Here is a 1,153,433-nt window from a genome sequence, read left to right as displayed (position 1 = left end):
GGTATATATGGACAGGATTCGGCTTCTCCCCTTAAACAGGCTATACAAAATCTAACAACAGAAACAGACAAAGGAGAATTAGTAGTAGTATACAAGGGGGAAAGATGTATAGTGGACACAGGGGCTGAGATATCAATGATAAGGGAAGAAGCTGGAAATCCGACAGGAAAGAAATACATAGTAGAAGGAGCATTAGGGAATAAGGATATTAGACCAGAAGTTAGATTGGGAGAATTACTGGCAATATCAGGAACTGATAATCTGATGGCAGGGAAAGATTTAATAAAAATAGATACTGGAAAAATAAGGATATTAAAACCAATTGATAACATGGAGGAAATAAGGAAACAGAAAGAGAAAAGTATTTTAAATGACGAAGCTTGGAAGAAGATGGAAGAAGTACTGATGGGAGCAAACCTAGCGATAGGTAAGAATGACACAGGTTTGCTTAGCCAGCAATTTCAACACACAATTCACGGGGGACAACACAGACCTCAAAAACAGTATCCTTTGCCTAGAGGAGCTAAGAGTGAGCTGGAGATAATAATCAAGGAATTGGAGCAGCAGGGGATTATTCAAGGGGTCACATATGCCTCAACAAATAGTCCACTTCAGGTAGTAAGAAAACCAGATGGCACATTTAGAATGGTAACAAATTACAAAGCTTTAAATAAAGTCACAAAGAAGGACAAGAGATATTTAATAAATCCACAAGCTACCTTAGAGCAAGTCGCGGGAAAAACTTACTTAACTAGTATAGATTTGGCGAATGGATTCTGGAGTGTTCCATTAGACCCAGACAGCAGGGAGAAAACAGCATTCACCTTTGGAACTAAGCATTATGTATATTGTAGACTTCCACAGGGATATGTTAATTCTCCAAATCACTTTCAGGCAATAATCAGGGAGCTGATTCAAGATGATTTGGCCTTAGTATATATCGATGATATATTAATTGGAGATGACGATCAGGACATACATGTGGAAAGAGTGGCCAGGATCATTAAGACACTTGGTGAAGCAGGCTTTAAAATAGGGCTAAAGAAATGTCAAATTGGGAGAAGCGAAGTCAACTATTTGGGTTATTCAGTATCGAAGGAAGGTAGAGAGGCCAGTATTGAAATGAGGAAGAAGATAGCTGAAATTACTGCGCCGGTTTCGAAAAAAGGGGTTCAAAAAATAATGGGAATGTTGGGATATCTAAGGCCAGTAGTGAAGGACTTCAGTCTCTATGCTAAAGCCATTTATCAAACCTTGAAAGGGGATTTTATTTGGACCCGCGAGGCCCAGAGAGGGTTAGATCAGTTAAAGGCAGCAATTGCGATATCGGGGTCATTAGTTGGGAGACAAGAAGAGGATGATTTAAGCATTAAATTAGACATATATAAAAATGGATATGGTATGGTACTTGCTAATCTTAGCAATCAGACACCTATCAAACATCTGACAGGAAACTGGTCGAGAGCTGAACAAAAGTTTCAAACATCGAGAAATGTCTAGCAGCTATAACAAAGAGAATAGCAGAGATAGAAAACTTGTCGGGTGGTAAGAAAATTTATGTCACCACTGAGTTTTTGGAGTTAAAGGAGCTAACCAAGAGACAGATTTGCCAGCAAGGCGCGAATACAGCTCGATGGGAAAGATGGGAAACCATTCTTCTAAACCCTGACTTAATGTTTGTTCATAATATTCAAAAGGGACAGAAACTTGATGAGCCAGTTAGTAAAACGGAGTTGGTGAATGCTTGGGTATTATATACTGATGGTAGTAAAGTCAAGAAGGACGAAGAACAAGCCAGATGGGCATTCATTTTAAAAAATTCAGGAAACATAGTAGTGGAGGAACAGGGAGTAATCATTGGATCAGCTCAGACAGCTGAGGTAGAGGGAGTATTGCAAGGGTTGAAGGAGTGTCACCAGCGAAAGCTGCAGGAAGTTACCGTTGTAACCGATAGCTTTTTCGTGCAGCAAGGATTGGAGAAAGATTTGGAGTTTTGGAAACTAAACGGTTGGACGAACGGTAGAAATAAACTACTGGAACAGAAAGAACAGTGGGAAGAGATAGATAAAATTTTAGCCGATATGGAGATCCAGACAATTCATCAAAAAGCACACACAAAAGGAATTGGGGAACTGTGTAAGGGGAATCAGGAAGTGGATGAATTAGCCAGACTTAGGACAATAATCTTGGGGACTCTTGGGAACTCAGCAGCCGACCATCAAATGATAATTAAGCAAGTACATGAAGCCACAGGACATGGGGGTCATGTTGTAGTCGCAAGGGAGTTGAAGAAGTTGGGACTTAAAATAGCTTATTGGAGACAACATTTAACTGCAGTAAGGAGAAAATGTGAGAGATGTATGGCCTGTGGAGGACAGAGAGGAAATAAAACATATGGGAGCATAAAAACTGAGAAACCAATGCAGGAATGGTCATTAGATTATGCAGGACCACTTTTTCCCAGAAGCAGCAAAGGTAATTTGTATTTTTTAGTCAAAGCTGATAGCTGCACGGGAGAAATTGACCTTAGAGCAACCAGCAAAGCAAATGGAGCCACAACCAAAAGGGTATTGGCAGAAATGATGACCTCCAGAGGTAGACCAGAATCGATCCGAATGGACAACGCGCCACACTTTAGAAACAATACTGTTATTAACTTTTGTGCTGACAGAGGAATAACAATCAATTGGGCCGTGAAATATGCACCTGAGAGTAATGGAATGGCTGAGAGGTCTGTAAGAAAAGTAAAGGATTGGATCATAAAGAATCAGAATAATAAAGGCTGGGATAAAGACATTGAAAGAATAGTATTTGATCTTAATAGCAACCTTGGAACCTCTGTCCCCCAGGGACAAGGAGACCCAAGTGAATCTGGGAATTATCAAGTAGGAGACGAAGTTTGGGTGAAGTTACCAACTAAGACTGCGGGGAAAATCATTCGCGAGACTGTAAAATGTAAAGACAAGATTGTTCAGATTCTGGGTACACATACAATTGAATTAGAGAAGCATGGTGTCTGGAGCAAAAGAAATTGTGTCACGCTTGAAACACACGACCCAGTGAGCATCAGAGGAGTTTGAGATTCTTCGAATCTCACTCAGGGGTGCAATGACAGAAGGAGGCTTGACTACATCAAGGATATGGAATATAAACCAGTTCAAAAAGAAATGATGGCAAAAGGAATCCGGAAGTCCTGGAGAGGGCACTTCTGGGATAATCCGAATTAAAGAATAGGGCCCTCTCCACCCTTGATCTGTTCATTTGCTTTTTCAGGTGGAAAAAATTAATAACAAACCAGGTCGCAAGAAGGAAGAGAACTACACTCCAATAACAAACCAGTTCGCGAGAAGGAAGAGAACTACACTCCAGAGAAGAATCTGTTCGACAGGATTGGGGGGAAACTAATGATATAATTGGCTACAAATTTGAGGGAATTAAATGCAAATTAGAATATCAAATTATAACTGGACAGTGAAACCCCCGGTCAGACATCTCTAACTGGACATTAGTTGATGGATGATCTGTGGTCTCCATGGGGTATGTACTACGCAGTGGAATCATTAAGGTCTCGGCAGCAGATAGCAGCGACTGACGAGGAACCCCAATATGATCAATGATAATAGGTTAAGAATTTCAGTAGCTTGATACTACGGCGGGAAAATTGTTACCAATGCAACAAAACAATATTGCATTGAAGAGCTATAATCGTTGATAAGAAAATTTTTTTTATTTTCATGTAAATTGATAGGGACTGTTGTATATATATGAGAAGGGGGGTATGTGTGTCGTTAAATAACTTGATCCGCATTTCTAAACTGTGAATGTTTTAATAGAGGGTTAGTTAGTATGTAATAATGATTGTTCCAAAAGCCAAGAAGCGATGTTTCGATATTGATATTAAATTGTTAACAGTTGAAAATATGTAAAGTGTAACACACAGTCTATTGGTTAGGTAATGTATAAGGTGTTAAGATAAGATAAAAATTTTACTATGTATAGAACAATAAGGAGAATTTGTTTGGGAAGAAAAAAAAAAAAAGAGACGGTTCAATGCGGTTTTGTAAATGCTGAAATGAAAAATATACACGTTGTCAGAAAGATGTTCTCTCATGTAAACCAGGGGTTGGCAGACTTACATGATTCACGACAATGTTGGACATTAATGGGGAAGTTAGGAATACAAGCAGGATCAATTGAACATTTTAAATTAATAAGACTAGGGGATCAGTGGGGGGTAAAAGATATCACAATTACCACATTCCAATCAGAAATGGAAAACAAGACTCGTATTGACACTGGTCTATGATATGCATACAAATGACAATGATCAGGGATGTAGGTTAGTACAATTGGATGGGGGGACAATAAACCAAATTATAGTAATGTTTCAAATGTCAAGACGGGGTGTTCTGGAAAATACAGAATGTGTCATTTGAAACATAGAGGTCTGCCAACATCTGATCGAGGAGAGTGCAGGGAAAGATCCCACAAGAGGTTGGTGGCAGCTGAAGGGCACAGAAACTGTGGGCAGCAATTTCAGTCTATCAGAATGGTTATTACAACCTGCAGCAGGAGAAAGGCAACAGAAAAAAGTTTTAAAAAATCTCTTTGTGTTGTTGGAAAATTGTGATGGACTGCCCCTTTAAGACCCGAAGTCCGATCCTTATCAGAGGTCCCGATCAGAACAGCTGAAACAAAGAAACCAGCGTGGACTTCAGACTCCTCCCCTTTTTCTCCCCACGAGGCAAGAAGCAAGAACAAAGACACCAGCAGCAGAACACCAGCGGCACCCGAAGAAGCAAGAAGGACAGCTCAGCCACAGCAGCCGGAAAAGAGAAAACTGCACCAGGAGAGATGACCAGGAGGCTTGAAAGTGAAAGAGAGAGAGAGAGAGTCTGAAGGCCTCACCAACCAACCAGACAACATCAAAAAGTAAATAATGTTTTTAATTTAATGAGATAAAAAGAGTATGTTAATAATAAAATAATTTAACCTGAAAAAGTGGTTATTAGCTTACTTCACTTCCTTAAGAACGCAGGACCCTGGACATCAATGCCATTAAGGGGTAAGTAAGTAAAATTCTTCAGTGAAGGTAGGAGTTATACCGGGGGATAACTTGAAAGGAGAGTTTGACCCGAATCGCACTCTCAGAGGCCTGTACTGGAGTCAGGGAGGTAGTTCCCTGTTCGCGGTTTTTAGAATTGGCCCGTAAGGTTCTTTGGTATAAAGGGAATTCTAAAACATATAGGTGAATTTAAAAAACAACACCTTCGTTACGGAAATGAGGTCTGCGTACGTCCGCCAGCGCCTATTGGAAGGGGGTACGCTTGATCTTGTGGGAACCAGGCAGCTCGCGAACTCGTTAACAGTAGCCTTCCGTAACGTCCAGTCGTACGATCCTGATCGCGTGGCACCCTCATGGGCATCGTGGGCCCCACCAGCTGCCAACTCCAGCTCACTGCAAACCTGCGCTGCGCGGCAGGCAGCCAACCCTGGGGGGGGCCCAAGTGCTATTTTTGCGGGCAGAACAAACATCCCCGGCAGCGCTGCCCGGTGCAGAGTGTGACTGCAACGGATGTGAAAGAAGGGACACTTTGTTTCTGTTTGCCAGGCCCGGTCAGTCGCCGCTGTTTCCAGGCCCAACGTTCCTGCACCCCCCACGTGCGACCCAGGGGCACCGCCATTTTCCTCCTCGCAAGCCACGTGCGGCCCGTGGGCGCCGCCACCTTTGGTACTATTTTGGATGGCGCCTCAGTACCCCTGATCGTCTGGAGGCTCGTCTGGCCGTTCATCGCCCGGCGCTACCTCCACCACCGCTGACCAGCCCGGGGCCTCCCAGCATCTGCCGCAGCTCGCCTCCATCACCCTGGACCAGTCCCGGCCCCGCAACCTCGCGACTGCAACAACGACGGTAAAGATCGATGGGCACGAGTCGTCCTGCCTTTTTGACTCCAGGAGCACAGAGTGCTTCATCCACTCCACGACGGTAAGTCGCTGCTGCCTCGCGGTACACCCCGTCACCCAGAAGATCTCCCTGGCCTCTGGACCCATTCCATGTAAATGCGGGGGTACTGCATCTCAACCCTCACTGTCCAAGGCGTAGAGTTAAGCAACTTCCGGCTCTATGTCCTCCCCCACCTCTGCGCTGCCCTGTTACTCGGCCTGGACTTCCAGTGCCACCTCCAAAGCTTAACCTTAAAATTCGGCGTACCCCTACCCCCCTCACCGTATGCGGCCTCATGACCCTTAAGGCCGATCCACCGTCCTTGTTTGCGAACCTCACCCCGGTCGCCACCAGGAGAAGATGGTACAGTGCCCAGGACAGGACCTTCATCAGGTCGGAGGTCCAACGGCTTCTGCGGCCAGGGGTCATTGAAGCCAGAAACAGCCACTGGAGAGCCCAAGTGGTGGTAGTAAAGACTGGGGAGAAGCACAGGATGGTCATTGACTACAGTCAGACCATCAATCGGTACACGCAGCTCGACGCGTACCCCCTCCCACGCATATCTGACATGGTCAATCAGATTGCGCAGTATCGGGTCTTTTCCACAGTGGACCTGAAGTCCGCCTGCCACCAGCTCCCCATCCGCCCGGAGGACCGCCAATACACTGCGTTCTAAGTAGATGGCCGTCTCTATCACTTCCTTAGGGTTCCCTTCGGCATCACTAATGGGGTCTCTGTCTTCCAGCTGAGATGGACCGAATGGTTGGCCGGTACGGACTGCGGGCCACCTTCCCGTACCTGGATAATGTCACCATCTGCGGCCACGATCAGCAGGACCACAATACTAACCTCCTAAAATTCCTCCAGACCACCAAACTCCTTAACCTCACATACAATAAGGAGAAATGCGAGTTCCGCACCAACCGTTTAGCCAGCCTTGGCTATATTGTGGAAAATGGAGTTCTAGGGCCCGACCCCGACCAAATGCGCCCCCTCATGGAACTCCCCCTCCCCCACTGCCCCAAGGCCCTGAAACGATGCCTGGGGTTTTTCTCCTACTCTGCCCAGTGGGTCCCTAACTATGCGGACAAGGCCCGCCCACTCATTCAGTCCACACTTTTTCCCCTGACGGCTGAGGTCCGCCAGGCCTTCAACCGTATCAAGGCCGACATCGCCAAGGCCATGATGCACGCGGTCAATGAGTCCCTCCCCTTCCAGGTTGAGAGCGATGCATCGGACGTAGCTCTGGCCCCCACCCTCAACCAGGCAGGCAGGACCGTGGCCTTCTTTTCCCGCACCCTCCATGCCTCCGAAATTTGGCACTCATCTGTCGAAAAGGAGGCCCAAGCCATTGTGGAAGCTGTGCGACATTGGAGGCATTACTTGGCCAGCAGGAGATTCACTCTCCTCACTGACCAATGGTCGGTTGCCTTCATGTTCAAGAACACACAGCGGGGCATGATCAAAAACAATAAGATCTTGAGGTGGAGGATCGAGCTCTCCACCTATAATTACAAGATTTTGTAACGCCCGGGGAAGCTCATCGAGCCCCCGACGCCCTATCCCGCGGTACCTGTGCCAGCGCACAAGTGGACCGACTCTGGGCTCTCCACTATGACCTCTGCCACCCGGGGATCACCCAGTTCTTCCATTTCATCAAGGGCAGCAACCTGTCCTACTCCATTGAAGAGGTCAGGACTGTTACCAGAGAGTGCCAGGTCTGCGCCGAGTGCAAGCCGCACTTCTACTGGCCAGATCGAGCACACCTGAAGAAGGCTTCCTGCCCCTTTGAGCGCCTCAGCATGGACTTCCCTCCACCGACCCCAACACGTACTTTCTGAATGTGGTCGATGAGTACTCCTGGTTCCTTTTCGCCATCCCATGCCCCGATATGACTTCTGCCACGGTCATTAAAGCCCTCCACAGCATCTTCACACTGTTCAGTTTCCCCATCTACGTCCACAGCGATCGGGGATCCTCTTTTATGAGTGATGAGCTGCGTCAGTTCCTGCTAAGCAAGGGCATTGCCTCAAGCAGGACGACCAGCAACAACCCCTGGGGAAACGGGCAAGTGGCGAGGGAGAACGGGATGGTCTGGAAGGCCGCCCTGCTGGCCCTGCGGTCTAAACATCTCCCAGTCTCCCCCTGGCAGGAGGTCCTCCCCGACGCACTCCATTCCATCCGATCACTCCTCTGCACCGCAACAAACGAGACCCAGCTTCTCTTTGCCTTCCCCAGGAAGTCCACCTCCGGGGTCTCGCTCCCAACATGGCTGACAGTTCTGGGACCCGTCCTCCTTCGCAAGCACGTACGGACCCATAAGTCAGACCCTTTGGTCGAAAGGGTCTACCTCCTACACACAAACCCGCAGTGCGCCTACGTGGCACACCCCGACGGGCGCCAGGACAGTCTCCCTCCGGGACCTGGCACCCGCTGGATCCCCTCCCATGGCCCCCGACCATGCACCGCTCCTTCCCCCCGGTTGCCTCATTCCCCCCTACCTCACTCACCCTCCCCCCAGCGAACCTCACCGCAGCCCCCGCCCCAGGACGGCCCGTCCTCCGGCTGGCTCCACTCAGGGGTGACGAAGACAAGGACAACACACTCCTGTAGTCACAGGTGACCAGGTCGGCGCCCACATCACCACCAGGACTGAGGCGATCGCAGAGGAGGATCAAGGCCCACTGACAGACTTAACTTGTAATTTTTTTCCACCACCCCCGTCTGACTCTTTTTTAACAGGGGGTGAATGTGGTAGTCACCACTAGCAGTATTATATGTATTACGGGAAGACATGTATACTAGAGGTACATGGGTAAATCCCTGCCTGCTGACTCTGCCCAGTAGGCGACGTATAAATGTGTGGGCTCTCCGAGCTGCAGCCATTCTGCAGCTACAGGAGGCACAACATCTTTGCTCAATAAAGCCTCGATTATTTCACTACTCTAGGCTTTGTGGTAATTGATACTGCATCAATACAGCTCAAATTGCCCCAATAATTACTCACTTCTCAGCCACTCAACTCTCTTCTCGAAAACCCGCATCCCACAGGGTGTACAAGGCTGCAGCCTAGCATTTCCATGGACCCAGCTAACTAGCTCTACTGAGGAGGCAAACCACAGCTCACCACAGGCACTAAGTAGGCACCTCTTCAGTTTCACTGATCTGACAGTGTTTCAGCCTTGCCCCCGTCCCCACCAATGCTAACTTACAATAGCTCCACACCCTCACACATGTCAATAAGAACAGTAAGTGTCCACTCCTCCCCTTATTTAAACTCGATCTCCATTGTTGCTCTTATATCCTGGTCCCATATTGCTACTTGTGACTGCAGTTCTCCAGTCTTATTTACCACATACACTAAACCAATCTTAGTCTGCTTTTTATGCCCCCCCCATCTGGAGCTCACAAACTGTTTGACAGTCAAATATATTTCACGGCTGTTCAAGCCAGCAGCAAGTTCTATACAGTGGGGATCCTTGAGTGAGCAGATGGAAGAACTGTAAATGGTTTTTTTGTGACCATAGGTTTATGGAGTGAGTTTTAGCTAATCTAATATGCATGCATAAATGCAGCTGTGATTCCAAACTGCACTCTGCAGCATAGTTAAAACCATGATAATGACTTGTTTTGCTCTTTACTCCTTTCCTCCTGCTTTGCAAAGCCTTCTCAAAACATTTATCTTTGTTCTTATTTCCACCTGATCACATTCCTCTGCCTGTCCATTGTTTTCTTCTCCGCACTGAGATGCACTGAGGCACATTATGGATGTGAGCAACATTATATTTGTGTAAGTTATTTTCTCACTGGATTAAATTTAAGAGCAGCATCTGTCAGCCAGGAAACAACCCAGTCACAGCTCCAACAGAACTAAATACCTATTAGGCAGCTTGTCACTTGTCACAGAGTTTTCAATGCTTTTAATGGTGAAGATCCTGCTTCCATGATCTGTTCTGCCAGAGGGCCGGCAGCTATTCAGCTAGCCATTGCTGAGACAGCAGGAGGTCCAGAGCACCAGCCAACAATGAAGCTCAGCCAAGAAAAGGTGAGCCAGGCAGGTCTGTCAGAGTCTGTGAGGAGTTAAGGGATTCAATTAGACTCCAGGCCAGAAGACCGACCTTCCCTGCCCCTGACCTAACTGGGGGAAGTTGGGAAGGTGATAAGATTTCCACCCCATGCCTTCCTGACCAATTTTGCACTCTCTCCTGCCTCCATGCCTTCTACTGGAGTAGAGTGGAGTTGGGTGGGGGTGGTACCTAGGGTGTGGGGGTGAGGGGAGGAGAGGCATTAAATTCCACTCAGTGTTAAACCGAATTCTAATATTCAATAGAATATTATTGCAACTTATTGGCTATTGAATATTGTGGTGAATGTATTATGACAGCCTTTCACCATTGTATTGCATTGTACTATGTTGTTGCCCTTGTGGGCTTCACCTGTGGACCATTGTATTGTATTACACCACATTGTATCATGTTGGTGCCCTTGTGGGCTCCGCCCCTGGCTCTGCCCCCTTGAGGGGAGGTATATAGAGCTGCTGCTCTGCAGGCGGCTCTCAGTGCAGAGCAGTCGCAGGCAGGCACTGTTCTGGCTGATTAAAGGCGCTGTTCACTTCAACTCTCCGTCTCGTGTGAATTGATGGTCGCATCAAATATAAAATTATGGTCTGAGCCTGCACCCATCACCACTCTGGCCAAAGACTATGGTTGGGATTTTCCGGTCCTGTCCAGCACTGGACTAGAAATTCCCGTCCAAATTCAACAGGCCTTTTGCTGACCGGTTTGTCAAATCTTCTGTCCGGCCTGCGGCAATTCCTGCGCTGGACAACATGGGAAACCCCCAACCATATCGAAGAGAAGAGACAAATTCTTAATAATAATAAGGGGAAGATTTATGCGATAAAACTCATATGATGTGGTTGTAGAAAAATTGAGATTTTGTTTTATTTTAGTGGTTCTTTTAATTCAGTCACAATACGTGAAAAACTTAAAACCAGCACCAATTCAATTCATGTCCCCAAGCTGGCCTGATAACAATAATGGGCAGCATGGTAGCATAGTGGTTAGCACAATTGCTTCACAGCTCCAGGGTCCTAAGTTTGATTCCCGGCTTGGGTCACTGTCTGTGTGGAGTCTGCACATTCTCCCCGTGTCTGCGTGGGTTTCCTCCGGGTGCTCTGGTTTTCTCCCACAGTCCAAAGACGTGCAGGTTAGGTAGATTGGCCATGATAAATTGCCGTTAGTGTCCAAAATTGCCCTTAGTGTTGGGTGGGATTACTGGGTTATGGGGATAAGCCGAATGGCCTCCTTCTGCACTGTAAATTCTATGATTCTATGAATAATAGTAATCGATTATTGTCACAAGATATTGTGATAATTATGTCATTACTGGAATCTTTGCTGGTAGAGCTAATCTACAAACAGAAGGGTATACAATACGACCTGTTCAAAGTTGTTCATGACCACTTGAATTAATCTGAAGACAAAAGCAAATTACTACGGATGCTGGAATCCAAACCAAAAACAGAAAATACCGGACACCCAAAGATCTGACAGTCATTCAGACTCGAAACATTAGCTCCATTCTTTCTCCACAGATGCTGTCAGACCTGCTGAGATTGTTCAGTATTTTCTGAATTAGTCTGAAAATTGTTCAGTTACAGTGAGCCCTGTTCCCAGAAGGCCCTTGTACTACAGGTACGTGGGTAGATCCCTGCCTGCTGACTCCGCCCAGTAGGTGGAGTATAAATATGTGTGCTCCCTGTACAGCAGCCATTTCGTCAGCTGCTATAGGAGGCCACACATCTCAGTGTAATAAAGCCTCAATTGCATTCTACTCTCGTCTTCGCGTAATTGACAGTGCATCAATTTATTACACTGAGTTTTCAGAGATGGACCTCCGCATCAAGCCGGATTGCCTGCAGCTGCATCCTCAAGCAGACAACGCCAAAAAGGACTTTGAACATTGGCTACCCTGTTTCGAAGCGCACATCGGGTCTGCGCCAGACACAATTCCAGAAGCACAGAAGCTCCAGATCCTGTACACGCAGCTGAGCTCCAACGTCTATCCACTCGTCCAGGACGCGCCAACCTACACAGAGGCCATGGCGCTACTGAAGGAAAACAACGCTCAGCGGACTAACAAAATCTACGCCAGTCACCTCCTCTCCACGCGGAGCCAACTTCCCGGAGAGTCAGTGGAAGATTTCTGGCAGGCCCTGCTCACCCTCGTTAGACACTGTGACTGTGAGGCCATTTCGGCCACGGAACACTCAAATTTGCTGATGAGAGACGCATTTGTTACAGGCATAGGGTCTGACTACATCCGCCAGCGCCTCTTAGAAGGGGCCACGCTCGACCTCGCGGCGACCAAATGCTAGCGCTCTCACTTACAGTTGCATCACGCAACATCCAGGCCTATGCCCCCGACCGCACGGCCCAACCCCCTGTGCATCGTGGACCCCACAGATGGCCGTCCCATCGTGGACCCCATCAGCGACCGCACTCAGCCAACCCCACACCTGTGCCGCGCAGCAGCCAACCAACCCCGGGGGACCCAAATGCTACTTCTGTGGGCAGCCAAAACACCCCCGACAGCGCTGCCTGGCGCGGAGTGCCCTCTGCAAGGGCTGTGACAAGAAGGGACATTTCGCTACAGTGTGCCAGGTCCACTCAATCGCCGCTATTGTCCCAGCACCCCCCACGTGCGGCCAATAGGCGCTGCCATCTTCCCCTCCTCGGACCACGTGCGGCCAGTGGGTGCCGCCATCTTGCTCAGTTCACAAAAAGTGCCAGCTGTGGGCGTCGGCATCATGTCCCTCCCAGGACCAACGGGCACCGCCATCTTGCTTCCCCAGTACACGTGCAGCCCCAGGGCGCCGCCATCTTGCCTCCCCCAGGACACGTACGGCCCATGGGCGCCACCATCTTACCCGCCTCACGACCCCTGCCCATCGGGCACCTCATCAGGCCGCTCATCGCCTGCAACCGCCGACGACCAGCCGCGTCTCGCTTCGGTCACGATTGACCAGTCTCGACCACACAACCTCGCAACCGCTTCAACACAAGTGAAGGTCAAGAGGTATGAGATCTCCTGCCTGCTGGGCTCTGGGAGCATTGAGAGCTTTATTCATCCTGATATGGTAAGGCGCTGCTTCCTCGCGGTACACCCCGCTAACCAGAGAATCTCCCTGGCTTCCGGATCCCACTCCGTTGGGATCCAGGGGTACTGAATCACCACGCTCACCCTCCAGGGTGCGGAGTTCAGTGGCTTCCGCCTCTACATCCTCCCCAACCTCTGCGCTGCTTTGCTACTTGGCCTGGACTTCCATGCAACCTCCAGAGCCTAATCCTGAAATTTGGCGGGCCCCTACCATCCCTTACTGTGTGCGGCTTCGCGACCGTTAAGATTGACCCGCCTTCCGTTTTTGCAAACCTAACCCCAGATTGCAAACCCGTCGCCATCAGGAGCAGATGCTACAGATCCCAGGACAGGACCTTCCTCAGGTCTGAAGTCCAGCGGCTGTTCGGGAAGGCATCATCGATGCCAGCAACAGCCCTTGGAAAGCCCAAGTGGTAGTGGTGAAAACTGGGGAGGAAAACAAGATGGTCATTGACTACAGTCAGACCATCAATTGGTACATGCAGCTCGACGCGTACCCCCTCCCATGCATATTTGATATGGTCAATCAGATTGCACAGTATCGGGTCTTCTCGACAGTGGACCTGAAATCTGCCCACCACCAACTCCCCATCCGTAAGGCGGACCGTCCATACGCTGCGTTCGAAGCAGACGGCCGTCTTTACCACTTTCTTAGGGTCCCCTTCGGCGTCACCAATGGAGTCTCGGTCTTCCAACGGGAGATGGACCGAATGGTTGACCGGTAGGACTGTGGGCCACCTTCCCCTACCTGGACAATGTCACCATCTGCGGCCACAATCAGCAGGACCACGACGCTAACCTTGCCAAATTTCTCCACACCGCCACTCTCCTCAATCTCACGTACAATAAGGAGAAATGCGTGTTCCGCACCAACCGCTGAGCCATCCTCGGCTATGTGGTCCAGAACGTAGTTCTGGGGCCCCACCCCCATCGCATGCGCCCCCTCATGGAACTCCCCCTCCCCCACTGCCCCAAGGCCCTCAAATGATGCCTGGGGTTCTTTTTGTATTACGCACAGTGGGTCCCAGATTCTGTGGACAAGGCCCGCCCACTCATTCAATCCGCCATTTTTCCCCTGATGGCCGAGGCTCACCAGGCCTTCAACCGTATCAAGGCCGACATCGCCAAGGCCACAATGCACATGGCCAGCATTGCAGTGAAGCAGCCTGCGAACAGTCTCGCAGTCAGCATTGCAGTGAAGCAGTCTGGGAACGGCCTTGCAGTCAGCGTTGCAGTGAATCAGTATGGGAGCGGCCTCGCATTAAGCGTTGCAGTGAAGCAGCCTGCAAACAGTGTCGCAGACAGCGTTGCAGTGAAGCAGTCTGGGAACGGCCTTGCAGTCTGCATTGCAGAGAAGAAGTCTAAGAACCAGCCTCACAGTCGTGCTACAGGGAAGCAATCTGGGAACGGCCTCGCAGTCAGCCTTGCAGTGAAGCAGTCTGGGAACGGCCTTGCAGTCTGCATTGCAGAGAAGGGGTCTAAGAACCAGCCTCACAGTCGTGCTACAGGGAAGCAATGTGGGAATGGCCTCGCAGTCATTGTTGCAGTGAAGCAGTCTGGGAACGGTCTCGCAGTCAGCGTTGCAGTGAAGCAGTCTGGGAACGGCCACGCAGTCAGCGTTGCAGTGAAGCAGTCTTGGAACGGCCTTGCTGTCTGCATTGCAGAGAAGGGGTCTAGGAACCAGCCTCAGTTGTGTTACAGGGAAGCAGTCTGGGAACGGACTCACAGTCAGCATTGCAGTGTGTGGCGCTAACAATTATACTCAGATGAGAGACATGTATAATAGAGGCTTTATTGCTGTGCGATGCTATTCCTCCATCTGCAACTGTAGACTAGGGTCTGAGTGACTCACACGCATATTTATACACAAGCTCCCTGTGGGCGGAGCTAGCCAGCAGGGGCTTACCGGAAGAACCTGTATTACAGGTACAGACATACATCTCCCTACTGCAAGTACACATCACTACAGTGGTTATATCACCACACAGTGAAGCAGTCTGGGAATGGCCTCGCAGTCAGTGATGCAGTGAAGCAGTCTGGGAACGGCCTTACAGTGAGCGTTGCAGTGAAGCATTCTAGGAACGGACTCACAGTCAATGTTGCAGTGAAGCAGTCTGGAAACAGACTCACAGTGAGCGTTGTAGTGAAGCATTCAGGGAACGGCCTCGCAGTCAGCCTTGCAGTGATGCAGTCTGGGAACAGCCTTGCAGTCAGTATTGCAGTGAAGCAGTCTGGGAACGGCCTCGCAGTCAGTGTTGTATTGAAGCAGTCTGGGAAGGGCCTCAAATGCACAATCAATTGCACGAAAGACTCAGATTGGTAAAACTGTGGCTTTATTACAGTCAGATGTGTGGCCTCCTACTGCAGCTGGCGAAATGGCTGATTAGGAGGAGGACATGCATATTTATACGACTCCTTGTGGGTGGAGCTAGCCGACAGCGGCTTCCGGCGACCCTGTAGTGCAGGTCCTACCTTACATCCTCTAATACAGGTGCACAGTGGTTCACCACATTCACCCCCTGTTAAAAATGAGTCCGGCGGGGGTGGCGTGGAACTATATATAGTTTTGAAAATAATTTACAGTGGGGAGGGAAAAAAACAATGTCCATTTTGATAGTTCGGTGCCCGTCAGAGGTTCAGTCGATCCGGTGCTTTGACGATCCGCTGGGAGCAACGTAACGGTGGCGGCGATGTCGGTGCTGGTATCTCCGACGTCGGTGCTGGCGGTGTTGGTGCTGGACAGTAGTCGGATGACTCCGGTAGCATGCCTGGAATCTTCCTCGTCCACTTGCGTGGGCAGCGGAAGGAGGGATGGACCTGGTGGGGTTAATGTTGGGAGCACGGGGGGAGGGGAGGGTGGCGCCTGGTTGAAGGAGTCTGTTGGAGTGGAACAAGAGGGAGCCAGGTCCCTGAGGGAGACAGTATCTTGGCTTCCATCGGGGAATGCCACGTAGGCAGACTGGGGGTTGGCATGGAGCAAGTGTACCCTGTCCACCAAGAGGTCCGCCTTGTGGAACCGGACATGCCTACGTAGAAGGACCGGTCCTGGAGCTGCGAGCCAAGTCGGGATCGACACCCCGGGTGTGGACTTCCTAGGAAAGGTAAAAACACGTTCATGAGGTGTGCTATTGGAGTGTAGTGCATCAGGGAGGACCTCCTGCCAGCGAGAGGCTGGGAGGTTCCTGGACCGTAGGGCCAGCTTGACGGCCTTCCATACCGTCCCGTTTTCCCTCTCTACCTACCCGTTTCCCCGGTGTTATAGCTGGTTGAACTGCTGGAGGCGATACCCATGCTGAACAGGAACTGACGCAGCTCATCGCTCATGAATGAGGATCCCCTGTCACTGTGGATGTAGGCGGGGAAACCGAACAGAGCGAAGATTGTGTTTAGGGCTTTGATGACGTTGGCAGACGTCATATCAGGGCATGGGATGGCGAAGGGGAATCTGGAGCACTCGCCGACCACACTGAGGATATACGTGTTGCGGTCGGTGGAGGGGAGGGGCCCTTTGAAATCCACGCTGAGGCGTTCAAAGGGGCGGGATGCTTTCACCAGGCGCACGCGGTCTGGCCGGTAGAAGTGTGGCTTGCACTCCGCACAGACCTGGCAGTCTCTGGTGACTGTCCGTACTTCCTCGACGGAGTAGGGCAGGTTGCGGGCTTTGACGAGGTGGTACAGTCGTGTAACCCCCGGGCCCGGAGTTGGTCTACTTGTGCGCTGGCACATGTACCTCGGGATAGGGCGTCTGGGGGCTCGCTGAATTTGCCGGGGCGATAAAAATTATAGGTGGAGAGCTCAATTCTCCACCGCAAGATTTTATCATTTTTGATCTTGCCCCGCTGCATGTTGTTGCACATGAAGGCTACCGACCGTTGGTCAGTGAGGAGAGTGAATCTCCTGCCGGCCAGGTAATGCCTCCAATGCCGCACAGCTTCAACGATAGCTTGGGCCTCTTTTTCAACGGATGAGTGCCGAATTTCAGAGGCGCGGAGGGTGCGGGAAAAGAAAGCCACGGGTCTGCCTGTCTTGTTTAGAGTGGTGGCAAGGGCGACATCTGAAGCGTCGCTTTCTACTTGAAAGGGCAGTGTTTTGTCTACTGCGTGCATCCCGGACTTGGCTATGTCTGCTCTAATACGGGTGAATGCATGATGTGCCTCGGCCGTGAGGGGAAATTGAGTGGACTGTATGTGTGGGCAGGCCTTATCCGCATAGTTTGGGACCCACTGGGCATAGTAGAAGAACCCCAGGCAACGTTTGAGGGCCTTGGGGCAGTGGGGGAGGGGAAGCTCCATGAGAGGGCACATGCGGTCGGGATCGGGCCCCAGAAGTCCGTTTTGGACTACATAGCCGACGATGGCTAGGCGGGTCGTGCTGAACACACACTTCTCTTTATGATAAGTAAGGTTGAGAAGAGTGGCGGTGCGGAAGAATTTAGCGAGGTTGGTATCGTGGTCCTGCTGGTCATGGCCGCAGATGGTGCCATTATCTAAGTACGGAAACGTGGCCCGCAAGCCATAACGGTCGACCATTCGGTCCATTTCTCTTTGGAAGGAAGACCAAAACCCCATTAGTGATGCCGAAAGGAACCCTAAGAAAGTGATAGACCCGACCGTCCGCCTCGAAGGCAGTGTATGGACGGTCTGATTTCCGGATGGGGAGCTGGTGGTAGGCGGATTTCAGGTCAATTGTTGAGAAGACCCGGTACTGTGCAATCTGATTCACCATATCAGATATGCGTGGGAGGGGGTACGCGTCGAGCTGCGTGTACCGATTGATGGTCTGGCTGTAGTCCACGACCATTCTGTGTTTCTCTCCAGTTTTAACCTCTACCACTTGGGCTCTCCAGGGCTATTGCTGGCCTCGATAATACCCTCCCGAAGCAGCCGCTGGACTTCGGACCTAATGAAGGCCTTGTGCTGGGCGTTGTATCGTCTGCTCCTGGTGGCAATGGATTTGCAATCCACAGTTAGATTGGCAAAGAGGGAGGGTGGGTCAACCTTGAGGGGGCAGAAAACGGTGAGTGGAGGTAGGGGCCCGCCGAATTTGAGGGTGAGGCTCTGGAGATTGCACTGGATATCCAGGCCCAGCAATAGTGCAGCGCAGAGGTTAGGAAGGACGTAGAGGCGGAAGCCAGTGAATTCTACGCCTTGGACTGTGAGAGTGACCGTGCAGAACCCTCGGATGGGGACAGAGTGGGATCCGGAGGCCAGGGAGACACTTTGATTGGCAGGGTGGACAGCGAGGGAGCAGTGCCTTACCGTATCCGGGTGTGTGAAGCTTTCGGTGCTCCCGGAGTCCAGCAGGCAAGAGGTCACGTGGCCGTAGATTTTCACCATTGTGGAAGCGTTGGCGAGGTTGTGTGGACGAGATTGGTCCAGCTTCATCGAGGCGAGCAGCCGGAGGTCACCAGAGGTGTCAGATGGACCCAGATCATGATGTGTAGTTGGCGTTCCAGCCCCGTGGGGAAGACAAGGTGGCGGCGTCCGGAGGTCCTGTGAGGAACAAAATGGCGACGCCTATGGGCCGCTCATTGCGGGGGCGGGACAAGATGGCAGCGCCAAGTGGTCGCACATGGCCCTGGAAGGAGAAGATGGCGGCGCCCACTGGCCACACGTGGGTCCGAGAGGAAAAGATGACGGCAGCCGCTGGCCGCGCGTGGCCCTGGGAGGAGAAGATGGTGGCACCCACTGGCCGCATGTGGCCCCGAGAAGAGAAGATGGCGGAGCCCATTGGGCGTGCGGCAGGGGGAGGGGGCGATTGCAGGCGCGATAGCGGTGAATGCACAGGCCTGGCACACAGGTGCAAAGTGGCCCTTTTTACTGCAAGGCAAGTGGCGGCGCGGGCTGGGCAGCGTTGGTGGGGTGCTTCTGCTGACCACAGAAGTAGCAGCGGGGACCCTCCAGGTGCACAGGTTGGTGGGCGGTGCAGGCATATTGACTAGGAAGGGCCCCAGCCGGGGGGTTAATTTGCGGGGTCATGGGGGGGTAGGACGGGTGGGCCGCGCGGCGAGCGGGGTAGGCCTGAACATTACGAGACGTGACCATCATGGAGAGCGCTAAAGTTTTGGTCTCCGCAAGGTCGAGCGTAGCCCCTTCCAGTAGTCATTGTCGGATGCAGTCTGACGCAATCCCTGTTACGATTGCGTCGCGCATCACGAGATTAGAGTGTTCGGTGGCCGTAACGGCCTGACAGTCACAGTCCCGTATGAGTGGGATTAGGGCCCGCCAGAAGTCTTCGATTGACTCACCAGGTAGTTGAGAGCGAGTGGCAAGTATGTGCCTGGCGAAGATTGTGTTTGATTTCTGCGGATAGTTCTCTTTTAGGAGTGCCATTGCTTCCGCGTAACTTGGGGTGTCCTGGATCAACGGGAACATGCTGGAACTCAACCTGGAGTATAAAACTTGAATCTTCTGAGCTTCCGTCGACACGGGGGTCGCAGTGTTAATGTAGGCCTCAAAACAAGCTAGCCAGTGATTAAAGTCCTTTCTGGCGTCGGGCAAGTGCGGATCCAGCTGCAGGCGGTCTGGTTTGATTCTGATATCCATGTCTTAGAAAATCTGACTGTAATAAATTGTTGCACGATCAATTGCACGAATGACTCAGATTGGTACAACTGTGGCTTTATTACAGTCAGATGCGTGGCCTCCTACTGCAGCTGGCGAAATGGCTGATCAGGAGGAGGTCACGCATATTTATACGGCTCCTTGTGGGCGGAGCTAGCCTGCAGGGGCTACCGGCGAACCTGTAGTGCAGGTCCTACCTTACATCCTCTAATACAGGTGCACAGTGGTTCACCACAGCCTCGCAGTCATTGTTGCAGCGAAGCAGTCTGGGAACAGTCTCACAGTCAGTGGAATCCAGAGAGAAGTTTCAGCAGGGCGGAGATGCACAGCCAAAATTAGAAGAGACATAAAATGAGTAAGGAAGGCATAGAAAGTATAGACCAGTTAATTCACAAGTTAGTTTGGCAAGATTGGATGGTATCTTTTTAATGCAAGGAATCTGGTGAACAAAGCAGATGTGTTGACGGAACAAATTAAAAGATGGGGGTGTGATGTCATTGCTGTCACTGAGACATGGTTGAGAGAGTGACAAGATGGCCGGCTCAATATTCCAGGACATAGGGTCCTCTGACAAGAGAGTGAAGGAGGTAAAAGAGGAGTGGGTGTCACAATTTTGATCAGGGATCAATTACAGCAGTAAGGGGGGGGACAACATCTTAGAAAGTTCTTTGAATAAAGCCATATGGGTAGAACTTGAAAACGTAAAAGGAGCAGTCACATTGCAGCGAATGCTCTATAGGACCCGGACAGTTCGAGAGAAATAGCAGAGCAGATATGTAGACAAATTTCACAGAAGTGTAATATATATGGCCCTTATAGTGGGGGATTTCAACTTCCTCAAGATTAACTCGGGCAGTAAAACATTTGGAGGGAACGGAATTCTTAAAATACATCCAGGAAAACATTTTAAGCTCATACATAAAAGGTCCGACAAGAGAGGGGGCGGTTCTGGACTAATTTTAGGTGACAAAGCCAGGCAAGTGGTTGAAGTGTCAGTGGGGGAGCATTTTGTAGACAGCGAACATAACTTAGATTTGAGATTTTTCTGGAAAAGGACAATGATGGGCCTGAAATCAAAGTTCCAGACTGGGGGAAGGCTGATTTTAATAAAATCAGGTATGGTTTAGCCAGAGTGGACTATAAGTGCACACATTTAGGTAAATCGGTGACAGAGCAGTGGGGCACATTCAAGAAGGAAATAGAGAGAATACAGGGCCAACATGTTCCAGTAAAGAAAAAGCGTGGGGCCAACAAATGCAGTGAACCCTGGACATCGGGGGATAGACAGCATTGGATAAAGAGAAAAAGGGAGGTTTATGGCAGATACTGAGAGCTCAAAACAGCAAAAGCCCTAGAGGAGTACAGAATGGGCAAGAGGGAACTTAAAAAGGAAATTAGGAGAGCAAAAATGGGACATGAAAGGATACTGGATACTGAAGAAAATCCTAAATTGTTTTACAAGTGCATTAAGGATAAAAGGATAATCAGGGAAAGAGTAGGGCCCATTAACGGCCACGGTGATCATTTGTGTGGGGAGGATGTAGGTCGGATTTTAAATTAATACTTTGTGTCGGTGTTCACTCATGAGAGGGACAGTGTGGATATAGAAATCAGGGAGAAGGACTGTGATAAAATTTAAAAGATTAACGTAGACAGAGAGGAGGTTCTGAGTGGTCTGGCAGGCCTAAAATCGGACAAATCTCCAGGGCCAGATGAAATGTATCCCAGGCTGTTAAGTGAGGCAAGGGAGGAAATAGCAGGGGCACTGGCCATAATTTTCAATTCCACTCTGGCTACAGGAGTGGTGCCGGAGGACTGGAAGGTAGCCAATGTGGTACCATTATTCAAGAAGGGAGGAAGGGATAAACCAGGAAACTACAGGCCTTTCAGTCTAATGTCAGTGGTGGGGAAACTATTGGAAGCAATTCCGTAGGGCAGCACGGTAGCATGGTGGTTAGCATAAATGCTTCACAGCTCCAGGTTCCCAGATTCAGTTCCCGGCTGGGTCACTGTCTGTGCGGAGTCTGCACGTCCTCCCCGTGTGTGCGTGGGTTTCCTCCGGGTGCTCCGGTTTCCTCCCACAGTCCAAAGATGTGCGGGTTAGGTAGATTGGCCATGGTAAATTGCCCGTAGTGTCCTAAAAAGTAAGGTTAATGGGGGGTGGGGTTGTTGGGTTACGGGTATAGGGTGGATACGTGGGTTTGAGTAGGGTGATCATTGCTCGGCACAACATCGAGGGCCGAAGGGCCTGTTCTGTGCTGTACTGCTCTATGTTCTATGTTCTAATTCGGAGAGTCAGAATTAATCTGCATTTGGAGAGGCAAGGATTAATCAAGAAGAGTTCAGAATGGTTTTGTTAAGGGGAGGTCATGTCTGACCAACTTGATTGAATTTTTTGAAGAGATGACCAGGCATGTAGATGAGACCAAAGCATTTGACATGGTCTACTTGGACTTCAGCAAGGCTTTTGATAAGTTCCCACATGGGAGACCGGTACTGAAGGTAAGAGCCCATGGGATCCAAGGGAATTTAGCAAATTGGATCCAGAGTTGGATTAGTGGCAGGACGCAGAGGGTCATGGTCGAATGGTGCTTTTCTCACAGGAAACCTAGCTTCAGTGTTGTTCAGTAAGTTTGCGAATGATACAAAAAATGTTAGGGTGGTAATAAATGAGGAGGCAAGCCTTAAAGGAAGTCATAGATCAGCTAGTCAGATCGGTTGGCCAGTGGTAATTGGAATTCAATCTGGGTAAGTGGGAGGCGACGCACTTGGGCACGATGAACAAGGTAATGGAATACATGATGAATGGTAGGGCCCTGGGAAGCAGAAAGGATCAAAGCGACCTTGGTGCACAGGTTGGCTATGACTGAGAGGGTCAGCGAGTAGCCATCTGGGATGGCCACTTCCAGAACACAAAATGGACACTCGCAAAGAATATAGGGAACTGTGGACAATGCTAGAAAACAAGCAGGCACAGAAGCCTGAATGTATATTTGGGAAACTGCTCCCAGACGGATTTGAAACTATAGGTCGATTAGCATATTGATGGCCCATCTCCAGGAACAAAGGAATGACACTCAAGTAACCGATACTATAACAGACATCCCTGCGTCAGAAAGACACAAACAAAGCCAGGCCAACGGCCACCTAAGACACGCCCAGCCATCAGGGCACCCACCCCTTTAGTGGTCAAGATCGACAACAGTGATCGAGAAGCGACCCAATTAATCGGGGCCAAGTTTAAGGCCCGCCTAAAAGCGCGCAAAGCCCCTCCAGGTATTAGAAGGAACCCCCATGAGAGAATCTCTCTCTTGGACTTGGCTCTCAAAGCGGAGAGACCCGTCCACCAGCATCACCAGAAGCAAGTAAGTTCAAGGACAACGCTCGATACCAGACGGACGACCTTAGCTGTTCTCCTGTACCTCTTCAAACCCAACAACCTCAGATCCGTATAACAGCCATTGTTCCTCTAACTGAGTGGGCACCCGAAGTTAAGTACAGGCGTTAGCGTTAGAGATAGTTTAGTTTGTAGTACTTTGTGCATGTGTAGATCCTACTGTGTGTGCAAATAAATAGTATTGACTTTGAACTAACTAACTGGTGCATTGGCTCTTTGATCAGTATTCGGGTTGAACCTTGTGGCGGTGTCGAGAGATACCTGGCTACTCTGAAAGTAAGCATAATTAGGATTAAGGAAGGCGACCATATTGACTGTTATATTTATAGCAAGTAAACAGAGCAACAGAGGGAAAGTTGGTGAGAGGGAAGGTCGGTCTGAGGGAAGGTCGGTGAGAGGGAAGGTTGGCGAGAGGGAAGGTCGGCCTGAGGGAAGGCCGGTGAGAGGGAAGGTCGGTGAGAGGGAAGGTTGGCGAGAGGGAAGGTCGGTGAGAGGGAAGGTCGGTGAGAGGGAAGGTCGGTGAGAGGGAAGGTCGGTGAGAGGGATGGTCAGTGAGAGGGAAGGTCAGTGAGAGGGAAGATCGGCCTGAGGGAAGGCCGGTGAGAGGGAAGGTCAGTGAGAGGGAAGGTCGGCGAGAGGGAAGGTCGGTGAGAGGGAAGGTCGGTGAGAGGGAAGGTCGGTGAGAGGGAAGGTCAGTGAGAGGGAAGGTCGGCGAGAGGGAAGGTCGGTGAGAGGGAAGGTCGGTGAGAGGGAAGGTCGGTGAGAGGGAAGGTCGGTGAGAGGGAAGGTCTGTGAGAGGGAAGGTTGGTGAGAGGGAAGCTCAGTGAGAGGGAAGGTCAGTGAGAGGGAAGATCGGCCTGAGGGAAGGTTGGCGAGAGGGAAGGTTGGTGAGAGGGAAGGTCGGCGAGAGGGAAGGTCAGTCTGAGGGAAGGTTGGTGAGAGGGAAGTTTGGTGAGAGGGAAGGTCGGTGAGAAGGAAGGTCGGTGAGAGGGAAGATCAGTGAGAGGGAGGGTCGGTGAGAGGGAAGGTCGGTGAGAGGGAAGGTCAGTGAGAGGGAAGTTTGGTGAGAGGGAAGGTCGGTGAGAGGGAAGTTTGGTGAGAGGGAAGGTCGGTGAGAGGGAAGGTTGGTGAGAGGGAAGGTTGGAGAGAGGGAAGGTCGGTGAGAGGGAAGGTTGGCGAGAGGGATGGTTGGCGAGAGGGAAGGTCGGCGGGAGGGAAGGTCGGTCTGAGGGAAGGTTGGTGAGAGGGAAGGCCGGCGAGAGGGAAGGCCGGCGAGAGGGAAGGTCGGTGAGAGGGAAGGTAGGTGAGAGGGAAGTTTGGTGAGAGGCAAGGTCGGTGAGAGGGAAGGTCGGTGAGGGGGAAGATCAGTGAGAGGGAGGGTCGGTGAGAGGGAAGGTCAGTGAGAGGGAAGGTCAGTGAGAGGGAAGTTTGGTGAGAGGGAAGGTCGGTGAGAGGGAAGGTCGGTGAGACGGAAGTTTGGTGAGAGGGAAGTTTGGTGAGAGGGAAGGTCGGTGAGAGGGAAGGTCGGTGAGACGGAAGTTTGGTGAGAGGGAAGGTCGGTGAGAGGGAAGGTCGGTGAGAGGGAAGGTCGGTGAGAGGGAAGGTTGGTGAGAGGGAAGGTTGGAGAGAGGGAAGGTCGGTGAGAGGGAAGGTTGGCGAGAGGGATGGTTGGCGAGAGGGAAGGTCGGCGAGAGGGAAGGCTGGTGAGAGGGATGGTTGGCGAGAGGGAAGGCTGGTGAGAGGGAAGGTCGGTGAGGGGGAAGGCTGGTGAGAGGGAAGGTTGGAGAGAGGGAAGGTCGGTGAGAGGGAAGGTCGGCGAGAGGGAAGGCTGGTGAGAGGGAAGGTCGGTGAGGGGGAAGGTTGGAGAGAGGGAAGGTCGGTGAGAGGGAAGGTCGGCGAGAGGGATGGTTGGCGAGAGGGAAGGTCGGCGAGAGGGAAGGCTGGTGAGAGGGATGGTTGGCGAGAGGGAAGGCTGGTGAGAGGGAAGGTTGGCGAGAGGGATGGTTGGCGAGAGGGAAGGTCGGCGGGAGGGAAGGTCGGTGAGAGGGAAGGTCGGTGAGAGGGAAGGTCGGTGAGAGGGATGGCCGGCGAGAGGGAAGGTCGGTGAGAGGGAAGGTCGGTGAGAGGGAAGTTTGGTGAGAGGGAAGGTCGGTGAGAGGGAAGGTCGGTGAGAGGGAAGATCAGTGAGAGGGAGGGTCGGTGAGAGGGAAGGTCAGTGAGAGGGAAGGTCAGTGAGAGGGAAGTTTGGTGAGAGGGAAGGTCGGTGAGAGGGAAGGTCGGTGAGAGGGAAGGTTGGCGAGAGGGATGGTTGGCGAGAGGGAAGGTTGGTGAGAGGGAAGGTCGGTGAGAGGGAAGGTTGGTGAGAGGGAAGGTCGGTGAGAGGGAAGGTTGGTGAGAGGGAAGGTTGGAGAGAGGGAAAGTCGGTGAGAGGGAAGGTTGGCGAGAGGGATGGTTGGCGAGAGGGAAGGTCGGCGAGAGGGAAGGCTGGTGAGAGGGATGGTTGGCGAGAGGGAAGGCTGGTGAGAGGGAAGGTCGGTGAGGGGGAAGGCTGGTGAGAGGGAAGGTCGGTGAGAGGGAAGGTCGGTGAGAGGGATGGCCGGCGAGAGGGAAGGTCGGTGAGAGGGAAGGTCGGTGAGAGGGAAGTTTGGTGAGAGGGAAGGTCGGTGAGAGGGAAGGTCGGTGAGAGGGAAGATCAGTGAGAGGGAGGGTCGGTGAGAGGGAAGGTCAGTGAGAGGGAAGGTCAGTGAGAGGGAAGTTTGGTGAGAGGGAAGGTCGGTGAGAGGGAAGGTCGGTGAGAGGGAAGGTTGGCGAGAGGGATGGTTGGCGAGAGGGAAGTTTGGTGAGAGGGAAGGTCGGTGAGAGGGAAGGTTGGTGAGAGGGAAGGTCGGTGAGAGGGAAGGTTGGTGAGAGGGAAGGTTGGAGAGAGGGAAGGTCGGTGAGAGGGAAGGTTGGCGAGAGGGATGGTTGGCGAGAGGGAAGGTCGGCGAGAGGGAAGGCTGGTGAGAGGGATGGTTGGCGAGAGGGAAGGCTGGTGAGAGGGAAGGTCGGTGAGGGGGAAGGCTGGTGAGAGGGAAGGTCGGCGAGAGGGAAGGCTGGTGAGAGGGATGGTTGGCGAGAGGGAAGGCTGGTGAGAGGGAAGGTTGGCGAGAGGGATGGTTGGCGAGAGGGAAGGTCGGCGGGAGGGAAGGTCGGTGAGAGGGAAGGTCGGTGAGAGGGAAGGTCGGTGAGAGGGATGGCCGGCGAGAGGGAAGGTCGGTGAGAGGGAAGGTCGGTGAGAGGGAAGTTTGGTGAGAGGGAAGGTCGGTGAGAGGGAAGGTCGGTGAGAGGGAAGATCAGTGAGAGGGAGGGTCGGTGAGAGGGAAGGTCAGTGAGAGGGAAGGTCAGTGAGAGGGAAGTTTGGTGAGAGGGAAGGTCGGTGAGAGGGAAGGTCGGTGAGAGGGAAGGTTGGCGAGAGGGATGGTTGGCGAGAGGGAAGTTTGGTGAGAGGGAAGGTCGGTGAGAGGGAAGGTTGGTGAGAGGGAAGGTCGGTGAGAGGGAAGGTTGGTGAGAGGGAAGGTTGGAGAGAGGGAAAGTCGGTGAGAGGGAAGGTTGGCGAGAGGGATGGTTGGCGAGAGGGAAGGTCGGCGAGAGGGAAGGCTGGTGAGAGGGATGGTTGGCGAGAGGGAAGGCTGGTGAGAGGGAAGGTCGGTGAGGGGGAAGGCTGGTGAGAGGGAAGGTTGGAGAGAGGGAAGGTCAGTGAGAGGGAAGGTTGGCGAGAGGGATGGTTGGCGAGAGGGAAGGTCGGCGAGAGGGAAGGCTGGTGAGAGGGAAGGTCGGTGAGGGGGAAGGCTGGTGAGAGGGAAGGTTGGTGAGAGGGAAGGTCAGTGAGAGGGACGGTTGGCGAGAGGGAAGGTTGGCGAGATGCAGTCGGCGAGAGGGAAGGTTGGTGAAATGGAGTCGGTGAGAGTGAAGGGTGGCAAGAGGGAAGGTCAGCGAGAGGAAAGGTCAGCGAGAGGAAAGGTCAGCGAGAGGAATGGTCAGCAAGAAGGAAGGTTAGCAAGAGGGAAAGTCAGTGAGAGGGAAGGTCATTGAGAGGGAAGGTTGGTGAGAGGGAAGGTCGGGAGATGGAAGGTTGGTGAGAGGGAAGGTCAGCGAGAGGGAAAGTTAGTGAGAGGGAAGGTCAGTGAGAGGGAAGGTTGGTGAGAGGGAAGGTTGGTGAGAGGGAAGGTCGGTGAGAGTGAAGGTCAGTGAGAGGGAAGGTTGGTGAGAGGGAAGGTCGGGAGATGGAAGGTTGGTGAGAGGGAAGGTTGGTGAGAGGGAAGCTCAGCAAGAAGAAAGTTCGGTGAGAGGAACATTTGGATGTGCCTGGGAACGTCAGCGAGAAGGAAAGTCGGTGAGAGGGAAAGTTGGCAGTAACTAGGAAGGTCAGTGAGAAGGAAGGTTGGAGAGAGGGAAGGTTGGAGAGAGGGAAAGTTGGTGAGAGGGAAGGTTGGCGAGATGGAAGGTTGACAGTGACTGAGAGGGTCGGTGAACGAGAGGTGTTGCTCCAAATGACATTGATTGGGTTACTTGACCTGACAACTGAACTAGCATGAAACAATGTAAAAACAAAACTGATGCTAAACATGAATACAGGCCCTATTTACTGACCAAGGTTAAAGCTGAATTAATTAAAATGGGGCAGTTTTAAACAGACTTCCTGTGTTGATAAACAAAAACAAAAGTAAAACATTCTAAAGTTTTCAATCTTTATCCTTGGTTGCACTTGTGACTTTTTCTCACTCTTGTTACATGTTTATATTCATCTCAGTTGTCTTCTAACAACCTGATAAATAATTCAACAGCAATATGTCTGAAATCTCAAAGATTTTCATTCCACAGGAGAGTCTCCTATATATGGCTTGATTAGTCCCATTTTGCAATCCACAAAGATAGCTGGATCAGAGCAGAGAGGCAGTTGATCTGCTTGTGATTAAAGCCTGATCAAGGGGGTCTAGGGACTTTGAAACAACAGCCTGGATTTTGCCATTGTAATGACAGTGAGAATGTCAGCATTGACTTCATTATTCTGTCAAACATACAGCAACTTCTGACGTCTGCACTGGCCCAGTTTAATGTAGAATTCCAGAAGCTGCCGGCAGTGACTCCCATGTATACAGCTGACATCCTCATAGATGAAAATTACTCCAAAATCATGAGATTGACATGGAAAACGATGTTGGATGGATGGATTGGATTTGTTTATTGTCACGTGTACTGAGGTACAGTGAAAAGTATTTTTCTGCGAGCAGCTCAACAGATCATTAAGTACATGAAAAGGAAATAAAAGAAAATACATTTAAAAAAATACTTCATAGGGCAACAGAAGGTATACGATGTAACTATATAAGCACCGGCATCGGGTGAAGCATACAGGATGTAGTGTTAATGAGGTCAGCCCATAAGAGGGCCGTTTAGGAGTCTGGTAACAGTGGGGAAGCAGCAGTTTTGAGTGTTCGTGCGTGTTCTCAGACTTCTGCATCTCCTGCGCGATGGAAGAAGTTGGAAGAGTGAGTAAGCCCGGTGAGAGGGGTCTTTGGTTATGCTGCCCGCTTTCCCCAGGCAGCAGGAAGTGTAGATGGAGTCAATGGATGGGAGGCAGGTTTGTGTGATGGACTGGGCTATGTTCGCGACTCTCTGAAGTTTCTTGCGGTATTGGGCCGATCAGTTGACATACCAGGCTGTGATCAGGGCCGGCCCAAGGTACCGGCAACTCGGGCAGTCGCCATGTGCTAGGGGGCGCCAAAGACTCGGGTCCCGCGCATGCGCAGTTGGGCCGGTGCCAAGCAGCGCATGCGCGGTGGCCGCCCTCCCCCAGGGCGGCCCTCCCCCAGGGCGGCCCCCCCCTCCGTCCGCCCCCGCCCGCCCCTCAGCCCCACCCGCCGCCTCGGCCCGACCCGCCCCCCGCCGCCTCGGCCCGACCCGCCCCCCGCCGCCTCGGCCCGACCCGCCCCCCCGCCTCGGCCCGACCCGCCCCCCCCCCCGCCGCCTCGGCCCGACCCGCCCCCCCCCCGCCGCCTCGGCCCGACCCGCCCCCCCGCCTCGGCCTGCCCCGCCCCCCCCCGCCGCCTCGGCCCGACCCGCCCCCCCCCGCCGCCTCGGCCCGCCCCGCCCCCCCCGCCCGCCCCGCCCCCCCCCCCCCCCCCCCCGCCCAGGGCGCTGAAGTTCAGCTTGCCCGGGGCGCCAGCAACCCTAGGGCCGGCGCTGGCTGTGATGCAGCCAGATAGGATGCTTTCTATGGTGCATCTGTACATGTTGGTGAGAGTTAATGTGGACATGCCAAATTTCCTTAGTTTCCTGAGGAAGTATAGGCGCTGTTGTGCTTTCTTGGTGGTAGCGTCGACGTGGGTGGACCAGGACAGATTTTTGGAGACGTGCACCCCTAGGAATTTGAAACTGCTAACCATCTCCACCTCGGCCCCATTGATGCTGACAGGGGTGTGTACAGAACACACTAGTGTGTTCCAAACTATTAGTCCCATATACACCTCTTTGACACCCATACTTTGCTTATTTTTGTGTCTCATTGCTATCTCCTTTTGCCTTACGCCATCATTCTGATTATCATTCCAATCTCTCCAGCCCATAGAATATCACACACTTTCCCTTGTGTTTTGTGCACTTCCTCTTGCTGCCTCTGTATTGACTTAATGCCTATTACACCTCTAAATTTTTCCAGTTCTGATGAAAATTCATGGTAATAGTTGTGAGTCTCAACAGCTACTCGGTAGGTGAAAGTCAACAAATTTATTTATTCAAGTTTAACCATACACAAAGGAGGGGGGAAAATGACATCCTACTCTGTGGTAAGTGTCACTCGCCACTCACCACACTGACTTGGTCTGTCGCTGTCGCTGGGTCAAAACCCTAGAACTCCCCCCAACAGCACAATGGGTTGTCCCTACACCTCAAGGACTGCATCGGTTCAAGAAGGCAACTCACCACCACTTTCTGAAGGGCAACTAAGGATTGGCATTAAATGCTGGCCTAACCAGCAACACCCACAACCCATAAATGATTTTTTAAAAAAAAGAGGCCATTCAGCCCTTTCAGCACCAATCCTTCGAAAGAGCACCCCACCTAGGCATAATCTCCACTCTCGCCATCTACCCCCACTCAACCTTTGGACACTAAGGGACAATTTAGCATGGCCAATCCACCTAACCTGCACATCTTCTGACACTTTGTTAATAAAAAGCAGGTGCGTGTGTTTTGCGCTGTCACTCTGGCAGGGCGGGGTTTCATAGAGCCTTCAAGCCCGGTTACACAGAGATTAAGGTGCCCGTTTTAAATGGTGCCCTGATCTCAAAGCGAAATGAAGAGCCCCTCCCCCAGGACCACCATCGGCACTGGGGCTTCAGCGCCCCCCCCCCCCCCCTAACAACCATCGGCGTCATCAGGATTTCAGTGCCCTGCCCCAACGACCATCACCAGTATTGAAAATTCAGTATACCCCAGCACCATCGTCGTCATCCCCACATATTGGGAACTCTCCATACCTCAATGCCATACACTGGATGCCCTGCCCCCATGCCCTGCTGCTTGACCCCACCCCCTGGCACTACCATCCTGCCACCACCAGTTTGACATGACCACAAGGAATTCAAATTTACTGGTGATCTTGTGATGCGGTGAGTAGCACCCCTGTGTCTGCGCCACAAGCTGTGGGTTTAAGTCCCACTCCAAGGCTCGATGGCCAAGGAAGAAGAGCTCATAATGCTCATAACCAAACAGGTTAACTATTAGCTTGTATCTCCTTTACAGGGAGTAAGAGCAGGAGACACTCCTGGTCAGCTATGTGACGGAAAGTTACGTTGGAGCCTCTACCATCACTGCCCATTGCAGACATACATAATGTACATCTCATGGTCACACATCAGTTGCACGTTCATCAAATAGAACCCTTTTTGGTTTGTGAAGACCGGCCTGTCTAGGCCGCTGCTCATAGGGCGACAGGTATCCGTCAATCACCTCCTGGACCTAGGGTATCTAGCAATGATGGCAAACCTTATTGCCTCGTCAACCTGGTGTGCTCGGTTCACATTGAATTTGATGTATTGTGCCGACTTATGGGTTGTGTCGGTTTATAGAGAATCCATGATGACATGGATACACCAGTGTACCGAGGTCTGTGAGACCCCGGACACTCCCCACTCAGTGCCCGGTGGCGTAAAAGCTCACGGAAACCGTAACGTCCACCGGGAGCTGGTGACCTCCCCATAACCCCAAGGACCCAGGAGCACCATCATCCGGCAGATATGTCGAACTGTCCCCCTACTCAGCCGGAATCTTCGACGGCGTGCCCAGTGCCGGGGGGGTGGTCACCCCCCCTTGCCCCTTCCCCTGGGCCATTTGCAGGGTCGACAGCCCACGGGTCATGCCTTTGCATGTCCTACCTCGTCATACTCCCTCGTCAGCCACAGCTCTTGTTTCCTAATTTTTGAAACACAAATGAAACATGCGATTAGTAATTGCTCCCAGTGGAGGCAGAGCATCACGGAGACCCGGAGAATACCGGTTCAGGCCCGGTAATGAAATGCAGACAGCTTTTACTCTGGAGTAGAATGCATTGGCACCGCTGTTGAGGCGCCGGAGTATGCCATTCTGTCCGGTGCCTGGCACCAGTCACAACTTTGGCCTCGCGTGCAATTCTCCACCCAATCGTCTTTCCTGATTCCAACGCCATCTGACGGAGAATTCTGATCCTGCTATTTGATGAATTCGTAAATGTTCTGTTGGTTTAAAATGTAAAATTATGATGGTAAAACTGAGCACGGTAAATATTTAATAAACACTTTACATGCACTCTAATATGAGTCCATTTAGTATAATGCTATTGACATTGCTGCAATAGTAGACATGGGCATCTATACAACTGCTGTGAAATTCACTTTACATTTCTGCAAGTATTAGTTTAACTTATAATTGGCATATTGTCATCGGGTTATAAATTTTAAATCCATTTCTTTTATGTTCCTGTATTGTTCATTGTGTTCTTTATTATAATAGACATCAAATAATGTCCATGTCAAAGTATATCCGCTAATCACTTCAATTTAATGTGAGATGTCTTCTGAACATTTTCACACCTGGTTTATCCGTGAGATTTTCTAACAGTAGAATATTAGTAAATTAATCCTTCAACCTCTTAAATTGTTATTGTCTCCATTTCCTCACGGCTTTAATAATTTGTAGCATGAGTGTTTTTCCTTCTTTCCTTTCTTCCTTTTGTTTCTGCTGGAGGTTATGGATGTAACAGTTTTCCTGCTAGGTATAGGACCTCATTTATTCTCCATTATATATGGTTGCTTGCTCTGGTCCTCTGCTGGCTTCTACATCCTTGCCTCTTGTAATTATTTGATATCATCCACACTTGGCCTCTCTTTATTCCATTGGGTTGTGCCTATTTCTCCAGACTTGATGATTTTGGTTAATAATTTGGCAGCACTGGACTTGGATGTGATGCTATCACAGTCAAATAACCTGCCAACATTCATAATCCGCGGTCTGAGGACTGTAAGCACCCATGGAACTGTACCCTCATAAGACTCGACACGTAGACGAGGAAGGGACCAACGGAGAGATTTTAAAACCAAACACGCTTTTACTTTTGAATGGCTGAAATGGATCAATGTCACAAACCCTGTAATATCACACAGGTAAAGTGCAAGTGGTACCAAGAGGAGATCAGTTAAGATTGAAATAAATGACTGTTGCTTCATGTTGGGCCTTCCTTGTCAGTATGAAAACAATTTATTACCTAGTTTACGCTAGAATGGATCCGACGTTCACTATCAACCTGCAGAAGCATGACACAGTAAACTGTGCTTGTAATTTATATCCTGCAGTTCCACAGTGGCATGAACAGGCACCTAGTGGTGCCGTGCTGGGATGATGAGAGATACAATGACAACATATACCAAACATCAGCCCCTATGTCGAGTCCAGCTTGTGAATGTCAGGCTGTTAAATATCAAAACAGTTGAGTGTTTTTTCTTTAACTCAACTCGGTAGAATTTGTTGTGGTCAGCTATTTGGAATCTGTGAAAGATAAAAATACAGCTTCGAGGAGCTGCCAGTCATTTTGGATTTCACTTTAATTGACACTAATTCACTGACATTATACATCTGTCTCCGAATTCACATCACCGAATCCCCAGCTTGCTGAAATCAGGATTCCTGAGTTGGATTCTCCGATCCCCGACGGTGGAATTGCGTTCGGCGAGGTGGCGGTGAATCCTCAATGACGCCGAAATCGAGGGCGGCGCCGCTTTCCCGATGCTCTGCACCCTGAAGAATGGCGTACTTGGAGAGTATTCACGGCCTCTGAACGTTGGCTGAGCCCCGCCCCGCCCCAACCGGCCAAGTTCCCGGCGGCCTGGGTCTCTCATGGTCTTACCCATCGGGAATTCAGCGTGACGGCTGAAAATGAAAATGAAATGAAAATCGCTTATTGTCACGAGTAGGCTTCAATGAAGTTACTGTGAAAAGCCCCTAGTCGCCACATTCCGGCGCCTGTTCGGGGAGGCTGGTACGGGAATCAAACCACACTGCTGGCCTGCTTGGTCTGCTTTAAAAGCCAGTGATTTAGCTCAGTGAGCTAAACCAGCCCCAGGCTGCGGAATCAGTCCAGCCCTGACACAGCCGGGGGAGGGAGAGGGCCGATCCACGGGCAGTGGGGCTGGGGGCCCTGTGGTTGGGCGGTCCGGGGCATGCGAGCTGGCCGAAGGGGGGGACTATATTGCGGGCTGGGTCTGCGAGTGGCATCCGCCATGAGGCACGGCGCGGCCGCTGCAGGTCACCACCAAGTGCATGCGCTGCCACGGAGCTAGCAATTCTCCAGGCCATATCAGCAGCTAGAGCTGGGAGCTCTACGCTGCCTGGCTGCTAGCCCCCCCAGAACAGGGAATTGGTGGCCGTTTTGCGTGAGTTTTCCTACCATTTTAACACCGACGTGGGTACTGTAGGCTGGATTCACCATCCTGCCGTACCAGATTTCTGGTTTAGCATTACGCCTGCTGGTTATGGGGCAGCCCCGCGTCGTCGGGAAAACCCCGGTCTGCCGGCAAAACGGAGCATCCCACCGGCGGAGAATCGTCTCCAGAACGGAAAATCCAGCCCCCTATTCTAAATCATTCTTTCTCTGAACTTCAAAATTCTGGAGTGCCCTCAACCTTTCCTTCCTTTAGCACTCTCAAAGATTGGCATTGAAATTTGGTGCCAATTCATCACGGCTTCCTGTCAACCTGACTCAGTGATAACAGTCATTGTTGAATCAGAAAGTTGTGGGTTCAAACGCCATTACTCCAGGACAGAATCTAGGCTGACATTTTAGTGCGGTGCTGACGGAATATTGCAATGACGGAAGTGCTGTCTCTCAGATGAAACATGTTCAGGTGGACGTAAAGGACTCCACAGCACGACATGAAGAGGAGCCAAAGTTTATTTCTCAGCCAGTCCTACATAAAACAAAAACAAATTCACTGGTCCTTTTATTTTATGCGTAAAGTGGCTGTTTCATTTGCCGACATTTCGAAAATAATTAATCAGCTGCAAGGTGTTTTTTAACATCCTGAGGACCTGAAAGGCTGAATTAGTATGTTTTATCTGCTCTCTATATCCTTTTCAAGCAAAATGGAAAGCCATAGAATCATTTTTAGCCTTCTATGATATCTCTCAATTTTAACAACTGAGTTAACACTTTTAATTACCTATCAATGTAACAGTGCCAAAAGTATTGGGCGGGATTCACCGACCCTCAGCTGGGTCGGAGATCGTCGGGGGGGCGGCGTGAATCCCGCCCCCGCTTGCTGCCGAATTTTCCGGCGCCGGGGATTTGGCGGGGGCGGGAATCACACCGCGCCGGTCGATGGCCGCTGGCAGCAACGCCCCCCCGGCGATTCTCCGGCCCGCAATGAGCCAGGTAGTTGCCCATTTTTGGCGGGCCCCGCTGGCGTAAATTAGACCAGGTACTTACAGGCGGGACCTGGCTCTGCGGGTGGCCTCCGGGGTCCTCGGGGGGGCGCAGGGGGATCTGGCCGGGGGGTGCCCCCATGGTGGTCTGGCATGCGATCGGAGCCCACCGATACGCGGGCGGACCTGTGCCGTGGGGGGCACTCTTTTCCTCCACGCCAGCCACTGTAACGGTCCGTGAAGGCCGGCGCGGAGATGAACCACCCTGCGCATGCACTGCGATGACGCCAGCACACGCTGGTGCTCCCGCGCATGCGCCAACTTGTGCCGTCCGGCGGAGGCCCTTCGGTGCCAGTTGGCAGATGATTCCGCACCTTCGGGGCAGTCCGACGCCAGAGTGGTACACGCCACCCCTTCGCGTCGGAGTTGACCACCCCGCCGGTTTCTGAAGAATCCCGCCCAATGTCTCTTGACCTGCTCAGTGATAAGATACAAGATTCCAAAATGTCTGGTGCCGTTATACAATCGTGGCTGGAGACTGGCAAAACTCCACGGAAATGATAGCATTTACATAAGTGTTCCACTGGACACACATCGCAGTTAAAGCAAGAGACTGCGGAGACCCCACAAGTGTTCAGGGATAAGACATACAGCAGATAAATTCAGAAAACCATGATGTGAAAACAAGCTGGGCAGAGATGAGAAATGGTAAAGGTGAGAAGTCACCTGTGGGAATTGTGTACAAGCCCCTTCACAGTAACTGCATGGTCGGGTGGAGCACAAAGGAAGAAATAATTGCACCGTGCGTCGCAATGTGCCATTTTTTGAGGAGGCGGAGCATCGCAATACTGTGTCGCGATTTCGGCGTTGGGAGTATGGTGATATGCATCGCTGTAAATACACATGGGGTTCATGTAAATACACTACAACTAAGTAAACACTAGACGGAGCACCGGAGATGTCATGACATGCAGACATACAGTTAATGAACACTTAGAATAGGACACATCCAATGGGCAGTCAAGACACCCAGAGGTGATGCTACCACAAGGGGGCAACCCATATAAAAGGACAGGGCACACATGCTCTGTCTCTTTCCACAGGTGACACTTAGAGAGTAGGATGGGGCAGATCAGAAGCATCACACCCACCACGTGGCTTTAGCAGACTGGTTAGTTAGACTGAGTTACTATAGCAAGATTAGCAGGAGAGTTGAACTCATAGAGAACTATGCTAATGGTTCAATAAATCACATTGAACTTACTTCAAAGTCTGGAGTATCTTTTGGTCAAAGCTGCAGCCTGTGTTATCCCAGAGTACATTACCAATCAAGAAGCTGGTCTCTGCCCAATCGCATGCCCCGATTTTGGTGTACCAATGGAGAATCCCGTCCTCAGTCTCTCAGAATACCTTCTAACAACTTACCCACCACAGACGTTAGACTCGCCGGTCTGTAGTTTCCAGGCTTTTCCCTTAAACAAAGGCACAACATTTGCTGCCCTCCAATCTTCATGCATCTCACCTGTGGCTGTCGACAATTCAAATATCTCTCTTATGGGACCTGCAATTTCCTCCCTAGCCTCCCACAACGACCTAGGATACATTTCACCAAGGTCCCAGGGATCTATCTACTTTGATGCGCTTTCAAACTTCCAGAATCTCCTTCTCTGTCATATGTACATTCCTCCACTCATCACCATTTAATTCCCCAAGTTCCCTTACATCCATGCCTTTCTCAACAGTAAATACTGATGAGAAATATTAATTTAGGATGTCACCCATCTCCTATGGATCAGAACATAGATGACCTGGTAGATCCTTAAGAGGCCCGACTGTCTCCCTAGTTACTCTTTTGTCCTTTTGTTGAGGGTGAGCTTCTCCTGCATAAAGGCAGACTGTGAGCAGAATGGATGCTGACACACATTATAAGGACTGACTTCTGTTGGTCCTGTGTGGACTTACGTATGGGCTGAGGATACAAGCTGCACAGGATGTGAGAAAATATGTGGATGTCAAGGTGTGTGTGAGACAATCAGTGGTGATGTTGTTTGTGATGGCAGTGTGTGAGATCCCTGTGGGCTGTAATCCAGCGAATGCCTGATGGGCTTGCACAAGTGAGAGTTGAAAGTGAAGGGAAGGTTGACTCTGGCGGAATAGATGAGATTGTCCATCTTCTTTCTGCACTGGATGACACACCTCTTTGTAGGAGCATTGGCCCTGACTGCCTAGGTGATCTGTTCCCAACCTGATGAGGTTGGCAGACTTCCTTCTGCCATCACAGGGATAAAAGATGTCCTGGCGTCCCTCTTCTGTGTCGAGAAGTGCCTCAAGTGCATTGCTGCTTAACTCCTCACCTGAGGAAGGAGCAGTGCTCCGAAAGCTCGTGTTTGAAACAAACCTGTTGGACTTTAACCTAGTGTTGTAAGACTTCTTACTGTGCTTAACTTAGTGACAGTAGGTTTCTTCCTTTCTGGTGCCATCATTCGCCATGACCACTCCTGGGTTGCAGAAAATGAATGGTGTGCGTGAATGTGGCTTAAATAGCGCGAATGAGGTCACAGTGGGAGAGATGAATCCCAGCTCACCCTGACACAAGGTACAATGTACTTCATGTTCAAGCACAAATAAAGAGCTGGAAAGCAGACAAACTGGTGTGGAAACCTGCCACAACGGCCCCCACCACTGCATTTAACCTCTGGAGTAAAAATTCCACTCTAAAAACGTTGACTTTCAATAGATGTTAATAAATGTCTGCACGCTCTCCCCATATCAGCAAGGGTTTCCTCCAGGTGCTCCGGTTTCCTCCCACAAGTCCTGGAAGACATGCTGTTAAGTAATTTGGACATTCTGAATTCTCCATCTGTGTACCCGAAAAGGCACTGGAATGCAGCAACTAGGGGATTTTCACAGTAACTTCATTGCAGCGTTAATGTAAGCCTACTTGTGACAATAAAGAGTATTATTATTATTATATTAGTTTGTGTCTGATTAGCTCAGTGGGTCAGAATGTTTTAGGCTACAGCTCCATTGAGAGCATAATCTAGAGAGAAATTTAATGCCGTCTCTCTGTCGTGATTTTGGTGGCAGGGAGTGCATTTAATCAGGTGGGAAGGTGATGATTGGGTATCCCGCCACATCCCGCTTAAGTAGGGTGCTCTTTCCAAGGGCCAGTGCAGCTACAATGGGCAAAATAGCCTCCTTTTGCAATGTAAATTCTACGATTCTACGATTCTCCCACCAGCCTGAAAGTTTGTGGTCTGCCCCACAACCAATTGAAGTCCTGAAGTGCTATTAACTCAGAATCAGCTGGGGGAACTTCATTCAGGAAGCATAACAAGCAATCCACGTGGGGCTGTTTGTGGGCTCCCAGGGGAATGTCCATCGTTGAAAGGTACTGGTTTTCTGATTGAGGGACCCGGACATGGGAAGGAGGAATCTGCTGAGAGGAACTCCTATGCCCCTGCTTCTGACCCCCCTTCCTCCAGGATTCTCCAGCATCCCACTCCCCCTCGGATCCCACTGCTGATATCAATCATCTGTGGCCTGGGATCCAGGGATGATCCTCAGACTCAGGTAGCTATTGGACTGGCAGCAGCCATTGCCTCTCTGGTAATATAGAGCCTCCGTGGTTGGCCAGCAGCTCTCGATGGGCAGACTTTCTCTTCCCAGGCTTCTTGATACTGGGGAAAGCCTGTTGTTGCTCAGTTAAGTGCATGGTTGGCAATTAACTCGACAACTATTAGGCTGGAGTATTGTGTGCAGTTCTGGTCACCACATTATAAGAAGAATTTGATTGCACTGCAGCGGGTGCAGAGGAGTTTCATCAGGATGTTGCCTGGCATGGAACAATTAAGTTATGAAGAGAGGTTCGATAGGTAGCACGGTAGCATGGTGGTTAGCATAAATGCTTCACAGCTCCAGGGTCCCAGGTTCGATTCCCGGCTGGGTCACTGTCTGTGTGGAGTCTGCTCGTCCTCCCCGTGTGTGCGTGGGTTTCCTCCGGGTACTCCGGTTTCCTCCCACAGTCCAAAGGTGTGCGGGTTAGGTGGATTGGCCATGCTAAATTGCCCGTAGTGTCCTAAAAAGTAAGGTTAAGGGGGGGTTGTTTGGTTACGGATATCGGGTGGATACGTGGGTTTGAGTAGGGTGATCATTGCTCGGCACAACATCGAGGGCCGGAGGGCCTGTTCTGCGCTGTACTGTTCTATATAGGCTTGGGTTGTTTTTGCTGGAGCAGAGATGATTGAGAGACGACCTGATTGAGGTGTACAAGATTATGAGGGGCATGAACTGGGCGAATAGGGAGAAACTGCTCCCCTTGGATAGGTCAGTTATGAGGGGACACAAGTTCAAGATTAGGGACGGGAAGTTTATGGGGGCTTTGATGAAAAACCTTTTTACCCAGAGGGTGTTGACAGTCTGGAATGCACTGCTTGGGAAGGTGTCAGAGGAGGGTTGCCTCACATCCTTTAAAAAGTACCTTGATAAGCACTCGGCATGTTATAACATTGAAGGCTATGGGCCAAGTGCAAGCAAATGGGATTAGGTAGGTAGGACAGGTGCTTTTCATCCATTGGTGCAGACACGATGCGTGAAAAGGCCTATTTTGTGCTGTGTTATTGTGTGATTCTGAGATTTTGACTGAATTCCCCAAATTGCAAGGGTCCCTAGATTGTAGGCATGTGGACATCAAAATACAATCAGGACAGGCAGGGGCCTTTGTCTTCCATTCACTCCATGCTTAGCTTGTGTGTAACCATCACCCGTGGATTAGCTGCGTGCCCATTACCCTGGGAGTAGTCATCACTCCGACATACTGCCGCATTCCCTTGGTGCCATGGGTGTTCTGCTCACCAAAAGCTTTGGAAGGTGGGTTTCTTGGAGGCGAGGGATACCCACTGAAGAGATGGCACATGACCCTAGTTCAAAATCCATGTACAGAGGGTGAGGTGCAGTACAATGAGATTTAATACTCCTGGAACAAAAGTGTGTGAGAATATCGATATAGAGAGATTGAACTACATGGACGGGATTCTCCGTGAACCGACGGGGTGGGCCACTCCAGCGCTGAGAAGTGGTGTGAACCACTCCGGCGCGGGCCGCCCTGAAGGTGCAGAATCCTCTGCACCTTCAGGGGCTAGGCCTGCGCCAGAGTGCTGGCACCGCGCCAGCCGGCATGGAGGGGCTTGGCACGATGCCAACCGGCGCAGATGGGCCTCTGCCGGCCGGCGCGAGTTGGCGCATGCGCAGGAGCGACAGCGTGTGCTGGCGCCATCCCAGCGCATGCACAGGGGGGTTCTTCTCCACACCGGCCATCGCGGATGTTGACAGCAGTCGGTGTGGAGTGAAAGAGTGCCAGATCCCCCCCATGCCCCTCCGCCGAGGACTCTGCAGGCCGCCCGTGGAGCCAGGTCCCGCCAGTAAGAACCTGTTGTGATTTGCACCGGCTGGACCCGCCGAAAACGGGCGGCCAATCGGCCCATCGCGGGCCGGAGAATCGCCGGGGGGGGGGGGGGGGGGGTGTGGGGGGAGACGCTGCCAACAGCCCCCGACCGGCGCGGCACGATTCCTGACCCCGCCAAAACCGCAGCGCCGGAGAATTCGGCAGCCGGCGGGGACAGGATTCGTGTCACCCCCTGCCGATTCTCTGACCCAGTGGTGGGTCGGAGAATCCCGCCCATGCCATGAAGCAAATAAACCATCACTGAAGAATTGTACACTGTTCTTATCAACTTCAGTGAAGCAGGAGGTGCAGAAATGAATTCACCTGGGAACTCCTGAAACTGAAAAGAGGAACAGGAACTTAAAGAATTAACACAGGCAGTGTTCTGATCAGAAATACCATGCCAAATTGATCATCTGTGAGTAAAGTCTCCACTCTAGTTTTGGTAAGATAAGGGTCTAATGTTTGGACAGCAAAGTTTTGAGAGCTGGATTTTGGGGAAGGCCCAATTCTGCCAATGTTCCACCCAGTTTCTTTTCACTGAAATATTCTGCTTCATGTGATGGGTGCCACTTTCTTCACTGACACTCAAAAGCAAAAGATACTTCCGATGTAAGAAATTAGAATTCCCATCTCTCAATAGAAAGGGATTCCACTCCAACAATTTTCAAATTATCCTGCACCAGCTACAATCAATCTTGTATGACAAGGAAAAAATTGCAAGGGATCTTAATGATGGATTTATTAATGTATCTGATAATTTACATTGAATGTTCCTCCAAATACCGATCCGCATGAGGTGGGGAACAACTTTGATGTCTGCACACAGGTATGATATTCATCAAATAATATTCAGTGAAAATCCTTTTTACCACAGCAAGACAAAGGAACATAGAACATACAGTGCAGAAGGAGGCCATTCAGCCCATCGAGTCTGCACCGACCCACTTAAGACCTCACATCCACCCTAACCCAATAACGCCTCCTAACATTTTTTGAACACCAAGGGCAATTTAGCATGGCCTATCCACTTAACCTGCACATCTTTGGACTGTGGGAGGAATCCGGAGCACCCAGAGGAAACCTATGCAGACATGGGGAGAACGTGCAGACTCCCAGCAGGGAATCGAACCTAGGACCCTGGCACTGTGAAGCCACAGTGCTAACCACTATGCTACCATGCTGCCCAAGACCTATGAGAACAGAATTTGTTACCCTTCCTCCAAGGGAAGACTGTGCTGGGAAATTGTTGAATTTGCAAGCACGCTCATATCTTATTTCTCCTTCGTGACCAGTGAGTCACTGGTGTAATGAAGCCATTGCCACTTCCTAGGTCATCACAGGTAAATGTTTTGTTCTCATGTTTTTATCTCAAGATTTGTTAGGCTTTTATTCTAGAAGAATCTTGTTGGAGGCAATGACCTTTGATTGAAAACACATTAATTTACATACTATTAATAAAGATTAAGTAAGACTAAGACATAGCTAGAGTTACTCCATAAGATCCTTCTTCGTCATCTTCCTTTAGTGAGTCGCATCATTATGATATAGCTAAAATAAAAGCAAATTACTGCGGATGCTGGAATCTAAAACGAAAGAGAAAATGCTGGAAAATCTCAGCAAGTCTGGCAGCATCTGTAGGGAGAGAAAAGATGTGGGGCGCGATTCTCCCGAGTTACGAAAACTCGGGAAGCTGCCGTCAAAAACGGGCGCGTTTGACGCCAGCCTCCGCCCCCCCCCGGACCGGGAACCGATTCAGCTCCCCAGTCAGGGCTAGTATCGCGCGTCCGTGAACTCCGGCATCGCGGGCTTAACGAATTTCGTTAAGCCCTCTAGCCAGAGTTAGCGACGGCTGACGCGTCAGATGACGTCAGCTGCGCATGCGCGGATTGGGTCATCACGCATATGCGTGAAACCCGCGCATGTGCGGGCCGGTATGCCCCTCAGCTGCCCCGCGAATGGATCCAGCGGGGCGGCGGAGGGAGAAAGAGTGCGCGGGGAAAGTACCGTGCCAATCGGTGCCATGGTTCCCCAGATCGGGACTTTATGGCCGTTTTCACGAACGGTCAGACCAGGTGTGTTTTACGTTCATAAAAACGGCCGTAAAGGCCTTGGAAATCGGCCCATCGGCCAGGGGTGAATAGCTGCTTGCCGTAAGAAAACGGCGAGCAGCGATTCGTGTCAGGGGGCGGCCATGGGGGGGGGGGGGAAGAATAGCGGGAGGGCGTCGGCAGTGTGTCCGTAAAAATTTACGCCGCCCGCTATTCTCCGAATTTTCGTGAGAGCGGAAGAATTGCGCCCGTGACGTTTTGAGTCCGATGACTCGACAAAGAGCTTTGACAAAGGGCCATCGGACTCGAAATTTTAGCTTTTTTTCTCCCCCTTCAGATGCTGCCAGACTTGCTGAGATTTTCCCGCATTTTTTTCTTTCGATTATGATATAGCTCCTTACGCACATGCTCAGTCGCTATCATTAGAGTTAACCCTTTGCCCTGCACCTTCCCCTGAACTTTACCCCTCTAATATTGTACACACATATCCCTGTGCCTCCCCTCAAAGTCTCTTGTCTTAAAGGGAAAGTCACTTTTGTGGTTTCACCAGTCTTCCCAAATGGATGTGGAACTCCTACTGAGGTAGATGGGATTCCTGTTGCTCTGAAGTCAATTTTTGGGGGTGTCACTACTCCACGTTTCTGTCCATTGAGTTTGGAGAAGATCTGCTCCTTTGAATGAGGTTTGATTGTGTCTTTACCAGATTTTTGATCTTAGTTGCTGTAACTTCTCAATTACAGTTCCTTCACGGTCTTGGTTTCTGCTTTCCCTCTCTCCCCTTTATAGAATTGGAAGGTCCTAGCTCTATGTCTTATGAACTTATGAGCTTAACCTGGAAGGCTTCTTCCTTCTTCCAAGCTTGATGGTGGCCCTCAAACATGACATTTGTTAGTAAGGTGTGGGGCTGGGCTGGAAGTTGGGTCTTTAGCTTATAACTCATCAGAAGTTTGCACAGGGAAACCCCATTATTCTACAGTGTTGAATGATATAAGCAGAACAAGCTCAAAGTCATCATTTTTCTTCAAGAGACCTTGACAGTGTGTACTCCTCTTTCAGCTCCTCCGTCAGCCTGTGGGTATTTTGGGGAGCTTGTAACATGTACAAATCTACATGACATTTCAAAGGATTGAAAGCATTCATTGGCAAATTGTGGTCTGTTATCAGAGTTGAAAACATCAGGAATGGCATGTTCAGAGAATACTTTCTTCAAGAATGTAATAATGGCTTTGGACCCCTATCCAGTGGGAATAATAGTTAGCCACGGTACAAGAAACTTCTCCTTTTTGTAATAAAACATAGTCATGTCACCATATTCCTATGGCCTTGTTGAGATGAACAAGGATAGAAATGGTTTTCTGTTCCTGCCTGTGCGTGGCACAGCTGACACAGCTGGAGACGAGCTGTTCAATAGAGTGCAACATCCCAGGCCATTGTACTGACTGCTGCGCCCTGGCTCAACACTTGGTTCTGGAGGCCTTCCAGGTGGAGAGCTTTAAGTACCATCACTGCTGCATTAAATATAAGGAAGTTGTCTGCAATGCTGAAGTGCTCCATGAGTGTTTGTTATGGGAAGAAGACCTGAAATTGGAAAATGTGATTAAGATTTGCCATGCGAGTGAGTTGGCTACACAGCAAATCAGTACACTCACTTTGAACCATTTTAGCGCCAACATGGAAGAAGACACCAGCGCCATGAGCACTGTGATGCAGTTCAATATGAAACATGGTTTCAGTGCGTGCGGCCATTTTAAATGGCCAACAGGAGCCGCCATCTTTTTCCTGAAATGTGGCAACCAACATGGCCCACAGCAATGTCCAACATATGGAAGAGTACGTTCCATATTGAGAAACAATATTGAAAAACATGTTTTTCATGTTCTACAGTGGACCAAATCAGATCAGTTAAAGCAGTTGATGAGATGCCCCGAACTAACAGTTCTTCATTGATCTCATTTTAACCAAGGACCAGAAGAGTCCAACCAATAAAAGTGAAGAAGTACTTCCGAAAAGTCGTGACGATAGTAAGGACAAACCTGATGGAAAACTTTAGTGTGGATGAACGACACATTGATAAAATGCGACCTCGACATGGGAACGATGGCCAACCTCCTCAGCATGTCCAATTTGCACAGGCTGCACGTTAAACCGAAATGTGTCGATTAACTGAGACTGCCGCGGGCAGCACGGTGGTGCAGTGGGTTAGCCCTGATGCGTCATGGCGCCGAGGTCCCAGGTTCGATCTCGGCTCTGGCTCACTGTCCGTGTGGAGTTTGCACATTCTACCCGTGTTTGCAGTGGGTTTTACTCCCACAACCCAAATATATGCAGGGTAGATGGATTGGCCACGCTAAATTGCCCCTTAATTGGAAAAAATAAAGTGGGTACTCTAAATTTTTTTTAAAACTGAGACTGCCGATACAGTATAGTAGGAAGAGATTGAGATGCTGGGTGAGCTTGAATTAAGCGAGCTTGGCATAACATATCTGTTAGGAGTGGATGTATGTGAGGCACTGAACTTAGTTGAGCGGATGTACGTTCCAGACAGCGAGTGGCCAAATACTACAAATCTCAACGAGATGTGCTGGTGCAGTCATTCGATGAGAAACAAGCGAAAATCCAGGCAGAGGACAACAGAGCAGATAAAGAGATGGAAGAGCCAAAGGAAATTCCAGACATCTGGATAACAGTCTACAAGAAGGTGCATGCACATAATGGTATGATAAAGGAGCATGGCGAGTCCATATTAAAGCATGTACAAGATGTTAACGTTAAATGAGTATTATCAACCAATGAGCTTCTCTCTGGAGTTCACCTTTGGAGCTGTGGTGAATCATAATAGCATAATTCACACTGTTATCACACATGTTGTACTATGCCTCTGTAAGCTCGGCACACGAGCAGTTGCGCAGCTCTGCCCCTAGGGGGAGGTGTACTGGGAATGTACGGAAGTTTGTACTGGGCTCCACCCTTGGCTCCGCCCATGACTCCTCCCCCCCACTTGTTGTATAAAGCTTGGCAGTCGGAGCTTGCCTGCCAGTTTATCTAGAGTTCATCTCGTCACAGGCAGGCTCTGTTGTAAGACGATTAAAACCACTGTTCACTTCTAACCACGTGTCGCGTGAATTGATGGTCTCATCAGGAGCCAAATGAGTATTTTACAAATAAGGTAATTATGGAAGTTTACGAGCAGGAATCGCGGCCTGATAAGCTTGAATTTTCATTCTTTGCTGAACCAGAAATCACAGGATGCACAAGCTGCCAGACTGACTGGATGGAAGAAAGAAAACCATTAAAACAAAGCTGAAGCATAAGGGTCAGAGTACTCGTAAAGCAGTTACGAAAACTGTACCAAATGACACATTCTTCAATTTCTTCAGTCCTCCTGAAGTTCCACAGCATGGGAATGTTAAATAAAAGTTCTGCAGCAAAACTCGCTGCTGACTTTGAAATTGGTCGCCTCCTGCGCGAACACATAGTTCCATGTGCAATGTCATATTTACAGGAGAAGCCATTGCAGATGATACAGACTCCGATGATGAGCACTACAATGATATCCACGGAGACCATGGATACGATGGCGAAAGTAAAGGCTTGGAGGGTGAGTCAGGTGAAGACGACTATGAAACGTCGGTAAGGTTTTTTCACGGGAGTGATGGTAAGCTAGATGAGGAAGCCTGAGAAGTGCTGCTCCGGTGGTTTTGCGGGAATGATGAGTTGGTCACAAGGGATGCCCAATCTGCGCAGGACACCGAGAAGTGTGAAAGCTCTGAGATGATGCATGCAGAGATGGAAAGTACGGTTGCAGCAGCAGACACCTCGGAGAAAAAAAAACTCAGCTTCGAATAAACAAATAATGGAAGATATAATACCAGTTCTGGAGAAACTGGCTCCAGAGGCATATTGTGAATCATCTCAGGCCTCTGCAATGGTTCCGAAAGTGGACTCCCCAATGCTCAAGGCCATTCCACTGAAAGATGAGTTAGAGGAGCAGGTGGCTATATTGTATGTAGTTCTACGACGGCGGATGATATTACAAGATCAGGATGAGCCATTACTTGATTCTTCAGTAAGAAGTCTTACAACACCAGGTTAAAATCCAACAGGTTTGTTTCAAACACTAGCTTTCGGAGCACTGCTCCTTCCTCAGGTGCATGAAGAAGTAGGTTCCAGAAACATATATATATAGACAAAGTCAGAGATGCTGACGATACTTTGAATGCGAGCATTTCAGGTAATTAAGTCTTTACAGATCCAGAGAGGGGTAACCCCTGGTTAAAGACGTGTGAATTGTCTCAAGCCAGGACAGTTGGTAGCATTTTGCAAGCCCAGGCCAGATGGTGGGGGGTGGATGTAATGCGACATGAATCCACGGTCCTGGTTGAGGCCGTATTCATGTGTGCGGAACTTGGCTATAAGTTTCTGCTCGTCAATTCTGCATTGTCGCGCGTCCTGAAGGCTGCCTTGGAGAACGCTTACCCGAAGATCAGAGGGTGAATGCCCTTGACTGCTGAAGTGTTCCTCAACTTGAAGGGAACATTCATGCCTGGCGATTGTCGCGCAATGTCTGTTCATCCGTTGTCAAAGTGTCTGCATGGTCTCACCAATGTACCATGCTTCGGGACAGCCTTTCCTGCAGCGTATGAGGTAGTCAATGTTGACCGAGTCGCACAAGTATGTACCGCGTACCTGGTGGGTGGTGTTCTCACGTGTAATGGTGGTACCCATGTCGATGATCTGGCATGGGAGATTGCCATGGCAGGATTGTGTGGTGTCGTGGTCACTGTTCTGAAGGCTGGGTAGTTTTCTGCAAACAATGGTTTGTTTGAGGTTGCATGGTTGTTTGAAGGCAAATAGTGGGGGTATGGGGATGACCTTGGCAAAATGTTCATCTTCATCGATGAGCCGGTTGTTACGTGACCTCAAACTTTGGTATCTTTTTCGTGACGGAAGGAGGTGGAAGAGAGTATGTCCGGCGTGCGTGGGGTCCTAAATTATGCTGGTTCCCTTTCTGAGGCAGTGGGAATTATAGACAGAGTCAATAGATGGGAGGCTGGTTTGCATGATGGACTGGGCAACACTCACGACCCTTAGTAGTTTTCTGTGGTCTTGGGCAGAGCAGGATCCATACCAGGCTGTGAGACAACCAGAAAGAATGCTTTCTATGGCGCATCTGTAGAAGTTGGTGAGGGTCGTAGCTGACATGCCAAATTTCTTCAGTCTTCAGAGAAAGTAGAGTCGTTGGTGGGCTTTCTTAACTACAGTGTCGGCATGGGGGGACCAAGACAGGCTGTTGGTGATCTGTACACCTAAAAAGTTGAAGCTCTCGACCCTTTCTACTTCGTTCCCATTGATGTAGACAGGAGCATGTTCTCCACTACGCTTCCTGAAGTCGATGATAATCTCCTTCATTTTGTTGACATTGAGGGAGAGATTATTGTCATCGCACCAGTTTACCAGATTCTGTATCTCATTCCTGTACTCTGTCTCATCACTGTTTGAAATCCGACCCACTACGGTGGTGTCATCAGCAAATTTGAAAATCGAGTTGGAGGGGAATTTGGCCACACAGTCATAGGTGTATAAGGAGTATAGTAGGAGGGCTGAGGTCACAGCCTTGTGGGACACCGGTGCTGAGGATGATCATGGAGGAGGTGTTGTTGCCTATCCTTACTGATTGTGGCCTGTGGGTTAGGAAGTTCAAGATCCAGTCACAGAGGGAGCAGCCGAGGCCAAGGCCACGGAGTTTGGAGATGAGTTTCGTAGGAATGATGGTGTTGAAGGCTGAGCTGTAGTTGATAAATAGGAGTCTGACATTGGTGTCTTTGTTATCTAGATGTTCCAGCGTAGAGTGCAGGGCCATGGAGATGGTGTCTGCTGTGGACCTGTTGCAGCGGTAGGCAAATTGTAGTGGATCAAGGCAATCTGGGAGGCAATCGTGCCATGACTAACCTTTCAAAGCACTTCATGATGACGGATGTCAGAGCCACTGGACTATAGTCATTAAGGCACGCTGCTTGGCTGTTGTTTGGTACAGGGATGATGGTCATCTTCTTGAAGCAGATAGGGACCTCAGATTGTTGTAAAGAGAGGTTGAAGATGTCTGCGAACACCTCCACCAGCTGATCCGCGCAAGACCTGAGTGCTCGTCCGGGCCAGTAGCTTTCCATGGGTTGACCTTCGGGAAGGCTGCTCTGACGTCTGCAGTGGTGATCTTAGATTCAAGTTTATCTGTGGCTTCTGGGGTGGAGGGCTCGCTCTCGCTGACCTCTTTCTCAAAGCGGGCATAGAATGCGTTGAGCTCATCAGGGAGGGGTGCATTGGAGCCGACGATTTTACATGCCTTCATCCTGTAGCCTGTTATGTCTTGCAGACCTTGTCATAGACAACGGGGATCCGTGTGGCTAGCCTGGGACTCGAGCTTGGTCCGGTACTGTCTTTTGGCATCTTTGATGGATTTCTTTCGATCATATCTGACTTTCCTGTAGAGGTCAGGGTCGCCTGACTTTAACACCTCAGACCTAGACTTCAGCAAGCAGTGGATATCCGTGTTCTGAGGAGGTCGGTGCGGTTTTTTTGCTGTGGCACATTGGAACCGTCGATCGATGAGTCGAACGCCATATCCCATTCGTACAAGGGCATCTTTCAGCGTCTTAGATTGTTATGGGCCAGGGTTTAGAGCTCCCTAAATTGTATCATGGAGTTCACCTGACCCACAACTTTTAATAGATTGTGGTATGGGGAGCACACGGCCCACTCTAAGTAATCCTTACTTTCTTTTTAACATCCGTAAGACTTAAAAACACATTTTTAACAGAAAGACATCAGGTTTAACTTCACTACTGAGAGCAGTTACCACATTAAAATCAGCAAATGGACACTTAGAAGCTTGCAGAGATTCACACACATCCTGCTGTGATCGCAGCTTCTCCAAAACTAAAATGAAACCAAACCCACCCTGCAGCAAAAAGCCAAAAGTGAAAGTAAAAGGCTGACAGACAGCCCAGTTCCACCCACGCTATGACATCACTGAAGTAATAAATACTCATTTCTTAAAGGTACTCTCACTACAGATATTTATATACACACCCAATTATAAACACCCATTTTTTAAAGGTGCTCTCACATGTCAAGATGTCTGTTATTCTCTTCCTCGTCTGAGCAGATCCTGTGTATACGGAGGGCTTGTCCATAGGGGATGGCTTCTTTAATGTTTTTAGGGTGGAAGCTGGAGAAGTGGAGCATCGTGAGGTTATCTGTGGGCTTGCAGTAACGGGAAGTGCTGAGGTGACTGTCCTTGATGGAGATGAGTGTGTCCAAGAATGCAACCGATTTTGGAGACTAATCCATGGTGAGTCTGATGGTGGGATGGAACTTATTGATGTCATTGTGTAGTCGTTTCAGTGATTCTTCGCCGTGGGCCCAAAGGAAAAAAATGTCATCGATGTATCTGGTTGAAGGTCCTGTGAAGTCAGGAGACATGTTCAAACTTATGCATGAAGATGTTGGCATATTGAGGTGCACATTTGGTCCCCATGGCTGTTCCGTGTGTCTGGATGAAGAACTTGTTGTCGAAGGTGAAGACGCTGTGATCCAGAATGAGTTGCAGATTTGGAGTCTGGAGATTGGCAGTTGTCAGTGTTGAGTACTGAGGCTGTTGCATGGGGGATGCTGGTGTAGAGTGCCGAGACGTCCATTGTGACGAGAAATGTTTCTGGTTCAACTGGTCCATGGGTGCTGATTTTCTGTAAGTAATCCGTCGTATTGCGACAGAAGCTGGGCATTCCTTGTACGATTGGTTTCAAGATGCCGTTGATGTAGCCAAAGACGTTCTCACACAGGATCCATTACCTGATACGATAGGACGTCCTGGTGTGTTGGCCTTGTATATTATCGGGAGGCAGGAGAAATCCCCAACGTGGGGAGTACGTGGGATGAGAGCATGTATGGTGCTTTGAAGGTCTAGATCCAAGGTTTTGATCAGTGTGTTGAGTTGGCAGGTATGTTCCTTGATCGGATCTGCGGGTAACTGTCTGTAGTGTTCCTGGTTGTTGAGTTGTCGGTACACTTCTTTGCAGTAATCCGTTCTGTTCAATATGACAGTGGCCCCTCCTTTGTCTACTGGTTTGATGACGATGTTGCGGTTGGTCTTGAGAGCGCGGATGGCATTGCGTTCTGCTTGGCTGATGTTCGGGGCTGTCTTGTGAATGCGACTGATGAATCTGGCATTGACGCAACTTCTGATAGCTTGAGCATTCATGTCGAGTCTAGGGCCGCGGCCTTTTGGAGGGGTCCAATTCAACTCTTTCCTCTTCGGTTGCTGCACCGCAGATCTCTCAGTCTGCTGTTCCGGTTCATTGGTTGTCTCATTGGGTTCGCTGTCGGCCTCTTTGAGTCTGTGGAAGAAGTCCTGGAGCCTTATTCGCCTGATGAATTCCTTTCTGTCTGCCACGAGACTGATGGGGTCCATTTTGATGGTGGTGCAGAAATTGAGCCCTCTGCCGAGGACTTCGATTTCGTTTGGTTAAAGGGTGTAGTCTGACAAGTTGACAATAGATTTCCCTGTATTGTTTTCTACTCTGGTAGCGGGGGAGGCTTGGTTGCTGCTGGTGGTGATGCCGAGTTTCTCAAGCTTCCTGTTGGTGTGCATATAGGTGGTGTAATATCGTTGTCTCATCTGTTTGGTGGTGTTCCGCAGCTGGTCTGCTGTTTCCTGAATGCAAGTTGAGAATATGGACTCTATCTTTGTTTCCAGGTTGCGAGGTCTGCTGTAGAGCTGGTGTACGAGGTGGTTGAGGTACAAGTGATAAAAGTAGTAAATACTTTCCCAACAGTACTTACCTAGTCAGTTGCTTCCATTTGCCCCGCATCATTTTTGAATCCCGATCTCACCTCAGGAGCTCCAAACTCCAAGCTTGCACTCAAAGTTCTCACTGTACTCTCACGCTGTTTTCAATCTCCTCTCACACTCTCCTTCAAGCGCCCTCCTCTGGCATTCTCCTCTAGGTGCTACTTGTTGGTAATTCAGCAACAAAAGAGTCAATCTCTTCATCCTGTTTTCGGCTTTACCAATTAGGTTTCGGACCCTTAATGAAAACTGAAGTATAAGTCAACATCTCAATGACATCTCTTGGAGGCTGTGTCTTCATTCAGCTCCTGTCTGACCAGCACGTTGGCTGCTATGCTGTCAACAATATATAACAAAGTGCAATCTTGATACTTGTTCCCTTTACTCACAGGTCCTGAGGCATTATGAAACCGGGTAAAACATTTTCACCATTTTTTCCATTGCTTTGCCAGTCTGTGGCCCTCTATATTTTGAAATTATTCTGTTTGGGGCAATTTCTCATCTCCATCCCAGGTTACCTTTTCTCACTCTGCTTGTCTTGCCAGTTGCTAGTTACTTTGTGGTCTCTGGTGGGATGTTGTTCACCCACTGATCTGAACAGTTGCTGGTCTTCACTTAAGGTTTCTTTACTGTTTCTCTCTGGGTGTAGTCACTGCTTCCATCATCTAATGTTATGGTTTTATCTCAGGATTCATGAGCTTCTTATTCCAGAAGAGATCTTGCTGGAGGCTATGATTGTTTGTTGAAAACACATTGATTTACATATTAACTATTCAGAAGACATAGCTGGAGCTAATCTCTAAAATGCTTCTCACTCTCCGTGCTTCAGTGAGTGACAGCGCAGTGACAGAGCTCCGACAGGTTCAGAGGCTGTCATTAGAGTTAACACTTTGCTCTGAAAAAGTATCTTGAGTCATAGTGCGAGATAGGCAGAGGCCTGGGTGGTAATGAATTTGCTGTGATAAAGAGGGGGCAATAAAAATGAAAGGTAAAGACTTGGCATATTCATAAATATCATCCTTGTTAACACCACCATTGCCTTGGTCATCATTATCCTTTTGCACCCTGCCACTGAACCTCGCCAAAACATTGCTGAGTGCATTTCTCACAGGGAAATAAATTAGGTTATGATTAAGTTCCCAGAAAAGGTGATATGGAACCTGGAGTTCAACAGCTTCTGTGAACTTCAAAGTGCTATCAACACTATACTTGATACACAGGCACCCTGTAACTTCTTAGGCATCATAGCACTGTCACCACATCCAAATGGGTATTCTTCCACTATAACCTAGACAGTGAGTTTGAATAGTAAATGGAGAGCACCACAGCCAAGAATAATCTTTATTTGAAATCCAGGTGTGCACATATTTTACCAGGCGCCACTGGATAGCAACAAGAGTCCTGGCAGCGTTCTTACGGGTAAAGCAGCAATTTGCTTGTACTTCTTCCCATTTAACCAATGTATCCACTGCTCACAATGTGGGCCAAATTCTCCAGCTGTTGAGATTCTCTGTTCCCGACGACAGTGCACCCACACCCGTGGGTTTTCTGGCAGCATGGGATGGCTTCAATGGGAAATCCCATTGACAAACGGCGGGAGTAGAGAATCCCGCCACCAGCGCGCTTCCGAAAGCACGTGGCTGCGGTACCGGAGGATCCAGCCCATGGTCTCATCTATGTTGTAAACATGACTCAAGTTCAGATTGGGTGACCACTGTGCAGAATTCCTCTGCTCAGTCCGTAAGTATGACCCTGAGCTCTCCCTTTTAATTCAACACCCTGCTCTCAAGCTGACATTTCTGTCCTGGGCTTGCCGCCGTGTCCCAGTGAAACGCAATGGAAACTCGAGTAATACCACTTCAATTTCCAATTGGAAGCTGTATAATCTTCTGGGCTCAAAAGTGAGTTCAACAACTTCAGACCATGAACTGCCGCCATGTTGTACAGTGCGATCGCTGCAGGTCGTCAGCCATGCGCATGCGTGGCCCAGGACCTGGCCATTCTCCGACCGTTTTTGGCGTGGAAGCTGGGAGTTTCACCCGGCGACGCTGCTAGCCCCTTACTGGTCCCGGAATTGGTGAGGGGCCGCCACCAATTTTATCGTTGCAAACTTTCTGCTAATTCTCTGTCCGAGCCGGCACCTCCGAAATGGAGAATCCAGCCCTCTGTCTCTTGTTCCATGAAATCTTTGTTATTTAATCCCTCTAACTCCATTTTGTTCTTCCTCCCCCTCCCTGCTTTCAACTGTATAAATCACATTTCTTCCTTCATTTAGTTCCTGAGAAGAATCATACTCGACTCAAAACATTAACTCTGTCTCTCCCCACAGCTACTGCCAGACTTGTTGACTATTTCCAGCATTTGCGGCTTTATCCGATATGTCCAGCATCTGCAGTATTTTGCTTTTATTATACCACTAATTAGCAGCTAGGAATGGCTGCTCTTGGTTGATTTTTGTTCCTATCGAGAAAAGTGGTGCTGATACCACTTGCAGTGGTACGACTGTTGCTCTTTCTGAGGTCAATTAACTTCAGCACAAGCTAGGAATCAAACTGGCAACATTTGGTGCATTTGTGTCTGTTTTGTAACTGAGGCAACTGAAGGCCGTAATTTCCATGTAGACTCCCTAAGATCCAGTTTTGATCAGAGATTTGTCACAGTAAAACCCAATTAGTTTCATTTAATTTCCCTTGTGCTTGCTATCCATAAATTACCTAATTTATTGTGTTTGTGAACACTTTTCAATATTTCATTTTCGTTTTAGACAATGACATTCCATATAATAGTTTGCTGGTTAATATTTATTATTCTTTTAATAATCCCAGACTAATTGGCAGTATATCCCTGTTACTGAAATTCTAGATGTTTTTTGGCAGCTTTTTATTGATTATCTTTTGGTTAGGCTCAATCCTAGGGTTTTTCTTTTTCATTCCCTTTCTATCATTTGGACTTTGAAGGTATGAGCTCACTGAAGGATATTGTAATGAATACATTGTATAGCTGTGGTACCCCTTCACAGGGTAGTGTGGCAGATTTTCCTGCCATTTGTTTTATTAAATTAAATACTTCCTCATAGCACGCCTCAAGATGGAGGCGCCCATGTGGTTCCCGACCTACAGCAGTGCGGTACGTCTGTTGGTGGGCCTTGCATCCTTCCAAAGCTGCTGGTCCTTTGAGGTGGCTTGAAACCTTGGAAACCCAGCCACCATCGGGCCTGGAGACATCCTCTTAATTGGCTGTCTCCTGGAAGGTCTCTCAGCTGAGTATCTGATATTTAGAAACATGGAAAATAGGAGCAGTCATTCGGCCCTTTGAGCCTGCTCCAACATTCATAATGATCATGGCTGATCATCAAGCTCAACAGCCTAATCCTGCCTTCCCTCATAGCAAATTCCCTCATAGTGGGCAGATCCAAGCACTGCGGTTAGATTGCAGGAGACACCGAAATCGGGAAATATGCCGGGTGCCTACTGGTCCGCGATCTAACCGGTCCACTCCCATTAGCAGGTTCGGACCTCGCCATGATGTGGCGAGACACCTATTAACATCAATTCAGGGCAATCTCCATTTAATTAATAAGATGGACGCCCTGGGCTGGATTTTCTGTTTTTAGGACTATGTCCCCACGCCATCGTAAAAATTGTGGACTTTCACGCCACATATTCCAAGTACGGCAGGGGGCTAGCAGTGAACCTGTGTGAAACTAGCAGCCTTTGCTGCAGATATGGGCCCTTGCACTTCCAGATCAGAGGCCGCACATGCGCATGGCGGTGGCCTCCAACGGCCGCTCCGTGCTCCATGGCAGACTCAGACCGTGGAGCTGGACCTTAAACATAGTGCTCCCGATCGACTGTGCACCCAACCCGGCCCCCCCGCCCCAAAATTGCCCGGGCCCGTATAAGGCCTCCCTGTCTTCCGATTGGCTAGCCCCCGACCAGGGTGGCTAAGGGCTGAATCTGCAGCCGCCACGCTAGTATGTCGGCTGGCAGGACCATGTTAGATTCATGCCGTCGGGACTTCGGCCGGTCTGGGGCGGAGAATGGCAGAGCGGGCCTCCAGCAATGGCTACAGGTAGGTGATACGTGGCGCGGCATACTCTCCGCCCTGGCACCGGCCGCGATTTCGGCATTGGAGTGTGGAGAATCCAGCTCCCTATCTAACGGGCGTCCCGGGATCTAACCGACTCCCCAGCGAGAGGTCACGTGGCCACCGTTTAGCACTCTTATTTAAAAATGGGAACCTTGCGCAATGGCTGCTATGGGGATTGGAGAAGGTGTGTAGCAATTTCCGTCTTCAGGCACAGCAGCTGCTGCCCCACGGCTCGGGGGTGGGGTTGGAGGAGCCCCGGGATGGGGAGGGGGAGGGGGGTGGGCTGCTTAGGGGGCTGAGTGCCATCGGTTGGGGGTCGCCTCCGGGCTGGGGGGGTGGTGTGTGGCTCGGTGCCCATCCCACAAATGACAGGCCATCCCTCAAATTGTTGATACCCATAACAGCGGCAACTACAGCTTCTGCCTGTCTGTTCCACCAAACACATCCAGGACAGAGCCTTGTTCATGGTTATCTGCTGAAGGTCACTTTAACTCCCTTTAACTGTGGGCAGCCTCTGGTTACACAGCTGCAGGCCATTGCAAATAAGGAATTGGCATTATTAGTTATTTGAGCACTGCAAGCTCTCAAGTGGATTCTGGTGGGTACATGTGCCATGTCTCAGATGCCTAGCATGTCAAACAAACCGCGAGGCCTGGACACTTTGCCTAAATCACGGGGGACACAGAGGCAGCAACCAACAATCAAATACTTCTCGTAGAACAGGGCTTTGTGCATTATCCGTATCCTCCCCCCCCAATTCACCATCGCCCTTCCCCCAATCCCCCTTCCTCCCCAGACCCCCCTTTCCCCCCCAACTTCCCCTGTCCACCTCCTTCCACAATTGACAATGCCCACCCAATCCCCACCCTCCCACCTACCTTCCCCTCTTCTTCCCCCCATTCCCTGACCCTGCCTCACACCCCCCCTCCACAAGTACCCTTCCCAGTGTCTGTGTAACATCACTCCAGGGTGATGGGTCTGTGTTGGCACTGTCAGTGGGTCATTATATAAAGCGGGAGGGTGATGATAACCCACCGTGAGGTAAGCTCTGGTGCTCCTCAGTCCATGCCACAGTCTGATTCCTGTCTTTCTGCTGACTGCACACTCTCACCCTTTGCCTGCACATGGCATGCATCGGAGGCTACTGATTTAGGACCACCTGGAGGGCAGGTTGTGGAGGGAGCAGAAGGCAAGAGGTGGGGTTGCAGGCAGGCCAATTGTGAGGACTAACGTGACAGCATCTTCATGTATCATATGTAACACGTTTTTATCGTGAACATTCAAAACCCTAACTGTCCCGAGTTACCGATGGTGCCCCCTCTCCCCTAGTACTCACTCAGTGATCCTCAATCTGCTTAAGCTTCCACACTCTGCTGCTACGTCTATGTGTGTCTCCAGGATGCACATCAGAAGGGGAGGCAGCCTGCTGCTGTTCAAGCCTGTGGCCTCTGACGCCCCTGGCAGGTGTCCTCTGGAGGGCCCTGGCCGCCTTACCGGTGATGCTGTCAGACGAGATCTAGGCAAACCAGCTGGTGCGATGGCCAGTTCCGCCATGAAGCCCGTAAGAGATTATTTCCTGCCATAATTACCGTTAGATATGGGCCATGGCCTTGCCGTGTCGGCCGTTGGGAAGCCGCTGAGATGTTGCGCCCGCTAAGGCACTTCGAGTTTTTCCCGTTAGATCGCGCCCACAATATGGTGGCACCAGCTGCTTTCTGTGGTAAACAATTGCACAGGCTGACCATTCTCCGAGTGGAGAAATTGCTCTTCATCTCAGTCCTACTCTGTATCCTCAGACTGTGACTCCTGGGTCGGTATTCTCCCCTACCCGGCGGGGTGAGGGGTCCCGGCGCAGCAGAGTGGCAGCAACCACTCCAGCGTCAGGCCTCCACAAAGGGTACCTTTAGGGGCTAGGCCCGCGCCAGAGTGGCTCCCGCTCCGCCGACTGGCGCCAACGGCCTTTGGCGTCATGCCGACCGGCGTCGGGGCTGGCCGAAAGGTCTTCGTGGTCAGCGTGAGTCCGCGCATGCGCCGGAGCGTCAGCGGCTGCTGATGTCACCACTGGCGCATGCACGGTGGAGGGGGTCTCTTCCGTCTCCACCATGGTGGAGGCCGTGGCGGTGGCAGAAGAAAAAGAGTCCCCCCATGGCACAGGCCCGCCCGCCGATCGGTGGGCCCTGATCGCGGGCCAGGCCACCGTGGGGGCACCCCCCGGGGCCCGATCGGCCCACGCCCCCCCCCCCCCCCCCCAAGGACCCCAGGGCCCGCTCCTGCCGGCACAGAGGTGGTTTAAACCACGTCGGCAGGAGAGGCCTGTCGGCGGTGGGACTTTGGCCCACCGCGGGCCGGAGAATCGCCGCGGGGGGCCTGCCGACCGGCGGGGCACGATTCCCGCCCCCGCTGATTCCCGGGTGGCGGAGAATTCCGGCCACGGCGGGGGCAGGATTTACGAAGGTCCCGGGAGATTCCCCGTCCCTGCGGGGGTCGGAGAATTCCGCCCTGATTCTGGACATCCCCACCATCAGGAACATCCTACTTGCATTTACCCAGGCTAGCTCTATTTCCATTTTATAGGTTTCTGTGAGATCTCCCCTCATTCTTCTGAACTCATGTGAATGCAATCCTAACCGACTGAATTTCTCCTCATATGTCAGTCCTACCATCCCAGGAATCAGCCTGGTAAACCTTCTGCACTCCCTTTATAGCAAGGACATCCTTCCTCAGAGAAGGACACCAAAATTGCTGAAATGGTTCCGTCCCCTCATTTTTTTTTAATAGGGCACAAAATTTTCCCACTAAAGAGCACTTCAATCAACCCTTCCCTTTTCTTCACTCTGTTGAGAATTCTTTATTCAGGTATTTATCTATTTCCCTTTTAAAAGCTAACGTGGATTCAACTTCCGTCACTATTTCTGGATAATAAAACAAATCCTCACCTTCATTCCTTTGGTGATGAACTCAAATTGGTGACCTATAATTAGTGCTACACCCCAATGAGCGGAACTGGTCTCTGATTACTGGGCTGGTATTCAGTTTGTAGTCCGATGGAAATGAACTGACACCTCCCCCATAGCCTGCACACCCCAACATCTGAATTAACCTGTTTGGCTGGGAGCGAGCTGTGAGTTAGTCAAATAGCCTATTCATGTAATAAGGACTTTGGCACAGAAACAAGACAGAGTGTGTTCTGCTGGATGCAAAGCAGTGTAAAAAAAAAATTGCCTTATGTGTCACCAGCCACAGATGAGAACACAGGGCGAGATTCTCCCAAAACGGGAGAAATCGTAAAGCTGCCGTAAAACCCGGGCGGGTTTTACGGCAGCGCGCCCCTTCCCAAACGGGGACCGATTCTGGTCCCCGGTCGGGGCTAGCAGCCCGACGCCGTAGGCTCCGGCAAGACGGGCTTAACGAAAATCGTTAAGCCCGCTTGCTGGAGTTAGCGCCGGCTGACGCGTCATATGACGTCAGCCGCGCATGCGCAGTTTGGAAGACTCCAACCCGCGCATGCGCGGGTGACGTCATCGCGTTTTTGCGCGAAACCCGCGCATGCGCGGGCTGGGTTGCCCCTCAGCCGCCCCGCGAATGGATACTGCGGGGCGGCGGAAGGACAAGTAGTGCGCGGGCATCGGGCCCGCTGCCCGCGATCGGTGGGCACCGATCACGGGCCCATGGCACCCTTGCCACGGCCGTGGTACGGCCGTGCCAATCGGTGCCATGGTTATTAATAGCGAGTTTGTGACGCCGTTTTTACGAACGGCAAGACCAGGTGTGTTTGCCGTTCGTAAAAACGGCGGAAAGGGCTGGGACTTCGGCCCATCTAACAGCTGAGAATCGCTGCCGGCCGTAAAAAAACGGCGGCAGCGATTCGGGTCGGGACTTCGGCGGGGGGGTGGGAGAATAGCGGGAGGGCGGCAAAAATGTCGGGAAGGCCCTCCCGCTATTCTCCCACCCGTCGTGGGGGGCGGAGAATTTCGCCCACAGTACCTACTGGGTCATGTTCATGCAACATAAGCTCACTGATGGATACAAAATTGACACTTTACTTTTGAAACAAAATGGAGAATAGACACTCTGGACGGGATTTTCTATAGCCCCTCACGGCGTGTTTTGGGACGGTGACCCCCAGGAAACGGTATATAAGATAAGGCTCACTCAGGCAACATGTGATGAGCACACATCTCGGCTGCTGTACAGTTCCCAGATGATTAAAGCCTTTGAATCATCTATCTTCTCTCCTGTGTCGTGATTGAGTGTATCTCAAGTATCTTTTTCTATGAATGAATAGCTGCCATTATCCAAACAGTTGCAGAAACTAATTCACAATGCACTTACAGATGCCTTGGTTTCGCAGTAGAATTCTAAAGAATAGGTGTGAAAAGAATCCCGTTCTATTACAAGGATAAGCAAATGAGTCAAACCTGAACACCATTATATATTAATGGTCAAGGTGTCAAAAGACATTTCTGAGGACAATTATAAAGAGATATTAATGTCAGATCACAGAAGGCGGGATTCTCCCCTACCCGGCGGGTGGGCCGTACCGGTGCCGAGGAGTGGCGTCAACCACTCCGGCGTCGGGCCGCCCGGAAGGTGCGGAATCCTCCGCACTTTCAGGGGCCAGCCAGCGCGGAAGCGCCTCCACCGGCTGGCGCAAGTTGCCGCATGCACGGGAGCGCTAGCAGGAGCTGGCATCATCCCAGCACATGCACAGGGTGGTTCTTCGCCGCGCCGGCCAAGGCGGATCATTACAGCGGCTGGCGCGGAGGGAAAGAGTGCCACCACGGCACAGGCCCACCCGCAGATCGGTGGGCCCCGATCGCGGACCAGGCCACCATGGCGGCACCCCCCGGGGCCAGATCCCCCCCCCCCCCCCAAGGACTCCACAGGCTGCCTGCAGAGCCAGGTCCCGCCGGTACGTACCTGGTTTGATTTACGCCGGCGGGACCCACCGAAAACGGGCGGCCACTCGGCCATCGTGGGCTGGAGAATCGCCGGGGTGGGGGGGCCGCTGCCAACGGCTCTCGACTGGCGTGACGCGATTCCTGCCCCCGCCGAAAAACCGGAGCGGCGGGGCGGTATTCATGCCGCTCCCCGACAATTCTCCGGACAGGCGGGCGTCGGAGAATCCCGCCCCAGGTTTCTGATATAGGATATTTAATAAGACACGATTACGAAGCAGGAGACGGAAACTTCCTCCTGGAAGTAATAAGTCACTGTGAATCCGTCTTCAAGAACCTCCAATCTCAATTTCTTCAGTAAACCAAAAAGGGAATCGTGGGGTTACAATGTTTCCAGCTTTCCTCTGGAAAGAAGCAAGTGTGAAGGTAAGTCTTGAACTGTTAAGACCTAAGTGCATGCTACTTGTGTGTGTGTGTGTGTGTATGTGTGTATGCACACGAGTGTGTGTGTGCACGCGACTGTGTGTGAGTGAATGCTGGTGTTTGTGTCGGGTGTGCACTGGTAAACATTTATCCTTCCTTTTAAAGACCAATGAGAAGTCCTGTTATTTGCCTATTCTTCATAGTCACAGCACCTGGGGGCTTGAAACACTTCTTTTGAATCACATCTGCCTTGGGTCAGTCGAGAGATGGAGAAAGGGGAAACTACCCTACCGTCTCTCCGCCGTTCACAACAATTTAAGCAACTGATGGAATAGCTTTCCCAACACTTGGGTTAATATTGATCAATTTGCAGTTTGTTAGAAAACCATTGAATTTCCTCTATTTTTTGAATATCATAGAAGTTCTACAGTGCAGAAGGAGGCCATTCAGCCCATTGAGTCTGAACCAACCCTTCAATTTACCACTGTACCGATGTCTACCCCGCCCTACCCCCATAACCCCGTAACCTAACCTGCACATCCCTGGACACTAAGCGGCAATTTAGAATGGTCAATTCACCTAACCTGCACATATTTGGACTGTGGGAGGAAATTGGAGCTTCCGGGGGAAATCCACAGAGACACAGGGAGAAAGTGCAAATTCCACACAGGCAGTCACCCAAAGTCGGAATTGAATCCGGGTCTCTTATGCTGTGAGGCATCAGTGCTAACCACTGTGCTACCGTGCCACCCCTTTGTTTGCTTTCACGTTTCCCTGAGATATAGAATATAAAATTGGCTAGCTTTTGCTATTGCTTGGTCCCAATGATCTAAATGTTTTCCTGAACAATCCCTTAAACTATTCTGGTTTTGTATTTTACAACTCGACAACATAACCATGTTGATCTCAACCATCCCAGGACCCTGCCCATGTGTTTTCTTCTTGAAACTAATTCTGTCTTCACCTCTGGACTCACGGCGGGATTCTCCGTTTGCTGACGCCAAAATCGCGAAACGTGATTGGGCGAAGAATAGGTTCCGATGCCAAATTCCCGGCTGGCGGCGATTTAATGCCAAATCACGATTCTCTGTCACCTTGACAGCGGCGCCAATGCGTTCAGGAACGTACGTACAGTAAACACCATTTACATGTCATTATTCTCCGGGGCCTCCGCGATTCTCCTCCTCTGTTGGGCCAAATTCCCAATGGTGCCGTTCACTTGTGCTTTTAAAAGTCATGGAACTGGCATGGTGGCTGCTGAGGGAGAGAGAGAGGAGGTAGGACACGGAGAGGAGCCAATGCAGGCTGCCAGGCCAGACACTGGCCGGGCTGGTCAGGGTGGGGCGGTGCCCAGGCACAGACCGCCATTACTGCGGCCATCATGCTGCACATTCACTGACTACCCACCTTGGCCTCTAGTTGTGCAGAGTGACACCGGTCATATGGGTGACCCCATCACACACTCCGCCAGCCCCCCCCTCCCCGAGCCACACCGGTACCCTACCGAGCTGCCACCCACCAGCGGCCCATCCAAGGCAACACCCACAGTAGCCCCTACAGGGGGCACGGTGCATACCCCTGGCAAGGTCAGTGCCAGCCAAGGTAACCCTGGCATCAGGGACGGGCGCCAAGGCCGGAGGCCCCCACGTTTCCGGCCACCGATGGGCCCAGGAGTGCGGAGATGGGGTGGGGAGATACATGGGGGTAGAACACACAGTGCCAGCCGGGGCCACCATGTAGCCTGGTGGACCTGATTGAGCACCGGGGCACGCACCATGCTAAGAAGTTAGCCTTTCACCCCAGCAGACAATGGATATTAGAATTCAACCAGCAATGGTGCCCTTCCTGCTAGTCACCACAGCGCTGGGGATGCACTGCAGCTGTACGATTGGGAGTCTGACTCATGCAGCCCAGGAGGTCGGCTCAGTGGCCAGGGCACCCGGCCATGACGGCCAGTCTGGGTACAGGAATGGCTAAGGAGTAAATTTTAGGGGGGAATTGTTTTCCATCAGTGACAACACAGATACACTTTCCATCAGGAGTCACTGGATAGAAATGAGGAGCTGAATTCCTGTCTAATGTTCATCTCCATACATGTGGATACTGAGGCCATGGGCGGAATTTTCTGACCCCCCCGGGGGGGGGGTCGGAGAATCGCCCAGGGCTGGGGTCAATCCCGCCCCCGCCATGTCCCAAATTCTCTGCCCCCCGAGATTCGGCGGGGGCGGGGAATGCGCTGCGCTGGGCCGGCGGGCCCCCCGTGGCGATTCTCCGGCCCGCAATGGGCCGAAGTCCCGCCGCTGACAGGCCTTTCCCGCCGGCGTGGTTTAAACCACCTCTGGTACCGGCGGGATTGGCGGCGCGGGCGGGCTCCGGAGTCCTGGGAGGGGGGTGTGGGGTGATCTGACCCCGGGGGGTGTCCCCACGGTGGCCTGGCCCGCAATCGGGACCCACCAATCAGATGGCGGGCCTGTGTCATGGGGGCACTCTTTTTGTTCCGCCCCCGCCATGGCCTTCACCATGGCGGGGCGGAAGAGACCCCCTCCCCTGCACATACGCCGGTATGACGTCAGTAGCCGCTGACGCACCGGTGCATGCATGGATTTCCGCCGGCCAGCGAAGGCCTTTCAGCCCTGGCTGGCGGGGCGCCAAAGGCCGTTCGCACCGGCCGGCGGAGCGGGAACCACTCCTTTGGGGAGGCCCGACGCCGGAGTGGTTCACGCCACTCCGTCCCGCCGGGACCCCCTGCCCCACCAGGTAGGGGAAAATCCCGGCCCATATTGCTGAGATTAACAAGCACTACAAGACCAGGGATTGAAATTTAGAAATTTCTGATCTGGATGAGTAGCCACTTTAAAATTTTCTCTGAGAATGTATTTGGCCTTTGGCTTTAAGGCTTTTATTATAGTGACAGATTCTACACTTTAAAATTCTTTACCTTGGAAATAGTGCTACTGAATTGGACAAGATGCCGTCAGGAAATGATTGATACACCCAGGTCTGTAGTGTTGTCCCCATTTACTCTTAATATTCCAATGTGATCTGGCTGATGAAATCTACAGAAATTTTTCATCTTTCTAACCATTCCATCCAGACATCAATAACACGATTCTGATCACAGCAGGTTGATGGAAAAAGTGAAGTCGTATGGGGTTCAGGGTGCACTATCTAGATGGATAAAGAACTGGCTGGGCAACAGGAGACAGAGAGTAGTGGTGAAAGGGAGTGTCTCAAAATGGAGAAAGGTGACTAGTGGTGTTCCACAGGGATCCGTGCTCGGACCACTGTTGTTTGTGATCTACATAAATGATCTGGACGAAGGTATAGGTGGTCTGATGAGCAAGTTTGCAGATGATACTAAGATTGGTGGAGTTGCAGATAGCGAGCAGGACTGTCAGACAATACAGCAAAATATAGATAGATTGGAGAGTTGGGCAGAGAAATGGCAGATGGAGTTCAATCCAGGCAAATGTGAGGTGATGCATTTTGGAAGATCTAATTCAAGAGCGGACTATATGGTCAATGGAAGAATTCTGGGGAAAATTGATGTACAGAGAGATCTGGGAGTTCAGGTCCATTGTACCCTGAAGGTGGCAAAGCAGGTCAAGAAGGCATACAGCAAGCTTGCCTTCATCGGACGGGGTATTGAGTACAAGAGTCGGACGGGGTATTGAGTACAAGAGTCAGCAGGTCATGTTACAGTTGTACGGGACTTTGGTTAGGCCACATTTGGAATACTGCGTGCAGTTCTGGTCGCCACATTACCAGAAGGATGTGGATGCTTTACAGAGGATGCAGAGGAGGTTCACCAGGATGTTGCCTGGTATGGAGGGTGCCAGCTATGAAGAAAGGTTGAGTAGATTAGGATTGTTTTCATTGGAAAGACGGATGTTGAGGGGGGACCTGATTGAGGTCAACAAAATTATGAGAGGTATGGACAGGGTTTTTCCAAGCTTTTTCCAAGAGTGGGGGTGTCAATTACAAGGGGTCACGATTTCAAGGTGAGAGGGCGAAAGTTTAAGAGAGATATACGTGGTAAGTTTTTTATGCAGAGGGTGTTGGGTGCCTGGAACGCTTTGCCAGCGGAGCTGGTAGAGGCGGGCACGATAGCATAATTTAAGATGCATTTGGACAGATATATGAACGGGTGGGGAACAGAGTGAAGTACATCCTTGGAAAATAGGCAACAGGTTTAGATAAAGGATCTGGATCGGCGCAGGCTGGGAGGGCCGAAGGGCCTGTTCCTGTGCTGTAATTTTCTTTGTTCTTTGTTCTTTGAATGGCAGGTTTGCAGTATTTTTGCTTAGGTTTCAAGGTCTGACCCACAGTGGTTAATGTGCAGTCAGAATGACCATGGCAGTCCAAGATATTAAATGTCTTTGACCTTGACCCTCCTGGAGACAGATAAAACCGCAGCTCACCTTTCAGACCATGCTGAGCATTTTCCAAGCACTGCAATTTATTCCCAGCATTGTTTTTTAATTGATCTTTTGAATCATTAGTGAATTAGTGAAACAAAATAGCACTTAAAAAGATAAATGCTGGTGTTGTGTTTCCAGCCACGGAAGCAATCCATCACTTTGCAAAATTAGTAGCAAGTAAACCAAGGGGCAGAGTCACAATCAATCTGTGAGCAGTAATTAGCTTTACTTCTGGTTAACTTCAAAGCTGGAACTGGGCAGATTTGAACCAACGCATTTTTTAGGGGGTTGGGTTCATAAAATGTACAGCGCAGAAGGAGGCCAATCGGCCCATTGAATCTGCACCAGCCCTTGGAAAGGGCACCCTACCCAGGCCCACACCTCCACTCTATCCCCGTAACCCAGTAACCCCACCCCACCTTTTTGGACACTAAGGGCAATTTATCATGGCCAGTCCACCTAACCGGCACATCTTTGGACTGTGGGAGGAAACCGGAGCACCGGGAGGAAACCCACGCAGACACGGAGAGAAAGTGCAGACTCCGCACAGACCGTGACCCGTGCCGGGAATCGAACCTGCAACCCTGGAGCTGTGAAGCAACAGTGCTAAGCACTATGCTACCATGCTGCCCGTGCTGGGTTAGGGGCAGATGGTGTTAGAAGGAGAGGGAGAGTGTGGGATGTACCCACTGTCACAAATTTCAGGGTTAGGCCTGTGATATTTTAAGCCTAATATATATCCCACCAGCCAGCTGCCCACCATCAAATGAAAGGAAAAGGGCAGCTAAAATCCCCTGGCCTGGTGGCACCTGCCAGCCCCTTCCAGCTGAAACGTAAGTAATAATAATAATCTTTATTGTCACAAGTAGGCTTACATTAACACTGAAATGACATTACTGTGAAAATCCCCTCGTCGCCACATTCCGGCGCCTGTTCGGGTACACAGAGGAAGAATTCAGAATGTCCAAGTTACCTAACAAGCACGTCTTTCGAGACTTGCAGGACGAAACCGGAGCACCCAGAGGAAACCCACACAGACACGGGGAGAACATGCAGACTCCGCACAGACCGTGACCCACGCTGGGAATCGAACCTGGAAGCCTGGAGCTGTGAAGCAACGGTGCTAACCACTATGCTATCGTGCCTCCCAAGTGGCAGTGAGGGTGTCTCGGCAGGGTCTTGTGGAGGTGGTGGAGTTCTGGGCAGCAGAGGCTGAAACCTTCCTTTTGGAAAGTATGAGTACATTTTAATCTTGGGGCCCCTTCAGTCTTCAGAGTGGTTTTCCCTGAGCACAAGGTTATCATAGGGCCCCAATTTTCCTCCACATGCAATACTTCCATCTGTTTTCAGGGATCACTTCATGTGCCACCAAAGCGGTGGTATCAAAAACTCTGAGGAGCGGCAACTGGCCCTTTCCTTTTAAAGTGTCCCTGCCAGGTTTCCAGTGGACAGTGAGAGTTACTGTCATTCCATAATACACTACAGTGAGTAATCTGAAATCCACTTGCTCAGCTATAGGTTCCATGACACCTAATACTGACTTAAATACAATCAACAATAAGTGCAATGACCTTGACTCCTGATCTGTGAAAGTGCATTATCCAACTCAGCTGCTTGAAGTATTATCGTCTGCGCCAGTTTGAACTGTTTTGATGGTATTTGCACTGGAGAAATGAAAAAAAAAAATCAATACAATCACCTTAACCTTTCACTTCTGACATACCATTGTCCAATGAGGTTTTGGACAGAATCCATCACACAATTTTGAAATAAATGCATGAGCAGTTCTTGACCTTTGTTAAACAAAATTTCAATTTGTGCTATTGAACCTTAACCCCCCAGTCGCTGAATCACCTCAGCTTTTCTTTTTAACAAATGGTACTGTCTGAAAGGCTCAGTGGGGATAAATCAATCACTGGAATTTGAAAGTGTAACGTAGAAAGCACTGGAGTGGAAAGTGGTAAAATCTACTTCTTCTGGCATTTCAAAATGTACTTTTCTTTCCGTACAGAGCCCAGCTCCTGTCTTTTTATTTTTCAAAATTCATGTTTAAAAGCAGCTGAACCAAATAATTGCCGAGGTTAAAAGAGACATCGGATTGAACTTCTCTGCTTTAAACTGAGATGTTGCATCTTCTAGCAGCAGATGGAGAGCACTGTGGACAGGTGTGTTTTGCTTCTCCACCCGTCATCAGCTGGCAGAGGAAGAAAGGTGAAGGAGAATTCTGACCCATCACACAATTTCTCTCCAGTTTGGTTCGGTGCCCAGGCAGATTAGGCCAGCAGAATCTGATCTTATCCGTGCTGCAGTCGCACCTTCCTAGATGCCTCAGATCTGCTCTCAGTCCCGGAACATCCTGTCGCGGTGTACAGAATGTAAGGGATTCAACCTCCCTCGCCAACAAAAGAACTTAAAATTTATTGTACAGATTGTTTGATTGTCACTCTCCACCAACACTGGTCCAAACAAATAGGCCAACACAGCATGCCAAGTGTGGACATGCAAATGTGTAAAACCAGCCTTTATGACTGGCACTAAAAATCTCTGCTTCCTGGACAAACTACTGCTTGATGTTCCTTCATTATTGTTAACCTGGTTAAAACTAAAGGTTAAAAGAAAGCCTCTAACCATCAGAAATCTGGAATTAATCCAAAAATTGCTGGAAACATGAGGCTGGATTCTCCAAAAATGGGGCTATGTCCCCATACCAGCATAAAAACACTGGCATTTCACTCCCCAGTTTCCTGTAAAAAATAAAGAGCTACTCACTTACCTGCGGGGGGCTGTCAGGGACCCGAGGAGCTTCCTGCAGCTTTGGCTGTGGATGCGGGTCCCTGCACTTCCGGTTCCGAGTCCCCGCATGAGCACGGCGGTGGACTCCAGCTGCCGCGCTGAGCGCCATGGACCGCGGACCATCACGAAGAATCAAGGTCCCTCTGATCGGTCCCACACCCCAGCTTCAGATCGGCCCAATCGCTGCCCCGGCTGCGCATAAGGCCACCCCTGGTGCTGGATCCCCCCCGCTCCCCACCAGGGCAGCCACAGACTGAGTTCACAGCCGCCGCGTGAGATTCCCGCCTGCCACACGTGGTTAGAACCACACCGTCTGGAAATCATCCAGTCGGGATCGGAGTATCACAGGGAGGGCCTCTGGCAATGGTGACCCAGCCGTGCGGCGTGATTCACGGACGAGCGATTCTCCGGGGCCCAGACAATCACCAGAGCGGCGCTGGGCGCTATCCGGTTAGGAACGCCGATTCTCCACCCCCGCGCCAAACGCAATTTCAGCGCAGGGCTGTGAAGAATCCAGCTGATAGAGTATTAATGGAAAGAGAAAAGTTGGGGGAAACATCTTGGGTCTGGCAAATTGCCAATGAAGAAAGAAGTCGTATTCCTCTACCATTTGTTTTAAATTTAGAGTGCCCAATTAAGGGGCAATTTAGCGTGGCCAATCCACCTAACCTGCACATCTTTGGATTGTGGGGGTGAAACACATGCAGAGAATGTGCAAACTCCACAGTGACCCAGAGCTGGGATCGAACACGAGTCCACAGCGCCGTACGCAGCAGTGTTAACCATTGCGCCACTGTGTCGCCACTTATTCCTCTACCATGACAATGTAATCAATAAGATGCTGAGTAGGAGGAGGAGGAGGAGAGGGAAGAAGAGGAGGCGATGCCACAGCCACGGAGGCGCCTGATGAGGCCTCGTGTGTACCGGCGCCGCTCTTCCTACCAGGGCCTCACGGACAGGGCATGCAGAAGGAGACTCCGGATGAGCCGGGAAACCGTCGCCCATATTTGCCACCTGATGGCACACCTGGCAGCATGTGGAACTGGGGTGGACACTCTCTCCCGGTGGCCGTCAAGGTGACAGTCACCCTGAACTTCTACGTGACGGCGTCCTTCCAGTCGCCGAGTGAGGACCTGTCCGGCATCTCCCAGGCGTCAGTGTACAGGTGCATCCGTGCAGTGACTGACGCCCTGTATGACATCGGGGACAGGTACATTCAGTTCCCCATGGACCGCACCCACCAGGATGCCCGGGCAGCGGGCTTCACCACGGTCATCAGGATACCCATGGCCCAGGGGGCGATCGATGGGGTGCACGTCGCCATGCGGCCACCATCGGCTGACAGGGCCATGTTCATGAACAGGAAGGATCCTACTCCATAAATGTGCAGGTGGTCTGTGACCACCAGATGAGGATCCTGCACGTCTGGTAGCCGGGCAGTGGACATGACTTGTTTATCCTGGCACAGTGGGTCACCCCCGGCATGTTCGAGGAACATCCCCGCCGGCTACAAGGATGGTTACCCGTTGCGGTCATGACTGATGCCGCCTATACAGAGGCCACAGACCAACGCGGAGCACTGTTACAATGAGGCCCATTGTGCGACTGGATGGTGGTCGAGAGGTGCTTTGGGCTGCTGCAGATGCGCTTCAGGTGCCTGGACGGCTCTGGAGGGGGGGCCCTCCAGTACCCGTCTGAGAGGGTCGGCCGCATCATTGTGGTCTGCTGCATCCTGCACAACATAGCCCAGCAGAGGGGCGATGTGCTGAGGGAGGAGGGGGAGGTGGAGGGAGAAGGGGAGGACCAGGACGAAGGGCACTCCTCTCCAGATGAGGGGGATGGGGACGGGGGGGAAATGTACGGGGCATGGGGCCTGGACAGAGACGTGAGGCTGCCCAACACCACTGGCTGGGCCAGCGAACACGGGAGGGGTTGATCGCCGCACGTTTCACCGATTAGGGGAGGGGTTTGCTGAGCATGGGCATGGACAGCAGAGTATATCAACACTGACCACCCTCACCTCCCCACCACTGTCCACCCTCACCTCCCCCGCCACCGACCACTCTCACCTCCCCACCACTGACCACCCTCACCTCCCCCGCCACCAACCACCCTCACCTCCTCCGCCACCGACCACCCTCACCTCCCACCACTGACCACCCTCACCTCCCCCACCACCGACCACCCTCACCTCCCACCACTGACCACCCTCACCTCCCCCACCACCAACCACCCTCACCTCCCCACCACTGACCACCCTCACGTCCCCCACCACCGACCACCCTCACCTCCCCCACCACTGACCACCCTCACCTCCCCACCACTGACCACCCTCACCTCCCCCATCACCGACCACCCTCACCTCCCCCACCACTGACCACCCTCACCTCCCCACCACTGACCACCCTCACCTCCCCACCACTGACCACCCTCACCTCCCCACCACCGACCACACTCACCTTCCCACCACTGACCACCCTCACCTCCCCACCACTGACCACCCTCACCTCCCCCATCACCAACCACCCTCACCTCCCCACCACTGACCACCCTCACGTCCCCCACCACCGACCACCCTCACCTCCCCCACCACTGACCACCCTCACCTCCCCACCACTGACCACCCTCACCTCCCCCACCACCGACCACCCTCACCTCCCCGCCACCAACCACCCTCACCTCCCCCGCCACCAACCACCCTACCTCCCCCACCACTGACCACCCTCACCTCCCCCACCACCACATCACCCTCACCTCCCCGCCACCGACCACCCTCACCTCCCCCACCACCGACCACACTCACCTCCCCCCCACCGACCACCCTCACCTCCCCACCACTGACCACCCTCACCTCCCCACCACTGACCACCCTCACCTCCCCCACCACCGACCACCCTCACCTCCCCCGCCACCGACCACCCTCACCTCCCCCGCCACCGACCACCCTACCTCCCCCACCACTGACCACCCTCACCTCCCCCACCACCGACCACCCTCACCTCCCCCCCCACCGCCACCCACACCTCCCCCACCACCGACCACCCTCACCTCCCCCCCCACCGCCACCCTCACCTCCCCCACCACCGCCACCCTCACCTCCCCCACCACCGACCACCCTCACCTCCCCCCACCGCCACCCTCACCTCCCCCACCACAGACCACCCTCACCTCCCCACCACTGACCACCCTCACCTCCCCACCACTGACCACCCTCACCTCCCCCACCACCGACCACCCTCACCTCCCCCACCACCGCCACCCTCACCTCCCCCACCACCGACCACCCTCACCTCCCCACCACCGACCACCCTCACCTCCCCCGCCACCGACCACCCTCACCTCCCCACCACTGACCACCCTCACCTCTCCCACCACTGACCACCCTCACCTCCCCCACCACCGACCACCCTCACCTCCCCCACCACCGACCACCCTCACCTCCCCCACCACCGACCACCATCACCTCCCACACCACTGACCACCCTCACCTCTCCCACCACCGCATCACCCGCATGCACACCACCCCTCCATTACACATCCACCTGCTGCACAACGGGTTGAGCTCACACGGTTGCCGGTGAAAGCGGGTCTGGTCCATGGCATGGAGGATGATGACAACCCGCTCTGCGATGAGCTCTGCGCTCTACATCGTTAGACAATGTCTGACTGATGGCCACAGTAACACCCACCACCTGGGTGACCCCTGTATGCAGGCTGGACACTGCGTTACATGGCCCTGTCATCTCACTGGGGGCGGGGCGGGGTGGCGTGGACGACCCCGGGGGGGTCACACTCACCGGAGCTCAACGTTCCATCACTCCTCACCTACACTGGCACACATCGGACAGAGCTCAGAGGCAGCTTTCATATGTGTAACAGTGTGTTTAATGAGAGAACATCTGTACATGTGCCCCAGCCCCTATAACTAATCGGCCCTGCACCCGTGCCGTTACTGAGTGTCTACCTTTCTGGTCTTATGGGCCCTATGACTACGTATAGGTGGTTCCCAAGACGGTACAGCAGAAATGGAGGCGGACTGCTGTGACTCCTGCCCTGTGACTAGGGTCCCCTTTGGCGGCCATTTCCTGGGACGGCCCGGCCTGGATGAGCTAGGTTGTGCTTCGGGTGACCGGGATGGCGTGCTGCCACCTTGTTCTGCCCGCTGCCCACCAGATGCACCAGGGAAAGTAGGGGGTAGTCCGAGGTGCTGCAGGGAGACCCAGAACGGGCCTCAGCACCTTCTCCTCCCTCGGGGTACCCGATGGCCCCCGGGCTTCTCCGTGGGACAGGAGTGTGAGCGGATCCAACACCCGAGGCACCCCCGGCACCTGGCACTGCCAGTCCTGGAGGCCCGCTCTGGTATCGACAAGGGTCTGCAAGTTTGCAGCCATGGAGCTCAGGGAGTTGGCCATCCCTGTCTGGGTCTGTGCAACGCTGGCCAGCACCTGGGCAATGGCGCCGATGCTCTCAGCGATGGCCTGCTGAGACTGGGCCACGGCCTGCTGAGACTGGGCCACGTTGCTGAGCGCCGCTGCGATGTGCAGCTGGGCCTGGCTCATGACTGCCTGTGAGAGGGCAGCCCAGTCCTGGGCCACGGAAGTCATGTGCACAGAAAGCCCCAGGCCTGGACACTCCGACCCATGTTTGACACCCTCGCCCCCATTGCCTCCACTGTGGACGCCATCTGTGTGGTGTCGACCTGGGTGGAACTCATGACTGTTACCAGTTCCTGCTCCTGCATGCAGATGCACTCCTCCACCTGCGTCTGCAGATGCTAGAAACCGGCCGTCATCCCCTTCTCTCGTCCCTGGGTCTCTTACTGCATCGGGTCTCTGGGTGGGTGTGGAAATTCCAGGAACACGGGACCCGTCTGGGCGCTGGTTGCTGGGGCGAGGCTGCCCTACGACCATCCGGCCCCTCGGCTGCTCCTACCTCCACCTGCTGTACCAGAGGGGCTGTGTGGTGCTCACCAGTGAGTGTCCCAGAAGTCTCATTGCTAAAGAGCCCAACCGAGGTGATAGTCTCTGCGATGGTGGAGGCTGTAGGAGACAGTTGTAATGGAAAGTCAGTGTCCTCATCGGACCCGAAGTCTGTGGTCCTCTGGGTTGCTGTGTCATGTCTGTCTGTCTCCTCAGTGTTGGTCACTTTGGTTGCAGTGTCGCGTCTGTCTGTCTCCTGTGTGCTGGTCCCCTGTGTTGTAGTGTTATATCTGTCTGTCTCTTCTGTGTTGGTCTCCTGTGTTGTGGTGTCATGTCTGTCTCCACAGTGTTGGTCCCCTGGGTTGCAGTGTCATGTCTGTCTCTCCTCAGTGTTGGTCCCCTGGGCTGTGGTATCACATCTGTCTGTCTACTCAGTGTTGGTTCCCCGGGTTGTGGCGTCACGTCTATCTGTCCCCTGTGTCTTCAACCCCTGGGTCGTGGTGTTGTGGCTCAACTGCACCGGAGGGCTGTTGTTGTGGCTGCACTCCCGTCGCTGCTTGGGTTCCTGGGGAGTGGCCGCCCTGGCATTGGCTGGGGGCAGGGTACACCTGATGGGCCGAGTTGATCCCGGGGGGGCTGGCACTGACTGGGGGCGGTGTCCACCTGGTGGGCCGGGTCGATCGCCGGGCGGTCCTGCAGGACACAATACAGCATGCATGGGGTGAGGGTGTGTGTGGGTGGGGTGAGGGGTGTGGTGAGGGGGTGGGGGGGGTGGTGTGGGGTGAGGGTGGGGTGAGGGGTAGGGTGTGGAGGTGGGGTGAAGGGTGTGGTGAGGGTTTGGGGTGAGGGGTGGATGAGCGGCTGGGGCCAGGCAGGAGGGTCTCACTTGGTGGCACACCCCCAATCTCGGCACGGGCAACCTCCTGGTCCTCGGGTCCACCAGCTATGTCCAGTGCCCTCTGTTCATGCAGTGAGGGGGCGCAATTCAGGTGCACCCCCTCCAGTTTTCCCACCGCTCTAGGCAGTTATGGACGCTTTTATCCTGGGGTGGGGGGCACACAAACATGAGCTGTGTGAGGTGGTCCGACACATGCAGCCCATCAGTTGGGTCTATGTTGGCATAGGTGCACAGGGCATCCATCTAATGCGGCTAGCATGGGTGGGTGCAGCCATGTGGGTCATGGCTGGCTGGCATTGTACCATCCCCCTGGGGAGGGGGTGGTGGTGTCCAGTGCCCTCTCCCGCAATCTAGAGTCCTACACCTCCGACCACGCGGCCACCCTCAATCAGGCGGGCAGACACGTGGCTTTCTTCTCCCGCGCCCTTCATGCCTCTGAAATTCGGCACCCCTCTGTCAAAAAGGAGGCCCAAGCCATTGTGGAAGCTGTGTGACATTGACGGTATTACCTGGCCAGCAGGAGATTCACTCTCCTCACTGACCAACGGCCAGTTGCCTTCATGTTTAGCAATTCACAGCAGGGCAAGATCAAGAACGACAAGATCTTGAGGTGGAGGATTGAGCTCTCCACCTACAACTACGATATCTTGTATCGCCCAGGGAAGCTCAATGTGCCCCCAGATGCCCTATCCCGCGGTACATGTGCCCGCGCACAAGTGGACCGACTCCGGGCTCTCCGCAATGACCTCTGCCACCCGGAGGTCAACCGGTTCTTCCACTTTATCAAGGCCCGCAACCTGCCCTACTCCATCGAGGAGGTCAGGACAGTGACCAGGGACTGCCAAATCTGCGCGGCGTGCAAGCCGCACTTCTACTGGCCGGACAGAGCGCATCTGGTGAAGGCCTCCCACCCCTTTGAGCGCCTCAGCATGGACTTCAAAGGGCCCCTCCCCTCCACTGACTGCAATGTGCACTTTCTTGGTGAGTACTCCTGTTTCCCTTTCGCCATCCCAATGCCCCGACATGACGTCTGCCACGGTCATCAAGGCCCTACATTGCATCTTCACCTTGTTCGGTTTCCCCACCTACATCCATTGCGATTGGGGATCCTCTTTCATGAGTGATGAGCTGCGTCAGTTCCTGCTCAGCAAGGGCATCGTCTCGAGCAGGACGACCAGCTACAACCCCCAGGGAAACGGGCAAGTGGAGAGGGAGAATGCGACGGTCTGTAAGGCCATCCTGCTGGCCCTTCGGTCTAGGAATCTCCCGGTAATAACCCTAATTTGGCAGGAGGTCTACCAGATGCGCTCCACTCTTTCTGGTCGCTCCTGTGCACTGCTAGTAATGAGACTGCTCATGAACGTGTGTTTGACTTCCCTAGGAAGTCCACCTCCGGGGTCTCGCTCCCAACCTGGCTGACAGTCCCTGGGCCTGTTCTCCTCCAGAAGCATGCGAGGAGCCACAAATCCAATCCCCTTGACGAAAAAGTCCTCCTCCTCCATGCGAACCCACAGTACGCCTACGTGACACACCATGACGGGTGCCAGGTCACAGTATCCTTCCGGGACCTGGCACCTGCTGGTTCCCCATCCACAACCACCACCCCTGATCTGGTACCGCCCCCCCCCCCCGCCTCCGGTTGCCTCCCCCACCCCTGCATCGTCCACCCTCCCACCAGCGACCCTCACCGTAACCCCCACCCCAGCAGCATCCGTCCCCTCACCAGATCCACTACTGGGTGAAGAAGGAGAGGACAACACGCTCCCGGAGTCGCAGGTACCCACATCGGCACCCACACCACAACCAGGACTGAGGCCATCGCGGCGGAGGGTCAAAGCCCCCGACAGACAAACTGTTGTTTTCACCCCCGCTGGACTCTTTTTCTGAACAGGGGGTGAATGTGGTAAACACCACTGGTCATACACTACGTGTATTACGGTACTGCCATTGTACTACAGTTAATACAGTAAATCCCTGCCTGCTAGCTCCTCCCAGCAGACACTGCATAAAGTGTAAACATGCAGGTAAACATGCAGGTTGAATCTGTGATTAAGAAAGCGAATGCAATGTTGTCATTTATCTCAAGAGGGTTGGAATATAAAAGCAGCGATGTGCTACTGAGCCTTTATAAGGCTCTGGTTAGGCCCCATTTGGAGTACTGTGTCCAGTTTTGGGCCCCACATCTCAGGAAGGACATACTGGCACTGGAGCGTGTCTAGCGGAGATTCACACGGATGATCCCTGGAATGGCGGGTCTAACATATGATGAACCCTGAGGATCCTGGGATTGTATTCATTGGAGTTTAGAAGGTTAAGGGGAGATCTAATAGAAACTTACAAGATAATACATGGCTTAGAAAGGGTGGACGCAAAGAAACTGTTTCCGTTAGGCGAGGAGACGAGGACCCGTGGGCACAGCCTTAGAATTAGAGGGGGTAAATTCAGAACAGAAATGCGGAGACATTTCTTCAGTCAGAGAGTGGTGGGCCTGTGGAATTCATTGCCGCGGAGTGCAGTGGAGGCCGGGACGCTAAATGGCTTCAAGGCAGAGATAGATAAATTCTTGATGTCGCGAGGAATTAAGGGCTACGGGGAGAATGCTGGTAGGTGGAGTTGAAATGCCCATCAGCCATGATTGAATGGCGGAGTGGACTCGATGGGCCGAATGGCCTTACTTCCACTCCTATGTCTTATGGTCTTATGGTATACTCTCCTGCGCTGCCTCCATTCTGTTTTCAGCTGCAGGAGGCTTAACATCATTTCCAGTGACATTTGTCATATCTTCCTGTACACCATGAGGCACATTGGATTAAATCTTAACCTAATTTAAGACTATGATAGTGTTTCAGTACTCGTACTGATGGCATTAATTAGGCAGGTTGACAGGCCAAGTTGCCTTGGTCATGGTTAAACATCCACACTGATGTCTACTCTCTTTCTGTTAGTTCAAAGCCAATAATTGTTCAAATAAATTGAACTGACTGGTTGTGCAAATTAACTAATTTTAATAAAACAGCGCAACTTGAATCTAATTGAACAGATAATTTGAATTAAACAATTTTGAATTCAGGGCAAACTCTAATGTCACCTTCTTCAGTGGACCTGAATTTGATTTCTCTTGTGTTATGTTCACCTTTCTGACTGGAGTTTCCCAGCCTGCAGTAAACTCTCATTACAATATAGGATTAAGGAAGCATTCAGTATCTAGGTTATAATGAAGTGCTGTTGCGGACTCTTGTCAGGAAAGCCATTTATTGATTTCATACAGCTTTTAGGCTGTTGTGACACTGTATGTGCAATGTAACAATGCTGACTCAGCGGCAATAGAATTTAGTGCAACCACAATCCCACCAGGTGTGACTACATTTCTACTCAGAGTGTGAGCTCGATAATGCTCAGTTACACTCTGTGTTTTGAGACTAAACTGTAAAAGTAGTTTACTTTCGCTAGCCGCACACATATCAGCTTCATCACCAGCATTACTAGGCATCAAGCAGTGCAGAAAGGCTCATACTCAGCGCAGTAACAAGGTTGTTTTGTGTCTAATCATTTAATATTAGTTATGGTATTGTAACAACAGAATAAGGAATACATTTAGAGATTGATTATTTTTGGAGGAAATATTTGTTCATATGTTCATCACATGCAGCTTGATGTAAGATAAACGGAAATGAGGATGAATTTGACATTCAATTGTTAACATAATCACTTTGTTACATTTTGTTACACTTGTCTGTGTCTAAACTCCCTGGGACAGATTTTCCTATGGACTAATCACCACAGTATAAGTTGAACATCCATCACTTTAAATTTTCACCCTTCCATCACAGTACACTGTGGGAGTAGTGTACACAATCTACAAGATGCATAGCAGCAACTTGCTAGGGCTCCTTCAACCCAGTCACCTCTATCACATAGAAAAATAAGGGCAGCGGAAGCAATGGAACACCAAGTTCTCCTCCAAATCACTCATCAGTTTGACTTGGAACTATATCCCTATTCCTTCATAGAGTCATAGATGTCGACAGCACAGGAAAGGCCCTTCAGCCCAATCCATCTGCACCGGTCAAAAACAACCACCAAAATATTCTAATTCCATTTTCCAACATTTGACCCATAGCCTTATATGCCTTGGCAGTTGCAAGTGCACATCTAAATACTTCTTAAATGCAATGAGGGTCTCTGTCTCAACCACCCTTTCAGGCAGTGAGTTCCAGACTCCCACCACCCTCTGGGTGAAAAGGTTTTCCTCAAATCTCTGAATCTCCTTCCTTTAACCTTAAATCTATGCACCCTGGTCATTGATCACTCAACCAGGGGTAACATTTCTCCCATCTACTCTATGTATACCCCTTGTAATTTTATACATCTCAATCATGTTCTCCCTCAGTCTCCTCTACTCCAAGGAAAACAGCCCCAATCTATCCAATCTTTATTTATAACTAAAATTCTCCAGCCTAGACTACATCTTAACAAATAATCTCATCGCCCTTTACACGTTTCTCCAAGAATGTGGATTCCAGAACTGCACACAATACTCCAGCTGTGGTCTAACGTTTTATACAGCTCCAGCATAACCTCCCTGTTCTTATACTCTGTGCCTCGGCTAATAAAGGCAAGTATACCATATGCCTTCTTAGCCATTGTATCTATCTGCCCTCCTAACCTAAGAGAGCAGTGTACATGTACACCAAGGTCCCTCTGATCCTCGGTACTTCTCAGGGTCCTGCTATTTATCATGTACTCCCTTACCTTGTTTGTCCTGCCCAAGTCCATTTGGATTGGATTGGATTTATTTATTGTCACGTGCACCGGCGTACAGTGAAAAGTATTTTCCTGTGAGCAGCTCAGCTGAAAAGAAAAGGAATTAAAAGAAAATACATAATCAGTCAACACAAGGTACACAATGTAACTACATAAGCACCGGCATCGGGTGAAGCATACAGGGGTGTAGTGGTAATAAGGTCAGTCCATAAGAGGGTCGTTTAGGAGTCTGGTGACAGTGGGGAAGAAGCTGTTTTTGAGTCTGTTCGTGCGTGTTCTGAGACTTCTATATCTCCTGCCCAATGGAAGAAGTTGGAAGAGTGAGTAAGCCGGGTGGGAGGGGTCTTTGACTATGCTGCCCGCTTTCGCTGGGCAACGGGAGGTGTAGATGGAGTCAATGGATGGGAGTTTCTTGCGGTCTTGGGCCGATCAGTTGACATACCAGACTGTGATGCAGCCAGATAGGATGCTTTCTATGGTGCATCTGTAAAAGTTGGTAAGAGTTAATGTGGGCATGCTGAATTTCCTTAGTTTCCTGAGGAACTATAGGCGCTGTTGTGCTTTCTTGGTGGTAGCGTCGACGTGGGTTGGACCAGGACAGATTTTTGGAGATGTGTACCCCGAGGAATTTGAAACTGCTAACCATCTCCACCTTGGCCCAGTTGATGCTGTCAGGGGTGTGTACAGTACTTTGCTTTCTGAAGTCAATGACCAGATCTCTTAGCTTTGCTGGCATTGAGTGATAGATTGTTGTCGCTGCACCACTCCACTAGGTTCTCTATCTCCCTCCTGTATTCTGATTCGTCGCTATTCAAGATCTGGCCCACTATGATCGTATCGTCAGCCATTGGTCTTATTTGCCACTGATCAGCCCATCTATATCCTCCTCTAATCTAAGGCTAGCTGCCCACTATTTAGCATCCCACCAATTTTTGTATCTTCCGCAAACTTACCGATCAACCCTCCGACGTTCATGTATAAATCATTTTTATAGCCCACAAAGAGCAGGGAACCCAACAGTGATCCCTGCTAGACATCACTGGACACAGGCTTCCAGTCAGTAAAACACCCCTCAACCATCACCCTCTGCTTCCTGCCACTCAGCCAATTCTGGATCCAATTTGCCAAGTTTCCTTGGATCCCGTGAGCTCTTACCTTCGCTATCAGTCTCCCATGTGGGTCCTCATCAAAAGCCTTGCTGAAGTCCAATTAGAACATAGAACACTACAGCGCAGTACGGGCCCTTCGGCCCTCGATGTTGCGCCGACCTGTGAAACCATCTGAAGCCTATCTGGCCTACACTATTCCATTTTCATCCATATGTCTATCCAGTGACCACTTAAATGCCCTTAAAGTTGGCGAGTCTACTACTGTTGCAGGCAGGGCGTTCCACACCCGTACTACTCTCTGGGTAAAGAAACTGCCTCTGACATCTGTCCTATATCTACCACCCCTCAATTTAAAGCTATGTCCCCTCGTGTTGGTCATCACCATCCGAGGAAAGAGACTCTCACTGTCCACCCTATCTAACCCTCTGACTATCTTATATGTCTCTATTAAGTCACCTCTTAGCCTTCTCCTCTCTAACGAAAACAACCTCAAGTCCCTGAGCCTTTCCTCGTAAGACCTTCCCTCCATACCAGGCAACATCCTAGTAAATCTCCTCTGAACCCTTTCCAAAGCTTCCACAACCTTCCGATAATGTGGTGACCAGAACTGCACGCAGTATTCCAGGAGCGGCCGCACCAGAGTTATGTACAGCTGCAGCGTGACCTTGTGGCTCCAAAACTCAATCACCCTACTGATAAAGGCTAGCACACCATATACCTTCTTAACAGCCCTATTAACCTGGGTGGCAACTTTCAGGGATTTATGTACCTGGATGCCGAGATCTCTCTGTTCATCAACACTACCAAGAATCTTGCCATTAGCCCAGTACTCTGCATTCCTGTTACTCCTTCCAAAGTGAACAACCTCACACTTTTCCGCATTAAACTCCACCTGCCACCTCTCAGCCCAGCTCTGCAGCTTATCTAGGTCCCTCTGTATCCTATAACATCCTTCAGCACTATCCACAACTCCACCGACCTTCGTATCATCTGCAAATTTACTAACCCATCCTTCTACACCCTCTTCCAGGCCATTTATAAAAATGACAAACAGCAGTGGCCCCAAAACAGATCCTTACGGTACACCACTAGTAACTGAACTCCAGGATGAACATTTGCCATCAACCACCACCCTCTGTCTTCTTTCAGCTAGCCAATTACTGATCCAAACCGCTAAGTCATCTTCAACCCCATACTTCCTTATTTTCTGCAATAGCCTACCGTGGGGAACCTTATCAAATGCCTTACTGAAATCCATATACACCACATCAACCGCTTTACCCTCATCCACCTGTTTGGTCATCTTCTCAAAAAACTCAATAAGGTTTTTGAGGCATGACCTACCCTTCACAAAACCGTGTTGAGTATCGCTAATCAACTTGTTCTTTTCAAGATGATTATAAACCCTATCTCTTATAACCTTTTCCAACATTTTACCCACAACCGAAGTAAGGCTTACAGGTCTATAATTACCAGGGTTGTCTCTACTCCCCTTCTTGAACAAGGGGACAACATTTGCTATCCTCCAGTCTTCCGGCACTATTCCTGTCGACAAAGACGACATAAAGATCAAGGACAAAGGCTCTGCAATCTCCTCCCTGGCTTCCCAGAGAATCCTAGGGCAATTCCCATCTGGCCCAGGGGACTTATCTATTTTTACACTTTCCAAAATGGCTAACACCCCCTCCTTGTGAACCTCAATTCCATCTAGCCTGGTCGACTGAACCTGAGTATTCTCCTCGACAACATTGTCTTTCTCCAGTGTAAACACTGACAACAAATATCCATTTAACGCTTCCCCTATCTCCTCTAATTCCACACACAACTTTCCACTACTATCCTTGATTGGCCCTAATCTTACTCTAGTCATTCTTTTGTTCCTGATATACCTATAGAAAGCCTTAGGGTTTTCCTTGATCCTATCCGCCAATGACTTTTCGTGTCTACGTAAAATGCTTTAACCTCATCTACAGACCATTTTAAGAATTCCGCTCCCTCTAAACATTTGATACTATGACTATCCCAGTTAATGTTGGGGAAGTTGAAATCCCCCACTATCACAACCCTATTATTTTTATGCTTCTGTGAAATCTAACTACGTATCTGCTCTTCTATTTCTCTCAGACCATTAGGGGGCCTATAGAACACTTTCAGCAATGTGATTGCTCCTTCTTGGTTTTTAGGTCCTACTCATATGGCTTCATTTGAAGAGCCTTCTAAGATGTCGTCCCTCCGTACTGTTGTAATTGATTCCCTAATTAAAACTGCAACAGCCCTTCATAGAACAGTACAGCACAGAACAGGCCCTTCGGCCCTCAATGTTGTGCCGAGCCATGATCACCCTACTCAAACCCACGTATCCACCCTATACCCGTAACACAACAACATCCCCCTTAACCTTACTTTCATTAGGACACTACGGGCAATTTAGCATGGCCAATCCACCTAACCCGCACATCTTTGGACTGTGGGAGGAAACCGGAGCACCCGGAGGAAACCCACGCACACAGGGGGAGGACGTGTAGACTCCACACAGACAGTGACCCAGCCGGGAATCGAACCTGGGACCCTGGAGCTGTGAAGCATTTATGCTAACCACCATGCTACCCTGCTGCCCCAAAATCATCTTTTACCTCCATCCCTGTCTCTCCTGAAAAGCCTATTTCCTGGAATTTTGAGCTGCCTATCCTGTGCCTCTATCAACCATGTCTCAGTGATAGCAATACCATCATACACACACGTTTTAATTTGCACCCTCAACTCATCTCCATTGTCCATTAGACTCCTTGCATCAAAATAAATACCATCCAATCTTGCCAAGCGTCCTTAACTGGTCCAGAAACTCTATGCTCTCCTGGCTCACTTGATGTCTCTTCTAATGTTAGTTTAAACCCTCCCCAACTACACTAGCAAACCTCCCTGCAAGGACACTGGTTCCATTTCAGTTCAGATCCAAACTATGCAACTTGAACAGGTCCCACTGTCCTCAAAAATGGTCCCAATGTCCTAGAAATCTAAAGCCCTCCCTCCTGCATCACCTCTCCAGACATGCATTCATCTGGACTAACCTATACATAAGAACTAGGAGCAGGAGTAGGCCATCTGGCCCCTCGAGCCTGCTCCGCCATTCAATTAGATCATGGCTGATCTTTTGTGGACTCAGCTCCACTTTCCGGCCCGAACACCATAACCCTTAATCCCTTTATTCTTCAAAAAACTATCTATCTTTACCTTAAAAACATGTAATGAAGGAGCCTCAACTGCTTCACTGGGCAAGGAATTCCATAGATTCACAACCCTTTGGGTGAAGAAGTTCCTCCTAAACTCCGCCCTAAATCTACTTCCCCTTATTTCCACTCACTAACGCGTGGCACCAGAAGTAATCCAGAGATTACAACCTCTGGGTCCTGTTTTTAAATCTACTTCCTCGCTCCCTAAATTCTGCATGTAGGACCTCATCCTGTTTCCTGCCCATATCGTTGGTACCAATGTATGTCATGCTTTCTGTCTGTTTGCCCTCTCCTTTCAATTCATCAATATAAATATGTTACTAATTTCGCAATAGATGTATATATGTTATCAATAATAGCCATGATTCTGTCAGGGCAGCTACAGCCCAGTCCATGGGCCAGAAAGCAGTGGTCAACACTGCCTCAGACATTCCTGGGAGCCCTGGTTTGGGTTTATATTAATTAATGAGCTAATGAATTGCTAACGAGGCTCCTTTCCGTTTAAGGAAAGATATCCTTCTCCACGAGTTGGTGGATATTTGGATGTCTAGCTGCTCTTCAGTCTCAAGAGTGTCCTTTCACCTCTGTCAGCCTGTCCCCAGTACCACAGAGGCAAATCCATTGATATTAATCCTATGATTCGTATTATGCGGGTGATCACTGACAAGATAGCTGTGGATCACCCCCGGTCAGATGCCTTGGTTGTTGCCTCTTTGTTTGCATGTCACCTTATCTTATTTAATTGAATGTCTGTGGCACCATACTTCCACTTACAATGGATCAAAGAGATGATGACATTTCTTAAACTTGAACAGATTAAGTATACCTTACGCAGATCGATTAAAAATTTGATTCTGTCTGGCAACCTTTCTTTTTCCTCTCCGGTTTGAATAATTCTGTTTATCTCTCTTCTTCTTTGTTTCTTTTTCCTCCGTTTTCTTCCAACTTTTTCTTTATCTGTACTTTATGATGTATCTTTTTGCAAAAACCAATAAATACAGTTTGAAAAATAATTAAACAAACACAATAGGATGCAAATAAATAATGACTGCTGGAGCAAGAAATATTGACGGTTCAGTATTGGGTGGCACAGTAGCACAGTGGTTCACAGCTCCAGGGTCCCAGGTTCGATTCCCGACTTGCGTCACTGGCTATACAGAGTCCACATGTTCTCCTCGTGTCTGCTTGGTGGGTTTCCTCTGGATGTTCCGGTTTTCTCCCACAGTCCAAAGATGTGCACGTTAGTTGGATTGGCCATGCTCAATTGCCCTTAGTGTCCAAAAAGGTTAGGTGAGGTTACGGGGATAGGATGTGGGCTTAAGTAGGGTACTCTTTCCAAGGACCAGTGCAGATTCGATGGGCCGAATGGCCTCCTTCTGCACTGTAAATTCTATGATGATCTATGATGATGAATGTTACAGGTACATCCTCATAGTTATTTTAAACTCTTGCTGTTAACATTGCATTGAACAAAATCACGTTTTTCAAAATCACGCACCCATTTTACCTATAGCTTGTAAAAAACAATAAAATCATCTTTTAAATAAGAGAAGAATCTAGATCATAGGCTATAGCCTATTTTTTTTATGTTCGTACTGAGTGAATATTACAACTTATTTTCTGCCCCCATCACAGGCCCAGTAATACATACCTGGAAGCAACTGAGAATGTGACCTTTTTACCCTTAGTTTAAAAGGGAGGCAGTTACAGACCACGGCCATCTAGTGCAAGCAGAGTTGCAGCCAACCACTATCAGGTGACTGGCAAACCATTTTCTACACTGGCTTTCCTCCTCAAAGATGACGGGTGGATATCACCCCTTTGCAATCACTTCAAGTAATTTTAAACTACATATCGTGTGGGTGGATCCTCAATTTCCATAACAATTTTCTAAATTTACTAGCTGACAACTATTAGAAGAAATTGTAGATTTAAACCAAGGCCCAAGAGACAGAAATTAATTTTGCTCATGTCACGTAACTTGGCAACACCTGTTATTATCTCAATTATCGGCAAGCATAGGCAGAATACTTTAAAATGAGATTGGTTTCTCTTACCCAGCCGCTGACACTCTGCTGAGCCCGCTGGGTATGTTTTGAGACTATAGTGATAGCTATAAATTAGTTTTTCTTCCTTACTCTTGCACAGCAAGACCGATTAAACACTGTAACAAACTTTCATCTCATTAATAGTATCAGATTTATGTTTCAAATTCCATTCCAATATTAATTTAAGTGTTTATCTGCTTCCATGAGGGCACATTATTATTAATGCAGCATACAAAGGAAATTCAGTGTCAGCCCGTAAAGGTTGGCCAATTCACAGCCACCGGTTTTCTGCCCCCTAAGTGAAAATTACAGCTTTTCTCTTACGTTCTAATATGCTTTTAGTATCAGTCTCTCGTTTATAGAGAGACAATAATGGACCATCCTAAACAAGAGGCAATTAGTCGATTATTTTCCTCATCCTCAAGCTTGCTACAAACTAATGTGCTTCTTTGTAACTAATCTTTATACTCTATGCACAAAAGCCTCCAAATAATGTTTCCTTCTATTTATTATCATTTATTACAGAATTTACCAGAGCTCAAAGTAGGTTGAGTAGCTCTCCAGACACATAGTGGGGGATGATAATGCATTTCTTTTTAACTGTGAAGTAGCTGTCAGCAATATTTTGGGGTGGATTTTCTGGGTTACGTCCGGTGCCACGTACTAGTGAGTATACAAATAAAAGGTTGGCCTAGATGAACGCGTGATTGTAATGATGGTGCAGGAGGGAGGGCTTTATATTTCTGGGGCATTGGGACCATTTCTGCAGATGATGGGACATGACAATGTGGATGGTTTGCACCTGAACCGAAATGGGACCAGCGTCCTTGCAGGGAGGTTTGTTAGTGCTGTTGGGAGGGCTTAAACTAACTTGGCAGGGGGGTGGGAGATTACTACTTTCCAGGTCCTGTGTTTTAATCTACTTCCTCGCTGCCGAAATTCTGCTTGCAGGGCCTTATCCCTTTTTTTTACCTATATCGTTGGTACAATGTGTACCAGGGTAACTGCCTGTTTCCCCCCTCCTTCCGAATGACTTGCAGCCATTCAGTGACATCCCTGACCCTGGCACCAGGGAGGAAACATACCATTGTGGAATCACTTCTGCCGTGTCGATAGGCCAGTCTGTTCCCCTTATAATTGAATTTCCTACCACTATAGTCCTGCCATTCTTCCTCCTACCCGCTTGAGCATCAGACCCACCCGTAGCGCCATGAAGTTGGCTGCCACTTCTTTCCCCTGCACAGTCATTTCTCCCAACAGTATCCAAAATGGCATACCTGTTAGAAAGAGGGATGGCCACAAGGGACTCCAGCACCGCCTGCTTTCTTCTACTCTGCCTGGTGGTCACCCATGCTCTTTCTAAATGTTCAATCATTATGTGCCATGTGACCTCCTCACTGAATGAGGTATCCAAGTCTTCATCAGCATTGAGGATGCCCCACACCAACTGCTGTAGGAGGCACGGGTAGTTAGATGGAGAGACCTCCTTGATCGCCTAAGGATGCAGAACAACTCTCCTCCAAAAGAACATCCAATACTCCATCTGAGAACCTTTGTCCCTTCTCACTCAGTCTCTGAGCCATCCTGAAATGTGCCATTTGTGTCAGCCAGCATATCAGACTTCTCTTGTGGAATTGGATGAGTGGAACTCGCAAATAATTAATTTCAGCACTTGAGAGCTAAATCTACAGTTGTTGTGTTCAGGGCCTAAAGGGGCATTCAAATCACAATAATAATCAATCATCCTGAAAATTGCTTTATAATTACATGTTTCCAACTAGGCCTTTTTTATTCGGATATCAACCATTTACCAACTATTTTCAGCCTTTGGCCAAAGTAGGCCCCACAGTGTTTCTTTTGCTATTCCGTTGCAACATAAGGTAATTCTTTTCAAAGTCCTCATAATGCAGGTTTAAAGAATAACAAAGAAAATCAGTTTGTGATCAGCCATGAATGGTCGAGCAGGCTCGATGGGCCAGATGGCCACCTTCCCCTCTGATTTTTTATGTTTCTACGTATCACAGGTGGGCTACCCAATACCCCTCTATCACAGTCCCAATCTGGCATATGACCCGTTCTACCAGGAAACAACTGAGAACCATCACCTCCACCTCAGGTTCAGCAGCGTTACAACCCCAGTCAATGTTATAACTGGATGGGAAGATCTCAGAATCCTGATCTCAGATCCCTGGCTCAAAAGATAACTTTTACTTTTTTTAAAAATCACATGAAGGAATAGCGTCACAGAGCACTAATTCGTTTTAACAACAAGGAAAAACATTTATTGAATATGAAAAATTGGATTATGATACAATACTCCTTTACTCCCTGCTTAACTTAACAAATATAAACACATTTTAAGGTTCACAAAGTATATCTTAAACTACAATGTTACAGTAGCAAACCATCGGCTCAAATCACAGGTTTGCTGTGGTCAAATACACTCTCCACTCTGAAACCAGTGAATGTGGATTTCTCCTCAAATGATTGTAACATGAGGGCTTCCAAACTTCACTCCCAAAAAATCTTCTTTTCAACAGTGCTTTCCATCAGAAGTTTGCATTCTGAAATACAGTCAAAGTTTCCCAAATTATCTTTCAAATAAAATTTCCACTCCACTTTTAACAAAGAATCCTGGGCGGGATTATGGGATCCTGAGGCTAAGTGTTGGCGCCGTCGTAAATGGCGTCGCATTTCTCGACGGCATCAACATGCCCTCAGGAGCAGAATTCTGACCCCTACAGGGGGCCAGCACGGCACTGGAGCGACCCATGCCGCTCCAGCTGCCAATCCCGGTGTCAGATGGGCACCATGGGTCTGCGCATGCGTGATAGGACTGGCCCCAACGCGCGCGTACGCAGTGGGAACGGCACGATTGCCACGCATGTGCAGTGGCTCCCTTATCCCCGCCTGCCCCAACGCAACATGGCATAGGGCTACAGGGGCCGGCATGGATCAAAAGAGGCCCCCAGCTCGAGAGGCCAGCCCACCGGTCAGTAGGCCCCGATCGCGGGCCAGGCCACAGCAGAGGCCCCTCCCCCTCACCAGGCCGCCCCCGGATGCATCCACGCCGACTAAGTGCAGGTGTGAATGGCGGCGGCGGGACTCGGCTTTTTTGCCGTGGCCGCTCGGCCCATCCTGAGCCAAGAATCGCCAGGAGGGCCCCGTAGAACGGCACCCAACCGGCTTTAATGGTGCTGATTCTCCGCTCTCCGGAGAATCAGGGGACCAGCTTTGGGGCAGCGTGCCCCGATTCACGCAATCCTGGCAATTCTCCGGCCCGGCCCCGGGGTGAGAGAATCCTGCCCCCTGCATCCAGATTTTGCAACTCCTCCTTCAGGATTTATTTGCCGTGACTGTTCACAATTGCTTTAGCTATTGATTACCAAACTCTGTTGATTGTCATCAAACTTTTTGATTTACCTCTGAAGTCTGCTTTCCCACTTTAACTCTGGTTACTGCAGCTGTTTCTTTTCTCACAACTCTTTTTCTGCTTATCTCTTGAATTCTCCTGAACAATACCTTGGTCTCTGTTCACTTAACGACAGTGTTCTTAAGGCATTCTTTCTGTCTCAATTCCCTGATTATGTGGACTGTATCTGGATCTTTGGGAAGTCTGCCTCTTTGCAGCTCCTATGTCCTTCCCAGCTTGTCTTTCCCTGGCAGAGTAGAGAGATGTTCATTCCCCGGTGTCCCGTCTTCACCTGAAAATAAATTAAGCTAAAACTAAATTTAGAAACCTTTCTAGTTCAAAAGGACCCCCAGTTAGTAAGCAACAGTAACAGGCATCTGGTAGCTTATTTACTTTTCACACCATAATCCTCTAAACCCAATATAAGCACAGTTTAAATTGAAGCAACCCACACACATACAAACACTTCTGTCCAGCATGAATCTGACTATAGGTTTTACCATTCCTTACACAGATACATTAAATTATACCCACTTAATACTAAAACTTATTTCCAATGGTTACCAATGCAAATATAAATCCCTCAAAACTACTTTTGTTTTCCCAGCAACTCTCCCTTTGAAAGAAATACATTGTTATAACTGTGAAGATTTGAAAAATGAAAAAATGAAATGAACATTGGTGTTACATCCACTTTGCACAAACATTACATCACAATTATCTAACCACATAACTTTTTACATTATGCAAGAAAGCTGTTCTTAGTTCACAATTACACGTCATATTATATAATTACAATTATTTAACCAAAATAAAGACAATGGAGTGAATTCTCCGCTGGTGGGATTCTCCATTCCACTACCACAATGGGAAATTCTTTTGCCTGGCGGTGGAACCGGAGAATTCTGCTGCCGGCGATGGCGCGGCACTAAGGAACATATGGCTAGGGAGACAGAGGATTCAGTCCAATAACTTTAACAGCATCATCCGAATCTATATATGGCAACATTATCGGAACTCAACTCTAATGTTTCTTTTTCTTCTGGTTTCCAGTTTTCAACTCAGAAAATAATGTTCCATATAAGTATACGCGGCAGCAGGGTAGCATGGTGGTTAGCATACATGCTTCACAGCTCCAAGGTCCCAGGTTCGATTCCCAGCTGGGTCACTGTCTGTGTGGAGTCTGCACGTCCTCCCCCTGTGTGCGTGGGTTTCCTCCGGGTGCTCCGGTTTCCTCCCACAGTCCAAAGATGTGCGGGTTAGGTAGATTGGCCATGCTAAATTGCCCATAGTGTCCTAAAAAAAGTAAGGTTAAGGGGGGGGTTGTTGGGTTACGGGTGTAGGGTGGATGCGTGGGTTTGAGTAGGGTGATCATGGCTCGGCACAACATTGAGGGCCGAAGGGCCTGTTCTGTGCTGTACTGTTCTATGGTTCTATGGTTCTAAGTCAACAGTGCAATTTTCCTTTTTGTCACTTGAAGGCATAGTTCCACTCTCAAACCCACTTTCCAAATTCATATGTAATAAATTCATCTTTCGATTTAACACAGTGAAAATATCATTTATGTGCATTAACATGTCCTTTCTTCTCTTGTCAAAATCTCTTTTAGCCGTTTCAAGAATGTTGTTAAAATGTTTTTTATGTTCACTCAGAATGGTATCATATTCTTGCTTTGTCTTTGAACTTTTTGTGATCTTATTGTTTCTCCCAGTCCCATTTCAAATGAGTTATTTTCAAGTTTGTTTAAGCAATGTCAAACACCTCCTCTCTTTGATGTTTCATAGTTCATTTTAATCCTTCAATTCATTTGTACAATTTCTGAACTACCTTAGTCCAGCTCTCAGTCAAATTTGAATGACCTTTGGCAAACATTTTTAAATCATTGTCTCTGGTCATTGACTCCGAAAGATCACTTTGCAATTTTAATATTTCTGGTTGACAATTTGTACTTTCTAATTTCGCAGGCATTTCAGTTCTTTTGTTATTGTCCATTACTGACTTCGATACATCTGCAATGTTACTGGGATAAGTTCTTTGCTCAACTCCACCACTATCCAACAATTAGTTTTTATTCACAGGAACAATTTTAGCATTGCAACACCCCATACCATCCATCTTGGGCTGGATTCTCTGTTGTTGGGAATGTGACCACATGCAGGCCTCAAAACTGTGGAGTTTCACACCAGAAAAACTGGCGTGAAAGGGCCACATATTCCAAGCCTGCAGGGGGCTAGCAGGGACCCGGCGTAGATCTAGCAGCTTTTGCTGCAGGTATGGGGCCCCCATTTACGGGTCGGAGGTCGCGCATGCGCACGCCGACCTCAAGTGCAAGGGTTATGGACAAGGAGATCACAGCAACACATGCCCCATCACAGTGATATATATCTTGAAAATAATGCCCAGATTGCGAAAACATTCACCGAGACGGAACACCATGTCCAGCTCAAAGGAAAAATTGCATCTTATCCTTTACTTGGAACCGCTTTGCAAAGATGTGCAGGCCAATGAAGAAGACGTGGATGGGTCTTTTCCTGAGAGTGAGGTGAGACATGTTTATATCATTGCAAAATGTAATTTTAAGAAAATGTAATACTTGCAGAAAATAATATTCTCACGTAGATATGTACAGGAGACAGAACAAGACAAATTCGGAAGAGAGACCTTTCTAGTGTGAGGAGGGTAAGGCTTTGTTCAGACAACTTTCTCCCTGCAGAGACATCTACTGGTACACAACAATGAACTAACTTTCAAATGTGACCAAGGTGATAAAGCCTTTGTGACTCCCTCTCAGCTTAAGAGTCATTAAAAAGACACATACTAGGGAGGAGAATGTTTGTCTCTATTGTGGCTGGAAATTTGCTAGCAATGGAACATCAGGGTGCGAACTGCACCAAGGCTTTCAGCATGACGGATTAAAGATCCATATTAGAATAAACATTGGGAAAACACGACCAGTCAAAATGTAACAAGCCTTTCATCAGTTAAAAGGCCCGGATGAACATATGAAGACATAAGCTGAGTTTATGATACGTTATATGTTTTGCATGCAACCAACCATTCTTAAGCCATCAACATCAATTAATAGGAAAGTCAGAGAAAAATCAGATTAAATCACGAATCGAAGAAGTTAAGCAAAAGCATGTTTCTACAAACAAACAGGTGCACAGGAACTAAGTTTTGAAATTGAAGATTGGGTCTGAATCAAAAGGCCAAATTACGATCAAAAATTTGCACTGTCTGTTATCAGCTGTTGCTCAGTACCAATGCTTAAATGTTGACTGACAACACCACGTGTAATGCAAGATGCTTGATATTTCAAGGACAGGGAATATGAGAGTACATTTCTTTTATCCTGTGAGTTCCTGGGATGTTAAACATCCACCTCATCAAGTTGATCACACAGAACAACAACATTAGATCCTTCATCCAAACATGGACAAAAGAGTTGAATTGTTGAGATGAGGTGAGAGTGACTGCACTTGACACGAAGGCAGCATTTGACCAAGTGTGGCATCAAGGAGTCCAACCTAACTGGAGTTAATGGGAATCCGGGGGAAAATTCTCCACTGGTTGGAGTCTTGACTGGCACAATGTAAAATGGATGTGTTTGTTGGAGGTCAGATACCTCAGTCCTCAAGGTGAAGCATGGTAGCACAAGTGGCTGACACTGGCTTCACAGCATCAGGGTCCCAGGTTCGATTCCCTGCTGGGTCACTGTCTGTGTGGACTCTGCACGTTCTCCCCATGTCTGCGTGGGTTGTTCCATACACCATAGAATATACAGTGCAGAAGGAGGCCATTCGGCCCATCGAGTCTGCACCGACCCACTTAAGCCCACACTTTCACCCTATCCCCATTACCCAATAACCCCTCCTAATCTTTATGGACACTATTGGCAATTTAGCATGGCCAATCCACCTAATCTGCACATCTTTGGACTGTGGGAGGAAACCGGAGCACCCGGAGGAAACCCACACAGACACGGGGAAACCGTGCAAACTCCGCACAGACAGTGACCCAGCGGGGAATCGAATCTCGGGACCCTAGCACTGGGAAGCCACAGTTCTCGGCACTTGTGCTACATTGCTGTCCACAAAATTCAACATTAGCCTAAATTCTCCATCTCGCACCACCGGAGTGACTGATGATGTGGAGAATCCAGTTTTGTGCAGAAACTGGGAACGGTGCCGGGCACCAATTCATTTCCGATGCTCTGGCACCCGCACTGGTATCGGGATCAAGATTTGCACCCTGCGCCAGTGGGAGAATGCAAATGGGTCATTAAGAGCTAATAAGCGGGCTGGGTACCTTGGGCAGAATTCTCCGATTGCGAATGCCAAAATCGTGTTCAACGATCGGTGGAGAATCCGTTGTTACGCCACAAATCGGGGGACGGCGCCGTTTTTAGGATGCTCCGCCCCCTCAAAAGCGGCATACTCCTCGAGCATGTCACTGGAGGCCCTCCCCCAATGGGCTGACTTCCCGACAGTGTGGACACGTATCCTCTCAAATTTCGTGAACCTGGCATGGCGGCTCTGGACTGAGTCCAGTTCCACCACAGTCGCTGGCGGGGGTGGGGGAACGTTTCCGTTGGCAGGGGGGATTCGGCGGAGGCTGGAGGGGGACTGCTGGGGGGGGGGATCCGGGGGTGGCAATGGGGTTACAGGGCGGCACTATCTGGCAGGCCAGGTCCACTTACGGTCAGCGCCATGTTGTACGGCGCAGCCTCCACAGGCAGCGACAGTACACATGCGCAGCCACGGACCCTACCTCTGCCATTCTGCGTCCGTATCTGCAGGTAAAGCTGGGGGCTTTATGTGCCACGGCTGTTAGCTCCCCACCGGGTGGAGCATAGGTGCGGGTGCAGTGCCGAGTTTTTGGTCATAAGACCAGATGCTTTCTCCGGACATAGCCACAAAATCGGAGAATCTAACCCAAAATTCTCCAGGCTCACATGATTCTCCAGTCCTCTGGACGAATAATTGTACTGGTCTTGACAATTGTGGACCTGACACAGTGTGCCTAGGGGTGGGCCAAGGGGGTAACTGTTGAAGGGCGTTGCTCCCCAAAATCCATCCGAGGGTTTAAAAACAAGTGCCAGGAATGACCATTTCTAACAAGAAAAGTTTTCACCATCTTCCCTTGGCATTCAATGGTATTACCATCACTGACTCCCCCACAATCAACATATTGGGGGTTACAATTGAGAAGGAACTGAGCTGGACCTGCCATATTAATACAATGGTGACAAAAACAGGTCAGAGGCTAGGAATCCTGCAGTGAGTAACTCACCTCCTGACTCCCCAAAGCCTGTCAACAATCTACAATACACAAGCCAGGAGTGTGACGGAATACTCTCCACATGTGGATGAGTGCAGCTCCAGCAACACTCAACATGCTCAACATCATTCAGGTCAAAGCAGTCTACTTGATTGGCACCCCATCCACTACCTTCATCATTCAATTCCTCCAGCACTGATGCACAATGGCAGCAGTGTGTACCATATACAAGATGCACTGCACTCCTTTGACAGCACCTTCCAAACACAGAACCTTTACCACCAAGAAGGACAAGAACAGAAAAGAAAAAGGAATACCACTACCTGCAGGTTCCCCTCCAAGTCACACACCGTCCTGGCTTGGAACTATATTACCATTCTCTGTTGCCTGGGTCAAAATCCTGGAAATTCCTTCCCAACAGCACTGCGGGTGCACCACATGGAATGTAGCTGTTCATGAAGGTGGCTCACCAGCAATTTCTCAGGAGCATATAGTGATGGCCAATAAAGGCTGGCCTTACCAACGATGCCCATATCATGTGAAAGAATATACAACAATATATACAATAATCACATATAGAAGAGACCTTCACATCTTAAAGACTATGGGCGGGATTCTCCTACCCCCGCTGGGTCAGAGAATCGCTGGGGGACGGCGTGAATCCCTCCCCTGCCGGCTGCCGAATTCTCCGGCACCGGTTTTTTGGCGGGGGCGGGAATTGCTCCGCGCCGGTCGGCGGCCGCTGCCAGCGCCCCCCCCCCCCCCCCCCCCCCCCCCCGACGATTCTCTAGCCCGCAATGGGCCGAGTAGCCACCCATCTTTGGCCGGTCCTGCAGGCGTATATTACACCAGGGATTTGCCGGCGGGACCTGGCTGCTCGGGCCGCCTCCGGGGTCCTCAGGGGGGCGCAGGGGGAATTGGGCCTTGGGGGGTGCCCCCACGGTGGCCTGGCCCGCGATCAGGGCCTACTGATCCGCTGGCAGATCTATGCTGTGGGGGCACTCTATTGTTCTGCACCGGCCGCTGCAACAGTCCGCGATGGCCGACGCGGAGATGAACACCTCCTGCGCATGCGCTGGGATGATGCCAGCACATGCTGGCACTCCCGCGCATGTGCCAACTCACGCCGGTTGGTGGAGGCCCACAGGTGCCGGTTGGCATGGCACCAAGATCCTCCCCCGCCGGCCGGCGCGGCGCAAACCACTCCGGGGCCAGTCTAGCCCCGATGCTGGAGTGGTTCATGCCACTCCTCGCCGCCGGGACCCCCTGCCCCGCCGGATAGGGGAGAATCCCGCCCTTTTTCTGTACTTAGCAAATACAGATAAGTTAATCTAAAGAAATGATTTAACTCAAAAGTATCAAATTAAAAGGGGTAAATATGTAATGTTCAATGGTTTGTTTTATCTGTGTTTAATTATGATGCTCTGGGAACTGATCCTGATACACTAGCTTGATTGCCTGTGATTGTCTGTTTCATGCCCATGTGTAGAACTAGGAAGTTAGGAAATCTAGAATATTCCAGAAAGCAGCTGGGCTCCGAGCTGTGATTGCATGTGCGTTTAAATCCTAAAGTTCTGAGATGTTTTAAAGATTTGTAAATAAACTTTGGTTATAGAACACGCGTCATCTCTGCATTGCTCTGAAATAAGTAAGTTATATAGCAGCTCAATTAATACAGAACAGGGACTGCTCTTGTTGCAGGATCTTGTCCAAAGGTACACTGTGATGAGGTGTCCCTTCTATGTAGTAAAGTGGGAAATGATCGAGTCATAGTGATGACGAGATGTCTCTCAAACAGCCTTTTCAAAGTGAAGGCATCATGGCTGCACACTCCCTGCATCCTACTCTTCTACCCTGCAGTTGCCTGGTGTAATAATATACATCTATGTATATAATGGAGTGCAGACAGGCAGTGACACACAGGATGACCAGTAAGCACACAGCACAGCGCAGCCAATCACCAGACAGGACACTACCACTATAAAGCCAGAGGGCACCAGTTTTCCCATTCTCTCGGGACCCAGCCTCTGAGACAGTCAGAGTTCATGAGCTAGCCAGTGCGAACACCATGTGGTAGCTAGTAAGTCTGGTTAGGCTACTATGCAGTCAAGTCAGCATAGTGTCAACCCACAGTTGAACAAGTATAATAGTTTGGACGTTAAATAAAATCGTGTTGCATCTTATCAAGTGTTGGAGGTCTGTCTCTCGCTACACTGCATCAAGTACAGTCCACATCGACCCAGCCTGCAGAACACATCATGGTACCAGTGAGTGATGCTGAAAATTGACGGACCTTCCTTGAGTGAATCAGCGTTGACCAGCAAACAGCCATCCGGTGACATGGAAAACGTCCGCCCTCCTCCGCAGCTCCATATCGCCGGCAACCTCGGTGCAAATTGGAAGATCATCAAACAAAAGTTCCAACTCTATCTCGAAGCCACCGACCTCGAGGCCACATCGGATGGCAGGAAGATCGTACTATTCCTCTCCACAGCCGGGGACCATGCCATCCACATCTACAATTCCCTTAAATTCACTGAAGGCAAAGACAAGACGAAATTTAAAATAGTCCTGCTGAAGTTCGACAGCAACTGCGACACTGAGGTGAATGAGAGTTTTGAACGGTACGTTTTCCAGCAGAGGCTTCAGGGTAAGGATGAACCTTTTCAATCCTTTTTGACCCATCTCCGCATCCTCGCGCAGTCATGTAACTATGACTCGACAACTGATTCCATGATCCGGGATCAGATCGTTTTCAGGGTCCACTCCGATTCCCTTCGCCAGCAGCTCCTGAAAGTCAAGCTCACCCTCACCATCACCATCGAAACGTGCGTTCTCCATGAACATGGTAACAATCGGTACTCCCACATCAGGGCGGCAGAAACGGCAAAGCTGACCTCCCACGAGGCGGAATGGGTGCAGGCCATCGCACAAATGCAAGGCCTAAGTATCACCGAGAGTGGCCATTTTGCGTGCTTTTCCCGGGCCCCTGCGCATGCGCGCCACGACCGAGGGGACGGCGAGACTGACGGCCAGCCTGTGCAGGTGTGTACGTCGTTCGACCGCATAGCGCATGCGTGATGGCGCACAGAACACGCTGACGTTGGCGTCGTGCCGTGTCCGAATTGTGGCTCCGCCCATTTAAAGCGGCAATGTCCGGCAAAATCACAACGGTGTCTGCAGTGTGGCAAGCTTGGCCACTATGCAGCCCTGTGCAGATCTGCTCCACTGCCCAGCAACCAGCAATCCCAACCACGGCGCAGAAGCATCCGTTCAATACAGCAGGCCATGCCAGACTCCGGCCCCGACAGCCTAACAGATGCTGATGCTGAGTGCCTCAAATCCCCATACCGGGTGGGCATCATTACGAAGCCTGCGCTGCCTCTCTCCAAGATAGTGAAGCACCACCCGATCCTCAGCATAGATCCCGACGAGTGGTGTTCTGTCCTCACAGTCAACAAGGCTCGCATCCAGTTCAAACTGGACACCGACGCATTGGCGAACCTCATCTCGAAATCCGATCTCGACACCTTCCGCGTCATACCAAGCATTCTTCCACCGGCCTGCCAGCTCCTTGACTACAATGGCAATGCCATAGCTGCCAGTGGCTCATGCCAACTCGGGGTTTCCAACAAGTCATTTTGTTTTAATTTTTTTTTATAAATTTAGATTACCCAATTATTTTTTCCAATTAAGGGGCAATTTAGCATGGCCAATCCACCTACTCTGCACATTTTTGGGTTGTGGGGGCGAAACCCACGCAGACACGGGGAGAATGTGCAAACTCCACACGGACAGTGACCCAGAGCCGGGATCGAACCTGGGACCTCAGCGCCGTGAGGCGGTTATGCTAACCACTAGGCCACCGTGCTGCCCTACCAACAAGTCATTTAAAGCGACACTGCGATTTGAGATTGTAGGACCCTGCTCGGTTCTCGGGCCTGCCAACTCCTGAACCTGGTTCAGCAAGTCCACACAATGTCATCCTCACAGGTGACGGCCTCACCTGATGAAATTGATGACATCATCACGCAGTACCACAGCGTGTTCGACAGAATGGGCAAACTCCCATACCGATACAAAATCCTGCTCAAACCAAACGGCACCCCTGTGATTCACGCACCACGTCGGGTGCCGGTACCCCCAAAGGATCGCCTCAAGCAGCTCTCCCAGAGCTGGTCCCAACTGATTGTGTTCGTGTACAGTTGCCTGACGGCGGCTGGTCCGCCACAGCTGTGGTGGTCAAGCAAGTGGCCCCGAGATCGTTCCTCGTCCGCATGGCTGATGGCTCTTTCCTATGACGCAACAGGTGGGCGCTGCGCAGAGTTCCACGCCCGCCACCTAACCATGATGTCCCGCCTCACACACTGCTTCCTCCGGACGCACCCTGCCATGAGGCCACCGATCTACCAGCAATCCTGCCGACCTCTGCGACCACCACATTGGCGGCGGTCCCGCCCATCCAAGTGCAGGTGGCCCCTGATCCACCCTTGAGGCCGTCAACCAGAATTCGTCGACCGCCACAAAGACTAAACGTATAGACTGAACTTTGCACAATTTTGTTACCTCATCGTTTTGACCTCCATAAATATTGCATTTACCATTTCATCTGCCCTACATCTGTAGTAGCGACACCTTCCTATGTATATAAGTTCATTTTTGCATTTTCTGTATATAGTCACGCACATATACACATCCACACGCACATGCACCTTAATATTTATTATCTAAACACAAACAAACAAAAAAAGGGGGGGAGATTTCATAACATACATCTTTGTATATAATGGAGTGCAGACAGGCAGTGATTGACACACAGGATGACCAGTAAGGACACAGAACACAGCAGCCAATCACCAGACAGGACACTACCACTATAAAGCCAGAGGGCACCAGTTTTCCCGCTCTCTCGGGACCCAGCCTCTGAGACAGTCAGAGTTTGTGAGCTAGCCAGTGTAAACACCATGTGGTAGCTAGTAAGTCTGGTTAGGCTAGCCTCAGGTCTCCAGTCAAGTCAGCATAGTGTCAACCCACAGTTGAACATGTATAATAGTTTGGACGTTAAATAAAATCGTGTTGCATCTTATCAAGTGTTGGAGGTCTGTTTCTCGCGACACTGCATCAAGTGCAGTCCACATCGACCCAGCCTGCCCAACACATCACCTGGTAGCAATAGCTGCCTTCATTATGGTGAGGTTATGATCGTATGTTGACGCCATTAAATTATATTTGCCCTTTGGCTCCCCCTCTACTGTCTAGCTAGCAGAATGTCTCCACAATGTTCCTGGTGGCTGCATAATACAGCCAATATCCTGATGTGGTGAATGGGTAATCAGGTAGGTGGTGAGGTGAGATCCCTTGACACCAGGCAGACCCATAGGTGCTAAGAATGACAAACCCACCGCAGTGAATGCCCTGAGATGTAGGCATAATGGTTGCTGCCAGGATAGCGGGCATTCACTGACATTATGATTTCTGCATTTCACACATCGGTTATACATTAATGGAATGGAAATCGTTGAGGTTCCTGTATCTCCCTTTATTGACATGGGGGACCAACATACTTACATGGAAACAATTGATTGCCCTCTGCATCATTGGGAATCCTTCTATGCTGGTAAATCCATGTGCTCATTCATCCTTAGATAACTCAGAATCCTTACAAAGGAGGAGGAGGCCATTTGGCCCATTGAGTCTGCACTGATCCCCTGAAAGAGCGCCCCAACCTATCCCCCATTACCCCTCCTAGCCTTTGGATTCGAAGGGGCAATTTAGCATGTCCAATCCACCTAACTTGCACGTCTTTGGACTGCAGGGGAAACTAGAGCACCCGGAGGAAATCCATGCAGAGATGGGGGAAAAGTGCGAACTCCAAACAGACAGTCACCTAAGGCCGGAGTTGAACCCGGGTCCCTGGCGTTGTGAAGCAGCAGTGTAAACTGTGCCACTCTGTCACCTTGCTTCTCTTTGCATTGAGATAATATAATGCAATCACTTCTGTATAATATGGGACCAATGTTGTCTCCTGGATACATTGATGGATGGCGTACTTGGAGATGTTCAATCGTCATTTGCTCCTGCCTGGGATGATCCTGTTATAGAATTTTAATATGGTTGTGACCTTGATGGCAACTGATAATGCTGGCCTCACACTGGGGTGAGCCTGCAGTTTCTGTTGAAGCAGGTTGCACTGTTCTGGAGCCAGATCCTTATTGAATCTGAGTCCGCTCAGGCATTGCTCCTGTGTGAGGTGAAATATCAGAAGTGTTCTCTGATGAACTCTATAGTGGGTGGGGCCTTTATCCTCTTCATGGAGATTTTTCTCTGCAGTTTTTTGTCCATTTGGCTGTCATGTTGTAGACTCAGGCACTGCAGCCATAACTCCCACGCCCCTTGCAGACTTGGTGTGCAGTGATGACCAAATCCTCTGCCTTTCCTGAATGGATACACCAATACACCAAAGCATTTCCAGAAACAAACCACAGTATTTCCACAAACTTTGGCAGCACTCAAAAATTCCTCACTTTTAAGTTGGATGCCTATCCTTTTAAATAGTACGAGTGCAGGGTTCCTCGTGCAGCTGAAAATATGTTCAGTTGAGAATGTTTCATGGAGTTCAGTTTTCCACAATGTTTACATATCAGACCAACTGAAAGAGTTGTCTGACTTCATAATCTTGACATTTTTGAAGTGTGCCCTTCCCAACATATACCACCAAGCGCAAGTGTTGCGTGAGCCGTTTTTTCACAACAAGGCTTCCGTAGCTTCACCATCAATGCCACAGCAGAGTTCAATTTTGTGGCGGAGTAACTTTAAGAAGCACATGATGTGATAAAAGTACAGCCAAACTGCAACTCCTCTGGTTATGGACAGAACAATCTCCCACGAGGCATTCCTGATGACTTTTGTGGAGTGATGTCCTTGAGTGCCTCAGTATATGCACCAGTGCCACAAAGACACTATTTGTAAATTGGTTTCTTCCTTAATCGGGAACCATCCATTGGTGATAAATACTGTGACTGTTTAATCTCTTTGCTTTCAGTTCATATAAAACAGAAACCCTTTAAGCATCTGCAGCAATGCTTTAAATCTTATTATCAGCGCATGCAAACATCCACAGGCTGTCTGTTGTATGGGGAGACATTCAGCATGAATATAAAATTAGAAGCAAATATGAAGCTCTGGAACAGCTATGGGCAAATAATGATGGATCTCCTGCAGCTCATCACTCCCTCTGGCAATGCACCTTGATCTGGAAGTCTCCCTCTGTAATCAGTAACACAAGGAGCTGCAGCAATCATGTAATTTCAACTGTACATGTACGCAGATCATAATGGGGGAAGAATTGTCCTGGTTGCTTTGTATGATGAAATCATAAACACATTCTTTTTGAATCTATTCACGTGTCACTGCACATATTGAGCAGAACAATTCCTCTCTCTCCCCCAACATTGTTGGCTCATTAACTCCTGAAGGCTAATTTCCTCAATGACGTCGTTAGTATCCACCGCTTAAGCAAACATAATTTCAAAAACTCATGTATTTATAGAAAACAAAGTAAATAATCATCATAATATTTTGTAACTGATTCTAAAAAAGGAGATATGATGATACTAATACTCTTTTCCTTCATCCTTTGGCAGAGACAATGTGGTTTTATGAAAGGGCAATCATGTTTGACAAATCTATTCAGGTTTTTGAGGGAGGAGGGTAAAGAAGGGGGAGAGCAGCAAGTGTAGTATATTTGAATTTTCAGGGGCTGGGTTCTCCCCTACCCAGCGGGGCGGGGAGTCATAAGAACATAAGAACATAAGAACATAAGAACTAGGGGCAGGAGTAGGCCATCTGGCCCCTCGAGCCTGCTCCGCCATTCAATTAGATCGTGGCTGATCTTTTGTGGACTCAGCTCCACTTTCCGGCCCGAACACCATAACCCTTAATCCTTTTATTCTTCAAAAAACTATCTATCTTTACCTTAAAAACATGTAATGAAGGAGCCTCAACTGCTTCACTGGGCAAGGAATTCCATAGATTCACAACCCTTTGGGTGAAGAAGTTCCTCCTAAACTCAGTTCTAAATCTACTTCCCCTTATTTTGAGGCTATGCCCCTAGTTCTGCTGTCACCCGCCAGTGGAAACAACCTGCCCGCATCTATCCTATCTATTCCCTTCATAATTTTAAATGTTTCTATAAGATCCCCCCTCATCCTTCTAAATTCCAACGAGTACAGTCCCAGTCTACTCAACCTCTCCTCATAATCCAACCCCTTCAGCTCTGGGATTAACCTAGTGAATCTCCTCTGCACACCCTCCAGCGCCAGTACGTCCTTTCTCAAGTAAGGAGACCAAAACTGAACACAATACTCCAGGTGTGGCCGCACTAACACCTTATACAATTGCAACATAACCTCCCTAGTCTTAAACTCCATCCCTCTAGCAATGAAGGACAAAATTCCATTTGCCTTCTTAATCACCTGTTGCACTTGTAAACCAACCTTCTGTGACTCATGCACTAGCACACCCAAGTCTCTCTGAACAGCGGCATGCTTTAATATTTTATCGTTTAAATAATAATCCCGTTTGCTGTTATTCCTACCAAAATGGATAACCTCACATTTGTCAACATTGTATTCCATCTGCCAGACCCGATCCCATTCACTTAACCTATCCAAATCCCTCTGCAGACTTCCAGTATCCTCTGCACTTTTTGCTTTACCACTCATCTTAGTGTCATCTGCAAACTTGGACACATTGCCCTTGGTCCCCAACTCCAAATCATCAATGTAAATTGTGAACAATTGTGGGCCCAACACGGATCCCTGAGGGACACCACTAGCTACTGATTGCCAACCAGAGAAACACCCATTTATCCCAACTCTTTGCTTTCTATTAATTAACCAATCCTCTATCCATGCTACTACTTTACCCTTAATGCCATGCATCTTTATCTTATGCAGCAACCTTTTGTGTGGCACCTTGTCAAAGGCTTTCTGGAAATCCAGATATACCACATCCATCGGCTCCCCGTTATCTACTGCACTGGTAATGTCCTCAAAAAATTCCACTAAATTAGTTAGGCACGACCTGCCTTTTACGAACCCATGCTGCGTCTGCCCAATGGGACAATTTCCTACCAGATGCCTCGCTATTTCTTCCTTGATGATAGATTCCAGCATCTTCCCTATTACCGAAGTTAAACTCACTGGCCTATAATTTCCTGCTTTCTGCCTACCTCCTTTTTTAAACAGTGGCGTCACGTTTGCTAATTTCCAATCCACCGGGACCACCCCAGAGTCTAGTGAATTTCGGTAAATTATCACTAGTGCATCTGCAATTTCCCTAGCCATCTCTTTTAGCACTCTGGGATGCATTCCATCAGGGCCAGGAGACTTGTCTACCTTTAGCCCCATTAGCTTGTCCATCACTCCCTCCTTAGTGATAACAATCCTCTCAAGGTCCTCACCTGTCATAGCCTCATTTCTATCAGTCGCTGGCATGTTATTTGTGTCTTCCACTGTGAAGACCGACCCAAAAAACCTGTTCAGTTCCTCAGCCATTTCCTCATTTCCCATTATTAAAACTCCCTTCTCATCCTCTAAAGGACCAATATTTACCTTAGCCCGGCGGGATGGAATGGCGTGAACCACTCCAGCACCGGGCCGCCCCAAAAGGTACGGAATCCTCTGCACCTTTAGGGGCCAAGCCCTCACCTTTAGGGGCTAGGCCCGCGCCGGTGTGGTTGGCGCGCCGCCAGCCGGCAGGAAAGGCCTTTGGCGCCATGCCAGCCGGGGCCGAAGGGACATCACTGGCCGGCGGAAGTCCGTGCACGCGTGGGAGCGTCAGCGGCTGCTGATATCATCCCTGTTAATGCGCAGGGGAGGGGGTCACTTCCGCGTCGGCCATCACGGAGGCTATGGCCGATGCGGAAGGAAAAGAGTGCCCCCACGGCACAGGCCCACCCACGGATTGGTGGGCCTCGATCGGGGGCCAGGCCACCGTGGGGGCACCCCCCGGGGCCAGATCGCCCCGCGCCCCCCCCCCCAGGACCCCGGAGCCCGCCCGCGCCGCCAGTCCCGCCGGTAAGGGAGGTGATTTGATTCACGCCAGCAGGACAGGCATTACAGCAGCGGGACTTCGCCCCATCGCGGGCCAGGGAATCACCAAGAATGGGGCCGCCGACCGGCGCGCTGCGATTCCCACCCCCGCCAAATATCCGGTGCCGGAGAATTCGGCGGCCGGTGGGTGCAGGATTCACGCCGCCTCCCGCCGATTCTCCGACCCGGCGGGGGTTCGGAGAATCCAGCCCCAGAAGGCATTCTATTAAATGCCACACAGGGGATTATTACATAAGGTATTGGAGACAGTATACTAACAAGGTTTGAGGATTAGCAAATGGACAGAAAACAGGATAGGTGTAAAAGGATCTTTCTCAGGATGTTTGGGTATAATTGGAAGGTTTCTTAAGTATCAGTTCTTGGATCTCAGCTGTTTATGTTCCATATAAGTAATAATCTTTATTGTCACAAGTAAGCTTACGTTAACACTGCAATGAAGTTACTGTAAAAAGCCCTTAGTTGCTGCATTCCGGTGCCTGTTCGGGTACACAGAAGGAAATTCTCTACGCTGCTCGCCTACTAGCCCCCAGCCAAACGGAGGACCGGTGTCCATTTAGCGCCAAATCGTCGGTCTTAAAACGCCACCGTTCCCATACCGGAGTCAGGACATCGCCTTAAAATCGGAGAATCCAGCCCTTTGTCTATTTGAAGAAAATTGTCAAAGAATATGTCTACAAGCTGAATCAATGTGACGGGCTTTACTGGAAATGTACACCTCAAAGAATTACATTTAAAAGAGGAGAGGCTGCCAGGATTTATACTTGGCAAAAATTACTGAACCCTTCAACGTGGACGGAACTCCTAGATAATGCCCCAGGTCATCCTGTCAATCTTGATGATTTAGCTTAAAATGTTCTGGTGGTTTTCCTGCGACCCAACATGACTTAATTGTTACAGCCCATGGATCAGGGGGCAACAACATTCAAGGATCATTATTTAATTATTACCATTTCCCAGCTCATCTCAAGAAAATTGATCATGGGAATGAGAGATCAGGGAATTTTGATGTGCCTTTAATATCCTCCAAGTATTGGTAATATTGTTGAATCACGGGATGCTTTAAAAAAAAAATTCATTCATGAGATGTGGGCATTGCTGGCGAGGTCAGCGTTTATTGGTATCCCCACAGTGCATTGTCATGTATGAATGATGTGTGGTGAAAAGTGTGATCTGAATGTGTGAACAAATTTATAGGATTTGACAACATTATCCCTAAATTCCAGTGGGAGATATTCAGCTTAGCAAAGGCAGTTGGGCTTTGAAGGGGTGGACGAGGGATGAAGAATTACTTGGTCCCATGAAGAATCACTGTTGAATGAGGATTTACTGCAATTAGAAAAACAAGCTGAAGAAAACAAGTCCTACTGTTGGAACACTGCCCCATTAATGTTAACAACAAAACAATTTTCAAGAATTTATTGAAGAAGCATTTGAAATCTTCACCGAGGCTGTACCAAAGATACAATACAACCCCAAAGTAAATAGGTCAATCATAGGATTGTGGAAAAGTTACAGCACAGAAGGAGGCCATTTGGCCCATCTTCTCCATGCCAGCCCTCAGACACCCAGGTGCTTCCTCGTCCCACCTTCATGCACCTGGTTCATAGCCCTGTAGCTTAGTGCACTTAAGGTGCAGATCCAAGTACCTTTTAAAATAGTTTAGGGTCTCTACCTCCACCACCAACTTGGGCAGCGAATTCCAGACACCCACAACCCGCTGCATAAAAAAGTTTTTCCTCATGTCCCCTCTACGCCTTCTGCCACTTATCTTGAATTTATAAAATATACAATCAATGATGACATTAACTGCGGCAAGCAGATGCAGCAACAGAAGAGAAAAAGACTGTCTTTGGATCATGTTTTCAAGGTCATGGATGATCCTGTCTCATTGTCCCATTAATTCCACCTGAATCTGACTGTTCAACCTGTGCTGTCTTCAATTCAAAACCCTAATCACTTGAACTCCAGTGATTGAGCTTTGTTATACAAGAGATGCATGTGTGCACTCACTCAGAAAGCATTTTTGAAAATCAGCTTTCACTGAACACTTGGAAATTAAAGATCCTCTTCCACTCAGCTCCCTGTATCACTCAACATCAACGACAAGTTTGTGGAAAATGTGGACAATGTAAAAATGTGTACGTCAACTCTTGTCAAAGGCAGATATGGATGGCAAAATTCATCATTGCCTCCTATATGCAAACTCAGCCTTCAAACAACTTAGGATAAAAGCATTTGAGGACCACAATCTCAAACTCAAAACTATTGTCATGGTCTACTGGGCAGGAGTAATCCCTATGCTTCTATATGCTTCAGAGACATGGACAATCTACAACAGGCATCTCAAGATACTGGAGAAGTTCTGCCAGTGGTGACTTTGTAAGATCCTTCAATTCCTTTGCAAGAAAGGCAGTCCAAGATGGGTGTCCTATCTCAAGATAACATGTTCAGCAGCGAAATGCTAATCGCACAAAACAAGATCCATGAGATGCTTTAGGAATGCTTTCAAAGCACTCCCTGTAAAGGCCAAACATCCCTTCAGCGCTGACTCATCGGAGTCCCTGGTTTGTGATCAACCAAAATGGAGAAGGTTTCTTCAAGAAGATAACAAACTCATTGAGAGGCTTCATCGGGAACACGCAGAGGCAAAACCGATGTACAATGAAGTGGGTGCACAATCCTCCAAACAACCAATCTGTCTGACCCTTCAAGCACAATCTGCCCCGCATGCAATCTGCAGATCGCACATTGGACTATCAACCATCTCAGAACTCAACAAGCTGGAATGGAAGTAAGGCATTCTTTATCCCAAGGGACTGCCTAAGAAGTAAGAGAGACTTGTGTTTGTTATCTGATTTAAATGTAAACTGCGTTTTTTACATTTAGTAATTTATTTTAGTTTCCATGTAATTTAATTTAGGAATGTACGGTACATACATGCACAACTTCTGATTAGTTTTTCCAGGAACAAAATGCTCAAGAGGATCAAACTCCAGTTCATACATTGATTCCTATGGGAGTCTTCCATTCACATAAAATCATTTCACTTAAAATCACGATTTCAAAGAATATAACCAGGACTTTTAGTGAGGAATTGCTGCCTGGGCCTCGCGCACCCAATAATTCATCGTATGATAATATCCAAAAGGCAAGTCTAGAGAACCTTTGGTGAAGTGTGCCCTTCCTTCAATAAGGAGACCAAATCTGTTCCAGATGTGCTGTCACCAGTGTCCTGTATAATTGCAATATTTCTTTGTGTCAATACTCCAATCCCTTTGTAACAGAAGCTTATACACCATTTGCCTTCCAAATTGATTGCATTAGCAGTTTCCAGCACCCAGCCATTCATATGTATGGAGATCAGTCTATGTGTCTGTACACATCTACCGGCACCATTATTACAAACAGGATGGTAAAGATAGGAAAAATGTGTCCTCTATTGCAGTAATCTTTCTTATGGTCTTTTCAAGAGAGTGAGCAATGTTTCACCGCAGTTTTGTGCTGGCAAATGAGCTTGTGAATTTTAAATAGCATAACTGACCCTCCAAGCAGATCCAGGTACCTGATCCAGATCCTCACTCGTATTAAAAATTTTCATTGCACAATGTAATTTAACATGAGTGACTTTGAAAAGCAGATTTTATAGTGTTCAAGATTTGAGTTTCTTTATATGTGTGTGCCTCAGTGGAAGCCAGGTGATAGAAATATTTTATTTGAAAGAAGAAGAAAATTATGACAAGCGGGCACTGTACCTCAAAATATGTTCAGTTCATTGTTGACATCATTTAGCTGTCTAGCCTTGTGTCTAATGCAAATAATGGCATTGAACATTCATGGGTAGAAAACATTACTGTCCTTTCAGGATCGAAAATCTGCTGTCTTACCCTTGCAGGCTTATATTTGACTCCAGACCCACAACAATGTGCATGACTCTTAACTACCCTCTGAAATGGCCTCGTTAAAAATTCAGCTGTGATAAACTAAGGATGAGTGTAGCTCCCACAAAACCCACAAAGCTCAACACCTTCCACGCCAAAGCAGCTCGCTTGATTGCCATGTCATTCACCACCTTATACTTTCATTCCAACCACCACCAGCTTTGAAAGTGTCAGCTGTGCGTACCATCTACAAGAGGCACTGCAGCAACGTGCCAAGGCTCTTTCAACAGAACCTTCCAAACATGTGACCTTTACCACCTCGAAGGACACAAGAACAGCAGACGAACAGCAGCGCTACCACCTGCAAGTTCCCCTCCAAGTCAGGTTCAAAATCCTGGACCTCAGCACAGTCGGTGCCCCAATACCTCAAGCACTGCAGAGTTTCGAGAAGACAGTTCAGTACCACCTTCTCAAGGGCATTTGGAACAGGCAATAAATACTGGCCTTGCCAGTGACCTCCAATCCACACGAACAAATAAAGATGCAAACAAAGGTAAAAGAATACTTTTGCCATTTTGATACTAGGTGCAAAAATAGGATGTATTCCTCCTCAAAGTTAACTTTAGTAGAATCATTGCAGATTGACTAAAACCCCGACATAACAGTTGTTATAGAGTGCAATTCTTTTGGAAAAGCTATCACCTTAAATTTAAAAGTGAATTTAATACTTGCTTTTGTACTCAATAACATAAATTTGCAGTGAGTCATGCAGCCGCAGGACTTCATCAGCTTTCACTATGGTGTGATGTGAGTCTGGCACATTTTAATTATTTTGATCTTTGAAAAATAACAGTTAAAATTACAGTTCCCCCTACACTGGAACTCTAACCTTTCACGCTTCATCATTTATTTAAAAAGGCAATATTTTTTAATCCACAACATAGATGAAAAAACTCAAAGGGTGAAACTGCATATAAAAAACTGAAAATGTGAGAGCCAAGGGGATTTCACTCTGCACTGCATCAGGAACTTGGCAGCCATTTTACTTTTGTTACTTTTTATTCTTAATTTGAAATGGCAACTTGTCACCTGCAATGAGCAAAAAAGACCTGAGGCGGAAATAATAGAAATGTTTTATTTAACATTTTTTCAATATTGAATGATTGAAAAAAAAACCTCAATAAAATAAAAATGATAGAAGTGAATAATAAGACCTTAAATACTGCACATCTGAAACAACAACAGGAAATACTGGAACTACACAGTGGTTCAACCAATATTTGAAAGACCAATCTAATATCATAGAATTTACAGTGCAGAAGGAGGCCATTCGGCCCATCGACTCTGCACCGGCTCTTGGAAAGAGCACCCTACCCAAGGTCAACACCTCCACCCTATCCCCATAACCCAGTAACCCCACTCAACTCTGAGGGCAATTTTGGACACTATGGGCAATTTAGCATGGCCAATCCACCTAATCTGCACATCTTTGGACTGTGGAGGAAACCGGAGCACCCGGAGGAAACCCACGCACACACAGGGAGGATGTGCAGACTCCACACAGACAGGGACCCAAGCCGGAATCGAACCTGGGACCCTGGAGCTGTGAAGCAATTGTGCTATCCACAATGCTACCGTGCTGCCCATGATAGGCACGATAGGCAGAATCTCATCGTGGGTGGGATCTAGCGGTTGCGTTGCACCTGAAAAGCAGCACCGGTAGTGTTATAACCTGCCTGCTTACCATTGGCTGGGGACTAATGACAATCCCACAATCCTGTGGGAGTATGAGCTTCCCCAATGAGGGGGGCGGAGAAATCATTAGCAGACTCCCTGCATAAATAAAGCTGGCCAGTTTGGGACCAGCAGAGAGAGAGAGGAGTGAGCTGCAAGGGAAGTTGCTGCTGTTGAATATATATGTTATCGTAAATAAATGTTATTTCTTTGTATCCTGAAGACTCGTGCTGGATTCTTTGTGGCCCTCACAAAACTGGCGATGAGGGTTAAAGTGAATAGCTGTCTACACTGCTGAAGCCACCTCCCTGGATTTTTGTTGGATACAGGTTGGAAGTTGTTTTCTATTACACCGTGTCTCTGTATGGGCGTTTGGATGTTTTTGATGCTGCGCTGGAAAGCTGGAACCAGTACGCACATGGGATGCAATACTATTTCCGGACAAACAATATCCCTGAAAACGAGCGCCAGGTGGTCATATTGCTCACTGCCTGTGGCCCGCATATGTTTGGGGTGATTAGGAGCCTTACGTATCCAGCTGCGCCGGACACCAAAACGTTTGATGAACTTGTGAACTTAGTGGGGCAACATTTTAACCCAACCGCATGCACGATAGTCCAACGTTACCGGTTTAATACCGCTGAGAGGACCCCAGGAGAATCCCTTGCCGACTTTCTATCCAGGCTACGCAGGATTGTGGAGTATAGTGACTATGGTGAGACATTATCAGAAATGTTACGCGACCGTTTGGTTTGCGGTATTAACAATGCGGCCACCCAGAGAAAGTTGTTATCCAAGCAAAAATTGACTTTTCAGTAGGCCATTCAAATAGTATTGTCCCGAGAGAGCGCAGAACGAGGAGTGCAGGAGCTACAGGGAATGGAGGTGCACGCCTTGGGGCGCAACCCCTTCCGTCCGAAAGCGTTCCCCTGCGGTACCTTGGGCGAGGCAACGGCCAGATCGACGCCAGTGGCCGTCGGACATTCCTCCCCGAAGGGAGCCTTCTCCAGAACCAATGGGTGAGGAGCCATGTCCATGTCAGACTTGTAGGCACCGACCCCGTCGCGGACGCAGGTCCTGGGGGCGCCAGAGGCACTGTCATTCCGACCGAAACTGGGGCCAGCCCAGGGGCCATACTTTTCATTTGGATGAACCTACGGCGACTACTCCCGAGGATGTGGAGACGGAGGACGACTGCCTGCAGCTGCATTGTGTGGCAGCTCCCTGTGTGGCCCCCATTAAAGTTGACAGTATGGGTCAATGGTCACCCACTTGAGATGCGGTTGGACACTGGCGCAGCGGTCTCCGTGATTACCCAGAGGACATTCGACCGCGTTAAACAGGGTACACAGACCCTTACATTAACTGACACACAGGCCAGGTTGGCCACCTACACGGGGGAACCATTGGACATTGCAGGAACTACGATGACCCCTGTTGTTTATGGATGCCAGGAGGGGCGTTTCCCACTTATCGTGGTGCATGGCCATGGGCCCAGCCTGTTGGGTCGGGACTGGTTGTGCCATTTGAGGTTGCAATGGCAGCACATCCTCCAAACAGTTACTGGAGGTGCTAGGACGATACCCAGATGTATTCCAGCCCTTTTGGGGAAAATAAAAGGGGCTGTAGCCCATATCCAAGTCGAACCAGGAGCCACGCCGCGCTATTTCCGGGCGCGCCCGGTGCCTTACGCCTTGCTCGAGAAGGTAGAAGGGGAGCTTACTTGTTTGGATACTTTGGGTATTATCAGGCCCGTCTGTTTCGCTGACTGGGCAGCACCAATTGTACCCGTAATGAAGCCAGATGCCACAGTTCGCTTGTGCGGCGACTATAAACTTACAGTGAATATGGCTTCCCGACTCGACTGGTATCCAATGCCTCGCATAGAGGACCTCTACGTGAAGCTTGCGGGTGGACATCGTTCACAAAATTAGATATGAGTCACGCCTACCTATAGTTGGAGCTGGACCCTGCCTCCCGGCCATATGTAACGATTAATACACACCGGGGCCTGTATGAATATACACGTTTGCCCTTTGGAGTATCCTCTGCCTGCGGTATTTTTCAATGCATTATGAAGGGCATTTTGAGAGGTTTACCACCTGTTGCTGTCTACTTGGATGACGTTTTGATCACAGGGACGTCGGAGCAGGAACATCTGGAATATTTGGAGGCTGTCCTTAGACGCTTTTCGGAGGCTGGAGTCCATTTACGTCGCACAAAGTGCGTCTTTCAGGTGAAGGAAGTAGTCTACCTGGGTTATCGGGTGGACCGCGAAGGTTTGCACCCCGTCGCAGAGAAGGTGCGTGCGATTCAACAGGCCCCCGCCCCGACTGACACTTTGCATCTTCGTTCGTTTCTCGGCCTCGAAAACTATTATGGAAAGTTCCTCCCCAATCTGGCAACTACGCTGACCCTGTTGCACCTTCTGCTAAAGAAGAATCACACCTGGGTTTAGGGTCAGCCGCAAGAAACCGATTTCCGGCGGGTAAAACAACTATTGTCGTCGTCTGGGTTACTAACCCACTATGATCCTGGAAAGCCTTTGCTCGTCACATGTGATGCATCCCCGTATGGTATTGGGGCTGTCCTGTCCCACAAGATGGAGAATGGGGCCAAGCGACCGATAGCTTTCGCCTCCCGCACACTGACTGCAGCGAAAAAAAAGTATGCGTAGATCGAGAAGGAGGGCCTGGCAGTGGACTCTGCGGTGAAACATTTCCACCAGTACGTATATGGCCGCCACTTCACTGTCGTGGCTGATCATAAGCCTCTCCTGGGACTTTTCAGAGAGGATAAGCCAATACCGCCCATTGCTTCCGCACGGATCCAGCGCTGGGCTTTGTTGCTTGCTGCATACGAGTATTCTCTGGAGCACAAACCAGGAACCGAGATAGGGAATGCCGACGCACTGAGCCGATTGCCTTTATCGACCGGCCCCATGTCGATCCCCACGACCGGTGAGGTGGTTGCAACCCTACATTTTATGGACACCTTGCCTGTCACGGCATCACAGATCCGTGAGCGGACCCAGATGGAGCCAGTCCTGTCAAAGGTTCGGCACATAGTCCTGTATGGTGGGCAGCATAGACAGCTCCCAGGCGAGTTGCGGGCATTTTCCTCCAAGCTGTCCGAATTCAGCGTGGAAGACGGCATCCTTTTGTGGGGGACGCGTGTGATTGTCCTCGAAAAAGGACAGGAGCTGATACTGAGAGACTTGCACAATGGGCATCCAGGTGTGACCAAAATGAAAATGTTGGCCCGAGTTATGTCTGGTGGCCAGGCCTCGACACCGACATTGAGAAGGTGGTCCAAAACTGCTCCATTTGCCAGGAGCATCAGAAGCTTCCGCCGGCCGCGCCCCAACATCAGTGGGAATGGCCAGGGCGGCCTTGGGCGCGCTTGCATGCGGATTTCGCCGGCCCTTTTCAAGGATCCATATTCCTGCTATTAACCGACGCCCAGTCTAAATGGCTAGAGGTGCATAAGATGGGAGGCACAACGTCCTGCGCAACAATCGAGAAGATGCGTTTGTCTTTCAGTACGCATGGCCTCCCCGAGGTGCTGGTCACGGACAACGGCACTCCGTTCACAAGTGAGGAGTTTGCGAGGTTCATGAAGATGAACGGCATACGGCACATCCGCACTGCCCCTTACCACCCGGCTTCAAATGGGTTGGCGGAGCACGCAGTGCAGACATTCAAACGAGGCGTAAAGAAGCAGTCTTCCGGGTCGATGGACACGAGACTGGCTCGTTTTTTGTTTTCATATAGGACCACCCCCCATGCGGTGACTGGGGTAGCTCCCGCAGAACTCCTAATGGGCCGGAGACTTCGCACCTGCCTTAGCATGGTTTTCCCAGACATTGGCACAAAAGTACGCCGCACACAAGAACGGCAGGGACATGGTTTTTCTCGGCATTGGCCGATTCGGCAATTTACGCCCGGTGACCCAGTGTTCGTTCGGAATTTTGCTGGTGGTGCCCAGTGGGTCCCTGGCGTAATCTTTCGCCAAACTGGCCCTATCTCTTACCTGGTGCATGCCCAGGGTCATCTCCAGTGCAAACATGTAGACCATGTTCGGTCCAGAAGACTATCACTTCCAAAGATTCCCTGCCCCCGGAGCTCATTTCTACAGCCACAGTGACCAGATGCAATGGAAAGTATTCCTCACAATCTTCCTCTGGTGCCTCACTCAAAGCTTGCGCAGGTCATGACAGAACCGCATGGAGATAGAGAGGCCGAGATGACGGAGGCAGCAGACTCTGACTCCAAGATGGAGACACAAGACACCTCAGAGGGGGAATCCTCGGGCCCACGATGGAAAACCATTGCACCGTTCATCACGGAAGCGCCGGTCTCCATCTCGTTACATACCGCCCGATACAGCACCTCGTGCAAATGGGGTCCGGCCTGCGGCAAAACGAGTCCGACGCCCTCCTTCGCCAGGGTCTTCGGTGGATTCCTTGGACTTTGGGGGGGAGGGATGTTATAACCTGCCTACTTACCATTAGCTGGGGACTAATGACAATCCCACAATCCTGTGGGAGTATGAGCTTCCCCAATGAGGGGGGCGGAGAAATCATTAGCAGACTCCCTGCATAAATAAAGTTGGCCAGTTTGGAACCAGCATAGAGAGAGGAGTGAGCTGCAAGGGAAGTTGCTGCTGTTGTGTATATATATTATGTTATTGTAAATAAATGTTATTTCTTTGCATCCTGAAGACTCGTGTTGGATTCTTCATGGCCCTCACAAAAGGTAGATGCTGGGAAATCCCACTTCTGGGATCTACCCAGCTCGCCACACATCATTTAACATGATCTCGCGAGATGTTGCGATATGAATCTCACCCACAATGGGCAGGATCACTTTCTGGCAGATCTGCATATTAAAGAGAGACTGCTAGTTTCACCCTAATAAAATGGCCTCTCTTCATACATCAGACTCCCCAGCAAGTGCTCACGCTGGCGCCAATTAGTACTCCTTTTGAAAAATGAGAACCTGGTGGAAGGGCTTCTGTGTGGAGCTGAGGAGGTGAGTCACCCTTTTTGCTCACAGGCAAAGAGCCCTGGGTGCTGGGTGCTGGGCCTGTCATCCCAATGCTCAGTAGAAGGTGGGGGACCCATGGCTGGGGGTGAGGGACCCTCTGCAGATGGGCTGCCATGGGTGGGGTGAGGGGTAGCTGGAGAGGCCAACCGCTTGAGGCATCACCATGACAACCTGAATCGTGTGTACTCGTTTCGGGTGCAACCCCTGTCCCAACTCGTTTGCCCCAATGACCACCCATTACCTCCACCGACTGCTGAGGCCTCTGGCTGCGCAGCTGCTGGCTATTGCGAATAAGGAACTGGCAATCGTGGTCAAGTGAGCACTTCGCACATCCCAAGTGGATTTCCATGGGTTTGCGGGCCAGGTAGCATGTGGGAGTCATTGCCTAGCATCCCAATCACACCTTGATGGCTGGACACTTTGTTTGCACACTGCGGGAGGCAACAGTACACATACAACATCCGAACACCAAGGGAATGGGGCACAGCTCCGGGGACATCCCAATGGCCGAAGTTGGGTGTGCACCCTGGGGAGTGTGGGGGGGGGGGGGGGGGGGGGGGGGGGAGGGGGGGGGGGGGGAGGGAAAGCCAGGAGAGATGGGCAAAAGATCTGGAGGTGAAGGAAGTGAGATATCATAATAGTTATGCGAAAAGGTATTTCATGTGATGTACAAACCCCACTCCCTATAGTCCATCCCCCCCCCCCCCCCCCCCAACCTCTCCCCTCCCGCGGTTCCCTCAGTGATCCTCAAAGTACTTGGCCCTCCTAGCTCTGCTACTCCATCCTGGTGCACATCTGAGGTGGAGGCAGCCAGCTGCTTACCTCATCTCGTCCTCTGGGGGCTTTGGGGCCGGAGAGCCTGGCTCACTTGTTGGCGGCACATGCACAGCCGTGGCGCCCTGTCCTGTGAGTTGGCTGCAAGACACGGGCTCATCAGAGGGAGGGAATTTGGGGGAGCTGGTGGCCACCCTTGCCATTCCATGGGACAGGTCAGGCTTGGCATCCGGTGCCCCATCTCCTGATCGGTGCCCATAGGGTCCTGGGATTCACCTTGGGATGGAGAGGCAGCTGGTTCGTGCCCCGGCTGCCCCTGCATCATCCGGCTCTGCCAGCCCTGGCAGCTCCCTAATGTCTGCACCATAGTGTCAATGCCCTCAGCGAAGCTCCTCAGTGACTGGGCCATGCCCTCCTGCGATTGGGACAAACTCCGTAGCACCTCAACCATTCCCATCTGTGAGTGGAACATGCCCCACAGAATCTCATCAAGGTTGGCCTGGTACTGGGTGACATCCCTCAGTGATTCGGACATTTTGACGAGACGTCGGCCATGGCCATCACGACTGCGCAACGCCTTGGACACCTTCACTCAGGGTGCCGACATAGTGCACCAAGCTTCCCACTGCGCCACCCCAGCAGTGTTGGCCTCGGTGCCACTCATTGCCGCCGCCATCTCCTGCGGCCCATAGTCTCTGAGACTCCACCAAGCGGCTATGGATCTGCTGGAGTGACCCTGCCATCTCCCTCTGAATGTCCAGGTTGGTACCTATCATCTCCACCAGCTCTGGGTACCTCTGTACCACATGCTCAGCATCAGACCTTCCGACTCCTGTCGCGCCTAGGGGTTCCTGCCTCCGCCTGATGTGCATCATTACTGGTGTGGTGCTCATCCGATTGTGCCCCCAAAGCCTGTCCACTAACATGTCCCACCGAGGTGCGTGCATCTGCGCTGGTGGAGGGAGGGGAAGACAACTGTTCCGTGACCGCGGTTGCATCCTCACAACTCCCCTCCGAGGTGTTCTCCTTGGAGTCAGGAGAGGGGGCCATACGGGATGGGCCGGCACCATCGGCTGGAGGACCTGCGAGAGAACAGATATGTGGTCAGTGGGAGGGATGGGTCAGTCAGCAGGGCAATCACTACTCACGTTTGTCAGGCCCCCAGGTGGAGCCATGTGGTTCCTCACCTCTGCGGCATCTGCCAGACTCCGCGTGGCCGACCAATCTGTCCTAGGCCACATAGGTCACCTGCACTTTTTGAAGCAGGTGAGGATTCTTACGTCTGGTACCCTTACACTAGTCTGGGCCCTCTCACGATGGTTATGTAAGAGCTTTTCCTGAGGAGACACAGAGAGGGCATCATTAGCCACACGTACGGTTCACAGTGGTGGGAGAGGAGGTGTGATGGAGCATTAGCTCCCTTGTGGCCGAATTTCCGGGACCCTCGGGGGAACAGGACATCCTTCCTGGCCTCCACAGTGTCCAGCAGCATCCCCAGGTCAGCATCTCTGAAACATGGGGGTAGACTCCTGGGTGCCACTAGTGTGAGCTGGCTGGGGTTGGCTGAGCAAATACAGTTTATGTGCTGCTCGACCTTTTCAGCGTTGTGGGGGGGGGGGGGGGGGGGGCTGGAGAGCATGGTTCCGACGAATTAGCTGGCAAGCCTTCATTTTTGAAGAGAAGCATGTGAGGCCTCGTTAAGTGGACAAATTAGCGTTGAATTGCATTGCCAGCCTCACTGGGCCAAGCGCAGGGAAGCTTGCAGCAATTCCTGCTCACTACCACACTTAGAAATCTTTCTGGAGATTTGCGTCCATTACATCTGTGAATATTTAGTGGAGGGAGATCATACCATGGCCAGGATTCTCCAATCCTGCGGCCAAGTTCTGAAGCCGGCTTGAAACGTGGTGCGAGCCACTCCGGCGTCAACGGACCTCAACTGGCAGCTATCCACCCCTTCCTGGGGGCTAGTACGGCGTTGGAGTGGTTTCCGCAGCTCGAGTGCCCAAAAGCCGGTGCGCCACGGCCGGCGCGGGTCCCCGCATGCGCGCCACGGCCGGTGCAATTTCGCACATGCGCGTGGGTTCCCGTCTCCGCACCGGCTCCCGGGCAATATATGGCGGAGCCCTACAGAGGCCCCATGGAACTAGCCCACCCTCCGATCGGTAGGCCCCAATCGCAGGCCAGGCTACCGTGGAGACCCCCCCGGACCCCCCCCCAGGATGGCCCCCGCAGCCAGAACTCCGAGGTCTCGTCGAGTGGGACCAGACGTACCCATGCCAGCGGGACTCGGGCCGAACTCGGCGGGCACTCGGCCCGTCGAGGCCTGGGGAATCGCTGGCGGGGGGGGGGGGTTTCAACGGCCCTCTACCGGTACGGAGGCGATCCCCCGGGCACCAGAGGATCGGCGAGCCGGCGTCAGGGCGGCGTGGCTCGATTCTAATGCCCCCCCCCCCGGCGATTTTCCACCCATGTCAGAGATCCTACGCACAGATAACGCAGACTCACAATTGCCCCCTCCCACACACCTGATTTTGACAAATAAACTTCTCAGAATAAGAAGAATCTGTTCGTTAAATTTTCTTTTTTTTTAAATATCAAGTACTTGGACTCATTCTGTTCAGAGTTAGAGAAGCTGGTGAGAAATACAAAGCTCTTGTTGCACTTTGTATATCCTAATTGATGTTCATTTTCCAAATAATTCAAGCAGTCATTTTAGTCCTCTGCCACTGGGACTTCAGTAGGGGGCTTTCTGATGACTTGCTATTTCTCTTTCTTTTAAACTTTTGAAAGTTATACTTCTGATTCTGTTTCTTTGAACCATGCCATCACATCATTTTGGAGGATTTACTGTCACATAAAAGTGATGCAGGCCAATTAACTTATCTGGTTCTTAATGTAGTAAATGAGCATAGTTTACTCCAATTTACCACTGGAGGCTTAAGCTAATACTAATTGCCGATTACCATGCAAATCTTCGCGTTCTTATGAATTTACAGTAAATATGAGCTGTTTATGCAACATTAACTGCCAAATCGTCATCCTTATGCAAAATAATTTTTTACTTTTATTATTTGCAAAATAACAAGAAGAAATACTGCCATGTTAAAACTGCAGGTCACATGCATTAAACTGTTAGAACATAAGTATTACAAAAACAACAGCAGATTCCATTATTTATGCTCCTTTCAATGACCTCCACATTGTCTCATATTTATGTGGAGGAAATTATTTTTTGACACAATAAAAATGCCTGCTGATAATGTGACCTGGAACATTCGGTACACCCATTACTGTGCATGCAAGAGGAACAAGTGACAGTACATGAACTTGATTTAACCTGACATTGGGCTTTGAATTCCACTACTATCAAGCCAAAGGAGGTTGTTCCGCAGTGGATAGCATCCATGCCTCTGAGCCAGAAGCTCTGGGTTCAAGTTCCATCCCAGGACTAGTTGTTCAAGGAAGGTGTATTCATAACATGACCAAACAGGTTGAGTATCACCCTGCAAAATCCTTCCAACTCACGCCAACGGCAGGCTGTAAGAGTGAGAGAGACTTCTGGTTTGCCATTATTGATGTGGTGTGGCTCCCCTCAAGCTATAAACGTCTGCCAACAGGCTAGTGACCTGTTCCAGGAAAAGATTTGCGATGGGAACAGATGAAGATCTGCACCACGAGATGAGGGAAACAGCAAAACAACCAATAAGCCAAGAAGATGAAGAAAGATACAGCAGTTTTGTTGGTGGAGTGGGACTGAAATTTGGGCCACTGAAACATTAGCCAGGGGCCGGGGTTCAATTCCGCCTCGGGTAATTCTCTGTGTGGCGTTTGCACTTTCTCCCCATGTCTGTGTGGGTTTCCTCCACATGCTCCAGTTTCCTTCCACAGTCCAAAAATGTGCAAGTTAGGTGGATTGACTATGCTAAATTTCCCCTTTGTGTCCAAAGATGTGCAGGTTAGGAGGGATTACAGGGATAGGGTGGGAGAGGGGGCCGCGATAGGGTGCTATTTCAGAGGGTCAGTGCAGATGTGATGGGCCAAAAGGCCTCCTTCTGCAATGTAGGAATTATATGGTTCTATGATTGTGGAAGAGCATGCGCTTACCCCTCCTTGCTCCACAGTTGGTTAAGTATATTTAAAAATTTTACCAAGGTGATTTGGGCCCAATCGCATGTAAGTCTGAGTTTCCTGAGTGCAGCTCGCATGGGATTCTTCAGGGTAAATCAATCTTGCAACAGAGGCCTCAAATATTTGCATTTTTTGGCCTTTTGCAATATGGCAGGAGGCACACTACTTCGTAAAGTGTCTGCACTTCCATTTTAGCATATCGGAGGTTTAAGAAGTTATTTAGCGTCTGATAAATGGCCAGATTTCCAGCCCGGTATCTTTCATTAACAAAAATAACATATTTGCAAACTCCTTCGAAAATGCTTGAAGCCCTGAAGGTATTTGTTATCTTCCATCTTACCATTGTTAAACCTGGACGATGCATGCATGCAATTTTGTAATAGTACAATCATCTGGGAAAAATCATTGGCCCAGGCTTCACTGGGCAAACAATGTGTGTGTATGAGTTCAGCAATTTGCTGGACAATTTGCCTCAATCCTCATTTAGCTTTATAAAAACAGGAGCTTGCCAACTGTAAATTCCACTTAATTGAACAAAAATTTTATTTTTCTTTCTGTCTCTCCTTTTCTCTCTTAATCCAATATTTAATGCCATCTCTTTATTCATCTGTCTGTACGTAATTTGAATCTACATTAATTTATTTCCCCATTGTTCATTTGTTTATTTCTTTATCTTTAAATCTTATTGATTAAGGAGATGGCCTATTGGTCCAATCTCCACCAAGGTCCAATCTGCCCGGATGCTCTCAATGTGCAATTACCAGGTCACCCTCCCAGAAACACTCAAGTTGGAAGGAGGCAAAGATTTAACTTATTGGTACGGTGGTATATCTGTGAGCAAGATTGTATGCAGATTGCGATGCGACCTCCAACCAGCTGGTGGCATCAGACCTTGGTCACATGGCGTGGCAGACTCATCAGTTGGTGGTAAGGCGTACACACGACAGTTGCACATCGGATAGTTCCACAGCAACCTAGTTTATATAGCATTCTGCCTGTTAGATATATTTTTCGTACGCGTACTCAGAAACCTGCCGAATCGTTCGACGGTTTAGTCACTGACTTGAGGCTGAAGGTCCAGTCCTGAAATTTCAGTTCTCTAACATACTCAATGATCTGCGACCAAACTGTATTTGGAATTTCAAATGACAAGTTCCCTGAGAGATTGCTGCAGGAGGAATATTTGGTGTTGGAAAATGCAATTAAGATTTGTCATGCAAGTGAGTTGGCTGTACAGCAAATCAATACACTCAGCTCAAAGCATTTTGGCGCCAGCATGGAGGAAGATGCCAGCGGCATCAGCATTGTGACGCAGGTCAATAAGAAACGTGGTTTCAGTGCGGGCGGCCATTTTAAGTGGCCAAGTGGGTACGCCATGTTATACCAGAAGTGTGGCAACTGACATGGCCCACAGCAATTTCCAGCATATGGAAAAATATGCTCCAGGCGGCCGAACGAATCACTTTGCGAAACAATGTTTGTCACGCCCTTCAATGGACCAGTCAGGATCCATTAATGCAATTGATAAGATACCCCTTTTAGAATTATTTTTTGTTGAACTCATCTCAACCAAGGAAACGATGAGATCGAAAGTAAAAGAGGAACATGCTTCACTGATCGGCTGGACGAACAGTAATGGTGCAGTGGATATCATAATGCACAGGTGGACAATTCCAGTGATGCCGAACGACAGACTGGTGAAATGGAAGCTCGACACGGGGGCAAGGGAAAATCTCCTCAGTCTGCACGATTTGCATGGGCTGCTGAAAGTTGTAAATCGTCCAAGGCTGCTGATAGACTACAACAGGAATGAGTTTCAGATGCTGGGGGAATGTGAACTCGAAGCATGGGTGCACAACAAAAGGCACAACCTACCATTCTCCATTGTCAACATGAAATGGGAGTCAATCCTAGGTGAGGATGCGTGTGAGGCCCTGAACCTAACTGAGCGGCTGTATGCTCCAGTCAGCACTGTGGCAGAAGACGACGATGACTCGCAGCTTGATACGGTGGCAAATTTATCCATGCAATACGAGCCACAGTGGAAATTGATGGTGATCTGCATCCAGGATCCAAAGAGTACTTTAGAGTTTTAGTTAGTGGCTTTCGAAAATGAGGATATGAAATGAAATGAAAATGAAATGCTCATATGCTCAGGATATGCTCAGTGGCATGATACAGGAGCATGGTGTGCCCATTCTGCAGCATCTACAAGATGCTGCCATACATTTCTCCGGAGGAACAGCCTATAGGTTTTAATCTGGAGTTCAAATTTGCATCGAACAAGTATTTAACAAATGAGGTGCTCGCAAAAAGATACCAGATGGAGTCACGGCCTGGTGGGTCAGGTTTCTTCACATTTACAATCACGGGGTACACAGGCTGCCTCATTGACTGGAGGAAAGGAAAGAATGTCACACTGAAAACCACCACAATGAAGCAGTCACACAACAGTCGTCCAAAACGATTCTGAAAACTGTTTTAAATAATTAGTTCTTCAACTTGTTTTACTCCCCCGAAGCATCTAAAACATGGAGTGCTGGATGAAAGCTTGGCAGCTAGACTTGGTGCTGATTTAAAGATAGGTCAATTTCTTCATGAGCATATAACTCCATAGGTGGTATCACACTTCACAGAAGATGATGATGATGACTATGAGGATATTGACTCCACGGATGAGGACGAATTTGAATATGAGGATATCAGTTTCGAGGATGAGGATAATGATGAATATGAGGATATCGACTCCACGGATATGGACGATGATGAATATGAGGATATCAGTTTTGAGGATGAGTATGAGGACATTGCTTCCAATGATCAGGACTACGATGTCATTTGCGAAGCTTGTGACTGCGAGAATGAAAGTGAAGGCCCAGGAGGTTGAGCTCGATGAGAATGACTGTGCAACGCTATTTCGGTGGTTTGGTGGGAATGACGAGGTAATCACAAAGGTGCCCAGTCTGTGCTGGACACCGAGAAATCCGAATACTCTGAGATGGTGCATGTAGAAATGGGCAGCTAGGTTCTGCAGCACACACCTCAGGCGAAACCGATGTAGCCCCAGATCAGCTGAAAATTGAGGGCTTTATACCAATTCTAGAAAAACTAGCTCCAGAAGCAATACGGGGAACCATGGAGGCCCCATGAAGAAGTTCAGGTAATGGAGTCCCCAGACTTGAAGCCATTCCACTGCAGAGCAAATTAAGACATCCTTCTGCAGCGCCACGACAACAGTTAATACAGCATCGGAATGCAGCTCCACGGTGCTGGATGACACATACATACTGTCACACAAGGAGGATGAGTCCCCACCTGGGATATCAGCAAAAGATGAGGTGTACATAGCGCTCTCGGGTGATGGGGAGTCATCATCTGGACCTCAACCAAAAGACAAAGGGGCAGCACCCAGTGGTGAGGATGCCAATCCTACCCAGACATCAGGATGTGAAGCAATCCAGACACTAGAGGGTAATCCATCCCAGTTACCAGAGGGCGAGGATCTGCAGCTGGTTGTTGAAGGTATTGGGTTAGCTGCCACCACACAGTCCCTCGGAAGCATGCCAACACAAGATGTCTCTCCAGACGACCCAAAACACACTGAATCCATGGCACAGGCCAGCAACAAGATGGGTGCTACCAGAGCCAACCGAAAGACTCAAAAGACACCTCGCAGAAAAGTTCAGAGGAGCGGTCACAAGCTAACCATCAAACCAAAAAAGAGGAAGAGAAGGAGAGTGGAGGATACAATGAGTCTCACTGAGGAAACCAAGAAGGGAGACGATGACAATGTTGCCGACAGGCCAGAGACCAAACAGCAGTAGCAGCAGAGAGCACCGTGAGAGCAGAGCAGTAGCAGGAGAGAGCATTGCGAGAGCAGACAGCAACCCCGCAGCAGCAGAGAGCACTGAAAAATGAAAATCGCTTATTGTCACAAGTAGGCTTCAAATGAAGTTACTGTGAAAAACCCCTAGTCGCCACAGTCCAGCGCCTGTCCGGTGAGGCTGGTACGGGAATTGAACCGTGTTGCTCAGCTGCTTTAAAAGCCAGTGATTTAGCCCTGTGCTAAACCAGCCCCAGTCCCACTCTGCGAGAGCAGACAGCAATGCGGCAGCAGAGAGCACTGAAAAATGAAAATCGCTTATTGTCATAAGTAGGCTTCAAATGAAGTTACTGTGAACAGCCCCTAATTGCCACATTCCAACACCTGTCCGGGGAGGCAGGTACGGGAATTGAACTGCGCTGCTGGCCTGCCTTGGGCTGCTTTAAAAGCCAGCGATTTAGCCCTGTGCTAAATCAGCCCCTGGCCCACTCTGTGAGAGCAGACAGCAATGCGGCAGCAGCAGAGAGCACTGCAAGAGCAGAGAGCAATGCAGCATTCAACAGTATCGGACAGAGGAATGGAAGAAGCTGAAAACACTAGGATGGCCAACACAAAAACCAGAGTTCAAGGCGCATCGACTAAAAAGATTAAAAAACAAATGACCGTCAGGGAAACCAGTCTTTCTGAAAGCTGATAGATGATCAGTGCGGTGTTGCTATCGGAGGTGCACAATGAGCTGTGCACAAAGGACACTTGTAACAGACATATCATGTAGATTAAAACACAGTTAAATCAACATAGTATGTAAATTGAAGCTCAGGTAAACTGTAAAGATACATGCCACATGTGTTGAAAGATAATGTAAATAATGATTCTACATATGACACATCTCCCATGGAAGGAGGATGTGGTGATATGTCTGTGAATAAGATTGTATGCGGATAGCAATGCGACCTCCAACCAGCTGGTGGTGTCAGACCTTGGTCACATGGTGTGGCGGACTCATCAGCTGGTAGTAAGGCGTACATACGACAGTTGCACATTGGATAGTTCTAGAGCAACCTAGTTTATATAGCATTCTGCATGTTACCCTTCCACATGTTAAATAATAAATCTTCAATCTAAGTAACTCATCAACAGTTCTGTGAGTACCATTGCTACAGCAAGGCCACAGAATACAACAATCAGGATGAGTTGAGCCATGCTAACAAATGCTAGACATTATGTATCGCCATAGAATCACATCCGGTTGTTTTCATTCACCTCTTGTGAAGATTTACCTTGAAGCCATCTCAATGTGCTTGAGAGTGCAGGCAAAGATTGTTCCTTGACCAGTTCCAGCAAGTGTCACTGGATGATAGTGGAAGTGCCAATTTTTCCTTCTCTTTGAGGTGAATAATCTAAATCCCGAAAAGCTCATTTTCCAAGCAGCCTTAATGAAAAATTAACAAAGTCAGTAAGGCTGCCAGTGGTGAAGCATGTTGGAGGTGCTGAGCTGGGAGTCCAGTTCTACTTTTTAAACAGATGGTGCAGCTTTAACTGAATCACTTCCACTTGCAGTATCTTTGTCACATCAGCTGCAATTAAGTTTTCTCTGATGTTGATCGCATTTGCATCTGCACCATTTCACCAAAATGAAATATAAAATATCCACGACTGCACTGAGCTGCTTCCAAGTTGTACTCCACAAAACAGAGTTATAAATTATACAGTCAGCAATGGGGAAAAATGTGGTATAAAGGCACAGCTCATTTATCTCAGTGGGATTTTTAAAAAATAGGACACTTAAGAAACATTTTGTAAATGGTTATTAGGTGAAAATAATTCTTCTATATAATTTGGAACAATTAAAGTATACAGATTCTAAAAAGGATAAGAAACAAATCATATATTCATGTCTATATGTGCTGTTTGATTTTTTTGTTAGCACATCTAAATTTAGCATGATGGGTTACAGCCTATTCCATAATGAAAGCATTTATCTTTGTTCCAGCGGTGATGTTGGAAGGATGAATATTAAAGAGACATTTTTTACGCTGGATTACAAATGATTGAAAACAGTGCTGCTTCTGAGAATCAGTCTGAACAACATCCACCCTCATTTATATATTAAGCGAGAATGCGGCTGGTAATTGGGGTTGTACATAGAATGACTTGTTGACTGGCTGTTGTTACTATCTCTCACAGCAAAATATCCCTGATTTCACTCACTTGAGTGGCATCTACTTTGCTGGCAACTCTTTTTTTAAAAATAAATTGAGAGTACTCAATTATTTTTTGTTCCAATTAAGGGGCAATTTAGCGTGGCCAATCCACCTAATCTGCTCATCTTTGGGTTGTAGGGGTGAAACCCACGCAGACACAGGGAGAATGTGCAAACTCCACACTGACAGTGACCAGGGCCGGGATTTGAACCCGGGGCCTCAGCGCCACAGTCCCAGTGCTAACCACTGTGCCACATGCCGCCCCTCCTTTCTGGCAACTCTAATAGAATTAGAAATTGTTATTTTGCTCTGATCCAACCAGAATATATGAAAATCAATATTAGGTTAAAGCAATATTAAACTTTATGTTTTCTCCTACAGCATATATCTAGAACAGTGCATCCTAAACATTCTCCCCCTTTGACTCAGACTTGGTGACCCTGGGAACCAGGGTTGCGGTGGGGGAGTTGGAGGGGGGGGGGGGGGGGGGGGGGGGGGGCTGGCATAGCTTCAGCTGCTGAGTGGCGTGGGATGTGGCAGGAAAGAAGTTCACTGTATTGGGAATTGTTTAAATGGCAGGGGCTTTTTTTGAAAAAAAATACACTTCCACAAGGTTTTTTTGCGGGGGTAATCATGCTGCAAAAATGTGTCCACTAGGCCCCACTGAAAAAGTAAATGCAAGGATTTAAAGATCAAAATTACAAGCAAAATTACAGTTTTTGTACTAACTTTCCTGATGTGATTCCAAACAGAAAATAGATAATTTCAATAATACAGCAGATACAGTAAGTTACTGATAGTTTGTAATGAAAATATATACACTAATTCTTGGAATAACTGATTCCAGAGTGTTGAATCTAATTCTGCAAAGTACTGCAGTTCACTGCCTTCATAATTCCTTCCAACAAAGCTTTCTTCTTTGACCAGTGTTACCTTAGTAACCACAGTGTTGATACCACAACATTTTCTTAATGTTCTTCAACGAACATAGTTAAATCTCATTGCTTCAGCTATGGTGGTGCAGGGTCAAAGGGCTGTACGACCTATTCCTGATCCTGTCTTATTGTTCTTATCCATTCCATGAAACCCACATTTCCCCTTGATACCCTCCCTATGATAACTGACATTATTGATGGCTTGTTCCCTCAGGCATCACTACCTCTCTGTTAATAATGGTGTATCATCTCCAAAAAAATAAAATCCCTGTCAACTCAATTCTCCTTTGCACCTATCTCTTGATTTCTAAGGGATGTGAAGGAGACAGGAAGGGTGAGTCAGGAAAGTGTCCAACTGTGCAAATCCACCTCCATTAAGGAGGCTCCAATCGGCCATATTTTCATTCTGGGGAGACAGCTGGGATGGTTTTGGGGTCACCGACTCTGGCCGCAGATCCATGGTGAAAGGGGAATCCTTCAGGCTGGGAGACCCAGCTCCATTCAGTGGAACATCAGCCCAGTCCTAATCATGACAGTTGGGCCCTCAAGTCCTCACCCCTCTTATACCCCTCACCTTACTTACCTCAAATACCTCCCATGTGCTCTCCATGCTCATATCTCACGTTCCCTCTTCAAGTACCCCCATAACCCTCATATCCCTCCATGCTCCTATGAATTGTCCATACCTACTCTCCCAGTGCCCACTATGTACAGAGCCAATGAACCATTGAAAAAACTGGCAGGTCTTTGAAATTCTCATGAAACTGCCACAATAATCAATGAGGCTTTAAAAATGTACTGTGATAATAATGATCAGCCTACCATTTCAAAAACAGGTCAATCAATCACAGCTTTCATAGTTCAAGTGGGTAAAGAAGGCAGATCCCAACCGCCTTCTAAACAAACACTGGCCTAGCCAGTGACACCCACAACCCTTGAATGAATAAAAAAAGTATCAATGATATAGAACAGTACAGCACAGAACAGGCCCTTCGGCCCTCGATGTTGTGCTGAGCCATGATCACCCTACTCAAACCCACGTATCCACCCTATACCCGTAACCCAATAACCCCCCCCTTAACCTTACTTTTTTTAGGACACTACGGGCAATTTAGCATGGCCAATCCACCTAACCCGCACATCTTTGGACTGTGGGAGGAAACCGGTGCACCCAGAGGAAACCCACGCACACACGGGGAGGACGTGCAGACTCACAGACAGTGACCCAGCCGGGAATCGAACCTGGGACCCTGGAGCTGTGAAGCATTTATGCTAACCACCATGCTACCGTGCTGCCCTATGAAGTTATTATCCACTTAACACCTCCACATCTTGTTTAAATAAACACATAGGCATCACAAATGATATCAAAGGAAGAATAACTTAATTCAAGGTAACAAAAATGTCAATCAAACAAAGCTATCACTCACTGCAGCTGCATAAACATTTCCTGCTGAGTTCAGTGGACCACCCATTTTTGAAGCTCAGCCAAATACTCATAATGAGACAACTTGGCAACTATATTCAGCAAAGTAGTTGGAACAGAATGTTTATCTAGAAAGTTTTATGTGACTTATAGAATTATTGACCATGATAGCTTTGTTTGAATGACATATTTATTATCTTATAATTAACCAGATCTTTCATTGAAGCCTCTGTGTTTATTTATGCCAGATTAATATGTGTGAAGTGGATAATAGATTTTTGTCATCGATGGTAGGAATTGATGTTATTGGTTGATTTCTTTATAGGAAGCTAAGAGAGGCAATGTAATTCATAGGGAAAATGAGCATTGCCCCATGATTCATAAAACTTTGAGGTGCCATGAACGACATCTAATGGGATTAGCTCCATCACAATTGTGGGGTAGGTGTTGAAAGTTCCACCACAGCAATGTAGCTGACAAGGATGGGAATGCTGGGAGTTGCTTGTATCATTAGCCCACACTGGTGAAAATTGCCAGAATCAGGAATGGTGGTGGGAATCCCAGTATTGAGTCTTGTCCAGCATTTTTAAAAGCTTCCGAACACTACCTGACTACACAAAAATCAAGGCCTAAGTTAAATTTTTTAGAACATTCCAAAATGTTCAAGTACTTTCAGATGGTCATCATAAGACTTTAAACTCCAGATATTTTATTGAGCTTAAATTCCACCAACTGCCGTGGTGGGATTGAAACCCAGGTCCACTGATTATTATCCTGGGTCTCTGGATTACTCGAACAGTGACCAAAGCACTATGTCACCGCCTCTACTATGGTGGAGGAAGGTTTAATTGAGGCATTCAAGAGGGCAATGAATTATTATTTGATTCGAAACATTCTGCAAGCATACAGGAATAAGTCAGGAGAACAGCACTAAGTCATAATGCTCTTTTGGAGAGCGGTGCAGACATAGAACATAGAACATAGAACAGTACAGCACAGAACAGGCCCTTCGGCCCTCAATGTTGTGCCGAGCCATGATCACCCCACTCAAACCCACATATCCACCCTATACCCAAACAAGCCCCCCCTTAACCTTACTTTTATTAGGACACTACGGGCAATTTAGCATGGCCAATCCACCTAACCCGCACATCTTTGGACTGTGGGAGGAAACCGGAGCACCCGGAGGAAACCCACGCACACAGGGGGAGGACGTGCAGACTCCACACAGACAGTGACCCAGCCGGGAATCGAACCTGGGACCCTGGAGCTGTGAAGCATTTATGCTAACCACCATGCTACCCTGCTGCCCTGATGGGCTGAATGGCCTCCTTCTGAGCTGTAGCAATCAGAGAATCTGTGGGTCTCAGAAGATGACTGTTTCATGGGAAATTCTGGGGTGTAGGGGGTGCGAGACAGCCCGCCCCCCAAAATAATTTCATGGGCTCCACATGGCTATGGCCCCACTTACAATTTACATCTTAATATGTGCGCATCGTGCCCAGCACAAGTGGAAGCAGGAGCCACTTCCAACCTCGCCATTGGCAACCTTGCTCTTTTCAATTAATTCTGTCCATAGATTGAAGGTATTGGATAGAGCCAGGCTTGTTTCTTATGTTCAGAGCCATGTCAGCTTTTGCTTCTAGCACTGCTGCCTCACAGGGACCCAGGATCAATTCTGGCCTTGGGTGACTGTGTGGAGCTTGCACTTCCTCCCCGTATCTGCTACGGGTGCTCCGGTTTCCTCCCACTGTCCAAAGATGTGCAGTTTAGGTGGATTGGCCATGCTAAATTGTCTCTTAGTGTCCAAAAGATTAGGTGGGGTTACAGGATTACAGGGATAGGGTGGAGGCATGGGCTTAAGTAGGGTGCTCTTTCCAAGTGCCGGCACAGACTCGATGAGCTGAAAGGCCTCCTTCTACACTGTAAATTATGTCCTTTTTGCTTTCTTTCTTTTATATCTGGCTCCCTGAGAACAGGATTTTTGCTTTCCTTTTCCAATTTGGCTTTTACTTCTTTTTTTTTAAAATAAATTTTGTGTACCCAATTCATTTTTTTCCAATTAAGGGGCAATTTAGCGTGTCAATCCACCTACCTTGCACATCTTTGGGTTGTGGGGGCAAAACCCATGCAAACATGGGGAGAATGTGCAAACTCCACATAGACAGTGACCCACAGCCGGGATTGAACCTGAGACCTCGGCGCCGTGAGGCAGCAGGGCTAACCCAATGCGCCACCCTGCTGCCCAACATTTATTTCTTGAGGACAGGTCCCGTCTTCATTTAATTGTGAGTATTTTCCTGCATTTTCTTATCTGTGTGATTTACTCTATCTGTGATAGCAGTTTACCTTTGCAATTCATAGAATCTTGTTTTTGCAAATTCTTCTGCTAATCACCAAAGTGTAGTTCTGTCAAGAAAAGCAATTGCAAATATTACCGTCACTTCAAAAAATAATTGCAATGAAAGGAAGCCAAATTCTCCATCCAGGTAAAACTTCTCCCAATAAAACTGTGCGCTGTTGGGGAGGTTAAGAAAGCTGCATACGCTAAAATGCAATGCAAGGTTGTCAAATGAGGCATTGATGGAAGATGACTATCTTCATACCTGAGCATGAGGGCAGCATGGCAGCACAGTGGTTAGCACAGTTGCTTCACAGCTCCAGGGTCCCAGGTTTGATTCCTGGCTTGGGTCACTGTCTGTGCGGAGTCTGCACGTTCTCCCCTTGTCTGTGTGGGTTTCTTCCGGGTGCTCCAGTTTCCTCCCACAGTCCAAAGATGTGCAGGCTAGGTGGATTGGCCATGCTAAATTGCCATTAGTGTCGAAAAAAGGTTAGCTGGGGTTAGTGGGTTACAGGGACAGGGTGGACGTGTGGGCTTGGGTAGGGTGCTCTTTCCAAGACCTGGTGCCAACTCGATGGGCCGAATGGCCTCCTTCTGCACTGTAAATTCTATGAAAACTTCCTTAAAACACAATTAAGAAACTGGTGGGGATTTAAACCTTCTATTACCGCTGTTTACAATCGCACGAATTTGAACACCAGGAGATAAACTGAAAATTAGTGTGGGACCACAGCATGAGATGATGGTGCAGTACCACAGCAAAGCAAAGCTTTTGTGACTCTGCATTTGGAGGATGCATGTCAGAAAGAAGGGCTGTGCGGTTGAACTCAAAATCCTTTACTCTGAACTGTAAGCTTGAAATGCAAAGTGAAACTCTTTAGCTCACGCCAGAAATAATTAGTTATAAAAGTACTTTTACTGAATAACAGGAGTTGAGCAGAATCCCTTTTAATAATCATCCACATTGTTTGAAGTGTTGATTTGAACAGTGCCCATGCTGTATATTATATTTTCTCACAATTAAACAACATATGAGGACGGCTGGTGGATAACCTGCCAAATACCCTAAATGACAGATTACTACTTGCCTCCAAGATATGATTCAAGGAATGCACTCTCCCTGAAGAGGTTCATATATCTGTCAAATACCTATTATGTTGTAAACCTAGCCCAAAAAGCATCTCTATGCGCAATAGAATGAAGATTGCAAATCATATGCCTACCAATTATGCCATGTTAGTGCAGTGGAAGTCGTTGCAGCAATCACCCTCTGTGCACTTTAGATTCTAGCTTATAGTACACCAGGCAACAAGGAAACATCATTGTGTGTCAGCTGTGGTTCAGTTGATAGCACACTTATCTCTGCAATCCCAAGGTTCTGTGTTCAAGTCCCACTTGATGGCTTAAATGCAATAATCAAGGCTGACACTTAGTACAGCACTAGCAGTGCACTGTTGGAGGTTCAGTCTTCTGAGTGAAATTTTAAACTGAGGCGTCATCTGCTTGCTTGGTGGATGTAAAAGATCCCATAGTACTCAGAAGAGCAGGGGAGATATCCCTGCTGTCCTGGCTGATATTTCTTCCCTTTATTAACATCATTGAAAACAGATTGTATGGCCTTTATTTTATTGCTATTTATGGGAGCTTGCTCTGAAGAAATTCTGGGAAAAGGGATTAGGTAGACATTTCAGATGTCTTTCATGTGTCGCTGCAGACTTGATGGGCTGAAGGGCCTCTTCTGCACTGTATTATCCTGTGATTCTGTAATATATATCAATAAGAACAGTGGTTCTAGCACTGATCCTTGAGGAATATCACTGTCTACCATCCCCTAGTCTGAAAAGCAATTATTTACCACTACACACTTTTTGTCCTTAAGCCAATTTGATCCAAGTAGACACTGAATCCCCTATTCCATGATTCTCCATTTTGTTAACCAGCCTTTTATGTTGTACTTTGTGAAAAGCTTTCTTAAAATCCATATGCACAACATCCACTGCAATCCTTTCATCAACCCTCTCTGTTACGTCATCAAAAAATTCCATTAGATTAGTCAAGCACGATCTGTCTTTTAGGAATTTATTCTGGCTATACTTAATTAAATAGTGCAAATGCTTACCTTGAACATTCCGAGAGATATACCTTAGCAAATGTTTTGGGCAGCCCCCCAAATCCAACTCTGGGAAGCCAGGAAGTTACTGGCCATTAAATATTCCAGTCTTATCCTGTAATTCTAAGCAGACATCACCCTTTTAGTTCCAACAGGACCCACCGTACCTTTTATTTCACGCTTACATTTGAAACGCTTGTGGAAGGTTTTTGAGTTGTTTTTTATACTGACTGCCATTTTTCTTATTTTCTTTCTCAACCGATTGCATTTGACCTGGTTTTCACTTGAAGAATTTGTCTGATATGCACCCGTGCAGCTCCTGCTGCCAATATGGGGCCCTGCACTTCCGGCCGTGGGTCCGCGCATGCGCGCGGCGGCCGCCTGCGGCGCCGGCCCTGCTCGACATGGTGGACCCACAGAGCAGGACGATGCAGAAGAAGGTAGGCTCCCCCAGATCGTATGCGCCCACCGATCGGTGGCCCCTGATCGCGGGCCTGGCCATCGTGGAGGCCCCCCCCCCCCTGGAGAGTGATCCCCGCCCCCCCCACCAGGACGGCCACTGCAGCTGCAATGCCGAACTCCCACCGGGTGGAACCATAAGAGAACCACACTGGCGGGAACTCAGCTGGTCTACAGCGGAGAATCGACGCGGGAGCCTCTTTCAACAGCCCCTGACCGGCACGGAGAATCCGCGAAGGCGTTGCGGATCCGACGCACCATTCTCCACCCCTGTGCCGGGCGCGATTGCAGTGCGGGAGTTTGGAGAATCCTGGCCATAAAGTCAGCTCTATGCAATCCTGCAGCTAATGGATTGGCAGAATGATTCTTCCAGACACTTAAATATTCCATCAAGGCATCAAAAGACCAAGGTACATTAGCAAGAAGAGTGAACAAATTTTAAATGTTTTACTGGAACACCACACACACAACGACACCGAATTCACCAGCAATGTTGCTGTTCAAAAGGAAACTAAGAACACAGTTTGATTTGTTGATACCACCTGGCACTTCAGAGATTATTAAATGACAACTACAAGCACAGATTGCGAGGAGGGAACAAAACTCTATAAAGCAAGTATTCACTCAAGGAGAGCGAGTACTGGCAAGCAGGGCCGGCTCAAGGTACCGGCAACACGGGCAGTCACCCGGGGCGCCATGTGCTAGGGGGTGCCATCAAGGAGTGCGTGACCGGCGTCAGAGACCCGGCGCCGCGTAAAAGACTCGGGTCCCGCGCATAGCGCATGCGCGGTGGCCGCCCTCCCCCAGGCCGCCCCGCACAAACATGGCGGATGGATCCAGGCGCGCCGGTGGAAGAAAGGAGGCCTGCCGACAGAGAGACCGGCCCGCCGATCGGTGGGTCCCGATCATGTACCAGGTCACTCCGGCGCCCCCCCAACCCCCCCCCCCCCCCACCCCCTCCGGTGAACGGAGCCCCCCCCCCCCCGAAGGGCGCTGAAGTTCAGCTTGCCCGGGGCGCCAGCAACCCTAGAGCCGGCGCTGCTGGCAAGGTGCTACACTATCAATGATATTGCTGTTATCCGAGCGAAAACATGTCCAATATCGTACACCATGCAGACAGATGATGAACGGGTTTGGCAACGTCAACTATAGCTTCACAAAGTGAAATCGCTGAAACCCCTCAAGAAGTATTTCCACTGGAAAATCTAAACAGTGATATTTCTGAACAACACCAAACACAAAGACAAATTCAGATTCTGTTTCTGAGGACTTTCCAGTCGAGTCATCACTGGAGTAACTTCACAGGAAGTACCACCTACTGATGGAAAATAAGATACTTCCGAGGTCTCGAGTAGCCAGGTTCCAGAACATTGAGTACAACCCAAAAGAAATGGGTGTCCACCTGAAAGACTGTCATATTAAGTTGTCTACATATATAGAGATAATGCATAATTAGGACTGTTGTAAAAATGTTAAGCAAGTTGTCATTATACTAAAGAAGTAAAGGGGGAGGATAGATCCCTGTTGGTGGAACATCATGTAATGTTCAGTGACATCAGCAGAGTGTATTGCGAGGGCTTCCAGTTCTCCATCGTAGATTGTCTGAACAACATCTCCGATTAAACCCTTTATCGTGCTTGTGAGAAATCCAAGTGTGTGGCACATCCACACCTTTTGCCTTTGCAGCACTTAGAGAATTTAACACTTATCTGGTCTGGCCTGCATGTTACTCCAGACCCATAGCAATGTGGGGCGGGATTCTCCACGAACCGGCGGGGCGGGCCACTCTGGCGCCGAGGAGTGGCGTGAACCAGTCCGGTGTCTGGCCGCCCCGAAGATGCGGAATCCTCCGCACCTTCAGGGGCTAGGCTGGCGCCGGAGTGTTTGGCACCATGCCAGCCGGCGCCAAAGGGCCTCCACCAGCCAGTGGGAGAGCCGGCCATGGTGGAGGTTGACAGCGGCCGGTGTGGAGGGAAAGAGTGCCCCCACAGCACAGGCCCGCCCGGGGATCGGTGGGTCTCCATCGCAGGCCAGACCACTATGGGGGCACCCCACAGGGCCAGATCCCCCCACGCCCCCCTGGAGGACTTTGCAGGCCACCCATGCAGCCAGGTCCTGCCGGTACGGGACCTGTTGTGATTTACGCCGGCGGGACCCGCCGAAAACAGGCGGCCACTCAGCCCATCGCGGGCTGGAGAATCGCTGGGGAGGGCCGCTGCCAGCAGCCACCGAACAGCGCGCAGCGATTCCCACCCCGCCAAAATTCCGGCGCCGGGGAATTCGGCAGCTGGCGGGGGCAGGATTCACGCCGCCCCCCCCCATCGATTCTCCGACCCGGCGGGGGTTTGAGAATCCCGCCCGTGGTTGACTCTGAAATGGCCAAGCAAGCCACTCTGTTCAAGGACAATTCGGGATGGGCAAGAAATGTCCATATCACATGAAAGAATAAAGGAAAAAACATACAAACAGCAATTGCCTCGAAATAGTGAGAGCACGATACAGGGATAAATCTGTAGGGAAATCAAAGAGATGTGCAAGAACCAGAGATTGAGGAACTTTAATTGACCATATATCAATGGGAATGATGTTAGAGTAAAGGGTAAGGATGGGGAGAATTTTTTCTGAACTGCATTCAGGCGAAGATCCTTGACTAATATATTCTTGGCCCCTTTGGAAAGGAGGCATTGCAGGATCCGGTGCTGGGAAATGAGGTGAGCCAAGTAAACCAAGTGTCTGTGGGGGAACACGGGGAAAAATGATCATTGTATCATAATGCTGAGACCAGTAATGCAGAAGAACAACAGACAATCCAACATTGAATGTTAAAATTGGAAGGGGGCTAATTTGAACGTAATGTGATGGGATCTTGCCTGGATAAAATTGAACAAAGGGGCTGATTTAGCTCACTGGGCTAAATCGCTGGCTTTTAAAGCAGACCAAGCAGGCCAGCAGCACGGTTCGATTCCCGTATCAGCCTCCCCGGACAGGCGCCGGAATGTGGCGACTAGGGGCTTTTCACAGTAACTTCATTGAAGCCTACTCGTGACAATAAGTGATTTTCAAAGGACTGATAGGAAAACTGGAACCAATACATTATGGAAGAAATGCTTCAGGTCCAGGCCAAGTGCATCCCAACAAGGGTAAGGGTAAGGAAGCCAAAAATAAAATGCCTTGGATGATGAGGAAATTAGGGAAGATGATAAAACAAACAAAGAGGCGACATGATGCATAGAAAAAAGTCCGGAGTGATTCGCGCCCGTTTTCTGGCGGACGTGGGGACATAGCCCCATTACACAGCAGGGGCTGGTTAGCACACTGGGCTAAAAAGCTGGCTTTTAAAGCAGACCAAGGCAGGCCAGCAGCACGGTTCAATTCCCGTACCAGCCTCCCCGAACAGGTGCCGGAATGTGGCGACTAGGGGCTTTTCACAGTAACTTCATTGAACCCTACTCGTGACAATAAGCAATTTTCTTTTCATTTCATTTAATTTCATTGCATTATTGGAGAATCTCGGCCTACGTGCTGTATACCATTTCCTCCTGCGAATATTTCATCCAACTTCTCAATAGTTTGTTCTGTTGCCGTGGATTTCACGATAATTACTTCCGGCTATTCGGAGTGTGCATCCACAATCAGTAAGAACATGGCCTGGATTCTCCCTTCCTGAGACTAAGTGTTGACACCGTCGTGAAAACGGTGGAGTTTCGCCACAGCGTGATCGGGTCCCCAGCTGTGGCGATTCAGCCGCCAAGGGGCTAGCACGAGCGAATCGTGAAAGTCATCACTCTGTTAACGGACTGGCGGCTGATTCGCCGGTTCCGTTATTGATGCGCCGCCGCAGCTGCACATGTTTAATTCTCCCCCTCACACACACAAGCGTTGCAACCAAGATGACCACAAGGAGAGCAGCGCCGCAATTCTGGGATGCCGAACTGGAGACCCTCCTTGACTCTGTGGCGGAGTGGAGGCTGATACTGGACCCAGGGCCGGGACAGAGGCCAGCAGGCGCCATCGTTCGCCATGCCTGGGCAGAGGTGGCAGTCGCAGTCAGCGCCATCGGGGAAGTGGCCCGGAATGCAGACCAGTGTAGAAAGAAAGCTGCATGACTTCCTCAGGGCGGCCAGGGTGAGAACACAGCACTGTGCCCCTGGCACCAAGCACCCTACCCCCCCACACACATGTGACCCCCCCTCCCTGCCAGGGGCCCACATGGCTGCACCCACCCATGCCAGCTGCAATAGCCACCAATGCCATCAGAGACCCAACCCCCAGACTGCATGCGTCAGACCTTCTAACACTGTTGCTGTTTGTGTTTGCGCAGACGTACAGGATCCTCATCCGGTGGTCACAGACCACCAGAACGTTCATAGAGTTGGACCCCTTCCTGTTCGTGAATAACAGCCTATTATCCGCAGGTGGCCGTAGGGTGATGTGCACCCCATCAATGACCCCCTGGATCCGGGACATCCCAGTGACGACAGCGAAGCCCACTGCCTGGGCATCCTGGGGGGCGCGGTCCACAGGGCACTGAATGTACTGGTCTGCCAGGGCATACAGGCGTCAGTGATGGCATGGATGCACCTGTGCGCCGATGCCTGTGAGATGCTGGACAGGTCCCCACTCGGCGACTGGAACGACCCCGTCGCATGGAGGTTCAGCACCACCGTCACCTTAACAGCCACCGGTAGCGGGTGTCCTCCCCCACTCCCCTGCGATGCCAGGTGTGCCATCATGTGGCAGATGGGTCAAACAGTCTCCCTGCTTATCAGCAGTCTCCTGCAGGCCCAGTCCAGGAGGTCCTCAAAGGACATGTGGTTGCGGTACACGCATGGCCTCATCCGGCGCCTACTTGGCAGCACGTCCTCCTCTTCCTGTTCCTCCTCCTCCTCGGCCTGTCTGGTGGCGGCCCTCCAGCCTGAGCGGCTGACACCTGCCCCTCTGCAGCCCACTTCTCTGCTGCAGCCTCCGCCACCTCTCTGAGCCGCCTCAGCTGGCACAGGGCTGCGTGCAGGGCAGCGACTGCTGCCACAGCGGCCAACATCACTGGTTGGTGAACAAACATGATAATCTGCAGGGTGTGAGGGGAACACATGTAATCATGGCGCATGCACCCGTGCACTATCAGGTACCATGGGCTACATGGTGAATGAAAAATGAATGAAAATCGCTTGTTGTCACGAGTAGGCTTCAAATGAAGTTACTGTGAAAAGCCCCTAGTCGCCACATTCCAGCAGCTGTTCGGGGAGGCTGGTACGGGAATCGAACCGTGCTGCTGGCCTGCCTTGGTCTGCTTTCAAAGCCAGCGATTTAGCCCTGTGCTAACCAGCCCCAGTGGTGGCCCCTGTTGCCACCGCGCTCCCCAGTAACGCATGTCCCCCACCCCCGCATCCTGGCCCAGTCGGTGGTCCCGGTCCTGGTGCCCATCCCTGCTACCAGGGCCACCGTTTCATGGCACTGTCCTCACTGGGGGGTACTATCGGTGTGGCCCTGGGTGGTCTCCTGGTGGATGTTGCCAGTTGAGTGGGGTGGCTGGGGGGGGGGGGGGGGGCAACACCCACCCATACAGCCATGGATGGTGGATGCCCGGGGTAAGCCTGGCTGGTGTCCCCTCCAGGGGCCCGCGGTCTCCCCACACCAACTCCTACCTCCTCTCGCAGCCGCCTCAGCCAGCACGGCAACTTCACGATTTTTAAAAAGTGGTTAGAAAGACGCCATCGGGAAATCGGCCCATCCAGGGTGCAGAATCCCTGAGGCCCCAGAGAATCGGTCATCAGGGGAGGTAATGAGATGCATACTGTACTTCCAGTCCGCGCGGCGTGGGCCGCAATTTCGGCTAGTTGGGGGGTCCGGAGAATTTCGAATTGCCGCAAAATCGGCATCAGGCACGATTTTGCGTCAGAGCCGATTCTGTGGCCAATCACGTTTCATGATTTCAGCGTGATGTCACGGAGAATCCAGCCCCATATCCCTTGATGTGCCATCAATTGCACGAGAGACGAGTTGCTTTACAAAAGTTAGGCTTTAATAAACTAGAACTTAGCCCTGCGGTTGTCTACAATAAAATGGACGACCGCCGGGCGTTTGACTATTTATACCTCAGCAAGGAGGCGTGGTTAACTCAGCCTCTCGACCAATCGAGAAGCACATGACTGACCAGGGCCAATGGTAAGCCGGTGTTCTACCCCAATGGCAGACAGGTATGCAAATCATATCACCACATCCCTCAGCTGGTCCAATGTAGTTTATGGGTGCGATTCTCTGACCACATTGTGGTCAAGCAAGACACAATGCAGCCGTAAAATACCAGGAGAGACCTGCAGTGAGCCTCTCCACACCCTGCAAGCCTCGAGAGATTCACTGGAGACCCGCAAGACATCGGAGTCGGAACTCCTCCCCAAATGGATTCTAAGGGCTGGATTCTCCTGCCCCGTCTGCCACAAGAACACCATGGGCAAGCTGTGAAGAATTGACCTCGGGCAGGATTCTCCGGTTTCCGGGCAAACAGAGTATCCCGCCCCAAGTGTGGGCTAAACAGGTGAGAAACTCCCCAAGGCCCAAAAAAGTGACTAAGGGCCAACACCACCCAACGCAGAGAGCCCTCCCCACGTACCCAGGCTGCAGCGGGCCCTTTTACCAGGCCCGAGACCATGTACACAAGACACCCGCCCACAATACCACCAGGTGCTGGCTACCTCCCTGTGGCACTCATCCATCCTCCATCCGCAGACATGTCGCTGGAGCTGTGTCCCATCCCCTGGGTGTTCGGATGTTGGCTGCTGCGTGTGTGGTCTTGTCGTCTGCAGTGTTCTGGCACACTGTCTAGCATTAGGGTCTGTTTGGGATGCCAGGCAATGACTCCCGATTGACACATGGCCCGCCCACACATGGGAATATACTTGGGTTGTGTGACATTCTCAGTAATTTTTTTAATACATTTATAGTACCCAATTCATTTTTTCCGATTAAGGGGCAATTTAGCGAGGCCAATCCACCTGCCCTGCACATCTTTGGGTTGTGGGGCGAAACCCACGCAGGCACGGCGACAGTGACAAGCTCAGCTAACCATGATTGCCAGTTCCCTATTGGCAACAGCCTTCAGCTACACGGCCAGAGGCCTCTGCAGCCGGTCGGTGGTCGGTGGGGCAGACATGCAGGGACAAGGGTTGCCTCCACATGATCCAGGGATTGGCATGGAGGTGAAGCGAGCGGTTGCCCCCTGGTTTCCCCCCCCAGCCACCCCCCCCCCCCACCTTCCCATGGCAGCCCACCCCTGCAGAGGGACCCCCCACCCCCAGACAAGGGTCCCTCAACCCCTGCCGAGCACTGGGATGCCAAGGCCAGCACCCCTGGGCTCTTTGCCTGTGACCAAAGATGGCTACTCACCTGCTTGGTTCACCACAGAATCCCTTCTGTCAGGTTCACGTTTTTAAAAAGGAGTACTGATCAGCGTCAGGGTGAGCACTTGCTGGAGAGGCCGGTGAATGACAGGAGACTGTAGGATGATGGGTGGCTCTTGTTATTCGGAACAAAATGGGGCATAAGGGGTGATAATTGGTTTCTCACCATGCTATGGCAAGATTCCGAATTCACCGACAGGAGCAGGCCGGTTGCAAACTGTTTGGCGCCTGACGCGGTTCCTGTTTTTGACCTCTCCCGCTATTCACCAGCCTCATTACACTTGAGCGTGAGTGTAATGAGGCCGGAAGATCGCACCCTTTGAGAGGAGAGAGAGAGATAGGAACAGAGTACAAGGTTGAGAGTTGAACATAGGAAGAAGACATGAAGATGTGTAATGGTGGCGGGGGGTGGGGGTGGGGGGGGGGGGGGGGGTGGGGGGGGGGTAGATGTCAGTTGGACTGGATTGGGAGAGATTATGGCCCCATGGTAAATCATTTGGGTTTAAATCTCACCGCAGAAACTGTTGGAACTTAAATTCAATTAATAACTCTGAAATATAAAGCCAGTCTCAATAATGGTGACATGGAACTATCCCTCGTAAAAACCCATCTGGTTCATCGGCGCCTAACGGGAAAGACAATCAAAGAAAAAGTGAGGGAGTTGGGATGGAGAATAAAATCACGAAGTGATGAGAAGTTGCTCACTACTGAGGCTGAGAGAGAAAAGGAGGGAAACAAATGAGATATTAATCACAGCGGTATCTTTCCAGCATTTGAATGTTCTTGCTAATTGACAAAGTACATCGAGAGAAGCAATCATCTGGGTTACTTAGTAGCTCCACGTTAGTAATCCACTGGACTATCACCTCAGGCTCTGAAAGAGGCGGTCTATGTTTCAGAAAGGTTTAATGTTTAGCAAGCTACCTGGAGAAGCAAGAATGTCATTCCATGAACTCCCTCAGCGTGCTTAAATAAGCACCATCAAAATAATTACACAGCATGAAAATAATTGCATAATCACTGCTGTTTTGCAAAACGTATGCTTTAAAACTGTTGACATTATTCACCTTTTGTTGCAATAGCTTTTCTTCGCCCTTTTAAGCAGCAAAATGGTGGGCAGGCGCAACCCGTTCCTGAGGTGTTGAGAAGGGAGTCAGCAAAGGAACTAGCTATTTATAAACTGGAACACATCAAACTCTGAATAACAGCAAGTGACGCAGGCTTTGATTGTATAATATAACAGTTTGGAGTTTTTTAAAAGCAAATTACTGTGGATGCTGGAATCTGAAACAAAAACAGAAAATACTGGACAATCTCAGCAGGTCTAACAGCATCTGTGGAGAGAGGAGGCAGCTAATGTTTCGAGTCTGGATGACTCTTTACAAAGTGTCATCCATTTCATTTTTTTAAATGCGCAGGATAAGAGAAATAAGAGAAGTTTCTACACTTGCTTGTTTGTGGGTTGTAATATTACAATTTGCAAGAAAAAACATGTTTGAGTGACATAAGCTCAGAGATCCCATTGAGTATATGTTGCACAGCATGTAATTATAGGGGAAGTTAGGTTCGAACACGAGGGGGAAATGAAAAGGAGGATATGTTATTAGTATTAGACGCAGTCAGATGAACAGAGGTTGCTGTGGAGCATAAATACCGTCATAGACTCAGCACAGAAAGAGACCAATCTCCCTTGTATCGTGCAACATCTGCCATCCCATCAGGGGAATGGTATATGGACTCTTCCTCTGGGTTTCCTCCTACAGTGCTCTGTAACCAACCCTAAGAGATGTGTAGGAATTACCTTATTCTTTCAAGTTAATGTTCCCTCTTTCCCTGCAGGCAGAATCAGGACTCGGTGCGATACCATTCCTATTAGGATAGCCAAGATTGGTGGTTAAAGTGAGGGAAACTGTGGGTCCAGAAAGTTTATCATTGATCTCTCTGCAATGGAACCTCGTGAGATGCAATACAAGGTGATATGGAACAACTGCCTTCCACCTTTTTCAGACAAGCTAAGCCAGTTAAGATAAATAATAGCTCTTTTTACATTCCAATTCTCTGCTAAAGTAGACAATCTGCCAAAGTGGAGGTTAAGGTTGGAAATTTGGCTTTAAAGGGTGTGATTCTCCGTCCCTGGGACGCCCAGAATGAATTCCCCGATGGGACGGAGAATCGGGAGTCGGGGCAAAATCAGGATCGGTGGCGGGTACCGACCCAAACGCCTTGCTCTGAACCACCCCATCCGGCATGAACAAACTCTATGCCGCACTCCAGTGGGAGCATGTTACGACCATTTGCATCTATTTAGCAGAAACGGTGCCCTATGCGCCGCCTTCCCGTAATTCTCTGGTCCGATTGTCAGGAATCACATGGGCGCGATTCACTTGTGGTCTCCACAATCGTGGCCCTGATGTGGTGGACCACCCGGTGGGCCAAGGAGACACCTGTTGCCCCTTTAATCCACCGTGAGGCCCACCATGTCAGGGCCACGATTGTAGGGACCATCCGAGACCATCTGAGACCCAACCCCCCCTCCCTGCACCGCAAACTGGCCCTGAAACCCCCTCCCCCACCACACCACACAGCAGCCCCCAACCACCGGATTGCCTGGATGCTCCCCACACCACCAAGTATGGGGATGACCTGACCCACCAACCCCCACCCCCAGGACCCCTTTAATGGGGGAGACCTCTCCACAGGGACCCCTGTGATGGGGGGGGGGGGGCGCACAGGGAACACTGCAGTACATGGGCCCCCCACAGGAACCCTCTGACTATAGGGACCCCCCAGGAACCACCTGACTAAAGAGACCGTCCCAATCAAGAATCGCCTGACTAAGGGACCCCCTCCCCCCCGGGACCCCCCAACTAAGGGAGCCCCCTTTCCCCAAGAAAGGAAGCTAGAGGTCAGTCAAGACAAGGCTATGGGAAACATTTATTGCTTTAATACTTATCTTGCAGCTCCACATGTCCATTCCTCAAAGGAGAACAACTGTCTCTACGTCTGGTTTCCACAGATCCACTATCTGCAAGCTATTCGGTAAGCTTTCGGGTAGTGGTCTGTGTTTTATATGAAAAATACATAGAACAAGGTGGAGGCAAAGGTTATGATCTAAAGTTGTTTAACTTGTGCTGGAGTCCAGAAGACTGTAGAGTTGAAAGATAAGATGCTGCTTTTGGAGCTTGTGTTGAGCTTCAATAGAACATTAGCAGGCCAAGGGCAGAGAAGTCAGCATGGGAGCAAGGTGGAGAATTCAAATGACAAGCAATTGGAAGCTCAGGATTGTGCTAATGAACTGAACCCAGCAATGAGTATTCCCTTTCAGTGCCTCCCAAGCCTTTTGCCTAATTTGTTTGATGGCATGAAGTGTTGGTTTGCTCCACCAAATAAATCATGGATTCATAGAATGATACAGCACAGCAGGAAGTCAATCGGCCCTTCATGCCCATACCAGCTCTTTAAAAGGGCTATCCAATCATTCCCACTCCCCTGCCTTTTCATCATTGCTCTGCAATATTTTCCTCTTCAAACATTTGTCCAGTTCTCTGTTGAATTAGTGAATGGGCTTCCTCCACACTTTCAGATCATAACAACCCGCTGTTTAAACTTTCTTATTTCCTCATTTTGCCTTTGGTTCTTTTGTCAATTACCTGAAATATTTTGCCTTGTGAAACTGGAAACAGTTTCTCCTTATTTATTAGAAAGACGCTGACCATCTCTGCTAAATTTTCAGTTAACCCTAGAAGGAGGAAATCCTAATTTTTCGAATCTATCCACATCGCTGAAGTCTTTCAAATCTGGTCCGGGGGGGGGGGGGGGGGGGGGGGGGGGGGGGGGGGGGGGGGGCAGGGAAAGGATTTTCTGCTCCCGTTTCACAGGGGCGAAGAATCAAGGGAAGTCCAAATTCACACTCCTGCCCCGGCCAATGACATAGTGGGGTTCCCACCATGAACTCCATTAGCGTGAACTCCATGAGCATGCACGAAGATAAACTCAGCGGACCTCCCCATTGTATCATTCCACCACGTAGGGGTGCTGGTGGGGTTCACAACAGGTTTTGTAAAATGGGGTAATGCCGAAAAGAACCCGCTAGGGCGCATATGCAGGTGCATTCCCCCGAATGGAGAGGGTCAAGCTAGTCAGTACACTTTGGCACTGCCCAGGTGCTGTCCACTGGTACGGCCAAGGCACTGCTCCCTGGCACTGCCCAGACGCTGCCCTCTGATACTGCCCGACACGGCCGGGGGATGGCTTCTTTTGAGGAAGTTCGGGGTGGGTGGGCGTCTGCATCCGTGGGAGGTTTCTCTTGGGGGGGGGGGGTGTCTGTGTCCGTGGGGAGTTGGTCGAGGGGTTGCCTTGAGGAGGGGGGGACCAAGTTGAAACTCTGAAAAATGAGATAATTCCGCCAGGTATCATTCAGGTAAATGTCCCTTCTAAAGCCTTGCCACAATATGCCAGGAAGGGCCGAAACCAATTTAGTCTATAAACATTTGACATAATTTCCCATCTTTTATATTTTATGCCTCTGTTTAGAAAGCCGAGGATGCAGTAACAACCTTGTCACCTTGTTCTGCAATCTCCAGATTAAATTTCACTTGGCATGTATCTGCCCCAATTATCAGTCCATAGACACCAGGGTGGCCAACCCACAGCAGTGAGCCGCATGCAGCTCTTTAGCAGGCAGAGTGTGGCTGTGAAACTATTAAATCAACCATTGAAGGGAGGTAAATAGTCGGGTGCAGCCTCAGCTTCACAGAAGGAGGAAACCGGGGACAAGGCAGCAGTACTTGGAGGAGGGAGGGAGGAGTCATAGGGTCATAGAGGTCTGCAGCACAGAAAAGGCTCTTCGGCACCACTCAACAACAACCACCAAAGTTTTCTAATCCAATTTGCCGGCACTTGGCCCATCGCCTTGTATACCTCGGCATCGCAAGTGCACATCTAAATACTTCTTAAATGTTATGAGTGATCCTTTCAGACAGTGAGTTCCAGACTCCCACCACTCTCTGGGTGAAAAGGTTTTCCTCACGTCCCCTCTCAACCTTCTGCCCCTTACCTTAAATCTATGCTCCTTGGTCATTGCTCCCTCCACCAAGTTTCTTCCTGTCTACTCTATCTATGCCCGTCATCATTTTATACATCTCAATCATGTCCTCCCTCAGTCTCCTCTGAAAACAATCCCAGTCCGTCCAATTTCTCTTCATCACTAAAGCTCTCCAGCCCAGGCAACATCCTGGTAAATAGTTTCTGCACCCTTTCCAGTGTTATCACATCCCTCCTATAATGTGGATTTCAGAACTGCACGCAATACTCTAGCTGTGACCTAACCAATGTTTTATACATTTCATACAGCTCCAGCTTGACCTCTCAGCTCTTAAACTCAGTGCCTCAGCTAATACAGACAAGTATACCATTTGCCTTCTTAACCATTTTATCCACCTGCCCTGCTGACTGAGGTACCGGTGTACATGCACACAAAGATCCCTCTGATCTTTGATGCTTCCCAGGGAGGGAGGAGTTTTAACATCAAAGGCTTGTTCCAGCACTGTCACAAGAATTCTTTTGCAGCTTCCCGCTGGTCCTCCGTAAGGCTGTGTGACCCTCAGTGCTATTTTCTCCAGCTCCTTAACCCACCCTCTCGTTGCTGACCCTCCATTTTCAGACACCTAAGATCCATGTATAATCTTGCTGAATTATATGCTGCGTATATACTTAACTCTTCTGGAGGAGCTGTTAACGTTATGCCAAATCATCATCATGCTGGCTCTACCCAAAGACAGGCTATTGTGTCATTTTTTGCTGATGCTTCACCTTGAACCATTTTCTTGGTAGTGTTTAGGTGGTGGTTTTCCAGGGCAGGGCAAGGAAACAAATTCCAGATCTACCACATCTGGAACAGGAATCAAACCCACACTGTTGATGTTATTCTGCCAGCCATCTAGCTCACTGAGCTAAATGCACGCCCCTCCCACCCCACCCCCACCATGCCAAAAATACATTTGAAAACATGGGGCGGAATTCTCTTAATGGGGCTATGTCCCTACGCCCGTGGGAAAACGGGTGCGAATCACCCTGGACTTTCCTGGAGATTCACCTACCTGAGGGGGGCTAGTAGGGCCCCGGAGTGCTCCTCGCAGCTCCGGCTGCCGATACGGGGCCCTGCATTTCTGGCCGGGGGTCCGCGCATGCGTGCACCAGTGGCCTGTGATGGCGGCCCCGCACAACATAGCGGACCCACACCGCGGACCGGCGCTGACTATATAGCTCCCTCCAGATATCGCGCACCTGCCGATTGGTGGCCCACAATCGCGAGCCTGGCCGTCCTGGAGGCCCCCCCGGTACGGATCCCCCCGCCCCTCCGACCAGGGTGGACGCATCCGCAGCCGCCACTCCGAGTACCCGCCGGGTGGAACCATGAGTGAACCACACTGGCGGGAACTCGGCCAGTTGCAGGCAGAGAATCGCCACGGGGGCCTCTTTCAATGGCCCCCGACAGGCGCCACGTCCCCGGAGAATCGCGGGAGCTGCATCAGACCCGATTGCGGGTTTAACGCCCATTCTCCGGCCTGTGCTGAGCGCGATTGCGGTGCAGAGACTCGGATGCTAAATTGTGGTAATGCAGACCAATGTTTTAGACCAATGTAGACCAATATTTTAGACCAATGCAGACCAATGTTTTAGACCAATGATGCTGAATATTCAGAGTACCAGCACAAGGGCAACAGGGAGATGACTTGACTGCTGTGATTCCTCCACAGAGTTCAGTTCCGAACCTTAATTACATCAGCTTGGAGAGGATGACTAGCTTGGAGGTGGCTGTGTGGGAGAACTGTAGGGAACATCAATCTTGGTTTCTGTCCCATACCTTTCCATGGTCACTAACCCACTATGTCAGTTTGGACAAATTCTTAGAGCAGGTAAGCCCAATAACAGAAAACAACCTTAAACAAGGTAAAAAAGAAAGTGATGAGGTCCTAAAAGCAGAATACAGGAAGCTGGGAAGGAAGTTAAGAAATCGGATTTCAAAGCTAGTGATCTCAGGATCGGTGCCACGTGCGAGTCAGTGTAGAAATGACAGGATATATAGGATGAATACATAGCTGAAGAGATGGTTTCAGAAGGAGGGTTTCAGATTACTGGGGCATTGGGACCAGTTCTGGGGGAGGTGGGACCTGTACAAACCGGACGGGCTACGCCTGAGCAGGACTGGAACTGATGTCCTAGGGGGGATTTGCTAGAGCGGTGGGGGGGTTTAAATTAATATACCGGGGGATGGAAACCTATGCAAGGAGTTAGAGAAAGAGGGAGCAAGGACAAAAACAAAAGGTAGAAAAGTGATAGGTGGAGAAACCAAAAGCAAAATTTAAACAGGGCAATAGATAAAAATATTGGGAGCAAGATAAACAATGTGAAAAATGCAAACTTAAAGGCTCTGTGCCTTAATGCACGGAGCATTTGCAATAAAGTGGATGAACTAATCGTGCAGATAGATATAAATGGGTCTGACATAATTGGGATTACGGTGACATGGCACCAGGGTGAACAGAGATGGGAACTGAATGTCCCAGGGTTCTCAATATTTAGGAAAGACAGGCATAAAAGAAAAGGGGGTGGTGTGACTCTTCTGGTTAAAGAGGAAATTAACACAGCAGTGAGAAAGGATATTAGCTCTAACAATGTGGAATCTGTATTGGTAGAGTTGAGAAATACCAAGGGACAAAAAACATTAGTGGGTGTCATATATAGACCCCCAAACTGCAGTGGTGAGGTTGGGGATGGCATTAAACACGAAATTAGAGATGCATATAATAAGGGAATATTGGTGACCATGGGTGATTTTAATCTTCACATAAATTGGGCAAATCAAATTAGCCACAATGCCGTAGAGGAGGAATTTCTGGAGTGTATACGGGATAGTTTTCTTGACTAATATGTGGAAGAACCAACTAGAGGGCAGGCCATCTTAGATTGGGTACTGTGTGATGAGAAGGGAATCATTGCCAATCTGGCTGTGCGAGACCCCTTGGGGATGAGTGACCATAACATGTAGAATTTTTTATCAAGATGGAGAGTGAAGTAGCTGATTCAGAGACTAGGGTGCTGAATCTTAATAAAGTGAACTATGAAGATATGAGGCGTGAGTTGGCGTTGACAGATTGGGGAGAGTTACTGAAAGGGATGACAGTGGATAGACAATGGCAAACATTCACGGAATGCATGGGGGAACTGCAGCAACTGATCATTCCTATCTGGAAGGAAAGCAAAGTGGGTAAGAGGGCCAATCCATGGCTTACAAAGGAAATTAGAAACAGTATCTGATCCAAGGAGGAAGCATACAGATTGGCCGAGAAAAATAAGGGGCGGGATTCTCCAATAATCGCGTGATGGCCAGAACCTGGCGACAGAAACGGCGCAGATCACTCCGGCGTCGAGCCCCCCCAAATGGTGCAAATTCTCTGGCCCAGAATGGGCTAGTAGCGGCGTGATGCCATTCGCGACGGCATCACCCATCGCGGACGCACGCCGTCATTGACGCCGGGCAGCGTCACAGCACAGCACACAAAGACGCCCCCGCCAGAGACCCGACAAGATGGCCGCCCGCCACACAGCCCCGAGCTTCCAGGAGCGCGACATCGAGGCGCTCCTGGATGCAGTAGAGCAGAGGAGGCAGGCTCTGTACCCCAGACACAGCCACAGGCTTTCCCCATGCCTCAGCCGGCGCCTGTGGAGGAAGGTGGCAGAAGCCGTCAGCGCTGTGGTTGTAACACCAAGGACAGGCGCCCAGTGCCACAAGAAGGTGAATTGACCTCGTCAGGGCAACCAGGATGAGTACCCCCACCCCCCCCCCGCCATCCAATGGGCGGCACACCCCCCAGGTGCAACCAACCCTAACCCTAATGTGCTGTCGCCCAGCAACCAGCCCTTCAGCCGGGGTTGGAGTCCCTCGAACATGCCGGGGATGTAAGACTGCGCCAATACGTATGAGTCATGTACACTTCCCGGGTACCGGGCGCAGACGTGCAGGATCATCATGCGGTGGTCACAGACCATTTGAATGTTCATGGAATACGTCCCCTTCCTATTGGTGAACACGGCCCTGTTATCTGCAGGTGGCCGCACAGCGACGTGCATCCCATCGATCGCGCCCTGGACCATGGGAAACCCAGCCACGGCAGCGAAGCCCTCTGCCTGGGCATCCTGGCTGGCCCGATCCACAGGGTACTGGATGTAGCGGTCTGAAAGGCACATAGGGTGTCTGTCACTGCCCGGATGCACCGGTGCACCGATGCCTGTGAGATGCCGGACAGGTGCCCACTCAGTGCCTGGAACGACCTGGTGGCATAAAAGTTCAGGGCCACCGTAACCTTGACGGACAAGGGGAGAGGGTGTCCTCTCCCAGTGCCACACGGTGCCAGCTGTGCCATCAGGTGGCAGATGTGTGCCACGGTTTCCTGGCTCATCCGGAGTCTACTCCTGTATGCCCAGTCCATGAGGTCCTTGTACGACGAGTGGGCCGGTACACGCGGGGCCCTCCTCGGGGGTCTCCGTCGCCCTGACGTCACCACCTCCTCCTCCTTCTCCTTGTCCTGTCGGGCGGGGCGGCCCTCCAGCCTGGGCGGCTGCCACCTGCCCCTCTGCAGCACGCTCCTCTGCGGCAGCTTGCACCGCCTCCCTGGCACGCTCCTCCCCCATGGCAACATGTACAAGTGCGGCAGTCGCCACGGCGGCCAACATCGCTGGCTGATCAGCAAACAGAGCTTCCCGAAGGGGGTGGGGGTGGGGGGAACGACGACAAGTCATCATTGCCCTACCCCCCACCCACCCCCCCCCCTCTCCCTTCACCCTGGCACTCACCCCCCCCCCCCTCGCCCTCTCTATTCTCCACGGCACTCTCCCCCTCCCCGGCACTCGCCCTCTCCCCCCTCCCCGGCACTCTCCCCATGCCCGGCACTCTCCCCATCCCCGGCACTCTCCCTCTTCCCGGCACTCACCCTCTCCCCCCTCCCCGGCACTCTCCCTCTTCCCCCTCCCCGGCACTCTCCCTCTCCCCGGCACTCTCCCTCTTCCGGCGACTCACCCCTCTCTACCCCCGTCCCCGGGCACTCTCCCCCTGCCCCGGCACTCTCGCCTCTTCCGGCACTCACCTCCTCTCCCCCTCCCCGGCACTCTCCATCTGTCCCCCTCCCCGGCAAAGCTCTCTCCCCTCCCCGTCACTCCTCCCTCTCCCCCTCCCCGGCACTCTCCCCCTCCCCGGCACTCACTCCCCTCCCGTGGCACTCTCCCTCTTCCCGGCACTCTACCTCTTTCCCGGCACTCTCCCTCTCCCCGGCACTCATCCCTCTCCCCACTCCCCGGCACTCTCCCTCTGCCCCCTCCCCGGCACTCTCCCCCTCCCCGGCACTCTCCCTTTCCCCCCTCCCTGGCACTCTCCCCCTCCCCGGCACTCGCCCTCTCCCCACTCCCCGGCACTCTCCCTCGCCCCCCTCCCCGGCCCTCTGCCCCCTCCCCGGCAACTCATCCCTCTCCCGGCACTCGCCCTCTCCCCCTCTCCGGCACTCGCCCTCCCCCCCCCTCCCCGGCACTCTCCCCCTCCCCCCTCCCCGGCACTCGCCCTCTCCCCCTCCCGGCACTCTCCCCCCTCCCCGGCACTCTCCCCCCTCCGCGGCACTCTCCCTCTCCCCACTCCCCGGCACTCTACCTCTCTCCCCACCCCGGCACTCGCCCTCTCCCCCTCCCCGGAACTCTTCCCCTCCCCGGCACTCTCCCCCTCTCCAGAACTCTCCCTCACCCCCTCAACCCGGCACTCGCCCTCTCCCCCTCACCCCGGCACTCTCCCTCTCCCGGCACTCGCCCTCTCCCCCCTCCCCGGCACTCTCCCCCTCACCCCGGCACTCGCCCTGTCCCCCTCCTCGGCACTCTCCCCCTCCCCGGCACTCACCCCCCTCCCCGGCACTCGCCCTCTCCCCCTCCCCGGCACTCTCCACCTCTCCGGCACTCTCCCTCTCCCCCCTCCCCGGCACTCTCCCCCTCCCCGGCACTCTCCCCCTCCCCGGCACTCTCCCTCTTCCCGGCACTCTCCCTCTTCCCGGCACTCTCCCTCTCCCCGGCACTCACCCTCTCCCCACTCCCCGGCACTCTCCCTCTGCCCCCTCCCCGGCACTCTCCCCCCTCCCCGCACTCGCCCTCTCCCCACTCCCCGGCACTCTCACTCTCCCCCCTCCCCGGCCCTCTCCCCCTCCCCGGCACTCTCCCTCTCCCGGCACTCGCCCTCTCCTCACTCTCCGGCACTCTCCCTCTCCCCCCTCCCCGGCACTCTCCCACTCCCCCCTCCCCGGCACTCGCCCTCTCCCCCTCCTGGCACTCTCCCCCCTCCCCGGCACTCTCCCCCCTCCCCGGCACTCTCCCTCTCCCCACTCCCCGGCACTCTCCCTCTCTCCCCTCCCCGGCACTCGCCCCTCTCCCCCTCCCCGGAACTCTTCCCCTCCCCGGCACTCTCCCCCTCTCCAGAACTCTCCCTCACCCCCTCAACCCGGCACTCGCCCTCTCACCCTCCCCTGCACTCACCCTCTCCCCCCTCCCCTGCACTCACCCTCTCCCCCCTCCCCGGCACTCACCCTCTCCCTCCTCCCCAGCACTCGCCCTCTCCTGGCACTCGCCCTCTCCCCCTCACCCCGGCACTCTCCCTCTCCCCGGCACTCACCCCCTCCCCGGCACTCACCCTCTCCCCACTCCCCGGCACTCCCACCTCCCCGGCACTCTCCCTCTCCCCCCTCCCCGGCACTCACTCCATCCCCGGCACTCTCCCTCTCCCCCCTCCCCGGCACTCTCCCCCTCCCCGGCACTCTCCCCCTCCCCGGCACTCACCCTCTCCCCCCTCCCCGGCACACTCCCCCTCCCCGGCACTCTCCCTCTCCCCGGCACTCACCCTCTCCCCCCTCCCCGGCACTCTCCCTCTTCCCCCTCCCGGCACTCGCCCTCTCCCCCCTCCCCGGCACTCTCCCCCTCTCCGGCACTCTCCCTCTCCGGCACTCTCCCTCTCCCCCCTCTCCGGCACTCTCCCTCTCCCCGTCACCGGCACTCTCCCCTTCTCCGGCACTCTCCCTCTCCCACCTCCCCGGCACTCGCCCTCACCCCAGCACTCGCCCTCTCCCGGCACTCACCCTCTCCCCCTCCCCGGCACTCTCCCCCTCTCCGGCACTTTCCCTCTCCGGCACTCTCCCTCTTCCCCCTCCCCGGCACTCGCACTCTCCCCCCTCCCCGGCACTCACCCTCTCCCCACTCCCCGGCAATAACCCTCTACCCCCTCCCCGGCACTCGCCCTCTACCCCCTCCCCGGCACTCTCCCCTCTCCCCCTCCTCGGCACTCGCCCTCTACCCTCTCCCCGGCACTCGCCCTCTCCCCCCTCCCCGGCACTCACCCTCTCTCCCCTCCTCGGCACTCACCCTCTCCCCACTCCCCGGCACTCTCCCTCTCCCCGGCACTCGCCCTCTACCCCCTCCCCGGCACTCGCCCTCTACCCCCTCCCCGGCACTCGCCCTCTCCCCCCTCACCGGCACTCGCCCTCTACCCCCCTCCCCGGCACTCGCCCTCTCCCCCCTCCCCGGCACTCACCCTCTCCCCCCCTCCCCGGCACTCACCCTCTCCCCACTCCCCGGCTCTCGCCCTCTCCCCGGCAGTCATCCTCTCCCCACTCCCCGGCACTCGCCCTCTCCCCACTCCCCGGCTCTCGCTCTCTCCCCGGCACTCGCCCTCTCCCCACTCCCCGGCACTCGCCCTCTTCCCCCCGGCACTCGCCTCTCCCCCCCTCCCCGGCACTCTCCCTCTCCCCCCCCCGGCACTCGCCCTCTCCCCCCTCCCCGGCACTCTCCCCCTCCCCCTCCCCGGCACTCTCCCTCTCCCCCTCCCCGGCACTCCGCCCTCTCCCGACTCCCCAGGACTCGCTCTCTCCACCCTCCCCGGCACTCTCCCCCCCCCGGCACTCACCCTCCCCGGCACTCGCCCTCTCCCCCCCCCCCTGCACTCTCCCTCTCCCCCTCCCCGGCACTCTCCCCCTCCCCGGCACTCTCCCTCCCCCCCCCGCACTCACCCTCTCCCCTCCCCGGCACTCGCCCTCTACCCCCTCCCCGGCACATCCGCCTCTACCCCCTCCCCGGCACTCGCCCCCTCCCCCCTCCCCGGCACTCTCCCCCTCCCCGGCACTCGCCCCTCTCCCGGCACTCTCCCTCTCCCCCCTCCCCGGCACTCTCCCTCTCCCCACTCCCCGGCACTCTCCCTCTCACCGCACCCTCCCTCTCCCCCCTCCCCGGCACTCTACCTCTCCCCCCTCCCTGGCACTCTCCACCTCTCCGGCACTCCCCCTCTCCCCCCTCCCCGGCACTCTCCCCCTCCCCGGCACTCTCCCTCTCACTGGCACCCGCCCTCTCCCCCCTCCCTGGCACTCTCCCTCTCCCCCCGCCCCGGCACTCTCCCCCTCCCCGGCACTCTCCCCCTCCCCGGCACTCTCCCCCTCTCCGGCACTCCTCCTCTCCCCCCTCCCTGGCACTCTCCCCCTCCCCGGCACTCTCCCCCTCTCCCGGCACTCGCCCTCTCCACACTCCCCGGCACTCTCCCCCTCTCCGGCACTCCCCCTCTCCCCCCTCCCCGGCACTCTCCCCCTCTCCGGCACTCTCCCTCTCCCCCCTCCCCGGCACTCACCCTCACCCCAGCACTCGCCCTCCCCGGCACTCACCCTCACCCCAGCACTCGCCCTCCCCGGCACTCACCCTCACCCCAGCACTCGCCCTCCCCGGCACTCTCCCCCTCCCGGCACTCTTGCTCTCCCCCCTCCCCAGCACACGCCCCCCCCCCCCCCCCACCCAGCACTCGCCCTCTCCCCGGCACTCGTCTCCTTCCTGGCATTCGCCCCCTCACCCCTCCCCAGCATTTCTTCTGCGACCTCCCCGCGCCGGGACCTACCTCCACGCTGTCCGACATCAAACATCAGCACTGGTTGATGCCGTTAAAAAAGGTGGGTCACGCTGGCGGGACTTCGGCCCTTCCGGCCGGGAGATTTCGGGCAGCCCCGGGGTCCATAGCGTTGCGCCGGTCCCCGCATTCTCCGAGGCGGGCGGTGCGATTCACACCTCAGCTACTTTTGTGGGGTCGGAGAATTCGGAGAACGGCGGGGGCGGGATTCACGCCGGTCCCCAGAGATTCGCCGACCCGGCGGGAGGGTCGGAGAATCCCGCCCAAGAGGTCTGAGAATTGGGAGCAGTTTAGAATTCAACAAAGAAGGACAAAGGGATTGATTAAGAAGGGGAAAGTATAGTACAAAAGAAAGCTTGCAGAGAACATAGAGACAGACACTAAGAGTTTCTACAGATATGTGAAGAGAAAGAGATTGGTAAATAGAAATGTAGGACTCCTACAGACAGAAGCAGTGGAATGCATAATAAGTGACAAAGAAATGGCTGAGCAATTAAATGCATATTTTGGTTCTGTCTTCACAAAAGAGGAAACAAATCAGGGGCTGAATCCTCCCCTACCCGGCGGGACAGGGAGTCCCGGCGGGATGGAGTGGCGTGAACCATTCCAGCATCGGGCCGCCCCAAAGGTGCGGATTTCTCTGCACCTTTAGGGGCCAAGCCCTCACCTTGAGGGGCTAGGCCCGCGCCAGAGTGGTTCCCGTCCCGCCGGCTGGCGTGGAAGGCCTTTGGGGCCACGCTAGCAGGGCCAAAGGGACTTCGGCGGCCGGCGGAAGTCCGCGCATGCGCAGGAGCGTCAGCGGCTGCTGACGTCATCCCCATGCATGCGCAGGGGAGGGGGTCACTTCTGCATTGGCCATTTCGTAGCCTGTGGCCGACGCGGAAGGAAAAGAGTGCCCCCACGCCACAAGCCCGCCCGCGGATCTGTGGGCCCCGATCGCGGGCCAGGCCACCATGGGGGCACCCCCTGGCACCAGATTGCCCCGCGCCCACCCCAGGACCCCGGGCCCGTCCGCAACGCCAGTCCCGCCGGTAAGGGAAGTGGTTTGATACACGCCGGCAGAACCGGCATTACAGCAGCGGGACTTCGGCCCCTCGCGGGCCGGAGAATCGCTGGTAGGGGAGGGGGTCTGACCGGCGCGGCGCAATTCCTGCCCCCGCAGAATATCCGGTGCCGGAGACTTCGAGAGACAACGGAGTCGGGATTCACGCCGGCCCCCGGTGATTCTCCGACCCGGCGGGGGGTCGGAGAATACAGCCCCAGATAGCAGAAATGCTGGAAAATGAAAGGTTTAGTGAGAGGGAAGAACTGAGGGAGATCAATATTAGTAGAGAAATGGTGCTGGGAAAACTGATGGAATTGAAGGCGGATAAATCCCAAGGGCCTGAGAATCTGCATCCCATAGTGCGTAAGGAGGTGGCTCTGGAAATAGTGGACACATTGGTGGTCATCTTCCGGGATTCTATAGACTCTGGAACGGTCCCTGCAGATTGGAGGGTAGCTTACATCACTCCGATATTCAAAAAGGGAGGTAGAGAGAAAGTAGGGAATTATAGACCAATAAGCCTAACATCGGAAGTGGGGGAAATGCTTGAATCCATTATCAAGTTCTTTATAGCAGAACATTTAGAAAGCAGTGGCAGGATCAGTCAGTCAGCATGGATTTATGAAAGGAAAATTATGCTTGACAAATCTGTTGGAATTCTTTGAAGATGTAACCAGTACAGTCGACAAGCGGGAGCCAGTCGATGTGGTATATTTGGACTTTCAGAAGGCGTTTGACAAAGTCCCGCATAAGAGATTATTGTGCAAAATTAATGCGCATGGGATTGGGGGAAATGTATTGAAGTGGATAGAAAACTGGTTGGTCGAGAGGAAACAAAGAGTAGGGATTAATGGATCCTTTTCAAATTGGCAGGCAGTAACTAGTGGGGTACCACAGGGATCGGTGCTGGGACCCCATCTATTCACAATATATATGAATGATTTGGATGAGGGAGCAAAATGTAACATCTCAAAGTTTTCAGATGATACCAAGTTAGGTGGGAGGGTGAATTGTGATGAGGATGCAGGGATCCTACTGCAAGATCTGGACAGGTTGGGCGAGTGGGCAAACCAATGGCAGATGCAGTATAATTTGGATAAGTGTGAGGTTATTCACTTTGTAAGCAAAAACAGGAAGGCTGATCACTACCTGAATGGTTGTAAATTGGGAGAGGGGAGTGTGCAGCAGGACCTGGGTGTCCTTGTGCACCAGTTGCTGAAGGTAAGCATGCAGGTGCAGCAGGCGGTAAAGAAGGCTAATGGTATGTTGGCCTTCATTGTGAGAGATTTCGCATACAGAAGCAGGGATGTGTTGCTGCAATTGTGCAGTACCTTGGTGAGGCCACACCTAGAATATTATGTGCAGTTTTGGTCTCCTTCTCTGAGGAAGGATGTTCTTGCTCTCTTGGGAGTGCAGCGAAGGTTTACCAGACTGATTCCAGGGATGGCTGGACTGTCATATGAGGAGAGATTGAGTAGGTTAGGATTGTTCTCGTTGGAGTTCAGAAGAATGAGGGGGGATCTCATAGAGATTTATAAAATTTTAACGGGACTATACAGGGTAGATGCAGGGAAGATGTTACCAATGATAGGTGTGTCCAGGACCAGGGTTAAACAGTCTGAGGATTCAGGGTGAAACACTTTGGACAGGTTTAAGGAGGCATTTCTTCACACAAAGTGCAGTGAGCCTGTGGAATTCATTACCACAGGAAGTAGTTGATGCGAAACTTAGAATATATCCAAGAGGTGGATAGATATATATATATATGGGGCTGGTTTAGCTCACTGGGCTAAATCGTTTAAAATCGTTGGCTTTTAAAGCAGACCAAGCAGGCCAGCAGCACGGTTCGATTCCCGTACCAGCCTCCCTGGACAGGCTCAGAATGTGGCGACTAGGGGCTTTTCACAGTAACTTCATTGAAGCCTACTCGTGACAATAAGCGATTTTCATTTCATTTCATATAACACTTGAGAAGAATGGGATCAAAGGCTATGGGGAGAAAGCAGGATTAGGCTATTGAGTTGGATGATCAGCCATGATCGGGTTCAAATGGCGGAGCAGGCTCGTAGGGCCAAAAGGCCTCCTCCTGCTCCTATCTTCTATGTATCTATGTATGTAACAAGGACATTTTTCTTTTACTAATTAAGGATAAGCACAATATCGTAAATGACAGCACATTGTTTCAAACAGTCAAATAGAATCTACCTCAGAATCTACTAAATGATTCGGCCTGATACAATATTCTATTATTTGTCAGAAAGGTGAATCTATCTCCACCTCAAAGCATTATCTTGGTCACTGACTCTATATAATAGACATTGTAAGCCAAGTCACATGGGCACAAATTAATTATGTATTCTGCTTCATATCAGCATTCCTTTGTTGTCATGACTTAGGGCAGAGAGTTAATTTGCTTCGCATCATCTTGGATTTTAGAGTTATGAAGTAAAATGCTCAATTCCTGAATCATAAGAGATGTATATTATGAAGCTGAGTGCAATCATTCAAATCAGAACAAGAAATGCATCAAGAAATAGTTACATGGCAACATGCAGCTAAATATATACTGAAATATTTCAGTTGACGTTAATGTGATAAATTATTTTCAATTTAAGATCCCCAATGACATTTTAATATGTGATTGTGCTTGGGAAAACCACCTTTGAAAGCAAATCTCTAAAAACATCATCCATGGAAGTATAATGCACATGGTCTGTTATATGTTAGGGGCAGCACGGTAGCATTGTGGATAGCACAATCGCTTCACAGCTCCAGGGTCCTAGGTTCGATTCCGGCTTGAGTCCCTGTCTGTGTGGAGTCTGCACATCCTCCCTGTGTGTGCGTGGGTTTCCTCTGGGTGCTCCGGTTTCCTCCCACAGTCACAAAGATGTGCAGGTTAGGTGGATTGGCCATGATAAATTGCCCTTAGTGTCCAAAATTACCCTTAGTGTTGGGTGGGGTTACTGGGTTATGGGGATAGGGTGGAGGTTTTGACCTTGGGTAGGGTGCTCTTTCCAAGAGCCGGTGCAGACTCGATGGGCCGAATGGTCTCCTTCTGCACTGTAAATTCTATGATAATCTAATTTTGTCCCATCCTCTCAGGAACATGTTGGTGATCCATAATGGGAAGATCATTAATTGGTCGATGGTGGGGCATGGTACAAGACCCAAGTTTGACCCTGATCGCCAGCTATCACACACATATGCTTACCTACCATCATGAAGGACTTGATAGCTGTCATCAGAAATGTTAAAGAATTTTCAGTTCCTTAAAAACTAAAATGGATGCCAATTGCAGCACATCCATTTCTGAACCAGTCTCATAGATCACCTGATATTGATCTGGGAATTAAATCTGGGATATTCATGGTCATGGTGCTGAAGATAGTAAATCATTGGAAGATCTTGGCCGGGATTCTCCGACCCCCATGCTGGGTCGGAGAATCCCCAGGGGGTGGCACGAATCATGCCCCGCCGCCGGCTGCCCTATTCTCTGTAGCTGTTTTTCGGACGGTGATGGGATTCCCACCACACCGGTTGGGGACTGTTGACAACAGCCACCCCCCCCCCCCCGGCAATTCTCCAGGCCCCGATGGGTCAAGCGGCCATTCAGTTTTGGCCTGCCGGCGTGAATTACTCACCTCAAGCACGGCGAGACCTGGCAGGTAAGTGTGCGGGGATGGTCTTCGGGGGGGGGGGGGGGGGTCGCGGGGGGATCCGACCCCGGGGGCCCCTGTAGGGCTCCGCCATATTGCCCGGGGGCCAGCGCGGTGAAGAGAACCCCCCGCGAATGCACAAAAATACGCCGGCCGGTCTGCGCATTTGCGGAATCACGCTGGCCGTTCCGCGCATGCATGAACTTGCGCCGGCCCTTCGCCGTCGGCTGGAGCGGCGCCAACACCTCCGCCATCCACTTAGCCATATGGCCTGGGGGCCGGCATGGAGAAGAGAACCCCCCGTGAATGCGCAAAAATACGCTGGCCGGTCTGCGCATGCGCAGAATCATGCCAGCTGTTCCGCGCATGCGCGAGATCATGCCGGCCATTCTGCACATGCGCGAACTTGCGCCGACCTTCGGCACCAGCTGGAGCGGCGCAAACACCTCCGCCGCCCACCTAACCTCCGAGAATTCCTCACTTTCGGGGGCTGTTGACGCCGGAGTGGTTGGCGGGGGTTTTCGCGCCAGCGTGGGGAATTAGTCCCCAGGAGGGAGTATCCCACCCCTTGTTTTTAAGAAAATAAATCTGATTTTGAAATTAAGTTATAAATCTGATGATTTAATGTCCTTGGTAAAAGGAGACAAAGTCAGCCTCTGATTACTGATTCTAATCCAGTGAGATACCAGTCTCTCACAGAAATGGAATTGCTGACACTTTGTCCCCCACCTCAGTCCACACACAAATCCAGCCGGTTTGAAAGAACGGGTTTCATCATGACTGCTGTATGTAAAGCAGTAGAAAGACTGAATGCATTGATTTGGATTTGTTTATTGTCATGTGTACCAAGGTACAGTGAAAAGTATTTTTCTGCGAGCAGCTCAAACAGATCATTTATTACATGAAAATAAAATAAAATAAAATGAAATACGTAATAGGGCAACACAAGATACACATTTTCCAAAATTCCCTCATTTCTGGAAAGCACCCGGCAGGTTAGAAAACCGCAAATATAACAGCACTATTATTTATTTATTTTTAAAATTCAGAGTACCCAATCAATTTTTTCCAATTAAGGGGCAATTTAGCGTGACCTGCACATGCACATCTTTGGGTTGTGGGGGCGAAACACACGCAGACACGGGGACAATGTGCAAACTCCACACAGGCAGTGACCCAGAGCCGGGATCGAACCTGAGACCTACCGTGAGGCGGCAGTGCTAACCACTGTGCCCTGTGCTGCCCTAACAGCACTATTATAAATGGAGGGAGACAGAATTCAGGAGACGACAAAGTCAGTTAGAACATAGAACATGGGGGACTTCCGGTTGCGGCTATGACCAGCTAAGTCGCACATTTGGCAGCTCCTGCGACAAAGGTGTTTAAGGGCCGATTGGAGGGCCCCGACGGTACTGTAAAGACGAATCCCGGTGGGGGAAGGCTCCCTGAGGAGAGTGAGACCAACTTTATGGTCGGTACTCGGAGTGGGGCGACAAAAAAAGCGGCAGCAGCTCCCCGAAAAAAGCGGGGGAAGAGGACCAAAATGGCGGCCGGTGGCGCACTAGAAGATTGGAGAAAATGGGCGGAGGAGCAGCAGGCCGCTCTCCTCCGGTGTTTTACGGAGCTGAAAGTGGAACTCTTAGAGTCTATGAACGCGACGACCACAAGGCTGATGGGGGCCCAGGCGACCCAAGAGGCGTCGATAAGAGAGCTGCAGCAGGAGATGACTGCAAGGGAGGAGGAGGCCACGGTCCTCGTGGGAAAGGTGGAGGTGCACGAGGCACTCCACCTGAAATGGCAGAGCCGCTTTGAGGAGCTGGACACTCGAATGAGGCGGAAGAACTTGAGGATCCTGGGCCTAGCAGAAGGCCTGGAGGGGCCTGATCTCCCGAAATATGTAGCGGAGATGCTGAGCTCCCTGATGGGAGAGGGGGCCGGTCCATCGCCCCTGGAGCTGGAAGAAGCATATCGGGTCATGGCTAGGCGGCCTAGGGCGAACGAGCCCCCGAGGGCGGTGCTGGTGCGATTCCAGCGTTTCTGTGATCGGGAGAAAGTGCTGAGGTGGGCCAAGAGGGAGAAAAGCAGCAAATGGGAGAATTCGACGGTGCGGATATATCAGGACTGGAGTGCGGAGGTGGCAAAGCGGCGGGCCCGGTTTAACCGGACGAAGGCGGTGCTGCACGCAAAGAGGATCAAGTTCGGAATGCTGCAGCGAGCGCGCTTGTGGGTCACCTACAAGGACCAGCACCATTACTTTGAGACCCCAGAGGAGGCATGGACTTTTGTTCGGGAGGAAAAGCTGGACCTGAACTAGAACTTGGGAACGCCGGCGGTCGAGGCCGCCCGAGTACCCTTGACTGATCAAGTGGCCCATGTCTTTCTTAGGCCAGGTCGGAACTTGGTTAAAGTTGATGGATCGTTTGGTTTCTTTGAAACTTGTGTTATGGGGGGTTTCTTTGTTCCTCTTTGTGTGTCTCTTCCCGTTGCCAACTTCCCTTAATTATTGTTGTTGTAGGGGGGGCTTTTTTACTGTTTTTTGATCTGTTCTTTAAGGGTTATGGTTACTGTTCTGTTCGATGGAGGGTGATGGTTAAATACGTTATTATTGGGTAGTTATTTAGTTATTTAGTTATGCAGGCATAGTTATGTATTTATGTATTTATTTGAGATTTGTTATTTATATTGTTATATTGTTAAGTTGGGGAGGCGGGACGGGGGGGGTGCAAGTTGGTTATGCGTGTTTTCTTTTTCTCTTTTTTCTTCCTCTCGTTTTAAGGGGGCTTTTTTATGGGCTTGGATGGGGACGGGGGTGGAATTGAAGATGGCGGGGTAGGGTGTGGCCGGGCGAAAGCGCGGGCTTTCCCCTGTTTCCCGCGCGCGGGACGGAGGAAGGGGGAGGAGAGAAGAGTGGGGTGTGGCCAGCAATGGCGGTTTTTCCCGCGCTGAAGCGGGGTCAGAGAGGGATGGCAAGGGGGGGGGAGGCCCCTCCCCCCCCACATCGGGAGGAGTCGGAGTGTGGCAGGGGCAGCCGGGTCAGCGAAAACCAGCTGACTCTCGGGAGTACGATGGTGGATACACCGCGGCTAGGAGGGGTCCTAGCCAGGGGGGGGGGGGGGGGGAAGGGGGGTTAGGGGGGGATACCGGGTTGCTGCTGGAAAGGCCGAGGACGGGAAGGGAAGAACGGGAGGAGAGAGGGGGGGGGGGCCATCGCCATGGGGAACGGGTCAGAAGGGGAGGGTCGACCCGGGGCGAACAGGGGACAGGACATGGCTAATAGACAGGGGAAAGGGACGGGTCGCTCCGCGACCCGGTTGATTACTTGGAACGTGAGGGGGCTGAATGGGCCGGTCAAGAGATCAAGGGTTTTTTCACACCTAAAGGGACTGCAGGCGGATGTGGCAATGTTGCAGGAGACTCACTTGAGAGTAGTAGACCAGGTACGCCTGAGAAGGGGGTGGGTGGGTCAGGTGTTCCACTCAGGCTTGGACGCAAAGAACCGGGGGGGTGGCGATTTTGGTGGGAAAGAGGGTGTCGTTCGTGGCGGCGCAGGTGGTAGCAGATAAGGAGGGTAGGTACGTGATGGTGAAGGGTAGGCTGCAGGGAGAGAATGTGGTGCTGGTGAATGTGTATGCCCCGAATTGGGATGACGCGGGTTTTATGAGGCGCCTGTTGGGCCTCATTCCGGGTCTGGAGGCAGGGGGCCTGATCATGGGGGGGGACTTCAATACAGTGCTCGACCCTGGGCTGGACAGATCGAGTTCCAGGACGAATAGGAGGCCGGCAGCGGCAGAGGTGCTAAGGGGGTTCATGGAGCAGATGGGGGGGGTAGACCCTTGGAGATTTGGCAGGCCAAGGGCGAGGGAGTATTCTTTTTTCTCCCACGTCCACAGGGTGTACTCCAGAATAGACTTTTTTGTACTGAGCAGGGGGCTGATTTCGAGAGTGCAGGACACGGAGTACTCGGCCATTGCGATTTCGGACCATGCACCACACTGGGTAGAGGTAGAACTGGGGGAAGCACGGGACCAGCGCCCGTTGTGGCGCCTGGATGTGGGGCTGCTGGCGGACGATGAGGTGTGCGGAAGGGTCCGGAAGGGCATTGAGAGATATCTGGGCACGAACGACACGGGCGAGGTGAAGGTGGGGGTAGTCTGGGAGGCCCTGAAAGCAGTGATCAGAGGAGAGCTGATCTCCATAAGGGCACACAGAGAAAGGAAGGAGAGGCAGGAGAGGGAGAGACTGGTGGGGGAACTTATAGAAGTGGACAGGAGATATGCGGAGACACCAGAGGAGGGGCTGTTGAGGGAGCGGCGCAGTTTACAGGCCCAGTTTGACCTACTGACCACTAGGAAGGCGGAGACGCAATGGAGAAGGGCACAGGGCGCGGTCTATGAGTACGGGGAAAAGGCGAGCAGGATGCTAGCACACCAGCTGCGCAAGCGAGATGCAGCCAGAGAGATTGGGGGAGTGAGAGAGAAGGGAGGGAACGTAGTGCAGAAGGGGCAAGAGGTGAACGGGGTCTTCAGGGATTTCTACAGGGAATTGTACCGGTCTGAGCCGCCCAGGAGGAGGGGGGGAATGGAGAACTTCCTCGATAGATTGAGGTTCCCAAAGGTCCAGGAGGAACGGGTGGAGGGGCTGGGGGCGCCGATAGAGCTGCAGGAGCTAGTTAAAGGGATAGGCCAGATGCAGGCGGGGAAGGCGCCGGGGCCGGATGGGTTCCCGGTGGAATTTTATAAGAAGTATGTGGACTTGGTGGGTCCAGTGCTGGTGCGAGCCTTCAATGAGGCGCGAGAGGGGGGGGTTCTGCCCCCGACAATGTCACAGGCCCTGATCTCCTTGATCCTGAAGCGGGACAAAGACCCTGTACAGTGCGGGTCCTACAGGCCTATCTCCCTCTTGAATGTAGATGCCAAACTGTTGGCAAAGGTCCTGGCAACCAGAATAGAGGATTGTGTGCCAGGGGTAATCCATGAGGACCAGACGGGGTTCGTAAAGGGACGACAACTTAACACAAATGTCCGGAGACTGTTGAATGTGATTATGATGCCAGCAGTGGAGGGGGAGGCTGAGATAGTGGTAGCACTGGATGCGGAGAAGGCATTCGATAGGGTGGAGTGGGAATACCTGTGGGAGACGCTGGAACGGTTTGGGTTTGGGGAGGGATTTATCAAGTGGGTGAAGCTGCTGTATTCGGCCCCGATGGCGAGTGTGGTTACAAACGGGGGGAGGTCAGAGTATTTTGGGCTCCATCGAGGTACCAGGCAGGGATGCCCCCTATCCCCCTTACTATTTGCATTAGCGATCGAACCGTTGGCGATGGCACTGAGGGGTTCAGGGGGGTGGAGAGGACTGACAAGGGGAGGGGAGGAACATCGGGTATCACTCTATGCGGATGATTTGTTGTTATATGTGGCGGACCCGGAAGGGGGAATGCCGGAGGTAATGGAAATACTAGCGGAGTTTGGGGACTTTTCGGGATATAAATTAAATGTGGGTAAAAGTGAGGTCTTTGTGATACACCCGGGAGATCAGGGGGAGGGAATTGGGCGGCTCCCCTTTAAGAGAGCAGTAAAGAGCTTCAGGTACTTGGGGGTGCAGGTGGCAAGGAACTGGGGGACCCTCCACAAGCTGAACTTTTCAAGGCTGGTGGAGCAGATGGAGGAGGAGTTCAAGAGGTGGGACATGGTACCGCTGTTGCTAGCAGGGAGGGTGCAGTCAGTCAAAATGACGGTCCTCCCGAGGTTCTTGTTTCTGTTCCAGTGCTTGCCCATCTTTCTCCCCAGGGCCTTCTTCAAGAAGGTAACTAGCAGCATTATGGGCTATGTGTGGGCACATGGCACCCCTAGAGTGAGAAGGATTTTCTTGGAACGGAGTAGGGACAGTGGAGGATTAGCGCTACCCAATCTTTCCGGATACTACTGGGCGGCGAACGCATCGATGGTGCGCAAGTGGGTGATGGAGGGGGAGGGGGCAGCTTGGAAACGTATGGAGAGGGCGTCCTGCGGCAATACAAGCCTGGGGGCGCTAGTAACGGCACCATGGCCGCTCCCCCCCACAAGGTATACCACGAGTCCGGTAGTGGCGGCCACCCTTAAAATCTGGGGGCAGTGGAGGCGACACAGGGGGGAAGTGGGGGGTCTGATGGCGGCGCCACTGAGAGGGAACCACAGATTTGTCCCGGGGAACACTGGCGGGGGATTCCAGAGCTGGCACAGGGCGGGCATCAGGCAACTGAGGGACATGTTCATAGAGGGGAGGTTTGCGAGCCTGGGAGAGCTGGAGGAGAAATTTGAGCTCCCCCCGGGGAACACGTTTAGATACCTGCAGGTGAAGGCATTTGCCAGACGACAGGTGGAAGGATTTCCCTTGCTTCCCGATAGAGGGGTGAGTGATAGGGTGCTGTCAGGGGTCTGGGTCGGAGAAGGGAAGGTCTCGGACATCTACAAAATAATGCAGGAGGTGGAGGAGGTATCGATAGAGGAGCTGAAAGACAAGTGGGAAGCGGAGCTGGGAGAGCAGATAGAAGATGGGACATGGGCGGATGCCTTAGAGAGGGTCAATTCGTCGTCGTCGTGCGCAAGGTTGGGCCTCATCCAATTTAAGGTGCTGCACAGAGCCCATATGACGGGGACTAGGATGAGTCGGTTCTTCGGGGGTGAGGACAGGTGTGTTAGGTGTTCGGGAAGCCCTGCGAACCATGTACATATGTTCTGGATGTGCCCGGCACTGGAAGAGTTCTGGGAGGGGGTGGCGGGGACGGTATCGAGAGTGGTGGGAACCAGGGTCAAACCAGGGTGGGGGCTAGCGATTTTTGGGGTTGGGGTGGAGCCAGGAGTACAGGAGGCAGGGGAGGCCGGAATATTGGCCTTTGCGTCCTTGGTAGCTCGGAGAAGGATCTTGATTCAGTGGAGGGACACAAGGCCACCAAGTGTTAACACCTGGTTAAACGACATGGCAAGCTTCATCCAATTGGAAAGAATCAAATTCGCCCTGAGAGGGTCGGTACAGGGGTTCTTCCGGCGGTGGCAGCCCTTCCTTGACTTTCTGGATCAGAGATAGGAACTGGAGGCCGAAACAGCAGCAACCCGGGGAGAAAGGCGGGGGGGGGGGGGAAGGGAGGGGGGGGATAGCAACGAAGGGAGCACGTCAGCGGGGGGTCGCGGGCAATGACTGCCCGAGGCCATCGGCAGAAAGGGAGAAACGGTTTGCTTGCTAGACTGGTAGCGCGGGGGGGGGGGGAGGGTGGGGGGGTGCGCGCGGGGGAGGGCGTGGGGAGGATTTTCCAGGGGGGATTTGTTGTGTTATAATTTAAAATGTAGTAGGGGTAAATGTTTGTATCGAAAAATTTCAATAAAAATTATAAAAAAAAAAAAGAACATAGAACATAGAACAGTACAGGCCCTTCGGCCCTCGATGTTGTGCCGAGCCATGATCACCCTACTCAAACCCACGTATCCACCCTATACCGTAACCCAACAACCCCCCCCCCCCCCCTTACTTTTTAGGACACTACGGGCAATTTAGCATGGCCAATCCACCTAACCCGCACATCTTTGGACTGTGGGAGGAAACCGGAGCACCCGGAGGAAACCCACGCACACACCGGGAGGACGTGCAGACTCCACACAGACAGTGACCCAACCGGGAATCGAACCTGGGACCCTGGAGCTGTGAAGCATTTATGCTAACCACCATGCTACCGTGCTGCCCCCTAAGTTAGCTTAATATTCTTCAGGAAGTGGAAACAGGACATTTAGAAAATTATAATACAATTAGGCAGAGTGAAGATCGTTTTGAGAAAGAGATATCACGTTTGAAAAATAATTAGGGTCCTCTGAGGATGTTACAAGCAGGGTGTACATAGGGGGGCCAATGGATGTGGTGTATTTGGATTCCCAAAAGGGAATTGATAAGGTGCATGGAGTAACAGCGTTCGTGTTTTTAGTCAACTATGACTCTTGTTCAGAACCAATTCTGAAAAACCAGTCATATTTGACTTGAAACACTTTCTCCATGGATGCTGCCTGCCCTGCTGAGTATTTCCAGCATAGCCTGTTTTTATTTCGCATCTCCTGAATCTGCAGTGTTTTGCTATTTTTAATAAGAGCTCATGCTGTTGGGGTGATAATTCAACATGCAGAGGGGAAGGCTAAGAGGAATCATAGAATTTACAGTGCAGAAGGAGGCCATTCAGCCCATCCCCATCGAGTCTGCTACCGGCCCTTGGAAAGAGAACCCAACCTAAGCCCATACCTCCACCCTATGCCCACCCTATCCCTGTAACACCAGCTGACCTTTTTTTGGACACTAAGGGCAATTTAGCAAGGACAGTCCATCTAACCTGCACATCTTTGGACTGTGGGAGGAAACCGGAGCACCCGGAGGAATCCCACACAGACACTGGGAGGACGTGCAGACTCTGCACAGACAATGACCCAAGCCAGGAATCGAACCTCGGTCTCTGGAACTGTGAAGCAACTGTACTAACCACTGTGCTACCAAGCTGCCCCTGTCTGATAGAGGTGTTCAAAACCATGAGGGGGCTGGATAAAGTTGTTAGCGAGAAACTGTTCCTATTTTTAAAAGGATTGACAATGAGAGAGCACAGATTTAGAGCCGGATTCTACATCCAGCGATGCTGAAATCGTAAATTGCGATCAGTTGGAGAATCGGGCATCAGCCGAAAATTGACACTGGCGCCGGGCGCCCAAGGGTGTGCCATGCTCCAGAGCCTTGATGGTGCCATGAATGTACCACTCATTAACATATCAATAACAGGCCCGACCTGGTAGTTTCCAGCCTCCCGTGATGTTCCACCTCCTCCAGGCGGACATGACGCCAGCCTGGTTCATTTAGAACATAGAACACAGAACAGTACAGCACAGAACAGGCCCTTCGGCTCTCGATGTTGTGCCGAGCAATGATCACCCTACTCAAACCCACGTATCCACCCTATACCCGTAACCCAACAACCCCCCCCCCCCCCCCCAACCTTACTTTTTAGGACACTACGGGCAATTTAGCATGGCCAATCCACCTAACCCGCACATCTTTGGACTGTGGGAGGAAACCGGAGCACCCGGAGGAAACCCACGCAGACACTGGGAGGACGTGCAGACTCCGCACAGACAGTGACCCAGTCGGGAATCGAACCTGGGACCCTGGAGCTGTGAAGCATTTATGCTAACCACCATGCTACCCTGCTGCCCTAGTTTCGCTTTCAGTTGGAGCCTAGTTTAGTTTCGCTTTCAGTTGGAGAGCTGCATTCAAAGCAAGCAGATGTGTATTGATCTGTCTCTCTGCAATCTAAAGAATGTCTCCAGATCACTTGATGATTTCAAAGTAATACCTGTTTCAGTAAGGAATGCAAACCTACTGGGCGACCCCCCACCGGGCCGGAGAATCGCCGGGGGATGGCTGCATTTAAAAACGGGGAACGGACACCGTTGCTGCTGAAGGAGATATAAAAGGTAAAAAAAGTTTCCAAAATCACAAAAGTGGGGTAACAGCTGCGGGGAGTAGCAGGGGCGACCAGGAAATGGGCGGTGAGTTCAGGGTTCCCCCTCCCCCGGGACTGGGGAGTCCAGGAACGGACCGTCATTGCCGCAGCCAGCAAGACAGCCATCTGGCTGCACACTGCACTGACTGCCCACCGTGTCCCGGAAATGTGCAGAGTGCCACTGGCCATATGGGTGCCGCCCTCCCCTACCAATGCCACCACCCCCCAAGGAAACCTCAGACCCCAACCAACCTACCAATGTGAGGTGCATGGTCCAGTGCAGCTAGTGGCCCACCAGGTGCTGGCACCCCTCAGTCCACCCATCTGAGGTGCTGCCCTATTGCATGAGAAGCAAAGGAGGAGCAGAGAGCACCCTATACAGCAGACGCATATACCATGGTTTTCTGGCATCCCCCTGACACACTTCCCCTCTCAGGACAGGTGTCCCACCAGTGATGCTATCAGCTAGCCAACCCCACAGGACCAGCGGCCATCACCGAGCCCCACCTGTCCAACAATCCTGCCCCCAGAGAGGAAGGCACAGCCCGCTTTGCACCGAGTGCCCACGGCACCCTACAGCTACGGTTCTAACGGGTGCCCATGCCCCTCACCCAGCGCATTCCGTGGGTCCTGCCCACACGCATGCCACCAAGCACAGCACCGATCAGTGGCACATGATGCCCCTCACCACGCCCCACAACTGGGTGCCACCGTGCTGACCAGCTTCCACATGGCCCATCCAAGGAGGACACCCACAGTACACTCCACAGGAGGGCATAGGACAGGGGCTGGAGAGCGTATCGCTGGCACGGTTAGCACCAGCCACCGTCCTGCTGCCAGCAGGGATGGGTGGCGAGGATAGAGGCCCTGGTGCCAGGCACGAATGGGGACAGTGGTGCTGCCTGGAAGGAAGAGTGTTGGGGGGGGCAAAATTGGGAAGGGGAGGGGTCATTTGGAGCAGATGCTGTAGTGCATGCCAGGGCCACTGTGTAACCCAATGGACCTAGGTGGGCACGAGAGTACTCACCATGCTAACATGGCTGTCCTTCATCCCCAGCTGTCAAGATCAAAGATCCATGAGATGAAGGTGAAAGTATTCCCTTTAATGTGGAAACCTTTGGAATGCTTTTATCAAGGTCAATTTCATTGCCCTTTAACTTTTTCAAGCCTCTGCACATGCTTAGAAGCCTAAATGCTTTGAACTGCATTGTTTACATTCACTTTTATGGTCCATTGCTTTTTACAAGTCTCTTGATTGACAGGACCAGGTAATTCAGAGGCTGGTTTCTGTTCTTTATTTGAATAGCTCTACAGGTGTTCATTAACTCTGAAATACTTCCTCTTTTGAGCAGGTGCTCTATCCAAAGACATTATTTTAAAAGAGGCTGTCTCTTTATTGTGAAGAGCTTCTTAGAAAAAGCAGATGCCCTTTCTGAGTCGGCCCCGCACCTGCTCTTTCATAGTGCTCCTGATGCGCTGTTCACCACTTTGCCAGGCAGACCGATTCCTGCCCTCCATCTCCATGCTGAGCTGGTCATCATGGACAACACTGTGATGCTGGACTCATGGACCCTCCTGTGTCACTGTCTCAGTTCAGTACTGCGCCTGCACAGGTGCTCCTTCCTCCCTGGTGCCACACACCAGTGTACATCTGGACAGCACTGCCATGAGATTCGTGCAACCACCAACACAAATGTCTGAAGTACAACCGGGAGCGGAGTGAGAGATGAGGGGGGGGTTTGGTGACCTGATGAGGACAAGGTGGGGAGGGGGGGGCGGCAATGGAATGGGAGATAGGGAGAGGGCTCACAATGGCAGGCAGAGGGACAAGGAGGTGGATGAACAAATTAAACAATGCAAGGCAGAGGAGATGGAATTTGGGCCGCGACAAGTATGCATGGAAAGCTTACAAATGAGGGGTCAAAGGAATACCATATGGAATACCACATTATTTACTCAAATGGGAAGGATGAAGACTCCAGAAGAAGTGGGCCAAGTTCTTGAGGATGCTAGCCTTAGTGCTCTGGGTTGTTGACATCCTGAATGGTCTGCGGAGGTCAGGTGAGCTGGAGAGAGTGAGATGAGTGCCTTGGACTGGGATTTAAATATGGCGCCGGCACCTTTCAATCCATCAGCTGAGGGCAGGCGGATGAATGAGCTACTAACTTGCCAGGAGTGTCAGAGGAGAACTCGCCTGTGCATAATCAATATGCCTAATGGCCTATGCCTGCTCCTAATCCTTGTGATCTTATGAAATGCCTTGAGGCATTGAATAAAAGAAGAATGATATGAGGTTAAGTGCAACGCAGTGTTTATAAATGTGATTATTTCTCCTTCAAGTCATCTCTAAATGATTTCAAGTAAGTTTGAAAAATATTCCAAAAAGTAAAAAGAAGATTGCAAACATTTTTGGCATAATTTTTAAAAAATATTCCAATAATTAAAATAATTGAAGTGCATTGCAAAATATATTTGATGTAAACCAATTTGACATGGACAATATGGTGATCTAAAGAAATAGGTAACTCCTTTCATTTGACGACAGTTTGCATAACAATTGTGTTTATTACCCTATAATTTTAAGAGCAAAGAGAAGCAGTGAATGAGAAAATTCTCATCAAGTTGTTTCTTCCGTAGACATGTTATACAACCTACCCTGTTTGATAAAATTCTGACATCCACAAATTTAATCACTCAAAATTCCAGAATATTCATTCTCCCACACATGCCCAATATAGTGCAGAAGGAGACCATTCAGCCCATCATGTCTGCCCCGACTCTCTGAAAGAGCACCCTACCTAGGCCTATCCTCTGCCCGATCTCCATAACCCCACCTCACATTAACATTATTGGACACTAAGGGGTAATTTAGCGTGGACAATCGATCTAACCTGTGCATCTTTGGATTGTGGGACGATACCGGAGCACCCGACGGAAACCCACACAGACACGGGAAGAAACTTCAAACTCGACAAAGTCACCCAAGGCCGGAATCGAACCTGGATCCCTGGCGCTGTGAGGCAGCAGTACTCACCATTGTGCCACCATGCCGCACCGTTCAGCACTTGTTTCAATGCAACTTAACGGAAACCATGGGGGAAATTTAATAGGTATGAGGAAGTGAGCTTGGGTGCATACAGGTGATTAAATCCTCTAAAAATAACATTGTGTTATTTCTAGGTTTGAAGGAGAGTAGAGAATACCCAAGCAGCTGTAGGGATGGCATTGAAATATTCTAATAGACCGGGCCCATCTCTGTCAGGTCCTGTAAGACACAAGACAACAGGTATGATTAGACAACGGGCGTGGGGGCGGGAGCTGATGGGGGTGAGGGGTGAGGGGGGGTGGGTGAGGGGGGTAAGGGGTTTGCGGAGGTGTCCAAATATAGGCAACTGCTCTCAGCCGGGTCTCACTTGCTCGCCCGTGACCCCGCCACGGTTACATCCCTTTACTCTGGGCCACCAGCCATATTCAGGGCCCTCTGCTTGGGCATGGTGAGGGGCCGCAGTTCTGCTGGTCACCCTCCGGTCTTCTGCCGCTCGCAGCGGTTGTGCGAGGCCTTCTGCTGGGAGACGGGCAAATACAAACAACGGGCTGGATTCTCCGATTCTGCGGCTATGTCCGGAGGAAGCGTCTTGCCTTACGACCAAAATGTCGCCGCTGCCCCCGTACTGATGCTCCGCTTAATATGGGGCTAGCAGCGCATCACGTAAAGCCGTTTTACCTGCTGATATGGATGCAGAATAGCAGGGTCTGTGGCCGCGCATGTGCATCTGACTCGGCCTGCCAGATTGTGCCCCCGGACCACACCCCACCAGTGCCTCAGCCCTCGCCGAAGTCCTCCCTGCCAGTGGATCGGCTCCCCCGCCGCCCCAGTGGCAGCATCATGCTTACTGTTGAAAATGAAAGCAAATGCTCTCCTAAAGAGCAAGAAGCATTAACCTGCATCTATTCATGTGAACATTGGCACATGTATCTCGAAGGAAAAAAGTTTACGTTCCCCATTGATCACGAAACATTGGTGACCACATCAGAATCTGGGCATCAACCCTCATGTATCTATAGATGGTCAGATCATCTTCCTAAGTACAACTTCATGGTCGAATATCTTGCAAGTTCAAGTAGCTGAGTAGCTAATATGCTTAGCCATGCTACTGTTGGAGAGTGCCAGCAATAACAAAGTTACTTGCCACATTGAAGACTACGTGACTACTGTTCGATTGGCACAAAACGTGAAGTCACACGGGATCAGGGGTGAGCTGGCAAGGTGGATACAGAACTGGCTAGGACATAGAAGGCAGAGAGTAGCAATGGAAGGGTGCTTTTCTAATTGGAGGGCTGTGACTAGTGGTGTTCCGCAGGGATCACTGCTGGGACCTTTGCTGTTTGTAGTATATTTAAATGATTAGGAGGAAAATGTAACTTGTCTGATTCGTAAGTTTGCAGACGACACAAAGTTTGGTGGAATTGCGGATAGTGATGTGGACTGTCAGGATTTAGATCATTTGGAGACTTGGGCAGAGAGATGGCAGATGGAGTTTAATCAGGACAAATGTGAGGTCATGCATTTTGGAAGGTCTAATACAGGTAGGGAACATACAGTGAATGGTAGAACCCTCAAGTGTATTGACAGTCAGAGAAATCTAGGTGTACAGGTCCACAGGTCACTGAAAGGGGCAACACAGGTGGAGAAGGTAGTCAAGAAGGCATAAGGCATGCTTGCCTTCATTGGCCGGGGAATTGAGTATAAAAATTGGCAAGTCATGTTGTAGCTGTATAGAACCTAAGTTAGGCCACGCATGGAGTATAGTGTTTAATTCTGGTCGCCACACTACCAGAAGGAGGTGGAGGCTTTAGAGATGGTGCAAAAGAGATTTACCAGGTTGTTGCCTGGTGTGGAGGGCATTAGCTATGAGGAGAGGTTGAATAAACTCGGTTTGTTCTCACTGGAACAATGGAGTTTGAGAGGCGACCTGATAGAGGTCTACAAAATTATGAGGGGCATAGACAGAGTGGATAGTCAGAGGCTTTTTCCCAGGGTAGAGGGGTCAATTACTAGGGGTCATAGGTTTGAGGTGCGAGGGGCAAAGTTTAGAGGAGATGTACGAGGCAAGTTTTTTACACAGAGGGTAGTGGGTGCCTGGAACTCGCTGCAGGAGGAGGTGGTGGAAGCAGGGACGATAGTGACGTTTAAGGGGCATCTTGACAAATACATGAATAGGATGGGAATAGAAGGATACGGACCCCAGAAGTGTAGAAGATATTAGTTTAGACGGGCAGCATGGTTGGCGCAGGTTTGGAGGGTCGAAAGGCCTGTTCCTGTGCTGTACTTTTCTTTGTTCTTTGTTCTTTTGTGACAGTGGTGATTTCACACGTGAATGCAAATATTGTTACACGCAAAGTGTTGAAGACAGAATTGGCAACTGACAGCGAAATGCGGAATGTAAACCAGTACCCAAAAATCGAGTGGCATCATGAAATAGAGCAAGAACTGGTCCTGTCCTACTGAGTACACAATGAGTTCACATTGTTTCATGATAACTGCATTGCATGTGAAACTCGAGCAGGGAACACAAAAGAGCTACAGAAATGTGTAACCTTGCCTATAAAGGACATCCGGGTGTCATTAAGATGAAACAATGTTCTTGTGAAGTCGTCTGGTGGCCAGCAGTACATCAAATAGATCATAGTTCATTGGAAAATGTGTAGCATGTACACCCAGTGAAAAATCTTTAAACCATGTCCACTACAACCAACCCCATGGCCAACAAACCAGGGCAACAACTCCAAGGAGGTATTTTTGGAGAAGTGTGGCACTCCCTAGAAGTCAACATGTTTTGCTTGTTCATAATCTACATAACAAATGGCTGGAAATTACTACAATAAATTCCATAACCACTGTTTTGGTTATTGATGTTCTGGACAGGTTGTTTGCAAAGTTCTGTTTTCAGGAGACTATGGGCGAGATTCTCCGCAAATGCGGAGAATCGTAAAGGCTGCCGTGGGACAGGCCGTGACCCACGGCAGCCTTCACGCCCACTTCCGGGGCCGATTCTCCCCCCCGGGCGGGGCTAGGAGCGCTGCCCCGTGCGTCACGGCGGCACGGTCTTGACGACGGTCATCAAGGCCGCACGTCAAGCGTCACGCCGGCTGACTCGGCCGATTACGTCAGCCATGCATGCGCAGTTTGGACAACGCCAATACGCGCATGCGCAGTTGCCGTCTTTCCCCTCAGCCGCCCCGCAAGACGTGGCGGCTTGATCTTGCGGGGCGGCGGAGGGAAAAGAGTGCGTCCGTTACGGGCCTATGCCCGTGGTACTGCCGTGCCAATCGGGCCCCCAGATGCCCCAAATGGGCATCTGGTGCCCGTTTCACGACGGCAGCGAGCAGGTGTGTTTGCTGCCGTGTTGAAATGGCGTGAAGGCCCGGCCGCTCGGCCCATCGGCCTCGGAGAATCGCCGCTCGCGTAAAAAACGGCGAGCGGCGATTCGTGGCGTGGGTCGGGCGTGGGGGGGGGAGGGAGAATAGCGGGAGGGCATGAAAAATGGCGGGAGGCCCTCCCACTATTCTCCCACCCGGCGTGGGGGGTGGAGAATCGCGCCCTATTACTGCAGGCAATGAATTGTCATTTGTTTCTATCAGTTCACAGACTTTCTAGCAAGCCATGGAATTCAGCACCATCAGACATCGCAATACAACCTACAATCAAATGGTATCGAACATTCCAACAGGTGATCAAGAGCAGTCTGAGAGTTAGGATGTCGGAGGGAAAACATTTGAAAAATCCAGTCCTATCCAACTTTACACAGATTGATCCACCCCACACTCTCTGCCCAGGAAGACACTGGACAAACGTATGACTGGTCATTACTTTGGCATACCACTGAACATTCTTAAGCCATCACTGCAGTCCAACAAGAATGTCAGAGTGAAAGCAGAAGAAATTGCAAACTCAACAAAGAAAACAAAAGGATACTTCAAAGGCACCATGATTGAAGTTGGAGATTCGGTTTGAATCCAATGGCCAAATGACAGCCACAAGTTTGCATCCTGTGTATCAGGATGAACGCTAAACAAGTAATTGCTCAGTACCAACACTTACCTGTTTGATGGCAACACAAACTGGAACACAAAACACTTAATAATGGTCAGACCAGGATACGATGGGCGAAGCAATTGTGAGGATGCGGTTCCTTTTTTTTCTCTTTTATTCTTTTGTGAATGTGAGCAGTGCTGACATTTGCTGCTCACTGTTGATTTCTCCTGATCTGAGGGAAGTGAAGAGTCAAACACATTGCTCTGGGACCTGAAGCCACATGTAGGCATGACAACTGATGATAGTTCAAGGTCACCATTACTGATGCTTCATATTTCAGATTTTTACTAATAGAATTTAAATTCCACCAGCTGCCATGGTGGGATTGGATCCCACGTCCCCAGGGCAAGAGGCTATGCCTCTGGATTGCTAGTCTAGTGCATTTGTGATGTTAGTCATTCACCTCATTGAAGTTCTCACACTGAATCACAACCTCAAATTCATAGTTCGCAGTACCATCGTAGGTAGACCTAGGAAACAGTTTCTGCATGGAGAGTATGAGGAGCTAGGCGATAAATTGAAAAGCAGAACCTCAAACGCTATATAATGTCTGCGCTATTACTGAGTCACATGTAAATTGGTATAAGGTACATCAAATTAGAGAGATGAATACATGGCTCAATACTGGTTTGGGATCAGTGGGTTCTTTTTTAAAAACGTATTTACAGGATGTGGGCATCGCTGACTAGGTCAGCATTCATTGTCCATCCCTAGTTGCCCTTGTGGTGGTGAGCTGCCTTCTTGAACCGCTGCAGTCCATGTGCATCCACGGGGCTTTTAGGGAGGCAATTCAAGGGTTATGACCCGGTGACAGTGAAGGAATGGTAATATATTTCCATGTGACGCATTCCGGTCGACTACGTCTGCAGGAAGTGTAACCAATGGCAGCTCCTCACAGACCGCGTGGTTCGGTTGGAGCCGTTTCGGACTTCACCAAACCCCCGAACCCCTTGACATGAATTAAAATGCATCCATTTTTCTTTGTGTGTTTTTGTTCAATAAAGAAATGTAAACTCTGTGCTTGACTGCCAAGCCAGAGAAATTTGTGTGCTCCTATTTGTACAGTTTAAGATGTTATAGATTATTTTTGGATTGTTTGAGTGAGAATAGTTTATTGAGGATAGTTAGAGGTTCCAGTTTTTTTTATTTTGGAATGCATGCCTGAATGTCGTAGCGCCCCGTAGAATTTTATAATAATGTATGTATTTAAAATGATTTTAGGTAAAATTGTGTTTCATAGGATAAAGCAGTGTAGAGCCTGTTTATGGGTGCCCCGTTTGGTCCGAGAACGAAGACGATGCGGTAATGCGATCCTTCATGCTTCGCGTTGAGGATCACAAGGTGGGAGTGTAGCCATCTGGGATGGCCACGTCCTGATTACAAAATGGACACTTTTCAAAGAATGCAGGGAAAATGGACCATGCTGAGAAAGCAAGTCTGTTGATTGGAGCTGTAGCTCCCAGACAAGACCGATACTGCAAAGCCATTACCATACTAATGAGCCATCTCCGGGGACAAAAGAGTAACATTTAAGTAAACAATACTAAAGCAGACACCCCGGCGCCAGAGGAGACTAGAAGAAAGAAGGCCAATGGCCACCTAGGACCCGGCCAGCAATCAGGGCACCCACCCCTTTATTGTAGAAAATCGATAGGAATGATCAGGATGGGGTGCAATTAATTGGAACTAAGTTCAAGGCCCGCCCAAAAGTGTGCGAAGCCCCTTTTGGGTATAAAAAGGATCCCCCAAGAGAGAATCGCTCTCTTGGCCTTGGCTCTCAGTGAGGAGAGACCTGCCTTGCAGCTGCACCAGAACAAGTAAGTCCAAAGTCAAGGCACGCTACGAGACAGGTGCTCCTAGCTACTATTCCATACCAGCTCAACCCAGCAGCCTCAGAACCAGACAACGGCCATTGTTCCTCTGACTGAGTGGGCGCCCGAAGCTAAGTATAGGCTTTAGTAGCAGTGATAGTTTAGTTGTTAGAGTTCTGTGCATGAGTATATTTGACTGTGTGTGTAAATAAATGAGCATTGATATCGAACTTACTAACTGGTGTATCGAGTCTTTGATCAGTATTTGGTTTTAAACCTTGTGGCGGTATCGAAAAGATACCTGCCGACTCTTGAGCAAACGTAATTAGAATTAAGGAAGGCGACCATATTAACCACCATAAACAGAGCCAATTAAAGAGAGAACACAATGAGCAACAGGAGCATGAAGGTGGCGGAAAGCATCATAGATAGGAGTTATAGAGACATGGTCACACCAAAGGTGCAGGCAGACAGATGGGTGACCATGAGAAAGGGAAGGCAGTCAGCGCAGGAATCGCCTGTGGCTGTCCCCCTCTCTAACAGGTAGACCATTTTGGATACTGTTTGGGGGGGGGGGGGGGGGGGGATTGCCTGTCAGGGGAAAACAACAGCAGCCAGAACAGTGGCACCACAACTAGATCTGTTGCTCAGCAGGGGGGAGCAAAATGCAGGAGAGTGCTAGTTATAGGGGACTCTATAGAAACGACACATATAGGCGCTTCTGTGGACATGAAAGAGACTCCAGGATGTCCTGGTCGATATAACAAGTGTCTTTAAGACAATAATAGGTTCTTGATTAATAAGGGGATCACGGGTTATGGGGCGAAGTCTGGAGAATAGGATGAGAGAAATATCAGCCATGATTGAATGGCAGAGCAGACTCGATGGGCCGAGTGGCCTAATTCTGCTCCTACATCTTATAGTGTTATGTTAGGATGGTGAGTGGCTTGGGGGGGAACTTCTTGGTGGTGGTGTTAACAGGTACCTGCTGGTCTTGTCCTTCGAGATGACAGTGGTCATGGGATTGGAAGGTGCTGCCGAAGTAACCTTGGTGAGTTGTTGCAGTGCATCTTGTAGATGGTACACACTGCTGCTAGTGCTCAGCAGTAGCAATGGGAGTGAATGGGTATAAGGGAAGCTAATCAAGTAGGCTACTTTGTCCTGGATGGTGTCAAGCTTCTTAAGTGCTGTTAGAGCTGCATTCATTCAGGCAATGGGAAAGTATTCCATCACACTCTCGACTTGTGCCTTGTAGATGGTGAACAGGCTTTGGGAAGTGAGGAGACAAGTTACTTGCTGGAGAATTCCTAGTTTCTGACATGTTCGTGTAGCCATAATATTTATAAGGCTAGTCCTGTTGAATTTATCGTCCATAGTAACCCCAGTATGTTGTTAATGTGTGGATTGAATCATGGTCATGACATTGAATACCAAGGGGCGATGGTTAGATTCTCTCTTGTTGGAGGTGGTCATTACCTGACTTGTGTGGTGCAAATGATACTTGCCACTTGTCAGCCCAAGCCTGGATATTCTCCATTTCTTGCTGGATTTGGACTAGGACTGCTTCAATATTTGAGGACTCTTGAATGGTGCTGAACATTGTGCAGTCATCTGGGATGATCCCCACATTTTAAAAAAATTATTTAGAGTACCCAAGTCATTTTTTCCAATTAAGGGGCAATGTAGCGTGTCCAATCCACCGACACTGCAGATTTTTGTGCTGTGGGGGCGAAACCCATGCAAACACGGTGAGAATATGCAAACACCACAATGGCCCAGAGTCGGGATCGAACCTGGGACCACGGCGCCGTGAGACTGCAGCGCTAATCACTGTGCCACTGTGATGCCATCATCCCCAATTTTAACCTTATGATGGAAGGGAGGTCATTGATGAAGCAGCTGAAGACGGTTGGGCCTAGGATAGGGAGGAACTTCTGCAGTGATGCCCTTCTGTTGGCAGGTTAGTGGCAGAGCAGAATCACAATATGATATCATAATGAAAGGGGGCATTGGCCACATCATGCCTTGTGTTGGCTTTTTGAAAAGAGTTATCCAACTAATGCCAGAATTTCCTTTTTGAATACTTAACCACTTCACTGTTGGTAGTTATTAATGAATCCCATCCCACCACCCTTTTTAGGTCATGCATTTCAGATCATAAAAGCTTGATGCTTAATATTTCGATATGTTGTCTCTGGCTCTACGTCAGGGCTGCCATATGAGGAGAGACTAAGTCGGTAAGGATTATATTTATTGGAGGTTAGAAGAGTGAGAGGGGATCTCATAGAAACTTATAAAATTCTAACAAGCTTAGTCAGGGTAGATTCAGTGGTGGGGGAGCCCAGAACTAGGGGTCATAATTTGTGGATAAGGGGGTAAACCTTTTAGGACTGAGGTGAGGAGAAATTGCTTCACCCTGAGACTGGTGTATCTGTGGAATTGACTGCCACGGAAAGTAGTCGAGGTGAAAATGTTGTGTGATTTCAAGAAGGATTAAATATGGTTCTTGGGATTAAAGGGGTTAGAATGAATGGCGAAACAGGCTCGAAGGGTGGAATGGCCTACTCCTGATTCTATTTTCTATGTATGTTTGTATGTACATGTCCTCTGTTTTGGACTCTTCTGATACTGTAAACAATTTTTCCTTATTTACTCCATCAAAATATTTGAATACTATACATCCCATAAATTATCACTGTAACGTTCTCTGCTCTGAGGAGAACAGACCCAGTTTCTCCAGTCTCTCCATGGGCAGAATCTTTCCAATGGTGTCTTTCCTGCCCTGTCACTGGAGAAGTTGGCAATGAACACATTCCCACTGATCAGGGATGCCCTCGGCCATTTAATGCCCCTTTAACACCTCCTAATTGGCTGGCAGCTCTGCAGTTCCAGCTATTCTAGGACACAACAAATTCTGGGGACTCGCGGCAAGGAGAGGAGGTCAGCCGAAGTCAGGGTGGAAGTGTGAGGTGGGGGGCGGGAGGGGGGGGGGGGGGAAGGCATGGTTTGAAAGGTAGACAAGGAAGGAGCACCCAGAGGGCCTACATCTTGGGGGGTGGGGGCAACCAATCCCAAAATGGGACCAATAATGGAGGTGTCCTCCTTTCCTGTACAAGGCATGTAATGGATAAGTTACAAAGCTTCCCCCGCAAACCAAGAGAGGAGTTGAACCAAAACACTGCATATTTTCAAGAAGGAGTTAGATATAATACTTGGGGTGAAGGGGATCAAAGGATATGGGGGTAGGCGGGATCAGGCTGTTGAGTTGGATGATCAGCCGTGATCATAATGAATGGGCAGCAGGGTAGCACAAGTGATTAGCACTGTGGCTTCACAGCGCGAGGTTCCCAGGTTCAATTCTCCGCTGGGTCACTGTCGGTGCAGAGTCTGCACATTCTCCCCATGTCTGCATGGGTTTCCTCCGGATGCTCCGGATTCCTCCCACAGTCCAAAGACGTGCAGGTTAGATGGATTATCCATGATAAATTGCCCTTAGTGACCAAAAAAGATTAGGAGGGGTTATTGGATTACGGGGATAGGGTGGAAGTGAGGGCTTAAGTGGGTCGGTGCAGACTTTATGGGCCGAATGGCAGCCTTCTGCACTTTATGTTCTATGTTCTAACGGTGGAGCAGGCCCGAAGGGCCAATGTTTCTATCCCTGAATTCTTCCTTGGAATTAAAGGAGGGGTGGGAATTAATTGGTCACGAGAAGGCCTCATCTGAGGTGAGACCTGGCAGGCCGCCTGACCCACCTCTGCACTGTACTTCTGTTATGATTCTCACCAATCTCCTCAGTGCCCTCTTGAAGTCCTTGTGACCTTCCTGGGACATAAATGGTAATTTGCAAAGTTTTAGCAGAACCGCTTGGAAGTGGTGCAGGCTCTCAGAGAGCGGTGTCAAGAGCAGTTAGTGCTTCCTCGAGAATCTCAAGGACTGCCACCCAGTACAGGGAGAAATTTGTTGGCCCCACAAAGGTAGCCGGATTGAATCCAGACACTGGTGCCAATACATTTACCATTCAGACTGCTTTCACTCAACTCATTACTTACCATTCTCTTTATCTCTCAGCAGGGTGTCACGGAAACACATTAATAGAAAGAAGAGCCTCTCAAAATACTCACACACCATCATAATTTACAATCACTCTGTCAGCTCACATAGCATGTCACAAGGGCTAAGGTTAACTTTGAATCACACGCCACATAGAGGAGCGATACGTCTGTCATTATACACACACTCATATAGGGCAAAGATCCATGATATCGACACACCTTGAACATTTTCATCTCTTCCTCCAAAGGACAAGTTCACCCATCTATTCCAGCCATGATATTTCTTTCTAAAGGTGAAAGAAAATGCTTGAATAAATAATAGGCTCCTCTGCTTTCAATGACTTAGAATATTCTGGTCAGGCCCCATTCAGCAGCCGTATGTAAGACATTCCTAAAAGGTGTACCTTTATTTGGATGACGGTGACAGAATGGATGTGGAAAGAATATAGAGCGGGATATCCCACGCAACCTGCTGTCTGTCTTGTTACCTGTGTGGTAGGTAACATGTGCTATTCAAAGCTTGGTCAGTGATGAGGTATTCTGAATCTCAATGAAGAAGACTCAAACTCGTCCAGTAGTAACAAAGGTTTATTGAGTAACTATAACAATAATTGCACGAGTTCTTTACTTTAACTTTGATACTAGTGATAAGGTTAACAAGATCTAACTACAGTAATTATACGTAACTACTCGAACCATCTGAACTAGTCTGCTATTGCCCTGCTAGTGCACCGGAGAGAGAGAGAGACCCAATGTGGTTGCCTTTTATACCCCTGTTGGTCCGGCCCTCTAATAATCATGTGGTGCTACTGATTACATATTAACCCCTTGTGTACATGCACATATTAGGGATCATTACATGTTTCATGGCGGGGGGGAGGCAGTCCGCCATTGGCTGACAGAGGGATCAGAAGATCCCGGAGTTGTCAACGGGGATTCCTGTTGAATGCACCCTCGCCACCATGAAACCCACGGCGGGGGGTGATGGGGGTTTGCGCCATCGGCGGGACTGGAAGATCCCATTGGTGTGAATGGCTGGAAAGTTACAGCTGATACTTCCTCTTTGTGGTAGAATCCAGTATTAGGGACACTGTTTAAAAATCAGGGGTTGCTGATTTAAGACAGAGATAAGGAAAACTTTTTTCTCTCATGGAGTTGTATGTCTTTGGAACTCTCTTCCTCGAAATGTGATTGAGGACAAACTTTTGAATGTCGTTAAGGCAAAAGTAGATAGATTCTTGATAAGCAAGGTGTTAAAGGTTATCGGGGGTAGGCAGGAATTTTAGGTTGAGGTTAAAATTAGATCAGCCATGGTATTTGTGAATGGTGGAACAGGCCCGAGGGGCTGAATAGCCTACTCATGCTCCTAATTCATATGTTCATTTGTATGTTCGTATTAGACCATAAGACCATAAATATAGGAGCAGAATTAGGCCATTCAGCCCATTGAATCTGCTCCACCATTCAATCATGGCTAATATATTTTTCATCCCCATTCTCCTGCCTTCTCCCCATAATGCCTGATCCCCTTATTAATCAAGAAAGTATTCTATTTGAGTTCTTCAATATAACATTTAGGGTTCAGCTACTGAACTGGAAAAAAATGCAACTTGTTCCATCAGTCCTTAGAAACCTTCCATTGAACCAGATCAATGAAATAAACTTGGTAACATCATTCAAACATGGAGGCACTTACGAAGAACCACCCAGTGGAAAATATGCTCTGCATTTGACTTATGCAAACAGTAGAAAATTGTGGGATTGTAATTTATGGAATCTAGAATAGACATTTGGTTAAAAAAGATTCTAGAGTCAGTTATCAAAGTGCCTGGCATTAGACGGCTTACCTTCCATAACTAAAATGGTGTTACAGGTTTATAGGCAGGGGACTATGAACATACGTTTGATCAAGTTTTCAAGTTTTAGCATTCTGTTTTAGTACTATGCATCCCACTTCCTCTACGAATATGCAATAAATGTTGAGAAGAATGGCATAGGCTATTCAGATGCGACAATAAAAAGTTAAAACAGAATCTAGATCAACTTTATCAAATGTTCTGAAAATGAGAAGAAGGAGGAAACAGTTTGTATTCCTTAACAGCCAAAGCTGAAGAGCTTTCAATGCTTTCTGCTTTCTGGAGCTGGTACCTCAGAGAGAACTTTGGCTCTCGTTGAAATTATCAGCAACAAAAGCCAAATAAAGAACTGCAAAATTTTCTGAAAGCCAAAGTATTCACTGCAGTTAAGCTCCTCTCTCTCACAAGTCAATAAAACTGACAGGAATGCAATGATAGTGCTGTGTGATTGACACTGAAAAACTAATCATGCGTAAATACAACTGGAATCAAATTACCGGAGCCAAATAGTGCACAGAAATGTTGTGCTGGCCATAAGAAAAGTGTTTTGGATTGTAAGAATAAAGGTGTTTGGGTTCAAGGTGGTTGTACAACTTGTATTAGAGTCAGGGCTATTTCTCTGCAGCGATTGTTACATTCAGTCAATGCAGCAGTACCTCAATAACAGAAGGATTCAATAAACGAAAGATATTCATTTCTCTGAGCAATGCCACATGATGTTTCGCCCTTCAGCCCCCTTCAGGATTCAATACCACCTATTCATTTAAAGTAAAACAGTAAGTATCTAGCGTAGCGGCCTAACCAGAGGGAGTTTGTTTGAATAGGCAAGATTCTAACTGGACAGCTAATGATGAAAAAGAAAAATCAATATAAATTCCTGTGAGGAATAAATGAGCCTGGCTTTTTGTTTTCTCCTTAAATAAAAGTCCATTAGTTCAAGATGACCTGTGATATGTTACTTAATGTCATTGAACAGTCAGGTTGTTTCTAACTCATTTGCCAAGCATTAGCTATGGGTCAATGCATTTATTTTCAGATCAGCTGCATTCTATCCATAAGTATTATGCTGCGTGCTACTCATGGCCCATGAAGCAGAGTACAATACTACTATTGATAACACCAATATTAGTGCAACTATTGGTCACGCATGTTAAATGTTACTCTGCTTCTGTGCAGACATTTGATTCAAACGACACCCTCAAATGCAATTTCAGGCTCTTAAATGAAAATAACTTTAGATTGGAATTTAATTCATCTCAACTTCAATTCAGTAACTGCTTCAATTATTGAGTCTTAAAACCAGGCAGTTTGCAGCAAAGTCACAACATGACCCCGACGAACGCATGATTTGAAATTTTTGATTTGCGATTAGCCAGCAGCAATGAGCAAGATCGGTTTGAAGCACAAAAATGGAAAGAATGCAAAATGGAATCATTTCAATTTTCATGCAATATTTATGATATTGAGGCTGAGGATAAATCATAAATTGACTGTGATTCAGCACTTTACATATAATTTATATGAAGGAAAGGTACAGCACTGGCATACTGAGCTTAATTCTGTTAGCTTTATAATGCTGACTTTCTAGCTTTCCACTTATTCCAACAATCTAACGTAAATTGATTGATTGATCAAGTAACACACAAGTTGGTGAAACCCAGGAACAGCAAAGCTTGCTCGATGTGGGGAGGAATAAAACTTGAATTTGCAATGACATTTGATCACATTTGACCATCTTCAATAAAGCTGCATCAATTTTAAATGTTAACTGCATTAGTCCAGGGTAAAACAGGATAAATAATTTCCTCAGCACAGCAAGATAGATGCTTTCCACAAGAAAATAATCAAGGTAGTCAGTCTGTTTTCTTTGTTCTCCTGTGCATGTCAAGGCAAGGGATGACAGCGCAGGAAATTGAACTTTCTTTCCCACACCCTGGGCGGGATTCTCCAATCCTGCGGCAGAGTGTCCACACCGTCGTAAATGCCGTCGATTTTTATGACGGCGTGAACAGGCCACTCCCACATCTAATTCTGGCCTCTACAGCAGGCCAGCACGGCGCTGGAGCGGTTTGCGCCGCTCCAGCTGCAGATCCTGGCGCAAACTGTGCGCCGCGGGATCCGTGCATGCACAGTTGCGCCGGCGCCAACAAATAGACACCAAAGCTGCCCCCCCCCCCCTCATCCCCACCCTCCACCAGCGCAGATAAACACACCTCGGTGAGATATGTTAGTGGACAGGCTTCTAGGGCAGAATCTAGTGAACACCACTGATGATGCACATTAGGTGGAGGCAGGAATCCCCAGGATAGACAACATTCTATGGGGCTTGTTTAGCTCACTGGGCTAAATCGCTGGCTTTTAAAGCAGACCAAGCAGGCCAGCAGCACGATTCGATTCCCGTACGAGCCTCCCCGGACAGGAATGTGGCGACTAGGGGCTTTTCACAGTAACTTTGTTAATTCCTGATTATTTTGCTGTCAGTCTGGATACAATAAAATCTGAGATGGATTTGCAGGTATCATATCATTTAATAATAACTAACTTGCAAGGCTGACTCAATCCATAGGACCTCAGGACACACACACTGTCTTCTGAGAGCCCAGGATAAAGAGAACCTCAGGACAGAGGAACACTGGAGATATACTTCAAATTACATCAAGATTCGCATACAAACTTCCCATTGGTCATTTTACACACCTCCTGACCTGGTCATATATCCTAATTGGCTCACTTATCCTGGGCCTCTTGTTACCCAGCATCCTTTTTACTATTCTCTCCACGAGGCAAAGCTCCCCTCCCTCTTCCTAGCCATGCTGTGCTCATCCCTTTGTTCTCTGTCTGTGAACACATTACCCTCAGGATTCTACTGTCCATCATATTCGTTTGTTCACTTCCTCAACTTCATTGAAGCCTACTCGTGACAATAAAGCGATTTTCATTTTCATTTTCATTCGAAAGGCTGTTTGATGCCAGGACCCAGCTGGGTCCCAGCCTGATGCTGAGCATGTGGTACAGAGGTACCCGAAGCTGATGCAGACGATAGGAAACAACCTGGACATTCAAAGAGAGATATCAACAACCATCCAGCAAGTCCATAGCCGATTGGCGGAGTCCTAGAGGCTACGGTTGCAGGAGATGGCACCGGCAACGCGCCTGCCCTGATGCAACATGGTGCAGGGCTACAGGGGCCGGCGCGTAGGAAAGGAGGCTCCCAGCCACAGAGGCCGGCTCACCCTCACCCCGGTTAAGTCCCATGTTGGTTATGACACCCATCTATTATTTTGTTCTGAGGAGGAGAACAGATGCTGGGAGTAGGAGTGGGGGAAAAGAAGGTGAGTCAGGCATTTAAAAAATCCTTTAGGCCTCCCATATCTCAGAAGTCATCTTCCTCCCTAGGCCAGTATTTCTCCCTTGATGTACTTATCTGATGCTACAGACAATTCCTTTGGATCCGAAACGCAGTCTCCTGCCATCAAACCCACTTCTTACTGACATTCAGATCTTTAGGTTGCTGAAGACCGCTAAAATCAGCCAGGCCGTTAAAGATGGGCCAACCAATCACTTTATCATGTTCCTGTTCAGCAGTTAAATTCCGGTCCAGCGAATCTGGAAGCAATAAGGCAATCTGCAGTGAGTGGAGCTGCAATCAGGATGAAGGCATCTTAGAATTGAGAATAAGTAAGAGAGATGGTACATTTGGGTGTCACCCTTCCCTATGATTGTTACATCCTCAAACCCCAAAACCCTGAGATATGTGACTCCGCCAATATTGCCCTCTTGAACATCCCTGGTTTTACAATTCCACCAATGGTGACCATGCCTTTAGCTGCCAAGGATCCATATGCTTATTAAATTTCTCTGTCCCTCTACTCCTCTTTCCTCATTTAAGATGTTCCTTAATACCTATCTCTTTGAATAGGTTTTATGAAGCTCGGTGTCAAAAATGTTCAATAGCACTTCTGAGAAGTTCCGTGGGCTTCTGAACACTGACATCAACTGAAATCTGGATCAGAAGCCCATAGTGTGGGAAAATATCACCCTTTGTAATTCTCCCAGGGACAATCAATCAATGGCCAATGGCCAGGCTTGGCATCCAATTGAGGACAACCAGAAGCCTTTGAGCCTCAAAGGAGCAGCAGTGAGGAGGGGAGCAGGGTGGTGCCGGGGGACCCCTTTACTGGGTGACCTGCCTTTACTGTGTTACCCAGGCAGGTAGGGAGCCTGCCTTTAGCACTGTGGGAACCTGGAGGCTTAACGGAAAAACAAGTTAATTATTTGCTCATTAATCATTAATAAGAGGTGGCAAATGGAGTTTAATGTGGAGAAGTGTGAGGTGATTCACTTTGGAAAGAATAACAGGAATGCGGAATATTTGGCTAATGGTAAAATTCTTGGTAGTGTGGATGAGCAGAGGGATCTCGGTGTCCATGTACATAGATCCCTGAAAGTTGCCACCCAGGTTGATAGGGTTGTGAAGAAGGCCTATGGTGTGTTGGCCTTTATTGGTAGAGGGATTGAGTTCCGGAGCCATGAGGTCATGTTGCAGTTGTACAAAACTCTAGTACGGCCTCATTTGGAGTATTGCGTACAGTTCTGGTCGCCTCATTATAGGAAGGACGTGGAAGCTTTGGAACGGGTGCAGAGGAGATTTACCAGGATGTTGCCTGGTATGGAGGGAAAATCTTATGAGGAAAGGCTGATGGACTTGAGGTTGTTTTCGTTAGAGAGAAGAAGGTTAAGAGGTGACTTAATAGAGGCATACAAAATGATCAGAGGGTTAGATAGGGTGGACAGCGAGAGCCTTCTCCCGCGGATGGAGGTGGCTAGCACGAGGGGACATAGCCTTAAATTGAGGGGTAATAGATATAGGACAGAGGTCAGAGGTGGGTTTTTTACGCAAAGAGTGGTGAGGCCGTGGAATGCCCTACCTGCAACAGTAGTGAACACGCCAACATTGAGGGCATTTAAAAATTTATTGGATAAGCATATGGATGATAAGGGCATAGTGTAGGTTAGATGGCCTTTAGTTTTTTTTCCATGTCGGTGCAACATCGAGGGCCGAAGGGCCTGTACTGCGCTGTATCGTTCTATGTTCTATGTTCTAATCCTTTTAATTCCAAACTTCCCTCAAACCACAATAAAATCATTTTGGCTAACAACAATTTTTTACAATAAACATGTCTTTAATTGTGTGGTAAATTTAAGTTTATATTGAACAGCAATTACGGTGATAAGTTAATGCTGTGTGAGGTATCAATTACGTGTAAAAGTTATAATATTCCAGGTTTACAATTTGTGCACTTGTTCAGAAACAGGTACCTGAATAATATTTACATTTCTGGTGTTGAATGAGCAACGAAATTTGACTAATGTATTGAGCCAGAGAATATTTATTCTTTTCAAAATAAGCAAACCATTTGGTATATTGTCTGACACCTCTTTGTATGACATTTGTACGATTTCCTTTCGAGATTTAACCAGCTGTCTTACAGGGCAGCCACAAGGATTCAATGCTGTGACAAATGTCATCTTGCTGGGTCATGTCACACCTATGTCCTTCATTCTGAATAGGTAATGTCATGTAGAACGAACCATTCGAAGATCATCTGAGACGTTAATTTTTTCCGATGTCTTTCCCATCGTGCTGTCACTGCTGTTAACAATAAGAGATTGTACCAAAGGAAATACAGAAGGTCATGATTAATGCAATAACTATAACAGAAGCTTTTTGGTGGCACTCAAGACCTTTAGACAAGCACGGTCATGTCAAGTGAAAAGGTCAGATGGCATTATGCTTTGCATGCAGACTATGGTTGAAAATGATAAATTCCGTTGAACGTGCGAGTGCCCTCGAACATGCAGATTAAGCAAGAAAAACAGAAACCCACCTGAACTCAGATGATTCTGTGTACAGGAGGTTGAGATTGTCCGGTTCTGTCAGCGATGGGCATCATGCCAGGCAAGATGGGAAAATGTGAAGGAGGGCCAAATATTGGTTTGCCGCCATGTAAAACAGGAGTACATGGGCACATGGCTTGACAAGGTAGATGCTAAGAGGTTGTTTCCCTTTGTGGGAGAGTCTAGGACCAGAGGGCATAATCTCAGAGTAAAGAGTTATCCATTTAAGACAAGGATGAGGAGGAATATATTCTGTTAGGGGGTAGTGAATCTGTGGAATTCTATACCACAGAGAGCTGTAGAGATTGGATCGTTAGGTATGTTCAGATGGACAGATTTTTAATCAGAAAGGAAATCAAGGATTATGGGGATAAAGCAGGCAAGTGGGATTGAGGATTCTCATGGAAGATCAATCATAATCTCATTGAATGGCGGGGCAGACTCAGTGGGCCGAAGGGCCTACTTCTGCTCCTGTGTCTTATGGGGGGGTGGACTGGACCACAGTGAGGCTTATGGCGCTGGGCTGAACTCATTGACATTCATGTGCCTGTGTCAAAGCACCTTAAAATGTGTGCCATTTTTGGGGAGATGGCGAGTGCATGGCTGTGCCAGCAGTGATTCAGAAGTCTCAAATAACGCTGCAAAGGGACTCAATTGAGAGGTTATGGCTGGGATGACAGATTCGTAGAGTCCCTACAGTGCGGAAGGAGGCCAGTTGATCCATCAAGTCTGCACTTACCCTCTGAAAGAGCACCCTATCTCAGCCCTTGCACCCATCCAGGGGCTGGTTTAGCTCACTTGGCTAAATCGCTGGCTTTTAAAGCAGACCAAGCAGGCCAGCAGCATGGTTCGATTCCCATACCAGCCTTCCCGGACAGGCGCCGGAATGTGGCGATTAGGGGCTTTTCACAGTAACTTCATTGAAGCCTACTCGTGTCAATAAGCGATTTTCATTTTCATTTTCATTTCATCCTATCCCTGTAACCCAGTAACCCCACCTAACCTTTTGGACACTAAGGGACAATTTAGCATGGCCAATCCACCTAACCTGTACATTTTTGGACAGTCAAAAGAAGCTGGAGCACCCGGAGGAAACCCACGCAGACATAGGGAGAAAGTGTAAACTCCGCACAATCACTCAAGGCCAGAATTGAATCCGGGTCCCTTGTGCTGCGAGGAATGCTAACAATTGTGCCACTGCACTGCCCGATAGGAACCAACTGGCCCCAAACAGACACCTGAGCCAGCTAATATAAGGTGAGCATTGCAGCCTTATTCATGTTTATTCCATCAGGCTGTAGAAACAAAAAGTCTGAGAACACAGACTATCAGATTCAAAAACAGTAATTCTCCCAAAATGAGACTAAGGACAAGATTCTCTGAAAATGGGCGATGTCCCCACGCCAGTGTAAAAACGCTGGCGTTTCACTTCCTAGTTTCCATTGAAAAAGATCAGTCGATTAACTCACCTTCAGGGGGCTAGCAGGGTCCCAGAGTGATTCACACAGATTTGGCTGTGGATACGGGCCCCCCGCACTTCCGGTCTGGAGTCCGCGCATGCGCACGGCGGAGATCTCCAGCAGCCGCGCCGAGCGCCATGGCAGACTCGGACCGCGGAGGCAGCTCCAAAATGTAAGCCCCCCCAAACGTCCGCACGCCCTAAGTTCCGTCCGACCCGATTTGTTCCCAGGCCACCCACAAGGCCCCCTCCCCCAGTGCCTGATTCCCCCCGCCCCCCCCACCAGGCCGGCTGCGGACTGAGACCGCAGCCACCATGCGAGGTTCCCGAACATCGATAGTGTGGCGATATACATCACTGTAAATACACAAGGGGTTAATGTAAATACACTACAACTAAGTAACCACTAGAGGGAGCACCAGAGACATCATGACATGCAGACATACAGCTAATGAACACATAGAATAGGACACGACAATGGGCAGTCAAAACACCCAGAGGTGACACTACCACAAGGGGGCATTTACACAACCCATATAAAAGGACAGGGCACACATGCTCTTTCTCTTTCCAAGGCGACACTTAGAGAGTAGGATGGGGCAGATCAGAAGCATCACATCCAACACGTGGCTTAGAGCAGACTGGTTAGTTAGACTGAGTTACTATAGCAAGATCAGCAGGAGTTGAAACTCAAGTAGGATAATTGTTAACTGTTCAATAAATGTGTTCAACCTATCTCCAAGTCTGAACCTTCCTTTGTCAGGGCATACATCAAGGAAGCAGCTTATGCTACATGAAGAAGCATAACACAACAGATAGGTGGTGAGAACCACACTGTCAGGAACTCGGCCGGTTGGAAACGGAGAATCGGTGGGCGAGCCTCTGGCAATGGGCATTACGGTAGCACAATGGTTAGTACAATTTATTCACAGCTCCAGGGTCCCAGGTTCGATTCCCGGCTTGCATCACTGTCTGTGCGAAGTCTGCACATTCTCCCTGTGCGTGGGTTTCCTCCGGGTGCTCCGGTTTCTTCACACAGTCCAAAGATGTGCAGGTTAGGTGGATTGGCCATGATAAATTGCCCTTAGTGACCAAAATTGCCCTTAGTGTTGGGTGGGGCTACTGGGTTATGGAGATAGGGTGGAGGTGTGGGCTTTGGTAGGATGCTCTTTCCAAGAGCCGGTGCAGACTCGATGGGCCGAATGGCCTCCTTCTGCACTATAAATTCTGTGCTCTATGAACAATGGCCCCCCAGCCGCGTGGAGTACTCCGCGAACACGCCGATTCTTGGGTCCCAGAGAATCGCCGGACCAGTGCCGGGCCCGATTTCAGCGTGAAAGTTGATTCTCTGCCACTGCGCGGGGCGGTGCGGGGCTACAGTTATTCCAGCCCAGTAACTTCACCGCTGTTAGAAGACTCCTGAATGACCCGCTTATGGACTGAACTGATCTCTCCACGCATCTTCCCTACTGAGTAGTACTACATTCCGTATACGACACCTAATGTCATCTATGTATTTAAATTGTGTATTTATCATGTATGGAATGATCTGCCTGGACTTTATGCAGAACAATACTTTTCACTATATCTCAGTACACGTGACAATAAATTAAATCAAATCATTGTTTCCACAAGGATAAACATGAAGGATTGAGTTGGAAACATTCCATTCATCCTGGAAAACAGGCAAAAAAGGAGAAGAAAAGCCCGTCACTGCCAGGCTGGGTAAAGGCAGAATCCTCACCCTGATGATCAAGGGCTAGCGGGGCCCACTGAACACCCTGATGCGAACTCTGCCAGAGGCCTGGTGCTAGGCATCTGGCAAGCTCAACAATGCACAGAAGAAACTCTCGTACCGCCAGAGGAATGACAGACGGTGCTGTAGACACCGTCACACATGTCTTGGGATCTGGTGGCTCACCAGAGGAGTTGACGACGCTTGGAAGAGGAGGCCATTCCTTGTCAGTGGCTCTCAAAGTGACGGCAATCCTGAACTTCTCTGTGAGTGGCTCATTCCAGGGTTCCACTGGGCACCTCTGTGGGATTTATCAAGAAATGCTCACAAGTGCATTCGAGAGATAATGGGCAGATTTCTCCGTCCCGCGTTGCGGCATGCCGTCAAGATTCTCCGTTTCGCCGGCTCGTCAATGGGGTTACCCATTGTGAGGCAGCCCAATGCTGTTGGGAAACCCCTGAGATGTCTGCAAAATGGAGAATCCCGACGGCAGCGAATTCAGCCCTATATATGCCCCATTTAGCAAGGTTCACAATTATGTCCAGTCTCACGAGATGGAGACAGCAGGGCAGAAAGAGCACTGGGATTTGCAGCTATCTCTGGATTCCTACAGGTGCAGAGTTCCACAGCGACAATCATGTGGCTTTAAGAGCTCCCTGGTGGCAGCCACGGCAATTCATGAACAGGAAGGGCGTGCACTCACTCAATGTGTAGCTGGTCTGAAACCACCAGAAGCAGATTATGTAAGTATGTGCGGGATCTCCTGGAAGTTTTTTTAGAAGACTCATACATCATGCAAATTTCCCAGCTGCCACAGATATTTGAGGGCTCCCAGTACATGCAAGGTTGATTCTTCAGTGACAAAGATGACCCACAAAAAAAATAGGTTGCTGATGATGCCAATCAATAGTCACAAAGAACATCAGAGGAGAGATATAATGATGCTCATCCTGCAACATGTTCATTTATGAAGCAGACCATTTGCCAAAAAACCTGTCAGAATGAGAGATGGAGGAGTTACATGTCTCCTCCAATAAAGAGGACTTGTGGAGGGCTGATCTGGATGAGAGTGAGCAAGTGAAGGATCCAAAGGAATAGGCCACAACACAGGCCTGACTAGATGGGCATGCACGTGACCTGCTTGTAGCTACAGATTCCAGTAGGAGGATGACAGTTCGCTAATTGTAGCCACTTCGCTCTGCGCCTTTCATGCTGTGTCCACATAACCACCTCCAGTGTGATTCTCACCATGTTAATGCAGCACATTAGGGCGGAATTCTTCGTGGCTCGATGCCGAAATCAGGATTGGCGATCAGGTGGATAATGGCTTCCGACGCTGGAATCGGGGCAGGCGTCGGTTTGATGCCGGTTCGCGATTCTCCACCTCCTCCAAGTTGGCATCATCGGGACGTGCGCCGTGTGCAGTTGGAACGTCATTGGCGCGTCATCGGCCGCCCCACCCACAATGCTGTGCACCTGATGGACCGAGTTCCAAACGGCGTAGCCCATGTGTGGTCCCATCGGTCAGGGACCCGACATGCCGGCCATGGGCAGTGTCCAGCGCTGCCACACACATCCGGGATCTGTGCTGCTGGCCGGTGGAGGGGGGGGGCTTCTGTTAGGGCAGGGGAAATGGTGGGGGTGAACAGGGGGTGAGTTGTGGTGAGCGGGTTAGGTTTCTAGCATGGTCAGTGCCATGTTTTCCGGCGGGGCCATTGCAGGCCGTTAGCCCTGCGCATGCGTGGCCCTGGACCCGCCCGCCAATTCTCCAGCCATTTTCTGTGCGATCCATGGGTGGTTCAAGCGGCGCCGGTGCTAGCCCCTCACTGGTGCCGGAATTGGTGAGGTGTTTGTGCCAATTTTCCCCTCGTAAACCACAGTTGGTTCTCCGTTGGCGCTGGCACTTAGCCGCTGGTAAAGAGAGTTCCCCCCATTAATCACTAAATGAGCAGTTACACTAGTATCACAATGACCTCATCCTTGAAAAGCATTACTATCGCTGAGCTCCCCACGATGAACATCCTCTGGGGGGGGTTACCCTTGATCAGAAACTGAACTGGACTAGCCACATTAATACTGTGGCTACCAGAGCAGGTCAGGGGCTTGGAATCCTACAGCGAATAACTCACCTCCTGACCCTCCCCAAAGCCTGTACACCATCTGGGAACCCCGCCATCTGGAGATTCCCCTGCAAGTCACTCACCTCCCCGACTTGGAAATATATCGCCGTTCCTTCATTGTCGCTGGGGCAACATCCTTACACACCCTCCCTAACAACACTATGGGTGTACCTGAGGTTAGGTGGATTGGCCATGCTAAATTTCCCGTAGTGTCCTAAAAAAAGTAAGGTTAAGGGGGGGGTTGTTGGGTTACGGGTATAGGGTGGATACGTGGGTTTGAGTAGGGTGATCATTGTTCGGCACAACATCGAGGGCCGAAGGGCCTGTTCTGTGCTGTACTGTTCTATGTTCTATGTTCTATCTATAAGGCACAGGTCAGGAGTGTAATGGAATACTTGATGAGTGCAGCTCCAACAACACTCAAGAAGCTCAACACCATCAAGGACAAAACAGTCCGCTTGATTGCTACTCCTTCCACAAATATTAAATCCCACCATCGACGAACAGTGGTAGTCGTGTGAACCATCTACAGGATGCACTGCAGTAACTCGCCACGGTTCCTTAGACAGCACCTTCCAAACCCACGACCACTGCCATCTAGAAGGAGAAGAGCAGCAGATTCCTGGGAACCCCGCCATCTGGAGGTTCCCCTGCAAGTCACTCACCTCCCCGACTTGGAAATATATCGCCGTTCCTTCATTGGCGCTGGGGCAACATCCTTACACACCCTCCCTAACAACACTATGGGTGTACCTATTCCTCAGGGACTGCAGTGGTTCAAGATGGCAACTCACCACCACCTTTTGAAGGCCAACTAGGTATGGGCAATGAATGCTGGCCTAACCAGCGATACACGCATTCCATAAATGAAGTTTTTTAAAAGACAAGGGTTCACACCTCTTCATCCTACTCCAGTATTATATACATCCCCATGACACAGTCATCAGTAGCCCTCAGTGATGGGTACAACACAACAGTTTACCTCACCTTTCAGTGAACCATGAGAGGTTCAGTAAATGCATAGTCTGATAAAGATGAGGCATTAATAATCATGGGTGCGACCTAACGGAAAGGTTTCTAAGTGTGGTAGCGAGCAGGAATTGCCGGTTGTTTCCTAACGGTCGACCCGCCAAGGTTGCCACCGGTATTTAATGCCAATTAGAGCCGGTAATGATGCTCCGGAAATGACTGTCCACTACCCGATTCACTTGGACCACATTCGACAACCCCTTGCTACGGAGTGGAGCAGCACTTAAATCGATCCCGCAGAGCAAACCCCAAAGTGTACGCAGCCATGCCACCGTGCAGACCTGCTCCACGATTCGGCGATACTGACCTGGCGAGATTGTTGGATGCGGTGGAGTCCAAACGGGATATCCTGTTCGGCAAAGGGGGTCGAAGGGTTAGCCAAACGGCAGCCAGAGCTGCCTGGGAGCCAGTGGCAGCGGCTGTCAGTGCAGGGAGCATCACAAGGAGGAGCATCACCCAGTGCCACAACACATTCAACGATCTCCAGCAGGCTGCATTGGCGAGTTTGCATCGGCTCCCTGGCAGCGGTCGTGCCTGTTACCCCGCCATAACCTCTGATGTGTTGGGTAAGCTGGGTCTACATGGACTGTGTTTGATGCAATGTAGAGAGAGACAGGCTTCCAACACTTGAAGAAATGCAACATGATTTTATTGAACAACTAACTATAATACATGCTTAACTGTGGGTTGACACTATGCTGACTTGACTGGAGACCTGAGGCTAACCTGACCAGACTAAATGACTACCACATGGTGTATGTTCTAGCTGCTGCTCACGAGCTCTCACTGTCTCAGATGCTGGATTCCAAGAGAGCGGGAAACTGGTGCCCTCTGGCTTTATAGTGGTCGTGTCCTGTCTGGTGATTGGCTGCTGTGTCCTGTGTGCTCACTGGTCATCCTGTGTGTCAATCACTGCCTGTCTGTGCACCATCATATACCTGGATGTATATTATGACATCTCCGCCCCCCCCCCCCCCCCCCCCCGCCCCCCCGCTTTTTTTTGAAAACAATATGTGTTCAGGTCACTAAATAATGAATATGTGTACAGGAACCTGACTATGTACATGAATATATTAACATATACATGGGAAGGTGTCCAGTGGAGATAGAGGGCAGATAAAACATGAGAAAAAACAATATGTATAGATGTGTAAACGGATCACAAGGTAATGCAACATTCAGTCTATAAATTCAGTCTCTGAGGCGGGCGACGAATTCTGGTTGACCGCCTCAAGGGTGGGTCAGGGGCCGCCTGCACTTGAATGGGCGGAATGGCCTCCAATGCGGTGGTCGTAGAGGTCGGTAGAAGAACTGGTGGATTGGTGGCCTCGTGGAAGGGCGCGTCCTGAGGAAGCAGTGTGCGAGGCGGGACATCACGGTCGGGTGGCGGGCGTGGAAGCCTATGCAGTGTCCGCCTGTTACACCGGAGAAAGGAGCCATCAGGCATGCGAACGAGGAACGATCTCAGGGCCACTTGCTTGACCACCACAGCTGTGGCGGACCAGCCATCGTCAGGCAGCTGAACACGAACTCGGTCAGCAGGCACCAGCTCGGGGAGATCTGTGGCATGGGCGTCGTACGTCAACTTGCATTGGGCCTGAGACTGCTGCATCCTCTGTATGACCGGGAAGTTGTCAAGGTCTGGAATGTGGATAGCCGGCACTGTCGTTCGTAGTGTGCGGTTCAATAGGAGCTGCGCTGGGGACAGCCCAGTGGACAGAGGGGTTGCTCTGTCGGCCAACCACGCCAGGTTGAAATCAGAACCTGAGTCAACAGCTTTTGCACAATAGTCTTTTAATGATGTGGACCCCTTTATCGGCCTGCCCATTCGACTGGGGGTGGTGGGGGCTTGTTGTGATGTGCCGAAAGTTGTACAGCTGGGCAAAATCTGACCACTCCTGACTGAAGAAACAGGGGCCGTTGTCACTCATCACCGTGAGTGGGATCCCATGCCGGGCAAAAGTTTCCTTGCATGCTTTGATGACCGCTGCTGACATGAGGTCAGGCAGTTTGACCACTTCGGTTGGAAAAGTAGTCCACTAGGAGGACATAGTCACGCCCCTTGGCATGGAACAGGTCAACACCAACTTTAGACCATGGGGAGATCACCAATTCATGTGGCTGTAGAGTCTCTTTAGGCTGAGCCGGCTGGAATCGTAGACATGTCGGGCAGTTGAGGACCGTGTTAGCGACATCTTGGCTGATGCCTGGCCAGTATACTGCCTCTCGGGCTCGACAGGGACACTGTTTGACCCCCAGATGACCCTCGTGGATTTGGCCGAGGGCCAAATCTTGCATGCTCTGTGGGATCACAATTCTGTTAAGTTTCATAAGGATGCCGTCTACTACCGTTGGATCGTCCTTGACATTATAAAACTGGGGACACTGCCCCTTTTGTCAACCATCCATGAGGTGCCGCATGACCCGCTGGAGCAGAGGATCCCTGGCTGTCTCCTCATGAATTTGCACGACCCTCTCATCAGTGGCCAGAAAGTTGGAGGCACAGAAATGAACCTGCTCGTCTATTTGGCAGACAAAGTCAGTCTGCTCACACGGTGTGGTGATAGATCTGGAGAGTGCATCGGCAACAATAAACTCTTTGCCCGGGGTGTACACCAGGTCAAAATCATAGCGGCGGAGCTTGAGGAGGATACATTGTAACCGTGGTGTCATATCATTGAGGTCTTTTTGGATGATGTGAATCAATGGCCTGTGGTCCGTCTCAACCGTGAATTTGGGGAGGCCATACACATAATTATGGAACCTGTGGCCCAGGCATTCTTTATCAATCTGAGCGTATCATTGCTCAGTGGGCATCATGGCTCTAGAGGCATATGCAACTGGGGCCCAGGAGGAGGAGTCATCCAGTTGGAGGAGCACTGCCCCAATGCCAGCCTGGCTCGCGTCGGTGGAATTTTTGTTTCCTTGGCGGGGTCGAAAAACGCCAGCTCTGGGGCCTTGGTGAGTTTCACCCTGAGCTCACGCCACTCTTGCTCATGAGTGGGTAGCCACTGGAAGTCCGTTGTTTTTTTTACGAGATGGCGGAGGGCTGTGGTGTGCGACGCCAAGATGGGGATGAACTTCCCAAGGAAGTTGACCATCCCTAGAAAGCGGAGGACCGCCTTCTTGTCCTCTGGGGTCTTTATGGCGTTGATTGCCAAAACCTTGTCTGCATCTGGCTGCACGCCTTGCTGCGAGATGTGGTCGCCAAGGAATTTGATTTCTGATTGACCAAACGAGAGTCGTAGGCCATGCTCGTGGATCCTGCGGAACACCCACTTGAGGCGATCGATGTGTTCTTCAGGGGGTGTAGACCAGATAATGACATCGTCGACGTATACTCGCACCCTCTCAATGCCCTCCATCATTTGTTCCATTATGCGGTGGAACACCTCTGAGGCGGAGATGATGCCAAAGGGCATTCGGTTGTAACAGTAGCGACCGAACAGGGTATTAAATGTGCACAGCTTTTGACTGGACGCGTCCAGCTGTATTTGCCAAAACCCCTTGGAGGCGTCCAGCTTCGTGAAGAATTTGGCATGAGCCATCTCGCTGGGTTAGCTCTTCTCGTTTAGGTATTGGATAGTGTTCCCTCATGATGTTGCAGTTCAAATCTTTGGGGTCGATATAGATTTGAAGTTTCCCTGATGGCTTCTTGACGCACACCATGGAGCAAACCCAGTCCGTGTGTTCCATGACCTTTGAAATGACGCCCTGGTCCTGGAGGTCTTGCAGCTGATGCCACCAGGTTCAGGAGTTTTCAGGCCCGAGCACCGAGCAGGGAAGCTCTGTTGGTTCCTACGATTTCAAATCGCAGCGTTGCTTTTGATGACCTATTGGACACCGCAAGCTGGCATGAGCCACTGGCAGCAATGGCATTGCCATTGTAGTCGAGGAGCTGGCAGGCCGGTGGAAGAATGCTTGGTTTGACACGGATGGTGTCGAGGTCAGACTTTGAAATGAGGTTAGCTGAAGCGCCGGTGTCCAGCTTGAAGCGTATGCGAGCCTTGTTAGCCGTAAGGGTGGCACACCACTCGTCGTCCAGATCAATGCTTAGAATTGGGAGTTGTTTCACCATCGTTGAGAAAGGCAGCACATGCTTGGTGATGATGCCCATCCGGAATGGGGATTTGAGGCCCTCAGCGTCGGGATCTGGTACACTGTCGGGGTCGGAGGCTGTCACGGGTTGCTGTACTGACCGGAAGCTCCTGCGCTGTGACTGGGATCACTGTGTGCTGGGCAGTGGAGCAGATCTGCAAAGGGCTGCATAGTGGCCAAGCTTGCCACACTGGAGACAGCGTCGAGATTTTACGGGACATTGCCGCTTTAAGTGGGCGGAGCCACAATTGGGACATGTCATGACGCCGATGTCTGGACGTTCCGTGCGCCATCGTGCATGCGCAGTGTGGTCGAACGACGTGCGCGGGCTAGTCGTCGGTATCGCCGTCCCCTCGGTCGTGGTGCGCATGTGCCTCAGGCCCTGCATTTGTTTGATGGCCTGCACCCTTTCTGCCTCGTGAGGTTTTGCCTTGCCATTTCTGCCGCCCTGATGTGGGAGAACCGGTTGTTAGCGTGCTTGTGGAGACCGCAGGTTTCGAAAGCGATGGTAAGGGTGAGCTGCTTAACTTTTAGGAGCTGCTGGCGAAGAGAATCGGAGTGGACCCCGAAAACAATCTGATCCTGGATCATGGAATCGGTTGTCGAGTCATAGTTGCAGGACTGCGCAACGATGCGGAGATGGGTTAAAAAGGACTGAAAAGGTTCATCCTTACCCTGAAGCCTCTGCTGGAACACGTATCGTTCAAAGCTCTCATTGATCTCAATGTCACAGTGGCTGTCGAACTTCAGCAAGACATTTTTAAACTTCGTCTTGACGTCGCCTTCAGCAAATGTGAGAGAGTTGTAGATGTGGATAGCGTGGTTCCCGGCTGTAGAAAGGAAGAGTGCGATCTTCCTGGTATCAGATGTGGTCTCGAGGTCGATGGCTTCAAGATATAGTTGGAACTTCTGCTTGAAAATCTTCCAGTTGGCACCGAGGTTGCCGGCGATGCGGAGCTGCGGGGGAGGGCGGACGCTGTCCATGTTACCGGATGGCTGATCGCTGGTTAAAGGCAGATTATCTCAAGGTAGATCCGTCAAACTTCAGCATTACTCACTGGTACCATGATGTGTTGGGTAAACTGGGTCTACGTGGACTGCGTTTGATGCAATGTAGAGAGAGACAGGTTCCAACACTTGAAGAAATGCAACACGATTTTATTGAACAACTAACTATAATATATGCTTAACTGTGGGTTGACACTATGCTGACTTGACTGGAGACCTGAGGCTAACCTGACCAGACTATCTGATTAGCACATGGTGTTTGTACTAGTTGCTGCTCACGAGCTCTGACTGTCTCAGAGGCTGGATCCCAAGAGAGCTGGAAAACTGGTGCCCCCTGGCTTTATAGTGGTTGTGTCCAGTCTGGTGATTGACTGCTGTGTTCTGTGTGCTCACTGGTCATCCTGTGTGTCAATCACTGCCTGTCTGCACTCCATCATATACTTGTGTGTATATTATGACACCCTCGATGATCCTGGGGTTGGCACAACCCCCCCCCCCCCCCAGCACAATAGAGCACCTGTGCCCCAGCACACCCTGGCACCAACCTGCGTACTTCATCCAGGCCCAACAGCGGTGCCCACGCCTGTATCCCACGATACTCCCTCTTCCCCGTGATGCACAAAGCGTGTGGCTTGCGATGCCCTCTCTTTGACCCTGCAGGACAAGTTGGTCCATAACAGATGGGAAAGGGCCCAGGTGGGAGGAAGGTTGCCGGATATCAGAGTCCTCATTCACTATTAGGAAAGGGCCCTGAAGGTCGCATGATGGGTGGCCAAGGACAGATCGCTCACCGATGTCGAGCTTGGCCTGTGCCGTAGAGGTGAGCATCCACCAGCCCCACCCAGATTATGCCAGACATAATGGTCCTTCTCTCTCACTGACCACAGATTCATTCTCTCGCAGGATATCCATTTGATGGTGCTGGCCCCTTCTGGGTGCGCCCCCCCCCCCCAACCCTGCCTCCCTTGAAAACACCTCGGAGGAGAGCATTGAGGATGCGACCATCAATGTATCACAACTATAATCCCCACACTCCACCAGTGCAGAGGCACCCACCTCGGTGGGTGGAAGTGGTGGACAGTCTTCTGGGAAACAATCTGGTGAGAGCGTCCAGGAGGGTCATCTGTCGGAGGTCTGCTAGGTCCCAGTCAGATGCCAATCCTCTGGACCAGGTTATCTCAGAGCTAATGCAGATGGGAGTGTGCAGCGAAGAGATTCAGAGGGAGATGTCAGCGAGTCCCAAAGGCTACGTGTGCAGGAGATGGTATCGAGGCCAGCACTGCTTGGGTGGCAACCGCAGTGGGGAGCCTAGAGCATGATCATCAGCATCATGAGTGGTGGTGTCCAAGGTGTTGCTCAATCAGTGACGGTCATATCGACAGCATGTCCCAATCACTCAGGGCATGTCCCAGACACACGTGGAGCTTGACAAGGTGCTGGGGAGAATGTCCCAGTCTCAGGTGGGCATTGCAGAGGTGCTCCAGAGCATATCCTAGCCACTGAGTAGCATGCCCCAGCCACAGGAGGGCATTGGCGAGGCACTGCCTAGCATGGCCCACTCACAGAGGGACATCGCTGAGAACATCAACACCTTGCTGCAGACAATGAGGAGCACCAGGGTTGGTGCTCAATCCAGCTGCTCCTCAGTCCAAAGGTGACCCTCAGGGTCCAATAGGCACCAACCAGGAGGAATGAGTGCTGGATATCAACTCGGAGTCTCCTTCTTAGTCCTTCGAAGTCGGACTTCTTACTGTGCTCACCCCAGTCTAACGCCGGCATCTCCACATCTTTTTTCAATTCTTTTTTTTTTTTAAATTTAGAGTACCCAATTATTGTTTCCAATTAAGGGACAATTTAGCGTGGCCAATCCACCTATCCTACACATCTTTGGGTTGTGGGAGTGAAACCCACGCAGACACGGGGAGAACGTGCAAACTCCACACGGACAGTGACCCAGGGCCGGGATTCGAACCCAGGTCCTCAGCACCGTAGGCAGCAATGCTAACCACTGTGCCACCGTGCTGCCGCATCTCCACATCTTGATAATAGAGATCACATGTCAGATCTATTGCAGTCGTGTCCGGATCCCATTTAAGAGACGCATATTTCCATTCCAATAGTCTTACAAATGCACACTAAAGCCAGGTATACTGATGCCATTATAAGTAGCACATTCCCATAAGTAGTACACGGGCACAGTTGTCCTAGATCTGGGCATCTCCCTTCCAAGGCATGCCATGTGCAGGTGATGGGTGTGAGCACCCTGCCAGCAGACAGAGAGGTGTCAGACTATGGCATATTGACAACCCGCTGACAGTGCTTACACAGGCCCATCACCCAAGACTGATGCAACACAGACATTGGGAGGATGGAACAGGGCCGATGGTGGTGGGGGTGTTGGGGGGGGGGGGGGTGGGGGAGGTTTATGATTGTGGATTGGCCATAGGGGTAAAGGGAGTAGAGGGGGAGAGAAAGTCAGATCTGGTGCTGGGGTGGGGGTAACGGTGGAGATGGACGTGGGTAGGATGGGGAGAGGGGGTGAGGTGACAGACGAAGCCCCGTCCTATGAGAAGCGGGTGAGGATGAGGGTCTTCTTGCCTTTCGGGCATGCTGGACCCTCACCGCCGCCACATTCACACCTCTTTAACCTGGGGTTACCCCTATCTTTGGATCTGTAAAGACTTAATTATCTGCAAATGCTCGCATTCTAAACATTGTCTGGCATCTTTGACTTTGTCTATAGATATGTTTCTGGAACATACCTCTTCATTCACCTGAGGAAGGAGCAGTGCTCCGAAAGCTAGTGATTGAAACAAACCTGTTGGACTTTAATCTGGTGTTGAAAGACTTCTTACTGTGCTCACCCCAGTCCAACGCCGGCATCTCCACATCTTGATAATAGAGATCACATGTCAGATCTATTGCAGTCGTGTCCAGATCCCATTTAAGAGACGCACTTTTCCATTCCAATAGTCTTACAAATGCACACTGAAGCCAGGTATACTGATGCCATTATAAGTAGCACATTCCCATCTTGATTGATCATGTGAGAGATGGCAGAGACTTAGACACACTTCTGACCCTGTGCTGCACCCTCTTTTGTCCAAGTGAGCCTTCGGATGCCTCTGCACTCACATCATAAGGAAAAGGTTCTGGGGAAACTGAAAGGTCTGAAGGTGGATAAATCACCTTGACTGGATGGACTCCACCCCAGGGTTCTAAAAGAGATAGCTGAGGAGATTGTGGAGGCATTGGTGGTGACCTTTCAGAAATCACTGGAGGCAGGGAGTGACCCAGAGGACTGGAAAGTGGCAAATGTAACACCACTGTTTCAGGAAGGAGAGAAGCAGAAGATGGGAAATTATAGGCCGGTTAGCGTGACTTTGGTCATTGGTAAGATTTCAGAATGCATTATTAAAGATGCGATTGCGACGTCCTTGGAAGTGCATGGTAAAATAGGACTGAGTCAGCATGGCTTTGTCAAAGGGAGGTTGTGTCTGACAAATCTGTTAGAGTTCTTTGAGGAGGTAACAAAAAAGTTAGACAAAGGAGAACCAGTGGACGTGATTTATTTAGATTTCCAGAAGGCCTTTGACAAGGTGCCACATCGGAGACTGTTAAATAAGTTAAAAGCCCATGGTGTTAAGGGTAAGATCCTGGCATGGATAGAGGATTAGCTGGCTGGCAGAAGGCAAAAATTGGGGATAAAGGGGTCTTTTTCAGGATAGCAGCCGGTGACTAGTGGTGTGCCTCAGGAGTCGGTTGAGGACTCTGGGTCTGTACTCATTGGAGTTTAGAAGGATGAAGGGGGGATCTTGTTGAAACTTACAGGATACTGCGTGGCCTGGATCAAGTGAACGTGGGAAGGATGTTTCCACTTGTATGAAAAACTAGAACCAGAGGACACAATCTCAGACTAAAACTGAGATGAGGAGGAATTTCTTCAGCCAGAGGGTGGTGAATCTGTGGAACTCTTTGCCACAGATAGCTGTGGAGGCCAAATCACTTAGTGTCTTTCAGACAGAGATAGATAGGTTCTTGATTAATAAAGGGATCAGAGGTTATGGGAGAAGGCAGGAGAATGGGGATGAGAAAATATCAGCCATGACTGAATGGCAGAGTCTACTCGATGGGCCGAGTGGCCTAATTCTGCTCCTATGTCTTATGGTCTTACATTTGTAACCTTTTGATAGGGATCGGAAGGCTCAGAGAGGTCCTTTGCGTAACATCATGGAAGTGGTCGGTGAGGTTGAATATTGGGGTGATGTTTAGATGTAGACGTGGACATGAAATAATGCTGCAGGCAGACAGAAGCATATGAGGGCTGTTAGTTTTTGTCCCAAAATCAAGCACACTCAAACCTGTCAGTAGGCGATTGGAGGTCAATGAAAGAAGCACCATCTCCATGTGCGGTTTGATTAAATCCTCTCAGATGCACAATGATCACTACAATGCAGAAGCATGGGGGAGACTAAAGCCGCTTGCATGTTCTGTATGTTCTGAACCAATGAGGAACCACGACATGAGCCTCTGAGGCAGAAATCAGGAATGTTCTGGCCAACCACAAAGCGCATAAAAGCTCATGCTTCTCTCAGGTCGCTACTGAACAGTGAACGGACAGACACTGGTCCCTTAATCAAGTGATGAGGTGCCCCCACATCCCAGGAGTCCCTGCCAGTCGTTGCTTACATACCAGCAGTGGCAACATGAGGCCCTAAAGTGGGTGTCAGTTGCCCACTTGAGTTTTATTAGCATCTGGTGGGAAGGCTGTCTGGAAGCCTTCCCTCCCCGACTTAATCAGGTGGAGGCGGAAAAGTGTTGGGGTACCCATCCTACATCCTTCTGCCTGATCAAATGCCCTCTACCCCCAAACATGCTTCCGGAGAGGGCATAAAAATGGTGGAACCTGGATTCACCTTACCTATATCTCTCGGCTGTTTGTGGAATGAGCACATAATGAGTGAAAACAGTTTTTAGCTAAATATGGATGATTTGTATAAGTGAGCTTAAGACAATATCAATCTTAATATTGAGGGCTGATGTTAGGTGTGAAATTCATTCATTCATTCATCTCTTTGATAGTCTGGAAGATCAGCTGACACAGTTTCGGAAGATCCAGCTTATTTCTGTTCCTTCGTGTTCTCTAGGCACTTATGTTCCAGTGATCAAATGAGGACAGCATAGCCATGGAGCTATGGAGCATGTAGGTAATATAACCATGATTGTAACCAGAATGATTAGAGTAGACTGAGAAGAGAGAAGGGCACTTTTCCAGTTGCCATGTTGTTCTGATCTTGTGTGTATGTATCTTTGATGTATTATGATGGGCAGGTAGTATGCATGGAATATAAAAATCAAAGGTACTGGATGTAGTACAGTGCCATTTGATGTCTCATTATGGACCTGATTCTGCATTGTTACAAATGCACATGTCTGTACTTCAGTGTTTAAAGAATCAAGACAAATTAGAGCAAGAAAGCAGTTCCAACACTTGGTAGAAAAATGGACAGCAATCCTATTCCCCATTCTATGACAGTGTTAGCGCTAAACAGTCTGCTGATATTATCTAACCCCATATAAAAAAATGATACTTTGATGAGCTGCTGTTGCTGTCATTCCACCAATGTGATCTGCAGGAGACAAGAGGTACATGGAGAAAGCTGGATGGCAAGAAAGAATTCTTTCAGTAATTGTACTGCAATGCTTTATGGAAATAAAAACACATCAGGTACTAATTTGCCAGGGGTTTCTTCCATGTGAAGTGACCGTTTGCTTGAAGTTACTGTTGAATTGTTTATCACAGCAGGGATTGGCATGCGTGGGACTATAACCAGTGCCAAACCTCAACAGGGTTTGTGGATTTACATGATCAAATCTTTTGTAAGAGTTGATCAGTGAAAATCAGCAGCTTAAATACACCATTCTGCTGACAAAAGTGCACCAATATACTCTTTACTCCTCCTTGCAAAATCAGGCCTGCCACTTACCTGACAACCCATGATTTACTCAAAGGTCTCTTTATAAAATAAATGGAGTGACTTTGGTGTCCACACTGTGGTCTATGAAACGTGGCTTATGATGCGGGCTGCCTTTAAAATCCCAGAAGTTCGATTTTACTTGAAAACAAGACCATCAAGGTTTAGTATGAGCTATAAAATATGTAAGTTTTGATTGCATACTGAAGTTGTTACACTGACACAATTTATAGAAAACGTAACAACTTCTGTTCCAGTCAGTTTTGCCACAATTTATTTCTGACTCCTGCCATATAACAATCATTATTTTTCAGCACAGAGTATCATACAGACACTTGTATGTAAACCCTAACAAATTTCAAGACAAATATACAATACAGTAAATAAAAAGGTAATATTCCTGCTTGAGAGAATATAGTACAGATTTTTTACTTCTATAGTAACGCTTTACTGCATTGACTTTATTTACATTAGGAACTACATTATATACAATATCATTAGTTGATAGAACCAAATTTATTATGGAAAAATATTATTGCATTATACAGTTCTATAATTCCATTTTATATGGAAAATAAACCTAACAAAGCAGCACTGGATGAACAGTCTTCAGTGCAATTCTATCCACTTACACCATACTCTGCTTTATTTTTACACAAAATACAAATGCTTTAAAGATTACGTTTCTCAAGTCAACCAAAAATCTAGAGAGCAATTAACAGCATAAAATACAAATGTCATACATTCAAGTTAACTAAGAAAGAAGATATCTGGAAAACAATTATTATGGAAAGTGTGGTATAAATCTATACACTGGAGTTGAAACCGTGAAAATCATGAATATAGATCGGGGGCCCCAGTGTTCTAACAACAGACTGCCCCATCCTAAGGGCAAATTCGAGGAGACCATCTAAAAAATACCATGACACTTTCACCTAATTATTGTTAATACTAAGGCAGATGGAATCTAGGACATGAAAAACAATGATAGTGCACAGGGCATTGGGCGTCATCATCTAAGCACTTCATTGCAATAAAGCTAAAGTCTGACAGGGACCTACATGAAATACATCACCTCAGAAAGACCTTGGGCTGGATTCTCCAAAAATGGGGCTATGTCTCCACGCCAGCGTCAAAACGCTGGCATTTCACTCTGGACATTCCTCAAGAAAGTCCTGAGAGATTCTCCCATCTGCAAGGGGTTCTTGCAGCTCTAGCTGTGGATATGGGGCCTCGCACTTCCGGTCGGGAGTCCGCGCATGCGCACGGTGGCGGCCCCGCGCCGCACCATCTAACCTGCCCGATCGCCCCCCCCCCCGGCCGCCCATAAAGCACCCCCCCCCCCCAGGTACTTGATGCCCCTACCCCCCACCAGGGCAGCCGTGGACTGAGTCAACAGTCGCCACCCAAAGTTCCCGATGGCTGATACGTGGTTAGAACCACGCCGTCGGGAACTCAGCCAGTTGCACGTGGAGAATCGGGGGGGGGGGGGGGGGGGGGGCTCTGTCAATGGCCCCTTATCCGCGCCGCGTAGATCGTGCGCGCGCATTCCCGAGAAATTCTCCAGGGACCGGAGAATCGCTTCAGCGGCGCCAGGCACAATTTCCGTGCAAGCGCCCATTCTCTGCCCCCGCACCGAACGTGATTTCAGTGCGGAGGCTCGGAGAATCCAGCCCCAGGTTCTTCTATAGTTTATCTTCTTGGCTGTCCAGTGGATACATGTTGCTGCCATGATGAACCAAAGTATAGAAGGTTATTCTTAACATCTTATTCATTGTATTTTTCTTCTCAGCAGGTTGTTTCAGGTGTTGGGAGAAGACCGATGTTGCAGATCGTGCCCTGGGAACAGGGGATGGAGCAAAGGGTGAAGGTGGATAGCTGAAGCAGCGGCGGCTGCGGCTGGGTGAGGGGCAAACAGAGTTGGGCAGAGAGTGGTGTGCGGAAGCGGGTGAAGTGCCAGGTGGGCTGGGTGGATAGCCGCTGCAGGGATGAAGTGCAGGGGGTGGCCAGCTAGGAAGGCAGCGGGGTGAGCAGGAAAAATGGTCTGAGTAATCGGAGAAAATGTGAAGGGTGCAATGTATGGCTGGGTGAGATGGTGAAGCTGGGCCATCGCTTGATGGTGGGCATTAGGGTGGAGAGCAGCTGTGAGGGTTGCTGCAGCATGATGCTGGAGGAGAGTGTGGTGAACGGTGGTAACAGAAGAAGCAGCGGCAGCGGCAGCGGCAGCTGCTGTAGCAGATGGCTGCGGAAGGGAAATAGGTTGAAATGCTGGCACTGGAGAGAAAGTAACGGATGCAGCCGATGACGGGAATGTCTTGACTTGTTTGGAGAGAAGCTGCTGCTGGATATGCTGCTGTGCCTGTAACTGTAATTTGCTATATTTTTCCATTTCTTCAGGTGTGAAGATTATGGGTTGGCTAGCCAGAGGGGGTGAGATTGATTTACTGCCCTCCATAAATGGAGGATCCATTTCATCAACACTCTCTGAGTTAGTGTTGTAATAATCAAACATAACCTCTCCCATTGGAACAGAATTGATATCACCCGAATTGTAAAATGTCTTTTGGGAATTCTCCTCTTTGACCACCATTGAATCATCAGTACAAACAGAACAATCAACACTGGATCTACCTTCAGGGACTGGAGTAACATTTTCTTCAGCAGGCTGTACATGATAATTGGTCAGGCCTGCCTGTTCTTCCTCAGCGGTTTGTGTTATACTGCACATTGACCCCTGTCCTATGTCTGTTTTATTTTCATTTACTTCTTTCAGAACAAGACTCTCTTCTTGGTTGATTGCAGACACGGCTTCATTTCCATTCTCTTTTGAGAGCTCAGGCTCATCTGCTTTGTCACTGTTATCCCCTTTGCTAATGTCATTTTTTAAACCTACCTTTTCTGTTGGAGCTAATTTTCCAATTAAAGACACCAATGCCATGTTATCCATGGAGGGAGGAAGACTGGGGCTACAATAGCCTTTTGAATGATCTTTCAGGTTTACTACCAGTGCATTTGAAGTTGATGTTAGGTCAGCTGTGCTAAATGTTTTCTCTTCAATTTTGTTGCGTTGCATTGTTTCTAACAGGTGTTCTGTTGTCAGGGGCTTTTTTACATCCTGAATCATTTCCTTCAATGGGAGAATGGAGCTACCAATGCTCTCATTCTTCTGGAATAAGCTCGGTGACATTGGGGTGTAATTCTGTATTGTATCTTCACTCTTTATTGTTCCATGGAACACTCCTGTTTCTCTTTTTACCTCATGATAGTGACGGTAGCAAAGAGATGGCTTTACATGATAGGCTCTGTCTTTTGAGAAAGACCTAGTACTGCTGTGTCTTGCCTGCCTCTCACTAGGCAGCTCTTGCCTGCATTCTTCCTTATTTTGAGATGATGACCTTCTCAAACTGGGACGACTACTGCTTAAGTAATCTCGAATGGGACTTTCTTGTCTGTTCCAGCAATGCTTTGACCTGCTCCTATATCTACTTCTACTTCTGCTGTGAGCTCGGCTGCTGCTGGAGTTTCTGCTACCGCTGTGCATTCGGCCTTTTGGACATGTGTGTTGCCTTTGGGAGCTGCCTCGATTCCTGCTTCGACTGGCACTTCCTTTCCTGTGGTAATGGTCATTATCGGAGGATAATGATGACATTGATGAACGGCTGTGCCTTTTCTTTTTAAGTCTGGAATGACATTTGTAACCATAATGTGACTTGTGATGTCTTTTTGAACAATACCGCGACCGACTTCTATGACTGTCGTCACTTGATCTGTCAGAATAATTTCTGCTACTGTGACTAGTCCTACTGCGGTCACTGGAGGTATCAGAAGATGACCTGAATGATGAACCATGGGAAGATGAATCGCTTCTGGATTTTCGACAAGCACTTCTATTACTTTCCGAATCATCTTGATAGCTGCAACGCGAGGATGATTTACGACAATTTCTGTGGCGTTCCTCAGTACTATCAGTGCCATGACTGTTCAAATTTAGACTGTCATGTGTTGACTTGTGCACCTTTTGGCCTTCGCACATTTCTTTGGAACTACTTAAAGAATTAGTTGGTGAAACTTTCTGCTTTTTGTTGCTTAAATCAAAAGGAAAAAATGATTGTTTCTTAATAATGCTGCTATCGACTTGTACCAGCTCTTCACTGCGCTTTGGGGTTAGCTTGAAATGTTTTTCCTCTTTTGAATCTTCTTCTGCATTCTGGGATACTGGGTCTGTTTCCTTACATGCGTATTTACCCTCTTTTTTCAGATTACGGTTATATATTTTTCCTTTCCTTTTTTTGCTCCCATTGTCTGCTTGACCAGCCTCCGATTTCTGCTTCGACTTCCTGCTAGATTTCTGGTGGCTCTTTCTTTTCTTTGATTTGCGTGATACTCCACGTTTTCTCTGCTCCAGATCTTCCTCATTCTGTACACTTCTGGTTTGTGCTTTCTTTACTCCCGTCTCATTATCCCCTCCGATAGCAACCGTTGCACTTTGCTGCTTACTTGGTTCCGGCCCTGGGATGCCATTTGCTCGTTTTTTATTTCCTGACAGTTTAAAATCAAAATACAATGGATTGCAGCTGTATGAAAGGTATGGTTCAGTCTGAGTGAAGAGTAGAAGTTCAGAGGGCCACTGAAGCGTAGTTGATTCATCTCTACTTAGCACGGGAAGAAAAGGCTCAGTTACTTTCTTTGGCTTGCTTGAGGACTCCATTCTCCCCAACCTTTCATCAGCTGTCTGTACGGGCTCTCTCTGTTTTGCATTCAACATTGATGGTTCTTCACCTTTCGGCTTGCAAACATCCTGATCCAGTGGTTTCCCATCCTCTTGTTTGGTTGCCTGCTGACAAGCTGGTGGATTTAATTGTGGCACACTATCTGTGACCTCGAGCTTTACATCCCTAACTTCTGAGACCATGGAACATTTGAAGTCAGTGCTACCCGTCTGAAACTCTTTGATGTTGTCACTGCGAGTTGTCACTTGGTCTGCGTCTGTCTTCTCAGATGATTTCATGAAAAATAAGAAAGGGAAATTTGGTTTGGTTTTACAGAGAGTAGGAGTGTAACAATAATATTCCTTTTCTTCTTCATCCTTATTTTCCTTCAACATGAGTGCTTTCAGCTTTCTAACTCTTGCAAAGGGATTACTCCTGATGCCACTGTCCACCTGAGATTGTTTGGCTGCCTCATTATTTTCAGTGTGTGCAGTGTTATTTATCCCTGCAGGTACCACGGGCATCTCTGGTTCAGCTGCTACCTTCCCTTTGTGATTCTGTGGTTCATTTCCATGCTGCTTTTCTTCAATGGTGTCATTGAAAACTGAAGCAGACGACTCTAGCTTCAATGGAGCTTTTTTGGAGAAAGAAAATGAGACACTACCCTTGTGGGCGGGGATACATGCGCTGCTTTTATTTTTGAACAGACTAAAGGGTTTTAAGCCTAACTGGCCTTGTATCTGTGCTGCAGATTTATCAGGAGCACACTGATCACCACATGGGGAACATTGCAGGCTATTTTCCAGATTCTTTCTCAGTGTTTCTTCTTTTTTGAATGAAGCCCTGGTATTGCTCTTTCTTCCGTTATCTCTGCCTTTGGCAATGGATCCAGCAGGGTTTCTCTTTGAGTGACTGTCAATGGCCACTGTTGTAGGTTTGAACATCGGGCCACTTCCTGGAGCACTGTGTAAAATCAAACAAAATGTCTGAAAAGTCACATTGTAACAATGAGAGAATAAGGTGCAAAAATGTAGCTTCATTTCATTTGATTCCTTTATTTGGATAACTATCTCGATAGTTTTTTTAGATTTTCAATATTTGGGGATTTTCCACTGACCCAATAATTAAGAAGACAATTTGCTCTACTTAAATATGCTTCAATGTCCAAACATTGTGTAATAAAATTCATCAAAAAATGAAGTTAGTGAATTTTCTTTTGCATTATTGTACTTTAGAGGTGTGCAAGGATTACGGCTACACCTTAAGAATATTCCAGTGTGGCAGAAACACAAGGCCGATCTGCTGTAGCCTTCATAGACTGAAACAGTAATTGTTATTGCTTTTAGTTTCACACTGAGCATATCATTTACAGGATTCCCGCAATGTCTGAGCTTTACCTTGGCATAACAAGGTTGCTTTTACTAATTACTTGCATCAGTGGGCGATTATTATTCACAACCCGCCTTCAATCAGAAGTTTATGTTGCATTATTAAGCTGCTGTCGAGGGGTATTCCATTGATTAACCACCTCCCAAGTGAAAATGACTGCAAATTGGGTACATTAATTTTCGCTCACTTCAGGGGATTCCTGATGTCTGCAGAAAGGAGTCAAAGGTGAAAAATTAATATCTCCATAACTACTCCGATGTTTTGAATGTCAATTGAAAAGGGACAACAAAAAAGTTCATAGAACCTAACTATCAGTCAATTAGATAGTTAAATGAGCAAGGTAGAGCTTGTGCAAAGCTTAGAACAATATATCAAAGGAACTTTAACTTGTACTATTTTGAAAATCTGTTCTATTGTATAATTGGTAGTTTTTAGACATCTTGTGCAAGTAATGAAAGAGTCTTATTTTATCATATAACCATTTTTATGAACGTAAATGAGACTGCAGAGCACATAAACATAAATGCACAATCTGTATTGGCTTAAAGTCAATGAAATATGCATTACTTTCAGTTGTACCTATCACCCTATTGCCCTTATATTGGTCCTAATGTCATAGAAATTCTCAATGTATCCTTTATCTTGAAAGTCCTGATCTAATCCACAATTCCCAGTACGATTTTCAGCAGATCCATTCTCCTAGTGAGTGTTTTGTTTTCAAGTAACACTATTGGCTGGTGAACAATCATGTGATCTGTAGTGATATCAGTGGAGCGGTTTGCGGGCTTTTGGGGAGTTCACCATCTTACCCAGTAGAAGCTACATTGCTTAATAAACCCCTGCACTAATGTTTTTACAAACTTAGAGTATGGCATATCCACTTCTTTTCTCTTCACGGTAAACAAGAAAATATAACAGAAGAGAAAAATCGTCATGAGGATTTGGGCCAGCGAAAACCTTCAACGAGAATTCGGGTTGGAAACAATTATCGACGAGTCTGTGTCATGTAAAAAAAAAAGGCAAAGGTAAAAAAAAACTGTTCAGGCCTTGGGAAGCCATTGACAAGTAAAACAAGTCGATCACGAACACCGCTAGTGCAAAGAGGGTTTTGAAAATAAGTCTGGACACTGTGAAGCGTTGTGGCATTGTCATTGGACTAATAATCCAGAGACCCAGGGTCATGCTTTGGGGACCCTGCCTCAAATCCCACAGTGGCAGATTGTGAAATTTGAATTCAATGAACATGAGAATTAAAAGTCTAATGATAACCATTGTCAATTGTCGTAAAAAACATCTGGTTCACTAAGGTCCTTGAGGGAAGGAAATCTGTCACCCTTACCTGGTCTGGCCTACATGTGACTCCAGATCCACAACAATGTGGTTGACTCTTAAATGCCTTCTAAAATGGCCTAGCAAACCACTCAGTTCAAGTGCAATTGGGGATGGACACTGACATCCCGTGAATGAATAGAAAAAAACCTGAGCATACTTTTAAGCAAAAAAAACAAACTTTCAGGCATACTTACATGTTTGTCGTGGGTAGAAGTTGCAGAGACTGTGCACATGGCACTGTAGACGGGCAATGGAACCTAGAAGGCTGCCGACTGCAATCTACTGCTCATGAATCGATAGTCCAGGCAAGGGAAGAATTGGTTTTTTTTGTGGGCTTGGAGATTGCTTGCTTCAAGAAACAAAATGGAAGGGAGAAAGGCTGATGAAGCGTAGTCTAAGGAAACGGGATATTAAAAATGATGGGAGAAAGTGGCACCATGGATGTGTTTGGTGAGAATAATGAGGTATGGAATTCTTTTGAAGAAAAGTTCCAATTGCATCTTGTAGCAAATCAAACAACGGAAAATCTGATGATTGCGACTTTCCTTGGCTCAGTTGGGCAAAAAACGTAAATTAAAAAAAATAAATTTAGAGTACCATATTATTTTTCTTTTCCAATTAAGGGCAATTTAGCATGGCCAATCTACCTAACCAGCATATATTTGGGTTGTGGGGGTGAAACCCACGCAGACATGGGGGGGCAATAAATAGTTGTTACAAAATCTGGTTCACCCAGCTAAACCAGTAGTAAAGACTGACAAAGAGTTAATGACAATCTTGGGAGGGCATTTCTCTCCTTATCCGCTGATGATAGCTTAAGGATTCTGCTTCCATTGTCATGCTCAAATGCAAAGAGAAAGCATTTTGCAATTTGGAGCAACACTACTTCAATTAGCAAAGTACTGTGAATTTAATTTGATGATACACTTCGAGACAGATTGGTCTGGGGAATCAGAAATATAGCCAACCAAAGGAAAATGACTGAAAGTGCATTGACCCTGAAACCTGTTGTGGAAATCACCACTTCCATGGAACTTACAGCGAAAAAGGCTTTGTTGAGTGGAGTCCGAGCAGAACATCATAAAATGGAGGCTGCTAAAAGCAAGTCCACAAAAAATCTACCTTGTCATCGATGTACTCAAGTGAGACATTCAACAGAGAGAATGTTGGAGAAAGGAGAATAAATGAAAGTTTGTGGTAAAGCAGACCACATTGGCAAGGCATGTTGGTCATGTCAATTTTCATCAGCACAAAAAAAGTGTAACAAGAAAAATACAGCCAAGTCTGTTTGTCGAGTTTACCAGTTTAGTGACAAAACTAAAAATTCATTTGAGGACTAGGTGTCAAGTCAGCTTCAAGAATTCAAGCTTCGTACCTTGTAAGTACAAAATTATTAGCAATGCTTTTGGTTTTACCAAAAACTTGATGGAAATACTGTTAAGATGGAAGTACAGATGGATGCTGCAGTATCACTCATACCTGAGACAATATACCGTCAGAAGCTAAAACATCTATCTTTACAATCATCAGATGTTGTCCTAAGGACATACACAGAAGAAGTTGGACCACTAAAAGGATGCATCACAGTGGAAGTTAACAGTCAAAAAGTGGAGTTGACTCTCCAAGTTGCCAGGGAAACTTCCCAGCCTTGTTTAGTGTATCATGGTTGAGACAAGTAAAACATGACTGGACCGTCATGAACCAACTAGTTGATTAAAAGAATGACCTGCAACAACTTCTGAACAAGTAAACAAAGATGTTCGAAGAGTCACTGGGCTCAATGACTGAGTTGAAACTAAACTCAAGATCAAGCCATACACCATAAGGCCAAAAGTGGAGGAAGGTGAAAGAAAGGTTAGTTCAGACAGGAGTCATTAAACCCATTACCACCAGTAATTGGGAGACACCAATAGTTCTTGTGTTAATGCATGATGGTTCAGTAAGACTTTGCAAAGAATTTAAAGTCGCAATCATCCTGGTATTGTGTGCATATTTACTGAATATTTATTCGCTGGAATCTCAGAAGACCAAAACACAGATCTTTCTCAGGCATATCTTCAGATGAATAATGACTGCAGAGTCATAACCGTTACTTATGGGTAAATGCAGTGAAGATGTTACCAATGATGGGTGTGTCCAGAACCAGGGGCCACAGTCTGAGGATTCAGGGTAAACCATTTCAGACAGATATACAGAGACATTTCTTCACACAAAGAGTGGCGAGGCTGTCGAATTCATTACCACAGGAAGTAGTTGATGCTAAAACATTGAATATATTCAAGAGACGGCTAGATATAGCACTTGGGGGGAATGGAATCAAAGGCTATGGGGAGAAAGCAGGATTAGGCTATTGAGTTGGATGGTCAGCCATGACTGCGATGAATGGCGGAGCAGGCTCCAAGAGCCAAAAGGTCTCCTCCTGCTCCGCTGTATCTATGTAACCACAGTGACACATAAAGGACTTTTCCGTTATCGGAGACTTCTATTTGTGATAGCTTTGGCACCTGCTCTTTTTCAGAGACCCATGGACCTGAGTGGACTATTTGGTGTGCAATGTTACCGAGATGACATTCTTATTACAGGTTCAAATGATGAAGGACACAGAAGGCATTTGGAAGCTACCATGACACAATTTCAAAGTTACAATCTTAAAGTCAAGAAAGAGAAGTGAATTTTTTAAGTCTTCTCGCAACAATCTGGGTCATATGATTGACAGAGATGTTTTACATAAAGAACCAAAGAAGATGGCTGAGATCCTGAAGCTCAACATTCACAAAATGTGATGCAATTGTGGTAATTTTTAGGATTGCTCAATTATTATGGCTAATTCGTTCCTAACTTAGCAACGAGACTGAAGCCATTACATACTGTGTCAAACAAGCATGGCACTGGACCAAAAAATGTGAAAATGCTTATCAAAGTGAAATGAAATGAATTAAATGGAAATCACTTATTGTCACGAGTAGGCTTCAATGAAGTTACTGTGAAAAGCCCCTAGTCGCCACATTCCGGCGCCTGTTCGGGGAGGCTGGCACAGAAATTGAACCGTGCTGCTGGTCTGCCTTGGTCTGCTTTAAAAGCCAGCGATTTAGCCCAGTGTGCTAAACCAGCCCCTGAAAGTGTGAAAGACGTTTTAAAGAAGTCAAAGGTATTGGTCCACTACAATCCAAAGCTGCTTTCAATGCAACACCCTATTGGGTTGGCGCAGATGTCTTGCACATAAGGGGAGGAACAACCGATAGCTTTTGCCTCAAGAACATTAACTGGTGTAGAATCGAATTACGATCAACTAGAAAATGAAGAACATCATTTTTGACATAAGGTTCCACCGTTATCTTTATGGACGTCATTTTACACTTTCGACTGACCATCGACCTTTAACTACGGTCTTTAAGCCGTATAAGGGCATTCCTTCTTTAGCAGCTAGTTGATTACAAAGATGATCTTTGATTTTTTTCGGCACACGGTTATGATATCCAGTATCGTAAATCAGAGCAGCATGCCAATGTGTATGTTTCATCGAGATAGTACAAGGCAAACAAGATCAAGAAATTGAACAAGAATCTGACAAAAGTTTTGTAAATATCTCTTTTAGGTGGCTATGTACCTGTGACTTCATCACAAGTACAGAGATATACAGGAAGCGATCCAATGTTGGGGAAGGTTGTGGATATGGTCCTAAAAGGTATGTTAACAAATGTGTATCAGAAGAATCCAGACCTGAAGCCCTACATCACAAGAAGGCTTGAGTTAACAGTTCAGAGTGGAGTTCTGTTATGGGGGATTCGAATGTTGATTCCTCCGTGCCTGTGTAACAGAATCTTTGATCAGCTACGTGAAGGGCATCCTGGTGTGCTGAGGATGAAAGTATTGGCACGTAGTTATTTTTGGTGGCCAGTGTTAAATGACCAAATTGGGGAAAAGGTGGGTAATGCCAGTCCTGCACAACAATGTGGGATTCTCTACCTCTGCAACCTTTCCATCTGTGGGAATAGCCGACACAACCATGCCAGAGTATACCTCTTGACTATGCTAATCCAATTGAGGGACATTGGGTGGAATTCTCCGACCTCCCGCTGGGTCGGAGAATTGCCGCGGCACCGCGTGAATTGTGTGACGCCGCTCCGACGCTGGGACGCCATTCTGTGATGCGTGGCGCCCGGCCGCTCGCAGAATTGCCGAAAACGGTCGCAGCAGCGATTCTCCGGTGGAGCAGGGATTCTCCGAGCCGGATGGGCTGAAGTCCCGTTGGCGTGACCGGAAGTCATGTTAGCGCCGTTCTAACATTGTATAAATCAGCGTTAGCCAGTTGTGCTGGCTAACACTGCGGGAGGAGGTGGGTGATGGCGTGGAGCAGGCCCCGGGGGGGGGGGGGGGGGGTTGACGGCATTGGGGGTGGGGAACCCGGGAGGGGGAGCGGCAGGGCCGTGTCTGCGGGCGGTGTGGGGGAAGTTGCTGGGGGTGGGGTGGGCGGGAAGGGGAGGGCCACACATCCGGGGGTGTTGGGGTGGGGCACACATCCGGGTGTGTGGGTGGGGTTTGGGATGGGGAAGGAGCGGTGGGTGCGACAAAGGCTGCAGGCGGCCACGGCCCACCATGGCAGGGTGGATCCAACGGCCAGACCCCATGACGGTGGACACACTGCTGTCCACCCAACCTGTTCACTTCGCGGCGAAGGCAGCCCGGCCGTCCTAACGTGTGTCAGACACCCCTACAACGCCCCCCCCCCCCACCTCCCCACCTCCCTCCCCGCCCCCCCACCAAACTGGCCGCACCCACCAGCGGGTAGGTCCAGGGAGGCACATATGGGAGCCCCCCGGTGCAGGCACTGCCACCAGACGGTGACCCTGGTATAGGGGACACCAATAGGTCTCAGGGCACCGACGGGGCAGGGGTGGGGCGCGTGCTGTCAACCGGGCCGGCCATGTAGCCCATGGCACCTGGTTTTGGAGGGTTGTATACCAATGCTGAAACCCTGTCGAGGACGGTGTCGAGGGTAGTGGGATCCAGGGTCAAGCCAGGATGGGGACTCGCGATTTTTGGGGTTGGGGTGGAGCCGGGAGTGCAGGAGGCGAAATAGGCCGGTGTGCTGGCCTTTGCGTCCCTAGTAGCTCGGCAAAGGATCATGCTACAATGGAAGGATGCGAGGCCCCCAAGCGTGGAGACGTGGATCAACGACATGGCGGGTTTTATCAAGCTAGAGAGGGTCAAATTCGCCCTGAGAGGATCGGTACAAGGGTTCTTTAGGCGGTGGCAGCCTTTCCTCGACTTTCTGGCTCAACGATAGGGTACGGGGACAGTAGCAGCAGCAACCCGGGGGGGAGGGGGAGGGAAAAGCGGGGTGGGGGGAGACGACGACTATGTTTGTTTATTTAATTTTAATTTATTTTTAAGTTCCCTTGTTGTTCATTGGGGTTGGGGGGGTGGGGGGATGTGATACATGCGTTGATACGGTCTGGGAGGGTGTTACAGTTATTATGGGGTTATTTTGTTGCATTTCATTGTTTATTGTTATATTTTCTGTAAAAAATTCCAATAAAAATTATTGTTTTAAAAAACGTTCTAATTTCACACATAAATTCTGCATGTGTAACAACACAAAGCTCACCAGCGATACTACTCTTCATGAGGAAATTGAGAACACAATTTGACCTCTGAATACCACCAGATACTTCAGAAATTGTCAGATGCCAACAACAAGCACAAATTGCTAGGAGAGAGCAAAACTCAAAAACCCGTGGAAATGAGTATTAGCTAGGAGCGAGTGACAAATGGACACCAGCCATCATCCTTGCAAAGACGTGTCTGATATCTGGGGCTGGTTTAGCACAGGGCTAAATAGCTGACCAAGGCAGGCCAGCAGCGCTGGTTCAATTCCCATGCCAGCCTCCCCGAACAGGCGCCGGAATGTGGCGACTAGGGACTTTTCACAGTAACTTCATTTGAAGCCTACTTGTGATAATAAGTAATTTTCATTTCATTTCAGATCTCACAATATCCAGACAGATGATGGAAGAGCTTGGTGACGTCATGCTGAACAATTACTAGCTTTGTGAAGTGAATGTACGGAATCTTCACCAAATGTATTCACGTCGGAACGTATGGACAGTGATATGGCAGAACTGAAATCTACCACTGAGGAAATTCCCAAATTTGTTACTGCAGAATCTTCAGTACCAATAGAAAGAGATACCAAGATAGTTTCTCAAGAAGTACCACCAACAAGTTAACAAGAAGACACTTCTGTAATCTCGTTGGGCCAAATTCCTGAATGTCAAATATTACCTAAACGAGACAGACGTCCTTCAAAGACTCTATCTTATTAATTTAGAAATGTGGAGATAATGTGATAGTGTAATGTAGTAAATATTTAGCTGCGTTTGCTCTTTAAAATGTTCACTAGAAAAAGTCACTGGCACTAAAGAAGTAAAGAGGGAGAGTTGTTATGTATTCAAGTAACACTTCGGCTGGTGAAACATCACGTAATCTGTAGTGACATCAGTGGAGCGTTTTGTGGTCTTTTGGGGAGCCCATGATATTACCCTGTAGAAGCAACATTTCTTAATAAACCCTGTATTGTGTATTTTGTGCAGACTTAAAAGCTTGGCACCTTGAATTATTTTCTCTTTGCAGCAAACAACAAAAATATAACATCGAGCCTTTGCCTATTTCAGGCATCTCAAACTCTTGAATCCTTTGGTGAAACATGTATTGAGCACCATCTCTAAATTCGTGCACTATTTACTTGACTCTTTACCTTGGTTTTACAATTTTTAAAAAGTGCATTATTTAAATTTCATTCCAACAAAATTATGAGAATAATAATGTGCAATACTCTGAAAATGTACCATAATACTAGGACTAGTAGCAAGAACTAAACTCACCAATATAATGATCTGTGTTGTAACCCCATGCAATGCATTTTAAACAAATGCTTTAATTTTACAACATGCATTTGCTCTTTGGTCATTGCACAGAATAAAGGATGTCCTCAGAAAGGAACCAACGGCATCACCAGAAAGTGCTCTTAAGTGTATTTTCTGTTAGTCTGCAGCCATTGTCTGCTCCAGTGTGGGTCTTCTACAATTGCTAATTACATTAACTTCAGCATGGCAGTTATTTAAAAACTATAGTGGCCAGTTTCAAAAGAAAATTAATTTACGGGATGTGGGCGTCGTTGGTTAGGCCAGAATTTAGTGCCCATCCTGAGTTGCTCTTCAGACAGTCGTGGCAAGCTGCCTTCTTGAACTGCTGCAGTCCCTGAGGTGTAGCACCCACTGTGCTGATCGGGAGGGAGTTCCAGGATGTTGTCCCAGCGACAGTGAAGGAACGGCAATACATTCTCAAGTCAGGGAGGTGAGTGACTTGAAGGGAAACATCCAGGTGGTGGGGTTACAGGTATCTGATGCTCTTGTCCTTCTAGATGGTAGTGGTTGTGAGTTTGGAAGGTGTTGTCTAATGAACCTTGGCGAGTTACTGCAGTGCATCTTGTAGATGGTACACACGACTGCCACTGTTCGTCAGTGGTGGAGGGTTTGAATGTTTGTGGAAGGGGGAGCAACCAAGCGGGTTGTTTTATCCTGGATGGTGTTGAACTTCTTGAGTGTTGTTGGAGAAACACTCATCCAGGCAAGTGGAGAGTATTCCATTACACTCCTGACTTGTGCCTTGTAGATAGTGGCAGGCTTTGGGAGGTCAGAAGGTGAGTTATTCACTGTAGGATTCCTAGCCTTTGATGGGCAAGACCCATCTTTTCTTCTAGATCTTTCTGGCTGCTGCAAGTTTCCGTGGTATCAGGAAACATTCACTATTGGAAATGTCATGATGCTATTACCCCGTTGGAATGACATCTTGTCTTCACATATGTCTCTTCTCTCCATAACGATGCCATGCCCTTGCTGGTGAGACACATTTACTGGCTGTCGACCAAGCAGTGGCAACATTGACCTCATGACTCTGCGCAAGAGCATCAGCATAATGGCAGATTCTCACTGTGTGGCCAGTTTATAGGCAGGCCAGTGGTGTGTGAGAGTTGTAAATCTAAAAGTGGTATTAAGTTTACTTACTGTCCCAAGAACTGGGTTGTAACATAAAAGCATAATGATAAAAAAATATTGCAATATTATTTTTACTGCACAGTAACTAAAATTAATAAATGGTCTTTACTTATTTCATAGTACCATGGCTTTAAAATTTGACAAATATGTATCTCTACTAATTAAGAGTGTAAATTGAGTTTGACTATCGAAGCAAACATTTATATTTCAAACAGTGATGTCTACTAACCATTCTGACTGTTTCCGTAGCTCTGCGAGCTGATGGAGACGTTTAAGTGCCTTTTCCTGTTTCTTTTCATCTTTTCTTGATCTTGAAGCTACATTTCGAGCAAATTCTCTTTGTTTTAGTTCTTTCAGTCTCTGTTCAAAAATGCAGAATGTGCAATGATCAGTCGGTGTTGGTTACCCTAAATCCTGCACAATTAGCTTCCAAGTGGAATACACGTTTACTTCAGATTGAGCAAAATGTCCCGAGCAGTTTCAAACAGCAATGGCAACAAATAATTTGTTGCTGGTTTCCAACTGGATTTCACGTCTGCAAATGGAGGATGGGCTACCCCCCCCCCTCACCAACCACCCTCACTGCGAATGTTAAAAAGGGCATGATGACGTCAGGTATGCCAAATGATGTCATCAACACCAGTACCCAAAATTTCGGAACAAAGACGGCACGGGAATTGGCAGATGCAGGAATTCGGAAAGGAAGGGACCTTTGAACTTGTCGCCATGACCGACTTCCATTTCATGGCATTACCCCACTGCTGCTTGATGCCCAGTATATGATCATGATTGGGCCTGGAGCCCCCATTTACACCACTAACTGACCTCCTTCCCACTGGAGGGATGGTAATTGGACATCCAATTCCTGATTGAATGAGCTGAGATGGTTATCCCACCTTCCTCACCCTACCGAAAAACCATCACCCAGCCTCAACTGTGCCATCTTTCACTAATTAAAGAGTGAAATAAAAAGGATCCAATAGGAACATAGAACATACAGTGCAGAAGGAGGCCATTCGGCCTATCAAGTCTGCACCGACCCACTTAAGCCCTCACTTCCACCCTAGCCCCGTAACCCAATAACCCCCCCTAACCTTTTTGGACACGAAGGGCAATTTACAGATCATAGAATTTACAGTGCAGAAGGAGGCCATTCGGGCCATCGAGTCTGCACCAGCTCTTGGAAAGAGCACCCTACCCAAGCCCACACCTCCACCCTATCCCCATAACCCAGTAACCACACTCAACACTGAGGGCAATTTTGGACGCTAAGGGTAATTTAGCATGGCCAATCCACCTAGCCTGCACATCTTTGAACTGTGGGTGGAAACCGGAGCACCTGGAGGAATCCCACTTAGCATGGCCAATCCATCTAACCTGCATGTCTTTGGACTGTGGGAGGAAACCGGAGCACTCGGAGGAAACCCACGCATATATGGGGAGAACGTGCAGACTCCGCACAGACAGTGACCCAGCGGGGAATTGAATCTGGTACCCTGGCACTGTGAAGCCACAGTGCTAGCCACTTGTACTACCGTGCTGCCCAACGGAGCTTTGTTTTTTTCTTAAAAAGATAATTTAATCCAAATGTAAACTATAACAACTCCACCAAATCATCTAATCTCTTACCAGACCACAGCAGACAGAAAAACTGGAGCCGTACAGCTCTGCTTTTGTCCCAACTATATGTAGGAGACTTTGTTTCAATTGCTAAATCTCAAAAGATTTGGAGAGCAACTCGCTGCAAGGATTTCTTAATGTGGTACGTATTGCATTGCATTTCTTACTCTTATGTTGATCGTCTGCGATAATATTTTGGGGAAAAGCAGAAAAGAAAACAGAATTGCAGCCTGTCAAGGAAGAATTTAATGTTTTTCTGGCATTGCAGAAAGCAGGCAGTGGAGAGCAAATGCCATTTCCAGTCCACATGACAATTAGCAAAACAAAGGAAGCAGCAATAAAAACAGAAGACCAAACTGCTCATAGCATGTTTACACTAATGATACAGGCATCAAAGAAATAGGAGACAGGAAGAAGTACATCTATATACACTAGTATAGGGGGAACTCCTTCAGATGATCAGTGTTTCAAAAATTAGAAGTGCCTTTGTGCAGTGTGTTTTTCAATGTCACACCATAAAAACAAAACAAAGCCCAAATACGAGGTAGTGAGAGAACAAATGAACACACAGGAAAAATTATATTTCTATGCTGAGGGTTTTAAAATCAATACATGTACACAACAGCAAGGGCAATTTTTCTGACTTTCTTAATGAGTAATTGAATAATTGACTGTGATGTATTTCAAGGCTTGTGAAAGGTATTGTTTCCCATTTAACTCATCCAAACAATGTGATATTTTCAAAAGTCTTCGCAACACCAAACATCTGGGCGGGACTCTCCATTTCTGAGAAGTGTTGACGCCGATGCAGAATTCGTGGACTTTCACAACAGCAAAACTGGCGCTGAACCTGGATCGATTCAGCAACTGTGGAGGGGCTGGCATCGGCGCCACGTGGAACATAATTGATTCCAAGAAAAATGGTGCGGGATTCTCCGGGACACTTGGGAGGCTTACAAGCTGCAGCCACAATTACACATTGCAATCCCCACAACCCTCATCCCAGCCAACAATGTGGCACTGGTTGTGTAGGAGCGCACCCATACAGCTGATGGGTCAGCTGGGGCCAGACGGCACCTAAGGGGTGGCCTGGGGGAACACCTATATGACTCATGGTCCTAAGTTCAGAGTGGACAGTCAGGGGCGTGTGCAGCTGCATGGCTGCCTTTCCAGCTGCAGAAATGGTGTTTCGTGTCCGTCCACCGCGACCCCACAACCCACCTCCTGGCTATATCCCACAATTCCTCCCAGCCCCGGCAGTAGCCCGTGGCCAACGGCACATCTGTCAGCAAACTCAATGTTGGACACTTTCCATCCCCCCCCCCCCCCACACTATCCCTCAGCATCCACGACGCCGGTTCCATGATTTTTAAAAGCACAAGTAAATCGCGCCGTCGGGAACTCAGCTCATCGGAGGCGGAGAATCGTGGAGGCCCCAGAGAATACTGTGTCAAGCCCGCTAATGATATGCAAACGGTGTTTACTGTACGTGCATTCCGGACCGCATTGATACCTCTGTTGAGGTGACGAAGTTTAATGATTTGGAGCCAAATTGGCGGCCGCTGAGATTTTAGCGTTGAAACCTCTTCTCCGCCTAGTCGTGTTTCACGATTTTGGCGTCAGCCAACGGAGAATCCCGACCCCTTTCCTCGAGGTTCAGGAAATAGGAATAATTAGTTGTCGATAATGTTTTTAAAAATAAGAAATACTATGAGTCAGTGACATGACACCAGACCAAATAATTGTTTCTGTTCCATGAAGATGTTGCTCTCAAGGTGGTTTGATTTCAAAATATCAGCCTTGTCAGCTTCCATGAGAATTTAAAATTGGTGGAAATATTCACCATTTGAATATTTAAGACAATTCAATGTAGTGCAAAATTGTACTATGTGACTTAAAGTAAAATTGTTGCTGTTCTATTGAACTGATTCGCTAAAGCATATTTCTCCCTGCTAAGTTCCAGTTCTGAAGAAGTCATATTGGAGTTGAAAGGTTAACTCTGATCCTCTCTCCACTCCAACTATTTACAATCTATATCAACGACTTGGATACAGGGATAGAAGGTTATATAGTCAAATTTGCAGACAACACAAAAATAGGTGGGACATTAAGTTGCAATGAGGAAATAAGAACCTTACAAATGGATATAGATAGGTTAAGAGAGTGGGCCACAATTTGACAGATGGAGTTTAACATGGACAAGTGTGAGGTTATCCATTTTGGTTGGAAAAATGGGAAGGCAACTTATTATCTAAATGGGGAGAGACTTCGGGGTGCACCTTTACAGAAAGATCTGGGGATCCTTGTTCATGAGTCACATAAAACTAGCATGCAGGTACAGCAGCTAATAAAGAAAGTGAGAGGAACGTTGGCATTTATAGCCAAAGGAATAGTATATAAAGCTAAGGAAGCGTTGTAACTATACATGAGACCACACCTGGAATACTGTACTCAGTTTTGGTCCCCTTATTTGAGGAAAGATGCAGCGGCATTGGAGGCAGTTCAGAGGTGGTTCACTAGATTGATTCCAGAGATTAGGGGTTTGTCGTATGAAGAGAGATTGAACAGTTTAGGCCTATAATCTCTAGAGTTTAGAAGAATGAGAGGAGATCAAATTGAGGTATACAAAATGGTAAAAGGTCTGAATAAAGTAGATGTGGAGCAAATGCTTCCTCTAGTGAGACATTCTAGAATGAGAGGTCATCGTCATTGGATAAGAGGTAGCAAATTTAAAACAGAGTTCAGGAAAATCTACTTCTCACAAAGGGTTATGAATCTGGAATTCGCTACCCCAGAGTGCAGTGGATGCAGGGACAGTGAGAAAATTTAAGGAGGAGTTAGACTGATTTTTAATTGGTAATAGGTTGAAGGTATATGGAGAATGGACAGGACAGTGGAGTTAGGCCAGAATGAGATCAGCCATCATTGAAGGGCAGAGCAGACTCAATGAGCCAAATGGCCTAATTCTGCTCCTATATCTTATGAACTATTATCATCCAAAACTGATATGAGTGAGGTCAACTACAGTACAGGATATCTAATGCTCAGAGCATGCTTGTTGGTGGTCGATATCACTATGGGAGGAATTCTCCCAAGTCTCTGCTGTTGGCTTCAAAGGTGGGCTGGGGTAGGGAGAGCAGGAGGCCCAAAAATCAGTTTTACGCCAGCGTGAATTTGCCATGGCATCTTCTGCTGGTGTCCGCCATGGCAAATTGGGAAATCCGCTGGAGGCCGGTGGAAATCACAGCATTCTTTGAGATGCTAGTGGGAAAACATGCCAGTGCAAAACATGCTTGGAACAAAGTGGAGTGCAGATATCAGGACTCAACTGAACAATGCCTAGTGCTCCCTTTGCGGTTCATGATGGAGGCTGCTGGATCGACAGGTAGATTGTCCAGATTTGATATCCAGGAGTGTGGTAGTCACCACTGATGTATATACTGTATATATATGGGTTTTACGGTAAGGCCCCTGTACTACAGGTACGGGGGTAGATCCCTGCCTACTGGCTCCGCCCAGTAGGCGGAGTATAAATATGTGTGCACCCCGTACAGCAGTCATTTCGTTAGCTGCTGTAGGAGGCCACACATCTCTGTGTAATAAAGCCTCGATTACATAATGTGGTGAATTATAAACCTAGTAATTTACACTGTGTTCTATTATATGTATTGTGTCTTTGTGGGCTCTGTATACGAGCCGTTGCGCAGCTCTGCCCATAGGGGGAGATGAGGAGTTTGTACTGGGCTCCATCCTTGGCTCCACCCATGGCTCCGCCCATGGCTTCTCCCACTAACCAGAAGTATAAAGCTCTGAAGTCGTGAGCCTGCTGCCAGTTCATCTCGTCGCAGGCAGGCTCTGTTGTAAGATTATTAAAACCACGGGGCAGCACGGTAGCATGGTGGTTAGCATAAATGCTTCCCAGCTCCAGGGTCCCAGGTTCGATTCCCGGCTGGGTCACTGTCTGTGCGGAGTCTACACTTCCTCCCCGTGTGTGCGTGGGTTTCCTCCGGGTGCTCCGGTTTCCTCCCACAGTCCCAAAGATGTGTGGGTTAGGTGGATTGGCCATGCTAAATTGCCCGTAGTGTCCTAAAAAGTAAGGTTAAGAGGGGGGGGGGTTGTTGGATTACGGGTATAGGGTGGATACGTGGGTTTGAGTAGGGTGATCATTGCTCGGCACAACATCGAGGGCCGAAGGGCCTGTTCTGTGCTGTACTGTTCTATTCTATTCTATTCACTGTTCACTTCCAATCACGTGTCTTGTGAATTGATGGTCACATCAATTTAATAATCTTAGGAAACTTGAAGAAAAGTACTATAGAATCAGCCTTCAAACCTGACCAACTATAACTCGACCCGCAGGATGCAGAGGCGAAATAAATCTTTCTACACTGGCTCAGATGTTTCAAAGCCTACCTGGCTGAATCAAGCACTTCAGAAAATACAGAGGAGCAGAAACTCAGCCTACTGCACGCAAGGGTGAGCCACCGTAGCTCTACTCAACTTAACACTACTACCTCGTATACGGAGACCCTGGCCATGCTCGATCGAATGTTCGTGAGGTCCATCAACGAAGTCTACGCGCCCCGTGGAATCACTGGACGAATTCCTGCGCGATTTAAATCTTTAGCTTTAGCTAATCTGCGATTGCCCGATCTGCGCAGAGTGCAAACCGCACTTCTATAGACCAGACAGGGCCCACCTGGTAAAGGCATCCCGGCCCTTTGAACGCCTGAGCATCGATTTCAAAGGGCCACTCCCGTCGACCAATCGGAATGTGTACTTCCTGAACGTCAGCGACGAGTTCTCCCATTTCCCCTTTGCTATCCGTGCCACGGTATGACCTCCCACACAGTCATCAGAGCTCTGCACAGTATCTTCACTCTGTTCGGGTTCCCCAGCTACGTACACAGCGATAGGGGTTTGTCCTTTATGAGCGACGAGCTGCGTCAGTACCTGCTCGACAAGGGCATCGCCTCGAGCAGGACTACCAGCTACAACACCAGGGGGAACGGGCAGATGGAGAGGGAGAACGCAACGGTCTGGAAGACTGTCCTACTGACCCTCCGGTCCAGGAATCTCCCGACCTCCCACTGGCAGGAGGTCCTCCCCGACGCGCTCCATGCTATTAGGTCCCTCCTATGCACAGCCACCAACCAGACCCCGCACGAACGGCTATTTGTTTTTTCTAGGGACACTATGACGGGGGTTTCGCTCCCAGCATGGTTGAAGACACCAGGCCCGGTTCTCCTCCGGAAGCACATCCGGGCACACAAAACTGATCCACTCGTAGAAAGAGTGCTCCTACTCCACTCAAACCCCCAATACACTTTCATCGAATACCCTAACGGCCGTCAGGACAATGTTTCCCTCCGGAACCTGGCGCCTGCAGGATCCAACTCCACCATCACTACCGCCGAGGTACCCCTCACACTACACCCCACCCAACCCTCCGCGCCCTGCGCCCCCGCACCTACAGGCTTACTGCCCGTGCTCCGCACCCCCGCACCTATAGGTTTCCAGCGTTCCCCGTCGCCAGTCGAACCAGTCGGGTACGAAGCTCGGACCGAATCACCCCCGAGTCCACTATCATACACTTGCCTACCGCCCCCACCCAGCCACCCGAAGAGGCTGCAACCCCGGTGCTCCGCCGATCCCAAAGGACGACTCGGCCGCCGGACCGGCTCAATTTGTAGACCCATAACCCCCCCTCCCCCCGACTTGATATTTTACAGGGGGTGAATGTCGTGAATTATAAACCTAGTAATTCACACTGTGTTCTATTATATGTATTGTGTCCTTGTGGGCTCTGTATACGAGCCGTTGCGCAGCTCTGCCCATAGGGGGAGATGAGAAGTTTGTACTGGGCTACAAACACAGTGGCTCCGCCCATGGCTCCTCCCACTAACCGGAAGTATAAAGCTCTGAAGTCGTGAGCCTGCTGCCAGTTCATCTCATCGCAGGCGGGCTCTGTTGTAAGATTATTAAAACCACTGTTCACTTCCAATCACGTGTCTTGTGAATTGATGGTCACATCACATTCTACTCTCATCTCGTCGGAATTGATAGTGCATCAAGGAGGAGGTCCATCTTCCAGTCTCAGAGTGTTCCTGAATATGGGTGGCATTCTGCCCTACCCGGCGTGACGGAGTGTCCCGTAGTAGGGGAGTGGTGCCAACCACTCAGGGGTCGCGCCTCCCCAAAGGTGGGGAATTCTCCCCACCTGTGGGGGCCAGCCCCGCGCCGGAGCGGTTGCCACCAGAAGACCGGCGCAAAAAACCGGCGCCCCCGGCAGACGGGCTGGCTGAAAGGCTTTCGCCGGTCCGCGCATGCGCCGGCAGTGACGTCAGCGGCAGCTGGCCGCTGACGTCACTGCCGGTGCTTGCGTGATGTGGGGTTCTCTTCCGTCTCCGCCATGGCGGAGGCCGTGGCGGACGCGGAAGAAAATAGTGCAGCCAGGGCACTGGCCCAGAGTCTGAGCGGGAGGCCCCGATCACGGGCCAGGCCACCGTGGGGGCACCCCCCGGGGTTCGATCGCCCCCCGTCCCCCGCGGACCCCGGGGGCCTGCTCGCGCCACTGAGCCCGCCGTTCCAGAGGTGGTTTAAACCTCGGCGGCAGGAGAGGCCTCCCAGCGGCGGGACTTCGGTCCATACGGGCCGGAGAATTACCGCAGGGGCCTCTCCGATTGGAGTGGCGAGATTCCTGCCGCCGCCACTTTCTGGGTGGCGGAGAATCTCTGCCACGGCGGGGGCGGGATTTTATGCGCCCCCAGGCGATTCTCCGACCCTGCTGAGTTTCGGAGAATTTCGCCCGTGATGTCTGCTTTTCCGGAAGGTTCATTTTCATTCTCAGCAGATCTACCTTCATCTTGTGGAGGACCATCCTCTTTCTTCAATAATGGGTCAGTGATGTTGGTCACATTTTCAATATGGTGCCTGGATATGACAGGCCATCAGGTCTGCCTCGCCAGAGAATGTGGTGCAAAACGCCCGGTTGCATAATGAATGAAGTCGGGGCTGGGAGATTTGGAATGTTTTCCCGCTGGTCTTTGCAGTGGGTAACACACCACATTCCCGCCCTGCAACACGGAAGTCCCAGGGTGGGAGAATTCTGCCCTATCTTTCTAATCCGCATACAATTTAAATAGTTTACCAAAGCACATTGGCAAAGTAAGTTTTCTGGATATTCAAGTGCATAGTTGAATTATCACATTGCTCAAGCCAAAAGTAATTATATAAATGGCCAATCACCTGAATAAACTAAGTGATAAATTAAAATGTAAGATAGCGATGTTTGAAAGCTTTTTGGCATAGTTTTGCAGAATCCCAGTGTGGTGAGATAACCACTGTAGTTATGTGTACTGCAGTAGGGGGATGTATGCCTGTACCTGTAATACAGGTTCCTCCGGTCAGCCCCTGCCGGCTAGCTCCGCCCACAGGGAGCTTATGTATAAATGTATGAGAGCTGCTCAGACCCTTAGTCTACTGTTGCAGATGGAGGGACAATATCGTACAGCAATAAAGCCTCTATTGTACTAGTCTCTCGGCTTTGAGTATAATTGTTAGCGCCACACCCAGAATTGATACAGCCTGCAGGCCATTCAGTACACCTTGTCTACACTGACTCTCCATAGGGGTAATTTAGCTCATGCCACTCCCTGCCTTCCCCATTTAGTCCTGAACATTCCTCCTTTTTAGTTAACAATCTAATTCCCTCTTGGTGCCTCGATTGAAGTTGCCTCAACCTCACTCTCAGGCAGTGCGTTCCAGATCCTAACTACTAGACCACAAAGCTTTCCCTCATGTCGCAGTCGCCATTATTTAATTTTCCAATTACCTAAATCTATGCCCACTTGTTCTCAATCCTTCCACCAATGGAAACAATTTTCCTCGATGTACTATGTCTAGACCCCCTTTTTAATACTCCTCTCAACCTACTCTTCTCCAAGAAGAACAGCTCCAACTTTTCTAATCTATTGAGGTTCATCATCCCTGGGGCCATTCTCATGAATCTTTTCTGCACCTCCTCTCTCATGCATTCATATATTTCCTAAAATATAGCACCCAGACAAGGTACAATACACGAGCAGAGGCTAAAGCAGTGTTCTCCACAAGTTTGACATAACTTCATTGCCTTTCTACACTAAGTGGCTATTAATAAAGTTTAGGATGCTGTATACGTTATTAACTGCTCTCTCAACCTATCCTTCCATCTTCAATGATTCACGCACAAATATACCCAGGTCAGTCTGCCATCCGCACAACCTTTGGAATTGTTGCAACACCATGGCTATTGCCCGGTCAATTCCAGCCCCAGTTGGCCCTAAATTGCAACACATGTGATATTAGCTTTTGTTTAAAATACCCGAGGTCCTTAGTTATGCCCTATAAACTATAGTCACCAGGTTTGCAACTTTACAACATTCCACCAACTTGTCTATGTACTTTTCAAATTCTCCACCATCATAGAAACTACAGTGCAGGAGACCATTCAGTCCATTGAGTCTGCACTGGCCCTTGCAAAGAGCACCCTACCTAAGGCCATGCCTCACCCCATCCCTGTAACCTAGTAACCCCACCTAAGCCTTTTTGAATACAAAGGGCAATTTGTCATGGCCAAACCACCTAACCTGCCCATCTTTGGACTGTTGGAGGAAACGGAGCACCCGGAGGAAACCCACGCAGACACAGGGAGAACGTGCAGACCCCGCACAGACAGTGAACCAAGCTGGGAATCGAACCTGGGACCCTGGAGCTGTGAAGCAACTGTGCTAACCATTGTGCTACCGAATCGCCCAATTCTCTAGCATCTGTTTTAGCTCGCTATGTCAATCTGTTGTCTCTTTTCTGCGATGTATTTTGTAGAGTGGAAATTTTCCCAAAGGGACTTATCTATGTAACACTCTCTAGGTAGTGAATACCCAGTTCCATTTAAAATTTCAGTCAGGATCCTGGATACAGGAAATGTCATATCTGCCTTCACGAGGGCAAGTGCATCTGCAGCCAATGTACTTTCTATCACGTTTATCTTTTTAGTTTCCCATGCCAAAGGGCAACGTTTACTTTCCTCCTGCAGGAGAAAAAATATAAATCCTCCTGCACCCAAAACGTCATCATAGAGATTAACATAAGGGGCAGGATGCTCCGCCGGTGCGATACTCAGTTCTGCCTGTGGCTTTCCCGGCAGCGTGGTTTGCCCACAATGGGAAATCCCATTGGCAGGGGTTGGAATGGAGAATCCTGCTGCCAGTGATGGTGCGCCACCGAGGAACACGCAGCTGGCGGACTGGAGCATCCAGCCCAAGATCTGTCATCGTAAACAGTTTCCGTTGCCTAATCTCACCTAAAGATGGGAATTTCAAAACTCAATTGTTCAAATGGTAATTTCATTCTTCCATTTGTCATAGATTGATGCGCAGAAAACAATGGTGGGCAGTCATATCCTGACGCTCTACCCTTGGATTCAGTCATTTATTTTCTAAGTTACTCTAAATCACTCTTCAGGTTTAGAATTCAGAATAGTCTTCGTCCGAAGAAATCTTACTTCACAAGCCTTTTTTTAAACAGGCAGTAATCATTCTCTGCTACCATTATTAAGCTCTGATGGCAAGTACATAAAAGAACTAGGTAGCAAGTCTTGGATTCTTCGACGACAAGTTTATTGTGTTCATTAATAATTTCTCCAAGAACATCACAGTGCCACCTGCATCCCCTTTATATTCGGTGTGGTCTATTAAACAGCGTGTTCAGTCTATTTAACACTAAGCGTAATCTATTAAACAATTAAAACCCTAATTCCAATTTACGTACCAGGGAACAATAACTCTTTCCTAACATCTGTCCTATCAGAGTGATGGTGTAAACCATGCCCACTCACTTTTTTTGGGAAAGAGGCTCAAGATTCGGTGAGAAAACGGATCTGTGGCTCCTCAAATATCACCAGCCTTAATGATGGAGGAGCCCAGCACATCAGTGTAAAAGATAAGACTGAAGCATTCATAACAACCTTCAACTAGAAGTGCCGAGTGGATGACCCATCTCGGTCTTCTCCGGTGGTCCCCAGCATCACAGATGTCAGTCTTCAGCCAATACTATTCACTCCACGTGATATCAATAAATGGCTAAAGTCACTGGATACTGTAAAGACTCTGGGCCCAGACAATAGTCAGACCATAGTAGTGAAGACTTATGCTCCGGAACTTGCTGCATCCCTAGCCAAGCAGTTCCAGTACAGCTACAACGCAGGTATCTACCCGGCAATGTGGAAAGTTGTCCAGGTGTGTCCTGCACACAAGAACAAGGCAAATCCAACCCAGGCAATTACTGCCCTATCAGTCTACTCTCCATCATAAGCAAAGTGATGGTAGGAGTCATCAAAGAAGCCATCAAGTGGCACTTACTCAGCAGTAAACTGCTCACGGATGCTCAGTTTGGGTTCAGCCAGGGTCACTCAGCTCCTGACCTCATTACAGCCTTGGTTCAAAAATGGACAAAAGTGCTGAATGTCAGAGGTGAGGTGAGATTGACTGCCCTTGACATCAAGGCAGGATTTGACCAAGTATGGAATCAACGAGCCCTAGCTAAACTGGAGTCAATGGGAAACAGGGGGGAAACCTCCCCGTTGGTTGGAGTCATACCTGACAGAAAGGAAGTTGGTTGTGGTGGTTGGAGGTCAATCATCTCAGCTCCAGGACATCACTGCAGGAATTCCTCAGGGTTGTGTCCGATGCCCAACCATCTTCAGCTGCTTCATCAATGACCTCCCTCCCATCGTAAAGTCATAAGTGGGGGTGTTTGCAGATGTCTCCACAATGTTCAAGACCATTCGTGAATCCTCAAATAATGATGCAGTCCATGTCCAAATGCAGCAAGACCTGGACAATATCCCGACTTTACTTTCAAATGGAAAGTAACATTCACTACACACAGGTGCCAGGCAATGACCATTTCCTAAAAGAGAGGATCTAACCATCCCCTCTTGACTTTCAATGGCTGTACCAGCACTGAACCCCCCCATAATCAACATCCTGAGGGTTATGATTGATCAGAAACTGGACTGGACTAGCCATATTAATACTGTGCTACCAGAGCCTACGGCGAGTAACTCACCTCCTGACCCCCTCAAAACCTGTCCACCTTCTACAAGGCACAAGTCAGGAGTGTAATGGATTATTCTCCATTTGCCTGGATGAGTGCAGCTCCAACAACACTCAAGAAGCTCTACACCATCCAGGACAAAGCAGCCGCTTGATTGCTCCTCCTTCCACAAACATTCAAACCCTCCACCACCAACGAACAGTGGCAGCCGTGTGTACCATCTACACGATGCACTTCAGTAACTCACCAAGGTTCCTTAGACAGCAACTTCCAAACTCATAACCACTACCATCTAGAAGGAGAAGAGCAGCAGATACCTGGGAACCCCACCACCTGGAGGTTCCCCTCCAAGCCACTCACCACCGTGACTTGGAAATATATTGCCATTCCTTCACTGTCGCTGGTTCAAAGTCCTGGAACTCTTTCCCTGACAGCACTGTGGATGTGCCTACACCTCAGGGACTGCAGCGGTTCAAGAAGTCAACTCACCACCACCTTCTGAAGAGCAACTAAGGATGGGCAATAAATGTTGGCCTTAACCAACGATGCCCACATCCTGTTAATTATTTTTTTTTAAATGTGTGCTCGGCCTCCATATCGGAATATAGAACCTCAAGAAGTCTGGCATTGAGTGCGCTGCATTTATTGAAATTCAGAACTTTCACAATTCCTTTCAATGCCTCTTCAAGATCGGATGGAATTCCTTTTAGTTCCCATGCCTCATGGTAAATAAAACAATTATTCCAAACAATATCCTGACCAGCTGCCTCCTTAATCCTTATTTTAACTCCTCTGTTTTTCCCAGTCATGTTGGCTGCCCCTTCCTTTGTGCCTCCTCTGTAATTAATCCAGTTGATCCCGCACGTTCCATCCACATAACTATTCAATGCTTCAAACATCTCAGCGCCAGTCTGATGGTTGGTAATGTCAGGCAGCACAGTAAATCCTCAACAAATTCATTGTGCCAAACCTACCAATGTAAGTCAGCAAGGTTGCACAATCTGAAAAGTCTGTACATTTATCCAGTTGTATTGAGAACTTCTATGCTGACTTTAAACAAGAAATACGCTGGGCTTCTAAAATAAATCACAAATTTGGCCACCCACTGTGTTTTCACTAAGTGGGATGAAATTCAGTTTTTCAGCGATCGCTCATCCATTACCTACATCCTTTGAAAAATTTCAAGAGGGTTGCCCTCAAACGCACTATGCTTAGTGTCGTGGAAATAATAATAGTCAGAGGTTTCGAGCTTCGTTTCAGATAATTTATTTGGACACAATTGTGGAGGGGTTGTAACGGTCAGAGACAACTCCAAACACCTTACCTTACAAGTTTAAGAGCAAAAATTTAAGACATGAAATTAACAGCATCGAGGACAAAAACAGCTTCTGCTAGCCATGTTTACATTAAACAAGGCTTGAGAATGTTAGCTCGCATGCTTTTCTGCCTCTTGCTAAAACAATTCTAAAGCAACTTGGCAGCAAGAAAAAGGCTGCAGCTGCAGTATTTATTTACATTATTCGACCTTCCAAGTTTTGTGCAGAAGCAGTTATAAAATATAGCCAAGCAATCCCATCATGCTTTTAGCAAGTGCCTTTTCTTTAATAGCAACTAGAAGCGGCAACTAATCCACACACTAAATTCCCTTCTACACTTAGCCTTTAAATGCCTTTGACGTTTTGAGGGCTTTAAACTTTCATTTGCCAATACTCAGTGCGGGGGACCGGAGAATTGGCACCAATCGCGCGCGCGTGGTTGGTTTGGCGCCGGTCGGGGGGCTATTGAAAGAGGCCCCCGCGGTGATTCTCCGCCGACAACTTTCCAAGTTCCCACCGGTGTGATTCACTCATGGTTCCACCCGGCGGGAGCTCAGAGTAGCGGTTGCGGACTCAGATTGCGGCCGCCTTGGTGGGGGGGATCTGTCACCAGCGGGGGCCTTCAGGACGCCAGGCTTGCGATCAGGGGCCACCGATCGGTGGGTGCACGCGATCTGGGGGGGCTATATTGTCGGGGCTGGCCCGCTGTGTGGGTCTGCCATGTTACGCGGGGTCACCGCCACAGGTGGCTGCTGCGCGCATGTGCGGACCCACGACCGGAGGTTCAGGGCCCCGTTTTCGGCAGCTGGAGTTGCGAGGACTACTCTGGGGCCCTGCTATCCCCCTTCAAAATGGCGAATCATTCTGGACTTTCTCCAGGAAAGTACAGAGTGATTTGTGCTCATTTTCTCGCGGGCGCAGGGACATAGCCCCATTATCAGAGAATTCCGCCCATGGTTTGCATTCTGATTTACATTAGCACAATTAACAATGCCATACCTCAAGAAATCATCCTGATACTGCTTTGTTCCCCATTTCAATTTCTTCTTCAGGGGTTATTCACCAGAGGCCCTGGAACTCTCTATAGAGCGCTGCTTTGTCTTGCCCTGGACTCTCCTGTGCAGTTCTCTCCAGCAGACTCAGTTGTGAGATCCTGGCCTGATTGTGTCTTTGGTCCTCCCTTCCTTATTACAAAACGATCCATCTGCAGTTCTTCACAGTCCTATTGCTTGCTTGCTGGCAGCTACAAAATGGAGGAATCTCTCCTCCATGATTTATGTTTAAAGCACGGATGTCTACGTGCATGACCTACTCTCTGCTACCGCTTCTGGCGGGAAGACTCCATCATTCATGCTTAAAAGCTGATCATGGCCGATATTCTTAACAGCCAGTCGTGTCCAATTGGTGCTTCTCCCACGGTTAGGAACACCACGGCAGATCGCTCCACGACCGATCACTCCGCGATCCTCCCATGACCCTCCCGCAGGTCGTGACCCGCAGCTTGAAAATCTCTGCATAAACAGACTAAGGGATTCCATAAAAAATAGATCAGATCAAAGCTCTGCCTGCCGGCACATCCAGTTATGAATGATGGTGGGCAAATACACAACTAACAACAGAAAGAGGGACATGAACATTCCCATCCTCACTAATTCCATGTGAGTGCAAAAGACAAGGCCAAAACACTTGCCATCTTCGAGATGGATGATCTATCTCAGCTTCCTTCTGAGGTCCTCACTTTCACAAATGTTAGTTTTTAGCCATTTTGATTTACCTCACATAATATCATGAGCAGCTGAGCACACTAGATACAGCAAAGGCCATGGGTTTTGACAACAAGTGATGCTGACGACATCTGCTCTAGACCCAGCCATGCCTCTAGAAGTTCTTCCAGCATGGCTACAACACTGGCATCTACTCAACTGTGTGGAAAATTGCCCAGATATGTGCTGCTGGCAAAATGGAGGAAAAATTAAATCTGGTCAGTAATTCAACATCAGTACATTCCGAATCATTTGCAATGTGATAGCAGGGACTGCATGGCGACAGCACTCATCAACACCTGCTCACTGGTGCTCAACTTGAGATTCTGTATGTCCACTTAGCTCTAGTCCTTGTTACACTCCTGGTGCAAACAATGAACAATGAGGTGAGGGGAGAGTGACTGATCTTGACATTAAGTCAGCATTTAGACATTAGATGTGGCATCAAGGACACTGCAATATGGAAATTAATGGGAATCAGAGGGGAAAGTCTCCACTGGTTAGAAGATGATTGTGGTCATTGGAAGTCAATCATCTCAGCTCTAGAATATAGCTGCAGGAGCTCCTCAGAGCCGTGTCCCTGGTCCAATTCAGCTGCTTCTTCGATTACCTTTCCTCAGCATAAAATCAGAAGTAGGGATGTTCACTGGCAATAATATCTAATCAGTTCTCAGAGAATGAAGCAGTCTGCATCCATAAGCAAAACCTGAACGTCATCTCGGCCCGACTTGATAAGTTTCAAGTAATATATGCAACACACAAGTGCTAGATGTTTTCAATATCTGACAAGAGAGATTCTAACCACTTCCTCTTGATATTCAGTGGCATCACTATCCCCAAATGCTCCACTATAAATATCCTGGGGGCTACCACTGACCAAAACACCTACATGGGCCAGCCAACAAAATACTTATAGTTACAAGGGTAAATTAGAAGCTGCATTTTCTGTGGCAAGTAACTCAATTTCAGACTCCCTGAACCTTGCCTACCATCAACAAGGCACAAGTGAGACACGTGACGCATTGCCAGGATGGGTGTTTCTCCAACAACACATAGGAACTCAGCACCATCCAGGAAAAAGAAGCCCCACTTGATTGGCAGAGCATCCACCACTTCATATATCCGCCACCGCCCCTCCCCCTGCGCCCCCCCCCCCCCCCCATTATTGGTGCACCACCTCTTCAGTGTTTACTATCTATAAGAGACAGTGCAGTAACTCACAAAAGCATCCCCCAAAAACACAAACTTTGTTGCCTAGAAAAGGGAGCAGCACTCCCTGCAAGCTTTCCCCAGGCCACACACCATCCTGACTTGGAAATATATCACCGTCCTCTCATTGTTTTTAGATCAATATCCTGGAGCCCCCAACTTAACATCACTGTGGCTGTACCTTCACCGCATGAACTGCAGTAGTTTAAGGTGCTGGCCAACACCTTCTCATGGGCAATTAGGGATGGGCAATAAATGTTGGCTTCGCCAGTGATTCCCACAACCCATGAATACATTTTTAAAATGGGTTTACGGGTGGTAGAGCAGGGAACTGAATTGAATTAAATGAAGCTTTGATACTTTACAACAGGGTACTGTAACCTCCAATTGTTTTGGGACTGTTTGTTCCTTTATAGTGCCTCACAACAAAAAGCTTTATTGCTGTTTTTGAGCTCATCATCGCAGAATTATATACCTAACCTGTTCTAAGTGTCTGTGTATTTCATTATGCAGAACTGACAGTATACTTGGAAAATGACATACCAAAGAAACCTCTAGAGTATTTCTGGACAATATCATATACTCATTTCCAATTGTCTACTTTGTTTAATCAGGTGGAGTAAAAAACATAGAACTGATGGAGCTGATAATGCAGTCGAGGGACAATTACACCAAGTGCATGGGAGAGAAACTGACAATTTAGCATAACAGCTTTATATCCCACTCGGTGTTCCTGGTTGCTTGAAACTTACTGTTAATGTTTTAAATTCCGAATGATTGGAGACTAACATCTCTTGGTTGGATCTGACTTCAAAACAAAAATGGTAAGAATGCAGAGTGGCTCTATATTGAGAAGATGTTCACTGAGCAGTCCTGTCTCACCTAATTATTTAGCGTGTGAGAGAGTTCTAATTGCTAAAAGTTGAACATTGTGGTTTAAGTGCCAGCTGAAGCATTGGTGCCCCATTGTGGAACTCTGATTCATCACTGCTGAGAGAGGAGACTTTTCTCTGTAGTTGACGAGGATCTAAAAATCAAGAAGGGATCTAACCTCAACTCCTAATTAATTATCACACACATTTATAATGTTGAAAATATTCCTCCAACCATTAAACCATTGCATTGTACAGAAACTAAAGTACCAGAGTTTTTATTGAGTAAATTATTTTATGGCAAATTAATTTAATAATCTTTATTGTCACAAGTACGCTTACATTAACACTGCGATGAAGTTATTGTGAAATGCCCCTGGTCCCACATTCCGGCACCTGTTTGGGTACACAGGGGGAGAATTCAGAATGTCCAAATTTCCTAACAGTGCTTCTTTCAGGACTTGTGGGAGGAAACCAAAATCAGTGGTTTATTTCTATTCACACATAAATATTTTTGTAGGGCAGCCTGGTGGTGCAGTGGTTCACACTGCTGCCACACAGCAGGTTCCAGGCTGTGGGTCCTGTCGGTGTGGAGTTTGCACATTCTCCCCGTGTTTACGTGGGTTTCATCCCCACAACCCAAAGATGTGCAGGGTAGGTGATTGGCCATGCTAAATTGCCCCTTAATTGAACAAAAGGAATTGGCTACTCTAAATTTAAAAAATATATATATTTTTGTAAATGCTGTTCAATACTGAATTTGTTTGTCAACTGGAATCACTACAAACAGCTCAATAAATAAGCAAATTAAATGTTGTGAACAAAAGGACATATATCATGAAAAACAAGGACTTGGGGGTCAGTGGGTTAGTTGCAAGTTAGAATGTTATGCAATCTAAGGATTATGATGATGAATGTTCAAAATTGTGTGGGTTTTAGTTTTCAAGTTTATTGTACCATCTGATGCCAAGATTCAATATGATAATCTAGGCATCTTTTTTAAATCAAATTTACTCCATAACATTACACATTGTTTTTTCCCCAATCAATGAATTTTTCCATTTATTATATATATTCTGAAATGCAATATTATTTTGGCAAACACTTAAAATTCTATGCCAAGTCTGTACTTTTTTTCCAGGTTTATTCACTCTTCAGATGATACATAGATACATTATTAAATTTTGATTTTTAAAAAATATTTGGAACGTACAATTAAGTCTCTTGAAATCTTTTGACTTTAATACGACTATTTATGATTCATTCTCTCTACCCCGAGGCAGTATATATTTCATTCATGTTGAAAGCACGAATGGCTAACCTTCTCTCAGCGAATTTTAACTTGAGAAGTCGATGGCATCCCCAATGCCTTGGGCAATATGCTGTTCTGTGGAAGACAGTGTTACGCAAACGCCCATCCAACATCAACAGTGGGACCTTGGAGTTTATCCAAAATAATTAAACTCATGGGGAGTGTGAGATAACTATCCATATACAGTGAGGGAGTCTCTAATAACAGCTTAAAAACAGGTGATTTATATTTAGAAAAGAATAGAACACAATGACCAGGAGTTGGCACCGGGTAATGGCTAGGTTACTGGACTAGTAGTTCAGAAGCCTCGACCGATGATTATAGAAACATGAGTTCAAATGCCTCCACAACAGCTGGGAAATTGAAATTCAGAATAATAAGCTAACGTTAGTAACGGTGCGCATGAAATGACCCTCTGGTTCACTATTGCTCTTTAGGGAAGAAAATCTGCTATCTTCACTCCAGGCCGGTCTCCAAAGTGGACCGTACCAGTAATATTCAAAAAGGCGTCTCATCTCCAACTCTTCAAGGTTGATTTGGGGTTGGCACTAAATGCTGACCATGCGTGACATCTGCATCTCGGAAGTTAAAAAAAAAACAATGCAATCAGTTCCCCAATAGCTGAGTTGGTAAATTCAGCAGGAAGTTAGAATGAAGAGAGCTGGGTTGATTGGATATAAGGTGAAATTAACAGTGCAAAGGAACTGCCTTGACTTTCATCAGCGGGTTTGCAGAGTGACCTCCCATTCGAGATGAACTCCTGGATTACAAGAAACATCTGCCAGATCCGGTAATAATAATATTAATCTTTATTATTGTCACAAGTAGGCTTACGTTGACACTGCATTGAAGTTATTGTGAAAATCCCCGAGTCACCACACTCCGGCGCCTGTTCGGGGACACTGAGGGAGAATTCAGAATATCCAATTCACCTAACAAGCACATCTTTCGGGACTTGTGGGAGGAAACCAGAGCACCCAGAGGAAACCCACATAGACACGGGGAGAATGTGCAGACTCTGCACAGACAGTGAGCCAGGCTGAGAATCGAACCTGGGACCCTGGCGCTGTGAAGCAACAGTGCTACCCACTGAGCTACCATGCCATGCTGATTTCTGTAGGAAAGTAAATATATGGACAGCCAATGGGTTAGGATCAGGGTCAAGCAGTGATGTTTCCCACAACTCGGGCGTCCAGCGCTCACTGAAGAATGGCCACTTGGTAAAGTACTGGAGGATGTTCTGGCACATTTACAATCCTAACACGAATCACCACCTTCGAGGAAGGAGGTGAGCAGGCTCTATTATTGAGCAGGAAAACAATTAAAAACACTTTTCGAGGATGGTTTACTGCTGCATTTTACAAAAAAGAGTAACTGAATTATGGACCTATCAGTACAAAAAGGAGGCCACTGTCTATAATGCCCGTGTCAGTGGTAGCTTCCTCAATGAAGTACTGTACACAGAGCCTAGGAATGCCTGGCACACAGAGCAGTAGGCAGGCTGGTGCTGACAGGAATGGGGAATGGTAAAACTGTGAATGTAGCCAAAAGATACTGGGCAAAGTTACAGACTGCACTCTTCTCCAAAGGGAGAGGATTCTACAACATGATAGCATAAAATCTGATAAAATACCATTGGATACAGAGTAACTCAGAGCAAGACAAAATTGGAATCGTTATATAGCAGAGGTTATAAGGTGAAAGCGATGGAAGAATCAGATGCCAAATCACAGAATGCAGTGTAATAAACTAGCAAGAAGGTTTTCTATGAGATTGTCATCGAACTTGAGATGTGTCCCTTGGGTATTAGTACCTTGGGATAGAATATTAGAGCTGTAACCAGTAAGGCTGGAATTTTTGGATGGACATATAATTGTGTGCATTCCCCTGAATATAAATCCCTTCAGCATATTAACACTCCTGAAGGATAGGATAACCTCCAGGCAATGAAAATCAATAAAACAGTATTTCAAAAGAACACGAGGACAAAAAGTATTGGGCCAGAACCTCATCTAACTACTCTCAGACTACCGGAGCAGTTTTTTCACAGAATAATCATGAAACCTAAGGGTGAGTTTTGACCTTCGGCAAGAACGGCGTGACTAGGAGTTAAAATTGTTGCTGGCTGAACCTTTCTCTTGCTCCCATTATTTTAACTCACAAAATTTTGGCTGTGTGTCAGGCATCAATCTTGGGCAAGCAAGGTCCTAATTAAAGGATCCAAGTTCTGCTCTAATGTCATCATATCCAATCCCATTATATTTTATCTCACAATTGTAGGTGCCCTACCAGACCCAGAGTCCCTAAAAAAAATATGTGGCACTGGCTCTGATGACCTTTTGTTGCCTGGTTTGTGAAGAGAGTTTCCAGCTTCCTGGCTAAAGGAGGGGCAGGACTGGCAGCTCAATGTTCTGTGGTACAGATGCTATAGGAAAGATAGAACAGGAGGCTAGAGAGGAGGGGGAGTTGCGTTTTTTATTAGGATAGTATCACGGCAGCACAGAGAGAGGATATATCCGAGGGTTCGCCCACTGAGTCTATATTGGTAGAACTGAAAAATAAGAAGGGTGAGATCACTTTGATAGGACAGTGCTATAGGCACCCAAATAGTCAGCGGGATAATAAGGAGAAAATATGTAAAGAGATTACCGATAGCTGCCAGAAAAATAGGGTGATAATAGTTGGGGTCTTTAACTTTCCCACTATTAACTGGGATGTGGAGATGCCGGCGTTGAACTGGGGTGAGCACAGTAAGAAGTCTTACAACACTAGGTTCAAGTCCAACAGGTTTGTTTCAAACACTAGCTTTCAGAGCACTGCTCCTTCCTCACCTGAGGTATTAGGTGGGAACTTTCAAAAGTTGATTGGGAATGCCTATTTGCAGGCAAGGGGACAGCTGGTAAGTGGGAATCTTTCAAAAAGGTGTTAACTAGGGTTCAAATGAGCACATTCCTCTTAGAGTGAAGGATAAGGCTGGTAGAAAGAGGGAACCTTGGATGACTCTGGATATTGAGGCCATGGTCAAAAGGAAGAAGGAGGCATATGACATGCATAGGCAGCTGGGGTCAAATGGATCCCTTGAAGAGTACAGGGCTTATCGGAGTAGAGTTAAGAGATAAATCAGGAGGGCAAAAAGGGGACATGAGATTGTCTTGGCAGATAAGGCAAAGGAAAATCCAAAGAGCTTTTACAGATAATAAAAGGTAAAAAGGTGACAAGGGAGAGGGTAGGGCCTCTTAAGGATAAACAAGGTCATCTATGTGCAGATCCACAAGAGATGGGAGAGCTCGTAAATGAATATTTCTCATCAGTATTTACTGTTGAGAAAGGCACGAATGTTTGGGAAATTGGGGAAATAAAAAGGAGTATACATGTTACAGAGAAGGAGGTGCTGGAGGTATTAAAGCACGTCAAGATAGATAAATCCCCGGGACCTGATGAAATGTATCCCAGGACATTGTGGGAGGCTAGGGAGGAAATTGCCGGCCCCCGAGCTGAGATATCTGAATCATCGACAGCCACAGGAGAGGTGCCTGAGATTGGAGGGTAGCAAATGTTGTGCCCTTGTTTAAGAAGGGCTGTAGGGATAAGCCTGGGAACTACAGACCGGTTAGCCTTACTTCTGTAGTAGGTAAACTGTTAGAAGGTATTCTGAGGGACAGGATCTACAGGCATTTAGACAGGCAAGGGCTAATTAGGGAAAGTCAGCTTGGCTTTGTAAGGAGAAAGTCATGTCTCACAAATTTGATTGAGTTTTTTGAAGGGGTAACTAAGAAGGTAGGTGAGGGCAGTGCAGTCGACGTTGTCTACATGGACTTTAGCAAGATCTTTGAAAAGGTACCGCATGGTAGGTTGTTGCAAAAGGTTAAATCTCACGGAATCCCGGGTGAGGTAGCCAATTGGATACAAAATTGGCTTGGCGACCGAAGCCAAAGGGTGGTTGTACAGGGTGGTTTTTCAAACTGCAAGCCTGTGTCCAGCGGTGTGCCTCAGGGATCGGTGCTGGGTCCACTGTTATTTGTTATATATATTAATGATTTCGATGAGACTGTAGGAGGCATGGTTAGTGAGTTTGCAGATGACACCAAGATTGGTGACATATTTGATAGTGAAGAAGGTTATATAATATTGCAACAGGATCTTGACCAATTGGGCCAGTGGGCCGATGAATGGCAGATGGAGTTTAATGTGGATAAATGTGACATGGTGCATTTTGGTGGATCAAATCAGGCAGAACCTACTCAGTTAATGGTAAGGAGTTGTGGAAAGTTACAGAACAAAGAGATCTAGGGGTACAGGTTCATAGCTCCTTGAAGGTGGAGTCGCAGGTGGACAGGGTGGTGAAGAAGGCATTCAGCATGCTAGGTTTTATTGGTCAGAAATTGAATACAGGAGTTGGGATGTCTTGTTGAAGTTGTACAAGACATTAGTACGACCACACGTGGAATACTGTGTTCAGTTATGGTCACCCTATTATCGGAAGGGTATTGTTAAACTAGAAAGAGTGCAGCAGAGATTTAGAAGGATGCTACCAGGACTTGATGGTCTGAGATATAAGGAGAGGCTGGATAGGTTGGGACTTTTTTCCCTGGAGCAAAGGAAGCTTAGGAGTGAACTTATAGTCTATAAAATAACGAGGGGCATCAATAAGGTTAGTAGTCAACACCTTTTCCCAAAGGTAGAGGATTCTAGAACTTGAGGGCATAGGTTTAAGGTGAGAGATACAAAAGAGACCAAAGGGGAAATTTCTTCACACAGAGGGTGGTGAGCATCTGGAACGGGCTGCCAGAGACAGTGGTAGAGGCGGGTACAATTTTTTTCTTTTAAAAAACAGTTATACAATTATATGTGCAGGGTGAGTATAGAGAGATATGGGTCAAATGTGGGCAAGTGGGACTAGCTTAGTGATAGGAACTGGGCAGCATGGACAAGCTGGGCCAAAGGGCCTGCTTCCATGCTGTAAACATCTATGACTCTTATGACTAAGATTGCAAATTGTGATACTTTTAATGACTTACAATCCTTTAGAAAGCTTACTTACAATTGCTGCTATTCTTGCTTCTCTGTTCTGGGTGGCGTGAGACTTGGCTGGTGGCTGGGCTGGGTGGGGGAGGGGGGCTGCAGCAGCCATAGCTTTAGCAATGAAAGACACTACAAAGCCTCAAAAAGACACCAGACTGGTGAAGGAGGGTCGCTGCATACTGCAGGCCATATCCACCACACAAGGCATACAGGCAAAGAGTCACCTTATTGGACCTCTCTGAGGAACAGTGTCACAGATCTCTGCAATCTGCTGTAACCTGGTCCGGCTGCCTGTTGGTTAGGGGTCATTCCATGCCAGTGGTCTTCAAGGTCACCACAGCCGTGCTCTTTATGGCATTGCATCCTTTCGAGATAAATTTATCGTGGGTTAATTTCAGGAGGGGGCGGGATTTTCCAGCCCTTCCCATCGGTGGGATCTTCCAGTCCCACCCACAATTTGTCAATTGAGATTGTCCATTGTGTATCACTACATTACTTACATTTTGTTTCTCCTGTCAGGAGGCCAACAGTCACATCTCCCAATCTGCAGTTCGCAGCTGCATTGAGAAGGTGCCCAATGTTCTCTTTGCTGGGGCACCATGTTCCCCATTTACCTCAACAATCTACAGGACACAACCACTGGCTCTGCAGAAAGGATTGGCTCCCTTTGTATGTAGGGTATGATGGACTACATACATAATCATTACAGCACCAGAACATGTGCCAGCAACTTTCATCAGCAAAAAATATCACACTATCATTGTATAGCTCGTGACCAATCACAGGAACCCCATCTTATAGGTCTGTCCAAAGAAACTGCAGAGCCGCCAGCGAATTTATATCCTATTTTTACATTTTATAACCTCCCACTATTCGTCTATATAAGGAATATGGCATGATGGCTGACTGATAACAAGGAATAACCCCTTCGAGCTAGTTGTCGATTCTACTGTGCAAACGCTCCATGCTCAAGTGGGGGAGGCGACGGTGTTGTAGTATTGTGACTGGACTAATGATCCAGAGACTCGGGTTAACGGTTTGGGGTTCTGGGTTCAAAACCCGCCATGACAGGTGGTGAAATTTAAATGAAATAAAAATATGGAATTAAAAGTCTAATGATGACCATGATTTTGTCAGTTGTCGTAAAAACCCATCTGGTTCACCAATGTGCATCAGGAAACAAAATCTACCATTTTTATCTGGTCTGCCCTATGTGTAATTCCAGAACCATAACAATGCTGTGGTTGACTCTTAAATGTCCTCTGGAATGCACTCAGTTCAAGGGCAATATAGGATGGACAATAAATGCTGGCCCAGTCAGTGACACCCACATCCCATTAATTAATTTTTAAAATTCGATCAAAGATAGGGCACAACCATAATCCTTGTAGAGCTCACACCTGGAAAGTTCAGGTAGAGGTTAAAGTCAGGGCTCTAGATACTGGTTCACTGCAGTTCACTATCTGAAGATAATGCAAATCATCCAATATTAGGAAGAGATTAGTGAAAATAATGTTACACAATGGATAACCACAAAGGCAAGATTATATTTCTGAAATTAAAATATGGCAAGTTTCTTTTTCCTCATGCCCAGGAGTTGGAAGCCAGCAAGTTCAGAACATACAACAATACTGGAAGTTTAAAAAGCGAACAATTATCTCTAAGTAACATTTTGGAATACATAAAATGAAAAGATTAAGGAAATTACTGATAAAACTGCAGCAACGTCAGGATATAAATTGATTTTACAACCAGGATATATAACATTATATGCTACGGCCCTGGTGAATTGGAGTAAAATATTCGTTGTCTTTTGTGACGAATGTTAACATTTTGGTGGTAATGTTTAGTGCTTTAAAGATTGTTGTTGGGAAGTTAATGTAACTAAAATGCAGGGCTTTAGATATTGCCAGGAAACTTAAAGGAAAATGGATGTTCAGAAGATTATCCATGATTGTTTAATAGAGGCAGAATAGTAGAGATGGAGCCATGAAGTAGCAGGTGGGCTTACTTAACCAGAGACTGGAGAGTGGCTGTCCGCACTGCTTGCAAAGAATTCCAGTCCAGAGGGATTTTCTGTTTTACTAGTAAGAGCTAAATCAGTTTAAAAGCCTTCAGTGGATCCTGAAAGGCTACATCATCATGAAGATGAGTATAGCTTAAACAGGTTCTCTGGTTTCAATTCATCAGTGTATTTACTAAGCGAAGTTGTTAATCATAGTCCAGATTTTGTAGGTGCTTTGCAGCCAACAGAGAAGCCCTAAAACCTGCTTGCTGCAATTAAGGCTCAGGAGAAGTCCTGGGGACCTGTGAAGGTGGATAAAGGTCGCTGATTCCATGCTAGAGGCTGTTGAAGCTAATGCAAACCCAGGGACACATTTGATTCAGTTAGGAAACTGAAGTTTAGAGGAAACCTAGAGGCAGTGCCAGCATAGTGAAGTGAGCAGACTGCAAAAAAGTGTTGAAAGAGTGCCAGCAATTAGAGGTAGGAGTGCAGCTTTGAGAATCCTGTGAAATCCAGGCTCATCGAATCACAGAATCATAGAATTTACAGTGCAGATGGAGGCCATTTGGCCCATCGAGCCTGCACCAGCCCTCGGAAAGAGCACCTTACTTAAACCCACGCTTCCACCCAACTGTGCAACCCAGTAACACCACTTAACCTTTTCTGGGGCACTAAGAACAATTTGGCATGGCCAATCCACCTAATCTGCAAATCTTTGGACTGTGGGAGGAAACTGGAGCACTCAGAGGAAACCCACGCAGGCACGGGGAGAATGTGCAGGCTCCGCACAGACAGTGACACAAGCCGGGAATCGAACCTGGGAGCCTGGAACTGTGAAGCGCCAGTGCTAACCACTGTGCTACCATGCCGCCCTCAAGAGGAGTGATTGAACAATCAGGAGGTAAGCAGGCACTGAGACAGAATGAGTCAAAGTGGGTAAATTTTGACGGAATTCAGAGGTAATATATTTGAAAATTAGGGTTTGAAATGTCTTGTGGGGTTAACAGAGTTTCAGTTAGGTTTTGTGACTCACAGTGGTCACTGACATCTGGGTGGGTTGCTGAGAGATCCATGGGATCTGTCTTCATTGCATCTTACATTTAATGGAGGCCAAACCTTCCGGCGATGACATCATTAATTACACAACTGGGGTTTTATAGAACATAGAACATAGAACAGTACAGCACAGAACAGGCCCTTCGGCCCTCGATGTTGTGCCGTGCAAAGATCACCCTACTTAAACCCACGTAACCCGTATACCCGTAACCCAACAATCCCCCCATTAACCTTACACTACGGGCAATTTAGCATGGCCAATCCACCTAACCCGCACATCTTTGGACTGTGGGAGGTTTTGCGCCGTATTTTATGGCAGGGCAGGCCTGATGACACGTAGTCTGCCGTTCAATCCAGATGCCATATTGATAAGGCAGCCTACATCACTGACACCACTGAAGAAAGAATGTGGCTCTCCTGAAAATGAAGGTAGATCTCTGGGAGCTTGCCTAAACCAGGGGATGGACCCCTGAGAAGGAAGGTGGCTTTCCAGGAATGCACTGAGGCTGGAAGATGACCCCTCCAGGACACTGAATATGGAAAGTCCACCTTTGGATGATGTTCGAGTACACGGGTATACGGAGGGCAAATTCAGAATGTCCAAATGACCTAACAGCACGTCTTTTGGGACTCGGGGTAGGAAACCGGAGCAGCCGGAGGAAACCCACACAGACACGGGGAGAACATGCAGACTTGACACAGACAGTGACCCAATCCGGAAATTGAACCTGGGACCCTGGATTTGGATAAGTGTGAGGTTATCCATTTTGCCAAAATAATAGAAATGGAAAGCAGAGTCAAAATGCATCTAGGCAGAGGGATCTGGGTGTCTTTGTTCATGAATCACAGAAAGTCGGTTTGCAGGTACGACATGTAATTAAAAAGGCAAATTGAATATTAGCATTTATTGCAAAAGGACTGGAGTTTAAAAGTAGAGAAGTGTTGTTGCAATTGTACATGGTGTTGGTGAGACCACATCTGGAGTATTGTTCTCAGTTTTGGTTTCCTTATTTGAGGAAGGATGTGGTGGCATTCGAGGCGGTTCAGAGGAGGTTCAACAGATTGATTCCGGAGATTAAAAGGTTGAAGTATGAGGAGAGATTAAACAGTTTGGGCTCATACTCACTGGAGTTTAGATGGATGAGAGGGGATCTTATCAAGGTATACAAAATAATAAAAGGAGTTGATAATGTAAATGGAAACCAAATATTCCCCCTTGTGGGGCAATCTTGAACGAGAGGTCACAGATATAGGTTGAGAGGCGGTTAGATTTAGAAAAGAAATGAGGAGGAACTACTTTTCGCAGAGGGGGGTGAATTTGTGGTACTCACTGCCCCATAGTGCAGTGGAGTCTGAATCATTAAATGATTTCAAGAAGGAGATAGATATATTTATGATAGGGCGGCACTGTGGCGCAGTGGTTAGCGCTGTTGCCTCACAGCGCTAAGGACGCACGTTTGATCCTGGCCCCGAGTCACTGTCCATGTGGAGTTTGCACATTCTCCCCTTGTCTGCATGGGTATCACCCTCACAACACAAAAAGATATGCAGGGTAGGTGTTAAATTGTTAACATGTTAAATTGCCCCTTAATTGTAAAAAATTGGATACTCTAAATTTATTTAAAAAGATATATATTTCTGATAAAAACCCAGTTGAAGGGATATGAGGAACAGGTAGGGAGGGGAATTTGAGACCAGGAAGAGATCAGCCATGATCTGATTGAATGGCGGAGCAGGCTCGAGGGGCTGAATTGCCTACTTCTGCTCCTAATTCCTATGTTCCTATGTAACTGTGCATATTAATGCAACAAAGTTTACATTTAGTGAATTAAAAGGGCTGATTATTGAGCAAGTACACCCAAGTAAATTAAAGAACATGTAATGTTTAGGTATCTGAAACTCTTCACACACCAAGACTTGTTACAGATAAAGCCCACAATACATTTAATGTAATTCTTTATACCAAAACATAAATTGACTGTTTAAATTTTACTCCAGGAACACTTATTTGCAATAACAACATTCCAATGTACTCAAAATGTCCAGTTAGATTAAATCAAAGTGGTACAAGGCAAATTACTTCCTTTATAAAAATATTAATGAATGTAGGACTCAGTGGATAAGTATTGCACATAACAGAAAATTTCAGCAAGGATTAGGACTACACTGAAGCCTGCAAAGTGGCAATGTGCTCTTGGTTTCTGATTTTTATATAAAACTGGTGAGAAGAACAAGGACAAATTGGTAATTAAAATGAACTATTGGTCAGATAACCAAATAAATTTCACACGTAAGTAAACAACTTTCATATAATTCATGTATAAACTGTTATGTTCTTCACTCAGGACAAAGGAATATGAAGTCGTAGCACGTGGGGTTCAATGCAAGTAACAACGAAGGTTCATTAAATAGCTGTTAACTCTACAAAGGCTTGACCTAGACTGAGGCAAAGCTTGCAAAGCAACCGATGACGTCACAAACTACACACGTGACTCAAATCTTAAAGTGACCATGGAACAACATAACAATAATGCCAAATATACAGGCTGAGATTCTCCACCGGCGTGAATCTCTATTATGCCGGTGCCTGGGGGTTTCCCGACAGCGTGAGGCTGCCCCACAATGGGAAACCCCATTGACTGGCTGGCGTAACGGAGAATCCCATCGGCCGGTCGGGGCAGAAATGTGGCCCAGCAGGGTGGAGAATCCTGCCCATAACATCCCTCCCCCTTTACTTCTAAGGTCCCATGAGAACAATTAACCATAGTACCTTTTGATGCACGATCAATTGCACAGAGACGAGAGTTGAATACAACTGAGGATTTATTACACTAAGATGTGTAGCCTCCTGCAGCAGCTGGCAAAATGGCTGCTGTATGGGGAGCACACATATTTATACTCCACTACTGGGCGGAGCCAGCAGGCAGGGACTACCCCCATACCTGTAGTACAGGGTCTTACTGCACATCTCCTAATATATACAACAGTGGTGATTACCACATTTACCCCCTGTTAAAATTGAGTCTGGCGGGGGTGGCGGAGAACTATATACAGAACAAGTTGAATATACAAAGGCAAAAAAAAATTTTTGAAGCCCAGTTCAAGGTGCTTTAACAGTCCCAAACCAATTAAAGGTTTAGCCGGTCCGGGGCCTTGATGTGACTTTGGGAGCAACGCAGTGGTGGTCTGATCCTCGGTGACTCCGGGAGCGTGCCAAAATCCTCTTCATCCTCGGGCGTGGGCAGGGGAAAGATGGATGGTCCTGTGGGGGGTGCTGCTGGGTGCGCAGGGGGGGGGGGGGGGGGGGGGGGGGGAGTATGGCGCCGGGCCGGAGGGGTGTATGTGTGTGGAACCTGCTGTGCCAGGTCCCTGAGGGAGACAGTATCCTGGTGACCATCGGGGTATGCTATATAGGCATACTGAAATGAACTGAAATGAAAATCGCTTATTGTCACGAGTAGGCTTCAATGAAGTAACTGTGAAAAGCCCCCTAGTTGCCACATTCCGGCGCCTGTCCGGGGAGGCTGATACTGGGGGTTAGCGTGGAGTAACTGCACCCTTTTCACCAACGGGTCCAGCTTTTGGAGTCATACATACTTACGTAGGAGTACGGATCTGGAGTTGCGAGCCAAGTCGGGAGCGACACCCCGGATGTGGTCTTCCTGGGGAAGGCAAAGAGACGTTCATGGGGTGTGTCATTAGTCGCAGTGTATAGGAGAGACCGAATAGAGTGTAGTGCATCAGGGAGGACCTCCTGCCAGTGGGAGGCCGGGAGATTTCTGGACCATAGGGGCAGCTGGACGGCCCTCCAGACCGTCCCATTCTCCCTCGCCACCTGCCCGTTTCCCCGGTGTTATAGCTGCTCATCCTGCTGGAGATGATACCCCTGCTGAGCAGGAACTGACGCAGCTCATCGCTCATGAATGAGGATCCCCTGTCACTGTGGATGTAGGCGGGCTAGCCGAACAGAGCAAAGATGATGTTGAGGGCTTTGATGACGGTGGCAGACGTCATGTCGGGGCATTGGATGGTGAAGGGGAATCTGGAGTACTGATCGGCCACACTGAGGAAATACATGTTCCGGTCGGTGGAGGGGAGGGGCCCTTTGAAGTCCATGCTGAGGCTTTCAAAGGGGCTGGAGGCTTTCACCAGGCGCGTGCGGTCCAGCTGCAGGCGACCCGGCTTGATGCGGAGGTCCATCTTCTGAAAACTTTAGTGTAATAAATTGATGCACGATCAATTGCACAAAGACGAGAGTTGAATACAACTGAGGCTTTATTACACTAAGACATGTGGCCTCCTACAGCAGCTGGCGAAATGGCTGCTGTATGGGGAGCACACATATTTATACTCCGCCTCCTGGGAGGAGCCAGCAGGCAGGGACTACCCTCGTACCTGTAGTACAGGGTCTTACCACACAGCTCCTAATATATACAACAGTGGTGATTACCACACCTTTACATATTCATCAAAACACAGATACAAGGGTAGGCAATGAACCATTACACTAATAATACAGTTAATCGGAAAGGCGATTTAGTGGGCATCTATTCTGCACTGGATGCCTGCACACTTTAAAGATTCGGGTTGATCTTGACCTCAGAGGTACTGTCTAAGTCTTCAGAGGATGTCTCTACCCTGGAAGGCATCACAGTCTCTTTTGCAGAAGGAAGATAAGTAGCGCCAAGGGCTGTTCGGCAATCTCGGTTTGCACTGAATGACCAGAAGTCGCAGTCACACGATCTGGTAGTATGGATGGTGGTTCATCCTGAGGTAATTCTGGCATACACAGTACTGGCACATTAATGTGTCTAGCCAATAATTGATCTGCGTGTCACCTCCACACAAGCTCATCTTCAGTCTTTACTTCATAGGAGACAGGGTCAGTTGAGCCAATACAGTAGCAGGAACTCACTTCATGAAGGGGGCATAGCTGCGCGCCAAAACTTGATCTCCTTGTCGAAACAAGCGTCTTTTGGAATTACCTTCTTGTCTTAAGATTTGCAACTTCTTATTGCACTCCATTATACTCCATTATTTCACACGTCTCCTGCGGTAACAGCAGATCAAATGTAGCTCTCAGCTTCCTCTTCAGCTATAATAAAGCTGGGAAACTCTGCATAGACACATGTGTGGTGTTGCAATATGTTGCCAAGAAACTGTTTAGATGGCGATTTAACAAACCTTGGTCTTTGGAGGCTTTCAGTGCATGCTTCAAGGGCCAGACAAACCTTTTAGCGAAACAATTCGTGGGTGGGTGGGAAGGTGCTGATTTTATATGTTGGATATCGCTTATCTTTAGATCGTTCTCAAACTCCAGGGGCGCAATTCACATCCCCCACGCCGGGTAGGAGAATCGCGGGGGCGGCGGGCGAGTCCCGCCATGTCGCCCCGGCACCCACACGCGATTCTCCCACCCACCCAAACTGCCGCGCTGAGATTTACGGCTGGCTGCTCGGAGAATCGGCGCTCGCCATTTGTAACGGGCGAGCGGCAATTCTCCGGCCCGCATGGGCCGAGCGGCCTGCCCAATACGACGGGTTCACGCCGGCGCCGACCACACCTGGTCGCTGCCAGCGTGAACAGCACGGGAGCGCTGCGGGGGCGGCCTGTAGGGGGGGAAGGGCGGATCGAGCACCGGGGGGGTGCTCAAAAGGGGTCTGGCCCGTGATCGGTGCCCACCGGCCCCGCTTTTACGCGGCGCCAAGGTCCGGCGCGTGTAAATGATGCAGCGCCGCTCCTAGCCCCCTGGGGGTGGGAGAATAGGGGGCGAGGAGCGGCCTCCGACGCTGGAGTGAAACACTCCGGTTTTCACTCAGGCGTCGGCACTTAGTCTCCCGTTGGGAGAATCCTGCCCCAGAGCTGTGAATCATGGACCGTTTTCACTCACCATTTGTTCTGGTTTCCCAAATCTGGCGAAAAACCCATCAAACTTTTTGATGTTTTTGTTTGCAGTTGTTTACTACATTAGGATCACTTCAAGCTATTTGGCATGTGCATCTATGACAACCATGAACATGCGCCCCTTATATGGACCAGAAAAGTAAATGTTTTGAGGTTGTCAAGGCATTTTAGGCAGTGCCATGGGTGCAATGAGGACAACAACGGTGAGTTATTTACTCATGTACATGACTGGCACAGTCTTGCTTTTTCCTCAAACTGGTGTTGATTCCTGGCCACCAGAAGTAGCTCTATGTGAGTTCCTTCATTCAAACTATACCTCGGCATCCTTCATGTTATTGTTCCAATACTCTTCGTCACACGTTTGGAGGAATGATTACTCGAGGAATGTAGAGATAATATTAAAGACAATTGTTAAAGCCTGCTTGATGCCAATGAAAGAATACTCTTATGTGGCCCAAAAATAGTTCAGGGCCTGTCATCTGTCAGCAATTTTAAGTGGCGACCACACAAGTATTGGCGAAATTTTCTCACACCAAAAATAATACTCAGTACCTCCTTCTCCTTCTCTGGGCATCATTTAATTCAGCACGTGTTAAGGAACACAATGCAAAATCTATTGGTCTTTCTTCCCCTGGGGTACATGTGACACCACCTCCCCAACTCTGTATGACGCGACATCTCAGGCTAGTTGTAATGGTAACTTTCGGGTGAAATGTACCAACATTTCTGACTTCTCCAGTGCTTCTTTAACTGACTGATGTACTTTTACTCACTCCAGTATTCATTGTCATGCTTGTTTTATGCACAACAAATGATATAATGGTTGAAGCAGGGTCGCTTGATTCAAAATACATTTCCTAGAGTAGTTAATTAACCCTAGGCATGATTTTAACTGTGTTACATTCATTGGCCATGCGACGTCCATGATGACCTCCATTTTCTAGTGCCCTCTGTAAACCCTTGCCGTCGATCACATGGCCTAAATATTGTATTGACATTTGAAAGAAGCCACACATCATTCCTGACACAAAGACTGTCTGAAAGCATTTTAACGTGGCTTTGAGTAAGTTTTCCGTTCGTTGGTACCAGTGATCAATATGTCATCCAGCAGACAACTTAAGATCCGGTCCATGGACCTTTAAAACAAAACAAGTGCCGAAGTTATACCAAAAGATAATCTCTGATAGTGAATAGACCTTTGTCTGTTATAATGGTGAGCAGGCGTTGAGATTTAGCTGCAACATTCATTTGTAGGTCGGCCTAAGATAGATTCATCTTGCTGAACTTCGGTCCTTCTGCTAGGTCGGTGATCAAATCCTCAATCAACGATAGCGGTGAGGAGATCTAAGACTCCTGTATCCACAAGTCTCAAGAATTAAGATTCTACCTTTGGGCATATGGCGTAGGGTACTGCTCTTAGGCTAGCTGTTTTGTTGGATCTTAGGTGCCACCCTGTACTCCTTTCATGAACCACGGTGTGTCCTCAAATACACTATTTCTACTACTGTATTTCTCTAAGATGCTCTGCAGATCTGTTTTAGATTCAGCTGATCTGGTCAGAGCACTCCGGTTTAACTTTATCTTCTCCAGCCAAGAGTGGCCCAAGAAAGGTGGAAAAGTTTGGGTGGGATTCTCCGACCCCCCGCCAGGCCGGAGAATCGCTGGGAGGCGGGGTGATTCCCAACCCGCCGCCGGCTGCCGGATTTTCGGCGGGGGCGGGAATCGCGCCGCGCATGTCGGGGGCAGTTGGCAGCGGCCCCCCCCCCAGCGATTCTCCGGCCCACAATCGGCCGAATGGCCGCCCATTTTTGGCGGGTCCCGTCGGCGTAAAATACACCTGGCCCGTACCGGCGGGACCTGGCTCTGCGGGCGGCCTGCAGGGTCCTCGGGAGTTCGCGGGGGGATTTGGCCCGGGGGGGGGGGGGGGGCACGGTAGCCACCGATCCGCGGGAGGCCCTGTGCCATGGGGGCACTCTTTCCCTTCGCGCCAGCTGGTGTAACAGTCCGCCATGGCCGGCGCGGAGAAGAACCCCCCCTGCGCATGCGCTGGGATGACGTTAACATTAATTTTTAAGCTTTTTTTCTACAGTGAATGTATTTGAACAAGCATGTGACAACTGTTAATAGGTATGAAATGAAACTGCAAAGAGATAAAAGATAAAATAGCAATGAACTTCAAAACTTTAAACAATTTGTATTAAGTTGCAAACAAATATAACTCAGTTGCATCAATTAAATTGTAAATGAATAAAAGGATATTTTGCTGACACATATTTTTCATGACCCCGGCTCGACCTGGGCGCCGTGGGAACCGCACATGCGCAGTGGTGCCGGCGCCTATGCGCGCATGAAGGAGGCCTTCAATGCGCCAGCCCCGACGCAACATGGCGCAGGGCTACAGGGGTCGGCGCGTAGGAAAGGAGGCCCCCAGCCAGAGATGCCGGCCCGCCGATCAGTGGGAACCGATCGCGGGCCAGGCCGCATCGGAGCCCCCCACCCCGGGGTCGGAGCCCCCCTCCCCCCACCCCACAGGCCGCCACCCGACCCTTCCACGCAGAGTTCCCGCCAGCTGCGAGCAGGTGTGGACGGCACCTGTGGGACTCGGCGTTTCCACTACGGCTGCTCGGCCCATCCCAGGCCAAGAATCGGGGCCGACCGTAGAGCGGCCTGCGACCAGCGCCGCACCAACCACGCCGGTGCTGATTCTCTACTCTGCGGAGAATCGCGTGCCAGTGTCGGGGCGGTGAGACCCGGTCACGGGGATTCTCTGGCCCGGCACCGGGGTCAGAGAATCCCGCCCATGGTGTGGCAGCACTACAGTTTACCCACTTAACTTTGGTTAAACTATGATGGATCCTCTTAGAGATATTATTGTAGGTCCTCAAGATGACATCTGCTGCTTTCAATGGTAGATGATTCAATTTTTGCTTACCGGTGGTCTCAGGATTTAGGGAGATGGTAGCCCATATCGACCTCCTTTTCATAGGCTGTCCAATTAATTTTGGAACCAGAACTGTTGTTCACCTTGAACTGAAAGTACATTGACCTTCAATTCCTCATTGGATTGATGTGTTGTTCTTATTATTTTTCTCTTCCACACTGTAAATTATTTTGGTGGAATTATTTTGGTTTTCCCTTCTGGTATGTCCTCTTTCTTTCCTTGGACATTCTTTTCTCGAGGAACTGGTTTGCTCCAGCAAGCTTGTGCTGTGTAGCTCATTTTTCCACAATTTTTGTATTGCCAATCTTTGTGCAAGCATTAAGCCACTGAATAGCCCATTTTCACACAGCATCGACACACCTGTTGCTGGGTAGATTTTCTTTGGGCAGCCATTTTATGGATTTTTATGCCTGCTCTGAGCTGAGAAGCCACCTTAGCAGCAAGTTCCACCGTAACAGCTACCTCTAAGGTTATTCTTAATTTTTGTTCAGTTAGCAATCTCTGCTGTGTGGCCTCATTCCTTGGCCCACAAACTGCGCGGTCTATAATCATATTATCCAGAGAATCACCAAATTTACTATACTCTGCGAAGCACCTTAGGGTCACAACAAATTGTGCTCTCTTCTCTCCTTCTAACTGATTTTTTCTGTGAAACTTAAAACGCTCCGCAATTATTAATGGTTTGGATGAATAATGATCTTCCAGTATCTCAGTTAATTCTGAATATGTTGCGCTACCAGGTTTATTGGGTAGGACTAGAATTCGGAGTAGCATCCAGCAGAGGGCAGCAGAGTGGAGCTACTGATTGGCTGTTCCAGGGAGATTTGCATACGTGCAGTGCGGTCAGCGTAATTTGAAAGTGGTTTGTAGAGGGGCTGGTGTCAAGTGACAGTTAAACCCGAAACACTTCCTCAGTGTTTCCCCCCTACCTCCTCCTCTAACCAAAAAAAAAACAACCGTGGTTGTCGGGAAGGTAGGTTTATCTCTTTAAAAACTTACCTTGAAGGGTGACATCACAGCAAAGCAGTGACCTGATTGGCTGGTAAGGAAAGTGCTCCAATTAGCAGTAGCTGGGATAAATTTAACTCTGTGTGTTGGGAAGTATTGTGAGTGTAAGTAAAATCCTTATTCCTTTAATTTATTCATTTTTTTGATACTTTATTTGTAATCACTTAAGGTAAAGTGTGAAAATGGCAGGAGAACCCACACCCGTGTTATGCTGGCCGTACTCAATGTGCTCTTCCCCTTAGTCACATTGAGTTTATTATCACGTACCTTACTGGCTTTAGTTGCTGCCTCTTTACTGACCTCTTCCTTCCTAATCTGGTTCCCATCAAACAGTGTTAGCAAAAGCACTAAGGGAAAGAGTAGACAGGAAAAAGATGATGAACGCAAAGGGACAGGTGGTCTGAGGTGCATTTGTTTTAATGCGAGAAGTGTAGCAGGTAAGGCAGATGAATTTAGGGCTTGTATTAGTACCTGGGAATATGATGTTATTGGTATTACTGAGACTTGGTTGAGGGATGGGCAAGACTGGCAACTAAATATCCCAGGGTACAGATGCTTCAGGAGGGATAGAGAGGGAGGTAAAAGGGGTGGAGGAGTTGCATTACTGGTCAGAGATGATATCACAGCTGTGATTAAGGAGGGCACGATGGAGGATTCGAGCACTGAGGCAATATGGATAGAGCTACGAAATAGGAAGGGTGCAGTAACATTGTTGGGACTTTACTATAGGCCTCCCAAAAGCGAGCGTGAAGTAGAGGTACAAATATGTAGACAGATTATAGAACAACATAGGAGCAATAGGGTGGTTGTGATGGGAGATTTTAACTTCCCCAACATTGAATGGGACTCATGTAGTGTTGGAGGCATAGATGGAGCAGAATTTGTAAGGAGCATCCAGGAGAGTTTTTTTAGAGCAGTATGTAAATAGTCCAACTCAGGAAGGGGCCATACTGGACCTGGTATTGCGGAATGATCCCGGCCAGGTGGTTGACGTTTCAGTCGGCGATTACTTTGAGAATAGCGATCACAATTCTGTAAGTTTTAGAATACTCATGGACAAAGACGAGAGTGGTCCTGAAGGAAGAGTGCTAAATTGGGGAAAGGCCAACTATAACAAAATTCGGCAGGAGCTCGGGAATGTGGATTGGGAGCAGCTGTTTAAGGGTAAATCCACATTTGAAATGTGGGAGTCTTTTAAGGAAAGGTTGATTAGAGTGCAGGACAGACATGTCCCTGTGAAAATGAGGGATAGAAATGGCAAGATTAGGGAACCATGGATGACGGGTGGAATTGTGAGACTAGCTAAGTTGAAAAAGGAAGCATACATAAGATCGAGGCAACTCAAAACTGATGAAGCTTTGGAGGAATATCGGGAAAGTAGGACAAATCTCAAAAGCCTTTTATTCGTATATAAGGAGCAAGAGGGTAACTAGAGAAAGGGTTGGCCCACTCAAAGACAAAAGAGGGAATTTATGCGTGGAGTCAGAGGAAATGAGTGAGCTTCTTAATGAGTACTTTGCATCGGTATTCACCAAGGAGAGGGACATGATGGATGTTGAGGCTAGGGATGGATGTTTAAATACTCTAGGTCATGTCGGCATAAGGAAGGAGGAGGTTTTTGGTATTCTAAAAGGCATTAAGGTGGACAAGTCCCCAGGACCGGATGGGATCTATCCCAGGTTACTGAGGGAAGCGAGGGACAAAATAGCTGGGGCCTTAACAGATATCTTTGCAGCATCCTTGAGCACGGGTGAGGTCCCGGATAATCCAGGGAATTATAGACCTGTGAGCTTGACGTCAGTGGTAGGCAAACTGTTGGTGAAGATACTGAGGGATAGGATCTATTCACATTTGGAAGAAAATAGACTTATCAGTGATAGGCTGGATGGTTTTGTGCAGGGAAGGTCATGTCTTACAAACCTAATAGAATTCTTTGAGGAAGTGACAAAGTTAATTGATGAGGGAAGGGCTGTAGATGTCATATACATGGACTTCAGTAAAGCATTTGATAAAGTTTCCCATGGCAGTTTGATGGAAAAAGTGAAGTCGTATGGGGTTCAGGGTGTACTAGCTAGATGGATAAAGAACTGGCTGGGCAACAGGAGACAGAGAGTAGTGGTGGAAGGGAGTGTCTCAAAATGGAGAAAGGTGACTAGTGGCGTTCCACAGGGATCCGTGCTCGGACCACTGTTGTTTCTGATATACATAAATGATCTGGACGAAGGTATAAATTGTCTGATGAGCAAGTTGCAGATGATACTAAGATTGGTGGAGTTGCAGATAGCGAGGTGGACTGTCAGAGAATACAGCAAAATATAGATAAATTGGAGAGTTGGGCAGAGAAATGGCAGGTGGAGTTCAATCCAGGCAAATGCGAGGTGATGCATTTTGGAAGATCTAACTCAAGAGTAGACTATATGGTCAATGGAAGAGTCCTGGGGAAAATTGATGTACAGAGAGATCTGGGAGTTCAGGTCCATTGTACCCTGAAGTTGGCAACGCAGGTCGATAGAGTGGTCAAGAAGGCATACAGCATGCTTGCCTTCATCGGACGGGGTATTGAGTACAAGAGTCGGCAGGTTATGTTACAGTTGTATGGGACTTTGGTTAGGCCACATTTGGAATACTGCATGCAGTTCTGGTCGCCACATTACCAGAAGGATGTGGATGCTTTAGAGAGGGTGCAGAGAAGGTTCACCAGGATCTTGCCAGGTATGGAGGGTGCTAGCTATGAAGAAAGGTTGAGTAGATTAGGATTGTTTTCATTGGAAAGACGGAGGTTGAGGGGAGACCTGATTGATGTCTACAAAATTATGAGAGGTATGGACAGGGTGGATAGCAACAAGCTTTTTCCAAGAGTGGGGGTGTCAATTACAAGGTGTCACGATTTCAAGGTGAGAGGGGAAAACTTTAAGGAAGATGTGCATGGAAAGTTTTTTACACAGAGGGTGGTGGGTGTCTGGAATGCTTTGCCAGCAGAGGTGATAGAGGCGGGCATGATAGCATAATTTCAGATGCATCTGGACAGATATATGAACAGGTGGGGAACAGAGAGAAGTAGACCTTGGAAAATAGGCAACAGGTTTAGATAAAGTATTTGGATCGGCGCAGGCTGGGTGGGCCAAAGGGCCTGTTCCTGTGCTGTAATTTTATTTGTTCTTTGTTCTAGATTAAAATTTTTACTCACAATTGTGCTAAGGAAAGCAGGAACTGCAATATTTTCAGAAATCTTGTTAGCTAAGGTGTCGTTATGAACTCTTTCTACATAAGACTTCCCAGGCAAAATCTAATGGCTGCGCTGCAGCCAAAATGGGGTGCGACACGGCTCGTAAATCTCACGAGAGACCTCTTGCGAGATTTACCTGCTCTCCACTTCTCGCGAGGTCTAGCGGGATAAGTAAGCAGCATTTTGATATGCATTCGCTGGAGTTACACAAGGTAACCCCCGAACGGTCGCCGATTAGTACTGCTGTCCACAAATAGGGACCAGGTGTACTGGCATTTGGATGGGTCTCTCAGGAGATCGAAAGCCACTGGGTAGCTGGGCTCTGGCCAGGGTGGCACCCTGGCACCCATATGCCACCCAGGCATACCGGTACTGCCAGGATGCTAGACTGGCAGCTCCAAGGTGATCGAGTGGTATTTTGCTCACGCCAGAGACCGGGTCGGGGGTGCCCTGCCCTTATTAGATAGGGCGTGGGGGGCTTCATGACTCCCTTACAGGTGAGTTGGGGCATTGGGTCGTGTTGGAGGGCTTTGAGATCGGGACGCTATTGGCGAGCGGAGTTCCTCAGCGCTAAGGCCCCAAAATGAAACAGAGTCCCGTTATATAGCGGGGTTTTTCTCAGCACTACGAGCGCCTGGAAACACCCGACTAAACACACTCGACACGGGACTCTGTTTCATTTCCATTAAATCGAGCACCTAATCTTTGGATTCTTCATTGAATGGGCCACTAGCGGCAAACTGTCCAGCAAATTTACAATGATGCTGGGAGCTGCTCACCACTTCCCTCCAGGAGCTTCCTTTAATATAAATCTAGTTTATATTGTAATGTAAGTCAACCGCAGCAGCTTGTCTTGGATTTAATGCGATGCAAGAAATCTCTCCGTGCCTTAATCAAACTGCACAGATGGAGATTTCTGCAGCCTGAACTCCTCGGGGTGCCGGTTTGAATTTTAGGTATGGGCCTTTTTTTTCCTGTTCTGTGCCACAGCCTTACCGGTCTGATGCCAGCTGCATTCTGCTGGCCTGCTGTTGATTCTGCCTCAACATCGAAAGCTTCAATTTTCTTTTCTTGCTTAAAAAGAATTTTATCCCATCCTTGCCGCCAGTATTCTTTTTATCCCGTGATGTTCTGCCCTCTCAGGACAAAAGAACTTGAAGTTGTAGCATGTGGGGCTGAATGCAAATAACAACGCAGGTTCATTGAATACTTATTAACTCTACAAAGGCTTCATCTAGACTGAGGCAAAGCCCGCGAAGCAACCGATGATGTCACAAACTGTGCACATGACTAGACTCTTAAAGAGACCATGCAGCAACACAACACCAATCCCAAATAGATAACACAAACATTAGTCAACTTTACTTTGATACCTTGCAAAAATGAAAAGCAATAAGCACAGTACATATTTCTCAAAAATCGTTGAAGCTAAACAATTTATCTCTTAATCTTGAAGTGAATGGACAAAATAATAATATTTGAATATTGCAATTTGTAAAATACATAATTTAACGTGACTTGTTTGTCAAGCTTTTGGGAGCATTGGCAGCTTGAAGCTTGTTCCTGATGTACCATCAATTGGACGCGAGACACGATGAAGATCCAAACTGTGGCTTTAATCAGCTAGTTGTTAGCCCGGTGGTCGACTACAGAGTAAGGCCGACCGCTGGGAAACCTAGGTACTTATACCCCACCTCGGAGGCGGGGTCTACTTGCCTCTCGACCAATTGGTGAGCAGTCACATGACTAGTCCCAGCCAATCAGACGAGAGGCACATGACCAGCCAGAGCCAATGGGAAACCAATGCTCTGCACCAATGGCAGTGCTCCCACTCATATCACTACATTCACCCCATGTGGAGAAAGAAGGCGGGGGGGGGTGTGAGGGGAAGAGAGGGGGGGGTCCGAGGACTGCTGGTATGAGTAGAGATAATCAATAAGATATGGGCTGCCCACTGGCTCGTGGCAAAATAAATAATACTACATAGTACATTTGGATGCAAAAAAAATTACAATAGAGTCCAATAAAGTCCCATGGTTGCATCAGATGGAAATGATCAGCCTGTCGGGTGCCCGTGATGTTCTGGAGGACCGTCGCAGTGGAGGGTGACGTCGGGCCGATGGTCGTCCTTGCCTCCGGGAGCGTCGGTCGTAGATGTGTCTCCGTACCCCAGGCCAGTGGTGGAGACGCTGTAATCGGGGAAGAGGGGGCATGTGCGCTGGGGCGTGGGGACGCAGGGGGCGCTGGGGGGAATTGGGGTTGTGGGGGGAGGTGTTGATGTAGGGGGAGAAGGCCGCACGCCGGCTGGTGCCAGGTCCCGAAGCGAGACCATATCCTGCCGACCGTCGGGATACTCCACATACGCATATTGCGGGTTGGCGTGGAATAACTGGACTCGCTCAACCAACGGGTCGGACTTGTGCACCCGCACATGCTTCCGGAGCAAGATGGGCCCGGGGGTGGCCAGCCAGGTCGGGAGAGTGGATCCTGAGGATGACTTCCTGGGGAAAACAACAAGACGTTCATGAGGTGTTTGATTAGTGGTAGTACAGAGGAGAGACCGGATTGAATGAAGGGCGTCGGAGATGACCTCTTGCCAACGGGGGATAGGGAGATCTCTGGACAGTAGGGCCAGCAGGATGGTCTTCCAAATGGTGCCATTCTCCCGCTCGACCTGACCGTTACCCCAGGGGTTATAACTGGTCGTCCTGCTAGAGGCTATGCCCCTGCTGAGCAGGAATTGACGCAGTTCGTCACTCATAAAGGAGGACCCCCGGTCGCTGTGGATGTACGCGGGGTAACCTAACAGGGAGAAGATGGATAGGAGGGCCTTTATGACGGCTGTTGTGTTCATGTCGGGACAGGGAATGGCGAAAGGGAAGCGGGAGTACTCGTCGATAACACTCAAAAAATATGTGTTACGGTTGTTGGAGGGGAGTGGACCCTTGAAGTCTATACTGAGACGTTCAAAGGGGCGGGATGCCTTGATCAGATGCGCTCATTCAGGGCGGTAGAAGTGCGGTTTGCACTCGGCGCAGACGTGGCAGTCCCTGGTGACGGTCCTGACTTCCTCAACGGAGTAGGGCAGGTTGCGGGTCTTAATAAAATGGTAAAAACGGGTGACCCCTGGATGTCAGAGGTACATGTGGAGGGAGCGGAGGCGGTCAATCTGCGCACTGGTGCAGGTACCGCGGGATAGCGCATTGGGAGGCTCGTTGAGCTTACCTGGACGATACAAGATATCGTAGTTGTACGTGGACAACTCGATCCGCCACCGCAAGATCTTGTCGTTCTTGATCTTGCCCCTCTGTGCATTTTCGAACATGAAAGCTAATGACCATTGGTCTGTGAGGAGGGTAAACCTCCTGCCGGCCAGATAGTGCCTCCAATATCGCACAGCTTCGACTATGGCCTGTGCCTCCTTTTCCACCGAGGAATGGCAGATTTTGGAAGCGTGGAGGGTTCGTGAGAAGAAGGCCACGGGTCTGACCGCTTGGTTCAGGGTGGCACCCAGAGCTACGTCAGATGCGTCGCTCTCGACCTGGAATGGGAGGACTCGTCGATAGCTTGCATTGTGGCCTTTGCGATATCCACTTTGATGCGGCTAAAGGCCTGGCAGGCCTCCATCAACAGGGGAAAGGAGGTGGACTGGATGAGGGGGCGGGCTTTGTCGGCGTAGTTGGGAACCCACTGGGCGTAATAGGAGAAGAAGCCCAGGCAGCGTTTGAGGGATTTATAGGATTTCATAGAATTTACAGTGCAGAAGGAGGCGATTCGGCCCATCGAGTCTGCACTGGCTCTTGGAAAGAGCACCCTACCCAAGGTCAACACCTCCACCCTATTCCCATAACCCAGTAACCCCACCCAACACTAAGGGCAATTTCGGACACTAAGGGCAATTTATCATGGCCAATCCACCTAACCTGCACATCTTTGGACTGTGGGAGGAAACCGGAGGACCGGGAGGAAACCCACGCACACACGGGGAGGATGTGCAGACTCCGCACAGACAGTGACCCAAGCCGGAATTGAACCTGGGACCCTGGAGCTGTGAAGCATTTGTGCTATCCACAATGCTACCGTGCTGCCCTTATTTGAGGGAGTTGGGGAGAGGGAGTTCCATCAGGGGGCGCATACATTTGGGATCGGGGCCTATCACTCCGTTACGCACTACGTAGCCAAGGATGGTTAGACGGTTGGTGCTAAACACGCACTTATCCTTATTGTAAGTTAAATTAAGGAGTTTCACGGTTCGGAGGATATTTTGAAGGTTGATGTCATGTTCCTGCTGGTCGTGGCTGCAGATGGTGACGTTATCGAGATATGGGAAGGTAGCCCGCAAACCGTGCTTATAGACCATTCGGTCCATCTCCCGTTGGAAGACCGAGACCCCATTTCTGACACCGAATGGAACCCTGAGGAAGTGGTAGAGGCGCCGATCTGCCTCAAACGTGGTGTACTTGCGGTCACTCGTGCGGATGGGGAGCTGGTGGTAGGTGGACTTAAGATCCACCGTGGAAAAGACTTTGTATCTTGCGATCCTGTTAACCAGGTCGGAAATACGGGGGCGAGGATACGCGTCCAGCTGCGTAAACCTGTTGATGGTCTGACTGTAATCAATGACCATCCGGTTTTTCTCCCCAGTCCGAACTACCAGCACTTGGGCTCGCCAGGGATTGTTGCTGCCCTCGATGACTCCTTCCTTTAATAGCCTCTGGACGTCAGACCCGATGAAGGTCCGGTCCTGGGCACTGTATCGTCTGCTCCGAGTGGCGATGGGTTTGCAATCTGGGGTGAGATTAGCAAACAAGGAAGGGGGGTCCACTTTGAGGGACGCGAGGCTGCAGACAGTAAGGGGGGAATAGGGCCGCCGAATTGGAAGGTCAAGCTCTGCAGGTTGCACTGGAAATCCAGGCCCAAGAGTGCCGGAGCGCATAGACGGGGGAGAATGAGGAGTTTGAAGTTTTTGAAAACCCTCCCCTGGACCGTGAGGTCCGCTATGCAGCACCCGGTGATTTGGATGGAGTGCTAACCCGAGGCCAATTCAATCTTATACTTAACTGGATGGATGGGGAGCTTTCCGTGCTCCCGGAGTCAAGTAGGCATTTCGTTTTGCGTCCGTTGAGCTGGATCGTTGTCGTAGTCTTGGCGAGCGAGCGTGGTCGCGACTGGTCGAGTGTGATGGAAGCAAGTCGTGGAGAGAGTTCCAGGTCATCCTTGGTGGCAGAGTAATTGCTGGCAGGGCCTTCTGTGTTGGCCCAAGATGGCGGCGCCCAGGACCCGCACGTGGAATCGGGGTCCCAAGATGGCGGCGCCCAGGACCCGCACGTGGCGTCCGGGGCCCAAGATGGCGGTGCCCGTGGGAACCTCGTGGCGGCTGGGGGCAGTGTCAGTAGCGTCTGCTGGCCAGTCGGGGCAGCCGGGAGCGGGGTTCAGGAGGACCGTGGGCCCGTTGCGGGGGCTGGGAGGCGGGCCGGAGTGGTCGGTGTGCGGAGCTGGGCCCTAGGGGGGCCCGGGGGGGGGGGGGGGGGTGGTGATCCGTGGTCGCTACGCGGGACAGCAGCGACCGACTTGGTCTGGCAGACCACCGCGTAGTGGCCCTTCTTCCCGCAGCTCTTACACAGAGCGGAGCGGGCTGGGCAGCGCAGGCTGGGGTGCTTGGAGAGGCCACAAAAATAGCAGCAGGGCCCCGCTAGCTTGTCGGAGCGACCCGCAGCGCAGGCCTGGAAGGTGGGGGTCGGGGTCAATGGAGGACGGGGGTGGCACCTGCAATGAGGTCCAGGGGGTTGCTGCGCGGCCGGGGGCGTATGCGCGGGCGTTGCAAGGTTCCGTGCCTCAGCTAGGCTGAGGGCATTCTTCTCCAGCAATTGTTGGCGGATAGAGGAGGATTGCATGCCAGCAACGTAAGCGTCTCTAATTAAAAGTTCCATGTGCTCAGTCGCCGAAACTTGGGGACAAGCGCACATTGTCCCTCGAGCCGTGAGGGCCTGGTAGAACTCGTCGAGTGACTCACCAGGTAACTGTTGTCTCGTCGTCAGGAGATGCCGTGCATATACTTCGTTGACCGGCCGGAGAAAATGTCCTTTGAGAATCTCCATGGCCGCGTCATAATCGCTTTCGTCCTCAATCATTGAATATACCGCCGTGCCCACACACGAGTGGAGGATGTGGAGTTTCTGCTCCTTGGTGGGCTTGCTGGCTGCAGTTGTCAGGTAACTGTTGAAACATGCCTGCCAATGTTTAAAGGTTGCAGGTGGATTTGAAGCATGCGGGCTGGTGCGGAGGCAGTCAGGCTTGATGCGTAGCTCCATTCCAAAATTCTAGCTGATTAAATTGATGTACCATCAATTGGACGCGAGACACGATGAAGATCCAAACTGTGGCTTTAATCAGCTAGTTGTTAGCCCGGTGGTCGACTACAGAGTAAGGCCGACCGCCAGGAAATCTGGGTACTTATACCCCGCCTCGGAGGCGGGGTCTACTTGCCTCTCGACCAATTGGTGAGCAGTCACATGACTAGTCCCAGCCAATCAGACGAGAGGCACATGACCAGCCAGAGCCAATGGGAAACCAATGCTCTGCACCAATGGCAGTGCTCCCACTCATATCACCACAGTTCCAGAATCTCATTTCTGAATTTAGTGGCGAATCAGCTTCTGTTTCAGTGGCTTTCAGACATATTGAAGGAACTCTGAGGCATTATTTATAATCTTTATAATTTATAATGCTGTCAGACAAGAATTGAAGTGCAGAAGTTGGGAACATAGGCTGTCAGGGAAGGACACAAGTGAAATGTGGAACTTGGTCAAGGAACAGGTACTGCGTGTCTTTGATATGTATCTCCCTGTCAGGCAGGGAAGAGATGGTCGAGTGAAGGAACCATGGTTGACAAGAGAGGTTGAATGTCTTGTTAAGAGGAAGAAGGAGACTTATGTAAGGCTGAAGAAACAAGGTTCAGACAGGGCGCCGGAGGGATACAAGATAGCCAGGAGGGAACTGAAGAAAGGGATTAGGAGAGCTAAGAGAGGGCATGAAAAATCTTTGGCGGGTAGGATCAAGGAAAACCCCAAGGCCTTTTACACATATGTGAGAAATATGAGAATGACTAGAGCGAAGGTAGGTCCGATTAAGGACAGTAGCGGGAGATTGTGTATTGAGTCTGAAGAGATAGGAGAGGTCTTGAACAAGTATTTTTCTTCAGTATTTACAAACGAGAGGGGCCATATTGTTGGAGAGGACAGCGTGAAGCAGACTGATAAGCTTGAGGAGATACTTGTCAGGAAGGAAGATGTGTTGCGCGTTTTGAAAAACTTGAGGATAGACAAGTCCCCCGGGCCTGACGGGATATATCCAAGGATTCTAAGGGAAGCAAGAAATGAAATTGCAGAGCCGTTGGCAATGATCTTTTCGTCCTCGCTGTCAACAGGGGTGGTACCAGAGGATTGGAGAGTGGCGAATGTCGTGCCCCTGTTCAAAAAAGGGAATAGGGATAACCCTGGGAATTACAGGCCAGTTAGTCTTACTTCGGTGGTAGGCAAAGTAATGGAAAGGGTACTGAGGGATAGGATTTCTGAGCATCTGGAAAGGCATTGCTTGATTAGGGATAGTCAGCACGGATTTGTGAGGGGTAGGTCTTGCCTTACAAGTCTTATTGACTTCTTTGAGGAGGTGACCAAGCATGTGGATGAAGGTAAAGCAGTGGATGTAGTGTACATGGATTTTAGTAAGGCATTTGATAAGGTTCCCCATGGTAGGCTTATGCAGAAAGTAAGGAGGCATGGGATAGTGGGAAATTTGGCCAGTTGGATAACAAACTGGCTAACCGATAGAAGAAAGAGAGTGGTGGTGGATGGCAAATATTCAGCCTGGAGCCCAGTTATCAGTGGCGTACCGCAGGGATCAGTTCTGGGTCCTCTGCTGTTTGTGATTTTCATTAACGACTTGGATGAGGGAGTTGAAGGGTGGGTCAGTAAATTTGCAGATGATACGAAGATTGGTGGAGTTGTGGATAGTGAGGAGGGCTGTTGTCGGCTTCAAAGAGACATAGATAGAATGCAGAGCTGGGCTGAGAAGTGGCAGATGGAGTTTAACCCTGACAAGTGTGAGGTTGTCCATTTTGGAAGGACAAATATGAATGCGGAATACAGGGTTAATGGTAGGGTTCTTGGCAATGTGGAGGAGCAGAGAGATCTTGGGGTCTATGTTCATAGATCTTTGAAAGTTGCCACTCAAGTGGATAGAGCTGTGAAGAAGGCCTATGGTGTGCTAGCGTTCATTAGCAGAGGGATTGAATTTAAGAGCCGTGAGGTGATGATGCAGCTGTACAAAACCTTGGTCAGGCCACATTTGGAGTACTGTGTGCAGTTCTGGTCACCTCATTTTAGGAAGGATGTGGAAGCTTTGGAAAAGGTGCAAAGGAGATTTACCAGGATGTTGCCTGGAATAGAGAGTAGGTCATACGAGGAAAGGTTGAGGGTGCTAGGCCTTTTCTCATTAGAACGGAGAAGGATGAGGGGCGACTTGACAGAGGTTTATAAAATGATTAGGGGATTAGATAGAGTAGACAGTCAGAGATTTTTTCCCCGGGTGGAACACACCATTACAAGGGGACATAAATTTAAGATAAATGGTGGAAGATATAGAGGGGATGTCAGAGGTAGGTTCTTTACCCAGAGAGTAGTGGGGGCATGGAATGCACTGTAGTTGAGTCGGAAAAGTTAGGGACCTTCAAGCAGATATTGGATAGGTACATGGATTAGGGTAGAATAATTGAGTGTAGGTTAACTTCTTAAGGGCAGCACGGTAGCATTGTGGATAGCACAATTGCTTCACAGCTCCAGGGTCCCAAGTTCGATTTCGACTTGGGTCGCTGTCTGTGTGGAGTCTGCACATCCTCCCCGTGACTGCGTGGGTTTCCTCCGGGTACTCCGGTTTCCTCCCACAGTCCAAAGATGTGCAGGTTGGGTGGATTGGCCATGAAAAATTGTCCAAAATTCTATGATTAACCTAGGACAAAAGTTCGGCGCAACATCGTGGGCCGAAGGGCCTGTTCTGTGCTGTATTTCTCTATATATCTATCTATCTTAGTAGGGGGGAGGCTCATTTGTTCCTAACAAGTGTGTTGCACAGATTAACTAGAGAGCTAACTCATCCCCCACGATGCTATGCAATTCTGTTCTGTTGAACACCTGAACAATACCAGGTTGTGCACTGTATAATGGTTTTCTGTACCTAGTGTAGCCACCTGGGGTGGCCATGTCCCGATTACAAAATGGACACTTTGCAGAGAATGAAGGGTAAAATGGACAATGCTGAGAAAGCAAGCAGGTGCTAGGTTTGTCTGTTGATTGGAGTTGCAGCTCCCAGACAAGACCGATACAGCAAAGCCATTAACATACTAATGAGCCATCTCCGGGGACAAAAGAGTAACATTTAGGTAAACGATACTAAAGCAGACACCCCGGCGCCAGAGGAGACTAGAACAAAGCAGGCCAATGGCCACCTAGGGCCCCCCCAGCAATCAGGGCAGCCACCCCTTTATTGAAGGAAATCGATACCAATGATCAGGAGATGGTCCAATTAATTGGGACCAAGTTCAAGGACCGCCCAAAAGCACGCAAAGCCCTCTTTGGGTATAAGAGGAAGCACCCAAGAGAGAATGTTCTTCTTGGCCTTGGCTCTCAGCGACGAGAGGCATGCTTAGAAGCTGCACCAGAACAAGTAAGTCCAAAGTCAACGCACGCTACGAGATAGACACTCCTAGCTACTATTCCATACCAGCTCAACCCCAGCAGCCTCAGAACCGGACAACGGCCATTGTTCCTCTGACTGAGTGGGCGCCCAAAGCTAAGTATAGGCTTTAGTAGCAGTGATAGTTTAGTTGGTAGAGTTTGTGCATGAGTATAATTGACTGTGTGTTTAAATAAATGAGCATTGATATCGAACTTACTAACTGGTGTATCGAGTCTTTGATCAGTATTCGGTTCTGAACCTTGTGGCGGTATCGAAAGATACCTGCCGACTCTTGAGCAAACGTAATCAGAATTAAGGAAGGCGACCATATTAACCACCACAAACAGAGCCAATTAAAGAGAGAACACAACGAGCAACACTAGCTGATGCTTTCCTTGTAAATGATCTGGGTGTGTAGCAAAGATAATAAAGTCTCAACACCTGCCCACAGTGGTTAATGTTGTCACTATGCCAATAAACTCTAACCCTGATATGGTATTATCTAGAGGTAGGTGACAACCCTGTTGGTTATAAGAACATAAGAACATAAGAACTAGGAGCAGGAGTAGGCCATCTGGCCCCTCGAGCCTGCTCCGCCATTCAATTAGATCATGGCTGATCTTTTGTGGACTCAGCTCCACTTTCCGGCCCGAACACCATAACCCTTAATCCCTTTATTCTTCAAAAAACTATCTATCTTTACCTTAAAAACATGTAATGAAGGAGCTTCAACTGCTTCACTGGGCAAGGAATTCCATAGATTCACAACCCTTTGGGTGAAGAAGTTCCTCCTAAACTCAGTCCTAAATCTACTTCCCCTTATTTTGAGGCTATGCCCCCTAGTTCTGCTGTCACCCGCCAGTGGAAACAACCTGCCCGCATCTATCCTATCTATTCCCTTCATAATTTTAAATGTTTCTATAAGATCCCCCCTCATCCTTCTAAATTCCAACGAGTACAGTCCCAGTCTACTCAACCTCTCCTCATAATCCAACCCCTTCAGCTCTGGGATTAACCTAGTGAATCTCCTCTGCACACCCTCCAGTGCCAGTACGTCCTTTCTCAAGTAAGGAGACCAAAACTGAACACAATACTCCAGGTGTGGCCGCACTAACACCTTAGAAAATTGCAACATAACCTCCCTAGTCTTAAACTCCATCCCTCTAGCAATGAAGGACAAAATTCCATTTGCCTTCTTAATCACCTGTTGCACTTGTAAACCAACCTTCTGTGACTCATGCACTAGCACACCCAAGTCTCTCTGAACAGCGGCATGCTTTAATATTTTATCGTTTAAATAATAATCCCGTTTGCTGTTATTCCTACCAAAATGGATAACCTCACATTTGTCAACATTGTATTCCATCTGCCAGACCCGAGCCCATTCACTTAACCTATCCAAATCCCTCTGCAGACTTCCAGTATCCTCTGCACTTTTCGCTTTACCACTCATCTTAGTGTCATCTGCAAACTTGGACACATTGCCCTTGGTCCCCAACTCCAAATCATCAATGTAAATTGTGAACAATTGTGGGCCCAACACGGATCCCTGAGGGACACCACTAGCTACTGATTGCCAACCAGAGAAACACCCATTTATCCCAACTCTTTGCTTTCTATTAATTAACCAATCCTCTATCCATGCTACTACTTTACCCTTAAGTATCCTTATCTTAAGTATCCAGTCTTTAGGATGGATTGATGGCATTGTGTAAGACCTCTTTATTTTAGGGCTGTGGTGTGCACTAATATATTCAATCTTCACTGACATCTCATTACTGTTGTCACTTTTATCTTTCTTTGATACGTGAATACGGAATTTTGAGACAACTCTGAAAAACGAAATATGGAAGAGTCAGTTATAAATACATAAAATGGGGGGCGGGATTTTCGGCTCCCATTTGTTCAGGCGGCTTTGGTGACAGGACCGGAAAATCTCACGAGAGGCCCAAATCACGTTTTACATCAAAGGGAAGCCCCGTCGCGATTGTCTCTGCATCTCGTCAGTGACGTCACAGGAGTCCTGACATTCAACATTGGATGCACTACTATAATAAATTTGAATCTCATTATCAGGCTTCTAGGCCCCCCCCCCCCCCCCCCCCCCGCCGTAACATAATCCATTCACTGGCATGAGGACATGTTGGTGTGAACTACAACTGCTCTCCCACGGTATGTACTTGTTGGGCAGACCTCCCAGAGGGGCTGAGGTGAGTGCAGCACTCAATGGGGAGAGGGCCAAACCTGGGCAGTACCCGCGCAGTGGTGGGGGGAAGTGCCCAGGCAGTGCCAGGATGCAGTACTCAGGCAGGGCAGTGCCAGGGTGCAGTGTCAGAGGAGAGCCTAAGGGGGAGGAGGGGCTGGGGGGGGTCTCCAGGGTGGATTCCATGTTAACTCTGTTCACCGGGGCAGTCATTAAAAATGGTGCCCCAATCTTTAAAATACAAAGTTCCTGATGAGGCGGACTCTGATTGCCGACATGAAGTCCTGGGATTCGCCCCTTGATGTTTTTTCACTGTGTTCCGAACAACATGATCCAGTCTCAGTTCCAATTTGGTCTGGGAGCAGAACAAAGCAAACTCAGCTCTGCTGCTGATATCTTTCGAACCATGTATATGGTGACTCCAGGGTGACGTGCTGCCTCTCTGGTGTCAGGGTTCGGAATGTCATTGAATAGCTACAGAGCTCGTGACCGGGGATGGTCATGAGGCAGAGGTCATTGTTCATTTTGGTACCAATGACATAGGTAGAAAAGGGGATGAGGCCTTGCATCAAGAATTCAGGAAGTTAGGCAGTAGACTAAAAAGCAGGACCACTCGGGCTGTAATCTCTGGATTGTTGGAGTGCTAGCGAGTACAGAAATGGGAGAATATCACAGATGAATGCGTGGCTTAAGAGTTGGTGCAGGAGGGAGGGTTTTAGATTCCTGGACCACTGGGACCGTTTGCACCACCGTGACAGGTGGCATAGTAAATTTCGCCACTTGCATGAGAAACTGTATCACTAGCAGGAAACAGCACAAAGATTCACAATGTTATGTTCAGAATCATGTACAAGGAACAATAATCTCCGTCATGGAGTACAAGAAAATGGAGGTTATGCTGAACAGTTAGACCTCAGCTGGAGCATTGTGTACAGTTCTGGGGCCACACAACATGAAGGATATGAACACATTGGACAGAGTTCAGAAGAGGTTTACAATAGATCCAGGGATGAGAAACTTCACTCATGACGATAGATTGGAGAGGTTGGGACTATTCTCCTTGGAGAGAAGAAGGTTAAGAGGACATTTGATAGAAATAATCAAATTCATTAGGGGGCTGGACAGAATAGATAAGAACCTGTCCCTGATCATATGAAAGGGCACTGATTTAAAGCGATTTGTAAAAAAAGTATATGTGATATGAGAAAAAACGTTTCACACAACGTGTGGAATTGTACCTTCTCCCCGTGTCTGCGTGGGTTTCTCCGGATGCTCCGGGTTTTTTTTTTAACTCGTTCATGGGATGTGGGTGTTGCAGGCTGTGCCAACATTTCTTGCCCATCCATAATTGCCCTAGAGGGGGCAGTTAACAGTCAACCACATTGCTGTGGGTCTGGAGTCATGTAGGCCAGACCAGGTAAGGATGGCAGATTTCCTTTCCTGAAGGACTTTAGACATAGAAGACATAGCATTAACAGTGCAGAAGGTGGCCATTTGGCCCATCGAGTCTGCACCAGCCCTTGGAAAGGGAACCCCACTTAAACCCACACCTGTAACACAGCAACCCCACCCAACCCTTTCGGCGATTTACAGGCAGCTTTAATAGCACTCCATCAGTCCACCAAAGAACAAAGGCAGAGCACCGTTGACCACGTTAAATGCCAGCGGAAGATAGATAAGCTCCAGTCGCTACTTTCAGTTCACAATGGTTTTATGTGTACCTTCGGGACAGATGAGGAAGAGATGGCAGATTGAGAAGAGTTAACTGAAAGCGCACAGATGTATGTTAAAGGAATGGAAAGTCAAAAGCAGCCGCCACACATCCCAAAAACAAATGCACCAGCAGCACTGGCTACACAGGTCACACCAACCCCCATGGCTGCCCCGACACCCATGAATCCAGTCACCACGGAAAGAAGGATAAGGGATCAGGCAGGTCCAGATATCACATACATCACCCCATTTCGGTAAGCCAGTTAAGAGGCGCTAGCACTAAAATCACTCCATTTCAGCCCACCGCAGACACGCATCGCTTCTTTGAGGAGTTGCGCCAGCAAAAGGTCATGTACGGATTAGATGAGATGGTGGAAGTAAAATTGATTGTAATGAGTCACAGCCAGTAATGATTTAAAGCGATTTGTAAAAGAAGTATATGTGATACGAGAAAAAACGTTTCACACAACGTGTGGAATTGCACCTTCTCCCCGTGTCTGCGTGGGTTTCTCCGGAAGCTCCAGGCCATAACCCCAAAATGTAGGAGGAGGAACCCTAGACAAAATGAAGGCTGCAATATTAGATGCTATCAGATATAACAAAGGGGATCCGGTAGAGGGTTTGAACAAATGCAGGCAAAAGAAAGGGAAACATCCGACTGCCTTTGCCTGACGCATCTGGAAACATTTCAAGGCAGTATACGGAAATTTAAACCGCGCTCACCTAGATGAAGAAGAAACCACTAAATGGTCTTTAGTACCTTATTTTTGCATGCCAGGGAAGCAGGAAAAAGGGCTTGCGCAAATTATGACCCGGCAGATATCACACATAATGAGATTTGGGTACTTAGACGCCTATCCAGGGCATGGGAACAGTCACTTCAGGATCAGATGGACCAGAACGGATTAGAAGCCACAATGTACGCAGTCAGAACTAGCCAGGAACCCACATGGATAAATGAGGGCAGAAGAGAGGAACATTACCATCGAGAAAAGCACCCCAGAGCACAAACCCCAGCCCACGCACCACAAGGTCCATGTTACAATTGTGGATAGGTAGGACATTTTGCCTGCAATTGCAGACAAAACCCCCCACACCACCAACGACCCCAACAGGCCAACCCCCGCCACCCAGAAACAATAGGCCAGACCACGATCGCCAGCCGCGATAGCTAGAAGGCGACGCTCGCCCCATGCATAACGTAAACACCCGATCAGATAATCTCGCTTAGAACTCCCTAGATTGACGGTGTCCAGAGTCTGCAACATGGGTGTGTGACACATGCTGGGATAACATCAGAAGACTAGTAGTCACAGGCACAGTCCGGGGACAAGCAGTTGATTTTTTTTGGGACACAGGAAGATCCCGAACCACACTAAACTCAGCAACCCTATTCCAAAAATCACCCTGGCCCATCACAGATACCATCACACTCAGTGGATTCACAGGCCACATGCAAGAGGGATACATCACAGCCCCTATATCCATCCAAATAGGAAACATAGCCACTACCCACCCCGTTGTTCTAGTAGACCTACCCCTGATTGCAGAACACATGCTAGGCATAGACTTTATGAACTCACATAACCTCTCCTTCAACCCCATAAACAAGTGTGTCTTGCGAATGTCCAAGACAGCTAGAGCCCCCGTCATGCTCTCAGTAGGAGATTACAAAAACAGGATTTCCTCAGTCGGGGACTATTGGTTTAATCCTTCAGCAATTAGCACAGACGACACCATTAGACGGGTATTAGCCACACACAAAGGTGCGTTTGTCCAACACAAGCACGACTGCGGGCACATTCCAGGTACGATTATGATCTCAGGTTCCGACCCCAAACCACAGAAACTGTATGGATTTCCACAGCAGGCTGAGGGCGAAATTTTAAAGGTAATTAACAGTCTGTTAAAACAAGGAGTGATTCAACTCATAGCTTCCACTAATAATGGCCCGATTTGGCCCGTAAAGAAACCAGATGGTTCATGGCGACTCACCATTGACTACCGTGCACTAAACAAAGTTACCCCTTTAACAGCCCCCACCATTGCCACGAGTCCCGTGACCGTGCTTAAGCAGGGAGTGCAAGCAAAGTATTTCACCGTGCTGGATGTCAGCAATGGTTTTTGGTCCATTCCTCTAGAACGGGCTTGCCAGTATGAATTCGCATTCACTTTTCAAGGACAACAGTACACGTGGACTTGTGTCTCCCCAAGGCTTCCATAATTCCCCCTCCATTTTCCACAGACAGCTAGCTGCTGGTCTTTCCCAATTCTACAGTCCCGAATGCCTAATTCAGTATGTAAACGACCTGAACCTGCAAACCAATACCAGGGAAGAGCATGTGGCTCTGTTAGCCGAATTACTAACGCTGCTCCAGTCCATCAGGTGTAAGGTAAACCCCAAAAATGCACAGATATTGAGGGAAAAGGTACTTTATTTAGGCACCACTATTACACACATGGCAAACCTGAAATTGGACAAAAACTAATTGACTCCATTGCAAAATTGACCTGCCCCGTTATGTAATTGCACTCCGCTCATTTCTAGATTTAGTGGGATACTGCAGAAATTGTGCAGATAGTTTTGCCACCAAGGCCACCCCGCTCTCAGAGCTTCTGAAAAAGAACACCCCATCGAATTGGCTTCCCCAGCACACAGACGCCACTGATGATTTAAAACGCGCCCTAGGTACAGCTCCCGCTTCACAAGTTGCCGACCCTGACTTGCCCTATGCCATAGAAGTAGCAACTACCGACCAAACCCTCTCGAGCCACGACCGATTAGGACCGGTAGCCTATGCTTCTAGACTTTTAGACCCCGTAGAACAAGGATTTTCTGCCCCGAGGAACAACACTTGCTTGCAGTCTTCTGGGCAGTCCAGTACTTTGCCTACATTACAGGCCTCAACCCAGTCACAATATTAACTGAGCACACCCCCACCCAACTGTTGTTGGACAACAAACTAAAAGATGGTTCAGTTAGCCAGATCAGAGCAGCTCGCTGGACACTCTTATTACAAGGCAGGGATATTTCTATGAAACGCACCAAGACACCTACACGTTCTTAGCAGACAATTTAAAATATGCAGGGACCCCACACAAATGCCAGATAATTACAGCCACACACCCCACAGGACCCTTTGTTCTCAAATCGCTACAACCATGTGTAAACGGTGAGACACCATGGGTGGGATTCTCCGACCCCCCGCACCAGGTGGGAAAATCGCCGTGGGTCATCGTGAATCCCTCCCCCGCCGTCCTCCTAATTCTCCCGCCCCCCAAATATTGCCCCGGCGTGAGTCGCACCGGCCGCCTCGGAGAATGGCAGGGTCCGGCACGACTCAATGGGCCCCGGGGCTGACTGAATTCTCCAGCCCGCGATGGGCCGAAGACCCGGTCATTCTTTGCCAGTCCCGCCGGCGTAAATTAGAGTAAGTCCCTTACTGGCAGGACCTGGCGGAGCGGGCGGGCTCTGTGGTTCCTGGGGGTCACGGGGTTTCTGGCCCCAGGAGGTGCCCCCCACGGTGGCTTGGCCCCGCGGTTGGGGCCCACCTATCTGCGGGCGGGCCTGTGCCGTGGGGACACTTTATTGTTCCGCACCGGAGGCCGTGGTTCTCCGCCATTCCCGGTGCGGAGGCGAATCCCTCTGCTCATGTGCGGGCGCTCCCGCACATGCGCCGACTCACGCCAGCCGGCGGAGGCCCTTCGCCGCCGGTTGGTGTGGCGCCAAGCTCCTTTCCCGTCGGCCGGCGGGACACCAACCACACCTTTGGGGTGGCCTGACGCCGGAGTGGTTCACGCCACTCCACCCCGCCAGGACCCCCCGCCCCGCCAGGTAGGGGAGAATCCCGCCCAAAGTTCCCAAGACACAGGGGACACAGTAAAGATCTATGCAGATACCTTCTCCACTGTTGAAGATGGAGTAAGAATCACAGGATGCGGGATTTACATGGAGGACTCACAGGGACGCCCACTAGATGAGGCATCTTTAAAATTACCCGGCCACTTGGGTTTCGCAAGCAGCAGAACTTGCAGCCATAGCTTATGTAATTGATCACTCAGACACCTTTCCAACGCCTGCGGACATACTCCGACAGCTTGTGTGTTTGCAACAGTCTAACAGAATTCCTTCCCCTACGGGAATCTCAAGGTTTTGTATCCGCCAGCGGAAAACCCCTACCCTCCGCCCCTTTACTGAAACATATTCTTAAACAAGCCACCGGCTGTACATACGGCATAATTAAACTAAAGAGCCATCACCGCACCTCTCCCCCCGAGAATCGCAAGGCCGACGGCTTAGCTAAAGCTGGATCACGCACTGGTCACTTCTGGCAACCCCCCGGGTGTGGACAGATACATCCAATCCTGGTCTCCCAAACCAATATTGAGGATTTATCTCAGACACAGAAAGCAGATGACTCCCTTAAACAGGTACTGAACGGCCCCTACCCAGCCCCCTATGATAAATGGAAGAACACACTCACAATACAGGACGGAATAGTGTTAAAGGACGGGATTTATGTGGTCCCCACCCAAAACAGAAACCAGTGAATCTACCAATTCCATGATGGACACGGACATCAGGGAATAGACACAACCATTGCCCATTTAAGACCCTTGTGCTGGTGGCCCAAATTAAAAAGCGATGTCACACTTTATGTCGAAAATTGCCTCATTTGCGTCCAGAACAATCAAGAACATTATTCAAAGAAGGGACAATTAAGATACAACCGACCTGCAGAAGGCCCCTGGACAAATCTGCAAATCGATTACATTGGTCCCCTCCCCACCTTGCAAAAACGGTTTCAAGTACGTGCTGGTCAAAATGGGTCGAAGCATTCCCCACACGTTCAAACACAGCAAAGGCCAGCGCTAAAATTTTGACCCATCAGATATTTATGCGCTGGGGTATTCCACGCAGCATTGAGTCAGATCAAGGCTCCCACTTCATCGGCAGAGTAATGCAAAAGATTATGACCATTTTCGGTATCAAACAGAAATTCCACAGAGCCTACCACCCCCAGTCCAGCGGCATAGTAGAGCGCATAAACCGCACTTTAAAAATGGCCATTAGGAAAACGGTACAGCAGAACAATTCCACTTGGGACACAGTACTACCCTTTGCTCTCATGATTATCAGGAACACAGTTTCCAGTTCCACAGGTTTCACCCCCTACACCCTTATGACAGGAGACCTATGAAAGGCATTGAATATTTATTAGGGCTTGATTTGGCAAATCCCACAGTAACCTTGCTCACCCACGAAAAAGCAGTCCAACAGGTCACAGAAAACATTAAAGTGGCACAACTAGCTGCTGCTGTATGACTAGGCGCTAGGAAAAAGCAGAGTAAAGCCAGCTTTGACAAAAAGGTTCACCCCATAGAGTATACAGTCGGCCAGCAAGTTATGATCTCGTTGTACAACCCCAGCTCCTTCCTAGCCCTTAAATTGCAGGCCCCTACTCCATCTCTGACAAAGTAAGCCCCTCTGTACAAGATAGCGTACCCCAATGGTAAAACTGGTTGGTTCCACATCAACCAACTCAAACTCTACGGATCACAACGTAGCCACGCCCACCACTTAGCCTTGGTAATGGGAGAGGATGAAGCTCTGCCCACTGACAACTCAGCCCGATGCCCACTCCCCCCTCCCCACTCCGGATGGCACTCTCCCCTAGACTCCGACCATAATCACAGGTTTCAACTTTGAACTTGACTCTGATGAGAGCCTCCCGGGTTTGACTCCCATCCCTAGCGACCTCCCCACCATCAGCTACCCTAACCCCTGGAACGACGCCTTGGATTTTTCTGGCCCCTTGTACGACCGTCCCTGCCCAACGACATTTCCTACGCCCACTCCCAGCAACATTGCTTCCACTTCCAGTACACCAGTTCCCGACTACCCTCCGTCACACGACAACCCTGATACTCCTTTTTGGCACCGTGACAATTCCTGCAGGTTGGTAAGACATGACGAATCGGATCACCCACAGGCCTATGCGGCTACAGCCCAGAATCTGCAGACACGAGTCTGGCAACCAGGAGAAGGTATGATTTAAGTGATGAGCCCCTTCTGGGAAATGATTTCACGGAACTGATGCACGCAAATATTTGAGGTGTCCAGATGATGAGAAACGGACACCACCTAAGAATTAAGGTGTCGCAATTTCTGATGGAGCCTGCCCGTCTTCTTGTTGTAACCTCCTTTACTCTCCAAAACATGGTTTTAATCTATGTCGGCTCGACACTCGGCTATGCAGCCATAACTACTCTTCTGCTTAAACCGTCAGACGCGGTCTACTGACCAATGGCAGTTGAGTGCACTACAATACGACTACAAATTCTTCCTGTTCATCCCGGTCACCCAGGTAGGGAGTCACGGCACTGATCCCACCCTACCTGAAGGCCCCAAAATTATCTGGTCAATCACGCTCGGGTAGTGGAATCATGGCACTGATCCCCGTCCTACCCGGGGATCCCACCCATTCTTCTCCCACAGCGGCCCACACGCACCCCATGTTTCTCATCATGCTCTCTGGAATGGTTTACTACACCCTTTGCTGCTTTGGGCAGGTCTTGAATCTTCCTTTCCGCTCCACATCTAAACCCTTGTTTCTTCCACTAGTCTTTCAGACCCCTTCGGGTCACTTCCAAATGCTATTTACACTTAAAACACTGGTTGCTGATCACTGCTGAAACCGCTGAGCCCCTGGGACGAAACTCTATAAAACTGGCTGCCTTGAAATTCGGCTGGTTAAGCAAAGCCTCAACATCCCATGGTTGCTAGTAAAGATGAAGAATGGTCGAAGAAAGCATCCGCCCACGCCTTGCATCGACCACACAAGCTTTGAGACACTTGAATACAGGACACTTGGATTAGTACCTCTCCAAATTTTTTTTAAAAAACAAAATGGGGGAGTCACACATGGTGACAATCATAAAGGGAAATTGGAACTAAGATAGAGAGACTAACACACGCAAATGTTAACCAACGATACTGACATGATACTATGCTTCATTCCCAAGGATTACACGGAAACCAGACACCACAGGATAAACCCAGCATCCATGAACTTCGTCTGGACAATTGACGCACTTACCGAACTCCGAGCACAAAATACCCAAGATCTGTGGTACCGTCCCCCAGATGTAGGGGAATGTGAGAGTGGCACCCTATGGGTGAGTAAGAACACAAACATCATTTTGTGCAGTAACCAACGGACAATTTACAGAGAGCCCAACGGGTCCACATCAGAATGTTACAATAGCGCAACCAGAACAGAAGATTGGTGGGAACTTACTAATGAAGCGTGCCCCAAAATTGGATGTTTAAATAAAGCTGCAGGGAACACAATGAGAATCTGACAAAATTGCCCTGGGACACCCACTAAAGTTAATTTAGCAATACACATATTTAGAGTAGGACCTAAACCAACCCCGAGCGACACCACCCCACAGACCACCTCCAGTCAGGATACCACACAACAACTGTTAGAGATAGAGACCGAAACCCCCACCTGGTGGGAAGACATTGCAAAATGGAACCCACTCTCATACTTACACATCTTACACATAGAATTTATGCAGAAGGAGGCCATTCGGCCCATCGAGTCTGCACCGGCTCTTGGAAAGAGCACCCTACCCAAGGTTAACACCTCCACTCTATCCCCATAACCCAGTAACCCCACCCAACACTAAGGGCAATTTTGGACACTAAGGGCAATTTATCATGGCCAATCCACCTAACCTGCACATCTTTGGACTGTGGGAGGAAACCGGAGCACCCGGAGGAAACCCACGCACACACGGGGAGGATGTGCCCATAATAGAGACCCTCCTCCTGATTGCAGTAATATATAGTGTAGTCCTCACATTCAAACTCCGTAAATGGAAGGAAAAAGCCTCCCGGTGTCCTATGTACTCCGTTCGAGCCCCTCTCTTTGGAATCAAATGGAGCTCTACTAAGAATGTACAACTTACAAAACTGTGATAACCGCTGCTAAATGGACCCTTTATACCTCTGTACAGATGAAATGTGATAAGAAGGAAAAATGTGGCGCTGCTGTTTAAGTTTTGTAGATTTTGTGTTGTAGATAAGTTCTTTATGTAAAAACAGCAACATGAGTGTAGCATAGAAAGTTTAGTTCGCAACCAACTGTTTAGTATGAATTTAAGTTTAATTACTTTATATGAATTTAATTTGATCTAAAATAGCCAGTTGCAGTGAATTGTTTTAATGAATGTATGTGACAAGGTATTAGGTAAAATTGTACAATGAATTCATTCAAGGACAGAGTGGAGTAGGACCTGAACTGACTGACCAGTGGCCGGCTTGATAAGGTAGACTATGGGATCAAGACTGTGATCCACCACGCTTCGCGGTCAGGATCAAGAGGACGGAATGTAGCCATGTAAAATGGCCACCTGCAAAGGACCATGGGAATTGTGGTCAATTTTGGGCACAGGTACACAGCCTCTGTGTATTGTGCAAAGAAACCAGACTTGGTTGAAACTTGCATCCATTGAGAATCAATTACCATTTTCCCGAAGACAATAGCATTCGCATCAAGGACCATCAACGATAGCAGACTAACCAGTGCCATCCCCATTATTTGGAAAAGGCCCATGTGCCTGGGACAATGATGGCTTAGACCTGCCCAGCCATTGAGGTATCCGCTCGCTAATTGACTAAGATCGATGAGGGTGATCGAAAGCCCTATCGAGCCATTGGATCTGGAGTAAGGACCGCCCAAAAGAGCGCGAAAGAGATGAAGGATAAAAAGCCCTGCGCACTAGAGATCGGTCTCTTTTAGACCGGCCTGTGTGCGACCAATTGCAGCATATCAACTCACCAAGTTCAAGGACCCGCGACCATTCCTGAAGGACGAGCCCAGCCGAGACGAACCTGAAGACTTCCAACCCACCAATTGGACCCGGATAAAGGCCTTATCTCGCACAGTGCCAGTCACTCGAAGTTAAGTAAAGGTCATCTTCATTGTTACAAGCAGTTTAGTACGGAGCCGTGTGTATTATTGCATAGAGATACAAGTTTTCTACTATTAATAAACTGTTTTTGAGCTAACATACTGTATGTGTGGTCATTTGGTCAATATAAGAAAAGCTTGAGGTTCACATAAAGGGTAAAAAGGCAACACAATCAACAAGGACCATCACAGGACTTTTAATTGCAGATTTCTATTGAATTCAAATTTCACCATCTGCAGTGGCAGGATTTGAAGCTGGGTCTCTGGATTACTAGTCCAGTGACAATACCACTATGTCACCGCCTCCCAGTTCAAAGATGTGCAGGTTAGGTGGATTGACCATGCAAAATTGCTTCTTAATGTCCAAAGATGTGGTTAGGTGTCATTATGGGCATAGACCGGTGAATGAACCGAGGTAGGGTGCTCTTTCTGAGGATCAATGCGCACTCATAGAACATAGAACAGTACAGCACAGAACAGGCCCTTCGGCCCTCGATGTTGTGCCGAGCAATGATCACCCTACTCAAACCCACTTATCCACCCTATAGCCGTAACCCAACAACCCCCCCTTAACCTTACTTTAATTAGGACACTACGGGCAATTTAGCAGGGCCAATCCACCTAACCCGCACATCTTTGGACTGTGGGAGGAAACCGGAGCACCCGGAGGAAACCCACGCACACAGGGGGAGGACGTGCAGTCTCCACACAGACAGTGACCCAGCCGGGAATCGAACCTGGGACCCTGGAGCTGTGAAGCATTTATGCTAACCACCATGCTACCCTGCTGCCCCTAACTCGATGAGCTAAATGGCCTCCTTCTGCACTAAAGGGATTCTATGGGTCAGGAATGCGCTTCCTGGAAGTGTGATGGAGACAGATTCAATTGAGACATTCAACAGGGCATTAATTGATTACTTGAATAGAAACAATGTGCAGGGGTACAGGGGAAAGGAAGGGGAATTACACTAAGTCATGGTGCTTGTTTGGAGAGCGGGTGCAGACACCAAGTACCAAATAGCCTCCTTCTGCACTGGAACAATTCTGCAATTCTGTGATCATTAAACAATTTCAACAAATTGGAACAGAACAGAGCTTTTATTATATTATAGCTGGAAAATATTTCCCACAACCCCATTTAAACATTTTGTTTTGCAATTATTGCATTGAATTCCAAAAAAATCAAATAATACAATTATGACTAGTTGACCTGAATGTAAAGTATGTCTCAGCATCTTACGGATGTGTTGGCATGAATAAACTAATTATCACTATCGATTTATTGGAATGACTTCTACTTTGACCACATTCTGCTTTATGTAGCCAGACATTGATTTTTAAGTAAGAAGTCTTACAACACCAGGTTAAAGTCCAACAGGTTTGTTTCAAACACGAGCTTTCGGAGCACGGCTCCTTCTTCAGGTGAATTCACCTGAAGAAGGAGCCGTGCTCCGAAAGCTCGTGTTTGAAACAAACCTGTTGGACTTTAACCTGGTGTTGTAAGACTTCTTACTGTGCTCACCCCAGTCCAACGCCGGCATCTCCACATCTTGATTTTTAAGTGCTGTTATACAATTTAAGGAATTTTCTTCACATAATGAAACATCATTAAATACATCAGGTCATTCACACAGATTGCTATTAGAATAACAGATAATAAAATATCAAACAGACAGGTCCACACAGCTGTCCACGATTATGTACTGCATGTTCTGATGTTCAAACGTGTGCTTTCAGTGCATCGGAGTTTTAAATGAAACTCGCTGATATCGTTTTTCTGGACAAATGACTTTTACAAACTGGGCCTCTCCAAAATCTCTTCAGCACTCACAGCTCTCCAACAAGACTGCGGCAGTAAGTTAGACTTTTGCTTTTATTACTATGTGTCATTTTCTTACTATTGTTGTTCTCTCCTCTTGTTCACTTTTGTTTCCTTTTGCTCTGCTCCTTTGGTTATATCTTGATGACTGTCCTTTCTAAATGTTTCTTCTCTCTGTTCGCCGTGGGCTTCTCTCACAGTTGCTCTGCGACCTTTGTTTTGGTCTTTCTCCATTAGTGTTGCTTCATACATCTTCTCGTTTCTTCTTTCCACTTCCCCCTTTCCTGTCCCCCCCCCCCCCCCCCCCCCAGGGACAAAATCTTATGTTCCCCTGCTGGCAGGTTTGTAAAGGGGAGGAGGACAGAAAACTGTTCACTTGGCCTTCCCACTGGACTCTCACGTGCCTGACCTCTCTGGATTTTACAGTGGGACGGGTGAGGCTTTGGTCCCATACCTGCCCTTGCCCAAATTGAGGCCCTTAATTAGCCAATTAGTGACCACTTAAGGCCGTTTCCAGCCTCAATTATCAGGCCAATAGGGGGAGTTCAGGGGCAGTGGGGAATCCTGAAAAATTACCATGCTCAGGCTTTGGGCGGGAAAGTGAGAAGAGGGTCTTTACCAACGGTCTCCTTTTAAAATCAGATCCCACCCCACCCACTGACCCCTGTAGTGTTTCCTCCCACCTCGCCTGCCCATCAGCACCACTATCCCTCAGATCTCAATGTAAAGCTGAAGTACTTCCTCTGCCCCCCAACACAGCAGACAGGGGGAAGACCCCTAACCCTCCAACCTCCCCGCAACCACTCAATGATTGAGTCACTGCCCCCCCCCCCCCCCCCCCCCACCAAACCACGCAGGCATCAGAGTGATCTGCCCCCCACTCCACATCTCCGCCGGCATCATGTTTTCATTCCACCCTCTCGCCTCTCTCCACCTTCGTCGGTATTGCAGCTTCATTGACCCCCACCCCATCTTTGCCAGCATAAGGCTAAAGTGTCCACCCGCCCCCCCCCCCACACCCCAGCATTGCCCCCCCTCACATAATGAGAACCACCCCATGGGTTTCTTGGCCTCTGGCCCTGCCAGTGCCTGACAGTGCAAAGTGGCAGGCAGTGCCAAGGCACTGGTTAGCCATGTCCCTCATCACTTGGGGAATATACTCACCTCTGAGTCTCCAGCACGTTCATCACGACTGGTTTCTGTTTGTGGAAACCAGCAGTGATTCCTGCCAGCGTGACAGGTGCCCCAGAAGCAAATTTAGGCCGTTTAAGCATATTTAAATGAATTCAAAATTATGCTCATCATTACATCAGTGGAGAGGGAATGAGAACATCGCGCTCTGAGTTCTCACCGGTGCAAATCCCATTTTTGGTTTCTTGTGAGATTTAACGCCCATTACGGGATTTGCACCAGTAGCTGTAGGCCCAAAACGTCAAGGCCATAGTTTTGCACCCATGATTTCCCTATCACTGAGTTCTTTTTTGTTATTTACATCACAGAAGGAGGTAATTCGGCCCATCATGTCCACACTAGCTAATAAAAGAGCTCCCCAGCTAGTCCCATTCTCCAGCCCTGTCTCCGGAGCCCTCTAAAATAATCACTTTCAAATTCCAACAATGATGGGGGCGGGGGTGGGAAATGAAGCCACAATGCCAGCGATGAGGAGAGGGGGGCAGGTCGCCCTGATGCCTGGGTGGCATTGGGGGGGGGTGTGGGTGAGGTGGGGTTGGCAATGACCCGATCATTGATTGGTTGCGGGGAGGTTGGCTCTCTGTTTGTAGGGTTTGGGGTCTTCCCCTTGTCAGCTGCTTGGGGTACCGATGTCCAGGGTGTGTGGGGGTGGGGTGGGGGAGGAGAGAAGATGCTGCAAATTAATCTCAGTCAAGCTGCCATGGGGGCATAATAAACATGCCCACATGCTTCCCATGATCAGCAATCAGTCAAACATTCCTTATTCTCCTTTGCACAGTCACATTTCATTTAAATCCCTAACAGACTTGGTTCTCTCTCGCTCTTGAGATCTCTCACCTAATGTATTCTGAACAGTGAATTGCCAGAGGGCTTCAGGAATTCCTTGCCAATGCAAAATGAACCTGCTCTTATTTCCATTAAAATTCCTGGTATAAGGAAAGATCCAACAGAATCATTAGCAACATGTCAGAATGCTACTATTTTAATTACCATATAACTATAATCTATACTGTCTCCCTGAAGCTGTCTGCAGGTATTCTTTTTCTTAAAAACTGGGACCTCCTAACAAATTTAAAATGTAAATATTAAATATTTTAACACTTTCTTACCTAGATTTTCATTTCAAGATTAATGGTTTTGCAATGTGGAAGGATACAACCAATACCAGTTAATAGTGAAGGGAATTAATATTCCTGATTGGCTTCCAGAACTATGCGCGGGATTCCCCGTCCATTCAGGGCAGCAGGATTCCCCGTCCATTCAGGGCAGCAGGATTCCCCGTCCATTCAGGGCAGCGGGATTCCGCGTCCATTCAGGGCAGCGGGATTCTCCGCCTATTCAGGGCAGCGGGATTCTCCGCCTGTTCAGGACAGCGGGATTCACCGCCCGTTCTGGGCAGCGGGATTCACCGCCCGTTCAGGACAGTGGGATTCACCGCCCGTTCTGGACAGCGGGATTTACCGCCCGTTCAGGACAGTGGGATTCACCGCCCGTTCTGGGCAGTGGGATTCTCCGCCCGTTCAGTGCAGCGGGATTCTCCGCCCGTTTAGGGCAGCGGGATTCTCCATCCATTTAGGACAGCCTTTAGGGCAGCGGGATTCTCCGCCCATTTAGGGCAGCGGGATTCACCGCCCGTTCTGGGCAGCGGGATTCACCGCCCGTTCTGGGCAGTGGGATTCTCCGCCCGTTCAGAGCAGCGGGATTCTTCGCCCGTTTAGGGCAGCGGGATTCTCCGCCCGTTTAGGGCAGCGGGATTCTCCGCCCGTTCAGTGCAGCGGGATTCTCCGCCCGTTTAGGGCAGCGGGATTCTCCGCCCATTTAGGACAGCCATTAGGGCAGTGGGATTCTCCGCCCGTTTAGGGCAGCAGGATTCTCCGCCCATTTAGGACAGCCTTTAGGGCAGCGGGATTCTCCGCCCATTTAGGACAGCCTTTAGGGCAGCGGGATTCTCCGCCCGTTTAGGGCAGCGGGATTCTCCGCCCGTTCAGTGCAGCGGGATTCTCCGCCCGTTTAGGGCAGCGGGATTCTCCGCCCGTTCAGTGCAGCGGGATTCTCCGCCCGTTTAGGGCAGCGGGATTCTCCGCCCATTTAGGACAGCCTTTAGGGCAGCGGGATTCTCCGCCCGTTTAGGGCAGCGGGATTCTCCATCCATTTAGGACAGCCTTTAGGGCAGCGGGATTCTCCGCCCATTTAGGGCAGCGGGATTCTCCGCCCATTTAGGACAGCCTTTAGGGCAGCGGGATTCTCCGCCCATTTAGGACAGCCTTCAGGGCAGCGGGATTCTCCGCCCATTTAGGACAGCCTTTAGGACAGCGGGATTCTCCGCCCATTTAGGACAGCGGGATTCTCCGCCCATTTAGGGCACCGGGATTCTCCGCCCATTTAGGACAGCGGGATTCTCCGCCCGTTTAGGGCAGCGGGATTCTCCATCCATTTAGGACAGCCTTTAGGGCAGCGGGATTCTCCGCCCATTTAGGACAGCCTTTAGGGCAGCGGGATTCTCCGCCCGTTTAGGGCAGCGGGATTCTCCATCCATTTAGGACAGCCTTTAGGGCAGCGGGATTCTCCGCCCATTTAGGGCAGCGGGATTCTCCGCCCATTTAGGACAGCCTTTAGGGCAGCGGGATTCTCCGCCCGTTTAGGGCAGCGGGATTCTCCGCCCATTTAGGACAGCCTTTAGGGCAGCGGGATTCTCCGCCCATTTAGGACAGCCTTTAGGGCATCGGGATTCTCCGCTCATTTAGGACAGCCTTTAGGGCAGCGGGGTTCTCCGCCCATTTAGGACAGCCTTTAGGGCAGCGGGATTCTCCGCCCATTTAGGACAGCCTTTAGGGCAGCGGGATTCTCCGCCCATTTAGGACAGCCTTTAGTGCAGCGGGATTCTCCGCCCGTTTAGGGCAGCGGGATTCTCCGCCCATTTAGGACAGCCTTTAGGGCAGCGGGATTCTCCGCCCATTTAGGACAGCCTTTAGGGCAGCGGGATTCTCCGCCCGTTTAGGGCAGCGGGATTCTCCGCCCATTTAGGACAGCCTTTAGGACAGCGGGATTCTCCGCCCATTTAGGACAGCGGGATTCTCCGCCCGTTTAGAGCAGCGGGATTCTCCGCCCATTTAGGACAGCCTTTAGGGCAGCGGGATTCTCCGCCCGTTTAGGGCAGCGGGATTCTCCATCCATTTAGGACAGCCTTTAGGGCAGCGGGATTCTCAGCCCATTTAGGATAGCCTTTAGGGCAGCGGGATTCTCCGCCCATTTAGGACAGCCTTTAGGGCAGCGGGATTCTCCGCCCATTTAGGACAGCCTTTAGGGCAGCGGGATTCTCCGCCCGTTCAGTGCAGCGGGATTCTCCGCCCATTTAGGGCAGCGGGATTCTCCGCCCATTTAGGACAGCATTTAGGGCAGCGGGATTCTCCGCCCATTTAGGGCAGCAGGATTCTCCGCCCATTTAGGGCAGCGGGATTCTCCGCCCATTTAGGGCAGCGGGATTCTCCGCCCATTTAGGACAGCCTTTAGGGCAGCGGGAATCTCTGCCCATTTAGGACAGCCTTTAGGGCAGCGGGATTCTCCGCCCATTTAGGACAGCGGGATTCTCCGCCCATTTAGGACAGCCTTTAGGGCAGCGGGATTCTCCGCCCATTTAGGACAGCCTTTAGGGCAGCGGGATTCTCCGCCCATTTTGTACAAAACTCTAGTACGGCCGCATTTGGAGTATTGCGTACAGTTCTGGTCGCCTCATTATAGGAAGGACGTGGAAGCTTTGGAACGGGTGCAGAGGAGATTTACCAGGATGTTGCCTGGTATGGAGGGAAAATCTTATGAGGAAAGGCTGATGGACTTGAGGTTGTTTTCGTTAGAGAGAAGAAGGTTAAGAGGTGACTTAATAGAGGCATACAAAATGATCAGAGGGTTAGATAGGGTGGACAGCGAGAGCCTTCTCCCGCGGATGGAGGTGGCTAGCACGAGGGGACATAGCCTTAAATTGAGGGGTAATAGATATAGGACAGAGGTCAGAGGTGGGTTTTTTACGCAAAGAGTGGTGAGGCCGTGGAATGCCCTACCTGCAACAGTAGTGAACACGCCAACATTGAGGGCATTTAAAAGTTTATTGGATAAGCATATGGATGATAATGGCATAGTGTAGGTTAGATGGCCTTTAGATTTTTTCCATGTCGGTGCAACATCGAGGGCCGAAGGGCCTGTACTGCGCTGTATCGTTCTATGTTCTATGTTTAGGGCAGCGGGATTCTCCGCCCGTTTAGGACAGCCTTTAGGGCAGCGGGAACGGAAGTCCCACTGCAGTGAATGGGAAATTTGGCTCAGCAGCAATTCTCTGTCCTTGCCCGCAACAGTCCCGTGCAGACGCGCAACACTGAAATGTGTTTCAAAATGGGGAAAATCCAAATTACAAAGCAAGACTGCATTGATGGTAATTGTTCAAATGATTTATGCGTTTCCATCCATCGGATGATTCTGGTGCTCACCAGATCACAAGATGCACCCATTTGCTTTCTTGATAGATTATTGATGAACTTCTCCTGTGATAGCAGACTAATGGCATGATTCAACCAAAATATTTTGAAGTGTGGTAGCGAGTGGGAACTGCCACGGGTTACCTGGTGATGAGACCATCAATGCACGCGACACGTGGTTAGAAGTGAACAGTGGTTTTAATTGTCTTACAATAAAGCCTACCTGTGACGAGATGAACTCTAGATGAACTGGCAGGCAGGCTCCGACTGCCAAGCTTTATACAACGAGTGGGGGGGGAGGAGTCATGGGCGGAGCCAAGGGTGGAGCCCAGTACAAACTTCCGTACATTCCCAGTACACCTCCCCCTAGGGGCAGAGCCGCACAACTGCTCGTGTGCCGAGCTTACAGAGGAATGGTACAACATGTGTGATAACAGTGTGAATTATGCTATTATGATTCACCACACCTGGCACTCGGCCCGGCGAGACCGTCACCGCAATAAACAATAATGATCCACTTAAGGAGGCCCTACGGGCATCACACCTCACATCAATGCTCATCAGTCGATTCACTGGGACTACGCTCGGCAGCCCCACGCTAACAAGGTAGAGCAGCACATAAACTGCCCTTGCACAGCCAACCCCACTCAGCTCGCAGCCATGGTGCTGAGGTGATCGGCGCCACGATTCTGGAGCAGTGGTGGACACCTTTGTGTGATACAATTAATAGACGTTTACCACAACCAGTATGATGCCTCTGTCACATTTCTCCGCAACACGGGCCGATCTCCGAACCCTTGCCCCTTCTCTCCAGGCATAGGGCTCCTGCCCCCCGGGCATGCCATGTGCAGGTGAGCAAGCACTCAGCAGGTAGGCGGGGTCAGACTACAGCATGGATTGAGAAGCTCCAACGGTCAGCTCTCTGCGGGTTATCGTCACACTCCTGCCCTCAACAGCGAATTCGCTGACACTACCGGCACAGTCTCAGCACCCTGGAGTGATATGACACATACCCTGGGAGGGTGGGAAATGGGGGGGAGGGCGAGACGGAGGGTACCGATGATGGACCAGACCATGTCCTGTGTGAAGTGGGCATGGATAAGGGCCTCTCTGGCTCTCCGGCTTGCCAGATCCTCCAGCCTCCGACTTGTCCTCCGGTTCCTCTCCGGCATGGTCCTCCGGCTACTGCAATGGTCCAGTGCCTCATCCTCATCCTCCTCCTCCTCGGAGGTGGCCACATGGTCGCCATCCTCCACCTCCAGCATGTCGCCCCACTGCTGTGCCAGGTTTTGGAGGACACAACAGACACCAAGAGCTGGCGACTCTCCGGGGAATGTATTGCAGGGCACCACCGGAGCAGTCGAGGCAGATCAAAACACTGCTCAGTGACAGTTTAGGTGGCCACATGGGCCTCATTGTGTTGGGTGTCCACATTGATCACCGGCTTCTCTACTGAAGTTATTAGCCAGGCCCTAAGCGGGTACACCTTAGCTCCAAGAGCCTGCCAGCCATCTTGGGGTGGTCCTCAAAGAATCATAGAATCATTGAATTTATAGTGCAGAATGAGGCCATTTGGTCCATTGGGTCTGCACCAGCCCTTGGAAAGAGCACCCTACTCAAGCCCACACCTTGACCTTATCCCCGTAACCCAGTAATCTCACCTAACCTTTTTGGACACTAAGGGCAATTTATCATGGCCAATCCAACCTAACCTGCACATCTTTGGACTGTGGGAGGAAACCGGAGCACCCGGAGGAAACCCACGCAGACACGGGAGAATGTGCAGACTCCGCACGGACAGTGACCCAAGCCGGGAATTGAACCTGGGACCCTGGAGCTGTGAAGCCATAGTCCTAACCACTGTGCTACTGTGCACAGGGATGTCTGACTGCACCAGATGTAACTGTCCTGCACCCTCCCTAGGAAGCGTGCACACCCGTGCATGATCCTAAGGTGGTGGTCGCACACGAGCTGGATGTTCAGGGAGTGGAACCCCTTTCTGTTGATGGCACTCCCAGATTGCCCGGTGAGCGCAAGGTGACATTGGTGCAGTCTATCAGCCCCTGGACCTGGGGCACCTCGGCGATAATGTAGAATCCTGCTGCCCAGGCATCTTGTTTGGCTTGGTCTGTGTCAAAGCGTATATAGATTTTGGCCTGGGCAAATAGAGCATCGTGACCTCTGCGATGCACCTGTGGGCTGAAGCTTGTGAGATGCCACACAAGTCCCCGTTCGAGCCCGAGAATGAACCCAAGGCTATCGGTTAAGGGCTGCAGTGACACTGACGGCCAGAAAGAGTGATGTCCCCCTCCTCCAAAGGGTGCCAAGTCCTAGAGGAAATGGCACAGGTGTCGCACCGTTTGTTTGTTGAGGCGGAGCCTCCTGTGACACATGCTGTCCATCATCTGATCAAAAGACCAATGACCTTGTATACTCTATGCCACCATGGGTCTCCCCCTTCTGTGTCTCACCCTGGCCTGATGGGCGCCTGGGTCCTTAGGGTGTGGGGCAGGGCCCTACAAATGGGTCGCCAGTTCAAGCCTCTGTTGATGCTGTTGCTGCCACTGCCGCTGGCTCCAAAGCCTGGCCACCCGGCCTGACAGCAGCACCACTAGGGTAAGTTCTGCGGGGTCCAAAATATCATTCATTCCATTCATCCTCTGAAGGAATTGGGAGATCACGAGAGACTGACAAGCAGGCATGTCTTCCACCCCGAGACTTCCATTGTCTCATTGATCCTCCCACCTTCCACACCAGTAATGCCCTCCCCATGTACACCCCACTTGCCAGACCCTAGACCCTGTACCCCTGACACCCACACACGGTATTACCTGGACAGGGCGTTGGTCCCCTCCCTATTGCATTCACCTATCCTCCGGCCTGGACATGTCCCTGGGGCTGGGGCCCATCCACTGGGTGTTGGGATGTTGGCTGCTGCGTGTGTGGTGTTGTCTCCCATAGTGTCCAAGCTTCATGATCTGAGTGGGATGCTCAGCAATTACTCCCACATGCTAATTGGCACGACCACCCATGGAAGCCGGCTTAGGTTGTTTGAAGTGTTCATTCTACCATGATTGCCATTCTCCTATTAGCAATAGTCTTCAGCCAGACGGTCAGAGGCCTCAGCAGTGAGACTGAGGGTTATGGGTTGTCAGTGAGGTGGACAGGCAGGGATTAGGGTTATCCCCGGAAAGGGTACATATGATCCAGGTGTTGGCATGGCAGAGCCACGCGTAATTGTCCCCCGCCAACTCCGATACCTCCCCATGGCGGATCACCCCACTGAGGATGGAGCCCCCGGTTCCCCCCCCCCCCCCCGCCCTTCCGAGCGCAGCGGTTGCAAGCCCAGCGCCCCCAGACTCATTGCCCATAAGTGAAGGTGGCTACTCACCTACCTGGCCTCCTGCAGCAGCCCTTCCACCAGGTTCACATTTTTCAAAAGGAGTTCTAATCGGCGTCTGCATAACCACTTGCTGGTTAGATATGGAGTGGCTCCCATTAATTGTTTGGAAATAGGGCTTAAGTGGTGATTATTGGTTTCTCACTCTGATGGCCTGATTTATATTCCAGGAACACTTGTAGTTAAAGCCATAAACAATTTATGAACATTAACTGTGGGTCAAATATATAAAAAACATATGAATAATATTATGAACATGCACAAGCAACCTCTCTCTCAGCTCCCTAGTCAGTCTGAGATCACCTGACTCTAACATTCACTTCTATACTAATGAGAGTCCTCGTGGTCAATCGGTGAATTACAACACACCCATGATATCACCACACCCCACTTCCTTCGCTATAAATAAGGAATAAATTAATACATTATCATCAGTATATTTACATGTGATATCACTAGCCTGTGAGTCTAACAGTATTACTTTTTAAAAAAATTTAAAAACGAGTTTAACAAATAATATATAAATAGTCTAAACTACAAATTGAGTCAATCAGATTTTCTTCTGACGCTTGTTGATCTTCTCAAATTTTGACCTTGCTATTCAGAACTTGTAGCTTCAATGTTCTCCATGGTATTCTCATGCTCAGGAACTGCTGAGCTATCTGACACTGCAACTGCCATTGATTCTGATGCAGATTCGTCATCCGTCACATTGTTGTGAAAACCTTCTCTGGTTTTCAAGTGCGTGCGACAATTTCTTCTTAAAACCAACCCATCCTCTGTCTGTACATTGTAGGAACGAGATGTTACTTCTTCATGTACAATGGCTTTTCTCGAACAATTGCCTGAATCTCCTATCTCACACTGTCTCACTACTCAGAGGTGATAAAGTTCTAGACACCCTATCACAGAACTGCTTTTGTTTTGCTTCAACGTTTTGCATTTCCTGCAGTACCCCTGCATTCTCCTTCTTCTTTTCCAAGTATGGAAGTGGGATCTGCAACCTTCTATTCATGAATAACTCTCCTAGCAATCTACCATGTGACAATGGTAACGCTTTGTAACGTGATTTCACGAGATATGGATCAGATTGGCTGTCCATTGCTTTCTGTAATGATTGTTTTACAATATGTACACTTTTTTGTGAAGATCTTTGGGATCCATGCCCGTACGGGCATCACCATTTTTTGTTTCACACATACTATGGAATTTCTTCTAGGTTCTTCAAGAATAGGTTCTTCTATCTTCTTGATAACTTGCGGTTTTGTATCTGACACGGGTGGTAGGGTAGAAATGAGATTGATAAGCAGATCTACATCTTCAGCAATTTCACTCTTACTAGTTTGTATCGGTGCATTAGATAATGAATCTTCTTTAAATTGTATCTCGTTGGCGAATGGCAAAATTAGTGAAGACATTGCTGAACTTGCTGATCATGGGCGGAATTCTCCAACTCCCCGCAGAGTCGGAGAATCGCCCGGGGCCGGAGTAAATCCCGCCCCGCCGTGGCCGGAATTCTCTGCCACCCGGGAATCGGCGGGGGCGGGAATCGCGCCGCGCTGGTCGGCGGGCCCCCCGCGGCGATTCTCCAGCTCGCGATGGGCCGAAGTCCCGCCACTGTCAGGCCTCTCCCGCCGACGTAGTTTAAACCACCTCTAGTGCCAGCGGGAGCGGGCGGCGCGAGCGGGCCCCGGGGCCCCCCGGACCCCGGGGCGATCTGACCCCGGGGGGTGCCCCCACGGTGGCCTGGCCCGCGATCAGGGCCCACTGATCGGCGGGCGGGCCTGTGCCGTGGGGGCACTCTTTTTCTTCCGCCACTGCCACGGCCTCCACCATGATGGAGGTGGAAGAGACCCCCTCCACCGCGCATGCGCCGGGTGACGTCAGCGGCTGCTGACGTTCCGGCGCATGCACTGACTCACGCCGATCGGCGAATGCCTTTCGGCCAGCCGGTCGCGCCGGTCGGCAGGGCGCCAAAGTCCGTTACCGCCTTTCGGCGGAGCGGGAGCCACTCCGGCGCGGGCCTAGCCCCTAAAGGTGCGAAGAATTCCGCACCTTTTGGGGAGGCTCGACGCCGGAGTGGTTCTCACCACTCTGGCACGCCGGGACTCCCCGCCCCGCCGGGTAGGGAAAGAATCCCGGCCCGTGTTCTCAGAATCGTTGGAGTATTGATCCAGTTCTTTGTGGATGTTATGTACCAACTGCACTGGACCTAATTCTTCACAGGACTGATCTCCTAATAATGAATCCAAGTCCTCGGAAACAATGCAGAATAAACTGTGTTCTTCACCGCCACACTCAGGTCACAAGCACCATAACATTTAATGCTTGAACCATTATAATCTCTCAGGGATATTTTGTAATTTTTTCTAATCGACTGAATTATTAGGTATTTTAAATCAGTCATTCTGATTAAAAAACTTAAATTGGACCACTGTACGGTTCACTTCAAGTGGTAGCAGTCCTTGTCAACCGCATTTATTTTAAATGGAGTATCAGGTTGCAATTTTTTTAAGTGCTGGAGATGTTTTGATGTTTCCAAAAAAATTCTTCCTCTCTGTTATTACTCCAACAAACAATGATGATTCATCACTGGAGATTGTGGGCGGGATTCTCCGGTCGCGTTTGGTGATTGGCCGGAGTATCCCCGTTTGCACCGCAATTGGGGGCAGCGCCGCTTTTGCGATGCTCCACACCCTCCAAAACACGCTGCACGCCGTTGGGACAGCCTCAGGACATCACCTGATGCCCTACCCCGATGGGCCGAGTTCCTGACGGCGTGGGTCACTCACGCTATTTATTTTTGTGAACCCTTCCTGGTGGCTGCGGACTGAGTCCAGCGCCGCTACAGTGGGGTGGGAGCCATTCCGTGGGCAAGGGGGACATTGGCGGGGGGGGGCACTGGTGGGGGTGGTCCGGGGATGGCGAGTCTGGTCAAAGGGCGGCAGTTTTTGGTAGGCCGGGGTCGTGCCCGGCCAGTGCCCTGTTGCACTGCAAGGTCACTGCAGGCCACCGCCATGCGCAATGCGCCGGCACGCACCCGGCAATTCTCCAGCTCAATCCGCAGCTAAAATCTAGGGCTCTACGCTGCGTGCCTGTCAGCCCCCCCCCCCCACCAGACAGATGATCGGTGCAGCCTTTGCGCTGTTTTTTTGGTCTCAACATCATATTCAACAACTTCAGATGATAAGCTCTCCCCCACCTTGACCCATTTATTTTCACCCCATTTCATTTTAACTGTCTTTCACCAGTTCTCTCTTTCTTGTCTTTCTTGATGTATATTTAAACCCGCCCCCCCCATCTGATCAAACTTTCCGTGCCCTTTCTCCTCTTTGCTTCCCCCTTCCCCTCCCCCCACGTCTACATCTATCACATTCACCCTCTGATGTTAGTTTCTCTGCTGTTTGGTCTTTCACATCTTTTGTTCTCTCTGGGGACTGCCATTAGCACGCTTTCCCCTTGGTTTCTGTGGCCATTAGCACCCGGTTTCTCTGGGTTTCTGTGGCTATGACTCATCTTTCATTCTCACTCCACAGTATAAATATTCCCCACTTTCTCTGTCTGTTAGCTTTGACAAAGAGACATCGGACTCGAAACGTTCGCTCTTTTCTCTCCCTGCAGGTGTTGCCAGACCTGCTGAGATTTTCCAGCATTTTCTCTTTCGTTACAATTCCCCACTGACAATCATAGAATTTATGGAATTTACAGTGCAGAAGGAGGCCATTCGGCCCATCGAGTCTGCGCTGACAAGAGGAAGACATTTGTAGTTGAAACAATGACAGAGTGGCTGGAGTTTTTCCATGAGACCGGCAATCGCATTGTGCGGCCACCTTTGTGGGTTTAATGTCAAAAGCAGTTTATTGACCAAAGCAGCATAGAAAAGGTGAATACAATGGCGCATACCTCGTTACACCAATTTACCTTGTAAATGCACCCCTTGTTATAATTATGAAGTTCAAATTTAATCTTTAATTTAGTCTTTAATTTAGGGTAAAATGAAAAGGTCATGCGTCCTATTCTGACATCTGCCTAACAACAAGCCTTGGTGATGTGCCTGTTAGAGATTAAATGGAGGCTAGAGCTGTTTTTCCAGAAAGCAGAGTGTAAGGTGTTCGCACTTGAAGGAAATGGCAGCAACATCACAACAGCTTGACTACTGGCCTCTGAAGTCCAAGGAAGGTGCTGTTAATAGCTTGTTAACAGTTATGCTTCAAACTGTCTATTTACTTCCAAGATAAAAGAAAGTCAGGGTCTCAATATGGGGTTCACCATACAGGAATGCTGGTTGGACCTGAAACTTCGATTGAAAACATTAAATTCACGAGGATTTGAAACAAGGCTAGAAGATTGACCGAGTTTGTGCTAGACTAGTGAGAGAATCTTAAGGAAAATTCCTCGCCGTGAAAGAAAATTCTGGGGCTTAAAGTTACCAGACTGGGAAAGAAAAGAACCTCAAGAGCTAAGAATCATCTTGGACTAGATCCAGGAAAATCAAATGACTACTTAAAAGACAGTGGGCGGGATTCACCAACCCCGGGCTGGGTCCCATTAATGATCCCACACATGAACAGTGGCCGACCGGAGAATCGAGGCGCGGGTCGGGAGCCACTCAACGCAGCCCCAACCGGCGATTCTCATCGCGCAATGGGCCGAGTGCCCGCAGGGTTCGGCCGAGTGTTGCCGCCATCATTCTCGAGTGGTCCTAGTCGGCATTCATGCTGCGGCGGGCGGCCTGGTGGGGGTAGGGAGGATCCGACTCCAGGGCAGGGGGACTCCACGGTGGCCTGGTCCGTGATCGGGGCCTACCGATCTGCGGGTGGGTGTAACCCAGTGGGGGCCTATGTTCCTCCGCGCCAGGGCTCTGTAGGTCTCCGCCATTTTATGTAGGGGCCGGCGCAGAGATGGCAAACCATGCGCATGCGCGAACCCGCACCGGCCGTGGTGCGCATGCGCAAACCCGCGCCAGCCATGCTAACTCCGTTATCGACAGCTCGAGCAGTGTGAGACTCTCCAGAATCGCCAGGGGGTGGCGTGAATCCCGCCCCTGCTGGCTGCCGAATACTCTGGCGCTGGGGATTTGGTGGGGGTGGGAATCGTACTGTGCCGGTCGGCCTCCCCGGTGATTCTCCAGCCTGCGATGGGCCGAGTGGCCGCCCATTTTCGGCCGTTCCCGCCAGCATAAATTAGAGTAGGTACTTACAGGTGGTGGGGGGGGGGGCACGGGGGGATCTGGCCCTGGGAGGTGCCCTCACGGTGGCCTGGCCCCCAATCGGGGGCCACCAATCCGCGGCGGGTCGGTGCCGTGGGGGCACTCTATTCCTCCGCGTTAGCTGCTGTGGTTCTCCACAATGGCCGACACGGAGATGAACCCCCCTTGCGCATGCGCTGGCAGCACACGCTGGCGCTCCCACGCATGCGCCATCTCGTACCGGCCGGCGGAGGCACTTCGGTGCCGGTTGGCATGGCGCCAAGCCCCTCCAGCGCTGGCGGGTTTGGCACAAACCACTCGGGTGCCAGCCTAGCCCCTGAAGGTGCAGAGGATTCTGCACCTTTGGTGCGGCCTGACGCCACAGTGGTACACGCCACTCTTCAGTGCCAGGACCGACCGCCCCGTTGGTAGGGGAGAATCCCGCTGAAGTTTCCTGCAAATAAAGAATTTTGTTGGTAGTGTTTTTAGTTTCTTTGTATAGTGATAGTTTTAAAACGTGAAATCTTGTCGAGTCAGCCTTACAGCAATCAACTGGAAATTTGAATTTCAGTTTTGAATGCTATTGGTTTCTATGGAGAGCATAACAAATAGGGGCTTCTTGCAGGATTTTGAATCCACGAGTTTAGGGCGGCACGGTTAGCACTGCTGTCTCACAGCGCCAGAGACCTGGGTTCAATTCCGGCTTCGGGTGACTGTCTGTGTGGAGCTTTCACTTTCTTCCCGTGTTAGAACATAGAACAGTACAGCACAGAACAGGCCCTTCGGCCCTCAATGTTGTGCCGAGCCATGATCACCCTACTCAAACCCACGTATCCACCCTATACCCATAACCCAACAACCCCCCCCCCTTAACCTTACTTTTATTAGGACACTACGGGCAATTTAGCATGGCCAATCCACCTAACCCGCACATCTTTGGACTGTGGGAGGAAACCGGAGCACCCGGAGGAAACCCACGCACACAGCGGGAGGACGTGCAGACTCCACACAGACAGTGACCCAGCCGGGAATCGAACCTGGGACCCTGGAGCTGTGAAGCATTTATGCTAACCACCATGCTACCCTGCTGCCCCGAAGTGTGGGTTTCCTCCCACAGTCCAAAGATGTGCAGGTTAGGTGGATTGGCCATGTTAAATTGTCCCATAGTGTTCAAAACGATTAGGTGGGGTTACTGGGCTAAGGGTCAGAGTTGGGACATGGGTCTTGGTCGGGTAGTCTTTCCAAGGGTCGGTGCAGACTCGATGGGCCAAATGGCCTCCTTCTGCACTGTAGAGATTCTACGATTCCGCGAGTTGAAGCGGGCACACTGGGACTAGTCAAACTTTAAACAAAGAATAATTCACAAAGACTTTTGCTGCATTGATTGAAAAGTTAAAACGATCATGTCTATTGTAGAAAGAGAAGGCTTTCTTTTGTGTGCCTTGCAACAATTAACAAAGCTAAATTTAAAAGTAGTGGCAGAGAATATAGAAATAGATTTAAAAGTTGACACCAAGAGACCTGAAATAGCTGAAGCATTGGCTCAACACTTGAACTTTGAGGAAAAAAAAGGTCATCTTGCTAAAATGTGGGTTGAGATAGCCAGGATTTCGTTGCAAATAAAGAGATTTGAAATGAAAAATTAAATGAAAAACCTTGAGTTGAAAAAAGAGAGAGAAAAGAAAGAGACAAAGAAAGGGAAATGTGCAAACTTTGAACTTGAATATCAAGGAATGAGAGAAATGGAAAGCCTTGAACTGCAAAGAGAAAGGGAAGCCAGGAAACGTGAGCTCGATGAGGAAAGGCTGCAATTATATAGACAGGGTGTAGCCGCTAGAATTGACAATGATTCATATTTAACTCCTGGTTTTGATTTTGCAAGGAACAGTTTCCCTGTGCCTAACTTCAGTGAGGAGAACTTGAAATGCATGTTGTCTCATTGGAGAAAATTGCAATTAAATTAGATTGGGCAAAAGAAATTTGGATGATTTCACTGCAAAGTGTTTTGGAACGAAACGAGTTGGAGGTTTCATCACCCCTTACAGGTGTACAGTCTATACATTGTAATAAGGATAAGATTGCTGTGCTTAATCCTTATGTCTTTGTTCCAGAAGATTCTGGGCAAACATTTAGAAATCTGAGGAAAAGATAAAATCAGACCTTGTGAAACTTTCTCGGGATCGGGTTATGAAGATTTTGCAAACAATACAGACGTGTTGTTCATAAAAGCATTTGAACATAGTGTTCCATTTAGAATCAGGTTCCACCAAGAAGACTGTGAAGCTTTTATGGAAGGGAGGTGGCTCTTATGGCTGACAGTAATAAATTATCCCACAAACACAAAGTTCGCAGCAAACGTTTGTTTGGAAACCCACAGAGAAGCTAGAGGGACAAAAGAAGTGATAGCAAGCAGAACATTACTTACCATGAGGGGAAGACAGAATAGAAAAAACAGATGTTTCTCAGAGTAGTTAAAAAAGACCATGTGGGAGATAGGTATAATTCAAGGAGACCAACATGCTAATATTGCCAGAAGACAGGAAATGTGAAGGCAGGCAGCTTGGGAATTGAAAGCGCAGCCTATAGTTTTTAAAAACTTTATTTGTTCATTTATGGGATGTGGGCTTTGCTGGATAGGCCAGCATTCATTGCCTGGCCCTAATTGCCCTTGAGGAGGTAGGCTTACATTAACTTGAATCAAACCTGGGACCCTGGCGCTGTGAAGCAACAGTGCTAACCACTGTGCTGCAATGCCGCCTTCCGTTACACCTTTAGTGCTTTAAGTGAGGGAGTTGTGGGAATGCATGCTGCCCTCCCTGGAGATTCTCTGAGAATCCCGCCCCATGATTCTGAGCCCCTAACCTTCTCTTGTACCCACAGTATTTATGTGGCTAGTCCAGTTCGGTTTCTGGTCAATGGTAATCATCAGAATGTTGATAGTAGGAGATTCAGCAATGGTAATGCCACTGAATGTGAAGGGAAGGCGGCCATATTCTCTTTTGTTGGAGATGTTGCTTGGTGACTTTTTGCGAGCTCTCCTCCCCCAGATCTTCTACCTACATCTTTTATAATTGTTATAACCTTTTAAACCTTAATTCTAACACTAATATAATCACTACATCATGTATCTGTTGTGTGTCCTGTGTTTTCATGTATGGAGCGATCTGCCTGGACTGTACAGAGAAGAATACTTTACACTGTACCTCGATACACGTGACATTAAATCTAAATCTAAATGTTTATTGCCTGGCACTTGTGTGGCACAAACATTACTTGCTACTTGTCAGCCCAAGTCTGGATATTGTCCACGTCGTGCTGATTTGCACAGAGGCTGTTACAGTATCTGAGGACTTGTGATTGGTGCTGAACATTGTGCAGTCATCAGCCAATATCCCCACTTCTGACGTTATGATCGAGGAATGGTCATTTCTGAAGCAGCTGAAGATGTTTGGGCCAAGGATACTACTCTGAAGAACTCCTGCAGTGATGTCCCGGAGCTGAGATGATTAACCTCCAGCCACCTCAGCCATGTTCCTTTCTGTCAGGTACGACTCCAACCAGCGAAGCGTTTGCATCGCAACTTCCACTGACTCCAGTTTTGCTAGGGTTCCTTGACGACACATTCGGTTAAATGTTGCCTTGATGTCAAGGGAAATCACTCACACCTGAGTCTGGAATTCAGCTTTTTTGTCCATGTCTGAACCAAGGCTGTAATGAGGTCAGGAGCTGGGTGGCCCTGGCTGTACCCAAACTGAGCCTCATTGAGCAGGTCATTGCTAAGTAAGTATCGCTTAACAGTTATTGATGGCCCCTTCTGCAACTCCTACTGGTACTATCATGGGCAGATACATTTACTGCAAGCAGGTTGGTAAGGATGAGGTCAAGTATGTTTTCCCTCTTGTAAGGTTCCCTCAACACTTGCCACAGCCCTTGACACAGTCTAGTAGCTAGGTCCTTTAAGCTTCGGCAAGCTTGCTCTGTGGTGGTGCTACGACTGGGTCATTTCATAGGCTATAGGGAAAGTCAGCCACATTGCGTGGGACTGGATTCACATGCAGACCAGACCAGGTCAGGATGGCAGATTTCCTTCCTAAACGAACATTAGTGAACCAGATGTGTTTTTGTATGTATTCGAGTAACACTATTGGCTGGTGAAATGACACGTGATACACAGTGACATCAGTGGCCTACTTTACTACAATCTTTGCATTGGTACTCCTTATTCCAACGTTCTCCTGCTGAATGTCCCACCTGAGTACAATGATGACACGGGAGATTTTTCACAGCCAATGAGTGACTTTGGCATTGGCACGCTGACCAGTTATTATCTTCACAATGTGAATGTACAGAGTGTACATCAGAAATATTCACATTGGAGAGTATGGACAGTGGTACGACCGAACTGAGCTCTACTACTGCAGAAATGACTGAGTCTGTCACGACAGAGTTGACAGTACCAACAGACACAGAGCCTCTGTTAGTTTCTCAAGATGTACCACCAAGTGAACAGGAAGACACTTCCATGATCTCAAAGAACCAAATTCCTGAACACCAGATATTACCTAAACGAGGCAAATGTCCTCCATAGAGACCGTCTTGCCAACATACAGCGATATTAATGACATGATGGTGTAACTAATAAATATTGTGGTAGATCTGTTGTTTAAGTGTTTAAAAATAAGTCGTTGGTTCTAAAGGAATAAAGGAGGAGGGGTGTTACATATTAGTGCAACACCGTTTGCTGGTGAATTGTCATATTATTATTATTAAGTTTTTGCCAACTTAAAGCAGGGTGGAGAATCCCTTTTGACGCCAAAATCAGGGGCGGCGCCTGTTTGACGCATATTATGTATGCTCCGCCCCCTCCGTCATTGGGACGGCCTTAACGCATCATCTGAAGGCCCCCCCGATGCTCCCCCCCCGATGGGCCGCGTTCCGACTGCGCGGCTGATGTGTGGTCTCAGCGGTCGGGAACACGGCGTGGCGGTTGCGGACTGTGTCCAGCACCACCACAGTTGGGCGGCACCCGTGCTGCCGGCCGGGGGTGCTTCCGCGAGGGCTGTGGGTCTGGTGGGGGTGGCCAGGAGGTGTTGAGCGGATAGCCAGGGGGCACTATCTGGCAGGTTGGGTCTGCGCGACCACTGCAGGTCATCGCCGTGAGCATGCGCGGCCACGGACCCGGACATTTTCCAGGTGTTTTTATCGGGGGAACCGGGAGTTTTAATTCTGTGATGCGATTCAAAACCAGTTCCCCAGAGTATTAACCTGGGCCTCTGAATTACTAGTCCAGTGACAATACTAATACACCGCCATCTCCCCTAAGAGAGAGGCAGGGGTGTCTCGTGCGGTTTCAGAAAATACTAAATTAGTGAGTGAAACTTGTGACAAACTGATAAAATCTAATATATTTAAAGTGGGTATAAATCAGAACATAAAATAATAGGGCAGGTTTATATTTGAGGGGGAAGTAACTTTATTATTCTCAGGTAAATAGGCCAACAAAGATTGTTTTTCTGACAGATACATGGTTTGCTCAAAGCTTGATGTTAGTGAAAGGTGGCACAGTCTAAAGATATTGAACTCATTGTTGATTTCTTTCTGTGACTTTTCTCATCCATCTTATACCTTGTTCTTTTTTAAACTCATACATTTATTGTCTCAGTAGAATAACAATCCCCCCCCCCCCCCCCCCCCCCCCACCCACTCCAACCCACAACGGGCCATCTGCTTGTTTTTAATGTTGCTGCATCTTGTTGCAATCTCTCACAGCAACAGTTTAATATCTCACACATTTCTTCCCTCTCTATAGTTCTGACAAAAAGCCGAACGGTCTTGAACAGGGGCTGGTTTAGAACAAGGCTAAAGCAGACCACGGCAGGCCAATAGGTCAATTCCCGTATCAGCCTCCCCAAACATAGAACATAGAACATAGAACAGTACAGCACAGAACAGGCCCTTCGGCCCTCGATGTTGTGCCGAGCAATGATCACCCCACTCAAACCCACGTATCCACCCCATACCCGTAACCCAACAACCCCCCCCCCCCGCCTTAACCTTACTTTTTAGGACACTACGGGCAATTTAGCATGGCCAATCCACCTAACCCGCACATCTTTGGACTGTGGGAGGAAACCGGAGCACCCGGAGGAAATCCACGCACACACGGGGAGGACGTGCAGACTCCGCACAGACAGTGACCCAGCCGGGAACCGAACCTGGGACCCTGGAGCTGTGAAGCATTTATGCTAACCACCATGCTAACATTTTGCTAACCACCAGGCGCCGGGAATGTGGCGACTAGGGGCTTTTCACAGTAACTTCATTTGAAGCCTACTTGTGACAATAAGCGATTTTCATTTTCATTCAAATGTTTGCTCTGTTTTCTCTCCCTGTAGATGCTGCCACATCTGCTGAGTTTCCCAGCATTCTCTGTTCTTACACCAGGAAGGTTCTTCTTCAAATTAATTGTTTATGTCTATCTGAGAGTATTTGGGACCTGGGCTTCATGTCTTCTCCAAAAGGTGGCAACAGTACAGCACTGGGCTTTCAGAGGATATTATAGGGCTTAAATCTTTCAATTAAACCTAAACCCGTTATCGACTGATCCCAATGTAAGGGTGTTACCACTGAACCATGACAGACAAGATATAAGAAAAAGCTGATGCTGGCACTAAGTTTCAGGATAGTTTGTAACTTCACCCATCCCCATTATCTCTAAGACATTATATGCAAACATAACTCAGGTGACCTCCTATGGAGTTATGCGCTTGTGATTTCTGACCCTTTTTCTACTTTGCATCTATTCAACTACATTATGTGCCATCCTGTTCTGCATGCAGGAAAGTATTATTAAGGAGCTGAAAGTTGAGGGAACATACAGCAGCATGTTAGCACAAGTGGATAGCACTGTGGCTTCACAGCACCAGGGTCCCAGGTTCTATTCCGCGCTGGTTCACTGTCTGTGCGGAGTCTGCATGGGTTTCCTCCGGATGCTCCGGTTTCCTCCCACAGTCCAAAGACATGCAGGTTAGGTGGATTGGCCATGATAAATTGCCCTAAGTGACCAAAAAGGTTGGGAGGGGTTATTGGGTTACGGGGATAGGGTGGAAGTGAGGGCATAAGTGGGTCGGTGCAGACTCGATGGGCTGAATGGCCTCCTTCTGCACTGTATGTTCTATGTTCTATACATGGAATTAATTTGAAGCCCGTCTAGGGTCCCTGTAAATGATCATTCTTTTATAATGGTAACATGAGTGGAGAACTTTTAAGATGCCTGTGTGCCAAGATTTGCAGTCACAATGTGTAGCTCTGATATTGTTGTTATTATTATGCTGAAGCATCAGTAAGAACAAGTAACCAATTGTGTGGGGTCTTAATGTAGACAAGCATGTCAACAGATACAATACCATGGCTTTATCTTGATCCATCTAACTATTACAGTTTGGTGGTCTTGCTTTCCTGGTTTTTTAAAGCATGCAGTCTTGCCCCATACCTGTTCTCAGCTTCTGGGGCTAGGCCGGCGCCGGTGGGTTTGGCGCCATGCCTAACGGCGCCAAAGGGCCTCCGCCAGCCGGCGTGAGTTGGCACATGCGCGGGAGCACCAGCGTGTACTGGCGTCATCCCAGCGCATGCGCAGGGGGGTTCTTCTCTGCGCCGGCCATGGCGGACCATTACAGTGGCTGGCGCGGAGGGAAAGAGTGCCCCCATGGCACAGGCCTGCCCACGGTTCAGTGGGCCCCGATAGCGGGCCAGGCCACCGTGGGGCCACCCCGGTGCCAGATCTCCTGCCCCCCCCCCCGCCCCCCCCCCCCCCCCCCCCCCCCCCCGTCCGAGGGCTCCGCAGAAGGCCACAGCCACCCGCAGAGCCAGGTACAGAACTGGTTTGATTTACACCAGCGGGACCGGCCAAAAACGGGCTGCCACTCGGCCCATCGCGGAGCGGTGAATCGCCGGGTGGGCCGCCGACAACGGCCCCCGACCGACGCGATTCCGGCCCCCGGAGAAAAAACGGCGCCGGAGAATCCGGCAGCCGGCATCAGGGCGGGATCCACACCGCCCCCACCCCCCGGCAATTTTCCGGCCCGACGGGGGTTCGGAGAATCCCGCCGCAGATCTTTCCATGCGTCAGCCTGTGATCTCTGTGGAGTGTCTCCACAGCTGCAACAGGCTCATCATTGACAATCTTTTCAGGCGGCTCCTCACATTCATTCATTACCGGATGGATGAAGCTAACCAGGCTGGGCGAGCCAGAGCTTCATGAACATATAGATAGGCAACTACAAGGCCCAGATTTTGCTAGTCTGTGGACGGTACCCTGGCAGCTCACATGATGCCTACATCTTGTGACCCTCCCCCTGCCAATGCTGTTTGTGTCTCCAACTCGGCTGGATGTTTGGCTGCTGGTGACAAAGGGTACCTCTTGATAAAGTGGCTCATGATGTCAATCTGACACCCAAGGACTGAGGAGGTACAGGCACAATAGAAGTCACATCTCCACAAAGGTGATGGTATTGAGGACATTTGGGCAGCTGTAGATCAGGTGCAGTTGCCTGGACTAATCAAGGGGTTAGAGTGTATGTCACTTATAATCATTGTCTGCTGCATTCTGCACAATCTGGCTCTGGTAATGGGCTGCCCACTGGCAGGTGAGGATAGCTTCACAGGCAGCATCACAGGCTACAGAAGATGACTCTGGTGATGGATCTGATGAGGGGCTCAGGAAGGTACAGGACGTTGAGGTAGATGTGAGGAACCTTGAGGGAGACACCATGGGATTGATTCAATGCACCTTCAGCTAGGCTGCCATGGCATGGCATTATCTTCATGCCAAAGGGGTCAACTCCTTAACAAACATTTCTGAGGATGCAATCATATCAGCCCCAATGTGGAACCACAACCTCTATAACAAGGTGTGTAGCCCCTGCAGTCTCATAATCTACTGCACTGCCATACACGCATGGAAACCTTGAAGGGTACGGAGGGCATTAAAATAAAATCAATATTTATATACTGTACACAATAATAACAAATGAACATCACATTATAATGTGTTAAACGTCACACAGAAATCAAACATTACACGGATGGAAGTGAATAATGTCACCCGTGAAAATCCCCTTTGTGCTCACGGTTGTGGTACTGGGAACCGCTGACAGAGGGAAAAAGACCTATAGGGCGGGATTCTCCAATAACGCGTGAAAACCGGCGCAAAGTACTCCAGCGTCAATGGCCCCCGAAAATGAGGAATTCTCCCCTTTCTAGGGGGCTAGGTTGCCGCCGGAGTGGTTCCCGTAGATCCAGCCAGTGCTGAACGGCCCACGCGAGTTCGCGCATGCGCAGAATGGCCAGCGCTTCTCCAGACCGGGCAATATGACAGAGCCCTACAGGAGCACAGCGCGGAGTAAAGTAGGCCCCCACGGAACCAGCACATCTGCCGATTGGCAGGTTCCGATCGCGTGACAGTGCACTGTGGGGGCCTCCCCCAGGGTTGGATCCCCCCGTCCCCTTCTCCAAGACGGCCACTGCACACGTTCCCTCCAGGTCCCGCCGTGTGGGAGGTGAGTAATCCACGCCGGCGGGACTCGGCCAAACTCGTCGGCCACTCGGCCTATCGGGGCCTGGAGAATCGCCAGGGGGGCCCGCTGTCAACGGCCACCGACCGGCATGGCGGGAATCCTGCGGGCGCCCAAAAATTGACACCGGAGAATAGGGAATCCGGCGGCGGGGCAAGATTCGCACCTCCCCGGTGCAGGGTCGGAGAATCCCAGCCATAAGCCAAAAACAGGAAGTACCAAATAAGGCCCTGGCCAGAATCAATATTGCCTGTCTGCCAGACCACTCACAGAATCATAGAATTACTACAGTGCAGAATGGCGCCATTCGGCGCATTGAGTCTGCACCAACCCTCCAAAAGAGCACGCTACCTAGGCCCATGCCCCCATCCTATCTCCACAACTCAGTAATCCCACCTAACCTTTTGGACACTAAGGGACAATTTAGCATGGCCAATCCACCTAACCTGCACATCTTTGGACTGTGGCAGGAAACCGGAGCACCCGAAGGAAACTGCCTCAGACACGGGGGGCTTAATTCTCCCCCCCCCCAACACCGGGTGGGAGGATCGTGGGGGCGCCGGGCAAGTCCTGACACGCTGCCCCGGCACCCGCACGCGATTCTCCCACGCCACCCAAACCGGCGCGCCAAGATTTATGGCTGGCTGCTCGGAGAATCGGCGCTTGTCGTTTGTAACGGGCGAGCGGCGATTGTCCGGCCCAAATGGGCTGAGCGGCCTGCTCAATACGACGTGTTCCCGCCGGCGCCGACCACACCTGGCCGCTGCCGGCGTGAACAGCACAGGAACGCTGGGGGGGGCGGCCTGTGGGGAGGGGGGGGGGGGGGGATCCAGTACCGGGGGGCAGTCAAAAAGGGTCTGGCCCGCGATCGGTGCTAAAGGAGGCACTCCTTTCCTCCGCTGCCCCGCAAGATCACTCCTACATTTCTTGCGGGGCGCCCGCGGGGAGGACGGCAACCGCACATGCGCGGGTGACGTCATTTACGCGGCGCCGGCCTCGTGATTTATGCGGCGCCAAGGCCCAGCTGGAAAATGTTTACCCAATCCAGCTGGATCTCTTTTAGCCAGATTCTTCCCAATAGGCTCGGTCCCACGCCTTTCACTACCATTAAAGGCAGCCTGTGGCTCTCCATAAGCCACAGTTACATGTGTTGTGCCCAACACTCTCAGTGGTTCCCCTGTGTATGTCCTCAGTTTTGCTGAGGTCCTGGTTAGGAATAAGGGTTGGAGTCCAGTGCGAATTATATTGAATACTGTTTCCCCTATTACTGATATGGCTGCTCCAGTGTCGACTTCCATCAGTGTGGGACGTCCATTCAACCTTATGGATAATTTAATGGGTTTTGATTTCACCATCGTTACACAATTTAGTTGTTCCTCGTCGGAGGTAAGTAGGGCTTCTAGCGTATGCATTCTCCAGTACTTTGGCCTATGTGACCTTCTGCAAGATGATGGTTTTGGGCTTATATTTCTCCTTTCCGGCTCCGATCTCTGGCAACAACTACAATATTTTGCCGGGTGAAAGGCTGCAGGGGCTGCCGTCTGTCTGGACCTAATTTTCCCTTGCTTGGAAGGGCTTCTGCGAGTGGGCCTGGTTAACTTAGTATCCGAGTCGGAGGTTGAGGGGCGACCTGATAGAGGTCTACAAAATTATGAGGGGCATAGACAGAGTGGATACTCAGAGGCTTTTCCCCAGGGTAGAGGGGTCAATTACTAGGGGCCATAGGTTTAAGGTGCGAGGGGCAAGGTTTAGAGGAGATGTACGAGGCAAGTCTTCTACACCGAGGGTAGTGTGTGCCTGGAACTCGCTGCCGGAGGAGGTAGTGGAAGCAGGAACGATAGTGACATTTAAGGGGCATCTGGACAAATACATGAATAGGATGGGAATAGAGGGATATGGACCCAGAAAGTGTGGAAGATTTTAGTTTAGACGGGCAGCATGGTCGGCACGGGCTTGGAGGGCCGAAGGGCCTGTTCCTGTGCTGTACTTTCCTTTGTTCTGTACTTTTTTTCTTTGAGTCCTTCCTGAGGGTGGCTATGCAGTTGCCTATCCCCCAGCAGTAGTCCATTAACTCAGTTTTACTGGTATGGGTGTCTACCTCTATCGGAGTACCCTGTAACTCACGCGCTCCGCTTGCTGCTTTTTCTAAGGACAAAGCCAGCTGCAATGCTTGTTTGCAATCCAGCTCGGCCTCTGCTAACAGACGTTTCTGTATTGCTAAAGTATTTATTCCACATACCAAATGGTCTTGGAGCATCTCATTTAACGTCAGGCCAAATTCGCAAGCCATTGCTAATCGCCTTAATCTTGTTAAAAAATTTGGAACTGATTCCCCAGTATCTCGGAATGCTAAGTGAAAACTGGTACCTTTGCAAGGTCAGAGATGGCTTGGGGTCATAGTACTCTTTTACTAAGTCCATCAATTCCTGAAAAATTTTTGTATCCGGTGACTCCGGAAAAGTGAGACTGCGCATAATGGCAAAGGCTGCTGGCCCACACGCGGTCAGCAGAATGATACGTTGCTTTTCATCTGGAATTATATCATTAGCTCCAAAGAAGTACTTCATCCGCTCTACATATTGGGCCCAGTCTTCCACTGCAGGGTCAAAAGAGTCCAACTTTCCGAATAAAGGCATTTTGCCTGTCAGTGGCTCACCCTCAATATGTGTGTGGCAGCCTACCAGCAGGTTTCTTCGGGTCATTCCGTTTTCCTCGTCGCCACTATAATAAGTCCATGGACAATGAAATCCCGTCACCAAAATTCCTTTTACTTACAAACCCAACAGCTAAACAACCATGACCATTCAGTCTGCTGTCTACACTGGGAGTGCAGAGGATCTGACACTCCCTGTAATATACACAGAAAGGGGTTCCCTGATTGGGCCACTAATCAGGGAACTTGTATTCTAATTGGCCAATCTCAAAGGCCTGGCCTAACTCATTACACATTCACTCCGCTTGCACAGTAGGCACCCTTTGCATATCATTAGCAGGCCCGACCCGGTATTCTCCAGGACTCCGCGATTCTCTGCCTCTGATGGGCTGAGTTCCCGACGGCGTGGTTCACTCTGCTTTTAAAAATCATTAAACCAGCATGGCAGCTGCTGAGGGAGAGAGAGGGTACAGAAGGTGGCAAACATTGCCATAGTTTTCTGACATTTGTGCCGCTGGCTGGGGTGGGTTCTGCCAGGGCTGGGGGGAGTAGTCAGGGGTGGCCAGAAGGTAGGCTGTGGGACCAGAGTAGATGGACACAGAGCACCATTGCAGCAGCCAGCAAGGCAGCCAGGCAGCTGTGTACACCGATAATAACCTTCTTTGGACCTGGTGCCACGGGTCATATAGGTGTCCCACCAGGACAACCCCTGGGTGCCCTCTGGCCACATTCGACCCATCAGGTGTATAGACATGCTCCAGCAGAACCAGTGCCATTTAGTTGGCTTGGATACACGTGTGCGGTGTAGCCACCTGGGGTGGCCACTGCCCAACACAAAATGGAAGATTGCAAGGAATGCAGGGAAAATGGACATGTTGTAAAGCAAGCAGCTTGCAAAGCGATTGTATATTGGGACGACTGCAGAAACCAGTTTTGACTGTTGCAGAAACCAGACAGCACTGTGAAAAGAAACCAGTTAACATACTAATGAGGCGATACCGGGCGATCCCCAGATACAATGGAGACAAGTTAAACACAGATCGATACATTCTATGGAAGGCCAGACCCTTTGGAGCCAGAGAAGCCCAAAACAATAAGTCCCAAGAACCGCCCCAGCGACCGAGGAACTGCCCCATGATTGGGGGGTTCAAACATAATCGATTGGGAAGAGACCCAATCGATTCCAAGCAGGTAAGGGAGTCCGCCCAAAGGGGCGCGGATCCCCTGGGACCTATAAAAGACAGGTCCCACACATGGTTCAGTCTCCTGTCTCCTGTCTCCTGATCCAGCCTTCGGACAGCAGCCACCAACAAGTAAGTGCCTCCCAACGACCGCTACCAGAGATAGGCACTCCTGATTCCCTTTTTGATTGATACCAACCTGAAGTCTGCAGACCAGAGCAGAGCAAGAGGCCTTGTTCCCTGACCCAGCAGTTCCTCCGAGATAAGTATTAGTTATTTAGTGGTAGGAATAAGTTTAATCCTTTTAGCATGTGCATGGGTAGTTATTATAATTGTATTATATTAAACTCTAGTTGTTTGGACTTACTAATTGGTGTATGGTTTTATTGCTTTGAACTTCACCTTTGAAGCTTGTGGCGGTGTCTTAACGACACCTGGCGACTCCAGAGCTTAGACAAGAAACAGAGCCAAATTGAGTGATCAGCACACTCACACAGAAGCAGCAACAGTGGGGAGTGTAATGTGTATGTGCGGCTGCAGCTTGTCAGCCTCCCGAATGTCGATCACGGACACAGCGAATCCTGCACCATTTTTTCAGTGTGTTCCACATGACACCGGTGCTAACCCTCAATGGTAGCGGAATTGGTCCAGGTGCACGCTGGCTTTTTTGTCATGAGAATCCACAGATTCTGTACTGGCGTCAGCATATAGGGCTATATTCTCCGATTTTGAGGGTATGTCCGCAGCAAGTGTCTAGTTTTACAATGAAAAAGTCAGCTCCGCCCCCACACCGATGCTCCACCTGGTGGAGGTCTAGCAGCTGTGCCAAGTAAAGCCCCCTGCTTTACCTGCAGATACAGATCGCGAATTGCCGGGTCCGTGACCACGCAAGCGCACAGCGGAGACCTGTGGTGGCCACGCCGTACAACATGGTGCCGGCGGCACACGGACCTGGCCTGCCAGATAATGCGCCCTGTAATCCCCTCTCCATTGCCTACCACCCCCCCACCAATCCCCCCATCCCCCGCTGATGCCCCGGCGGCCAGTGGAATGCACCCCCCAACCCCCCCCGACCGTTGCGGCGCTGGACACAATCTGCAGCCGCCACACAATATCCCTGAAAACTGAGAGCACTCGCGACCGACGCCATCGGGAAGTCGGCCCATCAGGGGCGGAGCAATGGGGAGGGCCTCAGGTGATGTCCTGAGGCTGTCCCATTGGCGTGCGCCTATCTCAGCGATGATGCTGTTTTTGAGGAGGAGGAGCATACAAAAAATGACACCGCCTCCGATTTCTCCCCCTGCTGACATTTAGAAAGTCTTGCAACGGAATCTATCAGCAGCTTACAACTGACACCGTAGGACATTCTCAAGGTTTTAGCACTGAATGAGTACTTGCAACTTTGCAGTGTTGAAACAGGTATTTGTTTTCTAGGATGTCATTTTATATCATGAAAGGTCATGGACCTTAAGCCTTAGCTCTGTTTCTCTCTCCACAGATGCTCTCAGACCTGCTGAGAGTTTCCAGCATTTTCTGTTTTTATGTCATTCTACCAATACTTTCTACCAATACTGACTATAATGAGCATTAATATCAGGCGCCTGCAGACTTGGCTGAGGTTATGTTATTTTTTGCAAGGAGAGTTTTGTTTGATTAAAGCAAACGCTTTGTCTAATCCAGATTTATTTATTTATTTATTTTTAAAATGTTTTTTAAATTTAGAGTACCCAATTATTTTTTTCCAATTAAGGGGCAATTTAGCGTGGCCACTCCACCTACCCTGCACATTTTTGGGTTGTGGGGGTGAAACCCACGCAGACACGGGGAGAATGTGCAAACTCCACATGGACAGTGACCCAGAGCCGGGATCGAACCTGGGACCTCGGCGCCGTGAGGCAGCAGGGCTAACCCACTGTGCCACCATGTTGCCCTTAATCCAGATTTATAATTACACCGCAAAGACTCCACTTCACTTTTGCTTTAATTTGAAAAATTATTTACTTTTTGCTAAAAGGTTCAATTGTGTTTGCTGCAGTAATTCTGACAACTTTGGCGCAGAACTATCAGCCAAACAAGAATTACTTCTTTACTTTGATTTGCTGAAAAACAGAAAAGTGGGCCAGATAACACAGGTGAAGCAGATATGCACTGCGGAATACAATGATAATGGCAGCAGACTGCATCGCTTCTGGCTGTCTGACAACAGCTGGACATTTTAAACCCTTAACACTACAATTTATCTAGGTCACTGCTGTCTCCTGCCAAGAAAGCACAGTGAATATACAGCTGCTATCCCGAAAGCTGAACGATTATCTCATTATTTGTCCTTCAAAAATACATCGGCATTACACGGTCTTCAGTTTGTCTCCAAGAATGGCATTATATGTTGCATAGTTGGTCAAATGGTTAAAATGTCAGGAAACAGGAGTAACAATATTAAAATATATTAAATCTGAAAATGAAAGTGCTCAATCATGTGAAATATATACCTATAATTGACGTAATGCCAGCTCTAATCAGTATATACATATTTTAAAAAAGGCTTATCCTTTTTAAATTGGACAACATTATTGCTCATTTACTCAAATCACTTTTTGTAAATTTTCCATTATGCTGTTAAAACAAACATTAGCTTATGTTTACTGGTCATGTGTATGGGTGAGGCATTTTTTTAAATGAGCCTGCCTCTTTGTTCTCGAGAAATGAACAGCTGTGGGGGCTGCCCCTTCATTTTCTATAAGGCACACGAACAAAGAGGTTGACTCAGAACAAAATGCAGGTGAAGAAACAGCTGCTACCTTGATGTAATGGATCCCTGCAGAGCTATAAATATAAACAATCTGACTCATCGCTTTGACGTTCCAGTGACCTGTCGATCACGATGCTTTAGCAGACAATAGAGTGGAATTTCAATGTAAACAATCCAGTTCAAAGCACACAGCTTCCAAGCCATACGCAGCACCTTCAATATTTCAAAAGGCAATGAGATTGACTTTGTGGAAACCACTTGAAAGGTTTCAACCACTTAAAGGCATACCTCTCACGTCCATCTCACAGAACATTGAAATTTGGCATACTGACAAAGTTTTTAAAGGGTTTAGGGGTACAGATGGGATCACTTTCACTCTATTATGAGAAAACTTTATTTCTTATATACTGACTTACTGTTTAAAGGGTTTAGACATACAGATGAGAACATTTTCACTTTATTATTAAAGATGTGACTTTATGAGATAATGAGAGATTGTCTAAATAGTATAGATTTAGATTTATTGTCACATGTACCGAGGTACAGTGAAGAGTATTGTTGTACGTACAGTCCAGGCACATCATTCCATGCATAAAAAAACATTGGACATACAATAAATACACAATGTAAATATTCTGGGCGGGATTCTCCTCTACCCAAGCGGGGCGGGCCGTACCGGCACCAAGGAGTGCCGTGAGCCACTCCGGCGTCGGGCAGCCCGGAAGGTGCGGAATTCTCCGCACCTTCAGGGGCTAGGCCGGCGCCGGTTGATTCCCACCCATAGACATCAAGTGAAGCATGCAGAGAATAGTGCTACAACAGGAGAGATGATGTGTAGAGAGATCAGTTCAGTCACTAAGAGGGTCAGTCAAGAGTATGGTAACAGCGGGGAAGAAGCTGTTTTTGAACCTGTTAGTACATGTTCTCAACTTTTTTATCTTCTGCCCAATGGAAGAGGTTGGAAGAGAGAATAACATGGGTGCCAGTGGTTTTTGATTCTGCTGCCCACCTTCCCAAGGCAGTGGGGGGTGTAGACAGGGTCAATGGATGGGAGGCAGGTTCGTATGATGGACTGGGCTGTGTTCACGACTCTGTGTAGTTTCTTACCGGCTGTGGGCCATACCAGGCTGTGATGCAGCCAGATAGGATGCTTACTGTGGTGCACCTGTACAAATTGGTAAGTTTCAATGTGGACATACCGAATTTCCTCAGTTTCCTGTGGAAGTATAGGCGCTGTTGTGCTTTCTTGATCGTAGCATCGACGTGGGTGGACCTGGACAGATTGTTGGTGATGTGCACACCTAGGAATTTGAAGCTATCAACCATCTCCACCTCGGCACCATTGATGCAGACAGGGGTGAGTACGCTTCCTGAAGTTTCCAGCTCCTTCGTTTTCCTGACATTGAGGGAGAGATTGTTGTTATTGCACCATGCCATTAGATTCTCTATCTCCCTCCTGTATTCTGACTCATTGTTTGAGATGAGAGCCACTACGGTCGTGTCATCAGCAAACTTGTAGATGGAATTGGAGCTAAATTTTGCCACACAGTCGTGTGCATAGGGAGTATAGTAGGGGGCTAAGTAAGCATCCTTGCGGGGCCATGGCATTGAGGATTATCATGGAGGAGGTATCGTTGTTTACCCTTACTGATTGTGGTCTATGGGTCAGGAAGCCGAGGATCTAGTTGCAGAGGGAGGAGCCACGTCCTAGGTGTTGGAGTTTGGATATGAGCTTGGCTGGGGTTATGGTGTTGAATGGAGAGCTGTAGTCACATGAATAGGAGTCTGACGTAGGAGTCCTTGTTATCGAGATGCTCCAAGGATGAGTGGAGGGCCAAGGAGATAGTGTCTACTGTGGACCAATTGTGGCGGTATGCGCATTGTAGTCAATCAAGGCATTTTGGAAATATTGAGTTGATGTGTCTCCTAATCAACCACTTGAAGCACTTCATTATAATTGATTTTCAAGGCCACTGGATGGCAGTTGTGGAGGCACGTTGCCTGGTCTTCTTGAAGCGGGGTGACACTCTAGCACAGTGGTTAGCACTGTTGTTTCATGGGCTTGGGTCACTGCCTGTGCGGAGTCTGCACGTTCTTCCCGTGTGTGCGTGGGTTTCCTCCAGGTGCTCCGGTTTCCTCCCACAGTCCAAAGATGTGTAGTTTAGATGGATTGGCTATGCTAAATTGCCCCTTAGCGACCTTACTTTCTAGGGGCTGGTTTAGCACACTGGGTTAAATCGCTGGCTTTTAAAGCAGAACAAGGCAGGCCAGCAGCACGGTTCAATTCCCGTACCAGCCTCCCCGAACAGGCGCCGGAATGTGGCGACTAGGGGCTTTCATTGAAGCTTCATTGAAGCCTACTCGTGACAATAAGCGATTTTCATTTTTTAATTTCAAAAAGGTTAGGTGGGGTTACTGGGTTACGGTGATAGAGTGGGGGTGTGGCCTTAGGTGGGGTGCTCTTTCCAAGAGCTGGTGCAGATTCGATAGGCTGAATGGCCTCCTTCTGCACTGTACATTCTATGATTCTATGAAAGCAGGTGGGAACCTCGGAATGGAGTAGGGAGAGGCTGAAGACATCTGCGAACACACCCACCAGTTGGTCCCCCCAGACCTGACCAGGGACTCTGTTAGAAATGGGGCAGCAGGGTAGCATGGTGGTTAGCATAAATGCTTCACAGCTCCAGGGTCCCAGGTTCGATTCCCGGCTGGGTCACTGTCTGTGTGGAGTCTGCACGTCCTCCCCCTGTGTGCGTGGGTTTCCCCCGGGTGCTCCGGTTTCCTCCCACAGTCCAAAGATGTGCGGGTTAGGTGGATTGGCCATGCTAAATTGCCCGTAGTGTCCTAATAAAAAGTAAGGTTAAGGGGGGGTTGTTGGGTTACGGGTATAGGGTGGATACGTGGGTTTGAGTAGGGTGATCATGGCTCGGCACAACATTGAGGGCCGAAGGGCCTGTTCTGTGCTGTACTGTTCTATGTTCTATAACTCATTGTTTTCTGTCGGTTCACTTTCAAGAAGGCGGAGGTGGAGATGGTTCCTGGGTGTCACCATCACCAACAGTCTGTCCTGGTCCACTCATGTTGATGCAGAAGTCAAGAAAGCCCAACAACATCTCTACTTCCCACGGAAGCTAAAGAAATTTGGCATGTCTGCATCGACTCACAAACATCTACAGATGTGCCATAGAGAGCATCCTATCCAGCTGCATCACAGCTTGGTATGGCAACTGCTCGGCCCAAGACCATGAGAAACTGCAGAGTATGGTGAACTCAGCCCAACGCATCACACAAGCTTGCCACCCGCACATTGATTCTGTCCACACCTCCCACTGCCTCAGAAAGGCAGACAGCCTTGTCAGAGACGCCTCACACCCAGGCTTTGCCCTCTATCAGACCCTTCCATCAGGCAGAAGCTACAGAAGCTACTGAAGACCTGCATATCCAGACATTGAAACAACTTCTTCCCCACAGCTACTAGACTCCTCAACGACTCCCCCTCTGACTGATCTGTTCCCTGTAAGAACACTAGTTACGACATCCTATGCTTCTCTCGTTATCTATTTGCTTTGTTTGCCCTTGTTCCATATTGTAACCAATCACTGTTTGTCAATGTTGATTATTCTTTTTGTCTGCTGCATTCCCTTGGCCACAGAAAAATTATTTTCACTGAACTTCGGTACATGTGACAATAAATCAATCAATCAATCAATCAGAGTTCTGAGGCTGTGAAGTCCGAGGCTGTTGGAGCAGTTGACAATAGTTTATCAGCTTCCTGCTCAAAACGAGCATAGAATGCATTGAGTTAATCGGAGAGGGGTGCGCTGTTGCCAGAGATTCTACTCAGCTTTGCCTTGTGGCCCGTTATGTTGTTTCAGGCTTGCCACACCCGATGAGAGCCCGTGTCGTTAGTCTGTGACTCTTAGCCTGGTGTTGTCTCTTGGCATCCCCGATGGCTTTGCAGATGTCCTACCTATATTCCTGGTATAGGTCAGGGTCGCTTTCTCTTGAACACCTTAGAAATGGACTTCAACAGTGAGTGGATCTCCCGGCTAAACCATGGTTTCTGGTTGGGGAATGCAAGTACTACTTTGTTTGACACGCAATGATCGACGCACTTATTGATGACGTCTGTGAGGTTGGTGGCATACTTGTCTAGGTTGGCCACATGTCCACTAAGCCAAGCAGTCGCATAGGAGCTCTTCCGTTGTCTCAGACCAGCAGTACACAACCTTCTTAACTGTATTCTCCTACTTATATGCCGGGAGGAGTATCGTCTTGTGCTCCAATTTTCTGAAGTGTGGTTGTGGGGTGGGTCGGGAGGAGCCCTTGATGTTTGTGTTGCAGCGATCAAAGATGTTGGGGCCCCTGGTGGGACAGAAGATATGTTGGTAGAATTTTGACAGTACACTCTTCAGGTTGGCCTGGTTGAAGTCCCCGGCCATGCTGTACAAGGCCTCCGGGAATTCTGTTTCACTATTATTTATAGCGGTGTACAATTCGTCAAGTGCCTGCTTCACTTCCGCATGGGGTAGGATGTAGCTTGCCATGATGATGGCAGAAGTGATCTCTCGCAGAAGATAGTATAGGCGGCACTTCAGTCAGGTATTTCAGGTCCGGGGAGCAGTAGTTCACCAGGGTGGCCATGCCTGAGCATCAGGAGGAGTTGATGAGGATGCAAACCCCTCCACCCTTCGCCCTGCCCGATGCCGCCATACAGTCCATCAGGTGAATTAAGAAGCCCTCAGGTTATATGGCACTGTCCGGTGAGGCAGGGGTGAGCCACGTCTCTGTGAAACAGAGTACACAACAGTTTCTTACTTCCCTCTGAGAGGTAGGTCCAGCGTTAAGCTTGTCCAACTTATTTTTGATCGCTTGGACGTTTGCCAGAGTATGGCAGAGAAGATTTGAAACCGTGCTGTTTTAGACTCATCTGCAGACCGGTGTAGGGTACAGATTTTTAAATTTAAAAAATTAATTTATGCATGTGGGTATCGCTGGTTAGGCCAGAATTCATTGCCCATCTCTAGTTGCTCTTCAGAAGGTGGTGGTGAGTTGCCTTCTTGAACCGCTGCAGTCCCTGCGGTGTAGGTACACCCACTGTGCTGTTACGGAGGGAGTTCCAGGATTTTACCCCAGCGACAGTGAAGGAATGGCGATATATTTCCAAGTCAGGGTGGTGAGTGACTTGGAGGGGAACCTACAGGTGGTGGGGTTCCCAGGTATCTGCTGCTCTTCTCCTTCTAGATGGTAGTGATCGTGGGTTTGGAAGGTGTTGTCTAAGGAACCTTGGTGAGTTACTGCAGTGCATCTTGTAGATGGTGCACAAAGCTGCCACTGTTCTTTGGTGGTGGAGGTTTTGATTGTTGAAAGAGGAGCAATCAAGCGGGCTGCTTTGTCCTGGATGGTGTCGAGCTTCTTGAGTGTTGTTGGAGCTGCACTCATCCAGGCAAGTTGAGAGCATTCCATTACACTCCTGATTGTGCCTTGTAGATGGTGGACAGGCTTTGGGGGGTCTGGAGGTGAGTTACTCTCTGTAGGATTCCTAGGCCGGGATTCTCCCCTACCCGGCGGGGCGGGGGGTCCCGACGTAGCGGAGTGGCACCAACCACTCCGGCGTCTGGTCTCCCCAAAGGTGCGGAATTCTCCGCACCATTAGGGGCTAGGCCCACGCCGGAGTGGTTGGCGCCACGCCGACTGGCGCCAAAACCGGCGCCAATGGCCTTTGACGCCGGCTGGCGTCGGGGCTGGCCGAAAGGCCTTCACCGGTTCGTGCATGCGCCGGTACGTCAGCGGCCGCTGACGTCACCACCGGCGCATGCGCGGTAGGGGGTGTCTCTTCCGCCTCCGCCATGGTGGAGGCCGTGGCGGCAGCGGAAGAAAAAGAGTGCCCCCACAGCACTGGCCCACCCGCCGATCAGTGGGCCCCAATCGCGGGCCAGGCCACCATGGGAGCACCCCCCCGGGCTCCGATCGCCCTGCACCCCCCCAGGACGCCGGGTGACCGCTCGCGCCGCCACTCCCGCCGGCACCAGAGGTGCTCCAATTCCCGCCGGCGGGAGGCCGGTCAGCGTTGGGACTTCGGCCCATCGCGGGCCGGAGAATCACCACGGGGGGCACGCCGATCGGCGCGGGGGGCACGCTGGTCGACACGGAGTGATTCCCGCTTCCGCCGATTCCCGGGTGGCAGAGAATTCCGGCCACGGCAGGGGCGGGATTTACGCCGGCCCCGGGCGATTCTCCGACCCTGCGTGGGGTCGGAGAATTCCGCCCCTAGTCTTTGACCTACCCTGGTAGCCACAGTATTAATATGGCTAGTCTAGTTCAGTTTCTGATCAATGGTAACCTCCAGGATGTTGACGGTGGGGGATTCAATGATGGTGAAGCCATTGAAAGTCAAGGGGTGATAAGAGATGGTCACTGCCTGGCACTTGTGTGGCGTGAATGTGACTTGCCACTTGTCAGCCCAAGCCTCTATATTGTCCAGGTCTTTCTTCATTTGGACATGAATTGCTTCATTAGTCGCAAATGGAGCTGACTATGAACACATTTTCATTGTATTATGGGAAAACTTTAACTTTTACATACTTAGTGTCTGTTTAAAAGTTTTTAAATGCTGCAGAAGGGAGGAAAGCCAAAGGAGCTCCATCCCGGGAAGACCCTGACCTGCGCTCCTCCAGCCGAGCAGAAGCCCCCTTGACCCTCAGCTCCCATGAATGCCCCCCTCGGCACCCTAGCGGAAATTGTTGTGAGGGTATTTACCACCTCAAACTGCAAGGTGCCAGGTCCAGGCTTCTCAGGACTTGCATCAATTCACACCACTGGGACTCCCGGCTTGGGGGGGGCCGGAACATCCCACCTGGCTGGTGAATGGTGTGTCCTGCCCGCCAATGACATGGAAAGTAGCTCTAATTTGCATGGTCTTGTCAGGGCGGGAAGCCCAGCAGAGCCATCGGGAAACCTGCAATGGCAGCAGAGCATTGTAACAGGTCTGATGACCGGCTGATCCCGTTTTTCAGGCAACCCAATCATTCTCCACCTGATCGGGAATCCCAACACCAGCGTCAGCCAATGGAGAATCAAGCCCCTCTGAATTACACATTTTCCCTCAAGTTGGACATTGTGTTGTGAATTGATGGGCACCTTCACAATTTAGTCACATTTTTAGGGAATTTCACAGAGGTGGAGTACATGTTTATGAGATTGTTGAGATCTCTTTGTCCATAACTCCTGCTCTTGAGCTGGTTGGGCAGGCTGTCTCTGCAACTCTGAGTCTCAGGGTGCATTTGTCTGTAACCGTTTTGAATCTAACATGGCAGGTTTAATTTGGACTGCCAAAGTTTTAGCTTTTTCCAAAGTTGTATCATCATCCTCCATGAGAAGGTGTTCCCCGATTCGTGGAATTGAAGTCTTTTCAATTCACAAATTGCAAATCAATACAGTGGTTAATGTATCAAATTTACATATTGAAGCCAATTGCTACAATGTTGCCACATATTGTTTAACGGGCTCAGAATTTCCCTATCATCTCTGGTGGAACGAGCATCGTTCAATTAACATTTTTCTTTGGCATAAAGTATTTTTCGAGAGCACTTACCATGGAACCGAACATCGATGTGCTGTCCGTGAGCTACTTGGATATTTGCTGCCCCTTTGACGAGAGACAATGTACAGGAATGTCCTTCTCGCAGATCGCTGCTACATGTGAACAACCCATCCCAGTTACTGGCAAGTCGTCTTGAACCCAGAAAACCACCAATCCCACAGCGTAAGTGGATTTCCCGACAAAGAAAGAAATCGGTAAATTTAAACTTGCCTCCATCATCCTCGTTGCCGGTTTATTGTGTTCACAGGCTTGTTGTGTGTTTTTATCTCAGAACAATACAGATATGCTACACTTCGGGTTATATATAAATACAAAGTTTATTTGCAAGAAACTATCTCAGCAGCTACAAAATGCCTACACTCATGCTGCAGCTCGGAATTCCACCAACTTCTCAGTTTATTTATTTTACTCTGAGTCAACACCCAGGCTTAACCAATCAAGCACACTGAGCATCAATAGTAAGCAGACGTACGTAATCAAATACAGAGCAATTGAGCATTACAACTCCCAAGTTCAACGTTGAAATGGGCAGGTTGGAGCTGGCTTTCGAATAGGTTGACAAACTCAACCTCTACTCTGTGCCTCAGCTCCACATTAAATTTCTCCTCTACTCCCACTCCAATGTCATTGAAGTTAGGGCAGGTAACGGTTCATAGATAGGTTTGCTTGGTAGGTAACGGTTCATATATAAGCTTGCTTTTAACATTTGTTTTTGGAGTGTGGATGAGGCTGGCAAGGTCAAATTTATTACACATCTTAAAATAGCATTGCGAGGACTTTCTCTAACTTTGCATCGATAGATTTTATTTTATAATTGAATTGCTTCTTAGGCTATATCAGAGCATTAAGACTCAACTGTGTAAAATCGCTCTCGAGTCTTGCATAGGCCAAAGAGAAGTGAACCAATTGGATTTTTGCAATAGATTCCACAGGCATTTTTCTGCTGCAATCCAACCACATTTATTGACTTCAATTTCACAATTTGCCATGGCATGATTTGATCTCATGACCCACATGTTGCTATCCAGTACCATAAAAAGTACACTGCAATACCAAAATCAGACTAATTGCTAGAATCTAAAACTGCAGAGGAAGCAGGATGATCATTAATTTTCTAAAAGGCCATTTTTGCCTGTCTGTCCCAGGAAAAGGAGTTACAAAACAAGATGGACGAGAAAAGGAGCTGGCATAAAATCAGTTATGTTTGATCCCCTTGTCAGTGGCCATGAGGTGCTTGTTACTGGAAGGCCACCTCACTGGTTCTTTGTCTCTGCACAAGGATCTGTACTCTTTTCCCTTTCAAGAAGAGAAAACAGAGAGTAATGAGTGTTAGCGATGACTTGATTAGATTGCAGGCAAGCACAACATTTGTCGACACTGACTGTGAGGGGCCGGGTTAGCTCAGTTTGTTTGTGATACAGAGCAAGGCCAACGGAGTGGGTTCAATTCCTGTATCTGCTGAGGTTATTCCTGAAGGCCCTACTTTCTCAACCTTGCCCTTCCCCCTTAAAAGCCTATGATTATCTGGGACTATGGCGACCTTTACTCTAAGTTGCCCAACATTTGTCTCCAGTGACAGAGGTATAGCAGCAGTAGGATGTGGGTGATTGTTCGGCATTTGGATGGGGATGTGAAGCATCTGGGAAGAGGAATGTGTGCAGTACAAAGTTATATTCATCTGAGGAGTGCGGTGCAGTAGAATGCGATGAAAATCAGTGCATACGGCTTGGCACCAGAAATGCCATTCACCCTTAGCAGACTCCTCGGGCGGAATTCTCCGCTCACCACGCGGCGTGGGAGAATCGCGGGAGGGCCTCCTGGCATTTTTTACGCCCCCCCTGGCGCCCCCAGCAATTCTCCCCCCGCCCCCCCCCTGCCCCGGCTCGGAAAAATCGCCGCTCGCTGCTTTTCACGCCGAACGGCGATTCTCCGAGCCGATGGGCCGAGCGGCCGGCCCTTCACGCCCGTTTCACCACGGCAGCAACCACACCTGGTCGCTGCATTCGTGAAACGGGTGCCAGATGCCCGTTTGGGGCATCTCGGGGCCTGATTTGGACGGGAGCACCATGACTGTGCTCGGGAGGGGACAGGGTCCAAAACGGATGCACTCTTTCCCCTCCGCCGCCCGGCAAGATCAAGCCACCACATCTTGCCGGGCGGCGGTGGAGAAAGACATGCGTGGGTTCGTGCCGCCTGCGCGCTGATGTCACCCGCGCACGCGTGGGTTGGAACAGGCAACCCGCGCATGCGCGGATGACACCAGAAAAGCGCCGTTACCGTGTCATTTCGCACCCGGGAATGACGGGGGCCCGCTCCTCGCCCCCCGGGTGGGGGTGAATTAGGTGCAGGGAGCGGGCCCCGAGGCCGTCGTGAAGCTCGGCCGATTTCACGACGGCCATCACGATTTTTATCGGGAGCGTAGAATACCGCCGTCAGGTCCTGGATGTGGTTGTAACACAGGGAGCGGGATTCTCCGTTAGCCGACACCAAAATCGGGGAAGGCGGTTGGGTGGCGAATCAGTTCCAATGCCAAATTCTCAGCAGGCTCTGATTTGAACGCACATACAGCAGATATCGTTTGCATATCATTAGCGGGCCCATCCCGGTATTCTCTGGGGCCTCCACGATTCTCCACCTCCGATGGGCCGAGTTCCCGATGGCACGATCCACTTGTGCTTTTAAAAATCGTGAAACTGGCATGGCGGCTGCTGAGGGAGAGAGAGGGGGTACGGAAAGTGTCCAATATTGCCATAGTGTGATAACAGTGGTGCCGCTGACCGGGGGGGGGGGGGGGGGGGGGGCTGCTTCCAGGACTGGGGGGAGTAGTGGGGGTGGCCAGGAGGTGGAGCTGAGTGGATGGGCACGGAACACCATTGCCGCATCCAGCAAAGCAGCCATGCAGCTGCGCACACCGCTAACAGGCCATTTTGAACTTAGTACCACGTGTCATATAAATATGCCCCCAGGGCACCCCCCTGCATGCCCTCTGGCTCCAGCTGGCCGATGAGCTGTATGGGTCGCTCTAGCACAACCTGTGCCATCTTGTTGGCTGGGATGAATGTGTGTGGGGATTGTAATGTGTATGCGCGGCTGCAGCTTGTCAGCCTCCTGAGTGTCTATCACAGATCCAGCAACTCCCATACCGTTTTACATTGGAATTGATTGTGTTCCACGCGGCACCAGTGCTAGCCCCTCAATAGTAACTGAATCGGTCCAGGTGTGGAGCCACTTCTGTTGTGACAGTCCAGGTCTCTGGATCCTTTGATGCACTGTCTTCCAGTTTTGACGGGTCAGTCTCCTGTTGCTGACTTGGATTGGATTGGATTGGATTTGTTTATTGTCACGTGTACCGAGGTACAGTGAAAAGTATTTTTCTGCGAGCAGCTCAACAGATCATTAAGTACATGGGAAGAAAAGGGAATACAAGAAAATACATAATAGGGCAACACAAGATATACAATGTAACTACATAAGCACTGGCATCGGATGAAGCATACAGGGTGTAGTGTTAATGAGGTCAGTCCATAAGAGGGTCATTTAGGAGTCTGATGACAGTGGGGAAGAAACTGTTTTTGAGTCTGTTCATGCGTGTTCTCAGACTTCTGAATCTCCTGCCCGATGGAAAAAGTTGGAAAAGTGAGTAAGCCGGGTGGGAGGGATCCTTGATTATGCTGCCCACTTTCCCCAGGCAGCGGGAGGTGTAGATGGAGTCCATGGATGGGAGGCGGGTTTGTGTGATGGACTGGGCAGTGTTCACGACTCTCTGAAGGTTCTTGCGGTCCTGGGCTGAGCAGTTGCCATACCAGGCTGTGATGCAGCCAGATAGGATGCTTTCTATGGTGCATCTGAAAAAGTTGGTAAGGGTTAATGTGGACATGCCGAATTTCCTTAGTTTCCTGAGGAAGTATAGGCGCTGTTGCGCTTTCTTGGTGGTAGCATCGACGTGGGTGGACCAGGACAGATTTTTGGAGATATGTACCCTTAGGAATTTGAAACTGCTAACCATCTCCACCTCGGCCCCCTTGATGCTGACAGGGGTGTGTACAGTACTTTGCTTCCTGAAGTGAATGACCAGCTCTTTAGTTTTGCTGGCATTGAGGGAGAGATTGTTGTCACTACACCACTCCACTAGGTTCTCTATCTCCCTCCTGTATTCGGACTTGTCATTATTTGAGATCCGGCCCACTATGGTCGTATTGTCAGCAAACCTGTAGATGGAGTTGGAACCAAGTTTTGCCACGCAGTCGTGTGTGTACAGAGAGTAGAGTAGGGGGCTAAGTACGCAGCCATGCGGGGCACCGGTATTGAGGACTATTGTGGAGGAGGTGTTGTTGTTCATTCTTACTGATTGAGGTCTGTTGGTCAGAAAATCAAGGATCCAGTTGCAGAGTGGAGAGCCAAGTCCGAGGTTTTGGAGCTTTGATATGAGCTTGGCTGCGATCATGGTGTTGAAGGCGTAGCTGTAGTCACTAAATAGGAGTCTGATGTAGGAGTCCTTGTTTTCGAGATGCTCTCGGGATGAGTGTAGGGCCAGGGAAATGGCGTCTGATGTGGACCGGTTGCAACGGTATGCGAGTTGCAATGGATCAAGGCTTTCTGGGAGTATGGAGGTGATGCATTTCATGGTCAACCTCTCAAAGCACTTCATTACGACTGAAGTCAGGGCCACTGGACGGTAGTCATTGAGGCACGTTGCCTGGTGTTTCTTTGGTACCGATATGATGGTGGTCTTCTTGAAGCAGGTAGGAACCTCGGAGTGGAGTAGGGACAGGTTAAAGATGTCTGTGAATACCTCTGCCAGCTGGTCCACGCAGGCTCTGAGTGCACGACCAAGGATCCCGTCCGGGCCCGTCGCCTTCCGAGGTTTCACTTTCAGGAAGGCCGTTCTGACTTTGGAAGCTGTGATGGTGGGTATGGGTGAATTATGGGCTGCTGCGGCACTAGACAGCGGATTGTTGGTTACCTGCTCGAACCGAGCATAGAATGCATTGAGTTCATCGGGGAGGGGTGCGCTGCTGCCAGAGATGCTGCTCGGCTTTACTTTGTAGCCCATTATGTTGTTTAGTCCTTGCCACAACCGCCGAGAGTCTGTCTGTGACTCTAGCTTGGTTTGATATTCTCTCTTGGCATCTCGGATGGCTTTGCGGAGGTCGTACCTGGATTTCTTGTATAGGTCAGGGTCGTCTGCCTTGAATGCCTCAGATCTGTCCTTCAGTAGGGAGTCAATCTCACGATTGAGCCATGGTTTCCGGTTGGGGAATGTACATACTGCTTTCTTTGGCACGCAGTCATCCACACATTCGCTGATGAAGTCTGTGACGGTGATGGCATACTCAGTTAAGTTGGTCGCTGAGTTCTTAAATATGGATCAGTCCACTGTCTCTAAGCAGTCACGTAAGAGCTTTTCTGTCTCCTCGGACCAGCACTGCACAACCCTCTTAGCTGGATTCTCCTGCTTAAGTTTCTGCTTGTCTGCCGGGAGAAGGAACACTGTCTTATGGTCTGATTTCCCAAAGTGCGGTCAGGGGATGGAACGGTAGGCGCCCTTGATTTTTGAGTAGCAGTGGTCAATAGTGTTATCGCCCCTGGTGGGACAGGAGATGTGCTGGTGGAATTTTGTCAATACACGCTTGAAGTTGGCCTTGTTGAAGTCTCCGGCCACGATGAACAAGGCCTCCGGGTGTTCTGTTTCGTAGTTGTTTATAACTGTGTACAGTTCGTCCAGCGCCTTCCTCACTTCTGCCTGGGGAGGGATGTAGACTGAGGTGATAATGGCTGAAGTGAACTCACGTGGAAGATAGTATGGGTGGCACTTCACTGTCAGGTATTCCAGGTCTGGGGAGCAGTAGGTCGCCAGGGTCTCCACATCCAAGCTTTGCCTGATGATGCCGTGCGGGCCGCCCGGTGAATTGAGAAGCCTAAGTGACTTCCTCAGTCACTTGCATCCACATGAGCTTGGTCGAAGAGGCTGTTCAATTTTTTCTATCCTTGGGAGAGTTGACATCACTGGAGTCCCTCAGAGACTGCAGCAGGATTTCCAGGTCAAAGTGAGAGATCTGGCGAGCGGCCTTCCGGTATTTCCACTCCAGTCCTGTAGTTGCTGCAGCCTCGGAGATCCATGTCCTATTGAGTCATTGTAATCCATGCCACCGTCTCTTTAATTAGAATTCCTTTTTGCGCCAGATTCAGTGCGTCATCCCACCCATCCTCCATGCTTCACCAGGGAACCCAGAAGTGGAATTGTGATGTCGTGGCTCAGTTAAAGAGGCTGATCAAAAGTTGCTGATTAATCAAACGGATTCCTAACCAGCTAATGAATCCACTGCATCGGCAAGGACTCAGCTCAGAAAATCCCATCTGCTGATGGTGATAATTGTTGTCTTTGTGCAACAATGGGCTGGATTTCCCTGCCTCGTGTCGCTGGGCATGTGAATCACGATCGGGCGGAGAATTGGGCATTTGGCAAAAATTAAATTTTGCGTCCAGTGCTGATTTGTGATTCATGCTCCAGTCCCTCGCCGATGGCGAAAATGAGGTTTGCACCCTGCGCTGGCAAGGGCATGCAAAACCAGTGCTTGCATACATTTACATGTGATTAACGGGGTAGATACAGTATACTCCACCCTTTCGCGAATCACTGCAAGTATTTGCAAATGGGGACTGAGTGTCATGGCTACAGAGGGGGAGAGGGAGGCAAAAAAAACACTGGAAAGCCACTGAAAACTGTCGGGCTTGCTGGGGGGAGGCTGCCCAGGTCGGGGGCAGTAGCGAGGAGTGACTCAGGGTGTCCACTCAGAATCGGTGTGGTCTGGCTAAGACTGCCATTGCTGCAGTCTGTCTTTTAAACACACCCCTTCAGTGCTACTTACAGGCTCTTGGCTGCTCACACTGCTGAATTCTGCCTGTATCCTTTGAATGCTCAGAAGGCCGCTGGTCATTTATGAACCCACCCAGCCTTTCGCACATTTTGTTCTCTCTGGGGACTGCCATCAGCACTCTTTCCACTTGGTTTCTGTGGCTATTAGAACTCTGTCCCCTTGGTTTCTATGGTTATGACTCATCTGTCATTCTCTCACACCACAGTAGAAATATTTCCCACTTTTTAAGTCTTTTAGCTTTGACAAAGGGTCATCTGAACTCAAACCGTTAGCTGTTTTCTTTCCCTACAGATGCTGCCAGACCTGCTGAGATTTCCCAGCATTTTCTCTTTGATCGTAGACTGAGGGTTGGTTTCTGCCCCACACAGTGTTCTCTCCTCTTTGGATGGTCCTGTGTGGTTCACATAGCTCAGTCTACCAGCTGAATTGCCTTGTATCGGGTAAGATCACCTACAGCTTTTGGCTGTCAGAGAGTAAATCATCTGCAATATGCACCATAATTCTGTTTCAGATGAGCTCAGACTTTAAATCACATACTCCCATCCCTCTGCCAACCTGTAGAGATGATTTATGACAGTTCTCTGGGCAGTTGGGATCTCTTTTAAACACTTTACTGGATTTCTGGTTGAAATAAACATCAAAGGATGTCTCATCGATAGATTGCCATGAAATTATATTGTATGCAATTGCCCCATTGAGTAAGAAGTGTTTCAACTTGTTTTGCTTATGCTTTTTTCTTTAGGCCTGTAGCAATGCTGTATCTTAAAAATCTTTCCTCCAAAGACTCCAATTCTCTAATTGGTCCGTGCCAAGGGTTAATCCCAGTGGTGCTGGATGTGTGGAATTGTGATTCATTTAATAGTGTGGGTACAGCTTTAAGATCTTCACACACTTGCCGTTTTTCAGTGGCATTTCTAAAATGGCGACGGCGCACTTTGACCTGAAGAAGAAAGGTCCACAATGCTGCTGGGGTCAGCTGGCTGTCGACTTAATTTAATTAGTGGTGTAGCATTGCAAGTTGGGGTGCACTGGAAAGAATTTCAGGCTTGCTGTTTAGGAAATCATACAGTTGAAAGATACCGAAGTAGATTAAATTAATTACTGATGCAATGTTTTTCTATTTGCTGAACGTGGGAGTCATATGTTGAGACTCAGAGTCACGGATTGAGATTAACGATGGGCTTCTTTTAAACGGTGCTTCTGACTGGATGAATGAAAACGGGTTTCTCAGGATTGGCTGGCCTGGAATTTGAAACAAATCTTACCCTTGCAAGCTGTGAGCTCTGCTGACTGAAGCTGGACTCCCAAGGGAGAATCAATGGAATCTTATGCTGAAGTAAAACTTATAACTTTTCGCTTTCAGGCTCTTCTCTCTCTGGAACTTTCTCTTTCTGGCAAACTTTCTCCACGTCTCAAGCTTTAGTTGAAAATTTGTTTCCGTTCAGAATCCATTGAAGTTGTCCTTTTTCTTAGTTTATCTGTATTTTTGTGAGGATAAGGGTTTCTGATCCTGATATTGCCACCATGAAGAATCCTGCTTAGAACACCATAAAATAGGCTTCATAGCCTTGAGTATATTAACAGCAAGTCTTTATTAACGCATAAATAGATACACATATACAGTAGCAGGCACAGGCATGGAGCAGATTCCATCCTATGTCTTTATACATCTCTAGACTTACCCTGACTCTGGGTCATGAGCCTTCTTACTTCTTACACAATACCACATTAATCCTGTCTGCACTTTCTCAACGGTTTCAGCGTGGGTTTCCTCCGGGTGCTCCGGTTTCCTCCCACAAGTCGGGAAAGACATGCTGTGAGGTGAATTGGACATGCTGAATTCTCCCTCAGTGTACCCGAACAGGCGCCGTATTGTGGTGACTAGGGGCTTTTTACAGTAACTTCATTGCGGTGTTAATGTAAGCCTACTTGTGACAATAATAAAGATTATTTTTTAAAATAAATTTACAGTACCCAATTATTTCTTTTCCCAATTAAGGGGCAATTTAGCGTGGCCAATCCACCTACCCTGCTAATCTTTGGGTTGTGGGGGTGAAACCCCCGCAAACACGGGGAGAATGTGCAAACTCCATACAGGCAGTGACCCAGGGTCAAGATTCGAACCTGGGTCCTCAGCATCGTAGGCAGCAGCGCTAACCACTGCGCCACCGTGCTGCCCATAAGATTATTATTATTCACGCACAATCCCATCTTCACTTCTCTGTCTCTTGCACATAACTGCTGATATCACTGTTAAATCATGATACACATCACGGCCTTGTAACCATATCTACTAACTCATTATTCTCCACCACGATCATATTGTAACAAACTCCGATACTTACCTTAATCGGCAGTCGGAGATGGGCGGGTTCTGAGACCAGACGGGCATCAGGACCTCTGTGCATGTGCCGGTTGGACAATGGCCGCACATGCACAGTTACTGCTTTATCATGTCTTCAGGCCAGGAATGGCCCTGCATATATACACAGTTTGTTTCCTTAGCTCTTTAGGTTGTGAATGAATCCTATGCGCACTCATAAGAGAAAAGGAGTAAAAAAGAAAAGCGAAGCAGCTGGAAAATGTATGTCAGGTGACCTGAAGCAGAGTGCCATTCGAGAGAGGTTTTCCCAGGGAGCAGGACATAGGGAGGGAAACAGGGAGAAGGTCTAAAACCAAGAAGAAAGTCCCAAACCAGGGAGTGGGATAGAATACAGTCCAAGGAAGTGAATACGGCGGAGATCAGAAACAGATCCTGTTAAGTAAATTTGAGGGAAAGGAGCAGAGAAAGAGGATCCAAGCTGCGTGGGTTTCCTCTGGGTGCTCTGGTTTCCTCCCACAAGTCCCGAAAGGCGTGCTGTTAGGTGAATTGGACATTCTGAATTCTCCCGCTGTGTACCCGAACAGGCGGCGGAATGTGGTGTATAGAGGATTTTCACAGTAACTTCACTGCAGTGTTAATGTAAGCCTACTTGTGACACTAATAAAGATTATTATTATTATGTCCAAATGCAGCAATACCTGGACAATATCCAAGCTTGGACTTTCAAGCAGAAAGTAACATTCGCGCCACACAAGTGGCAGGCAATGACTATCTAACAAGAAAGGAGCTCACCATCGCCGTTGACATTTAATGGCACTGCCATTACTGAATCCCCCACAATCAACATCCTGAGGATTACCATTTATCATAAATGAACTGGATTAGTCCATATTAATACTGTGGCTACCACAGCAGGGCAAAGACTACGAACCTGCTGACCCCCACGAAAGCCTATCCACCATTCTTAAGGCACAAGTCAGGAGTGTAATAGAATATTCTTCACTTGTCTGGATAAGTGCAGCTCCAACAACACTCAAGCTTGACAACATCAAGGTCAAAGCAGCCGCTTGATTGCTCGCCCTTCCATAAACATTCAAACCCTCCACCACCAACGAACAGTGGCAGCCATGTGTGCACCATCTACAAGATTCACTGCAGTTACTCGTCAAAGTTCCTTAGACAGCACCTTCCACTATCTAGAAGGACAACAGCAGATACCAGGGAACACCACCACCTGGAGGTTTCAATCCAAGTCACTCACCACACTGACTTGGAAATATATTGCCGTTCCTTCACTGTCACTGAGGCAAAACTCTGGCAGTCCCTCCCGAACAACACTGTGCACGTACCTACACCTCAAGCACTGTAGTGGTTCAAGAAGGCAGCTCACCACCACCTTCTGAAGGGCAATTAGAGATGGGCAATAAACGCCGGACTAGCCAGCAATGCCCACATCCCGGAAATGCATTAAAAAAAACAAATTAGGTCAAGGAAGTGGAAACACGCCTTGAAAATTCGCCTCCATGAAATCTTGTCATAATTTTAATAATTACTTTTTGGCTTAGTCTGTGGAAAAATACTTTGTTTGGGTAGAATCTCTGCATGGCTCCTCTGATCTCCAACTGTAACTTTGATGGAAGATCAATGGAAGCCTCAGAGAAATTATTAAAGTAGCCATTTATACCTTTTTTATAGCAAGAGATTAGGGCTGATTTTGGCACCACAGCTACATTCTCTCTCAGTGGTCTTGGTTCTCCGCCCCACCACATTTTTGTGTCAACCGGTCGGCGGGATTCTCCGTTACGCCGGCTGATCAATGGGTTTCCCATTGTGGTGCAGCACCACGCCGCTAGGAAACCCCTGGGCCGCCGGCAAAATGGAGCATCCCGCTGGTGGAGAATCCAGCCCAGTGTACCTGAACAGGCCCTGTAGTGTGGTGACTAGGAGATTTTCACAGTAACTCCATTGCAGTGTTAATGAAATGAAAATCGCTTATTGTGAAAAGCCCCTAGTTGCCACATTCCGGCGCCTGTCCGGGGAGGCTGGTAAGGTAAGCCTACTTGTGACAATAAAGATTATTATTATTATTCATAGCTCATTCCACAGATGTAACACTCTCTGTGTAAAAAGGTTGCTCCTCAGATTCCCATTAATTCTTTCCCCCTCTTAACTTAAACCTATGCCCTCCAATTCTAGATTCCTCAACTCTGGGAAAAGAAACTGAGTACATTCACCCTGTCCATGCCTCTCATGATCTTATACACCTCTATAAGGTCACCCCTCAGTCTCCTACACTCCGAAGAAAAAGGTCCCAGCCTGTCCAATCTCTCCCTATAACTCAGTCCCTTGAGTTCTGGCAACATCCTTGTAAATCTCTTCCACACTCTCTCCAGTTTAATAACATCTTTCCTATAGCAACATTCCTGGGGTATGTCTCTCAAGTTTGGATTGCAAACGGCATTGCTTGAAAGATTGCCCTGATTTCCAGGTCCGCACATAACCAATTTGCTGTTCAATCTTTTATTGGGGCCTTAAGGGAGGGAAAACAGCCGAGGCGGAATCCAATACTTAACACACTGAAGGACAGACATGTTTCTATGCATCTCAAAAAGGCAATAAAACAGAAAATCAAATAATGTACTGAGTATGGTCAGAATTATGTAATTGATACAACTTCCCAATTCCCATAGATCGGAAAAATTTAAAGAATAACTAAAACAAGGAATATCTACATTAAGAGGGTTCACGATGAGCATTTGAAGGGTTTTGAGCACACTATACTCCATCAAGCATTCAATTATTTAATGATCTGGATATTTGAAAAACCATTAACTCAATGACTGTAAATCTTCCCTCGATAGCAGAAAAACCAAAAAACTCATCAAATGAAAAATACAAAAGCTTCATAGATTTATTGGTAAATGTAGTGCAAAGTAAAATTCCACAGAATAAAAAAAACACAGAATCTGAGGTGGGATTCTCCAGTCCCCCAGCCGTCTGTTTCCCGGCAGTGAGCTATTCGCTGACAGCAGGATTCTCTACTCCCGCCGTTTGTCAGTGGGATGTCCCATTGAAGCCACTACACGCTGCCGGGAAACCCGTGAGCAGGGATATGCTGCCAACGGATTCCAGCTCAGATTTAAAAAATCAAATGCAACCTGTGTAATATATGCCGGGATTCTCCACCCTTGTCTTTCGCGGGTGAGAAAGCTGGTGGGGGTGGAGAATTCAATGGGAGTCCCAAATGGCTTTTACGTCAGCTGGATTTCCCTTTCAACGTGTGTCCCTACCACCCCGCCAATGGGGACCCTGCCGTGAAAGGTCAGGAACCCCATTATTATACATTTGCAATCTCATTAGCAGCTTCCCCATTGTATTATCCCCACACATTAGGAATTCCGCTCCCTCCCCCACACCGGGGCAACGTCACATGTATGGACCAACAGTGACCTGGCGCATGTTTCCCACTGATGGCACATAGGTAGTTACAACCCCCATGGGGCAGAGAGTTATGCCTGGGCAGTGCCCTGACAGTGACACGGGAGGGGGGGGGGGGGGGGCGGCTTCCATTGGGGAGGTTCGGTTCGCGGGGGATTCCCTGCGGATGGAGGTCCCATGTCCCTGGGGGGTGAGTTTCCTGTCCATTTGGCGGTGGCGAGGGGTGAGGTTCAGTTGAGACTTTGGGTAAAATCTCTACCTCCCGAGCTGTGTTTCTTGGCAATGAGTCGTCATTGGCAGTGAGATTCTTCATTCCCGCCACTGGCCAATGGGATTTCCCATTGTAGCCACCCCAGGCCACAGGGAAACCTGCAGGCAGGGGTGTGCTGCCGACAGAATGGAGAATCCCGCCAGATTGTCTTTTTGTTCGTTTTTGATCAGGTTGCTTGAGGAGCAGACTCATTCAGAGCATGGCTCACCGGGATGATTTTGTGGGACCCACCCCTTAATTTCTTTTTCCTAAGTCTTTGCAACAGGAACACCCAGCAAGGCAGCTTGTGGGCTGCCCTCATCTTTTCCTGCTGGTAGCAATACTTCAAAAGAAAAAGAGAACATTTCATCCATAGTTGTTTGAGTGATATTATAGAATGCTATTCAGCAAGAATATTATGGTACAGGGATACAGTTCCTTGAAAACTGCACAAGTTATACAAGCAACATCATGCAGGAAAGCATAAAAGAAAGCGATTGGTAACACAAGTATGGCAGTCTTGGACACAGGTTTTTCAAAGTCACAGGGTGAAGCGCAAAAGAAGAAAGACGCCGGCAAGTAAACCAGTCTCCAACGAGCTGGGCAACAACCCGAAGGAATGAGAGCTATACAAAAGAAATGGACATCTGTCAGGCACAGCATGTTTATGGACACTTTAGTAAAACTCGTTCACTTTACCAGGCACATATAATGAAGGTGTAAAGTTTAATGTTTAATATCATTTGTCAAAAAATTATCTTAATGTTTTGTGAGGAAGGGGGATGTGGACATGCCTATGGGCTGTACCATAGTTAGAAGGTGTGCAACCTCCATCCAGCAGGTGGAGGTACAGACACCCCATGCGGTCTCCAGACCTAGGTCATGTGACCTGTGACTCTGATATAAGGGGAGACACATCCGGCCATCTTCAAGAGAAGATTAGAGGGCAATAAGCCATACATGTGAATGGTCAGTGCTAGGTGCAAGTTCCAGAGGAGTAGTTAGCAGATTCCGTGATAATTTGCTCTGTATCAGATTGCTGTCTTACCACACGAGACTCAATAAAAGATTCTGGTTTGAACAAGTTGCAGTGTTTTGTGGGTTTCTTTGTGAGGTACAAAGGACCAAACACAACATCCCCTGGTTACCGAAGCCCCCTGTCAGTGAGAACAATTTATCTCTATTTACTCTTCAAAGCCATTCCTATTTGTAGCAACAGCTGTGACCACACAACAGTTGGATAATATATTCACACTCTGTGAGGATGTAGCTATTTTAGCCTTGAAAAACCATTCGCATAAACCACAGACCTCCAAATGTATTTCTGAGTTACTCTGTGATACCACCTCATGCCAATTTTGTAAAAATACACTGGGCATTTTTCGCGCCAGTCACTGATTGGTATGTCACGGTAGCATGTTGAAAAAGCAGAAAACAATCTACTGCTCCACAACTGCTTGAGAAACAAAGATTGGTGATAGCTTTAAACAACACCAAAAGTACTGTAAGATCAAACAACTCAACTCAGTATTTTAAAATATCTATGTCCCTTTGTGGATTTATTATTCCCTACACCAGTTAGCTGTTCTCTCAGCTTAGCTCTTAATAATAAATATAGAAAACAAATTGCCAGTGATATACAATATGGATGGAACATTCACGGCAACAATATTTCTGATACTAGGATTAATCCTTATCGATGCAATGGAGAACATGAATATCCATTATTCGGAATGCACAGGATGAATGTGTTGCTCTGTGTCCATGATCAGAGTCTACTTCTTTATTTTGGAGGTTATCGGTTTTGTGGGGGTTCGAGGTTGGCTCTGGGGAGACTGACAGGCTGCAGCCACATATAAGCACTCCACTATCCACACACTCTCACTCCAGTGAAGAAGATGCCACCCCGGAGAGCGGCCCTGTGATTCGCAGATGCAGAATTGGAGATATTGCTGGATGCCATGGAGGGAAGGCAGCTGGAACTCACCGATGTCAACCGGGCCTGGGTGCAGGTGGCAGAGGCTGTGGGCACCGTAGGGCATACCGCAAAGCTGCACAACCCCGTCAGGGCGGCCCAGATGAATCACCACCTCCGTGCCGCTGGCACCACCCCTGGCCCATACACCCCACCCTGTAGTGATAGGCATCACTGTATATACACAAGGGGTTAATGTAAATACACTACAACTAACTAACCACTAGAGGGAGCACCAGAGATGTATATGTACATAGACAAACAGGACATAGCCTCTCTCTCTCTTCACAGGAATGGCAGCTGGTGAGCAGGACACAGACAGGCAGCTCAGATGTAACACAGTCTAAGTGCCTGAGAGAGAACGAATTCACAGAAATAAAGCATCTTCTTCAACGATAAGACTACGAGATTTATTCAAACACAAGGAATAACACATGGTACCAGGACCAGATGACACCAGAACGCTTACTAGAAAAGTTACAAAAGATGCAGATAAAGCACGATCGAAAACAGAAGAAAACACGGATGTGGGGAGACTTCGCTGAGTCGATGCAACTCGTTGGAACCCGACTGCACCTGAAAACAACCGGTAATTTAAGTCAGAGATGAAAAATCTTTAAACAAACGTTCGAATTGTATATCGTATCTAATGAGTTGAGCGCAGCCTCAGAAGAAATGAAAATAGCACTTCTCCCAGCAGGACATGAAGCTAGAGAAATCTAACTGCTTTAATTACTTGAAAGGTGAAGACAACATCAAATTAGAAGTAATACTTAAAAAATTTGAAGATTACTGTAACACCAGTAACAATGCTGCTTTAAGACATTCAATACTCAAGAGACCAAATTGCACAGGGAATGCAAATTTGGTCTGCGCATGCGCAGAAAATGGCAGCCGCGCATGCGCAATTGAAAAAAATAAGTTTTGGGCGCAGATCGTTCTGCGCATGCGTAAGCCACGCATGCGCAGTTGAACAAAAAGAGCGCACAGCTCGAAGAGGGATCTGCGCATGCGCCAGTCGCGCATGCACAGTTTGCGAAAAAGCACACAGTAAAGGAAAAGTGATTTGTGCATGCGCAATCAATTCCTACTCTTTATGTCACGAGCGTCATGGCGTCAGAGGCCTGGGACCACGCCTACTTAAAGGGGAAATGTCCGAAAATTGAAAAAAAGAGTTTTAAAGCTACAAAACGCAATTCTTTCACCTTGAAAGATGGAACAATGCCGGAACTTCGACCAGCAGTTGAAAATAACCCCCACAGCACCCTGGAACAAGCAGTTTGCACCACCTGAAGTGAAGAGAATAATGACAAATCTGAAACCAAAGAAGATGATTTGTTCATTGAACATGAAGAGCACGATGACAAATCCAAAACAAAAGAAGATGATTTGTTTATCGAAGAATACTATTTAAACATAGCTGAGTTATTCGGATATGATGATCATAAAAACATGAGCGCCACGGTTGAAAAGCTCAACACGACTCTACTCATGGTAGATGAATCCAATACCATGATGCAATGGCAGATCGTTGATACATTGGATGACAGCAACCTGTCAAATACCCAAGAAGAAAACAATGTCACACAGTGAGTACTGAACAACTCCGCTGGGTGAGCAGAGATTGACTCCACAGAGAGACCACTGCATGACTCCACACAGAGAGCCATGAACGACTCCACAGCGAGAGCGATGCAAACCTCCACAGAGAGCTCGTTGACAGACTCCACAATGAAAGCAGCTCAAGACTCCATAGTGAACACCATGCATGAACAAGATCATGAAGGTCTATCAACCTTATCTGAGCAACCAGCAGCAGACTATGAACGTCTACCAAGCTCACGTGAACAACAAAAAGGCTATGAAAGTCTACCCAGCTTATTTGAGCCACCAGAAGAAGACTATGAAAGTCTACCCAGCTTATTTGAGCCACCAGAAGAAGACTATGAAAGTCTACCCAGCTCATATAACCAACAAGAAGACACTAAATGTCTACCCACTGTATGTGAGACAAGTGCCGAAGAAATCACGATTCCCATATAAGATGTGCAAGATCACAGCGAGACTGACAGATCTCAGCTCGTATGTACAGAAGCACTCAACAATCAAAGTGAAACTACTCTTGAGTCCAGTGAGACCATGTCAATTAAAACCTCACCTACTCTAACCTAGCCACAAGAAAATGAAACCTTGAAGATCTTTACTCCAGAAGAGGAGCATCAAGAAACCAAAGATGATTCAAGCGAACCTAAAATGACTCCAAAAGAGGAACGGCAAGAAATCAATGATAATTGAAGTGTGCCTGACATGACTCCAAAAGAGGAGCACCAAGAAATCATTGGTGATTCAAGTGAACCAGAAATGACTCCAGAAGAGGAGCAACAAGGAATAAAAGAGGAATCACATCAACCACAAATGACCAAGATCAATGCAGTATCGGATAATTCACACAATCCTCAATGAAACATCAGGTACCACAAAGGACACTGACACAAATAACTTTGAGAATGACTCGAATTATGCACACGGAACAGTCATTGAGCACAACAACAACAGCAACAACAATAACAACAAGAAGCACAACAAGAACAACAACAAAAACTACAAGCATAACAACAAAAACTACAAGCACAACAACAAAAACAACATGAACAACAACGGAAATAACAAAAACAGAAACGACAAAAACAACAATGAAACAACGACTTGTATGACATGGTATAACTCTGCACATGAAGGACAATGTAACAGCAGAACTCAAACCAATGGCAAAGTACAAACAAACCATGGCATGACAACGAATCTCACAAATTCACATTTGCTCCACAACAAACATGCAAACCAGCTTTCAAGGCAGATGACACACAGAACCAATACCGCAAACACAGGAAAAAGTCCAGGTCAGACAACAAAGATGACATAGAATCAATACCGCAAACACAGGAAAAAGTCCAGGTCAGACAACAAAGATGACATAAAGAATCGCTACCACAATCAGACAACAAAGTGATTCAACCATTCGAACACCTCATAATGACTTCTTGGTTACTTAAACACAAGCACACTGATGACGTTCACAAAGAAATTACAATATCAACATCACCACTTCAACAACAGAAGAAAGCAACTCAACCGAACAAATTAATAAAGTTTGGACTCATAATTCTTTTTATTAAGATTGGACTCATAAATATTAATTGGCTTTGTATAATCATTAATATCATCACAACTTTTCATATCATCATTTATCTACCTGTTTTGTACAATTTTCTTTTACAGAAGAAACAGAACATATGTAACAAGAAAAAAGGGGGATGTAGTGATATGCATCACTGTATATACACAAGGGGTTAATGTAAATACACAACAACTAAGTAACCACTAGAGGAAGCATCAGAGATGTATATATACATAGACAAACAGGAAGTATCCTCTCTCTCTTCATAAGAACGGCAGCTGATGAGCAGGACACAGACAGGCAGCTCAGATGTAACATAGTCTAAGCACAGGAGAGAGAACAAACTCATAGAAATAAAGCAGCTACTTCAACTGTAAGACTACGAGCTTTATTCTGACACAAGGAATAATACACACCCCACCCCACCCCACCCCTGCGGCCCGCACCAGACAAACCAGGGGCAGTGCTGGTTCTAAATCCCTAGAACGGGACAAGCACAACAGCTGGGTTTACACCCCCTCAGATCTTTGATCAGCATCAATTTCATTCATATCAATGTGAAATTGATTTTGCTAGGCTGTGATTGATAGATTGCACAAAGCCAGCTTTCTGAATTGTTTAATCGAATTTTCCTGCTTGAGTGGATCTCAAGTAGCCTGCTATGAAACTAACCACAGTGTTTATAAACATCAAGCTATAATTGACAGCTCTTAGACCACATCAAAGGCAGTTACGTGCTCTCACTTCCTTTTTCTTTGCAGAAAGCGCTTGATCTTTGCCGGCCCAGAACTCATTCCAGGCATGGAATCCAATTCTGCCCAGATCACTGGGAAGCTTTCGGTAGAGGAATTCTGATATTTGGAATCTCGGCCAAGCCTTTGTTGATGACCTTGTCAGATTCCCAGAAGGCGGAAGGTGTGAACAATGGGTAAACCTGTTGACAACAGCGATTGTTGATCCTGCCGCCAGCCAATAGCAGGCTGCCTCCATCAGCACAAAACACGCCTCCGAGGGTGTGGTTGGGGAGGTGCTGGAAAATCTTACCATTGCTCTTGTTATTTTTTTATTGGGATTCATTTACATTAAAATATTCTCAACTTGAAATTAAATAAAATGAAAATCGCTTATTGTCACAAGTAGACTTCAAATGAAGTTACTGCGAAAAGCCCCTAGTCGCCACATTCCGGCGCCTGTTCGGGGAGGCTGGTACAGGAATTGAACCGCGCTGCTGGCCTGCCTTGGTCTGCTTTAAAAGCCAGCGATTTAGCCTTGAGCTAAACCAGCCTCAGTACCAGCCACTTGTGTAGATGGCAGCTGATAATGCCATACAAATAGCTGTATATATAGGAACTGTTATATTTCTCACCTGACATCAATGGAATGCGCTGGAATATAAGTCATATTTCTAGTCCATAGTGCAAAGCAGTGAAAAATGATTAGCACCTACTTTTATTTTACAGTAAATGTGGCACAGCTTATCATGCAGTAATTAGCACAAAGAAATAAACTATTTTTCCTGCATCTGTTTCACACAAATTGAACATTCTGGCTTGATATTTCTTTATCAAAGTGCGATTAGAAGAAACATTTGGCATTTGCAGAAAAAACTTTTGGTGTCCTGTGAAAATGAGGTAAAGAAAAAGTATTGACGTATTTAATGGAATTAAAAGCCAACAAGTTGCCTGGATTTGATGGCCTAAGGTTCTAAAGGAGGGAACAACAGAGATAGTGGTTGCACTGCTTGTAATCTTTCAAAGTTTATACATTTTGGAATGGTCCCGCTGGGTTGGAAGTTAGCAACTGTAGCATTGCTTTACCGGAAAAACAGGAGAGAGAAAACAGAGAACAAGTGACTAGTTAGGCTCCGCCAATCATCAGGAAAATGCTCGGAGCTGTCATTAACGTTCTGGTAACAGGGCACTTCGAAAATCATTAGATAATTATGCAGAGTTGACGTGGTCTGGAGGAAGTCAAAGGGCGGGATTTTCAGGTCCTATCCAACGTGAGAATCGCCACAGGGCGCGGAAAATTTGATGGTCCGGCAAAAGGTCAGTTGACTTTGGGCAGGAATTTCCGGTCCAGTTGTATCCCGGAGGGGGTTGATTAGTCAGGGTATGGTTCAATCAGGTGGTTCAGTCAGATTGGGTCCGGGGGTGGGGGGAGGGGCAGGGTGGTGAGTAGCAGGGGGGTCGTCAAATGGTCAGGTGTATTCAGATTGGGCCGAGGCAGGTGTTGGTGGTCAAGGGGTAAGTTGGGTTGGGCTTATTTAGATAGTCAGGGGTAGCTGGGTCAGGCCAGGCTGTAGTCGGATGGTTGGGGATAGTCGGGGTAGTCAGGTCAGGTAAAGGGGGTAATCCAGTAATCAGGGGATATTGGGGTTATGTTATAACCTGCCTGCTTACCACTGGTTGGGGACTAATGACAATCCCACAATCCTGTGGTACTATGAGCTTCCCCAATGAGGGGGGCGGAGAAATCATTAGCAGACTCCCTGCATAAATAAAGCTGGCCAGTTTGGAACCAGCAGAGAGAGAGGAGTGAGCAGCAAGGGATGTTGCTGCTGCTGTTGTATATATATATGTTATTGTAAATAAATGTTATTTCTTTGTATCCTGAAGGCTCGTGCTGGATTCTTCGTGGCCTGCACAAAACTGGCGACCAGGGTTAAAAGTGAATAGCTGTCTACACTGCTGAAGCCACCTCCCTGGATTTTTGTTGGATACAGGTTGGAAGTTGTTTTCTATTACACCATGCCTCTGAATGGACGTTTGGATGTTTTTGATGCTGCGCTGGAAAGCTGGAACCAGTACGCACATGGGATGCGTTACTATTTCTGGGCAAACAACATCACCGAAAACGAGCGGCAGGTGGTCATATTGCTCACCGCCTGCGGCCCGCATACGTTTGGGGTGATTAGGAGTCTTACGTACCCAGCTGCGCTGGACACCAAAATGTTTGATGAACTTGTGAACTTAGTGGGGCAATATTTTAACCCAACCCCATCCATGATAGTCCAACGTTACCGGTTTAAAATCACTGAGAGGACCCCAGGAGAATCCCTTGCCGACTTTCTATCCAGGCTATGCAGGATTGCGCAGTGCTGTGACTATGGTGAGACCTTGTCAGAAATGTTACGCGACCGTTTGGTTTGCGGTATTAACAATGGGCCACCCAGAGAAAGTTGTTAGCCGAGCCAACATTGACTTTTCAGTAGGCCATTCAAATGGTATTGTCCCGAGAGAGCGCAGAACGAGGAGTGCAGGAGCTACAGGGAATGGAGGTGCACGCCTTGGGGCGCAACCCCTTCCGTCCGAAAGCGTCCCCCTGCACCCCTGCGGTACCTTGGGCAAGGCGACGTCCAGATCGACACCTGTGGCCTTGGGACATTCCTCCCCGAAGGGAGCCTTCTCCAGAACCAATGGATGAGGAGCCATGTCCGTGTTAGGCTTGTGGGCGGCGACCCCGTCGCGGACGCCGGTCCTGGGGGCGCCAGAAGTACCGTCGTTCCAACCGAAATTGGGGCCAGCCCAGGGCTGTACCTTTCATTTGGATGAACCTGCGGCGACTATTCCCGAGGACGTGGAGACGGAGGATGACTGCCTGCAGCTGCATTGTGTGCCAGCTCCCCATGTGGCCCCCATTAAAGTGACAGTACGGGTCAATGGTCACCCGCTTGAGATGGAGTTGGACACTGGCGCAGCGGTCTCCGTGATTACCCAGAGGACATTCGACCACATCAAGCAGGGTATACAGACCCTTACATTAACCAACACACAGGCCAGGTTAGCCACCTACATGGGGGAACCATTGGACATTGCAGGAACTACGATGACCCCTGTTGTTTATGGACGCCAGGAGGGGCGTTTCCCACTTATCGTGGTGCATGGCCACGGGCCCAGCCTGTTGGGTCAGGACTGGTTGCGCCATTTACGGCTGCAGTGGCAGCACATCCTCCAAACAGGTTCTGGAGGGTTGACTGAGGTGCTAGGACGATACCCAGATGTATTCCAGCCCAGTTTGGGGAAAATAAAAGGGGCTGTAGCCCGTATCCAAGTCGAACCAGGAGCCACGCCGCGCTATTTCCGGGCGGGCCCGGATGCCTTACACCTTGCTCGAGAAGGTAGAACATGCCACGAAATTGGAGGTATTTAACGCGAGCTTAGAGGATTGGACAGAGGACGCAGAACACATGCGTTACTCTTTTCCGGGCAAACACTATCACAGATGCCGATTGACTGAGTCAGCACGGCTTCGTCAAGGGGAGGTCATGTCTGACAAATCTGTTAGAGTTCTTTGAGGAAGTAACAAGGAAGTTAGACAAAGGAGAACCAGTGGACATGATTTATTTAGATTACCAGAAGGCCTTTGACAAGGTGTCGCATAGGAGACTGTTAAATAAGTTAAAAGCCCATGGTGTTAAGGGTAAGATCCTGGCATGGATAGAGGATTGACTAACAGGCAAAAGGCAGAGAGTGGGTATAAGGGGGTCTTTTTCAGGATGGCAGCCGGTGACTAGTGATGTACCTCAGGGGTCGGTGCTGGGACCACAACTGTTCACAATGTACATTCATGATCTGGAGGAAGGAACTGAAGGCACTGTTGCTAAGTTTGCAGATGATACAAAGATCTGCAGAGGGAGAGGTAGTATTGAGGAAGCAGGCGGGCTGCAGAAGGACTTGCACAGGCTAGGAGAGTGGGCAAATAAGTGGCAGATGGAATACTATGTGGAAAAGTGTGAGGTTATGCACTTTGGTAGGAGAAATGGAGACAGACTATTTTCTAAATGGGAAGGTGCCAAGGAAATCAGAAGCACAAAGGGACTTGGGAGTCCTTGTTCACAATTCTCTTCAGGTTAACATGCAGGTTCAGTCGGCAGTTAGGAAGGCAAATGCAATGCTCACATTTATGTTGAGAGGGCTAGAATACAAGATCAGGGATGTACTTCTGAGGCTGTATAAGGCTCGGCTCAGGTATTATGGGCCAGGGTTTAGAGAACACAAAAGTATAGAACATAGAACACTACAGTGCAGTAGGGGCCTTCGGCCCTCGATGTTGCGCCGACCTGTGAAACCATCTGAAGCCTATCTGACCTACACTATTCCATTTTCATCCATATGTCTATCCAGTGACCACTTAAATGCCCTTAAAGTTGGCGAGTCTACTACTATTGCAGGCAGGGCGTTCCACACCCCTACTACTCTCTGAGTAAAGAAACTGCCTCTGACATCTGTCCTATATCTATCACCCCTCAATTTAAAGCTATGTCCCCTCGTGTTGGTCATCCGAGGAAAAAGACTCTCACTGTCCACCCTATCTAACCCTCTGACTATCTTATATGTCTCTATTAAGTCACCTCTCAGCCTTCTCCTCTCTAACGAAAACAACCTCAATTCCCTGAGCCTTTCCTCGTAAGACCTTCCCTCCATACCAGGCAACATCCTAGTAAATCTCCTCTGAACCCTTTCCAAAGCTTCCACATCCTTCCTATAATGTGGTGACCAGAACTGCACGCAGTACTCCAGGTGCGGCCGCACCAGAGTTATGTACAGCTGCAGCATGACCTTGTGGTTCCGAAACTCAATCCCCCTGCTTATAAAGGCTAGCACACCATATGCCTTCTTAACAGCCCTATTAACCTGGGTGGCAACTTTCAGGGATTTATGTACCTGGATGCCGAGATCTCTCTGTTCATCTACACTACCAAGAATCTTGCCATTAGCCCAGTACTCTGCATTCCTGTTACTCCTTCCAAAGTGAACCACTTCACACTTTTCCGCATTAAACTCCATCTGCCACCTCTCAGCCCAGCTCTGCAGCTTATCTATGTCCCTCTGTATCCTATAACATCCTTCAGCACTATCCACAACTCCACCGACCTTCGTGTCATCTGCAAATTTACTAACCCATCCTTCTACACCCTCTTCCAGGTCATTTATAAAAATGACAAACAGCAGTGGCCCCAAAACAGATCCTTGCGGTACACCACTAGTAACTGACTAGTAACTAGTCACTAGTATATCATGGAGTTCACCTGACCCACAATTTTGAATAGATTTTGGTTATGGGGAGCACAGGGGCCCACTTTACAGGTGTGATGCAACAGAGAATTACAAGTATTTTAAAACAAAATTAATGTTTTATTCTATGAATCCAGTTAACATTTTATAAACACACAGTAAACATCTTGGGCAGGATTCTCCCCTAACCGGCAGGGTGGGCGCTACCATCGCCGAGGAGTGGCGTGAACCAGTCCGGAGTTGGGCCGCCCGGAAGGTGCGGAATCCTCCGCACCTTCAGGGGCTAGGCCGGCGCCAGTGGGGATGGCGCCACACCAGCCAGCACTGAAGGGCTTGGCGCCAAAGGGCCTCCGCCGGCCGGCATGAGTTGGCGCATGCGCGGCAGCGTCATCCAGCGCATGCGCAGGGGGCTTCTTCTCCGCGCCGGCCATGGTGGACCATTCCACCAGCTGGCGCGGAGGGAAAGAGTGCCCCCCAGGGCACAGGCCCACCCGCGGATCGGTGGGCCCCGATCGCAGGCCAGGCCAGCATGGGGCCCCCCCTGGGGCCAGATCCCCCCGCGCTCCACCGAGGACTCTGCAGGCCGCCCACAGAGCCAGGTCCCGCTGGTAAATACCTGGTGTATTTCACACCAGCAGAACCCGCCGAAAACGGGCGGCCACTCGGCCCATCGCGGGCCGGAGAATCGCCGGGGCTGGCCACTGCCAACGGCCCCCGACTGGCGCGGCGCGATTCCCGCCCCCTGCCAAAAAACCGGCGCCGCAGAATACGGCAGCCGGCGTCAGGGCGGGATTCATGCCGCCTCCCCGGCGATTCTGCAGCCCGGTGGGGGGGGTCAGAGAATCCCGCCCCTAATCAACTACCAACACTGATAACCCCCCAAAAAAATACAGTACTCTATAGGTCACCATTAGTAACTTTCCGAACAACATCCAGAAGTCAAAAAACCCTTTTTAACGAAGATAGTAGGTTTTAATTCTCTACACAAATAGTTATCATTTTTAAATTAGCAAGTGATCTAAACACGTTGTTTAACATACCGAGACACACCAGTGTACATCTGCTTGGTTTGAATGCAGCTCTCCAACTGAAAGCAAAACTAAAACACAGACCCAATGAGAGCTTCAAGCGTCACCCACACAATGACATCACTGCAGCCATTTGATAATTTTCTTAAAGGGACATTCACATGACACTGGTCAGACCCCATTTGGCGTATTGTGAGCAGTTGTGGGCCCCGTGTCTAAGGAAGGATGTGCTGGCCTTGGAAAGGGTCCAGAGGAGGTTCACAAGAATGATCCCTGAAATGAAGAGCTTGTCGTATGAAGAACGATTGAGGACTCTGGGTCTGTACTCGTTGGAGATTAGAAGGATGAGGGGGGACCTTATTGAAACTTACAGGATACTGCGAGGCCTGGATAGAGTGTACGTGGAGAGGATGTTTCCATTTGTATGCAAAACTAGAACCAGGGGACACAATCTCAGACTAAAGGGATGATCCTTTAAAACAGAGATGAGGAGCAATTTCTTCAGCCAGAGAGTGGTGAATCTATGGAACTCTCTGCCGCAGAAGGCTGTGGAGGCCAAATTACTGAGTGTCTTTAAGAAAGAGATAGATAGGTTCTTTATTAATAAGGGGATCAGGGATTATGGAGAGAAGGCAGGAAAATGAGTATGAGAAAATATCAGCCATGATTGAATGACAGAGCAGACTCGACGGGCCGAGTGGCCTAATTCTGCTCCTATTTCTTATGGTCTTATGGAAAAGGTTTGGCACCCAAAGGAAGTTTTGCTGCAATTGTAGAGAGCTTTGGTGAGACCACAGCTGAAGTACTGTGTACAGTTGTGGTTGCTCTGCCTAAATATACCTGCAACAAAGACTCGTCAGGGATGAGAGAGTTGTTCAATGAGGCGTAATTGAGTAGAATGACGCTACCTGAAGATTAGAAGAATGAGAGTAGATGTAGAAAGGCTGTTTCCCCTGGCTGGAGAGTCCAGAATTAGGGAGCATTGACTTCGGATTAGTGGATGGTCATTTAGAAATGAATTGGCACACATTTCTTCCTTCAAAGTGTTTTGAATCTTTGAAGTTCAGGATACCATATGCCATTTTAACCACTTTGTTAACCTGCACTGCCACTTTCAATGGTTTGTGCTGTCATGTGAGAGTACCTTTAAGAAGTGGGTGTTTATAAATGGGTATGTATATAAATATCTGTAGTGAGAGTACCTTTAAGAAATGGGTGTTTATTACTGCAGTGATGTCAGAGATTGGATGGAGCTGGGCTGTCTGTCAGCTTTTTACTTTTGTTTTAGGCTATTTGCTGCAGGGTATGTTTTAGTTTTATTTTCAGTGTTGGAGCTGAAGCCAGACCAAGCAGGTATACTGCTGTTCTCTGCCATCAAAAGACTATCTCTTGATCATTTGGTGAATTCAGAATTATAAATGTTCTCAGTAGTGAATGTAAACCCAATGTGCTTCTGTTGAAAGGTGTTCTGTCTTCTGGATATTGTTTGCGAAGTTATTAAGGATTACTTAATGTTGTATTCTTTGGGGGTTGTATTTGAATTGATGGTTGCTAAGATGTTCACTGTATGTTTTAAAAAGGTTAACTTGAGTTCATAGAATAAACATTGTTATGCTTTAAAAAGTACTTTTCCATTTCTGCTGTACCATGCCTGTAGAGTGGGCCGTGTGCTCCCCATACCACAATCTATTAAAATTTGTGGGTCAGGTAAATCCATGATACACTTTGGGGTTTTCAAAACCCTGGCCAATAACAGTGCACTTATATCCCAGCTCTCTCTGTTCATGCACCTCCTTTTTATATTATCTCTCCCAATTATTCTATTTTGTTTATTTATCCTTTCATGGAATGTGGACATTGCTGGCTAGGCCAGAATTTATTGTCCATCCTGAATTGGGGCAAGATACAAATGCATCATTTATCACTTCGCTGCATTAAATTTTAACAACAACATATCTGCCCATTTCACCAACCCATTGGTGTCCTCTTGAATTCTATCACTTTCCTCCTCACAATACTTCCAAGATTTGTGTCATCTGCAAATTTTGAAACTGAGTCCTGCACACCCAAGTCTAAAAAATTAATTTTGATCAAGAAAAGCAGTGGTGCTTGTGTTGCTACTCGTGTCTTAATAAAGCTCGTAGTCTCAAGTGTGGAGAAGATGCTTTATTGTGAGTTTGTTCAGTTTCCAGAGCTCGACCTAGAACGACCTTCCAGTGCTAACTACCAGCTTTGCTTGCTGTGTGTGTCCTGCTTACCAGCCCGCCTGCTGTGAAGTGTCCTCACTTCCTGTCCTGATCTATTTATATGGCTCTCCCGTGCTCCCTCTAGTGGTTGCTCAGTTGTGTTGCATCTGGTTAACTTGTGATCACCACATCCCCCTTTTTCTCTTAACATATTTTCTGTACATCGTTAAAGAAAATTGTACATCCTGTCCCGGTGTATTTGTAGCTCTCCCGCTCGTGTTTGCTCTGTTGTTCTGTATCTAGTCAATCTACGATCACCACATCCCCCTTTTTCTCTTTACATAGTTTCTGTACATCATTAAAGAAAAATTCTACAACACAGTAACTTATGATATGCGTATCTATACAAGTGATGGTGCTATTGCCTTAGTTAACAAAGCCAATGTATTTATATGTCCAATCTTAATAAAAACATTTATGAGTCCAAACTTGATGAATTTGTTCAGAGCTTTTTTTTCTTTTTGTTGTTGTTGACGTGGTGATATTGATATTGCAAGTCCACTGTGAATGTTGTTGGTGTTCCTTGTTATGTTAAGTACCCAATGCGTCATCCCGAGGTGTTTGCATGGTCACATCACTGATGTTGACTGGCATGGACTTTTTTCTGTGCTTGTGGTGTTGATTTATTGTCTCATCCGCCTTGGATGCTGGTGTGCTTGCTCGTTCTGGAGCAGACGTGTGTTTATGCGATTCGTCGTCATCCCATGACATGTTTGTAGTCTTGTCATCGTTTTGCCATGCGCTGTGGCATTGTCCGTCATGTGCCAAGTAGTGCCATTGTGTACAAGTCGTTGTTTCATTGCTGTTGTTTCTGTCGTTCTTGTTTTTGTTGTTTTCGTTGCCGTACTTGTCGCTGTTTTTGTCGTTTCCGTCTTTGGTGTTGGCACTGTCGTTGTTCCAGACTTTGTTGTTCTCGTTGCCGGTCTTGGTGCTGTTTTTGTCGTTTCTGTCTTTGGTGTTGTCGCTATCTTTGTTCCTGACTTTGTTGTGTTTGTTGCCATTCTTGTTGTTTCTGTCTCTGTCGTTGTCGCTATCTTTGTGCCTGACTTTGTTGTTTGTCTTGTCGCGCTTCATGTTGCTTTTATTCTTGCTGTTGTCGTTCTCGTTTCTGCTGTGCTTCTTGCTATTGTTGTTGGTCTTGTCGCGCTTCATGTTGTTTTTGTTCTTGCTGTGTTTCTTTTGACTTTTGTTTTTTTTGTTATACTCTATGAGTGTCCCGACTGGATAATTTGAGTCATTTAGCATTCCGTCTCGCGAGTGGTGCGAATGATCTGATGTTGCATCGGTGCAGGTGACATCAATCAGTTGTGGAGAATTGGATTCCGCATCTTTGCTTTCTTGGTGCTCCTCTTCCGGAGTCAAAGTCTTCTCGATTACATTTGACGCGGTGTCTGTGGACTCTTGCCGCTCCTCTTCTGGAGTCAATACCTCCATGATTACAATTGACGTGGTGTCTGTGGACTCTCGGCGCTCCTCTTCTGGAGTTAAAATCTTCATGATTTCTGTTGATGTTATCTCACTGGACTCCAGGTGCTCCTCTTCTGGAGTCAAAATCTGCATGGTTTCTTTTTGTTTGGTGTCTCTGGACTCCAGGTGCTCCTCTTCTGGAGTCAGAATCTGCATGGCTTCTTTCGGCGTTGTCTCTCTGGACTCCAGGTGCTCCTCTTCTGGAGTCAAAATCTGCATGTTTTCTTTCGGCATCGTCTCTCTGGACTGTTGGGTGGCCCGACTCTGTGCTTCTGTACAGACAAGCTGAGAACTGTCAGTCTCACTGTGATCCTGTACGTCGAGTGCGAGCACCTTGTCACTGTTTGCGCTCTGTGCTTCGGTACAGGCAAGCTGAGAACTGTCAGTCTCACTGTGATCCTGTACGTTGAGTGTGATCACCTTGTCACTGTCTTCGCATGCAGTGGGCAGAGGTGCATTGTCTTCTTCTTGTTCATGTGAGCGTGTTGGACTTTCATAGTCTGCTTGTGGTTGCTCAGATACGGCAGGTTGACCTTCATGGTCTTGTGCATGCATGGTGTCAGTGGTTAGATGTACGTTGTCTTCTTCTTGTTCCTGTGAGCTTGGTAGACTTTCATAGTCTGCTTGCGGTTGCTCAGATACAGCGGGTTTACCTTCATGGTCTTGTTCATGCTTGGTGTCCGCCCGGGAGTGTTTGCTTGCATCCCTGTTGGCGTCTTTCATCACTCGCACTGTGGAGCCTGTCATCGCTTGCTCCGTGGAGTCTTCCTGTGCTCTCTGTGTGGCGTCGTCTTCGTCTTGGGTATTGCTGTCATCCAATGTATCGACGAGCTGCCATGGCACCATGGTGTTGGATTCATCCACCATGAGTAGATTCGTGTTGAGCTTTGCAACGGTGTCGCTGATGCTGTGATCAGCATGTCCAAATAACTCCTCCATGTCTGAGTAGTATTCTTTGAAAGCCATTTCATTTTGGTTGGCTTCTTCTACCACGAGTTGGTTCGTGTTGAACTTTGCGACCGTGTCGCCGATGCTGTGACTAGCATATCCGACTGACTCAGCTGTGTCTGAGTAGTATTCTCCGAAAACCAAAGCATTTTGGTTGGATTCATCTACCACGAGTTGGTTCGTGTTGTACTTTGCGACCGTGTCGCTGATGCTGTGATAAGCATATCCGACTGACTCAGCCAGGTCTGAGAGGTAATCGTCGAAAAACAAATCATCTTTTGTTGTTTCGGAATTCTTTTTGTTCTCTTCACTGTGTGTGGTGAAGGCAGCTTTTTTTAAGGTTTTGTGCAAGTTGTTTTTCACTGTTGGTTTAAGTTCAGGCATTTTTCTGTGTTCTGAGGCAAGAGAATTTGGTTTTACCACTTTAAGTGTCTTGTTTTTAATTTTCGGGCATTTCCCTTTTAAGTGGGCGTGGTCAGGATGCTCAGACGTCATGACGTCACGCGTTGGCATGACTTGCGCATGCGCAAATCAGCTTTCCTCCTTCACTGTGCGGTTTCGTTCCCATTGCGCATGCGCGGCTTGCGCATGCGCATGACTATCCGCGACGACTTTTTTTGACTGCGCATGCGCATAACGATCGGCGCTGCGATCTTTTTCAAACTGCGCATGCGCGACTTCCGGTTCCGGCGCATGCGCAGACGCGATTTGTAGTTCTTTGCTTACCAGAGACTGCAAAATGTGCTCCGACGCCATTTTTGCGCGTTTTTCGCGGATTTCAGGGATTCTCTTTGCCCACCAGGCCTCACGTTCTAAAACCTGTAAGTATTCTTCTCTTCTCAATCTGGACAGGGTTTCAGCGTTTTGGCTGTGTGAGAAATTCATGTTATTTCTTCTTTTTGATCTGTACTTTGCATTCGCGATTTCTAGTTCTTTTTGTGATTTTTTTTTAAGTTTCGCATCACTCAGTCTCTGTTCAGTTTGGTCTCTGAGCATGTCTTGCCGTTCAAATTCCTTACAGTACTCTTCAAATTTGTTTAATATTGTTTGTAAGCTGTTTCTGTCTTCACCTTTTGAGTATTTAAATCCATTATAAACTTTCCTAGCTTCATGTCCTTCGATGAGGATTGCTATTTTAATTTCGTCTGAGGCTGCTGCTGCATCATATGCTATGATACTAATATCAAACATTTGTTTAAACCTTTCCCAGACACTTCTTACTTTTCCAGTCGTGTCCAGGTGAAGTGGGTATCCAAGGCACATCCTCTCATCAGCAATGTCTTCCCAAGTCGAATGTCCAGTAGGAGATTTCCATGCCATTCTTGGTTGAGATTTCCATGCCATTTTTTTGTTTTCTGTATCTGCAGCTGAGTTGTCCTGTCATAAGCGTCTGAAATCACTCCTGGAACCATGTGTTGCTACTCGTGTCTTAATAAAGCTCGTAGTCTCAAGTGTGGAGAAGATGCTTTATTGTGAGTTTGTTCAGTTTCCAGAGCTCGACCTAGAACGACCTTCCAGTGCTAACTACCAGCTTTGCTTGCTGTGTGTGTCCTGCTTACCAGCCCGCCTGCTGTGAAGTGTCCTCACTTCCTGTCCTGATCTATTTATATGGCTCTCCCGTGCTCCCTCTAGTGGTTGCTCAGTTGTGTTGCATCTGGTTAACTTGTGATCACCACAGTGCTCATTCTGACCAATGAAGAAAGCAGCTGTATAACTTCCTCTGGTTCAAAAGCAATTAGAAATAAAAAATAAAATATAAAAAATAATCTTTAGTGTCACAAGTAAGCTTACATTAACACTGCAATGAAGTTACTGTGAAAAGCCCCTAGTCACCACATTCCAGTGCCTGTTTGTACACTGAGGGAGAATTCAGAATCCTTCGCTGGTACGGGAATTGAACCCGCGCTGCTGGCCTTGCTCTGCATCACAAAGCAGCTGTCTAGCCCACTGAGCTAAACCAGCCCCTCACCAGTACTCTACGTTTCCTGATACTCACCAACTTTGTATCTATGCTCACACTGTCCCCAGTTTTCCTTAATTAATTTACATTGTTCTTCTATAGATGTTTTGAGAAGGGCCATATGGATTGAAACATTGGCCGGAATTCTCCAGCCGTTGGGAGTCTCTATACCCTCTGGCACCATGCCCCTGCCCATGGGTTTCTCGGAGGCATGGAGTGGCTTAAATGAGAAATCCCATTGACAGAGAAGAGAGAATCCTGCTGCCAGAAAATGGCACACCACAGATAAATACGCGCCTGGGTGATCAGAGAACCCTGCCCGTTATCTTTGTCCCTCTCCACAGATACTGCCAGACCTGCTGAATTTATCGAGCATATTCTGTCTTTATTTCAGAATCCCAGCATCTGCCGTAATTTGCTTTTCTATCAAGGATTTACAAGGTGATATCAAGTTGGTGAGTTATGGGGAGGAGGCAGGAGAATGGAGATTAGAAAAATATCAGCCATGACTAAATGGCGGAGCAGGCTCAATGGGCTGAGTGGGCTAATTCACCTCCTATGTTTTATGGTCTTATGGAGTTGCCTCAGTGCATCTCAGAATAGTATACACTCTACTATTTGTTGATGGTGGAAGGAGTGAATGTTTAGGCTGGTCACTGGGATGCCCAACAAGTGGGCTGCATTGTCCAGCTTCCTGAGTGTTGTTGGAGTTGAACTCATCCAGGCAAGTGGAGAGTATTTCATCACACCCCTGACTTGCTTTTGGGGAGTCAGAAGGTGAGTGACTTGGTGCAAAATTCCAATTTCCAATCTACTCTTGTAACCATAGCATTTGTTTGGCTGGTGCAGTTTTAGACAACCCCCAGCATGTTGATGGTGCGGGATTCAGTGATGGCAATGCACTGAATGTCAATGTATACTGGCTTACAGTTGCACTGTGCTCATTGGGATCTGGACTGAGAATGCCTAAACATATTTTATATATAAACGTGTGGCATCCTTCCATCGATAATCTTGTGCAATAAAGTCAGTGAGAGCAGTAACTTAGAAATCCCATGTTGTGCTCCCAGCTGCATTTGGGTTTTCGGGCAGATATCAGGAACTCAACACCTAGCCCATCTGGAGCCTTGAGCTCGGCTGTGTCCTCAATGCACCCACTAAGCATCCGATGGGGAGACGGCCTCCTGAATGCTCACCTCGGTGCTTGCTATTCCATTCAGGATGATGGGAAAACGCATGGTGGTGTAAGCTCACACTCTGGGAGGCGCTGCAGTGGTGTTGAACTGGAGAACTGATGTCAAACTCCCAGCCGGAGAGGTGAGCACTGCCGAGGCAGGGAGGTGAGTGCAAGGGCACCTCAACATGACGATTATCTCAGCTGCTTGCATGCAAGTGATAAATTAAAAGGCCTAAAATGTCACCACATTCGAGGGAAAGCCCCTCCTCTGGTTTATTCAGAGAAAGGGCTGCGATATTTCATCCCCGGCATCCAATCAATGATGTATTGAGCTTCCCACTCTGATATCCCTTTGTCTGCTGCCAGGAAATTACCTCAATTTTGCTGATGTCATCTACACACAGAAAGGGGTACTGTAATGCTGGTAAAATATTAGCACTGCTGTAAAATGGTCCCTAAGTGGGACCTTAATTGCCCTAATTGCTTGCCCATCTCCATGGAGCACACAGCCAACCTAGTTCCCAGCCCAGCCCTGGAAATGTACCCCGGAGGTGGGAATGCATTGGGGTGCTGTCCCGACAGGGCTTCCTGCTATTTTCCCAGCCCTCCCCCACTTTAAAGTCCATCTAGAGAGGCTGGGAAAATCCAGTCCAAAGAAACAGTGTATTAACCCCCGCACCACCCAATTTCTAATACAGTTTCTGTTGGTAACTTACAAGCATTTCCAAATTGAAAACTGCATAGTGGGATACTCTCAGCAATTGTTTGAGCCCAGGTACCAGAGAAAGGCGGGTTTCAATCTGTCGTGCTCCCCCAGAGCCTGGTGAGTTACAAGAGTGTTTATAATTGACTGCGGCCCAGAAGGAAACTGTTGACACCAGAAGAGAAGCAGAAAATGCTGTATATAAAGTAGCATCTTTGCTAATATAAAATTTATCTCAGTTAGAACAAAAGCACAACATAGTAGGATTGACTTCATTTATGTTTTGAGTGACTCCTAAGTGGGCAGGATAGTGTCAATTTTAGTTTATGATGAATGATGAATGAGCCTCAGGTACTGACAGTGGCCTTGGAGAGAAGCAGCTGTGGACGCTTGAAATAGCTAATACATAATATGTGCATACTAAATAACTTTTAGAGACTTCAAATAGCTGATGGCGAAGGCAGTCTCAAAGCAGGAAGGTGGTGGAGCAACCACAAAGCTGATATAGTGCCCTCAAATTGGGAAAGAGCACATGGTAAAATCGAGCAAAGATATCTTGATCCAACCATCTATCTTTGCAAGTAGTTTACAGAGAGATATTCATTAGGGTGGATATTGCTGTTGCAACGACAGTGAAACTGTCAGCAGTTGCAGGTATTACTCCTGAGTCAGAAAGTAACATCTTGGATCCATGGTTACAGCAGATAAATACGGAAATCAAGTCATTGTTGTCCGTGATTACCTGTTCCTCCATAAGGTGTGCTGTGGATCGACTGAACCAGAACTATAACCTTTTTAATTTTAAGAAGATGCGGAAAGATCGATTCGTCCCAGGAGTGAAAATATAAGAAATAGGGCTTGGTTATTTTATAAACATAATTTATTAAAACAAGAGAAAAGAAAACAATATTTAAACATTTGTACTTTAAACCTAACAATAACAGATTACATGTAGTTTCATAAACTTAACACACTAGTTCCTATTAAATAGCACTTCAAAATAAACATGCAGCTCTCATTCTACTAAGCAAGCAATGCTAACCTGTTGCCAGGGTGCCAGGAGGCAGTGCCAGGTCAGCGCTTCCAAGGGACGGTGCCGAAATGGGACTCAGTGGGGACTGAAGGTGAGGTACTGATGAAGTGATGGGGGGTCTTTGCTGACTAGAAGGGGTGGGATCTATAGAGTTATTTTGAGATTGGGGCACTCCTTAAAAACAGCACTGTGATCTTTGACGATCCAGCCTTGCCGGCATCTTCGGGTCCCATTCATCACATTTTCGGCACAAATCATCCCAGGCACCAAATAAAATTACTAAGTGTGGCATGATCACGATGGGAATCATGCCACAACAGCTGGCATGACTTGCACCGATGTTCCCACCCAAAATTATACTTAGGCATCTTTTCGGACAATTCCACCCATTATTTTGCCCCATTTATGTGAGGGATGAAAGCCCTCTTTCATTTGCTCTCAATTATATCAGTCAAACACTTCAAGAGCAACTATCGGTCAAAACTAATGACATTTAACTTAATAACCTTTACTGTCACAAGTAGGCTTACATTAAAACTGCAATGAAGTTACTGTGAAAATACCCATGTCGCCACATTCCGGTGCCTGTTCAGGTACACAGAGGGAGAATACAGAATGTCCAATTCACCTAACAAGCACATCGTTCGGAACTTGTGGGAGGAAACCGGAGCACCCGGAGGAAACGCATGCAAACACAGGGAGAACGCACAGACTCCGCACAGACAGTGATCCAAGCCGGGAATCAAACCTGGGACCCAGGTGCTGTGAAGCAACAGGGCTAACCACTGAGCTACCGTGCTGGCCATAACCTTTGTCAACCAGCTAAACTGGGTGATGTAGGATTACTCACTGTGGCGACTAGGAGCTTTTCACAGTAACTTCATTGCAGTGTAAATGTGAGCCTACTTGTGACAATAATAAAGATTATTATTATTATACACTGCTCCTGATTTTGTAGTGGTTCCCCTTCATTCAGCCTCAATGTCAGACAAAGTTTTAAAGAGCAGTTCCCACTGCACCAATGTGGCATTTTGTATATTCTCACTGTTACGAACTGTCTGAGTGTGATTGTTCACTACTGTTGAAGCAAGGTCCACATCACCTACATACAACACAATGGGCGGCATTCTCCCGCAATCGGTGGGATGGCCCAATGCTGGCGCCAAGAACCACCGACCCGGAAGGAGCTAGCAGCTGCGTGACGCCAATCGCGACGGTGTCACCCATCACAGATGCGTGCTGGAGCACAAAAGACGCCAAGGTTCCAGGAGCGGGACATCGAGGTGTTCCTGGACACAGTGGAGCAGAGGAGGGAGGCCCTGTACCCGGGCACAGGCCACAGGGTCACACCACGCCTCAGCCGGTGCCTGTGGAGGGAAGTGGCAGAGGCCGTCAGCGCCGTGGCCATAACAGCCAGGACAGGCATCCAGTGCAATAAGGTCAACGACCTAGTCAGGTCAGCCAGATTGAGTACCCCCAACACTCGCTTATTGCCCCCCCACCCCCCACTCCCCCAAGATGGGTGGCACAGCCCTAGCTGCAAATGACATGGCTGCACCTACCCATGCAGGCTGCATTGGCAGAATGGGGTGTGAACCTCTGCCAACATACACACAACGACTGGGCTGCATATACATGTCTGTCTAACACTGTTGCCCTTTATCCCTGCCACCTTCCCCCTGCCCCTCCTCCCCGCAGGAGAAATACGCCTTTAACAACCGGGAACGTGAGAGGACCGGAAGTGGTCCACCTGAATTGCACTTCCTCACCGTTGATGAAGTGAGGGCCCCGGACCTTGCAGGCAGACCTGAGGACCGAGAGGTTGCGGATGCAGAGGTCGGGGGCACACCACAAAATGAGACCCCCCACTGCCTGCGCTCCTTTTCCCCCATCCCCCTTCACCATCCCTGTCTGTTTGTCTAACCATGCATGCTGTATTGTGTATTGCAGGACCAAACGTTGACCCACCCGTCCCTGCGGATGCCGACCGTCCCCAAGATGTGCCAGGGCACCCACAAGACAGGGATAGACTCGGCCTGTCAGGCATATGACACCCCCACCCAGTGCCAGGGCGGCCACGAGCCAGAGATAGACCCGGAGCATCAGGCATATGCCGCCCCCATCTAGTGCCAGTGCGGCGACGCCGGAGGGCCACACCCAGCGACAGGGAGAACAGCCACTGCAACAGGCCCCCGTCCCAGTCAACCCAGGACACTGACACACAGGACACAAGCACCCTGGAGACCCAACCAGGGCACACCCAACCAGGACACACCCACCCAGGACACACCCACCCAGGACACTGACGACCAGGACGCTGCTGCACAGTGCCTGACACACAGGACACTGACGCACAGGACCTGACGCACAGGGCCTGACGCACAGGGCCTGACACACAGGACCTGATGCACAGGACACCCACACACAGGATACACCCCCCAGGACACCCGCACACAGGGGACGGACGGGCAAGAGTCACCACTCCCGGAGAGCCCAGATTTCGGGTCGGATGAGGAGCACGACATAGCGCCAATGCTATCTCCTACACCCTCCACCTCGATTGAGCACGTTAGCAATGAGGCATCTGGGACACTAACTGGGGCGCACAACACAGCCGTCCCGGTACAGCATGTGGAGGTAGGAGCAGCCGAGGGGCCGGACGGTAGGAGGGCAGCCCAGCCGCAGCAACCAACTGCCGCCCAGACAGGTCCTGGGTTCCTGGAGTTACCACACCCACCCACAGACCTGATGCAGTCACGGACCCAGGGGCGATCGAAGGGGGTGATGGCCGGCTTGCGGCAGCTGAAGACGCAGGTGGAGGAGTCCACCCACATCCAGGAGCAGGGAGTGGTGCTGGTCATGCGTGCCACCCAGGCCGACACTGCATGGGTGGCGTCTGCGGTGGAGGCAATGGGGGCGATGGTGTTAGACATGGGTCGCAGTATGCAAAGCCTGGGGCTTTCCGTGCAGGCGGCGTCTGTGGCCCAGGACATGGCTGCCCTCTCACAGGAAACCATGAGCCAGAGCCAGTGGCAGATCGCAGAGGTGCTCAACGGCGTGGCCCAGTCTCAGCAGGTTATTGCTGAGGACATCGGCGCCATTGCCAAGGTGCTGGCTGGCGTCGCCCAGACACAGACAGGGATGGCCAACTCCCTGAGCTCCATGGCTGCAAACTTGCAGACCTTTGTTGATACAAGGGTGGGCCTCCAGGACTTGGCACGCCAGGTGCCGGGGGGGGTGGTCGTCGGGTGCTGGATCCGTTCGCACCCCAGACCCATGGAGAGGCCCGGGGACCATCAGGTACCCCGAGGGAGGAGGAGATACTGGGCCCGTTCCGGGTCCCCCTGCAGGGGAGGTCTCGGATGACCGCGACAACTTGAACTCCCCCTTCCATCCCAAGTACATCTGGTGGGCAACGGGCAGGACAGGCTGGTAGCTCGCCATCCCAGTTGCCCAAGCCGCAGCCTGGCCCATCCAGGCCGTGCTGCCCCAGGAAACAGCCGCCAAAGGGGTCCCTAGTCACAGGGCAGAAATCACAGGAGTCCGCCTCCAGTTCTGCTGTACCGTCTGGGGAACACCTAGCTGTAGTCATAGGGCCCATAAGGCCAGAAAACTAGACACTGAGTAAGTTGGCACAGGTGCAGGGCACAGATTAGTTATAGGAGCTAGGGCACGTGTATGAACTGTTTGTCATTAAAATCACATCCATACCTACAGAAGCTGCCTCCGTGCTCTGTCCGATGCGTGCGGGGTTGGGATGTGAGGTGAGCGGCAGTGGGTGTGTGAGGGGTGATAGTACCTCAGGCTCAGTTAAGTGTGGCCCCCCACCCCCCTCCCCCCGGGGTCGCCTTTGCCATCTCTCCCCTGTGCAGACAACGGGACCGTGCGCTGCAGTATCAAGGCCGCATGCAGGGACGCTCCAGGTGGAGGGTATTACTGTGTCCATTAGTCAGACATTGTCCAACAATGTAGAGCCCGGAGCTCATCGCAGAGAGGGTTTTCATCATCCTCCATGGTATGCAATAGACGTGCTTCCACTGGCGACCATTTGAGCCCTGTCCGTTGCGCCGCAGGTGAATGTGCAATGGAGGGGTGTTGTGCATGCGGGTGATGCTATGGTGGGCGAGGTGAGGGTGGTTGGTGGTGGGCGGGGTGAATGTGGTTGGTGGTAGGTGGGGTGAGGGTGGTTGGGTGGGGTGAGGGTGGTCGGCTGGTGCCGTACTGTGCTGTCCATGCCCATACTCGCCGATTCCCATTTCCCCTAGTCTGTGAACCGGGCGGCTATCAACCCGTCCCGTGCCCGCTGGCCCAGCCGGTAACTATGGGCAGCCTCCCATCCATGTCCAGCCCATCTGTACTGTACATTGCCCCCATCCTCCTCATCTGGGGAGGCCTGTCCTTCGTCGTGTTGCTCCTCCCCACTCCCCCTCCTCCAGCACATCGCCCCTCTGCCGGGCTATGTTGTGCAGGATGCAGCAGATCACAACGTTGCGGCCGACGCGCTCCGACGGGCACTGGAGGGCCCCTCCAGAGCGGTCCAAGCACATGAAGCGCATCTTCAGCAGCCCAAAGCACCTCTCCACCACACCTCTGGTCACTGCATGGGCATCATTGTAGCGGTTCTCCGCGTTGGTCTGTGGCCTCCACATAGGCGTCATCAGCCATGACCGCAACGGGTAACCCTTGTCGCCCAGCAACCAGCCTCTCAGACCGGGGGGGTTCCCTCGAACATTTTGGGGATGAACGATTGTGCCAATATGAACGAGTCATGCACACTGCCCGGGTACCGGGCGCAGACGTGCAGGATCCTCATGCGGTGGTCACAGACCACCTGAATGTTAATGGAGTAGGTCCCCTTCCTGTTTGTGAACAAGGCCCTGTTATCCGCTGGTGGCCACACAGCGACGTGCATCTCATCGATCGCCCCCTAGACCATGGGCATCCTGGCCACAGCAGCGAACCCCCCGCTGCCGGGGCATCCTGGCTGGCCCGGTCCACAGGGAACTGGATGTAGCGTTCCGCAATGGCATATGGGGCACCTGTCACTGCACGGATGCACCGGTGCACTGATGTCTGCGAGATGCCGGACAGGTCCCCACTCGGTGACTGGAACGACCCCGTGGCAGAGAAGTTCAGGGCCTCCGTAACCTTGACGGCCACAGGGCGAGGGTGTCCTCCCCCAGTCCCAGGCGGTGCCAGATGTGCAATCAGGTGGCAGATATGGGCGACGATTTCCCGGCTCATCCGGAGTCTCCTCCTGCATGCCCTGTCCGTGAAGTCCTGGTACGATGAGCGGGGCCGGTACACACGGGGCCTCACCGGGTGTCTCCGCCGCCGTAGCACCACCACCACCTCTTCCTCCACCTCGTCCTGTCGGGCGGGCGGCTCTCTAGCCAGGGCAGCTGCCACCTGTCTCTCTGCGGCACGCTCCTCTGCGGCAGCCTCCGACGCCTCCCTGGCACGATCCTGCCCCAGCGCCCACAGGGCAACATGTAGAACAGCGGCTCCTGCCACGATGGCCAACATCGCTGGGTGATGCCCGAATATAACAGTCTGCAGGGGGTGGAGATTGACGACATATCATTGCCCATACCCCCCTCCACAGCCAGGTGCCATGGCCTACATGGTCGCGACTGTTGCCAGCTGGCACCTGGCCAGGCAAACCCCCTCCCCCACCCCGGCACCCCCCCTCCCCGGCACTCCCATCCCCAGCCCCCCCCCCCCCCCCCCCCCCGACACTCCCATCCCCAGCCCCCCCCCTCCCCGGCACTCCCACCCCCAGCGCCCCCCCCCTCCCCCGCCCAGCACTACCCTCCCCGGCACTCCCATCCCCAGCACCCCCAACCACAGCCCCCCAACCACAGCCCCCCCCCCACTCATGGCACCGACGACCATCATCGACACGCACCCTCGGCCCTGGGGAGCACCCCCCACCGGCACCCGCGACCCCCCCCCCCCCCGACACTCCCATCCCCATCCCCCCCCTCCCCGGCACTCCCCCCCCCCCCCCCCCCCGGCCCGGCACTCCCCTCCCCGGCACTCCCATCCCCAGCGCCCCCCCGACACTCCCATCCCCAGCCCCCCCCTCCCTGGCACTCCCCTCCCCGGCACTCCCATTCCCAGCGCCCCCCCGACACTCCCATCCACAGCCCCCCCCCTCCCCGGCACTCCCTCCCCCCCCTCCCGCCCAGCACTCCCCTCCCCAGCACTCCCATCCCCTGCGCCCCCCCGACACTCCCATCCACAGCCCCCCCCTCCCCCGCCCAGCACTCCCCCCCCCGACACTCCCATCCCCATCCCCCCCCTCCCCGGCACTCCCCCCCCCCCCCCCCCCCCCCCCCGGCCCGGCACTCCCCTCCCCGGCACTCCCATCCCCAGCGCCCCCCCGACACTCCCATCCCCAGCCCCCCCCCTCCCTGGCACTCCCCTCCCCGGCACTCCCATTCCCAGCGCCCCCCCGACACTCCCATCCACAGCCCCCCCCCCTCCCCGGCACTCCCTCCCCCCCCTCCCGCCCAGCACTCCCCTCCCCAGCACTCCCATCCCCTGCGCCCCCCCGACACTCCCATCCACAGCCCCCCCCTCCCCCGCCCAGCACTCCCCTCCCCGGCACTCCCATCCCCAGCGCCCCACCCCCCCCTCCCCCGCCCAGCACTTCCCTCCCCGGCACTCCCATCCCCAGCACCCCCAACCACAGCCCCCCCCCCCCCACTCACGGCACCGACGACCATCATCGACACGCACCCTCGGCCCTGGGGAGCACCCCCCACCGGCACCCGCGACCCCCCCCCCCCCCCCCCCCCCCCCCCCCCCCCCTACGCCCGTGCATTCTCCTCTCCGGCGGCTGCCCCATGCCGACTCCTCCCTCCGCGCTCGCCGGCACCAGCCAGCACGGCTGGTTGACGCCATTAAAAAGGTTGTTTGATTCACGCCAGCGTGACCTATGGTCACGTCGGCGGGACTTCCGCCCACCCGGGCCGGAGATTTGGAGCAGTGCCGGGGCCCATTGCGTCACGCCGATTCGCGCCATTCTGCGAGGCACGATTCCCGTCAACGCGATTTTTTGACTGCCGGAGAATATGGCGGCCGGCGTTGGAGCGGCGGGTCGGGATTCACGCTGCCCCCCAGCAATTCTCCAACCTGGCGGGGGGGGGTCGGAGAATCCCGCCCAATATGTCTGTTCAGTCCCCCATCACAAATCCAGATAGATAGTAATTCACAGAAGGAGCGATGGCATGAAGTGCTCAAAGCATTTGACTCCTTAACTGAGCAGGCAGGCTGTAGTTAAACGCTGTTACTTTGAAATTGAAGGTTGCAGAAATCGAAACTTTAAATAGCAGTTGACAAGGTAGAAATTACGAAGAATGATATTATTGCACAAACAATTAACACTTTTGAATCAAATTCTTCACTTCGCAATCTTAACAAAGGTATGAATCCATTCATTTTGAATAAGCTGTTGCCTTCAGACTGAAAATTTGTAGCCTGACATTTCTTAGGTTTTAAACTGGTCAGAATTGTTGTATTGGTTTCCTTTATTATTCTTTATTTTTGTTCATCGCTTTTACATTTTAAAAGGGTCACAGTATGATACCTATGTCGCTAAATCTGACAAAGGATTAATTTGCAACAAATTGCCAGCAGATGTTAAAATTTAATAACATAGCAATGACTTTTATTTACCTGGAGTTGTTTAAACAGATACCAGCAGCTGATTCCCCACCCCCAGCAAATTATGTGCAATCAGTATGACTGCAATTAAAATACATTCAGTACCAAGGTAATAATCTGTGGGGGGCAAATTAAGTGTGACATTCTTCTGTATAATTAATAGCTTTTTCATGGAAACCTCCTTTAACACAAGTTGCCTTCTGTTGCGTGCAAAAACGTAAATCATAGAATCATAAAATCCCTATAGTGCAACCATTCGGCCCATCGAGTGTGCACCAACCCTTCGAAAGATCACCCTACTTATGTCCAATCCCCCGCCTTTTCCTGCAACACCGTCCGAAGGGGCAATTCATTTGCCTGCTTAAGTGAACAAACTTCCACTTACCTGTTTGTGAGCATGGTCATAGGAATTTATGTGATTGTCAAACTCCTGATGTTTGTGGTACTGCTTGTCACATAATTCACAGTAGAAATTGGCTTTCAGGTCCTCAAGAGCCTTAGCTATGGCCTTCTCCTTTCCAGCATAATCCTACAGGGATAAAATTAATATCTTATAATATCATTTCCAATAAAGACATCAGTGGATAGAAACAATGTAGACCGAAGCAAAAAGTGGTTTCTGTGGCAACTGTTCTCAAGAACACTCAACTGGAGGGAAAAGCCAACTAAGAAATTGGTGTCTATCATCATTTTTTTGGCTCTGGGGAGTCTTCGAGTGGAGCAAATAGAGGGTGGCTGAAGTGATCTACTATAGATAATGTCAAGCTTCTGTGGATCATTATAAAATAGAATAACAATACAATATCCCACAATGCACTCTGTTCTAGTGTACCTTCATCCGCACAAAGAGAGAGCTGTTAGATGTGCATTATAGCTTCCCACTTGGGGAAGTGTTCATGATTCATGAATGAGGAAGGCAAAGATACCCTTCAGAGGGACAGATGAACCATAAGTATAGCTGTGTCTAGGAATTTCTGGTAAGGGCTGCTCGCGAATGATGTCTCTTTTTACTTTCCCATTCCTCTATCATTTCTAAAAAACATAAAATGAAATGGCATCAGCATTGTCAGGATCCATTTATTTCTCTGAGCTTTTTTTGATAGTAACCAATGCAATCAGGAATGATGTTTGGGCATTTTCCCTCTCAGTTGATTTATTATATTTTTGGTATAGCTAGAGACTTCCATTTGCTTTTAATCTTTTATAAATTTTCAAATGTTTGTACATGGCCAATATTATTGAAATTGGGAGAATACCATCAAATATGGGGACATGGCAGATTTAAGGAGGACCACAGATAGTTTGGCAGAGTCAGCAAATCGGTACGGAGCAAGTTCAATACAGAGAAATGTAAAGCAACATATTTTTAGCAAAAAAGAGCAGTTATTGGAATTATAGATTAACTGAAAGCAATGCCAAAGCTTGTTAATTCAGCTGTGGAGGAATCTTTTTATGGAAGGTTTCTGAAAAACAGTAAAGAAAATCCTTTTAACCAAAAAGCCCCCTGTATACTGATAACATTTGCTAACCAAACCTCTGTTAGGACAGTATTGAATATGAAGATGTTGAGAATATATCATTGAAAGTCTCCATTTTCCATAGCTACCTGGGGATCCATAAAAAGTTGCAGGACTCCTTGTTAGGGGCAAAGATGACATCTGATTAGAGGCACATGACAAGTCTAGAATATTTAAATTAGTTATTTGTATTGGTGTTTAACAAGGAGGAGGAATGTGACAAAATAGCAGCTAACGCAGAGTTAAGTGGATAGGGTGAGAGAGAGAGAAAGAAAGGCTGACTACACCTCGAGTAGATAAATCATATGGTCCAGATGCATCACAGGCTGTGAAGATAGTGGAAGAGCTTGCTTTACCCATCCACTCTTCCCTCCATATGGGGGAGGTGCCAAGGAATTAGAGAATGGCTAATGTGACACCCTATACAAGAAAGAATGTAAGGACAGTCCTAGAAACGAGAGGTCCAATAGGATTTAGAAACACACGTCAATAGTGGGTAAGGTTTTGGAGGGAAAAGATTAAGATGCACTTGGAGAGGTTTGAGTTAATTGAGGATATCTAGCATGGATCTGTAAAAAGGCAAATCATTCTTAGGAACTAGAATTTAGTAGCAGGAGGGGGACATTCAGCATTTTGAGCCTGTTCCACGATTCAATAAAATCATGTTTTATCGAGTTGTGGCCTCAACTCCACTTTCCTGTTTGGCCCAGATAACCCTTGATTCCCTGGCCACCAGACATTGTTTGAGATACAACAGGCTTGGGTTTGAAACATGCTGTAAGGTTGTGCGACAGTCAAAGACTGGTTTTTCCCTATATTTGCTGCTGTTGGGCAAGCAGTGACAAGGGAAGGTTTCAGTTTCAGTTTAAGAACATAGAACATAAGACTAGGAGCAGGAGTAGGCCATGTGGCCTCTCGAGCCTACTCCACCATTCAATAAGATCATAGCTGATCTTTTTCTGGACTCAGCTCCATTTACCCACCCGCTCACCGTAACCTTTTATTCCTTTACTGTTCAAAAATCTATATATCTATTTTTGCCTTAAAAACATTTAACGAGGTAGCCTCAACTGCTTCACTGGGCAGGGAATTCCACAGATTCACGACCCTTTGGGTGAAGAAGTTCCTCCTCAACTCAGTCCTACTTCCTCTTATTTTGAAGCCACGCCCCAATTCTAGTTTCATCCGCCAGTGGAAACAACTTTCTTGCTTCTGTCCTATCTATTCCCTTCATAGTTTTATATGTTTCTGTGAGATTCCCTCTCATTCTTCTAAATTCTAATGGGTATAGTCCTAGTCTACTCAGTCTCTCCTCATAAGCTAATTCTCTCAACTCCAGAATTAACCTAGTGAATCTCCTCTGCACTCCCTCCAGTGCCAGTACATCTTTTCTCAAGTGAAGACACCAAAACTTACACAGTAGTCCAGGTGTGGCCTCACCAGCACCCTATTCAACTGCAACATAAACTCCCTGCTTTTAAACTCCATCCTTCTAGCAATGAAGGACAACATTCCATTTGTCTTCTTAATTATCTGCTGCACCTGCAAACCAACTTCCTCCGATTCATGCACAAGGACACCCAGGTCCCTCTGCACAGCAGCATGCTGTAATTTTTCACCATTTAAACAATAATCCTTTTTGCTGTTATTCCTACAAAAATGGATGAACTCACATTTATCAACATTGGACTCCATCTGCCAGACCTTTGCCCACTCACGTAATCTATCTATAGCCCTCTGCAGACTTCCAGTGTCCTCTGCACACTTGGCTCGACCACTCACCTTAATGTCATCTGCAAACTTTGACACATTACACTTGGTCCCCAACTCCTGATCATCAACGTAAATTATAAACAATGTACCCAACACTGATCCCTGAGGCACACCACTAGCCACTGATTGCCGACAAAAAAACACCCATTTATCCTCACTCTTTGCTTTCTGTCAATTAACTAATCCTCTATCCATGCTAATACATTACCTTTATCGTATGCAGCACCCTTTTGTGCGGCACCTTGTCGAATACCTTCTAAATCCAGATACACCACATCCACTGGTTCCCTTTTGTCTACCGCGCTCGTAATGTCCTCAAAGAATTCCGCTAAATTAGTCAACCATGACCTGCTTTTAATAAACCCATGCTGCGCCTGCCCAGTGGAACAATTTCTATCCAGGTGTCTCACCATTTCTTCCTTAACGATAGGTTCAAGTATTTTCCCCACTATAGAAGATAAGCTAACTGGCCTATAGTTTCCAGCTTCTTGGGTCAGGAGCGGGAGCAGGGCCCACCAGAGTGAGAGATTGTGATTGTGTGTATGAGAGAGAGAAAGAGAGAGAGAGTAAGAGAGGGTGCATGAGAGAGAATCTGAGAGAGTGTGTGAGACAGAAAGGAGAGTGACGCAAGCGTCAAGGCCCGGCGGCCGAGAATGACGCGATGGCGGCTCCTATGTGACGTCAGCCGCGCATGCGCAGGTTGGCCGGCTCCAACCCGCGCAAGCGCGGCTGACGTCACGACGGCTCCAAGCTGCGCATGCGCGGTTGCCGTCTTCCCCCCCGCTGCCCCGCAAGACGTGGCGGCTTGATCTTGCAGGACGGCGGAGGGGAACGAGTGCGTCGCTTTGAGACGCAGGCCCGACGATCGGTGGGCACCGATCGCGGGCCAGTCCCCTCCCGAGCACGGCTGTGGTGCTCACTCCCCTCTCCGCCCCCCACAAGCTTCAAATGAGCATTTGGCGCCCATGCTCACGATGGCAGTGACCAGATGTGGTTGCCGCCGTCGTGAACCGGTCGGGAACGGCAGGCCACTCGGCACAGCTGGGCTGGAGAATCACCGGTCGCCGTGAAAAATGGCGAACGGCGATTCTTCCGAGTGGGGGGGGGGGGGGGGGGGGAGAATCGCGGGGGGCACCAGGGGGATGTGTCGCGAGTCGCCCGCCCCTCCCGCGATTCTCCCACCCGGCGTGGGGAGCGGAGAATTCCGCCCAGTGTGTGTGAAAAAGTGTAAATATGTGAATGTCTGTGAGAGAGATGTGTGTGTGTTTGCAGAGGAGAGGATGTGTATGCGTAAGAGAGAGAGAGGTGGGTATATGTGAGAGGGAGAGAGAGAGAGATACAGAGATAGATAGAGAGAACATGTGTGTGTCAGTTTCAGGGTTCTCATTCAACCTCACAACTCACATACCACCATGCACTCTCATTTTGCTCTTCCTTCAATGTCACTGGGTTAAAGTCCTGCAGCTACCTTCCTAACAGCACTATGAGTGTTCCTACATGACATAGGACGTGATGTAATGGCCTCGTCGCGCCTGACTCGGGACGCGACAAGGCAAGTAAATCTTGTGAGAGGCCTCAAGCGAGATTTATGCCACTCCTTATGCCTTGCGAGATCGAACAAGATCTTGCATGGCTTCGCAATCTGGATCCTGCCCTAAGCTGACCCGGGCATGCATCATTTAGCACTGATTTCCACAAACGTGGACCAAGCATATCAGCACTTGGGGGAGGGGGTGGGGGTCTCCAAGTAAATCGGAGGCCCCCGGGTGGTTGGACTCCGGGCAGGGTGGTACTCCTGATGCCACCGAGGCACCACAGAACTGCCAGCCTGGCACCCTGCCAGTGCCACCCAAGCACCCCGATAGTGCCATCCAGATGCAAACCTGGCAGTGCCAAGCTGCCCAGCTGGTACTGCCAGGGTGCCAGGCTGTCGGTGTCAAGGTTCCCAGGTGACTGGGCCTGGGGGTGAAAAGGTAGTGGATATTTTGTTTTGGGTTTTTTAAGCGTCATTGGCTGACTATGGTCTGTACCCTGCCTATTATGAACAACTGAAGGAACATGTTGTTGATTTGATCAACCAATCATGTGAGCCACAGCTGCCAATCTGGCATTGTTTTTTAACATATCCATGCATACAAAAGCAAAATCATAGTGAAGAAAAGCATATAGGATGAGATTTTCCCACCATTATGCTCCCAGTACCCAAGTTAGCACTGCAAGGGTGCCAGACTGGCCCTGCCAGGCTGCCTAGGTAACAATGGGAGTCCAGGGTACTACTCTGCCTTGTCCCCGACCACCGGGGGGGTGGGGGGTGTCTCTAATTACATGCGAGAACCCCCAAGGTGCCATCGCGCTTGGGGAACCGGTGCCAAACAGCTCCTGGTCGAGGTGTCGCCGGCGCGGCCGTTGGCTCTCGGGCACTGGGTGAATATGGCGCCTTGGTATTTAAATAAATATTGTTATCGGGAACACGCCCTGCAAGAGCTTGATCCAGATTGTGCCGGGCAGAGCGAGTGGGGTGACTCGGCGTGACCACGGTGGGGAGACCGATTTAGGGATCTCACGGGATTTGCCCGTTTCACCCGGCTCTGTGCTGGGTGCAACGTGGTGACTGAATCACACCCTTCGTCATTTTTTGGGTGAATTGCACCCTCAGAGTAATACATTTTGAAAGTACGAATCGGGAAAGAAAATGCACTTTAACTGTCTAAGATTTTAAATGGAATAGAAGGTCAATGAAGTCTTGGTATCCCACTGTGTGAATAATAAAAGGTTGCAGCACATGTAAGTCATGCCATAAACAAATAAGCAGGATAATTATTTTTGTACTGACAGTTAAACATAAACAAACAAAAAGGTAATATTTGCACACCCTTTTATTATGCTGCAGGCATGTAACGATTTAGGCACTGAGAAGAATATAAATGCAGTGGAAAAGATTCAGTGTAGATACACTAGAATGTTGCCAGAGATAAGGAATACAGTTATGAAGACAGAGTTTAGAAGCTCGGAGGGTGAAATTAGTCTTCACCCGCAACGTGAAACAGATTATAGTGAATCTTCAGCTCATGAAACACTGAGCTCGAATTGGAAAGCTGATCAGCCACGGTGAAGGCCAATTTCACCCAAAGGATTTTTTTTCATGAGCATTGAGAAGGTTAAAGGCTAACCTTATGGAAGGTTTCAAGATTACTAAAGATCATAATATTTTTTGCAGTTTTTGTGGCCTAGTTATTTTGATAGTCACATTCAAGGTCACCATCATCATTGAGCCTCAACTCTCCATGTTTTTAAGAATAGATTTTCTAGCCTTGAGATGTGATAAGTGTAGCACAATGAAGGAAAAATCTTCTGTTCAATACTTTTAGCTGCTGGTTTTGTTCCATTCCTTCATACAATCTCTTTCATCTTTAATGAGTAAATTGAACATTGCACCATCTGACCATATTTTAACTTTAAAAGTCATTTTCTTTTTAATGAACAGTCAAATGAACTAAAATCACACCGGAATATATTTACACCACATATGTTCTATTGCCTAAATCATTGTGCATACAGAATAATGATGACAAGGACAGTTTTTGATGAGAGCATGATTCTGCTGGTTGATGGGCAGGCTATCTGCTCCACCTGCCCAATGACGTTAGTGTGAGGCCTAAACTATTTTCATGATCGGGACTTAGTACAATAATGGACTGGATTTTGTAGTTGTAATGACAGCAAAACTGTCAGCAGTCCCTGTCAATCCTATGTAAAACTGGCATCAGCTTCTGGCACCTGCACAAGGTCCCTGTCGAAAGGCAGAAATACAAAGTCACTGTCAAAGACAGAATCCATTATTGCAATTGTGGCCGATGGAATTACCAGAGTTCAATGCATTGGTTTGAACCTGGCCTAATTGTTCACTTGATCTGCATTAAAAGAAGATAGAAATATCTGAGGAGACACAAGGGATGCTGCCTTGCCATATTTACTGAAATCAGGGGGGCGATTTTGAGCTCGCACTTGCCATGTCCGGCATCAGCGACACAGGCACAAAAATCCTTTTAGAATCAGCTTTCCCGATTTCCCCAGCCCATTACTGGCAATGTCACACCTCATTTAAATAGGCTTTAATAAATTTAAATATTATCAACAGGCCCCCCACCACATGGTTCCCCCTCACTCCATATTCACACTTTGCCGACATCTAGAACAGGTCTGGCCAAACCAAGATCAGTCGACGGGATTCCTCCGGGAGCACAGAGAAAGTATCGCCCTGAGGGGCGAGGGACATGCCCGGTCGCTGTCTTTGCACTGCCCTGGCACAGGTTGCCATTCAGGTTGGCAAAGTGCCAAACTGGCAACCGCACCTTGTGCCGGGGCAGTGCCAGTGGTAGGTCCTAGTGAGAGCCCATGGAGGTGGGGGGGGAGGGCGTGCTTATTTATGTGTGGTGGGGAGGGCATGCACTGAAGGAGGAGGGGATGCCTTTGCTACTTCTGTGGTGAGGGGTTTGGGTGGGGGTGGGGGGGAATGCCAGCGATGATTGTCGGGCGGGGGACATGTTGGGGAGGGGGAAGCCCCTGATAGCTCCATGGTGGGGGCTGGGGGCTGTTAGGTTTCAGTTCTGATCAGGGCACCCTTTAAAGAGGCCGTCCCGATCTCTGAGGAGCCAGTTGCTGTCTCAATCAAGGTCCGTCCTGCCAGAGTGGCAGCGTAAACCACACCTAATCATTTTATTTTAAAATTGCTCAAGATCTGGCGTGAAAACTGGTCTGTGCAACTGGAGAGTTACACGCCAGTTTTCAGTCTTAGCCTGACACGTTTCCAAACTCTGGTAAGATTCTGCCCCAGGGTTCGACTAAAAGGACATTTATTATATGGAAGAAAGTTAGACCAAACGCTTGGGAGACCCAAGAATCTGGATTTTTCACATTCTTTCCAGATTGACTTGATTTTTTCATTTTTAATAGTTTTGTGACATATGTCCTGTTTTTGAGGAAGGCTGTGAGTATTCAATAAAGAAAAAACTGCCTTTTCCACCTCGGGTCGCAATGTTGTATGTTTTGTTCTGAATGGGAGTTCAATGCAGGGTCAGGCACCAGGCCGGAGGTTGATAATGAGGAAATCTTACTCACCCAGAGAGTGTATAGAGGGAGATTGTCTTTTGAGATTGTGCTGGAGAAGGTATTTCAAAGGCATTTATGAATCAACCACATTGCTGTGGATCTGGAGTCACATGTAGGCCAGACCAGGTAAGGATGGCAGATTTCCTTCTCTAAAGTACATCAGTGAACCCAGATGGGTTTCATGAAAATCAACAATGATTTCATGGCTGTCATTATAATTTTAATTCTGGCCTTCTACTGAGAGCACTTTCCTCCTCTCCCGATGTACTACTTCCCCTCTCTGGGTACCATTTCCATATTATGTTCCAGCGTAATAGGCTGCACCTACAGCCACCCTAAATTAAGCAGGCTTTATTTTGGTAGAGCGGAAAACTCCTCTAACCTTCTCATCAAGCTCCAATATCCCTACCGTGAAAATCCAAAATGTGAGCAAAATCCCTCCACGAAAACAACACCGTACTTTTGCAAACTCTGTTCTCACTAAAGTAAGAGTAAAACACTTCACCTGAAACTTGTATGGTCAGACCTTTCAATAACAGCAGTAAATGTAGAGGGGAGGAGTCCCTCATGCTGATGATTATGAGATGGCATTAACTGGAGCTGCATGGTCCAAGTGGTGCTGCAGATCAATGTTAAATGCCATTTGATGTTACAGTCTGTCCACCCTGCATGCTCCTGGCACACATATGGCCTGTCTGTGCAAGTGCCCTGTTAGCCAGGATGCACTGTGCCAGAAATGGCATATGTTGCGACCTCCATTATTTCACTTGGATGCCTCCATAATACCAGCACAAGCAGCACTACTCACTCCAATTTCCAGCCTTACACCCTGAATAAAGGAAAAGCAGGAAAGGAGACAATTTAATTTTAATACATTGCTGAAGTATTGTGCTTTACCATTTAAAAATATGACATTTTAACCAGAATAAGAAAGATGTATAAAGTCATTGCTTAAATCATCTAATATAATAATAACAATAATCACGTATTGTCACAAGTAGGCTTCAGTGAAGTTACTGTTAAAAGCGCCTACTCACCACATTCCGGCACCTGTTCGGGGAGGCCGGTATGGGAATTGAACCCGTGCTGCAGGCCTTGTTCTGCATTACAAACCAGCTGCTTAGCCCACTGTGCTAAACCAGCCTGGAATTCTCCGGTCTCCAAAATTCTCTTTTCCCACTGGCAGTGCGTCCCTGCCAATGGGTTTCCCGGAGGCAAGGGGTGGCTTGAATGGAAAATCCCATTGACAAACGGCAGAAAGAGAGAGTTCCGTCGCCAGCGAACGGCGTACGGCCAAGAAACACGCGGCTGAGGGAACCAGAAAATCCCGCCCTTGATGATTTCTTCTTATTAAATGGTTTTGAATACAGGTTTTGAGACACACAGAGAAAGGCAGGACAATTAATAAAAAATTGTATCTGTGTTTAAACGTTTACACACAAAGTTGATAAAGCAACTTACAAACATTGGGTGAAATTCTCCGTTTGAGAGACTAAGGGCTGGTGCCGGGACTGAATCACAAATGTTCTATGTTGACAAAGTGGTTATGGTTCCGGAGCAATTCAGGACCTATTAATGGGCGACAACCAGCCCCACGTGGAACTACTGCAATTCCAATGCATGGCGGCATCTAATTCGCTGAGTCAGGACCGGCACTCGAGAGTCTGACAAGCTGCAGTTGCATATAAGCACTCCACTCCCCACACATACTCATTCCGGCCAAAAAGATGGCACCCCCGTAGAGTGGCACCCATTTTGCCAATGCAAAGCTTGAGACCTTGCTGGATCCCGTGGAGAAGAGGAAGGGTATCTTGTTCCATGGGGTGGGAAAGCGAATACCACTGATGGACATCAACCGGGCCTGGGACTAGGTAGCAAGGCTGGCCAGCACCTTCTCCACAGGGCATCTAGGATGAGTAGTCAGCCCCATGTTCCTGGCACCACCGGTGTCCCACACCTAGAGACCTCTCCCCATGTGGCCCCCACTAGGCGTACCGGTAGGCAGTACTGGGCATGGGTGGGCAAACCCCCAGGCCAGCCAGGGTGGGCCACCACCATCCCCGTCCTATAAAACCACAGCTTTCCAACCATCCCTAAAGGGCAATCCAACCACACCCCCGGCAGGTGGCCCAGACCCACCCACACTACATGCCAACAACCATACCGTCCGCGAAGACCGGGTGCTCTGCACACATACGCAACCAGACATAGACACCTGTAATGCCCATATTCGAGTGTTTCACACTGTGAATTACCTGTTCCCCAGGAAGAAGCAGTCCATAGCCAGAGAGAGAGAGAGAGCAGACCGGAGGGGGCCCACTGGACCAGCGACCCCTCACCACGCTGAGCAGAGGGGGTTGGACCTGGTCGGTGGGGCCAGAGAGTGGGCAGTCGCCCAGAGGCGAAGGTCAACATTGGCGAAGCAAGTGAGCTCCTGATGGATTGTGGGTGTCCCTGTGGCATGTGTGGCATCCCCACCTCCCCCATCCACCACCAACCCTCCCAAGTGTGATCGAACTATGCGTCTTGTCTTGTGTCTTGCAGAAGCACCTGGCGACGAGGTGGGCCCATCCAGCGCCCTCAGCCCTCACCCCAACCTCAAGACTCATTAAGCGAGGAGTCAGGACATGCTGACATTGCATGCCCACAGCTGTAGCTCAATGACACCCCGGAGCACATTTTGTCATCAACACCCTCCACCATCCCAGAGATACTCACCTCAGTTGGGCAGGTTAGTGAAGAGGCTCCTGGGGCACTATTGCACCACACAATGGTTGTGATATTTCAGGTGGAGGTGAGAACCCCCGAGGGGGAGGGCAGCCCGACCCCAGAGACTAGTTGCCACCAAGATGGGACTCAGGCATCTGGACCCATCAATGTTGGAGATGCAGGAGCAGAGCCAGGGATTGCATGGGGGGTTGTCCACAACCATCCAGTCCCTGCTGGTGCAATTAGAGGAGTCCAACGACCTTAGGGGCAGGAGGCGATGCCGACAATGCATGCCACCCAGGCCAAGACTGCACAGGTAGCATCTGCAGTGGAGGCCTTGGGTGCAAAGGTATTGGCCATGGGTCAAGATATTCAAGGCCTGGGGCACACTGTGTGGGTGGTGGCCAAGGCACAGGACAGGACAGCCCTGTCGCAGGCAGCCATGAAACAGGGTTACATGGACAATGCTGCGGCGCCCCAGAGCTTGGCCCAGTCACAACGGGCGATAGCCGTGGGTCACCTGAGCTCCATGGCCACTGGCATTGAGCCCCTGGTCGAGACGAGAGCGGGCCTCCAGGGCTGGCAGCACCAGGTGGCTGGAGAGCCCCCAGCGATTGCTCCAGCCAAATCCTCCTCATCAGGCACCTTGAGAGGGGAGCGGGGCAGAACAGGGTGGCACCATGCCACCTGGGAGACCCAAAAGACTGTCAGGCCCGTCCAGGCCTGGTTACTCAAGAGGACAGCTGCTGAAGGTGACCCAGGTTACAGGGCATGATTCGCAGAAGGCCGCATCCACTCCTGAGGTTCCACCTGGGGACCCACCTGGGGTTAACGCCCGTACAGTCAGAAAGCTAGACAGCACGGGTGCAGAGGATAGGATATTGTTAGGGGCTAGGGCACATGTATATATCACAATAAACATCTCTGTACATTAACTTTCCAACCTGCTTTGGTGCTCTGTCTGCAGGATGTGAGGGATGGGCTAGGCTAGGAGCCGAGCGTATGTCGGGTGGAGAGGAGGCTGCTGGTGGGGTGTGTGGCATCAGAGGTAGGCAGGGACCAAGGTCCCCAGCCCTACGCCCTCCCACCACCCATTAACACTCATTTGCATTTATTTACATGCTCCCACTGCCGTGCGGCATGGATCCCATTCCCACTGCCATTGGGGGTACCAGCATCGGGCGCCAATCCCGATATTCCCCCGATGCCCGATTCTCTATCCCATCGGGGAACGCATTCCGGCCATGGAAAACCCCGCCCATTGTTTTTGTTATTATATTTTATGCTTTAAAAGTTGCAGTTGTGCAAATTAAATTGAAGCAGGTCTGTTTGAAAAGGTTTGAAGAAAGAATGATCAAAGAACTCAACACTCAAGAGGTTTGTACAAAATGCTGCATGCAAGGCCATGTGCAGTGATGACTTATTCATCCACTATATATTAATAATTCCTCACAATTTATGAGTTATGAAATACCATCAGCTGCAGCTATTTAATTGTAGAATTACCAGAATTAATACAGTCATTCGCAATATTAAGGAAGCAGGTCACAAAAATTAATGGATCTCATGCTCATCTATTGTAAATGAATAACTAGCAAAAAGTGCTGATAATTCCATTGTGGAAAGCTGGGAATACAGTAATGAAGGAGCCATGCAATAGAGACGATGATTTCACTGAGACAACAATTCATGCAGCCTATTACAACTTGATGTTGTTTTGTAATCCCTCCCTCGGCATCAATTAATCCTGTGAACTCACCATTGTCTACTAATTCCGAAGAAACTACTTCGCCCAAAGAGTAGTGAGAATGTGGAACTCGTTACCACAGGGAATGAATGAAGCAAATAGTATTGATGCAATTTCATATGCGATACGCATATGAGGGAGAAGGCAATAATGGACCACAGTAATAGATTTAGATGAGAAAATATGGGAGGAAACTTGAATAGAACATAAACACTGACATGGCCTGTTTCTGTGCTTTATATCCTGCTTACCCATATGTAGAAAACTTGCCGCAAGCCTTGAAATGAACAGGAAGCGGTGAAGTATTTGCTTCCAAATAGAAATGACCCTACTTCGCCTGGTTAGTGATTTATTTTTCTCTTCGCTGCATGTCGTGGACAAGACGTTTGACAATTTAAAAATCCAGGGTTCTCTTTTTAAGGAGGAAACAAGACTGAAAATTACCTCAAGTGTCAGCAAATCTCTCTACTTTGCAGAAACTGATGGACTATTTTTAGCAGAATCTGCTTCAAACTGTAGGCTTTAAAAATTCTCTGTGTGAACCTGTGAATGCTGACATAGCTCTGGAGAATTCAGGAGGTGATTTTTATCATAGAATCCCTACAGTGCAGAAGGAGGCCATTCGACCCATCGAAGGGCACCGGCCCTACGAATTCTACTCAAGGAATCTGTACAGTGCAGAAGCAGGCTATTTGGACCATCCAGTTTGCAAAGAACATTCTACTTGGTCCAACACCCCTGCCTAATCCCAGTGGCCTTGCATCAGTGATCTTTCTTTTATAATAATAATAATCTTTATTGTCACAAGTACATGAACACTGCAATGAAGTTACTGTGTAAAGTCCCTAGTCGCCACATTCTGGCGCCTGTTCAGGTACACTGAGGGAGAATTGAGAATGTCCAATTCATCTAACAGCTCGTCTTTCGGTACTTGTGGGAGGAAACCGGAGCACCCGGAGGAAACCCACGCAGACACAGGGAGAACGTGCAGACTCTGCACAGACAGTGACCCAGGCCAGTAATCGAACCTGGGATCCTGGCGCTGTGAAGCAACAGTGCTAACCACTGTGCTACCAGATATCAATTCAATTCCCTTTTGAATACTTCAATGAATTCTGCCTTCCTCCCACCTCAGCAAGTTGGGACCAGACTCCAACCACCTTCTGGGTGAAATAATTTTTCTTCACCACTTCTATTCCTTTTCCCCATTATTTTGAATCCGTGCCCTCTAGTTCCTGACATACTCTTGCAGTTTCTCACTATTTACCCTGGCCATACGCCTCAGGATTGCCCACATATAGGAAACAGCATTGCCCTGCTGCTGTTTGCAATGGGCAAGGTAAGGACCATATCGAACCAGCCTGTGCTTGCGAACCTTAAAACGCAGGGCGGAATTCTCCGCAAGGCCCGACGCTGTCGGGAAACCCGGAGAGGTTCACGACGGCGTCGGAGGCCGCTCCTTGCCCGCTTTCTCCCCCCGGCGGGGGGCTAGGAGGGCCATGCCGTGATTCTCAGCCGCGGGGCCTTGTTGCTGGCGTCAAGGCCAGGTGCGCCGAGAATGAAGCGGCCGACGCGCCTTATGACGTCAGCCGCACATGCGCAGGTTGGCCGGCTCCAACCCGCGTGGCTGATGTCACGATGGCTGATGGCTCAAACCCGCGCATGCCCAGTTGCCGTCTTCCCCTCCGCTGCCCCGCAAGACGTGGCACCTTGATCTTGCGGGACGGCGGAGGGGAAAGAGTGTGTCCCGTTGAGATGCCGGCCCGACAATCGGTGGGCACCGATCGCGGGCCAGTCCCCTCCTGAGCACGGTCGTGGTGCTCACTCCCCTCTCTGCCCCCCACAAGCCACAAAACAGTTGCTGGTGCCATGTTCACGCTGGCAACGACCAGGTGTGGTTGCCGCTGGCATGAACCGGTCGGTAACGGCCGGCCGCTCGGCTCATCCGGGTCGGAGAATCGCGGGCAGCCGTGAAAAACGGCGGCCCACGATTCTCTGAGCGGCGTGTTGCAAAATGCGACACGCCATTTTGGGGGGGGGGGGGGGGAGGTGGGAGAATCGCGGGGGGTGCCAGAGCGGCCCTCCCGTGATTCTCCCACCCGGCGTGGGAGCGGAGAATCGCGCCCGAGGTGTCCAATATTAGATATGATTCCATGATTGGACAGCATTTGTTAAATAATCTTCGATGCGCTCAGAATTACGCTGACAACCAATTTAAAATTGCCCGTCAGACTGACAGTGTGGTGTATTTGCGTGGACTGAAAGTTACATATATTAACACATAGGGCTCTGTTCTTCAGACAGAAAGAACACGCATTTACATTGCATCTGTTTCAGCGAAACAAAATAAGTGACAGCCATTTGCTGGTTCTTTCCTCAGAGCAATGCCTTGACCAATCAGAGTCAAGTTGCCTGGTTTATATTTCAGACAGTTAATTATCAGTAATCATTAACTGGTGCATTCTCCATGGCAACGCCTTTAACAATTAGATGCCACTTGCCAATTAATAAGCACTCTCTTCTCATACAGTATAAATTGGTTGACTTCCCTTACATTGTATCCTTGCGATTGTCGTGATGAATGAAAGATAAAAGGCTTTTTAAAAATCTCTTTTTCATCAATACTTGTGATATGTTCTGATAATTACTATCAGATTCATTGGAAAAATGTGCTGTGAGTTAAATGGTAATTATTTGCAAGGAGAAATTGTTTTGTCATCATTGAAACTAGTAAGCTTATTAGGGTGGAATAAAATCATCACTATTATCCATAAGTTAATAGTTAACGCATTTCACAGGAGAAAATATATCTGTAGTATAATATATTGATCTAACTTCATTATTTATTTAGCATCAATAAACGTAGCAAATAATAGAAATCCTTACTCATATGAGTAAGGTCAAATCTATTTAAAGTTGGGGATTTTAAATCGGGTTCCTTGGGCGGGATTCTCCGACCCCACACCGGGCCGGAGAATCGCCGGATGGCCACCATGAATCCTGCCCCCACCTGCTGCCGAATTCTCCGGTGCTGTGGATTTGGTGGGGGCGGGGGCAGCCGCTGGCAGCGCCCCCCCCCCAGCGATTCTCCAGGCCCGTGATGGGCCAAGTGGCCGCCCGTTTTCGGCCATACCCACCGGCATATATGACACCAGGTATTTGCTGGCGGGACCTAGCTGTGGCCTCCGGGGTCCTCGGGGGGGGGCGCGAGGGGATCTGGCCCCGGGATATGCCCCCATGGTGGCCTGGCCCGCGATCGTGGCCCACCGATCCGCGGGCGGGCCTGTGCCGTGGGGGCCCTCTATTCTACCACGTCGGCCGCTGTGTTTCTCCACGATGGCCGACATGGAGATGAACCCCCCACTACGCATGCGCTTGGATGACGCCAGCATACGCTGGCGCTCCCGCACATGCGCCAACTCGCGCCAGCCTGCGGAGGCCCTTCGGCACTAGTTGGTGTGGCGCCAAGCACCTTCCCCGCCGGCCGGTGCGGAGCAGACCACTCCGGCGCCAGCCTAGCACCTTTGGGGCGGCCCGATGCTGGGGTGGTTCATGCCACTCCTTTGCGCCAGAGTTGCCCGCCCCGCCGATTCCTGCAGAATCCCACCCCTTGTTTCGCTCAAGGTTTCCAGGAGTTGCCAAGATGATCAGATATCTCACTATCTGTCATCAGGGGCTGGATTCTCCACAGCCCCGTGCCGAAATCAGTTCGGCGTGGGGGCGGAGAATCCACTGTCATGCTGAAATCGGGCCCGGCACCGGGCCAGCGATTCTTCTGGGACCCGAGAATCGGTGTGATCATGGAGTACGGCACGAGGCTGGGGGCCCACTGACAGGGGCCATCTCAGCGATCCTCCACTCCCGACTGGCCGAGTTCCCGATGGTGTGGAACTAACCACCTATTGCCGGTTGGGATGCTGGCGTGGCGTCTGCAGACTAAGTCCACCACCAACCTGGTGGGGGGCTGGGGGATTGGACACTGGGGGGGCGGGGAGGGGAAGCACTATAGGCGGCCGGGGGTTAGATCTGCGCAGTTAGATGCTCAGGTGAGCAGCCAGGATTGGGGGTGGTTGAATTTTGTGTCTGGCTCCACGGTCCGAGTCTGCCATGGCACTTGGCGCGGCCACTGGAGGCCACTGCCCTGCGCGTGTGTGCAGACTCCGAACAGGAAGTGTGGGGGCCCGTATCCGCAACTAAAGCTGTGTGAATTACTCTGGATCCCTGCACGCCCCCTGAATTATCTGATATTTTTTCCAGGAATCTCTGGAGTAAAACTCCAGCGTTCTTACTCTGACATGGGGACATAGTCCCATTTTGGAAGAATCCAGATTCCTGAAATTTGCTGAATTTGTTGACTTACTGGCAAATCAATTTTGCTACAAAGCACAAATAATGAAGCATTTACTACAATCACAGTACTGCTTTTCTTTCTACAGTTGGCACTGGGATAGCAGGTGATGAACCATGAGAGAGGCTCCATTTCTACCAGCCACCAGGCCAGTGCACCTTCTACTCACTATCTGGATCTATCCTACCGGTGTGGGATCTCTGGCGTCCTATCACGCAAAAATTGGCTCTGAACCCTCACCGTTTCTGGGATCGGTGAGGGGCCAGCAGCGACGCCGGGTAGAACTCTGGGCTACTGCACCAAAAAAGCCCAGAGAATGGCCGGTTCCATGGCCGCACATGCGCATGATGACAACCTGCAGCAGTCGTGCCGTACATCATGGTGCCGGCTGCGCTTGTACCCGACCTGCCAGATAGTACCACCCTGGACCGCCCTTCCCTACTCCAGGACCAGGGCCGGCCCAAGGTACCGGCAACTCGGGCAGTCGCCCAGGGCGCCACGTGCTAGGGGGCGCCAGAGACTCGGGTCCCGCGCATGCGCAGTTCGGCCGGTGCCAACCAGCGCATGCGCGGTGGCCGCCCTCCCCAGGGCGGCCCCCTCCGCCCCCCCCCCCCCGCCCCCGCGGCCCCCCCTCGGCCCCCCCCGGCCCCGCCCCCCCAGGCCACCCAGGCCCCCCCCCCCCCGCCTCGGTCCCCTCCCCCTCCCCTCCCCGCCCCCTGCCCCCCCCTCCCCTCCCCCCGGCCCCGCCCCCCCCGAAGGGCGCTGAAGTTCAGCTTGCCCGGGGCGCCAGCAACCCTAGGGCCGGCGCTGTCCAGGACCACGCCCACCAGTCCCCGCCAGCTTTTGCCGAAGCTCCACCCGGCTAATGACACAAGTCCCCCCCACAACTGTGGTGGCGCTGGACACAATCCGCAGCCGCCACACAAGGTTGAAGAAAACTGACAGCACAAATGATCTGTTCTGTTGTGAACTCGGTCCATTGGGGGCGGAGCATCAGGGGAGTGCCTTTAGGTGATGTCCAGAGGCTGCCCCAATGGTGTGCGGCGCACTCCCCGATGCCACCGTTTTGGAGTGGGCGGAGCATCCAAAACAGGCGTGAAAAGGAATTCTCTGCCTGATCGCTGATTAGGATATTTGCGTTGGGCGACAGAGAATCCAGCCAACAGCCTATGAACCCCCTTTGATTATCTGGTAGGGGGCCTTTTATTGGGACACAAACTTTGGGCGGGATTTTCATGCCCTTCCCACCGGTAGAATCTTTGGATCCCGCTGAAATCAGCCTCGCTGAGGGATTCCTGGTGGAAGGACAGGCAAGCCATGTAAATTGCGACACCAGAAGGAACAGCTGCCAGCCAGTAGCAAGCCACCTATTACTGCAGGCACACCCTCAGGGAGGTGGCTGAATAATTTGAATTTTGTTCACACCAAGACCCACAGAAACCGTGGGCTGGAGTTTTAGGTCCCAATCAGCGTGGGCATGGTGGTGGGTGGCTGTTAAAAAGTGCTGTCGGGGGAATGGATGGGGTGTCGCCAGGACTACTGGCTGCAGCAGAGGATTGTCTTTTGACCTTGCTGATCGCCACTTAAAGCCGATTGTCAGAGGCCGGCTGGGCCTTTTCAGTCGGTCTCCAGGTCTTTCCTTGCAGCGGGGATCGTGCAGCTGACTGACAGCTGCAGCCAAGGGCCAAACAGGTTAACTGTTTGCCTACACAGGCATCCTTTCTAGCAGGCTTCATGGGATGCCCAGCAGAAACAGTTGATTTCCCCCAAGGTGCTGTTAATCTACTCCGCCCTTTAACGATGTGTCAGTTTCTACCTACAGATACACATTCTTCATTCTAATAATTTTCTAATTTTTTACTCACCTCCTCATCCTCTTAGTGACGAATTTAATTTGATCATTCGTTATCACCAATTCTCCAACTAAAGGAAATAGTCATTACCTATTCACCTAATCAAGAACCTCTCCTTCTCCAGCAGGAATAATCCCAGAATCTCATTTCTTTTCCATATAGGTTCCTATTTCTGGTGAATCACAGTGGACCATCAGAGCAGTGCGCAGCTACATGGCAGCCTTTCCGGCTGCAGCATCTGTTTTCCGTGCCCATGAATCCCGACTCCACAGCCCACCTCCTGACCACCCCCCGCTACGCCACCGGCCAGCGGCACAACTGTCAGCAAACTATGATGATGTTTGCCACTTTCCGTTGCCCCTCTCTCACCCTCTGCAACCACCACACCGGTTTCACGATTTTTAAAAGCACCAGTGAACCGTGCCGTCAGGAGACGGATAATTGCCGGGTCCGTGGCCGTGCATGTGCACGGCAATGACCTGCAGTGGTGACGCTGTACAACATGACGCCGGCCTTGCGCGGATCCGGCCTTGCCAGATAGTGTCCCCCTGGACACTCCCTCGCCACCCCACAGCCACCCCCCACCAGTCCCCCCAGCCCTCGCCGAACCCCCCCCTCGGCCAGCAGCACGGCTACCGCACGACAGTGGCGGCGCTGGACACAGTCCGCAGCCATCACAAGTAGGTTGTGATGTTTCTTGCAGTTGAATATCTCAGAGGTTGGGAGTTCCCGCACAGCTGGGACCACACGTCCTCTGCGCCGTCGTGAACTCGGCCCATCAGAGGCGGAGCATTGGGGGAGGGCCTTCAGGTGACGTCCTGAGGCCGTCCTAATGGTGTGCGGTGAACGCCGCGATGATGCCGTTATGGAAGTGGCCGAGCATGAAACCAGCATAAAACAGGTGCCACCCCCGATTCCATCGTAAAAAGGGATTCTCCGCCCGATCGCCGATTACACAATCGGCGTCGGGAAACGGAGAATCTCGCCCACGATCTATGACTTGAGGTAAGATTTCTACCACAGAGTCAATTGTCATATCCTGTATAGGCAATTCATATTCTAAACTTTCAGTCGGTACTTTTCATAGTTGGACACAAGCAAGCTGCTAAGAAGGCTGCTGCAAATGATGAGATTTTTGTCATTTGGACTACAGACAGTATCAAATCTGCAGGGAATAATTAAATAAATATGGTCACAGGTGAAGTTGCTTCACAGCCATTTGTGGAATCCACACATCCCACTGTTTAAGGATGGGTCAACACCTAAAGACTATGCAATTTCCAAACTGCCTGCTCCCATGTTTCATACTGGACAAAAGGGAAGATCAAAACTCTACGGCCACCATTAACTTACTAGTATATACCATGGCCTCTCCCATACAAACCAGACTGGGTGGGCCTCAGAACTGCAGGCTAGCAATCACATGATTAAAGTTGTTTTCAGGAACTGCACCCTTATTACTCCAGGACCAAGCAGATCCATCAGAACTAACAGTTGGCAGCTAATCTCAGAAGCAGAGTCTGAAACTAGCTGCAAAACATCAAACAGCCAAAGTACTCAACCTGCTTGAGTTCCAAAGTTCACCTGACTGCCAACCTCTGAGATATTCAACTGCAAGAAACATGTTATTGAAACTTACAGGATACTGCGAGGCCTGGATAGAGTGGATGAAAAGGATGTTTCCACTCGTAGGAAAAACTAGAAGCAGAGGACACCATCTCAGACTAAAGGGACAATCCTTTAAAACAGAGATAAGGAGGAATTTCTTCAGCCAGAGGGTGGTGAATCTGTGGAACTCTTTGCCGCAGAAGGCTGTGGAGGCCAAATCCTTGAGTGTCTTTAAGACAAAGCTAGATAGGTTCTTGATTAATAAGAGGATCAGAGGTTATGGGGAGAAGGCAGGAGAATGGGGATGAGAAAATATCAGCTATGATTGAAGGGTGGAGCAGACTCGATGGGCAGAGTGGCCCAATTCTGCTCCAATGTCTTAGGGTCTTATCAAAACCTACTTATGAACCCTTCACTTTACAAGACCCTCACTTCAAACTTTAAATCATCAAATCCATTCAAGAAGCATGAAGACTGACCAGAAATGGTACATCAGAGACTGAATTAACTGTAATCTGTAAAAGTGTTGTGTTTGTTTGTAGGAGAGGGTGGGAGTTTCTCCCGTGGCTTGATTCTGGGTGGCAGAGGTGCACAGCCAGATCTTCTCATCCTGGCATTGTCACGGGGCTTCCCATTCTATGCAACCCCTCCCCCCTTGCCACCGGGAAGATCCCACCGCCGAGAATTGCTGGAAAATTCCGGACAGCGCGTGTGATGTTCAATAATTTGGTTCACTAATGTCTTTTGAGGGAAGGAAATGGTGTTCCTACCTGGTCAGGTTTATTAGTGACTCCAGGCACACAGCAATGTGGTAGGCTCTTAACTGCTCTCTTGAAAGGACCAGGTGAGCCATTCAGTTGTGGCAAATAAGCATAGGCAACAATGCTGCCTCGCCAGCAATGCCCACATCCCATGATGGAATATTTTAAAAAAGCCAACTCCGAATGCCAGCAGGAATGTCGGAGTGACATTCTTCCACCCCGATGGAGGCGATTAAGCCTTTAAAGGACCAAAGAGCAAGTTATTTACATGTTTAGCTCCACAGGAAAATACTCCAGGATTTCGCGCTAAGTTTTGGGATCTTTCCTGCAGCCTCATCAGAACTTCTCAAGCTCCTTACAGGTAGAATTCTGGTGAAACTGGGTTCTGTCCCATTTTGCCATAATTCTACTGTTATTGTTCCCATTTTCTCAATTGAACTGCCTCTTCATTTTGAATATTTTTGATGTGTTACCCTCCATGACTGTCCTCTTTTTAATGAAGTTTTATTCTTTTAGAATTTCAATTGTACTGCCCACAGAAGCAATATTGATGAGGCATTTATTATCACCAGGTATCAAAAACACCTTCCAGATAAGTGACAATCAGCACTGTACAATTAAAGACATGCTGATTGCAAAGGCAGGGTCATAAATTCATGCTTCGAATACTGGATATCAGATTTCCTGAGTACCGATGCCGTACCGATGCACGTGTTTTGTGAGACTAGACATGCATATCAAATTAACCTAAATTAGTTATTATCTCATGTATTTTAATTTGGTTAATTTACATAAAATCAGTTTCAGCTGAGAAGCGTGAAGTTTCATGCTTTGAGCCATTAATTGCATTTCCCTTATGACACAGACATTAATTCTCACTTTTCCCCTGGTAGGTGCATCGCCTATTTCCAGTCTCGTGCCTTTCACTGCTGCAGGAGACTGAGAACAGTGCTCTGATCTAACTCTCAGACTAATAATGTTTCAGACAATAATATGGTAATGGCTGATTGTCTGAAAGTGGCAATTGTAGAGCCAGTCCCACATCATTTTTACAGTGAAAGCACCTCCAGCTGTCGCGTTCAGATCTTGCAAAACTCATTAAAGTAAATAGGTGGAATCGTACCAAAGTTTGGAAAAGTGTCAATCCGATGGGAAAACCAATGCTAATCTCGCTGGAGCCTGTGGCGGGAAATCACACAGAAATGCCAGGATCTCCAACAATTTACTTTTCCATCACCCATCACTCGTGGTGGCTCCCATTGACTTGATCGCCCTGGGGTAACTTAATCAATGCAATCAATGGGGAGCACCATCTGAATGTGACCCCAGTACTCCTCAGCACTTGTTACAGATATATTCGGGGGAATGGCTGCCAGGAAGCCTGCACCTAGAGTCTCTGAGGGAACCTTCACTGTGCAGCAAAGGCGAGACCTCCTGTACCCATGTTCCCACAGCTGTCGGCATGATGGCATAGTGGTTAGCACTGCTGCCTCACAGCGCCTCGGGTTCAATTCAGGCCTCAGGTGACTATCTGTGTGGAGTTTGCACGTTCTCCCCATGTGATGCACTATCAATTACTACAAAGACGAGAATAGAGAATAATCGAGGCTTTATTGAGCTGAGATGTGTGGCCTCCTGTAGCTGCTACCAGAATGGGAGCAACTCCGATGAGCACACACATTTATACTCCGCCTATTGGGCGGAGCCAGCAGGCAGGGATTTACCCCCGTACCTCTAGTACAGGAGCCTTACCGTACTGCATCTAATATATGCATCTAATATACAGTTAGTGCTGACTACCACACCATGTCTGCGTGGGTTTCCTCCGGGTGCTCCGGTTTCCTCCCACAGTCCAAAGATGTTCAGGTTAGGTGGATTGGCCATGCTAAATTGCCCCTTAATGTCCAAAAGGTTAGGTTAAGTAGATAAGTAGAACAGTACAGCACAGAACAGGCCCTTCGGCCCTCAATGTTTTGCCGAGCAATGATCACCCTACTCAAACCCACGTATCCACCCTATACCCATAACCCAACAACCCCCCCCTAACCTTTTACTTTTTAGGACACTACGGGCAATTTAGCATGGCCAATCCACCTAACCCGCACATCTTTGGACTGTGGGAGGAAACCGGAGCACCCGGAGGAAACCCACGCACACACGGGGAGGACGTGCAGACTCCGCACAGACAGTGACCCAGCCGGGAATCGAACCTGGGACCCTGGAGCTGTGAAGCATTTATGCTAACCACCATGCTACCGTGTTGGTTCACTGGATTACAGGGAGGTGTGGGCCTAAGAAGGGTGCTCTTTCCAAGGGCCGGTGCAGACCCGATGGGCCAAATGGCCTCCTTCTGCACTGTAAATTCTATGATTCTATGATTATGTCCTTCCAGCAAGCGTGGAACTTCCATGAGCCACAGCCAATTAGAGGAAAAACTACAATTAGCATGACGAACACATCCCTAGAGTGCACCTCATTCTCCAAGATCACAAGAGCCACAGAGTGGACAAGCCTTCCTTCTGCACTGTCAATTTTATAATTCTATGATCAGCTACAGCCATCTACCCCAATACTAATTCCTGACAGTCGACCCTCTCTGATAAATGGATTTGACCTTCCATGCACCTTAATCTCTCTGTTCTCATAGTGCTGCCTGAGTGTGGGGCTCAACTCACACTGCAGTCATCCTCCCACAAGTGAGAATGTCTTTATGCCTCTTGAGGCAGGGGTGCAACTCATTCTGCCCTTACAGCCTGGCCTCTCATGGAACACCACCCAAGAACCTCAGAGTCTCTCCAAATGCTGACCCTCTGTATTCACCTCCTCCCGCCCACTTTCCTGCTCCGACTAAGGAAGGGCACCGTCTCAGCAGTGATTTGGGCACAAGCCCAGCAAGGAGCACATAGTAAGCGATGCCTGTGTGCCAGCTTTCATATTCCATTAAAGCAAGAAGTGCTAGGGCAGCACAGTGGCACAGTGGTTAGCATTGCTGCCTACGGCGCTGAGGACCTGGGTTCGAATCCTGGCCCTGGGTCACTGTCCGTGTGGAGTTTGCACATTCGCCCCGTGTCTGCGTGGGTTTCACCCCCACAACCCAAAGATGTGCAGGATAGGTGGATTGGCCACGCTAAATTACCCCTTAATTGGAAAAAAATCATTGGGTACTCTAAATTTATTTTTAAAAAGCAAGAAGTGCTCCGACATGAAGGGACAGTAAGACCTTTGGGTAACTCCTCTCCCCAAAAACTGAACCCCACCCCCAGCCCAAGTTGAACTTATCGGTGTCCCCTGCGTCCTCTCCAGTGCACTCTGAGCACTTAATATCCTGGGGGGTGTTGGCTGACTGTGACTCCTCGGAGGTGGGGACACCAGGTTCATGTTTGTCTAAATATTTTGTAAATGACGACGGGATGTCATGCTGCGCCTGCTGAAGATTTAGTGAGGGGGGGGAACTCCTGGAGGAAGGGCTCACTAACGACATGCTAATGTATTAAAATTAGGTTCCTGGGCTCCTGCAACATGTTTGCGTTATTCCACCGGCGAGGGGGTGGGGGTTGAAAATCAAAAATCACAATCTCGTCGGAGAGAAGCGCGTTTTCCAAATCTCTCCAGATTTAGCACCTCTGCTGCCATTCCCACTGATGGCCAGCAGGGGCTCAAAGTGACCCCCAATATATCCGATTGATCTTGCTACGTGGCTGTGTGGCAGTTGCCAGTTAGTACTTGATGCGACCATCAATTCACTCAGAGACACGAGTTGAAGTAAACTGTGGCTTTAATTGACTTACAACTGAGCCTGCCTGCGACTAGCTGAACTGAAGGCAGGCTCGCAAGACCGCAGCACTTTATACTTCCGGTTGTGGACGGGGACATGGGCGGAGCCAAGGGCGGTGCCCTGTACAAGCTCCTCATCTCCCACTGTGGGCAGAGCCGCGCAACGGCTCACAGATGGAGCCCACAGGGACACAGTGATATACAGTTTGGATTTATATATTATACATTCACCACAGTACTCCTGAGCCCTACTGCTAGAAAGATAACAACCAGTTTGATTGTTAAATACAGACACTTTCTTAGCCACTTGTTTGGATCAACCTTCTGGTCCCCTTTGCTTGGGTAACATTTCCATTGGGATTGTACCCCTGGGCCACTCTGTTTCCAGAAGAGTCTTTGGTCTTTCTGAGGGAATCCCATTGAATGGGGATAAAGTTTGGTTACAGTATGTCTGGTAAATGGAGGGGATGCTGCAATCTTTAGGTAAAAGAGCTAATGTTAGTACCTAAGGGTGGGGATTTGCTGGGCAGATTCTTCCCGGGTGCAATCCCGTTATGGCCGCTAACTCTTGTGAGAGGGTCATAATGGGATTTGCTTGAGGGAGATCTCAGAAGGAGGGCCGGGATTCTCCCCTACCCAGCGGGGCGGGGGGTCCCGGCGTGTTGGAGTGGCGTGAACCACTCCGGCGTCGGGTCGCCCCAAAGGTGCGGACGTCTCCGCACCTTTAGGGGCCAAGCCCTCACATTGAGGGGCTAGGCCGCGCTGGAGTGGTTGGCGCTCCGCCGGCTGGCGTGGACGGCCTTTGGCACCATGCCAGCTGGGGCCGAAAGGCCTAAGTACGCGCCTGCACCGGAGCATCAGCGGCTGCTGACATCATCCCGGCACATGCGCAGGGGAGGGGGTCACCTCCGCCATGGTGAAGACCATGGCGAAGGTGGAAGGAAAAGAGTGCCCCCACGGCACAGGCCCGCCGGCCGATTGATGGGCCCCGATCGCGGGCTAGGCCACGGTGGGGGCACCCCCCAGGGCCAGATCGCCCCCCGCCCCCCCCCCCACCCCCGCCAGTCCCGCCGGTGTTTTTATTCCCGCTGGCGGGACCGGCATGACAGGGGTGGGACTTCGGCCCATCGCGGGCAGGAGAATCGCTGGGTGGGGGCGACCGTCGACCGCCGCGAGTCCCGTCCCCACCGGATCTCTGGTGGCGGAGAATTTGGGACGCGGCGGGGACGGGATTGACGCCGGTCCCCGGCGATTCTCTGACCTGGCGAGGGGTCGGAGAATCCCGCCCGAGATCTTTCCAGGCCACTGGTGATGTAATCAGGAAGAGCGTGAGGCAGCACTGGTTTCCAAAAACAAAAAACAGACGTAATTACCATGCCTGAGGCCTCGGAGGCCTTTGGATCCCCTGGATTGTCAGGGACAGGGCACAGCACTGTCACGGCACTGCCCGCTGACACCCTGGCAAGGCCAACCTGGCAGGGTACAAAGCCGCACTGCCACAGGGCGGGGAATGAGAGGGGTCATGGCCATGAAGGGGAGGGGGAAAGAATTGGGAGGGAGCCTGAAGGGAACACATTGAGGTGGTGTGGCCTGAAAGGGGGAGGGGGGGGGGGGGGCGAAAGGGGAGGGCTGAAAGAGGAGGCCTGAAAAAGTGGGGAATGAATGATTGTTTTAAAAGGGGTTGACTCTTGGTGACCCTTGGTAACTCATGGCAGGTTATTGTTCCATTAGGGGTGGGGGCCCGATGCGCCATTGTTGTTGAGGGTGGATTGGGGGGGGGGGAATCACCCTCATGCCTGCATGGTGGGGGGTGAGGAGATGGGGCAGGGGGTTGATGTGGATGTTTATTCCGAGCTCCTCGGTGGAGGAAATGATGCTGAAGTGCGGTCTCGAGGTGGGGGTATTCTCCGCCTGGGGGCCGAAATAGCAACCAGGCACCATCAGAAAGCCATGTCATTCCCACTGAATGGGCTCTGTTTTTTTTTAATTAAATTACAGCCAAGTCAATTTTGGGGAGAATCACCACCAATGTTTATGACTAAACATTAGAATCAAAGGAAACATTCAAAGCTACAAAACAGTTCCTAATTCCCAATAATCTTGAAGTACTCTTTAATCATCATCTTATCATTTTTATTTTGGTTATCAGTCCAGGAATTACCCTTCAGTACTCAAATCCATGCCATTGTATAAGGAATAGATCTAATAGGTCACTTGCCTCATTGAGTATGCTGTACCACTTTGTTGGCTTTTTTAATCCAAATCCACTGATTTTCCTGCAAACCTAAATTTCAAAGTAAATATTGACCTCCCTTTTAAACACTTCAGCTAATTGACTTTTGTGTGTCCTACATTCTCCAAACCCTTTGTGTGGATATTTCTTGGGTTTATTTTTAATCCTCCTTCATTCCAGATTCATTATTATAAGGACAGTGATGTTTCCTAATTGCACAGTGTGAAAGGGCATCAGTGAGTGTGGTCCCTACGCACGTCTGGATCGCTTTATTTGTAATTTACTGAGGTACTGACTTTATTCTAGCCAATTAACAAGTGCAGTGCTAAAGCATGTCACATGTGGGGTGATTTTGATGTCTCTTACCCAGTGGGAAAGTGGAGGCGGGAAGTGCCAGCCCAAAAACAGTGAATGAGTCATTTGCTGCTTCCTTCCCATCAGGCTTTCTCTGTGTTCTCCAAGGTCTAAAATGGTGGTGATCTGGGCACTCAAATTGGAGGGCAAGTCCTTTTAATATGCAAATTGGGATCCAGTGATATGCATATGACCCTGATTGACATTATTGCACATTACTGGATGGAGCTTGAGCTCTGCAAAGGGAATCTACCCATGGAGTGCAATGATGACACGTATGGCAAGCTAAGTTTAAGCTGCAATATTGCAAAAATACCTCTCTTTACTTGTTGTATTTGGATTTTATGCAGAAATCTGTATTTTCAAGCCAGCAAATTTTGTGGTCCACTGGTCTACTAAAATTAATTGTAATCCACCTGTTAAAACATTTATAGGGTCAAGTATCCCATATCAGTCAATCCACGTAATCCTGAACTAAGAATGTGGCCTATTCTCTGAAAAAGAATTTCAATTTTTAAAATATTAATTTATGGGATATAGTCTTCAAATAAGGCCAGCATTTATTGCCCATCCCTAACTGCCCTTCTTGAATAAAACTGAATGATTTGATAGACCATTGCAAAGGATAGCGTACAGGACAGTATCTGAAAATTAGTATTAACTCATCTAGGTGTCAGATTCTAGAGATATGAGGAGTCTTTTTTCTTAACTTCTTTCCTTTAACCTGGGATATGATGGAACTTATGGTGTGTTGGTATGTGATGGGTTGAGGTGTGGCATGATGGCTGTGTTAGCATGGCATGTTGCGATGGGGAAGGGTACTATCTGGTATGGTTGACGTGGTGATTGGGTGGATAATGCAGGCTGGGAGTAGGTGGGATGGAATACAGAGGGTGCAGTACAATTGGATGTGGTGGGCGGAGGGTAGAGTGGGATGTGCTGGGATGAGGTCATGTAGTGTGGGGTATCCTCAATTGGGGTCAACAGGTTGGGATGTAATGGGAGAGATGGATAGGGTCAGATGGACAGCGGTTGGGGTGTTTGGGATACAGTGGATGTGGTAGACGGGTTGGGGTGGATTGAGTGAAAAGAATAGAGTGGAACCAATGGGCTGAATGGGTAGGGGTGGTGTAGAATCTGCCAAAGTAGCACACATGGATCAAGCAGGTAGAAAACAAAAGTAAGTTTATTTACACTATACAAGAATCTCCGCTCCACGAAGGGGCTCCCTCCTTCACGTGCACCCAGTTTGGTGTTTTTATACCAGTGAGCTTGTCCCTTACTGAGGAGGTTTGTGCTCTGTGGAGACAATGGGGAATCTGATAGTTCTTATGCTGTGACCTCTGTGAGGGTTAGAACAGGTGGGGAAAAGAGCCACTGATGGTTGCAGATTTTAGTTTCATGTGCAAATTTTGGGAAAATGTGGATCTCAGTCGTTTCCTTCTCCCCCCCCCCCCCCCCACCCAATTACTCACAATAACCTTCCTCCTCTGCTTTAATTTTCTTCTGTAAATTCTCCTTGCTACCTCCCCCTCACTCCTACTGCTAAACGTACCTTGATGAATGAGCCATTCAATCCACATATCCATCTATGCTCCACTAATACGTATTTCATCCTTAACCATTAGCCATTACCAGATACTCACCTCATGGTTGTTTCCTAAGAGGTTAGTGGATCTCTCACTTTCAAACTTCTCCTCTCCTATCTGCTCCTTTCAAGAAGTTCTTGTTTGCTTTTAAAATATATCTTTTTTTAAAAATGGAATCAAATTTGAATGAGATAAAATGCCTGACTTTGATCCAGATTTTTCTGGAGCCTTCTCCAAAACAGCACCCAGATTCCGGATCCCACCCACATTTCAGCAGGGGAAAGGGGGCAGAGTGTGATTCACACACTAAGGAACCTTAGGGCAGGGCAGGCACCACTTTTACTGAAGCATGATCCTAACAAAAGTAATAATAATCTTTATTAGTGTCACAAGTAGGCTTACATTAACACTCCAATGAAGTTACTGTGAAAATCCCCTGGTCGCTACACTACGGTGCCCGTTCGGGTACACTGAGGGAGAATTCAGAATGTCCAATTCACCTAACAAGCACGTCTTTCGGGACATTTTGGGACTTGAACCTGGGTCCCTTATCCCGCAGTGTGTGACTTAGGATCTCTAAAGGATCCTCTTGTATCCAAAATCCAGCACTCCTTGACACTAAGACTGTGTCAAATTCCAAAAGTCCTTAGATTGTGGAAGGGTCCCAGCAAATTAGAAAATAGCTAATGTAACACCTTTATTTAAAAAAAGGATAGAGAAAGAAAGCGGGAAACTATAGCCAGTTAGCCTAACATCTATCATAAGGAAATTGTTAGAATCTATTATCAAGGATGTTATAGCAGGATACTTAGAATATCATAATTTGATCAGGAAGAGTCAATGTGGGTCTGTGAAAGGGAAATGGTGTTTAACTGAGTTATTATTAGTTGTCGAGGAGTGAGGGTTAGAGTGTTTAATGTTCAACGATGCAAATGGGAAAACGTCCCAGAGTACTGAGGCAGGCCTTTTGGCAACTTGGTTGTTGGCAGCTTCTAGAACATAGAACATTACTTCGGCCCTCGATGTTGCACCGTCCTATGAAACCCCTTTAAAGTCTCTCTACACTATTCCCTTATCGTCCATATGCCTATCCAATGACCATTTGATTGCGTTTAGTGTTGCCGAGTTCACTACTGTTGCAGGCAGGGCATTCCACGCCCTGATGTGCCATCAATTGTACGAGAGACGAGTTGCTTTACAAAAGTTAGGCTTTAATAAACTAGAACTTAGCCCTGCGGTCGTCTACAATAAAATGGACGACCGCCGGACGTTTGACTATTTATACCTCGGCAAGGAGGCGCGGTTAACTAAGCCTCTCGACCAATCGGTCGAGAGGCACATGACCGACCAGGGCCAATGGTAAGCCGGTGTTCTGCCCCAATGGCAGACAGGTATGCAAATCGTATCACCACACGCCCTTACTACTCGCTGAGTAAAGAATCTACCTCTGACATCTGTCCTAAATCTATCTCCCCTCAATTTAAAGTATGTCCCCTCGTGGTGGACATCACCATTCGAGGAAAAAGGCTCTCAATGTCCACCCTATCTAATCCTCTGATCATCTTGTATGCCTCAATTAAGTCAACTTAATTCTGTTGCTGCTCCAAACTATTTCTTGGGATGGTGGGCCAAACTCCAGCATGGACGTTCCCCACCGAATATAGATCCCATTATTCGGGCCACTTTTTCTCAGGGTGGGTTCAGTGAGCTGGAAAATAAGCTGTCACTGAGCACCCACCTCTGAACGACACCTTGTCTCAATTTATGTCAGTTTCTGTCACTCTATCTCAGATATACACAATTAGCACTGACACTTTCTGTCATCAAAATACAGGTGGTGAGAATAGCTGATTTCAGTGGCTGATATCCATCATATGTGCTCACCCATCACTCCTGTTCTCACTAATTGGCATTGGCTCTTCGTCCCCCAGACCACAAATTTAAAATCCTCATTTGTGTAAAGGGCAGCACGGTAGCATTGTGGTTAGCACAATTGCTTCACAGCTCCAGGGTCCCAGGTTTGATTCCCGGCTTGGGTCACTGCCTGTGCGGAGTCTGCACGTTCTCCCCGTGTGTGCGTGGGTTTCCTCCGGGTGCTCCGGTTTCCTCCTACAGTCCAAAGATGTGCAGGTTAGGTGGATTGGCCATGATAAATTGTCCTTAGTGTCCAAAATTGCCCTCAGTGTTGGGTGAGGTTACTGGGTTATGGGGATAGGGTGGAGGTGTAGATCTTAGGTATGGTGCTCTTTCCAAGAGCCGGTGTAAACTCGATGGGCTGAATAGACTCCTTCTGCATTGTAAATTCTATGATCTAATTCTATGATCTGTGTGTTTAAAATTCATCTATACGCTCTCCCCTGTCAATCACTGGAATTCCCATCCAGTGCTGCAACTCGCCAAACTCTGGCATTTCTTTTGCCCAAACTTCAAACCTATGCCTTCAGCAGCCCAGCTCCCGTATTTTTGGAATTTCTTCATGTAAATCGCACCATTTCTTTATCTCCCTCTCCTGTCTTCAGACCCTTCGGCCGGGATTCTCCAAAAATGGGGCTATGTTCCAACGTCCGCCGGAAAACGGGCGAGAATCACTCCAGACGTATTCCAAACAGTCCTGAGTGATTCTCCAACTTCAAAAGGGATAGCAGGGCCCCGGCTCCTGCTGCTGATACGGGGTCCTGCTCTTCCGGACGCGGGTCCGCCCATGCGTGCGGCGGCCGGCTGTGGGTCCACACATGCGTGTGGCGGCTATTTTCGCGCCGGCCCCCGCGCAGCATGGCGCAGCCACACAGCAGGCCAGCACGAAAGAAGATAGGCCCTCCCGGACCGCGCGCGCCCGCTGATCGGTAGCCCCCGATCACCCCCCCGCCCCCGGAGTCTGATCCCCCCGCCCCCCACCAGGATGGCCTCCCGCCAGGTGAAACCATATGGGAACCACGCCGGCGGAACTCGGTGGCAACCCGGCCGGTCGACAGCGGAGAATCACCACGTGGGCCTCTTTCAATGGCCCGCGACAGGCGCCACGTCAACCGCTCGCACGCGACTGGTATCAATTCTCTGGTTGCCGGAGAATGGCGTCCCGGTGTCGGACCCGGTCACGGGTCTGAGGCCCCATTCTCCGCCCCCGCGACGAGCGCGATTTCGGCAAGGGGGCTCAGAGAATCCCGGCCTTCATCTTTCTCAGTATCTCTGTCTTTCACTCTATGTCTATTTTCATTAGTACCTCTTAACTGCGATTGGTTATTTTCCTGTATGAAAGATATATAAATGAAAATTGTTCAAAATTAGATTTTTAATTTTTGCAGCAATAATTTAAGAAAGCACAATATTAATCTCTTCAACACACAGATCTGATTTCAATTCTTCTCTCTCTCACAAACACACAACACTCTCCTCTTAATTTCATGTCAATTAAAATTTGCAGAACATAAAACTAAATTCCCAATCCGGGTGGCATGGTGGCACATTGGTTAGCACTGTTGCCTCACACACCAGAGACCTGGTTCAATTCCGACCTTCGGTGTTTGTCTGTGCGGAGTTTGCACGTTCTCCCTGTGTCTGCGTGGGTTTCCTCCGGGTGTTCCGGTTTCCTCCCACAGTCCAAAGAAGTGCAAGTTAGGCAGATTGGTCATGCTAAATTGCCCTGCAGCGTCCAACGATATGTAGGTTAGATGGGATATGGTGGGGGATTGGGCCCAGGTAGGTTGCTCTTTCAGTTGGCCGGTGAAGACTCAATGGGGCCTCCTTTTGCAGCATAGGAATTCTATGGTTCAACTGTGTTTATTTAGAGTACTGTTATTTTGTTCTCTCAGATAGAGCTTTTGGTTTTGAAGAGAAAATGAGCAATGCTGAATATAAATTTGACTTTGAGTAAAGCTTTTGATATTTCCCACCTTGTTTTTTCCAAACAGATTTTAAGAAAATCCACTGGACATTAAATGCTGGAAGGTCAAGAAAAATATCAGCAGAGGTAACTGAAAAGCACCAACACATCCCTGAAGAATAGTTTCACTGCATGTGCGCTCATAACACAAATCAGCTCACAGTCACTGCTCCAGACAAAATTATTAAATCTAAAGTCTGAGATTTTGGGAGAGGTTGATGGAATGAAAGGTTTTTTAAAGCATTAAAAGACACACAAACATTTCAATGGTAAACATAGTTATATTATTGTGAAGTATATATTTTTTTCTGTTTTGAATATTAGAAATACCAAGGGCTGGATTTTCTGTTTCTGGGAAAATGTCCTGAAGCCGTCGTAAAAATGGTGGCATTTCACCACAGAAAACTTGCATCAAAGGGCCATATATTCTAAGCCTTCCAGGGGCTAGCAGTGACCCGTTGGGGAGCTCACAGCTTTTGCTGCAGATACGTGCCCACCGAGTCGGAGGCCGCGCATGCGCACGGTAGCGGTCTCCAGGGGTGGAGCGTGTCTCCAGCAATAGCCCCAAGTAGTGTGCCACTTTTCGGGGCCGGGAGAATCGGCGAACGTGTGCCGGTCCCAATTTTGTGCACGAAACTGGATTCTCCACCCCGGTGCCGGCTGTGATTTTGGGGTGCGGAGAATCCAGTCCCAAGCTTTTGAGAAAAAGCTATGACTGAAAGAATTTTTGAGAAAATATTCTGAATGATTTATGGAAGTGCAAAAATATGTTATTAAACCCCATGAGACTCGCGGAGATTAATCTCCCCATGAGCCTCGTGGAGTATGTGCTCCCCCGTTAAGGAGCGGAGGCCATCAGTTGACTCGTTAATTCATAGACTTAAAAGCCGGCTTCGGGAAGAGCCAAGTTGCAGAGTAGTCCCGACTGGGACTGGGACTATTACTTGGAAATACTTTCCTTTGGAAATAAACCATTTTTTGACTCTCCTTTCCAGACTCCTCCATCACTACTAAAAAATTGCACAGCAATGCCGCTCACAGTAATCCTCATTCTCTGTGAACTCTGCAACCTTTGTCATGGTCAGCCAACACTCTTCCTCCCCAAATTCTCTCTGAGATGCTTTGCTGATCTGCCATTGCTTGATTCCACTCTCACCCCTCTAATCAAATGTACATTATCTCCAGCAATGGTCTTCTTTTTCCCCGAAGGCTCCCAAAGTTGAATTATTGACCCTCTTATCTTCCTCATCTACATACAACACTTTGGTAACATCATCCAGAACAAGGCAGCAGCGCGGGTTCAATTCCCGTACCGGCCTCCCCGAGCAGGCGCCGGAATGTGGCCACTGGGGGCTTTTCACAGTAACTTCATTGAAGCCTTCATTCACAGCCAAAAAGAACAGCTTACAATTGCCATCTGAAACACCAATACTCAATTTTCCATCAAACAACAAGAAAATAAACATACAGAACTCAATCTATCTTACTGTGAGAAATTGGGGACTCAGCATCAGGCAGATCAGAAGGTAACTCCTCTCGCCCAAGTTTCTTCATCAACTGCCTCTCAAATGCTTTCAAAATGTCTCTCTGCCTTCCTTCGCTCCAACCAGCACTAACCTCATCTCCCCAAACTGTAGGCTGCAAAGCACATTAACCTCCCTGGGGTTTTCCCTGGCAAACTACTGTGCATTAACCCTCACTGAAAAATATATTCCATCCTCAATTTCATCTGCTGGCTGCAAAAACCACCCAGGTCCGGCAGACCAAAATTATTTTTAAACGAACACATTCTAACCTCAGGCTTTTGATCATGAAATTGCCCACTGCATTTAAAATCCACTTTTCCTCACATCTTCCAATCGTCAGACCATGAAGTAGTAGATAGCGGGCTGGATGCTCCAGTCCCCCAGTGGTGTATTTCTTGGCAGCGTCCTGTTTGCTGGTGATGGGATTCTCTACTCCTGCTGCTTGTCAATGGGATTTCCGATTGAAGCCACCCCACACTGTTGGGAAATCCACAGGTAGGGGTGTGCTGTCAGTGGGAACAGACAAGCCCAATAGATTGAGAATTCTGGCCATTAGTACTATTGAGGTGCCTTTCCTTTGAGAGATCCAGGAACCAAGTGGAAGCTCCTGGAGTGCTGATATCCTAGTTACTAGAAACAAGATACGCTCTAAATTAAACACAGGTATCGTTGTTTCAGATCCTTCTAATGCTGAACCATCATTGGAGGAAAATCTTCTGCAGCCATCATGCAAACATTTACATGGGCCAAGATGTGTAGAACGCAAGGTCACAGGACAACTGAACGTAATCCTTCAATATATAGAGACAAATCACTCAAACTTTATGTGTGATACTGAACCAGAGTTGTTCACTTTAGGAAAGCCTCTCCCAATTTACACCATTATCCCGACAAGACTAATAACCAAACTCTGCAACCTTAGACTTGACCCCTCGCTGCTCAGCTGGATCCATGACTTCCTGACCAACAGACTGCAATCTGTCAGGATAGGTAACCGCACCTCCTCCCCAATAGTCCTCAACACCGGGACCCCGCAAGGATGTGTGCTCAGTCCTCTACTGTACTCCCTATACACACACGACTGTGCAGCAAGATTCAACTCCAATTCAATCTATAACTTTACAGATGATACGACTGTGGTGGGTCGTATCTCAAACAACGACGAATCAGTTGACTCACTTGCTGCATGGTGTACCAAAAACAACCTCCGAAGTGGAGATGGTCGATTACTTTAAGTTCCTGGGGGGTCACCATTACTAACAGTCTGTCCTGGTCCACTTACGTTGATGCAACAGTCAAGAAAGCCCAACAACATCTCTACTTCCTTCAGAAGCTAAAGAAATTCGGTATGTCTGCATCAACTCTCACAAACTTCTACAGATGTGCCACAAGGAGAATCCTATCCAGCTGCATCACAGCCTGGTATGGCAACTGCTCCGCCCAAGATCGCAAGAAACTGCAGAGTGTGGTGAACTCAGCCCAACTCATCACACAAGCTTGCCATTTTCCCTTTGATTCTGTCTACACCTCCCGCTGCCTCAGGAAGGCAGACAACATTGTCAGAGACCCCCTCACACCCAGGCTTTGCCCTCTTCCAGACCCAGGGTGGCAAGGACACAGACTATACTTTGGGTGGGGGACTTCAATGTGCATTACCAAGAGTGGCTTGGTAGTACCACCACAAACCTAAAGGACATAGCTGCTAGACTGGGACTGCAGCAGGTGGTAAGGGAACCAACAAGAAAGAAAAACATAATTGACCTCATCCTCACCAATCTGCCTGCTGCAGGTCCTTGAGAAGACAAAATTCTGTCTTCACATTGAGGATACCCTCCATCGCATTGTGTGGCACTACCACCATGTTAAATGGGTAGACTTCAAACAGATTTAGCAATACAAGACTAGGCATCCACAAGGCGCTGTGGGCCATCAGCAGCAGCAGAATTGTACTCAATTACAAACTAACCTCATGGTTCAGCACATCCCCCACACTACCATTACTACCAAGCCAGGGGATCAACCCTGGTTCAATGAAAAGTACAGGGGAGCATGCCAGGAGCAATACCAGACATACCTAAAAATGAGGTGTCAATCTGATGAAGCTACAACACAGGATTACTTGCGTGCCAAACGCATAAGCAGCAAGTAATAGACAGAGCTGTGCGATTCCACAATAAACGCATCGTATCTAAGCTCTGCAGTCCTGCGAAATCCAGCCATGAATGATGGTGGACACTTAACCAACTCACTGGAGGAGGAGGCTCCAAATATCCCAATTCTCAATGATGGAGGAGCCCAGCACATTTGTGCAAATGACAAGGCTGAAGCAATCACAACAATCTTCAGCCAAAAGTGTTGAGTCCAGAGATCCCATGCATCATAGATGTCAGTTGTCAGCAAAAATGATTCACTTCATATGATATCAAGAAATGGCTGAAGGCACTGGATACTGCAACAGTTATGGGCCCTGACAATGTTCCGGCAATACTATTTAAGACATGGGTTCCAGAACGTGATGCACCCCTATCCAAGCTGTTCTACTCTCAGCTACAAGACTGGCATCTATCTGGCAATGTGGAAAGTTGCCGAGGTGTGTCCTATACACAAGAAACAGGACAAATCTAACCCAGCAAATTATCACCCTATCAGCAAAATGATGGAAAGTCATCAACAGTGCTATCTAGCATAACTGGAATCAGGGTGCAAACTCTCTGCTGGTTGGAATCACTGGGCACAAAGGAAAATGGTTGTGACGGTTGGAGGTCAAGGATCTCAGCTTCAGGACATTACTGCAGGAGTTCCTCAGGGTAGTGCCCCAGGCCCAGCCATCTCCAGCTGCTTGATCAATGACCTCCCTTCAATCTTAAGGTCAGAAGTGGGGATATTTGCAGATGACTGTACAATGTTCAGCACCATTTGCTGCTCCTCAGATAATGAAGCCGTCCATGTCCAAATGCAGCAAAGCCTGGACAATATCCAGGCTTGGGCTGATGAGTGGCAAGTTACATTCATGCCACAGAAGAAACAGGCAATGACCATCTCCTACATAAAAATCTAACCATCGCCCCTTGACATTCAACGGCATTACCATCGCTGAATCCCCCACAATAAACATCCTGTGGGCTACCATTCATCAGAAACTGGACTGGGCTAGCCATATTAATACTGCAGCTACCAGAGCAGGTCAAAGGCTAGGAATCCTACAGCGAGTAATTCACCCCCCAATCCCCCCCAAAGCTTGTCCATCATCTACAAGGCATAAGTTAGGAATGTAACGGAATGCTCTCCACTTGCCTAGATGAGTGCAGCTCCAATAACACTCAGAAAACTGCAACCCATCCAGGACAAAGCAGCCCGCTTGATCGCTACCCCTTCAACAAACATTCAGTCCCTTCACCACCGCCGAACGGTGGCAGCTGTACACTGCAGATACACTCCAGAGGCTCACCATGGATCTTTAGATAGCACCTTCCAAAACCACTCCAATCTAGAAGGACACGAGCAGCAGAAACCTGGGAACCCCATAACCTGGAGGTTCCCCTCCAAGTCATTCACCACTCCGAATTGGAAATATATTGCCGTTCCTTTGCTGTCGCTGGGTCAAAATCCTGGAACTCACTCCCTAACAGCATGTACTTACGCCAGAGGGATTGCAGCGGTTCATGAAGGCAACTCGGGATGGGCAATAAATGCTGGTCTAACTTGCGATACCCACATCTCGTAAATTCATTTTTTTTAAATCTGAGCAACTTATTTCTGAGTAAGTGCCACTTGATCGCACCTGTCGTTGATACCTTTCATGAATTTGCTGATGATTGAGAGTAGACTAGCATAGCAGAATTGTTTGGATTGGGTTTGTCCTGCTTTTTGTGTGCAAAGCACAGAACATATCTGGGTAATTTTGCATATTTTCATGGAGATGCCAGTGTTGTGGCGAGAGACGCAGTTAGTACTAATCTTCAGTACTACAGCCAGGATGTTGGTGAGGTCTTTTCTGTATCCATATGATCTGAAATGTTAACTTGCCTGTTCTCTCCAGAGGCACTAACTAACCCACTGAGCATCTCCAACAATTTTTCTGTGTTTAGTTTATGATCCCTTTCTTGTTTAGTTATTCAAAACATGAAAACCCAGTTCAGCAAATGCCCAGTTTGTCTAAACTCTTGGGGAGGTAAGGGGAAAGTTCTACTTTTTGAAATTGGGCTGTTAATCTCATCACTTTTTTTGGTTAATTTTAACGGCAAATAATTGAATGCAAATTACTTCAGTTTTCCACTGGGAAATTTTATGGAATCTTCTTGGCCTTTTCAACAAAAACCTGGCCAACCAGACTCGCCTGCAATAATCATTTCATGCCTCTCAAGTGGATAAGAGCAATTTAGCCAGTTAAATAGCAGCTAAAGATATATATTCAGCTCAGGAGAGCAGGAATCTATGAAATTAAGTAGTGTAGCAAATCTGTGCAGCCCAATTTTGTGACACAATCATTCCTAGGTCGCTGATTCAGAGATGAAATACCAGAACCACAAAAGCTATCAATTAAGTTCAAAGCTTTGGAAACTCAGGGTAAGTTTTTTGTACAAATTTACCCTGGGTTCATACAAGGGTATTCCAGGGCCGGTTTTGCTCACTTGGCTAGACAGCTGGTTCGTGATGCAAAGCGAGACCAGCAATGCAGATTCAATTCCCGTACCGGGTGAAGTTATTCATAAAGGCCCGCCTTCTCAACCTTGCCCCTCGCCTGAGTTGTGGTGATCCTCAGGTTAAATCACCAGCAGTCAGCTCTCCCCCTCAAAAGGGGAAAGCAGCCTATGGTCATCTGGAACTATGACGACTTTACACTTTACACCTCCACAGGCAGATCAGGGCCGGGATTCTCCGCTACCCGGCGAGGCGGGCATGAAACACTGGCAGAATACTCCGCACCTTCAGGGGCTAGGCCGGTGCCGGAGAGTGTGGCACCGCGCCAACTGGTGTGGAAGGGCTTGGCGCCATGCCAATCAGCGCCAAAGGGCCTCTGCCGGCTGGCGCGATTTGTAGCATATGCGGGAGCACCAGTGTGTGCTGGCGTCACCCCAGCACATGCGCAGGGGGGTTCCTCTCCACACCGGCCATGGCGGAGATGGAAAGCGGCCGGTGCGGAGGGAAGGAGTGCCCCCACGGCAGAGGCCCGCCCGTGGATCGGTGGGCCCCGATCGTGGGCCAGATCCCCCTGCGCACCCCCCCCCCCCAGGCCGCCCGAAGAGCCAGGTCCCGCCGGAAAGACCTGTTTGTAATTTACGCCGGAGGAACCCACCCAAAACGGGCGGCTACTCGGCCCATTGCGGGCCAGAGAATCACCGGGGGGGGGCCCGCTGCCTGCGGCCGCCAACCGGCGCGGCGCGATTCACACCGCCTCCCGCCGTTTCTCTGGCCCAGCGGGGGTCGGAGAATCCCGTCCAAAGAGTCCTCACAGTCAGCTGAACAGGCTCAGCCTGACATAAAAGATCCTGTGATAAAATACAAAAGGCTCAGAGAATTTCTTCTGGGCGGACGGTACCAGGTGGCATGGTAGTGCAGTGGTTAGCACTGTTGCTTCACAGCTCCAGGGCTCCAGGTTCGATTCTCGGCATGGATCACTGTCTGTGCACAGTCTGTACGTTCTCCCTGTGTCTGCGTGGGTTTCATCCGGGTGCTCCGGTTTCCTCCTACAGTCCAGACGTGTGCAGGTTAGGTGGATTGGCCATGATAAATTGCCCTTTGTGTCCAAAAGGGTTAGGTTGGGTTACGGGAAAGGATGCAGGTGTGGGCTTAAGTAGGGTGCTCTTTACAAGGGCCGGTGCAGACTCGATGGGCCGAATGGCCTCCTTTTGCATTATAAATTATATGATTCTATACGAAAGAAACAGATTGAAGGGCAAAAAACAAGTGACAGCTGATACTTGTGTGGAAGTGACATCAGAGTGGTGGTAAGTACTGAGTGGGGTGCTCTCGAAAGATGGAGCCAAATTTTCATATTCCTGATCCGGATCAAACAGAGGTGATGCTGGGAAAAATGGCCACCATGCAGCATGCAACGATATCCAGCCTCTGATTCCGCCCTTGTCCATGGGTGGGGGACGGAGCTGCACCAGCAACTACCCACTTCTGTTAAGGAGGTAATCGGGACTGCTGGGGGCTTATTGGGAGCTGGTCTTCAGTAAATGTTTTAATTTTGATGGAGGTGGCAGACATTAGCAGTTGTTGGGTTTTACACCAGCTGTTGGGAGGCATGAACCATGGAGTGGAGATGGGAAAAAATTTGAAGGTAAGTGAAATGGTTTTTCCTCCTTTACAGTTCATCATTAAATGCTAAAGCATGAGATGTATATGTCAGTAAGGTGAGTTATGACAGTGCCATGATTGGAAGATGTAATTTGAACCATATGTTGCCAGATCATTACTTCCGCGATTAATGACCTAACAAAGTCTTTCAATTAGTTAAAAAGTTAATCTAATGGATAAAAATCCTATTTCATCCTATTGAAAGGTAACTTATACTTTTCCAATTACTTTTATGTTTTCACCTTAAACATCTGCTGAGATAGCAGTACTGAGGCCAATTTATTTAAATGGGGAGTTTTATGGGCTCTTGGCTGCAATTCAACTGCTGACTCATTTTACAAATGCTTGATTCTGGGTGCGATTTAACGGAAATGTTTGGTGTTATATGGGGCATGATCTCCCAAGTGCTTTCCGAAAGCTGAGCCGATGAGACTGCGGCCTGCATTAATGGCACTTAATGCCGGAAATGATCTCCCATGAGCTTCATGGCGGAATTGGCTATCCTGCCAGCTGATTCGCCGGAGCCATGCCCAGCAGCTCCCCGTGAACAATGGGGAACTGCTCATAAACGCTCCTTCCAAACTAACTCCCTGGTAGCACACATAGACCTGCTCCACGCTTTGGGGCTGCCGATCTGGCCAGGCTGCTGAGCACCATGGAGGTGAAATGGGATACCCTCTTCGCCCGAGAAGAGTCAAGGATCAGCAACAGGCTGTCAATGCTGACTGGGAGGTGTTGGCAGTGGCCATCAGTTCGGGCAGCGTGACGAGGAGGACCGCCGTACAATGTTGGAAGCAGACCAATGACTCTATCGGGCCATAAGTGGAAGCATCAGTCCCACCTGCCACCCCTCTGACCTATGCCTCTGTCCCCCACCCTCCAAAAATCCACTGGGTGGCACCTCACCACAGCATATTGCCGTGTTTGTGCCACAGCATAACCTGGCACTCACTAGCACAATGCCCAACCGCCACCAGCCATAGACCCTTCTTACGCATCAAGCGACGGCTCACAATGCCTTCTCTCTGTCCCTGCAGCAGAAATTGTTCCATAACAGGCGGATAAGGGCTAATGTGGGCGGTAGTGTTCCAGACATCAGGGTCCTCACCACCTATGAGGAACGAGGTGAGGATCCAAGGCCCCTTCAAAAATATGACCTGTCTCAAGTGAGTTGCTCATGCCACATAGAATGATCCTTCCCGCTAACTGACCACGGGCGGGATTCTCTGAAAATGGGATAACGTCCCCACACCGGCGGGAAAACCGCTCCAACCACTCCGGCATCAACAGCCCGTGAAAGTGAGTAATTCTCCAATTTCTCGGGGGGCTAGATTGATGCCGGAGTGGTTCCCGCAGCTCCAGCCGGCGCCGAAGCGGGTTCACGCATGCGCGGAATGGCCAGCATGATCTCGCGCATGTGCAGACCGCCAGGCGTATTTCTGCTCATGCGCGGGGGTTTCCTTCTTCACGTCGGGCAATTTGGCGGAGCCCTATAGGGGCCTGGCTCGGATCTGTAGGCCCTGATCGTGGGTCAGGCTACGTTGGGGCCTCCTCCCCGGGGTCGGATCCCCCTGCGCCCCCCCCCAGGACCGCCCCCGCACACTTATCTGCCAGGTCCCGCCGTGTGTGAGGTGAATAATTCACGCTGGCGGAACTGGGCAAAACTTTATGGGCACTCGGCCCACTGGGGCCGGGTAATCGCCGGGGGGGGGGGGGGGGGGGGGGGGCGCTGTCATGGCCCCCAACCAGTGTGGCAGGAATCTTGCTGGCCCACGAAAAACGGAGAATAGGGCAGCCAGCATCCAGCGGTGGGACGGGATTAGTGGGTGGGATTCTCCGACCCCCCGCCGGGCTGGACAATCGCCCGGGGGGGGGGGGTGAATCCCGCTCCGCCGCTGGCTGCTGGATAGACTGGTTTTTCTGCGGGGGCGGGAATCGTGACGCGCCGGCCGGGGGCCGTTGGCAGTGATCCTCTGCTCCGCGATGGGCCAGCTGGAGCGACACCAACCCCTCTGGCGTCCACCTAGCCCCGGAAGTGCGGAGAATTCGGAAGTGCGGAGAATTCCGCATTATCAGGGGCTGTTGATGCTGGAGTGGTTTGCGCCGGCTTTCCTGCCGGCGTGGGGCATTAGCACCCGGAAAGGAGAATCACGCCTTATATCCTAACGTTTATATTCTGTACCTCTGCCAATAAAGGAGCGCATTCTATATGCTTTCTTTACAGCCTTGTCTATGTGCACTGCTGCCTTTCGGGACCTGTGTACTTGTATGCCAAGATCTCTCACTACATCTACCCCTCTTAGTATATTCCATGTATTGTGTACTCCCTATAACTGTCTGACCTTTCTAAATGCACAACCTCACATTTCTCTGTATCAAATTCCATCTGCCACTCCACCAAACCATCAATATCATTTTGGAGATATCATTATCCCTATTGCCCTGCAAAGTATTTATCCTATGCCCCTTTGAAAGTCGTGACTAATTCTGCCTCCAACATCTTTTAAGGCTGTGCATTCCAACTGAAAACAACTCACTGCATAAGGCTTAACTCTGCCATCATTATTATTAAACAGCAGGAGTAAACTATTTGCTGATGCATAATTTAGCAGCTGGGTTATAACCTACTGCCACTTGCATCTTGTGTCTGGTCTCCAGGAGATCACGTGTACACAGATTTCAGCTGGCATAAGAGTAAATGCTAACCCACCCTGCCCTTAATCTGTTTCTGATGGATCCTGAACCATCCTTGGTGATTCAAAGTGGAGAATGATCCAGAAAGTGTTACCCACTGTGTTAACATAGGCAACAACAATCTGCATTAACTTCAAAAAGGTTTTCGTTCATTGAAAAATGTTAATTATTTTTCAAGTAAATATATAAATGAAATTAGAGACAATTTACAAAAAGGGCAACACAGATTGCTTGAGAAGTTTGACACATCAATGGTAGAAACAAATGATCAGATACTGTTTTTAAAAATATGCTTACGATAACAATCCTGTAATTGTGTGATAATCAAGCAAGAACTAATTTCGTTAAATCAATGGACTGTCTCACAGCATTTTATAGTGGCAATTTTCATTCCGTGAAACTGCTTTTTCAAATACATAACAAACACATTTCTGAATATGAGAATTACCATTAGAAAGGCAGCATGTTCATCCCCTGAGCTAACATGTAATCTTCAGATAGGATCCAGCATGGTGCAATGAAAGCACATGTGTTGCGAGCACGTGAGGCAACAGACCAGAGGGAACATAATCTAATAGAGATGCATAGTCAGCAAACATAAGCGGTTGCATTAAAAGTACGTTAAGGAAAAGCTATCTTGAGTGCTTTTGGATTCAATTAAGTAGTACATTGAAATGACTTGTTGGATATGAAATTCAAATTGGAGTGGTCATCACAGGTTGTCATCTTTTACCAAGTTGAAAACTAGATAAAGGGCAAGGATGGGGTGGATTACGTAAGAACATAAGAACTAGGAGCAGGAGTAGGCCATCTGGCCCCTCGAGCCTGCTCCGCCATTCAATGAGATCATGGTTGATCTTTTGTGGACTCAGCTCCACTTTCCGGCCCGAACACCATAACCCTTAATCCCTTTATTCTTCAAAAAACTATCTATCTTTACCTTAAAAACATTTAATGAAGGAGCCTCAACTGCTTCACTGGGCAAGGAATTCCATAGATTCACAACCCTTTGGGTGAAGACATTCCTCCTAAACTCAGTCCTAAATCTACTTCCCCTAACCCGCACATCTTTGCACTGTGGGAGGAAACCGGAGCACCCGGAGGAAACCCACGCAGACACGGGGCGAACGTGCAAACTCCGCACAGACAGTGACCCAAGTTGGGATTTGACCCTGGATCTATGAAGCAACTGTGCTACCGTGCTGCCCCTTATGCAGCTAAAAAGAAGCAGAGTGGGACAGGAAGGGAGAGAGTGTTTTACAGTAATTGTAGAACAGTGAGTAAGGTCCATGCAGGGAATAGTAGTACAAAATGAAACCGAATGCTATTTCTCTGAATGTATAAAGCATCTGCAACAGGATAAATGAACAAATGGCACAAATGGTGATAAATGGTTATAATCCAATCATCATTACAGAGATAAGATTAAATGGCGACCAATGTTGGGAAATACATTTTCCAGGCTCCACAGTACTTCAAAAAGAGAGAGAAAATCACAAAGGAGGATAGCTCTGATAGTAAAGAATTACACAGGGAGAAAGACCTTGAAATAGAATCAATATTACATAAGAATGTAAGAACTAGGAGCAGGAGTAGGCCATCTGGCCCCTCGAGCCTGCTCCGCCATTCAATTAGATCATGGCTGATCTTTTTTGGACTCAGCTGCACTTTCCGGCCCGAACACCATAACCCTTAATCCCTTTATTCTTCAAAAAACGATCTATCTTTATCTTAAAAACATTTGATGAAGGAGCCTCAACTGCTTCACTGGGCAAGGAATTCCATAGATTCACCCTTTGGGTGAAGACGTTCCTCCTAAACTCAGCCCTAAATCTACTTCCCCTTATTTTGAGGCTATGCCCCCTAGTTCTGCTTTCACCCGCCAGTGGAAACAACCTGCTCGCATCTATCCTATCTATTCCCTTCATAATTTTATATGTTTCTATAAGATCACCCCGCATCCTTCTAAATTCCAATGAGTACAGTCCCAGTCTACTCAACCTCTCCTCGTAATCCAACCCGCTCAACTCTGGGATTAACCTAGTGAATCTCCTCTGCACACCCTCCAGCACCAGTACGTCCTTTCTCAGGTAAGGAGACCAAAACTGAACACAATACTCCAGGTGTGGCCTCACTAACACCTTATACAATTGCATACAATAAACTCCCTAGTCTTAAACTCCATCCCATTAGCAATGAAGGACAAAACTCCGTTTGCCTTCTTAATCACTTGTTGCACCTGTAAACCAACTTTTTGCGATTCATGCACTAGCACACCGAGATCTCTGCACAGCGGCATGTTTTAATATTTTATCATTTAAATAATAATCCCTTTTGCTATTATTCCTACCGAAATGCATAACCTCACATTTGTCAACATTATATTTAATCTGCCAGACCCTAGCTCATTCACTTAAACTATCCAAATCCCTCTGCAGACTTTTGGTATCCTCTGCACTTTTTGCTCTACCACTCATCTTAGTGTCATCTGCAAACTTGGGCACATTGTCCTTGGTCCCCAACTCCAAATCACATATGTAAATAGTGAACAATTGTGGGCCTAACACTGATCCCTGAGGGACACCACGAGCTACTGATTGCCAACCAGAGAAACACCCATTAATCCCCACTCTTTGCTTTCTATTAATTAACCAATCCTCTATCCATGCTACCACTTTATCCTTAATGCCATGCATCTTTATCTTATGCAGCAACCTTTTGTGTGGCACCTTGTCAAAGGCTTTCTGGAAATCCAGATATACCACATCCATTGGCTCCCTGTTATCTACCGCACTGGTAATGTCCTCAAAATATTCCACTAAATTAGTTAGGCACGACCTGCCCTTTATGAGCCCATGCTGCGTCTGCCCAATGGGACAATTTCCATCCAGATGCCTCGTTATTTCTTCCTTGATGATAGATTCCAGCATCTTCCCTATTACCGAAGTTAAGCTAACTGGCCTACAATTACCCGCTTTCTACCTATCTCCTTTTTTAAACAGTGGTGTTACGTTTGCATCTGTAGTAATTTGTTTTATCTTCGTGCTTCCCCAATCAGACTACCCCATCACAGATCCCCCCCGCCAGAGATCTCCCCACTGGAGACCCCCAATTATAGATATCTCCACCAGAGACCCCCACCATAGACTCCCAATTACAGAGACCCCCATCAGTGACTCCCCCCATCAGAGACCCCCCTATCAGAGACCCCCCGATCAGAGACCTCGCCTTACAGCGACCCCGCCACCAATTAAAGAGATCCCCAACAGGGACTCCTAATTAGAGACCACCCCAGCAAAGACCCCGCCCATTAGAGTCCCCCATCAGAGACCCCACATCAGTGACTCCCCCCATCAGAGACCCCCCTATCAGAGACCCCCCCGATCAGAGACCTCGCCTTCCAGCGACCCCACCACCAATTAAAGAGATCCCCAACAGGGACTCCTAATTAGAGACCCCCCAAAAGAGACACCCCACCATTTGAGACCCCCATCAGAGACCTCCCCCACCAGAGACCTCCCCTTCCAGAGACCTCCCCTTCCAGAGACCCCGCCCCCAATTAAAGAGATCCCCACAAGAGACTCCTAATTATTGAGATCCCCACCAGAGATCTCTCGTAAGAGATACCCCTGCCTGGGTGTTTTGCATTTCAAAGGTTGTCAAAGGATTTTAAAAAAAAAAAATTTAGAGTACCCAATTCATTTTTTCCAATTAAGGGGCAATTTAGTGTGGCCAATCCACCTAGCTTACACATTTTTGGGTTGTGGGGGCAAAACCCACGCAAACACGGGGAGAATGTGCAAACTCCGCACGGACAGTGACTCAGAGCCGGGATCGAACCTGGGACCTCAGCGCCATGAGGCCGCAGTGCTAACCCACTACACCACCGTGCTGCCCCGCTGTCAAAGGATTTAAAGCCCTTTCAAGCGCACTTGGCTTTTGAGGAAGCCTCTGATACAGGTAACAGCTGCTGCTTTAAACACTTCTCACAGAATCACAGATGAATACAGCACAGAAGAGACCCTTCGGCCCATCGAGCCAGGCCTCACCTGAGGCTTGCGAGGAATCAAAAATTTGGTTCAAAGCGCCTGCAAACTGTTCACTAACTTTCCACAGCATCCTGGGACGCAATTCATCCGGACTTGAATATTTGTCCACTTTTAAGAATGCAGGAAAAACACCTGACCTGCCTACCTAATCCCATTTGCCAGTACTTGGCCCATAGTCTTGAATGTTATGTTGTGCCATGTGCTCATCCAGGTACTTTTTAAAGGGTGTGAGCAACCCGTCTATACCACTCTCCCAGGCAGTGCATTCCAGACCGTCAGACCGTTACCACCCTCTAGGTTCAAAGGTTTTTTTCCTCAAATTCTCACTAAACTCTTGCCCCTGACCTTGAACTTGTGACGCCTCGAAGCTCACCCTTCAACTAAGGGCGACTAGGAAAACCGCTCAAACCGACAAAATATCAGGATAGTGGGCCTACCAGAGGGGATCGAGGATAGAAACCCCATTGCCTCTGTGGCCGAGATGCTGAGCAACTTAGTGGGGAGGGAAACTTTCCCCGACCCACCAGAAATGGACAGAGCACACTGGTCGCTGCACCCGAAGCCCAAAGCAGGGGAGCATCCGAGGGCAGTTATAGCCAAACTGCATTGGTACAAAGACAGGGAAACAATCCTGCGCTGGGCCAGGGATAACAGAACTTGCAAATGGGAAGGACAGTTCATTAGAATTTCCGAGGACATCGGGGCAGACCTCATCAGGAGATGGGCCGAATTTAATAGAGAGAAAGCAGCTCTTAACAAGAGCAAAGTGTGTTTTGGTATGCTGTAACCAGCGAAATTCTGAGTCGCATACCAAAAAAGAGAGTATTTCTTCACAGCACCCGCCGAAGCAAACAAGTTTATCGAGGAACACGGGCTGGAAAAACATCAGTGAGGGTAGAAATACGGGGCCCCAGGCAAGGGGAAACAGCACGCCGACGGAGGAGGGGGGAGGGGCGAGGCAATGCCAGCCCCCCCCCACCCCTATCAGGGCGGGCGCACCCTGATCAAAGAGAAAACCGCTACCTGAGGGATCACCACAGGTGGGAGACCAGGCCCCAGCACGAGGGAACGAGAGCAGCGGAGAAGGGGGAGCAAGCGAGGAGAGCGCAGGGTAGGATGGGGGAAGAGCAGGCAGAAAAACGCAGAGGCTAGGCAAAGGAGAAGCGAGACAGAAACTCCCGAGAGGGGGTTCACCGCACTAGCAAGAAAGCTAGCGCTGGGGACATGCAGCAAAGCAGGGCTGCAGCGCGCCCCCAACAGGAGGGAAGGCGCCAGGCAGGGAGGGGGGGAACTACTCAACAGAGGTGGGAGAACAAACGGGGAGTTTTCATCAGCATACCTCACCCAGCAACATGGGGATAAGCATCGGCCCGTGGCATATTACTCTTCCAAACTTGATCCAGTGGCGTTGGGCCACCTGTGTGCAACCAGATCCTGGCAGCGATATACAATAGTTTACAGGCTGCTGCCAATATAACTCTCCAACAGGATATTACGGTGGATAGATCCCACTCTGTCATCACACTACTGGGGCATCTGCAGACCAAGCATCTTACCGCAGCTCGTCAGAATAGGTTTGAAATATACCTTTTAAACAATCCACGCCTGACATTTAAATATTGTACCACTATCAATCCAGCCTGTTTTCTTAGCGGTCCCCCTGATCATGAAGAAGCGCCTGGCTACGACTGTCTAGCCCTGATTCAGGAAGCTATTACAATAAGGGAGGATTTGAGCTATATTCCGCTGGATCAAACTGACATGACCATGTATGTTGATGACAGTGCATTAATAAACCCCGCCGGCCAGAGACCGTTCGGTTATGCAAAAGTGGATCAGGATGGCCTGACCCCAGAAGCGGCCACTTTTCAGGCCCCTTATTCAGCCCAACAAGCTGAACTTTCCGCCCTTACCCGCGCATGTATACTTGGGGTACATCGCGGAGTAAATATTTATACAGACTCACGACATGCCTTCGGGGTGGTTCATGACATTGGACAACTCTGGAAGAATAGGGGATTCCTTTCCTCGGCAAGCAAGGAGATATCCCACCGGGGCTTAGTTAATGACCAACTGCAGGCCCTCTCATGTCCACGCAGATTTCCATCATTAAATGCGCTGCCCAGACAACCGGTAAGACCCCGGTTGAAAGTGATTAGAAATTAGAGAAATACAGCACAGAACAGTCCCTTCGGCCCACGACGTTGCGCCAAACTTTTGTCCTAGGTTAATCATAGAATTATGGACAATTTTTCATGGCCAATCCACTCAACCTGCACATCTTTGGACTGTGGGAGGAAACCGGAGTACCCGGAGGAATCCCACGCAGTCACGGGGAGGATGTGCAGACTCCACACAGACAGTGACCCAAGTCGAAATCGAACTTGGGACCCTGGAGCTGTGAAGCAATTGTGCTATCCACAATGCTACCGTGCTGCCCTTAAGAAGTTAACCTACACTCCATTATTCTACCCTAATCCATGTACCTATCCAATAGCCGCTTGAAGGTCCCTAACGTTTCCGACTCAACTACTTCCACAGGCCGTGCATTCCATGCCCCCACTACTCTCTGGGTAAAGAACCTACCTCTGACATCCCCTCTATATCTTCCACCATTTATCTTAAATTTATATCCCCTTGTAATGGTGTGTTCCACCCGGGGAAAAAGTCTCTGACTGTCTACTCTATCTATTCCCCTAATCATCTTATAAACCTCTATCAAGTCGCCCCTCATCCTTCTCCGTTCTAATGAGAGAATGCTAAGATCCCAAAGAAGGTCTTACAAAAAACAAAATCCAGAGGGGGGGCTTGCCCTCCCAAACCTACAATTCTACCAGTGGGCGGTGGCGGCCGAGCAAATAAGGGGATGGATCAAGGAGCCAGAAACCGAGTGGGTGCGCGCAGAAGAGGCCTCCTGTAAGGGGACCTCCCTCCGGGCCCTCGCCACGGTGGCATTCCCATCCCCACCCAAACAACATTCCAGCAGCCCGGTGGTAATAGCCACCCTCCAGTCCTGGAACCAACTGCGGCAGCAATTTGGTCTGACCAAAATGTCGGGTCAAGCTCCCATCTGTAACAACCATAGGTTCACGCCAGCATTGACTGATGCCACCTTCAAAAGGTGGGGACAGGACAGAGGGACACTGACCGTCAGGGACCTATACACGGACGGCAGGATCGCAACACTGGGCGAACTGACTGAGAAATTCCAGCTGGCCGGGGGAACGAGCTAAGGTACCTGCAACCAAAAAAACTTCCTACGAAAGGAGACAAGGACATACCCACAATCACCACGACAGATACTACTGGAAGAGTTACTGGATGCAAGCATACTAGATAAAGGAAACTGTAGCGACATGTACAACCGATTGGTAGAAGGGGCCGTCACTGTACTGGACGCAACAAGAATGAAGTGGGAGGAGGACCTGGGGATCGAAATAGGGTGGGGACTCTGGAGCGAAGCACTGCATAGGGTCAACTCCACCTCCACGTGTGCAAGGCTCAGCCTGACGCAACTAAAAGTGGTACAGAGAGCCCACTTAACAAAAACCCGTATGAGTAGGTTCTTCCCGGAGGTGGAGGACAGATGTGAACGGTGCCAAGGAGGCCCGGCCAACCACACCCACAGCTTCTGGTCTTGCCCCAGACTTGTGGAGTACTGGACAGCCTTCTTCGAGGCTATGTCCAAAGTGGTGGGGGTGAGGGTGGAGCCATGCCCGAAAGTAGCGGTCTTCGGGGTTTCAGACAAGCCAGATCTATTCCTGGACAGGAGGGCGGACGCCCTTGCCTTTGCCTCCCTGATTGCCCGCCGTAGAATCCTGTTCGGCTGGCAGCCAGCAGCACCACCCAAAGCTGCAGACTGGCTGTCCGACTTCTCGGAATCTCTCCAAATGGAGAAAATCAAATTCGCCATCCGAGGGTCAGATGACGGCTTCCACAGAATGTGGGAGCCATTAACCCGACTGTTCCGGGACCTGTTTGTGGCCAACAAACAAGCAGAAGAATAGCCAGGTAGCCAAGAATCAGGGGAAAGTAGTCAAAGCATGAGAGGGAGAGATAGACCGGGAGAGGGACAGGTAAACCTAGGAGGAAGGAAAGGCGAACCATAGAGGGGGGGGGGGGGCGGCAGAGGCGGGGAGAGGGGGGGTAGAGGGAAGAGGCAGGGAACAATAGAGGCGAGCCAGGGAGGGGGACGGGGGACGGGGGAGGCAGGGAAACGTTAACAAACTTGGCATCCACAGGAACAGAGAAAATGGGGAAGACGGGAGGGCCGCAGAAGCGGAAGTGCGCACGAGACGACAACGGCAGCGAACTCCGTCCGGGAGAAGCAAGGGACAACACCACGAACGGATGCCTACATATGTGTGTAAATAACTTTGCCAAGTGTACAGAGCTGCTGCTGTTGAACGGGGGCATAATACCGTCCGTTGACTTCTTGGGGAAAATAAAAACGTCAGCAGCAGCAGCGATCCATAGGGGGGCGGGGGAGGGCGGTGAGTGCCCCGATGGGAGGGTGTGGGAAGACTGAGGCGCGTGGGGTAACGTCTAGTTAATTGCTGTTGTATATTCTCTTTCTGCACTATGTTAATGTTCACTCTAATTTGCTGTGTTAAGATTATTACTATTTATAATGAAAAATTTTGCAAAACCTTAATAAAAAAATACTTTTTTAAAAAATCTAATAGTTCGGTAAGGAAAATGTATCACAAGGCAAAGACAAATACATACAAATAAAGCAAATTTTGAGTCATCAATTCTAACAAGTTAGGTATGTGCCCAAATTTTGATTTGATCTTCACTTCTTAGCATCGGAAATGCAAAAACTGAAAATTTACCTGACTGTTGCAAAAGTAGTTGCTTTACTTAAGTATTTTCAAAATGATTTCGCAGGAGACTTACCTTTAACACAGTGAATGATACAAATATAATGTGAAATGTTTACCGTAGAAGCTTTCAGGCTGCTATTGAATCTTTGAACACCTTGATAGAAAATGTCTGCACTTTGGGCACCATTGGCAATATCTGATCATTACAATATTTGTCAGTTTGCAAACAAATACTAATAGCATGGCAAATTCCAAATAAATTCCAAAGGATAATAGCTCTTTTTGTAGTGTCATTATAGTCAAAATAAATATTGCTATTCTTAGGCCTCTTATCTCTCCTGCCGACCTATAGCCCATCATGGTATCATCTCCAAGAATAGGATAAGTTTTCATGCATGTGACAATTACACTCGACTTCACCTTACCACAACCTCGTGTTGATTTCTCGACTGTGTTAGTTTCATCAGACTGTTCATCCAGCCTTGGATAAATTTCATCAGTAAGAGCAAAGCCATTGGCCCGGATTTCATGGTCAGCAGTTAAGTAATGTGCTCAACGCTGACCTTGAAGCAAGCTGCCCACAAAAACCCAACGATTATTGTGGGGGGGACTTGCTCTTCCTTACCCGACAGCAGATTCCAGAGGTTTCCGCCGGTTTTAGCGTAGTAATGACAGTGAAACCCCCCCCCCCCGAAATCCTGGCCATCATGATACCCAATGCCAATTATGCAACATTCCAACTGGGAACATCCTTCCCGTACATGGGAAGCTCCATTAAAGATACTCACTTTTATAGTCCAGGATGGTAATTAATCAAACATTCTTTCTGGGTCACTGTTTCTGCCACATTTTAATGTCTGGGTAGTAGGTCATTAAAATTGCACTGGGACCAAACAAGGACCATATTAATATCTATCATCCAGATCCTGCCTGAGTCAGGTGGACCCCTCAATGGCACCAAAAAGGGGCAGGTGAAGGAAAGTGTAATAAGTTCTTCACTTGGCTCCCATTTGCTTTTGGTTTCTGCTAGGCAGAGCTATTTAAAATGTTTCTTACAGCTTCTTCAATTCACTGGATAAAAGAAAATTACTGCGGGTGCTGGAATCCGAAACGAAAGAGAAAATGCTGGAAAATCTCAGCAAGTCTGGCAGCATCTGTAGAGAGAGAGAAAAGAGCTAACGTTTCGAGTCCAATGACTCTTTGTCAAAGCCCAGCTTTGAGGGCTCCCTACCTTTGGGCCCTTCCAATCAGGCCCATCCCTTTTCAGGAGACCCCCACTCATCCCCTCCAACCTTCATGACACCCCTTCATACCCTGCTCACAACCCCCCCATTTCGCAGGCATGGCTCCCCTCAGGCTCTGCATCTTGGCAGTACCAACCTGGCACGCTGGCACTGGCAACCAGGCACCCTGTCAGTGCCAGGGTGCCATGAGCTGCAAAGGCCTCCGAGCCCTCCAGCATGGCCAACATGCCTGATCTTTGCTTGTGGAGACCAGTACTAATCAGCACTGGGTGAGGCCCCACCGGTGCAGCTGGTGACACCTGGGGACCGGGAGAATGCAGCCAGGCATATTTACATGAGCCGAATGACTCATTTAAATATGATCATCTGGATTACGCCCAAAGATTGGGCCGGGAGTGGCTTGACACCCAGCGCAATGCACGTCTTGGGCCTCTCCCGTAATGCACCCAGTGCAATGGAATCTGCACCGAGCACAACGTGGTGGGAAAATTGCACCCTCAATTTCTTCAGGAAGCTGATTTTAAGTAACATAGACCCTGTGTTAACTGAGAACTTTGGAGTCACCAAATAATTCCGTTCTGCTACTCCATTAACACAGTTTTGCCTCCTATTTGCAGAACAGCAATGTAATACTGTCCAAAGATAATTTGAATCATTTGATTTAGGGATATTAAGAAAACCAACCAGGCTGGAAATAGGAACTTATATCTATCTGTTTCCATAATGTTGTAATCAAAATAAGAAATACAATATATAAATCATTACCTGGGCGAGCACCAATATGAATGAGATTTTACATTATTTGCTCTTCAACTGCAGGTCCTCTCTCTTCCAGAATTCCTTTGCTAACATTCAATTCGGTTGTTCGATCATGAGGGCAGAGAAGTTTAAACTCCTGAACCAATTTTTCTCTCGATGTCAACGGTGAGGTACACCTTAACCTCAAACTGATTTGCTTATCACTTACAGGTGACTATTAGGATGGCTAGCTGAGAATAAAATCACTGGTGTGCAATGCTCAGCATTTGTTCAAAGCCAATTCATCTCTCAGTGAAAGATATGCAAACGTCATTACCTAGGATTGAGTCATTTAGTCACTGCCTCTTGGTGATGCTTTACAGTCATGCTGTGTTTGTTGCGTTTTAATGCTTAGGGCTTTGTTTTCATCTTTTACTGGATTATGTATGAATAGCTTTCTATTTTGAAGCATTTACTGGAGCAATTAGAATGCAGGTGCACACCATTGTGCCTGTATGATGCCTGTGATTTGTGAACAAACCAGACCTATCTGAAATAAAGCTTTTATTGTGCAATTTTTGAGTTTGTATGAAACCATTTAATTGGTGAAGTATTTTGTTCATCCAGCTGTATAATGTAAAGTTCTTGAAGTGACGATATTCCATAAATCAAGGTTCACTAATTGGGCCCCAGTTATTCTTCCAGCTAGTTTAATGATGGGGCCTGAGGCTATTTGAGTCAAGGGAGAGGAGGTATAATCAAGACAGCCTGTGCACCTTACACAATATAGCCAATGAGGTGAATTCAGATAAACCACCATTTGTTTTCTGGGAGAGGTTCTGCCAAAGATGCTGTGCTTGGAATGAAACAAAAATAAGTTCAGGCAAGACAAAATAATTTTCTTAATAGTTACACAAAGAACAGCTTTGACCAGAGGTGGCTTTTCTAAAGTGGTCCGTAACCATAAATGGACTCGAGGCATTTACTTGATTAGTACACAGACTGCAGTCACACACTGGCATTTACTAATCCGTTATTTATTAGTATTATACCTACAGAGGTTACAGAGTAGGCATGTTGCTCTGAAGCATAGCGTTCAAACCTCTCGCGTCTCTCTCTCTCTCTCTACAGAGTCTAACACATGACTGACCAATGCCAGTAGTGCATTATCACCTTTGTCATTTATTTGCATCTGTTAACCCTGTATACTACATTCCGTCCCAAGCGTATGACCAATATGCAACAACAAACTCTCTTTAACTCCATTCAATTACATTGTGACCAGGATTTTACACCTCTTTCCCCGGTTGGTCTTAGGGTCGGGTGGGAGCTTGAAACGGAAGTGTCGGGAAAGTTAAGAAATGGGATTCCCTCAGGGTTCTCACATGCCCTCAACTGTGCAGTGATTTTAAACTGCGATGGGCAAGGCCTCGGAGGGGCTGCCAGTCCTGGCCCCAGCTGAAGCTACTTAAGGGCCTTTCCCCACTCAGCCTCAACTTTTAGGCAGGTGATAGGGTTCCCCACTTCTCCAGGCATGGGAGAAGCGTGAAAATGAGCGGTCTTCGGAATTCGGTGGGAGTATGGAGGAGGTGGAAGGGGGCGGGGGTGGAAGGGGGTGGGGGTGGAAGGGGGCGGGGGTGGAAGGGGGCGGGGGTGGAAGGGGGCAGGGGTGGAAGGGGCGGGTTGTGGGGGGGGTGGAAGGGGTGGGCTGTGGGAGGGGGGGTGGAAGGGGCAGGTGGTGGGGGGGGGTGTGGGGGAGGGGGGTGAATTGAGGGGGGGCGGTGGAGTGGTGCCTCCATCAGGAGCCATTTAAGTCAGGCTCCCCTTGGATTGGATTGGATTTGTTTATTGTCACGTGTACCGAGGTACAGTGAAAAGTATTTTTCTGCAAGCAGCTCAACAGATCATTCAGTACATGGGAAGAAAAGGGAATTAAATAAAATTCAAGAAAATACAAAAAAATACATAATAGGGCAACACAAGATATACAATGTAACTACATAAGCATTGGCATCGGATGAAGCATACAGGGTGTAGTGTTAATGAGGTCAGTCAATAAGGGGGTCATTTAGGAGTCTGGTGACAGCGGGGAAGAAGCTGTTTTTGAGTCTGTCCGTGCGTGTTCTCAGACTTCTGTATCTCCTGCCCGATGGAAGAAGTTGGAAAAGTGAGTAAGCCGGGTGGGAGGGATCCTTGATTATGCTGCCCACTTTCCCCAGGCAGCGGGAGGTGTAGATGGAGTCCATGGATGGGAGGCAGATTTGTGTGATGGACTGGGCGGTATTCACGACTCTCTGAAGTTCCTTGCGGTCCTGGGCCGAGCAGTTGCCATACCAGGCTGTGATGCAGCCCAATAGGATGCTTTCTATGGAGCATCTGTAAAAGTTGGTAAGGGTTAATGTGGACATGCCGAATTTCCTTTGTTTCCTGAGGAAGTATAGGCGCTGTTGTGCTTTCTTGGTGATAGCGTCGACGAGTGGACCAGGACAGATTGTTGGTGATGTGCACCCCTAGGAATTTGAAACTGCTAACCATCTCCACCTCAGCCCCGTTGATGCTGACAGGGGTGAGTACAGTACTTTGCTTCCTGAAGTCAATGACCAGCTCTTTAGTTTTGCTGGCAATGAGGGAGAGATTGCCCTTGCCCCTCTAGATTTCCCTGACAGCTGGGCTTCCCTCACTCCCAATTCTCCACCCTTCCCTGGCCTCTCCCCAACATCTCAATCTTCCACCTTCCACATTGCCATATCTTCCCTACCCTCTGAACCCTGGGACCCCAGAAATGCACCTTACCATCCAGTCCCAGGACTTAGGGTCTGTCCTCTTCATGCATTTCCTTTTCTATCTGCTTACACCTCCTGTCACAGCAGAGAGCTGTTGCCCAATCAGGTTGGCCTGCAAATCTCCAAGGTGAGACTTTTGCCCAGCAGCCAGTTGAGCTAATTTGAGTGTGAACTGGCTGCAGAGAAGGCTGAGCTGGCAGTACGTGTTCTTCACAGACACTTTGGAAGGCAGGATGGTAAACCCCCACCACCTGAAATCTGAGGCCTAAATGTTGCTTAACCAGGAGCCAGTGCAAATTAAAGATCACAGCTGTGAGGGTTAACAGGACATAGTGCAACTTGAGACACAACAAACAGAATTTTAGACGACTTCAAGTTTACCAAGGATAAAATATGGGAGGTCAGCCAGATGTGCTTAGAATGGTGAAGTATAGAGGTAACAGAGGCATGAATGAAGGTATCAGCAGCAGATGAGCTGAGGCAGGGTTGACTTCAGGCAATGATATTGAGGTGGTAATAGTCAGTCTTCGTGATGGTATGAATACCTGGGCGGAAACTCATCTAGGGGCCAAATATGATGCCAAGGTTGCATACAGTTTGGATTAGTCTGAAAAAGTTGCCAGAGAGAGGGTTGGAGTCGGTAGCTAGGCAATGGATTTTGTAGTGGTGTCCAAACATAATGGGGGTGATTCCCCAGCCTTGTTGCTCCCCAGCGCACATCCTGCTATGACGGAAGAGCTGTGGGATAGTCCTGAAATGGGATTTGTGCCAATAAATCAGTTTCCAATTCTCCCAGCTTGATCCAGCTGGCATGATCAGAACCTCACCCATGAAGGGCGAGAACCTGGTCACAACTCATTTGCATTCATTTAAATCTCATTAGTGAGATTAAAGTTGAATGCAGCGGCCTCCTGGTATTTGCCCACCGCCTCCGCAGGAAGTCACCCGAGCACGAATCACTATTGGCCCCTAGAATTGGGGACTGGGCACTAGGGTCATCAAGGGGGAGTAAGGATGTTAGTATCTTCTCTCCACTTACTTCCGGGGTGCCGAGGAGGCTCCCTCAGGGAGGTGGGGGCTTGGGGTGAGCTGAAGGGGCTCAGGTTAGGGTCTTTCCTGGGATGGGGGTCATGTGGTAAGCCTTCCCTCTGTAGCATTGAAAATCTTTGATGTCTCTCACACAATGTCAAACTCAAAGATCTAACAGATGAGGGTAAGTGTTTCCTCTGATGTGTTGGAAATCATTGAAGTGCTTTGTCACATTCAATTTCCTTCCCCTTTAACTTTTTCAAGCCTCTTGGCATGCTGAGAAACCTAATAGCTTTGAACTGTATTACTTACATTTAATTTAATGGTCCAATATCTTTACAAGCCTCTTGATTGACAAGTCCAGGCTATTTCAAAGGTGGATTAGCTTTGTTTATTTTAATGGCTCTTCATGGTTCACAAACTCTGAAATGTTTCCTTTTTTGAGCAGGTGTTGATTCTAACCGTAGTTTTTTCATAGAAGCTGTTTTTTGTTCTGAAGACCTTCCCAGGAAGACCAGGGGCGCCCCCCCGCTGGGTCGGTGAATCACCGGGTGGCGGCGTGAATCCCACCCCCGCCGTCGGGGATTTGGCGGGGGTGGGAATCGCACCATGCCAGTCGGCAGCCGCTGGCAGCGGCACCCCCGGCGATTCTCTGGCCTGCGATGGGCCGAATTGCCGCCTGTTTTCGGCCGGTCCCGCCGGCGTATGTTATGACAGGTACTTACCGGCAGAACCTGGCTCCGCGGGTGGCTTCCGGGGTCCTCGGGGGGTGAGTGGGGGCGGGGGGGGATCTGGCCCCGGCAGGTGCCCCCATAGTGGCCTGGCCCGCAATCGGAGCCCACCGATCCGCGGGCGGGCCTGTGCCGTGGGGGCACTCTATTCCTCCACGCCGGCCAGTGTAACGGTCCGCGATGGCCAGTGTGGAGATGAATCTCCCTGCGCAGGCACTGGGATGACGCCAGCACACGCTGGCGCTCCCGTGCATGCGCCAACTTGTGCCAGCTGGCGGAGGCCCTTCGGCGCCGGTTGGTGTGGCGCCATGCCCCTTCCGTGCCAGCCGGCGCAGCGCAAACCACTTTGGCGCCGGCCTAGCCCCTGAAGGTGCGGAGGATTCCGCACCTTTGGGGCGGCACAACGCCGGATTGGTTCACGCCACTCCCTCGCGCCGGAGTTGCCCGCCCTGCCGGTTTCCGAAGAAACCCGCACCAGGTGTTCTGTTTCTTTTTCATTGTGGATTTCTTTCAGCCTCTTACACCAGAACAGCATGAATGTACTGGAGTTTTATTCACCCATTGTAGAAGCTGGCACAACTGAGAAATTAAAGTTCAAGGGTTCCCATATGAGAACCTTGCCATAGCCAACGTTTGTTTTTCTGGAGAAACGTTATGAACATGCCGAGGGCTCAGAGATCTTTGGAGCCCCTGGGTAGCCAGGGTGCCGGGGGCAATGCCAGATTGGCACTGCCAAGGGTTGAGCCTGAAGGTGGCGGGGACTTTGCTGATCCCACAGCGGAGTGTCTCTTTCTTGTGGGGGGGGGGGGGAGGAGGTGGACTGATGTTGCCGCTGACTGATTGGGGGGGCAATGCTGTCTCTTACTGATGGGGGTGAAGAATGATGCCTCTGACTGAGTGGGTGGAGAAATTATGTCTCAGACTGGGGTCAGGAATCGAGTCACCCACATACCTGGTATGGTGGGGGTGGATGACCCTATTATTTAGTGGTGGCGGAGTGGGGGGGGGGGGTGGAATTTTTCGCTCTATGGAAAAGTGTGGCGGTGGTCTCCTTGTCTGCAGGGCGAAGGAGTCTTAATGCTCCTGGGGTGGGGGCCCAATCTCTTTCTGGTCTCTTTAGTCTGAGATCGGGGTGCCCTTTCAAAATGGCACCTGACCTCTGAGAACTGGACCTGCTGCGATGTTTAGGTCCCATCCCTCTCCGAGTTCAAAACTTGCTCCCCCCCCCAAAAAAAATGACTATGTGTGGGTGGATTGCGATTGGGATCATACACACCCACACCCACAGAACGGGAATCGCACTGCGCTTCCTGCGGAGATAACACTCAGTCATTTTTTTGGGAGAACTCCACCCAATGGCTTTTGTCTTCCTTAAATTTCAACTGAAGAAAATTTCTGCTCATCCAGCGCTGGATGTTGGACAAGCAGTCAGGCATATTAGAGACAGTGGAGGAGTTAGGAGAGGTGTTGGTGAGATAGAGATAAGTGTTGTCAACATACATGTGGAAACTGATGCTATGCTTTTGGATGATGTCACCAAGGGGCAGCGTAGAGATGAGAAACAGATGGGGGCTAAGGATGAATCTTTGGGGGGTACTAAAATGTCATGGCGTTGGGAGCAGAAAGAGATGGCATTGTGGGTCATCCCGTGGCCCTGATTAGGTAGACATGGAACCTGAGGAGTACCGTGACACACAGTTGGTAGAGAGGTGTTGGAGGAGGATGGTGTGATCAACCATGCCAAAGGCTGCAGACAAGTCAAGAAAGATGAAGGGGGATATTTTAGCATGTCGTAGTTATAAAGAATATCACATATGGCTTTAATAAAAGCCATTTCAGTAGCGTGACAGGGATGGAAACTTGATTGGAGAGATTCAAACATGCAGTTCTTGGAAAGAGGGGCGCAGGTTTGTGAGGAGATGGCATGGACTTGGAGAGGAAAGAGAGGCTGCAGATAGGTGCACAGATTTTCCAGTCCTGGAATCTTGAAATTCCTACCCAAAGTCAATGGACCTTGCGCTGATCCATCAAATTTTCCATTACACTCGCGATGATTCCCGCCATGGGCAGAACCAGAGAATGCTAGCCTGGGTCTTCGCTTACATGGATAGAAGGGTCAAGAGTTTGAGTTTTTATGATGGGAGGGTGACGACGGCAGATTTGAAGGAGCAGGGTGGCATCTGAAGGATGGGAATTGTGAACAATATTGGCTAATGCGACAGCCAGGAAGGGAAATTGGGTGAGAATAGGGTTGAGGGTGGAGGAGGTGGATGTCATAGACAAGGTGGGCTTGGAGAGGGTGTGAGGGAAGATAGGAGAGAAAAATGAGAAAGATTAAAGTTCAGGTGTGGGCAAACCTGGAGGCAATTTGACATAAGTTGTACTTAAGTACTTTATAGATTGTGCTCAGAAAAACTATCCTCAATATGCATGTCATATTAACATCTCATCTCTCTCTTGTTGTTTAGTAGTTAGGCTATATGGGCACAACTTAACAGCTGAAAAATAACATTTGAAGCAGAAAATAGTTAAATGACGATGCAAATGTTGAAATTCTCTTCTGATTTTCACAACTCTTCAAATGTCTAAATATTCTGCTGTTGGAACTACATTCGTATTTTAAATGAAATATTCATTAAGGTAATATTTTGGGCTATAAAACAATCAGTTTAGTGCCACCTACTTAAAGGAATTAATGTTGAGAGCCAACACGCATTGACTGAATATCTTCTCAAATAGTAGTGACATCTTAAAACATGTTTTCTGACAGTTTGAAATAAAATCGAATATTCTAAGCTGCAAGCGGCCAAGTCGTTCATTAATTTCCATGAGTTTCTGATAAGCTTCATGCATTATTAGCACAAAGTGCCTGGGGTAGTTTGCCTTAATGAAATGCTCAGTGAATGCTTTGACACCAGATGGGATTGTAAGCTTATAACCTCAGCATAACAACCACCTGACAGCCTCAGTTGCTTCTGCTTACACTCCAAGTTGCAAAACATTGAATATAATGGTCTGTCTTGGAACACTTTGAAGAATAGTGTTAATCATCAATTGGTTTCCTGGGTACAAGTTGTATTTAGCAGCCTCCTCGCATCAATGTGCAAGGAAGATTTTTTATAGTTGCATGATATACTGGACAGACCACAAAATAACGACCAACAGGAAAAAAAGACGAATAACCTGGAACTTTCTCTACAGATTGGGGGGAGGGGGGGGGGGGGGGTAAATGGTACAATTCCAATAAAATCATGGAGGATTAGTGGATTTTGTGTAAGCTCCAAAACGCACAACAGTCAGCCCATTGTGTGTGTGAGCTGAATGGTTGAAACATATTTAACTCTCTTCAGCAGCTACTAAAACTGCAGTGTTCTCTTGAACAAGAAGGAAGAGTTTGCTGCAGCCCAGGAGGCACATGTGGCCTTGTTGTCCTGAGCACATCTCTTAACATCTGTATCACCCTCACCAATTTTTATTAGCATGAGCATATGTACACACATGTACAATTAAATAGAAGGTGAGGTTGAAAGGACAGCACTGGATGAGCACAAGTAGTGAAGACCACTTGAGCAGCCACAAACTGCCCTGAAAAGTAGTTTCTTCCTTTCCTTCAAGGAATATGAGCCTCAGTGCGATATCACAGTATCAGTGTCACCTTGGTGTGGTATAGTATCTGACTGGTTTGTGAACGGGCTAGTAATCCAGAGGTTGGACTAAAGATCCGGAGACAGAATAAGGCATGATGGATCCAATTTTAAATCACTGCACCTGGATGGATTTTGAATGGGTTAAAAGTAGGCCCATGAGTTTGAATCCCACCATGGCAGCTGGGGAATTTAAATGTAATTAATGAAATAAATCTGGGATTAAAAGGCTACCATCAGTAATAGTAACCATGAAACTACTGGATTGTTTAAAAAAACATATACTTTATTGATGACCTTTAGGGAAAGGAATCTGGGATCCTTACCTGGTCTGACTCATATGTGACTGCATACTCACAGAAATGTGTTGACTCCCAACTGTTCCATGAAAAGGCCTAGCAAGTCACTCAGTTGACATCAAGAAGGTGGCTTATCATTACCTTCTTAAGGGCAACTAGTGATGGGCAATCATTGCTGGCCTTGCCAGTGACACCCATATCCTGTGAATAAATGAAATATCTAAAGACATGTTTCTGAGGTAAAATCTGAGTCAGCTGAGGTTGACAAAATACCCCGCAAGGTCAGGCAATATGGAGAGAAAAATCTAATTAGCCACATTTGTTGTTGGAAGATATTTGTCAGCACCACAATCAGAGTCTATGGAAGGAATGGGATGAATGTTGGGAGAGGGGGAGGGCAGGGTGAAGTGGGAAGGAGGCAGAGGGGGTTGGGGGGGGGGGGGGGGGGTATGTGTGGTTATTGTGCCCAGTCTATAAAATATTTGCTGAGAGATCCCTTGGAGTGAACCTAGCAGCAGTCGCACACACCCCCTCCCCCCGCCCCGCCACCATCTGTTCTTCTGGTCTGTTCCTACACCGATCCAATGGACATGCTTTGGGAATGCTCAGCAGAACCACAGTGATAGGAAGAATAAATTAGGCTGCTGTCTCTCAAGGCAATGTCACACTTAGTCCATCTGGTCTTCCAACACAAATAGCTATATATGCCTCAGGAAGTAGGAAGGACACGCCGGGTATAAGATAGAAAGTTCCCTGGCCCGAACCATGAGGTACTTACAACACTCACATAGCTTTCGTGGACTATATTTCATGGCGCTAGTTTAAAAATATATGTTTTCAGATTCACACCTTACGATGAAATTTGAACCGAATGTACAATAATACCACAGGAAGAGACACTAGTCCATCTAGTCCATCTCATATTATTACCTTCTGCATCACAATACTCCCAATCTGACCAAAGCCAGGTAATCACCTGCATGTGGCAGAGAATAAATAAAATAACAAAAAAGGGAAAAGAAATTGAGAACATTTCTTTCCAACCCTCTTTGGCAATCAAAATCAGTGCAAACAATCATATAGATCTTGGTTTATACCAAAGGATATCTAATTTTGTGCAAAGTGGGCACTGCTCCATTTTGGAATGGGTCCAGACTTCTCTAACAGGAATATAGCAAATCAACATTCACCGCAAAGAGTTGACAATTGTTCCACAGGTCCGCTATATTTTAGGAAAAGAAGGGTCACCTAACAACAGGCAACCCAGTTCTGCCCCTGTTTGCTTGTAGGTGGAACCCTTGAACCTGTATAATTTATTTGACTGAAACAATTAATCCACACAAATATAATTCAATCCAACAAAATGACCATTACACAACAGTCATAAACAAGGCAGTGAAAAAATAACATCATAAATAAGGAATGTTATTATTTAGAGTTTTTATCAGTGAAGTAATATCTGGTAGAATAATAAAATGTCAATAAAAGTTTCTGGCTTTGAGAAATGTTTTATTAAATATGTCTGGGAACAAACTTTTCAACAATTATGCTAAAATCGGTCAAATATATTTGCCAAAGTAATGCTGATAAAATTGGAGGCAGTGCTATATCTGTCTCATAGTTCTGGGGACAGTACTGACAGAATATTTGCTATTTCTGTACAGTGACCTACTTTTCACATTTCTAAAATATTATTATGATTTAATTGAATTCTCTAAATATCCAATGTGCGTATTTATAATGGATTAAAAGGTTTAATTTATTTTCCTACTTCCTACTTTGGTTTTGCTTCTTCATATTAAAATACAAATGAGCTGCAAAATAAATTTGCTTCAATAAGTTTATAAAGGATATGGATGGGAAAAGTCATCATTTATTTATTTAACTTTATCTTAACAGTGTTTAATGATTTGCAAAAGAGATCATATTGGTGACTAGCGTGACACAAAACTCAGTTGAATTTGTTGAATAGGAGCATCTCAGGCAAACAAATTATCTCTACAAATAGAGCAAAATAACACAGATGCTAGAAATCCGAAACAAAAGCAGAACATTCTGGAAAAACTCAGCCGATGGAAAGAGAAAGAGTCAGGTTGATGAGCTTTCCCGGTGAGCATTTCCAGCATTTTCTGATACTATCCTCACACAGAGTGAGATCACGGGGAAACCAATGAAGCCATGGAGATACAAGATCACGAGAAAGGGCATGACTGAGAGCGGGGCCAAGAGATAAAAGAGTGTGAGCACGGTAGCACAGTGGTTAGCACTGTTGCTCCACAGTGCCAGTGTCCCAGGTTCTGTTCCCGGCATGGGTCACTGTCTGTGTGGAGTCTGCACGTTCTCCCCGTGTCTACGTGGGTTCCCTCCGGGTGCTCCGGTTTCCTCCCACCAGTCTCGATTGATTAAGAAGAGAAAAATAGAGTACAAGTGTAAGCTTGCAAGGAACATAAAAACTGACTGTAAAAGCATCTGTAGGTAACGTGAAGAGAAAAAGATTGATGCGGATGCGATTGGCCAAAGGCCCATTTCTGTGCTGTAGACCTCTGTAACAAATGTCCCTTATAGACAGAAACAGGGGAATTTATAATGGGAACAAAGCTATGGGTGAACAATTGAATGCATACTTTGGTTTTGCCTTCACAAAGGAGGACCCAAATAACATACCAGAAAAGTAGCAAAACCCAGGCTTTAGTAAATTCCAAGCACTAAGTACATTCCAATCACTCAACTGTGTGATTGCACTTTTCTTTCATGTGGTCAATGTTTGTAAACATTGGGGTTTCACCGCATAGGTCACTGAACCATGAAGGGAGATGAATGAATCATAGCTGCAGATGGTTTGCAGAAGCTGTCAATCACAGACCACTACACTACGAATATCTTTCAGCTAATGGATCTGTGGGAATCAGACGCAGGTCGCAGCTATTCTTCTTCGAGGAATGGACACGTGGGGCTGGATTCAGCGCATCCTGCTGCCAAAATCGCGTTCGGCGATGGGGCGGAGAATCCAGTTTCACGCATGAAATCGTGACCGGTGCCGGTTCGCGATTCTACCCCCCCTCCCCCAAAAAGCGGCATACTCGGGGAGTATGCTGCGCCGAGTATCCACCACCTGAGGCCATTACCTAAGGCCCACCCCGCTATTCTCCGCCCGCAACCGGCCGAATTCCTGACGCCGTATTTCTAATCTGATCCTGCCATTCGGGATACTCACAAGGCAGCTGCGGACTCAATCCTTTTATTGTGCTGGCGGTCTGAGTCGTGAGCACGACTTATCGGTGGCACTATTTCCACGGTCCAGGTCCACGGTCTGAGTCCACCATGGAGCATGGCACGGCTGCTGGAGGCCGCCACTGTGCGCATGTGCGGCCTCTGACCCGGAAGTGCTTGGGGCTGTATCAGCAGCTGAAGCTGCGAGCTCCACGACAGCTGCCTACTCGCCCCCCCGCAAGGCTCTGAATCTGTGGCCTTTTGACACCAGCTTTTCTGGCATAAAAGACCACAGTTTTCACAACGGCGTGGGGACATAGTCCCTGAAGCGGAGTATCCAGCCCGTGGAGCTTCAAGGTAAGTGTTACAGGTGTAATTCCTCTCACTGCCCCTGTCTGGACTGTTCCCTAGTTTCCAGGTGGCGATCTGTGTGGGGGAGGAGTCTGTGGGGTGGCCAGCAGTTCGGATGTGGGGTCGGGGTGGACAGACACTGAACACCATTGCTGCATCCAGCAAGGCAGCAATGTAACTGCGCACACCGCTAACAACAAACTTTGAACTGAGGGCCACAGGTCGTATGGGTGTCCCCCCCCAGGCCACCCCCCGTGGGTGCCTTCTGGCCACAGCCGACCCATCAACCGTATGGGCGCACTCCAGCACAACCAGTGCCATCTTATTGGCTGGGATGAGTGTGTGTGAGAATTGTAATGCATATATGTGGCTCCCGAGTGTCAATCATGGACCCTGCGAATCCCGCACCATTTTCCATTGGAATCGATTGTGTTCCACACGGTGCCGGTGCTAAACCCTCAATAGTAACAGAATCGGTCCAGCTGGGGTGCCAGTTTCGCTGTTGTGAAAGTCCACATATTCTGCGTTGGGGTTAACAAATTGGGCTGGATTCACAGGGTTCCCTGGGGGATGGGGGATGGGGGGGGGGGGGGGGTCAGTCTTTCTATTGCAGATCCAATATCATGATTCCCTCGGGAATCCCTCATATTCCATACGGAATTTGGAATAGTTTGCCGGTTTGTGCTCTCAAGGGGGATTGTGAACCAGTTGCAATACAGCTGCAGCGAGAGAACAGAGGGCGGGATTCTCCGTTTCTTCGTAATCGGCGATCGGGTGGAGAATCCCTTTTGATGCCTAAATCGGGGGCGGCACCTGTTTGACACCGGTTCTGTATGCTCTGCCCCCTCCAAAATGGCATCATCGTGTCGGGCAGCGCACACTGTTGGGACGGCCTTCCACCAATGCTCCGCCCCTGATGGACCGAGTTCCGACCTTGCGGTTGACATGTGGTCTCAGTGGTTGGGAACCCGGCATGGCGGCTGCGGACTGTGTCCAGCGCCACCACAGTTGGGCAGGAGGCATGCTGCTGGCGGGGGGGCTTCCGCAAGGGCTGTGGGGACTGGTGGGGGTTGGCCAGGGGGGCACTATCTGGCAGGTCGGGTCCGCACACGACCAGCGCCATGTTTTATGGCACGACCACTGCAGGTCATCGCCGTGCGCAGGCGCGGCCACGGACTCGGCCATTTTCCAGCTGTTTTTATCATGGGAGCAGGGAGTTTTATGGCTGCTAGCCCCTCACTGGTTGCAGGATCGATGAGGGGATGGTGCCTATTTCTTTGACGTAAAATGCCACAGATCCTCCGCACTTCGGCTCACAAACTGTGAATCCAGCCCAATTTGATAACCCCAACGCAGAATATGTGGACTTTCACAGCAGCAATACTGGCACCGCAGCTGGACCGATTCTGTTACAATTGAGGGGTTAGCACCGGCACCGTGTGGAACACAATCGATTCCAATGAAAAATGGTGCGGGATTCGCCGGGTCCATGATTGACACTCGGGAGGCTGACAAGCTGCAGCCGCATATATGCATTACAATTCTCACACACTCATCCCAGCCAATAAGATGGCACTGGTTGTGCTGGAGTGCGCCCATACGGCTGATGGGTCGGCTGGGACCAGTGGGCACCCACGGGGGGGGGGGGGGGGGGGGAGGTGGCCTGGGGGGGGGGACACCCATACGACCTGTGGCCCTCAGTTCAAAGTTGCTTGGTAGCGGTGTGCGCAGCTGCATTACTGCCTTGCTGGATGCAGCAATGGTGTTAGGTGTCTGTTCACCACGACCCCACATCTGAACTGCTGCCACCCGCCACTACTCCCCCTGGCCCTGGCACAACGGTCAGAAAACTATGGTGATGTTGGACACTTTCCGTACCCCTTCTCTCTCCCTCAGCAACCACCACGCCGATTTTTAAAAGCACACATGTACCGCGCCGTTAGGAACTCGGCCCATTGGAGGTGGAGAATCACGGAGGCCCTGCAGAATGCCGGGTTGGGCCCGCTGATGACATGCAAACGGTGTTTGCTGTACGTACGTTCCTGAACTCATTGGTGACGCTGTCAAGAAACGCGATTTGCCATCAATTCGGCACCTGCCGTGATTTCGGCGTCGGAACCGATTCTTCATCCAAACGCGTTGCGTGATTTCGCCATCGGCCAATGGAGAATCCCACCCATAACCTCCCAAATGGAGAATCGATCCCTGTACGTTTTCAAGAAAAAGTTAAACAACATTCTAAGGGCTAAAGAGATCAAAGGATGTGGGGGAAAGTGGACCAGGTTACTGAGTTGGATGATCAGCCATGGTCAGAATGAATGGCAGAGCAGGCTTGAAGGGCCAAATGGACTACTCTCCTATTTTCTATGTTTCCATGATTCTATTAACTAATTGTTTCTATCGGTTGAATTTTATATCTCTTTGAGGGTGGGTTGGCGGGGGGGGGGGGCATAAAATTGGGTGCAATGCCATGGGCACCATTTTAGGACCTTCCCGTTAGCCCCCACACCTGCTGCAATTTTATGCATGGCAGGAGGAGGTTGACGCAAAATGTGAATCCTTTACTCCTCATCTTGTGAAGGGAAAGGGCAGAGGCACACTCCTCGACAGACCTCCTGGGCCCATCATAGGCTACCCCCACCTACAAGCTCTTTCCCTCACAGCCCCTTTGATTTCCCTCCCAACCCTGGCTGGTCCACCATTGCCCTCCAAACACTCGCATAGCCTGCTGGCTCTCCAGGTGCCTGCCGACCCAGTCCTCGCGATTAATCCCTCCCTCTACACTGACCTTTGCCTCCGACCCCATCGATAATCACTGCTGGGGTCTGGATGTAGTGATCACCGTTGCTAAGACCTGAAAACTGCAAACCAGCTGATTGGCCAGCAGCTCTTAGAGGCAGGACATCCATCCTTGATGGAAGTAGAATGCCTGCCTCAAGCCAATTAATGATCCATGACCATTAAATGGCTGTGGGAGCAGTTGGCAGTGTGGAAGCGGGGACGGCATTTAATTTGCAGGTCGGGACTCTGGCTCAATATAAAGTCCAGACCCACGAAATAAACTTATTTCTTAGCATAGAAATTGAATTAGCACTTAAGCAAATGGACACGTTTAATTATAGTGCTAAGCATGATGTACCCAATGATCATCAGGAACTATGTGGCAGACTTATGGGGAGTCGCAATAACGTTTCCTCAACAGAAAGATGAAAGACTGAAAGATTTTTTCAGTACCCTCCACGGTATGACCAAGTTTGACCAAAGGTGATTGTCACTAGGATGGTTACCTCCTGAAATAGTGATTGTTGACAGTGCAAAGGGTCTCAGAGAATTTGGGCTGAGGTACCACACTGCCAATTCATGCTCTTGTACTCCTAATTCACATATTGACAGTTAATATGACTACTGTTATTTAAACTGTTGATCAATTATGTGGACAAGGTCATTGTAGTGTTCTACCAATCTACACCTTTATATTAAAAGTGTTGTGCAATGATGTTCATCTCATTTATTTTTCCTCATTTACATGAACCTCATTATATGTGCTTGGCCCCTGGTCTTGGGTGTTCTGGGGCGGGATTCTCCGATCCTCCTTGCTGGAATTGGGCCCGGCGCAGGGGTGGAGAATAGCCATTCATGCCAGAAATCCGTCGAGACGGCGCTTCCGCGATTCTCCGTGGACCCGCCAGTCACACACTCGCGGTCGACACGGCGCCGGTCAAGGGCCGTTGAAAGCGGCCCCTGCGGCGATTCTCTGTGCTCAATGGGCTGAGTGCCTTCCGAGTTCAGCCGGCGTGGTACTTATATTGTCCCACCCGGCGGGACCTCGATGTTCTGGCTGCGGGAGCCGTCCTGGTTGGGGGGGCGGGAGGGGAGGGGGGGGGGAATCCGACTCCGGAGGAGGCCTCCACGGTGGCCAGGCCCGCGATTGGGGGCTGCTGATCATCGGGCGCACTCATTCCGGGGTGGGGGGGGGCCTATGTAGCTCCGCGCCGGGTCCCTGTAGGGTTCCGCCATGTTGTGTAGGGGCCGGAGCGGAGGCTGCTGTCGCGCGCATGCGCGGACCCGCGCCGGCCGTGCAGGACCGCCTTTCGGCACCGGAGCAGCATGTAGCTCTCCGGCGCCGTGCCAGCCCCCTGAACAGCGATGAATTGCTGGTCCAGGAAGCCCGTTGATGCCGGCGTACACCACTCCGGTGTTTACGCCGATGTCAACACTTAGCCGGGAGTTCGGAGAATCCCGGCCCTGGACTCCCAGATCTTGTTAAACGTAATCATTCTGCGATTACTGCCGCACGAAGAGCCACAATTTCTTGAACATTTTATGGGTCATTTTCAAATACCAGATCAACATAAGGATTGTCTCCCCTGGCTTCTTCCCAGTTCAAATTAAGTAGATGAAACTCTCCCTTTTAAATAACTTTCCTCCCCTCACATATCCGTTCTAATACTTCATAGTGTAAAGTTTACTTCTTATACTGACTCGGCAGTTTATAGCATATCCCTCGAGTAAGTATGGATTTCTTCAGCATGAGAGATGTATAACCAGAAAAGTTTCTTTTAAAGCTTTCCAGTTCCAACAAAAACAACTTATTTTATCTATCAAGTACGTTCTCTTTTATCCAAACTGTAATTTTAAAGTACTTTATACCCCGACATATTGCATTATTTTTATAGATCGGAGAATCCCTGCAGTGCAGAAGAGGACCACGAGGCCCATCGAGTCTGCACCAACCCTCCGAAAGAGCACCCTACCCAGGCCCCCGGACCCTCCCTATCTCCACCTAACCTTTTGGATGCTAAGGGGCAATTTATCATGGTCAATCCACCTAACCTGCATATCTTTGGACTGTGGGAGGAAACTAGAGAACCTGAAGGAAACCCACGCGCACATGGGGAGAAAGTACAAACTCTACACAGACAGTGACTCAAGGCCGGAATTGAACCCGGGTCCCTGGCGCTGTAAAGCAGCAGTGTTAACCGCAATGCCACCATCCTTCAGTGCCTTCGGTCCTCAGATTTGGCCACATTAATAAATCTTGCTGTTTAAAATAACTTGTTTTATGCTAGCATAAAAATAGTCTCACAAAATGATGTAAGAGTATGCATGCTGGCATTCAAACGTGACGTTTGGTGATCGGAATATCTACTCTATACAGTTACATCAGGGAGAATGATTAACATGTACATATTCACTCCTGAAATCCCACACAAAAAGAGTCTGTTAGACATGGGTCAATGAGCAATCTCATCTGAGCAAGACATTCAGATAAATAGTCTCTTACCATACTTTCCCATATCTCATGTGCACAACAGTGTGAAAATTATGTTTATCCACAGCTGAAAAGGGAGCTTGCAAGCAGCATTTTCTGGTTTGTCTGGAGGAGATGCTGACAAGCACTAGTTTCCCAAATAATTGCATGATATGTTTTAACCTCAGCAAGGGTTGTGAAACTGGCTGTTGTGACCTGGCCCTCTGTTATACATACTGCTGCATTTTCCTTTCCACAGCATTAGATTAGGTGGGTTGGCCATCCTAAATTAGTCCCCAAAGATGTGCAGGACAGGTGTGGTTACTGGGCAGTGGGCCTAGGTAGGGTGCTCTCTTGGTAGCGTTGGTGCAGACTTGATGGGCCGAATGGTCTTCTTCTGCACAGGCGGGATTCTATGAATTGTGTGCACAACAGGCAGCTGATCCATTCCCACTGAAATTGAAAGCTGTCCCAGATGCAGCTGATTTTGGGGCCATTTGCAAGGCAGAAATGATGTGCTAACACCCAGAAACACGTGGAGAACGATTGACTCGGAGTCGTTGTAGACCAGCTTAATACGTAATCAGGATCCTACAATATTCATGTGACCCCAATTACTATTTACAAAATAGAAGGTAGATTTATGCTGCTTATGTTCTACCGCTGGGTCACTATCTGTGCGGAGTCTGCACATTCTCCCCGTGTCTGCGTGGGTTTCCTCCGGGTGCTCCGGTTTCCTCTCACAGTCTAAAGACATGCAGGTTAGGTGGATTGGCCATGATAAATTGCCCTCAGTGACCAAAAAGGTTAGATGGGGTTATTGGGTTATGGGGTTACGGGGATAGGGAGGAAGTGAGGGCTTATGTGGGTCGGTGCAGACTCGATGGGCCAAATGGCCTCCTTCTGCACTGTATGTTCTATGTTGTACCTGATATCCGCTGGTGCTACAGCCAAAGAAGAGACTAGCAGATAAGCCATTAGTTATCTTTGTGGTGCCAAGCATAATCTTCCGGCTTCACAAAGCAACATGTGTTACATGAAGATGAATTTTACAGTCCCTTCGCTAGCACATTTGAAGGTGGATCGTGTTATGGGAGCGGCATTTTCAGAACCCCAAAATGTATCATGGAGTTCAACCAACCTCTCCCTTTAATGTACTGTTCCTTTTGAAGCACACGGCTTGGTCTCCAGGTGTGGTATTACAATTATGGACACGTGGGTTTTTAAACACAAAACAATGTTTATTCCATGAATTCGACTTAACCTTTTTACATAAACATTAGATCCCTTCACACCCCTTACTTCAAAGATAACCCTGAAAATAATACAACACTAAATAACCCCTCAAAATGTTCATTCAAGCCTCCAAAAGACTTAACACCTTTAAACAGAAACACATCAGATTAAAGACATTACTATTATGAGTTTAAATCACCAAAATGATTCAGAGATAGTCTTTCCTGGCAGAGATCACAGCAGATCCAGCTTACTGCAAAAACACAGACACACCCAAGCTCTTTTTCTCAAAACTGAAACTAAAACTCCCAAAAAGCAACAGTGAGCTCAACTCAGCTACCCCCACCCTCTGGCACCACTTCAGTAATATGAGCTGCTCCATTTCTTAAAGTTACATTGCTTAAACATCCATTTCTTAAAGGTACTCTCACATGACAGATGGGACTTGCAAAATAAAGCGGGCGGTCTTCCCACCATCTCCCATCCACTGCTATTCTGTCTCCTATATTAGAGTGGATGGAAAAGGTGTTGCATAGTCCACCCAATCAATGGCCACATAAGCACTTGATTCCACCTCCGCAGTTATGTTCCTTGCAATAGGGAAAGGCCGAGGCAAGATGCGTAGCCTGGAAGCTTTTGTGACATGGGCTGCTGTCGGGCAGGAAGAGGGGCAGCCTCCTTTTTGGCAGAGGGGTCCACTGTGACCATTGGAGGCACTTCCTACAAGATCGTATCCATTGACCTCCCAAGCCGAGCACCCTTGTCCGCTTGCTGAGCTCTGCCAGCCAGCCTTGTCCAAAATCCCAGACTTACTTTTAGGTCCAGGCTCCATCAGATGTCTTCCTTGGCGGCTGCCTGTAGTTCCAGCAGTGGTCACCGCTCAATCCTGGTATTGCTGGGACTGCAGAGCTGCCAGCCAGTCAGATGGACCAGCAGTGCCCTTGGGCAGCATGTCCTCCCAGATATGGGCAGAAGTCCCACTTCGAAACAATTAAGGTTGTCTCAGCTTAGTATTCCTTTGGGCAGCTGGGTTACAGGTGGGCGGGCTGACAACCAACCTTTAATGAAGCCCCAGGGAATATGGCATTCCATGAAATCAAGCTCATAGTTTGCCCGTGTAAGATGTCAGCTGTGGCTCAATTGGAAACACTACTGAGTCAGAAGATCCTCCAGGGCTTGAGCACAAAACGTTAAGCTGACGCTCCAGTGCAGTACTAAATGGGTGCCACCTGCAATTAAGCCGGGACCCGCTGCCTTCTCCCCATAACCCCGATCCCTTATTAATCAAGAACCTATCTATCTCTGTCTTAAATACACTCCGTGATCTGGCCTCCACAGCCTTCTGCGGCAAAGAGTTCCACAGATTCACCACCCTCTGGCTGAAGAAATTCCTCCTCATCTCTGTTTTAAAGGATCGTACCTTTAGTCTGAGATGGTGTCCTCTGGTTCTAGTTTCTCCTACAAGTGGAAACATTCTCTCCATGTCCATTTCCAAGGCCAGCACATCCTTCCTTCGATACAGGCCCCAAAGTGGCTCACAATACTCCAAATGGGGTCTGACCAGAGCCTCATACAGCCTCAGAAGTACATCCCTGGTCTTGTATTCTAGCCCTCTTGACATGAATGCTAACATTGCATTTGCCTTCTTAACTGCCGACTGAACCTGCACATTAACCTTAAGAGAATCGTGAACAAGGACTCCCAAGTCACTTTGTGCTTCTGATTTCCTCAGCATTTCCCCATTTAGAAAATAGTCTATGCCTCCATTCCTCCTTCCAAAGTGCATAACCTCACACTTGTCCACATTGTATTTCATCTGCCACTTCTTTGCCCACTCTCCTAGCCTGTCCAAGTCCTTCTGCAGCCTCCCCTGCTTCCCCAATACTACCTGTCCCGCTGCAGATCTTTATATCCGGAGCACATCGGTCTCTGGAAGGAGTGGGTCAGATGGACAGGACAATCCCAGGGTCTCCTGTCCACCTGCGGGTAAATGGTTACCCTTCTCTCCTCCATAGAACCAACATCCGTGCTCGGGCACACTCTGTGAACTATGGAGCTGGCTTTCTTGCTGTTATCCTCTTGACTGGACTGTGAGCAAGTGTTCCGGAGCCATTAAATGCACTTCCCGCTTGAATGAACTGCTCAGATGCCCCGAGGTGGCTGATACTGACACATGTTGCCACTTTATTTCCATTTTAAAAAATTCTTTCCAAGTGCCTAACAATTCCAGTCCAAATCGCGTTTATGCGCCTGGTGGGATTCACTCCAGTTTTTGTGCCAAAAATTACACTTAGCCATATTTTGGGCTGATTCCGCCCCTGGTGTTGTCTTTCAGTGTCATTTGTGAAGCTTCCCCACGACCTCGCCCCCCACACTCTCAACAGGTGCACGCACCACAATGGAGTATGGAGGGAGAAATGTGTGGCAGGCTTTCACAGCCTCATGCAAGCACTGTCCCCCACACACGGAGCCTTCATCAATCACACTCATCTGACTGTCCTGAGCTTTTCCATTTTTCCAAATGGTTACCCTGCATCCTCCTACAATACATCCTCTCCTTCCACCCCAGTGTACCCCTCCTTCAAATTTTACCCCCCCCCCCCCCCCCCACCACCCTCCAGCACCCCTCCTATCCCTCGACTCCGGCATCCACCCTCACCCTCCACTCCAACATTGACCCTCACTCCATCCTCTCCCTCTAGTCCTCCGCTTCCTCCTTGATGCTGACCTCCACCTCCAGTCCTTTGTCCTCCTTTACCCTGTCCTTTCCCTTTGTCTTCAGCAATCCTGATTCCTTTTTCTACCTCTTTCTCAACCACTGCTCCTCCAGCGCGCAACCGCCCCCCCCCCCCCCACTCCATCATCCATCCTCAGTGCTACCTCATCCTCTAGTCCACCATATCCCTTACCCCTTGTCTCTCCACCCCCCCCCCCCATGCCTTTGCCATTCCTTACACCTTCCCTCACTCCTACCTCTTTCGCTACAACTACCCCCACAACCCTATCTCTCTCTGCCACTATCTCGTTCTCCAGCCGGGCATCCTCATCCCTCCATAACACCTCCCAAAGCCCTTCTCCCATTTAAACCCTTCTCCCATGGCCCCCACCTCCACCCTTACCCTCACATCCCTCTGGACTTCCTCCCTCCTTCCCCCACAGGATTTTCCTTCTCCCCCACGACCCCTCCATCCACCCGGATGCCCTGGGCACTCCACCGCCCTGATATCTTTGTCTTCGTCCTCCCAAACTCCCGCTGATGTTTTCGGCCCCTCCTCCTTTCCTCACCTCCTCACTTCTCCCCTCCACACTTCTCCCCTGCCCTGAGATCTTTGGCCCCTCACTCACGCCCCTCTTCATCAAATACTTACCTGTGGTTCGCGTGGAGTTTCAGAACATGTTGGAGAATTCAGCGAAGGCTTAGGAGAATGCTGGAGGTTTGGAGGCTGCTGTGTGGGAATCCCCCACCCCTGAGAGCTGCATTGAGTTTGCACCATTGTGGTGATATAACCACTGTAGTGATGTGTACTTGCAATAGGGGGATAAGACATAGGACCATAAGACATAGGAGTGGAAGTAAGGCCATTCGGCCCATCGAGTCCACTCCACCATTCAATCATGGTTGTATGCCTGTACCTGTAATACAAGTTCCTCCGGTAAGCCCCTGCCGGCTAGCTCCACCCACAGAGAGCTTGTGTATAAATATGCGTGTGAGTCACTCAGGACCCTAGTCTACAGTTGCAGATGGAGGAATAGCATCGCACAGCAATAAAGCCTCTATTGTACTACTCTCTCGTCTTTGAGTATAATTGTTAGCGCTACAATTTATTGCTGTGTGATTTTCCGTTCACCATGGACATCAGAATCAAGCCTGACCATCTGCAGCTGGATCCGCAGTCGCCTCATGCCAGAAAAGACTTTGATCACTGGCTGGCAGTCTTTGAGGCCTACATCTCTTCAGCGGACCCTCCCCCGACGGAGGCTCAGAAAAAGCAACTCCTGTACTCCAGACTTAGCTCCAGTGTCTTTCCGCTAATTCGAGATGTGAATGACTACACCACAGCTATGGAACTGCTCAAGGAGAACTATGCACATTCGGCGAACACCCTGTTTGCGAGGCATCAACTCTCTACTCGCGTCCAGCAGCCGGGTAAGTCAATTGAGGACTTCTGGAGGGCCCTTATACCTCTGGTACGAGACTGCGACTGCCGGGCCCTCACAGCCACGGAACACTCTGACTTACTCATGCGCGATGCCTCCCGTAGTGTGCGATCTTACTCCGCTAGCCACTCGGCCCACCCGTCCTACTCCTCGTGGACCCCGCAAACGGCCCCCCAGGCCCACCCGTCCTATCCCTCGTGGACCCCGCAAACGGCCCCCCCAGCAGCTGCCCCCGCGCATTACCCCTGCGCTGCTCGCTGCATCACGCTCTCTGGGGGTCCCCACTGTTACTTCTGCGGTCAGCAGAAGCACCCCCGCCAGCGCTGCCCGGCCCGCACCGCGACCTGCAAAGCTTGTGGCAAGAAAGGCCACTTTGCGGCGATGTGTCAGTCCCGGACGGTTGCCGCCATCGCGCCCCCGGTCCCCTCGCCTCAGCCGCTCGCTCAATGGGCCCTGCCGTCCGCTTCCCCCGACCCCATGTGCGATCAGTGGGCGCCGCCATCTTTCTCCACCACCGTCATGTGCGTTCCATGGGCTCCGCCATTTTGTCCCGACCCCACAACGTGCGCCCCATGGGGACCACCATTTTACCCACAGGTACTCCAGACGCCACCATTTTGTCCTCCCCCCGGGACGGGGCCACGGGACACGGGTCACTACTGCTCCTCGCCGGACTCATCTGACTCGACCGTCGATCGCCTGCTACTCGCCTCCGTTACGCTCGACTAGTCGCGTCCTCGCAACCTGGCACCCTCTTCCACATCGGTGCTGGTCAACGGCCACGTGACCTCCTGCCTCATTGACTTTGAGAGCACCGAGAGCTTCGTCCACCCCGACACAGTAAGGCGCTATTCCCTTGCGGTCCATCCCACCAACCGGCAGATCTCTCTCGCCTCCGGGTCCCACTCTGTCCCGATCCGGAGTTTGTGCCTGGTTAAACTTACTGTACAGGGCGTGGAATTCGACCGTTTCCGTCTGTACATTCTCCCCAACCTCTGCACGTCACTCTTACTAGGCCTGGATTTCCAGTGCAATCTCCAGAGCCTCACCCTCAAATTCGGCGGGCCCCTACCTCCCCTCACCGTTTGCGGCCTCGCGACCCTCAAGGTCGAGCCTCCCTCACTCTTTGCCAATCTGACCGCAGGCTGCAAGCCCATCGTCACCAGGAGCAGACGGTACAGCACCCAGGACAAGGCCTTCATCAAGTCCGAAGTCCAGCGGCTGCTTCGGGAGGGTATCATCGAGGCCAGCAACAGCCCTTGGAGAGCCCAGGTGGTAGTGGTTAAGACCGGGGAGAAGCACAGGATGGTCGTGGACTACAGCCAGACCATCAACCGGTACACGCAGCTCGACGCGTACCCTCTCCCTCGCATATCTGATATGGTCAATCAGATTGCACAGTACCGGGTCTTCTCTACTATTGACCTGAAATCCGCCTACCACCAGCTCCCCATCTGTAAATCGGACCGTCTCTACACTGCCTTCGAGGCAGACGGTCGTCTGTACCAATTTCTTATGGTTCCCTTCGGCGTCACGAATGGAGTCTCGGTATTTCAACAAGAAATGGACCGAATGGTTGACCGGTACGGACTGCAGGCCACCTTCCCGTACCTCGACAATGTCACCATCTGCGACCACAACGCCAACCTTTCTAAATTCCTCCACACCGCATTGCTCCTTAATCTCACGTACAACAAGGAGAAGTGCGTGTTCCGCACAGACCGCTTAGCCATCCTCGGCTATGTAGTCCAAAACGGACTACTGGGGCCCGACCCCGACCGCATGCGCCCCCTCATGGAGCTCCCCCTCCCCCACTGCCCCAAGGCCCTCAAACGCTGCCTTGGGTTCTTATCTTATTACGCCCAGTGGGTCCCACAATACGCGGACAAGGCCCACCCACTTATCCAGTCCACACATTTTCCCCTCTCAGCCGAGGCACAACAGGCCTTCGCCTGCATTCGATCTGACATAGCCAGGGCCGGGATGCACGCAGTAGACGAGACACTGCCTTTCCAAGTAGAAAGTGATGCTTCAGATGTCGCACTTGCCGCCACACTGAATCAGGCAGGCAGACCCGTGGCAGACCCGTGCCTCCACGCCTCCGAAATTCGGCATTCCTCTGTTGAAAAGGAGGCCCAGGCAATCGTTGAAGCGGTGCGGCACTGGAGGCATTACCTGGCCGGCAGGAGATTCACTCTCCTCACTGACCAACGGTCGGTAGCCTTCACGTTCAACAACACGCAGCGGGGCAAGATCAAGAATGACAAAATCTTGCGGTGGAGAATCGAGCTCTCCATCTTCAACTACGAGATCTTGTATCGCCCCGGCAAGCTCAACGAGCCCCCAGACGCCCTCTCCCGAGGTACATGTGCCAGCGCACAAGTGAACCAGCTCCGTGCCTTGCACGAGAGCCTTTGCCATCCGGGGGTCACTCGCTTGTACCATCAAATCAAAGCCCGCAATCTGCCCTACTCCGTCGAGGAAGTACGGACAGTCACCAGAGACTGCCAGATCTGTGCGGAGTGCAAGCCGCACTTCTACCAGCCAGATCGCGCGCGCCTGGTGAAAGCGTCCAGCCCCTTTGAACGCCTCAGCGTGGACTTCAAAGGGCCCCTCCCCTCCACCGACCGCAACATCTACATCCTTAGTGTGGTCGATGAATTTTCTAGGTTCCCCTTCGCCATCCCATGCCCGGATATGACGTCTGCCACCGTCATCAAGGTCTTGGATTCCATTTTCGCCCTGTTCGGTTTCCCCGATTACATCCACAGTGACAGGAGATCCTCATTCATGAGCGATGAGCTGCGTCAATTCCTGCTCAGCAGGGGTATCGCCTCCAGCAGGACGACCAGCTACAACCCCCGGGGAAACGGGCAGGTAGAGAGGGAGAACGGGACGGTATGGAAGGCCATCCAGGCCATCCAGCTGGCCTTACGGTCCAGGAACCTCCCAGCCGCTTGCTGGCAGCAGGTTCTCCCTGATGCGCTCCATTCCATTCGGTCGCTACTGCGCACCGCAACTAACAGTACACCCATGAACGTGTTTTTGCCTTCCCTCGGAAGTCTACATCCAGGGTGTCGCTCCCGACGTGGCTCACGACTCCGGGCCCAGTCCTTCTCCGTAGGCATGTTCGGCATCACAAGGCGGATCCCCTGGTGGACAACGTACGCTTTCTCCACGCCAACCCTCAGTATGCCTACGTGGAGTTCCCCGACCGCCGCCAGGACACAGTCTCGCTCCGGGACCTGGCTCCCTCAGGTGCCGATCCCATGCCCACACCCCCTTTTCCCCCCGCACCACCCTCCTTTTCCCCGGCACCCCCCTATTCGTCCCCACCAGGTCCATCCCTCGTCCCCCTGCCCACACTGGAGGACACGGAGTCATCCCGCCAGCAGCCAGCACCAACACCACCAGCACCTGCACCGACGTCGCCACCACAGCTACGCCGATCACAGCGGAACATTCGACCGCCGGTTCGGCTCAACCTGTGACCTGCTGACCGGATGGACTCTTGGTTTTCTTTGTTTGGACCCTCTTGTAAATAGCTCATCCTTTGTTTTATAGTTACACGTCACCCCCGCCGGACTCATTTTTCTACAGGGGGTGAATGTGGTGATATAACCACTGTAGTGATGTGTACTTGCAGTAGGGGGATGTATGCCTGTACCTGTAATACAGGTTCTTCCGGTAAGCCCCTGCCGGCTAGCTCCGCCCACAGGGAGCCTGTGTATAAATATGCTTGTGGGTCACTCAGACCCTAGTCTACAGTTGCAGATGGAGGAATAGCATTGCACAGCAATAAAGCCTCTATTGTCCTACTCTCTCGTCTTTGAGTATAATTGTTAGTGCTACAACCATATCTGAAGATCTACCCACCATTTGGTGTATTGTGTTGCTCCAGGGCCTAGTAACGCAGGCCTTCAGTATGATCTCATCCACAGATGTCCATGATCTTGGCAGGGTCTAATAAAGATAGGTCCTAATACCTGCACGCCACAATGTTCTAAACGCGTTTCCCGCCGGTGTGTTTTCCTGCTGGTTTTGCAGAGAATCTTCAATGTGGGGGTTTTCCAATCGGGCCTTCATCTGCATCCTATTAATGGGATGCAAATGAGGTTAACCTGGCCTCTGGTGGGCTTCCTGACACCAGCGAAGGACCCCACTCTAAATCCGCGCTGGCATGAAACGATTTCTAGGCCTCTTGCCATATTCTCCCACCATGCCGCTATCGAAGAAACTGGTGGGATCTCGGGAGAATTCCAGCCAGTAATTCTATGCTTGTATGATTCCATGATTCAAACAATAGCAGCCATTTCTCAAGATAATGCCCTGATAAATATTTGACAGAATACCATCTTTCTCTTTTACCCAACATGCAGCTTTTTTATCTGACCGAATTTTGGAGTCAGTTGATAATCTGTGTCGCATTTCTAGTACTTAATTGCACAGTGGGGCATCATTATTTCCGAAGAGCAATATTTATGAAGTGCATATGCAGCAGCTTATCGTTAATTCTAATGTATTATTAAGCATAAAGTATTTCTTCTACAAATGCTTAGACAAGGCCCCAAGCCCAAGCAAACACAAAATATGTACCAAGCAGTCACCTGAAACATGATATACCTGGTTGCTATGAATTAAACAACAAGATATTAACACCAATCCACAGGGTGCAGTACTGAAGGTTCCACTTTGTTATTTTCTGTTCCATCTTAATTCATTTCCCCCTCACATTTTGTGATTGAATCACTGTTAAAGACATCTGAGACATTTGTCTCCACATAAATCATAGTTACTTTTGCAAGCACCCACGATGCCTGCATTATTTTCAAAGAATATATTTCACACAAGATCCAGTTTTCTCAGGTTTTTGATGAGCTCCCAGGTTTGACAAGAGCAGAAAGGCCTCATTTCCTCCAGTCCCTGGTTCTATTATAAAAAAAACAGCTGCAAAAGATTAGAGCTACATTTATAAATCCACTGTAACGACGTTCTTAACTCATTGAAGTAGTCCTGATGTATAATTTGATCATAATTTTGCCATACCTGTATCATCTGTTTAAGAAACTCAAGGTCTGAGATTCACAAGCGAAGCCCTGCAGTTTTTGGCTGAAGGGCAGCATAGAAAATAAAAAAAACACAGATGCCTGAATCACTGTCAAGTACATTTGCTTGGTGGATTAAGTCGTGGAAGATTACTGCTGTGGCAGCGCTTTATTTTCCGAGTAAGTAATGGGAGATCTTCTGTAATATACCGTTTCCAATGAGGATAATTGATCAACAAAACAATCATCCTAACACGGTCTCCAAGGCTTACAGAAATAAACAACTATTGTATTTTATCTGTATAACCGTACGGATACCACTAACAGTCAGTCAGAATAAAATAATCACATGCGATATGATTGCAATGAAGCTCTGCTGGTCAAACGCAGACAAAAGATTAAGAAGAATTAATACTGACAAGTAAAATCCATTAGCCGACAGACAGCCCAACACTGCTGTAATCAGATGATTATGACTCATCTTGTCGATCAACAGCTATCGCTGCCTTTTATCAATGGAACACTTGACAACTGGGAAAGCTCACTGGCCAAGGTTTGTTACAAACACACAAAGATCTCCAATCATCGCAGTTATAGACACCGGTTTCTTCGAAATAATTTATGACATGAACTAAAATTGGGTTCTGCAGCTATTCTTCTGGCTCCTGTAGTGAGGGTCCTGTCACCCAGAGTGGTGGGCTGGCTGCTTAATCTATTTATTAATTAAAGAGCTAAAGTACTTGGAGCGAGGCTGCCTCTACTTATTTCACACAATCAATTAATCCTGTCATTGCTTTGCTGATGGGTGGACGGATGTTGTTGGAACTCTAATTGTCCGGGTGGAATTTATCCTGCTTTTGGGAAAACCTAGGGCAGAGCATGGTGTAGTGGTATTGTTACCATATTAGCAATCCTGAGGCTCAGACTAATGTCTTGGGGATATGGGTTCAAATCCCACCACAGCAACTGGTGGAATTTAAATTCAAGTAATAAATCTGGATTTTAAAAACTAGTTTTGGTAAACATGATCATGAAATCATTGCCGATTCTCTCAAAAATCCCAAATGCCCCAAAAAAGGAAGGAAATCTGCTATGCTTACCTAGTCTGGGCTACATGTGACACCAGGCCCATAGAAACATGGTGGACTCTTAATTTTTTTAAAATTCATTTACAGGATTTGGCATCGCTGGTTAGGCCAGCTTTATTGCCCAGCCCTAGTTGCCCTTCAGAAGGTGGAGATCAGCTGCTTTCTTGAACCGTTGCAGACCTTGAAATTAAATGAAAAATGAAAATCGCTTATTGTCATGAGTAGGCTTCAATGAAGTTACTGTGAAAAGCCCCTAGTCGCCACATTCCGGTGCCTGTTCAGGAAGGCTGTTACGGGAATCGAACCGTGCTGCTGGCCTACCTTGGTCTGCTTTCAAAGCCAGTGATTTAGCCCAGTGTGCTAAACAGCCCCAACTGTGCTGCTGGGGAGGGAGTTCCAGGGTGTTGCCCCAGCGACAGTGTACGAACAGCGATATATTTCCAAGTCAGGGTGGTGAGTGACTTGGAGGGGAACCTCCAGGTGGTGCGCTGCCCAGGTATCTGCTGCTCTTGTCCTTCAGATGATAGTAGTGGTGGGTTTGGAAGGTGCTGTCGAATGAACCTTGGCGCCTTACTGCAGTGCATCTTGTAGATGGTACACAAGGCTGCCACTGTTCGTCGGTGGTGGAGGGTTTGAATGTTTGTGGGAGGGGGAGCAGTCAAGCGGAGGCTGCTTTGTCCTGGATGGTGTCGAGCTTCTTGAGTGTTGTTGAAGCTGCACTCACCAAGGCAAGTGGAGAGTATCCCATTACACTCCTGACTTGTGCCATGTAAATGGTGAACAGGCTTTGGGAGTCAGGAGGTGAGTTACTCGCCGTAGGATTCCTAGCCTTTAACCTGCTCAGGTCGCCACTGTATTAATATGGCTAGTCCAGTTCAGTTTCTGATCAACGGATTTTGATTGTGAAGGATTCACGTACCTCTGGGTGCAACGGTTTCCTCCCACAAGTCCCGAAAGACATGCTGTTAGGTAATTTGGACATTTTGAATTCTCCCTTCGTGTACCCGAACAGGTGCCGGAATGTGGTGACTGGTGGCTTTTCATGGTAACTTCATTGCAGTGTTAATGTAAGCCTACTAGTGACAATAAAGATTATTATTATTAATGCCATTGAATGTCAAGGGGCCATGGTTAGATCCTCTCTTGCATGAGATGGTCATTGCCTGGCATTAATGTGGCGCGAATGTAACTTGCCACTTGGCAGCCCAAGCCTGAATGTTGTCCAGGTCTTCCTGCATTTGGACATGGACTGCTTCATCTGAGGAGTCACAAATGGTGCTGAATATTGTGGAGTCATCTGCAAACTTCCCCACTTCTTTTTTAAAAACCTTAGAGTACCCAATTCATTTTTTTCCAATTAAGGGGCAATTTAGCACGACCAATCCACCTACGCTGCACATCTTTTGGGTTGTGGGGGCAAAACCCATGCAAACACGGGGAGAATGTGCAAACTCCACATGGACAGTGACCCAAAGCCGGGATCAAAGCTGGGACCTCGGTGCCGTGAGACAGCAATGCTAACCACTGCGCCATTGTGCTGCCCTAAACATCCCCACTTCTGACTTATAATGGAAGGAAGGTCATTGATGAAGCAGCTAAGGTGGTTGGGCCTAGGACACAACCCTGAGGAACACCTGCAGTGATGTCCTGGAGCTGAGTTGAATAACTTCCAACCACCTTCCTTTGTGGCAGGTAAGACTCCAAACAACGGAAAGTTTCCCCCCCTGATTCCCACTGACTCCAGTTTAGCTAGGGCTCCTTGATGTCATACTCGGTCAAATGCTGCCTTGTTGTCAAGGGCAGTCATCTCACCTCACCTCTGGCATTCAGCTCTTTTGTCCATGTTTGAATAGGCTAGCAAGTCACTCAGTTATATCAAAACCTAAACAAAACTGATAAGTAGGAATAAAACCCGATACTTCACCCAGCATCGAACTAGGAACCGGAAACAACAAAAGCAAAATCATCCCAATCGACCCTGCAAAATCCTCTTCACCAACATTTGGAAACTTGAGACAAAATTCTGAGAGATGTATCACAGGCTAGTTAAGCAATAGTGATGCTCACAAAATCATACCTAACAGACAATGTCCCAGACACCACCTTCAGCATCCCTGGGTATGCCCTGTTTCACCGACAGGGCAGCCCCAGCAGAGGTCACGATGCAGCAGTATACTGTTGGGAGGGAATTGCCATAGGAGTTCTCAACATCGACTCTGGAATGCATGGCATTAGGTCAAGCATATAGGCACTGTTTATTTGCTTATTACCACCTACGACACCCCTCGCAGCAGATGAATCAAATTGAACTCCGGGTTTCGGAGCTCGAGCAGCGGCTGGAGTCGTTGACATATCTGTGTGAATGAGATCTATGTGGATAGCAAATTCAGAGAGGTGGGTGTGTCGCAGGCTAGGACCATTGAGGCAGAAAAGGAATGCATGGACATCAGAGCATTGGTTCCTCAGAGGAGTGTAGTTGGAGAAACGTTTGTGTCCTTTGGATCAAACGCTATGTCATTCACACATCAGACACTCAAGAAAGATATAATTAAAGAAGGCAGTGTACTTCTACAAGCATGAAACCAAAAGAATCATTATGAGTTTGAGTGCCTTTGAGAGTCTAAGATGGAAGTTTATCACACTCGTCACTTGTAGATTAGATACATTCAGATGGCTGGGGGTCAGGATATTAGGATTAATTTGAAGTGACAAATATTCAGCAGGTCATGAAGTCAGGCACCCATGGGTGCTATATCAGGAGCTCCAATGTCTTTACAGCAGAACGTACAGCTTTTGAATCAGACTGGGTGGATATTTTACAAGACTTTGAAACCTCTGAGTTCTTAAAAGGCAAAGATGGCACAGCCTTTCTCTGCAGCTCTTGTCTTGATGGTGGCATCCTCAAGACTGCCCTTTGTCTCGTCTGAGTGTAGGGGTGAAATGATAACCAGTTTCAGTCACATGGCCAACAACCATGTGTTATACATCAAAGGTATATGGTGATCTTTCACCATGGGATCCAGGGCAATTTGGCAAACTGGATCCAAAACTAGCTTTTTTGTTTTGTTTTGGTGCTTGGAAACCTGAGTCCAGTGGTGTTCTGCAGGGATCAGTGTTGAGTCCTCTGTTGTTTGTAGTATACATTAATGATCTAGATGTGAATGTAGGAGGCATGATAAGTAAGTTCACAGGTGACACAAAAATTGATGGTGTGGTAAATAGTGAGGAGCAAGGCCTTAGGTTACAGGACGATATAGACGGTTAGCACAGGGCTAAATCGCTGGCTTTTAAAGCAGACCAAGGCAGGCCAGCAGCGCGGGTTCAATTCTCGTATCAGCCTCCTCGAACAGGCGTTGGAATGTGGCGACTAGGGGCATTTCGCAGTAACTTCATTTGAAACCGACTTGTGACAATAAGCTATTTTCGTTTCATTTCATTTTTCATTTTCAGAAGACTGACAAATGGAATTTAACAATGAAAAGTGTGGGGTGAAGCATTTTGGAAGGACTAACAAGGCAAGGGAATATAGAATGAATGGTCAGACCCGAGAAAGTACAAAGGATCAAAGGGACCTTGGTGTGCATGTTGACGGCTCTCTGAAGACAGCAGGGTAGGTTGATCAGGTGGCTGAGAAGGTCTACGGGATTCTTGCTTTTATTAACCGAGGCATTGAATGTAAGAGCAGTGAGGTTATCCTGGAGCTGTGTAAAACACTGGTTAGGCCCCAGCTGGAGGACTGTGTGCAGTTCTGGTCGCCATACTATAGAAAGGAAGTGATTGCACTGAAGAGCGTGCAGAGGAGATTCGCCAAGATGTTGCCCAAGCTGAATAGTTTCAGCTATAAGGAGAGACTGGATGGGCTGGGTCTATTTTCCCTGGAGGAGGGGGGCTGATTTGAGAAGTATAATATCATGAGGGTCAGGGAGAGGGTAGACAGCAAGGTACTTTTCCCTTCAGAAGAGGGGTCAAAAACCAACGGGCATAGATTTAAGGTAATGGGCAAGAGGTTTCACCCAGAGGGTGGTTAAAATCTGGAACTCATTGCCTGAAAAGGTGGCTGAGGTAGGAACATTCACAACGTTTAAAAAGTATTTAGATCAGCAGTTGAAATACTATTGCAAACAAGGCTACGGACCAACTGCTAGAAAGTGGGATGAGAATAGTTCAGTGCAATGGTCCAAAGGGCCTCTTTCTGTCCTGTAAATGGCGCGATTCCCCATTTGGGAGACTACGGTCTGGATTCTCTGATTCTGTGGCTCTGTCCGCAGGATCCGTCTGGTCTTATGATCAAAACGTCGGCATCGCCTCCGCACCGATGCTCCGCCTGTTGGGGGGGCTAACAGCCGCACCATGTAAAGTCTCCAGCTTTACCTGTCGATACGCATACAGAATTGCCGGGTCCATTGCCGCACATTTGAAAGGCGGCAGCCGTGCCGTACAACATGATGCCGGTCACGCAAAACTCAGCCTGCCAAAAACTGCCACCCTGTAACCTCCCTCATCATCCCCGGACCACCTTCCGTCTTACCCGACTCTGCCGAAGCACCCCCTGCCAGTGAAACGCCCCCCCCACCCTTGACTGTGGTGGCGCTGGGCACATTCCGCAGCCGTCACGCCAGGTCCCCGAAAAGTGAGAAGACATGCACCACATGACATTAGGGTTCCGGCCCATTGGGGGCGGAGCATTGGGGGATGCCCTCAGGTGACGTCCTGAGGCTGTCCCAACAGCGTGGGCCTATGCTGTTTTTGAGGGGGCGGAGAATCGGAAATGCAGGTCGAACGCAGAATCCATTTTTACACCGGAATCGGGGGCGATTCCGGTGTAAAAATGGATTCTGCGTTCGAACACGATTTCGGCGTTGCTGATTGGAGAATCCCGTCATATGTTCTCCCGCCACAGGAGAATTGCAACTGATTTACTTTCCCCCCAGGAGTTCAAATCTGAAAGCAATTCTGTATCCCTTGCCATGCAAATTTATGCATGGTGAGGAATACAAATTATTCCCGAGGGAATCCAACTATCAGGCCGCCATTTGGAGCACTCAACACCATAGCGAAGTCCCACGGTTGGCCATACCTCCTCCTCCCCCCCCCCCCCCCCCCCCCCCGCCCCCAGCACCGCAAAGCAGCCCTACACCCCGGATTGCCTGGGCGGCCCCTCCTTCCCCTGAGAATGGGGGTGGACAGCTCCACCCCACCAGGGGTTCCACTTAATAGGGAAACTCCCCTAGGGATCCCCTTAACTGGGAGATGCTCCCCAGGGATACTCTGAAGAGGGAGACCCCAGGAACCCCCTTAACAAGGAGACACCCCAGGGACTCCATGAATAGGGACACCCCCCGGGGACCCCCTCAACAGGGAGAAGCCCCAAGGGTCCCATGAATAGGGAGACCGCCACCAGGCACCTCATGAACAGGGAAACTCCCGGTTGCCCCTAACTGAAGGAACCCCCCCACCCACCCCACAGAGAACCCCTAACTGAATGAGCCCCCCACAGAGACCATCTAGCTGAAGGGACACACCGCAGGAATCCCTTGTCTAAAGGGATCCCCTCTAAGACTTCTGCCACGCCCCTCCACAGAAAAGAGATCCATGTGGAAGCTATAGAGCAGTCCAGACATAGGCAGTGAAAGAAATTACAGCTGTAACACTTAACTGGAAGCTTCACATGTCCATTCTTGGAAGGAGAACAGCTATGACCTATGTTTCAATCCTTAAGATCCATTTGCTGCAAGACATTAATTCCTTTCCAGTAATCAAATCACTAAGTGCATTCCAAGCACTTAAGAGAGTGATTGGAATGCACTTACCACTTACCACCCTTTGATGTGGTTGATGTTTGTAAACATTGGTGTTTCAGCACTTAACAGTCGCTCATCTATGAAGGGAGATGAATGAATCAAGGTGGCAGCTGTTTTGTGGACGCATTCACTCATAGCGCACTACTAGAAAGGAATTAGTGCCTTGCAGCTAATGTATCTGTGGGAACCCAATACAGGCCACAGCTGTTCTCTTTGGAGGAATGGACACGTGGAGCTGTAAATTAAGTGTAATTCTCCTCACTGCCCATCCGGACTTCTCTCTGGCTTCCAGGCAGGGGTCTTATTTCTGGTGGAGGTGGGGGGGGGGGGTTCAGTCTGGGGAGGGTGGTCTGTGGAGGGTCCTTCCAGGCAGGAGATCCCTGTGGGGGGGGTCCCCCTAACTCAGAGGTCCCGGGGGGGGGGGGGGGGGGGGGAGGTGGTCAAATAGAGGTGTGGACAGGCAGTCCGGGGGAGGTGGTCAAATAGAGGTGTGGACAGGCAGTCCATTGTTGGGGGGATGTCCCTCAGATGACCTTAGATGAACTCTACCAGCATGGCCCTGGTGTGTCGGACCACGCAGTGGACCAAGGGGACAACCATTACCCCCTTGGCCCACCGTGAGGTACACTACACCAGGGCCATGCTGGTGGAAACTACAAGTAATCCGCTCCCACGTCATTCACAGCTATGGGGACCGTAGAATCGCGGGAGGCCGGAACATAGGCTGCCCGGCCTACTAAATAGATGCAAATGGGTCATTAAAACACATTTGCATTTATTTACATCCTCCCGCTGGCGTACTGCGTGAGCCTCGTGCGCCAATCCTGATTTTTCCCTGGCGCCTGATTCTTCGTCCTGTGAGGGAACGCATTCAATAGAGAATCACATCTATCACCACTCGTTCTTCTAAATTCCAATAAATAGACTCCCAGCTTTGAGTAGGGTGATCATTGCTCGGCACGACATTGTGGGCCGAAGGGCCTGTTACGTGCTGTACTGTTCTAAGTTCTAAGTTCTAAGCTTATTTAATCTTTGCCCATAGGATCACCCTTCCATACCAGGGGGCAGCCTAGTGAACCTTCTCTGAGCTGCCACCAATAAAATAATGGACAAGATTCTCAGTTTGGGAGATAATGAGCTGGATTCTCTGCACCCCGACACCGAAATCGCGTTCGGCGACAGGGTGGAGAATCCGTTTGCGCGCATGAAATTGGACCGACACCAGTTTCGCAATTCTCCGCCCCCGGAAATTGCCGTTCTCGAGGATTACGCCACACCAAGTATCCACCGCCACATGCCGTTGCCTGAGGCCCACCCCGCGATTCTCCATCCCCGACTGGCTGAATTTCATGGTTCTAACATGATCCCACCGTCCGTGATCCTAGCGTGGCGGCTGCAGACAGTGTCCGGGCGCCACAATCGGGGGAGGGTTGATTGGCGGGCGGGGGGGCTTCATTCAGGACGGGGGCTTTGTGTGTGCGGGTGGTCTGGGGCATGGTACAGGTCCGCGGGCTGAGTCTGGAAGTGTGGGGGGCCGTATCGGCAGCTAGAGCTGCGAGCTCTACAACAGCTGCAAGATGGTGAATCTGTGGCCTCTTGACGCCAGTATTTATGACGGTGTGGGGACATAGTCCCAAAAACGGAGAATCCAGCCCAATGTTCTCCTGTCAAATTAGGAAGCAATTCACAATCCTTAGCCATGCAACTTCATTTATGGCAAGGATTGCAAGGGATTCCCGAAGGAATCACACTATCGGGCTACTGATTAGAGTGGGCGGTCCCATGGCTGGCCACGTCCTCCCCCACCACTTCACAATTCAGCCCCACCGACCCACATTGGAATGCAGTCACCCCGCCCACAGTGCACTTCAACACCCCCCACCTCTGGATTTTCTGGGTTCCCCCTTACCCTAGTACCGGGATTCTCTGAGCCTCCGCGCCGAAAACACACTCGGCGCAGGGGCGGAGAATGGGGCCTCAGACCCATGATCGGGTCCGATGCCGGGACGGGATTCTCAACAGACCGGAGAATCACCGCCAGCTGGCGCGCGTGCGTGCAGTCGACGCGGCGCCAGTTGGGGGCTGTTCAATGAGGTACCCACGGCGATTCTCCGTGGTCAACCGGCCGAGCTCACGCCGGCGTGGTTCTAACATGTTTCCACCCGGCAGGAGCTCAGACTTGCGGCCGCGGTGGCCGTTCTGGTGGGGGGGGGGGGGGGGGGGGGGGCGATCAGACTCCGGGGGGAGCCTCCACGATGGCCAGGCCCGCGATCAGGGGCTCCCGATCGACTGGTGTACGCGGTCCGGGGGGGTGTCTACTTTCTTCCGCGCTGGCTGCTGTGTGGCTCCGACATGTTGCGTGGGCCCGACGCAGAAGCAGCCGCCACGCGCATATGTGGACCCGCGGCCGGCAGTGCAGGGCCGCGTATCGGCGCTGGAACTGCGTGGAGCACCGTGCTGGCCCCTTATTGGCTTCAGAATCACTGGGCCAAAAGCCTGTTGATGCAGGCGTGAAACACTACGGTGCTTACGCTGGCGTCAACACTTAGCTGCGTTTTAGCAGAACCCCGGCCATGATTCCCAACCTAGAGGACCAGAGAATCACTCGGGCCTGGAGAATATGGCGTCCAGCCTGTTAAGTGGGTGAAAATGTGTCTTAATGACCTTAATCCTCCCAATGGCATGGGGCGTGACCCTAAACCCCAACACCAGTAGGGGACTGGAACATCGGAAACGGATTGGCTGCAATCTCGTTTTCTCCCCGACGCTGGATTCTCCACCTCATCAGTAACTCCGCTACCGCCGGCGCGAGGTGAAGAATTCAGCCCATTCCCATTCCTTAAAAAAGGGGACCAAAACTGCTCACAGTTCTCCAGATGTGTTCTCACCAGTACCTTGTACAATTGCAGCCAGACTTCGCTATTCTTTTACTCCAACCCCTTGAAATAAGGACCAATATTTTATTCGACTTCCTGATTACCTGCTGCACCTGCGTGCTAGTTTTCTGTGTTTCATGCACAAGTACGCCAAGTCCCTTTGTGTTGCAGCTTTCTGCAGCTTTACTCCATTTGAATAATACTCTGTTCTTTTGTTCTCTTTAAAAAAAATACAAATCCATCGCTGGAAAAGAGTTTGCAGAGAAAGTAACTCTAGTTAATTGTCATCAGTAGAAAAGGAACACAAAAGCGAAAATGCTCTTTATGTGGGCTCATTTAGCTATTACTCACTTTGAAATAAATCCCTGTGTAAACCAGGAATTTGCGTTTCGATTGACATTTTGGGAAACTGAAAGAGTTCCAGTTTCAATCATAGTCAACATCTGCTGGATCTGTGCAACCTCAATGAAGGGAGGTCTTTACCATCTCGGTGTCAGTAAATGCAAATCTCCATTCAAAAACAGTAGCTGTGATTAAAATTTCTTTGTCAAACAGAACAGAAAAAAGAGGATTTTTCATTGAAACACCTGCTTCCATTGCAAAATGCAGGAAGCAAGCTGTGGGTCAAATGTATTTACATGTGAAAATTATTATGTCCAAATGGATTGAACAGGTTAGTTTCTCGGGCCCATCCACCAGCTGAATTTCTTTTTTACTTGACCGATTGCAATAAAACTCATTGAGGAAAATTTGCATTACCTTAGATATCCCAACTGGGCATAACTCTACCATTTCACTGGCATTCCCAAAGGAGATAAAATTCTGGCATTTCACAGAATTGTTCTCACATAGCAAAATTCAATGTTATCTTACTTTTCAAAAAGCCAAACATTACACTTTCTCTCCTGGCATGATTTCCTCCGCACCCTACAGGCAACAAATTTGTAAACCTGTTTATAGAGAAAGCGTATATCAGAAATTATTCATTTAAAATGTCTCTTCCCACCTCGAACAGCAAATGAATTAAATTTGGTGCATCATTCACAAATTCAGCATGTAAATCTCATTTGGCAAGTCTTCTCACCTCCTCCTTGGCTTCCACCTCCCTCCACAACTGGCTTCATAATTGAAAAATATAGCTGACAGATCAAGTGAAAATTTTGATTTCCAATAATACCATTGGTGTCCACACTGGGACACATCTCCTCAGGAAGACTTCTGAATTATAAATGAATGATTTTTCTTTCTTGGTATTGACAGAACCTAGAAAATAATACTCCTGATTAAATTGCCCGTCAAACCGGTACATATGTGGAATAAAATATGAAAGAATTTCTGGTCTCTAATGTAATTATGTTTTTGTCTTTTGATGTTGGTTGACACCTCTTTGATTAAAAATCTACTATAAAATATTAGAAACTGCAAGCATTCAATGCCTTCAACCCCTCAAAATAACAGACTTTAATAGGTAATCAATATTTAGTTTGAAAGATTCCTATTGCGAACAAGCATGTACAATATTGTAAAGAATGTATCAATTATTTTCTTGTAGAAACACTAGTTTGTATTTGAAGTTGTAACTATTTACACAAAGTGCTTTGTAAGCACTGGAGAAGTACCACGAATGGTGCCTTTGCATGATCCTCCAAATCCAGTGGCAAGAAAGCGGGTCAACAGTGGCATCCTCCCATATGCCAACTTGTCCAGCAAAATGGCACTGAACACTCAAATCCAGCTCCACTGGGTGGGATAGTATGCCTAATACCACACTCCCTGGGTGGGATAGTATGCCTCATACCACAACTGCTCTATTCAGGGCTCAGTTGTGGCAGAAGACTCCCATGATGACAATGAAAACACAGGATGTCCTCAAAGCCTCCCTGAAGAGATTAAACAACCCTGCTGACTCATAGGAGTCTCTAGCTTGGGACCGGGCAAAATGGAGAAGGTTCATCCGGGAATGCACCAAATGCATAGGCCTAAATCTTCTGGCCCTGCCCACCCCGGAAATCATCATGGGCGGGACGGAGAATTCGACGGACAAGGAAAAATCTGTTGACCTCAGGCAGAAGCTTACAGTCCTGGGGCAGGTGGGACTGGAATATCGCGCCCATTTCATGACATTTTCTGGAATGTACAGAGGCAAAGGCAAGGCATTGGAGGAAGCATACAGATCTCCAAACAACCCATCTACCCAACCCTTCAAGCACCACCTTATCAGAGGCCATTGACCCTGAGTGGGAGCAAGTCACCCTCGATCCCGAGGGACTGCCAAAGAAGAGGAAGAGATTTACATCAACAGTGCAATCATTATTCAGGCACAAGTGGCAGATTCTATTGTTGCATTTTCCAAGAAAAATTCAAATTCAGATTATTAGAGGCCATATTCCTGATAATAATTTTGATGTTTGTAGACTGGATGATTCACTTCTTTGGAATTTCTCTTTTTGGCCAATTTCTTCCTTTTGGAAACCAATTATCATCTTGGCCACCTTTCTCTATAGTACTGGCAGCATCTTGGTTATGCTGTTTTTTGTAACCATTGTCATGATTAGTTAACAGTGAATGCAATCCACAAGTAGAATGATGCCTTGCTGAGACATCACATGCACAAGGTTTTGCAGTTCATGGTAAAACAAATGAAAAATGAAACCCATTTGGCCTGGACTGGCAGATTTGGACCAGGTTTCGCACCAAGATTCAAACCTCTGGATGTTTGGCAGGCTGCACACTTTCACATTTTACACGGAAAAACTCAACGGTTCATAACTTTTGAAAGTATGCACTCAAATCATTTTAAGGTGCAGGTCCTTATAGAACTGTTGTCCTGGACAGTAAAAGTATTATCGGCCTTATCTGCATTTACACGGAGGCTCCTAATTCAGTTCTGTATCGGACGTGCTGATACTCTAAATTCAATTCCATGTTGAAAATAGTACAGCTTCCAAATATCCAATCAATGGTCTTAAATTCATTATGAAGTAAAACAGTTTGCACTGAATCTGTGTAAACAGACCGAGCAGAGTCCCAGCTGTACAGTACACACATTAGATTACAGCTGACACATGCACTGCTTAAGGGATAAGACGTTGTGTAAATGCAGACAAAGATTCAATTTTATAGTACTATGTAAACAAGATATTGCATTTCCCTCAGGAAAGGCATTTATTAATAACTTTTGTTGTATGATAAAATCCCCCTTCCTTGGACCATGGCATATTTTGAAGTTTAGAACAAAACTCTTTCAGATTAAGTGGATTTTGATGAGTAGGCTTAGACTTAGAACAGTACAGCACAGAACAGGCCCTTCGGCCCTCAATGTTGTGCCGAGCAATGATCACCCTACTCAAACCCACGTATCCACCCTATACCCGTAACCCAACAATCCCTCCCCCTTAACCTTACTTTTTAGGACACTACGGTCAATTTAGCATGGCCAATCCACCTAACCCGCACATCTTTGGACTGTGGGAGGAAACCGGAGCACCTGCAGACTCCACACAGACAGTGACCCAGCCGGGAATCGAACCTGGAACCCTGGAGCTGTGAAGCATTTATGCTAACCACCATGCTACCATGCTGCCCAGTACTATACAGTAGATTCTGAGGACCCCGTTTAATCTTATAACCACTTTTATACTTTGTCAATTATGCATCTATTTTTTCGTTGAACTTTAGTTGTCACATCGCACACTTTACACCAATAATTTACACAAAGATTCTTCTAGTTTGCCATCTATTTCCCTGCTTTTAAGAACAACTACAAAACCCTATCCTTCCCCTCAACAATGTAACATTGGTTCTCCTTTGCTACCCTCATGATGTTCATGTTTCCCTTTCTTCTCCAGCTTGGGTTCCACTGTCTTCTCAGGTTAAGTGTCTGACACATCTTCCTGCACTTGAAAAGTCCTTTTGGAATGTATGATGTAGGAATGATGCCAAGCTTTGGTGTAAAAAAAAATAGCATGCATATTTTAACACTTATGGACATTAATTATTTTCTCCCTTTTTAATACAGTTTATTGTTGTATCAATTCTTAATCATTCAAAAGGTGTTTGGGGCTAAGTATTGGTACATAAATCTTGAAAGACGTACTTGTTAGGTGAATTGGACATTGTGAATTGTGTACCCAAACAGATGCTGGAGTGTGGTGACTAGGGGATTTTCACAGTAACTTTATTGCAGTGTTAATGTAAGCCTACTTGCGATACTAATAAAGATTATTATTAGAGGACTTCCGGTGACGGCGGGCGGGAGGTGGTCGCGCAACGGAGGGCTCCCGACTTTAAACGGCATTTTCGGGGCTTTAAGCCCGGCCCCAAGGTCCACGGAGGCGTCAAAGACACAGAGAAGGCACAGAGGAGGCACAGCAGAAGAGGATGTCAAGGGTCGGTAAGAGGACGGCCGTTAAAAGAACAGCTGAGGGCCCGTTGGGGAGAGGAGAGGTCACCAGGGAAAAAGGAGGCTGGAGCACCAGGGGAGGCCACATTGTTGAAAGCTGAAGAAATAACCAAGGTAATGGCTGCAGAATTCGAAAGGCAGTTTACAAAGCACATGGAGGCGATGAGGGAGGAGATGAGGGAGGTTTTGAGTGTGCTGGTGGAGGAGGCGATTTCCTTGGTGACGACGGTGGTGGCGAGTGAAGTGGCGGAGGTACGGGCGCAAGGAGAGGCGCTGAAGGTAGTGGAGGAGACGGTGGCGCAGCACGGTGATCAACTTACCTCGATGGGGAAGGAGATGCGGAAGGTGATGGAGGTGAACAAGGATCTGCGAGGAAAATTGGAAGACCTGGAAAACAGGTCCAGGCGACAGAATTTGAGGATTGTGGGGCTGCCTGGAGGAGTTGAAGGGTCGAGGCCGACGGAGTATTTTGCCGCTATGCTAGCGAAGCTATTGGGGGAGGGGGAAGATCCCTCCCGATACGAGCTGGATCGGGCTCATCGGTCAGGGAGGCCTGTACCAAAGGCGAGTGAGCCGCCAAGAGTAGTGACCTTGTGCTTCTGTAGGTACTGCATGAAGGAGAAGGTCCTGTGCTGGGCCAAGCAGAAGCGGGTGGTGCAGTGGGCTGGAGCTGGTATACGTGTATACCAGGACTTTACGGCGAAGCTGGCGAGGAGGCGGGCTGCTTTCAACCGGGTGAAGAGGGCACAGTACATCAGCAAGGCGCAGTGCGGCATTGTATATCCAGCGAAGCTGAGGGTCACTTATAAGCTCAAGGACTTTTATTTTGGAACGGCGGAGGTGCGGAGGAGTTTGCGACGGCAGAAGGACTGTGGCAGAACTGAGAAGTTGAGATATGGCCATGTGCTGATGTAACTTCAGGACTGTATTTTCTTCATTTTGTCTCTTTTTTGTTTCACTGTATGGTGTATACACTCAGGTGTATGGGCTAATGGAGCCAATGGTGTATATATTTGGACAAGGGAAGTGCTGGGACTTGCACTCGAAGTGAGGGCTCTTTGGGGTGTAGGTGGATATGCAGGGTTTGTGTGCTAAAAGGGGATTTCTGGGCTTTCCTAGGGCCGGGCAAGGGGGAAAGGGACCCGGGTGGGGGCCTCTGCGCTGGCCTATTTAAACTGGTCAGTGAACGGGAGTGAGGTGGGGGGAGGGGCTGCGGCCATCGGAGCCTGGCAGAACAGGTTCTGAGTGGTCTAGCCGGGGTGGAAAGTTGGGGGGAAGGAACCGAGGTTGGGGGAGGAGTTTTACAAGAGGCAGTGGGCGGGAGGAGTTAGAGGGGAGGGTTTACAACTCTTGGGTATCACATACGGTACTTTTTCAGAGGTTGGACTGCGTTGAGTATGGGGGGGGGGGAGGGGATTCTAGGGTGACCATGGGCGGGGGGGGGGGGGTGGGGGAAGGGAGGAGTGGGCACTATGGTGACCATGGGCGGTCCCCGACTCTTTTCTCTTTTGTTTTTTGTTTCCACCGTGGGAGGGTTTGTTTCATTGGATACATATAGTGATAGGTGGGCTGTTGTTTGGGGTGGTGGGAGGAAGGGATCGTTATTATTGTTAAGGGGATTGACTTTGTATTTGTTACCGTTTACTGTTTGGGGGTGGGGGGTGAATTTTGGGGAAAAATGTGAAAATGGAGAATAAAACATTTTTTTTTAAAAATTATTATTATTAGATTATTATTAATAAAGGCTTGACTTTCTCTTTCCATTCATAGGAAAAATGGTTATTTTTTGTTGTTATCTATGAGCAGGGCAGGATAGTGGAATAGCGATTTGCACTGCTGCCTCACAGCACCAGAGACCCAGGCTTGATTCCAACCTTGGGTGACTGTGTAGAGTTTGCACGTTCTCCCCGTGTCTGCATGGGTTTCCTCCGGGTGCTCCAGTTTCCACTCACCGTCCAGAGATGTGCAGGTTAGGTGGATTGCCAATGATCAATTGTCCCTTGGTATCCAAAGGTTTAGGTGGTATAACAGAGTTATGGAGATGGGGCGGGGAGTCAGGTGCTCGTTCAGAGGATTGGTGCCGAATCTTCTCCTTCTGCACTGTAGGAATTCTATGATTCTATGAGCCCCTGTGCAGAAGTGATTTACTGGAACAAGGACGAGGAACATCAGGCATGTAGAGAGGCTAGAAAGTTGGGAATATTCTTCTTGGAACAGAGAAGGTAAGGGAGATTTATTCAAAATTAAGAGGTATTTTTATCGCGTAAATAAGGAGAGACTATTTCCATGTGGAAGAAGGATCGGTTATCAAATGAACAGATTTAATTTAATTGACAAGAAGAGCCTGAGGGACAATGACAGGATACTTCCTTATGTAGTGAGTTTTTATGATGAAGATTCCAAACTGAGAGGATGGTAAGAGAATTGGATAACTACTTGACAAGGTCAAATTTGCAGAGCTATTGGAAAAGAGCAGGATAGTGTGACTAATTTGATTGTGCGACTAATTTGATTGTGCTTTCAAAGAGCCAGCATAGGCACACTAGGTCGAATGGCCTCCTCCTTTACTCTGTGGATCACCGATGAGCGCACAATTGTGCAATGTGCAATTCATGATAATATGGAGTAATTAACAGCAAAGAAACTATCTAAGCTAACCATCTAGTGAGGGAAGGGTAATCAACAGTGCCATCAAGCGCAACTTACCCAGCAATAACCTACTCACTGATGTTCAGTTGGGGTTCTGCATGGGCTACTCAGATCCTGGGCTCATGACAGTCTTTAGTTCAAACATGGACAAAGGAACTGAACTTAAGAGGTGGAGGGAGAGTGACTGCCCTCAACATCAAACATTTGGCTGAGTATGGCATCAAGAAGCCCCAACAAAACTGAAGTCAATGAAAATCGAGGGGAAATTTTCTACTGGTTGAAGTTATACCCATCACAAAGGAAAATGGTTGTAACTGTTGAAGGTCAATCATCTCAGTGCCAGGACATTGCTGCAGGATAGTGTCCTAGGCCCAACCATCTTCAGACCTTTCTTCTATCATGCGTTCAGAAGTGGAAATGTTTGCACAATATTCAGCACCATTCATGATTCTGCAGGTACTGAAGCATTCCGTATCTATATGCAACACCTCATCCACCACCACATTCACTCCCTCCACTGCTGACTCACAATAGCAGCAGTGTGTACTATCTACAAAATGCACTGCAGAAACTCACCATGGCAACTACAAGAGCATCTTAGAAACTCGTGACCTGCATGACCTAGAAGGACATAGACAGCAGATGCATGGGAACATCACCATCTGTACATTTCATCTGCCCATGCCATACACGATCCTGACTTGAAACTATAACACCATGCTTCACTATCAGTGGGGCAAAATCCTTAAACTCCCTCCTGAACAGCACTGTGGGTGGAGCTACACCATATCAGCTGCAGCAGTTCAAGACCCCAAGGACAATTGGGATTAGCTATAAATGCTGACCGAATTAACCACATCCACGACCTGTGAATGAATAAATAACAAAAACCCTGTGATAATCCTTCTCAAGCCACTAATAGCAATTAACTGACATAATTGGTGGAAAGTCCATTCATGCAACGGTGGTTAGAATGATATTTGTGCATAATTGTTTGACCAGAAAACATGGAAAGTTCCACAGATCAACCAGAACCTGTGAACAAGATCTTCTCGGTTCCACGGTGGCAGGCTTGAAGGCAGAACTCAGAGGAAGATCGCGCGGAAGGGCGTCAGGCCAGCCAATGAGGTCTTTCCTCTGGCTGATTTTGTGAATGGTGGTGTGCAAGCTGCCAAATAGTCAATTTGCATGTGTAATTGCCCACTTGTGGGCATTTAGGGGGCACAGCCAGTAAGATCCCTGTGGCAACTGGGCCCCTGCTGATTCAGGGCAAAGCTCAGCATGGTGCCTAGAGATATCCTGCCAGTGGCCTGCCAGTGACCTATGTGCCCACCTGCATCAGAGTCACTTCTGACACAAGGCTACAGCTGGGGCTGCAGGCCATCCCGTGGATGGGGACCCCTCCTCAAGGATTGCCTTGGAGCTGCGACCATAAATATTTTTTAAAGTTTAACACATCATCCAAGGGCACCTCTACCTTGAAGCACCATGCCTACTGCAGCAACTCAACTCCCCAGTAGGGCTACTGTCAGGACAAAGCTATAGGCCCTCCATTGGGCTAGCCGTGTGCCTGTCCCACCCACTTCCTTAATTGGATGGTGGCACGCTGAGCCAACATCTTAATCATCTGCCTCTGATAAGATCGACAGGAGGTTGGCCAAGTATTACTAGCAGGGTCGGGTCGGGACATGCTTTTGGTCCCGATGGAACTTTCCGAGCATCAAGGTGCTAATCACTCAAAACCAGCTTTGCTGAGCGGGATCTTTTGTTTGTATACTTGACACCATATTCACAAAGCAACGATTCTACTCAGAGCTCAGTTGCAACAGAAAACACCCAGGAGCAAAGCGGAACTGCTACTGGGATGTTCGCAAAGTGAGCTCAAGCATACCCATTGACTCATGGCACCCTGACTGCGTTAGGATTCTGGCCCAGGCACCAACTTTGTTAGAATACCGAACTAGAACCCCAAACATTTTTTATATTTGTAAAACTGTGAAGAAAGGTAACTTCACCCCTGGAGTGATGACTCTGACCAAAAGGGATCTTTTGTGTTGAAACAAACTTTAATTTAAACACAGAATTAACCACATTAACATCAAAGAAAATAGCTGCAGTTAAACAATCTTAAACACAAGGAAAAAATTAAACTTACTATCTATAGCTGCAACTAACTCCAGTTAAGTTACCCAATTCAGTTCATTTGCGACTTATAAATAAAGTTAACAAACAGATTACTTGCGTAGTTACATGGAGACCTTTGGAGAGAGAGCCCCTTTCAGGAGCAGAACCAGTGCACTTCTGCTCAACCTAACAGCATTAGGCAAAAGTGCTGTTCAACTTAAAATTCTTCTGGCTTGTCAGGCTCAAATTCGAAGGCAAACTGCAAAACTACACACAGACCTGGCTCCTCCCATTAATTTCATCATCTGCATATCACATGACCTGCTTATCTTGGACTAATTGCAATCTCTCAGAAATGACCAACTTTTCATTCATCATCAGCAATCATGAAATTGTTCCATTCACCATCTATATGTAAACAGATAAATGGTTAGAATCAATCATAATCTAATATTTTACGGCTTTCTAATTACAGCTGTAGCAGACATATAGTCTGGTTACCTTAAGCTAGGTTCTTTAATAATATTATTGCAACAAATATATATCTTCACCCTGGTTTTTAAAAACATTATTGCAGCAAATATAAAATATAATATATATCAATTTCTACAATTGTCACATTTGTGACCGACCAAAACAGAATGGATTGGATTGGATTTCATTTGTTGTCATGTGTACTAAGGTACACTGAAAAGTATTTTTCTGCATTCAGTCCAGACAGATCGTTCCATAAATGTAAAAACATAGGACTTACGATAAAGTTAAGGCATTGGAGGAAAGGCACAAACTCCAAACTATTCATCTACCCCCCCTTTAAGCACCACCAAGCCCACGTGCAGCAGGATCTGCAGATTGCCCATTGAACTTATCAGCTATTACAGAACACATCGAACCTTGAGTGGGAACAAATCATCCTCAACCCCTAAGGACCCCCAAAGGAAGAAGGATAATCTTTGTAAGGAAGCACTGAGATCAAATTTATTCTGAGGAGCGCAAGTCGACCTTTGATTTAAGAATGGGGGGAGTGGGGTGGGGAGGCATAAAATGGGGCGAACCATTCGAAAGTCCATTGACTTCGACAGGACCGGAACATTTTAACGGCATAAAATTAGACGCAAAGAGTGAATCCTATTTGAACAACTTGGACAACCATATAGGTCAGGGAAAAAAGTATACAGCTTGTGTTGACTAGATTAGTATGTTTGTGGCAATGTGAACATAACCTGTAACACTACACTGTGCTTATTTGTAAACGGCTGAGCACAGCCACATGCCTGAGTGCATCTAGCTGCACACTTTTTGATTGACCTTCCTAATGTCAGTCAAAATTCCCAATCCTCCCTGAGTCACAAAGCAAAGCCAAAGAAACTAAAATTACCAAAATATTATGTTAAACAAAGATGCGATTATCATATCAATTGCTGCTATATAATTAACAAAACTAAGACCACTTAAGAGATTTAATAACTGAGGGATCATATCTGGACTTCAATTAGAATGGGCAGTAAATTCATGAATATTAGATAAATGTTCTGTATACTTGAGGCACATCAAGGGAGTAATTCTTATCGTTCCTATATTGGCACTGATCCATCATCTTATGTAAATTACTCATGTATGGTTTGCTGTCGCTGTATCTTGTTTAGCTTACTCAGAACTTAATAGGAAAACTAACCACATGACTAAGTTGGTGTCAGTCACTGAAATGTGCAGGGGTGCTGTTTGTAGGTAATGTTGGCAATGACAGCACTGCGGATGTTTGATGAGAATTAAAATAAAGACAGAGATTGAGGAGGCATGCAGTGAATGCACAAACATGCAATGACTGCTTGGGATACCCAGAGACGGCTCAGGTGTTGCCGATAGATTTGTTGTCATGCAAACAAGATATTGCAAATGAAGATTAATTATGAAAATACATCTGATCCTTCATTTGTATCAGAGTGCATTGATGATAGACCAAACCTCAAAGTAAATAAGTTTGGAGAACATCTAACTTTACATGAAACCACTGTTTCACATAATTTTCTATTTATATTGTTGATCTTGGTCATTTTATTTTATTGCCCAATTCAAGGTTTAACCACAGACAATTTACAGAATTTACAGGAAGAGACCGTTCAGCCCATCCTGTCTATGCTGGCCATAAAAAGAAAGAAAAAACAGTAGCTGTCTATTTCGTCCAACTTTGCAGACCCGATCCGTAGCCTTGCACGTTACAGCACTTCAGGTGCAGATCCAGGTAGCTTTTAAATGAATTAAGCATTTCAGACTCGTCTTCAATGCAGGCAGTGAATTCCAAGGCCAGGATTCTCCAAAATCCCGGCTAAGTGTTGACTCCGGTGTAAACACCGGAGTGTTTCACGCCGGCATCAAAGGGCCTCTTGGCCCAGCGATTCAGTGGCCCACTGGGGGCCAACACGGCATCGGAGTGCTCCACGCAGCTCCGGCGCCAGAAAATGGCCCTGCGCTGCCAGCCATGCTGTTTACGCGCCGGCGCACGTGCGTGGTAGCTGTTTCCGAGTAGCGACACAGCGGGCCCGCATGGAAGAAGGTAGGCCCCCCCCTCCCAGATCGCGCGCGCCCGCCGATAGGTAGCCCCCAATCGCGGGCCTGGCCGTTACGGAGGGCCCCCGATGGAATCTGATTCTCCCCCCACAGCGGGACAGCCACCACGGCCACGGGTCTGAACTCCTGCCGGGTGGTAACATATGTGAATTGCGTCCCAGCGTCTAAGCGGCTTGGCGGGAATTTGTGGCGTCAACGGTGATTCTCCAACCCGGCGGGGGCTCAGAGAATCCTAGCCCAAATGTCAACAATCCTTTGCGTTGAAAGATGTTTGCCTTAAATTCCCTCTAAACTTTCTCCCAATCACTTTAAATCTATGCCCTCCGGTAATAGACCCCTTAGCCCAAGGAAACAGCGGCGGATTCTCCGACCCCCCCCGCCAGGTCTGAGAATCGCCGGGGGGCGGCGTGAATCCCATCCCGCCGCTCCGACACTGGCTGCCGAATTCTCCGACACCGGTTTTTGGGCGGGGTGGGGATCGCGCCGGTCGGGGGGCCAGTGGCAGCAGCCCCCCCCGGTGATTCTCCGAGCCCTGATGGGCCGAGTGGCCGCTCGTTATCAGCCAGTCCCGCCGCCAGGGATTAGACAAGGTCCACACCGGCGGGACCTGGCTTTGAGGCGGCTTGCAGAGTCTTCGGGGGTCGCAGGGGGTCCGGCCCCGGGAGGGGGGGAGGCAATCGGGGCCCACTGATCTGTGTGCCAGCCTGTGCCGTGGGGGCTCTCTTTCCCTCCGCGCCAGCCTGTGTAAGGCTCCGTGATGGCCGGCACGGAGAAGAAACCCCCTGCACACGCGCAGGAATCATGGCAGCGGTTCTGCGAATGCGCCAATTTGTGCCAGCCGGCAGAGGCCCTTTGGCACCGGCTGGCGCGGCGCCAACCACTCCAGCGCTGGCCTAGCCCCTGGAAGTGCAGAGGATTTCGCACCGTCTAGGTGGCCCGCGCCGGAGTGGTTCACGCCACTCTTTGGCACCGGTACGGCCCGCCCCGCCGATTGCGGAATAATCCCTCCCCAGGTCTTTCCTGAATACCCTGTCTGTGCCCCCTCATAATTGTGTCCACCCTGAGTCTCCTTTGTTCTGAGGAAAACAACCCTAACCTGTACAATGTTTCCTCATAGCTGCAATTTTCAAGCCCTGACAACATTCTTGTAAATCTCCTCTGCACCTTCTCCAGCGCAATTATGTCCTTGCTGTAATGTGATGACAAGACTGTGCACAAAATTCCAGCTGTGGCCCAACCAGCCTTTTATACACTTCCATAAATACATCATTGCTTTTGTATTCAATACCTCACCCAATAAAAGAATGCATTCCATAAACTTTCCTTACTGCCTTAGCAACCTGTCCAGCTACCTTCACGGACCTGTGGACTTGCACTCCAAGGTTTCTCACTTCCTCAATCCCTCTCTGGCTTTCTTTGCCGTCCCCAAATGCATTAACCCTTTTTTCCGGATTGAATTCCATTTGCAACTTTTGCACCCACTCAACCAAACCATTGATATAATTCTGGAGACAACAAAAAGCCTCTTCACTATCAACTACAAGGCCAGTTTTTGTGCCATCTGCAATTTTCCGAATCATGCCTCACAGATTTAAGTCCAAATCATTTCTATATAATGACCAGCAAGAGCCCCAAGACTGAGCCCTGTGAGACGCCATTGAGAACCTCATTCCATTTGCAAAAACATCCATCCACCCTTTGTTTCCTGTCACTGAGCTAATTTTGGATCCAATTCCCATGTATCCCCTGGGTTCTGACTTCACTGACTAGTCTGCTATGTGGGACCTTGTCAAATACCTTCTCAAATTCATGGAGACAAAGGGCGCGATCTACCCGAATGGGAACAGAGTCCCGTAGCTCGCGCGTTTAGTTGGCTGTTTCCTGGCTACCGGAGTGCCAAGAAATACTATGCTATTGAACACACATTCAGGTAGATACGGGGCTTCAGCAGGTAATGCCCTAACTAGGCCACACTTAGTCCCGTTTTCTGCACTGAGGAACTACGCTCGCCATTTTTAATGGTGTCCCGATCCCTTGACCTCCCAACGCGACCCCCAAACCCTTCCAAAGCCCGAACTAACCTATAAGGAGATCATCAGGCCCCCCCCCCCCCCCCCCCCCCCCCCGCACCATCACAGGGCATCCCCAGGCCAGATCTGCAGAGGCGCTGTCTGGATGCCAACCTGGCACTGCCAAGTGCCCAAGTGGCACTACTAGTTGTGCCAGGCTGGCAGTCCAAGTTGGCACCAGCAGTGCCGGGGTGCCACCCTGCCCAGAAGGCAAGTTCCTGGGGACCCGCTCCCCAAGGAGACCCCCATGAGTACTGTCTATCTGGTCCACATTTGTGGGCATCAGCACTGAACGGCGTTTGCCCGAGATTTCCAAGGCAAGGAGGTTAGATCCCACGCTTTGGGTAGATCATGGGAATGCATATTAGAGTGAGACCAGCTGTCTGATCGCCCCACGGCGAAGAATCACTGAAACGACTACACAATGACATCAATAGGTTCCATCCCACCATCAGACTCACCATGGACTACTCTCCAGAATCGGTTGCATCCTCAGACACATATCTCCATTAAGGACAGTCACCTCAGCACTTCACTTTACCGCAACCCCACGGACAACCTCATGATGCTCCACTTCTCTAGCTTCCACCCTAAACACATTAAAGAAGCCATCCCCTATGGACAAGCCCTCCATACGAGGAGGAGCGTAAAAGACATCTACAGAGGCTGAATGATGCCCTCGTACGAGCAAGATATTGCGCTCGGCTTATCAATCGACAGTTCCAATGTGCCAGAGCAAAAAAACCGCACCAACCTCCTCAGAAGGCAAACACGGGACACAACCGACAGAGTACCCTTCGCGTCCAGTACTTCCCCGGTGCGGAAAAACTATGACATCTTCTTCGCAGCCTTCAGTACGTCATTGATGAAGATGAACATCTTGCTAAGGCCATCACCTCAGCCCCACTACTTGCCTTCAAACAACCGCGCAACCTCAAACAAACCATTGCTTGCAGCAAACTACCCAGCCTTCAGAATAGCGGCCATGACACCACACAACCCTGCCATGGCAATCTCTGCAAGACGTGCCAGATCATCGACACGGGTACCACCATTACATGTGAGAACACCACCCACCAGGTACATGGTACATACTCGTACGACTCGGTCAATGTTGTCTACTTCATATGCTGCAGGAAGGGATGGCCCGAAGCATGGTACATTGGCAAGACCATGCAGACGCTGCAACAACGGATGAATGGATATCGTGCGACAATTGGCAGACAGGAATGTTCCCTTCCAGTTGGGGAACACTTCAGCAGTCAAGAGCATTCAGCCTCTGATCTTCGAATAAGCGTTCTCCCAGGCGGCCTTCAGGTCGCGCGACAACGCAGAATCGCTGAGCAGAAACTGATAGCCAAATTCTGCACACATGAGTACGGCCTCAACCGGGACCTTGGATTCATGTCACATCACATTCATCCCCCACCATCTTTCCTGGGCTTGCAAAATCCTACCAACTGTCCTGGTTTGAGACAATTCACACCTCTTTAACCTGGGATTACCCCTCTCTCTGGATCTGTAAAGACTTAATTACCTGCAAAGACTCGCATTCAAAGTATCGTCTTGCATCTTTGACTTTGTCGATATATATGTTTGTGGAACCTATCTCTTCATTCACCTGAGGAAGGAGCAGTGCTCCGAAAGCTAAAAAAAATAAATAAAAGGTGATTCGAAACAAACCTGTTGGACTTTAACCTGGTGTTGTAAGACTTCTTACTGTGCTCAAAGAGGAAAAGCAGCCTGTGGTCATCTGGCACTATGGCAACTAATGGAGTGCTCAGCTCAGATTAAAAACCTAAGGAAAGCCCTTATTAGCAGTCATACGCATTTAATGTTTTCCATTTTCCTTGCAATTAACAGCTTGCCTTTGAACAAAAATCTTCAAATTAACACAAAATATTTTTCTTCTACATGCCATATTATTGATCGATAAGCCTCGCACACAAACAGAAACTGTGGAATACTTCTGGTTGGTGGTATAGGCGGGTAATGGAGAGGCGGGAAAGGGGCTCGGTGAGCAAGGGCTATAATCGGTCAACTTTACAAACTACCTGAATCGTTATGCATTTCAAAGTTATTTTAGTGTGTATATTCTTTTCTTTCATGGATAGGATGGGTATAGAGGGATACGGCGCAAGGAAGTGCTGAGAGTTTTAGCAAAGGTTGGTATCATCATGACCGGTACAGGCTTGGAGGGCTGAAGGGCTGTATTGTTCTTTGTTCTTATTATTTTGATCTCTCTGAATGTTGGGCAACAACAATCATTGTCTTATTGGACATATATGAAATAATAGGAAATGCAGAATTCTTATCCTATCCCTGCACTCTATCATTGTTATCTGAACTTGGTGACTGGATTGATTGAGTGCTTCTAATAGGCGCAAAAAACTGACCCACCTGCATGATAGCCTGCCAACATTCACCCATCACCAATACTCCTGCAATCATCGACCACCCTTCCAATACTGATTCCCCGTCTCTGATCCCCAATCTCTGACTCTTCCCAGCCCCATGACTCCCCTTGTCCTTCCCCCAATCTCTCACGCTCTCTGAACTTTCCCTGACCTCCACAGATCTTTGACCACAGAACAATCATGTGTGACCCTTCCAATTGTAAGTATCCTGTATTCCTTCCTGCCAAACTAGCCACTAAGTCCATCAATCAGTCTGGCTTCCTGGTCAGGAATCTGTTTAACAAGAAATACACATGACAATGAGTTGAAACACCACGGCGTTTGGGGACAGTCATAGCTTCTCCTGATCTATTCTGAAGCTCCCACCCTGGTAAATATCGAGGCTATCTATTCTGTTTTGCAATGAAATGTTCTGTCCAGCCACTTGTCAAGAATGATCAATGCTTGATGGCCATTTAATGGAACAAAAGGGAGGAAGCTCCAGGTTTGGTTGCAAAATCCGTGGCAGGCAAACTAAAAATGCTTCAAACAAAAATAATCAGTAAAATAAGGAAGAGCACCAGACAATGCAACAACGTTGAGATAATTCGAGTGCAGGCATGCAGAGAAGAAATTTTAAAAAATAATGAATGTTCAAAGACCAGAGGTGGGGGACAGGCAATATACTTTGTGCATTTACTTCTGTGCAATGTTCATCTTTCACCTAATCTTTCACACACCTACAATGAAAGAGTTTAATCAAAGGCTGACAAATAACTAAACTACAGGGTCCTTTCTTCATGTGGTGACAGCCTCATTTCAGCTCCTGACTCTTGGTGGTCTGGTCTGAAGATATCACTGAGATCCCAAATTTACTTGAAGAGGAAACATAAAATTTTAATCACAACAGCATGACAAATGTGCTACACATCCGAAACCACTCAATCGCATTATCACAGAGATTGAAGTGCCATGGATGCACAGAATTAACCTTGTCTAGCCTATCGGAAACTAAATAATATATTTCCATATATTTCCAGTCCTGCAAGTCAGGTGACCCTGACCTAGACAAGAAATTCAGGTACGACCTCCACAAAGCCATCTGAGATGCCAAGAGAGAATATCAGATCAAGCTAGAGTCACAGACCAGCGTTACAGACTCTCACCGGTTGTGGCAAGGCCTAAACAACATAACAGGCTACAAAGCAAAGCCGAGCAGAATCTCCACCAGCAGCGCACCCCTCCCGAAGAACCGAATGCATTCTATGTTCGGTTCGAGCAGGAAACCAATGATCTGCTGTTGAGTGTCCCAGCAGCCCACAACACACCCATACCCACCGTCACAGCTTCCGAAGTCAGATTGGCCTTCCTGAAAGTGAACCCTCAGAAGGCGACGGGCCCGGGCAGGATCCCTGATCGTGCACTCAGAGCCTGCGTGGACCAGCTGGCAGCTGTGTTCGCGGACACCTTTAACCATTCCCTACTCCACTCCGAGGTTCCCACCTGCTTCAAGAAGACCACCATCATACCGGTACCATAGAAGAACCAGGCGACAGGCCACAATGACTACTGTCCGGTGGCCCTGACATCAATCGTGATGAAGTGCTTTGAGAGGTTGGTCATGAAGCACATCAACTCCATACTTCCAGAACGCCTAGATCCACTGCAGTTTGTATGCCACGCACCATCTCCCTGGCCCTACGCTCATCCCTAAAGCATCTCAACAACAAAGACTCCTACATCAGACTCCTATTAATTGATTACAGCTCCATCTTCAACACCATAATCCCAGCCAAGCTCATAGCAAAGTTCCAAAACCTAGGACTTGGCTCCTCACTCTGAAACTGGATCCTCGACTTTCTAACCCACAGACCACAATCAGTAAGAATAAACAACACCTCCTCCACAATAGTCCTTAATACTGGGGCCCCGCAAGGCTGTGTACTTAGCCCCTGACTATACTCCCTGTACACACACGACTGCGTGGCAAAATTTGGTTCCAACTCCATCTGCAAGTTTGCTGATGACACAAGCATAGTCAGTCGGATCTCGAATAATGACGACTCAGAATACAGGAGGGAGATAGAGAACCTAGTGGAGTGGTGCAGCGACAACAATCTATCCCCCACTGCCAGCAAAACTAAAGAGCTGGTTGGTCATTGACTTCAGGAAGCAAAGTATTGTAGACACCCCTGTCTGCATCAATGGAGCCGAGGAGAAGATGGTTAACAGCTTCAAATTCCTAGGAGAAGACATCACCAAAAATCTGTCATGTTCCACCCACGACGACGCGACCACCAAGAAAGCACAAACCTGCCTATACTTCCTCAGGAAATTCGGCATGACCACACTTACCAACTTTTACAGATGCGCCATAGAAAGCATCCTATCTGGCTGTATCCATAGAGCCTGGTATGGCAACTGCTTGCCCCAAGGCCGCAAGAAACTTCAGAGAGTCGCGAACACAGCCCAGTCCATCACACAAATCTACCGCCCATCCATTGACTCCATCTACTCCTCCCACTGCCTGGCGAAAGTTGACAGCATAATCAAAGACCCCTCCCATCCAGCTTTCTCACTCTTCCAACTTCTTCCATCGGGCAGGAGATACAAAAGTCTGAAAACACACACGAACAGACTCAAAAACAGCTTCTTCACCACTGTTACCTGACTCCAAAATGTCCCTCTTATGGACTGACCTGATTAATAATACACTGCTGTATGCTTCACCCGATGCCGATGTCTATGTATTTACATTGTGGACCTTATGTTGCCCTTTTATTTATTTCCATTTTATTTCATTTCATTTTCATGTCATCATTAATCTGTTTGAGCTGCTCGCAGAAAAATACTTTTCACTGTACCTCGGTACACATGACAATAAACAAATCCAAATCAGTGCAAGGTCCAAGTTTCTCGTTGAAGTGAACTGATTGTTCAGCAATGTATTCTTTGATTCCTTGATCACTCACAAACGTGGTTGGAAACTTAAATTTATAAAGAATCAGTCTTGCAAGTAAATTTGCAGGGGTGTGGAAATAGCATACAATTTCACTGCAATAGTAAAATTGAGAAGGGGGAATAAAATGGGGCTTGTAATGCTTTCCATCATGATATGGGAAACTCTATGACTGTCATCTCAATTATCATACCCTTTCATGTACAGTAAATCTCACTCCAACCACTAAAGGAAGGAACTTGCATTATTTTATTATACCTTATTATGTCCTCAGAATGTTTCAATTGCTTCATGTACAATTACTTTTGAAATGCAGTATGTGTCGTTGTATGATAATTGCAGCAGCCCATTTGTACACAAGTGTGCACAAACAACAAATCAGAATGACAAGTTAATTTGCTTACACTAAGCGAAGTCATTGCTCTTCTTGAAATAGTCCCAAAGTTTGGTATACTTTGTCGAGTATAGTAGGAAGCCTACACCTTGCTCACATGTTTCCTCTGAACTCTTCCCCGCCAGATGAATGTGTAATGTATTTCTTTCAGTAATCCACTCTCGGAAAGCCTGGTTTCTTGTAGGAATAAGACAAAGGAGCAGAATTAGGCCACTCGGCCCATCGAGGCTGCTCCGCCATTCAATCACGGCTGATATTTTCTCATCCCCATTCTCCTGCCCTCTCTCCATAATCCCTGATCCCCTTATGAATCAAGAGCATATCTATCTCTGTCTCAAAGACACTCAGTGATTTGGCCTCCACAGCCTTCTGCGGCAAAGAGTTCCACAGATTCACCACCCTCTGGCTGAAGAAATTCCTCCTCATCTCTGTTTTAAAGGATCATCCCTTTAATCTGATATGGTGTCCTCTTGTTCTAGTTTCTCCTACAAGTGGAAACATCCTCTCCACTTCCACTCTATCCAGGCTTCGCAGTATCCTGTAAGTTTCAAAAAGAACCCCCCTCATCCTTCTAAACTCCAAGTACAGACCCAGAGTCCTCAACCGTTCCTCATACGACAAGTTCTTCATTCCAGGGGTCATTCTTGTGAACCTCCTCTGGACCCTTTCCAAGGCCAGCACATCCTTCCTTAGATACGGGGCCCAAAACTGCTCACAATACTCCAAATGGGGTCTGACCAGAGCCTTATACAGCCTCAGAAGTACATCCCTGGTCTTGTATTCTAGCGCTCTTGACATGAATGCTAACATTGCATTTGCATCTAACATTGCATCTTAACTGCCGACTGAACCTGCACATTAACTTTAAGACCCTCTACAGGTCTTTGTATCATTTGCAAACTTAGTGCAAAACAGTGCCTTCAGTTCCTTCTTCCAGATCATTAATGTATATTGTGAAAATTTGTGGTCCCAGCATCGACCCCTGAGGCACACCACTAGTCACCGGCTGCCATCCTGAAAAAGACCCCTTTAGCCCCACTCTGCCTTCTGTCAATTAGCCAATCCTCTATCCATGCCAGGACCGTACCCTTAACACCATGAGCTCTGAATTATTTGTGCTCTGTCAATGTTCAACCTATCAAGTTCCATGTCGATTGCAGCTAACTTCCATGTTTTATTGACCAATTTTATTGACCAGTTGCAAGTCGTCTGTCAATCTCATGCACAAGGTCCTGATGTTCCAGCTTGCCAGTCGAAGATTTGGCATCTTCTTTTTTTTTTCCTACTGTAATTAATTCTGGGAGTCCCCCAGGCCCTACGGGCACCATCAGGGAGGAGGTAGCACTGGAGTACAACCAGGGGCTGGCACCAAAGAGATGATGTCGGTCTCCATTTCTTTCGAATATCCCCCTCTTGACACCGGTGCATATCAAGGGCAGCAGGAAGAACAGGGTGGCACAGTCATGCCAGTGACACCGGTAAATCCCGGAGCCCTCCGGCTCCGGAGCCATCCGGCTCCAGGCCCTCCAGAGAATGTCCACCAAGGGCATCAGAGGCCACAGGATGTGAAAAATAGCAGGCTGCCTCCACCTCTAATCCGTATCCTGGGGACACACCAAGATGTAGCAGTAACCCACCTAAGATCAAGAAGAATGAGGATCACTGAGTAAGCACCGGGGGGGCGGGGGAGGGGGATTGCCACAATCTGTAGCAAGGCGGAATGGAAATGCCCAATATTCACTATTAAAGCATGTTACACTTGATACATGTGAAGCCTCTGTCACGTTAATCTTCACAGCGGACCTACCTACACCTCCACCACCTCTGCTTCCCCCCCCCCCCCCCCCCCCCCCACACACACCCCCGTCCCCCTGCCACCCCAGGCACAATGGGCCAAGAGAAAATTCCCCTAATGCAGACCCCGTTCAGAGGATGGGTGTGAGTGGAGTGTGCTGTCAGCAGAAATATAAGATTCACCCTTTGGCATAAATTGAGGAGCACAAGAGCTTACCTCACAGCGAGTGATCATTTTGACCCACAGAGAGTGCTGACAGAGGCCCATCACCCTGGGGTGATGTTACACAGACGCTTTAACGGTGGAACAGAGTAGTCGGGAGTGGGGGTAGGAGGTACGGGGAATGGGGGGAAGGAAGGGAATGGGGGGGTGGAGAGGCGGAGATGATGTTTAAGACCTCGTTCAATGAGAAGTGGACAAGGATGTGGGCTTCCCTAATCCTCCGGGCATGTCGGACCCTTGTCCTCCACCTCCGGCCCCACCTGTGGCTCCTCCCTGGGCTCGTCCACTATCCCTTCCTGGTTCAGCTCCTCCTCCTCCACAGATAAGGCTGTGTGCTCCTCCTCCACCTTCAGCATGTTGCCCTGCTGCTGTGCCATGTTGTGGAGGACACAGCAGACCACTTTGTTGAGACACCGTCTCCTGCGGCACATGCTGTCCTGCATCTCCTCGAAAAACCAACTACGCCTGGACACCTTCGGCCATTTCTGATGTCCCCTTCTGGGTTCTTCCTCGGCCTGATGGGTGGCTGAGTCTTCAGGGTATGTGGTGCCCCCCGCACATGGGTGCCACCTCCAGCATGCATCTGGTTATCTGGGCTACCACCAGCTTCATAAGGGCAACCTCTGCAGGACCGAGATCACCATCCATTTTGGTATGTGTAAGAAATTGGACAATCGGTTGGGCTTCCACCCAGGGACCCTCAAATCCCCCAAGCCACCCCCACCCTTACCTGTCCCACCTTAGAAGATCCAATTCAAGAGCGAACTATACGGTAAATGAAAAAGCCCTGGGGAAAATTGATGTACAGAGAGATCTGGGTGTTCAGGTCCATTGTCCACAGTCCCAAGATGAGGAGGTTAGGAGGATCAGCCATGCTAAATTGCCTCTTGTGTCCAAAAAATATGTGTAGGTTAGGTAAGAGGATATTTGGATCGGACAGGAGACTGAGTTTGGTGGAGTATAATTTCAGAGGGTTGGTGCAGACTAAATGGGCCGAATGGTCTCCTTCTGCATTGTTGGGATTCTATAACTCAGGCACATCCAGATAGCAGAAGTACTGGCTGTACTTTGCCTGCTGGATAATGGCACCGTCTCTGGATCCTTGCACTTCCTTCTGGCCCTGTACCCCTTCTACCTGCCTCCTTCAGTTCATAAGTCCAACTCTGGGCTATGTCTCATCTCACTTCTAGTCCTCTTCTTCCTCTTAGAGGAACACAATGCCCATTTTTGTGCTGATATTACCACAGGTTTCTGTACTGAAGGGGTTTTTTGGCAGAATGTCTCTGGAAATGTTAACAAATCAGAGTTCTCCAGAACAACACAAAAATACCAGAAACTATCTATAAACCAGCTCCAAACCACACACAGCCAAACCCCTAACTACACACCCTTTTTCTCTCCCTGTAGGCCTTATATCTTGCCTTGGATATAGACTCCATTAAAAACCTGAAGGCTGACGAGATGAATGGCCCATGCACCAATCTTAATAGAGCACAGGTCAATTTCCATTTGAATACCTTGAATGCCATTGAATGTCAAGGGACGATGGTTACATGCTCTCTTGTTGGAGATGGCCAATGTCTAGCACTTGTGTGGATGAAGTTCAAGCCGAGATATTGTCCTGCTCTTGCTGCAGTTTGATGTGTACTGCTTCAGTATCTGAGGAGCCATGAATGGTGCTGAACATTGCGCAGTCTTCAGCAAATATCCATATTTCTAACCTTATGATGGAAGGGAGGTCATTGATGAAACAGATGAAGATGGTTGGGCATAGGACACTACCATAGAGTAATAGAATAATATAATTTATAGTGCAAAAGGAGGCCATTCTGCTCATTGGATCTACACCGGCTGTTTGAAAGAGCACTCCATTTAGCCCAAGCCTTCACCCTATTCCCATACCACAGTAACTCCAACCAACCTTTTGGACACGAAGGGCAATTTAGCATGGCCAATCCACCTAACCTGCACATCTTCGGACTGTGGAAGGAAACCCGAGCACCCGGAGGAAACCCACGCAGTCACGGGGAGAACATGCAAACTCCACACAGACAATCACCCGAGGCACAAATTGAACCCGGGAACTTGGAGCTGTGAGGCAGCAGTGCTAACCACTGTGCCACCGTGCCGCCCTGAGGAACCCCTGAAATAATGTCCTGGAGCTGAGATGATTGACCTCCAACCACCACAACAATGTTCCTTTGTGCCAGGTATGACTTCAACCAATGAAGGCTTTCCTCCCTGAATCCCATTAACTCCAGTTTAGCTAGGGCTCCTTAATGGAATACTCAATGAAATGCTGGCTTGCCGTCGAAGGCAGTTATTCTCACTTCACCTCTGGAGTTCAGTTCTTTTGTAATAATAATAATAATCTTTATTATTGTCAAAGTAGGCTTACATTAACACTGCAATGAAGTGACTGTGAACAGTCAGTAGTCGCCACACTCCGGCGCCTGTTCGGATACAATGAGGGAAATTCAGAATTACAAATTACCTTAACAGCACGTCTTTCTGGATGTGTGTGCGGAAATCGGAGCAGCCGGAGGAAACCCCCGCAGACACGGGGTGAACGTGCAAACTCTGCACAGGCAGTGACCCATGCCGGGAATTGAACCTGGGATGCTGGCGTGGTGAAGCCACTGTGCTACCCACTGTGCTACCGTGCTGCCCTGAAGAATGGAGCTGAGATGAACCAAGGCTGTAATTACCCTGGTGGAACCCAAACTGAGCATCCGTGAGTAGGTTATTGCTGTGGCTGACTTTTATCTGTCCTCTGAAATGGTGTAGCAAACCACTCAGTTCAAGGACAATTAGGAATGGGCAACGAATTCTGGTGCTTGCCCGCACCGCCCACATCCTATGAAAGAATAAAGAAATAAAGCATTGTCAGCATGGCTTCTTGAAGGGGAACCATGCTAGAAAATGCATTTGACTTCTTTGAGATGTTAACGAGCAGGGTCCGTATATGTCATATGGATTTCCAAAAATCGTTCGAAAGTTACTGCACAAAAGGCTGCTTAATTAGATAAGAGCCCATGGCTGGCTAACTGATAGAAGACAGAGAATTGAGATAAGATAGGCTTTTCTCAGTATTCTTAGGGAGCTTAACAGAGTAGATACTCAGAGGTTGTTATTCCTTGTGGGAAAGTCTATTTTCAGAGTGAATAATCTCAAAACACGGAATCACCCATTTAAGACAGAGGTGAGGAAAAATGAAAAAAATCTTCTCTCAGAAAGCAGTGAATCTGTGGAATGTTTTTACCACAGAGGGCTGTCGAGGCTGGGTAAGTTTGGTAAGTATGCTCTCGGCTAAGAAAGACAGATTTTTAATCAAGGGAATCAAGGGTTATGGAGATACAATGGGAAGGGGAGTTGAAGATTATCACATCAGATCAGTGATGATCTACTGAATGTCAGAGCAGACTTGATGGACCAAATGGCTTACTTCTGCACCTATGTCTTATGGTCTATGGTCACCTCTTGAGTTTAAATCTTTTGTCCAATTCTGGACCGAGGCTGTATGAGTCCTGTTGAACACAAACTGAAGATTGATAAGCAGGATGTTGCTAAGTAAGTGTGGTTTGGTAGCACTATTAATGACACCATCCATCACTTTGTTGGTGATTGAGGGTAGACGGATGGGGCAATGACAGGCTGGATTCGATTTCTGACTTTTTTGTGCACAGGGCTGGCCAATTTTCCATATTGTTTAATACATGCTAGTGTTATAGCTGAACAGGAACAGCTTGGCTAATCACACGGTTTGTTCCAATATGTTGACTCTGCCATTTTAATCATCTACGTACATGTTTCTCCAGTCTCTTTGGACTGCCTCTGATTCTAGCTTTTCATCATCCAATGCAACAAAAATAAGAAGTAGTCAGTTTGGGTGCGATAATTGGAAACTGCCATCAGCTTCCAGAGGGCACCGTGTCCACTGCAGATTGGAGTAAAATGAAGCTGGTGCCTATTTCTTAACCTGTGCCAAAGTATGACAACAGTAAGAAGTCTTACAACACCAGGTTAAAGTCCAACAGGTTTGTTTCAAACACGAGCTTTTGGAGCACAGCTCCTTCTTCAGGTCACCTGAAGAAGGAGCTGCGCTCCGAAAGCTAGTGTTTGAAACAAACCTGTTGGACTTTAACCTGGTGTTGTAAGACTTCTTACTGTGCTCACCCCAGTCCAACGCCGGCATCTCCACATCAAAGTATGACAAAGTATGCAAGACCAAGTATGACAAAGGACAAATGATGCCTGAAGTGTGACAATAAATGCGGCTGTATAAGTGGTAGATTAGATCCTCTGGTTGTTTGATTGACAGGTCAATTAAGAAGTTGGAGACAGTATGGAATTTGTAAGCTGTTGAAGAAAAGGAGCTGATATTCACAGTAATTTAAGATTGCTTTACACTGTTTAGGGAGAGAATGAAATCGAGAAGGACAAAACTTGCTTTGACACGGTACATCATGGTAGACTGGTACAAAAGGTGAAGTCACATGGGATCAGAGGAGAGCTGGCAGGTTGGATACAGAACTGGCTTGGGCACAGAAGACAGAGGGTAGCAGTAGTAGGGTGATTTTCTGAACGGAAGGCTGTGACTAGCAACGTTCCACAGGCATCAGTTCTGGGGCCTTTGTTGTTCGTAATTTATATAAATGATTTGGAAGAAAATGTAGCTGGTCTGATTAGTCAGTTTGCAGATAACACAGAAATTGGTGGAGTTGCGGTTAGTGAAGAGGATTGTCAGAGGATACAGCAAGATAAAAAGCAAATTACTGTGGATGCTGGAATCTGAAACGAAAGGGAAAATGCTGAAAAATTTCAGCAAGTCTGGCTGCATCTGTAGGGAGAGAAAAGAGCTAACGTTTCAAGTCCGATGACAGCAGGATATAAACTGGTTAGAGTCTTGGGCGGAGAAATGGCAGATGGAGTTCAATCCGAAAGATGTGAGATAATGCACTTTGGAAGGTCCAATGCATAGTTGCTGCAATCCAGGGCTGGTTTAGCAGAGTGGGCCAAACAGCTGGCTTGTAATGCAGAATAATGCCAGCAGCGCGGATTCAATTCCCGTACCGGCCTCCCCGAATAGGCGACGGAATGTGGCGACTGGGGGTTTTGCACAGTAACTTCATTGAAGCCTACTTGTGACAATAAGCGATTATTATTATGTAGGAATTAAGCAAATGGTAGAACTCTTGCGCGTATTGACAGGCAGAGCAATCTGGGCACGCTTATCCATCGATCACTGCAAGTGGCAACGCATATGGATTAGTTGGTCAAGAAGGCATACAGCATGCTGGCCTTCATCGGTCGGGCCTTGAATATAAAAATTGGCAAGTCATGTTGCATCTGTATGGGATCTTAGTTAGGCCTCATTTAGAAAATTGTGTACAATTCTGGTCGCCACACTACCAGAAGAATGTTGATGCTTTGGAGAGGGTACAGAAGCGGCTTACTAGGATGTTGCCTGGTATGGAGGGCATTAGTTATGAGGAGAGGTTAGATAAACTCGGTCTGGTCTCACTGGAACGACAGAAGTTTAGTGGCGACCTGATAGAGGTCTACAAGATTATGAGTGGCATGAACAGAGTGGATAGTCAGATGTTCTTTCCGAGGGTAAGAGAGTCAAGTGCTAAAGGACACAGGTTTAAAGTGTGTGGGGAAAAGTTTAGAACAGATGTGCAAGGCAAGTCTTTTACACAGAGGGTGGTAAGCATATTGAACGTGCTGCCTGGGGAGGTGGTGGTAGCGGCATTTAAGGAGCATCTCAACAAATATACGAATAGGGTGGGAATGGAAGAATACGGACTCCGTAAGTGCATACGGTTTTAGTTTAGGCAGGTACCATGGTCGGCCCAGGTTTGGAAGGCCGAAGGGCCTGTTCATGTGCTGTATTGTTCTTTGTAAAATATCCACCTTGTAAATATCATTTTGGGCAAGAAGGCAGCGGGGAGGCCACACGGGGAATTTTATAGGTCCCTGCCCTTCTGTAAGCCCACTAGGGAGAGTTGTAAAATTCTGCCCAAGAAGTAATTATGAATTTAATATATTTCTAAATATCCAATTACACCTCATTCTACAAAGTGTAACTGTTTCTAAGGGCTGGACTTCTGATTATCAGGCTATCCATGGCGTTTTATGTCAAATAAATCGGCGCCGCCTCAGCATCGATCCTCTGACCGGTGTGGGGCTAGCAGCTGCACCACGTAAAATGCCCGCCCTCCACTAAATAAACGGCTGGAGAATTGCCGGGTCCATGGCTGCGCATGCGCACTGTGGCAACCTGTAGCAGTCGCGCCGTACAACATGGCGCTGGCCATGCACAGACTCAACCTGAGAGATAGTGCCCCTCTGGACGCCCCCTTGCCACCCCCGAGCCATCTGCCACCCGTCCCCCCAGCCCTCGCTGAAGCCCCCCTCCCCGGCCAGCAGTATGGCTCCCGCCCGACTGTAGTGGCGCTGGACACAGTCCACAGCTGCCTTGCTGGGTTCCCGACCGCTGAGACCATGAGTTAACTTGGCTCACTGGGGGCAGAGCATTGGGGTAGGGCCTTCAGGCGATGTCCTGAGGCTGTTCCGAGGCGTGCACCGCGATTATGCCATTTTGGAAGAGGTGGAGCATGCGAAAACAGGCACCCCTCTGGTTCCATCGTAAAATGGGATTCTCCGCCCGATCGCCAATTAAAAATCGGCGTCAGGGAACGGAGAATCTAGCCCAAGGACCCAAGGAGGGAGACTAATATTGTATAAGGGCCAGTTTTTGTCAGGTCTCTCAGTTAAGTTTGAGTACCTAATGTTTTGCCATCATTAATACTGCAAAATCTGGGCCTATACTTTTTGCTACTTGTTTATAGTCTGCTGTCGCTTGATTGAAAATGAATTTAAAAATTGAGTAAGTGATGTGGAAAAAAATAGCTGATAGAATAAATTTGCTGAGGTTGGAATAACTGTGCCTAGCAAACTGGCTAGATTAGAATGAACTTGCTTATAACATGGAGTTATTGTACAAATGTACCACAGGAAGTATGCAAATGGCACACACACACAGAAGATCTCCCCATTCTTCAGCAGCAATTAGACCAAACGTATTTCCAACTGCCTGCCTAAGGGCAGCTCATTGTGATTTTCAGGTAACCAGCTCTGCTATAAGGCAGGAACCTCATTATATCACATACATTGAGATTATATAAAATAAGCAGGACCTCAGTGACATGTTGGTGGAAGACAGCACGGCATGAACAGAGGACTGGATAATCTCACGATATTAAATGTGGAATTGCCAAAAATATCAACCCCTATAAGTCTCTGGAAGTAGATGTGGTAAAAGATAAAACACTTTTATGAGCACTTTTTAGGCTTTAGGATGAACGTAATTGCTCGACCATTTTCTTGATGTCAGAGTAGCACATCTCATTAAATCTTTATCTCTGGCTGCCTACCTCGCACAACTGACCCAGACCTCCCCTCTGTGGCTGGGCTGATGGATTGGCCTACCCCTTCCCTCTCTACCCAAAAGAATGGCAAGCTGCCTATTAGCACTAAAGGTGACCGAGGCATCTCTGCAATTAAATTGAAAGGAGGCGGGACCACCAAAAAGGATTCAGGTTGCTCACTGATAGTGTTGTATGTGTGTTGCGATCGCTCTGCCCTCTGTCCACATGAAAGTCCAAAACCAATGCCATCCATTCTGTTAAACGGTATATAGGAGTGATTTTTATCTCATTATTATCCCATTGGAACTCATAAACAATATGTTGTTGGCTCCCAAATAAAGTGGAGGACAGTGTTATCTATTCACCACTGTGTTCATGTATGGTCTGGTTTATCAGGGGAACTGTCTGTTGTCATTCAGTGTCCTCTTCCAGAACAGGCAGAAAGCTCATAAATATATACAAAGAGGGATTGTAAGATGTGTTTTTCACCCTTACTGCCTGACTACCGCCAGTTCAAGCTCCCGTTCATTGGTCATGGGTGAACCATGTTGGGAATTATGTTCAGAGGGATTGTCAGCTGCTATCAGCTAAATCTGTCTTGAGTGTTCAGAGATATTTGTTCTGCAGTAGTTTGTTTTTTCACCCTTAAATAATTGACACTGTAGAGAACTCACCAAAGCTCATATAGCAAGCGCTACCATCTTCAGTTTTAAATTCCAAAGAACTTTGGTCGTATGAAATGAAATAAAAGTATCTGTTCAAGACATTCTAATCTCGGGAGTTCTGGGGATTTTTACCAATGTTTTAGCTTAATTCTTGTAATATATCATAATCACAAGCTCAAGTTCCTGCACTTCCACCTTTCCCAATGACCCTCTACTGATACTGAATTAGAAACTAATTGAAATACCTGTTTCCGCTTCTCTTCTATAGTTGCTTGCATCTCCAGTACCTGAATGTCAGTCTCGTAAAGGCTTCATAAAAATGTATTACCTTAAGTTTTGCAAATCAGGGTGGCTGAAAGGTATATGGGTTGTGATAAGGAACCTCAGCCATCACACAGAATTTAAGTTCATGTCCTTATTATTTGTCATATATCTTCAGATCTGCTTTACGGCTTAACCACCACTTCTCAAACCTATAGGCCCAAAAGGTTCAAGAAGGATAAATAATAAAATTACATTTCGAAATAGACAATATGATTTGAGTTGCCTGGGTTTTGAGAACTACATTTGACCCTGTGGTTTCTGCTTTTTCAGCGACTGAAGAATATTTGCTCACTTTTATTCAATTCATTCTATTTGAGTGCACACAATTGATTTTTCATTCGGTTTTAATATTCTTTTGTTCAATATTGATTGCCTATTTGCAACTTACTCACAAATTGCACACATACATTTTGCCTGGATGAAGAAACATCAATCAGATCAGTTCCTTTTTCATTCCAATCAAATTGTGGGAGTCAAAATGGTAGAAGTGTAACGGTAGAACTCCGCATTAGAAAAGTCAAAACCATACTAATTTGATAGAATGAGCAAATACCATTGCCATTTTGATTATAAGTGCATTAAATATCAAGAGAAATGTAAAATGGCTGCCAATGGCAGCTTGTTATCACCTACATTTCACTATCATAAAAGAATCAGGATTTACCCATTTTTTGCTTCAATACAAGTCCATTTACTGTTGGATGTGTCTGTTGTCTTTCAGCTGAGATATTAAACCATTTCTCTATCTGTCATCTCAAGTTGATTTAAGTGATCCCATGGCATTGCCCACAGAAAGTTTGCTGTTGTTGTGGCCAGTGTTTCTCTTAATCAACACCAGCAAAGCAGATTAACTGGTAGATTAACAGTATACCTTTATTGGCCTGGCACCTCTCTGTACAGAAAGATGTCAGATGAACCCTGTCTATTGTATTTCAACTGCAAAGTGCATTTAAAACGTTTGTGGAATTTTCCTCTGGGTAATTTTGTTGTTATGTTTACTTTCTTCAGCTGTAAAGCAATTTGTGATGCTGAGGGTGTGAAAGGCATGATAAAGCTCTTTCTTTGTTAAATTGAAGTTCCTGGTTTTATAATCGAAGGCTATAATTGTTTTACAGTCTAAGGCTATCATTATTCTCAATTTTTGTCACAGTGAAACTGTGGAGTCAGATGGGCAATCTATCTCCATAGTGATTAAAGCAGAAGGTAAGAAAATGTGAACCATTGGTGCTTTCAACCCTGCTTTCCGATTTTCAGACAACAATATAATTAATAGTCCTTGAATTGATGTGTACAGCAAAATGCTAGGTGAATCCCCAAAACTGTCATTCAACAGGAAAGTATATTTTAAACATTGCCTGATTATTTTGTACATGTAGCTTTGCATGTTCAGCAAATTTTCATTTTTATTTTTATTTGCTTTTGGTCTGTGTAAAGACTGCAAAAAGATGGATGTAATTTCTTCCATGCTGGGTCAAAATCCTGCAACTCCCTGATGTATTATCTGTGTTGGTCTAACATCGACTGCAATTGGATGCAGTGAAACAAGAAACAGGCTTCCGACACAGGAGATGGTCCAACACTGTTTTATTGAACTTGCTGGTTGCTGCACATAATCTGCTGTGGGTTGGCACTCTATTAACCTAACTGATAACCTCCTACTGGCTTGACTAGACTGGCTCTCCACCACATGGTGATGATGCTCACTGGCTTGTACACTGTGACTATCTCAGTAGCCGTGTCCTGTTAGAAAGGGAGAATCTTAATGCCCTGTGGGCTTTATAGTGGTGGTGTCCTGTCTGGTGATTGGTTGTTCTGTGTCGTGTGTGTTCATTGGTTATCCTGTGTGTCAATCACTGCCTGTCTGCATCTCATGATATACATGAGTGGATATTATGACACTCCCTTCCTGCCAGCACTGTCGGTGTACTCACATCACATGGATCACAACTGTTTAAGGTGGGAGCTCACCACAGTCTTCTGAAGGGCAATTAGGGATAGGCAACAAATGCTGGCCTTGCCAGTAATGTGTATCCCTGCAAATGATTCAAAACCAACATTTATGTACCAAATCTATGCTGATGATGTCAGGTGGTAACACTCTTTGAGTTAACATGTTGTGCGTTCAATTCCCCGTCCAGATACTTGAGCATAAAAGTCAGAGCTGACACTCCACGCCACTGATGGTTCGGCATCGAGCTGCTAATCCAATTATCAATAGAGAAACCACCACAACATGCTGATTTATCCATCAGATTCAATGCCTCAGTTTATTTTCACCATGGGTTATCCTCCAAAGGCGGGCACAATTTCTAAAACTTAATCTACTCCTATTTGCTATGATAAATTGCCCTTCATGTCCAAAACGATTGGGTGGGGTTACTGGGTTAAGGGGACAAGGTGAAGGCATGGGTTTAAGTGGGGTGCTCTTTCCAAGGGCCGGTGCAGACTCGATGGGCCAAATGGCCTCCTTCTGCACTGTAAATTCTATGATTCTATTAACAATGCTATTCTGGTATGCATATAGTACAAATGACCAAAATGGTACAACAAATAATTTGTCAGATGGCAGCTCCAGGCTGCTTCTTATTAAAGCGTCAGTAATAATGGGCAGAATCTTTTTCTCTGAAGCCCATGTTTGGTTGCAGGCACGGAAGTGCGAATGATTCCCACCGGGAGTCAGGAAGGCTGAACACGAGTGATGTTGCACTGTTCAGCTCAATATTTATGATCCATGTGCAGCACAGTAAATCTTGTGCCGGCGGTGGGGGAAGGGGGGGGGGGGCAGGAAGTTGCTCTCCCCACCTTTACCTCAAAGGTATGAAGGTCTGGGAACCATATTTAAAGATTAGCTGTACAGTCTCCCTTCCTTCCTCCCCTTAGCTTACCTCCCAGGTCCAGCCTGTGCTCCACCCTTTCAGCACAGCTTGTGCTACTGGCATCCGATACGAGTGAAGATTTGAATGGCCTCTGACATAGTGAAAGCAGCATCCAGTGACATCAAAGTCATGGAAGAAATGAAGGTCGCAGGGTGCACGCCAATTACACACAATTGTAAAAGTCAACGTTCTAATTTTCCGTTGGAGGGTAACTCCATTTGGATGGGGAACCTAATTTTGGCAAGGTGGCCTTTTCATGAGCATGCATGACATTTTAATGAATTCAAAAGAGCTTCCTGACATTGTTCGTCATGAAGCTCAACCGATCTTTAACTTGTCTTTAAAATTCCGAGAACAGCATTCTGAAAGTTCACCCCGATGTCAGGAAACTAATTTTTGGCCACCCGCCAATTTATGTTCCCCTGCCCATCACGTTTCTTGCTGCTGGCGGCACACTTATTGTACAAAAACATGTGATCGTGGCTATTGACTGCACTCACATGGTATGCTTATGGACAGCTGCTGCCAGCATGAAAAGTGGCCACCAGCAAGGTTAACCTTTAACCCCCGCCACATATGTACACAACTAAAATAGTTCTATCTGACTATCTATAAAAGGTATGAAGAAATTGTAGTGATATCATGGTTGTGTTGTAATTCACTGACTGACCACTAGGAGTACCATTAGTATATCAGTGAATGTTAGAGTCAGATGACCTCAGACTGACTGGAGAGCTGGGAGAGAGATTGCTTGTGCATAACCTTACTGTTATTCATCTGTTGTTTTGTATATAGTTTACCCACAGTTAATATTAATAAATCGTTGATAGCTTTAGCTACAAGTGTGCTTGTAATATAAATCAGGCCATCCGTCAAGAACATTACAGAAATCATTTCAAAGGTTGTAGCTGTTGGATAGCTTTCATTGTTTGGTTTAAACTATGGCTGGAACATTCAGCCCATCTGCGGGTTCAAAAAAATGCTGAACCTTGAAGTTTCAGGATCATTACTGCCAATTAAACACCTGCAGGAAGTTATTGTTTTTTAAAAATAAATTTAGCGTATCCAATTCATTTTATTTTCCATTTAAGGGGCAATTTAGTGTGGCCATCCACCTATCCTGCACATCTTTGGGTTGTGGGGGCGAAACTCAGGCAAACACAGGGAGAATGTGCAAACTCCACACAGACATTGACCCAGAGCGGGATCGAACCCGGGACCTCAGCACTGTGAGGCAGCAATGCTAACCATTGCGCCAAGAGCTGCCCTCTTGTTTTATTTTTAATCAAGTGAAAAACAGCCCCTCTTTCTGACAAAAGTAAAATAATGGTTACCATTGCTGCACATATCATTTACCGCACTTGCCATACAGATGTGATGAACCAGTTTTGTACATGTTTTCAAAAAATATCTAAACACTGATTATTCTCTGTTCTGGGTCCTTCTCTTGAAATAATAGCAGACACTTTTCACTGTTAGAATGGTTCATGGCATCAATAAATGTCCAATCCCCGCTGAGCTAGTGTCTTTTGATGACGCCCAGCAGCTTTGCTACAATTTGTCTTCCATAAATTCTTGTCAGCATACAATAGCAAACTGAATGCTTGGGTGATCAATCAGCAAAAATTTAACATGTACCTAAGGATAGAATATAGGAATTGTCAGATAACTGATCAATTTATCTACATACAATGAGGATTTTTAAAATCAACGATTTTGTTTGGGCAAACTGCACCTAAAACAAAAATGGTTTGGATATTGTGGACTGCCTATACCTTTAAATGGGTGGATAATCGTTAAGTGATGGAATCAAATTTATAGCTGCTATTTTTTGCACACAAGATTTTTCCTATTAAAGAAGCACTGCCTTGTGGAAAACGTGTGTCATAGACTTTTGATTAGAAAAGCAGACAACTGAGGATGATGGCCTGTGACTTCTTCAAAGTGACAATCTCCAGTGAATTGTCACTCTCGCCAGACTTACCCACGCTGGGAAACTAAAGCATTTGACTCGCCCAATCTTCCACACCCAGGCTGGGTGAGACAGGAGCAGCGAAGCACGCCCCCAGCAGCATTGCTGTGAAGTAACTGGGACACAGAGAAGTAAGTCACTCTGCCTTTTTACAGCAATAGCTGCCGGAACGGTTAGGTTTAAAGGGACCATTTATAGGGTATGGGGGGGGGGGTTTCAGTTTTAAAGTTTAGGGAATGTGGAGGAGTGGGTCAGACCTGGTGGGTGGTGGGGGCGGTGGGGTTGGTGGTGCTAGAGTCACGATCAGGGTAAAACTGGCAGAATATCCAAAGTTAGCGATTTATATTTCTTCTGTCAGATGGTTCCCAGTCCAGCGTAATTGTTCAGGGGAAGTTGGCACCTCTGGGCAATTGCCGGGTAAAGCAGTTCGTGGGAGATTCCTGCAGGGATTCCCCAGCACAACACCGGGATACACCTAAATGAGAGGCTGGGGAATGGGGAAGTTATGAGGCAATGGTGCAAACAAGTCAAGTGACAAAGCATTCCATTTATTGCCTGATGTGTTTCAACATAAGTGAAGAAACGATTTCCCAGACAAGGTACTAGGGTAGAAACTATTGGGGGATAAAGGTAGTTGTGTCTCTCTCCTTATTTTAACTGAGGCGTTATCCATTTATTTTAAAGTGGTTGGCACCTCAGTCAAAGTAGGTTAATTCTGCTTGTGGTTACTTTACATGCTGGTGGCTAATGTCTGTGCACTTGTCATCTCAGTGCACCTATTGCCCTTGATTCATAACGACATTTCTGCAGTGGAAGTCATGGTTTGTGACATGATTGCTGAAGGTTCAACAAGAAGCAGAGGAAGTGTAGATAAATACATAGACATTACAACACCTAATTTTTTAAATTTTAATTGGTCATGGGTTGAAGGGTTATGGAGAACAGGCAGGACAGTGCAGATGAAACCATGATGGGATCAGCCATGATCACTTGAAGGTGTTTAGTCTCGGGAGGCTACATTGCCTACTCCTACTCCTAGATCATGTGTTCCAGGGAGGAAATGCTCTAGCTGATTTTGCAATCCAGCTCTTGGTCTGTAGCACTGTAGGTAATAGATGAGGAACATATCAGCCATGATAAAATGGTGGAGCAGACTTGATGGGTCGAATGGCCTAATTTGGCTCCATATATCTTATCAACTCATAAATTGCAGATATATAAAACCTTAGTTAGGCTGCATTTGGAGTATTGTGTAGAGTTCTGGTCATCACGTTATCAAAATAACGTGGAAGCTTTGGAGAGAGTGCAAAGAAGGTTCACCAGGATGTTGGCTGGTCTCGAGGGTGTTCTTGGCTATGAGGCTAGGTTGAATAAATTAGGATTGTTTTCACTGGAAATATGGAGGCTGAGGGGAGACCTGATAGAGGTCTACAAAATTCTGAGAGGCATAGACAGGGTGGATAGTCAGAGGTTTTTTCTAAGAGTGGAAGTGTCAATTACAAGGGGGCATAGGTTCAAGGTGAGAGGGGGAAGGTTTAAGGTAGATGTGCGGGGTAAGTTATTCACACAGAGAGTGGTGGGTGCCTGGAATGCGCTGCCACAGGATGTGGTGGAAACAGGCACATTAGCAACATTTAAGAGGCATTTGGATGTGTACATGAATAGGGAGGAAATAGAGGCATACGGACCGAGTAAGGGCAAAAATGTTTATTTTAGTTAGGGCATCATGATTGGCACAGTCTTGGAGTGCCAAAGGGCCTGTTCCTGTGCTGTACTTTTCATAGTTCTTTGTTCTTGACATTGCAACCTCGAGACAAAGGTTGCTTCTATCTAGACTCTTTAATCCTTTCATTATTTTAATCACTTTGATGATATTGCTTGTAATCTGCATTGTTCCAACAAAACAAAATCAGTTTCAATTCTATTTGCATTTCCTCATTCCAAGCATCTTCTCGACCATATAAATAAACCTCCTACCATGTGTTGTACAGGTTTAGCCCAGTAGAGAAGGTCCTGTACCTCCTCTCTCTGTTCCTCAATCTGTTCCATGTCTCTGTAGTTATGCAGCCCAAGGATCTGGATCTATAATGCCCATGAGTGATAGCAGACTTGCTACTCGCAGGCCTTTAAACTCTACTGAACTCCTTGGAAAGGTCCACCAACGCTCCTTTCTAACTCCAGTAACCTGTGGCAACAGCTCCAAAAACACAGTGCACAGGACATCCAATAACTCTGCCTCAGCAAAAGAGAGTTAAGAGCACCTCACCCTAAAGCCCCATGCTGATCATTTTAAATATTACTCCTGGTGGAAGGAGGAGGGGAACCTTCTACGTCTGAACTCATGGACCCCGCCAGTATTCAAGAGAGGGCATTAACAGGAATTTCAAGACCCAAAATGGCAGATTGCGCATCCTATCAGTGTTCGATGCTGAGTAAAGTCACAGGCTACCCACTTTCCAAGCTTCCAGCAGACAGCACATCCACACATTTATCATTCCTAAAATGGCAATCCCCATGGGCCATGTCAGAAGTGGCTGGAAGCATATTGCCTGCAGGTTTATCCTCTCCAAGTTCCCATAGCTCCGATACCAACAGTAGTACAGAGCCCAATTTTGTGATCTATGAGCTACCTTTCAGAGCCTTATCAACCCCGGGTGCTGCCTTTGATATCCTCCAGCCCCAGCATCAAGTCAATGTCCATTCAGGGTAAATTACTGCTTTTTTTTAAAACCAGATGCAGCACTTTACAATTACTGACATGTAGAAATGTCATATGAACCTGCTGTGTTTACTTGCTATGATTGCTAAAAGCAATCTTTATGTTTGTACCTTTTTTTTCATAATTTGAAATCAATTTTGCAGAATACTCGGCTACCTCTTTGAAACTATTCTATGGATTATTTCAGACATCAAAGACTGCTTATCATCCAGGCCAGTTTCAATTGTGTGCAACAAACTAATTCAGTGAGCATGTAAGCTGCGGTTCCGTGAACTGAGGGCAGTGTCAATTTTTATTTCTACCAATCCATCCCAGGAAATTTATTTTCATTCGTTGGAATTAAAAATACAAGGTGGTACGGGGGGAATGACAGAATTTTATGGAGCCCAAAGGGAAGGAAATGTCACTCAATTAAGGTGGGATTGGAAATTAAAATTTTACGGCAGATTTAGATGCAGAGATAAAGCTTGCAGCGTGTTTGCTGAATGTCGGGTTTTACTCCAGCCTGTGGGAGGTTCATATTTGTAATAATATTGCATGCCATGAAGACTCATTAATGTGAAATTTCAAAATTATGTCCTGCTGTAATATCCTGCATGAGATCTACGGAATGATTGTCTTCCCTGTGGTCCTTGCAGAGTACGAGCTCACCCCCAGGGGCGGAGATCTCCATGAACTAATGCGTAAAAGATCAGCAGGTAAGGCGCCACTCTCAGGGAGAGTAACCCGGCAGGGATCTACTTAGTATTGTATATATCATTGGTAAATAAACCCAATTCTTGATTTCACTCGGTATGGACGCGGTACATCATTGCTAAACTGGCGACGAGGAGTAAACTGGTTTGCGGTCGACGTTGCAACCTACTCGCCTGAGCCACCTCCCCAACATTCTGTATACAGGTTGGAACCACTTATTTCACCATGCCTCTGTTTAGGCGGCTGTGTGTATCATCTACAAGATACACTGCAGTAACTCCCCAAGGTTCCTTATCAGCACCTTCCAAACCCACGACTACGACCATCTAGAAAGACAAGAGCAGCAGATACCTGGGAACACTCCAAGTCACTCACCACCCAGTCAGGCAAGCGGAGAGTATTCCATAACCCTCCTGACTTTGTAGATGATGGACAGGTTTTAGGGAGCAAGGAAGTGAGTTCATTGCTGCAGGAGTCTTAGACTCTTACCTGCTTTTGTAACCACAGTATTACTCTGACTAGTCCAGTTCAGTTACTGGTCAATGGTAACTGCCAGGATATTGATAGTGGGAATTAAATGATAATAATGCTCTTGATTGTCAGGACGTGGTGGCTGGAGTATCTCTTGTTGGAGTTGGTCATTGTCTGGCATGTGTGTGAATCATAGAATCACAATAATACAGGAGGAGGCCATTTGACCCATCAAGTCTGCATTGACCCTATGAAAGAGCACCCTACCTACCTTCACTCATGCCCCCACCCTATCCCCATAACCAGTAACCTCATCTAACCTTTTGGACATTATAGGGCAATTTAGCATGGCCAATCCACCTAACCTGTACGTCTTTGGACTATGGGAGGAAACCGAGCACCCAGAGAAAAACCCACGCAGACATGAAGAGAACATGCAAACTCCACACAGACAGTGACCCCCAAGGCTGGAATAGAACCCGGGTCCCTGGCACTGTGAGATAGCAGTGCTAATCACTATTACCGGCGAATGTTATAAACCCAAGCCTGGATATTGCACAGGTCTTGCCGCATTCGGGAATGGACAGCTTCAATTTCTGAAGCAGAATCATAACAATTACTGCACACAAGGTAATCATTTGGCAACATTGTTTGCCCTATCTGTTTCACTAAAGCCGTGTACTCCTGCCCCACTGAGCTCTTCACTAGTGTGAAGGGTTCAAATATGAAGTAAAGTCAAGAGAAACGTTTTTTCCAAAATATTTTCCAGGTAATACAACACAGTATAAGGTATCAAAAACAACTATTAAAACAAGTAGGATAAACATTTTAGAGGTATGCTGACATGCAGATTACAATCTAACAAAAATAAATGGAGTTATTGGGTCTAATGGTTCTTCACTGTTTCGGAGAATGTCTTATGCTAAAATATATAAATTAAGAAGGTTTTTAAAAATTAAAATTTAAATAATGTGAATTTTCTCAGCAGCATACCTTTCCCTATCTCATAAGTGGAACTGAGCCCCACTACTGCTTTCACTCTTTTTTTCCATTTCGCACACAATTGGAATTGAAATTCGAAGCACCCGTCTGTGTGCAAAACACGCTCAATTTTGCGATAGTGGAATCTTTTCACTGGTGAAACCCTACATCAGCTGACAATGAGTTTCTACAGGTGGCTTATCAAAGAGCTCCCACCTTCAAACATGGCGGTTCTGCATCATGGCCACAACCTTCCTGCCCAATTCTATTGTCATCAACATAAGACTTGAGAGCACAAAGGTGGTATGGGTGTTCTTCAAAATTAAATTTCACTTCTCAGTATTTCACATAACATTGGTCCCACCTCATTCTTGTATACTAGATTGGTATTTGAGACTAGTTTAATCAGAGAGGTAAATGTACTAGCATGCATCATGGTTGGCACAAATTGATGGCTACTGAGGAGTTAGGGACATTTCCTTTATTTTAGAAGAAACAATGTTGTGTTTCTGCATTCACTCTTTATTGAATGTTGATATTTTATGCTCTGTGGGACATAGCTGCACTTGCAGGCTCAGCTAGCCCTCCTTTCTATGCATTATAAAGGACATTGTCCGAGATCACTCTCAACGGGGATAATTGAAATGTTGTAGGTGAATTCAAAGCCCTGTTAGGACTCTTCCAGCCAACATCCTAAAATGGACACACATTTGGGTAACTTTGACAATGCCCTTTAGGCCCCTCATTTTGTGCCTTGATTAACTGTCCCTACAACTGCCCCCACTACACATCCAGGAGACCTGGCCCTTCCCATTTACTTTTTTATGGCCTGGCCCCACCATCTATCCTTCCCATCCATAAACATTCACTCCCTCCACCACCGCCGAACAGTAGCAGCAGAGGGTACCATCTACAAGATGCATTAAAGGAACTCACCAAGGCTCATCAGGCAGCACCTTCCAAACCCAGACCACTACCATCTAAAAGGACAAGGGCAGGAGACATACAGGAGCACCACCACTTTGATGTTCCCCTCCAAGTCACTTCCCATTCTGACTTGGAAATATATTGCTGTTCGTTCACTGTCACCGAGTTAAAAACCTGGAACTACCTGCCGAGAAACCCAAGGCATTCCAAATGGGAATATTAATGGCTTTGGAATTCTTCAGGGTCTGTGCCATTTCCAGAGGTTCCTCATTGACTTGTAAGGTATCAAAGTTCGGGCTACCTCTTCCACGACAAATGACAGGCAGGGGATGCGATTTGCCTCAGCTAGGAATTACTGTTCATGATCCAGTTGGATTTTCATTGTGACTGGTGCACTGATTGAGTGTACGATTTCCGTAAACATATATGTGGCACCAACGATGGGGTTTAGGCCAGGCAAGGTACAAGGCCCAAAACACACTATTTTATTTTTTAATATTGGCCCCTTTGCAGGAGGCTAAAGAGTTACTGGTTGAGGTCAAAGGCCACATTCCCCACCCGTGAACAAGTTGGTGATCATGTTTCATGTTCAGGTAGGCACCACCTGAGCTGACGCATGGGCACACCTGGCCCATGCTAATCAGGTGCCATCCACTGACCACACACTCTCAATTGGATGTTGCCAGGTGGATGAATTGTAGGGCTACCAAGTCTCCGTATTTTCCCCTTCAAAAGAATATTCAATTGAGACTTGGCTCAGAAGTTTCCTATTCAAGCGCAAACAATAATGAAAATCTGCAGACTGCGCAAGTTATAATAAGGTCATCCATCATGAACTGTAGCACATTAATGCCGTAGCAATTCAGTCTTGATTGAAAGTGAATTCATAAAATACAACAGAGCACATGTAATTAGTAGAAAGTAGGAATCATTTTGTAGTTTTATCGGTTCAGTGACCCATACAAATAAAGACAGGAAAACTGTAAGATCATGCTGGAATAAAACTAGATGGTGTCAAATTGCGGGTCACTGCATTTCACCCTGGAGACTAGTTGAGCTATAGTTAAAGGTTCATGGTGAGAATGATGAGTTTTCTGACTACTGACTACAAGAGTTGCATGCAAAATGGTTTTGACTTAAAATTTCATGTTCAGAGTCAACCAAATGTAACAGTATGTGAATATAAAATTGTTAGGCTGTGACTTTAATTATCAAATATAAAAAACGCAGCCTTCATTAACCAAGTTTGAGTGGGAGTCAGGAGCGTAGTGGATTGGGGTGCTCCAGCTGCCTGCCTCAAGTTACTAATGAGAGGCCTGAGGCAATATGATGGTGTGGCTTTGTCTGAGTGCCATTGTCATGTTGCCCACAGGTTTCCAATTCCAATAGGCACCCTGCAAAGTTTGGGGGTGGCATTTTGCACCTTTGTCTATTTAAAGAGTGCTTGCAACTCTTAAAGTGAGGTGTCATATTTATACCGTGAAAGGAGACATCTAGCTGCTGGTGACCCATTCTTGTCACAATCAAGAGCTCTGAGATGATGGAGAAAAGGAGATTCTGGTGGAGCAGGCGAGGATCCACAAACAGGTTTTCTTCCCCTGCTTTGGCAAAAGGTGACCATGGAAACACAACAATGAGTGACATATCAGAAAATGTGTAGATTTGAAGCATTCACCAGCACCTGGATGCAGTTGCCATTTTGCATGCAATCCCACGGCACCTTCCAATCTTACTCGAAACTGGCTGCTTCTCCATCTCAGCATTCACACTACAGGAAGCTATGTCACACATCTACATACAACTGCTTACATCGGTCATGTGCAAACTCATTGCCTCCCTTTATGAAGTACAGGTTAACACATACCAGCCTTAAGATTACCAGGCACCAATTCCCCTATCAGGACCGAACGAAGGTGGGACCATGCAAAAATGACCACTGAGAAATGGGCCAGGAGGTCCCGACTCCATTTCTACTGTCATCCATTTTCACAGGAGTGGAGGAGGGACTAAACTCTGGAACTCACCCATGCCTCTCAAGGAGCAAATTGACAACATTATGGGCCTATTGAAAATCTGTCTTCAGTAAGGCCGCTGGACTTCAGAGGCTGTTGGGCTTTACAGCAGCTGCATAGAAGCACAGACCTTGGATTGGACACAGGAAGAGTTTAAAGGTAGGTAAAATAGTTTTCACTATATTAGCATTAGTTGCATCTGTGTTCAGTAAGGTGAATGATAACAGTGCTGGGTGATGTAACTACCCACTAAACAATATGTTTGCCAGATTGCTACTTCTGCCAGCTGGCAATTTAAAGATCAACATTGTAAATGTGAAAATGTCTTCTGTTGAATTGCAATGTTTATCCAATAGATAAAAAGGTAGAATACATTTCACACGAATGAAAAGATATCCTAGTAAGGTAGCCAAGTGTAAATGTTTGATTTTTCTCCCATCTTTGACTTCAGATATATGCCAAGATATCAGGTCAGAGGTCAGTTTGTTTGCCTGAGGAATTTTATGGGTTCTTGGCTGAAATCTAACCACCCAATTATTTTGCAAATGCTTGACTCCATTTTACGTTACTAGTTTGGAGAGTCTGTTTGTTTACTTGGGGAATTTTATGGGCTACCAACTTTAATAATAGGGTTCGTAAGTTGTAATCATGAATTGGACAATGGGTGAGGCAATGAGATGGGTGAGAGTGAGGAATGTGAGAAGGCGAGGGATAACCTCAAACTTATCCACGTAAAATTTAATCTGCCAAATTTTGGCCGACTCACCTATCCTGTCCATATCAATTTGTAAATTTCTTATTTCCTCATTGCAACTTGCTTTCCCACCTATTTTAGTGTCATCTGAATACTTGGCTATAATACATTATATCCCAGCATCAAAGTCATTAGTACAGATTGTAAAGATTTGGGGTCCGAGGACCGGCCTGTGGCGCAAGTAGATACAGCTTGCCAATCAGAAAAAGACTCATTTATCCCACTCTGCTTTCTGTTAGTCAGCCAATCCTCTATCCATGGTAATATAGTACCTCAAATCCTGTGTGCTCTTACCTTGTGTGTTAACCTTTTGTGTGGCACTTTCTGGAAGTCCAGAAACACAACATCCAACAGGACTCACATTCACCACTTTGCCTGTTATATCTTGAAGAACTCGAACAAATTAGTAAAACACAATTTACTCTTCATAAAACCTGTACGCCCACTGGAGGTGCACCGGTAACTGGAGCCCCCCCGAGGGCGGGAGGAGGAAAATGACTGGACAGTATCCTGGCTCTGGCTCCTGGCACTTTCTGTCATCACCCCAGCACTTCGTCCCGCAATGTCAGGAGGCAGTGTCAAAGGAGTCCCCCCTGGGGAGCTCTATTTGGAAAGGATTCCCCTATCAGTGGGAGGGTTACCTTATGTGTGTGGAGGTGGGAGTTCTTTATTTTCTATTGGTGATCGGGGTACCCTTTAAAAAAGATACCTCAAATTCCAGATCCCAGTGTTGCTGTTTTTTTCTGCCCCGTCCTATCAGCGGGACTGCATGGGCCTTTCCTGCAGACTTCATTTCCACAAGTTGCTGCACAACATGGCAAACTGGTTTTCTCGCCTCAGCCAGTACAGTATACAAAAAAGAAAAATTTCCACCCTTTGTCTTTATTTATAAACCCCATTGAAAGCTCAGGTTGCAGTTTGCCATACTTTACAACGGCAGCTTTCTCAGGCGATTACACAAAACTTGGTTGTTCACATTATGCAACCAGCTGTGCTTCTTTGAACCTGACTGGATGCAATGTCTGGATAGCAACTTCAAAAAAAAACATGAAACTCACAAGCACCACAAGCAACAATTTCATGTATAAATGAGAGTATTTTGAACTTACAGTGAATGGCACAAAACAGTTAACCCTGAACTGCAGGACATGCAACAGTTAACCCTGAATTGCAGGACGTGAAACAGTTAACCCTGAACTGCAGGACATGCAACAGTTAACCCTGAATTGCAGGACGTGAAACAGTTAACCCTGAACTGCAGGACAAGCAACAGTTAACCCTGAATTGCAGGACGTGAAACAGTTAACCCTGAATTGCAGGAGATGCAACAGTTAACCCTGAATTGCAGGACGTGAAACAGTTAACCCTGAACTGCAGGACATGCAACAGTTGACCCTGAACTGCAAACATGAAACAGTTAACCCTGAATTGCAGGACATGCAACAGTTAACCCTGAATTTCAGGACGTGAAACAGTTAACCCTGAACTGCAGGACATGCAACAGTTGACCTTGAACTGCAGGACAAGAAACAGTTAACCCAGAACTGCAGGACATGAAACAATTAACGGTGAACTGCACAACAGGAAACAGTTTACCTTGAACTGCAGGACCTGAAACAGTTAGCGCTAAACTGTAGGACGTGAAACAGTTAACCCAGAACTGCAGGACATGAAACAGTTACCGCTGAACTGCACAACATGAAACAGTTGACCTTGAACTGCAGGACATGGAACAGTTAACGCTAAACTGCAGGACGTGAAACAGTTAACCTCGACACACAGAGGGAATGAGTTAGATGATTCATGATTGATTTCGAGAGTAAGAGCAACTGGACAATGGCACAGGTTAGCTGTAATTACGAAATGTGAGCAGTTTCTGCTGAGAATGAAAGGAACATTTGCATCTAAATAAGCAACGAGCAAAGCGACCCTCACCGTGGGAAGAAAATCATATTATCCCTGTATTGCGTAAACAGCAGGAAAATTGTCTATGCCCTGCAGATTGGCACAGCTCAGGACATTAAATGCGCCAGAACAAAAAGGGTGCAAACAATGGGAAAATCAGTTCACAGAATGTACCTCTGAGACTCAACTGCGTGGCAGTGTGAGTTGAACTGCTCTTTAAAAAAGGGCCAATATCAAAGTGTGGTTATTGCAGTCAAGAGAAGGACAAGGACCAGTCATCTCCAGGTCCAGGCCTACACCAGTAACAACCAGCCATGTGGGTGGTTGTAAGTTTTAGTTTCCATTTCAGTTGAGACGGCACGGTGGCAGAGTGGTCAGCACTGCTGCCTCACAGCACCAGGGAACCGGGTACAATTCCGGTCTTGGGTGACTGTGTGGAGTTTGTAAGTTCTCCCTGTGTCCACGACGGTTTCCTCCCACAATCCAAAAATGTAGATTGGCCATGCTAAATTGCCCCTTTGTGTACAAAAGATGTGCAGGTTAGGTGGGGTTACGGAGATAGGGCGGGGGAGTTGGTGTAAGTAGCGTTCTCTTTCAGAGGGTCGGTGCTGATTCGATGGACCAAATAGCCTCCTTCTGCACCGTGGGGATTCTATTCTAAATCGTAAAACGGTTTGTACGGTGGTCTTGTGGGTTCAATTAACGAGCAAACCTTAGACTGAGCCGAACCTTGTTTTGAATGTATTTTGTTCTCAGAAATCTGGGGTTTGAGAACCACTGTCAGCAGAAAAGGAATAGAATCCCTTGCAACAGTAACTTATTCTATTGGGGCTGGTTTAGCTCACTCGGCTAAATCGCTGGCTTTTAAAGCAGACCAAGCAGGCTAGCAGCACGGTTCGATTCCCGTACCAGCCTCCCCGGACAGGCGCCGGAATGTGGCGACTAGGGGCTTTTCACAGTAACTTCATTGAAGCCCACTCGTGACAATAAGCGATTTTCATTTCATTTTTCATTTCATTATTGGTGAATGATGCCTGGTTTCACTTCCAAGTTTAAAAATGGCAAAACGTTCCAGTAAATTAGCATCAACCTATTTACCTGCAATCATGTGCTATTTCTATCCACAAAAGTGGGCTTTGTTAACAGAAAAAATGCACTTTACATTGAGTGATAAATATTGTCTCATTTTAAATTGAAATTAACCACAATAACTGATGCCTCAAGTGCAACATCAGAGATCAAGGGTACTGCAGATGCTGGAAATCTGAAATATAAACAGAAAATGCTGGAAATACTGAGCAGTCCAGGTTGCATCTGTGGAGAGAGAAACAGACGGCAATTCAGGTCCACGATCAATACTAATTCTGATGAAGGGTCACTGATCTGTTTCTCTCCATACAGATACTGAGTCTTGCTCAGCATTTCCAAAAAATCCCATTTCTATTGGAGCAAAAATAAGCTTTTTACAAGCTCTCCAAAAATCAATCAGACTTCATGCGAACCTTTAATTCCCCTTCAGCAAGAAACCCTGCAGCAGCTGCCTGAAATCTGGTTTTGCACAACATTAAACATGCATTCCAAAAAAAGCTAAAGTGCAAAGAAATCATAAACAACACGCTGAGCAATAAAAATCAATGTCAAAACAATAAATTGGTCATTTCAAAAAATTAGTCATAAAAATAACCATTAAAAAGGGCCAAGCAGCAGATCTAACTAATTAAACTTTTTTATTGTTTGTTTCAGAATCAGAGATAGAGAAGGGCAGGCTATGCCCCATGTCCTGGTCAATAGAGAAGGAGAAAGAGACTGAGGCCAAGCTAAGATATCGGGTTAGATTAACACAAAACTTGCGACCACGTCTGGTGGCGCACAGTCTGAGCTGGCCGAGATGGTATTCATATGAAAATGGGGGTCAGAAGCAATTTGCCTTTCAGCCTGGAGTTTCCTCCTCTCTCATCCTTTTATGTGCCTAGGATTTGGGGAGAGAAGAAGAGGGATAAGTAGAAGCAAATTACACCAAATGCTGGAATCTGAAACAAAAACAGATAATATTGGACAATCTCGGAAGGTCTGACAGCATCTGAGGAGAGCAAAGGGAGCTAACGTTTCGAATTAGGAGGGGGGAAAAAGGGGAGGCATGGAAGTGGCGGTGTGTTTTTATAAGCCATGTTGGTTAGGGTTTGGGTTTGGGGGGAATGATGGTTATTTTGTTGTGTGTTCTGTTGGATGTTATTGTTGAAGTGTTAAAATTATAAATGCCTCAATAAAATATTTTTGAAAAAAAAAGCAAGAACATCCTTTCTCATTTAAGGAGACTAAAACTGCCCACAATATTTCAGTTGTGGTCAAACCAAGGTCCTGTATAATTGCAGAAAGGCATCTTTGTTCCTGTACTCAAATTCTCTTGCTCTGAAGGCCAACATACCATTTGCCTTTTTTACCGCCTGCTGTACTTGCATGCTTACTTTCAGCGACTGGTGTATGGGGACATCCAAGTCGCATTCCACATTCCCGTCTCTTAATTTATAGTCATTCAGATAATAATCTGCCTTCCTGCTTTGCTACAAAAGTGGATAATCTCATACTTATCAACATTATACTGTATCTGCCATTCACTTGCCCACTCACTCAGCTTGTCCAACTCACACTGAAGCATCTCTGCATCCCCCTCACAGCTCGCCACCCCACCCAGCTTTGTTTCATTTACAAATTTGGAGGTATTAGGCAGGTTTCACCACCTGTTTTATGATGCGGCACTCCCCACCAGCAGTGGGATTCTCCGTCCTGGCAGTTGGCCAATGGGGGCCGCGATTCTCCGATCGCAGGACAGAGTGTCCGCGCTGTTGTGAATGCCATCGTGTTTCACGATGGCGCGAAACGGGCGGGGGCACTAGTGATTCTGGCCCCAACAGGGAGCCAGCATGGCGCTGGAGCAGTTCACACTGCTCCAGCCTCACTTCCTGGTGCTCACTGGGGGCGGCGCCAGCCCGCGCATGCACGGTGGCTTTACGGAACGTGCCGGCTCCAACGCAACATGGCGCAGGGGTTCTGGGGCTGGACGCACAACAAAGTAGGCCCGGGGGAGAGAGAGGCTGGCCCAGCGATTGGTGGGTCCCGATCGCGGGCCAGACCTCATTGGAGGCCCCCCACACCCCCCACCCCCTGGCCGGGGACGGAGCCCCTCCCCCTCCCCACAGGCTGCCCCCTGACCCTTTGCGCAGAGTTCTCGCCGGCAGTGACCAGGTGTGGACAGCGCCGGCGGGACTCTGCTTTTTCAGCGCGTCTGCTCAGTCCATCCGGGCCAGAGAATTGGCGGCCCAGCCTTGTACAGTGGGCCGCGACTGGCGCCGCGTCAAACGCACTGAGCAAATGGCGCCGATTCTCCGTAGATTACTAGTTACATCCTTAACGAATTCCAGTAGATTTGTCAAGTATGCTTTCTTCTGAGAGGGCCACGAAGAACCCTGCATGAGATTTGATGTACCATCAATTCGACTCAAGACACAATTAGGATCCGAACTGTGGCTTTAATCAGCTAGTTGTTAGCCCGGTGGTCGACTACAGAGAAAGGCCGACCGCCGGGAACTGTGGGTACTTATACCCCGCCTCGGAGGCAGAGCCTACTTTCCTCTCGACCAATTGGAGAGCAGTCGCATGACCAGCCAGAGCCAATGGGAAGCCAGTGCTCTGCACCACTGGCTGTGCTCATATCCATACCACCACATTCACCCCTTGTGGAGAAAGAAGGCGGGGGGGTGTGTAAGGGGGAGAGAGGGGGGTGGGTGGGTCCGAGGACTGGTGGTATGAGCAGCGAAAATCAATAAAGGTGGGCTGCCCACCTACTCGTGGCAAAACAATACTACTACTACTAACAACAGAATAACACAAAATGTCCAAAAAAGTCCAATGGCCACATCAGATGGACACGATCAGCTTGTCAGGTGCCCATGGTGTTCTGGAGGACCGTCGCAGTGGAGCCGGTGACGTCGGGTCAATGGTTGTCCTTGCTTCCGGGAGCGTCAGTCATAGATGTGTCTCCGTACCCCGGGCCGGTGGTGGAGACGCTGTAATCGGGGAAGAGGGGGCATGTGCGCTGGGTCGTGGGGGTGCAGGGGGCGCTGGGGGGAATTGGGGTTGGGGGGGGAGGTGTTGATGTAGGGGGAGAAGGCCGCACGCCGGCGGGTGCCAGGTCCCGAAGCAAGACCGTATCCTGCCGACCGTTGGGATACTCCACATACGCGTACTGTGGGTTAGCGTGGAGTAACTGGACTCGCTCAACCAACGGGTCGGACTTGTGCACCCGCACATGCTTCCGAAGCAAGATGGGCCCAGGGGGTGGCCAGCCAGCTCAAGAGAGGGGATCCTGAGGACGACTTCCTGGGGAAAACAAGAAGACGTTCATGAGGTGTTTGATTAGTGGTAGTACAGAGGAGACACCGGATTGAATGCAGGACGTCGGGGATGACCTCTTGCCAAAGGGGAACAGGGAGATCTCTGGACCGTAGGGCCAGCAGGATGGTCTTCCAAATGGTGCCATTCTCCCGCTCGACCTAACCGTTGCCCCGGGGGTTATAACTGGTCGTCCTGCTAGAGGCTATGCCCCTGCTGAGCAGGAATTGACGCAGTTCGTCGCTCATAAAGGAGGACCTCCGGTCGCTGTGGATGTACGCGGGGTAACCGAACAGGGAGAAGATGGATAGGAGGGCTTTTATGATGGTTGTTGTGTTCATGTCGGGACAGGGAATGGCGAAAGGGAAGCGGGAGTATTCGTCGATAACACTCAAGAAATAAGTGTTACGGTTGGTGGAGGAGAGGGGGCCCTTGAAGTCTATACTGAGACGTGCAAAGGGGCGGGATGCCTTGATCAGATGCGCTTGTTCGGGGCGGTAGAAGTGCTGTTTGCATTCGGCGCAGACGTGGCAATTCCTCAACGGAGTAGGGCAGGTTCCGGGTCTCAATAAAATGGTAAAAACGGGTGACCCCTGGATGGCAGAGGTCCGTGTGGAGGGAGCGGAGGCGGTCAATCTGCGCGCTGGCGCAGGTACCGCGGGATAGGGCATCTGAAGGCTCGTTGAGCTTCCCAGGACGATACAAGATATCGTAGTTGTACATGGACAACTCGATCCGCCACCGCAAGATCTTGTCGTTCTTGATCTTGCCCTCTGTGCATTATCGTACATGAAAGCTACTGACCATTGGTCTGTGAGGAGGGTAAACCTCCTGCCGGCCAGATAGTGCCTCCAATATCGCACAGCTTCGACTATGGCCTGTGCCTCCTTTTCCACCGAGGAATGGCGGATTTCGGAAGCGTGGAGGGTTCGTGAAAAGAATGCCACGGGTCTGCCCGCTTGGTTCAGGGTGGCTGCCAGAGCTACGTCAGACGCGTCGCTCTCGACCTGGAATGGGAGGGACTCGTCGATAGCACGCATCGTGGCCTTTGCGATATCTGCTTAGATGCGGCTAAAGGCCTGGCGGGCCTCCATCAACAGGGGAAAGGAGGTGGACTGGATGAGGGGGCGGACTTTGTCTGCGTAGTTGGGGACCCACTGGGCGTAGTATGAGAAGAAGCCCAGGCAGCGTTTGAGGGATTTGAGTGTGTTAGAGAGAGGGCGTTCCATTAGGGGGCGCATGTGTTCGGGATCGGGGCCTATCACTCCGTTACGCACTACATAGCCAAGGATGGCTAGATGGTCGGTGCTAAACACGCACTTATCCTTATTGTAAGTTAAATTAAGGAGTTTTGTGGTTCGGAGGAATTTTTGGAGGTTGATGTCATGGTCCTGCTGGTTGTGGCCGCAGATGGTGACGTTATCGAGGTACGGGAAGGTGGCCCATAAACCGTGCTTGTCGACCATTCGGTCCATCTCCCGTTGGAAGACCGAGACCCCATTTGTGACACCGAATGGAACCCTGAGGAAGTGGTAGAGGCGCCCATCTGCCTCAAACGCGGTGTACTTTCAGTCACTCGCGCGGATGGGGAGCTGGTGGTAGGCGGACTTGAGGTCCACCGTGGAAAAGACTTTGTATTTCGCGATCCTGTTAACCAGGTCGGAAATACGGGGGAGAGGATACGCGTCCAGCTGCGTAAACCTGTTGATGGTCTTACTGTAATCAATGACTATCCGGTTTTTCTCCCCAGTCCGAACTACCAGCACTTGGGCTCGCCAGGGACTGTTGCTGACTTCGATAACTCCTTCCTTAATGAGCCTCTGGACCTCGGACCCGATGAAGGTCCTGTCCTGGGCACTGTAAGGTCTGCTCCGAGTGGCGACAGGTTTACAATCTGGGGTGAGATTAGCAAACAAGGAAGGGGGGTCCACTTTGAGGGACGCGAGGCTGCAGACAGTAAGGGGGGGAATAGGGCTGCCGAATTGGAAGGTCAAGCTCTGCAGGTTGCACTGGAAATCCAGGCCCAAGAGTGCCGGAGCGCATAGACGGGGGAGAATGAGGAGTTTGAAGTTTTTGAAAACCCTCCCCTGTACCGTGAGGTCCGCTATGCAGCACCCGGTGATTTGGACGGAGTGTGAACCTGAGGCCAATTCAATTTTATGTTTAACTGGATGGATGGGGAGCGCGCAGCGTCTTACTGTGTCGGGGTGGACGAAACTTTCCGTGCTCCCGGAGTCCAGCAGGCACCTTGTTTTGTGTCCGTTGAGCTGGACCATTGTCGTAGTCTTGGCGAGCGTGCGTAGTCGCGACTGGTCGAGTTTGATGGAAGCCAGTCATGGTGAGAGTTCCAGATCGCCCTCGGTGGCAGAGTAATCGCTGGCAGGGCCTTCCGTGTTGGCCCAAGATGGTGGCGCCCAGGACCCGCACGTGGATTCGGGGTCCCAAGGTGGCGGCACCCAGGACCCGCACGTAGAGCCAGGGCCCCAAGATGGCGGCGCCCATGGCCCGCACATGGCGTCCGGGGCCCAAGATGGTGGCGCCCGTGGGAACCTCGTGACGACTGGGGGCAGTGTCAGCGGCATCTGCGGGCCGGTCGGGGCAGCCGGGAGCGAGGGTTGGGAGGCCCGTGGGGCCATTGCGTGGGCCGGGAGGCGGGCCGGAGAGGTTGGTGCGTGGCGCTGGGCCCTAGGGGGGACCGGGGGGGGTGGGGCGATCCGCGGTCGCTGTGCGGAACAGCAGCGACCGACTTGGTCTGGCAGACCACCGCGTAGTGGCTCTTCGTCCCGCAGCTCTTACACAGAGCGGAGCGGGCCGGGCAGCGCGGGCGGGGATGCTTGGAGAGGCAACAAAAATAGCAGCAGGGCCCCGCTAGTTTGTCGGTGCGACCCGCAGCGCAGGCTTGGGGGGTTCGGGGTCCACGGAGGATCGGGGTGGCACGTGCCACGAAGTCCAGGGGGTTGCCGCGCGGCCGGGGGTGTATGCGCGGGCGTTCAGGTCAGCAACCTCCAGGGAGGTTGCAAGAGTCCGTGCCTCAGCTAGGCTGAGGGCGTTCTTCTCCAGCAATCGTTGGCGGATAGAAGGGGACTGCATACCAGCAACGTAAGCGTCTCTAATTAAAAGTTCCATGTGCTCAGTCGCTGAAACTTGGAGACATGCGCACGTTCTCCCTAGTGCTGCGAGGTCCTGGTAAAACTCGTCGAGTGACTAACCAGGGAACTGTTGTCTAGTCGTCAGGAGATGCCGTGCGTATACTTCGTTGACAGGCCGGAGAAAGTGTCCTTTGAGAATCTCCATGGCCGCATCATAATCGCTTTCGTCGTCAATCATAGAGTATATCGCTGTGCCCATGCATGAGTGAAGGATGTGGAGTTTCTGCTCCTTGGTGGGCTTGCCGGCTGCTGTCGTCAGGTAACTATTAAAACACACCTGCCAGTGTTTAAAGATCGCAGACGCATTTGCAGCATGCGGGCTGGTGCGGAGGCAGTCAGGCTTGATGCGTAGCTCCATTCCAAAATTCTAGCTGATTAAGACACAATTGGGATCCGAACTGTGGCTTTAATCAGCTAGTTGTTAGCCTGGTGGTCGACTACAGAGAAAGGCTGACAGCCGGGAACTCTGGGTACTTATACCCCACCTCGGAGGTGGGGCCTACTTGCCTCTCGACCAATTGGAGAGCAGTCACATGACTAGTCCCAACCAATCGGATGAGAGGCACATGACCAGCCAGAGCCAATGGGAAGCCACTGCTCTGCACCAATGGCAGTACTCATATCCATACAACCACAAGATTGTCGAGTCAAAAGGAATAACTTTATTTACAATTACATATATGCAACAGCAGCAGTACTCCACCACTACTCTCTCCTCTCTAGCTGGTTCTAGACTCCCCAGCTCTATTTGTTCAGGTGACTCTGCTAATGACTTCTCTGCCTTCCTCATTGGGAGTGCTCATACTCACTAAGGATTTTTGGATAGGCAATAGTCCCCAGCCCAGTCCCCAGTAATCAGGCAGGTTATAACACTTTCCCTTTCGTAAATCCTTGTTGACTCTGTCCAATACTACCACTGTTTTCTAAGTGCTCTGCCATAAAATCTTTGATAATGGACACTCTGATTTTCCCCACTATCGACATCAGGACAACTTTCCATAATTCCCTGGTTTCTCTTTACCTCCCTTTCTAAATAGTGGGGTTACATTAGCTACCCTTAATCTATAGGAACTGTTCCTGAGTCTATAAAATCTTCGAAGATGACCACCAAGACATCCAATATTTCTAGAGCCACTTCTTTAAGTACTCTGTGATGTAGATTATCAGACCCTGGCTATTTATTAGCATTCGATCCTATCAACTTCCTCAGCATTATTTTCCTGCTAATATTGATTTCCTTCAGTTCTTCTCTCTCACTGGGTTCCTCAACATTTCTGATATGTTATTTGTGTCCTCCTTTGTGAAAACAGGCCAAAATATGTATTTAGTTGTTCAGCCATTTCTTTGTTCTCCATTATAAATTCCCCTGTTTCGAACTGTAAGGAGCTTCACCAACCATTTTCTCTTCACATACCTATGGAACCTTTATAGTTAGTTTTTAATGTTCCCCGCAAATTTACACACTGACTCTTATTTCCCCTTCTTAACCAATCCCTTGTATTCTCCTTTGCTGAATTCTAAACTGCTCCCAAACCTCAGGTTTGTTGTATTTTGTGCCAGACAGGAATAAACACTCACTCACTCTCACATACATACATTCACTCACTCTCACACACTCACTCATACATATATTCACTCACTCACACACACTCACTCTCACATACATATTTTCACTCACTCTCACTCACTCTCACATACATACATTCACTCACTCTCACACACTCACTCATACATATATTCACTCACTCTCACACACTCACTCATACATATATTCACTCACTCTCACACACTCACTCATACATATATTCACTCACTCACTCTCACATACATATATTCACACACACTCACTCACTCTCACATATATTCACTCACTCACACACACTCACTCACTCTCATACATATATTCACTCACTCACACACTCACTCACTCTCACATACATATATTCACTCACTCACACACACTCACTCACTCTCACATACATATATTCACTCACTCACACACACTCACTCACTCTCACATACATACATTCACTCACTCACACACACTCACTCACTCCCACATACATTCACTCTTATAATGCACTCACTCATTCTCACATACACTCTCAAACACTTACTCTCTCACACACACTGGCTGGGATTCTCCCCTACCCGGCGGGGCTGGGGATCCCGGCGGGACGGAGTGGCGTGAACCACTCCGGCGTCGGGCCTCCCCAAAGGTGTGGAAATTCTCCGCACCTTTAGGGGCTAGGCCCGCGCCGGAGTGGCTCCCGCTCCGCCGGCCGGCGCGGACGGCCTTTGGCGCCCCGCCAGCCGGGATCGAAAGACCTTCGCCCGGCCGGCGGAAGTCCACGCATGCGCCAGCGCGTCAGCGGCTGCTGGCATCATACCGGCGCATGCGCAGGGCAGGGGGCCTCTTCCACCCCCGCCATGGTGAAGGCGATGGTGGGGCAGAAGAAAAAGAGTGCCCCCATGGCACAGGCCCGCCCGCCAAACGGTGGGCTTCAATCGCGGGCCAGGCCAACGTGGGGGCACCCCCCGGGGCCAGATCGCTCTGGGGCTCCCCCCAGGACCCCGGCTCTCGCCCGCGCCGCCAATCCTGCCAGCACCAGACGTGCTTTGATTCCCGCCAGTAGGAAAGGCTTGTCAGCGGCGGGACTTAGGCCCATTCCAGGCCGGAGAATCGCCGCGGGGGGCCCGCCAACCGGCGCGGCGTGATTCCCACCCCTGCCGATTCCCGGGGAGTCGGAGAATTCCGCCCACTTACTCTCATACACACTCGCTCTCACACAGACACAATGCTCTCACGCACACATTAGCTCTCACACACACATACTTGCTCTCACACACACTCGCTCCCAAACACATTTGCTCTCAAACACACATGCTCTCTCACACTCACACACTCTATCACACTCACTCTCACAATCATTCACTCACTCTCTCACATACTCACCCACTCTCTCACACACACTCTCACAATCATTCACTCACTCTCTCGCACACTCATCCACTCTCTCACACACTCACTTTCACATATGCTCACTCACTAATTGCAGCTTGAGTGAAAAAGCCCAAACTTCTCAAGTTTCTCTTCCTAATTCTGCCTCATTGTCCTTCAATGGTGAACCGACAATACATCCTTTCTATTACATTTTTGTTCTTTCTGCTTGATTACACATTAATCCCAAGTGCTGTCTAATTATGGCTCTGTAAAATTCCAATGTTGTTTCCTTTCCTTTCTATTCTGTTTTTCTAGAAACACCAAGGACTTGTTTATCTATTTTTATGGCCTTGTGCTCAGTCCTCTGCTTCATTTATATTTTTGAGGTCTATATTTCTTTTCTCTATTCCTACAACGGCCCAATCTCTCATCCTTTCTATACCCTAATAGGTCCTGCTGGATGCTTATGACCTGCATCTTCTTATGTCTTATGTCTTCTTCTCACCCGCGGATGGGAGCTTTGGAGATTAATATTGCTGAGGAGGAGTTGGGAAGGATTTGAAAATGGCAAGATGTGCATCTTCTCGGCCCTGCGGCCCCACGCTTCATTTTAACCACCACCAAAATGTTGGAAAAGGTTATAAGAGATAGGGTTTACAATCATCTTGAAAAGAACAAGTTGATTAGCGATAGTCAACACGGTTTTGTGAAGGGTAGGTCATGCCTCACAAACCTTATTGAGTTTTTTGAGAAGGTGACCAAACAGGTGGATCAGGGTAAAGCGGTTGATGTGGTGTATATGGATTTCAGTAAGGCGTTTGATAAGGTTCCCCACGGTAGGCTATTGCAGAAAATAAGGAATTATGGGATTGAAGGTGATTTAGCGGTTTGGATCAGTAATTGGCTAGCTGAAAGAAGACAGAGGGTGGTGGTTGATGGCAAATGTTCATCCTGGAGTTCAGTTACTAGTGGTGTACCGCAAGGATCTGTTTTGGGGCCACTGCTGTTTGTCATTTTTATAAATGACCTGGAAGAGGGTGTAGAAGGATGGGTTAGTAAATTTGCAGATGACACGAAGGTCGGTGGAGTTGTGGATAGTGCTGAAGGATGTTATAGGATACAGAGGGACATAGATAAGCTGCAGAGCTGGGCTGAGAGGTGGCAAATGGAGTTTAATGCGGAAAAGTGTGAGGTGGTTCACTTTGGAAGGAGTAACAGGAATGCAGAGTACTGGGCTAATGGCAAGATTCTTGGTAGTGTAGATGAACAGAGAGATCTCGGCATCCAGGTACATAAATCCCTGAAAGTTGCCACCCAAGTTAATAGGGCTGTTAAGAAGACATATGGTGTGCTAGCCTTTATCAGCAGGGGGATTGAGTTTCGGAGCCACAAGGTCATGCTGCAGCTGTACATAACTCTGGTGCGGCCGCACCTGGAGTACTGCGTGCAGTTCTGGTCACCACATTATAGGAAGGATGTGGAAGCTTTGGAAAGGGTTCAGAGGAGATTTACTAGGATGTTGCCTGGTATGGAGGGAAGGTCTTACGAGGAAAGGCTCAGGGACTTGAGGTTGTTTTCGTTAGAGAGGAGAAGGCTAAGAGGTGACTTAATAGAGACATATAAGATAGTCAGAGGGTTAGATAGGGTGGACAGTGAGAGTCTTTTTCCTCGGATGGTGATGACCAACACGAGGGGACATAGCTTTAAATTGAGGGGTTGTAGATACAGGACAGATGTCAGAGGCAGTTTCTTTACTCAGAGAGTAGTAGGGGTATGGAATGCCCTGCCTGCAACAGTAGTAGACTCGCCAACTTTAAGGGCATTTAAGTGGTCACTGGATAGACATATGGATGAAAATGGAATAGTGTAGGTCAGATAGGCTTCAGATGGTTTCAGAGGTCGGCGCAACATCGAGGGCCGAAGGGCCCGTACTGCGCTGTAGTGTTCTATGTTCTATGTTCTATGTTCCTCGCAGCCTCCTCATTTTGACTCTGATAGTTTTGTGCTTTACTGTGCCATTGCCTGCATGGGAGGGTGAGAACGTGGCTAAGGCATGACTACTTCACCAAGAAGGCACCTGCGCTGCCAAAATAATGGCCACATGGACTTGGATTCCCGCTCCAGGTCAATTGGTTCATCGAACACTGGAACTTTGTCCCAGAATGGAGTGTTCCCTGCTTGCTTCTTTGCAACCATATTGGTGCATGAGATAGCCACTTGAGATGATCTCAGGCTCCCTGAAGGAACGAGTCCTAGTTATTAGCACCATGTGCAGCCCCTTCCCTCGGGCTCTGTGGCCATCTCATGGTTCAACTGTGCAGAGGAGGGGTCGCTGAAGATCACTGCATTCCTGACCTACCCGGCCACCATTGTGGAATATGGGGCGCTCCCAGCTACCTGGTAACACAACTATATGGGCGCGATTCTCTGCTCCCCACGCCAGTTGGGAGAATCGCGGGAGGGCCGGCCGACTAATTTCATGCCCCCCTGGCGCCCCCCGAGATTCTCCCACCCCCCGCTCAGAAGAGTGAAAAACGGCGAGCGGCGATTCTCCGACCCGGATGGGACGAGCGGCCGGCCATTCGCGACCGGTTCACAATGGCGACAACCACACCTGGTCGCTGCCATTGTTAACATGGGCGCCAAAGGCCCGTTTGAAGCTTGTGGGGGGCAGAGAGGGGAGTGAGCACCACGGCCGTGCTCGGGAGGGGACTGGCCCGCGATCGGCGTCTCAAAGCGATGCACTCTTTCCCCTCCGCCGCCCCGCAAGATCAAGCCGCCACGTCTTGCGGTGCAGCAGAGGGGAAGACAGCCACCGCCCATGAGCGGGTTTGAGCCATCAGCCGTCGTGACGTCAGCCGCGCATGTGCGGGTTGGAGCCGGCTGATGTCACGGCGGCTCACGGCTCAAACCCGCGCATGCGCGGTGGCCGTCTTCCCCTCCGCTGCCCCGCAGGACGTGGCGGCTTGATCTTGCGGAGCGACCAGGTGTGGTTGCCGCCGTCGTGAAACGGTCGTGAACGGCAGGCCGCTCGGCCCATCCAGGTCGGAGAATCGCCAAGCGGCGATTCTTCCGAGCGGGGGGTGGCAGAATCACGGGAGGTGCCAGGGGGGTGTGAAATGTGTCGCCCGGCCCTCCCGCGATTCTCCCACCCGGCGTGGGGAGCGGAGAATCGCACCCTATATCTTTTGGTTAAATATTTTTATTGAGGATTTTTTGTAATATACCAAACAAAAGTAAGAGTGGATATACATTGGAAACAAAGAAAAATAAAGACTAATATATATCCATGGGTTGTCTTCCATTATTTACATTGGTTATCTTTCGCCATTTACAATGGTTACAGCTTCTTGTTCTTTATTTTCTGTTAGGCATTTAGGTCTAGTTGGGTCCCCTGCTCCCCTCTCCCTCCTTTCTCCATTGTTATACCATGGCTACCCGCTCCCTTCCTCTGGCCTATTGGCTGATGGCTACAAAGAGGTCTTGGAACAACTGGGTGAATGGCTCCCATGTTTTGCATGTATCTTAGCTCGTTCTCCCCTGTCAGCTGCAAACTTTCTGTTAGTTCCTCGAGCTTTGACAATCTTTTGTCAGTGTAGATGTCTCGAACTATAAGCCCCCCCCGTCCTGTCTCTTTTATCCACCCCTTTACCCTGTCTGCAATTGCCGCCCAGTCATAATATTGCACGTTTGGGAGGGCTTAGGCCCCTCATGATTCTCGCTCTCTGTAGCACTCTTTTCGGGATCCTTGCGTTCTTCCCCCTCCACACAAATACCATGATCAGTTTTTCTAATGAGTTGAAGAAGGTCTTGGGGAAGTACAGCGGAATGGATCTGAATAAGAAGAGGAATCCGGGCGGAATCACCTTGATCGTCTGCACTCTCCCTGCCAGGGAGAGTGGGAGTTTGTCCACCTCTGTAGACCTTCCTCCATCAGGCTTGTCAGGATCCATTTGTGGATCCATGTCCAGTCATGAGCAATTGCGATCCCCAGGTAGCGGAATTTGAGCCGGGCCTGTTTAAATGGCATTCCCTCCAGCTCTGGCCCTCCCCCTTGCGGGTTCAACGGGAAGACCTCACTTTTGCCCGGGTTGAGTTTTACAGCCTTTAAAGGCTCCAAACACTTTCAAGAGTGTCCTGATTCCATCCATGCTGCTTTGCGGTCCGAGATGTAGGGGAGCAGGTCATTGGCATAGAGCTGGACTCTGTGCTCTCTGTCCCCTCTCTGGATCGCCTTCCAATTCTCTGCCACCCTAAGCGCGATCGCCAGTGGTTCGGTCATTAGGGCGAACAGCAGTGGGGACACCGGGCATCCTGCTTTGTGCCTCTGTGCAGCTGGAAATAGTTAGAGCTCGTGGTATTCATCCATATGCTCGCTGTGGGAACGATTTACAGGTGTTTTATCCAGACGGTGAACCATGTTCCAAGCCCGAACTGCTCCAGTACCTCTATGAGGTACTTCCATTCAACTCTGTAGAAGGCCTTTCCTGCGTCCAGGGAGGCAATCACCTCAGATGTTCTCTCCCCGCATGGGGTCATGATCATGTTCAGGGGGCAGCACGGTGGCGCAGTGGGTTAGCCCTGTGCCTCACAGCACCGAGATCCCAGGTTCGATCCCGGCTCTGGGTCACTGTCGGTGTGGAGTTTGCACATTCTCCCCGTGTTTGCGTGGGTTTCGCCCCTGCAACCCAAAGATGTGCAGGGTAGGTGTATTGGCCATGCTAAATTGCCCCTTAATTGGAAAAAAAATGAATTGGGTACTCTAAATTTAAAAAAAAAATCACCTTCAGCAGGCGCCTGATGTTCAATGTTAGCTGTCTACCCTCAACAAAATCCGTTTGGTCTTCTGCTATCACCTCTGGTACACAGTCCTCCAGTTTTTGGCCAGTTATTGCGTCTGCGTTTAACAGTGGGGTGGGTTTGTAGAACCCACATTCTGTTCGGTCTTTGTCTTTCTTGGGTATCAGCAAGATTGAGGTTTGTGCTCGCGTAGGCGACAGGGTACCCCTTACTAGTGAATCTGTGAATATCTCCCGCAGATGCGGGGCCAGTGCTATCGCCAATTTTTGTAGAAGTCTGCCGGGAATCCGTCTGGTCCCTGGACCTTCTACGCCTCCATGACTTCTCTCAGTTCTAACAGTGCTTCCAGCCCCTGTTTCCTATCCTCCCCCACGATTGGCATGTCCAGTCCATCGAGGAACTGCTCTATCCTAGTCCCTTGCTTGAGGCTCGGAGGTGTACAGCCTCTGGTAGAAGGCCTTGAATGCTTTGTTCACCTTTTCCAGCTCCGCTACTAGGTTTGCAACCCTAATCTGTGCTATTTTCCTTGTGGCCGCCTGCTTTCTCAGCTGGTGAGACAGCAGGTGGCTGACTTTGTCTCTGTGCTTGTACAGGGTCCCCATGCCTGGCAGAATTGGTGTGTTGCTTTCCTCCTGGAGAGCAGGTCAAAGTCCATTTGTAGCTTTTTCCTCTCCACCAGGAGCTCTACGGTCGGGGCCTCAGCATGGAGTCAACTAGCTGTTGCATAGCCACCCTCTCTTCCCTATCTCTTCTTGTTTTGTAGGCAATAATTGCACCCTCGCTCACAGCCTTCAGCGCCTCCCATAACGTGGAGGGTGAACCTCCCCATTCCGGTTATTAGTAATATACTCGTCTATGCACAACTAAATATCTGACAGCCACAGGTCAAGTGGCACTGAGTCAGATTGACTTGATTCCAACAGTGAGTGAGTAGTTGCAATGTTTTGATCTTGCTAGTATTCATTCATGTTTGTCACCTCCTAGAGGGCTGTCACACATGCAAAAGGTGTCAGTGTACGTTGCAAACAATGATTTCTCAGTGGAGCTCACACGTTCTGAATGTGCACAGTTGCTGGTCTCATGCAGACCATGCACCAGCTCAGATACTCACACTTTGGTGGCATAAGTAAGTTGGATGGGAAGGTTTTCATCTGATGACTCAGATAATTTCACAAGTGAGCAAGAACAGATGATAGTGCTGGGAACAGCTGTGGTGAGGTACAGCCCTCTCCAAGCTCTGCTCAGCTGGACACAGATGATGTGCCCCAGGGGCCATCAATGAGAAAGATAATCATTGAGCAGCCACAGAGAATATGCAACACATTGACGCAGTTACTGCAATTGCAGAAGGACAGGGGAAGTCGGTCTCAAGCATCCCTGATGTACAGAACACTGCATTGATATGTTCTTACATGGATAAACTGACCAACTCCACAGAAGATCAAACAACACAATCACACACGTCCATTCAAGTCCTGAGCAAGGGCTTGCAGTGTCCGGTTTTCACTGACAGATACCCCAGCGTTGACTGCTGAGTTGCACAGAGAGTTCCCTTGCACAGTGGCAGCAATGAAAGGGGACATGGGATGGAGACTCCACTGTAATTGAAAATATGGAAAGATGTGTCATTTGAAACATGGAAGTCTGGCAATATCTGGTCTGAGAAAAACATGAGAGAATACAGGGCAAGATCCCACAAAGAGTTAATAGCAGCTGCAAAGAGCAGGATTATAAAATGCAGATTCTTTCTCCCAAGCAGGCTTAGCAAACACAGGATCTTTGTATGAAGCTAAAAACAATGGCTCACACCTTCATTGAAAGTAACTATCTTAGCAAGCATCTGGAAAAGCATGGATGAGAGTTTCAGTTGAGTTTAGTGATAAATGTAAACCTTTCAAGTTATAACCAAGTGGATTTTAGCATACAGCTAAAAGCAATGTTTCACACCTTCATTAAAATTAACTATCTTAGTAAACAGCTGGAAAGGAAAGGATGAAGTTCATTTGAACGTGTTGACAATTCTAAGTGTGAAGTTCTGCCGATATCAAGTAAATTAAAGAAAATTGGAGACTATCAGTCTACAAGAAACATAATTTAAAGTCAAAATCAAAGTCAAAATTATGAGCTGAGGACACAATTAGAAAATAAAACTATAGAAATGACAGGAACCAAACCAAAATTCACACATCTATTGAAACCAAAGCATTTTTGAATATCACAAAGGAAACAATGTAATCAGATCTGAGGGCTGAGGCCATGCCCAAAATGAATACTTAGTTGTATTAGAATGTTTAGATCAAAGATACTTTTTACAATCAAAATGGAATAATAGTTACTTTACAATAAGGCCATCAAAACTTAATACTGTTAGAAAGAGAATATAAACCCAGAGACCAGAGCAGGAACTACCAGAACCAGAACTCAGGGAGAAGGAGAGAAGGAACAAGAGAAGCAAGAATATTCAGCTTAGTGAAATGAAAATGAAAATGAAATGAAAATCGCTTATTGTCACGAGTAGGCTTCAATGAAGTTACTGTGAAAAGCCCCTAGTCGCCACATTCCGGCGCCTGTCTGGGGAGGCTGGTACGGGAATTGAACCGTGTTGCTGGCCTGCTTGGTCTGCTTTAAAAGCCAGCGATTTAGCCTGGTGAGCTAAACCAGCCCCTAACAGCTCAGTCATGGGAAAGATAAGACATAATAGCCGAGCTAAAACAGTTAATACATCTAAGGAAGACTAGAATTTAAAGAGGAGTCAGAGTCAGCTGAGGGATAGCCAGCAGAGCCAGCTCTCATAGCTCGGTACATGGGAAAGATAGGAGATAGCAACCGAGCTCACCAGCGAATACATCTAAAGAAGACCAGACTTTAAAGAAGATTGATTGTCAAGGTCCCTTCAACCAACCAGGTGGATCCAGAAGATCTTTTTACCTTTCTGTAAAGAAAGTGATTGCAGCTTTTAAAAGAAAAAATATAATAATAAAATAACTTAATTTAACCTGAAACAGTGGTTTATTCCTAAATCTACTTTACTTACTAAGCAACGCGGGACCCAGGATCGATGCTACTAAGTGGTAAGTAGATGAAATCTTCGGTGAAGGTATGGTTTATACTGGGGGATATCTTGAAAATATAGTTTGACCTGAATAGCACCCACCGAAGCCTGCATCGGAGTCAGGGAGTGAGAATCCCTGTTCACCATTTAGAATATCGGAATATCGACCCTTTTTGGTATAGGGGGAATTCTAAGAATAGTGGTGAGTTTTCAACAACACCATTCAAAGAGATTCCACTTCTTGCCCCTTTCCTCTACCTCAGTTAGTAACCATATTTTGCTTTGTGTCTTGATGGCAAAGTCTCCCCCTAAAAGTCTGAGATAGGAGTCTTTTCTGGGGCTCTCATTGGTTCCAAAACCCAAAGAACTTTGGTCAGGAAAGCCTCAACTGTCAGAGCAGAGGTGTGATCAGCCTGAGGTAGACTTTCCAATTTTTAGGGACAAAGTGATGGTCTGCTCACTGGTTTACACGACATGCAGCACAATGATCTGGTCAGGGCAGCCATTATTCTGCAGGCTGTCTTTGATGCGGCCTACTTTGGCATTAAGCTTACACGGTGAGCAAATGGCTTGCGCCCAGTCTACCTCAAATTACCTTGGAAGGACAAGGTATCTCAAAGATTTCAGCAACAGGTGAATCTAGCCATTGCAAACTGCTACTCTGCAGTAGCAACATGAATGATATTCGCCATGAATAGGATGGCACACCATAAGTCAAGAAAGACATTCTTCCCATCACACAAATGAGTAATGTGATATATGAATTTCAGAGCGAATGTGATGCTAGATATATAGGCTATGCATCCCAAAGACTGGTGGATCATACCAAACAGTATGGGTGCGATTCTCCACTCCCCACGCCGGGTGGGAGGATCGCGGGACGACCGGGCAAATCACAACACGCCGCCCTGGCACCCCCTGCGATTCTCCCACACCCCCAAAATGGCGTGTCGTGGAATCGCCGCTTGCCGTTTTTCACGGCGACTGGCGATTCTCCAGCCCGGATGGGCCGAGCGGCCTGCCGTTCCCGACCGGTTCACGACGGCGGCAACCACACCTGGTTTCTGCCGGCGTGAACATAGCGCGAAAGGTAAGTTTGGGGCCAGTGGGGGGCGGAGAGGGGATCGAGCACCACGGCCGTGCTCGGGAGGGGATTGGCCCGCGATCGGTGCCCACCGATCGTCGGGCCGGCGTCTCTAAGAGACGCACTCTTTCCCCTCCGCCGACCCACAAGATCAAGCCGCCATGTCTTGCGGGGCAGCGGAGGGGAAGACGGCAACCGCGCATGCGCGGGTTGATGCCGGCCAACCTGCGCATGCGCGGCTGACGTCACTTAGGCACCGCCATCACGTCATTCTCGACGTGCCGCTTTGACGCAACCATCAAGGCCCGGCGGCCAAGTTTCTCACAACGCCGCTCCTAGCCCCTTGGGGTGGGGTGAATAGAGTGCGAGGAGCGGCCTCCGACGCTGTCGTGAAACTCGGCCGAGTTCACGACGGCCTTCCCGATGCCGCGCGGGAGCGGAGAATCACGCCCCATATCACAGCTGCTGTTCGCAACGAGCAAATTACAAACAGTCCTTGCATCCAAACAGTCCTTGCATCCAAAGCTTAAAACAGAGGGCGTGATCAAACAGCCTCGCTGCACTCAAAATGCAGCTTGCCGCAGCGCAGCATGGCCGATAAAAGCTGGGAGACCCCGCGTACGGGATCTACCCAGCTTGCAATGCCTCGCAAGATCTAACGTGACCTTGTGGACCGTTGCGATGTAAATCCTGCCCGGGATCACTTTTTAGCAAATCTACATATGAGAGCAAGACAGATAGTCTCCCGAGTAACCAAGGCAGTATACAAAGAGCCATATGTTTCTCGGCACTGCGAGCGCCGGGAAACATGCAGCTAAATGAACTCACTGTGGGATTTTGTTCCCAGTTAGTTGAAATGCGCCCACAGTGTCTAACATTCGATCTAATTCCACGATTAGACAACATTTGCATTTGCTAAATAACCCTCAGTTTGCTAAGAAACATGCTGACACTCAAATTAAAATTGCCAGTATGGCTCTCAGTGTGGTACATTTGTATGTATTGGAAGCTACATGTATTAATACACAAGGTCCTATTCTTTACAGACAGAAAGAACATGTAGACACATTTTGCATGTTTCAGATGTACAAAATTAGTGATAGCCATCGCTGGTTCAGTCCTCAGGACAATGGCCGGGATTTTCCTGGAATCGGCGGGCCATCCTGTACCGGAGCCAAAGAGCGGTGTGAACCACTCCGGCGTCGGGCCGCCTAGAAGTTGCGGAATCCTCAGCGCAGAGGGTTTGGCGTCGCACCAACCGGCGCCGAAGGGCCTCTGCCAGGGCAGGACCACCAATGTGGTCTGGCACATGCGCAGAACCGCTGGCGTGTTTCCTGCACATGCGCAGGGGGTTTCTTCTCCGCGCCGCCCATGGCGGATCCTTACACAGGCCAGCGCGGAGGGAAAGAGAGTCCCCACGGCACAGGCTGGCCCGCAGATCGGTGGGACCCGATCGTGGGCCAGGCCGCCATGCCCCCCCCCCCCCCCCCCCCCGGGCCGGATCCCCCCGATGGCTCCGCTAGCCGCCCTCCAAGCCAGGTCCCGCCGGTATGGACCATGTCTAATCCACACCGGCGGGACTGGCTGAAACCGGGTGGCCGCTCGGCCCATCGGGGCCTGGAGAATTGCCGGGGGTGGGGGGGGGGGCGCTGCCAACGGCCCCCGGCCGGCAAGGCGTGATCTCCTTTCCCGCACGAAAACCAGCGCCAGAAAATTCAGCAGCCGGCATCGGAGCGGCGGGGCGGATTCACGCTGCTCCCCCTCCCGCCCCCCCCCCCCCACCGATTCTCCATCCCGGCGGGGGGTCGGAGAATTCCGCCCAATATCTCGACCAACCAGAGTCAAGCTGCCTGGTTTAAATTTTCAACAATGCTCGGCTGTTAATGATCAATCACCGTCAACTAGTCCATTCTCCATGGCAACACCTCTACCAATCAAAGTCCATTTGCCAATCAATCAATACTCTCTTCTTATACAGTAGAAAGTTGTTGTTTTTCCTGACATTGGTATTTCTGTGATTGTCCTCAAGAGTGCAAGATGAAAAGCTTTGACAAAACGTCTTTTATCAGCAATACTCAAGTCCTGTACCATGAAACAATGAATGAAATATGCATTTTAAAATATCCCATTCGATTAAGTAGTCAGTCAGTGGGTCCAATCCTGAGTGCATATCCCATTCATACCTCAAACCCCTTTTAAAAGTTCACACAGAGAAGGGCACAAATGAATTCAGGAACCAATTTGTTCTACTCCTTCCTCCTGCTCCTGGGAATCATCTGAAAGAACAATATGCTCTACAGCTTGACCTCCCTGCAGCTCCAAATTTTCCTATTGTGTAGGGTGCAGCACATCATGACCATTCTCTCTGACTGGTGTAGACTGAAGGGCATCTTCAGATCTGTCAAATCGCATGAATCAGACCTTCATCATGCTGATGGCTTGTTCAAAGGCATATCTGGTGGTGGTGTCGCATTGATCACCATGCCCTAGGGTTACGTTGTTCAGCTTTCTGATGGTGTCATCAAATGAGTTATTCATTGTTTTGTGGCAGCCATTTGTTAATTCTGTTTCCAGGTGTGAAGACATCAGAAAGGGTAGACTGGCACAGGATGAAAGCATATTGGCAGCTGCCCAGAAATCCTGTCTACACTTGCATGAAGATCTCTTTGTGGTTGCCCATCACAAGGCTGTACTTTGATGGTGTGCCCAGAGTTGTTAGAGAATACACCTGGGTAATCTGGGGTCTCAGAATTGCCACATGTGTGCGGGCAGTGTTACTCTGCACCTGTGGGAAGCTTGCCAGAGCCACAAATTCAAGTGCCCATCTATTCTGATTGACATAATTGCGGGCAAATTTGGCCCAATTGGCATCCTGGAAACAAGCCATCAATCATCTGTCTATGAGTGACAACTGTGAGATCCTGCAAATATCTCTGGCAGATCCCCTGAATGATCCAAAGGTAAAATAATTGATGATGATGTTGATTTTGATAGCCAATCATAAAGCATGGACCCCAGGGTCGCAGGGATTCTGTGGATCCTGTGTGGCAGCTATATCCTCCTGTGGGCTGAATTTCTTTGTTGCTACCTTCTCTGCTGTGCAGCTACAGGTCTGTGACCAGCAGACTGCTGCTACTTTTGCTCCTGTTTCTGGTTGTCTTGTTCCTCACCTGAGATCCAAACTAAGGCATTATAGGTGGACGTGACCAATCAAACCATCGAAGTGTTGAAATTCAACTCTCAACTTTACTGTCGACACCTTTCTCACTCGCAGATAGGAAGGCAGCTGTGAGTACTGAGTACATAATAGCATATTTCCCTGACATTGATTTACCCCTTAACTGCCGCTGTGTTTTTCCCTTGCAAGTTCCAGGAAGCCCAGGATATCCATGGGAGCCAAATTTGAGCACAAAAATGTAGGTCAAAATTGCTCTAATGGAGAAAATAATATTAATTGCCAAGACACTTCACCCAAGGGGGTGGCTCGCAGCAGCCTGGTGTAGTGGAGTGAAACCCAGAAGTTAGCAGTTAAAGCTAACTTCCTGGAGTGCTGTGAATTTCATCAGCTTGAACCTACGTGCTCCTCCATGGTAACATTAGCTCAACTCATAAAGTACTGTTCAAAGTTTTTATTTACACTGACTACTTTTCTCTGTTCTCTTTGTACATTGCTGAGCATTCATCATGTCTCTTTGCCTCAAGTATTCTCTGACTCAACCTGTACACCCTCAGATTTATTTTCTTTGGTGTGACACCTTTGCTGATCTACAAAGATAATATGATGTACATCACATATTACAGATGCTGATTAATGTTTTGGGGGTGGATATTTTATTACCATGGGCTTGAATTTGCCTTTATAACAGTCTAAAAATAAACAATCATTATGTGATGATAGAAAAATGCGTCTTATTCTGTGATGACCAATGCAGGAAGAAAATCTTAATGATATTTGGTTGAAGGCGCAAAAGTATAAAAATAGCGACCAAAGGAATACCAGTGGCTCAGGTGAATCATCTTTCCCTTGCTGAATAAGTAATGGTCTTTTATAACCTCAAGGATTAAAAGGAAAACCAAGCACCGAGTGTAATCTCAGATGGTGTCAAAATGTTTCATCATGCATTTTAAGTCCAATTTGAAGTCAGCTGCCAAGCTGTCTCTCGCACTTTCTTCTGCATCTCTGATATTACAAGCAGCTGATGTTTCAGTAAGATACAGTTTGCCATTCCCCCAGTCAGTGTCGCCTCTATAAAGCCTACCCGGTTGCCCAAGACTGAGATATTGCTTTTCTGTCAGCACCTGCCATTCAAACTGATGAAAAATTCTATAATTGTCACAGCTATTACAGCCCTTCAAAGAGTGACACAGACTAAGCCAATTTTGAAACTCATCAGATTACAGAAAGAGAAAAAAACGACTTAATGCAGCAGAGGCATGTAGCCAAAATGACTACAGTGCTTTCACTGGCATCTCAGTAACAGAATTGTACTTTATCTTATCAATTCTTCCATTCTGACCTCAAATACTATATTTGTTATGAACATTTCTAAATTACATACTCCAAGAAATTTGTCTTCAGTGGCACAGCCTGATTTGGTGAGCAAGGAATAATAATATAAAGAGCCCTAATGTGCTACTGATCTTCCCACACAATAAAGATTTTAAAAGATATGTTGTAAAGCTTACTGAGGCTGAAAACCGGAACAGGAGGAGGGATGCCCCCTAGTGTAACAGTGATATGCAGCCATCCAGAACCACTGCCTCTGATCCTGCCAAGATTTGTGGAGTCATTGGGGTTGGTCACTTCATCTCCCTGCCATTGGCAGTGTCTGCTTTATAACGGATGCAGCTAGCCTTTCCCAAGATGCTGCAAAAGGACCCAAAACTGGGACGAGGAGACTCCTAGAACAGGGTCAGATTGTACTGAAATCACAGAATTGTTATGGTGCAGAAGGAGGCAATTTGGTCCCTCGTGTGTCCTAATGTTCATTTCCCCTGTACCCCTGCACATTTTTTCTATTCAAATAATAATCTAATACCCTTTTGAAAGCCTCAATTGAACCTGCCTCCACCACACTTCCAGACAATGCATTCTAGACCTGAACCACGCATTACATGAAAAGGTTTTTTCTCACATCATATTTCCTTTTCTTGCAAATTGATCAGTACCCTCTTGTTTTCAATCCTTTATCGAGCAGGAGCAGTTTCACCCTATCTACTCTGTCCACCCCCCTCATGATATTAAACATCTCTATCAGGTCTCCTCTTAGCCTTCTTATCTCCTCAGAACTGAATTTTCTCATCCCTGGAACCATTGTTGTAAACCTCTTCTGCATTCCCTCCAATGTGTTCACATCCCTCCTATAGTGTGGTACTCAGACTGTACATAATACTCCGATTGAGGTCTAACTTGTGTCTTGTATTAAGCTCACCATAACCTTTATATCTTGTACTCCTATATGCTCCTATTAATAAAGCCTAATATACAATATGCTTTATTAACTGCTACCTCCACCTGTCCTGCCACCGTCAATGATCTATGCACATATCCACCTCTGCTCCTGTGCCCCCTTAATGATTTCATCTCTTATTTTATATTATCTCCCAATGTTCTTCCTAGCAAATGATATGACCTCACATATCTCCACATTGAACTTCATCTGCCACCTATCTGCCTACTCCACCAACTTATGTGTGTTCTACACTGACCTCTTCACAGTTTACAATACTTCCAAGGTTTGTATCTTCCTCAAACTTTGAAATTATCTGCCGTACACCAAACTCTAGATCATTAATGTATATCCGGAAAAGCAACACCGACCCCTAGGGGAACACTACTACAAACCTTCCTCAGCCCAAAAAATATGCTTTGACCATTACTCTCTGCTTCCTATTATTCAATTTTGTACCCACATTGCTTCTGTCCCTTTTATTCAGTGAGGTTTGTTTTATCTCACAAGTCTGTTGTGTGGCATTGTATCAAATGCCTTTTGAAAGTCCATGTACATCACATCAAGAACACTACCCTTATCAATCCTTTCAATTATTGCTCAAATAATTCCTTTCGAAGTTCATGCTGGCTTTTCCTAATTGGCCCACATTTTATCATGCGACTACTAATTATATCCCGAATAATTGCTTCTAGAAGCTTGCCCACCACTGACATCTTTGTTCTTTGATGTTAAACTGACAGTTCTGTAATTTCTGGGGCATTCCTTACAAACCTTTTTGAACAAAGGCATTTGCAATTCTCCAGTCCTTTGGCACCTTCCATGAGCCTAGAGAAGACCAGGGAAGTATTGCTAGCATCTCTGCAATTTCCATTCTCACTTCCTTCAATATCCTTGGATGCATCTTATCCATTTCTGGTGCCTTATCAACTTTCATTAATGACAGTCCATTGAACACTTCTTCCTCTTCAATTTGGAACCCTTCTGGGGATAGTTTCCTTGTCTGTCACCATGATTGGGTAGCACCTAACTCCTTGGTAAAGACGGGTGAAAAGTACTACTTTAATACCTCAGCCATGCCCTCTGCCTCTAAGTGCAAATTCCCTTTAAGGTCCCTAATTGGCCCTACTCCTCCTTTTACCACCCTGCCTATTTATCTGCCTACAGATTACTTTGAGATTCCCCTTTTCTTTTCTCCCAATCTCTCTTTGCTTCTCTAATGAGCTTTTTATAACCCCTCCAACCTTCTGCATTCCTCTACCTGACACCTGTAATAAACACATTTTTTCCTTCCTTATATTAATTTTTATCTCCTTTTTCATCAAGGAAGCTCCGGATTTGTTTGCCCTACCTTTCCCTTTTAAGGGACTATATCTTGGTTATGTCTGGACCATTTCTGTTGAAGGTAGTCCATTGTTTAGCTACGGTTTATCCTGCCACCCTTTCGTTCCAGTTTAACTGTCCCGCTCCATTCTTGTCCCATTGAAGCCGATTTTCCCCCAGTTAATTACTTTTACTCTAGATTGCCTATCTTGCTTTTCTATCATCATCCTAAACCTATGATACAATGATCACTGTCTTCTAAATGTTCTCCCACTGATACTTGATCTACTTGGCCCACCTAATTTCCAAGAAACCGGTCCAAAGGTGCCTCCTCTGCTGGACTGGACACATAATGCCGTAGATAATTTTACTGAACACAATCAAGGAACGCTCGCCCCTCTCCGCCCACTACCACTGTCCTGGTCTACATTCTCGTAATTAAAGTCCCCCATTGTAACTATTCTATAATGTTTGTATCTGTCTGTAAGTTCCCTAAAGATTTGTTCGACATCCTTCTCATTAGTTGGCAGTCTATAGGCTGGCAATCTATATGAGTAATGTAATTGTAGCCTTTTAATTTCTGAGTTCTAGCCAAACTGATTCTGTCTTTGAACCCTCTGGGACAGTCCCTTTCTCCAGCATTGCAATGCTCTCCCTAACCAACACCGCTACCCCTCCTCACTTTCTTCCTTTCCTATCTTATCTGAACACTTTGTACCCAGGAATAGGTATATCCAGTCCTGTGTTTACTTCAGCCAGGTCTCTGTTATTGCCACAATATCATATTTCCACAACACAATCTGTGCCTGTAACCCTCCCAGTCTTATTTACTGTGCTCTGTGCATTCACATTCAGTCATGCACAGTAACCCTGACTTAGACATCATTATTTTCACCCTTATTCCGACTTCACCTATAAACTTACTATTTTCTGTACGAGGTCTTCCTGTCCAACTCAGCATGTTGTGCATCCTGGTATTCCTCACTAATATTTCCTCTTGGTTCTCATACTTTTGCTGAGTTTGCTGAAAGCTCCCTAACAACATGAACAAAACACCCCTCAAGGAACTCCGTACTCGCTCTGTTCCCATCCTGCTTGTACAGGCACCATCTCTCCCAGAGCCAGACCCAGTGTCCCAGGAATCTAAAGCCCTTCCTCCTGCACCATCTTTCCAGCTACGCATTCATCTGCCTTATCCTTCTATTTCTGTACTCACGTGCATGGGGCACTGGGTGTAATACAGAGATTGCGACATTTAAGGCTCTGCTTGCTAGTTTTCAATCTAACCCCCTAAATTCTGATTGCAGGAGACTATCCCCCTTCCTACCTAAATCATTGGTATCAATGTGGACCACAACTTCTGGCTGATCACCCTCCCCCAGCAGAACGCCCTGCAGCCATTCTGTGACATCCTTGACCCTGGCATCAGGGAGGGATTATACCACCCTGGAGACATGTCTATACCACAGACTCTCCTGTCTGTTCTCCTAACTAATGGACCCTCAATCACATTTGCTCTTCCCTTCTTCTTCCTTCCCTCCCATACAGCTGAGCTGCTCCTGATGCCACAAACCTGGCTCCGACTGCGCTGCTCTGGGGAACCAACAGCCTCACCTACTTCGAAAATGAGAAAACTGATTTCTGAGCAGTGCCCCAGGTGATGCCTGCCACCTAATTCTCTTGGGCTGCCTGGAGGACACCCATTCCCTCTCTGCCTCTCGGCCCTTAATCTACGATGTGATCCCCTCCCTGAATGCTATCCACGTAACTCTCAGCCTCCCGGAAGTGCCACAGTGACTCGAGCTGCTTCTTGAACTCCAAGACCCGGAGCTCAGGTTTCTGCAGCTGACACCACTTCCAACACAAACTGTCCAGGAGAGCAGCAGCATCCAAAACGTATTACAGGGCACCCATTTAACTCGGCTGAGGTGGACTACCATGTCTTAACTTTACTTCCCTGATGTTAACTTTACTCTATGTTGGACTACTTATATTACCTAATTATATTGGTCCTAACTTTCGCTTATTCCAGACGCCCTGCCCCTTACACTGCGCATTTACCGGCCAAACGATTTACTAGTTCCTGTGATATCACTGTTCTTGTCCTCCCATCCCCATTATTTATAGGTCATCCTCAGCTCTCTATCTCCTGCAGCTCCACACTGACTCAAGCCGCCATGCAATCCCTGGGTTTTATTCTTAGCTGTCCCTCAGCTCTGTCGTGTCACCCACAGCTCTGCACTAACTCAGGCCGTACTGCAATCCCTGGGCTTTATTCTTAGCTGTTCCTCAGCTCTCTCCTATCTCCTGCAGCTCCACACTGACTCAGGCCACCATGCAATCCCTGGGTTTTATTCTTAGCTGTTCCTCAGCTCCGTCCTGTCGCCCACAGCTCTGCACTGACCCAGGCCACACTGCAATCCCTGGGCTTTATTCTTAGCTGTTCCTCAGCTCCGTCCTGTCGCCCACAGCTCCACACTGATTCAGGCCGCACTGCAATCCCTGGGCTTTATTCTTAGCTGTTCCTCAGCTCCGTCCTGTCGCCCACAGCTCCACACTGATTCAGGCCGCACTGCAATCCCTGGGCTTTATTCTTAGCTGTTCTTCAGCTCTGTCCTGTCACCCACAGCTCTGCACTGACTCAGGCCACACTGCAATCCCTGGGCTTTATTCTTAGCTGTCCCTCAGTTCTGTCCTGTCACCCACAGCTCTGCACTGACTCAGGCCTCACTGCAATCCCTGGGCTTTATTCTTAGCTGTTCCTCAGCTCCGTCCTGTCGCCCACAGCTCTGCACTGACTCAGGCCGCACTGCAACCCCTGGGCTTTATTCTTAGCTGCTCTTCAGCTCTGTCCTGTCACCCACAGCTCTGCACTGACCCAGGCCACACTGCAATCCCTGGGCTTTATTCGGAGCTGCTCTTCAGCTCCCTCCTGTCTCCCACAGCTCCGCACCGACTCAGGGCGAAAAGGCCACACTGCACTATGACTCACCGTAGAATCAGGACAGCCCAACTACCTGAGTAATTAGGCATTCCCTGAAACAACTATTAATTCTGATCATCAAATCAAACAATGGGCACAATCTAATGATAAGGGCGCGATTCTCCAGAAAGATTTCTGAGTGTTGTAGGGAGCGGGAATTGCTGCGGATTCCTGCCGCTCAGCCCAGTGAGGCCGGTAACGCTATTCAACGTTAATTGGTCCATTTAGCAAGACCCCATGGGCTTCTCACTGCAAATGAAGGCCCGCCAGCCGAGTTGCCGGCATTACGCTAGTCAGCCTCCTCTAACAAGGTTGAGCAGCACTTAAGCTGCAATTGCTCAGCCAACCCCAGCCAGCCCGCAACAATGGCGCCGAGGAGACCAGCCCCAAGATTCGGATATGCTGACCTAGGGAGGCTCCTAGAAGGCATGGGGGTCAGGAGAGATGTCCTGTTTCCCTGAGGGACCCAGAGGGTTAGCCGTAGGGCCGCCAGTGCTGCCTGGGATGAGGTAGCGGCAGCTGTGAACGCTGGGAATGTGATCAGGTGGACTGGCCTCCAGTGCCGAAAAAAGGTCAATGACCTATACCGGATGCACAAGTGAAAATACACCAATACCAGCACCCCTCCCCCCCCCGAGACGTGATCACCAACATGAGAGCATCCACCCCTCAACTCCCCATGCAGCCCCCAACCCTGCTTCCACCCTCCTCACCCTTAAACACGCCAACCCTCCCTTCACACATAGACATAGAATTTACAGTGCAAAAGGAGAATATTCAGTCCATCAAGTCTGCACCGACCCTTGGAAGGAACACCCCACACCTCCACCCTCTCCCCATAACCTAGTAACCCCATCTAACTTTTGTTTTTGGACACTAGAGGCAGGAGTTTCCCCCGTAACAGGACCACATGACCCATGGATTGGCATGGTGGACACTTGAGCGCTGAGACACCCTTTCCCACCCCCAGCCCAGCCCAGCCCATGGGCTGCCACCACCCCTCCCCCCAATGGCGGCCCACCCCAACCGAGGCTGGCCCCTCAGGGGCCTTCCTCTGAGCACCGGGGTAACAACCACAGTTCCCACGGGCTCATTGCCTGTGAGCGATGATGGCCACTCGCCTCCTTGGGTCCCCGCAACAGCCCTTCCACCAGCTTCATGTTTTTGAAAAGGTGTACTAATCAGCGCCCACGTGACCACTTGCTGGGGGCCATTAGATCACGGGGGCTGTTAGATAGAGGGTCGTTCCCATTAATGATATGGAGATTGGCCTTAAGTGATGATTATTGGTTTCCCGCCATGCTAAGGTGGCTTTCTGATTTTGCCAATGAGAACGGGACAGTGAGATCGCAAACAGATCGGCGGCAACCGTGTGGTTCTCGATTTTGGCCTCTCCTGCGATTTCTTTTTGTTAATTTAGAGTAGCCAATTCATTTTTCCAATTAAGGGGCAATTTAGCATGGCCGATCCACTTACACTGCACATACTTGGATTGTGGGGGCAAAACCCATGCAACCAAGGGGAGAATGTGCAAAATCCACACGGACAGGACCCAGAGCCGGGATCGAACCTGGGACCTCGACGTTAACGTTTCGGCCTCTCCTGTGATTTAACGGCCTTGTCGCGCTCTCGCTTAAGCGCATTGCAGCCATTAAATCATGCCTTTAGAATTATTTTCATCACTGGGAAGCTGAACTCGCTGGCCTGACCAGTTCCTTAGAGATCGGGCCACCATTTTGAAAGGGTGCCTCGATTTCCAAGTGGGCGTAAGGGTCACCACCATCCTTGGGCAATGTTACGCCCCACACATACGGGCATTACCCCACACCTCCCCCAAGCGATGACATCCCACTATGGAGTCCCTGAAAGACCCCATTTTCAGGCCTACTCACTTTTAGGTCCCCCTTCCAGGACTCCCACCCTCCATTCCCTCCAACTTTCCAGAGGCCACTTCACATCCGTCCTTCACTCCCTCCACCCTTCATAACACCCTCCACCCACCTTTCATGGGCATCGGACCCTCAGGCCCTGACCCTTGGCAGTGCCACCCTGGCACCCAGCCACCCCGGTACTCTCACCCTCGCACCCTGGCAGTGCTTCTACCGGCTTTGCAGTGCCGCATGGCACCCTAGCAGTGCCAAGGTGCAATATTGGCAGTGACAAGGTGCCCACGTTGAAAGGAGAGAGCCAGGTGGCCACTCTACCCTGTCCCTGACTACCCAAGGGCTTCTGATGTCCCCAGAGACCATTGGGTGCCGTTCCACTTGGTCCAGGTTTGTGTGGACCTGTACTGAACGGTGCCCAGCTGGGGACATCCTGGGGAGGCCATTGGAGGACGGGAGCCTGATAGATCCCAGGTCAGCACTAAGCGGGTTTTTAAACCTACTGAGGCATGCAAGGCTTGGTCGGGCGATTGTGGCCGGGATCCTGATCGCGACGTCTTGTCAGACCTGGGTAGATATCGCGAGGCATACTGGCTGTTAGGAAACCTGCGAGTGGCCTCTCCCAGCATCTACTGACTGCATCGTGCTCCTATTCAGGCACAACACGGCCAGTGGATTGCGGCCAACATTTATTTCACTGACTACTCTGCAAGTAAAAGAAAATTAAATAAAAGTGAATGCCATTGTATATCAATTACCGAGTGGTTTAGTTTCAGCTATCTTGAGTGTTTGTTGGCATTCTGCAGCTCACAAACATGATCCTTAACTGCAGAAAAATTAATTGAAAATAATAATTTGCTAATTACCACTTGAAGTTTCAGTGGTTCACACCAATTACATGGTCCACAAGGTGTCGTAACAGTGAATTACTTGAGAGTGAGATTCTCAATGTGACCAGGGTAAAGGTCTAATATGCCTTGTCTCTCGTAGCCAAGTTTGTCAACTTTGGCCAGTTTCTCAAATGGAGGGATTTTTATATTGAGAGATTATCTCGAGACTATCTAAATGCAGATGTTCCTGGGTGAACCCATTTTGACCATCTGATTGGAAAAAAATCTATCATACATGGAATTATATGTAAAAGTTAGAACATGGAACAGCCCAAATTCATGTTCATTCTCATAAGAACATATGAACATAAGAACTAGGAGCAGGAGTAGGCCATCTGGCCCCTTGAGCCTGCTCCACCGTTCAATGAGAATCATGGCTGATCTTTTGTGGACTCAGCTCCACTTTCCGGCCTGAACACGATAACCCTTAATCCCTTTATTCTTCAAAAAACAATCTATCTTAACCTTAAAAACATTTAATGAAAGAGCCTCAACTGCTTCACTGGGCAAGGAATTCCATAGATTCACAACCCTTTGGGTGAAGAAGTTCCTCCTAAACTCAGTCCTAAATCTACTTCCCCGTATTTTGAGGCTATGCCCCCTAGTTCTGCTTTCACCCGCCAGTGGAAACAACCTGCCCGCATCTATCCTATCTATTCCCTTCATAATTTTATATGTCTCTATAAGATCCCCCCCGCATCCTTCTAAATTCCAATGAGTACAGTCCCAGTCTACTCAACCTCTCCTCATAATCCAACCCCTTCAGCTCTGGGATTAACCTAGTGAATCTCCTCTGCACACCCTCCAGTGCCAGTATGTCCTTTCTCAAGTAAGGAGACCAAAACTGAACACAGTACTCCAGGTGTGGCCTCACTAACACCTTATACAATTGCAGCATAACCTCCCTAGTCTTAAACTCCATCCCTCTAGCAATGAAGGACAAAATTCCATTTGCCTTCTTAATGACCTGTTGCAGCTGTAAATCAACTTTCTGTGACTCATGCATGAGCACACCCAGGTCTCTCTGCACAGCAGCATGCTTTAATATTTTATCATTTAAATAATAATCCCGTTTGCTGTTATTCCCACCAAAATGGATAACCTCACATTTGTCAACATTGTATTCCATCTGCCAGACCCTAGCCCTTCGCTTAACCTATCCAAATCCCTCTGCAGACTTCCAGTATCCTCTGCACTTTTAGCTTTACCACTTATCTTAGTGTCATCTGCAAACTTGGACACATTGCCCTTGGTCCCCAACTCCAAATCATCTATGTAAATTGTGAACAATTGTGGGCCCAACACGGATCCCTGAGAGACACCACTAGCTACTGATTGCCAACCAGAGAAACACCCATTAATCCCCACTCTTTGCTTTCTATTAATTAACCAATCCTCTATCCATGCTACTTTACCCTTAATGCCATGCATCTTTATCTTATGCAGCAAACTTTTGAATGGCACCTTTTCATAAGCTTTCTGAAAATCCAGATATACCACATCCATTGGCTCCCCGTTATCTACTGCGCTGGTAATGTCCTCAAAAAATTCCACTAAATTAGTTAGGCACGACCTGCCCTTTATGAACCCATGCTGCGTCTGCCCAATGGGACAATTTCTATCCAGATGCCTCGCTATTTCTTCCTTGATGATAGATTCCAGCATCTTCCCTACTACTGAAGTTAAGCTCACTGGCCTATAATTACCCGCCCTCTGCCTACCTCCTTTTTTACACAGTGGTGTCACGTTTGCTAATTTCCAATCCACCGGGACCACCCTAGAGTCTAGTGAATTTTGGAAAATTATCACTAGTGCATTTGCAATTTCCCTAGCCATCTCTTTTAGCACTCTAAGATGCATTCCATCAGGGCCAGGAGACTTAGTCTATCAGTCACTGGCATGTTATTTGTGTCTTCCACTGTGAAGACTGACCCAAAAAACCTGTTCAGTTCCTCAGCCATTTCCTCATCTCCCATTATTAAAACTCCCTTCTCATCCTCTAAAGGACCAATATTTACCTTAGCCACTCTTTTTTGTTTTATATATTTGTTGAAACTTTTACTGTCTGTTTTTATATTCTCAGCAAGTTTACTCTCATAATCTATTTTACTCTTCTTTCTAGCTTTTTTAGTAGCTTTCTGTTGCCCCCTAAAGATTTCCCAGTCCTCTAGTCTCCCACTAATCTTTGCCACTTTATATGCTTTTTCCTTCAATTTGATACTCTCCCTTATTTCCTTAGATATCCACGGTCGATTTTCCCTCTTTCTTCCGTCCTTCCTTTTTGTTGGTATAAACCTTTGCTGAGCACTGTGAAAAATCGCTTGGAAGGTTCTCCACTGTTCCTCAACTGTTCCACCATAAAGTCTTTGCTCCCAGTCTACCTTAGCTAGTTCTTCTCTCATCCCATTGTAATCTCCTTTGTTTAAGCACAAAACATTAGTATTTGATTTTACCTTCTCACCCTCCATCTGTATTTTAAATTCCACCATATTGTGATCACTCCTTCCGAGAGGATCCCTAACTATGAGATCATGAATCAATCCTGTCTCATTACACAGGACAAGATCTAGGACCGCTTGTTCCCTTGTAGGTTCCATTACATACTGTTCTAAGAAACTATCGCGGATACATTCTATAAACTCCTCCTCAAGGCTGCCTTGACCGACCTGGTTAAACCAATCGACATGTAGATTAAAATCCCCCATGATAACTGGTGTACCATTTCTACATGCATCAGTTATTTCTTTGTTTATTGCTTGCCCCACCATAACGTTACTATTTAGTGGCCGATAGACTACTCCTATCAGTGACTTTTTCACCTCCCATACCATCCATTCTGACCATCCGAATAGTTTGATACCCTTGGATATTTAACTGCCAGTCGTGACCATCCTTTATCCATGTTTCAGTAATGGCCACTAAATCATAGTCATTCACTATGATTTGCGCCATCAACTCATTTACTTTATATGCTTCACAGCTCCAGGGTCCCAGGTTCGATTCCCGGCTGGGTCACTGTCTGTGTGGAGTCTGCACGTCCTCCCCGTGTGTGCGTGGGTTTCCTCCGGGTGCTCCGGTTTCCTCCCACAGTCCAAAGATGTGCGGGTTAGGTGGATTGGCCATGCTAAATTGCCCGTAGTGTCCTAAAAAGTAAGGTTAAGGGGGGGGGGGTTGTTGGGTTACGGGTATAGGGTTGATACATGGGTTTGAGTAGGGTGATCATTGCTCGGCACAACATTGAGGGCTGAAGGGCCTGTTCTGTGCTGTACTGTTCTATGTTCTATGTTCTATGAATACTACGAGCATTCAGGTAAAGTACACTTATGTTCATTTTTTTTTACCTCTGTTTTGAATCTTAACATCTCCAGTTTTATTCCGTTTAGTATTACTGGACCTATTCACTGAGCTCCCCTCATTCACTGTACCTTGTACAGTCGCCCTTTTTGATTTATGACTTTGGCTTCTCTGCCTTACACTTTCCCCTTTACTTCCTTTTGCTTCTGTCCCTGTTTTACTACCTTCCAACTTCCTGCATCGGTTCCCATCCCCCTGCCACATTTGTTTAAACCCTCCCCAACAACTCTGGCAGACTTTAGGACATCGGTTCCAGTCCTGCCCAGGTGCAGACCGTCTGGTTTGTACTGGTCCCACCTCCCCCAGAACCGGTTCCAATGCCCCAGGAATTTGAATCCCTCCCTCTTGCACCATCTCTTGAGCCACGCATTCATCCTATCTATCCTGACATTTTTACTCCGACTAGCTCGTGGCACTGGTAGCAATCCTGAGATTACTACCTTTGAGGTCCTACTTTTTAGTTTAACTCCTAACTCCTAACTCCCTGAATTCAGCTTGTAGGACCTCATCCCGTTTTCTACCTATATCGTTGGTGCCTATGTGCACCACGACAGCTGGCTGTTCACCCTACCCCCCCCCCCCCCTCCCCCAGAATGTCCTGCAGCCGCTCCGGGACATCCTTGACCCTTGCACCAGGGAGGCAACATACCATCCTGGAGTCTCGATTGCGTCCGCAGAACCGCCTGTCTATTCCCCTTATGATTGAGTCCCCTATCACTATAGCCCTGCTATTTTTCTTCCTGCCCTGCTGCGCAGCAGAGCCAGCCACGGTGCCATGAACCTTGCTGCTGCTACCTTCCCCTGGTGAACCATCTCCCTCAACAGTATCCAAAACGGTATATCTGTTTTGCAGGGAGATGACCGCAGGGGACACCTGCACTGCCTTCCTACTCTTGCTCTGTCTTTTGGTCACCCATTTTCTATCTCCCACAGTAACTTTCACCTGCGGTGTGACCAACTCGCTAAACGTGCTATCCACGACCTCCTCAGCATCGCGGATGCTCCAAAGCGAGTCCATCCGCAGCTCCAGAGCCATCAAGTGGTCTAACAGGAGCTGTAACTAAACACACTTCTTGCACGTGAAGGAGCCAGGGACAGTGGACGTGTCCCTGAGCTCCCACATCGTACACGAGGAGCATGACACGGGTCTGGGATCTCCTGCCATGTCTTAAAAGCTTAGGTAAACTTATACAACTACAATTTCAAAACAAACGGAAGAAAAATAAATAAATTAGACAATGAAAAGAAAAACTACTGACCAGTCACTTACCAGGGTTAAAAAGCACCTCCTCCCCACCCAACTTCGAATTCCCAAACTCACTCTTGGTTGTACCTCACGCTGGCTGTGTCTTCTCTGACTCACTGGGAGAACTCACCCAGGGACTCAGATGCTCCCTGGTTCTCTCTCTTTCCTGATTACCTCACTGCACCAAATTACCAAGTTCCAACTTCCCACTCTGGTTGTGCGTCACTCCGGCTGTGTCTTCTCGACTTGCGCAAATATTTCCAATCACGTTTACCACACACTATTCGCAGAAATCTACAAAACCACTTTCTTTCATCCACTTATCTAATTTCATTTATCATGTTCTTTTATACTTTAGACTTTGACGTACACAGGTGAAAGCCTCAATTTAAAACATCCACCACCATCCCTCCTCCAGCCACTCTGTCACACACCAACCATCCTCAAATCACAGACAGCTGGTAATCCATGGCAATCGAACCTGTCAATTTATAATATCTACAGTCAGCCATTTCCACCTTTTCATTCACAAACGCACATGCACACACTGACATGTTCACACACACAGACATGCTCACACACATACACACGCACGCATGCTGGCATACACACATTGTGACTCACACACATGCTGGCACACACACGCTCACTCTCTCATACACACACTCACTGTCACACAAACATGCTCACTCACACATAAACACACACACATGCTGACATACACACACACACAAGCTCACTCTCTTGCACACACAAACACTTACACACGTATGCTAACATACACACATACTGATTTTTGCACATGCTGGCAAACACACGCTCACACACAAAAGCTCACACATGCGTACATACACTCACTCTGACTTTACTCACACATACTGGCGTACACACAAGCTTACTCACACACATGATGATTTGTACACACACACGCACTGGCTCACACATGCACAGTGGAATACACGCAGATGACTCAACTGCATACATGTGCACACACTGACACATACGCTCACTCACACACACGCTCACTCTCACACACATTCTCACAGCATGTTAACTCACACATGCATGCCCACTCTCAGACATACATACAAACATACACATTCACACTCACTCGCATACACATGCATGGAGTATGTTCTAATAAATGCAAATATTCCATATGCCTTCTTTTTTTTAAATGTTTCCAATTAAGGGGCAATTTAGCATGGCCAATCTACCTACCCTGCACATTTTGGGTTGTGGGGGTTGTGATGACATGCCTCAGCAATCTTGTATGTAAAAATGTGCACGACCTCTGACCAGCAGGTGACAGTGTAAACCTACCATGTGCCTCTGTGCCGAGAGGAGTTGGGAGTAAGCCTTCTTGGTGGATAGACGTATTTTGCAGTAGCTATAGATTAATTAGTTAGTGTTAGTAGTTTATATTATATTTATTCCAGTTATCTTTTCCAACGCATTTGTTTTATAATAAATTATTTTAACTAGTCAAGAACTAAATGTTCTGTAGTGCATGATTCATATCGGCCAGTTTACAGAACATGACATGGTACCAGGGTTCAAGATCGACTAAGAACAAGAAGATTCTGCAACGATCTGAACAATTATAGAACTATGAATAAGAAGAAGGTACAATAAGAAAACTAACATTTTCTACTAACCTCGTGAGCTACTGGCAACTAGTGCTCAATGCATGGTAAAAGTTCAAGCCCAGGATGGAAAGTCTAAAGACACCTCAACAGCTTTCAGTTACAAGTAAAGTAGACAAGAATTGGTGGGTGGTCAAGCTGCAGTTCAAACTCTATATTGCATCCCGTGGTCTGCTGGCACAGCCTGACAAGAGGTGGATTGCGTTGCTGCTCACTATAACAGATCCTCAAGCAACTGACATGTGTGTCTTCGATAACAAGAACTTTGATGAAGTTCGCAAGCAATTTGAGCGGCATTGCTCTCCTAAAAAAAACCTTTGAGCGCTATATATTTTGCATGCGCACCCAGAAATCGGGAGAGGCATTTGATAATTTTCTAACCGACTTGAGGTTGAAGGCACAGTCGTGTAATTTCAGTACCCTCCGGTCGTCGATGAACCGCGATCAGATGATGTTCGAGATCTCTAGCGATAAGGTACGCGAGAGGCTTCTAAGAGAAAATGAGCTTCAACTTGATGATGCTATCAAAATATGTCACGCCAGCAAGCTTGCAACAAAGCAGATTATCAGATTGAATCTCCAGCATTTTGGCATGAAGGTAGAAGAGGCGACCAACGCCATTAGTGTAGTGACACACTCAAATAAAAAACGCGGTACCAGTGTAGAGGGCAATTTTGAGTGGCCGACCCGATCCTCCATTTCATGCCACAATACGGCAGACGATATTTACCATGACAATGTCCAGCATTTGGAAAATATGCTCCAACTGTAAAAGCAAAAATAATTTTGCGGGACAATGCTTTTTCAGAAAAAAAACGGAACAAACAATTGTTATTGACAGAGTTGATGACATGTGCATTGAAGATACATTCTCTGTTGACTTGATTTTTAGTGAAGACAAGGATCGTCAAGACATGCAAAATGACACTGCTTTCGTGACAATTTGCAGCAATAATGAATTAAATGCAACTACTACAAAAGACAAATGGACAGTGCCATTAATAATTAATGATACACTTATAAACTTAAAATTGACACAGGTGCGAGGGCCATCCTTATCAAGTTGTCAGGTTTAAAAGAGCTGAAAATTAAATTGCAAGTATTAAACAAAATGGGGCGGCTCATGGCACAGTGGTTAGCATTACCGTCCACAGCGCCGAGGACCCGGGTTTGAATCTCGGCCCTGGATCACTGTCCGTGTGGAGTTTGCATATTCTCCCGTGTCTGCGTGGGTTTCACCCCCACAACTCAAATATGTGCAGGATAGGTGGATTGGCCACGTTAAATTGCCCCTTATTTGGAAAAAAATAAATGGGCACACTAAATTTCAAAAAGAATATTTAAAAATGGAGTAAACAAAACAGCAATTTTAAGAAACTACAACGGAAATGAAATTACAATGTTAGGAGCATGCAAAAAACAGAGTTCACACGTTAAGATTCTCCACTGCAGTGGCAAATTTCTGTTTAGAAGCGTGTGAGGAACAGCTTGTTAAGCGGGTTTACAGTGCAGACAACTCTGCAACAAGCTCACATGCCTCAGTAGACTCCATACTGAAGAATTTTCCTGAGATATTTCAAGGCTTTGGCACTTGACCTTACACAAATAAAAACCAATTAAAGATGAATGCGAAGCCTGGAATGCACACAGCAAGATATATACCAGCTCCATTGAAAGACAAATTGAAGGCCGAGATAGAAGGATGATAGCTTCAGGCATAATAAAATGCAGAGAAGAGCCTACAGATTGGATGAATTCTATAGGTTGTGTCAGAATAAAGGAAGAAACCACTAAAGACACAGTCTTGCAAAAGGTGAGAACATATCTCCACGAGGGATTTATTTTTGTTACTTTATCAGAGTTCCAAAGCCAGAGCTCAGAGAGTGGATGGGGCGAACCCTTAATTCAGCTCCTTGTCTGCTCCAAAGAACAATTCAAATTGAATCCAATTCGTGGTCCCCACGAGAGAGACTTACCAGATCCAGGCATTACATCTGACCTCACGTTCATCTTTGCCAAAAGGCTGAGAAGCGATAGCTCCACGAGGGATGGCCCAAAGTTTCCTGCTTAAGTTTCTTGAACGTACAAGCAGAGTTAAGTGATGCAAGTGAATTTTTGCTTCAAAAACAAAGAATTGTAATTCCGCACTCATTGAGGTTGGTGATTCTTAGCAAAATCCATGAAGGGCACACGGGAAGAAAAAGGTGCAAGAAAATAGCCAAAGACACAGTCTATTGGCCGGGCATCATCTGAGAGATTGAAGCAATGGTAACACATTACTTACAGTGTAGGAGAATGAACAGCCGCACAAAGTGCGGGAAGCTAAAAACCTGCACACGGTGTAGAAAGCTTCAGATCATTCAGCCGCAAGAGTCCGTTAATCCAAGTTTAGAGAGGAAACCCAAAAAGTAGGCAAAAGGAATTTGAGGACAAATCCACAGAGATTTGATCACAAGTCCAAAAAGAAATTTGACGATAACTCCAACCATTGCAGCCAGATTACACAGTCAGACTGGAAGTTTCCAAAGGGAATGGATGGGCAAAGTATGCGAAGGTACAGCGAAAAGGAGGTCCAAATTCGGATCTCATCATTATGGATGATGGAGTAGTCTTAAGAAGAAAGAGAAGAGCTCTGCTGAAAGTTCAGCAACCTTTTGTAATGCAGCCACCAGAAGATGTAGGTAGCAGTCTAAGACAGCTGAAGAAGATACAGTGCAGTATACAGAGCCACAAAAACAAGATAAAGACACAATGATACAAGAAGAACAACAAGCAGCATCCAAAAATACAAAAGATGAAGTAACTTCACAGATTCAGCAGACACTCAGAAGATCTAGAAGGCAATGACGTAAACCTGAGAGAATGTATGTGATGGACTGTAAATAATGATTTATGCATATCATATTGAATTGTAAAAAATTAAGTAGGGATTGTAAATAACTATATATCCAAGGAAAGGGGATGTGATGATATGCGTAAGCAATCTTGTACATAATACTGTGCACGACCTCCGACCAGCAGCTGGCTATGTAAACCTACCATGTGACTCTGTGCGTCGGGGAGTTGGGAGTAGACATGGAATGGATGCTTTCTCTTGTGGGGCATTCTAAAATGAGAGGTCATAGTCTCAGGAAAAGGGGTAGAAAATTTAAAATGGAGTTGAGGAGAAACTACTTCTCACAAAGGGTTGTGAATCTGTGGAATTCACTACCCCAAAGTGTGGTGGATACTGGGACAGTGAGTAAATTTAAGGAGGAGTAAGACAGATTTTTAGTTGGTAATGGGTTGAAGGGTTATGGAAAATGGGCAGGACGGTGGAGTTAAGGCCAGGATGAGATCAGCCATGATCTAATGGCGGAGCAGATTCGATGGGTCAAATGGCCTCATTCTGCTCCAATATATTATGAATTTAAGGGGCTGGATTCTACGCACCCCAACACTGAAATCGTAACTGGCGCCGGGGCGGAGAGTCTACTTCCGCGCATGGAATTTGGACCGGCGCCGGTTCCCTGATTCTCCGAGCGCCGAAATGTGGCGTACCCGGGGAGTACACCATGGTGCGTACCCCCTAACGCGGCCATTGCTGGAGGCCCACCCCATCATTCACCCACCCCCCCCCCCCCCCCCCCCCCGACCGGCCAAAGTCCTGATGTTGTGCATCTAATGTGCTCTTGCCGTTTGGGATACTCGCGTGGCGGCTGCGGACTCAATCCGCAGCCGCCATGGTCGGGGGCGGGCCGATCGGAGGGCAGGGGGGACCTCATATGGGACAGGATAATTTTTGGGCGGGCGGTCTGGGTTGGGAGCGCGGCCGATCGGGGCACGATTTAGGAGGTCCAGCTCCGCAGTCTGAGTCCCCCATGGAGCACGGAACGGCCGCTGGAGGCTGCCGCCGTGTGCATGCCCGGCCTCTGACCCGGAAGTGCGGGGGCCCATATCTGCAGCTAAAGCTGCGAGTTTCCCGATGGGTCACTGCGAGCCCCCTGCAGGGCTATGAATAAATGGCCATTTCGTGCTAGTTTTTCTGGCATGAAAGGCCACTGTTTTTACGACGGCGGAGGGACATTATCCCAAAAACGGAGAATCCAGCCCATGAAATGTGGCAGAATTCCTTTCTTTTTAGTTTGGCCAGAATTCTCCGGCCGTCGCGAGTCTCTTTTTCCACTGGCAGCGCATCCCTCCCTCCGGTTTCCAGCAGCTTAGGGTGACTTCAATGGGAAATCCCATTGACCAGCAGCTGGAAGAGAGAATTCCGCCGCCAGCGAACAGTGCGCTGCCAGGAAACACATGGCTAGGGGACCGGAGAATCCTGCCCCTTATTATCATGTGTGTGTTTGGGAATGGGAAGGTTGGGATTTGTGCCTGCAGGGAGTATAAACTTACAGGTGCGATACTTGAAAGTAGTGAAACTGGGCCAAATGGCACAAATTAGTGAAAACTGCAATGCAGAGTTATTTTACATTTATTTTGAGAATATGTGCTCATTAAGCAAACTGAAAGAGGTTCTCAGTCCGAGTCTGTAGTCCTTCGATTATTTTCAAATACCAGTCAGAATATAGTGAAAGAATTAGGAAATATTGTAATCATGTTCCTACTTTGCGTAAAATTGCACCTTGGAATAATCTTTTTCAGCATTAAATGGGTGTTAACTAGAAAATGATGATTTTCTTGTGAATAAACAGTTTGTCTGTTTACCTTTCAATTGAATATGCATTGCAGCCACATTGTCAGCACTGTCTCAGTGGCCAGTACTCTTTGGTGGGATTTTCAGAGCCACTCGTTCCATGCTACGTGTTCCATGCCAATGGCTAGCGATGGAATCTTCTGGTCCAGCCAGGGAACCCACAGTGGGGGTGCCCCATTGGCGGGACCGGAAGTTCCCACCAGTATGAATGGCTGGAAAGCTCTGACCCTTGTCTCTAAATCGCAAGATTCTAGCTTCAAGATGGGCTGGTCAGATGAACAGAAGTGGCAAATGGAGTTCACCCGAAAAGCGTGGTGTGATGCATTTTGGGAGTAATGCACAATGGACGATAGGATACTAGCAATTACAGAGGAACAGAGGTACCTTGGAGTGTATGTCCAAAGATCCCTAATGGCAGCAGGATAGATAAATAAGGTGGTTAGCACTGCTGCTTCACGGCGCCAAGGACCTGGGTTAAATCCCAGCCCCCAGGTCACTGTCCGTCTGGCGTTTGCACATTCTCCCCATAGGTGGGTCACACCCCCATAATGTTCTGTAGACCGGCTGGTATGAATGATGCACTGCAGAATATCTAGTTCTTGATTAGTTAAATTCATTTATTATAGAACAAATGTGTGATAAAGATAACTGGAATAAACATATAACAAGCTACTAACACTAACAAATTATTCTGGAGCTACTGCACTCTCATCCATGCACACACTAACTCTCACCCACACACACTCACTCTCACCCACTCTCACACACACCTACACACTTACTCTCTCAGGCACACTCACTTTCACACACACACAAACACTCTCATGCACACACAAACACGCACTCAAAAACACTCTCCCACACAAACACCTTCTTGACACACACACACACACTCATTCACTCATATTTACAATACTGGCATTTACCCAACAGAGTGGAAAATTGCCCAGTTATGTCCTGTACACAGAAAGCAGGACAAATCCAACCCGGCCAATTACCACTAGTCTACTCTCAATCGTGAGTAAAGTGATGAAAGAGGTCTTCAACAGTGCTATCAAGTGACACTTTCTTGCCAATAACCTGCTCACTGACACACAATTTGGGTTCTGCCAGGGTCACTCAGCTCTCATGGCAGCCTGGTTTAAACATGGACAAAAGGGGTGGGCCCCAGAGGTGAGTTGGGAGTGACAACCCTTGACATCAAGGCAGCATTTAACCGAGTATGGCATCAAGGAGATGTAGAAAAACTTGAATCAATGAGAATCAGGGGGAAACTCTCCACTAGTTGGAGTCATATTTGGCACAAAGGAAGATTATTGTGATCATTGGAGTCATCTCAATCCCAGGTCATCACTGCAGGAGTTCCTCAGACTAGTGTCCTCGGCCCAACCATCTTCAGCTGCTTCATCATTGGCCTTCCTTCCAACATGAGGTCAGATGTGGGGACTACATAGTCATAAACTGAACTGGACTAGCCATATAAATATTATAGTTACCAGAGCAGGTCAGAAGCTAGGAATCCTGCAGCGAGTAATTCACCTCCTGACGCTCCAAAGCCTGTCCATCACGTGCAAGGCACAAGTCAGGAGTATAATGGAATACTCTCCACTTCACTCGGTAAGTGCAGCTCCAACAACACTCAAGAGGCTCGACACCATCCAGGCCAAAGCAGCCCACTTGACTGACACCCCTTTCACAAGCATTCACTGCCTGCACCCTCGATGTACATCAGTGTGTACCATTTACAAGATGTTCTGCAGGAACTCACCAAGGTTCCTCAGGCAGCACCTTCCAAACCCACGACTACTACCATCTAGAAAGACAAGGGCAGCACATACATGGGAACCACCAGCTGGATGTTCCCTCCAAGTCACTCACTTGGAAACATATCGCCGTTCCTTCACTGTCACAGGGTCAAAATACTGGAACACCCTCCCTAACAGCACTATGGGTGTACCTACACCACAATACTGCAGTGGTTGAAGAAGGCATCTCACCATCACCTTCTCATGGACTATCAGGGATGGACAACAAATGCTGACTTAGCCAGCGAAGCCCATATCCCGTAAAAAAAAAATTTTTAAACTACAGGTTGCAGAGAGTGGCCTGCAATCACTTGGCATTGTCACCTTTCTGACATAAGAGGAGTAACGCATGTTGACACTATTGGGAGTACAGCTGAGTGCAAAGAAGGGAGAACAGTTCTCAGATGTTCAATCCAGTGATGACAAGGAATAACATCTTCAGCAACAGTCTCAGTCATGATGAGGGCAATGGAGAGGAATAGGAGGCAGGAAAGAAACAGACTCCATATCCTCAGCACACAATGTACCACTGAAGACAGGGATGCTTGCCCATGTTGGAGAAACAGTGTCCCAGTCGATTGTAGCCAGAAGAGTCAAAGAGGCCGATAATGATGGTGCCCATGAGGGCTAGCACCCCTGCAACCCGTGCCCAAAATCTTAAATCTGTGTCCCCGGACATTGTACCATTAGCGAAATGGAACGGCTTTTCTCAGTTTGCCTTATCTAAACCTGTGAACATCTTGCACACTTCTATCAAATCCCCCCCAATCTCCTTTGCTCCAAGTAGAACAACCCCATTTCTCCACCCTAACTCTGTAACTAAAACCCCCTCAACCCTGGAAGCATTCGGGTAAATCTCCCCTGCTCCTTCTCGAGGACTCTCACATCTTTGCTTAAGTGTGGTGACCAAAATTAGATTCAATATCCTGGTTGTAGCCTAACCAAGGCTTTAAGAAAGGTGGTTGCTGAGATAGAATTTGCACAACCATCCAACAAAATATATTTTTGACCAAAAATAGCAAGAATTAAGTTTCTTCTGTCACTCAGTAAGGGAGATGTGCAGCATTTTAACTGGGAAACAGGCTTTTGGGCAACTAGATCCTTTAAGGTGAGTGACATTTATTTTTCCTTAACGTGTGTTTGTTCAAGTGCAGCGTTTGGTTCCCAAAAGAGTATCTATTCTGAATGTCCAAAACAAAATAGAGGAAAGGGAATAAACCTACCGAAAAGATGACAAGCATGAATTATTTACAGGTTGTCAATGGAATATCTGTGAGCTGGCCAGATCTAAACTGCAGAGAAAGCACACAAAAAAGACCCTACATCTTGTCAAAGGAAGACCATAAGGCAGCACGGTAGCATTGTGGATAGCATAATTGCTTCACAGCTCCAGGGTCCCAGGTTCGATTCCAGCTTGGGTCATTGTCTGTGCGGAGTCTGCACATCCTCCCTGTGTGTGCGTGGGTTTCCTCCGGGTGCTCTGGTTTCCTCCCACAGTCCAAAGATGTGCAGGTTAGGTGGATTGGCCATGATAAATTGCCCTTAGTGTCCACAATTGCCCTTAGTGTTGGGTGGGGTTATGGGGATAGGGTGGAGGTGTTGACCTTGGGTAGGGTGCTCTTTCCAAGAGCCGGTGCAGACTCGATGGGCCGAATGGCCTCCTTCTGCACTGTAAATTCTATGATCTATGATAATTAAGGAAGGTTTTACACTGTGAAAACAATACCTTCATTATATTAGCAAAAGAAGGGATGGCACAGAGGCTCAGTGGTTAGCACTGCTGCCTCATGGCGCCGAGGTCCCGGGTTCGATCCCGGGTCACTGTCCGTGTGGAGTTTGCACATTCTCCCCGTGTCTGCCTGAGTCTCACCCCCACAACCCAAAGATGTGCAGGGTAGGTGGATTGGCTACACTAAATTGCCCCTTAATTGAAAAAAAAATTTAAAATATTAGCAAAAGAATAATGGAATAAAAGATAACAGAGGTACTTTACCCCAGTTAATGAGTGAATGGAAATTAAAATGTTGAACGATTTAAAATGGGTGGCTGAGCCAATCCCATGGGATAGGTTAATATTACCCCAAGTTTGTCATCCAACCAGAAAACGCAACTTGATTACTTACCTCTGGCCCCTCGGTGGAAAGTAAAATGGGTTTGAAGGGAATCTATATAACTTTATGTGGTCTTCCTAATATCCCATCAACAGAGATGAAGCAAGGGTTTTCCATTCAGAACAGGATATACAACTGGTGAGAAATTTGGGATTCAACAGAGTGACTTTGGGATAATTATTTTCATTGCTGGATTCACTACTGGAATCGGCAACTTTTCATAAAGCTGCCCAATTGTAACACTTCAGAACAAATATAAGGTCTGCGGCTGGTGCTTTTTATGGGTACAAATCCCCAAATTTTAAACCTCCTGGGTTCACCTGCGATCCGACAAGAGGGGACCCAGCTTTTCTGCCAAAATAAAAATGACTTCCTGGATCCTTCTCTACTCCCCTCAAGGCTGAGGCCGTGATTCAAAATGGTTGTCTGAAATCTTAAATGGCTCAAAATATTCTTAAACATATCTTTTGCGCACTCAAAAACCTATTCAATAAGTCTTCAAAAAAATTTCTAAAACTATAAAATAGAATGTAAAGAGAAAATTTAAATACTTCCCTTTAATTCTGGTCTTCACCAATATCACTGACGCGTGTGAGTACAAAGAGTGAGTACCTGGTGGCTACTGAACAGTAAAAATGGGAAATGTCGCCCTGTGTCATGCCCCTTCCCATAAGACCATAAGACATAGGAGCAGAATTAGGCCATTGGGCCATTGATTCTCCCCGCCATCAATCATGGCTGATATGTTTCTCATCCCCATAACCATTGATTCCCCTATTTTTTTTAAATAAACATTTTGTTGAGGTATTTTTGGTATGGGACAGGGTTTAGAGAACCCCAAAGTGTATCATGGAGTTCACCTGACCCACAACTTTTAATAGATCGTGGTATGGGGAGCACACAGCCCAGTCTGCAGGTGTGGTACAGCAGAAATGGAAAAGTTTTTTCTTAAAACAAAACAATGTTTATTCTATGAACTCAAGTTAACCTTTTTAAAGCATACAGTGAACATCTGAGCAACCATCACTTCAAATACAACCCCCAAAGAATACAACACTAAGTCATCCTTAATAACTTCCAAACAAGACAAAAGACAGAAGACAAAAGAAACACCTTTTAACAGAAGCACATCAGGTTTACATTCACTACTGAAAACATTCATAATTCTGAATTCACCAAATGATCAAGAGATAGTCTTTTCATGGCAGAGAGAACAACAGTACACCTGCTCTGTCTGGCTTCAGCTCCAACACTGAGAACAAAACCAAACAAACACAGACACACCCAAGCTTTTCTCAAAGTGAAAGTAAAAAACAGAGCCAGAGCTCAGCTCCACCCACACTCTGACATCACTGCAGTAACATGAGCAGACAGGCATTTCTTAAAGCCACATTCTCTTGACAGTACATGAAAGTATAAACATAGTGCAAAAGCCGTCTCCCTCCCTTACAGGTCCCACCTTTATTAACCCCCTACTCTAAGCTAAACTAACCCCCCCCCCCCTTCTGCTGACGATTAATTTTTCACGAAGATGTCGACGAACGGTTGCCACCTCCAGGTGAACCCTAACAGTGACCCTCTCAAGGTGAACTTGATTTTCACCAGAGAAAGCTAACCATGTTCAATAGCCAGGTCTCCGACTTCAGGGGCTTTGAGTCCCTCCAAGCTAATAGTATCTGTCTCCGCTACCAGGGAAGCAAAGGCCAGAACGTCTACCTCTTTCTCCTCCTGGATTCCCAGGTCTTCCGACACCCCGTAAATCGCCACCTCTGGACTCAGTGCCACCCTTGTTTTTAACACCGTGGACATGACATTTGCAAACCCCAGCCAAAATCCCCTAAGCTTCGGATATGTCCAGAACATGTGGACATGGTTCGCTGGTCCTCCCGCACATTTTGCACACCTGTCTTCCACCCCAAAGAATCTGCTCATCCAGGCCACTTGTCATGTGAGCCTGATGAACGACCTTGAATTGTATCAGGCTGAGCCTGGCACATGTTGCGGACGCGTTGACTCTACTCAACACGTGTGCCCATAGACCATCCTCTATCTCTCCTCCCAGCTCCTCCTCCCACTTGCGCTTCAGCTCCTCGGTCTGTGTCTCCTCTGACCCCATAAGTTCCTTGTAAATGTCAGAGACACTCCCTTCTCCTACCGACCCTCTGGAAACTACCCTGTCCTGGATCCCCCTTAGCGGTAGGAGCGGGAATGTTGATACCTGTTTACGTACAAAGTCTCCTCGCCAACCAAAATTCTCCTCCAGTGCCCTCAAACTCGGAAAGCTCCCCTATATAAACATATCCCCCATCCTCTCAATCCCTGCTCTCCGCCATATCCGGAACCCCCCATCCATACTTCCCAGGGCAAACCGGTGATTATTACAGATTGGGGACCAGACCGATGCTCCCTCTGCTTCCACATGTCTCCTCCATTGCCCCCAGACTCTCAGGGCCGCCACCACCACGGGGCTGGTGGAGTACCGTGCCGGCGGGAACGGCAGAGGCGCAGTTACCAACGCCCCCAAACTGGTGCCCTTGCATGAAGCCGCCTCCATACGCTCCCATGCCGACCCCTCCCCCACCACCCACTTCCTGATCATGGCTATATTTGCCGCCCAGTAATAGTTACTAACATTTGGCAGTGCCAGCCTGCCCTCTCCCCGACTCCGCTCAAGCATTACCTTCCTTACCCACGGGGTCTTGCCCGCCCAAACTAAGCCAGTGGTCACTTTGTTGACCTGTTTTAAAAAGGGCCGCGGAATAAAGATGGGGAGACATTGAAACACGAACAGGACTCTCGGGAGGACCGTCGTCTTCACCGTCTGCACCCTCACAGCCAGTGACAACGGAAGCTCGTCCCGCCTCCGAAAATTGTCCTTCATGTGGTCTACTAGCCGGGCCAGATTTAATTTATGCAGCCGGTCCCATTCCCGCACCACTTGGATGCTGAGGTACCTAAAGCTTCACTCTACTAATCTAAACGGCAGCTCCCCCAATCGCCTCTCCTGTCCCCTCGCCTGGACCGCAAACATCTCACTTTCCCCCATATTTAGCTTATACCCCGAAAACTGGCCAAATTCCCCTAGAATCCTCATGATTTATTCCTTCCCCTCTATTGGGTCCGATACATACAGAAGCAGGCCATCTGCATAAAGTGAGACTCTGTGTTCCACTCCCCCCCCAGACCAGTCCCTTACAGCCACTTGAGGCTCTCAGAGCAATTGCCAACGGCTCTATACCAGCGCGGTCAACAGTGGGGCAAGTGAACATCCCTGTCTCATCCCCTGGTGCAGTCTAAAATAGTCCGATGTTGTCCTATTCATTCGTACACTTGCCACAGGAGCCTGATACAGCAACCTGACCCAGTCAATAAAGTCCCGCGCAAATCCGAACTGTCCCAGTACATCTCACAGATAATCCCATTCTACCCGATCATTGCGATCACTAGCCTACCTTCCTACCTTCCAGGGGCATCATGATCACATTCAACAACCTTCTTACATTGACCACCAACTGCCTACCCTTGATAAACCCTGTCTGGTCCTCCCCAATATAGTCTGGAACACAATCCTCAATCCTGGAAGACAGGATTTTGGCCAGCAATTTGGCATCCACATTCAACAGGGATATTGGCCTGTAGGTCCCACACAGCTCCAGGTTCTTGTCCCACTTCAGAATCAGCGAAATCGTGGCCTGTGACATCGTCGGGGGCAGCACCCCTCTTTCCCTTGTCTCATTGAACATCCTCAACAACACTGGCCCCAATATCCCAGAGAACGTTTTATAAAACTCCACTGGGTACCCGTCTGGCCCCGGGGCTTTACCCGACTGCATGGCCTTCAGACCCTCGACTATCTCTTCCAACCCGATCGGGGCCCACAGCCCTTCTACCAGCTCCCCATCCATCTTTGGGAAATTCAGCCTCTCCAAGAAGTGCCTCACCCCCTCCGGCCCCGTAGGGGGTTCCGACCTATACAGCCTACTGTAAAAATCCCTACATTATTCACCCCTGCTGAATCTCCAACCAGGTTCCCATCTCCGTCATTTACTTTCCCTATCTCCCTGGCTGCCTCCCTCTTTCTAAGCTTCTGTGCAAGCATTCTGCTGGCCTTCTCTCCATACTCATAGATTGCCCCCCTCGCCTTTCTCAGCTGCTCCACCGCCCTCCCTGTGGTTAACAAGCCAAACTTCACCTGTAGCCTCCGCCGTTCCCTTCAAAGCCCTGCCTCTGGGGTTTCCGCATACCTCCTATCAATCTGTAGTATCTCCTTTACCAGTCGGTCCGTCTCTGCCTTGTCCACCTTCTCCCTATGGGCCCATATTGAGATCAGCTCCCCTCTGACCACCACCTTCAGTGCTTCCCAGACCATCGCTGCTGAAATTTCCCCCGTGTCGTTGACCTGCAGGTAGTTCTGAATACATTTCCTCAGCCGCTCGCACACCCCTTCGTCAGCCAAAAGTCCCACATCTAACCTCCAGTGCGGGTGCTGGTTACTGTCTTTACTAACCTGCAGGACAACCCAGTGCGGTGCATGGTCTGAGATTGTGATCGCCGAGTACCCCGTGTCCACCACCCCTGCCACCAAGGCCCTGCTCAAAATAAAGAAATCAATCCGGCAGTACACTTTATGCACGTGTGAGTAGAAGGAGAACTCCTTCACCCTCGGCTGCCCAAATCTCCATGGATCCACCCCCCCCCCCCCCCCCCCCCCCCCCCATCCTCTCCATGAACACTTTTAGTTCCTTTGCCATTGCTGGCACCCTGCCCGTTTTCGAGCTTGACCGGACCAAGCCAGGGTCAATAACTGTGTTGAAGTCCCCTCCCATGACCAACCTGTGCGAGTCCAGGTCCGGTATCTTCCCCAGCATCCTCTTTATAAACTCCACATCACCCCAATTTGGCACATTTACATTTACTAATACCACCTGCACCCTGTCCAATTTCCCACTGACCATAATGTACCGGCCTCCCACATCCAAAAATTCCTACCCGCCTCAAACACCACCCGCTTATTGATCAGGATCGCGACTCCTCCAGTCTTTGAATCCAGACCTGACTGACCAAGCCTTTCCTCAGTCTAATCTGGTCAGTTACTCTAAGGTGAGTCTCCTGCAACATTACCACATCCGCCTTCAGTCCCCTAAGATGCACAAACACACGTGCCCTCTTGACCGGCCCATTTAACCCTCGAACATTCCAGGTGATCAGCCTAGTTGGAGGGCTCATTGACCCCCCCCCCCTTCGCCGATCAGCCATCCCCTTTTTTGGGCCTGCCTCCAGCCCATGCTCTGTACCTCCATCGGCCAGCCCCCAGGCGGCATCCGCCCCCAACCTCCCCTCTGTCCCTTAGCCCAAGTCCCTCCCTCGTCAGCAGAACATTTTCCCCCCTCCCCCCAGTAACAACACTCTGTAACGCAACCCCTTTAATAAACCAAACATATGCACACCCCCCACTGCGCTTCCATGAGCTAGCCCGCCCAGCTAGCTTGGTGGCCCCCATCCCTGGCGCCGGATAGTCTCCCACCTATTGTTCCCTCCTCACCCCCCCCCCCCCCCCCCCGGCTCCTACAAACATACTCCAACATCAAACAATCCCCACACAATTGCCCGACAGAACAACATCAAGATCTAAACAAGCACACCTCCATCCCCCAACAGTGCAAATGAAAACCTTAACTCACTCAGCTCTGCCACTGGTCCCAAATCAATACAGAAGGCATTACAAACAGCTTCCACAAAATGAAAAAGGAGAAACTTTTAAAAAAAGAACAGAAAAAAAAACGTGCGTTGCAGCAAAGATCAAAAGTTTTCAGTACACCACCGGTCCTTTATTTTTCACGAAGTCTAGCGCGACCTCAGGAGACTTGAAATAAAAGTGCTGTTCCTCATGCGGGACCCAGAGACAGGCTGGATACAACAGTCCGAACTTCACCTTTTTCTTAAAAAGGATTGACCTAATCTGGTTGAAGCCTGCTCTTCTCCTGGCCACCTCCACACTCAGGTCCTGATAAACCCGCAGGATACTGTTGTCCCACTTACAGCTCCGTGTCTGCTTGGCCCACTGTAGAATGCCCTCCTTATCCAAGTACCTGTGGAATCTCACCACCATTGCCCTCGGGGGGTCTCCCATTCACGGCTTCCTTGCTAGTGCTCTGTGGGCCCTGCCCACCTCCAAAAGCCGTGAGAATGCCCCACCCCCCCAGCAGCTTCTCAAACATATCTGCGATGTATGCCCCAGCGTCCTCTCCTTCGGACCCCTCCGGGAGCCCAACGATTCTCATGTTCTGCCGGTGGGACCTATTCTCTAGGTCCTCCACCTTCTCCAGGAGCTTCTTCTGCTGATCTCTCAGCATCCCCACCTCCAACTCCACCGCAGTTTGATGTTCCTCCTGCTCAGCCAACGCCTTCTCTACCTTCTGGATCGCCCGATCTTGGGCGTCCAATCTAAGCTCCAGCCGCTCAATTGACTCTTTTCTACTTAGCAAAGCCTTCCTGAATAACTTGCATCAGCTTCTCCATTGACCGCTGGGTCGACAAACCAGAGGTCCAGTCCTCCGCCATGCTGACTCCTGCTGCAGCTTCAGCCCAAGCCTTCTCTGTCTTTCTGTTTCTGCCTTTACGAGCACTTCTAGTCCTCTCCGTGCACCGATGTGGGAATTCAGTACACAATTGCCTCTGTCATCAGTTTTGCAATTCAAGTCTGGTAGAAAATCGGGGGAAAAGGTGCAAAAGTCCGACCGGGCGGGAGCCACCAAAAGTGCGACTTACTCCTTCATAGTCGCCACCGGAGGTCCCCCTTAACCCCCCCCCCCCCCCCCCCCCCCCATATTAATAAAGAACCTATCCATCTGTCTTAAAGATACTCAGTGATTTGGCCTCCACAGCCTTCTGCAGCAAAGAGTTCCACAGTGAGATGAAAGTACAAAGGTAGGAGGTTTCTACAAATCCTCAGTGAGTGGAAGCAGATGTCTTGTCCACCCCTAGTGAAAGGAGAGTAGGCCCCAAGATGCGGAATTCAAAAAAACAAAGAGATCATCCACTATCTTATTGAATGGTGGAGCAGGCTCAAAAGGCCAAATATATGTTTGCAGGATGATCTGTTAATACATTTTTTGGGAAATAATGCAATTGGGCTTCAACTTCTGACTTCCCTCCACTGATGGCCAGACACACTGACACAAGGGTAACTAAATGGAAGGAATCCGGCCCACCCTCCTTTAAGATCTGCATCAATGCCTAAACAATTGCAAGAGGCTCTGATATATTTGCCCTTATTACAGATGTGATGTGCATGATTAAAAATACAATTTTCCATGCTGACAACTTTAGATTGCAAGTAATGGCTACTTCGTATGAAGATCCAATCAGTGGAAAGGTGCGGAGATAAATCTCCATTTGGAAAGACAAGCCTATTAGGCAGCAAGAAAAGTTCTTGTACCAAGCAAGAAAACAAAGGATGAAAAATCGATTAAGAACACCAGTGCTTATTTCCCTATTAGGCTATGATGGTAATCTTTTTGTTCTCTACTAAAGGAAAAATCTTATTTTGTTAGTTTGTATCAGACAACTGAACTATTTAGGCCATGCATTACTTTCTCCTCCCCCCCCCTTATTTATTGTAAAATAGACAGCGCGATCTAACTGGAGAAGCACTAAGTGCGGTAGCGAGCGTGACTTTCTGTTGCTTCCTGATTGCTGACCCAGCGAGACCACGACCGGTATTTAACGTCAATTAGGACTGGTAATGATCGCCCACGGGCTTCACGGTGGCAATGGCTGACCCGCCAGATAATTTGCCTGGACCACACCTTGCGGATCCTTGCTAACGAAAGGGAGCAGCACGTAACCTGCTCCCTCTGTGATGTACCGTCAATTTCCACAAGACGAGAATGGTGGAACAATCGAGGCTTTATTGAACAAGATGTTGTGCCTCCTGTAGCTGGAACCAGAATGGCTGCAGCTCAGGAGAGCACACACGTTTATACACCGCCTGCTGGGCGGAGCCAGCGGCCAGCAGGCAGGGATTTACCATCATACCTCTAATACACGTGCAGTGCCGTAATACATACAATATACAACTAGTAGTGTTCACCACACTGTGAGCAAACCCCAGACAGTACGCAGCCATGCCACCGCGTAGACCTGCTCCATGTTTCGGAGATGCCTTCACCAACATCACCCACAAGTGGGTACAAAGAGCATTCTCAGTACTTGGGTGGCGATTGTTTCGGACTGTTGGATGCTGCAGAGTTCAGATGGGGAACACTGTTTCCCCGAGGGTATCCGAGGGCCAGCCATAGATCAGCCAGTGCCGCAGCTGTCAGCTCGGGGAGCATTACAAGGAGGATCCTCAGTCCAGTGGCGAAAGAAGCTTAACAGCCTCCACCAGGCCCACGGGTGAGTTGACATAAGCCTCCTGGCACTGATCCCACATGCCACTCCAGGCCCCCCCCCCCCAATTAATTGGAAGCTGGCACAGTACACACCCACCCCCAGCACAATACCATGCCTGCGCCGCAGCACACTCTGGCACCCACCAGCACAACCCACCCATACCCAGCAGCGGTGTCCACTCCTGTCTCCCGCCATAGGCCCACCCATCTGATGCACGAAGCGTGTAGTTCACAATGCCCTCTCTTTGTTCCCGCAGGAGAAGTTGCCACAAGCAGGAAAGGGCCCAGATGAGTAGCAGGGTGCCAGACATCAGAGTCCTCACCGCCTATGACGAACGGATCCTCGAGATCGCGGGGGTGACCGAGGACAGAGCAGTCACCAATAGCGAGGTTGGCCAGCACTGCAGAGGTGAGCATCGGCAGCTTCCCACCCAGATAACCTGTCACAAGTGAGCTGTTCATGTCAGACATAATGATTCTTCCCTCTCACTGACCACATGTCCATTCTCTTGCAAGATCTCCATCTGTTGGTGCTGGGCCATCTGGAGTGACCTCCCTCCCAGCCTTCCAAAAGAACACCTCAGAGGAGAGCTCTGGAAATATCCACCATCGATGCGTCATGATAGTCATGCGCACCCTCCACCAACACAGAGGCACACACCTCGGTGGGTGACATTAGTTCACAGGCTTTTGGACACAATCTGGTGAGCACTACACCGATGCTGCTGCACATCAGGTGGAGGCAGCAGTCGGAGATCTGCTGGATCCCAGGACCCAGCTGGGTCCCAGTTAGATACCAAGCCTCTGATCAAGGTAATCACAGAGTTGATGCAGATGTTAGGGTGGGGCCATGATATTCAGGAGGGGATGTCAGCGACACTCCAATGGGCCCATAGCTGATTGGAGGAGTCCCAAAGGCTATGGGCACAGGAGATAGTACCGGCAATGCGTAGCACCGAGGCCACCACTGTTAGGGTGCCAATTGCAGTGGAAAACCTGTAGCATAAGGTCAGCATCATGAGTGGTAGTGTCCAAGGCATTACTCAGTTAGTGACAGCCATGGTTAACCACCTCAACAACATTTCCCAGTTGCTGGGGAACATAAGAACTAAGAGCAGGAATAGGCCATCTGGCCCCTCGAGCCTGCTCCGCCATTCAATTAGATCATGGCTGATCTTTTGTGGACTCAGCTCCACTTTCCGGCCCGAACACCATAACCCTTAATCCCTTTATTCTTCAAAAAACTATCTATCGTTACCTTAAAACATGTAATGAAGGAGCCTCAACTGCTTCACTGGGTAAGGAATTCCATAGATTCGCAACCCTTTGGGTGAAGAAGTTCCTCCTAAACTCAGTTCTAAATCTACTTCCCCTTATTTTGAGGCTATGCCCCCTAGTTCTGCTGTCACCCGTCAGTGGAAACAACCTGCCCGCATCTATCCTATCTATTCCCTTCATAATTTTAAATGTTTCTATAAGATCCCCCCTCATCCTTCTAAATTCCAACGAGTACAGTCCCAGTCTACTCAACCTCTCCTCATAATCCAACCCCTTCAGCTCTGGGATTAACCTAGTGAATCTCCTTTGCACACCCTCCAGCGCCAGTACGTCCTTTCTCAAGTAAGGAGACCAAAACTGAACACACTACTCCAGGTGTGGCCGCACTAACACCTTATACAATTGCAACATAACCTCCCTAGTCTTAAACTCCATCCCTCTAGCAATGAAGGACAAAATTCCATTTGCCTTCTTAATCACCTGTTGCACTTGTAAACCAACCTTCTGTGACTCATGCACTAGCACACCCAAGTCTCTCTGAACAGCGGCATGCTTTAATATCTGGAACATGTACCAGACGCATGTGGACCTTGCTGAGGCGTTGTGTAGTATGTCCCAGTCTCAGCTGGACATTGCCAAGGCACTTCAGAACTTGTCTCAGTCGCCGAGGAGAGTGTCCCATGCGCAGGTGGACATTGCCGTGACATTCCAGAGCTTGGCCCAGTCATAGAGGAGCATCACTAAGGAGGTTGACATCATGGTGCCGATAATGGGGAGCCACCAGGGCTGGCAGAGTCAGGCAGCATCGGAGCCTCTGGAGCTCACTCCAGCTGCCACTCCATCCTAAGATGAACGACAGGGCCCTACAGGAGGACAGAGCACCAGAGGCCTACCCAAAGCCTTCCAACAGGGAGACTACAGCGGTCTCCAGCTCTCCTGAGAATCCTCTATTGTCAATGTCATCTCTCAAGGTCAGCAGGCAGAACAAGGTGGCACATCAAGGCAAGTGCCACTTGGAAGGCTGCTGGGACCCTCTGGCCCCAGGCCCTCCAGAGGACGCACACCAGGGACAGAAAAGGCCACACGGAAAGCAGCAGACTGCCTCCACCTCCAATGTGCATCCTGGGGACACACCTAGAAGTAGCAACAGAGCAGGGAGGGCTAAGAAGATTGAGGCTCTCTGAGTGGGCACTGGGGAGGGGGGTACCATCGATAGCTAAGGACAGTTTTGGTTTTGATTGTGCACTATTAAAACATAGTACACCTGAGACTTGTGAAGCCCCGTCACATGATTCCGCATTGCGGACTGACCAGCACCCCCACTCCTGTTGCCCTTTGCCCCCCCCCTGCCCACAACCCCCCCCCCCCGGACATGGTAGTGCTAGATTTGGGCCCCTGAGACGTACCACATGAAGGTGATGTGAAAGGGGGAGAGATAGTGAAAGGGGGAGAAGCTGTGAAAGGGGGGGAGAGGCTGCGAAAGGGGGGGGAGGCTGTGAAAGAGGGGGGGGGTAGGCTGTGAAAGGGGGGAGGGTGTGAAAGGGGGGGAGGCTGTGAAAAGAGGGTGTAGCGCTAACAATTATACTCAAAGCCGAGAGACTGGTACAATAGAGGCTTTATTGTTGTACGACGTTGTCCCTCCATCTGCAACTGTAGACCAAAGGTCTGAGTGGCTCACATGCATATTTATACACAAGCACCCTTGGGCAGAGCTAGCCGGCAGGGGCTCACCGGAGGAACCTGTATTACAGGTACAGGCATACATCCCCCTACTGCAGTACGCATAACTACAGTGGTTATCTCACCACAGAGGGGGAGGCTGTGAAAGGGGGAGAGGCTGTGAAAGGGGGGGAGGTTGTGAAAGGGGGGAGGTTGTGAAAGGGGGGGAGGCTGTGAAGGGGGGGAGGCTGTGAAAGGGGGGGGAGGCTGTGAAAGGGGGGAGGTTGTGAAAGGGGGAGGCTGTGAAAGGGGGGGGAGGCTGTGAAAGGGGGGGGAGGCTGTGAAAGGGGGGGAGGGTGTGAAAGGGGGGGGAGGGTGTGAAAGGGGGGGAGGCTGTGAAAGGGGGCCGGCTGTGAAAGGGGGGAGGCTGTGAAAGGGGGGGGAGGCTGTGAAAGGGGGGGAGGCTGTGAAAGGGGGAGAGGCTGTGAAAGGGGGGAGGCTGTGAAAGGGGGGGGGGGAGGCTGTGAAAGGGGGAGAGGCTGTGAAAGGGGGATGCTGTGAAAGGGGGGGAGAGGCTGTGGGGTGGAGAGAGGCTGTGAAAGGGGGGGCTGTGAAAGGGGGAGAGGCTGTGAAAGGGGGGGAGGCTGTGAAAGGGGGGGAGAGGCTGTGAAAGGGGGGAGCCTGTGAGGGGGGGGGGCTGTGAAAGGGGGGGTGGCTGTGAAAGGGGGGGGAGGCTGTGAAAGGGGGAGAGGCTGTGAAAGGGGGAGGCTGTGAAAGGGGGGGGGGGAGAGGCTGTGGGGTGGAGAGAGGCTGTGAAAGGGGGGGCTGTGAAAGGAGGGAAGCTGTGAAAGGGGGGGAGGCTGTGAAATGTGGAGAGAGGCTGTGAAAGGGGAGAGGCTGTGAAAGGGGGTCAGGCTGTGAAAGGGGGGAGGGTGTGAAAGGGGGAGGCTGTGAAAGGGGGAGAGGCTGTAAAAGGGGGAGAGGCTGTGAAGGGGGGGAGGCTGTGAAAAGGGGAGGCTGTGAAAGGGGGGGATGCTGTGAAAGGGGGGGGAGGCTGTGAAAGGGGGAGAGGCTGTGAAAGGGGGAGGAAGGCTGTGAAAGGGGGAGAGGCTGTGAAAGGGGGGGAGGCTGTGAAAGGGGGAGAGGCTGTGAAGGGGGGGAGGCTGTGAAAGGGGGAAAGGCTGTGAAAGGGGGGGGAGAGGCTGTGGGTTGGAGAGAGGCTGTGAAAAGGGGGGGAGGTTGTGAAAGGGGGGAGAGAGGCTGTAAAAGAGGGGAGAACGGCTGTGAAAAGGGGGGAGGGTGTGAAGGGGGGGGGCTGTGAAAGGGGTGGAGGCTGTGAAAGGGGGGGAGGGTGTGAAAGGGGGAGGCTGTGAAAGATGGGGGAGAGGTTGTGAAAGGGGGGAGGGTGTGAAAGGGGGAGAGGCTGTGAAATGGGGGAGAGGCTGTGAAAGGGGGGAGGGTGTGAAAGGGGGAGAGGCTGTGAAAGGGGGAGAGGCTGTGAAAGGGGGAGGGTGTGAAAGGCGGGGAGGCTGTGAAAGGGGGAGAGGCTGTGAAAGGGAAGAGGCTGTGAAAGGTGGGGGAGAGGCTGTGAAAGGTGGGGGGAGGCTGTGAAAGGGGGGAGGCTGTGAAGGGGAAGGGATCAGTTTTAATTCTGTGAACAAAGGGATGCTCAGCCAACAGGGAGGCAGTGAACCTGAAGTCACTGAGGTAATGAATTCCTTGCAAATTAGTGGGGAGTCTCTAGCTTGAGGCTGCATCTGTTCAGGAGCTAGTGTTACTGTATGGAACAAAATGTAATGGATGCTATTGTAATGAACATTGTTTTAATTGAATAATTCAATACTGAACACTTTTATTTCATATGGTTTACATTTGTGTTATCATATCCCGTACCAGCCTCCCCGGACAGGCGTCGGAATGTGGCGACTAGGGGCTTTTCACAGTCTTGACAATAAGAGATTTTCATTTTCATTTCATTTTCAAGCGGTTCACACACTGTGAATTACCTGAGGTGCAGTGGATGTGTGAAAGTCAAACATGAGCAATCATTTAACATATACTAAGCTCCCAAACAGTAATGAACAACTTACATTTTTGAATGTTTCGTATGATCTGAGGCCATCCCAATGTACTTCAAAGTCAATGGCCAGAATTTTGTGCTCCCCCCAAGTGGGTTCGGAAGGGGTCGGGGTGTGTAAAATTGCATGGACAGGATTTCCCCCGGGATCCTGTTTGCCCCGGGATCCCGTTCGCCCCAACCCAAACATAATTTTACTGTGGGATAGGAAGGGCCTTGGGTGAGAAACCCACCTGCTCTTTCTCCTATTAAGGCACTTAAAGAACATTTCCCACCGAGCTTCAATTTGTAGGCTGGCAGTTGGGTATCAGAGCAGGGTGAGAAAGAGAAAAACAATCAATTCTCCATCTTGGGCAGGAAGGTCCCTTTAGATTTGGGGTGTCCTCTCCAAGACCTGGGACCTCTGGTCCTCCCTCTCAGCATTCCCGCTTCCACCCGCCCAAGGCATCGCCTATCCTCTCACGCCAGAACTCCTGGGGCTTATCTTAAGAAGGGTCCTTAATATTTAGCTGCAGGCAGAGCACTGCAGTATTACTTCTGGCCACTGGAACGCTGTGGCTGATCAGATTGGCCAACAGCTCTCCAAGGTAGGACGTGCTTCCAAGGGCAGGTGGGTGTCCTTCGCCCACTGCCAATCAGACTCAACTGAGCGTGAAATGACAGTGAGCTTCTGAGAGTCGGCGGGAGCCTATTGCCTACCCACTCTCAGGATGGCGAGCAAGTTCTGCCCATTGAAATGCTTTGGAAGTATCATCGCTGTTGCATTGAAGGAAATGTCATAAGGTAAATGATTAATTAATTTACAGGAATCGAGGACTAAAGAACAGAATTTAAAATTGGAACCAGATAATTCAGGAATGAAATTAGGAAACACTTCTACACACAAAGGATGAATGAAGAACTCTTCTGCAAACAATGGCTGATATCAAAAGATCAATATCAATGCTAGATAATTCGTGAAATTTAAATCTCAGGTGGAGATCAGAGGTTCAGTAAAAAGGGTAGCAAACACCTTTGTTAACATATTCCAGCTTTGTGAATAGGCGCTGAAAATGCATTTGAGTTCACCAGTCTGTTGACAACATGTTTAGGGTCCTGGGTTTTGTGTATACAAGTCTGCGTCAGTTATTTTGAAAAAAAACTTTTGTTGCTAACTCATGCCTATTGTTTTCTTGTGTAAGTTTAAGTACAGTAGTTAACAGGAAATGTATGTTTTCCTTCTATAGTGTGGGTTTATATTTAATAGAGAGGTGATGATTATTAACATTGTGGGGAGGGGCAGCACAATGACGCAGTGAATAACATTGCTGCCTCACGACGCCGAAGTCCCAGGTTCGATTCCGGCCTGGGGTCACTGTCCGTGTGGAGTTTGCACATTCTCCCCGTGTTTGCGTGGGCTTCACCCCCACAACCCAAAGATGTGCAGAGTAGGTGGATTGGCCACGCTAAATTGACCCTTAATTGGAAAAAATGAATTGGGTACTCTAAATTTATAGAAGAAAAAATTAAGGTTGTGGGGGATAGGGTGGCGTAGTGGCAATATGACTAAACCAGTAGTTCAGAGGCTCGGATTAATGTTCTGGGGAATGAGGGCAGCACGGTGGCACAGTGGGTTGGCCCTGCTGCCTCACGGCGCCAAGATCCCAGGTTCGATCCCGGCTCTGGGTCACTGACCGTGTGGAGTTTGCACATTCTCCCGGTGTTTGCGTGGGTTTCGCCCCACAACCCAAAGATGTGCAGGCTAGGTGGATTGGCCACGCTAAATTGCCCCTTAATTGGAAAAAATAATTGAGGAACTTGGGTGGTGGAACTGGTGGAATTTAAATTGAATTAATAAGATCTGTAAATGAAAGTTTGTCTCAGCAACGGTAACCATAAAACGATAATTGATTGTCGTAAAAGCTCATTTGGTTCACTGGCGTCATTCAGACAAGAAAATCTGTCATCCTCATCTGGTCTGGCCTACATGTGACTCCAGTTCCTACAGCAAAATGGTTGACTCTTAACTGCCCTTTGAAATGGCTGAGCAAGCTATTCAGTCCAGGGCAATTAGGGATGGCCAACAAATGCTAGCCTCGTCAGCAATGCTGACATGAAAGCACAAAAAAAATCGTTTCTGCTTCTGCGTGAGTTTAAATGTTCCATACGCCATGCAAAAGAAATAAAGTACCCATATGTTTTAAAAGACACCCTCGGTAAAACCTTTGAATAAGTAAACATGTCGAAAGTACCTGAGGTTTTACAGGTAGAACAACAGGTTAGGGATCCAGATATCTTTCCCTGAAGAACATCAGTGAACCAGATGGGTTTTTCTAACAATCTGTCTGTTCACCATCACTGGTATTCATTTCTTATTTGAATTTCATTCCACAGCATATATGGTTGGATTTGAACACATGCTCACTGATCATTTATCTGTCCCTCTGGAATGCTACTCCCATAATAACATAGCTACTGTGCTATCAGTCCCTAAATTTTGAGAAAAAACTTTAATGGAAGAACAGGATTTCTAGGCAGAAGGAGGTATTGTCCGAGGCCCAACCATCTTCAGCTGCTTCATCAATGACTTTTCTTCCAATCTAAGGCCAGAGGTGGGGATGTTTGATGATGACTGCACAATGTTCAGCACTGTTCACAACTCCTCACTTGCTGAGGCAGTGCCTGTCAACATGCAGCAAGGCCTGGACAATGCTCAGGCTTTGATTGATGAGTGGCAAGTAACATGCGCACCAAACAAGTGCCAGACAATGATCATCTCCAAAAGGAGAGAATCGAACCATATCCCATTGACATTCAGAGTCATTACCATCAGTGAATCTCCCACAATCAACATCCTGGGGTTACCATTAACCTGAAACCTTACTGGATCAGCCATGTAAATGCTGTGGCTGAAAGAGCAGATCAATGCTGGGAATTCTGCTGTAGCAACTCTTGGAAAGACATTGCTGTAGTGATAATGTCACTTGACTAATAATCTACGGGCCCAGACTGGTGCTCTGGTGACATTTGTCTAAATCCCACCATGGCAGCTGGTGAATATAAAGCTAGTCTCAGTAACGAATCGATAACCATGAAACGATAATTGTTTGTTGTAAAAGCCCATTTGGTTTACGAGCATCGTTCAGACAAGAAAATCTGCCATCCTTACATGGTCTGGCCTACATATGGCTCCACAGCAATGAAGTTGACTCTTAACTGCCCTCAGTTCAAGGACAATTAGGGATGGGAAACAAATACTGGCCTTGTCAGCAACACCCATTCTCATGAAAGAATATGTAAAAACAAACCCCCTGACTCTATCAAGCATGTCCAAAATTTACAAAGTACAAGTCATGCGTATGAGGGAATACTCTCCACATGTCTGGGTGAGTGTAGCACCATCAGCAATTAGCTTAACACCATCCAGGACAAAGCAGTCTGCTTAACTGGCATCGCATTCATCACCTTCTCCACTATCAAAGCACAGCGGCAGAAGTGTGTACCACCACCACGTTGCATTGCAGAAACTCACCAAGGATCCTCCAACAGTAGCTTCCAAACGCACGAGGTCTAAAATGCAGAAGGACAAAGGGAGCAGACACATGGGGCTGGATTCTCAGATTCTGAGGCTAAGTGCGAACTCCGGCGTGGGAACTGTGGCGTTTTACGATGCCAAAATCGGCGCTGAACCCTCACTGATTCTGGGACTGATGAGGAGATAGCAGCAGTGCCAGGTAAAACTCCCGCACCAAAAACGGCTGGAGAATGGTCGGGTCCACGGCCACACATGCGCACGTGTGATGATATGATCTGCATACTCGTCTGCCATTGGGCCAGAACGTCGGCTTACCATTGGCCCTGGTCGGTCATGTGCCTCTCGACCGATTGGCCGAGAGGCTGAGTTAACCACGCCTCTATCAACGAGGTATAAATGCTCAGAAGCCTGACGATCGTCCCTTTCCACTGTAGACGATCGCCAGGCTGTGTTCTAGTTAATTAAAGCCTGACATTGGTAAATCACTCGCCTCGCGTGCAATCGATGGTGCATCAATTTAATTAACTACAACTTTGAAGATGGAGTTCCGCATCAAGCCCGAATGCCTCTGCATCAGCCCGCAAACTCCGAACTCTACAGAACTTTTCAAACTCTGGCTGACTTGCCTCGAAGGGTTCCTGGCATCTACAACCACCCCCCCCACCGGGGCACAGAAGTTGCACGTCCTCCACTCCAGCGTGGGTATTGACGCTTACTCAATAATCGAAGACGAAACAGATTATGATGACGCTATACGGAAGCTAAAAGGACAATTCATCAAACCGATCAACAGGGTATTCGCTCGACATCTGCTGGCCACCAGAAAGCAGGTCCCCGGTGAGTCTCTAGACCAATACGCCCGGGCCCTCTATGCCCTGGGGAGAGGTTGCGCCTGTGAAGCGGTGTCCGCTACAGAGCACATGGAGCTACTCGTCAGAGACGCTTACGTGGCTGGGATGCTGTCTCCCGTGATCCGCCAGCGGATGCTGGAAAGAGACGAACTCGGTTTAACGGAGACGCTGACTCTCTCCGCCTCCCTGGAGGTCGCAGATCTAAGCGCTCGCACCTATGACCCTGGCCAGGCCGCCTCCTGGCACGCTTCCCACCAGCTACCCACCGCTCCCGGCCTCCCTCAGGCTTGTGCCGCGGGGCGCCCCGATAAATCCGCGGGGCCCCGCTGCTACTTTTGTGGGTACGCTAAGTACCCTGGCTCGTGCTGCGACGACCTGCAGCGGTCGCGCCATACAACAAAGCGCCGGCAGTGTGCGAACCCAACCTGCTAAATAGTACCGCACAGGGAAACCCCTGGCCACCCCCTGCCCATCCTCCACCAGTCCCCCCAGCCCTCGCTGAAGCCCTCCCCCGCCCCACCCCCCCTCCCTCCGGCCAGCAGCACAGCTTCCGGTGACTTGGTGGTGTTAAAAATGTCCGCAGCTGCCACGCTGGATTCCTGACCGTTCAGACCACACGTTAACTGCGCAGTTGGGTACTTGGCCCATCAGGGGCGGAGCATCGGGCGAGGGCCTTCCGATGACGCGTCAATGCTGTTGCAATGGAGTGCGGCGCGATGTGGTGATGCCATTTTGGAGGGGGCGGAGACTGTCAAACAGGCACCGCCCCCGATTTGGGCGTTGGAAGGGATTCTCCGCTCGATCGCCGATTACGATATCGGTATCAGGCAACGGAGAATCCCGCCCACTCCTCCACCTCCAAATTTGGCTCCAAGCCAAACTCCATCCTGACCTGGAATATATCACCAATCCTTCACTGTCCTTAAGTCAAACTCCTCTACCTGCCTTCCTAAACAGCAATGTGGGTGTACCTCCACCACATGGACTTGATGGTCCAGCTACCCAGCCATACATTGTCACCGGCCACAAAAACACTTTGTTGTAATCAAGATGTTGTGGCTACTCTATACCCTTAAGTGCGATCACAGTGCCTTTACCCTCGTTAGGTTTAGCCTGAACCTCTTTGGTAGACTCTGCATCTTGGGTGATGATTGACCCAAGATAGCGGAAGAAACCAACCTGTTCATGCTGAAATCTGTTAATCAGAATCTTGAGGGCCTTTCCACCCGTCCCCATCACCTTTGTCTTGTCAACATTAATCAGGAGAGCGCATTTCTGGTTAACTTGTTCAAGGTGACCCACCAGCCCTGTAGCTCCTCCACCGAGTTAACGAGTAGAATAAAGTCACCAGCATATCAAAGATCTGAAACTCACCACCTGCCAATCGGTATTCCACCTTTGTATCCATCAAATGTCTCTCTCATATGCGTATGGCTTCACATTGTTGTTGGGCCTCAACTACATCATTGGAGCCCGATCTGCATTGTTAAACAATGACCTGAACAGCTTGAGGTATGCATCCTTAGCTCTTGCAGTTTAAACTTGCAGTTGGCTGGATCAAGGCATTAAACCAGTGGTTAAGTCTCTCGCTCCGTTTCAGCTGCCCATTGCTCGGTTTCTGCTGACAAGTTATGATCAGATGAAGTTGCTGAGCACAATTTTATGATTTTCGATTGAGCAGAAGAAAAATTGGAAGCCATGCTATTCTCGGAGCAAGTAGCTTCCTGGGATTCTCAGTCATTGAAAGGCTTCAAGTGGGGGGATTTAAAAAATGAATTGTCATTTTCTTCAGCATCAGAAAATTATACTCTTCACAATAGGAGGTCTCATATCAGCAGCAGTTCACACAGGTTTAATAGATTACTGGGAAAGTAGAGGGAATATAAAGCAAGCCATTTCATTTTGGTATATTAAATGGGAAGAAATTGAAGATTCACAATATGTTGCATAAAAAAATGTTTGATGGCCTTTCACAAACAAGATATTGATGATTTCATTGCTTCATGAATATCATGGGGTGGATTCTCCATTGAAAATGAAATGAAATGAAATTGCCCGATGCTGGTAGCTGGTTTCCGGAAGGGGTGGATTTTGAAGCTTCAGCCATTGTACGCCACCTGATTGATTTCCCCCCCCCCCCCAACTGATACCCCAGCCCCTCCCTAAGAACCACATCTCCATTAGACCCCCCCCCACCCCCGCCCTCATCGGAGACTCCCATCAGAGATCTCTGTTTCTAAGCTGAAAAGCAATCCAGGCAGCAGAGCAATAGAGTAACAGAGGGTGCCTCAAAAGCCAAAGAGGTTTAAATCCCCTGATAGCCTTTGAAATGTAAACCTTCCATTCAAGTTCACATAGCAATACATTACATTAGCCCGTGTTACCACTTTTATTACTCCAGAGACAGGTGCTTGGTGGATCGTTGATCTATCTTTTCCTTCATGCTTGAATGCATCTCAGGTACCTTGCTTTGATGCTAACCAGAATGTTTATAAACACTCTTGCTGTGATTGACAGTTCCTCACCACAACAAAAACAGTTAAGTACTTTCGCTTCAGTAATCCTTCACGCCTGTGGTTGGGAGGCGGGGTTGGTAGAGGATACCCCTACATGTCAGCAGGGGAGGGGGGAGCTCAAAATGACAGCTGGACACCAGGATTCCAAAGGAATCTGGCGAGTACTCCTCCATGCATAAATTAGCACGGTAAAGGAGAGGGAATCTAACCTGGGTGCCACTCCAAGCACCAGTAGAGACGAGTAGTGAGTCTCCACTGGCGGGATCACTTTGTACCCAGAACTGTGAATCCTGCCCCATGTTATTAAGACAGGGATAGATCTCTGTAAACATATCAATTTGAAGCTAGCTAAAATTAAATGCAATTAAATTATGCTGACACAAGCATTATCTCTGGAAAATAATAAAGTCTTGACATTTTTCATGACAACTTAAGTGTTTCAATTAACCTTTCCAACTCTTAATTTTCAAAATATAACATACTTTATGATTAGAAGTAACTGCTAACCAAAATGGAACAATATTATTAAATTTTCTGAAAACTTAGACAAGGCTCCGCTGACATTTCTCAATGTTTGGTTCGGTCACTCTTGATTAAATGAGGGTAACCAAACCGCAGTTTATTCCATGATTTTACTATGGGGCAGGGCAAGGATCCAGGGCCCAAGTCTACCTTGGCCAGAGCTGCACATTGTTGGCATCATTCGGAACCATACACTAGGGGCCTCGCCCATGAAGCTAACTGGCACCCTAATTACAAAAGTAAGCAAATTAAATGCTTGTTAAAATTAAGTAAGTTCACTGCATAATTTAACAACAATCTCTTTGTACACAATGTATTGCCATTCTGGTCACTGATAATCCTTTTAAAATTCATAAATAATTAAAATAGTTTGGCTGCATAACAGACTACAATAGCAATAATTGATCACAAAATTTGATGAAAATTACAAACCGATCCATTGTGTGATCGAATGAAATGGTAAACATTAAAAAGATCAAAGCATATTATATTTCACAGCTTCCTGAGACAGGAACCTTTCTATGAAGAAATGGAAGTGATGACTGCTTCTGCGGGATCTCTTGAGGGTATTCAAACTCAAAGCTAAATTGTAAAATATCTGCCAAGATTTAACGGGACTGCAGCCTGATAAGATGACTCATTGCAGGTAAATTAAATGGAGTTCCAACAGGTTCATGTTAATAATTCATTCTATTATCAAATATACACCAAGGCAAACGTCTTTTATCGCTTCACCTTTGGGATAATTGGCCGGGGTTCTCCAGTTCCCCCAGCCGTGCGTTTCTTGGCTACGTGCCTTTCGTTGGCGGTGGGATTTTAATTTCCTGCCACTTGTCAATAGGATTTCCCATTGAAACTACCCCCACACCATCTCGAAATGCACTGGTGGGGGGTGCCACCAGCGGGTAAAGTGAATCCCAACAAAAGGGAATTCCGGGCACTGGCTATACTTACCAGAGTAATGTACAATAAACTTGCATTAATGCACTTAAATACTAAAGTGAAATGACTGTATATGCCAAGTGTCTGTGTGTGAGGTAATGTCTTTTTAATTTTCTGGACAGCTACAAACATTGCTTCTTTTCAATCCAGCTGAATGAAGCCAACAGTAGCTTAAGAAAGGCCAGCAAATAAAGGAGCTTTTATGTCTTAGTTCCAGTGCAGAGAAACGTACATATGTGGTTGTCAGTACAGGAAGAGCAGCAATCCAATTTCTGAGTGAAAATGGAATGGAGGAGTGCTGTTCTAATTAAATCTTCAAAAGATATACTAGAAACAGTATGAAATAAATTTAGACCGAACTAATACAGTGACAGAAAATATTTGAAATGACCTATGTAGCTCAACATTAAAAACACCCTGCTTACCAGCTTTCTCTCAAATATCACAATTTGCGGTGTATTTTCTATTCTCTAAAAGTCAACCCATCGTCCTTGCTTAATCCTTTGCATGGCCGAGTGCTACAAAGCCATAATATCTCAGTGACTGCAGCATGGATGGTGGAAGAGCAGAAAGGTGGTGAAGAAACACCATCACTCGATCGCACGCTTACAGCCAACATCTCAGATACCGACACTGTGCATAATTTACAGGAAAATTTAGAGGTGGAATTGCTACCTGGTGAGACACTGGGCATGAGTAGCTGGGTAGGGGACAAATGTAGCAACCTTCCAGAGTGTGAGATTGTACCGTACAAGCGCTGCTGCAGAAGACTGAGATGAAGATTTCACTGAGGTGGTGTACAGAAAAAAGCCGATTGGTATGCACACTGAAATAATTGATACATTGGCAAGCTGGCTGGAAAGTCTATGGTCACTGTCAAGGTGCATGGAGGAATCTGTCACCGACTTGGCATAGGCTTTGCACAAAGATTGGTGTCCATGCTTTCCAGCTTTGAATGGTCAACAATGGAGCAGCTGACGGTCAATGTCTCAACCTTCATTGCAGCACAAACACACCAACATCCTGGTGCAGCCACCCAGGCTCAAACTGTTGCTATCATGGTTATGGTTACCAGTGTTAAAGTGGCTTGCAGGGCATCACAGATGTCCACTTACCTGTCCTACAATACTTTGCTATGATTGTTGAGGCACTGCCCTCGCCTAGGTGACAATACTTGGCATCTAAAAGGAGAAAGGCATAAGGGTAAGATAGTGGTGTAGGGAGGGGAGAGAGCAAGATTACTATATTTGCAGCATCTGAAGCTCGTAATTGAGATAAGATTGTGGGTTGAGGGAGAATTGGGACATGAGGAGGATTAGATATGAGCATATCACCACGTTCAATGGTTTTAGCCCCACCACTGGTCACAGCCTCAGTATGGCCACTCCATTAATGGTGACAACCATCCACTGTGGAGGGGAGGCCTGTTCCATACTGTTAAGAAGCCTTTGAAAGTTATATTCATGCAAAGGGAAGGAAAGTGTTTCAGTGAGTAAAGTGCAATATGTTTAGGCGGTGTGGCTCTCATGGTTGAACACCCAGCAGTATGTGCAAGCTGTGAGTGTGAGGCTTGTAGCAGTGCTAATTGTGCGAGGCCGGGCAGCATGGTGGCGCAGTGGTTAGCACTCCTGCCTCACGGCACCGAGGTCCCAGGTTCGATCCCAGCCCCGGGTCACTGTCCGTGTGGAGTTTGCACATTCTCCCCTGTATTTGCGTGGGTTTCGCTCCCACAACCCAAAGATGTGCAGGGTAGGTGGACTGGCCAGGCTAAATTGCCCCTTAATTGGAAAACATGAATTGGGTACTCTAAGTTTACAAGAAAATATTGTGTGAAGATGATGTGAAGTTATAAAAGTTGCCTCGGCATCGTAATTGAGAGAATTTGCTGGTGGTTGATTGGTGGAGGTTTTATGAAGGTTGAGATTGGTGGGGTCATTTAGTAGGTTAAGGCATTTGAAGGTAGGTTTGCTTAACTGGTGTGAGGCCACTGAACGTTTGGTGGCACGTATCCAGATCCTTAGGGCTAGACTGTTGACACTGACCACAATGGCTGTCTGATCCCACTATCTGTCTGGAGGACTGGCCTCCTGTGAGCAGAGGATATCTCTTCTTCCCTGCAGCTTATGCACCAAGCCTCCAGTGCAGCATCAAAGAAGCTTGGAGCAGGATCTCACCCATGTTGTGTCATTCGTAGGACTTTTAGCAGGTCAGACTGTCCTCCCCAGAGACTTACAGTACTTTCCCCTGCTAGAATGTGCCTCCCTTGTTAGGGGTGAAGCTGGCTTTCGGCAGTATTCCAAAGCCATGGATTACCCTGAGCCACTTGATGAGGCGTGCTATCATTCAGCAGCACATTTGGTGTTGAAGGCTGCAAGATACAATCATGCAGCATGAAGTTTGCATATTGCTTGCATCAACTGAAACCGAAGTACGTTCATCACATACTGTATTGTGACCCTCACACCCATTTTCAAGGACTATTCAATGTTCTCCCCAATATGTGAGAGATAAAGTTGGCAGACTCAGTCAGCTAGCCAGCACTATTAAAGGTAGTGAAACTAGTTTCATGGTCACATCATGGTGGAGCACAAGGAAGTACAGAACAGACAAAAATGCAAGGCACCTTGACAGTCAACAAACATGAGCAACCTCATTCCCTCCCTCCACGGGGGAAAGCAGCAAAGAGGAATGCTAATTAGGTACATACTATTGTTACCAGGGTCAAAAACACCCAATACAAAATAGCCAGGTCTTAAATTAGCATTGCTCGCCCCAGGAGCCATCCTTCAAATCAGACCCTTCCTTCAAAAGAATTGACAGTCTTAAAATAAAAGAATTGTCACTGCTGCTTTTGAGAAAGAAAATGTGAGTGCCTTATCCACATTTCCTCCCCCCTCCCCCCACCCCCGGGATATTGGGGCTGTGGAGAACATATGAGAAGAAATTTGTACAAGGGGAAATAGCGCCAAATATGAAGCTACATCGTATTTTTCGATCTTCCAAGAAAAAAAACATACCTGCTGATTCACTCTCACCCATTAATTTAATTTAATCACCATCTGAAGGAACTGCACAGCATTTGTCAGGCATGACCAGCTGCTAAAAAGATGCTGACTGCCCTTCACATCTTCTAATATAATAGGAACATTGATGTTGCCGATAAAATGTTTTCAAATGTCCTCTCCACCACTAATGAAAAACTGAGTGTGGAATTATCCAGACTGAAGGAAGAAAGACATCTTTATTGGACTCTATAAACATTTGAGGGATAAGATAATCTACCTGGCTTTCTTATCCAACTATCCATTCTGATGTTAGAAATATTTCAGCTTGCGGAAATATCTGACATCAAATCAGAATTTCTGTGCAGAAAATGACAATGAACAGCTGAAGTGACGAGAAGTAAGCTACTTGTCCTATGCAAGGATTTGTTTGCCTTCCCTCAATGGAGAAAAAAGTGGTGTCCACAGCAAACAAGCAGGAAAAATGAAAATTGTCCACATTGACTTTACATAATAACCTGTTCACGAACGCTCAGTTTGGGTTCCGCCAGGGTCACTCAGCTCTTTACCTCAGTACAGCCTTGGTTCAAATGTGGACAAAAGAGCTGAATGTCAGAGGTGAGGTGAGAATGACTTCCCTTGACATCAAGGCAGCATTTGACCGAGTCTGGCATCAAGGAGCCCGAGCTAAACTGGAGTCAATGGGAATCAGGGGGAAAATTCTCCATTATTTGGAGTCATACCTGGCACAAAGGAAGATGGTTGTGGTGGTTGGAGGTCAATCATCTCAGGTCCAGGACATCACTGCAGGAGGTCCTCAGGGTAGTGTACTAGGCCCAACCATCTTCAGCTGCTTCATCAATGACCTCCCTTCCATCATAAAATCAGAAGTAAGGAATTTTGTGGATAACTGCACAATGTTCAACACCATTCATGACTCATCAGATAATGAAGTAGTCTATGTCCAAGTGTAGCAAGACCTGGATAATATTCAGAATTGGGCTGCCAAGTAGCAAGTTACATTCACACCACACAAGTACCAGGCAATCACCATATCCTACAAGAGAGAATCTAACCATCACCCGTTGACATTCATTGGCATTATCATCGCTGAATCTCCCACAATCAACATCCTGAAGGTTACCATTGATCAGAAAATGAACTGGACTAGCCATATTAATACTGTGGCTTCCAGGGCAGGTCAGGGGCTAGGAATCCTACGGCGAGCAACTCACCTTCTGACCCCCCCCCCCCCCCCCCCCAAAGCCTGTCCATCATCTGCAAGGCACAAGTCAGCAGTGTAATGGAATAAGGGCGGCACATGGCGCAGTGGTTAGCATTGCTGCTACAGCGCTGAGGACCCGGGTTCGAATCCCGGCCCTGGGTCACTGTCCGTGTGGAGTTTGCACATTCTCCCAGTGTCTGCGTAGGTTTCATCCCCACAACCCAAAGAGAATTGACTACACTAAATTGCCCCTTAATTGGAAAAGAAATAATTGGATACTCTGAATTTTTGGGGCAGCACGGTAGCATGGTGGTTAGCATAAATGCTTCACAGCTCCAGGGTCCCAGGTTCGATTCCCGGCTGGGTCACTGTCTGTGCGGAGTCTGCACGTCCTCCCCGTGTGTGCGTGGGTTTCCTCCGGGTGCTCCGGTTTCCTCCCACAGTCCAAAGATGTGCGGGTTAGGTGGATTGGCCATGCTAAATTGCCCGTAGTGTCCTAAAAAGTAAGGTTAAGGGGGGGGGGGGGGGGGGGGGGGTTGTTGGGTTACGGGTATAGGGTGGATACGTGGGTTTGAGTAGGGTGATCATTGCTCGGCACAACATCGGGGGCCGAAGGGCCTGTTCTGTGCTGTACTGTTCTATGTTCTAATACTCTCCACTTGCCTTAATGAGCGCAGCTCCAACAACACTCAAGAAGTTCGACACCATCCAGGATAAAGCAGCCACTTGATTGCTCCCCCTCCACAAACATTCAAACCCTGCACCACCGATGAACAGTGGCAGCCTTGTGCACCATCTACAAGATGCACTGCAGTAACTCACCAAGGTTCCTTAGACAGCACCTTCCAACCCCATGACCTCTACCATCTAGAAGGACAAGAACAGCAGATACCTGGGAACTCCACCACCTGGAGGTTTCCCTCCAAGTCACTCACTACCCTGACTTGGAAGTATATCACCGTATTTTCACTGTCGCTGGGGCAACATCCTGATATTCCCTCACTTTCAGCACAATGGGCATAACTACACATCAAGGACTGCAGCAGTTCAAAAAGGCAACTCCTCCTGAAGAGCAATTAGAGATGGGAAATAAATGCTGGCCTAACCAGCGATGCCCACATCCCCTAAATGAATAAAAAATAAATAAAAATATAATGTGGAACAATTCACAAAATCACTACTCTTTCCCTGGACTCATTATCAATGGCCACAGTGGTTCTCAATGGCTAAAACATAACTATCACAAAAACAATCGGCGGGTGAAATTTTCCGCCTCGCAACACGGCAAATGCGAACAGGGATTTGGCGGCGAACACAAGCGGCATGGTAGCACAGTGGGTAGCACTGTTGCTTCACAGCTCCAGGGGTCAGGTTCGATTCCCGACTTGGGTCACTGTGCGGAGTCTGCACGTTCTTCCTATGTCTGCGTGAATTTGCTTGAGTGCTCCGATTTCCTCCCACAAGTCCCCATAGACGTGGTGTTAGGTGATTTGCACATTCTGAATTCTCCCTCTATGTACCTGAACACGCGCTGGAGTGTGGCGACTAGAGGCTTTTCACAGTAACTTCATTGCAGTGCTAATGTAAGCCTTCTTGTGAAAATAAATATTATTATTAATAGGGTATCCGGCCAAAATCAAGGTCCACGTCAGCACTTGGTGCTGATCACCAAGTTTGCACCCCACTCCGGGTTGCAAAACCGACATTTGCATTCAGTTAAATGTGATTAGCGCGTTTGACCCATTATGCTCCATTTTCAAGTAGCTAAAATGTCCAACAATTACAGTACATATCAAAAAAAAATGTAAAAAACATGTAGCTCCAATCACATATACCAGTGTTCTTCAAACTCGGGGGCACGACCCGCGGGAGGGTCGCGGAGCCGTCCTTCGCGCAGCGCTGCAGATCGCGCGAATCAGCCGCAGCAGCCGGCTTTTAATAACGCCGGCTGCAAGCGGCCTTCAAAATGGTCGCGAATATATAGTTTTGCGCATGCGCACCAATGATTGGGCGCACATGCGCAATGCGGCTGATTTTTTAAAATATGTTCGCGGCCATTTTGAAAGCCGGCTTGTGGTGATACAACCACTGCAGATATGTGTACTGCAGTAGGGGGATGTATGGCCATACCTGTAATACAGGTTCCTCCGGTAAGCCCCTGCCAGCTAGCTCCGCCCACAGGGAGCTTGTGTATAAATATGCGTTAGCTTCACTGAGATACTATTCTACAGCTGCCGCCGGAGGAATAACATCTCACAGCAATAAATTGTGGCACTAACAATTGTACCCCTAGCCTCTCTTGTACTTCACTCGAGTCTTTGTGTACAATTGTTAGCGCCACACGGCTTTTAATAACGGCGGCTGCTGCAGAGACACAGAAGATTTTTTTACCTAATCTTCCTGCCTAATGGGAGGCAGAGGGAAGGTCATGCCCCCCCGAACGCCGACGTCACGTCCTTTGGGTGCAATTGCGACTCCTCCATTTTGTTAGCAGCAAACAAGCAACAGGACAGTAAAATTTAAAATGGATCGTTTTGTTATAAGGAAGAGAGAACCAGAGACACAAACAGGCCAGGATCTCACAACTAAACCTGTTGGAAGAGAGTGGCTCAGGAAAATCCACAGCAGCACAAAGCAGTGTTGGTGTGAGCTGTTCAGGAGGGTCCACACCAGGACAAAGCAGTGCTGGTGTGAGCTGTTCAGGAGGGTCCACACCAGGACAAAGCAGTGTTGGTGTGAGCTGTTCAGGAGGGTCCACACCAGGACAAAGCAGTGCTGGTGTGAGCTGTTCAGAAGAGTACACAGCAGGACAAAGCAGTGCTGGTGTGAGCTGTTCAGGAGGGTCCACACCAGGACAAAGCAGTGCTGGTGTGAGCTCCAGGGCCTCTGGTGAACAGCCCATTAAGAAGAAACTGAAATCAGGCACAAAGCAGTATAAAGATGATTTTTTAAGGTATGGATTTATTAATTGTGCCAATGCAAATCAGGATGCAAGGCCCATGTGCATTACATGCAGGGAAGTGCTGGCAAATGAAAGTTTAAAACCCTCAAAACTTCAAAGGCATTTGAAGACTAAACATGGCGAGTTCGAGGAAAAACCTCTTGATTTTTTTCTGGCGCAGAAAGTTTTGAAGTTTTGAATAATTTTGTGGTTGGAAAGTGCGGGCTCGACTGGGGTAATTGCAAAGGAATTACAATTGATGGAGCAGCCAACATGACTGGGAAAAACAGCGGAGTTAGAGTAAGGAGTAAGGAGGTAGCACGGTAGCATTGTGGATAGCACAATCGCTTCACAGCTCCAGGGTCCCAGGTTCGATTGCGGCTTGGGTCACTGTCTGTGCGGAGTCTGCACATCCTCCCCGTGTGTGCGTGGGTTTCCTCCTGGTGCTCCGGTTCCCTCCCACAGTCCAAAGATGTGCAGGTTAGGTGGATTGGCCATGATAAATTGCCCTTAGTGTCCAAAATTGCCCTTAGTGTTGGGTGGGGTTACTGGGTTATGGGGATAGGGTGGAGGTGTTAACCTTGGGTAGGGTGCTCTTTCCAGGAGCCGGTGCAGACTCGATGGGCCGAATGGCCTCCTTCTGCACTGTAAATTCTATAAGGATATTAATAAGAACTAGGAGCAGGAGTTGGCCATATGGCCCCTCGAGTCTGCTCCGCCATTCAATGAGATCATGGCTGATCTTTTGTGGACTCAGCTCCACTTTCCGGCCTGAACACCATAATATTCAAAAGCCCATCTATCTTTATCTTAAAAACATTTAATGAAGGAGTCTCAACTGCTTCACTGGGCAAGGAATTCCATAGATTCACAACCCTTTGGGTGAATAAGTTCCTCCTAAACTCAGTCCTAAATCTACTTTCCCTTATTATGAGGCTATGCCCCCTAGTTCTGCTTTCACCCACCAGTGGAAACAACCTGCCCGCATCTATCCTATCTATTCCCTTCATAATTTTATATGTTTCTATAAAATCCTCCCTCATCCTTCTAAATTCCAACAGTCCCAGTCTACTCAATCTCTCCTCGTTATCCAACCCCTTCAGCTCTGGGATTAACCTAGTGAATCTCCTCTGCACACCCTTTAGCGCCAATGTGTCCTTTCTCAGGTAAGGAGACCAAAACTGAACACAATACTCCAAGTGCGGCCTCACTAACACCTTATACAATTGCAGCAGAACTTCCCTAGTCTTAGTTCCATCCCTCTAGCAATGAAGGACAAAATTCCATTCGCTTTCTTAATCACCTGTTGCACCTGTAAACCAACTTTTTTGTGACTCATGCACTAGCACACCCAGGTCTCTGCACAGCAGCATGTTTTAATATTTTATCATTTAAATAATAATCCCTTTTGCTGTTATTCCTACCAAAATGGATAACCTCACATTTGTCAACATTGTATTCCATCTGCCAGACCCTAGCCCATTCTCTTAACCTATCCAAATCCCTCTGCAGACTTCCGGTATCCTCTGCACTTTTTGCTTTACCACTCATCTTAGTGTCGTCTGCAAACCTGGACACATTGCCCTTGGTCCCCAACTCCAAATCATCAATGTAAATTGTGAATAATTGTGGGCCCAACATTGATCTTGCAACTAGAGAAACACCCATTAATCCCCACTCTTTGCTTTCTATTAATTAACCAATCCTCTACCCATGCTAATTTACCCTTAATGCCATGCATCTTTATCTTATGCAGCAGCCTTTTGTGTGGCACCTTGTCAAAGGCTTTCTGGAAATCCAGATATACCACATCCATTGGCTCCCTGTTATCTACCGCACTGGTAATGTCCTCAAAAAATTCCTCTCAATTTGTTAGGCACGACCTCCCTTTTATGAACCCATGCTGCGTCTGCCCAATGGGACAATTTCTATCCAGATGCCTCGCTATTTCTTCTTTGATGATAGATTCCAGCATCTTTTCTACTACCGAAGTCAAGCTCACTGGCCTATAATTACCCGCTTTCTGCCTACCTCCTTTTTTAAACAGTGATGTCACGTTTGCTAATTTCTAATCCGCCGGGACCACCCCAGAGTCTAGTGAATTTCGGTAAATTATCACTAGTGTATTTGCAATTTCCCTAGCCATCTCTTTTAGCACTCTAGGATGCATTCCATCAGGGCCAGGAGACTTGCTTACCTTTAGCCCCATTAGCTTGCCCATCGCTACCTCCTTAGTGATAACAATCCTCTCAAGGTCCTCACCTGCCATAGCCTCATTTCTATCAGTCGCTGGCATGTTATTTGTGTCTTCCACTGTGAAGACCGAACCAAAAAACCTGTTCAGTTCCTCAGCCATTTCCTCATCTCCCATTATTAAAACTTCCTTCTCATCCTCTAGAGGACCAATATTACCTTAGCCATTCTTTTTTGTTTTAAATATTTGTAGAAATGAATGTTGTTTGGAATCATTGTTTTATTCACCGTGAGGCACTGGCATCAAAAGGAATTCCATCCAATGTTGAAGTGGTGTTGGAAGGAATAGTGAAAGTTGTGAATTTCATTAAACGTAGCCCACTCAATACCAGACTTTTTGACATTCTGTGTTCCGATATGGGGGCTGTGCACACACATTTATTGTTCCACACAGAAGTACGTTGGCTGTCAAAGGGTCGGGTGCTACTCAGAGTTTACAAACTGAGGTACGAAATCAACGCTTTCCTCCTTGAGAAATTGTCCCCTCTGGCTGATTCGTTTGCTGATGAAACTTGGATGCTAGCAATTTCTTACCTTGCAGATATTTTTTCAATTCTAAATGAACTGAACCTCAAATTGCAAGCAAAGAATGATGATGCTTTTGACACTCTGAAGAAATCGAGGCTTTCCAAATGATACTGAAAGTTTGGCAATTGCGAGTGCAAAGCCAGAACTACTACATGTTTCCCACACTGCTATGACATATTGACATATTGAAGAAAACCGCATTAGTAAGGAAACTGTAAATGGATTGGCAAGCCTTATTGAGTTGCATTTCATTAGCATACATGCAGTTCCTTCTCAGCATAAACGTTCTTGGTCTACAATCAGCTGCATCAGTTTTGAGTGGCTCAGTATTTTGCTCCCAAGGCGGGTAGCTCGACTCGGTACTTGGGGCACTACCCGTGGAAGCAGAGTGTAGGCAGCCATGAGGGTGACTACATACCAAGGCAGGCTGATTAAAAGCCCTACCTCGATGCTCTGAGAATTGTGGCAATTTAGGCTCTCAACCTATCACCCCTCACAGCCCATCCACTTCCCGTACCACCCCATGGAACTCACGGCCCCCACCCACACCTCATGTCACCTCCCTGCTAACTTATGCCACCCACCCCATATTCTTTTATAGGCTCATGCCACCTGATTGCCCCAGCAATCCCTAATCGTCCTTCATATCCTACATGCCAACTCATGGCCCTTTCATGCCCATTCAACCAGCATACATTATGCGCAGAACCAATTAAACCTGTAGTAACAATGGCATGTGTGAAACTGTTAAAAAACACCCATTTACAAATATTAATAATAATCACTTATTGTCACAAGTAGGCTTCAATGAAGTTACTGTGAAAATCCCTGAGTCGCCACATTCCGGCGCCTGTCCGGAGAGGCCGGTACGGGAATTGAACCCATGCTGCTGCCTTGTTCTGCATTACTGTTTAGCCCACTGTGCTAAATAGTGGGGGGGAGGACATGTGGGGAGGGGGCAATTTCTTTAAAGGCCCCTTGCCCACACAGGTGTCCCCCACACATCCCATTACTCCCATGGGCACTCCCTCCCACACACCCCAGCCTCTACATCAAGACCCTCATCCCTCTCTCCCCACCCGTTGGGTCTCATTTACCCTCCCCACCATGAGATGTCCCCTCCCCCCCACCTATCTGGTCATGGACACCTTAGAACCTGTGGACTGCTTGTAGTAACAGTCCTGGCCATTGCTGTCAGTAGTGCTGCTGATACTACAGAACTTTCAGACAATCTGCTTGGCCAGCAAAACTCTGAGGCAGGATTTCTCCTTTCACTCAGGCCAAAGACCTATTTCCATCCAATTATAGTGTAATAATGACTGTGGGGCTGCTGTGAGCAGTGCAACGTGTTTCAAACCAACTCTTTGGGTTGGGTGGCTGGGAAGGAAACCCCTCCATTCAAAAAATCCTGCCCACAGTGTTTGTACGTTTGGAGCTTTCATCATGAGATGTATTTCACAAGCCCTCCAGAGGCACGGTTTTAAACCATCTAAAGGTTGTCTGGGGGTCTTTCAGAATTTGAGGATTGATCTCTGACCTAGATCCTCTTTCAACAAACTGGAGAAAGATTTGCCAGCTCACCTGGCAACAGCCATTGCTCTCTCTGAAGCAGTGCAGTTATTTTTGTTGCTAAGTCCTCACTGAAAAAGAACATACAGTGCAGAAGGAGGCCATTCAGCCCATCGAGTCTGCACTGACCCACCAAAGCCCTCACTTCCACCCTCTCCCCGTAACCCAATAACCCCTCCTAACCTTTATTGGTCACTAAGGCCAATTTATCATGGCCAATCCACCTAACCTGTACGCCTTTGGACCGTGGGAGGGAACCGGAGCACCTGGAGGAAACCCACGCAGACATAGGAAAATGTGCAGGCTCTGCACAGACAGTGACCCAGCGAGGAATCGAACCTGGGACCCTGGTGCTGTGAAGCCACAGTGCTACTGTGCTGCCCTAATAATAATCGCTTATTGCCACAAGTAGGCTTCAGTGAAGTTACTGTGAAAAGCCCCTAGTCGCCACATTCCGGCGCCTGTTCGGGGAGGCTGGTACAGGAATTGAACCCGTACTGCTGGCCTTGTTTTGCATTACAATCTAGCGGTTTAGCCCACTGAAACAGAAATGATGGAGTAACTCCAACAGTGTCCATGCACAAAGCACAAAAAGCGAGTTGAGTGATTCGGTGGTGCAGAGTGGACATCTAACAACATCTCTGCACCCTTTGGCTTTTTGTAGCAGGTATCAACAGGATCAGATACAATGTGATCAAACCTCCAAGAATAAGCCAAACGAGAACTGGCCACACCATCCAGAGGTAGTGTGTAGTTGACAGTATGAACATTTTCATTTTTGAAAGAAAATATTTTATTGAGGCATTTATAATTTTAACAAATTTTAAACATCAGGTTTCAACAAGAACAAAACAATATAAACAACCTTCCCCCCCCCCCCCACCAAGTAACAAACCACAGTCAACATGGCTTACACAAACAGGACCAGCTTCCCCATCCCCCTTTCTACTGGTTCTCCTGCCCTTAGTCGCCCCCCACCCCCCCCCCCCCCCCGCACTGTGATGAACCATCAATTGAACGCGAGACGAGGTGCTGTACAAAAGTAAGGCTTTAATAAGCTAGATGTTAGCCCTGCGGTCGACTACAGTAAATGGACGACCGCCGGGCGTACTGGGTATTTATACCTCGCCCTGGAGGCGAGGTTAACTCAGCCTCTCGACCATTCGGGGAGCCGTCACATGACTGGTCTCAACCAATCGGCCGAGAGGCACATGACCGGCCAGGGTCAATGGTAAGCCGGTGTTCTGCACCAATGGCAGTCAGCTATGTTAATCATACCACCACACACTGCTGACAGCCTAATTTTTCTCGAAGAAGTCGATGAACAGCTGATACCTCTGGGCAAACTCCTACCGCGATCCCCTCAAGGCAAATTTAATTTTCTCGAGTCTGAGAAACCTTGCCATGTCACCAACCCACACCCCCGACTTCGGGGGTTCCGAGTCCCTCCAACCTAGTAAGATCCATCTCCAAGCCACCAGAGAGGCAAAGGCCAGGACATCAGCCTCTCTCACCCCATGGGCTCCCGGGTCTTCCAACACACCAAAAATCGCCATCTCGGACTCGGCACCACCCTCAGCTTTAATACTTCTGACGTGACTTCAGCAAACTTCTGTCAGAAGCCCCTCAGCCTCGCACATGCCCAAAACATATGGACATGGGTCGCAGGACCCCCGCACAGCGCCCACACCTATCCTCCACCCCCTCGAAGAACCTGCTCATCCGGACCACCGTCATTTGCGCCCTGTGGACCATCTTAAATTGTATCAGGCCAAGCCTGGCACACGACGAGGATGCATTGACTCGCCTCAGAGCCTCCTCCCATAATCCAGCATCCAAATCACCACCCAACTCTTCTTCCCATGTGTGCGTGGGTTTCCTCCGGGTGCTCCGGTTTCCTCCCACAGTCCAAAGATTTAGAATTTAGAATTTAGAACAGTACAGCACAGAACAGGCCCTTCAGCCCTCGATGTTGTGCCGAGCAATGATCACCCTACTCAAACTCACGTATCTACCCTATACCCGTAACTCAACAACTCCCCCTTAACCTTACTTTTTTTAGGACACTACGGGCAATTTAGCATGGCCAATCCACCTAACCCGCACATCTTTGGACTGTGGGGGGAAACCGGAGCGCCCGGAGGAAACCCACGCACACACGGGGAGGACGTGCAGACTCCGCACAGACAGTGACCCAGCCGGGAACCGAACCTGGGACCCTGGAGCTGTGAAGCATTGATGCTAACCACTATGCTACCATGCTGCCCTTAATGTGCGGGTTAGGTGGATTGGCCATGCTAAATTGCCCGTAGTGTCCTAAAAAAAAGTAAGGTTAGGGGGGGGGGGGGGGGGTTGTTGGGTTACGGGTATAGGGTGGATACGTGGGTTTGAGTAGGGTGATCATGGCTCGGCACAACATCAAGGGCCGAAGGGCCTGTTCTGTGCTGTACTGTTCTATGTTCTATGTTCCCACTCTTTCTTCACCTCCCCTATCGGGGCTCCCTCCCACTCCATCAGTTCCCTGTAGATCTCTGAAACCTTCCCCTCTCCTACTCCTGTTCTCAACACCACCTTATCTTGTAGCCCTCGGTGCGGCTGGTGCGGGAAGGTTCGACACCTGCCTTTGCATAAAATCCCTCACTTGCAAATACCGAAATCCATTCCCACCTGGCAACTCAAACTCCTCCTCCAACTTCTCCAAGATTGGGAAGCCCTCATCAATAAAGAGATCTCCAAATCTCTCAATCCCCGCCCACTGTCACCTCCAGAATCCCCCATTCAGCCCCCCCCGGAGTGAACCGGTGATTACCAGATATTGGTGCCCACACCGATGCACCCTCCAACCCCATATGCTGCCTCCACTGTCCCCATACCCTCAGGCCTGCCAATACTACCGGGTTGTGGAGTACCTGGTTGGCGGGAATGGCAGAGGTGCCGTTAACAGTGCCCCGAAACACGTGTCCCTACATGGAAGCCGCCTCCACCCATTCCCACTCTGACCCCTCCCCCATTACCTACTTCCTGACCATCACAATATACACTGCCCAATAATAATTTATAACATTTGGAGGATCCGGAACCCCCTTCCCCCCCCCACCGCCCCCCCCCCCCCCAACCCCCACTCCACCGCCGCCCCCCCCCACACACACACACATGCACACTCCAGCAGCATCTTATTCACCCGCAGGGTTTTACCCACCCAAGCAAATCCCGAGATCGCCACATTTACTTTTTTAAAGAACACATTGGGGACAAAAATTGGGAGGCTCTGAAAGACGAACAGAAACCTCGGGAGGACCACTGTTTGTACCCACCGCACCAATGACAACAGAAGCGCATCCCACCTCCAAAAGTCCTCCCTCACCTGTTCCACCAACCCACCCAGACTCTGCTTGTCCACCTGCTCCCACTCCCACACCACCTGGATGCCCAAATACAACCCACCACCAAGGACTGCTTCTCACCCAATCTCTTCTCCTGCTCCCTCGCCTGAATCACAAAGTGCTCACTCTTACCCATATTCAATTTATACCCCAAAAACCGATGGAATTCCTCTAATATCCCCATAATCCCTCCAATTCCCCCCAGCGGGTCCGATATAAGTAGAAGTAAATCATCCGCGTCAAGCAAGACCCTGTGCTCCACTGCCCCCCCCCCCCCCTCCACCCCCCCTATACTAACCCCTGCCAGACCCTCAATGTTCTCAGTGTTATTGGCAACGGCACTATAGCCAGGGCAAACAAGCAGTGGGCACCCCTGCCTCGTCCCCCGGTGTAACCTAAAATAATCTGATCTCACCCAGTTTGGCTGCACACTCACCAGCGGTGCCTGATACAACAACTGGACCCAATCCACAAAGCCCTGCCCAAACCCAAACCGCCCCAGGACCTCCAATAGGTATTCCCACCTATTCGATCAAAGGCCTTTTCTGGGTCCATGGCCACCACCTCGTGAACCTCTGGAGGCAACATGATGACATTAAGTAACCTCCTGATGTTGGCCGCCAGATGCTCCCCTTCACAAACTGTTCCTCCCCTATTATCCCTGGCATACAGGCCTTGATCCTCGAGGCCAAGATCTCTGCCAATAGTTTGTCATCTACATTTAGCAGGGAAATAGCCCAATATGACCCACATTGTTCCAGATCTTTATCTTGCTTTAGAATGAGGGAGATCGATGCCCGCGACATCAGGGGGAGTACTACCAGCAATTTGCCTCACTGAAAGCCCTTACCAAAAGTGATCCCAATACCCCTGAGAACTTCTTCTACAATTCCACAGGGTACCCTTCCGGAGCCGGGGCTCCGCCTTCTCCCTATGTGCCCGAATCAAAATAAACTCCCCCTGATCACTGCCTTCAGTGCCTCCCAAACCATAGCTGCCAAAACCTCCCCCGTGTCATTAATCTCCACATATCCCCGGTTGGTCTTCCTTACCCGCTCACACACATCGTCCTCCGCCAACAGCCTCACGTCCAACCTCCATTGCGGGCACTGGGCCCCCTGTTTGCTCACTCGTAGGTCCACCCAGTGCAGGGCATGATCTGACACCACTATTGCCGATTACTCAATATCAACTACCCATCAACTACCCCTGCCAACGTCTTGACAAACACAAAAAAATCTATTCGGGAGTAGACCTTGTGTACATGGGAGTAGAATGAAAATTCTTTCACCCTCGGTCTCCAAATCTCCACGTATCCACCCACCCGCCCCCCCTTGTGCTCCACAAAACTGCACAGCTCTTTAGCTGTTGCCGACACTCTCCCCGACCTCGACTGGACCTGAGGATCCAGGACCGTATTAAAGATCCCCCCATAATTAACCCTCGCCAGCACCACGCCTCATAAATCCAACATCGTCCCAGTTCGGGGCATAGATGTTTAATAACACCAGTTTCCGCTCACCGTAACAAACCTTCCCCCAGAGTCCACCAATGTACTTCCCCCTTCAAACTCCGCCCACTTATTGATCAATATCGCCACCCCCTTCGTTTTAGAGTCCAATCCCGAATTACATACTTGCCCAACCCACTCTTTCCTCAGTCTAGTCTCGTCCGCCACCTTCAGGTGGGTCTCTAGTAGCATGGCCACATCCGTATTTAATCTTTTAAAATGTGTGAACCTACGGGCCCTCTTGACCGGCCCATTCAACCCTCGCACATTCCACATGATCAGCTATTCCGAGGGCACCCAATCCCCCCCTTCCAAACAACCATAGTCCCTCTTGGACCGGCCTCCAGCCCGCGTCCTGCACCTCTTCAGGCCCACCCTCGGGCGCCCACCATCATCGATCCTCCTCCTATTACATTTTAAAAGCCTTTCCCCTGTCAGCAATATGTCCCCCCACTCCGCCCAGTCCCCCAAACAACCACCCCTACACCCATCCCCCCACTAACCTTCTGCTCACCCCCCCCACTGCGCTTCCGTGAACTAGCCCGCCCAGCTAGACTGGCAGCCCCTGACCTTGGCACCTAACATCCTACCCCCCACTGATTCCCCTCCCCCTGCTCAATGATCCTGCTAATGGAAACAAAAACAACCCCACCCCAAGCCCAATCGAAGAGAACAATCCCCCATCTTCCAACAGAAAACGAAAATCAAACCTGAAGCTGAAAAATGGCCCCAAACACAAATTAAACCCAGCGCTAAAGCATCTCCACCAAAGTTCAATGTCCTAATTCTCCTGCCAGTCCATTGTCTCTGATAAGTTCTATCGCCTCCTCCGACTTCCCAAAGTACAGCTCCCGGCCTTCATAAGTCACCCACAGGCATGCCAGGTACAACATCCCAAACTTCACCCCCTTCTTGAAGAGGGCCCCCTTGGCCTTGTGAAACTCACTCTATTGGCCAGCTCTGCACCCAGATTCTGATATCTTCAAAGTTCACTGCCCTCCCAGATGCAGTGCCTAGTCTGCCTAGCCCACCTCAAGATCCGATCCTTGTCCAGGAAACGGTGCAAATGCACCACCATCGCCCTCGGCGGCTCGTTCCCCTGGGGCCTCCTCATTAGTGCCCTATGCGCTCGACCCACCTCCAGAGACCGTGCGAATGCACCCTCTCCCAGCATCTTCTCCAACATCTTCCCCACATGTGCGCTGGCGTCAGCTCCCTCTCTTCCCTCCGGCAGGCCCACAATCCTAATATTCTGCCTGCGTGACCGGTTCTCCAGGTCTTCGACTTTCTTCTGGAGCTGTCTTTGCTGATCCTAAATCAGCCCCATCGCTGCTGCCATCGAGGCAAACTGCTCCTCATGTTCCGCCGCCACCTCCTCCATCTTCTGAATTGCCTGACCCTGGGCCTCCAGCCTTATTTCCATGCGGTCGATCACCACCTTAATCCCCATTCAGGAAGCCCACCAGCTGCTCTGTTGACCACTGAGCTGGCAGGGCCGCTGCCTGACCCTCCGCTATCTCCACATGCGTTGCAGACACCACACCAACTCTTGCAATCTGATCCCCTTTTGCGACCGCTTCTGGTCCTCAGCTCTATACGCTAGTGGGGCAATATCTTCTACTAACTCTCCTACACCATTTTGCCTCCTCACATCCACCCATTTTCCGGGGAAAAGGTCCAAAAATAAAAACACCAGGAGCGGGAGCCACCAAATAAGCGACCACTCATACCATAGCCGCAAACCGGAAGTCCCATAGTATGAACATTATCCTCAGTTGGATCAGCCTTTCTGCCTGAGGCTAAGCTGAGCCTTTGGGCAGCCAATAAAGATCGGTTACAAAAATGTCCATTGCTTGTCTTTACAGATCTTCCCTAGCCCTGAGGAGGATCCCAGTGGATAGAAAGCAAGCTGGAAAGTGCTTCTTTCAAACTCTGCACAATCTTACATGAAATACACACTGCTGTTACTACAGTGCTATGAATCCACTCCAAAATAACAATGAAAATCAAAAGCTAAAGAAAAACTAGAAATGCCTGAGATCTGAGGCAAAAACAAAACATGCTCAAATACACAGCAGGGCTCTCTCTCTCTCTCTCTGTCTTACACTCAGCAGGAGGTCACAAATAATTTTTTTAACATGCTGGCCAGAAAAGTAGCATTCTCTGAAATAATTTTAGGTTCAGCTGAAAGCGCAACCTGTCTCTGGACTCTGATATTCCTTTTCCCTTTCCTTTATCTGACAACCCATCAGAAATGGTCTACATCCTGATGACGCGTTGTACCCAAAACATTGACCTGGTTATTGCCTTTACAAGTGCTAAAGAACCTGCTGTGTATTTCCAACATACTTTGTTTTGGTCTGAATCAATAGATTTTGAAGGACCAGAATGCAAAGCATTGCTTGAAAGCTGCTTCTAAACACATGGCATAAACTGGAATGAGGTTCATCTAGATTCATAAGATATATTTTCCTACTGTTTCTGTATCACTTCAGTTTAGTGCTACTTTTGTTTTATAAATTGACAAGCATGAAGCACTGATAGAACTTGATCAAACCAGTTTGTTTTTAATCCGCGCAAGTGCCTGACCTATTCATTGTGATGTGGCGCATAATTGTCAAAGAGCAGATTGGTCCCTTGTATGTATGATTCAATGTCATTCCTCTTACCCCCTTAAAGGGTTAATGCTGAGGTCTTTTGGTTGTTGTTTTTGATTAGAGATTGTGGGCACGATTTACCGGCTGAGTCCAGCCTATAATGGGCGGGACCCAGTCTTGCAGAGTTAAGTGAGTTTATAAACCAATTTCGCTACGCTGACACTGGAGCGAACTGCTACCCATCATCTACCAGACTTGCCAAGGAGTCTCCAGCTGGGCGGCATATAGCACTGATCCCCACGGGGACCAGGCAGAATGGCACTTGGGGGGGGGGGGGGGGTGGCACCATGCCACTGTTGATCCCACCTGGGCACCTTGGCTGCCAGATTGGCAGATTGGCACCCTGGCACTGCCACCTGGGTGCCAGACCTGCATTTTTCTCATGCCGGGGTGCCCTGCCCTCGTGAGGTGCGGGGCGGGGGCTCCCGAGGTCCCCCTTATAGGCAAGTTGGGGCATTGGGGGGGGGGGGGGGGTTTGGGGGTCGTGCCGAGAGTGCTAAGAGATCTGGGTGCCATCTCTTCCGGAAAGCGGAGCTCCTCCTGACACTAAATACAGCATCGGGGATGTGTTCCCTGCCAGGGCCCGAAATAGCGGAAGAGTGCCGTCAGACAGCTGGGCCATTTCTGGCGCTTGCGAATCTCGCCTAGAACCGATTCTGATTTTTTTGGTTACATCGAACCCATATCAGACAGCTCTTAAAGCTACTGCAGGTCTCGGTAGTGGCAGCAGACTTGCCTCTTCCATGTCTAGATCTCTGCTGGAAGCCTTTTTCCCATTTACAACCCAGGTATTGGGGCCCCAGGAAAATCAGCTGTTATGCTCATCGCTGATATTTGTGGACAGATTAATTAGTCACATGGATAAAGTCAAAGAAAGCAAGTAAGCAAACCTGAGGAAGAGTTAATTGATCAAGAACATCAGCATTGTTGAGTATATTTGCACCTTTGTACATCACTTAGCTGAAGTACAACTAAAACTAAAAGATCATTCTCCTGCATGCACATTGCTCATTTTGGATGCATTGAACATTAAAAAAAAGATGCTTTCCTCTGGAGATTAGAAAGTACTATCATGTTCAAAACAAACTGTTTGCTCAAGAGATGAAGTTCTGGCAAAAGGACACAGCCATAATCCCTGGACACACAAGGCAGAGATGATGCTGAAAACCCACTCAAGCCACATTTGGACTGAAACTTGTCTGTGCTAAGCCAAAGATGTTAATACAATTCCCGGCATGAACGCTGGAATCAAAGACGACATCTCTGCATGTGACATTTGTAATATCAATTACAAATCACAGACCAAAGAATCTTTGATGCCACATGATGCCCCTGACAGGCTATGGTCTAAACTGGAATATGAGCACTGCCTCAAGAAACCCATCTACTACATAAGCAGAAACTAGATTAAAACTGTCAGCCTCAACAGTCATAGCGGGTCTCATTGGTAGAAGAAGTCAAGAGAAATCAGTCATCCACCCTGTGTCACACAGAAGGAGTGAAATCACCACGTGCCAAAACCTCCATTAAAGTTGAAGCAATTTTTTTTGTGTGAAGTGTTTGCAGTAAACTAAACACAAGAAAGCTCGAAAAGATGTTGTTTATAAGATTGTGGGGTGCGATTTTTACCCACCTGAGAACAGGGTGGTAACAGGACTAAAATTACAAGTGGAATAAGCATACTGGCTTGCCACTCGTTACACATCTATTTCAATTTTCTGACTGACTTTGGTTTAGGCAAGCAGTATTCCCACTGGGAAGAGGAATAATTGCAAAACAGTCAGACGAATATAGAAAGAAACAGATACCTTCCATTCCTTCTGTGAACTCAACGTGACCTCAGGTGGATCCGATCTCGGATTTCTCTTGATTTACTCTCTCGATGAGACCTGCTGTGACTGTTGAGACTTTACAGCCAATGACGTACTTTTGAAGTGTACTGACTGGTGCAAGATGGGAAACACAACAGCCAATTTTCACACAGTAAGATCCCACAAACAACAAATGAATTGTTGCTTGGTGGTACAGAACCCGAGTACTCCTGAAAAAAGAACACTTTTCACCTTGAACTCATTTGGACAGATGCGAGAATACCAAATTTCGACGGGAACAATAATTTATGCTGAATAGGAAAAGGGTGCTGGCTTGTTGGCAAGTCAAATCTGATTGGTTGAGGCTTTGTCATGAAGAATGCACCAGGAAACTATTGCTCGCCATGCTTTTGTTTAATTCAATAAAGGCACAAATGCCCGGACATTTTCCTTTTGTCCGTAGAAGACAGATCTCTGATTATGGATATATGTGGCTTCCAGCAAGCAAAATCGAGCCATATTGCTTGACTTAGTGATAATCCTATATTGTTATGATGTGGAGATGCCGGCGTTGGAATCAGGTGAGCACCGTAAGAAGTCTTACAACACCAGGTTAAAGTCCAACAGGTTTGTTTCAAACACTAGATTTTGGAGCACTGCTCCTTCCTCAGGTGAATTTGAGGAAGGAGCAGCGCTCCAAAAGCTAATATTTGAAACAAACCTGTTGGACTTTAACCTGGTGTTGTAAGACTTCTTACTTAAATTGTTAGTTTAACTCTCAGCACACTTGAGATTGTTCAGTAAGTGCTATTCATTTGCAGAATCACATCTAACGTTGATGTTCTATGTTTTGCAGGCACGGGCTGGCTGAGTAGAGTCAGTACTCTACGAATATGGGGCGGGATTCTCTCAGCCCGAAGCCGGGCTGGAGAATCCCCGCGACCGGCACGAATTGCGCCACGCCACCCCGACGCCGGCATGTGATCCTCCGCAGAGCGGAGGATCGGCGCCATTGGTGCCAGCATGGTTGGCGCGATGCCAGTCGGGGGCTGCTCTCCGTGGCTGGCCCACCGATTCTCGGCCCGAGATGGGCCGAGTAGCCATTGTAAAAAGGCCGAGTCCTGCCGGTGCCGTCCACACCTGCTCTCAGCCGGTGGGAACTCGGCATGTAAGGGTCGGGGGCGGCCTATGGGAGGGGTGTCCGACCCCGGGGGGGGGGCAGCATCTGACGTGGCCTGACCCGCGATCGGGGCTAACCGATCGGCGGGCCGGCCTCTCTGGCTGCCGACCATCTTTCTTCCGCGCCGGCCCCTGTAGTCACGCGCCAAGTTGCATCGGGGCCGGCGCGTTGAAGGAAGCCTCTGCGCACATGCATATTGGCAGTGGTGCCACTTCACATGTGCGTGTTGGCACCGGTGCCACTGCGCATGCGTGGATTCCGTGACGCCCAGTTCACGCCGGGATCAGCGGCTGGAGCAGCATGAATTGCTCCAGTGCCATGTTGGCCCCCTGTAGGGGCCAGAATTGCTGATCCTGAGGCCATGTTGACGGCGTTTCCGACGGCGTCAACACTTAGATTCAGGATCACAGAATCCCGCCCATGATCAGCACCATTTTATCATGTGGTATAAATTGTTGCTTTCTTTGAAATTTGACAATCTTGCATTTGTCCTGATGAGTGCAAGACAGAAATCTTCGGCAGTCTGTCTTTTTCCTCGGCAACTAAAAAATGAGCATGTAGTCTGTTTGAAATATTGGCTAATGTATGAATATTGGGCAAGACTGGGAAGAATTACCTTGACCTTCTTTAAAATAGTGCCTGGGTATCTTGCACTTTCACTCAAGAGGGCAAATGGACCCTTAGTTTAAAGTTTCATTTTAAAGATGTTGTACTTCTGACTCTGTGATGTAATTTTCACCTCTGTCCGATTCCCCATCCGATCCACTAAACATGGCTGGCAAAATGTAAGAGCTGGACCTTTTCAGCATACATTAAAGGAAGCATGCAGTGAGGAACAACTGAAAGCTGCTGTGCTGCACTCACTTGTGGGGTTTGAGCCCGAAGTGGGGCAATTGAAATAATTTGACATTAAACATTAATAGCTTTGAAGTAGGTTCATGTAGCTATGAGCATTAATGGCTTTAGAGCCCTTTTTCAGCATGCTGGTGTGGGAAACAAACTTAATGACCTTCGCGGGATTGGTAAGCAAATATGTGCTAAGCAACACTGAGTAAAAACAGTTAACTGTTCCAGATGGCAGCAGGAAATGCTAAAATGGGTCAACCTGACAACACAGTGACGCCAAATGGAGAAACCAAGGGCCTGACTCTGTCCAGATACAAATGAGGTATGTTGTGTTTTTCTTCTACCCCCTGGATTTGTTTGCCCAACTTAGATCACAGCAGTCAGTGACCGAGCTGCTGAGTTTCACAAGATTAACGATGAAGTAATCAGTGCCTCCACAAATTCTCACTTCAGACACTTGGCCTGGACTAAGGCTCCTTGTAAACAGGGTGGTATGGGTCACATGGATATATCACTGACCAGAAAAGTCCATCTCCAAAGACTATAGTATTCTGAAGGAGGACGAAGAAATTGCTCACAGAGGATTCTTTATTATTGATGGTAAAGGAATTCTTTAAGGCAGCAGATTTCAATCAATTACCTTCCAGTTGCCTATTCAGTGGATAAGACTCTAAGGCTGGTGCAGGCTTTCAATTCATTGACAAACATGGAGAGGTTTGCCCTGCTGGTTGGAAGGCTGGCCAGGACACCATTAAGCCTACTGTGAATGGCAGCAAGGAAGCTTATTCGAGAAACATGCCTAAATATTTGGTTAAATCCTAGTGCTGAGGTTTACATAAGAGAAATTGTTGTTTTTTTGCTTTTCAGACACTTGGGAAGACCGAATGTAGATTGCTGTACATTAGGGTGTTTTGTCAGTATTTCTTCATGCTTCTGTGCTCCAAGTGATGAGGTCCACTCATACTCCTGTAAATGTTTTCTTTTTTAATGTGACAGAATAAACTGATTGAACGAGCAAAAAAGGCAGACTTCAATCATCTGTTAGTTAAATTACAACTGCAGCCAGTATAATGTTGCCTATGAGACTTATTGTGTAAGGTTGATAACCAAAGATATAAATATGTTACATAGCCTTGGTACCAGTCAGACATTTTGTAGGGGCAGAGCTGTGTCTCTCAATTATGTTTCTGCATAAAGTCTCAGTTACTGCACTTACTGACTTGAGTGATTTCTATCTTTGACCACAACATGCCTTAAAGGCATCCCATTTGACACCTTGCTTCTGCAGATGATACACACATTTCTCCTGATGTTAGAAGTTGTTGCTCTGTTTGACTCCTTATGATTTCAGCCCATTCTTCAAGGCATTGTTTCAGCAAAACTAATTGCCTTGCAGGTTACTAGCCACCAGATCAGTGAGTTCCATACAGAGTGTGTTTCATGCTGAGACCTGAGATGTTTAAATGCAAAATTAAAATGGCTTGGAGAACATTCGAATCCTCCAGGCAGGCAGAGAGCCTGCTCCTGTCCACTGCTCATTCAATTAACATGATGGGCGCTGTTTAATGGAGGGAATGGGATCTTCCCCCACTGGCTGAGGAGGAAAGCCCACTGCATTGAGTGTCATACAAACGGATAACAGTGGGCCTTCCCCAGGATCAAGGACCCTGGGGGCAGACGTTCTGCCCGAATTGGGCAACAGCTCTATTGAGCAACAGCACCTCTGGATAGGCAGTGGCTGCTGCATGTGCTACAGCCACTCCAGACCTGGTATTGTTGCTGGATTCCAGGCCAGTGTTGAGAGATGGTGGGAAGGGGATTATGTACTGGAGATAATGGGGGGGGGGGGAGAAGGACAGTGGGGTGCCTCCCTAAGCCCACCCCCCACTTTCCGATGCCAGTTCTCGCGATTAGTCACTGTGTGCTTTTGAACAAGGGATCCACGGCATTCCTTATAGATTTAAAACAGAAGGTTGACTGGTTTTCATGTTTTTCAAGAATTAAGCCATTCTCCTTTCTTTTCGAGGCCAGGAAGTCCCTTTGCAAAGTAAGGAGAGTGATGAACCTGCAACACATGTTGCTGTTCTTGTTTCTGCATTTTGTGCCAGGAAATAATCTTCCCCCAGGGACAAATCTCAGAATTTGGCTCTCTTATTGCCTTTGATAATGCTTCACTTTTCAAGTATACTCCTTAAATCTAGCAGGAATTTCTGTTATTTGAAATAGCCATCCAAGGGAGGCAGTGGGGCTAATTGTAACAGTAATTTCACAATAATTTAATGGAGAACACTCTGACAGAGGACCATGAGAGCTATCATGGGATTAGTCAAGCTGGCAATGCCAATACCATCTCCACTGTTTCCAATGGTTAAATCCAATTCTTTCACCAGTTCTACACACCATTTTAGCAGATAGCCAAAAAGCAGAAACTAAAGAAAGAAATGCACACAATGATCCAAAAGCACTCATACATTTTGCTTTGCATTGGATAGGCATATGGACGATAAGGGAATAGTGTAGAGAGACTTTAGAGGGGTTTCACAGGACGGCGCAACATCGAGGGCTGAAGGGCCTGTACTGCGCTGTAATGTTCTATGTTCTATGATCATTTTATGAACAAATGCACAGAAAATCTCAAGCACACACACAGAATCAATGTAAAAAGTTACATTGCTCAGTTTTAGCTACTATTCAAAAACGCGCTTTTCCATCTTTGGATTCCTAATTAGCCACCTGTAGGTAGTGGCTAAAGCACTGGACAAGAGTGACCTCACAGACTTCTCTAATGTATCAGAAATGTTGCACAGAGAAGGCACTACTTTGGTTCCAAACATCTGTCTATTTCAAATGTATGTTTGTCTTCGCAGTCCATGCTTTCAAATCCATCATCATAAACATACAAATAATTTTCTTCTAAATCCGTCATTCACGAGATCCACTATTCGTATAATGACATGAAGCAGTTGCTGTCCTTTTCAGAAAATGAAATTACAGAATCATTGGCCCTGCAATTTCACAAGCTATAGTTTCGCCTGTTGCTGCACTGACGTTGCAATGTCAGTTTCCCTCATCCTCACAGAAAGCAGCCAAACGTGACCACTCAAGCTGCCGCCACCTCCCCTCCCACCCCCTCCCCCCCCCCCCCCCCCCCCCACCTCCCAAACACTTCCCTCACTACCTCTCACTTTCTTTGATAGAGTATGAACTGCTGAACCAATTGCTCGGTAGAATCCAGGATTTGAACCTCGTTCATCATTCAGCAGATAAGTACACCAGGTCTCAGCCAGCGAACTGTATACTGACAATCCTCTTGTTGAGAGGGTAGCAATGGGCTGTAGTCCAAATGTTTGGCCTGCGTCCCCAACCATACACACACTATTCTTTGGGGAGGCTGGATACTCCTCCATTCCTGAAATGAGCCTGGATATGACCTAACTTGCAGCCGTAAATGGTGCCTTTCACTCGATTATGAAGAAAATATGTGTACATTCCATATAGGCTTACAACGTTGCATTAATGGAAGGTGACAAAGTGTGCTACTAGCTTGGCTGAACGAGCACAGTCATTATTTAGGGTGGTATGGGAGCACAGTGGTTAACACAGTTGCATCACAGCTACAGAGTCCCAGTTTGATTCCCTGCTTGGGTTACTGTCTGTGTGGAGTCTGTACGTTCTCCCCGTGTCTGCGTGGGTTTCCTCCGGGTGCTCCGGTTTCCTCCGACAGTCCAAGGATGTGCGGGTTAGGTGGATTGGCCATGCTAAATTGCCCTTATGTTAGGTGGGGTTACTGGGTTAAAGAGGTAGGGTGGAGTTGTGGGAAGTAGGTGCCCTTTCCAAGAGCCAGTGCAGACTCGATGGGCCGAATGGCCTCCTTCTGCACTGTAAATTTTATGATTCCATTATTATCCTCTCCCTATGTCTCTCTGGGTATACTGCATGCTGCTGATTACATTCACGCTGGTGCACATCTCTGTGAATTTTAGCTTGGGCTGCTCTTGTTAGGCATCTCATTGCTGAGAAAGGGCCCCAGTTAAGAACATAGATCAATATAGAACATAGAACATACAGTGCAGAAGGAGGCCATTCGGCCCATTGAGTCTGCACCGACCCACTTAAGTCCTCACTTCCACACTATTCCCGTAACCCAATAACACCTCCTAACCTTTATTGGTCACAAAGGGCAATTTATCATGGCCAATCCACCTAACCTGCACGTCTTTGGAATGTGGGAGGAAACCGGAGCACCCGGAGGAAACCCACACAGACACAGGGAGAACGTACAGACTCCGCACAGACAATGACCCAGCAGGGAATCGAACCTGGGACCCTGGCACTGTGAAGCCACAATGCTAATCACTTGTGCTACCGTGCTGCCCATGGTGATGGGCATGGTGATATCTGGTCTCCTGCATTTATTATAGACATTGATTTTGTTTTGCAGCAAGTTACCTGTATTTCAAATGGGCCAACTGCTGATGCCTGTTCCTTAACCTGATGCAGGATTTAAAACATGGCAGCTGCATGCAGCTTACCACCCTTCATCCAATAAGGTCCTTTAATCACTTGCTTGTGGAATTACACTGCTCCAGAAATATACACTGGCTCAAACACTGTCTATTGAGTAAGTACTGTTCTATCACTGAACCACTTCTGGTCTGATTTATGTGTGTTAAATTAATTTGGGGCTTCTTTGTTCCTCGACAAAGTGGTTTTTGAAATATTTTCTGCCATGTTAATCGCGCATGTTAGCCTCTTGTTCATCTGGCCCTATAGATGCATTAATTTCTTTACTGTCATATATCTGGCAACATTAACCTGGAATTCCATATCAGCCTGAATGTTGGATGCTGCTTCGTATCCTGAGCATTCTCCTTCCCACAGAATTGGCAGTTAATCAATTCACCTCTAAGTACCTTGGGCTTCAGTTTATTAGGTTTTCCACCAGTCGATTTATTATTAGCATTTCCTTTTGTGCCTGATTTAGTTGTTAGCCTTGGGTCAGTGGCAGCACTTTCACCTCTAAGTTATAACTTCAGATCTCACACTAAATGTTTCAGCATATAACCCAGGCTGGCACACCAGTGCAGTGTTGATACTGTGCTACATTACTGCAGGTTCTGGCTTTTGGATGAAATGCTATACTGTTGTCCACACTCAAGTGGATATACAAAGGAGGGGGAATTATTTTGCCTCGCCACTGGACTATGTAGATATACTCTGTTTAAGCATGTTAAACAAAACTGATGACTAGCCCACCACCTTCCCGCCCACCCCAATACCAAGGTGGGTGGTAAGGCCTATTGATTCTCTGAACTGGACAATTAATGGTCTTTCCTCCTTCACCGCAATAATACGTGCAGCTGGGGAATGCAGAACAAAAGAGGCCACCGCACTCTATGCCAACCTCGAGCTAAAATGTCAGGAAGGAAGGGGATGGTTTGCCCATTGCCCATTGGACTTACTCTTCTTCCAAAGACTGTATGGCCCTTTGTGGCCTCCCCGCCCCCCCAGCCACCAGGGTCCTATCACCCACACCTTTACTTCCTGTCCCTAGCATCCCAGATCCCTCCTCGACCAAAATTCCCAGACTCATCGTTAAGTTTGGTATCCAAGGGTCTTCTTGGGACACTTGTAGACCCTGCAGTGGCCACTACTGAGTTCTGGCGCTGCTGGACCACTCAGCTGCCAGCCAATCAGATTGACCAGCACCACTTGAGGGCAGACCTTCCATTTCCTGAGGGGCGCAAGTCCACAAATAACTGGTTGACCACCCTACACCTCCCTCGCCTACCCTTTTCACCACCTGTATATTATCGCTGTGGTGAAGCCATTTTAAAATCAGTCGACTCAAGAATGATTTTTCTACCGGGTTGAGCCCCAAGGGCGACATGGTGGCACAGTGATTAGCACAGCTGCCTCACAGAGCCTGGTACCCGAGTTCAATTCTGGCTTCGGCTGACTGTGTGTGGAGTTTGCACTTTGTCCCCAAGTCTGTGTGGGTTTTCTCCGGGTGCTATAGTTTCTTCCCACAGTCCGACGATATGCAGGTTAGGTGGATTGGCCATGCTAAATTACCCCTTAGTGTCCAAAAGGTTGGTGAGGTTACTGGGTTGTGGGGATAGGATCAGGGCATGGGCCTAGGTGGAGTGCTCTTTCCAAGGGTCGCTGTGGACTCAATGGGCCGAATGGCCGGCTTCTGCACTGTAGAGATTCTATGATTATGGCTCCCTATAAAACTCACTCCAAGATCACAATAAAGGTCAGTGAGGACCATGCCGGGATCTGCACCGGAAATACTTAAAAATGCAATGCCAAGCTGGCAAAACAATATCAGGACTACCTGCATACGGACAAGTGGAAGTAGTATGCTGCAGAAAGAATTAACCGATCAACCGATGGATCAAAGTTCTGCAGTTCTACCACATCCAATTGTGACTGGTGCTGGGGAAATAAACTGCTAACCACAGGAGGAGGCTGCACAAACATCTCCAGCCTCAATGTAAAAGACAAGGCTGGAAAAGTTGCAGCCATCTTCAGCCAGAAGTGCCAAGTGAATGATCCATCTCTGCATCCTCCTAAGGTCTCCAGCATTTTATTCAATCCCCATGCTATCAAGAAATGGATGAAGGTACAGCAAAGGCAATGGACCCTAATAACATCACGATTGCGGTGCTGAAGACTTGTGCTCTGGAGCTAGCCATGCCCCTTGCCAAGTTATTGCAGTACAACTAAGACACTGACATTGAGCTGATAATGTGGAAACTTGTCCAAAAAGCAGGGCAAATCTAATCCAGTCAATTACCACCTTATTAATCTGCTCTCAACCAAAGTGATGGAAGTTGTCAACAGTCCGATCAAGCAGCACTGACTGAACACTCAGTTCCAGATCTCATTACAGCCTTGGTCCAAACATGGACAAAGGAGTTGAACTCCAGAGGTGAGGTGAGTGCATTTGACCAAGGCTGCATTTGACCAAATGTGGCATCAAGGAGCCCTGGTAAAAGAAAAGCAGCAGGAACTGGGAGTAAAACTCACCACTGATTGGAGTCATGAAGTACAAAGGAATATGGTTGTGTTTGTCGGAGGCAAAATATTTCCATCCCAGGACATTATTGCAGAGACTCCTCAGCATAGTGTTCGAGGCCACACATCTCCAGCTGCTTCAATCATCATCCCTTCATCATAATCCCAGAAATGGAGATGTTTACTGATGATCGCATAATGTTCAGTGCCATTTACAACATCTCAAATACTGAAGAGTCTGCGTCTGCACGCAACAAGAACTGGACAACATTCAGTCTTGGGCTAATAAGTGTCACATTCCACCCATGGAAGTGTCAGGCAATAACAATTTTCAACAACAAAGAATCTAACTATCTTTCCTTGACACCCAATGATACTACCATCATTGAATCCCCCAACATTTTTTTTTAAATTTAGACTACCCAATTATTTATTTTCCAATTAAGGGCAATTTAGCGTGGCCAATCCACCTAACCTGCACACCTTTGGGTTGTGGGGGTGAAACCCACGCAGATACAGGGAGAATGTGCAAACTCCACATGGACAGTGACCCAGGGCCAGGATCCGAACCCGGGTCCTCAGCGGCGTAGTCCCAGTGCTATCTACTGTGCCACGTGGCGCCCTATAGCCCCCAACATTAACATCCTAAGGACTGATAATCAACCAGAAACTGAACCTGCCCAACTGTATAAATACTGCGGCCAAAAGAGCATCCAGGGGGCTATGAATTCTGCAGTCAGTAACTTAATTATCATCTCTCCAAAGACTCCACTATCTAACACTCAAATCTCTATTTGCATGGATGACCGTAGCTCTAACACTCAAGAAACTCAACACCATTCAATACAAAGCAGCGGTATAATTGGTACCCCATCCACCACCTTAAAAATGGACCCCCTCCGCCGCTGGTGCACAGTGGAAAAGTGTGCACCGTAGACAAGGTACACTGCATCAATTCATCAAGCAGCCTTCGACCGCGCCTTCCAAATCTGAAACATCTCCACCTAAAATGACATGGTCAGTAAATGTGCGTGGGATGTCACTGGGTAAAAATCCTGGAACTCCCTCACTAACAGAAATGTGGGTTTAGTGTTCACAGAGGAGTCAAAAAATGAGTCATAGAGAAACCTATTTTATTTACAAAATAAACTATATACACAGTACTCTCCAGGTCCCTGCCAGCCTACTCATGCTCGGCTCCCATCTGGGGCAGGCTTTACTCGAGCATCCATTATTCCGCTGATGGGCCCCCACCCCTCAGAGCGGAAGCTCGTACTCCACAACGCTCACGGGGAGGCTAATTGGTCCATCCCCATAGGTCTCGAGTGGGTTATAACAGCGGTGTACCAACACCACATAGATTGCAGTGGTTTCAGAACAAACCACAAAGAACAAAGAAAATTACAGCACAGGAACAGGCCCTTCGGCCCTCCCAGCCTGCGCCAATCCAGATCCTTTATCTAAACCTGTCGCCTATTTTCCAAGGATCTACTTCCCTCTGTTCCCCACCCGTTCATATACCTGTCTAGATGCATCTTAAATGATGCTATCGTGCCTGCCTCTACCACCTCCGCTGGCAAAGCATTCCAGGCACCCACCACCCTCTGCGTAAAAAACTTTCCACGCACATCTCCCTTAAACTTTCCCCCTCTCACGTTGAAATCGTGACCCCTTGTAATTGACACCCCCACTCTTAGAAAAAGCTATCCACCCTGTCCATACCTCTCATAATTTTGTAGACCTCAATCAGGTCCCCCCTCAACCTCCGTCTTTCCAACGAAAACAATCCGAATCTAACCTTTCTTCATAGCTAGCACCCTCCATACCAGGCAACATCCTGGTGAAACTCCTCTGCAACCTCATCCTTCTGGCAATTTGGCGACCAGAACTTCACGCAGTATTCCAAATCTGGCCTAACCAACTGTAACATGACTTGCCGACGCTTGTACTCAATACCCCGTCCAATGAAGGCAAGCATGCTGAATGCCTTCTTGACCACTCTATTGACCTGCATTGCCACTTCAGGGTACAATAGACCTGAACTCCCAGATCTCTCTCTACATCAATTTTCCCCAGTACTCTTCCATTGACTGTATAGTCCGCTCTTGAATTGGATCTTCTAAAATGCATCACCTCGCATTTGCCTGGATTGAACTCCATCTGCCAATTCTCTGCCCAACTCTCCAATCTTTCTATATTTTGCTGTATTCTCTGACAGTCCCCATCGCTATCTGCAACTCCACCAATCTTAGTATCATCTGCAAACTTGCTAATCAGACCACCTATACCTTCGTCCAGATCATTTATGTATATCACAAACAACAGTGGTCCGAACACGGATCGCTGTGGAACACCACTAGTCACTTTTCTCCATTTTGAGACACTCCCTTCCATCACTACTCCCTGTCTCCTGTTGCCCAGCCAGTTCTTTATCCATCTAGCTAGTACACCCTGAACCCCATGCAACTTCACTTTTTCCATCAACCTGCCAAGGGAAACTTTATCAAACGCCTTACTGAAGTCCATGTATATGACATCTACAGCCCTTCCCTCATCAATTAACTTTCTCACTTCCTCAAAGAATTCTATTAGGTTTGTAAAACATGACCTTCCCTGCACAAAACCATGCTGCCTATCACTGATAAGTCTATTTTCTTCCAAATGTGAATAGATCCTATCCCTCAGTATCTTCTCCAACAGTTTGCCTACCACTTACGTCAAGCACAAAGGTCTATAATTCCCTGGATTTTCCCTGCTACCCTTCTTAAACAAAGGGAAAACATTAGCAATTCTCCAGTCCTCCAGAACCTCACCTGTGCTCAAGGATGCTGCAAAGATATCTGTTAAGGCCCCAGCTATTTCCTCCCTCACTTCCCTCAGTAACCTGGGATAGATCCCATCCGGACCTGGGGACTTGTCCACATTAATGCCTTTTAGAATACCCAAAACTTCCGCCTTCCTTATGCCGACTTGACCTGGAGTATTTAAACATCCATCCCTAACCTCAACATCCGTCATGTCCCTCTCCTTGGTGAATACCGATGCAAAGTAGTCATTAAGAATCTCACCCATTTCCTCTGACTCCACGCATAAATTCCCTCTTTTGTCTTTGAGTGGGCCAATCCTTTCTGTAGTTACCCTCTTGCTCTTTATATACAAATAAAAGGCTTTGGGATTTTCCTTAACCCTGTTAGCCAAAGATATTTCATGACCCCTTTTAGCCCTCTTTATTGCGCGTTTGAGATTTATCCTACTTTCCCGATATTCCTCCAGTTCTAAGTCGCCTAGATCTTATGCATGCTTCCTTTTTCATTTTAGCTAGTCTCACAATTCCACCCATCATCCATGGTTCCCTAATCTTGCCATTTCTATCCCTCATTTTCACAGGGACATGTCTGTCCTGCACTCTAAACAACCTTTCCTTAAAAGACTTCCACATTTCAAATGTGGATTTACCCTTAAACAGCTGCTCCCAATCCATATTCTCTAGTTCCTGCCGAATTTTGTTATACTTGGCCTTTCCCCAATTTAGCACTCTTCCTTTTGGACCACTCTCATCTTTGTCCATGCGTATTCTAAAACTTACGGAATTGTGATCACTATTCCCAAGGTAATCCCCGACTGAAACTTCAACCACCTGGCCGGGATCATTCCCCAATACCAGGTCCAGTATGGCCCCTTCCCGAGTTGGACTATTTACAAACTGCTCTAAAAAACTCTCCTGGATGTTCCTTACAAACTCTGCTCCATCTATGCCTCCAACACTACATGAGTCCCATTCAATGTTGGGGAAGTTAAAATCTCCCATCACGACCACCTATTGCTCCTACATTTTTCCATTTTTCTGTAATCTGTCTACATATTTGTACCTCTACTTCACGCTCACTTTTGGGAGGCCTGTAGTAAAGTCCCAACAATATTACTGCACCCTTCCTATTTTTTAGCTCTATCCATATTGCCTCAGTGCTCGAATCCTCCATCGTGCCCTCCTTAATCACAGCTGTGATATCATCTCTGACTAGTAATGCAACTCCTCCACCCCTTTTACCTCCCTCTCTATCCCTCCTGAAGCATCTATACCCTGGGATATTTAGTTGCCAATCTTTCCCTTCCCTCAACCAAGTCTCAGTAATACCAATAACATCATATTCCCAGGTACTAATCCAAGCCCTAAATTCATCTGCCTTACCTGCTACACTTCTCGCATTAAAACAAATGCACCTCAGACCACCTGTCCCTTTGCGTTCATCATCTTTTCCCTGTCTACTCTTCCCCTTAGTGACAATGAGTTTATTATCTCGTACCTTACTGGCTTTAGTTGCTGCCTCTTTACTGACCTCTTCCTTCCTAATCTGGTTCCCATCAAACAGTGTTAGCAAAAGCACCTCTCAAGCCACGTATTAATTCTGACTATTCTTGAATTTCTACTCTGACTGTCTCATGGCACTGGTAGCAACCCTGAGATTACTACCTTTGAGGTCCTACTTTTTAACTTATCTCCTAACTCCCTAAATTCTGATTGTCTTTTACCTATATCGTTGGTGCCTATATTCACCATGGCTGTTCACCTTCCCCCATCAGTATGTCCTGCAGCTGATCTGAGACATCCCTGACCCGTGCACCGGAGAGGCAACATACCATTCAGGAGTCTCGTTTACGACCACAGAAACGCCTGTCTACTCCCCTTACGATTGAATCTCCTATGACTACAGCCCTGCCAGTCTTTTTCCCGCTCCTCTGTGCAGCAGAGCCAGCCATGGTGCCAGGAGCCTGGCTGCTACTGCCTTCCCCTGGTGAGTCATCTCCCCCAACAGTATACAAAACGGTATACCTGTTTTGGAGGAAGATGACCGCAGGGGACACCTGCACTGCCTTCCTGCTCTTTCTCTGCCTTTTGGTCACCCATTCCCTGTCTCCCTCATCAATCCTAATCTGCGGTGTGACCAACTCACTGAACATGCTATCCACGACCTCCTCAGCATCGCAGATGCTTCAAAGTGAGTCCATCCGCAGCTCCAGAGCCGTCATGCGGTCTATCAGGAGCTGCAGCTGGACACACTTCCCGCACATGAAGGAGTCAGGGGCATCGGCCGCGTCCCTGAACTCCCACATTGAACACGAGGAGCATAACACGGGTTATGCAGCTCATCACCACTTTTGCATGGGTAATGGAATGGGAACCAAATGCTGGCCTAGTCAGCAATGCTCATATTCCATAAATGAATACATAAATAACATAAGAGTATATAAGAAATAGGAGTCGGAGTCATACTGCTTCTTGTGTCTACTTCACCAGTGATTAGGATTATTAATGATTTGATCTTGGCCTCAACTCCACTTCCTACCTGTCCCCCAAATCTTTGATTCAGTTATAGATCAAATATTTGTCTAACTCAGCCTTGAGTATATTCAATTGTCCAGCTTCCAGTGCTCTCAGGAAGAGAGAATTCCAAAGACCCACTGAACAAAAAACTTCCTCTACATCTCCAACTTAAATGGGAGATTCCTTATTTTAAAACTGTGCCCCCCAGTTTAGATTACCCCATGAGGGGAAACATTCTCCCCTGTTAGGTCCCCATGGAATCTTACATTTTTCAATAAGATTGTCTCTCATTCTTCCAAACTCCAATGAGCATAGCCCAAACTATTCAACCTTTCCTCAAAAGACAACCCCTTCACAGCAGGAAGTAACCTAGTGAACTTTTTCTGAGCTGCCACCGATGTAATTACATCCTTCCTTGAATAGAGAAATCAAAGCTCTACACAGTACTGCAGTTGTGCGCTCAACATGGCCCTATAAAGTTGCAACATGTCTTCCCTACTTTTATACTCCATCTCCCTTAAGGCTAACAGTCCACTTGCCTTCCTTATTTCCTGCTGTAGCTGCATTCTAAAGCTTATTGAATCATGTATGAGGACAGCCAGAGATCCCTCTGTGCCACAGCATTCCGCAGTCTCTCTCCACGAAAATAACAGGCGGAATTCTCCGGTATCCAATGCCAGAATCATAATCGGCGATCGGGCGCAGAATCAATTCTGACGACGGCATCGGGGCCGGCGCCGGTTTGACGCCAGTTTGCAATTCTCCGCGCCCTGCAAACCGGGATCATCATGGCCAGTGGGTGAGGCAGGTTAGGTTTAGTGCATGGCCGGCGCCATGTTGTGCGGCACGATCAGTGCAGGTTGTCGGCCGTGCGCATGCGCGGCCCGGTACCTGGCCATTCTTCGGCCGTTTTCAGCACGAGCGCCACTGCTAGCCCCTCACCGGTACCGGAATCGTTCAGGGGTCGACGCTGAATTTCCTGGCTGAATTCTACGCTCTCATCAACACTTAGGGCGAAATTCTCCCCCCCCCCACGACGGGTGGGAGAATAGGGGGAGGGCCTTCCCAACTTTTTTGACGCCCTCCCGCTATTCTCCCCCCCCCCCCGCCGAAATCCCGACAAGAATCGCTGCCGCCGTTTTTTTACGGCCGGCAGCGATTCTCAGCTGTTAGAAGGGCCGAAGTCCCAGCCCTTTACGACCTTTTACGAACGGCAAACACACCTGGTCCTGCCGTTCGTAAAAACGTCGTGACAAACTCGCAAAAAATAACGCGTCATATGACGTCAGCCGCGCATGCGCAGGTGGGAAGACTCCACCCGCTTGTCGGAGCCTCCGACGTCGGGCTGCTAGCCCCGACGGGGGACCAGAATCGGTCCCCCGTCGGGAAGGGGCGCGCTGCCGTAAAACCCGCCCGGGTTTTACGGCAGTTTTACGATTTCTCCCGTTTTGGGAGAATTTCGCCCTTAGTCTCCAAAACGGAGAATTTAGCCGAATGTTCTGCTATTCTATTCTTCCTACCAAAGTGGATAACCTCTCATTTTCCCACATTATACTCCAACTGCCAATTTTCTGTTTCCTCACGCAAGTCATTAAATACTTCAGGGAACAGAACTGATTCCGATGCCACTCCACTAGTTACAGATTGCCAACATGAAAATGATCTATTTGTCCCAATTTTCTGTTTCCTATTGTTTACCAATTTTCTATGCATGTTAATATATTACCCCCAGCACCTTGGGCTTTTCTCTTGTGCGATAATCTTTTAGGTGATGCCTTAGTGAATTCCTTTTGCAAACCCAAATACACCTTTATCCAGCCTGCCAGTTATATCCTTAAAGAACCCAAATATATTTAGCAAATCTGATTTATTTGTCCTAAAAGCAGGTTGACTCTGTTTGATTGTATTCTAATTTTCTAAGGGACGGATTTTTGCTCCCGAGTCGATAGTGCAAAGACTGGAAAACTCTCAATTCCATGAACTTAATTCGGTCGAAAGTGCCCTGGATATTCAAATTTTCATTTTGAGGAAACAGGTGATACCTGGGGTTGGGACCGCCATTCCTGGAAAAAATGCAGAGGCTACCAGGATCAAAGGCAGGCTGTTTAAAAATGCCACCTCAGTACTCCGGGACTTCGTTCCAGTGTAAGAAAAAATAAAACCAAAAATATCCATCATTCACCACCCCGCCCACCTCCCACACCCTCCCCATTCCCCTTCAATTCACATTATGTCACCTAAATCACCCACCATCTCATGGCCCCTCATGCACACCATGCCAACTTACGCTCCTCTACCCTTCACAATGGTGCCTCATACCATCCACACCAACATCGGCCCCTCTATCCATCCCCATGGCCCCCATACCCTTCATGCCAACCTATAACCCTCTACTCACAACCAGGGCCCTTAATAGTGCCTGTGCCAAGTTATGCTGACCCATGCTCCCACCTACCAGGCCCCCACCCACCACCCTGTTCCCTTACTCACCCAGTGTCCAAATTGATAGGCCTCACAGGCCAAAGTAAGATGAAATAAAATAAAGATTGTGATGTCTACCAATGACTTCGCTGTTAAAAAAAGATTATCATCAATAAATTCCTATAAGTACTTAATTCATTCTAAAAATAAACATTTGAATTCATTATCCCACACCAAAGAATCTGAGCAGAATTTTACGCTCCAATTAGGCAGGTTCTGGGGAGGCGTTGAGTATAAAATTGCCTGAATGTGTACCCCACCCCCCGGAACCCGCATGCCACGGCTCAGATGCAATTTTATGGTTGGGTGGGCAGGTCCTCGGGCGGGAAGCCACAAGGCCCCTTTAGATTTGGGGTGCCCTCCCCTCTGGGACCTGGGAACTCCAGCCCTCCTTGCCCCCCTGGCCTAGCTCCCATCACTGTGATTGACCTCTTTTTGTCCTCCTAGGGCACTCCAACCCTCCCACTCCTGGAACATCTGGGACTTCCTTAAGAACAGTCCTGGGACTTATTTCCAGGCAGAGGGGCAGCAAGATGGCACAGTGGTTAGCTCTGCTGCCTCACAGTGGCAGGGACCCAGTTTGAATCCAGCCTTAGGTGGATTAGCCGTGCTAAATTGTCCCTTGGTGTCCAAAGATTTGCAGGTTACGTGGATTGGCCATGATCAATGTCTGGGGTTACGGGGCTAGTCAGGAAAGCGGATCTAGGTAGGGTGCTTTTTGGAGGGTCAGTACAGATTTGATGGGGCAAATGGCCTCCTTCTGAACTATAAGGATTCTATAGATTCAAGGAGTGCTGCAGCAACCCTTCTGGCCACTGCAACGCTGTGCCTGGATTGGTCGGAGAGCTGTCGGCCTATCAGATTTGACATGCACAATCTTCCACTTTTCCACTCATTAATTATGCATCAATGGTGAGCATGGGGAATTTTGTGGTGGAACAGGCAGGAAGCCTCCCACCCCGACATCACCTCAAGGGGTCGAAGTCCTGGTGCCATGTTTAAAGAACACTTGAACAGACATTCACTCATTGCAGACCAGGGGTGCTGCATTACTCCAACAGGCTCCTTGTAGCAGCAGCTCGTACGGGAGAAACCCAGAGATGTGAGCAACCATAGCCCCGGACATACGAGGGTATGTCTGGCAATGCCTTTTGCTAATCTCCAGATAAGAGTACCACTGATGAAACACCCATGGTCAGGGCAATGCTCGCTATTACAGTGGTCCATGTTCCCCTGCCTCTTGACCTTATAGAGGTGCCACTGCCTTTTTCTGCTCAGACCCTTGCTCCTCCTGCCCCTGTATCAACTAGTGATGGGCCCTCCTTCTCCTCTGGATCAGTGACGTTACCAAGGCAGGGTTGCCTGCAGGCTGCATCATGGATGCCTCAGTGGTTGTGTGAATGAATTGAACTGATACAATAAGTGACCATGTCCTTTACAGATTTTCCTTCATCTCAAAGCCAGAAAGCCAGTGCTAAGCCTTTTGTCTGGCCCCCATCATCCTGGAGGACCAGCAATGGGATTTCCTCCCATTCATGTTGGCATGTGTGGTCGGCATATGGAAACAATGCTCTGCAGCCAGAGTGATGAGAGCCACTTGAAAGAAACCTCCCTCTGACACTATTCTGCTTGACTCCACTCCCATCGAGACTCTAAAATGCCTCTTCAATTTTGAAAAATTATTTTTAAAAAATCTTTCAACTGACTAGAAAGCTGATGCTTCAAAAAAATGAGACAGCAAACTGCTTTAAAATGCAAGACAATCTTCCAAGCTGAAGGTGAGAAAAGCAAACAAGAATCCCCTCCTCCACAAAGTTTGAAGAGAGAGATATTTCAAAGGAAACCTACAGACATCAAAACCCAGTACTCTAACTAACCTGTCTTTAAAAATGCAAAGTGCTGAATTTTAATCAACAGCAAAGACAATAGGAACTGCTAAACAGCCAGATACACCCAACAGACACTCAAACCCTCGATGGGGCATGAAATATCCACATCACCTGTTGGTTTTTATGATCTTGAAATTTGTCAAAGGTTTCTTAGATGCAAGATCTAAAGTGTGATTACATATTCTACAAGGGTGACTGTAACACATTTTTATTAAATTCCTTTTGATTATACAGACAGGGTTTTTAAAAATGTATTTTATTAAAGACATTTTGTATATATATATATACAGACCAAAGACAAGCAGCAACAAGATCAACACACAACATGCCATAACCATATCCAGACTGCCCCCTCTCTGCCTCCAAACCCCGCCCCCCATTCTCTTATCAAAAAAAACCCGAAACAAAAGAAAAAGAACCCCTCATCCCCCACCACTGATGCTTCACCAATCCTTAAATACGTCAATGAACAGCCTCCACCTTGTTAAGAACCCCTTGTCTGAACACCTGATAGCGAACTTTATTTTCTCAAGTTGCAGAAACTCTGCCAAATCACTCACCCATGCCCCCACCCTCGGCGGATCCGAGTCCCGCCCCCTGAGCAATATTCACGTCCGGGCTGTCAGGGAGGCAAAGGCTTCTTTCCCAATCTGCACTCCCGGATCCTCCAAAACTCAAAATATTGTCACCCATGGCTTCGGAACCACCTTCATACCCAGAATCTTAGATATGGGGCGGGATTCTCCGCCCCACCGCGCAACATTTCTGCCTCGTCCCGCCAGCGGGATTCTCCATTATGCTGGCCGGTCAATGGGGTTTCCCATTGTGGGGCAGCCCCACGCTGTCGGGAAAGCCCCGGGCGCCGGCAAAACGGAGAATCCCGCCGGCAGAGAATCCCGCCCATTGTGTCTGCAAAAAACCTTCCAAAACTCCTCCAGCGTCGGACATGCCTAGAACATATCGACATGGTTCACTGACCCCCCCCCTGCACACACCAATCCTCCACCCCTATAAATAACTTGCTCATCCTGGACAGCATCATGTGCGTCATGTACACCACCTTGAGCTGGATGAGACTCAGTCACACACACAATGAGTATTAATTCATCTTCCGCTATGCCGCACTCCATACCTGAGCCTCCGAAACACCCACTAATGCCTCCTCCCACCTGGACCTTACTTCCTCCACCGAAGCTGTCTCCCGCTCCATCAACTCCCCATATACATCTGACACCCCGCCCTCTCCTATTTCCTCCTCAGACAGAATCTTATCCTAGGAGGCCAGCACTTTTCTCATGAAATGCCGAACCTCCCCTTTGGTAATTCACCTCCAATTCCACAAACCTCGCCGCAATAAACAGGTCCCTGAAATAATCTAACCCCAACTGCCCCCACTCTCTAAGCTCAGAATCTAACCCAGCCAGGCAAACCTGTGGTTGCTGCAAATTGGCGCCCACAGGAACTTGGCATCCATTTTAAAATGCTGCTGACACTGGTTCCATACCCTCAACATTGACACCACCACAGGGCTCTTGGAGTACCTGGCCGGTGACACTGGAAAATAAACCAACAATAATGTCCTCAAACCGGTTCCCCTGTACGAGGCCTCCTCCATGAGGCTCCCAAGCCGCCTTCTCCTCCACCGCCCACTTCCTAATCTTTGCGATGTTTGCCGTCCAATAATAATTCTGCAGATTTGGCAATCTCAGTCCCCCTCTCTGCCTGTCCCGCTCTGAGAACATCCTCTGAGTCCGGGAACCTTGCCCGCCCAGATAAACTCCGAGATCATTTTAGTGACCCTCCCACAAAAATCGGAAGGTTCTAGAAAACGGACAAATACTTTGGCAAAGCCATTGTCTTTACCATCTGGATCCTCCCAGCTAATGATAACATCAAAACATTCCACCTCTTAAAGCCCCCTTTCATTCCCTCAACCAAGTGCGATAATTTTAGCTCTGCACCACTTGTATCCCCAAATACCGAAAGCTTGCCCCACCAGCCAAAACGGCAGCCTCCCCAGACTCCTCCCCGGCCCCTGCATGTTGATCGGAAACACTTCACTCTTCCCCATGTTGAGTTTATACCCCAACCACAGACTAAACTCCCCCAAGATCCCCATAATCCTATTGAAACTCTCCACCAGGTTTGAAATATACAACAGGAGATTGTCCACATACAAAGAGACTCGGTGCTCCACCCCGCCCCGCCCTGCCCCTCTCCTGCAATACCCCTCCACTCCCCCAAGGCCCTGAGTGCTATATCCAATGGCTCAATCACTAGGGCAAAAAGCAACAGCGTGAGCGGACACCCCTACCTTGGCTCCCGCTTTGATTTTAAGTACCCGGAACTGACATATGTGTCCGGACACTTGCCTTAGGTGCCTTATACAGCAGCCTCACCTAATCTGCGAATCTCTGCCCTAATCCAAACTGCCCCAACGTTTCAAACAAATACACACATTCAACCCAGTCAAACGCTTTTTCCCTGTCCATCGACACTATTATCTCCACTTCCTGCCCCGCCCTGGGGCATCATGATCACATTCAATAACCTTCGGACAATAGCAGACAACTGCTGCCCCTTCACTAACCCAGTCTGGTCCTCTCCTATCACTCCTGGCACATAATCCTCTATAAGCGTCGCCAGCACTTTTGCCAATATTTCCGCATCCACATCAAGAAGAAAAATCAGGTGGTATGACCCACACTGCTCCGGGTCCTTATCCGTTTTTAAAGTAAGCAAGACAGAAGCCTGAGATGGCGTGGGAGAGGGGGAAATTTCCCCTTTCTCCAATGACTCAGTGTACATCGCAACTAATAGGGGCATCAATTCTGAACCAAACTTTTTATAAAACTCTGCCTGGAACCCATCCAGCCCCAGGGCCTTCCCCGGCTGCATAAACCCCACACACTCTATTACCTCCCTCAGCCCCATCCGCACCCCCAACCCTTGCACCTTCCCAATCTCCACCGTTGGGACAGCAGCCCATCCAAGAACTAGAGGCTCCAAACTTTACAGATTCTGATAAAAAGCCTCAAATACCCCATTCAACTTCACCCCGGGACACCGTAACCACCGCACCCCACTATCCCTCATCTGTCTAATCTCCCTCGCTGCTGCCTGCCTCCTCAACTGATGCTCCAGAATCCTGGTGGCTTTCCCCCCATACTCTACATCACCCCCTGGCCCTGCATAAATGCACCACCCCCTTCCCTGTAGACATAAGCCCAAACTCCATTTGGAGCCTCTGCCTCTCCTTTAACAGCACCTTCTCCAGTGCCGCCAAGTACTTCCAGTCCACCTCTTGGATGACCTCTATAACTTTTTCACCCTTTCCTTGTGCACCCAAATTGAAACAAACTCCCCTATAATTACCACTTTCAATGCCTACCAGAACGTGGAGGTGGACACCTCACCGATCCGGTTACGCTCCACATAATTCCGGATAGCCACCTCTATCTTTTCACAGACCTCCTTGTCTGGCAACAACCCCACATCTAATCTCCACTGCGGCTGCTGGGAGCCCCCCCCCCCCCCCTCCCCCCCTCCCCCCCCCCCCCCCCTCCTTTCCACTGGCACGTCCATTCTGTGCAGCGGGTGATCGGACACCACAATAGCCAAATACTCCAACCCAACCACCCCCGCTATCAACGCCTGGTCCAGTACAAGAATATCAGTCCGGGCTACACCCAATGGACATGCGAAAAGGACAAAAGTTTCTTTGCCCTCGGCTTCTCAAATCTCCCTCTTATTCACCCCTCGTCTTCATATCCAATTCTAAGTAGAAAACCTGCCCCACTCAGCCCTTCCTCAGCCTCGTCTGATCCGCTACCTTCAAATGAATCTCTTGTAGAAACGCAATGTCCGCTTTCAAACTTCTCAAATAGGCAAAGACCCGCGACCTATTGATGGACCTATTTAATTCCCAGACATTCAAAGAGATCAGCTGGGTCGGGGACTCTAAGGCTCCCCTCTCCAATCAGGCATACCCCCCATTAATGGGCTCCTCCAGGCCCACATCTCGCCCATCCTGAGGGACCTCCAAAAAGGAGGTTTTTAAGAACTGGTTTCTTTTGCAAAGGCAGACACATAGAGAATACATCAAAGTCATCTGGAAAACCTGCTGAAGGGAACGCTAAGGAGACAACTTAAACTTTCAGTAATTTTTGAAATGTTTGTGGTAAGCAGCCTTCTTGAATCGCTGCAGTCCATGTGGTGTAGTTACACCCACAGTGATGTTGGGGAGGAAAGTCCAGGGTTTTGATCCAGTGACAATGAAGGAATGGTGATATATTTCCATGTCAGGATGGTGAGTGACTTGGAGGGGAACTTCCAAGTGGTGGAGCTTGCATGTGTCAGCTTCCCTTGTCCTTCTAGATCAGGGGTGGGCAAACTTTTCCGTGCAAGGGCCACATTCAGAAATTCACAATTTTAAAGGGCCGCATAGTATATTAAGTAAAATAATTACTTCACCCGGTTATGATTCTGGGTGCCTCATATAGAACACAGAACATAGAACAGTACAGCACAGAACAGGCCCTTCGGCCCTCGATATTGTGCCGAGCAATGATCACCCTACTCAAGTCAACGTATCCACCCTATACCAGTAAGTAACCCAACAGACCCCCCATTAACCTTAAAATTTAAAAAAAATATTTTTTTTAATGACTTGGTGGGCCGCATAAAGACCTTTGGCGGGCCGCATGCGGCCCGCGGGCCATAGTTTGCCCACCCCTGTTCTAGATGGTAGTGGTCATGGGGTTGGAAGGAACCTTGGTGAGTTCCTGCAGTGTATCTTGTAAATGATATACACAGCAGCCACTGTGACTTAATGGTGGAGGGAGTGAATGTTTATGGAAGGTGTACCAATCGAGCAGCTGGTTTGCCCTGTGGTGTCAGCTTCTTGCTTGCTTTTGGGGCTACACAGTCATCCCGATAAGTGGAGAGTATTCCATCACACTGCTGACTTGTACCTTGTAGGTGGTGGACACATTTTGGGGAGTCAGGGGGTAAGTTACTCACCGCAGGATTCCTAGCCTCTGACCTGCTCCTGTAGCCACATTATTTATATGTCGAGTCCTGTTCAGTTTCTGGTCAATGGTAACCCCCAGGATGTTGATAGTGGGGGATTCTATGATGATAAAGCCATTGAACGTCAAGGGACAGTTGTTAGAACCACTCTTATTTGTGATGATCATTGCCTGGCACTTGTGTGGCATAAATGTTACTTGCCAGCTGTCAGCCCAAGTGTGGATATTGTCCAGGTCTTGCTGCATTTGGACATGGACTGCTTTAGTATGTGAGGAGTTGCAAATGGTGCTAGACATTGTGAAATCATCAGCAAACATCCTATTTCTGGCATTATGGTGGAAGGTGGATCATTGATGAAACAAGTGAAGATGGCTGGGCCTTACTCCAGTTTTGCTCGGAATCCTTTTTTTAAAATAAATTTAGAGTACCCAATTATTTTTTGCTCCAATTAAGGGGAAATTTAGCGTGGCCAATCCACCTACCTGCACAGCTTTGGGTTGTGGGGGTGAAATCCACGCAGACATGGGGAGAATGTGCAAACTCCACACGGACAGTGGCCCAGGGCCGGGATTTGAACCTGGGTCCTCAGCGCCATAGGCAGCAATGCTAACCACTGTGCCACGTGCCGCCCTCTGCTCGGAATCCTTGATGCCGCACTCAATCAAATGCTGTCTTGATGTCAAGGGCATCATTCTCACCTCACCTCTGGAATCCAGCTCTTTAGACCATGTTTGAATCAAGGCTGAAATGATGTCAGGAGCTGAGTGACCCAGGCTGAGTGCCAGTGTGCAGGTTATTGTTAAGTAGGTGCCACATGATATCACTATTGATGACTCCTCCATCACTTTAATGATGATCCAGTGTAGACTGATGGGTGGTAAAACATAAATGTATTTGAATTAGAAAAGACCTCCAGGGGAAAATAAATTTGAAAAAACTTTTGTAGCGATCAACTGAAGAGTCTGAATAAAGGGTAGCTACTTCATCTGTCCTCACTTGGTGATAACACTTGGCAACATGCGTCCTTGTCAGTCAAGATCTTTCACTCAGGTGAATGGAAGTTTGGAATTGTTAGGTGGCTGCTGCCTACCAACTATGCCCCCTCAAGACATCCACCTCTCTCCCTTCCTTCAACTTTGTCTCTATCTTCAGTCAATAGTAAATGACACAGAATGAACACAGCTCCACACCTTCCTGGGTTCTTGATGTCATCAGACCCATGATTCAGGAACAAATCTGCTATAATGCGGACTTCACTATAGGCAGAAGACAACTGAGCAAGCTGGATATCCTGTTGCCTCACAATTATTGGAGTGTCCCTTTAGTCGGCCACTTGTGTTGACATTGAACTCCACCTACCCAAAAGACCCACCTCCGTCGACAAGGGATCTCACTGTGTGGTCAAGGTCAGACTGGAAAAATGGTGCGCATCGCATTCAAACTTGCTCCACCACGTCCTACCTTCCCACTGTCATGTATCAACTTTCCCCATCACCTTAGTTCCACCCAAATCACCATTCTTCTCCCCTCTGTCACCATTGAACCTCCCTCGTCGCCCTGGACCCTAGTATGATCCAACAACATATACCTTCCCTCCACTCAGTGCTGACACCTGCTCATGTCCCTATGCCCACCCTGCTCCTTCCCCCTCCTGTTATCCAAGACCACCTGTCTTATCCTCATCTGTGACTGCCCCCCACCCCTTCCCGATTAGACCTGCACCTATCAGGCTCTGACCCGCGGCCTCCTATCACCAGTAACCTAAGTTCAGCCCCGAGGATCCCACCGTTGACACTACCTCTCTTTAAGACACTCCCCCGCCCACCAGATACCCTCCTCCCATTTCACAGTCACTGTCCTCCCTTCCCCTGTTTCCTGATAGACCCCCCTCCTCTGTCCAGCCTTCGCTTCACTATTCCACCCTACCCTGCCCCCCTTCCAGCCTTCACGTTCCTCCCATTTCCAGCCTAGGCGCAGCATTTACAAACAGTACACGAGTGAAGTCATGCGAGATCCCAAGAAGGCGGAAGCAAGATCTAATGATCTGCAAGTTGTTGGAAGAGATTAAGCCCGCCAGGTACCTGCCACTTGTCCACAGAGATAAAACTGCAGGTTCTAAATTCTTGCTGTCGAGGAACTTAATTTGGCGGGCAAACTTAATTCCAGTGAGATGGCCTTTAAATTAGCATTCATGAGATGTGAATGAAGCAACTAGGTTCCTGACATTGTTCATCTGGAGACCTGACCCGCCTTTAACCCACTATCAACGGATCCCACTGCTAGGGGACTGGAAGATTCCACCAATGCTATATTATTTGTGGAGAATTGGGAACTAAGAACATAGGACATAGAATAGTACAGCACAGAACAGGCCCTTCGGCCCTCAATGTTGTGCCGAGCCATGATCACCCTACTCAAACCCACATATCCACCCTATACCCGTAACCCAACAACCCCCCCCCCTTAACCTTACTTTTATTAGGACACTATGGGCAATTTAGCATGGCCAATCCACCTAACCCGCACATCTTTGGACTGTGGGTGGAAACCGGAGCACCCGGAGGAAACCCACGCACACAGGGGGAGGATGTGCAGACTCCACACAGACAGTGACCCAGCCGGGAATCGAACCTGGGACCCTGGAGCTGTGAAGCATTTATGCTAACCACCATGCTACCCTGCTGCCCCAAACTAGTTGTGTGGGTATCACATTCGGGGTGACATGTTTACTGCCGCACTGCTGGGCAACAATATACTGGTCCACCAGCCACAGAGAGAACTGCAAGAAACACACTTGATGAAGCTCCAGCATTTTGAGTCAATAAATGTCATGATTTGATCCTCCTAGGATATAGAAGACATAACACACATAATGCCCAGTATTGAGTGTGCGCGTCAATGCTCGGATTGTTCCCTCACTCTTTCCACTGGCAAGCTATCCTATTTCACCTCTAAGATCTCTTTCTGTATCAAATGACACTTTCAAAACTGAGATCGCTAGATTCTTGTTAGGGTTGGTATCAAGGGATGTGGAGCAAAGGAGGATAAATGGATTCAGCTACAGAAATTCAGTATCTAATTGGATGGTGAATCTGTCTCAAGAAGCTGAATGGCCTCGACCAGTTCCTATATTCTTTAACTCGATACAAAAATAGCTAAGCTGCTCTATGTGAAACTTCAGCTGCTTTTACTTCATTGATTTCTTTAAGATTGTTGTTTGGCTCCCACAGTCGTCTTTTTTTCTCTCACGTGGTTCCAAACACAATTCAATCAAGAATCAGTGACTTGTTCAAATAGCCAAACTCACAAGCACCTATAATAATCAATCAGGTCATCAGTGCCTCCATTCTGGAATTGACTATTTTATTCCTATGCATAACACTTTGCCTTGGCTTGCAAAAATCTAAAGCTATCTGTACTTTCTTTTCATCAGTATACCAAATCACAAAGAAATGTGTTCGATTAATCAACAGCCTCATGCTTGCTCATGGCCAGGAAAATTATGATTGTAAGTTTTCTCCATTTTCTGTAATTGCTTAAAGACAGTTCGGCATTGGGTTTCCAGTTGAGAGTGACAATTGTTCGGCAGACACAGGACTGGACAGTTTCTGTACTGCTTCGGTGTTTTATTTTCTCGATGTAACTTTTTCACAAGACTGAAATATTGGAGATAATCAGACCCCCCCCCCCCCACCAACAGGAGACAGACAAGCTCCAATCAGGCACCGGTTTTAAACCCTACCCAGTGAAATCACTGAGAGTAAAATGGGGTCAGGTGCAACATGGAATCCCCATTCATAGAATTTACAGTGCAGAAGGAGGCCATTCGAGTCTGCACTGGCACTTGGAAAGAGCACCCTACATAAACCCACGGTTCCATCCTATCCCCGTAACCCAGAAACCCCACCTAACCTTTTGTACACTAAGGGGAAATTTAGCATGGTCAATCCACCTAACCTGCACATCTTTGGACTGTCGGAGTAAACCAGAGCACCCAGAGGAAACCCACGCAGACACGGGGGAAACGTGCAGACCCCACACAGACAGTGATCCAAGCTAGGAATCGAACCTGGGACCCTGGAGCTGTGAAGCAACAGTGCTAGCCACTGTGACACAGTGCCACCCCATGGTGATTGAAACCCACTTATCTCCCATCCAGTGAGTTAAGTTAAGATCAACCCCACTCACTGTGGAAAAGCTTCAAACCAGGTTGTACTCAATAGTACTAAATTGATCATCTATAAACTGTTACACTGTACATAATGTTTTATGAGTACATCGATTTCCACTCTACTGTACAATATCACTTGAACTCTGATTTGTTTCCCCCATCCTCAAAATATCCACATTCTTTCTCACCTTAAACTATGGTGAGCATGTATTGCACTCTCCTGCCCACACCCAATCACCCAAAACGAGCAGAGGGTTAAAAATTATCTTTTAATTCCCTCATAGCATTGGAGCTTTCACATACTTCACATTACCTGCAATTTATTACCTCAGATCCAAGATATTCTGTCCTGATCAGGGCTTGCAGGAACACTGATGCGACCATCAATTCACTCAAGACACGAGAGGAAGGAAACTGTGGCTTTAATTGACTTACAACTGAGCCTGCCTGCGACCAGAAGAACTGAGGGCAGACTCACAAGACCGCAGCACTTCCAGTAGTGGGAGGGGCCATGGGCGGAGCTGAGGGTGGAGCCCTGTACATGCTCCTCATCTCCCCCTGTGGGCAAAGCTGCGCAACGGCTCACAGACGGAGCCCACAGGGACACAGTGATACACAGTGTGAATTATGCCTTACACATTCACCACATTCACCCACTGTAAAAATTTAAGTCCAGCGGGGGTGACGGGTCTACAGGTTGAGCCGGTCCGGTGGCCGAGTCGTCCGCTGGGATTGGCGGAGCACCGAGGTTGCAGCCGCTTCGGATGGCTGTGTGCTGACGGGCAGTGTGGATCTGAGGGTGGACTCCGGGGGTAGTTCATTCAGAGCTTTGTTCCTGACCGGTGCGACGGGCAAAGAGGGGCGCAGGAAACCTGTAGGCGTGGGGACGCAGGGCGTGGGGGGTCGGGTGGGGTGTAGTGTGAGGGGTACCTCGGCAGTGGTGGTAGTGGTGGTGGATCCTACAGGCGCCAGGTCCTGGAGGGAAACGGTGTCCTGACGGCCGTCGGGGTAGTCAATAAAGGCGTAGTGTGGGTTTGAGTGTAGCAGTAATACCCTCTCTACCAGTGGGTCTGTTTTATGTGTCCGGACGTGTTTCCAGAGGAGAACCGGGCCCGGTGTCCTCAACCAAGATGGGAGCGAAGCCCCTGTGGTAGTGCCCCTAGGGAAAACAAATAATCGCTCGTGAGGGGTCTGATTAGTGGCCGTACACAGGAGGGACCTAATTGCATGGAGCGCTTCGGGGAGGACCACCTGCCAGTGGGAGGTTGGGAGATTCCTGGACCGTAGGGTCAGTAGGACGGTTTTCAGACCGTCGCGTTCTCCCTCTCCACCTGCCCGTTCCCCCTGGGGTTATAGCTGGTAGTCCTGCTCGAGGCGATGCCCTTGTCGGGTAGCTACCGACGCAGCTCGCCACTCATGAAGGATGAACCCCTGTCGCTGTGGACATAGTTAGGGAAACCGAACAGGGTGAAGACACTGTGCAGGGCTCTAATGACTGTATGGGAGGTCATATCGGGGCACGAGATAGCAAACGGAAAACGGGAGACTTTGTCTATGACGTTGAGGAAGTACACATTACAATTAGTCGAGGGGAGTGGCCCTTTGAAATCGATGCTCAGTCGCTCAAAGGGCCGGGAAGCCTTTACCAGGTGGGCTTTGTCTGGTCTATAGAAGTGCGGTTTACACTCCGCGCAGATCGGAAAATTCCTGGTGATAGCTTTTACCTCCTCGGTGGAGAAAGGCAGATTTCGGGCTTTGATGTAATGGGCGAGCCGGGTGGCCCCCAGGTGGCAGAGGTCATTGTGGATAGCCTGTAATCGGTCGTCTTGCGCGCTGGTGCATGTGCCGCGGGACTGGGCATCTGGGGGCTCGTTGAGCTTCCCCGGCCGATATATGATGTCATAATTATAGGTGGAGAGTTCGATCCTCCACCTCAAGATTTTATCGTTTTTTTATTTTGCCCCGTTGCAAATGGTCGAACATGAAGGCAACCGACCTCTGGTCGGTGTGGAGGGTAAACCTCCTACCTGCGAGGTAGTGCCTCCAGTGCCGTACGGCTTCCACAATGCCTTGAGCTTCTTTTTCGACTGAGGAGTGTCGAAGTTCTGAAGCGGAGAGGGTTCGGGAGAAGAAAGCTACTGGTCCCCCTGCCTGGTTCAGAGTGGCAGCGAGAGCGACCTCTGAGGCATCCTTCTCCACCTGAAAGGGGACGGATTCATCCACCGCCCGCATGGCCGCTTTGGCAATGTCCTCCTTGATGCAGTTGATGGCCTGGCGGGTCTCGGCTGACAGTGGGAAGAGTGTGATCTTAAATAGTGGGCGGGCTTTGTCCGCATACTGGGGGACCCACTGGGCATAATAGGAGAAAAGTCCAAGGCACCTCTTGAGGGCCCTGGAACAATGAGGGAGAGGGAGTTGTAAGAGGGGGCGCATACAGTCAGGGTCAGGCCCCAGGACCCCGTTTTCCACGACATAGCCTAGGATGGCTAGTCTGGTTATGCGGAAAACGCATTTCTACTTATTGTATGCGAGGTTGAGTTTCTGGGCGGTTTGGAGAAATTGGTGGAGGTTGGCATCGTGGTCCTGCTGGTCATGGCCACAGATGGTGACGTTATCCAAATACGGAAACATGGCCCCCAGCCCGTACTGGTCCACCATTCGGTCCATTGCTCATTGGAACACCGAAACCCTATTCGTGACGTCAAAGGGGACCCGGAGGAAATGGAAGAGGCGGCCATCGGCCTCGAATGCGATGTAGTGGCGGTCCTCCGGGCGGATTGGGAGCTGGTGGTATGCAGACTTCAGATCCACTGTGGAGAAGATGCGGTACTGGGCGATCTGGTTGACCATGTCTGCAATTCGGTGGAGGGGGTACACATCGAGCTGCGTGAACCGGTTAATGGTCTGTCTGTAATCAACCACCATCCGGAACTTTTCCCCGGTCTTGACGACCAGCACCTGAGGTCTCCAGGGACTATTACTGGCCTCTATGACTCCCTCACATAGGAGCCGCTGGACTTCGGCTCTAATAAATACCCTGTCCTGCAGGCTATACCGCCTGCTGCGAGTGGCTACGGGTTTGCAGTTAGCAGTGATAGGGAGCGAACAGCGTCTTACCAGGTCTGGATGAACGAAGCTCTCAGTGCTCCCGGAGTCAAAGAGACACGGTGTCTTGTATCCGTTGACCTGAACGGACATCATTGAGCTTCTGAGGTGCTTTGGCCGCAACTGGTCCAAAGTGACTGCATTGAGTTGCGGGTAGTCGGTGGCTTGATCATCAGTGCTGGAGTGGGCCCGTGATGACTGTCCGTGGAGGTTGTAGTCGGCGATATGAACATCGGGTGATGGCCAAGATGGTGGTCCCCGTTGATCGCACGCGAGTGATGAAGAAGATGGCGTCCAAGATTGCCGACCCCGTGGATCGCATGTGACGGGCGGCGAGGAAGATGGCGCCTAAGATGGCGGCCCCCATGACTCGCACATGGCCGGCGGCGTGGGGGTGGATTGCCAAGATGGCGGCCCCCATGAGTCGCCATGTTGGGCGGAGGCAGCAGACACGCTGCAACATTGTGGAGTTTGTGGGCCTGTGAGTTGGGGGAGCGACTGCTCTGGATAGCGGGAGAGTTAGAGGGTTTAGATTTAGACAGACATACCTTAGCAAAATGTCCTTTTCGACCGCAGCTGCTGCAGGTCGCGTTGCGGGCCGGACAGTGCTGCCGTGGGTGTTGGGGTTGACCGCAAAAATGGCACGATGGCGCTCCATAGTGGGCGGGTGGCCGCGTGGCGCAGGTCTGAGGCAGTCTCTGGTCGGGGGTCCACATTGGGGTTGCGTGGTCGGCGGGGAACGAGTTCAAACTTTGAAACGCGACCTCCAGCGAGGTTGCTAGTGTTACAGTGTCCTCCAAGTTCTGGGCCCCTTTTTCGAGGATACGCTGGCGCACGTAGTTGGACTGGACCCCTGCAACATACACATCACAGACATCGAGTTCCATATGCTGGTAGGCAGTTACAGCCTGAAAGTTACATTCCCGTGCAAGAGCTTTTAGGTCGCGCAGATAGTCCTCTAACGACTCTGCGGGGCGCTGGTGGCGGGTAGTGAAAATATGCCGCGCGTAAACGTCATTTGCAGGCCGCACGTATAGGCGGTGGAGTATAGCGTGGGCATCGGTGTACGAGTCGGTACTATCGAGTTGCGTAGAGATGCGATGGCTCACCCATGCGTGTAGGAGACTGAGTTTCTGCTCTTCAGTAGTAGCTGAGGTAATCGACGCAGCCAGGCAGGCCTTGAAGCACCAAAGCCAGTGTAGAAAGATTTCCTTCGCTTCTGCGGCCTGCGGGTCGAGTTTCAGTCAATCAGGTTTGAGGGCTGATTCCATGGTGGTTTTTTAAGTCGATTAAATTGATGCGACCATCAATTCACTCAAGACACGAGAGCTTTAATCGACTTACAACTGAGCCTGTCTGCAACCAGAAGAACTGAGGGCAGACTCACAAGACTGCAGTACTTTATACTTCTGGTAGTGGGAGGGGCCATGGGCGGAGCCATGGGCGGAGCCAAGGGTGGAGCCCTGTATAAGCTCCTCAGCTCCCCCTGTGGGCAGAGCCGCGCAACGGCTCACAGACAGAGCCCACAGGGACACAGTGATACACAGTGTGAATTATGCCTTATACATTCACCACAGTTTTGTCAATTCTTTGCTCAGCCCTGTACTAATCAAAAGTAGAAACACATATGTAATGTGTGTTTCAAACCATCTGTGTGTTACAACACCAAAAGCGTTCCTATCATTAGCGTCTCCCAGCCATCCCTCTTTCCCTGTCTCACTAATTTCAGATAAGTATGCCTCTATTAGGGTATGCCTGAAGCACATCAGCAGGAGTCTGGAGGCATGAACCAGACTGCATTAACATTAGCACTGTGCACCATTGGCACATGTCCAATTCTGTAGGATCATTAAGTGTGATCCATGCCTGGAGGATAAATCACTGGTGACAATTTCCTTGCAATGCATTCCCTCAGCAACTTGTTAATCTGTATTCCGAAATATTCAAACACTTGTGCTAATCATTCTCCACCAGGATTCCGATTGTCACCAGCTTTTTGTCAGGAAAGAAATAGAAAAACAGTGACTGTTCTGCCAAATTTTCTATTTGAAATAAATTTTTTTAATATCAAGGTAAAACAATTATGTCAATTTCCTTCTTCTTGAGATGAGTTATCATTTACAAACACCGAAAATAACCAGAGCATTGATTAACAGTAGAACCAATTTGATATTAAGGTGGTTTATCTTTTTCAACGAGTTAACCGCGATGTGGTAATTGCCAACAAGGGGATCTGTACTCAAGCAAACATACTTCCAAATGCTAGAAATGTGAAAAACAAACTGAAGGTGCTGTAAATAGTCTGCAGGTCACGCAGCATCTGTGGAGTGAGAAACTGAGTTTCTCAGAGAAAGAAAGTGATGTCTTCACAGTCCTGCAGAGATGGGTTTGAGGACAGAACCACGTGCTAATTTGGGACATTAGCAGTGTGCTGGGTTGGTGCCCTGGTGACCATATCTTGGTGATCTTGCTGCTGGATGTGAGTGGATGGTGGCCATCAGGTTACCCACCTGATATCCACCCAAAGGCCACCCTCCCCCCGCCCCCCAAAGCAAGACCTGCCCACCTCACCAGCCAACAGAAACCCCTCCACGTCTCCGGAGACCCATTAAATAAAGGGACCCTTTCAGAGACTGCCCCAAAAAGCCCCCCCCCCTCCAGAGACCCCCTAAATAAAGAGAACCCCTCACAGATACCCCCCCCAGAGGAGAGACTCCTGTCAGAAAGTTCCCCAGGAAAGAGATCCCTGCCCGGAAGTCCCCCAGAAGAGAGACCCCTATCTGGAAGCTGGAAAGCAGACTTGACAGAGGCAGTGAAAAGAATCACTGCTTTAACACTCACCTGGGCAATATACCTGCTGACTCAGACACCGGGCAGGAGAATCACCGGGGAGCACCGTGAATCCCGCCCCTCCGCCCCATCGGTGGCTGCCGGAGGGTTTTTCGTCAGGGGTGGGGTGGGGGGGGGCAGTCGCCCCCCCCCCCCCCCCCGTGATTCTCCACTCCGCGATGGGCTGAGTAGCCGCCCATTTTCGGCGGGTCTCGCCGGCATGAAATACACCAGGCCTGCGGAGTCCTCGGGGGGGCGCGGGGGGATCCGGCCCCAGGGAGTGCCCCCACGGTGGCCTGGCCCACGATCAGGGGCACTCTTTCCCTCTGCACCTGCCAGTGTAACGGTCCACCATGGGCGGCGCAGATAAGAACCTCTCCTGCGCTGGCTGGGATGACGCTAGCACACACTGGCGCTCCCACGCATGCTCCAACTCGCGCCGACCGGCAGAGGCCCTTCGGCACCGGTTGTCACGGCACCAAGCCCTTCAACCCTGTTGGCGCCAGCCTAGCCCCTGAAGGTGCGAAGGATTGCGCACCTTACGGACGGCCCGATGCCGGAGTGGCTCACGCCACTCCTCGGCACCAGTATGGCCCACCCCGCCAGTTAGGGGAGAATCCCGCCCAGGAAGTGGCACTTGTCAATTCCTGAAAAGAGAAAACAAGTCAGCTGGGTTTAAACTCCCTCAGATCTTTGAATTGCAAGTCTTTCATTCATTTCTCTTTAATATTGAGCCAACCTAGGCAATCCCTCGCAATCCATGCCATGCATAAATGTGCATGGCGAAGCAATGGAATCAGGTGCAATTCAGCTCCGGTGAGAGAACATAGGGCTGGATTCTCCGATTTTGTGGCTATGTCTGCAGGATCCGTCTTGTCTTACGACCAGAAAGTCGGCGGCGCACCCGCACCGATCCCCCGCCCGGTGGGGGGGCAAGCAGCTGTGCAGCATAAAGGCCCCGGCTTTACCTACGGATACGGCGGCAGAATGGCCAAGTCCGTGGCCACGCATGCGCATGGCAGCGGCCGCACCATGCAACATGGTGCCAGCCGGGTGCGGATCCAGCCTGCCAAAAACTGCCCCCCTGTAACTCCCCTCGCCACTCACGGACTACCCCCACCAGTCCTTCCAGCCCCCGCCAAAGCCCCCACTGCCAGTGGAGTGGCTCCCTCCCGACTGTGGCGGTGCTGGACACAGTCCGCAGCTGCCACGTGAGGTCCTCGAACGTTGTGAGGACACGAGCCCCATGCCATCGAGGACTCGGCCCATCGGGGGCGGAGCATTGGGGAAGGCCTCAGGTGATGTCCTGAGGCCGTCCATACAGCATACGTTTTTGAGGGGGTGAGCATTGCAAATAGGTGCAGCCCCTAATTCCAGCGTAAACATGGATTCTCCAGCCGATCACCGAACGCGATTTCGACGTCAGCGACCAGAGAATCCTGCCCATGGTCTCCCAAATGGAGAACTTTGTCCACAGGTTCAAACTCAGTTCTACACTGTCTGAACAATTGAATTTTCCGTACAGCATGGAATGTCAATCTCCCTCGTTATATGTCACTTTCAAAGAACCTGCTTCTTCTTCAGTTTCCTGGCCAAAGGCAGGTCAGTACCATGACCAGTCCAGCAAGGAAACGGATCCTGGATCCACCCCAGTGAAACAAGGATTGAACCCTTTGCTGTTGGCACAAAATCTGATCCACAATGGCTGTCCGTCTAACTGAGCCAACCAGCGCAAGGAGTTGGGGTTACTGTGGCAACACACACTTTTTTAACATGCATTCTGCAGCCTAGAGCTATGGATAGCCTTGCTCTGATTTCTTTACCTCGCATGGCTGACGAAGAATCTCTCCCATTCTTATCGTCTGTCATTGGCATATGTTGGAAGGACTTACAAGTTGATATCCAACCTGTTTGGCCATGTTATGAACTTGCCTTCCTTTGCCATCGAGCCCTGAAGTACGATTTGATCGCAGAGTTTCTGACATAGAGGCAGGGTCACTACCCACTAGGCCACAATACTTCCTTGAATAACATCGTTCTCATGAAAAAGTGTCCAGCAGCCAACATTTAAAGTTCAACAACAACAAAAACATACACATCACCATTATCATCCTACCATTGATCCCGTATTTAGTAGGAGCCTTGCCGCTATATGGGAGAAAGCAAATCCAATAACAGCTAGAACATACCACAAGTCTCTTAGACATAGCCAAAAGAAAAAGGGGAAAATAATGGAGACAGGTGCTGTTGGCCATCATGCTTTTTCCCTCTTCCAAACAGTCTCAGCCCACTTTCCCAGAAGTGGGATGGGGAAGGATCAACAGGCAGCCAATTGAACCAGTTAATGACCATTTGAGGTGAATTGTCAAAAAACAATTGGGATTTAACAGTTACCCTGCAGATGGTGGGGGACAGTTAGTTTACTTATTAATCCCCAATCACGCTAAATTAGCGTGATTTCATTTTATTTCATTTTCATTTCATTTCAATTATTCACAGATTAGGTGAAATTCCCCATTAATGTTGAAACTGAAAAATGATCGGCTTTCAAGCCAATCCCCGCAGGTTAAAAATTCTTGTTCAAAATTATTGATAGAAATAATAACATACAGAAGCAACTACCCGGCAAAATACTTGTAGGGTGCAAATAACCTAATGCAGTGCAGGAAATGTTTAAAACCAAAATATGGAATCTGAAACCTTTTTCAGTTCCTTCCAGAAGTATTTTTAAAAAATCAATGATGACGACAGTGGGAGCAAGATATTTTGCAGGACTATTAGGATCTTTCTTAAATATGCAAAGCCCTACGTCATATTTGGGATCCCATTGCAATTTGTGTCTTCCACTGGGTGGAGCCAATGCTCCTCGTGCTCTGCTCAGTGGGATTGTGCGGTGAACGAGAGGCCGAGAGCCCCTCTGAAACTGCCCAACCCCAAAAACTGGGAATACCTCTCCTACCCACACAAAACCTTCCTGCCTGATGCTAGTCCTTTCTCCCCCCCCCCCCACAACCCCCATCCCACCCCTACAAATTGATGGCGTGTCCTTTGCCATTTGATCACTATTGCCTTATATATATTAAGTATATATGTGGAGTTATGAAAACTCCTGCTAATTCTTGCACTTGTTTCACAAGCTCCCATGGTTCAAAGCTCTGTACCTACATCTGCACAATCTCATTTCCAAAAACACTACGCTCAGATAGGTATAAATAGGGAATAAAATCACCAAGTGATGATCTTGTATGATATGTATGATGGTTTGAGACATGTTTAGAAATCTGGGGGTATAGAGAGTGACATGATACAGTTGGCAGTTCTCAAACTACATTCCACCACTCACTATACCTGACCTGTTGTAACAATGATTAATCAGAAGCAAAGTAAAATTAAGCAAATAAATCAATTGCTGCAGAAGGAACTCACCATCACAGCCATGTCAGTGGACAACAAATTGCCTTTTCCAATAGTCTACCTCAGAAACCTCACTTGAATTTTTAGTTTCAATTTTTGGCCTTTGACAGCTTCACCTCTGTTTTGATAAATCAAATTCAATGGTAAGAATCCATGATTAGGAAATTCCTCTGAGCTGTCCCTGCTTTATCAGCATTAGGTCACAGAAAGAGCGGCACACAAAATATGTGAGCTGAGAGGAATTTCATGACCAATAATATCGTATCACTCCACAGCACTGCCATATGACTACTGACATGCTGCATTGGCAGTTTAAACAGCAAAGCAACTTTTCAGTTTTTCCTCATGGCTCCTGACTTCAAGAAATCAGTAACAAATTTTCTTGAACCTGCCTGGGGTAAATAAATCAGACCAAGCAAAATGACATTTCAGTCACAAGAATGGAACATTGAGAATGCCAAAATCTGCTCACCATTTCACCAATGAGAAATTAAGGGCGGGATATTTTGGCCGTGGCTATCTGGCAACCAGAGATTACCGAGGTCAACGAACCTTTATATGGTCCCCATCCGCTCGCGGTGATCTTGCGGTGGGCCCTGTGAGTACTGTTGCTTCATAGCTCTAGGGTCCCAGGTTTGATTCCTGGCTTGGGTCACTGTGTGGAACCTGCACGTTCTCCCTGTGACTGCGTGGGTTTCCTTCAGGTGCTCCCGTTTCCTCCCACAAGTCCCAAAAGACGTGCTGTTAGGTAATTTGGACATTCTGAATTCTCCCTCCATGTAATAATAATAATAGTAACCTTTTATCATCACAAATCTGAAGTTACTGTGTAAAGCCCCTAGTCGCCACATTCTGGCTCCTGTTCAGGTAAGCTGGTACGGAATTGAACCCGCGCTGCTGGCCTTGTTTTGCATCACAAATCAGCTGTCTAGCCCACTGAGCTAACCCAGCCCTGGTACCAAAATAGGCACCGGGATGTGGCGACTAGGGGATTTTTACAGTAACTTCATTGCAGTGTTAATATGAGCCTACTTGTGACAATAAAGATTATTATTATTATTATTATGTAGGTTCACTGATTTATTAATCTTCTGTAAGACAATTATTTTTAAAAATCGAAAATCACCCTCTCAGGCTGAAAATAAGACAAAACCCAATTATACAGAGGAAGGATCACAGACTCACAAAATAATAGTGCAGAAAAGGCCTTTCGGCCCATCGAGTCTGCACTGATGAATGAGAGACACCTGACCTATCTACCTAATCCCATTTGCCAGCACTTGGCCCACAGCTTTGATGTTATGGCGTGCCAAGTGCTCATCCAGGTACTTTTTGAAGAAGATGAGACAACCCACCTCTACCACCCTCCCAGGAAATGCATTCTAGAATTAAAGGAATTAAAAGATGAGCTCTGGTTTTATTCTGGAGAGAAGATTGTTTCAATATAATTAAGCATGAACTTTTAGTTGAACTGCACAATTTGTGAAAAATGCATATTGCCTTCTCGTGAATTCGCTTAATTCCAGGTCATATTTACACAGTCAGAATTTAACCACCTAGTTTATCATTTTTGTGTTTGAAATGGAGTTTGTCAATAACCAAATTGTGTGTATAAGTAGCACAAATTGTGATTTGCTCAATTTCGCATGAGTACTCCACAGTGGGAATAACAATCCTTGCTTCATTTATGGAAGTTAAGTGGTTTGTTAACTGCTTGAGAAGTGTTAAATGAGCTTAATTAGTTTTTGTTTTTCTATTTCTGCTAAATTGTATTGCACAAAATCAATTGTTTAAAAATCATGGATTGTAAATAACTCCAAAATCCTATTGGTACATTAAAAAAACAAGTTGGGTAATAGAGCACAATGTGATTAGCGCCAATTTCTTTCAGTCAGATTCATATCAGGTATCATTACTATCATTCTAGGACTGCATTTACACCGCTGTTTGTGTAAACCTGTCATCAATAAATACATTGAGATAGAACTTCCATGTGAGAATTTCCATTGCAACTTTGAAGAAGTACCAGAAAATTGACTATATTTTACCCCACATGGAGTTTAAGTTCAGTTCATAGAATTTACATTGCCGAAGGGGGCCATTCGGCCAATCGAGTCTGCACTGAGTCTGGAAAGAGCAGCCAAGTTTCCACCTTACTGCAGAATTCTCCACTGCCGGGATTCTCCATTGCGCCAGTAGCCCGGGGATTTCTGGACGGTGTGGGGCTACCCATAATGGGAAACCCCATTGGCCAGCTGGCGAGATGGAGAATCCCGGAGGTGCGCGGGACGGAGAATCCCGCCCAGGGTGTTTTGACATGGGGGAGGGGAGTTTAGGGCAAGAGGAGACATGAGTATGTATTAAATTGGCATAGAAGTTACAAATGGCCATGGGGGATGGGTTGAGGGCCATAGGTTGGCATGGAGAGTATGAAGAGTCATGAGGGTGGGTAGAGCAGACATTGTCAAACTCGGGGGGCACGGCCCGCGGGTGGGTCGCGTGCGGGTGTCGGGAGGGTCGCGGCGCTTCCGATCGTGCAAATCTGCGCGCAACAGCCGCAGCAGCCGGCTGTTAATAACGTCGGCTGCAAGTGGTCTTCAAAATGGCTGCCAACATGTAAAAAAAATGTGGCCGCACTGCGCATGCGTGCCAGGTCATCTGCGCACATGCGCAAAACTATTCGCATGCATGCCGATGATCGGGCACGCATGCTCAGTGCAGCCACTTTTTTTTAAACGGTCGCAGCTTTTTGTTTTACAAGTTGGGGGGTTTTATTCATTGTTCATTTATTTTACTCATTTTATTTTTATTTTGTTCATTTATTTTATTCATTTTATTTTTATTTTTTTTTACAAGTTCGGGGGGGTTTATTTGATAAAATGTTACAGGCAAAAAATGCAGAACTTTGGACAGATGGAGAGTCCATACTTTCCGACACCGGAAGGCTTCACCTTCATCCAACAGGTTCCATCGGAGGAGCGTGTACGAGGGCCAAAGGGACCCAAAACCATTTCTTCAATTTTTGTCAGCAGCAAACAAGGTAAGAGAAAATGGTGGGTCGCGCAGGTCAGCCGGCATAGGCCGTGAAGGTCGCCTGGCGTAGGTCGCAAAGGTCGACTGGTGTGGGCCACGAAGGCCGGCCGGCGTGGTTCGTGAAGGTCGGCCGGCCTGGGTCGCGAAAGTCGGCCGGGTTAGGTCCTGACAGTTGGCTGGTTGGTAAAAATGGGTCCCCGGAAAAAAAGTTTGAAAAACACTGGGGTAGAAGGACCTGAGGTCGCATGGGTTTCCACGGATGTGGGATGGGGCTGTGTAGGAGGTGTGGGGCAGTGAGGGGTGAGGGCCAGGGAACTTTTTTTGTTTCATTATTTTTATTGGGATGAAGTCCCAGAGCACCAAGACAGGCCTATTAAAGAGCCCGCCTCAGCGCCCGAGATCCCTTGCGACTGTCTCCACACTGTTTCTACGAGCAGTACTCCCAGTTCCAGTTAGTACCTGTACCTTAGTACCCGTACTGCTGGACCAAAAATCTAAACATTCGGAACATTTTCTCCTGAGCCAGTTGTTGTTTTGGTCTCCATATCTTAGGAAGGATATTCCTGTCTTGGAAGTGCTACAATGAATGTTTGTTGGATTACTTCCTGTGGTGAGAGGGGGTTCTGATGGTGAGACGCTGAGTAAATTGGTCCATGAAATTTGGGATCTGGAAGAATAATATGTGATGTTATTTAAAAATATTGAAAGGGGTAAATTTGGTCAGGCTCTTCGAGATCGACTGGATCCCCAACCTTTTCTACACATCAAAACATTTTTTAAAAACACACGCACAACAACAGCCAACAAAGCTTGTATTCAGACAGAAACATTGTGGCAGAAGCATTTAAAGAAAATCCTAAAGGGAACAGTAAAACATTGGATTTCCTCCACAATATATTCCCCCCCCCCCCCCCCCCCCCCCCCCACCCTCCCCACTCCTACTCAAGTTCTCGCTACACTAAACTTTACTCCCAAAATAATTTGTTCGACAAATCTAAAAGCAGAAGACGACCATTGGAAATGATTTCACCGTTTTCTTTTTCTCAGTTATTGTTCCAGCGGTAGGTTCAGAAGGATTTATTATCCAGATGGATAAATTGCTCATTGGTTAAAAATTTACATTTAAATGAATAATGATAAAAAGAAAGAAAATTGCCCATCACAGAGGTATAGCTTTAACAAAAGTATGTATTACAATAATCAGCCAGTGAGTCCCACCATGCGTACATATCCTCATAAACACATCAAACTCCTGTGAAATGTTCTTACTGAGAAGGACACAAATAAGTTCAGGAAATGATTTGATTTACATCTGAAGAATTGTACCTTTTCCCTGAATGCATTCAACAGTAACACGGAGACAAGGGGTGATTCTCATTGTTCAAATCAATCAATCAATTCACTCACTCACACACCTAGAACCCCTTTTCCTGCAAGGCAGTGGTGTAGTCCTATTGTCACTCAACCAATAATCTACAGATCCAGAGTGATGCTCTGGGGGCCCAGGTACGAATCCCGCCATAGCAGATGGTGAAATTTGAACTCAATAAAAGTCTGCGTCAAAAGATAACCATGAATCCATTGTCATAACCTGGTTCACTAATGTCCTTTAGGGAAGGATATCTGCCACCCTTACCTGGTCTGGCCTATATGTGACTGCAGACCTACATAATAATAATGATAATAATCTTTATTATTGCCACAAATAGGCTTGCATTAACACCGCAGTGAAGTTACTACAAAAAGCTCCTAGTCGCCACACACCGGCACCTGTTCGGGTACACAGAGGGAGCATTCAGAATGTCCAATTCAGCTAACAAGTACGTCTTTTGGGATTTGTGGGAGGAAACTGGAGCACCCGGAGGAAACCCACGCAGACACAGGAAGAACATGCAGACTCCGCACAGACTGTATCCCAAGCAATGTGGCTGACTCTTAAATGGCCGAGCATGCCACTTCCTTGTATCAAAATCGTTACGAAGTATAAAATGAATATAGCTGGACTGACCAGCTGGCACCGACCTGGACATCAGAAACGACAACAGGAAACCCAGCCCTTTCGACCCTGTAAAGTCCTCCTTTTTAAAGTCTGAAGGTTTGTCCCAAAACTGGGACAGCTGACTGACAGACCAGTCAGGCAACAGCCTGACATAGTCATACTCACAGGATCTTACTTACAGATAAAGTTCCCAACATCCTCCTCACCATGTTTGTGGAAGGGGTAGCAATCCAGTGGGCTGCTTTTTTGTGGATGGTGTCAAGCTTGTTGAGTGTTGTTGGAGCTGCACTCATCCAAGTAAGTGGAAAGTATTCCAATACACTCCTGACTAATGCCTTGTAGATGGTGGACAGGCTTTGCAGCGGGGGGGTCTCAGGATGTGGGTTACTTGTAGGATTCCTAGCCTTTGACCTTCTCTGGTAGCCATAGTATTAACATGGCTAGTCCAGTGTAGTTTCTAATCAATGGTAACTCCCAAGATGCTGAATTTTGAGGATCCAGCAATGGTAATGCCATTGAATGTCAAGGGGAGAAGGTTAGATTCTCTCTTGTAGGAGATGGCCTGGCACTTATGTGGAATGAATGTAACTTGCCACTTGTCGGCCCAAGCCTCGATGTAGTCCATGATTTGCTGCATTTGGACAAAGATGTCTTCATTATCTGAGGAGTCACAGATGGTGCTGAACATTGTGCAGTCATCCGTGAACATCCCCACTTCTGACATTATGGTGGAAGGGAGGTCATTGATGAAGCAGCTGAAGGTGGTTGGGCCGAGGACATTACCATAAGGAACCCCTGCAATGTTGCCCTGGAGCTGCGATGATTCATCTCTAATCACCATAACCATCTTCCTTTGAGATAGGTATGACTCCAAACAAGGGAGAATTTTCTACCTGTTTGCCATTGACTCTAGTTTAGCTAGGGCTCCTTGATGCCATACTCGGTCAAATACTGCCTTGATGTCAAGGACAGTAACTCTAAACCTCCCCCCCCCCCCCCCCCTCCCCCTCGCAGTGTGTTTCTTGGTGACGGGAGGCGGCGTGCCGTTGGATGACAGTGGGAACGTCTGGTCCTGCCGCTGTCAATGGGATTTCCCATTAAATCCACTCCATGCCGCTGGGAAGCCCGTATGGGGCTTTGTCGCCGGAGGGACCAGAATATCCCACTGGCGAGCACGGCCAGAAAATCCCCCCTTGAGTTTGGGCGAGCAGTTGCTCACATATTCTATCTCTTCAATCAAACTCTATTATTTTCCCACTGTCAACATGACACCTGGACCTTGCCCTGTTCAGTCCGGGACCATAGAGAAGCCATAATAATAATAATCTTTATTATTGTCACAAGTAGGCTTCCATTAACACTACAATGAAGTTACTGTGAAATGCCACTTGTCGCCACATTCCGGCACCTGTTCGTGTACACTGAGGAAGAATTCAAAATGTCCAAATTACCTAACAGCACGTCGTTCGGGACTTGTGGGAGCAAACTTTCTTGGGGCTATTTATGACACTTCAAGGACAAATTTACTCACCACCCCAGGGTACATTAAACACTGGTGCAGACCCTATGATTTTTAACACCTCTATCAAATATCTTCTCAACTTTCTCTTCTCTGAGGAGGACAACCCTGGCTCCTCCAATCTATCCTTGCAACTGAAGCTTCTCATCTCTGGAACCATTCTTACAAATGTTTTCTGCTTCTTACCCAAAGCCTTCACATTCTTCCTGAATTGTGGTCACCAGAATTGGACACAATACTTAAACTGAAGTAGAACGAGCGTTCACCATAAAAACGTTCACCATGACCTCCCTGCTTTTGTACTCCTCTGTGTCCCTATCTATAAAGCCCAGGATCTCATACACCTTATCAAACTGCACTGCCAACATCAATAATTTGTGTACATTTATACATTGTGACTCTCTAATCCTGCACCGTTTTAAAAATGTTACCCTTCACTTTTTGTTGTCCTCCCTCATTCTTCCTAGTCAAAAGTATAACCACATACTTCTGTATTAAATTTAATGTGCCACATGTCCACTCATTCCACAAGCCTACATATAGGCCCTTTTGAAGTCTCCCATTATCGTTGCTCACAGTTCATAACAATTCCAAGTCTTGTGTCATCTGCAGATTTTGAAATTGTGCCCTGCACTCCAAAGTCAAGGGGCGGGATTCTCTCCTAACCAGCGGGGCGGGCCGTACCGGTGCCGAGGAGTGGCTTGAACTACTCCGGCATCAGGCAACCAGGGCAAGGCCGGCTCCGGCGGGGTTGGCGCCGCACTAACCGGTGCCGAAGGGCCTCCGCCAGCCGGCGCAGGTTGACGCATGCGCGGGAGCGCCAGCGTGTGCTGGCATCATCCCAGCGCATGCGCAGGGGGTTCTTCTCCACATCGGCCATGGCGGACTGTTACACAAGTAGGCGCGGAGGGAAAGAGTGCCCCCATGGCACAGGCCCGCCCATTGATCGGTGGGTCCCGATCGCAGGCCAGGCCACCTTGGGGGCCACCCCGGGGCCAGATCCCCATACGCCCTCCGATGACTCCGCAGGCCGCCCGCAGAGCCAGGTCCCGGTACGGACATGGTATATTTCACGTCAGCGGGACCCGCTGAATACTGTGTCTTTTATTCAATGGGCTTCAACTTTGCTGACAAACCTGCCATGAGAAAATAAAAAGGTTGCATGTGTGCCATCACAAGCAGGCCGGTGATGCCTGATGTATGCAAACCACGTCAGAAGTATTGAAAAGAGGCCAACGCTGCATGTTTCTTGCCTTCAAGTCATCCAGAAAAGTTGGGTCGACCAATTTTATCTCCAGCTCACCTCAGTCTGAATGGCCTCAATCTGAATGGGCACAGGCATTCATTGCATCTGACTACAAGTCATCCCTTTGTGTTCTATTGGCAATATTCAATACCCATTTCCATCATTGTTATATTGGCTCCAATGTGTAATGTTTACCAAAAGGTAGCAGGAAATATTATTAAGTTTAGTTGTAGTTCTGTGAAAGGTAACCTCACAGAAGAATCTTAGTCAAGTTCCATTGATGCTTTAATTGTTTCTGAATCCATGATAGGTCCACAAACAGACAAAAGGTTGTGATTCATTGGTCAATCTGACTGTAATATAAATTAGTCATAATCCATATGAGCGTAATAATCAATCAGGCACCACATTTAAATAAGAAAGGTAATGAATAAAGTTTTATGAGGTTGCTGTGAAATTTAGCACACCAAGTACCATTAAAGCTTTCATAAAAATGAGAGCTAAACCTCTTCATGCTGAAGAACAAAATATTTGGCAGCTGGCTGTTGCCATTTAAATATATAAACATGTTTATTTGCATCAAATAAAATGCTACATTCTAATTTAAATTAAGTAATAGATTTTAACAGCCTTTTACGCAAACATATTATGATGTAATTTTTCCTCTTCAAATTTAAGAAGTAAATTAAGAATTTTCTGGGCTCGTTCACCACGGACACAAATCCCGTTACGGCTGCTATCTCTCCTGAGAGGGCCATAATGGGATTTGCACCGAGGCGATCACGCCGGGGGTGCAGAGGCCAATGTGGCCCCCTGGGGGATGGTCATGGACATGCAAGGCAGGGTCAGGCAGTGGGGCCTCTCAGGAACCCCATTGGGGTGGTCCACATTATGTGGTGCAAGGGCGATTGTGGAAGGGGGGGGGGGGATGTGCCTGTATGGCGGTGGGGGGGGGGGGGGGGGGGGGGGAATAGCAGATTATTAGAATGGGGGTGGTGCCCAGTGCCTGTAAGAATTGTGGGGTGGGGGGGGGGGGGGGGGCGGTGGGCGGTCGGGTCAGATCACCCTGATGCCTGAGTGGTGCGGGGAGTGTGTGTGGGGTGGGGAGGGGATTGGCCTTCTGTGTTGGAGGTGTCATGACTCCTGGGGCTAGTGCACGATCAATTCCAGTCCCCCTTGACCCAAAGTCACAATACAAGTGAAATTAGATGTTATTTTAAAATACCTGAGGACCTTGGCTAAGCCCAATAAATGCTGTCACCAGGTTTGTAAAACTTATTCAACAGTAATATAATTAAACTGACAAAAACTGACAAACACAGCCCCCTACTTTCTAATTCACCCCACTCTATATATATATATATATATATATATATATACACACACACACACATGCAGGCAGACAACATAGAGGGAAGGAAATAATGATAAAACAAAAGGATAAAAGATCGCTGATCCATTAGGATGGCTTCCAGTTAATAGCTTTCTGGAGTTCAAGTTTTCGTTTCAGTATTTCCTCCTACTAGGTTAGGAACAATAAAGCAGTTCTTTACTTCAGCAGCAAGAGAGAGAGACTGTTCCTTCCCCTTTCAAAGGTGTAATCACTTTTAGGAACATAGGAACAGGAGTAGGTTATTCAGCCCCTCGAGCCTGTCCTGATCTGTGGCCTAACTCCATATACCTGCCATTTGCCCATATCGCTTAATATTTTTGCTGAACAAAACTCTACCTATCTCAGATTTAAAATGAATAACTAGAACATAGAACAGTACAGCACAGAACAGGCCCTTCGGCCCTCGATGTTGTGCCGAGCAATGATCACCCCACTTAAACCCACGTAACCCGTATACCCGTAAACCAACAATCCCCCCATTAACCTTACACTACGGGCAATTTAGCATGGCCAATCCACCTAACCCGCACATCTTTGGACTGTGGGAGGAAACCGGAGCACCCGGAGGAAACCCACGCACACACGGGGAGGACGTGCAGACTCCCCACAGACAGTGACCCAGCCAGGAATCGAACCTAGGACCCTGGAGCTGTGAAGCATTGATGCTAACCACCATGCTACCGTGAGGCCCCGAACTGTTCTAGCTTCAACTGCTGACTGCTGTTGGTGTGAAAGAGTTCCAAACCTCTACCACACTGTGCGTGAACAAGTGCTTCCTGACATCTCTCCTGTACAGTCTGGCCCTAATTTTAGACTATGCCCCCCTAGTTTTAGAAGCTCCAACCAATGAAAATAGTTTATCTTTATCTATCCTGTCTTTCCCTGTTCAGATCTTAAATATTTCAATCAGATCGCCCCTTAACCTTCTAAATTCTAGTGAAAACAGGCCTAATTTGTGTAACCTCTCCTTGTAATTTATCCCCTGTGGTCCAGGTGTCATTTTTGTATCGTTGACTGTTGCCAGCCAGAACACTGTCCCTGGCCAACTTACAGGGTTGCCAGCCAGCCAATCAAACCGACTGGTTGTTAAGATTCACTCAGCACCCATGAGTCTGTTTTCTCCAGCCTAAAAAACAAATCCTTGAACACACTGTCCTGACGAGCAGATGCTTCAGCTTGAGTCCATTGATTAAAGGCACATTCCGATTATGAGTCCACGGACCAAAAATAATAAAATAAATGGGAAAGAAGGAAAATCAAAAGGAAGGGCTCCCAGAGGGTTGAGTGTGCTTCCTATGTCTGCCAAGAGTCCCATTGTCCACGAGAGGGGAGGGGGGCCTTTAACTAAACTTTGAGATCGGGGCGCTCTTTAAAAAAGTCCGCCCCGATCTCTGACTGCCTGCATTTCTGGCTACTTTAGCCCCCCCCCCCCCCGACTGTGTGATTCTCGCCAGCGTTTTGAAATTGCCGTTTGACCTGGACAGAAATGACAGCTGTGAAACCAACAAATTTGCCACTGCTTTTCTCACCTGATCCAGCTCTCCGTGCAGTTTTGGAAAATTCCACCAATTATGTTTTAATTAATTATTTTCCCTCTGTAAGGTCGAACACATTATGGTGATCAGTGAATGACAATGTCATGAACCAAACTGTTTTCTGCATAGGCTCTCACATGGAATTGCTGTCAATATAATGTTGTGATAAAGACTCAGACATTTTAAGTGGGATGTTGTAAAGCCTTCATTATCTGCTATTAGCAATAGATTAGTGCTGAATAATAGAATTTGGTCATCGTGAGGTTCCTAATTTTCTGCCTTGCACTTAACGTTTTTTTCAGCTTTCAGCAGAAGGTGATGAGTTCAAGTCACTGCCAAGAATTGAGGGCATAATCTAGGATGACATTTCCTGGCCGGATCAAACCATCTTTGGATGAAACATCACCCTCATCCCCTCTGCCCTTTCACCCTCCCCCACCCATGTGAAAGGCCACGTGGGAGTATTCAAAGAGCAGTAGAGTTTTTTGTTACTCTGACTAATAATCAACATCAAAAGAAGAATATGCTCATTTATCTTATTGCTGCCTGTAGAACTTTGCAGTGCACAAATTGGCTGCCTGTTATTCTACATTACAACTGTGATCGCATTTACAAAACAAAGACTGTAAAGCATTTTGGTCCTCCATGTGTCCGTGAAAGGCATTATATAAAAATGCTGTTTCTTTAATTTTAACATACATGAATATTTATATATATATTAGCCTGGAAATTGTAATTTACCCACATTGGAATGTCATCAATGCAAGCCAATGGCTTCAATTGAGGAAAAAGGTAATATTTCTTTTTCCAAAATGGCAATATATAATGGGGCACATGGTGGCTACTAGTGGCCTGAGAATTTAATGTGTGGCCAGGAAGAACAGGAATGCTTTCCCCGGCTCCATATTCTGGTAAGTATTTTTTAAAACGTATCATATTACGGTGACCTCCAGTGGTTCCTTTAAGGAATCCTAGCTAGACCCCAGGTAGACCATATAATTCTAAATATAGCATTTCTAATAATGCAGAATTCGAAAATAGATATAATTCCCCTTTGAAGTATATTCGGTGGATCTAATACCAGTTTTTGGTGAATGCCAGTAATTCATCCAAATGGCCTGAACCAAAATGGCATTGGAGGGGTTTCTGAAACTGTTCATGCGTGTGAGGTTGTCCGTAAATGGAGCCTCTTTGAATCTGTTTGCTGCCTGGATAATAGGTGCAACAAGGCCCAATTCTCACCTCACCCCACCCCCCCAACCACCCCTAATTTCGTATTGTTTATAGTTAGTGGTTCAGTCCATCCAAACTGATGTGGAGTTTACTCCTTTAGGTTAGGGTAGCTTTTTTAAAATAGTAACTATGTTCCTGCTCCAGGGCTGATTTTCAAAAAAGCTGCAATCAAATGTCAATTAACTTAATGTTAAATATATTGTAATGTGAAAATGAGATGGAGATTAAAAATGTCTTTATTGCAAGATTCAAATTTAACTGAATGTGTTCTGAAAGAGAACAAGTCATTTATTTTTATTAACAATACTCCGTAAGTCAATAGTAAGTGAGGACAATGAGCAAAGATATCAGACAATGTAATTACAAGCTGTGTGAGTCTCGTCTTTCTTGGGAACCACAGAAATGACAGCTCCCTGCACAGATTGTGCTAATATAGCTAATTGTAAGAGTTTCTGAAGCCTTGTCTAGCGCTGACAATATCAAATCTGCACAACAATGAAGAACAGCAATTCCTACAGGACCCAGCATTATCCCTCTTGACTCGGAAACTGATGCCAGGTTTGTTTTGATAATGATTGAGACCAGTTTTCCACCTGTTTTTGGTGCAAACAAGTGCTTGTTTCTATTGCCCACTGAAATTAAACTCCAAATCAGAAAGCATGGCTCCATACTTGAATGCCCAGAGCTTTCCTCACTGACCTCTTTCAGTACTGAAGAAAAATGTTCATGTTTGGAAAAAATTTGAAAAATCTAGAATTCAACCTGATTGCCGAATCAACACAAGCGGCATTTTCTGTGCAACCCGCAGGATGTCTTGTGACGATGGAGGCAACTCTCTATTCACCAGTGGTAGGGCCTACTGATCCCACAGTTGTCAACAAGATTTCCTGTTGAAAGCACCCCTCACTGCTGGAAAACCCATGACGGGGGTTCGCCGTCTATGGGACCGGTAGATCCCGCCGGCGTGAAAAACTAAAAGTGCAGCCTTGGACTTTTAATAGCCAGATTTACATCTGATTGTAGGCTTACTAAATGGATATAAGGAAGATGGTGATTCATGTTTGCCCACCTACCTTCGATCAGCAGAGAGCATTGGACCTGTGAGGGTCATGTTTTCAGAACTGAGGATAAAAGAAAGCACGAGTCTTGAGGCTTTCACCCACCTTCAGGCAGTGCAGAGCATCGGACCTGCGGCCACTGTACAGGCAGCGTGCTAAGTTTGGAAAAAAGTCCAAGAGTGATGTCACAGGAAAGCAGTTGATTGGTGAGTAACTGATATTAGGGACTGTGTCTAAAGAGCTAAAGCTAAAAAAGCGTATTATATGTTGGGAAAACTATCACTTCTAGATTTGTTCGATTCAAAGGCATAAATGTTTGCATTTAAGACATGTCAGGTAAGGACAGCCGAGTGGAATGTGTGGCCTGTCACATGTGGGGCGTCTTGGACCCTACCAGTGTTCAAGATGACCACATGTGTGGGAAGTGCTCCCAGCTGCAGAAACTGGAGCTTGGGTTTCAGAGCTTGTGCAATGGCTGGAGACACAGTGGCACATCTGTAAAGCTGACTGTTAAATGGATAGCATAATTAGAGAGGTGATCACATCACAACTCAAGGGACAAGAGAAATAAAGGAAATGGGTGACCACCGGGCAGTCCAGAAAGAACAGGATGCCAATGCAGGAGTCGCCGAGGGTCCCGCTCACAAACTGGTATTCCATTTTGGAAGCGGGTAACTCAGGGAAGTGCTGTCAGAGCCAATATTCTGACACCACAAGCAGCTTGACTGTGGGGCGAGGGGGAGGTGGGGGGGGGGGGGGGGGGGGGGGGGGGAGGAAGAAGAAATGAAGAGCAATAGTAATAGGGGCTTCATTAGTCAGGGGAGCAGACAGACGTTTCTGCAGTCAAAGACTTGAGTCCAGGATGGTGTGTTGTCTCCCTAGTTCTAATGTCAGGGATGTCACTGAACAGCTGCAGGGCATCCTGAAAGGCGAGGGTGAAAAGTCAGAGGTCATGGTACATGTTGGTACCAGCGTTATAGATAGAATGCAGGATGAGGTATGGCATCAAAAATTCAGGGAGCTTGGCAGTAGGTTAAAAAGCAGGACCTCTAAGGTTGTAATCTCTGAATTGCTCCAGGTGCCACATGCTCGCGAGCACAGAAATAGGAAACGAGGGCAGATTAATCTGTGGCTCAACGGTTGGTGCAGGCGGGAATATTTTTGCTTCTTAGATCATTGGGATCATTTCTGGGGAAATGGAACATGTGCAAGAGAGATGCTTTGCACCTGAATCACATTGAACCAATATCCCTGAAAATAGGTTTACCAGTGCTGTTGGGAGGAGTTTAAACTAGTCTGGCAGTGGGTGGGGACATCAATAATTGGTAAAGTAGAGACGCATCGTGCTATCATAAAGGAAGCAAGCCAGAGTGAGTTCAGCTATGTTGAATGTCAAGAGAATAAGACAAGGTTGGATGGTCTTTACTTTATGACACTCCTACATAGGAGTAGAATAAGAAGTCTTACCACACCAGGTTAAAGTCCAACAGGTTTATTTGGAATCACCAGCTTTCGGAGCATAGCTCCTTCATCCGGTGAGTGAAGAGGTAGGTTACACAAACACAGCATATAGAGACAAAGCCAATGATGGAAGATGATACTTTGAATGTGAGTCTTTGCAGGTAATTAAGTCTTTTCAGGATGAACGGACATTGCGTGACAATAACCAGGCAGGAATTTTCCCTTCCAGTCAGGGAACACTTCAGCAGTCAAGGGCATTCAGCCTCTGATCTTCGGGTAAGCGTTCTCCAAGGCGGCCTTAAGGGCGCATGACAACGCAGAATCGCCGAGCAGAAACTGATAGCCAAGTTCTGCTCGCATGAGTACAGACTCAAACAGGATGTTGGATTCATGTCTCACTACATTTAACTACATTTCACCCCCACCATCTGGCCTGGCTTGCGAAATCCTACCAACTGTCCTGGCTTGAGATACTTTACACCTCTTTAAACTGTGGTTAGCCCTCTCTCCAGACGCACCGCCTGGACCTGTAGAGACTTTTATGATATAATAATCTTCATTGTCACAAGTAGGCTTACGTTACACGACAATGAAGTTACTGTGAAAAGCCCCCACTCGCCACATTCCGACGCCTGTTCGGGTACACAGAGGGAGGATTCACAATGTCCAAATTACCTAACAGCACATCTTTCGGGACTTGTGGGAGGAAACCGGAGCACCCGGAAGAAACCCACGCAGACACAGGAGAACGTGCAGACTCCACACAGACAGTGACCCAAGCCAGGAGTCGAACCTGGGACCCTAGAGCTATGAAGCAACTTAATTAGTTTAACACTTAGTTGTGAGATCAGGATGCCATTTAAAATGCACCCCAGCTCACTCAAGGACATCCTCGGGTCCCCCTGCATCCAACCTCACTTGCACATAGCACCCCCATGTCCGATCGCCAGTAAACAAATGCCAGTTAGGGACCTTGGCATTGCCAGCCTGGCACCCATGAAGTGCCCCGGCAGCTGGAGATGCCACCTGGGCACCTTGGCAGTGCCAGGCTGGCACCGAGGTGGTATTCCCAGGGTGTCAGGCTGATAGTGACAGGGTGCCAGGCTGGCACCAGCAGTGCCAGCATACCACTCTGCCCAGAGGGTAAGCACCTGGGTGCCTCCGATCCCCTCGGAAACCCCCATGAGTGTCATTCACCTGATCACTGATTGTGGGGCTACTACTGAATGGCATTTGTCCAAGATCTCCGAGAAGCTGGATACCTTAGCCTTGGTTACTTCAAGGAACTGCATATTAGAGTGAGACTCGCTAGGAAGATTTGGCAAAATTAACCCGCCCACAATGGGGTAAATTCACATTGCGATGTCACATAATAACTAGGAGCAGGAGTAGGCCATCTGGCCCCTCGAGCCTGCTCCGCCATTCAATGAGATCATGGCTGATCTTTTGTGGACTCAGCTCCACTTTCCGGCCCGAACACCATAACCCTTAATCTCTTTACTCTTCAAAAAACGATCCATCTTTATCTTAAAAACATTTAATGAAGGAGCCTTTACTGCTTCACTGGGCAAGGAATTCCATAGTTTCACAACCCTTTGGGTGAAGAAGTTCCTCCTAAACTCAGTCCTAAATCTACTTCCCCTTATTTTGAGGCTATGCCCCCTAGTTCTGCTTTCACCCGCCAGTGGAAACAACCTGCCCGCATCTATCCTATCTATTCCCTTCATAATTTTATATGTTTCTATAAGATCCCCCCTCATCTTTCTCAATTGCAACGAGTACAGTCCCAGTCTACTCAACCTCTCCTCGTAATCCAACCCCTTCAGCTCTGGGATTAACCTAGTGAATCTCCCCTGCACACCCTCCAGTGCCAGTATGTCCTTTCTCATGTAAGGAGACCAAAACCGAACATAATACTCCAGGTGTGGCCTCACTAACGCCTTATACAATTGCAGCATAACCTCCCTAGTCTTAAACTCCATCCCTCTAGCAATGAAGGACAAAATTCCATTTGCCTTCTTAATCACCTGTTGCACCTGTAAACCAACTTTTTGCGACTCATGCACTAGTACACCCAGGTCTCTCTGTGCAGCAGCATGTTTTAATATTTCATCATTTAAATAATAATCCCGTTTGCTGTTATTCCTACCGAAATGGATAACCTCACATTTGTCAATATTGTATTCCATCTGCCAGACCCTAGCCCATTCACTTAACCTATCCAAATCCCTCTGCAGACTTCCAGTATCCTCTGCACTTTTTGCTTTACCACTCATCTTAGTGCCGTCTGCAAACCTGGACACATTGCACTTGGTCCCCAACTCTAAATCATGCACGTATTCGATCTCGTAAGGCGTAACAAGCCGGTTAGATCGCGAGAACAGAACCAGCATCTACCAGCCACGTTGCGGCACGTTGACTTTCAGGAACAACGTGGCCAGGAGTTAGTGGCTGTAATTTACATGGATTTTAGCAAAGCCTTTGACAAGGCCCCACAGGTTGACTGATTGAGAAGATTGAAGCACATGGAATTCAAGGGAACACGTTGAGATGGATCCAAAACTGGATCCATGCAGGGCACAAAGGGCAGTGGTAGAAGGCTGTTTGTGTTACTGGAGACTGGTGGCAGTGACAGATGGTATTTAACCCTGATAAGTGCGGGGTGATGCACTTTGGAAGAAGAAACAGGACAAGGGAGGATGGAATGAATGGCAGGACACTAGGAAGCTCAGAGGAACAGCTGGATCTAGGAGTACTTGTTCACAGATCCTTGAAGACAGCAGATCACATGAATAGGGTAGTTAAGGAGGCATACGGGACACTTGCCGTTATCAGTTGTGGCATGGAATATAAGAGCAATTAAGTTATGTTGGAGCTGTACAGAACATTGGTTAGGCCAAAGTTGAATTACTGTGTGCAGTTCTGGTTACCTCACTATAGGAAGGAAGTGATTGCACTGGAGGGAATACAGAGGTGATTCACCAGGTGTTGCCTGGGATGGAGTACCTTAGCTGTTAGGAGAAACTGGATAGGCTTAGAATACTTTCTTTAGAACGGGGAAGACAGAGGGCGATATGAATGAGGTGTATAAAATTATGACGGGTTTGGACAGGGGAAATAGGAAGCAGCTTTTCCCTTTGGCTGAGGGGTCAATCACAAGGGGCATAGTTTTAGGAGATTCCAAGGGGATTTTAAAAAACAAATTCACTCAGAGGGTGGTGAGAATCTGGAATGCACTGCCTGGGAAGGTAGTGGAGCTGGGAAATCTCACAACCTTTAAGAAACTGGATGAGCACTTGAAACACCATCACATTCAAGGATATGGAACAAGTGCTGGTACATGGGGTTAGCGCAAGACTAGGTGGCGTTATTATAGGTGCAGACTTGATGGGCCAAAGGGCTTTTTGAGCGCTGTTTGACTCTTTGACCTATCCACCTCCCCATCCCTACTGGTGAGCACACTGGGAGGTGGGAGTGGGGGGTATCAGGTGAGATGGTGGGATGCCTTGTCCATCATCTACCTGCTTCCACTGGAATGTTACTAGTGGTGGGAGCATTGCCGGGCAGCTCGTCCACCCTTGGATCAATTGAAGCTCTTAAGTGGCAAGCTGGGATGCTGGCGTTTGGATCCTCCTATTCGGCAGCCTGTGCTCAAAGGAGGCTCGATCCCTAACAGAATTGCTGTTCCTGTTTGTACCCCCGCCGATCCCCCTGATCCCCCTCTCGCCCAGGCCTACCTGACTGGCATCAGCGATAATTTACCTCTTATTCGGCCTTCTTCAATGACCCTCGTCATGAATTGCCAAGAGTACCAGCAGTGGCCACCACTCCCTGTAGTGGTGCTGGGACCGGAGAGTTGTCAGCCATCTGGTTGATCTAGCTGTTGAAGGTGATTCATCCTCCCATTTGCGGGCAGAAACCACAACCTCAGGCTTGAGGACCGGAAAACACAATCATTGCTTCTGGACTGCCTGGAGGCAAGCTCACCTTCAATTTTTCTTTTTTTTTCAAAATGTATTTTATTACAAAAATGTTATCAAAATAGGTTACAGCCAATAAACACTCCAGGAAACAGACTTCCCAACAATCAACTATGCAGTCTGTACAGATTTTTCACCATTTTCACTCCCCCTCCCCATCCTCTGCGATGAACAGCTCCTCAAACACGGTCACAAACGTCCCCCATCTTTTCTCAAACTCCCCTGCTGAGCCCCTTAACTCATACTTTACCTTCTCCAACCGCAGGAAGTCATACAGGTCACTAACCATGCCGCTACCCCTGGTGGCGATGCCGATTGCCACTCCAGCGGAATTAGCCGCCGTGCAATCAGAGAGGCGAAGGCCATGACATCGGCCTTCCTCCTCTCCATGAGCTCTGGCTTCTCTGAAACCCCAAATACCGGCACCAAAGGGTCCGGGTCCACTCCCTCTTCCACTATCCTGGCTAAGACCGTGAACACTCCTGCCCAGGATCTTCCCAATTTTTCACAATCCCAAAACATGTGCGTGTGATTTGCTGGCCTCCCCCCCCCCCCCCCACCTCTCACACTCATCTGCTACCCCCTGAAAGAACCCACTCATTCTCGCCCGAGTCATATGCACCCTGTGCACCACCTTAAACTGTATCAGGCTCACCCTTGCACAATAGGAGATCCCATTTATCCTTCGCAGTGCCTCACTCCATACTCCCCAATTGATCTCCATTCCCAACTCCACTTCCCATTTCTCCTTGATCTTCACCACCCGCTCGCCTCCCTGCTCTCCCAGCCACTTATATATATCCCCAATTCTTCCTTCCCCTTCCACATCCGGAAGCAGCAGTCGATCCAGCAGGGTGTATCCCGGCTACACTTTCAATTTTTCAGCCAGTGGGGGGACCACTGCCTTCTTGAAAATCCAGGACCTATTGGTCTCACAGTGCTAGACTCTCTGAACGATCATAGATGTAATGCAGTTATAATTCCCACCCTGCTTTAGTTAAATGTAAAAGCCACTTCTCACTGATGCAAGCACATTGGATAAAAACCATGGTCAGTAAATTATTTATTTGAATCAGCTTTCTAAAGTTTTGATTTTCGCATCTTAAAAAATTAAAAATAAACTTCTATGTTGACAAATGCAAGAGATATTCCCACTTTTTGAGGATGCAGCCAAATTATTTGATGCTGTGCTGCTGAAATTCATATCAGTGCTGTCAGTACCTAACAAGGTCTTCAGCATGGTGCTCCTCGACAATAGACAGTACCCTTCATGAAGAACAGGCAGATCATGCTGTGAGCAGATCTTAACACTCAGGAACATCATAAAGCAGAGCCTAGGGTATCAAAAGCCACTTGTTATCAGCATCATTGATTTCAGGAAGTCTTTTGATAGTGCCCATTGGCAGTCACACTGGTACATTGCAAGACAATGCGACATCCTGTTACAGCATATTAACATCTTCAAAGCTTTAAACTGCAATTCTAGGTGTTGCGCCAAGACTAGCAAAGCACGACAGACCCTTCAACACCAACACAGGGAAATGGCAAGGCTACATATTTTCTCCATTCCTTTCCCTCTTGTTATTGATTTCATTATGAGTAAAGAAATGGAGGATGCAGACTTTGAAATGAATAAAATGAAGATTTGATAAACTGGGCTCTTTTTGTGTAGCAGGTGATTGCAAGAGCAAACACCAAGGGGAGAACAGATCGACCCTAATGGGTCCCTCACTGCAAGGAGCAGTGTCTTAGGCAGGCCGTGGGATGCAGAGCTAAGATGCCATAAGACAGCGAGAGCAACAACAAGCAGGATGAAGAAAGGCCCCGGACCTCTGAGCTGCAATGTGATAAGAGCCAAGGCCATGAATAGGGCAACACAAAGCCTCTGAGGGTGGTTAGAGAACTGGGAAAAGGGTTTGGAGTAGGCATATAGCTGCTCAAAGCCTAGCTGGACCACTTGGGAAGCACCTTTGCGAACAGGAAGTCCCAAAGAGAGGAAGATGCCCATTGAGATAAGGCGATCTGGGTCATGTGGCCACAAGAAATTAGTGTTAGGAGCTCCACCATCTGAACTCTACTGTTCAGCTGATTTGAGACCAAGAAGTTAAGCTCTTGGCAGAACTGTGATGAATCAGGAGCTTCAGCCATAAATAGCAATCGTAAATAGTTTGTTCCTTTGAATTAAGCCTTTCTCTTAATGTTCATAAACATTTGAAGCAAGAATCCTTGTTTTACAATCTATGTGCAATCCAGGTGCTTGAATCCACCATTACAGAGAGAGTGAGAGAGATCCTTAAAGTTATGAACAGATGGGTAGATAGAAGCAAAACATTTCCAGTGATTGAGGGGTTTAATACAAGGAGACAGTGATGCAAGATTCAATATAAGGTAAGCGACAGAGAGCAGGAGAAAAATGTCTACATCCAGGAATATGAAATGGACTGCCAAAGTTAGTGATGTTAGGAGAAACAATGAGCGAGGGGCAGCACGGTGGCACAGTGGTTGGCATGGCTGCCTCACGGCGCCGAGGTCCCAGGTTCGATGATTTCTTGAGTTTTGATTTTTTTTTTGATCAAGTGTGCCAATGCAAATAAGGATGCAAAGCCCATGTGTGTTATCTGCAGTGAAGTACTGCAAAATGAGAGAAGTTTCAGATTTTGAAAGAGAAGTGGTGGGTGAAAAATTCCTTTGAGAATGAGACCCCAGAGTCAACTATTAACTTGGAGAAATGGGATCCAGAGATGAGGGGTTTGGCTTATGAAGAGAGATTGAGCAGTTTAGGCCTTTACTCTCTTTATAGTTTAGAAGAATTAGAAGAGATCAAATTGAGATATATAAGATGATAAAAAAAGTAGGCTTGGATAAGGGGTAGCAAATTTAAAACAGAGATGAGGAGATATTACTTCTTCCAAAGAGTCGTGAATCTGTGGAATTCGCTACCTCAGAGTGCGATGGATGCTGGGACAGTGAGTAAATTTATGGAGGAGTTAGAAAGATTTTGGATTAGTAATGGGTTGAAAGGTTATGGAAAACGAGCAGGACGGTGGGGTTGAGCCATGGCCGTATTGAACGGAGGAGCAGGCCCAAGAAGCTAATTTTCTTTTTAAAAATTGAGAGTACCCAATTATTTTTTTTCCAATTAAGGAGCAATTTAGCGTGGCCAACCCACCTAAATTGCACATTTTTGAGTTGTGGGGGGTGAAACCCACGCAGACATGGGGAGAATGTGCAAGCTCCGCACAGACAGTGACCCAGAGCCGGGATTCGAACAAGGGTCCTCAGCGCCGCACTCCCAGTGCTCAAGAGGCTAAATTGCCTATTCCTGCTCCTAGTTCTTATGTTCTAAGAAAGATCTGTTCTGTCTAATTCCAGCTTCTACCTCTTGGTCTGTAGCCTGTAGGTAACAGCACCTCAAGCACAAATTTGGTGTTCTTGATTAATTTTTTTAAATATATTTTTTTATTCTCCTCCTTTTTCACATTTTCTCCCAAATTTACACCCAACAATAAACAATAATCAGTAACAAATATAATGTCAATCCCTATGTCAATAACAACGATCCCATCTTCCCACCAAACCCCCAAACATTAGCCCGCATGTGTTCTTGATTAATAAGGGGATCAAAGGTTATGGGGAGGCAGCAGAAGAATGGGGATGAGGAACATATCAGCCATGATCGAATGATGGAGCATACTCAATGAGCAGAATGGTCTAATTCTGCTCTTTTTTTATGGTCTTATGATCTAGAGCTGACTCCAAATGAAAAGACTATGCTGTTGTGTCAGACCTGTGACAGCCCATTAAAAACACACCAAAAGCCCATGAGGCTGTCGGCATTCTGTAGTAGAAAGAAGGATTTTGTTGCTATTGCCCTTCATGATGACCTACATGTGCGAGGTTAGATTTTGTGTTCTAACAAAGATGAAGACAGCACAAAGGAACTGGTTGAACTCTGCACCTGATATGCGCATTGCCCTCACCTCCTGTGAACCTAATTGGAGTGAACCAAACAGGCTCCCCTTTTGTATTAATGATGTGTCATGAAGGTCGGCTGGTTGACAGAAGTGGGTTCTGGGAAAAAAAAGTTTGAAAAACAATGTTCTAGATGGTAATGATTGTGGGTTTGGAAGGTGCTGCCTAAGGAGCCTTGGTGGGTTCCTGCAGTGCATCATGTAGATGATACACACTGTTGCCATTGTTCACCAGTGGTGGAGGGAATGTATGTTTCTGGAATGGGTGCTTTGTCCTGGATGATGTTGAGCTTTTTGAGCATTGTTAGAACCATATTCATCCAGGTAAGTGGGGAATATTCTATCACACACATAACTTGTGCTTTGTAGGTGGTGTACACGCTTTGGGGAGTCAGGATGACCCGCAGTATTCCTTGCCTCTGACCTGCTCTTTTAGTCACAGTATTTATATGGCTGGTCCAGTTCAGTTTGTGGTCAGTGGTAACCCCCAGGATACTGATAGTGGGGAATTCAGTGATGATAACAATAATAATCTTTATTAATGTCACAAGTAGGCTTTCATTAGCACTGCAATTAAGGTACTGTGAAAATGCCAATAAAAGTCAAGGGAGGATGGTTTGATTATTTCTTACTGGAGATGGTCATTGCCTGGAACATGTGTGAAATGAAATGAAAATCGCTTATTGTCACAAGTAGCCTTCAAAATGAAGTTACTGTGAAAAGCCCCTAGTCACCACATTCCGGCGCCTGTTTGGGGACGCTGGTACGGGAATTGAACCGTGCTGCTGGCCTGCCTTGGTCTGCTTTAGCCCAGTGTGCTAAACCAGCTTGAATGTTACTTGCCACTTGTTAGCCCAAGCCTGGATAATGTCCATGTCTTGCTGTAATTGCATACGGACTGCTTCAGTTTCTGAGGAGTCATGAATGGTGCTCAACCTTGTGAAATCATCAGTAAAACCCCCATATCTGACCTTATATTGGAAGGAAAGTCATTGATTTTATTTTTTTATAAATTTAGAGTAACCAATTCATTTTTTCAAATTAATGGGCAATTTAGCGTGGCTAATCCACCTACTCTGCACATCTTTGGGTTGTGGGGGCGAAACCCATGCAAACACGAGGAAAATGTGCAAACTTCTGGGACAGTGACCCAGAGCTGGGATCGAACCTGGGACCTCAGCGCCGTGAGGCAGCAATGATCACCACTGTGCAGCCGTGCAGCCCTCAGAAGGTCATTGATGAAGTAATTGAAGATGGCGGGGCTTAGGCACTACCCTGAGGAACTTACGTAGTGTCTCCCACCCATCTCCCACCTATCCTCCTCCTCTAACCAAAAAAAAAGTTCTGTCCGTTGGATTGCTAAACTAACAAGTTTTTTTATTTTTATTTTTCAGTAGTTGGGAAGTTAGTTCAGTGGGAATGGAGGCTAGGGCAGTTGAATGTTCCTCCTGCAGAATGTGGGAGGAAAGGGTCACCTCTAGTGTCCCTTCTGAATACATCTGCGGGAAGTGCGCCCAACTCCAGCATCTCGAGAGCCGCGTTAGGTACCTGGAGCTGGAGCTGGATGAACTTCGGATCATTCGGGAGGCGGAGGAGGTTATTGAGAGGAGTTATAGGGAGGTAGTCACACCTCAGGTAAAAGAAGAAGGTAGATGGGTTACCGTCAGGGGAGGGAGAGGGAACTGGCAGGCAGTGCAGGGATCCCCTGTGGTCGTTCCCCTCTATAACAAGTATACTGTTTTGGATACTGTTGCGGGGGACGACTTATCAGGGGTAAGCAATGGGGCACAGGTCTCTGGCACAGAGTCTGTCCCTGTTGCTCAGAAGGGAAGGGAGAAGAGGAACAGAGCACTTGTCATTGGGGACTCCATAGTTAGAGGAACAGACAGGAGGTTCTGTGGGAACGAAAGAGACTCACGGTTGGTGTGTTGCCTCCCAGGTGCCAGGGTTCGTGATGTCTCTGATCGTGATTTTGGGATCCTTAAGGGGGAGGGGGAGCAGCCCCAAGTCGTGGTCCACATAGGTACCAACGACATAGGTAGGAAGAGAGATAGGGATTTGAGACAGAAATTCAGGGAGCCAGGGTGGAAGCTGAGAGCTAGAACAAACAGAGTTGTTATCTCTGGGTTGTTACCCGTGCCACGTGCTAGCGAAGTGAGAAATAAGGAGAGAGAGGAGTTGAACACGTGGCTACAGGGATGGTGCAGGAGGGAGGGTTTTGGTTTCCTGGATAATTGGGGCTCATTCTGGGGTAGGTGGGACCTCTACAAACAGGATGGTCTTCACCTGAACCAGAGGGGTACCAATATCCTGGGGGGGGAGATTTGCTAGTGCTCTTCGGGGGGGTTTAAACTAATTCAGCAGGGGGATGGGAACCTAAATTGTAGTCCCAGTGTACAGGATGTTGAGAGTAGTGAGGTCAGGGATAGGGTTAAAAGTTCGAAAGAGGGCACCGGCAAGCAGGACGCTGGTTTGAAGTGTGTCTACTTCAACGCCAGGAGCATCCGGAATAAGGTGGGTGAGCTTGCAGCATGGGTTGGTACCTGGGATCTCGATGTTGTGGCGGTTTCGGAGACATGGGTAGAGCAGTGTCAGGAATGGTTGTTGCAGGTTCCAGGATTTAGATGTTTCTGTAAGAACAGAGAAGATGGTAAAAGAGGGGGGGGGGGTGTGGCATTGTTAATCAAGGAAAGTATTACGGCGGTAGAAAGGACGCTTGAGGACTCGTCTACTGAGGCAGTATGGGCCGAGGTTAGGAACAGTAGAGGAGAGGTCACCCTGTTGGGAGTTGTCTATAGACCTCCGAACAGTTCCAGAGATGTAGAGGAAAGGATTGCAAAGATGATTCTCGACAGGAGCAAGAGTAACAGGGTAGTTGTTATGGGGGACTTTAACTTTCCAAATATTGACTGGAAATACTATAGTTCGAGTACTATAGATGGGTCAGTTTTTGTGCAGTGTGTGCAGGAGGGTTTTCTGACACAGTATGTAGACAGGCCAACAAGGGGCGAGGCCACATTGGATTTGGTACTGGGTAATGAACCCGGCCAGGCGTTAGATTTAGATGTAGGTGAGCACTTTGGTGATCGTGATCACAACTCGGTTATGTTTACTTTAGCAATGGGCAGAGATAGGTATATACTGCAAGGCAAGAATTATAGCTGGGGGAAAGGCAATTATGATGCTATTCGGCAAGATTTAGGATGTATAGGATGGGGAAGGAAACTGCAGGGGATGGGTACAATCGAAATGTGGAGCTTTTTCAAGGAACAGCTACTGCGTGTCCTTGATAAGTATGTACCTGTCAGGCAGGGAGGAAGTTGTCGAGCAAGGGAACCGTGGTTTACTAAGGAAGTTGAAGCACTTGTCAAGAGGAAGAAGAAGGCTTAATGTTAGGATGAGACATGAAGGCTCAGTTAGGGCACTTGAGAGTTACAAGTTAGCCCGGAAGGACCTAAAGGGAGAGTTAAGAAGAGCGAGGAGAGGACACGAAAAGTTGTTGGCGGATAGGATCAAGGAAAACCCTAAGGCTTTCTATAGGTATATCAGGAACAAAAGAATGACTAGAGTAAGATTAGGGCCAATCAAGGATAGTAGTGGAAAGTTGTTTGTGGAATCAGAGGAGATAGGGGAAGCATTAAATGGATATTTTTCGTCAGTGTTTACACTGGAGAAAGACAATGTTGTCGAGGAGAACACTCAGGTTCAGTCGACCAGGCTAGATGGAATTGAGGTTCAAAAGGAGGATGTGTTAACAATTTTGGAAAATGTCAAAATAGATAAGTCCCCTGGGCCAGATGGGATTTATCCTAGGATTCTCTGGGAAGCCAGGGAGGAGATTGCAGAGCCTTTGTCCTTGATCTTTATGTCGTCTTTGTCGACAGGAATAGTGCCGGAAGACTGGAGGATAGCAAATGTTGTCCCCTTGTTCAAGAAGGGGAGTAGAGACAACCCTGGTAATTATAGACCTGTGAGCCTTACTTCGGTTGTGGGTAAAATGTTGGAAAAGGTTATAAGAGATAGGGTTTATAATCATCTTGAAAAGAACAAGTTGATTAGCGATAGTCAACACGGTTTTGTGAAGGGTAGGTCATGCCTCACAAACCTTATTGAGTTTTTTGAGAAGGTGACCAAACAGGTGGATCAGGGTAAAGCTGTTGATGTGGTGTATATGGATTTCAGTAAGGCGTTTGATAAGGTTTCCCACGGTAGACTATTGCAGAAAATAAGGAAGTATGGAATTGAAGGTGATTTAGCGGTTTGGATCAGTAATTGGCTAGCTGAAAGAAGACAGAGGGTGGTGGTTGATGGCAAATGTTCATCCTGGAGTTCAGTTACTAGTGGTGTACCGCAAGGATCTGTTTTGGGGCCACTGCTGTTTGTCATTTTTATAAATGACCTGGAAGAGGGTGTAGAAGGATGGGTTAGTAAATTTGCAGATGACACGAAGGTCGGTGGAGTTGTGGATAGTGCTGAAGGATGTTATAGGATACAGAGGGACATAGATAAGCTGCAGAGCTGGGCTGAGAGGTGGCAGATGGAGTTTAATGCAGAAAAGTGTGAGGTGGTTCACTTTGGAAGGAGTAACAGGAATGCAGAGTACTGGGCTAATGCAAAGATTTTTGGTAGTGTAGATGAACAGAGAGATCTCGGCATCCAGGTACATAAATCCCTGAAAGTTGCCACCCAGGTTAATAGGGCTGTTAAGAAGGCATATGGTGTGCTAGCCTTTATAAACAGGGGGATTGAGTTTCGGAACCACAAGGTCATGCTGCAGCTGTACATAACTCTGGTGCGGCCGCACCTGGAGTACTGCGTGCAGTTCTGGTCACCACATTATAGGAAGGATGTGGAAGCTTTGGAAAGGGTTCAGAGGAGATTTACTAGGATATTGCCTGGTATGGAGGGAAGGTCTTACGAGGAAAGGCTCAGGGAATTGAGGTTGTTTTCGTTAGAGAGGAGAAGGCTGAGAGGTGACTTAATAGAGATATATAAGATAGTCAGAGGGTTAGATTTGGTGTGGACAGTGAGAGTCTTTTTCCTCAGATGGTGATGACCAACACGAGGGGACATAGCTTTAAATTGAGGGGTGATAGATATAGGACAGATGTCAGAGGCAGTTTCTTTACTTAGAGAGTAGTAGGGGTGTGGAACGCCCTGCCTGCAACAGTAGTAGACTCGCCAACTTTAAGGGCATTTAAGTGGTCAATGGATAGACATATGGATGAAAATGGAATAGTGTAGGTCAGATAGGCTTCAGATGGTTTCACAGGTCGGCGCAACATCGAGGGCCGAAGGGCCCGTACTGCGCTGTAGTGTTCTATGTTCTAACTCCTGCAGCAATGTCCCAGATCTGAGATGAATAAGCTCCAAAAACCATAACCATCTTCCTCTGTGTCAGGTATGACTCCAACCACTGGAGAGTCTTCCCCCTGATTTCCATTGATTCTAGGTTTGCTCAAGTTCCTTGATGCCATACCCAATCAAATGCTGCCTTGATGTCAACGGCAGTCGCTCTCACCTTACCTCTGATGTTCAGCTCTTTGGTCCATATTTGAATCAAGGCTGAAATGAGGTCAGGAGCTGAGTGATCCTAGCGGAATCCAAACTGAACATCAGTGAGCAGGTTATTGCTCTGTAAGAAGTGTTGGATAGCTCTCTCAGTAACACTTTTCATCACTTTGTTAATGATAAAGAGTAGACTGAGGAGTTTGGAAATTAGCAAGGTTGGATTCCTCCTGTTTTTCGTGTACAGAACATACCTGGGCAATTTGTCACATTGCTTGGTAGGTGCCACTGTTGTCGCTGTACTGGAAAAGCTTGGCTAGAGGCACGAAAATCCATGGAGCACTAGTCTTCAGTACTATTGCTGGAATATTGTCAGGGTCCATAGCCTTTGCATTTTCCAGTACTTTCAGCCATTTCTAGATATCACGTGGGGTGAATCGTATTGGCTGAAGGCTGACATCTGTGATGCTGGGGACCTCTGGAGGAGACCAAGATGAATCATCCACTCAACACTTCTGGCTGAAGATTAATGCAAAACTTTCAGCCTGGTCTTTTGCACATATGTGCTGGGCTCCTCCATCATTGAGCATGGGGACATTTCTGGAGCCTCCTCTTCCAGCAAGTTGTTTAATTTTCCACCGCCATTCACAACTGGGTATGGTAGGACTGCAGAGCTGAGCTCTGATCCATTGGTTGTGTGATCATTTAGCTTTAAATATCACTTGCTGCTTATTTTGTTTGGCACGCAAGTAGTCCTGTGTTGTAGCTTCACCAGGTTGACGCCTCATTTTACAGTATGCTTGATGCTGCTCCAGGCATGCTGTTCGGCACTCTTCATTGAACCAGGGTTGATCCCCTGGCTTGGTGGTAATGATAGAGTGGGTGATATGCTGGGCCGTGAGGTTACAGATTGTGGCTGAGTACAATTCTGCTGTTGCCAATGGCCAACAGTATCTTGTGGATGCCCAGTCTTGAATTGTGAGATGTCTTCTATATCTTTCCTATTTAGCATGATGGTAATGCCTCACAACATGATGGAGAGTATCCTCAATATAAAGTTGGGATCTCATCTCCTTTGGACTGTGCGGAGTCATTCCTACCACTACTGTCATGGACAGATGCATCTGCGGCAGGCAGATGAGGATCTGGTGAGGATTAAGTCTAGTATATTTTTCTCTCTTGGTTCCTTCAACACCTGTTGCAGACTCAGCCTAGCAGCTGTGTCCTTTAGAACAGACAACTTGGTCAGTAATGGTACTACCCAGACACTCTTGGTGATGGACATTGAGTTGCCCCACCCAGATTATTCTGTGCCCTTGTCACCCTCAATGCTTCTTCCAGGTGATGTTTCACATGGAGGATTATTGATTCATCAACTGACCATGGATGGGACGTGGTAGTCAGCAGGATTCCTTGCCCAAGTTTGACTTGAAGCCATGAAACGTCATGGTATCCGGAATTAATGTTGAGGACTCCCTTCTGACTGTATACCACTGTGCTGCCACCACTGCTGGATCTCCCCTTCCGTTCAGACAGGACATACCCAGGGATTGTGATGTGGTGTCCAGGACATTATCTGTAAGGTATGGTTCTGTGAGTATAGAAACATAGAAACATGAAAAATAGAAGCAGGAGGAGGCCATTTGGCCCTTCGAGCCTGGTCCGCCATTCATTATGACCATGGCTGATTATCAAGTTCAATACCCTGATCCCGCCTTCCCGCCATATCCTTTGATTCCTTTAGCCCCAAGAGCTATAGATTTTTGATGATGATTTGCAGATGATTTTGTATCATCTGCAAATTTGGAGATAATACATTTAGTTCATTCGTCCAAATCATTAATATATAATGTGAACAGTTGGGGTCCCTTCTTGAAATTATACAACATTTTGGCCTCAACTGCTTTCTGTGGTAGCGAATTCCATAGATTCACCACTCTCTGGGTGAAGAAATTTCTCCTCACCTCAGTCCTAAAAGATTTACGCCTTATCCTCGCACTGTGACCACTAATTCTGGACTTTCCCACGATCAGCATCATTCTTTCTGAATCGACCCTGTCTAATCCTGTTCGAATTTTGTAAGTTTCTATCAGATCCCCCTCACTCTTCCAAACGCCAATGCACATAATCCTAACTGGTTTAGTCTCCCCTAATATGACAGACCCGCCATCCCAGGAATCAGCCTGGTGTACCTTTGCTGCACTACCTCCGTAGCAAGAACATCCTTCCTCAGATATGGACACCAAACTGCACACAATATACCAGGTGTGGCCCCACCAATGCCCTATACAACTGCAGTGAAACATCTCTATTCCTATACTCAAAACCTCTCGCTATGAAGGCAAACATATAATTTGCCTTCTTTATTGCATGCTGTATCTGTGTGCTTACTTTCAGCGACTGATGCACAAGGACACCAAGGTCTCGCTGAGTATCCACCTCTCTCAATTTACACCCATTCAAATAATAATCTGCCTTCCTATTTTTGCTGCCAAAGCAGATAACCTCACATTTATCCATGCATATACCCACTCACTCAGCCTGACCAAATCCCACAGAAACATCTCTGCATCCTCCTTACAGCTCACGTTTCCATCCAACTTTGTATCATCTGCAAATTTGGTGATAATACATTTAGTTTTATCGTCCAAATCATTAAATATAATGTGAACAGTTGGGGTCCCAGCACAGATCCATGTGGTACCCCACTTGTCACTGCCTGCCAATCAGAAAAAGGCCCATTTATTCCAACTTTTTCTCTCCTGTCTGCTAACCAACTTTCTATCCATCTCATGATACTACCTGTAATCCCATGCACTTTAACTTTACATATTAATCGGCTATGTGAGACCTTGTTAAAAGCCTTCTGAAAGTCTAAATAAACCAAAACCACCGGTTCTCGCTGGTCAACTCTACTAGTTACATTTTCAAAGAATTCTGATAGATTTGTCGAGCATGATTTTCCTTTCATAAATCCACGGTGACTTTGCCTCATTACACCACTGCTTTCCAAATGCTGTTCTATGAAATCCTTGATAGTGGGCTCTAGCAACTTCTCTACTACTGATGGTAGGCTCACTGCTCTGTTGTTCCCTGTTTTCTCTTCCTTTTTGAATAGCGGGATTATATTCGCTACCCTCCAAACTGTAGGAACCATTCCAGAGTCCAAAGAATTTTGGAAAATGACCACCAATGGATCTATTATTTATTAAAAAAAAAATTTAGAGTACCCAATTTATTTTTTCCAATTAAGGGGCAATTAAGTGTGGCCAATCCACCTAGACTGCACATTTTTGGGTTGTGGGGGTGAAACCCACGCAAACACGGAGAGAATGTGCAAACTCCACACGGACAGTGACCTAGAGCCAGGATCGAACCTGGGACCTCGGCGCCGTGAGGCAGCAGGGCTGACCCACTGCGCCACCATGCGGCCCTGATCTATTACTTCTAAGGCCACTTCCTTAAATACTCTGGGTTGAAGATTATCTGGAGACTTGCCACCATTAATCCCATTAATTTCCCCAAAACCTTTTCTTTACTGATACTAATTTTCTTCAGCTCCTCACTGAAACAAGTGTTTTTCAGAACTTGCGGTACGTTAGTCATAACTTTCTTGATGAAGACAGAAGCAAAGTATGAATTTAGTTCCTCAGCCATTTCTTTTTTCCCTGTTATGAATTCTCTGGGCCGGATTCTCTGATTCTGGGGCTATGTCCCCGCGCCAGCGTGGAAACTACCAGACAAAATGGCGCAAAATGGCCACCAATCCTCCGTTTCGTTGGGGGCTAGCATGCCGGCAGCATAGAGCACCCGGTTCTAGCTGCCGATAGGGCCCAGAGAATTGCCGAGTCCGTGGCTGCGCAAGTGCACTGCAGTGGCTGCAGTGGCTGCAGTGGCCGCGCCGGGCTACATAGCGGAGGCCGCTCGCAGACCCAGCCCGCGAAATAGTGCCCCCTTTGGCCGGCTTGCATGCCCCAGACCACCCCCCCCCCACAGTGCCCCCAGCACCTGATAAAGATCCCCCTGCCCGTGGATCAGCCCTCCCCCGACTGTGGCGGTTCTGGACTGAACCCGCAGCTACCACGCTGGGTTCCCAATGGATGAGACCACACGCAGCTGACACCGTCGGGAACTTGGCCGGTCGGGGCGGAGCATCCAGGTCAGGGCTCAGGCAATGTCCTGAAGCCGTCGATACGTCGCGCGGCATACTCGGAGAGTACGCCGCTTTGGAGGGGACGGAGCATCGCGAAAGCGGCTCCACCCCGATTCGGTCGGGAACTTTAACTCTCCGGCTGATCGTCGAACGCGATTTCCGCATCGGCAATCGGAGAATCCAGCCCCCTGTTTCTGACTGAAAGGGGCCTACATACGTTTTTAGCAATCTTTACATACTAATAGAAACTCTTACAGTCAGCTTTTATGTTCAGCACTAGATTTCGGTCATCCCCTTCTTAATTAATCCCTTTGTTTTTTCTTTGCTGAATTTTAAACTTTTCCCAATCCTGAGGCCTACTGCTTTTTCTTGCTAATTTGTATGAACCTTCTTTGAATCTAATACTGGGCGGAATTCTCCGTCCCGCCGCGCCACATTTCTGCCCAAACCGGCCGGCGGGAGTCTCCATTAAGCCAGCTGGTCAATGGGGTTTCCCATTGTGGGGCAGCCCCACACTGTCGGGAAACCCCTGGGCGCCGGCGTAATGAAGAATCACGCTGGCGGAGAATCCCGGCCACTATCTCTAATTTCCCTTGTCAGCCATGGTTTGGCCACAGTTCCCTTTCTACCCTTGCGCCAAATAGGAATAATGACTATGTCAGGCTCTTACTTGACTAGTCTGTGAGACAGCTCTCTGAATTTTGGCAAAATCCCCCAGACGTTAGTAAGGAGGCCTTTGCAGGGGTGACAGAGCTGGGTTTGCCATTATCCTTACCAGTGCCTTTGACTTTGTGGCAGTTTAATAAAACTGAGTGGATTGCTGGGCCATTTCAGATGGTCTTTATGTGTCAACCACATTGCTGTTGACATGAAGTCACACGTCAGCCAGACAAATTGAGGACTGCAGATTTTCTTTCCTAAAAGACATTAACGAACGGGCTGGGATTTTTACAACATTCAGCAATGGTTTCATGGTGATCATTAGACTTTTAATTCCAGATATTTATTGGATTTAATTTCCACCATGTGCCATGGGTGTCTGGATCACCAGTTAAATGACATTATGGCAATGCCACTACCTCCCCTACATGATGTGGGGTAGAATCAATGTGAAATGCTATTTAACGAAGTGGGAGCAGAGATCCCACTGCTGGCCAATGGTGGGCTGCCTGACGCTGCCAAAAAACACGCTGTGGAGTGACCAGAGAATCCCGCCCCCTGTCAACCTTTACAAATAGGTGAGAAAGGTAAGTTTTCTTTAGCATATCTTCACACCCACACTGTTTCTATTTATCCTTTGGGGAATAAGGGGTAAGTGGTGGAAGGATTGCTAAGCTGATTAATAGCCCATTGAAACCTCCTTCCATGGCCAACAAGTCATGGCATTGGACTCAAACCTGAGTTTCTGTTCCCGTGGTAGGGATGCTACCAGTGCGCCACAAGTCCCGCTTGATAGAAAGGTGAGTGAAGGAAAGGGAACAAAGAGGTACAGGGACTAAGGGATACAGGGACAAAGTGGGCACATGGGAGATAGGGGTGGGATTCTCTGATCCTAAGGTTAAGTGTTGACGCTGTTGTAAACGCCATTGCGTTTCTCAATGTCATCAACATGGCTTCAGGAGCAGTGATTCTGACCTCTACAGGGTGCCAGTACAGCAGTGGAGGGACCCACGCTGCTCCAGCTGCCGATCTCAGCATCAGATGGGTGCTGTGGGTCTGCACAAGCGCAGTGGGACTGGAGCCAATGCGCTCATGTGCAGTGGGACCGGCGCGATTGCCGCGCATGCGCGGTGGCTCCTTTCTCCGCGCTGGCCCCGACGCAACATGGCGTAGGGCTACAGGAGCCGGCGCGGAACAAAAGAGACACCCAGCCCAAGAGACCACCCGCCAATCGGTAGGCCCCGATTGCAGTCCGGGCCACAGCGGAGCCCCTCCCCACCCCGGGACAGACCCTCCTCCCCCTAATGATTGCATGAGGACCAAATGCTTGATGCTGTTTCTTTATTATTTTTCCGAGTTTAGTGGTTAATAAATTTCCACTTTCCTTGACTCAAGAAATTCTTGTTTGATTGGCCCCTTATTGCTCGCAATTTAATTAGTTAATTTGTTAAATATATTCCGATTCAGAAAAGCCACATCCTCATGAAAAATAAACTTAAACCTTTCTTGTGACCAACCGAGGAGGTTGAAGAGGGCCTCACATTTGGCACTATCAGAAACAAATCCTTATACATTACGTTATACAGGAAGAGAAAACTTACTAAAGAAATTAAAATAATCCATAAGAACAACAATATGGACTTGGAAAAAGTGTACTAGGTGTGCCTGGGCCCTGCTACAATGAAGGACGAGAACAGAGCTGTATTTCAAAGTGGGGAATAGTCTGAGGATTAAATCATTTTACAGTCTATCTTTTGAGAATTGAGAAAGAGTTCTCTGAATCCAAGTCAGGAATGTTTTACCCTCGTCCTTGGTAGTATTAATAATTAAAAGCCTGCTATCTTTACAATAGGCAGGTGAACATTCATAGATCCTGAGGAATCTATTACAGTCATTAACTTCTGAGCAGAAATTTACAACAAAGCTCATTTCATACCAAAATGTTATATTCATTAGGATGAGGGGAAATGCATTTCGGACACTCAGGAGTACATGGCAACCTGAATTCAACACAAAAACTTTGAGTATTCCACGAGGCCATGGTTCTTAAATAATTATGTACAGTTTGTAAAAAGACATGGGCAAGCTGAAAACTTAACTCACCAATGTGCTGGAGTGCAGAAAAATGAACAGCTCCAGTGTTATTGCAAGTACTGCTGTTGAGTATCAAAAAATTAGTTAGCTCATTGCTTCATGTACACATTGTCCATTTCAAAGAGGGATAACAGAGGAGAAGATATGTCTTTCATAGTAAAAGGACAATTACCTGCAGCATTATTATTTTATTGGATTCAGCGGAGAAGAAAGTACCAGCATGAGCTATCTCCATTGTCAATTCAACAAAAAAATCTTCCCTCCCTCCTAAATTGAAAATGTCTCCCTTTCTGGAAATATTCAACAATACAGCTGACAAAAAGAATACCTTGATGTTAGATCTTTATAAAATGAACTCATTGCATTGCGTCCTTGAGGCTGCAACTTGTCCTCTGTCCCAAATTACATCTCCATCAATATTCTGCTCTTGTAAATTGTTATAGCTTTACTAATGTAACATTTCATATCTCAGGAAATTTAATCAAAGCACTTGGGGTGTAAACCCCAATGTAAAGATCAAGTGCAAATGTTAATCCACAAAACAAAAAGAATGGTAAATGACTACAAAGAAGAACAAAGAAAAGTACAGCACAGGAACAGGCCCTTCGGCCCTCCAAGCCTGGTGCGATCTTGATGCCCTAACTAAAAAAACATCTTCTGCCCTTACTCAGTCTGTATCCCTCTATTTCCTCCCTATTCATGTATCCATCTAGATGCCTCTTAAATGTTGCTAATGTGTATGCTTCTACCACATCCTCTTCCACCACTCTTTGCGTGAAAAACTTACCCCGCACATCTCCTTAAACCTTCCCCTTCTCACCTTGAACCTCTGCCCTCTTGTAATTGACGTTTCCACCCTTGGAAAAAGCCTCTGACTATTCACTCTCTATGCCTCTCATAATTTTGTCGACCTCTATCAGGTATCCCCTCAGTCTTCGTCTTTATAATGAAAACAATCCTAGTTTATTCAAACTCTCCTCATAGCCAACATCCTTGAGACCAGGCAACATCCTGGTGAACCTTCTTTGCACTCTCTCTAAAGCTCCCACGTCATTCTGATAATGTGGTGACCAGAACTGCGCACAATACTCCAAATGCGGCCGAACCAAGGTTTTATATAGCTGCAACATGATTTCCCAACTCCTGTACACAATGCCCGGCTGATGAAGGCAAGCATGCCATATGCCTTCTTAATCACCTTGGCCACCTGTGTTGCCACTTTTAGGGAACTGTGGACCTGTATGCCCAGATCCCTCTGTATGCTAATGTTCCTAAGTATTCTGTCATTTACAGTATACTTCATACCAAGATATGATCCTCCAAAATGCATTACCTCGCATTTGTCCGGATTAAACTCCATCTGCCGTTGTATATCCTATTGTATTCTCTGACAATCCTCAGCATTATCAGCAACTCCACCAATCTTCATGTCATCCGCAAACTTACTAGTCAGACCATCCACATTTTCCTCCAGATCATTTATATATACTACAAACAACATAAGTCCCAGCACTGATCCTGTGGAACATCACTAGCTACAGACCTCCGTTCAGAAAATATCGTTCAACTGCTACTCTCTGTCTTCTACGAACAAGCCAGTTCTGTATCCATCTCGTCAGCCCACCCCGAATCCCATGTGATTTTAGTTTTTGTACCAGTCTGCCATGTGGGACCTTGTCAAACGCCTCGCTAAAGTCCATATAAACCACATCTACAATCCTTCCCTCATCTATTTTCTTTCTCACCTCTTCAAAAAACTCAATCGAGTTGGTGACACATGACCTCCCTGTCCTGTCTGAGCAACAAGACAGGGAACTTTACCACTGTTCCTTCACTGTCGCTAGGCCACAATCCTGGAACTCCTATATTGACAGCACTGTAGGTGCACCTACACCAGATGAACTGTGAAGTTTAAGAAGGCAGTTCAACACTCTATTTTCAAGGGCAATTAGAGATGATCAACAAATGCTGGCCTTGGCAACAGTGCTCACATCCCAAAAAATAATTTAACCTGTTGGTACTACAATTTATTTTTTTGGTCACTGGCAAAGCCAGCATTATTACCCAACTCTGATTATTCTTGAGAAGCTGGTTGTTGGTCTCATTCTTGAACCACTGCAATCTATCTGATGAAAATCCTAACACACAGTGCCATTAAGTAGGGCCTTACACAATCTTGACACAGTGATGATGTCTACGTTAGGATATTGTGTAATTTGTAGGGAACTTGAAGATGATTGTTTTTCTATGCAACTTCTTGTCTTGTCCATCTGGATGGTGAAGATAATGGGCATATGGGATGCTGCCAAAGAAGTCTTTGTGACCTGCTGAAGTGTATCTGTCCTAAGACATTATACACTGAAACCATGGTTGACCAGCACTAAAGCGGATGGGTGTTTAAACTAGTAGATGGGTTGCCGATCATTTGGATTGCTTTGTTCTAGATGATGCTGAGCTTCTTAAGTGTTGTTGCAGCGAATGGAGAGGATTCCATCACTCCCCTGACTTGTGCTTTGTAGAAAATGGGAAGGCTGGCCCTACCTCAAGATGTTGATAGTAGGTGACAGTAATGCCATTGAATGTCACAGGGAGATGATTTGTTTCTCTCCTGCTAGGGTTGGTCATTGCCTGGTACTTGTGTGATTTTCCATGTGACCTTTCAGCCTAGGCCTGAATGTTGGCAATGTCTTGCTGCATGAAGGCATGAACTGCTTCATTATCTGAGGAATTGCAAATTGATCTCAATAATATGCAATCATTGGAAAATAGCTGATCCTATGATGGAGGGCAGGTCATTGATGAAGCAGCTGAAGATAGTGGGGGCTGAGAATCTCCTGCAGCAATGCCCTTAAGCTGAGATAATGGGCCTCCATCAAGCACAACTAAATTATCAGCATGACTCCAAATTATTTCCTCCTGACCCCCCACTAAGAACAAAGAACAAAGAAAAGTACAGCACAGGAACAGGCCCTTTGGCCCTCCAAGCCTGTGCCAACCATGCTGCCCGTCTAAACTAAAATCTTCTGCACTTCCAGGGTCCATATCCCTCTATTCCCATCCTATTCATGTATTTGTAAAGATGTCCCTTAAACGTCACTATCATCCCTGCTTCCACCACCTCCTCCGGCAGCGAGTTCCAGGCACTCACTACCCACTGTGTAAAAAAACTTGCCTCGTACATCTCCTCTAAACCTTGCCCCTTGCACCTTAAACCTATGCCCCCTAGTAATTGAGCCCTCTACCCTGGGAAAAAGCCTCTGAATATCCACTCTGTCTATGCCCCTCCATAATTTTGTAGACTCTATCAGGTCGCCCCTCAACCTCCGTCGTTCCAGTAAGAACAAACCGAGTCTATTCAACCGCTCCTCATAGCTAATGCCCTCCATATCAGGCAACATCCTGGTAAATCTCTTCTGCACCCTCTCTAAAGCCTCCACATCCTTCTGATAGTGTGACGACCAGAATTGAACACTATACTCCAAATGTGGCCTAACTAAGGTTCTATACAGCTGCAACATGATTGCCAATTTTTATACTCAATGCCCCGGCCAATGAAGGCAAGCATGCCGCATGCCTCTTGACTACCTTCTCCACATGTGTTGCCCCTTTCAGTGACCTGTGGACCTGTACACCTCGATACTCTTGAGGTTCTCCATTCACTGTATATTCCCTACCTGCATTAGACCTTCCAAAGTGCATTACCTTACACTTGTCCGGATTAAACTCCATCTGCCATCTCTCTGCCCAAGCTCCAAATGATCTAAATCGTGCTGTATCCTCTGACAGTCCTCATCGCTATCCGCAATTCCACCAACCTTTGTGTCGTCTGCAAACTTAATTACAGGCTAGGGTTTAGAGAACCCCAAAGTGTATCATGGAGTTCACCTCACCCACAACGTTTAATAGATTTTGGTTCTGGACAGCACAAGGGCCCACTCTACAGGTGTGATGTGACAGAGATCTAAAGTACTTTTAAAACAAAACAATGTTTATTGTATGAATCCAGTTAACATTTTATAAACACACAGTAAGCATCTTAGCAACTATCAACTCAAATACTTCCCCCAAAAAGTACAGTACTCGATAGGTAACCCTTAATCTTTCCCAGCAACATCCATAAAACCCTCTTTAACAAAGAAAGCAGGTTTAAATTCTCGACTGAGAGCAGTTATCACTTTTAAATTAGCAAGTGATCTGAAGACATTCTTTTCATGCAGAGAGAGATCACAATTACACCTTGTTTGGCTGAATGCAGCTCCAACTCTGGAAACAAAACTAAACACACACTGTAACTGCCAAAAGCGAAAGTAAAAGCAGACAGACAGCCCAGCTCCACCCACACTCTGACATCGCTGCAGCTATTTGATAAACACCCATTTCTTAAAAATACTCTCACATGACAGAATCCATCACAAAGGATTTAAGGTTATTGTGTGCTCCCTCTCAGTGAACAAGACCACGCAATCACTCCTTGATAATACTATCAGTTTTATTCTCAGATGCTTTCTAATTGAATATGACCGTAATTTTTACAAGCTGAACTGCCCCAGAGATTAACTTTACACCCTCACACGAGTGGCACAGTAGGCCGAGGGGTGTGAAACTTGTGCACTGCCATGGATGCTATTCCTGGTGCCAACTTGTCCCTCTCTGCGGCAACTTTACCTGAGCTGTCAGATCGGACATGAGCTTGCCCCTGACATTTACACCTTGGGGGGGCTTTTGTGGGGGGGGGGGGGTGAACTAAGTCCAGCAGTGTGGTCGCAGTCAAAGGAAAAAAATATCTAGTCACAAAACTAAACATTCCCAGAGAATAAGTATTGTGGATCTGGAGATCCTGTCGGTACTCAGAAATACTGGAAACAATAGCTGTCCTTATCTGTGCTGACTGAAAATTACGGCAGAAACATAGCACCTTTATTGACAGAATAACAATAGCGCGAGATAAAACCAACATTCGGGTCGGTCCACTGTGTGCAGTGATAGCCTGAGGGAACAACTATGCCTTATTGGTTTCTACTGCTCACTAAACCTCTTGCTTTTATCTATTTAATTTAAAGTGGCATTATGATACACTTGTGTTTTTAGCATTGAAACATAATAGCCAGCCAGATTGGAAAACATTTGGTCACTCTCCCATTAACTGAAGTTACAGAAACCTAATCGAAAACAGTCATCCTCTTCAATACAAGCGTACTGGGAATTAAAGAATGCAAGCTGGGTATTGTCTAAAAATCGGAAACCATCATTATACTGCACATCCTTAAGACCCTGCGGATATATAATGGTTGATGTTTAAAACCTTATTGGGATTTTTGTTTGTCTTATCATCACCCAACTGATTCTCTTTGATCTTTGCTCTTTCGCATTTAATTCTACATCATTACAGTAAGATAATTGTGATCTTCCACGGTGGGTGAGCAACTTTAACCTTGTGACATATGGGGCTGGATGTTTTCCTTTAATCTCATCTAAAATTGGGCAGTGAAATCTCAGACAGTGAGACCCCTAACTGCAACCTCTCCCATCATGACGTTAATTTCTCTCTCCTGGCTCCATGCTCCGACGGCTGCTGATTACCCTTTCGTCACCAACTCCATGTGAATTGCTGTTAAAGATGCCGATTTCCCTGTCATCCACCGTATTCCTGTTGGTCCCTGGTAATTCATGGGACAGTGGCCATGTGGACCCTCATGTGAGGGTAAGGGCCTTGAATTAGATTCTTTTAGGTGCTGCAATGGCTGTTCTGCTGTTGGTGGTGTCACTTGGAGTCCTTGCTGTGTGACCTGCTCTCTGCCGCCACTTCTGGTGGGAAGACTCCAAGCATTCTTAAAAGCTGGTCACAGCCATTGTGCGCTTCCTCCGCGATCGAGATTGCCCCGACCCATCACTCCGCCACCCTCCCAACAGCTACCCGTGACCCATATGCGGGTCACGACCCTCAGTTTGAAAAACCCTACTTTAAAGAACTAGAAGCCAATCCTGGTGTTTCTGACTGTCAAGAGTAGAGAAAGGTGCCTTAAGTGAATGCTGGCTGCAGGGAGGGAATAAACAGCTCAGTGTCTGGGTTGGGAATGATCTGATTTGGCAGGGGAGAAAAGGAGGGTCGGCAAAAAGATCACTGGCATGTTCTTTTTTTAGACAGCTTGAATACAAATAGGTTAATGAATTTGAGTAAGTTGTAAACTAAACTGAATGTTCCACTTCACAAAATATATCAAATTGAGGCCAAGATAGTGACAATGAGGGAATGAAACAAAGAAAGCCACACACATGGTGGATATAATGTTTGACTTCACTGAAGGCAGTGCCTGGCATTATTTGCCTTTATAAAACCACCACAACTTTCATTCGATTTTCATTCCAACTTCAAGTTGAAAACAGTTCATGGATTATCATTGCCTATTCCAAAACGAACCCTTGTTTATATTTACCAATCTGGTGGGGCAAGAAAATGGTGTTCTTGAGTGTAAACACCTTGGAAGATCTATGTGGCATGTTTTTATTGATGGACTCTTAAAGATATTGGTATCAGATTTTTATCAAAACATATTATAGGATTCTGTATAATCCTAATTGTTTTATCAAGTGTATAGGAATAATAGTCAGATTGACATACACAAAACTTGTTGTTTATAAACTCTTCCCCTCTAACTATTTCCATCCACATGCCAAGAGATGCAAAAATTCTGACTTCAATTAATTAAGGTTAAAAATAACATTTGGGGCAGCACGGTGGCCTAGTGGTTAGTACAGCTGCCTCACGGCGCTGAGGCCCCAGGTTCGATCCCGGCTCTGGGTCACTGTCCGTGTGGAGTTTTCACATTCTCCCCGTGTCTGCGTGGGTTTCAGCCCCACAACCCAAAAATGTGCAGGATAGGTAGATTGGCCACACTAAATTGCTCCTTAATTGGAAAAAATAATTGGGTAATCTAAATTTATTTAAAAAAAAATAACATTTTATTAGCCTGGAATTTCTCAGAGCCAATCTCAGCCTGATGTCGAAATTTTGCCGGAGGTTCAGTGGAAATCCCATTTACTAGTACAAACAGGGGACTCAATTTTACCGCAGACTTCGAGACTCTGACATTAGGCTATAATATCGATCCCAAGCCCGCGGCTTGCCATCAGCAGGATTGGATAGGTGGTTTTACAATTGGTGACCACCCAATTGATTGTCTGCAGGCTAGCCTTCCAATATTTCTGGCCCAATCAGAAAGCCAGTATCTCTCATAGCGCCCGTCAGAGAGATGATTGCTGCTGGAGCAGGCAGGACACCCTGACGGTGCCTCGCGAGAGACAGGTAAGCAAAGACCAAAATTTAGGAAGCTGAACGCAGTCAGACCTTCGGGATAGGAAAACCCCATAGGGAGGGGGATTGCCTGAGCTGTGGTGACAGCCATTGGTGGCCGCAGCACCTTCTGGGAGCCATAAAGCCTCGGGTTTTGATAGCCGCCCAGACTGCCATGACAAGGTCATCTTCACAAAGTTGGCGGCCTCCTCCTGGGACAAGGGGTGGGTCATCCTGCCAGTGGCAAAGTGCAGGGATGATGTGGAGATGCCTGTGTTGGACTGGGGTGAGCACCGTAAGAACTCTTACAACACCAGGTTAAAGTCCAACAGGTTTATTTCAAACACGAGCTTACGGAGCACTGCTCCTTCCTCACCTGAGGGACTATCCGACTAGACTATCTTGCCTATCCGAGGGACACCCCTCATCCCAACAATGCACTGCCTGCCTACGTCCCCTTTACCAGATCCACCCCCATGCCCCGCCACAGAGACCCTGTAATAGGGGGACAGCCCACAGGAGCCCGAGTAATAAGGTGATCCCCACAGCGAGCCCTATGATAGGGAGACCCCACAAGGGCCCCTGTAATGGAGGGCCATCCTGTCTAGAGGGACCCCCCCATGGACTCCTTTCCGAGAGGGACCACCCCAGGGGACCCTGTGCCTAGAGGGTCCCGAGAGGGACCCGTCTAGGAACACCCTGCCCCTTCCCCCCTACTTAGAGGAACACCTACCAGGGACTCCCTGCGTAGAGAGATTCTCCAAGGACCACCTGCCTAGAGGGACCCTTTCACACAGACCCTCCCCCCCCCCCCCCCCAAGAAAACAGACCACTGTCTGGAAGCTAGAGAGCAGTCCAGACAGGAGCAGTGAGAATAGTTACAGTAGGGACACTTGCCTTGTAGCACTACTTGTCCATTCCTGCAAGGAGAACAGCTATGACCTGCAACTAACTTCCCACAGACCCATTAGCTGCAAGTCATTCATAGTTTTCTAGTAGTGGCCCATGATTGACAGCTTCTAAAAACCATCTGCAGCTTTGATTCATTCATCTCCCGTCATGGTTCAGTGGCCTACGTGGCAGGGCCCCGCTGGTAGAGACCATCCAAGCCTATCCAAGGGACACCCACCAGCCCAACAATGCACTGCCTGTCCACGTCCCCTTTACCAGATACCCCCATGCCCCCCCCCCTCCCCACAGTGACCCTGTAATAGGGGGATAGCCCACAGGAGCCCAAGTAATAAGGTGATCAATATTTGGAAACATTGACCACATCAAAGAAAGGTAAGTGCATTGCAAACAATAAGTATATTCCAATCACTCAAGTGTGTGATTTCACCGCACTCTGGGAAAGAGGTCCCTGGGGGGTCCACCAATGCAGGAAGGTCCCTGGGGTGGGTGTCCCCCAATACTGGGGTCCCTGGGGTGGGTCCTCCTATTATACAGTCCCTGTGGAGGGTGACCTATCACATGGGTCCTTGTGGGGGGGTCTCCCTATTACAGGGGTCCCTGCAGTGGGTCCCCCTATTACACGGTCCCTGTGGAGAGTCGCCTGATCACAGGGGTCCTTATACGGAAGTCTCACTATTGCAGGGGTCCCTGGTGGGGGGAACGGGTCCAGTCGCCTCCGCATTTGGGGACGGGGGGGCACCCAGGAAATCAGTGGATGGGGTCTTCTGTGTATTATGTGGGGCTGTTCAGGGCCAATTTGCGGTGCGGTGGCCAGCCATGGGACCTCACTATCTGGTCGTCCACTCAAGGTGGCAACAAGATAGCAGGATTCTCTGGGAATCCTTCGTATTCCACGCCATGCAAATTTGTGAATTGTATCCCGCTTTACAACCGCAAGGGGATCGTAAGGCAGTTACAATTCAGCTCCAGAGGGAGAACATAGGGCTGGAATTTTCACCAGCAGGGCCACTCACGCCCACGGATTGCACGGCGGCGTGGGGGTGCCCACAATGGAAAACCCCATTGGTCGGCTGCTGGGACAGAAAATTCCACTCCCGGTGGGGGTGGGTTGCTCCAGAAAACGGGTGCAACGGGATGGAGAATCCCACCCATGGACTCCCAATTGGAGAATCCTGCCCATCCTGTTTTGCAAGGTGTAAAGTTCCTGACGTTTAAACGTAACACAAACTTTGATATACCATGAACAGTGTCATAGGTGATTCACTTGTGTACAATAATAACAGGACATATGCACTTCATATATGTCACACTTCTCCATTTCCAGTCCATCACACTTCAAGATTCATACTCACATTTTATAAAATAGAGAAATGCACATATGAAAGAACAAAGGCAGTACTTGGCACCCAGAAAATACCAGAGTTATTTTTGGCTTAAAGCCCAGACATTAAACTGACACTGCAGCTTAGCCCCCTGGTGTAGAAACCACCTGATTTTTCATTTCCATTGATTTTGATGCAAAAAAAAACAAAGCCAGGCTTCTGGCCTATAGCTTGATTTGCAATTGAACTGTGAGTGAATTTAGCAATGTTTACTTAACAACAATGAGACATTGTAACATCAAAACAATACATTATGGGTTACTCCTCTCCTTAATAGAGCAGCATACATGCTGAATTACCATAGGAGCACCACATTGGAACCATATTGTATTTATATGTCTACATGCTGACATGTATTGTCGTTCCATATGCAGAAAAGGAAACCATTAGAATACTGTGATGCTCTGTAAAGGCATGTCATATTTCTAATTTTCCACTGGGCTGGGCTCAAATGGAAACTTCTGGAACTGTTTTATTAGTTTCCAATGGGCACTGAGGAACTGTTAAGATGGTTGCCAAGGGCGTAGGTGACCATTGTTTATTCAATACAGGCTATCAAGCTTCTGGAAGGTTCTTAATTAAATAATAATGGATGGGGTCTCCCCTGGATTGGACATACTGAGACAAGTGGAATTCACACCTGCCATTGTTCGAAGCTTACCTAAAACACAGAGTCAATGGTATGTCTTCACCTTTGTTATTTACAAAGAAAATCTGACAAGACCAGTTATCCACCAATTAAGTGTGAAACACCACCATTAATCTCATGTTGTATAGCAATGGCCTTTTAGCTTTAAGCATTCCGGGGTGAAAAATTTTGACCTTGTCACCAAAACTGCTGTCTGATACTGAGATCCTTTATTATCCCAGGACCCAGAAGAGACCTGAGCAAACTGCAGAAGGAAACCAACAATTGCAGAGAAAGGCTGTGACATCTTTGAATTTTCAGAACCATCAGTCAGCAGTCTGAGAGCATTACTCTGAAACTAGTTGTTAGTCATCAGGCAGCCAAAGTATTTAATCAGTCCCAATTTCAAAGTTCACCTGAAAATCAAGCTCCCAGATATTTGTCTACAAGAAATCTTGAAACCTGCAGTAAACCCTTCACTTTACAAGGCCCTCACTTCAACTTTAAATCAGCAAAATCATGCAGGAAGCCATAGGTCTGCACGTGGGAGACTGGGAATCATAAATCAGGGACTGAATTAACTGGAATTTGTAAAAGTGCAATATTTTTACCTGTATCCAGTGTGTATATGTGTGTGTGTGCATGAACGAGTATGTGAAGATAGGTTAATTTGGGGATTGAGAATAAATTGCCTTCCATATTTTAAACTCACAAATGCTTCCTGCTGAATTATTTAATTGAAATGCACACACCAAAAGTAAGAAAAGACAGACACCTTTTTCCATACAAAACATTCTGATAATGGGAACTAAGAGAGCACATAAATTCTGTCCTTGACAATGGCCGGGATTTTATGTGAAACCTGGGTACAGAATATTCAAGTAATCCTCAAAAAATTAACAATTAATTGAGCAATATAGTGGCTCTGCTTCATTTGTGAAGCCAGTTTAAGTGATAAAAACTTTGGTCAGAATTTTGCGTTCGGGGGTCAGTGCACGATTGCCAAGGCTGAACGTAACGTTTTGTCAAATGATGTTGGGTGCGTTTCCCGACGACATTGCGCATGCGTGCAATTTTGAGGTCAGCCGGCAAGCGCACGAATTGATAAACACCGGCCGACAATCATCAAGCCAATTTTAATTAATTAAACACCAGTTGATTGGTATTTTACGCAGCCTGCCTGCCTTTATGGTTGGCAGACAAGGCGGCCTTTACATTGAAGCTGTAACCTCGATCCAGGTCGGGATGACAGTCAATGCTCAAATTTAGCATTACTGCCTCACAGAGACCCGAGTTCAATTCCAGCCTTTGGTGACTGTCTGTGTGGAGTTTGCACTTTCTCCAACTGTCTACGTGGGTTTCCTCTGAGTGCTCTGGTTTCCTCCCTCAGTCCAAAGATGTGAAGGTTAGGTGATTGGCCATGCTAAATTACTCCTTAGTATCCAAAGGTTGGGTGGGGTTACTGGGTTATGGGGATTGGATGGAGGCATGGGCTTAAGTAGGGTGCTCTTTCTAAGGTCGGTGCAGACTCAATGGGCTGAATGGCCTCCTTCTGAACTGTAAATTCTATGAAAATCAACAACTCTGCCTGGGTCTGTGTATGATTGTGTTGCCTCGACATTCGTGGCTTAGTTTGTCTATTGATATTTATTTTTCACAGGTCAGCAGCAACCTCAGACCATTACTGCTGTGCCTTAGAGAGCACATTGGAAAATGCCTGCCTGCACCTTCCCTTTTCTCAGCACCAACTCTCTTCCCACCTTCCCTGGCAATTTTCAGCCTTTCACAATGCATGTTTCCCGTTGGTTGGCCATTGATTTGGCCAGCCAACATGAACCTGTGCTCCAGGGCCGATTGCAGCCGAGAGTGTGTTTTGCGTCTGTTACTGGGCCTGCCAAAAAAACGCACGTGCCCAACAGGAAAAAAAATTCAGCCCATAGAACCATAGGAAATAGGTGGAGGAATAGGTCATTTGGCAACTCGAGCCTGCTCCACCATTAAATATGATCATGATCAGTGGTCCCAAATAGTCGATTGTGATCGACAGGTCGATCCCACGGTCTCAAACAATTGATTGTTATTACCTGCTGAATCTTGCCAAATTGCGCGAGACTCTGGATTCTCTTAATGACGAGTGAATCATCTAATTGCCTACCGAATCGCACAAGACTTGGAATTCTCGTCATGATGAGGAAATCACCTCATTGCCTGCTGACCTGCGCCAAAAATCCGCAAGACTCAGACAACAAGGTTTTCGCAGGTTCCAAAACTTGGAATAAGCTGGTTGAAGACAAAATAATGAACTAGGGACAGCCTAAAGAGCAAAAACCTATCATTTCCACTGGGAATTGGATTTGATTGGATTTGTTTATTGTCACATGTACCGAGGTAGTGAAAAGTGTTGGTTCTGCGTATAGTTCAGACAGATCATTCCATTCAAAAAAACAAAATACATAGGAAAAACATAAAGTACACAATGTAAATACATATACACAGGCATTGAGTAAAGCATACAGGAATGTAGCGCTACTCAGTAGAGATGTGTGAAGAGATCAGATCAGTCCATAAGAGGATCATTTAGGACCCGAAGAGTAAATGCTGGAAAATCTCAGCAGGTCTGGCTGCACCTGTAGGGAGAGAAAAGAGCTAATGTTTCGAATCCAGGTGGCCCTTTCTGAAAGCTGTTTGACAAAGCTTTGACAAAGGGTCATCTTTCTCTCTCTACAGATGCTGCCAGACCTGCTGAGATTTTCCAGCATTATCTCTCTGGTTTCAGATTCCAGCATCTGCAGTAATTTGCTTTTATTATCGAGGGTCATTTAGGAGTCTGGTAACAGCGGGGAAGAAGCTGTTTTTGAATATGTTAATGTGTGTTCTCAGACTTTTGTATCTCCTGCCCGATGGAAGAGGTTGGATGAGTGAATAAGCCGGGTGAAAGGGGTCTTTGATTATGCTGCCCACTTTCCCAAGGCAACGGGAGATGTAGACAGAGTCAATGGCTGGGAGGTGGGGACATGTGATGGACTGGGCGGTGTTCACAACTCTCTGTGGTTTCTTACGGTGTTAGGCCGAGCAGTTGCCATACCAGGCTGTGATGCAGCCAGATAGGATGCTTTCTATGGTGCATCTGTAAAAATTGGTAAGAGTCAGTGTGGACATGCTGAATTTTCCTGAGAAAGTATAGGTGCTGTTATACTTTCTTGGTCATAGCTCCGGTGTGTGTGAACCAGGACAGATTATTGGTGATGTGCCCACCTAGGAACTTGAAGCTGTCAACCATCTCCACCTTGTAGATGCAGACAGGGGTGTGTATGATACAAGATAGGGTGTGTAATGTCAAAGGCAAGACCATTTGTCTCATTTATCAACAGAGTGTAGCCTTGAGTAAAACATGTAATTCGGAAAGGCATCACAAGACAATGCATGCAAAATGTCAAGAAAATTGCCCTTTAAACCGCATGATTTGGGCAAAGAAAGTTGGGGAGCTAAAGGGAATTTTAAAAGCTCAACGGTCACTCTTTTGAAAACCAGTGCTAAAAGGCAAGGCTAGCAAAGAGGCATATTTTCACATTAGCCATCTGCTGGCGAAACATAAGAAACCATTCACCAATGGCGGTTGTTGCTGACACTTTGTTCAAAGACTTTAAAAAGAAAGATCACATTATGACAGCCATCAAGAGCATGCCGCTTGGCACTTTAACAGTTGCCAGAAGAGTGGAATTGTTGTCCGAGGATGTGTCACAGCAAATGCACCAAGACTTATCAGGCTGTTAATGTTTCCCATTCAGTTTGATGAATCAGCAGATACGGTGCATATGGCACAGCTGATTGTTTTCACTCGCATGGCATTCAAAGACTCAACAACAAAGGAGGACTTTCTCACTCTTTTGCCACTCAAAGGGAGGCCAAGAGGTGAGGATATCTACAACCAATTCAAAAAGTATGTTACTGAGAACAACATTCTGATCAAGAAACTGGTTTCAATCACAACCAATGGTGCACCGTTAATGCTGGGTGTCAATGTAGGCTTTATTGCACTTTGCAGAAATGATCCATTGTCAATTACCAATTATTCATCAACAAGTGCTGGTGAGCAAGGTCATTGCCTTTTCTCATGTAATGACAGTTGTTGTCAAGATCGTCAACACAATTTGTGCCAGACCTCTGCAACACCACTTCTACAATTCGTTACTCAATGAGTTTGATGCCACCGACGGTGAAATAATCCTTCATGCAGATGTGAGGTGGTTAGGTCGAGGAAAAGTCCTCCAGAGATTCTTAAATCTGCTCCTGAAATTGTCACCTTCCTTGTACAGCAAGCCGTCAGATAATACGTGGTTGCTAAATTTGGCATTTCTTACGTACATAAGTGCAAAATTGAATGAGCTGTATAGCGTACTGCAGGGGAAGGACAAAGACTCTTGTCACACATGATCAGTGCAGCGAATGCGTTCAAGTTGAAACTGGGCTTGTGGCTCTCTCAGTTAAAGAATAAAATTACTGAGCACTTCCCAAATCTGGAGAAAATCCAACAGGTCAAAGAGAAACGGCTCCATCCAAACAAATTCTGTGACCATTTGACCAAATTGGAAAAGAAATTCAACAGACGATTTCAGGTGTTAGACAAGATAGAACAAATCACAATGTTTGTTTCCAATCCTATTCTTCAAGCGGCCATTGGAGAACTGACAGCAAAGTTTCAGCAGGTGTTGAACAAAGCAGTTCACTTGACATGGAAATCATCACCATGCAAAATGACTAGAGTTGAAAGTGCTGGATTCTCCATTTCAGTGGCTAAGTACTGGCTGAAACTGAGAATTTACAGGCGTTTTACGATGCCAAAATTGGCATCGAACCCTCACCAATTCCGGGAACGGTGAGGGGCTAGCATCGGCAGCGGGTGAAACTCCCGTTTCCCCCACATCAAAAATGGCCAGAGAATAGGCGGGTCCCTGGCCACGCATGCGCATGACGACGTCCTGCAGTGGTCGCGCCGTACAACATGGCTCCGGCCGTGCGTGGACCCAACCCACCAAAGGCGATCCCACAGGCCATCCCCTGGCCACCTCCACCAGTCCCCCCAGCCCTTGTGGAAGCCCCCCCAGCCAGCAGCGCTGATCCTGGCTAAATGTAGCGGTGATGGACACAGTCGACAGGCGCCATACTGGGTTCCTGACCATTCAGACCACATGTCAACCGTGCAGTCGGGAACTCATTCCATTGGGGGCAGAGCATCACAGGAGGGTCTTCCAATGACGCGCCAATGCTGTTTCAATGGCATGTGGCATGTAACGTGATGACGCCATTTAGAGGAGGCGGAGACTCGAAAACCAGCATCAAACCAGTGCCGCACCCGATTTGGGCATCGGATTTGGGCATCAGAAGGGATCTCTGCCCGATCACCAATTACGATATTGGCGTTGGGCAATGGAGATTCCTGCCAAAGACTTTTGGGGACTTGAAGTTCCCTCATCTGACATCCTGCACACTCAAGGTGAGGCCTACTTTGGTTCCACATATCTCTATGAGATGGCTTTTTCCCAAATGAAAATCATCAAATCCAAGTATTACACTTGTCTCACAGATGCCCAGCCAAAGGACTGTATGAGACTGGCCATTTCCCAATATGTCCCAGACTTTGCAGCACTCACAGATAGTGTGCAAGCACAGGTGTCACACAAACAGTCGGTGAGTATTGTGCATCGCATACATAGAACATAGAACAGTACAGCACAGAACAGGCCCTTCGGCCCTCGATGTTGTGCCGAGCAATGATCACCCTACTCAAACCCACGTATCCACCCTATACCCGTAACCCAACAATCCCCCCCCCCCTTAACCTTACTTTTATTAGGACACTACGGGCAATTTAGCATGGCCAATCCACCTAACCCGCACATCTTTGGACTGTGGGAGAAAACCGGAGCACCCGGAGGAAACCCACGCACACACGGGGAGGACGTGCAGACTCCGCACAGACAGTGACCCAGCCGGGAACCGAACCTGGGACCCTGGAGCTGTGAAGCATTTATGCTAACCACCATGCTACCGTGCTGCCCATTATTGGGCATTTTTGGGAGTTATAGTAAAGTTGAATTTGTATGAGTAGATCTTGTGCTGTATTCAGATTCTAAGAGTGATCTTATGCTGAAAAAGGTTGGAGATGACTGCTCTATCTCAATGCCATACTCCCCTGCACTCCTCATCCCCATGGTGATTTGCCACATGGAGACCGGCCGCAGACTAAAGTGGGGCCACAAAAGTAAAAACGTTTTGGTCGGTTTTGGGGCCACCTACAGTGACTTCTTTAAGAGCTGCTACCTGGACTACCCTGTGCCAGGGAACAATGGGCAGGGCAAAAGTGGTACATGTTCCACTCATAGGTACACAAAAGTTAATAATTGCAACTATTAGGAGTCAGAATTCAAGTCAACTAATTCAAGGTCAACCTGAATATTGAATGCGGCAATTATCAGATAGAGAATGGGTTGGACATCTCTTTTTCTTAACTTTAGTTTGCTCACTGCTGCTTTTTGCAGTGTAAATCAGGCAGTAGGTGGATAAAAATCAGTCCCCATGGACTCAATCCAGCCAACTGGTGTCAACCATTAAATGAACTCTGAGTAAAACCCTGTTTATTTTGGCACCAATTTGGAAAGCTTGAATTAATCCCAATGTTTTATTTTTGAGACTGACAGTGAGGCTTTAGCAGGGTAATGTGGTTTCTGAAGGCAATATAACTGTAGCATGAGGAGGAAAATTGTTTGTGTACTATCTTACACTGAACTAAACGTAGTAAAATAGCTTAATAATTATCTTACTGAAAACTTACAACTCTGCTTTTTCCTTAACTATAGATTTAGCAGCCAATATAAGCATCCGATCAAACAAACCAAGGCACATTTTTTTCTATTCACTTAACATGGTCAATTATTGATACTTTAGAAGCAGTATCAAAATGAGCAGGCTCAATCTTCAATTCCGTGTTAATTGTTTTGCACTCACTCTTTCACTGCAGTGATATTAGAAATTGTTATTAGTTGCTTCTGGGAAAAAATAAGTAGTTCCCAAAGCAAAACTGTCTGACTCCCAGTGGCTGATCCTATTTACAAGGATTAGCTATGTATTTTCATGAGGTCTACTATATATCTTATTTCATTACATTTCATTTGCCTCCCTGTTAGCATTAAACATTCCATTCCAACAAGCTGACACATGTCCCAAAATGACACATTTACAACACAAATATAATGACAAGGGCAAAAGTCACTCAGTGCTCTATTGAACAAGATTTAAATGATCTTAATGAGTCGCAGCGACCAATTTTCATATTGTGGAGATGCCGGCGTTGGACTGGGGTGAGCACAGTAAGAAGTCTGACGACACCAGGTTAGTCCAACAGGTTTGTTTTGAATCACTAACTTTCAGAGCACAGCCCCTTTTATCAGGTGAATGAAGAGGTGGGTTCCAGAAACATAGATATAGGAGTCAATGATGCAGGATGATACTTTGAATGTGAGTCTTTACAGGTAATTAGGTCTTTGCAGGTCCAGACGGAGCAACTGGAGAGAGGGATAATCACAGGTTAAAGAGGTGTGAATTGTCTCAAGCCAGGACAGTTGGTAGGGTTTTGCAAGCCCAGGCCAGATGGTAGGGGGGTGAATGTAATGCAACATGAATCCAAGGTCCCGGTTGAGACCGTGCATGTGTGCGGAACTTGTCTATAAGTTTCTGCTCAGCGATTCTGCATTGTCACGTGGCCTGAAGGCCACCTTAGAAAACGCTTACCCGAGTTTGGCCAAGTCCCGCCGGCGTCGGTTATGTATGGTCCTACCCGGCGGGATCTCGGAGTTCTGACTTCGGGGGCCATCCTGGTGGGGGTCAGGGGCATCCAAATCCGGTGGGAGCCTCCACCGTGGCCAGGCCCACGATTAGAAGCATAACGATCTGCCGGCAGGCTAATTCCGGTGGGGCCCTATGTTCCTCCGCGCCGGGCCCCTATAGGGCTCCGCCATATTGCTCGGGGGCCGACGCAGAGACAGCAACTGACGTGGATGAGCGGACCTGAAGCGGGCGTGGCGCAACAGCTTTCGAGCGCCGGAGCAGTGGACACTCCAGCACCATACTAGCCCCCGAGGAAGGGCTGAATGGCTGGGCCTGGAGGCCCGTTGACGCCGGAGTCGCTCGCGCCGGTTTTGACGCCGGCATCAACACTTGGTCGGGATTTCAGAGAATCCCAGCCAATATATTTCATTCAGTAGGGAGGCTGTGGTGTAGTGGTATTGTCACAGGACTAGTAAACCAGAGACCCAGAGTAATGCTCTGGGAACCCAGGTTCAAATCCCGCCACTGCAGATGGTGAAATTTGAATTAAATAAAAATCTCTAGTTAAAGAAAAGTCTAATGATGACCATGAAACTATTGCCGTTCGTCGTAAAAACTCATCTGGTTCACTAATGTCCTTCAGGGAAGGAAATCTGCTGTCCTTACCTGGTCTGGCCTACATGTGACTCCAGACCCACAGAAATGTGGTTAACTCTTTAACTGTCCCCTCGAGGGCAATTAGGGATGGGCAATAAAATGCCGGCACAGCCTGCAACACCCACATCCCATTGACGAATTTTTTTAAAAATTCAAGACAAGCTCTGGAACGATACAGCCATCACAAACCAATATGTGGAAGTTTCCACTCCGTGGAGAGAGTCCTGGGTGAGGCTAGAAAAGTGGCGGTTTCTCCAGGTGTTTTCTCCAGGTAATCCAGCTCTCTTTGCATAACAAATCTGGAGGTGTGGTCCACGCAGGTCTGACAGAGCTGGCAATGCCAACTCCCCAGTGGTTGGGGTGCCTTTTTTAAGGCCCCCAAATATGCGCTTAAAAAATGCCTCCGCATGGATACAGAGAACCCACCCCCGCTCCTCTTCTCCCCCCCCCCCCCCCCCCCCCCCCCCCCCCCCCTATACAAGAACCGAGGCAATCACCTGCACAAAAGGGGATCCACTCCCACTGGAGAACAAAGAACAAAGAACTTTGAGGACCCGCAGTTGGCATTGCCCCCAAGCACTCATTGCCAGGGCATGCCTCCCTCCTTCCTCGGGGACTATACTTACCTATGTGACCCCGACGAGTTCCCCTCGACTGCTTCGCATTTTTAAAGAGCAGTTGAAAACCTCACTTACGTGACGTCACAGGGGGAGTTCGAAATGTGGGGGGCTGATATGGTGGTGAAGCCTGCTAATCATATTAATATTTATTAAAATATATTGAAATGAAGGGCGGGCACCTCGTCACATTAATGGCGAGCGGCAGGGATAATCCGGATGCAGGATCTCACCGGTGAGAATCTTGTTTCCCGAATCTGGTGTGATTTTGTACCTATGACGCCATTTGCATTCGTGTCAGACCAAGATTCGCAGTAAAGTCTGTCATTTTGTTTAGTAGAGAATTAATTTTGTGCCTCATTTTTAAAAAATGCAGGACGTCACAGTGGCGCAGTGTTTAGCACTGCTGCCCCACAAAGCCGAGGACCCGGGTTCGATCCTGGCCCCAGGTCATTGTCCATGTGAAGTTTGCACATTCTCCCAGTGTCTACGTAGGTCTCACCCCCGCAACCCAAAAAGTGCAGGATATGTGAATTGGCCAAGCTAAATTGCCCCTTAATCGTGAAAAAAAGAATTGGGTACTCTAAATGCATGTAATTCCACGTGTTAATTTGTTAAGCAAATAAAGGTAATGTAAAGTCGCCATAGTCCCAGATGACGAGAGGCTGTTTTCTCCTTTTTGAGGGGGAGAGCTGACTGGTGGTCATTTAGCCGGAGGATCATCATACCTCAGGCCAAGGCGAAGTTTGAGAAGGTGGGGCCTTCATGAATAACCTCAGCCCGGACGCCCCTGGCCTCGCTCTGCATCACAAACCAGCTGCCAAGCCAACTGAGCTAATCCGGCCTCACACTTGTACTATTGAGTAAAATGAACAAGCACTAAACTAAATATTACAATATTAATGGATGCTGCAATTTTCAATATTGTCAAAAGGAAAATAAGCTGTGTAACCCAATAACGAATTAAGGAGCATTTTCTTTACTCAGAGAATGGATAGAATGTGGAACTTGTCACTCCAGGAAATGGTTCCGGAAAATAGATTCAATGTTTTCTCAATAAAATTAGATAAGTAGATGAGAGAAAAGAAAGAAAAGGTTCTGATGAGGTAAATGGAAAGGGAGGAGGATTCTCTGGCGTAGAAACACTGGCATAGATCATTAAACTGAATGGTCTGTATATTGTATGTTCTGTGTAAATTTGTGTAACTACTTTAATCTATTGATAGAAATATTAAGATAATATTTGCATTCTCATTTTTAAAATTAACATTTAGCTTTGGAAAAGGTCCTTCCCTATGAATCCAAACTGGATCAATTTCTCCTGAAGCAATGAGGAAAAGTTAGGAGCTAAAAATGATCGCAATAAAATAAAAGTTTATTTCTGAAAACATCATAAGCAAGTTAGCTGCATTTATAATAATAATAATCTTTAGTTTTGTCACAAGTAGGCATTAACACTACAATGAAGGTACTGTGAAAATCCTCTCGTCGACACACTCCGGCGCCTGTTCGGGTACACAGAGAGAATTCAGGATGTCCAATTCGCCTAACAAGCGCATCTTTTGGGACTGTTTTTTTAAATTTAGAGTGCCCAATTATTTTTTTCCAATTAAGGGGCAATTTAGTGTGGCCAATCCACCTACCCTGCACATCTTTTGAGTTGAAACCCACGCAAACACGGGGAGAATGTGCAAATGCCACACGGCAGTGACCCAGAGTCGGGATCGAACCTGGGACCTCAGAGTCGGGATTGAACCTGGGACCTCAGCGCCGTGAGGCAGCAATGCTAACCACTGTGCCACCGTGCTACCCCACCTTTTGGGACTTGTGGGAGGAAACCGGAGCACCCGGCGGACACCTACGCAGACACGGGGAGGACATGCAGACTCCGCACAGACAGTGACCCAAACTGGGAATCGAACCTGGGACCCTGGCACTGTGAGGCAACAGTGCGAACCACGCTGCCCAATTTTGGGATTAGGTATTACCATTGAAGCTGGTTGTTTTTCAGCAGGGAGTAGGGTCAAACATTTTGGGATTACAGGTTTAAATATCTACTGTTGGATCAGGACCTAACTGAATGTGGATAAATCTTAAAGTCTTCCTCGCAGAATTATTGTGCAGGTAAATCAGTTTCTGCTAAAACCAGATACTTCACATTAATAACATGACAGTGAAAGAGTAACTTATGCCTTCAGCTCAATGGTTATTTATTGCAATAGAAAATGCGAAAATTAAAGATTTCTTTATTTCACTGGTTTGCTCCATGAAATCCATAAAGATTACATTTAAACAAAGTTAATTTACTGTAATCAGCACTTTCAATTATAACTGAATTACATTTTTAAAATTAATTTACGGGTTGTGGGCATAGCTGGTTAGGTCAGCATTTATTGCCCATCCCTAATTGCCCTTCAGAAGGTGTCCATGTGCTATAGGTATAGCAATTAGGGAGATAATACAAGGTTAAATTTTACATAGTGGGTTGGGACGCCTGGCCAACCCGAATGAGCGTGAAATTGGGAAAGATTAGGGCTGCACGGTGGTGCAGTGGTTAGCACGGAGGACAGTGCTGAGGACCCGGTCAGTCCCATCCCTGGGTCCCTGTCTGTGTGGAGTTTGCACATTCTCCCTGTGTCTGCCTGGGTTTACCTCCTGAGCCTAAAGATGTGCAAATCTGGTGGATTGGCCATGCTAAATTGCCCCATGGGGTCCTAAGATTAGGTGAGGTTTTGGGGTTACAGGGTTCGGGCAGCTGAGGGGGGGGGGGGGGGGGGGGGCTCGGTAAGGTGCTTTTTCAGATTGTCAGTGTAGACTTGATGAGCCCAATGGTCTCGTTCTGCACTGTAGGGGTTCTATGATTCTAAAAGTGGACCAGAGCCTTAGCAATGTTACCAGTTAGGAGTTTAGGTGAGGGTTTGTTAATGGTTTCTTCTTGATGGTTCATGGCATTTTTTGCGCGGCTCTTTGCATTGCAAGCTTTTTTGGAGAACTCTTTGTCTTACAAACCTTCTTGGTGGATTTCTGTTAAATGCATCTGTTTTAGAGTGTTATGGTTATGCTGCATCTTATTTAAATCCATTGCTGGTATGAACATTATGTGCTGTGATGTCATTAGCTGTTGTTGATATGCCTGGCTCATGTCCAGGTTTGAAAACAGCTTGCCTTCTGCAAAGATTGCAAACAGATCTTCTGCACTCGGCAACACGTAAGTGTCCAGCTTCGAAACCTAATTTCTGGTAAGTTTGTAATCCCCACATACGTGCACAGGACCATCACTTTTAAGGACAGGGACAATTGTCCAATATGAAAATGGGATGTGCTCAATGATTCCGAGCCTTTGCGGCTGCTCCAACTCCTCCTCCACTTTGCCGCTCATGGCGTAGGGCATTGTCTTTGGTTTCGAAAAGCAAGAAGTAGAATGAAGATCAAAAAACAATTTAACTGCAGTGCCTCACAATGTACCCAGTTCGTCTTTGAAACCATCAGGATATTTCTGAATGTGTGGTTTATCCCGCTCTAGATCAACTGAATTTTTCTGAGGCAGTCACACCCCAGTAGACAGGCCCATGTCCTTTTACTACCAGGAGCCGTGCAGCTGCTTTTTGGTAGTTATATGCAATGTCTACCTCTAATGCTCCAATCAATGGTATTGTCTCACCAGTGTACGTCAGAAGGTTGATTTCAGCCTGAGTTAGGTGCAGTTCCTTGCTTCAAGCCCCAAATCTTTCTGAAGGTCTCCTCACTGATTACCTCCATTTTTACCTCCAGCGACCCTCCACTGAAGCATAAATAATCTCTGCACTCCCTTCACTCATATCAAACATGTCTTAATAGTGCTGTATTGCCTGGTCTGAGCTTTCCAACAGATGTACCACTAACTGAGGCTTCCTTGCATTTGAAGTTCATGGCACTTCTTCGTTAAATGCCCATTCATATTGCATTGGTGACAAACAGTGTCCATAAACTTACAATGATTCGCATAGTGTGACCTTCCACACAGAAAGTACTCCACTTTCTTCACCTGTTTACTTGCAGTTTCTTTTTTTACTTGATGTAGTGCCACCCTCAGCCTTCTGAATATCTTTTGGATTATTGGCAACCATTTCCATGCCCTGAGAAATTTCTAGAGCTTCCTTAAAAGTAATTTCAGCTTCTCCCATCACCGCCGCCGAATTTTCTGCTTGTTAACGCCACAAAATAGTCTGCCCGAAACATGTCGTTCAAAACTGCCCCGAACTTACAATGTTCAGAGACATAGACATAGACATAGAACAGTACAGCACAGAACAGGCCCTTCGGCCCTCGATGTTGTGCCGAGCAATGATCACCCTCCTCAAACCCACGTATCCACCCTATACCCGTAACCCAACAACCCCCCCCCTTAACCTTACTTTTTAGGACACTACGGGCAATTTAGCATGGCCAATCCACCAAACCCGCACATCTTTGGACTGTGGGAGGAAACTGGAGCACCCGGAAGAAACCCACGCACACACGGGGAGGACGTGCAGACTCCGCACAGACAGTGACCCAGCTGGGAATCGAACCTGGGACCCTGGAGCTGTGAAGCATTTATGCTAACCACCATGCTACCGTGCAGAGAACTGGCGTAATTCAGCAACAAGGTTAGCTGCAGACTGTCCAGTCTTCAGAAAATTACTATAGAATTTGAAACATTGTACAATTACTGATGATTTAGGATTATGGTGATTCTAAATAAGTGTAACTAAATCCACAAGTGAAATGCTCTTCCCAGTTTCCATGGTGTAGCTAAATTTCTCACTAGCTTGTAAGTCTTCATCCCACACACAGTCAGGAGAACTGAGCACGTTCCAGCCGCTTCTGTGACCCCATTTGCCAAGAAAAAGCGATCCAACCATTTCACATATTCAGTCCAATTCTTGTTCTCTTCCACAAACTCACTGTGAGGCCCAAATATAGTGGGCGGGATTCTCCAATAATGGGGCTATGTCCCCACGCCCGCGAGAAAACGGGCACGAATCACTTTGGATTTTCTTGGAGAAAGTCCAGAGTGATTCTCCATTTTGAAGGGGACTTGCAGGGCCCCGGAGTACATAGAACATAGAACATAGAACAGTACAGCACAGAACAGGCCCTTCGGCCCTCAATGTAGTCCACGCAGATCCGGCAGCCAATTCGGGGCCCTGAACTTCCAGCCATGGGTCTGTACATGCACGCGGCGGCCACCTGCGGCGGTGGCCCCACGCAACATGGCGACCCATACAGTAAACTGGCCCTGTAAATATAGGGCCCCCCCAAAGATCACGCGCGGCAACCTTTCAGTGGCCCCCGATTGCGAGCCTGGCCGTCCTGGAGGCCTGCTCCAGCGACCATGAGTGAACCACGTCGGCTGGAACTAAGCCAGATGTTAGGGGAGAATCGTCGCGTGGGCCTCTTTCAACCGCCCCTGACCGGCGCCGCGTCGACCCCACGCGCGGGACTGGCGACAGTTCTCAGGTCGACGGCGTTGGACCTGATCACGGGTCTGATGCCCCATTCTCCGCCCCTGCGCCAAGCGCGATTTCGGCGCTGAGGCTCTGATAATCCCGCCCAGCAATTGTGCTGCTAACTTGTAAGTTAGTAAACTTAGCAAAACGTTGAGTTAAACACGCTGAAATTTGAAATGAGAACTAATGGCATTTAAATCTGAATATACACAGGTAGAATCTTGAGTTCCTACAGTGCAGAAGGAGGCCATTCAGCCCATCGGGTCTACACTAACCCTCTAAGCCCACTCCCCCGCCCTCTCTCTACAACCACATAACTCCACCTAACCTTTTGAACACTAAGGGGCAACTTGTATGGCCAATCCACCTAACCTGCACATCTTTGGACTGTGGGAGGACACTGGAGCACCCTGAGGAAACCCACGCAGACACTGGGAGAATGTGCAAACTCCACACAGTCACCTAAGGCCAGATCCCTGATGCTGTGAGGCAGCAGTGCTAACCACTTTGTCACCATGCCACCCAGCAACTAATGTAACAACAACTAATGGCATCACAGCACTTACTGATGACATCAGTATTGGATTTAAATGACAAGATGCATAATCATAACACTCTATAACAGCGACCTTCAGTGAATGAGACAATCCAACACTGTTTTATTTAACTAGTGGACTGCTGTACATGTTCAGCTGTGGTTGACACTCTACTAATCTAACTGATGACCTCTTACTGGCTTGACCAGACTTACTAGCTACCGCATGGTGGTCGTGCTCACTAGCTTGTGCACTCTGACTGTCTCAGCAGCTGGGTCCTGAGAGACGGAGAGTCTTAATGCCCTGTGGGCTTTATAGTAGTGGTGTCCTGTCTGGTGATTGGTTGTTCTGTGTTGTGTGTTCATTGGTCATCCTGTGTGTCAATCACTGCCTGTCTGCATCTCATTATGTGCATAAGTGGATATTATGACAAGTGGATCTAAAGGTTACGGTAGCCCTCAATATTTGGCCGACAGTTCTTTCCAAGGGTGGATGTGAAATCTATGCGGTGAGTCCCAATCTGCTGCATCAAGCTGGTCACTAGTGCTCTCTTGAGATGGGTTAGAACCTTCATACATTTCCAGCTGGATGAAGCCAGTCAGGCTGAGTGAGCCGGAGGCTTCGCAGCTAGCGTTGGATTTCCCCGCACCCAAGATGCTGTAAACTGTACTCTTGAGCATCAAGACGTAAGTGTGTGAGCCGGATGCCTTCATGAACCAAAAGGGTTTCCACACCAAGAACATGCTGATAGTTTGCGATCACAAGACACAGATTCTCAGGCCAAGTAAGCAAAATAAATATTGATCTCTTGTTGAGGGTTACACAAAAGAAATATAACTTTATCATTTGTTAACAGTCACAAAGAAAACATCTAAAACTGATTAAATGAAATAACATTACCTGTGGAAACCCGCTCTTGTGCTCACAGTGCCTTAAACTTACATTTGCGAATGTAGCATCTTTGTGCCCTCCCCTCCCTTGTTCGCTGGCAGTGGTATTGAAGGCAGCCTGCTGACTATGTCATACTGTTGGCCCTGTTCGCCTTAGCGTTTGTCCTCTGGCTGGTTTAGCCTGTGCAAGCGCCATTTGAGAGAGTGCATCCAGTGCCATGACAGGGCATTCCCCAGTTGTCACAATGTTATCAGATGCTATGGTCATTGGCAGTGAGGTAGAGAGGCCAACAAACACCCTGAGAGGAACCAACAGAGATAACAGGCAGCTCATCCACCAGCATATGGACATTTGAACCTCCATGCTCACCATTGATGGATGGGCACCTAGCAGAGAGACTAGGTGCCTCATTCATCTCTCCCACTGGCAGTGATTTCCTGAGGTCATTGCCTGTGTGAGGGCTTGCAGTTCTGAACGCGACTCCATGAACCCCGATTCTGTTCCTGGAGCTGCCTCTTCAAGGGAGTCACCTATCAGTCAATGAATGAGGCTGTGCGTTCGGAGCTCAGGGTTACCGCAGTGCTCAAGCTCCGCAGGGACTCCTCCATGACAGAGACTGTGGCACGCAGACCCTCAGGGATCTCTGCCAGATCTTCCCATGCATCCTGCTGGACATCGGGCATCTTTTGCCTTCAATGACGGGCGACTCTAGAGGCTCATCATCTGCCTCGGACATAGCATTAATAATTTTTTTTAAAATCTTTATTGTCACAAGTAGGCATACATAACACTGTAATGAAGTTACTATGAAAAGCCCCTGGTCGCCACATTCCGGCGCCTGTTTAGGTACACAGAGGGAGAATTAAAAATGTTCAAATTACCTAACAGCACATCTTTCGGGACTTGTGGGAGGGAACCGGAGCAGACATGGGAGAACGTGCAGACTCCGCACAGAGTGTGACCCAAGCCGGGAATCGAACTTGGGACCTTGACACTGTGAAGCAACAGTACTAACCACTGTACTTCTGTGCTGCCCAGTGCTGGTCCTGGTCTCGTGCAGGTTTCTGACTGTTGGTGCCCTGGGAAATCTGTGCCCTTGCTAGCTCTTCATTCAAGCGTGCAGTGTCCTCTACCATCTGGGCCGACAAACTAATATCCGCCGACATGCATTTGTCTGCGCTGGTATCTAGTTCCGAGAAAGGATGTGTTGAGGGTGGATCTATCTGTGGGTCCTTCTCTGGTGTTAAGCAGAGGGTTCTCAGGGTCCCTGAAGCCTCTTGGGGATGGCACTTGTAAGGGAGGAAAACAATATTTCATTAATTTCAATCTTCATATCATCATGCAAGATGGGCTACTGACACCATGGACAAGTGCCTCACTGAGGCATTACAACTTTAGGATAATTAGGAACACTTGCTCACAACTTATTATGTGAGAGGAGACAACCCTGCATAGTTTGCACTTCCCACAAGTCTTGCATCTATCTAATGGGTTCCTAGCTTCCTCAAACATTGCCTTTCCATGGCTAGTGGACCCAGCTCCACTCTGGCATTCCAGCTCCAGGCGCAGGTCTCATATCCGGTCAGAATAAGGAACTGGGGCACCTCCCCACCGGTTCATTATCATTCCCCAGCATGTGGATTCTCTCCTCCTGAACGTGATGAAGAGAATTTACTCGTCTGGCCTCCAGCTCCGTTTAAGCCTGTCCCACCCACCCCCCACTCCCCCCACCCCGAGAACCAAGTAGCAGAGGAGCACATCTCCCCTTCAATACACCCAAGGCAAGGGAGTAGATCTCCTGGCCTTGGTCAGCGTAGGTGTAAGTGCAGCTGGCACACACACTCCAGTAACAGCCAACCCTCAACACATGCCAACCTCACAATCATCTTTGAGGAGCGTAGAAGATTGTTGAACCTGTTCAGCAGCCTCCTCTTGCTTTAAAATGTCACACCGGAGTCTGATTGTGTACAGAAGAATGCCCAGGCATTCGTCAGAAAATCGGTGGGGCAGATTGTCCATCGACCTTGCCCCCTTGATTAGCATGACCAGAAGTTGCAGATGCCATATTTTCATGACAGGCTTCAAGTAACTTTCAGGGGAGGTCCCTCTGTTGACGCTGTTACCCTTCACAGAGCTACCTCTGGGCCTTTTAAATCACCCACCAGGCCCTCATTGCACCCAGCACCCAACAAGCTCCAACCCTGTCCGGACCAAAGAACCAATGAAAGGATGCCTTTCACATTGGGTGGGCCTATATTGGCCAGCGGCATGGAATCGCGATTCCAACCCAATGTCACCCAAGAGCAGAATCCGTATCCCCTTCTAAGCCTGCCAGTCGTACATGAGCAACAGGCATAAAATTCAGGCCCAGGATTTGAACCGGCGACAATGAAGGAACAGCATTATAATTCCAAGTCAGGATGCTGAGTGACATGGAGGAGAACTTGCATGTGCTGGTGCTCCATGTGCCTCCTGCCCTTGTCCTTTCAGGCAGTAGAGATCGTTGGTTTGGTAGGTTCTGCCAAAGGAGGCTTGGCACATTACTGCAATGCATCATGTAAATGATACATACTGCAGCCGAGTACATGGGAGATGATCATGGTGAGGGATGGTGAAAGATGTTGATCCATTCCTGAAGCGATTTGTGGCAAATCAAACCAAAGAGTTTCCCATAATGCACAATTATCAAAACTTTGATTACCACAGCACTTCTACAAAGCAATTCTAATTATGAAAATTAAAATATCTTCTACTGCTCAAAAATGACTTACTTTCTGTTCTTAATGAATAGATTTCCAGTTTATAGCGCTGCATACACAGTGAGCTGAGATCAATATCACGGCTCCCTGTAACGCCATAAATACTGATGAAAACTTGTGCGCTGGTCAGAGAAATGAATCCCACTGCATTCTCTTACTTAGAGCTGACCATAACTTAAATGATCAAGAATTCAGAATGTAATATATTTGTCATTTTTTTTTTTGCTTCTAACATTTTTTACAATCACCAATTCTGCATTTGAATTTGTCTGGGGTGAACTGCAGAAGAAGCTGCAATACATTTGAATAGTAAGTAGTGTAAAACTGAATAAATTCATAGCATCGATATTTCATTTTTACAAGATAAAACAGAGTTATACCCTCATAAATTCACATTCTAACATGTTGACATTTAATTCTCCAAGCATACATGTATGGAATGAGGAAATCAAATCAACAAATCCTTGACATGAGGTAGAAAATGCTGCCTACAAAATTCTAAAATTTACAGTATCTTACCTAAACATGAAGAATTCGATTGTTAATTTGAAAGCAACATTGAATTTTGTCATAGTAAATGTCATTCAGCCAAGTGGTAGCATTTATCCAGCTCCCACAAATCATGGCGTAGGCACATCATCGGCCGACCCTCCTGCGATGCTCCACCCCCGATGGGTCGAGTTCCCGAAGGCACAGGACACGTGGTCTCAGCCGTGCGGGAACCCGGCGTGGCTGGAATCTGTGCTGCCGGCCGGGAGGGCTTCCACAAAGGCCGGGGGGGCTGGTGGGAGTGGCCAAGGGCTGGCCAGAGGTTGGGCTGTGGGGTCACGAATGACGGGTCGGGTCCATGCACGGCCAGCGCCATGTATGACACAACCGCTGCAGGTTGCTTGGGATCCAGCCACTCTCCAGCCGCTTTTGGTGCGGGAGGCGGGAGTTTCACCAAGTGCTAGTCCCTCACCGGTCCCAGAATGCCACATGGCTCTTGAGGTCTGCCCATGGTGGATATTGGGTGAGTGGCTAGGAGATGTATTGGAGGATATAGAGGGAAAATAGTGAAAAGTGGTCCCCAGTCTCTAATTACCTAATTGCATCCAACTCAATATATTAATCATTCACCATAGAATATGCATCACACTAATAAGCAGATAATGAACAGATAAATATTTGATCACATTGTAGATCACTTTCCATTCACTTCTCACTTCCACACATCTCCTCAAGGTGGTGACAGCTTGTTGACTGCAATTCTATAGGTATGAGCTCACCCACTAACACTTCAATTAAAAGCTTACCTTTGCTCCAATTGAGATTACCAACTTGAAAATGGACCAGAGATCACTCATTGAATCATCCTGGTCAATATGGTTCAACAACCTGAATGAACTGAATCATCAATAAAGTTGTAGACCTTCACAAAAGTTCCTCCCCTGTGAGCCTCACGTCCTAAAGGAGTATTTACATACAGGCCTGATGTTACACTCACCTGCTGTCACACTTACAGTTTCTAACAAGGTCACTGGTTAGCAAGTATAAATTTGAAACTTCAATGGTTTCAACCCTCCTTAGCCTGGGGCAAATCAGGCCACTGTTGCTGTAATAACTTTACATGTCAGAAGGGACTGCGTACCACAAGTCAACTGCCCAAATGAACCAGTTTATTCCAGTGTGACTGCTCTACATACATACACAACTGGCCATAAGAGGATGCTAATACAGTTTTCCTAATTTACCAGGAATTGAAGCTTGGGTCCTAATATTTCACAGAGATCACTAAAATATTAATATTGCTTTCATAGATTGAGCCATTCAGAGGTACACAGGAAGTACTTTTAATAATAAAAAAATATGAAATTAAACTTGCAAATGACCCTGTGTGTCAGGATATGCATGAAAGGAAAATCAATAATTAAAGCCAGAGCTTTTGTTGCATTCTGAAGAATTAAACAGGCTGTTTTACACGTGAAAACATTGGCTGAAACATACACACAACATCTTTAGAACAGGCAGATCAGGATAACTTTAATTGATTTCTATTCTTCTATTTGAAAGTGTGAAACCAAAGGGAGCAACTCCACAGTGACCCATGTATTTCCTTGGAAAAACGGAAACTTCTCACAAGGTAGGTCAAGGAGTTTTGGGCCATTTCACAAAGTGAAATTTGGTTACTGTGATGAATGTATCCATAGAATAAGGATTGTTCTGACTGTGTTTCTCGGTGTGGGAGGTGGTCTGCTGTTGGCCGGATGCGGGATCTTCTGGTCCTGCCACTTTCACTAGGATCTCCCATTGAATCCACACCATGCTGCTAGGAAACCTGCGGCGAGGGTGTGGCATCGGTGGGAGTGGAAAAACCCGCTGGCATGAAGAGCCTGAAGATAGCACCCAATGTGTATAACCCTGCAAAACAGCACTGCTAAGCACCCACCAACACTTTAAAGAGCTGGTTCATCAGCCATGATTGAATGGTGGAGCAGACTTGATGGGTCGAATGGCCTAATTCTGCTCCTATGTCTTCAGTTCTTATGGTTTTATGGATGCCCAGCCCCCCCCCCCCCCCAACCACCACCACCACCCTGATGTTTTGCTCTTGCATGTTTGTTCTGAATGCTACTTATTTCAGTCATTCTGACAAAAATGAGACTCTGGGTAAAAAGCTGCTAAGAATGGAATAACATCAGAAGATGCCAAAGAAGTGACTTCACAGCAAACTCCAGCATAAAAATTATGGCAATTATCAATGGAATCTGGACAGGTCTGAGTGCCACACTATAGGACGGATGTGAACACATTGAAGAGAGTGCAGAAGTGGTTGTCAAGAATGGTTGCAGGGATGAGAAACTTCAGTTATGAGGATAGATTGGAGAGGTTGGGACTATTCTCCTTGGAGAGAAGGCTGAGAGGAGATTTGATAGAGATTTTCTCAATCACGAGGGTGTTGGACAGAGTATATAGGGAGAAACTGTTCCTGCTTATTGAAAGGATCAAGAATGAGAGGGCACAGATTTGAAGTAATTTGCAAAAGAAACAAATGTGAGGTGAGAAAAAAAACTTTTATCACACAGCAAGTGGTTTGGGTCTAGAATGCACTGTCTGGAAGTGCAGCGAACTCAGGTTCAATAGAAACATTAAAAAGGGCATCGGATAATTACTTAAAAAGAAACAATGTGCAGGGGTATCAGGAAAAAACAGGGGAATGGCACTAAGTCGTAAAGCTCGGTTAAAGAGCTAGTGCGACACAAGAGGCCGAATGGCCTTCTTCGACACCATAACAATTCTGTGATTCTACAAGTGAGAGCAGAATTAGGGGCGTAGGGAGGGAGTCACCAACTGGACAGAAGGGGCATTTGAAGAAAGGACAGGGATGACTTTCAGCAGCTTCCCCTTCCCAATGCTGGGTCCTTCGATCAGGCACTCATTGCCGATGAATGAGCTTGTCTGTCTCCAGCAGTAGCCTGAGGCCTTTAAGTGGTCAATATTTGCCCACTCAAGGGCATCAATTAACATCAGGGCAGGAATGTCCTCCATGAGCCTACCCATCACGATTTTAATCCGGTGGAGGCGGGGAGTCAGTAAGGTACCAATCTGATCGAATGTTCGCCATACCTCCAAATTCAGTATGGTAGGCCGCGTTAATTTCACCCAAAGGCTCTGGGTAGGGTCATCAAATATCTATCAACGGCACTAAGAAACAAGAAGCAAGAGGAATGGAGGTGTGGTCAAAACTAGCAACACAGCAAATATGCTATGGTGTTAGGGATGCCTGTTCGACTCTGAGGTGCTAGACTAAAGGACATGTTACATCAACGTTAAAAGATTTTGCAAGAAGGAGTTATTGTGGCCCATGTGAGAATCAATAAAATAAGTAAAGAAAGGTCCAAAGTTCTTCAAGATAATGGGTCAGATTTACCGGCCTCCCAATCGCATGGTTCTCGGGGGGCGGGGGCAGGTGTTGGTTGGGGGGGGGGGGTAAAGTGGTGCACCTTCACTATCTGCGGGATTCTCTGTTCCTGCTGCTGTCAATGGGAATTCCCATTGAAGCCACCCCATGCTGGCGGGAAAAGCCGCAGGCGGGTTGCGCTACCAGTGAATTCCGCTTCCAGAAAACGGATGGAGAATTACAGCCAATATTTAAGAGCGCTAGAAATACAATTAAGAGCAGGACTTCATAACCTTCAGATGACTTCCAGTTACACGCTAGAACGGGGGGGGGGGAGTCGGAGATAAAAGACATCAATATGTGAGTGTTATAATTTGCACAAGACCTACGGGGTTAGAGCAATCAGTCTCCCCTTGAGTCTCGCCGAGTACGAGCTCCCCCCTAAAGAGGGCGGGGAGCCCAAAAACATTCAGAGTTGAGTTCTCTATAAAGTCGGCTAGGTGTGGACTGACAGAACAGACCCAGCTGGGATCTGACATATATTGTAAATGTAATTGTTTTGCAATAAATATAGTTTTCTTTTACTAACTCGATTTGGACCCGTGTGTGGCCTACAAAAGTGACCACAGATGCAATGTCAGGAAAAGGGATTCAATTTTGTTGGATGTTGGCACCAGTTCCAAGACAGATGGCAACTTTCCACAAGAATAGCCTAAACTGACACAGAAGCTGCAATGCTGCAGGTCTGTCTGATCCAGTTAATCATGGGACGAGCTTGATGATCCATTTGGACAGCTTAGGTCAGCCAGTGTTAATGGCATTTCCCATCAAAAGTGAGTTGCTTCCAGATTGATGTCTACATAAATATTGAACTTCCTTTTCGGAGACTATTCTGTGCCTACCTGACTTTAACTGTCCCTCTTTCGACTGAATTTCTCAGATAGATCAACTCAGCTTGGAAATTTACCAAGTAGGAAATTTGCATATATAATCTAAATCCCTCAATTGCCAATTTGCTTTATAAACCTTTATAGTCAAAATATAGTAACCAAAAGTGGACTTTAAGCTACTGCTAAATATCTTTTGTATAGAACTATCTAGTACATGCAAAGAATAAAAACTTATTTCTTGATTCATGGTGTAAAATAAGAATGTTTCTATCTCCAAGGTTATCTCATGTGGTCGGTCTAAATTGTGTGCGAATTAATCTTGACGTTGGGTCAAAATCCTGGAACTCCTTCCCAAAAGCATTGTGGGTGTGCCTCCACCATACAGGAAGGTGGCTCATCGCCACCTTTTTAAGAGAAATTAGATGTGCACAACAAATGCTAGCTGGCCAGTGACATTCATATCCTATCAATAAATATTATTTAAAAATTGACCTGTAACAGACTGAGAAGTTCTTACAATATCTGGAGCAACAGCTGTCGGAGGCAACTTTTCCATCAAAGTAAAATGCTCAACTGGGAAGTCAATCTCTTCAGCCTGGTGCCAGGGAAGTGCTTCTATCGAGACAAAGTCTAAAACATCAAGGTCTGCACCCACTCATCTGCAGCCTGCACTGTTGCATTAATATCACCATCACCCTTGGCTACAGCAGAATACATTCTTCACAGAGGACCATCTTTCTGATATTTGGTACTCCCTCTCGGGTCCCCTGTGTAAATGTGAGCAAGTTGCTAATCATAGAATTTATAGTGCAGAAGGAGGCCATTTGGCCCATCAAGTCTGCACTGGCCCTTGGAAAGAGCACCCCACTTAACCCCGCGCCTCCACCGTATCCCCGTAACTCAGTAACCCCACCTAACCTTTTTGGACAGTAAGGGCAATTTATCATGGCCAATCCACCTAACCTGCACATCTTTGGACTGTGGGGGGAAACCGGAGCACCCGGAGGAAACCCACGCAGACACGGGGAGAACATGCGGACTCCGCACAGCAACATGATTTAAATGCATTCTGTGAAATCTAGCATGTGAGGTATGTCTCCCACATGGCATCAAATAATAAATAGATTAGTAATAAATAGGCAGTACCACGGCCGTGCCAAGGGTGCCATGGGCCCGCGATCGGTGCCCACCGATCGCGGGCAGCGGGCCCGATGCCCGCGCACTATTTGTCCTTCCGCCGCCCCGCAGTATCAATACGCGGGGCGGCTGAGGGGCAACCCGGACCGCGCATGCGCGGGTTTCGCGCAAAAACGCGATGACGTCACCCGCGCATGCGCGGGTGGAGTCTTCCCACCTGCGCATGCGCGGCTGACGTCATATGACGCGTCAGCCGCGCTAAGTCCGACAAGCGGGCTTAACGATTTTCGTTAAGCCCGACTTGTCGGAGCCTCCGACGTCGGGCTGCTAGCCCCGACGGGGGACCAGAATCGGTCCCCCGTCGGGAAGGGGCGCTATGCCGTAAAACCCGCCCGGGTTTTACGGCAGTTTGACGATTTCTCCCGTTTTGGGAGAATTTCGCCCCTTGTATATAGAGTGAGAGTGAAACTGTGATTTGCAGTGCTGTATGTTGGATGAAGGGACAAAATGTATAGTAGCTAAAGTTGCTAATGAAACAAAGGTTGGTAGCAGATTAATGTGTGAATAGGTTTATGGAGTCTGAGAGAAGAGATTATAAGTGAAGTTTGCTACAGTTGTAAAGGGCATTGGTGAGACCACATCTGGAGTACTCTGTACATTTTCGGTCTCCTTATTTAAGGAAGGATTGATTTATATTCAAAACATTTCAGAAGAGGTTCACTCAACTAATTCCTGGAATGAAGAGGTCATCTAATGAGGAATGATTAGATTGTATCCATTGGAGTTTAGAAGAATAAGAGGTTCTCCTATTGGTCATACGGGGAAGTGGGCATCACGGTAGCATAGTGGTTAGCACAATGGCTTCACAGCGCCTGGGTCCCAGGTTCGATTCCCAGCTTGGGTCCCTATCTGCAGAGTCTGCACGTTCTCCCCGTGTGTGCATGGGTTTCCTCTGCGAGCTCCGGTTTCCTCCCACAGTCCAAAGGTGTGCAGGAGTAGGAGGATTGGCCTTGCTAAATTGCCCTCAGTGTCCAAAAAAGGTAAGGTGGGGTTACAGGGATAGTGTGGAATACAGTAGAGGTGTGGGCTGAGGTAGGGTGCTCTTTCCAAGGGCCTGTGCAGACTCGATGGGCCGCATGGCCTCCTTCTGCACTGTAAATTCTGAGAAATCTGTGATAGGGTGGACTCTGAAAGGATGCTTCATCTTGCAAGCGAAACTAGAACTAATGGAAACTGATTAAAAATAAGCTGCGGGATTCTCCGTTGGGCGGGATCCTCTGCTTCGTCTACAGCATTTCCACGCCCCCGAGTTTCCCGACTGTGTGGGGTGGCCATGGGCCGGCTGCGGGATTGGAGAATCAAGCTTCCGGCTGAGGCGCACCGTGCAGGAAAACTGAGCTGGTAGGAAGAGAGTCCTGCCCCAGGGGTCTCGAATTTAAGATAATGGAGGAGAAATTTCCTTCAGGGGCCATTAATCTGTAAGTTTCTCTTCTCCAGTGAGTAATGGTGGCAAGGTCATTGAATATTTTTAACGCCAAGTTAGATAGATTTTTCACTGATAAGGGAATCAAAGGATATAAAGGGAGAGATTCAGGGACAAAAGTTAAATTCCCCTTTTGGGCACGTTTAGCGGGATGTTTCTTTGACCATAAGACATAGGAGAAGAATTAGGCCACTCAGCCCATCGAGTCTGCTCATTAAAACATGGCTGATATTTTTCTCATCCCCATTCTCCTGCCTTCTCCCCATAACCCCTGATCCCTTATTAATCAAGAGCACATCTATCTTTGTCTTAAAGACACTCAATGATTTGGCCTCCACAGCTTTCTGCGGCAAAGAGTTCCACAGATTCACCACCCTCTGGCTGAAGAAATTCATCCTCATCTCTGTTTTAAAGGATCGTTCCTTTAGTCTGAGATGGCATCCTCTGGTTCTAGTTTTTACAACAAGTGGAAACATCCACTCCATGTCCACTCTATCCAGGCCTTGCAGTATCCTGTAAGTTTCAATAAGATCCTCCCCTCATCCTTCTAAACTCCGAGTACAGGCCCAGAGTCCTCAACCGTTCCTCATACGGCTCTTGGTGGCTGCAGCACCGAGAAACATCCTACTATTCAATGGCACTTTCCCGTTTGTTTAGGCCTCAGGCAGTTCCTCCTCGCTGAGAATGCACGTAGAGTGATTTCCTACTAGCTCTCACCAGCAGGAACAACTATGCACAGATTGGGGCTCCATTTTGATCAGCAGCCCAGATCCTTCCCCTGCACCCTTCAGCCCTCTCCGCTTTATCGAACTCCCCCTCACCCCCCAAACTGTTGAGGCCGCTTGTCACCCCCGCTCACTTCCCCTCCAATTGGCAAGACCCCCTTGGTTCTAAACTATGGCAGTGCCAATCTGGCACATGCGCACCTTCGCACTGCCAGCCTGGCAATCTGGCAGTGTTGGCAATACCACCCAGGCATCCTAGCAGTGTCAGTGTAGAACTGCCAGGGTGCCAGGCTGGCAGTGCCAAAGTGCCAGGTATCAGAGATACTGTCAGGGTACCACCCTGCCCTGTCCGACCACCCGGGGGTCTCCAATTGTCTGTGAAGCCTCTCGAGCTGCCATTACGCCTGGTTCACTTTATGTGGAAAGTATTAAACGGTGCCCGGGTTAATACAGTGACCGGGTATCTAAATGAGCTATTCGGCTTTTTAAATATACAGATTTGGATCTCATCTAGCAAGGGCGAAATCCTGATGGTGCCGGACAGATCAAGTCAGATGACTCGCAATAGGCCAGAGCCCGATTTGGGGATCGCGTGCGATTCATCGTTGTGCCCAGATACATGTCGGGCATGACGGGGTTTCTGAATCATGTCCAGAGAGTGGAAAGGAAAACAGAGGCCAGAATCAGATCAGCCATAATATTAACAAATGGTGATGCAGGCTTGGTGGCTGGATGACCTACTCCTGCTTTTAGTTCGTATGTTCGTAAATGAGCCTTATAACATTCGCCACTTGCCACCAAAAGTTAAAAGCAAATTACTGCGGATTCTGGAATCTGAAACATAAACAGACATCATTGGACAATCTCAGCAGGTCTGGCAGCATCTATGGAGAGAAAAGGAGCTAATGTTGCGAGTCTGGATGATAGACTTTGACAAAGAGTCATCCAGACTCGAAACGTTAGCTCCCTTTTCTCTCCACAGATGATGCCAGACCTGCTGAGATTGTAATGTATTTTCTGTTTTTGCCACAAAAAGTTAATTATTGCCAACCATCTTTACACTGTGGTTCTGAATATTTGGATAAAGTTATGCTCCTATTTGATAGAATTTCAACCTCTATCACAAAGAAAAAAAGGAGTTAAAAGTTCACATGATATCCGAAGATGGAATTATGTTAAGCAAAAAAAATCTGCACAATGACATTTTCGAGTTAACAGTCACATTTTGAGTATGATCAGGCCTTGCAGTCTTACCACCTATGAGGACATGCCAACAGAAAATATTAGAGTCTATAGGCTGAGCTGTCCAAAACAGATGAGTTAGGGTTGTGTCAAAGGTTTCATTTTCAAATGTATGGAACTTCAAACCCATTAACATCTGATTTTAATGAAGGGGGTGAGTGACTAATTGCTCTTGGGAAGGGATTTGGCGAGTAAAGGTTATAGTGAGGTGCTCTGCCTTCATTTTGACAGTTATTCTATTTAACAGCATAGGCATCGGCAGGGGGATGTGAACCTATACAGGGAGTCAGAGGAGGGTGAAAGACAAACAAGAACAAAAGACAGAAAGAGGAATAAGACAAGTGATGGGCAGAGAAATAAAGAGCCAGAATCAAACAAGACCACAGTGAAAAATAATGGGAATGGGACAAGAAATGTTAAAAAGACGAGCTTTAAGGCTTTGTGGCTTACTGCATGGTGAATTTGCAATGAAGTGGATAAATTAATCACGCAAATAGATGTACACAAGTATGATATAGTCAGGATTAGGAGGCATAGCTGCAAGGTGACCAGGAATGGGAAATACAAATCCAGGCATATTCAGTATTTCGGAAGGACAGACAAAAAGGAAAAAGCAAAAAGGAAAAGGATTTGCATTGCTAGTGATAGAGGAAATTAACGCAATAGTGAGGAAGGATATTAGTTCCAACAATGTGGAATCTGTATGGGTAGAGCTGAGAAACACCAAGGTCAAAAAACATTAGTGGGGATCGTGTATAGTCCCCAAACTGCAATAGTGATGTTGGGACTGGCATTAAAAAGGAAATTGGGGACGGATGTGATAAAGGAACATCTGTAATTATGGATGACTTTAACCTGCATATAGATTGGGCAAACCAATTTGTATAATGCTGTAGAGGAGGAATTCCTGGAGTGTATACAAGATGTTTTTTCTGGACCAATACACTGAGGAACCAACTAGAGAACAGACCATCCTGGACTGGCATTGTTTAATGAGAAAGGAATAATTGGCAATCTAGTTGTGAGAGGCCATATGATAGATGGGAAGTGACGCAGTTGATTCTGAGACTAGGGTCCTGAATCTAAATAAAGGAAACCACAATGGTATGAGGTGCGAGTTGGCTATGATGGATTGTGGAACGTTTCTTAAAGGGATGACGGTGGATACGCAATGGAAAACATTCAAAGAGTGCATGGGTGAACTGTAACATTTGTTCATTCCTGTCTGGTGCAAAAATAAAAAGTAAAAGGTGGCCAAACCATGCCTTGGAAGAGAAATTAGTGATAGTATTAGATCCAAGGAAGAGGCATATAAATTGGTGAGGAAAGATAACAGACCTGGGGCAAAATTCTCCGACCCCCAGCAGGGTCGGCGAATCGCCTGAGGCCGCCGAAAATCCGGCCCCCACCGTGGCAGAGATTCTCCGCCACCCGGGAAGTGGCGGCGGTAGGAATCTCGCCACTCTAATCGGTGAGGCCCCTGCGGTGATTCTCCGGCCCGGATGGGCCGAAGTCCCGCCGCTGGGAGGCCTCTCCCGCCACCGAGGTTTGAACCACCTCTGTAACGGCAGGATCAGCGGCGCGAGCGGGCCCCCGGGGTCCTGGGGGGGGGCGAGGGGCGATCGGACTCCGGGGGGTGCCCCCACGGTGCACTCGCCCACGATCGGGGCCCCCCGCTCAGACTCCGGGCCAGTGCCCCGGGTGCACTATTTCTCTTCCGCGGCCGCCACGGCTTCCGCCATGGCGGAAGCGGAAGGGAAACCCACATCGCGCATACGCCGGTGGTGACGTCAGCGGCAGCTGGCCGCTGGCGTCACCGCCGGCGCATGTGCCGACCAGCGAAAGCCTTTCAGCCAGGCCCGCTGCCGGGGTCGCTGGTTTTTTGCGCCAGTCTTCTGGTGCCAACCGCTCCGGCGCGGGGCTGGCCCCCAAAGGTGGGGAGAATTCCCCACCTTTGGAGAGGCCCGACCCCTGAGTGGTTGGCGCCACTCCCCTACGCCGGGACCCTCCGTCACGCCGGGTAGGGGAGAATCCAGCCCCTGGTGATTGGGAGCAGTTCAGAACTTAGCAAAGGAGGACAAAGGGATTAATTAAGAAGGGGGAACTAGAGTACCAGTATAGGCTACGGGGAACATTAAAATAGACAGTATATGTTTCTATAAGTGAGTGAAGAGAAAAAAATTGGTGAAGGCAATGTAGATTTCTTACAGTCAGAAACAGGGGAATTTATAATGGACCCCAGTGCCTGATAAGCTACTATACCGGAGCAAGAGCACTTGAGGAACTAGCCGTAGAAATAGGGGATGCATTGGTGGTCCTCTTCAAAGATTCTATAGACTCTGGAACAGTTCCTACAGATTGGAGGGTAGCTAGTGTAATGCCACTCCTTAGAGAGAAAACAGGGAGTTATAGACCAGTCAGTCTGACATTGGTATGGGAAAACGCTGGAGTCCATCATAAAAGATTTAATAGCAGAGCACGTGGAAAATAGTGGCAGGATGGGACAGAATCAGCGGATTTATGAAAGTGAAATCATGCTTGGCAAATCTACTCAAATTTTTAAGGATGTCACTAGTAGAGTTGACATGGGGGAGCCAGTGGATGTGTTGTCTTTTGACTTTCAGATGGCTTTTGACAAAGCTCCACATAAGAGATTAGGGTGTAACATTAAAGCACATAGGTTTAGGGATAGTGTACTGAGATGGATAAAAAACACCTGGAATATTGTGTGCCGATTTTGTTTCCTAATCTGAGGAAGGATGTTTTTGCTATAGAGGGTGTGCAGCAAAGGTTTACCGGACTAATTCCTGGGATGGCGGGACTGATATATGAGGAGAGATTGAGTCGGTTAGGATTATATTCACTGGAATTTAGAGGAATGAGGGGGAAATCTCATAGAAACCTACAAAATTCTAACAGAATTAATGGGACTGTTAAGAATTGAGAAAAATTAAGATTAAAAAATTTAATTAGGATAAAAGAAAATCAAACAGGCTGAAGAGATGTTGAAATGTGAATCAGCATATTTGTGAAAATAGCAAGTGTTTACCAAATTGACTAGAGGAAAACAGTAGGGGTATAGAACACTTCAAAGTGGAGAAAATTGAAAAATATATGCAAAAAATTGACTTTACAGGGTGGATAACATAAAAGGAAAAAACGGTATATCCATAGCATAATGACCGGGGGAAAAGGAGACAGGGGCAAACACAGACCCAGCTACCATCAGCCACACCCAGCTGCAGAAACAGTCTCCCAAAAACAAGTTATTTGCTAAAAAGGCAGCTGGTTAACATAAGGACATGAGAACTCAGAGCAGGATCAGGCAATTCATCCCCTTGAGCCTGCTACGCCATTCAATACTATGAAGGCTGATTTCATCTTGGCCTCAACTCCATTTTTCTGCCCATTCTCCATAACCTCACGACCCATTACTAATTAAAAATCTGTCTATCTCCTCCTTAAATTTACTCAATCTCCCAGGATCCATCGCACTCTGGAGTAGTGAATTCCACAGGTTCACAACCCTTTGGGAGAAATAATTTCTCCACTTCTCTGTTTTAAATCTGATGCCCCTTATCCTAAAACTCTCGTACTAAACTTCCCCACAAGAGGAAACATGCTCTCTGCGTCTACTTTGTTAATACCTTTTATTATCTGTTCTACCTCAATTATATCTCTTATTCTTCTAAACTCTAGAGAGTATAGATCTCTAATGCTCAAAGACAAAGCCCTCAACTCTGGAATGAATCTTATGAACCTCCTCTGAGCTGCCTCCAAAGCAACTGCATCTCTCCTCAAGTATGATCAAAGCCTGAACAAAACAGATTTTGCCTTTGCTGAAACTGAAGATGGTTTTCCCAAACATGGCCACATAACCTGTGCGTGGTATTTATTTGCTGAATTTAGCTCATAGAGTTATATAATATTAGATGTTGTTTGGGAACAAAGGGACATCTCAGAGTTCAGGGAATATAGGTATAATAATCTATAATTTTTATTAGTGTCACAATTAGGCTTACATTAACACAGCAATGAAGTTACTGTGAAAATCCCCAAGTTGCCACACTACGGCGCCTGTTCGGGTACACTGAGGGAGAATTCAGATTGCCCAATTCATCTATCAGCACGGGCACGATTCTCCACACCCCACGCCGGGTGGCAGAATAGCGGGAGGGTCTCCCGACATTATTCACGCCCTCCCGCTATTCTCCCCCCCCCCACGCCCGACCCACGCCATGAATCGCCGCTCACCGTTTTTTACGGCGAGCGGCGATTCTCCGAGGCCGATGGGCCGAGGGGCCGGTCCTTCACGCCCGTTTCAACACGACAGCAAACACACCTGCTCGCTGCCGTCTTGAAACGGGCACCAGATGTCCGTTTGGGGCATCTGGGGGCCCGATTGGCACGGCAGTACCAGGGCTGTGCCAAGGGGGGCAGAGGCCCGCGATCGGTGGCAGACGCACTCTTTTCCCTCTGCCGCCCCGCAAGATCAAGCCGCCACGTCTTGCGGGGCGGCTGAGGGAAAAGACGCCAACTGCGCATGCGCGGGTTGGCGTTGTCCAACCTGCGCATGCGCAGCCGACATCACCGGCCGCGTCAGCCGGCGTGACGCTTGACGTGCGGCCTTGACGATCGTCGTCAAGGCCGCGCTTCCGTGTCGCACGGGGCCGCGCTCCTAGCCCCGCCCGGGGGGGAGAATCGGCCCCGGAAGTGGGCGTGAAGGCTGCCGTGGGTCACGGCCTGTCCCACAGCAGCCTTTACGATTCTCCGCATTTGCGGAGAATCTTGCCCCACACCTTTCAGGACTTGTGGGAGGAAACCAGAGCATCCAGAGGAAACCCAAGCCGACACGGGGAAAAGGTGCAGACTTCGCACAGACAGTGACCCAAGCCGGAAATCGAACCAGTGTCCCTGGCGCTGTGAAGCGACAGTGCTAACCACTGTGCTAACGGATGTTGGTACAAGGGTTAATCTCCTGTGATACGATGTATGTATCGCCATCAGTGTACTTACATGTTGAGGTGCATTATAATTCTTCTTGTAGTGTGTTGTTTTCTTTTATGTTAATAAATATTCTTTATTAATTGTTCACACTATGACTAGCCTCCTTGGTTCACATATTTTTCTCACAGTATACCAAATTGAAAAGATACTCCACTAAGAACCGGTGTTCCAAGTTATTGTTTTGGGTTTTGTGATACTCTCGCATTTAACATCAGCGGGGCTCTTAACACAGGTTAGATGTAGGAAGAATGTTCCCGATAGCAGGGAAGTCCACAGTCTAAGGATATGGGGTTAAACCATTTAGGACTGAGGTGAGAAGAAATTTCTTCACCGAGAGTGGTTACTACAGGAAACAGTTGAGGCCAAAACATTACGGCCATGATTCTCCGAACCCGCACCAGGTCGGAGAATCGCTGGTGACACGGGAAATCCCCGCCAAGCCGCGACCGGAGAATTGGCACCAATCATGACCACGCAGTCAACATGGCGCCAGTCAGGGGCCCTTGGCTGAAAGAGGCCCCGGCGGCGATTCCCTGCGGTCGACCAGCCGAATTCCCGCCGGGTCCCGCCGGCGTGGTTCCAACCTGGTACCATCCGGCGGGAGCTCAAACCCGCGGATGTGGTGGCCATCCTGGTGGGGGGACGGGGGAAATCAGACTCCGTGCGGGGCCTCCAAGGCGTCCAGGCCTGCGATCGGGGGCTACTGAACGACGGGCGCCTATGATCTTTAGGGGGCCTACCTCCTTCTGCGAGGGACCGCTGTAGGGCTCCGCCATGTTGTTCGATGCCAGCGCGGAAATGGCCACCACGCGCATCTGCAGACCCACGCCGGCAGTGCAGGCGCAGCCCTCCAGCACCGTGCTGGCCCCTGAGGGCTGCTGAATCACTGGGCCAAGAGGCCTGTTGCTGCCGATGTGCACACTCCGGTGTTTATGCCGGCGTCAACGCTTGGCCAGGATTATGGAGAATCCCACCCCATATGTTTTCAAGGAGTTAGTTATAGCTCTTGGGGCTAAAGGGCTCAAAGGATATGGGGGGAAAGCAACAGGTTACTGAGATTGATGATCAGCCATGATCACAATGTATGTTGGAACGGACTGGAAGGGCCAAATGGCCTCCTCCTGTTCCTGTTTCTAGGTTTACTCAAGCCTCAGGAAATCCAATCGCTAAAAGAAGGCACAAAAGGCTGAATCAACAAGAGAAGTTTTTTTGCAGCATTGCTGATAGGACAGGTGAAGCAGGATTGTTTCCTTCATGCCCAACAAACCATAGTAAAACTTATCACACATTCACAAATTTCATTGACCCAGCAACACCATCAGACTGCACCGCCCCACAAGCAGATCTGGGCAACCCATGATCTGGGCACGTATCCCCCCCGCCCGCCCACCCCTCTCCAACCCCAACTGCACGCACACAAATTGGAATTCTAAAGCACCTTCCTATCCACACCCCTCAGCGATCTGACCCCCTTCACCCACATCTCTTTGGCAGCCCCATTACACCCACCTGCTCTCACAGACTTTAGCATTGTGAAGCAGGCCTCCAGAGAGCTCTCCAGCCTGCCAGGCTGCTTCAGTCACATTTTTCAGGACTTTCGGCAAACCCATTCTCCAAAGCTCCTGACCTCACAAACAGAATTTACCTCCAGGCTAATATCCAGTCCTTCACCTCCAAAATAATTTCTGATTGTTCGCTTCACTATTTTGCTCATTTTATTTTTATTGTAAGTTAAAGGATTACAGGTGATTTGACAAAGAATTTCTGTATTTTAAAAAAAATCAAAGCACGGTCACATTGAGTGAAGGGGTCTGTCATGAGAATGACACTTTAAGAAATGTTTGGCTGCTCATGTTACTGCAGTGATGTCAGAGTGTGGGTGGAGCTGAGCTCTGGCTCTGCTTTTTAGTTTCACTTTGAGAAAAGCTTGGGTGTGTCTGTGTTTTTTTGGTTTTGTTTTCAGTGTTGGAGCTGAAGCCAGACAAAGCAGGTGTACTGTTGTTCTCTCTGCCATGAAAAGACTATCTCTTGATCATTTGGTGAATTCAGAATTATAACTGTTTTCAATAGTGAATTTAAACCTGATGTGCTTCTGTTGAAGGGTGTTTCTTTTGTCTTCTGGATGTTGTTTGGGAATTTATGAACGATTACTTAGTATTGTATTCTTTGGGGGTTGTATTTGAATTAATGGTTGCTAAGATATTCACTGTATGTTTTAAAAAGGTTAACTTGAGTTCATAGAATAAACATTGTTTTGCTTTAAAAAATACTTTTCCATTTCTGCTGTACCACACCTGTAGAGTGGGCCGTGTGCTCCCCATACCTCAATCTAGTAAAATTTGTGGGTCAGGTGAACTCCATGATACACTTTGGGGTTCTCTAAACCCTGGCCCATAACAGGTCAGATTGTATTGCATGAAGCGCTATTCCCATGTCGTCCACATCGACATTTGACTCCGTTTTCCCATTTCGAAAACAGACATGCTTACACATCTAATTGGAAGTTTTTCAACCCTGAGCACCTGTGAGGAACTGAACAAAATTGTACTCCTGTAGTAAATGAGCAGGAAAATGAGTCATTCATATTTCATAGATTTATTGAAGACAGTCCAAAACCTCCTCAGTGAATTGTGTGCTCCTGGCATGGTAAGCATTCTTTAACAAGACAGTATGAAACAGTATGGGTCTGACTATTTGACCTCCAGTGCGATTTATTCACACAACGCTAATCAAGATGGTTGTAAAGAAAAGTAAGACACAAATGCTGAGCAGACAAATGTATCTTAAAACCTGTACGATAAGTAGAATTCCTATTCTTGGAATAAAGAATACCTCTTCAAATGACAATAAATGTTTATGAGCATTGATGTATTTATGTTTTTGTGTGGGGGGGGGGGGGAGCCCGGCAAGTCACTCAACAAGCCTCTTTAGGCAGCACCTTCCAAACCCACAACTCCTACCATCTAGAAGGACAATGGCAACTGACACATGGGAACCCCACCACCTGTAAATTCCCCTCCAAGTCACTCACCAATCTGACTTGGAAATATAGTGTCGTTCCCTCATTGTAAGTGAGCCAAAATTATGGAACTTCCTCCCTAACAGCACTGTAGGTGCACCTACATCACATGAACTGCAACGGTTCAAGAAGGCAGCTCACCACCACCTATTCAAGGGCAAATGAGGGATGGAAAATAAATGCTGGCCGAACCAGCGACACCCATATTCCATGAATGAATTAAAGAAAATAATAGACCTAGTCCACTTGTGTCAGCCTGAACGTATACACCTTTATTGCCCATTTTCTTCAACCACCAATTTAACCACTCAGATTTGATTATTCCAATGCTCTCCTGGCCAACTCCCGAACCTATCTGAACTGCAGCTTATTTAAAACTCTGCTACAAGTATACAACCTGCATCAAGTATCATTCATCAAGCACACCCGAGCTCTCTTCTGATCCAATTTTAAACACCTCTTCCAAACGAGCCATTGAAAGTTTCTGTTCAAATGAAAAAAGCCCCAATTTTCCAAGTCTTTTTCATATTTCTAATTCTTTATACCAGCCAGCATTCTCATAGATCTCTGGTCTATTATCTCTATTAATCATCCACCCTATAGCATGAAGCCAAAAACATCATACACAACTCCAACTATTGTTTATTAAGGATTCTATATATCTTTACCATTACATCTTAAATGGTATATTCTTGCCATAATATCTAGCATTAACATTGACATTTTAAGGCCTTATTCTCTGAGATTATTCTTTCAATGTATTGTCACGCTGAATTCCCAAATCCCCATGCTCTTCTCTATCGCCCAACATTCCCCACATTCAAAAGATAATCATTCATTTTATTTTTCAACTAAAATGTATCACCACACACTGGCGGGTATTGAATTGCACCCATCAATTTTTGCCCATTCTACCAGTTTGTCAATGTCCTTTTACAGCTTCTCTTGTGTCTCAGTATTATTTGATATGCTTCCTATTTTATTATTCACTGTAAGATTTAGGGCAATTTCAAACCACTTGCCCTACAGGAATCTGATAATATTGGGTCAGCTGCAGCAGCAGACTTACACTTTATGCGGTCCCATGCTCACCTTCATTTCTGGTCCTGCCAAAACGTCTTGCAATAGCCCCTCCCAACCTCACCCACGCTCCCCACCCCCCAGATCGCAAAGGCCACAGAAAAATCACTCTCCAACTTCATCATCGCTGGTACATATCTTAAAATTAATGTTAATTGATCCACATGACTCACATCTGGTGTTGATTCAACTATTATGGAATAGCATTTGGCATCTTTTGCTTCAGTAGTAAATTGGTTTCTCAGCCACTCTGACATTATAGTGATGAGGTCATCGTAGGTTCTGTGCATTAAAACATTGGTCTTCCCTGAGTCATATTGATAACTTTTCAAATGCTCTTTGAGAAGCTCATCCAATTCACTGAGATATTCAAGGCAGGCGAAAACATTACCTCTTCAATTTGACACTGATGACTCATCATGAGGTAGTCCCAAAGAAGACAGCAATTTGACTATGGCAACAAAACATCTCAGCACTTTCCTTGACAAATAGTTCTTTTCAAACAGAGCTGATAACGTAGAATCAAGTGTACCAGATAATTTACATATTGGAACAGATGCACACAGAGCTTCAATATGAGCTTTGGAAGTTTCATTATCAGCAATATCTGTAGGGCTCCGCCATGGCCGGCGTAGAGAAGAAACCCCCTGCGCATGCGCAAGAACACGCCGGCGGTTCTGCGCATGTGCGGGACCACGGCAGCCCTTAGGCGCTGGTTGGCACGGCGCCAACCCCTCTGGCGCCGGCGTAGCTGCCAGATGTGCGGAGGATTCCACAACTTCCGGGTGGCCCCCCCAAAAAAAATCAACCAATGGGTGGCATGGTGGCACAGTGGTTAGCACAGCTGCCTCACAGTGCCAGGGACATGGGTTCAATTTGGACCTTGGGTGACTGTCCGCGTGGTGTATTCACATTCTCCCCATAGCTGCGCGGGTTTCCTCTGGGTGCTCCGGTTTCCTCCCACAGTCCAAAGATGTGCAGGTTAGTTGGATTAGCTGTGCTAAATTGCCCCTCAGTGTCAAAAGATTAGATGGGTTTACAGGGATAGGGCAGGGGAATGATCCCAGGTAGGGTGCTCTTTCAGAGGGTCGGTGCAGATTCAATAGGCCGAATGACCTCATTCTGTACTGTAGGGTGATGAACCATCAATTGGACACGAGACGAAGATGAGATTCAAATGATAGGCTTTAATACACAAGATGTGTGCCGACATACAGAAGAATGGCCGACTGCCGGGAAGCACGGGTTCTTATATCCCGCCTTGTAGGCGGAGCTACCTACCTCTCAGCCAATCGGCTGAGAGACACATGACTTACCCGGGCCAATGGGCAGTGAGTCCTCTGCACCAATAGCAGCTCACTTCCCAGGTACCGTAATACCCCTGGTCATACTACCACATTCACCCCTTGTTGAAAAAGAAGCGGGGGGGGGGGGAATGCGGGCATGAGGGGGGGAGGTGATGTCCCGTGAGTACGTGACACTGGTAGTATGACTAGAGATGTTTAGGTCGTACCGTTGCATCGATGGCTGCCCACTGACCCGTAACTTATGTGCAAAAGGAAAAACAACAACTATGTACAGTGTGCACGGCCACGATGCGTGCTATCGACGAGTCTCTCCCCTTTCAAGTCGAGAGTGACACGTCGGATGTTGCTCTGGCAGCCACCCTCAACCAAGCGGGCAGACCCGTGGCCTTCTTCTCCCATACCCTCCACGCTTCCGAAATCCGCCATTCCTCGGTCGAAAAGGAAGCACAGGCCATAGTCGAAGCTGTGCGACATTGGAGGCACTATCTGGCTGGCAGGAGGTTTACCCTCCTCACAGACCAACGGTCAGTGGTTTTCATGTTTGATAATGCACAGAGAGGCAAGATAAAGAACGATAAGATTTTGCGATGGAGGATCGAGTTGTCCATGTACAACTACGACATCTTGTATCGTCCTGGGAAGCTAAACGAGCCTCCCGATGCCCTGTCCAGCGGCACCTGTGCCAATGCACAAGTGGACCTCCTCCAAACCCTCCACGCGGACCTCTGCCACCGGGGGTCACCCGCTGTTTCCATTTCATAAAGACCCTCAACCTGCCCTACTCCATCGAGGAGGTCAGGACAGTGACCAGGGAATGCCACATCTGCGCGGAGTGCAAGCCGCACTTCTACCGCCCTGAACAAGCGCATCTTATAAAGGCTTCCCGCCCCTTTGAACATCTCAGCATGGACTTCAAAGGTCCCCTCCCCTCCAACAACCGCAACACGTACTTCCTCAACGTGATTGACGAGTACTCCCGTTTCCCTTTCGCCATCCCCTGCCCCGACATGACCACGACCACCATTATCAAAGCCCTGCACACCATCTTCTCCCTGTTCGGTTACCCCGCATACATTCATAGCGATCGGGGGTCCTCATTTATGAGTGACGAGCTGCGTCAATTCCTGCTCAGCAGGGGCATCGCCTCCAGCAGGACGACCAGTTACAACCCTCTGGGGTAACGGACAGGTCGAGAGGGAGAACGGTACGGTCTGGAAGACCGTCCTGCTGGCCCTACGGTCCAGAAATCTCCCAGTCTCCCACTGGCAAGAGGTCCTCCCAGACGCCCTCCACTCAATCCGGTCACTTCTCTGTACCGCCACTAACCAAACGCCTCATGAACGTCTTCTTGTTTTTCCCAGGAAGTCTTCCTCAGGGATCCCGCTCCCAACCTGGCTAGCTACCCCCGGGCCCATTCTGCTCCGGAAGCACGTGTGGGTGCACAAGTTGGACCCGTTGGTCGAAAGAGTCCAGCTACTCCACGCAAATCCGCAATATGCATATGTGGAGTATCCTGACGGCCGACAGGACACGGTCTCCCTCCGGGACCTGGCACCCGCCAGATCTCGGCCACACCCCCCAACACCAGCACCCCTCCCGACCCCCACTGTCCCCAGCACCGACGCCCCCACAGCTCAGCGGACAGGAACCCCCTCCCCTGGCCTGGCCCCCGCTTACTCCGACCAGGTGTACGGAGACAGGAACAAGATCGTCGCTCCCGGAGTCACGGACGACCATCGCTCCGACGTCGCCGGCACCGCTGCGCTGGTCAAGCAGGACATCCAAGGCACCCACTCGACTGATTGAATCGATGTGACCTACTGGTGGACTTCTGCCTGCGGATGGACTCTTGTGATTTTTCTTTTGTTCTTTACCTGTTCCCCAATTTTTACCCCCCCTAATTATGCATTAAATTGATGCACCATCAATTGGACACGAGGCGAAGGTGAGATCCAAACGATAGGCTTTAATGCACAAGATGTGTGCCTGGCAGCAGACGTACAGAAGAAGGGCCGACTGCCGGGAAGCACGGTTCTTACATCCCGCCTTGTAGGCGGAGCTACCTACCTCTCAGCCAATCGGCTGAGAGGCACATGACTTACCCGGGCCAATGGGCAGCGAGTCCTCTGCACCAATAGCAGCTCACTTCCAAGGTATCGTAATACCCCTAGTCATACTACCACATCGGGATTCTATGAATTTCTATTTTCCATCATCCCATTTCCCTTCACCCTGAGAAAATGAGACTTGTGAAGGTTACTAACCTGTTTTCAGCCTCCAACCTCAAACTCTTTCCTCAAATTTTCCATATTACCAATGTTTTCTGGTTTATTTTGTACAAAATATCCGATCATACCCATTGGAACAGATTTTGGCCATAAGGTAATGTCTTCAGGATAGATTTGTCCCCTCACTTCAACAGAAGAAATATCTTGTAGTTCTATTGCTATTTTAGATTCCACTTCTTGTTAATGTGGTATCTCCAGACATTGGCAAATCTAAGCCATCAGATAGTTCACACAGACCTTTGGTCAAATTTTAAAAAGTAAAATGGCAAATTGTCTTTTTGCCTCACTTCGTCCTCGTGGGTCACCTTCAATTTTATGCATTTTTGACTGCCAGATTGATAGTCACTTCATATTAACTGATCTTTGTTCATCTTAATGAATATGAATTTTCTGAAAGACCAGGCTTTCTTTGCTCTCCTCAACCGTGGGGGTTAAGTATCCCCTGCTCCCTTCGCTGATCGACGGCAGCTACACTGAGTCCTGACCAGCTGGCTGGCTCACTCACTAACTCTCTCGCGGCTTTTATCACCAATTCACCTGACTCCAGTGATGCCTTGCACCTCACCTCGACGATCTCTCCTCGCTGCTGGCTCAGCTGCCTGGTTAGACCTGCCCAGCCCTCCTTAGTCCTGACCTGGGGGCCGAGTCAACACTGCTCCCGTCAATGACAGCTTGCTTTCAAGTCCTGACCAGCTGGCTGGCCCACTGCCTTCCTCTCTTATGATTTTTTACACCAATTTGCAAAACTGTTCGTTAAGTAAAGACAGGAGATCTACGCCTTGACTGCATTCTCTCTTCCTTCTAGTTACCATTCACCAGTGTTTTCCTGCTCTAAGGGGATTCGACCAATCAGAGTATGATGTCACTGTGCATTGCCTGCTGATAGGCTAATGAGTCTATCAATAAATGCAGAGCTATCAGGCTCTAATTGGTGCCCACAGACACCGGCTAGCATGTGACCCTCCAGTGCCCTGTGCCAAGGCATAATGTGCTTCATTCTAAGTCCGCCTCTGGTCAGCTGACTGTTTTACTAGAGCAGCATGGTAGCACAGTGGTTAGCACTGTTCCTCCACAGTGCCAGGGTCCCAGGTTCGATTCCAGGCTTGGATTACTGTCTGGGCGCAGTCTGCACTTTCTCCCCGTGTCTGCGTGGGTTTCCTCCGGGTGCTCCGGTTTCCTCTCACAAATCCCAAAAGACATGTTGTTAGGTGAATTGGACATTCTGAATTCTCCCTCAGTTTACCCGAACAGGCGCCAGAGTGCGACGACTGGAGGATTTTCACAGTAACTTCATTGCAGTGTTCATGTAACACTACTTTTGACAATAATAAAGATTATTATTGCATGCCATCTGGCAAGGTCTAAAACAGGCAGCCCATTTAATCCCATCAATTTCCCATTGAATGGATCTGGTTAAAATTACCTCTAAATTCTCGTTCTATAGTCAGAGAAAATAGCCTCTTATTCACTCGATGAGAGCCTCTAGAAGATCCTCTTCCTTTTTCAGTCTTGTACAATTTACTGCTATATATAAAACTGATAAAGCTATTGACCTTTTACATGGCTACATCTGTCTGTACTTTCAGGGAATAACATGCCATATGTAGTCTCAATGGAAAGAACAGACATGGTTCATGTGACAAACAGCCAAGGCATGCCAGATCAGAGAAGCTTGATAGCCATCCAAAATCTGTTCTTGGGCCACGACACTGCCAATGGAATGCACAAACAGTTTACCCCCTCGACGGGTGCTGGCCAAGGTGTACATGAGAGTCCCGAAGATGAGTGATGGGAGGCAATCCTGGTTTGAAATGGGGCCTCATCAATATTGATCGTTGAACCTCTGTGTAAGTCTTGTCATTTGAAGAACTGAATTTCAGCCTGCTTGCCTTGTTGTTAGGTTTGATGGTAAATTCCTTGGAGGGAGAAGACTTTTATTTCAAATTCTCTTTGGTCAATAGATCTACCCTGTTTCTTCACAGAAGATCTCCCAATGGCTTCAGAAAGTGGTGATCACAACTTCAAATCTCATTTAGTTAACTGCTAAATTATTAAACATTAAACAGACAAATAAGTAAACCATATACTAAGTGTATGGTTGCTCTACTTATTGTAAGACACTAACTTCTCAAACAGAAAGTAATAAATGCCAACAATCTCTCTTGGAATTATTATTTTACGGTGAATCTTAATACATGCTGGTATTTCTTTTTATAGCTCTGCCAACTGTAGGATTTATTCCTTTGACTAATTCTTTGATTTGAACAGTTCACACTCGTTAAAAAAAAAACTACTTTAACAGTTATGGATTCAAATTCTGTTCAGCTGAAGTCAAAAACAACTGCCAGCCATAAGGCAGCAACAGCTCCTACCAGAGCAGCCAAAAGGTCATTGGCACAACATGAGCCTTTTCTCCAGTTCTTGTCTCCACTCTCAAGAAGAGCATGAATTATAGCAATAGAATTGCTAACAGCTTCTGAGCAGAACACTGGTAATGGAATTATGAAAAACTGCTTGGAATCATACAGCAATGTGTCAAAGCTCTGCGGAAATTAATTCTGTGTTTGGATTTGTGCCTTTGCTTTGAGGTCTATCTGAGTAAATTATTGATATGATGCTGGTGCTTTTTTGTGGAATCGGCAATAAATCATGATGAAGTAAAAAGGTCTATAATGTCACTTAGTGCCTTTTGTATTTGTCAGATGGGTTCCGTTGATGGCCCATTTGGCTGTGAAATAGAAGGTTGAGGCTTCAAGATCACTCCAGGTCTTGAACAACTAATCTGGGTTGACACTCCAGCTCGGTACTGAGGGATTGCTCTAATTGTTTTTCTATCTGATGAAATGTTAAGCTGAGGCTGTCTCTATTCAGGTGGCTGCTAGAGATCTCCTAACAATTCAAGGAACAGAAAGGAGTTATCGCAGGATCCTAGTTAATATTCTAACCCTTCGATCCCGGCCCCGGGTCACTGTCCGTGTCGGGTTTGCACATTCTCCCCGTGTCTGAGTGGGTCTCACCTCCACAACCCAAAAGATGGCAGAAAGGGTAGGTGGATTGGCCACACTAAATTTCCCCTTAATTTGAAAAAAGTAATTGGATAATCTGAATTTATAAAAATAGTTAATATTCTAACCCAGGCAACACGACTATAAAGTCACGCGCCTCGTGATTTTTTGTGTAATTTTGTCATGCACAAATTGGCTGCGGCACTTTCCTATGTGACAGGCTGCACGTCAGAAATAATTCTTGTGAAGCACTTCAATATGTTCCGCAAAGATGTGTTGAGGCACTACATAATTACATGCTTTCATTAGTGAAGTAAGATTGAATTACAGCACAAATGCAGACTAATAGGCGGGATTCTCCGCGAACCGGCGGGGCGGGCCACTCCGACGCCGAGGAGTGGCGTGAACCATTCCAGCGTCGGGCCGCCCCGAAAGTGCGGAATCCTCCGCACCTTCAGGGGCTAGGCCAGCGCCAGAGTGTTTGGCGCGCGCCAGCCGGCGCAGAAGGGCCTCCGCCGGCCGGTGCGAGTTGGCGCATGCGCGGGAGCGCCAGCGTGTGCTGGGGACATCCCAGTGCATGCGCAGGGGGGTTCTTCTCCGCACCGGCCATGGCAGAGGTTGACAGCGGCCATTGTGGAGGGAAAGAGTGTTCCCACGGCACAAGCCTGCCCACAAATCGGTGGGACCCGATCGCGGGCCAGGCCACCGTGGGGCAGATCCCCCCGTGCCCCCCCCCCCCACCCCGAGGACTCTGCAGGCCACCCGTGGAGCCAGGACCTGCCAGAAACGGGCGGCAACTTGGCCCATCGTGGGCCGGAGAATCGCCGCGGGCCGCTGCCAATGGCCCCCGACCGGCGCGCCGCGATTCCCGCCCCCGCCAAAATCCCGGGCCGGAGAATTCGGCAGCCAGCGGGATTCATGCCGCCACCCCGGTGATTCTCCAACCCGGCAGGGGGTCAGCGAATCCCGCCCAATATATTTCTCAAGTTGTAAAAGTTAAAACTAAAGGAACTGCATTGTGTTCGAAGCCTAATTTCTGCTTTTGCTTGGATGTTGGGGTGTGAGTTCTGCACTGATTACAAAATATGTTTTGCCAGTTGGCTGTTGCCGTAAAAGTCATGAATCCTGAAGACCATCCAGAAATAAGCATAGGTTTCTGGCAGTGCATGTGTGTTTTACCTGTATAGCGCTCTAACCCACCTTCCAACAGCCAAACAATAAGACAAATCACATTCAACTGTTAATTGAAAACCAAAAGACAGGGAGACATTCCGTTGAAAGTGGTGACAATGGCAGTGAGGATGAAAGATCATACCACACGTTTGCAACATTTTATCAGTGAGTGCAGTGTAAACTCCTTCCATGCAACACTGAATCAGTTTTCCTCACCAGGCTATTTATCGTCTGATAATGATTTGAAGGGAAATGGTTAATACTTCCAATCCAGAAATCGTTAAATTTGTCAGTCAACTCTTTGATCTTCTTGTAGCCTAATTAAGAAAGTAGCTCCTACAACTTGTTTACTGTCAGTTTTTCCAAGTTGTGAAATGGCTAATTGCACCCATTGATTTGCTAAGTTATACAACTGCCCTTGACTCTCTACAAGAAATAGCACCATCCTTACAAGTGTAATTCTGAAGTCAATGCTGTTTGAACTTTTGATTTTGTGTCCTCTTTCACTGAGCCCAATTGTTTGGTTTCACAATCTGTATGCTTCTTTCGCTGTATGCTTCACAAACCTTGTCGTGCATTATTCCCTGCCTGATTCCTAACTAACCCCACTAGTTTTATATACCATAGGAGATCTATTTGTGCACCATGAGGGAAAACTTGTTTCCTGTAATCTTATTCATGTCAAAAATTAGAAAACATTCTTGTCGCTCTTTCTGCAACAGTGGGCTGATTTTACGTATCTGGTGCATTGGGAATGGGCAGCAGAAATGGTTAGGGTCTGGGTTCATGCAGGAAACCCAAAAATAATGCAGCATTATGTCAACAGCTTTTTAACCCGGCCACTGCATTACCACATCATTTCTGAGTTTCCCAGCTAATTAACATGAGATGGCGTCAGCTCCAGTATTTAAAGTGAGAACCCAATTCTGCAATTTGATCGTTTAAGAGCTGGGAGATGAACAGAATGAATTTGTGAAATAGAGTCCAGATGCTCAAAGGCTGTGTCCCATCTGAGTGGTCTTGCTTTGGATGTGATGCTGGGCCCGTCCTCCCCCCCACCGCATCCAACTGTATGTAACTTGGTGAAGAGGAAACAATGTATATAAATAACTGAGTGTGGTGGGCAAGGGCTGCGAACCCTTAAAGTCATATAACACCCTCTTGATTTGAAAAATACTTCCCCCCACCATCTTCCAAACAAATAAATGTATTGACAATACATGCTCTTATTTAGCTACCATTACATATCTGTATAGAACCAATTAATTTAGAAGTTTTTAAAGCACAAAGGTAATCTGCTGGTACGATCAAACTTGGTAATTGTAACATTGTCTGGAGGTTTCTTTAATTGCTCACAGTGATCTGAGGGATTGTCATTCTTGGGTGCTGTTCTTGGTTGCATTTGCGATCTAGTCGTTGAGGAGCTGGAATGGATTTCATTTGTCCTCAGTAAGGCCTATTTCTTCATAGGACCGTGGTTCCAAACAAATACTTGTCACCTCAGCTGGTTGCCATATGCCTTCTGTGGGGACGTGGATACAAACTTATCCCCACTAAAATCTTTGTCATTCTATACCTACATTTGTCAAGCATTCTGGACATTTTCTCTTGCAGTTTTAAAAGGTTGCTTTCTAGTATCTGAGTAGTAGAATGAGGAAGAGTAGGTACATTGGCACACACCCATCTGCCAAACATGACCTCTGCTAGTGATGGAATTGTTGTATTTAATGGTGTCACTCTCAGATGTAACATTGCAATATGTAGATCTTGCTTGGTCTGACTACATTTGCAAATTTAGGAGTTCACCGTACAAATCATTTGGGCCATTAGATCTAAGTTCGTGTGAATGATATTCCATTTTCATAGATATCCTGAAATGGTTCACCCATAACTTGCGGACTGTTGTCAATAATGTTCTCTCTAGGCACACCAAGTAAACTGGAAGTAGCACTTAAGAATGTGCGCAATGGTAGTGCTTGACGTATTGTGCAATTGTTGAATTATGAGGTATTTGGCAAAATAGCCTATGATAGCAATGAAGTCAGTGCCACGGACATGAAAGAGGACGAATGCTATTTTGGGCCAGTGGTTCTTTGCGTTGGCTTGAAATATGCTCTTTACATATCTCGCACTTCAAAGGGATGACTTCAATGTCATTGTTCATACACAACCATTGGATTGTCTCTCTTGCAAGTCTACTCATCCGATCTATGCCTATGTATGAGTGATGAAGTTGTTGAAGAAAATCAGATTGCAAAGAGTTTGGTGTGATCATCAGCTTGCCTTTAAAATGATGCCATGGGAAATGTCTAATTTGGCCTTGTTTGGCCAAAATGGTCTCACGTGTTTGTAACATGCTGAATTTGTAACATGGGTGGCACGGTAGCGGTAGCACAGTGGTTAGCACTGTTGCTTCACAATGCTAGGGTCCTGGGTTCGATTCCCTTTTGATTCCCTCCCACTGTCTGTGCGGAATCTGCACATTTTCCCCGTGTCTACATGGATTTCCTCCGGGTGCTCTGGTTGCCTCCCACGTCTCGAAATACATGCTTGTTAGGTGAATTGGACATTCTGAATTCTCCCTCAGTGTACCCAAACAGGCGCTGTCGTGTGGTGCCTAGCGGATTTTCACAGTAACTTCATTGAAGTGTTAATGTAAGCTTACTTGTGACGCTAATAAAATATTATTATCATAAGATCATTAATTTAATCATACTGTCCTTCAATGATAGTACTTAACAGTTTATGCACTGTGGAATCTTTAGTTTCATTTTGTAACATTTGCATTGCGCACAATGTACCAGATCAATTGAGATTTGCAATCTCCTATAAGTGTCATGTTGTAGCTCCCCTGAAGCTGTCAGTTTTGTCAAAACATTTTAGATATTTTGATGTTAGGTCATGAAAAGAGATGACGCAGTAGTTTCTGAGGTTGATTTGCCATGTGAAGTCTGACTAATTAAATGGAATATCAGTCGTGCAGGATTACAGCATGGAACATCTGTGACACCCAGAAGGATTGACTACACTTGCACTACAGGACTATGGACCCTGCACATGAATTATTGAAGCACTATGCGCTAAATTTGTGCTGTAATAATTTCACCAAGGATTTCAATGCCAGTGGAATCATGCCTTTTTGAATCAACAGAGGTAGTATGGACAGCACGGTAGCACAGTGGGTAGCACTGTTGCTTCACAGTGTTAGTGTCATATCAATTTCCAGCTTGGGTCACTGTCTGTGCAGAGTCTGCATGTTCTCCCTGTGTCTGCTTGGGTTTACTCCGGGTGCTCCGGTTTCCTTTCACATGTCCCGAAAGAAATGCTGTTAGGTGAATTGAACATTCTGAATTCTCCCTCAGTGTACCTGAACAGGCGCCGGAATGTGGAGGCTCGGGGATTTTCACAGTAACTTCATTGCAGTGTTAATGTAAGCCTACTTATGACAATAAAGATTATATATTGGCACTTGCTCCTGTTTTAACCTTGGCCAATAATGGCTAGTTACCAACTTTCATAGAGCAGATCATTTGAATTGTAAAAAATACATTGGTATTATGGTATCTATGTTTGCCACAAGATTGACTGTGTAAAACATGTGCTCACCACTCATCGACTTGTTATGCACATCATTGTCAAACACCCCGGGCTGGGTTCTCCGCAGTCCCCGGTGAAATCGCGTTTGGTGCGGGAGCAGAGAATCAATGTTTGCGCGGGAATCGTGCCCGGTGCCGCTCCCGGAATGCTCCGGTCCCCAGAGAATCGCTCGCGCGCGGATTACGCGGCACAGCTGGAGGCCATTGACAGAGGTCCCCCCAGCGATTCTCCGGGCAAAACTGGCCGAGTTCCCAACGGCGTGGTTCCAACCACGTATCACCAGTCAGGAACCTCGGGTGGCGGCTGCAGACTCAGTCCGCGGCTGCCCTGGTGGGGGGCCATAGCCTCCTGCCTTAGCCTCCTTGCCATCAATTATTGGCATATTATTTGTCTTCCACTGTGAAGCCACCTTGCAACTGCAGTGGAAGAGATGCCGGGCTTCAGTGAATTCTCAGTGTGCCTGGTCATCGAGAGATAGGTCACTAAATTAAATTTCTGACAATTAAATTAAATTACTGAACCACAGAATCGCATAGTACAGAAGAGGCCCTTCGGCCCATCGAGTCTGAACAGATGCATGAAAAACACTTGCGCTGTCTACCTTATCCCATTTGCCAGCATTTGGCCCACAGCCCTGAATGTTATGACATGCCAAGTGCTCATCCAGGTACTTTCTAAAGGATGTGAGGCAACCCACCTCCACCACTCTCTCAGGCAGTGCATTCCAGACTGTCACCACCCTCTGGGTAAAGAGAAATTTCCTCAAATCCCTCTAAACCTCCTATCCCCCATCTTGAACTTGTGTCCCCTCATAACTGACCCTTCAACTAAGGGGAACAGCTGCTCTCTATTCACCCTGTCCATACCCCTCATAATCCTGTATACCTCCTCCAGGTCACCCCTCAGTCTTCTCTGCTCCAGCAAAAACAATCCAAGCCAATCCAACCTCTCTTTGTAACTTAAATGCTTCATCCCAGGAAACATCCTGATGAATTACCTCTGCACCCGCTCCAGTGCAATCACATCCTTCATATAATGTGGTGACTAGAATTGCACACAGTTCTCCAACTGTGGCCTCACCAAAGTTCTACACAACTCCAACATGACCTCCCTACTTATGTAATCTATGCCTCGATTGATAAAGGCAAATGTCCCATATGCCTTTTTCACCACCCCGTTAACCTGCCCTTCTGCCTCCAGAAATCTATGGACAAACACGCCAAGGTCCATTTGTTCCTCAGAACCTCCCAGTGTCAGGCAATTCATTGAATACTTCCTTGTAAAATTATTCCTTACAAAGTGTATCACCTCACACTTTTCAGGGTTAAATTCCATTTTTCTGCCATTGACCACCCAAGACACTCAACCTCACTGTTAACCACCCGGCCAATCTTTGTGTCACCTGCAAACTCACTGATACCGCCCCCCACATAGTAATTTATGTTGTTTATATAAATGACAGACAATAGGGGGCCCAGCACAGATCCCTGTGGTACACCACTGGACACTGGCTTCCAGTCACTAAAGCAGCCGTCTGTCATCAGCCCTGGTCTCCTACCGCTAAGCCACACCTGTCACATGCTCAAAAAATTAAAATTTGTTAGGCATGACTTCCCTTTGACAAAGCCATGCTGACTATTCCTGATCAAACCTTACCTCTACAAGTGTAGATAGATTCTCTCCTTCAGAATTTTCTCCAATAGTTTCTCGACCGCTGATGTGAGACTCACTTGTCTGTCGTTCCTTGGCTTATCGCTACAACCTTTCTTAAATAGTGGGACCACATTTGATGTTCTTCAGTCCTCATGTACCTGAGCCCCTGTAATCTCTTCCCTCACCTCCCACAGCATCCCAGGACACAATTCATCGGGACCTGGAGATTTGTCCACTTTTAAGTCTTCCAATATCTTGTTACTCCGCATGGCAATTTGCTCAAGAACCTCACAGTCTCTCATCCTGAGATCCATATCTATAATCTCATTCTCTTGGGTGAAGACAGATATTGAGTATTCATTCAACACCCTACCAATATCTTCTATGGCTCCAACCATAGATTTCCCCATTGGTCCCTAATCAGCCCTACTCTTTCTCTGGAAATATGGTCATGAGCATAATGATCTTTAAAACATTATAATTTCGACAATTCTAAATTAGGGTTGGAATTTTCTACCAGCAGGATTTTCCGCTTCTGCCAAAGTCAACAGAAGTTTGAATAGTTTGCTGCATTTTCCAGCCCCGCCCCTTCCGTGACCAGTCCAGAACATTTAGCTTCATGTCTTTACTTTCCCATTGAGTCTTCAAAGGTCCCACAGGAAGTGCTCTAGGGGGATGATAACAATTTCTCAATGGAGTCACTGCCTCTGAAGGTGCAATCATGCACCAGTTCAGATGCTCACACTTCAATGGGACTGGTAGGGCAGGTAGTTGGGTTTTCACCTGGTGATTCAAACATCACAAATGAGCAACAGCTGTTGATGGAGACAAGGATATCAGCATTGAGTCTGTTTTTGAGGCTGTAATAGGCTTCAAACTCTGTTAGACTAGGAGCAGATACTGCAGCAAGAAAGCACAACAGCACCGATACTTCCTCAGGAAATTTGGCATGTCCACATTGACTCTTACAAATGCACCATAGAAAGCATCCTATCTGGCTGCATCACAGCCTGCTATGATAACGGCTCGGCCAAAGACCATAAGAAACTACAGAGAGTAATGAACACCGCCCAGTCCATCACGCAAAGCTGCCTCCCATCCATTGACTCTGTCTACACCTCCTGCTGCCTTGTGAAACCGGGCAGCATAATGAAAGATCCCTCCCACCCGGGTTCTTCTCTCGTCCATCGGGCAGATGACACAAAAGTTTGAAAGCACGCACCAACAGATTCAAAGTAGCTTCGACGTTTCAATTGCTTAAGTTTTCAGCACCTTAATTTGACGCTGCCCTCTCACTTTGCCTTCACTGGTGCATTGCCGGAAGCACGGCAGCTGGTCCACGCAAAATCAAAATTCAAAAGCCATGTTCATTTTGTTATAATTGACAGATTAACATATTAAAATTGGCATCCCTCCTCTTCTGAAGTGATTGCTCACATGCAGCCTCGGGCTCTGCAGTTAACTGCGGAAGTTGATAGTGGTTCTAAACTTCCTCATATACAATATCACACATTGAAATTCAGCTCATTGTCTGTGTTTGTCTTTCACTTTATATTTCTTTCTTCATCTCTATATTTCTATTTATATTCCATTCTTTTGTTCTGTTTATATTCCTCACTTTAACTGCCATCTCTATATCTCTGCGTCCGACACTGGCGTTCTCTTTCACCCTAGGTGGCCACATCTTTCACCCTACGGGATTTCCCTAATGGCTGCTAAATCTCGCGAAGGGCCAAGAAAGGACTTTGTGCTGACAGGATTTAGGAATGCGATCTTCCCATGCCCTCCCCGATGACACAATCAAGTTCACTCCCAGAAAGGGTGCGGACCTGATCTGCATGAATTTGAATCCATTCTAATATGCTTAGTGTGGTTAATGCCCCATATTCAGTCCTCATGGGGCAGCATGGTAGCATAGTGGTTTGCACAGTTGCTTCACAGCTCCAGGGTCCCAGGTTCGATTCCTGGCTTGGGTCACTGTCTGTGTGGAATATGCACGTTCTCACCGTGTGGGTTTCCTCCGGGTGCTGCGGTTTCCTCCCACAGTCCAAAGATATGCAGGTTAGAAGGATTGGCCATTCTAAATTGCCCTCAGCATCCAAAAAGGTTAGGTTGGGTTACGGGGATAAAGGGGAGAGGGTGGAGGAGTGGGGCTTAAGTAGGGTGCACTTTCCAAGGGCCGGTGCAGACACGATGGGCTGAATGGCCTCCCTCTGCACTGTAAATTCTATGATAATTCTATGATGCAACCTTCCATTCACTAGGCGTGACGTCACACTGGCACAACTTACTACTGCTTTTTAAAAATGGGAATCAGGCGCCATTACCTCCGAGAGGGAGGATGGAGGTGAGCACTACTGTCTCCACCTGGCACCAGGGAATCCAAAGGGACAGTGCCCACTGGCCAGCTCCGGAATGAGCGTGGGGGGAGTGAGAGAAAGACTCCTGGGTGTCCGGGATGGGGGGTACGGGATAAATGTTAGGGTTGGTGTGGGTGATCCTAAACATTCTGCTGTCTATGTTGTTTAAAGGTTCTGAGAGGGCGGTGTTAGTCTGCTCTTCTGTGTTGTTTAAAAGTTCTATAGGGCTGTGTTACTGTCGTGTCTGTGGCATGGGAGTACGGGGTGGGGGTAGCTTCGGTTTTGGGTCACAGGGGGTGGGGTGTGATGAGAGGTGGCTGAATGGGCTGTGCTGAAGAGACCCAAAAGATAAGGCAAAATGGTGCATAGCCTGGGTAGAAGGGGGTGGTGTGTGTGCCGCATGGTAAAATCTCTGGAGTGGCTGTCCAGAAGCCTTAAGTGTAAAAGCATGACAGCAATGTGTTCTCGGAATGGTACAGCCTGAGTAAGAAGGGTACCTATCAGCTTTGCCTATCCCTGAAATAGAAAGCATTGTGCCCGCCCAAGGGTATATTTTAGCCTGCCTCTCCTCCATGGCATCCATAAAATGGCTGAGGGCCCCTCCATAAATCTAGGAGCTAACTTCCTTGCTGCCATCAACTTCACTTGAATGATAGCAAGTGCTGCAGAGCTGTTTAAATGCAGCGCCCTTTCATTGAAGTGCTGAGATGACTCCTGGAGTGAACGAATCAAATGTTTTGCATCTCAGGCGCAGCATTTTTTGTGTGGGGATAAAGATTTTGAAGTGCCTGAAAATTGCAGCAGATCACTTTGCAGAAGCAGGCGAGAATCGCACTGATTTTCTCACCAAATATTACACTTCATAATTTGAAGCGACCGGAGAATCCCGCCAAAGGACTTCTCCATTGTCTGCGTCTCACCCATGGTGATGAGGCTGAAGAATCCAGCTCTCGTTTTTTTAAATTTTAACCTACCCAATTAATTTTTTCCAATTAAGGCGCAATTTTGCATGACAAATCCACCTCCCCTCCACATCTTTGGGTTGTGGGGGCAAAACCCACGCAAACACGGGGAGAATGTGCAAACCCCACACGGACAGTGACCCAGAGCCGGGATCGAACCTGGGACCTCAGTGCCTTGAGGCAGCAATGCTAACCACTGCACCACCGTGCTGCCCAGCCCTTTACCTTTTACGGGCTTCATGCTGATATCTATGGGCAGAACATGGAGGAAATTCAGGCAAATGTTACAACTGATTTCTGAGCTTTTAAATGACTGATTGGAGAACTATGCGCAGAATTGGCCCAGATTCTGATGAGCTAAACTCCCTGCCTGCATGCAAAGTTGGAAAATAACCCCAGTAGATGCAATGTCACAATGTGCTTGACTTACTGGCTTGGCGCCTTCTTTTAGTTTCAGCTATCCTCCCTACTGTCCACAGCATCCAACATTGACTCTTATTCATTCTCTGTGTTATTTGCACTATGCCAATTTTCCAAGTACCACTAAAACAATCGACTATTGCCAACTGCAATGAGTTGGGAATGAGAATTGCAGGCATATATTCAATAGGATTTCAGTGGCAGTCATCCCCCATGCAGTGGCCCATGCTCTGAAGATATTACTAACACAGCAATTTTGTTTTTTAGCTGTTCCTGCTTGTCTTCTGAAATCGGCTTGAAGAAAACCTACCAAGTGCACAGCAATATCCTTAGCGGGGCAAACAAGCCTTCAGATTAGTGTGAAGAACAATTTCCTCCTCCTTATATTACATTCAAATACTCTTGCTAAATACAGAACTCTCCAAAGATCTGGGACAAACGCCAATGATGATCTAGTTTTGTTTTTGAAAGATATAAATTTGTTTTAACTATTTCAAAGAAATACATATATTTTTATTCTGCACTACTGGCAGCACGGTAGCATGGTGGTTAGCATAAATGCTTCACAGCTCCAGGGTCCCAGGTTCGATTCCCGGCTGGGTCACTGTCTGTGCGGAGTCTGCACGTCCTCCCCGTGTGTGCGTGGGTTTCCTCCGGGTGCTCCGGTTTCCTCCCACAGTCCAAAGATGTGCGGGTTAGGTGGATTGGCCATGCTAAAATTGCCCGTAGTGTCCTAAAAAGTAAGGTTAAGGGGGGGGTTGTTGGGTTACGGGTATAGGGTGGATACGTGGGTTTGAGTAGGGTGATCATGGCTCGGCACAACATCGAGGCCGAAGGGCCTGTTCTGTGCTGTACTGTTCTATGTCTTCTATGTCTATGTCTACTGCTGTGTTATTGCTGCTGGTTTTCAAGGCTGCTTCTGACCAGTTCCTTCCCATTTAAACTTCCCAATGTTTATTTCCAAAAGGTGTACTCCCAACTACAAATACAAAGAGGACAATGTACCTCAATCCCTGAAACAACTTATAAATCTGTAGTCACAGATGTAAAAAGACTATTCAGCACAATACTTCACTTATCTTCATATCTTTGAAAATGGGAGTTAACGGCAGATCACTTACTGACATATTCAGCTATCAGCATTTAGACTTCGTTCACACAAAATCCTATTCAAATACATATAATGCATTGCTGTAGAAATGCATTAGAGTACAAATGAATCAGAACTGTATTTTATGCAGCTCATAAACTTAAATAGAAATTATTGAATACTTTCAGCAACAACCGTTGCAATTGAAATTAGACAATGCTTTCCAGCTGCAATTGAGTAATATTTACTTTTGAAAAATGTGCTTAATATGCAGAGTCTATGCTGTGCATTTCTTATATAAGATCAGTTTGAGAATTCCTAATCAATTATAATTTTTAAGTGTTTCAACTAATGAATACAAGCTTGTTGCATTTACTTTAAGAAAGGTAATCAAACTGCAATATTCGATGCTCAATACTGTTTAAATTAATTAACTGAGGGAGCTCTGTAGGTATTAAAGTAATTACCTGCTGGGTAAAATTGCTAGGATCGTCAGTGAGAGAGTTGGTAACATGGAGATGCTGTGTCTGCTGTGATGTAGGCAAGTCTCCTGCAAACCTTAGTTGAATAATTTTTCTTTCACATCAAAGTTATTAAGCTAACTTTGAAAATTCAAGCACCCCTTTAATGGACAGTGCAAAACTCAATGTTCAATAAACAACAGAGCATAAAATTATCCCTTACAAAATGGAACCTGCCCCTGATTTAAAAGGGGCACCTAACATACTGATATTGACTTACATCAACAATGTCATCACTTTCATTGCATTTGCAAAATGGCGGAAACATCCACGGGGTTAGGATGTGGAGATGCTGACGTTGGACTGGGGTGGGCACAGTAAGAAGTCTTACAACACCAGTATAAAGTCGAACAGGTTTATTTGGAATCACTAGCTTTCGGAGCATAGCTCCTTCGTCAGGTGAGTCCACGGGGTTGATCAGTATTTAACTCCTTCAGGTGTTTTTATAAAACAATCAATTTTTAACATATTTTCCATGTACATCTTTTATATTATCATCCAATTGATAGAATGAACATGGGTGATGTAGATCAAGGACAATAAATCGGCTTTCACAACTTAGGTTTTCCAGTGAAAAATTGAAAGAGTCTTGTAAGTATAACGGTGAATAATGATTTTTGAAACTACTGAAACAATTAAGCATCCTTATCAATAGTTATCTCAGGCAGCACTGAGGTGCAGTGGTTAGCACTGCTGCCCCACGGCGCCAAGGACACGTGTTCGATCCCAGCCCCGGGTCACTGTCCATGTGGAGTTTGCACATTTGCCCATGTCTGCGTGAGTCTCACCCCCAAGACCCAAAAGATGTGCAGGGGAGATGGTTTAGCAATCTTAAATTCCCGCTTAATTGGAAAACAATTTTTAAAAGATAGTTACCTCTGGGATTAATTGTTCACTTCAATTTCATGCAGCTCAATAATGCCATTATTATGAAGCAATCAGGGTAATCAGGAAAGTTAATAGTTGGAGACTGCTTTAATAAAGGCAAACTTGTTGAATGTGTATGTAAAAACAACACTTCTCTATACAAATTATGATTCAATTATTTCAGTAGAGTTGTGCATGATCAGTAATCTGAAGCATTTCAATTAGTTAATTGTCATTCACCATTATTGCTCACTTTAAAACACTCATGTATATTCATGCTTAACCTTGTGGTCTTTGGAATTAAATATATTTGTTTCTGTGCTGCAGTTGTCATTTCAGTCATATACTACAAAAATCCAAATTTTATCAACATATTTATCCAGTCAGTTTAAGATCCACTTGTGTACACTCAGAAATACAGTAACAATGAGGATGGATAATAACAGACCTTCAAAAGATCTAGAAAGAGTACTGAAATGGATGAATTAAAATTTACAGAGAATTGTGCAGTGATACAGTTTGGTAGGAAGAATGAGCAGTGACAATATGATTAAATGGCAAGGCCAGAGAGTGGTCCGGTGATGTATGGACATAAACCATTGAAGGTAGAACACGTTGAAAATTGTTAAACACAACATATAGGAAGTCGCTGGCTTTATTACCAGAGGAATACAAATTAAAAGCAAGCAAATTATGCAAAACCTTTTTAAAACACTGGTTAAGCCTTCGCAGGAACACTGGCCGGGATTCTCCGACCCCCCGCCGGGTGGGCGAATCGGCGCGGCGCCACGTGAATCGCGCCACGCTGCCCCGAAGCCCGGACGCAATTCTCCTACCCCAGTGAAATCGGCCGTGCGCGAATGGTGCCGGGCCGCACAGAGAATCGGCGCAAACGGCCATTGCGGCAATTCTCCGGTGGGTCAGCGATTCTCCGGGCCAGATGGGCCGAAGTCCCGCCGGCGCAACCGGATGTCACATCTGGCTGACGCTGCGTGAGGAGGTGGGTGACGGCGTGGGGAGACTCCCCCGGAGGGGGGGTAGGGGGAGGAGGGCGGTGCGTGACGGTGTTGGGGGTGGGGGACACGGGTCGAGGAGCCGGACAGCCATGTCTGCAGGCGGTGTGGGGAGGCCCCGGGGAAGGGGGTGGGGTGGGGGGGGAGGGGAGGTGGGGGTGGTCCCACACATCCGCTGCCAGGAGTGGGGGTGGGGGGAGGTGGGGATGGGGGTGGGGGGAGGTGGGGATGGGGGTGGCCCCGCACGTCGGCTGCCAGGGGTGGGGGAAGGGGGAGGTGGAGATGGCGGTGGGGGCAGTGGGGGTGCGGAAAGCTGCGGGGGGGCCCATGGCACATGGTCGTGGAGGGGGGTATACCAATGATGTAACGCTGTCTACTCCCACCCCCTACAGATCGTACAATGTTCAGCCATTTTCCAGCGTTGTTGGCCGCGGTGGCGGGGGCTGCTGCCCTGCATGAGGCCCAGTGGGAGCTGGAGCATGGGCGTGAGAGGGAAGTGGTGGAGCCAGCAGTACAGCAGCGGGCCGCAGTGGGGCACGTGCAAGGTGCCCAGACTGCAGTGCCGCACGCCCGAGAGGCGCAGGAGCGGCACCACGCCATGCGGGAACCACAGCATGGGGATGCTGAGGGGGAGGAGGAGGGGGAGGAGGGTGTGCCACTGTACGGAGGTGTCCGATGCAACACCGTGTGTACCAGTCGTGCATGTCCTTCAAGGACCTCCCAGACAGGGCGTGCAGGGGAGACTGCGGATGAGCCGCAAGACCGTCGCCCACATCTGCCACCTGATGGCACACCTGGCACCACACGGGACCAGGAATGGACATGCCATCCCGGTGGCCGTCAAGGTGACGGTCGCCCTCAACTTCTTCGCGACGGGGTCATTCCAGTCACCGAGTGGGGACCTGTCTGGCATCTTGCAGCCATCGGTGCACAGGTGCATCCAGGACGTCACTAACGCCCTCTACGACATCGCGGACCAGTACATCCAGTTCCCTGCGGACCGCACCCAGCAGGATGCCCACGCAGCGGTGTTCGCCGCTGTTGCCCAGATGCCCATGGTGCAGGGGGCGATTGATGGAGTGCACATCGCCATTCGGCCCACCTCGGAGGAAAGGACCATGTGCCTAAACACGAAGGGTACACATTCAATGAACGTGCAGGTTGTCTGTGACCACAGGATGACAATCCTGCACGTCTGCGGCAGGTACCCTGGCACTGTGCATGACTCCTTTATACTGGCCCAATCTTTCATCCCTGCCATGTTCGAGGGACAGCCACTGGCTGCGGGGCTGGTTGCTGGGCGACAGGGGTTATCCGTTGCGGTCGTGGCTGATGACGCCTATACGGAGGCCACAGACCGATGCAGTGTAATGCTACAACAATGTCTATGCAGTGACCAGGGGTGTGGTCGAGAGGTGCTTTGGGCTGCTCAAGATGCGCTTCAGGTGCCTGGTGGGGGCCCTCCTGTACCTGTCAGAGAGGGTCGGCAGCATCGTCATGGTCTGCTGCGTCCTGCACAACAAAGCCCAGCAGAGGGGTGATGTGCTGGAGGAGGAGGAGGACGGTCAGGATGACGGGAACTCTTCCGCAGATGAGGAGGATGGCGAGGGGGGAAGCTAATGCACGGGACATGAGGGATGGACAGGAACATGAGGCTGCCCAGCACCGCTGGCTGGGCAGGAGGAACGGGAGGCGCTGGTAGCTGCCCGTTTCGGTGACCACGGTGGGCGGCAGTAGTGATGGGTATGGGTACAGGCAGCGGGTTCGGCACCTCCCCAATGGACGACCACCCTCAACCCCCCACCCCCACCCGCACCATCACTACAACACACTCACCTCCCCCACCCCCAATCCCGCCACCTGCACAACACCCGCACGCACGCCACCCCTCCATGACACATCCGCCTGTGGCACAACGGTATGGTGAGCACAGTAGATGGTGTACGGATCTGCAACACGGTATGGAGGATGACAACAGCCTGTTCTGCAATGGGCTCCGAGCCACACATTGTTCGACAATGTTCGACTCATGGCCACATCACCACCCTGCACCTGGGTGGACTCTGCACGCAGCTCTGACACTGCATCTCATGGCCCTGTCATATGGCTGGGGGCAGGCTGGCATGGGGGAACCATGGGGGGTGGGGGGGTGGGGGGGGGGGGGGGTGTGGGGGGGGGTGTGGGGAGGGGTGCGTGGAGGGGGGGGGTGGGGTGGGGGTTCTACAGGTCACACGCAATGAATCCCAACCTCTATCGCAGCACCCCTCACACTCACTGGCATACGGTCCCTGCCCCACCCCTGCACACATCGGACAGAGTGCAGAGGCAGTTCGCATAGGTGTAGAATGTGTTTAATAACAGATGTCCTGTACATGTGCCCTAGCCCATCTAACTAATCTGTGCCCTGCACCCGTGTCAACTCACTCATCCGTGTCTACCTTTCTGGCCTTACGGGCCCTATGAGTACATCTAGGTGTTCCCCCAGATGATACAGCAGAACTGGTGGTGGACTCCTGTGATTCCTGCTCTGTGACTGGGGTCCCTGTCGGCGGCCACTTCCTGGGTCAGCCCGGCCTGGATGGGCCAGGCCACACCTCAGGCAATTGGGATGGTGTGGTGCCGCCCTGTTCTGCCCACTGCCCACCAGGTGCACCAGGTGCGGTGGGGGGGGGGAAGTGGGCAGTGGGCAGAACAGGGTGGCACCACACCATCCCAATTGCCTGAGGTGTGGCCTGGCCCATCCAGGCCGGGCTGACCCAGGAAGTGGGTTCTGGGACCCTCCTTGCAGGGGGACCTGGGACGGGCGCCAGCACCTCCTCCCCCTCCGGGGTGCCGGTGGCCGCCAGGGCTCTCCATGGGATGGGGGTGCGGATCCAGCACCTAGGGCACCGGCATCACCTGGCGCTGCATGTCCTGGAGGTCCGGGCTGGTATCAACCAGGGTCTGGACGTTCACGGCCATGGAGACCAGGGAATGCGCCATCCGTGTCTTGCCCTATACAATGCTGTCCATCACCTGCCCAATGGCGCTGATGCTGTCAGCGATAGCCTTCAGAGACTGGGCCCTGGCCTGCTGGTACTGGGCCATGGCCTGCAGAGACTGGGCCATGGCCTGCTGGTACTGGGCCATGGCCTGCAGAGACTGGGCCCTGGCCTGCTGGTACTGGGCCATGGCCTGCAGAGACTGGGCCCTGGCCTGCTGGTACTGGGCCATGGCCTGCAGAGACTGGGCCATGGCCTGCTGGTACTGGGCCATGGCCTGCAGAGACTGGGCCCTGGCCTGCTGGTACTGGGCCATGGCCTGCAGAGACTGGGCCCTGGCCTGGTGGTACTGGGCCATGGCCTGCAGAGACTGGGCCCTGGCCTGCTGGTACTGGGCCATGGCCTGCAGAGACTGGGCCCTGGCCTGCTGGTACTGGGCCATGGCCTGCAGAGACTGGGCCCTGGCCTGCTGGTACTGGGCCATGGCCTGCAGAGACTGGGCCCTGGCCTGCTGGTACTGGGCCATGGCCTGCAGAGACTGGGCCCTGGCCTGCTGGTACTGGGCCATGGCCTGCAGAGACTGGGCCCTGGCCTGCTGGTACTGGGCCATGGCCTGCAGAGACTGGGCCCTGGCCTGCTGGTACTGGGCCATGGCCTGCAGAGACTGGGCCCTGGCCTGCTGGTACTGGGCCATGGCCTGCAGAGACTGGGCCATGGCCTGCTGGTACTGGGCCATGGCCTGCAGAGACTGGGCCCTGGCCTGCTGGTACTGGGCCATGGCCTGCAGAGACTGGGCCCTGGCTTGCTAGTACTGGGCCATGGCCTGCAGAGACTGGGCCATAGCCGACTGGGACTGGGCTGCGGCCTGCAGAGACTGGGCCATGGCCTGCTGGGACAGGGCCGTGGCCTGCTGGGACTAGGCCAGGTTGTTGAACGCCTCTGCGATGTTCAGCTGGCTCAGGCCCATGGCTTCCTGTGTAAGGCAGCCCTGTCCCGGGCCGCAGGGGCCACGTGCCCGGATAGCCCCAGGCCTTGCAGCCTCAGACCCATGCCCGACACCGTCGCCACCATTATCTCCACCGCAGACGCCACCCGTGCGATGTTGGCCAGTGTGGCACTCATGACCGGCATCATTTCCTGCTCCTGGACGCAGATGAACTCCTGCACTTACGTCTACAGGTGCTGGAAGCCAGCCGTCACCTTCTCAAGCCCCTGGGTCCCTGACTGCATCGGATCTATGGTTGGTTAGGGGAACCCCAGGGACCCGGGACCAATCCAGGCGACAGGTGTTTGCCGGGGCTGGGGTGCTCGCCGACCATCCGGCCCCTCGGCTGCTCCTACCTCCACCTGCTGCACTGGATCAGCTGCGTGGTGCGCATCAGTTTGTGTCCCAGACGCCTCACCACTAACATGGCCAACCGAGGTGAGTGTCTCTGCGGTGGCGGGGGGGGCAGCTGTCACGCAACCTCGGTGTCTTCATCGGACCTGTGGTCGGGGGTTCCCCTGGGGTGCCGTATCCTGTCTGTCCATCCCCTCCGTGTTGGTGTTGTGTTGTGTCCTTTCATCTCTGTCTGTCCCCTGTGTGCTGGTGGCCTGTGTGGTCATGTCGTGTGTGTCTGTCCCCTGTGTGGCTGTGTCCTGTGTGGTCATGTCGTGTGTGTCTGTCCCCTGTGTGTCTGTCCCCTGTGTGGCTGTGTCCTGTGTGGTTGTGTCGTGTGTGTCTGTCCCCTGTGTGGCTGTGTCCTGTGTGGTTGTGTCGTGTCTGTCTGTCCCCTGTGTGGCTGTGTCCTGTGTGGTTGTGTTGTGTCTGTCTGTCCCCTGTGTGGCTGTGTCCTGTGTGGTTGTGTCGTGTGTGTCTGTCCCCTGTGTGGCTGTGTCCTGTGTGGTTGTGTCGTGTCTGTCTGTCCCCTGTGTGGCTGTGTCCTGTGTGGTTGTGTCGTGTCTGTCTGTCCCCTGTGTGGCTGTGTCCTGTGTGGTTGTGTCGTGTCTGTCTGTCCCCTGTGTGCTTGTGTCCTGGGTCATCGTGTCGTCACTGGACTGGGCCGGGTGGCTGTTGTTGGAGCTGCCCTCCCCGTCGCTGCTAGAGTCCCTGTGGGCTGGCCGTCCAGGCGCTGGCCAGGGGCGGTGTCTGCCAGGTGCACCCGGTTGGTCTGCGTCGGCTGACTGTCCAGGTGCTGGATGCAGGCGGTGTCCACTGGGTGCTCCGGGTCAGTCACCACCTGGCCCTGCAACACACAATACACAATCATGGTTAGGCTGGTGCAGGGGGGTGTGGGTCGCGGTACGGAGTGAGGAGGGAGTGCTGAGGGGAAAGGGTTGACGGGAGGCAGCTGAGGGGAAAGGGTTGTGGGGAAAGGGCTGAGGGGAGAGGGCTGAGGGGAGACAGCTGAGGGGGAAGGGCCGAGGGGAAAGGGCTGAGGGGAAAGGGGTGAGGGGAAAGGGCTGAGGGGAGAGGGCTGAGGGGAGAGGGCTGAGGGGAGACAGCTGAGGGGAGAGGGCTGAGGGGAGAGGGCTGAGGGGAAAGGGCTGAGGGGAAAGGGCCGAGGGGGGGAGGGCTGAGGGGAAGGGGGCCAGGCAGGGACAGGATCTCACTTGGTGGCCCCCTACCTCGGCAAGGCCAATCTCCCAGTCCTCGGGTGCACCGGCTATGTCCAGTGCCCTCTGCTCGTGCACGGTGAGCTGGCGCAGGTAAGGTTCACCCCCTCCGGTTCGGCTTCGCTCTCGCTGGTTATGGGCGCTCTACTCCTGGAGGGGGAGGGGGGGAATGACAGCATGGTTAGTCGGTCCACTGCATGCAGTTGGGTCTATGTTGGCATGGGTGCACAGGGCACAGGGCCAATACGGCTTGTATGGGTGGCTGCAGCCATGCGCCTCACGACTGTGGTTGTACCATCCCCCTGGGGAGGGGGTGGGCGTGGGGCGGCCCGACGCTGGAGTGGTTCACGCCACTCCATCACGCCAGGACCCCCCACCCCGCCACGTAGGAGAGAATCCCGGCCATGGTTTCAATACTGAAGGGTGTTTTTTTTATTTGTTCATGGGTTGTGGGCTTCGCAGGCAAGGCCAGTTGTTGCCTGCCCCGAATTGCCTTCAAACTGAGTGGCATTTTATTAAGAGTCAACCACATTGCTGTGGATCTGGAGTCACATGTAGGCCAGACCAGGTAGGGATGGCCGATTTCCTTCCCGAAAGGACATTAGTGAACCAGATGGGTTTTTACAACAATCAACAATGGTTTCATGGTCATCATTAGACTGTTAATTCTAGATTTTTTACTGAATTAAAATTTCACCATCTGCCTTGGTGGGATTCGAACCCAGGTCCACAGAGCATTATTGTCCAGTGACAATACCACCATGTCACCTCATCTACAAAACTGCTTCTTCCTTTTAAAAATGTAATTGCCTTGTTTGCAGCATTGAATTATATCAAATTGCAATAGTTTTATGAAGGAAATTCAGTACCTTGCTTAACTAGTTTGTTTTGTAATTGAACAAATATTTCTCTTTGCGCTAAAAGATTGACAACACTTGCAGAAATGTAAAATGCATTGCTCAGGAAACCTCCACAATTAAATAAATCCAGCAGCAGTAACTCACGAGTCGGAATCAAATGGAAAGTGGTGTAACAGTAAAGCATTTTCAATGTGCCACTTCCAGGATAAGAGGAATGATAAAAAAATCTATAAATATATGGTTCAATATGCCATTCAAGGTTACTCTTTACCACAGCCCCAAAGCATCAGCTAATGTGTATGTAACTGCATTCTCCAGATCATACACTCGCAGGTTCAATTGCTGTCTTTTTTCCTAAATTAACTAAGCTCATTTGGGGTGACAGTCGCATGCTAATAATTCATCCTAAAGCCAGGGCTTTGTTTCTAATTTACTCTACATTGCACATATGAATTTATTTACATATAAAATAAGAGATGGCTCTCTCTTGCTGGCTGCGTGCGTTTGTTCAGACCAGGATTGGCAGTCTGTGTGAAATGATTGTTCCAACCAGGATCATGATAGGAACACAGAACCACAGACCTTTGCAGCACAGGAGGTTGTTCAGTTCTGCCCATTATTTCCATGCCGGCTCTATTGATAAAACATTTCAAAATTAATCCCATTGCGTTGCTTCCTTCCCATAATCCTGCATCTTTATCTGCAATAAATGTTTATCTCGGCATCTCTTTAATTCCATTGGGCTGAATTTTGAAGCCTGCTGCTCGGAAAAGTGGGGCGGGTACTTCCCTGGGAAAATTGTGGGGAAGGACTTACGGGTTTTGTTGTGGCTGTGACAATCTTTTATCTTTTCAGATACCGGCAGTTTCGCTGTGAACTTACAGTATTATCGCTTTCCTTTTATATTAGATTTGCAGCTTTTGCATTTCACTTCTTATCAGCATGATTGTTACACTTACGTTTATTGCCAGTGGTGTTCCCTTCCAATCCATTCAGCAATTCAAAACTTCAACAGACAAAATAGCATATTTGTATATGGAGAGGTAAGAAGCTTAAAAGGGCCAGCATTTACCATTTTATGGTGTGGGTAATTGCCCAGATATGTGTTCTGAACAAAAGAAATAATGGGCGTGACATCATACAAATGTACAGCATGTGAAGCGTCAATGTTATGTTAAGCCTGGCCACTAGAGTGAGCTAAGGAACAGTACTCTAAATTGCACTGGCTCTTTGGCTTGGGGAAGAGATTAGATTTGGAGCTGAAGAAGATAAGATTCATCGTGTATTGCAGAGTCAGTGGTAGTTAGTAGATAAGGGATAGTGTTAGTGAGTGTAATTTAGTTCTTACATGTATGTTTGCTATTCAGAATAAGTGTCAAACTCAAATGTAGTAGTGTTAATAAAATTAGTTCAGTTCTTCTAAAGAGCTTTGTGTATCTTTGTGATCACTGCGTCTTCCATCCTGGAAGCGCCTCACAAAGATCACCACATGGCACCAGGTCCTGTATTCCCGAAAAGCAAGCAGTGGGAAAGAAGAAAGAAAAGAAATCACGTATCGCTACACATCTCAAAATCTGCAAAGGCAACAGAAAAACTGAGACGACATGGATGCTGTGCAGAAACCAGATAACTTCAAGATGTCCGATAAACTAAGTTTGAATTGGAAAAACCGCAAGCAGCAGTCTGAAGTCTTTCTCTCTGCCTCTGCAGTTGAATCAGCTCCTGACACTAGAAAAATAGCTCTCCTACTAAACCTGGCAGGTCCGCAGGCTTATGAACTCTTTAACTCATTTGATTTCTCAGAAGTTTAAATAAGTATGAGAAAGTAATGGAAAAATTTGACTCTCATTATAAAAAACAGGACAATGAAGTATGTGAGAGATACATTTTTTAAAAATGGGTGCAGCTAAAAGGGGATTCATTTGATTCTTTTCTACCTTTTTTGAGGCTCCGAGCGCAATCCTGCAATTTTTCCTCATTTACTGACCAAATTGTGTTTGGCATATTTGAAGAGCAAATGCGGGAACATTTACTAATAAAACCAAACTTAACTTTAGGAGAAGCCATCAACCTCCGTAAAGCAAGAGAGCAAGTCATCAATGAATATGCTGAATTCTTATCCTGTGAAAAAGACACAAATTTCAGCAACGTGGTCGACGCCATTGCCGGCCATTGCACACGTAGAATGGCTGACATTCTGAAAGCTGGTCGTAGCCAGCATTTTTAATATCCAATCGAGCTGTCGAGCACTTCTTCCCATGATCGGGACTGCCGCGACGCACGGCCCCTTGACCCTCCCGATACCTGCCTGCGACCTACCCGCGGGTCGCGACCTTGAAAATGACTGTCACAGATGGTACTCTGGTGCGCAGATCTCCTGCCATTATGGAATCTGCTCGGTTTTAATTCCACTGAAAGCAACAAATGAAAACCAGACAGGTTCTACAACAGCTGCTCCACTCCACCAGATTAAAGGTCAATCAGTGAAGATAAAATCGACTGCACGCATTCATCTCTGCAAACCCGGTGAATATTTTCTCTCAAGCAAGTGTGCCGATTCCGGCTCCGTGTGGTAGAATGAAATAGGTGATAACAAATTGGCAGTCAATTTTCATCTCTCCTGATTCCTCACATTGTGGAAAGAAAATCGTCAAAGATGTAAAACGGGCTGCCAATTCACTATCATCTGTTCTGCGCTATTCTACAAAGTCAAAATGTACTCCCTGGGACTTCATCCCTATTTACCATTTAGACATTTGATTCATTTAAGAGGAAGAATTTTCAACAGATGATTCAGCTACTGTCAACAGTCCAACAGTGCCAGGAACACTGAAGTGTCTTCAGAGACTGATAGTGAGTAATTACAAGAATCTGTTGGAATATTTCTTAATAAGAATGTAATGGAGAGAACAAGCAAGATGTAAAGCTTAGGTTTCCCCATTTGAGAGGGGGATCAGCAGGTCTGTTCTGTAAGCTAACAATTTGCACCAGACACAATTTTATTTCACATCCTTCGCTGGGTGTATTGTATTGCAAAACATCATATCGGGTCTTCCTATCATATGAGTGTGCTTGAGACGCTCACAATTCCCACCTGCTTTGGTACTGCCCAAAGATAAGGCCGTTCTTTATGAGAAATAGTCATTGGGGAGATAGGAAAGATTATCAAACACAACAGTCAATTTGGCAGGATGTTAAACTTCTGGCCGTTCTCCAGCAAGCGTGTTTGTGAGAGAGACATGAAGATTGATGGCTTATCTACTTGCTGCAGCCACAACAAAATGCCTCAGAAGGGAAAGAAGCCAGGTTGACTGGCCGTGAAGATGCTCTGATACTGGTGTGATTCCTGGCTCATTCCAAAAAGAGTGATGTATGTTTGAACATTGATGAAGCAAAATTACTCCTGTCCATGGTGTTATTGGAGTAGTCATACATACAGACAGGAAATCTCGCTTTATGCGGTGATTGGTGTTTTTTGGCAAAATGATCAAGAAGAGGAATTGGACCCCCTTCATGAAGCTAAATGCCAAAGGCTACAAGAAGTATTCATGAAAGTGAGAGGAAAGCAAAAGAGACAATTCCGAGGAGATTATTCCTACTGTTTTCATTGGCCCCTTTCTGTAGCTGCTCAAGAGGAAGGGCACGTACAAGGGAAGTGGAGAAGGAATGGCGGAAGGCAACATGGGGCCTTTTAGAATTTAAGCCATTTTACAAATTCCATTCTTTCAAGGTATTTTTGTCAAAGATTTTGGAAGAAATCCTTTATCCTTGCTGGAATTACTGAAGTTACATTGGATATGAAATAAGCCTAAAAAATCTTCAAAGTTTTAATACTTTAAAAATGCATTTCGTGTTCAATTTTCAACAGTGAACTCAACTATGATTGTTTTTATGACACAGAGCAAATAAAATATTCCTTGTAGAAAGATAATGCTGTCAAGTGGTAGGAAAATGAAATTATTCACTGTCTTCTCCATTCTCCCAATTAAGTACAACTGTCAGGTACAAAGAGGAGACTCTTCCATCCATAGCACTTAAAGATCTTTCTCTGCACATGGTAATCACCTCTCCTGAACTGAACATGAGACATCATTCTGGGAATCCTTTAAGTTCATTCAGTAGAAGAAACAATAATGAGGCTGACAGGAATACATTGTGAACACTACACAACACATATCTACTAGTTCCATCCACACTCAGTCAGGCACAAAACAAAAAAGATTTGTAAATGAAGTTCGTTCACATAGAGAATATGGAAGACTAAGTCGATAAAGAGTAACTTTTCACTCTCCCCCATTCATAGTATTTCAAATATAAAAAATAGGATGTGAAAATAAAATAAAAAGTAATGGGACTCTGATTATTTAACCTTTCAACACCTGCCACAACACCTGCTAACAGGCAAAGAGCATTGTTAAATGTTGACTGCTGACAAAGTTGGTCACACATTTGAAAGCACATTTGCAGTATAGCATAATCGTTAAACTTATTTTTTTTTATTTGCAGAAGAGAGTGCACAATGCCCGAGAGAGAGGTGGGGGTTGAGGACAGGAGGTGGGCCTGAATACCTGGCTATTCTAACCCTCAGTGAAGAGGGAGTCCTGGACCTGGAGTCCAGTCATTGGAACAGACATTGGTTGAGGCGAGGTTGGAGGAAGGACCTGGGGTGGTGAGATTCTGAGGGGAGATACCTATAATTCTGGGCAGCATGGTAACATAGGGGTTAGCAAAATTGCTTCACAGCTCCAGGGTCCTGGGTTCGATTCCCGGCTGGGTCACTGACTGTGCGGAGTCTGCACGTTCTCCCCGTATGTGCATGGGTTTCCTCCGGGTGCTCTGGTTTCCTCCCACAGTCCAAAAATGTGCAGGTTAGGTGGATTGGCCATGCTAAATTGCCCTTAGTGTCCAAAAGTGCCCTTAGTGTTGGTTGAGTGGGGTTACTGGGTTATGGGGATAGGGTGGTGTGGGCTTGGATAGGGTGCTCTTTCTCAGAGCCGGTGCAGACTCGATGGGCCGAATGGCCTCCTTCTGCACTGTAAATTCTATGATAATTCCAGCAAACAGTTCTGAAGGGGCTGGGTAGAGGGTGAGGAGGATGCTGGAAACTGGGGAAGCTGACATCGATGGCTTTTGGATTTGGAGGTTTGCAGAACTCAGGGTGGAATGTGTGACTCAATTTTGAAAGGCCTGAGATGTAACCTTTGGCTACCATCTCCCAAATGTACCAGTGTGTGATTTGAGGAAGAATGTCTTTCCAAACTCACCTCAAATGATGATGATGCCCCTCATTCGCATTGTTTTAGTTTTCCCCACAGGACAATCATCAGCAGCTGCAGCCACTTGCCCCAAGGGAGCATCAATAACCTCTGAGGAGGAGGACAGAGCTTCAGAGGGTGCAGAATCACATCCGTGCTCCACATCTTGCGCTCAGGGACCTGAGGAAGGAGCTGTGTTCCGAAAGCTAGTGATTTGAAACAAACCTGTTGGACTTTAACCTGGTGTTGAAAGACTTCTTACTGAGCTCACCCCAGCCCAACGCCGACATCTCCATATCATAGCGCTAGGGTGGACACACTTACTTTGGTGGGTGTGCGTAAGTCAGCTGCAAGTGAATAACACACTGATGAGAGCACACCACAGTCGCAAGACCAGCTTTCGGAGATTCCAGTTCAGTTGTGTGCAGTGGAATGGGCTTTGGAAGAGCCTATCCAGGCCATGAGTGCTGTCATAACCCACTCTTCAGAACACATGTCTGCCTCGATGGAAAGACCGGCGACAGTCATGGAGGGACAAACCCAGAAGCTCACTGATGGAGTGCTGGATATGTGTTCTGACTTACGTACATAGAAAATAGAAGCAGGAGTAAGCCATTTGGCAACTCGAGCCTGCTCCTCCATTCATTATGACCATGGCTGATCATCAAGTTCAATACCTGATCCCGCCGTCCCCCCATGTCCCTTGATCCCTTTAGCCCCAAGAGCTATATCTGATTCCTTTTTGAAATCTCCCAATCTTTTGGCCTCAACTACTTTCTGTGCGAGTGAATTCCGCAAATTCACCACCCTCTGAGTGAAGACATTTCTCCTTACCTCAGTCCTAAAAGGTGTACTTCCTATTCTCAAACTATGATCCCTCGCTCTGGACTCCCCCACCACCGGGAACATCCTTTCTGAATCTACCCTGTCTAATCCTGTTATAATTTTATAAATTTCAATGAAATCCCCTCTCACTTTTCGAAACTCCAATATAATCTTAACCGACTTAATCTCTCCACATATGGCAGTCCTGCCATTCCAGGAATCACAGCCCGGTAAACCTTTGCTGCATTCTGTCTATAGCAAGAACATGCTTCTCAGATAAGCACACCGAAATTACACACAATATTCCAGGTTTGGCCTCACCAAAGTCTTGTACAATTGCAGTAAAATATCTATATTCCTATATAACTCAAATTCTCTCGCTATGAAGGCCAACACAGCACTTGCCCTCTTTACTGTTTGCTGTACCTGCATGCTTATTTTCAGTGATTGATGCACAAAGACATCACCGAGGTCTCACTGAATATCCACTTCTTGCAATTTACACCCATTCAAATAATAATCTGCCTTCCTATTTTTGCTCCTAAAGTGGATAACTTCACATTCATCCATAGTATACTGCATCTGCCCTGCATGTGGCCGCTCACTTAGCCTGTCCAAATCATGCTAAAGTACCGCTGCATCCTCTTCACAACTCACCCTCCCACCCAGCTTTGTATCATCAGCACATTTCTAGATAATGCACTTAGTTCCCTCATTCAAATCATTAATATATAATGTGAACAGTTGGGGTACTCCCAATGGTCCCTGTGCTACCCCACTAGTCACTGCCTGACGTTCAGAAAAAGATTCATTTATTCCAACACTTTGCTTCCTATTTGGTAATCAGCTTTCTATCCATCTCAAGACATATGCACAATTCCATCCGCTACACAGTGTAATCTGCTGTGTGAGATCTTGCCAAAGGTTTCTGAATGTCTAAATAAACTGCATGTACTGATTCTCCCTGGTTAACTCTATGTTATAACCCCCACGAGACCCATGGAGGTGACTGGATTATTCTCCCCTGAGCCTAGTGGAGTACGAATTTCCCCGCTGAGTGGTGGAGGCGCATCATCGAGGCTCGTTAGTTCATTGACATAAAGGCTGGCCCAAATAGGAGCCATGCTGCAGAGAAGTCCCGAGAAGGACTTGGACTGTTGCTTCTTTATACTTTCCCCTTGGAAATAAACCATTCTCCTTAATGGGCTCCTCCTTCACTACTAAATTGGCGAGGAGGATAAAGCAGAACTACAGTCGGCGCTGCTAGCCATTTGGAGCACAGCCATCTTTTTTCAAGAAGGAATTGGGCGGGATTCTCCGACCCCCGCCGGGCCGGAGAATCGCCGGGGGGGCGGCATGAATACTGCCCTGATGCCGGCTGCCGAATTCTCTGGTGGCGGTTTTTTGGCGGGGATGGAAATCACGCTGCGCCGGCAGCGACCCTCCCGGTGATTCTCCGCTCCGCGATGGGCCAAGCGGCGGCCCATTTTCCGCCAGTCCCGCCGGCGTAAATTACACAAGGTTCTTACCGGCGGGACCTGGCTCTGCGGGCGCCCTGCAGAGCCCTCGGGGGGGCGCGGGTGGATCTGCCCCTGGGGGGGGAGCCCCACGGTGACCTGGCCTGCAATTGGGGCCCACCAATCTGCGGGCGGGCCTGTGCCATGGGGGCACTCTTTTCCTCTGCGTCGGCTGCTGAAAAGCTCTGCCATGGCCGGCGCAGAGAAGAAACCCCCTGCGCATGCTCAGGAATCACGGCAGCAGTTCTGGGAACACGCTGGCGCTCCTGCGCATGCGCCAACTCGCGCCGGCCGGCGGAGGCCCTTCAGCGCTGGTTGGCGCGGCACCAACACTCCAGCGCCGGCCTAGCCCCCGCAGGTGCGGAGGATTCCGCACCTTCCGGGTGGCCTGACGCCTGAGTGGTTCACGCCACTCTTTGGCGCCAGTACGGCCCGCCCGCCAGATACCGGAGAATTCCGGCCCTAGGTTTGCAGCATGTTGAAAATGCTGCTCTTTGACAGACTCAATGTATTCGATGTGGATGTAGACTAGAGGACTGGACTCAATACGCGGAGTGCATGTGCTATTTTCTTAATGCGAATGCTGTAGTTGGGGATGATCGGCAGACAGTATTTCTTCTGACCACCTGTGGCTCCCAAACTTTTCAGCGTCATTAAGAGCTTAACGTGCCCTGCAGCCTAGACTCCCAGGCTCAAAGAGCTAGTGGTGCTCGTAACAAAACACTCTGGCCCCAAGCCATTGGTTATCATACAGAGGTATTGATTTAATATGGCCAAGAGGGCCTCATGGGAATCCTTTGCCGGATTTTTGGTGCGATCATGCAAATTGGCAGTTTTGTGACCGTGGGCCATCCCTACCCGTGATGCCATGGGACCACTTTGTACGCGGGGTGAATAACATGGCTAGCCAGCAGGAATTGCTAGCCGAGCCATTGCTGGACCTAGGAAAGGCCGTTGAGATCTCTCTCTCAAGGGAAAACACAGAGAAGGGAGTCCAGGAACTCCAGGGGATGTCAGGGATGGAGGTAAACAGTGTAGGACACCCCCTCCCCAATGTGGTGAACAGTGGCCTCTAGGACTGGGACCCCAAAAACCTACCCTGGTCAAACACTGTCGGGACCAGACTCGGTGGCCAAGGTCCGCTACAGCAGGCAGGACACCTCCCCGGATTCGAGGGATGATGATCAAAGGCATGCGGTACTTGTAGCTGGTGAAACCACAGGGACATGAACATAAAACATAGAACAGTACAGCACAGAACAGGCCCTCCGGCCCTCGATGTTGTGCCAAGCAATGATCACCCTACTCAAACCCACGTATCCACCCTATACCCGTAACCCAAGAACCCCCCCTTAACCTTACTTTTTTTAGGACACTACGGGCAATTTAGCATGGCCAATCTACCTAACCCGCACATCTTTGGACTGTGGGAGGAAACCGGAGTACCCGGAGGAAACCCACGCACACACGGGGAGGACGTGCAGACTCCGCACAGACAGTGACCCAGCCGGGAATCGAACCTGGGACCCTGGAGCTGTGAAGCATTGATGCTAACCACCATGCTACAGTGCTGCCCTAACCACAGGTTAGCCAGCAAATTCGCCGTCCTACGCGGGAGAGACGCCAACACAGGGTCAGTACCCTCCACTTAGAGCAACATGATGATGAAGAATGTATGCAATTGCATTGCATTGCCATGCCATGGGTTTCCCCCATCAGGATTGCAGTCCAGGCGAACAGCCACCAGGTAGAGATGGAGTTGGACATGGGGGCCACAATTTCAGTAATAGGGTGGAAAACCTTGGAGAAGATCAGAACTGAAGTTCAACAGTTGGGTCTACAGGAAATCGAGGCAAAGCTAGCGACCAAAATGGGGGGAACCCTAGCCATAACAGCCACCATGGTGACCCCGGTTACATATGGGCAGCAGTCCATTAGGCTGCCGTCAATAATAGTGCGAGGCCACAGACAGTGTCTGCTGGTCCGTGGCTGGCTACATCACCTCTGGCTGCACTGGCAACAGATCTTCCGAATGGGCAACAAAGGACTTTACAATGTCTTTGGGGGGTAGTCATCCATGAGGTCCTCGGCAAGATTAAGCAGGCCGTGGCCAAGATACATGTAGACCTTGAGACCCAGCCGAAGAACTTCCAGTCCCGCTCAATTTTTCCCCTATGACCTGCTGCCGAAAATCAAAGTTTTACTCAGGCCAATTGGAACGCCTCTGCATTATCTGGGCAGTATGATTTGCTGATTGGGCACCACTGGTACTAAAACCTAACAATACCATACAGCTGTGTAGTGATTATAAGTTGACCAAGGCCTCCCATCTGGACAGGTAGAAGACGTGTGCGCGAAGTTAGCTGGGGGTCATTCATTTAGCAAGCTTGACATGAGTCACCCCTATTTCCAGCTCGAGCTGGATGCCGATTCCAGATATTATGTCAACATAAATACCCTTGATGGTCTCTATGAGTACACAAGGTTGCCGTTTGGAGCGTTATCAGCTTGTGTAATTATTCAGCACGTTATGGGGAACATCCTGAGAGGGCAACCACATGTGGCGGTCTACTTTGATGACATCCAGGTCATTGGAGCCATGGAAAGGGAGTACCCTAGCAACCTGGAGGAAGTCCCCTGCTGGTTTTCCGAGACAGGCCCTCACTTTGGAAAATGTGACAGAGTTACATTCTTAGGTCTCGTAAACTATGATGGATAATTACCCAGGCCGAGCAACCATTTCCGCCCCATTGCACACATTGCTGCAGTAGCACCAAGAATTTGACTTAAAACTGGGAGCTGACTGCATTAGGAATTGCAAGTCTGAATCACACTAATTCTTTGAAAGGATTTTTGTTTCTGGTATTCCATGTCATTAATGAGTTAACTTATGAAGGTGCTGATTTTTAAATCCATAGAATCCCTACAGTGCAGAAGGAGGCCATTCGGCCTATTGGGTCTACACCGACCCTCTGAAAGAGAATCCTACCTAAGCTCACTTCCCTGGCCTATCTCCGGAACCCTGTAACTTCATCTAACCTTTGGACACTAAGGGCAATTTATCATGGCCAATCCACCTAACCTGCACATCTTTGGACCATGGGAGGGAACTGGAGCACCCAGAAGAAACCCACGCAGACACAGGGAGAACATGCAAGCTCCACACAGACAGTCACCCAAGGTCGGAATCGAACCCGGGTCCCTAGAGCTGTGAGGCAGCAGTGCTAACCATTGTGCAACTATGATGCTCCAACCTTCATAGAAGAATGCAAAGGATGGAAAGAAAAGTGAGCTTCTAACAAGATGAACAGGAGGATAAGCATTTAAAAGTAATAAGCCTGGGCTAATTACAATAACTTACAGAGAAAATAAACTAAATTACTCTCCGGACTGTCATTTGACATGCTTTCTTCATTCAAACGGCCTTTGGGTGGGAATGGGTGAGAGAATTCTAGCTCAATAACTTTTACAAGTCTCTGTATTGTTGTTGTCCTCAAAGTTCTTTATAACATCGGTGTAATGGCAGAATAGTGTAACAGATTAGGAGCTGCAACCCCTCTGCAATGAGGATAAATTATTTTTCAGTAATTAATTCATTTCATGTCCTAGTATTCACTGATACAATTTATGTCATTTACACCTTATATAATTTTTTAAAATTCAGTTCTAGTCATCAAATCAATTACTCTGACACTATAGAAAAGCGAGCACTTTTCCAGGAGACACATCCGGAGTGAGACTCTACAGAGTGAGAGATTTAAACTTGGTAATTTGGTGCAGTGAGGTAATTTGGTGCAGAGTGTGAGGAGGTGCTCTTTAACCCTGGTAAGTGACTGGTACGTAGTCGCTCTTTTTCTTTTCATTGTCTAATTTATTTATTTTTATTTTGAAATTCTAGTTGTTTAAGTTTACCAAGGGTTTAAGACATGGCAGGAGATCCCAGACCCGTGTCATGCTCCTCGTGTGCGATGTGGGAGCTCAGGGACACGTCCACTGTCCCTGGCTCCTTCACGTGCAAGAAGTGTGTTCAGTTGCAGCTCTTGTTAGACCGCTTGACGGCTCTGGAGCTGCGGATGGACTCACTTTGGAGCATCCGCGATGCTGAGGAGGTCGTGGATAGCACGTTTAGCGAGTTGGTCACACCGCAGGTGAAGGTTACTGAGGGAGATAGAAAATGGGTGACCAAAAGAAAGAGCAAGAGTAGGAAGGCAGTGCAGGTGTCCCCTGCGGTCATCTCCCTGCAAAACAGATATACCGCTTTGGATACTGTTGAGGGAGATGGCTCACCAGGGGAAGGCAGCAGCAGCCAGGTTCATGGCACCGTGGCTGGCTCTGCTGCACAGCAGGGCAGGAAGAAAAATGGCAGGGCTATAGTGATAGGGGACTCGATCGTAAGGGGAATAGACAGGCGGTTCTGTGGACGCAATCGAGACTCCAGGATGGTATGTTGCCTCCCTGGTGCAAGGGTCAAGGATGTCTCGGAGCGGCTGCAGGACATTCTGGGGGGGGAGGGTGAACAGCCAGCTGTCGTGGTGCACATAGGCACCAATGATATAGGTAAAAAACGGGATGAGGTCCTACAAGCGGAATTCAGGGAGTTAGGAGTTAAACTAAAAAGTAGGACCTCAAAGGTAGTAATCTCAGGATTGCTACCAGTGCCACGAGCTAGTCAGAGTAGGAATGTCAGGATAGATAGGATGAATGCGTGGCTCGAGAGATGGTGCAAGAGGGAGGGATTCAAATTCCTGGGGCATTGGGACCGGTTCTGGGGGAGGTGGGACCAGTACAAACCGGACGGTCTGCACTTGGGCAGGACTGGAACCGATGTCCTAGGGGGGGTGTTTTCTAGAGCTGTTGGGGAGGGTTTTAAACTAATGTGGCAGGGGGATGGGAACCAATGCTGGAAGTTGGAAGGTAGTAAAACAGGGACAGAAACAAAAGGAAGTAAGGGGAAAAGTGCAAGGCAGAGAAGACATAGTCAGAAATCCATAAGGGCGACAGTACAAGGTACAGTGACTGAGGGGAGCACAGTGAATAGGCCCAGTAATAACAAAAGGAATAAAACTGGAGATGTTAAGATTCAAAACAGAGGTAAAAAAACCAACATAAGTGTACTTTACCTGAATGCTCGTAGTATTCGGAATAAAGTAAATGAGTTGGTGGCACAAATCATCGTAAATGACTATGATTTAGTGGCCATTACTGAAACATGGTTAAAGGATGGTCACGACTGGGAGTTAAATATCCGAGGGTATCAAACTATTCGGAAGGACAGAGTGGATGGTAAGGGAGGCGGTGTTGCTCTGTTATTTAAGGATGACATCCGGGCAATAGTAAGGGATGACATCGGTGCTATGGAGGATAAGGTTGAATCCATTTGGGTGGAAATCAGGAATAGTAAGGCGAAAAAGTCACTGATAGGAGTAGTCTATCGGCCACCAAATAGTAACGAGATGGTGGGGCAGGCAATAAACAAAGAAATAACTGATGCATGTAGAAATGGTACAGCAGTTATCATGGGGGATTTTAATCTACATGTCGATTGGTATAACCAGGTTGGTCAAGGCAACCGTGAGGAGGAGTTTATAGAATGTATCCGCGATAGTTTCCTAGAACAGTATGTAATGGAACCTACGAGGGAACAAGCGGTCCTAGATCTTGTCCTGTGTAATGAGACAGGATTGATTCATGATCTCATAGTTAGGGATCCTCTCGGAAGGAGCGATCACAATATGGTGGAATTTAAAATACAGATGGAGGGTGAGAAAGTAAAATCAAATACTAGTGTTTTGTGTTTAAACAAAGGAGATTACAAGGGGATGAGAGAAGAACTAGCTAAGGTAGACTGGGAGCTAAGACTTTATGGTGGAACAGTTGAGGAACAGTGGAGAACCTTCCAAGCGGTTTTTCACAGTGCTCAGCAAAGGTTTATACCAACAAAAAGGAAGGACGGAAGAAAGAGGGAAAATCGACCGTGGATATCTAAGGAAATAAGGGAGAGTATCAAATTGAAGGAAAAAGCATATAAAGTGGCAAAGATTGCTGGGAGATTAGAGGACTGGGAAATCTTTAGGGGGCAACAGAAAGCTACTAAAAAAGCTATAAAGAAGAGTAAGATAGAGTATGAGAGTAAACTTGCTCAGAATATAAAAACAGACAGTAAAAGTTTTTACAAATATATAAGGCAAAAAAGAGTGGCTAAGGTAAATATTGGTCCTTTAGAGGATGAGAAGGGAGTTTTAATAATGGGAAATGAGGAAATGGCTGAGGAACTGAACAGGTTTTTTGGGTCGGTCTTCACAGTGGAAGACACAAATAACATGCCAGCGACTGATAGAAATGAGGCTATGACAGGTGAGGACCTTGAGAGGATTGTTATCACTAAGGAGGGAGTGATGGGCAAGCTAATGGGGCTAAAGGTAGACAAGTCTCCTGGCCCTGATGGAATGCATCCCAGAGTGCTAAAAGAGATGGCTAGGGAAATTGCAGATGCACTAGTGATAATTTACCAAAATTCACTAGACTCTGGGGTGGTCCCGGTGGATTGGAAATTAGCAAACGTGACGCCACTGTTTAAAAAAGGAGGTAGGCAGAAAGCAGGAAATTATAGGCCAGTGAGTTTAACTTCGGTAATAGGGAAGATGCTGGAATCTATCATCAAGGAAGAAATTGCGAGGCATCTGGATAGAAATTGTCCCATTGGGCAGACGCAGCATGGGTTCGTTAAAGGCAGGTCATGCCTAACTAATTTAGTGGAATTTTTTGAGGACATTACCAGTGCAGTAGATAACGGGGAGCCGATGGATGTGGTATATCTGGATTTCCAGAAAGCCTTTGACAAGGTGCCACACAAAAGGTTGCTGCATAAGATAAAGATGCATGGCATTAAGGGTAAAGTAGTAGCATGGATAGAGGATTGGTTAATTAATAGAAAGCAAAGAGTTGGGATAAATGGGTGTTTCTCTGGTTGGCAATCAGTAGCTAGTGGTGTCCCTCAGGGATCCGTGTTGGGCCCACAATTGTTCACAATTTACATTGATGATTTGGAGTTGGGGACCAAGGGCAATGTGTCCAAGTTTGCAGATGACACTAAGATGAGTGGTAAAGCGAAAAGTGCAGAGGATACTGGAAGTCTGCAGAGGGATTTGGATAGGTTAAGTGAATGGGCTCGGGTCTGGCAGATGGAATACAATGTTGACAAATGTGAGGTTATCCATTTTGGTAGGAATAACAGCAAACGGGATTATTATTTAAACGATAAAATATTAAAGCATGCCGCTGTTCAGAGAGACTTGGGTGTGCTAGTGCATGAGTCACAGAAGGTTGGTTTACAAGTGCAACAGGTGATTAAGAAGGCAAATGGAATTTTGTCCTTCATTGCTAGAGGGATGGAGTTTAAGACTAGGGAGGTTATGTTGCAATTGTATAAGGTGTTAGTGCGGCCACACCTGGAGTATTGTGTTCAGTTTTGGTCTCCTTACTTGAGAAAGGACGTACTGGCGCTGGAGGGTGTGCAGAGGAGATTCACTAGGTTTATCCCAGAGCTGAAGGGGTTGGATTATGAGGAGAGGTTGAGTAGACTAGGACTGTACTCGTTGGAATTTAGAAGGATGAGGGGGGATCTTATAGAAACATTTAAAATTATGAAGGGAATAGATAGGATAGATGCGGGCAGGTTGTTTCCACTGGCGGGTGACAGCAGAACTAGGGGGCATAGCCTCAAAATAAGGGGAAGTAGATTTAGGACTGAGTTTAGGAGGAACTTCTTCACCCAAAGGGTTGTGAATCTATGGAATTCCTTGCCCAGTGAAGCAGTTGAGGCTCCTTCATTACATGTTTTTAAGGTAAAGATAGATAGTTTTTTGAAGAATAAAGGGATTAAGGGTTATGATGTTCGGGCCGGAAAGTGGAGCTGAGTCCACAAAAGATCAGCCATGATCTAATTGAATGGCGGAGCAGGCTCGAGGGGCCAGATGGCCTACTCCTGCTCCTAGTTCTTATAGGGTCAAAATAGTATCTTTCAGCAAGCAGCATTGATGTGGTTACGAGAACAATGAACCAATTATATTTTCAGCTGACATTGTTTAACGGCAAGGTATAAAGTATCCTTTCTAAGTGCTTATGGAAAATGCACTGCTTGCTCTCAATTTCCTTCCTTTCTCTCTTGAAGGCATCGGCTCCTGTATAGTTCCCTGGGTGGCAAGAACTCTTCGATAGGCATCTCACACACATGGATATACTTTGTGTTCCAGCCAACACACTGATTATCAGTAGGCCATTTGACACCATTGACATGAAAATCAAGCTTTGATCTGACCACTGCAATCAACAGTGGTGACTAGCGATTGTTCCAATAGGGAGCTGTGCTCATAAGAAATGCTTTCTCCAATAATTCTTGGGTAATGCAGAAGGGTGTCAGTAATCATTAATATAGAATGTGAGCATTGCCTATCATAATGGGCTGGATTCTCCAGTCCGCCAGACCATGGACAGGATTCTCCGTTAGCCCACGCCGAAATCGGGAAAGGCGACTGGGCGGAGAACCGGTTCCGACACCGAAATCGCGGCAGGTGCCGATTTGACACCAAATCGCACTGCTCCAGCATCTCAACAGCGGCGACAATGCATACTGGAGTGCACGTATAGCTGACACTGTGTGCTGGATTCTCCAATTCTGGGGCTATGTCCCCACGCCGGCGTGGGAACAGTGACATTTTGGAAAACTGCCGCAAAATGGCAACCGATTCTCAGTTTTGCTGGGGGCCAGCAGGAAGGCAACATAGAGTACCCGCCTCTAGGTGCTGATACGGCCAGGAGAATTGCCGGGTCTGTGGCCGCGCATACACACGGCACCGTGCTTCCTGGCGGGGGCCGCCCACGCGCCCCGGACCACCCCACCATCCCAACACATAATGTCCCCCCTGCCCACGGATCGGCCCTCCCCTGACTGTGGCGACACTGGACTGAGTTCGCAGCCACCATGCTGAGTTCCAGACGGATGAGACAACACGTGTCCCGCGCCGTCGGGAACTCGACTAGTCGGGGGCGGAGCATCCGGGTGCGTGCCTCAGGCAATGCCAGTTTTGGAGGGGGTGGCGCATCGCGGAAGCGGCGTCGCCACCCGATACGGTCGGGAAATATGATTCTCCGGCCGTACGCCGAACACGATTTCGGCATCGGCGACAGGAGAATCCAGCCTTGTACGTTTTTCATAATTGCTTTAAGTTTTGAACATATTCTTGTTTACAAAATCTGTTGGATTTGCAGTAAAATTGTGTCAGTTGTTATTCTCAATCTCTCGCATGTCACAGAAGTCTTACCAAGACCCTTACAATTGCAGAAATACTTCCTGGCCTTACAGTTCATTCACAAATATTGTGTCATCTCATTTACCTGATTGTAATGGAAGGCCATCTCCCACACTTTTGGCTGCCTTTGTACACAGCACTGATCCAAGCAGTATGTGCTAATAACACATTCGGTCTCAAAATTTAGTTCAATTTAGGGAAATCAGGACGTAATATACTGCACCAGTCATATATAACACAACTTTGATAGCCTAAGCTATTACACTATTTAATATTAAAGATCATAATATATAAATTGGAAGATGATTAAGGAGGTCTTCGACAGAAAGAGTTTAACAATTTATTGCTGCTGTTGAGCTGGTGCACAATACCCTACCAGTTATTCTATTTTATTTTTTATTGTTTTTTTTTATTATTCTCTATTTTCTTTTCTTTGGTATGTTGGGGTGTGCCCTTCTCTTCTATATATGTGTATATATATATATGTTTCTTATCCTGTGTACATAACGGTAAATATACTTTGTTCAAAAACCCAATAAAAAACATTTATAAAAAAAACAATTCTACGTTTTTCTGAGAAAATATGTGCCTAAAGCTAACATATCTGCTATAAAAGAAATCCTTGAATTTAATATCATGAAAACATCACTTTTAAGTGTAAAAGTTAAGATACATAGTAGAAGCAACAACACATAGATTGTGTTACTTTCATTAAGTCCTTGGGCTCCAGGTTGTGTCAAAAGTTGATATTAGATCTATTAATTAAACTGTCTGCAGCTACACCTGCCCATTTATCATCGAATGATCCACAAACGGTGGGTGGGTGAAAAGGAGGGATATTCTTTGAAGAATAAAAATCAAAAGCGTCAAAGAGACTTGCTGATAAAGAATCCTGTGTTTCAGGATCTGTTATATCACTATCAGTTAAGAATGCGACAACCAACCACACCAATAAGTATTTCACCAGAAAATGTGACAGGACTAACTTTTTGTGTGATTTACTGAGATGGTATATAGCTTGCTAATTTTTCCACTTTGTTGCAACGAACATAGCATTTATTAGGTACCTGCAAGAGACAAAGTGCAATAACTCCTTGCAGAAAATTACTAAACTAACTGAGAGCAATTAAAAATGTTGTGGTATTGCACTTATTCTCCTATTTATAAGAAATATGTAATTCAATATGAATCTTTAAAACTTACAGAAATACCTTCAAAAAGAATTAGGAATGTCAGCAGCATAGGGCAGTATCAGATAATGCTGAAATATAATTTTTATCTTGAATCTCATAGTAAATGTATTTACACTTGTCCATATGGAAACAGGTATTGAGGTAAGAACAATCTCCCGGCGTTTTGTCTGCGTGTTTATTGATAATTCGCCTGATGTGCAGCTTCTTACAGGACCTGTCCAGGTCATGGGCCGTCACACTCTGCAGCTTGGTGCCATGGTCACAGAATTCCTGAACCTGGGCCCTCCCTCGAGACCAGAACTTCTTAGATCCTTCACTTTTCTTAGATTTTTGATGATTTTTGTGTTCTTGGGCATGACAAATGTCAATCCTTTGCAACAGAACAGTTTTGTAATTTTCTATATGTTGTGAGCATCAGACTTTCACCCCATTGGTGGAACATCTGGTTGAAGATAACTGAAATACATGGAGAACTATTAATAGGGTGAGATCTTCCAGCTGTTCATGCCACACCCCTGCTGCAGATTTCCCAGTGGTATGAGGCGGATAAAATGGGAAATCCCATTGACAGCGGCAGGACCAGGAGATCCCACCGCTGGCTAACGGTGAGCAATTTCCCATCGCCGACAGACACGCCACAGGGAGGTCAGAGAATCTCATTTAAGTATAAGTTAACAAGAGGTTAGTTACTGATTGAATTTAGGACACCGATGCACTTCTTTCTCCTCGAATATTACAGCATGACAGAAGAACATTAGGCCCAATTTGTGCATGTCAGCTTTTTGCAAGAGTTATTTAATGAGTTCTACTTAACTACTAATGCCCTATAGCCTTCCAAAATATTCCTTTTCAAGTATATATCGAATTCTGTTTTGAAGGTCACTATTGAATCTGCTTCCACATTCTTCCAGTTAATACATTTGCGATCATAAAGTATGGCTCTGTAAAATAAATTCTTATCTCCCCTTTTCATATTTAAAAACTGCCACTGGATCATTTATGTTAATCGAATCAACCAATAGATCAGACTAAAACTCTCACGTCCTTCTGCATCCAGGAGTGAAAGTAGAGGACAAAAAATCTAATGGGAGGAGGGGGGCTCCCTGAACATCCTTTCCTCAGTGATGGAGGAATCCAGTACATCAATAAAAGAAGGCATTCGTGACAATCTTCACCAGAAATTCCAAGTGGATGATCCATCTTGGCCTCCTCCTGTGGTCACAGATGCCAGTCTTCCGCCAATTTGATTTGCTCCACGTGATATCAATAAATAGTTCAATGCATTGGATACAACAAAGGCTGATATCTTTGCTGTCGTGTTGATGGCTTATGTTCCAGAAATAACCACACCTCTAGCCAAGATGTTCCCATACAGCAATCACACTAGCAATTAACTACAATGTGGAAACTTGTTCAGGTATGTTTTGTCCAGAAAAACCAGGAAAAATCCAATCCAGCAGAAAAATCTTATCAATCGACTCCCAATCACCAACTATGTGAAGTAAGGAATCATCAGAAGTGCAATCAAGTGGCATTTACTCAGCAACAACCTGCTCACCAATGTTCTGTTTGTGTTTCAACAGGATCACTCAGCTCCAGACCTCATTCGAGCCTTGGTCCAAACTTGGAACAAAGAAGCTGTGTTCCAGAGGTTGGCTGACAGTTACTGCCCTTGAATTCAAGGCAGTGTTTGTCTGAGAGTGGCATCAAGGAGCCCCAGCAGAACTGAAGACAATTGAAATCAGGTGTAAAACTCTCCACTACTGAAGTTCCCAAGGGAAGAAGGTTGTGATTGTTGGATGCCAATCATCCCAGCCCCAGACCATCATTGCAGCAGATTATCAGGGCAGTGATCTGGGTCCAACTAACTTTTGTTGCTTCATCAATAACATTCCTTCCATCACAAAGCCAGCAGTGGGGATGTTCACTGATGATTGCACAATGTTCAGCACCACTTGTAACTCCTCAGAATATGAAGCAGTCTAAATCTGCTGGAAGCAAGACCTAGAAAATAATCAGACTTATGCTAAGAAGTGCCAAGTAACATTTGTGCCATAAATGTGCCAAACAATGACCATCTCAGGCAAGAGAGAATCTAACCATCTCTTTTTTTGATATTCAACAGCATTGCCATCGCTGAATCCCCCAAAGTCAACATCCTGGGGTTACCATTGGCAAAAAACTCAAGTGTACCCAGCTACATGAAGAATATGGCTGCAAGAGCAGATTAGGGGCTGGGAATTACAAGGTGAGCAACTCACCCCCTGGCTCCCGAAACCGTGTTCATCAACTACAAGGAACCAGTCAGGAGTGTCATGGAATACTCACCACTTGCCTGGATGAGTGTGGCTGCAGAAATACAAGATGCCCGAGCTCACCCAAGACAAAGTAGGCCGTTTGATCTGTTCCTTACCCTCCCTATCCTTAACTAATTATTCCTTCCACCACAAAAGTACCTGAATAAGTAGTGTAAACTATCTCCAAGATGCCTTGTTGGAGGCTCCACTGTAGGCAAGTCCAGCATTTACTGTCCTCCCCAATTGTCCTTGAGAAGGTTGGAGTGAGCTACCATCTTGAAAGGCACTTGTATGGTACAAGTGTTACTTAATTGCTACTTGAAGGGGCAGCATGGTGGCACAGTGGTTAGCATTGCTGCCTTGCAGCGCCAGAGACCTGGGTTCAATTCCAGCCTTGTGTGACTGTGTGGAGTTTTCACATTCTCCCTGTGTCTGCGTGGGTTTCCTCCGGACGCTCTGGTTTCCTCCCGCAGTCCAAATCCATGCAGGTCAGGTGGATTGGACATTCTAAATTGTCCCTTAGTGTTCATAGATTAGGTGGGATTTGAGGGTTACAGAGTTTGGGTGGGGAATGAGCCTAGGTAGGGTGATCTTTTGGGGGTGGGTGTAGACACAATGGGCCAAATGGCCTCCTGCCGCCCTGTAGGAATTCTATGCACTGCAGCGACTCACTAGCCTTCGTCAATAGCACCTTCCAAATCCGGGGCCTGTGCCAACTGGAAGGACAAGGGCAGCAGATGCATGGGAGCATCACTAGCTTCAAGATACCCTCCAGGTCACACACCATCCTGAGTTGAGTGATATCTCTGTTCTTTCAATGTCGTTGGGTCAAAATCTTGAAATTCCCATGACAGCACCTACACCACATGGACTTCAGTATTTCAAGAAGGTAGCTCACTCCAATCTTCTCAAGGACACTTGGGGAGGACAATAAATGTTGGACTTGTCTACAGTGGAGCCAGCAACAAACCTCCTTTGTGCTGTTTTGACTGCAAGTAGGTGAGAGTTTCCCCCTTGGTTCCCATTGATTAAAATTCAGCGAGAATTCCTTGATGCCACATTTGCTAAAATGCCGCCTTGATGTTAAGAACAGTTACTCTCACCTCAACTCTGAGATTCAGTTCTTGTCCATGTTTGAACAAAGCTGTAAGTAGTTCTGGAGCTGAATGACACTGGCTGAACACAAACTAAGTATCGGTGAGCAGACTGTTGCTAAGTAAATGCCGTTCGATTGCATAGCCACTTTCCATCACTTTGCTGATGCTGGGCCAGTATTTGTTTCCCATCCCTAAATATCCTTGAGAAGATGATTCTTGAACCATGTCAGTCCATGGTGCTGCAGTGCTGTGAGAAAAAGAGACTCAGGATTTTGATCCAGCAACAGTGAACAACTTGGCATTCTATCATGCATGTAATCCCTTTGTTGTAGTTTCACCAGGTTAGCAGATCTTTTGTAGGTTTGCTTAATGCTGCTCCGGACACGTTCTCCAAATCCTCATTGAACCAGGGCAGGGGTTATTGTAGAGTGAGGGAAATATTGGGCCGTGAGGTTACAGGTGGCTACTGATGAGTCGCAATGCAACATCAATGTCCACGTATGCACTGCTAGATTTGTTCTGAATCTGTCCCATTTAACACAGTAGTAGTGCCTCCCATCACTGTGTCCTCAGGACTGTGGGCTGGATTTCTCCAGTCACCCAACCCCGTGTTTCTCGGCAGTGCGGCATTCCCTGGTGGTGGAATTCACTACTCCCACCGATTGTCAATGGCATTTCCCAATTAAGACACCACACGCAACCAGGAAACCAGCAGGTGGGGATGCGCTCCCGGCGGGAGAATTCTGGCCTTTGTCTCCACAAGGACTATGGTCATACTTACCAATACTGTCATGGATAGATGCATCTGCGACAGGCAAATTGATGAGAATGAGGCCAAATAGTTTTCCAACTCTCTGGTTCTCTCACTACCTGCTGCAAGGCCAATCTGGCAGAGATGTCTTTCAGTAGACAGTCAGCAGTGGTGTTATTGAATCACTGTTGCTGCTGGACAGTGCCCTACATCCAGAGTGCATTGAGTGCCCTTGCCACCCTCAGTACTTCGCCAAAGTGGTGTTCAAAATGGAGGACTAATTCATCAGCAGGTGGTAATCAGCAGGAATTTTCCTTGCCTATGTTTGACCTGATAACAAAAGAGTTCATGGGGTCTGGAGCCAATATTGAGAATTCCAGGATCACTTCCTCCAGGCTGTAAATCATTGTTTCTCTCATGCCAAATGACAACCTGTGGTATGATGATGGAGCAACCTGGGACATTGGCTTCAGGTATAATTTGGTGTGTTTGACTAGTCAGGCTGTTGCTTGCTGAGTTCGTGGGATAGCTCTCCTTACTTTGGCAGAAGTAATGAAAGTACCAAGGTGAGGATGACTTTGCAAAGTTAACTGGAAATGGGACCTTTGTCATGACCAGTGCAGTCAATAGCAGGTAGCCTATGCAGCTTTATTCTTATTCAACTTTCATGTCGCGGTTTAATACAACTGGCTAGCAAGGCCATTTCGGAGTGTAGTTCGAAATTATAATTGCTGATGTAGGTCTGGGACGCATGTAAGCCAGACTAAGTAAGGACAGCAGATTTCCTCCCTGAAGGACATCCTTGACCAGGTAGGTTTTCACAACCATCTGCCAGTTTCATGCATTTTATTCCAGATTTATTCATTAATTTGGCTTTGAATTTGTATCTCCGGAGTGAGGGTTTGGGCCTCTGCATAACCCGCCTGGTAATATTACCATGATGCTCCTGTCCTTGTGTCATTATGAAAACTCTTTAGACTGAATCAGTTGTAATTAAGTTAGAATGAACAAAACACAGAAGAGAATAAATCCAGTCTTCCTGAATGTGTCAGTTTGTAAGGAATTTTCCAATTAATAGAGAAGAAAGCTGTAATGGATTGGCCTACCAAGCAAGAAGTGTAGTATCTAACTTTGTTCCACTCCCAAAAGTATCCTGTAAAAAATGATTGCTTATATACATAAGTGCACATCGATCATTGCTGCACTTTCTTGCTGCACTCTATCTCTCCTCCCCCTCCCACTGAGTATTGCGAGCATGGTGGCAATGCTGGGACTTAAACCAAAGAAGACTGCATTGTTTGCTCAACAGTTAACAGAAATTAATCAAACTCATTCAATTTTTAAAAATAAATTTAGAGTGCCCAATTCATTTTTTTTCCAATTAAGGGGCAATTTAGCGTGGCCAATCCACTTAGACTGTACATCTTTGGGTTGTGGGGGCGAAACCCACGCAAACATGGGGAGAATGTGCAAACTCCACACGGACAGTGACCCAGAGCCGGGATCAAACCTGGGACCTCGGCGCCGTGAGGCAGCAGGGCTAAAAAACTCATTCAATTTTATTGACAGATTGTGCAAACAGAACAAAGACCTGTGGCCTCAAAATGCATCACTGATTGTAGCAATAACATTCAGTGGGTATTCTTATCTTACCTATTACTAGTAGGTAAAATAATTTAATCAGATAGCAAATGGCCTTGAATCTCTCGCAGACTGCTGCAATCTAAAAATGTAATTTCATTTCAAAAGCATTACCATGTGAGTTTCTAAAAGTGTTGTATAGCAACTTGTGCCTGGTGTGAAATGTTCTATTGTTTAACAGGAAACTTAGACTTTATGCACCGATGCCAATGTTTGATGAAGATAATGCCTAAGCTATCTCAAAATCTAGCTTTCCTTCCTTTTATAAAAGTATTATAAAACCTTCATATTATACCAGTGTGAATTTTTCCAAGCCTTATTCAATAAGTAGTATCAATGGTGATCTAATAATAGAGTTGGCATTGACTTGCTCATGTTCACAAGGAACAGAGAGTTCATTTTACATTGAATTATATGAATCTAAAGCACAGAAACAAGCCATTTAAGTACTTCAATTGGGATGAGGGCAGGACGATAGCACAGTGGTTAACACAGTTACTTCACAACTCCAGGGTCCCAAGTTCGATTCCTGACTTGGGTCACTGTCTGTGCGGAGTCTGCACGTTCTCCCCGTGTCTGCGTGGGTTTCCTCTGGGTGCTCCGATTTCCTCCCACAGTCCAAAGATGTGCAGGTTAGGTGGATTGGCCATGCTAAATTGCCCTAATGGTCCAAAAAAAGGTTAGCTGGGGTTACTGGGTTACGGGGATAGGGTAGAGGCATGGGCTTATGTAGGGTGCTCTTTCCAAGAGCTGGTGCAGACTCGATGGGCCGAATGGCCTCCTTCTGCACTGTAAATTCTATGACTCTATGACAATCCTGCAACTTCCTTCCTAACAGCACTGTGGAGAGTTGTAAAAATGTATTCACCGACACAACACGAGTTGCAGCAGCTCAAGAAGGTGGCTCACCACCATCTTCTCAAGGGCAATAAAGGTGGACCATGTCAGCAATTCCCACATCCCATCAACAAAAGGAATGCACCTAATTTTTGTATCCAGTGAGGTCAATGGAATAATAAATCAGATGAGGTGTATAATGGACAGCCAAATTTGGACTGCCTTATGGTACACTATTGCTGAAAGCCAAAGTAACTCTCATTTTGTAACACAACAACCTTACCACCTTTCCCAAATATTTCTGAATAGATTGTACCTTTTAATATTTAACTGCTAACCAATCCTGTCTGTAGTCATGCTTCATTTACCTCAAATGCATCTATTTCCTTCGTTCTCATTATTGCCACTGATTCTTACATGTCATTGATGGTGCTCTGTATATTGCTAAGCTGACACATTAATATGTCACTTTTCACAAATCTTTGTTTTTATTGTAGTTTCTGTGTTATCATTTCTCATATCATTTTCTTTTCTTTGACATTTCCTCAACAGCTAGCATTTATAATTCATATTGCCACCATTATGCAAATTCACAAATCTTAGTGTTAGAAAAATATCCCAACATCTCCAATCTCTGGAATGCATTTATCCTTTTATTTTGCACCAGACTCCGACAGCTGGCTGACTTCGAGCTGACTTCCAACCCATTAGCCGGGATTTTCCGAAATCCTGGCCAAGTGTTGACGCCAGCGTCAAAACCGCTGTGAGCGACACCAGCGTCAACGGGCCACCAGGCCCAGTTATTCTCCCCTTCCTCAGGGGCTAGAACGATGCCGGAGTGCTGTGCACTGCTCCGGCGCTGAAAGCCGGCCCGCCACGGCCAGTGCAGGTCCGCGCATGCGCAGCACGGCTGGCGCAGGGCCACGCATGTGCGGGCAACATGGCGGAGCCCTATGGGGCTTCCGGCGCGGAGGAACATAGGCCTCCCCGGAATTAGGGCGCCCACCGATCGGTTGCCCCCGATCATGAGCCTGGCGACCGTGGAAGCCCTCCCCGGAGTCGGCTCCCCCCGCCCCCCAGCAGGATGGTCCCTGCAGCCAGAACGCCGAGGTCCTACCGGGTAGGACCATACGCAAACGGTGCTGGCAGAACCCGGCAGGCACTCGGCTTGTCAAGCACTCAGAATCGCCACAAGGGCCGCTTTCAATGGCTCCCGACTGGCGCCGTGGCAACTGCGCTGGCGCAGAAGTGGCGTGGCGGGATTCGCGCATCCCGTCCCTCCGGCGATTCTCTGACCCGGCGCAGGCTCGGAGAATCCCGGCCACTATGTCAGGTTGGATTTCAACCCAGGTGCAAGAGATGAATAAGGATAACAGCTAATGTATTGGAGCATCCAGTATGCATCTGTGCTTGCCAACCTTCATCATCTTATCTCTACTTTATGTAAACCAGAAAATACACTTGACTTTCCACAGGGCTTATGTGTAACTTCAATGTCACCAGCTGCCAGGGCGTTGCCAACTTATAGCAGGAGAAGGATTAACCCAGTGGAAATTCCATGAGTTGACATGAATTGCTTCCCTACTTGCTTCCTTTAGTCCATTGAACAGCATTGATGAAATTCCCTATTTCAATATCTAAGGTATTTAGAACAATGGGCAGAATGTTACAGTCTTTGAAAGCAGGAGGCTCACAAGTTTCCCCAGGTGGTCTTCCCGTTGTACTCCAGCTCAGCTTTGACGCAGGAGAGGCCCAGGGCAGCACAGCCATCCTCATCCCAGTTGAAGTACTTAAATGACCAATGACCAGCTTTCATTTACTGGTCGCTTGCTGCCAAGACTCGATTTTGAGGCTGGCTGAAGGTCAGGAACATTCAACACCTGACCTCATTATAATCTTAGTTCCAACAGGTGCAAGAGAGCTGCTTAAGAGGTGAGGTGCAAGTAACTTCCCTTGTCCAAGGCAGCATTTGGCATCAAAGAGTCTTAGCAAAAACAAATTAGGGGGTAAAATCTCCACTGGTTGGAATCATACCTAGCACAAATGAAGATGGTTGTGGTTGGTGGAGGTCAATTATCTTAACCAGAGAAGTTCCTCAGGGTAGAATCCTCGTCCCAACTATCTTCAGCTGCTTCATCAATGATCTTCATAAGGTCAGAAGCGGGGATGTTCTCTGGTGATCGCACAATGTTCAGCACAATTCACAACTCCTCAGGTACTTAATAAATCCGTGCCCATATGCAGCAGAACCTGGACAACATTCATGTTTGGGCTAATGAGTACCAAGTAGCAAACTACTCAGGTGCCAGGCAATGACCATCTCCATCAACAGATAATCCAACCATCTCCCTTAACATTCAATAGCATTACCTTCGCTGAATCCCCCACTATCAACATCATAGGAGTTACCATTGACCAGAAACTGAGCTGGACTAGCCGCCTCCACGATAATCCTCAATGCCGTGACTCACCAAGCTGTGTACTTAGCCCCCTACTATACTGTTTATATACACGTGGCTGTGCGGCAAAATTTGGCTCAAACTCCATCTACAAGTTTGCTGATGACACGACTATAGTGGGTTGGATCTCGAACAACGATGAGTCAGAGAACAGGGAGGAGATAGAGAACCTAGTGGAGTGGTGTAACGACAATAATCTCTACCTCAATGGCAACAAAACTAAAGAGGTGGTCATTGACTTCAGGGAGCAAAGTATCATGCACACCCCTGTCTGCATCAACGGGGCCAAGGTGGAGATGGTTGACAGCTTCAAATTCCTGGGTGTGCACATCATCAACAATCTGTCCAACCACGTCGACACTATGATGTAGAAAGCACAACAGCACCTGTACTGCCTCAGAAAACTAAGAAAACTTGGTACGTCCACATTGACTTTCACCAACTGTTACAGATGCATCATCGAAAGCATCCTGACTGGCTGCATTACAGCCTGGTATGGCAACTGCTCGGTCCAAGACCGTAAGGAACTGCAGAGAGTCATGAACACTGCCCAGTCCATCAAGCAAACCTGCCTCCCATCCATTGCCTCTGTCTACACCTCCCGCTGCCTAGGGAAAGTGGGCAGCATAATCAAAGACCCCTCCCACCCTGCTTATTCACTCTTCAAACTTCTTCCGTGAGGCAGGACATACACACACTAACAGATTCAAAACAACTTCTTCCCCGCTGCTACCAGACTCCTGAATGACCCTCTTATGGACTGATCTGGGACGAAATTCTCCGACCCCCCGCAGGGTCGGAGAATCGCCCGGGTCCGGCGAAAATCCCGCCCCCGCTGTGGCAGAAATTCTCCGCCACCTGGGAATTGGCGGGGGCGGGAATCACGCCCCGCCGATCGGCGTGCCGCCTGCGGCGATTCTCCGGCCTGCGATGGGCCGAAGTCCCGCCGCTGAGAGGCCAATCCCGCCGCCGTGGTTTAAACCACCTCTGGTGGTGGCGGGATCGGCGACGCGAGTGGGCCCCCGGGGTCCTGGGGGGGACGGGCCGATCGGACCCCGGGGGGTGCCCCCACGGTGGCCAGGCCTGCGATCGGGGCCCACCGATCGGCGGGCGGGCCAGTGCCGTGGGGCACTCTTTTTCTTCTGCCACCGCCATGGCCTCCACCATGGCGGAGGCGGAAGAGAATCCCCCAGCACGCATGCGCCCATGGTGACGTCAGCGGCAGCTGACGCACCGGCGCATGCGCGAATCGGCGAAGGCCTTTCGGCCAGCCCCGGCGCCGGGCGTTAAAGGCCTTGGGGGCCGTTTTTGGCGCCAGTCGGCGTGGTGCCAACCACTCCGGCGCGGGCTTAGCCCCTCAATGTGAGGGCTTGGCCCCTAAAGGTGCGGAGAATTCCGCACCTGTGGGGAGACCCAACGCCGGAGTGGTTGGCGCCACTCCGCTACACCGGGACCCCCCTCCCCGCTGGGTAGGGGAGAATCCCGCCCCTGATCTCTTGTCTACTGAGTAGTGATGCACTCCTGTATACTTCAACTGATGCCTGTGTCTATGTATTTACATTGTTGCATTTATGGATGCCCTATGTTTTTTTTTCATGTATGGAATGGTCTGCCTGGACTGTATGCAGAACAATACTTGTCACTGTACCTCGGTACATGTGTCAATAAAACTAATCCAAATATAAATACTGTGACAGGTCAGAGGCTGGAATTAGTTCTGCTGTGTATAACTCACCTCCTAACTCCCCAAAGCCTGTCTGCAATTTACAAGGCACAAGCCAGGAGTGTGATGGAATACTCTCCACTTACCCGGATGAGTGCAGCTCCACCAACACTCAAAAAGCTTGACACCATTGAAGACAAAGCAACCTATTTGATTGACACCTCAATAAGAGTGCTGAATAAAAGCAAATTATTGCGGATGCTGGAATCTGAAACGAAAGAGAAAATGCTGGAAAATCTCAGCAGGTCTGGCAGCATCTGTAGGGAGAGAAAAGAGCGAACAAAGAATCATTGGACTCGAAATGTTCACTCTTTTCTCTCCCGACATATGCTGCCAGACCTGCTGAGATTTTCCAGCATTTTCTCTTTCGTTTCAATAAGAGTGCTGATTGATGTACCATCAGAGCCCACTTGCCACTCTCATCTCATACAGTATACATTTATCCCGACATTGCGAACAGTCCTGATGAGTGCAAGATGAAAAGCTTTGACAAAAATGTCACTTTTTCTGGAAGTGCATTTGTCATTAAAGCGTAAAAATGTAATCAATTGACAAGAGTAATGTATGCAAGTTTTCTGATGTTACAAAGCTAGGTGGAAAGGGAAGCTGTGGGGAGGACACAGGAAGGCTGTAAAGAGATATAGACATGTCAAGTGAGTGGTGGCAGAAAGACTATATTGCAGGGAAGTGTGAAGTTATTCACTCTGGTGGTATGAATAGAAAATCAGAATATTTTCAAAAGGTATGAAACTTGGACGTGCTGATGTTCAAAGAGAACGTTTTTGTATGAGATGCTCATATAAGGAACACAGAAAATTATCATGCAAGTACAGCAAGCTTGTAGTCCTTTATCGCAAGGGGATTGGAGTACAAGAATAAAGAAGCCCTGCTACAATCTACAGGGATTTGTTGAAATCACATCTGAAGTCCAGTCTGCAGTTTTGGTCTCAACATTTAAGAAAGGATATGCTTACAATTACAGCGATAGAGTGAAGGTTCACTAAATTGGACCTTGAGATGAGGGGATTGACCAATGATAAGAGGCTGAGTAAATTGGGCTGAAAGCCTATGGAGTTTAGGAGAATGAGAGGTGATTTCATTGAAACCTACAACTTTCTGAAGGAGCTGACAGGATAGATGCAGGAGGATTATTTCTGATGGTCACGGAAATCTCAAGTACAGGGACAGTCTTAGGATATGGAGCTAACCATTTAAGACTGGGATGAGGAGAAATTACTTCTCTCAAAGGGTTGTGAATCTTTGGAATCCTCTATCCCAGAGGGCTGTGGATGCTTCATCACCGAATACATTAATGGCTGTGATAGACAGACTGTTGGTCTTTCATCAGCCATACTAATTTTGAAGGGCAGAGCAGACTTAATAAGCCATGTGGTCTATTCCTGCTCTTTAATCCTTGTGCGTTCTTGTATTTTATGGCGGCACCCTCGCTCTGCCCTGGCGTTCCATTGTCTTTATTTGCAACTGCAGCAATACTATTCAGCAGCAGCAGCTTTGTGTAATTCAGCGAAGCTTCCATTTCAGAGAGGCAGACTACATTTTAGAATTGAATGTGCCATTGGCACAAACTGCTAGACTCACAACTGAGCACACAGGCAGCCAGCAGAGTGGGAGAAGCTTGGCTCCGCGTTACATTCATGAAAATGAGATTGCAGAACCAAATTTGCATGCTGCCTACCTCCATCAGGACCAGGGCCTGAGGGTTGCAATCACAATCCTCCTCTGAAACATTCGGCACACCAATATTTTGCCCATTTCACTTCCTACCATTCATTGGTTAGACAAGTCTAGCACCACCTCCATAATCGTACTGGGTTGGCTTTTTTACTCTCACACAGACATGCACACACACGCATACACATGCACGCACTCACACACATCCTCTCTCTCACTCTTACTGAGGATCCAGAATTATAAGGAAGTTCATCTAACTTGTAGCAGAGGGACTGAGTCACAAATAGTTAAGATAGCTAGCTTGAAAGTGGGCCTGCGACTTCCAGTTGCAGCTATGCCTGGGTAGGTCGCACGTTCGGCAGCTCCTGCCGAAAACGGACTTCTGGGCCCTTTTAAGGAGCCCCAGTGGCACTTGGTTGACGATTCCCGGTGTGGGAAGACGGCAGTAAGGTCCCCCAGCACTGTATGGAGTGGACCAGGAGCGGCGCAGTCAAAAAAGGGGCATTAGAGAAGAGAGGAAAACGAGTGCGAAAAAGCAAGATGGCGGCGGGCGGAGACCAGGCAGCGTGGGCTCAATGGTCACGGGAGCAGCAAGAGTTTCTACGAAGCTGCTTTGCGGAATTGAAGGCAGAAATGTTGGCCCCTATGAAGGCGTTGATAGAAAGGCTGGTAGAGACCCAGAGGATGCAGGGGACAGCGATTTAAAGAGGTGCAGCAGAAGTCCTCTGATAACGAGGACGAGATCCTGAGCCTGGCAGTGAAGGTGGAGGCGCACGAGGCGCTCCATATAAAGTGGCAGGAGAAATTCTCGGATCTGGAGAACAGGTCAAAAAGGAAGAATTTGCGGATTCTGGGTCTCCCTGAAGGTGCGGCGGAGTCGGATGCTGGGGCGTATATAGCCACGATGCTGAGCACGCTGATGGGCGCGGGGGCCTTCCCGAGGCCCTTGGAGCTGGATGGGGCGCACAAAGTCCTGGCGAGGAGACCGAGAGTGAATGAGCTGCCTGAGAGCTGTGGTGGTGAGATTTCACCATTACACTGACAGGGAATGCGTCTTGAGATGGGCGAAGAAGGAGTGGAGCAGCAGGTGGGAAAATGCTGAAATTCGCATTTACCAGGACTAGAGCGCAATGCTGGCCAAGAAGGGGGCAGGATTCAATCGGGCCAAGGTGGTTCTCCACGGAAAGGGGGTGAAGTTTGGGCTGTTGCAGCACGCGCGACTGTGGGTCACATATCAGGACCGCCACCACTATTTTGATACGCAGGACGAGGCGTGGACCTTTATCAAAAATGAGAAGCTGGACTCAAATTAGTGGTCTGTAGCATGTTTTGGGGGCTGTTGTGGCGTGGGAGAGGGTAATATTTGTGTTTTGTTTTTGTCTGTGCGGGCACTGATCTGGGAGGGATTGTTCCCCGCATTCGGTGGGGGGAGAAGGGGCTTGGAATGCTGGGCCTCTGGGGATGGGGGTGAGGTTGTAGGAGAATGGAGCTGTGCCATAGAGAGCGGGGTCAGCCTGGACTGGGAGGTGGCAGGCCGGACGCAGGGAGGCGGTATTAGATTGGAGTCCACATTGGTTTGCAGGGGGTGTGGAGGAGGGGTCTTGGGTTTTAAGAGGAATTCTACGGGGATCGGTGGCAGAGGCAAGAGCGGCCAGGGTCAGCAGGAGTCAGCTGACTTACGGCGGAAGTGCAATGGGGGAGTAGGGGGTTCAAGCAATTGCTTGGCCAGGGGAGGGGGGGGGGTTGGCGAGGGGGGGTACTGGGTTGCTGCTGTATTGACTGAGGGGGAGCTGGAGATAATAGGTAGAGTCGGGGCGGGGAATCTCCGCCTGGGGAGCTGGAAGGAGCGGGAGACGTGTGCACGTGGCTGGCCCAAAACAGGGGATGGCTAGTCGGCGGAGGGGGGGGGGGGGGGGGGGGGGGGGTCCCCCGATCCGGCTGATCACGTGAGATGTGTGAAGCCTAAATGGGCCGGTCAAGAGGGCCCGGGTATTTGCGCACTTAAAGGGACTGAAGGCAGACGTAGCCATGCTACTGGAGACGCACCTGAAAGTTGCGGATCAGACCAGGCTGAGGAAGGGATGGGGAGGGCAGGTCTTTCACTCCGGGTTGGACGTGAAGAACAGGGGGGGTAGCAATTTTGTGAGCAAGCGGGTGACTTTCGAGGCGGTGGACACTGTGGCGGATAAAGGGGGCCGGTATGTGATGGTGAGTGGTAGGCTGCAGGGGGCCCAGTGGTGCTGGTGAATGTATATGCCCCAAATTAGAATGATGCAGGGTTCATGAAGTGGATCTTAAGCCGGATCTCGGATTTGGAGGTGGGGAACCTGATTATGAGGGGGGGGCTTTCAACATGGTACTGGACCCGGCAATGGATCGGTCTAGGTCCAGGTCGGGTAAGAGGCCGGCTGCGGCCAAGGTCCTGAGGGGGTTTATGGATAAGATGGGGGGAGTGGATCCGTGGAGGTTTGCTCGGCCAAGGGCTAGGGAGTTCTCCTTTTCCCAAGTGCACAAGGCCTATTCACAGATAGACTTTTTCGTGATGAGCAGGGCACTGATCCTCGAGAGTAGAGGGGACGGAGTACTCTGCCATCGCGATTTTGGATCACGCCCCGCATCCCCGCATTGGTGGAGCTGGAGTTGGGAGAAGAGAGGGGCCAGCGCCCGTTGTGGTGCTTGGACGTGGGATTATTGGTGGATGAGGAGGTCTGTGGGCGGATCCGGGGGTGTATACAGAGGTATATGGAGGCCAATGACAATGGGGGGGTCTCGTTGAGTGTGGTCTGGGAGGCGCTGAAGGCAGTGGTTAGAGGGGAGCTGATCTCCATTAGGGCTCACAGAGAGAAGAAGAGGGAGAGGAGGGAAAGGGATAGATTGGTAGGAGAGATACTTAGGGTGGATAGGAGATATGTGGAATCCCCCGAGGAGGGGCTGCTGAAGGAGCGCCGAAGCCTCCAAACGGAGTTTGACTTGTTGACGACGGGGAAAGCTGAGGCCCAGTGGAGGAAGGTACAAGGAGCAGAATATGAATATGGGGAGAAGGCGAGTCGGATGCTGGCGCATCAGCTGCGGAAGAAGGAGGCGGCTAGGGAAATTGGGGGAATCAGGGACAAGGGAGGGAATACGGTGCGGAGTCCAGTCAGAATAAATGAGGTCTTTAGGGACTTTTATGAGAACTTGTAAAAATCAGAGCCCCCGGAGGGGGGGGGGGGGGGGGGGGGGGGGGGGATGCGGCGGTTCCTGGACCAATTGAGGTTTCCGAGGGTGAAGGAGGAGCAGGTGGAGGGCTTGAGGGCCCCGATTGGGATGGAGGAGCTGGTTGAGGGGTTGGGGGGTATGCATGCGGGCAAGGCCCCGGGACCGGATGGTTTCCCGATTGAATTTTACAGGACGTTTTCGGAACTGTTGGCTCCGTTGCTGTTGAGAATTTTTAACGAGGCGAGAGAAAAAGGAAGTCTTCCCCCGACGATTTTGAGAGCTCTGATCTTGCTTATTCTTAAGTGGGACAAAGACCCGTTGCAGTGTGGCTCGTATAGGCCGATTTCCCTCCTTAATGAGGATGCCAAGTTGTTGGCGAAGGTCCTGGCCACTAGGATTGAGGATTATGTCCCGAGAATGATACATGAGGATCAGATGGGATTTGTAAAGGGCAGGCAGTTGAATGCAAATGTGCGGAGGCTTCTAAATGTGATCATGATGCCCTCGGAGGGGGGAGGGGGGGATGCAGAGGTGGTGGCGTCTATGGACGCGGAAAAGGCCTTTGATCGGGTGGAGTGGTAGAACCTGTGGGAGGTGCTGGGTAGCTTTGGGTTTGGAGAGGGGTTCATAGGGTGGGTTATACCCAGGCCCCGGTGGCGAGTGTATCGACGAACCGGTTAAGGTCAGAGTACTTTAGACTATATCGTGAAACGAGGCAGGGGTTTCCTTTGTCCCCCCTGCTGTTTGCTTTGGCCACTGAGCCATTGGCCATGGTTCTGAGGGAACCTAGAAGCTGGAGGGGTTTGGTGCGGGGAGGGAGGGGAGGAGCACCGCATCTCACTATATGCGGATGATTTGCTTTTATATATTACAGACCCGGTGGAGGGGATGGGGGAGGTTATGCAGACCTTCAGGGAGTTGGCGCTGCCGAATCTGTGCAGCTACTACTGGGCAGCAAACGTGTCGATGATTCGGAAGTGGATGCTGGATGGAGAGGGGGCGGCATAGAAAAGACTAGAGGCGGCGTCTTGTGTAGGTACTAGCCTGGGGGCACTGGTGACGCTTCCGCCGACGCGGTATACCACGAGGCCGGTGGTGACGGCAACACTGAAGATTTGGGGGCAATGGAGGCAGCACAGGGGGGAGACGAGGGCCTCAGTCTGGTCCCCGATACGGATTAACCATAGGTTTGCCCCGGGCAGGGTAGATGGTGGGTTCCAAAGCTGGCACCGGGCGGGAATTAAAAGGCTGGGGGATCTATTCATTGATGGGACTTTTGCTAGTTTAAAGGCACTGGAGGAGAAATTTGGGTTACCCCTGGGAAATGCCTTCAGGTACATGCAAGTTCGGGCGTTTGTCAGGAAGCAGGTAGGAGAATTTCCTTTGCTGCCTGCCCGAAGGATTCAGGACAAGGTGATTTTGGGTGTGTGGGTCGGACAGGGTAAGATCTTGGAGATATACCAGGAGCTGCAGGAGGCGGAGGAAGCCTCGATGGAGGAGTTGAAGGGCAAATGGGAGGAGGAGCTGGGTGAGGAGCTGGATGAGGGCCTGTCGGCTGCCGCCCTGGGCAGGATCAATTCCTCCTCATCTTGCTCCAGGCTCAGCCTGATCCAATTTAAAGTGTAACACAGTATATGACAGAGGCGAGGATGAGTAAGTTTTTTGGGGTGGAGGATAGATGTATGAGGTGCTCAGGGAGCCCAGCTAACCACACCCATATGTTCTGGGCGTGCCCGGTGTTTGCGGAGCTCTGGAAGGGCTTTGCAAAGGTCATGTCCAAGGTCTTGGACACTAGGGTAAAACCGAGTTGTGGGATAGCGTTATTTGGGGTATCGGAGGATCCGGGAGTGCAGGAGTCGAACGAGGCCGGAGTTCTGGCCTTTGCCTCCTTGTTAGCCCAGAGAAGGCTCTTGTTATTGTGGAGGGACGCGAAGCCCCCAAGTGTGGAAGCTTGGATCAATGACAGGGGTTTCTTAGGTTGGAGAAGATAAAATTTGCCTTGCGAGGGTCCTTGCAGAGGTTCTCCGGGCAGTGGCAACCGTTCCTTGACTTTCTCGCTGAACGTTAGGTGGAGGTCAACAGCAGCAGCAACCCGGGAGCGGGGTGGGGGGGGGGGGGGGGGGGGGGGGGGAGGTGAGGGGGGCTGATTTATTTTCCTTTTTGAAAGGGGAGCTTGCCCTATTTTGTTTTGTGTTGGCTGTTAATTTGTTAAACTGTTTATCGTTTAGAGGGTTAAGTTGTTCTGCTTGGTTGGCAGGTTGCCCTTTACTCTTTGTATTATTTTCCTTTTTGGAGTGTTCTGTAAAACTTTTTGAAAAACTTTGAATAAATACATTTAAAAGATAGAAAGTGGGCCTGCACCTTGAATCTCAATAATTTGTGTCTTTCTAACTTGTTATGAAACAAGGAGCATAAGGAAAGGACGAGCATATCTGTGAATTATGCATTCCATTCATTCATAGATTATATGTGAAATAAATCAGTTTGTTTGTTTACAATCGTGCCTATCCTTGAAAGAGTGTTGTTCAATCCATCTTCTCTTGCGAGATGAAGGCACTTGGTGACCTCTGCGATACTGCAATTGACAATCTACGCAGCTGGAACACAATCTAACGGCTTTGTCACGCCTGAATCCAGTCGGGAAGATGTCAGTAAATCCCGCAAGAGGTCACCTGCGACGTTTACAATGCTTGATCCGCCTTGCAAGACGTCAACATCTCTTTGATGGGCAGGATCCAGATTTGCACATTTAAGTGTGCAGTTAAGCACGCTTAAATATGTTCAACTCGGAGTTACCCAAGGCTCGGGATTAAACGCCTGGACCTTGCAGACATTGACCAGACGCTGTTTAGCACTGGTGTCCACAAACGTGGTCCAGGCATAAAGGCAACTCCGGGGAGGCCCCCAGGCAGTCGGGATCTGGGCAAGGTGGTACCCGGGCCCGCGTGGTGTCACCTGGGAGCCTTGGCAGTGTAAGCTTGGCACCCTGACAGTGCCATCTGGGAGCCCTGGTAGTGCCATCTGGGAGCCATCCTGGCATTGCCAGGGTGCCCAGGTGGCACTGCCAGGCTTCCAGGGTGCCAGGCTCGAAGTGACAAGATGTCTGGGAGACCGGTTGGCACTGCCAATCTAGCTGGGCCCAGGCGTGCCCTGCCATTATAAGGTAGCGTGAGGAGGAGCTCAAGGAACCCTTAACAGGTAATTGGGGGGGGGGGGGGGGGGGGGGGGGTTAGGGTCCAGCGACTGTGGTGAGGGTGTCCAGAGATTGGGGCAGCATTTAAAAATGAAGCTATGTGCGGCCTGGACGTTCCTCACGAGACCAAAAAAAAACACCGTCCCATTTAATAGCAGGGTCGTTATCGGCACTGTAGGTGCCAAGCAACAACTCACTAAACCTGCCCAAAAAGGGACTGTTTTTTTCCCGTTCAATCGTGCCCATTTTGTTTTGATAGTCAAGTCATGCTATTTTCTCAGTAAACATCAGATAACAAGATGGATAGAACCCCACATTATACAGGTCACATTATCGGGCTTAAGAGTGCCATCTGAACTCACAATGTTTAGTACAAAATACAACATTGGGGGCAGCTTTGGTTCTGACCTGAATTGTCTTCATAGAACAAAGGTGCTTTGAGATCTTTAAAATTTGAAAGGGAACAAAGCAATAATGTACAGTGATATTTCGAAAAATGTCAAAAAGATTAAAAGATGTGTGGACATCGCAGAGGAAAGATGAAGGTACTGAGTTTCAGAGTGAAGAAGATAAATTCAAGGTCAATGAGAATGAGAAACAATCCCAGCGTAAAGTCATGGAAGAGCATTTTCACATTCTGGAACTGGCAGAGAAACGCGTATCAACAGTGAAGCCTGGATTTTCACCATGAGAGAGCCTTTTCCGTCATGTCACAAATAGTGTAAGGTGCCCAAATCCATAAGTTCTGACACTGAACATGGCATCTATCATTTTCATTAGGGTGGAAATGGGCCTGGGTCGGGATTTGCACATACACTTTTCACTGAGGAAGCAGTTCATACAAATCAGCAACTGTTTCCATTCATATATCATTTTGGCGTGAAAGGTGTCTGAATCCTGGTGTGCGCAGATTAACTCTGGTGGGAGGAGTTCTGAACTTGTCGATTGTTTTATAAAAAGTCTGCAATTGACACTTGGTACTTTATTTTATTTCTTCTCAACATATTTTTTTTGCTCATTCTTGGGATGTGGGCGTCGCCAGCCCTCATTGCCCTTGAACTGAATGACTTTCTTGGCCATTTCAGAGGGCAGTTAAGAGTCGAACACATTGCTGTGGGTCTGGAGTCACGTGCAGGCCAGACTGGGTAAGGGTGGCATATTTCTTTCCCTAAAGGATATTAGTGAACCAGATGGGTTTTTACCACAATTGACAATGGTTTCATGGTCATCATTAGACTTTTAATTCCAGATTTTTATTGAATTTAAATTTCACCATCTGCTGTGGTGGGATTTGGACCCAGGTCCCCGAGAGCATTATCCTGGGTCTCTGGATTACGAGTCCAGCGTATAAACAACTATGCCAACATCTCCCTTAAATGCAGTACTGCAAACATGAACTGCCATCAACCCATTAAGAAGAAGTTTTGGCAGTGGTGCAATTCTAACACAGGCCTCCATAGAGACTGGAGCCTAAATCCAGCGCCTTAGACCACTCGGCCATGGTGCCACTTCATAGGCTGGATTCTCCACCGTCGGGATGCTCCATTTTGCCGGAAGCCCGGGGGGGTTTTCCGACGGTGTGGCGCTGCCCCAAAATGAGGAACCCATTGACCAGCCGGTGAAACGGAGCGTCCCACTGGCGGGCTGAACGAGAAATCTGGCATGGTGGGACGAAGAATCCAGCTCCATGTGTCCTAAGGTGTGCCTGTAATGGATACTGGGTGAGTTGGCATTGTAGCTGCAAAAGCAAGAGGAGTATGGGTTGGCATTAGTTGACACTAAGTTGACAAATTGTGAATGAAGAGCCATGACATGACTGGGAGGTATATGATGACATGGAGGATCTGTAGGGCCATAGGGGAGTGGGTGGGATGCATGAGATGGTATGGTTTGGAATGGATGGGGTATGGGGAGCATTTGGGGTGTGAGGAGGTGTGAGGGGCAAAGGGTGAGGGATGAAGGACTGTTTTATGTTTTTTCTGTTTCTTTAATTAAACTTCAACACAGCGCCAGAGCATCGAGTCAGGCCTTCTGCCCAGTCTTCCTCCTGAGCAGGCATCCTTTGCACCTATTCCAGGGTTGTCCAAGTTAATTCCCAGGGAGCCCCGCCACCTTGGAATGTTAAATCAACCTTCTGGACACTTGCACGCAGGATGGGTTTGCAGAGTTGAGAAATGTCTTGGGCGCGATTCACCGAAATGGAGACAGGGTGTTCACAGGGGGCCAGTATGGTGCTGGAGCGGTTTACGCCACACCAGTCTCCCTTCCCGGTGCCAAATGGGCGCCGCACCAACCCACGCTTGCGAGTTGGGCCTCACCAATCCGCGTATGTACAGTTGGGCCGTACCAACCCGCGCATGCGCGGGGGACTTCCTCAGCGCGCCGTCCCCCACGCAACATGGCGTAGTGGTTCAGGGGCCGGCCGCGTAATAAATTAGGGCTGGGGCTGGAGAGGCCGGCCCGCCGATTGGTGGGCCCCGATCGCGGGCCAGACCCCATCGGAGGACCCCCCCCCCAACCCGGTGAAGGAGCGATTTTCCCTGCCCCACAGGCCGCTCCCCCAACCCTTCGCGCAGAGTTCCTGCCGGCAGCTACCAGGTGTGAACGGCGCCGGCAGGATTCTGCCGATTCCGCTTGGCCGCTGTTCCCATCAAGGCTGGAGAATCAGCGACCCAGCCATGGACAGCGGCCCGCGATCGGCGCCGCTCCAAACGCGCCGGCACAAATGGTGCCGATTCTCTGCACCTCAGAGAATCGCGCACCGGCGTCAGGGCGGCGTGACGCGGTTGCGATGATTCTCCGGCCTGGCGTGGGGCTCGGAGAATTGCCCCCACTGACTCTGGAAGCAAAAGTTCAGGCCCAATTCTGTTAGTTGAAGCTGTGGAACACTTTGTTCATAATTTTGTTAAAACTAATAATCAAAGGGCAGCATGGTGGTGCACTGGTTAGAACTGCTGCCTCACGGCGGCGAGGTCCCAGGTTCGATCCCGGCTCTGGTTCACTGTCCGTGTTTGCACATTCTCCCCGTGTCTGCGTGGGTTTCATCCCCACAACCCAAAGATGTGCAGGGTAGGTGGATTGGAAATGCTACATTGCCCCTTAATTGGAAAAAATGAATGGGTACTCTAAATTTTTTTTAAAACCTAATAATCAAGCAATTCAACATGGTTTTGTAAAAGGGAAATCCTGTTTGATGAATATACTGGAGTTCATTGAAGTAGTAACAAGCAATGTCTACTGGGCAGGATCACCTTTCAGGAAATCTGCATATTAGAGCGAGACAGCTCGTCTCACTCTAACGTGCAAATTCCCAAGATACCTGAGGCTTTGGTATTCATCCCCTCTTCTCAAAGACCTTGTGCGTGCAGTGCCAAGACATATTTGACTATTCAACTCAACTCGCATTGTATAAGGGGCCTGAATTGAGAACGCACAGCCGAGGCCTCACATAGCCTTGTTTTATACAGTTGGGAACTCCGCTCGCTGGATCTCCCCAGTGTAGCATGGCGCCCTGATCTCCGAAGTCCCCGAAAGAATTGCTGACCTCCCCCTCAGTCAGAATGTAATGCCAGCTAGGTGCCATGGCAATGCCATGGCAATAGTAAGAGCAGCATAGGGCGTCTTGATTAGTGTTCTTACGGAGAACAGATCAGTCCAAGAGAGAGTCGTTGAGGAGCCTGGTAGCTGTGGGGAAGAAGTTCCTATGTTTGGACGTGCGGGTCTTCAGACTTCTGTATCTTCTGCCTGATGGAAGGGTCTGGAAGAGGGCAAAGATTGGGTGTGAGGGTCTCCGACAATGCTGCCTGCCTTCCCGAGGCAGCGGGAGCTGTATATAGAATCAATGGGAGGATGGCAAGCTTGTGTGATGCGTTGGGCTGAGTTCGCCACACTCTGCAGTTTCTTGCGGTCTTGGGCCGAGCAGTTGCCATACCAGGCTGTGATGCAGCCAGATAGGATGCTCTCTATGGCACATCTGTAGAAGTTTGTGAGAGTCAATGCAGACATGCCAAATTTCTTTAGCCTCCGTAGGAAGTAGGTTAAAAATAAAAGGCTCCCATTTAAAATGGAGATGAGAAGTAACCTTTCCTCTCAAATAATCTTGAATCTTTGGATCTGGCTTTTCCAGAGAGCGGTGGAGGCAGAATCAATTAATATTTTCAAGGCAGTGGTGGACAGATTCTTGACTAACAAGGGAGTCAATGGTTTTCAGGGATATGCGGATATGTGCTGTTGAGGCCACAATCAAATCATCCATGATCTAATTGAATGGCGGAGTAGGATCGAAGGGCAGAAAGGATGACAAGATCCTAATTTTCATGTTCGTATATTCATATTTCAAAATTATTTTAGGTACTGAGTTGCTTGCCACTGTGAATTGGATGAAGATACACATGCGCATTGTCTCAATTCTGTGCTAAAACACTTACAACATTTTTTCATGTTGAACCAGTCAATAGTATGAACAATAAAGTTGAAAAATATGTTGTTGTTGATGCCTTAACACCGAATGTGATAGCCAGATGTTTAAGAAATTTGGGACCACTTATTTAGCTCATTGGAAAATTGGTAATTGAATTAGGTGATATTGGGAAATAATGGCAACAGAAAGCATGACAGATTCTATGGGATGTTAATCACCTAATATTAAGGGATGGATTTCCGGAAGTGGTTCCAGATGCTTTAAAAGTATGGAATGGGATTCTCTGAGCCCCCGCTTCAGCAAGCGTGCCCGGCGCGGGGGCGGAGAGTGGGGCGTCGGATTCACAACGCCATCACGCGATTCTCCGGTGACCGGAGAATCGCCGCCAACCGTGTGTGCGCGGCTGACGCGGCGCCGTTCGGTGGTCGTTGAAAGAGACCCCGCGCCGATTCTCTGTGTTCGACCGGCCGTGTTCCCGCGCCGGTGTGGATCTCGTATGCTTCCACCAGGCGGGAGCTCGGTATCGCGACTATGGTGGCCGTCCTGGTGGGGAGCGGGGGATCAGTCTCCAGGGGGGACCTCCATGATGGCCAGGCCCGCGATCGGGGGGGGCCACCGACCGGTGGATGCGTGTGATCTGGGGTGGGCCTTCCTTATTCCGCTGTGTGAGTTCGCCATGTCGCGTGGGGCTGTGCCGCAGGCGGCCACCGGGCACATGCGCGGACCTGCTGCCGGGAGTGCAGGGCCCCTTATCGCCAGCCGAAGCTGCGCGGCGCACGCCAGGGCCCTGCAAGCCCTTAAAGTCGGGGAATTACTCCAGACTTTTCAGAAAAAAGTCCGGAGTGATTCGCATCTGTTTTCTGGGGGTTATTGGAGAATCTCGGCCCTGGTATTTGGTCAGGAACATGAAGCTTTCAAATAGTTTTGTTTAATAAATTTATGGTACTCAATTCTTTTTTTCCAATTATGGGACAATTAAGCGTGGCCAATCTACCTACCCTGCACATCGTTTTGGGATGTGTAGGTGAAACCCAGGCAGACACTGGGAAAACATGCAAACTCCACACGGACAGTTAACCGGTGCTGGAATCGAACCCAGGTCCTCAGTACCATGAGGCAGCTGTGCTAACCACTGCATCATGGTGCTGCCCCAGCTTTCAAATAGTCCAGATGAATGTACAGTTTGCAAAAAAAAGAGATTGGACAGAGAAATAAAGCCCCAAAATTAGACTGGAGTTACATTTGAGGAGAAGGGACATTGATGGTGGCTCCGGAAGAGGAGCAAAATTCCAATGTCAGGATAGCGACATGGATGTTGTCGATGAGTCCTGCTCTTTAGCAAACCCAGCAAATGTTACAATGTAGTGAGAAACAAGATGGAAAATTAGTCTTGAGCAATAATGCATCAATCACCTATTTGATACGTATGTTAGCAGCAGATTGATTTTTGGAGCAGATGAATGAAAATCGCTTATTGTCACAAGTAGGCTTCAAATGAAGTTATTGTGAAAAGCCCCTAGTCACCACATTCTGGAGGCTGATACGGGAATTGAACCGTGCTGCTGACCTGCCTTGGTCCGCTTTAAAAGCCAGCTCTTTAGCTCTATGCAAACCTAGATGTTCCCAGAAGGAGGCAAAGACTTTAAAGTTGAGGGTAATGGTGATTTTGACATTACTGTTTCTATGATCGTAATTGACCACATCTGTCCATGAAACAGATCCTCTGCAACCACCCCCAATATGGGTTTGCAAACGGCACTCTCCTTACTCAATGCAGGATACTTGAACTAGCGATAGTATTGATGGCACAATAGTCAACATGGGTAGGATAGCACTGTTGCAAGCTGATCTTCTTGGTATGGCTTCTTTATTCTTCCTTGTCCCTTCCGTGTGACATGGAGCACCAAGATTCATGGGGGCGGGGGGGGGGGGGGGGGGGGGGGCATACCGTTAAGAGATATTTTGCCGACTGACAATAGATTTTTCTAGCTTTCGAAGCACGTTTTAAATGGGAAAGCTTAGCACCATATAGGAGCAGGAGAAGAAAACAGGAAGAAAACAGACTGCCCCGTTATGCCTTAATTTGAATACAAGTTGGCTGCTCAATAAAGTGTGTGTGAGAGAGCATACACTTTGTGGCCTGTCCAGGAAGCTTGAGCACAGTGCAAAGCAGGCGGGAAGCCAGCGAGATTTACTGACTCAGCTCTCTGAGCAACTGCCAACAAAAGCACTTCCACTGGCAAGATCTCTATTCCCATGTGAATAGCCAAAGCTGGGATGGTGGAACAGAGTCCAAATGGCCCTGAATGGAAAAGCAATAACAGCTGCAGGAACTGGCACGCAGAAAGTGCAATAGTGAACTTTCACAGCACCTATGATGAGTTGAGTTATGATGACTGATCGACGCTGTTAGAGCATGCAGGCTACTCTTATTACTTCAGTATTGGCCACTATGTTTTCCAGCTGACTGACTAATACTCGAACAATGCTGTAATTCACGAGTGTTTCACATTGAAGGTTTTGGTTAGCTTTTTCTGAAAATACACGATTTGCTGGATAAATGTTTTGTCAGAATTAGCTGGCAGAATTCCTCAAGCCGCTCACTGGAAAGTATTACAAATGTGATATCATGGTAATCACAGAGTTAAATGCTCAAGTACTCAGTTTGTTCTGAAGCATCATTCTGGTAAGTACAGCAATTGCAAATTTACTCTGGCAACATCCATATAAATGTGCTTGCTCCTTCAGTTGGTATTATTTATGACAAGAATGATTTATTTACTGTGGTTTATTTTGTTTAAAGCCGCACTGTCTTTACAGCATTATTCAGCAGATTCTTCGTTCAGCAATGCACAATGTTGCGACATAAGTATACAGTGAAATGCATGAAGTCAGCAAATGATTCCATAAAGCCCATTTTTCATTGAAACAAGTATATTTAATTTAATTTAGTGTTACAGCTCCAATGCAATATTGCTCCAGAGGTCAAAATGCTTCTGCGATGATCAATGATTACCTACTGCTATGTTGTTATAAGTAAAGTCGCCATAAGATGACCGAGGCTGCTTTCCCCTTTGAGGGGGAGAGCTGACTGGTGGTTATTTAACCTGAGGATCACCACACCTCAGGCAACAGGCAAAGTTGAGTAGGTGGGGCCTTCATGAATAACCTCAGCCAGTATGGGAATTGAGCCCGCTGTTGGTCTTGCCCTGCATCACAACCAGCTGTCCAGCCAACTGAGCTAAACCGCAACGCAATACCACAGCTGGCCCCTACCAAGGGATTTGCTGGATCACCCCCCCCCCCCCCCCCCCCCCCAACAGTATGAGGGTGTACCGATCCCCCACCAGAGCCCCCCATTACAGAGACCCCCACCTGTGAACCCCCATCAGAGAGACCCCCCCATTACAGAGCCCCCACCAGAGACCACCATATAAGAGAGATGCCCATCAAAGATCTGAGGGAGGTTAAACCCAGCTGATGTTGCTTTTGCTTTCTCAGAATGTCCAGGCACTGTTTCCTTTGCCTGAGCCAGCAGGTATATTACACATGCGAGTTTCAAAGCAGTGACCTTTTCACTCTTTCTGTCTGGACTGCTCTCTAGCTTCCAGGCAGGGTTCTCTGTAATGGGAGGGAGGAACAGTGTCTCTGGTAAGGGTCTTTCTTATAGGGGATCTCCGGCAGGAATCTCTCTTATAAGAGGGTTTCAGATGGGGGTCCCTTTCATGGGGGGGGTGGGGGGGGGGGTTCTGCTGGGGGATCTGGTGGTGGTGGGTGGGGAGGATTTGCATTGTGAGGAAAAAAGGGGCATTCCTCCCTCCCATTACAGAGAACCCTGCCTGGAAGCTAGACAGCAGCCCAGACAGAAAGAGTGAAAAGGTCACTGCTTTGAAACTCGCATGTGTAATATACCTGCGCTGCCACCGATTTTGGCGTAATCGGGGATTCTCTGCCCGTCACCAAACGCGATTTCGCCATCGAGGATAGTAGAATGCAGCAGGTCTTTATCCAATTCTGAACAATGTGTATTTTTATTAAAGCTAAAAAACAAAAATGGGGGCGACGATGGGTACAATATTAAATTCAAAGCATTGCAAAGCAGTAACACTATTATCCAAAAATAAGGACCTTGTGTTGAAGCATAAATAGAAACAAAAAGTAACAGTATAATTAAAAATATGAGTTAGACGAGATATAAATTTAAAAACTAATGTTTAAATCATTTTGTTTTATAAATGTAGAGTACGAATTAATTTTTTCCAATTAAGGGGCAATTTGGCCAGCACATCTTTGGGTTGTGGGGGCGAAATCCACGCAAACACGGGGAGAATGTGCAAACCCCACACGGACAGTGACCCAGAGTCAAGATTGTGCCTGGGACCTCGGCGCCCTGAGGCAGCAGTGCTAACCAATGCACCATCATGTTGCCCAACTAGAGTTTAAATCATGGACAAGGTAATTAATTCAAGCGCCACAAAAATATTGCAAGGGAAACAAAGAATTTGAGTGCCCTGTGTAAAAACTCAGGACAGTGACCTATTCCATAAAACATTTTCTCGGACAGCTTTTGATAAATTAGAAAGCACGCTGCACACCAAATAGCATCAGATCACACTTGAGGCCTTGCATTTTTCATTCCTCAGAAAGATTGTAAAGTATGCTGTGCAATCAAAATTGTGAATTGAGGAGCAATAAATTCCTAACTAAAATCAATGGAAAAACTAGAAGCTGAGAATCACAATGCATTCAACTGCAATAATGTCATGCTGAATTTTACCACGGGCTTCGGGACTCCAACACAGTTGGGAAATTGGGTCCGGAGACAGCACTTGCTGGCAGTGGGACCATTGGCTGATTTTACCACAGGCTGTCTCATTCTTGGCCGCCGTCCAATTAAAGATGACAGACGGGCTCCAGATGTGGCCAGCCCAATTACAGGGCCGGCATTTCTGAAATCTCAGCAGCAACACAAGGAGAGGTGGAAACTGCTGAGAAAGGTTGCAGGCTCAAAAGGTAGGACAGGCAAACCATTTAAAAATAAACAATTCTGAGGGCTGGAGGGGAAAACCCTTTTTGGAGATCACTGGGGCTGCAGAAGCTGCTTTTCCTGCCCGCACTCAGCTCTTTGGGCTATGGCGCCTCCAGCTCCAATGCCATGTTTGGACCGCCACAGGGAGGCTGGCTCCATTAAGCTGACAGCCTCCTCAAGGGGGAAGGGCCCATCGCACTGTCAGCAAAATGCCAGAGCTCTATAAAATAAGCCTTAACAGTGCCTTTGAGTAAACAAACCAGCTATTCATCCCCTTGGAGCTGATAGCTAATCTACTTTGCAGCTCACCACTGGAAAACCTCACGGCAGCGGGACTACATTCGGAAGCCATCCCAATGTGGCTCCCCACTATATCTCTGCCTCCGTTCCCACTTCCATTCTGCCCCGTCTCATCTTAGAAGTGGCCCAAAATATTTCAGTATTTATTATAAAGATAATTGTTGTCTTCTTTTGTTCTCATGTTACCACACAGAAATTTTTATTCTTTCTGCCAGGAAGCTCTAAGGAACGAAGAAGGTTGAGGGGCGACCTGATAAAGGTCTACAAAATTATGAGGGGCATAGATAGAGTGGATAGTCAGAGACTTTTTCCCAGGGTAGAGGGGTCAATTACTAAGGGACATAGGTTTAAGATGTGAGGGGCAAGATTTAGACGAGATGTACGAGGTAAGTTTTTTTGCACAGAGGGTAGTGAGTGCCTGGAACTCGCTGCCGGAGGAGGTGGTGGAAGGAGGGACGATAGTGACATTTAAGGGGCATCTTGACAAATACATGAATAGGATGGGAATAGAGGGACACGGACCCAGGAAGGGTAGAAGATTTTAGTTTAGACGGGCAGCATGGTCGGCGCAGGCTTGGAGGGCCAAAGGGCCTGTTCCTGTGCTGTACTTTTCTTTGTTCTTTGTTTGTTCTTTGTTAAAGTAGCACGAGAAATAAATGCAATAATGCATGGTCACTGCTGAACTGTCCTAGAATACTCTAACTCTCCAGTTATAGCTACAATGGTGACAAACACTTGAGGAATATCCAAGAGTATTAGAATGAGGATAACTTAATTAGAAACTCTCAAGGAAATGACCTACTTATTATCACAAACTGACAATAGATATTGTGCACTTTTTGAATCTACATTTTGATCTATGGAAATTCCCACTGGCCAAAGCCAATGTCATGTCATCATAATATCATTCAGCTTAGAAGGCCTATCGAACCTGTACCAGCTCCTTCGTATAACTATCCTATCAGACAAACGTTTTTTTTTCCTTTTCAAGTACTTATCCAACTCCCTTTTATAAGTTACAGGAGAAAATACTCTCGTCTTTTACACAGTACATTCCAGGGGTGTGGTTAGCAATTTCAGTGGAGGTTTAATATTCCAAGATGTTCGGGGCAGGGCCAGAGATTGAAACCATGGGCCCTGGTGCGTCTCCTGTTTCCAAATACCTTGGGCGCGATTCTCCGCTGCCCACAACGGGTCGGAGAATAGCGGGAGGGTGTCCCCGACATTTTTCACGCCCTCCCGCTATTCTCCCCCCCCCCCCCCCCCCCCCCCCCCCCCCCACGGTCGCCCCACAACACGAATCACTGCTCACCGTTTTGTACGGCGAACAGCGATTCTCCGCAGGCCGATGGGCCGAGTGCCCAGGCCTTTATGACCGTTTTTACGGCAGCAAACACACCTGCTTGCTGCCGTCGTAAAAACGGCCGCATCATACCCGTTCTTGGCATCCAAGGCCCCGATTGGCACAGCAGTACCACGGCCGTGCCAAGGGGGGCATGGGCCCGCGATCGGTGCCCACCGATCGTGGGCAGTGCGTCCATAACGGACGCACTCTTTCTCCCTCCGCCTCCCCGCAGGATCAGTCCGCGGGGCGGCGGAGGGAGATGACGGCCCCGCGCATGCGTGGGTTGGAGCCGCCCAATCCGCGCATGACATCATCGAGCGCGTCAGCCGGCGTGACGCTTGGCATGCGGACTTAGTGACGGTCGCTAAGCCCGCGATGCCGTGCTTCACGGGGCCCGCTGCTAGCCCCGCCCGGGGGGGGGAGAATCGGGTCCCGGGAGGGGGATGGAGGCTGCCGTGAAACACGGCCAGTTTCACGGCAGCCTTTACAACTCGCCGCATTTGCGGAGAATCACGCCCCTTATTTTTGCTCACCAATGCAGTGATTCATATGCACCAGTGTCACCAGGCAGCACGGTAGCATACTGGTTAGCACAGTTGCTTCACAGCTCCAGGGTCCCAGGTTCGATTCCCAGCTTGGGTCACTGTCTATGTTGAGTCTGCACGTTCTCTGCATTCATAGAATTTACAGTGCAGAAGGAGGCCATTTGGCCCATCGAGTCTGCACCGGCTCCTGGAAAGAGCACCCTACCCAAGGTTAACACCTCCACCCTATCCCCATAACCAGTAACCCCACCCAACACTAAGGACAATTGTGGACACTATGGGCAATTTATCATGGCCAATCCACCTAACCTGCACATCTTTGGACTGTGGGAGGAAACCGGAGAACCCGGAGGAAACCCACGCACACACGGGGAGGATGTGCAGACTCCGCACAGTGACCCAAGCCGGAATCGAACCTGGGACCCTGGAGCTGTTAAGCGATTGTGCTATCCACAATGCTACCGTGCTGCCCGAGGTTTCCTCCGGGTGCTCCGGTTTCCTCCCACAGTCCAAAGATTTGCAGGTTAGGTGGATTGGCCATGCTAAGTTGCCCTTAGTGTTCAAAAAGGTTGGGTGGGGTTACAGGGATAGGGGGGAGGTGTGGGCTTGGGTGGGTGCTCTTTCCAAGGGCTAGTGCAGACTCGATGGGCTAACTGGCCTCCTTCTGTAAATTCTATGATTTTCCACTCTTCCCTTTAACCATCCCCTTAATCCTGCATAATATTTTTCTCCTTTCAAGGTTCACCAATCAATTCACCAAACAATCACAGAAAAGCCTTAATGAAATTATAATATCCATTGATGGCATTGAATCGTAGAATCCCTACAGTGCAGAAGGAGGCCATTCAGCCCATTGAGTCTGCACCGACCTTCTGAAAGAGCACCCTATTTAGGCCCACTTCCCTACCCTATCCCTGTAATCCCGCCTAACCTTTGGACACAATGGGGTAATTTAGCATGGCCAATCCACCAACCTGCACATATTTGGAATGTGGAAGGAAACCGGAGCACCAGGAGGAAACCCATGCAGACACGGGGAGAATGTGCAAACTCCACACAGTCAACCCAAGGCCGGACTTAAAACCGAGTCCATGGCGCTGTGAGACAGCAGTGCTAACCACTGTGCCGCATCTGGCTAGAAATATCCTCTGATATATATGCAGCATGGAACATTAATATTAAGAACAGCACCAATATAATGCAGTGTTCGTTTTTATGTGCTTTTTAGCAAACTTTAACAGCATTGTGCAATATTGCAAATTTGACAGGAAAATATCTCATTAGTTATTTGTAAAGCTGCAGACGATAACACTGATTTTGGTGACTACCTCAGCCCTCATTAACGTCTCCTGCACATTGCACCATAAGGATATGGTGACAGTAAATTCATATTTGAGGGAAAGATTCAGTACCTATAGCCCAGATAAACTGTACAAGATATTTTCCATTATGTAAAAGATGTAGAAGACTTTCTCCTGCCTGGGTGCATGCTGTTGTTAATATAATCACTGCATACAAATGGCATAATTGGATTCCATTTTATCAGTAAGATCACATGGTAGAAAGATCAAATGATTCCTGAGAGACAGATTGCAATGATTGAACACAGGTCTTCACCATCAGTGAGATGCATTGGAACTCTGAGGTGTCTCTGTGCAACACAACTTTTAAGAGGCCAGAGAACAAGCACTGAATGATTTACAGTTGTATCTGTGTTTTTATGATTGGCAGGCATGAAGCTTCTACTGACTGTTGCTCCTTACTACAATATATTCTCAATATCTGCGAGGCAAAAAAATTTATCACATTATTTCAATGCCTCAAAATACTCATAAAAACATCAAAATAGAATGCAATAATAGATAAGTAGACAAAAGGATCCATTTTGTTTCAATGGAAAAGACTCTTGAGAATCATCTGCAGTTTGAAACAGATCACTGATTCACGATGAGTCCACTACACATTCCTGTCCAGCAATTTCAGCCCACAAAGCCTGCTCACAGTAAATCTTTGTTCGCAACAAAATAAACAGAACTGCAGACATGATTCAACCCTCTGTTTGCGAGATAATTATGGATGACGAAGGCCAATTAGCCCAGTGCATCTCACCCATCCAAATATGAACATACAAATGTAAAGATGAGAAGCAGAAGTAAGCCACATGATAACATTGCCTACATTATACCAGTAACTACAACTCAGAAGTACTTAATTGTTTGCAAAGTGATTTGAGTGTCAGTACAGAAGCTATATTAATGTAGATTGTGACTTGCTTTCACTACACCTGCATGCAGTGCTAAGTGATCCCACCAACCAACGGATCAGATCTAAGCTGTGCAGTCCTGCCACATCCAGTCGTGAATGGTAGTGGACAATTAAACAACTCTCTGGAGGAGGCGGCTCCACAAATATCCATCCTCAATGATGGGGGAGCCCAGCATATTAGTACTAAAGAGAAGATGATCTTGCAATGATCTTCAGTCAGAAGTGATGATCCAGCTCGGCCTCCTCCAGCATCACAACTGTCAGTCTTCAGCCAATTCGATTCACCTCAAAGATACAAAGAACAGTACAGCACAGGAACCGGAGTTTCGGTCCACCAAGCCTGCGTCGATCATGTACTCCTGGAGTTCGTATCCCTCTATTTCCATCCTATTCATCTATTTATCAAGGTGCCTCTTAAATGTCGCTATCGTATCTGCTTCCACCACCACTTCCCGGCAACGCTTTCCAGGCACTCACCACCCTCTTTGCAAAAGACTTGCCTCGCACATCTACTCTAAACTTTGCCCCTCACACCTCAAACCTTTACCCCCTAGTAATTAACTTTTTCACCCTGCGGAAAAACTTCTGACTATCCACTCTGTCCGTGCCACTCATAATTTTGTAAATCTGCATCAGATCGCTCCTTAACCTGTCGTTAAAATGAAAACAATCTGAGTTCATCCAACCTCTCCTCATAGCTAATACCCTCCAGATCAGGCAACATCCTGGTAAACCTCTTCTGTACTCTCTCTTAAGCCTCCACTTCCTTCTGTACTGTGACGACTGCAATTGGATTGGATTGGATTTGTTTATTGTCACGTGTACCGAGGTACAATGAAAAGTATTTTTCTGCAAGCAGCTCAACAGATCATTCATGAAAAGAAAAGAAAATTTTTAAAAATACAATTGTATGCAATATTCCAAGTGTACCCTAACTAAGGTTCTGTACAGCTGCAGCATAACTTGCCAATTTGTATACTGGCTGAAGGCACTGGATACTGCAAAGGCTTAAGAGCCTTGACAATATTCTGGCAGTAGTACTCCAGAACTTGCTGTGTCCCCAGTCAAGCTGTTCCAACACAGCTACAACACTGGCATAGAATCATAGAACCCCCAAATGCAGAAGGAGGACCCCCATCCCTGAAATCCAGAACCCTACCTGAGGTTTTGGACACCACAGGCAATTTAGCATGACCAATCCACCTAACCCGCACATGTTTGGATTGTGGGAGGAAACTGGAGCCCTGGACATGAGGAGAACGTACAAATTCCACACAGTCACCGGAGGCTGGAATTGAACCCGGGTCCCTGGCGCCGTGAGGCAGAGTGCTAACCACTGTGCCGCCCACTCCCCTACAATGTGGAAAATGGCCCATGTATGTCTTGTACACAAAAATCAGGACAAATCCAAACAAGCCAATTATCACATTATCATTCTACTCTCAATCATTAGTATAATGATAAAAGGGATCATCAACAGTGCTATCAAGCAGCACTTACTTAACAATAACCTGCTCAATGCCGTTCAGTGTGGGTTCTGCCAGCGTCATTTAGCTCTTCATCTTCTATCAGCCTTGATTCAAACATGAACAAAAGAGCTGAATGCCAGAGCTGAGGTGAGAGTGAATGCCCTTGACATCAAGGCAGCATTTGATCGAGTAAAGTATCAAAGAGCCTTAGCAAAACTGGAGTCAATGGGAATCAGGAGAAAATCTCTTCAGCTGCTTCATTAATGACCTTCTTTCCAACATAAGGTCAGATGTGGGGATGTTCGTTGATGATTGTGCAATGTTCAATAACATTCACAACTCCTCAGACACTGAAGCAGTCGACGTGCAAATGCAGCAAGACCTGGAGAATATCCAAGTTGGGCAGATAAGTGTGCGTCACACAAATGCCAGGCAATGACCATCTGCAATAAGAGAGAATCAAACCATTACCCCTTGAATGGCATTACCATCAATGAATCCCCCAATGTCAACATCTTGGGGGTTACTATTGACCAGAAACTGAATGGGACTAGCTGTATACATACTGTGGCTGCAAGAGCAAGTCAGAGTCGAGGAATCCTGTGGCGAGTAACTTACTTCCTGACTCCCCAAAGCCTGTCCACCACCAACAAGGCACAAGTTAGGAGTGTGGTGGAATATTACCTCCTTGCCTGGATAAGCGTATGTTCAACAACACTCAAGAAGCTCAACACCACCCAGGACAAAACAGCCCGCTTGATTGGCACCCATTCCACAAACATTCACTCCCTCCATCACCAGGAGTAATCAGAACCATCTACAAGATGTATTGCAGGAACGCACCAAGGTTCCTTTGGTCGCACCTTCCAAACATACAACCACTACCATCCAGAAGAACAAGGGCAGAAGATACACGGGAACCCCACCATCTGGGGTTTCTTTTTCATAGAATCGCTACAGTGCAGAAGGAGGCCATTTGTGCATCGAGTCCGCCTTGACCCTCTGAAAGAGCACCCTAACCTAGGCCCACATCCCCTTCCTATCCCTGTAACCCCACCGAGGGACAATTTAGCATATCCAATCCACCTAACTTGCACAACTTTGGACTGTGGGAAGAAACCAGAGAACCCGGAGGAAAGCCACACAGACATGGGAAGAATGTGCAAACTCCACACAGACAGTCGCCCGAGGTTGGAATCGAACCTGAGTCCATGGCACTGTGAGTTAGCAATGCTAACCACTGTGCCACCATGCTGCCCAAGTCACTCATCATCCTGACTTGGAAATATATTGGGCGGGATTCTCCTTCCAGCGACGCCAGAGTCGTGAATTGTGATCAGACAGAGAATCGGGCATCAGCCAAAATCGAGATCTGCGCCGGGTGCCCCAACTGAATGGCAATGCCTCGATGGTGGCGTGGATGCACCATCTCCGCCAGGTGAAAGTGACACCAGCGTGGTTCACGGATGGTATTTAAAAATGGGAACCGGCACCGTGACTGCTGAGGGTCTATACCCCTATCTATCTCCTACCAAAGTGCCGAACCTAACACTTTTCCAAGTTGTTTTCCATCTGCCACTGCCTTGCTCACTCTCCTAGCCTGTCCAACTCATTTTGTAGCCTCCCCACTCCTCAACACTCCCTGTCCCTCTACATATCTTTGTCTCATCTGTAAACTTAGCAACAATACCCTCAGCCCCTTATTCCAGATCATTAATGTATATTGTAAACAGTTGTGGCCCCAACACTGATCCCTGCTGAACACCACTAGCCACCAGCTGCCATCTTGAAAATGACCCCTTTATCCCCACTCTCTGCCTTCTGCCAGTCAGCTAATCCTCTATGCATGCCAGTACCTTTCCCCTAACACCATGGGCTCTTATCTTATTTCACAGCCTCTTGTACTACGTCTTGTCAAATAGATCACTTCTACTGGCTCTCCCTTTTCTGACTTCCTCGTTACCTTATCAAAGAATTCTAACACATTTGTCAGGCATGGCCTCTCCTTGACAAAGCCGTGTTGAATCAGTTCTATTTTACCATGCACTTTCAAGTACTCCGCAATCTCATCTTTAAAATGGACTCTAAAATCTTACCAACGACGGATCTGACCAGAAAGACCGGCTTTAAAAAATTGGAACTCTTAGACTGATGGTTCTGCATCTTTTTTTAAAGCTGGTCTATCTGGTCTGCTGCTCAGTGTGGACATCGAGCCTGGGCATCTTCCAGCTATTGGGCCCAGTGTTTGACACCATCTCAACCCCCGACTCCTAGGCCCGAGTGCTTGACACCATTTGCACCATCTGCCATGGCAGATTTCGAAATCTTCCTTGTATCCAGCCTACAGGACTATATCTGATATGAGAGCCTGGTGTAGCCTTCTGGCCACTTACAAAGGAAACATGGATACTTGCAAAGACTCAAGGAAAATATGGCCAATACAGGATTCAGGCAAACTCAGAACCGAAATGTATACTTGCTAACAGAGAACCAGACAGTATCGAAACTCCTAGCCGATTTGCATTCTAATGACCCATTTCCCCAGGACAAAGGACTGGTACTCGGGTATCAGATACAATTCCAGACACATCGGTGTCACTCTCTTCACCTAGGAAGCCCAAACAGCCAAGGTCAATGACCACTCAGGACATGCCCAACCATCAAGGCACCCGCCCCTTTATTGGCTCAAATCGAAGGCAATAATCGAAGCCTGCCAAATTATTGGATCCAAAGCTAAGGACCGCCCAAAAGAGCGCAAAACCCCAAAGGGTAAAGAGAGACACTGCCATGTGTTCGACCTCTTTTGGCCCTGACACACCGGCACTCTTCGGCCTGGCCTATACCTGAAGCCAACTGCAGCACCACAACCAGAAGCAAGTTCAAGGTAAACGATCGCTACCAGACGGATGAGCCCAGCAGAACCGAAGTTACTTCTCCAGACCCAGCCACTCCAGATCCGAACAAAGGCCTTGTTCCTCTGCCAAAGCCGGGTGCCTGAAAGTTAAGTAAGGTTGTTGTAGTGTTAGGTGTAATTTAGTTTGTAGTGTTTATATGTTGCAAGTGTGAGCTAAACTTGTGTGTAAATCAACCATTATTGAACTTGAACTAATTAACTGGTTGTAGGGTCTTTGATCAATATCTGGTTGAACCTTGTGGTGGTATCATCTGAAAAGTAATACCACTCAATATTAAGAAGGGCAACATTATTGGCGTTTCCGGTGCAGAATTGGCAACAGTTATTAGTGATGCTAAGGGGATAGTATTCCATTCATCAAAATCGGCAACACTGGCACAAAGCCGGGAATTGTGAGAGAGATTTGCTATTTAAATAGAACATTGTTAGGAGGCGAGCAGAGTAACTGCTGACAGGAAAGCACATTAATGTTCCTGCTGGTGGATCTAGCATCCTGGGGGAATGATCCACTAGAAGAACTGATTCACCAGTCAATAAATGACACCGACATGGCAATGTGTAAAATTACCTAGGTATCCCCGGACCATAGAAAGCAGGATAAATCCAATCCAATCAACTATCACACCATCGGTCACCTCTCGATCATCAGCAAGGTGATGGACGATGTCATCAATTGTGCTATCAAGCAGCAGAGGGGTGGATTTATTGACTGGTGAATCCGTTCTTCTAGTGGATCATTCCCCCAGGATGCTGCATCCACCAGCAGGAACATTAATGTGCTTTCCTGTCAGCAGTCACTCTGCTCACCTCCCAACAATGTTCTATTTAAATAGCAAATCTCTCTCCCAATTCACAGCTTTGTGCCAGGCTCTAATATCAGATACAGTCCTGTAGGCTGGATACAAGGAAGATTTCAAAACCTGCCATGGCAGTTAGACTGAAGCCAGGAGGGTGAATTATTATTTGAAGGACATTGAGCAGCAGCTGCAGATAGCAACAGCCGATAAGGAAGTGTTGATATATTCCTGCTGTTGGGTTCAACATCTTTAGAGGTATCATGATGAAGCAGACCTGTGAAGATACACCCAATACATATAAAAAAACTGTCCCCACATTTTGAACCGCAGGCAAGCATATAAATTACTAGCTTTAACTGAGTGCATACATATAGTACTTTCCCCAAATTGACAGGAGCTAGTACGAAAGTGTTGGTTAAAATAAGCAAGAACTAGGAAAACATGGCCTGGATTCTCTGGTTGTTGATGCCAAAATCGCTTTCGGCGATCAAAGTTTCCGACCAAATCGGCCACAGACCCGGCAAGTCTCCGGGCCGTATCAGTAGCAAGACCCGGGTGCTCTACGCTGCCTTGATGCTAGCCCCAGCCAGACGGAGGCTCGGTGGTCGTTTTACGTCATGTTTTCTATCATAAAACGGCACTGTTCCCATGCTGGCGTGGGGACATAGCCTCAAAATCAGAGAATCCAGCCCCATATATTTGTGAAAATCAGCTGACTTGCAAGTACGAATTTTGATGGATGGAAACTCTATAATATTGAGACCTTGATTTGAAATTAATGCTATAAATTTTTGAGCAGAATTTTGCAGGGTTGCTCAATAGTAGTTCAGTCATCAGGTTGGGAATTTTCAGAGACAGAGTAATCTTGTCGCTGGTGCCGAAAGTGCAGGGGTGGCCCAAGGCCACATTTAACCTGCGGCAGTCAATTATGTGGCTACCTACAGTGCTGCCATGATATTAAGAGTGGTGGCCCATCACCAAAACTGCTGGCCCAAACAGGGAGCTGGCAGCTCAGCAACACCACTATTCGAGTTGTGGCTACTGCCAGGGCTGCATTGCACACCTGGAGGAAGAGGACACACGGATGGACTTCACTCACAGCCAGGTGAGTGGGGGATGTTTCATGCCCATTTAAGGGACTCATCCTGCTGCTGACAGCCACCCCCCCCCCCCCCCCCCGACCCACTCCAAACCCACTCTGACCCCTTCCAAACCCCCACCCGTGTGGGAACACAACATGAGCAGAGTAGAAATTGTGTAGCAACAGTTCTTAAAGGATGACTTGCTGCGCTTAATGGTGTGAAACTGTCTGTTAGGAAAATGCATGAGGAAAGAAATGATCCCATTCAGTGTGCTTTGGAAGCCCTGCTACAGGCTGCACCAATAGGTGCCCCTGTTGAGGGAGGAGGAGATAGGGAAAGGGTTATCCTGCTATGAAGAGTGCACCAGAGCAGTATGGAAGGAGTATACAGAGCAGTCTCATCTGGGACTTAACCAACACATGTGTACTGACGTTCATGTAAAGTGCTCGAGATCTCTTGATGTAATGGAGCCCCCTGCATAAATATGTAATGCAGCCACTAACAGAACTTCCCCAGTGTGAACATGGGTGTAAGTCTGGTCGCAGAACTATGTACAGCTCTGATATGATGCCTTTTGGCTATCTTGGTATATGTAGGCCAGCTGTGATCAGGTATGAAGCTGAATGATTTACTATTGATGGTTTGTTCAATCACTTCACGGATAAGTTGGAAGGAACTAATTAGGCAGTATATGTGTTGCTGACATATCTGGGCAATTTTCCACATTGTCTGGTACCCACAGATAATGTCAAGGCCAATAGTCTTTGCTACTTCAAGTGCACACAGCATGAAGTGAAGCAAATTGGCATCAGTAATGATGGGCACCTGGAACAAACTAAATAGGATTGTCTAGTCACCACATTTGGTTGATAATGCTCAGCCTTTTCCCTTGCAGTTATATGCTTTCTTGACCAGAGTCCAGGATGGGATGTTCATGCAGCCTTTGCTTTCTGCTGTTACCCCACCACATTTTTAACCGGGCTAGAGCTATAGAGCTGTGCAGTTGGTTCTGGGACTATTTCACTAATTTAATTTATTATTGTCACATGTATTAGAATACAATGAAAAGTATTATTTCTTGCATGCTATACAGATAACGCATACCGTACATAGGAAGGAGAGACTACAGAATGTAATGTTACAGTCATAGCTAGGGTGTAGAGAAAATATCAATTTAAGACGCGGTAGGTCCATTCAAAGCTCTGATGGCAGCAGGGAAGAAGCTGTTCTGGAATCGGTTGGTAACTTATCGATAGCCGAATATTTTAATGCTTAACATGCACGTATCTCCGTGCAGTAGCTTTTTACATTATTCTAAGGTACACCTGGTGTCACACCAGCCACAACTTCAACATTCCCCACTGAACCAGGGTTCATCGTCCAATTTGATGATAACAAATAAATGAAGGATGTGCTGTGCCATGAAGTCACAGATTGTGGTGGCATTCTGCTTATGTTGTTGTCTTACAATGTCCTGTAGATATCCAGCATTACATTGCTAGGTCACTTAATAATCTGTCCTACGAGCAGCGACGTCCAATTAAGTTGTCCTCATTATAGAAAGGAGACATAGCCATCACAATTGCTGTGTGCTGGTCACTTTGAAAAATCCTATCTTAGACTGGCACTTCTACCCAAATTGGCTTTTGCTTGACTAGTTTGTGCTACAGTTGATCACCAGAAAAGATCACCAAACCTTAGATTTTAATGACTGAGCTGAAATGACCTATCTTGTCCTGGTACAATTTTGCAGTCAGTTGTGAACCAAGCGAGCTCGCCATTGACCTCAAAGAAAACCTTGCTAAGAGATCTAGCAATCTCTGTAGTATTCTTTAGTGGGGATTCTCAATGTGGAACTGCAGTCTGTCATTAAGCTTTCCAATCACATTGAAGAATACTCACAACCAGCCAACCTGGAAACAAAAAGGCAGGAGAGTAGGGATGAGGAACATATCAGCCATGAGCAAACAGTGGAGCAGACTCAATGGGCCAAAAGGCCTAATTCTGCTTCTATATCTTATAGTCTAAGAAGGTCCAAAATCAAATCTCTTTTTAAAATTTAAACATTGCATACAAAAAGCTTGGGACATGCACATGGGGTGGAGATAGAAGCTAAAATATAATGAAAAAGCTTTATAAGATTATTGATAAGAATTCAGCTTTAAAAAACTCTTGTAATTAAAGAGGCATTTTAACAGTGCTCCAGGAGATTAAGATTATTTTCACAGGGTCAAATCTGTCATTGAATGTAGCAATTCCTCACATTTCTGTTAAATACCCAGCTACAACTGAGCAAGGCCTAACTCTTATTGGGGTTCCTGACCGTGATGCAAGAATGAAAAAAGAATCAACTGAATTTACTGTTTGCTGCCTTGAAAGTGGAGACGCAGTGTCCACAGCACAATCTGTGGCGGGCCAGTGAATGACAACAACTGCAGGATTTCTACATTAATCTGCCCATATGCTTTGTCCTGACGTTTTCAGTTTCAGAGGGATAATGACAACGAACGGTGACTGTGCTCCTCAGATAGACATCTTCCAAACCTCTACTGCACAGAAGGACAAGGGCAACAGATATATGGGAACACGTCAGCTGCAAGTTCCCCTCCAAGCTGACTTGGAAATACATTGTCACTTTTCTTGGTCAGAATCCTGGAATTCCCATCATACCAGCACTGTGGGTATGCCTATGCAACATGGACTGCAACAGTTCAAGAAGACAGCTCACCACCGCCCCCTCAAGGGCAATTAGTCATGGGCAATAAATGTTGGCCGGGACAGTGACACCCATACCCAATGAATGAATAAATAAAGATAAAAATCTTGGTCAGATTCTCAATTCCTGAGACTATGGGCTGGATTCTCCGATTTTAAGGTTATATCTGGAGCATGTGTCTAGTCTTCTGGTGAAAAAGTCAGCGCTGCCCCTGCACCAATGCACTGCCCGGTGGGGGGTTAAAGCCGCGCCAAGCCTGGCTTTACCAGGCAGACATGGGCAGAGAATTGCCGGGTCCATGGCATCGCATACACACGGGGCGGCAACCTGCGGAACAATTCCCCCCTTGTCCACAGCCGCCACGTGAGGTTGAGTACACACGTCCCACACCATCAAGAAGCCGGCCAATCGGGGTTGGAGCATCGGGGGAGGGCCTTCAGGTGATGTCCTGAGGCCGTTCCAATGGTGTGCAGCGTACTCACCGGTGACGCTGTTTTGGAGGGTGTGGAGCATCCGAAAAACGGTGCCGACCCCGATTTCGGCGTCAAAATGGATTCTCCAGTGCGATTTTGGCATCGGCAACTGAAAATCCAGCCCCAAGCTGGGGCAGGATTCTCAGAGTTCAAAGACAGCAAAACTGCCGCCGCACCTGGATCGATTCAATGACTGTTAAGGGGCTAGCACCAGCACCATGTGGAACACAATCGATTCCAATGAGTAACAGTGCCGAAATTGCCAGATATGGGTTAGGCACTCAGGAGGTTAACAGGCTGCAGTTGCATTTACACACTTCACTCCCTACACACTATCCCAGCCAACAAGATGGCAGCAAAATGCACCACCCAAAGGTTAACTGGAGACCCTTCTAGACGCCATGCAGGAGAGGAGGGCAACCCTGTACCCTGGGGTGGGAAGGAGGCTGCCAGCCACCGCCGTTTGCCGGGCCTGGACGAAAATGGCAGAGGCGGTCAACGGCGTGGGCAACACCTTCTGGACTGGCCAGCAGTACCAGAAAAAGCTGCATGACCTTTTCATTTTTCATTTTCATTTTAGGAAGGCCAAGGTGAGTAGGCAGCATTGTACCCCTAGCACCAATCCCCATCTCACACACCCATAATCCTACCCTCATCCCTCCCCCACACTGCACCACAGTGTGCTTCACAGTAACTTCATTGAAGCCTACTCGTGACAATAAGCGATTTTCATTTCACATGTCGGCACCCATATTGGCCGCCATGGCCAGGTGCCCTGGCCGCTGAAGTCACCAGCTACCCACCCCCTGGGCTGCATACGTCGGTCGGACTGTCTAACACTATGGGCAGGATTCTCCTCAGCCACGTTTGGCACGGGGGCGTAGAATCGATGTTAACGCGATAATTGTGCCCAGCACCGCTTCCACGATTCTCTGGTCCCCGGAGAATCGCTCGCGATTAAGTCTGCCACCATCCTGGTGGGGGGCGTGTGGATCAAGTACTGGGGGGGCCTTATGGGCGGTTGGTCCGGCGATCGGGCGTGTTATGTGTAGAGGCATGGGGCTGATCATTGGGACCGTCTTTCCTCGTCCAGGTCTGCCGGCTGAGTCCGCCATTCCATTCGGCGCGGCCACTTGAGGCCGCCACAATGCGCATGCACGGTCTCGGAATCGCAAGTGCGGAGGCCCATCTCTGCAGCTAAAGCTGCGAGTAGCACTCCGGGGCCCTGCCAGCCCTCTGCAGGTAGATGAATAGCTGCAAATATTTTTAAGTAATCTCCAGAATAAAACTCCAGCGTTTTATGCTGGCGTGGGGACATGGCCCCCTTTTTGGAGAATTCAGCTCCATGTGTTTTCTGTGACCTGCCCCCCTCCCAAGAGAAGGCCGTTCATTACTGCCGGGATCGGGAGAGGACTGGAGGGGGCCGCCAATTTACAGCTACTCACTGCAGCAGTGTACGTGGTCGGCGGGCCCGAAGAAAGGGTAATCGCCAGGGCAGCGATCGGCATTGTGCGAGAAAGTGAGACTCCGCTGAGTTGCAGTTCTCCATGACATGTGTGTTACCACCCCGCACCACCCTCATACCCACCATCACCCCCATATCATCCTCACATCCACCTTCACACCCACACCAACCCGTACTCCCTCCCCCCCCTTCCCCACCGTTACCACCCTTACTCCCCCGCGGCCCGCAATGCAATCATGCATCTTGTCTTGAGTTGCTGGTGCCGTGCCGGGCCCTTCTGGTTTCCGCCACCCTCGGCCCCAATCACAGCCAGAACCTGAGGTGCCGAGCAGCGACGAGGATGACACTGACATAAATGGAAGCACTCGACCTGCATCCCAGGACATTACGTAACTCGAGTCCGGGGAAGACACTGACTTCTCATCACAGGTGTCTCCATCACTCTCCGCCATCCCAAAGACACTCAGCTCATTTGAAGAGGCTCCTGGGGAACTATCTAGTGTGCACCACATACCTAAATACATGCTCCGGTATAGCAGGTGGAGATGGGAACGCCCAAGGGGGCGGACAGTTGGAGGGTGAGCCCACCCCATGGATTGCTGCCGTCCAGACAGGTTTCGGGCTTCTGGAATGGACAGTTCCATTATTGTAGAGGTGCAATCACAGAGCCAGTGACTACATGAGGGTTTGTCGGCGAACATCCAGCAACTGCAGGTGCAGTTGGAACAGTCCAACCGCGTGCAGGAGCAGGAGGTGGCGCCGACCTTGCGTACAATCCAGGCCAACACCGCACGGGTGACAGCCGTGATAGAGGCCTCAGGGGTGAAGGTTTCGGCCATGGGTCAACATGGCAAGACTTGGGGCATTCTGTGCAGCCAGTGGCCAAGGCCCAGGAAAGGGCTGCCCTATTACAGGCAGCCATGTGCCAGGACCACCTAGATGTTGCAGCGGCGCTCCTGAGTGTGGCCCAGTCACAGCGGGCCATGGCTGACAGCATTGACGGCAATGCTGTCAGCATTGACAGAAATGGCGCAGTCACTGGCTGATGTGGCACACAACCAGAAGGTGGTGGCACAGTCGCAGCATGTTGTGGCATAGGTCCAGGTGGAGATGGTCCACTCCCTTTGTTCCATGGTCGCGGGCATGCTGACCCTGGCTGAGAGGGCAGAGGGTCTCCTGACTGACAATGCCAGGTTGCGGGGGAGCTTCAAGGCTTAGCTCCGATTGCACCCCCTTCTCATGGAGTAGCCCAGGGGCCACTGGGCACCCTGAGGGAGAAGGAGGTGACAGGGCCCGTGCCAGTAACTCCTGCAGGAGAGGTGGCAGAACACCGCAGCACCTCGGACTCTCCCCCTCCTGTCCCTGACGCATCTGGTGGGCAGCGGGCAGCAGCACCACGCCATCTGGGCACCCGCACAGCAGCCGAGCCAATCCAGGTCGGTTATCCCAGAAGACCCCAAATTGGACCCAAGTCACAGGGTGGGAATCTCTGCGGGCTGCCTCCACTCCTGGTAACATCTGGGAATCCACCTATGATTAGCGTTAGGTCCTGCAAGGCCAGAAAAGCAGATACCATTTAAGTTAAGGGCAGCACGGTAGCATGGTGGTTAGCATAAATGCTTCACAGCTCAGGTCCCAGTTCGGTTCCCGGCTGGGTCACTGTCTGTGCGGAGTCTGCACGTCCTACCCGTGTGTGCGTGGGTTTCCTCCGGGTGCTCCGGTTTCCTCCCACAGTCCAAAGATGTGCGGGTTAGGTGGATTGGCCATGCTAAATTGCCCGTAGTGTCCTTAAAAACGTAAGGTTGGGGGGGGGGGGGTTACGGGTATAGGGTGGATACGTGGGTTTGAGTAGGGTGATCATTGCTCGGCGCAACATCGTGGGCCGAAGGGCCTGTTCTGTGCTGTACTGTTCTATGTTCTATGTTCTAAGTTAATACGGGTGTAGGGCACAGTTTAGCGATAGGGGCTAGGGCACAAAGCTATATATATGTTTTCACATGAAGCCCCTGTGCACAATGTTACAACCTGTCTCAGTGCTCTGTTGAGGGGTGGGCTGCTCCGGGCTGGCTGCAGAGGGGGTGGGGGTGGCAGGGAGGAATAGCGGGTGTTGGGGTGAGCTGGGCCAGGGGCCCAGAGACCCGTGGTTCTGCCAGCGCTCAATGCTCAAGTGTTTCACCCTCACTCCTTCCCCACCGTCCCCACCACCGCCACCCCAGGGGGTCGATGGGACCATGTGATGGAAAGGTCAGCTTGCGTGCAAGGATCATCCAGGTGAACAGTGGGAAATGGTACAGGGGGCAGGAGTCAGACGTTGTCAAATGTGCAGCACCAGAGTTCATCGCTGGGTGGGTTGCCATCATCCTCCATCCCATGGACCATACCTGCTGCTACTGCCAACCGGGGGCCCACACCCTGTATTGCGGCAGGTATGTATCACGGCAGAGGTTGCAGGTGGGGGTGGAATGCGATGTCTGTGCCCCTCTAATCGGTGATCCTGGAGACAATCAGGGCGTCCCATGCATGTTGGCCCTGGCACAAACGTTGTGCGGCCTCCCCTGCCTGCCCGGGCCTCACGTCCTGACGATGGACTCCCTCGCATAACTCCTTGTTTAACGAGGCCTGGTGTTCATCCTCCTCTTCCAGCAATTCACCCCTCCGCTGCACGATGTTGTGGAGTACACAGCAGACAACCACGATGTGGACGACCCTCCCAGTGTCATACTGGAGGCCCCTCCAGAGCAGTCCAGGCACCTGAACCGCATCTTCAGGAGGCCGAAGCACCGTTTGATCATGCTCCTGGCTGCTGCATGGTCATTGTTGTAGTGTGTCTCCGCATCCACACTGGCCTCCAGATATGCATCATCAGCCACGACCGCAGCGTGTAACTGCTATGATCCAGGAGCCATCTTCCCAGCCGGGGGTGTACCTCGAAGAGGCTAGGAACTGTCGAATGTACCAGGACAAAGGCATCGGCAAACTGCCAGTATCGGGCGCAGACTTGCATGATGTGCAACTAATGGTCACACACCAGCTGCATGTTCATCAAATGAAACCCCTTTCAGTTTACGTTAAGTGGCCTATCATCTGAGGGATGATTGTAGAGCGACATGCGTCCCGTTGATCACCCCCTGGGCCCGGGGCATCTTGGCGATAGCGGCGAACCCCGCTGCCCAGGCATCCTGTTGGGCTTGGTCCACATTGAAATTGATGTATTGAGCATGCTGGGCGTATAGGTCCTCCATGATGGCGCAGATCCACGTGTGCACCGAGCTCTGGGAGATCCCTGACATGCCCCCACTCAGCACCTGGATGGACACCGTGGCGTAGAGGTTCAGGGCGACCATCACCTTGATGGCCTCCAGGAGTGGGTGTCCTCCCCATTCCCCCGCGATGCCAGGTGCACCATGATCTGGCAGATATGTCGCACTGTTCCCTTCTCAGCCGGAGTCTTCGACGGCATGCCCAGTCTGGCATGTCTTTGAATGACAGGGGGGGGTATATGCAATGCCTCTTGCAGCAACTTCTTTGCACCTCCTCCTCCTCCTCATCTTCCTCCTCGGCCTGTTGGGCGGCCGGCTCTCAAACCTCATTGGTTGCCTCCTGTTCCTCTGGGGCACGCTCCAATGCTGCACGGTCTTCCTCCTCGAGCAGGTCCAGCTCGTACAGCCGCAGTGCATCCCCCAGGGCTGCGGCGACTGGAAGGTTATCAGTGCTGGTTGTATTCCAATATCCATTGTCTGCAGGGGGTGAAAGGCCAACATTTTCGCATGGTGCATAACTCCCATAACCAACGGGCTACATGGTGGTCCTGGTTGGCACTGCGGTCTCTGACCTCGCATGATTCACCTTCCTCCCCCCCATCAGCGCACCCCTGGCTCCATCGGTGCCCGGCACCCTGGGGGCCTCTGGCCCTGGAGCCGGGCACTGCTGCCAAGGATATCTTCGGCTGCCAAGGCCCTTTCCAGTGGTATGCTCCACGAACCCATTCCGGTGCCCCCTGTAAGGGCTACTGTGGGCATTGCCCTTGGGCGGGCTGCATGATAGCACGGTAGCATTGTGGATAGCACAATCGCTTCACAGCTCCAGGGTCCCAGGTTCGATTCCGGCTTGGGTCACTGTCTGTGCGGAGTCTCCACATTCTCCCCGTGTGTGCGTGGGTTTCCTCCGGGTGCTCCGGTTTCCTCCCACAGTCCAAAGATGTGCAGGTTAGGTGGATTGGCCATGATAAATTGCCCTTAGTGTCCAAAGTTGCCCTTAGTGTTGGGTGGGGTTATTGGGTTATGAGGATAGGGTGGAGGTGTTAACCTTGGGTAGGGTGCTCTTTCCAGGAGCCGGTGCAGACTCGATGGGCCGAATGGCCTCCTTCTGCACTGTAAATTCTATGTAAATCTATGTAAATGATGTCCCGCCAGCGGATGATGGCCGGTTGGGGGGATCTTATTGGGGAGGGTGGGGTGCAGGGGTGGGTTCTGTGATGCAGTTGTGATGGTGTGGGGTGGGGCCACCCTTTTAACCACTCTGCAGAACCATGGGCAAAGGTGGGTGGTAAGTGGCGTGTGCCTTGCAGGCCACGTCAATGCCGATTTGTGCCTGATCACTGCCCCAGACCTGTGGAGGGTCACCCCGGCCCCTCTGCCCAGCTGCCTCCCCCCAGCCACCCGGCAACCCACAATCTCGCCTCTCCGTGTCCTACCACCTCTCTCTCCCTCATCAGCCACAGCACCTGTACACAGCTTGAAATTTTGCAAGTGTGTTTTTTTAGCTATTGTTATTCATCATAGAATCATAGGATTTACAGTACAGAAAGAGCACCCTACTTAAGCCCACCACTCCACACCATCCCCGTAACCCCACCTAACCTTTTGGACACTAAGGGACAATTTATCATGGCTAATCCACTTAACCTGCACATCTTTGGACTGTGGGAGGAAACCAGAGCACCCGAAGGAAACCCACACAGGCACAGGGAGGAACTGCAAACTCCACACAGACGGTCACCAGAGGCCGGAATTGAACCCGGGGTCCCTGGAGTCAGGCAGCAGTGCTAACCACTATGACACTGTGCACATCTATTAAATAGATGCTTCACTCTATCGCAAAAACTTATCGATTAAGCAGGATGTTTTTTCAGACCATATCTAAATAAAGCTGTTCTAGTCTCTGTACTCATTAGTTATTATAAAAAAATGGTTGTTTTGTCAGTCAATCCAGATTATATCCTACAGTGTGGATCGGACGATGAGTTCAGCAGATGCTGTACCTATATTTTGAAAGTTTACAGGATGTTTAAAGAAATACAAAATTTGGGGGAGAATACTCGAGAATACTAGTGAAAGTCAAACAAGGCGTGATGGGGAATCATTCATAAAAGTCACATAACATGTTTACAGCTCTGAAACAGGTTGTTAGATCGATCAAGTATGTGGTATTGTTTTTCTTCACCTCGAGCCATCTCGGTCAAAATTTGTTATGTTCGAGAACAAGTCCAGTAGCGGGCAGGGGATTTGGCATGATTCCCGCTGGGCAGCGTGGCATGTGAATGCACAGGATCTTCCACTTTTCAGCTTATTAATTATGCATGAATGAGGAGCTCGGCAATTTTGTGGGAGCATGGCCAGGAATTCACCTGCCCCACTGTTACCTCAAGGCACCAAAGGTTCTGGGGCCATATTCAACGAGTACCCAGATAGGCTTTCACTCATTGCAGGTAAGGAGGTGCAGATTACTCCTCCAAAGTCGTTGTAGACAGAGCTCATATTCAAGAAGACAGCAATATGGTGAACCATATCCCGGAACATATGAAGGCATCTCTGGCATTGCCTTTGACTCATCTCCTGACAAGAGCACTCTTGGCGATACACCCATGGTCGCCGATACAGTCCATGTTCACCAGCCTCACCGGGCGGCACGGTAGCACAGTGGTTAGCACTGTTGCTTCACAGCTCCAGGGCCCTGGGTTCGATTTCCGGCTTCAGTCACTATTTGTACAAAGACTGCACGTTCTTCCTGTGTCTGCGTGGGTTTCCTCCGTGTGTTCCGGTTTCCTCCCACAAATCCCAAAAGACATGCTGTTAGGTAATTTGGACATTCTGAATTCACCCTCTGTGTACCCGAACAGGCACCGGAATGTGACGACGACGGGCTTTTCACAGTAACTTCAGTGCCTACCTGTGACAATAAAGATTATTATTATTATCTTGACTTTATCGAGACCCAGTTGCCGCTTGCTGTTCAGGCCCTTGCTCCTCATGGCCCTGTGCCAACCAGCAACGAGTCTTCCAACTCCTCATGTGGCTGAGAGACATTATCAAGACAAGCTTGCCTGCAGCCTGCATCATCGACACCTCAGTAGATGTGTGAATGAATTGAGGTGATACCATGGGTGGGATTTTCCAGCCCTTCCCGCCGACGGGCTCTTCTGGTCCTGATGAAGGCGAGCCCCTGCAGCGGATTCCCGGTGATGGGCGGGTGAGTCATACTAAATGTCATACACCTTGATGGGACTGGAAGATCCTTCTGGCAGTCAGCTGAAAGCCAGCAGGCCAGCGCAAATTGCTTCACTTGGCCTCTCCATAGACATGGTACCTCCTCTACCATTCCCAGGTAAAGGATAGGGCAGAGAAGGCTGAGGGGGGACTTTATTGAGGTGAACAAAATTATGAAGAACACAGAAATGGTAGATAAGAGGAAACTATTCTTCTAAGCAGAGGGGTCAATTATCAGGGAGCACAGGTTTAAGGTAAAGAGCAGGTAGTGCCAGGGTGATACCAAACTATACCAAGGTGGTGCCAGTGAAGAACATTTCTTGGTGTGTTGGCTGTGCACTGTAACAGCCTTTACAAATGCTGCCCAGATCATCCAAGTGTTGAGTTGATGGTGGTGTAGCGAATCAGAGGTCGCCCGCCAGCGATACACCTTGGAACCCCTGCTTGCCTTCTTTCTGTATTAAGTCCTGCATTTGATTGTATCAAAAGCCACAATTGCTGTCTGCGGCCTTAACAACACTTTTCCTGCCATACATCGGACTTTGCCGATATTGGAGAAAATCTTCTCCAAGGTCACAAGGGGAAATGTCTGGTTAAATATCCTGCACTACTGTGCTTCTGGTAGCACAGTGTCAGATCCCGATCTCAGAGGAAGGGATTTGGTCTGGATTCTTTTTTTCTTTTTCCTTTCTTGAAATGTGTCCGTTGATGACAAGGTCAGCATTGTTTCCCACCCCTAATTGTCCTTGGGAAGGCAGCGGTGAGCCATCCTCTTGGACTGCTGCAGTCCATCTGAGGTAGGGATGCCCAGAACGCTGTTTGGAAAGAGTTTCAGGATTTTGCGTGAGTGAAATAGCAGAAGAAACGTGACAGTGATTAATTTTCTCAAACTGAAGCTCAAAATTTTCTTCTTCGTGCTTTTGTAAAGGCAACACTTAACATCATCATTGTGACGGTGTACTGTGAATGTCAATTATATAAAGTGTACAATTTAGATATGACAATTGATGTGACAAGATGCTGAGATATGAAAAGATACAGGTGCTGGAAATCTGCAAAAGAAACCAGAAATGCGACAGATATGAGATATATCACCATATAAAGAGAGGGTTATGAAGAAGGGTCCTTATATGAAACATTAATCTGCCTTTTCATTTTATAGGAGTGTATTTGAATACTCCACACTTGGCTTGATGAGTGCAGCTCCAACAACACTCAAGAGGCTCTACATCATCCAGGACAAAGCAGCCCCCTTGATTAGCACCCTTTCCACAAACATTCAGTCCCTCCACCACCGACGCACAGTAGCAGCAGTGTGTGTAATAATATGTATATAGGTATACCAGTGAAGGATTAATTATTACATCTCAGTGTAATTCAAACACTAGAGGGCACTACCAGTTCCCAGTATAAATATCAGAACTCAGAGGAAGTTAGCAGAGGAAAGGGATTTGTCACAGCTCAGGGAGTAATATAGATTAGAGAGAAGAATCACAAGTACATCATTAGTTAATATTAGACTATAGGTTACTGTACTAATAGTTATAGTTCTGTAGAGTGTGCAAACTCGATTTAATTTCATCGCTATTCAACAAATTATATTTGCTTCAATCTAAAGATTGCTGGTTTCTTTATCATCTTCTCATCAAACCATTCTATATCTCAAAGCAAAGAATAACGACATTTTACAACAATATGTAATATAACAGTGTATACCATCTTCAAGAAACACTGCAGAAACTCACCATCGTCCCAACCTAAACCCACCAAAAAGGACAAGAATAGCAGATACATGGGTAAATCACCATCTGGAAGTTCCCCTCCAAGTCACTAACCATCATGACTTGGAAATACGTCGCTGTTCTTTCAATGTTGCTAGATCAAAATAGTGGAACACCCCCTCCTAACAGCAGTGTGGATGTAACTACACCACAGTGGTTCAAGAAGCCAGCTCATCAGCACCTTCTCAAGGACAATTAAGGATGGGTTATAAATGCTGGTCTAACTAGCGACACCCACATCCCGTAAATGAATCTTGAAAAAGGTGCATGACCGCCCACTTTGTATTTCTATCATTTTATGTTTTATGATTAAACATTGGTTTCAGCAAATAATGACATTTATAATATATGTATCCAAAGGATTGTAATTAGACTTTAATTCTACAATCTGCATGGCAGAACATTAAGAATTTTTGAGGAAATGTGTCTTTGGAAGCTACATGACTCATAAGGACGAAGACCAACCAGATTTATTTTCAGAATTCTAAAGAAACTGGGTGAGATTAATAACGACTTCATTTCAATGCCATTCCCTCCTTAACATCAATAGCCTGGATTCTTGTGACCGTACACTGCTATCTGCATTCTCTTAATCATAGAATTCCTGCAGTGCGAAAGGAGGCCATTAGGTCCATCAAGTCTGCACCTACACTCGAGAAGCACCCTACCTAGGCCCAATTCCCAGTCCTATCCCCGTAACCCCACCCAACCTTTGGACACCAAGGGACAATTTAGTGTGGCCAATCCACCTAGCCTGCACATCTTTGGACTGTGGGAGGAAACAGGTGCACTCAGAGGAAACTCACGCAGACACAAGGAGAACGTGCAAACTCCACACAGACAGTCACCTGAGGTTAGAATCGAACCCGGTCGATGGTGCTGTGAGGCAGAAGTGCTAACCACTGCGCTACCTTGCTGCTTCGGCCCTCATTCAAGGACATTTCTCATTGTTAGGAATTTTTAATGCAATGGTCAACTCTGGACATTCAGCACGAGCTATACACTGGAAGGGATTTCAGATCACTTTTAATCTTTCTCCTCCTGGCTGTCGAGATAGCCTCTCAGTTTAACCACTTGCTTAATTTCGTCCTCCCAGCAGTAGTTCCAAACCTTAACCTTTGATCTCCCAGTTAAAGCAAGCCTTCCCAAGTGCTCAAGTTCAACTCTCTTCATATGTGAGAATTCTAGGATCCGGCATGGCCATCTGCTAATCTGAGGCTGCAGGAAGTTTGACCGGGCCTGAAGAATAATTGCCAACTGACAGTCGCGTGGGTGGAAAGGGCTTGAAGCTGGAGTGGAAATTAAGCAGATTAATGTTGTTACCTGTCCATTCCAAGCCACGCAACCTATTAATTCAGCAGCCTGGCCGGAAAAAAAATTGATAACAAAATTCCAGTTGGTTTTTGAGAGCATCACTGAAGGATGCAGGTCATGTTGAAATGGAACTCTATTTCGTACCAATACCAGCCATTTCCATGTCTTACCGTTATTTCCTAGAGGGCAGTTTTCCTCTGGTATTCCGAGCTACACAAACCGGAGGTCTTGAAGCCAGAACCGTTGTAATGAATAAAGCACAAAATCTCATTAGGATGTACAACAGACAACTGGGTGAAGTGTGAAACTTTCCCCTGCTTCTGAATGGGATGCCTGGCACCTATCATATATTTATTTTTGTGGGCTTATTTGGTGTGTAGTATTGAATCAATTACACACATTTTGTCTTTTCCTCTCCATAAATGTGAATTTTTAACATTTTCTTTTGTTTCAGGTATCAAACGAGTAGTTATTTTCTCCTGTTTCCAAAAATGCCTCTGTCTCCTCTGTTAAAGTAAAAATAGCAAAATATGTCATTTGAAACATGGAAGTGTGGCAATATCTGACCTAAGAGTACATGAGAGAATGTAGGGGAAAATCCCACGAAGGGTTAACAGCATCTGCAAAAGAAGGTTTTGAAATGCAGATAACCTTTATCAAACAGGAAGAAGTCTTACAACACCAGGTTAAAGTCCAACAGGTTTGTTTCAAACATGAGCTTTCGGAGCACTGCTCCTTCCTCAGGTGAATGGAGAGGTATGATCCAGAAACATTTATATAGACAAAGTCAGAGATGCCAGACAATGCTTGGAATGCGAGCATTTGCAGGTAATCAAATCATTACAGATCCAGAGAGAGGGATAATCCCAGGTTAAAGAGGTGTGAATTGTCTCAAACCAGGACAGTTGGTAGGATTTTGCAAGTCCAGGCCAGATGGTGGGGGGTGAATGTAATGCGACATGAATCCAAGCTCACCCCAGTCCAACGCCGGCATCTCCACATCATGTTTATCAAACAGGCGTTAAGAACACAGCTTGTGACTATTCAAGCTGTAAAACTGACACATGTCTTTTAAGTCACAGCAGGTTGAAATTTTAGTTATATGGGAAAAAGCAATATTTCGCACCTTCTTTGAAGTTAATTATTTTAGTAAGCAGCTAAAAAAGAATTGCTAGGATTTTCAATTGAATTGGGTGACAAATGTTTAGGTGTAAAAGTCTGCTGACACCAGGTGAATATGGGAAGCTGGAGACAACGTCACAACGGGAACACACGTTAGCCCCAAATCGGAGTCAGAGTTCTCAGCTGGGGGCACTATTTGGTAATAAAGCAATTTTAGAAATTACAGAAACCAGGGGCGGGATTCTCCGACCCCGCCGGGTGGGAGAATCGCCGGGGTCGGTGTGAATCCTGCGACCGCCGTCCTCCTAATTCTCCCACACCCCAAAAATCAGGCCGGCATGAGTCACGCCGCCCGCCTCGGAGAATGGCGGGGTCCGGCACGACTCAATGAGCCCCGGGGCTGACCGAAGTCTCCGGCCCGCAATGGGATGAAGTCCCACCCATTCTTTGCTAGTCCCGCTGGCATAAATTAGAGTAGGTCCCTTACCGGCGGAACCTGGCGGTGCGGGCGGGCTCTGGGATTCTTGGGGGCTCGCAGGGGGTCTCTGGCCCCGGGAGGTGCCCCCACGGTGGCCTGGTCCACGGTCGGGGCCCACCGATCCACAGGAGGGCCTGTGCCGTGGGGGCACTCTATTGCTCCGGGCGGGACGGAGTGGCGTGAACCACTACGGCAGTGGTCCTCCACCATTCCTGGTGCGGAAACGAATCCCTCTGCGCATGCACGGGGATGACGCCAGCATGTGCTGGCGCTGCCGCGCATGCGCCGACTCGCGCTGGCCGGCGGAGGCCCTTCAGCACCGGTTGGTGTGGCGCCAAGCCCCTTTCCCACCGGCTGGCGGGGCACCAACCACTTCGGGGCGGGCCTAGCCCTGAAGGTGCGGAGGATTCCCCACCTTTGGGGCGGCCCAACGCCGAAGTGGTTCACGCCACTCCGTCCCGCCGTGAACCCCCCCCCCCCACCCCCCCGGTCGGGGTGAATCCTGCCCCTCTGGGATCAAAACACTTTTGAACATCAACTGTTCGATTCCCGGCTGGGTCACTGTCTGTGTGGAGTCTGCACGTCCTCCCCCTGTGTGTGTGGGTTTCCTCCGGGTGCTCCGGTTTCCTCCCACAGACCAAAGATGTGCGGGTTAGGTGGATTGGCCATGCTAAATTGCCCGTAGTGTCCTAATAAAAGTAAGGTTAAGGGGGGGGTTGTTGGGTTACGGGTATAGGGTGGATACGTGGGTTGAGTAGGGTGATCATGGCTCGGCACAACATTGAGGGCCGAAGGGCCTGTTCTGTGCTGTACTGTTCTATGCTCTATACAAAGGAAAAATTGTAATCAGAATTCGAAGAGCTGAAGGCATGCTCAATATGAATACATAGTCATGTTAGAAATAATTCAGATTAAAGGTACCTTGAACAGTCAAGAGTAAAATAAAGTTACTTTATGATAATGGCATATAAACGTAATAACTGCTAGAAGGGGAATATAAACCCTAAAAAAGTGGAGAGTCAGCTCTCTTAGCTCGGTCATGGGAAGAATAGAACATAGCAACTGAGCAAAACAGCAAATCCATCTGAGGAAGAACAAAAGCTAAAGAAGAGAGAGTCAGCTCTCATAGCTGCCCTCGGTCATAGGAAGATAGAGCACTGAAACCGAGCGGAACAACAAATCCATCTGAGGATGACCAAAAGCTAAAGAAGAGACACTGTCAAGGTGGATCTGAAGGTCTTTTCAAGCAACCAGGAGGATCCAGAAACAAGACCTCTTTACTTTTCTGTAAAGACAGTGATTGAATCTTTTAAAAGAAAAAAATATAATAATAAAATAATTTAAAGTTTCAACCTGAGACAGTGGTTATTACAAAGTCTACTTTACTTACTTAGCAATGCGGGACCCAGGATTGATGCTACAAAGTGGTAAGTAGATAAAATTCTTCAATGAAGATATGGGTTATACCAGGGGATAACTTGAAAATATAGTTTGACCCGAATAGCACCCACCTAAGTCTGCATTGGAGTCAGGGAGTGAGAATCCCTGTTCACCATTTAGAATGTCTTATTGACCCTTTTTTGAATAGGAGGAATTCTAAGAATAGTGGTGAATTTTTTACTTCACCTCTTATTAATTGGTGTAAGACTCAGTTTGCTAACTCCAGTTTGGTGTTTCGATTTGGGATTAAGCCACCATCAACTGGCATTTATGTGGCAACTTCGATGAAGATAAATGCCCAAAAGTACTTCAAAGACACTTCATCAGAAAATGGACATCAATATCAAAGATGGTGATCTTAAATAGTGTGGCATAAATGTTTCACCAACAAGGTTTTTTATAAAGGAAGATCTCAATGGAACAGATGGACTGTTGGAAGAGTGTAGGGAAGTAATTCAAGAATGCAGTAATTAGAGGATTGAAGTCAGGTTCAGAAAGGTGGGAGAAAAGAGAAGGAATGCACAAGAAGCCAGGGTCTTATGAATGGAAAATTCAGGAAGGAGAGCTGGAGATGGACACAAAAGTAGGGAGACACGGCTCTGAATGAACTTAAACAACAGAGGCAAGAATTTAAGGTTTGAGTTGTTGGGGGACTGGTGAGCCAATGTAGATCACGAACAAGAGATGTGATGAACGAACAGAGCATGGTGAAGCAGAGTTTTGAATGAGCTGAATTTTATACAGCATGGTGGTTGGGGGTCAGTCAGGAGAGCACTGGGATGTTTTTTTCTGGCGGTTACCCAGGTTCACTGAGAGTGTCAGTGGCAGCTGATTGGCTGAGATAAACGCAGAAGTAGGCAATGTTTTGTATGTGGAAATGGGCCTTATTTGTGATGAAACATTTATGGAGTTGGAAGCTCAGCTTGGGTCAAATAAGATGCCTCAATTGTGAAAAGTGTATTTCAATCAGAAACAGTAGCTGAGGAAGAGAGATGAAATAGGTGGCAACAGTACAAATTTTCTAGTAGGGGCTGCTGACAATCAGTTTGATTTTACCCATGTTTAACTGGAGAAAATTGTAGATTATTCAAGACGGAATATTGGACAATCTGTCTGACAACAGAGAAGCACTGGGTAGGTCAAGGTATGGTGGAGAGTTAGTGCTGGGTGCTAGTTACATGCATGTGACCCATGTCTGCAAATCATGTCACCATGGACCAGCATGGAGATGAGGAAGAGGCAAGGATTGAGGATAGGTTCTTGGGTAACTCTAAAAGTAACAGTGTTAAGACTGGAAGAGAAGCAATCAGTGAATCTGGAGCTTCTCTGATTATGATACTACAGATAAGAATGGAATCAAGACAGGGTAATTCCCACCAAGCCAGACAATGGAGGCAGAAATTGGAGGAGGATGGTATCATCAACTGTTCATTACATCTTTACTTATAAACACTGCACCTCTGTTTTTAAAACCAAAATGCTGTTGACCTATTTACATCTTTATCCAAATCCATTCCCATTGTCTGGGATTTAAACACTTGGGTCTCGCAGGTTCTGACAGCCTTTAACAACATTCTGGCCGGTGTATACTCTCATTCTGTGCTTCAATCCCAAAATGGATTGCCTCGTGATTTATCCATCTGTGCATTCCATTTACCTGCCCATATATTCGTCAAGCCTTTTGTAGCCCTTGTTTACCTGACAAATTCATTTAGTATTGTCAGCAAAATTCTAGATTGTGCTCCATATGCCAAAGTTGGAGATGAGGCTGAGTGCTATCAGAGATTAATAGGTCAGAATGTGTGAAAAGCGTAGTACACAAGAAAATCCTGCAAGGGAAAGCCAAATCAGGAGGACATATTGAAAAACCTTGTGCCTAAATGCACGCAGTATTTGGAATGAGGTCAAGGAGCTGACAGCATAAATAGAGACAAATGGGAATGATTTGGTGGGGATTACAGAAACATGATTGAAGAGGGTCCGGGACTGGGAGTTGAATGACCAAGTGTACTCAGTATTTCGAAAAGGATGGGAATTGGAAATGGAGTTGCTTTATTGGTTAAAGAGGACATCAAGGCTATATTAAGAAATTATATTGGCACGAAGAGCCAAAATGTTGAATTGATCTGGGTGGAAATAAAAAACAAGAGGAAAAACTCCTTGGTAGAGTAATTTACAGGCCCTCGAGCAATACTTCCAAAGTGTGGCATAGTGTAAACCAAGAAATAATGAGGCACTTTTTACCTTTTAAAACGCAGTTAGACAGTTACATGGACATCTTGAATATAGAGGGATATGGGCCAAATGCGGGCAAGTGGGACTAGCTTAGTGATAGATACTGGGTGGCATGGACCAGCTGGGCCAAAGGGCTGTTTCCATGCTGTAAACATCTATGACTCTATAACTATATGAGGGCTTGTAGGAGGGCACAACAGTAATCAAGGGTGATTTTAATATGCATATTGACCGGGTTAATCAAACTGGCATGGGTAACCAAGAGATTAGGGATTGGTTCTCAGAGCAATATGTTATGGAGCCAGCCAGAGTACAGGCTATTTTAGATTTAGTATTATGTAACATAGAAGACTTGATAATTAGTCTTGTCATTAAGGATCTACTTGGAAGGAGCAATCACAGCATGCTAGAATTTCAAATTCAGATTGAGCGAGAGAAGACAGAGCGCCATAACAGAGTTTTAACGTTGGGCAGTGGAATTTTACAGGCCTGAGGAAAGAGTTGGCCCAAGCCGACTGGGCACAGATAATTGAGGGTGGGACAGTTGAGGAACAACAGTGGATGTTCAGGGAGATATTAAACACCTCTCAATTAAAGTTTATTCCTGAGCGGAAGAGGAATTGTAAAAGGGAGAAAAATGTTCCTGGCTAAACAAGGATGGAAAGGAAGACATAAAGGCAACAAACTAGGGCATACCATACTGCAAAAACTAGTGGTAAGCTGGAGAATTGGGGGAACTTTAAGGTTCAACAAAAGGCTACTAAAAATAAAATCAAAAGAGCTAAGATGAACTCTGAAAGGAAACTAGCAGAAAACATAAACACTGATACCAAAAGCTTCTACAAGTATATAAAGAGGAAATGAATAGCTCAAGCAAATGTTGGCCCTTGAGAGGACTATACTGGTGAATAATAATGGGAAACACATAGACAGTGGTGACACTGAATCAATATTTTGCCTCTGTCTTCACAGTAGAAGATAATGAAAAATTTCCCAAAACTACCGTTAATGCAGAGAAACTTGGTGCAATAAACATCACGAGGGAGACGGAATTGAATAAACTGATGGATTAAAGGCAGATATGTCTCCACGACCTGATGGCCTGCACCCTTGGGTATAAAGAAATGGTGAATGCATTGGTTATGAAATTTCAGAATTCCCTATATTCTGGAAGAGTTATGGTGGATTGGAAACACGCTAATAGTGGATTGGAAACACGCCCCTATTCAAAAAGGGAGAGGCAAAAAGCAGGAAACTATAGACCAGTTAGCTTGTCCTCTGCAGTGGGGAAGTTGCTGGAATAAATCATTAAGGAGGAGATGACTGAACATTTGGAAAGACAAACTCAATCCACTATTGTCAGCATGGTTTCATGAAAGGTAAGTCATGCTTGGCAAACTTGCTTGAGTTTTTTGAAGGCATAGCAGCAAGGTGGATAATGGAGAACCTGTGGATGTGGTATATATAGACGCCCAGAAGGCATTGGACAAGGTGCCACATAAAAGACTGATCCAGAAGGTGAGATTGTTGGCATTGCGGCTAAAGTAATAGACTGGATTGAGGATTGGCTGACTGACAGAAAGTAGAGGGTTGGATAAATGGACTCTTCTCTGGCTGGCGAACTGTAACTAGTGGGATGCCGCAGGGATCAGTCCTCTGACCTCAACTGTATATAAATGATCTGCAAGCAGGGACAGAGTGTAACATAGCAACATTTGTAGATGATACTAAAATAGGTGGGAAAGCAGGCAGTGAACAGGAGATAAAAATGTTAAAGATGGATATCGCCAGGCTAGGACATTGAGCCAAATTTTGGCAGATAGAGTTTAATGTAGAAAAGTGTGAGGTTATCCATTTTGGCCAAAAAAAAAGGCAAATTATTGTCCAAATGGAAAGCAGATAGATTCAAAATACATCTGGGCAGAGGCATCTGGGTGTCCTTGTTCATGAATCGCAGAAAGTCAGTTTTCAGGTATAGCATGGAATTAAAAAGGCAAATGGAATGTTAGCGTTTATTGCAAAAGGGCCGGAGTATAAAAGTAGCGAAGTGTTGTTGCAAATGTATAGGGTGTTGGTGAGACCACATCTGGGATAGTGTCAAGCTTTCGTCTCCTTATTTGAGGGAGGATGTGGTGGCATTGGAGGCAGTTCAGAGGAGGTTCACCAGATTGATTCCGGGGATGAAAAGGTTGATGAATGAGGAGAGATTAAACAGTTTGGGCTTATACTCACTGGAGTTTAGAGGGATGAGAGGGGATCTGATCGAGGTGCGTAAAATACTAAGAGGGATTGATAAAATAAACATAGACCAAATGTTCCTTCTTGTAGGGCAATCAAGAATGAGAGGTCACAGATATAAGTTTAGAGGAGGTAGATTTAGAACTGAGATAAGGAGGAACTACTTCTCGCAGAGGGTGATGAATTTGTGGAACTCGCTGCCCCATAGTGTGCTGGAATCAGAGTGATTAAATGGTTTTAAGGAGGTAGATATATTTCTGATTTTAAAAACGGGTTAAAGGGATATGGGGAACAGGTGGGGAGATGGATTTGAGACCAGAAAGAGATCATCCATGATTTGGTTGATCGTTGTAGAAGGCTCGAAGGGCTCGAAGGCTTCTGCTCCTAATTCCAGTGTTCCCATGTTCCAAATCTTATAGTTATAGTGAGAACAAACGTGAACCTGCGGGCACAACACTTCCAGTCATTTCCCAATCCGATCACCCCTTATTTACCTTAATTCATTATTTTCTGTCTATAAACCACATTTTTAGTCACAGAATTCTATTTCCTCGAAGGACATATGTTTCATTTCATTAACAAGCCTCTTGTGAAGCACTTTATTGATCGTCTTTGGAAAATCCATGCACATTACATCTACAGTTTTGCCATTTTTTAGTCCATTAGCAATTTGTTCAAAAAACAAAAATAATTTCGTCAAACAAGTCTTGCCTTTAATAAATCCATGCTGACTGTCCCCTGATTAACCCATATATTTCCATTTTGAATCATAGGGCAAGGTTAACGGCCGTGTTGCACCCGGTGCAGATGTGTGTGCGCTAATTAAATCGCGGGAGAGGATAAAATCGGGAACAATGTCGGTTCTGGATCGGATCGCAATCTAAGCGGTCCACTTCCGTTGGCCGTATCCAGCTCCTACCTGGATGGGGCGCAAGGGCTTCCGTGCTCTACCGCTACGTTCGGCTGTGTCCCCAGGATGCACGAGAGGTGGAGGAAGCCTGCGTGATGCACGAGAGGTGGTGGAAGCCTGCGTGATGCACGAGAGGTGGAGGAAGCCTGCGTGATGCACGAGAGGTGGAGGAAGCCTGCGTGATGCACGAGAGGTGGAGGAAGCCTGCGTGATGCACGAGAGGTGGAGGAAGCCTGCGTGTTTCACTCCCTATGGCTCTGGATGCCTTTAGCGGATATCTTATGGAGGGCCTGGGGCCAGGGAGCCGCGGACCAGGAGCAACGTGCTCCGTTCGGTGCCCAGTGCAAACCCTGCTTTTCTTGGAGAATACTGAGAGATGCGCCGGGGGGAATGGAGGGAGGGGGGGGGGGGGGCTGGGGAGGAGGGAGGGCATTTAAAATCACACCCTCAGATTAACTCCTCTAGTTACAGTTCATCATTCTCTTCTGTCTTGAACAAACGTGTTAAATCAGTTACGTTCCAGTCCTATAGCACAATTTACATATTCCCCGATCCAATTGTACAATTTATAAATTTAAAAAGTGATAAATTATTGCAGTCGGGAGAGTATTTCTCAAAATCCGCTAAAGCCTCTGGTTTAGGTCCTGCCATCACCTCAGTGCTGCAATCATCGAGGCGCCGCATTTAAGTTCTACCCCAGCGCACAGCAGCCACACCCACAGAACGGTGGCAAGTGATGGCTGCCAAGAAATCCACCCTCGGGTGTAATGATGCCTTCCTGGAGAGATGGCTGAATGGCATAAAGATCCGTTGCGATGTGCTGTACCCACACTCAGAAAGAAAATCAACCAGCAAGGTGATGAACCCAGCATGGGAGGTGGTGGCAGCATTGGTCAGCGCTAATGCCCTGCAGAAGAGGACAAACATCCAGTGCAGGAATAAGATGAATGATCTCCTCCATTTTGCCAATGTAAGTCACTCTTCTCATCATCCTCAACCCACAAAGACACACACACACACATTACACATCCACAGGGGTCTTACTCATTGCCAACTCAAGGGGAACCAGCACTCGCTCTCCCACGCACATCTTAATTTCCCCTGCGGGTCATGTCCTCATCACATCAATGGCCACACTAATCATCCACACATGTCCAGCATCCTTATCATCTGCCCTGGCACACACCTGCTCATACTCTCTCCATCTGTTTTCATGCAAGACAAGCTAGCACACAACAGGAGGGACAGATCCCAGACAGGCAGAGGGATGCCAGAGCTGATGGTCACCATGGACTTCGAGAACAGAGCTATTTATCTGGCCGGAGAGGATGTCGACTGCTCCGGTGCTGATGGCGAGGTTGGCGACAATAAACAAAGTGTGAATCCAGCACTGCATCATCCACCAGACAATAATGCTGCATGTCATGTCTCCTATTTCCCAGGCCCTGCCATGAACTAATGAACTCTCCTTTCTTTCACAGGCACATCTGGGAAGCAGCTGAGGAAGCCCACCAGCCAGGTCCTCAGCTCCAGCCCCGACAGCAGCACAGAGAAGGGATTCACAGATCCTGAAAAAGAAGTACCGTCACAGCACACTCCCTCACACTCCAGCGGCAGTGACACACATCTCGATGATACCTTGTTCTAGAGTAACCTCGGGGCTACTATCTGGTGAGCATGTCACACATTCAACCACAGTAGGTGGATACAGGGACATCCCAGGGTGCCGGCACTCCGAGGATTGCTGAGTCCCAGGCAGGTGGCGTGCCTCTGGACTCAGACATGCCTTAGTTCTTGGGCTCCAAAGGTAAACTTGGGAAAATCAGAAGTCTGGTAAACTCCTCGGATTGAAAAGCTGCAAGAAGAAATCCGACCACCTTATGTCTGAGGTGATTGTGTTGACACTCCAACGCAACCATTGAGATCTTGGTGTAAGACATTTAACCTGCACTGCTGCAGGACATGCTCTCCATGGTGCAGGTACTTGTTGGGATCCACCATTGCCAACACCAGATGATGGTGTGGTTTCTCAAACCTACTCCAGCTGCAGCTCTGTCCCAAAGAGGAAGCTACGGGCTCTTAGGCACCCATAGGGAGGAGGACCACCTGGTGCACAGCCAGAGCCATTCACCCAGGTGACTCCAGGAGGGTCCCACCAATCCGTATCCCTTCGTCCTGTGACCACTTCAGCTCCAGCTCCCACAAGCTGAGGAGGGTGGCACGGTCACACAGGAAGACCCCAAAAACAGGCCCCAAAAGACACCTGCTAAAGGTAATCACAGACAACAGGGCATGGCAGACAGTAGGCAGCCTCCACCTCCATTGTGGATTTTGGGGATGTAAGAAGACGCGGTGGCTCGGTTAGAAAGGTTACGTAGCTCTAGTTGTACAGCTTGGGCATGGGTGTTAAGCACTTGTACATAATATGAGTCCAAAGATGTGCAGTTTAGCCATTGCTTAATTAGCCATTGGCCATTGGTATTGGCCATGCTTAATTGTCCCTTAAGGTCTAAAGGTTAGCTGGAGTTGCAGGGTTAGGGCAGGAGAGTGGGCCTTGGGAGGGTGCAGAGGGTTGGTGCAGACTGAATGGATCGAATGGCCTCCTTTTGCACTGTAAAGATTCTTTTATGGTTGAATAATCTACATAAACTCCCACTAATTACACACTTACAATGGCTCCTTGTTCTGATGAGCTGTATCTTGTAATTCTGACTTGAAAACTTGATTCCTGTACAAGATAAAGTCAATGTGCTCATTCCAGGACTTCCTCCATGTGCTTTGTGCAAGATTCCCAGCACATTAGTGGCATCTCCTCACACTGACTGAACACATCAATCATGTCTGTATTTCACAGGGAATCAGGATGTCTCCCACAATGTATAGAGCTAGTGCCACTCATTCCAGTCATTGTCCAAGTGCACTCTCTTAACCTTTGAGGTGCAGCTGCCCCGCATCTCCCAAATGTCCCATCTGCTTCAGCCCCCGGTGACACTGAACCTCAAGGCTGAAGCTCATGAAGGATGCTGTCAGATCAGGAGAGGTGAAACTTTCCCTATTTCATCACCATAATACGACCCTAGTCACTGAGAGCAAGTGAGCTGCCTCAGCCAAATAGGAGTCAGGTGTTCACAGAAACTCTGAGGATCGATGCAGTATCCCCACTCAAAGTCGTCCTCATCCTGGAATGTAGGGACTGGGGGCAACCCCTGTATTCCCATAACATGAGTCTTATCACAAAAGGCATGAGCATCAACATCAGCCATACAGGACAACAATACTCACAGAGGCCATGTGATGATAATGGGATGTCCTCACTGGATGTCCTTATGAACCTCCATGAATCTAACAGCAATGAACATCCCCAGCTTGTCTGCCTTGTTTGGATATTACCACTGCCTCACGTCTGACATCCTATCTCTCTAGAAACTCCTCAGCCTTTGACATCTTCCTCATTGGACGAAAGGTGCTGCTCCTCCATCTCCTCCTCGGGCAGTTCCTCCTGCTGCTGCAGCAGCAGGTTGCGTAGCACACAGTAGATGATGACGAGTGAGACCTTTTGTAGATTGTATTGGAGGGCTCTACCAGATCGGTCCAGAGCCCCATCTTCAGAATCAATATGTGTGGGTGGATTGGTCGTGATAAATTCCTCCTTTTATCCAGGGACATGTAGAACATAGAACACTACAGCGCAGTACGGGCCCTTCGGCCCTCGATGTTGCGCCGACCTGTGAAACCATCTGAAGCCTATCTGATCTACACTATTCCATTTTCATCCATATGTCTATCCAGTGACCACTTAAATGCCCTTAAAGTTGGCGAGTCTACTACTGTTGCAGGCAGGGCGTTCCACACCCCTACTACTCTCTGAGTAAAGAAACTGCCTCTGACATCTGTCCTATATCTATCACCCCTCAATTTAAAGCTATGTCCCCTCGTGTTGGTCATCACCATCCGAGGAAAAAGACTCTCACTGTCCACCCTATCTAACCCTCTGACTATCTTATATGTCTCTATTAAGTCACCTCTCAACCTTCTCCTCTCTAACGAAAACAACCTCAATTCCCTGAGCCTTTCCTCGTAAGACCTTCCCTCCATACCAGGCAACATCCTAGTAAATCTCCTCTGAACCCTTTCCAAAGCTTCCACATCCTTCCTATAATGTGGTGACCAGAACTGCACGCAGTACTCCAGGTGCGGCCGCACCAGAGTTATGTACAGCTGCAGCATGACCTGGTGGTTCCGAAACTCAATCCCCCTGCTTATAAAGGCTAGCACACCATATGCCTTCTTAACAGCCCTATTAACCTGGGTGGCAACTTTCAGGGATTTATGTACCTGGATGCCGAGATCTCTCTGTTCATCTACACTACCAAGAATCTTTCCATTAGCCCAGTACTCTGCATTCCTGTTACTCCTTCCAAAGTGAACCACCTCACACTTTTCCGCATTAAACTCCATCTGCCACCTCTCAGCCCAGCTCTGCAGCTTATCTATGTCCCTCTGTATCCTATAACATCCTTCAGCACTATCCACAACTCCACCGACCTTCTTGTCATCTGCAAATTTACTAACCCATCCTTCTACACCCTCTTCCAGGTCATTTATAAAATGACAAACAGCAGTGGCCCCAAAACAGATCCTTGCGGTACACCACTAGTAACTGAACTCCAGGATGAACATTTGCCATCAACCACCACCCTCTGTCTTCTTTCAGCTAGCCAATTACTGATCCAAACCGCTAAATCACCTTCAATTCCATACTTCCTTACTTTCTGCAATAGCCTACCGTGGGGAAACTTATCAAACGCCTTACTGAAATCTATATACACCACATCAACAGCTTTACCCTGATCCACCTGTTTGGTCACCTTCTCAAAAAACTCAATAAGGTTTGTGAGGCATAACCTACCCTTCACAAAACCGTGTTGACTATCGCTAATCAACTTGTTCTTTTCAAGATGATTATACCTAGGTTAGGTTATGGGGAAAGGATGGAGTGGACATGGGTAAAGTGCCCCTTTGATGGGTCGGTGCAGGCTCAATAGGCCGAATGGCCTCCTTCTGCACTGTACAATCGCTGGTCGGGATTCTCCAAAGTCCCGGCCAAGTGTTGACGCCGGTGTCAAAACCAGCGCGAACAATGACGGGGTCAACGGGTCTCCAGGCCCAGGCATTCACTCCTTCCTAGGAGACGAGAACGGCGCCAGAGTGCTCGGTCGCCGAAAGCCGGGCCACCACGGCCAGTGTGGGTCCACGCATGCGTGCACCACGGCTGTCTCTGCGCCGGAACCCGGGTAATATGGTGGAGCCCTACAGGGGTCCAGCGCGGAGGAACATAGGACCCCCTCCGGAATGAGCCCGCCCGCCGATAAGTGGCCCCTGATCATGGGGCTGGCCACTGTGGAGGCCCCCCATGGAGTCGGCTCCCCCGTCTCCCCCACCAGGAGGGCCCCCACAGCCGAAACGCCGGGGTCCCACTGGGTAAGACCATATGCAAACGATGCCGGCGGGACTCGGCGGCACTTGGCCCGTCAAGCTGCAGGGACTCGCCAGGGTGGGCCGCTTTTACGGCCCCGAACGGCGCCGCGGCGAACGCTGGCAGCGTTTGGCGCTGATTCACCGGTCGCAATGAATCGGCGGCCCGTGTCGTAGCGGCGTGGCGGGATTCACGTGCGCCCCCCGCCGATTCTCCGACCTGGCCACGGTCTCGAGAGAATCCCGGCCGCTATGTTTCTATGATATGGTCTGCTCGACCAAAGTGTGAGTGGTAGCATGAACCTCATTGGGCGCGATTCTCCCAAAACGGGAGAAATCGTAAAACTGGCGTAAAACCCGGGCGGGTTTTACGGCAGCGCGCCCCTTCCCGACCGGGGACCGATTCTGGTCCCCGGTCGGGGCTAGCAGCCCGACGCCGTAGGCTCCGGCAAGACGGCTTAACGAAAATCGTTAAGCCCGCTTGCCGGAGTTAGCGACGGCTGACGCGTCATATGACGTCAGCCGCGCAATAGGCGCAGTTTTGGAAGACTCCAACCCGCATGCGTGTGACGTCATCGCGTTTTACGCGAAACCCGCGCTGCGCGGGCCTGGTTTGCCCCTCAGCCGCCCCGCGAATGGATACTGCGGGGCGGCGGAAGGACAAGTAGTGCGCGGGCATCGGGCCCGCTGCCCGCGATCGGTGCCCACCGATCGCGGGCCCATGGCACCCGTGGTAGCCGGCCAATCGGTGCCATGGTTATTAATAGCGAGTAGTCACTCCGTTTTTACGAACGGCAAGACCAGGTGTGTTTGCCGTTCGTAAAAACGGCGTAAAGGGCTGGACTTCGGCCCATCTAACACTGAGAATCGCTGCCGGCCGTAAAAAAAAACGGCGGCAGCAATTCGGGTCGGGACATTCGGCGGGGGGGGGGGGGGGGGGGGGCTGGGGGGGAGAATAGCGGTGAGGGCGGCAAAATGTCGGGAAGGCCCTCCCGCTATCTCCCACCCCGTCGGGTGGGCGAGAGAATTTCGCCCATTGTACCTTGTCTCAGCTGCAATTTGTGACCTCCTCCCTCCAAACCTGGCTAACCACCTGATCCAACCCGACTACCCCTCCCTCCCTCTCTTCCCTCGTGACCCAACCTGACTACCCCTCCCTCCCTCTCTTCCCTCGTGACCCAACCCGACTACCCCTCCCTCCCTCTCTTCCCTCGTGACCCAACCCGACTACCCCTTCCTCCCTCTCTTCTCTCGTGACCCAACCCGATTACCCCTCCCTCCCTCCTTCCCTTGTGACCCAACCCGACTACCCCTCCCTCCCTCTCTTCCCTCGTGACCCAACCCGACTACCCCTCCCTCCCTCTCTTCCCTCGTGACCCAACCCGACTACCCCTCCCTCCCTCTCTTCCCTCGTGACCCAACCCCGACTACCCCTCCCTCCCTCTCTTCCCTAGTGACCCAACACGACTACCCCTTTCCTCCCTCTTTCCTCGTGACCCAACCCGATTACCCCCCCTCCCTCTCTTCCCTCGTGACCCACCCCGACTACCCCTCCCTCCCTCTCTTCCCTCGTGACCCAACCCGACTACCCCTCCCTCCCTCTCTTCCCTCGTGACCCAACCCGACTACCCCTCCCTCCCTCTCTTCCCTCGTGACCCAACCCCGACTACCCCTCCCTCCCACTCTTCCCTCGTGACCCAACCCGACTACCCCTCCCTCCCTCTCTTCCCTCGTGACCCAACCCGACTACCTCTCCCTCCCTCTCTTGCCTCGTGACCCAATCCGAATACCGCTCCCTCCCTCTCTTCCCTCGTGACCCAATCCGACTACCCCCAATCCGACTATGCCCTTTGACCCAGCTTCACCACCCATCCTGCTCAGTCCAATTACCCCTCTTTCCCGACCCAACCTGATTACCCTTCCCGTCCAATCCAACTATACATCTCTCCCGACTCTACCTGACTACCCAAACCAACTATCCAACCTAACTACCCCTGCCTCGCTCCAAAGCTGACTACTCCACCCAAGCTGACCTGACTACCCCTCGCAACCCTATTACCCATCCATCTTAACCCGGCTACCCTGCACAGGCCAACCTGACTACCCCTCCCGAACTGACTACCCCTCCCAACTGGAATACCTCCTGATCCGTCCCAACCCAACTACTTTTCCTGACCCAACCAGACTAACCCTGCCAACCTACCCAACTACACCTTCTGCCCTGACCTAACTACCCCTCCCGACCTCATACTACTACCCCCTAACCTGACTACCTCTCCTAACCACCAGACTACCCTCGAACCCAACCCAACTATACCCAACCCTAATAGCCACACACCAACCTACACCCCACTTCCTTGCCATTTACCCACCTTCACACTTACCCACCTCACCCACGTACATATCTACCCACCTCACCCACTTACCCACCACACCCATATACGTATCTACCCATCTCATCCATTTACCCACCTATTCATCTGACCGACCTACACACCTACTCACCTCACCCACTTACCCACCTCACCCACCTACTCATTCACTTACCCAGCTACCCCTTATACACTTACGCACTTCACCCACCTAACTGCCCCCCATCCTCACATTTACCATTCACTCAGTCACCCACTGAGTCATTCATCCACTCACTCATTCACTCACTCGCTTATTGATTGACTAACATTCAAACCGGACCTTAAAACTTAACACACGGCAGTCAGTGGTGTAAAAAGGGGGTGAGTCCTTTTTCCTCCTGACTCTACTCTGCTTCGCCAGTTCCTCAATGGATGCTGCACACAGTATTTCTGTGAAACCCAAGCTTGAAGACCCCAATAGAAATACACAGCAGCGTTGAACCGTGGGAAGTTATGAACGCAGCGGCAATCCGAGTGTCATTGACACTGCTCGGAAGATCCAACCCCCTGACTCTGCTATCTCCGTAATTCTTTAGTTGAAGAATGTTAATCGCTTCCTGCTTTAGATCCCTGACTAAGCAGCAGTGATGTTATTGAAGATTACGGCCTGTAATTTCAGTGAATTGTCATGAAAATGAAAGGAAAAAAAATTGGGTCAATGATCCTTCACTGAAATTAGAAGATGCGACAGAGGAGAGCTTCATCCTACTTTATATTTCAGTGCATTTTGCTGCAATTAGATTTAAGGATTACTGCTCAAGTTGCTAATTCTGGTTGAGTGTATCCAATCAGAGAGGATTCATAACATGATCCCCTGATTCCCACCACCTTACCAGGTCTAACAGTTTTCTCATCACCACGATCTGTAACACTTTTGGAACTAATGAACAGGGCTGTTCAATGAAAATGGAAAAAAAAGGACAGATTTTTTTTATGTCAATGATTTTTCTCCTTGATTTTTCTCAAAGCTATGTCCTGATATTTACTTCCCGGAAACTCTCAGCTATTCCTGGGGGTTTGGTATTATAATTAAGACAATAATCAAATTTCCAAATGTTCACTTTTTACTGACTCTTCAGGGTTGGATCTTTTACTACAGAGGCAGGGAGCTCAATTCGTAAAATTTCACAAATCCCAAACCCGACTTGGTAAAAGATGTGCCAAAAGACTGGGGGCTCAATTCTCCGATCGCCGAAATCACGTTCGGCGATCGGCCGGAGAATCCACATTTATGCCGGAATCGGGGGCAGACTGTGACCAGCGCCTCCACAGACGGGTGGGGGCGGGGGGGGGGGGGGGGGGGGGAACCGTTCTGCTGGCAGGGACGGCTGCGATGTGGGCTAGGGAGACTGGTTGGGGTGGTCCGGGGTTGGCTAGCTGGTTACAGGGGGCAGCTTTTGGCAGGCCAGGTCCGCGCCAAGCCAGCGCCATGTTGCACAGCGCGGCCACCACAGGCCATCACTGTGGCCATTCTGCCACCTATCCGCAGGTGAAGCCGGGGGCTTTAGGCTGTGCGGCTGCTAGCTCCCCACTGGGCGGAAGATCGGTGCAGGGGAGGCGCAGGACATAGCCGCAGGATCAGAGAATCCAGCCCGGGATTTCTGTTTAGAGAGATGGGAAGCTGGGTTTGGCAAAATGAGAAGAGGAGTGAAGGCAGAGGCAGGCCATGAGCCCTGTGAACGAGGAGGATGGGTCATACCTTGGCTCGATCAAAGGGCTTCTCTAGACACAGTTCCTGCTGTCGGCTAGAAAGCTGTTGTTGGTTTGTGGGAGAAGACGTCTTTGCTTATTTTTATCCCATCCTTAAAATTACAAAGACAATGCGCAGATTGGGCAGGGAAAACCCTTATTCCATCTCATTACTTTTTCCAAAACCAATCAAATTCAATTGAAGCCATCTTTGAGTAGTCAGATGAGTAAGAACTGCAATTGTTGTCCAACTAGTTAATTAACTGTAAGAGAGGGCCCGTCATGAACTTTCCACAGGAAACGATAGAGTTCAATGTTGCCTATTGATCTTGGCTAATGGACTTCACAGCAGCAACTTAATTCTGGCAATGCTTCACCAAGTGTGACCAACTTGGCAGCTTCAGTAAGTCCTGACATTATGTGTTAAGAGAAATTATCATGATGCCTCAGAGGCTGACTTTTAGATGCCTCATGCAGAATCTTTATCCTTCCTCCAACTTACTTTTTTACCAATCATCTGTCAGAGAATAATAAAGTTGTCCTATTCAATACCCACACAGGACACATTGTCATCACAGATAAGTATACTTGGAGGCAGTGCAGGTACGCTCAGGAGTTCATTGGGCCATGTTAGCATGACAAGAACGAAGGTCAGGCCACACAGCATTCAAGCTGCCCCCTCCACCCCCCTTCCCCAGTAACAGCAGTCTGTATAATTAGATAATCAAGTTCCTGCACAGTTTATGTGGTGTGCCAAATGAAGCAGGTGCAAGATGATTTTGGAATTGAGCCAGTTGAGCTTTAAAAATGGCACCCCTATCTCTGCTAGATCCATCAGGTCCCACAGCATGAATCAACCTGACTCCAAAAACATTTTATACTGTGGGTGGTTTGTGATCAGCATCACCACTTTCCACCCGACGGGAATCACACCTCATTTCCTGGTGGAGACCTGACTTAGAAATCATTTGGGAGAAATACCCCATACTCTACTGTTTTCTACCTTCTTGAACAGAGGGGTTATATTTCTTACTTTCCAATGGAACCTTTCCAGAATCTAGGGAATTTAAAAAAATTAACACCAAAGCATCTACTATCTTATTAGACATCTCTTTTAAGACCTTAGAATAAAGTCCACCAGAACCCTGAGATATGTCAGTCTACAGAACCACCAGTTAGCTCAGTACTACTTACCAGTGATTGTAATTAAACCAAGTTCCCCCCTCCCTTCTACACTTGTTTACAGCTGTTACTAGAAAGTTTTTTGTATCTACTACAGTGAAGACCGATGCAAATAATCTGTTAATTTCATCAGCCATATCTTTATTATCTACTCCCCATTCTCACTGTGTAGAGGATCAACATTCACTTTCCTTACTCATTTCCTTTTTAAACATCTGTAGAAACTCGTTTCCTCTTTTATTAATTTCGAGCTAGCTTCCTCTCATACTCTAGTTTATTTTTCCTGACTAACCTTTTAGTCATTCTCTACCATCCTTTATATTGTGATCAATTATCTGACCTGCCACTCATCTCAGCTTTCCCTTCTTCAGTTAACAACGGATGATCTTCTTTTCAGAATTTTTCTTTACGATAGGAATATATTTGTTCTGAATATTTTGAAATATCCCCTTAAAACTCAGCCACTGCTTCTCTATTCATCTACCCTCTAGCCTAGCATCCAAGTTTACTTCAGCTATCTCAGCTTTCATACACAAATAGTTGCCCTTATTTATGTTTAAAATAGACCCACTTTATCCTGTTCAAACTGGATGCAAAATTCAACCAAATTCTGGTTGTTGCTCCCTGGGGGGCCTTTACTCTCAGGTCATTAATTAATCCTGTCACAATACACAATACCAAGACTAACATAACCTGCTCTTTGGCTGGTTCCAGAACATACTGCTCTAAGAAACTGATCCCAAAGCATTCTATGAACACTTCATCCAATCTTATTTCTCCAGTTCATATGTTGATTAAAGGCACCCATGTTTATTTCTGTCCCTTTGTCACAAACATCCAATATTATTTTTGTTTACTTCGTCCTACATTGTGTTTACTGCTAGGGGGCCCCGCTAGACCACACCCACTGGTGACTTCTTTCCCCAACTATACCTCAACTCCACCCTAACCAATTCTATATCCTGATCTCCTGACCAGGTTCATGAAATCTCATCCTTGATTAATGTTATGATGTGGCGATGCTGGCGTTGGACTGGGGCAGGCATAGTAAGAAGTCTGGCAGCACCAGGTGAAGATGAAGGAGCTGCGTTCCGAAAGCTAGTGATTCGAAACAAACCTGTTGGACCTTGATTATTGTTGCTACCCCTCCATCTGTATGTAGAACAAAGAACAAAGAACCTTGTGTAATGGTAGATTGTATCTCAGTGAAGGCAATCACTCTGAAGAAACAAAGAACAAAGAAAATTACAGCACAGGAACAGGCCCTTCGGCCCTCCCAGCCTGCGCCAATCCAGATCCTTTATCTAAACCTGTCGCCTATTTTCCAAGGATCTACTTCCTTCTGTTCCCCGCCCCTTCATATATCTGTCTAGATGCACCTTAAATGATGCTATCGTGCCCGCCTCTACCACCTCCGCTGGCAAAGCGTTCCAGGCACCCACCACCCTCTGCGTATAAAAACTTTCCACGCACATCTCTCTTAAACTTTCCCCCTCTCACCTTGAAATCGTGACCCCTTGTAATTGACACCCCCACTCTTGGAAAAAGCTTGTTGCTATCCACCCTGTCCATACCTCTCATAATTTTGTAGACCTCAATCAGGTCCCCCCTCAACCTCCATCTTTCCAACGAAAACAATCCTAATCTACTCAACCTTTCATCATAGCTAGCACCCTGCATACCAGGCAACATCCTGGTGAACCTCCTCTGCACCCTCTCTAAATCATCCACATTCTTCTGGTAATGTGGCGACCAGAACTGCATACAGTATTCTAAGTGTGGCCTAACCAAAGTCCTATACAACTGTAACATGACCTGCCGACTCGTGTACTCAATACCCCGTCCGATGAATGCTGTATGCCTTCTTGACCACTCGATCAACCTGCGTTGCCACCTTCAGGGTACAATGGACCTGAACTCCCAGATCTCTCTGTACATCAATTTTTCCCCAGGACTCTTCCATTGACCGTATAGTCCTCTCTTGAATTGGATCTTCCGAAATGCATCACCTCGCATTTGCCTGGATTGAACTCCATCTGCCATTTCTCTGCCCAACTCTCCAATCTTTTTATATTTTGCTGTATTCTCTGACAGTCCCCCTCGCTATCTGCAACTCCACCAATCTTAGTATCATCTGCAAACTTGCTAATCAGACCACCTATAGCTTTGTCCAGATCATTTCTGTACATCCCAAACAACAGTGGTTCAAGCATGGATCCCTGTGGAACACCACTAGTCACTTTTCTCCATTTTGAGACACTCCCTTCCACCACTACTCTCTGTCTCCTGTTGCCCAGCCAGTTCTTTATCCATCTCGCTAGTACACCCTGAATCCCATGTAACTTCACTTTTTCCATCAACCTGCCATGGGAAACTTTATCAAACGCCTTACTGAAGTCCATGTATATGACATCTACAGCCCTTCCCTCATCAATTAACTTTGTCACTTCCTCAAAGAATTCTATTAGGTTTGTCAGACATGACCTTCCCTGCACAAAACCATGCTGCCTGTCACTGATAAGTCTATTTTCTTCCAAATGTGAATAGATCCTATCCCTCAGTATCTTCTCCAACAGTTTGCTCACAGGTCTATAATTTCCTCGATTATCCCTGCTACCCTTCTTAAACAAAGGGACAACATTAGTAATTCTCCAGTCCTCCGGGACCTCACCCGTGCTCAAGGATGCTGCAAAGATATCTGTTAAGGCCCCAGCTATTTCAGCCCTCGCTTCCCTCAGTAACCTGGGATACATCCCATCCGGACCTGGGGACTTGTCCACCTTAATGTCTTTGAGAATACCCAAAACTTCCCCCTTCCTTTTGCCGGCTTGACCTAGAATATTTAAACATCCATCCCTAGCCTCAACATCCGTCATGTCCCTCTCTTTGGTGAATACTGATTCAAAGTACTCATTAAGAATCTCACCCATTTCCTCTGACTCCACACATAAATTCCCTCTTTTGTCTTTGAGTGGGGGCAATCATTTCTCTAGTTACCCTCTTGCTCCTTACATACGCATCAAATGCTTTGGAATTTTCCTTAACCCTGTTCGCCAAAGATATTTCATGACCCCTTTTAGCTCTCTTTATTGCGCGTTTGAGATTTGTCCTACTTTCCCGATATTCCTCCAAAGCTTTATCAGTTTTAAGTCGCCTAGATCTTATGTATGCTTCCTTTTTCATTTTAGCTAGTCTCACAATTCCACCCGTCATCCATGGTTCCCTAATCTTGCCATTTCTATCCCTCATTTTCAGAGGGACATGTCTGTCCTGCACTCTAATCAACTTTTCCTGAAAAGTCTCCCACATTTCAAATGTGGATTTACCCTTAAACAGCTGCTCCCAATCCACATTCACTAGTTCCTGCCAAATTTTGTTATACTTGGCCTTTCCCCAATTTAGCACTCTTCCTTTAGGACCACTCTAGTCTTTGTCCATGAGTATTCTAAAACTTACGGAATTGTGGTCGCTATTCCCAAAGTAATCACCGACTGAAACTTCAACCACCTGGCCAGCATCATTCCCCAATACCAGGTCCAGTATTGCCCCTTCCTGAGTTGGACTATTTACATACTGCTCTAAAAAACTCTCCTGCATGCTCTTTACAAATTCTGCTCCATCTACGCATCCAACACTACATGAGTCCCATTCAATGTTGGGGAAGTTAAAATCTCCCATCACGACCACCCTATTGCTCCTATATTTTTCCATAATCTGTCTATATATTTGTACCTCTACTTCACACTCACTTTTGGGAGGCCTGTAATAAAGTCCCAATTATGTTACTGCACCCTTCCTATTTCTTACCTCTACCCATATTGCCTCAGTGCTCGAATCCTCCATCGTGCCCTCCTTAATCACAGCTGTGATATCATCTCTGACCAGTAATGCAACTCCTCCACCCCTCTTACCTCCCTCTCTATCCCTCCTGAAGCATCTATACCCTGGGATATTTAGTTGCCAATCTTGCCCTTCCCTCAACCAAGTCTCAGTAATACCAATAACATCATACTCCCAGGTACTAATCCAAGCCGTAAATTAATCTGCCTTACCTGCTAAACTTCTCGCATTAAAACAAATGCACCTCAGACCACCTGTCCCTTTGCGTTCATCAACTTTTCCCTGTCTACTCTTTCCCTTAGTCACAATGAGTTTATTATCTAGTACTTTACTGGCTTTAGTTGCTGCCTCTTTACTGACCTCTAACTTCCTAATCTGGTTCCCATCCCCCTGCCACATTAGTTTAAAACCTCCCCAACAGTTTTAGCAAAAGCACCCCCGAGGACATTGGTTCCAGTCCTGCCCAGGTGTAGACCATCCGATTTGTAATGGTAAAGTGCACATGGTAAAGCCTCCAGAACCGGTTCCAATGTCCAAAAATCTGAATCCCTCACTCCTGCACCATCTCTCAAGCCACGTATTCATTCTGACTATTCTTGAATTTTTACTCTGACTGTCTCGTGGCACTGGTAGCATTCCTGAGATTACTACCCTTGAGGTCCTACTTTTTAACTTATCTCCGAACTCCCTAAATTCTGATTGTAAGACCTCATCCCGTTTTTTACCTATATTGTTGGTGCCTATATACACCATGACAGCTGGCTGTTCACCCTCCCCCATCAGTATGTCTTGCAGCCGATCTGGGACATCCCTGACCCGTGCACCCGGGAGGCAACATACCATTCGGGAGTCTCATTTTCGACCTCAGAAACGCCTGTCTTCTCCCCTTACAATTGAATCACCTATGACCATAGCCCTGCCAGTCTTTATCCGCCCTTCTGTGCAGCAGAGACAGCCACAGTGCCATGAGCCTGGCTACTACTGCCTTCCCCCGGTGAGTCGTCTCCCCAACAGTATCCAAATCGGTATACCTGTTTTAGCGGGTGATGGCCGCAGGGGACACCTGCACTGCCTTCCTGCTCTTTCTCTGCCTTTTGGTCACCCATTTCCTGTCTCCCTCACCAATCCTAATCTGCGGTGTGACCAACTCACTGAACGTGCTATCCATGACCTCCTCAGCATCGCAGATGCTCCAAAGTGAGTCCATCCGCAGCTCCAGAGCCATTATGTGGTCTAACAGGAGCTGCAGCTGGACTGACTTCCCACACATGAAGGAGTCAGGGGCATCGGCCGTGTCCCTGAACTCCCACATTGAGCACCAGGAGCGTAACACGGGTCTGGGATCTCCTGCCATTTTTACACTTTACCTTAACTGATTACAAATATAATTGCAAATAATGAATAAGTGAAGGGAATAAAGATTGTACTTGCCAATCACAATACTTACCAACACACGAAGAGTTAAATTTCTCCCAGCTACTGCTAATTGGAGCAGCCAACCGGGTCACTGCTTTGCTGTGATGTCACTCTTCAAATTTATCCCCAAAGACTCTGTGGCCGCTATTTAAGCAGCTAGTTTAAATATTCACCGCTTGACTCTAGCTCCGTCCACTCCAACGCTGAATTCCTGCCGAAAAGGCTCAAATCCGCGAAGCAGCGAGTTTAAATACTCACCGCTTGACTCTGTAGCTCCGCCCATTCCAACAGCTGAATTCCTGCTGAAAAGACTCACATCCGCGAAGCAGCAAGTTTAAATACTCACCGCTTGACTCTTTAGCTCCGCCCACTACAACAGCTGAATTCCCGCCGAAAAGACTCGAATCTGCGAAGCAGCTGTTTAAATACTCACCGCTCGACTCTGTAGCTCCGCCCACTACAACAGCTGAATTCCCGCCAAAAAGACTCGAATCCGCGAAGCAGCTGTTTAAATACTCACCGCTCGCCTCTGTAGCTCCGCCCACTCCAACGCTGAATTCCCGCCGAAAAGACTCGAAATCCGCGAAGCAGCTAGTTTAAATACTCACCGCTCGACTCTTTAGCTCCGCCCACTACAACAGCTGAATTCCCGCCAAAAAGACTCGAATCCGCGAAGCAGCTGTTTAAATACTCACCGCTCTACTCTGTAGCTCCGCCCACTACAACAGCTGAATTCCTGCCAAAAGACTCAAATCCGCGAAGCAGCTGTTTAAATACTCACCGCTCGACTCTTTAGCTCTGCCCACTCCAATGCTGAATTCCTGCTGAAAAGACTCAAATCCGCGAAGCAGCTAGTTTAAATACTCACCACTCGATTCTGTAGCTCCGCCCACTCCAACAGCTGAATTCCCGCCAAAAAGACTCGCATCCACGAAGCAGCAAGTTTAAATACTCACTGCTCAACTCTGTAGCTCCGCCCACTCCAACAGCTGAATTCCCGCCAATAGCTTCCTATTGCCCTTGAATGTGATATAACCTTCAATACTCAGGACCCAGTCCTTGTCATCCGGCAGCCATGTCTCTGTAATGGCAACTGATCATACTTATTTAATTTAAGGTCTACTATCAATTAATTTATTTAGGTGGGTGGATTAAAAAGCAAAACCTCAACCGTTCTAATCTCTGGATTACTACCTGAGGCATACGCAAATTGGAATGGGGGGACATAAAATCAGAGATAAACATATGGCTCAAAGACTGGTGTGGAAGAAGTGGGTTCTGGTTTGTGGGGCACTGGCACTAGTACTGGGGAAAGTGTGGGTTGTACCATTGGAAAGATCTACACCTAAACTGTGCTGAAACATTCTGCTTCCACATCCTCTGAATCAACACAGGGAACACCAGGTAGAAGTGTTTTCAAGCGCAAGCTGCTGCATCAACTCAAATCACTGCTGGTTTCACAGTGATGTCATTTACTATCACTCTGTTAACAGTTACTTTCAACATATTAGAAATACACTATGGGCGAGATTCTCTGGCTCCCCACAGCATGTTTCTCGGTAGCGCGAAGCAGCCAGCCATTGGCCAGCGGCAGGATCGTCTGATCCCACTGCTGTCAATGGAATTTCCCACTCAATCCACCCCACGCCATCAGGAAACCCCCAATGGGGGTGCACCATCTGTGGGACCAGAGGATCCCGGCAGTGTGAACAGCCGGAAGCTCTTACCCTACGCATTTTTTGCAATTGATATGATGGTCTGTCATTGAATAGGAATAGCCACAATTACCAATTAATAAAAATGGCAGTATGCCTTAAAGAGGCAGAAACGTCCACAGAGAACAGGAGATGAAGCTTTATAAACGCCTACAGAGAAGAGACATTACTTCAGGCCATATTGGAGAAGAAGGAGCTCTACAGGGCCCTGTAGTTCTCTCTGCAATCCCCCATCACCCATTCCAGCTGTCATGGTGGGAATTGGACTCATGTCACCCAGCGCACTAGCTTGGGTCTCTGGATTACTAGTCCAGTAGCATTATCTCTACCCCGCCATTATTCCTTCAAATTGTGCCAGGAGAGCAGAGTGAATTCCAGCCATAAGTGTGAAAATATCAATTCCATCTGCCTCCAGATACACAAACATTGTAATAAGGAACTCCGTACTGCATTGCATAAGGTTGAGTATTCTCAAACTTATTTACTGCAGATCAAGTAAATTACCTTGATATTTCTTTCTCATATAAAATTGTTTACCTCTGGTAAAATATTATTAAAACATTACTTCAGTATATCCCTTTCATATTACAAAAAATCGCCTCCAGCAGCCTGGTGGCATAGGCGGTTCATATAGTGAGAGGATGTGCTGAAGAATACTCAGACATATTTTACTCCTCGGACTTTAAACTTGAGCACTGAAGGGCAGACATGCTGTCAGTCTTCCCGCTTCTGCAAGCACATTTTCTGTTGATCCTTTCAGTTAACGTAGATAAAACTGGAGAAATTGAACAATTTGATATGACTTTTCCACATGGAATGAGGTTGTATGGTACAATCTTTCTGGTGAAAGTGGAGGCAAATCTTCCCAGCTAATTTAAGAAAGAATTGAGTAGATATTTGGCAGAGAAAGCCACTGAGACATCTGAGAGATAAGGTAAAGGATAATTCTGCACTCCCAGAGAATCTAATCAGAGAATCAATGTTGCAAACTTATATCCAACAGGGTTTTCCAATCCTGCCAAATGACAGCATTTCCCACAAGTCAGGAGTGTGTTGGAGTGGGTGCAGCTCCAAGAACACTCAAGAAGCTCGACACAATCCAGGACAAAGCAGCCTGCTTGATTGGCATGCCAACCGCAAACATTTACTTCCTGCACTACCAATGCACAGCGGCAGCAGTGTGTACCATCTACACGATACACTGCAGCAACTCACCAAGGCTCCTTCGGTAGCACCATCCAAACTCATGACGACCATCATCTAGAAGGATAAGGGCAGCAGTTACTTGGGAACACCACCATCTGGAAGTTCCCCTCCAAGCCAATCATAATCCTGACGTGGAAAGATATCACCGTTCCTTCATTGTCACTGCATCAAACTCCCTCCCACGGTCAGTGCACCCACATCTCATGGACTGCAGCAGTTCAAGAAGGCAGCTCACCTTCTCAAGAGAAATTAGGAGTAAGCAATAAATGCTGGCCAAGCCAACGATTCCCCATCCCTTGAATGAACAAAATGAAAGCTGTGCCTCCAGAAGCCAGGAGATCAGCCATGTTGAATGTTCTACCACAGTACACCTAACCCCAACTCTGTGATGTCACCCATCTACCACCACAGAGAGCCCTGACCACATGGAATATGGTCAGCAGAGGCTGGAGAGTTGGGAAACTCACAAATCCGGGCTGTCAGCATTCAGGGAATCTTTGAGCTTGTGCAAGTTCTACAATTGAAGGGGTTTGAAATTAGGGTGAGGTTTAAAAATGGCAGGGCTCTACGATCTGGGGGTAGGTCTGAAGTTGCAGAAGGGCTTTAGAAAGAGCTGGGGAGTTAAGGGATGGGAGGTCCCAGGAGAGAAGGTGATTGGAGTTCAAGCGAGAAATGAGACGGGAATGGTTTGGGAGTGGGCCAGTATTTTTCAGAAAGTCGGGAGTAGTAATTAAGAGAGGAGCAGCCAGTAAAAGGGCCAGTGACACCCAGAGATCCCACTGTGGAGAAATAATGAGAAACTATTTCTGTCAGTCGACAAATGGGTAACTAGGGGATGGAAAACCACAATTATCACTGGATGGAACGATTAAGGGGAAAGTGGAAAGTTCTTAAACTGATGACGAGTAGGCCGTGGGATACTTAATTTCGTGACGATTGAAGAACAGACTAAAATGTCATTTTCAAGAAATGGGATATATTTTCAGTATATGAAGAATATGAAATGGTCTTTTGGTGGAGGGAGGCAGAAAATTATGGGACAGTTAAATAAGAATGGCCTTCTCCTGTGCAATATTTACCATACTTCTTTGAAAAATTCCCTTTACCATGTTTGAGCTCAGGTGATGGGGAATGTTGATGCTACTCTGATGATATGTCATGTGAAAAGTTTCCCAAACAGTAAACCTTCATGTCCTTTGTGTGAACTCAGTTTAGTTCAGGTCGATCTGTGCTGCTTAGTTTGACATGCAAAGTCCAAAGAGTTGTCACCTTCACACGAACCTGAATGTAAGCCAGAATCTATGAAAATAGCGAGAGAGTTTGGGCCTGGTAAAAATGGCATAACGGGGAGCCTGACGACAACTTGTACCTTGCAGGAAGATTCTGTTTCAGGGTAAATATCAATAAGTTATAGGATTTTTACGAGCTACAGGTAGGAATGAAATTAACTTACTACTGCCAATTACTTATGGACTATCAGTGAGTCAATGTACTGCAATTGGTCATGAGGCGTATCTGCTACCGCCTCACTATTAGTTATCAGTGAAATTCTAGCAATTTAGTCTTGGCACTTGACACTCAGGCACCTTCAGATTTGCTCCACCCTTGGTTCCCCTCATTTTTCCTCCTCAGATTGCCCTCTTCCCCCATCTTGATTTTCCCTTTCCATGCCCCTTGGTTTCCCCTCTCCTCCCTCTGGCTTTCCCACTTATGCCTCCCTTAACCGATTGGTTTCCCATCTCCATACCTCCCCCTCAGTTTCCCCTCTCCACTCCCTCATCTTCATTTCCCCTGTTCCATTATCCCTCTTCCCTCTCGCCACTTCCTCCACTCCGCTACCTGCCCTCCACTTCTGTAGTTCACCAAGTGATACTCTCTCTGCCTCTCGCTCCTATGTTGGTGAGTCCAGTGTACTATGATGGGACAGCAAAGCTCCCTCTGGAGATGCAGGCTATTCCTCAGATGCTTCTTTCTGTGAGGGCACAAAGGAATTATCCCAACTTATCAATCATAAATGTGCCTCAGCAACAGCAGGAGACCTGTCAAATCATTTGAGTGTCATAAAGGGCACTGAAAATGAGATACACATTGTGAATTCTGTGTTACACCCTCTTTACTGTGATTCTATCAGGCTGCAATGTATATTGCAATGCTATCTCTAATAATTGAGCAGTCTAACTCCTCAAGGCAGCGTTGGGACGTCAACCTTCAGTAATATTTGGACTTGGGGTTGTGTGATAGTCAATTGAGTGAGATTGAGTTGACAACTTCAAGTGCCACTGTGCCTGGCATGACACATTCCTTTCAGGCTAAAGCTGTAGAAAATCTGTTATCAGAGTATGATCAAAAATATTAATACAGCTTCAAGAGACATTCTATAGACATATCATATTGTAGTGATGTGTATTCATTGCGGTTGATTTTTAATATACAAGCTTTGAATCTATTTCACTTTTTATTTGAAAATTTAAATTTAAACCGAATGATCAATTTACGATCCATTTCCTTCCAAATAGATAGCTGTTTATACTTTAAAAATTAAAAAGAGACAATGCCAATTTTGTTAGGATACCGGACCAGACCTCAATCTATGTTCGGAAACTGGATGTAAAACCCCAACCAATTTGCAATTTGTAAACTGTAAGGAAAGGATTCTTCATTCCCAGGATTAATTCCACCGACAAACAAGGATTAAAAAAAATATTAAATCAAATTTTATTCTTAACACAGGGCCAACTATATTAACATCACATAAAATAGCTTGCAATTAACAGTTAAACTATTCTTAACAATAAAAGGAAACACTTTAACTTCTAACTTAAACCTTCTCTATCTCCAATTAAGCAAAAGCCTCTTGTAAATAAAAGTTAGCAAACATAGGGACGCTTGCCGTTGTCTGTGTAGAGAATTAATTTTAGAAGAAGAGAGACCCTTTCAGACACAATCTGAAAGTCCTTCTGTCTTTGGAAGACCAAGCGCCTCCCATTAATTACATCATCTCTATCTCGCTAACTGTTTTATAACCATCTTGCTAAGGCTAAACACAACCCCTAAATTATCTAAAGCCTAGGCAATATTCTTTCTGTAAACAAAAGCCTATTTGCCCTAATCATTATAATCAATGATTATCCCACATTTACGGCATCTTAATTGCATATTTTGCAGACACTCCCCTTCGTGTCCAAAAAGGTTCCTGGGTTACGGGAAAAGTGTGGAGGCATGGGCTTAAATAAAATGCTCATGCCAAGGGTCAGTGCAGACTTGATTGGCCAAATGGCCTCCTTCTACACTGTAAATTCTATGATTCTCTGAAAGCAGGATTTATAAAAATATCGCTGCAACAGGTTTATAATAAAATACATATAACAATTTCCTGCAGTCATCACAACATAAACTGCAATTCCTATCTCTTACTCTTTGACTCTTAAGAAGCTCTTTATTTTAGCTTTTCAATTTTAAAATGCATTTTTGTACAAAAGTTCATTTGGCAACAATCAATTGGTAAAAATCTTTCTCATCTTATTCACAACTGGAGAAATATTGGACGAGATCTTTTGGTTGTTCGTGCCAGTGGGAACCTCTGGTTCAGCCAACGGCACACCCCACTGCAGGTTTCCCGGCACCATGGGGTGGATCAATGGGAAATCCCATTGACAGCAGGAGGCCACCTCCTGCCACTGAGAAACATGCTGTAGGGAGGCCAGAGAATCTTGCCCATTGCTGTCTCTTTCAATATGATCCATTCAACAAATATCTTGTTTTAAAAATTGCTCAGTAAAATTCGAATCTATATAACAGTATTAACATAAGTGAATGTTATCAGTTCTTATTTCCAATATAATTGGTAAGTGCATAAAATAGAGATCCACACCTTAGTAATTTGGCCTAAATGGTGATTCATCTATCACTGCTCCAGTACATTTAATACATTGCAGGGCAACAATAATTACTGGAAGTAGCATAATCATCATCTGCAGTCAAAGTGTTGTAACATAATTCCATACAGAATGATCTGGAGAGAAGACTTTTTCTTTTAAAAAATGTAATCTGGCAGCAAATAATCTGGTGAATAGAGGAGATCTCATTCATGCTAACATTGGTAGAATAAAGTCATTCCTGGTTAACTGCGCACCTCCCTGTCTGCAGTACAAATGCAATTCTCATGGCTCATCATTTCCTCTTTCTCTTTTTGCCTATTGCCACGTCACTCCATCCCTTTTTTTTGGACTCTCTCCATTCCTAAAGTGTAGTGTACATTAAAACATCACTTTCATTGAATATTCATAGTCCCCATAACATTTTTATCTATCTTTAAGCATTAAAGCCAACTAGTATTCCACTGAATTGTCCTTTATCTTCATCGAGCAGCACGGTAGCACAAGTGGATAGCACTGAGGCTTCACAGCGCCAGGGTCCAAGGTTCGATTTCCCCGCTGGGTCACTGTCTGTGCGGAATCTGCATGTTCTACTCGTGTCTGCGTGAGTTTCCTCCGGGTGCTCCGCTTTCCTCCCACAGTCCAAAAACGTGCAGGTTAGGTGGATTGGCCATGCTAAATTGCCCTTAGTGTCCAAAAAAGATTAGATGGGGTTATTGGGATAGGGTGGAAGTGAGGGCTTAAGTGGGTCAGTGCAGACTCGATGGGCTGAATGGCCTCCTTCTGCACTGTATGTTCTATGTTCAATACTAGAAGTAGTCTCTTCAGGAATATTTAATATGTTTATTTCAATGCAGTATAAGTTGTTCTCCATGACTGAGGGAAGATGACAATTTTTAATTCAATACTTAGTCCACATTCAGAAAAATCCTCAATGCCATATAAACTTTGGCAGAATGCACATTTTCTCTGATAATTATTAAACTTGTGATAGCCCAACAAAATATCTTTGCTTGTTCCTCATTTCAGTGAATTTATTTCGTTTTTTAATTGGTATGTGAACAGAACAATCTAGGAAAGATTACATACAGCACTTTAAAGGTAAAGCACATATAATTGCTCTTAGTTATTTCTGCATTTTCTTCCATTCCACCACAAATTAGATGATGCTCACGACCTTACTATTATCACAGTCTGCAATCAGGAACACAACAGTACTTAAATTCCAGTTTTGTACACTTTCAAAGATTATCTGTAGTTTGTTTAAATAGCTTGGTAATTAGTGTTTTTCTACTGCCTTCTTCACAAGAATCATGTTGGCTCTTTATCACAGAGGTCACTAAAAAGGAAACACTGGTGTTAAATTTTGAATTCAGTGATTTTAGACATTAACTACTATTTGACACTGCTCTGGCCTTTAAACTTGCTCCAGCAACGTATCATAATGAATGCTCATTAATTACAATGAGCCACAATGGGCAGCACGGTAGCACACGTGGCTAGCACTGTGACTTCACAGTGCCAGGGTCCCAGGTTCGATTCCCTGCTGGGTCAGTGCCTGTGTGGAGTCTGCACGTTCGTCCCGTGTCTGTGTGAGTTTCCTCCGGGTGCTCCGGTTTCCTCCCACAGTCCAAAGACGTGCAGGTTAGGTGGATTGGATTCTCCGAGCCTGCGCCGGGTTGAAGAATCGGCGGGGCGGCGCGAGAATCCTGCCATGCCGCTCCGATGCTGGGATGCGATTCTCCATGGACCAGACAATCGCCCGTCAGCCGTGCGGCGTGGTGCACATCGCACCGGTCAGGGACCGCTGAAAAAGCCCCCAGCGGCGATTCTCCAGCACTCGATGGACCAAACTCCAACTCCCGCCGGCGTAGTTCCAATCTGATACCACCCGGCGGAAGCTCGGACTCGCGGCCATGGTGGCGGACCTAGGGGGAGGGGGGGAAACCTGGTGGTGGCGTCAGCGGTGGGCAGGCCCGCGATCGGGGGTCACCGATCAATGGACCATCACGATCGGAGGAGAACCTATCTTCCTCCGCGCAGCCCACCGTCTCCATGCGCCATATCAGCGTCACCCGCGCTGAAGTGGGAAGACGCGCGCATGCGCAGACCTGCTTGCGGAAGCCACATACATGTGCAGCCCAGCAGACCCCGCCGGCAGCCAGAGCTGCGGGACGCACGCCGGGGCTGTGCTAGCCCCATGGAGAAACACCCCAGACTTGCTAGGAAAAAGTCCGGAGTGATTCTAGCCCATTTTCTGACGGGCGTGGGGACCGTCCCCAAAAGGGAGAATCCTGCCCCTTAGACTTAGGATTAGAGATAGCCGATTTGAGGAAAAACTACTTCTCCCAAAGGATTGTGACTCTTTGGAATTCTCTACCCCAGTGTGTAGTGGATGCTGGGACAGTGAGCAAATTTAAGGAGTTACAGAGATTTTTAATTGGTAATGTGTTGAAGGGTTATGGAGAACGGGCAGGACGATGGAGTTAAGGCCAGGATGAGATCAGCCATGATCGAATGGTAGAGTAGAATTTATGGCCCGAATGGCCTAATTCTGCTCCTATATCTTATGAACTTGTGATAAGATCTTCGATATCTATGGGCAGTTGATGGACAGGCAGAGGGCCTCATTGGAAGAGCTAAATTGGAAGTGGGAGGAGGAGCTGGGTAATGCATTTGAGAGGGAGGTGTGGAGTGAGCCCTTATGCAAGATAAACTCTACCTCATCATTTGCGATATTGAGCCTGATTCAAGTTTAAGTAGTGCACAGAGCGCAATAGCCAAAACGCGCATGAATGGGTTCTTTCCACAGGTGCAGGACACCTGTTTAAGGGGGCTGGCGAACCAGACACATGTTCCGGTCCTGTCCGAAAATGGTGGGATTTTGCGAGTCCTCTTCTGGGTCTGGGACAATGTCGGAGATTTTAGGAGTAAAGGTGGCACCAAACCCGTGGGTAGAGAGATTTTGGGTATTGGATCAGCTGCTAGTGGAAGAGGGGAGAGAGGCTGATGTTTTGGCCTTGGCCTCCCTGATAGGAGGGCCATAAACATCCTGGCCTGTATATAATTTTTACAGTATTATAAAAGAGCTGCCTACACATTTTTGTCATCTGTGTCAGTTGTGGCTCAGGTGGCAGCGCACTTGTACATGTCAGAATGTTGTGAGTTTAAGATTCATTCCAGAGATTTAAGCACAAAAATCTAGACCAACCATCCAGTCCATAACTGAGGGACGGCTGCACTGTTGAAGGTTCCATCTTTTGGATGACTTATTAAACCGAAGCATTGCCTGCCTTCAGGTGAATAATCTATGGTCCATAAACTATGACACGATTTCGAAGAAAAGAAAAGGAATTATCCTAGCGACCTGGAATCAACATTTATCCCTGAATCATTATCGTTGAAGCACATTACGGTGGATTCTCCAGTCTCCGACGCTTGAATCGGGAAACCGATCGGGAGGAGAATAGCGAGTCGCTCGCAAAACAAGGGGTGGGATTCTCCGCCGGCGGAATTCTCTGTTTTGCCGGCGTCCGGAGGTTTACCGACGGCGTGGGGCTGCCCACAATGGGAAACCCCAGTGACTGGCCAGCATAATGGAGAACGGTGCTGGGCATTAGGCCTGTTGCAATGCTCCACTGCCCACCATTGGCCGTAGCGAGCTACCCGCCCCACGCCGGCGGGAAGGTGCAAAGTCAGGTTTAACATGCATAAGCATGGGTAATTAACTGAAAGCCCAATATTCCCCTTTACTGCGCCCCACCTCCGCTGATGCTCTGACCACCATAGCATGAAATCCACCGAGTGGACTTTGGTGAGAGTTTGGCCAAGCACAGTGCTGTCACAGTGAAGACCGAGTGGAGTTAAGGGTCAAGGCATTGATTATGCTGTTGCCAGGCTGCAGAGATGAGGGAGGGGCGGGGACAGGGCCCTAAGGGTCCTCAGGGTTGGATGGATTCAGGCTGTAGGTGAAGAGTTGACCCCGGGACTTCCATGCTCCCGGGACTGGGTCCCGTGTCTCGGCTGCCCTTTCCAGTCGTGGGCAGCCTGAAGATTACCCTTAGCATGGAGATCTCAGGCAGCCCTCTGCTCAACAGCAGAGGGTCTGAGTTTTTAAATTCTGATGTGGTCTCCTCAGCCTGAACTGCTCTGCCTGACAGCTGAAGAGCAGTCCAAGCAATCCAGTGAAGAATCTGCTGTGGTGAAACCACTTACCTCCTTTGATGTGGTGAGGAGCCGGCAGTCATAGCAAAACTGTTTACCAACAGTGTGGTTAGCATCAAAGCAGGGTACTTGAGATGCACTTAAGCGTGAAGGAAAAGATAAATAAACAATCCACCAAGGAGCTGACCATGAAACTGTCAATCACAGGCTAGTGAAGTACTGCTTTGTGAAAAATGTTTTTGAAAATTAATCTTTATTGTCACAAGTTACTGTGAAAAGCCCCTAGTCGCCACATTCCGGCACCTGTTCAGGTGCACTGAGGGAGAATTCAAAATTCTCAGCTAATACGGGAATTAAACCCACGCTGCTGGCCTTGTTTTGCATCACAAACCAGCTGTCCAGCCCACTGAACTAAACCAGCCCCAATTGAATGGATGCTAAGCATTTCAAAGGCTGTTGGGGGATTTGAAGCTTTGTTAAGTATTGTGGGCTTTTTGACACACGTTATAGCTGCAGTTTTAAAGGCTTTTGTCTGGGGGAGCAGATGTTAGGAAAGGAAAAGTGTTTCTGCATTGATTCTTCACTGGACTGCCTGAACATCACTTCAGCTGTCAGACAAAGCAGTGCAGGCTGAGGAGGCAATGAAAAAACTCAGACTGGAGGCTGCTGTTGAGCAGAGGGCTGCCTGAAATCACATGACCAGCATGATCTTCAGGTTGCCCAAGGCTAGAAGGGGCAGACCCAATATGGGACCCCCATCCCGAATGGCGGTTGGGTCCCTGGGTCAGCCTCTCGCCCACAGCCTGAGCTCAAGTAACCCCCCCAGGGCTCTTGTGAGTGCTTCCCTCTGTAGCCTGGAAGTGCCAAGGGTGCACATCACCCCCTTGACCCCCTCCCCCCTTGAGTTCTACCCTGCTAGGCATGTGTTTTACTGTCAGAGTGTAAGACCGTAAGACACAGGAGCAGAATTAGGCCAGAATTTCTCCTTATCTCTGTTTAAGGGATCATCCCTTCAGTTTGAGGCTGTGCTCTTGGATTCTATTTTCTCCTATTAGTGGAGACATCCTCTCCACGCTCACTCTATCTAGACCTCTCAGTATTCTGTAAGTTTCAATGAGTTCCCCCCTCAGCCTTCTAAACTCTGTTGGTGCCACGGTGCAATGCATCGGGGGAGGGTGGGGACAGTTTAAACGAGGGTGGATGGGGGTGGCTAATGAGGGGGCTGGATGGTCAGGTCACACTCATGTGAGCATAGTGTGGGGGGGGGGGGTGACCCATTATTCCCGTAGTGGGGGGAGGATACACTCCCTTGTCAGCAGGAAATGGGGCATCAGGATTTATTCTTATGTGGAAGGGTGGCCTACTGCCGGACTGAGTGATCAGGCCGCTCACTTAAAATGGCAACCCAATGCCTGGATATCAATGGAATCTGGTGAGCTTGCTGCCTTGCACAAGTTAGCATGGTTCAGAAGTGAGACTCACACCTGGGGCTGGATTCTCCGTTGTTTGATGCCGATATCGTAATCAGGCGAAGAACCCATTTACGACCGAATCAGTACGTAATTGTGAAGCTGTTCGGGACACCCTGAAATTATGAAAGGTGTTACTTTTGTTAAAATTCCAGTTGATATTATATCTGGACATGAATGTCGAAGGGAAACCTGGCTCAAGAGACCAATACTTTTTATTTTTTTATAAAACGTAGAGGAATAGAGTCAAAGGACCACTAATTAGGTTCAACAAGAAAAGGATCATTTATTAAACATGGAAAAACTGGAATATAATAAAATACTCCTTTACGTGTCCCCCCCCCCCCCCCCCTATTTTAACAAATACGCACAGACTTAAAGATGAACATGGATTACAAAGTACATCTTCAGCTATAATGGACTTATTAATGCACAAAGTCCCTTTGAAGCACACAGGATGACTGTGGTAAAATACACGCTTTTCGCTCTGAACCCAAGTTAGTGTCCGTGGTTTTCTTCTCAGAATTCCCACAGGTGATGATCACATGAGAGTTTCTAAACTCCACTTCCAAAAACACACTTCTCCCATAATTATGCTTTCCCTTAGCGGTTTACATTCCAAAATCCAGTCCAGAGTTTACAATTGACTCTTGAAATGAAATGAAATGAAAATCACTTATTGCCACAAGTAGGCTTCAAATGAAATTACTGTGAAAAGCCCCTGGTCGCCACATCCACCGCCTGTTCGGGGAGGCTGGTACAGGAATTGAACTCGTGCTGCTGGCCTTGTTCTGCTTTACAAGCCAGCTGTTTATCCCACTGTGCTAAACCTGCCCCTTTTAACCCAAGTTTCCACTCAACTTTTAACATCAAATCCAGTCCAGAATTTTACACTACTCCCTTTTAGGTTACCTTTGTCTTAACTGATTTTACATAAACTCTGAGATCCAGCCACTGATTTCCATAGTTATTTCAACTCACATTCTGCAGTAAAACTTCACATACCTGAAAAACACTTCAGATATCTTTCTGGCATCTCAGCCTTCTCATTCTCTGCCTTTCTTTTCTGAACAATGCTCTGTTCTAGTACCTTTAACCTCAGACCTCTTGGAAACTTCTCTTAATTTCTCTAGTTTCCTTAACTCGCTGTTTTTCAGATCTCTGCACTTGTTTTCTTCACCGTTACTCCAAAGTGTGGCTTTTCTTCAAGAAAAGCTGAGAGAGATGTTCCTTCTCTAGACTTCTAAACCAATTGCTTCTAGCAGAGCCGTGCTGCATTCTCTCTCACTACTTATCTCCAACTGCCATCAAATTAGCTAAACTAAAATATAAAAGCTTCTGTACCTTACAAGGACCCAGTTGCTAAGCAACCACTGCTGGTTTATTTATTCATCACGCCATAGCCCTCTCGAAGCATAATAGAATCACAACTGGAAATTAACCAACCCCACACATAGAAACACTTTTGTCCAACGTGAATCTAATTGTAGGTTTTACTCTTCAAGGCAAGAAACATTAAATTAAACCCACTTAAAGCTACACCTTATTTTCAATGCTTACCAATAGAAATCCCTTAATACTACCTTTTTTTCCCTAATATATAAATGCAAGCATTTATTTTTAAAACACCTTGTCAAAAAGTAAAAATGTCATTAACTGAAGTTAGTCTGCAAGGAATGATTTTGTATGAACTTCCTCTCCTCAGCATTTTAAAAGATAATTTATTTCAACAAGTTATCATCACTATTTAAATAACTAAGGCAGGTATTAAATGCAAATGTCTCAAGTCTTCATACAGTGGACTATATTTTCAGTTGCTGGTCTGCTGACTTCGGCACTCTGCTGACAAGATCGCAGCAATTGTCTGCATATACCACTCAAGTCTGATAATATGCCAGATACCGGCTTAAATCAGATTCTAGAACACTTCAATTTTCTTGAATTACAGAAGTAGAGTAAATTCTATTTTTTTTAAAACAAGCACTCAAAGACAATTTTTAATAATAAAATCTAGTGGGCGGGATTCTCCGGCCCGCTGCACCAGTTGTTTGGTGCAGCGCGACCCCACCGGCAGCGGGATTCTCTGTCCCGCCAGCCAGCCAATGGAGTTTCCCATTGTGGGGAGCCCCACACCGTCGGGAAATCCCCGGGCGATGGTGCGCTGTTGGCGTAACGGAGAATCCCGACAGCGGAGAATCCAGTTCAGTATTTTTTATTAGTCGGAATGAACTCTGCAATGTACATCACTTAAGGCAGTAGTGAATAGATAGTTATAAATCCATGTATCTAGATGGAGAAAGGATGACAACTGAAAGCAATTAAGATTACAAAACAAGAAAATTAATACCTAGTTGTCTCCAAAGGCCAGCTCCTCTCTTTGAAAAAGAAACATTCTGTGATCCAATAACGTGACCAGAAATTCAAACTTGCAGTTACTTTTCCAAATTACTGGTAGTGACTGCTCAGATGCAAGCTTTGTAATTATATCAGGAAACAATGTATTGTTATTACAGCTTTTATTAAAGACCTACGGTGATTGAAAGCTGGTATTATTAGATAAGAAACAAGACTTCACTATATAATGAGATTGCAATGATTTGTCTAATTTTAGCCTGCAGTCTTTGTGAAGACTTTGTTGAAGCTGCAGTACAGGGGCTCCGCATTGGCCATCACATAGCACAGTCTAGTTCATTTGCTCTCTCACTTCATGCGATTGATCGGGGCAAATGAAAATAACAGATTAAATGCCAGGAACTCCTAAACATCTTTTCCTCAAATCAAGAAGAATTTGTTTCTTTGTTGCACAAGTGATATTCACTTCAATGGCTAGGTAATATGAAGGGAAGAATTATTTTAAATCCCTCCTGTTCGGCTCCTGAGTGGAGATAACTCTTTGCCATTATTTCTGATCTTTAGTATACAAAATTTGTGTCACAACACCCTGGGCTAGTGCGTGGTCAATTCCAGCACCATTTGATGTGGAATTGCAACACGGGTGAAATTAGATTTTATTTAAAATACCCGAGATCTTTGGTTGAGCCCAAATCACCAGGTTTGTGACTTTAGCACAAGTAACCTTTTATTATGAACAATATTATAATCAAATAGACAGAAAATGTAACTAATACTCGTTTCCCAACACTTTCCCTTCCTAACTACCCTCACTCTCTACGCACACACAGATCACAGAGGAAAAAGCGTGGTTGAAAGGTAAAGATCATATTAATGAAATATAAAGGATAAAGACCTTTGATGCACTGGGATGACTTCCAGTTAATGTATTTCTGAAGTTCAGGCTTTTGTTCAAGGCTTGAGATGGTTTTCTCTGGCAAGTTGTCTACTTTCTCTGCAGACTCAGGGCCATTTCAGGTTTACAGGAAAGATGTGCCAGGCACACACTGCTTTCAGAACAATAAAGCAGTTCTTTCAGAAGCAACAGAGACAGACAACTGTTTTTTTCACTTCCAAGATCTAATCACTTCTGTTAAATTCTCTCGGAAAGCATCATGCAGGAACCAATCACTGACCATTATCAGGCAAACCACTGTCCCTGTCCAACCCACTGGTTGCCAGTTAACGAATCAAACTGAGTCCCTCTAAATCTGATTCCTAAGGTCCACTCGGGTCAATGAATTTGGTTTCTCTACAAAATACAAAACCAGGGAACACACTGCCCAGGCAAGCAGGCTGTTTTAACTTGGCCTTCTGCTTAAAGGCACATCCCGATTTATGGGTCCACAGACCAACAATAATAAAATAAAATTTTAAGAAAGGGGATAAAGAAAATAAACAGGAAAGACTCTTGCATTTGCAATTTCAAGTTTTCATTCTTGTCTTTCCTGTTTTGATTCCTGTGTGTAATTTGAGCCAATCTTGTGAAAAGTGATATTGAAATTTGCATATATATATATAAGTATGATAGGTGAAGTCTGACACTCAGATTATGACACTTAAGTGTGATGCCTGAAGTGCGAGACATGAAGTTTGATGGGCATTTCCAAGCCTGGGACAAGATAAAGCATCAGTTGGATCATTAAGGAAGTAATTTGGTGGAAGAATAATCCCCATTTATTTCCTATTGCCAGTTATCTGTTAGAACATATTTTTATTTGGACAAGAAGGTTTGTATGATCTGTCTGCATAACTTACATTATTCTAGATGACTTGAGGATGAGCTATCTGAAGCATCTTTCCCTCTTATCCTAAAACATAACATTATAGCCCGACATTATGTTCCATTTAGCAGTTAATAAAGGAAGTAACAGATCTTACCCAACTGGAGAAAATGAGCTTGAGTGACAAATTTTCCTGAAACAAGGGCCGGGATTCTCCGAAATCTCGGCCAAGTGTTGACACCGGTGTCAAAACCGACGCGCGCGACGCCGGCGTCAACGGGCCTCCAGGACCAATCATTCTCCCATTGCTTGGGGGCTAGCACGGCGCCGATGTGCTGTGCGCTGCTCCGGCACCGAAAGCCGGCTCTACTCAGCCGGACATGGGTCCGCGCATGCGCGCCACAGCCGTCTCTGTGCCGGCCCCCCAGGAAACAGTGTGGAGCCCTACAGGGGCCCGGCGCAGAGGAGCATAGGACCCTCTCCCGGAATGGGCGCACTTGCCGATCGGTTGCCCCGGATCGCGGGCCTGCCCACCGTGGAGCCCCCCCCTACTCCCCCCCGCCACCCCCCCCCCCGGAGTCGGCTCCCCCCCACCTCACTAGGAAGGCCCCCGCAGCCAGAATGCCAAGGTCCCGCTGGGTAGGACCATACGCGAACGACGCCGGTGGGGCTCGGCAGGCACTCAGCCCCCGACCGGCGCCGTGGTGACCGCGCCGCTGCGATTGGCACCAATTCTCTGGTCGCCGGAGAATCAGTGGCCAGGCGTTGGAGTGGCATGGTGGGATTCGTGCGACCCCCCCTCCCCCCCGCCGATTGTCCGACCCGCCGCTGTCTCGGAGAATCCCGCCCAAGGTTTGAATCTCAACAATTGAGTCTTTAACTTATAGGCTGTCTTTAATGCACTTTGCAATAAATATGAGCAAACTGATGTTATTTTATTTAGAAATATAAAATATGCCCCAAAACTAATAGGTTGAATGCTGGAACTAGGCATTCCATATCTCTTTACTCACCTTCAAGCTCTCATAAATCTGCTGATTTTGAAGGCTGGTAAATAGCCTTGAAGTAAACGTAAAGGATAAACTCTAATAATAGCTACTGAGCATGTGCGTAAGGAGCTATGTCACAGTGAACAAAGAGGACTGATAAGTGTATTACAGAGTAGCTCCAGATATGTCTTCGTCAAAGCCTTTTAAATAATTTGTAAGTAAGTCAATGTGTTTTTTACAATAGTCCATTGTCTGCAGTATTGCCCGGAGGCCGCCCGCAGAGCCAGGTCCCGCAGGTAAGGACCTGTTGTGATTTACAGCGGAGGGATCGGCCTAAATCGGGCAGCAGCTTGGCCCATCACGGGCTGGAGAACCGCCGGGGGGACCGGCGCAGCGCGAATCCCGCCCCAGCCAAAACCCCGGCGCCGGAGAATTTGGCAGCCAGCGGGAGCGGGATTCACACCGCCCCCCAGCGATTCTTCGGCCCGGCGAGGGGTCACAGAGTCCCGCTCATTATCTCTAAATTTGCAGATGATACAAAGTCGGGTAGGGGGTGAGCTGTGAGGAGGATGCAGAGATGCGACAGCAGGATTTGGACAGGCTGGGTGAGTGGGCATATGCATGGCAGATGGCAGTATAATGTGGATTAATGTGAATTATCCACTTTGGTAGCAAAAATAGGAAGGCAGATTATTATTTGAATTGGTGTAAATTGAGAGAGGTGGATGCTCAGCAAACCTTGGTGTCCTCGTGCATCAGTCACTGAAAGTAAGCACGCAGGTACAGCAGGTAGTAAAGAAGGAAAATGGTACCTTGGCCTTCACAGCGAGAGGATTTGAGTACAGGAATAGAGATGTTTTATTGCAATTGTATAGGGCATTGGTGAAGCCACACCTGGAGAGACTCTGCCGTCGCATCTCTCTCACACTCCTCGAGCACCTCGTCTACCATCTCCACAGCGGATGCCGCAACCTGGAAACCAAGATAGAGTCCATATTCTCAACTTGCGCTCAAGATGCAGCATACCAGCGGAAGGGCACAGCCAAGCAGACGAGACAACAGTACTACGCTACCTATATACACACCAAGAACAGGACGTTTGAGATACTCTACATCACCACCAGCAGCAACCAAGCCTCCCCTGGTACCACAGTAGAAAACAATACAGGGAAATCTATTGTCAACTTGTCTGACTACACCCTTCAACTAGACAAAATCGAAGTCCTCAGCAGAGGACTCAATTTCTGCACCAAAACCAAAATGGACCCCATCAGTCTCGGAACAGACATGGAGGAATTCATCAGGTGAATGAGGCTCAGGGAGATCTTCCACAGATCCCAAGAGGCCTACAGCGAACCCAATGAGACAACCAATAAACCGGAACAGCAGAGAGATCTGCGATGCTGCAACCGAAAAGGAAAGAGTCGAATTGGACTCTTCTGGAAAACCGCTGCCTAGTTAGCACTGTTGCTTCACAGCGCCAAGGTCCCAGGTCAGATTCCGAGCTTGGGTTACTGTCTATGCAGAATCTGCACGTTCTCCCTGTCTCTGCGTGGGTTTCCTCCGGGTGCCCCGGTTTCCTCTCACAAGTCTGAAAGGCATGCTGTCAGGTGATTTTCACATTCTGAATTCTCCCTCTGTGTACCTGAACAGGCGCCTGAATGTGGCAACTAGGGGCTTTTCACAGTAACTTCATTGCAGTGTTAATGTAAGCCTTCTTATGACAATAAAGATTATTGTTATTATGCTCAAGCCGTCAGGAGTCGTGTCAATGCCAGATTCATCAGTCGCATTCACAAGACAGCCCCGAGCGTTACTTAAGCACAAAGCCATTTGCGCACTCAAGACCAACCACAAAATTGTCATCAAACCAGCAGACAAAGTGGGGCCAGCGTCATACTGAAAAGAACGGACTACTGCAAAGAAGTGTACCGACTACTCCAACAACCAGGAACACTACAGTATCCCGCAGATCCGACCAAAGAACAAGGCCGCCAACTCAAAAGACTGATCAAGACCTTTGATCCAGACCTTCAGAGCACCCTACGTGCTCTCATCTCACGTACTCCCCGCGTTGGAGATCTCTACTGCCTCCCGAAAATACACAAGGCCAACACACCAGGCCTTCCTATCGTATCAGGCAATGGGACCCTGTGTGAGAACTTCTCTGGCTAAATCGAGGGCTTCTTAAAACCCATCGTACAAGGAACGCCGAGCTTTTGTTGCAACACTACAGACTTCTTACGGAAACTCAGCACCAATGGACCAGTTGAAGCAGGAACATTCTTCGTTACAATGGACGTCTCGGCACTCTACATCAGCATCCCCCATGACGACGGCATTGCTGCAACAGCCTCAGTACTCAACAATGACAACTGTCAATCTCCAGATGCAATTCTACAACTCATCCTTTTCATCCAAGATCACAACTTCTTCACCTTTGACAACAAGCTCTTCATCCAAACACACGGAACAGCTATGGGGACCAAATTTGCACCTCAATACGCCAACATTTTCATGAAAAGGTTCGAACAAGACCTCTTCACCGCACAAGACCTTCAACAGATGCTATACACCAGATACATCAATGACATTTTTTTCCTTTAGACCTGCGGCGAAGAATCATTGACACGACTACATAATGACATCAATAAGTTCCATCCCACCATCAGACTCACCATGGTCTACCCTCCAGAATCAGTTGCATTCTTGGACATGCACATTTCCATCAAGGATGGTCACCTCAGCGCTTCGCTTTACCGCAAGCCCACAGATAACCTTACTATGTTCCACTTCTCCAGCTTCCATCCTACATTTATTATAGAAGCCCTCTGTATACACAGGATCTGCTCTGATGAAGAGGAACAAAACAGACATCTACAGATGCTGAAAGACACCCTCGTAAGAACAGGATATGGCGCTCGACTCATCGATCGACGTGGGCATTCCAACGCGCCAGAGCAAAAAACTGCACCGACCTCCTCAGAAGACAAACATGGGACACAACCGACAGAGAACCCTTCATCGTCCAGTACTTCCCTGGAGCGCAGAAACTACGACATCTCCTTTTGGAGCCTTCAATATGTCATCGATGAAAATAAACATCTTGCCAAGGCCATCCCCACACCCCCACTACTTGCCTTCAAACAAACGCGCAACCCCAAACAGACCATTGCTGGCAGCAAACTACCCAGCCTTCACAACAGCGATCACAACACCATACAACCCTGCCATGGTTACCTCTGCAAGACATGCCAGATCATCGACATGGGTACCACCATTACACGTGAGAACACCGCCCACCAGGTATGCCGTACATACCCATGTGACTTTGCCAACGTTATCTACCTCGTACGCTACAGGAAAGGATGTCCCGAGACATGATACGTTGATGAGACCATGCAGAGGCTGTGAAAACAGATGAACGCATATCGCGTGACAATCGCCAGGCAGGAATGTTCCCTTCCAGTCGGGGTACACTTCAGCAGTCATGGGCATTCACCTCTGATCTTCGGGTAAATGTTCTCCAAGGCGGCCTTCAGGACGCACGACAACTCAATATCACCTAGCAGTAACTTATAGCCAAGTTCCGCACACATGAGTACGGCCTCAACTAGGATCTTGGATTCCCTTACATTTAACCCCACCATCTGGCCTGGGCTTGTGAAATCCTATCAACTGTCCTGGCTTGTGAAAATTCACACCTCTTTAACCTGTGATTGTCCCTCTCTCCAGTCGTACCACCTGGCCCTGTAAAGAGATCATTAGCTGCAAAGACTCGCATTCAAAGTATTATCTTGCAACATTGGCTTTGTCTTTCTTTGGGGCAGCAGGGTAGCATGGTGGTTAGCATAAATGCTTCACAGCTCCAGGGTCCCAGGTTCGATTCCCGGCTGGGTCACTGTCTGTGTGGAGTCTGCACGTCCTCCCCCTGTGTGCGTGGGTTTCCTCCGGGTGCTCCGGTTTCCTCCCACAGTCCAAAGATGTGCGGGTTAGGTGGATTGGCCATGCTAAATTTCCCGTAGTGTCCTAATAAAAGTAAGGTTAAGGGGGGGCTGTTGGGTTACAGGTGTAGGGTGCATACGTGGGTTTGATCATGGCTCGGCACAACATTGAGGGCCGAAGGGCCTGTTCTGTGCTGTACTGTTCTATGGTCTATGTCTCTATATGCTGTGTTTGTGTAACCTACCTCTTCACTCACCTGACGAAGGAGCTACGCTCCGAAAGCTCACGAATCCAAATAAACCTGTTGGTCTTTAACCTGATGTTGTATTATTTATTACTGTGCCCACCCCAGTCCAACACCGGCATCTCCACATCATCTATATTCTATGTTTCTACTTTTCAGCAGAGCAAAACATCATCCCATCATAAAAATCATCATAAAAGTTAATAAAGGTAGGCTAACATATCAAAAGCAATGCAATAATGGTCCGCACATTCCAAAAATACAAACAATTATTTTCCTACAATACAGTGACTACACTTCAAAAAGTACTTTGTTGGCTGTAAAATGCTTTGAGACATCCAGTAGTCAAATATAATTGCAGGTCTTTCTTTCTTTCTTTCTATTTCTTTCTTCTATCGCATATTATGTTAAGCATTTCGATGCAATCTTTTTCTTTTGGTGTCAGAATTTGAACCAAAATGACTGCTCTGTGATTTACCCCATTTTTCCTCTTCTGACATACATAAAATTATATGTCAAGTGTTACTTATTTGCCCTGCCAGCTGCTTTCACCTGTTTCGTGATATTCCTCTGGATCGTTTTCTGACAAATTTTTCTTCAATCTTTTGTTTGAAGTTATCTTTTGTAACTGCTTGAAATTATGAAAATATCATGACAAAGCAAGCAGATAGAGTAGGACTATCATTGCCTGATATAAGGGCCAGGATTTTCCGAGCCTCCGTGCCACAATCACAATCCGGCGCAGGGGCGGAGAATGGAGCGTCGGACTCGTGACACCTTCCAGCGATTCTCCGGCGACCGGAGAATCGTCGGCAGTCGCGCATGTGCAGTCGACGCGCCGCCGGTCGTGTGCCATCGAAAGAGGCCCCCACGGTGTTTCTCCGTGGACGACCGGCCGTGTTCCCGCCGGCGTGGTTCACATTTGGTTCCACCCGGCGGGAGCTCGGCATCGCGGCTGCAGTGCCGTTCTGGTGGGGGAGTGGGGGGATCCATCACCAGAGGAGGCCTCCACGACGGCCAGGCCTGCGATCGGAGACCAGCGATCGGCAGGCACGCGCGATCTGTGGGGGGGCGGGGGGGCGACTCCTTCAGCGTCGGCCCACTGTGTGGGTCTGCCATCTCATGAGGGGACGGCACCGCAGGCGGCTGCCGCACGCATGCGTGTACCCACGGCCGGAAGTGCAGGGCGCCGTGTCAGCAGCCGGAGCTGCGCGGAGCACTCCGGGGCCCTGCTAGCCCGCTTAAAAATGAAGAATCACCTCAGACTTTCTAGAAAAAAGTCCGGAGTGATTCTTGCCCATTTTTTCGCGGGCGTGGGGACATAGCCCCAAGGGTTTGGGGTTTGGTTCTTTTTTAAATTTCATTGACGGGATGTGGGCATCACCTGTTAGGCCAGCATTATTGCCCATTCTTCGTTGCCCTTCAGAAGGTGGTGTTGAGTTGCCTCCTTTAACCGCTGCAGTCCTCCAGGTGTAGGTACACCACTGTGCTGTTAGGGAGGGAGTTCCAGGATTTTTACCCAGCAACAGTGAAGGAACGGCGATATATTTCCAAGTCAGGGTGGTGAGTGACTTGGAGGGGAACATCCAGGTGCTGGGATTTCCAGGTATCTGCTGCTCTTGTCCTTCTAGATGGCGGTGGTCGTGGGGTTGGAAGGTGCTGTCTAAGGAACTGTGGTGAGTTACTGCAGTGCATCTTGTAGATGGTACACACAGCTTTCACTGTTCATCAGTGGTGGAGGTTTAAATATTTGTGGAAGGGGTAGCAATCAAGAGGGCTGCTTTGTTCTGGATGGTGTAGAGCTTCTTGAGTGTTGTTGGAGCTACACTCATAGAATCATAGAATTTACAGTGCAGAAGGAGGCCATTCAGCCCATCGAGTCCGCACTGGCCCTTGGAAAGAGCGCCCCACTTAAGCCCACACTTCCAACCTATCCCCGTAACCCAGAAACCCCACCTCAATGTTTTGGACACAAAGGGCAATTTAGCATTGCCAATCCACCTAACTTTCACATCTCTGGACTGTGGGTGGAAACCGGAGCACCCGGAGAAAACGCACGCAACCACGGAGAGAACGTGCAGACTCCGCACAGACAGTAACCCAAACCGGGAATCGAACCTGGGAAGGTGGAGCTATGAAGCAACTGTGCTAACCACTGTGCTTTAGTGCTGCCAATGGAGTGTATTCCATTGCACTCCTGACTTGTGCCTTGTAGATGATGGACAGGCTTTGGGGGTTCAAGAGGTGAGTTACTCACCGTAGGATTCCTAGCCTTTGACCTGCCGTGGTAGCCACAGTATTAATAGTCCAGTCCAGTTCAGTTTCTGAACAATAGTAACCCCCAGGATATTGATTATGGGGATTCAGCAATGGTAATGCCATTGAATGGCATGGGGCGGTGGTTAGATTCTCTCTTGTTTGAGATGGTCATTGCCTGACACTTGTGTGGTGCGAATGTAACTTGCCACTTGCCAGCCTGAGCCTGGATATTGTCCAGGTCTTGCTGCGATTTAACATGAACTACTTCAGTATCTGAGGAGTCACGAATGGTGCTGAACATTGTGCAGTCATCCGCAAACAGCCCCACCTCTGAGCTTATGATGGAAGGGAGGTCATTGATTAAGCAGCAGAAGATGGTTGGGCTTCGAACATTATCCTGAGGAACTCCTGCAGCGATGTCCTGGAGCTGAGATGATTGACCTCCAACCACCACAACCATCTTCCTTTGTGCCAGGTATGACTCCAACCAGAGGACAGTTTGCTCCCTGATTCCCATTCCTTCCAGTTTAGTTAGGGCTCCTTGATATGTCATGTGAGAGTACCTTTAAGAAATGGGTGTTTTGAAAAATATCTGTAGTGGGTGTACCTTTGAGAAATGGGTTTATTAGATAGCTGCAGTGATGTCAGAGTATGGGTGGAGCTGGGCCGCCTATCTGTTTTTACTTTCACTTTGGGCTTGCAGCTACAGGGTGTGGTTAGTTTTGTTTTAGTTTTGGAGAAGCTACAATCACAGCAAGATGTGTATGAATCTCTGCAAGCTCATGAATGTCCATTTGGTGATTTCAACATGATAACTGTTCTCAGTAGTGAAGTTAAACCTGATGTCTTTCTGTACAAAGGGTTCTTTTGTCTTATGGATGTTGCAAGGAAATATTAAAAGTTACTTATAGCGTACTGTATTGTCATATGAGAGTACTTTTAAGAAATGGATGTTAAAGCAATGTACCTTTAAGAAAATAGTGATGTCAGAGGGTGGGTGGAGCTGAGCTCAGTTCGGCCATTTTGAGGTTTGTTTTGGGAGTTTTTAGTTTCAGCTTGAGACAGCAGCTTGGGTGTGACTGTGTTTTGTGACTGTGAGCTGCAGTTTGAAGAAAATGCAATGTGTTGGAGCTGAAGTCAACCAACAGAAAATATATATCAACTTTAGCCTGGTGTGTCACCGTTTTTGTGAAGGTGAAGTCATTTGGATGTGTAAAGGAACAGCTTGCAGGATTTCGGTAGTGTTGTATTATTTTCGGGGTTACCTTTGAAGTAAGGGGTGTTAAGAGATCCAATGTTTATTTAAAAGTTTAATTTAAGTTTATGGAATAAACATTGTTTTGTTTTAAAAACCACATGTCCATAATTGTAATACTATACCTGGGGAACAAGCCGTGTGCTTCGAAAGCAACAATCCATTAAAGGGGGGGGGGGTGGGTTGGTTGAACTCCATGATACATTTTGGGGTTCTGAAAACACCTCTCCCATAACAGTATTCTTTGGGGGATTTATTGGTGTTAATAGTTGTTAAGATGGGTTTATAAAGTGTTAACTGGTTTCATAAATAAACATTGTTTTAACTTAAAAGTACTTTAACTCTGTTCACTACACCTGTAAGGTAAGCCCATGTGCTCCCCATAACCACAATCTCGTAAAAGCTGTGGGTCAGGTGAACTCCATGATACACTTTGGGGTTCTCTAAACCCTGGCCCATAACAGATGCCATGTTCCGTCAAATGCTGCCTTAATGTCAAGGGCAGTCATTCTTACCTCACCTCCAGCCTTCAGCTCATTTGCCAATGTTTGAACCAAGACTGTAACGAGGTCAGGAGCTACGTGAATCTGGCAGAACCCGCACTTGGTCCATAGCCTTGTGTGCTATGGGATTTATTCTCCTTCTCATTCAAAACAGTTTCATGCTTTTATTTATTCAATATTCACACCTTATTCAGCTTTACTTGGTACAGTGCTGGAACCATTCAGTACATCTGAAAAACAGAGTTTACATTTCAATGTCTCTTCTTCAGAGTGGAAGAGAGGTAGAAATGTGATGGTTTAACTTTTATAGGCCTGCATGTTAACAGAAGCATGATAGAAAGTACAATTATTTCTCTGTCTGGACTGGCAAATTTCTGATCTTGGCTTCGCTGCTACAGAAAGAGATACAAAGCAGAGAGCAAGGGAGAACATTTCTTCTCTTAAATGATAAAATTGTTATTTCATTTTGGTTCCAATAATGTTATACAAATGCTCCAAGAGGAAACGTTTCACCAAATATTTCCTTAATGCCAGCTGGGAAAAGTCAAATGCCGATGTTCCCACAAGAACGTTCAGGTGCTCAGCAAAGAACATCACTGCTCACTGTCAAAAACCAGAACCATAGATTTCTGACAGTGCAGAAGGAGGCCATTCTGCCCATCGAGTCTCCACTGACCCCCTGAAAGAGCACCCTACCTAGGCCAAATTCCCCATCCTAGCCCCATAACCCCACCTAACCTGCACATCTTTGGACTACGGGAGGAAACCGGAGCAACCGGAGGAAACCCAGGCAGACACAGGGAGAACATGCAAAAGCCACACAGTCACCCAAGGCCGAAGTTGAATCCGGGTCCTGGTACTGTGAGGAAGCAGTGTTAACCACTGTGCCACCATTGCAGAACACCACAGTCATTGACTCTACTGCAGTTAGGATGCTGGGAGTAGATAAAATAAAGTGTGTGCATTCACAGAGGAAGTATTCATTTGTATAATAAAATATGAGGCTTTGTATGTTCTTAAAGATACAATGAAAAGGATCAAAAAGCATCAGTAGAGGCCAGGATACACTATGCATTTGAATTCAGAAGTGATTTGCACAGAAGCATTTTCACTCAAGTAAAATGCAAACCTGACAATGAGATATTTTGTTATCTACGACCTTCGGTTGAAGGAATAGTGGGTCAGGTAACTCTCTAAAATGAGGATGTGCTGTGCTATACAGTTTATGCAGTCCAGAGACCGGCACGTCCTCCATGAATCACCCAATTCTTGTGGTAATATTAGTACTATTAGAGCTCGGGATTCTCTGTCAGCGGGATCCTCCACTTCGCCGGCAATGCGACCACACTCCCGGGTTTCCCGGCGGCGTGGGGTGGTCACAATGGGAAACTCCATTGGCCGGCTGTGGGAATGGAGAATTCCGCTGCCGGCGGGGGAGCGCCGTGCCGGAAAACGGGACTGGCGGGACAGAGAATCCCGTCCGGTCCATACACACTTGGGTGGACCACTTCAGACACCATATTGAAGACAGCATTAGCTTCTGCACAGTGAACAGCCATCAAAGAATGCAGAGTATCCAGATCATGATGTCAGTCAGTGTGCAGCACTGATTCCACACTCGTGGTAACAATTTGGAGCTCAATTCTCCGGCTAACCAGGATGTTAATCTCCTTGTATTATTATCAAGTTTGCATTTTTGTCAAAAAATCTGTTGGATTTGTGGTAAAAGTAACCATAGAATAACTACAATGTAGAAGGAGGCCATTCGACCTCTGCAATAACCTTCTGAAAGTGCACCCTACCTATGCCAGTCCTCCAACCTATCCCCATAACCTAACCTGGACATTCCTGGAGACAAAGGGGCAATTTAGCATGGCCAACCCACATAACCTGCACATCCTTGGACTGTGGGAGCAAACCGGTGCACCCAAAGGAAACCCACGCAGACACAAAGAGAAAGTGCAAACTCCACATAGTTACCCAAGCTGGAATTGAACCCAGGTCCCTGGGGCTGTGAGGCAGTAGTGCTAACCAATGTGCCATCATCCCATCCCCCAAAAATGTGTCAGTTCTGATTCTCAATCTCTCGGAGGTTACAGTGCAATGAAAGCCATGCTGTGGCCATGTTGTGATTGAGTTGCTCATTGGCTTGCCCGGGCAACACTGAGGGATCCTGCAGTACTCAAGAGAGTGGCTGTAAACATTTGTGGTGGTCTGCACTATGTTGCATGATTCACTGCCATAATGAAAAAATAAAGGCCACCACGAAATAAACATTCCAAATCAAACTTAAAAATGAAATCAGGCTCTAGGGGCTGAATGGACTACTCCTGCTCCTTGCCGTATGTTCATATCTTCATACCTATTGCATACAAAAAACAACAATCCTTCTTTTGCATTCTCTCAGTGTCGATCTTTCATGTGTCGTTGCCTGGCCTGCTGCTCTGATACAGTACTACGTCAGCTGCTGCAGCACGGCTGGTGAAAGGCAGTTGGCTTTCACTGGGAAGATTACATATGGCCTTAGAAGATGACCTTGTGCAGCACTGGACCTCGGCGGCCAGACGTCGAACAGCAGTACTTTACATAAATGGCAGCAATCTGGACTGGTTGGCAGACAAGGCACTGTTGGCATGGCAATTGTGGGAGCATGACTGCTGTCATGCTTATCATGAGATGTGATAGTCACTCGGAAGGCAAGCATTTATTGCCCATCTTTAATTGCGCTTGACAGATGATGGCAAACTGCCTTCTTGAGTTTCTGCAGGCCATGTAGTGCAGGTACAAGCAGAGAACTGTCTAAGTCAGGGTGGTGTGTGACTTGGAGGGCCGTATGCAGGTGTTGGTGTTCCCATGTATCTGCTCCCCTTGTCTTTCTGGGTGGTAAAGGCTGTGGATTTAGATGGTGCAGTAAGAGGTCTCCGGGTGTGTTGCTGCAGTGCATCTTGTGGATAGTACATAGGAACACGGGAGATCAGATTGGGAGTAGGCCATTTGACCCCTTGAGCCTACTCCGCCATTCAACTAGATCATGGCTGATCTTCGGCCTTAATGCCATTTTTCCAAACTATCCCCATTTCCCTGCACATCACTAACATCTGGAAATCTATGAATCTATTGAACATACACAAAGATTAAACCTTCTGTGAAGAACCCCGTTGATATGCGAGAGTATCCCAAAACCCAGAAGGGTAACTTAGAACACTGGTTCTTAGTGGTGTATATTTTCAATTTGGTATTCTGTGAGAAAGGATATTTTTAATGTTAATCACCGTGTGACTTGGCTTTTTAGCATACAAGTACCAATTCCTCAGCTCTCCGCTTTGAAGTTACCTGTTCTACCCCTTGCTTTCCGCTAGTCACATTGGTAAACACTTGATTTTCTCACTGGTATGCTAATTCTCACATCAAAATCCCCTTCAGACAGCTATCCTTATCAATCCCCTATTTTTTTTTGTATTATTTTATCCCAATTTCATTTCTAAACTTAATTTTCCCAAATTCTTAATATTCCACAGTCCTATGAAGTAGAGAATTCCAAAGATTCAGCACCCTCGAAGTGAAGAAATTTATCCTCATAAATTCTAGATGCCATCGCCAGGGAAAGCATTCTTACTGAATCCACCTTCCCCCTGTTGGTGGTGTAGCATTGTACCATTGGTGGTGAGTGAATATATATGTTGATGAATTGGGTGCTGATCAAGTCGGCAATCCTGTCCTGGATTGTGTTGGATTTCTTGAGTGTTGTTGGAGTAATCACACTCCTGACTTGTGCCTAGTGGATGGCGAATGGGATTTAGGGAGTTAGGACATGAGTTGCTCACTGCCCCTGATCTCTGAGAGGTAAGTAGATTCATGCTTGATGGTGTCACTACCATTCGCCTAGTGCAAAGTCTCAACAATCCTTTTAATCTGTCAGAGGACAGATTGTTGAACAGCTGTGCCACCGTGCAAGCTCCTTTGCATACTGTAATCTACTGCCATGATGGCAGTACTCTGAGCTTGCATTACAGCAAGTTGTCTCACACAGTCCATGTCCAAATGCAGCAAGATCTGGGCAACTACCAGGCTTGGGCTGACAGGTGGCAAGTAACATTCACGCCACACAAGTGCCAGGCAATGGCCATCTCCAACATAGGATCTAAACATTGCCCTCTGACATTCAATGAATCTCCCATCAACATCCTCAGGATGATCATTGACCAGAAACTGTACTGGGACAGCCATATAAATACTGTTGCTACAAGAGTGGGTCAGAGGCTAGGAGTCCTAAGGTGTGTAACTCACCTCCTGATTCCTCAAAGCCTGTCTACCATCTACTAGGCACAAGTCAGGAGTATGATGGAACACTTGCCTGAATGAGTGCATCTCCAACAACACTCATGAAGCTCAACACCATCCAGGATAAAACAGCCCACTTGATTGCCAACCCTTTCACTAACATTCAATCCCTCCAGCACTGACAAACAGTGGCAGCCGTGTGTACCATCTACAAAATTTACCAAGGTTCCTTAGGCAGAATCTTCCAAACCCATGACCACTACCATCTAGAAGGATTACCTTCCAGCAGATACCTGGGAACACTGCCACTTGGAGATTCACCTCCAAGTCATTCACCACCCTTACATGGAAATATATCCCTGTACTTTCACTGTGGCTGGGTCAAAATCCTGGAACTCTCTGTGAGTGTACCTATGTCAGACTGCAGCGGTTCAAGAAGGCAGCTCACCACCACCGTCTCAAGGGCAACTAGGGATGGCAATAAATGCTGGCCTAGCCAGTGGCATCTACATCCAGTAAATAATTAAAGTAAAACATTCAGATCCTGCCTCTGATCTACTCTCTAAAATACATGCAGTGTCAGTAATTGACCTGGTGGTTGAAAATTCAAAATTCAGTCACAGTGCTGTGGCTACATAATCACTCTCTTCTTGGTGTCCTTCTACTACATGGTCAAGTCAGACGTCTTGGATATCTGAAAGGAAAATGGTTCAAGAATGAGCTTGTGTTGCTGGGAGAAGGGAATAGTAAGAGGTCCATGCCAGCACCATCTGCAGCTCATAAATCACAAGGGATTATGCAATGAGAATAGGGAGATATTAGAAGGATTATTGGACATGAGGATGCAGTCGCCTTCAATGGTTCCAGCCCCTGTCCTCACCCTCAGCACTGGATATCCCTGTAATGGCTAGCGCCCTATCCTCCAAGGATGGAACATGCAGGTGCACCTATCTCTCTCTGCTTTGCTTCTGCTGCCTCAGGTTAAGCAAAAGAGAAGGAAGTATGCCAGTTAATGTGGTACAATTTGTTTGGTGAATATGAAATGAAAATGAAAATGAAAATCGCTTATTGTCACGAGTAGGCTTCAATGAAGTTACTGTGAAAACCCCTAGTCGCCACATTCCGGCGCCTGTCCGGGGAGGCTGGTACAGGAATCGAACCGTGCTGCTGGCCTGCTTTAAAAGCCAGCGATTTAGTTTGGTGAGCTAAACCAGCCCCTGAAATGAAAATCGCTTATTGTCACGAGTAGGCTTCAATGAAGTTACTGTGAAAAGCCCCCAGTCGCCACATTCCGGCGCCTGTCCGGGGAGGCTGATACGGGAATCGAACCGTGCTGCTGGCCTGCTTGGTCTGCTTTAAAAGCCAGCGATTTAGCCCAGTGAGCTATGACTGTCTTGGTTGAACAGCTATCAGTGTGTGAAAGTTGTGAGCTCTGAATGTGAATCTTTCATCAGTATTAAGTGTGTGTGTGTGTGTGAAGTGAAGAAAAAAAGTGAGGTCAGTGAATTGATTGCTGCACTGCAACCAGCTCCTCAGAGCTAGGCTACTGGCATTCACCTCCACTATTATCTGCTTCCATTGCCTCTGAGTGTGCATCAATCTGGAAAGCCTTGTGCAGATAAAGGACGTTTGCCCTATTTTCCATCGCCTCCATAAAGGCCTCCAGGGTAGAATCCAAGAACCTTGCAGTCCACTGTCTCCTCCGTTATGCTATTGGGGGCGATTCTCCAAAAAGGGAACAAGGTCCCCTAGCGAGCATGTTTAGCCCTGTGTTTCCCAGCACCCACAGTGCCGAGAAGCATATGACTACTCAATGCAACTCATGTTGAATAAGGGGCCGGAACAGGGAACGAACGGACGAGGCCTCACGTAGCCGTTTTTTACAGTGCAGAGCCCCACTTCCCCCTCGAAGCAAGAGATCGGGACACCGTTTAAAAATGGCGTCCCAATCTCGGAGGCCTCCGAAACAATCCCCGACCTTGCCGCAAAGCCCGAACACCCAAAGGCCATGCAGCTGGCGGCCTCCGATTCCTTTGGAGACCCCCACGAGTGCCATTCCAGCTGGTCCCCGTTCGTAGTGGCCAGTAGCAAATGGGGTTGAATGCCAAAGCCTCAGGAAACCTAGGAATCTGCACATTAGTGTGAGGTTTACTGTCTCACTCTAATATGCAGACTTGCTAAAAAGTGATCCCACCCATTATGGGCGAGATTCACATCATAATGTCTCGCGAGAGTGCGGGGTGCGGGCCGTGTTCCACCGCAGTGAGCTGCTTTTCCAGCACAATGAGGCCGTAGGATCGCGCCCATTCCTCACTGTTTCACAGGTCAGTTTCACTTCCTGCCTGACTGCTGGGACCTGCTCCAGCCATAATGCACCTCCTCTTTAAGAGGTACACACAAGTTTTAAGTAGTTTAAGCATATTGACTTTAATTGGTGGTCCAAAGTGACAATTTTAACCCCCTTGCTGATGTATGCAGCCAATGAATAGCACGATTATCACTGGCTATATGCAGCAGCCAAGCAGGTGAGCAGGCTGAACAAAATCCGCATGTGGCTTGCATTATATTGAACCGGTGAATGTTAACTGTGCATCATGATGTAACGGTATTACAGTAATACAATTAAATAAGGGTAACTACAAAGACATGAGGGAGGAGCTGGCCAGAGATGATTGGAGAAAGAGCCGAGCAGGCAAGACAGTGGAACAGCAATGGCAGGAGTTTTTGGGGCTTATTCGGGAGGCACAACAGAAATTCATTCCAAGGAGGAGAAAACATGCTAAGGGGAGGACAAGGCATTCATGGCTGATGAGGGAAGTCAAGGACAGCATAAAAGCAAAAGAAGAAGCACACAAAATGGCGAGGATTAGTGGGCAGCCAGAGGATTGGGAAGCCTTTAAAAGCGAGAAGAGGACAACTAAAAAAGCAATAAAGAGGGAGAAGATGAAATATGAGTGCAAGCTAGCTAGTAATATAAAGGAAGATACGAAGAGTTTTTTTCAATATATAAAAGGCAAGAGAGAGGCAAAAATAGACATTGGACTACTGGAAAGTGTGGCTGGAGAAGTAATAATAGGAAACACAGCAATGGCAGAGGAACTGAATAGTTACTTTACATCACTCTTCACAATGGAAGACACCAGTGGGATGCCAGAGCTCCAGGAGAATCAGAGGGCAGAAGTGAGTGCAGTGACCATTACTAAGGAGAAGGTTCTGGGGAAACTGAAAAGTCTGAAGATGGATAAATCACCTGGACCAGATGGACTATGCCCCAGGGTTTGAAAAGAGATAGCTGAGGAGATTGTGGAGGCATTGGTGGTGATCTTTTAGGAATCACGGGAGGCAGGAAGGGTCCCAGAGGATGGAACGTGACGAATGTAACACCGCTGTTTAAGAAAAGAGAGAGACAGACGACTGGAAATCATAGGCCGGCTAGCCTGACTTCAGCCATTGGTAAGATATTAGAGTCCATTAATAAAGATGGGATCATGGAGTACTTGGAAGTGCATGATAAAATAGGACTAAGTCAGCACAGCTTCATCAAGGGGAGGTCATGTCTGACAATTCTGTTAGAGATTCTTTGCGGCAGTAACAAGGAAGTTCGACAAAGGAGAACCAGCAGTCGTGACTTATTTAGATTTCCAGAAGGCCTTGGATAAGGTGCTGCATAGGAGACTGTTAATAAGTTAAGAACCCATGGTGTTAAGGGTAAGATCCTGGCATGGATAGAGGATTGGCTGACTGACAGAAGGCAGGGAGTGGGGATAAAGGGGTCTTTTTTAGGACGGCAGCCAGTGACAAGCGGTGTGCCTCAGGGGTCGGTGCTGGGACCACAACTTTTCACAATATACATTAATGATCAGGAAGAAGGAACTGAAGGCACTGTTGCTAAGTTTGCTGATTCAAAGATCTATAGAGGGACAGGTAGTATTGAGGAAGCAGGCAGGCTGCAGAAGGACTTGGACAGGCTAGGAGAGTGGGCAAATAAGTGACAGATGGAATACAATGTGGAAAAGTGTGAGGTTATGCAGTTTGGAAGGAGAAATGGAAACGTAGACTTTTCTCTAAATGGGGAGATGCTTAGGAAATCAGAAGCACAAAGGGACTTGGGAGTCCTTGTTCACGATTCTCTTAAGGTTAACGTGCAGGTTCAGTCGGCAGTTAGGAAGGCAAATGCAATGTTAGCATTCATGTCAAGAGGGCGAGAATACAAGACCAGGGATGTACTTCTGAGCTATATAAGGCTCTGGTCAGACCCCATTTGGAGTATTGTGAGCAGTTTTGGGCCCCGTATCTAAGGAAGAATGTGCTGTCCTTGGAAAGGTCCAAAGGAGGTTCACAAGAATGATCCCTGGAATGAAGAGCTTGTTGTATGAGGAACGGTTGACGACTCTGGGTCTGTACTCATTGGAGTTTAGAAGGATGAGGGAGGATCTTATTGAAACTTACAGGATACTGCGAGGCCTGGATAGAGTGGATGTGGAGAGGATGTTTCCACTTGTAGGAAAACTAGAACCAGAGAACACAATCTCAGACGAAAGGGACGCTCCTTTAAAACAGAGATGAGGAGGAATTTCTTCAGCCAGAGGGTGGTGAATCTGTGGAACTCTTTGCCGCAGAAGGCTGTGGAGGCCAAATTACAGAGTGTCTTAAAGACAGAGATAGATAGGTTCTTGATTAATAAGAGGATCAGAGGTAATGAGGAGTAGGCAGGAAAGTGGGGATGAGAAAAATATCAGCCATGATTGAATGGCGGAGCAAACTCGATGGACCGAGTGGCCTAATTCTGCTCAGTCTTATGGTTTCATCATGATCCCAGCACCCATTTTTGAGAGCAATGCACAGCACTGTTTTTGTGTTTCGCTAGTACCTTTTGCGAGCAACAACTGGAAAATTACATTTTATCCATGACACAAATCAAGTTCCCCCAACTCTGTTTCCATTTTTCAGTCATGTGTTATGATAAGAGAATGACTGGCCCCGATACTTGCTGTAGCTTTAATATGACAAAATAAATGAAGTCCAAATTAAAGCATGGTGATACTAAAACTACATCTCAAAGAAATAATAAAGAAACCTCAGAACTAAATAACATGGCATCTTGCAACAATACAAATTCATTAATTTTGTGTTGGTCTGAGATCAACAGAATTCTGGTAGATAAACTCAAATATTTTCAATAACTAGAAAAGGATCCATAAAATTAATAAAGATTTCACAAAGTAACATAAGGAGATAAGAAATTGGATCAGCAGAAAGCAGTAAGCCATTCGAGTCAATATAATTCAATAAGGCATGGTTGATCTACTACTTCAATTCCATATTCCGATCCAAATCCCATATTGCTTGATTCCTCTTGTGCGCAAGTATCTATCTCTGCCTTGAATTTATTCAGTGACTGAGAATCCACAGCTCTCTGAGGGAGAGAATGATTGGAGAGATTTCCTCTGACCTCATTCCAAAATGGCTGATCCCTAATTCTGGGACTGTGGACTCTAGTTCTAGACTCCCCAGCCAAGGGAACCATTTTCCCAGCATCACACAGTGAAGCCATATAAGAATTTTGTATGTGATAATGAGATCATCTCTGATTCTTCTAAAATCTGGAGAAGTTAGGCTTAATTTACTCAATGGTGGGGATTTTCCACTACCATTTTCAGGGGGCGGGAATGGCGGAGGGGGAGGAGAATCCCGCAGGAGTGCCAAAATGAATTTTACACCGGTGGGATTTCCCCAATCTATTGTCCCCACCACCTCCCAATGACATAATAGGAATTTCCATTTAAATATATTAAAAATATTGTTAGCAGTCCTTACACCTTATACCCCCCCCTCAAATCCTCCGTTGGATTGTACATTAATGTCGGCACGCCCTGAATCACGACGGGTCCATCAAGCTGTCCACCTGGCAATCAGAACCTGCTGGATACACAAAGGTGAGTACAGCCCCCGAGGGGACAAGGTTATACCCGGGCACTGCTCCCTGACACTGCCCCCAGGCACTGCTCGGGCACTGTCCCCTGGCACTGCCCGGCCACTGTCCTCTGATACTGCCTGGGGACTGCCTACTGGCACTGCCCGGGTACTGCCCCCGGGTGCCCTCATCTTGAAAAAGACTTACGTTGCTGGTGGGATGGGCTCCACCAGCATGACCTTGTGGGACCCGCCCCTGTCATTTTGTTTCACCAAGAGGCTAACAATATGAAGGAGGACGCTCTTGAGGCCGGCAGCTTCGACCCTGTTTTCTTGCCTGCTATACCACCCTGCCAAATAATGAGAAAAATCCGCTCCATTATGTCTCCTCATATAACAATTCTTTCATACCTGGAATCAGTCCAGTGAACATTCATTGCGTTACATCTAAGGAAAGTGTATCCTTTTTTAGTTAAGGAGACCAAAACTGTACACAGTACTCCAAGCATGAACTTGGTACCCCAAGCATGGACTCTGATCTTAACCCTATAATTCAGAAAGGAGATCTAAATCGTAAGTAATACTCACCAGTGCAAAATTAAAAAGCCTCCAGCAAGATTTAGGATTAAATCCTAAAGCAAAGCTTTTGTTATTTTTAAGCCCAAATCACTCTAAATCAGGATTACTCACTAATTCTTTGTTGAGGGCATAATCCCAATCTGTTGGACCCGCTCTTGCAGTCTACTTTATATCCTGGCTCCAGCAACATCCCTGGACTGACTGCATGTGTGCCCCAGGCTGCATAATGAGAACCACTGATCTTAACCCTGTAATTCAGGATGGAGATCTGAATCGTAAGTAATGGTCACTGGTTCAAAATTAAAGAGCCTCAAGCAAGGATTCAAATTGAATTTTTTTCCAGAAATGCAGTGAAAATGGAATAGACTTCCAGTTAAAATGGTTAGTGCTATGTTGATTAACAGCTTTTTAAAAAAAGTTGAATGAATGACTAGTTTAAAGTGGGATTGAGGGTGGTAAAGACTACAGATGCCGATGATTGAATTCTATGTTATTTGCCATAACCATAGAAACGTCATACCAAGGAAGGCAACTGATCAAAAAAAATCAAGGTGCAGATTTGAATAGAATTAAACGTAGAAAATTTACTTCATGCTTACTCCATCATGTCTGCACAGGCCAAAAAAAAAGTTATTAAGCCTTAACCCATTTTCCATCTCTTAGTCTGTAATAGCCTTGCAGGTTATGACATTTCAAATACACATTCAAATGCTTTTTTTTCAATGCAAAGAGGGTTTCTTTCATTTCAGACAGTGGATTCCAGACCCTCACCAGCAGGGAAGAGTCCACTGAATCTTCGTTCTGCTCCTGTTTGCTTTCCACAGCTGCTCCTTTTTTTATTTTGGCTTCACTTTCATGCAATGGCAAGCAGGAGCATGCATGGAAAGAGTCGACTGCCTTGAGCCACCTCCACTCTTCTTACAAGGGCAGATTGAAAGATCCTAATAGGCACTCTTCTTTTTGGGAGAAGGCGCAATTGACTAAAGGAGAAGTCAGTATTAGAGGAAGCAAAAGTGAAATCCGAGGACCAACCAGGGTTTACCAGCACCTTCCCTGTCTCTTGTCTTCCTGCTTAACTCATACAATAATAAGGCCATAAGACAGAGGAGCAGAATTAGGTCACTTGGCCAATCGAGTCTGATCCGCCGTTCAATCATGGCTAATATTTTTCTCATCCCCATTCTCCTGCCTTCTCCCCCTAACCTCTGATCCCCTTATTGAACAAAAACTTATCTATCTCTGTCTTAAAGACACTCAGTGATTTGGCCTCCACAGCCTTCTGCGGCAAAGGGTTCCACAGATTCACCACACTCTGGCTGAAGAAATTCCTCCTCATCTCTGTCTTAAAGGATCGACCCTTTAGTCTGAGATTGTGTTCTCTGGTTCTAGTTTTTCCTACAAGTGGAAACATCCTTTCCACGCCCACTCTATCCAGGCCACGCAGTATCCTGTAAGTTTCAATAAGATCCCCCCTCATCCTTCTAAACTCCAACGAGTACAGACCCAGAGTCCCCAACTGTTCCTCATATGACAAGCTTTTCATTCCAGGGATCATTCTTGTGAACCTCCTCTGGACCCTTTCCAAGGCCAGCACATCCTTCCTTGGATACGGGGCCCAAAACTGTTCACAATACTCCAAATGGCGTCTGACCAGAGCCTTATTCAGACTCAAAAGTACATCCCTGGTCTTGTATTCTAACCCTCTTGACATGAATGCTAACATTGCATTTGCCTTCCACACTGCCGTCTGAACCTGCATGTTAACCTTAAGAGAATTGCGAAATGCACTCATTTATATCCTGGACACCATACGCTGGTGTCACATAGCACTGCCAGTCACCTGGCTCGCTAGTGAAACTACATAATTTTGAGGCCCACCAAAAGATTCCGATGTTAATGCCTACAAGAGTGAAAATGAACACCAGGCTGATAACGTACCACCAGTGGCTCTTATCACACCAAATGTCAGGACAGGTATCACAACCCCTAACCCACGTGACTCAGGTAGTGAGGTTATCTCACTAAGAAACTCACTGAGAAGGCAAGGAAGATCAAGAGAAAACAAGAAAGCAGGCTTAGATGTACTGAAGAGGACAACCAACCAAGGGCCTAGTTTGGAAAATAAAATAATCTATTACTGTGCACCTTGGAATTGCTGAAAGAACTGGATTGACTTCTGTGCACTTTGGGTAGCACATGAAGACCAGCAACAAGCTGTCAATCACAAACTACTACTCTGAAGCCATGATTGGATTGCAGATAGCGGATCTCAGGGAAGCAGACGCAGGCACACTTGTTCAATTTCCAGGAATGGACACATGGAGCTGCAAGGTAAGTATAGCTGCTATAATGCTTCCCACAGCCCCTGCCTGGACTACTCTCTACCTTCCAGACAGGGGTCCCTTTTCTGGGGAGGATCTGTTTGAAGTGGGTGGGGAGTTAATGGGGGGGTTTCTTTAGACAGGTGGTCCTTGTGGGAGATCCTCCTAATACAGGCGTCCCGACGGGGGGGGGGGGGGGGGGAAGAGTTCCTTGGAGGGGGCCCTCCTATTTCAGGGTTCCCTGGAGGGGGGGGGGGGTTACCCCCATACTTGGGGGCAGAGGAGCACCCAGGCAACCCAGGGTGGGGGCTGCTGTGCGGTACGGGGCGGGAGGATAGGTCCAACCTCATTTTCAGTATGAGGAGGGTCAGAGACAACATGCGGTATGGGGGGTCGAGGCTGACTTGCGGTGCAGGGGGATGACTGACTGCGGGACTCCACTATTGGGCCGCCCGCTCACGATGGTGGCCCGATATCAGGTTTCCCCTGGGAATCCCTCGAATTCCACTCCATGCAAATTTATACATGGTGTGGAACATTAAATTGTATCCCACTTTACGACCACAAGGAGATCGTAAAACTAGTGCAATTCCGCTCCAGTGGAAGAACATACTGAATGGGTTTCTGCATTGGTTGATGAGGAGACATGAAGAGATTTAGAATTTTGGCAAATGTTATTGTCAGCATTGGAAAAATGCTGAACATGATGGAATCAGGGAATGGCTGAAGGATCTCATCCACTTCCTCACTATTCTCCATGCCATGGATGTCCTCCTCATCATATTGAATGCACTTCAATAATAGTGGCCCGAATCCTCCGTCTGTTCACAATCCTCCGGTCCCGTTGCAGTGAATGGAATTTTGGCTGATTACCAAATTCTCCGTTCTCGCTCGCAGCGGTGGCAGGGCAGACTCACATTAGAGAATTCCGGCTAGTGGCTGCTTATGTTCTCCTTGTGACAGAGATTTGCAGAAAACTGCAATTATATGGAAAACTCTGTGGGCTATATTGGAAGAAGCACAAAATCTGCACAAGGACCTGAATCGGTGAGGCTAATTGTGTCTTCAGGTGATAATGTAATACAGATAATATTGTGTCAGCCAGTCATGATATATCTAATGGAGACAGATGTAGTATGAACAGCTGACCTGATGTCACCCTTTTTACATTGTTGCCCCAAACTAGAATTACCCCCATTATTTCAAGACTTCAGTGATTTATTCAACCAGGGCTCATTTTGAACCATGGATGTGTGTTTTGTGAGTGTGCAAAGGATAATGCTGATGTTGTGGAAGGCAGCAGCATTGCGTGATATGGTTTAGTCAAAATGCCCTGACTGAGAGAAGTGCAGCAAGCTGTCAACCAGAAAGCCTGATCATGGTGCCTTTTATGTTTACTGAGGAAGTGCTGGGTCTGTTTTATCGCGCCTCAATTAAACTAGGCACCAGTTATCACTTTAATACAAGTAATAGACTGAAGATTGGCTGACGTTGCTAATATCTGGAAGGAGCAGGGGGCAATGAGGTTAAGGGCTGCATGCAGTGAGCTTGACTACAACACATCAGTTCTGACAGTACACTGTAGGTCTTCTTTCAAAATACGACACAAGTCTGTCAGTGCTTTCCTCGAAAAATGAATACTCTATATATATTCTTGCTCAGAGAATTGCCAACATGTTCACATCGTACATTCAACTTTGTTCTGAGTTACCATCCGTCCTATTTATACTGCCTTCAGTTTTGTTTCACATAGAATTCACAGCTGAAAACAGGCCATTCAGCCAAATACTCAAAGGGTGCTTTTGTTCCACTCGAATCTCCTCCCACCCTTCTTCATTTAAATATATCTACAGACTCTTCATTTACCTTTTCCCTCATGTATTTAACTAGCATCTCCTTAAAGTTATCTGTGACACTTGCCTCAATTATTCTAATGTATGGGGCTGGATTCTCCGACCCCCCCACCGGGTCGGAGAATCGCCGGGGGTCGGCGTGAATCCCGCCCTCCAAATTCTCCGGCCCCCCAAAAATCGGCCCGGCGTGAATCGCGCCGCTCGCCTCGGAGAATGGCGGGGACCGGCATGACTCAGTGGGCCCCAGGGCTGCCCGAATTCTGCGGCACGCGATGGGCCGAAGTCCCGCCCGTTTTTTGCCAGTCCCGCCGGCGTAAATTGGAGTAGGTCCCTCACCGGCCGGACCTGGTGGCGCTGGCGGCCTCCGGGGCTCTTGGGGGGGGGGCGCGGGGGATCTGGTGCCTGGAGTTGCCGTCACCGTGGCCTGGCCCACGATCAGGGCCCACCGATCTGCTGGCGGGCCTGTGCTGTGGGGGCACTCTATTGTTCCGCACCGGCGGCTGTAGCAGTCCGCCATTGCCGATGCGGAAACAAAGCCCTCTGCGCATGTGCGGGGATGATGCCGGCACACGCTGGTGCTCCCACGCATGCGCCAACTCGCGCGAGCCGGTGGAGGCCCTTCGGCGCGAAGCCCCTTTCCCGCCGGCTGGCGGGGCGCAAACAACTCCAGGGCGGGCCTAGCCCCTGAAGGTGCAGAGGATTCCGCATCTTTGGCGCAGCCTGATGCCGGAGTGGTTTCCGTCCCGCTGGAGTTGCCCGCCCCACTGATTACAGCAGAATCCCACCCAAGACACCCATAAAGAGATAATTTTAAAATCAGAAAATGCTGTACATAAGTAACCATGAAAAATCTCTTACTGACTTAATGGGCAGCACGGTAGCATAGTGATTAGCACAATTACTTCACAGCTCCAGGGTCCCAGGTTTGATTCCCGGCTTGGGTCACTGTCTGTGCCGATTCTGCATGTTGTCTGCGTGGGTTTCCTCTAGCTGCAACAGTTTCCTCCCACAGTCCAAAGACGTGCAGGTTAGGTCAATTACCCATGCTAAATTGCCCATAGTGTCCAAAAAAGGTTAGGCAGGAATATGGGGATAGGCTGGAGGCCTACAGATCGGGTGGAGGTGTAGGCATAGGTAGGGTGCTCTTTCTAAGGTCCAGTGCAGACTCGATGGGCCAAATGGCTGCCTTCTGCACTGTAAATTCTATGACTTTAAGAACAATTATCCATGAGCTGTTGAAGGAGCCACACAGTTGTAGCTGACAACAGCTGACAGACCATTTAAATAACACTGGAAATGGCTGCCTAACATCTTTTGCCAACTGGGACAGAATGTGGTGCTAGGTAGGTGCTAAGGTTAGGAAATCAGCATAAATTCTGTGATTCTGTGATCATGTGACTCTCTGTTACCTGTGCTTCAGAGGAGAGCTGGTGGATGGGCAGGATGGTCAAAGAAAATCATGTGAATTTGGAGCTGCAACAATCTGGGCAAGATCAATTCAAACAGCATCATAAACCTGCTGTCCCACAATTTCTACTCGTATGAAAACAAGAAATGTAGGAGGGCAAACCTATCTACACATTACAACAGCGACTAAACTTCTAAAGTACTTGTTGGGAGATTCCTATATTGTAAAAGATGATACATAAATGCAAGTTCTTACTTGCATTGTTCAAAGTCATGTGAATCACAAATCATGAGAAATATCAAAAGAGTGCACAGGAAGTACAATATGCTGTGCAATTCACAAAGCATTTTACTGTTCTTATTTACTACAGTAGCATGATCACATACAATAGTGTGCGTGATCAGCTACCCTATCTAGATCATTTCAAAATACAACACTAAGACCCCCGACCAGATAAGACATAGTTTGAATAAAACATCATTGCTGTTACCTTGTGGAGGTCTGCCATTTTAGAACCCAAAGCCTGCAGAGAGCTGGAAGTTATGTATCCATTACAGAGCTGCTCCCGAAGGAATAATGAATTAGCTTTCCAGTGATAGCTGTCAATTTGGAGACATCTTGTCCCTCTCCATGAGCGAAGTTTATGTCAACAGGAGTGTGAGTGAATTTTTTTTTCAGGGGTAGTGTTTAATTTTCGTAGTGGTAGTGAATCAGCAGCCATTATGCACCAGGCCCAATAATCCTTTCCATTGTTTGAAAGGATAAAATGCACACTGGGTGGCTGATGCTTTAGAGCCACTTTTTCACCACTAAAAGCTAAATGCTAACTGTCAATGTCACATGTTCCTCTGTTTGGAAAAGAAATGGGGTAATATTAACTTATTTCCTTGTAATTTACAGCATGGTAACTAAATCACAGGACAACATACTTTTCAAGTATGCAGTTCTTGAGAATATGATTTTAGTCATGATAATGAAAATAGGAGCCCATTATGATCCATCTGTTACAATGATTTATTAAGGTTTTCAAGTAGCTAACAATTCACTTAACCAGCATAAATGACCCTGCACTACAAATGCAGCTGTAAGTGCAGAATGTTTGTGATGAATGAAGAAAATCCTAATTTCTTCACAAAACCCTTCATCTACTCAGGTCTGTAGCAGTCGTCCTGAATATCAGCACAGTGAGCACTGTTATTTTTGAATTCGAGGCAAATTCCTCATAAAGAAAGGGAGACATTTTAAGAGCATGGTCAATTTTACACATGTAATTCTTCACCAGGTTTGTTTGTTTCTCAGTTCTGTACTTGTCCAAACTTCACTCTGCAATCCTTCCTCTCACTGGTACTGAGATTTCGACATTATCATCTGGGACAATGCACTCTGATATTTGTAACAAGATTTGTCATTTGTTCCTAGTTATGTACCCAATGCATGCTCGGACAGAGCTGTTTTTACTCTCAAATTTGAAGGAGGGCAGATGGTTTACAAAATTGATTTGCCAAGTATGAGATAAAAAGGTAAAATGTTAGAAATGCTCAGGCAGCATTTCAAATGAGTGAAACAATAGTTAATGAGCGTGATTCAGTAGACTCAAATTAAAGCCCCATGTATGGAGAGTTTAGCAAGGTGTTTACGGGCATCTGCAGTGACGGAGACCCCACTATTCAAATAGCACTTGGCCATTTTGTTTGGCTTCAGCGAGGAACCCCCCCCCCCCTCCCCCCCCTCCCTCAAGGGCACTTTTTAAGCTGAGTTCACCCGTGCAGGAAGACTACTTGCGGATCCGGGCATCATTTTTAAAGGCAGCACCGCTCTTTCAACTGCACCCCACCATGGATTCAGGACCCCCCACTTCACCCAACCTATCTCTTCTGGGCTCCTCGAGCACCCCTCATCCCACCTTCTATGGGAAATGCCATCTTGGGCCCGACCCCTGGCATGGGCAACCTGCCACAGCCTGGAACCTTGGCACTGCCAGCCTGGCACCACCATCTTGGCAGCTGGTGGTGCCAGAGGGACTATCGGATGCCACCCTGACCTGTCCCAGACCACCTGAGGCCTCAATTCTCCAGCGAGACCCACCGAGGTCTCATCACAACTGGATCACGACTTTGTGAACCAGTACCAAACGGTCCCCGGTGCGGCGTCAATGGTGAGACCGGTGCATCCCGTGCCCTGGGTGAATTGGGTGAGCGCATATTTAAATGTGCCTAACGGCTCATTTAAGTATGTGGGCCTGGAACTTGCCCAGCAAGAGCGAGATCCAGATCGCAACATGCTGCGAGATTCAGTAACATGTTTTAAGCAGATGAAATGGGTGGGGGAAGTGTTACAATAGATCAGAAGGAAACATCTGTGATATGTTGGAAAACAGGGGAGATTAAATGATTAAAAGGAAGGTGGTGAAAGGCAAAAGAGAATTGTAATGGGACACGTAAAGAAGCAAATAGAACATAGAAATACAGTGCAGAAGGAGGCCATTCGCCCCATCGAGTCTGCACCGCCCACTTAAGCCCTCAGTTCCACCCTATCCCCGTAACCCAATAACCCCTCCTGACCTTTTTGGTCACTAAGGGCAATTTATCATGGCCAATCCACCGAACCTGCATGTCTTTGGACTGTGGGAGAAAACCGGAGCACCCGGAGGAAACCCACACACACACAGGGAGAACGTGCAAACTCCGCACAAATAGTGACCCAGCGGGGAATTGAACATGGGACCCTGGCACTTTGAAGCCACAGTGCTATCCATTTGTGCTACCGTGCTGTCCACTTGTGCAACCGTGCTGCACATCACAAATGATGTGACTACGGAAGGTGCGATTTAAAAGAAAATCCATGTGATGTCTCACCACCCGCAGGTCCACCACGCCAACCCTGGACCACGTGGTCTCCTTCCAGGGGCAACCCCAGCCTGCCTGCTTCACCGATCACTCATAACTCCCACTGATCATGAGGCCTCTGCCGCACAGCTGAAGGCATGCCATGTGGCATTTGGAGCTATTGCAATAAAACTATAGTGCCTGGACACTGTGCCTGGATTCTGCAGGAAGCAACACCATGGACGCAGTGGCTAACATCTAACACCTAGGGGCTGGGCCCCAGAACCGGGACATTTTCGTGGCAGAAGGTTGGGTCAGTGCACCAGGGAGGGTGTGGGGTCCAATGACCATGGGCATCCACTGCGGACGGGGGTGCATGGGCTGAGCATGCGGTGTGTGGCTTGGCTGGGGGGGAAGGGGGTGTGACTGACTGGAGGGTCCTGGAGTGGAAGGCACCACTGGTAGTCAGTCTCACACCATCTCCCAATTCCTTACAGATATTACACGGTATGGACGATGTCTTGGACCCTGCGGAACTTGCCCTAGTGGTGCTGCTGGCAGGCCGGGCGACCAGACACCAGAGGAGGTGACAACAGCAGTTTCGACAGAGACTCGAGGTAGCGTCCCATGTGCAGAATCCCGCTCCATATCCTGAGGACCCGGCCATGGGTGGACCCAGAAGTGGGGACCTGCGACTGCCGAAGGTGTACAGGCGTCGCTGGTCTTTCAAACAGATGATGGACAGTGTGTGCCGCAGGAGGCTCCATCTCAACAAGGGGACAGTACAGCACCTGTGCCACCTCCTCGTGGACTTGGCAGCAAGCAGAGCAGAGGATATCCGCTGCCGGTGGCCGTCAAGGTCACTACAGTCCTGAACTTCTATGCCTCCGGATCATTCCAGGGCTCGAATGGGAACTTGTGTGGCATCTCACAAACTGCAGTCCACAAGTGCATCCAAGAAGTCACGGATGCCCTATTTGACGGGCAGAAAACTATATAAAATTTGGCATGGACCAGTACCAAAAAGATGCCCGGTCAGCAGGATTCTCTGCCATCAACAGGATGCCTCAGGTCCAGGGGCTAATAGATGGCAATAGATGTCTCATTGCGCTCACCGGGCCAGGGAGTACAGGGAGAACCGAGGGTCCGGCAAGCCCGGAGGGCCAGAGAAGCCCTCATCCTCGCCCATTTCACATAGGATGTGATTCATCCGTCATTGCCCCTCTACCCAACCCCCCTTCCTGCCCCGCTCCCTAATCCCTCTGCCTTCCCCCTGACCCCCCTACGCTATCCTCCTGCGCCCCCCAAACACCCCCCCACCCCGGCCATTTCCCACCCTCCCAGAGTCTGTGTCGCACCACATCAGGATAATGGGACTGTATCGGCACTGTTATTGGGTCACGATCGAGGGCGGGGGGGGGGGGGGGGGGGGGGGGGGGTGATGAAAACCTGCAGAGAGCTGAGTGCTGGTGCCCCTCATCCAATGCCATAGTCTGACCCCTGTCTGTTTGCTGAGTATTCGCTCACACACGTCACCTGCCATGGTATGCTGGGAAGGCGGGAGCGGGGCAGGGGGGTTGGGCCACCCCACTTTCCCCACCCACCCATCTTTTCCCCCCAACACACCCTCTCCTACTTACTACCTATCCCACCCTTACACCCTCCCCACCTCACCCCCAGTGCCCTCTCAGTGATCCTCGACCTGCTTAGCCTTTCATGCCCGACCGCTGTGTCTAGATGTGTCCCAGGGTGCACATCAGAGATGGAGGTAGCCTGCTGCTTCATGGCCTGTGATTCCCCTGGTGGGTGTCCTCCGGGGCCTCTGGGATTGGAAGACCCCGGCACATTTTCCGGCGGTACATGCCCTACCATGCCGCACTGTACCGGATACTGACTGCGCAGATATTGGGCCCTGGGCCTCTGTGCTTACATCTACAGTGGTCACTGATCTGTTTCAGCCACCCCTGCAACCTACAGGACCTGTTCCTCATAGGGTTGAGGACTCTGTTGTCCAGCACCGGCCACCCATCTGGGGCAACATCTCCTGCGGGGACACAAAGGGAGCATCGTTAGCCGCACATGCGGTTCATTGAAGGGTGGGGGCTGGCGGGGTGTGCTCAGGGAGGGAGCTTGGTGGGTGGGGGGGGGGGGGGGGGGTTGAGTGATGGGCTGTATGGGGGGGATGCGAGGGGTTGGGAGTACTGGGGGTAGAATGGGGTGACATTAATGGCACTGCTAGACATGGGTGTGCCAGGGCACGGATGGTGCTGGGCTGGAGTAGTGCCAGGCACATTTTCTTAGAAGGGGTTGGGAGGGCGGTGCTCCAGTACGAACTTACCCGAGCAACCCGGTGGAGGCCGCTGACCTTCTTGTAGCACTGGGTGCCAGTCCTCCTCGGCACGCTCCCCAAGCTGACTGCCACTTCCTACCAGGCGGCATTGGCTGCCCTGTGGATAACTCCCCGAGACCCTCGGGGGAATGGGGCATACCATCTGCCTTGACCGCTTCTGCCCAGGTCTGCATACCCGAATCGTAGGGCTAGTCGTCTTGGCGGCATGGTTACCAGATGAGTGAGGTTCACTGTGAAGGCGAGATTTGCGGCATGAAGCCCGTGGGACCTCGTTAAATGGACTAATTATCATTTTATAGTGGTGACGGCCTTGCCGGGCAGAGCGTCGGGAAAGCTCGCAGCAGTTCCCCCCCCCCCCCCCCCCCCCCCCCCCCACCCCACAACCACATTTAGAAACGTTTTCTTAAAATAGCGCCCCAATTTCTCCTGCCTCTCAGCAAATGCCTCAGTTAATGCCACAAGAGCACCGAAGACAATCCCACTGTTAAACAGGACTTTGATTTATTTCAGTACTTCATTGAAGAATGCCACACCAGGGCCACAGTTAGCCCCATTCCAATCCAGATCGCGACAACTTGCGAGATCCCGTAACATCTTGACGAGCTGGATAAATCTCGCGTGAGGCCGGCCTTAAACTTTTAGTTTAAATGCAAATTTTATTTACTATTTCGCAACTAATACTGAAGAAAACTTGCTAATAATAACTTTGTTAAATAAAATATGTTTTGGAAGATTTTCATGTTCGGTTCCAGTTTATTAATATTTTACCATAATATGGAAATGCCGCACAGCATCATTTGAAGTCGAATAAAAATAATATTTTTGCTACTTATGACTTAAAATTGTATTATGAGATTCATTTCCTCCAATTTGAGTTCATGTTTCCTTGAGGAGTTGGCACAATGACTCTGATAAAACCAAAACAAATTTTGATTTAAGACATTTACCTTCAAAAAAATAACCAAATACCAACTAAATTTTGGCCTCAAGTATTCTCAATAGCTTTGTAAATTTTATTCAGAGAGTGTAATTTGAATTCACAATTAAGATGCTTCTGGCATTCCATGTTCCTTTGACAGTTCCACTTTCTCAATCCTATGGTTTTACTCGTACCTGTACAGATTTAATAATATTTTGTTTGATGAATGCTGCATCTCTATTTCTTTTCCAGTCATTCAGTGAAGACATTTAAAATTTATTTTAATCTCAATAAAGCGACTTGTCCTGGCACTTCCAGGAATATTATGAAAGCTAAACTGGATATCCCCCACAAAGGGCAAGAGGATCGTAACACATAGAGAATCCGCACCTGTATGATGTTATACTGGCTGCACACTTGTTCATTGTTGCATACATTAGCCGTGGGGTCAAAATTGTAACTTCCTCACAACACTTAAAACTGGCCTTCTGCTCTTAATGGGGAGGCACATTGCAGTTGCATGCAGGAATGTCAGTGAATGCACCTTCAAATGCCATACACTCACTGCCACTATTGTTTCAAATGCCCTACAGCATTGATAGCCTCAGACCCTGGTGAAATCACATGTGCATCATTCACTGATCAATAATCTCTGTCAATCAGGGCTGATAGCTAACAATCACACAATTTACTTTCACCTCACCATCTAACACTGAAGAAAACCACCTAACACATCTTGCAGTTTGGATAAACTCATACTTAATCCTTCTCATATCCCACACTCTCTTTTAGTTTACAAACTGCAAGATGGGTGCAAACATTCTTGTTGTCCTCCCAGCACCATAATCCTATCCTTAAACGTTTTTCTTTTCAGGTACCCAAAATATCTCACTGGCCGGGCAATGGAAGGACTCCAATAAAGAGAGGGTTGAGATGGACACAGTACTATTCCATAATTTCATGTCAAAGCTACCAACCTGAAACTGTACATATCTTAGAAGAAAGATCAGAGGTAGGATTTGCATGTGGTGAGACACCAGACTTAAGTGTGCTGCCGCCAAAGCAGAGTGTGAGGATAGTGCAGGCGTCAGCTTACTGGGGGGTGTTGTTACACATGGGTCCGGCTACAGAGGATTCAGAGGAGGCCATCAATTGGCAGTCTGCAGAAGAAGGCTAATGTACGCACAACAAAATGCTCAGTGCATTGGGAAATTGACAGGAAGCCTCTGTTCAATGTTCAGAGTCACATGGGATTACAGACCAACTTGACATAGACTTGTGCACAAACCCTGGAGCCAAACCTTTCCAAGATGGAAATGGTGGCCAACTACACCAGCACGCTTGTGGACCCAATAATGGTGCAGCATCTGTGGTTAATGTTGCCATTTCCATTGGCGTCATAAGCTGCAGCCACCCAATAGAGGACTGCTGCAGTGGTAGCTCAGACTATTACCATCATGACAATGGAGTACAGTGTGAAAAAGGACTTGTAGAGATTCATAGCAGTCCAGAAATCTATCTTCTAATAGATTACTAGGATTGCCGTGATACCCAGGAGGGAATGACAATGGCTCCAAGGAGCACAAATCTGCGGCCCTCTGTCAGGAAGACAGCATGCGGCCTCCCATCACATCTACCACCACCCTCCTCTGCCTGCCTGAAATTGTTCTCACACTGAACAATTTGAAAAATGAAATGAAAATGAAAAATGAAATTAAATGAAAATGAAAATCACTTATTGTCACAAGTAGGCTTCAATGAAGTTACTGTGAAAAGCCCCTAGTCGCCACATTCCGGCGCCTGTCTGGAGATCGAACCGTACTGCTGGCCTGCATGGTCTGCTTTAAAAGCCAGCGATTTAGCCCAGTGAGCTAAACCAGTCCCTATTTCTCCTTCAGCTCACCTCTTCTCCTTCTCCAAGTAGCATGCTCAAGCATTTGAGGATTACTGAAACATGACTTATGCTTCCATTTTTACTGTAGGTAAGGGTGAGCAGGCAGTCCCTTAGTCTACTCAACCAGAACAGTATTAAACTCTGTGGTGTTGGCCTTATTCTGAACCACGCACTAGCCTCTAACCAACTGAACTAACTGCCCACCATCCCCCAACCCCCACCCCTCCCAATTCACCTCACTTCCTCCAAAGGTGTTTTTATGGGTCCCCTGATGGTCTGCCTTTTTCTGTGACATGTGGAATATTCTTTGCTCTAGCTATACTTAGGGCCCCTCACTTACCTTTTTTATGGTATATTTATTACTGTATCAGGGCCGTTTGCTGCTCTCGTCCTGAAGTGGAACATTTCATTGACTTTGCTTCCAAATACCCACAAGCCTGGTTTATTTTGAATTTCCACTACCTGAGGATAGAACATCAATCGATAAGCCCATTGACACCCAAAGCTACCTTCTTCACATTCCACTTCCTCTAAGGACTGTATTCCATTCTCCCAATTGCTCTGCCTCCAATGCATCTGACCGGATAATACAGCCTTTCATAGTAATGCTTCCAATATGTCTTCCTTCCTCCTCAACCAAAAACTCCTTCCCCCATAGTTGGCGGGGTTCTGAACCACATATGCTACATTTATCGCACTCTCATCTCTCTCCTTCAACTCTCTCCCAGAAACACAACAGGGCTTGCCTAGTCCTCACCTCCCACACCACCAGCCTACGTATTCAATATACCATCCTATCATCCTCTACTTACAATTTAGTACAATGTATTTTCTGTTCATGATGTGGTCTCTTCTACACTGAGGAGACTAAATGCAGGTTGGGTGAGCAGATTGTGGAAATCTCTGTTAAGCCCTCAAGCAGACCCTGAGCTTCCAGGCACTTGTCATTTTGATTGTCCATCTTGTTCCCTTGTCCCTGTCCTTGACCTGCTCCAGTGTCCCAATGAAGTTCAACATAAGCTTGAGGAAGAGCACGTCATCTTGTGAGTAGACCTTTCACAGTCTTTTGGAATCAACTTTGAGTTCAATAATTTTGGAGCGGAAGTGACCTCTGCCCTCATTTTGTTTTGCTTTTCTTTGCTGGTTCAATTCTTTCTTTCTCTTGTTTCTCTCGTATTTCCTTTTCTGTGCTTTTGGACAGCAGTATGCGGATTCACCCATTCACATCTCGTGTAGATGTATCTGTGGAATCATTCTCCCAATGTTGACACAAGTCCCCGATTGTTAGTAAAGAGGTCTTTGCAGGGTTGATAGGGCTGGGTTTTCCATCTTCATTTCTGTTGACTAGGTTGATGCCGGATACTCTGACTAGTTTCATTCTTTTGTAGCCACCACAGCATTTGATACAACTGTGTGGCTTGTTGGGCTAATTCAGAGGGCATTCAAGAGTCAACCACATTGCTCTAGAGTCACAGGCAAGGGTGGCAGATTTCTTTCCCAAAATGGAACCAGATGGATTTTTATGACAGTCGACGATAGTTTTATGGTCACCATTAAGACTAGCTTTTTTAAATCCAGATTTATGAATTGAATTTAAATTCTACCAGCCGCCATGTTGGGATTTGAAACATTTTCCCCAGAGCTTGGGCTCCTGGATTACAAGTATCGTGCCATTGCCACGATGGCACCACCTCCTGGAGGATACATTTCTAACTTTTCTGAAAACAAAGAGCAGAAATCTGAGCACTGATGGACAACCAGGGTTTTGGAGGGGCCCTTTTTTGGATGAAATTTTAAACTGAGGTCCCATCTCCCTGATTTAGCACACAGGGCTAAATAGCTGGCTTTTGAAGGAGACCAAGGCAGGTCATCAGCGTGGTTCAATTCCCGTACCAGCCTCCCCAAACAGGTGCTGGAATGTGGCGACTAGGGGCTTTTCACAGTAACTTCATTTGAAGCCTACTTGTGACAATAAGCGATTTTCATTTCATTTCATGTAAAAACTCCCATGGCATTGTCAGTAAAGGGGAGTTATCCTCTGTGGCCTGGCCAACATCTATCCCTCAATCAGCATCACAAAAACAAATTATTTAGTCATTATTACATTGTTAACTACATTCATAAAATGTTGGCGGATTTGGATGTTCGTCTGTGATGCTGGCACAATCAAATCAGGAATGGAACCTGAAACATCAATTCTGTTTCTTCCTCCACATGTGCTGCCTGACCTGGTGATAATTTCCAGCACTTCATGTTCTTTTTCTCACATTTCGATAGCATCCACAGCATTTTGTTTTAGTGTTCATCCTCCTGCTCCTGCTGCCAGTGCCCTTGCTGTTGCCTACCAACCAATTACTCCAGACAGCTGCCGCCTATACCAAGACGGTTAGGTTTGCAACAGGGCTTCCTGGGACCACAGCATTCAAAGTTGTCCTCTAAGGAGTCTCCTCTATGGATCATCCTTCCATGAACCATACTGCAACCACTGAGTAGCACTGTATAGGGTAACTCCAGAGATACACACATTGCTGGTTAGTTCATCTTTCCATACAATATGACATGGTTTAATTTGTAACCTTTGCTGGAATGTTTATTTTGTGATGCTTTTTATTTTTGTATTGAGGCTCAGTAGATTCCATGATAGTCAATGACAGAGGGTAAACAACAAATAGGGCTGTTCGTGACTGGAGAATTGGAGTTGCAGTTGGTATTATACTTTAATAAATTCTTCACAGAAAGCCTGGGCAGAATAGGTTGTTTATGTTGTGTCCTTTCCTCATCCTCCTCCTCACGTCTTGCTCTTTCTCCTCCTTATTCTCCTGCTTCTCAGCATTTCACTATATTACTGATGGTAAGGGCTACGTGTTCTTGATGGCGAAGGGTGTGCAGTATACAGCAGACCACCATAAATCTTGATACCTACTCTGCCAATGTACTGGAGGGCCCCTCCAAAGCCGAGGAGTCCAGTACCAGGGGGTTACAGTCTAAGGATATGGGGTAAACCATTTAGGATTCAGATGAGGAGAAATTTGTTCACCCAGAGAATGGTGAGTCTGTGATCTTGCTACCACAAAAAGCAGTTGAGAGTAAAACATTGTGGGCGGAATTCTCTGCTCCCGCGCGGCATCGGGAAGGCCGTCGTGAACTCGGCCGAGTTTCACGACGGCCTCGGAGGCCGCTCCTCGCACCCTATTCAACCCCCCCCCCCCCCCCCCCCAGGGGGCTAGGAGCGGCGCTCCGTAAATCTCGGCCACTGGGCCTTGACGCTTGAGAATGACTCAATGGCGGCGCCTAAGTGACGTCAGCCGCGCATGCGCAGGTTGGCCGGCTCCAACCCGCGCATGCGCGGCTGACGTCACGACGGCTGCCGGCTCCAACCCGCGCATGCGCGGTTGCCGTCTTCCCCTCCACTGCCCCATAAGACGTGGCGGCTTGATCTTGCGGGGTGGCGGAGGGGAAAGAGCGCGTCTATTGGAGACGCCGGCCTGTCGATTGGTGGGTACCGATCGCGGGCCAGTCCCCTCCCGAGCACGGCCGTGGTGCTCACTCCCCTCTTCGCCCCCCAGAAGCCACAAACAAAACTTTGGCATCATGTTCACGACGGCAGCGACCAGGTGTGGTTGCCGCCGTCGTGAACCGATCGGGAACGTCAGGCCGCTCGGCCCATCCGGGCCGGAGAATCGCCGGTCGCCGTGGAAAACGGTGAGCGTCGATTCTCCGAGCGGGGGGTGGGAGAATCGCGGGGGGTGCCAGGGTGGCGTGTCATGAGTCGCCCGGCCCTCCCGCGATTCTCCCACCCAGCGTTGGGAGCGGAGAATCGCGCCCTGTATGTTTTCAAGAAGGAGTTAGATATTGCTCTATGAGCTAAAGGGATGAAAGGATATGTGAGGAAAGCGAGAACAGGTTACTGAGTTGGATGACCAACCATGATCATAATCAATCACGAAGCAGGCTCGAAGGTTGGAATGGCCTACTCCTGCTCCTATTTTCTATGTTTCTACATTTCTATGTATGGTTCCTCACTTAAACTCAAGGCATCGCTCTCTGAACACTCTGGGCAGAACACATTGCTGAGAACCCTTCTCCCACCATGCCCATCATCAGGTTGTCCTGCTTTGAGTGGTCTCTGTTCATTCTCCAATTTTCTCTCTATTCGAAGAGGAATGGAATCTAGTGCACCCATTTCCTGGGACCAATTGGTTTGTACAGAGCTTTGAAGTCGGTAAAAATTCCTTTGACACGTGCCTCACTATTCCCATAGACCTTTGCAACTTGAAACAACCATAGAAAACTCCAAAGATTGGTAGAATTGTAGCAACAGACAACCTGAAAATAGTGTGGGGTCCTTATTGCTGCTGAACACATGTTAAGATTAAGAGAGGGCGTTAGCTGGAGCACTGAACTCCAAAATGGCATTAAGATGTCAAATTATCATGAATAATGAATTGCAATGTTATTAATTTCATGGTCTGCCTGCTCTTTGTACTTATAGTATGTGTTAACAGCCTTGCGCACATGCACTCAACAATATGGCATCAGTGCAATTCACCCCACAAGTGTATAAATACACCATGGACACCATTTTAGAACTCTAAGGTGACTTGTGGCACCCAGGAATCAGATACTAGCAAACAGAATTTCTCACCCACACACTTTTCCTGCTTAAGTTTTGGATTTATGGGTCTATCACCAGTAATAGTCAAGCCCCAAGGTAATGTATTAGACAACTGACGTTATTGCTGGCAAAAGAATATTATAGTTATTAAGTAAAGGTAATTGAGAATTGACATTTAAACCGCTTGACCATTTTAATCACAGGCAGTGCTCATCTGGAAAGCAATCTGTGATGATGCACATCGATGTATTAATATTGAAGAAAGTTGGACACTTTTCAATGAAACTGACATTTAATAAATGTAAAACATCCACTATTTGCTAAAAGAGGAAGGGGTATTAATCCCAAAGTTCCGTAGTGTCCATGTTGTCTTCATGTCCAAAGATGTGCAGGTTAGGTGGATTGGCCATGATAAATTGCCCGTAGTGTCCTAATAAAAGTAAGGTTAAGGGGGGGGGTTGTTGGGTTACGGGTATAGGGTGGGTTTGAGTAGGGTGATCATGGCTCGGCACAACATTGAGGGCCGAAGGGCCTGTTCTGTGCTGTACTGTTCTATGTTCTATGTTCTATGTGGAATGGGATAAACTAAATCATAAGAACTGATGTCCAAACCTACTGTGTACAATAGGTGCACACGTCACATTTGACTGTAGTTTCTGATAAGTCAGTTTGTCGTGGAGCTAGGAAATGCCCATAGATATACCTCCAAAGTGTAATGGGAGAGGGCAAACAAAAAACTTGCAACACAATTTAATTCACATTTTAAAGCAGGACTGTGATCTGGTTGATCCTGGACAGTCCCGATTTACAATGTCCTCACCTACATCCCGTGCCTCAGCTGGCATGTGGAAATATATGTGATTTGTATTGTGCAATTTGTCGGGTGCGGCCTCAGCACCAAATCATGAGAAGTTCTGACGAGCTCTAATTGTTCTGTATCGCCGGACAGTACTCCCATTCTGTTGCTATCTTAAATGTCAGAAGCTATACTGTTTCAGAAGAACACATTCATTATACCATGTAATGGGCAATGTATTGTTCCGCTAGAAGATGGAACTTCTAGTAGCCTGGCTTAGTCCCTGAAGGACAGAAGGTCTATATGTATAAAATCTGCATGTTTTGGGTTTGCTTCATTGACAACAATTTGTATTTATGTGGCACCTTCATTGTAACTAAAACCCAAGGCACTTCACACGAGCATTATACAACAAAGTTTGACACCGAAGCACAAGAGTTATTACGGTAGATAGCCAAACGTTTGGTCGGAGAGATAGGTTTTAAGGAGTCTTAAAAAGAGGAAAGAGGTAGAAAAGCAGAGAGGTTGAGGGAAGGAATTACAGAGCTTAAGACCTATGCAATTACATTCACGGCCATCAATGGTGGGGCAAGTAAAAATCTAGTTGCGCAAGAGGTCAGAGTTATAGGGGTGTCAATATACTCTGATGGAGAGTCATCCAGACTCAAAACATGAGCTCTAATCTCCCTCCATAGATGCTGTCAGACCCACTGAGATTTTCCAGCATTTTCTGTTTTTTGTGTAGATATATATTGCATCTCTATGGATTGAAGGCTTCTTGTAAACCCTCTTCTTCCCGTCAAAAAAGCAAGGAGGAAATATGTGGCTTTCTTTCTTTTTTTCAACTTTTGCTTCAAGATTATTTTACAGTTGGACCAAAGACTTTGACAGATCCATTTAAGTTCCAGGGTTTTTAGATATAGATTTTGTGGTGATATGACTAGGAGGTTTACGGTACCTATCTGCCATTGGTGCAGAACACTCGCTGGTTGGTTGAGACTAGTCATGCGACTGCTCACCGATTGGTCGGGAGGCAAGTAGTCCCGCCTAAAAGACGGGGTATAAGAACCTGTAGGACCCGGCAGTCGGCCTTTCTCTATAAGTCAACTGCCGGGCACACAATTAGTCGATTAAAGCCTAATGTTTGGATCTTCATCTCGACTCGTGTCCAATTGATGGTACATCAATTTAATCAAACTAGAAGTTTAAAATGGAGCTACGGGTCAAACCAGACTGCCTCCGCATCAGCCAAAACGCTACAAACGCGTCAGCAACTTTACACTGGCTGGCGTGTTTCAACACAGACAGCCAGCCCACCAAGGAGCAGAAACTTCATATCCTCCACTCGTGCGTGGGCACCGCCGTCTACTTGATGATTGAGGACGAACGAGATTATGACACGGCCATGGACCTTCTGAAAGGACATTTCCTCAAGCCTGTTAACCAAGTTTACGCACGGTATCTCCTAGCTACAAGGCAACAGTTTCCTGGTGAGTCTCTCGATGAATTTTATCGGGCCCTCGTTGTCCTGGGGAGAAATTGTGCCTGCCCACAAGTTACTGCGGCAGAGCACTCAGAACTGTTAATCCGTGATGCCTTCGTTGCAGGCATGCAACACTCTGCAATTCGCCAGAGGTAGCTAGAGAAGGACACCTTGAGCCTCGCTGAGGCACGGACCCTCGCATCCTCCCTGGAGGTTGCCGACCGAAACGCCCGCGCATATGCCCCCGGCCGCACGGCAGCCCCTTGGGCAACGTGGCATGCAACCCCCTTGTCCCCTGTCGACTCCTACCCAGGCCTGCACTGTGGTGTGCCCCGATAAGCTCACGGGGCCCCGCTGTTATTTCTGTGGCCTAGCAAAGCACCCCCGCCCGCGCTGCCCGGCCCGCTCCGCAGTGTGTAAAAGCTGTGGGAAGAAAGGTCATTACTCGGTGGCCTGTCAGTCAAAGTCGGTCGTTGCTGTTCCGCGCAGCGACCACGGATCTCCCCCCCCCCACACTCCCCCAGGGCCCCGCGCAGCACACAGGCCCCCCTACCACCGCTCCCAGCCACCACGAGTGACCCACGGACTTCTCTGCCCCTGACTCCAGCCCCCATGAGTGACCCACGGGCGCCACCATTTTGGGCCCCGGACGCCACGTGTGGGTCCTGGGCGCCGCCATCTTGGGGCCCCAACCCCACGTGCGGGACCTGGGCGCCGCCATCTTGGTGCCCCAACTCCGCGTGCGGCCGACGGGAGCCGTCATTTTGGACCAATACAGAAGACCCCACCAGTCACTACTCTGCAAATGAAGATGACCCAGATCTACTGCCACGACTCGCTGCAGTGACTCTCGACCAGTCGCGACCATGCACGCTTTCTACGGCAACGACACAGATACTTCTCAATGGACACGAAACGAGCTGCCTACTAGACTCCGGGAGCACAGAAAGTTTTGTCCGCTCTGATACGGTAAGACGCTGCGCGCTCCCCGTTCACCCAGTCAAGCATAAGATAGCTCTAGCCTCAGGTTCGCACTCCGTCCACATCACCGGGTGCTGCGTAGCGGACCTCACAGTCCAAGGGAGAGTTTTTAAAAACTACAAACTCCTCGTCCTCCCCCGCCTCTGCGCACCGGCACTCTTAGGACTGGATTTCCAGTGCAACCTGCAGAGCTTGACTTTCAAATTCGGTGGCCCTATTCCCCCCTTACTGTCTGCAGCCTCGCGTCCCTCAAAGTGGACCCCCCTCCCTTATTTGCGAACCACACCCCGGATTGAAAACCAGTCGCCACTAGGATCAGACGATACAGTGCCCAGGACCGGACCTTCATCAGGTCCGAGGTCCAGAGGCTACTGAAGGAAGGAGTCATCGAGGCCAGCAACAGTCCCTGGCGAGCCCAAGCACTGGTAGTTCGGACTGGGGAGAAAAACCGAATGGTCATTGACTACAGTCACACCATCAACAGGTTTACGCAGCTGGATGCGTATCCTCTCCCCCGTATCTCCGACCTGGTTAACAGGATCGCGAAGTACAAAGTCTTCTACACGGTGGATCTTAAGTCCGCCTATCACCAGCTTCCCATCCGCGCGAGTGACCGCAAGTACACCGTGTTCGAGGCAGATGGGCGCCTCTATCATTTTCTTAGGGTTCCATTCGGTGTCACAAATGGAGTCTTGGTCTTCCAACGGGAGATGGACCGAATGGTTGACCAATACGGTTTACGGGCGACATTCCCGTATCTTGACAATGTCACCACCTGCGGCCACGACCAGCAGGATCACGACACCAACCTCCAAAAATTCCTCCGTACCGCAAAACTCCTTAACCTCACTTACAGTAAGGATAAGTGCGTGTTTAGCACCCACCGTCTAGCCATCCTCAGCTACGTAGTGCATAACGGAGAGATAGGCCCTGATCCCGAACGCATGCGCCCCCTGATGGAACTCCCTCTCCGCAACTCCCTCAAACGGTGTCTGGGCTTCTTTTCCTATTACGCCCAGTGGGTCCCGAATTACGCTGACAAAGCCCGCCCCCTCATCCAATCGAATACTTTTCCACTGTCGATGGAGGCCCGCCAGGCCTTTAGCCGCATCAAAGCGGATATCGCAAAGGCCAGGATGCGTGCTATCGATGAGTCCCTCCCAGTCCAGGTCGAGAGCGACGCATCTGATGTAGCTCTGGCGGCCACCCTGAACTAAGCAGGCAGACCCGTGGCCTTCCTCTCCCGGACCCTCCACGCTTCCGAACTCCGCCATTCCTCGATGGAAAAGGAGGCACAGGCCATAGTTGAAGCTGTGCGATATTGGAGGCACTATCTGGCCAGCAGGAGGTTCACCCTCCTCACAAACCAGCGGTCAGTGGCCTTTATGTTCGATAATGCACAGAGGGGCAAGATCAAGAACGACAAGATCTTGCGGTGGCGGATGGAGTTGTCCACGTACAACTACGATATCTTTTATCATCCTGGGAAGCTCAATGAGCCTCCTGATGCCCTGTCCCGCGGTACCTGCACCAGCGCGCAGATAGACCGCCTCCGCGCCCTCCATGCGGACCTCTGCCATCCAGGGGTAACCTGCTTCTATCACTTTATCAAGACCCGCAAACTGCCCTACTCCATCGAGGAGGTCAGGACCGTGACCAGAGACTGCCACATTTGCGCAGAGTGCAAACCGCACTTTTACCGCCCCGAGCAAGCGCATTTAATAAAGGCTTCTCGCCTTTTTGAACATCTTAGTATGGACTTCAAGGGTCCCCTCCCCTCCAACAATTGCAAAACCTACTTCTTAAGCGTGATTGACGAGTACACCCGCTTCCCTTTCGCCATCCCCTGCCCTGACATGACCACAACAACCGTCACCAAGGCCCTCCTCTCCATCTTCTCCCTGTTCGGCTACCCTGCGTACATACACAGCGATCGGGGGTCCTCTTTTATGAGCGATGAACTGCGTCAATTCCTGCTCAGCAGGGGCATCGCCTCTAACAGGATGACCAGTTATGACCCTCGGGGTAACGGGCAGGTCGAGCGGGAGAATGGCACAGTCTGGAAGACCATCCTACTGGCCCTACGGTCCAGAGATCTCCCTATCTCCCACTGGCAAGAGGTCATCCCCGACGCCCTCCATTCAATCCGGTCTCTCCTCTGTACTACCACTAATCAAACACCTCATGAACGTCTTCTTGTTTTCCCTAGGAAGTCGTCCGCAGGATCCCCATTCCCGACCTGGCTGGCTGTACTCGGGGCCCATCCTGCTCCGGAAGCATGTGCGGGTGCACAAGTCCAACCCGTTGGTTGAACGAGTCCAGTTACTCCACGCTAACCCATAGTACGCGTACGTGGAGTATCCCGACGGTCGGCAGGATACGGTCTCCCTTTGAGACCTGGCACCCGCCGGCGTGCGGCCTCAACCCCCCACACCAACGCCCTCCTCCCAGTCCCCATTCCCCCCGGCGCCCCCGGCACCCCCGCAACCCAGCGCCCAGGAACCCGCTCCCCCAGCCAGAGTTTCACCGGCACCGACCAGGGGTACGGACACAGGATCACAACCGCCGCTCCTGGAGTCAAGGACGGCCACCGGCCCGACGTCACCGGCACCGCTGCGACGGTCCAGCAGAACATCGAGGGCGCCCGACAGACTGATCACGTCGATCTGATGTTTTCACTGGACTTTTATCGGACTCCTCGCATCATTCAGAGTTCCAATGTATATGTTGCACATTATTTTTCTCTCGTTTTACTTGTATACTGTTCATTGTTTTGCACAATCGCTGCGAGCCAGTGGGCAGCCATCAATTACCTTGGTACACCTCACAAGCTCTAGTCATATCACCAGTCCTACAGCCCCCCCCCCCCCACCTTCCTACTCCTGCCCCCCCCGGCTTCTTCCTCCACAAGGGGTGAATGTGGTGATATGACTAGGAGGTTTACGGTACCTATCTGCCATTGGTGCAGAACACTCGCTGCCCATTGGCTCAGGCTGGTCATGTGCCTCTCGGCTGGTTGGTTGAGACTAGTCATGTGACTGCTCACCCATTGGTCGGGAGGCAAGTAGTCCCGCCTACGAGGCGAGGTATGAGAACCCGTAGGACCTGGCAGTCGGCCTTTCTCTGTAAGTCGACTGCTGGGCACACAACTAGTCGATTAAAGCCTAATATTTGGATCTTCATCTCGACTCGTGTCCAATTGATGGTATCTCAGGTTTCTCCTAACTCCATTATCATTTTTACTTACTCTTTGTACTGGTCAAGGTATCATGGATGGGTGTGGAGAGAAGAGGGAAGAATAGTAGTTCAGAAGAGTTACTGAGACTGACAATGAAAGGAAGCTAATTTTACACAGGTTAGTGCAACCACTAACCTGCAGTGCTTTAGTAACCTGCACACTATTGTGCTCTGCGCACAACCCTAGATAGTTCCTCTGGATGATGCTATCAGTACTCAATGTGACTTAAATATTGTATGAAATCTCCTTGCGGATTTTTGTAACTATTGATGACAAGGCTTTCTGAATATATGTTCTGTTAGCTCTGTTTAGTCATGCGTTATGAATAGCAAAGTTACTGTTATGGTAAATTGATCCATTCCATTCACTCTTGATTTTATATTTCATAAAAATGTATAAGCATTCTACCCAATTATGCTTTTAAATATGAAATATATCTTTTCATAGATTGGAAATGAGTGATTTGAAATCTATAGATGTATAGTTCCTGGAGGCTATCATATAGTGGGTTTTAGTACTATCTGTCATCTAGGTTTAAGTCATTTAAAATGGAAGTCTATCTTTGACAGATCTAGTTGTTTCTAAATATTCAAAATCTCAGCCCAATTCATGGTGACATTAAGCCATTGTACAGAGGAGCTTTCAAGTTGAACAGTCCTCCTTGCCAATTCATCATTCTTACTCATTAGGATAGGTAATGCTGAATATGGAAACTTCAAAGCTCTATAGACCATTTCAATATTTTTCATTTCCAGTTGCAAATGATAGGCAACAATAGGTAATTATACAACCAGGAGGCTTTGCATGTGGAGGTTGTCTTTATTGCTAGTCAATAATAAAGAACAGTGAGTAGACTGCCTCTAGGGCAGTGATAAATTGTTTTCAATAAAGGAGTTTACAGCTGGGATCCTGCACTGCTTATAGAATAACTTCATTGACCTGTGACAGATGAGAGGTGTCTACTGTAAAAGATATAACACTAGTATTTAATGGTTATGTTCCCTCTAATGTCACAAGTGACAAACAAAGCTGAACTCTGGTGTTCAGGCTACAGTTGACTATCTGCTTTTTCATTTCCTTCTCCAAGAAACAACAATAGTTTCTTATTATTGGGGAAGAAAACAAGAGTAGGGTGGATGGGAAACTTAATGGCAACCTTATTTACCAATGCGAATATGATAAATACTTTCAGAATCATGTCTTTGAATGTTTGCACGTTACCAGGGAAAAGGAATGGATAGAATATTGGGTAACCCGACAACAAGTGACATTTATATTGTGCCTTTCATCGAGTGATGTGTCTCAAGGCACTTCCAAGCGGTATTATCATAAAGAGAATTGGCATATAAGCCACAGAGATATTGACATATGTGACCAAAGGCTTGGCCAAAGATGACAGTTGTAAGAAGCGTCATAAATAAGGAAGGAGAGTGGTAGAGAGGCAGAATGGATTAGGGATGGAATTCAAGTAATTAGGACCCAAGAAACTGAAAATACAGCTACCAAAGGCAGGATGATTAAAATCTTTGGAGCTCATGGTGTATTGTGGGAATAAATGTTACTGCTGTCTTTATTGGGTCAGAAAAGAGTAGACTTACACAAGGACAGTTTCGTATCGAGAAAATTAATGGAGTCAAATGGTATGGTTGAACATGATCAATGCTGAAGGGGGGTTTCAGCGATTATACTTCTTAAAACTGAATAGCTAGCATGCCACTAGAGTAGTTTTACATAAGTTACTTTATTAGGGATTAAGATGAATTATAGGGAGTGTACTGAGTAATCATTATTAACCATTAAACATGTATTTTTAGGACATAGCAGTAATAAGTATTCAAATGGGATTTAGGATAGCTAACTTGACCAAAAGGATGTCACTTCTGATATCTTGTCTTTGTGAAACAATCTAGAATGCGGGTTTTGCTGACCTGCTGCTCACAGACAATGAATGCACAGCAAATTACTGGTAAGCACAGCTGTCAGGATGAGGATCAATCATGTGCTGCTTGCAATTCTATTGGGTGAAGTTTAGACATTGATTGCAATTCTATTGGATAAGTTTAAACGTAGCAGCTTCAGGGATTGGATCGCGTCCCACTAGGGTGGGCTATTGATTTTTGAAAATTGAAAAAGTACTATGTTCTGGCCTTTGTTCAGCAGAACAGATCTTGGCAGATATCCAGGTCTGTTCTCCATGTACATGTAACAAGCTTGATTAAATAGCCATCTTGTCCAGATTGTCAATGTGTCTTTTCCTCTCTGTACTGAGTTGAGCCACAGGGAATAACCCCATGTGGAAGCTGACTCAATACACAGGTCTTGAAACCACTCCTACAAATGCCACAGAGGGTCACGGAGTAATAATGTATTATCATCACAGTCAAAGAAAATTGGTAGTGACTTTAACCAGGACCCAGAGCTGTGAACAAGGTTGAGATCGGGCAGAAAATCTATGAACAGGGAAGTTTGGAAAAGATGGCACAAAGTTTGGAGTCAATAGCATAATCAGGGGCTTTAGAAAGGAAAAAGATAGAAATAGGGATTGTAATTGGAGGAGATGGGCAGATCAATTAAATGTTTTTATTTCTATATAATTACCATTACATGTGTAACTATATTACTTATTCCATTCTACTGAACTACTGAGTACCTAAACTAAAATTAAAATGTTGGTGAATAGAGAAACTGGTTGCAGAAGCCTCCAATCTCATGATCGAGGCAGACAAACAATCTTATCCTGGACTGCCAACGCAACTGAATTTTTAATCATTAATAGGCTATTTTCTATTCCTACCTATAGAGATTATCTTGATTTATGTCATAATAAGGGTAAGTTCATTTTTATCCTTTAGCTCAAACTCACCTACCCAGAATTTTTAAACTGTTTTCTGTTTCACTTCCATTTCTACTGCAGTTTCTTTTTTTGGTCCATTGCCCCATTAATGTTTGTAAAGTCAAAGTTACTTTCACACCTCTGGAGGGATATTTTTCGTAATATTAATTTTGCTCAATTTCTATGGTGGCTCTAAATGTATCACTTGCTCAGTAGACTCAATTGTTTCAATGTCAGATATAGTGACTGATGTAAAATCTGTCACTGTGCAGTCTGCTCAATAGAACCAGGATAGAGCTTGTGAAAGCCGAGCCGCAGTATCTTTAGAGCAAACAAAATACTCTACAATTCCAATTTTTAATAAAAGTAGGAAATTATTCAAGCAAAATGTACCATAACTCTGATATCCAAGTCACAGTTTTATATGTGTCCATATGTCCACTCGGTTTCACAGAATATTTTACTTCAAATATTTTCATATTATTACGAGCGAAATTGCAATTTTGCTTATTCTGCAGCAAACACATTTTCTTTTTGTGACTAAATTGGCTGAAGAGCACTTTGGGAAATCCTGAGGTTGTGCAAGGCACAAGATAAATGCAAGTCTTTCCTTAAATATTAATATGAAATTAGAAATTGAGTGAATCCTTCAAAATTGACCTCTTATTTATTAGAATTTCCAAATTCATTTTAAATTCCTTTGCTCACTAGTTTAATGGTTACCTTAACCATGGTTATATCTCCATTAAAATATAAGCAAAGGTTTCCATATGAATAAATATTAGCTAATATTCAAAGAGCTCAATTTCAAGGCAAAATACATTTCTGTTGTAGTTTTGACTTAAGAGTTCTTTCAGACCATAGATAAATTAATGTGCAAGAGATTGAAATTTTGGATATAAAGCTGAATGTGGCATACATACGCAACAAAGCTATGGAATATATGTTGCACTGAGACATCAATGAAATTGATTGTCAACTTCATAATCGATTTCAACATGTAGCCCAAACTCTGAAAATGGGGTGCTCACAGAAAACACTTCCAACACAAAAGTATTGATACGTTAACACCAAATGATGCTAAGTCTTGGCTATGAGCAAATTTTGCAGATCCTCTGTTCCAATTTTCTTCCCCTTAAGGAAAATTAACTAAATTTGGGTATGGGTCCATTATTCCAGTCTGATTGTGCACCCAATTATATTTTTCATGTGCAAATCCAAACAACGAGTGTTAACACGTTATTTTCCTATAGAGGGCATTATAGCTGAATCCCTTTGTCACTGCTTTCCTGATTAAGATCAGTTAACCCATCATGGACCGAGAAAAGTCACAGACCTATTCTCTCCACAGATGTTACCAGCCCTGCTGAGTATTTCCCTTGTTTTTAACTTCAGGAATTGATGGTTTATATGGGTCAGTTGCGTGCCACATTTCATAGAATCATATAATCCCTACAGTGCAGAAGAAGGCCATTTTGCCCATCGAGTCCGAAAGAGCACCCTACTTAAGCCCACTTCCCTGGAAGCCCACCTACCCTTGGACACCAAGGGCAATTTAGCATAGCCAATCCACCTAATCGGCGCGCCTTTGGACCGTGGGAGGAAATCGGAGCACCCGGAGGAAACCACACAAACACAGGGAGAATGTGCAAACTTCACAGTCACACACAGTCAGAATTGAACCCGGGTCCCTAATGCTGAGGCAATAGTGCTAACCACTGTGCCACCATTTAGCAAACAAATTATCAAACCAGCCTCTTTCTTGACAGCACACTCGACCTGGCCCCTTGTCATGATGGAACATTTCATATTCCAGATAGGGACAGGGCAGAAATAAATGCAACAGTATAAAGTATGAATGGAGACCCATAAAACTATTAGTTCACCCTCATCTGATTAGATGAGCACTTGGAAAACTAGGAGCATAGGGGATTCAGGGGATAAATGCAACAGTATAAAGTATGAATGGAGACCCATAAAATTATTAGTTCACCCTCCTCATCTGATTAGATGAGCACTTGGAAAACTAGGAGCATAGGGGATTCAGGGAATTACTGAAAAATAATGTGCTATTAAGAGAGATGGAATTTGCATTATGTATACCTGCGTACATAGGTGTATTTGCATTAGGCTTATAAATAGACCATATCAATGAGTTCCGGCTCATAACAACTTCCAAAGGTTTTCTTTCCTATCATTTCCAACTGGGTATCACAACTTCAGAATTGTGTATTTTCCAGACTGAGGTTACAAAATCCTTGCTGGTCATAACCCCGCACACAAGCCCCAACATCCCACCACCCTTCTCTCCCTCCGCACCACAATCAGCACACAAACGCATGCACTAAACACCTCATATTGTACACTTATCAGATGTGCTTGTGGACATTACAACGTACAGGCACATTGGAGAGTAAATAAACACAATCCATTAGTTATTTAGATGGACTAAAGTACAAAACTAATCAGCAATCACAACGTCACTGGAAACAATTATTTCAGCTGGTAATAAGAAATAAAATGACACCTATAGCTTACTTCAGTGAGAAAAATCTGTGCCAGTAAAATGGATTAACCATAAATAAAAATGGGAAATGCTTGAAATACTCAGCAGGGCAGACAAGAAGTGAAATTTATATTATATTTCAGTTCTGATGAAAGGTCACTAACCTGCTTCTCCCCCCAGAGTTGCTGTCTGTCCAGCACCTATATTTCCAGCATTTTCTGTTTTTATTTCACATTCCCTGTATCCGTAGCTTTTGCATGAGTGGATTAGCAATCCCACTAGTAGTTAACTTGTGTTTGGTAATCATGAAGACAATGATTCAGATAATTGAGGAGATACGCCACTGTTAATACCAAGCTCATATTAACCCTTGAGAAAATGCTGAGATTTTTTTTTGCCAAGAGAATGGTTTATCAAATTACAAGAATACCTTTTTCAATTTATTATGAGTGGTGTGTTGGCAAAGATGCATTTTCATTCGGCTCAGATTCTAATTCTGTGGTAAATGTCAAGAAGTTTTTTTTTACAATTATTAAGTGGAAAAATAGTGAATGCGTTTCAAGAGCCCTAAAACAAATTCACTGAGATTTCAAAAGCTTTCAGATCAATGAATTCCAGACAGCTAAAAGAGACTGAGGTAGAAATAGATTTTATAGCCCACTTCACCTGCAAGTTTATCTTTCTAATAATGCCACAAGTCAGTTAACAAAAGCTAAAATGACAGATGATAAAATGATAAGGACTTTCAAAAAGCATCTTAAACTCTCAATATGATCCAATATCATAATCTGGATAAAAATATAAGGCTCTGCACAGCTATTCAAACGGACAATAGTGGTCGCACCAAATGCAAAGTTTTGTGTGGCAATTTTCAACATTTCTCGTCTGAGGGAATTTCAACCCCTGCATCATAAATCGCATTACAGTTGCAATATAACATAACCTGACACTTGCAATGAGAAACACTTGCATGACTGAATCAGGTACCATATAATCTTTACTAAGCTACCTTCGGGATTCAATCGAGTTGGATTTGTTTTCGTGTGTGTCAAACGCACTCATTTCAATTTCCACTTTCTGCATCCATTCAGAATTACCATAAACTGAAAATCTCAGTTTAAAAAGTCAGGGAAACAAGGGGCCGCTACTGTTTTTTTTTGTAAAATCGATATTGGAGCATCTGAATTGGCAAATCCCAATGTCAGGCAAGTGCATCCTGCCCCCCCCCCCCCCCCCTCCACACACACACACACACACACATGTTCATCCCCAGACTTTTAAAAGGCAAAATTGTTGCAATGTTTACTGGGTTGACCCGTGTGTTCGATCAACTTCTCACTTTTACATGATATTTCACCACGAGCTCAAATGTTATCAAGCAATCTTCAACGCTTTCAGACCGCAACACAATCCGCCAGCTCTGGTGATGGCCGTTGTAACCTTTCCATTCACAAAGGGAAATAGCTCTCCTCGCAGCTTGATAAATGAAATTGGTCCTTGAACTCAAAAGTGTCCGCGGAAATTTCTTGGACAACACACATGGGGGGGGGGGGGGGGGGGGAAGAGATAAAGCACATTAATACCTGTGACAGTAAAATGAGTAGCAAAAGCAGACCGTGCTTGCAAATGCTTTGAAATAATTGATCTGCAAAAATAAGTTTAGCAGTCAGGCACAATCTGATTCTATATATAGATATGCAGCGAACCAGCCGTTCTAATTAACTCAATGAATGTTTCATCAGTTTCTGGACTATCAGACTCCAAAGCCATTTCCCTGCTTCAGCTATACATATACATGTACTCTCTGCTACCGATCACTTCCCATCATGTCTCTTCAGATATCAAAGCGGGAAGGAAAACAAAGTGCAATATAAAAAATCAGTTTCAATTTGTAAGAAATAAAAATTGATGTCGGTGACTGCATATTTTCCAAAAGGCACAATTTACACAGTCCAGTGGTGCAACTGTAACAGCGTTAAAAGTTTATCATACATAATTAACTATAAAGAAAAAATACATTAAATTTACCAGTGATTCACTCCCTTTCTTGCACAGGGGACCTCTAAAAACTCCTTTAATGCTTCTAAAATGCCCATTGCTGAGATGCGTTGAGCTGATCACAAGGTAATAGCACGCCATACGGTAATGTGTCTCCCATATGTACAGAGGTTTGACACAAGCAGGGGGAATTCAGCAGCCGTACAGGAACGTGGAAGCAGGAACCCTATCGTGCAACACCTAGATACTGTTTTACTTCACCATCGGCAGGCAGAGAGACATAACAACCAACGAGATCGACCGGTCCCGATGATTAAATGACGAGACTGCAAATCCATGCACTTCCCAAAAGGCAGACCATGTGAAAATGCTAATCCTCCGTCTCGGGCAAGGCAATGGAAATCCACACTATCTGACAGATGCAGCAGATCACCGCTGGTTTACATAGTCAAATGGACAAAAGAGCTTGCTGTGAGCAGTCCGTGATAACGAAGTCCCTTTACCACGCTGCCTGGCACCAGTCTGTGATGGCTCAGCTTCAGTCAAATTGCAGTCTGCCTTGAAAAAACCCAGGTATAACAGTAACAAATGGATTGCAAAGGCAGGAACTGTCACGCAAGGCACTAACAGAAAAAGAATGTAAACAGAGTCCCACAGATGGCAGCTTTCAATCAGCAGCACTTTTAACCTACATTGACTGCGAGCACATTAAGAACTCTTCTGGCTATTTTATTTTAAATTCCCCTCAAGTCTTTTAGTTTCCTCCCACCCAGCCATTCTTTTCTTTCATTTCCTCTGCCTGAATTTGCTTGCTTATTCTCTCTGCCTACTTTCCCTTTAATACCTTTCTTATTCCTTTCTGGCTCGATATCAAACTGCAGCAGCAGCAGCAGCACCCCCCTCCCCCCAGCTGACTGTGAGAATGATCAATCCAGTTCCAAATAGGGTATAAAGAGGAGGAAACAGCGAACAATCACTTTAGCGCCTTACTGCCATTCTCCTCAGTAACATGCATTTAACTGAATTGTTTCATTTGCTGTAAATAGTGCCACCAGGGTGCAGGCTGGACCAAAGCAGTTCCCACATTGCCGAGGTGAATCCGGGGAAAGAGAAATCTCAGTTATTTTATTTGGAAATGTAATTAATGAAACACCCAACACAATTGCAGGATATTATAAGGAGATCAGCTAAACAAGCGGCTGTTGTTTACACCGCCAGAAATGTCATGTTAATTATGAAATGTGTAATGCTTCACCACTGAAGAACTGTAAACACAGGGAACCCTATGAATGAAGCAGCTCACTGTTCTGTCAAACTCTTTTCAGGCTTATAATGCTAATTATTCTCCATCCTGTCAAATCACTGCATGTGGCTCAAATTCTTAGCAAAGTTATTACTTGCATGCATGGTTACACCATCCACAATTGGTTATGTAACACTTTCAAGTTCCAGATACAGAAACAATACAGATCTCAATAAATTTACATTTCTAACCCTTAGGCAATGCCGCTGAAGATAATTTCCCTGTCTATCACATCAACAGTTCACAAAGTGCCCTATGTTGATGTCATGTGACGTCGGCACGGTGGCGCAGTTGTTAGCACTGCTGCCTACTTCGCTGAGGTCCTGGGTTCGATCCCGGCCCTGGGTCATTGTCCATGTGGAGTTTGCACATTCTCCCCGTGTCTGCATGGGTTTCACCACTGCAACCCAAAAGCTGTGCAGCTTAGGGGGATTGGCCACACTAAAATTGCCCTTTAATTGGAAAAAAATAATTGGGTATACTAAATTTATTTTTAAAAAATTGATGTCATGCGACTGCACTGCACAAGACCCATTCACACTGTGGCATTTTGTTTGCGACAAGCTTCAGTTAAGTTGCTCGGCATGGGTTTCTGCCTTACATTGTTGAGGCAATTTTGACCAGTATAATATTTGAGCTGTCCAGAAAATGCAAATATACATCAAAATAAAATGTACAATGCTGCTTTATAATTTTATTAATTGACATAATTATTGCAATTTGCAATGGTAATGGTGATACAGCACTTCTCAATTAAAAAAAGTTGTATGCATGTTTGGAGGAGCACCTCCCTCTCCCTAACCCCCCCCCCCCCCCCCCCCTCACTCTCGTGAACTTTTAGCATTAACAGTAAAAGAAAACACTTCCAAATAGATCATCAATCATGAAACACCAGAATCCTGCTCTCTCTAATATTCTTCACAAGCATCATGCATAAATTTGCTGATCAGTATTCTATTGCAGGTTCACCCACAAGAGGGAACATTTGCACAAAATAGGCAGCTTCTTGAAGAAGTATCTTAGCTGAGGGAAATGATGCAAAGCTCAAAAGTTAAAGCGACTGGGAGACTTCCCTGTCATAATCATAGAGTCAGAGAGATCTACAGCACAAAAAAGCCCTTCAGCCCATCGCATCTGTGGCAGTCAAAAACAACCATAGAACATGCAGTGCAGAAAGAGGTCATTTGGCTCATCGAGTCTGCACCGACCCACTTAAGCCCTCACTTCCACCCTATTCCCATACCCAATAACCCCTCCTAACCTTTTTGGACACCAAGGACAATTTATCATGGCCAATCCACCTAACCTGCACGTCTTTGGACTGTGGGAGGAAACTGGAGCACCCGGAGGAAACCCACGCAGACACGGAGAGAACGTGCAGACTCCGCACAGTGACCCAGCTGGGAATCGAACCTGGGACCCTGGCGCTGTGAAGCCACAGTGCTAGCCACTTGTGCTACCGTGCTGCCCTAACCATCTCATCCCATTTTCCTGCACTTGGCCCAAAGCCTTGCATGTCTTTGCATCGCAAGTGTACATCTAAATAATTCTTAAATGCTATCAGTGTCCCTTTCAGACAGTGGGGTGAATTCTCAGCCTCTCTGGTCTGCCTCCCCTGCGTGCCCAAAACTCCTCTGAGTTCCTCTGAAGATTTAGTTGGGTGTCACAAAGGATCCAGTTTCCACATGTCACCACAAGGAGGTAGAGCTGAGGACCTGTCATTGGAAAGGTGTAATGATAGAGAAACTGACATATTTGGTTCTGTATTTCGCATTGTTGCTAACCAGGGGTGTCGAATGAAAAGCAAACCTGCACTTAAATGAAAGTATGCTAACTCTCGTCACCCACATAGTAGATGCATCACGCCGACCTATTACAATTTAGCAATAGAGAGAGATAATGACGTCTGATGTGTGAATTTCTAGTTACTCACTCATGCGATGTAAGTGCTGCCAGCAAGGCCAGCATAGATTGCTCATCCCTCATTAACCTTAAGCAAGTGGTAGTGTGTCACATTCTTGAGGTACTGCAACCCATGTGGTGTATGTACACCTAGGTTGGGATTCTCTATTCCAGATTCAAAATGCTCCCTTCAGCAGAGAATTGGGTCTGCGTCCCCTGGTGTCAGGAACATCACCAGGGTAGGATTCTCATGGCTTGACTATAGAAATATACGCATAGTGCCGAAAACAATTGTTTCCATGCACTTACTTGGGCCGGGCTACCATTTTGAACAAGTGTGCTGATCCCAGCATCCAGGGACAGCCCCCCTCATCCCCACAACCCAAATATTGACCCCTCTCCAGCTGACAAGGGGAGCACCCTCAACCCCTCATCAAGAAGGGGCATCCTGTGCACCCAAGCCCCCCTCCCCCCCACCACGGGAATAACGGGTCATCCACCCATACAAGTATGCATGAGGATGACCGGACCCTCGCACCCAACCTCTGGGCCACCCTTCCACCTCCCAGCCCCCTTCCCACTCCCCCTTCAGCCACCCTCATTTAGCCACCCCACCCCAGGGGTGTCCAGTAATTTTTGTTTGTGTTTCAGAGTTTTAACAATTCAGACCAGGATGAAGATCTTGTACAGTGGGCTGTCTGAGATCACCATGCCAAGAGTGATCTTCAGGTTGTCCAGGGCTGGAATGGGCAGTCCAGACACAGGATCCCCATCCAGGGCGAGGGTCCCAGGGTCAATCCGCACAGCCGAAGCCAACCCCAGGACCTTTGGAGGACCCTCATTCTGCAGCCTGGCAGTGGCAGAAAGGCCGATTAACAATGCACTGAAGCCCTGAACCTCCCCTCAGGGTCCATTGTGCTGGGACTTCACTTGACAATACTTATACCAAAGACTGGCCGGTGGACTTCCGAATGTGGGGGTCGGAGCATAATGGAGAAGGGGAGATTCAGGCTTTCAGCCCTTTAATTGCGTTGTAATGAATGCAAATCAGCTGTTTGCATGTTCTCGCTGGCGTGTGGCAGGAATCCTGCTATGGCTGGAGGGGCAGGACTGGAAACTGGGGATGGGTCTGCCAGCCAGCACTTATCCAATTTTTGCCCGACGTGGGATTCTCCATCTGATCGGGATTCTCAATTATAGCGGCAGGGAATGGAGAATCCTGGCCAACAGTGCTCTTAGGGAGGGAGATCCAGGATATGAATCCAGTGACAGTAAAAGAACCGTGGTATATTTCCAATTCAGGATGGTGTGCCTCGGAGGGGAAGTTGGAGTGGGTGGTCTTCCCATGCATCTGGTGCTTTGTCCTTCTCGGTGATAGAGGACGATGGTTCGGAAGGTGCCGATGAAGGTGAATGGCTGCAGTGCCTCTGGATGGTGTGCATTGCTGCAAATCTGCACTGGCGATGGATGGAATGAATGTTTGAGGTGGTGGATGGGTCCAATCAAGCAGGCCGATTTGTCATGGATAGTATCTGTTATTGTATGATGTGCTTGTGCCTTTAAGTAAGCATATCTTTACACTTATATCACTACCACCTCAACAAGATGTGATATATTAGTCCCATGCCTTATATTCAGTCTACAACAGCAGGTGCTAGAAGTTTGACATGTATACAGTTTTATCTACAAATAAAGAACCCACACCAAATCATTGTCATGTGATTTATATGTTTATGCCAAATAGAAGAATATAACACTATCAAGCTCCTTGGGTGTTGTTGGATCTGCACTTATCCAGGCAGTTGGAGAGTATTCCATCATACTCCTAACTTGTACCTTGTTGATAGTGGATGGGCTTTAGGGAATCATATATATTTTGTTATGGGTCAGGCATAGAAACTCCAAAGTGTATTATGAAGTTCATCTGACCTACAACCTTTATGTTGAATTTGACTAGGATGAGCTCAAAAGCCGTCACTGCAGGTGTGATTCATCAAACTTCCTAGACACTTTGATCAAAACAAGGTTTATTCTAAGAATGTAGTTAACCAATATATATATATATACATACATATATATATATATATACACATAAAAACACAGCCAGAATTTTTATCAATTACAAACATAATGTCACCACACAGCTACAGTAATCTATGTACATAACACTTAATAAATTCCCCCCTTAGCTGTTCCAATTCAATAACAAAATACAATAAACTAAGCCCCTTTTCAAGGCCGTGGCCCAGCTGTATTCTCACTTGAATGGGACTGGTCCTTTTCCTGAAATTCTGATCCAGGTCCAACCAGCAGATTCAAACTCCTTCCGGAAAGTAAACTTACCAAGGCAGTTAGCCACAAGTAATGGGTGTTTAACCGGAACTGCTTTTAAAATGAAAACAGAGAAAAACAGGGAAAAAACTTCTTTCTCCTTCTGGAGTCCAAAGCAGTCAAACTGAGACTGAAACCTAAAGAAAAAACCTTCTCACCTGACAGCCACAGCCCAATGTGCTACAAGTCACATGATCATAGAATCATAGAGTTTACAGTGCAGAAGGAGGCCATTTGGCCCATCGAGTCTGCACCGGCTCTTGGAAAGAGCACCCTACCCAAGGTCCCCACCTCCACCCTATCCCATAACCCCGTAACCCCACCCAACACTAAGGGTAATTTTGGACACGAAGGGCAATTTAGCATGGCCAATCCACCTAACCTGCACATCTTTGGACTGTGGGAGGAAACCGGAGCACCCGGAGGAAACCCACACACACACGGGGAGAATGTGCAGACTCCGCATAGACAATGACCCAAGCCGGGAATCGAACCTGGGACCCTGGTGCTATGAAGCAATTGCGCTAACCACAATGCTACCGTGCTGCCCTAAGAGACTAAACTTTTTTTTATAGTGAAACTCACATGGTTTAGTCTCTTAGGCCAGCACGGTAGCATTGTATATAGACATAGAATTTACAGTGCAGAAGGAGGCCATTCGGCCCATCGAGTCTGCACCAGCTCCTGGAAAGAGCACACCACCCAAGGTTAACACCTCCACCCTATCCCCATAACCCTGTAACCCCATAACCCAGTAACCCCACCCAACACTAAGGGCAATTTTGGACACTAAGGGCAATTTATCATGGCCAATCCACCTAACCTGCACATCTTTGGACTGTGGGAGGAAACCGGAGCACCCGGAGGAAACCCACGCATACACTGGGAGGATGTGCAGACTCCGCACAGACAGTGACCCAAGCCGAAATCGAACCTGGAACCTGGGACCCTGGAGCTGTGAAGCGATTGTGCTATCCACAATGCTACCGTGTTGCCCCACCTTGCATGTTGACAATGGAGAAAATCATCAATGGTAATGCCGTTGACTATCAAGGGGAGATTCTTTCTCTTGTTAGAAATGGTAATTGCTTGGCACTTGTATAATGGGAACATTACATGCCAACCCTACTTATACTGTCATGCATAGATGCATCTGCGACAGGTAGACTGGTGAAGATGATGTCAAATAGGTTTTTCCCTGTTTGGCGGTTCTCTCAGCATCTGCTGTAGCACCAGTCTGGAAGCAGAACTCAGCCAGCTTGGCAAATAATGGTGCGATGAGCCACGTTTGATGATGGATATAAAAGTAGTTTACGCAGATTCCATCTTCTTGCTACCCTCAGCGTTTTGTCCAATAACAATCAGCATGGAGGATCACCAATTCTTCTGCTAAGGGAAGGGGTAGGTAGCAATCGGCAGAACATTTCCTTTTCCATGTTTGATTCAGTCTTTGCATACATACCTCAATTTACAATCAGCACCAACTGAAAGCAAATACTACAACTCTGATCTTCAGTCATCTAAACCTGAAGGCCTACATTAAAGATTTTCCTATTGGCCTATGGCCTTGAACTCTGGTAATGATGTGAACTAATGTTAATTTCAGTTGTTCTTGTACTGTGAAACTATTTTTCTCTATTTCCCCTCCCCTCTTTCCCCCTTTCCTAACTGTGTGGGTGTGTGGGCCGTTGTGAATCGGCATTCCCCAGGTATATTGGGATATTAAATGAACTAAACTTCTGTGTTTATCCTAATGTGAGTTTACTGCAAATTATTAGTAAATTAGATCACTAAAACAACTGAGGGACTTCACAAATACCCCACCACATATTTAAAATATGAGCTAGCACGGTGACACAGTGGATAGCACTGCTGTCTCACAGCGCCAGAGATCCAGCTTCGATTCTGGCCTTAGGTAATTGTCTGTGTGGAGTTTCCCCGTTCTCCCCGTGTCTGCGTGGGTTTTCCCGGGTTCTCTGGTTTCCTCCCACAGTCCAAAGATATGCTGGTTAAGGTGGATTGGCCATGCTAAATTGCCCCTTAGTATCCAAGGATTTGTAGGTTAGGTGGGATTATGGTGTTACGGGGATAGGACGATGGAGTGGGCCTAGATAGGGTGTTCTTCCGAGGGTCATTGCAGAGATAATTGGCCGAATGGCCTCCTTCTGCACTGTAAGAATTCTACGGTTCCATGATTCTGTGGCATCAAAACACCTTCTGCTTACGGAGGTGAGAGGAAGTCAGAGCCCATCTTTCTCCTGTCCATAACACTGAGCCACCATTTTCGCTCAGATTTATTACTTAATTGAATTTAAATTTCTTGAGCAGCCATGGTGATATTTGACCTCGTGTCTCCAGGTCATTAGTTTGGACCTCCAGATTACTCAGCAGTACTATTGCCATTAATATTAATGCTTCTCTTCCCCAGATTAGCTTCAAAAGACAACAGATTTTGATCTTATTACAATTGCCCAGGCCAAATTCTCGATTTCTTCTTACTGCATCCTACTTACACTTGACAAAGTGATTTTTATCACCCTCCCAGCAGAAGAACTAATAGTTGGTGCTTGGAAGCATGCATTACTCTCTGAAGGAAGTGCTGAACAAAACCAAGGTAAGACGAGCGCATTGCAACGATAATTCTACCTCTGGACACAATTTTAAGGAAACAATTTTAGTGACATTTGAGGCTTTCTTTTTGGTGCACATGCCTGATTCTGATGTTGTGTAAAAATCAATACATATAGATTTTTTAACAAGTCCATTCAATTGTTCAGTGTTAAGTGCTATAAAAAACTTAGAGAAATGTAATTTCCTTCCTATTCCTTGCTTCAATCCCATACCTTACAAAATGGCCGCCTAAGCAGCTTAAAATGTACAAATTATTTATAAGCATGTTAGAAGTTATTATGCTATGATAATATCTGCAACAGAGAGGAGCAAGTTAAAACTGAGGAGATACTTTTAACTAAGAAAGATTTTCGTGACCACAATAATGTTTATTTTTATCTCTTTACTCTGTTTTTCCCCATTATTTCTTTGCTCTTGCATCTTCCTCTTTTGAATGCATGATCCTTGCTCAATTATAGTTCCATGGTTAACAAAGCCTTACGTTGCCTCACCCAAATAATGATCTTCACATGTGGACGTCCTCCATGATTGTTAGCCAGGCTATTTGATCACAGCCCATATGAAAGTTGAGAATATCCTGTCCCCTCATGCATTTACAGCAGGATTTGCTAAATCATGATCACAAACAGAAACCTTGGTTAATTTTCCCCTCGCTGGTCCAGGGAATTGAGGTTACTTCTTGCACACTTAAGCAACCTCAGCTGGAATCAGATAAGTCAAGACATGATAAGATTTCAAGACAGATCGTCTAAGTGGAAGACTTGGTTCATTCACTAATTTTTAAAGTGTTTTTCTCATCAGACCATCTCGGTAATCCATATAAAACCTTGATAATGCAGAACAAGGCAGCAGCACGGGTTCAATTCCCAGACCAGCCTCCCTTAACAGGCGCCGGAATGTGTCGACTAGGTTCTTTTCACAGTAACTTCATTGAAGCCTACTTGTGACAATAAGCAATTAAAATAAAAGGTAAAAACAGGTACAAATTCCCCCCTCCACCCCCCCCCCCCCCCTGAAATCGAACAAAGATATATGGGTATGCTGTGTGAATGAACCCATTTTGATAAAGAATCTGGTCACAGATGGAGATATAAATTTTTAGAGGATGGAAGTTGAAGCTGCAATTAACATGAACGGACTAATAAAGGAAAATACAATAATTTCTCAGAAGGGTAAATAAAATAGGAAGATGCATTTCAGATCAGGGCCCCGAAGAGTGTTCCTGGAAAAGAAAAGTATAATATGAACACAAATGAGAAATCCTAATTGGCTCATCTCAATTTATACACATGCAAAGCTCCTACAGTCCCAGGAATGGGGGCATAGTGATTATGTTACTGGACCAGTATCCCAGAGATCTGAAATAATGGCCAAGAAATGCAAGTTCAGTTCCACCATCACAGTTTAGAAATTTAAATTCAGTCAATTAAAAAATCTGGAATAAATGTTTAGCATCAGTAATGGTGACCATTACCTACCAGATTGTTGTTAAAATCTGCCAGTCCACTAATGCCCTTTAGGGAAGGAAATCTGCCATCCTTACCCAGGCTCGTCTATAATGATTCCAGGCCCACAAGAATGTGTTGACTTTGAAGTGACCTTGCAAGCAACTCAGTTGTATCAAATGAAAAAGTCCAATCAGAGTAAAAGCAGACGGCCACATGTCTTTGACCCAGGCAAGTTTCAGTTGACCCTCCGAAGTACCATCTGGGGGCTTTTCTCAAAATTGGGACAGCTGTACCACAGAACAGTAGTGAAACAGCCTAACATAGATGTACTCATAGAACCATTCACAGAAAGTTCCCAAAGTCCTCCATCACCATAATAACAAATAACTATCCCTGGGGTACGTAGTGCTTCCACTGGCAGGAGAGACCCACCAGCAGTGCACAATGGTTTGCAATTCGAGAGGGAGCAGTCCTGAGTCCTTAACATTGACTGAGGATCCTGTGAAGTATAAAAGCATCAGGTCAGGCACAGGCAAGAAAAGAGTCTGCTAGTTACTATCTACTGCCCTCCCTCAGATAATACATCATTCCTCACCAATTTGAACCCCACTTTGGAGAAGCACAAACCAGAGCATGGGCACAGCATGTACTCTTGGTGGTGAACTTTAATACCTAATACCAAATGTGACTCAGTAGCACCACTACTGATCAAATTGGCCAAATCCTGAAGGGTACATCTGCGAGATTGGGCCAGTAGTAGATGATGAAAGAACCACCATGAATGAAAACATTGACCTCCTCAGTAACAACTTACCTGTCACGGATGCATCTGTCCATATCAATGTTGGTAGGAGTGATCACCACTCAGTTCTTGTGGAGACAAAGTTCCATCTTAGCACTGAGGACACCTTTAAGCATGTTGTCCAGAACCACCATTCTGCTAAAAGGGATAGATTACGAACAGGTCTAATAGCTTAGAACCAAATATCCTTGAGGCACTGTGAGCCATCTGCAGCAGCAGAATTATATTTCATCCACAATATAAGACCTCATAACTGGCATATACCTCACTCTAGTACTACCATCAAATCATCAGACCAACTCTGGTTCAATGAGCAGAGCATGCTAGATGGGTCATTGGGTGCCAACCGAGTCAAGCTACAACACATGACTATGTGGTGAATGTATTATTGCTACAATTCACCACTGTATTGCATTACATTGTATTGTATTATGTTGATGCCCTTGTGAGCTCTGCCTGTGGCTCCGCCCCCTTGGGGGAGGTATATAGATCTGCAGCCTGTAGGCAGCAATCAGTACAGAGCAGTCACAGGCAGGCACAGATCTAGCCAATTAAAACCACTGTTCACTTCTACTCAATGTCTCATGTGAATTGATGGTCGCATCAGACTACATGCATGCTGAGCAGTAGAAGCAGCATGTTAATCTCAGGGCTAATAAATCCCACAGCCAATGGATCAGATTGAACCTCTGCAGTCTAGCAATGAATGGTGGTGGAAAAACAAATAATTAATGGGAGGAACAATCACCTTGTCTTTCCCAACCTCAGTGACAGCAGGGATGACAAGCATATAAGTGCAAAGAATAAAGTAGAAGCGTTTGCATCCCTCTTCAGCCAGAAGTGCCGAGTGGATGATCCATTTTGGCCTTATACCAAGACCCTAGCACCACAGATTACAGTCTTCAAACATTCGATTCACTCCATGTCATATCATGAAACAACTGAAGGCACTGGTTGAATAAAGGCTATGGGCCCTGACAAGGTTCAGTAATTCAAATGATTTTTGCAGAACTAGCCGTGTCCCTTAATAAGTTCTTCCAGTACCGGTATAACACTATCATCTACTCAACAATGTGCAAAATGTCCAGGTACATCCAATTCACAAAAAGATGGACAAATCCAACGCAGACAATACATTCGGTTTAGGAGCAGGAGTAGGCCACCCTACCCCTCAAGCCTCTCTCCCATTCAATAAGATTATGGCTGATCTGAAAGTAACTATATCCCCACTCCTTTCACCGCCTTGTTAATCAAGAATCTATCTAGCTCTCACCTAAAAAATATTCAAAGACTCTGTTCCCACTGCTTTTTGAGAAAGAGGGCTCCAGAGACTCACCACCCTCTGAGAAAAAATTTCTCTTTACCTCTGTCTTAAATGAAAGACTCCTTATTTTTAAACAGTGAGCTCTAGTTCTAGATTCTCCCAAAAGGGGAAGCTCTCGACATCCATCCTATCAATACCCCTCAGGATTGTAAAGATTTTGATCAAGTCGCCTCTTACTCTTCTCCACTCCTGTTGATACAAACCTGACCTCTCTGACCTTTCCTCATAAGACAACACACCCATTCCTGGTGTTAGTCATTGAAAAAAAAATTGTTTCTCAAATTGTTTTCCCCAGGGACCACTTTTGCCAATTAGCCGACATTCAGACCGCCAGCCGACCTTCCTGACCCACGACAACCAACATTCATCACACATGCCACATTCACTTACCTTTAATGCGGAAGAAGAATCTGCTCGGTCCTAACAATCTTACTCCAATCAGGTTCAAAGGAGGTGAGGACAATAAGTATATCATGTGCAGACTTCAGCCAGTTCCTTTGTGCCACATTCATCTTTATGAAAATGGAAAATCCAACCTCGCACATGTAGGTCATCATGAAGGGCAATAGCAACAAAATGTGTATTTTACTCATCACTGGATACTCTTGGGAGATGCTACACCAGAATATTGACAGCCTCATGGGCTTTTGGTGTGTTTTTATTGTGGTATTACAGGTCAGTTACTACAGTGTAGTCTTTTAATTTGGAGTCAGTGCTAAGTTAATAACTGACTCTGGGGTCTTAACATCAAAATGAATTTTTCATCCACCACTTCTCTTTCAAAATCTGAAACGTCTGCTCTAATTTGCCAGTACTTCCCCGCATGTAATAAACATGGGCAATGCATCTTTATTTGCATTGGCATAATTGTCAAACCCATACCTCATGAAATCATCTTGATACTACTTTGTTTCCGAGTTATGTAAGAAACCTTACAACACCAGGTTAAAGTCCAACAGGTTTGTTTCAAACACTAGCTTTCGGAGCACTGCTCCTTCCTCAGGTGAATAGAGAGGTATGTTCCAGAAACATATATATAGACAAAGTCAGAGATGCAAGACATGCTTTGAATGTGAGCATTTGCAGGTAATTAAGTCTTTACCGATCCAGAGATAGGGGTAACCCCAGTTTAAAGAGGTGTGAATTGTCTCAAGCCAGGACAGTTGGCAGGATTCCGCAAGCCCAGGCCAGATGAATGTAATGTGACATGAATCCAAGGTCCTGGTTGAGACCATACTCATGTGTGCGGAACCTGGCTATAAGTTTCTGCTCGGCGATTTTGCGTTGTCGCGCGTCCTGAAGGCTGCCTTGGAGAACGCTTACCCGGAGATCAGAGGCTGAATGCCCTTGACTGCTGAAGTGTTCCCCGACTGGAAGGGAACATTCCTGCCTGGCGATTGTCGCGCGATGTCCGTTCATCCGTTGTTGCAGCGACTGCATGGTCTGCTTCTATCGCATTTACGTCTTTCCTTACTGTACACAGTACTTGAAATGTAGCCTCACCAATGCCCTGCACAACTGAAGCATAACCTCCTTACTTTTATATTCATAATAAAGTTCAATACCATAAAAGATTCAGAGGTCCACTTCCTTGGCATCCCATCCAGAACCATAAACAATCACCCCCTTCATAGAGTACATACATTCCCTCGAGTGCAGAAGGAGGCCATGCAGCCCATTAAGTTTGCACTGACCCTCCGAAAGAGCACCCCACCTAGGCCCACCATCCCACCCCATCCCAATAACACCACTTAACCTGCGCATCTTTGGACTGTGGGAGGAAACCAGAGCACCCAAAGGTAACTCACTCATACTTGGAGAGAATGTGGCAACTCCACACAGACAGTCACCTAAGGCTGGAAACGAACCTGGGTCCCTGGCACTGTGAGGCAGCAGTGCCAACCACTGTGCCACCGTGCTGCTCTTCACCGTACCCTACAGAACAGGATGGTTGCAGGGTATACCATCTGATAGATGCACTGCAGCAACCTGTATTGCTTTTTTCAGCAGCACCTTCCAAACCAGCAACGTTGACCAACTTGAAGGACAAGGGCAGCAGGTGCATGGTAACATCACCATGGACAAATTCTAGTCAAGTACCATACTGAGTTGGCAATACATGACCATTCCTTCAGTCTCTCCGGGTCAAAATTATGGATCCCCATTACAGCATTGTGGGTGCACCTACAAGACATAGATTACAGTAGTTAAAGAAGATAACTCACTTCCACCCTCTCAGGGCAAGGATGAGCAATAAATGCTGGCCTTACAAGCCCACTTTCTACAAATAAATTAAAAATATTCACTCCCACACTCCCACCACAGCATCCAATTATTTCTTAATTTTTCCAGAATTTAGCTTGCAATAACCGATCAGATAATGGTTCTGCACTATGAAAAAGTGCCTATCCTCAGTCTCACATTTTCCATTTGATCTATACTTCCTTGCTCTACCATCACCTAATGAAATAATACCCGACAATTTACCTTTATAAAGAACTTACAATCACAATGCTGCTGTGTAATTACCTCTGAGTTGCCTTGTTTTCAGCATTCATAATCATTTTTGTTTCTGTATTTCCTCATGTACTATGAAGCTAATGATCAGACTTTTGTTTCTTTCCTCTCAACATCCTCTAAGGTCTGAATATTTCCTTTCTGTTTTGGTGATAAAAGTCACATAAATTTGTGGTGTTGTCTAACCGGTTCAGTGCACTGCATCCTCCAACTTTTACTCTCCAGTTGTGGCCATTGTAGAACCATAGAACCTTAGAATCTTGATAGTGATGAAGGAGGCCATTCGGCCCATCAAGTCTGCACCAACTCTGAGCACTCTGCCCATTTACAAGGGTCCATCCCTACCGATCCCCATAATCTAACCTGCACACCCCTGGACACTAAGGGACAATGTATCATGGCCAATCCACCTAACCTGCACATCAATGGACTGTAGGGGTAAACCGGAGCACCCGGTGAAATCCCACGCAGTTACGGGGACAACATACAAACTCCACACAGTCACCCGAGGCCAGAATTGAACCTGGGTCCCTGGCACTGTGCTAACCACTGTGTCACAGCGCCACCTACGAATTTAGTTCAATATTATATTTGTTTCTGGAGTTGCTCCATTATCATGAGCCAGCAATTGCAAAAACCAGCTCACTTTTTAATGGCCTAAAAAGCTGATGAAGATCTGTTTGAGGTTAAATTGGATTAGATGCTATAATCACTCCCCAAAACTGAAGAGTACAAAACAGTTGTGAGTGAATCTTGCACATGGGAATTTGGTGCAGAATGAGGCAATTGGGAAACCCTCATGATGTCACTTTGAAATGAGGCCAAAGTGATTTGAACTGTCAGACATCACGTCAATCTGATAGATACGCTGCCGTACTGGAGAAACAGCCTGTTCATTTTCTCTCAGACTTTCTTGGGACTATTTGAAATTAGAATGCACTTCTTAAAGTGAGGTAACATTTTCTGATTCCAGACTTTGCTGCTGTGCTCCTGGAAGAAGGAACATTGGCAAAATGGATCACTGAGTTTCAGCCAGAATATTTGACGTTTCCTGGAGGTCTTCATGGAGGAGGTCTGAGAAAGGAAGAAGTACGGTTTCCAGCACAAGAAGGAGCATCCGTAGGACTAGTATACAGTGATGATTGACAGGTTTATTTCAAATATCATTACCATTTGATCCTGGCTCCAGTGTAGAAACTTGTTCAATAACGTCAAGAGCAGCAATAGTAATTACAGCTTTTCAATGCCATATCTCTCCATCAACTGTCCTTTCACCATTCCTCCACACTCAACAGTTTCCTTGCGTCCATCACACCTTTCAGCTGTAATCACAAGGACACAGTTCTAATAGTTCTCTTTAACTCCAGAGAAGCTGAACTCTTCTTCCCAACACTCCCTACTCAAAACTTTCAACATTGTTTTTGCATTCAAGTGTGCTTAATGCACTCAATTAAAATTTGACATCAAAACTTCTAATTTGGAATGAATTTGACTTCAAATTTGATAGTGCATTCAAAACTCTTAAATACACTAAGCCAGCTGCATAGAAAATTACAAGAAATTACTTCTTTAAATAAAATCTGAATTTATTCCATTTTTGATTTAGTCCCAGAACTGAGTGCACCACCTGACCCCATCAGTTCTTAATTTGTTTGAGTCTCAGGATCCACACTTACCACCTATCCACCCCCATCCACAGTCGCCATCCTCGCTCCCCTTCTAGTCTTAACTCTCTCCCTTCCTCCAGTTTCCAAACTTTCACCCCTCCCTTCTTCCCTGTGCCCACCAAACTCTCCTCCATCTCTCCCCTGCCCACAAACACTACCACACTCCCTCCAGCCTCCAAACTCCACTTCTTTTGAACAACATCCTGCCTCCTCTTTTTGAAGGACAAAGCAGCACATGGAGGAGGATCATAAGGGAGGGAGGAGTAACCAACCTCAGAGCCCTCATACAAGCAGGACATGAAACCTTGGGGATTACTGGTATAAGCACAGCCATGAGCTTCAGAGGAGGCAATGCTGCCAGTCTATCCAAGGAGGGAGTCTGCTCCTTACTTGTAACTTTTCATTCACTTCTGAAGATATTAATCAAAGTTCACAAATTGAAACTGCACTCTCAATATTGTACCTTGCTGATGCTCAATCTCCCAGAAACATTCATGTGAGGAAAGCTATGCACGGGTGCAAATTCCTGAACTCTCGTCTGTTGACTGCTGAGGCCTATGGGAAAGGTGATGTTCAGGTGAGCTCTGGCTCACAGAGACAGTGGTCTGACAACCTGCAGAGAGCTGCTACAGACCATAACATAAGAACATAAGAACTAGGAGCAGGAGTAGGCCATCTGGCCCCTCAAGCCTGCTCCGCCATTCAATGAGGTCATGGCTGATCTTTTGTGGACTCAGCTCCACTTTCCGGCCCGAACACCATAACCCTTAATCCCTTTATTCTTCAAAAAACTATCTATCTTTACCTTAAAAACATTTAATGAAGGAGCCTCAAATGCTTCACTGGGCAAGGAATTCCATAGATTCACAACCCTTTCAGTGAAGAAGTTCCTCCTAAACTCAGTCCTAAATCTACTTCCCCTTATTTTGAGGCTATGTCCCCTAGTTCTGTTTTCACCCGCCAGTGGAAACAACCGGCCCGCATCTATCCTATCTATTCCATTCATAATTTTAAATGTTTCTATAAGATCCCCCCTCATCCTTCTAAATCCCAACGAGTACAGTCCCAGTCTACTCAACCTCTCTTCATAATCCAACCCCTTCAACTCTGGGATTAACCTAGTGAATCTCCTCTGCACACCCTCCAGTGCCAGTATGTCCTTTATCAAGTAAGGAGACCAAAACTGAACACAATACTCCAGGTGTGGCCTCACTAACACCTTATACAATTGCAACATAACCTCCCTAGTCTTAAACTCCATCCCTCTAGCAATGAAGGACAAAATTCCATTTGCCTTCTTAATCACCTGTTGCACCTGTAAACCAACTTTCTGTGACTCATGCACTAGCACACCCAGGTCTCTCTGCACAGCGGCATGCTTTAATATTTTATCATTTAAATAGTGCTGAAGGATGTTATAGGACACAAAGGGACATAGATAAGCTGCAGAGCTGGGCTGAGAGGTGGCAGATGGAGTTTAATGCGGAAAAGTGTGAGGTGGTTCACTTTGGAAGGAGTAACAGGAATGCAGAGTACTGGGCTAATGGAAAGATTCTTGGTAGTGTAGATGAACAGAGAGATCTCGGCATCCAGGTAAAGTTGCCACCCAGGTTAATAGGGCTGTTAAGAAGGCATATGGTGTGCTAGCCTTTATAAGCAGGGGGATTGAGTTTCGGAACCACAAGGTCATGCTGCAGCTGTACATAACTCTGGTGCGGCCGCACCTGGAGTACTGCGTGCAGTTCTGGTCACCACATTATAGGAAGGATGTGGAAGCTTTGGGAAGGGTTCAGAGGAGATTTACTAGGATGTTGCCTGGTATGGAGGGAAGGTCTTACGAGGAAAGGCTCAGGGAATTGAGGTTGTTTTCGTTAGAGAGGAGAAGGTTGAGAGGTGACTTAATAGAGACATATAAGATAGTCAGAGGGTTAGATAGGGTGGACAGTGAGAGTCTTTTTCCTCGGATGGTGATGACCAACACGAGGGGACATAGCTTTAAATTGAGGGGTGATAGATATAGGACAGATGTCAGAGGCAGTTTCTTTACTCAGAGAGTAGTAGGGGTGTGGAACGCCCTGCCTGCAACAGTAGTAGTCTCGCCAACTTTAAGGGCATTTGAGTGGTCACTGGATAGACATATGGATGAAAATGGAATAGTGCAGGTCAGATAGGCTTCAGATGGTTTCACAGGTCGGCGCAACATCGAGGGCCGAAGGGCCCGTACTGCGCTGTAGTGTTCTATGTTCTATGTTCTAATTATCCCGTTTGCTGTTATTCCCACCAAAATGGATAACCTCACATTTGTCAACATTGTATCCCATCTGCCAGACCCTAGCCCATTCACTTAACCTATCCAAATCCCTCTGCAGACTTCCAGTATCCTCTGCACTTTTCGCTTTACCACTCATTTTAGTGTCATCTGCAAACTTGGACACATTGCCCTTGGCCCCCAACTCCAAATCATCTATGTAAATTGTGAACAATTGTGGGCCCAACACGGATCCCTGAGGGACACCACTAGCTACTGATTGCCAACCAGAGAAACACCCATTAATCCCCACTCTTTGCTTTCTATTAATTAACCAATCCTCTATCCATACTACTACTTTACCCTTAATGCCATGCATTTTTATCTTATGCAGCAACCTTTTGTGTGGCACCTTGTCAAAGGCTTTCTGGAAATCCAGATATACCACATCCATTGGCGCCCCGTTATCTACTGCACTGGTAATGTCCTCAAAAATTTCCACTAAATTAGTTAGGCACGACCTGCCCTTTATGAACCTATGCTGCGTCTACCCAATGGGACAATTTCTATCCAGATGCCTCGCTATTTCTTCCTTGATGATAGATTCCAGCATATTCCCTACTACTGGAGTTAAGCTCACTGGCCTACAATTTCCTGCTCTCTGCCTACCTCCTTTTTTAAACAGTGGTGTCACTTTTGCTAATTTCCAATCCACTGGGACCACCTCAGAGTCTAGTGAATTTTGGTAAATCATCATTAGTGCATCTGCAATTTCCCTAGCCATCTCTTTTAGCACTCTGGGATGCTTTCCATCAGGGCCAGGAGACTTGTCTACCTTTAGCCCCATTAGCTTGCCCATCACTACCTCCTTAGTGATAACAATCCTCTCAAGGTCCTCACCTGTCATAGCCTCATTTCTATCAGTCGCTGGCATGTTATTTGTGTCTTCTACTGTGAAGACCGAGCCAAAAAACCTGTTCAGTTCCTCAGCCATTTCCTTATCTCCCATTATTAAAACTCCCTTCTCATCCTCTAAAGGACCAATATTTACCTTAGCCACTCTTTTTTGTTTTATATATTTGTAAAAACTTTTACTATCTGTTTTTATATTCTGAGCAAGTTTACTCTCATACTCTATCTTACTCTTCTTTATAGCTTTTTTAGTAGCTTTCTGTTGCCCCCTAAAGATTTCCCAGTCCTCTAGTCTCCCACCAATCTTTGCCACTTTATATGCTTTTTCCTTCAATTTGATAACCTCCCTTATTTCCTTAGATATCCACGGTCGATTTTCCCTCTTTCTACCGTCCTTCCTTTTTGTTGGTATAAACCTTTGCTGAGCACTGTGAAAAATCGCTTAGAAGGTTCTCCATTGTTCCTCAACTGTTCCACCATAAAGTCTTTGCCCCCAGTCTACCTTAGCTAGTTCTTCTCTCATCCCATTGTTATCTCCTTTGTTTAAACACAAAACACTAGTATTTGATTTTACTTTCTCACCCTCCATCTGTATTTTAAATTCCACCATATTGTGATCGCTCCTTCTGAGAGGATCCCTAACTATGATATCATGAATCAATCCTGTCTCATTACACAGGACAAGATCTAGGACCACTTGTTCCCTCATAGGTTCCATTATATACTGTTCTAGGAAACTATCGCGGATACATTCTATAAACTCCTCCTCAAGGTTGCCTTGACCGACCTGGTTAAACCAATCAACATGTAGATTAAAATCCCCCATGATAACTGCTGTACCATTTCTACATGCATCAGTTATTTCTTTGTTTATTGCCTGCCCTACCATAACGTTACTATTTGGTGGCCGATAGACTACTCCTATCATTGACCTTTTTGCCTTACTATTCCTGATTTCCACCCAAATGGATTCAACCTTATCCTCCATAGCACCGATGTCATCCCTTACTATTGCCCGGATGTCATCCTTAAATAACAGAGCAACACCACCTCCCTTGCCATCCACTCTGTCCTTCCAAATAGTTTGATACCCTCGGATATTTAACTCCCAGTCGTGACCATCCTTTAACCATGTTACAGTAATGGCCACTAAATCATAGTCATTCACGATGATTTGTGCCATCAACTCATTTACTTTATTCCGAATACTACGAGCATTCAGGTAAAGTACACTTATGTTGGTTTTTTTACCTCTGTTTTGAATCTTAACATCTCCAGTTTTATTCCTTTTAGTATTACTGGGCCTATTCACTGAGCTTCCCTCAGTCACTGTACCTTGTACTGTCACCCTTTTTGATTTTTGACTATGTCTTCTCTGCCTTGCACTTTTCCCCTTACTTCCTTTTGCTTCTGTCCCTGTTTTACTACCTTCCAACTCCTGCATTGGTTCCCATCCCCCTGCCACATTAGTTTAAACCCTCCCCAACAGCTCTAGCAAACACCCCCCCAGGACATCGGTTCCAGTCCTGCCCAGGTGCAGACCGTTCGGTTTGTACTGGTCCCACCTCCCCCAGAACCGGTCCCAATGCCCCAGGAATTTGAATCCCTCCCTCTTGCACCATCTCTCGAGCCACGCATTCATCCTATCTATCCTGACATTCCTACTCTGACTAGCTCATGGCACTGGCAGCAATCCTGAGATTACTACCTTTGGGGTCCTACTTTTTAGTTTAACTCCTAACTCCCTGAATTCCGCTTGTAGGACCTCATCCCGTTTTTTACCTATATCGTTGGTGTTTATGTGCACCACGACAGCTGGCTGTTCACCCTCCCCTCCCCCCAGAATGTCCTGCAGCCGCTCCGAGACATCCTTGACCCTTGCACCTGGGAGGCAACATACCTTCCTGGAGTCTCGATTGCGTCCACAGAACCGCCTGTCTATTCCCCTATCACTATAGCCCTGCCATTTTTCTTCCTGCCCTGCTGTGCAGCAGAGCCAGCCACGGTGCCATGAACCTTGCTGCTGCCTTCCCCTGGTGAGCCATTTCCCCCAACAGTATCCAAAGCGGTATATCTCTTTTGCAGGGAGATGACCGCAGGGGACACCTGCACTGCCTTCCTACTCTTACTCTGTCTTTTGGTCACCCATTTGCTATCTCCCTCAGTAACTTTCACCTGCGGTGTGACCAACTCGCTAAACGTGCTATCCACGACCTCCTCAGCATCGCTGATGCTCCAAAGTGAGTCCATCCGCAGCTCCAGAGCCATCAAGCGGTCTAACAGGAGCTGCAACTGAACACACTTCTTGCACGTGAAAGAGCCAGGGACAGTGGACGTGTCCCTAAGCTCCCACATCGCACACGAGGAGCATGACACGGGTCTGGGATCTCCTGCCATGTCTTAAACCTTAGGTAAACTTATACAACTACAATTTCAAAATAAAAATAAATAAATTAGACAATGAAAAGAAAAGAAAAAGACCACTGGATGGAATGGACCCTGTGACAAAAGGCTTAAAGGCTGTAGCGACTTTGACAGCCACTGGTAAAATAGAGCCTCCTAGTCCAGCAAGTCCTGTTGCATAACTGCTGAAGCCTCCTTGAAGAAGCACAGACTCCAGTGCTCTGATCTTCAAAAGATCCAAGAGATCGTCTTTGGGCTTTTGTCACGCTGTGTGCCATGTATGACCTCCTATAGGTAACCATCCTCCCCATCATATGCTGCCTTCCTTTAAGCCCAGCTGGATGCTGAGGCAGCTCTTACTACTCCTCTTCCTCACAGCTGCTGCTTCATGCAAATGAAACTACCAATAAGAGTGCACGCAACAAGCAGAAACAGCTTTCTGAAGTTAAGCTGGGCAAATATCAGCAAGAAGCAGGAAACTATTTTGGACAATTTAGGCAGTACATGGAATGCTAATCCCGCTATTCAATCACCTGCAAGTGAGTGTCCCGTTTTTGTACTAATTTGGTGACTCTGACCAGTCAATTCCACAAGTTTTTATGGAAAATTGGGTGGGACTTGGGTAATTTCCCCGCTAAAATGGGTTTGGGGCCCTGATTGCTCCATAAGATCCTGACCTGCCTGTGATGATATGCATCACTGTAAATACACAAGGGGTTCATGTAAATACATGTAGACTAGATAAACACTAGAGGGAGCACCAGAGACATGACACACAGACATTCAACCAATAGGCCAGTAAGATAGGACACGACCAATGGGCATTCACGACACACACAGAGGTGACACTATCACAGGAGGGCATTACACCAACCCATATAAAAGGACACAGCACACATGATCTTCCTCTTTCTAGTGGAGACTCTCAGTGATACACAGGGTTGATTTGAAACACATCACACCCACCACGTGGATTGTAGCAGACTGGTTCGTCAGTCTGAGTAGCTATAGCAGGATTAACAGGAGAGTCGAATCCAAGTAGGAGAATTGTTAAAAGTTTAATAAACGTGTTAAAGCTATCTCCAAGTCTGAACCTTCCTTTGCCAGAGTGCACATCAAGGAAGCAGCTTATGCTACATCAGGAGCAGAACAAAACACTGCCTGCCCCTTGTGAATGCCAGGTTAAAAGAGGAACTGGTGCAATTGGTGCAGTAAGTACCCGCTCGATGGGCAGAGTTAAAATCAGCTCTATAATCTCTCCATGACATATATTGCTGGAAAATGAATGTGTACAGCTGAGACATCATCATGATTGTCAGAGTTCCAGTGATGATGAAGTATTGGCATATATACACAGCTTGATAATATCAATAGCAAGGTTTGAATAGGGAGTTGAACAGATTGGGCAAGAGATTGCCAAGAGCTGAAATATGCAGACTCTTCAGGAGAATACAAAATGTGGAGCAGTTTTCATGGCCAATGGAATATCTTTGAAGTGTAGTCACTATTATAATGTAGAAAAATGCAGCAGCCAATTTGGACACAAACAACAACGAGATGAGTGATTTGATGACCTGTTTTTTTGTAATGATAGTGCCGTTGAATAGTTGGGTGTTTTCTGGCGCTGCAGCCATTGAGAAACACGTCTCTAAATGTGCCGTCCAGCAGACTTTAACTCAAGTCTGCTCAATAGCGCCCTGTGTCTTAAATCTCTGAAGTTGGTTTCCAACTAAGATGCTAGAGTTCAACCACTGAGCCAGCTTAAGAACATATAGGAACATAGAAAATAGCAGCAGGAGTAGGCCATTTGGCCCTTCGAGCCTGCTCCGCAATTTATTATGATCATAGCTGATCAGTCAACTCATTAACTGTTCCCGCAATCCTTCCATATCCTTTGACCCTTTAACATACAGGGCGGACCTGTAACGACTGGGGTGGAGGGCTGACGGGGAGTGATGAGGGTTGAAAAGGGGGTGGGCCATGGGGCTGGGGTGACCCCACACGGGAAAGGGGTGTTCAGGCAAGGACCGCCATTATTCGGCCTGCAAGGCAGCAATTTTTGCTGCGCACCCCACTGACCACCCAGCTTGGCCCGTGGCTCTGTAGAGTGACACCGCCATGTGGGTGCCCCACCACTACCTCAGCACCCCACCCTCCACCCCACAACCCCCACACCAGGAGCCGCGAAACATGTCACTGGCATTGGCAGCGCCAGCTTATGGTATCCCCAGCAGTAAGGACAGTTGCCATGGGCAGAGGTCCCAACGGTGCCGGGAACCAGCGGGGTGCGGCGATGGGGGAAGAGGTGGGGGAGAGGAGGGAATGCGGGGGCAGGGTTGTAGCCCAGCACCGTGTCGCCCATTAGGCCTGGTTGGGAATGGGGGTGCACAGCATGTTAACATGTCGGCTTTTCACCCACTGCAGACAATAGATATTGGAATTCAACCAGCAAAGGTGGTCTTCCTCCGAGTCATTACAGCCCTGGGGGGTGCATTGCGGCTGTACGAGTTGGAGCTGTTTGAGGAGGAGGACCATGCGGCAGCAGAGCCTGCCCCAATAGAACAGGTGGCAGCCGGTGAGGATAGAGAGCCAGCCACCCAACAGGCAGAGGAGGAGGAGCTGCAAAGGAGGCACTGCATGAAGCCTCATGTGTACCGGCAGTGTCTGTCATTTGAGGACCTGCCGGACCGAGCATGGCGTCAAAAACTTCAGCTAAGCAGGGGACAGCATGACATATCTGCCCGATCATGGCACACCTGGCACCACGGGGGTATGTGGGAGGACATCCGCTTCAGGCGGCCGTCAAGGTGATGGTTGCCCTGAACCTTTATGCCATGGGGTCCTTCCAAGCGCCGAGTGGGGACCTGTCTAGGATCTCACAGAGCTTGGTGCACAGGTGCAGCTGCGCCAACACAGATACCTTATATACCTGGTCACCACAGGACATCTATTTAAATGTGACTCGAGCCCACCAGGATGCCCGGGCAGTGAGGTTCGCCGCCATTGCTGAGATGCGCCAAGTCCAGGGGGTGATCGACGGGTTGCTTGCTGCCCGACAACAGCTGCAGATGACAGGCCGGTCTTCACAAACCGAAAGGGGTTCCACTCGATGAACGTACAGCTGCTGTGTGACCATGAGATGCACATCTGCGCCCGATACCTTCATCGTGACACACTCAAAGGTTCCGGGCCACGTATCCCGGCCCTGGGGCGCTGTCTGTGTGGGCTTTGCACATTCTCCCTGTGTCTGCGTGGGTTTCACCCCCACAACCCAAAGATGTGCAGGTTGGGTGGATTGGCCACGCAAAATTGCCCCTTAATTGGAAAAAATAAAAAATTTGGTACTCTAAATTTATTTTTAAAAAGGTTCTGGGCCATTTCGAGGTGCACCCTGTGGCTGAGGGGGTTGCTCTTGGGTGACAGGGGTTATCCACTGCAGTCGTGACTGATGACACCCATCCAGAGGCCACAGACCGTTGCGGAGACTCGCTACAAACACGTCCCTGCCTCAACCAGGGGCGTGACCGAGCGGTGCTTCGGCATGCTGAAGATGCAGTTCAGGTGCCTGGACCACTCTGAAGGGGCCCTCCAGACCATAGTGGTGATCTGCTGCATCCTCCACATCGGGCAGCAGAGGGGTGAGGTTCTAGAGGAGGAGGATGGACGCCCGTCCTCGTCCGACAAGAAGGATGAGTGGGAGGGGTGTGGGGGAGGGCCATCATGGGTAGGACATGGGGCCCGGGAGGCACGGAAGGCCACACGCATGCCTCAAGGCCGGCATGCACAGGACGCTCTGATCACCTCCAGGTTCACCAACTAGGGGAACTGGCCAGGGGCAGGGGCATCGCATTCCACCCCTACCAACCACCCACCTCCCCCAGCCACCCCCTCCCATGAACACCCTCCCTGTGACCCCCCCCCCCCCCCCCCCCCCCCACCCCCCAAAAAAACTTTCAAACCTCTTTGTGATTCCTACCGCCTGTGTGGACTGTGGGTTGGCAGTCACAGCAGTCTGACCCATGAGATGGAGGATGATGACAATCCGCCCTGGGATCAGCTCAGGTTCTCCACATCGTTCAGCAACGTCTGACTCCTGCCCACGGTAGCACTTTCCACTGTCCACCTGCGTGATCGCTGCATGCTAGCTGACCATTCCATCACACGACCCCATCAAATCCCCAGGTTAGTGGGGTGAGGGGGCTGAATGCGAGTGGGACACCGGAGCGGTGAGCGGAGAGCGCTGGCTGAATTGCGGTCCCTGGGCCAAGCCCACCCAAAACGTCTGGCCATTCCTGCCGTCCCAACCCCTCTGTGGCCAACCCAGACCACCCCACCCCTCACACACTTCAGACAGAACAGCAAGACAGGTTGTAATATTGTGCACAAGTGTTTAATGTGAACAAATATATAAAGGTTTGTGCTCTAGCCCCTAACGCTATACTGTGCCTGCACTCATGCCAACATAACTGGGGTCTAATTTTATGGCCTTACAAGTCCTAGCACTACATCTGAGTTGATCCCCAGGCGGTACATCAAGAGTGGAGGCAGCCAGCTGAGATTCCTGACCTGGATCGCCTTTGGCAGCCGTCTCCTGGGGTGACCGGGCTTGAATGGGCCCGGCTGCTGCTTGGGTGTCCCAGGTGCTGTGGTTCTGCCCTATTCTGCCCACTGTCCATGTTATGTGCCAGGGACAGGAGGGGGAGAGTCCAAGGTGCTGTGGTGTTCTGGTATCTCCCCTGCAGGAATCATCTTCTCTTCCCTTGGGGTGCCCAATGGCCCCAGGCTACCCGATGGGACAGGAGTCCAAGTGGAGCAAACCCGTGAGGCTCCCCTGCCACCTGGCACTGCCAGTCCTGGAGACCTTCTCTGGACTTGTGTAGCGTATGCATGCTCACGGCCAGAACAACTCTGTCTGGAACTGCACCACATCACCCAGTGACTGTGACACCACATTCTGGGTTTTTTGCCACAACAGCCAGTGACTGGGCCATCTCCCTCTGTGTCTGTGACACGTCAGCCAATGCCAGGGAAATGCCATCAACGCTCTCAGCCATGGCCTACATGACTGGGGGCCATGCTTTGGAGCAAGCTGCAATGTCCAGGTGGCTCTGGTACATGGCTGCCTGTGATTGGGCAGCCCTGTCCTGGGCCTCAGCCACCGCCCTCACAGATTGCCCCAGGCCTTGGATATGTTGACCCATGGCCGAAACCTTCGGCCCCAAAGGCCTCCACTGCGGATACCACCCGTGCTTAGTGTTGGCCTGGATGTTCTCCGGCACCACCTTCTGCTGCTGCATGCAATTGGACTCCTCCAACTGCGCCTGCAGGTGCTGGATGCTCGCTGACAACACCGCATGTAGTCCCTGGCTCTGTGATTGCATCTCCACAATCGATGGACTGTCTGTTCCAAAAGCCCCTCACCCACCTGGACAGCAGGTAGTCCCTGGGATTCTCTGTCACGCTGCCCCCTTGGTGGGTCCTATTTCCACCTGGTGTTACAAGCATGTGTGTGGTGCGCACCAGATAGATAGTCCCAGGAATCTCTTCACTGAAGTGCCCAACCGAGGTGAGTATGTCTGGGATGGTGTAGGGTGTTGGAGACAGTTGTGATGGGAAATCTGTGTCATCACGGGATGTGGGTCGATGGCTCCCATCTGCGTCGGTGTCATTTTCGATGCAGCTCGACAACCTGGGGATGTGGTTCTGGTTGTGGTTGGGATTGGGGCAGGGGACACCAGAAGGGCCCCGTCATAACCAGCAGCTCCTGCAAGACACAAGACAAAACACATAATTGCATCGCGACCCTGGGTAAGTGTGGGTTTGTGAGGAGGGGTGAGAGGGGATGGTTGTGGGGAAGGTGTTTGGTAATGGTGGTGGAGAGGGGGTCTGGGGTGATGGTGGGTGTGGGGATGGTGGTGGGTGGGGGTGACACACGGACCTGGGGAACCATAACTTAGTGGAGTCTCACTTCCTCTCCCGATGCCAACCTCTGCCTCGGCGATTGCCCTTTCTTCAGGCCCTCTAACCATGTTCAGTACCCTCTGTTTTGCTCTGACAAGGGGCCACAGGAATGACACTCCCCCTCCAGTCTTCTCCTGCTCCCGGCGGTTGTGTATGGCCTTTTCCTGGTGTGGGTGCGGAACAGAAAATTCAGTGTCCGATAGTCGATGCATTCAGCCCAGAGGGTGGGTAGTTGGTGGCTTCAGTGGCCAGGGCACCTGGCCATGGCGGCTGGTATGAGTGCTGGCATGTGGTGCAGGGTGGGGGTTCAGCCGCCCTCCGGATGGAAGAGGGTGGGCGTTGCGTTATGAGTGTGTGGGATGGGTATTGGTGCTAGGGGCACAATGCTGACTATTCACCCTGGCCGCCCTGACGAGGTTGTGCAGTTTCTTTCGGCACTGCTGGCTGGTCCTCACGGTGTTGCCCACAGTGTTGCCCAATGACCTCTGCCACCTTTGCCCAGGCCCAGTGGACGGCGGCGGCAGGCAGCCTCCTTCCCTTCCCGGGGTACAGGGTCACCTGCCTCTCCTCCACGGAGTCCAACACCGTCTCCAGTCCGCATTGGTAAACCTTGGTGCTGCTTGTCTTGCTGCCATCTTGTTGGCTGGGGTGAGTGTGTGTGGAGTGAAGTGTGTATATGTGGTTGGAGTTTGTCAGCCTCCAAAGTGCCTATCCCAAACCCAGCAAATCCGGCACGGTTTCCCATTGGAATCGATTGTGTTCCACGTGGAGCCAGAACTCGCCCCTTAACAGTCGGTGAATGGGTCAAGGTGCAGTGCTAGTTTTACTGTCATAGAAGTACACTAATCCTGCCTCCAGCATCAACATGAAATGGAGAATCCGGCCCACGATGTTTTGGCCTCAACTGCTTTTGGCTGTAGTGAATTCCACGAGCTCACCACTCGGTGAAGAAATTTCTCCTCATCTCAGTCCTAAATGGGTGATCCCGTATTCTTTTACTGTGCCCCCTTGATCTGAATTCTCTCGCCATCAGGAGCATACTTCCTGCATCTACCCTCTCTAGTCCTGTTAGAATTTTATAGGCTTCAATGAGATCCTCCCTCAATCTTCTGAACTCCAGTGAATATAATCCTAACCGATGCAATCTCTCCTCATATGTCAGTCACACCACCCTAGAAATCAGTCTGATAAACCTTTGCTGCACTCCCTCTATAGCAAGAACATCCTTCCTCAGATAAGGAGGCCAAAACGGCACACACTATTCCAGGTGTGGCCTCTGTATAATTACAGCAAGAAATGAAAATGAAAATCGCTTATTGTCACGAGTAGACTTCAACGAAGTTACTGTGAAAAGCCCCTAGTTGCCACATTCCGGCGCCTGTCCGGGGAGGCTGGTATGGGAATCGAACCCTGCTGCTGGCCTGCTTGGTCTGCTTTAAAAGCCAGCGATTTAGCCGAGTGAGCTAAACCAGCCCCTACTCCTCTATTCAAATCCTCTCATTATGAAGACAAACATATCATTTGCTTTTTTTTACCACCTGCTGCACCTTCATGCTTACTTTCAGCAGCTGGTGTACATGAACACCCAGGTGTTGTTGCACATTCCCCTCTCTCAATCTATAGCCATTCAGATAATAATCTGCTATCCTGTTTCTGACACCAAAGTAGATGACCTCTTATTTATCCACATTACACTGCATCTGCCCACTCAGTCAACTTAAATGAAGCTTGATTTAAACATTAAAATAAACACAATGACGTTTAATGTACATCTCTCTGGGTTTTTCTTTGCTCTGATATAATCACAGTGACCTTTTGTCGAACTACTGCAGATTTAGCTTCAGCTGGTTGTTTTGCTTTAATAAAGTCTAGTTCGTTATTATGCTGCCTGTCTTTAGTTTGTGATAATTTCTGAGTCACAGTCATGTTTTTAGTGCTGAATACATGGTTCACTGCTATGTTTTGATATGTTTTCTCATAAGGAAATACTCTACTTTCAGCCTGATATAATCTAAATCAATGGTATAATCAAGATTATCGATTGTCAAGATCCATACATTGCCTTCCTAGTGTGGTCAACCATATCTTGAGAATGTACACCTTGTGGGGGGTTATTGAGATTACGACCAATTTTCCCATTGATGACTGTCTCTTGAAGAATATCAGCTGTAACATAAATGGTCAGAACTGTAAGAATCTAAAAGAACCAGAAATGTAAGCAGAAATGTTATCATCTGTGATATCATTGTTCATTAGATACCATGAAACTAGGGGTGATCACAGAGTGAAACTGTTAGGATAGATTGTGCCGTGGGCTTAAATTCTCAGGACACAGAAGCTCAGTGCTAAATCAGACTTGAAATCTTCTCATGTAAGCAATGACTGGTTAGTTATAGTAAGAAGTCTTACAACACCAGTTTAAAGTGTAGCCACCTGGGGTGGCCACGTCCTGATTCCAAAATGGACATTCGCAAAGAGTAGAGGGAAAAATGGACAGTGCTAGGAATATAAGCAGGTGCAAGGTTTGCCTGTGAATTGGAACTTGCAGATCCCAGACAGAACTGATACTACCATCCATTAGCATAGTAATGAGCTATCTCCGGGGACAAAAGAGAAACATTTAGGCAATCAGTACCAGGGCAGACTCCCCGGTGCCAGTGGAGACTAAAACAAAGGCAGGCCAACGGTTACCAGCGATCGAGAATTACGACCCCTTTATTGGAGAGAATCGATACAAATGATTGAGACATGGCCCAATTAATTGGGACCAAGTTCAGGAACCGCCCAGAGAGGCGCGGAACCATTTGGGGTATAAAACAGAGTCCCCAAGGTCAGAGCGCTCTCTTGAACTCTTCTTCTTCACCTTCACCTTGGCCTTTGGCTCTCAGCGACGAGAGACCCGCCAAGCACCAGCCAAGTAAGTCTAAGGTCAACGCACGCTATAAGATAGACGCTCCTAGCTACTATTCTATACCAGTTCGAAGCCAGCAGTATCGGACAACGGCCATTGTTCCTCTGACTGAGTGGGCGCCCGAAGCTAAGTATAGGCTTTTAGTAGTAGTTGTAGTTTAGTGAGTAGAGTTTGTGCATGAGTAATAATTGACTGTTTTTTTAATAAATGTGCATTGATTTCAAACTTACTAACTGGTGTATCGAGTCATTGATCAGTATTCGGTTTCGAACCTTGTGGTGGTATCAGAAAGATACTTGGCAACTCTTGAGCAAAGGTAATTAAAACAGAGCAAATTAAGGAAAGCATAACAAGCAACAAAAGTCCAACAGGTTTGTTTCAAACACTAGCTTTCGGAGCACTGCTCCTTCCTCAGGTGAATGAAGAGGTATGTTCCAGAAACATATATATAGACAAATTCAAAGATGCCAGACAATGCTGAGAATGGGAACATTTGTCGGTAATTAAATCTTTACAGATCCAGAGATAGGGGTAACCCCAGGTTAAAGAGGTGTGAATTGTCTCAAGACAGGACAGTTGAGACAATTCACACCTCTTTAACCTGGGCTACCCCTATTTCTGGATCTATAAAGATTTTATTACCTGCAAATGCTTGCATTCTAAGCATTGTCTGGTATCTTTGAATTTGTCTGTATATGTTTCTGGAACATACCTTTTCATTCACCTGAGGAAGGAGCAGTGCTCCGAAAGCTAGTGTTTGAAACAAACATGTTGGACTTTAACCTGGTGTTGTAAGACTTCTTACTGTGCTCACCCCAGTTATGGTTAGTTGGGTTTTCCTAATTTACATTTAATCAATTGAATTTGTCAATTTAAATAACTTCCCAGTTCTCACATTCCCTTCCTATATATTTACTGAGCACTTTTTTGTGCTTATGGCCCCAGTTATGGTTAGTTATAGTTTAACAGAAGTAATGATGACCCTGTACAAAGCCATAAGACATTTTAGATATTAACAGTTTGATAGTGAATCAGGTTCTATTAATTTAAAACAATGATCTGATAATAAGCCCACAGCAGTGCAACGCACTAATGCATAGTCATATTTTATGGTATATTTCCAGTGTTTGTGAAAGGTGGGAAGTCCATCAAGGAGATTAGGATGTAAATAAATGGTGTTAAAAACATATATTTCTCGAATTCAAGAGTGTTCAGAAAAAACAGACAGAAAATATTGTTGAACCCAACATGCCAGGATATCTGGGAAGGAGATGAACTTGATCCATTGAAGTCAAAAGCTTCTACTCTGGCCAGTAATCAAAAATGCATAAAAATGAGAGCTGAAACTAGAGGCATATTATACACAGCCCCATAAGCACAAAAACATGCTCAGTAAATATATAGGAAGGGAATGTGAGAACTGGGAAGTTATTTAAATTGACAAATTCAATTGATTAAATGTAAATTAGGAAAACCCAAGTAATCCGGAATTAGGCTTGACAAATACAATGCAGAACAACTTTATTATTCACTGATCAAGAAATCCATGAGGTGCAGTTCTCGAGTTGACACAGTATTCAGATATAAGCCAAACACGTAACAGGAAAATGAAATCACGGTATCTATTGTAACTGCCGTCAAAGAAAGGAGTCCATATCGGGTTTCAGGATAAACAGGAGGTTTATTGACGTTTGTTACAGAGACTTTTGCACAAACTACTCCTCTAATTGGGTGCCAGCTGGTTCTGAGCCGGCCTGCTTTATACCGGAAATCATTGGAAGCTCTGCCCCTTTCAGCGGGGGACACATATTCTCCGAGGGCTTCTGGAAAAACCAGATTCTCGACCCGGTAGGCTTTTATTGGGCCCAAGATATGACATCCCTCCCCCCAAAAGTCCAAAATCCTCTCCATGAGCCATTGACCAGAGGAGGGGGAGGGATCAAGGGAGAAGAGGGCCAATGAACACTCTTCGGTGCCAGAGGAACATCTGAAGATTGGGGCGGTGGTGCCCCGGCAGAGCGTACCGTGCTGGAGTGCGTCTCTTACAATTGGAACGCTGTGCAAGCTACACTAGTGCCTGGTGGGACTTGTACTTCCGGCTCCCCTTCGCTGGATGCCCCAAGGGATTTGGACTCCATCTGTGAATTTGAAAAGGACACTGCCAGCGGGAGATCCAGGGGCCGGGTGGACAATGGCATCATGGGCTCAGGGAACCCTAATCCTGGATCCTCAGGAATGGGACTTGCCACTGGTCGTGCGCACAAAGGTAGTTGGCGTGCCCGCAGATGATCTAAATGCCGTTTTAACTGCTGGGCCCCAGGACCTAGCTGGGTCCCAGTTTGAATCTGAGCCTCTGGACTAGGTTTGCCCAGAGCTGATGGGCGACTGTGTGGAGTTTGGACTTTCTACCTGTATGTCTGTGGGATTCTTCCTGGTGTTCCGGTTTCCTACCACAGTCCAAAGATGTACAGTTTAGGTGGATTGACTACGCTAAATGCATTGAAACTGCATTTTGAGGAGTCCGATGCACCACAGCTCGTTTGGCCGCATGGGTCTCGTTGTACCGGGTCTCCGCATCTTTCCCCTGCCTCCATACTACCGTCATTATCCAGACCCTCAGCGGGTATCCCTTATCCCCCAACAGCCAACTGCCATCCTGGGGTGGTCCTTGAAGAGGCTGGGGATGTCCAAATGCCCCAGGATGCAGCTGTCATGCATACTCCCTGGATTAAATGGTCGCACATTAGCTGGACGTTCATGGAGTGGAACCCCTTCCTATTCATGTTGAGCATACCCTGATCATAGAATCACAGAATTTACAGTGCAGAAGGAGGCCATTCAGCCCATCGTGTCTGCATGAGCCCTTGGAAAGAGCAAGGTAAACCCACACCTCCACTCTATCCCCATCAATCCACCTAACATTTTTGGACACTAAGAGCAATTTATCATGGCCAATCCACCTAACCTGCACATCTTTGGATTGTGGGAGGAAACCGGAGCACCCGGAGGAAATCCACGCAGCCACGGGGAGAACGTGCAGACTCCACATAGACAGTGACCCAAGCTGGACATCGAATCCAGGTCTCTGGCGCTGTGAAACAAGTGCTGCCGTGCCACCCGTGATGGCCCGGTGCTTGCAAAGTGACATGCATGCCACCTATTACCCCCCTGGACCTGGAGCATCCTGTCGATGGCAGACAATCCTGCTTTCCGGTCTCTTAGTTGGGCCTGGTCCACGTCAAAGTTAATATAGTTTGCTGCCCAGGCAAATCAGGGCATCATGACTTCACGGTTGCACTTGTTGGGCTGTAGCTAGTGAGATGCCACACAATTCACCGCTCAAGCCCTGGAATAATCCTGAGGCATAAATGTTCACGGCTGTGTAGCCATCTGGAATGGCCACTTACAATGCATCCCGGGAAATATGGTCACCTGAATTGAAATGAAATTAAATGAAATGAAAATCGCTTATTGTCACAAGTGGGCTTCAAATGAAGTTACTGTGAAAAGCCCCTAGTCGCCACATTCTGGTGCCTGTTCGGGGTGGCCGGTACGGGAATTGAACCTTGCTGCTGGCCTGCCTTAAAAGCCAGCTCTTTAGCCCTGTGTTAAACCAGCCCCAGATGGTAAAGGACCATGGGAAATATGGTCAACCCAGGACTCAGACGCTCAGAGCTTATGTATATTGGCAACTCAGATAACAAGACGCTATCGAAACCCCAGCTACTTTGCATTCTAATGGCCCATTTTCCCAGAACAAAAGACCTGTACTCGGGTAACAGATACAGGAAGAGACTCATTGGCGCCACTCCCTTTGCTGAGGGAGCCCAAAAAGCCAAGGTCAATGACCACTCAGGACACGACCAGCCATCAAGACACCCGCCCCTTTATTGGCCAAAATCGAAGGCAGTAATCGAAGCCTGCTGAATTATTGGGTCCAAAGCTAAGGACCACCCAAAAGAGCGTGAAACCCCAGAAGGATAAAGAGAGACACTGCCTTGTGTTCAGTCTCTCTTGGCCCCGGCGCTCAGTCTCTCTTGGCCCCGACCTACGCCTAAAACCAAGTGTAACATCACGACCAGAAGACAAGTTCAAGACCAACAATCGCTACCAGACGGACGAGTCCAGCAGAAACTAAGTCACTTCTCCAGACTCAGCCATGCAAGATCCAAACAAAGGCCTTGTTCCTCTACATAAAGCCGGGTGCCTGAAGTTAAGTACAGGTTGTTTTAGTGTTAGGTGTAATTTAGCTTGTAGTGTTTTATGTTGCATGTCGAAGTAATTCCTGTGTGTAAATAAACTATCATTGAACTTGAACTAATTAACTGGTTGTTCGGTCTTTATTGATATCCGGTAAAACCTTGTGGTGGTATCATTTGATGTCTGGCGACTCTGAAAAGCAATATTATCATTAATAACTGTCATATCAGTATCCAGTTAAAAAGAGCAACAGCTGCGCTGACCTTGACAGCCACCAGGAACAGGTATCCTCCTCCTTCACGTGGTGCCAACCCGTTACGACATGGCACAGGTGCTATATCATCCCCTTGTTGAGGCGAAGCGCACGCTGTCCGTCATTGGTTCGAAAGACCAATGATGCTTGTACACCTTGGGCTGCTGGCCTGCCCCTCTGGGTCCCTTCCTGGCCTGATGGGCAGCTGGATCCTCAGGGTACGGGGCATGGTCCTGCACATGGCTGCCACCTCAAGCTTCTGGTAACACTGCTTCCACTGCCTTCTCCTGTGTCTGGCCTCCTGGTCTGCCAGCAGCACCTCGAGGGCAGCATCTGCAGGGTCCGAGATATTATCCATCCCGTGTAATATCTGTAAGGAATTGGCGAGGGTGAGAGACTGACAAACGGTGATGTCTTCGACTCCGGGACCCTCCATTCCCCCATTACTGCCCCCCCTCCCCCACCCCACATCCCCTGCCATCCAACACGTCCTGTCCATGCATCTTCGGCCACAGTCAAAAGACCCCAGACCCTGCATCCCAGACATCCTCATATAACATTACCTGGACCGGGTGCAATTCCCCTCACCAGTGCACAGACCCACCCTCTGATCGCGGGAATGTCCCCGGTGTTGGGGCCCAGCCCCTGAGTGCTCGGATATTGCCCACTTCCTGCAGTGTTCAAGCACAGTTTCCAGGTATCACAGTCTGGTTGGTATGCTGGACAATAACTCCCATGTTCTAAATGACATGCCTACCCATGAGAATCCACTTGGGAGCTGTGAAGTGCTTAGGTAACTACGATTGCCAATTCCCTATTAGCAATAGCCTCCAGCCACGCGGCCAGAGTCCTCCATGGTCAGTGGGAGTTTTGGGTGTTCAGTGGGGCAGACAGGCAGGGACTGGGGTTACCCCCGTTATGGGTACACACGATCCAGGGTGAGGCATGGCGGACCCATGGGCACTGCGACAATCCACCCCACCTCAGCCAAGGTTAACCCTCCCACTGATAGCGGCCACCCCGCCCCAAACTGAGCCATCCCCTCATGGAGGGGATTGTTGGTTTCACCTCATGCGATGACAGAATCCTGATTTTGCCAATGGGAGGGGCCGGTTAGATCGCAAACCGATCGCCGCCTACCGCGATTCCTCAGTTTGGCCTCTCCCGCAATCTAACGGCCACTTCGGGCTTCGCTCAATCACAACACGGTCATAAAATTGGGCCCTTTATTTGCTTCTCCCCCATATACACGTCCAGTTTCCCCTTAAATGCATCTATATTATTCACTTCAACCACTCTCTCGGTAACAGCTTCTACATTATCACTATGCTTTGGGGGAAGACGTTTCCATTGAATCCCCTACAAGGTTTCTTGGTGACTATCTTGGATTGATAGCCTCTTGTTAAGCTCATCCCCTCAAGAGAAGACTTTCTTACTGTCTCCACTCTATCAAATCCTTTCATAATTGTGAATACCTCCATTAGGTCACGCCTTAGTCTTCTTTATTCATGATTGAGGATTCAAAAATGCCAAAGATCAAGAAGTCTCTTGTGTAATGTAAAAGGTGTAACCTTCAAAGAAATGAGGAAACGGTTTAAACAAACTGATTGCATCAAACTGTTCAACAATGGTATAGGAGAGGATAAATGAAACATCCTTAAAGGCAAAGTGTTGAGTGTGTGAATTTTTAGAGCGTTATCCTTCCATTTTTAAATATTGTCTATCTGAACATCTAAACCTCTCAGCTGCTTTTGAAGTCTTACCATTTTGTGTATTTGATCTTTCCCTATTCATCCTCCCAAAATCTATCATCTCAGATTTTTCTACATTAAATGTAATCTATCCTATCCAATCTACTGCCCTTTCCAGTTCATTCTGATGTCATTTACAATCCTTTTCCAGTTAATCACACTATTGCTGTGTTTTCTGTTTGATAATGTGTCAGTATACTTAAGTCAAAATCCTTTACATATTATAAATCCAACACTGACCATCAAGGACACCGCTATTTACATCCATCCAAACCAGAAAAGCTATTGATTTGATAGCCATTGGCAAACCTCCAGGTGATGACACTATACTGCTGAACATTTTCCATTTATGGCTCAGATGTATCTTCAGCATAAGGATAAGGTCACTGACTCAAAGATCCTGGAACTTTTTAATTCCATCAGCATACACTTATTATCAATGTTTATTCTGGCTCTGCCATGTTCATTGGATAAATGATTGCTGCATGCCCAAAGACCTTCTGTAGGTTGAACTGGCCATGGGGTCATAACCAGCCAGATGTCCATTCCTCTGCTATAAGGCCAATTACAAGCAAGATATGAAGGTGGCGATTGTTGACACAGACAACTGGGAGACAGTCTCTGACAGCCTGGATCTCTGGAGGCTGGCTGTTTGTCGGCAATTGGCTGAGGCACGAAGATATTGAAAGCTCAGTTGAGCGAGAGAATTCCCAGAAAAAAAAACAGACGCCAGGAAATCCTGCATGTTCATAATCCACAGTCTTCATCTGCAGCAGATCTGGCGAGAGACTACAATTCCAGAGTGGGACTCCTGGGCCACACCAAGTGAGTTTAAACACAGAGTTGACCACCAAGATGCAATTATTTGTCTCTCGTGATTGGCAGGGAAATCATTCCCTCACCATTCAGAAGACAGAGAAATCATTCTCTCACCGTTATTCTTTGCCTTCTTATCCTTTAACCAATTTTCTACACATGCTTCCACAGGCCCTTTAATACTGTGTTCCTTCATTTTATCAGTAAACTTGTACCTGGCACTTTATTAATGTTAAGAAACATACACACAATATGTACTTCATTATTACCTCAAATAATTAATTTAAATGCATTAAGCACAGCTTACCTTTAATAGACACAGCGGCGCCACATGAAGACACTCGACATCTCTCTCCAGCGGCACCGTCTTACTCTCCCTCAAAGCTGTCCCTGTCCCAAGTTTAATTTCATGCTTCGCATCATTTGACATCTTAACAAGAATCTTTTCCTGTTTCTTACAGATGGTAAGGAACGTAAGCTTCAACAACTCATCAGCACCACAGCCTATCCCAGACCCTCCACCAGCCCCAATCCCTCCTACTCCATTTCTCCCAGTATCAACACCGCTGCCCATCCCAGACCCTCCACCAGTCCCAATCCCTCGTATCCTATTTCTCCCAGTATCAACACCGCTGCCCATCCCAGGCCCTCCACCAGTCCCAATCCCTCCTATTCCATTTCTCACAGTATCAACACCACTGCCCATCCCAGGCCCCCCACCAGTCCCAATCCCTCGTACCCCATTTCTCCCAACCCCAGCCCTTGCCGCATGTTTACCATACCCTCTGACCTTCCCCTCTCTGAGGCTGAACGTGTTGTTCTCAGCAAAGGACTCAGCTTTGTACCCTTCCGTCCCCACCTCAATCCCAGGCTCGACATGATGTTGAACTCTTCTTTCATCGCCTTCGTCTCCATGCCCACTTCTTTGGGCAAGAATCCTCCCCCCGTTCCACTGATCCTTTCATGTGCCTCCAATATTCTGCCTCCAAGTGGACCCCCCCCCCCCCCCCCCCCCCCCCCCCGCCGGGACAATTACCTGCCCTTGATCTTTTCATTGAGAACTGTCGACGGGACATTGGCCGTCTTAATTATTCTGCGCCCCTCACCCACTCCAACTTCTCTCCTTCTGAACTTTCTGCTTTTCACTCTGTCAGGTCTAACCCCAATTTTGTCATCAAACCTGCTGACAAAGCGGGTGCTGTTGTCTGGCGCACTGACCTCTACCTCGCAGAGGCTGAGCGGCAACTCTCCGATACTTCCTCTTACCTCCCCCTGGACCATGACCAGACCACTGAACATCAAACCATTATCTCCAACACCGTTAGTGACCTCATTTCCTCCAGATGCCTTCCCCCTACGGCTTCCAACCTCATAGTCCCCCAACCCCGGACAGCCCGCATTTACCTAATTCCCAAAATCCACAAAAAGGACTGTCCCGGCAGGCCTATTGTGTCAGCATGCTCCTGCCCCACCAAACGTATTTCCTCTTATCTTGACTCCATCCTCACTCCTCTGGTCCATTCCCTCCCCACCTACATCCAGGATTCCGCTGATGCACTGCGTCATATTGACAGCTTCCAATTCGCTGGCCCTAACCGCATTCTATTCACCATGGATGTGCAATCCATCTACACCTCCATCCCACACCAGGATGGCCTGAGAGCTCTTTGCTTGTTTCTCGAAAAGAGACCTGGACAATACCCATCCACCACCACTCTCCTCCGCCTGGCTGAACTCATTCTATCTCTCAACAACTTCTTCTTGAACTCATCTCACTTTCTCCAAATCAAAGGTGGAGCAATGGGTACCCGTATGGGTCCTAGCTACGCTTGCCCTTTTATGGGGTATGTGGAACATTCCTTGTTCCAGGCCTATACGGGCCCCCTGCCACAACTCCTTTACCGATACACTGACGACTATTTTGGTGCAGCGTCAGGCTCTCACCAGGACCTGGAAAAATTCATCAACTTCGCTTCCAGTTTCCACCTCTCCATCACCTTTACCTGGTCCACCTCCCTTCCCTTCCTTGATCTGTCTGTCTCCATTTCCGGCAATAGACTATCCACTAATATCCACTACAAGCCCACTGACTCCCACAGCTATCTGAACTACAGCTCTTCACACCCTACACCCTGTAAGGACTCCATCCCTTTCTCTCAACCCAAAACACTCATTCCAGGTTAAGCAGCATTTCACTTGCATCTCTTCCAATTTGGTCTACTGCATTCGCTGCTTCCAATATGGTCTCCTCTATATCGGAGAGACCAAACGCAGACTGGGTGATGGCTTTGCTGAGCATCTTCGGTCTGTGCACATTCAGGATCCTGACCTTCCTGTTGCTTGCCATTTTAACAAAAGACCCTGCTCCCATGCCCACATGTCTGTTCTTGGCCTGCTGCAATGTTCCAGTGAAGCGCAATGCAAACTGGAGGAACAACATCTCATCTTCCGGTTAGGCACGCCTTCCGGCCTGAACATTGAATTCAACAATTTCAAATGATCAGCCCCACCTCGACCCATTTGTTTTCATTTCATTTTAACTATCTTTTATCATTTCTTTCTTAATATACATTTAATTCTTTCCCCCCCCCCTCCCAATCTTATCCACCTTTCCTGCACCTTTCTCCTCTTTGCTTCCCACTTCCCCTCCCCCCACACCTACAGTTCATCCTCTGATGTTAGTTTCCCTGCTGTTTGACCTTTCACATCTTTTGTCCTCTCTGGGGACAGCTATTAGCACTCTTTCCCCTTGGTATCTGTGTCCATTAGCACAAAGTTTCCCTGGGTTTCTGTGGCTATGACTCATCTTTCATTCTCACTCCACAGTAAAATTTTTCCCACTTTCTCTGTCTGTTAGCTTTGACAAAGAGTCATCGGACTCGAAACGTTAGCTCTTTTCTCTCGCTACAGATGCTGCTAGACTTGCTGAGATTTTCCAGCATTTTCTCTTTTGTTTCAGATTCCAGCATCAACAGTAATTTGCTTTTCTTTAATAGATCCATGTTGACTGTTCTAAATTAACCCATGAGTTTCTGAGATGTGTACTAATTTTACCCCATTACTGGCTTCTCGAAGTACATCCATTAATTACATTCAATATGGAAACCCCTCCAGAAATCTTGTGGCAGCATACTTAGGCGAGAGACTCTAGATAATGGATTTCTGTAGCTATTTTCCCATTTCTACACATGGGAACTAATTATTTCTCAGAAATAACAAAGAATAAAATCATGGTCTATTTTAATTACAGCTTGAATTCAAAGTCAAGGGATAACCTGACACTGTGGATGAGAAGTGGGACCCAATGGAGGAGGCAGTATCGCTCCATTTCACTTTTCAGTCAGCTTAGGTCTAGATCATTGAACAAAACATTGGAATGCCAAATCCATGCCTCTTAGTTGCCTCAACAGGTTTGGTGGGACATTACAGTGCAATTCTGTATTGGTGTCAAGAATAATGTTCAGGAATTACATGCTGTACTTTTTTGTATTAAGAAGAGGCTTGTTCCTTTTGACACAGAAGAGGCAGTACGCAGAAGACAATGAATGGTAGTAGTTTACGACCAGTCCAGGTGCAGGTGGAAACTAAAATAAAGGCAAAATATTCTGGAGAGAGAAATTGAGTTATCTTTTCAAGCCTGTGTGATTCTTCTTCAGGGTTAAAGGGGCTGGTTTAGCACAATGGGCTAAACAGCTGGCTTGTAATGTAGATCAAGGCTAGCAACGCAGGTTCAATTCCCATACCGACCTCCCCGAACAGGCGCCGGAATGTGGCGATTAGGGGCGTTTCACAGTAACTTCATTGAGGCCTACTTGTGACAATAAGCGATTATTATTATTAAAGAGAGGGAGAAATGTGATGGATTTTGTACTGGTTTAAAAGGGAGTGGAGCAGGTGGAGTAGAAGGTCAGAGGTCGGTGTGAGCTGGGAGACATTGGTGGACGGGTTGCATTGGAGCGAAAAGGTGTTGGGAATTCAGAAAAATGGGTCAAGATGGAGTTCACAGGCTGAAGTTGTTGAACTCTGTGTTCAGTCCAGCTGGCTGTAAAATGCCTAATCGGTCAGGAAGGTGCTATTCTTCCAGTCTGTGCCGGGTTTCACTGAAACATTGCGGCAGGCCAAGGAAGGACATGAGAGCAAGATGGTGTGTTGAAATGGGAAGCAACAGGAAGGTTGGACTGTGTAGGAATGTTGCAAAGTGATCATTGAGTCTACGTTCAGTTCCCCCATGTAGAGGAGACTGCATTGGGAGAAGTGAGTACAGTTCTGTCCGAAAGCAACACGCCCCACCCCACCTCACCAACCAAACAAGGTCATTGTCACTTGTTCTTAAGTTTTGCTTTCACAGAGAACTGACCTTTTTTCTGCTATTCACACATTCTGCTATCTTACCTTTATGCCACTACCAGTACCTTCTTTAGTCCATAACGCCCCCCTTAACACTTCATTTGTCTTGTGTCCAAAATATCTTTGTCCAATCACTCCTAGTTCTCATCTATCCCTTATCTTCTACTTTGCTCCGTCCTCTCCTAAACGGTATTAAATTCATCACATTTCTCCCTCTCTTCAGCTCTGAAGAAAAGTCAAGAATCAAAATATTCACTCTGTTTTTCTCTCCACTGATTTTGCCGGAGCTGCTGAGGTTTTACAGCATTTTCTGTTTTTATTGCAGGTAGAAGCTGCCAAGTACATCTGTGTGTCAATAGGCAAAAATATTTACAACACTGATATGAATTCCATTCACCTGAGGAACACCTCTCCACACTGCAGAAACACACTACCCAGTGTCCACTTGCATTTCAACTTTTCCAAATTTTCATATCCACTCTCAACCTATAATATAACCTGAAGAAACATTAGCTTCTACATCAAACCAGTTTATTTATTTCCCTCAGTAGCCACCACAATACTGCAACTTGGGACACTGTTGTGTTTTCTTTCAGCTATGCCTGGCCATATTCACCTTCTAAAGTGTTATCTCAGATATTGTAGCATGTAAGGTGGCTGGCTATGAATTTCCTGTGAGATCCTTTTGGAACACTGATGCTTTTGTCTCCTGGAACTTTGTGAGTTTCTGTTCCCAGTTTAGGAGCAGAATTAGGCCACTCAGCCCATCGAGTCTGCTCCGCAATTTAATCATGGCTGATATTTTTCTCATCCCCATTCTCCTGCCTTCTCCCCATATACTCTGATCCCCTTATTAATCAAGAACCTATCTATCTATGTCTTAAAGACACTCAGTGATTTGGTCTCCACAGCCTTCTGCGGTAAAGAGTTCCACAGATTCACCACCCTCTGGCTGAAGAAATTTCTCCTCATCTGTGTTTTAAATGATCGTCCCGTCAGTCACATAACATGTTTCCCATCATTCAACATCAGGAACACCATTTGAGCATATTAATATCTCATTTTCAGGCCTCTACGCCTGAATCATCCCCCCGCCCTATAAGAAAATCCATTCACATCAACTGAGGGCAGACCAGCATAAAACCTAATTGGTCTCCCAAGGCATGCACCTGGTGAGCAAACCTCCCAGAGGAGCTCAGGTGAGTGCATCAGTCAAGAGGGAGAGGGTCATATCCAGCTACTGCCTGGGCACTCTCTTGGCACTGTCTCTGGCACTGCCCGTGCACTTCTCCCAACATTTTCCCTGGCAGTTCCTGGGTAGTTCCTGGTGAAGTGCCCGTGCAGTGGTAAGGGATGTGCCAGGGAAGTGCCAGGGTGCAGTGCTGGGAACAGTGTCAGGAGGAAGTGCCAATGGGTAGTGCTGGGGACAGCAGCAGGGCACTGCTGGGGGCAGAGCCAGGGAAATTTTGGGTTAATTTCAGGTGGCAGTGTCCAGGTAGTGCTAATGCAGTGCTGGGGAGGAGTGTGGGGGTATGCCTGGGGGTTTTTCTGTTGAACTATTGTGTGCTGAGACAGCCTTTCTGATTCAAGTAACTAAGTTGATAGGGCAGGCTGTATCCTCGCCCGCGTTATACCTTGGGACATGCCCCTTAATGTTTTTAAGCTTAAGTCCTGAACAATATAGCAGAGAAAGCCCCCATTGCTGCCGGCAGCTTCAATGTTATTTTTCCCACCGGCTACCGGCCTTTGCTGGCATCTGGGAAATTTTCAATTTGGGAAGAGCAATATTCAGTTTCTACCTTGAGTTCATCTATCATGGAGGCATCTGCTGCACTCCTGTCCAGAGCCACCAGATGATCCATATTAAATCATAGAACCTTACTGTGCAGAAGGTTGAAGGGGGCCATTCAGTCCGTTGTGTTCTTCACTGCTCTTTGAACGAGTGATCCATTTAGTCGCAATCCATTGGCCTTTCCCCATGGTCCTGAAGGTTTTTCCATCACAAGAATACATCCAATTGCCTTTTGAAAGTTTCATTTAATCTGCACCTATCACCCTTGAAAAAAATGCATTCCAGATTGTAACTCACAGCACAAAACAAATGTTCCTTTTCTTTCCCAGTTTTCAAAAAAATTATCTTAAACCTGTGACCCTTGGTTAGCGACCCTCCTGCCTATGGAAAACATTTCTCCAGATCTACTCTATCAAAACCTTTCAGAATTTTGTATATCGCTTTTAAATCTCTCCGTCTTACTGCTCTAAAGTGAACAACTCTACCTCCTCTCACCTCTCTACATATCTTCTCTGAATCCTCTACAAGATATTTCAGACTGAACTAAACATTGTGAAATTATCACTAATGGGACAGAAAATGTGAGGCATAGACTCTGCCAGTTGACCAGACAGCAACGACACATGATGGGAGAATTTCCACAAATTCTTCACTGAAGATATATATTTTGGAAGTAATCTTCTTTTAAAAGAATGGCCGCAATGATGCAGGTATCAGCGTTTTCTACCAAGGCTGAAGCTTCATTCAGCAATGCCAGACCGTTCACCTTTCTGAGTTTTATGCTTATACCCACTACCTGAAACCCCCTTGACTGTTGCACTTGGAAGGGAGACAGTAATGTAATGACCAATGCAATGCTTTCAGGCCGTGAAGGAGAGAGGCTGCGGCTGATTTTCTTCTTTCTCCTCAGCTTCCAGGTGCTGTGTTTAATCATGAAGGGAAATGGATGATGCCGGAATGGAGCAACACAGCAAGTTTCAGTGTTCCCTGTAATGGAAGGTGACAGAGCTACAGCTGCCACCTGCCTTCTCATTTTCCATCTCTGACTTCCTCAGCAACAGTTTTCCCTATTATTAGGAACGAGGAAACATTTTGAAATGTATTATTTAGTCCATTCAGCTGTGTGTCACACTTTGTATTTGATGAAACTATTGTGATCACACATAAACCTTTTGATTGAGATCCATTTTTATCAGCCGGCCATCCTTCGGGACCCATGCCGGCTGACCTTCGCGACCCATGCTGGCCGACCTTTGTGAACCACGTCGGCCAACCTTCGCGACCCACCATTTTTGCTTACCTATAATGTGACAGGTGAGCCTGCTTGGTCCTCACGATCTCACTTGCTTTGGTATTCAATGTTACATTTCTGCTAAGGCCTTCAGCTGATGATTTAAGTTCTCACTGCATCAGTAGAAAAAAATCAAGAGGTTTGTCCTCAAACTCGCCATGCTTAGTCTTCAAGTGCCTTTGAAGTTTTGAGGGTTTTAATCTTTCATTTGCCAGCACTTCTCTGCATATAACATACATTGGCTTTGCATCCTGATTTGCATTGGCACAATTAATAAACCCATACCTGAAGAAATGTCTTTATAGGGCTTTGTTCCTTATTTCAGCGTCTTCTTAATGGGTTGTTCACCAGAGGCCCTGGAGCTCACACCAGCAATGCTGTTGGCATTTTTAAAATGGAGGAATCTCTCTCATGCCCAGAACACGTGACGTCAGTGTACCTGCTCCCTACTGCTGCTTTTGGAGAGAAGACTCCATCGATTTTCAAAAAGATCCTGCTCCTAGGTCAGCGTGCTGACATCAGAAAGGGGTGGTCTGCCTTACTGAGCTTCAGGCCTGTGCATTGCTGAGGGAGCATGCATGCGCAGGATGGCCGGTATTCTAAAAGCTGGTTGCAGCCTACATTTTTAAAAGCAGATCGCGGCCAACAAGCACTTCTTTCCGTGATCGGGAACGCCACAAGACTTGGCCCCGTGACCCTCCCGACACCCGTCCATGACCCACCCACAGATCATGACCCTGAGTTTGAAGATGAACAAAGAACAAAGAACAAAGAAAAGTACAGCACAGGAACAGGCCCTTCGCCCCTCCAAACCTGTGCCGACCATGCTGCCCATCTAAACTTAAATCTTCTGCACTTCCAGGGTCCATATCCATCTATTCCCATCCTATTCATGTATTTGTCAAGATGCCCCTTAAACGTCACTATCGTCCCTGCTGCCACCACCTCCTCCGGCAGCGCGTTCCAGGCACCCACTACCCTCTGTGTAAAAAACTTGCCTCGTACATCTCCTCTAAACCTTGCCCCTCGCACCTTAAACCTGTGCCCCCTAGTAATTGACCCTTCTACCCTGGGAAAAAGCCTCTGACTATTATGACTGTTATAAGGTATGCCCTGACCTGACACATACATTGGCCATGATCTAACAGCCCCGTTAGCTGCAGGCACAAATCCCAGAATTCTAGCTTTGCCGGCATGTTTTGGCCGTGCCCCTCCCCCCCCCCCCCCCCCCCCCCCCCCGCCCCCAGCACTTTGTGCAATTTTGAGAAAAGGTGGAAATAGACTGTGTCCAAAGATCTTGCTCCTATTCCAAAAGTCGAAAGTCACATAGCAAAAGTTAGAAAGAGAGCAGGTAATGATACATAGAAAGGAATGAATAAATTGCATTCATATTACACCTTGCACAGTCAAGTCATCCCAAAGGCCTTTACAGTCAAATGCTGTTGAAGCTTTGTTATTGTTGTTTCGTATGTAAATACAGCAGACTTTGGTGGAATTTTAACAATTTTAAGAATAATTGCGTGTCTGGATTATTTACGGGCCAGAGCCCACACTTAATAGCAGTGCATTGATTTTTCTGAGGTTGCAAGCCCTATTATATTTCCACGATATTCATGAGAAAATAGGAATGATTTGTTATCGAATGTACATCCAGGGTGCCATATTTACTGTTAACATAAGAAACTAGGAGCAGGGGTAGGCCATCTGGCTCCGCCATTCAGTAAGATCATGGCTGATCTTTTGTGGACTCAGCTCCACTTTCCGGCCCGAACACCATAACCCTTTATTCCTTTATTCTTCAAAAAACTATCTATCTTTATCTTGAAAACATTTAATGAAGGAGCCTCAACTGCTTCACTGGACAGGGAATTCCATAGCTTCACAACCCTTTGGGTGAAGAAGTTCCACCTAAACTCAGTCCTAAATCTACTTCCCTTTATTTTGAGGCTATGCCTCCTAGTTCTGCTTTCACCCACCAGTGGAAACAACCTTCCCGCATCTATCCTATCTATTCCCTTCATAGTTTTGTGTGTTTCTATAAACTACCCCCCGCATCCTTCTAAATTCCAACGAGTACAGTCCCAGTCTATTCAACCTCTCCTCATAATCCAACTCCCTCAACTCTGGGATTAACCTAGTGAATCTCCTCTGCACACCCTCCAGAATTCAAACATGGTGATGCAGTAGGTGTCTGTGTATCACCTTGTCCAAAGGACGTTAGTGAAGGGTCAGGTCCATCCTTTTGTGCTCAGGAGAGAAGGGGTTAAATTTGTTTAACAGCTGGGAAATGATTAAGGATGACAGTTAAAAACTTAGACAAAACCTGTGAAAATAGCTTGAAAAATTCAGCACATATCTCCAGCCAAAGTCAAACCATCAGATCCAAAACTATGATTTTCAAAGACTGAGTGAGCCTGTTGACAATTTCTTAACAAGACTGAAAAATGCAGCAATTAGATAGATCAACCCATTTGGGGCTCTGCACACCCTGAAGTAGAAAAACAATGTTATTGGAACAGATGTGCACACAATATTACAGTCTGTAAACACTGCCTAGGCACATGAAGCTACAAGTAGACAAATGAAGATGCTGACTACCCAAATGGCTAGCCTGCAGGTAAGTCAAGAGAAAGGCATGCAATAGGGTTGATGCAGAGGAAAGCAACAAAAGGATGCACACTAGAGAGAGAGAAAGAGATGCACAAGAGCTGTGAATGACCACATGAGTTCGCAGATGGAAGGAAATATCCCACGCATGGATCACATTGTAAAGATTGTAGAAAGGCAAATCACTGGTAAAAGGTGTGAGAGCAAGGAAAGATGGTGGTAAACCTGTTCTCAGAGGCAGAGTCACAAGGCAAATGAGAACAAAATAAATCAAAACATCCATTCCATGGAAGATGACATTTGAGAACACATCAGGCATGGGGGCCATAAAACTGGCTCAAGAAATAGTTGGATGTGACATTTTTCAGAGGAAATAAATTTGCACAATGAATTAGATCAAGAAAAGGTGAGAAATAAGGCCACAACAATCAATGTGAAACTGAAGCTACATACATGGGAGCACAGGGTAACAGCGGCCTGCCAGATTATACCAGAAGATCTTCCCTGGAAATTTGAAAGAAAATGGTTACCCAAGGAAAGATGCTCAGAAACAGAGCAATATCATGCTAATGGCATATAGTGGAATTGAAACTCGACAGCAAGGAACAACCCAATCCCAAGGGAAATAATGTTAACTGTATATTCTCCATTCCTGAAACAGATGGCCATGCTATCTTGGGGTTGATCAATTGCAAAGGGTTTCAGCCTATTTCAGTAAACCATGAAATGAAGGAGGAAGAGGAAGTAGGACACCCATTGAAAAGTGCCTGCAGATCAGAAGCAAGACCTTATTGCCAAAGTCATAGGGCCTACAGATTGGGTAAGTTCCATTGTTAAGTGAGATAATTACAGTGGCAAGGTGGTTAGCACTGCAGCCTCACAGTGCCAGGGACACAGGTTTTATTCCAGCCTTGGGTGACTAACTGTGTGGAATTTACACTTTCTCCCAGTGTCTGCGTGGGTTTCTTTTGGGTGCTCCTGTTTGCTCTCACGGTCAAGGGTTGTGCGGGTTGGGTAGATTGGCCATTCTAAGTTTCCCCTTAGTGTCAAGGGATGTGCAGGTTAGGTGAGTTTGCAGGATGGGGCCTAGGTAGGGTCCTCTTTCAGAGGGTCGGTGAAGACTCAATGGGCCCAATGGCCTCCTTCTGTACCGTAGGGATTCTATGAATTCACAAAGTCAATTGTATGGGTTGCAGTCAGGCATGGAAATTTTCAAGCAACATGACGGAAAGAGAGCTAATTCGGAAAGTTCAAGCAGATAACGAAGAAGATTTCCAGAAACCTACAGAATTCCAGGATGAAAATTTCGAACCAGAGATTAAAAGCCTGGAAAAGCTGACGACCAAGCATCACAAAATGTGGTAAGCTGAAAAAGAGCACGTGGAAGAAAGACTGCAAGCTGTACTCTTTGCAGAAGAGGCATTCAAAAGGAAAACCCTGAACCTCTGGTGAAAACCTCAATAGCACTTACTTCAAATAAAATAATTTAAAAAATAAGAGAATGACCTAGCTGAGTTCAGACAAAGAATTAGTGAACAGCAGAAGCCGCTCAACACTTTATCAGAACTGGGGAATGATTTCCCATGTCCTTGTGCCTTGTGACTGTGGAATGATAGGGGCTAGTTTAGCTCACCAGGCTAAATCGCTGGCTTTTAAAGCAGACCAAGCAGGCCAGCAGCACGGTTCGATTCCCGTACCAGCCTCCCCGGACAGGTGCCAGAATGTGGCGACTAGGGGCTTTTCACAGTAACTTCATTGAAGCCTACTCGTGACAATAAGCAAATTTCATTTCATTTACTGGAGACTAATAACAGACTGCAAGAAATGCTGGAGAGTTTATAAGAGGAAATGTGAAATGCAAAAAGCCAAGCAGGACAGACAAAGCAAGAAGTTGAAAAACATGTGGAAGGCAGGCCCAAAGAATGACTAGAAGAAAATCATATACTGCCGAATCACAATGCAGACGTTGAGGAGAGGTACTGCCAGGTCAAAGGCTGGCTGCTGCGTGCTGCTTTAGCTCAGAAGAGTCACACCATAAACTCACCTAAGCGATACTGTGAATACACTTTTGAGAAAGCAATCTATAACAGACCCTTAATTGTTCAATTTATTTAGAAAGGTTGATCATTAGTCTTCTTTAGTCTGGGCATATTACAAAAAAAGGTAATGTTTGCAGCTGTTATAATGATATTGTAATGATGCTCTTTCAGAGACTCCCATTAATAAACACAAAAAGGAGTTTTTAATGAGAATTGTTCAGCAGCTTCATGGCTGCAGCTTGCTCCCTACATGCCTCCTGCCTAAGAGAGGCTCCACCCCCTGGGGTGATTACCCACTCTGTGTCCCAGTTGGTCCGCCAAGCCAAACAACCCTTACTCTGCTGTGTTCTAGGGCAATCACCATCTCTCTCCCCCGTTAACTTTTTTTTATACAATCTTCAGTTCTAATTTACTTAGCCCTAAATCCTAACTAAACATTATTCAGATGTGTTGGACATTTATAAATTGAATCTTTCAATCAGTTTTCTGTTTCTTGTAGGGCAGCCTAATTCTATGGAGTGAGATACTGCCACAGGAAAAGCATTAACAGGAACTGCAGTAATGAATACCCCTTCTGGCACAGGCAGTTCATCACTATTTGCTCCCACAGAGCCATCAGTTATGTCTATAACAGGTCAATCAGATACTTTGCTGATTATAGGTTCAGAAACATTTCTTGATGGCAACTTGATAGAGCTTCTCTCTAATCCTCAAATGGTCCACATGTTTATGATCCCTCCATGTCTGCTTGGTGTGACAAGGGTCCGGTCTCAGAGACAATGGACGCGATTCAGTGCTGGTGCAGGCACTGAGAAACACTCTGACAAATGTGTCATTCAACGGACTTAAAATGAAGTCCACTGAATTGCGCCCAATAATTCCGGGGATTTAACTTCATCCACTACTGAAGTTTCATATTATGTCACCATGTCCCATTATGTGCTTAATATGTTTTTTTTTATGTTGCAGTGGTAATGGCTCAGTAATAAATCTTGACCCTTATCCAATACAATGACCATTTCAGCAATCTTGTTCCGGCGTGTAATCTCAGTTTCGTTTTCTCTCTGAATTGCTGTTTAGATCTCTTCAGTTAATTTCTCATTGTCAAGCTTCCCTTCCTCAAGCTCTTAAACACCCGATTCAATTCTTCACCAGAATTTTCCAGTTCTTATTTTCCAGTTGCTTTTTTCATGGAGTTCACAGCTCTTTCTCCATTATCTCATAAAGTTCTGTAAATGTTTGCAAATTTTTCAAGTTTGCTGTCAGTCAATTCACCTTATTGTTTTAATGTCTTCTCTGGAGCTTTAATTCTTTTTGCTGATTCATCTTTATGTTTCATAGTTCCTGGTTTCTTTTGAAATCTTAATTTCTTCCGGTTATATCCAGAGGAATCCATCATGTTCTGACTAGATACCCTGTATATACATTTCATAAATGGATCCTGCATTTCTACTTATCTTAACCTCAGCCAAACTCTTTTGGCTTCACTGTTGATCAGGTCTGTCTCTGACAAAATAGTGACTTGTTTCCTTTCTGCTATTCTCTTGTTGCCCTTCTTGTGGGGTATTTTGTTGCCCTCCTTCTGGAGTCTTTCATTGCCTTTCTCGGGTTTTTAATTACCCTCCTTCTGGGGTCTTCCTTTGCCCACTTTCTGAGGTCTGTTGTTGCCTCCTCGTTGAGGTCTTTGCCATGTATGGATGTTTCTTAAGAGTTGCCCTCTACCTGGGGTCTGTTTTTTGGAGTCTTTTTGGCATCTTCTATTGCCTCCTTTCAGAGGTCTTCATTGCCCCTTCTGAGGTCTTCCGTTGCCTCTTCTGTGAGGTCTTTCTTGCTTGTGGGGCTTTTTTGAGAGTTCACCTCTATCTGACGTCTTCGCTAAATTTCCTGTCCATAACCGCTTGTTCCTTCTTGTGGGTACACGTCCTTCAAGTGCATTGCCTCTTTAAATGTATTATCACTTTAAGGGCATTGCCGCTTTAAGACTGTCATCCTTTTTTTTACTCAGCTGTGAGCAGCTGTTGGATTTCTCTCTGTGTTCTTCTCACGCTTTCGGAGTTTTGGCATGAAACTGGCTGGTCTTTTTTGAATTTTTAAAACTTCCACTTTTAGAGGAAGGTCATTTCAGCGATCTTTTCTTTTGGCCATCTGGAGAGCCGATTTTTTCCTTTGAAGGTGCCGTTTTATTTATTTCTCTCGCACTCGGATGCCATCAGCTTTCCAAACATGTTAACTTTTCTTCCTTTTTCTTTTTTAAGGAGGTTGAAAATTTCTCTTACTTGAACCCCGCAGTCCATCCCGCGACCCTTCACATGGGCGGCACAGTAGCACAGTGGTTAGCACTGCTGATTCACAGTGCCAGGGACCCGGGTTTGATTCCCGGCTTGGATCATTATCTGTGGGAGTCTGCACGTACTCCGCATGTCTGGGTGGGTTTCTTCCGGGTGCTCCGGTTTCCTCCTGCAAGTTCCAAAAGACAAGCTTGTTAGGTGAACTGGACATTCTGAATTCTCCCTCAGTGTACCCGAACAGGCGGCTGAGTGTGGGGACTTGGGGATTTTCACAGTAACTTCATTGCAGTGTTAATGTAAGCCTACTTGTGACACTAATAATGATGATGATGATTATTATTATTATTACATGGGAGCTTGTCACTCAGCTTCAGCTTTTTGATTTTCCTGTGCTTCAGGACATGTGGCTACAGTTCACTGAGGGATTTTTTTTTTAAACTTAAAGCAATGCTTTCTGTGTACTTTTTTTCAAAACAAAACTTTGCAGCAACTTTTTTTTTACTTAAGTTCTTTTTTTTACACTTAAAGCCACAACTCCTGCTTCACAGGGTTAGTTTCTCCTTTTTTTCCTCCATGTGTTTCTTTCTGAACTTTTGACTCTGCTATCCAATTCAGGCTTCTTCTGTGTCTGCCCCTCAGCCTTTCCAATGCACTGAGTCTCCTCATCTATAATGTAAGTGAGGTCCATTTCTGCATTTCGCTCAACCTTCTTGTTAATTCTGATCCAGAGGTCTTGCCATTTTTTCTTCCGTGTTCACCCATCTTGTAACTGTCCATCTGTTCTGATTCTACATTACTGAGAATATTTCATTATCTCAAATTGCTCTATTCATCCAAAAAGACGCATTCTTGTGAGTATTTCTTTTAGACTTCCATTAAAGCAGGATACTTACAGGTGTTGGACCAGAGGAAGTTTGTTATGATACTTTATCCTTGTTGCCAGATATAAAGACGCCCTTTCAGAGACTCAATTAGTAAACACAAAAAGGATTTATTAATAAGAATTATTCAGCAGCATTGTGCTGCAGCTTTCTCTCTACATGTCTCCTGCCTAAGAAAGGTTCCACAGCCCCGGGATGATTACCCACCCTAAGTCCCAGTTGGTCCTTCAAGCCAGGTAACATTACTCTTGAAGGGATAATCACCACAGATATGGAAACATTTTTTTTAAGAATGCGTGACATTATATTGTTGTAATATTCATAAAGAGTTAGGAACTAATTGTTCTTAAAATCTACAACTGGGGTGCCACATTTACTGCTGCACTGCATCAGTCCCAAGCAACAATGTACCAATCCACCAACCACATGGAGAGTTTGTAAGCAATACACTCGAGTAAACTCCAGCATATTGAGCCTAAATGTTAGATTGTTTCAAATTTTGGGAAGCAGAAAACATAATAGGCCCAATCAGCCTGCGACAGATGGAAAGCCCATCGGAAAAGGTAGATTCTGCTGCTGTCAGAAGAACCCCGGCTCGAGAAGTGCAGTGTTCCCAAAGAGTGGCGACCAAGCAGATGTAACAAAAATACATTATTCACTAGCTGAGCAGCGATTAAATGCATGTACTCAGTCCATGCTCCGAAGAAAACACCTGCACTTCCATCACGTGATCTCTTAAGTGACCACAGCATTATGTTATCACCTGACCACTCCATTTAGGTTGGGACAACCGATGGTGCTGAGATGTAAAAGTGTGTGCGAACATCAATTGTGTACAAACCATATTTTTGACATACAGATTAAGCAGCCTAACAATGCATAACTATTTACATAGGGTGAGACATGGATTTAACTGTTATAGTATATAGCCTATCACGTCTCCCCCGCTTCTCCCCCCACCCCACTCCGTTTTGCTGTGTGAAGAATAAAGACAAAGGCCAGTTGTATACTAGTTCATTACGTGTTCTGGAACCTTGTGTTTGGTTTGGTCAAACACCCTGAGCATGTGAATGTGCCATGTGGCGGTGCTCTAGGTTTTCACGGGCTAGTGTCCTCGCATGGTCGACCTGGAGCACTCCATTGGTGGACCCATTGGGTGCAGGTCTTGCTGCAAAGGTTTCTGGAGAGGCCTTCATTTCCACTGATATAAGGCTGGACGGCTTGAGTACTGTGGCTTCTGCTGGTGCTGGTTCTGATGCTTGTAGGAGGTGACATCAGTTTTGTACATAGTGAGTACCATCTGAGACTACCATGTGACTATTCGGCTGCAGGGCATGGCTTTGTACCACCATTGGATTGTCATGGCCGCGTGTGGTGTAGATCCTGAACTTTCAACCAGGTGGCAGGGGATGAATCTGTGAGCATTGAGGTCATGCTGCAATTTCCCTCTTAATTGGCTTTCCATAAGGGCACCATTCATGCTGGTTTTGAGTCTGGGCTGCAAGGAGGCTTAGGAGTAGGAATTGTGGTCCTGGTATGCCTGAGGAATAGTTTCGCAGGTTGAGTAGTGCAGCACAATAATCTGTATGATCCTGGGAACATTTTTCTGGAAGATGTTGAATGTACCACCCGTTCTGCCAAACCATTAGATTGTGGGGAAAGGGGGCTGCTTGTGATATTCTTAAAGTCCCATGTGTGCCCAAAGTTTCCACTTCCTGCCTGGGGGATAGCCATGTGTCATATAGCTCTTGTCGTGTCTGGATCTAGTGCCCACCATTGGCTGTGAGTAAGTGACCCACATAGGGAACCTAATTATTGTCTAAAATTAAGCAGCTAAATATGTGAATTGGTTACCAAGCGCCACCGAACAGCTAGCCCTTGTCATTTTCTAGCCATTGGCAAGTTCAGGCAGAGATGGAAACTCATCGGTCAACTAACCCGATGCCCATCCACCCTACCTTATTTTTGAGATCTCAACATCAAAGCTGCTTCAGCAGGGCTGGTAGGACTTTCAGAGCAACTAATTTATACATCTGATCACCTGCCAGAAGCTAGCTGAGAGTTAATTTTGGAACATGTTTGAAATATCTCGATAAAAGCACACAAAGCTACCATACCATCATAAATCTCAAACACCATTTCACTCATCAATTATTGTTCCAGAAAATTAATGAAAAACAAAGTTGATTTTACCCATTGAACCGAAGCTTACCAATTGGTTCTCCAAAGAAAGACCTGGGCTGGATGTTCCATTGACGGTGAGGCAGGATTTGTCTATTTTCACGGCAGCAAAACTGATGCCTAATCTGAACCGATTCAGCGACTGTGGAAGGGCTAGCACCAGCACCACGCGGAACACAATCGATTCCAATGAGAAAAGGGTCCATGATTGACACTTGGGTGACAAGCTGCAGCCGCACATACACAGTACAATCCCAGACACACTCATTCCAGCCAACAAGGTGGCACTGGTTGTGCTGGAGAATACAAATCCCACTGATCGGTCGCCTGGGGCCATAGGGTATCTAGGGGAGTACTCTGGGGGGACACCCATACGACCTGTGGCTGTAAGTTCACAGTGGGCACTCAGCGGCATGCACAGCTGCATGGCTGCCTGACAGGCCGCAGCAATGGTGCTCTGTACCCATATACCCCGACCCCACAACCCACCCCCTGACCAACCCACGCTACTCCCATCGGCCCTGGCAGAAGCCCCCCTGACCATCGGCATAACTGTCAGCAAACTATGGTGATGTTGAACACTTTCCGTACCCCCTCTCTCCCTCAGCAGCCACCACACTAGTTTCATGATTTTTAAAAGCACAAGTGAAACTCGCCGTCGGGAATTCGGCCCATCGGAGATGGAGAATCGCGGAGGCCCAGGAAAATACCAGGTCGGGCCCGCTAATGATGAAAATGATGTTTACTGTACGTGCGTTCTGGAATGCATTGATACCACTGTTGAGGCTACTGAGAATTGCGATTTGGCGTGAAATCGAAGCACGCCACAATTTCAGCGTCGGAACTGATCCTCCACCCAATCGCATTTTGCGATTCCAGCGTCAGCTGACGGAGAATCCTGTCCCTTGAATTTATATGGTGCGTCATGACCAGCTGAGGACAGGTACAAAGATCCTCTTGTTCCCACTTCCCGGTTGAACTTAACAGGATGAGTTTGCTAATACAGAATACGTTTAAACAGTTTACTCGCTGATTACAAAGAACTCAGTTAGACAAACTTTCTTGAGTTTAAACGATTAAGTATCAGTTTTTATTGCATTAAAAGCTCACCTAGGTAAAGATATTAAAATATAAATAAAGGTAAACATAACGGGTGTGATTCTCCGAAACCGGGAGAAATCGTGAGGCTGGCGTCAAAAACGGGCGGGTTTGACGCCAGCCTCCGCCCCCCCGACCGGGAACCGATTCTGGTCCCCGGTCGGAGCTAGCATGCCACGGCCGTGAACTCCGGCATCGCGGGCTTAACGAATTTCGTTAAGCCCGCTTGCCAGAGTTTGCGACGGCTGACGCATCACATGACGTCAGCCGCGCATGCGCGGATTGGAAGACTCCAACCCGCGCATGCGCAGATGACATCATCACGCATTTGCGCGAAACCCGCGCATACTCGGGCCGGTATGCCCCTCAGCCGCCCCGCGAATGGATACAGCGGGGCGGCGGAAGGATAAAGAGTGCGCGGGGTAAGTACCCGCTGCCCGCAATCGGTGCCCACCGATCGCGGGCCCATGGCACCCTTGGCACGGCCGTGGTACTGCCGTGCCAATCGGTGCCATGGTTCCCCAGATCGCGACTTTACGGCCGTTTTTACGAACGGTCAGACCAGGTGTGTTTGACGTTCCTAAAAACGGTCGTAAAGGGCTTGGACTTCGGTCCATCGGCCAGCTGAGAATCGCTGCTCGCCGTAAAAAAACGGCGGGCAGCGATTCGTGTCGGGAGGCGGGCGTGGGGGGGGGGGGGGGGGAAGAATAGCGGGAGGGCGTCAGACCAGCGTGGCCGTAAAAATTTACGACCCCCGCTATTCTCCACACCGTCGTGAGTGCGGAGAATCGCCCCCAACCTTTTTGCGACTGTCACAACACACACGCACAAACATGCAAAAGTACTAGTTACAAAATAGAGGAGGTTACTTTTTGGACAAATTAGGATTGAAAATAAGGCAAAGATATAAAGAGTTCACTGATTTTGATTTCTTCGTTGTTCCTGGCTGAGGTATTTCTGAAAGCTGTCATCTTTGTTTTTATCCTGTCCTGGAAATGCTGCTTTAGATTTTGACGCCTTCTTTCAAATTTCAGTGTCTGCTGTCCGCAGGCAGGCAGGGCCCAGCTCAGTGGAAAGCGAGAGAGAGGTAAGCAGCTTTTGCTGCCTTCAGACATTCTTTCTCTAGACTGCCTCAAACCAGCAGGGCTTCATAATAAACGATTTTCAAAAATGTAAGAATTTCAGTCATATGATGACTGGCCATTGATACACGACAGATAACAATTGATAATCTGTTCATGTTAACAAAGGAGGTTATATCCCCCATGGTCAAACCATCAACATGCAATAGAGGCAGTTAGTGTGCCTTTCCTTGTTCATAACCCGTTTTGTGAGTTCTTCCTTTATACCTTGTAGTCCTGGAGGCAGAAACATAGAATTATAGAAATAGAACAGTACAGCACAGAACAGGCCCTTCGGCCCTCGATGTTGTGCCGAGCCATGATCACCCTACTCAAACCCACGTATCCACCCTATATCCGTAACCCAACAACCCCCCCCCCTTAACCTTACTTTTTAGGACACTACGGGCAATTTAGCATGGCCAATCCACCTAACCCGCACATCTTTGGACTGTGGAAGGAAACCGGAGCACCCGGAGGAAACCCACGCACACATGGGGAGGACGTGCAGACTCCGCACAGACAGTGACCCAGCCGGGAATCGAACCTGGGACCCTGGAGCTGTGAAGCATTTATGATAACCACCATGCTACCGTGCTGCCCTAGATATAGAACATCAGAGCAGGAAGAGGCCATTCGCCCCCTCGATCCTGCTCCGCCATTCATTATGATCATAGTAAGACGACTTACAACACCAGGTTAAAATTCAACAGGTTTGTTTCAAATCACTAGCTTTTGGAGCACAGCTCCTTCCTCAAGCGAATCTGAAAGCCAGTGATTTGAAACAAACCTGTTGGACTTTAACTTGGTGTTGTAAGACATCTTACTGTACTCACCCAGTCCAACACCGGCATCGCCACATTATGATCATGGCTGATCATCCAATTCAATAGCCTGTTCCCGCATTTACCCATAACCTTTGATGCCTATTGCCCCAGCAGCTAACTCTTCCTTGAAAACATACAGGCCGGAATTTACCGGTTGTTCACGCTGGCGGGATCCTCCAGTCCCACCGACGGTGCAGCCCCGCCTCGGGTTTCCCCGCAGCGAGGGGTGCACTCATCAGGAAATCCCATTGACAACAGCGGGACCAGAAATCCTGCTGGCGGGTTGCCTCCGCCACCAGAAAACATGTGGAAGGGTTACGCAGAAAATCTCGCCCACACTGTTTTGGCCTCAACTACTTCCTGTGGCAACGGATTCCACAGGCCTACCACTCTCTGGGTGAAGAACTTTCTCTTCATCTCAGTCCTAAATTGTCCCCATACTTTCAGAGCATGAACCCTCATTCTAGACTCATCCGCCATCGGGAAAATCCTTTCGGCATCTACCCTCTGGGTTAGAATTTTATAGGTTTCTGTGAGATCCCCCCTCTTCTGAACTCCAGCGAGGATTATCCTAACTGACTCAATCTCTCCATACAGTGAATGGTAGAACTCTCAAGGGTATTGACTGTCAGAGAGATCTTAGTGTACAGGTTCACAGGTCACTGAAAGGGGCAACACAGGTGGAGAAGGTAGTCAAGAAGGCATATGGCATGCTTGCCTTCATTGGCCGGGACATTGAGTATAAGAATTGGCAAGACATGTTGCAGCTGTATAGAATCTTAGTTAGGCCACACTTGGTGTATAGTGTTCAATTCTGGTTGCCACACTACCAGAAGAATATGGAGGCTTTAGAGAGGGTGCAGAAGAGATTTACCAGGATGTTGCCTGGTATGGAGGGCATTAGCTATGAGGCGAGATTGAATAAACTTGGATTGTTCTCACTGGAACGAAGGAGGTTGAGGGGCAACCTGATAGAGGTCTACAAAATTATGAGGGGCATAGAGAGGGTGGATAGTCAGAGACTTTTTCCCAGGGTAGATGGGTCAATTACTAGGGGGCATAGGTTTAAAGTGTGAGGGGCAAGATTTAGAGGAGATGTACGAGGTAAATCTTTTACACAGAGGGTAGTGGGTGCCTGGAATTCGCTGCCGGAGGAGGTGGTGGAAGCATGGATGATAGTGACGTTTAAGGGGCATTTTGACAAATACATGAATAGAATGGGAATAGAGGGATATGGACCCCGGAAGTGTAGAAGATTTTAGTTTAGGGCAGCATGGTCGGCGCAGGCTTGGAGGGCCGAAGGGCCTATTCCTGTGCTGTACTTTTCTTTGTTCTTTGTGCGTCAGTACTGCCATCCCAGGAATCAATTTGGTCAACCATCATTGCACTCCCTCTACAGTAATAACATCCTTCCTCAAATAAGCAGACCAAACTGCACACAATATTTTACGTGTGGTCTTACCAAGGCCGTGTATAATTGCAGCAAGACATCCCAGCTAATGTACTCGAATCTTCTCGCTCTGAAGGACAAAATACCATTTTGATGAAAGCCTTCTGAAAGTCGAAATAAACCAAATCCATGGCTCCCCCTCATTAAGTCTGCTCGATACATCCTTGAAGAAATCCAGTAGATTTGTCAAGCATGATTTCCCTTTCGTAAATCCATGCTGACTCTATTCAATCCTGCCACTGTTTTCCAAGTGCTCCGCTATTTATTTAATTTTTTATAATGCTCTCTAGAATTTTCCCCACTATCAACATCATAAATAATTTGGTTTATATTGGGAGCAAGTTAATGGCCTTGTCATGCCGGACTCAGTGATACAACAAGGCCGTTAAACGTGAGATTTGTGACGCTCGAAGCACTTGTGAGACGTAATGAAATCTCGTGAGATGTCGCTATCTGGAACTTGCCCTCGCTGGGTGAGATCCAGATTAACATAATTAAGTGAGTCATTAGGCTCATTTAAATATGTCTGCACCTGATTCTCCCTGTGGTGATATGACTGAAAGCAATATCATAGATGGGAGGTGGTGCAACCTCCAACCAACAGGTGGCGATATAGATGTACCATGAGGTCTCAAAAGAGTGGTCATGTGACAAGTCACTTCACTGTAAGAACATAAGAACATAAGAACATAAGAACTAGGGCAGGAGTAGGCCATCTGGCCCCTCGAGCCTGCTCCACCATTCAATTAGATCATGGCTGATCTTTTGTGGACTCAGCTCCACTTTCCGGCCCGAACACCATAACCCTTAATCCCTTTATTCTTCAAAAAACTATCTATCTTTACCTTAAAAACATGTAATGAAGGAGCCTCAACTGCTTCACTGGGCAAGGAATTCCATAGATTCACAACCCTTTGGGTGAAGAAGTTCCTCCTAAACTCAGTTCTAAATCTACTTCCCCTTATTTTGAGGCTATGCCCCCTAGTTCTGCTTTCACCCGCCAGTGGAAACAACCTGCCCGCATCTATCCTATCTATTCCCTTCATAATTTTAAATGTTTCTATAAGATCCCCCCTCATCCTTCTAAATTCCAACGAGTACAGTCCCAGTCTACTCAACCTCTCCTCATAATCCAACCGCTTCAGCTCTGGGATTAACCTAGTGAATCTCCTCTGCACACCCTCCAGCGCCAGTACGTCCTTTCTCAAGTAAGGAGACCAAAACTGAACACAATACTCCAGGTAAGTGGGGGCACATCCGGCCATCATTAGATGGTTGTAGGAGATGGTAGTACGACATACAGGTGAACAGTTGTGCTCGGTGCAGTTCCAGAGGTGTACAAAGAAACTCCATGATAACTTGCTCTGTAACAGATTGCTATCTTACCACTTGTGATTCAATAAAGATCCTGGTTTGGATAAGTCAAGGTGTTTGGTGGACTTGTTTGCAAGAAATAGAAGGCCAAAGACAACACTCCCGAACTTCGGGAACTATTGCCCACACCTGGGACACGTGGACCAGCCGCAATGGCACCTGGGTGGTTCTCCTAAGCCATTGGAGGCCCCCAGTTGTTTGCGTTCTGGACAGGGTGGTACATGGCACTGGCACCTGAGCATTCTGGGACTGCAGCCTGGCACCTTGGCATAGCCACCTTGGTATGCTGGCAGTACCCCTGCCAGTGTGGTAGGTGCAGCCTCAGTGGCCGTTCCTCGTTGAGATCAAAACAACCCACAACAGGACTCTGTTTTTTAATGCGCTAAATAGCTCCCCTCCAACTTATTGAAGTCCCCCATAATTATTGTCATATTGCCTTTCTTATTTCTACTCTGACTAGAACTGTGAACTTATATGGCTTTTCTATTTCCTGATTTATTTTCTGCCCCACTTCCTGAGTACTACAAGGGGGCCTGTACATGGGGACGATTCTCCGTGTCCCGCACCGGGCCGGAGCGTCGGAGCAATCGCGCCATGATTCCCCAACGCCAGCGCGCGATTCTCCGAGGTGCGGAGAATCGGCGCCATTCGTGTCGGCGTGTTTGGCGCGCCGCCGGCCGCGGGCCGCTGGAATCGGTGGGGCCGCCGATTCTCCGGCCCGAATGGGCCGAGCAGCGGCTCCGACACAACAGAATCCCGCCGGAGCCGTTCACCCCGGTTGCTGCCGGCGGGAACTCTGCGGGAGCACTTGGAGGGGAGGGGGGGGCGGCCTGTGGGGGCCATGTTGGGTCAGTGCCAGCGCACGTAAAAAGTTCCCCGCTCATGCGCAGGATGGCGCGGCCCAACTGCGCATGCGCAGGATTGAGCTGGCCCAACTGCGCATCCGCAGCACCCAATGTCTTTTACGCGGTGCCGGGTCTCCGCGCCGGGGCCCCGCCCCGCAAATCGCGCCACACCCCTGCCAGACCCATGGAGGCCCCAGAATAGGAGTCTGGGAATGGGCACCGACGCCGGAGTAAAACACTCCTGTTTTTACTCCGGCGTCGGCACTTAGGCTCCCATTGGAAGAATCCCGCCCCATATTTCCCATCGGGGTCTTTTTAACTTCGCAATTCCACAACTCTACCCACACAGTTTCTATGCCTCTGATCCTACATCACTTCTTGCTATCGATTTCATTTTATTCCTTACTAACAACGCAACCCCGCCCCCTGGGCCCATCTGCCTGTCCTTTCGATAGGACACATACACTTGGATATTTAGATCCCAGCCCTGATCCCCTTGCAGCCACATCTCTGTGATGCCCACAACATCTTACCAGCCCATTTCAATGTGTGCAACAAGCTAACTTACCTTGTTCTGTATGCTGCTTGCATTTAAGTACAATACCCTTAGTTTTGCATTAACAACCTCCCTTCTGATATTTATTACCTTTTTTGCTTGTCTGAAGTTAGATTCCTGCCATCTTCTAAACTCAGTGGGTAGCACTGTTGCTTCCCAGCTCCAGGGTCCATGTTCGATTCCTGGCTTGGGCCACTGTCTGTGCGGAGTCTGTACGTTCTCCCCGTGTGTGAGTGGGTTTCCTCCGGGTACTCCTGTTTCTTCCCAAAAGATGTGCTGTTAGGTAAATTGGACATTCTGAATTTGCTCTCTGTGTACCCGAACAGGCGCCGGCATGTGGTGACTAAGGGCTTTCCATAGTAACTTCATTGCAGTGTTAATGTAAGCCTATTTGTGACAATAAAGATTATTATTATAATTATTACTCTCTGTTGTATTACATGGTCTGGAAACCTTACTAGCCTCTCATGAGCCCTCGGCTCCTTTAACTAGTATAAAGTCCTCATCATTAACCTGCACTTCTACCTCCTTTAAATTTGATTTTCTAATTCTCCATACAATTGAACCCTCCCCATCCCACTGCCCCCACCTCCACCACACCATTATTTCGTTTAAGACCCTATCTCAGCTCTAGTTATGCGATTTGCCAGGACTCTGGGTCCCAGCATGATTCAGATGAAGACCGTCCCATCGGAACAGGTGCCCTTTCCCCAGTTCTAGTGCGAATGTCCCATGAATTCAAACCCATTCCTCCCACACCAGTCTTTGAGCCACGCATTTACCTTCTTAATCTTATTGTCCCTGTGGCAATTAGCTTGTGGCTCAGGTAGTAATCCAGAGACTATTACCTTTTTGGTTATACTTTTTAATTTAGCTCCTAGCTTTTCATACTCCCATACAGTACGGCCAGTGAGAATGAGATCCAGATTGCGACGTCTCGTGAGATTCTGTTGAATCTCGCGAGACGTTTTGAGCATTTGAAATCTCACAAGAGGCCTCACCCGAGATTCAACAGGCTTGTGCCAATGCCAAGACGCACCCACTGTGATTCTGAGGTGTAACATTCCACACGATGTGATCTGGGCATGTTCATTGTAATCCACTTTGAGAAGTGGAAATTTGGCCAGCTTGTAGTCCCAGACATCAAGTGAGCTTAGGCAGCCACCTTAAGTCAGTGCCTTTGTTTTAAACGTTGCAAATGTTTTTTCAAAATAATTCCACATGTGAGTCCAGCAGATAAAATCGAACATAATATTTGACATCAACACACCTCCATTACAAGTGTCCTTCATAACTTCAGAACAACACAAAACCCGTTACAGCTAATGAGGTGCTTTGTTCAAGTCTGAACACTTCTATAATGTTGGGAAATTAAGGAACTAATTCGTACACAGGAAGATCCCTGAAACAGATAATCTAAACTTATCATTCAAGTAGTTCCTTTGATTATGTTGGTTTTTGCATAAAATTCAGCGCTGCACAAAATTCCACAAGGGTACAATGGTGATTCATATTTATTTTCTCTTTTACAAAACCTATCTTGAACAAACATTGCCTGTTTTATCATGAAAAAAGATCCAAAGTAATATGAAAATTAAGACTTTGAAGCACTATAAGAATTTGTGTGCTAGTATCAGAACTTAGAGATATTTCAAAAACGGAATCGTTATCCAATTTATAAAAACTATTTGCTGTCATTAAATGCACCTATGTTGCCACAATACATAATACATTACACTTTTAATTATTTTACTTATATTAATAATCTTTCTAATGCAAGAAGTTTATCCATGTACTTTAGTATATCTGGACACTCCAATGCAGATTGGATACCCTGAATAAAAACTCAAGACCAATTCCATCAATTCAAGGCAATGAAATAAAATAAATCATTTATTACTCTAATTTTCAAGATTTTTGTTGGTATTTTTGGATCATGTATCACAATTCAATTTGCTTTTCTGTGAAAACTGAAATTGAAATGTAGTAGTCATTGAAGTGCAGTGGGATTGACATTGCTCAAGCTGTAGTGGGATCAATTGTTCCATCAGGTGTATTCCCTCCCTCCTCACAGGCCCTCTCCTTTCTTACTCTCAGCTATCATTAAATTCATCCTTCCCTCTAATGACATCTATTTTCCTCCCCTTCTCTGCCACCTACTACCCAGAAGCTGGGATATTATAATGGTGAAAAAAGAAATGGCAGAAGAACTGAACACAAACTTTGGTTCTATTTCCACAAAAGCACAAATATCCTCCCAGAAATGTGAGGGAACCTAGTGAGAGAGTGAAATTGAAAGAAACCAGAATCAGTAAGAAAATGGTGCTGGGGAAATGAATGGGGTTAAAGGCTGACAAATCATCAGGGCCAGATAATCTACATCACAGAGTATTAAAGGAAGAGGTCCTGGAAATATTGGAACCCCATTATTTAAAAGGGAGGGGAAGAATAAAGGGGCATGTGCAGACCAGTTAGCCTGACATCAGTAGTGGGGAAGATGCTATTGTCTATTATAAAATATGTGCCAACAGGACATTTGGAAAGCTTTAACAGAATTGGACGAAACCAGCATGGGTTTCTAAAAGGCAAATCACACATAACAAATCTACTGGAATGTTTTGATGATGTAACTAGTAGACCAGCTAAAGGAGAACCAGTAGATGTGATGTATTTGGACTTTCAGAAGGCTTTTGATAATGTCCTTAAGAGGTTAGTGGACAAAACATGGGATAGGTGGTAACGTATTGGCATGGATCGAGAATTCGTTGATAGACAGGAAACAGAGTAGGAATAAGTGGGTCTTTTTCCAAGTGGCAGTGCCTAGTGGGGTACTGCAGGGATCAGTGCTTGGGCACTAGCTGTTCACCATATCTATAAATGGCCAGGATGAGAGAACCAAGGGTAACATCTTCAGTTTTGCTGATGACACCACACTGGGCAAAATTGTGTGTTGTGAGGATGAGGCAAGGACGCTCAGAGGAATGCCAGCTGGCAGGAATTCTTCGGACCTTGTGGGGGGAGGGGTGTAATGACCTCCAATTAGAATTAGTGGTTGGCCAATTGGAGTATGAGCTCCCTCAATGATAGCTCATTGAGGGGGCCCATATAAGCACCTGTGTAGGCTTTGTGAGCAGTCTTAAGATGACTGGAATGCTAGCAGCACTGTTTGGAGCTGCTCTTGTATCTAGTTACTGGCAATAAATATTGGTGTGGTGATGGGACTCCTGCCTCCTGTGGATTATTACACTATCCTTCTCATTCTCTCCCACCCGGCATCCATTCCACTCCCCCCATCTCACTGGCACCTGCTGTCCTACTGTGCACAATCCATTCCCCATTCCACCCCATATACGTTCCTACCTGTATCTAATGGTTAATGCTTTGTGAAAAGTCTCAGTTTACTGTGTCACTCCTAGTACAAATAGTTGGAAATGTGGCCTTCAACTGTGGGTGCGATTTCCTGGCTTCAGTGAAGGAAGATTGCAATGCTAACCATTAGCAACAACAGAATCAGGAAGCACTCTTTTTGATTGGAAAATTGGATGTGCCACTATTTGAAAAAGCTGAGAGAGTGAACCCAGGGAATTATAGACCAGTTAGCCTACTTGTCATGACATTACTGGGCCCAACATTAAAGAGAGTTACTGGATAGCAGTTCTGAATGCTGATAAAAGCAATAGTTAATCTGGGGAATGCAGCCAGAACCAAGTCCATGGCACCATGGTTGGCTCAGCTGTACTGGAGGGCATTGAAAAGCATGGAAGAGCACTGTCACACCCAGTGAGGGTGAGATCCAGAATTCGACGCCTCGCAAGAATCCATTAGATCTCGGGAGACATTTTGAGCTTTGCAAATCTCGGACGAGGCCTCTCGCAAGATTCAATGGTCTTGTCCCGACACCAATCCGGGCGTGACAAGGCCGCTGAATCACACCCGTTGTCTCACCAAGACCCTGTCGCTACAGCAAAACTTCCCTCCTTTTATATTCCACTTCCCTTGTGATAAATGCCAGTCCAAAGATGTGCAGATTAGGTGGATTGGCCATGCTAAATTGCCCTGAAAATTCAAAAAGGTTAGCTGGGGCTACTGGGTTATCTGTGGGATTACTGAATTATAGAATTTACAGTGCAGAAGGAGGCCATTCAACCCATCGAGTCTGTACCGGCCATGGAAAGAGCACCTGACTTAAGCCCATACCTCACCCAATTCCCGTAACACAGTAACCCCACCCAACCCAACCTTTTTGAACACTAAGGGCAATTTAGCATAACCAATCCACCTAATCTGCACATTTCTGGACTGTGGGAGGAAACCGGAGCACCCGGAGGAAACCCACGCAGGCACAGGGAGAGCGTGCAGAATCCACACTGACAGTGACCCAAGCCAGGAATCGATCCTGGGACCCTGGAGTTGTGAAACAACTGTGCTAACCACTGTGCTACCATGCTGCCCCTTTAAGAGAACGAAGGAGGGAGGTGGCAGCTCCACAGTGCCCCGGTGGGAGACAGTGACAACTTGTCTGTTTACAATCTTGAGGGTCCTGGATGGATGGTCATGGTTGATAAGGAGGTGGGTGACATGTCTCAGTTACAAAGATAAGGTTTTCTTGATTGTATACCAAAGTATTGCAATCTTCCTTCACTGAAGCTCAATTGTGGCTGAAGGAGGGCTTTCATTACCCCAATCAATGCAGCAGTCACCATGTGCATGGACAGATGTGCGAGAGGACAATTCATCTGTGGTCCTCCAAAATGGATCCATGGTGGCTCAATCATGGTGGGGTGGGGGTGGCCAGGGAGAGAATAATGCTAAGTGCAGGGCTTCCCATTGGCTGAAATGATCAGGGATTGTGGGAAAGCTTCAAAGAATATGTTGACTAGATGCATCACTGCCATTTGTTTATAGATCACAGGCCTTCATGATGATGATATGAAACAATCCTGCCCTTGTTCAGGCTCTGGTCCAGCGGAGGAGGATTTGGTGCAGTTTGGCTCAGGACCACGCGCAGCAATAGCCAGAACAGCAAGAAGCAGTGGCAGCAGAGCCATATCATGCTGGTAACCAGGAGTCAATCAGACAGCGAGAATTGGTCCAAAAGCAGATATATCCTGAACCGAACAGTTCCCTCTAAATGAGTGAAGGACAATCTTAGAAGGTGCCATGGGGTGTCCCGAGGATCACATATGACAGATGCTCAATGAAATCCTGCATCTGGAAGGACCAGGACCAATCTCGTGTCGATGGCATTAAAAGTCACAATCGCTATAAACACCTTTACCAAAGGTTTCTTTACAAGGCTCTGCTGGGAACCTGTGTGGGATATCCCAGATATCGCAAGTGCACCCAGAAGATGACAAGAGAGTGCACTAGGTTTTCCAATTCCTCTTGTTTCCTGGGAACCAGGCAACTAGAACATTGTGTTTTGCTGCAGCTGTAGAATTGTAACAAGTGCAAGGGGCCATCGACTGCACACTTTTGGTGGTAAGAGCTCCCTGGGAATAATCAACCGCATTCATTAACAGGGAAGGTTTTCACTCACTGAATCTTCAGCTGGTTTGTGATCACACCAAAGAAATCTTTCATGTTTGTGCGGGCTACCCAGGCAGCTCTCATGATGCTTCCATTCTCAACCATTCACAAATGCCACACTGATGCACGATCAATTTCACAAAAGACTCAGATTGGTACAACTGTGGCTTTATTACAGTCAGATGCGTGGCCTCCTACTGCAGCTGGGGAAATGGCTGATCAGAAGGAGGACATGCATATTTATACGGCTCTTTATGAGTGGAGCTAGCCGGCAGGGGCTACCGGTGAACCTGTAGGACAGGTCCTACATTATATCCCCGAATACAGGTGCACATAGTGGCTCACCACATTCACCCCCTGTTAAAAATAAATCCGGCAGGAGTGGTGTGGAACTATATACAGTTTTGCAAATAATTTACAGTGGGGAGGGAAAAAAATGTCCATTTCGATGGTCCAATGCCCATCAGAGGTTAAGTCGATCCGGTGCTTTGATGGTTCGCTGGGAGCGACGTAACGGCGGTGGCGATGTCTGTGCTGGTGTCACCGATGTCGGTGCTGGCGGTGTTGGTGCTGGCCAGTAGTCAGATGACCCCGGGTGCTGCAATCTTCCTCGTCCTCTTGCATGGGCAGGGGAAGGAGGGATAGACCTGGTGGGGTTAATTTTGGGAGGGCCGGGGGAGGGGAGGGTGGCACGTGGGTGGGGAAGTGTGTGCGAGTGCAACCTGAGGGAGCCAGATCCCTGAGGGAGACCGTATCCTGGCGGCCGTCGGGGAACTCCACGTAGGCATACTGCGGGTTGGTGTGGAGCAAGTGTACCCTGTGCACCAAGGGGTCTGCTTTGTGGAGTCGGACGTGCCTACGTAGAAGAACCGGTCCTGGAACTGCGAGCCAAGTTGGGAGCGACACCTGGATGTGGACTTCCTAGGGAAGGTGAAAACACATTCATGGGGTGTGTTATTTGTGGTGGTGCACAGTCGTGACCGGGTGGAGTGTAGTGCATCAGGGAGGACCTCCTGCCAGCGAGAAGCTGGGAGGTTCCTGGACCATAGAGCCAGCTGGACGGCCCTCCAAACCGTCCCGTTCTCCCTCTCTACCTGCCCGTTTCCCCGGGTGTTGTAGCTGGTCGTCCTGCTGGAGGCGATACCCCTGCTGAGCAGGAACTGACGCAGCTCATCACTCATGAATGAGGATCCCCTGTAACTGTGGATGTAGGCAGGGAATCCAAACAAAGCGAAGATTCTGTTGAGGACCTTGATGACGGTGGCAGACGTCATCGGGGCATGGGATGGCGAAGGGGAATCTGGAGAACTCATCGACCACACTGAGGACATATGTGTTGCGGTCGGTGGAGGGGAGGGGCCCTTTGAAATCCACGCTGAGGCGTTCAAAGGGGCGGGAGGCTTTCACCAGGCACGCGGCGGTCTGGCCGGTAGAAGTGCGGCTTGCACTCTGCACAGACCTGGCAGTCCCTGGTGACTGTCCGTACTTCCTCGACGGCGTAGGGCAGATTGCGAGCTTTGACGAGGTGGTACAGTCGGGTGACTCCCGGGTGACAAGGGCTATCGTTTAGGGCCCGGAGTCGGTTTACTTGCGCGCTGGCACATGTACCTCGGGAAAGGGCGTCGGGGGGCTCGTTGAGTTTGCTGGGGCAATACAAAATCTTGTAATTATAGGTGGAGAGCTCAATTCTCCACCGCAAGATTTTATCAGTTTTGATTTTGCCCCGCTGCGTGTTGTTGAATATGAAGGCTACCGACCGTTGGTCAGTGAGGAGAGTGAATCTCCTGCCGGCCAGGTAATGCCTCCAATGCCGCACCGCTTTAACGATAGCCTGGGCCTCTTTTAAGACGGATGAGTGCCGAATTTCAGAGGCATGAAGGGTGTGGGAAAAGAATGCCATGGGTCTGCCTGCCTGGTTTAGAGTGGCGGCAAGGGCGATGTCTGAAGCGTCGCTTTCTACTTGAAAGGGCAGTGTCTCGTCTACTGCATGCATCCCGGCCTTGGCTATGTCTGCTCTGACCCGGGCGAAGGCGTGTTGTGCCTCTGCTGTAAGGGGGGATTGAGTGGACTGTATGAGTGGGCGGGCCTTGTCCGCATAGTTTGGGACCCACTGGGCGTAGTAGGAGAAGAAACCCAGGCAGTGTTTGAGGGCCTTGGGGCAGTGGGGGAGGGGAAGCTCCATGAGGGGGCGCATGCAGTTGGGATCGGGCCCCAGAAGTCTATTTCGGACTACATAGCCAAGGATGGCTAGACGGGTCGTGCGGAACACGCACTTCTCCTTGTTGTACGTAAGGTTGAGGAGAGTAGCGGTGTGGAGGAATTTAGCGAGGTTAGCGTTGTGATCCTGCTGGTCATGGCCGCAGATGGTACGGAACCGTGGCCCGCAAACCGTACCGGTCAACCATTCGGTCCATCTCCCTTTGGAAGACTGAGACACCGTTAGTGACGCCGAAGGGAACCCTAAGAAATTGATAGAGGCGACCATCCGCCTCGAAGGCAGTGTATGGACGGTCCGATTTACGAATGGAGAGCTGGTGGTAGGCAGATTTTAGGTCAATTGTTGAGAAGACCCGGTACTGTGCAATCTGGTTGACCATCCCAGATATGCGTGGGAGGGGGTACATGTCGAGCTGTGTGTACCGATTGATGGTATGGCTGTAGTCCACGACCATTCTGTGTTTCTCCCCCCCGTTTTTACTACTACCACTTGAGCTCTCCAGGGGCTATTGCTGGCCTCGATGATACCCTCCCGAAGCAGCTGCTGGACTTCGGACCTGATGAAGGTTTTGTCCTGGGTGCTGTACCGTCTGCTCCTGGTGGCGACGGGCTTGCAATCCGCAGTTAGATTGGCAAAGAGGGAGGGGGGTCAACCTTGAGGGTTGCGAGGCTGCAAACGGTGAGTGGAGGTAGGGGCCCGCCGAATTTGAGGGTGAAGCTCTGGAGATTGCACTGGAAATCCAGGCCCAGCAATAGTGCAGCGCAGAGGTTGGGGAGGACGTAGAGGCGGAAAACGCTGAACTCTACGTCCTGGACAGTGAGGGCAACCATGCAGAACCCTCGGATCGGGACAGAGTGGGATCCGGAGGCCAGGGTGATCCGTTGGTTGACGGGGTTGACCGAGAGGGAGCAGCGCCTTACCGTATCTGGGTGATTGAAGCATTCGGTGCTCCCGGAGTCCAGCAGGCAAGAGGTCACGTGGCCGTTGATTTTCACTGTCGTCGAAGTGGTGGCCAGGTTGTGAGGACGAGACTGGTCCAGTGTCATCGAGGCGAGCTGTGGGTGGTCGCCCGAGGTTTCAGATGTAGAGCATCGGCAACCCAGACCTGGTGTTCCAGCCCCGTGGGGGAGACAAGATGGCGGCGTCCGGGGGTCCTGTTGGGAGCAAAATGACGGCGCCCATGGAGCGCACATTGTGGGGGCGGGGCAAGATGGCGGCGCCCATGGGCCGCACATGGACTGAGGGGGGGGATGGCGGCGCCCACTGGCCGCACCTGTCCCTGGGAGGAGAAGGTGGCGGTGCCCACTGGCCGCAAAAGACCCAATTGCACAAAAGACTCAGATTGGTACAACTGTGGCTTTATTACAGTCAGATGCGTGGCCTCCTACTGCAGCTGGCGAAATGGCTGATCAGAAGCAGGATACGCATATTTATACAGCTCCTTATGGGCGGAGCTAGCCGGCAGGAGCTACCGGCGAACCTGTAGTGCAGGTCCTACCTTGCATCCCCTAATACAGGTGCACACAGTGGTTCACCACACTTGTGTTTAGTCCACCTTGTTGATTGCTGGGCTGGCTCACTGGACACAGGGAAGACCCCCAGAAGTCCTGCTGTTTGGGCTGCTCAGGTGGAGTGCTTCAGTATTCCCTCCAGAGAATGTACAGAATCATTATGGTATGCTGCACCCTGCACAAACAATCACTCAACAAAGGTGGGAGAATTGGAAGTCTGAGCTATTGCCTCTGACAATGAGGAAGGGGAAAGGGATGGTGTTGGCGAGGTCAGGATATTGCCGATGCACAGGCAGGAGGCAAGGCAATGGTGCAACGCAAGGGGTAAGAAGGTGGCAATCTAATAATTGATAGATTGAAAATGAAAAAAATGAAAATCGTTTATTGTCACGAGTAGGCTTCAATGAAGTTACTGTGAAAAGCCCCTAATCGCCGCATTCCGGCGCCTGTTCGGGGAATCGAACCGTGCGGCTGGCCTGCCTTGGTCTGCTTTCAAAGCTAGCGATTTAGCCCTGTGCTAAACAGATTCCAGGATGATTGAGCTACTGATTAACTTCTTTTACATTCTTGTTTTTAATCCTGTGTTAGCTGGGAGGTAGGCGCTCGCTAATTGGTGCTGACAATAGAATTTACTTCCATTGATTGTTTTCTGGTGGCTGAAGTAAGTTGCACTGCAACAATTCACCAAGGCTCCTTCAACAGCAGCTTCCAAACCCACAACCTTTTGCCATCTAGAAGGACAAGGGTGGTTGATGCATTGAAACACCATCACCTGGAAGTTCCCCTCCAAGTCACACATCATCCTGACTGGGAAATATATTGCTGTTCCTTCATTATCATAAGGGTCAAAATCCTGGAACTCCCTCCTGAACAGCACTTTGGCTGCAACCACGTCAGATGGTTTGCAATTCAAGGAGGCAGCTAGTCGTCGCCTTCTCAAAGGCAATTAGGAATGAGGAATGTGGTGATCTCTACCACTGTATATATGTGTGTGTTTGCATTAGGGGATGTATGACAGTACCTGTATTACAGGTTTCCCAGTAAGCCCCTGCCGGCTAGCTCCGCCCACAGGGAGAAGTATAAATATTCATAAGTTTCCCTGAGATGCCATTCTACAGCTGCAGCTGAAGGAATAGCATCTCTCATGTACCGTATCGAATCTTTTGTGTGCAATTGTTAGCGCCACAAGGAATAAATGATGGTTTAGCCAGTGATGCCCACATCCTTTGAAAGAATTTCAATTTGCATTATCTGAGCTGGAAGTGTGATCTTTTGCATGTGCCGATCTGTATTGAAACATATACCACTTGTGCCAAAAGTGTGCAATAGCACATGTATGACACTGCAACCTCCTGTGACCTCAGCCACCAAGAAAGAAGAATGATTCTGCCCCTTTACTTCAGTAAGCCCAAATGTATGTTGCATTTAAAGGCACATGCAGTCTTATCCTGGCAGGGCAGCACTCACACCGCCCTGACGCCTGCTGCAATTGGAGACAATACGGTGCAGACAATTCAATCAGGCAATCTGAGAGACATAGAAATATAGGAAATATATGTCGCATTACAATCCCAGACCAGATCCTAACAGTGGCTAAGATACTGGACAGAAACCCCAATATTTTATTTTAATTTTGGAAAGGCTGTGAGGTAAGCCTTCCTCTCTCCAGGAGTGTTTTCATGAAGAAACAGGGATGTGGTATATTAAAAACAGCGTTATTACTAAAATTGTATTAAAATATCTTTAACATCACACCAGAAAATAATTTACAATTACCCCTTAAACAATGCTACTCAATGCAGTGAACACAATATCCCTAACTGTTATCTTTATTCCCACTTAAACAACAGTAACAAAAACCATCTCATCTCTCAATCCAGTATTAAACCATTGGCATCAGGAATACCTGCTTTGCAGAGATATTCTTTGAGAAAGAAATATTTTTTGACGCTGCTTAAAAGATAAGAGGCTGGATTCTCCGGTCACCGACGCCAAAATCACATTCGGCGACCAGCTGGAGAATCCAAGTTCCCCACCAAATCGGGGGCGGCGCCACTTTAGCGATGCTCCACCCCTGACCCGCCGTGTTCCCGATTGCGTGGGGCACGTGTGATCTCACCCATCGGGAACTCAGCGTGGCAGCTGCAGACTCAGTCCAGTGCTTCCACAGTTGGAACCGGGTTCACGCATGCATGGCCACAGACCTGACAATTCTCCGGGGCACATCGGCAGCTAGAGCTGGGTGCTCTGTGCTGCCGTCCTGCTAGACCCAGCAAAACGGGGAATTGGTGGCCATTTTGGACCATTTTTTCTGGCATAAAACGTCACTGTTCCCATGCCAGCGTGGGGGACATTGCTCCAGAATCGAAAAATCCAGCCCAAGATCTGACTCCTGTCAGTACCATGCACAAAATAATAGCTGTATTTCATCAGAAGCCGTTTCACCTTGCTTCAGTTCCCCTTATTCTCAGACAAGTCTGCACTGCTTTAAAGACTATTAATCTATTTTAGCTGAACTGCAGTGAGAACCAACTGCTTCATTCAGCTCACAACTGAACCACCTTCTGTAAAATGCCTGATGCCTTAGCACCACCTAGCAATGAGATCATCTTACCAAGCTGAAATCTAATTAACTCCTTAGGGAATCCCCTTAATCCAAACAAAATGTAACTCGCCCGAGCCTTTTACGATGGTTTAATTGCTCACAAAATATACTTGCCTCTCAAACTAGGACTTGAACATCATTGCTGCAGTCACACCCACCAACCTAGGCTTCTAACGCTTACTGCACCAAATCACTACAATAGAATATAGCTGAAATTCGTACATTCATCACGGTAGGCCATTTGGCCCCTCGAGCCTGCTCTGCCATTCAGCTACAACAGGGCTGATCTTTTAAATTATTGCTGATTTCCCTCACTATTTTCACATCCCCTGACATTGTTATTATCTATAAAGCTAACCATCTATTAGTTGAACACAGTCAATGAGAGTGCTTCCACTACCCTATGGGGTAGAGACTTCCAAACACCCAATATTCTCGGAGTGAAGAAATTTCTTCAAATCTCTAAATGGCCTACGTCTTATTCTGAGGTTGTGTCCCCTGCTTCTGAACACTCCAACCAGGGAAAACATTATTCCCACATCCAACTTGTAGAGCCCTGTGAGAGGTTTTTATGCTGCAATGAGATCACATCTCATTCTTTTACACAGTAGGAAATGTAGGGCCAGTATTCTCTCTCTCACCTCGTAGGGCACTTCCACAGTCCCTGGAATTGTTCTGGTGAATCTTGCTATCAATCCCTTTATGGGAGGTCTACCTTTGCCTGGGTGAGGAGACAAACAGAACGCACCAAATGCTTCTGTAATTGCTGGTTGCACCTCCATGATAGCTTACAGTTACTTATGAATAGGACCACCCAGGTCCATTTGGCTGCCAGCATTTCTCATCATTTCAACGTAAAGGGAAACCTTTTTTCCTGTTGTTCCAACCATAGTGGAGGGCCTCACACTTTAGACCCTCATACTCCATCTACCATATGTTTCTGACCATTCACTTGGCCTATCTAATTCTCCATGGGGCCTCTTGGTATCCTCCTCACATGTCACAACAGAACACCATCAGGGCAAACAATAACCTGGCTGCAAATATGTGCATTTAATGGATTGCGGTATGCCATCATTAGAATGGGAAGTGTGTCATTAGATCCAGTTTCAGTTTGACTTTGGCTGTGGGAAAAGAAAAGCGCACACAGTCCAGCTGCCAATGTCTACCAGCTTTCTCACTTTTATATATGTTATTATGTGCCTAGATTAAACAAGATTAAATAAATGAACCCCCAATGCATTCATCCAATCCCTTCTGAGTGCTACCTTTCTATCATTATAAAAACATAAAATTGTGTTCAGTGGTCGTCAAACAGCATGGCAGTAAGATTGACATACAACAATGTGAGCAATGTTAGATCATACTACATGGCAGAAGATGATCCTCAATGTTTTGGTCAGACAGCAACAAAGTCAGAGCATTGGATTGTGTGAGAATGCAGTGTGCTCATGGCCAGTAAAACTTTGGGGACACAGTGCAGAGCCAAGTGCTCAAGTAAAGAGCTGATGAGCAGACAGATCCCTGATGGTGCAATTGCAGTGTATAGCATGTCAATTCTGTGAGTGGGACAGCACATCGAGAGGATCAGTACTGGATTAGGTTAGTCACCAAGGCGTGGGCCAGATTGACAGCAGGCAAACGAGAGTTTTTAAAAAAGGCATTATAATAATTGGGCCAGAGAACCTTACAATTATAATGGGCGGCTTTGGGAGTTGCTGAACAATAGACTGAATAAAGCAAAGATGAAAGTGAAATACATTTTGTGAAAATGACCACAATTTTCCCCAGTTTGAACATTGGATGCAGCTCACCTACTATTTGACTTCAAATATTTAAATGGCATAAATAGCTATGGGCCTGCATTCTCCAACCTGCCACATTTCTGCCCCGACCCATAAGACCATAAGACATAGGTGCAGAATTAGGCCACTCGGCTCCACCATTCAATCATAGCTGATATTTTTTTCATCTCCATTCTCCTGCCTTCTCCCCATAACCCCTGATCCCCTTATAATCAAGAAATTAATCAAGGATTATCCTTTATGCCGGCTGGCCAATGGAGTTTCCCATTGTAGGGCAGACCCACACTGTCGGGAAACTCCCGGGCGCCAGCAAAACGGAGAATCCCGCCGGCGGAGAATCGCGCCCATGATTTCTGAACCAGACAAGCAAGCCATAAAAATTCATCTAGCAATTGGGACTGAAGGTCTATACATGTTGAACATGTCGAGGTTAACATCAGAAGCGCAAAAGGATCCCCAAACATTGGATGACTGGTTCAGAATCAGGTTAAACTTTGGTATTCTACAACATGAGTTCATGTCATTTTGACAGCAGCCAACAGAATCCATAAACACTTCATCAGCAGATGCAGAGAAAGGAGTACATACTGTAATTTTTCAAATGCAGAAATAACAGACAGAATTGTCACGTTGGTGATAGCTTCCACTCCCATGGAAGCATTCCAGCAAGATCTGCCAGATAAACTCAAAACTCAGTGAATAGGCACAGTAGTACTAAAAGGAATAAAACTGGAGATGTTACGATTCAAAACAGAGGTAAAAAAAAACCAACATAAGTGTACTTTACCTGAATGCTCGTAGTATTCGGAATAAAGTAAATGAGTTGATGGCACAAATCATCGTGAATGACTATGATTTAGTGGCCATTACTGAAACATGGTTAAAGGATGGTCACGACTGGGAGTTAAATATCCGAGGGTATCAAACTATTCGGAAGGACAGAGTGGATGGCAAGGGAGGTGGTGTTGCTCTGTTATTTAAGGATGACATCCAGGCAATAGTAAGGGATGACATCGGTGCTATGGAGGATAAGGTTGAATCCATTTGGGTGGAAATCAGGAATAGTAAGGCGAAAAATTCACTGATAGGAGTAGTCTATCGGCCACCAAATAGTAACGTTATGGTGGGGCAGGCAATAAACAAAGAAATAACTGATGCATATAGAAATGGTACAGCAGTTATCATGGGGGCTTTTAATCTACATGTCGATTGGTTTAACCAGGTCGGTCTAGGCAACCTTGAGGAGGGGTTTATAGAATGTATCCGCGATAGTTTCCTAGAACAGTATGTAATGGAACCTACGAGGGAACAAGTGGTCCTAGATCTTGTTCTGTGTAATAAGACAGGATTGATTCATGACCTCATAGTTAGGGATCCTCTCAGAAGGAGCGATCACAATATGGTGGAATTTAAAATATAGATGGAGGGTGAGAAAGTAAAATCAAATACTAGTATTTTGTGTTTAAACAAAGGAAATTACAATGGGATGAGAGAAGAACTAGCTAAGGTATACTGGGAGCAAAGACTTTATGGTGGAACAGTTGAGGAACAGTGGAGAACCTTCCAAGCGATTTTTCACAGTGCTCAGCAAAGGTTTATACCAACAAAAAGAAAGGAAGGTAGAAAGAGGGAAAATCGACCATGGATATCTGAGGAAATAAGTGAGAGTGTCAAATTAAAGGATAAAGCATATAAAGTGGCAAAGATTAGTGGGAGACTAGAGGACTGGGAAATCTTTAGGGGGCAACAGAAAGCTACTAAAAAAGCTATAAAGAAGAGCAAGATCGAGTATGAGAGTAAACTTGCTCAGAATATAAAAACAGACAGTAAAAGTTTTTACAAATATATAAAACAAAAAAGAGTGGCTAAGGTAAATATTGGTCCTTTAGAGGATGAGAAGGGAGTTTTAATAATGGGAGATGAGGAAATGGCTGAGGAACTGAACAGGTTTTTTGGGTCGGTCTTCACAGTGGAAGACACAAATAACATGCCAGCGACTGATAGAAATGAGGCTATGACAGGTGGGGATCTTGAGAGGATTGTTATCACTAAGGAGGTGGTGATGGGCAAGCTAATGGGGCTAAAGGTAGACAAGCCTTCTGGCCCTGATGGAATGCATCCCAGAGTGCTAAAAGAGATGGCTAGGGAAATTGCAAATGCACTCATGATGATTTACTAAAATTCACTAGACTCTGGGGTGGTCCCGGTGGATTGGAAATTAGCAAACGTGACACCACTGTTTAAAAAAGGAGGTAGGCAGAGAGCAGGAAATTATAGGCCAGTGAGCTTAACTTCGGTAGTAGGGAAGATTCTGGAATCTATCATCAAGGAAGAAATAGCGAGGCATCTGGATAGAAATTGTCCCATTGGGCAGACGCAGCATGGGTTCATAAAGGGCAGGTCGTGCCTAACTAATTTAGTGGAATTTTTTGAGGACATTACCAGTGCAGTAGATAACGGGGAGCCAATGGATGTGGTATATCTGGATTTCCAGAAAGCCTTTGACAAGGTGCCACACAAAAGGTTGCTGCATAAGATAAAGATGCATGGCATTAAGAGTAAAGTAGTAGCATGGATAGAGGATTGGTTAATTAATAGAAAGCAAAGAGTGGGGATTAATGGGTGTTTCTATGGTTGGCAATCAGTAGCTAGTGGTGTCCCTCAGGGATCCGTGCTGGGCCCACAATTGTTCACAATTTACATAGATGATTTGGAGTTGGAGACCAAGGACAATGTGTCCAAGTTTGCAGATGACACTAAGATGAGTGGTAAAGCGAAAAGTGCAGAGGATACTGGAAGTCTGCAGAGGGATTTGGATAGGTTAAGTGAATGGGCTAGGGTCTGGCAGATGGAATACAATGTTGACAAATTTGAGGTTATCCATTTTGGTAGGAATAACAGCAAACGGGATTATTACTTAAACAATAAAATATTAAAGCATGCCGCTGTGCAGGGAGACCTGGGTGTGCTAGTGCATGAATCACAGAAAGTTGGTTTACAGGTGCAACAGGTGATTAAGAAGGCAAATGGAATTTTTTCCTTCATTGCTAGAGGGATGGAGTTTAAGACTAGGGAGATTATGTTACAATTGTATAAGGTGTCAGTGAGGCCACACCTGGAGTATTGTGTTTAGTTTTGGTCTCCTTACTTGAGAAAGGACATACTGGCACTGGAGGGTGTGCAGAGGAGATTCACTAGGTTAATCCCAGAGCTGAAGGGGTTGGATTATGAGGAGAGGTTGAGTAGACTGGGACTGTACTCGTTGGAATTTAGAAGGATGAGGGGGGATCTTATAGAAACATTTAAAATTAAGAAGGGAATAGATAGTATAGATGCGGGCATGTTGTTTCCACTGGCGGGTGAAAGCAGAACTAGGGGACATAGCTTCAAAATAAGGGGAAGTAGATTTAGGACTGAGTTTAGGAGGAACTTCTTCACCGAAAGGGTTGTGAATCTATGGAATTCCTTGTCCAGTGAAGCAGTTGAGGCTCCTTCATTAAATGTTTTTAAGGTAAAGATAGATAGTTTTTTGAAGAATAAAGGGATTAAGGGTTATGGTGTTCGGGCCGGAAAGTGGAGCTGAGTCCACAAAAGATCAGCCATGATCTCATTGAATTGTGGAGCAGGCTCGAGGGGCCAGATGGCCTACTCCTGCTCCTAGTTCTTATGTTCTTATAACATCAAAAGAGTTTTTAAAAATTCATTCATGGGATATATGCATTGCTGGCCACATCAGCATTTATTGTTCATTCCTAATTGCCTTGAGAAGGTGGTAGTGGGCTGCCTTCTTGAATCACTCCGTTCATGTGGTGTGGTTTCCCCCACAGCGCTGATCGGAAGGGACTTTCAGGAATTTGACCCAGAGACAGTGAAGGAATGGTGATATAGTTCCAGGTCACAATGGTGTATGATTTGGAGGGAAAGGTCTAGGTGATGGTGTGAGCTATTTTCTTGAAACACTGCAATCAATGTGATCAATGTGATCTGTTAGGAAGGGAGTTCCAGTATATTGACCCAGCGACAGTGAAGGATTGGGAATATATTTCCATGTCAGGATTATATGTGGCTTGGAGAGGTACTTGCAAGTTGTTGGTTTCCCATGTTTCTGATGCCCTTGTCTTTCTAGAGGGTAGTGTTTGTGGGCTTGGAACGCCTGTTGAAGGTGTTTTGCTAAGTTCTGTAGGACATCTTTAGATGGTACACATTGTGTGTGGGTGGTGGAGGGAGTGAATGGTTGTAGCTGGGGTGCCAATCAAATGGGCTGCTTTGTCCTGAATGTTGTCAAGTTTCTTGAATGTTGTTGGAGCTGCACTCATCCAGGCAAGTATCACACTCCTGACTTGTGCCCTGTAGATAATGACAGGCTGAGTAGTCAGGAGGTGAATTACTCGCCGCAAGATTCTTAACCTCTGACCTGCTCTTTAACCACAGTATTTGTAAGGCTAGTCCAGTTCAGTTTCTGGTCAATGGTAACCCCAGGATAGCCTGATTTCATTCAGCTTGTCCACGGGTACATGAGACCATGATGACCTTACTGGGGTGAGCTAGACATCTGCCAAGGAGTCATTCTTAAAGCAGGCAAGTCATAATACTCTTTTCAACCTTATATCCCTCAACAACATCATCACTCACACATGGGCATAGATCGGCTGGGAAGAATCACTGTGCATACAGCAGTGTTTTAGAGTGAGAATCATGGGGACACAATCACTGACCTCCAAATGGGGTTCATTAAATATAAGCTCCCCAGGTAGGAGACGGGGACCCACCAGCTGGGGCTCAGTAAACCATTGGATAAAAGTTGGCCCAAGCCAATGCCTGGTGGGACGTATCCTCCCAGTAGGCTCGACACTGGAGTGAGATGCTGTGCAAAGTTTAACTTGTATAAATGTAAATAAATGCACCTACATTTATTACAGTTTCCTTATGATTTATTATATTGGCGATGAGAATTTATGAAAGCCCTGGACTCACCCGTTGTTTCGCCTTGGCTGGCAGAAGTTCGTATTGACTGTTATATGTAGCATCATTTAAAATACTGTTGTTCACTAAATTGGATGCATTCTATGTGGGGCTGTCGGCTCTGAATCAGTATGCAGAATGGAAGCAAATAGTATATTGGGGAGGACCGAAAAAAGTTCTCCTTCTGACTGCCTGTTGGGTCCAGACATATAGGATCATCAAAAGCTTTACCTCCCCATCTGTATCGGATTTCAGGTCATTTGTTGACCTTCTGCCAATGGTTTTGGACCACCATGACCCCCGAGTCGTCTGTGATGATGTAGTGATGCCGGTTTCCTGTGGCGATAGGCTCCTTTAGTGAGTCAGTGCTGAACATTTTGACTCGTTTGCGGCACTTGACTGAACACTGAATTTGGGTTGTTCCTTTCAGGTATGTTCTGTTTGCGTTATAAATAATTTGTTTGCGGTGTAAGTAATTCGGCCACTCTACGGAAACTGTTAGCAGAAGCTATGTTGTTATATTTTAAATTTAGAGTACCCAATTCATTTTTTCCAATTAAGGGGCAATTTAGTGTGGCCAATCCACCTTGCCTGCACATCTTTTGGGATTGTGGTGAATGTATAATGCTTAATTCACACTATATATCATTGTGTCCTTGTGGGCTCTGTGAGCCATTGCGCGGCTCTGCCCACAGGGGGAGATGAGGAGCTTGTACAGGGCTCCACCCTTGGCTCCGCCTATGGCCCCTCCCACTACAGGAAGTATAAAGTGCTGCGGTCTTGTGAGTCTGCCCTCAGTTTATCTGGTCGCAGGTAGGCTCAGTTGTAAGTCTATTAAAGCCACAGTTTACTCCCTCTCGTGTCTCGAGTGAATTGATGGTCACATCAGGGATGTGGGGGCGAAACCCAAGCAAACACGGGGAGAATGTGCAAACTCCACACGGACAGTGACCCAGAGCCGGAATCGAACCTGGGACCTTGGCGCCGTGAGGCTGCAGGGCTAACCCACTGCGCCAACTTGCTGCCCGAAGCTATGCTGGGTTTAAAGAGAGCCATTGAACTTTCCCTCTTTGTATAACACATGGAGAAGGGTGTACAGGAGCTACAAGAGTTTGCTGATTATGGTGTGCATAGCTTGGGCCGCACTTCCATTCAGACTCCATACCGGTCACGGATTCACCTGAGGAAGGAGCAGTGCTCCAAAAGCTAGTGTTTGAAACAAACATGTTGGACTTTAACCTGGTGTTGTAAGACTTCTTACTGTGCTCACCCCAGTCCAATGCCGGCATCTCCACATCATGGTCACGGGATGGTGCAGGTCATGCCAGAATTCCTTCGATTCCTGAAGCAAGTTCCTGGAGGAGTTTGTTTTTTGGGCACTGCCGCAGGCCACAAGGATGCTCCACACGAGGATGATGGTGAGAGCAGGCCACTGAGCCCCGATTGTGGCCAAGAGTCTCGGGAAGGTCAACGCCACCCGGTGCTGCGCAGGGCAAGCAGCCAATGACAGCAGCCGAGGTTGCTCCGGCAAGGTCTATGTATGGGGACATTTAGGAGGAGGAGGACAGCAACTGCATGATGCAGTTATACTGTGTTTTGCCTCCGAGGGTTGCACCAATCCAGATTACATTCCAGGTTAATGGACACCCTGAACCATGATGATAGGCACAGGAGATGCTGCCTCCATGCTTGACCTCCACACATTTTGGCGGCTGCGTATGGGAATCACACTGCTGTCTTTGCGGAATATCAAGGCTTGGTTGGCCACCTATACGTGGGAACCATTGAAAATTGTGGGCACCACTGTTACCCCGGTGGAATATGGACAGCAGGTGGTCCGCTTTCCTCTGATGGTTGTGAATTGTCCTGGTCTACATTTGCTGTGTAGGGACAGGTTGAAGGTCCTTTGGTTTGATTGGCAGGAAATATTTTGAATGGGCTCAGGCAATCTGTATGATGTTTTGAATAAGTATACAGAGGTTTTCCAGGAAGGTATGGACAGGATTAACGATCCCAGTGCCTACATCTATGTCGATCCGACTGTTCAGCCCAGTACTTCTGAGCGAGGCCGATTCTGTATGCGTTACTTCCGAAGATGGACGCAAAACTGCCACGTTTACAAGACCTTGGGGTCATCCAACCCGTACAGTTTGCGGAATGGGCTGCGCCTAAGGTACCAGTGATGAACCCTGATAAAACCATCTGGCTATGTAGGGATTTCAAACTGACCATAAACAGGGGATCGGAATTAAACCGTTACCCACTGCCCCAGGTTGAAGATCTATATGCTCGGTTGGCCGGTGGCTGTTTACAAAGTTAGATATGAGACCAGCATATCTACAGGAGTCTAGAAAGTTTGCCACGATAAATACACATCAAGAACTGCTTGAATACATCTGCCTTCTATTTGGAGTACATTGGCCCCAGCGGTATTCGGAGAGTGATGGAGAACATTTTACAGGCCTTGCCAAAAGCGGCTTTTTACCTAGATGACGTCCTTATCACTGGTTCCACAAAACAAAAGCACATGCAAAATCTCCAGGATGTGCTCTGCTGTTTTGCCCATGTGGGTTCCTGCCTGAACAAAGCAAATGTGTATTTGTGCCAAGGCAATTACCTACCTCAGATACCATGTTGATAGTGATGGACAAGGGCGGCATGGTGGCGCGTGGTTCTTACTGCTGTCTCACGGCGCTGAGGACCCAGGTTCGATCCCGGCACAGGGTCACTGTCCATGTAGAGTTTGCACATTCTCCCCATGTCTGCATGGGTCTCACCCCCACAACCCAAATATGTGTAGGGTAGGTGGATGGGCACATTAAATCCCCTCCCTTAATTGGAAAAAAATAAAACTTTAATTATAAAAAAAGATAGTGATGGGCTGCACCCATTTGAGGATGCCTGGACGATAAAGGGGACTCTACCCCATGGAATGACACTGAACTCCAACCCTTTTCAGGCCTTATTGTAAAAATGGCCTCCTATTAGCCCCATTGCATGTGTTGTTGCAGAAACACCAGGAATGGTGCTGGGGCACATCTCAGGTCGAGGCATTGATGACCGTGAAGAAGCGCCTGTCTTCCAAACAACTCCTACAGCACTACGACCCAACAAGGCCCCTGATTTTACTTGTGAAGCTTCCCCGTATGGCATTGGGGCGATGCTGGCCCATGAAGGGGATGATGGCATGGAATGCCCTGTCACATGTACCTCAGATTGAGAAAGCAGGTCTGGCTGTTATCTTTGGCATAAAAAGTTCCATCAATATGTGTATGGACAGTACTTTACTATCCTAACAGACTACAAGCTATTGCTCGGTCTATTCCGAGAAAATAATAGTGCCATGCTTATTGGATTGGCATGGATCCAGCGGTGGGCACTCCTGCTTCACTGTAAGACATCGGGGTGATGCTCGCCCATGAAGAGGATGGCAACACAGAGTGCCCCGCCGTATTTTCCTCGGGAGTCTTGGAGGATGCCAAGCACCAATATGCACAAATTGAGGAGGAGGTCTAGGTGTCATCTTTGGCATTAAAAAATGGCATCAATATGTGTATGGATAGTACTTTACTATCATGACAGACCACAAGCTGTTGCTCAGCCAATTCCGAGAACACTGGAACCTCTTGTGTAATACCCACTAGAGATGAGAGCAGCAGAACAGTCGAGGAGGTGAGCTGGCTGTTAAGAAACATTCCTCATAGAATTCCAATAGTATATTTAAAAATGGGATATTTCAGTTCCGGAATTAAATTCACCACTTTTTTTGTGCATTTACCTGTGTGTTTTATTGTAAGGCGATCGACAAGGCAGTTGTAAAACACAACAGAGGTTTATTGAACTCAGAAGAACTATACACACAGGTCAGCACAACTACAGTGCAGTTCTTGGTCCCACGACTCACGGTTTAATTCTGGCCAAGCCCCAGCAGCCAGATCTGCGCCTAAATACCTGATAGGCTAAGGTACCCTTAGGCTTAGTAGGCCCACTAAGTATTTGTAGCCATCTGGGATGGCCACTTACAATAAGGAACATGGACGGTCGCAAAGCATAATGGGAAAAATGGACAATGCAAGGTTCAGGCAGGCTCAGAGCCTGAATGTATATTTGTGAGCGAAGAATCCAGATGGTATCGAAACCCCCAACCGATTAGCATTTTGATGGACCATCTCCGTCAGACAAAGGGCTGATACTTGAGCAACCGATACAATCCCACACATTTTGGCGCCACTCCCTGTACTCAGGAAGCGTAAACAACAGGGTCAATGACCGCTTAGGACACGCCCAGCCATCAAGGCACCCACCCCTTTATTGGTTCAAATCGAACACAGTGATCATTACCCAAGAATTACCCAATTAGTGGGGTCCAAACTGAAGGACCGCCAAAAAGAGCGCAAAACCCCCAAGGATAAAGAGAGAGACCACCATGTGTTTGGCCTCTCTTAGACCTGGCGCTACGGCAACGTCAACTTCCAATTGCAGAACCACCAGAAGCAAATTCAAGTTCAACGCCCGCTACCAGACGGATGAGCCCAGCTGAGCAGCAGTTACTTCTACAGACCCGATAGACCCAGATTCGAACAACGGCCACCGTTCCTCTGACCTAAGCCGGGCGCCTGAAGTTAAGTACAGGTTGTCATAGTTGATAGGTGTAGTTTAACTAGTAGTGTTTATGTTGCATGATAATTGTGTGTGTAAATAAAGTACTCTTGATCTTGAACTAACTAACTGGTGTTTGGCTCTTTGATTGATATCTGGTTGAACATTGTGGTTGTATCATTTGATACCTGGCGACTCTGAGCAATACCATATAGATATCCAAAGAAAGAAGGGCAGCCTCATTGCCATATTTATAATAGGTAAAAAAGGCGACATATTGTCCCTTAAAGGGGCCATGCTACCTGTTATGGGCCAGGGTTTAGAGAACCCCAAAGTGTATCATGGAGTTCACCTGACCCACAACTTTTAATAGATTGTGATATGGGGAGCATACGGCCCACTCTACAGGTGTGGTATAGCAGAATTGGAAAGTATTTTTTAAAGCAAAACAATGTTTATTCTATTAACTCAAGTTAACATTTTTAAAACATACAGTGATCATCTTACCAACCATTAATTCAAATACAACCCCCAAAGAATACAACATTAAATAATCCTTGAGCTTTCCTTTTAACATCCATAAGACTTAAAACAAAACCTTAAACAGGTGCACCTCAGGTTTAACTTCACTACTGAGAACAGTTACCACGGTGAAATCAGCAAATGGACATTCATAAGCTTGCAGAGATCCACACACATCCTGCTGTGATTGCAGCTTCTCCAAAACTAAAATGAAACCAAACCCACCCTGCAGCAAAAAGCCTAAAGCGAAAATAAAAGGCTGACAGACAGCCCAGCTCCACCCACTCTCTGGCATCACTGCAGTAATAAACACCCATTTCTTAAAGATACTCTCACTACAGATATTTATATACACACTCATTTATAAACACCCATATCTTAAAGGTACTCTCACATGACGTACCACAATGGAAATATGTGTGTATGAATTTATACCTATCGGTATGGAGCGAATATTGTCACCAATAAGTTATCTAATGATTTGGAGGCAGATCGTGTGCAGAAATTCAGTCCCAGTCATTTACAGTGTAAATTCAATCTCAGTCATTTATAGGATAATATAATTTCCATAATGGCTGGGACTCGGTATGTTCCAAAGAGAAAAAAATAATGCACATTATTTTTAATGCTAAAATAGTACAGAACGGTTTAGGGAATTTTAACTGAATATTTACAGTATATATTTCAAGCAGCTAGAGAATAATGAGGTGTTAACTTGATTCATTCATAGTAACTATTAACACATTTGGCATTTACAGAAGTGACAATTGAAGTTGCTAAAGGGTACAATTGTATTTTGTTAAGTGCCAAATAAAGATACAGTTCAGTAAAGCGATACAGTGGCATCATAGTTACGCTACAAAATTAGTAATCCAAAAGCCTGGACTAATGATCCAGAGACATGAGTTCAAATCCCACCAGAACAAATGTGGAATTTAAATTCAGGTAATTAAATATCACAAAAACTGGAATAAAAAATTAGGAACTGCTGGATTGTTGTTAAAAATCATTTAGTTCACCACTTTCCTTTAGAAAAGAAAAACTGCCATTTATCATTCTAGCCAATACGCAATGTGCAAATCCACCGCAGTATAGCTGGCTCTTGACGGCCCTATGAAATGGTCCAGCAGGACATTTAGTTGGGAGTGTGTTGGTGACAGTCTTGTGCACAGTTATGAGGATGTGCCTGTCATAGTGCAGTAATGATGACATGTGCAAGATGTGAGGTGTGAGGAAGAAAGGTACACAGTGTGTGTAGATGAGGAGATGGGGTGAGTGAGATATCTTTCAGTATTGCAGCCGTGTCCTGGAAGCTAAGATCATCACATTGACATCTTTTTTTTCCCCAGAAGGACAGCAGGTAACAAACAGTACTTGGAGAAACCAGAGATGGCCAGTACACTCGCTTTCTTGCTCAAAGAGGCGTGTTTAACATCAATGGTGGAGTCATCACATAGGGTCTCTTCAACCTTATCACTTCCATCTCACCTTTGGGTAAAAATCCTGGAACTCCCTCCCTAAACAACACTGTGGGTTTAGTCGTTCAAATTATTCAAGAGGGCAGCTCATCACCACCAAGGGCAATTAGGATGGTCAATTAATGCTGGCCTAGCCAGAGATGTTTACATGCTTACATCCTGTGAAAGAGTAAAAAACAATTATCAGCTAATCTCACTTGAATGTGCAGGTTTGCGAGGTACCCGAGACATTGGGATCTATCCCCTCTGCCTCGAAGACCTCGGTCAAGTGCCATTCAATGCTGATCACCACAAATGGGGATCAGATGAAATGGCACTGATGGGGGTGTCCCAGGTGACTGGAGGCCCCCAGGTGCAGACCCTTTGGGCAGAGTGGTACTCTGGCACTGCTGGTGCCACATTGGTACCCTAACACTGCCAGCCTAGCACCCTGGCCATACCACTCTGGCAGTGCCACTTAGATACCAGTCTGGCACTGCCAAGGTGCCCAAGTGTTGCTGGTAGGAGCACTGCCAGGGTGCCACGCTGCCATTTCTTAAATAGTAGTCGTCGGTGTTCTGGGGTGGGGGGAGTCGGGGTTGGGGTCGCGGTTGCACGGGGCTCCAGTGATTGGAACGCCATTTAAAAATGGCATCCTGATTTCTCACTGCACTGAGTAATTCCGGCGAGTGGAGCTTATCAAAGCACAAAACTGGGCTATGGGCAGCCTCAGCCGCGCATTCCCCGCTGAAGCCCCCCATCTAACCTGGGTGCCGTTTTGTAGTGCTTTGTTCCTCGGTGATGCGAGTGCCAGGAAACACGTGGCTAAACAAGCTCAATATGGGACTTTATTCCCATTTAGTTAAAACCCGCCCATTGAGTTGTCTATTTCCCATATTGATAAAAGCTATCTCTCTTTAATTTCAAATTTTGAAAATGTCAATGCTTTATTTGTGCCAATTAAAGAATAAAATAGCATCCTTCATTAAAATACTTAAGAATAAGTATAAGAATAAATACTATATAAGAACATGCACCAGCTCAGAGATCAGCCAAGTGTAAGTGTAAGTCTACTTTGAAGGAAGTGTCATCACATGTTGAATCTTGCATGTGCAGTAAGTGATGATATGCAGCAATTCTGTATATAATATTGTACACGACTTCTGACCAGCAGGTGGCAGTGTGGCAGGGTAAGTCTACCATGTAGCTTTTTGCCTTGAGGCAGTTGGGAGTAAGTTTTGTTGGTGGATAGGCATATTTTGCAGTAGCACTATAATAGTTAGTTACCGTTAATAGTATGTTATAAATTTATTCCAGTTATCTTTACCACACAGTTGTTTCATAATATGTTATGTAAACTAGATGTTCTGTCGTGCATTATTCATATCAGACAGTGTACAGAACATGACACATTAGTTCGCAGAGAACAGGCTATAAATGCTTGTTTACTCCAGAACAAGATTACATTCAAGCTACATTTACAGAATATTGTGCTGGCTAATTTGCATATCATGGCTTAGAGATGGGCAGAGACAATCTTCAACTTGTGTTGAGGCATTACACGGAGTGACCATTCTGTCCAACATGTCCATCATGGAGTAAGTGGCATCCACCATGATAGATTTTAAAGTTACGTTTATTTAGAACTCAATAGGCGGGATTCTCCACTATTGGGATGCTCCATTTTGCCGGCAGCCCAGGGGTCTCCCGACGGCGTAGGGCTGCCCCACAATGGGAAACCCTATTGACGAGCCGGCAAAATGGAACATCCTGCCAGCGTGCGGCAGAACAGAGAAACCCAATGGGAGGGAGTGCGATACGGAATAACAGAAGATCAGTGGAAGCCTGTGAAGCTTCACTCGCTAAATTGCACTTTTGAATGTTGGTTAGTGTTGCTATGGAAAATCATGCTGTTCTATATTTTTATAGTGAAATGTGGTTCTGCATTTCACTAGTGGCTGAAAGGAATATGGAGATTGCACAACATTAATCAACAAAGTTGAACATTACTACACCAGGTGATGGGAGAAAGGGGTGGTGTTAATCTCAGTTTGGTGCAGAACCTAGAATCAGTGATCTAAAGCCCTTCTTTCAATTCCCAAGTAACAATGCTTCATGTTATCCACCTAACCCACTGACATTATATTGATAGTTTGGATACAATTCCAGCTTAAACTGGGAATGATGTGCAGAATACCCTACAAGACACTGAGGAATGAATTAGACAGAATTACTCGAGGAATGGATGGCGTGTGTCATTCCAAGTTTTGGTATTCTTTATGGGGTAAGTGCCACTTTTGCACAGCTAAAGGAGCAGGCGCCCACCCCCTATTATTTAAATGATGCCATTTCAGGATTTATAATGGGAACATGAGTGAATTAAACCAGCAGGCAGAAGTTCCACCTCACTGCATTTGCAGCAGCACAATAGTATGTGGTATTATGACGCCAGGCTTTTAAAAAAAATAAAAAATGCATTCAAAAGCAACCTTAATGTAGAAAGATATTCCAAGGTGTTTCATTGTTCAAAGGCAGATCCATGCAGAATAAGAGCACACAGAGGAATTGACCACACGTTGAAGTGGTGGGTTATATAATAATAATAATCTTTATTGTCACAAGTACGCTTACATTAACACTGCAATGAAGTTCCCGTGAAAAGCCCCTAGGCGCCACATTCCGGCGCACGGGGGGATAATTTTAGAATGTCCAAATTACCTAACAACACATCTTTCAGGACTTGTGGGAGGAAACCGAGCACCTGGAGGAAACCATCGCAGACAGGGGGAGAACGTGCAGACTCCGCACAGACAGTGACCCAAGCGGGAATTGAACCTAGGACCCTGGTGCTGTGAAGCAACAGTGCTACCCACTATGCTACCATGCCGCCCCATGTTTTAAGGAGGTTATTATAGGTGAGAAGTGAAAGAACAAGGAGATGAGTTTAGGAAGAATTATGCTAAATCTGGGATGAGATAGCTCATCAGTAAATGCGCAGAGGGCAAGGAAAGTGCAGAGTAGTTCTGTATTGAAAAAGCATCAGTTGAATGCTGGGATTTAGGGTTAGAGGACATTACACCAATTGGACTGAGGTGGTGCAAAGATATGTAAATGAGAGTAAGAATTTTCAAAATTGGTGTATCTAAGGATAGGGAGTTAATTGAAGGTTAGTGACTCCAGGGACAATAGGAGAGTTGGCCTTTCAGTGAGTTAGGATGTAGGTGGCAGGGGTCCCGTCAATTTGGAGTGCATATCAGTTGGAGCTTGGGGACCAATGAGGACGGTACTGAAAAAGTAATGATTGGTCGTGGAAGCTGCATAATTGAGGGTAGGGATAAGATATGACGTTTACTTTGATAGCCAAAATATTAGAGGTGGGAGTAGATGGTCTTCATAGTGGACTCGAAGCTAACCTGAGGGACACCATTTAATTGAGATACCATATTGATTTAGCAATCTAATCTCCTTGGCATTGCTATCACTTCTTTGAAAAGGTAACAAAATGAAAAATTCTTTAAAATATTAGCATTAAACTAATGAGACAAATAAATGTCAGTTGGTAAAGGGGATCAGAACTCCAGAGATTATCTGACCTTTCTGTTAATTTAAGATATAAAGATTGGGAATTAAGCATTTTGAGAGGGTATGTAGTACAAACAATTAATTGAAAGAAGGAAATGGGATTTACATATTGGTTCATGCCCAAAACAGTAGAATGATTCATTAATTAATTTCCTTTGAGATGTTTGAATGCACTTATAATTGACAGGGTAGCAAGAAATACCACTGTATAAATTATGTATATATATTGAACTATTGATCTACATTCTATAGTAATCTCCGTGGAAAAATAATCTTCTCATATAGACTAGTCAGTAAGATCTGCTGTAGAGCAGACTAAAGCTGGTATAAAAATTGTTAAGAATGGTAAAGAAGGTCAGTGGAAGGACATTTATCTCTGATTATTTATACAAAGACAGAACAACTCACTGAAGCATCTACTATTGTATTGCAGCAAATAAAATACTGAATATTCTTAAAATACAACTTGATGTGCTGCCCTAAAGTCCAACTGAACAAAATCAAACTATTCAAAATTGCCACATGGTCAACAATTTCTAACAAAAAGCTTTGAAGAATGCAAATAATAATAACTACTAATAAAAAAATATATGGGCTGAATTTTTCGGCCGCGCCTGCCGCAAGATCGTCACAGATGGGATGGGGATCATGTAAAGGCCCATTGACCTTGGGCGGGAATTTTCAGTCACCGGAGGGGTGCGGCTGAGAATTCCCACCCATAGTCAATCTTGGATCAAGATTTATTTAAACAATATGGAAAAGTCAACAAGCGCAGCCCAACATATTCATTTACAGAAAAGCACTTTTTTATAACAACGTACAGCAAAAGAACAATCAACACTTGTTCTTCATCCAGTAATAATAGTTCCCCTTGTGAGGAAGGTGGGCAATATAAGATAGTCACCAAGATATTCAATGGGGAATTGCGAAGACGTTCATTTACCCTAGCAGTGGTGAAAATATGGAACCTGCGATCCCAGAGAATGGCACGCAAGGGAAATTAGAGATAGTGGGCACGACTTGGTATGGGTATGTGGTCATTGAATCTCACGAGGGCCCATTCGCATGATTCGAGATGCTCAAAACATCTCTCTAGTTTCAACAGAACCTTACAAGACACCGTGATCTGGATCTCGCCCTCACTGGGCATGATCCAGATCTAAATGTTTAAATCAGCATAATTGCTCATTTAAATACCCAGATGCTGGATTCATCCGGCACCCATGACTCACCAACTGCGCCTGGGAGACTTCGCCAGGGCACCGTTTAGTGCTGGTCCACACAAATGTGGACTGGGTGTAACGGCATCTGGGGTGGACATCCATGCCATTGGAGACCGCCGGTGGTCGAGGACAGGGCATGCCAGAGGAACCTGGACACCTTGCCACTGCCAACCTGGCACCTTAGCATCACCACCCTGGCACTGCCAGGGTGCCTGTCTGGCAGTGCCAGAGTGCACAGATGCCAGGTGGCACTGTCAGGGTTCAGGGTTGCCACTTAGAGGGAGGGTGCGGCCCATTTCTGTCATCTGGTTTCTCACATTTACAGCCAGGGACAGGTCTTCAGATGCTGGAGCTTCGTGACATGGGCAGCACGGTGGCACAGCTCCAGAACCCCGGGTTCAATTCTGGCCTTGGGTGACTGTGTGGAGTTTGCACTTTTTCCGCGTGTCTGTGTGGGTTTCCTCTGGGTGCTCCGGTTTCCTCCCACAGTCCAAAGATATTAGGTGAATTGGTTATGCTAAATTGACCCTTAGGGTCCAAAGGGTTAGGTGGGGTTACTGGGTTACAGAGATAGGGTGGAGGCATGGGCTTAAGTAGAGTGCTCTTTCCAAGGGCCAGTGCAGACTCGATGGGCTGAATAGCCTCCATCTGCACTGTAAATTCTATGATTCTATGACATAGGGGCCCGACTGGCCACGTATACCGGGGAGCCCTTACAAAAATAGGGCACCGCCCATGTGCCTGTGGCATACGGAGACCCATTTACATGCCTATCATCGGTGGTAGACCGTGACGATGGGCCTAGTCTATTGGGGCCCGATTTGCTGCATTTGGATTTGTAACTCATGTGACAGGTGTACTCCCGTGGACTGGAGATATTGTTGACCAAGTTCCCTTCGGATTTCGCCGAAGGCCTCGGTATCATTAAAGGAGCAATGGCCATAATAAATGTGGGAGAGAAGGCCCTGCCCTGATATATCCGCAACCACCCTGTGCCGTACGCACTTTGCGGCAGGTAGGCCGGAAATTGAACAGTTTGGAACAACTGGGGATTATTTGCCCTGTCTGCTATGTTGATTGGGCACGCCTGTAGTCCCCGTGTTGAACCCAAATGGGTTGGTGCGGCTCTGTGGAAACTACAAAATGACCGCAAACCAAATATCCCACTTTGACTGTTACCCGGTCCCTCGGATCGAAGATCTCGACGCCTGACTGAGCAGAGGGTAAAAGTTCACTAAACTAGACATGAGCCATGCTTACTTGCAGCTGGTTCTCAAACCAGATTCCCGGAAATATGTGACGATCAACACTCATCGGATTGCATGAGTATATGCGGTTGCCGTTCGGAGTCTCCTTTGCTTGTGCGATGTTTCAGAAGGTCATTGAGAATATCTTGCGAGGGCTACCAAGGGTGGCCGTCTACCGGGACAACATCCTCAACACCAGGACCTCACATCAGAACAACATGGAGAAACTAATCAAAGTCCTTGAGCAGTTTGCTCGCCTGCAGAAGGAGTTGCATTTTCCACATGCCGGAGGTCAAATATCTTGGCTACCGGGTGGACAGCAGGCCTCTATGTAGTGGAGGACAAAGTGCAGGCGATTCACCAGGCCCCCATCCCTCGTAACCAAGTGGACCATTGTGTTCGCGGTGAGGAGACTCCACCCGTATGTTTATGGGTGGACGTTCACAGTACATAGCGATCATAAGCCCCTGCTGGTGTTATTCAAGGAAGATCCGTAGATTCCACCAATAGCATCTGCCCAGGTTCAGCAGTGGGCCTTGCTTCTGTTGGCCTACGGGTACACTATCGCCCGGGCTCAAGAATCCCACGTCCGGCTGCTTTGAGCCGCCTGCCCTGACCCACAAAGCTGCTAGCTCCCGCAGCAGCCACGGAGGTGATAGCCGTCATCCATTTCATGGACACTTTGCCAGTGATGGCAGCTCATTCCCGAGGATGGACCCAGACCGACACTGAGTTTTCGACGGCCTGACATATGTCCAATATAGGTCCTGACATTGGGCGATACCGGACGGGCTGAAGGCATACACCTCCAAGCTACCCAAAATGAGTTTCAAATATGGCGTCCTCCTGTGGGGAACATGGGTGGTCGTACCTGAATAGGGGCGTGTACCCCTATTGAAAGACCTCCATAACGAGTCCCGCAGGGTGGCTAAAAGAAAAATGTTGGCACGCAGCTACGTTTGGTTGCCCAGACTGGATGCTGAGATTGAGCAGATGGCCTGCAATTGCACCCCATGCCAGGAATACTAGAAGGGTGCACCAGTGGCACCTATGCACCCCGGAAGTGATCCGGAAAAACCGCGGTCCCACAGAGGCATCGACTTTGCAAGCCCGTTTCATGGGGCTTGCAATCAGCAAGCCCTCTCTCCACCCTACCCCCCCCCCCCCCCCACCAATCTCCAGTGGTAGCCCTACATCTGTGGAAAGGCACCCAAATGAGCAGCACCGACCACCGGAACTATGTGTGGCACGGTAGAACAGTGTTAGCACTGTTGCTTCACAGTGCCATGGTCCCAGGTTCAATACTGGCTTTGGTCACTGTCTGTGTGGAGTCTCCACCTTCTCCCAGTGTCTGCATGGGTTTCCTCCGGGTGCTCCGGTTCCCTCCTAAGTCCTGAAAGACGTGCTGGTGGGTGAACTGGACATTCTGAATTCTCTGTCTGTGTCCCCGAACAGGCACCGGAATGGGGTGACAAGGGGCGTTTCACAGTAACTTCATTGCAGTGTTAATGTAAGCCTACTTTGACAATGAAGATTTTTTTTTTAAAGGACACATAGAGAGACAGAGAGAAAGAGAGAGAGAGAATTCCTTTTAGTAAAAACAACTAGACAGCATACAGAGCAACCACAAGAAACCCAACAAACAATTAAGTACAAGGCAAAGCCGCCAGCACTCAAGCAAGCACACACTCCCCCACCCTCCCCCAGCAACCGCCCCATGCCGATGGAGAGGTGCCCGCAAGCAGCTCAGTCCACAAGAAAAGGTCAGACAGCGCACAGTTGAGGAGGGAGAGAAAGAACACCCCTCGCTCTCACTAGCACTGGGAGGAACCCCTCAACCTCAAATGCACAGAGGTAGGAGTGCCGAAACTGGCGAGCACCAAGCCGCTAGGCATTAAAAAAAGAACACAACAAAAATACAATAATAACCAGACAATCCCCCCAACAACAAAACAAAAATGATGCCAAAGACTTTTATTTTGAGTCAGCGGATGCGACTGAGACGTTCGTGAGGGCAGAAGGCTTGGGACAGACGTGAGGAGCGGAGCTGGAAGAGAGACTGTAGACTGTTATTGGGGAGCTGGAAAATGTATAAATGCTATAACTTTCTTTTTACTGATATGTGTTCTAATTTAATTCTCTTCACATTGTTACAGAGTTCAAGTTATTGGCTGGGTTGATTGGCATTCTGTGTTGCGACGGTTATATCTTATTTTAGTGAATTGTATGGGTTGGATTGTTGTTTTTGATTTTTCTTTCTCTGGGACTGGGTGGGAGGGGACGGTATATCTTGGCGGGGGGAGCCACCCGCGCTAGCTAACTAGAGTAGGCTTGTGAACTGAGGTGATGTGAGAGGAGGGCTGTGGACATTGGAGCCTGGTTAGCAGGTTTCAATGGGCCTACTAGGCGAGCGATGGGGAGGGAGGGATTGATGCTGGGCGATGTTTTTTCGAAAGGAAATGTAAGGGGGTTTTTGGGAGGGAGTGAAGGGGTTTGATGTTAATAATGGATAGGGGCAGGTCAGGCTCATGGGACAGGGCCCAGTGGCATGATGATGGTGGATAAGAAGGGTGGGGGGGGTGAGAGACCCCCAGTTAGGATTGTCACGTGGAACATGAGAGGGTTAAGAGATCCGGTCAAGAGGTCAAGGGTGCTTGCGCATCTTAAAAGTTTGAAAGCCGATGTAGCAATGCTGCAGGAGACTCACTTGAGGGTGAAGGACCATGTGAGACTTAAAATGGGTTGGGTTAGTCAGGTGCTTCACTCTGGATTTGATGGAAGGGCTCGAGGGGTAACGGTATTGGTCAGCAAAAGGGTGCGGTTCCAGATGGAGAAGGTGGTGGCAGATCAGGAGTTAGATATGTGATTGTGACAGGGGCGCTGGAGGGGAGGTTAGTGGCGCTGTTAAGTGTATGCGGTCCCAATTGGGACGATGTGGGATTCGCAAAGAAGGTGTTTGGGGCCATCCCTGACTTGGACACACACAAACTGATAGTGGGAGGGGGGGGAGCTTGAACTTAGTGCAGGAGCCAAGGTTGGACAGATCACGGCCGCGCTCGCTGGTCCCATCAGGGGGGTCGAAGGCGTTGGCTGGGCGAATGGTGGAAATGGGAGGGGTGGACCCTTGGAGGTTTCTGCACCCAAGGGAATGGGAGTACTCGTTTTTCTCAGTAGCCCATAAGGTAATCTCGCGGATCGACTTTTCGTGGTGGGGAAGGCTTTGCTGGCTGGGGTTAAGGGGTCGGAATACTCGGCAATTGCAGTGTCAGATTATGCTCCGCATTGGGTGGATATGGCACTGGAGAAGGGGGTAACGCAGAGGCCGGGGTGGAAATTAGATGTGGGACTTTGGGGGACCCTTGGGGGAACCAAGGGTTCTGTGACAACATTGAAAAGGTAATTGAGGAATATGTAGGTTTCAACTGTACGGGGGAGGATGCAGTCAGGGAAAGTGGCAGGGCCGGATGGGTTTCCGGTGGAATATTGTAAAAAATGCAAGGATAAGCTGGCACCCCTGATGGTGGGGATGTTTGAAGAGGCGATAGAGAAGGGGGTGTTGCCATAAACCTTGGGGCAGGCATCGATTTCCCTGTTGTTAAAAAAAGATAAGGATCCGATGGAGTGTGGGTCGTATAGGCCCATATCACTTCTGAATGTGGACGCAAAAGTATTGGTGAAGGTACTGGTGGGTAGGCTGGAGGAGTACCTCCCGAAGGGGATAGGTGAAGATCAGATGGGTTTGTGAGAGGGAGGCAGCACTTTTCAAAGGTTAGAGAGAATATTGAACGTCGTTATGGCACCGGCAGAGGGGAAGGAAACAGATGTGGTTGTGACATTGGACGCTGAGAAGGCGTTTGACCGGGTAGAATGGGGGTACTTGATGGCAGTTCTGGAGCGGTTTGGGATTGGACCAAGATTTGTGAACTGGGTAAAGCTACTATATAAGGAGCCGGGGCGATTGTCCGCACAAACAACATCAGCTAGAGATACTTTTCTCTCCACCGTGGGACTAGGCAGGTATGTCCTATGTCCCGCCTGCTGTTTGCACTCGCGATTGAGCCCTTGGCCATTGCATTAAGAAGTTCGGGGGTATGGAAAGGAATAGTACAGGGGGGATAGAGCATAGGGTATCCTTAAATGCCGATGACTTGCTGATACATGTCAGAACTGAGTGTGCCGATAGGGGGAATATTGGAGCTGCTTCGAGTGTTTGGGCCTTTCTCGGGCTACAAGCTAAATCTAGACAAGAGTGAGTATTTTATGGTGTCTCTGCCGGGGGTGGGGGCAGGAGTGGGGGGGGCTGCCATTCCGTTGGGCAGGGACTCACTTTAGGTACCTGCGAATGCAGGTGGCCTGAGAGTGGGTGGGGGGGGGGGGGGGGGGGGGGGTTGGGGGGGCTCCGCAGGTACAACATTTCTAGTTTGGTGGGGAGAGTGAAAGCGATCTGGCAAGGTGGGATGGTCTCCCTCTGTCATTGGCGGGTAGAATATAGGCGGTTAAAATGAACGTGTTGCCGCGATTTCTGTTCATTTTTCAATGCATGTCGATTTTTCTGACAAAGGCTTTTTTCAGAGAGATTGAGGGAAGAATTACTTCGTTCATATGGGGAGGGAAGGTGGCCAGAATTAGAAAGGTGCTGCTACAGAGGGGAAGGCAGGCAGGGGGTTTGGGTCTTCCGAACCTTATGTATTACTATTGGGCAGCGAATGTGGAGAAGGTGCGGAGCTGGTTCAGAGGGGTCGATTCCCAGTGGGTCAGAATGGAGGAGAGTTTGTGCAGAGGGTCGGCATTGAAAGCACTAGCAACAGTGCCGCTCCCGATGGCCCCGGGGAAATACTCAGGGAGTCCGGTAATAATAGCTTCATTGAAAATTTGGAGGCAGTTTCGGCAACACTTCGGGTTGCGGACAGGGTCAAGGGAAATGCCGATTTGGGGGAACCACAGATTTGAGCCAGGGAGGTGGGATGGAAATTTTCGGAAATGGGAGGAGAAGGAGATTAAGACACTGAAAGATTTGTTTCTTAGGGGTCGGTTTGCAGGATTGAAGGAGCTGGAAGCGATGTGTGGGCTGGAGCAGGGAGAAATGTTTAGATACATGCAGGTTCGAGATTTTGCCAGAAAGGAGATACAGAGCTTCCTGGTGGAGTCGGTCTCCACATTGCTGGAGGAGGTGCTGACAACAGGGGGACTGGAGAAGGGGGCAGTGTCAGCGGTTTACGGAGCTATTTTGGAAGAGGAGAAGGCACCACTGGAAGGGATCAAAGCAAAGTGGGAGGACGAGTTGGGAGAGGATATGGAGGAGGGGTTCTGGTGTGAGGTTCACCGGAGAGTGAGTGCCTCCACCTCGTGCACGAGGTTGGGGCTGATACAGCTGAAGTTGGTATACAGAGCACACCTGATGAGCCGATTCTTTGAAGGTGCAGAAGATATGTGTGAACGTTGCGGGGGGGGGGGGCTAATCACGTTCATATGTTTTGGTCCTGTCCAAAGCTAGAGAATTACTGGAAAGAGGTTTTTCGGGTAATTTCTAAAGTGGTGCACGTGAAACTGGACCCGGGCCCCGGGAGGCCATATTCAGGGTGTCGGACCAGCCAGGGTTGGAAACAGATGCGAAGGTAGATGATGTAGCCTTCGCCTCGTTGATCGCCCAAAGGCAATAGGTTGGAGATCAACCTCTCCACCCTGTGCTCTGGCTTTGTGGGGGGACCTGTTGGAAATCTTAACTCTTGAGAAGGCTAAGTTTGAACTGAAGGGAAGGATGGAGACGTTCTACAATTCATAGGCATTATTCATTATGCACTTTCAAGAACTGGATAACATCGAACATTAGTTGGGGCAGGTGGGTGGGAGGGTTGGGGGGAGGGGGGCTGTGTATGTTAATGGCGACTATGGGTGATCCCTGATTCCTTTTTGTCATTTGTTTATGTGAACATGCGGGCTGATGTTTGGGGTTTGGTGGGAGGATGGGATCGTTGTTATTGTTATGGGGATTGACATATTTGTTACTGATTATTGTTTATTGTTGGTGGGTGTAAATTTGGGAGAAAATGTGAAAAAGGAGGAGAATAAAAAAGTATTTAAAAAAAACAATAAAACAAAACCAACATCAGTACGAACATTGCCAATTGGACCAGCACCCTGTTGCCCCCACAGTTTAAGCATCCGGTCTCCGGACACCATCCAGTCCAAAACTGCAAAAGCGAGACTGTTCTCCTCCACTTTCAGCCCGGCAGCAGGTCAACCAAAATCCGTCCTGTGCTCCACTCCTAGTCGATAAACAGTAAGGCAGCCAGTAATAAGTACCAGCCCCAGGCCTGGCAGCTGCAAGCTCTCCTCTCTCTCCCCTGCTAGCAACTGACAGCAGCAACAGGCTCCTCCTGCCCTTCATCCAACCAGTCATAACACCGTTCTCCCTTGCTGTAGTCCAGGTTACAAAGTCTGGAAAAGCAGCCAGCATACAGAATAACACACCAGGTCCGGAAGCAGGGTTACAGCCAGAAGCAGTAGGAGCTCAGGGAAACGCAGCCTGCACTCAGAGTATGAGCTACTCACGTGACTTGGAGGTGGAGGTTCTTCCCCATTGGAGGAAATCCCCACAGGATATAACCTCCATCCTAGTAGCAGGTCGGGGAAGATGACTCTATGGGGAGTGATTGTTGTATCTAGTGTGCAAATAAAGACAGTCTGGCCTCTTATGAAATTGTTGCCTTCATGTGCAAAACAAGGCACCAGTGCTTTCAAGAAAGATGGCAGAGCTTTTAAATTCTGAGGATAAATAATAACGGAGCAACATAGCTACTCAACTTTGCCTGGATCAGAGGAGACAAATGCAAAATTAATAAGCTTCAACTAGGATTCGTAATTAGTCGGATTTTTCCCCCAGAGGGCTGATTGGTACATGTAATAATTCTTCAGCTAAATACGTGAACTGTATTTCAATATTGTTTTCTCCAAAGAAAACTGCTTCAGTTATCAGTCTCTCTTCCTACAGACACCGGGGTATTTTCCTGTAGTTCCTGGCTATGTTTCTTGTTGGCTGCTGTTAAGTGACCCCCCTTAATGTGTAATGCAAATTTTTCAATGAGTATGCCCCTTTGAAAATTAAAAAATTTAAATACCGTGCTTTTCAGTCCATGTCCCCAGATATCAAATCAACTGCATTACCCTCATCAACCCTCTCTGTTATCTTCTCAAATAATTCAATCCAGTTAATTAAAAACAATTTGTCTTCAACAAATTAAAACTGGCTTTTCTGAATTAATCACACTTGTCCACGTGACTGTGAATGTTGTCCCGGTTATCACTGAGTGACTGGCCTTGTTGAGTATATCATTATTTCCTTTAACAAGGGTGCAACATTTTCAATTCTCCAGTCCTTTGACACCACCCTGTATCTCAGGAGAATTGGAAGATTATGGTCAGTACCTCATCAATTTCCACCTTGACCTCCTTCTGTGCGTTATGCAACATGTAAATGTACGTGTAATGAACTCCAATTGGCTTTATTGGTTGGCCAATTGGAGTATGAGCTCCCTCAATGATAGCTCATTGAGGGGCCCATATAAGCACCTGTGTAGGCTTTGTGAGCAGTCTTAAGTTGACTGGACTGCTAGCAGCACTGTTTGTAGCTGCTCCTGTAATATCGTTATTGTAAATAAATATTGGTGTGGTGACGGAACTCCTGCCTCCCGTGGATTACTACAGTACGTATTAGGAGCAGGAATAGGCCACACAGCTCCTGGAGCCTTCTCCATCATGCAATAAATTCATGGCTGATCTAAATGTAACTTTAATCCCACACTGCTGCTTCCCCCCAAAATACTTTCACCCCTTTGTTGATCAATAATCTGTTTGGCGCAGCCTTAAAAATATTCAAAGGCTCTGCTTCCACTGCCTTTTCAGGAAGAGTGTCACAGAAATCTGAGAGAGAAAAACTCTTTCCTTATCTCTTTCTTAAATGAGGAACCCCTGACTTTTAAACAGTGACCCTTGTTCTAAATTCCCCAACAATAGGAAACATCCTCTCCACATCCACCCTGTCAATAATCCTCAGGTTCTTAAAGGTTTTGTTCAATTCACCTTCATACTCTTACAAACTCTAGTGGATACAAACCTAACCTCTCCAGCCTTTCCACTGAAGGCAACCCACTCATTCCTGCTATTAGTCTAATAAACTGCTTCTAACGCATTTACATCTCTCCTTATATGAGGAGACTAATATCGTGCACAGTACTCAAGATGTTCTGTATGCCCTGGATAACTGAAGCATAACTTCCCGGCTTTTGTATTCATACCCCTCACCATAAATTATAACATTCTATAAACTTTCCCAATTACTTGCTGTGCCTTTTGTGGTTCATGCAATAGGACACACAGATCCCTCTGCATCTCAGAGCTCTGCAATCTCTCATCATTTAGATAATAAGCTTATTTTGTATTCTTCCTCCCAAATGGACAATATCACATTTATATGCATCCCATCCTAAACTGGTGACTTATCTACTTTAAGGATCGCCAACCATTCCTGCGCCCCAATATCTCAACTACCTCCACATCCACTGTGATTTTGGCAGGATATCCTTTTGGTACTCATTTAGTACCTCATCTATAGGGCAACACAGTGGCACAGTAGTTGGCACTGCTGCCTCAAGTGTCAGGGACCCGGGTTCGATTCTGGCCTTGGGTCACTGTCTGTGTAGAGTTTTTATGTTCTCCCCTTGTCTTCATGGGTTTCCTTCAACTGCTCTGATTTCCTCCCACAGTCCAAAGGCCATGCTAAATTGCCCCTTAGTTCCCAAAGATGTGCAGGTTAGGTGGGGTTAGGGTGGCACAGTGGTTAGCATTGCTGACTACGGCGCTGAGGACCCGGGTTCGAATCCCGGCCCTGGGTCACTGTCTGTGAGGAGTTTGCACATTCTCCCCGTGTCTGCATGGGTTTCACCCCCACAACCCCCACAACCCAAAGATGTGGGGGGGGGGAGGGTGAACAGCCAGCTGTCGTGGTGCACATAGGCACCAACGATATAGGTAAAAAAACGGGATGAGGTCCTACAAGCGGAATTCAGGGAGTTAGGAGTTAAACTAAAAAGTAGGACCTCAAAGGTAGTAACCTCAGGATTGCTACCAGTGCCACGAGCTAGTCAGAGTAGGAATGTCAGGATAGATAGGATGAATGCGTGGCTCGAGAGATGGTGCAAGAGGGAGGGATTCAAATTCCTGGGGCATTGGGACCGGTTCTGGGGGAGGTGGGACCAGTACAAACCGGACGGTCTGCACTTGGGCAGGACTGGAACCGATGTCCTAGGGGGGGTGTTTTCTAGAGCTGTTGGGGAGGGTTTAAACTAATGTGGCAGGGGGATGGGAACCAATGCTGGAAGTTGGAAGGTAGTAAAACAGGGACAGAAACAAAAGGAAGTAAGGGGAAAAGTGCAAGGCAGAGAAGACATAGTCAGAAATCCAGAAGAGCGACAGTACAAGGTACAGTGACTGAGGGGAGCACAGTGAATAGGCCCAGTAATAACAAAAGGAATAAAACTGGAGATGTTAAGATTCAAAACAGAGGTAAAAAAACCAACATAAGTGTACTTTACCTGAATGCTCGTAGTATTCGGAATAAAGTAAATGAGTTGGTGGCACAAATCATCGTAAATGACTATGATTTAGTGGCCATACTGAAACATGGTTAAAGGATGGCCACGACTGGGAGTTAAATATCCGAGGGTATCAAACTATTCGGAAGGACAGAGTGGATGGTAAGGGAGGTGGTGTTGCTCTGTTATTTAAGGATGACATCCGGGCAATAGTAAGGGATGACATCGGTGCTATGGAGGATAAGGTTGAATCCATTTGGGTGGAAATCAGGAATAGTAAGGCGGAAAAGTCACTGATAGGAGTAGTCTATCGGCCACCAAATAGTAACGAGATGGTGGGGCAGGCAATAAACAAAGAAATAACTGATGCATGTAGAAATGGTACAGCAGTTATCATGGGGGATTTTAATCTACATGTCGATTGGTTTAACCAGGTCGGTCAAGGCAACCGTGAGGAGGAGTTTATAGAATGTATCCGCGATAGTTTCCTAGAACAGTATGTAATGGAACCTACGAGGGAACAAGCGGTCCTAGATCTTGTCCTGTGTAATGAGACAGGATTGATTCATGATTTCATAGTTAGGGATCCTCTCGGAAGGAGCGATCACAATATGGAGAAATTTAAAATACAGATGGAGGGTGAGAAAGTAAAATCAAATACTAGTGTTTTGTGTTTAAACAAAGGAGATTACAAGGGGATGAGAGAAGAACTAGCTAAGGTAGACTGGAAGCTAGGACTTTATGGTGGAACAGTTGAGGAACAGTGGAGAACCTTCCAAGCAATTTTTCACAGTGCTCAGCAAAGGTTTATACCAACAAAAAGGAAGGACGGAAGAAAGAGGGAAAATCGACCGTGGATATCTAAGGAAATAAGGGAGAGTATCAAATTGAAGGAAAAAGCATATAAAGTGGCAAAGATTGCTGGGAGATTAGAGGACTGGGAAATCTTTAGGGGGCAACAGAAAGCTACTAAAAATGCTATAAGATAGAGTATGAGAGTAAACTTGCTCAGAATATAAAAACAGACAGTAAAAGTTTTTACAAATATATAAGACAAAAAAGAGTGGCTAAGGTAAATATTGGTCCTTTAGAGGATGAGAAGGGAGTTTTAATAATGGGAAATGAGGAAATGGCTGAGGAACTGAACAGGTTTTTTGGGTCGGTCTTCACAGTGGAAGACACAAATAACATGCCAGCGACTGATAGAAATGAGGCTATGACAGGTGAGGACCTTGAGAGGATTGTTATCACTAAGGAGGGAGTGATGGGCAAGCTAATGGGGCTAAAGGTAGACAAGTCTCCTGGCCCTGATGGAATGCATCCCAGAGTGCTAAAAGAGATGGCTAGGGAAATTGCAGATGCACTAGTGATAATTTACCGAAATTCACTAGACTCTGGGGTGGTCCCGGTGGATTGGAAATTAGCAAACGTGACACCACTGTTTAAAAAAGGAGGTAGGCAGAAAGCAGGAAATTATAGGCCAGTGAGCTTAACTTCGGTAATAGGGAAGATGCTGGAATCTATCATCAAGGAAGAAATTGCGAGGCATCTGGATAGAAATTGTCCCATTGGGCAGACGCAGCATGGGTTCGTTAAAGGCAGGTCATGCCTAACTAATTTAGTGGAATTTTTTGAGGACATTACCAGTGCAGTAGATAACGGGGAGCCGATGGATGTGGTATATCTGGATTTCCAGAAAGCCTTTGACAAGGTGCCACAGAAAAGGTTGCTGCATAAGATAAAGATGCATGGCATTAAGGGTAAAGTTGTAGCATGGATAGAGGATTGGTTAATTAATAGAAAGCAAAGAGTTGGGATAAATGGGTGTTTCTCTGGTTGGCAATCAGTAGCTAGTGGTGTCCCTCAGGGATCAGTGTTGGGCCCACAATTGTTCACAATTTACATTGATGATTTGGAGTTGGGGACCAAGGGCAATGTGTCCAAGTTTGCAGATGACACTAAGATGAGTGGTAAAGCGAAAAGTGCAGAGGATACTGGAAGTCTGCAGAGGGATTTGGATAGGTTAAGTGAATGGGCTCGGGTCTGGCAGATGGAATACAATGTTGACAAATGTGAGGTTATCCATTTTGGTAGGAATAACAGCAAACGGGATTATTATTTAAACGATAAAATATTAAAGCATGCCGCTGTTCAGAGAGACTTGGGTGTGCTAGTGCATGAGTCACAGAAGGTTGGTTTACAAGTGCAACAGGTGATTAAGAAGGCAAATGGAATTTTGTCCTTCATTGCTAGAGGGATGGAGTTTAAGACTAGGGAGGTTATGTTGCAATTGTATAATGTGTTAGTGCGGCCACACCTGGAGTATTGTGTTCAGTTTTGGTCTCCTTACTTGAGAAAGGACGTACTGGCGCTAGAGGGTGTGCAGAGGAGATTCACTAGGTTAATCCCAGAGCTGAAGGGGTTGGATTATGAGGAGAGGTTGAGTAGACTGGGACTGTACTCGTTGGAATTTAGAAGGATGAGGGGGGATCTTATAGAAACATTTAAAATTATGAAGGGAATAGATAGGATAGATGCAGGCAGGTTGTTTCCACTGGCGGGTGACAGCAGAACTAGGGGGCATAGCCTCAAAATAAGGGGAAGTAGATTTAGGACTGAGTTGAGGAGGAACTTCTTCACCCAAAGGGTTGTGAATCTATGGAATTCCTTGCCCAGTGAAGCAGTTGAGGCTCCCTCATTACATGTTTTTAAGGTAAAGATAGATAGTTTTTTGAAGAATAAAGGGATTAAGGGTTATGGTGTTCGGGCCGGAAAGTGGAGCTGAGTCCACAAAAGATCAGCCATGATCTAATTGAATGGCGGAGCAGGCTCGAGGGGCCAGATGGCCTACTCCTGCTCCTAGTTCTTATGTTCTTATGTTCTTATGTGCAGGTTAGGTGGATTGGCCACGTTAAATTGCCCCTTAATTTAAAAAATGAATCGGATATTCTAAATTTATTTTTAAAAAGGTTAGGTGGGGTTACAGGGGATAGGGAGGGAGAGTTTGCTTAGGTACATTGCTCTCTCTGAAAGTTGGTGCAGATTCGATGGACCAAATGGCCTCCTTCTGCATTGTAAGGCTTCTATGCCCATTGCCTCCATGTGTAGATATCCTTTGGGTCCCTAACTGGTCCCACTCCTCCTCTTTCTACCCTTTATATGCTCAGAAAATATGCTTATGGAATACTTTTGAGTTAAATAAAATAAATAAATAAAATAACTTATTGTCACAAGTAGGCTTCAATGAAGTTACTGTGAAAAGCCCCCAGTCGCCACATTCCGGTGCCTGTTCAGGGACGCTGGTACAGGAATTGAACCCGCGCTGCTGGTCTTGTTCTGCATTACAAGCCAGCTGTTTAGCCCAGTTACCTTATGTTTTAACTGTCACTCTCGTCTCACACTCTTTCTTCACCCATTTTATTTCCCTGTACGTTACCCTTCTGAACTTGATATATTCAACCATGGTCTCACTTGTGTTATGAACCTGACATCGATCATGGGACCCCTTTTCTTGCTTCACCTGGAGTGGGTTTTTTTGGCCTCCCAGCTACTTGCTTTCCGACGGCTTCGGCAACGCATTGTTCTTTGCTCCCACCCAATGGCAATTCCCATTGAAGCTAACCCCATGCTGCTCGGAAACCCGCGGCCGAGGTGTTCTGCTGTCAGGACAAAGGAATCCCATCTCCAGCGAGCGGCCAGAGAATTCCAGCCCTTATTGTCTATTTCTTTTTATCTCAAGAGAGTTCTGACTTTGGCTGTCATACCCTTCCCCTTATTGAAAAGCACCTCAACTTTACCTGAACTGTTTTTTGAAGGCTGCCCATTGCTCAGTTACATTATAGACTGCTGATCTTTGTTTTGAATTTACGTAGGCCAGATCAATTCTCAAACAAATGAAATTGGCCCTCCTCCAATTAAGACGCTTTACTCTAGATCGCACCTAATTTTTTTCCATAGCTGATCTTAACCTTTTAATATTATGATCACTGTTGCCTAAATTTTCCCATACAGACACTTGTCCCATTTGACCTATGTCATTCCCCATAATCAGATCCAGTAATATCCCCTTCCTAGCTGTGTCTTAAATGTGCTGATTAAGAAAGCAAGTGTCATCTATGAGAATAGGAAAACTGATTGAATCAATCTGTCCACTTTCTGCCAGTTAATTACATAATAAAATTAACAGTAGAAACAGATATTTACCTCCCCAACTCAGCCTACCTAACCACTGAAGAATTATCCCTCTTCGAATAAGGAGGAAAATTACATTAGATATCTTGCATTTAAAACTATTGTCATCAAAACACGAGAAACATTTACTGTGGTAGTCAGGCAGCTTTTAACAAAAGTGTCTCAAGATAAGATGCACACCTATAGTACTTGAAGATGTGTGAATCATCTCATCTGTAATTAGGAAAGAACCACAAGAAAATCTCAAAATAGTCATTACCGCGTCAGCGACATGCTTTCAGCCCTCTCAATAGAAAATATCCTGATAGACTCCTGGGGATATGTTTAATCTCAAAGGAGCAGATAATTTAATACAGCTACTCTCATTAGCTTTCTGTAGCTTTATTCACTCGCATTACAAAGTGCTCATATTCCTGACTGCTGTTAAATTCCCCAGCTCTGACTGGGTGAGATATCTCAGCAACATAAAGAAGTTATTCTCAATTCTGATAACTCACTCATATCCACTTTAGTTCTCCACGGGCTAGCTATCTCATCACGAGTACTAAGCACGCTCCCAGTCTGGATATTTAAAGGGACATTACACACAAGAAGTCAAGTTTCATTGGCCTGTTACAGTATAATTAAAACACCATGCTATTCATCATGGGTAACTATCAGCAAAAATGGAAAATGCAGCTTCTCCACATGCAGCTGGCATCTGGGTGGAGTTGGAGGAAGATTGGGTGGGGGTATTCTTTGGGAGAGGAGTTGGAGCAGAAGATAAAGGAAATTCATAATAAGAGGATAATTAACTTAGCTTCTCTTAGTCACATCCAGAAATACGATCCTGGGATATTAGCTAAGGGAGCAAGGCAGATTGCAAGCCATCCCTCCAAAATAGGATACCATGAGGAAGCATAACAACTAATGTTAAGTTATTGGCTTGGAGTCAAGGGGTGGAATTCTCCCATGGCCCGACCGGTGGGCAGGAAAGAAGGAATTCAGCGGGAGTCCAACATTGTTTTGCGATGGATCGGTGATGTTTGATGACAGTTCAATATGGTGCCCAGATGCGTGATGCATGCCATCATGGCCGCCCCACCACGGAATAATAGCTCTAAACCGCAGGGTGCATAATTAATGAGGTTAGGGCGAGAAGATATGGCGTGGTTTTCTCTCAACCTCTGCAGCAGGAAACATTCTCCGTTCCTGCCCAGTCCCAGAGAGGAGAATTCGGCCCAGGGATTCTCATTAGTAAAACAGTGCAAAGCAGGGCAAACCACTATGAAGGGTGGCAGAATTTGAGTTAGACCTACTGCAGTTCCAACATATTTAAATTGTGATTGAATGGTGCAAGCAGGTCTTCCACCTGATTTAAATCCACAATCCACAGCGGAATTATTTTGTACAGATGTTTCAAAGGTTCAAACAATTCAAGGAGCAAAGCGATTTCACCCCTTCTGGGATTAACGTGGTGCTGATTGTCTGATGATTCTGGCAGGTGCAGACCAACCTCCATCAGGTACCTTGATCCTGATGGTGTCATCTGGAAGCAATGAGTCCAGAGTGGTTGTATGCATATCATAGTACATTCTTTGACGATAATGTTGCTGTTTCATTTTCTGTATCACTGGCAGATGATCTGGATTTGGAAGTTGTATTGATGGTAACGTTGTTCTCAAATCTCTGTCCATTAACATCTGTACAGGTGATAGGCCAGTTGATAGAGGAGTTGCTCTGTCTGATAGTGACGTTTAAGGGGTGTCTTGACAAATACATGAATAGGATGGGAATAGAGGAACACGGACCCTGGAAGTGTAGAAGATTTTAATGTAGACGGGCAATACGGTTGGCGCAGGCTTGGAGGGCCGAAGGCCTGTTCCTGTGCTGTACTTTTCTTTGTTCTTTGTTCTAATTATCTTGCAATAATGCAAACAATTTATTTTACATTATATTTTTGGCTCAAAGGGTGTTTTATTACTTTTTGGTAATATATCATTACTCTTTGCTTTGTAATACAGAATAGTCTGATGGTGTGATTCTGAAGAAACCACCAACATTTAACTTAATGCAAAACTGATTTATTGAACGATAATTAATTAATATTGAGTTCCACGCTCCACAGACCTATAACTAGTAATCAAGTTCACTGTAAATTGTTTACAAATTCAGTCTATTAGGTTTTCTTTTTCTTCTCATTGATCTTAATGCACGAGGAGGTGAGGTTGAGGTTTTTACAGTTCTTTACGTGTCATCACAACTTTGAGTGTTAGTTAAAGTATCATGAAAGATTGTTTCATTAAGTTGCAAATCTGGAAAGAATTTTGTGTGTCGCCTAATTTTTTGAAGTGCTCCACAATTTCTTTGAAGTATGCTTCCTTCAGCCATCTGAACTATGTACAAATGTGGTGCTGCTTGTCTGATGATTCTGGCAGGAACATACCAACCTCCACCATTCTGATAGTGTCATCTGGAAGCAATGAGTCCAGATTGGTTGTGTGCATATCATAGTACATTCTTTGACAATAACATTGCTGTTTCATTTTCTGGCAGATGATCTGGATTTGGAAGTTGTATTGATGGTAATGTTGTTCTCAAATTTCTGTTCATTAACATCTGTGCAGGTGATAGTCCAGTTGATAGAGGAGTTGCTCTGTAGGATAGTAGCGCAAGATGCAGAATCTGATGCAGAATCCAAAGCTTTATTTCTAAGTTGTTTTATTATGTGTACTCCTTGGTCTACTTCCCCGTTCGACTGTGGGTAGCGTGGACATGTTTAAAGTTGAAAAGGCGAGAAAACTCGGCCCAGTGGTTGCTGTCGAAACACGGTCCATTGCCTGACATGGCAGTGGTAGGTCTGGCTAAAGTTTCTTTGCTTGCTGTGTTGACAGATTTCGATGATAGATCTGGTAACTTCAAAGCCTCCGGATATTTCGAGTAATAGTCGATTATCAAAACATAATCACGACCATTGGAATGAAATAGGTCTGTACCAACTTTGGCCCAAGGAGAAGTTTCCAACTCATGTTGCTGTAGTTTCTCCTTGCATTACACTGGCTGAAACTTATGACATGTATCACATCCAAGTACCATGTCAGTGATGTCCCGATTAATACCTGGCCAGTATACTGCTTGTCTCGCCTTTCGCTTGCACTTTTCAATGCCGAGGTGACCTTCATGAATTTGGTTAAGTATCATTGGTCTGAGACACAGTGGTATGACTATTCAGTTGAGTCGAAGAAGTAGTCCATCCACAATTGTCAAATCTGCTTGAACATTTCTGAATTGAGAACAATGCCCTTTCGGCCACCCATTGTTGATATGGTGTATGACGCATTGCAACATTGCATCCTTCTTTGTCTCTCTCGGATGAGGTTGATCTTTTCATCTGAGGCCGGTAGATTTTCTGCACACAGCTGTACTTGAGATTCAACATGCTGTATGAACTCAAAAGGTTCACTTTTTGAAATGATTGAGCGTGATAACACATCTGTGATAATCAGATCTTTTCCAGGTATATGGATGAGGTCGAAGTCGTATCTTCTGTGCTTCATCAAAATTCTCTGAAGTTGTGGAGTCATGTCGGTGAGATCCTTCTTTATTATATGCACCAACGGTCTGTGATTCGCCTCGACAGTGAAAGTAGGGAGTCCATAGACAGAGTCATGGAACTTCAATGTGCCGATTAGTAGTCCAAGACCCTCGTTTCAATTTGAGCACGTCGGCATTTTGTTGGTGTCATTGCTCTGGATGTATATGCAACATGAAGCCAAGACGAGTTGTCATCTTTTTGCAACAGTACTGCTTCTATTCCATCCTGACTCGCATCAGTCGCAATTTACATCTCCCTGTTCGGATCGAAAAATGCTAATATCGGTGCAGTCATTAATTGTGATTTTAAATTAAGCCACTCTTTTTGATGATCAGTTGTCCATTCGAAAGCCAGCAGAACGGTCCCCCCAACTGTGGCGGCGCTGGCCACAGTCCGCAGCCCCCACGCGAGGTTGACAAAAAAAGCACACGCATCAGGAACTCGGCCCAGCGGGACGGCACATCGGGGGGGAGGGCCTTCAGGTGACGTCCTGAGGCCGTCCCAACAGCGTGCAGCGTACTCCCCGATGATGCCGTTTTGGATGGGGTGGAGCATCCAAAAGCAGGCGCTGCCCCCGATTCCACCGTCAAAAGGGATTCTCCGCCCGATCGGCGATTATGGGCAATGGAGAATTCCGCCCTAAGTGTTGGCGCCGGCGCAGAATTTGTGGAGATCCACAACAGCAAAACTGCTGCCGTACCTGGACCAGTTCAGCTACCTTTAAGAGGCTAACACCGGGGCCACGTGGAACGCAATCAATTCCACTGACAAACGGTTCCACTACCGGATTCACAATTGACACTCAGAAGACTGACAAGCTATAGCCACATGCACACACTGCACTCCCCACACACACCATCCCAACAAGATGGCAGCAAAACGCCCCCCCCAGGTTTCACATGCCAAGTTTGCAACACTCCTGGAAGCCATGGAGTAGAAGTGGATGACCCTGTACCTCGGCCCAGGAATGATGCTGCCAGCTGCGCCGTCCACCATGCCTGGGCCAAGTGGCAGAAGCGGTCAGTGCCATGGGTAACACCGTTCGGGTCGGACAGCAGTGCCAGATGAAACTGCACAACCTCCTCAGAGCGGCCAAGCTGAGGAGGCAAGACTGGATCCCTGGCACCACGCCCCTGTCATAATATACATCCATGTATATGATGGACTGCAGACAGACAGTGATTGACACACAGGATGACCAGTGAGCACACAGAACACAGCAGCCAATCACCAGACAGGACACGACCACTATAAAGCCAGAGGGCACCAGTTTTTCCGCTCTCCTGGGATCCAGCCTCTGAGACAGTCAGAGCTCGTGAGCAGCAGCTAGTACAAGCACCATGTGGTAGTCAGTTAGTCTGGTCAGGCTAGCCTCAGGTCTCAGCATAATGTCAACCCACAGTTAAGCATGTAATATAGCTCGATGTTAAATAAAATTGTGTTGCATCTGATCAAGTGTTGGAAGCCTGTCTCTCTCTACACTGCATCAAACGCAGTCCACATTGACCCAGCTTGCCCAACACATCAGCCCCGTCCCACACAACCATAACCCTGCAACCCACTGGCCCCCAATCTGGAGGATGGGTGAGCCCCCACCCTGCACCATATGCCGGCACCCATACTAATTCCTGGGATGACAGGAATGACTGACATATGGAGAAAGACTGCAACGAGAAGGCTTGGATTCGCTGGAGTTGAGAAGAATGAGAGGGGATCTCGTAGAAACATATAAAATCCTGATGGAACTGGACAGTCTAGAGACGGGAAGAATGTTCCCAATGTTGGGGACATCTAGAACCAGGGGTCACAGCCTAAGAATAAGGGGTATGCCATTCAGCACTGAGAGGAAGAAGAACTTCTCTCAGAGTGTTGTGAAATTGTGGAATTCTCCACCACAGAAAGCTGTTGGGGCCAGTTGATTGGGTATATTCAAGAGGGAGCTGGACGTGGCATTTGTGGCTAAAGGGACCAAGGGGTTTGGAGAGAAAGCAGGAATGGGATACTGAATTTGCATGATCAGCCATGATCATATTGAATGGTGGTTCAGGCTCGAAGGGCCGAATGGCCTACTCCTGCATCTATCTTCTATGTTTCTATGTTTCTTTACCGGCCGGCATGGACAGGTGGCTACTCATCCCCTGGGCTGAATGAGTCGGACTGTCTAACACTGTCATTTTCCATTTTCCCTCCCACCCCCAACCATAGTAGAAGGCTGCCCATAACCACCAGGAGTAGGAGAAGACTGGAGAGGGACCGCCGGACCTGTGCCTCCCCCCGCCCCCCCAACATGGCAGAGCAGAGGGCCCTGGACATGGTCGGTGGCCCGGAGGAAAGGGAGATCACCAGGGTGAACTTGGCCATGGGTGAGGAAGTCAGACACTGCAGAGTTGCGGTTCCGCACGACACATGAGTCAACACCCCCCCCCAACACCAGCTTCACATCACCCTCACCCCCACACCACATGCACCCTCACCCCCACCCCCACCCTCACCCCACTCCACCACAGCAGCCAGCGTTGGACTGGCGGGGTGGGATTTGCACCGCCCCCTGGGGATTCTCCGACTCCCCCCGCCGTATCGGAGAATCCCGCCCCCAGGCCTCTGCCCAGAGCTCAATTTTGATGTTGTCACAGATTTCCCGTCACAGCTGTCTCCAACACCTCCCACCGTCCCAGAGACATTCACCTCGGTTTGGCACTTTAGTGAAGAGGCTCCTGGGACACTATCTGGTGCACACCACACAGCTGATCCTGGAGAGTAGGTGGAGGTAGGAACACCTGAGGGGGCGGAAGCTTGGAGGGCAGGCCAATCCCAGGAACTAGCTGCTGTCCAGATGGGTTTTGGGTTTCTGGAACGAACAGTTCCATTGATTATGGAGATGCAGTCGCAGAGCCAGGGACTACATGAGGGTTTGTCGGTGAGCATCCATACCTGCAGGTGCAGTTGGAGGAGTCAGGAGGTGGTGCCGACCATGCATGCCACCCAGGCCAACACCGCATGGTTGGCGACGGTTTTGACTATGGATCAAGGCCAACGCCTGGGGCATTCTGTGCAGGCACTGGCCGAGGCCCAGGACAGGGTTGCCACCTCACAGGCAACCATGTTCCAGAACCACCTGGAAATTGCAGCAGCGCTTCTGAGCGTGGCCCAGTCACAGCAAGCCATGGCTGAGAACATCGGCAGTATTTCACAGGCGCTGGCCAACGTGGCGTAGACACAGTGGGGGATAGCCCAGTCCCAGAGGGAGATGGCGCAGTGACTGGCGGATGTGACACAGACCCAGAGGTGGTGGCACAGACCCAGACGGAGATGCTCCATGGCCGCAAGCATGCAGATTCTGGTCGAGGCCAGAGTGAACCTCCAGGACTGGCAGCGCCAGGTGGTGGGGAAGCCTCAGGGATTAGATCTGCTCACACCCCCATCTCATGGAGTAGCCCGGGCGTGATCGGGCATCCCGAAGGAGAATAAGGTGATGGGGCCCATGCCAGAGACTCCCGCAGGATAGGTATAAAAACACCGCAGCTGCTCGGACTCCCCACTTCTGTCCCTGGTGCATCTGGTGGGCAGTGGGCAGAATAGGATGGCACCGTGCCACCTGGGATACCCAAGCAGCAGCCAGGCCCATCCAGTCAGACGACATCCACCAACAGGGACCCAGGTGCGAGGGCGGGAGTCACAGCAAGCTGTGTCCACCCCTGCTGTACCATCTGGGGAACCACCTAGGCGTAACGTTGGGGCACATAAGGTCAGGAAGTTAGACATTAGTTACGTTGGCACAGGTTCAGGGCACAGTTTAGTTATAGAGGCTTGGGCACAAATCTATACATATGTTGTTACATTAAACATATGTTCACACTGTTACAACATGCCTCGGTGCTCTGTCAGATGGGTTTGAGGGGTGGGCCAGAGGAGGGAATGGCTGGACGTTGGGGGGGGGGGGGGGGGGGGAATAGGAATGAGATCTCCACACGCCCCCGACACCTTCACCCCAGGGATTCGATGGCATTGTGTGATGGAATGACCAACTTGCATGCAGGGATCACCCAGGTGGATAGTGGAAAATGCTGCTGTGGGCAGGAGTCAGACATTGTCAAATGATGTGGAGCACCTGAGCTGATCGCAGAAAGTGTTGTCATCATTCTCCATCCCATGGACCAGACCGTGTAGTGGTATGTATATGGAGGAGGTTGCAGGCAAGGTTGTGGGTGTGGGGGTAGGGGATGCGGTATCCGTGCCCCTGGCAAATCCTCACCCACAGTTGGTGAACCTAGAGGTGATCACAGCGTCCCGTACGCATTGGCCCTGGCGCACACGTCGTGCGGCCTTCCATGCCTGTCTGGGCCCCATGTCCTACGCCCTCCACCCTCCCTGGCATACTCCTCGTCAGACTGGTGTTCATCCTCCTCCTCCAGCACATCGCCGCTCTGCTGCACAATGTTGTGAAGGAAGCAATAGGCCACCACGATGCGTGTGACCCCGTCAGTATCAAACTGGAGTCCCCTCCAGATAAGTCCAGGCACCTGAACCGCATCTTCAGGAGGCCGAAGCACCACTCGATCATACCCCTGGTCGCTGTGTGGGCATTGCTGCAGCAGGGCTCTGCGGATAGGCATCATCAATCAGCCACCGCCATGGTGGATAACCCCTGTCGCTGAGGAGCCAACCCCTCAGTCGGGGGGGGGGGGGGGTCTCGAATATTGCAGGTATCGTCAAATATGCCAGGATGACGGGGCGTGCACACTGCCCGGGTATCGGGCGCAGACGTGTTTTATGTGCAGTTGATGGTCACATATCAGCTGTATGTGCATCAAGTGGAACTCCTTTTAATTTGAGTAGAGCGCCTGTCATCTGCAGGTGCTCATTGGGTGACATGCGTCCCGTTAATCACCCCCTGGATCTGGGGCATCGCGTCGATGGCAGCAAACCGTGCTGCATGGGCATCCTGGTGGGCTCGGTCCACGTTGAAATGGATGTATTGTGCCGCCTGGGCATATGGGGCCTTTGTGCAACAAGGTCTGTGAAGCCCCGGACAATTCCCCACTCAGTGCCTGGAAGGACCCCGTGGTGTAAACGTTCAGGGCGACCGTCACCTTCATGGCCACTGGGAATGGGTGCCCCCCCCCCCCCCCCCCCCCCCCCCCCCCCAACAACTGCTGAGCTCGGTACACCATAATCTGGCATATATATCGCACCGTCTCCCTGCTCAGACAGAGTCTTCAACGGCATGCCCAGTCCGGCAGGTCCTTGAATGACAGGCACTGCCGGTACATGCGAGGCCTCATGCGACACCTCCTTGGCTTCTCCTGTACGGCGTGATGGGTGGCTGACTCTCCATCCTGGGCATCCTGCAACCTCCGCTGCTGCAGTTTCCTCTTCCTCAAGCAGCTCCAGCTTGTACAGCCGTAGGGAATCCCCCATGGCTGCAGCGACCAGCAGGAAGGCCGCCATTGCTGGTTGAATTCCAATATCCATTGTCTGCAGAGGGTGAAAGGCTGAAATGTTAGCATGATGTGTACCCCCCCATTTGCAACCTGGGCTACATGGTGGCCCTGGTTGGCATTGTGGGCTCTGCCTCTGCATGATTCGCCTCCCCCCATCTCCATACCCCTGGCCGTGTCCGTATCCGCCATCATGGGACCTCTGGTCATGGCGCCCGTCCCTGCTGCCAGGAGTGACCTTGCCAGCATTATACTCTATGGCCTCACCCAGAACCCCCATAGTGGCTACAGTGGGCATTGCCCTGGGTGGGCCGCCTGATGCCCCGCCAGAGGATGGCATCTGGGTGCAGAAGCTATGGCAGAGCAAAGATAGTGTAGTGGGGGCACCTATACGGCCGATGTCACACTGCAAAACCAGAGGCCAAGCTGAGTGTCAGTGGGATGTGCAACAAGATGGCTGCCCCGTAGGCCGCGGTAATGGCGTTCCGTGCCTGGACATTGCGCCAGTCCCATGGGGGGGTCACCCCAGCCATGCAGACCGTTCTCCTGTCACTCCGCCCCTGACCCTGGCATGGCACCCCCCCCCCCTTCCCACCCCAGCCAGCCTAGCCAGTGACCAGTCCGGCAGACTACGGTCACGCCTCTTGTGTCCTATCTCCTCTCTCCCCCTTATCAGCCACAACGTCGGTTTCCCGATTTTTAAAAGCGCAAGTGAAGCACGCCGTCGGGAACTCTGCCCATCGGAGGCGGAGACCCCAGAGAATATCGGGTCGGGCCCACTAATGACATGCAAATGGTGTCTACTGTACATGGTTCCGGACCGCATTGATGCCGCTGTCGAGGCGACGGAGGATTGTGATTTGGCTTCAAATTGGCCCCCGCCATGATTTTGACATCGGGATCTAAACTCTGTCCAATCACGTTTCGCAATTTCGGCATCAGTCAATGGTGAATCACACCCCCTGTATTCCTCACTTGTGGGAAGTGTACCTGTGACTTCATTTCCAGTTCAGAGATACAAAGGAACCGCTCCATTAATGGAGAAGGTGATGGACATGGTCCAAAAAGGAACCCTTTCAGATGTTCTTTGGATAAATCCAGATCTCAAGCCCAACATCACACAAAGACTTGAATTGACCATCCAGAATGGAGTTTTATTATGGGAATGTTATTATGGGGAATCTATGTGAGTACTCCTCTGTGCTTGCATAGTAGTGCCCTTGATGAACTGCATGAGGGGCATCCTGGTGTGGATGGAAGGAAGGAACTGACATGCAGTTATTTTTGGTGGCCAGTATTAGTTGCTCAAATCGAAGAGAAAGTGGGGCAATGCGAACCCTGTGCAAAACTAAGAAACACTCTGTGGTGAATGTGATTCACACTATATATAGTTGCCAATATCACTCCATGTATATATGTTCGTTATCTACCTATTGTAAGTGCAGTTGCACTATCCGACCACCAGGGGGAGTCGCTGTGGAAGTATGCAAGAATTTGTACTGGGCTCCTCCCTTGGCTCCACCCAGGACTCTTCCCCCTGGGACCGATGTATAAAGATCAGTGCCTTAGAGCCAGCCTGCCAGTTCACCGAAGTTCAACGACGAATAGGCTGGCTCTATTGTAAGTGTATTAAAGCCTCTGTTCAGATCCAACTATACGTGTTCGCTGAATTGATGGTTTCATCAATTTAATACACTTAAGAAGCTGCCGAAGTAAAGCATGGAATCCGCTCTAAAACCAGGACGTCTAGAACTCGATCCGCAGGATGCAGAGGTGAAAGAAACCTTCTGCCACTGGCTGAAATGTTTTAAGGCCTACCTGGCCGAAATCAGGACCGCTGAAACTACGGAGGAACAAAAGCTCAGCCTACTGCACGCGAGGGTAAGCCACAGAATTTCTACACAACTAAATCCAGCCGGTTCCTACATCGCAGCGCTGGCGATTTTGGACAAAATGTATATTAGGCCCATGAACGAGGTCTTTGCCCGCCATGTGCTCACGACTCGCCGACAACGGTCTATTGAAACTTTAGCTGAATTTGCACGCGAGTTGACCAATCTCTCAAATGGCTGCAATTACCAGGCCGTAACCGCGGCCGAACATAGGGAGCTTGCTGTGCGGGATGATTTTGTAGCGGGCCTTCAATCTAACTATGTACGCCAGAGACTATTAGAAAATGGGGCCCAGGGCTTAGAGACTACCGTAGAGGCTGCTATCACAATGGCAGTTTCCTTCCGCAGCCTCAACTCGTTTCCCGTGGACCCTGCTAACCCAGCATGGGCCCTCGACCTGAGGACCCCCCAAGCCTGTGCCACAAGGCCCTCCAGCTATTGCGCTGCCACAGCCGCTCGCCCTACAGTCCCAGCTGCTCCAGCTAATTACTCAGTTTCCCCAGCCAGCTACTCAGCTCGCCAAACCAGTTATTCAACTGCTCCAGCCTACCACTATTCAGCTCCCCAAACCAGTTATTCAACTGCTCCAGCCTGCCACTATTCAGCTCCCCAAACCAGTTATTCAACTGCTCCAGCCTGCCACTTCTGTGGACAAAGCCAGCACCCGTGGCAGCACTGCTCAGCCCGATCCGCGACCTGCAGCAGCTGCGGGAAGAAAGGCCACTATGCTAAAGTGTGCCTCAGCAGAAGGGCCCCAGCCCTCAACACCCCAACAGTGCAAAAACATCGCCCCCCAGCACCAGCAGGCCCGCGGGGCCCGAAATGCTGCGGCCTACGCTCAGGCTCCGCCCCCTCCCGCCACGTGCGATCCATGGAGGCCGTCATCTTGGCAAACCTCCACCATGCGGCCGGCCACGTGTGATTCATGGGGGCCGCCATCTTGGACGCCATCTTCATCACCACCCCCCACGTGCGATCCACGGGCCCTAGCTGCATCCCCAGACTCAAACAGCTCATCGGAGGAGTACGACTGCCCCGGGCAGTCACCACATGGCCCGCAACTCAGCGCAGTGTTCCTGCATCAAGCTCGCCAGAACGCAGCGGCATCTACTCGACAGGACGCCCGATCGAAAGAATTTGACTCCCCCGGGCACCCACCACGCGGCCCGCAACTCAACGTGGTCACCCTCAACCAATCTCGCCCCAAGCATTTGAAAAATTCGATGACGGAGGTCCAGATCAACGGGTACAGCACGTCATGCCTCTTCGACTCTGGGAGCACAGAGAGCTTCATACACCCAGAGCTGGTAAGACGCTGTTCTCTCCCTATTTATCCCATCAACCAAACTATCGCCCTCGCTTCGGGCTCCCATTCCATCCAAATCCAAGGCCGCACTACAGCAACGCTAACGATTCGAGGCGCTAGCTATTCCAAATTTAAACTGTATGTCTTGCCCGACCTCTGCGCGCCACTCCTCTTAGGCTTGGATTTCCAATGTAACCTCAAGAGTCTCACCCTCAGCTTCGGCGGGCTCCTGCCCCCACTCACTGTCTGCAGCCGCGCCACGCTGTGCATCGCCCCCCTCCTCTCTTCGCCAACCTCACCCCGGATTGCAAACCGGTAGCCACCCGCAGCAGGCGGTACAGCCTGCAGGATAGGGTATTTATCAGAACGGAGGTCCGAAGGCTGCTCAGTGAGGGGATCATAGAGGCCAGTAACAGTCCCTGGAGAGCTCAGGTGGTGGTCGTCAAGACCGGGGAAAAAGTCCGCATGGTCGTCGATTATAGCCAGACCATCAATCGCTTTACGCTCCTAGACGCGTATCCCCTCCCCAGAATTGCAGACATTGCAAACCAGATCGCCCAATATCGGGTATTTTCCACGGTGGATCTGAAGTCTGCATACCACCAGCTCCCAATCCGCCCGGAGGACCGCCACTACACGGCGTTCGAGGCCGATGGCCGCTTCTTCCATTTCCTCCAGGTTCCCTTTGGCGTCACTAACGGGGTTTCGGTGTTCCAACGAGCAATGGACCGAATGGTAGACCAGTACGGGCTATAGGCCACGTTTCCGTATCTGGATAATGTTACCATCTGCGGCCATGACCAGCAGGACCACGATGCCAACCTCCACCGTTTTCTCCAGACGGCCCAAAAATTAAACCTTACATATAACAAGGAGAAATGCGTGTTCCGCACAAACAGACTGGCCATCCTCGGCTACATCGTGGAGAACGGAGTCCTGGGCCCAGACCCGGACCGCATGCGCCCCCTCTTAGAACTCCCCCTCCCCCATGGCCCCAAAGCCCTCAAACGGTGCTTGGGGCTCTTTTCGTACTACGCCCAGTGGGTCCCCCAACATGCGGACAAAGCCCGCCCACTCTTCAAGGCCACACTATTTCCCCTGTCTGATGAGGCGTGCCAGGCCTTCAGCTGCATCAGGGGCGACATCGCCAAAGCAGCCATGCGGGTGGTGGATGAATCCACTCCTTTTCAGGTTGAGAGCGACGCCTCAGAGGTAGCGCTAGCAGCCACTTTAAACCAAGCAGGGCGGCCCGTTGCATTTTTCTCCCGTACCCTATCCGCTTCAGAACTCTGACACTCCTCAGTCGAGAAGGAAGCACAAGCCATCGTGGAGGCTATCTGACACTGGAGGCACTACCTCGCAGGTAGGAGGTTCACCCTCATTACCGACCAATGGTCGGTCGCCTTCATGTTCGACAACTCGCAAAGGTGCATAATTAAAAATGATAAAATTCTTCGGTGGAGGATTGAACTCTCCACCTACAATTACGATATCAAATATCGACCGGGGAAGCTCAACGAGCCCTTGGATGCCCTATCCCGCGGGACATGCGCCAGCGCACAAATCAACCGCCTAAAAGCCATCCACAATGACCTCTGCCACCCAGGGGTCACCCGGCTCGCCCATTACATCAGAGCCCGAAACCTGCCTTTCTCCAACGAGGAGGTAAAAGTGGTCACCAGGGACTGCCCGATCTGTATGGAGTGCAAACCGCACTTCTATAGACCAGACAGGGCCCACCTGGTCAAGGCTTCTAAGCCCTTTGAACGCCTTGCGATCGATTTCAAAGGGCCACTCCCCTTCACTAACAAAAACATTTACTTCTTTAACATTATTGACGAGTTCTCCCGATTCCCCTTCGTCATCCCATGCCCCGATATGACCTCCCACACAGTCATTAGGGCCCTGCATAGTGTCTTCACCCTGTTCAGTTTCCCCAGCTACGTGCACGGTGACCGGGGTGCGTCCTTTGAGTGACGAGCTGCGTCAGTACTTGCTCGATAAGGGCATCGCCTCGAGCAGGACTACCAGTTACTACCCCAGGGGGAACAGACAGGTGGAGAGGGAGAAGGCGACGGTCTGGAAGACCGTCCTACTGACCCTCAGATCCAGGAAGCTCCAAGTTCCCCAATGGCAGGGTGTCCTCCCTGACGTGCTCCACGCAATTAGATCCCTCCTGTGTACAGCTACCAACCAAACCCCCCACGAGCGGCTCTTCATTTTTTCAAGGAGCACTACCACAGGGGTCTTACTTCCGGCGTGGCTGAGGACGCCAGGCCTGGTTCTCCTAAGGAAGCACAAGACCGACCCCATTGTTGAAAAGGTGCACCTGCTTCATTCCAACCCCCAGTACGTATTTGTTGAGTTCCCGGACGGTCACCAGGACACAGTATCTCTCCGGGACCTGGCACCTGCTGGATCCAGCCCCCCATCTACCCCCACCGAGGAACTCCTTTCCCCGTTTCCAATGCGGCCGCCCCCTTGCGCCCCCGATTCTGCGAGCTCACCCCACCAGTCCCGAGCGCCAGCACCAGCCCGCCCCACCGCGCCCCCAGTCTCCATTCGACCAGGAGGTGTATGAGGCTCGGACATGACTTGCCCCGGAGCCGGCAACTGTATCCCAGACCTCGACGCCCGCCCAGCCACCGCAAGAGGCTGCAACCCCGGTGCTCCGCAGATCAAAACGGACAATTCGTCCACCGGACAGACTGACTCTTTGAGCCATCACCCCCGCCGGACTTGATTTTTTTAACAGCGGGTGAATGTGATTCACACTATATATAGTTGCCAATATCACTCCATGTATATATGTTCGTTATCTACCCATTGTAAGTGCAGTTGCACTATCCGACCACCAGGGGGAGTCGCTCTGGGAGTATGCGAGAATTTGTACTGGGCTCCTCCCTTGGCTCCGCCCAGGACTCCTCCCCCTGGGACCGATGTATAAAGATCAGTGCCTTAGAGCCAGCCTGCCAGTTCACCAAAGTTCAACGACGAATAGGCTGGCTCTATTGTAAGTGTATTAAAGCCTCTGTTCAGATCCAACTACACGTGTTTGCTGAATTGATGGTTCCATCACACTCCACCATTGCAACCATTACATCTGTGGGAATGACCAACACATCCATAGCAGAGAATACACAGACTATGCTTTTTCAGCAGGTGGGTCACATGTTCCTAGTGATTGTGGATGCACACTCGAAATGGTCAGAAGTCGTGATCATGAAATCCACGATGACAGAACAGACCATTGAGAAGCGAGGCAAAACCTTCACACATTTTAAAACACTAGAGTACAATGGTATCCAGTTCACTTCGAAGGAGTTTGAGGACTAACTGAAGGGAAACAGTGTACGCCACATCAAGTCAGCTCCACACCATCCTGCAAGAAATGGATTAGTCGAACATTTCATTCAATCATTGAAGCATTCCATCAAGGCTTTGAAGGACATAGGTTGATTGGCAAGATGAATGAACAAATTCTGAATGCCTTGCCGGAACACCATACACACAACAACATAGAGTTCACCAGCAATACTGCTGTTTACAAGGAAACTGCAAACACAGTTCCACCTGATACTTCAGCGCTCGCCAAACGACAACAACAAGCACAGATTGCAAAGAGGGAGCGAAACTCTGAAGAGCAAGTATTCAATCAAGGTGAGCGAGTGCTGGCCAGAAGCTACACCACCAATACAAAATGGGTACCTTCTGTGATCTGAGCAAATACAGGTCTGATTACAGGGCATAACCTCCTAGGGTGTACCATCTACTGAATGAACAGAGGACACTTCTAAGGCCTCAAATAGCTCAGTTCGAGAACGTTGAATCCAACGGAAAAGGAATAGACGTCCACCTGAGAGACTGTCTTATTGAATTGTGTATATATGCCACATTATATATATATATATAAATATATGTATAGCGAGAGAGTGATAATACATAAGTAGATCTGTTGTATAAATGTTAAGTCGTTGTCGTTGTACTAAAGAAGTAAAGGGGGAGGGATGTTATGTTTCAACGAATATTTCCCTTCTGGTGAAGTACCACGTGACGTGCAGTGATGTCAGTAGAACATTTGTGCAGGCTTTCAGTTCTCCATCTAAGATTGTATGAATAACGCCTCTTAATAAAACCTCTCAATGTGTTTGAAAGAATCCAGAGTGTGGGACCTCCGTATCTTTTATTTTTGAGGCTATGAGATATAACAATCCACAAACATTCACTTAAGAGTTCAGAATAGAGTGTGTACTTACTCACAGTCATCTTGTGTGCTTCAAAGGGAATTTATCTTAGTGAGACCATTGTAGATTAAGTTGTGCTATGTGATCCATGTTAATCCTAAAACATGTGTAATTGTTAAACTAAGAGTAAAGTAAAGGCATATTGTATCAAAATGTACTTTTTTCATGTTTATTAGATGGTTTTTTTTGTCTTAAAACTATTTTGTGGCCCTGTGACTCTTGTCTAAAAAAGTAAATGTTATATTCTGCCAGGGTTCCATTCTGGATCTTCCCGTCCAGTTATAACATCAATTAGGATCTATCATTAGTCAGATTGTGTGTGTGCTGGGGGAGGGTATGGTGCTGTCAGTTCACAGGTTAATTGACAGCTCAAAGGGATTATAAAGGGATTAGTTGTCTTTGATGTGGAACCATGAAGATGTTTGTTCTTATAATTACCTGTGAAGTACTTGAAAGAATTTAAATTTACTATATCAGCTTTATCAGTGATCGGGGGCGAATTCTCTGAAAATGGGTCTATGCCCCCACGCCCGTGAGAAAATGGGCACGAAGCACTGTGGACTTTCCTGGAGTGATTCCAGAGTGATTCTCCGTTTTTGCTCCACACATCTCCGGCTGCCGATACAGGGCTCTGCAATTCCGGCTGCGGGTCCGCGCATGCGCACGGTGGCTGCCTATGGCAGCAGCCCCGTGCACCATGGCGCACCCACACAGCAAGCAGGCCCCAAATAGGGCCCCTCCCCAGATCGCGCGTGCCTGCCGATCGGTAGCCCCCAATCAGGACCCTGGCTGTCCTGGAGGCCCCCCCCACCCCCCCAGTGACGGATCCCCCAGACCCCCCCATCAGGGCGGCCGCGGACTGGGTTCGTAGCCGCCACCCTGAGTGCCCGCCGGGTGGAATTATGAGAGAATCACGCCGGCGGGAACTCGGCCAACTGCCAGCTGAGAATCGCCACGGGGGCCTCTGTCAATGGCCGCTGCTCGACCGCTAGCACGCAACTGGCGGCGATTCTTCGGTCCGTGGAGAATCGCGGGAAAGCGTCGGATCCCAGCGCGATTTCAGCATGGAGGCTCGGAGAATCCCGCCCTGAGTTTTTTGAATAAGTGGAGTTTGTTACAGAGATATTGGTATATATCTTATTTCATTTCAGAATGACTTCCAAATTCTGTCCCTGGTGGATGCTAGGTGAATTGGCATAAACGATGGAAGGGCAAAAGGTGATGTGTGGGAGGGATCAATGGTGAACATAATGTGGTACCAAATTGGCATAGGTGTTATAAGGGGCCATGAGGATGAGTAGGTGTTCTGGTTGGCTTGGAGGGTTTGAGGTAGAGGGCATGAATGGCCATGGGGTATGTGGGGGACATGGCGTGGCATGGGAAATGGGCAGGGGGAAGTGAGGGTGTTTTTTAAAAATTCATTGACAGGATGTAGGCACAGCTGGTGCTGGGCTAGCTACTATTGCCTACCCGTAGCTACCCTTGAGAAGGTAATGGTGGGCAGTACGGTAGCACAGCTTCACAGCTCCAGGGTCCCAGGTTCGATTTCCAGCTTGGGTCACTGTCTGTGTGGAGTCTGAATGTTCTCTCCATGTCTGCGTGGGTTTCCTCTGGGTGCTCCAGTTACCTGCCACAGTCCAAAGATGTGTAGGTTAAGTGGATTGGCCATGCTAAATTTCCCTGAGTGTCCAAAAAGATTAGGTGGGGTTACTGGGTTACGGAGATAGGGTGGAGGTGTGGGCTTAAGTAGTATGCTCTTTCCTACAGCTGGTGCAGATTCAATGGGCAGAATGGCCTCCTTCTGCCCTGTAAATTCTATGATACTATGAGCTGCCTTCTTGAACCATTGCAGTTTATGAGGTGTAGGTACAAACACAGTGCTTTTGGGAGAGTGTTCCAGGATTTTGACCCAGTGACAGTGAAGGAGCAGCGATATATTTCCAAGTCAGTATGATGAGGGACTTGGGGGGGAACCTGTTCCCAGGTTTCTGTTGTCCTTCTAGATTCTAGTGGTCCTGGGTTTGGAAGGTGCTGTCTAAGGAAGTTTGTTGAGTTCCTTTCGTGCATCTCTGAGATGGTACACACTGCTGCCATGGTTCATCAGTGGTGGAAGGATTGAATGTTTGTGGAAGTGGTAACAATCAAGCCGGTGCTCGACGGTGCCAAGCTTCTTCAGTGTTGTTGGAGCTGCCAGTGGAGAGTATTCCATCAAACTTCTTGTCGATGGTGGATAGGCTTTGGGGAATTAGAAGGTGAGTTACTTGCCACAGTTTCCGTGCCTTTGATCTGTTCTACTAATCATGGTATTTATATGGCTAGTCCAGTTCAGTTTCTGATCAATGGTAACTCCCACTGGTGGATTCAGCGATGATAATGTTCTTGAATTTTAAGAGGCAATAGTTAGATCCTCTCATGTTGGATATGGTCATTAACCTGGCACTTGTGTGATGCGAATGTTACCACTTGTCAGCCTAAGGCTGGTCTTGCTGAATTTGGACATGGACTGGTTCAGTATTTGAGAAGTTGCAATTGGTGAACATTTTTTCAAAAAATCATTTGCAGGCTTCGCTGGTTTGGCCAGTATTTATTGTCCATCCTTAGTTGCCCTTCAGAAGGTAATGGTGAGTTGCCTTCTTGAACCGTTGCAGTCCTTGAGGTGTAGGTACACCCACTGTGCTATTAGGGAAGGATGTTGTCGCAGCGACAGAGAAGGAACGGCGATAGATTTTCAAGCAGATGCAATCATCAGCGAACATCCCTACCTCTGACCCATGTCAGATTTAGGGAGCTGGGAATTTTCCCTACTCTGCGCACACAATTAGGGGCCGTAAATTTGGCCCATTAGATCAGAAGACAAGAAGCTTGGTCAAAGAGGTAGGTAAAGAGTGTCTTATAGGAGCAAAGCAGGGTAGGGAGTAAAGAGTTGTAGGACAGGAATGCCAGATCTTGGTGCTGAGGGAACTGTAGGCGCAGCCATCAATGGAAGAGTAATTAAAATCAGGGATGCTTGGCTTTACTTTCATCTTATCATTAGTTGGCAAAACACATAATTTAGTCAATATCGAATGAAGTACATCAATTATATAAATCTGTTTATGTGTAATAGTAAAAGCAAATCCTAAACCAAAGACTAAACCAAAAGATTTTTCAATGTAACACTAAGAGGTAGATAGTATTGTTGAACAAGAACAAAACCTGCTGTTTTAATTTGTAGCCAATAGCAACTGCAATGTTATTCGAAATGCTCTGAAATGGGTTCCACATAAACCTATTAGATACGGTTAACTGCCTTGATGAATTGCAGTTGCAGGGCCTTGTGTTCATTGAAGATTCTGTGATGTGTAGCAATGAACCACTGGAAATTAAGTTATCCCAAAGCTTTTTTTTTCAAAAAAGAAAACATATTTGTCAAGATCCCCAAGATAATTTAAGAATTCCATTCCAATTCTCTGTTAAGTCATCTACTATTTTTAGACTCATGACATTTAGCTTCAGTGAGTGTTCACAAATCCAACTTGAACATAAGAGATATGTGACGGGAAGTATTTAATTCTGTCCTGGAATTGCATGTATTCAACTTTGTTTGTGGTTTGAATCTTGTTTTCAATAAAAAGTGGGGGAAAAAATCCCAAATCATGTGATTTATTGGTCGTGAAATGATCTCCACTGGATTCACTACGTTCAAAAATAAAAGTGCACAATAGTATGCAGTGAAGAATTTTCCTTGTGAAAGTATTTGGCCGGGATTCTCCGAAATCCCGGCCAAGTCTTGACAACAGGGTAAACACCAGAGTAGTATACACCGGCGTCAACGGGCCTCCTGGCCCAGCAATTCTCCGTTTTTTAGGGGGCTAGCATGGCTCGAAGTGCTGTGCACTGCTCCGGTACTGAAGGACAGCCCTACATTGCCGGCGCGGGTCCGCACATGCGTGCAACGGCCGTCTCCGCGCCGACGCATGCACGTGGTTGCCGTCTCCGCGCCGGTGCGGATCAACATGTCGGGGACCGAACAGAGGGCTCGTGCGGGAGGAGGTAGGCCCCCTCCAGATCGCGGCCGCCCGCCGATCGGAAGCCCCCGATCTCGGACCTGTATGCCTGGGAATAACCCCCCTCCCCGGAGTCAGATCCCCCCGCCCCCCTACCAGGACGTCCACAGCAGCTGCGGGTCCTAGATCCCACCGTGTGGCACCAGGTTTGAAACACGCCGGCGGGACTCTGTGGAACTCGACGGGAGTTGTGCCCGTCGTCGGCGGAGAATCGCCGCGGGGGCCTATTTCAGTGACCCCCTGACCTGCGGCGCGGCAACCCTGCGGGCATGATTGGCACCGATTCTCTGGTCGCCGGAGGATCGGCGGCCCGGCAGCGGAGCGGCGTGGTGGGAATCTCGCGCTCCCCCGGCGATTCTCCGACCCGGTGCGGGTTCAGAGAATGCCAGCTTTTATCTTCAAGTTTCACATTTATCTGGGTTGTTATAATGAACAATTCTCCACCATTCACTGAAAGACATTCATTTAAAATTATACTGTCAGAATTCTTTAGGAACAGTAAAAAAAACATGAGGCTGAACAAGCTCTTATCTTTTTGATAAATGAACCCACCGATCCCCTTCTCCCCATACTGCTGACCAGTTTGTTTAATATCTATGCTGGGGAACAATTTGAATTGTAACGATGAAGGGCATGAAATTTGCATCCAGAGTGCCACTGAAACTAGTGTTACAGAAACTGGAGACTCTCTGAGTGGAATATCAGTCACTTGCAGTGCAGAGTCCCATGTTTGGTATCCACTTGGGTGGACAACATGTGGCGGAAGCTTCTGAAATGGCCATATTTTAATGTCAAACAGCCCTACCATCTGATCTGACACATGATCTTAAAACTTCAAATTTTAAAGAAAAGGTCCAGTTGTTTGGATGCCAAAGGAACAAAAGACTATTGTTATTTCAAGGTCTAGGCACCCAACTTGCAGGTAAGGTAATTCAGACTAACTTATGCTATTGCAAACATCAGGGAAGTACTGTGATGGGTTTTTGTGATTTGTTGCTGGTTTTAGCAGGAATGTTACTGCAGCCTCTCTGGAATAGCGGAGGATTTGGTGTTTAGTTCACAAAGTTTGCAACAGGCTGCAGTGGCAGTGTTTCTGGGGCTGCAGCACAATGGGGAGATGGAGCAGAGGCTGCAGGGAGTGAAGGTTTTGCACAATGCCCTCTGCAAGTTTCAGCCAGACTTCTCCGTGTTCCCTGACAGTGATTGGATGCTATCTTGGAAACCAGCCAATTTAACTTGGTGCACAAGCCTATCACCACTGTCCTGTATGCCAACCAATTGAGACCTTCATCCAAGTCCCCTGTAGCAGAATGAATCTGTAACCCTATTGGCACAGGAACTATCCTTTCTTCCTGGTTTGCCTTAAGCCCACTCATGCTGAGTGACTCACCATATGCAGTTCTCAAATCTGTATTAGCGTGTAAGGTAAGTGAAGTGCCAAAGTCGGAGCTGGTGGCTGTGAGGTTCTTAAACCAAATAATGGTAGTTTATTACAACACTACTGCTGAAAATTACTTTGGTAAAAGTGATAAGTTATTAACTGAATTATAGATACAAATATTAAAATGCAGATAAAGGAAAAATATACATTAAAGGTGAGATTACAAATCAGTCTCTGTAACACATTGTTGAAACTTCGAGGTTCTGTTTTGGTAACTGCAATTGCTTCTGCAGTCGATTAGCCAGTGTTTGCATTTTTTCAGGCAAAAAGGATTTTGGAAAAGAGAGGATTCCAGTTTCTCATTATTTATCATACAGAACTACAGAATAATACAGCATAGAAGAGGCCCTTCAGCCCATCAGGTCTGCACTGATGCATGAAAATCACCAGACCTGCCTACCTAATCCTATTTGCCAGCACTTGGCCAATAGCCTTGAATGCTACGAAGTGTCAAGTACTCATCCAGGTACTTTTTAAAGGATGTGAGGCAACCCACCTCTAGCACCCTCTCAGGTAGTGTATTCCAGATCATCACCACCCTCTGGCTAAAAAAGCTTTTCCTCAACCCCCCCCCCGAAACCTCCTGCCCCTCACCTTGAACTTTTGCACCATTGTATCTGGCCGTTCAACTAAGGGGAACAACTGCTACCTATTCAATCTGTCCATGCCCTTCAAAATCTTGGGCGAAATTCTCCCAAAGGGAGACAAAGTGGCGACGCCGGAGTGAGACCCGGAGTGTTTCACTCCGGTGTCGGAGGCCGCTCCTCGCCCCCTATTCTCCCCCCCTGGGGGGGCTAGGAGCGGCGCCGCGTCAATCTCGCGCGCCGGGCCTTGACGCTTGCGTCAAAGCACTGCGGCCTGAATGACGCGGCCGGCGCATGCGTGGTTGCCGTCTTCCCCTCCGCTGCCCCGCAAGACATGGAGGATTGATCTTACGGGGCGGCGGAGGGAAAAGAGTGCGTCTTTCAGAGATGCCGGCCCGACGATCGGTGGGCACCGATCGCGGGCCAGACCCCTCCTGAGCACGCCCCTGGTGCTCGATCCTCCCTCCGCCCCCCACAGGCCCCACACGCAGCGGTCGCACGATGTTCACGCCGGCAGCGACCAGGTGTGGTTGGCGCCGGCGTGAACCGGTCGGATTCGGCAGGCCGCTCGGCCCATCCGGGCCGGAGAATCACCGCTCGACCGGAGTGGCGATTCTCCGAGCGGCCTGTCGCAAAACGCGACACGCAGTTTTGGGGGGGGTGGGAGAATCGCGTGGGGGTGCCAGGGCGGCATGGCATGATTCGCCCGGCACTCCCGCGATTCTCCCACTCGGCGTGGTGGTCGGAGAATCGCGCCCCTTGTGTACCTCGATTATGTCATCACTTAATCTTCTCTGCTTCAGCGAAAACAACCCAAACCTATCCAACCTCTCTTCATAACTTAAATATTCCATCCAAGGCAGCATCCTGGTGAATTGCATCTGCATCTCCTCCAGTGCAATCACATCTTTCCCATAAGGTTAGGGTTATGCAGTTACACACTTCCAGATTTACTGGACTCTTTCAGTAGAACAGTGTTGATTTTTTCATATGTTCCACTTTGACAGTGCAAATAGCAGCAAAAGGTTATGACTTTGCAGGAGATTACTGAAATGTGGTTGCAGGGAGACCAGGGGTGAAATTCTCTGACCCCCCACAGGGTCGGAGAATCGCCCAGGTCCGCCACCCAGGAATTGGCGGGGGCGGGAATCACGCCCCGCCGATCGGCGTGCCCTCCGTACCGATCGGCGAACCCCCCGCGGCGATTCATCGGCCAGTGATGGGCCGAATTCCCGCCACTGAGAGGCCTCTCCTGCCGCCGTGGTTTCAACCACCTCTGGTGGTGGCGGGATTGGTGGTGCGAGCAGACCCCCGGGATCCTGGGGCGATCGGACCCCGGGGGGTGCCCCCACAGTGGCCAGGCCCGCGATCGGGGCCCACCGATCGGCCGGCGGTCCAGTGCCTTGGGGGCACTCTTTTTCTTCCGCCGCTGCCACGGCCTCCACCATGGCGGAGGCAGAAGAGAATCCCCCAGCGTGCATGCGCCGGTGGTGACGTCAGCGGCAGCTGACACACCGGAGCATGCGCAAACCGGCGAAGGCCTTTCGGCCAGCCCCGGCGCCAGGCGGCGGGCGTCAAAGGCCGCTGGCGCCGGTTTTGGCACCAGTCGGCGTGGCGCCAACCACTCCGGCGCGGGCCTAGCCCCCAAAGGTGCCACTCCGCTACGCCGGGAACCCCCGCCCCGCCGGGTAGGGGACAATCCTGGCCCAGGTCTGGGAATTGAATATCCAAGGGTACGCAATATTTCGGAAAGTTAGGGTGAAAGGAAAAGGAGGTGGCGTAGCCCCGCTGGTGAGGAAAGGGATCGGTGCTGTAATGAGAAATAACATGAGCACTGGAGAACATCATGTCGAATCAGTCTGGGTAGAAATAAGAAAGAACAAAGAAAAGAAGTCCTTGGAAGGAGTAATCTATAGGTCTCCAAACAGTCGTTCTACAGTGGGGTCCAGTATAAACCATGAAATACTGGGGGTTTGCAAGAAAGATATGGCAATAATAATGGGTGATTTTAATATGCACATAGACTGGAGGAATCAAATTGGCAAGGATAGCCTGGAGGCAGAGTTTATTGAACGCATTAGAGATTGTTTCCTGGAACAGCATGTTGAGGAACCAACCAGGGAAGAGGCTACTCTCGATTTGGTATTCTGTAATGAGGAGGGATTAATTAATGACCTCATAATTAAGAATCCACTCGAGAGTATTGACCATAGTATGGAAGAATTCAAGATTCAGTTTGGGGTCGAGAAAGTGGAGTCCCACAGTAGTGTTCTGGAATGAAAGGAAGGAAATTACATAGGCTTGAGCATAGATTCGGCCCGTATAGACTGGGCAGGAAGGCTAAAAGGTAGGACAGCTGATGAACAGTGGCAGTTGTTTAAGGAGATACTCAATTCCTCACAATTAAAATATATCCCAGTGAGGAAGAAAGATGGGAAGGGGGGTAAAAAAAACCACCCATGGCTACACAAGGAGGTCAAGGGCATTGTAAAGACAAAAACTAAGTTGTATCGTATTGCAGAGGCCAGTGGCAGGCGGCAAGATTGGGAAACTTTCAAACATAAAGAAAGAGATACTAAAAAATAAAAAGAGCGGGTAAATTACGAAATAAAACTAGCACAGAATACCAAAAAGGATAGCAAAAGGTTTTACAGGTACAAAGGGGAAGAGAGTCACGAAGGTGAATGTTGACCCCTTGGAAGATTAAACTGATTGAGTTAATAGTGGGGAACACAGAAATGGCAGAGATGCTAAATCAATACTTTGCCTCAGTTTTCATGTTGGAGGACACTCGTACCATTCCTATAGGAATGGGTAATTCAGAGGTCACAGAAAGGGTGGAACTTGGAACAATCAGCATCAATAGGGAAATGGTACTCAACAAACTATTGGGATTGAGGGCAGAAAGGTCCCCTGGGCTTGATCGCCTACATCCGAGGATGTTAAAGGAAGTGGCAGCAGAGATAGTGGATCCATTGGTTATGGTATTCCAAAATTCCATGGATACAGTAAAGGTTCCAGTGGATTAGAAAAATGCTAACATAACGCCCTTATTCAAAATCGGAGGGAGGCTGAACGTGGGAAATTACAGATGGGTTAGTTTAATATGTTGTTGGAAAATTGTTAGAATCAGTAATCAAGGACGTAACAGCAGGACATTTGGAAAGCCAAAGTGCTGTCCATCAGAGTCAGCATGATTTTATGAAGGGCAAATCATGTTTGACTAATTTGCTTGAGTTCTTCGAAGATGTAACAAGCAAAATGGATAATGGGTATCCTGTAGATTCAATATACCTGGACTTTCTGAAGGCATTTGATAAGGTACAGCACGAAAGGTTAATTCACAAGGTGATATCACATGGGATTAGGGTTAACTTATTAGCTTGGATAGAAGACTGGCTGACAGACAGGAAACAGAGAGTTGGGCTAAATGGGTCTTTTTCTGGCTGGCAAGATGTAACAGGGTTTGGTCCTTCGGCCCCAACAATTTACAATCTATATTAACAACTTGGATACAGGGATAAAAGGTTCTATAGCCAAATTTGCCGATGACACAAAAATAGGTGGGACAGTTGCAATAAGGAAATTAGAACCTTACACATGGATATAGAGAGGTTAGGAGAGTGGACCAAAATGTGGCAGACAGAGTTTAACGCGGATAAGTGTGAGGTCATGCATTTTGGTTGATAAAATGGAAAAGCAACTTATTATCTAAATGGGGAGACATTTTGGGGTGCCCCGATGCAGAGGGATCTGGGTGTCCTTGTACATGAGTCACAGAAAACAAGCATGCAGTTGCAGCAGATAATAATTGTGCACAGTTTTGGTCCCCTTATTTGAGGAAAGATGCAATGACATTGGAGGCTGTTCAGAGGAGGTTCACTGGATTGATTCCAGAGATATAGATTTCTCTTATGAAGAGATTGAACAGTTTCGGCATATACTCTCTAGAGTTTAGAAGAATGAGGAGAGATCAAATTGAGGTATACAAGATGCTAAAAGGTATAGCTAAATCAGATGTGGAGCTGATGCTTCGTTTTGTGGGGCATTCTAAAATCAAAATCTTAGAATAAGAGGGAGCAAATTTTAAAACAGATTTGAGGAAAAACTACTTCTCCTAAAGGGTTGTGAATCTATGGAATTTGCTAACCCGAGAGTGTGGTGGATGCTGAAACAGTGAATAAATTTAAGGAGGCATTGGACAGCTTTTTAATTGGTAATGGGTTGAAGGGTTATGGAGAATGGGCAGTTGAGGCCAGAATAGGATCAGCCATGATCATATTGAAGGTGTTAGGCTCGGGAGGCTAAATCGCCGCCTACTCCTGCACCCAGGTCATGTGTTCTAGGGAGGAGATGCTCTGATTGATTTTGCAAACCAACTCTTGGTCCATAACATTGTACGTAGCAGGTGAGAAACATATCAGCCATGATAGATTGGCGGAGCAGACTCAATGGGCAGATCAGAGAATCCAGCCCCAAATGCGGTGGCAGATGGCTCTGGTGACACCTTTCCTACTGACCAAAATGGCGGGATCCCACACCAGGAGCTGGATTCTCCGATTCTGGGGCTATGTTCCCATGCCGGCGTGGGAACAGTGGCATCTTATGCCAGACAAAATTGCCAGCTCACGCGTCCCGGACCCCCCACCCATGGTGCCCCCAGCCGACTGAGTCTGCAGCCGCCACGCTGAGTTCCCAATGGATGAGACTATGAGAGACGCACACCGTCGGGAACTCGCTGGTCGGGGGCGATGTATCGGGCAGTGAGCCTCAAGGAATCGCCTGAGGCCGTCGCTACATGGTGAGGCATACTCCTAGAGTGCGCTGCTTTGAAGGGGACGGAGCATCACGAAAGTGACGCCGCCCCCGATTCTGTCGTAAATTTGCATTCTCCGGCCAATCACCGAACGCCATTTTGGCGTCTGTGATCAGGGAATCCAGCCCCAGATTCTGCAATTGAAAGATCATTAATTATGCACAGGCAATTTCCACTTTGTATCATCTAGTGAGTCGGCATCTGATTTGTCCACCCACCTTTAGCTGGTGGGTTCATAGGTGCCAGCACCAAATTTAAAGATCAACCCAGCAGACTCATTACACTCTCTGCAGCCCACCTGTCTTCTGGATTCCCTCCAACATTTCAGGAAACCATAAGGAAAAGGCTGGTAGCCTCAAGAAAGATGCAGCATCTGCTTTCACCACCAAGGTCCTCGAGGCCCATATACGAGGAGTCTGGTCCCACAGGCAAGTGCTGAACCCCGGAGATGGCTCAAAGAAGCGCACCAACCGTATCTCACAGGCTTGGAGGCCATTACACAGGAGGTCAGCATGACTGGCACCCACCCACGAATCACCGCGCAATGCAGGAAGTGGATGGATGATATCATGTGTTCCGCCAGGGCACGCCCTCTCACAGCTCCTTCCTGTATCAAAGACTCACCATAGCATCATGTCCTCAAACGGCTACTCTCTTCATGGATCTCACATATGCACTCCATAAAGACCAACTAGCCATGGGTTTGGAGGACAGGGATCAGCTTGCCCAACAGAGTGCTGGGCATCAGGAGCAGCGTGGCACTTCGTCAGATAAACTTTGGATGTTGCACTCTCCTTGAAATCTCTTGCGAACTGTGGACAGTTTCAGATTGACCTAATTTCACACTGGCATGATGCAAGATTGGAATGCCTGATTGGAGTCCGGTGGGCAGTTGTGTTAATGAGTAATCATGAGATGCAAATGCATGCAAATAAATTCACGCCACCAGCTAGTGAGACGGCCAACTTGCCAGTAACTCACCATTGGGAGAATTGCAACGTAATTTATGTTGACGTATTTCTAATGTTTTGGCTCCCGCTAGATTCTCTGCTCCCGCCCAAACCTGCTGTGTGTCCATACTTCCACTTTGAAAAAGGATTTTCAAACTCACTATAAAGGTTTGAAGATAGAGGTGTATCTTTAAAACAGTCGTCCTTAAAATCAGTAATAGCACAATTACAAGGTTGTAACATATGGCTGGATGGGCAGCAGTTCTTGGGAACCTAAAAGCGGAGAAGCAGAAAGGGGAAAGTTAGGGTGAGAGAAGGTGGCACACAGGTGGAAAGGAAGAGATCTATGATGACACTATCTGAAGCTTGCACAATATGCCAGGTAGCAGGATGAGGATGAGGTGGCAGTTCAGAAGGACTTTCATCCTGTATGTTCCCATCAACTCTGGCTGCAACAGACTATGTCGAAGCCCGCTACATGATAGAGGGAACCATCTCCTCCGGAGGGCTCAAGAGATTGAGGATCCCTTATCCCTGGTGGGTCAGCTCTACTCCCTTCTGTTTTTGCCCAGGTAAGAAATGGTGGAGTGGTTCCCATCTCTTGGTTGAGCACAAAGGTGTTTTAAAAGAGAATTTGCATACCAATTCAGTGAGAGTTCAATTGTTTAAGTTCTGCGACTGTAAAAGACACACCTAGATACATTTTCTGGATTCTTGGTTGAGACGATTTTAAAATGTTGATGGATGATTTCTCGTCTTCTGGTGTCAGCAACTGCTTGTCTTATGTTAAAGATACTGTCTGTGGTATTTGACTGGGCAGAATACAGGTAGGGCATGTTAATGGCTGTAGTAAAAAAGAGGGGATCACACGTCTTCCTGTTGCTGTTACCCACTCATGGGGGTGAATAATACGCTCCAGCGCAGTGAGTAGAACATGCATCCAGAATTAGGCAGATTTCTGACTTCTAGGCTTGGATCCAAGGTCATTCATTCAAAGGGACACCTAGCATGGGGCAATGCCAGGTGAGCCAGCCAATGTGTATAATCACCACAGTTCTTCAGCAATTTTAACCTGGAAATATTTACAGGTCTTTAAGACAATTGTGCACATGTTTAAGCTTTCTCACAGGTGGCATTCAACTTGAACTGCAGCACGTTTTCCAGACCTTGGCATAGAGGAGTTGTCTACTTACTACACATATCCCTCCAGAGATGTCCGAGGCACATGAGTGAGGGGAGAAGGGCCAAATCAGCCCCTAGATTTGATGAGGAATCTCTGAATGCCCTCCTCCAGGTTTTGTCCATCCGATGGAAGTAACTAATGTCAGCCCTTGGGAACATGTAACAACTGTCTGTAAGATGTGCAGCCCAGGGGGAGGTTGCTGTGGAGGTCAGCAATGTTGGGCTAGTGTGGTTCACTTGGGAACAATGCCAAATTCTAGGACGGTTAGCCTGACTTTGGTCGTTGGTAAAATTTTAGAGTTCATTATTAAGGATCAGATTGCGGAGTACTTGGAAGTGCATGGAAAAATATGGCTGAGTTAGCATGGATCCATCAAGGAGAGGTCATGCCTAACAAATCTGTTAGAATTCTTTGAGGAGGTAACAAGGAAGTTAGACAAAAGAGAACCAATGGACAAGATCTATTTAGATTTCCAGCAGTTGACAAGGTGCCATACCCGAGGCTGCTAAATAAGATAAGAGCCCATGGTGTTAGAGGCACGGTATTGTCATGAATTGAGGATTGGTTGACTGGCATAAAGCAGTGAGTGCGGGTAAAGGAGTCTTTTTCAGGATGGTAGCCGGTGACTAGTGGTGTTCCGCGGGGATTAGTGTTGGGACCGCAGCGATTCACGATATACATTAATGATCTGGAAGAAGGAACTGAGGGCAATGTTGCTAAGTTTGTCAGTGATACAAAGATATGTAGATGGACGGGTAGTGTTGAGGAAGTGGGAAGGCTGCAGAAGGACTTGGACAGGCTAGGAGGGTGGGCAAAGAAGTGGCAGATGGAATACAGTGTGGAAAGTTGTGAGGTTATAGAAACGTATTGAGGTGGAAAATTGAGGTGAGTAGGAGGAGGCTATTCGGCCCTTCGAGCCTACTCCATCATTCATTATGATCATGCCTGATCATCAAGTTCAATACCTTGTCGCACCTTCCCCCATATCCCTTGATCCCTTTAGTCCCAAGAGCTATATTTAATTCCTTCTTGAAATTACACAACATTTTGGCCTCAACTAGTCTCTGTGGTAGTGAATTCCACAGATTCACCGCTCTTTGGGTGAATACATTTTGCATCTGCTGAGTTCTAAAAGGTCTACCCCTTGTCCTCAAACTATGACCCTGAGTTCTGGACTCCCCCCACCATCGGGAACATTCTTTCTGAATCTACCCTGTCTAATCCTGTTAGAATATTATAAGATTCTATGAGATCCCCTCTCACTCTTCTAAACTCCAATGAATATGCTGCTAATCAACTTAGTCTCTCTTCATATGACAGTCCTGCCAATCCAGGAATCAGTCTGGTAAACCTTTGCTGCACTACCTCCATAGCAAGAACACCCTTCCTCAGATAAGGACACCAAAACTGCACACAATCTCCAGATGTGGCCTCACCAATGTCCTATCAAATTTCAGTTAAACATCCTCTGACGATGAAGGCCAACATTCCATTTGCCTTCTTTACTGCCTGCTGTTTCTGCACAATTACATTCAGCGACTGATGCATGAGGACACCAAGGTCTTGCTGAGCATCTACGTCTCTCAATTTACACCCACTCAAATAATTATCTGCCTTCCTATTTTTGCTGCTGAAGGGGATAACCTCACATTTATCCACATTATAGTCATTTAACTTACAATGCAGAAGGAGGCCATTTGGCCCATCGAGTCTACATCGGCCCCTGAAAGATCACACTACCTAAGCCCACACCTCCGCTCTATTCCCGTAACCCAACAACTCCACCTAACCTTTGGACACTACGTGACCAATCCACCTAACCAGCACACCTATGGATTGCACATGCATATGCCCACTCACTCAGTCTGTCCAAACCCGACAGAAGCATTTCTAAACCCTGCTCACAGTTTACCTTCCCACCCAACTTTATAGCATCTGCAAATTTGGAGACAATACATTTAGTTCCCTCGTCCAAATCATTAATATATAATGTGAACTGTTGGAGTCCGAGCACTGATCCCTGTGGTACCTCATTAGTCACTGCCTGCCAAACAGAAAGAGACCCATTTATTCTAATGTTTTGCTTCCTGTCTGCTAACCAGCTTTCTATCCATCTCAAGACACAAGGCACATTGCCATGCACTTTAACGTTACATGGTGCTCTGCTATGTGAGACCTTGTCAAAAGCCTTCCGAAAATAAACCACATCCACTGGTTCTCCCTGGTCAACTCTACTAGTAACATCTATATTTTGTAGGAATGGGGAAAGGCTTCAGAAATTTGAAGCACAGAGGGACTTATGAGTCCTAATTCAGGATTCTCTTCAGGTTAACTTGCAGGTTCAGTTGGCAGTTAGGAAGGTAAATGCAATGTCAGCATTCATTTTGAGAGGGCTAGAATACAACAGCAGGGATGTACTTCTGATGTTGTATGAGGCTCTGGTCAGACCCTATTTGGAGTATTGTGAGCAGTTTTGGGCCCGTATTTAAGGAAGTATATGCTGGCCTTGGAGGGGGTGCAGAGGAGGTTCACAAGAATAATCTCAGGAATGAAGAAATTGTCATAAGAGGAGCAGTTGAGGACTCTGGATCTGTACTCGATGGAGTTCAGAAAGATGAGGAGGGATCTTATTGAAACTTATAGAATACTGAGAGGCCCAGGTGGAGTGGATGTGGAGAAGATGTTTTCACTAGGAGAGACTAGAACCCGAGGGCACAGCCTCCGACTGAAAGGAGGATCCTTCAAAACTAAGATGAGGAGGAATGTCTTCAGCCAGAGGGTGGTGAATCTGTGGGACTCTTTGCCGCAGAAGGCTGTGGAGGTCAAACCACTGAGTATCTTTAAGACAGAGATAGATAGGTTCTTGATTAATAAGGGGATCAGGGGTTATGGGGAGAAGGCAGGAGAATGGAGATGAGAAACATATCAACCATGATCAAATGGCGGAGCAGACTCGATGGGCTGAATGGCCTAATTCTGCTCCTATACCTTCCGGTTTTATGCCCGGGAGAGAGGCTGAATTTGAAGGGATGTGCCTGGTCTGGTGATACTTATGCCATACAAGGAGGAGGTTCTCATATTCTCTGCCCCCGAGTTCCGAGTTCTCCAGGTCAAGTGGCAGAGGCACGATTGTTTGGTGAGATTGCAAATGGCTGAAACCAGAAGAAAGGGGAATTGGGCAGGTGGGAGGTGGATTGATGTGTGGCAGACATGGAATGAAAGGCATAAATTTTAGCCCGAAGCTAAAAGCCAGATAAGTTTTATCATCAAATCTTTGGACATAGCTATATAGCATGTCTGCATTGTGGCATATTTCATGGTGCATATGACTGTCATGTTGCTGAGCATTGTGACCTTGTGCTGCTGTACAAGGATTTGTGAAGAGCACAAATGCCCTTACTTCTTTTTCTCCGGCACAAAGCTTGACCAGAATCACGATGCCGGGCTGTTATTCTCCTCCGAGGATGAAGAACGACCCTTGGAGAAAACACCATGACATCATCTCCCTGGTCCAAGCACTAGCGTATATATTGGCAACATGGTGGGGGTTAACGCATTAGCACATGGAGTTCACCTGACCCACAACTTTTACTAGATTGTAGTATGGGGAACACAAGGCCCATTCTACAGGAGTGGTACAGCAGAAATGGAAAAGTATTTTTTAAAGCAAAACAATGTTTATTCTATGAACTCAAGTTAACCTTTATAAAACATCTTAGCAACCATTAATTCAAATACAACCCCCAAAGAATACAACACTAAGTAAACCTTTAAGCTTTCCTTTTTAACATCCATCCAACTGAAAACATCTTTTACCAGAAGTACATCAGGTTAAAGTCACTACTGTTATTAGCTTTAAATCACCAGGATTGATTTACAGTCTTTGGATTACAGAGAGAGAGATTCATCCACCTTCTGGCTGTGACTGCAGCTATCCAGCTCTGAAAACGAAACTAAAACACACCCTGCAGCCAGCTCAAAAACAAAAGTAAAAAGCTGACAGACAGCCCAGCTCCACCCAATCTCTGACATCACTGCAGTAGTAAACACCCATTTCTTAAAGGTACTCTCACTGCAGATATTTATATACCTACCCATTTATAAACACCCATTTCTTAAAGGTCTCCCACATGACAACAGCTGGAAGCAAAGGGGAGCACAGAGCCAGAGCAGCAGGAAAAGCGATAAGAAAACTCCACAGTCATCAGTAAGTGGGTCAAATGGTGAATTATTATGATTGTTAATTAAATGTATCATCATTATTCTGTTAATAAACATTGACCTCAGTGTCCCTCGTGCCGAGGTTCATTTAATATGTCATCACTGTTGAACTTCTTTCAGGACATAGGCATTAGCTTTAACGTTTGAGGCAGGGAATTATGCATCAAGTATCAATACCTTTACAGGGTAAATATGTTAAGAGGGTGCTGACATGAGTTTCATATTCCATATGGAATAAGAAGAATGCTTGGGCACATGCCATGCACACACCTATGATATGCTTGCATTGGAAAGCGTCCCGAGGAGGTTCACAAGAATGATCCCTGGAATGAAGAGCTTGTTATATGAGGAACGGTTGAGGACTCTGGGTCTGTACTCGTTGGAGTTTAGAAGGATGAGGGGAGATCTTATTGAAACTTACAGGATACTGCGAGGCCTGGATAGAGTGGATGTGGAGAGGATGTTTCCACTTGTTAGAAAAACTAGAATCAGAGGACACAATCTCAGACTAAAGGGACAATCCTTTAAAACAGAGATGAGGAGGAATTTCTTCATCCAGAGGGTGGTGAATATATGGAACTCTTTGCTGCAGAAAGCTATGGAGGCAAATTGCTGAATGTCTTCAAGACGGATGTAGATATGTTCTTGATTAATAAGGGGATCAGGGCTTATGGGGAGAAGGCAGAAGAATGGGGATGAGAGAAATATCAGCCATGATTGAATGGGCCGAGTGGCCTAATTCTGCTCGTATGGTTTTATGCTGGGTACTTAGAACATCTGCCTTATCAAGGCATTCCTTGAGTCATCGCCATCCATGAGATCACATCAGGGGTCTTCTACCTGAATGTCACTGTGTTTCTTCAGCTCGTCTTTGCCCTCATCCTCAGATGAATGACTGCTATCCAGCATCTGCTCTTCTGCAAGGGCATCTCTCTCTGAAAAGTGAGGTTGTGGAGGGTGCAGTACATCACAGCCATGAGGCAAACACGTAATGGAGAGTACTGAAATGCCGCTTGACTCATCTGTCAAGGAACCTGAGTCTGTTCAACAGTGGCACTGGTGCTTCTGTGGCTGTTATTGTATCTCCTCTCCATTTCTGTTTGGTTCTTTTCAGTGGTGTCATGAGCTGTCTCTTCAATGTCCTTGTCACCCAGAAGCCATCCATCCAGGGGCCGCTGAATAGATCTGGCATCCACGAGTTACACAGAATGAAGGAGTCAAGGCTGATACCCAGGTACTTGATGCATGCCTTTTTGAAATTCATTTTTTACGGTATGTGGGCTTCGCTGGCGAGGCCAGTGTTTGTTGCCGATGATGATCAAAGTCCAGCTGGACATTCAATGAGAGGAAGCCCTTTCTATTACCACTGGGGCACGGTTGTCTAGCAGGACCCTTTATGGTGATATGCATGCAATAGCTTCCTGGGCACTGGGAAAATTACAATCTCCACAAATTTCTGGTTTTTTCGAGTTGACCCTGGTGTGAAAGAGATGTAATTTCCTGCCCTTTTGAATAATGGTGTGCAGTAGGCTGCATATTGCCACTGAGGTCTTCACATGCTCCATGAAAGGACCCCGTTGCAAAGAGGTTGAGCACAATAGTGTACTTGACAGCTATTAGGTGACTTCAAACACAATTAATCAAGATTTTCCCTGCCAGCATGTTGCAGAGGGATGTGACTGTGGCTCTTGCATTGTGTCTTGGGGGACAGCAGATGGTTCAGTCTCTGCCTTTATACTCAAGGGGCTGCGCCTCCATTGAGGATTCACTATTGCTTCATCTCCTTCTAGATCTGGTGCAGCTCTTTCACCTGCATGTACCAGCAGGGCATCCTGGACCTTTGGATCTGCTCTTCTTTCTCTCACTCACCTCATGGTGGCACAGTGGTTAGAGCTGCTGCTTCACAGAGCCAGGGATCCGGATTCAATTCCTCCTACAATCCAACAGATGTGCAGGTTAGGCGGTTTGGCCATGCTAAATTGCCGCTTAGTGTCCAGGGATGTGTAGGTTTGGTTATGAGGTTACGAGGGAGTGGACCTGGGTAGGGTGTTCTTTCAGAGTGTTGGTGCAGACTCAATGGACTGAATGGTCTCCGTCTGCTATGCAGGGATTTTATGATCTTCTCCTCCTCACTGGAGGATGTTTCCCAAACAGAGACAGCTATGCCCATGTTTGGCCTATTTAGAAGAATAAAGTCATGGTCAAAGTCTTAACCAACCTCCCTGCAGGAGGAATGAAGTTTCGAAATAATATAACTTGGAAATGTTTCTTGTTTGAAGCACTTCCAGCAGGGATAGAACTCTGAATTGCTAAGCTATAATGTGAGGCACAGCTGAAGCTCTCTAATTAAAAAAATCAGGAAATAGACTGGTGTGAAAAACAGTCTGCAAGTACTTAATTGCTCACACCACATTTTATTCCAATCAATTGGCTTTTTAATGATCATAGCCCCCCCACTAACTGAAATTTGAATAACATGGGTGGGCTCCCGATATTTAGCCTTGCCCACCTGCCGTGTTACCCTGACCTCGCATGCTGACGTCGGTAACGTGACCCAATGCCATCACACCCAATAATATGCAGTGCAGATCAATAACATACCCATTTTTGGAGCATATTATTCCGCCCGTTGTCTTTCAGCACATTGACCTGAGAAATCAGTGTCTCTTTACACAAAGGGCTAGCTGGTGGTCACATAATCTTATTTCATAAACTAACTGGTTATCAAACACGGTCATAAGTTTATTCCAGGTCCATTTTTTAAAGTGATGAAATATGGGTGGTTGGTGTGACCCTCCCTATTCTTAGCTGGGGTCCATTGTCCAAAATGGTGCAATTTAACAGCTTGGTCCTCATCCAACTAAATAATTTAATTATGCCTGAATACCCTTGAGTAGTTGAGGTGATGGCAATATGCACTGATTTAACCTTACTGCCCTTGGTGGGCTATCCTTAGACAGCATGTTCTGACCACTTTGTAAATTGCCAGGTGCAGTTATCTGAATGTTTGGCCATTTTGAAGCTCATTTGAGTCTTTTATTCTGTGTCTTCATCCCACTCAAGGGACAAGGCATTTTGAGTACAAACTCATCCTGCAAGAGAAAGAGATGAATAACAGTGATTTTTTTGCACTATGTTTGGGTGAAGTGCCAACAGGGACTGGGTGTAAGGGTGAGGTGGAGTATCTGGATATTACTTTTCTAAGTGCCAGGGACTGTTGATGGGTGAGTAATGGAGGTGGTGCAGTCATCATCATGAGAGGTTGGTGGAGCGAGCGGTGGTTATTTTCATTTAGATTTTTTTATTCGCTTACGGGGTGTGGGCGTCACTGGTGAGGCCAGCATTTATTACCCATTCCAGTTGCCCTTCAGAAGTGGTGGTGAGTTGCCTTCTTGAACTGCTGCAGATGACAAGTGAAGATGCATTCACTGACTTTGGACACCCCGCAAGAAGATATTTGGCTTCTGTTACTGCTACCAGATTCTCAGGGCCAGACACCTGAAATTCTCCTCACGGGCCATCTGCTCCCAACATGTTTGAGCAGGCATCCCTTAGGAGCCTCTTAGGCCCCACAGAGAAACATGTTTTCTCCTCTTCTGTCCATTTCCATGACTAAACCTCCAGTACCATACTCAGGAACCTTCTCTTCCTGGTGCTCTAATTGTGCAGATCCTATATGTAGCCAGCATTGATACAAGCAGCTAACAGAAACTCACTTCCACTGAATGCAGCTCCCCTTTATGAAGGCCAGAGTGCCTTAAGGATCAGAAGACACCTGCTATTGGCATACTGCTTGGACTGCTGCTGAGCGCTGAGACCGTCTGCAATGGTAGGTCCCCTTCCGACCATTGCTGCACAGAGCAGAGTGAGATGGTGGTTAGCGCTGCTATCGCACAGCACCAGAGACCCAGATTTGATTGCAGCCTTAGGGGACTGTCTGTGTGGAGCTTGCACATTCTCCTTGTGTCTGCATGAGTTTCCTTTGGGTGCTCAGGTCCCTCCCACAGTCATATTAGGTAAATTGGCCATGATCAATGTGCGGGGTAATGGGGAATGAGCAAGGAAGTGGGCCTAGGTAGAGTGCTCTCTGGTGCAGACTCGATGGACTGAATGACCTCCTGCTGCACTGTAGTGATTCTATACACAAGCAGGTAAATGAGGAGGCTACACTGGGTTTCTGTGCTCCCAACCTCAATGGCAGCAGGTGCGGCCACATTATGAATAGTGAAACCCATGCTTAAAAAGGGCCCATACAATTTTTTACCCCTAAGTTACCAAGCGTCCAATTTAATGGCCACGCTGTGCTTGAGCTTGACCTTGATCGTGGGAGAGACCAAAATTGAGAAGCGTGCTGGGCACTGATCGGTTTGCGATCTAACTGGCTCACTCCCGTTGGCGAAATCAGGATCCCGCCATTATGTGGCGAGAAACCAACAAACCACTTAAGGCCAATCTCCATACAATTAACGCAAGCGCCCCTCTATCTAATGGCCTCCTGTAATCTAACCACCTCCCCACCAAGTGATCACGCGGGTGCCAATGAGTACACCTTTTTAAAAATGCGAAGCTGGTGGAATGGATGCTGCCGGGGGGGGGAGGGGGGGGGGGGTTGGCAATGAGCCCGGGGGCACAGGGATTGTTACCTCAGTGCTCCGGGGGGGTGGGTGGGGAGGGTGGAAGGAGTTGATGTCCCAGCACCCAGGGGTTCGCATGCCACCCCCTGGATCGTGTGTACCCATAACAGGGGCAGGCCCAGCACCTGCCTGTCTGCTCCACCAACTACCCATGACTACCACTGACTGCGGAGGCCTCTGGCCATGCGGCTGAAGGCTATTGCTAATAGGGAATTGGCAATCGTAGTTAAGTGAGTATTTCCCAGCTCCCAAGTGGATTTGCATGGGTAGGCGTGCCTGTAGTATGTGGGAGTTATTCCCCAGCATCACAATCAGACCTTGATGCATGACACTGCCTGAACACTGCAAGAAGCAACACTATAGACACAGCGGCCAACATCTGTAACACACAGAGACTGGGCCCCAACACCGGGGGTTTTTCCGCAGCCAAAGGTTGGGTGTGTGTACCGGTGAGAGGACCAGCATCTGGTACAAGTAATAATAATAACTTTATTAGTGTCACAAGTAGTTTATATTAACACTGCAATAATGTTATTATGAAAATCCCCTAGTCACCACACTCCAGCGCCAGTTCGGGTACACAGAGGGAGAATTCAAAATGTCCAATTCGCCTAACAAGCACGTCTTTTAGGACTTGTGGGAGGAAACCGGCTCACCCGGAGGAAACCCACGCAAACACCGGGAGACGGTCCAGACTCCGCACAGATAGTTACCCAAGCGTGAATCAAACCCGGGACCCTGATGGTGTGAAGCAATAGTGCTAAGTAACGTTACATGCGGGTGTCTGGGATACAGGGTGTGGGACCCCCGTTGAAGCTGGGGGTGAGTGGGCGGAGCGTTTCGGATGGCCTGGAATGTGGCGGGGCGGGGGGGGGGGGGGAGAAGGAGCAATGGAAGGGACCTGGGGTGGAAGATACAGCTGGTTGTCAGTCTCTCACACTCTTCCCAATTCCTTACCGATTTAACATGGGATGGATGATATCTTGAACCCTGCGGAGGCTGCCCTCATGGTGCTGTTGGCAGGCCAGGTGACCAGACGTTGGACACAGGTGGCGGCAGCAGCATCGACAGAGGCTCAAGGCGACAGCCCATGTGCAGGGCCCCACCCCTCACCCTGCAGACCCAGCCACTCATCAGGTCAGAGAGGGACCCAGAGGGGAGGCCAGCGACGTCCTAAGGTGTACAGGTGTCCCTGAACGTCCAGTTTGTGTGCGGCCACACATGAAAATCATGCACATGTGTGTATGCTTCCCAGGGAGTGTGCAAGAGAGCTACATCCTGGGGCAGTCGGACATCCCCGGCCTCTTTGAGGACCACCCCAGGATGGCCGGTTGACTCTTCAGGGATAAGGGGTACCCGCAGAAGTCCTGGCTAATGATGCCTTTATGGAGGCCAGTGTCCGACGCGGAGACCCGATACAAGGAGGCCCATGCGGCCACCCAGGCTTTCACTTAGAGGTGCATCAGACTCCTCAAAATGCAGTTCCACTCTGGTGATGCACCGCAGTACACCCCCCAGATGGTCGGCCGCTTTGTGGTGGTCTGCTTTGCCCTCCACAACCTGGCGCAGCAGCGGGCCAACGTGCTGGAGGTGGAAGGGGAGGAACATGTGGCCACCGAGGAGGAGGAGGTGGAGGATGAGGAGGCGCAGCCCAGGAGGGGCTTGAGGACGAGCCTGGAGAGGACCCACAGTACCAGCCGGAGGATGGAGAACAGGTGGTAGCTTCAAGCGTCCAACAAGCCCGGAGGTAGATCCTCGCCCACTTCACAAAGGACATGGCCACGTCCGGCATTCCCCCATCGCCCATTTGGGCCCTCTCCTGTCCGGTGTGGCCACCTTCTCCTGCGGGGACACAAAGGGGGCATCGTGAGCCGTACAGGTTATTCCTTGCAAGGGTGTGAGGCGGAGGGTGGGGTTGCGGTGGTGACACCCTACGAATTGATGGCCACTGCCACTTCCTCCGAGGTGGCACTGGTTGCCCTGTGGATGATTCTCTGAGCCCTTCGGGGGAACAGAGCATCCTGTCTGATCTCAATCCTGTCCAACAATCTGGCCAGGTCGGCATCCCCAAATCGTGGGACTGGTCTTTTCAGTGGCCTGACTGCGAGTTGTGTGTGGTTTACTCTGCAGGATTGGTTTAATTGCTGCTCTCGCTTGTTAGCAGGGAGCTGGTGGGCGGGGTACCAGTGAATCAGCAGGCGGGATCATCATGAGGCCCATGGAGCTTGATAGTGGACCAATTAACGTTTGATTCTGGTGACAGCCTCACTGGGTCAAGCATCGGGAAGCTCCCGGTTGTTCCCTCTCGCTCCCACCCTGCAAAACGTTTCCATTAAATCGTGCCCAAAGTATCCTGATAAGCAGAAAATAATTCGGAATAACCAATTTAGATAGAAAGAAAGATTGTGCTTGGCAAATTTGAGAGAATTCTTTGAGAAGGTGTCAGATGTAGTAGCTGGGGAACTGCAGTGGTTTGGTGTTTACATGGATTATCAGAAAGTCTGACACCGGAGACTACAAAGGAATATTAAGGGGAATGGAAGTAGGCAAGGGAATTCATTTGGATAAAAAATTGGTTCAAAGGGAGGAATTGGAATGCAGCAATTCAGAGCAGTTTCTCAAAGTGACTGGAAGTTGGAGGTGATCCATGGCATTATGTTGTGAGAGCGCCTGTGTTTACTGTATTTGTTTGTCTGTAAAGCTAACGGAAGTGCTGTTCAAATTAGAAGATAATGTTAAGATAGGAGGCATAGTAAATAATTCTCAAAATCAGAGGAAGATGGATAAGACGGCGGAATGGATAATATTTAAAAATGGCTGATAGAACCCAATTCCAATAAATGTGAGGTAGTACCTTTTGATAGAAAAGTGTTTTACTTTCATGAGGTTATTTGAGAGATGTGGCAGAGGAAATGGAATTGGAGATTCAGATTCACTAGGCAAGAACCCCATGATAAGTCTACCAAATTAAGTACCTCTCAGACACTTATCTGGCCAGTAGGAGTCCATCCCTGAGATCAAACACCCGTAAATTGCTGACCAATCTGAGGTCAACAATTGGCATTGCCTGTAATGCCACCTAGAGAGCAGTGGCAGCTGCAGGTAATGCAACCACCTAAGGCCCAAGATCATCAAGGGACCAGGCCAAAGGGTAAATTATGGCAGAATTGGAGTAGCAGGGTGGGGATCAGCAACAGAGGCAGGGGATTGACTCTCAGCAGGGCTCTCAGTGGACATTAATTGCCACTTAAGGGGCTCAACTGATAATGGGGCAGGAAGGCTTTCCACCACCAGCCTTCCCGACCTGGACTTAATTGGGGTAGAGGTGGAATGTCGGCATGGTGCAACTTCCTGCCTGATTAAGTGCTCTCTCAAACTCATTATAATGAGGCGGGGGCATTGAATTTTGTTCAATGTAAACAGTGAAAACAATGCAGCAGTTTGCTTTAGAATAGCCCAAGTAATATTTCTAGTTTTTCAAAGTCACCTTTCAGAGGTATGTATTTTGGTCTGCTGTAGCTAAAATATTAGGAAGCTGGACTCTTAACTGGGATAAACTATTCCCATTGTTGATAAGCAGTAAACATTATAAATCTGTTAGTGATGATTTCTTCTGTTCAATATATCTAGTCAAATATAAAGCATATTCTTTTCATTAAACATAAATCTTCACAAATACAGTTCCAATATTGCTGCACATACCAACCAAAGCATCTCTTCCCCTGGGGATTCCTGAACTAAAAACCATTTTCAAGTCAGGTTCACTCTTAGGCTTCTCTTAGAGGATGAATTTTGCAAATCTTAAGTAAACAAATTGTGGGAGGTAAGGAAATTTAGGGGAAAGCAACTTGTATGCATTAAACTGGAGTGTCCACAAAGAACAGACACATATTTGATGAAGACCAATAGGCTGTCCCATTCTTTTGAGTTGTATTGATAAATAAGGATATTAATGGCAGACAAACTAACATCTGTTTTTACAGTTTGTGTCAATTTATTTTCACTTGCACAATTTTGAATGTCTGATATAGATGTATTTATTACAAAAATAATTCAGTACAATATATACCAGGTTTAAATTCCTGCTTTATGAGCTATAAATGCCTAAAATTACATTGGAGAATATAATTTAGAAATGCTAACGGCATTCCTCAAATTCCCTTTCTCCACCATTTTAGCAGTGGCATTGACCACTTTTACATGAAATGAGTTAATGCTCTGATAAACGAGCAGAGAGAGAAACTTCAGATAAATGTGTTTATCATTTGTGCACTAATGTCCTACAACCCAATTTCAGGGTCCAAGTAATCTTCTGGTCTACTTGCAGTCGCAACATCACAGTCATTTTAATTCATTGAAAACATCATCAAACATTAATGATAGAGTGGACCGAGTGCAGCAATCAAACATAAAGCCAATTATAAAAGACACACAATTGAAGTAATGCATATTATGTACCAACACTAATACTTCATGGCAATTAACTGGTAATTATCACTTGCCAACATTACAGTCAAAACCGTAAGTGCTTTAGTGTGGGCGTCAACACATGCAGAATGCTTTAGATCATGGTATGTGTCAAGATCGCTACCAGCAACATTTGGAATCAACAGAGAAAACAACTTCCATTCATATAACAGCAGCTATATACTCTTTGTACTCAGAATTAATTAATATTCTAAACTTCCATGGCGTGGCAATTTGAGTTGGATTGCCATTGCTCTCCTGGTTTCTTACCTTAAAATGCCTGACCTTCCGACTCAACACGGTAGCATAGTGGTTAGCATAATTGCTTCACAGCTTCAGGGTCCCAGGTTCGATTCCCTGCTTGGGTCACTGTCTGTGCGGAGTCTGCACGTTCTCCCCTTGTGTGCGTGGGTTTCCTCCGGGTGCTCTGGTTTCCTCTCACAGTCCAAAGATGTGCACGTTGGGTGGATTGGCCATGCTAAATTGCCCTTAGTGTCCAAAATTGCCCTTAGTGTTGGGTGTGGTTACTGGGATAGGGTGGAGGTGTGGGCTTGGGTGGGTGCTCTTTCCAAGAACTGGTGCAGACTTGATGGGCCGAATGGCCTCCTTCTGCGCTGTAAATTCTATGATAAAAAAACAGTGTAGTGCAGTGGATTCCCGAGGCCTTGTGACAAGGGCAAGAGAATTGGAGGTAAGAGAGCCAAGACCCCTCTTTTACAGCATTAGCTGCTGCAAAGGTCCAGTCACTTCGAGAAACCAGAGAGAAGGTAGGTTTGTGGATAAGATGGGAGGGGTGGGGATCAGGTTGTCAGGAGCTAGGAGGCTGAGTATCCAGTGAGGGAGGGGATGGTCTATGGGCCTTGGGCAGTGGGTGGGTGTTATAACCCTACTGGAGACCACGGGGTCTGCAACCTCAGAGTCCCTGTGGCCTCATCAAAGTATGATCAACCTCAACAAAGGGGCAGAGCTGTACCCTTAAGCCAAGAACCTCATGAGACATAAATACTCCAACCCAAGTGTGGGCCGGGCGCAGGTGGCCTTTAGGGAGTAACAGTTGTAATATAGTAAGTAAAATAAACTTGATGTTTTCCTACATTTATCGCTTCCTTATGGTCTCTCGCCTGGAACTTTACAGCAGTAGGTGGTTGGATGACCTATCGGGTTAGTGCTCAGTAGGTGGTCTGGACAGTAGGGGGTCAATGGGGGTTGTGGAGGTAGGTAGGGGTGTCATGTGGAGGGCCAGGGGGTCGAGGGTTTGGGGGGGAGGGGGGGGGAGTTGCCAAGGGGATAGGCAGGCAAGTGAGGGTGAGTACTATAGTTACCCAGAAGTTAGAAGTTGTTTTAATTCTTATAACTTTTTCTGGTTAACTATTACTGTGAGACAAATGGAACCATTCAAAGTTTGCAATTTAAATCAGAGTATTGGATGGTTCCCATTGCAAGGCAATTGCCGAAGTGATGTTTGAACTTCCTGGGCAATTGGCATGCGATCATTACGTGGGAGCTTCCTGTTCACCAGCACACCTTTGATGTACCCCCGATGTACAATGCCACAGTGAATGGAAGTTATGGGCCAATTATTATTTCATCCCACATCACTATAGAATCTTTATCTGAAGCAATATTTAAAAATATTGGCACAAATTCTGCAGGAATTTGTTCTCCCATTTTCCTCCTGTGAGATTGGCAGGATCCCCAGGGAATCGTGAAGGGCAACTCGCGAGCCATTTAGGTTGAGTTTTCCCCAGAGTTACAACATGGAATTCAGGACTCAAGTCTCTATTCAAAACCCTACTTCCAATTGTCAATATTTTGATCACAATTTTACAACTTTTGCCCTTTACAAATTCCTATTTCCATATTTACAATGGAAAAACCTATGTAAATGACATACTTATAACTGCACACTATGCTATGTGACACTAATAAAGATTATTATTATATTATTATCATTTTCCTTCAAATCAAAATGCTTTCCGAAGATATTTCAGCTGAAAACTTTGGATCCACCTTTATTTTTAAATAAATGACATTTCAGTATCCTGTTTCTCAGAATGGGTGGAAGTCAATGTCAAGTGATCAAGATCCATTCCTTGTGGCATGAATGACTGCCCAATTGAGTTGCAGGACTTGACCTTCCCCTGACCGTTAAGTCTAACAGTCAGGAGCAGACATTGACACGAAGATGCTGGGACCATGAATATTTGGTCCCATGAACCTTTCCTTGTGTAGCCTTCTCAATATCTCCTTTATAGATCGCCTGGCTTTAGATACATCTTTATTTTTTAATTTTATAAATTTGGAGTGCCCAATTGATTTTTTTCCAATTAAGGGCAATTTATTATGGCCAATCTACCTAACCTGCACATCGTTTGGGTTTGAGGCAGTGAGACCCATGCAGACACAGGGAGAATGTGCAAACGCCACACAGACAGTGACCCGGAGCCGGGATCGAACCCGGGTCCTCAGCGCAGTGAGGCAGCAAGGCTAACCACTGTGCCACCATGCCTCCCTATCTTTAGATACATCATGCTAGCCTAGATTTTCAATTGGAAATAGATGGTGCAAGAATAGTACCTCTCCAGTCTACAGTATGTTGACCCTCATTTCTGCTGGGTAGCATAACTTAAATAATACGGGCACTCTCCTCGTGCTCATTCGTTGAAAGGCAGGACATAAAATTTAGCAGTGGCTTAAAAGAGGAAGCACTGTTGAAAGAAGCCAAACGTTAAAGAAGAAACATTGTCTGTTGAAGAATTCAGGAGTTCAGATAGTGCATAATTTCTTGGAAAAGGCCATTATTCTCCATGAAGCTAATATGCCTTTAGTTGTGCTTGGACTTGAGGTATCGAGTGACTCAGGTTGTTGCGATCCGCAACAAATACCAGGAAATACTGGGATCTGGCACAGCTTCTTGTGGCACACCTGTAGGAAGTGTAAAGATGTGTACTTTAGAACGCTGATTGGAAAACACACTTCAAATGTATGAAACATGAGGATAGGTAGCACCACATAAAATGTGCTTGAGTTTTTCCTAGTGGGGACAATGTGAAGAGTACATTAAAAAAATGCGTGATGAGCCTAATGAGGCCTCTGACATCACCCTTCCTCATCTTTTTCTGCCTTCTGCACAGTGATCTTCAAAGTAGAATTAAAAAAAAATTATTTTATGAGTTGTAGGCAAACTGGCTCGACCAGTGTTTGTTGCCCATCCCTAATTGCCCTTGAGAATGTGGTGGTGAGCTGCCTTCTTGAACCAACGCACTCCATCTAGAATCTGTAGCAGTTTTGGAACAATTTGGTACTATTTCAGAGGGCAGTCGGCGTGGGTCTGGACGAAGAATCGCAGGGGGACAGCGCGAATCGCGCCATGCCGCCCTGACCCCGGGGGGGGGGGGGGGGGGGGGGGGCTGATGTGGCCTGGCCCGCGATCGGGACCCACGATCGGGGCTGGCACGGACAAGGGAGACACCGCACATGTGCAGAAATCACGCTGGTGGGACTGCGCAAGCGCAGGTTCGCACCGGACCCACTGCGCATGCGTGTATCCCCCGGCACCCATTCCACGGCCGGATCAGCAGCTGGAGTGGTGCTTGCGCTTTTCAAGGAGACACATCCGGAGTGAGGCAAATCCAGAGTGGGAAGTTGGACCTTGGTAATTTGGTGCAGTGAGGTAATTCGGTGCAGAGTGAGAGAAGGTGCTTTTTCGGAGGTGCTTTTTAACCCTGGTAAGTGACTGGTAAGTAGTTTCTATTTTTCTTTTCATTGTCTAATTTATTTATTTTTACTTTGAAATTGTAGTTGTTTAAGTATACCTAAGGTTTAAGACATGGCAGGAGATCCCAGACCCGTGTCATGCTCCTCGTGTGCGATGTGGGAGCTCAGGGACACGTCCACTGTCCCTGGCTCTTTCACGTGCAAGAAGTGTGTTCAGTTGCAGCTCCTGTTAGACCACTTGACGACTCTGGAGCTGCGGATGGACTCACTTTGGAGCATCCGCGATGCTGAGGAGATCGTGGATAGCACGTTTAGCGAGTTGGTCACACCGCAGGTGAAGCTTACTGAGGGAGATAGAAAATGGGTGACCAAAAGACAGAGCAAGAGTAGGAAGGCAGTGCAGGTGTCCCCTGCGGTCATCTCCCTGCAAAACAGATATACTGCTTTGGATACTGTTGAGGGAGATGGCTCACCAGGGGAAGGCAGCAGCAGCAAGGTTCATGGCACCATGGCTGGCTCTGCTGCACAGCAGGGCAGGAAGAAACATGGCAGGGCTATAGTGATAGGGGACTCGATCGTAAGGGGAATAGACAGGCGGTTCTGTGGACGCAATCAAGACTCCAGGATGGTATGTTGCCTCCCTGGTGCAAGGGTCAAGGATGTATCGGAGCGGCTGCAGGACATTCTGGGGGGGGGGGGGGGAGGGTGAACAGCCAGCTGTCGTGGTGCACATAGGCACCAACGATATAGGTAAAAAATAGGATGAGGCCCTACAAGCAGAATTCAGGGAGTTAGGAGATAAACTAAAAAGTAGGACCTCAAAGGTAGTAATCTCAGGATTGCTACCAGTGCCACGAGCTAGTCAGAGTAGGAATGTCAGGATGAATGCATGGCTCGAAAGATGGTGCAAGAGGGAGGGATTCAAATTCCTGGGGCATTGGGACCAGTTCTGGGGGAGGTGGGACCAGTACAAACCGGACGGTCTGCACCTGGGCAGGACTGGAACCGATGTCCTAGGGGGGGTGTTTGCCAGAGCTGTTGGGGAGGGTTTAAACTAATGTGGCAGGGGGATGGGAACCGATGCAGGGAGTTGGAAGGTAGCAAAACAGGGACAGAAGCAAAAAGAAGTAAGGGGAAAAGTGCAAGGCAGAGAAGACATTGTCAGAAATCAAAAAGGGCGACAGTACAAGGTACAGTGACTGAGGGGAGCTCAGTGAATAGGCCCAGTAATACTAAAAGGACTAAAACTGGAGATGTTAAGATTCGAAACAGAGGTAAAAAAAAACCCAACATAAGTGTACTTTACCTGAATGCTCGTAGTATTCGGAATAAAGTAAATGAGTTGATGGCACAAATCATCGTGAATGACTATGATTTAGTGGCCATTACTGAAACATGATTAAAGGATGGTCACGACTGGGAGTTAAATATCCGAGGGTATCAAACTATTCGGAAGGACAGAGTGGATGGCAAGGGAGGTGGTGTTGCTCTGTTATTTAAGGATGACATCCGGGCAATAGTAAGGGATGACATCGGTGCTATGGAGGAAAAGGTTGAATCCATTTGGGTGGAAATCAGGAATAGTAAGGCGAAAAAGTCACTGATAGGAGTAGTCTATCAGCCACCAAATAGTAACGTTATGGTGGGGCAGGCAATAAACAAAGAAATAACTGATGCATGTAGAAATGGTACAGCAGCTATCATGGGGGATTTTAATTTACATGTCGATTGGTTTAACCAGGTTGGTCAAGGCAACCTTGAGGAGGAGTTTATAGAATGTATCCGCGATAGTTTCCTAGAACAGTATGTAATGGAACCTACGAGGGAACAAGCGGTCCTAGATCTTGTCCTGTGTAATGAGACAGGATTGATTCATGATCTCATAGTTAGGGATCCTCTCGGAAGGAGCGATCACAATATGGAGAAATTTAAAATACAGATGGAGGGTGAGAAAGTAAAATCAAATACTAGTGTTTTGTGTTTAAACAAAGGAGATTACAATGGGATGAGAGAAGAACTAGCTAAGGTAGACTGGGAGCAAAGACTTTATGGTGGAACAGTTGAGGAACAGTGGAGAACCTTCCAAGCGATTTTTCACAGTGCTCAGCAAAGGTTTATACCAACAAAAAGGAAGGACGGTAGAAAGAGGGAAAATCGACAGCAAAAGTTTTACCAAATATATAAAACAAAAAAGAGTGGCTAAGGTAAATATTGGTCCTTTAGAGGATGAGAAGCGAGTTTTAATAATGGGAGATGAGGAAATGGCTGAGGAACTGAACTGGTTTTTTGGGTCGGTCTTCACAGTGGAAGACACAAATAAAATGCCAGCGACTGATAGAAATGACGCTATGGCAGGTGAGGACCTTGAGAGGATTGTTATCACTAAGGAGGTAGTGATGGGCAACCTAATGGGGCTAACGATAGACAAGTCTCCTGGCCCTGATGGAATGCATCCCAGAGTGCTAAAAGAGATGGCTAGGGAAATTGCAAATGCACTAGTGATAATTTACCAAAACTCACTAGACTCTGGGGTTGTCCCGGTGGATTGGAAATTAGCAAACGTGACACCACTGTTTAAAAAAGGAGGTAGGCAGAGAGTAGGAAATTATAGGCCAGTGAGCTTAACTTCGGTAGTAGGGAAGATGCTGGAATCTATCATCAAGGAAGAAATAGCGAGGCATCTGGATAGAAATTGTCCCATTTGGCAGACACAGCATGGTTTCATAAAGGGCAGGTCGTGCCTAACTAATTTAGTGGAATTTTTTGAGAACATTACCAGTGCAGTAGATAACGGGGAGCCAATGGATGTGGTATATCTGGATTTTCAGAAAGCCTTTGACAAGGTGCCACACAAAAGGTTGCTGCATAAGATAATGATGCATGGCATTAAGGGTAAAGTAGTAGCATGGATAGAGGATTGGTTAATTAATAGAAAGCAAAGAGTGAGGATTAATGGGTGTTTCTCTGGTTGGCAATCAGTAGCTAGTGGTGTCCCTCAGGGATCCGTGTTGGGCCCACAATTCTTCACAATTTACAATTTGGAGTTGGGGACCAAGGGCAATGTGTCCAAGTTTGCAGATGACACTAAGATGAGTGTTAAAGTAAAACGTGCAGAGGATACTGGAAGTCTGCAGAGGGATTTGGATAGGTTAAGTGAATGGGCTAGGGTCTGTCAGATGGAATACAATGTTGACAAATGTGAGGTTATCCATTTTCGTAGGAATAACAGCAAACGGGATTATTATTTAAACGATAAAATATTAAAGCATGCCGCTGTGCAGGGAGACCTGGGTGTGCTAGTGCATGAGTCACGGAGAGTTGGTTTACAGGTGCAACAGGTGATTAAGAAGGCAAATGGAATTTTGTCCTTCATTGCTAGAGGGATGGAGTTTAAGACTAGGGAGGTTATGTTGCAATTGTATAAGGTGTTAGTGAGGCCACACCTGGAGTATTGTGTTCAGTTTTGGTCTCCTTACTTGAGAAAGGACATACTGGCACTGGAGGGTGTGCAGAGGAGATTCACTAGGTTAATCCCACAGCTGAAGGGGTTGGATTATGAGGAGAGGTTGAGTAGACTGGGTCTGTACTCGTTGGAATTTAGAAGGATGAGGGGGGATCTTATAGAAACATTTAAAATTATGAAGGGAATAGATAGGATAGATTGTTTCCACTGGCGGGTGAAAGCAGAACTAGGGGACATAGCCTCAAAATAAGGGGAAGTAGATTTAGGACTGAGTTTAGGAGGAATTTCTTCACCCAAAGGGTTGTGAATCTATGGAATTCCTTGCCCAGTGAAGCAGTTGAGGCTCCTTCATTACATGTTTTTAAGGTAAAGATAGATAGTTTTTTGAAGAATAAAGGGATTAAGGGTTATGGTGTTCGGGCCGGAAAGTGGAGCTGAGTCCACAAAAGATCAGCCATGATCTCATTGAATGGCGGAGCAGGTTCGAGGGGCCAGATGGCCTACTCCTGCTCCTTGTTCTTATGTTCTTATGTTCTTATGAAATGCTCCAGTGCCCTGCTGGCCCCCTGTAGGTGCCAGAATTGCTGATCCTGGGGCCGTGTTGATGTCATCAAGAAACGCTACGGGGTTTCCGACGGCATCAACACTGAGCCTCAGGATCAGAGAATCCCGCCCCATATGTGGACCAGACCATGCAAGAATGATAACTTTCCTTCCCTAAAGGACATTCATGAACCAGTTGGGCGTTTACGACAATTGGTGATAGTTTCATGGGATCAGGAATGAGAATACCTTTCAATTCGAGATTTATTCATCAAATTTAAATTATACTATCAGCCATGTTGAATTTGAACTTATGCCCTTGGAGCATTAGTCTGAGTTCCTGCATTACTATTCTGAACCCCGGTCTAAATGTGGTCTTAACCCCGGCCTAAACCCCGGCCCAAACCTGGCCTAAACGCCCTCAAAACAGTGACGACCCCATGCAAGGTACCAAACACACCGAAAGGTAGACCTGATCGCACACTACCCAGAGGCCCTACCGGATTGCAAACATACCCCCCCGGAAATCCCGAAATTGTAACCAGGTGCCCGGGACCCCGCCAGACACAATCACTTACCTTCCACAAAGTCAGACTTCTCTCATTGGATCCTTGGACTATCTAGATGCAGACGCTGATCGAGGAACTGAGGGAAATGTGGTGATCAGAGTTGAGACTAAAACAATGCGGTTTCAAGACTCCTCCCCAAGCATACTCCTGGCAAACATCCAAGCAATCGAAAACAAGCTGCATGAGCTTAAGACTAGCTTTACCCCTCAGAGGGAAATGAGAAACTGCTGTGTGCTCTGCTTCACAGAAACATGGCTCACTTCTGCCTCACTGGACTTTGCCATTCAACCTGAGAGCTTCTCAATTCACCAGATGGACTGCAGGGCGGCATCGGGCAAGGCAAAGGATGGAAGGATTTGCCTCCTCGTCAACTTCTCCTTGTGCTCAGATGTGATGACCCTGGCAAACTACTGCTCCCCAGACCTGGAATACCTGACTGTGAAGTACCGCTCATACTACCTCCCGCGGGATTTCACTTCTGCCATCATTGTAATGTTCTTGTCGGCTGGCCTGATTTATATTACAAGAACACTTGGAGCTAAAGCTATAAATGATTTATTAACATTAACTGTGGGTCAAATATATACAAAACAACAGATGAATAACAGTATGAACATGCACAAGCCACTATCTCTCCCAACTCCCTAGTCAGTCTCAGGCCACGTGACACTAACATTCACTTATATACTAATGAGACTCCTAGTGGTCAGTCAGTGAACAACACAACCATGATATCACCACAATCATCACAGTGGTCTGCATCCTACCCCATGCGGAAGTGAAGCAGGCACATGATGAATTGTACACTGCTATAAATAATAGTGAAACAGAATTCCCGGAGACCTTGTTTACCATGGCCAGGGACTTCAACCAGGCCAACCTCAAGAGTGTACTGTCAAAATTGCACCAACACATCCCCTGTCCCACCAGGGGTCCCAACATGCTTGACCAATCATCAAGGGCGCGTACCGATCCATCCCCGACCGCACTTTGGAAAAATAGGACAAGACGGTGCTCCTTCTCCTGGAGCATAAGCAGAAACCTAACCGGGAGAATCCAGTTAAGAAGTCTGTGCATTGCTGGTCCGAGGCAATAGAAGAGCTCCTCCGTACTGCTTGGAGTCAGTGGACTGATCCATATTCAAGAACTCAGTGGCCAACATAGACAAGTATCCCACCAACCTCACAGACTTCATCAGTAAGTGTGTCGATTATTGCGTGCCAAAGAGCAGTATGTGCATTCCCCAACCAGAAACCATGGTTTAACCGGGGGTTTCACTGCCTACTGAAGTCCAAGTCTTAGGTGTCCAAGACAGGTGACCCTGACCATACAAGAAATCTAGGTACGATCTCTGCAAAGGAGTCAGGGACGCCAAGAGACAATATCAGACTAAGCTAGAGTCATAGACTAATGACATGGACTCTCATAGGTTGTGATAAGGCTAAACAACATAACGGGCTACAAAGCAAAGCTGGGTAGAATCTCCAGCAACAGCGCACCCCTCCCCGATGAACTCAATGCATTCTATGCTCGTTTTGAGCAGGAAGCCAACAAACCATTGTCAACTGCCCCAACAGCCTCTGACACACCCATACCAACTGTTACAGCCTCAGAAGTCCCTGATCATACACTCAGATCCTGTGCAGACCAACTGGCAGGTGTGTTCATAAACACCTTCAACCTCTCCCTACTCCATTCTGAAGTTCCCACCAGCTTCATGAAGAGCACTATCATTCCGGTGCCAAAGAAAAACTAGGCAACGTACCTCAATGACTACCGTACAGTGGCCTTGACATTTATCATTATGAAGTGCTTCGAGAGGTTAGTCATGGGACACATTAACACCATACTTCTAGAATGCCTTGATCCACTGCAATTCGCATATCACTGCAACTGGTCCACAGCAGGCACTAACTCCCTGGCCCTACACCCATCCCTGGAGCATCTCGACAACAAGGACTCCTACGTCCATTGACTACAGCTCCGCCTTTGACACCATAATCCCAGCCAAGCTCATATCAAAACTCCAAAACCTAGGAATTGGCCCCTCCCTCTGCAACTGGATCCTCGACTTCCTGGCTCACAGACCACAATAAGGAAGGGTGAACAGCGACACCTCCTCTACAATAATCCTCAATACTGGGTTCTGCAAGGCTGCGTACTTAGCCCCCTACTATACTCCTTATACACACACAACTGTGTGGCAAAATGTGGCTCAAACACCATCTACAAGTTTACTGATGACACGACGGTAGTGGGTCAGGTCAGATCTCAAACAATGATGAGTCAGAGTACAAGATGGAGATAGAGAACCTCATGGCATGGTGCAATGACAACAATCTCTCACTTAATGCCAGCAAAACTAAGGAGCTGGTCATCGACTCAGGAAGCAAAGTGACGTACACACCCCTGTCTGCATCAACCCGGCCAAGGTAGAGATGGTTGACAGCTGAAAATTCCGAGGTGTACACATCACCAACAATGTTTCCTGATCCATGCACATCGATGCTATGACCAAGAAAGCACAACAGCACCTATACTCCCTCAGGAAATTAGGCAAGTTCACATTGACTCTCACCAATTTTTACAGATGCACCATAGAAAGCATCCTATCTGACTGCATCACAGCCTGGTATGACAATTGCTCAGCCCAAGACTGTAAGAAACTACAGAGAATCGTGAACACAGCCCAGTCCATCACAGGAACCAGGCTCCCATTCATTGACTTTGTCTAGCCCTCTCACTGCCTTGTGAAAGCGGGTCGCATAATCAAAGCCCCTCCCACTCGGGTTATTCTCTCTTCCAATCTGTTCCATTGGGCAGAAGATACAAAATTCTGGGAACATGCATGAACAGATTCGAAAGCAGCTTCTTCCCTGCTGTTACCAGACTCTCATATGGACTGAACTCTACGCATCTTCTCTACTGTTGAAGCACTATACTCCGTATGCTTCACCCAATGTCTCTATATTTACATTGTGTTTTTATCATCTGTCCTATGTTTTTTCATGTATGGAACGATCTGCCTGGGTTGTATGCAGAACAATACTTTTCACGGGACAATACACGTGACAATAAATCTAAATATAATGATAACCCCACTATGTCACCATCTCTCAACTTCTGATGCACTCAAGGAATTCTTTGTTTCATGCGACGTCCCTCATCCCCATCTGCTTCCTTCCAATATGCAATATCTTGGCCTGCAAACTTAGGAGAGTGGAGAAATTGGAAGTGCCCCCTCGTGACAATAAGCGATTTTCATTTCATTTCACTTCATTTCACATATGATGAGCCATCTTCCAACTTATCATAGATGTGATTATGGGCGAGATTCACCCGTACCCGGCGGGGCGGGGGGTCCCGGTGGGATGGAGTGGCATCGGCCCTCCGCACCTTCAGGGGCTAGGCCGACGCCGGAGTGGTTTGCACCCCGCCGGCTGGTGTGGAAGGCCTTTAGTGCAACGCCAGCCGGGGCCAAAAGGACTCCGCCGGCCAGCGAGAGTACGCGCATGCGGCTGCTGACATCATCCCCATGCATGCGCGGGAGGGTTCACTTACGCGTCGGCCATCACGGAGGCTGACACAGCCGACGTGTAGGAAAAGAGTGCCCCCCACGGCCACCGTGGGGGCACGCCCCAGGGCCAGATCGCCCTGCGCCCCCCCCCAGGGTCCTAGTCTGATCTACGCCAGCGGGACTGGCAAAGAACCAGCAGGACTTCAGCCCATCGCGGGCCGGAGAATTTGGGCATCCCCGGGGCCCATTGAGTCACACCAGTCCCCGCCATTCTCTGAGGCGGGCAGTGCGATTCACGCCTCGCCGACTTTTGGAGGGTCGGAGGACGGCGGGGACGGGTTTCACGCCGACCCCCGTCGATTCTCCGACCCGGCGGGGGGTCGGAGAATCCTGCCCTATATGTATATGTTTCATAAAGGAACATTCAGATGGAAATAGTATTTTGGAGTGAAGCCCTATGATGATATCATGGTAGCAAGATTCACAGGTGCAAGTTGCTGCTGCAGAGATTGCATAATAAACATTGAATGGGCGGTGAAGGGAGGAAAACACTTACTGGCAAGTACACTTAGCATGAGAAATAGTAATTTTCTGGCCTTAGCTGATCTGGTGGGATGCTCGAACTTTGTCCTTACTTGCAGTGACATCCTCTCAAAGTTACGATATCAGTGATTGATCACTGGCACTCACCACAGCTTCGCCTTGTGGATGGTACCCATGGGTCACAAATAATGCCACCTCTTTTGTCATATTTCTTACAGCAGTGGGGCAGCATGGTGCCACGGCGGTGAGCACTGCTGCCTCACAGCACCAGAGACATAAGTTCAATTCCGGCCTTGGGTGGCTGCTTGTGTGGCGTTTACACCGTCTCCCCATGTCTGCGTGTGTTTCCTCCGAGTGCTCTGGTTTCCTCCCACAGTCCAAAGATGTGCAGCTTAGGTAGATTCGCCATGCTATCAATTGCCCCTTATTGTCCAAATGCCAGGTGGGATTACGGGGTGGGGGGAAGCTAGGATTCGGTGCTCTTTCAAAGGGTCGGTGCAAGCTCGAAGGGGCTGAATGGCCTCATTCTACATGGTGGGGTTCTTTGATTCTAAGATTTACTATCAAGTAATCAGTAAATTATGATACCCTGCTTGGTCACTCAAGTTCATTCAGAATTGCAGCCTCCAAAAAGCCCTCCCCTTTAAAATGCAGCGTGCATTTAAATCCCGCAGTTGGGGAGGTTTCAAAATAATGTGGCAGGGGGATGGGAACCAGATTAGGAAGTTAGAGGTCAGTAAAGAGGCAGCAACTAAAGCCAGTAAGGTATGAGACAATAAACTCAATGTGACTAAGGGGAAGAGTAGACAGGGAAAAGATGATGAACGCAAAGGGACAGGTGGTCTGAGGTGCATTTGTTTTAATGCGAGAAGTGTAGCAGGTAAGGAAGATGAATTTAGGGCTTGGATTAGTACCTGGAGTATGATGTTATTGGTATCACTAAGACTTGGTTGAGGGAAGGGCAAGACTGGCAACTAAATATCCCAGGGTATAGATGCTTCAGGAGAGATAGAGAGGGAGGTAGAAGGGGGGGGAGGAGTTGCATTACTCGTCAGAGATGATATCACAGCTGTGATTAAGGAGGGCACTATGGAGGATTCGAGCACTGAGGAAATATGGGTAGAGCTAAGAAATAGGACGGGTGCAGTAACATTGTTGAGACTTTAATATAGGCCTCCCAAAAGTGAGTGTGAAGTAGAGGTACAAATATGTAGACAGATTATAGAAAAATGTAGGAGCAATAGGGTGGTCGTGATGGGAGATTTTAACTTCCCCAACATTGAATGGGACTCATGTAGAGTTGGAGGCGTAGATGGAGCAGAATTTCTAAGGAGCATCCAGGAGAGTTTTTTAGAGCAGTATGTAAATAGTCCAAATCAGGAAGGGGCCATTCTGGACCTGGTATTGGGGAATGATCCCGGCCAGGTGGTTGAAGTTCCAATCGGTGATTACTTTGGGAATAGCGATCACAATTCATGGAATACTCATGGACAAAGACGAGAGTGGTCATAAAGGAAGAGTGCTAAATTGGGAAAATGCCAAATATAACAAAATTTGGCAGGAGCTAGGGAATGTGAATTGGGAGCAGCTGTTTAAGGGTAAATCCACATTTGAAATGTGGAAGTCTTTTAAGGAAAGGTTGATTAGAGTGCAGGACAGACATGTTCCTGTGAAAATGAGAGATAGAAATGGCAAGATTAGGGAACCATGGATGACGGGTGGAATTGTGAGACTAGCTAAGATGAAAAACGAAGCATACATAAGATCTAGGCGACTTAAAACTGATGAAGCTTTGGAGGAATATCGAGAAAGTAGGACAAACCTCAAACGCGCAATAAAGAGGGCTAAAAGGGGTCATGAAATACCTTTGGCTAACAGGGTTAAGGAAAATCCCAAAGCCTTTTATTCGTATATAAGGAGCAAGAGGGTAACTAGAGAAAGGATTGGCCCACTCAAAGACAAAAGAGGGAATTTATGCATGGAGTCAGAGGAAATGGGTGAGATTCCTAATGAGTACTTTGCATCAGTATTCACCAAGGAGAGGGACATGATGGATGTTGAGGTTGGGGATGGATGTCTAAATACTCGAGGACAAGTCGGCATAAGGAAGAGGGAAGTTTTGGGTATTCTAAAAGGCATTAAGGTGGACAAGTCCCCAGGTCTGGATGGAATCTATCCCAGGTTACTGAGGGAAGCGAGTGACGAAATAGTTGGGGCCTTAACAGATATCTTTGCAGCATCCTTGAGCACGGGTGAGGTCTAGGAGGACAGGATAATTGCTAAAGTTGTCCCTTTGTTTAAGAAGGGTAGCAGGGATAATCCAGGGAATTATAGACCTGTGAGCTTGTCGTCAGTGGTAGGCAAACTATTGGGGAAGATACTGAGGGATACGATCTATTCACATTTGGAAGAAAATAGACCTATCAGTGATAGGCAGCATGGTTTTGTGCAGGGAAGATCATGTCTTACAAACCTAATAGACTTCTTTGAGGAAGTGACAAAGTTAATTGATGAGGGAAGGGCTGTAGATGTCATATACATGGACTTCAGTAAGGCGTTTGATAAAGTTTCCCATGGCAGGTTGATGGAAAAAGTGAAGTCGTATGGAGTTCAGGGTGTACTAGCGAGATGGATAAAGAACTGGCTGAGCAACAGGAGACAGAGAGTAGTGGTGGAAGGGAGTGTCTCAAAATGGAGAAGGGTGACTAGTGGTGTTCCACAGGGATCCGTGCTCAGATCACTGTTGTTTGTGATATACATAAATGATCTGTTCGAAGGTATAGGTGGTCTGATTAGCAAGTTTGCAGATGATACTAAGATTGGTGGAGTTGCAGATAGCGAGAGGGACTGTCAGAGAATACAGCAAAATATAAAAAGATTGAAGTTTTGGGCAGAGAAATGGCAGATAGAGTTCAATCCAGGCAAAAGCAAGGTGATGCATTTTGGAAGATCCAATTCAAGAGCGGACTATATGGTCAATGGAAGGGTCTTGGGGAAAATTGATGTACAGAGAGATCTGGGACTTCAGGTCCATTGTACCCTGAAGGTGGCAACGCAGGTTGATAGAGTGGTCAGGAAGGCATACAGCATGCTTGCCTTCATCGGACAGGGTATTGAGCACAAGAGTTGGCAGGTCATGTTACAGTTGTATAGGACTTTGGTTCGGCCACATTTGTAATACTGCGTGCAGTTCTGGTCACCACATTACCAGAAGGATGTGGATGCTTTGGAGAGGGTGCAGAGGAGGTTCACCAGGATGTTGCCTGGTATGAAGGGGGCTAGCTATGAAGAAAGGTTGAGTAGATTAGGATTGTTTTCATTGGAAAGACGGAGGTTGAGGAGAACCTGATTGAGGTCTACAAAATTATGAGAGGTATGGACAGGGTGGATAGCAACGAACTTTTCCCAAGAGTGGGGGTGTCAGTTACAAGGGGTCACGATTTCAAGGTGAGAGGGGGAAAGTTTAAGGGAGATGTGCGTGGAAAGTTTTTTACGCAGAGGGTGGTGGGTGCCTGGAACGCTTTACCAGCGGAGGTGGTAGAGGCGGGCACGATAGCATAATTTAAGAGGCATCTAGACAGGTATATGAACGGGCGGAAACAGAGGCAAATAGACCTTGGAAAATAGGAGACAGGTTTAGATAAAGGACCAGGATCGGCGCAGGCTGGGAGGGCCGAAGGGCCTGTTCTTGTGCTGTAATTTTCTTTGTTCTTTACCAGTGTAGACTCAATGACAACAAATGGCACCATTTTAAAAGGACAGGAGGCAAAGGTTCAGATGCATAAATGTTGAAAACTGAAGTACAAGTGATAAAGATATTAAAAGAAACAAATGGGATTCAACATGTTACACAAACAAAAGGGCCAGTTTTAAATCTGCATATGTTACTGATTACTGTAGTCAGAATATTGCGTTCAATTTTAAATGCATTAATTAAGGAAAGGCAATGAAAAGGTTACAGAGAAGATTTACTGAAATGACTGTGGGGATGGGATGTCTGCAGGAGCTCCCTCATTCAGTGAGGAAGCAGTGGGTATGGTTTGCTACATTGGAAGGCAGGGAAAGGTCACACTATTTGGATTTGAGATATTCTAGCTCTAAAACAGAGCAGTCCATCAGCAATGACAGCAGATGGGGAGGTCAAAGAGCAGAAACAGTACCACAACAACATTATGAAAAGACACGTAGCACAAAAGGGCAAGTAAGGGAAAAGTCAACAGGCCCTCATGAGATGACGCTGTTTCAAGCATGCAAAACACTCACAGGCACATCCCCTCATTTCATTTTAAACAAAACAAATTACATACTATCAACACCCTGGAAAGAAAATCGGACCTTTGACACCCCACCTCCAAGAGCAATCTTTTAATCTCAGCAGAAAAAACTTTGCACATACTCTAATTGCATGGTGCATCCTGTTCATTATAAGCTTCTTGTTGCTGCCATGGTACCTAAAGATCATTATAATTTTTTCATTCTTTTTGAGAGCCATAATAACCTAACTTACCCACCTACATCTTCTCACCCACGACAATGAGGAAGCCTTTCAAATCCTGCCACCCTCGTGTTGCAGAACTGCTGCTCTGGTGTCCACTACTCTTTACCTCTGACAATGGCTCCGTGGAACTCATGAAATCCTGCCACTTTGAAATGATAGTGATTTGTGTGGTTACTTGCCCACAGAGAATGTGATGAATTAGCTAACATTAGCAAATAATGCATCAATAACTTGCTTCATGTAGCTGTTCATAGTTAATTTTATCAATAACAGCCCACATTTATATGGCACAGTTAATGTAAAAATAAAATAATCCATGGGCACTTCACGTGAAATAAAAGTAACACTGAGTCATTGACGGAGTCATTAGAAAAGACGGCCTAAAGCTTGGGCGAGTATTACCCGCCCTGGATCCTTTAATAACCTTGACAATGGATAAGTGAAAATATTTCTTATTTTCAAACAGTTCTGAGCATTAGCCATGATCTCTGCACTCTCCTGATATATTCTGCTCCAAATTGTCCTCTCAGGATTTACCCAAGGTAAATATATCATTCCCTCACTTGGGTGAGCTTCCTATGGAGGCACAACCAGAGCTGGCAGCTCATGCCAGGTACACTGACGACAGTGAAAGTCCAACATCCATCAATCCTCAAGCCTCTTGGTCTGATGGGCACTGGCCGCACAGCACAGAATCTGGGCCCAAAGGTGAGCTTGGCTGAGACCAAAATCTATCTCCAGCATCACTTTCTCATGGCACACACTGGATTACCTGCTACATCTTACAGCAAGGAGGACTTGACCTCTGTTAGCTTGTCTTTCAGAAAGTGGCTAGATTAGAGATTAGCACCTTTAAATTCTGCTGATCCACTGCCCGTCACAATTAATAGCTTCTGGCAATGCACTCAATGTGCAGGTTATTCAAATCAAAGCAATACAAGCTACCGATGCTCAAAATCTGAAATCGAAGCAGAAAATTCAGGAAATACTCAGGAGTTCTGGAAACGTCTGTGGAGAGATAACAGAATTAACTTTCAGGTTGATGACCTTTCATCAGACAAGTCATCGGTGTGAATTGTTAACTGTTCCTTACCCCACAGATGCTGCCAGGCTTGCTAAAGAGAAGCATTTTCTGTAGCTAATTAATAATACTAATCTTTCATTAACTAGTCCACTGCCAAACTAAAGAATCCCATTGAAATGAAACTTACTTCTTACACTGGGCTTTCTAGCTAAGTTATTTCCTCAGCATTGTTATATTAATAACCACAATGTTGGTTTCTGTACCGCCAGTGGAGATATTGCAATGGATATTTAATGGCGTTTTCCTGTGGCATGATGCACCCCCAACCACTTCCCAGTGCAGCTTGCCATAGAACAAAGAGAGGACAAAGAAAAGAACAGCACAGGAACAGGCCCTTCGGCCCTCCAAGCCTCCGCCGACCATGCTGCCAATCTACACTAAAATCTTCTAAACTTCCGGGGTCCACAACCCTCTATTCCCATCCTATTCATAATGTGGAGATAACGGCGTTGGACTGGGGTGAGCGCAGTAAGAAGTCTTACAACACCAGGTTAAAGTCCAACAGGTTTGTTTCAAATCACTAGCTTTCGGAGCACTGCTCCTTCCTCAGGTGAATCAGGTGAAGGAGCAGTGCTCCGAAAGCTATGGGCGCGATTCTCCGCAACCACGATGGGTGGGAGAATAGCGAGCCGCGCCATTTTTTCCCACGACGCCGGTCCGACGCGCTCCCGCTATTCTCCCTACCGGCCAAATGTCTGTGGTCGGCATACCCGCGGAAATCTACGGAGAGTCGCCCGACGGAGGCACAATGGCGACCCTCCAGCACCCCCACTATTCTCTGGCCCGGATGGGCCGAAGTCCCGTCGTCATGACGCCATCTCACGACTTCGCCAATCACACCTGCTTATAAACTGGGGAAGGCATCCCCGACAACGCTGCGGCCAGTGGGGGGGGGGGGGGGGGGGGGGGGGGGTGAGGGTGGACGAGGGAGAGGGAGAGGGACAAGTGGGAGGGGGGAGAGGGGGAGGGAGAGGGATGAGGGGGAGGGAGAGGGACAAGTGGGAGGGGGGAGAGGGCGAGGGAGAGGGATGAGGGAGAAGGGGGAGAGGGAGAGGGAGAGGGACAACTGGGGAGAGGGAGAGGGAGGGATGAGGGAGAGGGAGAGGGACAAGTGGGAGGGGGGAGAGGGAGAGGGACAAGTGGGAAGGAGAGAGGGGGAGGGAGAGGGAGAGGGATGAGGGAAAGGGGAGGGAGAGGGAGAGGGACAAGTGGGAAGGGGAGAGGGAGAGGGAGGGACGAGGGAGGGACGAGGGAGAGAGGGGGGATGGAGAGGGACAAGTGGGAGGGGGGAGAGGGAGGGACGAGGGAGAGGGAGAGGGAGAGAGAGAGGGGGAGGGAGAGGTACAAGTGGGAGGGGGGAGAGGGAGAGGGAGGGACGAGGGAGAGGGAGAGGGAGGGGGAGGGAGAGGGACAAGTGGGAGGGGGGAGAGGGAGAGGGAGAGGGGGAGGGAGAGGGGCAGTGGGGGAGAGGGAGAGGGACAAGTGGGAGGGCAGGGGGGAGAGCGAGTAGTGGGGGCGGGGGGTGTGGGGGAGTGAGTGGAGTGGATGGGTTCGTCCACCCCCGCATGCAACATGTCAGCTTGCCATTGCAGGACAGTCACGAGGCTTATTGCCACAGGACACTGATGCCCCGGTGAGGAGGACGTGTTGTTAACTGCCCGTTGGACGCAGAAAGTGACCAGGGGTTAGGGTGGCCGCGTGTCAGCAGCGCGACCAGGCCACCGGGACACACAGGTGTCCCGTGGCATGCGGATGCCGAGGTGTGGAATAACCTCCATCTAACATTTAGTTTCTCTGCCCCCACCACCCTTCTGTAGGTGAGCAAAATGTATGCGAACAGAACAGCTATGTTCAGCGCAGTGGTTGGGGCTGCTGCACTGCAGTTGGAGATCGAGCAGCGTCCACAGCGACAACCCACAGTGGATGCAGGGGCAGCTGCAGCAGCAGAGGGAATGCCCGAGGAGTGGCCCGTCGTCGAGCAGCAAGGGGGTGAGGAGGAGGCATTGATGGTGGAGCCAAGGCGCCAGAGGCGATGACCGAGGACTAGGATTTACCATCCCCGGATCTCATTCCAGACAATGCCGGACATCACCTGCAGGAGGAGACTCTGGTTGAGCAGAGAGACGGTGACACATATCTGCCAACTCGTGTTGCACCTCGCCCCACGTGGAACGGGAGGAGGACACACGATCCAGGTTGCCGTCAAGGTGACGGTTGCACTGAACTTTTATGCAGCCAGCTCCTTCCAGTCTCCGAGCGGAGACCTCTCCGGGATCTCGCAGTCATCGGTGCACAGGTGCATCCGGGATGTGACCGACGCCCTCTATGCCATCGCCGACCGCTACATCACCTTTCCCGAGGACTGAGCAAGTCAAGGTTCACGAGCTCGTGGATTTGCCAGAGTGGCTGGGATACCGATGGTGCAGGGTGCAATCGATTGTGTTCACGTCCCCATGTGCCAGCCTGCAGGGAACAGGGACGTGTTCACAAACAGGAGGGGTCATACTCCTTGAATGTCCAGGTGGTATGCGACCCCCACATGAGGATCATGCACGTGTGCGCAAGGTTTCCAGGGAGTGTGCATGATGCGTTCATTCTTGCACAGTCGTACATCTCTGCAATGTTTGAGGGTCGCCGCCCCCCCCCCCCCCCCCCCCCCCCCCCCCCCCCCCCTCACCCGGCTGAGGGGATGGTTGCTGGGCGACAGAGGTTATCCGCTGAGGTTGTGGCTGATGACGCCCATACAGAGGCCTCAGACCAACGCGTAAACCCGATACAATGTGGCCATTGTAGGGGGAGGGAGAGGTACAAGTGGGAGGGGGGAGAGGGAGAGGGAGGGACGAGGGAGAGGGAGAGGGAGGGGGAGGGAGAGGGACAAGTGGGAGGGGGGCGAGGGAGAGGGAGAGGGGGAGGGAGAGGGGCAGTGGGGGAGAGGGAGAGGGACAAGTGGGAGGGCAGGGGGGAGAGCGACCAGGGGTGTGGTGGAGCACTGCTTCGGATTGCTGAAAATGCGATTCAGGTGCCTTGACCGCTCCGGAGGGGCCCTGCAGTACCGGCCTGAGAGGGTGGCTCGCATTGCCGTGGTCTGCTGTGCGCTGCACAACAGCGATGCAGAGGGGAGATGACCTGCTGCAGGAGGCGGAGGGAGAAGCCTGTGACAGTGGTGCCAACACGGAGGTGGAGATGGAGGAGGAGGTGGAGGAGGAGGTCGGTGGAGTTGCGGGCGCAGCACGCAGTCAGGACCCGGGTGCTGGTGATGTCCAGGAAGCTGCACGCCGGCACCGGCGAGGACAGCGGGCATGCGACACGTTGGTGGCAGCCAGATTCACGTGCCGCGTGTGACGTCCCCGCTGAACACCAACACAACCACCTGCATCGCCAGTCGCGCAGATGGTCAACACACAACTCCCCCCCCCCCCCCCCCCCGCCCCCCCGCACTCCCGCTCTGCATACACTGCTCCAGTTCTACATCACCCTTACCACTGGGGCCAGACGGTATGGCACGACATTGATGGCTGTGTCAGCGGGTGTGATCAGTGCCATGTTGAATGATGACAGCCTGCTCTGCGATGAGCTGTGAGCTCAGATTCGTTAGACAAAGTCTCACTCATGGCAATAGCTGAACCATCCACCTCGGTGGCCGCTGCGTTTGTCAGGGACACTCCATCATGTGCCCGCATGGGGTAGCTGTGGGAGGGAGTGGGGGGGAAGGGACTGCACACCCGGCACCGAAGTTTCACCGCTCGTCAACCCCAGCGACATTCGGTCACCATCACGATCCCTGTGGCTGAGGAAAAATCAAACTTACAAGTTTGGTGCAACAGTGAGTTTAATGGTTAACATTATGTACAGATGCCCTAGCCCCTACAACTAATCTGTGCCCTTCACTCGTGCCAACTTACAATGTGTCCCTCTTCGTTGCCTTACGTGCACTACCACCACATCTAAGCGGATCCCCAGATGATACAGCAGGAGTGGAGGCGGACTGCTGAGAATCTCGCCCCGCGACATGTCTCCCCGTCGGCACTCGTTTCCTGGGGCGACCCGGCCTTGATGGGCCAGGCTGCTCCGCAGGCGTTTCGGATGACGTGGTGCCACCCTGCTCTGCCCGCTGCCCACCCGATGCACCAGGGATAGGACGGGGGGAGGCCGAGCGTTCAGGGACGTCCCGTGATGGAGTTAATGGGACGGCCCCCAGAATCTTCTCCTCCCTCGGGGAGCCCGGTGGCCCCCGGGCCTCACTGTGGGACTGAGGTGCGAGCAGGGAGGTGCCCCGTCGCCCCACCGACACCTGGCGCTGCCAGTCCTGGAGGCCTGCAACCGTCTCCACCAGGGTCTGAAGGTTCACAGAGACGGAGTCCAGGGAGTTAGACATTCCCGCCAGGGAGTGTGCGACCTCAACCTGTGAGTGCGCGACGTCATCCAGCACGTGCGTCAGGCGGTTGATGCTCTCCGTGATTGACTGCTGGGACTGGGCCATGACCTGCTGAGACTCGGCCAGGGCCCGTAGCGCGGCAGCAATGTCATGTTGGCTCTGGCGCATTGCTGCCTTTGAGAGGGCAACCCTGTCCAGGGCCGAGGATGACGCATGCACGTGAAGCCCAACGCCTTGCAGAACCTGACCCATGGCCGAAACCGGTTCACCCATTGCCTCGACCGCGGATGCCACTCGTGCGGTGTCAGCCTGCATGGCTGTCATGAGCGGCACCACTCCCTGCTCCTGGACGCGGTTCGACTCCTCTAACTGCGTCTGCAGCTGCTGGAAGACGGCCCTCATCCCCTCATTGGGTCCCTGGGTTCAAAATGCATCGGCTCTGCAGGTGAGGTGAGTAAATCCAGGAACCCGGGAAACGTCTGGGAGTCAGCTGGATGCTAGGCCTGGCCTACCCTCCGACAGTCCGGGCCCTCGGCTGCTCCGACCTCCACCTGCTGTACCAGCTCAGCTGTGTGTTGCACACCAGACAGTGACCCAGGAGCCTCATCACTTAATTGTCCAACCGAGGTGAGTGTCTCTGGGATGGTGAATGGTGTGGGAGATAGCAGTACCGCAAGCTCTAGGTCCTCGTCCGTCATTATGACACTCTCGGCCGGGCGTTGGATGGTCCAGTGTGCTGAGTGCGAGGGGAGAGAGAGGATGGGGGTCCTGTGGGCTGAGTGTGAGGGCAGAGAGGATGGGGGGGTCCAGTGGGCTGAGTGTGAGGGGAGAGAGAGGATGGGGGGGTCCAGTGGGCTGCGTGTGAGGGGAGAGAGGATGGGGGGGGTCCAGTGGGCTGAGTGTGAGGGCAGAGAGGATGGGGGGTCCAGTGGGCTGAGTGTGAGGGCAGAGAGGATGGGGAGGGGGATCCAGTGGGCTGAGTATGAGGGGAGAGAGGATGGGGGGGGGTCCAGTGGGCTGAGTGTGAGGGCAGAGAGGATGGGGGGTCCAGTGGGCTGAGTGTGAGGGGAGAGAGGATGGGGGGGGGGTCCAGTGGGCTGAGTGTGAGGGCAGAGAGGATGGGGGGGTCCAGTGGGCTGAGTGTGAGGGCAGAGAGGATGGGGGGTCCAGTGGGCTGAGTGTGAGGGCAGAGAGGATGGGGGGGGGATCCAGTGGGCTGAGTGTGAGGGCAGAGAGGATGGGGGGGGGGGGTCCAGTGGGCTGAGTGTGAGGGGAGAGAGGATGGGGGGGGGGGTCCAGTGGGCTGAGTGTGAGGGGAGAGAGGATGGGGGGGTCCAGTGGGCTGAGTGTGAGGGCGGAGAGGATGGGGGGGTCCAGTGGGCTGAGTGTGAGGGCAGAGAGGATGGGGGGGGGGGGTCCAGTGGGCTGAGTGTGAGGGCTGAGAGGATGGGGGGTCCAGTGGGCTGAGTGTGAGGGGAGAGAGGATGGGGGGGTCCAGTGGGCTGAGTGTGAGGGGAGAGAGGATGGGGGGTCCAGTGGGCTGAGTGTGAGGGGAGAGAGGATGGGGGGTCCAGTGGGCAGAGTGTGAGGGCACAGAGGAGGGGCTGGGGGGGGGGGGGTGTTGTCATGCAGGGTTGTCTCACTTGGTTCTGCACCGCCAACCTCGAATTGCGCGACCTCTCGGGTGGCAGATCCCCCAGCAAGGTCCAGAGCCCTCTGCTGAAAGGCGGTCAGGGGGTACATTATGGGAGAACCCCCTCCAGTCTTATTGTGCTCCCGGTTGTTGTGAGCAGTTTTGCCCTGTTGAGGGGGGGCATAGATAGATCATTACAATTCAGCAGGTATCAGCAGGCCATTCAGATATTGGCACAGGTTGGGAGGAAAGTTGCAGTTAAACCATGGCATATCTCCAGGGGGTCGCAGCGCTCATGTGGGTCTGTGACAACTTTGGTAACCACCCTCCACTCACTCTCGCCCCCCCTCCTCCCCCTCCCCCTTGTGCCCATGACGTGGGGGAGGTGGGTGATGAGGGACTTGGAGGGGGGTGGGGTTGTTGTGACCTGGGGGCACCCTCTTGGCACTTACCCTGGCAGCCCTGGTGAGGTCATGGAGTTTCTTCCGGCACTGCTCCCCAGACCGAGGGGTCTGCCCCACAGCACTCACTGCCGTGCCCACCTCACGCTAGGCCCGTCGTACGACACTGGCAGGGTGGCGATACCCTCTTCTAAGGCAGATGATGCTCCTCCGCTGCTCCATGGCATCTAGAAGGGTCTCCATGTCACTTTCGGTGAACCTTGGCCCGGCCCTCCTTGGCTCCGTCATCCTCAGTCTGCTGACCTGGTCGCCTGCGCCTTTTCACGACGCGGAGCGGCGTCATACCGACGTCATTCGAGCGTCGCACCATTCTGGCGTCATCGCCCACGTGATTCCCACGGCCCCGTTCCTAGCCCATTTCCGGGGCCTGAATCGCTCGGGAACGGGGCCATGGGGAGCCGTCGTGAAACTGGGCCGAGCTCACGACGGCTTTGCCGATTTTTTCCGGTTACGGAGAATTCCGACCTTTGATTTGAAACAAACCTGTTGGACATTAACCTGGTGTTGTAAGACTTCTTTCTGTGCTCACCCAGTCCAATGCCGGCATCTCCACATCATGGCTACCATCGACCCCGCAAACTACCGGCTCAAAGTGGAGAGGATCTCCAGGAAGATCGCGCTTATAGACACTGGCATTAAGTTTCTACAAAGATGCAAGAAAGCCAACAAGATCCCGAAAGGGCTACAGATCACAAACCCACTCAAGTCGACCTACAGCACAGACTATCTGAGAGACTGTGCCGTCGCATCTCTATCACACTCCTCAACCACCTCGTACGCCAGCTCTACAGCAGACCCTGCAACCTGGAAACCAACATAGAGTCCATGTTCTCAACTTGCACTCAGGACGCAGCAGACCAGCTGTGGAACACTGCCAAACAGATGAGACAACGATACTACACCACCTATATGCATACAAATAATAGGCAGCTTGAGAAACTCGGCATCACCACCAGCAGCAACCAAGCCTCCTCCGGTACCTCAGTAGAAAACAATACAGGGAAATCTATTGTCAACGTGTCAGACTCCACCCTCCAACCAGACAAAATCGAAGTCCTCAGCAGAGGGCTCAATTTCTGCATCACCACCAAAATGGACCCTATCAGTCTCGCGGCAGACACGGAGGCATTCATCAGGCGAATGAGGCTCCGGGAATTCTTCCACAGACCCCAAGAAGCCGACAGCGGATCCTATTCATGTATTTGTCAAGATGCCCCTTAAAAGTCACGATCGTCCCTGCTTCCACCACCTCCTCCGGCAGCGAGTTCCAGGCACCCACTACCATCTGTGTAAAAACTTGTCTTGTACACCTCCTCTAAACGTTGCCCCTCGCACCTTAAACCTATGCTCCCTAGTAATTGACCCCTCTACCTTGGGAAAAAGTCTCTGACTATCCACCCTGTCTATGCCCCTCATACTTTTGTAGACCTCTATCAGGTTTCCCCTCAACCTCTGTCGTTCCATTGAGAGCAAACCAAGTTTATTCAACCTCTCCTCATAGCTAATGCCCTCCATACCAGGCAACATCCTGGTAAGTCTCTTCTGCACCCTCTCTAAAGCCTCCACATCCTTCTGGTAGTATGGCAACCAGAATTGAACACTTTACTCCAAGTGTGGCCTAACTAAGTTCTATACAGCTGCAACATGACTTGCCAATTTTCATAGCCAATGCCCTGGCCAATGAAGGCAAGCATGCCGTATGCCTTCTTGACTACCTGTGTTGCCCCCTTCAGTGACCTGTGGACCTGTACACCTAGATCTCTCTGACTGTCAATACTCTTGAGGGTTCTAATAATAATAATAGCTTATTGTCACAAGTAGGCTTCAATGAAGTTACTGTGAAAAGCCCCTAGTCTCCACATTCCAGAGCCTGTTCGGGGAGGCTGGTACGGGAATTGAACCCGCGCTGCTGGCCTTGTTCTGCATTACAACCCAGCTGTTAAGCCCACTGTGCTAAATCAGCCCCTCTACCATTCACCGTATATTCCCGACCTGTATTCTCACTAGTGCATTTGCAATTTCCCTAGCCATCTCTTTTAGCACTCTGGGATGCATTCCATCAGGGCCAGGAGACTTGTCTACCTTTAGCCCCATTAGCTTGCCCATCACTACCTCCTTAGTGATAACAATCATCTCAAGGTCCTCACCTGTCATAGCCTCATTTCTATCAGTCACTGGCATGTTATTTGTGTCTTCCATTGTGAAGACCGAGCCAAAAAACCTGTTCAGTTCCTCAGCCATTTCCGTATCTCCCATTATTAAATCTCTCTTCTCATCCTCTAAAGGACCAATATTTACCTTAGCCACTCTTTTTTGTTTTATATATTTGTAGAAACTTTTACTATCTGTTTTTATATTCTGAGCATTCTATTCATAATCTATCTTATTCTTCTTTATAGCTTTTTTAGTAGCTTTCTGTTGGCCCCTAAAGATTTCCCAGTCCTCTAGTCTCCCACTAATCTTTGTCACTTTGTATGCTTTTTCCTTCAATTTGATACTCTCCCTTATTTCCTTAGATATCCACAGTTTTCCCTCTTTCTACTGTCCTTCCTTTTTGTTTGTATGAACCTTTGCTGAGCACTGTGAAAAATTGCTTGGAAGGTTTTCCACTGTTCCTCAACTGTTCCACCATAAAGTCTTTGCTCCCAATCTACCTTAGCTAGTTCTGCTCTCATCCCATTGTAATCTCCTTTGTTTAAGCACAAAACACTAGTGTTTGATTTTACCTTCTCACCCTTCATCTGTATTTTAAATTCCACCATATTGTGATCGCTCCTTCCGAGAGGATGGATCGATTGTCCCTCTGTGGTGTTTCTCTTTCTGCCCAAGTTCACAACTACAGTTCTATAAGCATCACCCTGGTGGCCCAGTGTTCCATATTCACAACTATTAATCTATTTGGCTTCCCTTTAAGAGGGTCAGACTTCCTTTAAAGCAGGAGGCCAGGTAAACCATGTTGCCATGAGCATAATGCTGCCTGGCCTCTAAATTCATGGAGGTAGCCTTCCATGTGGCAGACACTTGGCCCTCTGCTACATTCGTGGCAATGGGGCAGCACACTAGCATAGTGGTTAGCACAATTGCTTCATAGCTCCAGGGTCACAGGATCGATTCCCTGCTTAGGTCACTGTCTGTGCGGAGTCTGCACGTTCTCCCTGTGTGTGCGTGGATTTCCTCCGGGTGCTCCGCTTTCCTCCCACAGTTCAAAAATGTGCAGGTTAGGTGGATTAGCCATGCTAAATTGCCCTTAGGGTACAAAATTGCCCTTAGTGTTGGGTGGGGTTACTGGGTTATGGGGTTAGGGTGGATGTGTGGGCTTGGGTAGGTTGCTCTTTCCAAGAGCCGGTGCAGACTCGATGGACCAAATGGCCTCCTTCTGTACTGTAAATTCTATATATATATGAACCTCAAATTCCAATGCTCTCTAAGGGCAGCACAATAGCACAGTGATTAGCACTGTGGCTTCACAGTGTCAGGGTCCAAGGTTCGATTCCCCGACTTGGGTTACTATCTGTGCGGCGTCTGCACGTTCTCCCCGTGTCTGCGTGGGTTTGCTCCGGGTGCTCCGGTTTCCTCCCACAAGTCCCGAAAGACGTGCTGTTGGGTGATTTGGACATTCTGAATTCTCCCTCTGTGTACAGGAGCTTGAAAATCATAACTAGGGGCTTTTCACAGTAACTGCATTGCAGTGTTAATATAAGCCAACTTGTGACAATAAAGATTATTATTATTATTATAACCATCATGGGCAGGTCATGAATTGGGATAAGCATCCTGGAAAAAACAAGGTAAGGCGATTTTTAGCTCTAAAGTATTTATTAACATTAAATGACACCTTATACCACTGGTAAGAATGAACAAGTCATCCTGAATATCTCAAATATTCTTTTATGTATTTTTTACTTTTACATTCAACTTCCAATGCCTCCATTTATTTATCCCCTTCTCGCTACCTCAAATTATTCTTCAACCACGAAGAAAGGTGGACAGGTTACACACTCCCACGTTACTGCCAATAAAAAAACATAATGATTCTACTTTCTCCATATTTTTAACTTAATATAACAAATGGAAACAAACAAATCTAGCAAATATGGGATTGTATATTGCATTAGCCAGATACTGTACATCATAACAGAAAATTAACAAATGAAAACCCAAAAGAGCAGGTCTGCTTTTACTATTCTTGTAACTGTAGCAAAGCCAGAACTTAGTAACAAAAGGGCTAAGCTTGTACAGCTATATCGTTACCAAGGGGATTACAAATAGAGATCATAGCAGCAGCATCTATAAAACAGTCTTCATCAATTCTCGATCTTAAAAATTGCTGTGTTGCTGTGCAATATGTTTCTACTGTAAATACTGCAGACAGTCCATGTGAGATGTTGTAAAAATATACGTAACGATATATAACTTATCAAATCAACACATAATCGACAAACAAATCTTTGAAAGAGACTTTTTTTTTACTGTGCTCTCCAATTGTGACATAAATAGTGGTCTGACATGCACAGACTTAACGACATATTTAATGAACACCCACAATAGTACCCTTTGGTTTGAACAGATTGCTTTTCTTTTTGATGCATCACCGGATCTTACTGTGAGTGCAAGTAGAGGTTAACATCAGTCTTTAAGATACTATTGTCAATGGTGTTGTGATCCATTAACAAGTAACTCATGGCAGAATACTGTTTGGGCAGATGAGGTAGAAAGATATTCAATGTTGCAATGATTCATAGCAATCGCATAAAAGAGTCGTGTAATTAACATGCAGAAAGAGCCTAAATATACCTCCAAACATACCTACAGTACAAATTTTGACTATATTAACGGATTATCAAGCAAAATGGATACAAGTAAATATAAGACAAAGTACAAAGCCAGGGGAAGGGAACGAAACATTTCTGTTGGAGTGCTAATATATTGTAAAGCATCTTAATTATTGAATAACATCAAGGATTGATTGAATATCCTTTGCCATTGCTTTATGTTATAATGTTAGCTTTTCATGGTAATAATTAACAATAAAAAAGAGATATAATAATTCTTAATTTACTCTCACATTTAATGGCATACTTAATATGCAAATCTACTAACCACAGTCCCTTAAAACTAGTCCAAAATCCATTCCTGTTGCAAATTCTGCTGCATGCCAATAGCAATATTACAGATCCATCTGCCAGTTCATAGCATCTACGGGCATATTATCTTTCTCATAAATCTCTCGACTTGACAGCAATAACACTATTCAGGGAGCCTAGTGAACAACTAACAGAAGGGATCGTGTTTAACATGCTTTTAATACAATGTTTCATCATCTGATTAAAATCCCTCTGCTCTCTTATTTGTAATAATCTCTTTCCTGCTCTGAAAGCAGATAAAATCTAAAATCACATTTGTGAAGTATGTTATTTAAAGGATAGGTGTATGGCTTTGCATTCTCATGTTACAACATTCAAATATGATCATTGCATTAGCCATTTTGGTCAATGCTGTTATTTGCAGATAACATCAAAAGTAATCACTATGTTTGGGCAATCCTCTACCCACAGAGTCTTTATTTTTAATATAGGAAGCGTCCCATAATTCCATGTCAGATTTTAAAGTGATTAAATAGTCTGAATGATTGATATGCGTTAGTATTTCATGACATAGTACTTACAGTCCAGAAACAGGACATCCAGCCCAACAGGTCCATTCTGATGTTTAGAATTTACACAAGCATCCGACACCACCTTTCTTCATCTAATCCCATCAACGTGTCCGTCTGCTCCTTTCCAGCTCATCTGTTTATCCAGCTTTCCCTTAAATGCATTTATGGTAGTCACCTCAACAACTCCTTATGGTTATGTGTTTCACATTCTAACAACTCTGGGTTGAAAAAAACATCCACCTGAATTCCCTATTCAATCTCCGAGTACCTGTTTTATATTTATGGCACTTAGTTTCAGTCTCCCCAGGAAGTGGAAAAACTTTTCACTGTCTGCCCTACCAAACCCTTTATAATCACAAATTCCTCCAGTTGGTCTCCCCTAAGTCTTCTCTTTTCATTTCAATCTTTCAGGCAAAATTCTCCTTTCTGGCATCAAGCAAATAAATCTTTGTTGCACCTTCCCCTGTGCCTCTATAACCTTTTTAAATATTGAGGGCAGACCTGCATAGAGTGAGACTCTGTGCTCTTTGTCTCTTCTCTGGATCCCCTTCCAATTCTTTGCCACTCTGAGGACGATCGCAATGGCTCGATCGTGTGGGTGAACAGCTGCGGGGACAACGGGCATTCCTGTCCTGCGCCTCTACGCAGCAGGTAATACGTAGAGCTGGTGGTATGCATCCGCACACTTGGCATGGGAGCGCTGTGCAGGTGTTTCACCCAGGTGATGAATCCTGTTCCAAGCCCAAACTGGTCCAGTACCTCTATAAGGTACGAGTACCTCTATGAGGTACTTCCATTCAACTCTATCAAAGGCATTTTCTGCTTCCAGGGAGAAGATCACCTCTGGTGTCCTCTCCATGGGTGGGTGATTATCATGTTCAGCAGACGGCTGATGCTCGATGTTAGCTGTCTACCCTTAACAAAGCACGTCTGGTCCTCTCAACCATCTCCGGTACACAGTTCTCCAGTCACCAGGCTAGGATTTTAGTCAGTATTTTCGCGTCTACATTGAGGAGCAAAATGGGTCTGCACGACGCGCATTCTGTTCGGTCTTTGTCCTTTCTGGGTATCAGCGAGATTGAGGCTTGTGCTAGCGTAGGCCCCCAGTGTGCCCCTCGCCACAGACTCCTCCAACTTCTCCCACAAATGCGGGGTCAGTGCCGTTGCAAATATTTTTTTCCTTTTTTTCCTTTCTTTTTAAAAAAAATTTAGATTCCCCAATTATTTTTTCCAATTAAGGGGCAATTTAGTGTGGCCAATCTACCTATCCTGCACATCTTTGGGTTGTGGGGGTGAAACCCATGCAGACACGGGAAGAATGTGCAAACTCCACACGGACAGTGACCCAGAGCCGGGATCGAACCTGGGACCTCAGCGGCATGAGGCAGCTGTGCTAACCACTAGGCCACCGTGCTGCCCTCTGTTAAAAATATTTTGTAGACGTCTGCTGGGAATCCATCAGGTCACGCCCGCCTTCCCCACTTGCATGGAGTTGATGCTTTCCGTCACTTCTCCCAGTTCTCAGGGTGGGAACTCTGGAGCAAAGCACTGCACAGGGTCAAATCCACCTCCACTTACATAAAGCTAAGCCTAATGCAGCTGAAAGAGGTACACAGAGCCCACTTACCCAGAACCTGAATGAGCAGGTTCTTTCCAGAGGTGGAGGACAAATGTGAATGGTGCCAAGCAGGCCCAGCCAACCACACCCACATGTTCTGGGCCTGCCCCAGACTTGTTGGGTTCTGGAGAGTCTTCTTCGAGGCGATGTCCAAGGTTGTGGGGATGAGCGTGGAGCCATGCCCGAAGGCAGCCTTCGGTGGATCAGAAGAGCCAGAACTCCTTATGGGGAGGAGGGCAGATGCCTTTGCCTTTGCTTTCCTCATCGCTCGCCGAAGAATCCAGCTTGGCTGGCGGTCAGTAGCACCACACAAAGCTGCAGACTGGCTGTCCGACCTATTGGAATTTCTCCAAATGGAGAAAATTAAATTCACCATCTGGGGTTCAGAAGAGGGCTTCCACAGGACGTGGAGGCCATTCATCAACCTGTTCCAAGACCTGTTTGCAGCCAATAGGCCAGGGGGAGGGGAGATCCAGAAAAGAGCCACAGGCACAAATGGAAATGGGGTGGTGGTTGGGTGGGAGAAGGAGGGAGGGAACAAAGAGGTGCAGAACCCAACCATACCCCACATGAGCAACCTAACACAAAGCAGCATAAGTAATACTAGGCCACCCGAATAGGTCCAAGTTTGATGACCCAACAAACAAAAAAGACATGCCAGCTAGCAAGAAGGAGAGGGCGATCTGGAAGAATGGGGAAGTTGGGATTCGAAGAGCAAATCAAAGAACAAAGAACTATACAGCACAGGAACAGGCCCTCCAAGCCTGTACCGGTCATGATACCAACCTTTGCCAAAACTCTCAGCATTACCTTGTGCCATATCCCTCTGTACCCATCCTATCCATGTGTTTATCAAGATGCCTTTTGAAGGCCGTTAATGTATCTGCTTCCACAACATCCCCAGGCAGTGCGTTCCAGGCACTCATCACCCCCTGCGTAAAAAACCTGCCTCGCACATCTCCTCTAAACTTTGCCCCATGGACCTGAAACCTATGCCCCCTGGTGACTGACCCCTCTACCCTGGGAAAGAGTGCCTGCCCATCCACTCTATCCATGCCCCTCATAAATAAGCTGGTAACTTATTAAAAAGTGTGAATTGTAACCAATGTATGTAGTTTCTGTGTATGTTCACTGTCTTCTTTGTTTTGTATAAAAAGAAAAACCGTAATAAAAACATTTTCAAAACAAAATGTGGGGAGGCTGCTAATTTCATGGAGGCAGCCTCCATTCTGCAGTCTTGGGTGTCATTGGGGCAGAAGGCTCCTTGGCCAAAGAGAGGATTGCTGGCATGACAGGAATTCCTGCAACTTTAACACTTACCCCAGAGGGAGATTCCCTCTGTCCCGAGGAGCCTACAGTCCTCTGCCACTAGATTTTAGCCTGTAATTCTCCGTCCGTTTGCTGACGGTGGGATTTTCTGGTCCCGTCAGCAACGCTTCCCCGCCCGGAGGATTCCCGGCAGCATGGGGTGGCTTCAATGGGATTCCCATTGACAGTGGCGGGAGTGGATATTCCCGCCACCAGTGAACAATGCACCACCTTTCGTCACCGGAAAACACACGGTTGGGAGGACTGAGAATCCCACCCTTAATTCTTACAAAAGGGTCCGAGGGTGTCTCTATATTGAGGCTCCCTCCAGGTTTCCAAGTTGCCTCAGCAAAACCCATCTCTCCTGGTGGTGCTGCTGAAGGATCAGAGCGACTGGACCTCAGATTGGGTTGGCAACATTAGTCAGCCAACTTCGATCAAATCGATCGCTGAGTTGGTCCTGTGCTGCCGTCAAGTGCAGTCTCGGGACGTACATTTCAGCCCAACATCAGGGTTCTGAATCCTACAGTAAAATTCAGCCCTTATTTTTCAAAAGATATGTGACCTCCTTAGTTTTCCTACCAAAATATTACACCTCTTCATCCTGTTCCAGACCTTTTTGGCATTGTAACCACAAAACGAGACACCCTGGTCTGGATTCTCCGTTTCTGAGACTAAGTGCTGACGCTGGCGTGGAAACCATGGTGTTTTACGACAGGAAAAATGGTGCAGCAGCTGCACCGATTCAGCAACTCGAAATGGGCTAGCACAATCGCCACGTGGAACGCAAACGGTTCCATGCAAAACGGCGTCGAATTCGCCGGGTCAGTGATTGCCACACATGAGGCTCACACGCTGCAGCCGCATTTAAACGATCCATCCCCCCCCCCACACACACCGTTCCAGCCAACAAGATGACTGGAAGGAGAGCAGCGCCACGGTTCAGAGACGCTGAGCTGGACAACCTCCTGGACGCCGTGGAGGAGGGAAGGATGACCTTGTACCCCGGGCCGGGAGGAAGACCACCAGGTGCTGCTGTTCGCCATGCCTGGGCGCAGGTGGCAGACGGTCAGCGCCGTGGGCAATGCCGTCTGGACTGGCCAACAGTGCAGGAAGAAACTGCACGACCTCCTCAGGGAGGTCAGGATGAGGAGGCAGCACTGTGCCCATGGTACTAACCCCGCCCCCCCACACACCTGCAACCCGGCCGCTCCCCCCGGGGGGCAGCCGAACCCTCACCATGCCACACATGCCAGCACCCACGCCAGCCACAATGGCCGGGTGCCCTGGCCACTGGTGCCATCATCTGCCCAATCCCTGGACTGCATGTGTGGGAACGTCTAACAGTGTCGTTGTATGTGTTTGCCCTCCCCCCCACGAGAAGGCCGCACACAACCGCTGGAGCGGGAGAAGACCAGAGGGGTAACCACCAGACCTGTGGCCCCTCACCTTGCCAGAGCAGAGGGCACTGGACATGGCTGGCGGCATGGAGGAAAGGAAGGTCACCGGGGTGGAGGTCGGCGGTGGGTGAGCAAGTGAGACCCTGCTTAGTTGCAGATCCCATGACATGTGTGTGGATGCCCCCCGCTCACCCCTCAGACCCCCCTCACCCCGCACCACCCCACACCCACACCCGCTTCACCCCCACACCCCCCACTCCTCCCCCTGGACGCTCTCTAACCATACATGTCATCTTGTGTCTTACAGGACCTGCCGTAAATGGGGTCGATCCATCCAGAGCCCCCCGCCCCCAGCTAGTGCCAGAGCCAACGCCCTCCAGGTGGCTAGACACTGACAGGGAGAGCAGCCCAAATACCAGCCCTCTGCCCGAGACTCAGGACACCCTGGAGCTCAGGTCAGAGGAGGACACTCACCTTCCGTCACTGCTGTCATCCTCCAGCATCCCAGAGACTATCACCTCAGTGGGCACATTAGTGAAAAGGCTCCTGGGACTATCTGGTGCGCTCCACTCATTCGGTCCGGTACAGCAGGTGGAGGTAGGAGCAGCTGAGGGACCGAATGGTTGGAGGGTAGGCCAGCCCCAGGAACCAGCTGCCGCCAGATGGGTCACAGGCTCCTGGAACATCCAGTCTCAACCACAGTGCAGATGCAGTCAGAGAAACAGGGACTATAAGAGGGGATGATGACGGACATCCAGCATCTGCATGCGCAGGTGGAGGAGTCCAGCCGCATGCAGGAGCAGCGTGTGGTGCCGGTCATGCGTGCCACCCAGGCCAACACCGAACGGGTGCCGTCCGCGGTGGAGGCAATCGGGATGACGGTGTCAGATATGGGTCAGAGTGTCCAGGGCCTGGGGCATTCTGTGCAGGCAGGGCCCGAGGCCCAGGACAGGGCTGCCCTCTCACAGGCAGCCATGTGCCAGAGCCATCTGGAAATTGCAGCGGTGCTCCTCAGCATGGCCGAATTATAGCCGACCATGGTTGAGAACGTCAACGGCATTACCCAGGGGCTGACCAGAATTGCACAGATACAGAGGGAGGTGGCCCAGTCCCAGAGGGAGATGGTGCAATCACTGGCTGATGCGGCACAGACCCACAGGGTCGTGGCACAGTCTCAGCATTATGTGGTGCAGTCCCAGGTGGTGGTGGGGGGGGGAGGTGGAGGCCTCAGGGGATGACTCCACTCGCACCCCAATCCCATGGAGTAGCCCGGGGGCCATCGGGCAACCTAAGGGAGTTGGAGGTGACGGAGCCCCTGCCGGTGACACCTGCAGGGGAGATGCTGGAACACCGCAGCACCTCGGACTCCCCCCTCCTGTCCCTGCTGCATCTGGTGGACAGCGGGCAGAACAGGGCGGCACCACACCTCACGAGATGCCGAGCAGCGGCCGGACCCATCCAGGCTGGATCGCCCCTGAGACCAACGGGGACCTTGTCGCAGGGCAGGACTCACAGCAGGCCACCTCCACTCCCGCTGTACCATCTGGGGAATCACCTAGACATAGTGTTTGGGCCCTCAAGGCCAGAAAGTTAGACACCAGTTATGCTGGCACAGGTGCAGGGCACAGTTCAGTTATTGGGGATAGGGCACAGACTGTATATATTTCTCCAAAATAAACATCTGTTAACACCGTTGAAACCTGCCTCGGTGCTCTGTCTGATGGGTGTGGGGGTGGGTCGGTCGGTGCTGGCCGGGGGTGTGAAGGGTGGAGGATCAGTGCAAGCCCTGTGGGTGGACAGTCCTCTAACCCCCCCCCCATGCAGCGATCACCCAGGTGGCAGGTGCTACTATGGGCATCATGAGCCAGACATTGTCATGAGATGTGGAGCACCAGAGCTCATCGCAGAGCGAGTTGTCTTCATCCTCCATAAATGGACCAGATCAGATGTTACGACATACCCAGGGCCCCCAGCTCGTAGTACCACAGGTATGTATGACAGAGGGCGTGTGCATGCTGGTGGTTTGGTGGTGTGCAGGGTGAGGGGGTGTGGTTCTGGGATGTGCTGGCTGTCTGTGCCCCTGGCCAGCAACCCCCCCCCCCCCCCCCCAGTCGGTGAACTGTGTTCCGTGCGCGATGCCCCTGGTGATGGCGTTGTGCGGCCTCTCGAGCCTGCCCGGACCATCCCCATGCTCATCGTCCCCATCCTCCGCATCTTCCTTGTCAGATGAGGCCTGCCCTTCCTCCTTATCCTCCTCCTCCAGCACATCGCCCCTCTGCTGTACTATATTGTGGATGATGCAGCAGGCCACCACGATGCGGGCAACCCTCTCAGCCTCGTACTGGAGGGCACCTCCAGAGCGGTCCAGGGCACCTAAAGCGCATCTTGAGGATGGTGAAGCACCTCTCGATCACACTCCTCATCGGTGTATGGGCGTCGGTGTATCGGGTCTCTGTGTCAGTCTGTGGCCTCCGGATAGGCGTCATCAGCCACGGCCGCAGTAGGTAACCCCTGTCGTCCAGCAGCCAAGCTTTCGAACACGTCGGAGATCACCGTGTGTGCCAGGATGAAGGCATCATGTACACTGCCCAGGTATCGGGCGCGGACGTGCATGATGTGCATCTGTTGATCGCAGGCCAGCTGAATGTTCATGGAGTGAAACCCCTTTCGATTGGTGTACAGCATCCTGTTATCCGCCGGTGCCGGAGGGTGTCATGCATTCCGTCGATCACCGCCTGGACCCGGGGCAGCCCAGTGATGGCAGCGAACCCCATTGCCCGGGCATCCTGGTGGGCTCGGTCCACATGAAACTGGATGTACTGGTCCGCCTGGGCATATAGGTCCTTCGTGATAGCACGGATGCATCTGTGCGCCGAGGTCTGTAAGAACCCGCACAGGTCCCCACTCAGCTCATGGAAGGACCGCGTCACATAAACGTTCAGGGCGGTTGTCACTTTGACAGTCACCGGGAGCGGGTCCCCTCTCCCATACCCCTGCGGTGCCAAGTGTGCCATCATCTGGCAGATATGTCTCTCTGCTCACCTGGAGTCTCCAACGGCAAGCCCTGTCAGGTAGGTCCTCAAACGACATGCGGCACCGGTACATGTGGGGCCTCATGCAGCGCCACCTGGCACCTCCTCCTCGGCCTGTTGGGCGGCCGGCCCTCCCACCTGCACAGCCGCCACCTGCCATTCTATAGCCTGTTTCTCTTCAGCCCGTTCCTCTGCAGCCCGTTCCTCTGCAGCCCGTTCCTCTGCAGCCCGGCCCTCTGCAGCCCGGCCCTCTGCAGCCCGTTCCTCTGCAGCCCGTTCCTCTGCAGCCCGGCCCTCTGCAGCCCGTTCCTCTGCAGCCCGGTCCTCTGCAGCCCGTTCCTCTGCAGCCCGTTCCTCTGCAGCCCGGCCCTCTGCAGCCCGGCCCTCTGCAGCCCGTTCCTCTGCAGCCCGTTCCTTGCAGCCCGGCCCTCTGCAGCCCGTTCCTCTGCAGCCCGTTCCTCTGCAGCCCGGCCCTCTGCAGCCCGGCCCTCTGCAGCCCGGCCCTCTGCAGCCCGGCCCTCTGCAGCCCAGCCCTCTGCAGCCCGTTCCTCTGCAGCCCGGCCCTCTGCAGCCCGTTCCTCTGCAGCCCGGCCCTCTGCAGCCCGTTCCTCTGCAGCACGTTCCTCTGCAGCCCGGCCCTCTGCAGCCCGTTCCTCTGCAGCCCGTTCCTCTGCAGCCCGGCCCTCTGCAGCCCGGCCCTCTGCAGCCCGTTCCTCTGCAGCCCGGCCCTCTGCAGCCCGTTCCTCTGCAGCCCGTTCCTCTGCAGCCCGGCCCTCTGCAGCCCGTCCCTCTGCAGCCCGTCCCTCTGCAGCCCGGCCCTCTGCAGCCCGGCCCTCTGCAGCCCGGCCCTCTGCAGCCCGGCCCTCTGCAGCCCGGTCCTCTGCAGCCCGGCCCTCTGCAGCCCGTTCCTCTGCAGCCCGTTCCTCTGCAGCCCGGCCCTCTGCAGCCCGGCCCTCTGCAGCCCGGTCCTCTGCAGCCCGGCCCTCTGCAGCCCGTTCCTCTGCAGCCCGTTCCTCTGCAGCCCGTTCCTCTGCAGCCCGGCCCTCTGCAGCCCGGCCCTCTGCAGCCCGGCCCGCTGCAGCCCGGCCCTCTGCAGCCCGGCCCTCTGCAGCCCGTTCCTCTGCAGCCCGGCCCTCTGCAGCCCGGCCCTCTGCAGCCCGGCCCTCTGCAGCCCGGCCCTCTGCAGCCCGTTCCTCTGCAGCCCGTTCCTCTGCAGCCCGTTCCTCTGCAGCCCGGCCCTCTGCAGCCCGGCCCTCTGCAGCCCGTTCCTCTGCAGCCCGGCCCTCTGCAGCCCGTTCCTCTGCAGCCCGTTCCTCTGCAGCCCGGCCCTCTGCAGCCCGTCCCTCTGCAGCCCGTCCCTCTGCAGCCCGTCCCTCTGCAGCCCGGCCCTCTGCAGCCCGGCCCTCTGCAGCCCGGCCCTCTGCAGCCCGGTCCTCTGCAGCCCGGCCCTCTGCAGCCCGTTCCTCTGCAGCCCGTTCCTCTGCAGCCCGGTCCTCTGCAGCCCGGCCCTCTGCAGCCCGGTCCTCTGCAGCCCGGCCCTCTGCAGCCCGTTCCTCTGCAGCCCGTTCCTCTGCAGCCCGTTCCTCTGCAGCCCGGCCCTCTGCAGCCCGGCCCTCTGCAGCCCGGCCCGCTGCAGCCCGGCCCTCTGCAGCCCGGCCCTCTGCAGCCCGGCCCTCTGCAGCCCGGCCCTCTGCAGCCCGTTCCTCTGCAGCCCGGCCCTCTGCAGCCCGGCCCTCTGCAGCCCGGCCCTCTGCAGCCCGGCCCTCTGCAGCCCGTTCCTCTGCAGCCCGTTCCTCTGCAGCCCGTTCCTCTGCAGCCCGGCCCTCTGCAGCCCGGCCCTCTGCAGCCCGTTCCGCTGCAGCTCCGGCCCTCTGCAGCCCGGCCCTCTGCAGCCCGGCCCTCTGCAGCCCGGCCCTCTGCAGCCCGTTCCTCTGCAGCCCGGCCCTCTGCAGCCCGGCCCTCTGCAGCCCGGCCCTCTGCAGCCCGTTCCTCTGCAGCCCGTTCCTCTGCAGCCCGTTCCTCTGCAGCCCGGCCCTCTGCAGCCCGGCCCTCTGCAGCCCGGCCCTCTGCAGCCCGTTCCTCTGCAGCCCGGCCCTCTGCAGCCCGGCCCTCTGCAGCCCGGCCCTCTGCAGCCCGTTCCTCTGCAGCCCGTTCCTCTGCAGCCTGGCCCTCTGCAGCCCGGCCCTCTGCAGCCCGTTCCTCTGCAGCCCGTTCCTCTGCAGCCCGGCCCTCTGCAGCCTGTTCCTCTACAGCCCGTTCCTTTGCTGTAGCTTCCCCCTCCTCTCCGTGTGCCGCCCCCCCCTCACTTGGCCGCGGGGTATCTCGCCAGGCTGCAACCATCATGACAGCGGCCAGCATCGCAGATTGGTGTCCAAAGGGGGGTGAAAGACTGGCATGGAGCATACTCCCGTGCCCATCCAGGTACCAGGTATCGTGGGCTACATGTTGGCTCCGATTGGCATTGCAGGCCCTGCACACGCATGTTCCCCCCCACCCCGCATCCCTGCTCCAAAAGGTATCTGGCCCTGTCAGTGCTCCCAGTCCTGGTGCCGTCCCGGCTGCCAGGGGCACCTTTTACTGGCACTGTCCTCACCTGGGGCTGCCTTGGTTGTGGCATTGGGTGGCCCCCCCGGTGGGTGGCTGCCGGTTGGGCAGTGTATTCGGGGCCGGGGGGAGGAAGGGTGTGCGCTGTGGCGGGGTGGTGGGGTGTGGGGGTGGGCACACCTGTACGGCCGGTGGTGTGTAGAACCAGGGGCCGGGGCGGGTGGTCAGTGGGTGTTCAGCAAGATGGCGGCCGGTGCCTGGGCACTGCCCCAGTCCTGTGGGAGGGCACCCCGGCTGCTCGGCCCGCCCTCCCCTCACTCCCCCTCTCCTTTCAACCCTGGCTGGGGCTACCCACTGCCACAGCCAGCACACTCGGTGTCCGGGCCGGCAGCCTGCAGTCACTTTACGCCATTTCCTATCTCCTCTCTCTCGCTCAGCATCCAGGCCACCAAGTTCACGATTTTTAATACCAGAAGTGAACGACGCTGTCGGGAAATCGGTCCATCAGAGGCGGTGAATCGCGGAGGCCCCGGAACATCGATTGTCAGGCTGGCTAATGATATGCATCCTGTACTTTCACCCCGCGCGACAAGCGACACATTTATGCTATTTTCGGGGTTCTGGAGCATCCCAATTTGGTGTCAAACTGCCGCCCTCCCGATTTCGGTGTCAGAAGCTATACTCCGCCCAATTGCGTTTTGCAATTTCGGCGTCGGCAAGCGGAGATTCCCACCCCCTGTCTGGGTCATACTGGAGGCCATCACCCAACCAATCAAGGTAACAGATGCACATCTTCAAGATGCCAATGGTCTGTTCAGATACATATTAGCAGAGGATGTTGGTCCCAGTGCCTCTCTGCATCTGTAGCTGGGTACATAGGGGAAATTAGGAAATTTGTATAGGGCTCTCCATCGGTTGACAGCGGAATCGGGAAATGCGATTGGGCGGAGAATTGGTTTTGATGCCAAAATCATGATGGGCACCAGTTTCACGCAAAATCGCAATTCTCCGTGTCTCGAGAGCGGCGTTAATGTCTTCCACTCCACACGTACAGTAAACAACATTGGCATAACATTAGTGGGCCTGAACCGGTATTCCCCAGGACCTCCGCGATTCTCAGCTTCCACCAGCGCGAATTCCCGATGGTGAGGTTCACTTATGCTTTTAAAAATTGAGGAACAGGCGCCATGGCTGATGATGGAGAGAGAGGAAGTAGAACACGGAGAGGCTCGACCTGAGCTGCCGGTCCTGACACTGGCTGGGCTGGCAGGGGTGGAGGGTGAGAGCCCTGCCAGGGGCTGGGGGAAAGGGGGATCAGAGGATGAGTACGCGGCCTGCATGGCAGCCGTCTTGTTGTGCACCCATTGACCACCCACCTTGGCCACTGGTTCTACAGAGTAACACTGCATGTGTGCTTCCACCCCTGCACCCCATCCCCCACTGAGGATGGCGAGCGGCCACCCAACAGGCCAAAGAGAAGAAAAAGGATGTGCAAAGGAGGCACCGGAAAAGGCCTCATGCGTACCGGCAGTGCCTGTCATTTGAGGACGTGCCGGGCCGGCAATGGTCTTGTATACTCCGGCTGAGCAGGGGGACAATGCGGCATATCTACCAGATGATGGCGTACCTGGCACCGTGGGGGAATTGGGTTTCTGCCGCCCTCTGGGTGCGAGGGGGCGGTGGATACGGGTGTGTGGGGTGGGGGCTAGTTCAAGGGGCACAATGCTCACCCTGACCGCCCAAAAGAGGTTGTATAGTTTTTACTAGCACTGCATTGCTCGTGGCGCTTTGTGCCCCTGTCACCTGCACCCAGGCATGGTGGAAAACGATGGCTGGCAGCCTCGTTCCCGGGCTGAGGTACAGGGTGGCCCGCCTTTCCCCCAAGGCGTTTGGGTGGGCCTGTGTCCCTGAATCTCGCAATCGCTCTCCTTGCTGCAATCTTGTTGGCTGGGATGAGTGTGTGTGTGGGGAGAGCAGTGCGTATATGCGGCTGCAGCTTGTCAGCCTCCTGAGTGTCAGTTGTGAATCTGGGCAAATCCGGCACCATTTTTCATTGGAATAGATTGTTTTCCTCAAGGCACTAGTCCTAGCTCCACAATGGGCGTTAAATTGATCCAAGTGGGGCACCAGTTTTGCTGTCATAGAAGCCCATAAATCCTGTCTCGCATCAACACTTCGGGCGGGATTCTCTGATGGTCGAAGACTCGACGCCAAAATCGCGTTTGTCGATCAGCCGGAGAATCCATTTTTACGGTGAAATCGTGGATGGTGCTGATTTTCCGATGCTCCACCTTCCCAAAAACAGCGTATTCAAGGAGTACATTGCATGCCGTTGGGACGCCCTCAGGACGTCATCTGAGGCCCTTCCCCGATGCTCCGCCCCCGTTGGGTCGACTTCCTGTCGGCGTGAGACATGTGTCCTCTCAATTTTCGTAAACCTGGTGTGGCGGCTGTGGACTGTGTCCTGCGCCACCACCGTCGGTGGGGTGAGCCATTCCCCTGGCAGGCGGGTTTCGGCGGAGGCTCGGTTTCTCCATCAAACTGGACTCGGTTCTCACCGGCTGGCCCCTGCTCCTCTGGCACAGGCACCGGTTCTGCTGAGCCCTTCCCGAGCAGCTCCTGCTCGTGCAGTCTAATTGTGTCCGCAAATGCCAACTGGTGGCCATAGACCAATGGGGAGAACCGCTATAACAACTCCCATGGGGTGACCAGGAGCATAATCGAACAGTACATCGGCGTGCTGAAGATGCAGTTCAGTTGCCTGGACCGCTCTGAAGGGACCCTAGGAGGGTCTCCCACATCGTGGTAGCCTGCTGCGCCCTCCACAACATCACGCAGCAGAGGGGTGACATCCTGGAGGAGGAGGAAGAATGTGAGGCCTCATCTGACGAGGAGGATACGGAGGAGGGCTTGGCTTGGTCGACACCGCCTCCTGCCCCTGCAGGTGGTTAGATTCCTCCAACTGCACCTGCAAGAGCTGGATGGTTGCTGGCAGCCCCCCAGCTCTGCGCCTGCATCTGCAACATTGATGGGACCGTCCTTTCCAGAAGACCTAGACCTGTTTGGACGGCGGCTAGTCCCTGGGATCGGGCCGCCCTCTGACCATCCGCCCCATGGGGGTTCCTACCTCCACCTGATGTACCGCCGCAGGTGTGTGGTGTGCACCAGATAGTGCCCCAGGAGCCTCTTCACTAAAGTGCCCAGCCGAGGTGAGTGTGTCTGGGATGGTGAAGGGTGTTGGAGATAACTATGACGATAAGTCGGTGTCATCCGCGGACATGTGCAGTGGGGAGTTGCAGGGTTGTGGCAGGGCGTGGGATCCCGTATGGTCCTGCCCCATCACCAGGGGAGCTGCTGGGTTGCAGCCGGTGGCGGGAGACCCCGGATGGACCTTCCTCGTTGCCAGGTGATCCTGCCAGACAAAAGCAAGATTCATGGCTAGATCGTGGTGAGGACGGTGGTGATGGTGGGGGGGGGGGGGGGGGGGGGGGCATGGTGGTGTGACACACATGCCATAGGGACATTGTAATGCATTGGAGGCTCACTTGCATCTCCAATGCCGAGCTCCTCCTCGGTGACTGCCCACTCTCCAACCCCACCGGCCAGGTCCGACTATTTCTCCCTGCCTGTGGTTGTGTGCCACCTTCTCCTGGGGGAACAGATAATGCACAGACTGAGACACACCGACGCCGGCAGCACTGGGAGTCTGTAACTAGTGGATTGTGTGTGCAGGTCACTGCACATGGCGGGCGATATGGGTGCTGGCATGTGGCGCAGGATGGGGTGCATGCGAACTGCTGGCGGGTGGGTTTGTCACCCTCGGGGAGGTGGGGGGGGGGGCTTTCTGTGTGTGGAATGGGAGTTGGTGCCAGGGGCACATTGGTGGTGGTGACTCACTATTGCTGGCCTGAAGGGGTGCCCATCCTCACCCAGTGCTGCCTACAGGTCCTCCTGGTGGGGGCTACATGGGGATGTGGTAATGGGTGTGGGGAGTGTGGGGCAAGGATAGTGCCAGGGGTGACGCACTCTGGCAGCCTCCTTCCCACCCTGGGGAAGAGGGTGGTCTGCCACTGCTCCACAGCATCCAGCACTGTCTCCAGCTCTGCATCTTCGAACCTCGGGGATGATCTTCAGCGCGGTATCTTCTTGGCTGGAATGAGTGTGTGTGGGGTGTAGAGTCCTTATATGCGGCTCCAGCTTGTCAGGCTCTTGGGTGCCAATCCCAACAAACTCGAATTGCATACCGGCCTTCGTTGGAATCACAATAGTTCCATGTGGCGCTGTTGCTAGCCCATTAGCATGTCCTGAATTGCGCCGGGATTGGCACCACTCTCGGGGCCGTAGAACACCTGTGATTCAATCCCGGCATCTCTGAAAAGGAGAATCCTGCCCCTTAACTCTCCTTTGAGGTGCCATGGTTTATGGAGAGCCACTCTGTAAAATTTACTGTGGAAAAGTTTCTGCAGCCTTTAATACATCTTCCTCCCCCTGATGCTGCTACGGCAGGTGTTCCACTGGATTACTGCCAAGCTTTCCTCTCCTTTGGTGGCTGGTATCCCAACAGGAACCAGGATTAATTAATGACACGATTCAGGAAAATATGTAGGAGATCTAACTGACTCAGGGTGGCAGATGGAAATCCCAGCACATCATTCATCTGGTGCTATATCCAGCTTGTAGAACAACTCCAGCCTATAATCGGCATGCACATAACTCCACCCGTCAAGTGGATTTCTGCTCTTTTCTACCCTTCTTTCACCCCACAACCCTGAATCTTACCCTTCCTTTCCCTCTTCCCTGTAACACACTTCATTCTCTGATTGAAGGGAGGGGCAAGAGTAGACCTTTGTTTAGCCAAGGCATGTTTCAAAAACTTTCTGAAATAAACTCTTTCTGTGTAGCAATGCAATTTCATCACAGCAACAGCAATTTCCGCAATGATCCATCAGGAATTTTTGTAATGGCTCGGGAATCAATGAAGATACTAAAATTATAAGTATTTTCTAGTGTCATTCTGTGAAGCCCTGGTATTTCTCCATAATTGGCTATGCTTCAAGCCTGTTAAAAATATACAATTCATTTATATTGTTTTCTTTTAACCCAACTTTAAACAGAATTGCACACCTACTCTCCAGCTTTTTACATTGTGAATCAGCAAAGCAGAGACAAAGGTCTGCAGCTTGACCCCATTTCACAGACATTTCAAGAAAGAGCAATGGATGCAAGGTTCACTGAGCAGGAGGAAGGAGGGACAAGGTGAATTAGAACTGTAGCAAAGGACTGCAGTAAAATATACCTTCCCTAAAATAAAAGAGGCTTTGAGTACAGTAATCTCCTATTGAAAGCTCCCTGCCCTTAGCATGGATTGATACTTTTGAGTTTCCCAGTTTCAATACTAGGCTCAGCAATTTCAGCTCCTAACCGTTGCTCCCAATTGCTTGGGGCGTCAGATTAATGATTATGTTGTAACCATTTACAGCCCTTTGGAACCATCTCTTCTTTCTTTTCTCATCCCATTAACGACCATTTTGTTTTACAGTAGTATTAACAACAACCTATATTTATATACTGCCGGCAACATGATGAAACACCCCTTCAAAGGATCATTGCAAAACAAAGGGTGATACCATCCCACATCAGGAAATATTAGGTCAGATGACAAAAGGCATGATCAAAGAGTTAGGTTGCAAGGAAGGTCTTAAAGGAGGAAAGTAGGTTAGAGAGGCAGGCAAGTGTAGGGAGAAGATTCTAGAGCTTGGGATCTAGGCAACTGAAGCCATGGTCACGAGTGATGCAGCAATTATAATTGGAAATGCACTGGAGGCCAGAATTAAAAGGGCACATATATAGAACATAGAACAGTACAGAACAGGCCCTTCGGCCCTCGATGTTGTGCCGAGCCATGATCACCCTACTCAAACCCACGTATCCACCCTATACCCGTAACCCAACAACCCCCCCCCCCTTAACCTTACTTTTTAGGACACTACGGGCAATTTAGCATGGCCAATCCACCTAACCCGCACATCTTTGGACTGTGGGAGGAAACCGGAGCACCCGGAGGAAACCCACGCACACACGGGGAGGACGTGCAGACTCCGCACAGACAGTGACCCAGCCGGGAATCGAACCTGGGACCCTGGAGCTGTGAAGCATTTATGCTAACCACTACGCTACCGTGCTGCCCATAAATCTCAATGGTTGTGGGGCTGGAGGCAGTTACAGAGATAGGGAGGGATAAGGCCATGGATGGAGTTGAAAATAAAGTTGAGAATTTTAAAATCAAGATGTTGCTTGACCAGGAAATGTCCATCAGCGAACACAGGGGTGATGGGGAGAGGCTGCAAGTTCAGACACAGGCAATAGAGCTTTACATGACCTCCAATTTATAGACGGTCGAATGTAGGAGGCCAGCCAGAAGTCTACTGGAATAATTAAGCTAAAATCTAACAAAGGCATGAAAGAGGGTTTCAGTAATAGGTGAGCCAAGACAGGCAAAGTCAGGCAATTTTACCGAAACAGAAAAATAAGAGTTTTAATGATGATACCAAAATGAGGTTGAAAATTCATCTTCATATTCATAACCTCATCTCAGTATCACACACTTAGCATTGCGGCAAGCTTCACAACCATATCTCACAGCTTGCACATTGTCAGCTATTCAACCACGACAGTGACCAAACTCAAACACAATGCACCACATTGACTGACAGATTCCCTTTACTCTTGTGGGACACCCAGGTGGATGAGATGGTGCTTGTTATCACAAGAGTAGCCATGACTGAGGACAAGGTCAGTAGAGGGGATGAAAGCATCACCAATCACAATAATCCCATACCTAGTTATTCTTCTCTGGGGCTGGTTTAGCACATGGGGCTGAATCACTGCCTTGTAATGCAGAATAAGGCAGCAGCGTGGGTTCAATTCCTGTACCAGCCTCCCCAAACAGGCGCCAGAATGTGGTGGCTTTTCACAGTAACTTCATTGAAGCCTACTTGTGGCAATAAGCGATTGTTATTATTCTCACATTCCAAGACCGCCTTATTCCACAAGCAATCCCGATTTAAAAGTTGAAGATGGTTGAGTGATATAGCTCTTGCTTTCCACCATCCTGCTCATTGCAACTCTTTTCCATTTCTCCTTTAGGTATTTATCCAATTCTCTTTTGAAATCTACCATTGGCCGGGATTTTCTAGCCGTTTGCATCGGCAGGATCTTCCGGTCCCACCAATGGTGCATCCCTGCCGCCGGTTTTTCGGCAGTGAGAGGTGCATTCGATGGGAAACCTCATTGACAATGCAGGAACGGCTTCCGGTTGCGGCTATGACCAGCTAAGTTGCACGTTTGGCTGCTCCTGCTACAAAGGTGTTTTCGGGCCGATTGGAGGGCCCCAACGGCGCTGTAAGGACAAATCCCGGTGGGGGAAGGCTCCCTGAAGAGAACCAGACCAACTTTATGGTCGGTACCCGGAGTGGGGTGGTAAAGAAAGCAACAGCAGCTCCCCAAAAAAAGCGTGGGAAGAAGACCAAAATGGCGGCCGGTGGCGCACCCGAGGAATGGAGGAAATGGGCGGAGGAGCAGCAGGCCGCTCTCCTGCGCTTCTTTACGGAGCTGAAAATGGAGCTCTTGGAGTCAATGAATGCGACGACCACCAGTCTGATGGGAGCCCAGGCGACCCAAGAGGCGTCGATTCGGGAGCTGCAGCAGGAGATGACTGCGAGGGAGGAGGAGGCCACGGTCCTCGTGGGAAAGGTAGAGGTGCACGAGGCACTCCACCTGAAATGGCAGAGCCGTTTTGAGGAGCTGGATACCCGAATGAGGCGGAAGAACCTGAGGATCTTGGGCCTGGCAGAAGGCCTGGAGGGGTCAGACCTCCCGGGATATGTAGCAGAAATGCTGAGCTCCCTGATGGGGGCAGGGGCCGTCCCTTCGCCCCTGGAGCTGGAAGAGGCCTACAGGGTCATGGCTAGGAAGCCAAGAGCAAATGAGCCCCCGAGGGCGGTGCTGGTGCGGTTCCAGCGACTCAGCAACCGTGAGAGAGTGCTGGAGTGGGCCAAGAGGGAAAGGAGCAGCAAGTGGGAGAATTCGACGGTGAGGGTCTACCAGGACTGGAGTGCGGAGGTGGCAAAGCGGCGGGCCCGGTACAACCGGACGAAGGCGGTGCTACATGCAAAACGGATCAGGTTCGGAATGCTGCAGCCAGCGCGCTTGTGGGTCACCTACAGGAACCAACACCACTATTTTGAGTCCCCAGAGGAGGCGTGGGCCTTTGTACAGGAAGAGAAACTGGACTCGAATTAGACCCAGGGGATACTTGGCGGCCGTAGCCGCTCGGGTACTTTCAGCTGAATTCTTTGTTTGGATCTTGAACCCTTGCTGGGGGTTTTTCTTCTGATGTTTTTTCCCCCCTTTGCCAACTTCCCTTAGTTATTGTTATTGTGGTTATTCATGGTTATTTATGGTTATTTATACTGTTTGGTAGAGGGCGACTGTTAAGTACATTGTTATTGGTTATCTATCTGTTATTTATAATGTTAAGTTGGGGAGGCGGGACGGGGGGGAGAGCAGATCGGGGATATGGGCTCCTAGGGGGGGTTCTTTACAGGCATGGACGGGGACGGGGGTGGAACTGAAGATGGCGGGGTGGGGTGTGGCAGGGCGAAAGCGCGGGCTTTCCTCTGTTTTCCCGCGCGCGGGGCAGAGGAGGGGGGAGGGGAGGAGTGCGGGGCGTGGCTAGCAATGGCGACCTTTCCTGCGCTGGAGCGGGGCCAGGGAGGAGTGGCATGGGGGGGGGAGGCCCCCCCCCGAGCCGGGGGGAGTCGGAGTGTGGCAGGAGCAGCCGGGTCAGCGTGAACCAGCTGACTTACGGGAGTACGATGGAGGGTACATCGCGGCTAGGAGGGGTCCTAGCCTGGGGGGGGGGGGGGGGGGGGGGGGGGGGGGGGGGGGGGGTGGGGGGAGGGGGGTTAGGGAGGGACACCGGGTTGCTGCTGCAAAGACCAGAAACGGGAAGTGGAGGACTGGAGAGGTGGGGGGAGGGGGATATCGCCATGGGGAGCGGGTCAGAAGGGGAGGGTCGACCCGGGGCGAGCAGGGAACAGGACATGGCTAATCGGCAGGGGAAGGGGGCGGGTCGTCCCGCGACCCGGCTGATCACTTGGAACGTGAGGGGGCTGAATGGGCCGGTCAAGAGATCAAGGGTATTCTCACATCTGAAGGGACTGAAGGCTGATGTAGCAATGTTACAGGAGACCCATTTGAAGGTAGTGGACCAGGTTCGCCTGAGAAGGGGGTGGGTGGGACAGGTGTTCCACTCTGGATTGGACGCAAAGAACCGGGGGGTGGCGATTCTGGTGGGAAAGAGGGTGTCGTTCGTGGCGGAGGAGGTGGTGGCGGATAAGGAGGGTAGGTATGTGATGGTGAAGGGTAAGCTGCAGGGGGAGAAAGTGGTGATGGTCAACGTATATGCCCCGAACTGGGATGACGCGGGTTTTATGAGGCGCCTATTGGGCCTCATTCCGGGACTGGAGGCAGGGGGCTTGATCATGGGGGGGGACTTTAACACAGTGCTGGACCCCGGGCTAGACAGATCGAGCTCAAGGACCAATAGGAGGCCGGCAGCGGCAGAAGTGCTGAGGGGGTACATGGAGCAGATGGGAGGAGTAGACCCATGGAGGTTTGGTAGGCCGAGGGCGAGGGAGTATTCCTTTTTCTCCCACGTCCATAGAGTGTACTCCAGAATCGATTTCTTCGTGTTGAGCAGGGGGCTGATCCGAGGGTACGGGAAGCTGAGTACTCGGCCATTGCGATCTCTGATCATGCACCACATTGGGTGGATGTGGAAATGGAGGAGGCGCGGGACCAGCGCCCGCTGTGGCGGCTGGATGTGGGGCTGTTAGCGGACGACGAGGTGTGTAAAAGGGTCCGGAAGAGCATTGAGAGCTATCTGGACTTGAACGACACGTGTGAGGTGCAGGTGGGGATGGTCTGGGAGGCCCTGAAGGCAGTGATCAGGGGAGAGCTGATCTCCATAAGGGCACACAGAGAAAGAAAGGAGAGGCAGGAGAGGGAGAGGCTGGTGGGGGAGCTATTGGAAGTGGATAGGAGATATGCGGAGGCACCAGAGGAGGGTCTGCTGGGAGAACGGCGCAGCCTGCAGGTCAAGTTCGACCTGCTGACCACCAGGAAGGCAGAGACGCAGTGGAGAAGGGCACAGGGCGCGGCCTATGAGTATGGGGGAAAGGCGAGCAGGATGCTGGCACACCAGCTTCGCAAACGAGATGCGGCTAGGGAGATTGGGGGAGTGAAGGAGAGGGGCGGGAAGGTAGTGCAGAAGGGGCAAGAAGTGAATGGGGTCTTCAGGGATTTTTACAAGGAGTTGTATCGGTCTGAGCCGCCGACGAGGAGAGGGGGAATGGAGGACTTCCTAAACAAATTGAGGTTCCCAAGGGTCCAGGAGGGGCTGGTAGAAGGGCTGGGGGCGCCAATAGGGCTAGAGGAGCTAGTCAAGGGAATAGGTCAGATGCAAGCGGGGAAGGCGCCGGGGCCAGATGGGTTCCCGGTGGAATTCTACAAGAAAAATGTGGACTTGGTGGGACCGGTACTGGTACGAGCCTTTAATGAGGCGCGAGAGGGGGGGGTTCTGCCCCCGACAATGTCGCAGGCTCTGATCTCCCTGATATTGAAGCGGGATAAAGACCCCGTGCAGTGCGGGTCCTACAGGCCTATCTCGCTTCTGAACGTGGATGCCAAGTTGCTGGCAAAGATCCTGGCAGCTAGAATAGAGGATTGTGTGCCAGGGGTAATCCATGAGGACCAGACAGGGTTCGTGAAGGGGCGGCAGCTCAACACGAACGTGCGGAGATTGCTGAATGTAATTATGATGCCGGCAGTGGAGGGGGAGGCTGAGATAGTGGTAGCGCTGGACGCGGAGAAGGCATTCGATAGGGTGGAGTGGGAGTACCTGTGGGAGACGTTGGAACGGTTTGGGTTTGGGGAAGGGTTTATTAAGTGGGTGAAGTTGCTCTACTCGGCCCCGACGGCGAGTGTAGTGACAAACGGGAGGAGGTCGGAGTATTTCGGGCTCCACCGAGGGACCAGGCAGGGATGTCCCCTATCCCCCCTACTTTTCGCACTGGCGATTGAACCGTTGGCGATGGCACTGAGGGGTTCAGGGGGGTGGAGAGGACTGACTAGGGGAGGGGAGGAACATCGAGTATCGCTGTATGCGGATGATCTACTGCTGTACGTGGCAGACCCAGAAGGGGAATGCCGGAGATAATGGAACTATTAGCAGAGTTTGGGGACTTTTCGGGGTACAAACTAAATTTGGGCAAAAGCGAGGTTTTTGTGATACACCCGGGGGATCAGGGAGAGGGTATTGGGAGACTCCCCTTTAAGCGAGCAGGAAAGAGCTTTAGGTACTTAGGGGTGCAGGTGGCAAGGAACTGGGGGACCCTCCACAAGTTGAACTTTTCCAGGCTGGTGGAACAGATGGAGGAGGAATTTAAGAGGTGGGACATGGTACCGTTGTCGCTGGCGGGGAGGGTGCAGTCAATCAAAATGACGGTCCTCCCAAGGTTCTTGTTTTATTTCAGTGCTTGCCCATCTTCCTCCCTAGGGCCTTCTTCAAAAAGGTGACGAGTAGCATCATGAGCTACGTGTGGGCGCATGGCACCCCAAGGGTGAGGAGGGTCTTTTTGGAGCGGAGTAGGGACAGTGGTGGGCTGGCACTACCCAATCTCTCGGGGTATTACTGGGCGGCAAATGTGTCAATGGTGCGCAAGTGGATGATGGAAGGGGAGGGGGCAGCTTGGAAACGAATGGAGAGGGCGTCCTGTGGCAACACAAGCCTGGGGGCCCTAGTAACGGCACCATGGCCGCTCCCCCCCACGAGGTACACCACGAGCCCGGTGGTGGCGGCCACCCTCAAGATATGGGGGCAGTGGAGGCGACACAGGGGGGAAATGGGAGGTCTGTTGGCGGCGCCAATAAGAGGGAACCATAGATTCATCCCGGGGAACATCGACGGGGGATTTCAGAGCTGGTACAGGGTGGGCATACGGCAGCTGAAGGACCTGTTTATAGAGGGGAGGTTTGCGAGCCTGGGAGGGCTGGAGGAGAAGTTTGAGCTCCCCCCGGGAAACATGTTCAGATATTTACAAGTGAAGGCATTTGCTAGGCGGCAGGTGGAGGGGTTCCCCCTGCTCCCCAGTAAGGGGGCGAGTGATAGGGTGCTCTCGGGGGTCTGGGTCGGAGGGGGGAAGATATCAGACATCTACAAGATAATGCAGGAGGCGGAAGAAGCATCAGGGGAGGAGCTGAAAGCCAAGTGGGAAGGGGAGCTGGGAGAGCAGATAGAAGACGGGACGTGGGCGGATGCACTGGAGAAGGTCAATTCTTCCTCCTCGTGTGCGAGGCTGAGCCTCATTCAATTTAAGGTGCTGCATAGAGCTCACATGACGGGGACAAGGATGAGCCGGTTCTTTGGGGGTGAGGACAGGTGTGTCAGATGTCTGGGAAGCCCAGCGAACCATGTGCATATGTTCTGGGCATGTCCGGTGCTGGAAGGGTTCTGGAAGGGGGTGGCAAGGACGGTGTCGAAGGTGGTGGGGTCCAGGGTCAAACCAGGATGGGGGCTTGCGATCTTTGGGGTCGGGGTAGAACCGGGGGTACAGGAGGCTAGGGAGGCCGGAATACTGGCCTTTGCGTCCCTAGTGGCTCGACGAAGGATATTAATTCAATGGAAGGACGCGAGGCCTCCAAGCGTTGAAACTTGGATTAACGATATGGCTAGCTATAGCTAGAAAGGATCAAATTTGCCCTGAGAGGGTCGGTACAGGGATTCTCCAGGCGGTGGCAACCTTTCCTTGACTTTTTAGATCAGAGATAGGCGTACGGGGTCGTGGCAGCAGCAACCCGGGGGGGGGGGGGGGGAGGGGAGGGGGGGGGGAGGGGAGGGGAGGGGGGGGGGAGGGGAGGGGAGGGGGGGGGAGGGGAGGGGAGGGGGGGGGCAGCAATGGTCGTGGGGGGGACAAGCACGACTGTAACGCGGGCAAGTCTGCTCGCTGCTCATGTCTGAAACTGTAGGCTGCCTTGTTTGTTAAGTGGTTGCTTGGGGGGGGGGGGGGGGGAGGGCTGGGGCGCGCGAGAGGGCGGGCGAGGGAGGGATATTTGCCTAGAGGGATTGTGTTGTAAATAATTTAAAAATTAGTAGGGGTAAATGTCTGTATGGAAAAACTCTTTCAATAAAAATTATTTAAAAAAAAAGACAATGCAGGAACAGAAGATCCCGGCCTGCCAATGACAGGTTTGCTCCACCACTGCGAAACATGTGGCGGGTTGCGTTGAAAATCCCACCCAAAAATTGAGTCTGTTTTTATTACTCTATCAGGCAATGTATTCCGAATGCTAACTATTTGTTGTGTAATAAGATTTTAATTATATTGCTCTTGGTTCATTAGCCAAACATCTTCAATCTGCGTCCTCTGGTTATACATCTTTCAGCCATTGGGAACAGCTTTTCTTTAGTTACACTGTCTAATCCCATCATAATTTTGAACACTTCTATCATATTTCCTCAGATTTGCCTGCATTCCGAGGAGAACAATCCTAGATTCTCCAATCTGTCCATTTTGATTGTAATTCTGGAACCATTCTAGAAAATCTGGTCTGTGGTCTTTCAAAAGCCTTCCAGTCCTTCCTAAAGTGTTGTGTCCAGAATTGGGCCAATGCTGCTGTTGGGGTCGAAGTAGTTTTGTTTATATAGGCTTACTATAATCTCTGGGCTTTTATACACTATGAGTCTATTTAAAAAACCCACGTTCCCATGAGTATTATTATTAACTGCTTTATTAGCCTATCCTGCCATCTTCAAATATTCGGGCACAAATATCCTTGGCTTGTCTGTGCTTGCATCCCTTTAAAATTGTACCATTTAGCTGACATTGTCTTTTCTTATTGTTCTTGTCAAGTGTATCACCTCACATTTTTCATCCTGGCAGATAATAAAGCTCAGAAGAATAAAAATTTTCTTTTGGCAGAAAGCAGGGGAATGAGACTGGCTGGACGACTCTTCAAAAGAAGCAGACAGACTTGATGGGCCGTGGGCCTCCTTCAGTTTGGACTATTCTATTATTCTATGTCATCTTGAAGTCTATTACTATCTTCCTCACTGCTTCTTACATTTCATAACATCTGCGAATTTTGGAAATTGTGACTTTATGTCTAAGTCAATGTAATTAATGTATATCAAAAACAGCAGTGGTCCGAGGTTTAAACATTGGGGAACTCCACTCTGCACCTCTTCAGTCTGAAGAAACAGACATTCACCACAGCTCTCTGTTTTCTATCCCAAACTAATTTTGTATTCATGCTGCTATTTTCCCTTTCATCCCAGTGACTTCAATTTTGCTCACATGTGACCCTTTTTGAAAGTTCGCATAAACAACAATATTCTAAAAGTATCCTGCAAGATTCAAAAAGAAGGAATCTAACTGGTTAGCTGTGAAGCGATTGTGCTATCCACAATGCTACCGTGCTGCCCCTATCCAGAAGATAAAGGACTGTATGTGGCACCTGTTCAGCCCAGCATCTGTGATGATCCTCCCTATTCTCCTCTTCACCATTCTTTACAGTAGGGGAATCAAGCCAAGACAGAACTTAATTCTTCCTGAGACCCAAGTTTCACTTGAAATTTTAAAAACTGACAAGAAAATCTTTTAACAAGCTTGAGCAAAACATCAATACGTCTTTAGAAACTTAAAAAGAAATTGAGGAATGATTTACCAGCACCTTGTTTTGCATCCTTAAATTGTGATCTTCAACTCATCAATATCTCTGACGATCCAAAAGTAGGCCTCTCGCCTTTTCCACTGAAGTGTTCCTTTCAGGAGTCAGGCAAGATGGGGGGGGGGAAATTAATCTCTGCACTGGACCACGGCCTCCCATCACCATTTGCAGGTGGGCTGTTGCAGTCTTTCACAAGCAGTGACGTAGAAAATAGAGTGAAGTAACTTCTTGTGATAAGAATAGGCTTCCTCACCTCACTTAACTGTGTTTATGTTGCAGATTTGTGTGATAAACATATATGGTTAAACATATATTCACACTTGCACTTTGGGATGGGACTGGTTCTACATCCGCCTGCACCAGCTTTGCTGAGGCCAAATTCATGCTGCTTCCTTATCTGAATGATTTCAGAATGCAGCCCAATGTAACATGCACTGGCTGGCTGACTGTGTGGTCAACAAGGGGCCTAACAGTGTGTGAGTCCAGTTTCAACTGCAGCACAAGCGGATGTTTCACAACATTGTGGAGTGGAAACACAGATGAGATCCATGCTTGCTGCCATGTAGGCGCAGGCTGCCACCAGCATTGCTGCAGATCTCAGTGCTCAAAGGGTTTTTCAGGCTCTCACAGCAGTCCAGCAATTTGTCTTCCAACAGATTACTACTCTTGCTGAGATGTCACACCTGGCAGGTGGCATGGCTTTGTTGTGTACATGCCTTGTATTTCAATCTGACAGCATCCTTTTATTCCAGCGCTACCACTCTGCCTGTGCCCTAGCTGTTGCCTCTCAGCCAGCAAGCCCAGTAGGCCCACAGCTGCTTCTCCTAAGAATACACAAGAGGTAGGAGCAGGGTAGGTCTTTTGGCCCCTCGTGCCATTCAATAAGTTCATGGCAGATCTCACTGTGGCCTCAAGTCCCCACACCTCAAATCCCCTTTTCTGTCAGTCTCTCTACTTCCTTGTCAATCAGTAATCGAACACATACTTTAATATGTGCAATAAACCTGCCTCAACTGCTCTCAAATGAAGAGAATTCCACAGACCCTCTGAAAAAGGAAACCTCCTTACATTAGAATTAAATGGGGGACCCCTCATTTTTAAATGGTGCTCCCTTGTTCTAGACTCCCCTACAAGTGGAAGCACCCTGTCAAGTCCCCTCAAGATCTTATGGTTCAATAAGATGACCGCTCACTTTTCTGAACTTCAATGCATATTAGCCCAACCTGCTCTATCTTTCCTCATAAAAGTTGGTGCAGACTTGATGGGAGGAATGGACTTCTTCTGCAGTGTATGAATTCTATGGTTCTCTGGTTAAATAATCACCGAGCTTCATCCTGGAGCTCAGACAAGTGAACCTTCTCTGAACTTCTTCAAATGGTCATGATGCGCATCACCTCCATACTCCCAAAACGCCTCGATCCACTGCAATTCGCATACTGCCGCAGCTTGTCCACAGCAGACGCCATCTCCCTGGCCCTACACTAATCCCGAGAGCATCTCGACAACAAGGACTCCTACATCAGACTCCTATTTATTGACTACAGCTCCACCTTCAACACCATAATCCGAGCCAAGCTCATATCAAAGCTCCAAAACCTAGGACTTGGCTCCTCACTCTGCAACTGGATCCTCGATTTTCTGACCCACAGACCACAATCAGTAAGATAAACAACAACATCTCCTCCACAATAGCCCTCAATACCGGGGCCCCACAAGGCTGCGTACTTAGCCCCCTACTCTACTCCCTGTACACACACGACTGCGTGGCAAAATTTGGTTTCAACTCCATCTACAAGTTTGCTGATGATGCGGCCATAGTGGGCCGGATCTTGAATAATGACGAGTCAAAATACAGAAGGGAGATAGAGAACCTAGTGGAGTGGTGCAGCGACAACAATCTATCCGTCAATGCCAGCAAAACTAAAGATCTGGTCATTGACTTCAGGAAGCGAAGTACTGTACACACCCCTGTCAGCATCAACGGGGCCGAGGTGGAGATGGTTAGCAGTTTCAAATTCCTAAGGGTACATATCTCCAAAAATCTGTCCTGGTCCACCCACGTCGACGCGACCACCAAGAAAGCTCAACAGCGCCTATACTTCCTCAGGAAACTAAAGAAATTGGGCATGTCCAACTTTTACAGATGCACCATAGGAAGCATCCTATCTGGCTGCATCACAGCCTGGTATGGCAACTGCTCAGCCCAAGACCGCAAGAAACTTCAGAGAGTCGTGAACACAGCCCAGTCCAGCACACAAACCTGCCTCCTATCTATTGACTCCATCTACACCTCCCACTGCCTGGGGAAAGCGGGCAGCATAATCAAAGACCCCTCCCACCCGGCTTACTCACTCTTCCTACTTCTTCCATCAGGCAGAAGATACAAAAGTCTGAGAACCCGCACAAAGGTACTCAAAAACAGCTTTTCCCCGCTGTTACCAGACTCCTCAATGACCCTCTTATGGACTGTACTGATTAATACTACACTCCTGTATGCTTCACCCGGTGCCGGTGTTTATGTAGTTACATTGTGTACCTTGTGTGACCCTATTATGTTTTTACTTTTCTTTTCTTTTCATGTACTTTATGATCTGTTGAGCTACTCGCAGAATAACGCATTTCACTGTACCTCGGTACACGTGACAAGAAACAAAATCCAAAATGAAATTATGGGCACGATCGAACCAAATGGAAAGTATGTCCCATAGCCAGCATGTTTAACCACGTGTTTTCCGGGGCTCGCAGCTATCAAACGCGACTCCAGTTCGGTACGGCACGGTAGCACAGATGGGTGGCATGGTAGCACAGTGGCTAGCACTGTTGCTTCACAGGTCCAGGATCCCAGGTTCGATTAACAGCTTGGGTCACTGTCTGTGCAGTCTGCTCGTTCTCCTTGTGTCTGCAAGGGTTTCCTCCGGGTGCTCCGGTTTCCTCCCACAGCCCAAAGATGTGCAGTATTGAGCATGCTAAATTGCCCTTTGTGTCCAAAAAGGTTAAGTGGGGTTGCTGGTTTTCATGGATAGGCTAGAGGTGTGGGCTTATGTAGGGTATTCTTTCCAAGGGCTGGGGCAGACTCAATGGGCCATATGGCTTCTTTCTGCACTGTAAAGTCTATGATTCTATGATATGGGGCCTCAGCGGGGAACACGCAGAAAAAGACACACTCAGTCCCGCTTCCTGCATTTAGGAGCCCCACTTGCCGCAACTATTCAGTGCAGGAAGAGATTGTGACGCCAAGTCCCGATCTTTCGATCTACAGACATTACCCCCGAATCCTGCCATAGCCCCAACTCACCAACAGGGGTCCTCGTATGCCGCTCCCCCCCGCACCCCACCTCATGTTCACAGGACACTCCTGGGCGTGATCACCGCCACACAAAATATACCAGCTTGGTACCATGGCACTGCCAGCCTGTCACCATGCCACTGCCAGTGCCACTTGGGCATCTTGACAGTACCAAGCTGACAGTCAGGTGGCACCAGCAGTGCCACAATGCCATCCTGCCCAGAGTGCAAGCACCTGGGGGTGTCCAATCCCCTGGGAGACTGCCACGAGTGCTTTTCCATCTGGTCCCCATTTGTGGAGTACTGAACGGCACTCGCCCGAGCTCTCCGAGGTGAAGGGGCTAGATTCCAATGCCTGGGCTACCTCAGTGAGACTAGCTGTCTCGCCCTAACATGCAGATTTCCAAAAAATGGGCTCCTGTCTCAATTGGCGGATTTCACATTGCGACATATCAAGAGATCACGTTAGATATTGCAAGGCGTGGCAAGCTGGATAGATCTGGGAGCGGGGTCTCTGGTTATTTACCGCCCATGTTGTGCCATGGCACGCTGTTTTCAGATGAAGCATGGTCATTAGATCGTGCTCTACATCTTTTCTCAGATAAGGAGATGAAAATTGTACACAGTACTCCAGATGTGGTCTAACTAAGGTCCTGTACAGCTGTTGCAACATTTCCCTACTTTTATACCTGATTCACTTCGGAATACTCACTAGTATAAATCTGTTTTATATTAAAAATGACTTTATTGATTGAATAAGAACATAAGAACTAGGAGCAGGAGTAGGCCATCTGACCCCTTGAGCCTGCTCCGCCATTCAATGAGATCATGGCTGATCTTTTGTGGACTCAGCTCCACTTTCCGGCCTGAACATCATAACCCTTAATCCCGTTATTCTTCAAAAAATTATCTATCTTTATCTTAAAAACATTTAATGAAGGAGCCTAAACTGCTTCGGTGGGCAAGGAATTCCATAGATTCACAAACCGTTGGGTAAATCTACTTCCCCTTATTTTGAGGCTATGCCCCCTAGTTCTGCTTTCACCCGCCAGTGGAAACAACCTGCCCACATCTATCCTATCTATTCCATTCATAATTTTAAAAGTTTCTATAAGATCCCCACTCATCCTTCTAAATTCCAACGAGTACAGTCCCAGTCTACTCAACGTCTCCTCATAATCCAACCCCTTCAGCTCTGGGATTAACCTAGTGAATCTCCTCTGCACACCCTCCAGTGCCAGTTCGTCCTTTCTCAAGTAAGGAGACCAAAACTGAACACAATACTCCAGGTGTGGCCTCACCAACACCTTATACAATTGCAGCATAACCTTCCTAGTCTTACACTCCATCCCTCTAGCAATGAAGGACAAAATTTCATTTGCCTTCTTAATCACCTGTAAACCAACTTTTTGTGACTCATGCATGAGCACACCCAGGTCTCTCTGCACAGCAGCATGCTTTAATATTTTATCATTTAAATAATAATCCCTTTCGCTGTTATTCCTACCAAAATGGATAACCTCACATTTGTCAAAATTGTATACCATCTGCCAGACCCTAGCCCATTCACTTAACCTATCCAAATCCCTCTGCAGACTTCCGGTATCCTCTGCACTTTTTCCTTTACCACTGCAAACTTGGACACATTGCCCTTGGTCCCCAACTCCAAATCATCAATGTAAATTGTGAACAATTGTGAGCCCAACACTGATCCTTGAGAGACACCACTAGCTACTGATTGCCAACCAGAGAAACACCCATTAATCCACACTCTTTGCTTTCTATTAATTAACCAATCCTCTATCCATGCTACTACTTTACCCTTAATGCCATGCATCTTTATCTTATGCAGCAACCTTTTGTGTGGCACCTTGTCAAAGGCTTTCTGGAAATCCAGATATACCACATCCATTGGCTCCCCGTTATCTACTGCACTGGTAATGTCCTCAAAAAATTCCACTAAATTAGTTAGGCATGACCTGCCCTTTATGAACCCATGCTGCGTCTGCCCAATGAGACAATTTCCAACCAGATGCCTCGCTATTTCTTCCTTGATGATAGATTCCAGCATCTTCCCTACTACCAAAGTTAAGCTCACTGGCCTATAATTACCCGCTTTCTGCCTACCTCCTTTTTTAAACAGTGGTGTCATGTTTTCTCATTTCAAATTCGACCGGACCACCCCAGAGTATAGTGAATTTTGGTAAATTATCACTAGTGCATTTGCAATTTCCCTAGTCATCTCTTTTAGCACTCTGGGATGCATTCCATCAAGGCCAGGAGACTTGTCTACCTTTAGCCCCATTAGCTTGCCCATCACTACCTCCTTAGTGATAACAATCCTATCAAGGTCCTCACCTGTCATAGCCTCATTTCTATCAGTCACTGGCATGTTATTTGTGTCTTCCACTGTGAAGAACGACCCAAAAAACCTGTTCAGTTCCTCAGCCATTTCCTTATCTCCCATTATTAAATCTCCCTTCTCATCCTCTGAAGGACCAATATTTACCTTAGCCGCCACTTTCTTCTGTTTTATATATTTGTAGAAATTATTACTATCTGTTTTTATATTCTGAGCAAGTTTACTCTCATAATCTATTTTACTCTTCTTTATAGCTTTTTTTAGTAGTTTTCTGTTGCCGCCTAAAGATTTCCCAGTCCTCTAGTATCCCACTAACTTTGCCACTTTGTATGCTTTTTCCTTCAATTTGATACTCTCCCTTATTTTCTCAGATATCCACGGTCAATTTTCCCTCTTTCTACCATCCTTCCTTTTTGTTGTTATAAACCTTTGCTGAGCACTGTGAAAAATCGCTTGGAAGGTTCTCCACTGTTCCTCAACTGTTTCACCATAAAGTCTTTGCTCCCAGTCTACCTTAACTGGCTCTTCTCTCATCCCATTGTAATCTCCTTTGTTTAAGCACAAAACACTAGTGTTTGATTTTACCTTCTCACCCTCCATCTGTATTTTAAATTCCACCATATTATGATCACTCCTTCCAAGAGGATCCCTAACTATGAGATCATTAATCAATCCTGTCTCATTACACAGGACCAGATCTAGGACCGCTTGTTCCCCCGTAGGTTCCATTACATACTGGATTGAGTTGCTGAAACCACTGGATAAGTTTAAAAAGACTGACCAAGAGTAGTTTTAGGTTACTTAAACAGCCACTCTAAGAATGCCTAACATTTACATAGTGGTATCCTACAAATTACAAAACCATCATACCAGATATTAGTGAGAAACAGCATGCTTTTGTGAAGGGGAGGTCGTGTCTCACTAACTTGATTGAGTTTTTCAAGGAAATTATGAAGACAATTGATGAAGGTAGGGCAGTGGATGCTATCTACATTGACTTCAGTAAGGTCTTTGGCAATTCCCTCTTGGCACACTGGTACAGGAGGTGGAGTGTCACAGCATCAGAGGTGAGCTGGCAAGATGGATACAAACTGGCTCATTCATAGAAGATAGAGGAAGATGCGTTTCTCAATGGAGGGCTGTGACTAGTGGTGTTCTGTAAGGACAGTGCTGGGATCCTTGCTGTTGTAGAATATATAAATGATTTGGAGGAAAATGTAACTGGTTTAATTAGTAAGTTTGTGAACAACACAAAAGGTTGGTGTAATTGCAGATAGCGATGAGAACTGTCAGTAAATCAGAGGATGCAGCAGAATATAGATCGGTTGGAGACCTGGGTGGAGAGATGGCAAATGGCATTTAATCCGAATAAATGTGAGGTTATGCATTTTGGACAGTCTAATAAAGGTGGGAATAATAACAGGAAGGAGTTCTGCTCCCTGAATGTTCAGATCATGTGCGACCAGCGGCTCAGAAACATGCACGTGTGTGCCTGCTAGCGTGGTAGCATGTATGACAGCTACATCCTGGGGCACTCCGAGATCCCTGGATGTCTTCGAGGACCACCCCAGGATGGCTTCTGGGGGACAAGGGATTTGCGCTCGGGACAAGGCTGATTATGGCAGCACGGAGACACGAGACTGAGGCAATGGCCCAGTAGAATGAGGCCCAAATTGCCACATGTGTTCTCACTGAGTGGTGCATGGAGCTGCTCAAGATGCGGTTCTGATGCCTTCATCATTCTGATGATGCCCTGAAGTACATCCCCATAGGGGGTTTCCCGCTTTGTGGTGGTTTGCCATGCCCTCCACAATCTGGCACAGCAGTGGTGTGACATTCTGGAGGAGGGGAGCAGGAGACAGAGGGAAATGTGGCCTCGCCTGATGAGGAGGAGGGGAATGTGGATCAGGAGGGGCTGGAAGACAACCGCGACGAGGAACCTAAGGATGGAGGACAAGCTGTGGAAAGGGTCCAACATGCCAGGAGGAGCATGGTGGCCCTCGTCATGCCCAGATTCTCCGAGGTTGAGGCTGTGTCCATTTCCCCACCCCCTCCACTATCCCCAAACTGCCCCCTATTTTCCCCAACCCCTCCCCCCATCGGATGAACCCTCCCTTACCATCCTGTTCCACACTCCACAGGTCTGTGTTGGCACTGTCAGCGTGTCACGATACAAGGCAGGAGAGTGATGATAACTCGTTGTGAGGAAAGCTCTGGTGCTCCTCAGTTTCTGCTAAAGTCTGACTCCTGTCTTTCTGCTGACAGCACGCTCACACCCAACCTTTTTTCAAAGTCTGCATCGTGGACTTTTGATCTTGGACCACTGAGCATGGGGGAGGAGTTGCGGGGGACAGGGCAAGGGGGGTGGCAGGGGGTGGGGGTGCAAGCAGTCACGCTGTGAAGATTAATGTGACAAAGACATGTATCTGGTGTAAAATGTTTTCAGGCAACCACGCAATCTCCAGGGCCCGTTCCTTCTGGCGGGTGAGGTCTCGTATCATTGGGAATTCTCTCTCCATTTTTGCCTTTTTCCTCTTATAATGGGCTATCTTCTCCTGCGAGGACAATGAGAGAGCGTTGTGAGCCACACGCATGATGAGTCAAGGGGGTGTAAAGCAGCTCGCGTTGTGTGGGCACCGCACCTAGGCATGCAAGGATTGTGCAGCTGGGTACCAGGGGCTTCTGAGGAACAAGCTTGCAGATCGGATGTGGGGAGGGTGCAAGGTGTCAGCCTTGGAGGTGGGGGTGGGAGGAGGAGAGGGTGTGGTTTAGGAATTTGAGAGGGTGGCAGGTGGAACTATGCCAGGAGAGAGGTGGAAACTTACCCTTGAAGCCTGTTGAAGGTCGTTTGTCTTCTTCCGACATCGGACGGCGGTCTATCGGATGGCGGTCCTCCTGCTCGTGCTGCCCGTACTCGTTGCCGCTGCCACTGCCCTCCAGGCGGCATTGCTGACCTGCTTCTGGTTCATCAACCATCTTGGGGAAATAGGGTGCCCATCCACTGTGTCGGGAAGCCTGGTCAGTTTGGCATCCCCAAAGCGAGGAGCACGTCTGCGCGCTGCCACCCTCGTTTGATAACTGGGAATGAGCGGTGAGGGAGTATTTAAAAGCAGCTCCCTATTGTTAGCAGCGAGCAGCTGAGGCCCAGGGTGGACGAATCAGATGGCAAGGGAGTCAGGAATGGCGAGATTAATGTGGGGGTTATTTTGGCACTAAGTGCCATTGAATACAGGTCGCGATCTTGCCAACACCGCCACTGAGAAACACCCCGCTAAATGTGCCCGAAAGCAGACTTCGAATTATTTCAGCTGAATCATGCCCACCAGTGATAGGGGAAAGACCACAACACTCTCCCATTGATGCGAGACATAGGACAGCCTGACTGAGGATCCTGAAAAGGGACTGCTGCTGGCCTTTTACAAAATGTGGCAAAATACCATGATCACTCCTACTAGCTGGTTGACGCCAGCCAGCGCGGAGGTAGGGGCCGGCGTGGGGCGGCCGCCGGAGAAGTGACAGCATGGCCGCAGGTGTGGGGGTGGGGGGGTGGGGGGGGGTGCAGGTTGCAGGAGCTGTTGGAGTGTGCATGCCGGGGGGGGGGGGGAGGAGCTGGGGGTGTGGAGGAGCTGGGGGGGAGGAGCTAGGGCGGGGTGGGGGGGGGGGGTGCAGGTTGCAGGGGCTGTTGGAGTGTGCGTGCCCGGGGGGGGGGGGGGGGGGGGAGCTGGGGGAGTGGAGGAGCTGGGGGGGGGGAGGAGCTGGGGGGGGGAGGAGCTGGGGCGGAGGAGGGGAGCGGAGGGGGAGGGGGGGAGGGGGGGGAAGGGGAGGAGCTGGGGGGAGGCGCTAGGAGGGCAAGTTTGTGGGAGGAGCTGGGGAGGAGGCTCTAGGGGGTAGGGGGGAAGGGAGGAGGAGGGGAGAGGGAGGGGAGGGGAGGGAGGAGGGGGGAGCGGGGGTGAGGGGGCGGAGGAGCTGGGGGCGGAGGAGCTGGGGGGGAGGAGCTGGGGGGGGAGGAGCTGGGGCGGAGGGGGGGAGGGGAGCGGAGGGGAGGGGGAGAGGGGGGAAGGGGGGGAGGAGCTGGGGTGAGTCGCTAGGGGGCAAGTTGGTGGGAGGAGCTGGGGAGGAGGTTCTAGGGGTAGGGGGTAAGGGAGGAGGAGGGGAGAGGGAGGGGAGGGGAGGGAGGAGGGGGGGGAGCGGGGGGGAGGGGGGCGGAGGAGCGGGGGGCGGAGGAGCTGGGGGAGGAGCTGCGGGGAGGAGCCGCCTGCTTGACAGGATGAGGAGGAGGAGGAGGTGGTGGTGGTGCCGCAGTGACGGAGATGCCTGATGAGGCCCCGTGTGTACCGGCCCTGCTCGTCGTATCAGGACCTCACGGACCGGGCATGCAGGAGGGGACTCAGGATGAGCCGGGAAACCGTCACCCATATCTGCCACCTGATGGCACACCTGGCACCTCATGGCACTGGGGGAGGACATCCTCTCCCCGTGGCCATCAAGGTTACGGTGACCCTGAACATTTATGCCACGGGGTCATTCCAGGTGCCGAGTCAGGACCTGTCCGGCATCTCGCAGGCGTTGGTGCACCGGTGCATCTGTACAGTAACCTGTATGCCATTGCAGACCACTACATCCAGTTCCCTGTGGACCGGGCCAGCCAGGATGCCCGGTTAGCCAGCTTCGCTGCCATGGCCAGGATGCCCATAGTCCAGGGGGCGATCGATGGGATGCACTTCGTGCGGCCATCTGCGGATAACAGGGCCGTGTTCACCAATAGGAAGGGGATCTATTCCATGAACGTGCAGGTGGTCTGTGACCACCACATGAGGATCCTGGACGTCTGCGCCCGGTACCCAGGCAGTGTACATGATTCATCCGTATTGGCGCAATCTTTCATCCCCACCATGTTCGAGGGACGCCATCCCCCCACCCCAACCCCCCACCCCCCCCCCCCCCCCCCCCCCCCCCCCCCCCCCCCCGTCTGAGGGGCTGGTTGCTGGGTGGCAGGGGTTACCCGTTGCGGTCGTGGCTGATGGCGCCTATATGGAGGCCCCAGACTGACGCGGAGAACCGCTACAACGGTGCCCATTCAGGTGCCTGGACTACTCTGGAGAGGCACCCTCCAGTAACCGTCAGATACGGTTATCCACATAGTTGTGGTCTTCTGCGTCCTGCACAACATAGCCCAGCAGAGGGGCGATGTGCTGCAGGCAGAGGAGAGGGAAGGGGAGGAGCAGTAAGATGAGGCGCAGACCTCCCCTGATGAGGAGGATGGGGACAATGGTCAAGACAGACAGGCTGGACATGGATGGGAGGCTGCCAACCATTACCGGCTGGGCCAACGGGCACGGGACAGACTGATAGCCACCCGGTTCACAGGCTAGGGGGACATGAGAATCACCGAGTATGGTCACAGACTGCACACTACGGCACCAGCCACCACCCTCACCCCACCCACCCAACACCAACCATCCTCACCCCACCCGCATGCACACCACTCCTCCATTGCACATCCACCTGCGGCACAACGGGCCGGGCTCACGCGGTCGCAGGTGGAAACGTGTCTATTTGGAGGCCATAGAGGATGATGACAACCCGCTCTGCGATGATCTCTGGGCTCCACATCGTTAAACAATGTCCGACCCATGGCCACAGTACCACCCTCCTGCACCTTGACACTGCAGCGCATGGTCCCGTCGTCTGCCCGGGGGATAGCGAGGACAACCCGGGGGGGGGGGGGGGGGCATTCACCTGAGGCCGACGCTCTATCACCCCTCACACATACACTGGCGCTCACCTCACACCCTGTGACTAGGGACCCCTTTGGCGGCTGTTTCCTGGGCGGCACGGGCTAGATGTGCCAGGCTGTGGGTCGAGCGACTGGAATAGCAAGCTGCCAGCCTGTCCTGCCCATTGCCCACCAGATGCACCTGGTGCAGAATGGGGTGAGTCTGAGGTGCCGCGATGTTCTGGGACCTCCCCTACAGGTGGAGCCGGAATGGGCCCCAGCACCTCCTCCTCCCTCGGGGTCCCCGATGGCCCCCGGGCCTCTACATGGGTCGGGGATGCGAATGGACCGAGCATCCGACGCCCCTCCGACACCTGGCGCTCCCAGTCCTGGAGGCCCGCTCTGGTATCAACAAGGGTCTGCAAGTTTGCAGCCATGGAGCTCAGGGAGTTGGCCAACCCTGTCTGTGTCTGGGCGATGCCGGCCAGCACCTGGACAATGGCGCCGATACCCTCAGCGATGGCCTGCTGAGACTGGGCTACTGCCTGCTGAGACTGAGCCACTGCCTGCTGAGACTGGGCCACTGCCTGCTGGGACTGGGCTACTGCCTGCTGAGACTGAGCCACTGCCTGCTGGGACTGGGCCACTGCGTTGACGCCTCTGTGATCTGCTGCTGGCTCTGGCTCATGGCTGCCTGTGAGAGGGAAGCCATGCCCTGGGCCACGGACGCCGCCTGCACGGAATTTCCCACACCTTGCATACTGCGACCCATGTCTGACACCGTTGCACCCATTGCTTCCACCTCGGACGCCACCCGTGCAGTGTCAGTCTGGGTGGCACACATGACTGGCACCACTCCCTGCTCCTGCACGCGGGTGGCCTTGTCCACCTTCATCTGCACCTGCCGCAAGCTGACCGTCACCCCCTTTCGGTCGTCCCTTAGTCCGCGACTGCATCAGGTCTGTGGGTGGGTGTGGTAACTCCAGGAACCCGGGACCTGTCTGGGCGGCAGATGGTTGACTGCGCAGGGCTGCCCTCCGACCCTCCGGCCCCTCGGCTGCTCCTACCTCCACTTGCTGTACCGGGACAGCTGTGTTGTGCGCACCAGTTAGTGTCCCAGATGCCTCATCGTTAAAGTGCTCAACCGAGGTGAGTGCCTCTGCGATGGTGGAGGGTGGAGGACATAGCAGTGGCGTAATGGCATGCTCCTCATCTGACCCAAAGTCCGGGGTCCCTTGGAGTGGTGATTCCTGTCCATCCGTCCCCTGTGTGTGGGTGTCATGTGCATCAGTGTCCTGGGCTTCGGTGTCCTGTGTGTTAGTGTCCTGGGTGTCGGTGTCCTGTGTGTCGGTGTCCTGTGTGTTCGGGTCCTGGGCGTTAGTGTCCTGTGTGTTCGGGTCCTGGGCGTTAGTGTCCTGTGTGTTCGGGTCCTGTGTGTTAGGGTCCTGTGTGTTAGGGTTCTGTGTGTTAGGGTCCTGTGTGTTAGTGTCCTGTGTGTTAGTGTCCTGTGTGTTAGTGTCCTGTGTGTTAGTGTCCTGTGTGTTAGTGTCCTGTGTGTTAGTGTCCTGTGTGTTAGTGTCCTGTGTGTCAGTGTCCTGTGTGTCAGTGTCCTGTGTGTTAGTGTCCTGTGTGTTAGTGTCCTGTGTGTTAGTGTCCTGTGTGTTAGGGTCCTGTGTGTTAGTGTCCTGTGTGTCAGTGTCCTGTGTGTTAGTGTCCTGTGTGTTAGTGTCCTGTGTGTTAGGGTCCTGTGTGTTAGTGTCCTGTGTGTTAGTGTCCTGTGTGTTAGTGTCCTGTGTGTTAGTGTCCTGTGTGTTAGTGTCCTGTGTGTTAGTGTCCTGTGTGTTAGTGTCCTGTGTGTTAGTGTCCTGTGTGTTAGTGTCCTGTGTGTTAGGGTCCTGTGTGTTAGTGTCCTGTGTGTTAGTGTCCTGTGTGTTAGTGTCCTGTGTGTCGGTGTCCTGTGTGTTAGTGTCCTGTGTGTTAGTGTCCTGTGTGTTAGTGTCCTGTGTGTTAGGGTCCTGTGTGTTTGGTTCCTGTGTGTTAGGGTCCTGTGTGTTAGGGTCCTGTGTGTTAGTGTCCTGTGTGTTAGTGTCCTGTGTGTTAGTGTCCTGTGTGTTAGTGTCCTGTGTGTTAGTGTCCTGTGTGTTAGTGTCCTGTGTGTTAGTGTCCTGTGTGTCGGTGTCCTGTGTGTCGGTGTCCTGTGTGTTAGTGTCCTGTGTGTTAGTGTCCTGTGTGTTAGTGTCCTGTGTGTTAGTGTCCTGTGTGTCGGTGTCCTGTGTGTTAGTGTCCTGTGTGTTAGTGTCCTGTGTGTTAGTGTCCTGTGTGTTAGTGTCCTGTGTGTCGGTGTCCTGTGTGTTAGTGTCCTGTGTGTTAGTGTCCTGTGTGTTAGTGTCCTGTGTGTTAGGGCGCTGTGTGTCGGTGTCCTGTGTGTTAGGGTCCTGGGCGTTAGTGTCCTGTGTGTCGGTGTCCTGTGTGTTAGTGTCCTGGGCGTCAGTGTCCTGTGTGTTAGTGTCCTGTGTGTTAGTGTCCTGTGTGTTAGTGTCCTGTGTGTTCGGGTCCTGGGCGTTAGTGTCCTGTGTGTCTGTGTCCTGCGCATCAGTGTCCTGGGTCGACTGCGACAGTGGCCTGTTGCTGTGGCTGCCCTCCTCGTCGCTGGGTGTGGCCCACTGGAGTCGCCGCACTCGCACAAGATGTAGGCGGTGTCCGCCTGGTGCTCCGGGTCCGTCTCTGGTTAGTGGCCGCCCTGGAACGTCCTGGGGGCGGCATCCGCCTGGTGTTCCGGGTCTGCCCTGGCTCGTGGCCGCCCTTGAACGTCCTGGGGGCATCGTATGCCTGATGAGCCGGGTCTGTCCCCCCTTCCCCCATATCCCCCTCCCCCCATATTCCCTACTCCCCCCATATCCCCCCTTCCCCCATATCCCCCCTTCCCCCATATCCCCTTCCCCCACAGGGGGATATGGGGGAAGGGGCCTGGGGGAAGGGGGAAAGGGGGGCAGGCATTGGGGGATCTCACTTGGCATTGCGCGGTGGGCGGCCATTTTGCCGGGTCTCCGAGGGGGGGGCGGGGGAGCTGTCTTTTGTGCAGTGATGCCACGCAGCGTCAATGACGGCGCGCGTGACCGTGACGGGTGACACCGTCATGAATGGCGTCACGCCGCTACTAGTTCATTCCCGACCAGAGAATTCACAACGTTTCAGGGGGCCCGACGCCAGAGTAATTTGCACCGTTTTTGGCGCCAGGTTCAGGCCATTGAGCCGATTCACGGAGAATCCCGCCACCTGTGTCAGGAATTGAATTTTTTGTATCTTTCTGTGTTCATGGACTTTAAGAAAATCAGAACAAACCTTTTAAACAAACAATTTTGAAAATGATGCCGATAACAAATATGTTGAGCTTAATCTATTTGGCCCAGCCTGTGCGTTTCTCTGCCTTTCAACACTCACACCATGGCCTGGTAATACACATTTTCACCATTTTTCTGCTATTCGTGGGTTTAGTAAAGTAAAAGTGTTTGTGGTGACTTCTGTAAAGCTGAATACTGCAGTGCATGGGCTGAATTTCTGGCAGTCAAATACCAAATACTGGGTCAAAACCCCATGATCACCGGACTTCTCTTCCTCAGTTCCCATCATTAATTTCAAATCTCTACATGGACTTGTCCTTCCCAATCCCTGTGACCTCTGACATCCTACAGCCGTACAAGATGTGTGCATTCCCCCTCTTATTTTGGCGTCTTTAGCACCTGCTGTGATCTCCATAGGGACCAATAACTTGAAAAAATAAATTGAAACTTCCAGTTAATAGCTGAAAGAACAACACAAATTGATTTTGAAAGCCCATTTCCATGGCAATGTGAATCACATGGGCTCTGTATCCAGGTAGAATTGCCGCTTGGCTATCCTTGAAAGCACAACTATCTTTATCTTGGAACTAAATGGACAATTTAAAACTCAACTGTTTACACCCTAATGTTCTCAGCACTTTTCTGGGACTTTGCAGACTTACAGTCTATCCACTGTTAGCATATAGCGTTCTGTCATTGTCTCCAAGCATAAAAACCTTCCACCTTCTTCCCAGTAAAACAATCTGGCCCACCTTTAATCTCTGACAATCAAACCACCCAGACTTACTGACATCAGAACAGGTCATCTGGCCCTTTTATTATATCCTAAATTAAAGGTACAGCCCCAAAATATTATGGTTTATAAATTTCATAATTGTCTCTCATCCCATGTTTTAATCACTTCACTCCTGAAAGCCATGCCTTCAGATGCCTGGACTATAAACTCTGGATTGCCTCCCTAAATCTACCATCCTCCTTCCTTTCACATGATCCTTGAAACCCACCTCTTTGACCAAAGCTTTGGTCATCTGTTCTAATATGTTGTCATAATGCTCTTGGGATGTTTTACTACATTGAGGCAGGGATTCTTCGAGAGCTGAGAGAGGGAGCAGGTGGCCTGGTAGGGAATTCCTAAAAGCAGGTTGGAGGGCAGGGTGTGACATGCCTGTTGACCCTCCTGCAGCCACTGACATTTGTCAAGTGACATGGAAGGTGGACTGCCTTCCTGCCCTTAGTCCAGTTGAGACCCTTAAGTGGGCAACTTAGGACTACTTAAAAGTCCATTCCTGCTGCCACTGGTATTTACAGGGCGAGGTCGGGTGTTGGAATATCGTGATAGCTACCTTCTGTGTTTATGGTGGGGGGCCAGGGGTCCTCCTCATCAGATACTCTAACCCAGCAGCAAGGTCCTTGAAAAGAACCGCATGACCCTCACCACTGCCCACATGACCAACCCCTCCCCCACTTCCTGGGGCTTCCTTATGGGCCCAACAAACCCAGCCCGAATTACCTTAATTCTAGGCCCTCCTCCAAGATCGTGGTCTAGGTCTGCTCCATTCCCAACAGCAGCCACCATTTAAGTGACACTGCACGGACTGAAAAGCTGCTGGCCACCAGATTCGCCAGCGGCTCTTGGCACTGGGCGGGGGTGGGTGACCTTGTCCCTGAACAGGAGAGAAGATCTGCCCACGAGCAATTAACTGAGAAATTTAAAATGTAGTTGGGGCAACCATTGCCCAATAAAAACCCAGCCAAACAGTGATGTTGTTTAGAATTTAGAATTTAGAATTTAGAACAGTACAGCACAAAACAGGCCCTTCAGCCCTCGATGTTGTGCCGAGCAATGATCACCCTACTCAAACTCACGTATCTACCCTATACCCGTAACCCAACAACTCCCCCTTAACCTTACTTTTTAGGACCCTATGGGCAATTTAGCATGGCCAATCCACCTAACCCCGCACATCTTTGGACTGTGGGAGGAAACCGGAGCACCCGGAGGAAACCCACGCACACACGGGGAGGACGTGCAGACTCCGCACAGACAGTGACCCAGCCGGGAACCGAACCTGGGACCCTGGAGCTGTGAAGCATTGATGCTAACCACTATGCTACCATGCTGCCTTGTTGATGTGGTTGTTATAAATTCTCCTTGTTTAGTTGAGCAAAGCTTGCACCTAACCCCTTTACTTTTCCGGGACTTGACTTGAAAAGTTCCTGGGCTACCCTGAAAGTTCTTTTGATGTGGCCAAAGGGCTTTTGATAGTTGGGAGTGGAAGGGAGGTTGGTTTTTTTCTAGATATGTCACTTGCACCCATAAGAATTGCTCAAAGGTTTGTGGCCAATTCCCATTCAGCAACTCCTGGTCCACAGTTTCACCAAGGGAGTAGCAGGAGAACTCACCAATTATCCACCAACAGGCACCTTTGATGTATCAACCCTGGCATGGGTTCTCTATTCTTACAATTTAAATAACCCAGTCCCCACAATTTGGTGCAGGGTGTCTACATGTTAGTCATGGGTAGATGGGACGGCTGAAATTTTGGACACTACATAACTAAATTATTCAGAGGGCGCAATTCTTTGGAAAGATTTCCAAGTGTTGTAGCGAGCGGGAACTGCCGCGAGCTTCCCGGCGCTCAGCCCAGCGAGGCCGGCAATCTATTCAACGTTAATTGGTCCACTTAACATGGCCCCACGGGCATCTCGCCGCAAATGAAGGCTCGCTAGCCAATTCGCGGGCACCGCGCTCATCAGCTGCACTAACAAGGTCGAGCAGCACTTAAGCCGCACTTGCTCAGCCAACCCCAGTCAGCTCGTAACAATGGCACCGAGAAGACCAGCCCCAAGATTCAGAAATGTGGACCAGGCAAGATTCCTAGATGCAGTGTGGCCAGGAGAGATGTCCTGTTCTCCTGAAAATCCTGGAGGGAGAGCCAATGAGCAGTGAGTGCTGCCTGGGATGAGGTGGCAGTGGCTGTAAGTTCCGTGAGTCTGACTAGGAGGACTGGCCTCTAATGCTGAAAAAAGGTCAATGATGTACACTGGACACCTTCCCCACAACTCACTATGTGACCCATAACCCTCCCTTCATCCCTCCCCTTCAAACTTCCCTTCAACCCCCCCAACCCTTCCTTCACACCTCCCCTCCCACCACTGTGAATCACTCGTGTGGCTAACAATGCCCTCTCTGTGTCTTCTCAGGAAAAGCGCCCACACAACCGTTGGGAGAGGTGTCAGACTGGCGAAGGCATGCTGGACATAAGAATTCTCACCTCCTTCGAGGAGCAGGTACTGCAGGTGACTGGGATGGCCGAGGACAGAGCGGCTATCCACGCAGAGGATGGTGGAAGCTGCAGAGGTGAGGAAACCCCGGGCCCCACCCAGAGGACTTGACAAAAGTGAGTTGTTATTGCTTTACTGACTGACCCATCCCTCCAGCTGACCACGCCTATTTTCCCGCAAACCCTGCAGCCGATGGCACTGGCCCATCCTGGGTGGCAACCTCTCCAGCCTCCCAGGAGACCACCTCAGAGAGAACTCCAAAGAAGACACAATCGAGGTGTCACAGCTGTCATCTCCACCTTCCACCAGCGCAGATACACACACCACTGTGGGACATGTTAGTGGACAGGCTTCTGGGCCCAATCTGGTGAGCACCACACTGCTGCTGATGTACATCAGGTGGAGGCAGGAACCCCCAGGCGAGACAGCAGTCAGAGGGCTGCTGGATCTCAAGACCCAGCTGGGTCCCAGCCTGATGCTGAGCCTCTGGTACAGGATTACCTGGAGCTGATGGAGACATTAGGGTGCGGCCAGGACATTCAGAGGGAGATGTCAGACCACTCCAGCAGGTCCATAGCCGATTGGAGGAGCGCCAGAGGCTACAGGTGCAGGGATATCAGCTAAGTTTGGCACCAAGGCCAAATCTGCTAGGGTGGCGACCACAATGGAGAGCCTGGTGCACGACGTCAGCACCATTAATGAAGGTGATCGCGCAGTTATTGACGGCCATGGCTGAGGGTCTCGGAAGAATGTCCGACTTGCTGGGGGATGTTTTCCAGCAACAAGCTGACCTTGTTAAGGTTCTATGGGACCGCTCTCAGATGGGAATGGCTTAGCTACTGCGGAGCTTGTCCCAGTCGCAGGTGGGCATTGCCAAGGTGATGCAGAGCATGGCCCAATCACTGCGAAGTGTAGCTGAGGGTGTCGACACAAGGGTGCAGGCACCGGGGAGCTGCCAGTGCTGGCAGAGCCAGATGGTGCAGGGGCAGCCGGGGCTCGAATCAGCTGCCCCTCCATCCCAAGGTGAACCCCTGGGGCACTGACTGGGAGGAGAGGTCGCTGGGTGCCACCCAGCCCATGCAGTGGTGACAGGGCCATCAGCTCCCCCGAGTTCCACCTCTCTGATGAGGCCGCAGCTCATAGTCAGCACATGGGACAGGGCGGCAAGGCTGCCCCAGAGCCCCAGAGGATGCCCGCCAGGGGAACAAAGGCCACGGGATGAGGTAAGCTGCTGGCTGACTCCACCTCTGATGTGCATCCTGAGGAGATACCTAGACGTGGTGGTAAGAAGGCCGAGCACATCAAGGACCACTGAAGGCCTACTAAGGTAGGTAGGGGGGTGGGGTAGGGTGTTGGGGGGGGGGGGGGGGGGGGGGGTCAGCACCATGGGAGAGTGGGAAATTAAACACACTTGAACACAACCAGTATGACGTCTCTGTCACTTTCTTCTGCAATGCCGGCCGACCTCCGAACACTTGGCCCATCTCTCCAGGCGCCTCTCCCCCCACCCCGGACACACCGGTGATGGGTGTGAGTGAGACATGTAGGGGTCAGACTATGGCTTAGATTGAGGAGCACTAGCGCTCAGATCTCTGTGGGTTCTCATCACCCCTCTGCCTTCGACAGTGACCCGCTGACGGTGCCGACACAGTCCCAGCAGCCTGGAACGATGTGACACCGACCCTGGATGTTTGGATGTTGACTGCTGCGTGTGTGGTGTTGTCTCCTGCAGTGTTCAAGCACAGTGTCCAGGCATCATGGTCTGATTGGGGTGCTAAGGAATGACTCCCAAATGCTACCTGGCCCGCCCACCCAAGGGAATCTACCTGGGATATGTGAAGTGCTCACTTAACCACAATAGCCTTCAGCCACACGGCCAGAGGCCTAGGAAATCGGTGGGTATTATGGGTGGCTGGTGGGGCAGACAGGCAGGGACAATGGTTGCCCCCGGAATGGCTACACACGATCCAGGGATTGGCATGGTGGTGACACACGCAGTTGCCCTCCCTCCCCCCAGTGCCTCCCCCCACCTTCCCATGGGGCCCATCCCTGCAGAGGGACCCCCACCCCCAGCTGGGGTTCTTCCCCTTCAGCTGAGGGTCCTCCACCCCGTGCCGAGCATTGGGGTGCCAAGCTCAGCCCACCCGGGCTCTTTGCCTGTGAGCAAAGATGGCTCTTCACCTCCTCAGCTCCCCACAGAAGCCCTCCTGCCAGGTTCACCTTTCAAAAGGAATACTAATCGGCGCAAGCGTGACTACTTGCCAGGGAGGCTGATGAATCACAGAAGGCCGTTGCATAAGGTGTTGTTCCCATTAATTGTACGGAAGTAGGGCTTAAGTGGTGATAATTGGTTTCGCGCCACACTACGGTGAGATCCTGATTTTGCCTCGGGGTGCAGGCTGGCTGCATCGCGAACTGTTTGGTGACTGACGCGGTTCTCGTTTTTGGCCTCTCGTGCTATCCACTGGCCTCGATTCGCTCGAACAACAGTGCAACGAGGCTGGAGAAATTCTTCTAATTTTACTACAGCAAATCAAAAGCGGTTTATGCACATGGTGCTGCCAGTACTGTAAACAGAGAGCTGAATATTCAGAGTATACAGTCAGAATTGTACTTTAAAGAACTGTACAATAGTTATTAAGTTTCCATGTTGTCAATGTCAATTTTTAAAATGTAATATAGTAGTATACTATTACACCTAAGTGCTTCTTCAGCAAAATAACCTAGTAGTGTTAGAAGAGAAAAAAAGCTCAAAAGTTATAAATGGACTTTCACTGTCATAAACCGTGACAGATTTGTTTGAAATGTTGGGAACTCACTTGGCTTCCGATACTTTCACTATCCCCAAGGAGCACATAAAAAATGCAAATTCATTTATAATGCAAGGTAATACTTCTGATATTTTTTGCAGCATTCAATTCCCAACAACTTCTAAGAAGAATTTGTAATGTGCAATCTCCCTCCTCCAACTGGCGGTCCTTTAATATGAACAACATGAGACACTCATAAACGCTTGATCTACATCAACAGTAAAAGTGAGGGTAAGAGCAGAGCAAGACAGACAGGGAGATAAAAAGCACTGACAGAGCAAGCTCGAGACCAGTAGCAAGAGCTGAGTGACGCCAGTGGGACATAAAGAGCAAAGCCAGATAGGGCCTGAGGCCCACCTATTCAAGAGGGGCAAGTTGCACCTCAAAAGGACTGGGGCCAATTTATTTATGGATGATTCACTGTGTAGTTTGAGAGGGTTTAATGTTAGTTAACTGGGGCTAGACGTAAAGAGGAATAATGTGCATAAAGTGAGAGTGTTATACGGTATTAGCGAAAATAGTATAATATTAGATAGCAAAGCAACCTGAGATGGATGACAAGGAATACCAAGGCAGGTTTAGAATCTATGGAGGGAATTTTATGGAGGTGACAGGGGTTTCGGCAGAGAGACCCACACTTCGTCCACCGGGAAGGCTCACTGGTATTACAAGCCAAAAGGCAACTAAAAGGCTACTGGTGGGCCTTCCTTGGCATCAGAATGTGAGCTGCTGGCCAACAAGAGGTCATAGTTCTTTTGCTCAGCAGCACCACTTGGAATCCATTGGCTGCTCTCAGAACAGCACCCACCAGAGACCCAGGATCATGGAGTGACATGGACCAGGGGTGAGTCATGGGCAGGGGTTTTTGCAGGATGGGGGTAGGCAGCGATCTGACACTGGATGCCTTTGAACATGGAAGACTCCATAGGAGACCACAAGTGATCTTGCATGTCAATCTTCCCACGTGGGGACAGGTCCACCTGTCATGGGTTCAATACCAGTACTATTAAGTTAAATACCCACATAAGGGCATCAATTGGCAGTGGTGGCAGAAAGGCTGACCATGGGCTTTACGTCATGGACTTAATCAGGGTGGAGGCAGGAAGATGGCAGAGTCTCCATCCACCGCCACCTACCTGATCAGATTCCCTCACCGCCATTGAATCCACTATGGGGGAGAGCATTAAATTCTGCCCCATGTTTGTAAGTGCACTAAGTGTAGTGAATAAGTCTAGTGAGTTACAAGCACATTTACGTATACTGTAATATAATGGCAATCGTGAAAATGTGGCTTAAAAATGGTAAGGACCTGGGGCTTTCTATTCAAAGATACAGTGCGGGATTTTCCCTCCCAGGATGCCCGGATTGCATTCATTGATGGGACGGAGAATCAGGCAGCAGGGCTAAATCAGGATTGACACCGGGCACCGACCCAAATACGATGCTCCGACCTCCTGAATTGAGATCCGCACCATGCACCAGCGGTAGCATGTAAATTAATGCAAATGGGTCTCCATGGCTAGGAATCACGGGGCACGGACAACTTGTGGTCTTCACCAGCATGGCCCTGGCATGATAGACCTCATGGTGGGCCAAAGGGTAAAGCCCCCCAAGGAGTTGCTCCCTTGGTCCACCGTGAGGTCCAGCATACCAGAGCCACACTGATAGAGATCATCCAAGCTCAAAAGAGGGCGGCCCCCTCTGCCCACATTGCACTGCCTGACAACCGCCCTCTACCAGACCCCGCCAGGGACCCCTGTAATTGTGGAAACCCCCAGGGACACCAGTAATAGGGAGACACCCTCCAGGCACTCTTGTAATAGGCAGAGCCCCCCAGGGACCCCTGTAATAGGCAGACGCCCACAGGGATCCCTGTAATGGGAATACACCCACATCCACACCTGTAATAGGGAAATATCCCCCCCCCCCTCACCCCGGGACCCCTGTAATGGGCAACATAGTTTCTTGAGCCTGTTCCACTGTTCAATACAACCATGGCTGATCTCATCACGGCCCCATCTCCACCGGCCTGCCCATTCTCCATAACCCTTCATCTCATTACCAACTAAAAATCTATCTAACTCTCCTTATATTACTCACTCTCCCAGCATCCATCAAGCTCTGAGATAGCGAATTCCACAGATTCATAACTCTTTAGGAGAAGTAGTTTCTCCTCACCTCTTTTAAATTTGCGACCCATTATTCTGAGACTATGACCTCTAGTTCTAGAATGCCCCACTAGAAGAAACATTCTCTCTCCATCTACTTCATCCATACCTCTTAGCATCTTGTATATCTCAATTTGATCGTCCCTCATTCTTCTGAACTCTGGAGAGTATAGACCTAATCTGTTCAATCTGTCATCATAAGAGAAATTCTTCATCTCTGGAATTAATCTAGTGAACCGCCTCTGAACTGCCTCCAATGCCATTACATCTTCCCTCATATTAGGGGACCTAAACTGTGCACAATACTCCAGTTGCAGTCTCACCAATAGCTTGTACAGTTGCAACAACTCTTTCTTCCCACATTTAGTATTGTTGCTTCACAGACTAGGGAGCCGGGTTCGATTCCCAGCTTGGGTCACTGTCTGTTCACTCCATATCTGCATGGGTTTCCTCTGGATGTTCCGGTTTCTTCCCACAAGTCCCGAAATACGTGCTGTTAGGTGAATTAGACATTCTGAATTCTTCCTCAATGTACCAGAATAGATGTTGGAGTGTGGTGACTGGAGGATTTTCACAGTAGCTTCATTGCAGTGTTACTGTAGGCCTACTTGTGACACCAATAAAGATTATTATTATTATTATTTATTTAGCTATAAATGCCAATATTCTATTTGCTTTCTTTATTACCTGCTTACCCGCATGCTATGTTTCTGCAACTCAAGGCGAATGGGTAAAGTGTTGGCAAATGGGATTATGTAGGCAGGTCAGATTTTTATCATGCAGATACAGACTCAATGGGCCTCTTCTACATCATATTATTCTGTGATTCTGTGATTTAAGCACGAGGACATCACTCAGATCCCTCTGCACGGAGCACCCTAAAGTCCCTCCCCATTTGGATAATACATTGCCTTACTATTTTTCCAACCAAAATGAATGACCTCACACTTATCGATGTTAAACACCATCTGCCACATTTTGGCCCACTCACCTGTCCTATACATATCCATTTGTAAAGTTATTATTTCCTCATTGCAACTTACTGTCTCACCTATTGTAGTGTTATCTGGAAATTTGGCTATAGCACCTTCTTTTCCTGTATCCAAGTCATTGGTATAGATTGTAAATAGTTGGGGCCATTAGTTACATCTTGTCCACTAATTACATCTTGCCATCATAGAATTATATCATAGAATCATATCAGAGAATTTATACTGCAGGAGGCGGCCATTTAGGCCAACGAGTCTGCACCGGCCCTAAGAAAGAGCTCTCTACTTAAGCCCATGACTCCACCCTATCCCCGTAACCCGGTAACCACACCTATCTATTTTTGGACACTAAGGGAAATTTAGCACGGCCAATCCACCTAACCAGCACATCTTTGGTCTGTGGTAGAACCGGAGCACCAACTAACAACCAACGCAGACAGGGGGAGAAAGAGCAAACTCCACACAAACAGTTACCCGAGGCCGGAGTTAAACCCGAGTCCCTGGAGCTGTGAGGCAACAATGCTAACTACTGTGCCACTGTGATGCACCTGAGAAAGACACACTTATCCCAACTCTCTGTCTTCTGTCCATCAGTCAGTCTTCTATTCAAGCTAATAAATTACCCAAAGTTCCATGTGATATTACCTTGTGTAATAATCTTCCATGCGGCACCTTATCAAACGCCTACCGGAAGATCAGATATACTACATCTACAGGATCCCCATTATCCACTTGACTTATATCTTCGAAGAACTCCAGCAAATTAGTTAAATATGAAACCATAAAAGCATGCTGATTCGAATGGACTGCATTTTGACTTTCCAAATGTCCTGATATTACTTCCTTAATGAAGGATTCTAACAATTTCCCAACAACAGATGTTAAACTTTCCAAGATGTTGCCGGAGCATGGCGACTCTCTGCGAGCTCTCTCAACAAGATCCTTTTCTTTTATCTCTTATCACCATTCTGACCTACTAAAACTCTTCTTCATTTGATATATAATTACTAATAATGTTCTTTAAGTTTTCTTACAGGTTTGAGGATCCTCCGAACCTCAAGGACCGGACCCTGTGACCCGACTCGACGCGACTCCATCAGTACTCCACAAGCGCCATCGCCACCACCAGAGCTCCGCCTCAGACAAGGAAGACCATGACCTACATGGCAGGCAACCACCCGAGGCCTACCCGGCCAGTGATGGCCCGAGGACGGAGACCTACCCCGCCAGCAATCGCCCGAGGACCAAGGCCTACCCTGCCAGTGACGATCCGAAGACTGAGACCTACCCACCGAGCGATGGCCCGAGGACCAGGGCCTACCCACCGAGCAATGGCCCAAGGACCTGGGCCTACCCACCCAGCAATGGCCCAAGGACCTGGGCCTACCCACCCAGCAATGGCCCAAGGACCTGGGCCTACCCGCTCAGCAATGGCCCAAGGACCTGGGCCTACCCGCTCAGCAACGGCCCAAGGACCAGTGCCTATCCACCCAGTGGCCGTCCGAGGACCAAGCAAAAACACCATGACTTACCTGCTCCTGTTAAACTACTGCGTCCTTTGCCCGGTGTGGGCCTAATCAGGCCCACACCGAGACCGACCACGTGACTGCTCCCTCCAGTCTCTGACCACATGACCTGACCCTACTACATGGTTTTCAGCCTGTCCATCATCCTGAAGTACCACCACCAGCAAGGCCAATCTCCGTGTGACTAGACTGCGAGGCCTAGCCAGCGAAGTAGGAATGCCCTTGCCAACTCCGAAGCGACAGGTTACCGCCTGACCACATTGGAAGGTGAACCCGACCTCGCTACCCCACCTGACCAGACCGGCTTACACGCAACCCCCTCCAGTGGCCCTGTCACCACCATCATCATCGACGACCCCTCCGAATATACCCACCTATCTTACGGAAACCCTGCCCCCCCCCATCCAAGAGCAGCCGCCGGCCGAGGAAGCAGGGATAACACACCAGTCTGAAGATGAGACTTAAATTACGTGGACTCAAAACCCCTCTCCCCAACATACTCCTGGCGAGCGTCCAAGTGATTGAGAACAAGTTGGATGACCTCAACGCTGGACTTACCTCCCAGAGGGAAGTGAGGAACTGTTGTGTGCTCTGCTTCGCTGAGACATGGCTTACTCCAGCCGCACCAGACTGCGCCATCCAACCTGAAGACTTCTCGATCCACTGGATGGACTGCATAATGGCCTCAGGCAAGTCGAAGGGTTGGAGTATTTGCCACCTCATCAACACCTCCTGGTGCTTGGATGTGGAGTCCCTGGTGTGCCACTGCTCCCCAGACGTAGAATACCTGACCGTGAAGTGTTGCACTTTCTACCTTCCACGTGAATCCACCTGTGTATTCATCACAACAGTCTATATCCCACCCCAGGCGGAAGTGAAGAAAACACTTGAAGAACTGCACTCCATCTTCAACAACCAAGAAACAACTCATCCTGAAGCCCTGACAATCGTGGCTGGAGACTTCAACCAGGCCAACCTCAGGAAGGTTCTACCCAAACTCCATCAACATACCTCCTGCCCCACCAGAGATGTAAACACCCTGGATCACTGCTACACGAGCATCAAAGGCGCCCACCACTCCATTCTCCCGACAACACTTTGGCAAATTCGACCACAAGCTGGTACTCCTACTTCTAGCTTACAAACAGCAACTCATGTGTGCTGAACCAGTCAAGAGCTGGTCTGCAGTGCTGGTCCGAGGCATTAGAGGACACTCTCCGCGATTGCTTGGAGTCTGTGGACTGGTCCATATTCAAGGCCGCAGCAGCTAACCTGGACGAATACGCAACCACCATCACAGACTTCATCAGTAAGTGTGTCGAGGACTGTGTACCAAAGAAGACAATACAGGTGTTCCCCAATCGGAAACCCTGGCTTAACCAAAAGGTCCACTCCCTGCTGAAGTTCCGGATGGAGGCATTCAAGTCCGATGACCCTGACCTATATAAGAAATCCAGGTACAACATGCGGAAAGCCTTCAGGGATGCCATTAGACAGTATCGGACAAACTAGAGTCCGAGGCCAATGACACAAACCGACGACTATGGCAGGGTTTATAAGAGATCGCAGGCTACAAAGCAAGACCATATGGAATATCTGGGGCTGGAACATCCCTTCCCGATGAACTGAACAATTTGTATGCCAATTTCGAACAATCAGCCAATGTATCAGTGCCACCCGTCCCAACAGCCCTGGGCACACCCATACCCATTATTACAGCCTCAGAGGTAAGAGATGCCTTCTTGAAAGTAAACCCGACGAAAGCAACAGGTCCCGGGGCGTGTACTCAGAGCCTGCGCAGACCAGCTGGCAAGTGTACTCGCAGATATGTTCAACACCTCACTTCTCCGCTCCGAAGCCCCAACCTGCTTCAAGAACAGTAAGAAGTCTTACAACACCAGGTTAAAGGCCAACAGGTTTGTTTCGAACCACTAGCTTTCGGAGCACTGCTTCGTCCTCAGGTGAATGAAGAGGTAGGTTCCAGAAACATATATATCGACAAAGTCAGAGATGCAATACGATACTTTGAATGCGAGTCTTTGCAGGTAATTAAGTCTTTACAGTTTCAAACGGAGCAACTGGAGAGAAGGATAATCCCAGGTTAAAGAGGTGTGAATTGTCTCAAGCCAGGACAGTTGGTAGGATTTTGCAAGCCCAGGCCAGATGGTGGGGGGGGTGAATGTAATGCGACATGAATCCAAGGTCCCAGTTGAGGTCGTACTCATTTGTGCGGAACTTGGCTATGAGTTTCTGCTTGGCGATTCTGCGTTGTTGCGCGTCCTGAAGGCCGCCTTGGAGAACACTTACCCGAAGATCAGAGGCTGAATGCCCTTGCCTGCTGAAGTGCTCCCCGACTGGAAGGGAACATTTCTGCCTGGCAATTGTCAAGCGATGTCCGTTCATCCGTTGTCGCAGCATCTGCGTGGTCTCGCCAATGTACCATGCTTCGGGACATCCTTTCCTGCAGCGTATGAGGTAAACAGCATTCGACCAGTCACACGAGTGTGTACCACGTACCTGGTGGGTGGTGTTTCATGTGTAATGGTGGTACTCATGTCAATGATCTGGCATGTCTTGCAGAGATTGCCCTGGCAGGGTTGTGTGGTATCGTGGTTGCTGTTCTGAAGGTTGTGTAGTTTGCTGCAAACAATGGTTTGTTTGAGGTTGTGCAGTTGTTTGAAGGCAAGTCATGGGGGTGTGGGGATGATTTAGGCAAGATGTTCGTCTTCATCGATGACATGTTGAAGGCTGCGAAGAAGATGCCGTAGTTTCTCCGCCCCAGGAAAGTACTGGACGACGAAAGGTACTCTGTCGGTTGTGTCCTGTGTTTGCCTTCTGAGGAGGTCGGTGCGGTTTATTGCTATGGCGCGTTGGAACTGTCGATCGATAAGTCGAGCACCATATCCTGTTCATACGAGGGCATCATTCAGTGCCTGTAGATGTCTGTTACACTCCTCCTCGTCTGAGCAGATCCTGTGTATACGGAGGGCTTGTCCATAGGGGATGGCTTCTTTAATGTGTTTTGGGTGGAAGCTGGAGAAGTGGAACATCATGAGGTTATCTGTGGGCTTGCGGTAAAGCGGAGTGCTGAGGTGACCGTCCTTGATGGAGGCGAGTGTGTCCAAGAATGCAACTGATTCTGCAGAGTAGTCCATGGTGAGTCTGATGGTGGGATGGAACTTATTGCTGTCATCGTGTGGTTGTTTCAGTGATTCTTTGCCGTGGGTCCAAACGAAAAAAATGTCATTGATGTATCTGGTGCATAACATCGGTTGAAGGTCCTGTGCGGTGAGGAGGTCTTGTTCAAACTTTGCATGCAGATGTTGGCATATTGAGGTGCAAATTTGATCTCCATGGCTGTTCTGTGTGTCTGAATGAAGCACTTGTTGTCGAAGGTGAAGACGTTGTCATCCAGAATGAAGCAGATGAGTTGCAGAATTGCGTTTCGAGATTGGCAGTTGTCGGTGTTGCGTACTGAGGATGTTGCAGCAATGCCATTGTCATGAGGGATGCTGGTGTAGAGTGCCGAGACGTCCATTGTGACGAGGAATGTTCCTGGTTCAAATGGTCCATAGGTGCTGAATTTCTGTTGGACGTCCGTCGTATCCCTGACAGAAGCTGGGCGTTCCTTGTATGATGGGTTTCAAGATGCCCTCGATGTAGCCAGAGAGGTTCTCATACAGTGTACCATTGCCTGATACGATAGGACGGCCTGATGTGTTGGTCTTGTGTATTTGTTAAGGCAGTAGAGATCTCCAGCATCGAGAGCACATAGGGTGCTCTGAAGGTCTGGATCCAAGGTCTTGATCAGTCTGTTGAGTTGGCTGGTGTTTACCTTGGTCGGACCTGCAGGTAACTGTCTGTAGTATTCCTGGTTGTTGAATTGTCGGTACACTTCTTTGCAGTAGTCCGTTCTGTTCAGTATGACGGTGGCCCCTCCTTTGTCTGGTGGTTTGATGACGATGTTACGGTTGTTCTTGAGAGCACGGATGGCGTTGCGTTGTGCTTGGGTGACATGCGGGGCTGTCTTGTGAATGTGACTGATGAATCTGACATTGACGCGACTCCCGACGGCTTGAGCATACATGTCAAGAAGATCTGTTCCCAATGGTTGAGTGTACAACCAGGACTTGATATGGAGAGGCTGCAAGGAAGTGGGAACAAAAGAACATAAGAAAAGGGAGCAGGAGTAGACCATATGACCCACCAAACTTCCTCTGCCTTTCAATAAGGCCCAATTAGAGGCCATTGTATGGTGCCTTTTGCAGACAGCAGAGTGACCACTCCTCACTGCATGGGGAGGCTGTCAGCAAAATGGAGGAAGCCTCCAACATGTAGCCCAGAGGGATAGGCTTCATGGCCCAAACAGGCAGGAATGTAGCTCCTGTGGCATTAGCTGTTTCCCTTGAGGTGTTGCCCCTCAGCAGATGCCTCCATGACCTTTTGAAAATTATTGGCCTAGTTGTTGAGGTCTCCTCCATACCACAGCAGTGACAACCTTCCCAGTGGCATTACTGAAGCTCCAGAACTGTAGAATTGGAACCCTGACTGAACTGAATGGTCAGCCTACAGGCAGTCAGTGAGGAGGTTGCCTGTTGTGAGACTGCCAAGCAGGTCCTATCACTGTAAAATCTGGTTTCATGACCTGCTTTTTACCCAGTTTTCAGGGTACCGTGCCCCTTAGAAATTTCAACTCTTTGGTTTTATGATATATATATTTGAAAGAGAGAAAGATTTTTACAGAACTGGAATGAATTAAAAATTGGGAGCAGTGTGCTTTCCAAAATTTGCCAAGAAAACAAAATAAAATTGCAAAGCGATGGACATCCCTGCCTAATAGATGTAGAATCTGGTCAAGGCTCCCAGAAACAGCTGAGATGCGGTTGATCCTGGCATTCTGGCCCATGGATAGGACCACGGTCGGCCCAACAAAATGCCAGCTAGGAGGTCAGGACCAACATAGTCTTCCGTTGAACCAGGTGTAGAATGCCACAAAGGAAGATGGTTGTGGTGATTGGAGGTCAATCATATCAATTCCAGGACATTACTGCAGGAGTTCCTGAGGGTTGTGTCCTAGGCCCAACCATCTTCAGCTGCTTCATCAATGACCTTCCTCACAAAATAAGATCAGAAGTGGGTAGTTCGCTAATGTTTACACAATGTTCAGTGCCACCTCAGATACTGGAGTAATTTATGTCCAAATGCAGCAGGGCCTGGACAATATCCAGGCTAGGGCTGACAAGTAACATTCGTGCCACACAAGTGCCAGGCAATGATTAGCTCCACGAGAGAGTCTAACCATTACCCCTTGACATTTAGTGGCATTACCATTGCTAAGTCCCTCACTATCAGCATCCTGGGGGTTACCATTGATCAGAAAATGCATTGGACTAGACATATAAATACTGTGGCTAAAAGAGCAAGTCAGAGGTTAGGAATCCTGTGTTGAGTAACTCATCTCTTGAATCCCCCAGCCTGTCCACCACTAACAAGGCACAAGGCAGGACTGTGATGGAATATTCGCCACTTGTTTGGCTTGGAAAATAGAGTCATTCCTTCAATGTTGATGGGTCAAAGTCTTTGAACTCCCTCCTTAACAGCACTGTGGATGTAACTACACCACATAGACTGTAGCAATTCAAGAAGGCAGCTCACCACAGCCTGGGCAATAAATGCTGGCCTAGCTAGTGACTCCCACATCCCAGGAATGAATTTTTAAAATGGGAAAATGGGCCAAGGCATGCAGATATAATTTAAATCCATTTTGATGCCTTATATTCTGTCTCTAACTTTATATAATACCTTGCTTTCATTTTATTATGGGGAAATAAAAAAATTCTGCTGTTGGAGAAATAATGAAAGAGTTGGTTGGAGCACCTTTGCATTCTTTGCAGCAAAGGATGAGCTGGAGGGTTCCAACACTGTGATACAACAGTGACACCACTGTAGAAAGGATGTAATTACAATCTAAAAAGTCCCCATTATAAATATGGACAAAGAAATTGATCATGTAAAATGCGATGCAAAAACATGACAGAAATTACTGCAGGTGTATACTCATTTGACATAGAAAAACAACCCAAGGTGTTTCAGAGACATAAGGGCAGCATGTGGCACAGTGGTTAGCACTGCGGCCTCACATGTCAGGGATCCGGGTTTGATTCCAACCTCGGGTGACTGTTTTTGTGGAGTTTGTGCATTCTTCCTGTGTCTGCGTGGGTTTCCTCCGAGTGCTCCGATTTCCTCCCACAGTCCAAAGCTGTGCAGGTTAGGTGGACTGTCCATGATAAATTGCCCCATAGTCTCCAAAGGTTGGTTCGGAATACGGGGTTGGGGCAGGGGATTGGGCCTAGGTTGAGTGCTCTTTTGAAGGGTCAGTGCAGACTCGGTGGGCTGAATGACCTCCTTCTGCACTGCAGGGATTCTATGATGATCAGGTAAAAATGGATGTGAAAGCTCGGAAGGAGATTTTAGCAGGAGCAATGAAAGGCTTGGTCCTTCATTTGAAGGAGGGCCTCAAAGGAAGAGAGAATGTGGTGAGGCAGAGAATTTAGGGAGGAAATTCCAGGCTGTGGGAGGTTGACAGCTGAAAGAATGACCACTAAGGTAAGGGGAGATTGGCAGTACACAAAAGGTCAGAGGATCAGGCAATTTGCAGAGGGAAACATTACCTTGGAGGAGGCTACTGAGATAGGAAATTATGCCATTAAGGGATTCAAACACAAAGGTTAGGATTTAAAATTGCTGGAAATGAAGGACCAGGACAAATATAGCTCACCACACAGATGATTCACAAGTGACATAGTGTGGGTTAGAATATGAACAGAAGAGTTTGGGATGAGTTACTTTACAGAGAGTTGCAAATAGAACATTAGCAAGGAAAACTGATATTGTTAACCCATGAAATGACAAAAGCATGGGTGTGGATTTCAGCCGCAGATGGCCTTCACGCATTTTCTCTCTACAACCACACATTCTTCGATCTGGAGGTTCAATGGATTAGAATACCAGCATTCTATGATATTGCACCATAATCTTTCACGGCTGGCGTACAATGACTTTTAGTAAGAGTATTACAACGAGCTCCTTAAATGGAAACATTGGCCAAAATCTTCTGATCTGGGTTGGAAACCCAGGGCGGGATTCTCCCTTAGCCGACGGCAAAATCAGGAAATGCCATTGGGCCGAGAATAGCTTCCGATGCCAAACTCGCGGCAGGCGCCGATGTGATGGAAAATCACAATTCTCCGTCACCTCGAAAACAGCGTTAATGCATTTCTCTCTACACGTACAGTAGACACCGTTTGCATATCATTAGTGGGCCTGACCCGGTACTCTCCAGGGCCTCTGTGATTCTCCACCTCCAATGGGTTGGATTCCTGATGGCGTCGTTCAATTATGCTTTTAAAAATCGTGAAACCGGTGTGGCGGCTGTTGAGGGAGAGGGGTTACGGAAAGTGTCCAACATCGCCATAGTTTGCTGACAGTTGTGCCCTTGACTGGGGGGTTTCTGCCAGGACTGGGGGGAGTAGTGGGTGGTGGCCAGGAATGGGCTGTGGGTCGGGGGCATGGACATGGAGTACCGTGGCGCAGCCGGCAAGGCAGCCATGCAGCTGCGCATTTGAACTTTGAACTTGGTGCCCACTTTTAACTTGGTGCCACGGATCATATTGGTGTCCTCTCAGGGCACCCTCTGGTTGCCCTCTGGCCCCAGACGACCCATCAGCTGTATGGGCGCGCTCCAGCACAACCAGTGTCATCGTTTTGGCTGTGAAAAGTGTGTGTGGGCAGTGTAATATGTATGTGCGGCTGCAGCTTGTGGGCAGCACGGTAGCCACAGCACTGTTGTTTCACAGCTCCATAGTCCCAGGTTCAATTCCTAGCTTGGGTCACTGTCTGTGTGCAGTTTGCACGTTCTCCATGTTTCTGCATGGGTTTCCTACGGGTGCTCCGGTTTCCTCCCACATACCCTGAAAGCCGTGCTGTTAGGTAATTTGGACATTCTGAATTCTCCCTCTGTGTACCCAAACAGGCGCCAAAATGTGGCGACTGGGGGCTTTTCACAGTTACTTCATTGCAGTGTTAATGTTAGCCTACGTGTGACAATAAAGATTACTTTTACTTTCGCTTGTCAACCTCCTCAGTGTGAATCACGGACCTGGCGAATCCCGCACTATTTTTCATGAAAATCGATTGTGTTCGATGCGGCACTGGTGCTAGCCCCTTAATAGTAGCAGAATTGGTGCAGGTGAGGCGACAATTTTTCTGTCATGAAAGTCCACGGAATCTCCATTGGCGTCAACACTTAGGTGAGATTCACCATCGGGCGACACTTGAATTGAGAAACGCATGAATGCGTCGCTCGCCGTCCAGCTTTTAAGCGCCATCGGCATATCATTAGCGGGCCTGACCCTCTATTCTCCGGGCCCTCCGTGATTCACCACCACCAATGGGCCGAGTTCCCGACGGCACGGTTCACTTGTGGTGTCAGTGGTTGGGAACCCGGCATGACGGCTGTGGACTGTGTTTGGCGCCACCACAGTCAGCCGGGAGCCATGCTGCTTGCCGGGGAAGCTTCCACGAGAGCTGGGGGGACTGGTGGGGGGTAGCCAGTGGGTGGCCAGGTGGTGGCAGGTGGGGACCGCGCATGGCCGGAGTCATGTTTTACGGCACAACCACTGCAAGTCGTTACCGTGAGCATGTACAGCCACAGACCTTGCCATTCTCCAGCCTTTTATATCATGGGAGCTGGGTGTTTTACCCGACGCGGCTGCTAGCCCCTCACCACTCATAGGATCGGTGAGGGTTTGCCGCACATTTTTTCGTCGTTAGACGCCACAGTTACCACGCCGGCATCGGCACTTAGCCTCCAAATCGGTGAATTCAGCAAAGGAGAATCCTGCCCCTCATTTTCTGACCAAGATCAAATATTACAATTTCACCGGGCTATCTTCCGATGGAGGGCCCTTCTAAACTCATGCTGTGCAGCAATCCTCACAGGGAGCAGCGGAGAAAATCTGTATGGCACATATTCTGGTGAGTGTAGAGTTTAAATGTCCAAAAGCCACTTTGCAAAGCTACTTAAACAAGATAAGTGTGTAAGGTAAGTGGGTGAGGCGATAGAGTGGCAGGTGGTTGATGTATAAGGTGGTAGGTGATTGGATGTCGTGGTTAGTTGGGGGGGGGGGGGTGGCGGTTGGGTGGTAGTCAGAGGACCATAACTTCCGAAGGGTCCCGTGGTGCATCTTGATGGGGTACATCCAAGGTATGACCATCTTTAGATCGCAGGTTCTGGAGCAATGGAATGAGATAGCCTTTGGTGTCAGTGCTATTCAACAACGCATTTCAGTATATTAGTTCAAAATGTTAATCTCCCCAATCGTCAATCTCAACAGACAGGAACAATATGAAGAACAGGGGCTGGATTCTCCGCAGCCCGATGTCGAAATCGCGGTTGGTGCCGGGGTGGGAATCCAGTTTGACGCCGTAATTGAGACCGGCGCTGGTTCGGCGGTTCTCCGGAGACTGAATATTGGCGTCCCCGCGGAGTACGTCATGCCACCTGGTGGCTATTGACAGAAGCCCACCCAGCAATCCTCCGCTCCCGACTGGCCGAGATCCCAACGGCGTGGAATTAACCACCTATTGCCGGTCGGGATGCTCGCTTGGCGGCTGCGGACTCATTCCGTGGCTGCCCTGGTCAGGGCCAGGTGTGTTGCTCATTCTGGGTGAGTGTGCTTTACACTCAATTGGCTCTGTTTTATTCCTTAGCTCTAGCGTCGCCAGGTATCTTTATGATACCGCCACGAGGTTCAAGTTCAAGTTCAGATCAATGACTCGATACACCAATTAGTAAGGTTCAAAACAAGACACGTTTATTATTACACAGTTATTTACTGCTCATGCACATAATACTAATACTAAACTGTTCCTACCACTACTAGGCCAATACTTATCTGGAATAAGGGAACTGCCGGATCAGGGAACAATGGTCTCTTGCTTTGTCCTCGATCCGCAGGCTTCCAGTTGGTGTGGACTAAGGGGTCAGGAGTGTCTACTCTCGTAGCGTGCAGTGTATGATACTTACTTGTCGGTGTAGCAATTGGCCAGGCCTCTCCTTCTCACGTTCAAGTTCCTGGAGAGCTGCTGCAAAGGTGTTCTGCTGGGACGGCCGGCTAAGAGAGAGAGCTGGGGTCGGGGGTCGCTGTCTTATACTGTTTTGGGTTTCGCGCCCATCTCTTCCCAATCGATTGATTTGAATTTCCCCAATAACGGAGCTGTTCCTTGATCACTGGGCGGTTCTTGGGGCTGTTTGTATCTTATTGTCTGGGACTCCTGCTGGCGCCGAAGAGTCTAGCTTGACCTTTGTTATTCTTAATTGTGTCCATTGTGCCCAAGAATCACCGGGAATCGCTCAATTAATATGCGTAGCTTGTTAGTTTCTATGCTGTCTGGTTTCTTCACAGACAGAATCCACAGAGAGGTTCTGCAACCTGCTTGCCTCTCTGTCACTGTCTAATTTTCCCTGCATGCAACTCAATGTTCCCTTTTATGTCGGGAAGTGGCCAGCTTCGGTGGCTACAGGTGCATTGGATACCGGGGTGCCATCTCGGCGGCTGGGGATTTAGTGTGCGGAGGTTGAGGCTCGGGTGCGTGGCCGATCTCTTTCTTGGGTCTGGTTCCGTGGTCCGAGTCCGCCATGGAGCATGGTGCGACCGCTGGAGACCGCCGCCGTGCGCATGCGAGGTCTCTGACCCGGAGGTGCGGGGGCCCGTATCTGCAGCAAAAGCTGCAAGATTCACTCCCAGTCCCTGCTAGCCACCTGCAGGGCATGGAATTCGTTTAACTTTTTTGCAGGAATTTCAGGAGTAAAACTCCACCGTTTTTACTCCGGCGCGGGGAAATTCTCCACCAGCGGGATGCTCCGTTTTGCCGGCGGCCCGGGGGTTTCCCGACGGCGTGGGGCTTCCCCACAATGGGAAACCCCATTGACCAGCCGGCATAGCGGAACATCCCGCCAGCGAGGTGAAACAGAAATGTGGCGCGGCGGGGCGGAGAATCCAGCCCATCGTCTCCAGAAATGGTTTCAAAAGGTAATCTCATGCATCTCAGAGCCACATGGGTAGGTGTGGAAGAATAGATTGCCTTCTCATTTTTATGGGCCCATAATAGGTATTACTCAGTTTGTCCACTGGAAATATGTTGTGACCAACATTGTTTCCCTTCATTCTGACTTCCAGTCAGGACTATTTAATTACCCTGTGCTCTACGTGGCTTGTTTGTTGCACTGCACTGTAGCCACCAAAGTTGGCCATTCCCTAAATACAAAATGGAGGAACGCAAAGCTTGCAGGTTAAAATGGACAATGTTTACAGCACCAGCAGGCTGTACCAAGCCAATGTGTATTCTGTCTGCTAAGAGAGCAGACAGCACCGAAACGAACATTCCGCATACTAATGAGGCAATCTCTAGGATAGTTAACATAGTAATGGAACAATCCCAGGGACAATGGACACAAATAGAGAAGTGATTGCAACAGTGTATGGGAAACCAGACACCCCGGCACCAGTGGGGTTTGAAAACAAAGCACCTGAAGACCTGCCCAGTAGCCGAGAGACAGCCTCAGTATTGGGGGGATTCAAACAAATCGATTGGGAAGAGACCCAATCGATTCTGAGCAGGTAAAGGGGTCCGCCCAAAAGGGCGCAAAGCCTTAAGACCTATAAAAGACAGGTCGCACACTTAGTTTGTTCTTCTTAACCAGTCCTCCTCTCTGGACCAGCATCTCGACCAGCTTTTACCAAAGAAGACCTTGACCGAGAGAGAGGAGAGGTTTGGGACAGCAGCCGCCAGCAAGTAAGTGTCTCACAATGATCACTACCAGAGATAGACACTCCTGACCCCTTTTTAACCCGTACCAACCTGAAGTCTGCAGACCCGAGCAGAGCAAGAGGCCTTGTCCCCTGATCCGGCAGTTCCCTTTGAGATAAGTATTGGTTTATTTAGTGGTAGGAATAGTTTAATCATATTAGCGTGTGCACGGTGTAGTAACTCAGTTGTTTGAACTTACTAATTGGTGTATGGTTTTATTGCTTTGAACTTGACCTTGAAACTTGTGGCGGTATCTTAACGATACCTGGCAACTCCAGAGCTAAGTAACGAAACAGAGTCAAATTGAGTGTTAAGCATACTCACCCAGAACGAGCAACATTTAGTGGCGACATCCGGACAGGACTCGATTAGAATTGCCCCCCCCCCACTCCGAGAGAACCCAGAAATTTGAATCAGAAATCCAATTGGGAAAAGGAAAAACCACAAGTGTTCAAGGAGTTCAAATCAATAGTCATAATTCGGAAGTGTGTTTTTGCATGCGTAACTAACAGGGTTGTAAGGTTAAACTGGGAGATTTTTGTTGCGACAAACTGTCGGGAGTTTTATAAGTCGGAACATAGCAAAAGCCGTAACTGTATTTTAAGCATTGCCTTATTATCCCTCGTTCCAAATTAAGGAGAGCATAAAGAAAGAGAAAATGGCCATGCAGGCAATGGAACGCCTCATGAACCCAGAGCAGTTCGTGGTCGCAGCGACCAACAGTAGCAGAGTAGGCCAGTATCCCGTATGGGAGCTGGAACTCAGGAACTACCTCAAAGGGAAAGGATGGCCCCTTTGGAGTGAGTTTTGTTTGAATGAGAAGACAGGTCCCGGGAGTATAGGACATACTTGGTGGGAGAACCTATCTCAAATTCATAAAAAGAGTTTACGTAAAGCACGTAAGCCGATGGCAATTGTGTCCTGCTTGGCACAATTGTGAGGCACAGAGGAGGTTGTTCGGACGCTCCGCAAAGAATTAGAGGAAAAGAATAGAATGAGCAAAGTCGACATTTGCAATGTCGATAAGGAAAACATAGAATTAAGAAGGAAGTTGGCAGAGAAGGATAGAGAGGTGGATGATGCCATGAGGGCACATCACTCTTGTCTAGCCCATCTGAGCAGTTCCCAAACCCAGTATGAGAAAGCCTATCAGGATGTGCAGCGAGCAGTTCTGATAAGAGAAGATTCAGAGAAGCAGGTAGAGGCACTGCAAAGGCAATGATCTGACCTAAAGGCAGCTTTAAGAGCACTCCATGCTGCCACCACTGAGCAAAGGCAAAGTACAGTGGATCATGCTAAATGTAGGAAGCAGATTGCGCAGCTGCAATCTCTGCTTTCCGTACAGAATGAGTTCCAAGAAACATTTGGAACTCAGTTAGATGAGGAAAATGCCCCAGGTTGGCAGGAATTAAGTGAGACAGCGCAGCGCTATGTCCAGGGAACATGTGCGCCAGCAGCGCAACAGTAAAGGAAAGCGCCCCAACCCCCCACAGATCAGATAGCACCCGCACCTATGAACCCAGTCACCACCCAAAGAAAGGTAACCACAGAAGGCGCACCCGATATCACCTACACCACCCCCTTAACTGTAACCCAACTCAGGGACGCGTGTGAGAAAATCACCCTGTTCCTCCCCACTGCAGACCCCCAACAATTTTTCGCAAGAGTGAAACAACAGGCGACCATGTACGGCCTGGATAAGAGAGAGCAATTGAAGCTCACAGTGTTGAGTTTAGACTCATCGGTTGTAGCAACCCTCCCCGACCCACAGAACGTTGGAGGAGGCACACTAGAGGAGATGCATACATCTATTTTAGACACGATAGGGTACAACAGAGGAGACCCAGTTGAAGGCCTAAATAAGTGTAGGCAGAAGAGGACAGAGCACCCATAGCATTCGCAGGAAGACTGTGGATTCATTTCACTGCCGTTTTTGGCGATTTAGACCGCGCTCATTTAACCCGCGATAATATGGTTAAATGGACCCGCACAATCATCTCCCATGCCACAGATGCAGGACGTAATGTCTGCAGCAGTTATGACCCCTCAGAAGAGACCCATAATGAAAAATGGGTTTTGAAAAGATTGTCCCGTGCTTGGGAAGAATCTGTCCAAGGCAAGGTTAAAGTAAAGACCCCAGAAGAAGCTCAGGCTGCAGCAGATATACAGGCAGTAAGAGCGCACCAAAACCCCGCATGGGTAAATGAAGGAAAGAACAGCCCCCCACAGAAATCACAAGAATGTTACAACACACATCTTAAAAAGACTGCTTCTTGTGCAGCCTATTTATTCCCTGCGTGCTACATTCTGGACTGAAGGTGAGATGCAATATTGCAATGAGCAAAATGAAGACGAGAGTTCTCCAGCAATAGAATTTGTGCTGGTTCCACTGATGAGGATAATGGCATGCACATCATTGTGGAGTAGCCAGAAGATTGTGACAAATTTCTGAGGGGAGAAAATTGTGAGGAAAATGCTCCATAAGTTGTTTTAGTTGACGGTGTCAAAGGCTTTTTTGAGCTTGAAGAGGCCATGTACAGCAGTTGCCACTGCTCCTTGCACATAGTTTAAATTTGCTGCACGGTAAAGATCACACATCTGTGGGACTTTCAACGGTTGAAAACCTCAGTGCGACTCTGGAAGGGGTTCCTTAGCCACTTGAGTTCCTCAGGCAGTTGAGGAGGATCCTTGCAGTATGGCAGACAGCATGTAGGCTCCTCTGTATCTATCACAATTGGACTTGTGCCCCTTCTTGAACATAATCATGATCAGCATCCCTGAGATCCTCCAAAATTCTCTCTTCTTCCCAGATGATGTTTATGAGCTTGTGCAACCATGCCAAGTGTGCCTCGCCACCATCTTCTCTTCTCCATTTTCCTCATTGTGATATTGCACCTCATTAAAACAAATTACCCATAGGTAGAGTTCATCTACAGAATAGATGGGAAACTGTTCAATTTACAATGCCTTCAATCCAAAACCAAAACCACTCCAACCTCATTCATTGAACTTCAGTATGCAGATGATGCTTATGTGTGCGTTCACTCAGAATGAGCACCAACTCATTGTCAGTTTCTTCACTGAAGCAGAAAATAAATGGATCTTTTTTTGAACACCTGGAAAACCAAGGTCCTCTTCCAATCAGTTCAAAGAAAGCAGGTCTAGATGAAGAAATTCATCATCACCTCCAATATGCCAGCTCAACCTTCGGTCAACTGAGGAAAAACTTTAGTCAGGAGCATGTAGAGACAAAATCGAAGTGTTAAAGGGAATGCATAAACCTCCCAAACCCCATCTATCCAACCTTTCAAGTACCAACTGCCCACATGTGGTAGCATCTTTTATTTTATTCTTTCATGACATGTAGTTATTAGCCATCCCTAATTGCCCTCGAGATGTCTGTAGATTGTGCACAGGACTTAACAGCCATTTCATAATCCATCAAATCAGAGTGAAAGCAATTCATCCCTCATCCCAATAGTCCGCCTAAGAGAATAAGAGAATAATGGTCATTGACTTCAGGAAATAAACTACTGGCCACACCTCTGTCAGCATCAATGAGGCCGAGGTGGAGATAGTTAGCAGCTTCAAATTCCTAGGGGTACACATCTCCAAAAATCTGTCCTGGTCCAGCCACGTCGACACTACACCAAGAAAGCACAGCAGCGCCTATACTCCCTCAGGAAACTATGGAAATTCAGCATGTCCACATTAACTCTTTACAGTTACACCATAGAAAGCATCCTATCTAGCTGTATCACAGCCTGGTATGGCAACTGCACGGCCCAAGACTGCAAGAAACTTAAGAGAGTCGTGAACCCAACCCAGTCCATCACACAAACCTGCCTTCCATCCATGACTCCATCTACACCTCCCGCTGTCTGGGGAAAGTGGGCAACATAATCAACGACCCCTCCCACCCAGCTTACCAACTCTTTCCATCGGGCAGGAGATACAAAAGTCTGAGAACACGCATGAACAGACTCAAAAACAGCTTCAAAAACTCCTAAACGACTGTCTTATGGACTGACCTGATTAACACTACACCCCTGTATGCTCCACCCAATGTTGGTGTTTAGGTCGTTACATTGTGTACCTTGTGATGCCCTATTATGCATTTTCTTTTCTTTTCTTTTATTTTCATGTACTGAATGATCTGTTGAGCAGCTCACAGAAAAATACTTTTCACTGTACCTCGGTACACGTGACAATAAACAAAATGCAAAATGAAATTATGAGCACGACCGAACCAAATGGAAAGTATGTCCCATGTGACAATAAACAAAATCCAAATCCAATTTCTGAATTGATGCCAGCAAGCCTGCACAACACAGAGGCCAGGACTAATTCTACGGTTTTGGGCTCGCTGTGGAGAGGTCCTGAGGGATTTGATTGGGCACAGTCATGAACAAAACAAAATCATTACTAGATTACTGCAAGTCTTCAAGGTTTGATGCTATAGGAACAGAGGAATTAGGAGCAAAAGTAGGCAATTCAGCCCTTCAGCCCTGCTCTGCCATTCAGATCACGGTCTCAAATCCACCTCCTTACCTGTTCCCTGTATCCCTTAAACTTGTTTTTTAAAATCAGAAATATATCTATCTCATTCTTGAAGCCATTTAATGATTCAGACTCCACTACACTATGGGGCAGCGAGTTCCACAAATTCACCCCCCTCTGCGAGAAGTAGTTCCTCCTCATCTCTAATTTTAACCTACCGCCTCTCAACGCATATCTGTGACCCCTCATTCTAGAGTGCCCCACAAGGGGAACACCTGGTCTACATTTACTTTATTAATCCCTTTTAGGATTCATAGAAACACTTAGTGGGAGAAACACGATGGCCTGAACTTGGTTAAGAATGTTGGATGTCTGCAATTTCTCTTTAAATATGATGAAGTACTGCTGAGCAGTTATTTTTACTAGAAGAACATTTTTTAATACACAGCAGAATGCATCACCGCAACAGACAGGAATGCTGGTCACATGACAGAATGCTACTTTGAGAATGCTAGCTTCGCACAGCTGCAGAAGGACCTGGAGCCAGTAGAACAATGTCTTATTTACTCATTATGGAAAGAAGGCCATGTATGTGATGTGACAAAGAGCATGGCTAGAAGTAGCTGAAGGGCATCAATTGCCCCTCAGTATCCAAAGGGTTACGGGGAAATGGTGGGAGTCTGGACCTAGGTAGGGCTCTTTTGGAGGGTCAATGCAGATTCAATGGGCCAAATGGCCTCCTTCTGCACTGCTGGGATTCTATGATATGATGAAGGTGCAATTATGAATTACGAATAACTTCATCAAGAGAGGAAAAATATGTGCTCAGAGTTACCAATGGATAATGGCCGGGATTCTCCATTCCTGAGACTATTAGTTGATGCCGGCGCAGGATTTGTGGAGTTCCACGATAGTAAAACTGGCGCCTCAAATGAACCAAGCCAGTTACTGTTGAAGGGCTAGCATCAGCCCTCAATCCATTCCAGTGAGAAACGGTGCGGGAATTGCCGGTTTCACGGTCGACGCTCGGGAGGCTGACAAGCTGCAGCTGCATATACACACTTCATATCCCCACACACACCATCACATCCAACAAGATGGCAGTAAGTTGTGCGGGATCACGCTTCACCAACATCGAGCTGGAGACCCCCGTTTACAAGGTGTGGGAGAGGTGGTATACCTGTTACCCGGCCCGGGAAGAAGGTTGCCAGCCGTTGCCATTCGCCGTGCCTGGGCACAGGTGGCAGAGGCGGTCAGCGCCACCAGTAACACTGTCCGGACCTTCCAGCAGCGTTGGAAATAACTGCACAACCTCCTTAGGGCGGCCAGGGTGAAAGGGCAACACTGTGCCACCATGGCCGGGTGCCTTGGCAACTCACCACTGAAGCCACCAGCCATCCACCCCCTGGGCTGCATGTGCCGGACTGTCTAACACTGCCCTTTTCCGTTTGCCCCCTCGCCCAGGAGAAGGCCGCCCTCAACAACCGGGGGCAGGTGAAAACTGGAGAGGACTGCCGGATTCGGGGCCCCTGACCATGGCAGTGCAGAGGGCCCTGGGCGTGGTCGGCTGTCTAGCGGAAAGGGAGGTCACCGGGGTGGAGTATGGCTGAGTTGCGGATCCCTGTGACACGTGTGTCAACCCCCCTGCCCCCCAACACCACCCCCACAACACATCCACCCACCTGCCCCTCAACACCACCACCTCCTCCTCACCCTCATCCTCGTCTTCGTTGTCTCCAAAACCCTCCACCATCCCAGAGACACTCTCCTCAGTTGGGCACTTTAGCGAAGAGGCTCCTGGGACATGCTCTCGTGTGCATCAAACAGCAGGTGGAGATAGGAACTCCCCAGGGGCTGAATGAGCAGAGGGCAGGTTGACCCCAAAAACTACTTGCCGTCCAGCCGAGTTTCGGGCTTTTGGAATGTGTAGTCCCATCGATAGTGGTGATACAATCACAGAGCCAGGGACTGCATGAGAGGTTGCCAGCAAGCATCCAGAACCTGCAGGCACAGGAGATTTGCAATTTGGTATCAAATTGGCGCCTGCTGCATTTTGGCGTCGGAACCTGTTCTCCACCCAATCGTGTTTCCCGATTTCTTTGCAGCCAATGGTGAATCCCGCCCACTATCTGGCATTGGATTGCTTGACAACAGCCTATCACACACATATTCTCATTCAAATCTATAATGTAGCCCACAATTTTAGTGATGACCAGAATTTACCGCCCCGTTTTCAGCGGGCAAGAAAGCTGGTGGAGGTGGAGAATCGTGAGAGTCACAAAATGGCTTTTACACCAGCGGGATTTCCCCAGTCCATTGTCCCCGCACCTGCCGATGACTTAATGAGGTTCGCACCCTGAAAAATCTAGAACTCTATCACTGTACATTTAAAAATCATTAGCGGGCTTCGCCACTGTATTATCTCCCCATTTTATGAAATCCTCCCCCTATCGCTGGCCTGACGTCAGCGGAATTTACAACAGGTCAGGACCAACGGAGACTTGGCAGATGGTCATGCACAGGTAAGTACAGCCCCCATGATGGA

At 48.2% G+C, this 1,153,433-nt stretch overlaps 1 protein-coding gene across 2 annotated transcripts; it reads right to left on the bottom strand.

Moving 5' to 3' along the window:
- Positions 1-207,658: 207,658 nt before the first annotated feature.
- On the bottom strand, positions 207,659-905,263 carry LOC119966384 (G patch domain-containing protein 8). Of its 2 annotated transcripts, none has more exons than XM_038797945.1 (4): positions 904,401-905,263; positions 367,267-367,410; positions 222,017-222,147; positions 207,659-211,972 (listed from the first exon to the last, which is right to left on the bottom strand). In XM_038797945.1, the coding sequence occupies exons 1-4, from the start codon at positions 904,509-904,511 to the stop codon at positions 208,102-208,104; spliced, it is 4,257 nt and encodes a 1,418-aa protein (XP_038653873.1). In that variant the 5' UTR covers positions 904,512-905,263; the 3' UTR covers positions 207,659-208,101. The 2 variants fall into 2 exon arrangements, with proteins under 2 accessions (XP_038653873.1, XP_038653875.1); XM_038797947.1 differs by lacking the exon at positions 904,401-905,263 and adding an exon at positions 449,255-449,514.
- Positions 905,264-1,153,433: the final 248,170 nt, after the last annotated feature.

Source organism: Scyliorhinus canicula, chromosome 5 (assembly GCF_902713615.1).
Source record: "Scyliorhinus canicula chromosome 5, sScyCan1.1, whole genome shotgun sequence".
Lineage (NCBI taxonomy): Eukaryota > Metazoa > Chordata > Chondrichthyes > Carcharhiniformes > Scyliorhinidae > Scyliorhinus > Scyliorhinus canicula.
Note: the sequence above shows the minus strand (reverse complement) of the source record. Positions and strands in the feature narration are given on the sequence as shown.

What these genes read in the sequence shown, in the direction of transcription:
- LOC119966384 (XM_038797945.1), bottom strand. Translation starts at nt 904,511, where the DNA reads ATGGCGTGCTATTACCTTGTGATCAGCTCAACGCATCTCAGCAATGGG. An exon ending in AGAAAGGGAGTGAATCACTG is followed by an intron (nt 367,411 to 904,400) that starts GTAAATTTAATG and finishes TTATCCCTGTAG; the next exon opens with GATTATGCTGGAAAGGAGAA. An exon ending in ATGACCATGCTCACAAACAG is followed by an intron (nt 222,148 to 367,266) that starts GTAAGTGGAAGT and finishes ATTTTTGAACAG; the next exon opens with AGACTGAAAGAACTAAAACA.